Here is a 1,153,433-nt window from a genome sequence, read left to right as displayed (position 1 = left end):
ATAGAGTAATTTAAAATAAATTAATGTTTGTATAACACACAGAATGGTACCTAGTAAATTGTAAGCACCTATTATTGATTATGAAACAAAGCTGTGTGTTACATTAGGCATTTTACCTTCCACCTACAAAAATAATTCACAGTAACACTACTCTGTAAGTCAATTCTAAGGAATCCAAGAAACAAAAAAATAACAGGAGAAAATAGATAGTATCTTGAATTTAACACAAATGGAAACACCACAAACCAAGTCTGGGGATGCTGCTGAAGTAGTACTTAGAGAAAAATTAGTAGTATAAGAATAAATGATCTCAACTCATACCATAAGAAACTAAAAAATAATCGAACAAATTAAACAGAAGGAAAGTAGTAACAAGAAGAATTCAACAAAACAAAAACAGAAAAAGTTCAATATTTGAGAACATCAATAAAGTTATACTCTTTAGCCAGAGTGACATAAGGTATGAATTATAGGAATGAGAAAGTGACATCAGTGGAAGTTATACAGACATTAAAAGGTAATAGGGGATATTTTGAACAACTTTTATTCCAATAATTTCAGCAATTTAGATGATTGGACCAGCTCCTGGAAAGATGCTAACCACCAAAATTCATTCTGGAAAAGATAGATAAACTAAATGATCCTATAGCTATTAAAGGAAAACTACTTGTAGGGTGTCAGTGGCTTACTCCTGTAATCCTAGCTACTCAGGAGGCAGCGATCAGGTGGACTGTGGTTCAAATCCAGGCCACGCAAATGGTTTGCAAGACCCTATCTCAAAAAAACCCATCACAAAAAAGGGCTGGTAGAGTGGCTCAAGGTGTAGGCCCTGAGTTCAAGCTCCAGTACTGAAAAAAAAATCTCCTGAAGAAAATGGCATACTCAGGTGGCTTTTTTGGTAAATTCCACAAAATGTTTAAGAAGTGGGCACTGGTGGCTCACGTCTGTAATCCCAGCTACCTGGTAGGTTAAATCGGGAGGATTGTGGTTCAAGGCCAGCCTGGGCATATAGTTCCCACGAGCCCATCTCCAAAAATAACCTAAGCAAAATGGACTGGTGTGGAGAGTGGAGTATGAGAAGCTTGAGAACTTGACATAAGCACAGTTATGCTCAATAATCTGCAGACTGAGTTGGCACGGCCCCAGTCGCAGAAGAGGGCAAGGTCAAAATGCTATTGAGGGGGGGAGAGGGAGGGGGCGGAGTGGGTGGTAAGGGAGGGGGTGGGGGCAGGGGGGAGAAATGAACCAAGCCTTGTATGCACATATGAATAATAAAAGAAAAATGAAAAAAAAATGCAGCATGGCTGCTTTTCCTAAGATGTTTACGTTCAGACAGTAGTGATTGCAGGTCCCTCCTGTTCCCCATAACTACAGTGCCACACCCCCAGAACTGTTGCTCCACCTCCTTGTTCACCGCTGTATATAATAAACTCCCTGGAGGTGGACGAGGCTGCTGTTATGTGTCTCCATCTGAGCACCCAGCCCACCTGACCCCAGCTTTCTGTGTCTTTTGTCACTGGAAACAGATGGTGATAGAGGACTGGTGATAAAGAAAATTCGTGGGGATTGAGACATTGTTTGGAGGTGCAAAATTAACAGAGTAAGAAGTAGAAAGTTCAGACAAAGAAGATTTCATGTACAAAGGCCCTGAAGTATCAGAGGGTGCACAACTGAAGGAGGGTAGATGTTGGTGAGGCCACCAAAGGGTCTGTAAGTCACATGAAGAAGTTTGAACCACAGGCCCCAAAAGGACCTAGCTTGTTTTAGAAAGATTGCTCTGGCTGTTATATGTCTCCATCAGAGCACCCAGCCCACTTGACCCCAGCTTTCTGCATGTTTGTCTTCTATCTTTTGACTTTTCTGCCTCTCCCGTTACCCACAGTTAGGTTTGTAGGACAAGCTTGCACAGGTCATGAGAGACTGGAGTTGTGTGTTCAAGTGGCAGAGCACCTGCTTTATAAGCACAAAGCTCTAAGTTCAAACCCCAGTCCTGCCCCACCCCCAAAATGGTTAAGACAGAAATAATACCAATTCTTCATTCGGTCTTCCATAATTTGAAAATGAAGAAATATTTCTCAGTTCAATGTAGAAAGCTAGCACTACCCTGATATCAAAACAAGACAAAGATACTACAAGAAAACAAAAGTATAGGTCAATATCCTAATGAATTAGATATAAATAATTCTGAATAATATTTTAGTTGATCGAGCCCAAAAATTTGACCAAAGGGGATGAGAATCCAGGAATGTGAATTTTACCACAACACCTCATTGGTTGTTCTGTTTACATGTCAGAAAATGTCACAAGGTCTTGATTTTCCATTCCACCCCACCCTCATCTTTTGTAAGGATTTGTCACTTTCTTCTGGTTACCTGTTGCTATGTAATGAACTAACTCACCACTTAGTGACTCAAATACCAGTTTGGCTTGGTATTTGATTTTAATTGATTTTAAAACAACTGTTTGACTTTGCTCATGGTTTTGTGGGTCAGGAATTTAGGGGGAGTTCAATTGGGTAGTTGGTCTCTGAGCAAGAAGCGTGGCTGGGGCCTCGCACCTTTCCTTCTCAAATGGCTTCTTTAGTCTCTTCACATGGTGTCTTACTCTCCAGAGTGTCTTCACATAGCTTGGGCTTGTCACAGCATAGTAGTCTTAGGGTAGTCAAGCTCCTTTTGTGGCCACTTAGGGCTCCAAGAGAGTGAGTCTGTAATTGCTGACCTTAAAGGGCTAAACCTGGATTTGTAGGGAAGGGGGAAGGCACCACATCTATGGGAGAACCATCAGAGAACTTGTGCCATCTTTAAAATGCCATGTACAGTTATGCACTGCTTAACAATGGAGATGTGCCCTGAGAAAGGTATTGTTAGCTAATTTTGTCATGCGTGAACATCATAATATGTTTTTATACAAACCTTGATGGTGTAGGCTAATCAGGTGATATTCCTCTTGATGCAATCAAGACATGTTGCTGCCAGAGCAACACAGCATACTGTTTTCTTAGAAGTAGGAGTATATTCTAAAATAATCATAAGAATAATATAACAAATAGATAAAACAGTAAAATAGTCATTTGTTGTCATTATTAAGTATTGTGTATGTTACATAATTGTATGTGCCCTACTTTTATAAGATTGGCAGCATAGTGGGTTTATTTATGCCAACATCACTGTGCGATGACTTTGTGATGGTATATCAGTCAGCTTGGTGTTACTACAACAAATACCTTACAGGCCACTTGTGAAGTAAAGAGAGATTTACTTAACTCACAGTTTTGGAATTTCAAAGTCTAAGTTCAGGTGAGCCATACCGGTTTGGTCTCAACAAGGCAGTAAATGGCAGTAGTGGGAAGACATGTTGGAGCAATCAGTCACAAGCCAGGAACCAGAGAGAGAGAGAGAGAGAGAGAGAGAGAGAGAGAGACTGGAATGCCACAATCCAACAGTATGTTTCCAATGATCTCCTATTAAGTCCTACCTCCTTTTTTTGCCTTCCAAATCTCGAAAAAAATTTTATTAGTTTAAATTAATTGTACAAAGGGGTTTCATTGTGATATTTATAATATGCATATGATGTACTTTGATCAAATTCACCCCTTCTATATTACTCTTCCTTAACTACCCTCCTCCTCTTCTCTCCTTTTCAACAGTTTTAGTGGTTTTGATTGTGCTATTTTCATACACACATACATATCTATGTGTATGTGTATAAATATATATATGTATATATAATGTACTTCTATAATAGTCACTCTCCATCAGCTCTCCTTTCCTGTTCATCCTACCTGCGAGTTTCCCCCGAAACAGTCTCCCTTACTAGATTCTACCTCTTAAAGATTAACAGTACTTCCTAACAGTGTCAGTGTGGTTCTTGAGATCAGGCCTTCACCATGACCAGGTGGATCCTTAGAAGACATAATTAAACAGTTAACATCCAAACCATACCTGGCAATAGGAGAAACCCAGGGCCTCTTACATGCTATGCCAGGGCTCTACAGTGAACTATACTACCAGACTGTCAATACAAATGTTCAGCTGCTTAATAATTTTATGGGACCTCAGATATGTGACCTATCATTGACTGAAATATTGTGAAACATTGCTGGGTAGTGCATGGCTACATTTTTTCCACTACTGATTTCTGTGTTGTTGGCGGCTTACTTCTTTTGGAAGGAACAGAAATAAACTCAGATTTCCTTAAGCAAAGAGGAATTTGTATGAAAAGATAGCAAGGAATGGACAGAATCCTGGAGGACCACACAGAAATCCTTGCCATCCAGTGGCATTCTGTGTGGTCTGTAATAGGAGTTGCTGCGTGAGTTCTAGCATAGGGTCAGTCTGATGCATACAAGACTGTAGCCACAAATAACCTACAATCATTGCTTCTGCCATGTGTCACAATTTCTATGAGGAGAGAACATCCATTCGGATGACCTTGATGCATAGGCCTCTCTGTCAGCTTGTGCTGGCATCAGCCTGGACAGAATCATCTACTTTGGCTTTAAGGGTGGCATGAGGTGTGTTTGAATGACCCTTCTCCAGCACACACTGGGGGAGAAGTAATTTTCCTAATGGAAATCAGCAATCATCAGGGTTGAGAGTGTTTGTTGGACAAGCAAATTCTAAATGTCTGTTAAAAGTTGAAAGGATGAATAAAATTACAGAATGGTAAAAATTATTAGAGGAAAATGGAGGCAATTCATACATTATGGCAGAATGTTGTGGGTTGAATTTCATGTCCCTAAAACTGCAAATGTTGAAGTCCTAATTCCCAGCAACCTAGAATGTGAACTCGTTTAGAGATGGGATCTTTGTAAAGGCAATCAAGTTAAAATGAGATCATTAGTAATTCCGTATGACTATCCTTCTAAAACTTGGGACAGATGCACATACAAGGAGAACGCCACATGTCTGCTTGGGCTACTACAACAGAACACTGCAGAATGGATGACTTAGACCTGCATGTTCCCAGTCAAGTCTGAACAAGGTGATGCTCAGCAGTCTTGTTGTAGCTTGTGTACTGTGAACAGGTGTCCTTTATTCAGTCTCCTTAGTAGCAGTTTTTATGTATCTTTTGAGTATGAGCTTGTGATTTCACTATTGAAAAGGGCTCTCTGCTGAAGCATTGTTTCATGTTTCTGAGGGTAGGAAGGCTGTGAGGTATCATAGGAAGAAAAAAATGTGTGCCAGAAGGAGAAGCTTCATTCAGGCAGGAGTCACAGACTGTTGGGCATCAGTTCAATGTGAATGATTCAGCAGTGTATTAAGTAAGGCGTCTTTAAACAAAAAGCACAAAAGAAACAAGGTTATGTATTGACTGGTTGACAAAAATGCTGTGACCAAAGGCTCATAGGAACCTAACTCTTTACTTCCCCACAGGGTAAGTGGTTTCAGTATTTGCTAATTTCAGTTTTTAGCTTATAACTAGCATGTATAATGATAATTGACTGTATACACATAGAAGTCCACAAACATAAGTAGCATCTTATAATACCTTATTTTTCCGTTTTTATTTATTTCTTTTTTTATTGTTGAACTGGGAGAACATTGTGTCATTTGCAAAATTTCATACAATATGTCATAGTTGAATTCACCCCCTCCATCATTCTTGGAATAGTTTCCTGGAATAGCTTCAGCAGGTGTCATTTTCCTACCCTCATATATGTATGCATAAAAGCTCCACCATATTCACCCTCCTGCACCTTTCCCTTATGTCCTCTCCCTTTAAACTAATGCATCATGGATACATTTTCATATTGGTACCTGTATCCTTTAAACTTGGACTAGGTAATCTGTGGCCTGTGAGTCAAATCCAGCCTTCTGCCCCTTTTTGTAAAGCAAAGTTTTACCGAAATAGTACTACTTCCATTCATTTAGGTATTTTCTGGCTGGTTTTGCATCACAATGACAGAGTTGAGTAGTTAGAACTGAGACTATAGTGCTCCCAAACCTAAAATATTTGCTGTCTGACCCTTTTCAGGACAGAAACTTGCCAACCTCTACTTAACAATGTGACAGAAGACTCTGTATGTGAGTAGTTAACATTCCACCCGGGAATTCCTCTGTGTGACGAATATAGATCCTTTCTCTTTCAGTTTAGTTTTGTGTTGGTTGTTATATTTAACCAGCATTGCACCGCTTATCCTCAATGTGAATAAGTGCAAATATGTGACAGTGGTCCATCAGGTGGTTATAAAGGAACTGGAAAACTCTGATTGCTTAGTTAGTAGTAGCCATTGTTACATCACAGCACAACGCATTGCTCGCAGGTTTGACGTGATGCTGGGCTGCTAGTCGTTTGAAAGTATAAGAAAACAATTACAATGCAGTGCATAATACCCAAAAGAATTGTAAAGAACTATGCTATGTATTTTATACAGTACTCCCTTACTTAATAAAAAAAAAAGTCTACTGTGAACCCATGTGTCCAGCAGCAGTCTGTTGTCTGTACCCCAGAGGCCACACTGAGCTGTTCACGTGTGTGCAGGGCACACTGGGGTGTTCACACAGCCATGACATTGCCTAATGACACATTTCTTACAATGTACACCGTATACAGGACTGTATTTCCCTTTTTCCTGCCCCAAATTCAAAATTATAAAAATAAGTATTTGCTAAAATGATGGATGAATAAGCAGTTTCTCCCTTTTTTGGTTTATTTATTCATATGTGCATACATTGTTTGGGACATCTCTCCCCTCTGCCCTCCTCCCCTTCCTTCTTCTCCCCACCCCCCTCGCTTCCAGGCAGGACCTGTTCTGCCCTCTTCTCCAATTTTGTTGAAGAGAAGACATAAGCAATAATAAGAGAGACAAAGCGTTTTTGCTAATTGAGATAAAGATAGCTATACTGAGAGATTCTTAGCATTGCTTCCATGTACTTGTGTATTACAACCCAAATTGATTCACCTCTACCTGACCTCTTCACTACTTCCCAGTCACCTTCTCATAGTGACCTCTGTCAGTTTAAGGTTACTATATTAGCTCCTCTATAGTGGACGCATCAACCACTTTCAAGTTTTGGGTTTCCTTCCTTTCCCTATTCCTCCTGTATGTGTTCTCCCTAGTGTGTGACCCATGTCCAATAATATTACTGCATTTGTTTTAGGTCTAAAGTCCTCATATGAGAGAGAACATACCATTTTTGGTTTTCTGGGCCTGACTAACCTCGCTCAGGATGATGTTCTCCAGTTCCATCCATTCACCTGCAAATGATAAGATTTCATTCTTCTTCATGGCTGAGTAATATTCCATTGAGAATAAATACCACATTTTCTTTATCCATTCATCAATAGTGGGGCATCTTGGCTATTTCCTTAACTTGGCTATTGTGAATAGTGCCACAATAAACATGGGTGTGCAAGTCTTTTGTAGTAACCTGTGTCACAGTCTTTTGGGTATATCCCCAAGAGTGGTATTGCTGAATCAAATGGTAGATCAATGTCTAGCTTTTTAGGAAGCCTCCAAATTTTTTCCCAGAGTGGTTGTACTAGTCTACATTCCCACCAGCAGTGTAAGAGGGTTCCTTTTTCCCCGCATCCTCGCCAACACCTGTTGGTGGTGGTGTTGCTGATGATGGCTATTCTAACAGGGGTGAGGTGGAATCTTAGTGTGTTTTAATTTGCATTTCCTTTATTGCTAGAGATGGTGAGCATTTTTTCATGTGTTTTTTGGCCATTTGAATTTCTTCTTTTGAGAAAGTTCTGTTTAGTTCACTTGCCCATTTCTTTATTGGTTCATTAGTTTTGGGAGAATTTAGTTTTTTAAGTTCCCTGTATATTTTGGTTATCAGTCCTTTGTCTGATGTGTAGCTGGCAAATATTTTCTCCCACTCTGTGGGTGTTCTCTTCAGTTTAGAGACCATTTCTTTTGATGAACAGAAGCTTTTTAGTTTTATGAGGTCCCATTTATCTATGCTATCTCTTAGTTGCTGTGCTGCTGGGGTTTCGTTGAGAAAGTTCTTACCTATACCTACTAACTCCAGAGTATTTCCTACTCTTTCCTGTATCAACTTTAGAGTTTGGGGTCTGATATTAAGATCCTTGATCCATTTTGAGTTAATCTTGGTATAGGGTGATATACATGGATCTAGTTTCAGTTTTTTGCAGACTGCTAACCAGTTTTCCCAGCAGTTTTTGTTGAAGAGGCTGCTATTTCTCCATCGTATATTTTTAGCTCCTTTGTCAAAGACAAGTTGGTTATAGTTGTGTGGCTTCATATCTGGGTCCTCTATTCTGTTCCACTGGTCTTCATGTCTGTTTTTGTGCCAGTACCATGCTGTTTTATTGCTATTGCTTTGTAAAATAGTTTGAAGTCAGGTATTGTGATACCTCCAGCATTGTTCTTTTGACTGAGTATTGCCTTGGCTATTTGTGGCCTCTTGTGTTTCCATATAAATTTCACAGTAGATTTTTCAATCTCTTTAATGAATGTCATTGGAATTTTGATGGGAATTGCATTAAACATGTAGATTACTTTTGGGAGTATCAACATTTTTACTATGTTGATTCTACCAATCCATGAGCATGGGAGATCTCTCCACTTTCTATAGTCTTCCTCAATCTCTTTCTTCAGAAGTGTATAGTTTTCCTTGTAGAGGTCTTTCACATCTTTTGTTAGGTTTACACATAGGTATTTGATTTTTTTTGAGGCTATTATAAATGGAATTGTTTTCATATATTTTTTCTCAGTTTTTTCATTATCAGTGTATAGAAATGCTAAGGATTTTTCTATGTTGATTTTATATCCTGCTACTTTGCTATATCTATTGATGGTGTCTAGGAGCTTTTGAGTAGAGTTTTTTGGGTCTTTAAGTTATAGGATCACGTCGTCTGCAAATAGGGATATTTTGACAGTTTCTTTACCTACTTGAATTCCTTTTATTCCTTCTTCTTGCCTAATTGCTCTGTTAAATAGGAGTGGAGATAGTGGGCATCCTTGTCTAGTTCCTGATTTTTGAGGGAATGGTTTCAGTTTTTCAGTTTTTTTTTTATGGTTTGTCATATATAGCTTTTATAATGTTGAGGTCCTTTCCTTCTATTCCTAGTTTTCTTAGAGCTTTTATCATGAAATGGTGTTGGATCTTATCAAAGGCTTTTTCTGCATCTATTGAGATGATCAAGTGGTTTTTGTCTTTGCTTCTGTTAATGTGGTTTATTATGTTTATTGATTTTCGTATGTTGAACCACCCCTGCGTCCCTGGGATGAAGCCTACTTGGTTGTGGTGAATGACCTTTTTGATGTGTTGTTGAATTCGGTTTGCCATTATTTTATTGAGGATTTTTGCATTAATGTTAATTAGGAGATTGGTCTATAGTTCTCCTTTTTGGAGGTGTTTTTGCCTGGTTTTGGAATAAGTGTAATACTGGCTTCATAAAATGTGTTTGACAGTTTTCCTTCCCTTTCTATTTCATGGAACAGTTTAAGGAGGGTTGGTATCAGTTCTTCTTTAAAGGTCTGATAGAATTCAGCAGAGAATCCATCAGGTCCTGGACTTTTCTTTTTAGGGAGACTCTTGATTTCTGCTTCAATTTCATTTTGTGTTATAGGTCTATTCAGGTGATTAATGTCCTCTTGGTTCAGTTTTGGATGATCGTAAGTATGTAGACATCTGTCCATTTCTTCAAGATTTTCAAATTTATTTGAATACAGGTTCTCAAAGTAGTCTCTGATGATTTCCTGGCCTCCATGGTGTTTGTTGTTATCTCCCCTTTTGTATTCCTGATTTTACTGATTTGGATTTTTTCTCTCCTCATTTTAGTCAGTTTTATCAGGGAGACCATTTCTTTTGTTGTGCAGATGTTTTTTAATTTCATGTAGTCCCATTTGTCCATCCTTTCTCTTAGTTGCTGAGCTGCTGGTGTTCCATTGAAAGCAGTTTCTCCTTGTGGTTTACTTTTTGTTTCCAAGAACATGAATGAGGAAGAATTTGTTCTAAAGTTTTCTGTATGCATAATTTTATCACTGTCACTTATGCTAGCATGCACATTTTATAATTTTGTGTATCTTCTAAATAGCATGCTTTATAGTTATTCCCTGTCTCTGGAGACAAACTCACCAATGCTATTGACTGGTTTTTAATATCCTTCCTCTCTCTTCTACATTTCACTGAAGTAATTGGGGGTTACAGTTCTAGATAACCTTTTAAAAACAACTTTTGCTTCTGTTATATTAGGAATTTTTTTGGCAGTACTGGGGTTTGAACTCAGTGACTCACACTTTCTAGGCAGGCGCTCCACCACCTGAGTCACAGACCCAGCCCTAGGTATCCTTACTTAACAACTAAAGTCCACTTTAGTTGTTAGATATAATTTAAGTGCTTTCCACTTCTTGGCTCACCATTCTTCTTTGTTTTCCATTTCTTTTATTTTTATTTATTTCTTTTATTCTTTTCTTTGTTTCCATTTTATTGAACTCTATCCATGAGTTCAATATCCATGAGTAATTTTTTTAGAAAAGACACGGTAATGTGTAGTGAATGTGGTTATTTGTCAGTTCAACATCCTTTTTCCCTATCTTCTTTCCTTCATTTGTTCCAGTATGCACCCCGTTTAGATCATGTAACTCGGGGTGAGGAATCCCATCTCCCGTGTGGGCATTCATCTCAGACAGCCCGCATATGCTAGGTTTCGTGGGTACACAGAAGGCTGGTTCAGTGCCTTCAGATGGAAGAGAGGACAAATATTCTTATCCTGGAATTAAAGTGTCCCCCTTCTTCCCTGGTGCATACAAATTAGGAAACACACTGCCATACTTGCAGCAAGTGTTGTAATGAAGCTGATGCTAGTAATGGCAGAACTGAACGAGGGACAGGAAGCCTCTAAAGCACTATTGAACCCTGAAGCTCCATGTGGCATCAGTACTGCCTCTGGTCTTCCTGTCACTTGAAATCAAAAGCTAGTGCAGGTAGTACAATTTTCAACTTTAGACTTTCTTTATTTCCCCTCATACTTTATGGATGTTTTGGCTGTGTACAAGATTCTATGTTCAAAATAACTTCCCCTGATGAAAATATCGTTTCCTTATCTTCAAATATCCTTCCTCTTTGAAAGTTTTAAAATTTTCCCTTTATCCTTGATGTTAGCACCTTCTTCTACATGTATCTAAGCGTGTCTTTTAAGTGTTTCTTCTTGGCTCTTGGTGGATTCCTTAAAAACTTGACTTTTTGTTAATTGATAAAAATTTTTCTTTCATATTTTAAAGTTATTTCCTGGCTGCCTATTGACTTTATTCTCTTCTTCAAGGAATTTAATAGAGTTTTCTTGTTTTTTTTTTTTTTTTTTTGGTGGGAATGGGTTTGAACTCAGGGCTTCACACTTGCAAAGCAGGCACTCTACCCCTTGAGTGACACTTCCAATCTATTTTGCTCTGGTTATGTGGAGATGGTGTCTCTTGAACTGTTTGCCCGGACTGTTCTTGAACCACAATCCTCCTGATCTCAGCCTCCCAAGTAGCTAGAATTACAGGCCTGAGCCACCAGCATCCAGATTAGATTTGTCTTTTATATGTCTTTAAGTTTTCTCTTCTTTCTAATTTCTTAGATTTTGCATTATAGACTACAAGTAACACCATCAACTAACTAACTAACTACATTCAGTCAGTAGTTAGTAACTACAACTAACTGCATTCAGTCAGTAACTCAAGCTTTCAGATGAAATCTTCAACTTTAACAATCACACATATGCATCATTTTGCATATAACAAATACACCATTACAAAACTTTCTAGCAAATTTGCACTGATTTCTCCTCTTTTGGCAGCAGTATGCACTAGAATCTCTCTAAGGATCATTATTGTAATTCAGATTCAGGTTTCTTTTTCAGATTAAAAAAGTTCACTGTATGCTTTCCAGTTTCATTGTCTGTCTATATTAGGATTTTAATATAAAGAATTAGGGGAAATATACACCTATTTAAGGGTGTGTCCACTGTAAATTTTAGCCCGATGCCCTAACTTGAATGATTCTTAGAAGAGTCTCAGAAAATTTCTACAAATTCTCATGAACTGCTGGAAACTTTTGCTCAGCAGATGTGCGGTGTGTGGTCTGTACAACCTGGGAAGATATCCCGGAATTTGACATCTGGCCATGTGTTCCCATCACCTCTGAATAATATCTCTCCTTTTTTGTCTTCCTAATCTCTTACAAGTGCCTTTGGTGAGCAGACACTGTCCGGGAACCAGCCAGGGAGCTGCTCCTGGGAACTGTGGTTCCTGGCTCTCTGCAATGCGGGGACCATACATGGAAGTGTTGGTGATGCCTGGTTGACAAAAGACAGAACAACCCACACAGCCCCCTTTGTTACCTCTGCTGCCTTCTAAGCACGCTGTGTTTGTATACCTCAATTCTTTTCTTTCATGCATATTCAATGTGTTTCAATGACACAAGTTTGCCACTGGAGACTTCCTGTGTTTCTCTGGAGATTTCCCAACAATCTTCATTCCTGAAAGTATGGCTGTAGACCAGTAAGTCATAACAGGGATCCACGTACAGTCAATGGAGAGTTGTATTCAGTAGGCAGCAGGTGGCACAAGTTCATATACAGTTGTCCCTAGGTATTTGAGGGACATTGGTTCTCAAGTCCTTTATATGGAATGGCATAGTATTTGCATATCACCTACAAATTCTTATAATTTGAATAATCTCTAGATCACTGGTAATGTCTAGAACAATATAAATGCTGTATAAACATTGCTGTACTATATTGTTTAGGGAGTAAAGTTTGTTCAGCACAGACACAATCCTTTTTATAAATGCCTTTGCTTTTGATCTGTAGTTGGTTGAATCCACACATGCAGAGCCCACAGACACACAGGATCAACCCTTTTTTTTTTAACCCTGAGGATGAGGTAAATACCTTTTCTTTTTTTCCAATTTCTTGTTAGTTCAGAATTACCTCATTATCCTCATTCAGGAAAAAATATCCGTACTGTCTAAGTTGTTTAAACTTTAGAGAAATGAGCTCAGTTTTGGGACAAAAACCCCTTTGTTAGCTGCTACCTTCTTGTTTGCAAATAAGCAGAATGTTTGATTCTGTAATAAGCCCATTTTCTGTTTTTCAGCAAGACAAGGATTGGTTCAGTTAGAAATCCTACTGTATAACTTGTAAGGGTAGAAATACCATGCTCAGAACACTATCTTAAAGTGGGGACCTGTGACAGCTAATTTTATGTGCCCACTTGTTTGAGCTATGTGGTGATCAGATAGCTGGTTAAACATTATTTCTGAGGGTGTTTCTACAAGAGATTAAGCAATTGAGTCAGTGGACTTAATAAAGCAGAAGCCCCCCACCCACTACCAATGCTGGTGGTCATCATCTAATTTCTCAAAGATTTGAATAGAACAAAAAGGTAGAGGAAGGTAGACTTTGTTCTGTTTGAGCTGGGACATTTATTTCCTCCTGTTCTTTGTTTTTCTGGCTCCAGTCCTTTGAACTACCTATTGGATTTCTGTGTCCAGCTTGTAGAAGTGAAGTTGTAGAACTTCTCAGCCTCCATGTTCAAATGAGTCAATATATTATAATAAATCTGTTTCTGCATGTGTGCATTGGTTTGTTTCTCTGGAAAGCTCTAACACAGCACTCTAACATGCATTTACCAATGCGTGGATTTCCTCAAGTCCTTGTACTTAGCATACTAAGCTTAGAGGGGGAAAATATATGGCTTTGGAGAAAGGCCAATTTGTTAAAGGCTGAACTTATTATTAGAATTTTCCCAGGAAAAAATAAGAAAAGGCTTGTTTATATGTTTTATTGTCTTATCTAGGAACATCTGGAAAACATTATTGTTATTCACTTACTCCATTTGTATTGTTTTCCTAGGAAATAAAAAATAAAAAGGAAATACCAAATAATGTTTTCTTTTGTAGAACCAATTGTCTTTCCCTACCATAGACATATTTAATTATGGAAATTGATAGGGTTCTTAACATTGAGTGAGGATTATAAAGATGGTACACTATGACAGGTTGTTGAATAATAATTACAATTACTACTAATAACAAATGTATACATGAATACCTCCCATGTATACAGTATGAAGTTTCAGAATGCAGGAAATGCATCTGGCTTTTGCCCTGCAGAGAACATATGGTCTACTTGAAAAGAAAATATTATGGAGATAATAAATTGTATTATTCTAAGCTCAGCAAAGACTCAGAGCCTTAGTGTACTAAGTGTGCTAACCTATTCAGCCTGATCCTTGAAGATTGATCTGGATCAAAATTCAAAACTGAGGGCCTGGAAGTGTGGCTCAAGTGGTAAAATGCCTGCCTTGCAAGCACAAAGCCCTGAGTTCCAACCCCAGTACAACAAGAACAACAACAACAAAAAAACCCAGAGAAAATATGAAACTGAGATATGAGGGATGGGTTAGTTACTTATTGCTGTGTAACAAATGATCTTTAAAACGTATCAACTGAAAAAACAGCACACAATTATTTACCTTATAGTCTCTGTGCATTGAAAGTTCAGGTACAGCTTAGCTGAGTAATCTGGTTCAGGTTCTCTCAAGAGGCTGTAATCAAGGTACAGCAGGGCTGGGGTTTCATTTGAAGGCCCAAGTGAGGAAGAATCTACATCTAAGCTCATGCACATGGTTCTTGATGGGTTTCAGATTTTTAAAGTTTGGAGGACAAGAGTCTCATTCCTTGGTGGCTCATAGGTGGTGGCCACCCTCAGTACCTTGCCACCTAGAAAGTTTGCTTCATCAAAGTCAGCAAGGGGACTGGGATTAAGCTGAATGGTTGACAATGTCTTTAGTATGCATACGGCCCTGGGTTCGATCCTCAACATCATGAAAAAAAAAAGGAACACCTACTAACTGTTGTGTTGTGTTCTACTAGTTAGAAGGTAGTCATAGGTCTTGCCCACACTTCAGAGGAGGGATTATACAAGGAAGGGCTGTGCTGATTGTGCCTATGATTGTAGGTTGTACCTGGAGGGGACGGATTACTTCTGTGTAGGACCCAGAACAAACAGAAGCACAGATGGATGAGACCTCAGTGGCCATGTCAGATGATGTTCTGGGAAGTTGGAGCAATCCTGGATAGCCAGAAGATGCACAAGATCAATAGCCAAGAAGCTTGACTGATGTGACTATGTGCACACAACTCTACATGATAAGAAGAACCCATTAAAAATACACACATGGATCTCTTCAGTGCTCTTTCCAAAAACATTCTAACTCAAATCTCATCAAATCTTTAGACCTAACTTTCAGTTTACAGGAAGTAGAGTGACAAGGGAAGAGGTGAAATAACCCAGGAGAAAATCTGATTAAAATTCTTAAAGTCAGACACTTTTTATGACAACTGGCCCAATCTCTTCAGTAAGAAAATACTCTGAGGAAATAAGGCCAGGGTGAAGATGGGGCTAATGGAACTTAAAGCAGAATACCATTGTCAGATCTTCATTTTATTTTTTCATTACTTTATCTTTTTCTCACCAGATGGATAAAGTGCCAGTGTGTCACAAGGTTTGAAGGCAGCACATCTCACACAATGGTGTGAAATCCCAATCATTGCACTCATGAATTACAAAAGGATCCAGATTCTGGTTTATAAGAAACAAAGAACAAATGGGAAAGTTTATGTCAGATTGGGCATTAGAATATGTTTGGGAATTACTAAATTTGCTGAATAAGGTATTATAGCTAGAGAGGAGAAATACAATCAGCCTTGTACCAGCGGAACCTGGGTGACTGAAGCCGGAAGAGATGAGGGGACTACTGAGTCCTGCTCAATAGCCACTTTAATGAAGTATACATTGCTTTTTATAAACTCCTTTTTCACGGACAGCATGTGGTCAGAAAAAGCATGCCATGTATTACCTGTCAAGATTACATTAGCACAGGGAAGCACAGTTAAAATTAACTCTTTGTTATGTCTCCTTTAAAATGGGAACAGAGAAGCAGGAGAAGCACACGGTCAACATAATTTTCTTATTTACATCTGAAGGACACGAAGACATCTGGAAACCTTGAATATTGTTTTTCTGGATGTCTGGCTTTCTCACAAGGCCAGGTACCAACTCACACAGGCAAGGTCCCATTGCTGGCTCCGACAAGCCTTCTGTGTCCGAAGGTTCCTCACTCACAAACTCAACCAACCTTGGATGAAAAAAATTCCAGATGGTTCTGTATAGCAAAGCTTAAATTTGTTGTGCACCAAGTGCTATGCTAAATCCATGCAAATGAGGTAACGTATAGTGCACCCTGCTGCAGTTTCACGGATCCCTAGCTTCTGTCCAGCACACACTATGCGGACATTGTTCCCTTTGCATCTTGCTCTTTCAGGTGCTGAGCCATTAGGCCCACAATGGCTGCATCTGTACTGCACATGTACAGACTTTATCTTGTCACTCCCTGAACAACTGTCTGTATAGCAGCACATTTTATTAGGCAGTTTAAGAGCTGTATGCTGGGGAGGAAGTATGTAGGTTATATGCAAATCACACTACACCGTTTTATATGAGATGAGCATTGCATAGATTTTGGTCATCTACAGGAGGTTCTGGACTCAATGCCTTGTAAATACTGAAGAAAAGCTGTACCTTATTTGTTGGAGGTGTAGGACGAACTATTCAGGGATAAAGTGTCACATAGTTTGTATTCTATTTTATCTTTTGTTTTGGTAGTATTGAGGTTTGAATTCAGGTCCTCTTGCTTGCAAGTCTCTGAGCCACTCTGCCAACCCCTGTAATTTATTCTGTAATGATTCAGAAAAATATTTGCATAATCTTACATTGGGAGGTTATGTCAAAAAAGGCAAAAATACACCAAGACCTGGAAACACGCTGATACTCTCAAATGGACGTTCTTATAATTCTAAAAAATGTTTTTTCTTGTTTGCTGTTAGTTGTGCTCAAGCTGTGTATTTCCCTTCAAGCTAGCATAATGCTCACCCGAAGCACTGCTCCATAACTTGTTGAATTAGATATATTTATAGACATTCAGTTTCCTGGGCTAAAACGGCTTCCATCAGGAAAGTCTTTTTCCCTTACCTGACTAGCCTGGGGGCATTAGTTGTTAGGGTAGGCTCAACAGCTCCACAAGCCCTCAGGAATCAGGGTCTCTCTGTCTTCTGGCTCCTCCATCCTTGATTTGACAGATTTCAGATTCTGGTCACAGGTGGAAGCAGCAGCAGCCTTCAGTGGAAGCAGAAGTGGAACAGAGTGGCACTGGTCACACTGTTGTTTGTCAGAGCCCCCTAAAGGACTTTCACTGATGCATCTGTGGCCATACCTGAATCACCTGGCAAAGTGAGCTGCCATGGAGCCTGGGAAAGCAGTACTCAGCTCTTCTACTTGCCTCTTGGAATAAGAAAGTGCAGGAGGGCTTCTCCCCCAATCATTTCTTACAATATCTAAATGTACTTCTAAGCAGGTTTTTTTAGGCAGGTATCTCTTTAAATATTAAAACAAAAAATTTAACTGGGCATGACGGCACAAACCTATAATCCTATGAGATCAGGAGGATCACAGTTCCAGGCCAGCCTGGGTAAAAAGTTCAAGAGAGACGTCATTTCAACCAACGCTTGGCTGCAGTGGCACAAGCCTGTCATCCCAGCTGAGATGGGGAATTGTGGTTCTAGGCCAGACTATGCAAAAAAAGAAAAAAGTTTGTGAGACCCTATCTCAATAAAAAATGATAGGCATACTGGAGCGTGCTTGTCACCCCAGCTTCAGTGGGAAAATAAAGTAGGAGGATCAAGATTCAGGCTGGCCTGGGCAAAAAGTAAGACTACATATCCAAAATAACCATAGCAGAATGGACTAGAAATGTAGCTCAAACTGTAGAGTGCCTGTCTGGGAAACATGAAGCTCTGAGTTCAAATCCCAGTATTGCCAAAAGAAAAAAATTCAAATTGAAAATCAATAAATTAAGTGCAAATTATAACTTCAAATTCCTTCCAGAAACATTGGACAAGCCACCAAGTACACAACTCCACACCAAGTATTAGGATAAAAACCCAATTGACAAAGATGAAAAAGGGACACTCATGTCCTTGGAAAGTTTATAGTACAATAGTGGAAACAGGCTTGTAAAAAATAGTTATAATGTGGGAAAAATCCTACAAAAGAAACACTCAATGGGCAATGAAAACTTACCCTGGGGACTCAGAAATGTTGCAAAGAAGTCTGGTCGCACTAGTTGGAAGAGAAGAAAACAGCACAACCATGCACATGCCAATGAGGACAGCTGGCACCCTGGGAACCACAGTCCGTCTCAGGGGACCACTAGCATGAAGGTTTTGTTTGCAATCTGAGAAGAATTCCCTCTTTTTGTCTTTGCAGAAAATGTGCAAGACTTGGAGCAAAATATCTTGTAGTCCTGCTGCAGATTAATTAACTGTGTGAGATGCATTTGGAGATTTAGCGCAGGGAGCTCCTGTTTTTATCATTGCAATCTTACAACATCTCTAATCGGTAAGCATGGCACGTGCTCTGTACACTGTTTCTCAACTGCAGAGCTGACATCGTGGCTGGAATTGCATCCATCTGCTAGTACTTGACATATTTTTTTGTAGAACAAACCAGACATAATTTAACGATGGTAGTTCTGTACCTGGAAATTTTAGAGCTGTGATGGCACACCAGCTCTGCAGACATCTAGGAAGTCTGCTCAAACTGTGAAGGAAAACGGTGTTTCCCAGTGACTGGCAGCATTGAAACAAACCATTAACAGAAACCAAAGAGTCCCAATCAGGAAATACTGAAATTACCCTGTGTCTGCCAGATTGGGAGAGAGATGTCGCAATGTCATCAGCACTTATTAAAAAAATTGTTTTTAAAATAAAAATCCTTCACCTCTCCTTTTTTGGTCACTTTAGCTTTTTGCTGGTGGCTTTAAAAATGTCTTTTCTTCCATGACATGATAGGAAAGGCACTTTTGGAGCTGTAGTTTAGTTATAAATGACTTTGCCACAACTGTTTTTTATTTCCATTCTGTTTCACTGGCTGAGAATGTAAATTGAACTTTGGTGCTATTGTGCTTTGTTCTCTCTCTCTTTGTGGAAATGTGTTCTGAATTAAAGCCCACAAATAAACCAGAGCAGTCCCAAATATTGCCCTGCAGCCTTTGAACAGCCAAGAAAAGACAGAATGTGGTTTTATGAGCCCCAGATGGTGCAGTGGGTGTCACGGATGTCTTTATTTGGGGAGGTCATGGGTTCAGGTTCCATCTGGAGGGGGTCTCAGAACCCCTTCCTATCTAGGGAAGAAAGATGAGCTCTTGAACAGAAAACATAGCCACCTGCAGGGAAGAGGCATGCTGTCTTCTGAACCTGATCTGCACGATCGCTCCTTGCTTATTCACCAAAGTGTGGGGAGATGGTGGTATGATTCAGAATCAACAAAACTGTGGCTTATTTCAGCACTGTCTTCATCTCCCCTGATGGCTTTGTAAAGATCTTAGAATCAGCTCTCTCCTTGCTTGTTATTAGGAACCCAGTCTGTCCCCTCATTGACGCACTCCTGAAGCCAGTAAGAATGATTATATTTTTGGCCATCCATATTCAATAGGGGAAAAACCAAAACAAAATTTCTGAGACCATTTTCTATTGAGCAGAGTGGATGTGAGTCTAGACTTAATAATGCCATTTGATTTGGCCTTCAAATAGCATTGACACAGTGAAGCCATAATGGCATCATAACCATGCTCTCAATTCGTGTACTTTCCATCCTTTCATTTTTTTTATTATAAGAACTTAGTTGGACATGGAAGCACATTCCTGTAATACCAGTATCTGGGAGGCTGAGGCAGGAGAATCTTAAGTTCAAGGTCAACCTGGGCTACAACATGAGAACTTGTCTCAGAAAAAACCGAAAACAAAGCCCTCCAATTTTAATTGGGGCAAAGTGCATGTCTTATGAAATGTACCATTTTAGCAATTTTTAAGAACAAAGTTCAGAGGAATTAAGTGTATTCATGTTATTGTGTAGTCATCACCACCTTCCATCCACAGAACTTTTTTAACTTTGCAAAACTGAAACTCTGTCCCCATCAAATGCTGACTCCTCCTTCACTTCCACACCCAAAGCTCTGGCAATCTTAATTCACGTACTTTTGTTAGACATTTGGGGAGAACTAACAAGAAAGCATTTTCTCTTTTCTCCTAGCATTCTGAGTTTAGTTTATGTAGGGGATGCAACATTTTCTTCTTCTATCCATCCTTAGGATCTTTGGTAGGAGTCCTATAAGTTAGGACAAAAGACAATAACAAGAGAAAGACACAGACACAGGAGAGCAGTCAGAGGTGAGTACCTGAAGGGTGCTTAGAACTGGGTTTAGCAGCATCTTCACAAAGCACAGTATACATTTGCAGGGAAGGACAAGACAAAGGGCCTGAGCTCCTAGGGGCAGCAGACCATGGAAGGTAACAAGTAAGGCTGGTCAGAGGGGTCTGTTGTGTGGGTCCCTTGGGCCTTCCTGGCAAGAGAGGAGGAGCACCTTTAACAACTTGTCCCGGTTTTAGGCAAGTAGGGAGAGGGCAGAGAGCTTCCTGGGTCTGCTTCCTCCAGTTGTCTTCAGCTCAAATAATTCTTTCACCAAAGTGGCTTGTGTTGGGGTACCACGTTGCACCGCCCTTCACCTGTGAGTGAGGAATCTCTACTCTCCCCTCACTCCAGCCTGTGTAAAGGAAGAGGAAAATGCTTCTGATGGGTGTCTGGGGAGAAGCAGCTGGCAGTGTCCTGCTCCCCATGGTCTTGGGAAGTAACGGACTATCACAGATGTAATTATGGCCATCTGCTCTCGTCAGGGCAATGCTTGCTCAAATGGGCTTGAGTGGACTGGGTGGAGCTAGGGGATCACCTGGTGGATAAGTGTAGCGAAAACTCTTTTTCTCCAATCAGCTTCAAGTGACATTTGTGGCTGGGGTGTGTAACTTTGGTATAGAACTCGCTTGGCATTCAGAGGCCTTAGGTTTGTTCCCCCAGCACTGCAAAAATAAGCAACGATCATTTCTATCACTATCTGCCTGTCTCTTCCTTCCTTCCTTCCTTCCTTCCTTCCTTCCTTCCTTCCTTCCTTCCTTCCTTCCTCCCTCCCTCCCTCCCTCCCTCCCTTCCTTCCTTCCTCCCTCCCTCCCTTCCTTCTTTCCTTCCTCCCTCCCTCCCTTCCTTCTTTCCTCCCTCTTTTCTTTTTTTGGCAGTACTGGGGCTTGAGCACTTGCTAGGCAAGCCTTATTTGTCATTTGGTTTGGAATTCAGGAATAGAGGGGAGTTGTGTGCTATCCCAATCTGATCAGGAGCTTCAGAACACTGTGAAACCATGAATCTTAAATGATGAATGGTAGAGAAGACTTCTCCTCTACCCTGTGAGGGTGGGATAACTAGCCAGGGACAGACTAACAGGAGAAGGGTATACAAATTTATTGGGGCAACACATGAAATCAAAGTGGACTCCCCAAATCCCAGTGGAGCCAGAGGCTTGTACACCCTCTTAGAAGACAGATGGGGCAGTGTAGGGGAAAGCAAATGAGTTTGGGGGAAGATGAATGTGGTCTGTCTGGGAGTCCTGTCAGCCTCCATCTCCTGTCCTGTGGTCCAAGTTACTCCCCTCTGGTTGGTGAGACTTTCAGGAAAGGGGACTCATGATGGTAGAGTTCTTTGGGAGGTTCCATCTTTTGGCAGGTCGGGGGAGCTCAGAGAAGTTGCCTTCCTGCCTTTGCTCTGCCCCAAGTACTGCTTTAAGTCCAAAAAGGCAGAAATTTTTGAGGGGAGTTGGTGTTTCCTGAGCTCCTTCACATTTTAGCCAGCTTGCCCACACTCTGTTTTTATGTTTGTTTGCTTGGTTTTCTGAGACAGGGTCTTGCTATGTAGCTCAGGCTCATCCTGAACTTGCCATCCTCCTGCCTTAGTTTCCCAAAGGCTGGGACTACAGTATGCACCACCATAGCTGGCCAGTCAACTTATCTTTGAGATCCTTTCATTTGAGTTTCTGCTTAAGTCACATGCCAATTTTTGGTGAGTTAGAGCCAGTTTTCTTGTTGTGGATTAACAGCATCTTCCTCTTTTACAGAGAACAAAATAAATTTATTCCATCCTCAATTTTCTTGGTGGCTGCTATAGTTTCCCTATGAGAAAGAGCTACAAATGATTGGTAGCAATTTGGAGTAACTCATGTAGGGTTTTGACTCAAGGGGGAAAGACCCATCTTCCCGGTAGCCAGTGCTTGCTTATCTACCTGTCTGTCTGTCTGTCTGTCTGCCTGCCTATGTATGTATGTATGTATCATCTTTCTTTCTTACACACACACACACACACACACACGATGCTGGGGATTGAATCCAGGTCTTTGTCCATGCTAAGCACATGCTGTACCCATTGAGCTACACCCCAGCCCTTTTATATTTTGTATTTTACATTTTTTGTTCTCAAATAATGCTAGACTTATAAACAAGTTGTACAAATAGAAGTGAGAGCTCCTGCGTATGCTCCCCCACCTTCCTCAGTGTTCACATTTTCCATACCCAGAGCCAGGCAATCAGGTCCAGAAAATTAGCACTGCTGTGATACTGCTAAATAAATGACAGACCTAACCGGAATTTTGCATTTCCCCACAAATGTCCTTTTTCTTTTCCAGGATCACATCTGGGAGTCCACCTAGCATTGTGTTGTCACAGCTTCTTTAGCCTTCTTCAATGGGGCTAGTTCTTCCTTTCCTTTCCCTCCCTGGTCTTGGCACACTTTTGAAGAATGCTAGGAAGGTCTTGATATAGGGTGTCTCTTGATCTGCACTTGGCTGATGTTAGCTCATGATAAGATGAGGTTATGCATTCTTAAATCCACACTTTGGCACACTTTGGTATAGGGCATCACATTAGGATTAACCATTCACCAGACTCTTATTCTTGGCGATGTTGACCTTGACTACTTGGTGAAGGTAGAGTCTGTGAAGTTTCTCCACTGCACAGTGTAATTATAAGAAGGGAACTATTCTGAAACAGTCCAAATGCCCTTTTTTCTTCTCAAACATTCCCCCACCAATTTAGCATCCATGATGGATTTTTGCCTCCAACAATCATTAGTGTGGTATTTGCCTAATGGTGAGTTTTTCTCTCCTCCTCATTTCTTCTACGTTTACTAATTGAATTCATTTGTAAGAAAGTCATCCCCTCCCCTTTCAGTTATTAAAATTTTGATTTTATCCATTAGGACTGAGGTTTTGTGTCTTGTTTTTTGAGAGACAGTCCCTCTATGTAGCCCAGACTGACTTCACGATCCTCGTGCCTCAAACTTCCAAATGCGCGGATTATAGACACATGTCACCATGCCTGGTGTGGACCCAGAGATGTTTATTTGAAGGATTTAATGCATTACTGTCACTGTTTGGCACCCACTGCTTCTCTTTGCTAGTGCTCTGCTCACTCCTAGCACCTGGAAGCCAATGTGAGCCAGCTCCATTCTCAAACTCAGGTGCCTCCCCAAGCATTTGCCAGTCCATTGGCATCTCATGGAAGTCCCTGGATTTTTCTAGACTCTTGTTATAATATTTCCTAGTGATTATATTCACTAGTCATAAGTTTGGAACTTATGCGAGGTTTCACTTGATTTTTGATGTGAATAAGTGCTTGACAAATTGTAGTGACTCATTAACTATTGATCATTATTACTGTTATTCTTATCAGTTGCAAATAATGTAATTATAAATAGGATAATTTATAAGGACATCAGCAGAAATTCTATTAAAAATCTTCATTTAAGGAATTGGAATATACCTATCTCATAGAATTTAAATATATATCTTTGCTATTTTTAAGAGTTGAGTATAACTTCTTCAAACATTTCTTCTTTAAATCCTCCTCTCTTACCTGCTGAACTACCTCTATCACTAATTGTTACTTTTTTAAACCTTTTTTGGAGGAGAATGGTACTGAGGTTTGAACTCAAGGCCTTGTACTTGCTAGGCAGGAGCTCTACCTTTTGAGCCATGCTTCCAGCCCTTTTTGCTTTTAGGTTATTTTTAAGACAGGGTTTCACTTTTTTGCCTCCACTAATCAATGACTGTGATCTTCCTACCTATGCATTCCCAGTAGCAGGAATTACAGATGCAACCACCATGCCTGACTTGTTTGTTGAGAAGGGGCTTGCTAACTTTTTGCCCACCTGGCCTCGAGCCTCTATCCTCCCAATTCCTGCCTCCTGGGTACCGAGAATTACACTTTTTTTCAAGTTTTTATAGTAATGTGTTGGTTACCTTTGAGGTAAGAGCAAGGGTGATTATTGTATATGATACTGTTTTTAAAACATGCTTGTTAGCGTATATTAGTCGTACCAGGGATTTCATTGTGACATTTTCATATTACAATGTGCCTTGGTTAGGTTCATCCCCACTGTTATCCTCTCCCTCAATTAAAGTGATTTCAACAGATTTCAGTGTTCTATCTTCATACACATATATAAAATACATTGATCATATTTACCCTCCTTTACTCTCTCCATTCACCCTCCTCCTCCCAAAAGTACCCTCCGCCTAACTGGACCTGTTTTACATTCCTGCATTATTTAAGTGTATCGTTCAAAGGGGTTTCACCATGGTATTTCACGTGTGACTATACTGTACTTTAATCAGTCAACCGGTCTCTTACTCTTCCTTACCCGTTCCCGTGGCCCCTATTGCTCAGTAACTTTTAGTGTATTTTGTTATGATGCCATTTTATTCACTATTGTTCCTCCCTCTAGTTTCCTCAAACAGTCTCACTATTGGACATACGTTTTATATATATAATCATGTTTGTTCTTGTGTATATGTTTATTATCTCTTTTGGCCGTATCTTCCACACATGAGAGAAAACTTGCAAACTTTGTCTTTGTGAACCTGGCTTACTTTGTTTAACATGATGATTTCATGTTCCATCCATTACTCTGCAAACGCCATAATTTCATTCTTTTTTATGACTAAATGATATTCTATTATATATACATACATATATATGTACACATATTTATATGTACACATATTTATATGTACATATATATATAACATTTTCTTAATCCATTCATAAGTTGTAGGACATCTGGGCTGTTCCTATAACTTGGCTATAGTGCTGTGATAAACATGGGTGTGCAAGTGTCTTTATTGTATCCTGATTTACATTCTTTGGGATATATGCTCAGGCGTGGTATTGCTGGATCATATGGCAGTTCTGTTTTTTGTTTTTTTGAGGAGCCTCCATATTGTTTTCCATGGGAAGGGACTAAGGTGAGGAGGGCCCAAGTAGAGTAATTCTGGCAATTTAGCTGGTTCCTTGAAGTCCAAAGCACTTTCCCATTCTACTTAAAATCTCCAGGCTGGTTACTTGCTTCAATAACCTAGAAGGTAACACCCACGCACAGGAAATCAATGTGAGTCAATGCCCTGTATAGCTATCCTTATCTCAACCAGCAAAACCCCTTGTTCCTTCCTATTATTGCTTATACTCTCTCTACAACAAAATTAGAGATAAGGGCAAAATAGTTTCTGCTGGGTATTGAGGGGGGGGAGCGGGAGGGGGTGGAGTGGGTGGTAAGGGAGGGGGTGGGGGCAGGGGGGAGAAATGAACCAAGCCTTGTATGCACATATGAATAATAAAAGAAAAATGAAAAAAAAAAAAAGAGGGCTGTCAACTCTACTCTGGAAAAAGACTGGTTGGGATGGTGGGGAAAAGGATGGATGTGGAGATCCTGCCTATCTAGTGACTCTGGAAAATTTTACCCCAGGAGCTCCTGTATTTCAGAATTACTGTAAAAGTGAAAATTTAAAAGCTTGTATCTGTTAGTTTTTTAGTAGAATTTAAATTTTTCTTTCTTTCTTTCAGATTTCTTTCTTTTTCTTCTTTTGTGGTGCTGGGGATTGAACTCTGGACTTCATACGTGCTAGACAAGCACTGTCCCACTGAGCTCTGCCCCAGACCTAGTATAAGATTAAGGCTGGTGGTTTGTTTGATAATTTAGCCTTGCTTAAGAATGTGATGTCGGGTGGGTGGCCCCTACTTAACAATCTTCAAAAGAATTCTTGCTACCCTTTTGGAACTGTGATGGCTAATTTTAGATGTCACCATGACTGGGTTAAGAGATAAAGTAGCTGGTAAAGCACTGTTTCTGGCTATGTCCTTGGAGGTGTTTCCAGAAGAGATGACACTTGAATCAATGGACTGAGTAAGGGAGATCATCCTCACCCAGTGTGAGCAGGTGCCATCCAGTCAGTTGAAAGTCTGGATAAAACAGAAAGGCAGAGGAAAGATAAATGGCTGTCTCTCTTCTGGAGCTGGGATACTTTTTGCCTCCTGCCCTTGGACATCAGAACTCCAGGTGCTCCAGCCTTTGGACTCCTGGACTAACACCAGTAGCCCTCTGGTTCTCATCTTCTGACTTGGACTGAGGACACCCTGGGCTTCCCTTGTTCTCCAGCTCACAGTTGGCAGAGTGTGGTACTCCTCACTCCCATAATCTCATGTTAATTCCCACAGCAAATTCCATCCTATCTCTTTCTTTCTGCATACTGTGACAGGAATGATTGTATTTTGTGACCCAGTCTCCATCTTGTGCTATGGTAACTCCTCCATGAACTTGCTGATGTGCCAAAAGGAAAGTTACTTGCTAGAAAGAAGCATTCTGGGGATTGTATAAACCAACTCTTTCCTAGAATAGTGGTATCGTCTGGCATGGCCAGTGTCCCAGCCTCTTTGTTCCTCAGTTTCTCATCTATACAACTGAGGTAATAACCCTATCTATCATACAGTGGCATTAGATGGGCTAATCTGTTAAAATTTTTCAAAACTTTGATATATTTGCTGTCCAAATATCATTCACTTGGTCACCAACAGACTCAGTGATTTCTTAGGGTTCTTTGTGCTCTAAAAATCTATGAATTTTATTACCACAAAATCATCCACATTTTCATTAATCATCTACCATGTCCCACATGGTAGTGGCTGAATTGTACCCCTGGACTAACTGTGGAAGAGACCGAGGTTGAATAACTTGCTTAAGATCAGAGGAGGGGTCAGCCAGGTTTTAAACCCCCATCTGTCCCAATGTCTCTACAGGGAAAGAGACAGGAATTCAAAGTATAGCAAATGAATGGACAGCTTCTAGAAGAAGTTCACAGACTAGCAAATCTGTGATGGAACACTCAATCTCCCTTGGTATCTGCAAGTGCCAAGAAAATGGCAAGTTACCATTGGTTCAGAAATACAGGTGAGAACAGACGGAACTGGGAACTCATCCTTCTGTTGGTGGATGGCAGTCGTTCTAGCCTCCCATGCTAACGTTGGATATCTTATGCTCTCCTTGTTTATGATTTTTTGTGAAACAAAGTCTTGCTATGTAGCCCAGGCTGGCCTCAAACTCGTGATTTTCCTGCCTTAAACTTTGGAGTGCTGGGATTACAGGTTTGTGCCACCATGCCCAGTTAAAATGTTCCTCACAGTGCTGGGGATCAAAACAGGGGTTTTGAGCAGGCTAGGCAGTGCTCTACCACTGAGCTACAGCCCAAGCCATATTTCCGACTCTTTGTATGTGTGTTAAATATGATGCTTCGAGTGGCAAGCATGTAGGGGAGGAGAAAGTTTTCTTTTACTTTCTTAGGTTCTCCAGTTGGGATCTGTGGCTTAAACTGACAAAGAGCAGACACGTTGAGGAAAGGCATGCCGATTTTATTTGATGTTAACTCTTTTGTGTACACAGCAGTCTTCATAGTATAGAACCGAAGACCAAAGAGGAAGGTAGGTTCCTGGGATGCTGTTTTAACAGAGGATGATAAACTGTGGAGATTTGACTGGACTTCTAGGAACAGGGTATTGTGGGAAGGCAAATATGTGAAGACCAATGGATGGTAAAGATTATTTTGGTAAGGTTTTATTTTTTTTTTTGGCATTGAATTCTTGGCCTTGTGTTGGCTAGGCAGGTGCTCTGCCATTTGAGCCACTCTACCTGTCCTGTTTGTATTAGTTATATTTGAGATAGGGCCTCATTCACTGCCTTACTGGCCTGGACTGAAATCTTCTTATTTGTGCTTCCTGCATAGCTGAGATGACAGGTGCATGCCACCATGCTTATCCATTGCTACAGATAGTGTCTTATGGACTTTTTTTGCCTGCACTGCCTCAAAACATGATCCTCCTAATCTTAGCCTCCTGAGTAGCTAGGATTATGTGCTTGTGTCACATCACCTGACTGAGTTTTTTGTTTTGTTTTTATTTTTGCTTTTTTTTTTTTTTTAAGACAGGGTCTTGCTATGTAGCCCAGGCTGACTTTGGACTTCTCTGTCTCCCAAGTGCTGGGATTTGGTAAGGTTTTGCTCATGCAAACTCAGCCGAGTGTTTAGTGGTTAAGGCTGTTCTTTTCTCTCTAATATGACAGCAGGGGATGGCTTCATAAAAGGGAAATTATGCCTTGTTTTTAAGCAGCTAGGAGAAGGTAGATGGCTTTTCCTGAGTCTGTTGTTTCTCTGTTGCCTTCAGTTCAAAATAATCTTTGTATCAAAGTGGCAGATTTTGGGCTGGCATGTTCTAATCCCATTCAGAACATAGTATGTATTGAAAAATTGTGTGTGTCAATCGCTTCCTTAATGGGAATGCTCGAAGCATTCCTAAAGTTGGATCGCCATTCTCACCAAAGCCCAGCTCCCTCGTTCTTCCTCCTCCTCCATTCTCAGAGTATTGGTGATGTCACCCCTCATTGAGATAAGATGGATGTTCCAGCTCCAGACATCTCAGTGTAAGTCACAAGAGCAGAAGCAATAAAATGATGCCATTCCTAGCAGAATAGTTTAATTCTTTGACATTCTTTTATCAGGACTGTTTCATGTCACAACCAGTCCAGTAGGTGGCCAAGGAACTCCAGATGAGTATGAGTCCTCCCTATGGAGGGCTACGCTGTAGGCCTCCAAATCTCCGCTCTGTTAACAAACAAGAAAGTGGAGGTGGCTATTTAACAGACCATCTGCAAAGTCTGTTGCAAGAGAGACCTGAATTTTTTCCTCTTTAGAAGTTTAGGATTGCCCGTTCTTTCTAATGTTTTGAGAGGAAATAGATAACTCTAAGCCTCATATTCCATAATATGGGCTTGGGTAGAAAATTTAGCTGACGCAAGACATTTAATAAAAAAATTGAAAGAATGGAAATCTGTTAAAACAGGCACTTTTAAAAGAGCAATCTTAAGAGCTGAGGGCATAGCTCAGTGGTACAGCATCTGCACAAGGCCTTAGATTCCCCCCCAACACCATGGGGTGAGGAGTGGGGAGTGCAAAACCTTGAGCTAGACATTAGGTATTTTTTTAGATTGACAAAATTCAGTGACAATTTTGTTAAATCTACACTTATTCTGTATTTCTTTATTATAAAGGAAAGCTTCTGGTTAGGTCCTTCTGGTAAGAAGTGAAAGGGACTTTCCTGCAATGTGGACAATTCCACAGACTGTTGATGAAATGTTTTCTTGTGACTAGAGGATGCTTGTCACAAAAAAGTCCTATATTTTGGACTCCTTGGGATAGATAGGTCTGCACTCTGTGTGTTCATGTACACTCGTAAAGCACATTTCTCATTGAAAGTTGACTTTGCTCACAGGTGACTCACTCTGCGTCCCTTACTTCTCACTAACTCAGACCTTTTAAAATGACAACTCCAGTTCTCCTAGAATTCAAAACACAGGACAACGCATAGCCTTTAGTGAATAAGGATTTATAAATAAAACATCACCGTGATCATATTTGCTTTAAAGCATAATTTGGATACTCAATTTGTTATATTTAAAATTGCAGGATGATATGGGTAGGTATTTGGCTTTTAAACTCATATTTTAAGTATTCCACAGGCTTTTTCAATATGGAAACTCATGCCCTTGGTTCTGGGAAATTTCCATGTATTAATTTTTAAGGAATGTGAAACTTGGGTTTTTTTATCTGTTTAAGGCCCAACCTGTGAGTAATAAGTTACTTAGTTGAGCTTTCAGGTAGTTAAGCTAAACACGTTTTCATTCTTTCTGTACCTCCAACGCATTAGTTATTATACACTCCACCTAGAATAGAATGACTGCAACTTATGTTTCCTCACTTTTTTTTCTTCCTTTGAAGTACTGGGAATTGAACCCAGGGCCTTGTACTTGAATGGCAAGTGCTATAGCCCTTGAGCTATACATGCAGTCCTGTTTTCTCTCTCTCTCTCTCTCTTTTTTTTTTCAGTACTGGGTTTGAACTCAGGGCCTCACACTTGCTAGGCAGGTGCTCTACCACTCCAGCCCTTTTTTTGTGTGCTGGGTATTTTTGAGATAGGGTCTTACTTTTTGCCCATCCTCAAACCCCAATCCTCCTGATCTCTGCCTCCTGAGTAGTGAGGGTTACATGCATGAGCCATCGATGCCTGGCTTATTTTCCATTTCTTGATCCTTCTTAACTTTATCTTCTACCCCACTTAACTGAACTTTGTAAAATAAATTGGTTTATGCTATTTCCAAGAACCTCACCCCTTCTTGGTCTCTGATGATTACCCTCAGTACATAAACACAGAATTTTCTCTTCTATTTCTGATGATATCCAACCATAGGTGTGTATATGTGTATCTAAATGATTCTGTTTCCTGAATCATCTGTTTTGTTTATTCATTTGTGTTAGTACCCTCACCCCAGTTCCATGTTGGTATCCCCCTTTTTTGGCAATACTAGGGTATGAACTCAAAGCCTTGTACCCGTAGGGTGCCTGACCACTTCAGCCATGACCCTAGACCTTTTTTTTTTCTTTTGATTATTTTTTAGGTAGGGTCTCCCATTTTTACCCAGGGCTGGCTTCTAACTGCAGTTCTCCTACCTGTATTTTCCCTTGTAGCTGGGATTACAGGAGTGAACCTTCACACCTGGCTTGTTGTTTGAGATAAGGTGTCACTAGCTTTTTTGTGAGGTCTAGCCTCAAACTGAGACCCTTCTGATCTCTGCCTTCTGATTACAAGTATAAGCTCCTGGATCCTGCTGGGCATTCCTCTTTCATGTTTATATCTAAGTGGAAGGCCCTAAGAGTTTGGCTGACTCTGTGTGTGTATGAAGGGTCTTGTGGCCTGATGTCTCTCCACCAGTACATGTGTGCTTGGGAGGGTGCCACCTCCCTCATACATCAGCACCTGAGGCTGTTTCTCCAAAGTAAGGTCTTCTCAGGGGCTGTCTTGCTTACCAGAATCCTGCAAGAAAGTTGGAGCAAGTTTGGACAGAGCTGCACCATCCCTATACTCCCTCAGGCAACTCCTGTCCCCTGTGGGCAGGTGGCCTCAGCTGTCAGCTCCTCAGAGTCTGTCTTAGTTGTAGGAATGCTCTCACAATTTCCTCAGTAGCTCCTTCCAACACCTGATGGAGGTGAATACAGGTGTCCTTTGAACGTGGACACTCATTGTGCAGAGAACAGGGAGAGGCAACACAGCCCGGCAGAGAGCTTTGGGGTCCTCCACATCCCTAAGTTTAACCTTCTGCTTAATATGAGTAGCATCACTTTGCAAACCTTGTAAAACCTGCCATAGCAGACACCAGTGCCCGTCCTCCATGACAGCTGACTGCAGGCACCTGCGGCTGACATATTTCTTTAGGGCCAGCAGCAACCTCCAATGGTGCAGAAGGGTTGAACCAGTTGCCCACAGAGAGAGCCCAGTCACTGGTGAGGTCCCTGGGATGATGCCAGTTCTTTCTTCTTGCTCCTCTCTGGAGCTTTGCAGTGGCTCCCACATAAACTGCTTGTCCGTGGGACAGAGCTCAACCTATGCCTCAGATCAGTCATCAGGGATCCAACTAGGTGTCCTCGTGAGGCTCTGGGTCTGCCTGGCTCCTGGTGCCCACCTCCTTCCTGTCCAGCTATCTGCTTAAGGGATCTGCTCTTGTGCCAGACATTGGTGAGAAGTAAAGGGAGAGGCCAAGGCTCTTGTGGGGAGGGTTGGTGTATTTCCATGATTTATCTTCCAGGACTATTTTCTACCCGTTTTTGATGGCTGTGTGGTTGAGGGAGAGCACAGGAAGTGAGCAAGTAGAAGTTCAGGCCTAAGTCCGGGTCACGTCTGGCTGTGGGGCCTGGGGCAAGTTAGTGTCTGTTTTCTCACCTCTAAGTGGCTTAATGAGACGCAACTCATCAGAGCATTTTGCGACATAATACTACACATACAGATACTTCAAACCCTTGAGAAATTTTAAGATAGATCTTGGGGGAGAGCGGTGGTGGGGATTGATTAGCAGATCAGGTCACCTTGACATATGCATCTAAAAGAGAGTCTGTGATCCAGATCTACAGAGCTTGCACAAATCCCTGCTTAGTGATGTCTTCCCCAAGCATTTTTTCACAAAGCACTTTATAAATATGAAAGCTCATCCAAATACCCCAGCCATCTTTCAAACATAAATGCACTTGGGATTTTGTTTCTATCTGAAAAATGACTGGGTGGCATTACTTTTGAAATAAAACAAGGGGTACAGTCTGTTAACTCTTTAGATGTAAAAGTATTTTTTCTTTTTAAAACCAGACTGATCCTGAAAAATAAATATTCCTGAAACCAGGCACAGTGCATGCTAACATCTGAAAGCTGGGGTGGAATCCAATTTGACACCCTCTTGTTTGACTTCATTTAGGGAGGGAATGAAAGGGGAAGTTTTTTTTTTTTTTTTTAAACCCTTGACCACTAGAAGAGCCAAGTGAAGAGGAGGGACGCCCCTAGACACAAAATGCAGGTAGCACAAAGCTACCTTAGGCCACTCACAGCACACTTGTATGTTTTTAGTGGTAGGTTATTTTGGAGCAATTTTCCATTCATTTAATAAATATTCATTCAATGACCTATCTAGTGTTGCTTATGCTTCTGAGGGAAGAAATGAAACATTGATAAGATGCTAGAGGTTGAATTTATCTGTGGCAAGAAGGCAGCTTTACAGATGCAATATAAAAGGTGGCATCCTACAAATGTATAAAAATGGGACATGAAACGGCAAAGTCAAGAATTAATATAATGGGAAAACTGGTTAGCAGTCTGCAAAAAACTGAAACTAGATCCATGTATATCACCCTCTACCAATATTAACTCAAAATGGATCAGTGATCCATTTAGACCACAAACTCTAAAGTTGATACAGGAAAGAGTAGGAAATACTCTGGAGTTAGTAGGTATAGGCAAGAACTTTCTCAACGAAACCCCAGCAGCACAGCAACTAGGAGACAGCATAGATAAATGGGACCTCATAAAACTAAAAAGCTTCTGTTCATCAAAAGAAGTGGTCTCTAAACTGAAGAGAACACCCACAGAGTGGGAGAAAATATTTGCCAGCTACACATCAGATAAAGGACTGATAACCAGAATATATAGGGAACTTAAAAAACTAAATTCTCCCAAAATTAATGAACCAATAAAGAAATGGGCAAGTGAACTAAACAGAACTTTCTCAAAAGAAGAAATTCAAATGGCCAAAAAACACATGAAAAAATGCTCACCATCTCTAGCAATAAAGCAAATGCAAATTAAAACCACATTAAGATTCCACCTCACCCCTGTTAGAATAGGCATCAATAGCAACACCACGAACAACAGGTGTTGGCGAGGATGCAGGGAAAAAGGAACCCTTATACACTGTTGGTGGGAATGTAAACTAGTACAACCACTCTGGAAAAAAATTTGGAGGCTACTTAAAAAGCTAGACATTGATCTACCATTTGATCCGGCAATACCACTCTTGGGGATATACCCAAAAGACTGTGACACAGGTTACTCCAGAGGCACCTGCACACCCATGTTTATTGCGGCACTATTCACAATAGCCAAGTTATGGAAACAGCCAAGATGCCCCACCACTGACGAATGGATTAAGAAAATGTGGTATCTATACACAATGGAATTTTATGCAGCCATGAAGAAGAATGAAATGTTATCATTTGCTGGTAAATGGATGGAATTTTAGAACATCATTCTGAGTGAGGTTAGCCTGGCCCAAAAGACCAAAAATTGTATGTTCTCTCTCATATGTGGACATTAGATCAAGGGCAAACACAACAAGGGGATTGGACTTTGAGCACATGATAAAAGCGAGAGCACACAAGCGAGATATGAGGATAGGTAAGACACCTAAAAAATTAGCTAGCATTTGTTGCCCTTAACGCAGAGAAACTAAAGCAGATACCTTAAAAGCAACTGAGGCGGATAGGAAAAGGGGACCTGGAACTAGAGAAAAGGTTAGATCAAAAAGAATTAACCTAGAAGGCAACACACATGCACAGGAAATTAATGTGAGTCAACTCTCTGTATAGCTATCGTTATCTCAACCAGGAACACTTGTTCCTTCCTATTATTGCCTATACTCTCTTTTCAATAAAATTAGAGATAAGGGCAAAATAGTTTATGCTGGGTATTGAGGGGGTGGGGGGGAGAGGGAGGGGGTGGAGTGGTTGGTAAGTGAGGGGGTGGGGGCAGGGGGGAGAAATGACCCAAGCCTTGTATGCACATATGAATAATAAAACAATTTAAAAAAAGAATTAATATAAGCTGGAGGCATGGCTTAAGTGGGATAGTACCTAGTAAGCGCCTGAGTTCAAATCCCAGTACTGCCAAAAGAAAAAAGAAGAAAAAGAATTAGTATGCAATGCATTTCAAGATATTTAGAGCCCATATGAATCTCACAAATTGTCTCAGGACACAAGGTTTGCCTCAGTAGCAGTTTCATAGAGGGATGGAAGCCAGCACCCCACAACCTGACTTAGAATAATCAAGTCCAGATGCTGTTACCCAAAAAGAGGTCTGCACCATTCACCGCTGTGACCTGGATCATATTTCAAAAGTGTCAAATCAAAGCTGTCCCACCAAAGCCTGATTTCCTAATGAATTCCTTATGTGTTTCATGTCATGAACACAAAATGTGGGGTATCCGTTGAAGAGTAAAATTCAGACTTAAGAAAACAAAACCTATCTGGTGTGATCCTTTGTGAAATCCATTCCTGGGTACTTGGTCTCTCACTGTAGAGTTATTTACTGCTTCATTAAGATGTTTTCATTTAAAAAGCCATGTCTGAGAGTCATCATAATACTTACAGAGGAAAGGGAGTGTGAGCACAAGGAAATTAAGTGAAACTCTGGACATTTAAATCTTTAAAAAATGCTAAAATTCTGTCGTGTTAATTTAGTACCAGAAAGAGTGAAGCTTAAAAAGCTTTGTCATTTCTCTATGTTAAATACTAGCATCTTTTCTGAAAATTTCAGCTAAGGGGGTACTTTTCACTCCTAATCTATGATGCTATATATGTCTGGATACTGAATAACAAGTGTTCTTCATTTTAGAGAACAGAAAAGAATTGCCCTTTAGATGATTACATAGATACATTCAGATGGGCAGATCGATGGACAAATTAGTGAATAGATAGGTGGATGGGAAGATGGAGGGATGGATGGAAAATAGTGTCATCAACTTTTGGAAGACAGCAACCTCCTACCTTTAGATCATACCAGCACCAGCACAACATAATCTTTTCCCATAAAGATGCAGACTTACAGCTCTGAGAGCTAGTTGTCTAAGAATTTGGGGGTTATTGGGCTCTACTGACAAAAGAATTAAAAGTATTGAAATTAAAGTATGAAAACTGTTCATTTATTCATTTGACAATTAATTATAGTGTCTACTCTGTACCAAGGCCCAGCAGAAACTCCTGCCTTCATGAAATTTAAGTGGCTCATTCCCATTTCCATTTGTAAAATGTTAAGTAACCCTTCCTGTTACAGAACAAGCAAGTATAGACTCATATTCCCTTCTTCCTCACTTCTAAAAATAACTAAATGCCCTGGAAATAATTCAACAGACAGTAATAAAAAAAAATTCTGAGTGCTTGAAAGAAGGTAGGCAGACTAAAGATCTCAAGACTTCAGTACTGACAATGTGGTGAAATCCCTGGGTTTTCCTTTATCTCCCAGTGGACCCCAGACTGGATGCCAGAGAAGTCTGAAATTCAATAGGCACAGGCAAACAAACAGACAAGAAAAGCCAAACCTGGGAAAAGAGAAGTCCAACAAAGACCATCTGGAGAATTCTAACACCCATTTCACAACTGGGCACAAGCAGGTGGCCTGATTTGTCTGCAAATTCTTGTTGGGCTGACCCAACCCCTACTCCCCACCTAGGTAATTGGTAGGTGGGCCAACCCTTTTGTGCAGTCAGCATCAGTAAATCCTGGAACTGCTTTGCTTTACATTCATTTGCACAAGTAGATTAGGCCCAGCAGCTTTATCCACTTCCAACTTCTATGGTAGAAGGAAACATACCAACACCAGGTGGCTGAGAGAAACAAATTCAATTCCTCAGGCAGCACCAGGAGAGATGGAATGAGAACTCCAGGATGCCCCCACAAAATAAGGCAAACCCGAGTAGAATTGCAAGTGTTCTGAAAACTAAACTATCATTGGAACTGTAGCATATAAAAACTGACCATAACTTATCCTAAACTTAAAAAGAGTAACTGCCTACTATTATAGAAGATTTAAATAGTACTAAGAGTCTCCTTACTAAAGTGTCCATGATACAATAAAAATTTCCTAATCATACCAAGAACCAGAAAAACCACAAATTTAATGATAAAAAAATCAGCTGATGCAAATGCTGAAATGAATATGGTTTTGAAAGTATTTGATAAGAATTTAGGACAGTCATAATAAGAATTCTTCAAGAAGGGCTGGTAGAGTGGTTCAAGGGGTAGCGTGCCTGCCTAGCAAGCACAAGGCCCTAAATTCAAACCCTGCTGCAAAAAAAAAAAAAAAAAACTTGAAGAAGCAATTACAAATTAAAAAACTCTCAGCAAAGTAATAGAAGTAAAAAACAAAAAGATCCATATGGAAATTATAGAACTGGGAAAGAGAACTGGAATACAAAACTTACTGGATAGACTCAATACTAGAGTGGAGTTGACAAAGAAATAGAATTTGAGGATCTAAAGATGGATTAGTGGAACTTATTCAATCTGAAGAATAGAAAAATAGTCTGAAAAAAAAAAAAAAAGAACAGAGCCTCAGAGATCTGTGAGACAGATACTCATCTAAACATCTAAAATAGTTGACATTCATATTGAAAAAGGGAACCAGCCTAGTTAACTCCATTTTGTCCTACCACACTAACCTTTTTTCTGAGCCTCTCTCTCCTTCCCACAGTCACCTTGCATTCTGGGAAAAACAGGACCAATGGATAACATCTTTATGACAAGGAACTGAAACCACCCCTGGGAACATCTGAGCCACAGTCCCAGTGAGGACAATTACCCAGAATAATCATCTCAATAGGAAGCAAATTACTCCCCCCAGGTGATAACTTTCCAGAACTAGACCAGACCACCAGACCACCATCCTGATCAAGATTACCAGCTCTGCCAGTCACTCATACCTCAAACCCATCCATTTGATTCCCTTTCTATAAAATCTCAAAGTTCCTGTACCCCCACAAAGACAATCTCAGGGTCAGTGAACCCCTTTTGTCTCCTTTCTCTGCCATTCACCAGAACTCCTTTCTTTAATTGGCACATAGGGATGGTGGCCTGGGGCCAAGGCTTTTCACCTTAAACTCCAGTTTCCATATCATTAGAGTTCCAGGAGGAGAAAGTAAAAAGAGGGTGGGACTAGGGCTAGAAAGGAGTCAAATAAATAATGTTTGACTGCACCATAAATTTGACCAGAGATGAAAGACTTCGGAATCAAGAAGTAGAATGAAATGCAAATAGGATAAACCAAAGAAATCCACACCAAACACATCATAATTAAACTTCTGAAAAACTAAAGCTTCATGTTCAAATCCCAGTCCTGCAAAACAAAACAAAAAAAACAAAAACAAAAAAAACAAGTCTGAGACAAATGATGCATTACACATAGAGAAACACCAATTTGAAGGATAGATTTCTCATCTGAAATCATCAAGACCAGAAGTTAGTGAAATATTTTTTAAGTGATGAAAAACAAAACAAACAAAAACCCCCAAACACCTATCAACTGTGAATCTAATACTGAACAAAACTGTCACTTAAAAATGAAAGGGACATAAGACATTCTCAAATGAAGAAAAATTTTGAATTTTTTTCTTGTACGTCTACTTTAAAAACTGGCTAAAGGAAGGTCCTCAAGCAAAGAAAATGGTATGGATTGAATTGTGTCCCCTCAAATTCATATGTCGAAGCTCTACTCCCACTCTGATTCTATTTGGAGATAGGGCCTTTCAACACAGTCCATCTTCATATAAGAAGAAGACTGGGGATGTACCTCAGTAATAGAGTGCTTACTTAACATGTGAAAGGCTCTGTCTTCAGACCCCAGCATCATAAAAGAAAGGAAGGAAGGAAAGAAAGAAGGAAGGAAGGAAGGAAAAAGAAAAGAAAATAAGAGAAATGAAACAGGAAAAGAACATCAGGTCATACGAGGACACAGTGAGGAGACAGCCATCAGTGAACCAAAGAGAGAGGCCTCGGGAGAAAGCAACTCTGCAAACAACTGGATCTTGTCCTGCCAACCACCAGAGCTGTGAAAAAACAAATTTCTGATGTTTAAGGCCTCTGGCCTGTGGTATTTTGTTATGGTAGCCCTAGCAAATTAAGGCAGAAAATGGTAATAGACAAGTTGAAGCAGATAGAAATTGGGGGAAGATTGGGATTCTTAAATCTGCTTAACTTAATTTAGAACATCTCAGGTTAAATGTCTTCTCTCACTCACTCCCTCTGAACCCCTCATTCAGTCCAGAGGGCTCCTTTTCAATTCCAAGTCTTTTGTTAGCTGTAGAGCTAGAAAAAAAGGGAATTGTGGAAATTTTCTCCCAGCATGGATTTAGGATACCTGAAAATAGCATAAGTATATGTATGAGTCCCCTCAGATTTCACACCTTTCCCCACAGGCCATTGGAGACCTGGAATGGCTCATGTTTTTCCTCACATCATCTTAAGGATGTTATTAAAAAATTCTTAAAAACAAAAATTGCCCTCTTTTCCTGCTCATGGATTCCACGCTTCTCTCAAAGGGGCAAAACATCAGCACCAGTGAGCTGCATAAATTATTCATGGATGTGGGATACCTAGAGCAACCGCAAACAAAATTATTAAAGTAGGACACTAAAAAATGTTACACATAAATAAAAATGTAATTCCAAGTAAAAGTTCAAGTAACTTACAAGAAAGCAAGGGGAAAAAAAATCAGAGGAAAGACAAACAAAGGAGACAAACAGAAAACAAGCAACAAAGTGGCAGATCTAGGTCCTAACATAAATGATGACACGTGTCATGGGTTTGAGTGGTACTGAGGCTTGAACTCTCATGTGTGTATCCAGGTGAGCTGTGGACAATGGTCCTTCTACCTTCCCATGCAGTTGGGACCACAAGCCTGGCTTAATGGTTGGGAGGGAGGTCTCATTAACTTTCTCTCCAGGGCTGGCCTCAAACTACTGTCCGCCTAAGCTTCATGCAGCTGGGATTACAATGCACCACTGTGTCTGGTCTTATCAATGATCATTTTCTTAGACAGCTGTGTTTGTATGTGTATGTGTATGTGTATGGCTTCCTTCATGCTAGGCAAGCATTCTACCACTGAGCTACAGCCCAACCCCTCAAATTAAGTTTAATTGACATAAGTATGCCAATTAATAGAGATTGTCAACTATATGCCGTCTATGAGAAAATGACTAAAAAGTAACATAGGTAGAAAATAAAAGGATAAAAAAGTATATCCCATGCAAAGATAAATTAGAAAAATCACAGGACTGACTATATTGATGTTAGATCAAAGCAAACGTCTTAGGGAAAAAAGTATTAGTAACAAAAAGGAGCATTACATAAAGATAAAGGGATAATCCCCATGATATAGCAATCACAACTATATGCAGCACACTACAAAATTTTAAGATACATGAAGCAAAAACTGGTAGAAACACAAAGGAAAATAGATAAATTTAGAATTATAGTTGAGGACTTCAATGCCAGTGTACAGCAGTTGAAACTGTTAAAGTGAAATAAGGCATGGAAAGATAGGTGGAGAAGGCTCAACATCAGCATAGGTTTTATTCAGGAGAAGAAACCAGTGGAGAGGTCTCCATAAAGAGAGCTACAGCCCACTGCTGTTTACAGACTGGAGTATTTATGGGAGGGTAGTGGGAAAGGCTAGGAAATTTTTGTGATGGGCTTGTTGCTAGGGGCAGCTAAGGGAGATAAGTGGTGATTAGGTCAGTTGGTTACTCAACTGACTCTGCCCCTGGTGGCAATGGTATAAGGTAAATTGCTGTTATTCTTTGGGGCCAGGAGTGATTTTTCCAGTTAAGTGGTAGAGTGTTTCCAGGTAAGCTCCCCACAAGGGGAAGGCTGTATGTTCATAATAGGTGGTCCTTCTGTTCACCCTAACATTCCTGCCTTTAAAATTAAAAAAAATGTATATGTATATAAAAGGGACATCGATATTCTGTTTTACTACTGCCTTCTGAGGTGGGGCATTGAGGTTTCTTAAGGGGCAAGGTCTTCTTGTTTTAGATGGATGCAGCAGGACCATTGGAGAAACAGGATCAAGTTGATCTCCATTTCGGTAGTTCCTGGAAGAAAGCCTGGAGCCCCTGAGAAACAAAACAAGAAAGTGTTAGAAAGAGACAAGGTCTGATAGTTAGCAAAATGAGGAAAAAAATAAGGGGTCCCAGCAGAGGGAAGACCCATGGCATTCACTTAGCCCAGGAAGGCTACTGTCCCCACCTGTCTGTTGTCAGAGATTGGTAGCACATTCCTGAAGTCTCTTAACAGCATTGTGAACAATCCTGGACTGGTTGACATAAAAGCATCATTCTTCCTGTAAGAAAAGACACACTCTCCCCGTTTTAGTAGTCAGGAGATCAAAAACTCAACAGTTTTAGAGGACTTCTCCTGCCAAGGGCTTAAGTTTATTTTGGAGGTATTGGGTCACAGAGTGAACTCCTGACTATGGGGTAAAGGATAATTGGGTGAGGTCAATGAGTGTTTTTAGGTGAGAGCTATTGAAGAGAGTGAGGAAAATATAGGTTAGGGTATCTGAGCATTGTCTCCAGGGTTGGCCTTTGGCTACAAAGTAGCTCAGGCATTGTTGGCGAGGTATCAGTGGATATGGCTGAGGGGCTTGAAAAGCATAAGGGATCATGTAGATGAAAGAACTGGGATCTGGGGACAAAAGGGTGCATAGTTAAACACCCCCAACCACAGGTGTGTTCTGATTGATCATTGTCTCAGTCTGAGGGTTCTAAGAGGGGTTCCAGAGAAGTTCTTATTGCTGTCATTACTTCAGGGGAACAATCTGCTTCTATGAGATAATTAATCCTGCTCCAGGGTGCAGCCTCATCATCATTGGCAATTGTCCTTATTTGGAGGGGTAGTCTGTCCTGCAAGTCTCCACTTTTCCTTATGGAGAGCTTCAGTCCCTTGTTCTAAAGATGTTATTGATCATTCCTGTCCTTCCTTAATTCCAAGGTGATTGCAGGAGAGAATGGCTCAGAGCAAAAGAGGCACAAAATGGAGGCCAAGATGCTAGGCTTTTTCCTGCATTTAGTTAATTTATGGGCCCGAGTAAGGAGTCAGTGCTTTTCAGCAAAACCAGTTTAAGAACCTCTTATAATTTTTTACAATTGAAAAATTTTTTTTAATCTTGAGGCATTTAGAGATTTTTGACCAGTGATAAATTAGTACAGGAGAAAGACACAGATAACTGACAGCTAAGTCAAAAGTACTTGTTTAAGTCTAAAACATATAATATTATTATAAAGCAGAATACAGAAGTAGTGTAAGTCAGAAGACACCCAGTTAAATAAACTGTGTAGGGAAATCCATTTTAAAATAACTCTATGAGCATGGACTACTAAAAAGATATGGTTGGAGCCAGCAGAAATAGTTATTTCTTGGCCTTGGCCAAAAAATATGAATTTGCTTTCTGTCAGAGGTGCTTGCAAGGGCTTGGATGTATAGTAGCCATGTATAGATCACTTCTTTAAAACCTCTTGACTTTAGTAACTTCGTGAGATCTGGCTCAGGGACTCCATCTGGATTGTGACAGCTTTCTCCCCTTGTCTCCAAACTATTTGTCTCTGAAGAGGTTTTTCTGGGGAAAAGATTTTGCCAATTAACCAATCTGGTTAGTGAAAAAGTCCCTTGACACCAGGAGGAGCTTTTTCCTGGATGTTCTGATCTGATCCTATGTTGGAGGAAAAGCAATAGGCAGGTCAGGTGCCAGTAAAACCTGCCTGACCAAATTGTTAGTAACAAAAAAAGATTAAGAAGAATTAGACTTACCTGACATCATTTTTAATTATGTATGTCCTACAAATGATGTCCTGACGTCTTAAAAAATGCTGTAGAATGCCAACAGATAACAGTTAAAAGTTTCACAAGGAAAATACAAAAAGCTAACAAAAGCAAATATTTAAAAGACTGACAAATAAGTACCTGTTAGAGTAATTTCCATGCTTTTGATTGCAAATGCTCCAGAGATGGACCCCGACTGAGAATGATAAGACTTAGAAAAGCCATGGTTAAAATACTGAAAAGCAGTTTACCAATTATAAGAACATCTAGTTATTTTATAGCATACAATATTTTAGGAAAATAATTATGACCGACAGCATTACAACAGCAACACTAAATACTCCTGGCTACAATTAGTAACACATGGAAACAAATCTACAAAATCTAGCATCACTGACAGTTTTAATTTGGGAAACATCTATATGGAAAAGGTTTCTTCCTAAGCTTTATATTTTAAAAGGCTTATACATATTTGGGGAGTATAAATACATTACAAAGGAGCCAGGAACAACTAGCTACATGGATGTTAGAAATACATACCAATTTAGCATTTTTCTTGGAGTAAAATTTAGAATTTTGGCTAGGTAAGATAATAGGTATACAGCACTGACAAAAGTGAAAACTTTAGATCTCTTACAAATTAGGGGGACAGTGCTTGTGATTCCCAAATAATCTTATTTCTTAATGTACAAATGCATCTCATAGATACAGTAACCCTCATCTGGCTAAGACAAAAATAGGCTAGGTTTTAAATAGTAAGATTGACCAAATAGTGGGGTATTTTCTGAATGTTAGTGATTACAAACAGCAGAACTGCCAAATGTTTTGACCATTTTTATATGTTAAAGGTTTAGATGTCATGCATTTGAATAAGAGTCTTAGCTGGTCACTGTGTATGTACTAAACTGGCACATTTTTAACTCTGCAAATGTTTGTATGATATTTAGATAAAGTCTAGACACATAACTTGACATACTTTTAGTCACAAATATATAAGGGAATTGATTTAGAATTACTTAGAATAATAGTTGTTTTACTACACAGTTAGAAGGTGGTCATTTAAAAGACTTTTATATGAACAGATACTTAAATGAATTCTGATTTAGTTTCCTAAGTCATCAAAAATTTGAGAGCAACAGAAAGCATGAGCAATTATAAATTCTTTAAGCCAGTTTCTTGCAAATATTACTCAGAGCCAAACAATATTAAAATATCCTTGTTATTATAGACATAGAGAATAAAATTTTAGTTTCAATAGGTACGCTAAATTTTGACCTTAGACATTTTTTTCGTAATTTTTAAATTATATTCAACTTAATCACATACATAAGCTTTTGATAAACTTTTAGACTTTTAAATTTATACTTTGAAATGATTTTTACAAAATTTTGAGTTTAGACAACATTTTGTTTCTTTTGTTAAATAAAATACTCTATTAGTCTTATATTTTAATATAGGCCTAGGAAGAAAGGCAATCTAAAACTGTTTCCCTATATAATAAGCAATTTATAAAAACATTTGTTAAAAGATCCAATTATAAAAGAATTGAATGTAAGTTACATTTATAACAGGATGAAACAGGTCAAGGTTACTGTCCATAATATAATGCTTGTATTTTAGTGAGAGCTGGTTGACATAAAAATATTGAAAAACTGTTTTTTCTTAACTGTAGCAGAAGAAGAGTTGGGGAGAGAATAGAAGCCTTTAATTTCTTTACATTAGCTGTATAATAAGAATCATCCTAAAGATGTTCACATACACACATATTTGAAAGAGTTAGGCACGTCACACATGTCAATTCTAGTCTACATAGATTCAAGAGCTCAAGAACATGTAAAAATTAGCTAAGTGGCCATAAGTACATTGATCAACTATTTTTCAAAACTTTAGGAGCAGATTGAGATGTGTCCTATTCTGTTCTTTTAGGACTCCTTTTGGGCAGCTTGATAGCTAATGCAAGAGTCAGCTCTAGGAAAGTGTTTTGAGTCAGTTTCTGTCTCCAGTAAGACTGTTGCCAAAGCTATTAGATTTTAGTCTCTAATAAGTCAATCATCATAGATACACAATTGACAAACACAAAATTCACACAATGAAACACAAAAAACAATTACATTAATTCCGAGTGCACTCTTAGACACTGTCTTTCTCTTTTCTAGCAGACTAGTCAGCTAGAATTCTCCCTAGGTGGCAGATGTTCTTGTCAATGGTTATTATTGTCCAATTTATATTGGGACCAAATGGATTTTGGTCCATTTTTGTAGAGAAGGCTGTAAGTAATCCCCATAGTGTTTCTATCTGGTAGGACAGACATATCAGAGGGCAGGAGTGTCCTTTCTACCAACTGATAGTCTATGATATGCCTCTGAGGCAGTGCTCCTGAATTTTTCTAAGTGTTCCTAGAAAATAGCACACGAATCCACCCAGTTGGTAGATGGAAGGAGTGTCTTGCCCAGCACTGGGGCTCCTGAGACAAGAGTCCTGCACTCTGACAGTCAATGTAAGAGAAACCCGGAAAGGGGAAAATTCACCAAAATTGAAGGTTGTTGTTGGATGGGGGTCAGCAATGGGATGTGGTCCCTGATGGAGCTGTCAAAGAAAGGGCGGGAGTGATTAAGTGATGAAAAGGGAGAGAGAAGCAGCAGGGGACAGGAGAGGACAACTCTAGTCTCTGCTCAGGGTCTGGAAGTTAGCCCAGAAGAGCTGTTCCTGCCTACTGCTTCACAGGTTACAAGAGCAGAGAGCTGAGAGTTGAGTCTACAAGTACCACCCCAGCTTTCAGTACCAGATGTTAGACTGAAAAAAGGCATGGAAGGATAGTTGGGAGTTCAGTGTCAGAAAAGGCTTAATATTTGGGAGGAGAAATCCGTGGAGGGGTCTCCATCAAGAGATAGAGCCCCTTGTCACTTATAGACTGGTGGCGGGGGGGGGGGAGAGGTAGTGGGAAAGTGCTGGGAAGCCAGTTAGGCCAGGAAAATTTTTGTGATGGGCTTATCGCTAGGGGTAGCTAAAGGAGATAAGTGGTGATTAGGTCAGTTGGTTGCTCAATTGACTCTTGACCCTGGTGACAATAGCATAAGGTGGATTTCTCATTCTTTGGGGCCAGATGTGATTTTTCCAGTAAGTGGTGGGGTGTTTCCAGCAAGCTGCATACAAGGGGAAGGGGATATTGTCTAAAATGGCAGTCTTTATGTTCACCCTAATAGATAAAATTACTCAAACCCAGGTGTCAGGTATACAAAAGAACAAACAATACCATCAATCAACTAAATCTAACTGACATTTATAGATTTCTCAGAAATGCACATTCTATTCAATATCCTAGGTTATTCAATAAATGTTGACCAATTTAAAATGATTGAAATCATGCAAAATATTTTCTCTGACTATAATGGAATCAAATGAGAAACTGAAAAATGATAGAACAAGTCTCCAAACACTTAGAAATTAAATATGTTTCTATCTAAGTAATCCATGGGTCAAAGAGGAAGTTCCAAAATGTTATTAATAAAATTAAAACTACAACCTATCAAAATTTGTGGGCTGCAATAGGCAGATGTGGTGGCACAAACTTGTTACCCCTGTACTAGGGAGGCTGAGGCAGGAGGATTACACTTTTGAGACTGGCCTGGGTTTCACAGCAAGACTCTGTCTCAAAAAACAGAAAGAAACAAAAACAAATCTGTGGGTTTCAGCTAATGTGGTGTTGAGAGAGAAATTTATAGCACTAAATGCTTACATTAGAAATGAGAAAATATGTTAATCAGTGAGCTAAATTCCTACCTCAAAAGACTGAAAAGAAGGAAAGTAAACATAAAAGTGGAAAAAAGAGATCTGAAAACACAAAAGTGGAAAAATAAAGGGAAATGATGGAATACTGAGATCTGGTGTAACATAGGGAACTTATGGGATACAGGCAACTGGTGGAATATAGACAACTGGTGGAATACAAAGAATGGCTGGGAACTTGTAGGTTACAGAGTTCTGTAGAATTGATGGAATACAGAAATATGGTGGAAGACAGAGAATCAAGCTGAATCCAGAAAAAATTTAAAAATATGAGAAAATCCTGGATTGTAGATATCTGGTGGAATACAGAAAATTTATGAAATACAGGGAATTGTTGTAATACAGAAATATAGCTGAATACAGAGAACAAGCAAAAATAAAGTTACAAAAATTAGACACATATTTGGAAATGAATGAATACAGCGATCTGGTGGAATAGAGAACTGGTGAATACAGGGCCCTGAAGGAATACTGGTAACTTTTCATATATAGAGAAGTGGGGTGATGTTGGGATCTTGAAGAATACAGAGAACTGGTGGAATTCAGAAATCTTGAGGAAGGCAACAATCTGTTGGAATCCAAAGAACTTGTTGTGTCCAGAGACCAGCTGGAACACAGTGATCAGATGGCATACAGCAAACTGATACAATGCAGACATTTGGTGGAATACAAAGAAGAGCTAGAACATAAGGATCTGATGGAATGCAGGGAACTTGTATTATCCAGAGTTCTGTTGGAAGACCAGAAATTATTAGAATACAAAAATATATTTGAAGAGAAATAAGATGCTGAATCCAAGAGTTCAAAAAATATGGGAAAATGATGGATTACATATCTGTGGCATACACAGGCAGTTGAAAGCAGTCAACTGGTGAAATACAGATAATAGCAGAAGTACAGAGACATGGTGGGATACTGGAATATGGTGGAATCCAGAGTAGTGATGGAACAGAGATCGGGTTGACATAAGGGAACTAGTGGAACACAGGTAAATGTTGTAATAGAGAAATTTAGTTGGATACAGGGAATAGGTGAATACAAATATTGGGAAAATATAGGGAAATGATATCATACACTGATCTGGTAGAACATACAAGACTGGTGGGATACATGCAACTGGCATAATATACAAATTGGGGAAAATACAGAGATGTGGTATAATGCAGCATGAGGTAGAATACAGAGAACTGCAAGAAAAAAGGGATCTAGTTGAATTCAGGGAACTGATGGAATACATGGGTCTGGTGGAGTCTCTGGAATTTGTGTAATACAGAAATCTGTGTGAATACAGAGAACTGGTGGATACAAATACTTGCCAAATATGGGGACATGATGGAATAACAGAGGTCTGGTGGAATAGAGAGAATTGGTGAGTACAGGGAACTGGATGAATATGGATAGTTTTTCAAATACAGAGAAGTGGTGTGATATCAAGATCTGGAAGAATATAGAAAACTGGTGGTATATAGAGAACAGGCAGAAAGTAGTGATCTGTTGGAATCCCAAGTACTGGTTGTATCCAGTAACTGGCTGGAACACAGGGATCAGATGGCACACAGCAAATTGATGGAATTCAGACATTGGTAGAGTCCCAGGAATTATTTTAATAGAGAAATCTTGTATATCACAGAGAACTTGTTGAATACAAGTAGTAATATGGGAAATTGATGGTATAGTATAGACTTTGGTGAAATACAGAGTGCTGGTGGAAGACAGAGAACTTATATAACACAATAGGTGAAATATAAAGGACTGGTAAGATTTAGGGACCAAGTAGAATACATAAAATGAGTGGATCACAAGATCTAGTAGAACACAGGGACCTTGTGGAGTATGTAGAATTAATGGAATCCAGAGAACTGGTGGAACACAGGGATTTGGTGGACAACCAGGAAGTGGCAGAATATATGTGATTGTTGTAATACAGCAATCTGGATGAATATAAACAACTGGTGGAATACATGAGACTGGTGTTACACCCAAATTGTCAAATATAGAGATCTAGTAGAATACAGACACATAATAGTTGAAATAAAGGCAACTGGTGGAATAAAGATAATAGGAAAAAATATGAATAACTGCTGAAATACAGAGACATGGTGAAATAGAGGGATATGGTGGAATCCAATGACTTGCTAGAACACAGGGATAGGGTGGTACTCAGGGAACTGAATGAACATAGTAAATTATTGTAATATAGAAATCAGATTGGATACAGAGAATACAAACATGGAAACCTATGGAGAAATGATGTAATAAAGAGATCTGGTGGAATACAGGAATCTGGTGGGAAAAATGCAGCTAGTGGAATACATACATCTGCAGGAATACAGATATGTAGTATAATACAGCACATGGTGGTATACAGAGAACTGTTGGAACACAAAGATCTGGTTGAATTTAGGGGACAGGTGGAATAAGTATAGTGGAATCCCAGAAATTGTGTAATACAGAAGTCTGTTTGAATACAGAGAACTGGTGAATATAAATACCGGACAAATATGAGTTATGATGAAAAACAGATTTAGTGGAATACAGAAAAATGGTAAATACAGGGATCTGGATTATTAATATAGGTACTTTTCAAATACAAAGAAGTGAAGTGGCATCTGGGCTTAGAAGAATACAGAAAACTGGTGAAATACTTAAGACTTGCAGGTAACAATGATCTATTGAAATCCAAAGTGTTGGCTCTGTCTAGAGACCAGGGTGAACACAGTGATCAGAAGGCATAAAACAGGCTAGTGGAATGCAGACGTGTATTGGAGTACAAAGACCAGCTGGAATGCAAGGATTTGATGGATGCAGGAAACTTGTGTAATGCAGAGATCTGTTGGAAGACCAGGAATAGTTAAAAATCAAAGGTATGTTGGAAGGTAAATAAGAGCCTGTAAAAAATTTTTAAAAATATGGGAAAATGATTACAGAAATTTGGTGCAATACACAGATGGTAGAAATAAAGACACTGACAATAGGGGAAATACAGAGATCTACTGAAATAGAAACATATAGAACACAGGAATATGGTGGAATCCAAAGAACTGAAACAGAATTGTTGAACTCAGAGAACTGGTGGAATACAAGATATTTTTGTAACAATTTGAGACAGGGCAAGATGGCAGATTATTCACATCCCTGAATCCCTGCGGCACGTAACTACCCTGAAGAAGAAAGACATTGGGGACCCCAAAGGACACCCACAATGTTCCATAACCAGTGAGAAGCAAAGCTCTCTTCAAATTCAAAAACAGAGAAGCAACTAATTACATGAAAGAACAATTCGCTGGTCAGTGCTCCCAATCCCATGCCTCTGAAGGCTCCATGCAGTTCCAGTCCTCCATGATCCATAGTAAGTCCTGCTTCCCAGCACACACAGAGTCTTTGAGGTCCACACTCCCCCCTGCTCCATGACCCACCACACCATGCCCTGAAATGCTGGGGGAAACCTGTTCCTCTGTACAAGCAGACCCGAGAGCCCCTGCCTGCTCTGCAGGCACCAGAAGGCATGACCCTAATAGCTTTGTTCTCCCATACCCATAGTGACTGCTCTGCTTAGCACCTGAAAGTCTGCACCCTTATACCAGCATCCACTGCCTAACAGGTACCAGAAGGCACAAGCCCACAGGATTTGTTGCCCCACAAGCATCTGGCAACTTGCTACTCAGCACTGGGAAACCCACTGTCACACACAAGCAGATCCCAGGCTCCATTCTTTGCTACTTTGAGGGTGCCTGGAGGCTAGCCTCCTCATGGTGCACAGAGGCCTAGTGCTTCCCACTGCACCAACCCACAGGACCCCATTCCCGCCAAACAGCAGGACCACCAGTTCCTCCACCAAGCAGTAATCTGCTACTCTGTGAGTGGTGCCAGGAGGTCTGCCTCCCCATGGAGGCCCAACACTCCCCACCTTGTCTACCTGCTCATTGGAAAGTCCATGCTCCATATAGAGCAGGAACAAGCATGAGCTCCTCCACTGAGGGGAGGAAAGCTGTAATCTTCACCACAAGAATCTTCTATGGCACATGGTATAAGGTTTACAGTGTGCCTAACTCTGAGGAAAGCTCCTGGAACTCTAGGAGAAAAACCTGACATGCTCAACATGGGTACCTGTGAATGAGGACTTTCCCTGAGATGGGCAAACATAGGACCCTTTGCAGTGAAACCCTCCAAGGTACTGTAGTCACTGGAATCTTCTGTTAGTGAGGTCATGTAGCAAAAGCTGCCTCTGAGCATTACTATAGACTGTAACTACTGGGACTGGAAGAGGGGAAAGCTGCAACAGATGATGGCATGAGACTGGCAAATTGACAAGAGACCCAGTTTAGATCTCCAAACACCCCCTTCTCCCCAACATCAGTCACACTCCAGAGATAGATACCAGTCAGACTGCCATCTAGTGGACTGAAAGACTCAATCACGAAGTGGGGGGGGGTAAACATAAGTTGCTCTCAAGAGCACTAGAAAATATGCAATCTTTTAATGTACAATTTGTGTTTATTGCAGACAAGACTGCCTATGTACATTTTATATTCATCTACCTATAAAATTTTGCACTGTGTACTCAAACAGCAGTTATCCATTCTTGCACCCCAGTATTCTCTCAAGCTCTATCCTCCACCATTCTCACTTTGGGCCATCATCACAGGAGAGCATTTCAGTCTTTAACCGTAAACCACTTCTTCTTCTACTCATTTTTTTAATCACTCTTCCCATCCCACACTTTCCATCCAACAATAACCACACTCTCTCCCTGGCTCTTAACTTTCCCTTTTACTGTTCATGCACACACAATCCTTCTTCACTACCAATACTATTAGTGGTTAAAATGAACCCCAGATCAATGTGTCCATATCTAACTGTCCATCTGTTTAATTTCCTCTGTTGTTATATCTCCGTTCTCACCTATCCCAATATCTACTGACTCTCCTCATCACATCCCAGTCTTCTTAATCATCCCCTTCTAATACCCAAGCTACCATCCCTTTCTGCTACATAAACTTCTCATCTCATACAACCCAGTAGACCTGACCCTCTGTCTCAAACTTTAAATGCAAGAAGGTCATGGAAAGATGTATTTCAGGTCCTAAAGTGTCAACCTAGACTAGTCTATTCAGCAAAACTATCCTTCCTAATTGAAGGAAAAATTAAAACCTTTCACAGCAAGGAAAAACTAAAGGAATTCATGACTACCAAGTCAGAAAATACTTAAAGGACTCACACACAGAAGAAGAAACTAGAGTGAGACAAGAAAATGCAAGGAAGAATAAACCCTTTTGACTATGCAGACCAATGAACAAAGAATAGGTAAAAAGTGAACAACAGGGGAATAAAAATGGCTAGAAACACTACCCAACTCACAATACTGACACTGAATATAAATGACCTTAATGCTCCAATCAAAAGACATGGGATAGCAAACTGGCTAAAAAAACAAGACCCAACCATATGTTGCTTACAACAGACTCACTCTAATGAAAATAACTAAACACTAGCTTAAAGTCAAGTGGTGGAAAAGTTTTTCCAAGCAAATAGACCACATAAACAAGCAGGAGTAGCTATGCTCAATATCTGACAATGTGGACCTCAGACTGAAATCAGTCAGCGAGATAATGAAGGTCACTTCATATTAATTAAAGAACCCAATTAATCAAGAAAAATATCAATTCTTAACATTTATGCACCAAGCATAGAGGCACACATCTACATTAAGAAAACTCTAATGGACTAAGAGCACAGGTAGACACTAACAGTGATTGTGGGAGACCTGATTACTCCACTGTCACCAATAGATAGGTCATCCAGGCAAAAGATAGACAAAGAAATTTCAGAGCTACTACACGTTAGACCAAATGGACATAATAGAAATCTACAGAGTATTTCACCCAATAACCAGGCAATACACATTCTTTTCTGTAGCTCATGGAATGTTCTCCAAAATAGATCATATTTTAAGACTTAAAGCAAGTATCAACAAATTCAAGAAATTGAGATAACCATCTGTATCATATCAGATCACATCAGAAAAAGACTAGACCTCACAACAAAAGAAACCACAGAAAATATTTAAACACAGAAATTACTTGAACAACACACTGATGAATGACCAGTGGGTGACTGAAGGAATAAGGGAAAAAATAAAAAAGTTCCTAGAATCAAAAAAAAAAATGAAAATGCAACCTACCACAATCTGGGACACAACAAAAGCTGTGTTAAAGGGAAAATTTATAGCTATAAATGCCTACATTAAAAAAGAGACAGATACTTACTTCTCAAACAACCTAAAGATGTACCTTAAGATTCTAGAAAAACAAGAACAAACCAAACACAAAACAGCAGATGGAGAGAAATAACAAAGCTCAGAGCTGAGATCAGTGAGATCGAGACAAAAAACAAAACAAAACAAAACAACCACTAGACTAAGAATCAAAGAAAGAAAAAGCTATTTTTCTGAATAGATTAATGAGGTAGAACAATCCACTAGACAACATGACAAAACAGGAAGAAAAAGACACAGATTAAGAAAATCAGAGATGAAAAAGGGGACATGAACACAAATACTAATGAAATCCAGAGGATCACTGTGCAGAACTTTGAAAACTTATAATGAAGTAAATGAGAAAATCCACATAAAATGGATAAATTTCTACATGCATGTAACCAATGAAACTGAAGCAAAAAGATACTAGCCATGTAAATAGATCTACAACAAGCAATGACATTGAAGCAGTAATAAAGAGACTTTCTACAAATAAGAGTCCAGGACAGGATGGATCCACAGCCACATATTATTAAACTTTTAAAGAAGCAAGAGTACCAATAATCCTCAAAGTTTCAAGGAAATAGAAAAGAAAGGAACACTACCAAACTTATTCTATGAACTTACATTAATAATAATGTAATCATTAGTAATATAATCATTTATTATACTCATTCTCAAATCCAATAAAGATGTAAGCAAAACAAAGAATTATGGAATAATATCTTTAATGAAAAAAAGATACACAGATTCTCAACAAAATATAGGCAAATAGAATTCAACAACACACTAAAAAGAACATACAAAATGAACAAGTAGGTTTCATTCCAGGGATGAAAACAGGTTGAACATACATAAATGAAAGAATACAACACCAAATAAAAAGGAGCAAGGACTAACAACAAAAGAAGCTCTCAGAACATCAAGAAAATGCCTTGACAAAATTCAACACTACTTTATGAACAAATCAGAGGTTTGAAACATCACAAAGTTACAAGCATCATGTTAAGTAAAAGAAAAAAGGCAAATTAATGGGAGTTTGGAATGAAGGAGCCTGAAGAAAAGAGCAACTGGTGGAGATTGAGTAACTGGCATAATAAAAGTGGGAAGGAATAGAAAACTACTGGAGTCCAAGAGAAAGATCATGTACTCAAGTCTACTACAATAAAGTAATCCACTTGAACACACTCACATGGCGCAGTACTGAAATGAGGAAATGAAGGAAAAAGGTGGATACATGAAATGGGTAAGAAATACTTGAGGTGGAACTAGGGATCTCTTGGATTGTGGAAAAGCAGCACAAGCCTTCATGGTGGTGGATCTAGGGAGGAGAAGGAAGGCAGAGTAGTGGAAGACCACACCGAATAAGTGTAATACAGAATGTGGATGAAGACGGACACTGGAGGAACACACACACAAGATGAAGTATAGCAGAGTGGTGGAACACAGCTCTCTAGTGCATGTCAGGGAAAGGATTGAAGCCACCTTCAGTGGATTCACATGACATGGGCACACGGAGGACTAGAGAGAACTGCAGGACCACAGGGCACTGAAGAAGTTGAGAGAACCAGTGAAATACAGGGACACTGGTAAAATAATGACACTTGGTGCGACACAGAAATCTCCTTGTGTACAAAGAAACGGAGAGTACATGTCTTATGAAAATGTGGAGATACAATGGAATAACAGGCTGGTGTGTTACAGAGAGGTAGGAGGACAGAAAAGTAAAGGGGGAAATTCCCTCCTCACATGTGCAAAAGTGCTGGCTAGGTACTTAGAGAACAGGTGAAATACAGTGAACAGGTGACACGCATAAGTGGGAAACACACACACTTAGCCTGGAACAAGGGACCTCTTGGAATAGGGGGCGGTCAGGCCAAGTCTTCCTGGTGGCGGATCTCAGGCAGCGGGCGGAAGGCAGAGAAGCCCTGGACCGCACCGAGTAGGTGTAATACAGAAATCTGGTGGAAGACAGACTTTTGGTGGAACACACGCACGTGGTGATGTCCAGGAGAGTGCTGGAACGGAGGTCGCCCGTCCATGTCTGGGAAAGGGTTGAAGCCACCCTTTGGCCGCCGGTGCAGGGACCGCAGCGTGCGGACATCCAGGCAAACGCCGCCAATGGCCGAATGGGAGTAGAAGGGAGTAGAATGGGAGTAGAAGGGCAAACGACGGGACACGGTGGGACGCAGAGATCTGGTGAAGGACAGACAAGCATATGGAGTCCAGAGACAGGGAGGAACGCTCTTACCTTATCACAGACGGAGAGGCTGTGGCATGTGAGGATCTGGAAGAGGACGCGCAACCGGAGGAGTGTGGCCAACTCGCAGGCAACGGCAACGTGTGCTCATCCACGGTGGTAGCTGTGTCCTTGGACCTCGCTGACCTCAGGGAACAGGTGGCACGGCACAGACTTCTGGAGGGCAGGCATCCGTTGGGAGGCCCAGGAATTGGTGTGACACGGGAATCCCGGGGATTACAGAGAGCTCGTGGAGTACAAACATGGTGGCAATACAGGAGGTAGATCGGGTACATAGTTTGGGGGTTTACAGCGTGGTGGTGCAACACAGGGAACGGTGGCTAGACCACAACCCCGTGCGTACAGGGTACCGGTGAACAAACAGATGTCCCGGCGTACATGAAATGGGAGGTTCACAGAGATCAGGGAAGTTACAGGCATCACGGGGAGTACAAAGAGTAAGGGGAATTGACAGGGACGTTGGAACAAAGGACCCCTTAGACCAACAGCAGCTGGTGGAGCACGGGGGATTGGCATCACAAACGTCCGGACGACTACGGAGAACGGCTGGCGTCCGGGGGAACGCTCGCGTCGGCCAATCCTGTCCTTTACAGCGCATCCAGTTGAACACGGGCACGTGGTGGATCAGAGAGAGCTGCAGGAACACAGGGCCCTGAACAAGTTCGCAGAACCGGTGCGATGCAGGGGCTCCGGCGGGATAGCGAGACTCCGTGCGACGCAGAAATCTCGTTGTCTACAGAGAACCGGGGAGCACAAGTCTTCTCAAACTGTGGGGATACGGTGGAATACCGGGGCCCGGTGGATCACAGAGAACGCAGGAAGACAGAGAAGTGAAGGGGACACGTCCCTTCTCGTCTGCGCAAAAGTGCCTGCCGTCCCACGGGGATCGGGAAGGATTCGGAGAAGTGGCGGAGCTCAGCGGTCTTGTGGATGACTGTTGCCTGTGGGAAACCAAAGTGCTTCTTGTATCCCGGGGACAGCTGTGGCAGAGCGTCAGGTTGCACACAGGGAACGGGCAGATAGTGGACATCTGGTGGACCCGCAGGGTGCGACGTAGTCCAGGGCTGCCGTAGACGACGTAGAGCTTGGTGAATACAAGTACCGGTGGAGTACAGGGAGGTGGGGAGGTACAGAGTGGGTTGGAACACAGACGGCCGGTGGAGCACCGGGGGCTTTGGGTCTACAGCAAGGGGTTGTAAATACACAGCCAGTGAAATACAGGGATCTGGTGGAATACATGAAGCGGGTAGGATACAGAGATGTGGGCGTGGGGCTGGGGGAAGGATGGATCTCGCAGAACGCAGAGGATCAGCAGAATCCTTCGCGGTTGGGCATCCCAGGAAGAGTGCAGACAGCAGAGCGGCGGTGGACCGCACGGAAGAGTTGCAATACAGAATCCTGGTGGAAGACGGGGGTGTGGTGGAACACACGCACCTCGTGCCGTCCAGGGAAGTGCCGGAACACGGGTGTCTGGAGGAACTCGGCGACGGGGTTGAAGACGTCCTTCCGGTGGCGATCCAGGACTCCTGGGCAGCCAACATCCGGGTAAAGACCGCAAAGGCCGACTATGAATGGGGGGCCAACAAGCGGTAGGATGGATGACAGAGATCGGGTGGGGTCCAGACGAAGGTGTGGAGTCCAGCGATCGGGAGGAATACACTTACCTCATCAGAGACAGAGAAGTGGTGGGATGTGAGGACCTGGCAGAGCACAAACAACCGGAGGAACTTGGAGAATGTGCAGACAACAGCAACGTGTGGTCATCCATCGCGGCCGCGGTGTCCCGTGACCTCGCTGGAGGCAGGGATCGGGTGGCACACAGCAAACTGCTGGCGTGCAGAAATCCAGTGGAGTCCCACGAGATTGTGATGATAGAGGAACCTTGGAGAAGACACAGAGCTTGTGGAATACAAACTTTGCAGCGATACAGGAAACTGGTGCTGTACACGGTTTGGGGGCCCACAGGCAACGGTGGGTACACAACAGGCCGAGGAATACAGAGCATGGGAGGGAAAACAGAGGCACTGGAGCACTGAACGAGGGAGGCTCACAGAGACTAGGGAGGTACAGGCATCGTGGGGAATACAAAGAACGAGGGCAACCGAGGGGACCGTTGGAACGAGTGCTTCTTCCCAAGAAGCACAGGAACTGCTGGAGTGTGGGGAACTGGCCTCGGAAACACATCAGGATGAGTACAGGGACGGGGCCGAGTCCTGGAGCATGCCCTTGTCGACCGGTCTCGTGGAATGCAGCGATCCAGCTGCGCACGGGCACGTGGTGGAATGGAGAGAACTGCAGGAACGCTGTGCCCTGGTGAAATGCGGGGAGCTGGTGGAATCCACGGGTGTGGGGCTTTATCGGGAATTGGGGTGACACAGAAAAAAGGGTGGCATACAGAGAACGGGGGAATACAATTCTTGGCAAACGATGGGGATACAATGCAATCCGGGGGTCTGGCGGAGCACACAGAACTGGGGCGTACAGAGAACGGGAGGGGGCAGTCTACATGTGGCCTGCGGAGAGGTGCCCCTCCACGAGGATCTGGAAGAGTACAGAAGAAGGCTGGAACTCGGCCATCTAGCGGATGGCTGCCATCTGTTGGAATCCAACGTGCGGCCTGCATCCCGGGACAGCGCAAAGATCTTATCAAGGTGCCCCCCGGTCAACGGGCGGATACCGGACATGTGGCCGAGTTGCAGGATGCCGTGGAGCACAGAACTCCCGTAGATCACATGCAGCTTGTTGGGCAGGGACAGTGGTGATGTACCCGTGATGAGGGTACACGGAGGTTGTTGCCATGCAGGCTGCCGGTGGGATACAGGGAACTTTGCCAATCCAACGCCCGCTGCTCCGTAGGGAACCGGTGAAACACAGGGAACAGGTGGACGCATCCAGCGGGTAGCACACAGACTTGGGCTGGAACAAGGGATCTCTTGGAATAGGGGGCGGTCAGGCCAAGTCTTCCTGGTGGCGGATCTCAGGCAGCGGGCGGAAGGCAGAGAAGCCCTGGACCGCACCGAGTAGGTGTAATACAGAAATCTGGTGGAAGACAGACTTTTGGTGGAACACACGCACGTGGTGATGTCCAGGAGAGTGCTGGAACGGAGGTCGCCCGTCCACGTCCGGGAAAGGGTTGAAGCCACCCTTTGGCCGCCGGTGCAGGGACCGCAGCGTGCGGACATCCAGGCAAACGCCGCCAACGGCCGACTGGGAGTAGAAGGGCAAACGACGGGACACGGTGGGACGCAGAGATCTGGTGAAGGACAGACAAGCGTATGGAGTCCAGAGACAGGGAGGAACGCTCTTACCTTATCACAGACGGAGAGGCTGTGGCATGTGAGGATCTGGAAGAGGACGCGCAACCGGAGGAGTGTGGCCAACTCGCAGGCAACGGCAACGTGTGCTCATCCACGGTGGTAGCTGTGTCCTTGGACCTCGCTGACCTCAGGGAACAGGTGGCACGGCACAGACTTCTGGAGGGCAGGCATCCGTTGGGAGGCCCAGGAATTGGTGTGACACGGGAATCCCGGGGATTACAGAGAGCTCGTGGAGTACAAACATGGTGGCAATACAGGAGGTAGATCGGGTACATAGTTTGGGGGTTTACAGCGTGGTGGTGCAACACAGGGAACGGTGGCTAGACCACAACCCCGTGCGTACAGGGTACCGGTGAACAAACAGATGTCCCGGCGTACATGAAATGGGAGGTTCACAGAGATCAGGGAAGTTACAGGCATCACGGGGAGTACAAAGAGTAAGGGGAATTGACAGGGACGTTGGAACAAAGGACCCCTTAGACCAACAGCAGCTGGTGGAGCACGGGGGATTGGCATCACAAACGTCCGGACGACTACGGAGAACGGCTGGCGTCCGGGGGAACGCTCGCGTCGGCCAATCCTGTCCTTTACAGCGCATCCAGTTGAACACGGGCACGTGGTGGATCAGAGAGAGCTGCAGGAACACAGGGCCCTGAACAAGTTCGCAGAACCGGTGCGATGCAGGGGCTCCGGCGGGATAGCGAGACTCCGTGCGACGCAGAAATCTCGTTGTCTACAGAGAACCGGGGAGCACAAGTCTTCTCAAACTGTGGGGATACGGTGGAATACCGGGGCCCGGTGGATCACAGAGAACGCAGGAAGACAGAGAAGTGAAGGGGACACGTCCCTTCTCGTCTGCGCAAAAGTGCCTGCCGTCCCACGGGGATCGGGAAGGATTCGGAGAAGTGGCGGAGCTCAGCGGTCTTGTGGATGACTGTTGCCTGTGGGAAACCAAAGTGCTTCTTGTATCCCGGGGACAGCTGTGGCAGAGCGTCAGGTTGCACACAGGGAACGGGCAGATAGTGGACATCTGGTGGACCCGCAGGGTGCGACGTAGTCCAGGGCTGCCGTAGACGACGTAGAGCTTGGTGAATACAAGTACCGGTGGAGTACAGGGAGGTGGGGAGGTACAGAGTGGGTTGGAACACAGACGGCCGGTGGAGCACCGGGGGCTTTGGGTCTACAGCAAGGGGTTGTAAATACACAGCCAGTGAAATACAGGGATCTGGTGGAATACATGAAGCGGGTAGGATACAGAGATGTGGGCGTGGGGCTGGGGGAAGGATGGATCTCGCAGAACGCAGAGGATCAGCAGAATCCTTCGCGGTTGGGCATCCCAGGAAGAGTGCAGACAGCAGAGCGGCGGTGGACCGCACGGAAGAGTTGCAATACAGAATCCTGGTGGAAGACGGGGGTGTGGTGGAACACACGCACCTCGTGCCGTCCAGGGAAGTGCCGGAACACGGGTGTCTGGAGGAACTCGGCGACGGGGTTGAAGACGTCCTTCCGGTGGCGATCCAGGACTCCTGGGCAGCCAACATCCGGGTAAAGACCGCAAAGGCCGACTATGAATGGGGGGCCAACAAGCGGTAGGATGGATGACAGAGATCGGGTGGGGTCCAGACGAAGGTGTGGAGTCCAGCGATCGGGAGGAATACACTTACCTCATCAGAGACAGAGAAGTGGTGGGATGTGAGGACCTGGCAGAGCACAAACAACCGGAGGAACTTGGAGAATGTGCAGACAACAGCAACGTGTGGTCATCCATCGCGGCCGCGGTGTCCCGTGACCTCGCTGGAGGCAGGGATCGGGTGGCACACAGCAAACTGCTGGCGTGCAGAAATCCAGTGGAGTCCCACGAGATTGTGATGATAGAGGAACCTTGGAGAAGACACAGAGCTTGTGGAATACAAACTTTGCAGCGATACAGGAAACTGGTGCTGTACACGGTTTGGGGGCCCACAGGCAACGGTGGGTACACAACAGGCCGAGGAATACAGAGCATGGGAGGGAAAACAGAGGCACTGGAGCACTGAACGAGGGAGGCTCACAGAGACTAGGGAGGTACAGGCATCGTGGGGAATACAAAGAACGAGGGCAACCGAGGGGACCGTTGGAACGAGTGCTTCTTCCCAAGAAGCACAGGAACTGCTGGAGTGTGGGGAACTGGCCTCGGAAACACATCAGGATGAGTACAGGGACGGGGCCGAGTCCTGGAGCATGCCCTTGTCGACCGGTCTCGTGGAATGCAGCGATCCAGCTGCGCACGGGCACGTGGTGGAATGGAGAGAACTGCAGGAACGCTGTGCCCTGGTGAAATGCGGGGAGCTGGTGGAATCCACGGGTGTGGGGCTTTATCGGGAATTGGGGTGACACAGAAAAAAGGGTGGCATACAGAGAACGGGGGAATACAATTCTTGGCAAACGATGGGGATACAATGCAATCCGGGGGTCTGGCGGAGCACACAGAACTGGGGCGTACAGAGAACGGGAGGGGGCAGTCTACATGTGGCCTGCGGAGAGGTGCCCCTCCACAAGGATCTGGAAGAGTACAGAAGAAGGCTGGAACTCGGCCATCTAGCGGATGGCTGCCATCTGTTGGAATCCAACGTGCGGCCTGCATCCCGGGACAGCGCAAAGATCTTATCAAGGTGCCCCCCGGTCAACGGGCGGATACCGGACATGTGGCCGAGTTGCAGGATGCCGTGGAGCACAGAACTCCCGTAGATCACATGCAGCTTGTTGGGCAGGGACAGTGGTGATGTACCCGTGATGAGGGTACACGGAGGTTGTTGCCATGCAGGCTGCCGGTGGGATACAGGGAACTTTGCCAATCCAACGCCCGCTGCTCCGTAGGGAACCGGTGAAACACAGGGAACAGGTGGACGCATCCAGCGGGTAGCACACAGACTTGGGCTGGAACAAGGGATCTCTTGGAATAGGGGGCGGTCAGGCCAAGTCTTCCTGGTGGCGGATCTCAGGCAGCGGGCGGAAGGCAGAGAAGCCCTGGACCGCACCGAGTAGGTGTAATACAGAAATCTGGTGGAAGACAGACTTTTGGTGGAACACACGCACGTGGTGATGTCCAGGAGAGTGCTGGAACGGAGGTCGCCCGTCCACGTCCGGGAAAGGGTTGAAGCCACCCTTTGGCCGCCGGTGCAGGGACCGCAGCGTGCGGACATCCAGGCAAACGCCGCCAACGGCCGACTGGGAGTAGAAGGGCAAACGACGGGACACGGTGGGACGCAGAGATCTGGTGAAGGACAGACAAGCGTATGGAGTCCAGAGACAGGGAGGAACGCTCTTACCTTATCACAGACGGAGAGGCTGTGGCATGTGAGGATCTGGAAGAGGACGCGCAACCGGAGGAGTGTGGCCAACTCGCAGGCAACGGCAACGTGTGCTCATCCACGGTGGTAGCTGTGTCCTTGGACCTCGCTGACCTCAGGGAACAGGTGGCACGGCACAGACTTCTGGAGGGCAGGCATCCGTTGGGAGGCCCAGGAATTGGTGTGACACGGGAATCCCGGGGATTACAGAGAGCTCGTGGAGTACAAACATGGTGGCAATACAGGAGGTAGATCGGGTACATAGTTTGGGGGTTTACAGCGTGGTGGTGCAACACAGGGAACGGTGGCTAGACCACAACCCCGTGCGTACAGGGTACCGGTGAACAAACAGATGTCCCGGCGTACATGAAATGGGAGGTTCACAGAGATCAGGGAAGTTACAGGCATCACGGGGAGTACAAAGAGTAAGGGGAATTGACAGGGACGTTGGAACAAAGGACCCCTTAGACCAACAGCAGCTGGTGGAGCACGGGGGATTGGCATCACAAACGTCCGGACGACTACGGAGAACGGCTGGCGTCCGGGGGAACGCTCGCGTCGGCCAATCCTGTCCTTTACAGCGCATCCAGTTGAACACGGGCACGTGGTGGATCAGAGAGAGCTGCAGGAACACAGGGCCCTGAACAAGTTCGCAGAACCGGTGCGATGCAGGGGCTCCGGCGGGATAGCGAGACTCCGTGCGACGCAGAAATCTCGTTGTCTACAGAGAACCGGGGAGCACAAGTCTTCTCAAACTGTGGGGATACGGTGGAATACCGGGGCCCGGTGGATCACAGAGAACGCAGGAAGACAGAGAAGTGAAGGGGACACGTCCCTTCTCGTCTGCGCAAAAGTGCCTGCCGTCCCACGGGGATCGGGAAGGATTCGGAGAAGTGGCGGAGCTCAGCGGTCTTGTGGATGACTGTTGCCTGTGGGAAACCAAAGTGCTTCTTGTATCCCGGGGACAGCTGTGGCAGAGCGTCAGGTTGCACACAGGGAACGGGCAGATAGTGGACATCTGGTGGACCCGCAGGGTGCGACGTAGTCCAGGGCTGCCGTAGACGACGTAGAGCTTGGTGAATACAAGTACCGGTGGAGTACAGGGAGGTGGGGAGGTACAGAGTGGGTTGGAACACAGACGGCCGGTGGAGCACCGGGGGCTTTGGGTCTACAGCAAGGGGTTGTAAATACACAGCCAGTGAAATACAGGGATCTGGTGGAATACATGAAGCGGGTAGGATACAGAGATGTGGGCGTGGGGCTGGGGGAAGGATGGATCTCGCAGAACGCAGAGGATCAGCAGAATCCTTCGCGGTTGGGCATCCCAGGAAGAGTGCAGATTGGAGATCGGGTTCGACTGCACAAAATAGTTGTTACACAGAAACATTGTTGAAGAGAGATGTATTTCATTTCACACGGAATTTTTGTAGTCTTAATATGCTGGAATACACGTATCTGTTTAAATCAGGGAACCGGCTGACATCATCTTGTGTCATCTTGTTGGACTGTTGTCAGTGAATAGCTAAGCAGTTGAACACTCACGGTGGAATAGAGAGAACTGAATGATCACAGCGTCTGTTGTGAAGTTTGTGGATCGTTGGATGACCTGGCTGTGGTAGAATAACGAGAATCATTGTTATACTGAAATCTCATCTTTTGCATGTATGGGGAATGCAATTCTTTTAAAAAGAAGGGGATAGATTATAATAGAGGTTTCTAGTGGAATACACAGCATTGGCAAATACACAGAACAGAAATGGTGCATTTACTTTTGGCCTGAGGGAACTTTCTGTTATATGAGGATCTGGAAGAACACAGTAAATTGGTAGAATTCAGTGCCATTATGGCTACTGGTATATGCTGGAATCAAAAGTGCTTCTTGTATCCCAATGATAGCTACATACTGTAAATTTGAACACAATTTGTGGACATCTTGTGGAGTTTCAGGATGCATGTACTACAGAATTCTTGTAGTTTACATGTAACTTTTTGAATATTATCATGTGGAATACAAAGCATTATGAATCAATGGGGTGTGAAACCAATGATCTGAACAGTAACAGGAACTTGTGGAATAGAGAGAACTGTCATCATAAAGACATGTAGAATTCAGAGTACTTGTGGAGTCCAAGAGAATGGTGGTGCACTGTAATGTCTTTGACTATTGCAATTCTGTTCAGACAGGCCCATGGTGGAATTGAAAGAACTGCATTAACACAGGCCCTAGTAAAATTGGGGAACTGGTGAAATACATGTGTTTTGTGGACTATTGAGAATCAGTTTCTTGTAGATATGTGGTTGTATAGAAAAATTGGTGAGTACAATTCTGGTCCAACTATGGGTATACCATGAAATAAAGTGGCATGGAGAATACAGAGAATTATGGGGACATGTTAATTTTCATCTGCATTAATATGTTGCGATATGAAATCTAGAAGTGTATTGAAAATGGTGGAACTCTGTGATCTTGTGGATTTCTCCTATCTGTTGGAATAAAAGTGGTGCTTATATTAAAAGTACAGCTACACACAGGTGATAACTGGTTGACTGTGGATATCTGGTGGAATGAAGAATATGATGTAGTACAAAACTCCCATGGATGACGCAAAGCTTGTTGAATACTAACATTGATGAACACAGGGAGATAACTGTATATAGAGTATGTTGGAATACACACTGCTGGTGGAATACAGGGAAGTTTTGGAATTTTACAATTGGTGGTTAACACAGAACCAGTGAACTACAGTGATCTGTTAGAATAAAAAAATTGGTAGAATACAGATATGTGGTTGAACAAGGGAACTCCTGCAATATAATTAGTGGAATCTATTGTGCTGGAGGATCCCATGCATTATGTAGAACATAGTGAAGTGGTGGGCATCACAGAATAGCTGTAATATAGATACACTGTTGAAGACAGAGATTGGTAGAATACACATACATAGTGGAGTCTAGGAAAGTGCTGGAATACAGGTGTTGGTAGTCAGGGGTTGGGTTGAAAACATCTGTTGGGTGCAGTACTAGGACTGGTAACATGGCAACATTTGGTTGAATATAGTGAAGTGCTGATTATGAATAGAGGCCAACAAGTGATATGATCGAATTCAGAGGTGTGGTAAAATACAGAGAAGCCCACTGAACATTCCACCAGGAGGAATACACTTCCTTATCAAATGCAGAGAAGTGGTGGGATATGAAGATCTGGAAGAGTACAAACAATCAGACAAATATGGAGAATCTGCAGACAACAGCAATCTGTGGCATTCAATGTAGTGGCTGTGAACAGTGGTAAGGTTGAATTCAGGGATCAGGTAGCACACACAACAAACTCCTTGAGTACATACTTTGGATGGAGTCCCAGGAATTTTTATGACACAGAAATCTTGTAAGTTACAGACATCTAGTGGAAGACAAATATTGCAGCAATAAAGGAAATTGGTGGTATACATAATTTGGGGGTTGACAGAGTGGTGGTGGAAGAATACAGAAAACTGGTGAACTCAGAGGGCTTGTGGATAACTGTTATCTCTTGGAATCAAAAGATCTTTGGATGCAAGATTGCTGCTTGCATCCAAAGGATAGCTGAAACACAGGGTCTCATCGCACAAAGCCACGTGGCAGATTCTGGACATCTGGTGAAGTTCAGGATATGATATTGAAGTCTTGTAGGTGACACAGGGCTTGGTGAATACAAATGGTGGAATACAGAGAAATGATGGTATACAGAATACGTTGGGATATAGTGTACTGGTGTAATACAGGGAAATTTTGGAATACACCAGGTGGTAGTAAATACTGAACCAGTGACATACAGGGATCTCAGGTAATACATAAAAGGGGTAGAATACAGAGATGTGATGAAACACTGAATCTTGTGAAATATGGAAAATTAGTGGAGTCTGGCTTGCTGGTGGTTTCCAGGTATCCTGTAGAACAGAAGGAAGTGGCGGACCATAGATAATATTTGTAGTAAAGAAATCTGGTTGCAGACAGAGAACTGGGGCATAATTCTTGGCCATATATGAGAATAACTTTACTCTTTACACATAATCTGAAGGCAATTATATCCAACGTGTCAGACAATTTTACACATGAAACAAGGCATAGTGTGTAATTTTCCTCATGTTGTGATATGTCAATAGTCCCAAAGTGAAATTTTGAAGCAGTTCCTATTTTAGTGTCAGGGAGCTCAATCTCCATTCACAGTGTGTGCAACCCACATCACAATCCAGCTTTAGAACCTCTAAATATCATTCCAACACATCCCTGGTGCTGGTGTTCATTCAATTCTATCTTCACACCCAGCCACAGGCAAGCACTAATTTAACTTTTATCTCCCATACAATGTGCATTTTTTGCACATTCCATATATACAGAATCATACTCTATGGTCTATTCTGTTTTCTTTAATACAGAATATTTCTGAGATTCATCCATGAGATAACATTTTGTCAGTAGTTCACTACTCTTTATTGTCAACTTATATTAGACTGTGTGGAAACACTACACTTTTTTATTCATTCATAAGCTGGTAGACATTTGAATTGATTGCAGTTTTTAACCACTACAAAACAATAATGCTATGAACATTTGTGTTCAAACATACAAGTCTTTGCTTGAACATATGATTTTTAGTGTTCTTGGGAGCAGTTCTGGAAGGTGAAAGATCCAAAAGGGCCAGCAGATTTGGTGTCAGGTGATGGTTTCATACATTGTTCCCTTGGGCCTATTTTATAAAACAGGGCACTAATCCCATTACCCCTAATCACTTTTGGGGTATAGACTGCAACATATGAATGTGGAGGTCATAAACATTCATAGTATAGCACATATGGTAAATTTATGTTAACTCTATAAAGAAACTGCCAAACTGTTTTCCAAAGTGATCGTACCATTTTCCATTTTCATCAGCAATTTATGTTGTTGCAGTTGTGCCAATTTGGTATTATTCATCTTTTTGAGGACAGCAAATTCCCATGGGTATATAGTGACATCTCTTTGTAGTTTTAGCTTTCATTTTTCTTATGATTAATGGTGTTGAATATTTTTGATTGCTTATTACCATTTACATGACTCTCTTGTTGAAATGCCTAGTCTTTGATCCATTTGTAAATTGGATTTCTCAGTTCTTCTTTTTGAGTTGTATTCTTTATACATCTAGATACACAGCTTTTTTATCAGTAGATATATGATTTGCAAATATTTTCGCAGTGTTTGGCTTCATTTCCTTAATGGTGTCTTTTCATTTTTTTCTTTTATGTTTATGCCTTTGGCGTTATATATAAGAATTCTTTGCCTAACCAAAAATTTAAAAGTTTTGTCCTAGAAGTTTTATAGGTTTAGAACATTTAGGCACATAGTCAATTTTGAGCTAATTTTTTGTACACAGTGTGAAGAAGGGTCTAAGTGTGTGTGTTGAAAAAATACATTTTGCATTAGTTTCCTATGGCTTCTGTAATAAATCAACACAAATTAGTGGCTTACAACAACAGAACACTACTGTTCTAGAGACCAGAGTCTGAAATCAAGGGGTCAGAAAGGCTAACCAACATTCCTAAGGACTGCTTTATCTGTCTCACATGAATTTTGATATGTTGTATTTAATTTTATTCAGTACATAACATTTAAAAAGTTCTTTGTGCATTTATTTGATCCATGGTTTATTTAGAAGTATGCTGGTTAATTAACTGGTTCTTGGGGCTGTTTTCAATTTTCTTGCAATTGTGGATCTCTAATTTTATTGTTGTGGCCAGGTAACACTTTTTTGATTTCAATCTTTCAAAATTTATTGGGACTTGTTACATGGCCCAACTTGTGATCTAACTTGGAAAACATTTCACATGCACTTGAAAAGACTACTGTGAAATCTACAGGCAAAGTGCTCAATAAATGTAAGTTTGTCCAAGTTGGTTGTTAGCATTGTTCATGTGTCCTATAGTCTTACCAAATTTCTTTCTGGTTGTTCTATCAATTATTTAGAGTGGGTTATTCAAATCCCCAGTTCTTATTGTTACATTATCTACTCTTTTTCAGTTTTGCTTTGCATATTCTAGGAATCTGTTTTTAGGGGTGTCTATACATTTGTGTTTGTCTATAGTAAATGTCTCTGTTTTAAAGTACATTACTTGCCTAATATTAATACTTGTCATTCCAGCTGTCTCTTAAAATTTGTATCAGGATAAATTAATTGTACAAAGGGGTTTCATTATATTTACAACTTGCTTATAATGTACTGTGTTCAAATTCACTACAGATTTCTACATTACTCCTTAACCAACTTCTTCTTCCCCCTGCCTTTTAAACATTTTTTGGTGGGCTTCATTCTGCTGTTTTCATAATACATATAATGTACTTCTATAATATTCATCCACTCCTTATCATCTTTTTTCCTCCTGCTACCTGCTGGTTCCCCACCCCGCCCCAGAACAGTCTCCCTTCTACAATCATATTATTGCTGTTTAAGGTCTAGATTCTGCATATGAGAACACAGAATACTTGTCTCTCTTTGGCTTATGTCATTTAACATGACATTTAATCTCTGGTTTCATCCATATTCCTAAAAATGACAAATTCATTCTTCTTTATAGCTGAATAATACTCCATTGTATTTATGTACCGCATTATCTTTATCTAATCATCAGTTGTTGGGCACCTAGGCTAGTTCCTTATCTTGGGTATTACAAATAGTACTGCAAAAATATCTCATATATGTTGATTTATATTCTTTTAGATATATACCCAAGAGTGGTATGGTGGGATCATGTGGTAACTCTATTTTTAGTTTCTTTCTTTCTTTCTTTTTAGTGTCTTGAGGAACTGCCATACTGATTTCTATAGTGGTTGGATTAATCTACATTCATACCCACAGTATGTAAGGGTTCCTTTTTCCTCACATCCTTGCCAGCATTTGATTTTTGTTCCCTGTTATTGTTGTTTGTTGACTGTGGAGAGCAGATTATGAAAAGCTTAAGAGAATTGGACATAAGCAAGGCGAGATGCGGCTTAATTGCTTTTACCTGCAGGCCGAGATAGGCACAGCCCCAGCCACAAACAGGGAAAAGCAGAACAGCTGTGTCTCCTAAGTTTGTGTTCACAGAAGCAAGAATGCAGGTTTTTCCTGTTACAATGTCACGCCCCTGCCCGAGAGCCTCTGATCCACCCTGTTTGTGGCTGTTCATAAAAGGCCCGTGAAGGAGGGATTAAGGCTTTTTGCATTTTGCCTTTGGCTTTTGCTTTGGAGGGTTTTTTGGGTTTTGGCTTTTGCTTTGGGCTTTTTGGTGTGGGAAGCTTTTGGAAGGAAAAAGAATTACTGAAGGGAAAAGAATAGCTAAAGAGGGGTTGAAAGAAAGTCTGCACTAAGAACTTTAAAATAGGCCTTAGAAAAACTAATCTATATACAGTCCTTAGAAAGCCAAGCTAAAAGAAAAGCCAAAGAGAATGTGGGACAGTACAAGATAGAGGAACAAGACTTTAAAAGTTATGCATATGCAGTTTTCAGGTGTGGCTGTTCCAAGTCTGAGCACCCAGGCTTTAAGAAAGCTAAAGAGAGATGGGACAGTGACAAGCCTGGGGGCAAAAGACTTTAAGAGCGATTAAACTAAAGATAAGCTAAGAGAAAACATGGGACAGTGCGAGTCTAAGGAAAGAGGTTTTAAAGAAGACTTTAGAAGCAAGGTTTTAAAGAACTGCAAGGAGTAAAGCCTTAAAGAATAGAGAAAAGAAGCAATGAGGGTTGGGCGTCTCCACGCAAAAGACCAACACACCTGACCACCCCACTTTCTATCTGTCTATCCTGTGTCTTTTCTGAATCTCCAGTTGCCCCCAGTTAGGTTCAGTAATTAACAGGTGTGAGAGAGAAAGCTCACTCTAACAAGAGAGGGAGTGAGAAAACAGTGGCCCCTCCACTTGATGATAGCCATTCTGACTGGTAAGATGAAATTTCAGCATTGTTTTGATTTGTATTTCCTTTACGGCTAAGGATGTCAAACATTCCTTCATATATTTACTAGCCATTTGTATTTCTTTTGGGAACCGTTTGTAGAATTCATCTATTAATTGGATTATTTGTTCTTCTGGTGTTTGAGGTTTTTTTTTTTTAATTTATTCTGGATATTCTCTTGTCTGATAAGTAGCTTGGCAAAGATTCTCTCCCACTCAGTGGGTTGTTTCTCGATTCTGGAAATTATTTCCTTTGATATACAGAAACTTTTTAATTTGGTGTAATTCTATGTCAATTCTTGTGCTTATATTCTGAGCTGTTGTAGTCCTATTTAGAAAGTAATTACCTATGCCTATATCCATGTTTTCCTGAGGTAGTTTCAAAGTTCCAGGTCTTACATTTGATTGTTGATCCATTTTAAAATAATTTTTTTGCTCAGGGTGAGTGATAGAGGCCTAACTGTAGTCTCTACAGGTAGGTATCCAGTTTTCTCAACACCATTTGTTAAAGAGACTGTCTTTTCGCCAACATATGTTTTTGGCACCATTATCAAGAATCAGATGTCTGTAGTTTTGTGTGCCTTTTTTCTGGGTCTTCAATTCTATTCCATTGGTCTACATATCTGTTTTAATGCCAGTACCATGCTGTTTTTGTTACTATAGATCTTTAGTAAAATTTGAAGTTAGGTATTGTGATACCTCTTTTTTGGTCAGGATTGCTTTCACTTCCACATGAAGTTTTGGATTTTTTTTTCTATTTCTGTGATGACATCGGGATTTGATGGGAATTGCATTGAATCTATACTCAGCTTTAGATAGCAGAGCCATTTTCACAATATTAAATCTGCCAATCCATAAGCATGTGAGGTCTTTCCATCTTCTAATGTCTTCCGCAAATCCCATCTTCAATGTTTTATAGTTTTTATTGAAGAGGTCTTTCATATCCTTAGTTATGTTTATTCCTAAGTATTTTTTTTTTCCCTGAGGCTTTTGTGAATGGGATACTTTTCCTGATTTCTTTCTCTGGCTGTTTGCTGCTGTTATTTAGAAAAGCTACTAATTTTTGTATTGATTTTGTATCCTGCTAATTTGCCAAACTGTTTATCAGATTTAAGAGTTTGTGGAGTCTTTAGGGTCTTTTAAGTACAGGATCATATCATTTGCAAATCGGGACAATTTGACTTCTTCCCTTCTTATTTGTATCACTTCTATTTCTCTAGCTAGGAATTCCAGCACTATATTTAATAAAAGTGGAAAGAACAGGTACTGCTTTGTTCCTAATATTTTCCCATTTAGTACAATATTGGCTATAGTTTTGTTATATATGGTCTTTATTATATTAAAGTGCATTCCTTCTATTCCTATTTTTACAGATTTTATGAATTTTGTCAAAAGCTATTTGTAGGGTGGTAAGGGAGGGGGTGGGGGCAGGGGGGGAGAAATGACCCAAGCCTTGTATGTACATATGAATAAAAAAAAAGCTATTTGTACATCTACTGAGATGATCGTGATTTTTTTTGTCCTATATTTTGTATTACATTTATTGATCTGCATTTGTTGAACCTTCCTTGCATCCCTAGGATGAAACAAACTTGATCATAGTGTATGATTTTTAATGTGATATTGGATTCAGTTTGCAAGTATTTTGGTCCATAATTTGTGTGTGTGTGTGTGTGTGTGTGTCCTTATCTGACTTGGATATCAGTGTAATACTGGCTTCACAGAATGAGTTTCGAAGAATTCCTTCTTTTTCTATTCGATGGAATAGTTGGAGGAGTTTGCACCTATATGGCTCCTTCTCAAGATTTGGGAAATTTTTTTTATTGAATGTTAGCTTGGACTTCTTACTTCTTCTTCTAACCCTGTAATTCATAGGTTTTGTCTTTTAATAATATCCCAGAAGTCTTGTATGTCCCATTTGTACTTTTTTTCTTTTTCTTTATCTGACTGTTCAAATATCGAGCCCTGATATTGTCTTCAATTTGGTCCAACTCTTCTGGAAGTTTTTATTTGACTTAATGAGCTTTTCATTTTAGAATTTCAGTTTATTCATCCTTAAGATGAAATCATCCTTAAGATTTCTGTACTTTTATTGAATGTCTCTTTCATATCCTGCACTGTCTCCCTTATTTTGTTCAGCTGTTTATCTGTATTCTCTGAGTTTCTTCAGCTATTTATTTGTATCCTTTTTGAAATTCATGTTTTAATAAATGTTTGCTTTAATTTTATTGATTATTCCTACAATCATTCTCAAAGAACTCAAGAGTTCTTTGACAGGGCTTTCTTCATCTTCACTATCTTTAGTGCCTGCTACTGTGGGGTTGTTAACCTTTGAAGCTGTCATATTGCCTTTAAAAAATATTTCTTGTTTCTGCATTGAGATTTGTACATCTGAGGCCAATTTGTTGGCTGCAAGTTTTAATCACTTGTATTTTTTGCAATTGAAGTGCTTACAGTGTTCAGGCAGGATTGTGTAGTGGGAGGGTTGTAGTGAGAACAAATTCAACATGGCTTTACTTCAGTCCTTGAGTGAATTACTCTGTTCATAAAAACTGCCATGTTATGAATATAGTCATGTGCTGCATAATATTTCAGTAAATGACAGACTATATATAGAACAGTGGTCCCATAAGATTACATCATCTATATAATTGATGTCTTGGATTATTCACTTTATTGTGTTTTTGAAATGATGAAAACAGCCAACAGTTTCTCACAAGGTATCACCATTGTTCAGCAACATCTGACTGCTTTATTATGTATGCTTAAAGCTACTCATACACAGCAGTTTCCCCAAATCCATGGGTCCACTCTCTGCAGTTTCAGTTTGCCACAGTCAATTGTTTTCCAAAAACATTAAATGGAAAAATTCCAGGAATGAACAACCATAAGTTTTAAACTGCATGCTGTTCTGAGTAATGTGATGAAATTTCACACTATCCTGCTATTTCTCACCCAGGATATGATCACCCCTTTCTCCAGTGCATCAACACTGTATCCACCAGCACAGTCACAGTCTAAACTATTAGGCTTCATGGTGCTTATGTTCACACAGCTCTCATGTAGCTGCTTAACACTGAAAATGCATACATCATTAACCTCAATTCATCATGTCATGTAGGCCTTATATCATTTTACATGAGAGGGTGAGTATACTATAATATTTTGAGAGACACCAAACTTTTATTATAGACTATAATTACTCTATTTTCATAGCTATAACTGTTAATTTCTTACTGTGCCAAATTTAAAAACTGAACTTTATCATAGGCATGTATATGTGCATAGTAAAAAACAAAGCAAATATAGGGTTTGGTACTAGCCATGGTCTCAGGCATCTATGTGGGGGTATCTTGGAAGGTATAACCCACAATTACAGTACGGCTACTGTATTTCCTGTAAGTCATGTCTGATCACAATGAATTCTGTTTTCCTAAGAATGTCTTTTTTCACTTTCATTTTTGGAGGATTATTTTCCTGAATACAGAATTCTTAGTTTTTAGAGTTTTTCTTTCAGCACTTTAAATACATCTATTAATTGCATTTTGGTCTCTTATTTCTGATGAAACATACTCATTAATTATGTTGTTCACTGAGAGATGATGAATCATTTTTCTCTTGTTGCTTTCAAAATTTTCTGTGGTTACCTTTCTATATTTTGAAGATGATGTGTCTTGTTATAAATCTCCATGTTTACTCTACTTTGTCTGTTAAGCTTTTTGAGTGTGAAGGTTAACATAAAAATAAATTTGGGATGTTTTTGGACATGATTTCTTAAAAAGTAGTTTTCCCCTTCTCCATCCTCAGTTCTTTTTCATGTCCTCCCATCACAAACGTGTTGGCATGCTTAATTCCCCACAGGCTTGTGATGTGCTGTTCATGCAGCCTCAGTGTTTATGCTTCTTCTTTTTCAGTGGGGTATGTGCTTTCGATCAGTTCAGGTTCCCTGTTTCTCTCTCTGTTGGCCCCTTTTAGCCATTTTTCTTTTTAGGTTTTTACTTTTCAAATTCAGAATTTTCACTTGGCTCTTTGAAATAATTTCTTTTGTTGAGATTAGTATCATAGTTTCTTTGATTTCATAAACATGGTTTCCTACAGTTTTAAAAAAAACTTATTTGTAACAGCTGTTTTGAAACCTTTGTCTGCTAAATCTAACATTTGCTAACAATGAGATAGCGTTTATTGATTGTTTTTTTCCAGAGTATGTTTTGAAATTTTTCATTTCTGGTCTGGTGGAATGGCTCAAACAGTAAAGTGTCTACCTAGCAAGCATGGGGCCCTATGTTCAAACCCCAGCAACATAAAAAAAAATCATATATGCAAACAAAAAAATTTCATTTCTTTGAAAACCCTGTAATGTATGAAGCTAACCCATGCTTTATATGTATGATCATTATATGTGTTTTATCATATAAATTTATGTATGAAAACCACTGTGTTCGTGTTTTATATAGTAATGTATCCATCTTTATTATATAATATATAAATACACATGTGTACATACATACTTATGTTATATAACAGATACTGTAAGTTTGATACACTGTCATATGATCATACTACATTGCTTAGGTTATCTAAAGCCCTACTTATTTTTTGCCCGCTTGACTTTTTTCCTAGACTAAAACCTCACACCTCCAATTGTTTCCATTTTCCCTCAAGTCTCCTGTAGTATGCTTTGTGAATGTGGGTTGTGACATTTAGTGCAAAAATACAATTATTTTCTCATTATTTTGAATTGTGTTCTTTAGCATTCCATGCTTAATGTCCATTGGCCTGAATTCTACCATGTCTGATATAAAAATTGCTGCTTCCAATTGTTCCATTTTATTCCCATCTCCCTCTGCCCAGGCACTGAGTTTAGTTGTCTATTGTGGTATATAAAGCAGAGTGAAGTTTTGTTCTGTGAACCAGTTTGAAAAACTCTCTTGGAGTAGACATTAAGTGCATGAACATTTACTGACAACAATTAATATATTCAGTCTCTACTTGTGCTATTTTGTTATATTTTCTGTTTCGATTGTGTTGCATTTTTTTCCCTCTATGTGTTCCTATTTTGCTTTTAAAAAAAGAATTTAGGAAGGACTATTTTGTTCCACTAGTTATATTAATAATCAAAAACTCCTTACAGTATGTCTTTAATCTCCCTTTCTTAACCTTTCAGCATTTCAAAACTCTTTAGTTCTAATTTATGTCCCTTAAACTCTATTAGCTGCATTAACAGGTAAATTTAATTTGCATTGCTTTGCCACTTCCTTCTCCCAGTTATTAGCACACTTTCTGTTTTGTCAGAGTAGGTAACATTGACATACTATTATTCTAACTATTGTCTTTCACTTGAGTCTTATATCTAATTAAATACACTCACAGCTCAACAATCTTTCTAGAGAAATCTCTAGTTGTCTTTTGATGAGTTGCTGACTCAGTCAATTTCTCAGAAAGGCTCATTACTACAATATTGAACCCTAAGTTTGAATTTTTTTTTTTTGTAACTTTGTTAGTCTTTGTTACTTCAAAGACAGTTTTATGACTATAAAATCCTTAATTGCCATTTCTTTTTCTTTGAAACTCTGGAATATGTTTTTTTTTTTTTTGCATGCTGCTGAGATTGCTTAAGCCTTTACATAACATAAAGATGCCTTCATGCTTAAGCTTCCAAGATCATTCTCTTTGCCAATGAGTAAGGTATGGGAGCTGCAGTATGTTCTACAGTGTAATTACTCATAGTATAGATGTGGGTAGTGGATGCTTTTATCTGGTATCATAAGAATGGTGTGAGATACCCACATATGGCCAAATTAATACTTACACATCTGTCTTCTAGGATCAAGGTTTTGTGTCCATTAGGAAACTAGGAAAGATGGTGTCCGGCTCATAAATCAGATTTGTCTTAATTCATAGATTTTTAAGTAGCACCTTTTCTACCCAATTATAGCATCTCTAGTTTTGGAATACATTTTACAACTGGTGGCATATGACAGAAAGCAGAGCTATTTCCTTTTTATAGAATATAAAATGAGCACACAAGCTAAAATTAGTGGAGTTCAGAATTTTATGAAATATTGATATTTTTCTGTACCAACCTACATCAGTCTCACTTTTTCTGAGTTAGAATCTATCTGTAGATGATAAAAAGAAAGTTGTGCTGTTCCTTTCTCTCCTATGAGCAAATGTGTAAGTGGAAAAGGGTTCCAAATGGTTTTCATGCTAGTCATTCCAAGCAACTGCCTTTTAAAATTCAGAATCATTGACAGAGTACTTTGGAGTCCTCTCACTCTCTGTAAGAGAAATTTGTAACTTGCTTCAGATTTGGTCTTCTTTTTGGGAGTCAGGGGCAGAACTGGGGCTTAAACTCAGGGCTTCATGCTTGTTAGGCAGACACTCTACTGCTTAAGCCACATCTTCAGTCTCCTGCTTCAGATTTGAGATGACTTCCTTTTCCAGCGTCTTGCCTCAATTTGACCAAATTGTATTGTTTCTAGCAGATGTATTTTTTTGGGGGGGAAGGTAATATTACTTGATTGTTGGACATTCTATAGTTTTAATATGTACTGAGAGAGAGACAGTATTTTTAGTTCTTTTTGTTTAAAATGATGGTGGTGTTCCAAGGATTAAAGTTTCTAGCAGATACATTTTTTTGGGGGAAGGTAATATTACTCTATTGTGGACATTTTACAGTTTTAATATGTATAGAGAGAGACATTGTTTTTAGTTCTTTTTGTTTAAAATGATGGTGGTGTTTCAAGGATTAAAGATAACCAATGTGTATTGCTCCACCTATCCCAAAAACTTCCAATCATTTTTTAAAAAGTAGCAAGAAACATCAAGATGTAATTTTGACTTAAAAAGATTTATAAAAGTAGCCAAAATGTTATTCTTATCTGTTTTTAGTGATTCTGGTGGTTTTGTAGTCCAATGTAAACAATGCTTAAATCACTAGGAAACCAGGAAATTTCAGGTGTTATACATTCTTTGGTTGAATATGAAGGAAGAGACTAAGAAATTATTTTCTAAAGCAAAGCAAAGCAAAGCAAAACAAAACAAAACAAAACTATACATGTAAAAAGAATACTGCCCTGGGTTTGCAAAAAGGTTAAAATTAAGACTATTCTGTTGAGTACATTATACATGCAAATAGACGAAGCATCAGGAATGTAGATTTATTTCATTAAAGAGAAAAACAAAACAGACTCACCCCCTAGACAGTACTGTATCCTTTAAAGCAGCAGCAATCACAAGGCACATATGTACGAAATACCTCAAGCAAAATAGAAACTTAACATTAAAAAATTATTGTGTCATTTAAAAAGACATTGAAAACCATTTGTCAATATGAACATAGATTATAAAATGACATTTTTGTTTTACAATTTTATTCCTTTATCTTATTTAATAAAACAAAGAATGGTGTTGTTAATTTATGTGCTATCTTGTACAGCATATCACAAACCTTTATACTACTTAATTTGGCTTATTAAAGAACAAACAGCTGAAATACAGCTTAAAAATTACTTTTAGTGCTTTCAAGTCTTTCTTAGATATATGGAATTTGTAAAATGAAAAGAAAAAAGTTCTCATGTTTCTTAGCTTAGAAAAAGCGTGCATTTGAAATATTCAAAAATACCAAGGACATGATTTATATTTTGGGATCAATACAATAACCCTTTTTCTAAACATATTAGAAGTTAACCCATAATAAACCTAAGGCCAGTTACATTAAAATAAAAGGTGTTTGGTTGAAATTATTACTCACTTAGGAAGTATTTGCTGGTTAGGGATGCTCAGATTAGAAATGATAAAACATCAATATCCATGTACATACAATTCTAGGATTCAAATACATTATAATGAAATTTATAATAATCACACGAAAAGTGTCCCTTTGCAGATTAGCCACCATTTAGCTTTATATAATGAATTAGACCTTTGACAGTAAATTCTGTTTCACATATGAAGTGTTCCTCTTAGCCTTAATTAAGTTGCAGTCATTTTTCTATGAAACATTAAGGAGTGCTTACAGAATTGTTCTATAGAAGGGAGAGAAGAGAAACTGAAGTGCCAATTTTAAACAACAAAAAAGAATATAAAACACTAGCGTAATAAAATATTTAAGTAGCACATTTAAATACTAGATATATGCTATCAATAGTCTTTCTCTTTAAAAATATAAGTTCCTGGGCTTTTAGATGTGTTTTCTTTTTAAAAAATAACCAGCATCCATCCTTTTCATAGTCACACATTTGTTCACATCCATACCATTTGGTAGCAAACATCAAATATCCGAGTTCTCTTTAGGTCACTGCCTGGCCAGCAAGAAGCCTGAGTTCTGTCTGTGTGTGCCTTGGCAGGAGCCACTGAACACGGGGTCCAGTCTATAGCAGGACAGCTTGGGCCACCGCCTTGATGGTAGATGCTGCTTTCTGTAGTTCTTCCTCTGTTTGTTCCACTGTGACCACAACCCTGATGCTGAGAAATAATAAAGAACATCAAAAATCATCAAGTGAGAGTCTACAACAAGCGTCAGCTATCTATGGCCTATGAGCCAACTCTAGTTACCAAAAGTTTTTGCAAATAAAGTTATACAGGAATTTGATTTATCTTTACTTTTCTTCCTCTCTACAGCTATTTTCTCACTGCCATGGCAGAGATGAGCAGCTGGCCTGCAAACCTATTCACTATTACTATTCACTGCTGCCATGGCAGTAGCTTTGCTTCATAGCCTATACCATTTTTGTGTATCAGAGTGCCCTGCTGGGGGGCTCTGCTCCCCAGGCCAGGAAGTCATGTCTGCTCAACTCACTACTCCGAACGGTACCACCACAAAGCAGCAGTGTGACATTTTTCTAATCAATGAGAGTTTGGTTGCTCCTATTTACAATTCAATAAGTAATGTGAACATCCTATAATACTTTGAGACAAGGAAGAAAATTTCAAGTTCTTAGAAAATTAAAGAAATATAAGCTTGATGAGACAGCTCTATCTCCTTCACTTTCCTTTACAAACATCTGCTACATTCATTGGGCATTTATGAATAGAGCTGTACTGTGTTGGGCATGGAGCCTCGGGGGTACAAACCAAGCCTGGCTCATGTCCTCCTGAATCTGTGTTCTAATAACACATCAATGCAGGATCACACAGTGGAGGGGTGCTGTTAATAGTGAGGGAAGTGATCTTCCCAAACCCCAATCTGGCATTCTGCACCTGCAGAGCACTCACACTCTCCAGCGGGGTTTCCCATATCACCTGGCCCACCTGTAGCTTATGCTCTGGGCTTGAAGATGTAGCTGGTGGTCATGATGCCCACCAAATGCCTGATGAATAGGAAAACACTACACGAGAGGATCACATATATGCCGACAGTGTGATTAACAAGCCTGACTTAGTAAACCTTACAGCTAGGTCTCACCTACTTTAATTGTGCTCTAAATACTTAAGTTCAATTACAACTGGGAAAAATCATCTCATACAAAGCCTATTTTGTATCTCATGTACCTTATTAAATCCTGAACTGCAAGATGAAACACAGAATGGATGTATGAGTGTCTTTCACATCATGGTGAAGTTGCAAACCTTAAGTTGAACAAGTAGAAGCCTTAGCATTATCTAAGGGAGGGATGGAACAGGGGCAGAAGAAGGGCTATGCCTTTTTCTGTGAATTTGACCCAGGGCCATGGCATGGATGTCTACTTCCTTTGTAGGTGCTCTCAGGACAGAATCCAGTCTCCTTTATCATCTTTAACTGTCATTGTGTTTACTGACTCTAGATCTTTCTGCCTTTACTCTACTTTTCCATAGGTATCTTGATGGTTGATGAATGAAGTACCCACGCACTCTGGCCAGTAGAGATGGCAAGAAGATCACAACCCAGATTGCATCCCTTCCCTGCAGGACTGTCCTCATGGCAGAAACTGGGGGTATAGCACATGTGCTCTTGGGATGTGGCAGATTATTAGCTGATTGGAACCTGTGTGCCCAGTTTATTCTTGGGATGTTGAACATTTCTTTGAAATTTAACTGGGAGAACACTCAGTCTAAGAACAGAACACAGGTGATGTGTTATATGTTTGAATGACAGATATTCTTCCTTATACTGTAATAGTCTTTCAAAACATTTCAAAACATAATATATGTCACAGAGTTTAAGAAGGTAGGGAAGAAAGTGAGGCCATACTTTGATGTCCACCAACCTTGGAGGAGGGAGGCATTTCTCTTCCTTCTCCAAGTAGCGAGCCTGAGTCAGTGCAATACTTTTGTTCATGCACTGTGGGCCAAAAACAAGGAATATGTTAGCACCCCTGTCTTCATACCCTGGGAATTAAAACAGGAAGGAACACTGAAAATCCTCAACAGTAACTGTAATTCACTTTTCTGATTAAAATTTCTAGGAGACAAATCTAAAATCCAACATAATTGTGGACAGCACACTAACTCTCTAGACCATCCTGCTATGGTGGGTGTGTGTGGGCTCTGGTGTCTGGGACAGTTATCTTGAGCCTGTCAAGAACACTTAGAAAGGTGGCTTGTGCTTTTACAAGGCTGCATTTCTAATTTTACAAAATACTTTTAGTTTGAACTTATACAGCCACAGGTGGCTAGTGGCTACCATTTTAGATAAAGCAGAGTTAGAATACAGGGAAGTAGTAAGAGCAAAGCCCTGTGGACTGACCAAGAGCTGGACTTTAGAAAAACATTAGCAGGACTATATCCTATAAGAACCACTGTACTTCAAGTGTGGGCAGTAGCAATAATCTCAATGGTTTCCATGTGGGCAAGGTGCTCCCAGGCACTAAAGTGTCTTATGTTAACAAAACATCTGCATAGTTTACCCTGCATTACCCACCTGCCGACATTCTTTTTAAAAAACATTCTCTACTTAAAGCAAGCTTAAAAACTAGAGCAAGGTAACAGGTCATTGGGGTTTCCATTTGGGGTGATAAGTTTTGGAATTACACAGTAATCCTTGCTTGACCTTGTTGAAAACACTAAAAGCCACAGAATAGTATACTTACAAAAGGATGACTTTTACAATATGTGAATTACATGTATGTGTGTGGGTGTGTGGTGTGTACCTATGTGTATGTATATATACAATCAACAGAGCAAGGTGTCGGATACAGAACAATTACTACTAATTCTGGCAGTAAAAGTATCTGCTTAAAGAGGGACTGGGTTATGAGAAAACAGATAGGAAACCACACAGGTGACATGGACGCCTCTCACTGACTCCAGTTTCAGAAATGTACTTGAAAGCATGTTAAGACTCCAGAAAACATCTGATCTAGCTTTGTGTCTGGTCCAGGTAAGAGACATTACAAACTAGAGCTGTTTGTGAAATGTCCTGTCAAGCAACTCAACATAAACTTAGCAAAGCTCTCAGTTCTACAAAGCATAAGAATTGCTACATCATGATTCTTTTCTCTCTATAAGTACAGAAAAGAAAAACAGAGGTGTGGGACCAAAGACTGTGACAATTTTTTTAAGAGGGAGGCTGTGACTGTGCAAAGAAGCACTAAGATCTTTCTTTTTGTTTTCTTCCTTATGAATGAAGTTTCCAGATAGTACTTTGTTCTGTGTCCTGGACAGCTCTCTCCTAACTCAACTAAGACAGACAGTGTTAAAAGGGGTCCTGCAGGTCAGCATTTGGGGCCTGTGAGCTGTCCATGGGCTTTTGTCTTGTTTTTCATAATCTGTGTGACCATGGATTGTTCATGTAAAATCATTTAATACACACAATACTTATCTTTCTTTGGAACAAAGTAGTTTAATGTTACTACATAATAAAAGAGAACAGAGGGGGACTTAGTATGCAGTAAATACAATGGCTTCTAAAGAAAATTAACGTCCCTCCACATAAGCCTGTGGGGACCACTGTCCTAAGGCAGGTTGAGGGGAGTCTGAGGGCAAACAAAGGGTCCCCTACACTGACTCCAACATGCAGCTTACAAGGGCCCACTCTGTGGCCCTACCAACAAGGGCAAGTCTGCTAAAAATACATACTCACTTGCCACACAGCAGTGATACAATGAACTGGAGCTGTGCTGCTTTGTCCATTTAGTTTGTATTGAGTTTATAGATTTGTTTTGATTTTACCTTTGTCTAAGATCTCTAATCATAAATGTATTTTTGTGTCTGTACACATTTAAGCATTATCATGATAAAAATACTGAGGTAGTAAAGAGGGAGTGGGATATTGGTTCCCTTTAAGGAGGTCTGTCTTTTCTTAGGCCTGCAGAGCTATGCCCCAGGGCACCTGTGACATGTTCTCACCCTCATCCAGCAAGGCTGTCATTCTAGCTTGATTATTCATACTCTGACATGGATCTTTATTAAGGAAGCTCAAATTCTGGGTTCTTTAAATTTTTGTTTTCAATACAGCTGACCCCAGAAGACTACATACTGTGTGTACTCCCATACAGATCCATTACTGCAGATTATATGGTTCAAATATTGTAGGATGGAGGATGGCTAAGGCAGGTGGTACAGCCAGAGGTGGCCTTCACAACCCAGTCTGCATACTGAGCAGCCATGCGACCTACAAGTGCCATATGTGTGGAGGGGCCTGCCTTAGAAAAGTTGCACAACATGTAGCAGACATCATTACCCCAAGGCACCTGGCGGCACTGTCTCAGGGTAGCAGGTCAAAGCAGAATGAAGCCCATTTCATTCTCAAACACATATGCAGGTGTATGGCAGCTTTAACCAAAAGGCAGTGTGGTTCCAGGCGCACATATCCACAGAGATGCATTCCACTAGGTTTGGAAGAGCCAGAGGAAAGGAAGGGAGGCCTCAGAAAGGCAGCACTTTTGAGAGGACTGACAAACAGCTTCTCCAGTGATCTGTTGCCAATTCAACAATTACATAGTAATGACTTTCAAATGGCAAAGAAATTTATATACATCTCCCAAATTAGGCATATTATAGAAGTATTCCTTCCTGTAGCACTTCAGGAGTATTGTGGTTTCAGATAAGTTAATGGCTATCTATGTGCTATGTTGGGGGTTTCCCTCATGTTAGAGCTCTTCAGGAGTAGACGTGAGTTGCACTCAAATTGCCTCCCCTAACTGCAAGTCTGAGAGCTCAGCTCTGCAAATGATGAACAAGTGAGAGAAGTCAAGTACATTTAAATACAAAGCAGGATCTTCCGTGAAAGCTAAATTGACCCACTGAGCGAGAAGGCCTGTGGCCTAACACTAAAGACACACTTTGAACTCAGCAGGACTGGATGGAAAGGCTCAGGGGCATTAGGACAATCCCACTCATGAGTGGGGTGACCAGGAACTTTTATTGTACCCCATTTCTCAGGGCAAAAATATCTTTCTGAAAATGACAAAAATTGTTATTAGGGGTGAGGGAGGGAGGGGCATGGGAAGTTCACTTGGTAGTGATACCTACCTGGTTTACAATCTCCTGAAGTAGGTTCATATCCTTTTCCCGAGACCCACTGCTCTCTTCTAGCTGAAGGTGGAATGCTGGGGAAAGTGACTCCCCCACCACTTTTAATCCAGAGATGCTGAAGAAGCAAACACATGTATACTCATGGAACCCTTCCAGGCTCAAAGCATCACACACAGAAGTAATTTTAAAGGACTACATTGTTCAGACTGTTTGAACAGCATAGAATTAGACCATGACTTTGATTGAAGCACCATATATTGTAATTCCAATTCCTGCAAAGTGAGATAAATTATTTGCTCTGGTCAGTGCCTCCCAGTCCAGGAAAATGCCTGTAGAACTGCTTCTGTGAGCACATGATCATTAGGAAGGGCCCCTGCTCTCAGACATACTATGGCCTCTTTTCTCCAGCCTTCCACTGGAGGTCTGGATGCCCTTGCTCCATGCTCTGCGTAGTACCTCCTCACAGGTCCCCTCAGCCCTAGGGCTTGACCCCACCATATCCTCACCTCAACTGCTAGGCTTTCTTGTTCCCACTAGCACTATAAATGTCAGGGTCCAGCTTCAGTATTGCCTCCCTGTGAAGGAATATCCCTCATCATCCACTTTAGGGACAGGTCCATTCCATTACTGCTTATTATTTATCACATTTGATTCCTGCATGGTCTACTTACTATGATTTACAATGTTAGGATTCCTTGCTTATTATGCAAGTCTTTAGTATCTACTTTGTCTCTCATATATTATAGAAATAATTTGAAATTAATATTATATTTTAAGTACCTGCAATACATTTAGATTGAAAACTTTCCTTATTTACGTGAATTGTTTTACATTTTACTTGGATTAAGATTTCCTTCCCAGAATTAACAGCACAAAAACCTGTGGCTTCTAAGGGAAGAAGGCAGATTTCTTTAGGAGTAAAATCCTGTATTTAAAAATGATTATTACAAATGTCATTAGAACTCTATGCCATATTATTTCATCAGGCTCAATTAAAGTCCATTTTATCCTGTCATAAAAAAATACTACTTGGTTTTTGGTCTATCTTATAGGACACAAGTGATGATTCCTGTCTATTTGAAATTAGGCTAAACACTTTAGATTGCTTTCATTTAGTTCATTTTACTTAGAAAGGTTTGCTTTTCCCTGAGAATGAAATAAAGCATGAGGTAGCACATTTAGATTTTTCCAATTTAGGACTCAACAAGTTTTTACAGAATGATTACTGCTACGGTTTGAGTAAATGTCCCCAAAAGGTCCATGTGTTAAGGGCTTGATCCCCAGAGGTCACTACTGGGAGGTGCTGTGGACCTTCAAAAGGTAGAGCCTTGTCAGAGGTCTTGAGGTCATTGGGGGCAGGCCCCTAAAAGGGATTGTGGGACCCTGATTCCTTCTTCTTCCTCTGTTTCCCTGGCCCATGAGGTACGTGGTTTGCTCTGCCATGCACTACCACCTTGCCAAAGCCCCCAAAAATGTGGCCACTTGATCATGAACTGCAACCTTCAAAGCCGTGAGCCTAAATAAACCTTTTCTCTTTATCGGTTTTGCCTCAGGAATTTTACTATAGTGATGGAAGCTTATAATACATCAACCATATGCCATGAATATTGTGAGGTGCTGGAAGCTAATCTTATCGGGCTTTCTAACCTCCCTTAAACACCCCTGACCACCCTTAATTTGTGTCTCCTTTTTTTAAATGTAATACACCATGCTCAGGCCTTTCCATGATGTGATGGAATATTAGATTTTAGGGCATCTGGAATGTGCAAAATTAGTTCTTTTACTGATGCAGAAACTAAGCAATATACCTTAAAAATCTATTTCCTATGTGATTTTTGAATAGGTACACCAAACTATCAATTTTCTTCATGTTTTCTCAGAGGACAACTTAAAAAATCATTTTCAAATAGCATTTCATATAAACTGAATGGCATGTTTTCTTCTTTTCCTCAATTATATAAGGCACCAGAAGCCTAAATTCTAGCTTGTGCTTTGATCAAATGGGCTCAGCACATGTGGTGGGTGGGATAGGCTGGTGGGAGAAGGGATGAAACAAAATACCCTATCTCTTATGCTAGATACTAAATGTCACATGAGCTTAACTAAAATCAAATGGACACAGAATTGAAGCTCAAGTTTATAAACTTAGAAGCTGTGTTTCAGAGCCTATCATATACTTTTTAAAGGAAGCATCCAGCAAGCATATTACTTTATGCAGATGGGTAAATATCAAGCCTGGATTAGGTCTCATGTTCAGAGCAACCAACATGGCAGCCAAAGCTTCCACTGTATGCTTTCAGTCTAGGAAGAGAGCCAGACACCAATCACCATCTCCACTATTATGGGAGGGCATCTTCAAGCTTCTGACAGAAAAGCAAATAGCATAAGCTGTTTACTTCCTTCACAAACTCATTCTCAGAGATGAAAGAACTGAACCACTGATTAGAGAAAGGTAAGGGGAAATAAAAGCACCTCTTAGATTAAACGTTGAAGATAATGCCTCTGAAAATGTTTACCTTTAATGTATTTACTGGGGAAAAATAGTATCAGTAAACTAAATGTAAGAAGTGAAAAAGGAGTAAGCACACAATGCAATGAAATAAGACTGTATAAAAATAAAAGAAGAAATTAATGAAAGAAAACCAACTGCAAAAAAAGCCACACAAAACCAAAGAAAAAATGTCCTAGAGAAAGTTCTGGGAAGATTATCTTAAAAATGGAAGGACAGAAACACAAAATAAAAAGAACAAATAATATCATAGGAGAGAGATAATCACAAACTAAACTCAATCCTAGCAGTCCTAGGCCTAAAGATTATTAAAGGGGGTTAGGAGCAACATTAAAAACAAATAAATTAGGCCTTGTCTTACTCAGTGGTTCCAAGAAGCAAAAAGTAGAAAATGCCCAAATCATGTGCTAAAGCTACCATAACACTTATTTCTATGTTGCTTAAAGTAGATATAACAAAAGATTGTAGGCCTATTTAAATTACAAATAGATATAAAATTTCTAATTCAAATATTATCCAGGTGCTGGTGGCTCACCCCTATAATCCCAGCTACTTGGGAGGCTGCAATCGGGAGGATTGTCAGCCTGTATAAATAGTTCACGAGATCCCATCCAAAATAACCAGAGCAAAATGGACTACAGGTATGACTCAAGAGGTAGAGCATCTGCTTTGCAAGCAAAGCCGAGTTCAAACCCCAGTCACACAAAATGAGACAAAAACAAAAATAAAAACATAGTGTAACAGAGCAGGTGCTTTCTCAGGAATGCAAGGATAGTTTAACATTGGAAAATATATATCAATATAATTCAGTCATAAGACAAATGTATGATTTATCTTAATAAATAAGAAAATATGTGATAAAGTTTAACATTTATGACTTTAAAAAGTCTCTACATCTAGGAATAATGTGCTAAAGGCCACCATCACAAACCTGTAGTTTGATGTCTTATATCTAAGGAAGAAACACTTCTATAGTGGGAATAAGAGAAGGATGTTTGCTATTACTTCCATTGCTCAACACTGTATTAGAGACCCAGACCAATGCAACAAAAGAAAAAGAACTGGGAAAGAAAGACAGAAATCCATTATTGCAAATAATGGGATTTCTACACATATTATAACAGAATATAATTAAAAAAAGAGCTTAAATACTACCACACATAAGATTAGTTTAAAGAAAACAACATCTCACAAACAGCAATAATCAAGTAGAAAATATAAAACACAATCCTAATAATAGCAAGAGAAATCTATAGGCCATCTAGAAATTTCCTTTAAACTTTCGATAAGGTACAAGGGCCTTGGTGGGGGGAGGAAGCAATTTTTAAAATTCCATTAAAGAACACAAAGGAAGATTCATATGAATAGAGACATGTTCGCACATGACAATTCTCTCCAGATTAATCAGAAATTTAGTGCAATTCTAATTAAAATTCTAGCAATAATTATGGAGGAACTTGTAGTTCAAAATTTATTAGTAATAAAAGCAGAGTCTGAGAACTGAGCAAATAAATCAATGAAATGGAAGAGATGGTTCAAAAACAGACCTTTGCAAAAATGGGAGACTGCTGTATGATGGACACAGCCTTACTTACCAGTAGAAAAACTGATGTGCTACTTGGAAATTATTTAGAAACTGTCCTGAGTCATCTTCTCTTGACCCCAGTTTCTTCTTCTAGAACCATTCCATTTCTTTGGTCATTCCTCTTTACAGAAAGCACCTCAAAATACTTAAGTTGAATCCAATTCTTCTCTTCCCAATCTCTCTTGAACCTACTTTAGTCAGGCATTCTGCCCTGGAATTGCTCAACAAATCATAGTAAGCTTCACATTGCAAAATCAAAGAACTGACATTCAGTCATGTTGCCTGGCATACTGGCAACAACATGTTGACCTACATAACCACCTTCGCCACTTGGCTTCTGGGATCCTGAACTCTTCTGGTCTGCCTCTTTTCTTTTTGTCCACTCCTCCTTGATCCCCTTCCTGACCTCTTCACATTGAAATGCTTTAAATACTATCTATATGCTGAAGATTCAAAAATTTACCTCTAGCCCTGGACTTTCAAACTTAAGTTTTTGCATTCAAGTGCTGTTCTCCTCTAGATGTCTGATGGTTATGTGACGTCTAACAACATCTAACACTGAACTGTCCACCAAACATTTCTTCCATTGTTCTAGCAATCTACCTAATAGCTGTTCTATCCAGTTGCTCAGATCAAAACCTTAAGATCAACTTTAGAGTCTTCTCTTTCTCATTCACCCTGCATATGAACGGCTGGAAGATCAATCAAAATTCCAAACTTCCAAATTCAATCTTCAAAATACAGCCAGAATCCACATGCTTCTCATGGTTACGATGACTCACAGTTAAACCACCTTTCGTCTGTATCCATCTCCTAACTGGTCTCCTTACTTCTGCTCTTGTTGTTGGACAATATATTATTTTACACTACACAGGAGCAATTTACCAAGTCCAGTTGAACCAGGCTACTTTTTCACTCAAAAACATTCATGGCTTCTTACCTTAGCCAACCCTCTTCTTATGGCCTGCAAGGCCCATTACCTGGCCTTCATCTTCCACTAGAGTCCCCCCTCACTTCTCTCGGACAAAACTGGCTGCCTTCTTGTTGCATTTGCTATTTCATTTCACACTTCTTCTAGTTTTAGTATGTGGAGTCCTCCAAGCATAGCTACTGAAAATGTGAGACTTGGAGGCCTAAAAGTATGGCACAGTAACAAGGGTCTCTGAATCACCCACATGCAGGGGTCATGAAACAATTTGAAGCATCAGGTGTGAAAGGCAATTCCCTAAGAAGCTAATGAGAAGAAAAGAGGAGGGGCAAGGACTAAGTCCTAAAGAGCAGGTTGTTGAAGAAAGCCTTTAAAGGAAACAATGAAGCAATTCAAAGATGTAGAAAAAAACCCTACAAATTTGGTGTAGCAGAACTCACAGAAGGAGAATGGTCACCTGTGCTGAAAGCTACTGAAACATAAATAAAGTGAGCTCTGAAGATGTTCCATTGGATTTAATATGGCAGTCACTGGTGAATTCCACAGGACAGTCTAGGTGAAGTGTAAGAAAGGTAGCTAGATCTCACAGTAGTTTGTAGGGGAACTGAGAGATGAGGATGTGGAGAAAGCACATGCAACTATTGGAAGACTAGTTATAAAAAGAAGCAAAGAAATGGGGTAGTTGCTAAAAGAGAAGGTGGGGTCACATACAGAAGTGGATAAATACAAGTGATTAGAGAGGACATGAATGCTACCGAAATGACTCAGGATAACAAAGCAGAGGGGGCAACCAAAGGTTGTCAGTGCTTAAGAAAAAAGAAGGGCCTATTCTGGCTAGAGGAAGAGTTCTTTGGCTACAACAGAAGGAAGACGAGCTTGGCTTAGTTGCCCATAGCTATGCAGGTTTCTTAGGAAAACAGAAGGGATTCCCAAGTGATACCAGGAGGTGAAAATGGATGGAGTGATGACAGAAAGTTAAGGATTTCAGAAAGAAGAAAAGGTGGGAGACTGCACTCTGAAGGGCAGCTGAGGATAGTGCTGATGAATGTATGGTGCCTTCAATGTGTTTGGAAATTAATATTTTTACAAGCCAATGCAACTAAAACCAATACAAGTATATTCCTCTACCATAAATCATGCACAAACTTCCATTACTATTGTACAGTCACACCCAGAAATATCATTGTCTCTGCTTCTATTTATCTGGAAGAGCTGTAATCCACTCACTTATCAACTGCCCTTTTCTTTCAAAAAAGTATCTAGTTTCTGTATCTTGCAAAGGAGACAGGACTTTCATACTAAGGAGGCATGTTTCTCTTTAGGAGGCAGAAAGGAAACACCCTAGGCAATGTGAGATCATTTCTCATGAAACCAGAAAAAGGCCTGAAGATGTCACCAACCTCAGTTTTTTTCCTCAACCCCAGAAGAATTTTAATGAGCTACTCACATACATACATACATATATATTTTTTTTTAAAAAAAGAAAAGCATTCATAAGACATTTAAAGGGGCTGGGGACATGGCTCAATTTGTAATGCGCCTGCCTAGTAAACATGAAGCCCTGAGATGAAACCACATTACTGTTAATAATAATAACAATAAAAAAAAGAAAAAAAAGATTCACTTACATTTCACTTTTTTCCTATCACTTGAGCCATGCCCCCACCATCCTTTTTTGCTTTAGGTATTTTGCTTTAGGGTCTTGTATTTAGGCCTGGGCCAGCCTGGGCCATGGGTCTTCCTATCTATATTTCTCATGTAGATGGAATGTCATGTGCACACTATGCCCAGCTGTTATTGCTGGAGATAGGAATCTTGCAAACATTTTTCCTAGTTGGTCTCAAACAGCAATTCTCCTGATCTCTGCCTCCTAAATAGTTAGGATTACAGGCGTGAGTCACTGTGCCCAGCTTTCACTTATTTCTTTTTCATGTCTTAATCTGCTAAAATGTAACATGGACAGTAGGAACCTAGAAATATCCAATGACATAAAATATAACTGTATCCCTTTTTTTCTGTGGAGATGTGGAAAGTTGCTCCAATATTTACCTTATTTCTTATGATGAGATGCTGGGTTATTTTTTATATTCTGTATTCCTATAGAATTTTATTAGAATGCTGTTTAATTTGTAGAAAAGCAAAAGCATGATTATTCAAAACAATGACAAAATGGTTGCTCTAGTTTTATACAAAGAAACAAAGTTGAGTGAACTGAGTTTTTGGTTCCTTAGTTTCAATGTGGCTAAACTGACCATAGTCTATCAAATTTAAAACCTTACTAGCTACTTAAGTGTGGTGCAGACAAATTTTATGTTAGTTGAAAATACAGCACTTACCCATGTAAAGCTTTATGAATTTGTTGGCACTTTTTCTTCAATATTGCAAAAATACCTGAATGGAAAAAATGATGATGTATTTGGTAATTTGATAGGGCTAACCTAAGAATATTTTTAAAGGTCTAGTTCAACTTCATCAATTTACAATGCTGCAGATCCTTCCACATACAAATAGAGACACTGACTTGTACTTTTCTGAGGGCCCGAGCTTCCTTTTTCAGCACATCTTAACTGGCCTCTTCTCACTGTTACCATCCTACTTCAGCAAAATCTGGGATGATGATTTCAGAAACAATGGCTCTTGTGCTTATCAAGATTCTATAGATAATCCAGCTAAGATTAAAAGGATATAACTCTATTACTTATTTCTTGATTATAAGTAGTTTGGTGAAAAAATCCACTGTAGCAAAGTTTTTTTTTTTTTAAGTATTTTCCTTTTATTCAAGGAAAATCAAAAAACAAAAGTATCTGACCAGGAGGCCAGGGTGCCAAGCCACTTCGCAAGTGAGCATGTAGGTATACACACAGACATACTCACAAGTCTTCTGATTCTCTAAGTTAACATAAATACTAAAATTCAGAATGTCCTCTCCATTTTATGCTTTGGTAAGTGCTATTATAGCCAAAGGGCACACTTTAAATTCTCAGTTGACTTTTTATTTTGCCCACTAAGTTGTTTGTTGACAAAACAGGCTTGGCATCAGTATCAACTGATGATTGAAAAGCTGAAGGGGAAAACTAACAATAGTTATACAATTTTATAGACCAAAAACGAGCACACTGTTAATTTCTAATAAAAAACTATAAGCCAAATAATGACTATTTATGTGAATGAATCTAGGCCTGGCACTGACCTATGGTCCCTCCGCCTCCTTCCATCTGCATCTGCCAGCCAGCCAGCCATGCTTTGCCTCCAGTTCTGAGCATAGGATAAAAGTTCTGGCCCCCCACCTGCAGCAGTAGTAGCTTCTTCACTGCCATTCTTTCTATAAATCCCAGCTATGGGGTGAGTATCCTTAACTGAAATGCTTGGGACAAGTAGCATTTCAGATTTCCGAGTTGTTCTGATTTTGTAGCATTTGCTTACTGGTTAAGCTTCCCTAAGTCTGAAATTGCCTATGTTCAAAAATTTTTGGAGTTTTGAACTTTTGGATTAGGCATGCTCAGCCTGTAATGTAATTCAGGGCCAGACTTTTACCTGGTAAGTAATTTCCTCTGGCTAATTTCTTCAAAAAAGCAAACAAATGACACAGTTTAACTTAACCTAAATTTTAAAGATTATACCTGGATTCTCTTCCATGATGTTGAGGGCCTCAATGGCAGCAGCAGCTAACAAGGGAGGTAATGAAGCAGAAAAGCAGTATCCCTGGCCAGAAAGCCGCTGAGAAGACACAAGTCAAAAACACATACATCTATATCCTCTTTTTTTGGGGAGCGGGGAGGAAAGTAAAACATTTGAAAGGCACTAAATTTCTACTCCACCTACTGCACAGTGTGCAAATGTGGTGAGGGGTTAAGATCTAGGCAAGAAAAACCATTATACATGTAACAAAAATAAGACCTTTTGTTAACACATAATTTCTAAAGATAAATATTCTGAATCATTATTTAAAGAATCAGCTTTTAATAAAAATTGTGGGCTAAACTAAAAGTAAAACTTTCTATTTTAAAGATGCATTTTGAAGTGACCAACAGGACAATTAATTTCAGATTTTACTTTTTTTTTTTGGCAGTACTGAGGGCTGTACTTAAAGCCTTGCACTTGCTAAGCAAGTGCTCTTACCACTTGAACCATTTTGCCAGTCCTTTTGGTGTTGGTTATTTTTGGGACAGGGTCTCGCTTTATGCCTGCTGACCTGGACCTCCTATTTGGGTTTCCTTGAGGAGTGGGGATAACAGGCACATACCACTGTGCCTAGTCACTAGTCCAGAGTGGATCTCAAGACGTGAGATCCTCCTGATCCCTACCTCCCAGGTAGGTAGGATTACAGGCTTGAGCCACTGAACCTGGCTTGCTTTTATTTTTAAAAAGAGTTTACCTGATGGTCAATTACAAAAGACCTGCCACAGCAGAAACCTCCAACAGAAGCAAGCGCATTTTCCATGTTGGCACTGATAAGATCAATATCATCAATCTGCCAGGAAAGTGGGAGAAAGCAGTAGTTATTCCCCAACTTAAAGAAAAAACAAGTCAACGTCAAGCCTAGAAACAAAAAATTTCAACACTAACCATGCCTGTAAACATCTGGATTTAAACAAACTACCTAGATGAAAATAAAGGATAAACCAGACAAAATCTATCACTGAATAGAGTTCAGTCTCATGGCCCATCTCTGAAGTGTTTCACCTTATTATTTTCTTGCTATTTCATCGTATAGTACCACTTTATTCACAGAGGAACAGATAAGTAAATTAAAGGGAGATGAGATCCAAAGCAGTTTGATATTAACATAGTCAAGAATTGACTATGTTGGCTGGTCACTGCCATAGAAGGTTCTTGAGATAAATGTAGTAGACCCTTGGGCATATGGGCATATGGTTCCAAGAAGACTGCTGTTGAGGAAAACCACAAATGCTCAGAATGCATAGTCTAAACAAAACTCATGATAACACAGGACTGAGAGCATCTCAGCATTAACTAAGCTGCGTAATGCACATGTGGGAATTTGTTCTGATCATGCTTAGTCAAAACCATGTGTAATAAATCTGTGAATAAGGTAGGCTTACTGCAAAACTAAATTGATTAAAGGTTTTTTAAAGCACTTTATTCCTCCTTTCAATTTGCCTTTCATCATTTCAACACTCCTAACATGATGGAAATAGAATTTTTGATCAAACTGGACCAAACGAGCAGTGATGAATCTACTGTACCCTATGGCTTATGAGTTCCTACATCTTATAACCTCCTCAGAACTCCTTTGGTTCTTGTCTTCTACTGTGGTCCCCAACAGCTATTCTGGCTAGAAAGCAGGCATTCAGCAATTACTTCTTGAGGGCTGTGATAATGGTTCACTAAATCTCATCTGATATATCTCTAAGTGTTCCTTAGATCCAACAATATCTGCACTCTTGGTAAACCTCTCCATTCCTACTCTGTATTCCCAACTTTTTATTATGAAGTGTTTCAAGCAGACTATCCAGCATCCAGATTCAATCACTCAAGGGCAATCACTTCAGGACAACCCTGTATTGTCTGTGGCCCCTACTGCTCTCACATTTCTTTGCAGTAAACCCCAGACTTCAGAGTTTCATGCACATACATTTCAGTATGTATTTCTAAAAGATAAAGACTCTTCCAAAAAGTCACAAAACTATTACCACCTAAAATATCAACAATTTCTTAATATTATCAAATATTCGGTGTTCAAAGACTGTCTTACAAAACTTTCATTTTATCAGCATGCTTGAACCAGTATCTAATTTATGTCTGCACATGCTGCGCTCTTGCTCAGCTCTTGATAACATTTCCTCAGCTACAACTTTTGAAACCACTTAGAAAGCAACAACAGTGAAGTGTTTTTCTTCTTTAAAAATTTTCATGCCTTAAGAATGTACTGCTAAATTTGTATGAATTCCATTTCCATCCATCTTAAATTCCTTGTGCATTTAAATGCTAAATGTCAGTCTGCCTTTGGAGAGTGTGCTTCTCCTTACTTTCAGGTGGCACATTTTTTTACACTGCACTATGTTTTTCTCTAATACAGTATGGGTGCTAAAAGGCAAATAATCTAAGGGCCTTTTATATTTTAATAATTTAACATTATAACACAGGTTGCAAAGCTTGTAATGCATACATTTTGGAGGAAAAGCACCCTGTAACTCTATCCCATGGTGGACAGAAAAACCAGATGCCCAAGCCTGGCTGATTTCGTCCTGTCCCAAGGCTCCAGATGCATGGCCCAGTAGGTATTTGGGCACTATGGATCCATTTCCTTCTAGCAAAAGGACAGGGCAAACTCACTCCAACTATTTGGGTCTTTCAGCATGTGTGTGTGTGTGTGTATAAATAATATGTATGTGTTTATGTATGGATGTTTCTGTGTGTGTATACACACATATATACACACACACACACACAGACACACATGCATATATATACCTCCCATACATACATATGTATACAAACATGCATGGCATACTGTATCTACCCCTCCCCCATACAAATTTCGTAAAATACATAATTTTAAATAATAAAAATCCTTTCACTGTTACCATAAATCCTTTTTAAAGGACTACTAAGGGAATTCCTCATGATTTTAATAAATGCAAAGCAAAATTTAACTGTTTTAGAAGAGACATAAAAAGTGAAGATCAAACATCCCCATGTACACAGAACAAGAATTCCAAAGCAGAGAGGTCTTCTGGCCAGGTTGACCAGATCCACCTTGAGTTCAGTGAGGCAACAGAGACCAAGGGCTCATGAACCCCCAAACAGATAAGGAGCACCAAATTGTGCCTATGAAAATATGTCAAGCAGAATAAAACTGCATGTTTTTTATAGGAGGGAAGATTTCCCCAAATGGAGAACTTACACTGATTCCATAATGCTCAGTGACTCCTCGGCCATGCTCGCCAAGCACTCCAAATGAAAGACTCTCCTCCAGAAAGATTCTTGCTTTGTATTTGTATTTTAATTTAACCTAGGTGTTAAATAAAACACACAACTTTAAAAGTTATAATTAACAGCATCAAGAATATATTTCAAAGAAAAATATTAAACTTAAAAGTATGTACAACTGACCCTCAATATTTGTCAATTCTGTATTTGTGAATTCACCTACTTGTTAAAATTTATTTGTAACCCCCAAATGAACACTCATCTAGCGATCCAATCGATCAACCAACCTACCTACCTACCAACTGACCTGCTTATATCCATCATGTCAGAAGACATGCATGTGGAGAGTGGTGAAGAACTGAGTTACTGGATGCTCATGTTATGTTCTCAGCAACTGTTTTCTGAGTAAGTGTAGTTTCCAATGACACTATTTCAACATTTTCCATATTTTTATGCTTTTTACTGGTGATCCTGCGATTTAAAAGGCCCCACTGAAATGCTGAAGTGTGTGTGTGTGTGTGTGTGTGTGTGTGTGTATGTGTGTGTGTTTTGCAGTACTGGGGTTTGAACTCAGGGCTCACCCCTCGAGCCACTTCACCAGCCCTATTTTTATGATGGGATTTTTTGAGATAGGGTCTCACAAACTATTTGCCTGGGCTGGCTTTGAACCACGATCCTCCTGATCTCTGCCACCTGAGTAGCTAGGATTATAGGCATCAGCCACCAGGACCCAGCTGACGTGCTTTCTAATGTCTTTAAGTGTAAGAAGTCAGTGATGTGTCTTATGAGAAAATGAGTGTTAGAGAAACTTTATTCTGCTACAAGTTATCAGTGCGAATGAATCACATGTAGTGTGAGCAGTATACAATGTATTCATTAATTTTGAAAAAATGAAATAAATACATATCAGTTGTATTTCTATAAGCTAAGAATGAATACAAAAAGTACATTAAGAAAAATTCCATTCATAATAGAATTAATGTGATAAATTTAGGTGTCCAAGACTTACACACTAATGGTATAAACATTCCTGAAAGAAATTAAAGAATTTCTAAGTAAAAGGAAACATTGTATTGACAAATTGAAGACCTAATGTCCTGCAGAAGGCAGTGTGTTCCAAAGTGATCTACATGTTTGTGCAATCCCTATCAAAAATAGCATTTTTTTTCTTTACAGAAATGGGAAAGCTTTATCCAAAATTCAGATGGAATTTCAAGGACACCAAATAGTTAAAAAAATCTTGAAAAAGAAGAACAAAGTCCAAGAACTCATACATTGTGATTACAAAGTCCCCTATGAAACTATGATAATTGACATAGTGTAGTACTGGTCTAAGGAGAGACATACAGGGAACAGAATAAAACTGAGAGTTTTTAAATAAACCATGCATCTGCGTCAACTGGTATTTGACAAGCGTGCTCTAATACGACTCAATGGAAAAACAATTAAGTATCCTCAACAAAAGAAGGAGAAAATGGATAGCCACATGCAAATGTCTTACAGCACCAATATAAAAAAATAACACAAAATGAATCACAGACCTAACTGTAAGAGTGAAAACTCTTAGAAGGAAAAAGGGAATAAACCCTGGTAGCCTTTGTATAGACAGAGTTTTAGATATGACACAGAAGCACAAACAAGAATGAAATAAATTGGACTTCATCAAAATTGAAAACTTTTGTGCATCAAAGGGCAATATCAAAGTGAAACAAAACCTCAAAATAACTGAAATCACATATTTGATAATGGCCTTGAATACAGAACATATAAAGAATTCTTATAATTTAATAACAAAAAGACAATGCAATCAAAAGTCTGTATAGACATTTCTCCAAAGAAGATACACAAATAGAAAACAAGTACATAAAAAGAGGCTCAACATTATTAGTTATTTTGGAAATGCAAACCAAAACTCCAATGAGATTATTAGGATGGCTAAAACAGACAAACCAAATTGGAAAGTAAGTGTTGGCAAAATGTGAAGTAATTCTAAACCTTGTACATTACTGATGGGAATGTAAAATGGTACAGTCACTGTGAAACAGTATGGTAGATCCTCAAAAAGTTAAAAACAGAATTATTATTACTCTCTTTTAAACAGATTATATAATTACAGTTATACTATTAGAAATAGACACAAAATACCGTAACAGGGATTCACAAAAAAGATTCTTGTTGAATGTTCACAGAACAGATAAAATGTGAACCTGGAAAACATGTTAGTGAATAAAACCAGACAGGAAAGGTCTCATATTATATGACATTTATAGGAACTATTCAGAATAGGTAAATCCATAGAGACAGAAGTAGACTCAGCAGCAAGGGGGAGAGGGATGTGAGGAGTAAATGCTTGATAAGTGTGAGGTTCTCTTTGTTTTGAAACTATATGGAGTTGAGGGTAGCACAATATGGTGAACATACTGAGTACCACTGATCTGTACATTTTAAAATGGTTAATTTTGTGTTGTATGAATTTCCCCTTGATAAGGAAAATTTTAAACGTCATGGTTTCAAAAAACAGAATATTGCTTTCCACTGTCAAAAGGCTGAGTTTTACAAAATATACTTTATTTGCTTTTATTTTATATGAAATTCTATAAAGGTAAAATTAATCTATAGGAACAGAAAGTACATCAATGATTGTCTGAGGACAGGCATGGGTACTAACTATAAAGAGCATAGGGAACTTTCTGGAATGATAAAAATGTTCTGTATCTTGAGTATGATAGTAGTGCTGACAGTGGTATATACATGTGCCAAAACTTACAAAACTGTACTGTAGGTATGTTTTACAAGTCAATTTTGCCTTAATAAAGTTGGCATTGTTTTAATCATCATATATAAACATGGTTTAATTTTTTTTATTTCATTATCAGTACCAGCAAAAGTCAATATTTTGAACTAAATATCAGAAAAAAAAAATCACAATATGTAAAAAAGATAATAATGGAAACCATTCCTGTGACAAATCTCATTATTTCTGAAAACACTGACACAAAAGTAGTTTCATAATATGATAAAATACGTAACACTGGTTTTTAAAAGCTAAGTCTTGATTATTCCTTAAAGGCCAGCACTGGCATTTAATGTTAATCCATTTGCCAGATTAAAATATGCTTATGATACCTAACGTGCAAAGCAGTGTAAACATTACACATTAAATGTGATCATAAGCAAAAGGTGTATCTGCCAGAGTTTAAGCACCAAAATGACTAAATATGGTTGCTTACCAATTCCGGAAGAGGACAAATCGTCCCAGTATTCATATATAATCCTTCTACTATGATGAAACGTCGAGTTACACGAGCCTTTCGAGGATTCTTTAAAAGAAACAGACATGGTAAATTTCAGTACCCCCTAGAACTTTCATCTCACAATACTTCTTAAAAAAAACAAAAAGCCTGAATTAAAGCACATTGTTTGAAATCTTGTTATTTTGAGATGAACAACACTGAGAAGTAACCTGTTTCTTCTTTTGGGCATGTTTTTCAGTTTATAGTATCAACTACACATACACATAAGCTACCTATTCATTATGACAATATAAAAAAACAAACAAAACCCTCCAACCCCAGAATGACTGGGACGGAGCCTGATGGAATTTTCTGGGGGAGATGAGAATGTTTTATATCAGAATGAAGAACTGATTCCTCTGTTACATGGATAAAACCCATTGGTCAATACCACATTTCATTATCTAGATTTTACCTAGAAGAAAAACAACTATACAAGATCATCAATACCACCAAAAGACAAGCTGAAGAGCAGGTTCAGTGGAAGAATGTTGAAACAGCACTAGGAGAAGGGCCTAAGGTGCTGCATTACCATCATATTTCCTTTGTGTGTTGGCAATTTTTCGCAACTAAAGTTATAAAGTGAACAAACTCTTATCTCCCTCATCTACCAAAACAACAGTGAAACCTTTTCTTTCCCTGCTATTCACTGACCTATCACTGAGTGAAGTAAAATTCAATTATGAATCAAGTCCAAGGTATGGCGTGGAAGACTTCTTAAACTATATGTATCTCCAACACCTCACCCACAACAGATCACTAAGAAATCTCTCACAAATAAGAATCTATAGATGCTTCAGGAGTGTCGGCCTAAAAAAATACTGAGATCCACAGATGGAATTCCTCACTTTCTTCCTACTCAAAGATCTCTTGGTTCTGCTCCAAAGGACAGTTAGAAACTTCATTGAAAGACAATACAATATTAAATTCCACAAAAACCAAAATCTATAGCAGACTGGCTCCATGGTCATACTTTCCAAGGCAGTGTGGGTATTTTGGACCCACAGTTGTAATGCATAAAAAGTGTGCTTATTGAGTTCTACAAAAGAATATATCACTGAGGATGCTTAACCTCTATGAATCATGCCTTGTGAAATTGACAGAGTTTGACTGAATTCTGGACTAAAGTGTAATATTTTAATTTTGTTTCAAAGGAAAGGTATGTGTTCAAGTATAAAATATTAAGAATGAACAATGAGATTTATTATTTATGTGAAAATGAAATTGAAAAAAGTATTTCAAAAAACCAAAATGCAAAGTTATTTAGAAAGCCTATTCCTGGTAGGAAAATGTGGTATAAATTAATTAGTTAAAAAGTAAAATTGGGTCACCCATAATGATACATGCCTGTAATCCCAGCTACTCAGGAGGCAGAGATAGGAGGATCATGGCCCAGGCCAAATTAGCGAGACTCTATATGAAAAAGAAACTAAAAGCAAAAACATTGGAGGCGTGCTCAAGTGGTAGAGCACTTGTCTAGAAGTGAGAGGACCTGAATTCAATCACCAGTACAATAAAAAAAGGAAAAGTACTTAATTTTTGTTGTCATTCATAAAAAGGTCCACGGATTATAAATCATATGAATAGCACAAGCAAAACTTGAACATGACATCTTCAAAATCTGTACAATATTAATTCCATAAAAAATTCTACAGCAGACTGGCTCCAAAGAGTGTTCTTTAATCTGGTGGCTGGCATTTTAATACTGAATGAGAAAAAGGGCCATCTTTTTATGAAAAGAAATTAATCAGTAGTGTCTAGGGATGCAAGTGGTAAGTGTGAGGTTTGATTTAAAAGAACAGTTTCTTACCCCACTCTATCCCCCCATAAAAAAAGAAAAAGAAAAGAAATCGGTCAATGGAACAGCTTCAGTTTTAGAATTTTTCCTGCATATTTTTCTAAATTGTGTGAATAGGACACATTGACCTATGGCAGATTGAGCAAAAAATGGTGAGTTCATGCATATTCATCATGAGAATGTATATATTCAGAAAGTATACTTAGGCTGACTCCTAAACAAAGACATAGAATCCTAAATGAATAATGCAAATATTTGAGAAAATGAGAAATTAAGGTAAAACTAAGGAATGTAATGAGCATTTTTACTGTTTACTCCAGTTATAAATGAGCTGCATCAGCAATGCTCATGAAGGAGTGTTTGAGACAAAGGACATGGTGACCACCTTCACAGGATAGTCCACATATGACAGTGTACTGCTGCAGAGCCACAAGCCATCCATGTTGCCAGGAGAAAATGAATGATAATCCTAACAGTGATGGTTTGAAAGACTTCCTTTGTAGCATTCTCTCTGATCAAGAGCACCTAGGAGTCACTTTCAAAACACCACCATCAGAGGTTATACAGGTTCCAGGGAATGCAGAACGACAGAGCTGCAAGATGTAAGGAGACCCTGTTCAGGGTACTCGTTCCTCCATGGACAGCAGCTGCTTGGATCTCCAGGAGAAAAGTGGCACAGGGGAAAGGGTCTACTCTGCTCATAAATTAATAAATTAAGATTGTTGCCATTTCTTTCTTCCAAGTAACCGACACATGACTTATTCTGATATGAATAAGCATACTTTGAATTCACAAGCTACATCTTGCTAAAGCCCTAATGGCTATCAGTGCTACTATTCAGAGTTAGGAACATACATCTCCCCTACTCACCAATGCAGGCTGTTTTTCTCCTCTTCACCCTCTTACAAAGCTGCCTGGATCACCTCTCACTAAATTTGCTATACATAATTATGGCAATGACAAGGCAATTACAATCAGACTCCAATCCAAAATACATTTAATAGGCAGGAACACCCTTACTTAATATACAAATGTGATCCGCAGGCAAGTTTTCAATGACAAATTACTACTTCATATAAAATTTAGCTGGTTAGAAAGTACAGAAGAACTGTGCAATTTTCTTCAAAAGGATCATACCTTTTGATCTTCCATCTCTTGTTCTTTTAGTAGTCGCTCCAGGTCAGCTACATCATTATGCTTAAATAACTTAATGTCACTACGTGATGCCTGTAATCCTTTCTGGATGGCGAAGCAGGCAGCTCTATCCCTGTGGGAGAGAGGCAGCAAATTGGGGTTAAAGGGTTTTGTCAACATTCTCAGAAAAGAAATTCTTGCTTTTATAGGTTGACCAATCCCCAATTGTTAACTGGAAAAAGGCAAATAAAACATGTTTGAACATTTACATGTCACTGTTTGCTCTTTACTCTGCAAGTCTTTTCCCACAAAAACTAGCATATTTATTCCAAGAAACACACCTCTTGCCAAATTCTAACTTCTCTGAAATCAGGATGGATCTTCAGTTTACTCACATACTTGCTCTAAGAAATACATAAAATATTGTTGTATTTCACTGCCAGTGGCATCTCTGATTTGATTGACATGTTACTCTGCCATTACTTTGTTGGAGAAGCAATACTGGAAGCCCAGTTGGACAGAAAGCTTTTGAACAATTATCAGTCAACTATAGCTAAACACTATAGAAAATAACATCGCCTAACTTCATCCACACCAGCAGAGGCTGAATGGGAACTCAGATGCTGGGCTTTGATGGGGCTTTAACAAAAGCAACTCACACTCCTTATCCCTGCCAGCTGGTAACAAGTGGTGTTCGCAGAGACCGTGTGGGGAGCACAAACTCCCATCCCCAACGTCTCATGTCTACTTGGAGGATGCTGGGGAAAAAATCAGGATGGTCATCATCACCTAGTAGCAGTGAAGAAATTTACCTTGGGTGACAATGGACACCGAGTAGACACCTAGGACAGAACACCCTTTGCCAGGAATGAGGCAGCAATCTCCACCCCTTCCCTATTTGGAACAGTGTTAGATCCCAAAATGACCTCACAAAGGTCTAAGAATCCAGGATAAAAGTGTTTTGATGAGTAACTACCAACATGGCTGAAACAAATGAAATAAAATAGAAAGCCTCAGCAAACAAACAGAAACTACAAAGAAGAATTCTATGGAGATATTAGTACTGAAACCCAAAGTAAGAGGCTTAGTGGACCAACAGGAAAGGAAAGACTCAGTGAACTGAAAGACAACTCAGAAATGATTCACTGTGTACACAAGAGAGAAAACAATCTAGAAAGAAATGAGGAGAGCTTCAGGGACCTGTAGGAGGATAATAAACCATCCAATATTTGTGTCACTGGAGTCCTAGAAGGAGAAAATAAAGAGGATGGGACTATAAAAGTACTTAAAGAAACAACAACTAATAACTATCCAAATGTGGGAAAGTGGCTTATTAAACCTATAGATAATAAAAGCTGAGCAAAACTCAAATAAGTAAACTCAAATAAACAGATGCCAAGAGATATCACAAACTCCTGAAAACTAATGAGTAAGAAAAAAAATCGAAAGCAGTCAGAGAAAAAGACTTGGCAAAGAGTACACAGACTCACTGCATAATTTCTTATAAGCGCTTATGGATCTGCAATGATCTCAAGATAAAAAGCTTATTTAAAAACAGACTATGAAGTAACAATAAGTTAGCAGATCAAGGTGACTAAATGAATAACTTCTGTGCTGAAACCTACCACATGCAAAGCATTGTAACTGTTCACTCAAAGGAAGGAAAGGAAACATTGACACCGTGTCTATGCCTGCTAAATTTATCAAGACCAATTTACCAAACACCATTCTTACCTTTTGTATTTCTAAATCCAAATGAATTTCAGGCAGAATATTGTATTTAAAATTATGTAGAACAGAAGATGGAGCAAGATGACAAGATTCTCTGAGTAAGATCCTCTGGCAATCATATCCCACAGAATAGCCAGACAGCTATTCATGCAGCACACTACCTTCACAAGAGCTACAGAGACTATAATACCTGCCTTTAGTATAATAAAATGAAATGACTCATTAAAGAAAGGAAGGAAGTTGTTGGAATCACTCCTTCCCCAACTCCAAGCAAAGAGATGCCTCCTAAGAGACCTTCCACATGAGAGGGAGGGAGAGAGAACAAATTAAATCCAGGCCTTAGACTTGAAACCCAGTACCAGGTCCACCACAGTGAAACACAATTCTGGGCAAAGCTCTATATAACCCTTCCCATCAGGCCAGTACTAGCAGACAGAGCCACTGAAACTGTTTCAGCCAGACAGCACAGTCTGTCTCTACCACCCTTCCTCCAACCTGGGGTGGCAAAGCAGAGAGCAGAACTCCACCTCTAGGGAGAAGGGCATGAAAGCTAGTATAGGACTTTGTCTTCAAGTTCAGTACCAGGTCTGCCACTGAGACCCAGCACTGAGTAGAAACTAAAATCCACTTACATGGATTAGAGCTTGCAGATGGAACCTTTTAGACATGCCAGGCGAAAACCCTTGTGTTAGTGTTCTTGGGTCCACTTCTCACACCAAGTCTGTGCAGGCCCTTGTAGCTACGAGACTCAAGTACAATTTACATCAGCCTCAGCCATGGTGGCCAAAGGACTATTTCTGCCACCTAAGCCCCAACCTTGAGCACCACAGCTATTGGCAGCCAGTCCTCTCAGATGGAGCTCCAGATCTGCCCCGGAGCCCAGGGAGAGACAGGTGGTATAAAGTTGAGTTTGAGCCTGCATCGCCACCATCTGCAATGTGGGCCCTTTTGTGCCCATGAGACTGTTCGGGCCCTTGTGGTTGTGAAATTCAGGTGCAATCCAACTTAATATCAGCCTAAGTGGCCAAGGAACTGTCATCGCCAATACTACCCCATCCCAGGTAGCACAGAAAGACCCCATTACTAAGGGTAGTACAAAGTAATAACCACAGGAATATGACCTGGAACTTAGTGGCAAGCAGGAAAAATCTAACGCTTTGGAAATTCTAAAGGCCACCATCCTCAGGCCTCCCTAAGGACAAAGCTTCCCTACAGCCAGGGACAATCAAACATTCTAGTCTATCAGACTTCTAGTTCATCTAGGATTACCTGTGCTGGCTGTATCACTCTTGGGCAGTGAGTCCACTTCAGCAGAAGGCAGCCAACAGTAATATGTGTTGCAGCAGTGCTGTAGGTGGGTTGGGGGCTCATGGTGCAACAGAGTGTGGCATACTGCAGTGTCTAGCCAAAGGTCAGTAACTATGGAAAAGGTGCCTGGGATTACACTAGTAGAGGCTTATGGGGATGACCAACCTTTCTAGGTATAATCCTTGTTTATTCTAAATTACATACCAACTGTGGATCTAGGACAAACTTGGGCTTGGATCACCCTCTAGTGTTCAAATAATGACAATACATCAACAGCTGGCTTGGCAAGTGTGGACTTGGGTGCCATTTAGTGATGAAATAGTGCAAGTGACTACAGCTCTGAGAATACAAATAAACACCTGCTCCTTCAATGCTTAGATGATGCCACATACCAAGTATAAAGAACTGACCCAACAGTCAAATTAAGGTACCAAAAACTGACCAATATGGGAGAATTTAAAACAGCTGTTTTAAGGAAACTCAATGAGTTCAAAGAATATACAAATAAACTATTGAATAAGAGAGACATGTGAAAAAGAAATGGAAGGAATTAAAAGAGACCAAACAGATCTTCTTGAGCTGAAGAACACAAATGTGGTAGAAGGCATAAACATCAAGAAAGATCAAATGGAAGAGAGAATTAGTGAGCTCAAAGACAGGCTATGTGAAAATATTCAGAGCAGAAAAATGAATGAAGAGGAATGAAGCAACTTTGGGACAGCAATCAAAGAGCAAATATTTTGAGTTGCTGGAATTCAAGAGGGACCTGGGATTTCCAAAGGGGAAGAAGGTTTATTCTAAGAAATAATAGCAGAAAAGCTAAAACCAAGAAAACAAATATCCAGGTACAAAAAGGTCAAAGATCATCAATCAGACCCCTCCCAAGATACATCATAATCGAGATCTCAAAAGTAAAAGATAAAAAGAATCTCAAGGCAGGAAGAGAAAAGAAACACATAAGCATGTCCCAATTTGCCTCATTATACTTCTCTACAAAGACCTTACAGTCAGGAGACAGCAACATGAAAATTTCAGTTTTGAAGGAAAAAAAAACCCAAATCTGTTAACTAAGAATATTGTAGCTACTAAAGTTATCATTTAGAAATGGAGATAAAGATATTACCAGAAAAAGAAAAGCTGAGGGAACATGTGTCCACCAGAACTGTCCTATAGGAAATGCTAACAGTTCTTCAAACTAAAACAGATGTTAATAAGAAAACATGTGCAGACATCAAACTCAGTAGTAAGATGAGAATGTGTAACACTGAAAATGTAAACATTGTATATAAACCATTTATATCTTTAGTATGAAGACTAAAAAAAGAAATTAAAATAATAACTACATTAATAAGGTAAGAGACAGTACAGAAAGATGCAAAATGGAAATAAAATATTTTTTAGGGGTGGTACTAGGTTTGAACTCAGGTTTCATGCTTGATAGGCAGGCACTCCATCACTACAGCCATACTTCCAGAACTTTTTTTTCAGGCAGCATGTTGCTGTGATCCTCTTATATAAAGTTTCCCAATAGCTGGGATCACAGGCTTGCATCACCAATCCTGACTTATTGATTGAAATGGGATCTTGCTAATGTCTTGCTTGGAATGGCCTTGAACTGTGATCCTCTTGATCATCAACATCAAAAATATTATTTTATTTTTCTGTAGTACTGGAAGCTAAATGCAGGGCCACATGCCTGTTAGGCAGGAAGGTGCTAAACCACTTGAACTATTCCATCAGCCCTGATAACAAAATTTTAAATTCTAAGAGTAGAATTTCTTATTAGTATGTTTAATTCTTTTTGCTTTTTGTTTCTGTTCTTTACAATGTTTAAGGTGCTATTTAAATATAGCTTGTTATAATCAAAAGATGTTTTTTGTAAGCCTCATGGCAATTGCAAAGGAAAAATCTGTAATAGATAAGCCAAAAATAAAAAAGAATTAAAACACACTACAAGAGTAAATCACTCAACTACAAAGGATGGCTATAAGAGGGGGAGAAAAAAGAGCTACAATAAAAGTAAAAAACGAGTTACAAAATGGCTATAGCAAGACCTTCCTATTCATAATTATCATGAATATAAACAGACTAGCTTCTTCAATTAAAACAAATGGCAAGGCTGGAGGTATGATTCAAGAGATAGAGCATCTGCCTAACAATCACAAGGCCCTAAGTTCAAACCCTAGTATCACAGGGGTGGGGGGCGGGGAGGGAGGGAGATAAGAGTATGGACTGGAGGTGCGGCTCAAACAATAGGGAACCTAGGATATGTTCCCTATAAGAAACTAACTTCACTTCTAAGCACACACACAGACTGCTAGTATAGGGATATAAGAAGATATTCCATTCATGGAATCCAAAACAAACTAGGATTAGCCACATTTATATCAGATAAAATAGACTTTAAATCAAAGCAGTAAAAGGGAAAAAGATCAACATACAATGATAAGGGGGAGTGAGGTCAAGTCAGCAAGACTTAATACAATTCTAAATATACATGTACCCAATATCAGAGCATCCATATATATAAAGCAAATATTAGTAGACTAAAAAGGAGAGGTAAACTCTAATATAATAACAATTGGACTTAAACACCCTACTTTTGACAATGGATATATCATCCAGACAGAGTATTAACAATGAAACAGCAGAGATAAACTGCATTTGAGAACAAACAGACCTAACAGACATCTACAGGACATTCCACCCAATAGCTGCAAAATCCACATTATTCCCTTCAGTACATGGAACATTCTCCAAGATAGAAAACATGCTTGTCCAAAACACTATTCTCAACAAATTTTGAAAAACTGTTATCAGGGGTTGGTAGAGTGGCTTAAGTGGTATAGTGCCTGCCTAGCAAGCATGATGCCCTGAGTTCAAGCCCCAATACCTCAAAGAAAAAAAAAAAAGACCCCCATCTCAAACAATAAAAAAGAAGGGCCTAGTGGTGCATGCTTATCATCTAAGCTACACAGGAAGTGTAAATAGGAAGATGATCCAATCCAGCCTGGGCATAAAAGGAAGACTCTATTTGGAAAAAAAAAAAAAACAAACTAAAGCAAAAAGGGCTCACAGGGTGGCTCAAGTGGTACAGCACCTGCCTAGCAATCATGAGGCCCTGAATTCAAATTCCAATACTGGCCAAACAAATCCCTCAAATAATATTGAGTATCATTTCTGACCACAATGCAATAAAAGAAGCAATCAGTAACAAGAAAAATTAAGCCTAGCGCCACTGGCTCACAAGTGTAATTCTAGCTACAGATCTAGAGGCTGGTAGGCTGAGATGTGGAGGATCACGGTTCAAGCCCAGCCTGGGGAAAAAATGAGACATTCGACCCTATCTCTAAAATAACCAAAGCAATATGCACAGAAGTGTGGTTCAAATGGTTCAAAGAGTGCCTACTTTGCAAGCATGAAGCCTTGAGTTCAAACTCCAGTACCACACACATACACACACAAAAACCTAACTAGAGAATATACAAATATATAGAAATTAAGCAATTTACTTCTGAATAACCAATGAACCAAGGAAGAAATCAAGAAAATTTCTTGAAACAAAAAATGGACACACCACATATCAAAACCTATGGAGCAGAGCAAAAGTAGTACTAAGAGGAAAGTTTTTTTTTTTTTTACTGTAGTAATTTGAAAAATTCTATTATTTATAGCAAATTACTTCACTTTTCACAGCTCAAGCTGTGAAAGTTTTTAAGGAAAAGTTTTTAAAGATCAATACCAGCATCAAAAAAAATACAAAAATGTGAGATAAACAACCACTGCATTTTAAGGAACTAGAAAAATAAGAACTGAACCCAAAATCAGTAGAAGGAATGAAAGAATAAAGATCAAACAGAACTACATGAAATAGAGACTTTAAAATGTACAAAAGACAAATGAAACACATTTCATTTGATAAATAAACAAAACAGACAAGCTTGTGGACTAAGAAAAAGATAGGACTCAACAAAACAACTACATGACAATGAATTTGACAACTTAAAAGAAATGGACAAATTCCCAGTCATATACACTTCTCCAAGACGAATCATAAAGAAATAGAAAACTCAAACAGGCCAATAACAAGCAATGAGACTGAATCAGCAATAAAAAGTCTTCCATCAAAAAAAGTCCACTAGATGGCTTCACTGCTGAGTTCTATCAAAAATTTAAGGAGGAATTAACATTAATTCTTTTTATTGCAAAACACTGAAGAGGAATGAATTTTTCCAAATACATTCTCTGAGGCCAGCATTACCCTGATACCAGAAACCAGCTAAGGACACACACAAAAAAGAAAACTACTGGTCAATGTTCTTGGTCAAAATAGGTGCAAAAAACCTTCAAGAAAATACTATCAAGCCAAATACAACAGTATATTAAAAAGATTATCCACCAAGATCAGGTGGGATTCATTCCAGGGATATAAGGATAGTTCAATATATGCAAATCAATATGATACACTGCATCAACAAAATGAAAAACCAAAACCTTATGATCATAGCAGAAAATGCAGAAAAGGCAGTGATAAAATTCAATCTCCCTTCATGATGAAAACTGAATAAACTGGGCATAGAATGAACATGACTCAGCCAGGAATGGTGGCCTGTAATCCTTGTACTCAGGTGTGTTGCAAGTTCAAAGCCAGCCTGGGCAACATAGTGAGAGCATCTTGAAAAAATAAAAAAAAAAGGTAGAAGGACCGTACTTCAATATAACAAAGCCTGTTTAAAATAAGCCAACAGTTAACATTATATTGAATGGGATCTGGAGTAAGAATATCGATTTTCACCATTTTTTTTTTTTGGTGGTACTGGAGTTTGAACTCAGGGTTTCAATGTGGTAGGCAGGCAAGTGCTCTACCCCTTTAGCCATACCACTGGTTATTGTAGATGTGGAGATAAGGTCTTGCGTTTTGCCCAGGCCAGTCTGGTCTGCAATCCTATTTTACACTTCCCCCCATAGCTAGGATGACAGGTACATGCCACCACACTCAGCTTTTTTCCTCTGAGATAGGGGTCTTGCAAACTTTATGCCCAGGCTGGACTGAAACCATGATCACCCAATCTCAGCTTTCCACGTAGCTGGGATTACAGGTATGAGCCTCCAGTACCTAGCTCACTCTCACCATTTTTATTCAACATAGCATTGGAAGACCTCGCTAAGCATAAGACAAGAGAAAAAGTCTGAAAAAAGAGAAAACCAAGTAAAACTGCCACTCTTTAAGAGAGATACAGTTTGGAGACATATAGTTTCTTATATAGATAAATAGTTTCTTTGGAGAAAAACTCCAAAGACCAAAAATCCATTAGAACTAATGGATGTCTGGGACATAGAGATCGGGAGCATTGGGGCTCAAGGCCAGCCCAGGCAAAAAAGTTCACAAGACCCTATTCAATCAATGTCTGGGTGTAGTGGCATACATTTGTTATTCCAGCTACATGGGGAAACACAAATAGGAGGACTGCAGTCTATGCCAGCCTGTACATAAAGCAAGATCTCATCTCAAAAATAACCAAAAGGTTTGGCAGAGTAGATGAAGTGTTAGAGCACTTGCCTAACAAGTGCAAGGCCCTGAGTTCAACCCATAGTGTTGCCCCTCCAAATTTTTTTTAATTAAAGAATAAACAATTTCAACAAAGTTGCTTGACACAAAAAATCAGCATACAAAATTCTGTAGTGTTGCTATGTGACAATAGCAAATTATCTTAAGTATAAATCGAAGAAAGCAATTCCATATACACTAAAATACAAAGTGAATGAATGAATAAATAAAATAACTTAGAAATAAATTTAACCAAAGAGGTGAAACTCTCAAATGGAAATTTAGGCACTGATGAAAGAAATTTAAGGAGGACACAATAAAATATAAAAACATCTTGTGTTTATGGATCGGAAAAATCAATAGTTAAAATGCCTATACTATCCAAAGCCATCTACAGATTCAATGAAATCCCTATCAAAATACCAATGTTTCAAAGAATTAGGGAAAAAAAACCCTAAAATTTACATGGAATCACAAAAATCTCTGAGTAGACAAAGAGAAAAAAAAAACACCAAAAAAAAAAACCAAAAAACAAAAACAAACCCACCACCCCACAAAAAAAATCCAAAACAGCAGGAAGCATTTATGCTACCTGACTTCAAGATATACCACAAAGCTATAGTAATCAAAACAACATAGTATTGATATAAATAACAGACAAACCAGACCAATGGAACAGAACTGAAAGCCCAGAAGTAAACCTAGATGTCTATAGCCAACTGATTGTTGACAAAAGTTGCTAAGAGCACACATTAAAGAAACAATAGTCTTCAACAAATGGTACTAGGAAAACTGGATATCCACATGCAAAATAATAATACTAGACCCCTACCTCTCTCCAGTGATAAAAATCAACTCAAAATAGATTAAGACTTGAAACTATTAAAAGAAAACACAGGAAAAATGTTTCGAGACATTGAAATGGGCAGACTTTTGGCTAAGACCTCAAAAGCATAGGAAACAAAAGTAAAAATAGACAAATGGGATTACCTCAAACTGTCCAGCCCTCATCAGAGTAGAGACAACCGATAGAATGGGAGAAAATTTATGCAAACTGAGCATCTGGCAAAGGGTTGAGATCTAAAAAACATATGGAACTCTAAATATTCAACAGCAAAAATATTAAAAAATATTCATATGTGGAATCTGAAAGTGCTGGTATCATGTAAGTTGAGAGTAGGATAGATGAGAGGCTGGGAAGATAGGGACAGACTGAACAATGGGTGTAAAGTTACAGTTAATTTAAGAAGTTCTGTCATGCTATTGCACAGAAGGGTGACTACAGATAACAAATATGTACTTCCAAAAAGCTAAAAGAAAATATTTAAAAATTGTATCATATAGAAATGTTGGAGGAGATAAAATATATTTAACTTGATTTAAACATTACACAATGCATACATGTATTAAAACATCACATTTCCCCATTAATATGCACAATTTTTGTTTTTATGAATTGGTCAAAAATAAATTTAGCCAGGTGGGGTGTATCATTTGTAATCCCAGCATTTGGGTGGTGGAGGCAGAAGGATTATCAGTTTGAAGACAGCCTGGGCTATCTAGTGAGTTCAAGTCCAGCCTGACTTATATAGCAAGACCCTATCTCAAAAACACCAAGAGCTAGTGATGTAGCTCAGTTGCAGAGTACTTGCCTAGCATGTGAAAGGCCCTGGGCTCAATCCCCAGCACTGCAAAACCCAGCTAAATAAACTTAATTTAAATAAAATAAAATTATGTAGAAGAGAACAATTAAGTTGTCTAATGATTCACTATAAACTGAAGTTTTAAGATCCTGAGTATAATGCATGGAGGTGGATTTAGTGTAGGTTTCCTACTAGTTAAAACCAAAATGACAATGTAATATTTACTATCTGAAAAGCAAAGTTGAGTTCACTAGTAACAATAAACTTTTTCTAGACTTAAACTTAAAAATGAATTAAGGATGAGGGCTTATATAAGGCAACACTGAATGGCACTGCAGTTGTCTGCCACTGAGCTTTTACCAAAAACCTGGAAACATTGTGTAAATCAATGGCTGTAAGTTGGCAATACGTTTTTTGTATTATTTTGTTTTAATTATGAGTAAAAATTAACAAAAATATTTACTTCTGGGGTCACATGAAGACACACTACTGCAGGGACCAACCTAGCTGGAGTGCTGCTGGTGGCTAGGTCCTGGTGAGGAGTAGGTCACATGTGCCCTTAAGGCACCCAAGTGGAGCCTGCTCTACTACACTGGGTGCAATGGCAAGCTCTGCCTCTACACAAACAGGAGTTCCAGTGGCAACTTGTGGGCAACATGACAGTGCAGCAGCCCAGGTCGGACTGGTTCCCTCTGGACCACTCTTTCAAGCTCCATCTCCTGTTCGCTCATCTACTGAACTGAGTTTAGTGAACACAACTAAATGGCAAATGGTATCCTAAGCAATGGACTTCAGCAAGCAACAGAAGCAAATAATCACAGAAATATAAAATTATAAACTAAGTGCTATAAAAGAAGAGTAAATGGAGTCTAAAGCAAGTGAGCAGAGACAGAAGTGTGCATGCATATCTGAGGTCTGAGAAGCAGTGTGAGCATAGGTTTATGAGGATATCAAATTCTCTCTGGCTGTTAAGATTTTCTTCACCTGCAGCAGGGATCTTGACGTGCTCTCAGAGACAGGAGATTTCTCTGTAGATGTGGTGTATGTGTAGGAGGAACAGGAAATAAACAGGGATGAGAGAAGGAACAGTACTCTAGGCATGGGGACTGGCATTTGGAAAAGTCCTGATGTAAAAGGAAACTAGTGTGTAAAGCTAGTGAAGCTACAGCTCGATTGCCTAGGGGAAAATGGTACAAAGTGGGCCTGAAAAGATAGTTTAGAACTCACAAGTTCATAATAAGGACTTGGGTCTTTAGAAATAATGGAAGCTCTTCCATGTATTAAATGGAATAAGACATAATCAGGTTTGCATTTTAAAAACAGATTATTCTCACTAAATTATCAAAAAGGAAGAGCGAAAACAAAAGTAAATTTGAGGCCTAAAAGTAAATAGTCTACCCTAGAGGTGAAAAAGCCTTCAGCTTGAGTGGCAGATGCTTCTCACTAAAGATACAAGTTGTCTGGGCTAGCCAGCTCTTGTTTGGCTCCTTGTGAGTCTTCCCTTCACAGTGAACAGTAATACCAACGCATCTGGAGCAGGCACCCAAGTCTGTAAACCTGCTTGTGGACAGTCAATGATGTCCCTAACTCATAGCTTCTATGTCCTTAAAATGAGCTTCTGAAGTCAGATTAGTGGAGACCTGGAGTTTGATGGGAAGGTGATGAGAAGCACATGTGAGCAATATTATGAGGTTGTTGTCAAGACTCCTGAGGGCACCATGGGGCCAGAGAATGAGAATATAGATGGCACGCCTCACTGGACAACAATAGATACAATCACAGGTGACCATCAGCACAATTAAGCATCTTTCAAATGAAGTTCCCAAACCTCTTGGCTGGGGTGACCAAGCATTTCTTTTAAAACAAAAAGAAAAATCCGTATTACTTTAGGCAGATAAATTGTCATGCAGGAATCCTCTAAGACCCTCAGTATTATTCTGAAAGGAATCCTGACTAGAAGTACAGGTAAAGGCTACTTACACAAATATGATGTCCCCTCGCTTAGAGTAAGCGGGAATTGCACTGGCTATGGTAGAAAATCCATATGAGTAAATAATGGCCTCTTCAGTCTTCATAAATTTTGCCAAGCGCTCTTCCAGATCCAAATGAACATCTATTTCAACAGAAAATTTAGATAGCAAAACCATCTTGCAATTATTTTTTCTCTACTAAAAAACAAAGAAAGGAACATAATTTAATTTAGTACCGTTTCTACCTTGTGGCTAAAATGCAATTGTTTTTAAGTAACAAACTGTAAAATACCTACTAAAACTATTCTGGGCCAAGAGCATTTCTGAAGCGTATGATCTGAAACCAGCTACCCATGTGTCTGTAAATGTGCTAACTGGGGCATTTTTGCTTCTGTATCACTTTACTGTAAGAATCCAAGGCCCAGTGACTTTACCTCCTTCAACTTCCCTTGACCAAAAACACTGAGGCTTTACCATGGTCTCACATTAACTTATTGAAGGCCTTTTGCATTTTAAGAAAAAGAGCTCCATGTAATCTGTGTCAGGATAGTGACATATATTAGAAAACTCTAGAGCCCTCTCCTCTAACAACAACACTGGCACTGAGTTGTGGCACCTGCCATCCCTTTGTAGGCCTGGATTGTTGTCTCAAATTCTTAAGAATGTACTGGGGCCAGGCACAGTGACTCACATCTGCAATCCTAACTACTAGGGAGGTAGAGATTGGGAAGATAAACGTTCCAGGCCAGCTCGGGCAAAACATTTGACCCCATCTCAACCAATAAAAGCTGGGCATGGTAGTGTGTACCTGGCATTCCAGCTACAAAGTAGGAAGTGCAAATACGAGGTTTTATGCCCAGGTCAACCCAGGCATAAAAGGGAGATCCTATTTGAAAACTAACAAAAGTAAAAAGGGTATGGTTCAAGTAGTACAGTGCCTGTCTAGCAAAGGCAAGGTCAAGTTCAAAGTCCAGTACTGGAAGGGAAAAAAAAAATGAGTATAGAGTATCCTGGGAAATTCAAAGTAGAAAAAAGAAATAGGGTCCTTTTATAGAAGCATCTTAAGAAGAATGCTAATGTAGTAGTAATGAGGATAAATTATAATTATTAAACTGACATGTTTTTATTTCCCTCATAAATCATATTTCCTTATAACCTTCCACTTCTCTGGTTGAGCCAGGAGGCTTCCATGCCCTAGAATGGAACGACAAGCAATGCTTAGAGAGAACAGGCTACCATACTAGTTTGAACCTTAGAACTTCAAAGTCATTTTAAAATGAGACCATATCAAGATGAGAAAAGGATTTCTAAATATTCTTTTAGCTCTTTTCACTGCAGCAGAACCCCTCCCTGGAAGATTGGATGACAGGTTCACTTCTAACACAGGAAGGAGGAAGCCAAGTCCCCAGCCCTGGGGCTCTGAGAGAAGGAGAGAGCACAGAGGCACATTTTGAGAAGGTGGAAGAGATGTGGCGTGTCTACTGAGGGAACTCTAAACTATGGGTACAGGGAGAGGTCTGGCCATTTTCAAGCAAGGAGTGGGGAGAGTGCTCTTGGCTGGCCAGCAGAGCCCAGTTTAATTGTAGACTTCTTAAAAATGTGATAGAATTATAAAGAAGAATGATGTATTCCATTCTAATCAAGCAGTGACAAATCATAAAGCATGGTTCTTCCTACTTATTAATTACAATGTACAAAAAGGCCCACTGCCACCTAAAAAGAAATACATGAAATACCATTTAATCTATTACCAATTAGCTATAATCATTTTATGGACTGCATACTTTTCATTATGTCAACATTAAATAAATGTGACATTAAATTTTGAAGACTGTATCCTAGTTGATCTGCAAGTTAATTCAAGATATAACACTACAAAAAGCCCAAGGCACATGACCGCTCACCTTCTAGGATAGAAAGTGAAAGATTATAGGCAAAATCTGGCCAGAAAGAGTAACACAGCTGACTTAGACAGTTGGTCACTTCACAAGTAGCTGAGCACAAGTTAGTCTAAGGCATAAAGTCTTCTTAGTGTTTTCTGAGTGCTAGTCCCTCTACCTCTCACTTCCCCATCTGGCAGGTCCCAGGTAGGAGGCTTCGTCAAAATTACACTTCCTCCATCTGGGAGTATCTACCACAAACCCTCTCAGTTTAGCCAACAGATAAGACAATCCAGGTCACAGTGAATTGCTTTCATTTAAGATCATGATTTCAAAATGGAAACCATGCTATGGATATAAACACACTAAAAAGTGGATTTAAAATCATTCTACTGGATTCTCAGCTTTAAATTAATTACTGATGAGACTGAAACTGAATGTGGCTTTAATTTCAGGCCTCAGAGTGAGTTACTCAGTTGATAATAAAGCAGCATGTTAACATTTTCACCAGTATGCATGCTCACATCACCGTTTATACACAGATGCTATATAAATGGCAAGCAGAATCTCAACAATAAATCAATGACTTGCTGGTTCATGCCTAGACTCAGTTTCAAAACTCTAGCATTTCCTTCTAGCTAAAGACACTAGGTTTTGGCTGATGTCAGCCTTGCTGAACAGGTTCCATGATAGGTAAACATGGGTAAGTGCAAAACTTGTTTCGCTTGATGCTACTTTGTGCAATGAAGGAACTCCCAACCCACAGCAGAGGAGACAGCAAGGAGGAAAACCACCAGGGCCCATCTTTTGCATACAGACCTATTTCTGCAACTGGTGCCATAGCTTTGTAAAAAATAAAATTCCAACACTACATTTTACCAGTCACAGTAGCAAAGAAGAGGCTAGGGTGAGAGGTGATCCAGAAAGTGTCTGCTTGCCCCAAGGCACTTGTACTCTTTCACACCTGCTTATATGCCTGTCTGGCTTTCTCCTTAGAACCTGAGACAGGAGGCCATACTAGAGTTCGAACTGCAGCCAGGTATTGAGAGGCTCAGACCTGGGCTCCTCCAATCACCTGGTATGTATCTGGACAAGCTCTGTGCTTCTCAGTGCCTCCTCTGACAAAGGGCAACTAACTTCCTTATCAGGGTGGTAGGAGGACCACACGATTAATGTCCATGAAATACTCAGAACAGCACCTGGCACAGAACAAGCAGTAGCTATGTAAAACTTCATTCAATTAAATGAATATCTGTACAATAAAAGAAAAAGGCTTCTTTTAAAAAGAAAAATTCAGTTGCGCTTACCTTCTAATTAACTTTAATTTCCAATAAAGACTATTTTTTTATTAAGAATCACTTGTTCAGTCTCTCACAATAAAATCAGAGCTTTTTTGTTTTCCAGAGAAAAGACTGTAAAACAGTTCACTTTAGAATAAGAGACAATCAACTTACTACTTTTTCCCTTAAGAACTTCATACTTTTATGTATATATTTTTTCTTAAAAAAAAAACAAAACAAAAAAACACAAGAAACCCTAGATGGGCTGGAGATGTGGCTCAAGTTGTATAGTACCTGCCTAGCAAGTGCAAGGCTCTAAGTTCAAACCTCAGTACAGCAAAAAACAGTAACAACAAAAACAACCTAGAAACATGGTCCATTTTTCCCATAAGTAAAAATAATTGCACTTATTTATTCATAAGAACAAATGTGTGACTTTTCACCAAGATGTTCTAAGCTGTGCAAGTAGGGCCTGTTCCCACCCTACACACTGCTCCATTGTCTTCTTTTGTACCAAACATCTACCTTACATATGTTATTGTCAAACAGCAAAAAGAGAGATTGTTTCAATTAGCAAATTTACTTTTGTCACAAGGTATTACATTCATTACATGAATAACTGAGAAAAAACCTAGTGACATTTTCAGAAACAAAGAACATACACTTAATAAAAACAACCATAAAATGCTAGGGTCTTCTTTGAAAGTTGTGAGCTAGGGAGCTCATAGGATTTGCTATGATACATTCACCTGAATATTTAATTAGCCTTTCTCAGAGTCACCCAACACAAGGAAATTAAGATCCTTCATCTTCATCCCCAAAAGAAAACAAGCTGCATTGTTTACCTCCTCCCAGCAAATCTGTTCTCATTCCCACGCCCCACCCCCACGCCCCGCCATACAAGGCTGCACACACAGGGCTCTTTTCCAGCGCCCTGTGTGACGAGGCATGGTCCCCCTCACACTATGACTTGGTGTCCACTATGCAGACAAAGACCATGCCTTTGGACAGTAAAGCAATGATGCCAGTTCCTGCATCCTTGCTTGACTATAAAGAAGAGAGTCCCTAACAGCTGACCCTTCTTCCTGTTGTGCACAACAGAAACAACCTTCTTATGTTACTGTCTCTTTGAGACACATGCAGCCTAATACAGCACATCTGAGGCACCTTATAGCTCTCTTCTCCCCAAGTTACACCAAACTCCAGACCAAAGCATTTCCCATCAATGGTTTCAAACTGCAGAATCAAAGAAGATAAGAAATCACACACACCACAAGTGATTAAGGTTATGTTTTCCAAGGAGTTCTGCAATCAAACTGAATCTGAACTTGAAAGCTGTAGTCTGAAAAATATGACAACTTACCAAATGTGCCATAAAATCCTCTAGGTCCACAGGTCCCCACACCATACTTTTTTAGAGATGATAAAGCTGCTGCCTTTATTAAAGCCAAAAAATTATATTTTAGTAATTTACCTGTAAGAGTACAAAACTGGCATTTCCTGTTCTTTAGCCCACACAGTCCCTTCCTCCCTCTCCGCCTTTTCATCCTTTCTCATAACTAGGACAATTTTAACAGGACATAGTAAAATACAGATGTAAAGATTCAGACACATACTTAAAACATGGAAAAGTTATACTTTCTTGACTCACAAAACCAGGTTAAATCAACTCAATGCCTTGCCTTTTGCATTTGTGTGCCCATCTTTCCTGAAAAACATTTGTCAGTCCACAATCCCAATAAGTAATGAAGTAATTTCCTAGATGCTTCTTTGACTATTACCCCAGTCTAGCTTACTGGGTTCTCTCATGAAGTCCCATTGACATTTTTGCTTTCCTTTTTCTAAATCCAGGTTACAAGTCTGTCAGACAAGGAGTAATGGGAAACTTTTAGCCCCTTCTGATAGTTCACATTTATCTTTTATTACATATCCAGTTTCTTAAGTTAGTAATGTTATTTGTCCACTTCAGCATTATGTGTTACTTACCTTAACCCGAGGATTATCCAGTAACCCAAGAAAATTAAAGGAGGCAAAGTTTATGCATTCTTTTCCATTCACCACAATGTTGTGGCTTGGAGGGCTAGGGGAAAAGATACAAAGACTGATTCACTTCAGCACACATCCATATCTCATGCTATCATATTACCCTAGTGGCAGGCACAGCACAATAATGTTATTATTCTATGCAATTTGTTTTCTAATCTTCTCTTTTTTAAATTAATTATTTTATTAAGATATATTCGTTACACGGGGGGATACATAGTGACATTTCCAATTAGACTTTATGTTGCTCATTAGTTACATTGCCCCCACTGTTTCTTCCCCTCAACCTCTTCCCCAACCCACTTAAGGCATTTGTGAGAAATTTCTTTGTTCTATTTCATGTAAGTATATGAAGTCCATCAACCATATAACCTCATCTTAATCTCTCCCCCCTCCCAGTAGTAGTTCCCTACACACACTGAACCTATTTTACATTCCTGTCTTTCATCATTAATATTTAAGTTGATGTTCAAAGGGGTTTCTCAATGAATGCCCACTGTACTTTACTTTGGTCTGTTTAACCCCTTCCATTACTCTCCCTTCAAAAACAAGGGTTCAAACTATGGGTCACAGCCACTCATGGCCTGTGACAACAGCTTAGTCACAACCAGCATATTTTGACTAATGGAAACAAGATAGACCAGACTGGCAGGGCAGACATGCAAGCCATTGCATGAACAGATGAAGGAAAGGACTGCACCAGGGAACTTTGATTTCAGTTACATTTCAGTGTTGATTTGTGTTCTGGATTACTCTATAATATGCACTGCAGCCAGAAAGAACCCAGAGAAACTGCTCTCAGAGATACTTTTTTTTTTTAACAGAACTGGTAATGCACAAGATTAAGTAATGCAAGATTCTGGAAAGCCAGGGGAGGAAAAGAAATGCAACTTGAAATAGATTCACAAAAGCAGATTAACTCACATAAAAGTAAGACTCAGTGAAAAGAAAATGGATTGTAGAGTCATCAGACACCATCTGCACCTACTGACAACATTGGGTACTTGGGGATGGTAACCTGACCTCTGTGATTAATTTCTTCATCTATAAAGTATGTGTGCATGGGGGGGGGGCGGGGTAGGGGGTGGAGAACCTCTCTCTCAGGATTAAGTGTCATTACAAAAGCTTATGGCTCATAAAAAGTGCTCTCCAAATATTTTCTTCTTCTTCTCTCCTAGGTCTTCAATGGCTTCTTTCAAATCCAGGGTTACCTACCTCCTCAACCACTGTAATTCTCAATCTATGATGTTATTTACTTTCCCACTTCTCGGGACTTAAGTGTCCTAAACCACTCTGATTATACAAGGTGCTAGCAATAACAAAAAGATAAGAAAACAAAACACCTAGGTAGACTAACTTGTTCTAAAGTTTGCAAGCTTTAAGAGTCAAGGCTAATCTATAAAAACTGTGACACACATAGAAAATGAATTATCAAGAATAAGCCAAGTCAGGCATGGTGATATACACTTACAATCCTAGTACTTGGGAAGCTGAGGCAGAGCACTCTGATTTCCACACCAGCCTACACAGACATACCTTGTCTTAAAGCATAACACATTCAACTTCTCTCTCCCCCTCTTCCTTCTCACCACACTTCTTCCCAGAAATACTTATACTGAGCACAAGAAGAACTAAAGAAAACTTTATCAAGTAGACAGAAGAAGGCAGGGGAAAAAATGAAAAGAATGAAAGCTTGGTATTTAGAATGGTACTAGAAACAGTGTCTGTAAATCTCTGGTTTCTAGATGGCACCCAGACTCTCAGACTCTCCTGTCAGGGGCACGCTTGCAATTACACTCAGGTGTTTGTGCAAGGCATGCAGCAGAGACCAACAGTTATCAACCCAACAGTATTCTCTCGTTCCTCTCATTCCTCTGCCACCTGAAGCAGAGGACCACATTTTCCAGCTGTGGCTGCAACTAGGTGTGGTCAGTGCTGCTTTAATCAAGCTGAGAAAGCAGAAAGAGATTTTTCTACCCAGCTACCTGCCAGCCTATTTAAGGATGAATAGAACTTATGAATAGAAGTCATATACCTCAAGTGTGGAGCAGCAGGGATGGAAACCTGGGTCCCCGAACTTTTGTGGAGCTGCATCTCTCTTCACTTGTTGGTGAGGAGAAATAAACTTTTACCTTGCTTAAACCACAGATGTTTGGGTTTCTTATTATGTGCAGCTGAGTTCAATCCTTACTAGTTACAACTTCAGCCAAAAATAATCTCTACTCTTAGATATTCTGCAGAAATCAACCTTTTCCTCTTTTTCTTCCTTTCCCTCTCCCCTTTCCTTCCCTCCTTTCTTTTTAAGAGGTAAAATAATTTGACACAAATAAATATAGTACATATTCCCACTCATAGTACATATTCCTAGAAGTGGAGCTTCACAATGTAAGTACTATGCAACCTTTTTTCTTTTTTTGGTGGTACTGAGGTTTGAACTCAGGGCCTTATACTTGCTAGGCAGGCATTCTATCACTTGAGCCACACCCCAAGGTCTTTTGGCATTAGTCATTTTTCAGATAGTGTCTCACATTTATGCCTGGGCTGGCTTGGCAATTCTCCTATTTACACTTCCTGTGACGCTGGGATGACAAGCGTGTACCAGCTTTTATTGGTTAAGATAGGGTCTCAAGAACTTTTGCCCAGCCTGGCCTTGACCCACGATCCTCCTAAATAGGTTTTCTAATCATATGGCAATAATTTATAAATTATTAAACAGAAAGTTCAATGAAAACATTATGCTTGGTCAAAACATAAAAAACAAAGTGAAAATTAGAAAATACTTAGATCTGAGTAACAGCTGTTGAAGGTATAGGCTTTAGCTGGAATAATACTTCGGAGGAAATTTTTCAGCCTTAAACACATTATCCCTTATCTATAATTTTTAAAGTTTACAACAAATTCATTTGGTACCAAAGCCTGTCCTAAGCTGATATGAAACTATTACTGCATTTACTTATCTCACTGTACAGAAATATTCATATGGGATGCTGCCCCAGACTTTATGACATAACCTGTAATAAGGAATGCATGTTATCTCTCAAAACCTAAAAAATTCTGTATGCTTAAGGTTTCAGAAAAGAGACTGGGAGTCAGTACTAGGAAAGTTAAAAGTGTATAAATTAAGTATTCAACTAAATTAGAAAAAGAACAGAGAGAATAAAAGATATAAAAGGAAGTGAAATAACAAGCATGATTCATTTTAAAAAAATACAACATAGTGTATGAAATAAAGAAACTCATGCAAAGATCTTAATAGATGCAGAAATGACATTTAATAAGATCCAACATGTATTTACAAATTAAAACTCTTAGAAAACTAAGATCAGATGGGAATGTTCTCAAATTGGTAAGACTCTATGTACTTAAAATCTGTGCAAAGTGGGAAATAATGGAGGTATTTCCTCTAAGAACAGCAATAAAACAAGGATTCCTACTATCTTTTCACCATTCAGCATTATTACTAAAGGCTATCCCAGTACTATGAAGTCAGAAACATAAACAAGCTATTATGTGTACATAACCAAAATTCATGATATTATCTACAGGTGACAGAATTATCTTACATTAAAAAAAAAATCAACAGAATCAAGAAACTACTGGAATTAATGGTGAGAATAATATACAATATGTAGTAAAATACAAAATGAATAATAAGAAAAATAAAAAGACTGGAATAAATAATGAAATGTATTATATTCATCTGAAGTGATGACTTATCATTTTAGGAATATTTCATCTTGCCAAAATAAACTATAAACAATGCAAACACAATTAAAATTCCATTAAGATTTCTAAAGAAGTTCCACAAACTTTAATAATTACTTTGAAGAATAAAAGTTCATGAATGGCTAAATGAACTTAGAATAAAGAAGGTAGTTTACAAAAAGAAGCAAAGTTTAAAGACCTTTTTAATACCAGGTTTGGCACTAGAACAGGCAGGCAAAGAGACCAGTGAAAATCTCGAGTGCAAGACATCTGTGTGTATATGAATACTTGGCAAATGAAAGCAGATGCCCCACAAAATACTAGGTTACACATAGGTTTTTCTATGCATAAAGCTGAATAATCATGTACAAAGGTGAATTCCAGATGTTAAAGAACATAAAAGACATTTAAGAAAAAAATTAACAGAAGAAAATATAGAAGAGTATCTTTGTGACCTTGAGGAAGAAAATTATTTCTTAAATACATAAAACAAATGCCAAAATGGATACATGTGACCAAGTCAAAAATTAAAAATCTGACTCAATAAAAGGTACCAAAGAGAAAGGTAACAGATGGGTGATAGAAAAGAGATTTATTGCATTCCATAGAATTAAGAGATCATAATTGTATTTTATCTACCACTAAGGAAGAAAAATGCTACCAAATTAAAATGTAGCAATGTTTTGTTATCATGTTGAATTTGTTTATATTTAATGAAATGGTCTATTAGCCATTCTTAGACACAGATTTTTGTCACACTACCTATGAAAAGAAAAATATTAGAAAGATAAATCAGTCAAGACATTTCTAAAATCTTTCTCCATTTCAGTCCCCCTTAGCCAAGATGTTAGTGTCACAGGTATTCATAAGATATTCTCTGTGACACTAGGGATATCTCTGTATATCTAGGCATCTGTTAGATTGCCTTATACGTTATTGTCACCCATTCTCAAGTTTTAATAATGAAATTGTCCTACTGGACTAATAGCATGGTTTCATCTTTCCCCCAATCAAATCACGTATTTCTAGAAAGCAAGCTGTTACTATCCAAAGGCAACAGGCAGTCTGATCAAAACAGATTTAAGCACAAGTAGTCACAGAAGTTTCTGTACATCTACTTAATGCAGTATGGCCTTTTCTATGATCACAGGTTCCTTTGGTGACCAACAGTACACATAAGTCCCCTGTAGCACTGAAAGTAAGTACAGCCGTGACCAAGTTCACTGGCACACAGGCAACGACAACCATATCACAAATGACTCTCTGGCTAAGAGTGATACATCAACAACTCCAGGTAGCTGAAGATTTGCCCCCAAATGATGGAGGAGGTGAATTCAACTATGATTTATTTAATATACTGTAAGAACTTATAAATGCCACAATGTGCCCCCAGAACAACAATAAAAAATTATATATATATATAAAAGATCTGCCCCCCACCTCAAAGATAGGGAAACAAAACAAATTATGTGTCTTAGGATCAATGTAATAAGAGTACTACATCAAAAACTGACTAAGGATTCAAATCTATAAGGTATACACAACCCTTGTGAGTATATTTAAACAGACAAAAAAAGCCTGGGACTCCAGGTTTAAAAAAAGTGGGAGGGGGGAGGGGAAACTCCAGCAGCTGATGTGTAGATGAAGTGATGCTTCATAGCTCAAATAAGAAAAATGCAAAATAATACAATAGGGATGTGAGGGAAACCAGACCCATACATATTAGCTCAGGGGAAAATCATGATGCAGAAAAGTCCTATAGAAAAACTAGGCAGACATATATCTGTACTTATTCCTGGCTCTCTAGCCCCAGAAAAACATAAACGAAGGTCCTAGGGAATATCAATCACAAGATTCTTTGTGGCACTGGGAAGTGGGGCAGTTTAGGTATCCATCATCGGGAAAGGGAGTAAGTAAAGTCCAGTGGTGGTACATGACAAAAGAGTATGTAACTGAGGAAATGAATACAAAAATCACAAGCAACCTCACCTGTTTCTGTTTACCCTGACTTGATATTTCTGTCTACCACTTATTTCTTCTGAAAGTACACAAAAATGGCTACAAAATTTAAAAGTCTAACCTGATCCAGACCAGGACACAGAGAAGAGATGACACAATGTTGGGAATTGGAAAGCAAATGAACAAGCTATACTGAGTAAGTCAAAGATACAAAAGAAAGCCGAGCCTAGGCTGGCAATGAATAGCCTAGCAGCAACTCCATTCTAAAAACCACTTAATTGTCGTTAACAGAATGAATTTTATGGTATGTGTCAGCTCATTATTGAATGCAAATAGGTATTACATAAATTGAAAAAAAGTAACACTCAATTTATCATTATTAACAAACCTCCTTTGTCCTATAGTTTTTGTAAACAACTTACATAATAGTCTTGATTAAAATGAAAATATTAAGCATATTAAAAAGAATGGATGCTAGGGATCACCAGATACTGAGAAGCTGTTTAGAACAGCAATACACAGATTTTAAAAAATCAATAATAGTACAAAACGGTAAAATAAAAAACAATTTCAACATGTGTAAAAATCATCTTCCACAGATAATTCTTTGGAGTCTATCTACATTTTACTAACATAAAGGAGAAAACGAAGACAAAGAAAACAGCCAGTGTAGGAGAAAAAGGAAGGAATTCCCTAGCTAACAGTGATGGGAGACTCTAAGGCCACCAGTGCAGCAGGTGCAGATAGCAACCAGTCAGGACTGGTGGAGAAAGACAGAGGTTCTAAAAAGAAAAAAAATGAACCCAATAGAAACTAACACATTTGAACATTCTGAATGAAGGTTTACACTCCTAGAGAAAGATAAGGAAGAAACAGAGACGCTGACATAGAACCAAGCAAGTGAACAAAGGAAAATGTTTAACTCCAAAGAAAATAAGTACACGAGAAACAAAATGAAGTCAGATGGCACTGGCTCAGCTAATGAATGGTATTATTGGAGTCATAAAAATGTAAACTCTAAATAATCTAAGAATACATTAAAACTGGACTCTGCAAGGCCACTACGTGCAGCTCAGCAGCACCATGGCCAATGGCCACAGCAAGCTGCTTTACCTGCAGGAGACAGACACCTTTTTCTAACACACACAAAGACCTGATAGGGGTTGCTATAAGCGTGGGAGAGCAAGTGTAGGCATATTTCTCTCCTACAACCAAATATTTAATTAGTATATTCAAATAGAAAAATCAGGAGTGAAATTTTAAAAATCAGGAAATAACAGTATACATGTTTGGAGAAAAAAATTTTTGCTTTTTTGCTTATTTCTTTAGGAAAAAGGATAAGTGCTAATGCCCAAATCAAGACTTTAAAAGATGCCCAGACCAAGCCTAAAAGAAATTTTTATATTGGGAACAAAAGCAGTTAAGTTGCTCTGAGAAATTTCTAAATGTTTTACTTTAATTAAAAAAAGGAATACTACATAAACCATCCACACTTTAGCGAATATACCTAAAGAAAACCAAATACAAATGTGTTAAGTAGCAAAACTGACTTACCCTGAAACAATGTTATAGTTGAGAGCAGGATGGTCTTTTGAGACAGGAGGAACAAGAGGCTCTGGCTGCCACTCTTCAATCAATTCTTCCTTTTCCTATAGGACAAAAGGAGGTAAAGTATAGCACAATGCCAGTCACGTCACACTGACTCCAGCAATAGCTAAACTGGGTGTTATAGTGGAAATTCACAATGTTTAAAATAAGTGCTAGAAACATCCTATCTAATTGTTATGCCTAGAACAAAAACAGAATCATTCTTGAGTTGGGGGTACTGACCACCCTCCTCTCTTTCTTTGTTATAAGCTCTTGTTTTTCTTTGTTATAAGTTTTTTTTTTTTCTTTGCTATAAAGTTCTTTCTCATACAGTTTTGTGGGTGACTTGACAACTTAAGGAAATTTTATTTCTATGCTTGGGATTTTCCCCCATTACCAATATTTCAAAGTTCCATTTGAGATGGGGGTAGGTAGGATTCTTTCCAACTCTGAATCTCCTTTGTGAAAACCATAGGGAGAACTTTCCCCCAGGCTTTAGAAATAGTTGTGCTTTTCCTGAGTGACTTATCTGACCTTAATATGGTCACTGATGAAAATCCACTAGTTGCTCTTATGTACCTGAAACCATCTATTTATCAGACTGCTGTTTACTCACTGCAAAAATATAGCACCATAGTATGGTGTTCCTCTGGACACTGACTTTATTCCTCACTTTCCCCATATTCTGTCTACCCTAGTATTTCACTCTCTTTGATTTCCTTATATTGTAGAAAATATTTTACTGCATAGTTGAGTCACCACAATTTCTCTTTAGAAATATGTAGCAACTACAATCACACATTGAATAAAACAGAGTTAATTTCATACCTTGATTGTAAGATCGGATCGTTCTTGTAATTTGTAAGTTTTAGAGAAAAGAAGTCTGATTATCCAGAGTATTAGAATTCCTTCCAGAATGAGATGGTAAGCAGGAGCCTAAAGAGGAGTAAAAACCAAAACAAAATAAGTGAAATAAATACTCCCAAAGCCTGCACATAAAATTTAGCATACCCAAATGCACAGCATCTCATGACCTTTAATATATTATTTCTTACTACAAACTTTTAAAGCCTCCTTACAACAAAGTTTTAAAGTTTCCTTAATGTCTATTCCTTTTCCTATTTCTAACAGTAGGCAATTTCTCCTTCACATAAAAAATCTCTTCAGACTTCAGCTTTTAAAATCTTGTTAGGAATAAAATGAAATTAAAAAAATAGAATCTGACATACAATCTCAATATTTGAAACATTATTACCAGATTCTTCAGATAATTTAAATGTCTACTAGCAGGAAGTGTCTGTACACTGATTAACTTAACAAGCTTTCTATTACTATCACATCTACCTACCATGGATAAGTTAATACTTATTTGGAAATCAGTTACCATAAACCTTAAGGTTCTGCATATCTTAGTATATTTTCTATTCCCTCAAAGAAATCTTAAACCCTTCTCAGAATATGACAGAAGAGGGGAAAAGACTATAAATATTTGAAGGAATTGCAGTTCTCTTTTCTACCCTGGTTACCCAAAAAGTGTATTATATGCTCCATGTCAATAGTCACAAGGGTATCTTAATAAAATTATCTTAGGTCTGTTCAACTGTATGTTTTGAAGATAATGGCCAGGCTGACTTTTATGGAGAAGATTCCAGGTATCAACTAATCCCCCATTAGTTACGGGATACTCTATTCCACTGGGTTGTCATTGGAAAAATCATCTCAAGTTGGGTATAATGGCGCACACCTGTAATCCCAGCAGTTGGGAGGCTGAGGCAGAAGGATCTCAAATTGGAGGCCAGCCTGGACTACAAGGAGGGACCTTGATACAAAGGAAAAAAGGGGGGGGGTGCCAGAAGGGAGGTATTTAGAAACAAACACAAATCTCTTCAAATATTTAGACAGAAAGAGATAAAATGACAGAGCTTAGAAAAAAAAAAAACCACAAATACTAGAATTTGGAGAGTGGAGAACTGCTGGCAAACTTCATATGTAAAACTTCAAGTCAATGCACACATAACTTTAAAACTTTAAAATGCCCCCCCCCCGCCCACACACTTTTTTTTTTTTTAATTTTTTTATTATTCATATGTGCATACAAGGCTTGGGTCATTTCTCTCCCCTGCCCCCACTCCCTTACCACCCACTCAGCCCCCCCCCCCACCCCCTCAATACCCAGCAGAAACTATTTTGCCCTTATTTCTAATTTTGTAGAGAGGATAAGAAAGTACGAGTCTAGGGAAATAATTAAAAAATCTTAAGTGCCACTTCTTTTCTACCCAGGATATGTTATAGGCAAGGAGTTCTCCCAAGTCTTTGTTGGTCACTTTCAGATAACGAAAAGTTACACCATCAAGTAGACTTCAAAAACAACGGTGCTAACATGTAACAAAAACCATTTTTTAAAAATCACTCAATTTTACTGACTTTTCTATTATTAGCAGTTATAATTAACCTAAGTTGGATATCAATTAAACAATTTGAAGAAAGCCACAGGGGGAGGTGGGGCAAAGCGTGACCCTGTCTTAAGAAGAAAAAAAAATAAAAACAAAAAGGGCTGAGGGCTAACGCCAAGGGTAAAAAGCTTATGTAGCATGTGGCCAGGCGCTGGGTTCAATCCTCGGGCGCGCACGCGCGCACACACACACACACACACACACACACACACACACACACGCACTTTAAATGAATGTGAGCACCATAAGCACAGGGACTTTTTTGCCTGTCTGTTCACTGCACTATCCCTAGCGTCTACGATCTGAGCTGTCCAATGCCGTAGCCATTAGTCATATGTGGCTACTTCAGTTTAAAGTTCAATTAGAAATTAATTTCCTCAAGTGCTTATAGTCACATGTGATTAGTGGCTGCTGTGCCGAAGAGCCCTGAGATAGCAAACGCAGAAAGTTTTACAGGACAGATTAGGATAGCTTGGTTGTTATATTAATGCACGCTAAGACAGACATTGATTTCATACTATCTTACATACATGACACAGCTAACCTTCCCCCCCGCAAAAAAAACCCTTAATTATTCCTTTCAGAATCCGTTTAAACAGGTGCTTCTTTATAGGGTAGAAAATGGAATGTATGCAAAAAACTGAGTATTTCATATTCGAACATCCTAAATCATTCGGCTTCTTTTCCAACTCACTCTCCCCTGTCACCAACAAAACAGCTTTTCTCCGAAGAACTGTTTCATACTTCCAAGGACTTGATTTCCCTAGGACCTCCTCAGACAAGACTTACCACTCTTTTATCAACTCCGGTCCCTGAGAACCTGCGTTTCCCTTGCCCGCCTCCGCTCCCGCGTTAGTTTCCCGCGCCCCAACCCGACCCCCCTAGCGACCGAGTGCAAATCCAGACCCTCAGTCCCGCCCCGCTCGCCGCCCCCTCAGCCCGGCAGCTGGCACTGTAAACGCCGAGTCGGCGAGAACGAGTCAGCCCCGCCGAGGCCTCGCACCACCGGCCAAAACAGGCCGTCCAACTCGTCCCTGGACGTAGGGGCGTGGGCGTCTCGGGTCGTGGAGCCCACCTCGTAGAGCGCCTGTACCATCTCCACCAGAACCCACTGCTCCGCAACGGTCGCCATGGTCAACGGCTGGCTTCCTTCCGGTACGCGGGTCACAGATACGTCATTTAGCGCGGGGCGCAGCTCAATGACGTCCCCGTGCCCGAGGAGGCCTCGCGCTTGCGCACTGAGCGGTCAGAGGGCGGCCCAGAAGAAGGCGGGTTTGGCTCGGGCTGAGCTTCAAGCGTGCGCTTGGGTGCTGGACTCCTTGTGGACAGACATAGTAAATGGCCCTTGCTCTTCGCCATCAGCTGGGCGGAGAGTGTTAAGACAACTGACACATATACTTTACTTTTAAATTACGTAAGTGATCCAGTAGTGCATTATAATTTTAAAAAGATGTTTAACAAATAATAGCGCTTACTATTGTGTCAGGCATAGTTCAAGACTGTGGGATTTAATTTAGACAGCAATTTGGTGTGGAATCTTTAAGAACCTTGAATAACATGCAGACGGTATGCATATGGACGCACTTAAGTGAATCTAGTTTGTTAAAAAATATATTTCAGCTCATAGGGACAGTAGCTTTCTATTACTTACTACTTTCCTGTTTTTTATTTTTCTAGTAGTTCCTGCCTTGTGTATATATACGTATATTATATTTTAATGGCTGAATACTATTTCTTGGAATAATTTGTTACATGCATTTCTCACTCTATTTTACCCCCTGTGTTACATGTGTGCTTATCTTTCTGTGCATGGAGGCATATTTCTGACTCGTTTCCTCAAAGGGAAATTTTAGTGTTATTAATTTTGTTGAATAACTACCAAACTGCTCCTTAAATGGCTCAGTCAATTTTAAATGTCTGAAAGTGTATCCATGCTCTAGCCCATGATGGGCTAGGGTTAGTTATCACAGGATTGCTTTGTTGTGTAAACCATCCTGCTCCTGTGTGCACTTTCATCATGTGATGATACCTTCTGCAGTGTTATGCAGTAAGAAGACCCTCCCCAGATGCTCAGATCTTGACCTTAGACTTCCCAGCCTCCAGAACTGTGAATAAAATTTATTTCTTTACAAAGGACCTAGTTCCTGGTGTTCTGTTATATTGGCAGAGAACAAACTAAGATGGTATTAGGAGGTGGAGAGTTTGTGAGGTGATTTGATCATGAGGGTAGAGCCTTTATAAATAAGATTAGTGCTCTTAAAAACAGAGGCCCCAGGGAGCTCAGTCGCCTCTCCCACCACAGTGAAAAGGTGCTGTCCATGAACTGGAAGTGGGTTCTCACCAGACAACAAATCTGTTGATGCCTTCATCCTGGATTCCTATCCTCCAGACCTGTGAAAAATGAATTTTTATTGTTTGTCACCCAGTTTATGTTATTTTTATAGCAGTCTAAATAGAGGAAGACAAGTAGTTTGCACCTATTAGTTTATACTTTTAAGTGTACAATACATTAGTGTTAACTGTGTACACATTGTTGTGTGACAGATCTCCAAAATGTTTTCATCCTGCAAAACTGAAACCCTGTAACCTTTGGACAAACCCACTTTTCTTTCTCCTCACAGCCCCTGGCAGCCATCATTCTGCTTAATATTTTTAAGAATTTGGCTATTTGAGATACCAAACCATTTTTTCAAAGCTGCAGGACAGTTTTCATTCCCATGTGCAGTATATGAGGTGAACATATACTGTATATGTCATGTGTTCCACCTCATATATAATTAATGTATTAGATCTACCCAGGGAAATAATGCTCTTTGCAACTGAACATTTAGCCACATGGTCTGTAATATAATGAAAAACAGCGTGTTTAAATACTTGTTTACATAATTGACAATTTGTGAAACACTTAAATTCACCAAATTAACACAGTCAACAACCCATATCTTAAGTTCTTAAAATAATCTTTTCAATATGTGTCTATAACATATACTCACATATGTCCACAAACATCATCACCAATACTATTTATTGTCCATTTTACTGGTCATAGCCATCCTGGTAGGTGAAAAGTGGCATTCCATGACTATAAATTTCATTTCTGTTATAACTAATGAAGTTAAACATATTTTCAATGTTTATTTCAGTATTTATTTTTTCTGAAAAATGTCTTGTGCTCGCTAATCAGAAGTTCAGTCACTTGTGCTGTGCCATCAGTCCTTTTTGCTTTTTGTTATTTTACAGAGGTCTCCTCCATAGTTGGAATTACAGGTGTGTACTACCATGAATGGCTTTTTGTTGACTCTTCCTTCCTTCCTTCCTTCCTTCCTTCCTTCCTTCCTTCCTTCCTTCCTTCCTTTCTTCCTTTCCTCCCTTTCCTTCTTTTTGCTGTACTGGGGTTTGAACTCTGGGCATTGCACTTGCTAGGCAGTCATTCTACCACTTGAGCCACGCCCTCAGCTTGAATTATTCTTAATGATGATTTGAACATTTCTTCTTATCTACTCTTTTTTCTCTTCCTCTGCTTTGAAATTTCTATTCAACAGATTTCAGATCTTCCAAATTGATCTTATATATCTCTCATTTACTTTCCCCCCTTTACTTCCCTTCCCTTCATTCTTTCATTGCATATACTGCAAGGATGTCCAGACTGGTTTTAGAACTAGAGTTTACTTTTTAGTCATAAATATTCTGTTACTCATCCACCTACTGATTTTTAAAGATTGGAGTATATTTTTTGCTGTTGAAATGCCTCTGTGTCTCCTATTTATAACAGCCAATTCTTCTTTCAGGAGGCTCCATTTTCTCTTCATTTACTCATTCAATCAGTATTTCCTGAGTCCTCACTGTAAGACTGTTTAAGGAGAAAAGGATGAAGAAGTAAACAAAACCAATAAAAAAATCTTTCTTCCTGGATCTGATAACCTACTAGAGTAACTAGAAAGAAACAAAATAAATAAATATGCAACAAAGGTTGCATGCTTTCTCTCATATGTGGAAGGCAGAGTCAAATAAAAGCACAAGCATTATCATCTCTATATATGTACACACACATAAGAATAACATAAGTAATAAGAATAACAGTGAATTCATTAAACGAGTTGATAAATTTTCTCTGCCCTTGAATTTTCTGCAAGAGTTTATGTAGAATTACATCATTTATTTCTTTAGAGATTAGTGAAATCCAATATTATAGTCACGTGAGTTTGGATTTTATTGGTGAAAAGAATTTTAACTACAATTTCAATTTCTTCCATAGACAGGGCTATTCAGCCAATGTGTTTATGGGCTTATTAGCGGCAACATATCACTCATGGATGCCATCTTAACCCAAGTGACATCAGAACCCATCACTGTGGGCCAGTGATTGCTGGCTATGTAAGTCCCTAGGGGAATGCTCTTGGAAGTAGCTAGTGGGTTCATTCAAATTTCTAGGCTGTATGGGAATTTTCTCCTTTTCTGCACAGATTTCAATGGGAAGAACCCCAGTATCCTTTCAGACTCTCCACTTTAGTACATTCACAACCACTGGAAGGACTTGGAGCTGGCTACCATTTAAAAAAAAGTCATCTTTCTCTGTAATGGTATGTAGCCCCAATGTAAATTAAAAGACCAAGAGCAGTAACCGATAAATGGTATTACTATCTTACAGTTATATTTATATTAAAGAAATTTGGGTAAAAGGTTTGAGGTCCCCCATGTTTCCAGCCTTATATAAAAAACCCACACTATGTCAAAGAATAAAAGGGCTTCACTAAAGGAGGCCTCAAATGGGGATCCTGACATCATTGATGATCCTACACGTGGGGGACTCAGGAGAGCATCAACCTCCACCTTATCAAAATTTCCCTCTGACCCCTTAATCACAAAGTCTTCTGAGCCCAACTCATACCCATAGTGGTTCTTACTGTTCATCATCTCCACAAGATCTCTTACCTCTTAGGGAGGTAGCAGGAGTGGAGATAACTACAAGCGTGTGAGTCCCTTTCTCAGTGGCAGACATCCAAAAATATAGGGAAAAATTAGGCATATATTTAGAGAACTCTGATAAGTTTATGGCTGAATTTCAAATCCTAACTCCAGCCTTTAATTTGTCCTGGAGGGACATACAGTTAATACTATAGGGTTGCTGCACACATATTGAAAAGGAACAAATCCTTTTGGCAGCCCACTGGGAGGTAGATGAGATGTTTGCTAGGATTCCTCTAGAAAATTATCAAGGGAATGAGATAACCCCAAAGACTGAACCCAATAGGATAATAACACCTCAAATGGGATGGACCATAAGGCTAAGATGATAGAGGAACAACTCTGGGTAATAAAGACAGGAATTCCTAAACCAGTCAACTATGACTAAATTAGAGTAAACAAGGAAAATCCTGCCATGTTCTTTGATAAATTGGAAAATGGCTTAATAAAGTTTACGAAAATAGATCCCTCACCCAGGGAAGGAGGGGCTATCTTAGGTTAACATTTCATCCATCAGTCTGCCTCAGCTATCAGATTGAAACTGCAGTTGGACTCTTAAAGATTGAAGCTCAATATTTATACACAACTTTCATGGTTTAAAACAATTGCAAGCTGGAGGAGGAAAAAAGAATAGGCTAAAGAAAAAAGGCAAGCCAATTATGGCTGCCATGATAATGGACACCCTCAGGACCCATAAGATGTCCTCAAACAAAAATAGTAGTGATTCTGAGAAACTCCTTTGCTTTAAATGCAAGACAGCAGGAAGTTGGTGAAAAGACTGCTTAAAAGTTGATCCCGGACTCCTACCATGGGTGTTCTGAAAAGGCATCAATGAGGCACTGAAGGATTAACAGTCCTTTTTCTCAAAAGAGAGCCTGGGCAGTTAAGACTCTTACTGTCTGGCAGAAACTGAAAACGACTGAGAAGGCCTGGGGCACAAGACATCATACCCATTGAAAAACATCACCATAACCTGTCAAGGACATTAGGTAGCCTTGGATATCATGGGTAAGCAAATTCAATTTTTATTGGACATGAGAGTGACTCATTTTGTTCTGACTACTTATGCAGGACAATTTTCCTTGTGGCCCATGATTATTGTTAGAGTGAAGGGCTAAAGTAAATCTAGATATTTTACCCCTTTACTACCTTGTCAAGTAAATGGAGGACAGTTTTGGGGGTTTTTTTTTGCATGAATTCCTGATTCCTGATTGTCCCTGAATGCCCAGCTCCACTACTAGGGAGAGACATAACGGGAAAATTAGGAATGATACTTTGTATGAGACCATTCTCTAAAATGCTAGTATTGAGGACAAATGGTCCCCAGATGGGAGTAGTATTGTTTTAAGTGGAACACACAAAACTGCTATGCAATAGGGAGCCAAGAAAAGGTCATTAAATCCCAAATCTTGCCTTCAAGAAGCCTTCACAAAAGGCTAAAATAATAGTCTTAAGTAGGGCATTAATTTTAGGAAAAGGAAATAATATAAATATCTATACTGACTCCAAGTCTGCCTTTCTAATATTGAATGCTCATGCTACAATTTGGAAGGAGAGGGTTCTACTGACAAGTACACAATTACCTGTTAAACATGGATGAGAGAATCCTTCAATTTTGAGAATCTATTCATTTATCTAAGGCAGTGACAGTAATAAACTGTATGGAACCTCAAATGACACATCACTAGTATATAAAAGAAATAATAAGGCAGAAAGAGTGACAAAACAGGTGAAACTCAAGTCACTGGATAAAGGATACAACCATCTATTACCATTGCTTCCCTCCTGAAGAGAAGTAGAAAGTGAAAGCATCCCATGGAGGAGGTAAAAAAGAAGGAGCATGGTAGCAAGTTAATAAGTTATTCTTATTAACTGAGAAGGTCAATGGAAAATGACAGAATCTATACCCGACAGTTTTCATAAGACTGAGATGCCATTTTAGGCATGACAGATAGATTATTCCTGGAACCAGGGCTCACTTCTACAGTAAGACAGATCTTTCATGATTGCCTCCTATGCTCCTACAATAAACTTAGACCAGGGTTGCCTCCTCTAGTAGAACCAATACAGTGACAGAGCTCCTATCCAGGTGAACATTGATAAATATACTTTACACAAATGCACCCCTGTCAAAGCTATTAACAATTGTTGGTTCTTATGGATACCTTTACCAGTGGAATAGAGACCTTCCCCACCAGGTCCTTCTGAAAAAAAAAAAAAAACATTCCTAGGTTTGTATTACCACAGAGGATTCTGGGTGATAATGACCCAGCCTTCATTTTCCAAATCACTCAGGAAATGGTTGTTGATCTGGGAATTAATTACCATCTGTATTCAGCTTGGCGACTTCAGGCATCATATAAGATGGAAAGAGCCAACCAAATCCTGAAGCAGGCTCTGGCAAAGTTATGCCAAGAGATAGCGGTGGATGGGATCCATCTTTTGCCAGTTGCCTTAATGAGGATAAGAAATACTGTGGAGCTAAGATCTGTCTCAGCCCTTTGAAATGCTGTATGGAAGGCCCTTTCTTACCAGTGACTTAGTCACAGATGTAGAGACAGTACCTTAGTTTTGGTCTCATGGCACCTTGATGCAGGCTCTCATATCCTGGAACAAAGCCTTAAAAGACTTTAGGAAGCCTAACAGTGTGGGCTGGACTTGCCCCATTTGCGGCAAAAATAAACAGCCTGTTTCATGTACATTGACATAGATTTGTCATTCAATGGAGCACACGTTTACAGAACTCATATATAAATAACATTTTTCAGTTCAAGATAATTGTGTAGATTTTTTTCCTCTATTGCCATATAGCTTACATTCTAAATGGGATAAGCCTCCTCTTATAATGCAGATTACTTCCAGGATAACAGGCACCACCTGTTGGCTCCTGTCCCACCCAACCCATGGTTCCATGTACTTACTGCCAAGGTAAGCAAGAAGTCACCAAAAAATCCACTCTGGTTCAGAGAGCTTAGGCTATTTGCTACTAAGATTGGACTGGTTTTACATAATGAATTAGAAAACACCAAAGAACCAAATAAGTGGACAATATTCGAAGGTAACGCTGTGCTTGGATGAAAAGTTAATGCTGATCCTCTTTTGGCTCTAATATTGGAACACAACTTTAAAATCACCTATCCTTAATGATTGTTCCCCAAATCCTGAACTAAAAATGCATGACACTTTTATTTTAAGATCTAATTATCCATCTACTACATGCATGTAGCTTCAGTTAACACATACAAGCAGAACACCCAGTGTAGCCCCAAACTTAATTTGGAAGTGTCAGGCTTCTAGGGTATCGTCAGTGTACCACAAACTATGAAATTGAACCCTTGACCCCACAACTGTTCCTTCAGTGTAGGTTTTTTTACCTCACCATTTCTACAAGCTGCAAATAGTAGTCACCCCTGACATCATTGCTTCCCAAAATCCATCCATCCCGGCATTTTTCACAAGTCTGTGTCATGCAGTCATGCCAGACTTTTCCTAGGCATGTTCTTGACTTCAGTAGGAAACACCTGCATCCACCCATGTCTACCACCATCCATTCTCCATACAAGCTAAGATGTCTTCAAACATGCATATCAGGTTGTCAGTTCCCTTCCTAGTACACTGTAATTATTCATGGGCTAAAGAAACAGATTAAATAAACTACCACATTCTTTCAGGGTGAAGTGACAATATTACTTCCTATCTGATACCCTCAGTATGTAGATGGAAAGGTCATTATTTTTATATAATAATGCACATACATTCATATATAACATACATATATATATAAAATCTTCATGCACAATATGTATGCATGTATATGCTTATATATGTATATATGTATGTGTAATTGCCACATAACATATATGTGTGTGTATGTGTATCTCCGCATAGAAAGGACCATTAAATTTTATTATTTAAAATATAAACACATAATTTAAAGTCAAAAATATTCTTACAATCCACTACATGCTGCTCTGTAATAACCCAGATTTTTAAATTTAGGATATATTCTCATTCTTCTTTAATTGGTCAGTCTGAGAGATGTGCTTTCTCTGATTTCAGAATTGAGGCCAAATCATTTATGTAAGTATTTACATGAGGTTATTTCTCTTCATACATGATACAATATTTATTAAAATCATATTGTATTGTCACATTGATGTAAATAACATGTCATAAAATGTCATCATTATAAAGTGAATAATTCTTTACTTTTTAACATTTGCATGAGTGTGCACTCATCACCTCTATCTGGTTACAAAACATTTTTACCATCCCAAAAGGAAACTCCACAGTCATTAAGCAGTCACTCCTTTTCCCCTCACCTCATTCTTTGAAAACCACTAATGGGATCTGCACCTATGAATTTACCTGTTCTCAGTATTTCATTAAAATGAAATCACTTGCCTCTTGACCTTTTGTCTGTCTTCTTTCATTTCAAGTAATGTTCTTTAGGTCCTTCATGTTGCCAAATGTATCTGATCTCTTTTGAAATGCAGTATGGAAGATACTGTCTTACCAGTGACTTAATTACAGATCCAGAGACAGCATCCATAGTAAAATGTATAACTGATCTGGGTCACTTCCAGCAACCTATTCAGGAGCTAGGAATTAGAATTCTCCCTTTGCCTAAAAGAGAAGGCAAACTTCAAATATGGCCCAGAGAGCAGGTGTTCATCCCAACCTGGAAGGAAGGGACACCAGTTGATCAACACTTGGCCAGATGGATGGAACCCTACTCAGTAATCTTCATTATGCCTGCAGTGGAATGGATTGCTGGATCCACCTCTCCAGGGTAAAATGTGCTGCTGAAGAACAGTTCATTGAGAAGTAAGCCTCCAAGGTGACCTACTCCTGTGAAACGTGGCAGACTTAAAATTTCAAGAAACAGAGGCCTGCTTTGCCATATTAGTAAGTGTTCTCTTTCTGGCTCTGACCTCAGCTGAGGGCCTTATTCCTCGTATTTATTCATCTTCATTCCTCATCTTCCACACTGCACTCTGCTTTCTTGCCTTCCTGAACTAACTCTCTGATGCTATTACATGCTGCCTCACATCCCCAATCTTCAGGAAAAATATAGAAAGCTCCAGTTACAGCTGTAAGCATGCAAGAGATCCCTGTTTGCTCTCTTGACATATCCTCAGTGATACCCGTTTTGCTCCACAAGTTTGTATGGACCCCATCTCATGGTATCATCTCATTTATTCCATTATTCTCCAGGAACTTAATCACTGGCCCTCTGCTGATGGTTCTGAGTCTCAAATGCATGACCTTCTAGATATTTTCCTACATGGTGACTTCTCTGATGTTCCCAAACATGAAATCTTCCTGTTCCATCCAGAGAGCCTTTCCATTTTTCTATATCTGCATGCCTGTACCTTGAGAAGTTCACTTTCCCTGACTGTCTCAACACAAATGAGCTCCCATCATTGGACTTCTCCTCAAGGAATTCCTCATGGGGGATCATCTGGCTATTTGTATACCTTTTTCAGTAAACTCTACTATAAAATGTCACACTGACTATACTGTCTTTCCTTTTGATATACCAGTGAGGTCCACAAGTTTGGTCTGCTTGTGCTTTAGATATTGACTCCTAAAATTAATAATCCATTTTATTTATTCTTCTCACAGCTAGCATGAGCAGGTCCCTTGACCTGACTGGGAGCGACTGGGGATTGAGAAAAAAGACACAAAGACAGACAAACAGAAAAGCTGGCGCTGGATGGGTCCAGAACTCCTGATGAGAGACACCGGCAACCCCCTCCGCTTCCAAGTGCATTTATTTATACAGTAAGTATGGAAAAGTGGGGTAAAATGCAGGTTGAGTTCTCATGGGTCCAGTCACATAGGTGGCAGGAACAGCACAGCTGTGTATGTTGTTATTTAGTACAGACTATCCTAAGTCAGCATGTCCTGTTTTCCTTGCAACACAGCCTTGCTGAACCTTCCTCCCCTTGGCTGGGTCCATGCATATCAGCCAAGAGGCTCTTTGACAGAGCCGTGCTCATGCCAAGGTCTATCTCCACTGCCTCAGTTTCCCTACTTGCAAGGCAGTCTTGCTGAACCTTGCTCACCTCCTTCATGCCAGGGCCTTGCCTTCTCAGCACAAAGGATTATGACACAGCCTTGCACATGTCAAAGATTCTTCTCAGTCTGTTTAGTTACTGGTCTCCCACAATTCTAGGATTAATGCCATTGAAATCCAGTTCTTAACTCAGCATTAAACCTCCTTGACACTGGACCAACTGAGCCAACACTTCTGAGATCTTCAAAATAATGAAGTTTCTTAGAGACCAACAGCAAGATTCCATGGGTGCACACCTCTTAGCCAACTGAGATGGTAGGAAAGGAATCCCATGATCTCCAGATAGTCAGGACTATGCCCTACTCAGCAGGAAGTAGTTCCAGAAAAAGAGGTCTTCATCTCTAATCCCCCAAAAGATTTTTGGGACCATGTCTTTCAGGGGACAATGATGCAGAATAATAGAATAATACAAGATGGTCAAGAAGGGATGGTGTCTGACCTAATAAAATGTCCCAAAAGTTCCTTCTAAGGTATGCACCAACTCCTGAATGTGACATGCACCCTTCAGGAGGCATCTAATTGGAAATGGCCTTGGAACCCCCATTTTGTGGTCAGCTCAGTGGTCACTACATCATGACAAAAGTTAATGTTTGCACAGAAAAGAAAGTCCCAAAACTAACACATGCTGAGAGCTGGCGAGTCTGTCCTCAGATGATGTTTCGAAACAGCGCCCTACATAAAGCTTCATACATGTATACTGCACATGATGCTTGTAATTATAACAGGATGTGTTATGAATAGGGACACAGTAAAAATTAAGTTATGTAACATTTTCCAGTCAATCAAAGCTGTCTGCCATAAAAGGGACCCCCTATCCAAGCCCAGTTCCATCAGTCCTCAGTTAGTGGTGTATTTGGAAGATGTTGATGGGTTGATGGTGACTAAGGTGGTTGGTGAGTAACTTTGGAGAATGTTGAGAGCATTTTGTGTGTTTGGTACTTGGTGTTGGTACATCAAGGTATTCTGGTGAAATAGAGTCAGTGTATTTGTTGCGTGTGTTTGGGACTGTGGGTCTGTGCACTTCAGGAAATATGTATGTTATCCTGTGTTTTTAATTATTGTGTGTCTGATTGCACTAGGTTTTAGGAATATTCTACTGGTGCGTATCTACACTGGGGATGCAGCAATATGATTTATGTCTCTTGAATATGTGTATTCCAGTGAAGAGGATCAAGTGTGATTTTTCAATGGATTTAGGATTCTGTTTATGTGGATTCTGGTTGTGTGTATATGTATGTGTGTGCTTGTGTGGATTTTCAGTATTTTATGTGGTATCAAGTGCAGGAAATATAGAGCACAAGGGAGTGTATAAATGTTTTCCTGGGGAAGTATATAGATATATGAACACCTGGAGGATCACTGGTATGCGTATTTGGGAGTAAGTGGTGAGTGTATTAGAAGGCAATGTTTGAACGTAGGGATGGTGGTGATTTGAACCTGCTAGCAGATAAACAAATCCAAGATCAAATCTGGAGACAGATTTCTTTGTTGACTCCTCGGTTGGTCTCTCTTATGGTTGGCTCACACTGCAAGGTAAAGATCAAGTCCCTCACTGTGGCCCCAGGACAGCCTGGCCCTGATTGCAGTCCACAGGTCCTCATGCCTGAGCTCATAGTAAGCATGCTCTGGCAACAACCTACGAGGCTGACCCTGCAGTTAGCTCTCATCCACCTAACCTTGGTTTGCATCAATCCTGAAGGCATTTTCTCTTGCTCTTTGACACTTTGGGTCAGGAGTTATCTTATCCGTGTGGGAAGGATCTGTCTCCTCTGTGTTTCCAGTATCCTCTGCTGCCTGTCTTTCCCACAGCTGTATAGCTCTTGCAATGATGTCCAAACTATTTAGGTTCAATTTTCCTGGTGTCAGTCCAGCCCATGCTGTCTCTCTTCCTTCCTGCCACTTTGCTGCAGCACCCTCCCTGTTCCTCTGCATTCTCTCTTCCCTCCATCTGGAACACTCCCAGAGGTGCTTCACAAAGCTCATTTTCTTCAAATCTGTTATTTGTCTCTCTCTAGACTACAGTGGGAATCTGGGGGTCTTCCTCCCTGCTAATAACTAATAACTCTCAGTCTGTGAAAGACTTCTGGAAAGACCACCCCAGTGCACAGAACTGCACAGTGCCCAGCTAGGGATCAAATCCAGGGCCTATGTATGCTAGACAAATACTCTACCATTGAGCTATAGCCCCAGCTCCTAAGGTAGCAGGGTATTTTTTGGCAGTACTAGAGTTTGAACTCAGGGCTTCACACTTGCTAGGCAGGTGCTCTACCACTTGATCCACTGCTCCAGCCACATCATGTCTAATATTTAAGAAGCTACTATCTTAAATTTGGCATTTCTAGAGTAACTGGATGAGGAGTTTAACATTATTATGAACATATCTTTATATCCTCAATTCCCAAAACCTCTTTGCAAAACTGCTGAGAAGACTACTGCAATAAGATCAGGACAATCCTTCACAAGTCTCCAAAAGATTAAAAATCTCTCAGGTTGTTGGCATCTAGGACTCATTTCAGGCCAATTTCTCACACTTGATTCTCAAAGTCAGATAAGGCTTAATATTCAAATCAACCCTATTCAATAGTTTAAGACTGCTGTTATTGCTCAACTGGATAACATGTACAAGAAAATGAAGTAAGCAGAGCGCATGATACACTATATCTTATTTACAATTCTTTAAAAACTACTACATTGCTATAGTTCTGTTTGGAGTACCACACTGCAGACGTTTGATACATATTTGCTGAACACATGGATGCTATTTTACTTTACCTATCAATCTTTGAAGTAGAATCACACACAGTAGTTAGTTGTGTATTTATTCTTTTGGATATATCTATCCTGTTTTTGATAGGGAACATCCAGAAAGCTGTACATGTATCTTCAATACTGAGTAAGGAACAGCCTGCTGAAGAACAGGTGTTTTAGCTGGGCATAGTAGTCCACACCTGTAATCCCAGCACTCAGAAGAATCGTGAGTTTGAGCCCTGTTTCCTATACTAACTAAAAAAAAACAAACTAACTAACTAAAAAGCAGGCGTTTTTACCTATGGCCCCATTTTGGCCTTCAGCTATAATTCTCCTTAAACATTCATTTAAATTTTAACTTTTTCTGGTCTGCTGGAGTGGTCTTCCATTGTATTTTTTTATTTGACTAAAGGGAATTTTTCTCTCCAGGATTTCTGTTTGCTTATTTTTTCTGAGGACTTTGTTCAAGTCCTCTTTCATATCTTGTGTTGTCTTCTTCACTTCATATATCTTTTTTTTTATATATTCTTTGTCTCACTTTGGTATTTGTTGAAGTCCTGTCTGAGTTCATGTAGTTGTTTCTGTGTCTTCTCAAGTGTTTTGCTTGTGGCATCTTGATATTTCTTGAGTGCATCTTGTATTTTCTGCTTAACTGTGTCTTGCAGTTTCTCCATGAGTTTCTCAGTAATCTCATACATGGTTTCCTCTTTGAGAGAATTTTTTTGTGTGTTACTGAGCTTATTAGTAACATTTATCATTGATTTGTTGGGGTCAGGAGCTAGGTAATCATTTTGTTCATTTCCCACTAAATCCTCTATTGAATTGTCTTTTTGAAGAGTGCTGTTCCCTTGCCTTCTTCTCCCCGTCATTCTAACTGTTGCTATGTGACTATGTAATTGATTGGCTAGTTGACAGCTTTAATTGCCTGTTTTCTTTCCCTTGATTTAATTTTTGTGTTGTGACTGGCCTAGTTGTGAGCTAGGTTGATGTGTAATTTCTGTCCCTGGCCTGGAGGTGTAAATTAGCAATAACAGATTCACAGGTTCAATGCCAGACCAGTCGTTTACATATTATATAAACAAATTCTTGGTGATAATATCCGTAAACACTGGTAGTTGGTGGTGGGGGGGTAATGGTAGTTTAACTAGATACAGAAACTTGGGTAACTGGTAAAGTGTCGCTAAAAGGTGGGGGTGGAAAGGTGGGGTAGGGTGGTTGGGGAAGAGGGATAGGAGCTGCTGGGTTTCGGTGCCCTTGTGTTTGTTTGGGTGTAATTCCCCTGCTGTAGTGACAGGTGCTTGTGTCAGGGATTGCAGAGGGCTGGGGGGGGTGTGGTTGGTACAGCAGGCTTGTCAGTGGGTTGTGAATACATAGGTGGGAGTGGTAATGTGGTGACAGGTTGGGAGAGGTGTGGAAGGAGAGGCAAAGATGGGGAGAGAGTGAATGAGAAGTGGTAGAAAGAATAGTTGGTAGGGAGAACAATGGAGTGTATCATAACAAAAGGAGAGAAAGTGAATGGGATAATTATAGGGATAAGAAAATTATTATGGTATAGTTAATAATACCAAAAAAGAAGGAAACCCATCCCCCCCAAAAAAAAACAGGTACAACAACAGAAAGTTCAGTCTGCTTAGCAAAAGTTCTGTAGCTATTCCTTTGGCATTCAATCCTGCTATTGGCACTTGGTATTCTGGACTTTGTGGGGAAGGGTGCTGCCCCTCTTGTTGGACAGTTTGGGAGGGAGACAGCTGGAGGGTCTTAAGGGCCATCTGTTACAAGTGGGAGCTCTGAAGTGGTCTCACCAGATGGCTGACTTGTGAGCAGTATTTGGTTCCTTCTGTCCACAGGGTGGGTTGCAATTGGGACCTATGTTAGCTCACTACCAGTTTGTGCAAGGTGGTCAGATCTGTCGTTTTCACTAGACAGCAGTTACATTGCCCTGCTGCTGCAACTTTGTCTGGTCAGCTCCTCCCCTAGCAAAGTGGGCAATTCAATTTTGAGTGCCACCCTCAGTTTTAAGGGACTAGCTCCATGATCTGCCATACCCCTGCTTTGGGATGTTAGCTTGTTCCCACACCCCATTCTCAGCATTTGTTTCTCACCCACCTTGGCTTACTAAGAGTTCGGCTTCTCCTCTGAGAGGTTGGCTTGTGCCCCACCTCTGCTCTTAGTGCTTGTTCCTTGCCCCATCTTCCTTCACTGAGAGTTAAACTCCTTGCTCCACCCCCATTCTCTGACGTTGGTTCAGCACTCCAGCCCATCCCCACTGTTGGTGGTAGATTAGAATTCACTGTTTTTTTATGCTTCTCAGTTTTGTTCGGGGGGTGGGGGGAGGGTTCAATCTACCCAGGGGCGACGTTAGATTATGTTCACAGGGGGTGGCCTGTAGGGTCTGCAGATTTATGCAGGCAGATTTAAAACCAGTCAGTGGGAAGAAATGGTGTGCTGCTTTTTCTCAGAGCAGATACTTACTGTGATTGGGTTTAGCCCAGTAGGGCTCAGACAGGCTTTCCATGGGTTCTGTACATCACAGTGTGCAGTTCTGTTTCGTGCTCTATCTTCTGCGTTTTGAATAAAAAAGAAAGAAAGAAAAAAAAGGAAACAGAAAAACAGAATGGCCAGGGGCCTTTTTCTCAGGCCTGATATGCCCTATTCCCAGGATTTTCCCAGCTGTTAGGTACAATTAAAAGCTGTGTGAAGGGGTGGTCCTTGAATTTAATGTGCATCTAATATGTTAGCAGTTATTATTTTGGCTCAAAACAATGAGAATTACCCAAGTGTAGCTCCCACATCTCAGAGTGGTTTCTGCAATCACCCAGCTCAGTAAATGTTTCTTTTTTGTTTTTTGGCTCATTTTTTTAGTGGTGTGTGTGTGTGTGTGTTTTGTATTGTGTCTGTGGTACTGAGGATCCAACCAAGGGCCTGGCACATGCTAGGGAATCACTCTACCACTGAGGTACGGCTCCTAGTCATTTGGTCTCTGCTGGGCCACCTCTTCAGGCTTAAAGATTTTCAGAAGCTCTCCTTGACTGTTTTGGGATGAGTGGGACTCAGAAAGAGGACCTCAGGTCTCTGCACAGGAACTTCAGTAACTTTTGATTAGTGCAGACCTAAAGCTGTGCTCAATGCATTGCTTTCCTGTGAATTTGTAGTATTGCAGGTTGCCTTGCAAGCCAGGCTCTGGTCCGTTCCACACTGATTTGTAACAACAATCATTCCAGCCTTCATTGAGGACCATCCTTAAATTCAACTCAGAACTCACCAAATGGAAGTTCAAAAATTATTTAATTTAACAGGGATTGGCCTCCCTATATGCCCTTTATACTTCCATTCCTACAGTCTTCACAGTCTTACGACAAAAATTTTCATATCCCAGTTTATATTTACAGGGTGCGTGGGGATAAGTGGTGTCATACATCTTCCATCCAATTATCCCATATTTGCATTTTCAATATAGTCATCAACCCACATCCATGAAGGATTGGTTCCAAGATATCTTTGAGGGTATCAACATTCAAAAATGCTTAGGTCCCTACATAAATGAAGATGTATTTGCATATAATCTGTGTGCATCCTCCCATCACAGTTAAATAATTTCATTATTTAAATAGTTGTTATAATGTATAATTAAGAGAACAAAATCAAGAAAAAGGACTATCCATGCTTTGTACAAATTCAGTCTTTTTCTGAATATTTTCAATCTGTGATTGAATGCACACGTGTAGGGCCTATGGATACAGAGAGCAGACTGCAACACAATCTTCACTTGTCAATTAACATTTTGAAATTTTTTAAAAAAGTAAATTGGAATCCCACCAATTTGGAAAAGATATGCCAATGCATATTTCCTGACTCTGTGGCTCATTTGGGTTGTCAGTTTATCTGGATTGAGGCATGTCTAGAGATTCGGGAAAGCATACTTTGGGCATGATGGTGCTTTCAGAGAACACTGGAATAGTGGTTTAGGGAGTTGAGTGGGAAGTCCCACCTGGATGTAAGAAAAATGTAGAAGAAAGGAGGTGCTTATTTGTTCTCTTTTCTGTCATTCTCCTTTCTTGAGTGGGTCCATTTTATGACAGTGTTGCCTGTAGAGTCCAGATTCCAGATTCTGTAGACTTTAATATGAGCTTGCACTAGCAAAGAGCAGGTTATCAGGCATTTGCTTTGGACTCAGGTGGTGTATTTGTTGTCTATCTCTCATTCTGAGTTTTCAGCATCCTGGACTGAGCAGCTATTAGTTTCTCTGGCTCTCCAACTTGAAGACAGCTGTTGTAAAACCTTTCAGCCTCTGTGATTATAAGTCAACTTAATAAATCCACTTTATAATTACACACACAACTATCTATCTATTTTTCTATTATCTATCTGCCATGTATTTTTCGGTTTCTCTGGAAAACTCAAGCTGATATTCATACCAAATATTCATTTTCAAGATAAATAAAGAGCCAGTGAGAAAAAACTACATATATATAGTTAAAGCCATACTGTTAATGAGAAAAATCTCACGACATGAAATGCCAGTTCTCCAGAATCAAATTAGATGTCAGACAATCTGTCAGACCAGAATCACAGTATCTTCATAGTGAATCTCTCTCTTGGTGTTGTCAAGGAAAAACCTATATAAACACTCTACATTCAGTGGCACTTGCTTGACTTTATTTTTTTTTATTGTTTTATTATTCATATGTGCATACAAGGCTTGGGTCATTTCTCCCCCCTGCCCCCACCCCCTCACTTACCACCCACTCCGCCCCCTCCCTTCCCCCCCACCCCCTCAATACCCAGCAGAAACTATTTTGCCCTTATTTCTAATTTTGTTGTGGAGAGAGTATAAGCAATAATAGGAAGGAACAAGTATTCCTGGTTGAGATAAGGATAGCGATACAGGGAGTTGACTCACATTAATTTCCTGTACATGTGTGTTGCCTTCTAGGTTAATTCTTTTTGATCTAACCTTTTCTCTAGTTCCTGGTCCCCTTTTCCTATTGGCCTCAGTTGCTTTTAAGGTATCTGCTTTAGTTTTTCTGCATTAAGGGCAACAAATGCTAACTAATTTTTTAGGTGTCTTACCTATCCTCACCCCTCCCTTGTGTGCTCTCGCTTTTATCATGTGCTCAAAGTCCAATCCCCTTGTTGTGTTTGCCCTTGATCTAATGTCCGCATATGAGGGAGAACTTTAAAATTATTCATTTGAGCCCAATGCACTGACTCACACCTGTCAGCTACACAGGGATCATAAATAGGTAGATCATGGAGCACATAAAAGCAAGGGCCTATGAAAAAATAACTAAAGGGAAAAGGGCTGGTGACATGGGTCATGACATCTGCCTCGTAAGTGTGAGGCCCTGAATTCAAACCCAAGAACCACCAAAAAATTTTGCTGTTTTGAGAGGTTTGATAGCTGGGCTTGTCACTAGTTTTGCTGTAGATAATATCTCTGACATGTGGTTAGGATAACAAGAGCTGTCTATACTACTTTTGAGAAATTTGAAGCCCATTTCTGCCAAAAATATTGGCATGTCACTTGGACATGCAGATGTCTGGTGAGTGACCAGAATGGGATAAAATGTTTTGGCATTTTTATTGTTATATTTTGTGTGTCTCTTTTGTTGCTCTAATCCTACTCAACACTGTAACATTAAATGTCAAAGATTTGAACAATGTGTCTGTCTGGAACTATCATAGAGGGTTAACTTGACCTAAACTTGCCAGTTTTTCCCCACCACCTTCAAAGCTAATGTCACGGACCAGTCACCATGACCAGAAACACCAGATCATGTCAAGAGTGAAAAGAGGTGGCACCTGAATTCCTGGAAGAACTCTGCCTATTCTCTGAAGAGTTGTGAATATTCCTGCCCTTTATTGTCTAGGTCTCCTCATCCTTATTCCCATCTTATATCTGTAACCTTGCAACTACCTGGGTTTGAGAAACTGATTTGTACAAAGCTCTCTTCCATTCTTTGGCCACTGAGTAAAGCCTTTCTTATCATAACCCCCAAAACTTGTCTCTGAGGCACTGGGTTCTTAAAAAGAACTGTGTCACCAAACCTTTTATGCAGCACTTCCATTCCTAAGAACATATTCAAGAGAACTGGGTATACAAGTCTACAAGAGAAAATGCAAGAATGTCTGCAATACCTTAATTAGTAATAATCTCAAATATAAAATAAGTCATCAATTGAAAATGAATAAACTAATTTACATGTTCATATAATAGAAGGCTATTCTCCAGTAAAAAGGAAAAAATTATTTCAACCTTTCTCTGCTTCACAGAGGAAATGTCTCCACATGCTCACAGGTTGAGTTTTCCAGCTGGTGGAATTATTGGTGGAGTGGTGGAAGTTTAAGATGTGGAGCTTGGCTGGAAGACACAGTTCACTGAGGTTATGTCTCTGGGTGCTGTATCTTATCTCTGCCTCTTTCCTTCTGCTTCCTTGTTCATCAGTTGTAAAAAAAAACTCCTCTGCCACATCTATCTGTCAAAATGATGTTCATTCTGCCTCAACATGGGCCATCAACAATGGAGTCAAGGAAATGTGGACTGAAATAACGGCCCAAAATGAACCTCTCACCCTGTAGTTGATTATGTCAGGTATTTTGTCAAATTAATACAGAAATTAACACAGAAAATTGGCCCCAGAGAAGAGTGGGGACAGTGCTGTGACTGAGAATAATCACATAATTCAGAAGCCTTTGCACCTGGTTTGTGGAAGGAACTTGGAAGAGTATTGAGAAGCAGGCAGGAGAATCCCTGGAATGCTATAGGCTCAGCTTAATGAGAAATTCTGATGGGAACTCAGAAGACCAGAATGCCATAGGAATGAAGACAGCAAAAATGTTCTCATGAGGGTTCAGATGGGAATACAGACCCTGCTGAGAATTGGAAAAAGGTGTTATTCATGTTGCCTTGTGGCAAGTATCTTGTCTGCATTTTGTTTATGCCCTAAGCCTTTGTGAGAGTTGATTTTTAAAAGTGATGGACTAATAAATCAGTTGGAAAAAGTTTCAAGGCAGTCCAACACTCAGGCTGTGGCATGGTTATTGCTGTCTACTTTTATCCAAGTTTACAGCAAAAATCGGGAGAAAAGAGCAGAGCAGAAGGATTTGGGAAAACTTGCAGTTTGGTCAGAAACGCCTGAGTAAAACTTAGGGTAAGGATGGCATGGATTCTGAGAAGATTATTACCACTAAGGGAAGCCAATATTTTTCATCAGGGAAATAGGAGAGATGTTTGTGAGCAACTTGGGAATTTTCCAGACATCTACCGAAGTAAGGTTCAAAGATATGAAAGAAACTCATTGAAAAGACTTTCCCTTGACAGAAGATCTCCATCAAGGCACCTTGCCCATAATGATCCTACTGGAAAGTTGTTTCACCAGGATTCATTTCACTGTGCTTGGCAGCCAGCATTATTAGAAGCCAGTGGAGCCTTGATCCAATAGGGCCTGGCTGCAACTTGAACTTGTGCCAGACCTTATTGTCATCCATTTGATGCTGGTTTTGCAGATAGACAGAATGAAAGAGTCACTGGGTCAAATCAGCTTTCACAGAGTTTGTATTATTATTTTATTTATGATTTCATGAGCATATACATTCATATGAGGATACATTGTGATATCTACATATGTGTTTAAAATATATGTTAGCTGGACTTCCCCTCTCCATCATTCTCTCTCTCCTCTCACCCTTCTTAGAACAATTTCTAAAGGTTTCGTTCTTCTATTTTCATATTTGGACACAAAACACATCCACCATATACAACCTCATTCTCCCTTTCCTTGTGCCCACCCTCTCCCATTAGTACCCACTCCTGGAAAAGATTTATGTTTCAATCCTTCCCTTCATTTTTCTTAATTAAGTGTATATTGAAAGTCAAAGGGACTTCACATTTCTACTTCAGGTCTGTATGTATAATGCTTTAATCAAATTAATATCTTCCTCTCTGTTACTCACTCATTCTCTTTCACCATGCTCCCATAATTTTCAAAAATCTCACTGAATAGTGCATTATATTATATTCATATATAGATGGGTTATTTCAATATTTTTAATTCTCTAACATTTTATTTCTCTCTCCCACCATCCATGGCCCAATCACACAGACTCACTAATACAATTTTATACTCCCTGTCACCATGTATTATCCTACATGTACATATATATACTTTTAACTTATTGATCTACTTTACACATATGAGAGAAAACATGAGACCTTTAATCTTTTGGGCTTGGCTTACTTCACGTAACCTGAAGTTCTCCAGTCATTTATCTATAAACAACATAATTTCATAAAGATGTAAGAGAAATTTAAAAGCCTAAATAATATTTTGAATAAAAAGATTTATTTCTTTTGTTGATAATTTTAACAGATATTGAAGACTAAGTTCATCCATATTTAATTATACCTAGCAGGGTAATCATGAGACTCTTCAAACATGATTTACACATTATAAATCAGTAAGTCCCTCTTTCATAAAAAAAAGAGTATGCATATGTGAAAATATCACAATAAGACACCTTATTTTGTACAACTTGTATGCACAAAAGGTATATTTAGACATGTGTCTGCACATGTATGCAACATTCATATGTGTGCATATACAGTTTAATACATGGTTGTATGCATCATGCACATGTGGGCATATATATATTAACACATTGTTGTCTTCAGGTATGTATACACATGGCTGTGTATGCATAGGCATAATACTTTCTTATAAACTAAGTGGAAAAGTTGACTCTGTTTACTGACAATCAATATTAGCATCTTTGACCAGTTATAGTACCTGCTTATTCTAAGAGAATTCTCTTTGTCGTTCTTGTTTATAATTCACTTATTCCATGGGTATACTCACCTGAAAATATTTTCCTAAGTTTAGGGGTCCAAAGGCTATAAATGGAAATAATTTTCATTATATGAAAAGTTATAATATTTCAGGGCTGGGACTGTTGCTGCAATGGTAGAGTGTTTGCTTAGCAAGTGCTAGGCCCAAAGTTTAAATTACAGTACAGCAATGAAATTTTATTCAATGGAAATCCCATTAACTTAATGCCCTTAATGATGCATCTGACATTCTTTCATTTATATGTGAAGTGTACTTGGTATACTCAGAACTCATGTCTTATAACTTGAGTTTTATAAAGATAATAACATTAAACACATATGTTGATAAAATACAGAAAAGAAAGTGAATAGCTAGAAAATTAAGTAAGACCTTTTATAAAGGCATATGGGATACCACTTAGCCTGATAAAAAGATGCACATCAGAGTCCTATAGAGAAGTCAGAAGCTTTGATTTATTTAACATTATAGAAACTCATGTGTTTATGGGTATCTGTGTTTTTTTGGAGGCAAGTCTCTCTATGTAACCCAGGCTGATCTTGAACTCAATATCATCCTGCCTGAGACTTCTGAGTTCTGGGATGGCAGGTCTGCAGTGCAATACCTGACTTGATTTATTTTATTTGAAAATTATTCATCCTGCAATCATTATTCTAGTGTGTGATTCATTTGTTTTGCCAACAATTGACATTTATCTACAATTCTTTGAACTATTGGTATCTGCCAAATTGGAGAACCTAATTATATTTAAGAAATGCATACTCAATATGTTAGTATTTTAGGCCGTTTTTAGATAACCAATTCCAAAAACTTATAGATAATTACCTGGAAAAGTTGGAGGAAAATGTGGCTGTTTTACAGGTTGTTCTTTGGTCAACAGTGGACCAAAATAGAACAAGCTTGAGTCCTAAATCCACCTTCATCCTAGTGACATTAACAGAGAGCTGCACTGCAATATTGTTTGAGTGTAGATTATCTGGTCCAATTTCTTCCTTCTATAAATAGAAATGAGACCTACAAACACTCATTGCAAAGTATGAAAAATTCACTATTCAAGCAACCAGTATAGGAATAGCTACAATTTTAATCTGTGTGCTTTGTTTTAAATATCTGAATTACTTGTAGACTGGCCAAAATCCCTAGATAGTTGATAAATATTTGTACTGGAATGGACTGATATCAAGTCATGCAATAATTGAGGAAGCCCAGTGTAGGATAGTCTACATAATATAGCATCAGACTAAGGATTCATTTACAGAAAAAAGTGAAGCAAAGTGTTTCTGTTTTCAAAATCTTATAGAGACATCTGAACATATAGAAAATAGTAAATCCATTTTTAGCTAATCAAAGCGAGTCCATGTTTTCACATCTATTTTTACCTCCTTCCAGATATGGAGAAGTTCTGCCACACTAAATGTGTTCAAATGTGGGAAGATGTACATTTGTGATCTCCTTTTGATCAATATTGTTTTTAGATTTTCACCTATGCTTGTGGTATGCATATTAGTCATATTTTGTATCACTGTGACAAAATATGTGAAATAACTTAAAATATGAAAGATTTATTTTGGCTCATTTTTAAGTAGTTTTAGTACACCATCCGTGGTTTCATTTATTCTGGGCCAGTGGTGAGGCAGATCATCATGGTGGCAAGAGGATGTTCTTCACCTCATGGTAAACAGGAAGCAGAGGGTAAAGGGCCAGAGACAAGAGAGAGATCAAGGTCATAACCCCTATGTCCTACCTCTTCCAGCTGTGTCCCACCTACTAAATTTCCAACCACATCCTATAATATGTTACCAACTTGGGAAAAAGCATTCAACACATGAACCTCTAGGGCACATTTCTTTAAAATTTTTTTTGTTTTATTCTTGTACTTTGGGTACATTACAACATTGACAAAAGTTCTTACACTATATCATAGTTGACCTCACCCCTTCTATCATTCTCCTTTTCTCCCTCACCCCAATCCTGGTATAGTTTCCAAAGGTCTCATTTTTCTATATGTATACATGTACGTATGTACATAATATTTCTACCATATTCATCTTCTTATATGTTTCCTTATTTCCTCCCCATTCGCACTAGTACCAGCACCCTGACAAGACCTGTTTTCCTTTCTGTTCTCCATTTTTGTTAAAAAATTGACATTTTTGTTCATTTAAGGAAGCTGTAAAGGGTATGTTATTGTGACATTTCTACTTATTTCTATATTATAAATGGAATTGATTACTCCCCTCTATTTTTCTCCTTTCTAGCTCAGTCTCCTTATGGTGATTTCAATAGGTTTAAACATTCTATATTTACTCTTGTATAGGAAATTCATTAACCATATTCACCTTCTTAACTTCCTTCTTTCACCTTTGCTCCCTCATATGTAACATCCTCTCAGGGTGACCTAGTTTTCATAATACTGTTTATATTTTTATTGGGTATATATTCCACATAAAAAGAAAACATGAGGCCTTTGACTTTCTCTACCTGGCTAACTTCACTTAAGATGATGTTTTTCAGTTATATACATTATCCTGCTGAAACAAAATTTCTGTCTTGTTTGTGGCTGATTAAAACTCCATTATATATATCTCACATTTTCTTAATGCATTCATCATTAGTGAGACATCTTGGCTGTTTCCATAGCTTAGCTATTGGGAATAATGCTGTAAGAAACATGGGTGTGCAGGTGCCTTTATTGTAACCTGACTTATATTCCTTTGGGTATTTTCTTAGGAGAGGTATTCCTGGATCATATGGCATTTCTATTTTTAGGTTTTTGAGGAGCCTCTATACTGTTTTCCGTAGTGGTTGTACTACCTTGCATTCCCACCAATACTGTATAAGGGTTACTTTTTCTCCACATCCTCATCAACATTGTTGTTTGTGTTCTTGATGATAACCATTCTAACAAGAGTGAGGTGGAATCTTAACATGGTTTTGATTTGCATTTACTTTTTGTCCAGGGATAGTGAGCATTTCTTCATGTGTTTTTTGGTCATTTGGTCTTCTTCTTTTGAAAAAGCTATGATCAGTTCATTTGCACATTTCTTCATTGGGTCATTGACTTTTTGGGGGTTCAGTTTTTTGAACTCCCTGAACATTTTGGTTATTATTCCCTCAGCAAAAGCTTGGTGGCTTATGACAATAAGCATTCATTTTCATGACCAGGGATATTCATTTGACTGATCAAGGCAGGGCTCAGAAGGGTGGTTCTGCCTCTGGGTTGTGTGATCTGGGGCCAAGGATGATGGGCTCTGACTTCAGGATACAACATTCCCAAGGAAATGTGGGAAGTGAACAAAATTCCCAAACCACAGTGTACTGGCAGTTTAACTTCAATAGTCTCTAACACAGCAAAATATTGATTTATCCTTCCCCTTAGTAGCTCCTAAAGTCTCTAAAATTGTTACTCCACTTAACCAACAATGTATTTGCTCATACTGGGAAAACATGTTTTCCAATATTTATGACATTAAAATATGTTAAAATATAATTTGACATTAAGTATATAAAAAGCTAAGAATGTTTTTATCACATGGCCTTAAATAGAAAATTTCTTAAATTCTTTTTTATAGGGAAAAATCTCTTGGCAAATATCTGCTAAAACAAAGCTTAAAGTTGCTGTAGACCTCATGTTAGCTTGTTAAAATCTCCATCATCACTCAGTGGATCTAAGATGGAACACTAATTGTGTACTTGCAACCTACTTTCAGAGATTCTGAAGATGCTGCTGTTTTCAGGACAAATGGTTAGTACAAAAGTACTTCTATAATTGGAAGAAGAGTGCTTAAATGAAGTATATTGTTTCATCTTTTTGGGTTTTGTTTTGTTTTACTTTATAGAGAAAGGTTTTTCAGTAGTTCATTGCTGTGTAGCATCAGTGTAGTCTAAGACCTAATGTGGTTTTCTAGTTATCCCAGATTAGCAGATAAAACTTGGAATCATATTCAAGTGTATTCTAGGGGCCTCCCTATTTGGGGACATAGTGACTGGAGATGTAACCTGCCAACTCTCTACCACTTTGAAGCCAGCTTCTCAGAATCTAATTTTCCTCTAGGCCTTCCTGTAAGTTAGCTTGATTAGAGGCCTTCCTATGAGATTTGGAATACAGAAGATTCAACATTTATCGAAATCAACAGGCAGATCCCTGATAGAGGTGCGATCTGGAGAATTACTAGGAGTGGTGCCTGGGGCAAGTGAGAGCACCAGCACCCAATTCCTGGATTATTTCACAGGATAGAAGGTCACATGTTATGCAGACCATAACTCAGGGCAGCTGCACTCTGGTGAAGCATCAGACAATACTCAACTACTAGCAGCTTCTTTGACTAGGGCAGTATATTAAAATCTGCAGTTTAGATTAAAAATTTCTGGATTAAAACAGTACGATAACTGTGACACGTTGTAAGAACTTTTGTAAATGCCATGATGTAACCCCAACCAACACAACAATAAAAAGTAAATAAAACAATTTATGCTTGGAGTGCCTTGACTGGCATCTGTTTAGATAAGTGAATCTCAAATGATGCCACAACACAGATTGCTCAGGTAAAATATTCTTCCCTTCATATCAGAAGAGGTATTGTCATGCCTGTGCTGCTGTGGCAGAGGGGGACAAGAGAGAGAGAGGTTGCAGAGGACCCTCCCTGGCTCCTTCTACCAAAACTCCAGGAGGCCTTCAAAGCCTGGCTGCATCTGAGAAATGAGCTCAGCAGGGAGAAGCACCAGGAGGAGCACCGGGGGCAGCCCAGCCTCACACTTCTTCTTCCCTGGGTAGTTTATGTTATGACTTGTACTAACTCTAATGGGTTTGACAATAAATTGTTCCCAAATCTTCAGGTTCCAAGCTGCTGATGGTGAGAGTGAAATCTTTCCCAGATCCACTGCCACTGAGACTGGATGGGACCTCACATTCAAAAGGGGATGCTCTATGCATCAGGAGCTTAGGGACTTTCCCTGGTTTCTGCTGATACCAGGCTAAAGACCTGCTAATGTCCTGATGGGTCCAGCAATTGATGGTGACACTTCTCTTAGAGATGCAGACAGAAAGAATAGAGACTGGGTCATCTAGATGTCACATTTGACACCTGAGATTGGAAGCAAAACAAAAATATACATTGTTATCATGTTGTAATATGACTTTACTGCAAAACCAGGTAGCACTGACAACATGGGGCTGAGTAAATTTCTAGTGCAGTCCTTTCTTATCTGGGTGCCAGAACAACAGGCTCCTCAGGAGCTGAGTGGGAGCCTTCGTGTCCATACTGTGTCCTAATTGGACTGAACCCTGCGCAGGGTGTTACCAACCTATTAAGAAATCTTCAGGGCAGTGGGCTGTGCTCTGCCTACATGCAAATCAGCAAGGGTTTGCCAGGGCTGGTCACAGATACAGGGCCGGCTCAGCTCAGTAACTCAGCAGAGGCCCAGGATCCCCAGGTATCCCAGGTAGAGTTCTGTTGAAATGGGGTTCTGAGATCTTTTTGCCCAGGCTGGGCTGGAATCCTGAGATCTTCCTGAGCTCAGCATTCCAAGTAGCTGGAATTACAAGCATGAGTCACCAGCACCCAGCACCTTTTATAATTTTTAATGTGTGATTATGGACTCTAAGTCAGTATTAGACTATTTAATTTCTCCACATTAGGAAAGAAATACATTTTCCCTTCTACAAAAATGACAGAATGACGCTAAATTGTTTATCTGTGGTCAAGGTCTCCCTACCAGGACATCTTTAGGGCTATGTTTTATTTACCTAAAAAACATAACATACATGGAATATTTTTTTGTGTGTATGTTTATTTGTAGTGTGGGGGATCAAGCCCATGGCCTTGCATGTGCTAGGCAAGCACTATACCACTGAGCTACCTCTCCAGCCTTTTTAAAAATCTTCTTTTGAGACAGAGGAGACAGAGCCTCACTAATTTGCCCAGGCTGGCCTCAAACTTGCTATCCTCCTGCTTTAGCCTCCGGGGTCACTGAGATTGCAGGCATGCACCACCATGCTTAGCTCTATTCAATATATTTTTGAGAGCATTTTCTTTTTTTTCCTTTCCCTCTTGCCTGGAAAACAGAACCAATTCACAGGAGGCTCTCACCCTTGCCAATGTACACGTGAGCGGCAAAACATCAAAGTCTGGGCTTCCCAGTGGGGAAATGGAGTGGAATAACCCACTGGTTTAAGCAGAAAGAAGGATGAATATTGTGCTTTTAAGACATGGATGCATGTTGTTTGACAATGTGAAGCCATCCTTTATTTACACTTATTTTAAATACACTCACACATTGCATTTTAAGTCCTTAGATGTCAGAGTCTGGAAATGTCAATGATTTCAGGCTACTCTTAGAGTGTAAGTAATCGTGTGCTGTAGTGATTTCTAAAGGAACATTACTTTTAATGTTCCTTCAATTCTATTTTTTAAAATGACATTGAAAAAAGATTGTCCTAATATTTAAAATAATTTGCTAGAGACAAGTTTGACTTCCAAAAGATATCTGATCAATACCTCATTGAGATGAATGAGGATAGTTACACTTGTTTTCTCTGTAAGTTTTTTTTTTTTTTTTTTTTTGCAGTACTGGGGCTTGAACTCAGGGCCTATACCTTGAGCCACTCCACTTTTTTAGTGATGGTTTTTTTCAAGATAGGGTCTCTTGCAGTACTTTCCCCAGCTGGCTTTGAACCATGATCCTCCTGATCTCTGCCTCCTGAGTCTCCAAGATTACAGGCCTAGCTGTAAGCTGCCTTTAAATATTGACAAGCAAACCTTCTTTGAGCATTTAATTGACAGTACTTCTCCAAGACCTCCCTCACACTACTGTGACTTGACTGTGCCAGGTAAAGTGATGTTAATCATTTATTCACCTCGTGTGTGTGTGTGTGTGTGTGTGTGTGTGTGTGTTTGGTGAACTGGGGTTTGCAGGGCTTCACGCTTGCAAAGCAGGTATTCTACCACTTGAGTTACATCTCTAGTCCATTTCTCTCTGGTTATTTTGGAGATGGAGTTTCACAAACTATTTTCCCTGACTGGCCTTAAACCATGATCCTCCTGATCTCAGCCTCCCAAGTGGCTAGGATGACAGGAGTATTAGTGGTGCCTGGCTCTCTTGTATTTTTATTTTCTCCCAGTTCTCTCCAAATATATTCAGAATGATTATAAGAATAAATATTCTCCCTTTCTGTCCTTTAAATCTCCCATGGCACCTAACACACAAGAGACAGTTGAACTCTCTTTCCTTAATCTTCAGGCCACATCACTGTTAAGGTGGTACGCAGCCCAGAGCCCGAGCAAGAGAGATAGCACCTTATTGTTCTGGGTAGGAACTTAGAGTAGAGCTTAGTATAAAACTGCATGTTCTAAAGGAGCAGTAATCACCGGGTGCTGGTGGCTCATGCCTGTAATCCCAGCTACTCAGGATGCAGAGATCTGGAGGATCAGGATTTGAAGCCAGCTTGGGTAAATGGTTTGAGAGACCCTATCTCAAAAAAACCCACCACCAAAAAAAAAGGGGGGGGGCCGCTGGTGGAGCAACTCAAGGTGTAAGTCCTGAGTTCAAGCCTCAGTACCAAAAAAAAAGTAGTAATTACTTTTCTATTTACTGTATAAAAATATAAATTTATTGTGTGCTCTTTCTTTCAACCGTTAGGCTACAAAGCAATTATTGTGGTATAAAGTGAGGCAGAAACCAATGAATACCACTCCAAAACGTGCCAAGGTACATATGTGCATGTAGATGTATACATAGAGACACACACATATATGTGCACACACACATAGCAAATACATTTAACTTTCAAAAGTACCATATACCATTTAAGAACACAAAAAGTGCAAGGTATGGTGGCTCACACCTACCATCCTTGCTATTGGGGAGGCAGAGATCAGGAGGATTGGAGTTCGAAGAGAGCCTGGGCAAATAGTTCACAAGACTTCCATCTCCAAAATAACCAGAGCAAAATGGACTGGAAGTGTGCCTCAAGTGGAAGAGTGCTTACTTTGCAAGTATGAAGCCCTGAGTTCAAACCCAGTTCCACCAAAAAAACAAACAAACAAACAAACAAACAAAAAAACCCAAAACAAAACACAAAAGTTATAAAGACAACTCAGGAGTTAACCCTACTCCAATTAGATGCTGTCCCTGGGTCTAGCCCATCCTAACCACTTCTGCCTCCATCCTCAGGACACATTCACTATCCTTAATTTGCAATGTGTCATTGCTTGTCATTTCTTTAAAACTGTAGCACATATTTAGGTATCCCTGGGCAATATATACCTTCTAAAGCTTTCCACAAACAATATAGACTTTAGATAAATGCTACTTAGGAAACCAGGATTTTTTTTTCTCCAACTACTATGTTTTCTGGGATGTTTGTAGGGTTCAGCCTCTCTCAAGTGCATAGTTTTTCACTCATGTATATTATAGCTGCACAAATATACCACATTTGTTCATTTTGCTGGTGATGGACATTGAGGATGTGTCCAATACATAGTTATGATACTCATTGGTGCAGTTGACATTCTTGTTCATTTCACCTGGAAGACATGTGAGGCTGACTCTAGTGATTCACATGATCTCAGTTTTCTTAGGTATGCCAAACTACCATGCAAACTGTTTCTCCAGCTGAAACTGTCATGGGGGCAGTGTTGCAGTTCCCAGGGAGTCCTCCCTCCTTCACACTTGTCTTTGTCACATGATTTTTTGCCTAATTCATCAATATAAAACAGTTTCTCACTTGGCTTCAATTTGCATGGTTTTGTTTTGCTTTTGGCTGGACTGGGGTTTGAACTCAGGCCTTTACACTTGTAAAGCAGGTGCTCTGCTCTTGAGCCACACCCTCAGTCCATTTTGCTCTGGTTATTTTGGAGATGGGGTTCTCACAAACTATTTTCCTGGGCTGTCTTTGAACCACAATCCTCCTGATCTTTGCCTCCCGAGTAGTGAGGATTACATGTGTGGGCCACCTGCACCTGGAATGCAAGTTTTTAATGACTAGCAAGGATAAACATATTTTCATGTGGTTGTAAACCATTTGTGAGTGGTCTTTTCAAAACTGTGTATATTTATAAGGTAAAGTAACATTGAATACATGTGTACAATGTGTAATGAATGATCAGATCAGGGTAATTGACATATGATCACCTCAGACTTTTATCACTTCTTTGTGTTGGAAACATTCAAAGTCCTCTCTTCTAGTCATGTTGAATAGTCAATTAATTGTGGACAACCATAATTCTCCTCCTGTGCTATGGAGCACTAGAATTACTTCCCCTATACAATTACCTGAGGTTTTGTGGCTTGTTCCATTTGGCTGGTCTGAATTGGTAGTTATGTAGTAATGAACTTGACTTTAGCCCAAAAGAGGCTGGCCTTTGTCCTCAGCTTGTTAGAAGTGATGGCTAAGCCCTTAGAATATCAGGCCTGATCAGGGTGTCCCTTGCCTGGGGTTCAGGTCCCAGATAGGCTAGTATTGTGATTAGCAATTTGATTCATTGGGAAACTATTAGTCACTTGTAATAACATTTGCCCTTCTGAAGGATGAGGTTGACCCTGTAGTTGTAGACCATGAAGCCCCAATAAAGACCCTGGAAACCAAGGCTAGGTGCATTTACCTGCTTGGCGACAGCCAGTCAGAGCCCCTTATCCAAACTGCTTAGGATCCAGAGTGCTTAGGATTTCAGACCTTTTCAGATTTTGCAATATTTGTATGGATGCACACTGAGCAATCTTGGTGGTGGGACCCTAGTCTAGACATGAAATTCATCTGTTTCATGTGTGTCTTGCATGTACAGTCTGAAGGTAATTTTATCTGGTATTTTTAGTGCCTGTGTTTTGACTGTGACTCATCATATGAGGTCAAGTGTGGGATTTTCCAGTGCTGTCATGTTAGTGCTCGAGTCATGTCAGTTTTAAAGGCATTTCAGGTTTCAGACTTTTAGATGAGGGATGCTTGACTTATAATATCACACTTCAGTGCTGGGAAGGTAATGCTGTCCCCTGGGGAGAGGACAATGGAAGGTCTGTATTTGACACTTTGCTGGACTCTGTCCATCTTGATGCTTTTACCTTAGGTCATTTGATTCTTTTAAAGATTTTTAAAGGCCTGGATATTTTAATTTTCTGGACAATAAACTTTCACTGTGAGTTCTGAGGGCCTTACAGTGAGTTCTGAGGGTCCTTCTCGTGAGTGATCAAACCTGAGTGTGGTTTGAGAACCCTCAAACTTGCAATACTGTAGGGTGAGGGAGGTCTTATATTCTGTCCCATCTAACTTTGCAAAGGTTTACTTCCTTTGCCATTTAGCCTATTAAGAGGTTTTTTTAATTAAAAAAATGATTTTTTGATTAGGCTCATTCCTATAACCCTAGGAGGATCATATGGTGAACCTCAGGCCAGGAAAATAGCTCTGGAGACCCCATCTCAACTAATAAAAGCTAGGTGTGGTGGAGTATGTTTGTCACCTCAGCTACATGGGAGGTCAAAGGTAGGAGGTAGGAGTTACAGACTGGCTCCAGGTAAAAACACAAGACTCTGGGTTGAGAACTGTGGCTCCAGTGGGACAGTACCTGCCTAGCAAGCACAAGTTCCTGAGTTCAAACCCCAGAACCACCAAATAATATTATTATTAGGTAAGTAAATGAAAAAGACATACATACATACATACATACATACATACATAACTTGGTTTGTTAGCTGGGCCTGGTGGTGCATGCCTAGGACTCTGAATACTGAGGCAGGCAAATCCTGAGTTCTAGGTCATCTTGGGCTAAATAGTGAGACCCACTTAAAGAAAAGAAACAAAACAAAATTATTTGTTGAAGTTGTATTCTTGTCATTAATTTGTTTTTGGTTAATCATCTTTTTGAAACTAATTGACTCTCTTGTTGTGTCTGTTGATGAATAGAAGACTTTTACTTGACTGCATAGCTCAATCTTTTCCTTTCTCTTTTTTACCTTATTTTTTGCTGTACTGAGGCTTGAACTCAGGGCCTACACCTTAAGCCACTCCACCAGACCTTTTTTGTGATGCGCATTTTCAAGAGAGGGTCTCATGAACTATTTGCCTAAGCTGGCTTTGAACTGTGATCCTCCTCATCTCTGCCTCCTGAGTAGCTGCGATTACAGGCATTAGCCACCAGTGCCCAGCTTTTAATGTATTCCTTAACTGAATTTTTCTAAAAGGTGATTTTTAATATTCAGGTTGTAGGATTTCTAATTTTTAAGTAAAATTGCATTCTACGGGTAAGTGACTTGAAACTGTTGGCCTCTTCGTTTGATTTTCTCAGTAACTATGCTGCAAAATGATGGGTTCTGTCTCTATAAGTAACCATGTGTCTGTGACTCAGAATGAACTTCTGTAAATCAAGGGCATTTTCAAATCCATATTTTCATGCTAAACACATAACTATTTCCACCCTAACACAGTCATTTGCCTTTATTCTGAGTGCCTTTTTTAACCATCATTTTTACAAAATAACAATTGTCAAATAAATTTCACTTTTCTATAATTCTAAGTGTTTCATCCAATTTTGATGCTGCAAAATCACAGGGGCTGCATTCTTTTCTTTCCTTCTTCTTCCCATTTCATTCTTTTTGAATTAAAAAAATTCAATTAAAAATGGAGCTTCATCAAGACATTCTCCCCGTAAATTGAAATATTGCAGAGCAAAATTATAGAATTATAAGATTAAATGTTACTGGTCCAGCCTGGGCAAAAAAGTGAGACCCTACTGGGAAAATAACTAAAGATAAAAGGGCTGGGAGCATGGCTCTGGTGGCAGAGCACCTGCTTAGTAAGCATGAGGCCCTAAGTTCACACTTCAGTACCATGCAAAGACAAAAAAAAAAAAAGAGAGAGAAAATATAAGTGACACTCACTTAATAACTCTTTAAATGAAAAATGTCTTCACAGAATGATGTGTGCATGTACCACCTGTCATTGCATGTCTTAAGTTATCTTCTGGAACACTTTTTAACTTTTTTTTATTTGCACTACTAGGCCAGTGCTCTACCACTGAGCTACACTCCAACCCCAGAAAATGCGCTCCTTAAAAAGACTATAAATTTTCAAGTAGACACTGCTGTTTCTTCAGAGAGTTGTCATTTCTTGTGGTCACTGTTACCACTTTAGCTGCAAGGTAGATGGCAAAATGAACACGTTTGCAGGTTACTAGTTCACCATGAATCTTCTTGAGAAACAAAAATACTTGGTGCTTTTAGTTTTTGAAAATTTTTTGCAGTTAGGGATGGAACCTCAGGCCTTGCACATGCTAGGCAAGCTCTCTACCACTGTCCAGCACCACCAGCCCTAAATTAAGAATCTGAACTATTTTTCGTGCTGAGAATCAAACAATGAGGCTCATGCATGCCAAGTACATGCTGTACTGCTAGGCTACAATCCAACAAAACCTTTTGTTTTGTGTTTGAGATGAGGTCGGCTGTTGCCCAGGCTGGTCAGTAACTCATAGACTCAGGTGACCCTGCTGCCCAGCTCCTGAGTAGCTGAGGCTACAGGCATGAAACACCATACCCAGCTTTCAGCCATGACATTTAAAATTAAACTTGCACTTGATTCGCTGAGATTTTTTGTACCCACAGCAGTTCATTGCAAAGACTTACAACACATTACTTATCTGGCTCCTTGGCCTGTGGAAGGATATAACCACATTCTTGCAAGGTTGTGGCCCTTACAAGTCTCAGGTCTCAGGCACAGGTCTCAGGTGGTGCATTATGTAAGGGTCCTAGTGTAACTCCACTATCCCAGGCATTTGGACTGGCCAAGGAGCAGCCTTCTCACATTCCTGGGATGGCTTTCAGCTTCTCAGGTAAGTCCATGCTTGGTTTCTGTGTCTACTTTTGGCCCTCCTGGAGTCTCCTCACTTTTTTATAAACTGACCTTGAAAAGAGATGCTCCTTCTCTGAAAAATGAGGATGACATTGATGATAAAATTAGTAATTCCACAAAGTGACTGTGTGTACAGCACCTGGCTATTGCTTGGAAATAATAATTAGCACCAAAAAATGTTAGTTGTGGTCTTCTTTTTCTAGTGCTGGGCTGCATACAAGCTGAGCAAGCACTCCATCTCTAAGCCATCCTCCAGCCTGATGTTTCTCTTTCTATCTAGTATTTCTGTGTATATCACAGGAGGGCCTTCAGAATTCTGTCCAGTACATGACTGGACATGGGGTTATGTTCATACAGTAAGCAGCACACAGGACAGGTTCTCATCACGCTGCCCAGGATGGTCTCAAACTCTTGGGCTCAAGTGGTCCTGAGCTCAAGTGACCCTTCTGTCACTGCCACCTAAGTAGCTGGGACCCAGGGGCACATGCCACCACACCCAGCTGGTAATCTGATATTAAATGTACTCATTTGAGCTGGGAGTGGTGGTGAATGCCTGTAATCCCAGCACCTCGGGATGCAGAGGAAGGAAGATCATGAGTTCAAAGCCAGCTTGGGCCACACAGGGAGACCGTGTCTCAGAACAAAACCCAACAGAAGCATTCATTTAGGTAGACAATTTACCACTGCACTGTCCTCCTGTAATTGGACCTCCCTGAAGCCACATAAAAACTACTTATTTGTTTTAGAAAAATGTAGTATATGTTAATAAATGCATACATTTTGTTCAGCAGTTTTAAGTCTACAACTGGCAGACGGATCTTGGCCACCACACTATTTTGTATCAAAAATAGCACAGAATAGCTTAATTTTTAATTTTATGAGAAATTTCATTTTTATTGATTAAAAACGCAAGTGTTCATTTATACAGATGTGAAAATATATTCAAATATTTGGATACATTAAATATGTATTTTTGTGACTTCATATGCTTTATATAAAAGTATTATAAGTTAAAGCAGCATATAGTTGTTAATAATTACCAATATTTTCATTTTGTACTGTTCATCAGAATTTCTGCATAGACTAGAAAAATAAAACATGACTAAAGTTCTCTAAGAGTAATTTGGGAATGTGAACAATCATCTAGGAATGTATAACCAAACCACAGTGTACATTTAAGTTACAAATTTCAAACCTTAAACAAGTCTTAAAATTCCCCTTTGGAAAACAAAAAGGAAAAAAAATTCCCCTTCAGAAAGCATAGTGACTGTATATATTTAAATGCATTTTGAGAGCCCCCCATCTCCAAAATAAAGGAAAGAAAAACAAAAGCTTTGCAAGCTGGAAGCCCTGAGTTCGAACTCCTGTCACACCAAGAAAAAAGAAATATTACATACACACATATATGGTTAGGACTGGTGCTCAGTACTTAACATGCACAAGATCCTGGATTTGATCCTCAGCACCACATCAAAAGAAAAAAAGATGTAAAAGAAATATTTTTGTCCTCTACTGCCTTCACCCCACAGAAGATCCTATTGAAATGGACAGTAGGTGGCTGGTGACCAGGTGCTCTGGGAGGCTCGGTTTCATTTCCTCTAAGTAAAGCAGTTAGGATGGAGCTCGTGGACTGCATCCAGTGTCACCTGCACCTCTGTTAGGTTCCACAGAGACAGGGATCTGTCTGTAATGTTTAGAGACCTTTTCTTGCCCATACACAGCAGTTGTGCTCATAGAGGATACTTGGGAAATGCAGACACGTCTGGGAAAGAAAGCAAAGCACCAGAATCTTACCACACATATGACCCACTGGCAATGTGGTGGTGTGTTTATTTCCTGTCATTCATCTAAGCATACAAAAATATAAATATATGCATACCAAAAAGTGGTTAGACTGTTGACAGAGTTTGACGTCCTGCTTTTTCACTGAATAAAATGGCCTTAGGTTGCATTCACTTCCCTTAACATATTCTTCCCTATATTTTAATTGCTAAGATATTTTAATTAAAATTTAATTATATTTTAATTTTAATTATATTTTAATTGCTAAGAGGATCTTCTGAATGGATATAATGTAAAATAATTTTAGCAAGTGTTCATAATTATGTAACAATATTTTCTTTTGTAATTTATTTTTATTCTATATAGAATTGTAAAATCTATAAAATTAAAAATGTTTGTCACCTTTTTGACAACTGTTCTCCTGGTGCTTTCATAACCCCTCCACATCTGGTAGGGCCCACAGAGTCAGACACCACATTAGGATGCAACACCCTGCATTTAAGATCATATTTTGATCACCCATTTGCAAGTGACAGATTCCCATATTAAGTCACAAATGGATAACTGCAGGTCTGTTGGTGAAGTTCACCTGCTGAATGCCTATGAGCTGCAAAACCAGGTTTATGGATTTGTTATCCAAACTATGCCTATCACAGTGTATGAAATGGATGTTGTTACCTGGAAGAGAGTAAAAATAAAAGGCTAAGGTTCACACAGTAAGGACTATTCAGTAGATTTACTGCTTACTAGACCAAGGTAGCTTTTCAACTTTTAATTAGTCCAAAGGGAAAAACTAATCCCCAGAGTACATAATTCTTGCTATTTATTGCCAGCATAACTTTTCATTATGACAAGGGCATAGTTAAATAAATGTAATATTTGATGTTTGTGAGATCCGGGGGAATCATTCTTAAATTATAAACTTTGGTTAGGTTTTATTAAATATAATCAAATACAATGTCATGTCAAACAGGCAAAATCCAAACTTCATGTAGACATCAAGCTCTAAAATCACCTCTGATTCTTAAATATATGTAATCATGGAACAAATCACTTGCTTCAGAAAAATTCACTCCTAAGGTTGAGGGGTGGAGCTCAGTGCTAGAATGCTTGCCTACTGTGTGTGGGGCCATGGATTTGATCCCCAGCACCATCCACCAGAAATCACTCCCAAACACTGATTTAATATAGCCCAAAAGAGGTTTCAAAATAAGGTATTAAGTTGGGTGCTGGTGACTCACATCTTTAATTGTAGCTACCTGAGAGTCTGAGTTTCAGAGGATTGTGGTTCATGGCCAGCCTGGGCAAATAGCTTGCAAGACCCCATGTCCAAGATTACCAGAGCAGGGGACTGGCAGAGTGGCTCAAGTGGAAGAGTGCCTACCTGGCAGGTGTGAGGCCCTGAGTTCAAACCCCAGTACACCAAAAATAAATAAATAAATAAACTGTGCAAAATAACCAGAGCAAAGTGGACTGGAGGTGTGGCTCAAGTTGTAGAGCACCTGCTTTGCAAGCATGAAGCCCTGAGTTCAAACCTCAGTCCCATAAATAATAATAATAATAACAATAATAATAAGGCATAAGACAATCAGTTACAATACATACAGATCTCCATAATCCTTACATCAACTCAAAGAAGTCACAGCTATAGTCTGGGTGCTGCTTACTTAGGTTCTTGAACTAAAGACCAGAATTTTCACTTAAACCACTAGATTCAGTGGCATGTTTTCTGCACTGCACCCATCTGCCATCCATAGTAATCCTTAGGGTTAATATCCTAAATTGGCTCATTATCTAGTAAGGTGAGATGAAATATTGGGTTATCCATGATGTAGAGCTGTGTTTGAAACCACACCTAGTACATAGATAGCATCAGGTATTCTTTTTGTGTATGAATAGCACACTCCATGAGCTTTTCACTCTTACTCCATTAAAGAACTCAAATGTAAAGAACGATTTGGGCAATATATTCTTATGTATGTGAGAACTTTGTGATTTTTAATATTAATAAAATATTTCTGGAAAATATTCAAAAAAAATAAAATAAAGATGTGGTCAAGTGATTTAGAGACACAGAGAGGAGGGACTCAAAAAAGAAAAAAAAATAACCCTTTTCCCGGCTCCGGATGGAAATTCCTCATTCAAAAAGTATGGCTCTGGGGCTGGGGGCATGGCTCAAGCACAAAGCCCTGAGTTCAACCCCAGCACAGCCAAAAAGAAGTACATGGCTCTGGGAGCTAAGCCTGTAGCTCAGTGGTAGAGAACTTGACTCGCATGTGCACAAGGCCCTGGGTTCAACCCCTAGCACCACAAAAAACAAAAACAAAAACAAAACTAAACAAAAAAATCACACCTCTGGGCTGGGGTGTAGCTCAGAGCTAAAACACTTCCTCAGCATATATGAGGTTCTGGGTTTATACCCAAAACACCAACAAACAAAAACCAAAATGGCTCAATGGCTCTTGGGGCAAATTTACAGGACTTAGTCGCATGAAACAGAGCTCATTTATTTACTTAGCTTTTGGTACTGGGGACTGAATCCAGGAAGCATGTGCACTGCCACTGAGCTGTAACCCCAGTCCTAAAGGGCTTCTTTTTACAGAAATCTAACTGGTATAAATTCATGAGCAATAGATGTCAGATGTTAAAAAAAAAAAAAGCCCAAAAGTCCTAACAGTCAAAAAGTCAAAATCCTCCTAAAGCCTTCCTTTTAAAAATCTGGATTTTAGGCTGGAAGTGTGGCTCAAGCGGTAGGTGCTGACTTCAATCCCCAGTACCACAAAAGAAGAAAGAAGAAGAAGAGGAGGAGGGAGGAGGAGGAGGAGGAGGGGGAGGAGGAGGGGGAGGGGTTTGCATGGGCTTTTTTGCCCAGGCTGGCCTGGAACCCCGATCTTCCCAATCTCATGTGCTCCAGCTCCAGGATCACTGTAATCACGGCTGCTGCTAAAGCCGTGAATCCTGCTTTTACTTGCGCTGGCTTTGGAAGACTGGTGAACTCTAGATGACCCTGGAGCTATTTCCGACTCTGGGTGGAGAAGTGGCTCCTCGGTAACTCGGCAAAAAGCCTGTGCTTGGTGCAATGTAAGCTTGTGATTGGTTCATAAGCAAGGCCTGTGATTGGCAAAATATAAGGCTTATGATTGGTAGAACTGAAGCTAAGGCTGCGATTGGTGGAATTACGATCCTTCCAAAGCTATATAAGCAGGCTATGCCTTCCAGTCTCTTCGGTTTGCTGCGTTGAAGGCGTTGATGTGAGGTCTTGTAAAAGCGTCTTCCAAGATGGTTTTTGCCTCCTTGTAGTCTTCACCATCATTGAAACAGGTTTAAGCAGTAATGCTAAGAGAAGATAAAACCCTACTTTGAGGCTTCAAGCCTCAGACAGGAGCTAGAAGGTGGATGGAGAGTGACTTCCAAGGCTGTGCAACCCGAGGACTCCGGGATATAAGCGGGTGGATCCACACAGCAACTATGAAGCAGCTGAAGAATTTAAGACGTGGGAACAAAGACTGTGAAGGACTGTGGAAGCACACAAAGGAGAAAGGCATTGGAGGTAAGACCAGAGAAGACTGGAGTGTAGAAAGGGGTGAGGAAGCAAGGCTGGGTGGAAAGCTTTCCAGAGAGCTAACAAGGGTTAAGGGCCTAGGGTCCCGACACCCTAAGCTCCTGGGCTGTGATGCTAGTTATTGTGTGCAGGGCTGCGGACTCTGCAGGCCCAAAGCTCACTTTGACCTGAAGTGAGTCTCTAGTTTCAAAGGCTTGGAACCTTAAGCTTCTAGTTCTCAGGGTCTAGAGTTTTAAGCCCCTAAGAGATAAGACTTGGCCCCAGGGTCTCCAAGGCCGCTGAAGTCCCAAATGTCTTTAGTAGCTTTTCTTTTTGATTGATCAAGCATTCAGTCTATGATGACACATTGATTTATTGCTTTTAATTATGTTTTGTCCATTTTATCACTTTTGTTCTGGAAATGGTTTACTTTTTTCGTTTTAACTTCATTTTTTATGACATTGAGAGGTCATGAAGAGTCCAAGCCTGTTGTTTTGCAGAATGGTCCAATTGTTTCCTTATGATTAGATTCCGGTTAAATGGCAGAAACCCTGCATAACTGATTTGTCAGCAGATGAGAACATGGTGCATGTCCACACGTGTAAATTTGTTTCATTGTTAGTGTAATTGTTCTTATTTGGTTTAGGTGGTATTACCAGATTTTCCCATTGTACAGGTTCTTTCATAGTTTTTTAAGTATGAAATTTGTGGAGTGACACTTTGAGACAGTGTGACAATTGAGTAGCTCACTAACTTTTCACTCAGTGGTAGAATATACTTGAATCTTGTTGTAAAGTGGCAATTTCCATTTGTCTTTTTGCTTTCTCTCTCTCTCTCTCTCTCTCTCTCTCTCTCTCTCTCTCTTTCTCTCTCTCTGTCTCCTCTGACCCTGTGTCACATCACCCTGTGTGTGTGTGTATCTCCTTCCTGTTTGCCATGAGGTGAGCAGCTTTCATCTGCCATACCCTTCTGTTGTGACGTCCTGCATCACCATTGGCCTAAAACATAAAGCCAGTTAACCATGGACTGAAACCTCTGAAATCTTGAGCTGAAATTGACCTTTCTTCCTTTATGTTGACTTTCTCATCTATTTTTGTCACAGAGATGAAAAGCTAATATAATTGTTAATAACTATGATAGTTTACTCTTTTAACTTTACTTTGTTCTTTCTCCCTTCTTTCACTCCTTTCATCTTCCCATTTCCCTCCCTTTCTTTCATGTTGTTAGCACAATCATTTCCATAAAATTGTGGAGCCAAGGTCTTATTCTCTTGCTGGCTGCCAGATAGAAGGTACTGACACTTCTAAGAGGCTTCCTGGAGTATTTTTCTGCCAAGATACATTTTCCATGAGCCCTCTCACTACAGGCTGGCTTAATTCACCACCCCAAGAAGGAAGAAAAGCCTGTTTCTATTAGACAAGACAAGTGCTACTTGAGGATTAGGATAACTATGCAATTTCTCATGTATATTAAAATGCATCTGTGCACTTAACTGGCAGGGGAGATACCATGATCACGAATGTGATCCAGGTCGAGGCTTATCCATTGCACTCTGGATGTGCTGACCCTTGAGATTTCCTCAAATGTGGGAAACTCGACTGCATAATTCGTGGTAGTGGGGGACCGTGTTTGTGCTCTCCCCTTAAAAAAATAAAATAAAATAAAATGCATTTGTGAGTAAAAGGAATTAATAAATTCTTTGTAGCTTTTTTTCTTGTTGTGAATTGTGAAATTTACAAAAGTTCATATGTCAGAGTTGAATTGATCACCCCCCATCATTCTTCTTTATCCCCCCTCAACTCTGGAATAGTTTCAACAGAACTCATTTTCCTATTTTTATACATGAGTACATAACATTTCCACCATATTCACCTCCTATATCCTTTATATCCTCCCTCCTTTCCAGTGCTTCCAACCCGCAGACAGAACCTGTTTTACCTTTATGTCCTCGTTTTTTGAAAAAAAAAACGGCAATTTTGTTTGTTTCATAGTAACATTTCCATGTATATATGTATTAAAACCTAAATTGGTTCATCCCCTCTTTTTTTTCTCCTTTCTACCTTAACACTCACCTTGAGTTAATACTTGTACATGGTGAAAGACATGGATCTAGTTTCAGTTTTCTGCATGCAGATAGGTCCAATTCCCAGCAACATTTATTGAAGGGCCGTCTTTTCTCCATCAAATGGTTTGGGTGATGTCAAAAAATCAGGTGAGTATTGCTGGTGGATATGAATCTGAGTCTTCATTTCTGTTCAGATGGTCTTCCTGTATGTTTTTCTGCCAGTACCATGCAGTTTTTATTGCTGTGACTATGAAGTAGAGTTCTAAGTTGGGTATTGTGACCTCTAGCATTGGCTATCTGTGGTCTTTCATGATTCCAAATGAACTTCAGGTTGATTTTTCAATCTCTGTGATGAATGTCATTGGAATTTTGAGGGCAATTGCTTTTTGAACATGTAGGTTGCTTTTGGTAATATAGTTATTTTCACAATCTTGATTCTGCCAGTCCATGAGCATGGGAGATCATTCCATCTTCTGGAATCTTTGATTTCTTTTTCTTCAGTGATTTATAGTTTTCATTGTAGAGGTCGAGATCTTTCACTCCCTTTGGTAAGTGTATTCCTATGTACTATATTATTTTGGAGGCTATTGTAAATGGAACTGTTTTCCTATATTCTTTCTCAGTCTGCTTATTGTTGGTATATACAAAGGTTACTGAGTTTTGTGAATTTATTTTGTATCCTTCTACTTTGCTGAAGGTGTTTATTTTCTTTTAGTGGAGTTTTCTGTGTCTCTTAGGTATAAGATCATGTCATCTGCAAACAGGAATAGTTTGACTTCTTTGCTTTGTATTTGAATTATTCTTATTACTTCTTCCTGTCTTATTGCCCTAGCTAGTAATTCTAAGACTGTTGAATAAGAGTGTAGAGAGTAGAACCTTTGCCTTGTTCCTGACTTTAGAAGAAAGTGTTTTAATTTTTCCCTATTTAGTATGATGTGGCTATAGGTTTGTCATATATAGCCTACATAAATTACACCGGGATACATATATATATATATATACACATATATATATATATGTGTATATATATATATAGGCTTAACTTCCTTCTATTCTTAGTTTTATCATGAAAGAATGTTGAATTCGTGAAGGGTTTTTCTGCATCTATTGAGATGATCATGTGGTTTTTGCCTTTGCTTCTATTAATATTCTGTATTACATTTAATGATTTGCATATGTTGAACCATCCCCACATCCCTGGGATAAAACTGACTTGGTCACGGTACATGAACTTTTTGATATGTTGTTGATTTCAGTTCACAGTATTTTATAGAGGATTTTTGCATCTAATCTCATTAAGAGATTTGCCCATAATTCTTTTTTTGTTGTGGCTTTGTCCGGTCTGGGGATAAGTGTAACACTGGCTTCATAGAATGGTGTTCTCAATGTATTCCTTCCCTTGCTATTTCATGGAAAAGATTGAGGAGTGCTGAGTTTATTTCTTTAAAGGTCTGGTTAATTCAGATATTTCTTTTTTGGGAGAGTCTTATTGCTACTTCAATTTCATTCCTCGTTATAGATATATTTAGATGATTTATATCCTCTTGGTTCAGTTTTGTCTGGTTATATATGTCTAGAAATTCAACAGAATGGAAAAAGGAGGTAACACATTTTTAATTAAATATGTTTACATATACATCTGTATCTACATAGATATAGATGATATAATTGTGCAGTTTTTTCCTTTGTATGGAGAGGAGTAGGTTTTCTCTGAGTTTAATGAGTATACTGTGTATTTCACTCTGATTTCTTATCTGGATGCTATCTCTTTTTAGAGTTGATATCTTGAGCTGTGTGGCAATCAGTGGTTCATGCTCTACTGGACAGGTTTTAGGGGATTACACTCAGGGTTCTTAATTCTAGGCTCTTCTTGAGGTTTGGGCAGTTGTGGTCAGCTTGTTTGTTTAGCCAGGTGATGTGAAGTGGTCCTGTAAGGAACTGATGTGTTACTTGTGGCAGTCCCTTCAGCATGCATGCTAAGCCTGGGAGCTAGAATTAAGCCATTTGGCTTAATACTTACTCTAGGAAGGCTTTTAGTTTCAGCTCACTATCAGGATTTCCAAGGTTGTAGAATGTGGTTTGTCACACAGGATATGACTGGGTCTCCCCTACCACAAACAGGGAATGGCAATGGAGAACTTGGTAATACAAACCTTACAAATCATTTTACCTGAGTTTTGGATACTGAATAACTGACTGACAAGTTATGTTTACGCTGTACATTGGCAGGAAAAAGCCAGGGAATCCTAGACTTGATTGACAAGTGTCTGCATGCTTTCCTCTTCTTTGGCTTCCTCTTTAATCTGTGCATTTTTATAAAGAGTTTTAAAAATAAGTGCAGAAAGTCAGTTGAATTCATTCTTTGTACAATAGTGTATAAAATTGAACAATGCATATGTGTTGGAATGTGTGGGGATACTGAGGTTTGAAATATGAGCCTGGCACTTACTAGGCAGGTACTCTGTCATTTGAGCTGTGGCTCTAGCCTTCTGCATTTTTGCTATTCATTTATCCATTCACTCATTTATTTTTTATTTCATTATTTTTGTGATAGGGTCTCTTACTCTTTGCCTGCGCAGGCATGGACTGCAATCCTCCTTATATACACTTGTACTTCCTGTGTAGCTGTAAAGACAGGTTTCTGCCAGCATGTCCAACTTTTATTGGTTGAGATGAGGTCTAGCAACTTTTTCCCCGGCTAGCCCTGAATTGTGATCCATGTGATGTCTTCCTTCTGGCTAGCTAAGATAAGATGAGTGACCCCGAGCCCTGACTTGTTTGTGTTTTGAGGTAGAGTTTTGCTCTGTTGCTCAGGCTGGCCTGGAACTTGACGCTCATGTCTCAGCCTTCCAAGCACTGGGGTTACAGTTGTGCTCCATCACACCTGGTGTCAAGTGTACTTTTTATTATGAGTTCTTTGGAGATTAATATCAGACATAGTTAAACCTGATTAATGTGCAGTTTAATTATAACAAATATTTCTGAAGTGCTATGCAGCAGGCATTATTAAAGTTTCTGATAATAACGAAGTGGTCATTGGGGCCCTAGAGAGTATTATGGTAGTGATTCTTTTGTGTACAAGGCAGCAATTTTCTGAATTCATGTTTTTCTGATGTTCTATGCAAAAATATTTTTATTTTATGTAAAAGACTAGGAAAGAAGCACTGCTGACTCAGTAGTTTTATTTACACTGAATTCAATTATAATAAATATTTATTGTTTTCATTAATAAAGCAGGGAGCTGCTTTAAGGTACATTGGGAAACTAGGCCTCCTAGAGATGTTAGCATACAGCTTTTCATTGGAAAGATAGAGGCAGAATTTTAAAATTTCATGGTAAGTTAGGAAAATTAATTCTTTAATTGGGGAAAATTATGGGAGACATTATTATGGGGGGCAGGAGGGTGGGATTCAGCAGGTTCCCACCCAGGACTTGAATGACACAATTCAGTCTCCCTCCTCCTGATCAGTGAAGTGCTGGGTTGCTGAAGTTCAGAGCCTTGGCCTCAGTATGGACAGCCACTTTCCTCCAGTGCCCTGGCTGTCACAGCTCCCTTCTAGGAGCTGAACTATGTGCATAAGGGAGGATGGCTAGTGGAGGGAGTGGGGGCAGCAAAGCCTGGTGGGGGAAAGGGGCTGCATCAGGCTCAGGTGGTTGCCATCCAGGACTCTGTGTCCCAGAAGATAAGCAAATGGTGAGGTTGTGGCTGCCTGGCACTCATCGAGGTGAGGAGATGGGTCCCACCTGGCCCGTTCCAGGAGAGTGGTACTTTTTACCAGTGCATCTGCTTGTGCCTCAGCAGCCTTGGCTTGGTGTCTGTGAGGTTTGGCTTCCTAGGCTGTCTGGTATAGTGGTACCCCTCCCATTGTCCTTTGCCTCCCACATTTGAACCTGCATTGGAGGTAAGTAAGGGTTCAGGAAGGGCTAGGGCAGCCAGTGACTGGGGACATGATATTTGAGTAGGCCCTGTGGTGACTTAAGGCATCTAGTTGGGCCTGTGCTGGAAGTAAAGACCAGGCACCAGCTAGATCAGCCATAAACTGCTCTAGCAGCCTGGGAGTGAGGCCAACCCACAGGTGCTTCACCAAGGGGTGCTTCACCACGGGCAGTGAAGCCTTGGATCCTCCCTTTCTCCTGGCTCAGTGTACTCACGTTCTGATGGGTGCTTTGTGCGACACTGTGAAAGACATCTCTGCAGAAAACAGTGTCTTTGGTTAAGAGGAGATTAATAGAGTGATTGCCTTCAGGAGAGCATCACTTGTCCCTGACTCCCCCACTGGACTTAGTAAAGTTGACATTGCAAGGGTAAAGGAAAAAATTCTTGTAAAGCAATGGCCAGTATTGCAATGTGTTCAGAGTACAAGTTTCAGCTGATTTACTTTAGCTAGACAAAAGTTATCAACATAGACAAATTAACCAGAATATTTTTCTTGTGTAACTGTTGAGTGATATGTGGATTGTGTGCACGCACACATTATCTCATTTAATCATCAAAACCCCTAGTACACAAGTTCTATTATTATTCCCACTTTACAGATGATATAATGAAAGTCCCCACCTATAAAGTAAGGATAACTAGTCCAAAGTCAGAGCTGTGACTCAGCCAGGCCATCTGACTCCTTTAAAGTCCCTTAATCTTTTGTATGTGCTACTGTCCCTCTAGCATCTCAAGAGTGTGTAAGACTATTTTCATTGGGTAAAGTGTGCAGGGTGCCCGCAATGGAACAGTAAGTAAGGCATCCTCCTTGACGGCAGGAACCTGGCAATTGGATGGAAAAAGTTTCTTCCGGCCACACTTTTGAGTAAGTTTTAAAGGTAGAAAGTTTCCTGGAGAATCCTCTGATGCCTTCCTCAGTGATTTTGAAACATTTGCAAGATTTTACTTTGAAAATTATGGTCTTTTCCTAGATTTCTTATTTCTTGCTTTGAAACTTTGAAGAAGGAAATGTAATATTGAACTAATGGTACAATGGTTTCTCTGTGTGCATTCATGTTTAATCTACTTAGTTTGAAATTGTCACACTGCTAGTAAAGCCAGAACACCCCGTGCAACTAGTTAAAATGTCCTTGGTTTTCAGTTTCTGAAGATCGTACATGAAGAAGGACCTTCTGAAGAGAAACGGAAGAAAAACCAGAACACTACAGAATGTGCAGAACATTTCGGTAGGTGTTTTTGGCTGCAGTTTTTAAAAATCTAATTTCTAGTTTAAGTTCCAATAGGAAGAAAAGCTTCATTTGTGAAACAATCTGTGTGGCCAGGGAATGCCAGCAGAGTAGTGGATTGAGTAATGTGACCTGCACATCATTTTACCTGAGTTTTAGACTCTTGCTATCTGACTGCCATGTCATGCTTAGGCTGTACATGAGCAGGAGAAAACCTGGAAATCCTAGACTTGATTAACAAATGTCTGCATGCTTTCCTCTTCTTTGGCTTGCTCTTTAATCTGCCCATGTTTGTAAAGGGTTTTAAAAATAAGTGAAAAAATCTGTTGACATTTGTTCTTTGCACAATATTGTGTAAAGTTGGAAGAGGCGGGTACTGGCGTTTGAAATCAGGGCCTGGCACTTGCTAGGCAGGCACTCTGTCATTTGAGCTGTGGCTCTAGCCTGCTTTGTTTTTGCTTTTTATTTATTTATTTACCCATGCATTCATTCATTCATATTTGCTTTCATTATATTCGTGATAGGCATCTCAACTTTCTGCCTGGGCAGTCATGGACTGAGATCCTCCTTATACAATTGTGCTTCCTGTTTAGATGTGAATACAGGCTCCTGCCAGCATGTCAACTTTTCCTTAGTTGAGATGAAGTCTAGCAAAAATTTTCCCCCAGCTAGCCCTAAATTGTGATCCATGAGATGTCTGCCTTCTGGGTTGCTGAGAGGTGTGACCCTTAGCCTTGACTTGTTAGTTTTTTGAAGTAGAGTTTTTGCCCTGTTGCTCAAGCTGGCCTAGAATTTTGATCTAATGTCGTGACCTCTCAAGTGCTCCATCACACCTGGATTTAATTATATTTTTGATTATGAATTCTGTGAAAATTAGTATCAGGCATGGCTAAACCTGTTTAAGAAGCAGTTAATTTATTTAATAAATGTTTCTTGAGTGCCATACAAGAGGCATTATTTCAAGATTCTGTTAATACAGAAGTGGTCATTGTGGCCCTGGAGAGGACTACATTAGTAACCATTTCTCCAGAAGGCAGTACTTTTGTGAACTCATGTGTTTTCCTGACTTTCCTTGCAAGGATGTTTTTGTTTTATTTAAGCCTTGGGTAAGAATCACTAATGGCACAGGTATTTTAGGTACAATGAATTATAATATGTCTTTCTTATTTCCAGTAATAAGTTAGGAATTGGCTTTAATGTACAGTGAGAAACTAGGGTTCTTCCAGACTTCAGCATACTGTTTTCCATAGTGGAGACAGGGACAAGATTTTAACATTTCATTGGAGGTCAGCATTAATTCTTTAATTTTCAAAAATTTGGGAGACATATATGTGAGTGAAGGAGTACAGGGCTGGGCAGGTTCCCTGTCAGGGCTTGAGTGAGGTAAGTTAGGTGCCAGGTCCTCAGCAAGGACTCCCCTTCTGCTCGACTCCCCTGTCTGTCAAGGGCCCTTCCAGGAGTGTATGAACCAGGTGTGGCTAAGGGGATGGCAGATGGAGTGGTCCCCTGCAGGGCTGGGGACCATGTTGGGCTCAGGGTTGTGGCCTCGGGAGATATGTGATCCCTGAGAAAAGCAGAGAGGTCTCAGCTGCCTGGCACTGACTGAATGAGTGGATGGATCCATCCTGGCCCAGTCCAGGTCGGCAATACCTTTTCTTTATGCTTCGGGGCATGAGCAACTTTTTGTTGATTTGAGAGTCTGATAAGATTCTCTTTCTCCTCCACCTGCTGTAGTGATGACTTCTCCTTGTGTCATCACTTGTATCACAAGAACTGCGGACCAGTGTCAGACATCAGTAAGGGATATTGGAAGGGTGGTGGGAGCCACTGGTTGGGGACCATGCTGCATTGGGCCCTCCTGGGACGTTAAGACAGCATGGTGGGCCAAAGCCAGCCTGCCAGTGCTTGTGTGAAGGATCAGGAATCCAGAGGTAGGTCGTGAGGCTCTTTAGCACACTGGAAGTATACCTCCCGAGAGGGTGCTTCACTCGGGGACACTTCACCTCAAGTGGGGAAGCCTTAGAGCCTCCCAGGCTCCTAGTTCATTAGCTACATGTGCTTTGGTCCTCATGGGTATTGCACAACACTCAGTGGAAACACAGTGTCTTTTGCTCAGAGGAGGTGAAGTTTAAAAAGGCAAGAATAAATACATCTATATTAACCAAAATAGTTGCCTTGTTTAAGTATTGAAAGGTATGTGTATTGTGGGCATAGGGTAACTGAAAGGTACAGTGGAAAACTAGATTTGGTGGACTTTAGCGTGTACTTGTTGGTAGAAAAGTTGTGGTCGGGGAGGCTTGGAAAAAATTAATTCTTTAATTTTTAATACTTCAGGGAGACCTGTCATTGGGGTCGAGGGCGGGGCTGAGCAGGTTCCTTGGCTACTGGGTTTGAGTGAGGTCAACGAGGTGCCCTAGCCCTGATCGGTGGGCTTGTGCAGTGCAGAGGCAAGTATGGGAATTGGAGTCCCATGCCCCTGTACTGGGCATCCCCTGGCTGTCCGTGGACTTGCTGGCAGTCGAAGCAGCAGATGGGGCTGGGGCAGAGGAATGGATGACAGGAGGAGGGAGGGGGGCTCCTGCAGAGTTGGGGGTGGGGGGGCAGAGTTGGGCTCCAGGTCGCTGCAGACCACCCAAGCCTGGAGGTCTCCTGGAGAACTGGGGAGAGGTGTGGGGCGCCTGTCAATCTCCCAGATCTGGTCTGGGTCTCCCCAGGCCAGCCAAGTTCGGGTGGGAGAGACCTTTCCCCAGTGCATCTGGGCTTGTGCAGCCAGGACTGTGGGGTCTGACAGGAAATTCTCTTTGTAGGCTGCTGGCTGTCATAGGGAATATGAACATACATTGACGTCATGGTGCCCCAACCCCCCTGCCCTTTCCCCACCAGACTAGCAGACACCATGAGCTCTTGGTATTTCCGACTTCCTACAGCCACACGGGGGGTCCTTTTGGCCCTCCAGGGTTGTATAGTTGGGAACCCTTAAGGTAGATGGCCACGCTTTGGGGAGCTCATCTATTTGTCTGGTTTTGCATGCAGGGATGGTGTTGCACGGTTGGTTGGCAAGACGTGGTGAGAAGCAGCACTCAAGACGCCCATTTCACTTGGAAGGACCTTTATTTTCCTACCCTGGGATGACTTCTTTCAACATGCAGGGGTCTGCTGTGAGCTGAGGTGGGGAAAGTAGGGATCTCCTGGAGTGTAGCGTGCAGGTGTTGGGAGCAAAGAGGAGGAGAGGATTTGAAAATGTGGGAGTGTGGGGGACGCGTGGAAAGAATGAATGGTGGAAGTTTGAGAACTTCGGGGAGACCTACTCATTGGGGGAGGAGGGCAGGGCTGAGCAGGTTCCTTGGCTGGTGGGTTTGAGTGAGGGGAGACAGGTGCCCTGGCCCTGCTCTGTGAAGTGCTGTGTTTGTGCACAGCAGACAGAGAGGGTTTTGGGCAATGGATCCCACCAAGCCTGGCTCCCCACCTCCTGGGCTGGCCCTGGCTGTCAAGGGCCCTGCAGGGAGTGGAGGGAGGGCCGGGTGGGGGTGGGGCAGGGGAGTGGATGGCAGGTGGAGGGGAGGGAGGTGGGCCCCTGCAGAGCTGGGGGGCGGAGTCGGGCTCCAGGTCCCTGCAGGCCACCCAAGCCTGGGGGATTCCTGGAGAAGTGCAGACAGGTCCAGGGCGCCTGGTGCTCTTGCTCTGGGAGATAGGCGTTGGGTCCTTCCAGGCAGGCCAAGTCGCGGTGGGAGGGTCGTTACCCCCTGCCCCTGGGTGCAGCTGGGCTCTTGGCCACATGAAGCTGTCTTCTGACAGGCTTGTCTTCGTAGGCTGCCCGCCGGGCCCTCTCCTGGAGAAAGGCAGAGCCTTGTAGGGCGCCCATGGCTCTTGCTCTGAGAGATCAGAGATGAGAGTTGGGTCCTTCCAGGCAGGCCAAGTCGCGGTGGGAGGACCGTTTACCCCCCACCCCCACCCCCACCCCACCCCGTGCAGCTGGGCTGTCCGCAGCATGAAGCTGTCTTCTGACAGGCTTGTCTTTGTAGGCTGCCCGCCGGCCGCCTGCTGAAGTCCTCCCTGGGGCCTTTGCTGCCCGGAGCTGCCAGGCATCGCGGGCGCGCCCGCGCGCGCACACAGAGGACCTGAGAACCGACCAGCTTCTCGGAGGGTGAGTGAGCGAGGGGACCGGGCCGGATGGGCTGCAGTAGCCGGGGCTTGGGCCCTCAGCGCCGTGGAGCGGGCCGCGTGGGGGGAGGACATTCGCGCAGCTCCGTGTGCCAGAGCCGCCACCGCCGCTGGGAGAGCCGTGCTGGCGGGAAGGCGCCTGCCCCCGCTGGGGCGGTGGCGAACCTCACTAGCGGCCGGCCCTGGAGGGAGGCGGCGAGGCAGGCGCTTCAAGGCGGCTTGCCTGCGGCCAGGGGTTTGTGTCAGGTTGCCAAGTATTCTGAAGCCTGTCAGCCTCCAGGTCAGTTCCCTCTCCTAGCTTGCTTGTTTGCTTGCTTGCTTGCTTGCTTGCTTGCTTGCTTTCCTGGCTTTGCTTCTGGGTCCAATTCTGCCTATGGATGAGAGTTGTTGGTTTGTGTGAGGGGCAGATAAATGGGTTTGCAGTCAGGGCCAGGCATTTTGTAGCTTAGCAGTCTGTTCTTGCAGGGGAACCCCTTGGACCTTTTAGCGTCGCGTTACTTTCTCCCGGACACCTCTGTTTCTTTTTTGATGCATTTGGGTCTTTGTGTGTTTCTGTAACGAGGTATGTAGTTGTAAAGGTGTTTGTGGTCCTAGGTACACGGAGGTACCTTAGGAACCTATTCCTAAGTCGGTTCTCTGATGGAGGTCGGTTTGGTATTTTCAGGCGAGGGACTGTATGTACCTTTGGGCCTGGGCAGTCATGGACAGGGACCGTCCTCCTGACCACTCTGTGCTGCCTGGGTAGCACAGAGAGATTTTTCAATCTCTTTAATGAATGTCATTGGAATTTTGATGGTTATTGCATTAAACATGTAGATTACTTTTGGGAGTATGGGCATTTTTACTATGTTGATTCTACCAATCCATGAGCATGGGAGATCTCTCCACTTTCTGTAGTCTTCCTCAATCTCTTTCTTCAGAAGTGTATAGTTTTCCTTGTAGAGGTCTTTCACATCTTTTGTTAGGTTTACACCTAGGTATTTGATTTTTTTTTTTTGAGGCTATCGTAAATGGAATTGTTTTCATACATTCTTTTTCCGTGTGCTCATTGTTAGTGTATAGAAATGGTAATGATTTTTCTATGTTGATTTTATATCCTGCTACCTTGCTATAGCTATTGATGATGTCTAGAAGCTTCTGAGTAGAGTTTTTTGGGTCTTTAAGGTATAGGGTCATGTCGTCTGCAAGTAGGGATATTTTGCCAGTTTCTTTACCTATTTGTATTCCTTTTATTCCTTCTTCTTGCCCAATTGCTCTGGCTAGGAATTCCAGTACTATGTTGAATAGGAGTGGAGATAGTGGGCATCCTTGTCTGGTTCCTGATTTTAGAGGGCAGGGTTTCAGTTTTTCTCCATTAAGTGTAATGCTGGCTGTAGGTTTGTCATATATAGCTTTTCTAATGTTGAGGAACTTAACATTACTTGTTCAGCACCCCATCTTACCCTATTCCCCTGCTCTCAGCCCAGTTCACTTTCCTCTACCAATTCCTGTCTAGGACTGACTGATGTTCCCATGGGGTCTTCTGGTCCACTGTGAGTTAGTCTGGTCCCCTCAAAAACCCCTCTTCATTCCAACACAGCCCATCCACATCATTCCCCTTCCAGGTTTTCCCTCAGCCGACCTATTCAGAGAAACTCCAGACCATTTTTTAATCCCTCCCCTCCCCTTTCTTTCCACCTGCCCTTCATTTTTCAAAGAATTGTTGTCATGTCCTAGAGCACCTGCCTCTTTGCGTGTCTTTCTTCCTTTCCTTCTCAAGTCCCCTCCTGCTCACCAGATTCCCCTCTGTCATCTGTAATTTTATTAATTTGGGTCTTCTCCCTTTCTTTTTGTTCATTTTGCTGAGCGCTTGTCAATTATATTTATCGTTTTAAAGCAACATCTTTTGATTCATTGATTCTTTATGTTTTGTTTCTTGTTGTTTAGTCTCCATTCCATTAATTTCTGCCCTGATCTTTATTTCATTCTGCCTACTACCTTCTGTTCCTCATGTTCCACTAATTTTTTTGAGCTGCCAAACTATATCCTGCTTCATGGATGTTGTGTTCTCCCTGTGGAGTATTCATTCTTTCAACTTTCTGCTTGCCTAACTCATACACACATCACATTTCCACTTAAAATATTTTTGTTTGCATGGTGATTATTTCAAGTTTAAGTCTCACTTTGTGGGCAACACTTTCCTATTAACTAAATTCACTGCTGTATAAGTAGTCCTTTTCACTGACTTGACCACATAGGCATGCACTAAAGATCCTTTGAAAGAATGGTTATTGTCACAACATATAGTTTCTATACTTTTATGCTCTTCAACATTCCTTTTTGAATGTTTGATGATGATAAAATAGGGGTGCTAATTAATTTTTCTCATTTCTGGGAGGAATTATAAAATGTGTACATTAAGAAAATGTGTCGCTCATATGCTTTCTAAACACAGGTGATACCTAGATTGGATCCAAAGGCCCCAAGCCAAGAAATGACCATGTGAATGAAAATTTGAAAAAAGTCACAAATCTAACAAAATATGAAGAAAGACCTGTATAAGGAAAAGTAAAATCTCACTCACCTCATATTTATAATGCTACCTCATAGGATTGTTGTGAGGATTTACTCTATTGTTAAATGTAAAGTATTATTAATGGTTCCCGGAGAAAAGTAGGTCTTTTATATGTGAATCAGGTGGTAATATCACCAGCATTAAAAGAAAAAAGAGAACATGAGGCTCATCATTGGTAAGATAAAAAATAAGTCAATTGCACTTATTGTGAAATATTTACTCACTTGTGTGAATGTTTGTATTTGGGATATATATGTGTACAAAAGGAATAGGAGTTCACCTTGTGTTTACTCAGCAATGGAATCTTGTAGATTTTGCTGATGTTGGTTTCATGTGTGGTCCTACCATTTCCATTTATTTTTGTGTATTTAATAAATACAGGTTATTTGTGGCTATGTGAGTATTTGAGTTCATGGAGCATATGAGTGTGTATTCTGGAAGATGTGGGAGGTTAATTGTATGCACTTGAAAATATACATACAGATTACATGAAAATTCAACAATTGTAGAGTACACATATTGGCACTGTGGAATTACATGTGTATCTGTTCTAGGTGGTTCATGAGGCAACTGTCTTTATAGCTGGTGTTGCTTTAGAATCGATGTTGGGTTTTCATTGTGTACATGTGCTCAGTACATTTGCTGTGCTTATTTCTTTTGTATAGTATAAGGCTATGCATAATTGCATCAATGACGTGAAAATTGAGAATGAGTAGGGTTTTTTCTGTAAAAGTGTAGGTGGTAACAGGTGGCATATCTGTGTTCATGGTATCAGTAGAAGTTCTATGCATATGTTCATGAATTGTGACGGATATGTGATTTAGACATACGTGTTGTTTGTTTTGTGTATTTGGGGCTGGAGTTCAGGCTCCTCCTCAGAGTTACCCATAGATGCTGTGCATGTTTCTGTGAAAGACATGGGTATGCCAGAGCTAGCTTGTGTTAGCCAATGGTTCTCATCCCTTCCCAGTTTTGTGATCAGTGGCACCATGTTACTACTGTTACAATTACTCATGATGCTATAGATTTTCCTTGACTTAACTAAAATCATGGCTTTCTTGCCTCTCCCTGGTGGTATCTTATTTAGTAGTTGTGAGAACACTGTCACTGTATGTGTGTATCTGTGTGTGCGTATCTATTTATTTATATGACCACATGCTTTAGTGAAGTATGAATATTCAGGTAGGAATGAAGAATGAGTCCAAGTATTGGAGATTTACGTAAATTGCTAGTGGGGCATCAAGTGCTCTGGAGCCTGTCTATTTACATTGACGCTGGTCATTCTAAATTTGCGGTTTACATGTAACTTTGTCTGTAATTCTCTAGGGCCAAAGAGACCTCTTTTTGTTTTTTAAAAATTTTTATTTTATTAATATGTGCATATAATGTTTGGGTCATTTCTCCCCCCTTACCGCTGCACCCTCCCTAATCCCCCCTTCTCCCTCCCTTACCCCCACTTAGCCCTTGCTACCCGGCAGAAACTATTAAACTATTTTGCCCTTATCTCTAATTTTGTTGAAGAGAGAGTATAAGCAATAATAGGAAGGACCAAGGGGTTTTGCTAGTTGAGATAAGAATAGCTACACAGGAAGTAGACTCGCATTGCTTTCCTGTACATGTGTGTTAGCTTCTAAATTAATTCTTCTTGAACTAACCTTTTCTCTCCTTTCTCCTATTGGCCTCAGTTGCTTTAAAGTATCTACTTTAGTTTCTCTGCATTGAGGGCAACAAATGCTATCTAGTTTTTTAGGTGAAGAGACCTCTTCTTTATGCAGATGGATTCAGAGCTGGCTGTACCTGGAGAAAATAGAAATCTTCCAACATTTGTGTGGTTCTGGCATCTGAGTATCAGAATGGCTGGGTCTGGTGGACAGACAGCTGTGCAGAATATTACTTTCATGGGTGTCTTCATGATAGACTGAAGTCATATTGTGATGATGCCATGACAAGAGTTCAGATGAGACAGGTTCTATCTTCTGCAAAACCCACTAAGAACCCTTTGTGTACCCTCCTCTGGACATGACAATGGGAAGGGATACACCTCCCCACAGACTGTGGCTGTTGAAAGCCTGTAGGATCTGCGTGCCCACTCCCATCTGCCACTGTGGTGATAGGACTACTGGGTGTGAAGCAGGTCAGGTGTATCACTAGTTCTGAACCAACCTGACTTCATTTAATGTGATGCTTCACAATCATGTAAGACTGCCAAGGCTTGCCAGTGGTGAGAGGTTTTGGTTTCTCTTTTGGGAACCATATTACAGTGTATCTTTTCTGAAAGAAAAGTTTTCTTTTCTGATGCCTGTGCCTATAGATCTGGGAAGTTCACATCAGCTTTGTGTATCTCTGATAAAGAAGTTCAAATGATTTCATTTCGTCTTTTCCACTGAGTGGATGATCAAAGAGAGGGATCGGAAGGTTCATGGTTGCTATCACATAAACTCTTCATGTACCCTGCCTTCCTGGGATGCAACTTAACTTTTCTGGGCCTGTCTCTTTATGGTGACTCTCCTCTGGTCATAAGTCCGTGATACAGTACGACACAGGCTTGGCATTTGCAGGAAGAGGTAGATGGAGCAAGTCATAGAATATATGTTGTATGTTATAGCACTTGTCACCCCTGGTGAGACAGGGCTATTTCTGTGTATGGACTGTCTTGACTAATGCCATCAACCTCAGGGATCTTTCTTGTGCATACTATGTTGTTACCTTATAGGAGTTCCAACCGAATGTCTAAGCCACCTGTGGAGGACACTGACATGAGAAAACAGTAATGCACTTCCACATCAAAAATTTCTGGAAGGCTCCAATGGACTAGCATCTTGAATTATGATATGGTCTGCTGGCAATTCATGGTAGGTTCAATGGGGGAAGATCCAGGAACCAATTCCCTTCACACTCCTTGCCCCAGCTCCTGGCCAGGGAAATCATGACTCTCTTCACTGCAAGTGCTGCTGAGAGTAGGGGAGCAAGGCACTGCAAACCCCCACACAACACCTCTGGGATGCTCCAGATGAGGGTGACCTGTGTGGGTGCTCTGCTGGCCTATTTCTTCATCCAATTTTTTCAATGATTTTCAAAGGCACAGACCCAATTATGCCATGACAAAAAAAAATATCTCCCACCGATGATGGCCTAGGGAAAGCAGGCAGAAGCAGAGGGCTCCCCTAGGGGAGCATCACAGTAAGGAGGATTGGCTTTGGTTGCTCCCAGAGTGACCACATGGGCTGATGGAGTAAACATGAGGTCACTGAATAGAGACATAAAAGCATCAGGGTTTAGGATCATATATGGTACCATCAGTGGATATGCCACAGAGAAAAAGAAAAGGGTGCATGGAAGAGGGAAAATGCATAGGAGGAAGGCTCATTGGTCCTGAAAGTCACTGGGAGTCAGGGGAATATTCTCAGTGACAGATATTGGTTGTGGGGGGAGGGAAATTCTGTAGTTTCCAAACATCGTGGAGTGAACTTCAGGTTCTTGCAATCTGCTTGATAATTATACCAGCAGGGAACTTACTCCCTGTTCTCCAAGATTCATTCACTTCTCTCTGCTGAGAGGAATATCTCACATTTCCCTTTCTCTGATAGTCATCCTTGGGCATCTTTGGAAAACAACCCCTTTCTCTGCTAGTCATCTCCCTGGAACACAGTCAATTTGACCAGTTCAACAGCATCTTCCCACTCATCACACTCACTGCAAGGCATGAGACTGGGGGAAGTTTCTGGATCCTCAGTGGTCTCCATGAAGGTACCAGATACATTATTTCCTCTTGTCTTCCACTTCCTCTGCTCTTTGTAAATGCTTCCTTTGATTCCTGGCCTAGCACAAGAAAACCAAAGTGCCCAATGAAATCTCTCTTCATGCCAGCATTGTAGGAGCCCTGAAGGTAATGTCATAATTCATCTATCATCCTATATGTCCTTCTCCTGGCACCTTCCATAGCAAACACTAATCAGGGACAGATTCTGTCCACCCCTGTCCCCATTGATCATGGGTTCTGCCCTGATATAGGATATTGTTCCAAGACAGCAGGTCTGCAAAGCAGAGATGTTGGGTTACCTGAGATCCTGTCCTTGCACAACCAGTAGTTGCTTCAGAGGACTAGAAATGGCCAGGTCATAGTGAGTGTTACAGCTCTCAGTAAAGATTTCCAGAGATTTTCACATCTTCTGCTCATGTCAGTATTGATTGTGGGAAATGAAGCCTATCCCGGGCCTTTTCCTTAGATCTTCTAGTAATAGATAGAAGTAAGCCACAGAGATCCAGGCATGAATCAGGTGCCATTTGAGAGACAATAGTCTGGAGAACATCATGTTCTCAAGTGGCCCCTTAACTGTTGAGCAAGGGCCCCAACACTTGCACCTAACAACAAGGACACTTGCTCTGACTTTGAATTATAACTTTAAAATCAGAAACACTTCCTCAATTCATACTACTCTCCAGCCTCTCTTGATAATGAAACCAGCTGTCTTAGAACCTGCTATGAGAAAACTCAAAGCACTCTATATCTTCTTCCTCTTTATGAAATACCATACTGGAGAGATGAGACAAGACTTGGTGTCAACAGTAAAATGAAGGGCTGAGGGAACAGCACAGACTGGAAAAGACTAAAAACCACTGAATGCCTGTTTTCATAAAAGGGAAACAATTCAGAACAATTCAGGGATGCCAAAGCTCATTGCTGGTTGACGTTTCCAGGTTGCCCTACCCCTAGAATCAAAGACACCTCCTACCTAGTCAAATGCAGAAGCCCGCATGGGCAAGAAGGAACTGGAGGCTCTGGGCTGTAGACTGCGGAGTACCCTGACGTCTCACTCTAAGTGACACTATTTCAGTACATTCTTGTGGAGGTGTTTCTTGACTAAGGTCATTTCTCTGTACCACCCCCCTAAGATCTACAACAGTTCAGTCAAACCCCTCAGCCCCATATTATGAACGAGTTCAAGGTGCATTTTAGAAGGACAAATGGCTTAGGCTTTGCCCTTGAACCCTTTCTAGGATACAACCACTAAAACATACCATCACTGCCAGCAAACCATCTTGAAGGGTACAATGCTGTTAGTAAGGAGAATTGCTCCAGGTGATCACATCCTTTCTCCTGACCCACTATATTTATTGGAGATGTATTCATGTTCCCCTCAGGCACTCTACATAGCCTGCCATAGACTTTCCAAGCCTCCCTAGGTGACAGTACTTTGGGGAAGTCAAGAACTGGTTCTTTCCTCTACTGTAGCTCAATCACTTGTCTAATTGGATGTCTAATTGATTTAAAGGAAGTCAGGGAGAGACAATGCCAATGATCTCCAGGCTTACTTTTTTCTGAAGTCAACCGTTAGGATTAGAAGCCTGCCATGTCTATCAGCCTCATTAGTGAGAAAAGCGAAGCATTGCACCCAGAGAGTTATCTGGCTCCAGAAAATTCACAGGATCCAACTAAAGCTGGAAAAATGTTTAAAGGTAAACAACAATAAATTGTATTTCAGGACATTTTATAGTGGGAAGAGAGGCAGGCCATCAGAGTCAGGGATTTTCATATTCTATAAAGGGTTAGCAGACAAGAATCTTCAGTTCCCTTCAAGTACTAGAGTGGAAGAGGATTGGTGTATACCTGTAGGCATTGTTAAAATTGTTGCTGAGATTCACAGCACAGTGGTTTTGCTAATGTCCTCTTCCTGCAGTTCACAAGTATATCTGCTTTTCCTTTCCTCATCCCAACCTGCATACCTCATCTGGAGCAATTTCAACGTGGTTGAATTTCTGAACAAAAATCAGTACATATGTTCAGGTAAACCCAGGACTTCTTAAGATGGGTAGAGGGGAAAATGTTTGAAATTGACATCATTTGGGGGAGTGTATTTGCTTTTCATGTGCACATCACTCGTCATGAAGCAGTTCTTTTGTCTGAAAGAGCTGTTCATTGGTAAAACCTATGCATTCTCCACCATCATCATCTTATGATTCGCTTTGTCTGAAAGACCATAAACATCCAGAAATCACAAATGAGCTTTTGGGACCCAAACTGAAATCACTTTATGTTGGTCATGAGAGTATTCTGTTTTCCAATTTTGCTTGCAGTAGAGAGACTCAAGTATGTGTCTAATTATCACCAAACACAGAAGTTGCTAATAAAAAATATTCAGACAGATTTGATGACATGGACTATGGAATAGCCTTTATGCCCTACCCGTCCTCTGGAGTTCATGGGCATACAGACTGAGGAGAGGGACAGGAGGGTAGAGAACCTTCTTACCTTTCCCTAATATGACAGAGCATAATATAGTCTTAGAGTGATTCTACCAGGATCTTGAAATTCACTACCCATAGAATGGGTGTACATTTGGGGACAAGTCAGGATTCTACCATCCAATGGCTAAATCCCATTCACATGTACATCTTAACCTTAACCTTAGATGCCTACTTGGATTCTGGAAGCACTAATTATTGGCTTCACAATTGCTTGTCTCCATCACATACCTTCTTTTTGGAATGCAGTTTCTCATTGCAGAGTTTAACTGTCTTGACATAACGAGATTCAACTTGAATTTTTAACCTTAAGCTGAGGCTAAAGCACACATATTCTGTAGAAATATTTTAAATATTATATTTTGTTCTTTCCTGGTCTAATGATGCTTTCATGGTATTCTCATGATGCTGGGCACAGCCCATGATCAACAGCTCTCATCAGTCACATGACATATATGTAAAAAGCCAACACTTTACACTGCAGTGTGCTGATTATATTATTTTTGCAAGTTGTGTTTTGTGTTTATGTTCCATCATGTCTAGAAAACACTCATTTATTCATGTAAATGGAATATTCATACTCTATCAAAGTAATCTTTGTGTTAGGTGATTGTGTCAAAGTCTGGTTATGTACATGTTCTAAGAATGTGTCAGATGGGCTAGGCTATAATGTTTTATAGGGTGGGAATATTGAACACATATCTGACTTTTGAAATTTTCAATATAAGATGGTTTTAGTGCAATATGGCACACCAAAACTGAAGGCGCAACTGCAGTAATATCTCTATAGGAACTGTTGTGATATCCCTTAAAAATTTTGTTTGGTTCTCTTTTGCAAATTGTCAGGTCATCAATGTCAAAATAATAGAAGAAAAGCACTCATGTTTTGTGTTATCAAGAGAAAGCCTTGCAAGGAATGTGGAGTGAGTGTCTAGAGAAAGAAATGTGGAGTGGATATCTAGAGAATGGCAACAAAATCTGCTGGGTGACAAAATTCTCAAGGAGGAAGGGGGTAAAAATACTTCCCTTACTACCCATAGAGTAAGTGAAAATTAGCCAGATTGTCAAGTTTATTCAAGGTATAACAAAAACAAGCAAAGCAAACATTTGTGAATCAATGTTTACTGGGAGATCGCTATGCATGAAACAAATGTACTTAGTGTGAATAACTTTAAGATAGAGAAGGACAAAAATACACCTTACAATGGCTTCAGGCTCCAAAATTCTGTATCAGAAGAGCTTAGTAGAACTTCACAGACATACTAGTTTTTGGAAGGTGAGAATAAATAATGATTCCTATTACTCATGGCAGGAGACAATGAACAAACACACTGGGTACACCAGTGGTCAAGCAGGAGCCTGTGCTAGGAAGAACAATTTCAGCCCTCCTGTGGCCCATGGAAGTTATTTCGGATGGACACCAGGGAGAAGCCTATTGAGGGGGCCGAAGGGGCCCAGGCATGGGGCAGGGGTATTCCAAGCACAGGGAGGGACAGCATCAGAGGGCTGGAGGGAAAACAGCATAACTAAAGAGTGCTAGGGGAGGGGATGGCAAGAGTGGGGCTATGGGGATATCCATGGCCAGAGCATGTTGGAATGTGTGGCAAAGGAAGACTTTTAGGCTCATTCTAAGCTGCAGGAGCCATAGGAGGATAATTGGAAAGCTGTGGCTTCTGTAGACTTACCTTGGAGGGATTAATAATGGATCTCCTTAGGAATGGAGGAATGGCTGGGCTGCTGATGAGGAGGGTACTGCTTCAGGCTCCAGGTGGACTCTCCTTTCCACCCTTGATCTTGACTTTCCAAATTGCTTGTTTGGGGATGTGAGAGTCTTAAGCCATTTCCTCCTCCCTCTTCCCAGCTAACTCCATGTACTCCAAGCTTTTACCTCATTCTTCTGAAGGATTAGATGGCAAAGGGCAAAGCATCAGGGAAAAGTGGGTCTGACGATAGGTTTGCTGAAGCTATTGGTTATGGGCCTGACTTATAGTTGCAATTTTATAGCTGTGAGCCTCCTTGTAGTTTTGTTTATTTCCTGAAAATAGAGAATTATTTGGCCTTTAAGTCACTACTGTATTCCCACTTGTACTACACTACCTGGTGTACAGCTCTTCCTCAGATCCTGATATCTTCATGGGCCTATGAGGGAGATACAGAGGCAGAGAGAGAGAGAGATAGATGACAGATGGAGGATGGATAGATAGAGAGATAGAGAGATAGAGAGATAGAGAGATAGAGAGATAGAATCAAGCAACAGAATATCAAAGTCACTTTTTCAGTTAGTGGAAACTCTTTCCTCTGTTTTTCCTACTCTCTCACTTTAGACTTGCAGCTCCATACATTCTTCCCTTTATCTTTTATGCTCATGATGTGTGTCTGTGAATGACTAGACACTGGCTAGTGTATTTTCCTGAAGAGGAGATGGCAATCCTGACTGTGCTAAGTAATCTACACCTTATGTTTCTTTCAGTAGACCTCCAGGTCATTATGACGTGTGCAGCAATACTTGAATAGCTCTCTAGACCAGACCACTTTATAGCCTCTGGTGGATCTTCATTGTTACCAAACTTCAAAGAAGGACGATGACTAATGGAACTCAGAGGCCAGGCCACCACACTGCCTGCAGTTCCTGGACCTTGAAGGGTTGAGTTTCCTCATGGAGTCTTGTTTGTTGGTTGTACTTTGTTTTGGTGACAATAGAATTCTAACTGAGAACTTTGCCTACTAATGCTCTGCCAGTTGAGCCATGACCCCCTTGCCCATCTTGCTTTAACATTTGAGATAGGGTCTTGCAATTTTGCCTGAGTGGACAATTCCTCAATTTTCCCCTACTGTGCAGCTGGGCATGAAAGAGTGCCTCACCATACCTGGCCATAGCTCCTGGTGTCTTCAGCTTGTACTTGAAGTTTAAATACCATACTCTTCTCTCCTTGCCCATTAGATAGTCTCATTATGGTAGGAATAAGAGAAGCATAAAATGAGCATTATCTACTATTTTCACTTTGCAAAATGTGAAGGCTGAATTATAATCAAGCATGTTCATTGTTTTGGTTGTAGAAGATGGTGTCATAGCCCTACCATTTATTTTGTTTAACATCTCAAAATTGAAAAGGATAACAAAAATAGGGCTGTTAAACACAAATAATTTGGCCTCAACCTATCTCAATACTTTCCTAATATTCTGTGTCTCAAAACTGTCACCTTCCTTAGTGACATGTAAGCTACCCTGATGAACAAACAACCTGTAATCTAGATAAATGGTGTAGTATATCCTTGTACTTGAGCAACTTAATTTCAGGCAATCACAGCAGTGAAGCTTCAGCCAATCCCACACAGCCAACTGATCAGATCATGCCCATCAAGAGAAATGCTGACTACATGCATCAGGTTCTTTCTGAATGGAACTTCCTTTTCTTTGGCTAGGAAGTACAGGAACAAGGCCCTGGCAATGGCTCCTATGAAGGAGCCCTCTTTGAACCCCAGTCAAATACAAACAGCCATTTTTGTGGGCTCAGGGAACTACATGTCAATCACATGACCCTTTCTTGCTCTTTTACTCCCATTGTACCCTGCTGCTTGGGAAGGGTCAGAAGCCAAGGTCAGGGGTCAGTGTAGAGGAAGAGGTAGGAGCACCAGCACGAAGCAGATGGAGAATTCAATGCTGCTGCTTGCCAGTCTTGGCCCTTCCAGCTTCCCATGAAGGCCACCTGTACCCAGGAGAGACTATTTCCTTTCAGTGCAAGGTGACTGGAGAGGACAGTGTTCCTAGACAATACCAGTTGATTTTTCCATATCTGGATGTAAGCAGCTAAGCCATGGAGACCTCAGATTTCACCCAAGGCCCTGGGAACCCAGCACCAGGGGCAGGTGTGAACAGAGTTGTTTTGAGGAAGGAACTCCACCAGGCCAACTTGTTCAATGTCAGTGCTTGGACTGCAAAAGAATCCTTTAACATCATTGTAAATTAGTAGAAACCTACTAAATATTGTGTGCCCAAAAGTGATTTCAAAGTTAATCAAAAGAATTTTCAAGTTATTTCTCTTAGAAGACTTTAAATGTCAAATACATGCAAAACACTAGCTTTTGTGTTAGAAAATCACATTGCTTTATTTTTTATTTCTTTTATTCATATGTGCATACAAAGTTTGGGTCATTTCTCCCCCTTTTCCTCCGCCCGCTCCCTCTCCCCCACTACCCCCTCACTACCAGGCAGGAACTATTCTTCCCTTATCTCTAATTTTGTTGAAGAGAGAGAATAAGCAATAATAGGAAGGACCAAGGATTTTTGCTAGTTGAGATAGGGATAGCTATACAGGGAGTTTACTCGAATTGCTTTCCTGTACATATGTGTTACATTCTAAATTAATTCTTCCCAAACTAACCTTTTCTCTATTTCCTAGTCCCCTTCTGCTATTGGCCTCTGTCACTTTAAAGTTTCTCCAGTAGTTTCTCTGCATTGAGGGCGACAAATGCTACCTAGTTCTTTGGATGTCTTACCTATCCTCATACCTCCCTTGTGTGCTCTCACTTTATCAGAAAATCACATTGCTTCATTCTAGGAAAAAACCAATTGTGCACACCTTTTTGGAAGGTAAATATTAAATTTGGTATAATGGGGTAAGAATAATAAAATAATGATAATAGCAATATCATCCAATGAAAACTATGCAACAGATTTCCCCTTCAGTGCAATATTGTTAACTGAAATACTATTCATCCCTATTTTCTAGGTCAAGAAGCTGAATTTTGAGACACTGAGTGAATTGCCCAAGTCATAGACCTGGTAGGTGGAACGTTTACCTCAATTCAGGGACCAAAAGGAACAAAATTAGTTTAGACACTTTACAATGTGGTAATGGGCACTGAAAATAAGTATGTAAATATTCCTAGCATGAAATTATGGCAGCAATACAAAGAACATGTGAGAGTGGCCTTCGGAATTTTCAGGATGACCTATGAGCTGAGAGATGTCCCTGTGGTTAAGTTGTCATGGGTAAGGAATGGTAGAGATCCTGAAAGCATCAGAGAGCAGGTACTCATGATTCTAGGTTCTGAACAAAGGTGAAGCAAGAGTGACAGGCCTTGTCATAGTGAATGGATAATGAACAGGCATTCTCAGAACCAAAGAGCTATGCCAGCCTTCTTTCCTAGAGGAGTTATTAGCCTTTTCCACTCCTCATCTACTGTGGCTGCCATAGCAGTATTTTATAGCCTTTAGGAGTTAGTTTCCACTTCATCAATTTTTTTATCTCCATAATTCCCACTTCCCTCTTTTACCTGCTTCTTTTGTGAATGTTGTGGTGTTCTGGGTATGAGGAGCAGAGAGCACATGATTGTGTGGTGGAAACTGGCAGTTCTTACGACAGTGAGGTTCAGGGAGTGTTGGTTCCTTAGCAAATCTCAGAGTGACCATGGAGATTTAGCCTGTTTGGGACATGCAGTAATCAACATTGGTCATGGGCAGAAATACAACAAAGGATTGTGTTTCAAGGGTGATTATGATGGAGTGGGTGTATTCAACAATGATGTATTGTAAGAACTTTTGTAAACATTACAGTACACCTCTGTTCAATGATAATATGGTAATAAAAAAGAGTGATTATGAATCTTACCCACCTTCAGAACATATTGGGGAAGCCATTAGGGATCCCTTGACTATCTGGATCTGGATGCATCATACTTTACTAATGTTGTGAGCAGGACAGAAAGTATAACTTAGATGTCTGGAAAAGAATGATGAAATTTCTTCTTGTGTGAGAGTTCCTTTCGAAATAAAATGGGTCAAACTGTCCAAAAAAAGTCTGTAAGGGAAGTGGCTCTTGGTTGCCTTGTTTCATTATTATTTGGAGATCTTTATCCCTTGGTGCACTAGAGAATCATCAAATGTTGCTACCTTTCACACCATGTTCTGGAGTGCCTGATCTATTGAAGTGAGTGTGAGACCTGAGAGTTGTGTTAAACAAAAACTAGCTCAACGCAAAATTTGTAATACATCCTGAATGTCATCTAGAAAGACTTTTATTGGGAGGATTAAAAGTCATTTCAGAACTAGGGATGTAGTTCATGGGTAGATATTTGCCAAGCGTATGAAAGGCCCTGGGTTTGATAACCACTATTGCAAGAAAACAAAAACAGATCTTTTGCAACAAAACATTTTCATTAGGTCAGTGTCATTAAAATAAAATAAAGGTGACCAGAAATTCTGAAAATATACATTGCTTTATAACAGATTGAATCCCCTTGACTGTTTCTTCTGGGGTGAGGGCACAAGTGTTTGCAATGAAAAGTGGACACAGAAATCATTGAGGCAGATACGTGTGCAATGACTGATGGGAATGTGGCTTTAAAGCACATTGTTCATTGTAGGTTTGTACAGTTTATCACTCAATGATTTGACACAGAGGGATGACACATTTAGCAAATCATATTGATAAACTGTTTATTATAGATGTTTTTCTCTTTCAGACTTTATAACCACTCCAAACAACATTAATTCAAGAGTTTGAAAATAGTCAATGTAATCATGATAAAAAATGAAGTTGAGTCTGTGTGAGCTAGTACAGGTCTATCTTCCCAGCACTAGGGATGCGTAGGCAGAATGATGGTGAGTGTGATGCCAGCCTGGGTTCCCTAGGGGAAACATGTCACACACAAAAAATAGATTTGAAATGCATTTTCTATATGAAATCTCCCTTGATTGCTTTCCCTGTGTTCTTAATCTCTTAAATTTACTTTCAAAAGTTCCACTAACAAAAATGTATAAATCAATGGAGTACTAGAGGACATCTATGACCACCTGCATGCATTTTTTGATTCAGTGGCAATATCAGGGAGTGAAGAAGAAAAATTAGTAAGTATAAATTTGTATTAGTGGAGAATAGGAGGGAACCTTTTGAACCATTTGCTACAAAAGTGTGCTGATATTAGCTTTTTTGGTGTTCTTTTAGAGAACCGACCTTCTCATCCTGATCAATAATCTGAGAGACTGACCTTGTGACCCATAGTTGACAGATATCATTAAAATAGGTTTTATGAAGGTAAGCCGTGGATTTGTTCTTGAGTAATGAGAATAAGTAGTGTCTGAAGACTATTTTCCACTTTGGAAATGTCATTAGTGAAGTCTTTCATTGCCTATTAATGTAAATGTTGATTAAATGTACTCTTCTTCAATTCATATGTTTCAATGACCCTTCCCAGTAGTTTCATGTATCTCAAACATGGATTAATTGATTTAAAAAAATTCTAAACCGTTTAAAGCAATGTGTCCCTCTCAAGCCATGTAATGAATCTGACTGTCTGAGTGTTAGGAAATGTGCATTTCCTACTATTCTTTTAAAAAATGAAATGTTGTAATTATTCTATCAGTTTAAGTTGTGTTCACTGAACATTGAGACTTTTACATAATATAGAATAGATGATATGATTTATTTATTAACTTGGAGATCTGCTGGGGGAGATCTCTGTCAGAGACCTCTAGGCAGTCAGAACCCTGTGAGGCATGGGCAAGTTTCTGTATGTTGTTTGTGGGTAAATTATGTAATAACTGGAAAATCTCTAAACTACCTGTGGGAAGTTTCTGTGGGGCAATTCAGGATCCTTGAGAAGTTTGGTATGTAAGGCTTCCCTTGCAAGTTCATTGTGTTATCCTCTAGTGACTGTGTATGGTGTCTGTGGGAAGGTCACATTTCATCCTCTAGTGCTTGTGTGTGGTCTCTGTGGAAGGTCATTGTGACATCCCCTAATTATTGTGTGTGCTTTCTATTGGAGGTTACTGTGACATCTCCTAGTGACTATTTTTGTGGTCTCTGTGGGCAGTCATTGTGAGATCCCCTGGTTCTTTGTGGCAGGCCATTGTAACAAAGCCTAGTGACTTTGTGTATGTTTTCTGTGGGAGGACATTAGGATATCCCACTAGTGAGTGTGTGTGGTCTCTGTGAAAGGTCATTGTGACATCCCCTAGTGTGTGGTTTCTGTGGGAGAGCAGTCCACACTCTCCTTGTATAAGTTTCTTTATAAGGTCTGTGCATATTTTATGTGGAGATCTCTTTAGGGGACATCTCTGTGGGATGAAGTATGTGAGGTCTTTGGGAAATCTCGTCAAAGTCTGTGTGTTTCAGTGAGCTGTATCTGTTTTCTCTCCATATTCTGTGTGGGGTTGTCATACTGAGGTTGCTGTGTAAGGTCTCTGGGAGTCTGAGATTTCTATAAGATCTGGGAGGCTGAGTAATGTCTCTGTGGGGGACTGTGAACTGTGTGTGTGGCAGTAAGAGGCCACGGTGGACATTTCTGCATTAGGAAGTCTCTGAGTCCCACGTGGAGCAAGTCTCCCTCAGAGTCTCTGTGGGAGGCCCATTGTGGGGGGAGCGGTTCTGTGACATCTGTGTAAGGACTCTGAAATCTCTGTATTCTGAGGAACTTCCTTGAATGCTGCTTGTTTCCTCTGTCAGAAGTCTCTGTAGTCGTGTCTGTAGGAGTACATCCTTGAGTTCTCTGTGTGATGATCTTTCAGTGAGTGTCGCTGTAGAAGTCTCTGTGTGGGTTTCTATGGCAAGTTTCAATGTGAGTCTTTGTGGAGCTCTCTCGGTGTGGGTGATGTGTGGGTGTCTGTGACAGAGTGACTGTGGAGGTGTTAGGGTGCATGTGTGTGGGGACATAAGGGTGGCACTTTTGTGTGGGCCTCTGTGGAGGGGTAGCTCATTGTGATCTCTGCACAGGTCTCTCTATGCGTTGCTGCTAAGGTCTCTGTGTGGATGGCTGTGTCCTAGAGTCTGTGAAATTGTCTGGGGAATCTCTGGGAGAGACTTAGTGGTCTCAAAGCATAGGTTTCTGGTGAAGACTGTGTAAAGATCTGTGGGAGTCTAATAGTGTGGGCCTCGATGGAGGTTTTTTTGTGGTCTTCTGGGCCCACTAGCTTCACCATCTGAGGAAGTTACACTGTCAGGATCTCTAGGGTCCACATCTAGCTCCTACACAAAAATAAACTGTCTCTCGTGACCCATTTTACAGTAACAACCTTGGCTATGTGCTTGTTACTAGGTTCACTCTTCTGGTCACTGTCATTATTATGCAGAGACAGGGCCTGTGTCAAGAGCAGGCATGCAGAAGCTTCACCTATACACCATGGGGTTGCCTAGTCCCACATGCAGAATCCTAACAGGCATGGGTATAGAACCATGCCCATGTCATGTGCCTCAGTGGTACCTCCTGGCACAGACCTCTCCAGAAAGGAATGATTGAGGCTCCTGGAGCAGCCTCCACATGGAGGACCTGGAGAATTGGCTGCTCCTCTCACTGCCTTGACCCAGCCTCTTTCCTACATGGGTGGGTCTTGTGATGAGCATTCTGGGATGGAAGCCAATAGAGGACTGGATGGCCATTCTTGTCCTTTCTCCAAGGCTGGAAACTCAGGCATTTTGGACAAGTCACTTCCCTCTCTGTGGACCAATCCCATCTGATTATTATTCCCCTTCTAGTCTCTGGGGCAAACAAGGTCTACGTGCCAAGACAGACTTGGTGTGAGAACTTAGGCCAGCCCATTGTTGCTCTTTGGTGCCCATATCTCCATTTGGAATAGTGCTGGTCCCATGTGCATGTGCAAAAGTCACCAGGCTATCACTGTCAGAGTTCTCTACACCAGGCTTTTCCATGAATTGTGAACTCCCTTCTGGAATTCAAGAGGCTATTTAATGCAGGTTTACTAAATACACTGTGAATAAATTAATCTTCCCTGCCTCAATGCCCTCCTTCCTCTCTAGTCTGTGTTGGAGTTAAGGGGGTTTCTTGAGTTCTGTGGTCTGGGAGTCAGAGCAGGGGCCCATGGGGTAGGGACAGTGTGAGTAGCTGAGTCCTTGTGGTCTCATCAATTCAGGCTGGGAGGACAGGGGATTTCTGTCCATGGCAACCCTTATGGCACCTCCATGTCACTGTGCCTCCTCCTCTGAATAAAACCTTTACAATTTTTCTCCCACATTTCTCTCTGGGCCTGTCTCGTCCCCACCATGTGCTGGATATAATATACACAGGTCCACTCAGAGTGGAAGGCAGGTGACAGTTGGGGAGGGTAACATGCACCTGTGCATCTGTCCTGTGACTGCCAGTGCCACACTGCAAGTTCCATCTTGGCCATTGGTCTACAGAGAGAGGAAAGCAGGGTGTCACTGCCATGACTTCTAGGCTGAGCTAAGAAGGGCGGGCAGGGTGCATCACCATCCCAGCCTCCATCAGAAAGTACAGGGGCTCCTGAGACATGCGTTGTCTTTTCCTCAGCAGGAAATACAAGGGCAAGATCCCTTCAACTCTGATCCTGCCTGCACCCTCTTCGTGACACATGGAGGTACGTGGCCCACGGGTTCCTTTGTTCACTTGCTCCACAGCTACACAAGTTCAAGGTAGAGGTAGAGGGAAAGTTTTGGGAGGTGGGTTGAGACAGACTCTGGATTCGGATCTGTTTTGGTTGACAGATCCTGACAAATCCAAAGACTTTCTACAGTTTGTTCCTTTAGTGACTGCATGATAGACACTTAAGGTGCAATGAGGGTATTTAGAGTAAGGATGAATCCTCAGTGCCACTGTCTTCTCCCTGTGTGCCCCATTCCTTTTAGAAGCTGCTCTGAGGAAGGCCAGAGGCTGACTCTTCCCTACACCCAGCATGATGCAGAGAAGCTCATCCCTCTTACGGGAGAAAACATATTTATTAGGAAACAGTATATGTCTTGGTAAAGAGTCATTAGCATACAGCGGGTTTGTTTATGTGAGGAGATGAGAAAGCTTTTCACAGCAGGAGAGTTGTGAGAAACAGGATCTGGTTAACCACACACGACATCTTTCTAAAGCCACCATGTTGGGTAATTGAGAAGGTGGCCCTAGGTACCTTTCTCACCTGGCCTATACTGGGAGGTACTGGGTGAAGACACAGGGTCTCTGGGCAGCATGTTCTATTCTGCCCTGGTCTGTGGTCCATCTGTTCCTCATAAGGTGACTGTGGCCCTTGTGAGTGTCCTGGTGACAACAGCACGTATTCGTCATCACTCGACTTGGCCCTGGGTCACGAGGATTGCTGTAGTAGTAATGTCTGCCCAGGAGGGCCTGGGGTTTCTCTTTATGCCAGCGCAACTCTGATGGGCCACTTCGAAGCTGCAGTCCCAGCTTGTCCATTATGATCTGCTCAACGACCTTCGTGAGCACCCGAGCTTCAGCCTCCCCACCATCCATGAGGACTCTGCTTGTGACAGACCCTCGGCTCTGGGTACTGGATGATGGGTGCTCATGTTTTGGCTGGGAGTCTTCCTGACCTTTGCCTTTTGTATTAATGTTAAAGTATTGCAAAATATTCTTCATCTTCCTTTTGATAGGGCTTTCTGGAGGAGCTTGTCCCTTCTGTGGTAGGCATGGGGATGACTTGCTCCCAGTGGCAACTATTTCCCTGACCTTAGCATGGGGGCTCAACCCCCCAGCTTGGGAGGACCTCACTGCTGCAAAACTTTCTTCCAGTTGTCCTTGTGTCAGCCTCCCACAGTCTTCTCTCCTATCAGGGTCATCTAACATCTTTGTGTTCTTCTTTCCTGTAACCTTAACTCTGGTGAGATGTGGTTCCTGCTGGACCAGCCTGTGCACTTCCTTCTTGAAGTGGTCACATGGATTCTGAAAAGTGACCACATTGCTGCTAGAGGTGCACTGGGAACTGGATAAAGAGGACTGAGAATGTGGGCTATCTGTGGTGGGGAGCACGTTTACTTGGCAATCCGAACGGATGCCAGGGGCCATGCCCTGTGACTCCTTCGCTAACTCCATCTCCTGTTGAGATTCAAACACCTTAACTACGTGTGCTTTCAGGTTTGTATCTACAGGGTTCTGCCAAATAGAAAATCTAGTAGGGGAGGAGATGTTACTGGTCCCTGGCACCTCTGAACCCTTCAGTTCCAAATTTATGATTTGGGAGTTTGCCATCTTACTGGTTTCCATGTTCACGTCCGATGCAGGGGACAGCTTGTCCTCCACCTGCACTATCTCTTTGGTCACTGAAGGTTGAGACCCTGACTGGATCTCCAGCAATGTCAGGTTCAAGCCTGTGTCTCCTGATGCCTCATTAGCTCTCTCTTCTAGTAGATCATGCCTGTACATTGCTGTGCTCAGACCTGGCTCAATACTGCCTATCCCAGTTCCCAGGACAGTCCTACTCAGCTGGATTCTGTTCTTGAAATTGTAGGAGCTGAATTGCAAGGACAAGCTGTCCTCCTGTTCATGAGGATGGGCTTCTGCCAGCACACATTGTCCACCAGATGGGGTCACAGTCTCTGCCTTCTGCAGCTCTGCAGGTGTGTGGGCAGGGAACTGATTCTGCAGGGTAGCTAGTGACATTTTTCTTATCACCTTCTCTTTTCGAACTTTCTGAGGAAGTTCTTCCAGGAAATTGGCCACCTTTGCAACATAGTCACCTGAGGAAGGAATGGCAGGCTGTGGAAAGGGTGAGGCTGGAGCCTCACTTAAATTGACATTCATTGACTCAAGGACCTGAAGGTGTGGATCCCATCTGTGCCTCACTCGGTACCTTATCATACCGGTTTCTAGCACCTGGTGACTTTTAGGATCAAGGAAGGAAAGCTCCTGGGAGGTGTTCACCCTGGATGGCTGACCCTCACTGGGTGCCTTATGTATGGGTTTCATGTGGGTGTTGGACTTGGGAAAATCATGGTTGGTAGCAAGCCAGGATTTACGCACACACAGAGGGATCATGCCTTCCTTCATTAGCTCCAACTTCCTGCTCAGGTGGACTTGCAGGATTTTTTCCAGATATTCCTTGTTTGGGTTTGTAGATAAGTGAGTACCTGAGTGACACTTCCCAGGCCTCAGCAAGCAGTGTTCTGATTCTTCCATCAGGTTCTTCAGTGATGGGCTCCCTGTACTCCAGTGTAGATCTTCTGGGTTCTTCCTTAAATCTTGCCTGTGAACCTTGCTTGGGTCGACTAGTTTGAATGTCACTAGACTTTTCTTAGATGATCTTCCAGAGTATGTGGACCCCACCTTCTGTATACCCTTGCTACTCTCACCAGTGAGATCAGAAGGCTTGATGGGCTGGAAGGGCCCATGCTTGTCCTTTGCTTGGCACTCATACTTCTCTGGGAATTTGTCCTCAGGCTGCTTCAGCTCCTGGGATGCCAGGAATCTGATGGGAGGGCAGTGCTGCTGCTCATCTCTGATGACCCTGTCTTGACTCTGCTTCTCCTCCTTGTGTTCCTGGAGCTCAGTTTTATCAGAATAGTCAGGAAGTATGGGGGTTGACTTGGTGGTGTGGGTGTCCTGACTGCCTGTGGGATGGTTGAGAGTGGGTTGCCTAATGGCTTCCTGAGAGTTTTGGAATTTAGAGGCTAAAACCTTCTTCCATTTCAGTTGTTTCTGCCAGGGACATTCCAGGTTCTGGTCTTCATTTGGGGTGAGTGATTGTGCCTTATGCTGGGACCTAGAGGAAGTTATTATACAGGACCTAATCTGGGATGAAGAAGGTGGTTGGCTTGGGGAAGAACATGTCTGTATCTGAACCACTGATGGTGACATGCTTTGCCTCCAAAGTTGGGGTTGGGCTACTTCCTGGGGTAATTGCTCAGCACAGAAAAGCTGTGGAGGTCCTTCAGCCTGATGTTGAACTGGGAGGGAGTTCGAGACTTTGTTGAACGCAACAGCTTTAGGTTGGGCAGAGGAAGACCTGTTATGGACCCAGGCGGTAGCCACCAGGGACTCACTGTGCAGAGAGGGCGGACCCCAGAAAAGCTGGATGCATTTCTCTTGCACTATATTCCCCAGGTCTATGGAATAAGAGTGCTGTTGAGAACTGGGAAGTGCCTGTGGTCTCCCTTTCCTGGTCCAGAAGGAATTTGACCCAGTGTTTTGTGGGTTACCTTTTAACTTCACTAGGTTACCTGGAGAATCCAGGGGATAGTCTGGGTTTGTTGGCTGGAAAAATGACCCTTTTTTATCTGTTTTCTCCCACAGTTTTAGATCCGCTCTTTTGGTGATCAGTGACTCCAGATGTTTCTGGACATTTGGTTCTAAGAAGGAGAGCCCCCCAGCCTCTGTCTGCCAGTGTGTGGGGTCTCCCAAGGTGGCTTCAGGTGGTAGGGGAGACAGACATTCTTGGTTTTTTGCATGTGCCCAGCTAGGGAAAAGTAAGGCCTTGGCAGTTGCCCACCACCAGAAGAGTATAGAAATGGGATGGTTGCAGGGGTCAAGGCCTGAGTTGTTTCTAATTATGGATGTCAGATATGAGGTACCAGGACCAGAGCTCTGGGGCACAGTACCCAGTGGGATTCTTTTCAAGTCAGACTGGTCTTCTTGATGTTCTACTGAGAGGGGAGAGACCAGAGGCAGTTGGCCCTGAGTCAGAGGAGCCTGGGAAGGCAATGGTGAGAAGGTGTTTGGAAAAGGATTTCCCACACTCTGCCTAGGTGTCCATTGCTCTGTTGTAGGCCCAGTTCTCAACACTTCACTTGTGGTATCAGCGTGTAACAGTTCATGCAAGCCTTCTTCATCATGGAGTTTCTCTAGACGGCTACAGGAGACAGGAGGTACAAGATGCAGCCAGGTTGGGCAGGGGTGGGCACATGAAGCCCTAGGCCCCTGCACTGCTTAACATGTTCACTTCAAAAGCCCTTTCCCTCCCACAACCCAGAACAGTAGTCACATCTCACTGCACCCTTGAATCTGTTGCCAGATAAGCTCCCGGCCTAGGATCACATTATAGGTTTCAGTAGGAAGATGGGAGAAAGAAGTGGCAAATTCCTTACCTTTCCAAAATGAGAACCACATTCTGAATTTCTTCTGTTTTTCTAATACAATCTCTAGTCACTGGAAAAGAAGATTAGGTTATGGTGAAAAAGGAGTAAGTTGGAGTATTCCAGAAAGAGGAGTGGAATGTCCCTCAGAGAACATGACTGTAGTTTCTGGATCCCAAATATCAGTGTCCAAGGCCTTTGTCAGTGTTAAAAAGGCACTCAGGGTGAGGGAGGGCATAATTGATCATTTACAAAGTGCTCCACCTCCACAATTCACCATTGCCTTCATAACCTCCTTGTATGGGAGAAGGGACATGCTGTCTCAAAGAGGAATGGGCCTATGGCAATGAAAGTGTTTGTCCACTGGTGAACCTGGAGGTCCCACCCGCAAATCAAGTTGCCCATCTCACTCACTATTGGGACACAACTGTCACAGAGCCCATCTCAGGTTTGCCATTCACAGAACCTCAAAATATTTGTGTTCCAATTTCCTTCTCAGGAGCCTCTCTCTGAGGGCTTCACAGCTGCCATCCTAAGAGACCTGGCACTGGTTGCTTAGGAACAGGGGACATCAAATGTCAACTCTGGGGAGGAAGCATAGAGCCTACCTTTCAGGTTTCCAGTTTTCTTCCTCTTTTTGTTCGGGCCCCACTTCACCTGATGCTAAAAGACAAGAAAGTGAAAAGCTGGGGCTCCATTCTCCCTCTTTTCTCTCTAGAACGCTGTATACTCCCTGTTCTGGATAATGTGACATTGTGCATTTATTGAAGAGAGCTCTGTGTCTTTCCTTTCCTTTGGCTCATTTTTAATGTGGGTAAAAATGTTTTCTGTCTGTGTTCCTTGCAACACACAAGTGGGATTTCTTTGTGAGATCTACCATGGGTGTTCTCTGTCATTGTCCCTCTGCTCAGGAGCACAGACTTAGCCTTGCAGTTGCCTCTCAGCTCCCAATTGGGGTCTGATCCCTGAGGCCATAGACTATTCCATCTTCTGATGGGAGCCTCAGCACAGCCCTCAGAATGAGCCCAACAGAGAGAAAATGCATGGTCCAAGACCCCTCCCATTAGAAGGGGACTGATGATCAGGCCATGTTCTTCCCCCAAAGTACCCAACTGTGAGGAATCCAGCCCTTGGACACTGAGCTGCAGTGAGTGACTTCAGCCTGACACCCACAGCATACTGCACAGATGGTCTTAGAGCTCATGTACATGACCCAGTGCCCACACTAGCCCTGCCCAGACCTACCATTCACTACGAGAAGGATGCTCTGTTCCTCACATTTCCCCTCTGATAGCATCCCTGCTTCTTGATTAAGAAAAGTGTAAACAGTACCAAAACAGAGATCCCCATCTTCTTGGTGGTTGTTCTATGCAGGTTCCTTACCTTCTTCAGGTTCTTCTTTTCCACAGCTGGTGGTGAAGATGGATTACTCTCGAGGCAAGGCAATACTAGTAAGAAAAGTCCCAGTCCACACACAAAGGCAAGGATCATATCCATTGCCCAGGTGGTAGAGCTGGGGTTCATCCATGTCTCACAAATGCTATTCAGAGAAAAGAAAAAATTCTCCATCATCTGAATCGCACTGTTGCTCTCAGGCAACTGAGCTCAGGGAGTTCACTTTGGGAGTAGGCTCTAGGTTACAGGCCTGCATCACAGAGCTGTGGCTTCCTCATCACAAAGTGCTCCTGAGGAGGGGTGTGGAGTGATGTCAAAAAGAGGCTGCACCAACGCCCCCCCACCTCCAGCCTAGCATATCCTCCCTACCTCTATGTCAACCTGATCAGCCTGTCAAAGATGGACCTTAGTTTGTTCTTGTTCCTTCCCCCTTGAGCCCAGACATTAGCTGCTTCCTTGGCAATCTCTTCTTGAAGTCTATCTCTTTCATAGTTTTTGTATCTCTGGCTTGTCTCTGGAATTTTTTTTGTTCATGTGGTTTTGTATTCTCAAGATCTCTGTGTGAACTGCAAATCTCCCAAGTAATGTAGTCATTCCTTGCATCCACTCATACATGAAAAATAAATTTCTTTTACATTAATATAGCTTTGTGAATTGTTTAAAATTTAAAAAATTTTTATCTCATTTCATTATCTTCAGATACAATGTCTGAAATAAACGTAATACTTTCTTCCTGATTCATTGTGGCTAAATAAATATAAAAATTAAAATAAACCTTCAAAGTATGTTTTTGAATGCTTTTAATATTTTCCTTCTAATAAAATTGCAGAAAAACCTTTTGAAACCACACTGGTACACACACACTTCCACAAATGAATCCTATTTTTGAAAATCTGAGAATGAACTATTTCTTGCAATTCAAACATGTTCTCATAGTATTTTTAGCAGCATGCTCTATGCAAGCAGCAAAACTTTCCATCTTTGTTGCTCTGGGAATGTAATTTTCCTTACATTTTAAAGGATTTACTACATATGGAATTTCTGATTGACATTTTAATTTCTTTTTTGTTTTTTCTTTGTTTATACAACCTCACTCTCCTGCTTCCATTGGTCTGATTGGAGTACAGCTGTTGATCTTCCTGTTGTCCCCTTGTACATGAAGAGATGTGTTCCTCTGTTGCCTTTTGGATTGTTCATCTTTCCACACTTTGAGTGTGATATATCTAAGAATGCACACATTTACTCTAGTTTTACTAGAGCAGCCATTAAATCTACAGATCAGTGTTTTCCACGAAATTTGGTAAAATTTCAACTATTGTTTCTCCAAACATTTGTTCTCCCCACCACCACCACTCTTCTGCCTTTTCTCCTGAATTTCTTAGACTCATTCCACTCCTGATGGGATTCTTGATGATCTAGACATTCTGAGAGTCTGGCCTTATTTGCTGAATGGATGTTGGCTCCAGTGTGTTGTCTGGCTGTAGTCTGTGGCTATACTTGCAGGCTCTCAATTCTGTTTCATTGATAGGTCATCCATTTTTTCTCCATGATTACATTGTCTTGATTCCTGTTCCTTCCTAGTAGTCTTGAAGTCAGATGTTGTCAGTCCTACACTCCCTCCCTCACATTGGTCTTCTGCAATACTGGTTGGGCACTTCTAGGACATTTCCATGTCCCTATAAACTTTAAAATCAGTTTTTCAGTATCCCCAAATATCTTGGTGGAATATTGTGGGATTGTATTAAATCAATAGAGCAATCATGGGAGCACTGACATCTTAAGGATATCCCGTCTTCCTATGCATGTGAACATGAACCATCTCCAAATTTATTTTTTACTTCTATGATGTCTTCTACCACAGTTTTATGGCTTTTTCATACCATGGGTATTGGACAAATTTGAGGTTCCTTCTTAACCTGAGTATTTAATGTTGGGGATAATATTAGTGATATTATGTTCTAGATTTCATATTTCACTTGTTCATTCCTATTATGTAAAAAGTTACAGGTTTTTGTATATTAATATTTTACCCTTCAATTTTGCTATAATTCTTTCACTCTGAAGTTATGGTTGATTTTATTGGGTTTTCTGTGTAGCCAATCTGTCACCTGAAAATAAAGACAACTTTATCTTTCTTAAGTCTGGGTATTGCAATTTCTTTTTTGTGTCTTAGTCTGTTAGCTTTCATTTCCTGTGTGATACTGAAAAACTAGTGAGAAGTGAATTCCCTGCTTTGTTTATGAGCTTAGCTAGAAAGCTTGGAATTCTTCATCATGCATGTCACTGTCTTATAGATGTTCCTAATTAAGTTGTGGATCTTTGCCCTTAATTCTAGTATATAGATGTAAAATATGAGTGAATGTGGAATTTTTCACATGCTTTTGTTCTGCATATACCACTATGAACATTTGATTTCTTTTCTTTCTTGGCACTAGTGGCATATGAACTCAGAGTCTTGTGCTGGGCAAGTGTTCCACCTCTTGAGCAACACTTCCAATGTGAGTGTTTTTTCTAATGACTGTTGATTGATTACACTGACTATTTATGTGGGCTTAACTAGTCTTTCATACCAGAGGTCAATGCCACTTTGTTGTTCTGAATACTTTTAAATTTTATTATTGGCTATTTTTTGCTAATGTTCTGTTGTTTGTTAGTCATCTCTGTTCTTGACAGAACCTGGTCTATAGTTTCCTGTTCCTACCATATTTTTATCTTATTTTGATATTAGAGCAAAGGTGGCTTGATAGAAATTTAGTGTGTAGTATTTCTGGGCTCTCTGCCAAGAAAAAGAAAGGCAAAAAGTACCTCTTAAGATTTGGTCACAGCTCTGAAAAGAAGCTGAAAGTAGCACACTCTCTGAGAACAGTATTTTCTGGTAATGTGCAATGGCTATTGAAAGTGGAGCCACTGTTCAAGACCTACCGGACATGGTGTGCACTGACCTCTAGCTATAAAGGGCTGTGTGCATAGCCTATTTCCTAGCCTCAATTTATTATAGCAGACCCCTACTCTAAATGAGTGGTATGTGAATTTACAACAAGGCACACTGGCTTTGCCAACAGTTTATGGAATCCCATGCTGTAGATGAGGTTGGGCCCGTTTACTGTGAAACTGGCTCTCCATCCCAGGTTGCCATATGTTATCATAAAAGTGGAAGAGAGAGAGGTCTCCCATACCTCAAAATGTGTATGGATCCTGAAGGGGAACCAAATGCTTAGTTTGCTGCTGCAGTATAACCAGCCACTGTATCTGGCTTGAGAGAAGGGAAAATCAGAAGCAAATGGGCAGAATTATAAATGACTTGTGGCACCTCTTGAGCCATGGCCACTGGATATTTCTATTGTCAACTGGACAGTGAAACAAGGACTTCCATTATAGGTAGCACAGTGGCAAGTAGAAAAATGTTCTCTACTGGGAAGGTGTGTCTGGAGACTCACAACGAATTTGGGAATGGGGGCATGAGCCAGGGGCAAAAATGACTTTATATCATGTATCCAATGATATTAAGATTTCCACAAGCAGAAATATGGAAAGTGATACATTGACTATCCTGCAGGCCCTTGCCCAGACCCAGGCAGCAGACCTGGCCTGTGGGTACATAGGAGGTTCTGTAGAAACTGGTAAATGGAATAAAACATAGCTGAGGGGGTAGGATTGTCCTTAAAATACAAAGATTCGTTAGTGCCCCAACCCGGTGGCAGTTCTGTTCCCATCTCTAGCCTATACTTTAACCCACATCCAGGAATAGATACACCTAGCTTTCCCATAAATATGGGGCCACCAGGTTTATCATATTGATACTGTGCCATACAGTAAAGCGCATCAATGTGCTGTAATCTGTGTAGACACAGCTACCGATCTTAATTTAGTTTCCCTAGCAGGAAACCTAATCATAACAGCACTATCTAAGGACTTGGAATCTAGTGAAATGCATGGGGACCTGAAAAGGATTTACAGTGAATAAGGCACCCAGTTTGCAGGTCATGTATTCCTCAGACAGGAAGGTTGGCCAACAGGACTGAAGTCCTTGGAGATGCATTAATAAATGTAAATACTAGTAAATCCAATGCTCCTGGTACCTGTCTAAACGTGGGAGCTCTGTCCCTTTTCCCACAGACCATCCAGGTGCAAAACTGCCAGAGTTGATTCTGGCATTAAATGCAGGGTAAAGGACAGTTCAGTGGGGCTCACGTGGGTTGTCACTGTGGTGATGGGTCAGCACTTTTGTGACACAAGTGGAGGAACCTCTAGTCCTCCTGTTTTGTCCTCATTGATTGTATTGGAATGTGGACTTGTGTTCATAGCTGATGCCACACGTGGGCTAAAAAACGACATCAGGGTGACTCCTTCTTGTCTGGTACGCCATTCTGCCTTCAAGTTTAGGAATTGCTCATGGACACCATCCTTCTGGCCAACAGGTATGGGATGCTTCATGACATTTGTCGGTAGCTGCTGCTGCCATGGTCTCTAACAGAAAGGGTGTCACCTTGCTGTATGGTACAGATCAACCTTTGCAAGACCCTGCTAATCATTTCTTTTCCATCCATTCCTGCAGTCATTTACTGATTTTTTTCCCTTTTTTCCATGGAAACTTTGCTATTGTCAAGAAAAAAATTGACTGTACATCTTAGATATCACAAGTCTCATGTAACGCATGAAAACCCTACAATAAATGCCTCATCTGATAATGTCATCCTATAGGAATAATGGTAAGTCATTGGTTTGGTTCTGGTAGAACAAAACTCTTTGTTAATGTATCTGTGTTATTGTTCCCTATCTCTTTGTGCATGTGCCTCTATCTCAGGGTGCATTGTGGGAGTGGGGGGACACGTGAGAGAGTAAGAGCCTGTTACAACGGGTGGAATTTGTAGCTTTAGCTTGACATGACAGAAGTCACCTTGAGTTGTATGGACCATGATTTCTCCAGAGTAACCCTTCTTGGTTTTTCCTGCATAGATTACAGGGAGCTATTATTAAACAAAACCATTAGAGTGTTATGTGGAGCTTCCAAGATGCTTGTTCAAGGAATGTGTCTGATACTTTGATGTTAAGATATACCAGCTACATTCCACTTGGATTCCTAACCCATGTATACTTCCTGTTTTTGACCCAAATTGTGGGGATCTAGTTGGTCTTGTTACCATAGGAGCACACTTCTGTCTATATGTCCTGCAATAAAAAATCCTGTGCAATTTTAGATACATCTGCCTCTTGGTCTTTGGTCTCCTGGCTCTTTGGTGCTGGTTCTCACATGCCGGAACAAACCCTCAAATGACAGTAGAAGCCTAATACTTAGGGCTGGAACTGGTCTATGTTTGTTGAAAGTAAATAGGCTGTTTTCATGTAAATTCACACTGGTTTGTCATACAATGGAGCACATTTTTTTACAAACACATAAAAATATTTTTCAGTTCAAAATATTCATGTACTTTTTCCTTTGTCATGGTATAGTTTACAATTTAAATGGGATACGCCTCCTGTTCTCTGATCATTACATGATAAACAGGCACCACCTATTGACCGCCAGCCCAGCCATGACCCACATCAGTATGTTCCATGGCCCACCAAAGTGTCCAAGCTCTTCTGCATGTTTTGGGGGTTCACCAACTTTGCATGTGGGGAATGCAGCTGTGGTGGCAGCAGGTTCTCTCTGCCTTTGTCATAAAGGTGATACACAGGATGACAGGACTCAAGCTCTTGGATGTACCTCACATTGGCCTGAGCAAGTTTCAGGTTGCTTGGTATTCACTGAGTGCTCCACAGGAGTTGGTCCTGAGTTCAAATGTTTTCTTCTTTACCCTTCTATGTGAGGGTAAGCATGCAAATAAACCACAGCTCCCCTGGTGAGTGAGCTGGCTCGCATTGTGGCTGTCAGAGAAGGAAAGGAACACCTAATGCAGTGTGGTCAGGCTAAGATACTTACGGTGCAGTGATGAGAATGTGCTTTGGGAACTCACGTATACAATCTACATAGAAATATCAATATCCACAGAAAGGATTAACCATTAGTCTGGCTATCACAACCCAGCCCAAGACAAGAACAGGAAGCCAAAGCAGACATGATCAAAGGCTCAGGGAGTTTCAGTCCGGTGGGCTACACCTCTGGAATAAATGTTGGCTTCAGGCAGCGTTACTCCTCAAGAGAGGAAACAAGGGAAGTCATCTACAAATTCACTCTGGTTCAAGGAGACTAGGCCATTTCCTAAGGAGATTTGACTTGGTTTACACAACTGATTGGAAAATGCTGGAGGATCAAAATGGTTGGGGAATATTCAAATACACATTTGTGTTTGGAGAAAAGTTGATATTGATCCCCTTTGGCTCTAATATTGTCATACTGCTTTAAGTTCACCTAGGCTTTAAAGATCTTCCCCCAAATCATGAACTAGAAATGGATTCTGGTTTTCTTTAAAATCCAATAATTCATTTCCTCCATGCCTGTAGCTTCAGCTAAAACCTGCAAGTAGAACATCCATTACACCCTCAGTCCTAACTTGAAAGTGTCACCTTTATCAGGAATCATCAAATACACCACAAACCCACCATGTGTGAAATTGAACCCATGATCCCACACTTGTTCCTTTGCTGTAGGCTATTAGTGTCTCACCATTTGTGCCAGAAGTACCCAGTCACCCCTGACATCCTTGCCCCCCAGTATCCCATCATTCTGGTCTTCTGCTAAGGCTGTGTAAAGTGCAGCCATGCCAGGCTTTTCCCTGACATCATCCAAGTCCAAGTGGCCTGTGATTCTTGACTTCTGCAGGAGAAACCAAGATCCACCCTTATCTCCCACAATCCATTCTCCACATGAAAAAGGGTTGCCTTTACAGATGCTTATCAGGCTGTTAATCCCCTTCTTAGTACACTGTACTTGTTCATGAGCTAAAGGGAAAGACTCTATAATAAACCACCACAGCATTTCAGTATGAAGTATAAACCTCACTTCCAGTATGATTCTTCAGTTATACAGATAGACAGTTATTTTTATAGATTCTCTATATATGAATGTATAGGTACATATATATATATATCGGGATATATGCACAAGCACTACTAAATTTTTTAATTAAAATATCATATACATAGTTTAGAGTCTGAAGCATTGTTTAAGTCCACTATATGTTCTTTGGTCACAGTGGCGCTTATAAAACTCAGGATATATTCTGGTTCTTGTCTAATTGTCTAATTGGTCAGTCTGAGATATGTTCTTGAGTTCTGAAGTGAGACTAATTATCAGTAATGTCAGTAAATAGGATTTACATGAGGCTATGCCTCTTCAGAGAGAAGTTACCTACTGTTTTCAATACTATTGGTGAAAATTATATTTTATTGAGTTAAATTTCACAGAAATAAAAATAAGATATACCACTACTTAGAGAGTAATTGTTTGGCATTAAGTGCATTTACATGTTGTGCACCAATTGCCTGTGTGTATTGAAAAAACATTTTTATCATCCCAAAAAGAGACACCATACTCATACGTAGTCTCCCCCGCTGGCAACAAATGACCTTTTGTATCTTTGTCCATCTAGCATGATGTTCTTCAGGTCCTCTATGTTGTCGTATGTATCAGCACAATACTCTTTTGATGGCTGAATAATGTTCCCTTGTATGAATAACACCACACTTCTTAATCTACATCTGGAATTTGCTCCCTGTGGGATTTCTTGGATGCTCATTACCACTGACTCCCAGGCCTTGCTCTCTCCTGAGAAGTAGAGCATTGCCTAGAACTCTTCCTAACTAAGAAAAAGTTACTTCCATTACTTAAAGTTGAGGGAATCAGCTTCTTCAATACAGATATTCATATAATCAGTGTCATGCAAAAGACTGTCTCCTATTACTTCTTTACAGTCATCTTTTTCCCGGCTTTATTCCACTCCCCCTTAACAGCCTCACTGACAGGTTACTCCAGAGGCACCTGCACACCCATGTTTATTGCGGCACTATTCACAATAGCCAAGTTTTGTAAACAGCCAAGAGGCCCCATTACTGACGAATGGATTAAGAAAATGTGGTATCTATACACAATGGAAATTTATGCAGCCATGAAGAAGAACAAAATGTTATCATTCGCTGTTAAATGGATGGAATTTTAGAACATCATTCTGAGTGAGGTTAGCCTAGCCCAAAAGACCAAAAATCATATGTTCTCCCTCATATGTGGACATTAGATCAAGGGCAAGCACAACAAGGGGAATGGACTTTAAGAACATGATAAAAGCGAGAGCACACAAGGGAGGGGTGAGGATAGGTAAGACACCTAAAAAATTAGCTAGCATTTGTTGCCCTTAACGCAGAGAAACTAAAGCAGATACCTTAAAAGCAACTGAGGCCAATAGGAGAAGGGACCAGGAACTACAGAAAAAGTTAGATTAAAAAGAATTAACCCAGAAGGTAACACACACGCACAGGAAATTAATGTGAGTCAACTCCCTGTATAGCTATCCTTAATAGCAAAAACACTTGTTCCTTCCTATTATTGCTTATATTCTCTCTTCAACAAAATTAGAGATAAGGGCAAAATAGTTTCTGCTGGGTATTGAGGAGGTGGGGAGAAGAGGGAGGGGGTGGAGTGGGTGGTAAGGGAGGGGGTGGGGGCATGGGGGAGAAATGACCCAAGCCTTGTATGCACATATGAATAATAAAACAATAAAATAAATAAATAAATAAATAAAATAAAGTTAAAACTTAAAAAATAAAAGCCTCACTGTAGAGTGCTTCGTGTTCATCACTAGCCATGCCTACAGCTTGGTGAAGCATAAGATTGTTCTGAATATCTCTGCATCTCTGTTAATAATTTGTGCTATATACCTTGTTCTCTATCTTAACCTATTCCTTCAACAAAACTTTGGAATAAATGTCACTGTTTTGCCTCGTCATTCCCAAGCAATGACAGAGCTGATGACTACATAGACAAGTTTTCATGTTTGGCCCTTGAATGTGTAGCCCCATAGTAGGAAGGTTTGCTAATCTCTTGACCTTCCAGCATAAAGGGAAAGTGGCAGGTGAGATCCATGTGACAGTTCCCCCCCAGGGTGAATGAGGTGTGTACTCTGTTTTTTGCTGCATTTCAATATTACCAGTTCTTACAAAATATAAATGTCACTGTACAGTAGGCAAGGTTTGCTATTATTAATCCCCATTTCTAGAATTTATATTTACTTTCAAGCAAGAAGTAAGTTATTAATACCTATGGTACACAAAGTAGATTGAATATTTTTTGGTCCACATCACTTTTGTTAACACATGAATAGAGGCAGTGGGAGTTGTGAGTGTTTCACATTTTGCTCATAATATCATGCTTTCTCCCCCTTGGATAAGGTGATTTCTAATTCTCCAGCTACTTACCATATGTCTGTTATCTTCAGAATCCACTTACAAATTGCTTTCTCCATCAGCTGGGACTCTGAATATCCACTGGCCAATGATTATTGCTAAGTAAAGGACTTGATCAATATTTGTTGTATGAATTAATTAATGAATAAAAAACTGAGGGTACTACTTCAATCTGAATGACCTCCAACTTATCAAAGATATATTACATTACTTTCCAGACACTTATGTGTGTGAGTTTCTTGCAATGTACTCTTCACTTAATCCATTTAGGTGAATGTAACTCAATAACTAAACACTAAGCATTTCAAGCAATTTTATATCATGCAATAAATTAGAGCATTTGGATTCACATGAGAGAATTCCTCTCTTCAAGCAAAGAAAAGAAATAAAGTTTTCATATTACCTGACAAGGAGTGTGTAAATAATTTATTGAAAAGCCCAGTAAAATGTCAAACAAGAATGCTGTGAGGGGTACAATGACACTTTTAGAGATACACCCCAACAATCTCTAATCTCTCTCTCTCTCTCCATATATAATATATACATATACATGGGTATGTGTGTATATATATAACTGCCTCTCTCTATGGTTTCTTTTACTTAGTGTTGTGCATTTAAAATTCTTCCATGTCTTCTGTGTTTTGATAGTTCTTTTTAATCTCTAAATAATATTCCACTGTATGGATTTACCAGTGTGTTTATGTGCTCACCTATTGAAGGATGTCTTAAGCTTTTAAGTTTTAGGACCACTGACATGTTCTTAGAAGTAATGCTTTTCTAAACATTGTAACTATTTTGATAAATCTCTTGAGTACAATTATAATTTGATAGCTTATAACAAGGAGAAGAAGACTTTCCATACTGCTTGCTTCATTAGTCAACTCCTCAATCCAGCCACTGGTAGTGTCACTGATATTAAAAATGCCATTTATTTGTATGTTTCTGAACTAGGTTAAGTTGAAACATAGACAAGACTTTTTTATAACACAAATGTGACCTTACAGATATCCTGCTCAAAGTCTTCTCGTGGCTCTCACTTTGCCAGAATGATGGAATGCTAACACTTTAGGATGATAGATCTTTCAATATCCAGTGCTTGCTTTCCTAACTTCATCTCTATGTCTACCCTTCTTGTTCCATTCTTCTTAGAGACAAGCTGTTTCTTGTCTCTAAGCTTTGACTTCTGCCCTTTTCTCTCCTGGGAAGTTCTTATCATTCCTCCGTTAATCTACCTGTAAATATTTCCCCAAAGTTCATTCATAATTTAACATCATGTTTTGTTTTTTTATTAAAAACTTAGCACAAAGTTGGGTGCAGGGTGCTGGGTGCTAGTTGCTCACACCTGTAATCCTAGCTACTTGTGAGGCTGAGATTGGGAGAATGTTGGTTCCAGGCCAATCCAGGCCAAAAAAGAGAAAATTCTCAAGGTGTCATTTCAACAGAAAAAAGTTCGGTGTGGTGGCACATGCCTGTTATCCCAGCTACAGAAGGAAGCCTGAAATAGGAGGATCATAGTCCAGGCCAGTCTGGGCAAAAAAACCAAGACCCTATCTCCAAAAAAATAATAATAACAAAGCTGAAGGGACTGGAGTCATGGGTCAAGTGGTAGAGCACCTGCCTAGCAAGTGCAAAGCCCCACGTTAAATCTGCAGTACTGCCAAAAAGAAAGAAAAAGAAAAAAAAATCTAACTATCAGTGATCCACGGAGCTTCCATTCTAGTTACAGTAATTTTTTAAGTTCAGACAAGAGATTTAATAGATAACATATTTCCAGGGTGAGACTTGGAAGAGAAAGATCCAACCCTTCCATCTAGGAAAGTAGTACTCCAGGTCAATGGGCACCAAATGCCAAAATCCCCAGGCAGGAATTCCCTATGAGAACTTGGAGTGAACCTGGAGACTTGGCTGGTCACGGTCACGCACAGCATTTCCTCTCTGTGTTCTCCCCTCCTCTCTCAAGCAGAGCTAAACGTTCATAACCTGACAGCTTCCAGCTAGCAGGAAGCTTCATGAGCGAAATTTCTCACAAAAAGAAGTTACAACACTCCATGAAGCATTTCCTGAGTAGGTCCAACCCTGTGATGTCTCCCTCCTTTCATCACAGAAATCAACTGCATATCACACCTGGATCACACGTTGATAGATAGACATGTTTTCTTGTCAATTGGATAGTGAGCATCTGAAGTCATGTCTGTATTTTCTTTCTGTATCCCTGGATACATTCATTCCTCACAGCCAGAATTATCGAGCACATATTATACACTAGATAAATAACGACGATAGATAAGAACTGTTTTAATAGTTCATATTTTAGCATTGGAGACAGTAGATCAGCTCAATACACAAAAAGGTAAGTTAAGGATAATTGCTATGCAAAGTAAGGAAGACATAATCATGATTGCAGCAACTGAGCAGGTGAGGTTCAGCAGTGGGAATTTCAAACTAAGTAGGTATGTAATTGACAAGAATAGAAAGCAGAGGGGAGAGAATCTTAGATCACCCATAGTTTAAAGGGATCAGAGGAGTAATGGAACCCAATGAGGAAACCACCAGGAGAAGACAGACAGAAGTGACTACATACTTGCATTTCACTGTCTTTTTTTTAAAAAAAAGAAATGTTAACAACAACAGCAACAACAAAAAGTCACATTAGTAATCGTTCATAATGTATTTTCTATTACACGGCATTGAAACACCTTGTTATGAGGAATCTTGGTAGATAAACCTTTGGACACTCTAGTAATTGGCCTCCCTTTGGTGGACTCCAAGTTTGCTAATAGTTGATTCTACTCTACAGAATTGTCCACAACCAATCCAATTATTCAATGAATAATGCTGTCACAAGGACTGGATAGTGCTTCACCATAAAAGAATAAAATCACCACTACCCAATGAGATGCTGAGAAAAGGAAAAGTGAGATTGCTACAGAAAGCACCTTCACATAACCCTGAAAAGAAGACTCCATTAGGACAACAGTTCTGACTTTGTCTCTGAATTCTCAACAACTGGTGTAATTCCTGCCTTATGGAAGCTCATAAATATTTATTGAATTAGTAAAATTAATGTGTGATATAACCATAGAAATAATAATTTAGTGAATCATACGTATCTTCTTTTATTTATCTCATGAAAAAAACATTAGGTGTGAAATTCCAAGATGTCAGTGGTTTTTGTGACAAAATGGTAGCAATCAATGTTTCAACTTACTTTTCTCATCAAATGGTAGAAAACTTCATTTCAAAACTCATCATCATAAAACTGTACCTTCAAAAGAAAGCAGAGAGGCAACCAAGACTTGCAGTATATTAGGAAATAGATGTTCTCAAGTCTGCAAGTCTGCCTTTCTTTGGGAGAGCACACTTCTCTTGAAGTGAGATGAGAGGGGGGAGGAAGGAAGGGGCAAGGAGCAAAGCACTACAGAGGAACTCCAGGGCTGACAGGACCAAAAGAACACTCAATAGCAGTAGAGAGCCTACCATCCCTTGGGTTGATGAGTCTATAGTCATGACCCTCAGAAATGAACTCAGGGCCACCCAGACTCAACACCCAGATTGTGAGAAGATTACAAGCAACATCCCAGGACATGGTGCCTGCCATTGTGACTCGGGGGCTTTCCATCTCTTTATTATGAGAAAGCAGCAAAGGAATAGGGCAGCATAACATTGCACCCCTGCCTCTTTCTTCTCCAACATTTGCCACATAGGTAGGGAGGAAAACTTTGATTTTTCTTTGACTGTATTTTTAGAGCAGTTTTCAAAAAGAACAGCAAGCACAAAGTGTATTAACATTTTGAATTAATATGGTACACTTAAGATAGTTAATTAGCCAATATTGATACATTATTAACTAAAGCCCTTAATCTTCATTGGGGTTTACTCTGGGTGATGTATAGTTCTGTGGGTTTTGACTCACAGAACGCATAATGCCATCTATCTATCACTATAGTATCATACAAAATAGCTTCAGTACTAAAAACCTCCTATTCTCATTCATTTCTTTTGTTCTCTCCCTCCCCCTTCCTTCTTTTTAGTGTCTCTATAATAGTAGCATTGTCTCTTTCAGAAATGTTACAGACTCCGAGAACAAAACCTATCACTTGCTGTGGCCTCCTGTAATCCTAGCACTATGGAGGCAGAGGCAGGAGAATCTCAAGTTTGAGGCCAGCCTGGGTCATATCGTGCCTCAAAAACAAGAGCTTAAGATGTAATTCAGTGGGAGACCACTTGCCTATCATGCTGAAGGCCCTGGGTTTGATCCCAAATACTACAAAAAAAAACAAAACCAAAAACAAAAACACCTATCTTTCTATAACTTCTCCATTTCAATGAATATTAATGGCAGGGAAGAAAGTAGGAAGGGCACAGATGCAACATTAAAATGTTTATAGTGACTGCATTTGCAAAAAAAAAAAGAAGTTTGTAAGGAGTATTCATGGACAGGATTCACCTGGCTAGTTTCACCAGGCCAGAAAATGAAGTAAATGATTGTAGTTTATGTAAGATGTCTCTGTTCTTTGGTTACAGAGCTTGGAAAAAACTTTTTTTGAGATAGAGTAGCTGCACAGCCCAGGCTTGCTATTTGGCCCTGGCTGGTATTGAACTTGTGATCTTCATGCCTGAGCTTCCAAAATGCTTGGATTACAGGCGTGCACCACCAACAAGGACTGGCAGTGCAACCGTGTTACGTATTTGTAGTGCATCTGTTCTGTCCAGTGCTGTGTCCTGGGTGGGACATAGTTTCTTTACCAACCCAGCCTAGGCACAAGGGATCCCTATCAGTATTCCTGTGTTTTGTCCAATGTCTGGTTAAAAAAAAAAAACCAGAAAAGGAGGGGGAAGGGAAAGACAAGGGGAGAAAGCAAACAAGAGAGGTAATTCATGAAATAGGAGAAAAAAGACCACAATAAAATAAAATAACGTGGAGTAAGCTTTTAATTCACTGAACCTCCCAAGGATAACAGCATTTAAATGCTGTTAATTTAATGCATTTAAATGCTACAGCATTTTGGTACATTTTTGCACACTTGCATTTCTATGCATTGTGCAGAATCAAAGCTTAGAGGGAGGAAAAAAGCAAAAAAAAAAAAAAAAACCCATGAAAAGTACTCTAAAAGAAACACAGGCTGCAGGTGGAAATACTTTTGGTAGGGGAGCTGTCAACTTCTGCATTCTGATTGCTTGGTTCCCACGAAGAAAACGAACCAATCAAAGTTGGTGTAGGGGTTCCTTCTCATCCAATCAGAACAAGGCTCCTGGCAGCCCTCATTTGAATACAGAGTCTATAAAAGGGCTGCTGGGACCACGTCCGCCATTTTTTCTCTTCGTTTGCTGGGGAGGGCACGCGCGTCTGTTCGGCGTCCCGGCCTCCGGCAGGAGAAGTGAGCAGCTCCGTGGACGTCGCTTGGACTCCGCTTCGTTCCGGATAGCCGTGTTTGCCTCCTGCGGAAAGTCTCCAGTGCTTCTTCGTCCTGCAGCTTCTCATCCACGGTGAGTCTTCTCGTTATTAAAGTTCCATAGGGTGTCACAGGGAGGTTGTGACCACGGCCCCGGAGGGCCGTGCGGGGAAGGCGGAGCGGGGAAGGAAGCGCCACCTGCTTTCCTGGGTTTTTTCGCCTCCGGTGGTTTCCGGGCTTAGTTTTCGTTTGTGGAGAGGAGGTTTCTTCGGTTCCGTCGTCTTTGCTGGCGCTGGAGTCCTAGCTGTCGTGGAGGGTCCCCTGGCACAGTAGTGCTAACATTACTGTGCGGTTGGTAGCATTGGCCTCTCCGAGTGCAGGCTGTGGTCCCGAATTGCGTGAGTTAAGTTTCGGAGGAGTGTGCTGTGTCGTAGTTGTTGGTGACTTGCTCAGGTTCGTGAGTGTGCTTTTTAAAAGTACAAGTAGCATGTAAAACTCACTGGCCTTGTACTTGTTCTTCCTAATTAACGGGTAGTACCACGTCTTGCTGCTGGGTCCCAGGTCCCCTATGGTGTTCTGCATTTGAGAATCATTGTTACTGGCTATGAACTTGGTTGCGTCCGTTTATAGTATGTTAAGGCTTTGGGTGCTGTACATGTTGTTTTTTCTGAAATATGTTTTTGAAACCTCAAAATTGTCTTAAGTCTTGTATTTTTAGGTCCATGTAACTGACAGGGCAGGGGCTGTTTTCAGAATTGTACCCAAATGTGTGGCGTTTACTTGGTCCCTAAAATAGTTTGCATGTAGCCCTGTACCCACTCATACTAACTTTTCAGCTTCCTCTGCAACCTCGAAGAAGCCACGTATCTGCTTTCTGTCTCTGTTTTCTTACTCCACACATTTCATACAAATGTCATCATATAAAGTGTTTTGTAACTGCCGTTGTTTCAATTAGCATTGTTTTTAAGAATTACCCATTTTAAAATTTTCTGTCAATACCATGTACTTTTTATCGGTAATATATTATTGTATGCATATACTAGTTTAAAAAATCAATTCATAAGTTGATGGACATTAGGTTGTTTTGAATTTCAGCTTTTAATTCACATTGCTATTGTGAACATTTGTATACAGATGTTTTATAATTTTGGATACATGGAAGTGGAATTGCTAGATCTAATATCAACATATGATCTGTGTTTAATATTTTGAGGAACTGCAACTGTTTTCCAAAGTGGCAGCATGGTCATATGTTCCCACCAGCAGTCCGTGAGGGGCGCATGTTCTCTTCATTCTTGCCAAAGGTTGTTATTGACTGTCTTTTTTATTATTGCCTTAATGGTGGGTGTGATGAGGTATCTCTTCATCGTTTCCACTTGTGTTTTCTTTATGACTAATGCAGCCTAGCATCCTCTCATGTGCTGTTGACCGTTTGTGTATCTTTAGAGAAATGTATTTGTCTTTTTCCCATTTTGAAATTGTTTTGTGTTTCTATTATTGAGTTATAAATATTCTTTATTCTAAATACATGGCTCTTACCAGATACATGATTTAGAAATAGGTTTTCCATTCTGTAGGTTGACTTTTTTCACTTCCCTTTTTTTAAACGCAGGACACTCTACCATTGGCCAATGCCTCTGGTCCCCTCCCTGTTTAAATTTAGAATTCATTTGTAGTACAAGGCAATTTCATGTGAAATTCCATGTGTGCATATATAGTTTTTAATCAAATTTACCCTCTCTATTATATTTTCTTAAAATACTCTCCGTCTTCCCTCTCCTTTAAAACCAATATTTGGTTTTTGGTTTGTTTTGTATGCTGTCTTTATATATATGTAAGTACCATACTTTCATCCTCTTTCCTAGCACCCTCTTCATTTCCCTGCCCACTCCAGTTGATCCACCCCCCACTGTGTCCCTTTTGCACTCAAGTCCCAAGGTTTTTGCAATTTCTATAATTTGAGATCTAAATTCTGCTTAAGAATGAAAGCCTATGATATTTGCCTTTTTGATCTTGCCTTATTTCACTCAATATGATAAGTTCCAGTTACACAATTTTCCTGCAAATGGATTAATTTCATTCTTTATGTTGAGTAATACTCCATTGTACATACATTCCACATTTTCTTTATCCATTCATTGATATTTGGGCATTTGGCAACTGCTTGACTACTGTGAATAATTGCCCCATCCCTTTTTGCTTTAGCTGTTTTTTGAGTAAGCTCTCACATTTTTTGCCCAGGCTACCCTGAACCATAACCCTTCTATTTGTTTCCTGGGAAGCTGGGATTACAAATGCAAATCACCATGCCCAGTTTATTGGTTGACTAACCTTTTGCTTGGGCTGGCCTTGAACTGTGATGCTCTCCATCTCTGCTGCATGAGTAAGTGGGATTAAAGGTGTGAGCAATTATGCCCGGAGTCTCTTTTCACCGTCTTGATAGTATTTAAAGCACAAAAGTTTTAATTTTGATGAAGTACAATTTATATTTTTATCTTATTTTGTTGCTTGTGTGTTTGGTGTTTCTATGTAAGAAGCTGTAGCTTCACCTAAGTTTATGAAGATGTACCTATGTTTTCTTCTGGGAACTTCATAGTTTTAGGTTTTACATGTAGTTCTGTGATCCACTTTGAATTTTTATCTGTAAATGAGGTAAGGTAGGAGGTCTAAACTCATTCTTTTGCCTGTGGCTATCCAGTTATCCCAGCGTCCTTTGCTAGAAGCACTATTCTAATTGAGTGGTTTTGTGGTCCTTGTCAAAATCATTGAGCAAAGATCTATGAGTGTATTTCTGGTTCTCCATACCATTTCACTGACTTAACATGTCTATCTTTACACGGCACCATTCAGATTATGTAGCCACGCAGTAAGTCTGAAGTTGAGAAATAGAGTCCTCCAAGTTTGTCCTTGGATAAATAACTCCTCAAAGTTACTTGGACTATTCGGGATCTTTAATCCCCATACGTGGTTTAGCACCAGCTTAATTTCTGCAAAAGAAATAAACAGCTGGGGTTGTGATAGAGTTTGAACCAAATCTGTAGATGAATTTGGGGAATATTGTCAGTATGACCATAAGCCATTAGCATGGAATGCCATTCATTTCTTTGTCTTCTTTAATTTCTTACAATAATGTTTTACCGTGTTTAATGTATAACTCTTGCACCTCTTTTCATATTTATTAGTAGTTATTTTATTATTTTTGGTGCTGTTAGAAATATTTTAATTTCAGTTTTGAATTGTTTATTTTATAAAAATAGAATGGGTTTTTGTATACGCATTTTCATCCTGCAGTTCTGAACCCACTTGTTTCTGATAGTTTTGAATGTACACCATCTGTCAAGTAGGCATTTTTAAGAATATGCATCAATCTAGTTGGTCACAATCCTTGTTCATTTTCCTCAATATCTCAAACCTTAATCACCATTTGTAAGTCTCTTTCCTAGCAGCCATGCCCTTTGCTCTCAGCAGAAATTATTTTCCTAGACAGAGATAAATAACACTGTGTGTATGTAAATCTTAAAGTGATTTTCCACATCAAGGAGAAATTGAAAAAATAAAGATGCTGTCTCTTGTACCTGGTTTGTAAAATATCCAAGGTCAGAATAGTAGTGAGAGATTTTTTAAAAAACAAATTATTGTTATTGATGTTGAAGGTCTTTTTTCTCCTCCTCACTTCCTTCCGTTTTCTTATAAGCAAAGTGCTTGCTTAAGTTATTTACCTGGAACTGTGGGGCCAGTCAGATCAGGATTGTTACTTTGATCCTAGTGTTAGTCAGCCTTTTAAATACGTACCAACATCTGTAATGAAATGCTGGTAAGAATGCAAATTTAGCTTACAAGGCCATGGGCACCACTGGAAATAGAATCAGTGCCTATACTCTAACTAGAAGAGGGTTAGTCATGTTCTCTTGGTTTATGGAAGGTAGACAGAGTTGGGTTGGACATAGGGCATGTGACCTGGCACAACCCTAGAGGGTCTGATTCACCTAGACTAAAATGTGTGGTCCTGTGATAGGATTACATATATTGTCACAATTGGAAGCCTTTTAGATTTATTACTAGAGAATTCATGGTTTTGAATTTATGTGTATCTTGGATTTCTAGATGTTTAGTCAGTTTGGCTTAGCTCTACTCATATCACTTCTTGGCTATTATTGTTTTTATATGTTTGTAAGGACATAAACAAAATATCAAAAGTGCAAGAAGATAAACTGGAACCTAATTGTTTTTCTCCTGGATACAGTCAATATACTTGAAAAGGAATACTAAAAATAACATGAATTATTTTCTAGAATGATAGGTATTAGAATGGGTGGGATTTTACTCAACCTCCAGTCCACACATATCACCCATATGGACACCATGAGGCTACTGGTCATTTTCCACTTAAGAAACTTCAGTTAATGGGATATTTGTTTATCTTAAAGTTTTCTTTGCTCCATTTGGACAGGGTTTGTGTGGAAAAGCTCTTTTTGTTGAACTGAACTCTGCCCTTGCTGTGTCTTACCCCTCTTCATTATTTCCTCCATTTAGTCCCATTCTTGTCTCAAAGGGTCAATTTATTCTTGCTCCATAGAGTGAATCTGTTTTTCTGTGTAAAAACACAGATTTTCTGTGTAAAAGTCTTAATGTTATATAAAGATACTTATATTTCTACTCAAATCTTCCTGTTAAACAACCTGGAGAATATTCCTTTTATATTTTTTAGATATTTCTTTCCCAATTCATGCATTTTAACTGCAGTGCACATCATTACATTGGTATTGTTCTCTTTGGTATTCTGAGTTTCATCTCTTCTTTGTGTTTTGTTGAACTTTTGCCTCACTGTCTTCTGTCTCCCAAATGTGTCGTAGCTGCCATTGCCTCCACTCCTCACACTCTCCACGTTGGCTTTGTATGGTTGATCAATTCAGTGGCCATAGCAGTCACACTTTTCAAATCCCTAAGATTGCTGGTACAGTTTGGACATCTGACTTTCCAGTGGAAGTAGAAAGTTGCTAGGAAGGACTGGGTCTGCAACTGTGGAGTTTTATAGTGAAGGACTGATAACTTTTTCTTATGTGAATATAGTCATCCCTCAGTATCCACTAGGGATTTGTTCCTGACCCTGCACCCTCATACATGAGCATCCATGGATGCTCAGTCCCTTAAATAAAGTAGTATACTATTTGCATATAACATACACATTTTCCCTATACTTTATCTCCAGATACTTACAATACATTGTACAATGTAAATGCTATATAAATAATTATTGTATTATACTGTTTAGGAAATAACGACCAAAAAGTCTGTATCAAGGGTATGCACAAAACAGATGCAGTTTTTTTGAAAAAATATTTTCTATTAGCTGTTAGTTGCATTCATAGATCCAAGTCTATGGATACAGAGAACTGACTGAACTCAACTTGAAGGCTGCATCGTGACTAATTTCAACAGGCAAGTTTGAGCACCTTTTACTCCAGAAAAAGACAAAAGCTAAGGAAAACTATTCAGTTTATACAGAAGAACAAGAGGTATGCAGTACAACATTTGGACTGAGTCTACATGTAGCAGGAAGGCAGGGAGGGAGAAGGGAGTGCTACAGTAAAACAAAGAAAAACCAGAGTTGGGGAAAGTTACTTGGAGACCAGGGAAGGGTTACTTTGTCCTAGAGGTTAAAGTGGCCCATGAAATAATATTTGATTATGTATAGGGCAGGCTGCACTATCCCCATTTCTGTAACGTGGTCTACATAGTATATAAGGAAGGTTCCCCTTGTTCTTGGGGTTCTGCCTTTGGAATCAAGTCTGCTGAGTTGCTGTGGGCCTACTTACTAAACTTGCTTCCCAAAAGCTTTGTTGCTCTCTTTGACTCTGTCTGAACCCTCCTGCAACATTTCTGGGGTACTTGCCAGGAATTTTGAGTGTGGTGTTTTCACTTCTGTGTTGTCAGCTCAGTATGCCTGAACTGTTGGGAGGGCCACTCATGCCAGATGCCTCCAGACCATGTTGATCTGGGGCAGAGGACTCTCTTCCATAATGCCAAGGAAGCAAGATCCACTTGCACAAAGGAACCCAGAGAGGTTCAGGAACCAACTTGGGAGCCCTGCTCATCAGACTGGTATGAACCGGGTTTGAATTGAGGTCTGCCTCAGGAGGCAGGGGGAGTCAGATCAACTCCCAAAGATACCCATGTAACCCCCTTTTGGGAATGAAACCATGTTTTTAGGGTACAGGGAGCAAGATGGAAGTATTGTGCTGTGAGAAAGTGTGAGCCTGAGCAGTAGTTTGGTTACAAAGTAAGTGCAGATTCCCGATACATGGGTCTCTGGTGAGCCCTAACATATGGTCTAGGGTGAGCCCTAACAGGGCCTCTGATCTGGAGCTTATACAGCCTCACTACAATCAAGAGGCACTTAAATTCCTGCAACCAGAGCAGCTGGAGATGGATGAATCAAGTGTTATTATTTGTTTTCCCATGTGCCATTCAGGAGGAATCCTTACCTCCTCTTCACAGCCCCTCATCCCTTCCATCTTAGTTTCTATCTTGACATCTGGCAAAGGAGAAGAATGGAAGGAGGTCAGAGTAGGAAATCTTCACTAGAGTGCATGTTTCAGAATGTCAAAAGAGGATTTAATGGAGATTATGGGGTAAAACTGACTTCTGGCAAACTTAGGACCTTGTATAAATAGACTGGCCTGCTTTTGATGTTGCATGGCCCTTGGAGTGGTCCTTAGATAAGGTCATAGTCAGTAGAGTTTTTGAAGTTTGGATTGGGCTTCTAATGAATCTTTAGATGGATTGAGAAAAAACTGACATCTAAAAACATTGAATATTGCTGTTTGTGATTCTTTAAAAATTTCTTTATTAGTGTAAATTAATTCTCCAAAGAGGTTTCTTTATATTTCCACACATGAATGTAATGCACTTTGATCAAATTCACCAATTCTGTTTTTCTTAATCTTCCTTCCTCTTCTACCACTGATTGGATTCTTATAGTCTGCATTTATATTTTATAAACATAGATAAATATTAATGCTGTGTTTAATATCACTCAATGTAATTTTATAGTAATTTATAAATGCCTTGCACAACTTTGTAAGATACTATGTTACGTACTTTTTATGTTTTGATGCCGTTTGGTATTCTCTCATTTCTCTCATTTACTGTTTAGATTTTCTGCCTACATAGTCTTACCATCTAGAAATCTTGGCAATTATTTTTTCTAAATTTTTAGAGCTTTTAAAAAAATTTTGTTCTTATAGGAATTTAAATGCAATGTTTATGAGAAGCAATAATTTCTATTGAAAGCTTCTTCCTGATTTTAAAAGAAATACTTCTAGTATTTCCCCACTGAATAGTTAGTTGCTGGTAACAGGTTTCAGGAGTCAATCATGAAGTGAATTTTCCAAACCACTGTTAAAACACAGACATTACTTAACATAAAATAATATAAACTTATAATTAGACAAATTTTTTCTTCTTTTTTTATTATTCATATGTGCATACAATGCTTGGGTCATTTCTCCCCCCTGCCCCCACCCCCTCCCTTATCACCCACTCCACCCCCTCCCTCTCCCCCCACCCCCTCGATACCCAGCAGAAACTATTTTGCCCTTATCTCTAATTTTGTTGAAGAGATAGTATAAGCAATAATAGGAAGGAGCAAGGGTTTTTGCTAGTTGAAATAAGGATAGCTATACAGGGAGTTGACTCACATTAATTTCCTGTGCGTGTGTGTTACCTTCTAGGTTAATTCTTTTTGATCTAACCTTTTCTCTAGTTCCTGGTCCCCTTCTCCTATTGGCCTCAGTTGCTTTTAAGGTATCTGCTTTAGTTTCTCTGTGTTGAGGGCAACAAATGCTAGCTAATTTTTTAGGTGTCTTACCTATCCTCACCACTCCCTAATGTGCTCTCACATGTGCTCAAAGTCCATTCCCCTTGTTGTTTTTGCCCTTGATCTAATGTCCACATATGAGGGGAGAACATAAGATTTTTGGTCTTTTGGGCCAGGTTAACCTCACTCAGAATGATGTTCTCCAATTCCATCCATTTACCAGCGAATGATAACATTTCGTTCTTCTTCATGGCTGCATAAAATTCCATTGTGTATAGATACCACATTTTCTTAATCCATTCGTCAGTGGTAGGGCATCTTGGCTGTTTCCATAACTTGGCTATTGTGAATAGTGCCACAACAAACATGGGTGTGCAGATGCCTCTGGAGTAACCAGTGTGACAGTCTTTTGGGTATATCCCCAAGAGTGGTATTGCTGGATCAAATGGTAGATCAATGTTTAGCTTTTTAGGTAGGCTACAAATTTTTTTCCAGAGTGGTTGTAGTAGTTTACATTCCCACCAACAGTGTAAGAGGGTTCCTTTTTCCCCACATCCTCGCCAGCACCTGTTGGTGGTGGTGTTGCTAATGATGGCTATTCTAACAAGGGTGAGGTGGAATCTTAGTGTGGTTTTAATTTGCATTTCCTTTATTGCTAGAGATGGTGAGCATTTTTTATGTGTTTTTTTGGCTATTTGAATTTCTTCTTTTGAGAAAGTTCTGTTTAGTTCACTTGCCCATTTCATTATTGGTTCATTAATTTTGGGAGAATTTAGTTTTTTAAGTTCCCTACATATTCTGGTCATCAGTCTTTTGTCTGATGTGTAGCTGGCAAATATTTTCTCTTACTCTGTGAGTGTTCTCTTCAGTTTAGAGAACAAGTCCCATTTATTTATGCTATCTCTTAGTTGCTGTGCTGCTGGAGTTCCATTGAGAAAGTTCTTACCTATACGTACTAATTCCAGAGTATTTCCTACTCTTTCCTGTATCAACTTTAGAGTTTGTGGTCTGATATTAAGATCCTTGATCCATTTTTGAGTTAATATTGGTATAGGGTGATACACATGGGTCTAGTTTCAGTTTTTTGCAGACTGCTAACCAGTTTTCCCAGCAGTTTTTGTTCAAGAGGCTGCTTTTTCTCCATCGTATATTTTTAGCTCCTTTGTCAAAGACAAGTTGGTTATAGTTGTGTGGCTTCATATCTGGGTCCTCTATTCTGTTCCACTGGTCTTCATGTCTGTTTTTGTGCCACTACCATGCTGTTTTTATTGTTACTGCTTTGTAATATAGTTTGAAGTCAGGTATCGTGATACCTCCTGCGTTGTTCTTTTGACTGAGTATTGCCTTGGCTATTTGTGGCCTCTTGTGTTTCCATATAAATTTAATGGTAGATTTTTCAATCTCTTTAATGAATGTCATTGGAATTTTGATGGGAATTGCATTAAACATGTAGATTACTGTTGGGAGTATCGACATTTTTACTATGTTGATTCTACCAATCCATGAGCATGGGAGATCTCTCCACTTTCTATAGTCTTCCTCAGTCTCTTTCTTCAGAAGTTTATAGTTTTCTTTGTAGAGATCATTCACATCTTTTGTTAGGTTTACACCTAGGTATTTGATTATTTTTGAGGCTATTGTAAATGGAATTGTTTTCTTATATTCTTTTTCAGTTTGTTCATTATTAGTGTATAGAAATGCTAATGATTTTTCTATGTTGATTTTATATCCTGCTACCTTACTGTAGCTATTGATGGTGTCTAGGAGCTTCTTGAGTAGAGTTTTTTGGGTCTTTAAAGTATAGGATCATGTCACCTGCAAATAGGGATATTTTGACAGTTTCTTTTCCTATTTGTATTCCTTTTATTCCTTCTTTTTGCCTAATTGCTCTGGCTAGGAATTCAGTACTGTGTTGAATAGGAGTAGAGATAGTGGGCATCCTTGTCTTATTCCTGATTTTAGAGGGAATGGTTTCAGTTGTTCTCCGTTAAGTATAATGCTGGCTGTAGGTTTGTCATAGATAAAATGTTGAGGTACTTTCTTTCTATTCCTAGTTTTCTTAGAGCTTTTATCATGAAATGGTGTTGGATCTTATCAAAGGCTGTTTCTGCATCTATTGAGATGATCAAGTGGTTTTTGTCTTTGCTTCAGTTAATGTGGTTTATTATGTTTATTGATTTTTGTATGTTGAACCATCCCTGCATTCCTGGGATGAAGCCTACTTGGTCGTGGTGAATAATCTTTTGGATGTGTTGTTGAATTCGGTTTGCCATTATTTTGTTGAGGATTTTTGCGTCAATGTTCATTAAGGAGATTGGCCTATAGTTCTCCTTTTTGGAGTTGTCTTTGCCTGGTTTTGGGATAAGTGTAATACTGGCTTCATAAAATGTATTAGGCAGTTTTCCTTCCCTTTCTGTTTCGTGAAACAGTTTAAGGAGGGTTGGAATCAGTTCTTTAAAAGTCTGATAGAATTCAGCAGAGAATCCATCAGGTCCTGGACTTTTCCTTTTTGGGAGACTCTTGATTGCTGCTTCAATTTCATTTTGTGTTATAGGTCTATTCAGGTGATTAATTTCCTCTTGGTTCAGTTTTGGATGATCATATGTATCTAGAAATCTGTCCATTTCTTTAAGATTTTCAAATTTATTTGAATATAGGTTCTCAAAGTAGTCTCTGATGATTTCCTGGACTTCCATGGTGTTTGTTGTTATCTCCCCTTTTGCATTCCTGATTCTACTAATTTGTGTTTTTTCTCTCCTCATTTTAGTCAGGTTTGCCAGGGGTCTATCAATCATTTATTTTTTCAAAGAACCAACTTTTTGTTTCATTAATTCTTTGTATGGTTTTTTTGGTTTCTATTTCATTGATTTCAGCTCTTATTTTTATTATTTCTCTCCTTCTATTTGTTTTGGGATTTGCTTGTTCTTGTTTTTCTAGGAGTTTTAGATGTATCATTAGGTCATTGATTTGGGATCTTTTCGTCTTTTTAATATATGCACTCATGGCTATAAACTTTCCTCTCAGGACTGCCTTTGCTGTGTCCCACAGGTTCCGGTAGGTTGTGTTTTCATTTCATTGACTTTATTTCATCGATGATCCATTAAGTAATGAGTTATTTAGTTTCCAGCTGTTTGCATGTTTTTTGTCTTTACTTTTGTTGTTAAGTTTTACTTTTACTGCATTGTGATCAGATAGTATGCACAGTATAATTTCTATTTTCTTATATTTGCTGAGACTTGCTTTGTGCCCTAGGATATGATCTATTTTGGAGAAGGTTCCATGGGCTGCTGAGAAGACTGTATATTGTGTAGAGGTTGGATGAAATGTTCTGTAGACATCTACTAGGTCCATTTGATCTATTGCATATTTTACATCTTGGATGAAAATCCTACATGGCCTTTCCTTTTAGTATTAGGTTGTTTCGTCTACATTGAAAAGCTGTGGTTAGTCACTTTCACCAGTTATCTTCACTAAACTACTGGATAACTTGCTACAACTTCTTCTTCAGCACTTGCTGCTTGACCTGGCACTTTTATGTTACAGAGAAGGATTCTTACCTCAAACCTTGTGCACCAACCATCAAACCTTTCTTATGTAGCTTCCTCACCTTTCCCAGCCTTCATAGAATTAAAGAATAATGACCTTGCTCTAGATTAGGCTTTAGCTAAAGGGAATATTGTGTCTGATATGATCTATCCAGATCACTAATACTTTTCCATATCAGCAATTATACTGTTTACTTTATCAATTTTATGTCCACTGAAGAAGCCCTTATTTTCTTCAGGAACTTCTCCTTTGTATTCACAACCTGGCTAACTATTCAACACAGATTTAGGCTTACCAACCTATAAAGATGCAAGTCATACCACAGTGGGAGCTGAAGGGGAAGGGGATTGAGCCCCCTTTCTCGCAGCCTGGTTCTGACCAATGGAAATACCTGGACTAAGCATAGGAGAAAGCCTTCCCCTTATTTCTTTCTCCCTTGGGAGTTGACTATAATTCTCATATACCATGCTGTGTTTATCTCCACTTAGACTTGCTGCTTCTGGGGTGGGATTGAAGGACCGACTGGCAGCTTTAAGGAATGGTGAATCATCTCCCTCCCTTCATACCTTGGAGGTGACAACAACCACAACCAGGATGAAGCAAAGGCTGAAAACACCTGTTGCCTTTCTTTTTGCCAGACCCTTATGACCACTTCACCTACAATGCCTATCTCCCCAAATGTCAGGCCCTAATTCCACCTTAGTTTGTTTTGGTCATTTGGCACATTTCTCTGACCTTAGTTCACCAAGCACCTTAAATCAAGAAAAAGCATATATAGTTGGGCTGGTACAGAGAACTTAGCACTTTGCCCCAGGATCCTTGCACATCATTGTAGACACAGCCCTTGGAGGAAGCCAAAAGGGAAAATGGTGCCAGCACCCAAGCCAGAGTCAGAGATGTCTGGCCATAGTTGCAGTCAAACTTCAGGAAAATCTTCACACCCCAGGATTCCTTATTCCCAAATGGGAAGTCCTGAGGGCCTCTGGAATTTCCACCTCCTGCAAGGGAACTCCCTCTTCTTTATCTCCCTTTTTCACTTCCAGTATGGAGGAAGCTAACCTAAATAAAGAGAAATGGCTGCTAGAGTGGCTCAAGTGGTAGGGACGCAGGGACGCAAGCATGAGTCCCTGCGTTCAAGCCCCAGTAAGCAAAAAAACAAAACAGAAAAAGAAGCATCTCATTTTTTATTTTAATGTAGTCTAGACCCATATATAATGACTGTAGAATGAAAACTTAAGAGATTTTTTATGTATGTAAGAGATAAGGACAATATTGAGAGGTGTCTTGTATCCAACATTATATGGCCTTACATCAAGACTTTTCCATTTGCAGGGGACCACCCAAACCCAAATAGGAAAATAATCATCTATACAGGGACTGATATCTGTATCTCATGGGGAACATGCTTTCTATTCCTGCAGATCCATCCATTGTAATGTGGCATCTGGCACTCTGATTTGATCTTTTTTAATTGAAATTCCTCTAAATGTTCTGAGGTTCCATCCTCTCTAGGAATTTCTGGATACTCCTTGCAATCCTGTTCCACTCTGCCTCCCTATACAGTCCCCTGGTTTTTTTTCCCTCCTTCTCCCACTCTCAACATGGTGTGCTTTCTCTTATCCACTAGTCAAAAAGTGACTCATAATCTGTTTCTATGGAGACGTCCAGATTTAAAACTCCACATACGTCTAGTGGATCACATCCTGACTCTGTTTCCTGGGGTATTATATCACCTTCCATGTTTTTTCCCTCTGAAAACCTTCCAAACTGACTTTGCTGTTTCACACTCTACTCTGGGGGAAGCCTTTTACTCTTGTCAGACTTTCATTGCTTTTTGGTGTTGGTTAAACAAAGTCCAGGCAGATGCATAAACCTTCCATTTGTCTTTATCTCACTGCACGGGTTATTAGAAATTGGAACAAGCTTACCAAGTATGGAAGAGCCCCTTAATTTTTTATTCCACTGCCCTTAGCCTCTAGGCACTCAAACAAAACAAAAAATTTGATTTATTTGTACTTGTATGTTGTACATAACATGACCTTATGTTCCAACTTAAAGCCCTTCAGAAAAAAAACTTCTTGATTTCAGGAAATGTTGGCAACGTGATGGGGTCACAGGGTCTCCCCAATGGCACACCGTCACAGTGCCCAACTTTACCATGATATTGAGATAGCAGACATGTGGTCTATACCACGTTGTTATCCCTGAGGGAGAATTGTAATTAAACTAAAGGTTTGATAGTACACTATATATGTGTTACTTGTAACACATTAGCCTGTCAAGGTTTGGGTAAAAATTTCCTTTGCCACAGGGATTCCAGAAAACAGTTGGATGAGCATAGGGAGAGCTGCTCAGATAGGAGAGATGGAGCAAATTTATTTATGTCAGCCCAAGTTGCAAAGCAAAAGTGCACCCTTCTGGTGAGAGGGCAGGTATACACAAAAAGGAATACAGCACTGGGAGGCCTGAGGCCTGAAGGTTTTTGTGAGGTCTGTAGATAAGAAAAAGATTAGTCCTAAAAGGCTGGATTTTGTGTCATTAGGTCTCAGTGACTGAGTCTGTAACTCTTTGGGCTCCATGGGCTGCATGCAGGTCAGCAAGTCTCAGCTATGTGTCCCAAGCCTTTGTGTTAATGTCAAGAGTCTAGGATGAGATTCCTCATCAACATCCAAGCCATGTCCTCACCCAGCTGTTTTCCTAACTCCATGCTTTGTCCTGGTCAATAATTGCTCGTATTCTGTGTTGAATTTTTTTCAGGGTTTTCTACAGAACCTGAATACTGCTTCTTTAGGTCTGTGGTCAAGGTGCCAAGACAGAGTGGAGAGACTCTGGTCTGGTGGGTTTCCACCTTGACCAATGCCTCTGGGTCAGAAGAGGACAACACACCAGGGCTGCCCACCAGAGAGAAAGGAGCATCTCGTTGGAGAACAAGTTCTCCTTCGGGAGTAGGATGTAGTAGGGGAGGGGAAAGACTATGGTCTGGGATGGGAATGGGTCCACTGAGAATTGGGAATGAAAGGTAGAATTAGGGTTTGGTGACAGAATGTCACCCAATGGTGAGAGTGAAAGTTCTCGTGAGGGGTGACCTGGTTAGGTGAGAGAATGGAGGAGGAAGGTGGAGAAGACTCAGGTGAGGAGTCTACAATTGGATGTCCTGGAATTACTGCTTCAAGAACAGAGATTAGAGAATATGATGAAACTTTCATAGAAGCTCTGGAGATGAATAGAGAGAAGGTGCAGCATATTCCAGGGACACCTAAGAAATCAGGTGATGAGCACAGCAGTTTTTCTATTACATACCTCACAGAGGGTGTCTGAAGTGAAGAGAAGTGGCCAAAAGCAGGTCATTTCATGATGCTGGCCCAGTGGGCTTCAAGAGACAGAAAGTATAAAAATGTAGCCAGGCCCAGCAGAAAGAAGAGAATGCGTGTTGTGCTAGCATGGCTGAGGCTGCCTGCTACCCCCTTTTCATTCTCCCACATCCATGACCTCACAACACAGTCTACAATCTTTCTCCAGGACCTCCATTCACATGCCATTCCTGTGCCTACACCCCCCCACATTTTGGAGAGGTTGCACTGAATCCCTTGGGATGCAGAAAATGTGTGAAGGAAGCGAACAGGTAAGAAGAGAAAACACAAATCAGCTTTTCAGATTAAAAAAAGCCTTCCTCTCTTCCTCTGCTTCTCTGTGTAAAGCACTGCTCTTAGATACTGCCTGATTCCTCCTATGGAAACATTTCTGTCTGCAAGCAATGTCTGCTTTCAGGATGTGCTAATGCCAAACCAGGCTGGAGGGGAAAATAAATGTATTCTACACCAAGGGCTACTGCTCTATGGAAGGAGTAGCAAAGGAGGTATAGTCTGCCCCTGGTGGGTGGGAACTCTCCAACAGCAACCAGGCTTCCTCTCAGCTTCACCTGATTTCAAGGAACCTAATGGGCACAGGATTTCCAGCTTCAAGGATAACATACACCCTCCCTCCATACACACCTAACAAAGTCACTGGGGAGGAAACTGGGGTGCAGGCTGAGGCCTTACCAGTGTCGTGGTTTTGGAGAAAAAAAATTAATAGGCAAAAAGATGGCCCAGCCATCTCCAGGCATTACAAATGTCCCTGGTTAAATCCAGATTCTGGATCCTCCCTGGAGAGATTTTGATTTGGGAGGCCTGGAGTGGGAAATGGGCAGCTCTGGGTTTCACACCAGTGTGATTGTGACCACCAAGAAAATTGGATATCTGGGCCAGAAAATGATTTCTGGTTCCTTCTCCTGAGTCTGGAGCAAGGGTCCAGCTCTTACAGGTACAGGGAACTAGAATAAAGTCACTCTGTTTGCTCTACTTCCATGCAACCCTGACATTATCCGTGCATCCACCCTGATCACAGCCAGATAGAGCCCACTAACCTTGGATCCCCACTTCAGACACTTTGGTTCCCATGGTGACCAAGCTGCACAACCTGCAGCCTCCTTGGAGTGATGTAAAGCATCATCTCTCTGCTCTGGGGCCCATCTTCAAACTTTAAAGGAAGATTCTCCATCAGGACACTCAGGATAAAAGGAAACAATATTGCTTTTCCTGACAATATTATTATAATGCCTGTGCTTATTAGTTGAAATACTTTTGTCTTCCTTATTTAAAATGAGCTTTAAAGAATTTTTTATTTTGTTTTGGAGCACAGTGTAATATAAGTTATATGTCTTTCTAGTGCTTTTTAATTTTAAAAAGTTTACCGACAGGTTCAAATGATTTGGACAGACAGACTGACACCTGGCTGGGAGGAGTCATGGGGTCTATCTGCATAGGAATTCATTTTTGCATGGCCTCCTGTGGTGTAGCTGGTTCATGTCACTGGCCACACTGAGGTGGTTCCCATACCACCCACTTCTGTCCCTCTCTTGACTGTGCAGTCTTGCTTTTCTTCCTGGGGGCCACTGCCACAACTGAGCATAAGTTGTCCTCTTTAAATGATTGTATATTTAGTAAGAATGGTTACTTTTTTGGAAACCTAGAAGCCTGTCATGCAACTAATGTAAGGTAACCCACATACAGTAGTCCCCGTTATCCAAGGTTTCACTTTCTGTAGTGCCAGTTACCTTCGGTTGAGCAGCTTCTGAAAATACAGTACAATATATTAAGACATTTGGAGACCAAATTCAAGTAACTTTCATTACAATTCACTGCTATAACGATTATATTGCATTAATAGTTGGTCCCTTTTAACAAATTAAACTTTATTATAGGTGTGGGTGTATGAGGAAAACGTAGTATGCAGAGTATAAGATCCTATCTGAAGTTTCAGCCCCCACTGCGGTCTGGTACCACATCCCCAGGGTAAGGAAGAACCTCTGTATCCTCTGCTCACATACTCTGTTGATCTTCTCGCTAGGGTTTGCCTTTAGCGTGGGGAGTACTGTGTTAGTTAGGGAGTGAGGAGTCATGGCCATCTGTTTGCATCGTTCGATTGTTGAGGAATAGGCAATTGTGATTCATGCAGATTCCCGGACCTGGAAGTGAGCAGGGAGAGCTCTTTTTTCCCTGGTCTCCCTAGCCCTGTGTGTCACAGCAAGAGCACTTTGAACACATCCCGGAAAGATCAGAAAGCTCCAGGGTAGGGGTGTTCCATTACCTCTATGTAGAATTGTGCTAAGGGAAGAAAAATAAATGGAATCATTAACGTATTCAGGTCCTTAAGTTTGTTCCTAACAAGATGACAGGAAGCTCCAGTTCAGGCAAGTAGAAGCCTAGCCCTGCTGCGAAGCTCCTCCCCATCTCTCCCGTCACTCATTCGTCCTGCCCAATGGCGGCAGAGGGTGGCTGACATAGGGCGGGGCCTAGTGTTTCAAGTGCCTCCTGTGTCCTGGGAGATTCGCTGAGGTACCCGGCTTGCCCAGACGCACCAGCCACCAGTTGGTGAAGATGTCACCTCCGTTGGTCGGGACCAGTGTATGGACTGAGGCCCAGAAGCTGCAGCCATCCGGCCTCCCACGCTCTGGTGAGTGCCCGCGGCGGCGGTGGCGGTGGAGGTGGGAGCGGCGTTGGCCAGGGACATTGGCCGTGTCCTTCCCCATTGGCTCGTGGGAGCCCCGCGCCGCTGGCCGCCATCCAGTCCGCCCCTTGGAGCGCTCCACCAGCCCGGGGCGGAGCAGCTCTGGGGGTCGACACCCCGGAGCTCCGTTTCCCCGCAGGCCATGGGTAGCGGGTGGGGTGCGGGGTGGGGAGGTGGGGGTCAGCAGCAGGGCAGCGACCCCGTGCCGCGGTTCCCCCGGGCGTCGTGCGTGGCCAGGCCTTTGGCGCGCCCGGCTCTGCAGAGGGCCCAGGACGGGACCTCCCCGGGTTCAGAGCCTCCTGATGTCCGCCGTCCTAGCTGGATTACAGACGTGATCACCCGGTGTCCGGCTTGTTCCATCGTCTTTAGAAACAAGTTATGTTTCCTCAGATAAACTCACTCGTATAAATTTCTAATAACAGCTCCTAACCTACAGAAATAGTCTATGACTTAAGTGTACGCATGTCGAACCGTATGGTGGCTTTAACAGTAGGGACACAGCTTATTTAAATCAAAACCAAGATAATTATATCGGGCTAGTGGTAGGAGCATAGCTTACTCATAATTATGTTTAATCTGTGCTTGGAAAATACCTTGTAACAGTTCTATCAAATTAACGAGCGTCGTTTAAGAGCATTAGCTGAAGTGCGAAGATGTCAGGGAAAACTGCCATTTGTTTGTTTATCTATTCAGTACTGGGATTGACTTTGGGGTCCCACGGGCTGAGCACGCTGTGCTTCTTGAGACAGGCCCTTTCCGTCTTTTTTGGCGGGAAAGGCTGACGGTTGGCAAACCTTCAGTCCAACAGTTTCCCAGCGCAGCTGTCACTCACACGACCGACCAATGGTGGCAGCGGGTTGGGCGGCGCGGGGCGGGGCCTGGGGCTCCAAGCATGCGCCTTTGTGGGAGGGAGGCTGAGGAGCCAGGCTTGCCCCAGGGTCACTCAAGCGCCTGAGGGCCAAGATGTCTGCTACTTTGCTCCAGGTCTCCTTCTGCCAGGCCTTCCTCGCTCGCTCTGGTGAGTGCCTGCGGTGGCGGAGGTGGTGGCGGCAGCAGCAGCGGCCTGGGACATTGATCATGTCCGCCGCTGGCACGTGGGAGCCCCGCCGCTGGTGGCCATCCTGTCAGCTCCAAATAAAGAAAACTGGGATATTACTTAAAGGAATGGAGACTAATTTTGTCCTACAAAGAATAGAAACCTTTTGGAACCGGATGAAATTAAAGTATATTGCTATGAAGTAGTTCTGAGATACATTCATCTATGGTGTTTTCCCTATACTTTTAACAGCAAAAGCAGCTTAAAATAAACTTAAAAAGTTGCCCAACATATATTAAAGATGGTGTGTCATTTTACACTTATGTTTTATATGTGAGTAGATTAAAAGCCATAATTTGGAAGATTTCAAGAATCTCTCAAATTTTAATTCAGATGCTGAATCACAGATAAATTACTGATACAAAATTTATGCCACAATTCCTTGGGAAAGGACAGGTTTTCTAGTTACTCTGGAGAGTGTTTTGATACTGGAAGGCTGCCAGGCCCTGCAGCATGGTTAGTGAAGGATGTTATGCTCTTACCTAGGTTCATTTGACCTAAAGGAAAGTTGCCAGAATGTCAAATAGATCTAGACACAATCAATCCTTAATTCTACCTTCTAGCGAGATACAGAAAAGAACTTTATACTGAATAGAAAAAATAATTCCCAATGTCCACTGTTGAGTCATTTTGAAATGTCTAGATAATTATGTCATTCACCTCAACTGGCCGTGATGGCCCCACTAATAATCCCAACCCTTGGGAAGAAAGGGAGAGGATCTTGGTTTGAGAACAGCTAGGGCAAAAAGTTATCAATACCCCATTCTCCACATACTAGCTGGTCCTGGTGGGAAGTATGTGCAGTTCCAGCTACATGGGAGGTAGATGCAGGAGGATCTTGATGCCAGGCCCACCCAAGCAAAAAGTGAGACCCTAGTTTAGCCTCAGTGCTTCCTTCTGACCGCTTATGTCATCATAAACAGGCCATCTCCAGGGTCCACCCAAGGGCCTGCTTGACAGAAAGCTGTCTCTGGGGCCCAGCCAAAGGCCCACCTATCAGAAAGCTTTTTCCAGGGATTTGCAAAGTCAGGCCCAAAAGCGTGCCAAAAACTAAATAAAAATTCCTAGATGTTGCAGTTGCCACTGCTTAGTCTGAGTCCCACCCATGCAGGTACTCCGTCTTTATTTCAACAAGCTCACATTTTTGTGGGCTTGTCATTGTTCAACTGACCCTGGACAAGAACCAGAGGAACTCAAAACCTGTATTATGTTTTGGTGCCTCAGCTAGGAAACAAGAAGATATCTGAGGATGAGTGGATCCCCAGACAAGTATCTGCCCTATTCTATCCCTTTGAGGGGACAGGCCTCTGTCCATCCTGCGCTCTCCTCTGCAAAAAGGGATCTAAGACTGGCAAATGGGAAGGGAAATTGTCCTTAACAACTAATTGTCCCTGTCAAGAGTGGCTCTCTGGTGGGACCCAAAGGTTAAGGAAGTGACAATCTTCCAAAGGTGACTTCCCAAAGGTGACCAAGACTTGTGGAACCCCATGCTGTTCCCAGGCACAGCAAACAGCCTGATCTCTAATCTCTCTCTCTCTCTCCTTTCTATCCTGTGTGTCCCAAGAGGTGGGGAACCCTCATCTGCAGGGTTTAGCTGTGCCACCAGCCCTTAGAACATAAGTGCTTCTTAACCTCATAGGCATGTACCTAGAAGTGTTCTCTATTTTGTGCTCACTGTGCAGCTTCCTGCAGGCTTTTTCCCAAGAATTTCCACTCAGGTCATAGGGCCAGACCCCAGGGGATTTAGAGCTACCTTCTTAGCCCATGACCCACTGTCCTGCCTCTGGTGCCAGACAATAGTACAGTCAGCCAGTAGTGGTCGACCTCATCTCAAAAAACCCCAAAATATTTGCAAGGAGTATACCTGGGTGGAGAAGCACATAAGGGGACACATAGTAGTTCCTGGTCCCACTTCCTACATTTGGAAGCCTTGTAAGGACAACCTCATTCATTGTTGGCAGACCCATTACAACCCATTTGGGACAACTGTCAATCTGAGGGGGCACACATTCATGACTCCCTTACCTACACAATTTTTCCAGAAAGCCGTTAGACATCGCAATTATTATCTCACTCGCAGAGCCTGCCTTGTGGCCCTTCTGTGACAAAACACACACTGTACAACTTATGATGTTTATTTTCTGATTCACAAAAAGATGGCACCCTGGTCAATTCCCTGCTTTGATTTCACCAGGGACCTAGGTCATAGGAAAATATTGAAAGACATTATGAATCCAGGAAGAACTTTGAACACCAACGATACCTTCGCCAATCTGCAAAAAAAATCACAAACACTGTCTACCAGAAATCAAGTGGGAAGCCAAGTATGTCATGCAGAACACGATATACCTGGAACAGGCTAGAGGATACCAGGTAAGTCAAAGCACACAAATAAGCTGTTGATTCCAGAAATATTCTCAAGAGGAAGAAAATGTTATTTCCTCAGCAGCTGAGAAGAGAGATAACAGCTAGGCAGCCAGAACAAAAAGTACACTCATTACAAAAGACAGGGAAGTGGTGTGACACCAACGTACATTTCTCATTAACTTTAACTAATTATCTATCTCATTTTCAGGAAAACATCCAGTCAGGAAAGCTCCTGCAAGACCACTCTGCCAACTGCTACAAGTACATCCCAGGAAGAACCTATAGCACAGCCGAACAAAACTCAGGATGTGTGAGGAGACACATGGGTAGTGCTTAGGAGTTAGCATTGAGTAAATTATCCCAAACTAAATGCTTACTACAGAGTTGATCTTACCACTTCGGTCACAACATCAGCCCTTTGTTACGAGCACAAGACACAGGTCAACCCTGTGTGCCTCTAACCCTTCCTCTGCTCCGCCACAACCTGTCAGACATCTTCGCAGATGAAAGAACCTAGTGCCGGCCTGTGGGGTATAGTACTAAGACGTGCTACTGGACATGCCTGGTCGGCCTGCCCTATGCCTGGAAGTTCACCACCTGGCCAGACTGATGCAGGAACCCGGCCAGTTCCAGACCAGCCCTGGCTGCTTAGTGAGACCCCGCCACCCTGTGGGTAGAACGTGAAGAGCAGTGACAAACAGCCAACGGCTTGTCCTTGCACTTTCTTTGCTTGCGGAGCCCATGTCTTCGGGCCCCCATCGGTATCAGTGCATAACCGGCGCTACCTCACAACTAACTTCCTGTCTTCCTTTACGTTGCAGGGTGGTGTGGAGTTGGGTGTCAGTGCCAGGGGCAGAAGTGCTCTGAGTCGGAGGGTTTCATATCATGCGGACTTGTTCTGGGCACAGGTTTGTCCTTAATATGGCTTGTTTGTTTGCTCGTTTGTTTGCTTCCTTTTGTGTCTTTGGCTTGGGGCAGCACGGGGCTGTGAACTCGGGGCTTCACGCTTGCTAGGCAGGTGCTCGGCCCACAGGAGTCACGCCAGCAACCCTGTGTCGCCAGTGCTTTTCCTCCAGATAGGGCCTGGAGGACTGACGGCCCTGGGCAGGCCTCTAACCGCCATCCTCCTGATCTCTGCCTGCTGAGTAGCCAGGAGCACGGGTGCAGGCCATGGGGACCATGGTCCCCTTCAAATTATTTCACCTCAAAAGCAGGACGGAGAAGTGAGTAATGATAGGGGCAGTAGTTATGAAAATGCTGCCTGGTCTTCACCAGGGCTTCTGTACCGGGGCGGAGGGGCAGGTTGATGGGGGGGGGTGGAGGGTGGGGGGTAAGGGGTGCAGTCTCCCTTTGCCTAGCTGTTTTGAACTGAAAGCGTGGATGCAGGCGGAGTAGCTCTTGTGGAAGAGCACCTGCATAGCGAGAGTGAGGCCCTGAGTTGAAAGCCCAGTATCACCAAAGAACTCAACGAGTGAGACACAAATGGGAGAAGGGATGTCTTTCAGTATCGTGGCACAGTGAGTGGGTTGGGGGAGCGAGGAACTGGGGAGAGACGTATCCCGCTCTGCTCCTCACGAAGAAAACGGCTGACAGTGACAGGAGAGCTGCACCGTAGGGAAAAGCGAGACAGAAGGTCTCCTGGCTTTGTGGGTGTCGTGGACTCACGCCTGTAACCCTGGCTACTCTGATGTCAAACATCAGGAGGATCTCAGTTGGAAGCCAGCCTGGGCAAAGGGTCCTGGAGACCCTATCGGGAGAAAAGCCCTCCGCACACAGCAAAGAGGGGTGGCTGGGGTGGGAGGGCTGCTGGAGTGGCTCACGGTACGGGACTTAGTTCAAAACCCAGTATGCCCTCCCGCCCCTGGCACGACCCCACCCCCACGCCCCTCCAAAGTACTAAAAGTTCTCCCGGCTGCCGAAAGGTAGGAGAAGGGCCATGGGGAGGGAGCGCTTAGGGGTTGAGGATTGAGTGAATTGTCCCCAGGTGGACGGCGGGGCCCACGTGGACGGACAACCAACGTGCAGAACGCCTCCCTGTCACGGAAGCGAACATTCAGAGAGAGGAGAACCTGAAGTGGTGTCAAGAGTGAATTTATAGGGTCACATAGAGGTAAGCCAAGAAGGAGAGGAGGAAGGAGAGCAACACCAGGGTGGCGGAGTGGTGGAGCAGGCGAAGGGCAGGGACCGGCCCAGGGCGGTGGGGCTGAGGTGCTGTGCTGGAGCAGGCTGAGGAGCCACGTGGAGGTCCGCCCGTGGGTCGAGCGGCCAAGGCGTTGGTGGGAGTTGGGGCTGGGCGTGGAGCTGGAGCTGGAGCTGGCCCAAGCTCTGGAGGCCTTCGGTGAGCATGGACTGGAATGGACCCGGCAGCTGCAAGGGGAGAAAAGATGAGCAAGAGTCCCCTGCTCCTTCAGGGTCACAAATCCTGCCCACTGCGTCTCCGGGGCAGACGCTGTCCACGGAGCCACCCCCACGGGATCCGCTCAGAGACGGCTCTGATGATGGGCCCGTTCCCCCGCATGAGGAAGCTCTGCCATGTGTGCCTAGCCCGCCCGTTCTCTTTTTCCCTCCAGGTCTCGGTCCTACTCCCGTCACGTGCGACACGGGCCTGTACGTCCCAGCGTGCTCCGGATGCTCCAGCCCCGCTGTGGAGGAAGTAAGCCGGGTGCCCCAGGTGGGAGCCTCACCTTGGGCCGGTGCCCTGTTGGGTTCCAGATGAAGCCCCGGGCGGAGGGCTGGAGCCAGGCATCTGGGAGGGCGGCACACAACCTGGGGGCGGGCGCAGGGGACCGCAAGGTGTGAGGCCTGGCCTTTTCCCCGCCTTCCCTGGGGACCAGGCCCGGACCACGCCCTCGCCGACGCCCACGCCCACCCCCGCTGTGGCAGTCCCGGGGGAAGGCCCTGCTCAACCAGGCGGAGGACGGGCCTCACGGAAGCCTCAGACGGACCACCTCCCTCGGTGTGTGTCTGTCTGTCTGTCTGTCTGTCTCTCTCTCTCTCTTTCTGAAATTCACTCTGTCTCTGTCTCTCTCTGAATTTCTCTCTCTGTCTCCTCCCCTCCCCCCACACTCCACCCCGCCCCCCTGGCCTGTGGACTGCGCGGGGTGTGCGAGGGGTCAAGCGATGTGTGCGAGGGCTCCCGCCGGCCCAGGGCCATTCTGCATGGATATCTCCCGAGTGAGCGAACGGGGTGGGGGGTGAGGGGGTGCTGAGGAGGCTCAGGAGCCCAAACCTGACCCCCTCCCGTGCTCCCGGACCTGCCGACCCTCTGCCCCACCCGACTATGCCGTGTGTACGTGTCCTCGCCCCGCCACAGATGCGCCCCCACATGTGGCGAGGCCGTGGGGCCATCGCATGCCCCTACCCTAACCCTGGCTGCTGGCTGCTCAGATACTCCCTAGGAGCCACAGGGCTGCCTTCCCTCAGGAAGGGAAGCCAAGAGGGGCGGGGCCCGCCCTGGGCTCTGCTCTTTGGTTCTCACTTGGTGCCCAGCAGAGGGCTAGGCACGTGGGGTGGCTTCCTTCTGTCTGTTCCTGGAGGGAGGAAGACCCGGCCGGCCGGCGGGCTTGGTTCCCTGACGACCCAGTGTGCCTCGGGGTCCCTCCGCTGCCACCGTCCCCATGACCCAGTACACTCCGCAGCGGCTCCTGGAGCTCATCACCTTCCTCCCTGCCAAGGAGGAAAGGAGCCCAAGCCAGGGGAGGGAGGGAGGGCTCAGGCCGGCAGTTGCCTCCCCTGGGCTGGAGGGGAATCCTGCATGACAGTGGGCAAGGCGGCACCCTGGGCGAAGCAAAAGGAAGCCCGTCGTTCCCTGGAGCTGTCTGTCCTTTGCTGTTGCAAGGGAGCCCTGAGGTTGGCCCTGGTGGTGGCGCCCTGGGGAGAGGAGGGAAGCGAGGCCCCCCGGAGGTGCGGGCACATTCCCGGGACCTCAGATCCCCTCCCCGCGTGGGCAGGTCACAGCGAGCCTGGTGGGTCGGGTTGGGGTGGGGTTGGGGGAGGGCTGCACCGGGCTGGGCTCACCTTCCCAGCATGAGGGCCTGTTGGGGTGAGGCCCAGGCCAGGTAGAGGCTCTGGAAGCTGGGTCCCTGGTGGCGGTGGCTGTCCAGAAACGGGGGCGCCGGGGGGCTCCGCCGCATGGTGCAGCAGGTGCGCCCGGACCATCGGTGCCCGGCGCATGTCCCCCGGGATCGGGATCAGGGCCCACCAGGGCGCCACCTGCAGTGAGGCCAGGGCAAGAAAGAGTCAGTGGCCCGCCAGCAGGGTTGGGGCCTGAAGCACACCCTAAAAGGCAAAGCCCTCAGTTTCTTGGACCCAGGAGGGCCAGACGGGAGAGCACCAGCCCCAGCAGAGAGGTGGCTATGGGGGTCCGAGGGTAACCTGCCTCTGGGAAAGGGGGAGAGCCAACCGCACCCGCACCCAATCCCGCCCCCGCCCTGAAAGTGTGATGGGCGGGCCGTGGAGTCCGCTGCCTCCCTCGCTGAAGGCGGGGCCACATCCCCCGGGGGTCGCCAGAGGACCACGTAGGGGAGGCGAGGGGTACGGTCACCAGCGCTCGTCTGAGTCCGTGGAAGTGTGGGAGACGGCCACTTGGGCCCTGGTGCTGAGGCGAGGCGGAAGGGCAGAGCGTGGGATCGTCCCGAGGGAAGGGCAATTGTGTGTGTGCGGCACTGTTGTGACGCTGGCACCAAGCCCGTGGGGCGTGCCACCGTGACTGGACGCCGCGGGATCCGGGCCTAGGGGTGAGGGGGGCGCCACCCCTATCCCTCTGGGAGCGGGAGCCCGACCGCTGCGCGCGCCAAGGCCGGGAGGGAGGCGATCGTGGTGGAGTGGGGTCCGCGGGGACCGGTCCTGTCCCGTCTGGCCTCGTCCAGGCCCCTCGTGCCCACACTCACTCTGAGCTGGACTTGACATGCTCCGGGGCTGTGGGTAGACACCCAGGAGGAGCCAACGAGCACGGCCCGTGGCCGGTCTCCACCGTGCGACTCTGGAAAGGAACACGGTGCCGGAGAGAGGCGGTGGGGAGCCCGAGTCGCCGCCCGCCTGCCCTTCAGTCCTGCACAGACCCCCGCCACCACTCCCACCCCGAGCCCCCGTCACGACCACCGCCACCGAGTCTCGAGTCACCAGCTCGGAGCCCCGGAGGAGGACGGGAGATGACACTGGGGGCCCACGGGGGACCGTCTGGGAAGGGTCCCTCCACAGCTCCCCAACCGCAAGCCTCCCCACTCTCCTGGCAACCCCTTCTTGGGCAGGAATCCGAGTGGACGCGGGGGCGGGGGTTGGGGGCAGGGTGCTCCTGGAGTGGAAGCGTGCCCTCCCTATCCTGCCCCGAGTGGCCAAGCACCATGAGGTCATGGAGCTGAGCCGGCCGTGCAGGGGACTCACGGTGGTGGTGGTTGTGCTGCTGCTGCTGCTGCTGCTGCTGCTGCTGCTGCTGCTGCGCTCGGCAGGGCGCTCCTCCACAGGGCTCTGGGGGGGTTTCGGTGGGCTGCCCGCGGCCCGGGTCGCGGGCGCCTGGCCCACGCTCTCGGGCTCCTGGCCCACGCTCTCGGGCTCCGGGTGCCTCCTGCCGGAGGGCAGGCGTGGGGTGGCGTGGGACCGGAACCAGCGTCCCAGGCGCTGGAAGGCGGTCCTTTTGGTGCGGGGTGGCCCGAGGCCACGGCCTCAGGAAGTCGGGACGCAGCAAAACATCCCCCTCACACTGAGCCGGACTCGGGGCCTCCCGTGAGCATGAGTAGAAGGGCGGGAACAGCCCACGCTGACCCGCTCCGGGACAGTCTCCCGGGTGCAACTCTGCAAGGACAGTGCCCGAGGGCCAGCAAGGGACCTCAGGCCGTGCTCGGCCGACCTTCGGGCTCTCTCTGCCCCCAGACCCTGCAGGCCCGGGTACACAGCCTCGGAGCCCCAGAGGACGGGAGATGACACCGGGGAGGTGCCCAAGACCAACCCCGGCCAGGCTCCAGCCCCCCGCCTCCCCCACTCCCCGACGCCCGCCTCCTCCTGGGTAGGCACCACCTCACAGGTCCTGGTCTCCCGGCCTGCCTAACGTTTAGAACTCCTGCCCAGGTGGACCCTCCCGCACGGCCAGCTCTCCCCTCAGCACGCGCTTCATGGGCGAGGGAGGGAGTCACGGGCCCGGGGGGTGGGGGGTGTGGGGGGGGTGGAACTCGCCGTACTGAGCTGCACGGTGTCAGCCAGACCAGTGCCCTGCCGTGTGAGCATTGGTTGACTCTGGGCCTGGCCCGAATGGGCGTGCCCTCCACGCTCGGCCTGGCGGGTGCACGACGCTTGTCGTCATGGGCCTCCAGTGGGCTCCGTGGCGTCTGGGCGCCTCCCGCCGAGGGGCCAGCGTGGGGTGGGGTGAGACCTGAAGCAGCCTCTCAGTCCCTGCCAGGCCGTGTCCTCTGTGCGGGGTGGCCTGAGGCCAGGGCCCCGGGAAGCGGGGATACCACAGCACCACATGCCCCCTTGCTCTGTCTGTCTCTCTGCAGCCGGGCCGAGTGAGCTGAGCAGGGGGCTGCATGGACGCTCTGGGTGCCGGGCAGCCAGAGTTCCGAGTTCTGTTAGGGTCCGTCGTCCAGGAAGTGAGGTCACTTCCTGGGTCCCCTCTGGGCACCAGAGTCTTGGAAGTGAAGGCCTGGGTCTGTAGGAAAGAGAAGCCATTTGTAGACAGGAACCTCAGAAGTTACCAGTCCTAACATGGAGGTGGACAGAGCATCTCAGAACACCTGTACAGAGGTGAGCAGATGAAGAAGGAGCTTCTCTGAGGATATTATTTCCTCAAGAGGTTTTACATTCTGAACAGATACTCTGTGTTCATTCCATTCTTTCACACAAGACCTTCAGAAAACAAAACATAAAAATTCCACTGTTATGGTCCTGAACGTATAGATTAAAATACATCACATTCGAGTCCTAGCCCGCTCTGTTAGGTCACTTCTCCAAGTAGTCCATAAAATTAATCACAAGGAGGGCAATGTGGTACCATTTTGTGCAGTGTTTAGAAGTTCTCCATCCTACATTAAGCTAATTTGACTCACACCAAAAAGTAATAACACCAGCAATGAATTTTCTAACTGAACCTATCAAAAGCCACTTCAGTAAATATATGCTTTGGTCTGTTTGCCATTAGTGACTGCTTGGGTAAACACTGTATTTGTTAACATAGCCTCTGAGGACTAATGTCAAATTAGATGTCAGTTAAGAGCAGAAGAAAATTATGCTGCTCATTTTTTCAGCCTATGTCATTTTGAAAAAGAATATGTACATGTATATATACATATATATGAAAATGTATGTATATATACTTATATTTGCAGGTTATATATACATCATACACATATAATCCACTTATAAATGTGAATATTCATTTTGTTATATACAACTTGCATAATATAATTGCTGAAATAATATGCTATTTTTTCTTAGAATATATAATGTTTATGTGCTGGCTGAATCTCTTCAAGAGTAATCTTGCTCAATATTAAATGATTCCTTAACAATATATGTATCTGTTTAATGAAGATTATTCCTATTGTTGAATTGTTTTCCTTCTAGCAGAGTCTAGAGATGAATTCAAACTTTCCTTGCATCTTCATGTGTACTCACTAAAACTGATAAGCCAAAGGGTGAAAAATAAACAGCTGTTATTGTCACCATCTACCCTAATGCTGCAGTAATATCCTATTCATCTAACAGAGTGAGGAGCCTGCATCTTTATCGTATTCTCATGATTTAATTTGCAAACAGGTAGCTTGACTCCCTAACCCTCCAGGCCCAGTGTCATCCTTATTGAATGAAAATTCAGTTCTCACCAACAGCTCTCGGGGTAATTTCTGGTTTGTGGTGAACAGTTTTACAGACAGGACTCTCTCGTTGAAATCCCAGCACCAACTCTTTGTATTGATAAGCATCCTGTCCCTGTATTTACATTTCACATCCTCTAGCAACTAATTTAATGATTTGTTTATTTTCTGTAATTTTTCACAGAGAGGGCATCAGTATTGCTTTCAAATTATTCTAAATCTTTTTCTCTGGACAGTTATGACACATATTTCAATTTTAGAATTTTTGCTGTGTTTAGAAATTTACAAACATATTGATCTTGATCTTTGTTTGGACTTTTAGTGAACAAAATCACTTTTCTGAAGTTCCTAAGTGGACTCTCAGTGAATTTATCTGGGAGAATGTTTATAAAAAAGCAGCTGATTAATAATTGCATGAAAACTGGACTTGAGATGTGTAATTAAAACCTATTTGATTCAGAATATGCTTTGAAAAATGAGGAAGCCACAGTCTTCTGAATAGAGGAGAAAGATATTTTTGTTGTTGTTTCTGATCATGCACATTAATTCTGAACCTGTAAGTTCATTCCAAAATAGATATTTTAAAATAAATCTTCTACTTACCTGAATCAAATAATAAAAATGATTCCATTCAGTAACTCTGTGTAACAAATATTTACTCTTTTTCCCAGCTGGTTATGCAGTTTTGTCTACCTAAAGGACTAAGCAGTCAAGACTCTCAAAGTCACTTTCGGCACATGAAAATAAAAATAGTTTAATATTTTAAAATGCAATCTACTGGTATATTTTCTTTACCATCACATACAGTATTTTCTCTGTATTCATACTAAAATGATGAGAAATGGAGTATAGTATTTTCTGAACTAACACAGTCCTATGTATTATTCACACAACCATCAGATAATAAAAAACTCTTCATATTATTCTAACAAAATAGACTGAAAGCACATACCTTGCAAATATTTGAAGGGAAAGAATTAAAGAAGTGAAAAGGTTGTCACATAGTATTTATTTTCTAAATTAGGATTGGTAATGAACAATCTTTGACAATTCTTTGACAGTTAGCAGTAAATCTTCAATAGGGGTAGGAAAATGGTTCAAAGGGAGTTTAATGGTGAGTGTATTAATTCAAAAAGGTTAAAATGACAGCAACCATTTTTTATGAAGTGCGCAACACTAGAAAGATAAAATCCTCATTAAGCCTTTCAATTCTTCATTCACCCAACATTCATTGAGCAAGGATTTCTTGCCAGGCACTCTGGTAGTTATTGGTAAGAGAGGTTTGAGAAAACATATGGCTGTATATTAAGGGAAGAGGACTATCCACTGGACTGGATCATACTCATGAATGAATGCCTAGATTAGAGACAAAGACCTTTGTACTTCTCTGAAAAGCAGACAGCCTGGGCTACATGTTCACATCTCTCCTCTGGTCCCCCAAGTGTAATGTGGGCAATGAGAATGGGCCTTGGTGGAAGTGGCACAGTGGGGTTTTATTAAGATCAAGCAGCTCCAATTTTAGGAAACTATCAATCTTACAACATATCTGATAATAAGTCTCTCCAATATTTTCCCACAAAGGACACATTACTCACATTACACTGGTCATAATAGAATCTTCCCTCTCTGGGAAGAGCTTCCACCCCTCTTCTAAGACACTGCTGCACCTGCATTCTTCACAAGAGAGTCCAGAGCAGATTCTGTGAGTGACTCTTCAGAAGATACATGGGGCACCACATCCCAGTGGGGTCACCTCACAGTCAGACAGCACTGCAAACCAGAGACACTCCCTCAATCCATGGCATGGCCAAGTTGTAAATGCCTAGTTTGATGTTATTTAATGTCAGATTTTTTCTCAGTGAAAATAAAAAGCTATTTTTTTAAGAAGGGGGAAGAGAAGATATTTAATGAAATACAAAAATTGTTAATTTCTATATTTATATTCAAATTAATTTAAAATCTCCAGGTGTAACTTACATTCTACAATTGTGTAGTTGTATAAACACATTACTACCCTGTGAATTAGCAGTCATTCATTGACTGTAACACAGGTACCACATTATAAATAGAAAATAGAACATTTCACGTTTTAATTTTTTTCTTTAGAACTGTCTTCACGTACAGATATCATAAAATGCACACATGCTGGAGATTTTACATAGACTAGGATCTGGAAATAAAACTTAAGTGCAGTTAGGAGAACTGGAATTGTCCCTGAGAGGTTCTGAGGATCATTCTTCCTTAAATGTCCTTGATTGATTCCCTTCGAGCTCTTCCTTTGTGAACATGTGGAAATTCTCACCAGGCTGCACTATGACTAGCTCTATGTTAGTTGCATTCAGGTTCTTCTCCATTACTTGTTTGAGGATGAAGATGAAAACTTGATGACTTCATCCTGTAAGAAAAATGATCTTTTCTATCAAACTATTTGTTACCCTCTTAGATTACTTAAAAATTCCTCAGGTCACCATCTTAGGTGACTTGCATGATTAAAGGGTACTTGTTTCTTCTTCCAGATTCCTGTATGACTCCATTACCCACTAAACTGTATGCCCTAACCCATCCCCCAAGCCTTTTACTTAAATGAGGGAGATCGTGAACTTTTGAGCTGGACAAATCCCAGGTGAGGGGCAGGTACAACTGCATCAGGGATGTAAGGAGGAGCCACTGTCAGCCATTTTGTGCTTGCGTGCTTGCTTAGCTGGAGTGAGCACATGCTTGCACCCTTTGATCAAGAGAAATTGCCTTGTCAAGATTTTCTGTCTCGTGTGTCTGTTTTTGGCACTGGAGGGTTTATACTTCCAACAATTTGGGTGCTCAGTCTGGGATTTTACATTCTGTCCAGGAAAGGGGCCCTGACTCTTCCCCAGTGAGACACATCTGCTTCCTGGTTGTGGCAGCCACAGCCCTGAGGTTCAGTCAATGACAACAACTTTCTGGATCTGCAAATGAACTGAACTTGGACTCCAGAATTTCTTGTCAATGCATGTAAAAGAGCTCTGAAGACAGGAACTGTGGCGACCATGTGAGTTTTGTGCACAAACCAAGATAAGAAATGTCACGGGTGACTAAGTAATGTCTTGGTGGTCAGGATATTGGGGCTGTGTGATGTGTGAGTGAAACATGTCAGGTGACACATGGTGAAAGTGGAGTCCTGATCCATAGTTCTGAGGCAACCTCACACTATTTAAGGCATATTATATTTTTAAATCTAATCCAGGTCAAGAGCTCATACTGACCTGCAGGCTACTAAAAGGTGCCTTAAGCTCCCACGAAGGATGTGGGCAGAGATAGACAAAGCAAAAAAGAATCAGTGTGCAAGAAACCTCCAAGGCAAAGCGGGGGGGGGGTTGAGCTCCTGATAGAGCATAGTCAACCAGAAGGGAGAGATGGGAAATAAAGGCAGCAAAGAGGCCAAAAAAAACAAAGGCCAAGGATAAAATACCTTCTGGGAGCCCCCCTAGGGAAGATGTTAAAATATTGGAATGATAGCAACCATACTATAGGGAAAAAGAAACAAAGAATAGTTAAACACTGGTTTTTTATCTGGACCCAAGAACCGATCTTAAAGCCTTCGGTTTTTTGGCCAAAATTTGGGTCTGACGAAGACTGAGTCTGTCAACTATTAATTGAGCATGTTAACAAGAGCTCAGTCACTCAAGAGAAGATGGAATATGCCCTTTGTTGGAGACAGAGTCCTATAGTCCTGTTTCCACTTAAAGAAAAAAAAACCCAAAACCCTTTCTAACTGGGATTTGCTCTCTTCCCTCCCCTCTCTCCCCCCCTGCCCATAATCCTGCTGTTCCTCCAGGTGAAGTACCAGAGCCAGCCCTTGCACCACCTCAGGCTTCCACCTCTCCACCTCTCCCTCTTAACCCTTCCACCTCTCCTCCCCTTCAAGTCCCTACCCTCCAGGCTTCCACCTCTCCATCTGCCCCTTCTAACCCTTCCACCTCCACCTCCTTCAACTCCCTACCCCCCAAACTCTTTACCTGAAATCTGTCCCTCCCACAACTCCAGAAGGAGTTAGAGCAGTGTCATCAGGACATTGAGAATCTACCTTTTCCTCAGTCCCAAGGGAAAGACCATACTCCCTCTTTCCTCCCCAGGAGGTCTCCCTCAGAGGGCATGAAATTGGGTTTGTAAATGCCCCTCTTATCAGCTCTGAGGTCTGAAACTTTAAAAAGGAGTTTCAACCTCTTCTCGATGATCCCTTCAGAGCTTCAGAACAGGTTGATCAATTTTTGGGACCACAGATATATACTGGAGCTGAGTTAATGTCTATTTTGGGAATTCTCTTCTCAGGAGAGGAAAGAGCCATGATCCATAGAGCAGCAATGGCCATCTGTAAACGTGACCATCCCCCAGGACAGAACATCCTGGTAGCTGATGCTAAGTTTCCTAACCAAGATCACCAATGGAATAACAACACCCCAGGACACGAGAAAATATGAGAGACTTAAGGGATTTAATGATAAGGGGAATCCAGGAATCAGTGCCAAGGTCACAAAACCTCTCTAAAGCCTTCCATGTCCAACAAGGGAAGGATGAGGGATCGACCGAGTTCATGAGCCGTCTCAAGGATCAGATGAGAAAGTATGCTGGGCTAGACTTAGAAGACCCTTTGGGACAGGGAATGTTAAAATTTCACTTTGTTACAAACAGCTGGACAGATACAGCAAGAAAATTACAAAAACTAGAAAATTGGAAAAATAGATCCATAGAGGAATTATGAGAGGCACAAAAGGTGTATGTAAGGAAAGAGGAAGAAAAACAAAAAGAAAAAGCAAAGAGAAAAAAGCAAGATGGCAGCTAGAGGGAGAAAGCAGAAAGTGAGCCTCCTATAGTGAAATCTTGGGAGAGACACTGGAGACACACTTTGCAGGCATAATCACTGAGAAAAGGCATAACTTTGACCCCTCCACACCTCCTGCCGGCACAGAGAATCTCCACTTCACATTAAACGGAGAAACAAGGAGGGCCCCTGGGCCGCCAGTCGCCGGCACCCAGAAGGCTTGGGAAGACGCGGACCAGGTGAGCTTTGCGGTACCGCGGTTCTCCCACAGACAAGCCTGAGCCAGAGCAGCATAGCCCCCTGGACAGACTGACCTCCACCCCAGGATAAAAAAGAAACTGGGTAATAAGCAATAAGAACAAATAAGACACGCAGGAAAAAGGGTGGGGCGCCCTGAGCTCCAAAGATTTGGGGAAGGGAATCCTTCCTGGGGCTGTAAATAAACAAGCCCGCCTGGCCAGAGAGGCTCTGGCAGGAGCAGGGCGCGCGCCCAGCAACCAGGAGCAGGAAAGCTGGTGAGAGTGGCAGAGGGAGGAAAACTTCACAGGAGAGGAGGGAAGACCCACTTCCCACGTGAACTGTAAGCAAACATGGCGGCTGGCAGGAGCAGCAGCACCGCCCAGTAACCAGGAGCAGGAAAGCTTGTGAAAGTGGAGGTGGGAGCAGAACTGCACAGGAGAGGGGGGAAGACCCACCTCCCACATGAACTGTAAATAAACACGCAGGTGCAGTGTCACCTTTCCCAGTGCTTGGAAAGGGGAAAGCTTGTAGCAGAGGCTCACGCACAGGAGAAATCTGAGCAACAAAGCTTGTGGGTTCAGGTGAGTGCTAAGCTCACCCCAGAGATCTCCATAAATACCGCCGCCAGCAACAACAGGCTGACAACAGCTGGCAGGCAAGCCACAGCTGCAGAAACCATTCTCAGAACTGTCTCCAGACTTTTTTTTTTCTTTGTCTCCCTACCTTTGATGAGAGAACAACCGAATTACACCTGCAAGCTGAAAAACTTACTGAAACTGTATTGCATTTGAACTTGGGACACTTGGTGGGGTTATTTTTGTGCGTGTGTGTGTGTAGTTTTGTTCTTTATGCGTCCACTTTGATGAGACAACTACAGAACAACATCTGGGGAACCTTCTCCAGGATTGGAGACTGTGACTTCACTGCATTTGAACTTGGAGGTTTTTTGGTTTTTTTTTTTAATTTTCTATTTTTTCATTTTATTTTAATACATTTCTTTAAATAGATTTTTCTTTCATTTACTTATTTTTTATTTTTATTCTTACCTTTTTTTTTATTTTTGATTTTCAATCCTCTGTCTCTCTAATGTCTGTTCAGCTTACTGTTGATTAGTACACTAAAGCTCCCTGTTTATACCTTTGAAATCTTCTTGTCTGACACCTTGTTCTGTTTTCTCCCTCCACTCTGTGTATTTGTTTTTCCCATTTCTTTAACTTCTTGCTTTCCATCTCAGCTCACCCTTCCATTCTAAATATTACCACTGTTATTATTACAAGCTAGAAAATATTTAATTGCACACAGTACAGGGACAGTAACAACACCAAAGACAATGACGGGAAGACAAAAAAAACCAGGGAAACCAGTTTCCCCACAGCAAAAAATTAGTACAGGAACCAGAGGGGAATGAAGAAAACAGGTACTCAGATCCAGACTCCAACAAAATGAAGATAAACTATGCCAAAGGACCCAATGAAGCCCACAAGAATAATTTAAAAGAAGACATACTACAGGTACTCAATGAGAATTTATAGAGATGATACTGGATAGGGTCAACCAAAATGTACAGGAGACACTCAAGAAATTCCAAGAAAACAAAAATAAAGAATTTGAAAAAGCAAAAGAAGAAATAAAGGAAACCATAGAAACACTGTATAAACACCAAAGTGAAAGAGAGAACACAATGAATAAATGGATAAATGAACTCAGGACAAAAATAGACAACATAAAAGAGGAAAACAGCCAGGATATGGAAAACCTCAGAAAAAAGAACGAAACCGAACTGCAAAACAAAACGGAAGGCCAATCCAGCAGAATAGAACAAACAGAAGACAGAATCTCACAACTTGAAGATGAAGTGGTAATTAAAGGGAAAACTGAAGAACTACTAATTAAACAACTCAAGACCTGTGAAAAGAGAATGCAAGAACTCACTGACTCCATCAAAAGACCAAACTTGAGAATCATGGGCATCGAAGAAGGCGAAGAGGTGCAAGCGAAGGGAATGCGTAATATATTTAACAAAATAATAACGGAAAATTTCCCAAATCTAGAGAAAGATATTCCCATACAGATGCAAGAGGCCTCCAAGACACCAAACAGACCAGATCAAAATAGAACTACCCCACGACATATCATCATTAAAACAACAAGTTCAGAAACTAAGGAAAGAATATTGAAGGCTGTAAGAGAGAAAAAACAAGTAACATACAAAGGTAAACCCATCAAAATTACAGCAGACTTCTCAACAGAAACATTAAAAGCAAGAAGAGCATGGGGTGAGATCTTCCGGGCACTGAATGAAAATAACTTCAACCCCAGGATACTCTACCCAGCAAAACTATCATTCAAAATAGATGGAGCAATAAAAGTCTTCCATGATAAGCAGAAACTAAAACAATATGTGACCACAAAGCCACAACTACAAAGGATTCTTCAAGGGATTCTGCACACAGAAAGTGACACCCAACTTAACCATGAAAAGACAGGCAGCACCAAACCACAGGAAAAGAAAAAGCAAGAAAGTAGAGAGTAACCTCAACTTAGATACACACAATCAAACCTTCAAACAACTAAGACAACTAAATGACAGGAATCACCACATACCTATCAGTACTAATGCTTAATGTTAACGGACTTAATTCACCCATCAAAAGGCACTGCTTAATGAAATGGATTAAAAAGGAAGATCCAACAATTTGTTGCTTACAGGAGACCCTTCTCACTGACAGTAATAAGCATAGGCTAAGGATGAAAGGCTGGAAGAAGATTTACCAAGCCAATGGCCCCCGAAAACAGGCAGGAGTAGCAATACTTATCTCTGACAAAGTAGACTTCAAACCTACACTGATCAATCGAGATAAAGAAGGACATTCCATACCAATAAAAGGGGAAATCGACCAAAAGGAAATAATAATTATCAACCTGTACGCACCCAATGTCAACGCACCCAATTTCATCAAACATACCCTGAAAGACCTAAAAGCATATATAAATGCCAACACAGTGGTTGTGGGAGGCTTAACACCCCATTATCATCAATAGATAGGTCATCCAAACAAAAAAATCAATAAAGAAATCTAAGATCTAAAATATGGAATAGATCAAATGGACCTAGTAGATGTCTACAGAACATTTCATCCAACCTCTACACAATATACATTCTTCTTAGCAACCCATGGAACCTTCTCCAAAATAGATCATATCCTAGGGCACAAAGCAAGCCTCAGCAAATACAAGAAAATAGAAATTATACCGTGCATACTATCTGATCACAATGCAGTAAAGTAGAACTCAACAACAAAAGTAAAGACAAAAAACATGCAAACAGCTGGAAACTAAATAACTCATTACTTAATGAAGAATGGATCATTGATGAAATAAAAGAGGAAATTAAAAAGTTCCTGGAAGTCAATGAAAATGAAAACACAACCTACCAGAACCTATGGGACACAGCAGAGGCAGTCCTGAGAGGAAAGTTTATAGCCATGAGTGCATATATTAAAAAGACTGAAAGATCCCAAATCAATGACCTAATGATACACCTCAAACTCCTAGAAAAACAAGAACAAGCAAATCCCAAAACAAATAGAAGGAGAGAAATAATAAAAATAAGAGCTGAAATCAACAAAATAGAAACCAAAAAACCATACAAAGAACTAATGAAACAAAAAGTTGGTTCTTTGAAAAAATAAACAAGATCGATAGACCCCTGGCAAACCTGACTAAAATGAGGAGAGAAAAAACCCAAATTAGTAGAATCAGGAATGCAAAAGGGGAGATAACAACAAACACCATGGAAGTCCAGGAAATCATCAGAGACTACTTTGAGAACCTTTATTCAAATAAATTTGAAAATTATAATGAAATGGACAGATTTCTAGATAAATATGATCATCCAAAACTGAACCAAGAGGAAATTAATCACCTGTATAGATGTATAACACAAAATGAAATTGAAGCAGCAATCAACTGTCTATCTATCTATCTATCTATCATCTATATGTCTACCTTTTTCCCTTTCAGAGTCCTACTAATCTTTTACACCAGTAGATGGCAGTCTAGTTGGAGACTTGCCTCTGGAATAAAGTCTGGGCTTGTTTCCAAGGTAGGGGCAAGGGATTTGGAGATCTGAATACAAAACCCAGTGAAGACTTCTGAGGTCTGGCCCTCAGTCCCCCAGTTTCACACAGTTCCCACTAAACTTGGAGCCTCTCCTCTCCAAAGTCCCCACAAACTCATGGTCTGCTGTATGCTCCAATGGTGGTCCATTCTGGTGGTGGAAGATGGAGAACTGTGCTTCCTTCTGTCCCACTTGTAAAGTGTTTCATGCAATTTCTTAGCTGTTATTGTGTCTAGAAATTGTGCCCTGTCCAAAGGCTCTATCTTTTGTCTTGGTGGGAGTTTCTGTGTAGGAGTGTTGGCATCCTGCTGTTTTTCTTGCTGGTTTCTCTGAAAGTTAAGACTCCAAGCATGGGGCACTCTGAGGCTTTCATGCCTGTAGTCTGATTGACCTGCTTTGTCCAGTTCCTGGTGCACTCATGAGGTATTGATGGAATCAAAACTACTGTGACACCAGTTCTTACTATCTTAGCAGTTCTGCATGGAGTTAGGCAAGAGAATTGCTGTTTAATAGGGTACATCCTCAAGGAAGGATGGGAGGCAATGCCACTCCATCACCATCTTGCTTTTGTATCCCCATACCAGTTTAATGAAATATTAAGCCTGCTTCTCTACCTGGACTTTGAGTCTGACTCCTAGTTGTTGACTACCTATCTTTTAGATACTAGGTATTTTCCGTAAGTCTGTGACCTAACTAGAATTTTGGGATCAATGGGCCTGCTTCCATACATTGCTCCCTAGTTAACTGAGGGCAAGGACAGGAAAACTTCATATTTTGCTTCTTTTCTTGGTCCCCACAGAATTCTCATATGAAGTTGGTCTGAAATATCCTGCATTTCTGTTCACTCTTCATCAAAACCCAAGTATAAAACTCAAAGTTGAATTGTAATTCATATTTTTAAACAAAAAGGATAAAGTGAAGGTAAGGAGTATTTGGTACAATCAGAACTAAGTATTTCAAATAGCCAATAATTCACACAAAGCCTTACTTAGCAAATACAAGTCCCCTGAACCATTTATTTTCAAAAGGCTTCACATAAACCTTGCATCAGAAGATGCCCATTAGTTACTGAGGATGGATGGCAAGTACACCAGGGAGTATCTGTGCTTCATTTTTAAAAGCTCAGTTTAGTTTTTAGTTTTTTTGAACTATGACCTTGCTGTGTTGCCCCGGCACCAGCCTGGCTCAAATGATCCTCCTGCTTCAGCACCCTGGTTATAAGTGTGCGCTAATACACCCAGCTTAGCTTTAATTTTTTGAAGTAATTACCTAGGAAGAAATACAGGAATTCCACAAAAAAATGGCAACCAGAATGATTCTCCATTAGCCAGATTTTGAATATTGTCTACTCAGAAATTTCTTTTTCATCAGTTAAAATTACTTTCTGGTCAATTTCCTTTGGTTAGCTTAATTCATTCATTATCAAAACCAAGGCCAAAGTTGGGTATGGAGGCTTAAGCCTGTAATCTTAACCACTTTGGAAGCAGAGACTGGAATAACAGTGGTTTGAGGCCAGCATGAGCAAAAAGTTGGTAAGACCCCATCTTAACCAGTTTCTTAGCTGGGTATGGTTGGGCATTGGTGGCCCATGCCTGTAATCCTAGCTATTCAGGAGGCAGAGATCAGGGGATCACATTTTGAACCCAGCCCTGAGCAAATAGTTCATGAGACCCTATCTTGAATATACCCAACACACACACATACCACATGGCTGGCAGAGTGGTTCAAGTAGTAGAGCACCTGTCTAGTGCCTGGAGTTCAAACCCCAGTACCACTAAAAAGACAACACAAAACAAAAAAGCACTGGGTGTGGTGGTATGACTAAAATAGAAGGATTGAGGTCCAGGCCACCTGGGCATAAACACGAGATCCTATTTGAAAAACAACTAAAATGAAAAGGGATGGGGATGTGGATCAAGTGGTAGAGAGCCTGCATAGCCTAGCAGATACAAGACCCCAAGTTCAAATCTCAGTACTGCCAAAAAAACCAAACAAATCAAAATCCAAGGCCAACTTTTATTATTTTGGTTTTACTTTCCTTTTGGCTTCTTTATGCTTCTTTCGACAATCCTAGGAAATCAGAAAATCAAAACCTTTGTTAACAACAAATACAAATTGTTCTCAGGGTGTTTAATAATTATGAAGTAAAATTTAGTTATTGTCATTGTCAGGGACATAAAAAAACATTTTTGAAGTGCTCACTGGAATGAAGAGGGACTACTCCATCTTTCGGCTTTATGTATTTAAGGAACTTTAATTCAGTCTTTGAAAACCTCCTGATTTCCTATTAGTTAATGAGAATGGCTGGATTCTGGGACCAGCCACTCAAAGTAGCCAATCTTCCATCTCCTTCCTTGTACTAGTCATGAGTTGAATTGAACCTCAGTTTCTTCAGGCACTATAATTCTGAGCATTTAAGTAATGTTCTCAGTTGTCATCTTTTCTAAATTTTCATATCTTATTCCTGTTATTCTTATACTAGGGAAATGCTAACAGGAAGATCCAATCGTATTTATTTTTAGAGACAATCAATATGGAGAAACAATTGCTCACCATAAGCAGGCTGTTTGTTCGGGCCTCCCAAGAAGACTTGTTAATGTTACTTTCCACACCTCTCCAGAATAAGTCAGAACCTACTAGGGAAAAAACAAGAAACATAAGGCAGCAAATTATTACTAAAAAAGACAACATTCTGGCATTACCATCTCCATTCTAGATGATGTCATTTTAAAAAAATTTCTACAGAATTTCCAAAAATAAGTATTACATGTTATTTTCAAAATCAAAAATTTAGTATTGCTGGAATTTTACTGTTAACGGATTATTTCTTGTTATATCACTTTGTTTTTGTTTGTGGCTTTAAGAATCGAGAAGTTTCACTCTCAGCCTCACAGTTTTCACGTGAATTTTTACAGTACTAAAATTATAAAAATTTACAGTACTAAAACATAAGGATTTTGTACGTTTGTATGTAAGCAAGTCCCTATGACAAAAAAAGTTCTCACTGACCATAATGAATGAGCAAGGAACATGGTGACTGAGGAGCTCTCAGTTGCCAAAGCTTTACAAGTCAGCATACATCAGTTTGAATGGAGGGGACAAAACCACATATTACAAAGGGGCAGAATTTCTGGATGTGAGTTTTTGTACCAGTATGCAATAAGGGCTGTGCTGTTGTCATTTAATGGGAAAATGGACTTACCATGAAGTCTTTCATCATTCTTGGAAAAAAAGAAAAATCTAGTGTGCTCTTTCACAGGAAATGTTTCTTCTCTGAAAAGGGGAAGCAGAAAAAAGACAGAAACATTTGTTGACCATATCTACATATGCATTTTTTTCCCCTTTGAATGATCTTTTTGCATTCCAAATGCTGGGGTTACAAGCATGCGCCACCATGCCTGGCTTATTTTCAATATTTAAGAAGTATACTGAAGATATAAACTTTTCCTTAAAAACAGCTGCTTTGTGTTCTGCTCTTGTTGCCCTGAATTACAGTGACCCTGCGCCCTCTCCACTCAACATTCTTCTCTGTGAGGAGGAATGAGGACTTAAGAACAAACTCCGCGTTTCCCACGCTGGTTGCTGATACTCTCACTCCCCCATCGTTACCCTGTTTGCAGTGTTCCCCATGGGAAGGTGTCCTGCCAAGTGCAGCATGCAATTTCCTGACCAGAACTTGACCATCAGGCTCACTTCACTGAGCACATCACATGTCCCACACAATGCTATACAAACCTCAAAAAAAGTAATCACACTCCCATTATAAAAGAGCTGGAGACCCCTCTTTCAGGAGCTGAGAAAATTTGACCTGTGAAAAGAAGTCTAGACACTTCCAAAATACTCCTAAAGCATGTATGACTCGGATTTTACAAATGATGAAATATACCTGCACACAAATTGCTTACCCATGGCTGTGCTTTCTGTGATCCTCTTCTTCAGTTGCATCTTCCTCTTCTGCACTGCTGTCTTGGAATCGAGGGTCTCCCTGCCAGGCAATCTTCCCAGGTTTCACTGCTCCAACTCTGTAGGTCTCTGTATCATCATAACAATACAAGATGATGGAATTGTAACTGAGCAACCAAGTATTTCTGAACATGCTCAACTGATTCCTTTCACTATACACTTTCGTAAATTTCTAATATATGGATCATTAATTTAAAATAGCTAGAGTGATCATCTCCCCCTCCACCTCACCACCAATGCTGGAGATCAAACTCAGGGCCTGTGTATGCTAGACAAATGCTCTACCATTGAGCTGCAGCCCCAGCTTCTGAAATAGCTTTTTTTTTTTTTTTTTGCAGTACTGGGGTTTGAACTTAGGGCCTCATGCTTGTTAGGCAGGTGCTTTACCATTTGAGCCACACCTCTAAAATTCAAAGAAGATACTATGTTAATTTTGGCATTGGTAGAGTGACTGGATAAGGCATTTAACATTATTATTATTATTATTATTGGTGGTACTGGGCTTTGAGCTCTGGGCCTCACGCTTGCTAGGCAGGTGCTCTTACTGCTTCAGCCACTTCACCAGTTCTCTAACATTATTAAAAGGGACCCAAAAAAACCAAGATAGCATTTAATATCCTCAATACAAAGGAATTAATGCAGAAACTTTAAAGTGACAGAGGCCAACAGGAGAAGGGGACCAGGAGCTAGAGAAAAGGTTAGTTCAAGAAGAATTAATTTAGAATGTAACACATATGTACAGAAAAGCAATGCGAGTCAACTCCCTGTATAGCTATCCTTATCTCAACTAGCAAAAACCCTTGGTCCTTCCTATTATTGCTTATATTCTCTCTTCAACAAAATTAGAGATAAGGGCAAAACAGTTTCTGCCTAGTAGCGAGGGGGTGGGGGGGAGAGAGAAGGGGTGGGGGGGAAGGGGGGAGAAATGACCCAAACATTGTATGCACATATGAATAAAAGAAAAAAAGAAAGAACAATGTAATTTAAAAAAAGAATAGACAAAATAACCTTTGCATCTGTGCTACAAAGAGAACCCTAAAATATAACACTGATGCAGTGAAACTAGATTTCTCTCCTGCTTGTTAATAAGTGAGAAAAGGAACATATCTTTACATTTTCAAGTCTCAAAACCTCTTTGCAAAACTGCTGAGAAGGCTACTGCAATAAGATCTGGACAATCCCTCACAAGTCTCCAAAAGATTAAAAATCTCTCAGGACTCCTTTCCAGGCCAATATCTCACACTTGGCTGTCAAAGTCAGGTTTATACTTAATATTCAAATCAACTCTATTCAATAGTTTAGGAATGACCTTAGTGTCCAACTAGACAACACATACAAGAAAATGAATTAAGCAGAGGACATGGTGCACTGTGTTTTATTTCCAATTTTTAAAAAACTACTACATTGCTGTAGCTCCTTTTAGAGTACCACATTGCAGACATTTGATATATATCTGCTAAAGACATGGATGCTATTTTATTTTATGTGCCAATCTTTGAAGTAGGATCACACATGGTAGGTCTATCCTGTTCTTTATAGCAAACTTCTAGAAAATTGCACATGTATCTTGAACACTGGGTAAGGAATAGCCTGACAAAGAACAGTCTTTTTGTTGGGCATGGTAGTGCATTGCTGTAATTGCAGCATTCAGAACACTGTGCATCATCAGTTTTCGGCCAGCCTAGGCTACACAGGGAGACCCTGTTTCATATGTTAATAATAATAATACTAATAATACTACTAATAATAATGATGATGATAAAAAACAAGTGTTTTTACCTATGGCCCATTTTGGTCTTCAGATACAATTCTCCTGATATAGGATGCAAAATTACAAGTACTGGTGTTTATATTTTTCTCTGTTTTGTCAACTCTCCCAAGATAAACTGTAACTGGCGATGGGTGACAGCGTATTTGTATAAAACCAAGAACGTTACCTGTTTCTTCCTTTCTCCTATCATCTGGAGCATTAGTTTCCCCTGAGTCATGGCATCTCCAACTACATATGAAATAGAGCTGCTGGGCACTGGTGGCTCACACCTGTAATCTTAGCTACTTAGAAGGCTGAGGTCAGAAGAACTGAGATTAAAGACCAGCCTGGGCAAGTCAGTCTCAAGAACCCATCTCTAAAACAACCAGAGCAAAATGGACTGGAAGCATGGCTCAAGCAGCTGAGTGCCTGCTTTGCAAGTGGGAAGCTCTCAATTCAAACCCTAATGGTGGGAGTGTATGACTCGGGGGAGGGGACCAGAGCTAAAATGATTTATTTTACTTCTTCATAACTGTTGTGTAAAAGAAGAAGAGATACAGCCTGATTCTCCGGCTTCCCTGCCGATGTCAGGTAGCTACAGGTTTACTCCCTTAAATGCAAAAGTAGTTTATTTCACACCCTCAAGACCGTCTCATTTATGGTCATGCAACGCTGATTCTCACTGTTTATCTAGATCAAAGAAATAACCCTTTATTCAGACAACAGTAAATCCATTACACTTAATGTACAATCAAGCTCAATCTGCCTGAAATAAAGATGTGAGGAAAAAAGGAAAGTACCTTCCTTTACATCTTTAGTGTCTGACTCGAAGAAGGAGAATGTGAACCCACTGGGCTGCACGGGCCCACTCATCAGAGCTGCACCTTCACGGATGGCTTCCTTTTTCTCTCCACCACAGTCCTCATTCCAGAGTGTGTCTTCTTCCTTTTCACTGATGTCTTTCGTAGTTTGGAATATTTCTTTCAAGTCCATAGCAATGTCATAATATATTTCTTTAGACACCTCAGGCAGCTTCTCAGCTTCCTCCCTTTTCTTCTTTCGTTTTGCTTTACTGCAATGACACACCAACATGCACGTCACAAAGACAAGTTTTGGAAAATTTCTAAAACTCAAGAAAGGTGAACTCCGGGGATAATTTTAATTCCATCCTTTTAACAGCTAAGAAGAGCCACAGAGAACCTTGACCAAACAACCTTTTCTACACAAAACTGTCTCAAGCAGATGCAAATATTAACATGGTCATACTCTCCCTCTAAACTACTTTTCAGAAATTAATCAATCTATCAGGGGCTGGAGCTTGGCTCAAGTAGTAGAGTGCCTGCCTTGCAAGTATGAAGTCCTGAGTTCAATCCTAGTACCACCAAGCAAAAAACAAAAAAACAAGAAAACAAACCATCAGCTATAAGGACATCACTTAGCATCAATGGGCCTGTTTCCTCATCTGCAAAATGAACATGTTAAACCAGATGACTTCTAAGATCATTTTAACTTTTAAAATTCTGTGATGGATATGAATGAATAAAAAAAATTCTGTGATGGAAACGAAATCAATTATAACTCAACTTTAGAAATGAACTGTAAATGTGCTAAGTCTACTAGTCTCTTTTGGAATGAAATTTTATGTCTTCATACATCTGCTCTATAATTTAGAAAGGAATACACTTTCCTCTTTAATCTGGGACAAAAAGTTATATGGCAGCTCCCAATATAGAATTCTTAGCAAATAAAAGATTAAAATACCCTTTCCTATTAAGAGTCTAATGCACATAACATACGTAAGACCAGAACAAAAGTCCTTAATGAACTACCTAAACTGGAAGTAAGCAAGAAGTACTAAAAAGCTATTTTACATGATGGCTTTCTTTTCTTATGGTGGTACTGTAGCTTGAACTCAGGGCATAGCACTTGCTAGGCAGGCATTCTACCACTTGAGCCGTGCTCCCATCACGGTAGCTTTTTTTCAGGCAGTGCTGGGTTTTGAACTCAGGGCTTTATGCTTGCTAGGCAGGCACTCCACTGCTTGAGACATACCTCCAACCCCTAAAAAACTATCTTAATGATAGAGACCATCTTAGAGAGAGAAACTGTTCATGCAATTACTATGAAACTGAGTTCCATGAAAAAAATAGTGCCATATAGACACTTCCAAGTCATTATTACTGAACTTCAAAACTGGGGACCAGACAGGCAGAAATCAATTTCCCATCCCTTGAGCATGGGCTGGAGAAGTAACTCAAGTGCTACAGCATCTGTCTAGCAAGTGTGAGGCCCTGAGTTTAAACCCCCATACTACAAAAAAAAAAAAAAAAAAAAAAAAAGAGAGAGAGAATGTAGCAAATGTGGTAGTAAGTGACATCTGAGACTAGAGTCACAGCAAAAAATATGAAGGGTCTTGAAGAAACTATTGGTAAATGGCTTTTGAGGAGACTGCAGGTAAGAGCCTGCAGAAAAGTCAGGGAGGAAAATAGAGGAAGGGGGATCCTTGATATGTGGTGGCAGGAAGTTCAGCAACACTGTCACCTGTATTAATTTAGAAAGTGGAAAACACACCTAAATAACTGGGAGACCTAGCTGGGGAGATGTCCAGGAAAGTGTTGATGGTATTTTCCAGTTTTTTCTGGTTGCTTATCATAAAATATGAGAACAGAGTAAAATTAAAGGGAGGTTTTTTTGTTTTTTAAAGACTCTCTAGAAGGCAAATGATATGAAATTTAAGAAAACATGATCTAAAGCAGGAGTTAGCAAACTCTCATGTCACAGCCCATGGGTCAAACCCAGGTGACTGCCTGTTTTATGTCTTAGCTGAACATTAAGTGTATGTTTTATAGTTAGAAATAAATGAAGAAAAATCAAGATGATTCCATAACATGTAAAAGTTATATAAAAGGCAAATTTCAGTGTCTATTAATAGTTTTATTCGAACACAGTCTCCCTCATAAGCTGCTTTTCTTCTACACAGGTACAAGAGAGTTGTCCTAACAGACTGTCTGGCTTGCAAAGCCTAACAATTTACTATCTGTCCCTTTATAGAAAAATCTATAGATCTCAGTTCAAAAATAAAACAACACTCTTTGTTAAAACTCTACACACAGCTAAGAAACTTCAACTGTTCAAGCAAAACTGTATGTCAGCATTGTATCTCAGCAGTTTCAGAAGCCCAAGGTAAAAACGAGCTCAATTTACCTTTCTTTCGGTTTATCATCTTTTTTTCTTTCATAAGTGGCATGGTCCTGCCTTGTTGGATCATAACGTATGATGTCCCTATGTAAAAAAAAAAAGGAAGATTGGAAGAGATAAATTAGAACACTCATGAAAAAAATGGCAACTGTCAACACTAGGATGGATCTCTCGCTCTTTCTTTTTTGTGGTGCTGGGATTGAACCTAGAGACTAGAGCTTGCTAGGTGGGCACTCTCCCACTTAAGCCATGTGCCCAGCACTTTCTGTGTTGATTATTTTTGATAAAGGGTCTTACTTTATGCCTTTATGCCTGGGTCAGTTTGGACAGCCATCTTCCTGCTTCCCCATGTAGCTGGGATGGCAGGCACATACCACTGTGCCCAATCATTGATTGAGATAAGGTCTTGAGAACTTTTTGCCCAGGCTAGCCTAGAACTATGATCCTTCTGGATCTCACCTCCTCAGTAGCTAGGACTACAGGCTTGAACCACCATGCCCACCCATAGGGTATTTTTAAAAGTTCACACATGTTGCAAACTGCTCTCCCCAGGAAGCTAAAATTGACCTTGCTGGGCTGGGGCTGTAGCTCAATGGCAGAATGCTCAACTAGGATGTACAAGGCCCTGTTTGATCTCTAGCACTGCAAAAACAAAACAAAAAATGACCTGGTTTTAAACTGAGTTCTAGGAGGCATTTATGAACACTAGTATGCTAATTAAAAAAAAAAGTTATGGCAAAAGAAAACACACTAGAATAGAACAAAAACCATACTTAAATTTCTTAGCAACTACTGATCCTTTGTTCATAGGGTTGTTGAAGCTGATATTCAAAATACTTTGCATAACATTCAGGGTTTTCTTCTTTTCTGCAGCAAGCTCTTCTTCCTCAGCAGTTTTCTTTTCATTTACCTCTTAAAAGAAAAAGGATAATTAGCAATATATTGACAAAAATAGCTAAAGAAATCACAATCAGGAAATACATTAAGCACCAAAACATATCTAAAACACATCAAGATAGGAGAAGAAAAGTTTGACCCAATTTTGCTAATCTCCCTATCTCCAAACCCCTAATGCCACAAAAAAGAACCCAGAAATGACATGACCAACAAACAAAACGTCCTACATTTGTGATTATGAAAATAAAAATCTGGATTTAATAGCTTCAGTGGTAAGTCTAAACATTTTAAGGTAAAGACTGAAAAATGTAACACAACAAGATACTAATTATAAAACTAAAGTGATTATAGGACTGATCTTTTTCTTAACATTCTGAAAATGTAATCTAGATTACATATAAGCCCAAAAATGATAAGGACAGTGAAAGATGGTAATTTTCTTTTTTTTTTCATTTGTCTGAAGGTGACAGCAATGGCTAAATTAGTCATGTTGCTAATTCACCGCCAAAGGTTTAGCACATCAGAAATATCTTTTCTCTTGATATAAAGACAATGAAATGTGCATAAAGGTGATGATTTTAATCACTATTAATGTGACATACCAGAAGACAGTTGCTTCAGTTTTTGATTTATAAATAAATATTGCAGAATAAAGCCACGTGTCCTTCACACGCAAGGCATCATGAACTCTATAGGCTGCTACTCTCAACTACTAGAAACACACAATATCAGAGAACAAAGATAAACAGCTAGTTTGGATAACAAAAATAGGAAATAAGTCTAAGCCTTTCACATCTTTCACATTACTATAGGACATTAACTAACAGAAACTAGAATAAAACATTGATTGAAGTTCTCTATAGAGAAGACCCCCAAGTCGCAAAGGATTTAAAGGAGGTAGAGAGTGTGCTCATGTGGATCAAGAATTGCTGGAAATGTTGGAATATGAAGTGGGAAAGACAAGTGTATCTCCAGAAGCAGAAGAGAATATAGGAAACAAAACCAACACATACAATGAAGTCAGAAAGTGCCCAGAGTTTAATTATAATATGCTGAAACATATTCACATTCAACCATTTTTCATTTTCTAAAATAGCAACTTCAATTTTAACTTAAAAGCTAAATGGTTCCTCAGTAGGGAGCAGGAGACAATGCTGGGAAATGCTTAAGATGCTATAGGCCAGCTGGGCTCTCTGTCTGCAGGAGAGAGATAAAATTGTGGCCCATATCCCTAGCTACTTAGGAGGCAGAGATCAGGAAGACCACGATTTAAAGCCAGCCTGGGGAAAGAGTTCACGAAACTCTAGCTCAAAAAAACCCTTCACAAAAAAGAGCTTGGGGAATGGCTCAAGGTGTAGGCTCTGAGTTCAAACCCTAGTACCTCAAAAAAAAAAACAACAGAATTGTGCCTCAAGCCAGGAGCTGGTAGCTCATGCCTATAATCCTAGCTACTCAGGAGGAACAGATCAGGAGGATCAGGGTTCAAAGTCAGCCCTGAACAAATAGTTCACAAGACACTATCTTAAAAATATCCAATACAAAAAAGGGCTGGTGGAGTGTTTGAAGTGGTAGAGCACCTGCCTGGCAAGCATAAGGCCAAATTCAAACTCCAGTCCTGCTCCCCCATCCTAACCCCCCCCAAAAAAAATTGTGCCTCAAAAGTTAGGAAGAAAAAGATTAAGACAGAGAGGTTCTATGTCCAGCCCCAAGAATCGAAGTGCCATCGACCCAAAGGGAAGGGCTCCAAGAAGCTAGTTTTAAGGAGGGCAAGAAGTAGAAGCCAATGTTTTTTTAGGATGCTGCACTTCGCTCCTGTAAGAATTTCTTTCTTTATTGCCACATTCACAATGCTGATACTTACGTATATAAGTTGTCCATAAACACATTCTCTCTTTAAGATGCTGAAATTGTAGAGAATGTAGCCAAAAACCATAATTAACAATGACAGTTTAAAAAAAAGAAAAAAAAAAAAGGAAAGCAAGAGAGAAAATCAATTTTGGACTTGCTGAAGGTTTTTTTTTTTTTTTTAAGATAGAGTCTCACTATTGAACTCCTGCCTCTGTATTCCAAGTGCTGATAACAGGTGTGCACCACATCAGCTCGCTGTATATTAATGCAAATTCAGGCTAGCCTGTGGGAAACATTCAGCAGACCCTGGGAGCAAAGAAAACCCAAATCTGGGGGATACCCATGTATAAGAAGTGAAGGCTAAAGTCATGGTATCTTATAAGATATTGGAAGAGCCTAAATCTGAAGGCAAAGGGGAAAAAAGAAGAAACCTAGGACAGTATACTTCAATGGCAGCAAAATGAGAGTGCATTTCAAGAACGGATAGTCAACAATGACTGTGGGCTACAGGGCCACAGTGGAGGTGGATGGGTGGAATTTGCCACTTGACAAATGCCACAAGTACAGAAGTTATTTACAAAAATGGCAGCACAAAAGAAAGTTATCTCCATGTGCAACTTCTAAACATAGTCTCGCTCACAGTTCTGTTAATTTCTGAGCTTTCAACATGAGATTTTGAGTGGAAGATTTGAAGTGCTGGTTTAGAAACATAAGTTGGTGTGGACCCTAGAGCCTCTCTGAACTCTGGTCTTCCAAAGTCTACAATACTGATAATAATCACCTTAAATAATTATGAGGATCAACTTAGAGACTGTATTCCAGAAAGTAGGTGAGAAAGTATATGAATAGTGATACAGATTAGATTAACTCAGGAAGGAGAAAAAAAAACAAAATTAAACAAGGATAGAGGTTCTGAGATTGGGAGAGGGTAAGTAGGGAAACTCATGGAAGGCATCTACATAGGAGATAAGGTCTTACAGATGTATGTGCTACAGGAAGTAGAATTAAGATGCTTCTGATAGCATCATTACTCTTAGATGTATCTAAGTAAGGATGAATTCAATGATACATTGATTTAAAAAAAAACACCTTTCAAGAATGTACACCAGAGGAAGACAGAGTCTTCCTAGTAGAAAGGCAAATGTAATAAGGTTTAGAGTCCTTGCCCAGCAAGTGTAAGGCCCTGAGTTCAAAGCCCAGTACCACTAAAAAGGGACCAAAAAAAAAATCTTAGAAGGCAAATGAGATTTAACCATCTTCCATCGCATCAACCAGAACCTGCCACACTACTGATATAGATTGCTAGGTAGGGTACTCAACCTTCCTCTTTCATGCCAGGGAAGGGATGCAGGAAAATGTACCTTTGGTGGATACTATTTCTTCCTGCCCTATTTGGCAGTTTCAAGAAATTAAATTTTACTAAATACGTAAAAAGAAATATTAAGTCAACTCAACACTTGATTATAAACCCTCAATTCAATGTCTTAAGGAGCAGAGTTTCACGTGCTAAATGGAGGGGGTGCACTGGATGATTTCTTATGTCCCCAACTCTGATGTCAGGACTGTCTGGACAATAAAAGCATTTACCTTCCTGTTCCTCTTCACTGTCACTCTCTAGAAATCGAGAGTCCATGCGGAATCTGTCATCGCTGCCAAAGTGTGACTGTAAATCCATGAGCTACACAGATAAAAAGCATACAGAATTGTCAACCATATTTCCAAGAAACTGCCTGTAAAGACTACTCTCCAAGTGTACCTCCTTCATCCTGAAATTCACATCATCAATCGAATAGTGTCACCTACCTGTAAACCAATCAGAGATCAGAGAGGAGTCACTCCCAAAATAAATACCCAACACTGGAATGGGGATCAAGGCCTCCCTGCATTTAATTACATTTCAGGACTACCTTGGAAAATAAGACATGCTGCAATTTTTTCTACTTTCAGTCTTCACTAACCTTCTGTCCAGCTCTGCCCTCAAAGTGAGGTTTAATTTTGAACCTGTCACTGTCATTCTCAGAATCAGATTCTCCATCATCGCTGCTGTCAAACAGCTTCCCAGGTGATTTACCCAAGGACTCCTGTCAGAGATTAAAACAAATGTTTATTAAACCTGTTGCAATCAGCATTTCCTTTATAATGTAATCTCCCCCTACATTTAAAAACCAACAACCCAGATGCATCTACCAGTAACAAGTAGGTGTTGGGTCAGATGGAAACTCCTGACTCAGGGATCTCTACGTGGCCTCTGGGATCATTAACCTAGATGCTTCCCAATGCTGCCTGGATTTGAGAGAAAATCATTACACACAAGAACACTTCTGCAGGCTTTCACCAATACTGCTTTGACTCAGCAATGATGTAGAGCCCTGCCATCTCAGTGTGTGGTGGCTAGGGCAGCCCTGTGTCTCACTGCAGCTCCCAGAAGAATTTTATGCTGAACAGACAGTTGTGTAGAGGTCTTCTTATGCAATAGACACAAACGGTTCTGCAACTGGGTGTGCTTGTGCATGCCTGCAATAATAACACTCAGGAGGATGAAGCAGGAGGACCAGCCGTGAGTTCAAGGCCTATACCTATAATCCTAGTTACTTAGAGACAAGGTCAGTCTGGGCAAAGAGTCAGTGAGAACTCACTTCAGTGGAAAAAGCTAGTCAAAGGATGAAGTAAGACTGCAGTCCAGGCTGGCTGAGGCAAGAAAAGCGAGACGCTACCTGAAAAATAACTAAAACAAAAAGGGCTGGGAGTGTGGCTTAAGTGGTAGAACTCCTGCCTTGCAAACACAAGGCCCTGAGTTCAAACCCCAATACTGCCCTCCCCACCCCCCAAAAAAACCCAAACTCCAAACCCAACAATGGAAAAAGAAAGGACTATAAAGTAGACAAATGTCCACAAGGATGTCTGGAATGACTTACTTTCACCAGCTCCTTTCTTGGATGGCTTTGCATCTGAGGGGATGGTTCATCCATTTCACTTGCACCATCAGAATCAAAGATGATGTGTGTGGGCTTGTTCTCTGGGTGACCGTCCTGGGAGGCCATTAAAAGCATCATTTTGGGGGGGGGGGGGGTTTACGTTAGTACTCTCTTTTATTTTATCGTTTTTACTTTTACTTACATGTGTATACATTGTTTGGGCTACCTACCCTCCCCCACCTTTCCCTTCCTCTCCCCCGACTTCCAGGCAGAACCTGTTCTCTCTTGTTCTCTGATTTTAGGCGATAGTAAGAAAGACATAGTGTTTTGGTAGTTTGAGATAAACATATAAAAGCATCACACTTTAAGACAATTCGTCCTCACACAGAACATGTCTAAACCCATTCTCCTTCCCCTGTCATGTCTCCTTCCATCCTTTCCTTATCTACTGAGTGCATCATTACCTGCTGTTTGCTTAAGACAGAAATTCAGGACACCTTTCTCTGCACATCCATTGGCCACAAATCCTATCAACCCAACCTTCTTGGTATCTTTAAGTGTATTCACACTATCACTGCCTTGGTTCTGGCCCTCAACTTCCTGAAGGCTCTCCCTAGTTCCAGATCTAACTTTCAATTGTTTTTGTTATGGCCTGAAAGATTGCTCCCAAGCAGAGGTTGACAGACCTCACCTGTAAAGGGCCAGAGAGTGACTCTACAGACCACATATGATCTCTGTTCTATATTAAAAACCATTTGTAGCTCCAAGACTGTACATAAACGGCCATGGGGACAGATGGCCTGCAAGCTGTAGGTGGCTTTACGTATCTAATTTTTGATGCCTTGATTAAAACTCTTCAGTTTTTTCAGCCTTTTTTTTCTCTTTCACAGCCTTAAGAATGAAGTCCAACCTTCACAGGCTCTATATAACTTATCCCTACTTATTACTTCTAACCTCTTTTTTTTTTTTGCCACCTCACACAACATAAATCTCAGTCTCACTTAAGATATTTTTTATAAACTGCTCCCTTTTCCTGAAACATCCTTCCTCTCCTTGCTGCTCTTGTACCTCTAATTCTTATGTAACCCTTCACATTACTCAGCTGTAGCTGAGGAAACCTTCTGACTGGCTTGGTGCCCCAGGGGCTGTCGGCCATACCATGAGCCAACAGCTAGCTGCATGAGAGTCAGGACCATCCTCGTTCTGTAAGGCTACCATGTACATGTGAACTTAATGACTGTTGGAGGAATCAGAAGAGGCTCATCACAGTAAATCTTAGCAAGATATAAATCACTTTGTAGTCACTATTATACCAGTTATAATTTCCAAATGAAATGATGAAGAAAATTTTAGATAAATTTAAAATGCTTCCAATAAACAGAATTTAATTTCACTTCCTTTGGTATACAGTAAATATTAGGGTGATAAAAGCTTCTAACTGAGTCAAGTGTTGTTGGCTCACGTCTGTAACCCTAGCTACTTGGGAGGCTGAGATTGGAAGAATCATGGTTTGAGGACAGCAAGGGCAAAAAAAAAGCTGTAACTTTTATAAATATCCCATCTCAACAGAAAAAAAAAAAAAGCTGGTTATGCTGGCATGCACCTGTCATTCCAGCTATGGTGGGAAGCTAACAGGAAGATTGAAACTGGTAAATACTAAGACCCTGAGCTCTAAGGGGGCACACCTACTTTCTTTTTCTCCTTTATTATTGTGATGGGTGGGGGTACATTGTGGCATTTACACAGGTTCTTACAATGTGTCAACTACATCATACATGAATTCACCTCCTCAACCATTCTCCTTCATTTCCTTCCCCCCACTGTCTCCTCGCCATGATTCCTGGAGTATGTTCAACAGGTATCATTTTTAAATTTACTAACGTGTACATATTTTTTACACCTATTCACCCTCCTACCCCCTTTTCCCCAACACCTCCCTCCTCCCACTGGTGCCAGCCCTCCCCCACGGACCCCCTGCCAGGCAGAACTTGTTCTGCCCTCCTATTCTCCAATATCATAGGAGGAAAAAGAGAAAAGATAAAATGAAAACCATGACATTTTAGCTTCAGATAAAGGTAGTTGCACAGGAAGTTTCCTTGTGAAATTTTCCAAGCATGTATTATAACCCCAGTGGATTTATCTCCTCTAATTTTCTTCATTCTACCTTAGTCCCTTTTCTTATGGTAGTTTCAGTCAGTTTAAGATTTCTATATCACTCTTGTATAGTGAGTATATCAACCCTATTTGAGTTCTTAGTTTCCCTACCCTTCTCATGCATGACTTCCTTAGTGTGACCAGTATTCTGTAACACACCTACTTTCACGGGAAGGAAAAGCTGGACAGTGTTCTTACCACATCCATACAATGCAAATATACTCACCAAATTTGCCAGTGCGTTGTGCACCAGCTTCTTCTGCACTTCTTTGACTTTCTGCCTTGCCTCCAAGGCTGCCAAACGCTTCTGATTGTCTTCAGCTTGTTTATCCTTAGCAGTCACATCTGACGAATTACTAAGAGAAAGTGAGAAATCAGCTGTGCTTTTCTGAGTGTCTTTCTTGGGAGAAACCTTTGGTGGTATCTCAAGAGATGTGAGGCTGTTGACATCAGACCCCTTTTCCTCAGAAGCTCCTTCAATTTTTTTGGCACTATGGCAAGTGTCTTTGTCAGACCCTATCTTGTGAGTCTTTGCAATCAGACTTAAGGATTTCTTACCTTTTAATGACAACTGACAAGAAATAGGATTTTTACTTCCCTTTTCTGAATTGCTAGAGGACAATACCTTGTGATCCTGGTTCTCAAAAGTAAATTGTCCTTTTTGAGGCTGAATGTGGTTTAGAGTGTTCAACTTCTTAGAAGGATGGTATGAAGACAGTTTGCTTGATAAGCCATTAGCATATGGGGATCCACTTTTCATGGGAATGCTATTGGGATCCTCATATTTTAAGGAACCCTGACCTTCATTAGTATTATCAGAGGTAATACTCTCTTTCAAGGTGTTTTTCACTGACTCCTTTCCATAGAGACAGCCCACTCCTCTGAATGCTTGGAACTTTGGTTTTAAGTTGTTTTCCTTTGGTTTCTGATTACTGTAAGTATTCTCTTCCTCTAAAAGAGAAGCCAAGATCTCCTCAGGACAAATGCACCATTGGCCTCTGGAGAAGCCACGGGGAGTCTTGGGACTCTTGGAGGCTCTGCTGAACTTGTAGTGACTGGTGGTCTCTGGGCCACCACACTCAGAGTCTTTTTCTGGAACCTCCTGATCACTACCAGCCAACCGTTCCAATTCAGCTAAAGTGAAATTCACACGGGGGCAATTTTTCATCATGGCTTTATATTCTTCATCTCTCTCAGATTCTTCATTGTGACTGCTGCAAGAGTTGGATGGAGATTTATGATTAAGAGGCTTCAATCCATGACTGAACGCTGACTCTTTGTTGTTTTTTCTCTTTTGCACTTTAATACAACAATCAGAAAGCTCTTTCTTTTTGAAAGATGTTTTCTTTCGTGTAGATTTTTCTGTCTGTGAAAATTCTGCACCGTTTCTGACCTTACCAATGTTTTTTTTCATAGCAATGATTTCATCTGTATCACTTGAGTCATATTCATAATCATCTCCCATAGTATTTGCACTAACATGGTGGGAGACATTACTGATCATTAAATTTGTTAATGAATGAAGTTTGTGAACATCTGATTTAAAATCACCCCTTACAACTTCAAAAGGATCATTTTCAGATTCATTTATTGACGAACACATACCTCTCTGTAAATTTTCCACTTTTGCAATCATCATTCTTAACTTATCTTCAGAGTCAATACCATCATCAGACATGCTGTTTCTGTTCCAAGCAGTTTCCAAGTCAGAAGTCCAAAAAAGTACATCAGGTTTTTGAATACCAGAATTGGGCACAGGCAGTGACTCAGAAGTGGTAATGGAATCACAAGCTGCCTTCTGAGCAACCTGTTGCTGTCTGGATATGTTATTCTCCATTACTTGACTAACCCTTGAATTCACAGAAGAACCCTTGGACCTAGTGGAACTCTCGCCCTTCTGCACTTTTATGATCTTTTTGGGAGGGCCATGAAAGTCAGAGAACTCTCCTCGACGTTTCTTACTCATAGGGTCATTGCCTCCTTCCAATTCCCAAGTAAGGTTACTTATGGGAATGGTATTTGTGAAATCCTCCCCTATCTTCTTTAGGTTGTGGCAGTATTTTGATGGATCATATTTCATGATGTTACCCAGAGTCAAGGAACAAAAGCACTAGGCATTAGGAAAACCTATCAATCTGGTGAGACAAATAGAATACTGTTTAATTCTGAGTAAGTCATTACTTCATCTTACCCTCAGTTTCCCACAAATGAGACATCCACTAATAACCTTCCAGGATCTAGAAAACTGAGCTTTCCATAACATTACCAGAGTTAAAAACAAAACGTCATCATTATCAGTTAGCAGAAATCACTGGATGGTATGTAAATATCATAGCAAACCCTCCGATAATACACACATACCCTTGGCACAGAGGACCATGAGATTAGCTTTTCAAGATCTCAGATAACCTGACCTTACTGAACAGGAATCAGAACTTGCTCACGCTGGGCTCCAGGACTTCCCCATTCCCCATTCTCCTGTCTGTCTGCTTTTAAAAAAAAAGTTTGTTTGGCAGTACTGGGGTTTGAACCCAGGGCCTCATGATTGCTAAACAGGTGACTCTACCACTTGAGCCACTCCACCACCTCTTTTTCCTGTTGGGTATTTTCGAGATAGGGTCTCAAGGACTGTTTGTCTGGGCTGGCTATGAACTGCAATCCTCCTGATATCTACCTCCTAAGCAGCTAGGACCACAGGTGTGAGTCACTGGCACTGGCCATGAGCTGCGACCCTCCTTGTAACCACCTCCTAAGCAGCTAGGCACAGGCATGAGTCACTGGCGACCAGTTGAGTATCTTTAGAACCACTTTGTCCTATCACCTATTAATTCAAAACACATCATTTCCTCTAAAATCTTCTTTAATAATAAGCCCTTGTCCCTGGATAGCTCCTTTACAAATGGCTATGAATTCCTATGAAATATGAGATAAACTAACAAAATTTCTTTGGCGTTCATCATTCATATTACTTAATCTTACAAAACTCTGACACTGTCTCATTATTCTCTAATTATTTTATATGTGTAGGGAAGTATATCTTATCTTGCCTAGAAAATGGGAACACATAAACTGTTAAAATACCTAAAATTTTACTGATAAAAGCAGTGTGACTGTAAAGGTACTTTGCAAGTATCGATCACTGTGGTAAATAATATTTACTCTGAGAGGCTAATCACAAAGGATATTTTATGTTTATGTTGATTCTTAAGATGAAGAATAGGTAAGACTCGTCCAAATTTACTCACGACCCAATTCTAAAGAAAGAAAGAAAGAAAAAAAAGAGATAAAAACTTATTTACCATATATGTCACAAATGGCAATTAATAAGTTTTAATAACTTTTTTAAAAAGTTGAACTCACAGTGGGCTATTATAACTATAAAGTTTAATTTTCTGACAATGAAACAAGAACTCTCAGAGAAAAAGTGTGAGAGGTAAGAAAAAAGAAGGAAATTTGGAGACGCTATTAATTCCACATATGTCATAGAGAATATTACCAGCTATTAAGAAGGCAATCTTATAATTTTTTTTTTTTCTTGGCAATACTGGGGTTTGAACTCAGGGCTTTGTGCTTGTTAGGCAGGTGCTCAACCACAGGAGTGGCTGTGCCAGTCCCAAAAAGGTAATCTTATGACCTGCCTGTACTTCTCACCACATAAGTCCATTGGGAGATGGTCTCCTCCTGAGTTTAGTTTATTCTCTGTATAAAATGGTGGGAAACTAGCTTATTTAAGAGTTGTGAATTCATAATGAAAATTATAAAATGCAATCTATATTAACCACTTCAAAGTAAGGCAAAAAAGCAACTGGATTTAGACATTACACCCACAATCACATGGTCTCAGATATCAGTTCCAGGTTGGCTCAGGCTACCAGAAGATACTCACTTTATGTCCTGGTACTTCTGTCCCTGGCACAGCTTTCATATGGAAATCTATTCCTCCCATCTTTTCCAAGTTGGTGCTGCCTGTTGTTGAATTTTCTTCCTTTACTTTTGCTTCTTTTCTTTCTTCGGCCAACCTAATAGAATGTAAAGTATAAACAAATGGATTAAAATAACCATAGCAACAGCAATACAGACAGACCCTGTGTCTAGGCCTGGTGCCATGAACTGGCTGTGCCTCAAGCCTACAGGTCCTTTCCCTTGTCTCCTCAGTTTTCCATTTTTTGGATTTTTATTTTTTATTGTGATTAAACTGATCAGACTTCAGGGTCAATTTAGGTGACCCTAAGTTAGCACCATGATATTAAAAATTAAAATAAAACAAAAACACTTTGTTAACAGCATAATGACCTATTTTCTGAACACACAAGATATTTTCATTGGAGAGTAACTAGAAAACAAAGAAATGCAAACAACAACAAAAATCCAACACATTCCTTAGTCCACATTCTATTTTTAAAGCTTTGTCTACTTACTTCAGCTTTATTTTCTACATAAATATATAAATTTTAAAATGTAATCTGAGTGGAATGGCCCTGGTGGGAGAGTGCCTGCCTAGCAACTGCAAAGCCCTGAGTTCAAACCCCAGTACTTTAAGAAAGCAAAACAAAACCGCAATCTAAATTACCCTGTAGGTGTAACTGGTACTCTTTTTCCCTCTCATAATTACATACTTGGAGAACATCACTGTGACTGCTGCACCACACACATTTCTAAGATTTATAATTTAATTACAGTCCCCCATTGTAGGTGAACGAGTTGCAGAGAATTAAGTGAGAAGGTCTCTCTCTTAACTCCTGCACCGCCCCCACCCCCTGCACCCCCTCATCTGTGCTGTGTTACAGCAGTGGTCTTAGTGTTCTTTCATGGCAGACGGACCATAAGCCCCACTGGTATATTCATTTTTGTGTGGTCCGGGATCACACCCAGGTCCTTATGCATGTTAGGCAGGCACTCTACCACTAAGCTACATCCCTAACCCTTTCATCTATACACCCCTAAATGTTTCCCATTTTGAAAGCTCCCAAAGTAATCTTTTCTCTGTGAATAATTAACTTTAGGATTTTAAAAGCTCTAATGCAGCAGTTCATGCTTGTAATCTCAGCTATTCAGCAGGCAGAGTTAGGAGGATCACGTTTTAAGGCCAGCCCAAGCAAAAGTCAACAATACCCTACCTAAAAACAAGCTGAGTGTGGCAGTACAAACCTGTAACCCCAGCTACTTGGAATCATCTCCATCTGAGGCCAATCCAGGCCAAAAAAGCATGAGACCCTAACTTATAAACAAACTAAAAGCAAAGACCAGGGTGTGGCACAAGTGGTGGAGTACTTGCCTAGTAAACACAGGGCCCTGATTTCAGTCCCCAGTACCATCAAAAAAGTAAAAATAAAAATAAAATAAAAGCTTTAACAGTTCTTACGAACTGTTGTTCCGAACTTGTGCATAATTATTCTTATGCCTCTCATATAGATATCTTCTCTTATCTTTGTATCTTTCAATGACATTAGCATTAACAGTCAAAAATCAATATAACAACTCAGAAGGATCTATCAAATTTAACTCTAATATTCACCAACTCTACTGTTTGCCACAAACCCCAGAGAAACACTTATGCATATACAAGAGACATCCTCAGGGATTATCTATGATCATGAAAAGGTGGAAACAGACATTAGAGGGATGGGATCAACTATACTGTGGCACAGCCATTTTCAAATAGTACCAACAGTCATGACAAAGGAGAGGGAAGGCTACATTGCCACAGAAGGTTGTAGCAAAGAGAAACAAATTTATTAGCTTAATATACACATGCAAATGCACTGAATTCTTTTTCTGTGAGGTCTCAGGTTAAAGAGAGTCAGAACTGACAGGGATGTCAGCTCTACTTGTCATGTGTGAATTTGATAGTAACACATTATATCATTTCAAATTAAGTGAATAAATAAAATTGCTTACAATATAAAAAAATAGCACTTAAATCCATGTGGGGCAAACCTTACCTGTGCAAAAAGCTTTCTTTTGCTAGCTGAATTTGTAGTGTTCCACCCTTCCATTTTGTTTTATTTAAAACAGACATACCTATAAGGTAAAGAATTATTACTGAAGTACATGGCTATGCAAAAGTATTTTTCAGCACACACTTTTTCTAATCATTTAGTAATAAGAGAAGTAGACTTGTTTATCATAAAGGGACACCTAAAAAGTAGAAGAAAGAGCCAGTCATCAGTGGCTCATGCCTTACTCAGGAGGCAGAGATCAGGAGGATAGCAGTTCAAAGTCAATCTTGGCACTGAGACCCTATCTGAAAAATACGCAGCACAAAAAAGAGCTAGTGGTAGAGTGCCTGCCTAGAAAGCATGAGGCCCTGAGTTCAAACTCCAGTCCCACCAAAAAATAAAAATAAAAAAATTAAAAGTAGAAGAAAGAAAATGTGACCTGGAGACACTTCCGTTTTACCCTGACCACTTACTGGAGGTTTCTTAGTTCTCTGACAGTTATTAGAAAGATTAGAATGAGGAAGAATGTGTACACTGCCAAGTAAAACTTATTTGCAATTTCTTTATAAGCTAATGTCAGAAACTTCTGGTGAATAACTGACATTTACTTAATATCTTGTTGCTATTTCCCACACTGCAACTATGAAACAATGAGATGTTTTCAGGGCGAATCAGAGAATCCTATAGCACCTTACTTTTATTTATGACCTCAAAACAATTATCATTATAAACTGCAAGCAAATTAACTGCGAGCGACTGAACTGTGTTGGGACTGCTATGCCCTAGTGGTTATTTCTAAATATCTGCTCCCAGCTTCCTCAATAGTAACTACTAACAGAATTTTCCATGTGATAGATACTATATGAAGTACAAATATATTATTTAATCCTTACAGTAATATTATGAGGCAAACATTATCTTTTTTCATTCACCAGGTAAGCAAACCAGGGCTTAGAAATCTAAATAAACTGCCACAGGTCACACAGCAGAACTGGCGTGTTCTTAACTATAGTTTCATATTTGTCATGTTTCCTCATTGGACAAAAATCTTTTTGCAGAACACACTGTTAAAGACTGATGGCCTTCTTCTTTTAACAGCATGTTCCTTTACTTAATTTTTAATGTCTTTTGATTTTTTTAAGTGGTTTATTTATTTTTGGCAGTACTGGGGTTTGAACTCAGGGTTGCACTCTTGCTAGGCAGGCAACCTACCACTTGAGCCACTCTGCCAGCCCTTTCTTGTGTTGGGTATTTTGAGACAGGGTTTCTTGGACTACTTGCCCAGGGCTGGCTTCGAACCGTGATCCTCCTGATCTCTGCCTCCTGAGTAGTTAGGATTACAAGTGTGATCCACTGGTGCCTGGCTCTTTTTAACTAGAATACCTTACTGTGTAAGCAGCATAACAGATTAGCTCTCCTTCCTTCTTCGTTGAAAAACATCACTTTCAGCTTTACTAAACTCATAACAAGAGATACCACAGTTTTAGCAAAACAGTCTTACAGGGGCATATTCTAATATTCTGTCCTAACATTATTTAATGACAAGGATTAGCTTCCCAAGAACAGACTGAGCAGTATGGCTTAATAGTTGATGGGATAAGTGTACAATGCAATTTTTATCAAAGTTTGGTTCCCTGTTCACTTTTTGAGCAAACCCACTAGCATGTAGTACTACAGGTCTGCTGACACAAATGGAATAAACTTAAACCTTGGATACCAGAATTCTCTTGCTCATGGTTGTCCCTCTATTTATCTTAAAAGTGGCTGCTGAGGCTTAGCTTTAGAACCAAAGTTATTCAAGTTACACAGCAATACCAACTAGCAAGTATTAAAGAAAATATATGACAATCTTACATTTTTTCAGGTCTGCTTCTGTGACTCTTATGTTAACATATGCAAAGACTTTCTGTGGGTTTCCTAAAAAAAGAAAAATAAGTTTATTTAAACTCTTATCAAGGGAACAATGTTAATCCGACTTTCTAAATTTAAAAGATGAATTCTTGGAAATTTCTTTCAAAGAAAAACTTTATTTTTCACTGGCTACAAAGATGGCATTTTTCTAAGTATGATCATCAAGAGTTCCAAAAGAAAAAGTTAAGCAATTAGTTAAAGAACATTTTCATTATATGTTACTGATACTCTACTTAAGAGAACACAGTTGGTTCTAGAATGTTAACTTTGAAAAACTGGAGGTTAAGAAATCAAATGTTTTAGGATTTTCCTGATTTCAAAGTTAATGTTGGTCAAGTTCCACATCAGACATAATACTTGCAAGGCATTGCATATCACTGTCAGTGTTGAGAGCTAACATTCATCTCTGGAGTTGCTTTATTCTGTAATACTTGCTCTGAGTTAGGTCTTCCTTTAACTGCCCAGTGAAAGGTTATAAATTTACCTTGGTCATCTTTCCGTGTGATGATCTCCACGTCAGAAACTTCTCCAAATCTGCTGAATTGATTCTGCAGGTCTCTCTCAGAAATGGCCTGACTAAGGCCACCCACAAAAAGGCGCTTTGTTTCTCTGTTGGCTTTCATGAAGGCTGGTATAAATCTGGTATGTTCCAGTGGGAAATATAATTTTCTGTATGAGGGATTCTTTCCCATAATTCTTCACAATGTCACACAACTCCTTCCCCTGAACTCTGTGCCAAATTTTATCCCTGGAGATTCTTCCAAATTTTATTTATTGTATTGCTTCCAAATTTTATCCCTGGAGATTCTGCTTAAGACACACAACCACACTCTCTGTGAATGCACACTGGAACCGTACCCATATAGACACAGGCACAGGCAGGTGTTTTCCCTGTACACTACCACAATTAGTATATGCTACTTCTTTTAATTTACTTCACATTACTAGGTATTTTCCCTTGATTCATTCATACAGCCTTTTTTTTTTTTTCCGCTTTAACGGATGCTGACAAAAAAAACAGAATGTGCCAGGCAATACGCTAAAGGATAAAAACACATCTCCATCCTGGAGCTCCAGTCATAAAGGAAGTAAACAAACGCTGCAATTACGATATTATGGAACAATAAAGATGACTGCAAAGTGCTGTTCAGGCAAGTGACATGGTGGCTAAGAAACTTTTTTTTCCCCGCTATGTGCCTGCAGTCTACAAAGCAGTTTGCGTGTGTCCCATTTTTTAGATAAGCAGGAATACCATAAAGGTGGTGAAGTCAAGATCAAAATACAAGTCTAATTTCTGGACTCGGAACTGTTAATACGGAAGCTGTTGGAAGTTTCCCAGAGACACAGTGGTTGCGCGCCCGTCATCTCTCTCGTCTGCTTTAGGACTTGTAGGCGCCCAGCCCTCACCTTCCCAAAAAATGACAGATTCCTTAAGCGAGATCACAAGACAGAGCCAGAAGCCCAACGCATGGCCTGCAACCTTGGCGAGAACTACAGCGTACCTCCTTCGGGTAGCCACCGCCCCTAACCTACGAATTCCACCTTTCTTCCTCAAGAACACCCAAAGATGAGAAAGGAGAGGCTAGGCGCAACAGTCCATTCACGTCCCACACTGTAACTCACAACTCACCACGTTAGCCACCAGAACCCGAGCTGCGGCTGCCCCTAACTTCCGGTCACGTGACCCAGTCAGAGCACTTTTCTTCTTCTTCCGACACAATTTCCAAGCCAGTCTCCTCAGGTTCCGCTTCCACACTCAGTTCTGAATTCCGCGGTCCAGACTACCAGGTAGCTTCCGCTACCTTCTACCCAATGTCCACAAAAGAGCTTAAACCAAAAACTTCCTAATTTCTATTGGAAAGATTTGCCGGCGTGTGTTCATTGACTCCAGGACTGTGTAGGCCAACGTGATCAAGCGGAAGAAAAATAAAGGAGCTCTCCTCTTCACGTTTCCGGGAACAGCCTCTTCATTGACGTAACGTCTGGGTGGTTCCAACATTGCTAGCGGGGGTGGACAAGGGGAGAGCGTGGGCTTTGTGATGGAACAAGTCAATCTTCAAAAGATTTGGGATTATTTAGAGACAACCGTGGTAGCGTGCAGATGTACATCAAGGAGTCAAGCACTTCGACTGTAGTTTGAACTTGGGCGTGGACGCGCTTCACTCTTGCCACCTCACCCCCTAACCTCTGGAATGGTGAGCGCCGGGAGCGGGCGCGAGGCTTGAAGCGCCTGGCCGCGCGACCTGGGAGGCACTGACAGCCGGGCGCCGGGAGAGGTACTGAGGGCGGGGAGCGAGAGTGAGCAGGCCCATGGATGCCGAGCGGGACGAGGTGCGCGCCTTGAAGGCGGAGATCGCTGCGCTGCAGCGGGCTTGTGATGTGCTGCCGGCGCCCTGGGAAAACACGTCCCGAATTGGGTACGTGGTCCTGTCCGCCCCCTCGGGACTGTCCGCTGTGCTCCCCAGAAAGGCAGAGGGATCTCCAGACAGCTGCGCGTTCCGACTCTCTCAGGCCCCGTATTGAAAACTGTAGTGAGGGACGCCCCAAAATGTGGACTTGAACTTACTAATGTTGATTTTTTTTTTTTAACTAACTGTGGCTATAAGCGGTGAGCACTGCCTTTCAGTGTCTGAAATCATTTAGATCATGACTATCAAGAGAAAGTTTTGCCTTCGACAGGCAGCCTTATCTAGATGTAACCTAATAGCTCTGGTTTCGTGGCATTTGCTTTTGTGAGTCACCTAACCAGATTAAGTGCTACTGATTTTTTTCCTTTATGTTAATGGCATAAGGGGCTTGGAATACATAGCTCAGTGGCAGAGAGCTTGCTTAGCGTGCGCGAGGTCTTGGGCTCCATCCTGGCACCGCAAAAATAAATTTTCCTTTGAAAAATAACTTAGATTAAAAAAAAAAAGTTAAGAGGTGGAGTTGTGGCTTAAATTGCAGAAGGCCTGCTTGGCAAGCACAAAGCCCTGAGTTCAAACCACGAACCGCCGAAATCAATAAAAAAGTTGATGCAACGAAAAGTTGCTAATTTAGCCCAGGAGAATTTGACAGTCCTCTGAGGAATGTGTTATTGTGAATGCCATTTTGAAGTTAAGGAATCTGAGAATCAAAGAACTTGACCAAGGCCCAAGAGGAATCTATAGTTCAGGCTTTCTCTTTGATGGGGGAGAGAGAGAAACAGTTAATTATGTACCATCTCAAACACAAAAACAAAAACCGTTTCTTTACAAGGGAGGGCAAAGGTATTAAAGAGCTTCACTACTCCAGCTGACCAGCAGATTGCATGCATAAGGATCACCTGGAGTTTGTGAGACCTGCAAACTTGGTCCCAGCCCCACCAATGAATCAGAATCTGTGATTTATCAAGACCCCACCACAGATTTGTACTTACATTTTATTTTAAAAATTAGCATATAATTGTTTATTAGAGTTTTGGGTTTTTTTTTTTTTTGCGGTAGTGGGGATTGCAGTACAAGGCCTTCACTTTTGCTACTCAAGTGCTCGACCACTTAAGCCACACTCCCAGACCTTTTATGCACACTTTTAAAGTTTGAAAACCACTTGTCAGACTACGGGAAAAAATAGTTTCTTTACTGAACACAAGATGTCATTATTAACCCAGGTTAGTATAGTAGATTATTTATGTAATCTGGGACTCCTTGATGATGGAGTTGGGAAAGTTAGAAGAGTCCAGATTGTGGGAGATGTTAAGTGTCAGTCCACAGCTGGGTGTGGATGGGCACATCTGTAATCCCAGCACTCGGAAGGCTAAGCCAGGAGGATCATGAGTTCCAGGCCAGCCTGGGCTATATATGGAGAACTTGTCTCAAAAACAAACAAACAAACAAAAAAAAAATGCCAGTCCAAGGTGTTTTGGTCCAGGATTTATGTGAAGTTTTTCCTCCTATGTGGAGAAGGAAGATTGGAACTGTGTATCAAACTACTTTTTATGTGATTTTTAAATGGATTGGAGATAGTGAAATTGAAGCTATATTATTATTCAGCTATCTCCATGTGTGTACACTCTAAGTCAAATTCTCTGCCTTCAATTCTGCCTGTGTTCGTGGCTGAGTGATCTTGACTGGGTGATCTCTTCCTCCAGTGCTCCAGTTTCCTTCTTGGAAAAATTGGCTGACCTCCTGCCGAAGCTGTCCAAATGCTGGCATTACAGGTGTGCACTATTACAACTGGCTTTAATTTATAAATCTTACAATTGTCGCTCACATGAAAGCTTCGTCACTATAATGTGCTACTCTTAATTAACAATTTTTCAGGTGGTTGTGAGAATTGAGTTAATATATACAAAATTCATTTAAAACGGTACTTGGCTTACAATTGACTTAAATTTAAGTCATGCATAGATTTTTTTTTTTAATGTGCTTTTAATTTTTTTGGAAGTACTGGGGTTTGAGCTCCGTCTCACGCTTGCTGGGCAGGTACTCTACTGCTTGAGCCACTCAGTCAGCCCTAGGGTTTTTTGTTATTTTTGTTTTTTTGAGGCAAGGTTTCTCACTGTGTAGCCCATGTATACAAATACAGTTGTATATTTGATTGTTTTTTGTTGAAACTAGGAATTGTAGGGTTGGTAGTCACCTTGGTTTTGAGAAAATTCTTAGGTTGAATGTGTAGAGATTATGAGGAACAAAATGAGAATGTTTTGAGGAAAATTGGGTATTAGGTGAAATAATTATTAGTAGTTGGAATAACTGTTTCTGATATTTGCTTTTTTTCAAGAAAATCATTTCAGGAAATACACAAATCAGATGCTGAGGGATGGGACTCTTCAAAAGACCTGAGAAGTCAGCTTGGACATTTAAAATCAGAACTGTCTTTTCTAAGTGTGCTTACTGGCTTCAATATAAGAAATTACTCCATGAAGACGGAGGACCTAACGAGCTCTGAGATGGTAGGAAAGGGTAAGCATTATTTTAAATGTAGAAGTGGTTTTGAAGATCATCTTATTATGCACGGAAATTGGTTGTCACAGTGTTGAATTAAAATTCTACAAGTTAGGGCTTCAGACCCCTCCAATACTGGGGACTGTATTCTTCACTATTTTTTTTATCTCAATAAACTCTCCCACTTTACTTACACACAAAAATAATAAGTTTAAAAAAATTCTGCAAGTTCAATGTTGTGGTACACTTATTCAGTGAGGAATCTTTTGAACATCACATTGTGCTCAATAATTTTTTTTTTTTTGTGGTATTAGGGTGTGACTTCAGGGCCTTGTGCATGCTAGGCAGGCACTCTAACACTTGAGCCACACTATTCTTAAAAGTTGCCTAAAGTAAATATTAAAGAACAGAACACAGTGTCCTTAAGTAACTTCTTAGTCAAGTAATAGTGATATGGGATTTGTAATTTAACAGACATTTATTTACTTATTTCAGGTATTGGGGATTGGATCCAGGGCCTTATACCATTTGAGCCACACCACCAGCTTATTTTGGGTTTTTTGAGACAAGGTCTGCTATGTGGCCCAGGCTGGGTTTCTGCCTCAGCTGCCCAAGTGCTGGCATTACAAATGTGCACCATTACCCTTGGTTTTAATTTATAGATCTTACAATTCATCACTCACATGAAAGCTGCCTCACTATATGCACTACTCCTAACTGTCATTACCTATGGTCAATAAATGATCAGCAGCTAACGCTTTTGCCAGAAGGAAGGGATCTGGTCCTCATGACTAAGTTTTATTACCAAACATCTATAGTGCCTTGACAGGCAAAAGGAATCTAATTTAGCCTTGCAACTTGATGTTAGGAAATTTGTTTGGACAAAAACAATGTTATTTCAGCAGAAATCATTTTTGGAAGTGCTTTCTGATTTTTCTATTGAAATAACTCTTAGAAGAGGGTGAGAGAGCCCAGACGGTCTTAGGCAGCTAACTATAGGGGTATTTTGAGTTACTTACAGAAATGGAGTGATAGAATTTAGAGACTTTAATTGCCTGAAAGAAAGAGATGGGATACTGAAAGTACAGAAAATAAAGGGCTGGTGGGGTGGCTCAAGAGCTAGAATGGAGATTTCAGACAAGGATATTGTAAGTGGAAATACTTTCCTTCTCAAAGTACTCATGTTAGAAAATTTGGAAAAATATAAATACATACATTTTTTTTTCGATGCTGAGGATTAAACCCAATGCCTTTGCACATGCTGGGCAAGTGCTCTACTACTGAAGAAATATTTTAAAGCCATAAATCAAAATAGTAGTGGGAATTTCCTAAAGTGATTTGTAAAGTAATTTAGCCAGAGAAATAGTACTGGAAGAGAAGCATTTTGAACAGAAAAAGAATGCAGACTGACGCAAGCAGGCAAGTGGAATCTAAATGTGAATAAGCAATGTGACAATACAGTGCTTTGTGTCAGTGGTTTTCAGATTTTTTTTTCCTTTTTCACAACAAAAGTACCTCCCATATATATACTTGGATGATTTCACAAAAAGAGAAACAGGTGATGGGCTTCGCAGCATAAAAATGCCTGAAAGCCCTGTCATTGAAGATTATATTTACATGTGTTATAGTTTGTTATAAAATAGAAAAAAGATAGCCAGGTAAAGTGACTGTTTCTGAGGCCAAGTGATACAGCATTGTTCAAACTCCTGTTTATTTATTTTTATTTATTTATTTATTTATTTATTTATTTTGTGTGTGTGTCTGTGTGTGTGACAATTAAGGAACTGATATTATTACAGTTTTATTTTTTTGAGACTGCTGGCCTTGAAATTCAGCCTCCTCAGTGTGTGATTACAGGCATGTACTACCATGCCTGGCTTATTACAGTATTAACAGAAAAATCAATTATCTCATATCATGCTTTTGTATCCCACTTGTCAAACTCTTATTTATAACTCTCTTTTTTGACAGCTTTTTCATCTACTGAGCAAACTGACAGCCAAACACCTTGATTTAGGTTTAAGGCCATCAAATTGTTATTTAATCCACAAATATGTACTGTGTTTAGCTGAGTCACTTGGTTAGGTGTTGCTGAAAAGAATAATTTGAAGTCAATTGTTTCAATCACCATAATTTTGCAGTTACAGTTCCTCTGGATTGTTAATGAATATATTAGAAGCTAGCCAATCAGATATATATATGTATGAAGAATGTACCCTTTGTTGCAGTTATGCTTTTATTGCTGCAAACATTTTTAGAACTCTTGGAATTTCCCTGAGTGCCTGTGATGATTGTTTTGAGTATTTTCAATTTTGATTCTTCAGGAGTTGGTTTACCAAGTAATGAATTTGGAGTCCAAAATTAAGTGTGCCTGCAAAGTAGTAAAGACGTAAGGATAGGTTTTTTAATTTTAATTTTAACGTATATACATAATTGCAGTGCTGGGGATTAAACCCAGTTCTTTAACTGTGCTAGGCAAGTGATCTACCACTGAACTGCATCCCCAGCTTCTATTCTTATCTTTTTTTTTTTTTTTTTTTTGACAATACTGGGGTTTGAATTTAGGTCCTTTTGCTTGCTTGGTAGGTGCTCTACCACTTGAGCCATACCCCTAGCCCTTTTTTGTTTTACTTTTTAGACATGGTCTTGAGTTTTTACCCAGGGTGGCCTCAGACCTTGCTCCTCCTCCCTATACCACCTCACACAGACAGGATTACAAGTGCACACCACCATGCCTAGCTTATTGCATGAGAAGGAGTCTTGCTAACTTTTAGGGTTTTATTTTGTGGTACTGGGGTTTGAACTCAGGGTCTTGTACTTGCTAGGCAGGCAGTCTACCACTTGAGCCACACCTCCAGCCCAGGTCTCACTAGCTTTTTGCCTAGGCTGGATTAGAACTATGGTCCTCCCAACCTCTGCTACCAAATAGTTGGAATAGCTACAAGCATGGACCACACTGCTCAGCCTTTGTTCATGCTTTTCTCAACACTGTACTAATAAGGACTCGTCCTACTTTTTGATGAGCTCTAAAAGCATATTGTGAAGGATAAGTGCATAGTCTTGACAATTGATTATTTTAAAGGACTAATCTGTATTCATTAATTTTGTTAAAAATATACTCAATGCTTAATTTTTTTCCCTAAATTTTATTGAGACTATACCAATCACTACATTGTTTAGGAATAGATACATATGTGATAAAAGCAAGTAGTAATGTCATGAAATTCAGGCTGTTTGCCTGTGGTTCACACCTGTAATCCTAGCTACTCAGAGGTAGACAATCAGGAGGATCACAGTTCGAAGCCAGCCCTGGCAAATACTTTCTAAATCACCCTATATTGAAAATATCCAACACAAAAAGAGGACTGGTGGAGTGGTCCTTGTTTTTCTTTTTTTTTTAGTATGGATTGTATTTACTTATTTATTTTTCTTTTATTTTGTCATTTTTACATTTACTTACATGTGTATACATTGTTTGGGTCACCTCCTACCCTCCCCCCCCTTTAAAAATTTTTTTATTATAGTCGTTGTACTGGGTGTACGTTGTGACATTCACAAAAGTTCTTATAATATATCATAGTTAAGCTCATCCCCTCCATCATTTTATCTCTCCTACCCCTATTCCTGGAATGTTCCAACAAGTCTCATTTTCCATTTTCATACATAAGTATATATTATTTCCACCATATTGACCCTCATACACCCTTTCCTTAGAATCTTCCCAGCTCCCACTGTTACCACCCCAATACAGGACCTGTTTTACCTTCCCTTTCTCCATTTTTTTGTTTATTCATTTATTTGGAGGGACTGGAGCTGTTATCCATTTCTGAAAAAAAATTTGTTGTTTAATACAACTATACAGGGATTTTCACTGTGACATTTCAGTGTACATATGTATTATAATCTGAATTGGTTTATCCCTTCCATTTTTCTCTTTTCTACCTTAGTCCCCTTCTTATGGAGATTTCAATAGGTTTAAAAATTCTATATGCAGTCTTTATTTTTTAGCATTTACTTAATCTGTATTCATTCTTGTATATAAAGTATATCAACCATATTCAACTTCTTAATTTCCTTCTTTGAAACCCTCCTTCTCCCATTACTGACCTCCTTTTAGAGTGACTTGTTTTTCATGATTTTGCTAGTGTTTGTATTGGTCCTATATTCTACACATGAGAAAAAGCATGTGGCCTTTGGCTTTCTGAACCTGGCTAACTTCACTTAAGATGATGTTCTCCAGTTCCATTTCCCGCAAACAATGAAATTTCATTCTTCTTTTGGTTGAATAAAATTCCACTGAAAGTACTTGTTTTTCTTATTTACAGATATAAAGAAAGTTCTACAGAGACACAGATTATCAGGAAATTGCCACATGATTACATTTCAACTTGAATTTCAGATTCTGGAAATTCAGGTAAATTAAGGAGCATGTTGAGATAATGGAGATCTTTCTTCTATGAGAGAAACAATCGGCACACCCCAGCTTCTTGCAATGACTGAGCTGAGGAGGAGTTCATGAGACAGATCTCCCTTAGCACATTTGTATCATTTAAGATTTTTGAAGTATCAACACCACATCAGATGCACGTGGTAGGGCTGTTGCTGAGCCATGGATGTTTTATTGCAGGGCAGGTATCAAGATGTTCCTGGGTTCCTGGTGCAAGCCCCTGAGGTTGTGGAGCAGTCCTGGATTCCACCAGTAGTTAGCAGATGGGCCTGTCATCTATTATCTATTAGTTACCTATAGCTGTATAAGAGATTTCTCCAACATGTAGCATAGTAAAATACTCATCTTCTGTGGGTCAGGAATTTGGGAGCAGCCCATTCGGGTGTCCTTGCTCAGGGCTTCTCATGAGCTTGTAGTCATCTAGAAACATAGCCATCTGAAGGCTGCTTTAGGCTGGATGACTCTGCAAGTCATACTGGAGTGCTGAGACACAGCACAGGGAGGGAGACACCTTTGGTTAAGATTTTAATACAAGATAATGAGGCAGACAGAATGATAACACATAGCTTTACTGACCAGGGATGGGCAGTGCAGGCTGAAGCATCTTCAAAGGCTGCCTTCAAGAAGGGCAGGATTCAGGCATAATTTTGAGAACTGACAATGCTGGGCATATGGTTTGATGGCAGAAAACAGTTTCAGCCAGTAGGTTTTACCACTTGGACTTTTAAGGAATGTGGACAAAGAAGAGGAATAAAACAAAGAAGTTCAGGAAAGCTGTCTTGGCCTCAGTTCATCAGATGAATGAAGGTGCAGAGCAGTTGTTAGTAAAGCCGTATAGGCAGTCTGCCTTTTTGCACTCAAGGAGCCAGAATTACTCATCCTTGTTGTCAGTGTCCTCAGCCACCAAAAGATCCCCAAGCTATCCCAGGTTGTATGGGACAGTAGTTGGAGTCAGGATCTTGTGTCTCTAGGTGTCAGGTAGCCACCCCATCAAGAAATCTAAGGGCGAGGCCCAGGTACCTGGGCTTGGATGTTTTACTTCTCTTTGCCTTGGAAGTATCCAGTTGTATCACTGCCCTGGGTAGGCTGAGGATGAGCTAAGATGCCTGCCCCTCATCTGATGACAGAGCTCCAACTTGCACTCAACTCAGTATTACCCTTCAACACTGCCAGGGTGACCAAGAAAATGCAGTGTGGACTTCCAAAGACCTATTGAGCAGTATACAACACATAGTTCAGCATTTCCTGTGTCAAGGGCATGGATAGTGAGTGGCCTTACAAGAGTTATACTGTTTCTAGGTGGGCACCAGACCTTAGGGCTCTTCAGGATCACCAAGGTGATATTACTGCTCTGCATGACCATGATGATCATCTGTTGGAGGTTTGAAATAGAGTATGAACCCAAATGGACTGGTATCATTTTAAGTGGTCAAGCTGTACCATGACCCCAGTCTTTCTTTGAGTGGCCCACGGACTTCTATTTTTTTCCCATTATAGATGGTTTTATAGGTGACCAAGTGTGTTTTCTTTGTGGCTGATATGATCCTGACCTCAGGGTGGTGTACACCAGTTGTTGTCCTGCATACTGGCATCCATTAATGAGTTATCCCTGTAACCCAGGGCAGATTAAAGTCATAAGTCTGGGGTCTAGTTCCTTTGCTGAGAACTTCTGTACTCTACTATCTACATTGTCCAGAAAGCCACTCAGAGGCATCCTAGCTGTTTTCAGGGTCTTGCAGGTCTTTTCTGCTATACGTGTTTATCCTTTTTCACAGTTGCTTCATGAATTATCTGGAGAGAAGTAAGACTAGGAAAATTACTCTGAGCCTTGGGAAGCTTGTCATTGAATCCAGCTGAAAAGAGAAACTATCCTCAGATTGAGTTGGACAAGCTGCTCAGTGTAGTTACATTTCCCAGCGTAAGTTGTGCCCAAAGATTGGTTGCTATGCTTGTTAGTGGGACCATGGCCTAAAAGGTGACATGGACTGCAATATTTTAACTTCAGTCTGTTTGTGTTGCATGCTTCTGTCACCTTAAGCCTGTGAAAAGTTGGGGTAAGAAAAAGAATAAGTTTTGGGGACAACTCGTAGTTTCTGTCCAAAATGCTTTAGGGGATACAGGGGGGAAAAATCTGAGAACTGTTGATACTCTTTGAAAGATAGGGTACTGTAATTGCTGAATCTCTAAGAGACTTGAGTTGCCATTGTTCCCATTATTCCCCCTCCACACACACCCGGAACTGGGGTTTGAAGTCAGGACTTTGAGCTTGCTAGGCAGGAGCTCTACCACTTGAGCACATACCCCCAGTTCCATTTTCACCTTTAAAAGTTTGTAGGTGTTGTGGGGTTGCTTGGTTCTACTAACACTGGGCTGCGGAAAAAGTATGCTCTCCCTGGCCATGGGAAGAGGCTCATTTTCTCTCTTGCTTTTTTTTACTTGGAATTTTAACATCATAGGTAATGACAGTTTTTTTGAAAAAATTATATTATTTAATGGTAAATCCTTCTGTATTCTATTCATGTAAGTTAGATTTTGTTTTGTTGTGTTGTTGACATAGGGTCTCATTGTGTAGCCCAGGCTGGCCTTGAACTTGTAATCCTCTCGCCTTAGCCTCTGGAGTACTGGGATTACAGGTGTGTAGGTGTGTAGCACTACGTTTAAGAGATCACTAGAAGAATTGCCAAATCAAAGGAAATGTACGTGTAAATTGTGATTAACAGTGCCAACTTATCTTCTAAGATGGTTTTATCATTTTACATATTGAGCACATTTTTACCGCAGGAATTGGAACAAAGGGGAAAAAGGTGAAGACACAGCACCCATATGTGTTCTCATTTTCTAAAATTAAACTTTCCACTAGAGGGAGACGTTTAGTTCTCAAAAAGTGAAAAAGTAATAAATAACTTTTCAGAAGATTGTGAACGTTTGTACACAGTACAATATTAATATAATGTTTGAAGCAAAAGTGACCTAAAATAATATTAATAGAATGTTAGAATGCAGGCTGACCCTTATACATCATTTAGGCAACCGTCTTATTTTATAGGGAAATCTATGCAGAGAGTTGGACTGATTACCTGTGCTGGAGTAACTATTGTCACAGGTGTTTGGAGCATAGAACTCATTTCTCACATCTGCTGTTGGGTTATGTTAGTGCTATAATGTTTGTGAGGAGGTACAAGGTCGGCAGAATTGACATGCACAGTATCCACCTTCCATTCAGCGTAAGTGGAACTGGTGTGAGTTTGTAGTAAAACTGGCAGATTGTGTTCACGTAACTTCTCTCTCTCTGAAACTCAGTGAAATGATCAAATGATTTTAAAAAGTTTTTTGTGGTACTTTTTTTTTAAATTACTGTACTGGTGGTACATTGTGACATTTGCAAAAGTGCTTACAATATACTATAGTTAAATTCGCCCCCGCTAGCCTTCTCCTTTACCTCTGCCCCCCATTTCTGGAATAGTTTCAACAGGTCTCATTTTTCCATTTTCACACATGAGTATATAGTATCTCTACCATATTCACTCTCCTACATCCTTCCCTTATATCCTCGCCCCTCCCACTAGTGCCAACCCACCAGACAGGACTTGTTTCACTTTCCTGTTCTCCACTTTTTTTTGGGAAAAAAAAAACAAAAAAAACCAAACATTTTTGCTTATTTAAGATATCTATACAGGATGTTTTGTTGGTTTTTTTTTCATATATTTAAGTAGTTTTACATAACTTCCTTTAAAAATAATTTTTTTCTTTTTTTATTAGGATGTATTCATTGAATGGGGTAGGGGTAGGTCTATTATGACAATTCCAAATAGGCTTATATTGTACATTGATTAGATCACCATTGGTTAGATCGCCTCACTACAGGGTGTTTCACTGTGACATTTCCATGTATATATGTAGTATAACCCACACTGGTTCATCCCCTCTGTTTTTCTCCTTTCTACCTTAGTCCCTTTCTTATGGTGATTGAACAGGTTTAAAAATTCTACATTTTGTACAGAAAGTACAATGATCGTATTCACTCCCTTAACTTCCTTCTTTTACCCTCCCTCTCGTTAGTGACCTCCCCTTAGCATGACCTATTTTTCATAATATTGCTTGTATGTATATCATGCCTATAGTCCACGTATGGTAGTCAGGTTTCTGAACCTGACTAACTTCACTTAAGATGACGTCCTCCAGTATGATCCATTTTCCTTCAAACAATAAAATTTCATTCTTCATGGCTGAATAAAATGCCATTGTATATAAATACTACATTTTTTTGATCTATTCATCAGCAGTGGGGCATTTTGACTGTTTCCAAAGCTTAGATTTGTGAATAATGCTGCAATAAACATGGGTGTGCAGATGTCTTTATTGTAACCTGACTTACATTACTTCAGGTGTATCCCTAGGAATGGTATTGCTGTATCATATGGCAATTCTAATTTTAGGTTTTTTTGAGGCGCCTCCATAGTGTTTTCCATAGTGGTTATACTAATTTACATTCCTACTAATGGTGTATGAGGGTTCCTTTTTTCTCCGCATCCTAGCTAACTTTTGTTGTTGTTTGTGTTCTTGTTAGCTATTGTAACAGGAGTGAGGTGGAATCTTAACATTGTTTTGATTTGCATTTCCTTTATGGCCAGGGATGTTGAGCATTTCTTCATGTATTTTTTTTTCTTTTTTTTTTTTTTGGCCATTTTGAAATTCTTTCTTTGAAAAAGCTTTATTCATTTTGTTTGCCCATTTCTTCGTTAGGTCATTGATCTTTTGGAATTTTAGTTTTTTGAGCTCCCTGTATATTCTGGTTATTAATCCCTTGTCAGATGTGTAGCTGGCAAGGTTTTTACCCCATCTGTGGGCTTCCCCTTCAATCTGGTGACATTTCTTTTGTCGCTTAGAAGCATTTTATTTTCATGTACTCCCATTTGTCAATCCTTTCTCTTAGTTGCTGAGCCATTTGAACTCTGTTTAGAAAGCCATTGTCTATGCCTCTGCTCTTTTCTGCATTAGCTTCAAAGTTTTAGTTCTTATATTAAGGTCTTTAATCCACTTTGAGTTGATACTTAGAGTAAAAGACATGGAACTAGTTTTAGTTTTTTGCATGCAGATACCCAGTTTTCCCAGCAACATTTGCTGAAGAGGCTTTTTTCTATTGTATGTTTTAGGTGTTTTTGTCAAAAATCAGGGGTGTAGCCACGTGGATTTGTATTTGGGTCTTCTGTTCCACTAGTCTTCGTGTCTGTTTTTGTGCCACATACTGGGGTTTTGAACTCAGCACTTCGTGCTTGCTAAACAAGCACTTTACCACTAGAGCCAGGCCTCCAGTCCATGTTGCTTTAGTTATTTTTCAGATAGAGTTCTTGTACTTTGCCTGTGCAGACTCTGACCACAGTCCTCCAACCTTGACTCTTGCATAGTGCGATTACAGGTGTTGACTATCACACCCAAATTGTTCTTTGAGATAAGGTCTTCCTAACTTTTTGCCCAGGCTGGCCTAAAACTGTGATTTTCCTATCTCTACCTCTCAAGTAGCTGTGATTATAGGCTTGAGCCACTGTGCCTGGCCCCAAAATAGGACCTTTTTTTAAGAAAGAGAGTAAAATCTAATTATCACAGGCTGCAAAGATAATCTTCTTGTTATGAAATTTGAATCAAAACACTGAAATTCCAATTCAGGGTGCTTCATGAAAACTATATAAATTTTTCCAAGGCAATAGGACTCTCTTTCTTAAAGATATTTATCCTCAATTCTTAAGTTGTGGAGAAGAATAACTTTAGGCTTAAATTAAGTGGACTGTGATAGAAAAGGAGGAGCTGAGACTTATGCAGGAACTCTGAGGTCAGGGTGCTATAAGGGGAGTAGTGACTTCTTAGTACCACAGGCTGGAAAGAGTTGGAGAAGCAGTATTTTGAAGTCAGCTTTCCAGGGACTAAACAGAATGCACAACTTACAGTGCAGAGGGGAAGACACCACCCTAAATCCCAGACTTTGAGTTGACAGGGTGAGAAGCCAAGATCTAACATGGGCCCACACACACTCAAACTAGAGATAAGATACACTTCCAGGAATTTGGTCCTCTTTCCTTCCCCTCTCACCCTCCCACTTGGAAACAGTACTGTTGAGATAAATAATCCATTCAAAGTATACAGTTCAGTGGCTTTTAGCCTATTTTAAGAGCTTTGCAGCTGCCACCCACCACAGTAAATTTTAGGACATTCTCCTCAGCTCAAAACTATCACCTGTAGTTCCTCCTCTTTTCACACAGCCCTATGCAACCACTAATCTATTTTCTGTTTATTTCATTTTGAACATGTTACGTAAATGGAACAATATCCATTAGTCTCTGTGTCTAACATTTTTCATTTAGCATGTTTTCAGGGTTCATCCATATTGTAGCATGTTTTAGTACCTTTTTTGGGCTGAATTGTATTCCATTGTGTGCATATACCACATTTTTTGTTTTGGTGGGACTGGGGTTTGAACTCAGGGCTCTGTGCTAACAAAAGCAGGTGCTCTACTGCTTGAGCCAAACCTCAGCCCATTTTGCTGTGGTTATTTTGGGGATGGGGTCTTGTGAACTATTTGGACTGTCCTCAAACCTCTTGATTTCAGCTTCCCAAGTAGTTGGACTGCAGGTGTGAGCCACCAGCACCTAGCCATATACCACATTTTGTTTACCCATTCTATTGGTTAATGGAAATGTTTGCTTTCACTTTTGGGCTGTTAGAAATAACATTGCTGTAAACTTTTTTTTTTTTTTTTTTTGGCAGTATTGGACTTGGTAAGCAAGTCCTCTGCTACTTGAGGCATGTACCCCTCCCCCCAGCCCTTTTTGCTTTTAGTTATTTTTCAGATAGGGTAGGATCTTGTGTTTTTTTGTTTGATTGTCCTTGGATCTTGATCCTCCTACCTATGCCTCCCACATAGCTGGGATTACAGGTGTGAGTCACTGCACTTGGCTCATGTATAAGTTTTAAGCAGATATAGGTTTTTATTTGTCTTGGGTGTAGCTATGAGTGGAATTACTAGAGCTAATGGAATTACTAGATTAGATGATGACTAGTGATGCTGATCATCTTTTCCTGTGCTTATTGGCTATTTGTATATTATCTTTGGAGGAATGTCTGTTCAGATCTTTTCCCTAAGTTTTAATTGTTTTTTTTTTAATTAAATCAGGAATTGTTTTAATTAGCTATGATGATAGATGCCCACAGGCAGCTTACTTAAACTGCAACTAACAATTCCTAGTAGTCCCTCTAGTGGATGAAAAACTAAACAAAGATCATCAATATTCATTTCTCCAACAGCTTAGAATATAAGTAGACATGTCGGCTACTGTCCAGACAAATGGGGAAGAGAGTCAAGAACATCTACTTTATCTAGTCTTAGGAAAGAGATTTTTTAGATTTATTCCTGTTTATAACACATAGGGGCCACAGAGTTCAAACCACAAAGACAATAGAGTTTTTTCATTGTCCTTTTGGGCAAAGTGACCAAAATCCAAAACCGTGGCAAAAATAATACCATGAAAAGAAAGGAAATTAATAAGAAAATTCAGGATGGGCACAGTAGCTAACACCTTAATCCCAGCCACTTGCGAAGCAGAGATGGCAGGGTCATGATCTGAGGCGGCCCTGGGCAAAAATGCAAGACCCTATCTGAAAAATAGCCAAAGCAAAAAGGACTGTAGATATGGTGGCTTATGCTACTCATTTGGGAGGTGGAGATTGGGAAAATCAAGGTTTAAGGGCAGGCAAAAAGTTAGTGAGACCCTCATCTCAACAAATAAACTAGGTGTGGTGTTGCATATCTATAATCCTAGATAACAGAAAGTATAGGTCATAGGATTTCAGTTTGAAGCTGTAGGCAAAAAAACATCAGACCCTATCTGAAAAAGAAAGAGGGCTAGGGGCCTGGCTTAAGTGGTAGAGCACTTGCCTAGCAAGTCCAAAGCCATGAGCTCAATCTTTAGAACTGCCAACTACAAAACAAAGGAAAAGAAAAAGAAAATGCAGATAACTTCACTTGAGATTGTAGATCAGAATAATGTTCCCAGTTATTACTGGCCTTTTGAAATAAGTAGTGCTGTTAGGAATATCTTTATTCATAAGGCTTTGCTTTCATTTCTTATTACTTTAGTATAGATTATTATAAGAATCCAAGTTGCCGAGAAGGAGAAAATGAATATTTTCGATATTCATTATCAAAATGATTTCCAGAAGGGCTATCCCAATTTACACTCCCACTCTGATGGATTTTTTTTTTTTGTGTTACCAGGGCTTGAACTCAGGGCCTACACCTGGAACCACTCCACCAGCCCTTTTTGTATTAGGTACTTCCGAGATAGGGGCTCTTGAATTATTTGCCTGGGCTAGTTTTAAACTATGTTCCTCCTGATCTCTGCTCCTGAATAGCTAGGATTACTTACAGGTGTAAGCCACCAGCGCCCTGGGATTTAGTATATGTTTACCAGCAATAACTTTTTTTTTTTTTTTTTTAATGATCCTGGGAATTGAACCTAGGGCCTGGCTACACTAGCCAAGCACTCTACTATTGACCTATCTCCCCTGCTATCAACAAGTGACATTTTTCAATCTTTGTTCCTAAGCAAAAACATTGCCTAATTGTTTTAATTTGCATTTGTCTTACTCACAGTTCTCCTGCCTCAGCCTTCCAAGTTCTGGAATTTCAAGTCTGTGTCATGACACCTGGTTTTTCCCTAGGATTTGGTGTGTGGCAATTAAGTTATAGTATATCATCTTAGTAGATTTACGTTTCATTCTCACCCAAAATACTGTAACACATGAATTATAAAGTTCATGCCTATTTATTTTGAGATGTTATAGGACCAAATACGGATTTGGGTTCAATAAGATTTATTGACTGGCTCAGTTAATTACTCATTTGTATTTCTTTTCTGTTTTTTTTTAATTGTTGTTGTTGTGCTGAGTAGGGGCATTTACAAAAGTTCTTACAATGTATCAAATATATCACACTGAATTCACCCCCTCCACTGCTCTCTTTCATCACCCCTACCCTAATTCCTGGAACAGTTTTATCAGGTATCATTTTTTAGTGAGAGTTAACATATTTTTTAAATTAGGTAAATCATTTTTACACCTCTGAATTTTTAGTTCAAATCCTTTGCCTTTTTCTTTTCAATTTTATTGTCTCTTTGTCATTTTTTGTGTTAAAGATTTTCCTCGGTTTATTTTTGCTTCTCTGTTATTTAGAATCATTTTTACTTGTTTTGAGTTTTTATGTAATCATGTTTGCTAATTTTTTCCTTTGCTTGCTTAGAAAGTTTTTTTCTGACTCAGTAATCACTTAAGTGTTTCTATTTCTTCCTAGTATTTATGATTTCAGTATTTAAGTAATTCATTTGGAGTTGATTTTAGTATTTAGCATGGAGTAAAGGTCCGATTTCATTCTCCTAACAACCAATACTTTATCAATTCTTGATTACTTTTTCCTATTATTATTTGGTAACATTTCATTTTATATATTTTACTAGAATTTGTGTGTTTTTATTTTATTTTAAAAGTTACTATGCTCTGATACATAATTTTTTATCTTTCTTTTAGACTAAGGAGAATTTATCTTCTGTTATTACTGACCTCAACATAATAATGGAGCCCACAGAACATTCAGAATTAAGTGAATTCGTGTCTAGGTAGGTTATTTTTCAAATTTTTTATTTTAGAAACTATTGAGTCTATAGTTTTAAGTTTACCTCTCCTTTTTCTTAGTGAGTCTTCTCTGAAAGTATAGCACCATTCTTATGGCTTGTATTCATACACGTTTTCTATCTCTATGATGTGCAGTATTACTGATTGCATGTTCACTGTGCTGAGCAAAACCAGATACAATCCTCTATCCTCATGGAATTTACAGTTTAGTGGAGAAGTCAGATACTAACTAACTACAGAAATAAATCTAAAATTATGGCTATGGTCACTGCTATAATGGAGAGCGACATAGTACCATGAAGCATTTACCACGAAATTCACTGTAAGGGAGAACTTGGAACGACTTCCAGAAGCCTAGTTGACATGTGAAAAATGAGTAGGTACGCATTAACAAAGAGACTTTGTCAGAGAGGGGTAGGAAAAAAACCAGGACTGTGTTGTGTCATGCAGGGCTTACATATTCCTTTTGTGCTGACCGCACTTTGGAAGTAACTGCTATTTTGTTTGTTTTGGGTTTTTTTGGAAATACTGGGGGCTTGAACCCAGGGCCTTGTGATTGCTAGGCTGATGCCCTACCACTTGAGCCACACTTTCAGCCCGCGCTTTGGAAATAGCATCTGCTATTTGCAGATTACAAAAGAAAGAATAGGATCTCTGTCCCCTTGTAGTAATGGGCATGTTATAGTTAATTAATAGTTGATCTCAGGCTTTGGGTCAACTAAAGCTGGGTTCTCACTTGTGTAGAGTGATTGGTGTTTTAGAAAGGGTGCTGAACAGAGGTCAGAAGATCGATCTGGCTTTTAGTCTGGAGTCTGTGACCTTGCATAAGTTGCTTCTCCTTTGGAAATTTTTTCTTTATCTCTGTAATTTAAATACTGTATTCCTAGCTGGAATTTCCTTTTACTTTTCTATTATAATCCTGTAGTTTGTCAGACTGGGAATGGATAACTTCAGTTTTTGGAAAATTCTTAATTATTATTTCATTGAGTCTTCTCTCCACCCTGATTATCCTTACCACAATCTGACTTCATATTACATGCAATAACCACAGAGCCAGGTGCGTTGGTACACAACTATAATCTTAGCACTCAGAACCGGAGACAGCAGAATTGCAAGTTCATAGTCAACCAAGCCAGCTTGGGCTACATAGTAAAATGCTGTCTGAAAATAACAGCAGTATGCTTACCATTTTGTGACTAATCTATTAAACCCCCACCCATTGAGCTCTCATCTTCATTGACAGAACTTGTAGAAGTTCTGTGCGTCTTTTTTTCAAATTTTTCTTTTTTTTTAAATACAAAACATTTTAATGGTTTTCTTTTCCAGGTAATTTTCTAGGTGATCTCCTTAGATGGATATACCAGTAAAGGATGACAGTTTCTTTCATTTTTGTCTAATATGCTAATAAATAGGTCACTGAGCTTTCATCTCAATATAATTTCATCTCATAAAATTATAGGTGTGAGCCACCGGTGTAATACTGGGTTTTGAACTCCAGGCCTTGCACTTGGTAGGCAAGCCCTCTATCATTTGAAGTATGCTTCTAGACCTTTTTTGCTTTAGGTTATTTTTCAGATAGCGTTCTCTTACCTCCTACATAGCTAGGATTATAGGCATTTATCACAACACCCAGCTTATTTGTTGAGAGATGGTCTCACTAATTTTTAATCCTCTGAATCACTGTCTGCCAAATAGCTGGAATTACTGCTGTTAGTCACTGCAAACAGCTTATGGGACAGGGTTTCACTCTGCAGCCCAGGCTGATCCTGAACTGTGATCCTTTTCCTTCCGCCTCCCAATTGATGAGAGTATAGGTATGTGCCACCACACTTGACTCTATGTTTAGTGTGTGTGTATCTTAGTATTTCTAGTAGGTGTATAGTACATCTCATTTTCCTCATTGTTAGTCATGTGAGAATCTTTGCATGTGCATAGATTTTGGAAATTTTTATAGTTTTACCTTTTACATTTTGGTCTACACGGGCTGGGGGACTAGCTCAGGGGTGGAGCACTTGTATGACATGCATGCAGCTGTGGATTTTATCGTCAGCATCACAATAAGTAAATAAAGAAATTTATATCTATAATTTGTTTACATTTGGTGTAATTGTTAGTGTGTTTAGATTGGGGTCTACCTTCTCTATTTTCTCGGATTCTTCAGGTTTCCTTTTCTTGCTTTCTTCTGGATTGTATGAATATTTTTAAATATTCTACTTTAACTTGATTTTTTTCTATATCCTTTATATGTTTAAATGTAAATTATATGCATATAAATGTAGAGTACAAATATATATTAAATACATATAAATTATATGCATACAAATGTAGAGACTAAAAATATATTAAGTACATGAATTTAAGTGTGTTTTATATTTATACATTATTATATGTTACATACCTATAAGTATAATTTATGTATAAATATTTCTTTTAGATTTATATGTTAGACTATATATTTGTCATACATATTTATATAGAATATGTTTTTACAGTATGTATATTTACATATATTACTAATTGCTACAGGGATTATAGTCGATTTACAATTAATATTTTTTCCGCTTCAAGTGAAATGCAGATGCCTTATAATAAGTAGACCCCTTTACTTCATGTGTTCACATTGGAGTTTTCATATGTATTACTAATACAAACATCAAACCCATTAGATAATGTTATAAGTTTTGCCTTTTTTTGCCTCTTTACATATTTGGAGGAACTTAAGAGGGGGAGAATCTGTCCTTTTTGTGCAAATTTTCAGCATTTCGGTGGTTATTCTTTTATTCCTGATATTCCAGATTTTCTGTTGTTTTCATCTGAAGAACTTCTGTTAGCACTAATGACAAATGTTTTTGTTTTGTCCATCTGAGAATGTCATTATCACTATTGTATCTTCATTACCAAAGGACATTTGTGGTGGAATATTGAATTATGTTTGACAGTTCCTTTCTTGAGTTAATTTACAAATGTTGTTCCATTTCCTTCTACCCTCCATTGTTTCTGCTGAGAAATCCACTGTCTTTGAATCCTTATTCTTTTATTTGAAATGTGTCTGGTTTTTCTCTAACTAATTTCAGGGTGTTTTTATTTTCTTTAATTTTTGGTAGTTTGATTATGATGTGTGTAGGCATGGATTTCTTCTAGTTTATCTTTTGCTGTTCTGTGAGCTTCTTGAACTGAGTAGTTTGTCTCTCACCAAATATTGGTAAGTTTTCGACCATTTCTTCAAATGTATTTTTTCTCGACACTTTCTTCTGCTGTTCCTGTGTCTCCAGTGACATGAATACGTAAGGCCTTTTATTATTGTCACACGTGTCCCTGAGGCTATGTTGGCTTTTTAAAATCTTTCTCTGTGTTGTTGAAAATTTTCTGTTTGTCTGTCTACAAGTTCATTGACTCTTCCCTTTATTCTATAACTGAACCTATATAGTCAGCACACATTGCAATTTGGTCATTTTTCAGCTCCAAGTTTCTATTTAGTTCTTTTTCATCTTTTTCTTTGAACACACATTCTTTCTTCACATTTATTTCAGAGTGTTTACCCCCATGCTACCCCTTTTTTTTCAGTGGGACTGTGGTTTGAACTCAGGACTTTTCGCTTGCAAAGCAGCCACTCTACTGCTTGAACCACACCTCCAGTCCATTTTGTTGTGGTTATTTTGGAGATGGGGTCTTACTGTTTGCCAGGGTTGGCCTTGAACTGTGATCCTCCCTATCTCAACCTCCCATGTAGGTAATCCTAGATTACAGGCATGAGCCATGGTTGCCTGGCTTACCATTACTTTTTGAAGCCTTGTTTTAATAGTTTTTTACTGTCTGTCTGAAAACTCCAACAACTTTATCATCTCTGGGTTGGTGTCTTACCATTTTTTTCCCTTGCAGGCTGATGTATTCTTGGTTATTCATATGCTCAGTAATTTTGAAGCATGTCTGGGACATGATAAATATTATGTTAGGCGACTGTAGCTTGTTTAGTCTGACATAAAATGTCAACATTTTTATTTTACCAGGCAGCCAACCTGTTTAGTGATGGATTGCAATATCTGGCACATCTTCTGTGTGCTGTGTCTTCAGTTCTAGCTTATGTGTCTGTGCACTTGCAGTGCTGTTTAGATTAGTCCTTTATATGTGCCAGCCAGTAGCCAGTCTGGGACCTGGGTAGTGGTCTGCTGTGTAGCTCCATTCTCAAAGATTGTGGTGTGCTTTTTTTAGGCTGTATACAAGTATGTGCAGCTCAGAGATGAGCCAGAGTTCATATTCACCTTTATGGGATTACTCCCTTCATAACCTTCTCTTTTGCCATCCCACCAACACCTTTTCTTACTTTTCTTATTCCTTATGGCTTTCCTTTTTTAATCCTCCATGCAGTGAGCTTTGGCTTAAGTCTCCCTACTCTGCCAAGCCTTTCTTTGTTAGGGTCCATGTCCAAGGCCGTGCGGTAAGGAGAGAAAGAAAAATAAAGTACATGAGGGATCCATTCCACATTTTTAGGTCCACACATCCTCTGATCAGAGACTTCTCCATCAGAGTTTTAGTTGCCTGTGTAGGTGCCACTGCTGAAGCTGTCGTGGCAACGACACTGCATTGTCTGGTTGGGACAGGTAGGCTGACCTTTGAATTCTACTCTTCTTCCCAACCCACTGCAGAGACCAGTGTTGCATATGTTCTTCTTTTGAGGCTCAGGATTTACTCAGCATTGAGCCTCCTTTCATTAAATAAATTTTGTCTGTCATTTCTTTTCTTCATGGCTCTTTCATTTTAAATACTGAGTAGCTTTTCAGATTATTGTATTTTACATTCTTGGAGTGCTAATCTTCCTATTTTTGTGTTAATTATTTATAAGTTTCTTTATTTCCTTATAACTTTCAAAATTTTTTTGATCATGAGCTTATTTCTCTGGGAAAATTCTGTAAGTCCTGTGTGTTCGAAGCATCCCTCTAGAGTAACTTTGCCCCAGTAGAGTCATTGCTCATGGCCCAGTTTTTGTTTTCTCTTCTTAAAGTTCCTTAAGATATCACATCTATAGGGAGTCCCAGCCTCAGTTTTTACTTTCTAACAGAATTTTTAAAAAATTACTAGAAAACCCCACAGCTATATTAGAGCCATCGGGGTCATTCCTTGGGCTGAAGATTGGAGTTTTGTAGCATGTCCTCCACTGCAGTTGTAGCCTTCAGTGCATACAGCTCTATGGCATGTCTCTAGTTCTTCACCCCACACAGGTATATGGCCTTACCTCGTGTCCTGTGTGGGCATTAAAACATAATTCCTTGGCTTCTTCAGGGCCTAACCAGAGCTAAAATAGTTTCTTCCATTCTTATGTGTTTATTCAGTTTTCTTCTTAGTACTAGAAGTTATTTGTATCATATATAAAATTTGTCTTCTTTCCTACAGGACAGGGATTCTGTTTTTATTTTAATCACTGTTCACTGCTTTGTCCCCAGTGACCAGCCTGGCACATAGTAAGTTTTCAGTGAAAGATTGTATACTGCATTTGTAGACAAGTGGACTTATTTTTGTCATTTAAAGTATATTATATCGAGACCCTGTATACATACAGAAAAGCACACAGATCCTAAGCATATGACTCAGTGAATTGCAGAAAGTAGCAGAGCACATCTGTGAAACAAGCAGTCACAGACCCCATCCCTTCTAGTCGCTTCTCTCCCCGACCATGATCAACCACTGTCGTGAGGCTTCAAACTGTAGATTCTTTTCACCTGTTTTTGAGCTTCATGTACATGTAGTATTATGATTTGTTTCTCTTCCTATTTCTTTTACTTATCATCATGCTTAGTAATTCATCTATACTGTCATGAAGTTTATTTTTTCATTAGTATGTTATTTCTAGTATGTGTATACTATTAGGTAAGATATGGTCAATTTTTATGTATCTGAAATTGTTTTGACTAAAGTATTTTTCTTTATTTTATTGTTTTTGCATTTACTTACATGTGTATACATTATTTGGGCCACCCCCACTCCTAGCTTCCAGGCAGAACCTGTTCCGCCCTCTTGTTCTCTGGTTTTGTAGAAGAAAAACCATAAATGATAATAAGAAAAACATGGCATTTTTGCTAGTTCGAGATAAAGATAGCTATACAGGGGGGTTCCTTGTGTTGTTTACATGCATATATGTGTTACAACTCAAATTGGTTCATCTCTACCAGACCTCTTCACTACCTCTTAGTCCCCTTCTGATAGTAGCCTTGGCCAGTTTAAGATTACTTTATTCGCTCCTCTATAGTGAGCACATCAACCACATTCAAGTTTTATGTTTCCTTTCCTTTCCCTAGTCCTCTTGTTCACGTTCTTCCCTTAGTCTGTGACCCACGTCCAATAATATTACTGCATTTGTTTTAGGTCACTAATGTACATGAGGGAGAACATGTGATTTTTGGCCTTTTGAGCCTGACTAACTCCACTTAAGATGATGTTCTCCAGTTCATCCATTTACCTGCAAATGTCAAAATTTCATTCTTCTTTGTGGCTGAATAAAATTCCATTGTGTATATATATACCACATTTTCTTAATCCATTTGTTGGTAGTGGGGAAGCTTGGCTGTTTCCAAAGCTTGGCTATTGTGAATAGTGCTGCAATAAACACAGGTGTGCAGGTGCCTTTGTAGTAACCTGAGTCACATTTCTTCGGGTATATCCTTAGGAGTGATATTGCTGGGTTGTATTTGCCTAAAATATTTTTTGCTACTTTTGGTGGACACATGCATAGTAACCAGGTTTTGTCTACTTAGTCATTTTTTTAAAATATGGTAAAATTGACATTCTTGGTGTACAGTCTTAGTTCACCACATGTATAGATTTGTGTACCAGCCAAGATACTGAATTGCTGAGTGTTTTGGTGTATGCCTGTAATCTCAGCACTTGAGATGTTGAGACACAAGGATCCCATGTTTAGGTCAACCTGGACTATACAGAAATTTCAAGGCCAACCTATACTGTATAGAGAGATCCCGTCTTAAAAAAGAGAAAATTACTGAGCTTTCCATCAACACACATAAAGCCTTTATTCAACCTTGTCATTTCTGAGTAGTATTTCACTGTATTAGAATTTGCTTATCCATTCATCCATCAAAGGACATTTATGTTGTTAGCAGTTTCTCATGAATATAGCATGTTATTATACATATAGATAGCATGCTATTATAGTGTAACATAGGAATACAGCCCTGTGTATATATATATATTTATATATATATGTACGTGTGTGTGTGTGTGTGTGTGTGTGTGTGTGTGTGTGTGTGTGTGTGTGTATGCCCAGTAGTCTCTAAGGTTTTGCTTTCTGCAGCTTTAGTGACTACTAGAGTTTGAACTCAGGGTCTCTTGCTTGCTAGGCAAATGATCTACCACTTGAGCCATACCTCCCAGCCCTGTTTTGCTTTAGTTATGTTTGGGATAGGGTCCTGGTTTTTTGTTTTTCTTTTTTGTCCAGGCCAGCATGGTCTGGGATCTTCCTATTTATGTCTCCCATATAGCTAGGATTACAAGTGTGTACCACCAGGCCCAGCTTTTTGTTGAGGTGGAGTCTTGTTAACTTTTTACCCCAGCTGCTTTCAAGCCATTATCCTCCCAATATCTGCCTCCCAAGTAGCTGGGATTACAGGTATGAGTCACTATACCTGACCTACATTCATGTAACATTTATTAGAATATATTATTATAATTGCTCTAATTTGTTATTAGTTATTGTTAATCTCTTATTGTGCCTATCAAAGTTATGCATGTATAAGAAAACACATAGTTTACGTAGGGTTTGGTATTATTTGCAGTTTCAGGCATCTATTGGGGGTCTCGGAATTGTCCAACTGTGGATAAAGGGGAACAATTATATATACTTACGTATACATATAGAAATGTACACATATATACTATGAATATTCACTGAAGGTTTTTGTGTGAATGTAAGGTTTTCTTTTTTTGTATGTGTGGTACTGAGGTTTGAACTCAGGGCCTCACACTTGATAGGCAGGTGCTCTTTCACTTGAGCCACTCAACCAGCCCTTCCCATGTTGGATATTTTCAAGATAGGGTCTTGCAAATTGTTTGCCTGGACTGGCTCTGAACCATGATCCTTCTGATCTCTCCTTCCCAAGTAGGTAGGATTACAGGCGTGAGCCACCAGCACCCAACCATTTTAGTGTTTTTAATCCTATTTTTCTCTCTTCTCTTTTTTCCTTTATTCTTAAGAAGGAGACATTTGGAGTGATTTTTGTGTTCTGACTCTTTAGTTGAAATTGAAATGTTTTATTGCCAGCATTTTGTGAACAAAATCCATAACATCTGTTTTACATTTAGTAAAGTTTGGACATTGCTTAGGAAAAATAAATTATAATTAATCTTACAGGCATATGAGCCAACACACATAAGCGTTTTCTTCCTATAATGGAAAACTATACATGCTATAATAACAGTATTCTATGAAAATATGTACTGGGGTTGCAAAAGAATTGTGAATTACTCCACTTTTAAAGTTATTATTTTTAAATAATAACTTTATTATTGGGATGTTTGTGTGTGTGTGTGTGTGAACTTTGGCCATTATAGCTTTTATGGTTATTTTCATGGCCCTCTCCCTCATTGTATGATGATGAATTTTGTCTTTGCTCAATTTTTGGATGGCAAATGGAGTATCATGTCACTTTGCTCTGTAAGCTCTATTAAAGAAACTGCTGTTCTTTGGAGACTCATTTGTTTACTCAAACATTAAAATACATTTTTAATAGATATTAGGTAAGGTTTAAACAGTTATTTTCCAGTGTTTTCTGTAAAATGCATGCTTAGGTAGCTGTGTGTTAATTCAGCTATTGTGTAACTTTCTTTACTTTCTATGTATTCCATTGTTGTGTTGTTCTCCTATTCCACTTTCTTGCCTTCATTTGGATGATTTAAATTCTCCCATTTTTTCTTTTGTGGCTTTGGAGAATCTAACCCAGGACCTTGTGTTCTAAGCACACTCCCTACCACTAAGCTGTAGGCCTAGCCTTCTTTTTTATTAGGTTAAATACTCATTACAAATTTACCACTTTCAAATATCCTTAAGTGTTCAGTAACATCACTACTATCCATTGCCATAAATCTTTATCCTGAAGCACTAAAATACAGTACCCCATTAAACAATTGCTTTGCCTCTTCTCTTCCCCCAGCCACTAGTAGCCACCATTCTATTTTCTGTTCGACTTTTGATAAGTACCTCAGAGAATGGAAATCATAAAGTATTGGTCTTTTTTCAATGGCTTACTTCACTTAGCACAATTTTTTTGTGGTACTGAGGTTTGAACTTAGGGCTGCATACTTGCCAGGCATGTTCTCTGCCACTTGAGCCACTCTGCCAGCCTTGTTTTGTGTTGGGTACTTTTGAGATGGGGTCTCATGAACTGTTTGTCCAGGCTGGCTTCAAACCATGATCCTCCTAATCTCTGCCTCCCAAGTAGCTAGGATTATAATTGTGAGCCACTGGTGCCCAGCTGATAATTTTTTAATTTAAATTTATTTTCAAGGTAATACATAAAATGTAAAAAATATACATATTAATGTGGTAACATGTTTTGATAAATGTATTTGTTTAAATCATGTTAAACATTATCTTCACAAACATTTCTCATTTCTTTAGTGAAAACTTTCAAAATCCTTTCTTTTAGCGGTTTGAAGTCCATAGTACATTATTATCTATGGTCACCCTTATTTAGTATAATGTTAAAGTGTACCCACTGTAGTGCATGTCAGAATTACCTGCCATTTCAAGGTGAAAAGGTAATCCCATTGTATGTATGTGTCACATTTTGCTGATCTGTTACCATCAATGAACACTTGGGTTCCTTCCACATTCTAACTATTGTGAACAATGCTGCAGTGATCACTTTGAGACTCTGCCTCCAGATCTTTGGGGTACATACCCAGAAATGGAATTGCTGGGTTGTAGGTTAATTCTATTTGCAATTTTTTTAGGAAAACCCATACTGTTTCCTACAGTGGCTGCTTGTTAGGTAGAGTGTTCTGTTTGTGCCTGTTAAATCTGGTTGGTTCAGTATATTGAGGTACTCTATTTTCTTCTATCTGGTTATTCCATCCATGATTGGGAGTAGGATATTGAAGTCTCAAACAGTTACTGTAGAACTACCTGTTTTTGCCTACACATCTGCCAATTTTTGCTTCATATATTTTGGTGGTATAGTTTTAGGTACCTAAGTATTTACAAGTGTCATATGGAACCCATTAATGAATAATGCACTTCTTTGTTTCTTGTAATCTTTTTGGATTTAAAGTCCTATTTTATCATGTTAGTATATATTCATCCCTACTGTCTTTTCGTTACTGTTAACATGGAATATCTTTTTCTATCTTTTCATCTTATTTGTCCTTTGGATCTAAAGTGAGAATCATATAGGTAGTCTATAGTTGGATCATTTTTTTTTTTCTTAAATCTGGTTTGCCAGTCTCTGCTTTTTCATTGAAGAGTTTAATCCATTTCCTCCTTTTTTTAAGTCCTGGGGATCACAACCAGGGCTAGACAGTTGCTCTACACCTAAGCCACACCCCCCACCTCTCTGTTTACTTTTTAAATTAACATATTAATTGTATGATGCAAAGGGTTTCATTGTGACATTTCCATACATGAGTATAATATACTCTGATCATATCTATTACCCTTTGTTTACCTTCTCCTTTTCTCCTTCCACTTACTTTTAAAGTAATTACTAATAAAGAGGGACTGCATCTTGCTATTTGTTTTCTATGCCATATAGTGTTTTTGTTCCTCATCTTCTTTGTTACCATTGTCTTTTGAATTGATATTTATACTTTATGTATCTCAAAACATACACTAATAATTTTTTTGAATGTATTAATTTCTGAAATTATGCAGAAAACAAATATAGAGTTACAGAAAAAGTAACATCCAACTAAGGTTAGCCCTCCATATCATGTGTTTAGCATCTGCACATTTTACCAACTGTGCAGTTCAAAAATACTCAGGAAAAAAAACTGTATTCATATGGAATATAGAGACTTTTTTCTTTATTATTACTTATACCATACAATACAATCGCTATTGATATTATAAGTAATTGAGAGATGATTTAAAGTATCTGGGAGGATATGTGTCGGTTCTGTGCAAGTACTGTACCATTTTATCAAGAACTTGAGCATCTGCATATTTTGATATTATGGGGCTCCTATAACAAACCCCTGTGGATACTGAGGGATGACTATTCTAAGTTTTAGAATTTTTTTTCTTTTATTTATATGTGCATACAATGTTTGGTCATTTCTCCCCCCTTCCCCTGACCCCCTCCTTTCCCCCATCACCTCCTCCCTAAGTTTTAGATTAATAGTTGAGATATATATATATATATTTTTTTTTTTTTTCTGGTGATACTGGGGTTTGAATTCATGGCCTTGTACTTGCTAGAGAGGCACTGTATCACTTGAGCCACACCTCAACCCTTTTTCCTTTAGCTGTTTTTCAAATAGGGTCTCACATTTACTCTTGGGCTCCCCTGGGCCATCTGGGATCTACCCTCAACCCCGCTATAACTGGAATGGCAAGTGTGCACTACCACATTGAGCTTTTTATTGGCTGAGATGGGTCTTATGAACTATTTACCTGGGCTGGTTTTGAACATCCATATTTCTCATCTCCACCTCCCAAGGAGCTAGGATTACAGACATAAGCCACTAATGCCCCACTAATAGTTATTTTTAAAGAAGTGTTAGTCTCCTACGTCATGTAGAAAACAACAAGTGGAATCACAAACCATTTTTAAATAATACTAGCTTTTGTAATTGCCCATGGATTTACCTTTATTGAGGCCTTATTTCTTAATAGGTTTCAGATTCTGTCTAGTATCATTTCATTTCATTTTGTATATCTCCCCTGAGCCTTTCTTATAGGACATGTCTAAAAGTAATAAACTTCCTCAACTTTTGTTTACCTGAGAATGTCTTTAAACTGTGGTATGAGTTGTTTTTAATTTGTTGTGCTGTTACTAAATTAAAGCTCCAATGGGTGCATTTAAAACATTTCAGGTTCTCTCACCTCTATCCCTATTGATTCTCAAGATTTTGCACAGAAAACACTTTGGGGACTAGAACAACTATACCTGCATCACACTCTTTCCAGGACTTCAGGTCTCAATAGCAAATACTTTAAATGTACATATAAAAAATACTGTTCCAGATTTGAGTTTGATACAGCAGTGAAAAATAGTGCATATCTGAGGTCACATGGTTTACAAATGGTGGCCATGTTTTCCTTACTTTTGAAGAACACTATTGCAGGTTCTATAGGATACTTGGTTTATCAAACTTGTTTATTCATTTGTGTTAGTATTTTGAATATATTGGTCTACGGTCTTCTGTCCACCAAAGTTTCTGATGAGAAATCTGTTAGTACTGTTGCGAGTGTCTTGTATGTAATGATTTGCTTCTTTCCCTTTGGCTGCTTAGATTTTTTTTTTTTCAGTTTTTGACTTTTGACAGTTCAATTACAAGGTGTTCCAGTGTGGGTCTCTCTGGATTCACCTTACTTGAAGCTCTTTGTGCTTCTTAGATGTTTATATCTGTCATCAAATTTGAGAGATTTTCAGCCATTTCTTCAAATATTCTTCCTGCCCCTTTCTCTCTCTCTTTCTGGTACTCATGCAGTATATAAATTCCACAGGTCCTTTTGGCTCTGTTTATTGTTCCTTCACATCTTATTCTTTTCTTTCTTTCTGTGACTCAGTCTTGATAATTTCTGTTGTCCTATCTTTAAGTTCACTGATTTCTTCTGTCTACCTAATGCTGTCTTTAAGTCCTTTAGTGACATTTTCATTTTAGTTATTGTTCTTTTGAGCTCTAGATTTTTTTCTTTTTGTAATATGGGGTGGAGTTTTGAACTCATGGCCTTGCACATGCTAGGTAGGCATTCTACTCCTTGAACCACATCCCCAGCTCATTTTTGCTTTAGTTATTTTTCAGGTAAATTTTGTGGTTTTGTTCTGGACTGGCTTCAGACCTCAGTCCTCTACCTATGACCTGCCTGCTTGTACCAGCACCCCCACCTTATTGAGATGGGGTGGTCTGGCTAACTTTTTGCCTGGACTAGCCTTAAACCACTATCCTCCTGATCTCTGCCATGTGTGTGTGTGTGTGTGTGTGTGTGTGTGTGTGCGCGCGCGCGCGCGTATAAAATGTACTTTGTACTTTGATTATACTCACTTCCTCTATTACTCTTTTTTATCACTCCCTCTTCCCTCTCCTTTTTTTCCTTTCTCTTATACCTCCTTACTAGTCCCTCTTTTACTTTCATGACCTTGGGGTTTCTTTATTTTGTTTTGTTCCCCCCTACTGTCCACAAATTAGAGTAAACATGTGATATTTGTTTTGGTGAGACTGGCTTATTTCATTTAACATGATGATCTCCAGTTCCATCTATTTTCCAATAAATGAAGGCTGAGTAAAATTCCATTTTATATGTATATACCACATTTTCTTTGATCTGTTGATGGGCTCCTAAACTGATGCCATAATTTAGATATCGTGAATAGTGCCATGATAAACAAGAGTATACAGGTATCTCTATAGTAAGCTAACCTTGATTCTTTTGGGTGTATACTGAGAGGTGGTATGCCTGGATCATATGGGAGTTCTATTATTAATTTTTTGAGGAACCTCTATCTGATTTCCACAGTGGCTAAACTGATTTACGTTCTCACCAACAGTAAGAGTTCATCCCCCACTCTCCATCATTGTTTTCTTGATGATAGCCATTCTGACTGGAGTGAGGTAGAATCTCAATATAATATAGTTTTGATTTGCATTTCCCTGTTAGCTAAGGATGTTGGACATTTTTTCATGTATTTATTGACCATTTGTACTACTTTTGAAAACTGTTAGATTTATTTTCCCATTTATTGATTGGATTATTTGTTATTTTGGTGTTTAATTTTTTTTGAATTCTTCATGTATTCTGGATGTTAATCCGTTGGATGAACATTTTGTAAAAATTTTCTCCCATTCTGTAGGTTGTGTCTTCACTCTTTATTTTTTCTTTTGCTGTATAGAAACCTTAATTTGATGCAATCTGTTTGTCAATTCATGCTTTTATTTCCTGAGCTATTAGAGTCCTATTCAGAAAGTCCTTGCCTATGCCTATATCTTAAAGTGTTTCCCGTGTTTTCCTGTAGTAGTTTCAGATCTTACACTAAGGTCTTTGATCCATTTTGAGTTTATTTTGTATGGAGTGAGAAATAGGAATCTAGTTTTAGTCTTCTACAAGTTGATATCGAGTTTTCACAGCACCACTTGTTAAAGAGGCTGTCTTTTTTCCAATGTATGTTTTTGTGCCTTTGTCAAGAATCAAATGGGAGCACCTTCTTGGATTCATTTTTAGTCTTCCTTTCCGTAAGTCTATTTGTCCATTTTGTGCTAGTACCATGCTGTTTTGTTGGTGTGGTTCTGTAGTATACTTTGAAGTCAGATATTGTAATACACCCAGCTTACTTTTTGCTCAGGATTATGTCAGCTATTTTGAGGTCTTGTTTTCTATTTCTGTGAAGAATGTCATTGGAATTTTGATGAGAATTGCATTGAGTTTGTGTATCACTTTTGGTAATGTAACCATTTAAATATCTTATTGTGTAGAACCATGAATATGGGTGGTCTTTCCATCTCTGGTGTTTTCTACAACTTCTTTTTTTAGTGCTTTGTTTTCTTTGTTTAGATCTTTAACATCCTTTATTTTTTTTCTGATCTATGGGATTTTTTTAATTTATTCTTGTGTGCATACATTGTTTAGGCCATTTCTCTCCCCTGTCCCCTCTCTCTCCCCCTTTAACATCCTTTAAGTGTATTCCTATGTTTTTCTTTTTCTTCTTTTCTTTTGAAGCTACTGTGAATGGGATTGCTTTCCTGATGTCTTCTTCAGTGAGTTCATTGTTGGTGTGTAGAAAAGTTACTGTGCTTTATATGTTGATTTTGTTCCCTGCTACTTTGCTGAAAATGTTTCAGAGGTATTAGTGTACTAGTGGAGTTTTTAGAGTCTTTTGAGTATTGGGTTGTATTATCTGCAAATAAGGATAATTTGACTTCTTCCTTTCCTAATCATGTCCCTTTTATTTCTTTCTCTTGCCTTATTGCTCTGATAAGATTTCAAGCACTATTTTGAATAATAGTGGTGATAGTGGCTACTCTCATTTCATACTAATTTTAGAGGAAACACTTTGAGTTTTCTCCCATTTGGTATAATGTTGGCTTTGTTCTGTCATATATAGCATTTATTGTGTTGAGGTATGAATCTTTTATTCCTAATCGCTACAGGGCTTTTATCATGAAGGGATGTTTGATTTTGTCATACTTTTTCCTGCATCTATTGAGAGGATCATGTGATTATTTGCTTGCTTCTGTTTATATGCCATATTATGTTCATTATTTGTAAATATTGAACCATTCTTGCATTTCATGATGTTATTGAATTCAGTTTATAAATGTTTTATTGGGGATTTTTTGTTTTGGTAGTACTGGGATTTGAAATTAAGGCCTCATGCTTGTTAGGCAGGCACTCTACCATGTGAACCACTCTGCCAGCCCTTTTTTGTGTTGGGTATTTTCGAGATAGGGTCTTGCCAACTATTTGCCCAAGCTGGCTTTGCACTGCATTCCTCTGATCTCTGCCTCTGGAATAGCTAGGATTATAGGCATGACAGCCTGGATAATTTTTTTAATGTAGGCATTTATAGCTATAAACTTCTGTCTTAGAATCACTTTCATTGTATCCTATAGGTTCTAATGGGTTGTTTTCATTTTCATTTGCTTCAAGGAATTTTAAAATTTTACCCCTTATTTCTTTGATGACTCACTGATCATTCAAAAGTATACTATTCAGTTTCCATGTGCTTCTTTTGCTACTGATTGCTAGTTTTATTCCATTGTGGTCTGGTAAAATACCAGAAGTTATTTCAGTTTTCTTGTATTTGTAAAGACTTGCTTTATGTCCTAAGATATGATATATGATCTATTTTGGAGGAAGTTCCATGGGCTTCTGAGAAGAATGTGTATTCTGCGGCTATTGGGTAGAATATTCTGTAGGTAGCTATTAAGTCCATTTGATCATTTAATTCTGAAACTTCTTTGTTGATTTTTGAGGGAGGAGGGTCTGGATGACTGATCATTTGATGAGAGTGGCATATTGAAGTCACCCATTATTATTGTGTTGTGATGTATATCTGTTTTTATGTCCAGTAATGTTTGTTTTATGAAATTTTGTGTGCTGTCATCCCACACATATGTTTACAATTGTTAGATCTTCTTGATGGATTTTTCCCTTTTTCCATATGAAGTGATCTTTGTTTCTTCTGAGTGATTTTAATCTAAAGTCTGCTTTGTCACATAAGTATAGTTACTGCTACTTGTTTTCACATTTCATTTTGGAATGTCATTTTTCATCCTTTCACTTTAAGCCTTGTTTTTCTTTAAAGTACATTTTTTGTAGTCAAGAAACAGTTGGGCATTGTTTTTTAAATAGAATCCACTAGTCTATGTTTTTTAATTGGAGAATTCAGACCATTATCATATCTAGTTGTTATTGAAAGATATGTAGCAATTCTCATCATTTCACTGTTTTTGTAATGTTTGATTCTTTTCTTATCCTCATGTACTTACCTACTCTTAGAGTGAGATGTTTTTTCCTTTCCCAAATTCTCTTTGTTGTGTTTCTCTTCCTCTTCTCTGTATAGGATTACTTTAAGTAAATATCTTCTGCATGTTGACTAGAGGTCATGAATTCCTCTAGTTTTTGTTTATCATGGATGGTTTCTAGTTCTCCTTTAATTATGAAGGGCAACTTTGTTGGATACAGTAATCTAGGTTTCTTTCATGCCCTTTTGGTTTTTAGAGTTTGTGTTGAGAAATCTGATTGTAATAGGTTTGCCTTTATATGTGACTTGGCATTTCTTTCTTGCAACTTTCAGTATTGTTTCCTTGTTCTGTGTACCCAATATTTTAACTATAGTATGACATGGAGTGGTTCTTTTCTGGTCTTGTCCTTTTTCCTAAGATTTGGGAAGCTCTCTGCTATTATTTTATTTAATATGTTTTCAATGCCTGTAGCTTTTAGTACATCGTTTTTGTCTAGCACATGTCTATGATTTGTAGGGTTGGTCATGGTTTGTTTGTTTTTTTGGTGTGTGTGTGTGTGTGTGTGTGTGTGAGAGAGAGAGAGAGAGAGAGAGAGACTGGGGTTTGAACTTGGGCTTTGCATTACAAAGCAGGTATCTAATGCTTCAGCCTCACCTCCAGTCCATTTTGCTCTTGTCTAGCAAACTCTTTGCCCAGGCTGGCTTCTAACTACGATCCTCCTAAGCTCAGCCTCCCAAGTAGCTAGGATTATAGGCATGAGCCACTGGTACCCAGCTATGTTTGGCTTTTAATGGTGCACAAGAGGGTTGGTATTTTCTGTTTGTACTTTCTTATATTTTTCTTATTGTCTGAATGTTCTAATTCATCTACCTTGTCTTTAAGTCTTGATATCTGTCTTCTACGTGAAGCCTCTACTTGATGATGCTTTCAACTAAGTTATTTTATTTTATTTATTGAACTTTTCATTTCCAGAATTTAAATTTTATTTTTTCCCAGGATTTCTATGTCTTTTTTGAATTGCTGTTATATCTTGCATTATTATTTTCCTTATTTTATTGAACCATTTGTATTCTCTTTGAATTGGTATCCTCTTTAATTTCAATGATCATTATTATTATTATTATTATTATTATTTTGAATTCTTTGACTGGGATTTCACCCACTTCACTATTATTGTGAATTACTTTCGTGGTCATATTGTCTTGCTTTTTTATGTTGCTTGTTTTTCTGCATTTGCATTTGTACATCATTGCTTGGAGGTTTTAATCACCTGTATTCTTTCAGTTGAAGTATTTTCAGTGTTCAGGCAAGACTGGGAAAAGTTTCTCACTGTTGGACTCAGGGTGTATCTCAGTAGTCAAACATTTGCTCACATGCTCAGGACACTGTACCTAATCCCCAGCACCACTTAGGGAGAAAACTAGCTGAATTCTCTTGTAGCTCCTACTCTTGAGGCAGGTGCTCAAGAGTATTTATTTCAACTCCAGCACTTCCTCCACATTTTGCAATAGGCATTTGGCATTATACTCAAGAAATAAATCTCCATTCTGCACATGGCATGTATATGTGTACATACGTATGTATTGTTAGTATGGTTTCATTCATTCATTCCCATTTTTTGATGATTAGTGGTTCCTTACTCTTCTTGTTTATTTTGCTGCTCAAAGAATCCGGAATTAACCAGTGGGAATCTCTTTAAACTGACTCCCAAATGTGTGTGATAGTGCCATCTCATATTTTTGAGCACTTTTTTATAATCTGGCATTACAAGTTTTTGTAGAATCACCATATACCTTGCCTGTCCATAGCCCTGCATTCAACCATTTCTCTGTGTAGCCAGAAGTCCTTTTGCCAGGAATGGTATTGGAGACTAAGATCTGGCACAAGGTGTACTCATTGGTATTGAAAGTATATCTGCTTCTTGGCCTTTTCAGCATACATAACTAGGGATTAACAAGTTTATGCACAAACAAACTTGTATAAATTAGAAATCAGCTTTGATAGTAAGTCTGATATATTTCTTCTCTTTGTTCCCCTGTATGGTTTATATTTGGTTGTGGTATGGTCATACAAACCAATCCATTTGGCAATATTCATAAACTACATGTATTAAAGAGTTGATTTTACTATATTTAAATTTAAAAATAAATACATGTGTGTTAAGAGTGATTATGTACTTTGCACTGTATTAATCTATGAGAATACAATAACAGGTAAGATAGTTTCAGATTTCACAAAGTGTAGGGTCCACAACCTAGCTGTGCTAGTGCAGTGGTGTATATTTCCAGGAGACTGAAGGAACCATTCAGAGGCAATATGTGAGATATAAGAGAGAATAACAGGGAAAAGGAACTAACAGACTCCACAAGGCATGCATATTGGACCAATGGCACTGTTCCTAAGGTTGAAGATCAAGTAGTAGTTGGCTAAGATTTATTTTCTTCACAGTTCTTCTCCACTGAAAGTTAGAGCAGTGCTTATCCCTCTCCACAGTGTTGCTAGAGTTCAGTGGCAATGGGCTGGACAGGAAATTCACCTTGTCCAATAAGAAACTGGACAAGTAGCAGTTCTGTCCCTATGGGTGCCTCAGTCAGTAATGCTTATTCTCTTCATGGCATTACCCTGGATATTCAGTGGTGGTCGGCTGAACCAAAAGCACTTGTCCTCTCAACCAGTGCCTCTTTACTGCACCCATTTACCACAGGGAAAGTGGTTTTGTTGGGTTAGATGATATAAGCATTGGCATCATTAGCTGGCTTTTTTTTCCTTGTAAGACCACCATTCCAAGGAACAGCTGACTTAGTATACATGCAGGAAAGCAGTGTCTCTTCATAGATAATGCTAGCATACATAAGTTTCCAGTGTACTTGGGAGAAACTAACCTTTTCTGGACATTCTGGGGCTGGCCCTCCTGGCCCACTTCCATTTCTCCTATAATGTCTTGGGAGCAGAGAAAGGGTGTGTCAGGGACATGGCAGTTGATGCCAGTGCTCTATTATTCTCAGAGATCTACACAAAGCTTACAAACAAGTGGTGAGTAAAACCAATAACACATGAAAATTGATGGGACTATCAATAGTTATGGGGATAGAAGTGCATCCAGAGGATTCTAGGAGAAAGTGAGCTATAGTACTAGCCCTGAGTCAGGTAGTAGAATGCCTTGCTTGTGGTTGGTATTCAGTTATGAATGAATCATCCAGAAACAGTTGAAAAAATAAGATTGAGATTGAGCAGAGAGTACACAAAGAAGGCAGTGGAAGTCCTTCATTCATTCACAGTTATTTCTTTCCTGTATGCTTACTAGATAGCACTGAACAAAAGAAAAAAATAAGTGTTTTCATAGACTTAAGAGGCTTATTTTCTAGTAAAGGAGACAGGGAATAAGCAAACCAGATTTGTAAAACAAATAATACATTTGATATTGCTAAGTGCACAGAGAAAAATAAAGTGGGAGATGGGAGATATGGATGGAAGGGTAGGTGTCCATTTTAAAATCCAGAGTTCTTTTTGGCTTTCATTGGGATTGGGATTTAAACTTTGCACTTGCAAATTAGTTGCTATGCTGCTTGAGTCACACCTCCAGTTCATGGTGTCCATTTTTAAATAACATAGATGGGGAAGTCTCATGGAGGTAGCCTTGCCTAAACACACCCTATTGCTTATCAACTTTAGGCAGTCTCTGAAAACATGAAATTCTGCCTTGCACTATAATCACTTAGTATTGTATCTTCCTGTGTAAATTATAAATTTGTCATGACAAGGTCAATATTTGTGTAACATTTCATAGCTCATATATATGTTCATATAATATACTTCATTGGTTTTTCAATGAAACTATTTACTATACCAGCACTGAATTAGGAAAGATATTCAATCTCTGTGAAACTCTTTATTGTAAAATGAAGGAACTAAATAATATTGTTTCCAGGGTTCTGCCCCATTCTCCAAACTTATGTGTTTATGAATTAAAGAATAAAATATATTTGAGAAATGGTGGAACTTACTGGAATTGGAATGATAGGACGTTAGAAGAACATCCTTGACTTACATTTCTCCTTTACAATATAGAATGATTGCCAACACTTGGGAAATACTTGTCAGCAAAACCAGATCTACAAAGCACTATTTCTCTGGGCCACCCACGAGATGGAATTGCTTCATCTTACAGATTGCTTATTGTTCGGCATTTCTGTGGCACATTCTTAAACTTCTTTAGGAAGTATATATGCCTACCACTATTTACAAAATACTCAACTGATCTGTTCACAGTGATTCTTCAAGAATGAATTTTATGTGCCAGATGCATTCTTCAGTCTTTATTTAAAGATAAAAGCTTTCCTCAAAAAAAAAACACAAAAAATATGAATAGTTATATTGGATTTGGGACTAAACTAATCCTCAGATTAATCATTGAACAGGTAAACTGAATGATTTGTACACACTTATGCTCATTTTTTCACATATCTGAGGACAGTTGTGAGGACAGTGTGCTGGTTAATTTTAATTGTCAACTTGATTGGATTAGGAGATTAGTGAAGTAGACCTTTTGTAGTGTCTGCAATGACATTTCCAGAGACAATTAGCATGAGTGTTCTCACCTAATGAATGTACTAATCCCTTGATGGATTCATAACATGATGGTGTTCTTGGGAAGTAGTGAGAGGTAGGAGGTGGGACCTATTTGGGAAAAAGTAGGTCACTGGTGGTCTTTCCTTGAAGGCTATCTCCTGCCCTGGTTATTCCCTTTTCTCTGCTTCCTGTTGCCATGAGGTTACATGCTCCTTTGCCACCATGTTATTCTCCTTTACCACAGGCCCAGAAACACAGAACCAAGCAACCATAGACTGAACCCTCTGAAACAGTGAGCCAAAATAATCCTTCCTCCCTGAGGTTGTTTCTGTAGGGCATTTTGTCATAGTTGTGGGTATGCTAACTAACACAGTGTCCAAAATAATCACAGTTCATCTGGTCTTTATACTCACGTACCTAAAAGCATTCATGAAGTTATTATTCCGGGTTCTAATAAGTTTGCCAAGATTAGCCTCACAGCAGTTTTAAGAGCTATTTACTCAATGAGCAGGAGCTGCACCAAATGAGTTACCTTCATAGTTAGCTGCTATAAATACCAATTTTATGGGGTCTCTCAAAAGAATAGAGACCAGTTGATGAACCAATATGGGAAACATAAACCTCACTAGTGCTGTTTATATATTCTGGGAAGTCCCTTTGCTATTTGTAGGAACTAACAGCTTTACATATGACATATTTATGTTCATGTGTTCTGCATGTCTGCTACTTAAAATTTAAGAATAGAGTAGGAACATATTTTAATAGGTCTGATTATTTAGGTATGGTGAAGCCAACAGATAAAGAGAAGATTACCATTGAAAAGATAATTTGTTATAATTTCTTTTGTGGGGTTTACATTGGAGAGCCTTGAGGTTAATCAGTGGGCAAATGGGAGAAGGAAAACTGAGAAGGAGCTTTTGTTCTGTTGTCCTTGGGAGAGAATTGTTGAGGAAGCAGAAGCCGGCTCTGGGTCATAGGGTCTGTCTCTGTCTTATACGTGATTTGAAGTGATTAGGGTAGGAAGAAATTGGCAAATTTGAGAGATTTACAAAGTTGGTGGTTGAGGCTGTGGGCCCTAGACTGGTTGGTTTCCATTTGAGAAGTGGCTCTAGGGCAGGTTGCTTATATCTTTGGTTTTCCTTGGAAGATGTACTCACTCCAGGATCAGAAGGCCCCAAGTGTCAAAACATCAGAAAACAGAAAAGGAAAAACTGGAGAATGGGATGACCATAGGAACTATGAAAAGCTCCACTTATTCTCAGGAATGTAGAAGGTCCTGCTCACGTATAGAGTTATACTCATGCTCAGAGGTGTATGGATGCTCAGGAAAGACCTTAGATGGCCCTAGGTTCTCACTACTGGCTCACCATGAGACTGAAGAAGCAGGAAGTAAAGGCTAAAGCAGAATTATCCGTGTCTGGGTAGTTATTGAAGGAGTGTCCTAACACACACAGAGCCATTTGGCAAAGACCAGGGGACACAATGGTTGTAGATTTTCAAGTAAAACTCTGGCTATATATGGTAGAACCCTCTTATCTACACTCATATTCCTAGATCTCCAGTGGATACCTGAAATGCTATATATAAGGTCATCCCTTGGTATCCATGGAAATTGATTCTTCAGAAAGTAAAATCATTTATACTCAAGTCCCTTATATAAAAATGGCATAGTATTTGCATATAATCCACACACATTCTCTCATATACCTTAAATCATCTATCTCTAGATTACTTATAATACCTAAATCTGTACATGTTCAATAAAAAAAGCATTTTTCCCAAATATTTTTGATACATAGTTGGTTGAATCTATGGATGCGGAACCCATTGATAAGGAGGGTCTACTATGGGTTTTCTTCTCTATATATGTACATATGATAAAATTTAATTTAAAAATTAGTCACTGTTAAGAGATTAATAGCAATGTAAATAGGACAATTATAGCAACACACTGTAATAAAAGTTTGGTAAATGTGGTCTCTTAAAATATTGATAAATTTTCCTTTACCAGCTATGGAATATATGTATAGATGCATATACTTATATATATCTATATATAGATGCATATAGTTTTTATTCTGGATAGTAGACCCTCATCAAATATGTTCTGCAGCCAGATGTTGGTGACTCATGCCTGTAATCCTAGCTACTCAGGAAGCAGAGATCAGGAGGATCATGGTTGGAAGCCAGCTCTGGGCAGATAGTTGGCGAGACCCTATCTTGAACAAACCCATCACAGAAAGGGCTGCTAGAGTGGCTCAAGCAGTAAGAGCTCCTTCCTAGCAGGCTTGAGGATCTGCGTTCAAACCCCAGTGATGCCAGAAAGTTCTGGAAATACCACAATTTTCTTGGTAATGTCCTTTGACACCTATACACATGTAATTTTTTCTTTGCAGTTTTATGTTCAGTGGTAAAATTATAGCAAGAATTTCTCTTTCCTTCATGCTAGAAAATTCATTCTTATCCTACATCTTTTCAACCTCAGCATACAGTTTTTTTTCTTTCCTCCTTAATTTGAGAACTTTCACCTTTTCACTTGAAGAAAAATGACTTCTTTTTGGCATATCTGCACTGCCAGCGTTATTACTCTTATATTTCCAAGTACAAGGTTGCTTGAACATAAGCACTGTGAAACCTAATAGGCAGTCTGATTAACTGAGTTTGCTACATCAGCAGAAGCTATCCTAAGGAAGTCCATACTTCTAGAATTTAAATCAACTATCTAAAATGTGCTCAAAGAACTAAAGAAAACTATGTAAATGATGTTTCTGGCAAAAAATCCAAAATCTTAGTTTTCTTCATGTGACAATGCTTTTATTTTACTTTACCTTTTGATGATTTTCTCTAGCTTCACAAGTCAAGTTTGATAGTTTGTTTTGTTTTGTTTTGTTTTTTTCTTTCAGCACATGAACATGTGCTGCTTGATTCAGGTCCCCATGGCTTTAGATGAGAAATCCACACTCATTTAAATTGTCTTCCCATTACTGGGAATGTTTGATTTCTCTCTGCTTCCTTTCAAAACTTTTCTTTGTCCTCAGATTTGAGAAATTCAACCACGATTTCTCTGGGCATGGACATCTTTAGTTTCTTTCCATTTGGAGGTCATCAAACTTTGTGAATCTAGTCAAGTTTAGGAGTATTCAGTCCTTATTTCTGAAAGTATATTTTCAGCTCCTATCTTTTCCTTTTCTTCTGAGATTGTTATGACATGAAGTTTAGCCCTTTTGTTATTTATCCCACAGCTCACTGAAAATCTCTTCATTTTTTTTCTTCCAATCTGTTTTCTGTCTGTTGGTATTGGATAATTTCTACTGATCTGTCTTCCCCCCGACCCCCCGATATGGATCTTGAACTCTGATATGGCCTACACCTTGAGCTACTCCACCAGCCCTTTTTGTGGTAGGTATTTTCAAGATAGGGTCTTGCAAACTGTTTGCCTGGACTAGCTTCGAACCGTCATCCTCCTGATATCTGCCTCTTGAGTAGCTAGGATTACAGGAGTGAGCCTCCAGCGCCTGGCTTCTATTGATCTATCTTGAAGTTTATAGAATCCTGTGCCTATGGATTGCATCTTGTGAGGTTTATTTAAATTGTATCTTTCTAAAATACTCATTTTGTTCTTTTATTTTTACATTTGCTTTGATGGTTGTTATAGCATTTCTGTGATTCATATGTTAAGTTTTTTAACATTTTTATTAGTATATAATAGTTGTATAGGAGGTTTTGTACAACATATGCATACAATGTACCCCATTTTGGTTCATCCCCTCCATTATTCTCCCTCTTACCCTACTTAAATGGCTTCAACAGGTTTCAATGTTCCATACTCATTATGTGTAGAAAATACATCAGCCATATTCACCCTCCTTTACTCTCTTCATTTACCCTCACCTCCCTATAGTGCCTCCCCTTAATATGACCTATTTTATATTCCTGTCTTTCATTGTTTAAGTGCCTATTCATTGTTCAGTGGGGTTTTGCCTTGGTAATTTGCCTGTAAATATATTGTACTTTTTTTTTGTACATCTTTATTTTTTTTAATTTTTATTTTATTCATATGTGCATACATTATTTGGGTCATTTTTCCCCCTTTCTCCCCACCTCCTCCCTTATCCCCCCATTCCCTTCCTTACCCCCTCTTACCCCTTGCTATCAGGCAGAAACTATTCTGCCCTTATCTCTAATTTTGTTGAAGAGAGAGTATAAGCAATAATAGGAAGGAACAAGGGTTTTTGCTGGTTGAGATAATAGCTATACAGGGAGTTGACATGCATTGATTTCCTGTTACCTTCTAAGTTAATTCTTCTCAAACTAACCTTTTCTCTGGTTCACAGTCCCCTTCTCCTATTGGTCTAAGTTGCTTTAAAGTATCTGCTTTAGTTTCTCTGCGTTGAGGGCAACAAATGCTATCTAGTTTTTTGGGTGTCTTGCCTATCCTCATACCTTCCTTGTGTGTTCTCACTTTATCATGTGATCAAAGTCCAATTCCCTTGTTGTGTTTGCCCTTGATCTAATGTCTGAATATGAGGGAGAACACATGATTTTTGAAGTCTTTTGGGCCAGGCTAACCTCACTCAGAATGATGTTCTCCAATGCCATCCATTTACCTGCAAATGATAACATTTCGTTCTTCTTCATGGCTGCATAAAATTCCATTGTGTATAAATACCACATTTTCTTAATCCATTCGTCAGGAGTGGGGCATCTTGGCTGTTTCCATAACTTGGCTATTGTGAATAGTGCCGCAATAAGCATGGGTGTGCAGGTGCCTCTGGAGTAACCTGTGTCACAGTCTTTTGGGTATATCCCCAAGAGTGGTATTGCTGGATCATATGGTAGATCAATGTTTAGCTTTTTAAGTAGCCTCCAAATTTTTTTCCAGAGTGGTTGTACTAGTTTGCATTCCCACCAACAGTGTAAGAGGGTTCCTTTTTCCCCACATCCTAGCCAACACCTGTTGTTAGTGGTGTTGCTAATGATGACTATTCTAATGGGTCAGGTGGAATCTTAGTGTGGTTTTAATTTGCATTTTCTTTATTGCTGGAGATGGTGAGCATTTTTTCATGTGTTTTTGACCATTTGAATTTCTTCTTTTGAGAAAGTTCTGTTTAGTTCACTTGCCCATTTCTTTATTGGTTCATTAATTTTGGAAGAATTTAGTTTTTTGAGTTTCCTATATATTCTGGTTATCAGTCCTTTGTCTGATGTGTAGCTGGCAAATCTTTTCTCCCACTCTGTGGATGGTCTCTTCAGCTTCGAGATCATTTCTTTAGTTGAGCAGAAGCTTTGCAGTTTTATGAAGTCCCCTTTATCTATGCTATCTCTTAGTTGCTGTGCTGCTGGGGTTCCATTGAGAAAGTTCTTGCCTATACCTATTAATTCCAGAGTATTACCTACTCTTTCCTGTATCAACTTTAGAGTTTGGGATCTGATATTAAGGTCCTTGATCCATTTTGAGTTAATACTGGTATAGGGTGATAAACATGGATCTAGTTTCAGTTTTTTGCAGACTGCTAACCAGTTTTTCCAGCAGTTTTTGTTGAAGAGGCTGCTTTTTCTCCATCGTATATTTTTAGTGCCTTTGTCAAAGACAAGTTGATTATAGTTGTGTGGCTATTCTGTTCCACTGGTCTTCATGTCTGTTTTTGTGGCAATACCAAGCTGTTTTTATTGTTATTGCTTTGTAATATAGTTTGAAGTTGGGTATCGTGATACCTACCGCCTTGTTCTTTTAACTGAGTATTGCCATGGCTATTTGTAGCCTCTTGTGTTTCCATATAAATTTAATGATAGATTTTTCAATCTCTTTGATGAATGTCATTGGGATTTTTATGGGAATTGCATTAAACATGTAGATTACTTTTGGGAGTATAGACTTTTTACTATGTTGATTCTACCAATCCATGAGCATGGGAGATCTCTCCACTTTCTATAGTCTTCCTCAGTCTCTTTCTTCAAACGTTTATAGTTTTCCTTGTAGAGGTCATTCACATCTTTTGTTAGGTTTACACCTAGGTATTTGATTTTTTTTGAGGCTATTGTAAATGGAATTGTTTTCATATATTCTTTTTCAGCTTGTTCATTATTAGTGTATAGAAATGCTAATGATTTTTCTATCTTGATTTTATATCCTGCTACCTTGCTATAGCTATTGTTGGTGTCTAGGAGCTTCCGAGTAGAGTTTTTTTGGGTCTTTAAGGTGTAGGATCACGTTGTCTGCAAATAGGGATATTTTGACAGTTTCTTTACCTATTTGTATTCTTTTTGTTCCTTCTTCTTGCCTAATTGCTCTGGCTAACAATTCCAGTACTATGTTGAATAGGAGTGGAGATAGTGGGCATCCTTGTCTAGTTCCTGATTTTAAAGGGAATTGTTTCAGTTTTTCACCGTTAAGTATAATGCTGGCTATAGGTTTGTCATATGTAGCTTTTATGATGTTGAAGTACTTTCCTTCTATTCCTAGTTTTCTTAGAGCTTTTATCATGAAATGATGTTGGATCTTATCAAAGGCTTTTTCTGCATCTATTGAGATGATCAAGTGGTTTTTGTCTTTGCTTATGTGAATGTGGTTTATTACATTTATTGATTTTGGTATGTTAAACCACCCCTGCATTCCTGGGATGAAGCCTACTTGGTCGTGGTGAATGATCTTTTTGATGTGTTGTTGAATTCGGTTTTCCATTATTTTTTTGAGGATTTTTGCATCAATGTTCATTAAGGAGATTGGCCTGTAGTTCTCCTTTTTGGAGGTGTCTTTGCCTGGTTTTGGGGTAAGTGTAATACTGGCTTCATAAAATGTGTTCCCTTTCTATTTCATGGAACAGTTTAAGGAGGGTTGGTATCAGTTCTTATTTAAAGGTCTGATAGAATTCAGCAGAGAATCCATCAGATTCTGGACTTTTCTTTTGGGGGAGACTCTTAAGGATTGCTGCTTCAATTTCATTTTGTGTTATAGATCTATTCAGGTGATTAATATCCTCTTGGTTCAGTTTTGGATGATCATATGTACCTAGAAATCTGTCCATTTCTTTAAGATTTTCGAATGTATTTAAATATAGTTTCTTGAAGTAGTCTCTGATGATTTCCTGGACTTCCATGGTGTTTGTTGGTATCTCCCCTTTTGCATTCCTGAGTCTACTAATTTGGGTTTTTTTTTCTCCTCATTTTAGTCAGGTTTGCCAGGGTTCTGTTGATCTTGTTTATTTTTCAAAGAACCAACTATTTTTCATTAGTTCTTTGTATATTTTTTTTGTTTTCTATTTCATTGATTTTAGCTCTTATTTTTTTATTTCACTCCTCCTATTTGTTTTTGGATTTGCTTGTTCTTGTTTTTCTATGAGATGTATCATTAGGTCATTGATTTGAGATTTTTCAGTCTTTTTAATATGTGCACTCATGGCTATAAACTTTCCTCTCAAGACTGCCTTTGCTGTGTCCTGTAGGTTCCAGTAGGTTGTGTTTTCATTTTCATTGACTTCCAGGAACTTTTTGATTTCCTGTTTTATTTCATCAATGACCCATTGTTCATTAAGCAGTGAGTTACTCAGTTTTCAGCTGTTTGCATGTTTTTTGTCTTTATTTTTGTTGTTGAGTTCTAGTTTTATTGCATCATGATCAGATAGAATACATGGTATAATTTCCATTTTCTTGTGTTTGCTGAAGCTTGCTTTGTGCCCTAGGATATGATCTATTTTGGAGAAGGTTCTGTGGGCTGGTGAGAAGAATGTATATTGTGTAGCAGTTGGATGGAATGTTCTGTAGACATCAACTAGGTCCATTTGATCTATGGTATATTTTAGATCTAGGATTTCTTTATTGATTTTTTTTGTTTGGATGAACTATCTATTGATGATAATGGGGTGTTAAAGTCTCTCACGACCACTGTGTTGGAGTTAATATATGCTTTGAGGTCCTTCAGGGTACGTTGATGAAATTGGGTGCATTGACATTTGGGTGCATATAGGTTGATAATTGTTATTTCCTTTTGTTCTATTTCCCTTTTTATTAGTATGGAATGTCCTTCTGTATCTCGTTTGATCAGTGTAGGTTTGAAGTCTACTTTGTCAGAGATAAGTATTGGTACTCCTGCCTGTTTTCGGGGGCCAATGGCTTGGTAAATCTTCTTCCAGCCTTTCATCCTAAGCCTATGCTTATTTCTGTTGGTGACGTGGGTCTCCTGTTAGCAACAAATTGTTAGATCTTCCTTTTCAATCCAGTTCGTGAAATGGTGCCTTTTGATGGGGGAATTAAGTCCATTAACATTAAGTGTTAGTACTGATAGGTATGTGGTGATTCCTTTCCTTTAGTTGTCTTAGTTGTTTGAAGGTTTGATTGTATGTACCTAAATTGAGGTTACTCTCTGCTTTCTTGCTTTTTCTTTTCCTGTACTTTGGTGCTGCCTTCCCTTTCATGGTTATGTTGGGTTTCACTTTCTGTGTGCAGAATCCCTTGAAGAATATTTTGTAGTGGTGGCTTTGTGGTCACATATTGTTTCTTTTTTGCTATCATGGAAGACTTTTATTGCTCCATCTATTTTGAGTGATAGTTTTGCTGGGTAGAGTATCCTGGGGTTGAAGTTATTTTCATTCAGTGTCCAGAAGATCTCTCCCCAAGCTCTTCTTGCTTTTAAAGATTTTGTTGAGAAGTCTGCTGTGATTTTGATGGGTTTACCTTTGTATGTTATTTGTTTTTTCTCTCTTACAGCCTTCATTATTCTTTCTTGAGTCTCTGTATTTGTTGTTTTAATGATAATATGCTGTGGGGTAGTTCTGTTTTGGTTTGGTCTGTTTGGTGCTCTGGAGGCCTCTTGCATCTGTATGGGCATAGATTTTTCTAGATTTGGGAAATTTTCTGTAATTATTTTGTTGAATATGTTACGCATTCCCTTTGCTTGCACCTCTTCTACTTCAGTGCCCATGATTCTCAGGTTTGGTCTTTTGATGGAGTCAGTGAGTTCTTGCATTTTCTTTTCACAGGTCTTGAGTTGTTTAACTAATAGTTCTTAGGTTTTTCCTTTAACTACCATTTCATCTTCGAGTTCTGAAATTCTGTCTTCTGTTTGTTCTGTTCTGCTGGATTGGCCTTCCATTTTGCTTTGCATTTCTGTTTTGTTCTTTTTTCTGAGGTTTTCCATGTCCTGAGTTGTTTCCTCTGTAATGTTGTCTATTTTCGTCCTGAGTTCATTTATCTCTTTATTAATTGTGTTCTTTGTTTCACTTTGCTGTTTATACAGTGCTTCTATGGCTTCTTTTATTTCTTCTTGTGCTTTATTTTTGTTGTCTTGGAATTTCTTGAGCGTCTCCAGTACATTTTGGTTGACCATATCCAGTATCATCTCTATAGAATTCTCATTGATTACCTGTAGTATTTCTTCTTTTAGATTATTCTTGTGGGCTTCATTGGGTTCTTTGGCATAGTTTATCTTCATTTTGTTTGGAGTGTGGATCTGAGTATCTGTTTTCTTCATTTCCCTCTGGTTCCTGTACTAATTTTTTGCTGTGGGGAAACTAGTTTCCCTGTTTTTGCTTTCTTCCCATCATTGCCCTTGGTATTGTTACTGTCTCCGTACTCTGTGCAATGAAGTATTTTCTAGCTTGTAATAATAACAATGGTGATTTTTAGAATGGAAGGGTGAGAGGAGAGGGAAAGCAAAGAAGGTAACGAAAAAGGGAAAAACGAATAAACAATCAAGTAAAAGAAACAAAACAAACAAAACTGTCAAAGATATAAACAGGGAGAGTTAAGTGTACTAATCAACAGTAAGTTAAACAGGCATTAGAGAGACAGAGAGGATTAAAAATAAATAAATAAATAAAATAAAAAATTTTTTAGAAATCTCCAAGTTCAAATGCAATAAAATTTAAGTCTTGATAATTTTGATGTTAGTCCCTCAGCCTCCAATCCTGGAGATGGTGTCTCAGAAGTAGTTCTGTCATTGTCTTATCAAAAGGAAAAAAACCAAAAAAGCAAAAAATAAAAAAATTTAAAAAAAGAACACAACAAAGTGTCCCAAGTTCAGATGCAATGCAGTTTCAGTAAGTTTTTCAACATGCAGGTGTAGTTTGGTTGTTGTCTCATCAAAAGATTAGGAAAAAAAAAAAGTCTGGAGACAGCTTTGTGAACGTCTATCTGAGGCTGCGGCTCACCTGCCTGCTACTGTCAGTCTGCTGTTGCTGTAGGCTTTATTTATGCAGATCTCAGGAGTGAGCTTAACACTTACCTATCCCCTCAGGCTTTGTTTACTTAGAATTCTCCTAGGCTGACTGCCACTGCTACAAGCTTTGGCCTTTTCAAGCACACTGGGGGAGGTGGCACTGCACCTGCATTCTCTGACCAGTGTGTTTATTTACAGTTCACATGGGAAGTGACACTTCCCCCCCCTCCTGTAGAGTTTTCCTCCCACTGCCACTTTTACAAGCTTTCCAGCTCCTGGTTGCTGGGCAGGTGCCACTGCTCCTGCCTTCTCCACATGGCTTGTTTATTTACAGTTCTGTAAGGGATTGCTCCTCCCCCGCTTCGGTGCTCTGGGCACCCCGCCCTCTTTGCTATGTGTCTTTTTTTATTGTTTTATTATTCAGTTTGTTTTTTTCTTTTTTCCCTGGGTGGGTGTTGGTCTGTCCAGGAGGCTATGCTGAGCTGGCCCAGGGTTGTCTGTGGGAGTACCACGTGCAACTTAACTCACCTGGTGGTCTGCTTCTCTCAAGCCGGTTAGATGCTGGCGTCTGGTGGCACCAAGCCCTCCTGGTTTCTCTGTTTAACGTGATGTGGAGATGCTACGCGTGGGCTGGGGGTGTGGTGGTGTTGGAGTTTTACCTCTTCTTGGTGGTTTTTTCTGCACAGTGTTCTCCCGCATCTCTCCAAGATTTTACTTTAGGAAGCACACTTTCTGCTTCCTCCCTCTAGTTGCCATCTTCAAATAAGCTCTGTACATCTTTAGGATGATTCTTATTATTGGGCTAATGCCAAGAAATGAAAGACTTCTCCTCTCCACCACTTCTTCTGCTGCGTTTCCCACTTCTGATGTGACCAGGTGACCTCACTATGGTCCAGCACCAGAAGATTTCACACAGGTGTTGGAGCTGTTAGCCTGAGAAATGACAGCAGGCTTGTGTCAAACATGGTGATAATGAGGAAAGCAACGTGAATCTATATTGTACTTTCATCAGTCTAACCTTCTATTATTCTTCCTTACCATTTCCCCCCACCCTGAATTGTTCACCAGTTTTCCATGTGTTTTGTTCCTACACAGATATGATGTATTTTAATATTATACAGTCTGTATCAATAGGACAGCAACCGTGATGCCATAGCATTACAGGAAAAGAGTAGCCTACAAATACGAATTTCATTCCCTCTGCTAAAATTCATAAATAGAAGAAAAGCCTCATACTATTTTATTAGAATAGCTGATTCAGCGGCAGAATTTCCCTAAGATTGATCTTAGGGAAGGATCCAAGACAACCTTATTTTTGTCTGAATAAAAGTGGAACTCTTACTTTAAGAAAAGTCATCTGGCATTCATTATCATCACAGAAAATGATTATACTGATAGACATGTTAAGTTTTAACAGTTCTTTATTCTGGATACTAGACCCTTAAGAAATGTGTTCTGCAAGTACTACCTATATAGGTTTCTTTTTAAATTTCTTGGTAGTGTCTTTTGATGCACAAAGATTTTAAGTTTGTGGGTCCAAAATATTTTGATAATGCTTTTACTGTCACATTAACAAAACAGCCAAATCCAAGATCCATGATTTTCCTTTATTTTTTTTCCTTTTCTGAGCATTTTATAGTTGTACCTCTAATATTTAGGATTTGGGCCCATTTGGAGTTAAGTTTTGAATGTGGTCTGTTTATAAGGGTGCCTCTTCATTCTTTTGCATGTCAGTATCCAATATCCCAGCATCGTGTTTTAAAAAGATCATTTTTGTCAGAATTGGATAGTCTTGGCACCCTTGCTGGAAATCAGTTGACCAGGTAGTTATGGTTTTATTTCTGACTGTAAATTCTTTCCCACTGATCTATATGTCTGTGCTTATACCTTTATCACACTGTCTTGATTGCTGATACATTGTATTATGTTGTGAAATAGGGAAATATGAGTCCTACAGTTTTCTCCTTTTTCAGTATTGTTTTGGATATTTGATGTCCCTTTCAATTTCATAGGAATTTTTGGATTGACTTTTCCATTCCTGCTAAAAAGGTCATTGTGATTTTCATAGGGATTTCATTGAATATGCAGATCACATTTTGGTGTATTGCCATCTTAACAATATTAAGTCTTCCAGCTATGAATGCACATATATTTCCATTTTTTAGGCCCACTTTAATTTATTTCAGCAACATTCTATAATTTTCAGTATACAAGTTTGTAACTCCTTGGATAAACTTATTCCTATGTATTTTATTTCTTTGGATAGTATTGTAAATGGAGTTTTATTTTCACATTGTGCATTGCTAATTTATAGAAATTTATTATGCGCTTTCCTCTTTTATTCCCAGAACTTTTAAATATTTTAAGAAATTTAAATTTTCACATAGAAATTGTACATGTTTATGGGGTCTGATATACCTTTCAAAACACATATACCATGTGTAATGATCAGATTAGGATAATTGGCCTTTCTGTCTTTTCAAGCTTTTATCATTGCTTGGTTTTGGGTATATTCAAAATTTTCTAGTTATTTTGAAATGTTCAATTAATTGTTAATAGAGCATTAGAAGTTATTCTTGCTGTGGGTAACATGCTACCCATTAACCATCCTTTATCCATATTTCCCTCTTCACACTATAACCAGGCTTTGTAACTACCATTCTATTTCTTAAACATTTGCCTTGGGTTTTTTTTTTTTTTGGCAGTACTGGGGTTTGAACTCAAGGCTGCATACTTACTAGACAGGCTCTCTACCCCTTGAGTCACTCTGCCAGCTCTCAGTTTCTATTTTTAAAAGCACCATTCTAATGGAAAAATCCCTGTCCTGAATTAAGCTGAACTATGTGTTTTTTCTCTAGCTAGAGCTACTGTGTGTAGGTTAATTTGATTGATATCAATTTCTTTAACTATGACTTTGAAACTCACTTTAGCTTCTTTGAGTCAAGTAAATTTCTACCTGGGCTGCAGACAAGGATAAAATACTCTGGAGAACTCTTTGCATGACCACATTTTTAAATATGATTGCATTGCCCTTTGGTATCCCTGGTTTCTGATCATAAATCAGCTGTTAATCTTACTGATGATTCCTTATGTGACAAGCGACTTCTTTCCTGCCCTTCTCAGGATTCTTTTATTTGACATGCAACAGATGGAGTACAATGGTGTGTGGATCTCTGAGTTGTCCTCCTTGCAGTTGGTGAGCTTCTTGGATGGGTATATTAACTTTTTCATCCAATTTGGAGGGATTTGACACCTTATTCTTTGACATGTGTACACACACACACACACACACACACAATTTCCTGCCCCTTTCTCAGCTCTCCTTCAGTACATCTATGTTGTTATTCTCCTTCGTGTCCTACTTGTTTCTTAAACTTTATTTTTTCCTTATTTTTTTCTTCTTAAACTGGATCGCTTATTTCACTTAATCTGTATTTATTTTGTTGAATCTTTTACCTATTCACATCTGTTATTGAAAACCTTTAATAAAGCTTTCATTTTTTGTTACTATACTATTCAGTTGTAAGATTTCTTTCTTTCCTTTTTTTTTTTTTTGACAAGGTCTCACTTTGTAGCCCGAGCTGGCCTCCAACTCATAGTCCTCCTTCCTTAGCTTCCTGAGTGCTGGGATTATGCATGTACCATAAGACCTAGGTATGAGTTCTGAAATTTCTTTCTTTTTAAATAATTTCTCTCTATTTTACTCCCTGTTGAACACATTATTCTCTTGGTTTCTATGAGTTCTTTGAAAACATTTGAGACAGTTGATACTGTTATCAGTAAGCTGGTCCTCAATGCCAATTCACAAATAATGAGTGCTGTGTTTTACGGGAAAGGAATAAGGTTTATTATTCTTCAGATGAGGAAGATGACATGGAGAGTAAACCTCTCAATGTCCTGAGAGAAAATGTTTTCATTTTAAGGTGAGTTCAGGCACTCAGTTTGAGTATTACAACAAATCTCATGTCCCAAGATAGGTGCTAACCTTGGTTCTCCAGGTGCCCTAGTAACACATCTCCAAAGCTGTATGTCTTGGCTGACAGGTTTACTCCTGGTGATCAGAGATAGGAGGGAAGAAAATTGCCTGGTTAAATTGAAGAGAAAAGACTGTTAACTCTAGGCTCTCCAGCACACAGACAAAGGAAAAAAATGTCAATTTGATTGACAAGTAGAGTAAAATGGCCAACATGCAAGCAGGCCATACCAAAAATTTTTCCCTTTTGTAGTCCCAGTTACATTTTCCCCACTGTCAGTTTGTTCCTTTCATTTCTATGGGAAATGGGTGTGGCAATAATCTAACTGCTTACTGCCTCTAGTTAATTCCTGAGCCCAAATAAGGAGTTGGTGCTCCTCAGCAAAGGCAGCTTTTAAACCTCAGTTAATGTATCTTCCTTGCCAAGTAATTCTTATTAAAATTCCTGTTAATTTCTTTTTTCCTGTGAATGGGCCATTCCTTACATACTTAGTTTCTTCTTGTTGTTGAACAATAGAAAGTTTGAAAAGTATTGTGTGCAAAAAGGAAAAAATAATGTAAAAACATCTAATCTCTAGGTCTTTGAATTTGTGTGTACATTGGAGCACTAGCTCATGTTAAGCCAAGTCTTCACAGTTCTACCACAGCCTTCCCCTTAGCCTAAAGATGACCCAGAGGTGAAAGCTTATGATCATCTCAGGTTTGTTCCGAGTATGTATCTTGCTCTGGGCATTCATATAGCTTCCTTGTTCCCTGGTATACTCAGGCTCTTTTCAAAATCCTTATTTCTCAAACAGGCTCACACGCAGCTCTTTGTTTCACTAATTCTTTGTGTGGTTTCTTTTTCATTGATTTCAGCTCTTATTTTTATTATTTCTCTCCTTCTGTTTGTTTTAGGATTTGCTTGTTCTTCTTTTTCTAGGAGTTTGAGATGTATCTTTAGGTCATTGATTTGGGATCTTTCAGTCTTTTTAATATAGGCACTCATGGCTATAAAGTTTCCTCTCAGGACTGCCTTTGCTGTGTCCCAGCAACTGGTAGGTTGTGTTTTCATTGTCATTGACTTCCAGGAACTTTTTAATTTCCTCTTTTATTTCATCAATGGACCATTGTTCACTAAGTAATGTTATTCAGTTTTAGCTATTTGCATGTTGTCTTTATTTTTGTTGTTGAGTTCTAGTTTTATTGCATTGTAATCAGATAATATGCATGGTACAATTTCTATTTTCTTATATTTGCTGAGGCTTGCTTTGTGCCCTAGGGTATGATCTATTTTGGAGAAGGTTCCATGGGCTGCTAAGAAGAATGTATATTGTGTAGAAGTTGGATGAAATGTTCTGTAGACATCTACTAGGTCCATTTGATCTATTGCATATTTTACATCTTGGATGAAAATCCTACATGGCCTTTCCTTTTAGTATTAGGTTGTTTCGTCTACATTGAAAAGCTGTGGTTAGTCACTTTCACCAGTTATCTTCACTAAACTACTGGATAACTTGCTACAACTTCTTCATCAGCACTTGCTGCTTGACCTGGCACTTTTATGTTACAGAGAAGGATTCTTACCTCAAACCTTGTGCACCAACCATCAAACCTTTCTTATGTAGCTTCCTCACCTTTCCCAGCCTTCATAGAATTAAAGAATAATGACCTTGCTCTGGATTAGGCTTTAGCTAAAGGGAATATTGTGTCTGATATGATCTATCCAGATCACTAATACTTTTCCATATCAGCAATTATACTGTTTACTTTATCAATTTTATGTCCACTGAAGAAGCCCTTATTTTCTTCAGGAACTTCTCCTTTGTATTCACAACCTGGCTAACTATTCTTCCCTTAGGTTTTTTGTTGCTGTGGTGGTGGTGGTGGTGGTGGTACTGGGGCTTGAACTCAAGGGCTACACCTTGAGCCACTCCACCAGCCCTTTTTTGTGATTTTTTTTTTTTTTAAGAAAGGGTCTCGCGAACTATTTGTCTGGGCTGGCTTCAAACCATGATCCTCCTGATCTGTCTCCTGAGTAGCTAGGAATATAGGAGTGAGCCAGAAGTGCCAATTTTCCCTTTGGTTTTGACGTGTCTATTGTTGTCTCCATTGTTACTTTGCTCTCAGTAGTAGCAATTCTTCATTTACCATTTGGTGTTTTGCAAAACATCCCCTGCACAGCTTTATCTTCACTGCAAGGAAAGTTCTGAATTAGGTGAAACACAGGCCCCTTAACCCTAAAGCCATAGACAAATAGAGACAAACACAATTCCTTGGGGAAAAGGTCTTCTGTACTTCACAACTACTACTGTGGAGGTTGGGGTTGGGGTAGTATTAAACTACAAAGCACTCCTACCCTGTATTAGTTGCCATTCCTTAAGTGCTTGTTGCTGTAAGCCCTTTGTTCTCTTCTCAAGTTCCAATAAAGGTGTTTCTGACAGCTATACAGTGTTTTCTGGTGTTTCTGAGGTGGATAGCCCCCAGCACTCCCAAGTTTGGTATTTTTGCTGTTGTCTGTATTAATGCATTGTTTTTCTTTTTTTTTCCAACCATCTATATGAGTTTTCTTTTTTATTCTTTATTCATATGTTCATATGTGCATACATTGTTTGGGTCATTTCTCCCCCTTGCCCCCACCCCCTCCCTCTCCCTCCCACCCCTCTCACTTCCAGACAGAACGTATTCTACCCTTTTCTCCAATTTTGTTGAAGAGAAGACATAAGCAATAATAAGAAAGACAAAGCATTTTTGCTAGTTGAGATAAGGATAGCTATACAGAGAGATTCCTAGCATTGCTTCCATGCACAAGTATATTACAACCCGAATTTGTTCATCTCTACCTGACCTCTTTATTACTTCCTGGTCACCTTCCCGTATTGACCTTTGTCACTTTAAGGTTACTGTATTAGCTCCTTTGCAGTGGGGACATCAAACACTTTCAAGTTTTGGGTTTCCTACCTATCCCCATACCTCCTGTATGTGCTCTCCCATTAGCATGTGACCCAAGTCCAACAACATTACTGCCTTTGCCCTAGATCTAAAGTCTGCATATGAGGGAAAACATAAGATTTTTGGTCTTCTGAGCCTGGCTAACCTTGCTCAGACTGATGTTCTCGAGTTCCATCCATTTACTTGCAAATGATAAGATTTCATTTTTCTTCATGACTGAGTAAAATTCCATTGTGTATAAATACCACATTTTCTTAATCCATTCATCAGTAGTGGGGCAACTTGGCTGTTTCCATAACTTGGCTATTGTGAATAGTGCTGCAATAAACATGGGTGTGCAAGTGCCTCTGGAGTAACCTGAGTTGAATTACTTTGGGTATATTCCTAGGAGTGGGATTGCTGGATTATATGGCAGATCTATGTTTAGATTTTTAAGAAGCCTCCATATTGTTTTTCAGAGTGGTTGCACTAGCTTGCATTCCCACCAGCAGTGTAGGAGGGTTCCTTTTTCCTCACATCCTCACCAACACCTGTTGTTGGTGGTGTTTTTTATTTCATCAGTGACTCACTGATTGTTGAGCAATCTGTCGTTCAGCTTGCAATTGTTTGCATGTTTTCTACTATTGTTTTTGTTGTTGAGTTCTAGTTTTAATGCATTGTGATCAGATAGAATACTTGGTATTATTTCTGTTTTCTTATATTTGCTGAGGCTTGCTTTGTGCCCTAAGAGGTGATGAATTTTGGGGAAAGTTCCATGGGCTGCTGAGAAGAATATATATTGTGCAGAAGTTGGATGCAATATTCTGTAGACATCAGCTAGAACCATTTGATCTATAGTGTGATTTAGTTCTAGAATTTCTGTATTGATTTTTTGTTTGGATGACCTATCTATTGTTAATAGAGGGGTATTAAAATTTCCCACTGCCACTGTGTTGGAGTGTATATATGCTTTTAGGTCCTTCAGAGTATGTTTGATGAAATTAGGTGCACTGACTGGGTGCATATAGGTTGATAATTGTTATTTCCTTTTGGTGTATTTCCCCTTTTATTAGTGTGGAGTGTCCTTTTTTATCTTGTTTGATCAATTTAAATTTGAAGTCTACTTTGTCCAAGATAAGTATTGCTACTTCTGCCTGGTTTTGGGAACCATTGGCTTGATAAATCTTCTACCCTTTTGCCCTAAGCCAGTGCTTGTTTCTGTCAATGAGATGGGTCACCTGTAAACAACAGATTATTGGGTCTTCCTTTTTAATCTAGTTTGCCAGGTGGTGTCTTTTCAAAGGGGAGTTAAGTCCATTAACATTCAGTGTTAATATTGACAGGTATGTGGCAATTCTTGTCATTTAGTTGTTTTTGTTATTTAAGGATTTGATTGTGTGCAGGTGAATCAGTGTTACTTTCTGATTGCTTGTCTTTTCTTCTCCTGTGGTTTGGTGTTGCCTGTCTGCTCATGGTTTTGTTTGCTTTCATTTTCTGTGTGCAGAATTCGTTGAAGAATCTTTTGTAGTGGTGCTTGGTGGTCATATATTGTTTTAGTTTCTGTTTTTCATGGAAGACTTTTATTGCTCCATCTATTTTGAATGATAGTTTTGCTGGGTAGAGTATCCTAGGGTTGAAGTTGTTTCATTCAGTGCCTGGAATACCTCACTCCATGCCCTTCTTGCTTTTAAGGTTTCCATTGAGAAATCTGCTGTGACTTTGATGGGTTTACCTTTGTATGTTATTTGTCTTTTCTCTCTTATAGCCCTCAATATTCTTTCTCTATTCTCTGTGCTTGTTGTTTTAATGATAATATGTCATTAGGAAGTTCTATTTTAGTCAAATCTGTTTGGTGTCCTGGAGGCTTCCTGTACCTGAATGGGCATAGTTTTCTCTAGGTTTTGGAAATTTTCTGTTATTATTTTGTTGAATATATTACAAATCCCTTTTGCTTGCACCTCTTCTTCTTCAATGCCCATGCTTCTCAGGTTTGGTCTTTTGATGGAGTCAGTGAGTTCATGCATATTTCTTTTGCAGGTTTTGAGTTGTTTGACTAACAGCTTTTCAGTTTTTCCTTTAATTTCCATTTGTCTCCAATTTCTGAGAGTCTGTCTTCCACTTGTCCTAGTCTTCTAGAGTGGCCTTCCATTGTGTTTTGTATTTCAGTTTCATTCTTTTCTCTGAAGTTTTCCATATCATGGGTCACTTCCTCTTTAATATTGTCAATTTTCATCTTTAATTCATTTATCTCTCTATTTATAGTGTTCTGTGTTTCACTTTCATGTTTGTTTACAACCCCTATGAGTTCATTTATTTGTTTCTTTGTCTTCTTTTATTGTTTATTTTTGGTGTCTTGAAATTTCTTGAGTGCCTTTTGTACATTTTGGTTAGCCATGTCTAGTATCATCTCCATTAAATTCTCAGTGATTACTTATAGGATTTCTACTTTCAGGTTGTTCTTGTGGGCATGCTTGGGTTCCTTGGCATCGTTTATCTTTGTTTTGTTGGATTCCAAACTTGGTATCCATTTTCTTGATTTCCTTCTGAATCCTGTATTAAATTATTTTTGGAGAGAGTATGGTTTCCATCCCTTTCTCATCTTCCCATCGCTCCACTTTGTACTGTGTAACTATGTTCTTGATAGGCTAGTTGGTGGTTTCAGTCACCTGTCCTTTGGTTTAATTTTGTTTTGTGGCTTTATTGGGTTTGTAGCTAAGTGTGTGTATGTGTGTGTGTGTGTGTGTGTGTGTGTGTGTGTGTGTGTGTTATTTCTGTCCGTGGTCTGGGTATAATTTAGTATTTGCTAATTCACAATAGTAAAGCTAACAACAACAACAACAAAAAAAACCCCAAAGAAATCAATGTGGAGAGATGAACAAACACAAACAAACAAGAAACAGAACAAACAAACAAAAATTCCAGGTTCAGGAACAATAGAATTTAAGTCTTATTTTAAGTTCTGGTGTTACTCCTCCAGCATCCTATCCTGGTGTTGGTATTTAAGCAGAAGCTCTGTCGTGGTCTATCCAGGTGGTTGGGTAGTGTTTGTTTGTCTTTTCTTCTGTCTTTCAGAAGCAGTGTTGCTCAGCTCCTCCCTTAGTGGGGTGTGGCAGTTTAAGTTTGTATGTTGTCCTCAGGTTCCATAGTCAGCTTTGTAGCACACTAGCTGACCTGCTTTGGAGTTGGGTTTTCACTGTTCTTGATTACTGGGGGCTTGTTTCTTTGCCTTGCCACCTTTCTCTTGGGCAAGGTCAGTGATCTGTTGCCATTCCCCTGCTGTCAGCATGCTGTGATGTTTTGCTGATTATTTTTCAATTTTGCAGTGTCATTTGACTTTGGATGTTGCTCACTGGTTCAGGAGATGAGCTTTGTGGACTGCTACCTGCCCTATTTCAGGCACCAGCTTATCACCCACCCTCTGTCAGCCCTTCTGCCTTTCCAGCTGTTTGTTTACTGAAAGTTCGTGTGGAGAGCAGCTCCTTGCTTTCCCCCCCTTCTCTGGTACACTTTCAGCAACTCCACCCCTCTGCTGTGTGTTAGTTTTCAGTTCCTTGTTTATTCAGTTTTTTTGGTTTTTTGGGTTTTTTGCTGGGGGCGGGTGGTCAGTCTGCCCAGGGGGCTATGCTTGTTTATCCCAGGGGTGACTGGGGGATACTGTGTGACACTTGGTGCTCACCTGTTTGGTCTGCCAAATGTCTCCCAAGCAGGTTTGGAGCCAGGATCTGGCAGCATGGCAGCCCTCCTGTTCTCTCATTGTAATGTGGTGTGGAGAAGCTTTCCATGGGCTAGGTGTTCAGGGTGTCCAAGTTTTGATTCTCCTTGCTGCTTTATTTCCGCCAAGTGTGGCTCCAGCTCTCAGCAAGGTTTTGGAGTCATGGAACTCACGCCATCTGCTTCTGTACCCTAGTCGCCATCTTGGATCTCCTCAATGCATTTTTTTTTCAAAAGCACATCCTGGCCCTCTGGTATGATCTGAAGTTCAGATGTGTTGATTTAAACTGCTACTTTGAGGCTGATCTGAACTATGGACTTCTACACCATAGGTCAGTTCTCAGTATTTTTGGTTTGTATGTTCTGGTTGGTTTTGTGTACAAGACATTTGGTAGTTATCTCATGAGTTCATCAATAGATGTAAAGGATTGTCTTCTTCAAGTTCTTTATAATTCTCTGCCTTTGCTATTTTAGGGTGAGAAAAAGTGACAGAGTATCCCCTGGTGTGCAGCAGCCTTGCTGGAGGGCAATAAGAATGGCCTGCATTTATTGCTTGTACAAACATGGTGTCAGACCCTGACACACTTCCTCCACAATCTCCCCCCCTCAGCGGCTGATTGGAAGAGAAAGTCCCTGCTGTGCTTGCTTTTAATTTTTGCTGGCAGTGCCAATTGACAACAGGCTTCTCACCAGTCTCTGTAGCCAGAGTACCTGATTATAAGTGAAAGGTGCCCACTACTCTTTGATCTTAGGGTTTCATTCTGCAGGGACCCCAGGTTTTCATCTTTCATAGACTACACCAGCTACAGATAGTGCTCTTTCTTTGGCTTCTTATTGTTTTTTTTTGACTTTACCCTTTGGCCATTGTGGATAGAAGGCTGTTTTGGTATGCAGATTCAGATATTCAGGAGGCAAAAAACAAAAACTCTGCTGAATTTATCTCCAGGTTCTCCCTTGATTCCTGAAGACTACCTTTTCTACTTTTGTTTGTCCATATTTCTGATCTTTGGATGTTTGCTTTATGTATTACGTCCAGTGTTTTAAATTGTAGTTAATGGGAGCATTCAAGTGAAATGCACTTAATACTCCATTGTAGCTAGAGCAGGAACTCAAGTCCTGTGGCCATTTGTTGAATGATTAAGTGAATTCATAGATCTTGGCCTCAAGTTGCATGTAGTTTATGTGGCTGACACTTTTACAATAGATATAATATTAAGAGAATTAAATTCATTTGGGAGCCCATAGGCAAAGGAATGAAATTATTTTATAGCTATGAGGGAATTGGATGTATGGTATGGTGAGGTCATTATTCTGGTTCTACTCAGGTGTCCTGCATTTCTCTTCAATTCTGACACTAGCAGATCCCAAGGTTATGGTCAAAGTCCCCAACAAGACTGCCTCCACTTCAGACACCAGCTGGGAGTATGAGTGTCCAACCATACTTATATCTGATGGGCTATAAATTCAGAAATTCCCATGACCCCCTCAGGTTCAATAATTTGGTAGAACCACTCACAGAACTTACTGAATACATGAAGGATAAAATCCAGAAATAGCCAAATGGAAGCAACACATAGGCCCAGGTTTGGGAGTAGTACAGTATATATATATATTTTAAATCTAGCACATCACCCTCCTAGCAATATGTTCAACAACCAGGAATTGCCACAGAGTGCCTGTGTTCAGAGTTTTTATTGGGCATGTTTGGTCATGTTGTTGAACTCAATCTCCAGTGCCCTCTCATTGATGGTCTTGCTAGCCCACAGTTCTACCCCTCCACTGATATGGTTAGTCGTTCTGGTAACCAGCTGCCAACCTGCTGGAATCTGAGATCTACCTGAGTCCCATCACCACCATTAGCATAATGAAGACATTCCTAATCACTCAGGAACTTCAGGATTGAAATGGTCTGCCACATAATATATTCTTTCTTATATCGCATTCAGCAAATAAACATTTATGGAGACTGTGGCATTTGAGTGATTTAAAAATGGATAGATTAGATGTTCGAGTAGGGTTTTCCAGGCTTCTCAGCCTGGTAGCATTAGTAATCAGCATTAGCAGTCAAGGAGGAACACTTGCCAAAGTTCATGGTTCTGTGTCTAGAAGTATAGGAAGTACTTAGTGTTAGTGGAAGAAAAGGAATAATAAAGAAAGCTAGACAGAGTCTGTCATTTAATGATGTTTATTAATCATAGAATTTTTTTTTCTACAGAGCAGAAGAAAGAAGAGATTTGCTTATGTTTTTCCAAAGCCTACATTTTTTTGTGGAGTGGTATGAATATCGGAAGCACACATTTAAATATTTCAAGGTAAAGTCTAAAGGTTTTGAATCTAAATATATGTCGAAAATGAAGCTGGTGTTAATTTGAGGATTCAGCCATAACGTACTTTTCTTAAAGCTTTCAAAGAGTAGAAAATATTTTCACTGGCTTCAAGAACCTGCAGTTATTTGTAATAAATGGGGAAGGAACATCTGTATAAATCAGTGAATAATTTATATTATGGAGTATTTGGAATATTTTGTGATACTGGATCACTGATCCCAAGTTCATGTCTAGATAAAGTTAATGATTGTAGATGCCAGACCAGGAATTAAGAGGAAAAAAAGCACAAGGTTTGTAGAAAAGATAGCAAATCTTCCAGTGCAGGAGGAGCTTAGGGAAAACTAAACTGTAGTATAGCTGTTGTCGAGGAGTGATATAGGGCTCTACCTGACGTAGGTCCACCCATTCTATCTTGAAACTCACTACATTTGTGATTGTCTGGTGCATGGTCAACTTCCAGCAAAACCTGGCCACCTGTCCCTCCCCATCCTTATTGAATAGAACGTTCTGAGAAGGGCTGGGCAACTCCTCCTGGCCTTGGGACCCACCACCTACATCTTGCAGCTGCATTTTGTTATTTTGGTAAGAGGCTTATTATTTCTCTAAGAAGCTTATTGTTTCTCATGCCCCTTTAGGTGACTGCTTCTAAAATGTCTCCCTCATCCAAAGTGGAGTCACCACTGTTATTTCCCTCACATTTTTGTTATTTATTCTAATTTATGTTAAGATACACATTTTGAAAAAATAGGTTTTCAAAGATACTTAAAATAATAAATGATAATAAAGAATATAATACTAGCAACCTTACAATGGAGCTTAACTTCCTAAGCCAGACTCTGTATTTTGAGCTGCTTTGTTATTGCACATTCTGAGTTTAAATATTGAAGCTTGATTCTTATGAAATAAGGCTTTTAATGTCTGATAGAAACATGTTAAAGCATTCTTTAATTACTTTGTTTTGGAGCATAACCAGAGTTATGTTTGGCTGCATTGAAAGACTGCTTGTTGGGTAGCACCAAATTATTGACAGTAAGTAGTGAGCACACAAAAACAGGTTCTGAAAGAATCAGTATAACCATGTCATGACTATTATTTTTAGGACTGGTACTAATTCTTCTTTATTTTGGTTTATTACTATTATTATTAAATTTATTGTTTGGTTTAGTCAAGTTGTCAGGTATAGGATTTTCTCCAGAATGAAATATGCAGTTCCCATACTGTAGGCCTTTGTGGAGTTCTCATAATTTTGTTATATTTTCTCATATGTAGTCTTGTTACCACAGAAAAAGAGCCAATAAATACCTCAGTTCTTGCATCTGGCAGGAGAAGACTTCAGACAAGATGCAAAGATATAATAAAAATAACAGTAAAGTTTATTAGAGATAAACTTTAAGAGTAAAGTAACTATGAAGTGTTTTTTGGACTCCATTGTGCGTAAAGGAGCTTCTATCAGGGTTATCTAGAGGTCTGTCTTCTAAATATTCACTACTTGCATAGATAGAGGTCATAATTTCTAGATGTTTATGGCCCAGAGCATACACAGGGGTTGCAAGTGTGAATGGATGGATATCTCAGGATTTTCTAAAAGTACAGTCTGATAATGAAGTCAGTTGTTTGAGTCAGTAATGAAACTGGAGTTTTTGGACCCAAGACTGAAACTCCTGAGATTCAATATGCCAGTTCCATTGACTCACTCCTAAACACCAAATAAAGAGATGTGGTGAAGGGAGAGGAAGGAGGTTTATTACATGGCTCAGGACATGTTGTAGGAAGAAGCAGAGTAAGCACTCGGTTCATCTTCAGCGATCTTCAGAGTACAGACATGAGCAATAGGTTCAAGTAGAGAAAAGAACTGGAGGCAGGGGACAAATGTATGCATAGTTAAACAGTCACAGTCATAGGTATATTCTGGTTGACCATTATTTTGGGAGAGGTTCAGAAGTTGTTATCTGGAGCTAGGCAGGTGGTCCATCCAAAGGAGAGTATACTGTTGAGGGGTAGTTTCAGTTCCTTGTCATAAAGTTGTTATCATCTATCTTCCCTGGAATCCAAGATGACTGCAAAGAGAATGGCTTAAAGCAGAGACCAATACAAAATGGAGAACAGATGCCATGTTTTTCTCCTGCTGTCAGTTAATCCACGGGTCCAAGAAGGAGTCAGTGCTTTTCAGCAAAAGCAATTTGAGTGCCTCTTACAGTAAGAGCCTTTAAGTTACAACAAAGGGACAGTTTGATTATGTGAGTAAATTGGTGTAGGGTTGCCCAAAGTGAGCTTAAATGAATCCTGTAAAAGAATGGCAGTGGCCTCAATTCCTTTCAAGCAGTGAGACTATGCTCTAGCTATAGGATCCAGGCATTTTGACAAATATCCCACAGGTCACTGCGTAGGGCCCAGAGGAATTGAGTGAGTACCCCCAGGGTGATGCCACCTTTCTCTGAGATATATAGTCTACAAAGTTTTTTTCTAAGTTGGGAAGCATCAGGGCTGGTGCCTCTAGGAAGTAGACTGTAAGTTGTCCAAAGGTCTGTATCTGGGATGGTTCTAGAGAAAGGGGTTCAAGTCCAGAGTTGTCTGTAAGGCTTCATATAAGTGTTAATGGCGGAAAGTATCTCTTAGAAGATCTCAGTCCTTGTGCTCAGTGTGGAAGAATACAAGCAGGACATGTGGGTGTTGTGAGAATGAAAAGTTTTATTGTAGGAAAGGGGAAAGGAATTACCTTCTCTACTGAGAGAGAGGGGCTCTGCACCAGGGGTAAGAGATTAAAAAGGGGGCCATGGTTTATTTTAGGTCATTTTTATACTACCTTAAACTTGGAGGCAGGGAGAGATTATGTGTCATTACCTGGTTTCAATGACCTTAGAGCCAGGGGGAGGAGCCGGGCATATCATTACCTGGCTCCTTTGACCTTTAAGCCAGGGGGAGGAGCTGGGCACGTGACCCCTGTATACACCTATGTTGATTCTCAGGTGCCCCACCCATGAGGGAGGAAGTTCTCATTCTTTCTAACTTATTGTAATTACAATGGAGCTCTTAAAGCATGTCAGGGAGGGGTCTCACTTCCAAACTTTCCCTAATCCTAACCTCCCTTATAAGGGTTTGGCAATATTTCAATATCCAGGGATCCAGAACGAGTCAATCCTAAAAAGGCTCTGTTGCCTTCTAATAGGAGGTGGGCAATTGTTGCATAGCTAAACCTAGCCTAGGGATAGTGCCCTCTTCAGGAGTGAGTACAGATCCCAGGGAGGCACCTTTCACATGGAAACCTTGTGGCCCCCTTGAGCTAGGAAGTTCAAAGTGCCTTCCCATGTTGTTTAGCCGGTTCTTCTGTGGGTAAACAAATTAGCAAATCACCTACATATTGTTTAATAAGTCCTTCCTTGAGGTATAAATCTTCTAAGTCCCAGGCTAAAGCTTGGGCAAAAAAGTAGAGGCTATCCCTGAACCACTGAGGTAGCGCAGTCCAAGTTAGTTGCTGAGTTTTGCTTTTCTGTTCTTTCAAGGTGAAAGCAAAAGGAAATTGAGAACCCTTATCAAGTGGAATTCAAAAGAAAGCCTCCTGAGGTTCAAAACTGTAAAACACTGAGTGTTAGGTGGAATAGAGTTTAGCAGTACATAAGGACTAGGTATCACTGGATGAGTGGGGATTACTGCCTCATTAATGAGATCTTGGACAAATCTATAATCCCCATCAGGTTTTTATACTGCAAGGACAGGAGTATTCCAAGGAGAATTATAGGGGGCCAATAGTCCATATTGAAGGAATTTAGTTATTAAGAGCTATAGCCCTTTTATTGCCTCTTTTTTTTTTTTGCCTCTTTTTTTAAGGGGTATTGTTTTTTGAGGGAAAAATAGATGGGTCCTTTAATGTAATCTAAATAGGCTCTGCCAGAGACTAATGGCTCTGCCAGAGACTCCTGTTTCCCATATCACTGAATCTATGGCTAATTCCTTTGAGGAGTGATTGGTAAATCCTTTATAGCCATTAGAGAAAAAACTAACTCAGCTGAAAAGGAAAGGTCAAGTATGCATCCAGCTTACTCATTAAGTCTCTTCCCATAAGGGGAGTCAAACATTCTGGCATTACCTGAAAGGAATGATAGAATATAGAAATGGGGGAATATATTCTTCCCAATCGCAACAAAGAACAGGAATAAAATGCCTAATTCTAGGGACTGCATCCACTTCTACCACTTGGCTAGAATCAGAGGAAAGCTGACCAGATAGGACAGCAACACACTGTAGGTGGCCCTAGTGTCAATGAGCATTTTAATGTTCTTACCTTCCACTTCAGTTGTAACCCTCAGTTCAGTGCCATGGATGTCAATAGCAAGAGTGGGTACCGCTGCATCTGAGGGTCTCCCCATTCCTGGACCACCATCTGAGGAGAGTTGGGACAAATGTCCCTTTACCCTCAGGGCAGGCTCTCTTCCAGTGTCCCTTCTGTTCACACTGTGGGCAGAAAAGTTTTAGGAAGTTTCCCCACATTGGGACATTCACTCTTCCAGTGCCTTGGTTTCTTGCAAATATGACATTTGCCTAGAGAGCCTTATTTTCACTGGAGGTAGAAATGCCTGTAAAGACCTTACAAGCTTTCCTTTCTTTCACCTGGTCTTGACTGCAAAAATCCAAGGAGGCCCTGCAGAGGATTTCCTGAAGAGAGGCATCAGGTTCCAAGGCCCATTTTTATAATTTTCTTACAATGTTGGAGCCAATTAAGTGAGAAACTTGTCTTGTTGTCTGTATGTCCTGGCAGCAGTCATTATCATCCTGCCTTTCACTATCTGTCAGGGTTTAGGACAGGATAGTACCTATGTCTTCCAGGATGGATTGAAAATTTGAGCTAAGGGCTGCAATCTCTCTTTATATTTATCTGGGTCCTCTGAAAATTCTCCTAAGTCTTGCTTTATTTGTTTCATATCTTGCATAGAGAGAGAAATTTGTACTTTTGTTGGGCCATACTCATTCCCTGTTTCCTAGAGAGGACAAATTCTTGGAGTGGGTTTTGAATAGGTTGGGGGTGGGTCAAATGGTAAGTGGACATCAAGTCTATTAGCAGACAGGGGAGGAGTGCTCTTAGGAGGAGTAGGATCAATAAGCTCAGGACCTCCCTTTTTCATTGTTTACATTTGGGAGGTGAGCACGTCTTGGGCATGGGATATTATCTAGTTTGGCCAGCATTGCTTCATCAAAGACAGCACTGTTAACAGAGTTCCTTATTAGCCCATAAGAAGGAAAAAAACTGTAAATATGTCATTTCTGACCATTTTCCCTCCCACTTACAGAAAAAGAATCCAATTGAAGAAGGTTATATAGTTAAGGCTACCATTTAAAGGCCATTTTTCTTCTGGCTCAAGATCATGTTGTTGCTAAGTAGAGTTGCAGAAAAATCTAAGTCTTTTTCATTTTAACATCTTACAGTCAAATCATCCCAGTTTTAAGAATCTATCCCAAGGGAGTATCTGCAGGAATGGATGACATGTTTCCCATCTGGAAGAAATTAAAAGAGCCAATTGTTGTCATATAGGCAGGATGTCTCCTCCCAAAGAGACAGCCCTGTGCCTAGGTCAAAACCTTGAGCCTAGGTCATGGGAGGAGTATTCCCCTGACCCATGAACTAGGTGAACCTGTGTGGTCATTGTTGAAGTGTCCTGTTACTGGGCTTAGTGATCTAAGAAGACAATAATTCAGAAGATCCTAAGTTCTTGTGTTATCTGAACAAAGAACTGGGCAGAGACACAAGTTGCAAAACAATAGCAACACTTTATTGAAAAAGTAAGAGGAAGCACATCAAGATAAAAGAGCAGTGGGCTCCTCCCAGGTGGCACAGAAGCATCGGTCTGTTTGTTAAGACCAATTTATAAGTTGTAAGGCAGGAAAAATCTTGGCAGTCCTTAGGGAGGTGCTTGTATGGCTGGCAGCTTTAATTAACACAGCCTTTTTGCATAACATGGGGGTATTCTGCACATGATCTTATGCTAATTTCTAGGCCCTTAATTGTATGAGATGCAACCAATATTCATAAATTCATAAGGCCCTTTTTATTGGCGGGAAGGGCAGTACTGAGGTTTGAACTCAGGGCCTCACACTTGTTAGGCAGGCACTTGAGCCACTCCACTAGCCCTTTTTTTGTGTGTGTTGGGTATTTTTGAGATAGGGTCTTGTAAACTGTTTGCCTGGGCTGGCTTCAAACCACAATCCTCCTGATCCCTGCCTTCTAAGTAGCTAGAATTACAGGCGTGAACCACTGGTGCCTGGCTCCATAAAGTCTTAAGTAGACGACTTTGCCTGAGCAGTCAAATTGGGGGCAGACTTCCCTTTTGCCAGGCAAGCCCAGTTCAGAAGCACCTATCTTACAAAGATTCTTTGAACTGCCAGGGTATTTACAACTTAGAGGGGATTTATTGCTCTAAAGATGGCTAATGGTGGTGCTGGGGGAGTTGTAAAGTAAAAAAAAAAATTTTTTTTTTTAATTCTAGCATGGGGATATCTGTTTGCTTAAGGGAAGGGAGTCCTGTGGTGAGTTATTTTCCTGTTGCTAGCCTGCTTCGCTTCTAGTAACCAGGAAATTAGCATAGCAACACCTTTTTTAATGTCTTCCCATTGGCACTTCTTTTCTTTCCAGACTTTAGGGTCTGAGGGTCAAAGAACTCCCAGTTTTTTAGGTTTGTAGTATAGACAGGGAAAAGACAAGGTGTCACTTTCCTGCCACCTGGCCTCTGAATTGAACCATGGATGTGTGGCCAGTCTACACCCATGTTGAGTGGAACGTTGGGATGAGCAGGAGTGTCTACATTTACCTATGCTTGGTCCACCCTGCATTAGCCTTCCTGGATTCTGGGAATGATGCTCAAACCCAGCTCGGAATTGTAGGTGGAGGTGCCTTCACCTGGGTGTGGCCTGAAGCCCTTTCCTAATTTCTTGCATCCTTGATAGGTATTGGTGAGACCATTTGTTAGCTTCATTGAGCTCTGGTTTAATCCTGAGGAATGATCCTGCTTTATCTATTCTTATGGCCTGGGCCATTCTTGACTACACAAAGGGAATCCCTTGAGAAAATTGGGCAGTAGTCTGACAACAAGAAAAGTAAATGCCTTAATAACAATAGAAGATCGTACTTGGAATAAATTTTTCTCCCAGTTAGTGTTCTAAAAGGGAAAAGAGAGGAAGAGAAAAATGAAACCCGAAGGTCAGAAGAAGCAGGCTAGAGATCCAAGTAAGAACAGTTGGGACTTAGTAACCTGGTAGGAAAAGCAAAAGCAGCATGGAGAGAAGACACAACCTGGAGAGAAAGAGACAGGACAGGGAGGATGGTTCTTACCTCTCACAGGAAGAGACAGATTGGATATGAATCCTATTTATTTATTTATTTATTTATTTTTCAGGTCAGGTTTTAGAGTTGGTTTATTGAAGGACTCTTAGCTTTGAATTCATTTGGCCCCTGGAATGATTTCCTGGCTTGGGTCTTTGTCTTGTTAAATGGTAGAGATTACCTGTGTAGACTACCAGTCCCTGCTCTACTTGATAGAAAATTTCTATTTGAAATTTCTAGCCTTTGCTTTATCAGATGTCAAGGATATAGGTCTTAGGTCTGGGTCTTTGTCTTGTTAAGTTACAGAGACTGCCTGTGTAAACTCCCAGGCCTAGCAGATGTTTAGGGTGTTGATTACTATTTTTGGGGGAGAGGGGTGGTTCCTAGGGTTTGAACTCAGGGCCTTGAGCTTGCTAGGCAGGTGAACAATCACTTGAGCCACCCTGCCAGCCCTGTTTTGTGTTGAGTTTTTTGGGGGATAGGGTCTCTTGAACTATTTGCCCAGGCTGGCTTCAAACCACAATCCTCCTGATTTCTGCCTCCCAAGTACCTAGGATTATAGGTGTGATCCTCTGTGAATGAGTATTATTTTTTTTGGCAGCAATGGAATTTGAACTCAGGGACTCACACCTGCTAGGCAGGTACTCTATGGCCTGAACCACTCCACTAACCCTATGTTGTGTTGGGTATTTTCGGGCTAGAGTCTCAAGAACTATTTGCCTAGGCTGGCTTCAAAGTATGATCCTCCTGATGATGTCTGCCTCCTGAGTAGCTAGGAATATAGGCACTAGGCTTGTGGATTACTCTTGAGTAAAGAAAGAATTAAGTTTTAGGTGAGTAGCTGATTTAAAAGTATCCTATGATAACCCCTGGGCTCTGGCTAGTTGATCTTAATGTAGACTAGTGAAGTTGGGAAATTTAATTACAGTGATTTTTTTTTCTCTTTCTTTCTCTTGCATATCAGGACAATTAAGTATCTTTGCTTCACAATTAGTAAAATTCATGGGGTGAGCGGGGATTAAAAAAAAAGATGGAGGGAGTAAATCTAAGATATTCTAAGCACTTTAGTAAATGTCACAGTTGCCCCCATTACAACTATAGTATGCTAATAAATTTTTAAAAATTAGTAAAATTCGAAAGTAATCAGGTACTATGCTGGCATTTACAATAATGAATGAATCACCTAGTAGTGATGTTTCTTTGTGAATCTGAGTGGGTCATGGGATATGTGAACTCTAGTCCCATTTCCAGTGTTGGTTTTGTTAATGGCTCCGGTATAGTCTGTGATCATACTTCCAAAGTTCTTGTGTCCTACAGAGAAGAATCCATAACAGGACAATTTGTGTAATTGGGGTTTATTAAAAGTTAGGGAAGGGAAATACAAAAAGGGAGCGTGGTGAGGCCCAGATGAAATCTGGAAGCAGAGAGAGCGTGCTTCTCTTCTCTAGGTGCTTTTAAAACCTATGCTAACCTATGGGACATGAAAAACCAGGTAATTCCTATCCAATAATCCTTGAGCGGCGAGGAGCATGAGTGTTTCTAGGGCTATGGGAGGGTGATCTCAGCCATATCTGGGCAACCTACGTATACATAAAATATTAAGTCATATATTTTTTTGTGAGTCCCAAACTTTCCCTAATTCTAGCCTGCCTCAGTTTGATTTCAGGTACTCTCCACAGGCAGTTGAAATACAATTTTGTAAGTATAACTGATGTATTGTTTTCATGGAGGACAGTGCTCTAGGAGCTGTTCTTTGCCAGTTGATGACATTGCTAGGATGGGAAAAGAGAGTCACATTGTTCTGCAGCCGTTACCACCAAACTTCTCTCTTTTTCCTAAACTGACACTCTATACCCAGTGCTTCCATTCCCTGCTTGATCCAACCCCTGGTAACCACTGTTCCATCTTCTTTTTATATTAATTTGACCATTCTAGGCACCTTACACAAGTGGAGTGTCCTTTTGTCTGGATTACTTTACTTAGTGTGACATCTTCAAGTTTTACCTGTGTTGTAGCAGTGTCATACTACCTTTTTAAGGCTAAATAATATTCCCTTGTGGGGATATACCATATTTTAATCTTTATCAAGATTATGACAGTATAAAGAGTCTGCTTTTCCAAATAAAACTCTTTCTTGGGTAGGTTTTACAATGTTTATTGTACATTTAATTCAAATGTGGTTATTATTGTGCTGGATACCATACAGGTATAACGATAAAGCTGTGTTCAGCGCTCTCAGTGATGTTTCAGTCACATAGAAAATGAGGCATGCACATAGTGATGAAAGCAGTTTAATAGTTAATGATCATTACCCATCAAAAAAATTGAATGAGCTAATAAGCACTATTTAGTAATAATTATGGCCTTAAGAGATGATAGATGCTTTAGTAGAGAAGTTTCATGTTGGTATCAACCTTGACAAGTGAGGGAGGGACATGCCTAAAAATAGGAATAAGTATGTGTTGTGGAAATAATATACAGAAAACAACTTAACTCCAGAAAATAATTTATGATGGAAATGATATTGATTCTTTTATACAGGTCAGATGCATGTTTCTAAAGCACTTATAATTTTGTATATAGCTCCAAAAGCAATGTGTCACTAAAACTCTTGAGTGAAATATAGTTAAGAGAAAGATTAGTTTGGGAAATTTAATCTGGCATCCTTGAGTTTTCACTTTGATAGATGAGGCTTTCACTGTTAAATGTATTCGTCCAGCATGGCTATTGAGAAAATGTTGCTCAAAAACTTTATTATGGATATTCCGTCTGTTTGTGTCAAAGTGTATGTGCATGGGCAAGCAAGAAGGTGGTGGCACTTTGTTTTCATTTCTTATATTTTAACAAATGTATTGAGGAAACACTATTTCTATAGTTGAAAATATTTTGTAATTATTTCATATTTGAAGATCTTTACTGTTCTCTGAGAAATAACACAGAATTTTTGCTTGTTGTAAGCTTACTGAGTTTGACTTGCTTGATAACTTTAAGGTGTTTTATGGTAAAGTTAGAATGTTAATGTTTAGGTAAAAGAATTTTTTTTAGTACTTTACTAAAGACCAGCAGTGTGACCACAAGGCAGAAAACTTTGAATATTTCTATCAGCTCTTTATCAGTGAATAAAATTCTACTTAATTTGGAAAATTTTGCCTAGATATGAGACTATATCCTATTTCTTAAGCTAAGTAAAATAGCTGCCTTGATAGGAATAGTGAATACTTCATAGTAAATAATGATGCATCAATCATAAAACAAAAATGGGAAAACACTGGAAATATTTAGCTTTTCAAAGTTTTTGGAACATCTGTCTTAAATGCTTCAGAGATACAGTAAAGGCCAGCAAAGACAAACAATTGGAAGTTAATTGGACTTGTCTTACTTCACTAGTGATTGAAATAATGCACCTCAAATGTGAACATTTACATTAAACATGCCATTTAAATAGTAGTCTAGTGTAACGAGGAGTTTTTAAGGCTGTTTAAATATTTTCACATTACTTAGTTTTGAACTTAGAAATTCATTCTTACTTTTTGCTTGTTATATATAAGAATTTTGAACTTCTTTGTTTAAAACACAAAATTCCTTCATAGTGAGATAAAAAGTTAATATTAATCCAATACTTAAGTTCCTTTAGACATTGTTGAGACAGATTATAAGTGTGTGTGCTTCAGCTTTCATATTGCATTAGTAATATGAAAAAAATTAAAAGTATGATCCTACAGGTAATCTTTTTAAGCAAATAAAACTGTTTGGGTGCTTTCCCAACATGATTGGATTGCCCTCCAGGCGAATCTCTTCAATCCGCTCCCGAATGTACCGGGTATCATTAGCCTTACAGAATGTATCATCCGTAATTGAAGTTATGTTGTTAAACTGAAAAATAGAAGGAAAATTATTTAAAAGTCTGAAATCAACCTTTTGCAGGCTATGTAATGGGAACCAATGGAATAATTCATCTGAAAGTGTTTTTTAAAATATTGTACATACTGTGAATCCTCAAATTAATAAAAACCCTCTCTGTGCAATCTGAGCACTCATTGTAAGTGTACAGTGTTTTAGAAGAACAGGCTACTTACGATTGCTCAGAGTAATATCCATTTAACACAAGGTTCTGAGTATAAATAGCCTTATATCGGCTGGAGAAAGTATCCTATTCTAGAGTGTTAACTCAAAGTGGTACCATGTCTTTAAATATTCTCTAAAGAAGTAATAAGAAGAGCAAGTTGAAATTCTGATGATGAGAGACCAGTTTTAGCTCATTTTTATTCCCTCTTGATTTCCTATAAAGCCATTTAGAAAGTCTCCAAAAGTAAATGTATCCTTTGTTTTGTAAAACAAAACTACAAGATACCAAGTGTACACCTGGAGATAAATCCCACTCAAGAGCAGACTTTATACCTCCTAAGCTGGTCTACTCAGTGTGCTCTGGATAGAACCTAGTCTTCTGGGCAAAGGGTTCATGTGCCTAAATATTAATACTTTCAATAGTCATTGAGCTATCACACTACCTTAGTGATCTAGCCATAATTTACATAGAATGAGTGAGTTTCCCACTGAGTCATAAGAACAACCCCATTGGTAATTGAAATGAGAGATCATGAAAGGAACAATCTTACCTGAAGATGAATTACACGTAGACTTTCTGGTAAATTAGGAGGCACAGATTCTAGGGCATTGTGGTCCAAGTAGAGGAAAGAGAGATTATTCAATTTCTGTAAGGAAATTTTGGTTTGATTGTTATTGAGGTCTGGGCATTCCGTCACAGGATTCAAGCAATATATACATTTTAAAAGGATACAGATAAAAGTACTTATCAATAGTATCTGTCATTGGTATGGTAGTTTCTTGTTTTCGTGGTTGTTTTTGGTTTCACAAGTAGTATATTTTGGTCGTTAGGAAATTTATGAGAGCCTACAGAGCTCAGCTGAGTACTTCACATTTCTGTTCATTCACCTCAACTCCAAATGCTTAGGCCGATGCCATCGTGTGGGCCCTTTGAATTTGTCTGGGGAGCAGCTAATGAGGTCATTCTTTATGTGGAACTGACTTTTGGAACCTGTGGCTACATTGACTTCTCTTGAGCCTTCAGAGCTTCCCATCTCATTTCCTCTAATTTCTAGCCAAGTGGTTATTCCTAAGAGATATGTGCTTAGCAAGATGTTATAGTTTATTAAACGCTGAAATTGACATGGCTTTTCCCATAAGGGCTTTATGTTGGATTACTCTTCATGATCAATAACTCATTATTGTGTATGTTTGTACACTGATTTCAGGTGATTATTTTCCCCTGGCGTTACTCTTTTATCTTAGCTTTGATATGCCTCCTGTACTAGACTTTGCTAATTATTTCTATGTCGTTATTTTAATCCTTTCTTAAGCATCCTACCTTTCTTCCATATGGGCACCAAGCACCTGTCTTTCCAGTGGGGCTCATTTATATTAATTACAGCAATCTGATTTTACCAGTGGATGGATATTGCAATATTGCAGCTCTTAGGGAATAAAGTAAAACTGTAAAATCCACAAGTTTATCATTACATGCCAACTTACCACAAGTCCCTTCATATATATATATATATATGTATTCAAAAATATTTTCCCATTTTTATTAGGATATATTCATTGTGCAGAGTGGGGGGATTCATTGTGGCAATTCCAAATAGTCTTACATTGTATGTTGGTGTATATTGGTTAGATCACTCCCACCTCAAGATGTTTCATGACATTTCCATGTATATATGTAGTATAAAGCCCTCTCTGCCCCTCTTAAGGGGTTTTCATCATTCTATTCCATTTATGTATATGAAGCCATCAACCGTATTCCCTCACCTTCGTCTCCTCTGTTCACCTTCCCTCCTCTTACAAGTAAAGCCCCCTAATATAACATGCCAGTTGCTCAAAGGCCAATTTAAAATCCTGTCTTTAAATTACAAGTTGAATTACTAGTGAATCTACCTTTTTTTTTTTTTTTTGGTGTTTTGAAACACTTACTTTGAATGTATTAGCTTTGATTCCTCTACTCTTGATTTTGTTGTATTTTGCATTAAATACAGTGAGCTTTGGGGGAAGAACTGGAAGTTTCAGTAGTTGATTTTCAGCAAGTATAAGTTCTTCTAAAAGAGAAAGTTTTGAAAAAGTACCATCTTCTATGTCTTCTATCAAATTTCCCGTAAAGTCAAGTCGTCGTAAGGTAGCTTGAAGGGAAAAATACAGAAAAAATATAAAGTTACCTCATTGTGCAGACTGAAGAAAAGTGTTTTACTCAAACTTCTTTTTTGGGGGGAGTGGGCAGTAATGGGGTTTGAGCTCAGATTCTCATGCTTGCTAGGCAGTCACTTAACCACTTGAGCCACTCTGCCAGCCCTGTTTTGTGTTGGGTTTTTTCCAGACAGGGTCTCATGAACTATTTGTGTGGGCTGGCTTCAAGCCACAATCCTCCTGATTGTAGCCATGCCACCAGTACCTGGCCTCAAATGTCTTTAATCTTTTGTGCCTAATAGTGTGTCTGCAATTAATAGCCCACTAACTTAGTTATTCTGTGGTGCTTGGCATTGAAAATAGGGCCTCATGCATGCTAGGTAAGCTTTTTTTTTTTTTTTTTTTTTTTTTGGTGGGATTAGGATCTCGGGGCTTTGCATTTGCAAAGCAGGCATTCTACCACTTGAGCCACACCTCCAGTACATTTTGCTGTGGTTATTTTGGAGATGGAGGTCTTGGGACTACTTGTCCTCAAACCTCAATCCTCCCAATTCAGCCTCCCAAGTAGCTAGGATGACAGGCGCAAGCCACAGCATTAGGCAAGCACCCTTTTTTTTAAGGTACTGGGGCTTGAACTCAGGACCTACACTTTGAGCCATTCTACCAGCCCTTTTTGAGTTAGATATTTTCGAGATAGGGTCTCACAAACTCTGCCGGGGCTGGCTTCCAACCACAATCCTCTGATCTTAGCCTCTTGAATAGCTAGAATTTACAGGCATGAGCCACCAGTGCCTGCCTAGGCAAGCACTCTTAATGCTGAGTTCTACCCTAAACCCCTTCAGTAAAGTTCTGTTGAACACTGATCACCTCTCTTTGCCTCACAATGATGTCACTTCTTTTTAACTACAATCCTAGAATCTCAGGTTTGGAAAGAATTTTAAGTACTCTTTCCATCCTTTTATGAGTTCATCAGGATGCACAGGCAGTTTGAAAGAAACTTTTATTGAAGATCCTGGGAAGTAATTATATTTTATTGAATGGCATCATATAAGTTTTTTTTTTTTTGCCAGCATCTTGCATTGTAATTATATGTTGTTTTAATCTCTCTATTCCTTGATAACAACAAAGATGAAAATGTTTCTCAATTTGTCAAAGTGATACAGACTGAGAGACTGAGAAATTCCATATGTGTATGTATGTTGTATTGCTTTTGCCTGGGAATTAGAGCGGTAGGTTTCCATGAGCCTCTAGTCACACATTGTTAATTAGTTAATACAAACCTTGTTTTTGTGTATTTTTGTTTAAAGACTACTCAGTTAATATGTGTTTTGATTCCTAACCATTACAGTCTAACTCATGGCTGAATGAAGCCTATTTTCTCTGTGAGGCACATCACAGCTTTCTTGCACTTAGAAGCACTTGATGGAACTTCAGCATCATAGTTGGTGCCGTCTCCAACAGTAAGATTTTCAGCAGAAAGCAGAAAAATGTGAACTACAGGGTGTAAAATACACTGAACAGTGTACTAATTTACATTGCAACAGCAAAAAATAGAAAAGAATGTTGCCGTATTCAACCTTAGCTGAAAAGGTGTTTTGAGTAACTTTTTTTTTTTTTGGTGGGACCGGGATTTGAACTCAAGACTTCCCACTTGCAAAGCAGGTACTCTACCACTTGAGCCACACCTCTAGTCCATTTTGCTGTGGTTATTTTGGTGATAGGGGTCTTGTGAACTATTTGCCTTGCGTGGCCTTGAACTGCAATCCTCCCAATTTTAGCCTTCCAAGTATTTAAGATTACAGGCATGAACTACGGCGCCCAGATAACTTAAACTTTTTTGCTGCTCTATGAATTTCTGCTAATGATTATACAAGTACCACATGTGTTTTTTTTTTTTTAATTAAAAAAACTTTGACCAGTGCTAAGGATCAAACCTAGGACCTTGAATGTGCTGGGCAAGTGCTTTACTACTGAGCTACTCCTCCTGCCTTACATAGATTGATTTTGGGGTTAAAAGTAGATTTTAGCAAGTAGGTGAATTTATAAATATGGAATCCACAAATAATGGGCACCAACTGTTCTTCAGTCTGCACTTAAGACCTGATAGTGTCAGCATGAATCCAGTTACTGTTAATCTCATAAACGTGTTAATCTCATAAATGTAGTGCATTTCTCGGTGTGCTGTTCTTCAGGAAAACTTGACAACCTAGGAGTCTTGAAAACTGATAAGATAGGAGTAACTCAAGAGTGGAACTTGGTACTGCAGAAACAAGGGATACTGGTGTGCTAACAGCAACCCCTTAGTTGGTTAAGTTTCAATAGGAAACCAGAAGTCCATGATTGTGAATGACCTACAAAGAGTTAAACGCCACTCGTCTCCATACTATTTCCATATTGGAATCATCTGAGGACTGTGGTTGGTGTTAATGATAGTTCCTGAGCCTCACCCCAACCCTGATAATAACCTCTGGGAAGGACAGCCTGGTATCAGTATTTTAAAAGAAGTCCTTCAGACACTTTTAATATGTAGTCAAGCTTAAGAGATAAGCTAAAATAAAGAAAAGCAGTTCCTGTGCTTTTATAGTGAAGGTGGAAGATAAAATGCATGGTTGGAGAGGTGTCCTAGTTCTATACTGGTGCTGCTCGCTATCTGAGGCAGTATGGATCTTGAGATACTGTTCTGAAGGAAAAACAACTGTGCATGTTAGATGGACTATCAAAACAGGCAACAAAGTCATCAGTAAAGAAAGATGATAGAGGAAGTCTGAATGGAAAGATGATTTAGCCACAACAAAAATGATTTTTTGTGAATCTATTTTGTGTGAATACTTACATACTCCAACAGTGATAACCTTAGATGTAGTAGGTCAAACACAAACTTGTGTTTGTACATCTTATTTAAACTTAACTTACGCATGTCTGCAAAATCTTTGGCAGTCAACTTTTTTATTTTGTTGAATCTTGCATAAAGATACGCCGATTCCTTTGGCAAGGGTGGTATAGCATCAATGTCAACTTCTTCACAGTATACAGAGCCACTTAAACACACACACAACAGGCACGTGGGCATTTCTAAATTGGGAAGCAAAATTACAAGTATAAACACTGTTTGAAATATTTGTACTCTAGTGGTAAAAGTATTATCATGGATGCTACTAATTTAAAAAATATTTTATAGAATCATAGATAATAGCAGGAAAGATATCATCATGGTATCAACCTACATTGTGCTTGATAACTCATCAAAATTTGTTTTAAAGTCTATGATCCAACTCTCTTTTTATTCTGTTTTCAGTAGTGACTACTTAAAAAGCTTATTTGACCAATAGTTGTATCTCCTCATTTGAGTACCAGAAAAACAATTCACAAAGCAGAAGTTAAGGTAAAAACAAACATGATTTATCAAGTTTTATGTGTCAGAAACATTTCAGATTATTAACATTAGCTGATGACTTTGGAAATCACCAGTTAAATAAGCAAACCATTCACGTGAAATTTAGAGTTACCACTGGCACTGTTCAGATCTCAAGTGCAAATCCCAAATCCGCTTGGGATGACTTGTCAAACCTCTTTCCTTTAACTGAAGCAGTTCCTTGTCTTCGTTTTTTTGTTGTTGTTGTTTGTTTTTGTTTTTTCCTTTTAGTTTAGAAAGTACAGGGCTATGTTTCTTTCTCCACAGCTCCCTGCATTTATTTTGCAGAACTTCTTTCTATTGCAATTTGTCTGAGGTTTTTCATTTTTGGCAAAAATTACTATAGAAATAATGTTGTGTTCTCAGTGTCATGTATAAAGGAGGTACATATCTGTTTGTCACATTCCTGTTAGTATCTGTGATCACTTGGTTCAAGTAGTATCTGCCATGTTTTTCACTTTGTAAAGTTACTGTTTTTCACCTTGTATTGAATAAATATCATCTTTTAAAATTTTTATGCCAATACCACAGTGTCTTGATTCCTGTACTTGTATACTAAGCCATGATAATAGGTAGTATAAATCCCCCACTTAATTCTTTTTCAGTATTGTTTTGACTATTCTAGGTCTTTTCCATCTTTTATACATTTATACCTATTCATGCACCTTTTTTTCGGTACTGTGTTTTGAACTCAGGGCTTTGTACTTGCTACGTAGGTGCTCTACCATTTGAGCCACATCTCTAGTCCTCTTCATGCACTATTACCCACAATTTTTAAGTGTAATATGTTTTAGTTTGTGGTAGGTCTAGTTCCTGGGTATACCTGGCATTGCTCAGTTCACACACGAACTTTGGAACCAATTTTTTTACCTTTATAAAAAAATTTATTGGTAATTTTAGTTGGATTGTCTAAAATTTATATATGTAGAGAGAACTGACATCTTTATAATTTTGAGTCATCCTAAGAACATGTGATGTCTTTCCATTTGTCCAACTCTGTTTTTACTAAAATACTTGTCAATTTTTAAAAGATGTATTTTCTGGCTTATAATTCCAGCTAGTGAGGTGGAGGCAGGAGAGTTGTGAGTTCAAAACCAGCCTAGGCAAAGTTAGCAAGATTCTTGTCTCAAAAACAAAATACAAAAATGAAAAATGACTGGGGGAGTGGCTCACATGGTGGAGTGCTTGCTTAGCATGCACAAGGCTCTGGGAGTCATTTCCTAATACCACCAAAAATGTGTTTTCTGTTTTGGTTCATTTTAATTTTATTGTGCGTGCGTGTGTGTGTGTGTGTGTGTGTGTGTGTTCATGAGAAATGATGCTCTGTGATATCACAAGCATAAACCAAATACATAGGAACTATTAAGTAGAACTTGTAGTTTGTTATTTTGCAGTTAGTTTTCTACTGTCTTAATTGAAATGGACATTTCAGTTACAGAGAGAGCCATTTCTCTTTGAGTTTCCTGAAGTCAAGTATTGCATTATGATATCCTAAGTCTATGCATTGTATTTGGCAAATACTCAATGTTTATGTATTTCCTGAATTCAACTTACATAGATGGAAGCACATTTTGTAGAGGTTAAGCGTGGACTAAGATTTGGTCATTCTTGAATGTTCCTGTTCCACATTTTTTACTCAAATATGGTTGGAATGTTAAATGGCATGCACTCCCCATCTGCCTAATCGAATTTACCATTGGGGATAAAATTCCAGTTTGTATTTATTTATCTTAAGGCAACTTTTGATTATTACGAGGAATAAAGTTCTATCATAGCTATTTTTACTAGATCTTTTTGAAAAACTGGTATTAGAGTGTTGATACTTACCATCACTTTCTTTCTTGGTTGGCAATTGTGTTACAGTCTCATCTTTTTGTAACTGAAAACTTTTCTCATCAGGAATTATCATAGCTTTTTTTTCCTATTGGAAAAGTAAAAGTTTGTTGTCAGGTGATAAAGTCTGACTAAAACCTAGGGATCACAGGCAATGCTTACCTTCTCACAGTCATAATTGGTGTATTTCTTCTGTGCTAAGATTTTATACATAATTTCATTTTCATCATTCATTATATTACAATGTAAATATGTTTTTATTCTAAATGTGAGCTCCTTGAGTGAAAGAACCAGGTTTTTAAAAAAAAATTTTGTATTTCCAAAGGCTGAATTCACTACTTGGGCACATAAATGATGTTCCAAATGGGAGCTAATAGAGAATTCTCTGAATAGTAATGAATATTTTTCTGAGATAAAACTATGCCATGTGATTCTTGTTTGAACTAAACTCCTGTTACCAGATGTATTATTTTGAGCAGCTGTAGGCCTCCAGCATGCCACACTGTAAAGTACTGATCAAGCTCTATTGGTCTCTTCCAGAACTGACATTTTAATTTTCTACATGCCTCCATGCCCTAGTATTGGGATCTGGGTTTATTTATAGTACTGGGGATTGAACTTGGGGCTTCCTGCTTGCTAAGCAGGTCTTCTACTGCTTGAACCACATCCCCAGCCCTTTTTGCTTTATTTTTCAGATAGGGTCTCTTGCTTTTGCTTGAGGTGGTCCTCGACTGCAATCATTTTTCCTTTGCCTCCCACATATCTGGAATCACAGGTGTCTGTCACCAAACTTGTTACCAAGATGGGTCTCACTCACTTTTTTCTGGGCTGGCCTTCAGTCAGGATCCTCCCATCTTCACTTCCTGCCTGGCTGGGATTTCAGGTATGAGCCACCATACCTAGCCTGGAGCACTTTTAAACTAGCTTCCTCCTCCCCTACTCTGACCACTGTTGTAGGCTGTTAACTCTGGGGAATTGAGGTCCTTACTGTTTATCTTCTCTCTTATTTTCTGTCATTAGATTATAGATTATTATGTGGAGTTGTATTCTTTCTACTCTTTGTAAGCTTGCTCCACCTTTGTCTCAGTCCAGACTTTTGACCTTGCCCTTACCCTTGACATCCCCATTTTTGTCCCATTGAATTCTCAATTTCACAAATATTAGTGTGCACATACACACACATATATTAACATGCAGAAACTCTCTTTTTTTTGCAGTACTGGGGTTTGAATTCAGGGCCTCATGCTTGCTAGGCTGGCACTCTACAGTTTCAGCCACTCCACCAGCCCTAATTTTGTATTGGGTATTTTTGAGATAGGGCCTCTCAAACTGTTTGCTTGGGGTGGCTTCAAACCACAATCCTCCTGATCTCTGTCTCCTGAATACCTAGTATTGTAGAAATGGGCCACCAGCACCTGGCAAGAAACCATATATCTTAAAGAGAAGAAGCAGAGAAAAAGTCATCTATAAAGTTGTAAGCATCAGGGAATTTTGAAAATGTCTTAAAATTAATTGATGGATTTAAATCATCCAAGTGAGACAGTAGCATGTTTTATGATATAATTCTTCTTTTTAAATTTGAAGCTATGACTAAGATACCTATCTTCTATCATACTCATGGGCAGAAATAGCACCAGCATATTAACTAACTACATTGGAAGAAAGAAACTGGGATGTTAAATTTCTCTTTGTTTGCTGAAAGAAAAAAAGGAATTTTAACTAGTAAGTCTTAAAATCTGGAGAAGAACTTTTAAAGCAATGAATATTGTTAAATATTTGGCTATGTTTCTTTTCCCATTATATGTGTATATGTGTGTGTGACACAGTGGACTACACATAGTTTCATTCTGTGTTAACCTTTGCTTCACTCAGCCTTCATTTCTGTGGGCCAAAAAAGCCACAAGCAATTACTTTGCCCATAGCAATGGGATGTGAATGATGTTGGGTATAAGGCATTTTCACAGGGTGTTAACTCAGTGACAGTTGCAGATTATTAGTGCAAGTTGATAGAGGGTCCAGACTATTAAAACTGATCAGAAAGAATGCCCCGTACTAAGTAGCTTTTCATTTTTGGTGCTGTGAGTAGTTGGCATAGCTAGTACCCTTCTGTGTATTTCCTGGAACTATTTTTCTCTAAAATAATAAACCTTAACTTGATGATGCATCTTCTTGTCTCTTAATTTATTTTTGAGGCAATATAGCATACAAACATAAGGCATTATGTAACATAACATATATTTTGCAGCTGGTCAGGCATCATGTTAAAGTCTAGTTTTCCTTTAATTTTGTTTTTTGGTTACCATAGGTACTGCTTTGCTAATTTAGTAGTATACATATCTGAAAAATATAACCTTAAGGACAATTAAAATGTTTTTCATTTCCCTTTACCTTATCGAATACATTTAAGAAAAACAAAAATATTCATTTAAATGTGAACTATTTTAGAATAGTTGGAATAGAAATAAAGTACCTTAATATTTTCCCCATCTAGGTATTTATCTTCATAATCTTGGCCAAATTTGGTTTCTTGAAAATTCTCTGTTCCATACTCATAGATAATGGGTGCATCCTGCTGAGTTGGTGGTGCTGGCTCTGTCAGAGGCATGAACAGCAACAGGAGAAGTATAGACTGCGCAGTCTTCATTTCAGCAGAAATCAAGGTGACTGGAAGTTAATAGACTAGTGGCCTGCTAACCATGGGATAAAACTCTTTTTTCCCTGGAAATAAAAATGCAGACTATTGAAGCAGTATTTAAAAGCTTTGAGGACCTTTTGGCAGGGTGTCCGCACTGGGAGCCAGGGAACAAGTATTTAACCCTTAGTGGTCTTTAATTAGATACTAACAATTTTATGTATCAGTGTGCATTTAGAAAAATGGTTTCAGATAATACTTATCTATCAAAAAATGTAAGCCATGTCGATAATTTAAGTTTCTTAATAATTAAGTGTCTTGAGTAGAAGTGCTCATATGCAATTGAAATCTTAGGATACCTGTAGTATAAATAGTTAAAATGAAGATCCAAGATCCTGTCTCATGTGAGTTAAAAATATCATATTTCAACTTTGCTGCTTCATAAAAGCTCTTGGTTTATATTGGTATGAAAGAAACAAGTTCCTAGAAAACTTTTAAAACTTGAACCTTAAGTTTAATACCGTGAAAAGTAGTCATTAACACTTTCTTTTAGGTAGTGCAGAATATAGGAAAAGCCATGTCTTTAATTCCTTTAGTTTTGTAAGTTAAATAGGTTATCACTATTTTTAGTTAATAGTCTTTCTCTTTTTTTATTTATTTTTTCTTTTATTCATATGTGTATACAATGTTTGGGTCATTTCTCCCCCCTTCCCCCTGCCCCCTGCCCCGAATAGTCTTTCTTTTTTAGTTTAAACAATGAAGACTGCCACAATAGTATTTCAGACTAAAGGAAATTTAGAGCTTTAATCAAGGGATTTGGGGGAATGTACTGGAAAGTATTCTTTCAGGCTCACCCATGGGTTTTATCTGGTGAGTATGCATTTCAGACTTTTTTCTTAACTTCAAACAGAATCACTCAGAGTTGCTGATGCTGCATTTTAGATGCCAATTTATCAAACATCCAGTGGTTGAAAATTAAGATTAAAAGAGGCTTGTGACTTTTGCAGCTCCCAGTTCTTACCTGCACCAATATTAAACCTATGCAATGATACATGAACGTACTTGTTAAAAATTGTTGAAAGGCAGAAAAAAAATTGTTCATGGTAACTGAAACTAAACATACTAGGAATGGCTTTACATTTGTTAAAACTTTTATAATGGTCACTTTAACAAACAATATTTGAAATAATATGCAGAAAACAAGCCTACCGTTGTAGCTATTTTGAAGTTTTTTGTGGTTTTCCTCATAGGTGTTCCTGCCTGTGCATTAGCCCCAAGTTGGAGGGTGGATGAGGAAAGCTGAGGGTTGATTTCAAACTGCTGAGTAAAATTTCAGGCCCAACAGCTTTAAGAGCTCTTTCCATGTGGTGGTGATCTCTGCCAACATTCCTTCTCCAGGGTGAAACGCAGGGTGTTGTACTAGAGGACTGTGCTAAGGATGTTGGAAACTGCCACACTCTGGCTGCTGTCACTGACCACAAACCCGTGTCCTTTTGCCTTCTGTGATAAGCTCTAATCTTTTAGTGAATGTTAGTTTACAAAAATGACACACTTATAACAATCATGCTTTTCATTTGAGTGCTTTTCCAGGATACAAAACATCTGACTTCTGAATGAAATAGAACTTCAGACCAAAGTATAATCTGTGCTCTTAATCTTATGATAACTAAAGATTTTATTCTAATACTAAAATTAACATATAGACAGACATTTCCACTGTAAAAGTTTTAGCATAAATTATTTTATCATTTCATCCATTTGTGTTTTTAACGCCTTTATTTCGGTTACATGTTACAAAACCAAAGTTACATATGAGAAGAAGCTTTTTCAAAATAAATTTGATTTATAGTTTTGGAGTTGATAGTAAAAGTATAATTTTGCTTAATGAAGAGAACTATGTAAAATTTTATATTAAATTTGAAATAAAAAGTTAAAGTAGTGTTGATACCACACAAACATCTTTAATGACTCACTTTTTTTTTTTTTAAAGTCTTTTTGTTGGGTGTATGCCTATAATTGCAGCACTTGGTAGTCTGAGGCAGGAAGGTGGTGAATTCAAGGCCAGCCTGGGCTATATAGCAAGACCCTGCTTCAAAAAAAAAAGTCACTTATTTTTATTACTTTTTGGTGTTTTAGCAATCAAACCAACAATTCTTTCTTCTCTAAAGTAAAACTTAAATATGGGCAAATATTTAATTAAAATAGAACATGAAAGAGTATCGATTTATATTTCTAAGTCAAAGTTGGTTTTAAAGCCTTTCCAAACAAAGTTTAGATAAAGTAAGACATGAATATTCAATTTATTTCTTTACTTTTCCTTTTTTCCCCTTTCTTGAGACAGGGTTTCATTATGTAGCCAAGACTGGGTTTGATCTCACAATCCTCCCACCTCAGCCTCTGAGTCCTGAGATTGTAGGCATATGCCACCATACTGACTTGAATATTCAAGTTCTTATTTGAATGTGAATTACTTTCAATTTAGTTTTGATTTTTGATTTTGGGTTATATAAATTTTGTGGCTTTTAGGATACAATAAATTTTTAAAATTCTTTTTAAATGAAATTTTTTAACAAACTAAAACTTAAGTCTTAAAAATATATAATAATAAAACACCAGATATTTCTTTTGTATTGTGTAGGAGATTAACAAGTATTAAAAGTAAGTTGGATATGTCCAGATATAGAGAATTTTAAAGATGAATGTTTTATTATTGGTACAATTTGATACTTTATAACACAGAAAATTATTTTTTAGATTATAATATCTTTCTTTGAAAAGTTGTGACCTGTGAACACAATTTTGTTAGTATTCATTTATTTAATAAAAACTTATTGAGTGCCCAATATGTGCTAGAACTTAGATAAGTAAACTCAGTCAAACTCAGGTTTCTCTCTTTAAGGAACTTTTCTAGTCTCCAAGTCAGCAGGAAAGGCAGCAAACAAAGCAGGTAGAATGCAGGTGGGTTTGCTGCACAGGAATGTGACAGGGTTCTGTGACATAACCTAGAAGAGGCCACACTCTGGTTGAAGTTAAAAAGGTACACCCATGCTAACTTCTGTGGTGAGGAGGGGAAGATGGTCAGGAGTGAGATGTTTCAGGTAAGAGGAGCAGCTCATGGTGGAGCAGCAGCATTGCTGAAGATTGAACAAAGAGCCTCATGAATGCTAGGCAAGTGCTGTACCATTGAGGTACACCCTCAGCCCTAGAAAATTTATTAGCTATATGTAACTGGACTTGGCAGGACAAAGAGAAGCAGTGAGGGGATGGGCCTTAAGAGATGTGATTAGTCAGGGGAACAGAGTTATATTTAGGAGGATTTTTTATACCTTGCTAAAGTGTTTGAGCTTTCATCTATAGTTAGTGAGAGACCACTAAAAGATTAGGAAGCCAATATGAGATATAATCCTTTTTACATTTAAAATATATCCCTCTAATGTTGCATTTCTGAAGAATACCGTAGTTTTTTTTTTATTGGTTATCTTGTACTGTGTAAAATATTGCCACAAATTAGTGGCAATAATAATAATGCATAATAATAGATTACATTTATCATCTCACATTTTTTGGTGGATCAGGAATCCAACATGGCTTTGCTTGATTGCCCCCTTCAGAAAGTCAGCTGAAAGCTTCATTTGAAGAGCAGCCAGGCTGAACCTCACTTCAGGAGTTCAGTAGGGGAATAGTCTACTTCTAAGTCCATGTGGTTATTGCCAGCATTTGGAATCTTGTAGAATATGGAACTAAAGTGCTCAATTTTTTTTTTACTGGCTGTTAGCTGAGTGTTTCCCTCAATTCATTGCAATGTGACTTCCTCCATAGGGCAGCTTGCAACATGGGAGCTTGCTTCAAAGACAGAGAGAGTCACCTTTCAGCAAGATGGTCATGACAGTCTTTTGTGCAGTCACATGCACATAACCATTATACACTGTCAGCTTACTATATTCTGTTGGTTAAAAGCAAGTCCCAGGTTACACTCTCATTGAAAGGAGGAAATGATTACACACGCAGGTGTCTGGAGTTATTTAAAATTATAATGGAAAACAAACCTATGTTCTTGTCTAAGGTCAGCCAAACTGTAAAGTTTGAGAGCACACCTTCTCAAAGTGAAGACCACTCTCACTTCTGATACCAACTGTTAGTTCACAAGATTCCCCAAACCACCCTCACGTTTGATAATTCTCTAGAAAGACTCCAAGAACTAATGGAAGGCTCATAGCTACAGCTTACACAGAGAAACAAAACACACAAAAATCAGCCAAAGGACAGAGCCTAGACTGTCTGCATGGTTGAACTCAGCCTCCAGGTCAACTTGTACTGCATAACCCAAAGCTAACATCCTAAGTCACCTGGTTGGTCTTTCTGGTTGGCCACCCCCAATCCTAAAACTGTGTAAGATATGGCCCATTCTACCCTAAACAAAGACAGTCCTATCAGGAATAACAGAGTTCACCTCCAGGAATTAAGGCAAAGCCCAGACCTCCCTTTAAGCACAACCAAAGTCTTTATATACAGTTCCCAGATCCCTATGAAAAATGTTTGACACTGAGGTTATTTTCTATTCCAGAATGAAATACTATATTCTAATAGAAAGTTGCTTAAGTTTCTTCCTACAAGAATAAAAGAAAGCTGCCTAATGTTCTAGAGCAGGCATTGTATCCTATTTAAAAGTTTTCTCTGTGCAGTTCTTTTAGGGAACCCTGTTATATTGTCCTTGGTGTCTTATAGGGGCTTTATTTCTTCACAGATGCCCCTTTACTCTGTGGTTCTTCCTCTAATTGTTTCTCAGGTAGGCAACCAAAAAATGTGTTCAATGGAATTGAGTTTTGGAAACAAGCATTTTCTGGGTATTAGTTTTTTGTTTGTTTTTTGAGATGTCTCATTTCTACTGATAGAGACCATATAACTACCAAGTGGATTGACAGCAAAAGCTATGAGCCTGAAGAATATTTTCCCCATCTTTAACTTCATCCTTTAACTTTATAGGAAAGAGTGTAGTTTTGGAGTCATAATAATTAAGTTCTAGTTTTGTTTCTGCCATTCACTTGATCTTGGGGAAATTCTTTAACTTTTTAGGCCTCAATTTCTTTATCTGTTGACTATAGTCTAGTTATTATAGAGTTTCTCAGTGTCCTCACTACTGACATTTTAGACCTGATAATTCTTTATTGTAGGACTGTTGTGTACTGCCACATGTTAGCAGGTCCTCTTGTTCTACCCACTAGATGCGAGTAGTAGCACCCCCAGTTGTATAAACCAGTTCTCCAGACCCTGCCAAATATCAGGGGTGGGGGTTCAGAATTGCCCCTGTTGAGAGCTACTGAGTTAATATTTGTACCCTTTAAAATCTAATATTATATGCTTTTAGAGCAAGTCTGTGATTTGAATCTCCATCTTAAATATCATGCTTGTGCTTGAACACTGGTCATTTGTTCACATGAGAGAGATGAGAACTTAAGTACTTTACAGACTAAAAGGTGAAATTTAAAGGGAGGGGAATCATGACTCAATGTAAAAAAGGGTTCATGGTTAAAATGTACCTCATTTATGAATTTAGTTTTCTTTTGAATGCATAAATCTCTGTGTAATGATTTCACAACCTAAACACAATAAAGTGATAAAAGGTGTCCATGATGTGATGGACCTAGTTATAACTAAGCATAGTTAGTTTATAAACAGGCATATTTATATTTATTGAGGAAACTAGAGCATATAAAGAATCTTGGATTTTTTAATGTTTTGGTTTAATTTTGTTTCCAGCTGCTCTTATACTTTGTTTCCAAGATTTAGAAAAAAACAGATTTGGAATCAGGAAACCGGGGTTTTAGTTCCAGCCGTCCTTGGGGATACATGAATTCTTTACAACAGAAAAAGTATATAGAAGAGACAAGGTTTATTTTTTCTACTTTCTTTTTTTTCCCGATGGAGCTAGTAAGTGTTATGTGATACGCATGCATCTGTGTTTCAGTTTAGTGATTGAGGAATAAAGTGCAAATGGATATGTAGTGTTTTAGGTAATATTTAAACACAGGCTAAACATTCTCAACCACTATTATTGTAAGCAAATTTATGAAGGATCCTTTATTTTTATTTCTTTTCTGAAAACTAAATCATGTCTGATCTGTTTGTTGATTAAACTTGGATTTATAATGTGACTTGTATTATTTTGTTAATAGTTATAAAAGTTTAGTCTATTAGCTAATATAATTGAATACTTTGCAGTGCAATGAGAATAATGAAAAAATTTATAGGTGGATTTTCATGTTTTTCTTCCCTGCTATAAATATCAAGTCAACTGGTATAGTCTGTAGCTCTGTTACGGGTAGCTGTGCCATCCTGATGTACTGTTTGAAGAAAATACCTTATTCTTTAATTCCTCACGGGAAAAGCATCCTGTGGCTTTTGTTTTATATTTAGTGAGAACTACTTGGGTGAGTTTGAGTTGATCAGGTCTTTTTTCTCTTTTGGTGAGTCTGAGGTTTGAACTTAGGGTTTCACGCTCACAAAACCTACTGAAAGCACTCTACTGCTTGAGCTACACTTCCAGTCCATTTTGCTCTGGTTATTTTGGAGATGGGGACTCACTTACTTTTTGCCTTGACTGTCCTCCAACTGCAACCTTTCTGATCTCAGCCTCAAAGTAGCTAGCATTTCAGGCCTGAGCCACCAGAACCAAACCATCTAGGGCATTTTTGAATAACAAAAAATGGTAGTTTAGCCTGCCTCCTCATTGGGTCCTGAATTGAAGGGAGTTTTGTGATGCAGCTTACTTATACACCTATGGAGAGAGGAAACAGTTTATAGATAGGAAGAGTTTGACTCCACTGTGGCACAGAGGAACAGCCTCGTGATGGGCCTAGAGGAAAGCGTGCCCTCTCACCCTGGTGGGCCCTCTGGAATGGTGCTTTGAAAGCTGAACTATCCAGTAATAATTTTGCCTTTGTTTGTCACGAGGTACAGGATTTAAGCATCTTAATGAAACTTTTCGTAATGTTTGCCTTGTCTACTAATCTGTTTTTGAGTAGAACGTTGGAAGGAACTGAAAGATGTATTCTTTTGTGCCCTCTGCCTCATCTTCTTTGCCTTGTTGATAACTGGCCTGCAACACCACGACCAGACTGTTGTGCCCTCTGGTACAGGAAAGCTGCTGTGAGCATTCTGGGTATATAGCACCCAGACCCATGGGCTGCTGGGCTGGACATGCTGAGCAATTATTGTTTCCTGGATACCTGCAACTGACATGTACTTTCTGTCCTTATAATAACCGTATGAAAACAATCTTCTTTTAAAAACTAAGGGAGGCTTAGAGAAGCTAAATAACTTAAAATTACCTACTTAGAAATGAAAAAATCAGACTTCATACTTATGTATATCTGATACCCAATTCCTTGTTTTGAATTGCTAAAGTGTGTAGTTTTATCCTTTGCTAAGGATGCTCTCTGAAAATTAAAATGTATTTTTTCAGTTTGGAAGGAGATAAAAATACAAGCTCCAGAATTCTGAAAATTAAAGGATTTTTACTTTTTAAACTGTGCAAAAGTTCCAACAAATATTTTCTACTTCTTTATATTAAGCTAAGGCAGGAGCTTTTCTCTCTATTTCTGTTGGTTAGGTGCTGTCACACATAAAGGAATCACTTCTTCCTGAAGCCTCAGCAGGTCCTGGCTGGAAGCTACAATTATGGTATCCATGCTCACACAGATTGTAGTTGCTCCCACTTCAGTATTTTATTTAATTCTTGTGTTAGGATAAATTTTTTGGTCTAATTTTCTTTATTAAATATTTAAATAGCTGCTTTTCAAGAAAGCAGAATTAGCTAAAGGCTAATTCACATTCAGTACAACTCACCCTTTTCAAGCGCACAGGTCAATAGTTTTTTAGTGTTTTCAGGTTTTTGTACAACAATCACCATAATCATTGTAGAAATTTTCATCACCCTTAAAGAAAACCTTACCCTCATTAATAGTCACTGCCCATTTTTACCCATTCCCTTACTTCCCTGCCCTAGACAGCCAGTACTCTTTTTCTCTCTATAAGTCAGCCAGTACTCTTTTTCTTTCTATAAATGTCCTTGTTGTTGAAAGTTCACATAACTGGAATCATAGGATAGATAGGTTTTCTATGACTGAATTCTTTCACTGAAGGTGTTTTCAGGGTTCATCAAATTGAAGCATGTGTCAATGCTTCATTACTTTTTATGACTGAATAAAATTTCATTGTATGGATAGACCACATTTCATTGATGGACATTTGGGTGACTTCCTCTTTTTGGCTCTTATGAATAATGCTGCTGTGGAATTCATGTGCAAGTTTTTCTACAAACATGTATTCAGTTCTCTTGGGTATGTACCTGGAAGTAGAATTGCTAATTTCGTACTTAATTCTAGCTTCTGAAGAACTGCCAGATTGCTTTCCTAAGCAGCTACACCATTTTACACTCCTACCAACAGCATATGAGGACACTGATGTTTTAATCTCCTAACACTTGTGATTTGTCTGTTTTTTTATTCCAGCCATCCTAGTAAGCAAGAAGTAATATCTCATGGTGTTTTTGATTTGCCTTTCCCTAATGGTTCTTTACTAAATTTTAAATTGCTCTAGGTTAGAAATTGTGTGATCTTTCTTATCTCTTATACCTCCATTTCTTTTTCATATATTAACTCATAAATGTTTGAATTTATAATCCTGCTTTTAAATTTTTCAAGAGACAGATGTGCATCAACACTTTTGCTCTCTGCTGAAGGTGTGCCTTACCCATCATATCACTAGCATCTTTCTACACTTATTTACTCTTACACTTGACTCTTACATTGACAATTTCTTGATCTCTCATTCATTGAGGTTGGTTAAATGGATGAAGGGAGTTTGGTTCATGTTCTTTCTGTACTGTTAAGGTTGTCCCTGTACATGGGTGTGTTCTCCCCTTAATGCGAATAATCTATTCAAAAATAAAAAGAACATTAGAGGCTTCATTCTATACTGACATCTCCAAAAAAGTAAAGATTCACAAGGCTGAGCAATACTTTCAAAGTATAGTGTTACCCATCTGGTTACTGTATATTGTCCAAATTGTTATTTGGGATTCACTGCTGGACAACCCCAGATTTCTATTTATCCCTTCTCTAAGGAATTCTTTGCAGCATTAGCCTGATAGAGTTCACCACAGCATAACTGCTGTGATGAATCTTCAATGTAAGGCATACTTAAAATACTTCAAAATAACATATTAAACAATGTAAATTACTTTTAAACTTTAGAGAACGTGTTAAATCCTTTCAATTACTCAAGTTCTAAGGAACTATATTCAACTTTAGCACTGTGTAAATAAACACTAGTCAATAAGCATGTTTCTAATGTATTATGCTGGAAAAACAGAAAGGTTTAATGATATTTGAAGATTTTTATTTTGCTAAGATTAATGTAACCAGTGAATAAAGTAGTAATCTATTAGCTAATCTTTATGCAACTAAAATAAAAACCATTCTGTAGCTCAATTAACTATAAAAACATTTATTGCACTAAAAATGAAGCACAATGAAGATTATTTTGGACAGTTGCTGAAATTTGCTAAAACACAGATAGTACTGAGGTAACCTGGTGTTTTTTTAGTTATGCAGATACAGAGTTTATAATTTGGTTGTTTTGGTACTGTGAAAGAAAAACTAAGAACACTTGATTTCATGAGCCTGTATGCCTTAGATTCTAACTATGGTGGCCTCTTAAAAATCAAAAATACCATTCTATCCACCTGAGTGGATGTTATAGTGAGATCATAAATGCAAGTGTGAAAGCTTTTATAGAGACAAAGATGATGATCTATTTCTTAAATTAATGACTCCTTGTAACATTAATGTGCCCTTCTATAACTCAGACATCCTCATACTGATCAGAAGGACATGGTTCCCTAGTCTTGCTACTAATGTTCTGTCCTTCTTGTTGGAAATGACAAACTCTATTTTTTTCAGCATGATGATATTTCTAGGTTTAAAAAGAGCATAAGAAGCCACTTAAGCTTAGTTTTTAAATTCCCATTTGTCATTCTAGTTTATCTTTCTAAAGACATATCATTTTGAGTAAGTTCTAATCCTATGTAGTCATGCAGTTGCCATCAAAAACTTAAATGCAATTCTTATCTTTTACTAATACATAATTCTAGATGTATTACTTTGAGCATATGTGTTTATTTAGGTTTATATTGAGTGGTAGTTTTTATGAAATCGTAAGTATATACCTATCTAGTGTCTTGCCATTCTTGAATTTCATAGTAATGAGGGTCAAGGTGTTGTTCTGTCCCCTCTTGTTCTTGGCCCTCAGGAGTGTTGTCATCATTATCATGATCATCCCCATTGTCATCATCATCATCATCTTGAAATCTCCTGAAAACTTGGGTTTTCAGTTGTATTATTTGACCATTAGTGCTTCTTTGTTCACCATAATAAATACTGTGTATGTGAGGGAAGCAGAACCAGATGTATGAACTTATTGGCTCTTTCAGCTTGTTTTGGTCCACACGAAGGTATGTTAAATGGCGGTGATGTAGTGGGTCAATAGAAGGACACATCATTGTCACATTGATATCTGAAAAATACAAATTAAAAAATTAATCCCACATCGTGCCCATAATTCTATATTGGGTTTGATGCTCTATGAAATACAGTGTTATTAAAATACTTATTTTTACAATAATCAAATAATAGAATGAAGGAAATGAAAGTATAAGTGAGTTTTATATTAACAAAATAAATATGGATTCATTGGCTTTTCTGATTGTTTAAGTAATGATTCTTAGCAGAAACAATTTTTAAAAAATAAAAATCATTCATGGTTCCACTACTCAGGATACTCATATTTCTTCATATACGCTAGCATACTGTTGCCAAATATTCAAGGTAGTTAAACTTATAGAAGACTATAAAATAAATGGCACACCTTTTTCTGGGGCCAATTTCTGCCATTTTCTTAGCCAACTTCAAAACAGCCCTGTTAGCAATATTTAAGGCAGAGATTATTAATGTTTTGGTCTTTAAAAAGTCAAAATACCATTCTTTTGCTCTTTAAAAATAGTAAAATTTTACATACTTTCTATCTCATTATTTTCTAAGTACAGGTGCTCTAAATTTCTTGGAACATAGAATGCTTTCTTCAGTTTGTTGTGTCCAACATTGAGCTCTATAAGGCTGGAAAGATTAAAAATATCATATGAAATATCTTGCAGTTTGTTGTGTGAAATTCGTAGAGCATGAAGTTTTGGAAGTTTGTCAAAGTAATTATCTGGTATAGAGGAAATTGAATTATTTTCTAAAGACAGATACATAAGTGAAGAAGGCAGTCCAGCAGGCATTGATTCTAATCTGTTATGACATAGATTGAGCTGCATTAGTTTTTCCATTTTGGCGAGGTTTTTCTCTTTGAACACAGAATCATGAAGATGGTTATGACAGAGATCAAGCATAGTCAAGTGAACTAGCCCATCCATGGCGTGTGTTTGCAGTGTGGAGATTTTGTTATAACCAAGAAGGAGTCTTTCCAGAGAGTTAGGAAGAGGAAATGGAAATTCTTCTAAATCATTATGCTCTAGATGAAGTTGTAGTAGATTTGAAAACTTAGCAAACACACCATAGTCAATCTTTTGAGATTTAATTTTGTTGTGACTGAGGTTAATTTCTTTAAGATGAGTTGCATTGATGAATGAATTTGCAGTCACAGAATCAATTTCATTGAACTGAAGGTAGAGTTGCTGTACATGCATCGGAATATTTGGGATAGTCTTGAGTTTGCGATTATCACAGTACATCGATGATGGAAAGTTAGTTGGACAGAAGCATTCACTGGCACAGCCTAAAGTATTCTGATAAAAAGGAATTCCGTATTCAGCATTTTGATGAAATTGGAATTCTGGGTCATAATCTTCATTTGACTCTTGGCCATAATCTTCATCCCATTGATAAGTTTCATATTGGCAATATACTTGGGCTCCAAAAAAGAAGAAAAGGATACATACTGGACTTAAAAAGCCCATGTTCTGTTTTTGTCCTATTGCAAGGAGAAAATGAAATATATTGTGGGAAAGGTGAACAAAACTCAGAAAAATTCTTACATAAATTGACATTTATATAAATGTATTATACTTAGGTCTGTATATTAGAAACTATCCAGGAAAAATAGGCAATGCTTAAACCAAAACTAATTTTTTTTCATGGAGTTTGAACTCAGGATCTTGTATTTGGGTATTCTACCACTTGAGCTACACTGCCAGCCCTTTTTGCTTTAGTTATTTTTTGCATACAGTTTTGTGTTTATGCCTGGGCTGGCCTGGACTACAAATCTCCTACTTACTCTTCCCAGGTAGTTGGGATGACAGGCATGTGCAGTCACACCTAGGTTTTATTGGTTGATTCAGGCTCTTGTACACTGCCTGGGCTGGTCTTGAACTACAATCTTCCCAATCAACTAGGATTATAGGCATGATCTACCACATGGGAAAATTATTGTTTAAGTACCAATAAAGTACAACTTTCTTTAAAAAAATCACATGTTGCTTTGAATCAGAGTCAAAGTCTGATATTCTGCACTTTTTACTGAGTAATCATTACCTGTGATGACTAGATTTGTGCTAGCTAGATTTATGATGATAGCAAGACATCATTCAGCTACACTCTGGTGACCCCTTCACTGAAATGCTGGGTATACTTAATGGTTTCATCCTGTGTGAGGAGAGTGACCTCACACAGAGAGTTTATGCCTATTTGATTCTTTTTTTATAATAATTTTTATTAGGATATATATTCATTATACGGGAGGGGGAATTCGTAGTGACATTTCCAATTAGACTTACATTGTACATTATTTACACTGCCCCCATTGTCTCAAAATTTTATCAGAAGGGTTTGATTTTTTTTTTTTTTGGCAGTACTGAGCTTTGAACTCAAGTGCCTGCAAGGCAGGCTCTGCCACTTGAGCCACTCTGCCAGTCCTTGATTTTTATTATTAAACCAAAATCTTCCTCCCTACAACTTCTATTTCTGATATCCTTTTATGCCTTTTGAAAGAACATGACATCCTCTCTTTGTGATTACTTAAGATATGTGGAAATAGCTATCATGTTTCCTATTAGTGTCTTTTGTCTAAGCCTATTTGCACCATCACCTCATGAAACACTTTCCATAATCTATTTATCTCTGACTCAGCTTGAATAACTCCCTTCAAATCTCAAATAGACACAATATTTACATTGTACAAAGTTTTAGTTTCTAATATATTAATCCTTATATTATTCTTCCCGGCTTCCATTTTTCCACTTTTTTTTTTTTTTAAGAGTACTGGTTTTTAAACTCAGGGCATTGCCCTTGCTAGGGAGGCACTGTACCTTTTGAGCCATGCCTCCAGCCCTTTTTGCTATTTTTCAGATAGGGTCTCACACTTTTTTCCCAGACTGGCCTGGGACTGTGAACCTTCTACTGACAGCCTCCAGTGTTTGTAGGTGTACACTACCATGACCAGCTTATTTGTTGATACGTGGTCTCACTTACTTTTTGCCTGGACTGCTCTTGAACTTCAGTCCTCCTATCTCTACCTCTCAAGTAGCTGGGATTACAGGAATGAGCCTCTGTGCCCAGCCCCCACTAATAATTTCAAGTTAAGGTCTATATGCACATATCAAAACCACACTCTCCATGTCTCCCAGGAGTTTAAAGTCTAGAAGAAGATCAGAGACAAATACAGTGTAGTATAGTAGAAGGACATGGTGTGGAGTAGGGTTATAAGGGGTGGGGTACAGGAAGACTTCACAGGCAGTTAACACTTGTCCTAAAGCTTGAGGTTGTTTATAGAAAAAGGTACATTTTGTCCTAGATGAGGATCCTGAAAACCTGAATTTCAGTCCTGTCAGTTAACATACTTGCTTCTTGCCTCATCAATAGGATTTTTTTTTTGCAGTTGCTGGACATGGTGGCACATGCTTATAGTCCCAGCCCCTAATAGCTGAGGCAGGAGGATCACTTGAGCCCAGGAGTAGGAGACCAGTTTGACAACATAGTGAAACACTGTCTCAAAAAAATGAATAAAATCATAATTACAATTGTAGTTGAATTATACCTTTACTGCTTAATCTCACCTGCTTGTCTTATATCTTAAGTCTTATATCTTGCCTGCTTATCTCACTTAGTGGTTGATAGGCTCAGATGTGATATTTATGTAAAAGTACTTTGCAAATTGAAAACTGCTACTTAGGTGGAATGAGTATATTATTCAGGGTAAAGTCCGAGAAAAAATAAACAAACCTTATTTTGTGAGATCTTTTTTCTCTACCCTGCTCATCCAGTGTTTCATGAGAAAATGAATGGCCTAACATATTGAATGTAATGAACTGACTTACTTCCTATTCATCTAGAATGGTTTCTCATATTTTTCACTATTGATATAATTGAGAGAAACAGTTGCTCAAGTCATTTTCTCTGATGGAACCCCATTTGAGAAACGTCAGAGTTTCTCATTTGTTTTCTTGTCAGAAAAAGCACATAGAATGTAAATACTGTGTGTGTTCAGGATTTGAAGCAGATATTAGACCATTGATCCCTTTCTCTTCCATGATCTTTCCTTAGTTTTTCCCATGCACCCATGTCCTAGACATGGTCATTACTGTTACTGCAATCCCTTCATACTCTCAAGTTTGAGCATCTCACATGAAGACCACTGCCTTCATGTAGTAACTCCAGTTGCAGTCATTCTTCATGAAACCTAAAATATATTGATTCTACTGTTTTGTCACCACCTACATGTCATACCTTCCTTCTGACGGACTTAGATGTCACAGTTCGTTGCTACCATCATTCCTTTGCATATGCCCTAAACCACCTAGACCCTTACATCTGGCAAATATCAATTACCTGCCTACTCACACAGTTGAATATGACTAGGGGAAAACAAGACCAGGCAAACTGAGCTGTCTTCTTTTTTTTTTTTTTTTTTTTGGCGGTACTTGCTACAGAGGTGCTCTACCATTTGCACCCTGGAAATGAATGTCTCACTTAATAAATTAATGTTTTTGAGCTGTGATCTCCATACTGCAGTGTTCTTAGGTGAAGTAGGAGAGTCTTGAGAGGAAGTGTTGTAAATGACAGTGTTCAGAGCAAACCAGCTCTGCCAGCTGGAAGCTCCCCCTGGGAGCTTTGCATGCTCATTACTTGCTGCAGTTACTCTGTTAGGTATTGTATGTGATATACTTAGTAAAGCACTTTACAAGCATTAGTAGTTAGTTTGACTGGGTTACTTAAGTTTGCAATTGTCTTGAATTATTTATAACTGTGAAGCTTTGTGCCAAGTTGGTGGGGAGCACAGAAATAAAGGAGGACATAAAGATGTAATCTCCTCTATAAAGAGCAAACAGTTTAGAGGAAGAGGTAATAGACCACAAAATGAACCTAATCTGAGGCAGGGGGTCATGTGATTTATAGAAGAGACAGTCAGTGCTGCGAGGCCCAGTGTTTTGACCCTCCTTGGGAGAGACAGGGAGGTCTTTTAAATAACATCATTTGGCCTAGACTTTAGGACATTAGCAGAAGTGGGTATAGAAATTTTATATATTTTGCTCATTTTTTGATAACATCTTCTAATTTAATAGGGTTTTATTGTACTCATTATAGTGTAGCATATGAATTTTTGAAAGCATTTGTTCTGGGCTGGTGGAATGGCTCAAGTGGTAGAGCACCTGCCTAGTGAGCATGAGGGCTTGAGTTCAAGCCCCAGTGTTGCAAAAAAAAAAAGAAAAAAGTTTCAAAAGCATTTGTCCTACTTCATTTCATTCCTAATGTAGCCACTGGAGTGAGGCTGCTATCTTCCCAAAATTTGCAGGGGGAAGCTGAGTGACAGAGACAGTGCCATGGCCCTGGGCCGGAACACACAGGACTCTGAAGCTGTCATACAGATGAACTTTGAAGAGTGTTACTTAAGCACACTTGGTCTGAATTTACTCCTTCTGTTAAAACCATTGACAGTCATCAATTAGCAATCTTACATTTATGAATTAGTCTGTTGTTAACAATTATGAGAAATTGTTGGGAAAAAAGAATACCTAGTTAATGTATTTGATCCTATACTTAATTGCATATCTTTGGCTTATAATCAAAATCTTTTTACTAGGGCCTCTCTGAAAATAAAGGAATTCTTCATGTTGTCTCCTTTTGGTATTTGTATGCACCTAAGAAGAAAGGCTTTCCCTGAAAACAGTTTCTCTTATAAACTTGAACTCATCTTGAGTGTTCACTCCACATTTGGTCCTCTGTAATGCCACCTTGTTCTGCTCCTTTTGACCATTTGCAGGTTTCTGGTTTGAAATCCATCCTGTCTTCATCCATATGCCCATTATCTATTATTCTTTTTAGTCCCATGTGATAACTTTCTCTGCTACAATGATATTTCATTTTATCCCACAAAGCTCATCTCTGCCATTTGCTAAGCATGTTTTTACTTCTGCTTTTCATATTCTGTACCTATGCCTTGTGCCACAACAAAACCATGTAACTGTTTGCCAATCATCTCATTTCCTGACCTCTCATTCTTAACAGAATCTAGCATAATGCATGGTTTATAAATGCCCAGATATCTGTTGAATGAATGATTGAATCTATATGTTACACATTATGTCTTGCTAGCAATGCTGCTATTAATGTTGGTTTTGCTACACATTTCACTCTGGTGGTTGATATCTTTTAGTGGACATAGTCGTAGAGAACTTGTGTATTTTGTTTCTCATGGAATATTCCTCCATGACAACACACTGTATTCTCCACTCATCTATTTTTCTATTCATAGAAAAATAACACAAAAAATTAATACAAAGTAAAATATATATTACCAGCTTTGAAATTATCCATTAATGTGCGTTTTTTCATACTATATAATAAAAGCTTTGTCTCATTTCTTTTACTTGAAGAAAAGCACTCATGTTTTTGTCAAAATAGATTATGATTGAAATTATTAATAAAACTGAGGCATAATTTACTTAAAAGCAATACAGTATTTTATTTTACTTATTTTATTGGAATGCCATAGAAACCAGTGTATTAAGAAATAAACTATTAGTATGTTTCAGGTTTTGGCCAAAACAATTTTTAAACTATTTTTAGTGAAAGTGATAGTAAAGTTTATTAGGAAAGAAATATAGTTTCAATAGACTAAAAGTGGGTCATCTCTAGAGAGAGAACAAGAATAACCTCAAAAACAATTTTAAATTTCTTTGTTATTGAAACATTAACCTCCAAAACAATTTTAAATTTAACTTTGTAAAATTCCTTTCCTATTAAAATATTAATGTCTCAATTATTTCTAGTCACAATACATTTAAATCTTAATTAACTTAAACCCAACTGGCTCTTCCATAGACTAGCAAAAATGTTCACATGTTCTCCTTGCGAAAAAGGTAAATAAAAACAAACATTCTATGTCAGACATTTGATCAATAGAGAAATTTTTGGGCAGTCTTGAGTCTTGATGTACAAATGCCCATCTTCCCCACAGCTAGCCTCACTAGCACTACAGATTTTTTGCCTTTTAAAATTGAGAACAAAAAACAGACCCAAGAAAGTGAGAGAGATTGACACCTTTAGCCTGAAAATCTATCCCTTTGTCCAACATTACAAAAAAAATCTAAACAAAGATTGTTTCATAATCTTAAATTAGGAATTTAAACTCACTATGCTTATCTTTATTCCTAAATATTTGTATAATCAAAGTTTTAATGTTGGTTTCACCAGATATTTCTTCCCCACATTGTGCTTTTATGATCGTTGCAGTCTACTTTAATACTAAACAAATCCAATATACTTTTTAACAGCAGGAATACATTCTTTAAAAATTCAAAATTATTTTATCATCATACCTGTTGAATTTGCTTTTGTTTTCAGAGGTTGATGAGTTTGCAAATCCTTTAAATGAATCAGAAATTCCTAAATTCTTTAACTGAGTTTCTTAAAAATCCACAGTAACTCTGTGTCCAGACAGGGCTGTCCCTTGAATTACTGTAGCAATTTAAGCAAATACAATCTGCTTGGAAAACACTTGGGTTGAATTAAAATTATGTATTTCTTTTCATTATACAAAACTTTTTGGATTCAAATTAAGATGTTTGTGCTCTTGGTCAGATTTATGTGGCTTGCTTCTTTCTTTTCCCTTTAATTTTGGTTTGAGGTGTGGCAAGAATTTCCTCTAATATGAAAGGCAAACAGAACTACAAGAAACATCATGTACTGATTACTGTTTTTATTTTCATTTTCATGCCAAAGAATTTTTCAAATTGAGGTTCACTGGGACCTGGAGCCTAGTGTCTCAGCAAATTTAAGGTGGAACTCAGAATTGTCTTCAGTTCCTGGTGTGACAAATCAGTGCTTCCCTTCGGTAGAGCAGGAAGTCAGAAACATACAGCATTCCACATCTACTTTATTTTAAAATGCAACAAATTGTCACTGGTTTCACACACTAATGATGTAACTTTTCCCAACATAGACTTACACCTTTTCCGTCAGCTATCCCTTTCCCCCTTTTCTCCCATGTATCCCCATTAGAAAGCCTACCAATGACCTTTAAAAGAAAATGAATTCTCTGGCTCTGAAAGTCAATGCTTTGTACTCTGAAGTTAAATCTCCAATTTGCCTGGCTTTAGTAGTACACAAAATAATTTTATAGTATTAAATAAGATGGAATGAAAAGCTTCTGCTGCCCAGTAAATATTGCCTTCATTTTTTCAGAATAATAATTTTCTTCATTTCACTAAACTTTTTCTCTTTAAGAGTAACTGCTAACTTGCTTGCTTATATGCTAACTTTCTGCACTAATGTTGTATTTAAGCAGAATTAACTTGTGTCTCTTGGCAGTGGACATTGAGTGCATTTAGAGGGAGAGTTCTTTCAAACTTCACCACATGAAGTAAATCCGAGTTCATTTTTGGTTCCTCAAAATAGTTTTTTCCATTGAGACTTTACAAAGAACTGACAAGATTTATTTTATTATATTTCACTATTTAAGAAAAGTATATGGTATTTCAAGTGCTGCTTTGGCAATGTTTTAAAAATCTAGTCTATTATTTAAGACATTGGTATGTAAAACGTGGCAGGCCACATTTGGGCCAAGATTCTATTTTGTTACTGATCCTTTCCATATGTTTCTTATTAGTATCTTTGTTCTTAAGCCTTAGGCTTCCACACTAAGTAAAAGAGAGCAGTTCTGTGTATTTTTTCCAAAAATTATTTTACTTCCTTTCATAGTTCTTTTGAAAGATTAATTTAAAACCGACTACTTAATTTTTATATAATTCTTCATTAACCATTTGATTTGAACTTATAATAGTGATTTTACTGTTCATGTTCCCAACAAATGTGAAAAATATTTATCAATAGATAGCTTGAGCACAAATGATCACAAGTGTCTAGAAAATTTAAACTCGGTTGGCAGTTCCTAGGAGGTTTAAGTTGGCAGTGGTTGGGAATGCAGGGGATATGGTGGTTACTAAGCGCTTCCAGGAGTTAGGTCCTATTAGTAATAGTTTGTGATCACTGATTTAGTTAGGTGGTTTTATTTGTAGGTAGCATTTGGGGACAGAAATCAGTTGAAATGGTGAAAAGTCTAAATCATATGCTAGGATCATACTTTGAAGTATATAGTTTCTGAGTTCTGAATGACATAGTGCTGGCTAGGAAAGACCCTCCTGTGACCTGCTTAATTAATGTAATAGGCATAACAAGTTTTCATTTGTTCAACTCTTTTTTTCATTGAGTACTTACTTTGTGTGGGTGCTGGGACTCAGTAGTAAAAATCCTCCAGTCATAGAGGAGCAAAACAGAAAACAAACATTTGTCAAGTGGTATAGAGTGCAATGGAGGAGAATAAACGGAGGCAGGAGGATAAAAATGAATGAGGTAGAAGTGTACAGGTTAATAGTTCTGTTACTGCTGTACCTGTACTCTAGAATGGAACAATTAAGTTATTGTATATTGGATGGTGGGAGCCAGGTGTCTTAGCACTGAAGCGGGAGGTTAAAGATCAGCAACTATGATGTAGCAATTAAAAATAAAACAGACTTAAAGTAAATAAATGAAATAATTTACATCATTGACCTTCAAAGCTGGGGAGGATCTGTCCTTGTATGTGTATACCTTTTCTTTCTGTACTCTGCCCACATCCTCTTCTCCTCGAGCCTCACACAGCCGTACTCTTGCCTTATTAATGCCTGTCACCAGCTTCTTCCTCTGCTGAGAATGCTGGACCTCCCCACATCTCAGTCTCTGTGCTAACTAACTCCTGCTTATCTTCTGGATGTCATCCCAGCTGTACTTTGGCTAGACTCTCTCATCAGGTGCCATGGCCCCACATTGTTCATAGTGGGTGCTCAGTAAATATATGAATGAACGAGTGCATGCATGCACAGTATCCTACAATGCTTATCCTTTTCTCTGTTTTCCAAATTTCCCGCATGTTGGAGGAAAGATGCCCCTAGAGATCTGCCCCTGTACCAATCTAGGGGTTAATATTCCTGCAGTCAGCTCCCTGACCTTACCTGGTTACCTCACCAGTGGGCCTCACATACCCTGTATGTAGAAAAGCTTATTTATATAAAAATATAAATATAGTATCATTGAAAAAAGACAATCAGTAACTAGTTGGCTAAAGTTTATACAAGAGAAAGAAGGGAAGGGATAAGTAGTTCTTATCATTACCTAAGCATCTGAATCACATGAATGCAGTGCCATTTTCTGGAGTCCTTCCGGTACATATAAGTAAATACGTACATTTAAAAGTCATTTTTCAAAAAAAAAAATTCTTCCAGCCAGGTGAGGTGGTGTATGCCCATCATCCCAGCTAGTTGAGAGGTGGAGACAGGAAGATTTCAAGTTCAAGCCCAACCCATGCAAAGATAGTAGTGAGACCGTATCTCAAAAACAAAATAAAAGTAAAAGGACTAGGGACATAGCTCAAGTGATAAGAGCACTTGTCTAGCACATGCAAAGCTGTGGGTTTAATCCCCAGTATTGACCAAAAAAAAATTATTGTATGAAATTCAAGATGTTTCTAACCTTTCCTTCCCAATATAAACAGTTGTAATTAATAACCTCATATGTGTAATAGCACATGTGTGCTTATTTGATGGCTAAATTTGTGATTTTTTTGTCTTTCATAGTTCATGCTTTTAATGTCAGGTTATCTTCCACCTTGTGTTTTTCTTCAAATTGTTTTCACTGATGTGAGAACTCTGTGTGTGGGAGGGTGAGGGGCGGAGAAAGCATGCTAGTGATCAAACCCAGGACCTTGTACATATAAAAAGCATGTGCTCTACTACTTAGTTATATTCCAATCCCTGTTGTGAATACTTTGTGTTTCCATATAATTTAGATATAATATGGTGCCCATTTTTGCAATCATAAGGTTCCATAATAGTTAAATGCTAGGTGTTTCAGCATTGTACTTGAAGTATTTAATTTGTTAAATTTACCTGGCTTTGTTTTTCATTTTATCTCTCTTTTTTTTTTTTTGGTGGGACTGGGGTTTGAACTCAGGGCTTCCCACTTGCCAAGCAGGCACTCTACCGCTTGAGCCGCACGTGGCCTCAAATTGTAATCCTCCCAATCTCAGTCTTCCAAGTAGTAGAATTATAGGTATGCTGTCCAGCTAAAATGTGTACCTTTCTAAAAAATATTTGGAAAATAAGAGATAACTTATTCTGTGGCTTGAAAATGGACACACATGGTCAAACCCTGTAGCTGTAGGGTCACAGTGCCAACAAGCAAGAAGGTCCTAGACCATACACTTGCCATGTATCAGTGATCTGAGGTCACCTGTGTGTCTGAACAGTCAGTTTTTATCTTAAGATACAAAGGTGCAAATGAGGCTGCTCACATCTAAAGCTGTGACCTTCCTTTGGCTTTCCTTTTTCTTCCCACAATTTTAGGGAATACCTCTACCTATCTACTTCTCTTCTCTTGGAGTTACTCTTGAGACACACTAGTTTGCTATCCTCCATATTTTCTGAGGAATATTGAAATGATGGGAAGTATGGATAAAAGCAGAGCCAAGGATGTAAGGACCTAAGAAGTAAAAATTTTTAACTTACATTTGTTCAGGTATTCAGATTAACAGCTTTTAAGGGAAACTTGTTAAAAAGAAAATTTTGAGAAGGAGTTATATTTCCTTTTGTTTGTTTGTTTTTTCTTTCTGTTTTTTTTGTTTTTTGGGTTTTTTTTTTGGTGGGACTAGGGTTTGAACTCAGGGCTTTGCCCTTGCCAAGCAGGCACCCTGTTGCTTGAGCCACTCCTCCATTCCTCAAGGGAGTTATATTTCTCATATTTGTTGCCAAGAATTGCTGGTGTGGGGCTTGGAAAGGGAAAATGGAAGAGGGCATTAGAAGCTGTGAGATAGGAAGATTTGTTCTCAGATATTGTTTCTGTAGATTGATGGAGCTCAGAATTTGAATTATGGATTAATAATCCTCTTTAGGCCGTAAGGAGGAAAAATTTATGTGTTCACTTTTGAGTAATGTTGAATTTAGTTTGAAATTCAGGTTGAGTAAGCCAACCCAGCTCCTAATTACTTTCAGGAATGTTTTAATAAGTAAACTAAGAGTTGCTACATTTTACTGTGGTTTATCAATATCTGAAGTAACTAACAGAATGTGTAGTTAATGCCCGATATTCCCCATGAGGTGCCAGGGAGCCTGCTCTCATGAGAACTGTGTAGAGCTTCCTGAGCTTGGAAGCTCCCCTGCTGGTAGAGTAAATGGCCTGCACAATAGCAGCTCATCATGCAATGTGATACTCAAGGAACTTTTTAATTTTGTGCTGTCTTAAGAAATTCCATATCCTCTTGCCCTGGTTATGAGTCAGAAACCCAGATGGAGGATGAGCAGAGCTCTGTGTGCAGACTTCAGTGTCCTCTCTTTGCACAAGTCAGTGATCAGGAACAAACGTTTGGTGTTAAGTATGATTACATTTATATACAATAAAGAACAAAAACCCATGTTAATAATCAAGACAGTGGTTGCCTTTTAAGTCAGGTTCTAGAGACCAGAAAGGAACCTCAGTTGCTAGGAGTGTTCTTAACCTGGATGTGCTCAGTTGTAAAAATTTAACAAGTTGTATAATATCATTTGTGCATTTAAAAAGTTTTTAACAATCAATAATATTGACTCAACTACTGGTTTACAGAAAACATAGAAGATAGAAGAGTATGTTGAGAGATACCACTGGTATGCAATTAGCAAAGTCTAGACTGTGAGAAATGCTGTTGGACAAACAGCCTGGTTTCTTTATCACATAAATTGTAAAGAATAAATAAGACGAAGGGACACAGGTGGGTTAAAAAAGACTTAAGAGATATTTTGACTTATGGCATTTTGTTTGGGCCTCATGGATACCAGTTCAAGCAAACCAGTTTAAAAAAATTATGAGGCAGTTAGAAAGTTGAATAATTATTGAATCTGATATTAAGGAATTACTGTTAATTTTTAATGTGATAATTATATTTTTAAAAGTGGAAGGTGGTATTCTTTTTATGAGTCCAAACTAACCCCATACCAAAATCTGACAAGATCATCACAAGAAAATAATATTACAAAAGAGAACTTTTTTAATTTGATAAAGGGTATCTGAAAAAAAAAATTTGACATAACATGAAGAAACAGGTAGGGTGGTTATTGGGTCAGTGAAGAAATAAATACTAAACTCTCTTCTCCCAGAAATTCAAAATAAGGTAAAGATGTCCTCTCTCACCACTAGTACTCACATTTGGAGCTCCTAGCAGTGAAATAGGGTAAGAAGAAGAAATGAAGTTATAAAAATAGGAGAAAAAGAATAAAAGCTGTCTTATACTTGACATGATTGTATTGATAAAAGTCCTAGAGAATCTAAAAGCAAATTACTAGAATTTGATAAATGAATTGACCAACATGATTGGTTATATCAATATGAAAAAATCAATTTATATCATCTATTATACCATATATATTTGTACCGTATCTTAACACAAATCAGAATATAAAGCTAAAAATATCATGTATATAGCATCTGACTTATCAATAACCAAGGGTGAGTTTAAAAGAATATGTAAGACTTTAATTTGAACACATAAAACAATGCTAGGAAGGGATTTAAAGACTACTTAGCTGGGTCCTGTGACTCAAACCTATAGTCTTAGCTACTTGGAAGACCAGCATAGGGAGGATTACAATTCAAGGCCAGTCCAGAGGGATGGAGAATAGTTCCTAAGATTCTATCTCAACCAATGGCTGAACATGGTGACAGATGCCTGTCATCCCTGCTATACTGGGAAGACAAATGGTATTTGCAGTCCAGGTTGGCCCAGTTATAGACTAAGACCCTATCTCAGAAATAATCAACACATACCCAAGGAGGCCATGGGGGAAAAAATACTCAATACAAAAAGGGCTGATGGAGTGGCTCAAGTGCCTTGCAAGCCCAATGCCCTCAGTTCAACCCCCAGTACCACAAATACCTAACTCATTGTTTGAAAGATTCAGTATTGCTAAGTTACCAGTTCTCTTTAAAGTGATCTACAGATTCACTGCAATTCAAATAAAAATCTCAGCAGGGTCTTTTTGTATTCTTTTATATGTTAATTCTAAAATGAATATGGAAATGCAAAAGACTTGCAATAACCAAGATAATACTGGAAAAAGAACAACAAAGATGGAGAACTTGTGTTGCTAAATTTCAAGCCATAGACCCACGGAACAAAAACTCAGACTTTAGAAATAGACATAAATCTCAGAAATAACCTTGACATGTATGATCACTTATGATAAAGAAACTACTATACTTCAGTGGGAATAAGGTGATCTTTCTAATACATGATATGGAGCAGTTGGATGTTTGTACAGGAGAAAAGTGAGCTTTTATATATATCTTATACCAGACCCCCAAATTAATTCAAAATGGGTCATAGACACCTTAAATATGAAAGATCATACAACTTGCTTCCAGGAGAAAGCAGGGGCAGATAGCTTTGTGCACTTGGGACATGTGTCCTTAAGCAGGACATAAAAAATAGTAATCCCGCAGTGAAAATCTGATAAAGTGGACATCATTAAAATTAAGAAGTTTAATCAAAACACAATGCTACCAGGCTAGGGGCATGTCTCAATTGGTAGAGCACTTGCAAATATCTAGATGTCCCAGCACCTTTGTTCAAAGCAGATCGATATGGAGATATAAACACTTCTATTATCCCAGATGATTCTTACAGGCTCCTTCTAGTCCATACCCACTGTCCCAGTCCAAATGACACTAATTTTATAGCATCCATTGCCATCAAGAACATTACCTATTCTTGAACTTCAAATAAATGAACTCATATGTATGAATCTTCAGTTACTAACTACTTTGGCTTGTTAAAGGAGATTACAACAAATCTAATTATGTAAATCTTTATTTTTGTTATAGGACTGGGATTTGAACTCAGTGTTTCAGTCTTACAGAGCAAGCACTCTATTACTTGAGCCACACCGCCACATAATTTTACTCTGGTTGTTTTGGAGATAACATCTTGTGAACTATTTGCCCAGGCTGACCTCTAACTGCAATCCTCCTGATCTCAGCCTCCCAAGTAGCTAGGATTACTTACAGGTGTGAACCACCAGTGCTCAGCATAGTTTTGCAGATCTTAATTGACTTTATTTGTGATTCTACAATGGAGCAGCAGTCTGGATCCAAAATCATTCAGAATAATCTGCCCCACCACAGGGAAGATTATATGAACAGCCAGAGAAAAGCGAAGTGTAGCAAATGGAAGTGAAGTAGAATAGCCAGATTAGTTAACAGTTTATGCATATCTTATCTGGACCTGGCTTGAACAGTTGGCTGCTTATGATTGGTTGAGACTCAATAACTTGTTAGGAGAGTAGGACACAGTCTGCTTACCTTCAAGTTAGGTTACACTATGTAAGGAGAAACCTTTAAGCCAAACTTGAGCATGTACAGAGGTAGCTTTAGGCCAGTGCTCAACATACTACCTATGAGATACATCCATATTATCACGTGTACGAGTAGTTCAATTCCTTTTTATTGCTAAATATAATCTCCTGCATGTATCTCAGTGTATTTATCCATTCTAATGTTGAGGGTCACTTGAGTTGTTTGCAATTTTTGAATATTATGAATAGCTATACAAATATGTTTCTAGAAGTCTTTTTTCTAGGGCAAATGCATTTATTTCCATAGGGTAGAATAGTTGGCACATAGGATGGTCTAGCTGTAATAGACATTGTTGAAACTTTTCCACAACTGGAACACTTTACATTCTCGCCAGCAATGCTTAAGAGATTCTTTTGTTCCACAGCCTTACCCACAATTGGTACTGTTAGTCCTTTTAATTGCAGCCCTTTCTGGTGGGTTAAGCAGTACAGTTTCCTTACGGTTTTAATTTGCATTTCTCTAGTGACTAATGGTATTAAGCATCTTTTCACATACATGCTACCCAACTGGATGCTTTAGTTTGCAAAATTCTTCAAGGCTTTTGCCTACTTTAAATATTGCTGTTTATCTTTTTTTTAAAAAACTGATTTATAGAAGAACATCATTCTGAGCGAGGTTAGCCAGGCTCAGAAGACCAAAAATCATATGTTCTCCCTTATATGCAAACTTTAGATCTAGGGTAAATGCAGCAATGTGGTTGGATTTGGATCACATGACAAGGGGAGAGCACATACAGGAGATATGGGAATAGGTGGAAAACCCAAAACATGAAAGCATTTGATGTCCCCTCTCCAGAGGAACTAATATAGAAACCTTAAAGAGACAGAGGTTAACATGAGCAGGGGATCAGGAACCAGTGTAAAGCTCAGTTAGAGATGAATCAACTTGGGTTGTAACACATTTGTACATAAAAGCAATGCTAGGAATCTTTCTGTATAGCTATCCTTAACTAACAAAAATGCTTTGTCTTCCTTACTATGCTTATGTCTTCTCTTCAACAAAATTAGAGATAAGGACAGAACAAGTTCTGCCTAGAAGTGAGAGGAAAAGTGGGGGAGAGGGTGGAAGAAGGGGGCAAGGGGGAGAAATGACCCAAATAATGTACGTGCATGTGAATAAATGAATAATAAAAAATTTTTAATTGATTTATAGGAGTTAAAATTTTCTGATACATGTCTGTGCTGGATTTATGCATTATGAGTTTATTTCCCCAGGTGGTGGCTTATCTTTTTATGCTATAAGTATCTGGATAGTGTTTTTTGAGTACATTTTATTGGGTTGCTTTATTTATTATTTATCCCTTTATTTTGCAGTAATGGAATTTGAATCCAGGTCCTTGAGCTTGCTAGGTGTTATGCCATGTGCAAAACTTATCTCCAAATGGGGGAAGACCTAATAATCATAGCTAAAACTATTACATTTTTCATAGAAATCATAGGCATAATTTTTGTGAGCTTAATTCAAAGCAACAGTTTGTTAGATGTGATGCTAAAAGTACATGCATCAAAATAAAGTGGACATTACCATTAAAACCTTTTGTGTGTCAAAGAGTAAAAATGAAAAAAGAAACTATAGAATTGGTTCTCCATTGAGAAAGTAGATTTGCCAGGGAGTAAAAGAGGAGGAGGGTCTTTTCATAGGTACACAGTTTGGTTTTGTGGTGATCGTTGCACAACTCTGAATATACTAAAGACAATTGAATTGTGCATTTTAAATGGTTGAATTATACAGTATGTGAGTTTTATCTCAATATAACTATTATTTAAAATAACAGGGATGGAGCTGGACCCCAATAGCTCATGCTTGTAACCTCAACTACTCTGGAGACAGAAATCAAGAGAATCATGGTTCAAAGCCACCCCTGGGCATAGTTTACAAGGCCCTATCTCAGAAATATCCAGCTGAAAAAAGGGTTGGTGAAGTGGCTCAAGTGGTAGAGCTCCTGCCAAGCAAGTGTGAGGTCCTGAGTTTGAACCCCAGAACCACAAAAAAAAATAGGGATAGGAGTATTCTTATACTCCCATGATTAGTCATGAATTTATAATTTTTGAAGCTTTGAGAAGTACATGGAAGTTCATTATATTGTTTTGTCTATTTTTCCCTCTGTTATAAATTCTCCTGAGTAAAAAAGTAAAGGGAAAAAAATCCCTAGCACTCAAACTACAAGTCATCATATGTGGATTTCCTCTGCCTGTCAAGGCAACGAGCAGCATGTACTTTTGCTCCGTGTCCTCAATTGTCCCTGTGTAATCTGTTTCTTCAGACCTTCTGCAAACTCTTCTTCAATGTATAGCTTCATTTCAAAGCAGCTCTTTTAATTTCTGTTTTATTATTTTTCCAAAAGTGAGCTATAACTGCTGGAAATGTTTTCCTTCCATAGCCCTGGTCAGAGATGACTGGGCAGGAGAATCTGTTTCAGAACTCTCCAGAGGCTGCCATAGAAACTGTAATAAATGCCTTCAGTAAACACTAAGTAAAAATGCATTGGGAGCATTGGAAGAAAACGCCAGTTGGCCTGTCTCTGTGTAATGTGTATTGCAGCAGTGTGTCTTCTACAGTAAAAGTATAGTGTGTGGCAGGACTAGGAGGTGAGCTCCTAGTGTGGAAGAAGATATGTAGGCTGAAAACATTGTGTTCTTGGGATGAGAACAAAAGTTTCTTCTCTCCTTTCAGTGACTTAATTCAGAAACATACAGAGCCATGGCAGCAACTATCCTTTGGGGAAGAGGAGAAAGTGTGACCAAAATATAGTCCTTACAAATAAGATTTCTAAAATCTTCTGGAAAAATGTGAAACAAAGGACCAATCTTCAAATATTTAAAGAGGAGCACAGTTAAAATATGGAGAAGTTTTAGGAGACTGGGAATAGAGTCCACATCTGTTTATGGGAGAATTAGGAAGATGAGCTAAAATATATTCGACATGGTAAATTTGAGATTGGATACGATTTTATAGATGTAAAGGATGGCATGAACAAATACACAGGAGTTGAAAAGTGCAGTGTTTTAAGAAATAGCAAGTAATCTTGAGCTGTACATGAAATTGAAAACTCATATCATTATTTGAATGTAGATAATAGTCCTTAAAAGGTAAGTTAAATTTTGTAATGCAGTCATCATTCAAACTAATGCATGCTTTTGATGGAGAAAGTGATATCAATCCAGATGGCACACAGATCAATTTCGTTTGTTGCATTAGAGTTGGATAACAAAGAAGAGGCTAAGAACCTATTTTGATATTCCAACTAGAAAATAACATTATTGTGATATAGTGACTGAGATAAAAAAGAAGGAACATATATGGGAAGGCAGGCAAGACTTAGTGCCAGACTGGCTGTAATCAGTGTCACCTGCAAGTTTAGCATCCAAACAACTAGGAGGAAAGATAGTCAAGAGGGACTGTGAAACTCTGAAGGAAATTGTTTGTGATGCTGATTTTGATTGAGTTTTGTGGCACCAAATATTTGGGTTTGCTTTTCAAAGTGTGTTACTCATGAGAGAAGTCAGCATTTGAGATGTGGAGTTTGGGCTTTGGTAGTGTCTAAATGCATAGACATTGTGGCAAAAAACTTTAATACAGTTTTCACTATTTATGACTTTTATTAGCAATTTGTTTTTTGTGAACTTAAGAATGGCTAACAGCTGTGAGATGGAAAACACAAACATTAACCATGGGAAGTTAATTACAGAATCATTTCCAGTATTTAAATTTTTTCTTCTGTTTTTTTCTTGTTAGAAAAAAATTAACTGAGCTACTTTAAGCTCCACTATTCAGATCATAGCCTAATCTGTTTAGATGATTTTATTCTTAGCATTACATTAATCTTTTAAAATTTTATTAGCCTATAATAGTTGTGCAGGGGATACATTGTGATATTTACATATGTGCTTACAACGTATCTTAGTTAGACTTACCCCATCCATGTTTACCCTCTTCTGCCTTCTCCCCCTTCTTAGAACAATTTCAGCAGATTTCATTCTTCTGTTTTCATATATGGACACAAAATACATCCACCATATTCACCACCATTCTCCTTTTCCTTATGCTACCCACCTCCCACTGTTACCTACCTACTGGAAAAGACCTATTTTTCCCTCCTACCCTTCATTTCTTTTAATGTTTATTGATAGTCCATAGAGGTACTTCAGGCCTCTACATAGCATGCTTTAATGAAATTAACTACCCCCTGCTACTTATTCATTCTCTAGCACCATGCTCCCCTAATGATCAATAGCTTGCAACCCATCTATATATGAATATATGTACTGTACATTGACCTTATTTTAAGAACTGGGTTTTTCCAGTGTCATTGAATATTTGACTTTTTACGTATGTTCTTATCAGGGCCATGATACCACAATTTATTTATTTTTGTTACATTGTAGAATAAATTACTTTATTAAAACAACTGGAACTTAGAATGTCTCATTTTTAGAGTAATAATTGTCATTGTAGTATTTTCCTTTTTTTGTTTGGCAGTACTGAAGTTTGAACTTAGGGCCTCACATTTGCTAGACAGGCACTCTAATACTTGAGCCACTCCACCAGTTCTTTTTTGTGTTGGGTATTTTCGAGATAGGGTCTCATGATCTATTTCTCATGGCTTTGAACCATGATCCTCCTGTTCTCCGCCTCCCAAGTAGCTAGGATTACAGGCATGAGCCACCAGCACCTGGCTCATAATCTTTAATACGTAATTGTTCAGTAAAAAACTCATGTTATAAACATTTTATGGGTTACAGAGCATTTCACATGTTTTTATTATTCAATCCCCATAGCAACTTCTTCGATACCTATTATCACCTATCCTCTACAGATGAGGAAGGAGGCTACAAGAGATGGTGATTTGCCTCAAGCTGTAAATGGAATTGGATTTCCAACTCAAAGCCCAGCATCCCCCTTCTGTAGTATCACTACTAGCGATTAGCCTTTTTTTTTCACACTATGATCTTCCCTATGCAGTTTTCACAAAAGTAGCTGTTCTGTTCTAGGTTTCCTAATTTATGTCAACTTAGAAGTTAAGTAAATTTCCTATAAAGCAATTGCTCTCAAACAGCTGAAATTTTGCCACATTTCTACCCCTCCCCCAGGAATATTTGGCACACCTGGAGAAATTGTTGTTTGTCACAATAGTGGCAAGTGGGAGACACAATATTACTGGCATCTAGTGTACTGAGACCAGGGAACCACTAAACATTCCACAATGTACAGGATAGTCCCCACCCCAAAGAATGATCTGGCCAAAATAACAATAGCGCCAAAGTTGCATAATGCTGGTGTGAAGAATGAGATCTTATTTAGGCACTTAGTCAAACCCTCCACTCCCTTTTAAACCTCTGCAATATTGTCCCCCTACCACCACTAAAAAATTTTTAAATGTAGTTTTTGAGGTAGTTTAAAACGAAGATGAATCTCTTTCATAGCACAGGAACTATATGGTATATTTTAGTTTTGTTATTAAAAATAAACGTTAATGATACTCTAAAAATGTTATATATCATTAGTTTTCTGAAAAATAGTATATGTTCCTGGATGGAAGAAGAAAAATTAAACCAAAGCACAAATATTTTAAAGCAATGTTTTAATGATGTTTTCCTTATTTTCTAATTTTTCTTAATTTATGTTGAATACCAATTAGAATACATAAAGTCCTCTTTTGTACAATTTCAGTTTTTGTCTGTTTTACGTGATGCTCTGCCTATTTAGTTAGGCCAGGTTTGTTTCTTAGAGCTATTCACTCTATGTGTATTTGAGGACAAAGAAATTTTACAGTTGATAGGTGTCCAGATTCTTCCAAGCAAGGTTTTCCAAAGAGATATCTTAAAAATATTCCTGAATGAGGTGGCGGCGTTATATAACATAACACCTGACAGGCTACTAAAGGCGCACAATAACTAATCATAAAATGGGAGTTACAGGTTTTATATAAACACTCACTAGGCCTTTTCACAGAAGTTTTATAATCAGGTAATAATTTAAAAAAATCATGTGTGATAGCCCAAAACCACCTCTTGTGAGTAGTATCTATTCAGTTGGTAATGAATACTTACTGAAAGTTTTAAGAGTTACCTTTAAACATAAAAGACAGGCTCTTACACATGAGGGGTTTAATATGATTCTATCAAACCATACTTCAACATGATTAAAAATATTACAGTACTGTCCAAGTTATTGAAGAAAGAATAAGAATAGTGTAATGTATTTTTCATATTGCTGTCCTTTTTGGCTTTGTTCTAACAGCAAATGAAAGAGCACACATGTTGCTAAGTCAAGCATCCCATTTACAGTACACTTCTGCTTAAAATGCACTTGATAACAAAGGGCTAAATACTGAATGTCTTATGTTTTGCTACTGAGAAAGGAATGTTCAAGCAAGATATTTATGCAAAAACATTTGTATGCAAAAAGAAATTGCTGTAGATGCCTGTTTCTGTTAATCCTTATATATCAATAGTTGGCAAAATTCTGTTGAAATTTTTTGTCATTTACCATGAGGGACAGATTTTTGGTTATGTGTATGCTACCATTATTAGTAGAGTTCAAGTATTCCAAATGTAAGAATTTTTGAATTTTATATGCAGTGGACATTATTAATCATTACTTTCTGAAGTTCCCAAGCTGAACACTCATTCTACTCAGAACACACCGAAATGTTGCAGGTTGTATTTCCCAGTACTTCATTGGGTTGTGGAATAAACTTATTGCACTGTATAACGATTTCTTCATCTTTGGCATTGTTGGACAGAAGTCATTCACTCCCACTTTCGTAATTGAGTTAGAATGAAGGAAGATTATCTGTTATGGTAAGGGGGAAAAGAGTGGATTAAAAATACCAACTAAATGTAAAATGAAGATAATTTGTTAAATAGCTTTTTTTTTTCCTTCAGTACTGAGGATTGAATCCAGGTCTTCATGCATGCTAAGCAAGTGTTCTACCACTGACCTAAATCCCTACCACTTTTGATATTTTTAAATTTTGAGACAGGGTCTCACTAAGTTGCCTAGGCTAACCTCGGACCTGGAATCCTCCTGCTTCAGCCTCCTGAGTAACTAGGATTGCACGCATAGACATCGTGCCCAGCTATAATCAGCATTTGTTTATGACTTTATTCATCTGCTTATTTTACATTGGTTTAAATGTATTTTCACGTAAAATAGATGCACTTATTTATGCATGTTGAATAACTATTGTAATAGCTCATGCTCACATATTATACAAGAAAGTATTTGGGTGGGATTGTAGCACAGAACTGATGCCAAGGCCCAGAGCATACTGCCTGGTCAGCTTGGCCACTTTGTTTCTCCCCTCTTCCCCCTTGCTATGTAGTTACTTCTATGCCATAGTTACATTAATTTATTTTGTAGTTGAATCTTTCTTTTGCACCAATGGACAAATCGCAGTTTGTAGGCTGTATATACATCAATAAAAGTTAAACTGTTACCCAAAAAGAATAGTTAATATAGGAACTTTCCTTCATTCCCATTAACAGCTATCCTATTTCTTCTTTGGGCTTTCCTTGCAACTGCGAGATTTCTAGGAAGGAAAAGCAGTCTACTGATCTGACTACATTTTGGCATATGCGCAAGCAGGAGCCTTTTTTCTGGTGAAGCTAGAATATTGGGTTTGACTCTCATTGCTTCTAGATTCTGCTTTTACTTTTACTCAGATTGATCTGTGTCTGATCATGAAAGCTGTAGGCATTGCTAAAATTTGTATGTTTGGCCTGCAACTCACCCTTTTCCTATACCAGTCCTGGAGTTTTGTGACAGATACTTTATATGGTTCCTCTATGTTTTCCTGCTGCTCAGTATTATATCAGTGTATCATTTGCCACAGCATTGAGCCAACTGAGAGTGAAAACGTGCTGGGCATGGGTATGTTTCCTTGTAGATGTTCACTGAATTGTACACTTGTTACTTGTATTGCTTTAATTCTGCTCATCAAAACATGCTAACAAGAATGCAGGTGGATATGACAGCGATGAGAAGCTGGGGTCCAAATTGTGGAGCAGAGTAGCAGGCATGCATCCAGGGAGGACTGGCTTGAGATAGGGCAGACCTAACCAAGCTTACAACTGACAGACGTGCACATGCAGTATCCAAAAATGTCAGAGCACAAGGTGTTACTGCAAGATCCACACCTGCACACAGCACATCTTGTTGTGGCTTTGGGTCCCCAAGAGGTACAGTGAACAAAACTTGTTTAAAGATAGATCAGAAAGAAGCCAGAAGTGATGGCACATGCCTGTAATCCCAGCACTCAGGAGGCTGAGGCAGGAGGATTATGAGCCTGGGCTACATAGGCAATTTCAGGGCAGTCTGGGCTACATAGTGAGATGAGACCCTGTCTCAAAAAAACAAAATCAAAAGAAGATCAAAAAGAAATCTACAAGAAGGAGAGTGTGTAATGCCCAGTTTTGTTCTAAGTGTATTTTTGGTTCTTAGAAGGTAAGGATTTTGCATAGCAAGGAAAACCCATGAGAAAAATAAGTTAATGTGAAATAGCATTATGTAGGGCCATAGAGGAGAATCAGGGAAATTGTGAATGTCCTAGAATTATGTGTATAATAATGTCTTCATTTTCTGTGACCCCTGCACACAGGTAGAGTTGTAAGATGAGAAAGGTTTGTAATAATGAAAAACAACAAATGACCAAAAGTGAGCTTTTGTGTGTGAGTGTGGGGTTCTGAAAACCTAACTCTGGGGTTAAGCATCCTAGACAAACACTCTACCACTGAGCTCCATCTCCAACTCAGTATGAACTTTCATGCTACAAACACTGACTCAGCTAATTATATATTCTAGTTTGAATGTTTAAGAAAGCATACCTAGATATAACCTAGCAGCACACTGATAGTAAAAATACTTGGATCTTAATCCTCTTGCTGTGGTTATGAAATGTTAACAGCACAAAAAGACATGTGGATCTATTTGGTATCCTGGCCAGCCTTGCCTTGGAAACCTGAGCTTAAACTTTGCAAGCAACTTTGCCACAAGGCCTCGGCAGTTTAAGTAGGTGAACATGTGAACAGAAATGGGTCCTGCCCTGAGCTTCTTGTATTCCATCTTTGTGGAAACCATTCTTCTGATACATTTCTGCTAAAACACTTCACACAACCTGGAGACTCAGTATGTTTTAATTACACTTCCTGCATTTTTGGTCTTTTTTTTTTTTTTTTTTGAGACACTAATGTGATTTATAAAAACTAAAGAAAAGTGCTATTCTCTACCAAACACAAGTAGAACATTTTACCTGGAGGTATTTCAACTCCTGTAATCCCGAAGGGATTCTCTTTAGTTTATTGTTTTCCAAATGTATTTCCCTCACACGTGGTATGTTAGCAAAACTTCCATTTTCAATCTCCGTGATTCTGTTGTTTCCAAGGCCCAGCCTAAAAGAGATATAAAATGTATCACCTCTTGGACAGATGGTTAGATTTGATAGTTAGCTGAGAATACCACAATACTTCTTAGAATATAAGACTGTGCTATTCTTTAAGTATGTTCACATAAATGTGTTTCATGGCTTTAACAACCTATTTCAAGTCTGTAACAACCATCTCTTCCTGATTGAGAAATTACCTGTCCTAAACCTGACAAAAGGAAAAATTGCAAAATGGTTGTTTTCCTCTTTCCACTGGCTTTGCCCCTTGACATTCTCCAGTAGTCCTATAGTCATAAACTTAACCAGGGTCCTGATACATGTTCTCTGATTAATGTCTTCATATAGGCTACTGCTTCTAAATTTAGATCTTGGGAACTTTTACCTTTGTAGTTCCTTGTATCGTTTAAAATCCTCAAGTTCCACAGTTGAAATCTTATTATAATCTAAATGGAGTTCCAATAAAGTTGATGGTAGGCCTAATAAGAAAACAAAGGTATGTGTTAGGTTAAGGCCAAGTCCTACTATTTAATTGTCACGTTTTGGATTGTGATTTAGGCAATTTATAAGGTACCTACTTAAATCATTTTATTATGCATTATTATTTCAAACATACATGAAAGTAGAAACTGTTCTTACGAGCCACCATACTGTTGTCCAGCTTTAACCACTATCTCTACTCCATTTATTTATTGACTTATTTACCTATTTGTTTAGCCACATTTTTGTTGGAATATTTAAACTCAAATCCAATACACAATATAATTTCACCCATGAATAGTTTAACTGATGAGATCATTTATTCTTATGTAACTACCTTATCAATATCATATATGACAAAATTGGTATCTAACATCATCTAGCCTCTAGTATTCATCTCCCCCAGTTGTCTCAAAGATATCATTTTATAGTTGGTCTGTTCAAATCAGGATCCAAGTAAAGATTACAGAATACATTTGACCTATATCTTTTAAAATGTCTCTCCTTTGCCAAGGGTGGTGGTAACATGCCTGTAATCCCAGCATTCGGGAGCCTGAGGCAGGAGGGTTGCAAGTTTGAGGCCAGTCTGTGCTACAAAGTAAGACTTTGTCTCAAAAAGAAAGAAACCAAGAAAGAGAGGGAGAAAAAGAATGACAAGGAAAAAGAAACAACACAAAAACCTCAAGGGTAGTTCAGAGGTAGAGCACTTGCCTAGCATGTGCAAGACCCTGGGTTTGATCCCCAACACTGCAAAGAAAAAAAAAAGACAAAAGAAAAAACTTGTCTTTTTCTATAACATAGAAGGCTAATGTCCCGTGTTTGAGACATGAGTTTTGTGGATTTGGCTTACGCCTTCTAGGTGATATTTATCAGGATCCTAGTCTCTGATTTCTTATGACCTGGCCTTTCATCTGATGGGTTTGGCATACATTCATGGTTGCCACCATTCTTTCAATAGGAATTAGAAAATGGTATCTTTTTATTGTTTGTTTGATCCAGGGTCTCGCTATGATACCCAGGCTGGCTATGAACTCCTGGGTTCAATCCATCTTCCTGCCTTAGCTTCTTAAGTAACTGGGACTACAAGTGTACACTGCCACAGCCAGCTATGGTGATTTTCTAATTTTGTCATTCTTTCTAAATTTATTAGCTACAATTCTCTAATTTTCCCTCATCAAGCATTTAACTACTTTGTAATATAGTTTTTAGAGAAAAGGCAGCAGAAAAGCTTGAGTCTTTCAAATAATGAATTGATATACTGCCCAGAGGTGACCAGTGTTGCTTTTTTAACATCATCATAAACAATGCAAATGTTTACCCTATTTGAGATAGTTAATCCTTTGCATCATTTGTTCTTTCAGTTAATAGTAGCTTTTTTGCTTTTTGATTTTGTTTTTGTTTTTTCAGTAAATTTGGAAGTGCATCTGCAATGCGCTAACACAGGGGAGGCACCAGTGAACGTTCATTCTCTGTCTTCTCAAACTGGTATATCCTGACTTTAGCCCACCTGAGATGAATTGAAGCTGGAATGAAAAAAACTGACCAAAAGATTTAGGCAAGCCCCATTTTGTCCTATATACAATGTTTTTCAACCACAGGTTCTAGGTAGCTAGCTGGGAAAAGCTTTCGTATCATATTGTTGTTGTACTGGGGGTACATTGTGACATTTATAAAAGTTTTAACATTACATCCTAGTTGAATTCACCCCCCTCCATCTTTCTCCTGTATCCCCTCCCCCAGTCCTGAAATGGAGTTCTCATTTTTGTGGGGAAAGCTTTCTTGTTTTAAACTTTTGCTGAAGCATTTCCTTCCTATATTAGTGGTAAAGGCTAATGCATGTCATTGAAATATCTTTTTTAAAGGAACCCTCTTACACTGTTGGTGGGAATGTAAACTAGTACAACCACTCTGGAAAAAAATTTGGAGGCTACTTAAAAAGCTAGACATTGATCTACCATTTGATCCAGCAATACCACTCTTGGGGATATACCCAAAAGACTGTGACACAGGTTACTCCAGAGGCACCTGCACACCCATGTTTATTGCGGCACTATTCACAGTAGCCAAGTGATGGAAACAGCCAAGATGCCCCACCACTGACGAATGGATTAAGAAAATGTGGTATCTATACACAATGGAATTTTATGCAGCCATGAAGAAGAACGAAATGTTATCATTTGCAGGTAAATGGATGGCATTGGAGAACATCATTCTGAGTGAGGTTAGCCTGGCCCAAAAGACCAAAAATCGTATGTTCTCCCTCATATGTGGACATTAGATCAAGGGCAAACACAACAATGGGAATGGACTTTGAGCACATGATAAAAGCAAGAGCACACAAGTAAGGGGTGAGGATAGGTAAGACACCTAAAAAACTAGCTAGCATTTGTTGCCCTCAATGCAGAGAAACTACAGCAGATACCTTAAAAGCAACTGAGGCCAATAGGAAAAGGGGACCAGGAACTAGAGAAAAGGTTAGATCAAAAAGAATTAACCTAGAAGGTAACACCCACGCACAGGAAATCAATGTGAGTCAATGCCCTGTATAGCTATCCTTATCTCAACCAGCAAAAACCCTTGTTCCTTCCTATTATGGCTTATACTCTTTCTACAACAAAATTAGAAATAAGGGCAAAGTAGTTTCTGCTGGGTATTGGCGGGGGGAGAGGGAGGGGGCAGAGTGGGTGGTAAGGGAGGGGGTGGGGGCAGGAGGGAGAAATGACCCATGCCTTGTATGCACATATGAATAATAAAATTTAAAAAAAAAAGAAATATCTTTTTTAATATCAATAGTCTTGATATAGCTGAATTTATTTTGATTCCAAAAATTCACTTTGAATCCTAAAAGTAAATAAATTAGAGAGCAGGAAAATAACTCTTGTAAATTGAGAAGTTGCAAATTTCTTGCTTTTGTTAATTGAGCTTCATTATATTTATGGAAAGATATCCCTCCAATATGTAAAACAGAGGTTCAGTCCCCAAACACTATATATACTCATTAAGTAGATTATGCATACATATAAAATTATTAGAAAAGTAAATGATATACTGGCCAGTCAATTCTAGAGTAGACTTTAGGAAATTGAAGAATAGGGAAATCTCGAAAAAGGATTTGAAGAGCTTAAGGGGACCGTGTGTCACCTAGGACATGAAGAAGGTAGGTAACCAGAAAAAGCACAGTACAGCTGTAAAACAGGTGTGAGCAGAATTGTGAATCTGGCAGAAGCAAAGTAAATGCCAACAAATATTAGCATGCTTTTGTACAGAAATATTTGTTTTCACTGCAAACAGGTACCCCCCTCAGTAAAATTTCCCAACAAGAATAGAAAAGAAGACATTTTTCACCACTCTCCTCATATTACCTCTTCCTGGTATGAATCCCCAAGAGGTCTGCCATTTCCTTCTACCACAATGTGCAGTACTAAGGAATGGGGACGTGGAGGCAGTCAGTGAATTATTACATTTCAGTGAATTATTTATTAAACAAACAAATTTGCTTCTGAATGTCAGAGAGATCTTAGAAGAGCAGTTACATAACTTGAACAATTCAATTCCAATTTAAATTTCTAAAGATATAATGTTCTTAGGCTCTGAAAAAAATCTTAAGAAGTTAAACTAAGATATGCTTTGAAATTTGAAAGGGAATTGTAATTAAGGTATTTTATAGTATAGGAAAGTCTGCTATGATTAGGTAAATGAAATCTAAGTGAAAGATCACTGTTTGATTAATAATAACAGCCTTGCTGTGGCTTAAATTCTGTTTGCTTTGTTAATCTCTGGATCAAGGAGTAGTAGAGCAAGGGTTCTGGTGAAATCATTGTCTTTGAGCACAAGTTCCAAGAAAGGCAATCAGTCCTATCTAGCAAGTCATCAGATAATGAGCTTGGGAGTAACAGTTAGAAAACTGTTGCCATCTAAGAAAGTTAAGTATTTTGAGATGCTTCCTCAGGTCTCATGCATCTGGAATAAACAGTGCACTACTCCCTCTGGTAGGGGTGTTGTCACTTATGTGCCAGACACTGTCCTCAAACCTTTTCATGTATGGGCACATTAATCTTTCTAATACTCTTGAGAAGACACTGGTATAAGAGCCCTTGTGGCAAGGTCATTCCTGACAAAGTCAGGGCTGCTCCTGTCTGGCCTCACAGGCTCTCCCTCAACTTCAGCACCACAGTTGGGGATGAGGGTATGGCCCCATGCAGCTTCCTCTTCTTTATTATGCTCTACAGAATTCTCTACCTATAATGCACTTCATAGAATGACAGGTGTAGATGAGTAAATGCCAGAAAAGAGAAGGAAAATTAGAAGTTCTTTGCTTCGTAGTGTTTATTCTTACTACTAGGGAAAAAACAATTATGGTTTAATACTGTCGAAAAATTCACTGCATATGGTTCTCTATTTGTTTGTGAAAAAAATACTAATTTATACTGGCACAAGGACTCCTAATTGTGTTGTTTTGACAATGTATATTGTAAACTTTGTAACGTTACATTTAATGGTCATTGAAACATGATAATTTTAAAATACTATATCCTACATAAGCACAAACCTTTAGGAATTGAGGTTAGTTTTGCTTCAGCAATTCTGATATGGAATGCCGTCACCCCTTCAAATGCCCCTGGCTCGATCCCATTATTCTCAAGAGGGTTTGCACTCATTTCTGTGGGGGAAAATGACATGATTTAGCACACATAGGTTGTATGTGAAGGAAACTCAACCATGCACTGAGACACATCCCAAGAATATTCTGAGAAGTGTGAGCTTCATTGTTCACACTAATTTTCCACTTAATATACCAGTTTTTATCTACTATCCTTTCTGTCAGCCTTAGATAAAATGCTGTTTTGTATTTTGTAAACTGGAATACATAAAAGATTCACTTCTTTGCTTTGAATTTTTAAATAAATAATACCACTCTTCTCCAACCATGAGCATGATAAAGGTTTTGTTGTTGAATATTGCACCAGGAAAAAAAATGATTTCCATTTTATTTGCTTCCTAAACTTTTTTTTCTTAAATCCTAAGTGAATTTGAAATTATGTGATTACAGAAATATAACTTTGATGAAATGCCAATAAGAAGCTATGTGGTAAATGCCAGGTACCTGGTTAAGAGGGTAAATGAATGTGAATCTTACTTAGGAATTTTGAGTGGATACTGTGGGCAGATGGCATGGGTGTATGATGGGCATTAGAAATAAAAGAATGCAGTTTAAATTATACAACAAAAGGTTCCTTAGATCAATAATCTTAAAGCAGATAACCAAGCTTCATGTTTACTTTCCAAATAATATCAGAATTAATTTTTACATTATATTTGAGTAGTTTATGCAGTACATTCAAAATACTGCCATTATGTTAAATAAAAATAACATAGATTTTATTAAGGAGGTTCCAGTTTAGAAAACAGACCACAACTAGGTATTTCTAAGGAGATTCTTAGGAAAGAGAGAGACAATATCCCAAAATCTTTCGTTAAGTGCTGTAAATTTTGTTTCACATTTTAATTGATTTATAAATGGTTTATGTATGTAAGAATTATTAGATTCAAAAATTAAGTGTGGAAATTTCCTTAAAAGTTAATGAAAATAAAGTCTTCTGTATGTTCATGTTAATTACAATTTCAAGATGTCCCATTCATTTGGAAAACTTACCCAAAACATGTAAGGAATTCATTCCTTTGAATGTGTCCTTTTGTATTTTTTTAACTTTATTATCATGAATTCTGAGTTCTGCTAATGATTTGGGAAGATTAAGTGGTATTTCACTTAATTGATTGTGGGATAAATATAGCCTTCGCAACTTCTTTGTGGTTAGAAAGGTTTTTGGATGAATCTTTGTTAGCTTGTTGTTGTTCAGAATCAGAGCCTGGATAAAGCATAGAAAGTTGCATAACATTAGGAAGTGGGTTTGATTTACTGATATTCTACAATAATTAGTCATGGAAGTCGATATGATTTCTGCCATTTGTGAATTGGCCAACCATATAAAATGTTCCCATCCCAATTAAGCTTAAAAAATACTTAGTACTGAGTTGGAATAGTGCAGAGCTTTAGTGATTGATGTTATGCCTTTGGTTTAGGTACAAGCTTATCTTTTAAATCTTTGAGTAGGCCATATATTCACATGGTTAAGGCTTCAGCCTCTACCCAACTCTTCATGAAAGTGATCAACAATATCATATTTATTTTATCTTAAAATGTATTTGCTCTACAAAATTATTTAGTATACAACAAATATGTTTTTACATGATTTTATCTACTTAGAAAGGCTCATTTTTTTGATGTGTACTAATGTTTACCATTTCTTCCAGAGTAGAGGCTTATAAGGAAAACCCTACAAAGTGTCCCCAGCATTCTGGCATATTTTCAGGCCCTCAGTACCGAAAGATCCTGAGAAATGGCCCCACCCCTTCTCAGTCCTGCAGCTATTTCTCAGGGCCCCAGAGCAGCACTCTTCAAAGGGGCCTTAACCCTGGAGAGGGAAGGGCTTGTACCAGGAGGCAGCCAGATCCTTCATGATTGTTTAAGGCCTCATGTCTATCATGGGACAATGAAATTCTGGGATGTAAGGAATTTCAGAACCAACATTGTGGGAAAGTCATGTTGGTCACCCTGATAACTGTTTTCATCACAAAATGACAGCGTTTGATTCTTTCCTTATTGCCAGATTGTACAGAAAGAATATTTGATGACAAAAAAGGATGCTGGCAAGTTGCTTAGTATCATTAAGACCTTTTTATCCCTCTCTAATAATGGAGACTGTCCGATTCTCTCAAGGAACAGCTTGAGATACATTCCTTTTATAAACTTTGTCCACAACTCTGTTCTACAGTATCTTCCCTTTGTTTCTTGACTGATTTAACATGACTCACATTGTCATTGTTTTTCCATAGCAGAAATACACTTTGGCTGCCCAATAAACTCCCTTTACTTCAGTTCCTTTACACAGTTCACCCTCAGCCTTTTGTGTCTCTGTTTTGTCACCCTCCTTTGGAACATACCACTACTGTTAAAGGTTTCACTTGAGAATGGTTAACTCTAAGAGAAAAGGGGAAACTGCATCTTGTTGCCACTTAGCAAAATAGGCTCCTTTCTGATTGTATGATGCCAGCCATCATACAATTATACTATTAATTATATCTATTAATTATACTGAAAAATGAGGTGGGGCAAATCTAACAATTTGGTGGATAACAAAGATGGTTTTATGACCCTTCACTTGACCCCATGAGGTAAATTTAGCAGAAATTGCTTCTGGCCCTTGAGTAATATAGAAATGGACACAGTGAAGAATAGTGACTTGCCTGTGGTCAGCCTGCAAGTGAGGGTCAGATCTGCCTCACCTACAGTCAGTGTGTGCCTCAGTGAGATGCAGGTACAGTGCATAGGGCTTTTGCCAGGTTTTTTTGCATTCTTATTAATACATGCAGTTTCTGGGGCTGCATAAAAGGAATGGTGAGTAATAAAACTAGGGTAAAAGTTTTATTCAGCACTGACAAATGATTCACACAATGCCTGGCATGAAGGGCTTGGCAGACTGATTTCAGGTCAGCTGTACTCCCAGTGTTAGCTTTTACATGAGCAACTGGCTGTCACAGAACCCTAACTTCATCATTAACAGGCAGTGTGATTATGTATAAGGACAGAAGTGTAGTATGTAGAAGTCATGATGAATGTGTCTGTGATAGTGGCAAGAAGAGAGGGGGAGATCTGAGAATGGGTCTCACTTGCTCTCTAAAAAATATTTTCCTTTGTGTGTTAGTCCCAGCCTCAAACAAGCAGCTGAAACATAGCTAAGATTTGTAGAATGTCTATAACATTTGATTTCTCCTGTGAGATAGATACCATATAAGGAGACATAATTAAATAAATGTTTTATAATTATGCAATATCCCCACACTTCAAGTATAAAGCATGTACTTTTAAAAGTGCTTACAGCCTGGAACAGTGGTGGTGCCTGTAATCCAAGCTACTTGGGAGCTGAGGCAGGAGGATTTTGTGAGCCCAGGAGTTTGAGAACAGCCTGAGCAACATAACAAGACCCCATATCCAAAAAATAAAAAAGATTTACACTAGTATATTGGGTCAATCTCCTCATATTAGCCTGGCAGTAATACTACTTAGCATTTGGAAGAATCCTTACTATTGCTGAGCACCTTACCTGGATTTACCCATTTAATCTTATAACCACTCTCTGAGATCCATGCTATTATTATTCACTCTGAGAGCTGACAAAGATAAGGCTACCTTACCAGTGGTAGAGCAAGATCTGACCCATGTCCATCTGACACCAGCACATTCATCTTTAAACACAGTGCTATATACAAGGTGACTAAATGGACATTAAGGAGGCCTAAGAATGCTCCCAACACCTTTATTCTCACTTCCCAGTGAATAACAACAAGAATACATGTGGATTGAGTCTTTGGAATACTCCTAACATAATAAAATAACATAAATTAGAAAATTTTTATGGCTCTGGTATTAAATATGCCACTAGTTCTTATAGTTGTCTAAGCTGAATGTGGTTTGAAGATGTGGTGGAAGCATTCATAGGCTGTATTTCCAATTCCTCTCTTTTTGAATTCCACATACACATACACATACATATATATGTACCCTGAGATGTGTATTATTTTCAGTCTCTGATGGTAGAATCATGGCCTTGGTATTCTCCAAACATTTCTATGGTATGACGTTTATGGGTAGACGAAGTGTACAATGCATTGTGTTATTGCTGATTGTCTTAACATTTAAGTGAAGCCCATTATAAATGTATGTTCTTCCAGTTGCTTTTGAAATACATGTATACACACAAAAAACTGAATTTTATATGGAGCCTTACCAAATCTGATCTGTCTACATAATTTGAAAGGGAAAGGATCAGCCAAGGCCCATCTATCTGGGTTGGAGGGAAGCCAACCCAGACTCTAGCCACTAGTACAACACCTTGCCAGTCTGCCTTCATAGGAGAATTGACCATCCTGTAGTGCTTGTCCTTCATCCAGGGTGACAGGGAGGCAAGGTGACCTCGTATCTCCCAGGTATGGATCTGTACCAAGGGGTTGGTGCAGTTAATAGTATTCTCTACCTTCTCCTCCTAGTGCCATACCTTACCTAGCGATGACAGCCCGGAGTGTGGGGAAATGGGCTGGAAGAGGCAGTCCTGACTCACTGCCCCAGATAGTGCAGAACCAGAACTGGTCCTCTAACCTATGCCAGCCTCCACAAGGCAAGAGTGGTGTTGAGGGAAGGAAGTCATGCCCCCTAGCTGTGGGCAGTGCAAAATCAGGCTCTCTCTCCAAACTCAATTTCAGATTAAGTCAGTAGTTCTACTGGAAAGTTCAAAATGTTAAGCAATCTTAGGAAATTAGAATACAAATAAACATAATAAGGGAATAATTCTTTTTCATCTCTCAAAGTCCAGGAAAGATGCCATACATGTATATATTAGTCAGTTAGACATTTTCTATTTTCTAATGCTGCTGTTAGAAATTTGTCATGTCTTAGGTTAAAGGATTGGGTACAGTTTTCTTATACATATGCTGAAGATTAATGTAAATGTTTTCTTATTCATATATTCTTATTATATATTCATATAATTTCATTATAAGAAATTATAATTTACCTGACTAAATTATAAACTCATTTAAGGACCATTAAACTCTTAGCCAACAGTCTTCCACCTGGCTGTTATTCAATAAATGTCAGTTGAATTAAATTATTAGTTGAATTGAATCTGTAATTTTTAATTGGCTAGAATCTTGCTTAATACTGGGTTTTTATCATACTTCACCCACAGAAAATTAAGACTTTTTTTACACTAATATAATATAATGAATCATTTCAGCAGTGACAGAGATACTCATTTAAATATTTTTAAAATATGAGCATATTCTTACATAAAGTGAAGTGAGTCCTTTAAAATCATTTTCTTTGATTTCCTTAATTTTGTTGTTTTGAAGGTCAACCATGCGAGTGTCAAATGGAATATTGCTTGGTACAGAGGTCAAACCTGAGAAATAAACAAACATGTTATAGACACTAGACAAGATCACTCATGTGATATGTGTGTACATGCATATTCTAGAAAGTGGTGCTGAAGATGACATCACTAATATAGTAGAAGTAATATATTGAAAAATCCATGGTTATCATTATGTAATAGATGACTTAATATTTGTAACAGATGACAAAAGCATTGGGGTTTGAAAAAGCCTCAGGAGTTTTTTTAGGTAACTTCATTTTTTGGTGGTACTGGGGTTTGAACTCAGAGCCTCACACATGTTAGACAGGCACTCTATCACTTGACCCACTCCACCAGCCCCAACTCATTTATTTTTACAAGGTATCTGTCTTGGGCCTGGCCAGCTCCAAGGTAAAATAAATGGGAATAAGATGGGGCCCTTTGAAATGAGGAGCTGACAGGCAGCTGAAGCTTACATGATGCACTTTTGATTGAAGACTACTAGCTTTCTTTTCTCTTTTTCTTTTTCTTGGGTGGGACTGTGGTTTGAACTTAGGGGCTCCACACTCACAAAGCAGGTGGTCTACCACTTGAGCCACACTTCCAGTCCATTTTGAACTGGTTATTTTGGAGATGGGGTCTTGCAAACTTTTTGCCTTGGCTAGCTTCGAATTATGATCCTGCCAATCTCACCCTCCCAAGTAGCTAGGATTACAGGAGCGAACCACCAGTGCCCAGCTAGAACACTAGCTTTCTGTATAAATTTTCAGGCTTTATTATGAGAAATTTGAGTGTTTTGATCATTTTTGAAAAGACCAAAATGTAGAAAGTTGTGCTTAGAAAATTGATAGATCATTTTCATGTACATTATCAAAAATGTTATTACCCATTTGCTGTAAATAATTAACTCCTAATTAGTTGTAAATTCTTCAATTAACAAACTTCTTATTTATTCCTACATAACTTTATTATCATGTAAGTGGGAGGTATACCTTTATTTACATGATCCTGCCATGGACAAGGTGAAGTGTGTGTACTGGAATCTCAGATGGACTCAGGAAATATTCCTCATGGGCCATGAGCTCCTGAGTGAAAGGTGTGGGTATTTGTGAAGTTATTAGGGTACAGTAGAAAATATTGTAGATACCCCAGGTTTTAGAGATGCCAGGAATGTAGAATGTTTGCCAAGATAGGCCTCACCCAATAAGCACAACCATCCCATGAGAGATGTCATGTGGACTACAAATGACAAGCCATAGGTGTGGGGCTGCCCATGCCCTCCACAACCCACATCACACCACCATGTACCCTGGATGCCAAACATGGATTACAGGATTTAATATTTGCCTTCTGGGTTTTGGTCTTGCTTTGAACTGATCCTTCCTTGCTATTCCATTCCTCCCCTTTGGAATGAGAGTATGTACTCTGTGCCATTGTATCTTGGAAGTTTTTGATTTTATAGGGGTTCATAGCTAAAAGTTTGTTTTGACTCTCAGAGGAGACTTTGAATTTGAATTTTTGAACAACACTGGAACTGTTAAACTATGGGGACTCTTAGAGATGCACTAAATGCATTTTGCAGTATTAGATGGCCCTGAGCCTTTTGGGGGCCAAGGGTAGAATGTATGGTTAAAGGAGATGTGTATGTATGTCATGTTGACAAGGGATGGACTCATGATGGTTAATGTTGATTTGTCAACTTGATTGGATTGAGCAATGCCTAGATTAGTAAAGCACATCTGTGGGGGTGTCTGTAAGGCTGTTTGCAGAGAGGCTTAAGACCTGTCCTGAATGTAGGTGACACCATCCTGAAGACTGGGCTTGGATGAATAAAAGGCGAAAGCTACTAACACTGGCATTCACTGTTTCTGCTTCTCAGCTGCCATGAGGTGAGCTGTTGTGCTCCGCCACACCCTCCCACCATGATGAACTAAAACCTCTGAAACTTTCAGCCAAAGTAAATCTTTCCTCCTTTAAGCTGTTTTGCTCACTTTTGTCACAGTAACAAAAAACTTATCAGTAAGACAAGATACTCAGGTTGAAGGAGTAGCTCAAGTAGTAGAATACCTGCCTAGCAAGCATGAGGCCCTGAGTTCAAGCTCCAGTACCACAAAAAAAAGAGAGAGAGATACTCAGATGAGAATTACACATTTTAAAGCAATTCAGACATTTCTTTTCTAGGCAATTCTAAACCCAATTCAATCAAAACCATTAGAGCATTATCTTTAACATATCTAGCTGAAGATTTCACAAAGTCTGTGTGACCCATTTCATTGTTCTTCTTTTGTTGCCCTAGAATTTTACCAGCAAGTACAGTCTCAACCTGCTAACACCCAGGAATAAACTACAATGAAGAAAATAAAAGTGAAGTGCTTTGATTTAAACAGAAAGAAATGTTCTATATGTGAAACCACCCCCCTTGGTTTCTTCTGTTATTCTGAACTGTTTACTGGCTGTTTTTTGTTTGTTTTGGTTTTTTGTTGTTGTTTTTTTTGGTGCCAGAAATCAAACCCAGGGCTTCAAGAATGCACTGTACCACTGAGCTATATCCTCAGCCCCCTTCTTTTTCTTATAAGAATAGTGAGCTTACTGTCTTAGCTCTCAAGTAGTTGGGATTATAGGCACACATTACCATGCCCAGTTTTCATCTAAGCATATAAATGAAAAAATATAGTCAACAGGATGATTTTTGAAATTTCAATGACTTTTTCTGTTATGTTTGTCAACATAGCTTTATTCTTCAAAAAAAAAAGTTGATTTATGCTCTTACCTAGATCAGAACAGTGTACAACTCGTGAGTAGCACTGGCATCCAAACGGACATGTTGGAAACAGATCAAACGGGAAAAAGGGGTTTACTGGCTCTTTTGTGGGGAAAAGAGAGTTGTCGTCGTCGTTGTCGTCTGCATTTTCCATGTCCTTCAGCATCATATTCTTCAATGTCATGTGTGAGGGGCTAACGAAGGGTTTGGCAGAGCACACTACCAAGAGCAGTAGGAGCACATATTCCTTCATGCTGTCTCGTGTAGAAGTCTGATCTCAGACTAAACAGATGTTGGGTATTAAGTAAGAGTTTAAACAGAACCTCTGCATGCATACATCTCTCAGTGCTAGCAAGAGTATGATGAAAGGACATTTTTATCCATTGCCAGGTACTGGGAAAGTAAATTTATAAACCTTTTGACATGCAGCTCAGCAGCATGTTTTGGGAGCTTCAATAATTCTATTTTTTAGAGTCCAGTCTCAGAAAATAATTCTGAATTATACATACATGCTCATCACAGAATTATTTATAATAGGAAAAAAAATTAAAGACAATTCCAACAGTTAAAGGATAATAATAAGATAAAATAGGGTATATTTAGTCTGTGAAATATTTTGGACCTCACAAAATGTTTGCAACAATGTTTAAAAATATAGAATATAATTTTTCTAAAATGAAAAAGTATAGAAAACCAATGCCCAGTATACTTATAAACACAAAGAAGAAAAAACCCATCACAAATATAACCTGATTGATGATGATAAGCTCTGATGGTAGAACTATGGATGAATTAGTCTTATTTTTTCCTTTAATTTTTATAATGAGCAATAAATATTACTCTTATAGTTAGAAAATGAATAATTTTTTAAAACATTATCATACCTAACTCTCTGCTTCCAAAATTCTTCCATTGCCTAATATCTATGTCATTGTCAAAGGAACATTCTCAGTGTCCCTTAGACAATATTTAGGAGTTTCCTTACTTCTTTTCACCATCCCCAACTTCTCACTCTTTTCAATGGTCACTTTTTCCACAATATCATTGGGGTCTTTTTCCTTCTAATCTGTTCCATTGTCTAATACCTCATGTAAACTATCTGGTATCTGGACTGCTCTGTTTTACTCATTTCTCCCCTAAGTTCTAGCTGGTCCATTGTTTTTTGTGTGGACTGTGTTATTTCTAGTCTTTTCTTTTTAAAGGTTGCACAAAACTGGAAAGTACAAATAAGAACGTTCAAAGCATAAATTCATTGTCATCTTATGATTGATATTCCCACAGATGTGTTTGTATATCATAGTTTCTTGGCTTTCACTTGTAAAACTTGTACATTCTTAGAAATTTTCAAAAATTAGTAAATCATCCAAAATAGGGATGTCCTAGAGATGTCCATTGACAAGACTGAGTTCTGACAGAAGGGAATCTGCTCACTGTCACAGCAAAAGGCTCTACAGAATGTCCCTCAGCCTCAGGACCTAACAGCTTATATAAGAGAGAGTTCTAGTCAGTCAGTACTGGCCCAGCCTCAGGAAGACCACCTTCCCGATCCTTGGGTCATCCCAGCTGGTTACTATTCCCCAAAACTGAGAAACCAATTTTAATATCTCTCCACAGGAGAGAGATTCATTAACTTAACTAACACACATATATATGGTTTGCCTTTTTCTAATCATCAGGAGAGGGTTAGAAAATCCTGTCATTAGTTATTAACTAGATAATGATGAGATAATTTTATATGCTCCAAAAGTCAATATGGTGACATCAACATCTGCCCCTGAGTAACTGAACAGTACTGGCCAAATTAGTATGGTATCTTTGTGATGATCTATACTTGATTGTGCTAGGAAAGAGCTTACAGGACAAATCTGAGAATGGTAAAAGCTTTTTATATGTTAATAATCTCTGAATCCATTTTAAAAGTAGCCCTAGCTTCACATCTGTACATACTTTGTGGAAGTGTCAACTCAGAACTTATTCTAAATTTTCTTCATGTTAAATAAGATGAAATGGGATTCCAAGAACTTGGCTGGTGACTTCCTCAAGGTCACCAATCAAATAGAAATGGAGCCACAGTTAGCTCTCCTGTGTCACAACTCCCTGTTCTGTGCCACCTGCTATTACTACAACCACATGCCAGAGGGGCTGTTTTCTTATTCAGAAGATAAGAAAACGTATGTTAGCTTCACAAGCACATACTGTCATCTCTTCTTATCCACAGATTGCCTTACACAAAGGGACACATACATAGCTTGGACATGGAATGAACGATTGTGTGGTCAGGTTTGTGTGGTGCAGAGTGAGGCTGTGATGCCAACAAGGCCCCAGTGCTTCTGTTGGACAGCTAGGGTGAGAATAACCTACTGTCCTGTTGCTGCTGTGGGCTTCCCTGTCAGTCATTCTGGAAATCCTGACTTGGGGTCCTGGTGAAGGTCACCTGGGCTTCATTTCCAATATCTCTTTTTTTCTATCTCCGCTTCTCGGCTGCCTAAACTAACTTTGACTCATTGTGTTTGACTTTCCATGTGATTGCTGGCTCCTTAGAGTTTAGTTGCCAACTTTGCCTCAATCTCCAAAAGTCAGCTCTTGGTCCTAAGCTTAACTGATACTTGTCCCTGAGTCTGTTTATTTTTTAGCATTCTTACATTGCAGCTCTGTCTTCCAAGGTACACAGCTCCTCTTGACCTTACCTGACTTTGGCAATGAAAAGCTTTCAATTGCAACAATATTACTTGAAGTTGTTGGAGTTGTTCAGGACATTTTTTTAAGTACCCGCTGTGCCCAAGGCATGATGTCAAGATCTGAATGGGTGAGGTAGAACACATCTCTTCCCCCTTCTTCTCTCCCCATGCTTCCTAGTCAAAAAACAACTACCACCCCAAATCATCCACTCTCAGATAAGTATGGGATTATTGTTAAAGTTAACGCATAAATGTTAGGTGCATTGGTAGAAAAAATAAAAGGCCTGAATTAGTAAAATCAGTGTCAACTGCATACACTGACTTGGGGGGGCCTTTAACACTAGATGTGAGTGTGCAGAGCTTTGAAAGTACTATTCTTCAGCAAGTGTGTCTGCTTCTCCTAACCTTCAGTTAATGCTTGAGACCAATAGCACTAAAGTCATCTGTAATAATACAAATGCATATGAAAAAGACTGAAATAGAATATACAATGCCTAGTAAAAGGGATAGACTGAGGCATTTTTTTCTTGTGCATAGATTTTTAATTATGTTGCATTAAAAAAATTTTTTTTGGTGGTATTGTGGTTTGAACACAGGGCCTCATGCTTGCTAGGCTAAAAGCCTCTTGTTTGGTATACAGGTGCTCTACCACTTGAGCCATTCCACTCATCCCCTAGAATATTTTTTAAATTATATTTTTGACTGAGTATGGTGGCTCACACATGTTATCCCAGTTACTCAGGAGGCAGAGTAGGATTGCAGTTTGAGGCCAGCCCAGGCAAAAGTTAATGAGACCCCCATGTCAGCCAACAAGCTGGGTCTCGTGGCACATGCCAGTGGTACCAGCTACATGGTAGGCATAAATAGAAGGATCATAGTCCAAGTTGGTCCAGGAAAAAACATGAGACTATTCAAAAAATAACTAACACAAAAAGGGCTAGGGGCTTGTCTCAAGTGTAGAGCACTTACCTGTGTAGCATGCTTAACAAGCATGAAGCCCTGAGTTCAAACCTCAGTACAGGGTGTGGTGGTGCACACCTATGATCCTAGCTGCTCTGAGGTATAGGTAGGAGGATTGTGGCCTCAGGCTGACCTCAGGCAAAAATGAGAGACTCTTCCTGAAAAAGAACTAAAGTAAAAAGGGCTGGAGGCATGGCTCAAGTAGTAGAGGACCAGCTTACCAAGCTTGAAGCCCTGAGTTCAGACCTCAGTTTTGCCAAAAAAAAAAAAAAAGATACTTTGGTTTTTTGAGACAGGATCTTACAAACATAGCCCAGGCTGACCTTTAACTTGCAATCCTCCTGCCTCAGCTTTCTGAGTGCTGGAATTACAGATGTGCCTCACCACACCTAGCATTAAAATATTTTAAATAGCAGTTTACTAACAAAATCTTTTTTGCTTTGGTCCTACATTTTTCTACCTCGTCTTTAGCATTAGACTCATCACAGATGCTACAATCAAAGGTTTCCTATATACACTGTTCTGACCTATCTCCCCCAAAGGCCAAACAAAAACACCTTCCTGCGAAATTATTTTGGAGATCACAATTTTTGAGGCTTAACTCCATTTTCTGGTCGATAGGAAATGAAGATTTTAATTAAGGGTTCTTTTTGCTTGCTTGTTTTGGTTTTGGTTGGTTGGTTTTAGTTTAAGTGTTTGCTTATAGAAATGTTGAGCTATATGGCCTTGAGTTTTTCAGTCTAAACCAAAAATATGTTTTGCACATAATATACTGAAACTATAGAATTAAGAAAACTATGGTACTTTTTAAAAACACGTATACCAAGAGGAATGTATTAGTGTTTCAAAGTGGGTACCAAGAATGCATCGTGGTTTTCCATGTGGCCTGGCGGCAGGGGCGAGGGCTGGCCTTGTTCCCTGTGCATGCCATATGCTGGTGTCTCAGATTCCTTTAGCCTACTTGTCTCAGTGAGCTCAGAAGAGGCTCCCCTAGTGCTGGGTGGAGGGTCAGGCTGAGGACCAAGTGTGAGAAGGAGAATTCAAAGCTGAGAAGATAAAGAAAAGGTACACAGGGCAGAGAAAAGGAAGCAGACCAAGGATGGACTTGCTTCTCTACCACATCCTGTGCTGACCAGCACACCATGGGTCAGTTAGACATCAGCCAGTGTTCCTTCCTTTCTTAGACTGAGAAGTCTCATGAGAGCCTCTCTGCCTGTATTCAAAACTGAGGTAAAATGAAAATGTGAAATTGAGACTTGCTAGCTTTAAGCTGTCATAGTGCAAGAGCATTGTAATCACTGATTGATGGAGACAGCCACCTCTGTGTGGCAGTTGGGCTCTTCCCTGGTGAAAGATGAAGGCTTGTGGTACAAGACCTGTCATCTTGTTTAGACTCCCTCCTGATTGTGAAGGTTCTGGAACATTCTACCACTCTTTCTGAATAGCTTCAGTGAAAGGACTCCTAGGGAACATAGCTACCTTCTGACAGCATTGACTACTATTACCCACCTGTGACCGGTACAAAAATCTTTATGTTGAGACCAAAATGCCTTCGGCAAATCTTTTTCTGTTTGCTAGTTCTATCTTCTAATAGTCATATAAAATATATCTAATCTTTCTGAGTTCTCTTGTCCTAGTTACTTGCAAAGAAAAGTTCAGTCAACCTTGACTCACTGAGTTTAACATTTGTAGTCTTCATCTGATGTTGGTGGGCCTCTGCCACAGGCTTGAGGAGCCCAAGTGTAAGCCCTAAGCCTCTCCCTGTTCCAGCTGTGCAAATGTTTGCCAATAGGTAAATATTGGACATGGGGGAACACCATATAGTAGTGCTTTCTTCTATTAATCACAAAGAATACAGGGAATAATATTTCTTATTTAAGATAGGATGTTTAAGTTTAAAATTTGAGTTTATTCAAATGGTTCAAACCCAATTTTATTAGTTTTGGCATCATGCAGACTGTGATATTTTTAAAACTTGAAAATATTTATATCTTGTGCTCAGGAAGACTCAATATTTCCCTGTTTTAGACCAGTTTTGCTGTGTTTTCTACTCATGGGAAGCTTTAGGTTCTGGTCTCAAGTTTCCACTCATCAGGAGGCTCTTGGGAATATTATTCCAGTGCTCTTGCTGTTACTAATAAATCATAACTGTTTAGAGCTAAGAGTTGCCTGTGAGATTCCCTCCTAGGGCTATCTTCACACAGGAAGAGGCTGAGGCTTTAGGCATCCAGACTCCCTGGAGACAACAGAGCTGAGACAACTTCCTCATTCCCCACTGGTGGTGCTTTTAACCATGTTCACAGGCTCTGGACTTTCATCTCATAGTTACTTCTAGACCCTAACACATATCCTGTGGAAAAGACTAGTCAAGGTTTGACCAGGTTGTCATCATCTTTTATAACAGGACTACAAATGTAGCTAAGAAGTCTATAAGCTTCCTTTTTACCCCTTAGCTGGTCCACTAACTTGGAATGGAAAATTTGTCTAAGTGAAATGGTATTTCCTCTCAGATACTATATTTGGTAAATAAATAACTATGCTTTTAAATCCCATGTTTAAAGGTCTGCTTGACAACTCTTCCTTAGGCTTAAGTATTCCTATCAGTTCATGAGTATCAGTCATAAGTTTCAGTTATTAATGTGACATAACATTCCCAGTATGCCTCACAGTGAGAGTCCAGACTACATGCAGATATAATCAAGGCACAGTCTTATAAACTAATAAGATAAAAGTCCAAGCGTCCATTTGCAAACTTACAGTACAATTTGTTCATGGACAGTGCTTCTTTTTAAAACATCACTTTCTTAAGTAGAAGTTTCTTTTACCTTAGGTATAAATATTCTGATTAAAGAACTAGCTGTTCATCCTTTTATGTCAGTTTTTCCTTCATCGGTTTTTTAAGCATGTCTAGCAATCTAGCTGCTAATTTGTTCATTTTTTTTTAAATCCCTTTCCCTTTATGTGTCTGACATTTCTTATAGTGCTTTGTGAAGTTAATCTATTTTGTTTTAAACCTCAGATCAGGTATCGGACATAATATTCCTTTTTCAGTGTAGTGGTTAGTTGTAACAGAAGACTACATATCCTCCATTCTTTCCACTGCTACACTATCTTGCTTAGTGCCAAAAACAAACTAAAAACATCAAGATACTTTTATGTGCATGTGGGCTTGTCTCTGTCTCACTCTGTCTGTCTCTCTCCACCCTCAACAAATCAGTGATTCTTGGTGGGGTTATAAAAACAAAAACACATTACTCTTAGAGAAATAGGTAATTATAAACCCCTCAGGTTCTTTATGACTCAGTCTTACAACATGTGGCTACTGTTTCTTGACTGCCAGACCTCTGAATAGAGTAACGTGAAAGAAAGCTGTGTCCCATTTAGATTACTAGCAAGTAGATTGTCAAATAACCTAAGATTGTAGATCTAAGATTTAGTAAAATATTTACATTAGAAAAGAACAAAGGAAATCTTTGAATGTGTTAAATGCTGACTATGGATTTAGTGAAAAAAAAGTCCTTAATCTTTCATATGGAATACAGAACTGCAAATGCTGATAAGCATTCTGTCTTGGCATTATATGGATTTCCATTTTAATTGTCCAGTACCATTTCATTATATAAGAATAAGAAAGATAATCTGTCAAGGAAAAATGTAGGCATTCAAATGTCTAAGTAGGAATGACATTTGAATAGTTCAGTTTTAAAAACACATTAAAAAATATCAGTTTTATCCTTTGCTAGAAATATTTACTGTTTTATTTAATGTATCTGTGTTATCCCCAAACTTTATTATCACTAATTATTAGAGCAATGTTATTTTCCTAAGAGAACATGTAAGTTATCTACTTACATAATTTTAAAGTCAGTCATATTAGCATTTATGGTAAAGCCTAATGTTAGGTTTTTACTTAGTTATAAAAATGGCACATAATTACATTTAAAATAAATTTATTATATATAAGACATTAAACTAGAGTGATTTTAGATACAAATTTAAGTTTGCATTTAAATGCTAATTTTGAGAAACAACTGAGATAAGCTTTAAACTATCATTATTTATAAACATTTAAACTAACATCAATATCTCCTTAGTATTAAATGTAAAGTAATTGTACACCAGTACATGTAAGCCAACATGAAAACATACCTTGTCAGAAGAGAGTAGTTTTCTTGAAAGTAGAATTTATCCACCTTGTACTACTTATCTACAATGTAAGTGTTCTCAGTCACTGTTTCAGAAGAAAAGATGAGGTGTTACACTTAAGAGACAAAACACCCTCCAACACAGCCTCTGGTGTGGCTGCACCCTGGGTGATACCAGAATAAACTGCTCCTACAGATTAGTCCATGTTAGTACTGAGGAGCGAGATTAAAACTTGTTACTGGTCATATGTTTTCCATCACTGTTTGTATCGTAGCCAAAACTTCTAGCTAAACTCTAGACGTCTACTGGAAGATTCGAAAGAAAAAAAAAGTTTAATAATGCATGGCAACTGGCCACTGAAGTTGCAGTCAGAGTCACTGAAGAAATACCTGATTTGAAAAAATACTTTATGAAATTCTTAACTGAATTAACACATAAAAATTATTATTTCAAAACTTACCCCATATAGACTAATACAACATTTATCAATCTTAGTAAGGAATACCAGTATTATTGAAGTGCAAACCCAAACTCCAGATGTACCTGAGAAAGGAGGTATGCATTTGTTTTCTCCTAATGACTGAAGCAGGTTACTCAAGATCTTTTTTTCTTTTTTAAGCTCTTAACCCTGCAATAAAGCATGTCAAAGGGAACTGCAGACCAGATCCTGCAAGTTGCTCCCTGCCTCCAGCATGTGTTATAATGTAGACAGCTGTGTGTAGCAGGTAACCTTCTCTTGGGATCCTTGCAGCCTTCCCTTTGCAAGACCCTCAGCTGTGCCTTCACTGATGTTTTGGAGACCTGAGAGCAGAGAAGATGCCATCCTCTGAGAAGAAAAATCATTGTTTATGTCTTCTTTTCCATTCACCCCACGATATTGCCCAATTACCACATCCACTCTGACATAATTCTTTAAAAGAGGATGTTTTTCTGACTCCAGTGACAAAGACTCACTGATATAGGTGACTCCGATGGGTCATGTGATTGTTGTGTGGATTTGGGAACAGCCTATTTGCAAAGAGCTTTTTCAGTGGATTAGCACAATTTATCCTGACAGAATCTGTCATAAAGAATCCAACCAACTGTTGGTCCTACTCTCCAGAGAAATAGAACAAATGTTTAAGTAAGACAGCTACAGCTATGAACTACTTGTGCCTTACATGTGCACATACCCACATGTTCATCCTTCCATCATTTAAAAATGCTAATTCTTTAACCTCAAGTGTGACAGGCAGCTCCACAGCCCTGTACTGCAACCCTAAGTGTAATTTAGGTGCTGCTCCAACCCCGGAGCAGCTGAGGAAAAGACAGCCTCCTGTTGGGTTAGAATGCTCATATTCTTAGTTATTCAATTATATTGTAGTTGCAAATGTGTTGTTAACTTGATGACTTGGAAACTTCATGAAAGCATGAGCTGTATTCTATTAATCCTTGTGGCCAGAGCATCCAGCATCTGCCTGAATTCCATCACAGCTCACTCATAAACAGGAAGCCCTTGAGTAAAATCGTTTGTCCTGTATAATGCTTTGTTTTGTTTTTTCAGCATTTTATTGAAGCATATATTACAAAGAGATAAACACCATAATGGTACAACTCAATTAATTCTTACAAACTGATTCCTGATCAAGAAATCCCAGTATTTCCCCAGACCCTCCTTACTCTCCTCAAGGAAGCCACTCCCTGACTTCAACACCATAGATTATTTCCTGAATATTGTAGTAATGTGCATTCTCTTGTGTCTGGCTGTTTTCATTCAACATTAGTTTTTGGAGAGCCACTCATGTCATTGCAGTTAACAGTAGTTCAATCTCATTACCATGTAGTATTATAGGAATACACTACAAATTATTTATATATTCAGCTGAGATAATTACCTTTTGAAGAACTGCTGTGAACATTTTTAATCATTTGGGTATTAGGTGGGAATTATTATATTTAAAAGGTATAAGATTTCATCTTCTCTTGAGAAAGAAAAGATGGTTCCACTTTTGCATGTCAGCATTTGTCTGGAGCTCAGGCTCCTTCTCTCGGGGAATGTATGTTTTTACTTCTCTGCTCAAACTGTGTCCATATCACCCTCCAGGAAATTTTATACCAAATTTATATATATCCTGACTAATGCTTTGTGACAAAACTGGCCCTGAAGTCCAGCAGAGCTGAGGATGTAGGCCAGGATCCTCTTGCCTCTCGTGGATTTGCTGCTGCAGGGTCACAGGGCTGAGCTCTCTCTTGTCATCTCACTTGAGGTTTCCAGTTTTAAGAAATAAATTATTGTCATAAATGGTTATTTAGCATGAATTTTGTGTGAATTTAGAATGAAGGGCTTATATAATTTAGGTTTTTATATTGTATGGATATCACAGGGTGGATCAAAAGTCAGTTTGCTTTGTGGAATCAGTACTTTGTGGTTTTTGTTTTAAGTACACTTCCCAGGTTTTTTTCGTTGAGAGTACATGAGAACAGTAAACAAATGCATCCAGCTTCCATATCTGTGTTTCTAAATACTGTTTCCCATTGGAAGGAATGGGTGCTCTTTGGAAATGACCAATAACAGGATCTGTGAGCCCTTATTAGGTTTTGAACCTCACACATGTTGGGACATCTGAGTTCTGAATATGGATGGTACATTAGATGATGAAAATCATTTTACATTTCTTGGATTTGATAATGTGAGAGAAAATAGTAATTATTTCAGAGTTGTAAGAAAATGTCTTTGTTCTTAGGTGATTCATACTAAAGTGTTGGAGCAAAGCATTAGGATGTCTACAACATACATTCAGGTTGTCCAGAACCATCTCCAAGGGATGGATGGATAAAGTTATAGATAGAAGGATACAGATGGGTAGAAAGAGGTTAATTTAAATACAAGTAGGTAGATGGGTGGATACGTGGATGAATGGATGAACAGCCATGGATATGGAAGGAGAGATATGAAAAAATTGACAAAGTGTTAACTAGTGGTATATAGATGCAAATTATATCTTTTAAACTTTTCTTTGGCCTTGAAAATATTACTCAATAAGTGGGGAAATAATTGGTTAAAATGTGACAAATAAGGCAATTTGCTTTAATTTTAGCTCTTTGTTTTCTCTTGGTGTAAGTTAGATATTTTCATTAAAATTTATTTAAATTAATTTAGGTGTTGCCCTTGGTGGGGATTCTTAACTTGGGTATATGAATCGCTAGAGGATCTGTGAAAATATTTTATAAATTTTCTGGTATATGCAAAGTGTTGGGTTTTTGTTTTTTGGCAGTACTGAGGTTTGAACTCAGGGCTTCACACTTGCTAAGGCAGATGCTCTACCACTTGAGCCAGCCTGCAAAGTGTTTTTATATGTGTATTTTTCTATAGAGAAGGGTCCATTATAGCTTTTATCAAATTCTCAAAGGGGATCCATTCTTTAAATAGTTAAGAACCACTGCCCAAGAATAGATTTACAGTTTGTAATGCATTCTTTCTTCTGGGTGTTGCAATATTAGTTGTATTAGCCTTCAAACAATTCACATATAAATTTGGTACTTGTGAATGTAATTCCCATTTTATGCAAAAAAAAAAAAACCTTTAACAGATCCCAACTTAGAAAAAGATTTGCTTATATCAGCTGATAGTTTAAGTTTATTTGACCACAGAGATTCTGTTACTTAGAAACAAACCAGAACATTTTAATAACATGATGTATTCCTTTTCTTTTCCAAACTAATACTCATTTAGTGTAATCACATGCTATTTTTAATACAATCATGCTTTCCCTGGTGTGGGATTCACATTCTTCACATTTTATGCAAAGGAAAAAATAAGCTAGTGTGTAAGTTTTGACTTGATCAATTTACATGTAGAAAAGGAAATAACTTTGCAGGAAAAAATAGAATCACAAAAATCCACTTACTGAGTTAGTGGATTATCTGCACTCCTTTGCAGATAAAAGCCTGTGACAGACCAAATTCCAGCAGGGCTTATAGTTTCAAATGTTCTGTTCACCATGTCAAAACAAAGACATGTGAGTAATATGCCAGAGCCTTATTTGAGACGTATAGCGTCAAACATGCATTATCCAGAACACACTTTGCAGTAGCTTTCTTCTCTGAAACCCTTTTATAAGTGCCTCTGGTTCTGTTAGATTAGGTTCAGTTGGAGCTGATAATAGTAGAGCCAGAAATGAAATAGAAAAGGAATAAACTTGCTAGGGGAACCCCTCTGCTCAAAATTTGCCTTTCGAAGGTTAGATCAAAAAGAATTAACCTGGAAGGTAACACACACGCACAGGAAATCAATGTGAGTCAATGCCCTGTATAGCTATTCTTATCTCAACCAGCAAAAACCCTTGTTCTTTCCTATTATTGCTTATACTCTCTCTACAACAAAATTAGAAATAAGGGCAAAATAGTTTCTGCTGGGTATTGGGGGGGGAGAGAGAAGGGGCGGAGTGGGTGGTAAGGGAGGGGGTGGGGGCAGGGGGGAGAAATGAACCAAGCCTTGTATGCACATATGAATAATAAAAGAAAAATGAAAAAAAATAAATAAAGGAATAGGGCCTAGACCTGAATGTTTTCCTGGGTGAGGAATATTGCCTTTCTGCAAAGTAACCCATTAAACTGAAAAAAAAAAAAATTTGCCTTTCGAGCTAAGGATAGAAGGGCTTGGGCTTGTCACTGCAGACTGTCCTGCTGGAGACTAGCAAGAAGCTGTTGAAGACACACTCAGAGATTATTTTTCAGGAGGAATCCACTACTGGACAGGCTTATTGATTAAATAATTTTCTAATTTGACTGGCTGTTTTAAATAATATGCAGTTTTTTCCCTTTTATGTGTTATAAGTAAATCACATTCATAGGTCAAACAATTTTCTTTCCTATGGTCAGTATTTTTTTAACCTATTGGTGAGAAGTATTTTAGACTAAGTTCCAGTATCTCTTCCTCAGCCTGGAGATCCTGCTCAGGAATGTTGTCTACACTGCAGTTCATTTCATTCTGTGCAGTGGACATATACACCGTGACACAGAACAAAGATGGTTACACTTGAGTTTGGTTGTTAATCCCTCACCTTCTCTTCAGGACAGCCATGGTTTGCTGAGCTGGCAACATGGCTGCAGGGTCCCTGTTGAGGTCTCCCCATTTGAGAACCCCATGCTCTTTACTCTCTGGCCCTGTACAGAGCTGAGTGCTGAGTGATTGCCTCATTTAATCTTGATCAGCCATGGAACACAGATATTTCCCCAATTTTGTGGACAAGGACACTGGAACTCAGAGTCTAGGTTACTCGGCCAAGTTACTGGCCAATACTAATTCCAGTTCAGAGTCTTGATACTCTTTTTTTTTTTCCAAGTGTGAGACATGAATCGTTACATTTTACAGACATTTAGGGCCTAAGGGCCCCTCATGGTCATCTGATATTGGGTTAGAGCTGGCCAGAAACTTCTTATAATGGGTACTTTTTAATATTTTTTAATTTTAGGCTAATAAATGATCTGAGTTGATATTCTACTGTGAACAGAGAAATAATTCATTCATTTCTTAGTTTGTAAATATTTCCATTAGGAAACTTTCCACTCTTTCTCTAAGAGGAGTGGAATGGATTTCATATAGGGTTTTACCGCACCCTTTGAGGTTTCACTTTAACAGCAGAATTTGAGTATTTCATTAAGTCAGCATCTCAGGAACATAGTAATTCATGGTACACTTAAATGATGGCTTTGGAAGTACGTAGCCAATGTTGCTATTATACAGAACAACCAGATTGATTGCTAAGTAATGCCAGTTGTCAAAGCATGACTTACTTGTTTTAAAAACATACTCTTTGCTTTCTGATGTCTATGTCAGGAAATATTAACAAGAGAAATTATTCCTAATTAATTTTATGACCTCATATAAATATTTTTCCATTTAGTTTCTCATTTTCCCTTTGCAAATCAGCTGGTCCAGTTTGCACTGCAGACCAGAGAAATAAACTCTTTCTTTATTCAGCAGCTATTTAGCACCTACTTTTCCCAGAATTCAAGGGTTCAAGAAATGAATTCTCTTTCTCCTGAGTTTTATGATTTTTTGGAAAAGATACTCTCCACCCAGCTACTGTACAACACCCACATACATAAAGAAGTAATACTTAAGAAGTAATACTAGATATTCAGTAAGACCTAACTAATAAATGCAAGTCTGTTCCAGGGTGGTGGTATAGACATTGAGGCTTCTTGAGGAGGTGGACTTAATACCTGACTGCTGGCTCTGTGAGGTCAGAGACTCAAGTTGTGGAGACTATGGTGAACTTGGCTTCTTCTCCCCTCCTTTGAAATGAGGTTCAGCGCTCTTCTGTTCACAAGTCCCTCCATGCATGTATTGTTACCTCTGCCTTCCTGTCTTTACCATCATCTGGCTTGTCCCCCATCATGACACCCCAGGTTCAGCATATCTTCTTGCAGATGACTTTCTCCCAGCTTCTCAGCAGCATCATGAGTCTTGGTACAGCGACCCTGTCAGGTCACTTCTCTGTGTGCCCCTTATCTTGTTGCAGGGGTACTCACTAAACTCCTTTTGGAGTCTCCCTTGCATCCATACTGTGTGGGCTCCCACTCACTCTGTTTCTGGATTTTTGCTGTGAGCAGTTCTTTTCCCTTCCTTGAACCATTGCTTGCATGATCTGCTCCCCTCTTGAGAATGTTTCAGTGGCATGCTGTATTTTGTATCCCATTGAAGCTGGTCTCTTCTCCCTGGCCATAGCAGCCCTCCCCTTGCCTCTCATTCCTGATGCAGTCAGGAAAGACTCCCATAGACCAGTGAGTCCATACCTAAAACATGTCTGCCTCATGCCCACTTTGTGCCTTCCCCTCACCTGATTCACATCCAGTCTCCAGGCCCAGCTCACATCGTTGATATTTTCTGCTGTCAACTATGTGTGTGCTATAAGAGTTAGGGTTGATTATAGCCTGTGTTATATCACAGGTGTCCTATATTACTCCCCATCTAAATTTGCCAATTCATGGAAATGATTTTTGCCTACAGCACTATGCTTAATATGGGGTATACTGCTGGTAAAAATTTGGGGTTTTATCCTATATAGCTAGGATATCTGTTTTGTGCTTAATTTTTCATATACTTGCTAAATCTAGTGTAATTTTACAAACAGCATTATCATAATTAACACTTTTAAGTGTTACCTTCAAAAGTTTGCATATTATTTAAAAGTCATCAGAACAATTATGTCTGGATGGGAATAATTTTCCTTTCCTGACAACCCCTATAGGTGTCCGTACTGACCAGATAAAACAGTGCATATATGATTTTTCAACTCTACAAAATTATGGGTAGGCTGTTGTTGTTTTGGGTTTTTTTCACTTTAATGAAAGTATTTTTTTCCCCAGTACTGGGGATTGAAAACAGGGCTTTGTGCATACTTAGGCAAGCACTCTACCACTGAGATACAACTGCATCCCTTATGCTTTTTTTTGTTTACTTTGTTTTTGAGACAGAATGTTACTACCTTTTGCCCAGCTAGCCTCAAATTTGCAATTCTCTTTCTCCATCTCCCAAAGTAGCTGGGACTAAAGGCATGTCTACCATGCCCAGGAAAAGCAATCATCTTAAATTTAATTAGGATGACTTCTAAGATGTATGTGATGCCATTTAACAATAGCAGCTCAAAGAGAGGAGGTTTTGAGTATCTTCCACCTCTGTGTTGGCAGCACCTACCACATCACGTTCCCTGTTCTCTATGATTGACCATCAGCTGGCAAGATTTGGGCAGTACTCTCAGGTTCCCCAGATGAAAACCAAAGGGTTATCGAAACCCTCAGGGAGGCAGATTGGTCCAGCAGGAGAAGCACAGACTTGAGAGTTGGAGTACATAGTTAAGTTCAGAATTAGCAACATACTCCCCATCACTCTAATGTACCACTTGTACTCACTGAGCCCAGTGTCATCACCTGCCTGTTCCACAGGGAAGTCCTTGAGCTCTGCAGCACTGTGCCTTTCCCTCCAGAAGAAGAGCACGGGAGGACCAAGGGGCAGCAATCTGCTCAGGGCTATTTGTGCCCACTGTGCTGCAGCTCCATGGGAATAGCTGGCAGTCTCTGCCTGAGGCCAAGGCTCTGGGAGTGTAGATAGGGCTGGGAAAAGGAGAAGGAAAGCTACATGTTCTTCATGGATTATAAAACATGCTATGTCATTTAGATTATTCCTAGTTAATTAGCTTTAAGAAGAAAAAAAGGGGGTCCTTGGGAAGTCAAGCCTTTCTGATGACAGCACAGCTGCTTGGTTCCTCTCAATGAAATGGAACCCCTTAATGAGCCTTGTGTGGAAACCTCTTCAAAAAAAAGAAAAGAAAACCTCTTCCTCTCAATGAAATGGAACCCCCTAATGAGTCTTGTGTGAAAACCACTATCTATTCCAGATATGTTACTTTATACTCGAATCACATGAATCCCAGTGAAGTAAAATGACTGCATAATTAATCAGGATCGGAGAACAAGATAAGTTCCCAGGTCTCTTAGTTCCTAGTGTAATCATTTCTTGGTAACACCAAGGTCTATATGTCTTTCACTGTATCATATCTTAGTGCTTTTTAAAATGTTCATGAACATAATGAGCCAAGTCTCAAAATTAGAAATAAAGCTAGTATTCCATGTATATACATGCAAAGATGAGACTATACTATTAAAATTTTCTGACCATGGGTAGGCCCACACTTCCTCAGTGCACATATGTGTTAGTAATCACAGCATATTTATTAAGCCAAATTGAACATCTGTTTGTTGTATCATAAAGAATGTTTGATATGAGGACATTTATCACTATTTTCATGAAATTAAACATCCCATTCAGAACATGATGAAATTTCAAGGCTGAACAAGTTCCATGCTGGAAATGTTTTTTAAAACTATAAAAACCATTGAAATAAATGAACCTTCCAACTTTAGAACAAAGTTCTAAGTCATTCTGATTATTGGCTCTCTGAGGGATTTTGCTACTACCTTTGTAGAATTGGAAAGAGACATGCACAGCTGGTCACAGTGCCCCTGCTACCCATATACTAGCCTTGTCCACTGTCCCTGCAAGGAGAGGACATCCTCCCTCAGCCCCCAGGTCCAGGGAAAGAAGGCCTCAACCCAGCATGCTCATGACATTGTCACCAGTTTCATTGACTCACAGTATTTGCCTGCTTTCTTGATTTTCTGATCATTACCCTACCAGAGAAGACAGACTTTGTCCAATCCATTTGTCACTGTGTTTCTCTAAAACAGAATTTTAAATGCAACTGAATGAAGTCAGAGTGAGAAATGAATGAGGGAATGGTTCAGTAACCCATCTCTGTCATCCTGTTATGCTAAGCCTAATTGACTCAACTGTTCAACTTGAGTCCCTTTTGACACTAATTTTATTTATGTCTTAAATGGCTTTAACCCATTTATGCCAATTCATTTCTATCCATACAGCAAGAATATTGCACAAAGATTCTTGTTAAATAGATGGGTAACCTTGCCTCTTAAATTCAATTTGAGCTTGATCAATTTAAACTAGTATAGCTCTTACCTTTCTAAACTGATCATGAATCTCAACTTTTATTTCCTTCAGATTCTATTTCTGTTCTTAACCACCTGGATTAAGTCTTTGAACATTGAGTCTAATAATCATCCTCATACAGTCTTGTTCATGTTGAAATCTTGGAATTCTAGATATTAAGGAAGGGTACTTATAAACATCAGCCTGGTAGAATAAGTCAGACTTTCACATTGAGTATTACCTATGAAGTTGTCAACCATGGTTTTGCATGAAATACTGGTAATAATAACTGCACTTGTTGTACACACTGTATTTTCCAAAATGCGTTACACTCCTCTCTGGTTCTCATAACAGTCCTGTAAAGTAGGGCTGGAAAGTTCCCAGAGTGATTAAAAGATTAAGTATCTTAAGCCTGAAAAATTAGAGGAAGCCACCTATGGGAGCCATGTTAGACCTTAAGTTCTGAGTCTCATCTTTCTTCAAGACAAACAAAAGAAGTCAGCATACTTTCTATATGTATCTTACAAACATTTTTAGCAATACAAAGATGAAAGGTTGTTAAATACTGAAAACTAATATATGCCTTTGGTAGTGCCCAGTACACAGTAAACACTAAATAACACTGTGTGCAGTTGAACTAAACAAAAGGATACGTTTGAACAAATTAGGGCAAAGGAGATGGACGCTAACTATGGCCAACGGAACAAAAGTGGACATATTGGATTTAACATTTAAGTAAGGTTATAGTCAAGAATAATTTGTAGTTTAGCACACTGTACTGCTTTCCATAATCTTTTCATCTTGCATGAACATTGGTGATTTTTTTTTATTTTTTATTTATTTATTTATTTATTTTTACTGTTTTATTATTCATATGTGCATACAAGGCTTGGGTCATTTCTCCCCCCTGCCCCCACCCCCTCTGCCCCCTCCCTCTCCCCTCCACCCCCTCAATACCCAGCAGAAACTATTTTGCCCTTATTTCTAATTTTGTTGTAGAGAGAGTATAAGCCATAATAGGAAGGAACAAGGGTTTTTGCTGGTTGAGATAAGGATAGCTATACAGGGAGTTGACTCACATTGATTTCCTGTGCATGTGTGTTACCTTCTAGGTTAATTCTTTTTGATCTACCCTTTTCTCTAGTTGCTGGTCCCCTTAACATTGGTGATTTTAAGATACTGTTTTTAATTTTAAAAATAACTTTAGACTAATAGAAGTTTCAAAAATAGCACAGAACTCATATATACCCTTTCACTAACTAGCTGTTAACAGTGTACATAACCACAGTATAATGATCTAAACCAAGAAGTTAGCATTACAGTCCTGTTTTAACTTCACAAATGTAATTTACAGAAAGAACTTAAGTCTACCCAATACTGAGGTATATTTATTCCAGTACTTATAGCACAGGGTTTTACAGACAATGAATAAATTATTTTATCAGAATAACTAATTCACAAATTTTAAGCAGTCTTTCCTGTCAGTGTGCTCTTTGGTCTTGAACCATAGAATACATAATTTTTAAAGGGACTTGGGGTGTTCTCGGCTAGTAGCAGGAGTCAGACCAATTATAAAGGACATGCTTATTTTGCTCCAGAGTCTCCTGGTCTAACTGAGCTACCTGGTGGAAAACTTGAGTGGTTTTCACCCTCACTAAAACTCCTATAAGACAGCACCTCTTCTGTGTATTTTTGGTTATTCTTCTGTGGATTGGAAAATCAGGTTTACTAGCATAATAATGAGTATAATGTGAGGATTATGTCTCTTACTAATGACAAATGCTACTAAAATACACAAGTAAGATTTATAAGTGGCAAAAGAAAACTTGGAATTACTTAATGTTTTGTGGTCTAAGAACAATACTTGAATATGATCGTATGCATGAAAATGCATATGATGATATTTCTCTAGTTTTAATGTAATTGTTTTCAAGGTGAAGATGTTCCAAAGTTGAGTCATCATCCACTTCAGCATTGCAAATCTGTTCTGGAAGAACATTCCTAAAGAAAAATAGACATGGAAGTTATAAATGCTCCAAGTAAAAATGTTGCTTCATGATTCAGGAGTTAAGTTTTACATTTTTTTAACGCTCTTACTCTTTTTCTTTCTTTTTTTGGGTAGTACAGGGATTTGAACTTGGGACCTCACACTTGCTAGTCAGGCACCCTACCACTTGAGCCATTCCACCAGGCCCAAAATGCTTTTACTCTTAAAAGATGGGTCCTTTTTTCATATTGTCCATCAAAATAAATTCCAGCTACATCAAATGTAAATGTAAAACTGCACCCAAATGGAACATGGCCACTCCTTGCCAATGGGGAAAATCTTCCTGATTTGTGATTTGAAAACCAGAAGCACTGTCCTATACTTTGGATGTGGTTTTTGTCTCCCAAGAATTCACGTGCTGGAGGGTTGGTGGGACATTTAAGAGGTGGAGCCTAATAAGAGGCTATTAGGTCATTGGAGCCATCACCAGTGGAAGGGAATGATGCTGGTCTTTTGGAATGAATGGTTCCTGCATGAGTGGTTGTTATGGAAAAGGAGAAAACTGGACCTTCCCTAGTCTCTTAAGATGTCTTGCCACATGATCTCTTACACATGCTACCACCATTGTAAGGTGGTCTGCCACAAGGCCATTGTCAGAGCTGGCACGTAGGTGCTAGCTGGATGAACTGCCATTGGCCAAAGAAGAGACAATTTTATAATGATAACTGAAATGGATCAAAACATACTGAGTTGCTAAGAGAATAAGTACATAATAATTCTCAAGAGAAAAAAAGAACTTCAAAACAAAATAATAACATGTAGGTGCCATTTTCTGATTCTGACTCACAGTATATTTTTACTTATTTTTCTTGTCTTGTGACATTGTCTTTGCTATGTACCCCAGGCTAGCCTCAGACCTGAATCTTCCTGCCGTACCCTTCCCAATACTGGGATTATAGGTGTGTACTACCATGCCCTGCTTTGACTGCCAATATACAGGATCTTGATATTTGTCCTGCCTTTTAGAGTAACAAAGTAACCCTAGTTGATGTGCAGAATTTCTTTACAGAGGGACTTCATCTAAGAAGCATGGAAAGAATGGCAAAAATAGAAATTCATTATTATGTTACCCTTAATGAAATCATGGATTTAAGCAAAAATCATCCGAGTAAAATCATTGGTTCAATGGTGGAAGCAAAAGTTTGTGATGAAGACCCCAGGCTGTGAGTACCTAAATCCAATGATAAATTTTAGAATCACTAAAAGTAGGACAAACATTTTATGCCTCCTGATGCACTGAAATATGAAGCAGAAGGCAAGACATATGAAGGAATTATGCCAAAAATTTTTGAAAATGAATCTTTCCTACCCTACATTTTCCCCTAGTGCTTTTTTAAAACTCTTCTACCTTTCCCTTTTTTAGGCATTTAGTTTGGAATTTTAGAGAAAGGGTAAGAGGTGTAATCCTTTGGCCCAGAACAGAGCTGTTTCCCTCATTGCCAGTGTTAAAGACAGCACTCAAAACTGTCCCATCTTAATCCTCGAGTCACTTGTGCTGTCTAGCCAGGGATGATGACTAAAAGATATACAAAACAATGTGTCCCCCAAAATGAAAGTTGTGTCTCAAGAAATATCTTCAGAATTTTGCCTTCAGAAAAATATAAATGGAATCAATTTTAATTTGAACATGTGTTTTGGTTTGTGCTCTGCAAATCCGTTTCTTTAAAATTATATATGTAGGTGGGAAAAGTAGCATAGTCTATTTGTTGCTTTGCAGCATTAAACTTGTCTCCAAAGTTCTGAGTATTATGTAATAATTCTATTTGATAATACTATGGAAATTTGCAAATATATACAAAAGTAGAACAAAAAGCTATAATGAATCTTCATATGTCTGCCACCCCACTTCAACAATTAGTAACATTGTCAATCTTGTTTAATCCTACTCCTTAGCACCTTTTTATTCCTAAAGGAAATCCAGAGTTCATGACTGTTTAATCATATATTTTATCAATCACAATTTAAAATGATACTTCATACCACAAAGAGCCAAAACTTACCGAATCTTATTGTTGTTCAGCCTCAGAAAATGTAGTGCTTTCATTGCTTCTATCCCAGGTGGTATAGATTTTAAATCATTGTGATCCAGAAATAACTCTCTCAGAGAATGATAGGCCCCATAGAATGAAACTGGGTCCACACCACCATCAGACAGTCTGTTAAATGACAGGTACAAGTATTCCAGGCCTGGCACCATATGGCCAAACACATAGCCAGGGATCCGTTCAATCTGGTTCCCTATGAGTACGAGGTGCACCAGGGACTTGGGTAGGTAGGAGGGGACATGGTAGAGCTTGTTGTAGGAGAGGTCGATGGATTCTAGGTTTCTGTAGCAAAGAAAAAGTGAATAGGATACCTCAGGAAAGTGACCAGCAGCTCTGAATTTTGACAAGGCCAGCTGGTCTGTTGTCCTACAAGTACCAGTTTACAGTGATGGCTTAAACAGAAGCTTGATTATGTGCCAGCCTGGGTCTGTCTGGCTCCAAGGCCCATGTTCTTACCAGCACCCACACTGCCTCCACACAAGTGTGCATCAGAGGGTTACACCAGAGTTTGGGAGAGAGAACTTGGGTCTTGAGGTAATAGAAGGCTCAAAAACTTCCCTGGAATATTTCTAACCTCAGACTGTTGAACTAAATGAAATCCAGAGTCCTGATTCCAGCAAGGGAGTTTCTTAATTTTAATTTTTTCCTTGTTTTTCCCGCTGCATTTTCATTCCACATTGGATCTGATGATCTGGTATACCCGAGACTTGGGGGTAGATGAAGGGATCTCCATCTGGAAGGTCCAGGGAATATGGCGAACTCCTGTCCTTATTTCATCATCTTGGGCTTCTGTTCATCTCTTCTCACTGGTAAAGACTCATAAGGGACTCATTTTTCTTCTGTTGGCCCTAATAGCCTCTTTCATCTCCCCCCATTATATTTCTGAACAACCCACATCCTAAGCTATGCTACTTGGAAATGTGGTACCCAGGACACTTAGTCTATGTCTGGCTCATCTGTTGGACCTGCTGCCTGGGCTAACCTCTAAGTCCTTTCTGCTTCACTGAGGACTGGAGTGAGGCTGCTGACTCCCACCAAAGAGCCTCTTTCATCCATTTTGTGAGACTTGAATGGGAGAAATAGTTTTGGACAAAAGAACGCAGTGAAGGAGAACAGACCTGGCCTTTGGAGCCTTCCACCTAACGATGGTGAGGAAGAAGAATGGCACATTTCTTCTTCACTGTGTATCCCATTTAAACCTCCTGACAACCTGTGAGGTAAACAGAGCTAGGGTGGCATCTGAAAGTTGTAGTCAGACCTCAGTTCTGCCTAGCTTAGCACTTGGCACATGGCAGGGTATCCACTAGGCAGTAGTGATCCTAAAGCCAGTTTGGAAACTCCATAAAGTAGCCACATTTGGGATAGGGCAAGAGGTCACTAAGAAAGAATGCTAAGAAAGTTAAATGATAGCATATACTTACTCTTGATTTATCCAGGCTAAAGGGGCAATCCTATTTTCTTCTATTTTATTATAACGTAGCACAATCACATTGATCTTTCTGGTATGATTGAAACAAATTTCTGTTATTTCTTCAATTTGGTTATGTTCTAGGTATAATTCCTATAATTAAGAGAAAAAACTATTATTTTGTTCCGTTTTTGCTCAGTGATAAATATATTCAGTTTCATAGAGACTAAATTGAATGTAGACTTCTACTCAGTATTATTATCTGAAGACTTTACTGCTTTTTCAAGTGAGTTCATACTTTCAAGTTGTCAAATTTTATAACTAGTTAAATGAAAAGTACTACCTCTCCTGACTATGGAATTAAATAAATTCAACTTTTTTAGCCATGATACAAGATAGGGTATACCATACAATTACATAAAGCTTTCTGATTTGTGGCATCTTTTTTTATAAATTATCTCCTTTGAGCTATAAAGCTCTGGGAAGACCACTCACCAGCAAGAAGCTCTTGAACCAGGTTCCAGGGCTGATGCACAAGGGCTCTGCCTATCTGACCCTTACCCCAGGCCAGCTGCCCAGTATTCCAACAAGCCTCTAACTTTTTTAGGCTCATGTTTTTAGACTTAATTATAATTAATCAAAATTTAAGTTCAGTAAGAGGCTTAATTTAGGATCAGAGCAAAGTTTGCTACAACTACTCATGAGTTTTTCTGGTTTTTTTTTTTTTTTTTCTCGTGATACTAGGGTTTGAACTCAGCTTTGTGCTTGCTGGGCATTCATTCTACCAGTTGAGCCACACTTCCAGCCCCTAGTAAGTTTTTAATAGTTAGCTACCTTCCAGTTAAATTTAGTTGGCATTAGGAATTTTTTACTAAAGGATCTAAATTATTAAAATTCTCCTTGTTTTCATTGGAATGAAGAAGTAGAATTCTTCTGCATAACTTTCTATTATTCCTATTATAATTTTCCCCTTTGTCATTTAATTTGGTATTTGGTAGAAGTGGGTAAAGCAATTTTCAGCTTTTTGCTTTTACCTTCATACATAGGTAAGGAGTGAGTTAGATCACTGGTTCCCAAACTCATACAACTCATAATCTTTTTTTGGCAGACAGGCAACTAGAAATTGAACTCAGGGCTTCATTCTTGCAAAGCAGGAACTTTACTGCGTGAGCTACACTTCCTGTTCATTTTGGGCTAGTTATTTCAGAGATGGAATCTCATGAACTATTTGCTGGGCTGGGCTGGAACTATGATCCTCTCAATCCTAGCCTCCCAAGTAGCTAGGATTACAGGCATGAGTCACCAGTGCCCAGCAACTCATAATCTTTTAAGGTATAATTTCCAGACCAGGTATGGTAGTGCACACCTGTAATTCCATCTATTCAGGAAACAGACTATGAGGATTATGGTTTGAGGTTAACTTGGCAAAAAGTTAGCAAGGCCCCGTCTCCACAAACAAGTTGGGCATGGTGTTTCACATCTGTAATCCAGGCTACCTGGGAAATGTAGGTAGAAGGATTGCGGTAGAAGGAGAGCTCCAGGCAAAAATGTAAGACACTATCTGAAAAAATAACCAAAGCATAAAGAACTTGGGGGTATTGCTCAAGTGGTACAGTGCTTGCCTAGCAAGCATGAGGCCCTGAGTTTAAACCCCGGTAGCATCAAAAAAAGTATAATTTCCAACCTAAATGAAGCACAGTAAGAGACTCACTACAGGTACGAATGATGTGAACAGTCTTTGAGTGTATAGTTAGGCGAGGCTGGCATGCAGTAAAGGATTTGGAAGGTTCTGTCTCACGCCATGTGTTTGTACATTATGTGTCCAGCACTTCCCATTTGGCAGGGGGAGGACTCTTCAGAGAAGCCAGGTTGAGAAGTTCAGGTGTTGGGAGGGGCACATTGCTCTGTATTTTCCAAGTTAAATGTGTCTGCGTTTTACCAGTTGCAAGTGTAAAATTTTGATCTTTAAAATTTTAAATGTCTGGTCCAGGATTGGTCTAGGAGTCCATACGTCCTAAGAACCTAGGTGATTCTGATATAAAGCCATGTATTAATAAATTCCCATGTTGTATAACTGTGTCTCTTCATCTGGAAATAGGAAGAAGAGGGTGGGTGGTAGTATGACAACCACGTAAGATCACAGTGGAAGACTTTGTGTTTTGCTCACTGTGGCTAGAGGAAGCTCCATCCCTACTTCCAGCAGGACGATTGCATAGTGAGATAGAAACGAAGCCCAGATAAGAAAATCCATGGGTTCCAGCTGGTTCTGTCAGTGTTTATATACTCTGGACCTCAGGGTCCCTCACACAGGAAGTGAAGAGTGTTGACCCTCTCTGGCCAAAGACCATTTGAGCACCCTACAGAAAGTAGACAGCACTTCTAGAAACCCTTGAAGAGACTCATGACAGGGTTGAAACAAACCAGGGCTTTGGTACTGGAGTCAGTCACAGGGCAGTCTTGGTAGGAAATGGTCAAAATTTGTAAGCTACAGAATTGCTAGAATAGGCAAGGCCTTCTTGTGCAACATTTCATGCATACTGTTGGCATTCAGTCAGAGCATCTGTGGTTTTATCTGGAACTTGTGAGTGGGGAGAGATGGGATGAAAGAGCTTGAACTTCATGATTCTGCTGGGATAGTTTATAATGTCTTAAGAGATAGGGCACCTTTTGAAAGTTGTGGTTTCTGTTCCTCTTCTCCATTCTTCCAAAGACCTATCAGCAGTACTGTTTATCATTTTATCTGGAGCATCTGATGCTCAGATCATAGTAAATTCTGAATATAGCACTGAAACACTACTAAGTTTAATATACATTACAATGGTCTTTTAAGATATGCTTCTCTTATTGTGTATTGTATTTACAATATAATACATTTAAACATTAGAAGAAAGATAATTGGTACCTCAACCGAAGCAGGAAGACCCTGTGGTATAATTCTAAATTTATTTTTTCCCAGACGCAGGTAGGCTAGACTCTTCAAAGGTTTGAAAGCTAAAGGATTCACATTGGCTTCACTGAGATTGTTTCCTTCCAACTCTAAGGTGACCAACTGATTTAAGTCTATAAAAAATAAAATCAGAATTTTAGAATAATTGAAAAGCCATGTAGTGTGGGCTGAGGGTGTGGCTCAGTGGTATAGCACTTGCCTAGCATAAGCAAGACCCTGAGTTCAGCACCCCCATCACTGCAAAAAAAAAAAAAGAAGAAGAAAAGAAAAAACCATGAAGTTTTATATCCTTCATGGGAAAAGTTCAGTGTATTTGGAGATGCATAGTTTCTTTATCTTTGTTCACCCCATAGCTACTTTTCCTAAGTAATTTGTACATTCCAATTGCACAGTTCAACCAGGACAAAAATATGTGGTCCAGAGACAAAATCATTCAAGTGTTGAATGGTACAAATATTTATAAGGAATAGAGGCAATAGAGGGAGGAGGAAGGTAAGGAACAGAGTCAGGGACATTCCTACAGGCCAAGAAGTAAGTAGGAGTGAGAAGGTTGTGTGAAACTGAGCTCCTGGAATCCTAGCTTCTTGGGAGGCTGAGATCAGGAGGATTGAGGGTATTTCACAAGACCCTATCTCCAAAATAACCAAGCAAAATAGACTGCAGGTGTGGCTCAAGCAGTAGAGTGCCTGCTTTGCAAGTGTGAAGTCCTGAGTTCAAATTCCAGTCCCACCAAAGAAGAAGGAAGAAAGAAGAAGGAGAAGGAGGTGGTTGTGGGAGGTTGTTGGGAGCATTTTCAGAAACATGAACACAGAAAGGAGCACTCTTTCTCTAGCAAACCCTCACTCTCTGAACAAGGGGGTTAGAAATAAAGCAGAGCAGTTAATTCCCACTTAGTTACTCACTTTTTGGCACAGAGTGCAACCAAATGGAAGTGTTTTGAAAGAAAGATGATCAGAAATTCTCCACACATTCAGATTGAGCTACCAAGAAAGGCCTTTATACAAACAATTTTTTCTACAATGTTTCTACTGGCCTCCAGAGTGGTATCATTCAGGTCACTTGGAAGCTTCATGCCGGAGCACACACCACTCAACAACGTCATACCCAGGGGTCTCTGAGTCAGCGTTCAGGGCGTGGCCAGTATTCTCAGAACAGGGGATGTTTTCCTCTTCAACCCCTGTGCTGGGCATTGTACCGTATGCCCTGTGAGACTCCATCCTACTCTAGACAACAGCAAATATCGTCACATCAGGAGTAGGGATAATAAATGCCGAAAGATTAAAGATGGTGTATATTTGAGTCATATGGAAGTGGTAGGCTCTTAAGACTTAGATAAAAGTGGGAAGAACTTTCAGGCTGAAACAGCCAGAGGAGCCCACACAGGTGAAGGTCCCATGTAGCTGTGCTTGGAGTGGGGACCTCACCCTGGTGTGAACCATGTATACTGGGGTGAGGTTAGTACTCAGGGAGAAGTGCCTTTGGGTGCTAGTTTGATCCTCATTCTCTGGACACTGAGGAGCAGGCCAGAAGATGGTATGCAGAAGCAACATTATAAAATATTAGTCTGGTGCTTACCATCAGTTGAATGTTTAGATGGCAGGAAGTAGAAAGGCTAACCAGGAAACTGGGTAAGTGGTTTATGCTGGACTCTAGCTTTAATTTTGGAAATAAGAGAATATAAAACCACTTTTCTCATATTCTCTTATTCCCAAAATTAAAGCTAGAGTCTAGCATTTCTATAATACATATTTAAGATTTTGCAGTGTACAGGTTTTCTATTGAAAGGTAGTGGACTAGTGGTCATTACATAATCACAGAGAAACACAGAGCAAACTGATGATGCTGTATGTTCCTTTACTGTTATGAGGTGTATGTGTGTGTAGTAGATGGAGCTAGAGAAAGTTTCTGGTGGGCAGATCTGAGGTTGATGTTGAAAGAAGGATTAATGAGCAGGAAATAGGTAAAAGTAAAAGAAAACCTTTTTGGTTGAGGCACTATGACCACTTGTGGACATGATGAGGGAACAGTGGATCAATGTTATTAGTGGGCTAAAGTGGCAACAGTGGTTGTGGTCATTAATAATGACTGAAATATTTCTGAAGTATGTCTGGTTTCCCTCTCTCTACCCTCCACTTCTTCATCAGTGGTAAACTCTCAGTTTCTCCTAAGCACATGCTCACATCTCACATGGTCTCCTGCACCTCATTTGGCATGCATGCCCCCATCACACTCATCACACTGCCTTTCACTCTCATCACACCTGGCTCCTGGCATAGCCTGCCTAAAGTTCCCACCACATCCAGAGTTATCTTGTCTCTTCACATCTTTCAAATGCTGTTTTCTGTCTCTGGAGGGCCCTCCTCCCCACTTTTTTGCAACTGTAATCTGGAAGGTCATAAGTAAGGAGGTGCAGAGAGGGATGACAGGACAGAAGCAGTCACTGATGGTCAAGCCAGAGGCTCTACACAAGAGGTCTGCATCACGAAACCGGGTGGGGCCTCTCAGGCTCACCTGCTCACTGCCATCCAGCCCAACCATCCACAACAGCGGGATTCATGGGAGCCAAGATGGTACAGCAGCTGTCTCAGCAAAGGGAACACCCAACACCCAAGAGGCCAGCACCACAGCAAAACTTAGAACCCAGCCCATATAGGAAGCAGATGGAAGGCTTTCTGGGTGAGAGGATAGCAGATAGCTTCCTTTTTATCCACGTGCATGGGAATGAGGCCTCTCAAGGGTAGAGGTAGGAAAGCATGTGGCCACTTCCTCCTGGACCATATGTCAATACTCTGGGAATGCAGAGGCATTTGTAAGTAAGGAAGAAGAGTGAGCTAAGAAGCAGTTGCAGGAATCTGTGAGAACACCTTCAAAATCAGTAGCTTACAGCAGATGTGGTACACAACTATAATCCCAGCACTCAGGAGGCTGAGGCAGGAGGGTCACAAGTTGAAGACCAGCTCAGGCTATATAGATAGACCTGTCTTTAAAGAGGAAGGGAGGAAGGAAAGAAATCTCATATTTTATAAGGTATTCTGATAGCAGAGCTAGAAATGTGAACTCACATATAGTTTGTAATGCCTATTAGCACACTTGTTTAAGTTTTGTTCCTTTCAGAATATTTAACAGCAGTTAGAAATTAAACTTTCCAGTGTTTTTACCATATGACAAAGCCCATCAAAATTTGTGTTCATTAATGTTTTTCATGTGTTTCATGTGTACCCTGAAATCCATCTGGAATTTGAGTATTTCCATAACTATGTAATCTTCAGATTTGGCAATTCTCATAATTACTGTTCTTTTTTCATCACCAAAAGTGTTTTGTTCCTTTGAAGATTTTTGAGAACTAATGGAAATAACTGGATTTTTTTCCTTAAGTGTCTGGTTTTTCAACATAATAAATGCTTCAAATCAAGTTAACAGAAAGTGGTGAGCATTATGCCTCAAAACTAGTGCTAGATGGCTAATAAAAGAAAAAGAAAAATTAGGCAGTCTTATTTTAAGGAAGCTCACAATCTAATGAGAGGTGTCAGAATTTGTGAAAAGTGAAACGCAGTAACATTCTTCTGTACAGAACCACAGTATGACAACTTCAGCTACCTAGCACTGTTCCAAAAACAAGCACAAGAGGAGCCAGTTCCAACAAGTTCACATGCACCTCACTAAAGTCTGTGCATCAGAAAGCCAGGCTGACGTGGTGACAGCCTCACTCCACACACAGGGTAGACATGACATACGAAAAACATGTGGTATGGGTGCAGAAGTAGCAGAAGCCCAGTGACAGCTCCTTCCCTTTCAGCAACAGAACTCTCATAGCTAAGGCTACTCCTGTAAGATTCATGGCCTCCACTACCACATCTCTTCATACCCAGAGCCCACTTATTCCTATTTGATACGTAATTCTCAGGTGCTCTGTTTTAGGTTTCAGCATATGGCAAATTACAATACCAAGGTGCATGGGCACAGCACAGCCATTGGTGGTATAAGGAAAGGGATCCAATAACCAGGCCACCAAAAACCAACAAAAGCACCAATACAGAGCACCAAAATGCATGGCACTGTGGGGGTATTTAATAACTCCCAATAGTATGGATTTATAGGACAGTTATTGTACTGTGAATAATGAGAACCCAGAATTAGTGAATGCATGTTTTATTTATGATTAGGATACCTTTTTTTCTTTTTTTTTTACAAATGGCAGTTAGGCAGCTTAAATCTCTTTAAAATTAAGTTTTTACCAGTGCATAGTTAAAATAAATATATCACCTTAAATGGAGAAGTGGCCTAAAATTTTCTACTTATCCATTTGGAAACACAGGAACAAGAGAAGATTATAAGGAAACATGTCATAAAAAGCCAAATGTTAAATACCTGATAAACTTTCTTTATCAATAGCCTGAAGATTGTTCTCATTGAGTTTAAGTTCTTCTAATGTAGATGGCAATTCTGAAGGAATTTGGACCAAATTATTTCCATCCATATTCAGACGAATTAACTTCTTCAGAAGCTGAAAAAACAAATCTCAAAATTACCATTTTATCCAATTGCAGTTATATAGTCATGTATTGCACATAATGGCCAGTTGGGAGTAGGGGCTGAAAGTCACACAAACCTATACTTCCTTAGGCTTAGGCAGTAATGTTCAGATTGGATGGCAGTTTGCCTGTTTATTCCCCTTACCAGCCAAATATTATCTTGGTAATAGTATTGATTCTCAAGCATTTGCAGCAAAGTACATCTGATGTCTTTGTATCCCACTAACATGTATTTACATTAGATTTAGCAAATGAGAGAAAACTGCTATAGCCACTGGATCCGTCATATTTTGCAACATCTGAGGGTTTCACCTTCCCAGCAATAGTCAGAAATTTCATTAATTCATGTAGTAATGTGAATTTGTCATGGATGCTAATAAGACAAAGATTTTACCTTTTGACATATTTATAAAATTAGTTTCCTATCTATAGTAATATTTATATTAGAAAAAGGGTCATAAAATTACTAATTACTGCAGAAATTTTTTAAAACAAAGTGCTACAAATGTCACAAGCTATTCTTATATGGTACCAAATAGTTAACTGTCGGGAAATGCATTCCACACTTGTAGTTGCATGCTCATTGGCCAAACCTAGCCAACACTGCCAAAAGAGCTGAAGTCAAGCAGGTTTTACTGAAGCCAAATAGAATGGTTCACTTCTTCAGTGATTATATTCAAATTTCAACAATTTTAGAATAGGACAGAATTCCAAAGCAAGACGAGGCATCTACAACATTTTTCTCTTTGTCAAATATAGAGAATATCTGACCCCCAATGCCAGCAATTGCTCAGTTAGAAGGTTGAATGCATGAAGCAAGTCCTGGGAGCCTGCTTATCCACCTACTCAGACTCTGAATGAACCAGTGGCTGATACAAAGGGCCCAGAAGACTGCCCAAAGGAACAAAAGTTGAACCTAATGGGATGGTACTGTGTTTTACTTTTGGCTTTAAGGCACACACATTTATAAGTTTACATTTACACACATAAACCTTCCCTCTCTTGCTTCTACTTGTGTTACCCTGAAATTCCTGATCCTCTCTCCTTTTTAAAAAAGAAAGTTTTAGTCAGATCTGTTTCTTTCAAAGGCTTACTTACTCTATACTATTTTATATCCTTTTTGTATCCTTCATCTTCCCAATCTAATCCATGACCATTTTTTTTTCAGGAACACCACCACTACCACCAAAATATCCTCCACCAGATTTTACCCATTGTGCAAAAATAAGAAAGCTGTGTCTTACTGGCCTGAAATTTTTAGTAGCGGTTTCAGATAAGCTACTTATCCTAGACAGTACTTCATATGCTTTAAAAGGCCAGATTTCAATGTGTATTCAGATACTTGGGGAGAAACTACCCCATAATTTCAAAACAGTTATGCCACTGATGTTGGTTCCCCTTAGGGTTAAGACTAAAACATGTAAAATAACAAACAAATATGTAAAAATTAATAAAGAAAAAACTTGAATGCAATTTAGAGACATCAGAGAGGAAACTTTCTTAATGTAGAAGAAAAATACCAGGAAAAAAAATCCTGCATTTTCCCCCCTTGCCCACCTCCAACCATGGCCAGTGCAAGTCATAGTGAAGCTGTCCATGGGAGTTGTTACAGAGTGTTTACCTTGAATGCTTTTGGACCTATGCCTGAAGAGGTGATATTATTTTGGCTCAGATCAAGCCTTTCCAAATTCGGTACTCCATTAAATGCTTCATCCGGAATGGAGGTAATGGAATTCCCTAGGACAGGCAGCAGTTGTATTAGGCATGTGCACATATACATACATGTCTGTGAGTGCATGAATATCAACAGAGAGAAAGAGATCTGGAGGAGAAAGCAATTCTTAGGACAAGGACAAATGCATGCTTGGAAAAATAACAAGATTGAGACTAGATGATTCAACACAGTCAAAATCTCTGTAAGGATTCATCATGGTCAGTACCTCATGTTTCAGATGAAGCTGCTTAAAGGAGCCAGAATGCAGTCTGCCGGACAGTGCTTTAGTAACATTATGTGTTTATAACAAATGCCCTGGTTCTGAAAGGTTATACAGACACTGATTTTTATTCTTTATATTTACCCATTGTCCTTTCCCTGGACTGGATATATGATACTGTTTTTATCCAAGGATACACAGACAAATCACTCACCGCCTCTGAGCATGTTTCCTTCTCTGTATTAGTAGCTTGGGAACACTAAGCTCTCAGACCCTCCTCACCCATATCTAATATTACATCTTTCTGTAGTCACAATCTACAAAAATCCTACATGCTTCAATTTTATGGGCTTTTGTTCTGATATGTAGTTAAGTATAGTAGTCAATTATTTTAAACCCAAAAAAGCAAGTTTATCAGAAATAATACACGTTATCAAAAACATGTGGTGACCTTTTTATAAAACTAAGACAGCATAGCCCACCATGGATTATTCATTCTTCCCAAGACTTAATCTTTACCACCTGGGTTTTCTTAGAGCACAGCACACCCAGAACATAGGCCACAGGAGAGGAGGGCCTTGCTGGGAATGAGAGGAATTCCTTAGGTGAACATATCGGGGTGAAATGAAAGCTGTGTCAGGAATGTCATGGAAGCTTCTAGTACATTTGACACTGGCAGTGTCCTATTGCAGATGGCCATCCCTGCACAAATGTTTTGGACCCATTTAGATCCCCTCAATCCTGCATCCTCAGGCTGCCTCCAGCATGTCCCCCCACCAGACAGCCCCTCATATCTGGTCCTACTGTTCCTCCACTCAAAACTCTCCCTGTTGACCCCATGAATACTGGGGCAAAAAGTCTAAACATCACATTCCTGTTGCACTGGAAGGGCTTAAGGAAGGGGGAAAATAACTGATAACACAATGTGCTAGCTGGTTGTGGAACACTGGATTCTCTTGAACATTTCTGGGAGCAATGATGAAGTCAACTTGAAAAGCTGTCAGGCAGTTTCTTAGAAACTTAAATGCCCCTATCACTCAGCAGTTCCCACTCTTGGGTATAACTGTAGAGAAATGAGGGCTTGGGTCCACACAAATATCTGTGTGTGGATAGCAATTTTGTATATAATCTCCCCCCAAAAAATCAACCCACAGTCTACAACTGATAGCTGGTCCATCCATACAATAGAATTCTATTCTGCCATAAAGAATACTGAGCTGAGATCCAAAACAAAATGGGTGCTCACAAAAGCATTGGAAGTCCAACTGAAAATGTTAGGTCCTGTGTAATTCTATTTACGTGACCTTCTCAAAGGCAAAGCTGTAGGAACAGAACACAGATCAGTTTTCTGTGGGAGTCCGGAACTGGTGGAGGTAGAGACATGAGGAATTTGGAGGAATGATGGAAATGTTCTGTATCTTGATAGTGATAGTATTTATTCAGCTGTGTGTATTTGTCAAAACTCAGAACTATACACTAAACATTAGTTTTGCCATATATAAATTATATGTTAAAAAGCTGACTTTTGATAAAAGTTCATGGAAAATCATCATTTGGTTTTGAGTTGCTTTCCACCTAAATGAGCCATTCTATGGTGAGTGTCTGTCTCTTCTGCACAGTATATGTGTATGAAGATGAAATTAGTCTCTATTATAAAATTTAAATGTAACATTTATAGAGCAATAAGAGTTCCCATTTCTGTAAAAAACACAAAATGAAAGCTGACAGGTCTTACCAATGAGCTCCAGACTTGTTATCTCTGGTCCTATCAGTGGTGGGATCTGGGTGAGGGTTGCATAGCTGCAGCTGATGGTCCTGTAGGACAGGGAACAGTCACTGGGCAGGCGTGGCCTGCCTCTCCGGGGGGCAGGGATAGGGGACCAGGAGGGTATTCCAAACACATCTCCTCTTACAGGGCCTTTCTCTTTCTCTTCCTCTTCCTCTTCCTCCTGTTCCTCCTCTCCATCGTCCTCCTCTTCTTCCTCTTTCCTTCTGTGATGTAGCTGCTGTTGTACCAACTTCTGCTTCTCCCCAGGCCTCCACTTTCTCTCTCTTTCACCTTCCCCCTCACTGTAAAGTTTGCCTCGAACTCCAGGTCCAGAGATCTCTTTGTTGTGCTCTGTAGCTTCTTTAATTTCTTCATCATCCTCCTCAGATTGAAGTGCTTCTTTTCTGAATACTTGGTCCATTTCCACCTGCTGAGGTGGCAGTTGCTTATCAAGTAGATTGGTAGGTTCTCTTTGTTCTGAAGAATCACCAGAAAATTCAGCTCTGTCATTTAATGCTCTGCCATTGAATAGGGAATAGAAGACTAATGGCCACACAAGGAGGAGGGTGGTAGCAGAGGCAAGTTGATGATGTTAATAAAGGAGAAATTATAATGAAAATGAGATTAGTAAATATTATTCCCTCCAGAGATTTGAGTGCCATCTAAAGATGAAATGCATCCTGAAATTTTTCCTTGAAAAGTTCTAATCATAACTTTATTCTGTTTTGTAAGATCTGCTATAAATTGATGTTTTTTGTGCCTGTGGGCTTTATTACTAGTTTTTACATTAAATAACTTAATACTTATTTTTGCTAGAACATTACGTTACCTGGTAACTAAAGAGGGAATAATATTGCCACATGCTGGAAAGTAGAAAGCAATCCCATTATGATATTGTGATACATCAGATGTGATGCCTTTATAATAGATACTGTTCTGTTAACTGGGACTATTGATAAGGCAAGAATTTATAGACTGTCATTAAATATAAAAAGATGACCAAATGTATATTTCACTTGCTTACATCAGTGAAACTGTCTTTGTTTGCACATTTACTATTTTTATCCAATTTTTTTTCAGCTCATAGGCTTGATGGCATCCTCTGAAATTGAGAATTATAGATGGAAAATTCTCTTTTTCCTTCCTGGACTCTCAACTTAATTTTTGCTGCCAGAGACTAATAGATAATCTTCTGGACCTAAGTGATGTTGATTTAACTTAGACATCTTCACAGGAGTACAGTTTATCATACTGTGATGATGGGAGGAAAGTAAGCAACAGTAGAAAGTTGATTTACATTTATATTTAGTTTATGTCCTTGGCAAAATATGGGGAAAACATGACATAAGTCTACATTCAGTCTCACCCTCTGAGGAAAGATAACCGGGGCAGAGAGTGGGGGGAGTGAGTTCATAGTGCATAGGGTTTCTTCCATCAGAATTTATAAATTCATTTACTCATCTCTACCTTCACTTAATACTACATACAAACCACCCTCCAGAAATATAAGTATTTGAAGAAATTACTTGTGATACCAAGTCAGTATATATTATAAAGTCTGAGGGTTTTTTTCACATCTCTAGCAAAACATGCAGAAGGAGAATAGGAAAAAAAATTAGCAAAAAGAAACTGAAGCTATCAAGTTGAAACATTTAAAACCCTCCCTATAGATCCAAGTTTACTATTCCAAAATAACTACAGCATTTCAAGAATATTCCCAATTCCTTTGAAAAAGGTCTGAGAATATCTCAGTCTTGCCAGTAAACCTTGTGTATCACTCCAAGGAATTGGTTTCATTAAACACTTACATTTTCTAACATTTTTTCAATATGCATTGTGCTTTAGTGCAATAGCTGATAGTATGATGCAAAATGCAATTCCTAAATATTCTGAAGTTCTTCCTGGCAGGAGACTTGTGTAGATCGAACCCCATGACCCTCTGTGTGCATGGGACCAATCAATGTATCTTACCAGCAAGAGAAAATGTTGGTATTCCTGCCTGTCTATTTTTTTTTTTACAATAGTGGGTTTGAACTCAGGCCTCTCACATGCTAGGAACATGCTCTACCACTTGAGCTATGAACCCCAGCCCTTTTTTGCTTTCAGTATTTTTCAGATAAGGTCTTGTGGGGTTTTTTAGTTTAGTTTTGTTTTTGTTGTTTGTTTGTTTGCTGGGGCCAGCCTTGGAGTCTGATACTCCTACCTTTGCCTCCTGCCTAGCTGTGATAACAGGTGTGCATCACCACACCCAGCTTGTTGGTTGAGATGGGGTCTTACTAACACTCTGCCTGTCAGGTCTCAAACTGCAATCCTCTCAATCTCCACTTCCCAAGTAGCTGAGATTACAGGCATGAACCATCACACCTGGCCTATATCATGTTATTTAACAAGTGTTTGTTATTTTCATGTCATTGGCCAAGGTTTTTTTTTTTTGTAGGCATCTTGGACTTACCTCCTAAGGGCCCCCATTTGGTCAGATACAAGTCTCATTGGAGAAGAGATCAGTGAGAATCCCAACAAAAGCCATGCTATGACCTGTGTACAGAAGTGCCACACAAGAAAACATACTCCAGGCCACACTCCTGTGTTTCCCCGGGATTATTCAGGCCATAATGTGGGTTCCTGTGCTCCCTTTGAGTGATCATAAATCTAATTAGAAACCACTCTTCCTTGGTTGCCAAGTGTCTGTATTTAAGATGTACCCATGTTAAGTGGATTAAGTATGATAATGCATGTGCGGACCAAAGAGAGCCCTTAACTCATAGCAATTCGGGGTCTGCTGGAGAAATCTATCACTGTATCTCTAAGCCTGAGTCAGATATGGAATGTAGTCTGGTCCAGGTTTACTCAGGCTGACAGAACTGTAAGTATAAAGCCACAATCTATCATTTCTATACCCTCCCATACACTTAGCCAGATACCTGTGTTCATCAGTATGGGGTCATATTTTAAGTACACTAATGATGTAGGTGTATCATAATTTATGCCATAACATACTGATATAAGAACAAGTGGAAGTTAGAGACTAAATCATATGTGGTGCTTTAGCTAAATCTCTATACCAGTATCAGAGCAGACTGGGCAGCATTCTCCTTCAGGGATAACTGTGTAGGGGCACATCTGGGGTTGGCACATGGTTTCATCACAAAGGACTCGTCCGTCTGAGCAGAGGCAGGTGGTGCAGGGATCAGGAGACCATACAGCTCTGTTGTACATAGTTATGCCCTTTACCAAGCAGTGTCCCTTCTTTCCTATAAGAGAACAGTAACGCACTTAAATTTCTTTCATAAATTTAACACATTTAAATTTCATAGATGTGGTTACCAGCATCTATGAATAGAAGTGAACACAGTGTGAAACCAAACTGATATAACAGCACAAGAATAAAATTCTGTGTGAACCCATGCACAGAATAAAAATGTCTTACAGACATAGCCCTCTGAAATGCTTTTCCTTGTCTTTCCTTTCAGCTCCTCTCGCAAAGGCATTGAGTGATATTCTCATGGTAACTTGACTGTGAATCGCATATCTATCTTGTATCTTTCAGGATAGGCTGAGTTATGCAACAGATGAAACAGTCCCCAAGTCCAAGTTGTTTCTTTTACTTACATACAATATGGAAAACAAGTGGAAATTAAAGACTGAATCACATGTGATATTTAGTGATCACTGTGGGCCCAGGGGCTTGCCTGATTATAGTCACTCTGTAATAGACAACAGGCTTCCTCAAGCAGAATGCCCTGATTGCCACAGTAATGAGAATGTGTTTGTAAATCACACGAGTTGGATGACCACACTTAACTTCAGAAGGGGCAAGCAGTGTAGTTACATCATGCCCTGGAAGTGGAACGGCACCAATGATGAGCCCACAGCCCACTCTTGCTGACATGCACCTCAGGAGAGAGAAAACAGTACCTATCTGTGAGCCTCTAAGCATGACGTTACAGCTCTCTCTTTTTTTACTTACTACATTATTGAAACAAAATACACATGCCATAATAATCACCCTTTTCAAGTACACAATGTAGTGGGTTTTAGTATATTCATTTCTCTATATACCAATCCATTTATCCACAACCTTGGATCAGCTGAATAGGCATTAGACTGCTGAGGGGAGTGTCAGAGAAAAGTGATGTTTTCCTTCCACCCTGGTACCATTTCTGGTAACTCTTCTCCATCTGAGCTATTGTCTCCAAGTTCCACCCAAGATAATCTCTCCTACACACACACACACACACACACACACACACCCATCTCAGCCCAATTCAGGCCCTACCCATCTCTCATTTGGATACTTACAATAGATTAATCCTATCCACCCAATTACTCCTCTGAGGAAAAAGAAATAAAATACATGTGATTGTGTAAGTGCTACACATATACACTATCAAAATTCCAACAGTTTTGGGGGTTTTTATGGGTTTTTTTGCTGGGGCCTGAACTCAGGGCCTACACCTTGAGCCACTCCGCTAGGATTACAGGTATGAGCCACCAGCGCCTGGCGGTCCTCAAATTCGTAAGGAATTATAAGGGATGCCACATGACCAAAACAATCTTGAGGAAAAAAAGAACAAAGTTAGATTCCAAAAAGTTTAGTGCAAAGCTACAATAATCAGTTTATGCCAATGTGAATGCTAAACAGTCCAGACTTCCATCTGTGGCCAAGTAATTTTCAAGAAGAGTGGCAAGAACATTGAGTGAGGAAAGTCTCTTCAACAAATGGTGTTGTGACAGCTGGATATCCACTGCAAAAGAATGAAGCTAGACTCCTACTTTGTACCAAATATAAAAACGAACTCAAAACGTATCAAAAACTTAAATATAAAAGCAAGGATATAAAACTCTTAGAAAAAAACATAGGGGCAAATATTAATGAACTTGTATTTGGCGATGGCACCAAATCCACAAATAGAAGAAATAGATAGTTATAACTCATCAAAATTTAAAAAGTATGCACCAAAGGATGACAAGAAAGTGAAAAGACAACTTATACAATGAGAGAAAATACTTGAAAATCATGTATGTGAAAAGGGTCTCATATCCAAAATACGCATACAGAACTCTTACAGTTCAAAAACAGAAAAATAATCCAATTTAAAAATGGGCAAAGGGGACTTGGGGATGTAGCTCAGTGGTACAGTTCTTGCCTAGTGTACACAAAGCCCTGAGTTCAATCCCCTGCACCACAAAAATATATATATATATATATATTTTTAAATGAGCAAAGACTTAAATCAACATTTCTCCAACAGACAAGAAGTCATGAAAAGATACTTGACATCATTAGTTGTTAGGGACATACAAATCAATACTAATTCATACCCACAAGAATGAAAAATGTGGGTTATTAAATACTAGCTTTTAAAATTTTTAAAAATTATAAAAATATCTTTGGTAGAATTTTCAGTCTTTTCAAAGTCAGTGATCTAGTCTGTCTCAAAAAAGTTGAGTGGCTTTCACTCCATTTGTGTTTGGCCGAAACTTGGGTTGAAAATATTTAATAGCTCTTTGTTTGAAAAGTCTTCTGAATAATTTATTTCCTTTCTAGATGATTTGTCATAGATGGAAAAGCACTTTACAAATTTCTATGTAAATTATCTATATTATGATTGACTATTTCTAATACATGCATAGTAAATATACTCACATGAAATAAGCTAAAATGATAACTATGATTTTATAACTATAGTGATAGGGTAAGTAATTTTTTTCCTTTTTCCAATAATTTTGCATAAGTATATTCCATAAATGTTTTTAAAAATGTATGTTTGCTGTATAAGAACTTGAACTTTTCTTTGGACATTTAACTTCATGGTGGTTCTTGCTCTTTCTGTCTCCCTCTTCTCCCCAGTGCACTCTTTCTCACACTGTTCTCTTACCTGGTAATATATTATAGCTTGATTCTACTCCAGATAAAGTCAGAAGGGATTCAAACTTTTCCTCCACACTATAATCAGAGCTGACAATGGGCATTCTGGCTACTGGTGTAACAGTCGATGCTTGCTGAATTTCGGACTGACTGTTTGACCTGTGGTAGGGTGAGAAGCTATCCCTCGATCTTCTGTGGAACATTTTCCTCCTTTGCCTCTTAGGAGTTTCTTCATTTCGTCCAAAGTCAGTTTGATAAATGAGAAGCAGAACAAAACAAAACAAAGCTGCAAATTTCATGTTTGGTTTTTCACCAACCAATTTCTAGAATGAAACAAAGTTTCAAGGTTAGTAGGGACTACATTTTAACTTCTCAAAATTTGTATTATAACTGCTTATAATGCCTCCAAACGGAGGAACTAACACTAGTGTGATATATGGGCTGTATACTGTAATATTACTGACAAATCAGAATTTTGAATTTCTCTATCAGAATCAAAGAAGTTTCGTATCTTTATCTCTAGATCAGCCTGAGCAAGTTTTTCCATGATAACTACTCAACTCTGCTGTTGTAGTATGAAACAAGCCATAGATGATACATGTGTAAATGAGTGAATGTGGCTGTGTTATAGTAAAATGCTCATTATAGTAAAAGGCTGTAGGTGGGACTTGGCCCCTGGGCTGCAGTCAGCTGACCCCTCTCTGGACCTCACTGTGCTTGGGAGATTTCTGTCCATCTGAACTCAGTGACTAGCATCACCCACAATCCATTTTCCCACTCCTCTTTCATTATTTTAATTGCTAGCCTTTGCAATTTTCTGTATGGTGGGGAGGGGATATGATTGTACCATATAAAAGTAACCATGAAGTAGCATCAGTACTAAAGAAGCAGGAGACAGAAAAGTAACAATTAACTGGTCTTGAGGACAGTGCAGGAAGAAACTGAGAAACAAGTTTGAAAAATAAGTTTTAAGGCTCTATTGGTACAGCAGCATTCTGGTGCAGTCCTAGAAAAGCTGGGTAGTGTGGACAGGTAAAGAGAAGGCTCCACAGGTGATAACAGAGGCTATAGTCAGAGATTTCACCCAAACAAGCTCTCCTGCCCTGAAGTTAGTCCTGGCAGCAAAGCCTGCAGGATGTCCACTGCCTATCAAAAGTCAACAGCTGAGACAACTTTCTTCAGTGCTCAGGCCCACACCCTACACCCTACACCCTACACCCTACACCCTACACCCTCCTTCCCACCTGGCAACCCTTCTCCTGTGGCCTACTCAGATCCCTTGCTGTCAGTATCCTGGAGATGGAGAGACCCTGCACAAAGTCCAACATCCATTCCTCATTAAAAATCTCACTGAATTAGAAATAAAAAGGAACTTATTCCATGTGAAACTGCCATTTATGGAACACTTAAACAGCTAACATCACACTTACTAGTGAAATATAATGTTTTCTCCTTAAGATCAGGGACAATGTAAGGACGTCTGTTTGTACCACTTCTGTTCAACACGTTACTGGGTTTTGTAGCCAGTATAGTAACATATGGAAGTAAAATGCACCCAGATTGTAGATGAACATTTTATTATCTCTAGAAATACATTTTTTTGTGAAATAAGATGTATTACAAACAACCAAATATCCTCTGCATAAAATTTAAGAAGACTAGAACTTTAATTCTTAGCAATTGTAAACCACCACTTTCTAGAAAATGCATCCAGATTGGAAAGGAAAAAGTAAAACTGACTTTGTACACAGATGTCTTAGTCATTTATGTAGAAAATCTTATATGGAACTTAACAAAAAAAGCTCTTATAACTAAGACTGGAGTTCAAACCTCAGTGTCACCCTAAAAAAATAAAAATAAAAAAGATCTGATATCTAACAAAAAAGCTTAGCAAGGTTTTAGGATATAAGATCCATCTATGAAAAACAAGATTACTTTTATGTGCTAACAACAATCAGAAATAAAAGTTAACATACCATATCATTTATGATAGCATAAAAATGGGAATTACTGAAGAATATTTCTGACAAAAGATGGGCAAGATGTCTGCCCTGAAAACTCTAAAGTGGTACAGCAAGAAATGAAATAAGATCTGTATAAGCAGAAGTATATGCTATGTCTATGGATCAGATAACTCAGTTGTTAAAATCTCAATTCTCCCCCAAAACAACCTTTCAGTTTGTCACAAAGTTATTCCAAATCCTAGGTACCCAAATTATTGTGATAAAAATTCTCACACTGAGCTTGGGGCAAAATGGTGCATTGCCTGTTATCCCAGCTGCTCAGGAGGCTGAAGCATGAGAATTGTAAGTTCAAGGGCAGCCTGGACAACTTAACAAAATAAAATTTTAAAGGGGTTGGGGGTTTAACTCAGTAGTACAGCATTTACCTAGCATGTTTGTGGCCCTACGTTCAGAATTCAGTATCTCACACACACACAAATTCACAAGCTAAAATTTGTATGGAAACTATAATGGGAATTTTGTTGAGAGACAGATGGAGATCACTGAGGTTGTAAGGACACTGTGGGTATGAGGAATATGTTCATTTTCTTATTTGTGGTCATAGTTTTGCAGGTAACTTTAGATATGTGTACTTTAACTTTCAATTGTCTTCACCCCTATATTTGGACAGGGATGTCACTTTATGTTCTGAGTAAGAATAAAGTTGTTTGGAGTCACATGTCTAAATTATGCAGTGAACAAACTTCACGGTCTGAACTCGTCTAAGGTACTTAACAGCATTGTACAATCTACACTGTTATCAGGCAGAGGAAGTCAGATTGTGGAGGACCTTGAGAATCAGACTGGGATTGATAGCAGTTTGGACCTGGGGTTGGTCCAGAAGCCACATTGGATTCTGCTGCTTATTTTTGTGTTACCTGCAAGCTAAAAATGTTTTTATTCTTTGTAAATGGTTTTTAAAAAATTAGGGCTGAGGATGTAGCTCAGCGGTTGAGCATTTATCAAGTGTGTGCAAGGTCCTGGGTTCCATCCCCAGCATCATTAAAAATAAGACAACATTCCATAATAGATAAAATGAAATTAAATTAAAATTTCAATGTACATAAAGTTTATTTAGAACACAGACATGCTCATTTTTTATTGTTTATGGTTTTGTACTAAAGCAAGCTGAGTTAAGTAGATGCAACAGAGACTCACCATGTAGGCTGCAAGATCTAAAACAGTTTACAGCAAAAGTTTGCCAACTCATAGTTGGGAGCAGTGTCTGGAGATATTTTTAGCAGTCAAAATTGGAAAGGCACTATAGGTTTCTTGTTGAAGAGACCAAAGATGCTGCTAAGCCGCCTTAACAGAGTGTACTGGACAGCCTGCCACAACAGAAAATTAGCTGGTCCTAAATATCAGTAGGTTGAAGAACCCTGATTTATAAAAATATACTGGGGTTTAAATTCAGGGCTTCACACTTGCTATGCAAGTGCTCTACCACTTGAGCCATTCCTACAAACCTTATCTTTGAGATAGGGTCTCACTTTTTGCCTGGGCAAACCTATACCATGATCCTCATATTTTAAGCTTCCCACCATAAATGGGATGACAGGTAGACACCACCACACCCAGCTATTAGTTGAGATGGGGGTCTAACTGCCCAGGCTGGCCTTGAACTGTGATGTTTCTGCTCTCTGCCTCCCAAGTAGCTAGGTTTACAGGCATGAGCCACTGGTGCCTGGCTTTGCCTTAGGTTTTTAATCATGACAGTCACATGTTGCTATAGGCAAAATGTAATGAGTTGTAATTGAATGGGGCCTTTCAGTGGTTAATTATAAAAAGGAATGGTAGAAAATAAATCATTATTTCCATATGGTAACCTCCTTCCCAAAGTTCTGTCCTAATTCCAAGAGTCTCTTTTCATTTGATCTTTTTCCACATCTCATGCATAAGTGTATTAAGGAGAAAAATTCCAGGCATGTTATCCTCTATTTTTAATATCTGTACTTTTAGTGGCATATGGCACTACTGCTGAGGTCATTGTCCACATTATGCATGAGCTCATATGATCAAAATCTTTGATTTATGGTTCTCCTTTCAATTTGTTACTCTCCCGCCCCCAGCCCCCCAGTTCTGAGAATTGAACCCAGGGTCTCATGTGTGCTAGGCAAGAATTCTACCACTGAGCTGATATCCCTAGCCCTTTTTTGCTTTACTTTGAGATGGGATATCTCTGAGTTGCTCAGGCTGACTTCAAACTTGTGATCTTCCTGCCTCAGCCTCCCAAGTAGGTGGGACTACAGGTGGGAACCACCATGCTTGGCTTATTTGTTGTATTTCTGTTGTGCGCTGGTGACACTTGTTTCCTAAGGGTCTACATCTGCCAAAATGGTTTTTCATTATATGGAACGCTGACTGGACCACTGAGGTTAGCTATATTTCCTTATCTCCTCAGGCCTCACTATCCCTGTTCACACAGCACTGTGGGAAAATTCCTCCTGAGGTGGTTGTCCACATGATATCCCATTAGAGATTTAAGGATAAAAACCTTATTCACACTTTTCTGCTGAATTCCTAATATTTTTATCAGTGTTTTTGAAAATGTGGTTAAAATTATAAAAACAAAACATTTTTGAAAACCAAAATGATACAGTAGTATATACAGCAAAAAAGACAAGTTGCCTTAACCATAATTCATAGTTTCATACAGGGGTATTCAAGCTTGTGGGTGTATGTGTGTGTGGTACTGGGGATTGAACTCGGGACCTTCTGCATGGTAGACGAGTGCTCTACCACTTAAGCCATACCCCCAGCCCTCAGACATTTTCATCAAGGACCAGAGAATAAATATTCTGGGCTTTGCAGAGCTGGGGTCTCCGTCACAGCTGCTCAGCTTTGTTATTGTAGCCACAAAGTAACCCTCAGCACTATGTAAGTGGTGGGCATAACTATGTTCCTGTGACACTTTGTATAGAAAACAATCTGGTCTGTGGTTTACAATTTTCTAACTCTGAAATTAGTGTATCTTCCATGACCCTACCCCCGCCTCAAAAAATACATACGAACATACATATTTGGTTTTTGGCAGTACTGGGGTTTGAACTCAGGGCCTCCCTCCTGCTAGGCAGGCTCTACCACTTGAGCTGCAGTCCCACCCCAACATTTATCCTTTTTATCGCTTCTCATTCTTTCCTGTATCTCTAATCTTCTGTTGGGAATATTTTTTCTCATTAAAAAATATCTTTTAGTAATTTATTTTTTGTAGAAGTGTTGAAAATCAGGTCTCTTTTTGTTCATCTGAAAATGCTTATTATAGATTAGGTTCATTGAAAGTACATACCTGGTGGATATAAAGTTTTAGGTTGACAAGTATTTTCCTTAGCATTTCAAGGATACTATTCTTATGTCTTTTTGTTTCTGTTGATCGGTGAGAAGTCATGGCTTAATCTAATTATTTCTCTTTTAAAAATAGCTATTTTTCTGACTGTTTTTAAGATGTTCTTTTTGTCTTTGCTTTTTTACTGATATATGTAGGTATAATTCTCTTTTTTTCTATAGTGTTTGGGATCCATAGCACTTTTTTAATTTGTGGCCCAGTTTTCATCAAATTTGGGGATTTCCCAGCCCTTATCTCTTCCTCCTCTTTTCAGATCTGCTGTTAATTGTGCAGCAGCCTCCTCATTATGTGTTTTATCCTTCCTTTGCTCCATGATTCATCCTCATTGTTTTAGTTGATCTGATTTATTCATATTCTTTTCAGCTGGAGTTAATGTTATTAATTTCATCTGCTTCCTTGTTTCTTTTATTGTATTTTTTAGCTTTCAGTAGGTTCCTTTTATTGTTTATGATTCTTTACTGAGACTTTTTTTTTTGGCAATACTGGAGCTTGATCTCAGGGCCTTGCACTTGTTAGGTAGGCACTCTACCCACTTAAGCCACTCTGCCAGCCCTCTGCTGGGATTTTTTTATCTCATCTTTTACTCTTGAACATAAAAATCACATTGGTTTTAAAGTCCACATGTGAAGATGAGGTTTTGTGGGTCCTGTTTTTGTCTGTTTCTATCATCTGTTACTTCTCTAGGTTTTTAGCCATATTCTGTCTCTTCATTTGCCTGATGATGTTAGAATTGTTGCCAGATATTTTGCAAAAATTTATGAAAATATTTGAGACTTAGAATCGTGTATTTTCTCTCCAAAGAAGATTTATATCTGCTTCGGGCATGAGGTTACAAACCTACCAATCACTCACTGAGTCCTTTAAAGCTGGGTATCGCTGTATCCCATAATACTCTCACTTTGGGTCCAACCCACAGCTTGCTGATTTCTTCAGCACTTCTCACCACCCCCACTGACTTGGCTCTTATTTCTTTTTTTTGTTTGTTTGTTTGTTTCCCTCTGGCCCCACTAGGGTATTTCAAACCTCTGCTAAGCTTCTCAGCCACGTCTGCTGGAATCCACAGATGGTTCTAAGTCTGGGTTTCAGTCCTATTCCAAATACTGTCCCTGTTGTTTTTCTCATTTTGCTACTTATTCTCAGCAGATCATTGGAGCTGATTTGCCTGGTCAGAGGAAGCTCTTTCATTTGTTTGTTGCAGAAATATATATCCTCTTTCTCTTAGAGAATGTTACAGGTTGTAAAAGTTTGTGATTCTTTTGTGTCTAAAAATATCCTGTTTGATTGAGCATATAATTTACAGCTTCAAAGTCATTTTAATAATTTTCTATGAAAACTATACAGCAGATATTGGTCCATTATTATCTTATACTTGCTGTTGGTGAGAAATTTGACTTGAAAAAAATTAAAGGAAATCTTTTTTTTCCTCCTATGGAAGCTTTTTCAATTTTTCAACTTACCTTTGACATTCAGTTTTAAGGAATGGCAAAAAAAAAAAAAAGATCACATCTCTAAGAACAAGCTGAGTGTTGTCACAACATCTGTAATCCCAGCTATGTGGGAGGCTTAGGTAGGAGGATTGCAGAATGAGGCTGGCTTGAGCAAAATGGGATAGGGTTATATCTCAAGTAGACTGCCTGCCTAGCAAGCATGACAACCAGAGTTCAAACCCCAGTACTTAAAAAAAAAATGTTTTGTTATTGCTGTTTAATTTTTCCTCCTTGGGATTTTTTTTTTTTTTTTTTACTAAAAACACCTTTCTCATACGAGCTCCCTTTACTCTTCTCTCCCATGCTTATTCAAGGCTGTGTTTTCCCTCTTTAAACTTGCTCCCTCCATCTGTGAAGATCTTCACAGATGGATCTTCCCTCCATCTGTGAAGGACTCCAGTTTCGCACCAGAAGCTCACATTATTTCCCAGTGCAGCTATATATTCATGAATTTATTTGTTTGTTGTATACCTTCTATTATTTCCAGGGATTTGGTGAAAAGACAAGGGAACCCAATGTGTGTTCAGTCTGCCCCCTTGAATCTCAGTAGATCTTTTTATGATTTCATCTGCCAAAATTGCCCTCCTGCGTCAGGTTTCACCTATGTGGACTTGTCACCACATCACTTTCACTAGCAGCCAATAGGCTTTGTGATATCATCATTGTCAACTTCAGTGCCAAACTTATTCAGGGTATTTGTATATTAATTACTCTAGCCATTTCAAAACCATTTCTATAGGTCATTGAAATTAAACTCTGTTTGAACAACTTAATGTTCTACTTTAGTTTCAGAAAAACTAACATGCAAAATGTAAAGGAGCAAATCCATTAGCTTATTGGCACCTGGAATTATAAAAGTTAATTTATAAAGTAAGGAGGCACGTTGGAAAGGAGGAACAATGGCAGCAGAGGAAGGAGAGGAAAAATCTGAGCTGTGGGCAGCGTCGAGCTAGAATTTGCTGCAAAGGAAGACAAGTTGGTTCAGATGGACACTGCGTGAACACTGAATTGCAGAAAATGTATGCATTGACGTTTTCTTGCTCTGACAATGGAATGTGCAGCCCCTCCATCCTGTGATGGAGAGAGCTCCCATGAGGGTCTCAGGATCCTGCTATCCCTGGGCCTCCTGCAGGCCCCTCTGCCAGGGCGTTGCACCCCCTACCCCAAGTGCTTAGGAGAGCAGGAGAGCACATGCCTGCTGGGGCCACACTGCGCACGTGCTCCCACGGACTTCATCCGAAAACCTTCTCCTTAGCCGTTCTTTCTCCCTCCACATGGACTCACTTTACTTATCCAGAAACCCAGAGAGAAGCAAATTGACAGAGCTATCTAAATATTGACAAAACCAGTATCTAGCCCCATTAAAATATCTAAATAAATTTTATGAAATGGCCTCTCAATTTTATAATAGATATTTTCAGTGACTTACAGAATTTCACTTTACATTTAATCTTTACTTTAGTAAGCCACTTTATAATTGAGTGGGTATATTTCTAGAGTTTTATAATTTCATGATACTGTAATCACAATATAATTTTAACAAGTTGTTTTTTTCTTTTTAGCACTTTTATATTTATCCCAACATTAAATATCACTCGTAAACTTTAACTTATTTTTCTCCATTTAAAGTTTTTCACCAAGTGTCTTAAGTAAATTTTAAAGATATTTACGACTTTAAACTTATCTATGAAGTTATAAACTGCCTTATCCTTCTTCATGTCACTCAACAAGCTTAAAATGAAAAATATTTTTAACTTTTTGTGTTGTTTTAGGACTTAATAATTGAGAAAGAATGAAAATTTTAGACCAAATTATACTTCTACTCATCACATAATTCTATGTAAACATATGAAAATAATTTAATCCTAATTCTGTAAAGTTTGAAATACTTGGGAATTAATCATCCTAAAGAAAACAAGTAAACAGAATAATGAATGCATACTTTGAACTTTAAAATCTATTAGTAAAGAGCTTATTTTCTCAAGGATTAGACATACTTGCACATTAAATACCCAAATATTAAAATCATTCCACATGCTTTAGTAGAAACTTAAAATTTAAAACTTTTTTACCTGGAAATCTAAACTAAGTAGTCTTTGCTTGGTGCCATTTAAGTCTCCCGCTGAAAATGAAACAAAATCAGAGCTTTCTTTTAAAAACAAAGAACAGACGGGAATGATGAAAAATGTTAGCTGACTTCTTAGTAAAATCTGAAAGAGAAACTGCTTCCCTTGGGGATAATGCCTTTCAGTTCTTTGTGAGGAAAATCAGCCAAAAAAGCAGGGAAAATGGTTACCAAGGGAAATTTCTTTTTTTTAAATCATAAGAAAAGTGGAAAACATCAGTGGGGGTTGGCGGGGAGTGTTTCCTTTGCAGGCTGAAAATGCAGAACAGGAATCACAAAAATGAGCTTAAGAAATCTGTGGTTTTCATAGGCTGTTTACATTAAAAAACAGTCATACCAGCCATCCTGTCACTTAAGCTTTATCAGACTATAGGGATGATATTCGAACCCAAGACTGTGTCTGCAAGCCCTTGTAAATGGGTTACTATACTTAAAGTTTTCATCTTTTCTGTATACCCCATTGTCACACACAGTGTTGTTAACAAAAACTGGTTACATATTAATGCTTTGGGAAATTATGTAAGTTCTAACCACTAAGTAGGTAGTAAAAAGAAATTGTACAAGGGAGCTTTATGACTCCCAATTTCCTGTTACTAGGACAAGTTAGCTGTGGACCTGGGCCACAAATTTCTTCATGTGCCCATAAGTGATTTAGAGACAGGTCAGGATTTGGAGCCCAGCACGGCTGCCTGTGGGGCCTTGATTAAGTTACTTAATGCTTCTGTCTAAAGATTATTCTTCTGTACAATTAGGATAGTATCTATCTTTCAAATTTTTGTGAAAATAAAATAATAAGATAAAGAAACTGAGTAACTCTATACCTGTCATAGACTCACTGATTATTTAAGAACTATTTTAAATTTCTATATTCTACTTCAGAGTTCCAAATTATTTGACAAACAGGAGCTAAATTTTTCTTTTCACCAAATCTTAAAATAACTTGGGTAGACTGATTTAAGATGATGGACTATGAAATTGTATTTGTTTTTAAAAATGTAAGACTGCATGGCAAAATAATAAGTAGTAACTCTTACAAACAAGTAATTTTGAGAAGTTCCTTAAAGACTGAAGACAGACAGGCTGTATCTTAAGGATGACACAATAACCCAGAACATGTGTTTGAGGACAACTCTGTGGGTCTTCCAGATCCATGAGCCTGGGAGCCATGAGGTTTGCTGGGAACCAAATCAGAAGGCCTGGGCAGAGGACCCCAGTCTGCGTGTCTCCATGATATGTTCCAAGTAGTCAACAACTGCCAGCACAGTAGGACCCATGTCTCATCCACTCCGCTCGAGTGACTGGCAGAACAGGGAGCCACCACACTCAGAGCCCAAACTAACTATGAATACAACCTGGCTCCAAGCACAGACTGACAAGCTCCACCTGCATGTTCATAGCTTTTTCTCAAGAGTTTTAAATTCTTAGTCATGAGCCAATAGTTTAGGATTACCAAACATCAGAAATGGGGACACCCCCCACCCCGAATATGCATATGCAAGTTTGAAGATAACTTCAGAGGTTAAAAACTTGATAACATACATGGGAAACTGAATAGTTCTATTAGAAGATAAAGTAAGAAAGACTCCTAAAAATTAGGGCCAAATGTAAAAAGATGAAAAACAGAAGACACCACAACTAGAGAGAGAAAATGAAAAATGTCACAGAACCAAAGGTCAAGGACTTCTACTATGGAAGTGCCCTAGGTGAAACTTGACTGGCATCAAGGTATATAATTTTGTAATTTAGGAGTGCTGGGGACAAAGGAAAGATTCTACATACTTGCAAAGGCAAAAATAAGTCATAGAATCCTGGATTACACAGACTTCACACCACCAATAACAATTCCAGAAACAAGAGGATGGTAGATCAACACTTCTAAAATTCTGAAAGAAATTAGAGATTAAAAGAAAAAGATGATGCATGGAAGCAACGCTAGGAATCTCCCTGTGTAGCTTATCTTTATCTCAAACTAGGAAAAATGCAATGTCTTTCTTATTATCTTTTATGTGTTTTCTTCTACAAAATTGGAGAACAGGCGGGCAGAACAGGTTCTACCCAGAGGTGTGAAGGGTGAGGAGATGGTACAAATAATGTGCACATGTGTATGTAAATGCAAAATGATACCTATTGAAACTATTCTGGGAATCTGAAAGGGGGAATGAAAAAGAGCAGGGGAAGAGATGAATTCAAGTATGATATATTTGATACATTGTAAGAACTTTTGCAAATACTCCAGCGTACCCCCACCCAGCACAACAATAATAAAAAAAAAAACAAAGAAAAAAGAAAAAGATGAGCAGCTCGGCTCACAGATGGGCCAAAGCCATTGAACCAGCAGTTTGTAGAAAAGGAAGTCTCAGTGGTCAATAGCAGAAAATAGTTTTTCAACTTCACTAATAACCTAGAAACACAAATTAAAATAGGCAGTATTTTCAGTATCAGATTGGAAATGTTGATGATAGATTTGGGGAATAGAATCTAATTATCAATATTTTTAAAAAATTATCCAAATGATTGCAACCTACTCAGGCTTGAGGACTACTGCCAATCAAAATTCATAGCCTTATTTGAAATATGCACGTTTTTGAGAAGGGGGATGTCTGTGACATGCTGTATTGGCCAGTATGGAGGGCAAACAGAAACTATTGTATTCTTTGTGTGCAGCTTAACTGTCTCTTCCTACATTTTACTTCTGGAAATCCATTATGAAAACACATCATTCTGTGCAAAAGTGTGCCTCCAGAGAAGTACTTAGAAGCACTGTGGCCATGGAATTTAATAAGGTGGTTTGGGGTTTTTTTTTTTTTAAGGAATTAACCCAGTTGTGTATTGATAAAGTACAACAGACTACCATAAAGCTGTTTTAGAGCAACTAAAGCAACCCTGTAGACTGGGCATGCAGCATTGTCCCTACTAAACCAAAAGGAAAAGAGATTTTCAGCTCTGTGCATGCATTATGATCTTGCCTTCTTTTGATATGTATAATTTAACATCTTACTGGAGAGCAAATTGGAAGGAATAAACAAAAGCTTAATAGTAATTATCTCTGGGTGATGGAATTACAGAGGGAATGAGTTCTATATTTTTACAGTGTTTTCAGCTTTTTGTAAAAAGATCAGAAAAAGAATAACTTTTAAACAGAATATAAACAGTCAAAAACAGAAGTAACTCTTAACAGAAAGGAGTAACAATAACTACCATGCTGAGATTGACCAGGTTGGAGAAAGCCAAATTTTGCAATTTCTGAGGTCACTGCTCTAAAACCTTGTGGTTTAATGGATGGTTACATGAGCCCTTTTGCAGAAACTACTTTACCCACACCAGTTCATGGAAAATGCTGGTATTACATTTTTCTCCTATGCCCGTTATTATTGCAGGCATAATTATGTCCTAAAGCTTGGCCCAGACAGTACTCTGCAGTAGTGTGGTATGGGCTCCCAAAAGGACAGGAGCAGAGCAAGCAGCACCAGTGGGTGTCATAGGGCAGTCTCCAGGACATTTTTTTTAATGCCACTTAAGTAAAATCACCATTTCAGTATTCTTTACCTGCTGTCCTAGAGTACCAGTGAGTTGGTTTTTCTTTGAAGGGTACAATTGCTTAGTGTTTGACAACTTGGCAGACACAAATCCCCAGAAAAAGCAAGGTTTTAAGTAGGGCCAGTCTCCAAGAGGGGGTCTTATCTTGCTTCAGGGCTATTTTAGAACTAACCCTCCCTTCCTCACGCTTTACTTCAAATGCCTTTTAAACTAAGTCACACTTGTTTGTTGAACTTACCTTCCCAATGGAATATTTCCATTTAAGTGGAGTGATAATGTAGAAATTGTGCCATGATTCTTCAGCTGTTCTCCTACTGGTGGATATTCAGTTTCTTTCCCTTTCTCTTCCACAAACAGAGTGTCCTTTTTAAGATTTATCCCTGTTTCTGGGTCGCTTTCCAAAGAGTCTAATACATGTACTCCCACAGACATATGTAAATTCCCATTTTCCTGCCACCTGTTTTTTTTCACATTTTTGAATGGGTAACGTACAAGCTGTATAAAATTTATGGTACATGGTTAAATGTTTAGTTTTAAATATATAGAACTAGGATATTGGGTGATCCCAACAACCTTCACATTGAAGTAGCTAGATCACATCCAAAAACCATGTTAAAATGATCAACAAGGTGGGGTGATCATCTTGAATTACTGGGCCCAGACCAAGGACGTAAGCAGTCTTTGTCCTGGGGTACCATAATGTCAACATTACACGAGATCAACAAAAAGTTGTTTTTTAAAAAATCCATCACCTCAAATACTTATCATTTATTCCCCATGGAAGCCACCATTGGACTTGCTGCTTCTGAGTTCAGTTGGTGTTTTTTTATTTTAGATTCCACATATGAGTGAGATCATGTGGTTTCTCTCCCTCCCCACTCCCCTTTTCTTTCTCTCTCTCTCATTCACTCACTCAAACCCAGGATCTCCTGCATGCAAGGCAAATGCCCTACCACTGAGCTATATCCCTAGTCAGGCATTTGTCTTTCTGTGCCTGGTTTACTTCATTTAACATAATGACTTCCAGTTGCATCTATATTGTTGCAAATGACAGGATTGTATCCTTTCTTATGGCTAAATATTATTCCATTATGCATACTTACCACATTTCTTTTTATCTGTTCATCAATTGATAGATCTTAGTTTATTTCCATTTCTTGTTTTTGTGAACATTACTACAATAAACATTGCAATGCAGATATCTCTTTGACATACTTATTTTATTTCCTTGATATATACTCAGTAGTGGGATTGCTAGATCAAATGGTAGTTTTATTTTTAATTCTTTGGGGATCTTCCATATTAGTTTCCATAATGACTGTATTAGCTTACATTCCTATCAACAGTGTGCAAGGGTCCCTCTTTGTCCACATCCTTGCTAGTACATGTTATCTTTGTCTTTGTAAAGTAGCTATTCTAATAGATGTGATGCAATATTTCACTGTGGTTTTAGCTTGCATTTCCCTGATAATCAAGATGTTAAGCATTTTTTCAAATACCTGTTTTCCATTTGTTTGCTTCTGCACAACAAAAGAAGTGGTCTCTAAGTTGGAGAGACCACCCACAGAGTGGGAGAAAATATTTCCTAGCTATACCTCAGAAAAAGGACTGGTAACCAGAATATACAGGGAGCTAAAAAAAACAAAACTAAACTCCTCAAAAATCAATGAACCAATAATGACATGGGAAACTGAACTAAACAGAACTTTTACAAAGGAAGAAATCCAAATGGCCAAAAAACACATGAAAAAATGCTCACCATCCCTGACCATAAAGGAAAGGAAATCAAAACCACACTAAGATTCCACCTCACTCCTGTTAGAATAGCTACCATCAAAACATCAACAACAACAAATGCTGGTGAGGATGTGGGAAAAGGAACCCTTATACACTACTGGTGGGAATGTAAGCTAGTACAGTACAACCACTTTGGAAAACAATATGGAGGCTTCTTTAAAAACTAAACATAGATCTACCATATGATCCAGCAATACCACTTCTGGGGATATATCCAAAAAAAATGTCTCAGGCTATTACAAAGGCACCTGCACTCCCATGTTTACTGCAGCAGTATTCATAATAGCCAAGTTATGGAAACAGCCAAGATGCCCCACTACCAACATGGATTAAGAAAATGTGGTATTTATACACAATGGAATCTTACTTAGCCACAAAGAAGAATGAAATCTTGTCATTTGCAAGTAAATGGGTGGAACTGGAGAACATCATCTTAAGCAAAGTTAGCTAGGCTCAGAAGGCCAAAACTCGTATGTTCTCCCTCATGTGGATTATAAACCTAAAACAAATACAGTAATATTACTGGACATGGCTCACAAACTAAGGGGAGAACACGTACAGGAGGAATAGGAAAAGGGAAGGAAACCTAAAACTTGAAAGTGTTTGATGTGCTTACTGTAGAAAAGCAAATAAAGTAATCTTAAACTAGCAGAGGCCACTATGTAAAGGTGACTGTGAAGTAGTGAAGAGGTCTGGTAGAGATGAACCAATGTGGGTTGTAATACACATGTGGATGGAAGCAATGCAAGAATCTCTCTGTATAGCTATTTTATCTCAAACTAGGAAAAATGCTATGTTTTTCTTATTATCTCATGTTTTCTCTTCAACAAAATTAGAGAAGAAGGCAGAGTGGGTTCTACCTGGAAGTGAGGGGGATAAGGGTAGGAGGGCAGGGAGAAGAGGTGGCCCAAACAATGTATACACATATGAATAAATATACAAACAATTAAAAAAATTAAAAAAGAAAGATATCCCTTTCTAGGAACAAGATAGTAAGGATCATGAAAGGTCTTTGTCAGTGTAGTGAAACAAAAATGAGAGTGAGGGGGAGGGGAAAGGGAAAAGAGAGGGAGGAAAAAGGAAGAGGGGAAACATGTTATTCCCAGATTATATGATTGTATATGGAGACAATCCAAAAGAGATTTCTGTTAAATTATTAAAATCATCTTCACAGTTCTCTGAATACACAATTAATATGTAAAAAAGTAAATTTATACCCTGAAGGAACGAAATCAAGGAAGAGATGTGGCTGGTAGAGTGGCTGGAGTGGTTAGAGCACCTACCTAGCAAGCGTGAGGCCCTGAGTTCAGAGCTAAGTGCCTCAAAAAAAAAAAAAGAAAGAAAGAAAGAAAAGATGTGATTTAAACGTCAAGTAAATTTAACTATATGAAGTATGTAGGAACGAATGTAACAAAACTGTACCAGAGAGGATCCAAGATGGTGACTAGAAGGCAGAAGCGTGAGCTCTGTAAACCAGAAATTTTGTTGAGACGCTGGAGCCACACTTGGCAGAAAAAAACCACCAAGAAGAATCAAACCTCCAACACCCTGAACCCCCAGCCCAGACAAAGTTTCTCCACGCCATGTTACACTGAGAAAACAGGAGGGCTCCTGCGCTGCCAGACACGGGCTCCAAACCTGCATGGGAGACGAAGACCAACAGGTGAGCAAATAAGCAACATGCAGTATTCCCACAGCTACCCCTGGGATAAACCAGCATAGCCCCCTGGACAGACCAACCCCTGCCCCACAGAAAAAAACTTAAATAATAAACAAGGAAGTGAAAAGGAGCATGCAGCAGAGGGAGCTGGGTGTTCTGAGCACACCAGAGAAGAGGGGAGGAGCAAGGAGCTGATCTCCACATAAACTTTCAGTAAACAAATGGCTGGAAAGGCAGAAGGGCCGACAGTGGGCGGATGATAAGTCAATGCCTGAAATAGGGCACATAGCAGTCCACAAAGCTCATCTCTTTAGCCAGTGAGCAACACCCAAAGTCAAACAGTGTTGCAAAATTGAAAAACAGCAAACCAGCATAACACGCTGACAGCAGAGAGCCGGCTGATGGATCTCTGACCTTGCCCCAGAGAAAGGGCACAAGGCAAAGAAACAAGCCCCCAATAAACCAACACAGTGAAAACCCAACTCCAAAGCAGGACGACTAGTGGGCCACAGAGCTGATCTCCAGAACCTAAGGACAAGCCACACCTTCCTGAGGGAGTTGCTGACTAAGTAGCTGCCAATAATGAAAGACAGGAAAAAAAACTGGCAAGTCCCCAACTATCTGGTGAGGCTAAGACAGAGCTTCTGCTTAAATACCAACACCAGGACTGGATGCTGAAAGAGTAACACCAGAACTGCTAAGACTGAAATTCTATCATTCCTGAACCTGGAATTTTTTTTATGTGTTTGTTTGTTTTGTTCCCTGTTTGTTTACTTCTCCCTGTTCATTTCTTTGGTTCTCTTTTTTGTTGTTGTTGTTTCTTTATCTTTTTTTTTCTTTATTTCTTGATTTTGTTAGTTTTACTATTGTAAGTTAGCTAATACTAAATTACACACAGACCAGGAAGAGAAACAGCACCAAGTGGAGCAATGGGAAGATGAAAAAGGGATGGAAACAATTCTCCCCCCAAAAGTAAATTAATACAGGATTCAGAGGGAAATGAAGAAAATAGATACCCAGTTCCAGACTCAAAAAAAAACAAAGATAAACTATGCCAAGAAACCAAATGAAGCCCACAAGAACAACCTGAAAGAAGAAACCCTGCAAGTAATCACTGAGAATTTCATGGAGATGTTACTAGACATGGTCAACCAAAACATACAGGAGGCACTCAAATTCTAAGACAACAAAAATAAAGACTATGAGAAGACACAAAAACAAATAAATGAAGGGCATGGAGTGAGGTATTCCGGGCACTGAATGAAAATAACTTCAACCCTAGTATATTGTACCCATCAAAACTATCATTCAAAATAGATAGAGCAATAAGAATTTTCCATGATAAGCAGAAACAAAAACAATATATGACCACCAAGCCACCACTACAAAAGATTCTCCAAGGAATTCTGCACACAGAAAATTAAAGCAAACAAAACCATGACAGGACAGGCAGTACCAAACCACAGGAGAAGAAAAGACAAGGAATTAGAAAGTAACATCGATTCACCTACACACAAACCCTTAAAAACAAGAACAACTAAATGATAGGAATCATCACATACCTATCAATGCTAACACTGAATATTAACGGACTTAATTCCTCCATCAAAAAACACTGGTTGGCCAACTGGATTAAAAAGGAAGATCCAACAATCTGTTCTTTACTGGACACCCATCTCATCAACAGAAACAAGTACTGGTTTAGGGTGAAAGGCTGAAAGAAGATTTACCAAGCCAGTGGCCCCAGCAAACAGACAGGAATAGCAATACTTACCTTGGAAAAAGTAGGCTTCAAACTTACATTGATCAAACAAGATAAAGAAGGAGGACAGTCCATACTAATAAAAGGGGAAATATGCCAAAAGGAAGTAACAATTATCAGCCTGTATGCACCCAACATCAATGCACTGACTTCCATCAAACATACTCTGAAGGACCTAAAAACATATATAGACTCCAACACAGTGGTAGTGGGAGACTTAAACCACCTCCATCAACCAATAGATAGGTCATCCAAACAAAAAATCAATAAAGAAATTCTAGAACTAAGTCACACCATAGATCAAATGGACCTACCTGATGTCTACAGAATATTTCATCCAAATTCTGCACAATATACATTTTTCTCAGCAGCCCATGAAACTTTCTCCAAAATTGATCATATCTTAGGGAACAAAGCAAGCCTCAGCAAATATAAGAAAATAGAAATTATACCGTGCATTCTGTCTGATCACAATGCATTAAAACTAGAACTCAACAACAAAAACTACAGTAAAAAACATGCAAACAATTGAAAGCTGAACAACACATTGCTCAGTGATCAATGGGTCATTGATGAAATTAAAGGGGAAATTAAAAGGTTCCTGGAAGTTAATGAAAATTAAACACGACCTACCAAAACCTATGGGACACATCAAAGGCCATCCTAAGAGGAAAGTTTATAGCCATGAGTGCATATATTAAAAGGACAGAAAGATCTCAAATCAGTGACCTAATGCTACATCGCAAACTCCTAGAAAAACAAGAACAAGCAAATCCCAAAACAAACAGAAGGAGAGAAATAATAAAAGTACAGGTCAAAATCAATGAACTAGAAACAAAAAAAAAACCATACATAGAATCAATGAAACAAAAAGTTGGTTCGTTGAAAAAATAAATAAGATTGACAGACCCCTGGCAAACCTGACTAAAATGAGGAGAGAAAAAAAAACCTTAATCAGTAAAATCAGAAATGCAAAAGGGAAGGTAACAACAAACACCACAGAAATCCAGGAAATCATCAGAGACTACTTTGAGAACCTATATTCTAATAAATTTGAAAATCTTGAAGAAATGGACAGATTTCTAGGTACTTACCAAGAGGATATTAATCACCTGAATAGATCTGTAACACAAAATGAAATTGAAGCAGCAATAAAGAGTCTCCCCAAAAAGAAAAGTCCAGGACCTGATGGATTCTCTGCTGAATTCTATCAGAACTTTAAAGAAGAACTGATACCAACCCTCCTTAAACTGTTCCATGAAATAAAAAGGAAAGGAACACTGCCTAACTCATTGTATGAAGCCAGTATTATACTCATCCCAAAACCAGACAAAGACACCTCCAAAAAGGAGAACTATAGGCCAATCTCCTTAATGAACATCGATACAAAAATCCTCAATAAAATAATGGCAAACCAAATCCAGCAACACATCAGAAAGATCATTCACCACAACCAAGTCAGCTTCATCCCAGGTATGCAGGGGTGGTTCAACATCCGTAAATCTATAAATGTAATACAGCACATTAATAAAAGCAAAGACAAAAACCACTTAAGCATCTCAATAGATGCAGAAAAAGCCTTCGACAAAATCCAACACCAGTTCATGATAAAAGCTCTAAGAAAACTAGGAATAGAAGGAAAGTACCTCAACATTGTAAAGGCTGTATATGACAGACCTACAGCCAACATCAGACTTAATGGTGAAAAACTGAAACCATTCCCTCTAAAATCAGGAACCAGACAAGGATGCCCACTATCTCCACTCCTATTCAACATAGTACTGGAATTCCTAGCCAGAGCAATTGGGCAAGAAGAAGGAATAAAAGGAATACAAATAGGTAAAAAACTGTCAAAATATCCCTATTTGCAGACAAATATTTGGACACCCAAAAAACTACCCAAAAACTTCTAGACACCATAAACACCTACAGCAAGGTGGCAAGGTACAAAATCAACTTCAAAAATCATTAGCTTAGCTTTTCTATACACCAATAACAAACAGACTGAGAAAGAAGAATATATGGAAACAATTCCATTCACAATAGCCTCCAAAAAAAATCAAGTACCAAGGTGTAAACTTAACCAAGGATGTGAATGACCTCTACAAGGAGAACTACAAACCCCTGAAGAAAGAGATCCAAGGAAGACTATAGAAGATGGAAAGATCTCCCATGCTCATGGTTTGGTAGAATCAACATAGTAAAAATGGCTATACTACCAAAGGCAATCTACATGTTTAATGCAATTCCTGTCAAAATCCCAATGATGTTCATCACAGAGACTGAAAAATCTACACTAAAGTTCACTTGGAAAAACAGGAGACTGTGAATAGCCAAGGCAATATTCAGTAAAAAGAGCAATACTGGAGGAATCACAATACGCGTTTTCAAACTATATTACAAAGCAATAGCAATAAAAACAGCATGGTACTGGCACAAACACACACATGAAGAACAGTGTAACAGTATAGAGGACCCGGATATGAATCCATACAGCTATGCCCACCTTATTTTTGACAAAGGCACCAAAAATATACAATGGAGAAAAGACAGCCTCTTCAACAAATGTTGCTGGGGAAAGTGGTTATCTGTCTGCAAAAAACTGAAACTAGATCCATGTTTATCACCCTGTACTAGCATCAACTCAAAATGGATCAAGGACCTTAATATTAGACCTGAAACTCTGACGTTTAGTACAAGAAAGAGCAGGGACTACTCTGGAAGTAATAGGTATAGGCAAGGACTTCCTCAATAGAACCCCAGCAGCTCAGCAACTAAGAGAAAGGATGGACAAATGGTACTTCATAAAATTAAAAAGCTTCTGCACAACAAAAGAAATGGTCTCTAAGCTGAAGAGACCACCCACAGAGTGGTAGAAAATATTTGCCAGCTATACATTAGACAAAGGACTGCTAACCAGAATATACAGGGAACTTAAAAACTAAACTCTCCCAAAATTAATGAACCAATAAAGAAATGGGCAACTGAACCAAACAGAACTTTGTCAAAAGAAGAAATTCAAATGGCCAAAAAACACATGAAAAAATTCTCACCATCTCTAGCCATAAAAGAAATGCAAATCAAAACCACAATAAGGTTCCATTTCACCCCTGTTAGAAAAGCCATCATCAAAAACACCACCGACAACAGGTGTTGGCAAGGATGTGGGGGAAAAGGAACCCTCGTATACTGCTGGTGGGACTGCAAGCTAGTGTAAACACTCTGGAAAAAAATATGGAAACTTCTTAAAAATCTAAATAGCAATCCCACTCCTGGGTATATACCCAAAGGAATACAACACAGGTTACTCCAGAGGCACCTGCACACCCATGTTTATTGCAGCGCTATTCACAATAGTCAAGTTATGGAAACAGCCAAGATGCCCCACCACTGACGAATGGATTAAGAAAATGTATCTATACACAATGGAATTCTATGCAGCCATGAAGAAGAACGAAATGTTATCATTCGCTGGTAAATGGATAGAATTGGAGAACATCATTCTGAGTGAGGTTAGCCTGGCCCGGAAGACCAAAAATCATATGTTCTCCTTCATATGTGGACATTAGATCAAGGGCAAACACAACAAGGGGATTGGACTATGAGCACATGATAAAAGTGAGAGCATACAAGTAAGGGGTGAGGATAGGTAAGACACCTAAAAAACTAGCTAGCATTTGTTGCCCTTAACGCAGAGATACTAAAGCAGATACCTTAAAGCAACTGAGGCCAATAGGAAAAGGGGAACAGGTACTAGAGAAAAGGTTAGATCAAAAAGAATTAACCTAGAAGGTAACACACACGCACAGGAAATCAATGTGAGTCAATGCCCTATATAGCTATCCTTATCTCAACCAGCAAAAACCCTTGTTCCTTCCTATTATTGCTTATACTCTCTCTACAACAAAATTAGAAATAAGGGCAAAATAGTTTCTGCTGGGTATTGAGGGGGTGAGGGGGAGAGGGAGGGGGCGGAGTGGGTGGTAAGGGAGGGGGTGGGGGCAGGGGGGAGAAATGACCCAAGCCTTGTATGCACATATGAATAATAAAAGAAAAATGAAAAAAAAAGACAGTTTTATAATGACAGAGGATAAACAGTAGACAGTGAAACAGATCACCAGAGACACATACGGCCTCTCGATTTGTGAGAGAAGAGACTACCACATGTTGGGGGACCCCTTGTGTCATACATATTGTGTAAAGGGACTGAGGAGAGAGAAAAAGCAGACTACAGACAGGAAAACAGGCTATGGAGTGGTTCTGTTACACCCCAGAGACTATAATCAGTGGACAGAGGTTTGGGCTTAATTTTAAAAAATTTAAAAAGTCAATTAAAGATGTGTTGGTACACATCTGTAATCCCACCACTAAGGAGGCTGAGGCAGGAGGATCATGAGTTTAAGGCCAGCCTTAAACAAAGAGACCCTGCTAAAAATAAAAACAAAAAACAGATGATATTCTATTGAGAATTTTACCCAAGAGATTGCTCATACATTGGACTAGATGTTATCACTTTATTGATAAGATTGTGTTTTTTCAATTCTGTCATCCTAAAATGGAGACTTGTATGTCCATTCTTTCTCATGGTTCCTCCCTCACTTCCTAAGCAGTATTAGATCAGGGGCAGACTTAGTAGAGCTGCCATCCTAGACTGAGGATGGGACCACTGGTGAATGAACTCTGAGTCTGACACTTTCAATTGGTCCTCCAGCTCAAAGTGGTCTGGAACCCTCCTTTGAAGTCCCAGGTGACTGGAACTGACCCCAAATCTCTATTCCATATAATATTAGAGATGGAGAATACATTGGTGGATTCCCCTGTATTGAGTCTACATGTGGAAGCAAATTCAGTTGAACAAATTGTGAAACCTAAGGGTTGTGGGCTTGAAGTCTTAGTAAGAGGGAATAATCTAATGAAGTAGTCCAGTTTCTCATTTCTGTTTTTGAGAATTGTAAAATAGGATATTTGCTTTCCTTGAATTTTCTACCCTGCCATAGTCATATTCAGTCTGACAGGTTGGAAGTATTTATTCATGCAAAAGGAAGTACTAATTGAGGTGATAATACAAATGAAGGTTCACATATGATATTCTAAATGTGTAAAATTTGCATACTGAGTTAGCAGCTAAATAAATTATGTTCCGTTCTCTTACCTTGACAAGTATCCTTTATAACAACCTGGAAACTCATGTTCAAATTTAGGATCCTAAGTTTCTCAGAATTCCCCTGTACCAGAACATGGTTGCTCGAGAAGTGGCCAATACATGACCCACCACCCTTCCTTCCCAGCTATGCCATGCTTGTGACCTACTGTGCTTGCACACTCCTTCCTCAGCTACACAGGAGCAGCTGCCATCTCTCCCAGGGCATGCTACCTGTGTTGTCTGTTTTCTGGATGGCAGAGCCAGGGAAGAGACCTACATAACCCTGATAACTAAGTCATTTGGGCAAGGAGTTCTGGAGTGCTGGATACCCAGCACATGATCTAGAAAGACCCCTCTTGTCCAGATCTAAGTGTGATGCAAAGATGATGTGGGTGAAGCTATAGTTTAAAAGACAAGAAAATATTCTGGCTGAGAAATACATAGTACCATTATATAGTAAGGAGTTGGGTATAGTAGTCTTATTATGATACACTCTAGTCCCCCAAAATGAAATCCTGTGTTTTTAAATGTACTGTGCTCTTGAGATAAGTGAAATTCTACCATTAAGTGTAACACAAATCAAGGAAATCATTCTGAAATTATCTGGTTTAGAGGAGACAAAAAATAAAGCAGATAAACATACCAGAAGCCAGTGTGTTCTAATAAAGAAGGTGCCATCATGAACTTGTCCTTAACAATAAAAAGTCACACATGAATGTTAAAGGCAAGTAATTCTGTCATTGGGTTTTAATGTTTGTTAGACTGGTCTTGGGTGTGAATCCACATCTCCTTCATCTCATCCTTTTGGACTCATGTCCCAAACTTGAAGTCATGAGTCAACTGGCCAAGTGGAGTCACAGTGCAACATGCCAGTTTGCATGATCTTAATTTGTTCTTAGCATATGTCAACCAAAATGAATTTTCCTACATTTTTTTCTGCCTGTCCTCAATGTGCCACCTATTCGTTCTCTCCATTCTACTTCTAATTCAATTTCTTGAAAAGGCAATCTACAGAAAGTGCCTTTTCTGTAGATTCTTTCTCTTGCCGTTCAGCTACTGTATTTATGGTTCTAGGAAAGCTGTTCTCTCAGAAGTCTCAGTGGCTGCAAACCCATCAAATCAGCCACCTTTTGTCTTGTCTTTTCCAATTAGTTACCCTATTTTGGGAAGTCTGCTCTTTCTTCTCTTTCTGACTTCCCCCTTATCTTGTACTGAGCCCCATGCCCCCAACCACCATCCACATCTTCAATGCTGATGTTCCACAGGTCCCCTCTTGGCCTCTTCCCCTCTTACTGCTTCATTCATTAAACATAAATGAGCACCTCCCTTAATCATATTTAACATGTGTTAATGAATTACATCATCACATTACTGCATACTAATGAGTTCTGTATAGGTTTTAAATTCTAAGCTATTTTCTGAGCTTCATGCTAAAATTGTCAACTTCCATTTGATCAACTTGCCTTGACTTCTTGCTGCATCAGCACATCCAGGGGAATACTCTCCCACTACCCCCCAAAACATGTTATTCCTCCTATATTCTGTATTGTAGATAATTCATGAAACTATAGACATAAAAGATTTGCCTAATTACTGGTTTTATTGGTTGGAAGGGCTTAACATTTTAGCTTCATCTCTCTTATTAAACTGCTGGCTATTTAAATTTTGACTTGGATGGATATAGTGAGTTTATATTATATCCCTGCAGCTAGGAAATTGTTTGCTTATCCAGATCAACCTACTTTAACACTTGTAATATTGTGACTAGAGTTCAGAAAGAGTTTAAGTTACAGAAGAAACTTTGTTGAAAGAAAAGTATGTTGGCATTTATTATTTATTTTCCTTTCTTATTAACCACATTAGTCATTTTTTGCCATAAGAGTGAATTTGAAACAAAAATGTAATTTATGTTATTTAGCATTTAAATGGTTTTGTAGAGTTTGTTGTTGTTGTTTGTTTTGGCAGTATTGGAATTTGAACTCAGTTGCTAGGCAGGCACTCTACCACTTGAGCCACTCCACCAGCCCTTTGTAAGGTTTTAAAGCAACCTGGGAGTAGACATTTTCTGTATACTTACTGACAAAATCAGGTGCTTACCTGGTCCCACACACACTATCCATGGCAAGTGATAGGGGAGGCAGGTAGAGAGAAACAGAGGGCACTGGCATATATACATGAGTCCCTTCTTGATGCCAGATCCCTGGCTCTTTGCTAGGCACTATACATGTGTAATCTCAGCCTCTTCAACCCAATTGCATTCATTTTTATCGTCCAACATACAATGGAGGAAAACTGAAGTGTCACAAAAGTTAAATGAGGAAACTAAAGCTTCCTGGAGTTAAACTACCTAACTTGCTGATAAATGGGAAAGTTGATAATGAACCCAAGACAGTCTGATTTTCTTTCCCTACAACTCTCAAGGTGGAGTTACCGGTCAGCACTTCTGTCCCTAGCCAGCACTGAAAGGCATATAAACAGACATTTTCATCATCTCATTATCAAGGATCCAGACTCTCAAAAATCCATAGGCTTCAGATGAAAACCAGATTTCTCACTGCCTAGAGAATGAGTTGGTGACAGATCAGGACCTGGGTCAGACCTTGGCTGGGTCACTTGCACAGCATGGTGAGTCACATGCTCCTTCTGAGACTCTGACCTTTAGGATTTCTTAATTTATTTCTCTCATGCTTTCTATGGTGTGTGTTCTCACTTTGGAACCATAACCACAGCCTTCAGAATTGTTCTTTCCCTGTAATTTTCCTCCTGCAACCCCTGAAGCCCATGCTTAGTGTGAAGTTGCTGAAAGGACGGCACATATGGTAGTTTTAACATTTACTAGGGATGGGGATTCTTTCCCACTGATACACTGTCTGAAAGAGATGGCTATAAACCAGAGTGACCACAAGACTTACAAAGGTATTTAATGAAAAGGAAGAGTTTGGCAACTCATGGAAGCCATCACTCATGGGGGATAAAAAGACATTCACTTGAGGTTTAATAAGTCAAAACACAGTGTTTGTCACAGCCTCATTTTTTCCCTATTACTGGTGGGTGATATCATCATTCTCATTTCCCTTAGAATCTTTTTGTATCCAGGAAATGGAAAGACTGATGTTAACTGCGTTTATTATGCTGTATTTTTATTTTTAAGGAGAATTTGAGTTTTTCCAGATATGTACATGACTTTTTTCTCTTTACTTTTTTGGGGGGACAGAGGTTTTTAGGGATCAAGTCCAAGGCCTTGTGCACAAATTCTACCACTGAGCTATATCCCCAGCCCCAGAAGATTTTCTATTTTTTTCTTATTTTCCACAAATTAAACTTTGCCTTCTTTTTTCTTTTTCCAGTGCTGGGAATTGAACCCAGAGCATCATGCATGGTAGACAAATGCTTTCTCTGTCCCTGAGGTACATCCTCAGCCCTAAAACTCTGATCTTAAAAAAATAGTGATGATGATGATAATTAAATTAAAACTTTCCCCAAAAATTTTAACAGAAGAGAAATTTGGTAATTGCTGGGAGATACAAAGATGAAAACTAAAGTTTAAACTTTTTCATTTTAAGGGCTGATGGAATGGCTCAATTGGTAGAGTGCCTTCCTAGCAAGCATGAAGCCCTGAGTTCAAACCCCCAGTACTGCAAAAAAAAAGAAGAATTTTTTCTTTAAAAAAGAAAACTAAAATAATTACAACACTGTTGAGATAGTGCGTAAATAATAGTATTTTATAATACAGTGCTCATCTATACCCTGCATTTATTTCTGTGTTAGAGTGAAGACTTTTAACATTGCTACATACAGGCACAAATGTGAGTAACATCTGTCTTGCAACATGGGAAAAAAAATAACAACATTAAAAGTAAATGTGCATTATTCCTTGAAAACCTCAAGCCTCTACTTTCTTTTTTTCCTCTCTCTTTGTTTTTTTGTTCTTTTCTTCACTTCCTTCATTAAATATCTTCTCTTCCAAGAAGTGATATCCAACTCCACAGTGCTCCTTCAGCACACCAGGCACTCTACTTCATCAGCACTTATTTCATCTTGTTTTCAGTTATAAATGGCTTTTTCTGTTTAGTTTTTGCCCAAACAGTACTTAAATTCTTGAGGACTTGCACGTATGTGTATCAGTGGTTAAGTCATTCAAATAAGTTTGTAGAGTGCATCTTGAGTTTATCACTGAAATGCATAACAATAACAGCAGACCTGACACTTGCCCAGCAAGTAATCTCTTTTAGATATCAGACAAATTATTGCCTCTGTATTAAATAAAGCAATCAGTCTGGGAGTGTAGCTCAATGGGAAAGCACATTCTTAGCATGTCCAGGGCTCGGGTTCAATGCCCAGCCACAAGCCGAAAAAAAAAAAAATCAAGTGTGATCATTTCTGTGATTGAAGAGATGCAGACTATTTTGGAAGCAAGCAAGTGGGTGCATATCTGCAGTTCGAGAGTCAGAAAGTGTACAGCATCATGAACATAAATGGTCCTCCTCCATCAGTATATGTTAACAGTCCCACTCTTCGTGTCTCACTTCTTAATCTCCTCCTCCTCCTGCAGGCAGTGAACATGATTGTGAGACTAGAGGTTCAAGTGCAGGAGGGAACTGGCATTGAAAGTAGGAGCTTTATCCAAAGGCTGTAGGGGAAGAAGGTAACTCAGTCTACACTTTGGAAGGATCACATTGATTGTACAGTGGTTTATGAAGCAAACAGAAGAATCAAGTCTAGAAGCAGGAACTGTTGTGGCTATCCAAAAAAGGGAGGCTTCTTTACCAAGGTAAGGGGAACTCAGCATATAACTAGGAGGTTAAATCAGTAGGGCTTAATCTTTAATTGGATATAGGGAAAAGGGAAGAAGTCCAGATTCTTGGCATAAGTAACTACACTGTAGGACAGACATTTCCTGAGGTGAGCATAGGTTTGGGATGAAAAATAAGTTAGCCAGTTCCACAGGTCAAAAGAGAAGCTTGGGCTAGATATACACATACAATCCCTCAGAGTGTGTACATGGTCCTGAAGCCACAAAATTGAGTGAGATCATAGACTGTTACATATACTGAACCCATTTAGTAAGATTTATAAAAATTAAAGGAACTAATGGGAATTTTAAAACTCCCTCCAAAATAAGCACATTCATACATTGTTATTAAAAATATGAAATTATAGACTGTGTCATTTTATCAACCTCTACCAAATGATAAGCTATTCTGCTTCTAGGAGTCTATCCTAAAAAATTTTTTGTACAAGGATACAAAATTCTCTTACATGGGTATTTATTGTAGTATATAAGTAGTGACAATATCCCAAATGCTTATGAGTAGAAATCTGATTAAATTACAATATGTTAGAGGATTCTGAGAAGAGTAAGAGCATCAGGAGTCTGTCTCCCCACCTAGACAACAATGGCATTGACAAAATCAGTCTGATGTAACTATTTTAGAATTCTGGACTCTGTTGAGGGCTTGCAACATCCCAGAGGAAGGCTGGGATAGTAAATTGTGGTTAGTTAGGTCAACGCCATCTCTTAGCACAGTAGCAACTACTCATCCCCTAGCCTAGCCCCATGGCAGATAACCATACACGTCCCTGGAGTAACCCAAATGCAGTTTGTGGGGGCCAACATTCCCCATCTATCTGAGTTGTTCTCTGATCACTATTTTTGACACAGAAGTGCAGAGTCAGATAGCCATTGTGGTTGCCCCTCATACTATCGCAAGCAGCTTACCCACTTGTTGAAGCAATTTCCAGAGGACTTAAAAGACCAGCACCTTGCCTCCCGTCTCCTCCTTGTATTTTTTTTTCTCATTCCTCGTATGGGAGCCAGACACTAAAGACTAGGACATTAAAAAGTAACTGCATATATAAGGAAAATCAGAAATTGACCATGTATGCTCAGGAAAAGCACCAGTTCAGAATAAACCCAAGCAAACATTAACTGTTTACCTCAGATCTTTGGCAAAGAGATAGGCTATAACAATCAGAAAAACAAAATGATTTAAAAAAAAAAAAGAAGAAAAAGAAGCAAACTGGGGAAGGGCAAGAAACTGATTCTGCTACCACATGACTACTAGATTCATGCATCCAGTTTTTAACAATAAAATCATAAGGCATTTATAAAAAGATCAAAGAGTGGCCTAGTCCAAGGGGGAAAAAATAAATCAACAGAAACTGTTCATGAAAAATATTTCATGGCAGATTACTAGAAAGACTTTTAAAAACTGTATTAAAGATGCTCAAATAACAAGAGAAAGATATGAGAAAAGTCAAGGAAATGATAAGTGATCAAAATGGAAAATGAATAAAGAGAAAACTTGAGAAATAAGCCAAAAAGAAATCCTGGAGCTGAATATACATTAAGTGAAGTGAAAAAATTCACTAAAGAAATGCATTCAAAAGCAGACTTGAGAAGCCAAAAGAAATAGCAAACTTGAAGATAAGACAATGGAAACTATCAAAACTGAAGAAAACTGAACCTAGTAAGGGCCCTGTGGGACACCATCAAGCCAACTAACTTACTCAGCCTGGGAGCCAAGTCACAGAGGAGAACAAAGAGAATGGGGCAGAAAGAATATCTGAAGAAACAATCATTGAAAGTCTCCCAAACTTGATGAACATGAATCTAAACTCCAAGAAGCTCAATAAGTGCCATCTGAGAATTCAGAGACCCTCACCAAAGCACACAATCCAACTTCCAAAAGCCAAAAACAAAGACTTGAAAGCAAAGAGGGAGAAGTACCTTGTCATATACAAGGATTGCTTCATAAGATTATCAGTACATTTCTCATCACACTTTGCAGGGCAGAAGACAGTGGGGCATTTTAAAAGTGCTAAAAAAAAAAAGACCCCCATAGCCAGCAAAACTATCCTCCATAAATGAGGAAGACTAACTAATCCAAGTATTCAGGAGACTGAGGCAGGAAGATCATGAGTTCAAAGCCAAAAATTAAGATATTCCTAGATTTTAAAAAAATGCTAAGAGAGTTCATTACCAATAAACACCTGCCTTGTAAGATATGACTGAGGCATCCAGCAGGGTAAAATGATACAACCCTACACAGTAACTCAGAGTTCAACAAGATAAATACATGGTCAATTTTTGTAACAACCTATTATAACTCTTTTTGTTTCAACATGATTTAAGAGACTAATATATTTTTTAAAGCAATTATTGCTGGACCCTGACTCACGCCTGTAATCCTAGCCACTTGGGAGGCTGAAATCAGAAGTATCATAGTTTAAAGCCAGTCTGGGCAAATAATTCATAAGACCCATCTCTAAAAGTTAACCAGCTCAAAATAGACTAGAGGTGTGGTCAAGTGGTGGAATGCCTGCTTTGCAAGTGTGAAGCCCTGAATTTTAGCTTATAATGCCACATATTATTTTCAACATGAGCGATTAAGTCATTTCAAAGAATTATTTATGTTTGGGGGTTTGCAATGTATAAAAATGTAATTTGTGACATCAACAAATAAAGGATGAGGATAAAGGAGAACTGTTAAAGAAGTAGAGATTATGTTATTGAAACTAAACTAGTCTACTACAACTTTGGGGTATTAAGTGTAATCCCCATGGTAACCACAAAGAAAATAGTTGTGAATATATACAGATAGAAATGAGAAAGGAGTTTAAATGTCTTACTACAAAAAGTCAACTAAATACTAAAGAAAGATAATACAAGAACGAGGACCATGAAACCTGTAAGGAACATAAAAAATACCAAAATGTCACAAATCCCTCCTTATCAGTAATTGCTTTAAATATAAATAGATTAAACTCTACAATCAAAAGATACTATTGGCAGAATGGATTTTTTAAATGGTTCAACTATGTACTGTCTGCAGGAGATTTACTTCAGAACACAGAATACAAATAAGAAGGTAAAAGAATAGAAAAAGATATTCTTTACAAATGGAAACCAGAAGATGGTGGGGGATGGCTATATTAATATCAGACAAAATAGGTTTTTAACCAGAAAGAGTACAAGAGACAAATAAGAACATTATATATCAATATCCGATACAGCAAGAAGATACAAAAAATTTTAAACATTATTAATCTGGTATAATGACAAGCCATTACACTATTTGAGGCAAAAATTGACAGACTTAAAAGGAGAAATAGACCACTCTACAGTAATAGTTTGAGACTTCATTGGTCAGTAATGAATAGAACTACTAGAGAGAAGACAAGTCAGGAAACAGGGACTCAAACAATGTTGCCAGGCACAGTGGCTCATATCTATAATCCTAGCTACTCAGGAGGAGATTGTGAGGATCCCAGTTCCAGGCCAGCATGGGCAAAAGTTCTCAAAACCCCATCTCAACCAATAAAAAGAAAGAAAGAAAATAAGCTGTGTGTGGTAGCATGCACCTGTCATCCAAGCTGCATGGGAAGCATAAATAGGAGGACTGATACCCAAACTGGTCCTGGCATAAACCCAAGACCCTATCAGGCCTGAGGATGTGACTCAAGTGGCAGAGGCCCTGAGTTCAAGCCCCCAATACTGCAAATTAACTAATTAATTAATGCAATAAACCAACTAGCTCTGTAACATAATGCATTTAAAACACTATCCCCAAACAACTGTATATACATCTTTCTCATCTGCACCTGGGACATTTTCCAGGAAAAGCCAAATGTTATGCCATAAGTAAAGGGCCAGTACATTTAAAGAGATAGGCATCATAAAAAGTATCTTCTCTGACCATAGGAGGATGAAATTAGACATCAGTAACAGAAGTAACACTGGGGAATAAACAAATTAGTGGAAATTAAGTAGAACAGTCTTACACTGCCAATGGATCAAAGAAAAAGTCACAAGAGAAATTAGAAAATAATTACAAAAAAATGAAAACACAACATACAAACCTTAAGAGTATAGTAAAAGTAGTACTTATGGGGAAACTTATAGCTATAAATGCTTACATTCTAAAAACTCTTAAGATTTCAAAATAACAGTCTAACCTTATAACTTAAATAAGATAAACCAAAGTTGGAAGGAAACAATAAAGATTAGAAATAAATGAAATAGAATAGAAAAAACTATAAAAGTCATCACAAAACTTTTGGTTCTTTGAAAAGATCAACAAATTGACAATCCTTCCTTAGAAGCTGGTGATGTAGCCCAGTGGTAAAGCATTTACCCAGCATGATTTGTTCGATTTCAAGGATCCCCAGCACTGCAAAACCAAAACACAACAGGGCTGGGGATGTGGTTCAAATGGTAGAGTGCTTGCCTAGCAAGTGCAAGCCCCTGAGTTCAAACCCCAGTACCACAAAAAATAAATAAATAAAATAACCAAAAAAGAAAAAAAACAGGAAACAAGATAATCCTCTTTATGAACTATGAAAAACAGAACAAAGACTCAAATTACTAAGATCAGTAATGAAAGTGGAGATAATATGACAGAAAGTTTGAGGCAGGTGCTCTTACTGCTTGAGCACTCCACCAGCCCTAGTTATTAGCCAATCACTCATTCCATTCATTTCATTGTTGTTTTGGCGGTACTGGGGTTTGAACTGCAGGCCTCATGCTTGCTAAGCAGGCACTCTACCACTTGAGCCACACTTCCAGCCCCCCATACTATAGTTCTAAAAAGTATTGTAGGACAATTCTATGATCAGTTGTACACCAATAAATTAAGTGGCCTAGATGAAATGGACAGATTCTTAGTAACACAAAACCTACAAGACTAGATCATGAAGAAATAAAGACCTATAGCCAGTCAGGAGACTGAATCCTTAATTAAAACTCTCCCAGTTAAGAAAAACCTCAGACCTGACAGCTTCACTGGTAAATTCTACCAAACTAAAGAACTAACATCAATCCTTCTCAAATTTCTCCAAAAAATTGAAGAGGATGGAGCATTTCCTAATGCATTCTATAAACTCAACATTACTCCAATACCAAAGTTAGACAAAGGCATTATAAGAAAACTACAGACAATATCCCTTATGAACAGTGATGTAAAAATCCTCATCAAAATACTAGCAAGCTGAATTCAGCAGCATATTAAAAAGATTACACATCATGACCAGGTGGAACACTAATCCTAGAATGAAAGAATGATTTAACATAAAAATCCATCACCTTCATATGCCACATGAACAGAAGAAAGGGATGCAACAACAATATAATTTGAATTGATATGGAAAAGACATTTGACAAAATTGACACCCTTTGTAATTAAAAACACTACTACTCAGCAAACTAAGAATAAAAGGAAACTATTGGTACAATAAAAGCCATAAAGGAAAACTCCACAAAAGACATCAAACTCAGTACTGAAAGACAAGGATGCTAGCTTTGTCTACTCTGTGCTGAAAGAGTCAGAGAAATTAGGCAAGGAAAAAAAAAGGCATCCAAATTAGAAATTAAGTAGTAAAGCTATCCTTGATAGTAGATATGATCCTATGTGTAGAAAGCTCCTACAGATTCCATAAAATGTTAGAACTAATGAATGAATTCAGCAAAGTAGAAGGATACAAAGGCAACACAAAAATTAGTTGCTTTTCTATATACTATGATGAACAATCTGAAAAATTATAAAAATGGTTTTACTTATAATGGCATAAAAAAGAATGAGATACTTAGAAATTACTTAACCAAACAGGTGAAAGATTTGTAAAATAAAAACTATAAAACACTGCTCAAAGAAATTAAAGAAACATGAATAAGTGGATACAAGCCCAAGTTGGCAGACTGAAAGACTTAAAGTTAGCAGTACTACCCAAAGTGATCTGCAGATTCAATGTAATTCCTGTTAAAATCCCGATCACTTTTTTGCAGAAATAGAAAACTTTATTCTAAAATTCATATGGAATCTCAAAGGACCTGATACCCAAAACAATCTTGAAAAAGGACAAAGCTAGAGGACTCACACTTTCTGATTTCACAACTTACTACTAAGCTACAGTTATCAAGCCAGCATGGTATTGGCCTAAGTGTAGACAAAGTCAAAAATAAAGATTAAAAAAAAAAAAAGCCAGACATAGCACCAATGGACTAGAATAGGGAGGCTAGAAATAAATGCTGTCAGATAAATACAAACCAAGTTTACCTCCAATAGATAATTCGTTTTAGAATATCTTCATCTGAGACTAAGACATGGATTAATGTAGACTGTATGAGTAAGCATGATAAAATATATAAAGTATCCACTTAATAGAAATAGGGTATTCAACTTCCAACTTCCTAATAAGAAAAACAATTTTAAAAGCTAACCAAAAAAGCAAATTGGAAAAAGAATTAGAGACAATTACAAAGGTCATTTATGATGGGATTTCCAACTATGGCAGAATGAAGGGTTCAAGTGACTCTCTTCCCAAGAAAACAACTGTAGTACTGGAAAAAAATCTTTTAAAAAATAACTGCTTGAGGACTCCAGAGGTTAACCAAAGGCAAAGAACAAATAATTGGGAGCCCGATTCTGCCCTCTCTTTTATTATCTATATTCAATCACAATGTCCTAGATAATCTTTCTGGAAAAAATAATTCTCTCATTACCATCCCAAAGTAATAGGATTGTCACTAGTGGAATTGAAATGTCCATTGTGACTGTCATGACACTTTGGTGGCAAATAACAGAAACCCCCCTCAAATACATAAGAAGGTATATTGGAGGAACACTGAAGAATATCCTCATCTTAAAGGGCAGGACAAGTTAGAGAAACTCCCAGGGGCCTGGGACCAAAATGGGGAAATCCCTTCATGCCCACATAGTCTGCAGGTTCTTAGGCTTGCTTTTTCTGAGGTCTTGTATGACTTTATTGTTACCACTTTCTGTAACTCTGCTCATTCTTTCAAAAAGTGTTGTCTTCTGCAGCACAACTGTCTCTGTGTCTTCTGGCATGTGGCCAAAGGACCCATCTGTATATCCTCACATCTGTATAACCTCAGTTCAAACAACTTCCCACATGGGTGGGCTGGCTCTTAGTTTCAGGTTTCTCCAAGAGAATCTGCTTGGGCCAGCTTGGGTCATGTGTCTCTCCTAGTCCTGTGCACTCTGATCTGTGGGGTCAAGGTCAAGTGCAGGTTGTACAAGCATTGTAGGGTGTTGGTAATATAGAGTACTGTGGAGTTACACATGTAGATTGTCACGTATTAAAGGCTTTGTAACAAAGCGAAAAGTAATTACTGTTTAGTATAATTTTCTTCAGTCAGCATGTATTTATCATTACTTCCTAAAAAGAGCATCTTTATATTGTTGGAGTACTTTGTTGGGTAACTTAGTGCAAGCTTTGCACCTATTATCTGCCAGTAAGGATTGATTTGATTATTTTCTTTTCACTTGATTTATTTACAGTAATATTTATAATTGACTTCAGGAATCTAATACAATTTTAGCTCTATCTCATGAGATAATCCTTTATAGTAGTGCTTTATTTGATTTTTAGCATTTTTTTCTGCATTAAATTACAGGCAGGCATTTTCTTTATTTCCTTTTTTTGAAGGATGGTTTTAAATAATTAGTTATAACATACTTACACTGTCCTCAGTGGATAAGAGTTGTTTTGCTTTTAAATTGACTAATTTCATGCAGGCCTTCGTGAAATAAACAATAGTTTCACTATGAAATCACCAGCATAGGAGCTGGAGGAACTGTGCCATCATCTGTTTGTGATGGAATGCCATTTGGTGTCTATAATTCAGGACAGAAATAAAATTTAAATGTTTACATACTGAAAATAATTTCTATATGTCAGGGGAAAGCATAAGGAATGGTTGAGCACTAAGCATTAACCAAGTTCTCTGTCTGGTTTTATGGCTCTTGTGATGGGTCTTGACCCATCACAAGCCCTTGCAGGTGTTATACTTGGTGTCAAATATGAATCAGAGACTGATCACACCACTGATTTGTTCCACTTCCTCATACTGTGTCAGGGGCCCAACTGTGCTTCCCCAATGCCACCCCAGTCTGGCCCATTTCATGAGGTACCATTCATATGACTGCCATCTGTAGTGACAGAAGCTCTTTCCAAACAAATCCCTGGCAGTGATTCCCAGCATATGTCAACTCTGCTCCGCTTAATTTGAGAAAGGACCTTGGTGAAATATGGTTCATATACAAAGAGCACAAAGTAGGTGCTTAGTGTTTTCTTTATTTCATTGTTTCTATATTTGTCTTGACCAGCTAGTCATAGCATTCAGCAAGCACTTAGGTGCTAGAAATTTTAGTTATTGCTTCTGTCATGGGCCAAGGGTCTTTCCCTTGAGTAATCTTTAAGAACTTTTAAACTCATACATAAAACATAACATTACATATACATGTTGTATATGTAAGCGCTAGAGCTTTTATAGTTAAATATCTATAGAAAAATTTCCTTATTTTACTCTTGTTTAAACTTGTTTCATTCATTCTCTTATATTTCCTAATTCTCTAAATCCCTTTTGATTTCCTTTAGGTTTTTATTTGTGGATTGAGTACACTCATGAATTCAATAAATATTTACCAGGCCCAGGTTGATACTCTTTCCCTGTACTAGCAGTGAATGAGCAAGATACTCTGATCAGATTGCATGTTGCATTGTCTGCTTAGTGCTTCCGAATTTAGTTGTACGTTAATTGAAATCACAAGCAATTGCTTTAATCCATGAATTATATTGGGACATTACAGAGAAAGCAAGGAGATTTCCTAAAGGTTGGCATTTGAGTAGAATTTGAGTGTTCGCAGGGGTTGCCGAGCAGAAGCCTGTGCACTGGTACTGGGTGAGGTATTAGAAGCAAAGGCTACAGAAATTCCATAGGGGATCTCAAGCACCACATTTTAAAAAATTATTGTAGGCTCTAAAATATCAACTGAAATTTTTGAAAGGAGTGGTGACCTAAAAGCACTTAGGTTTTAGGAGGGTACGTAGACAGATGAGTGATCTAGAAACTGACTCTATGATATTTGAATGCTGAGCCTTTCAAATACAACCTCTTTTCTCTTTCTACCTTACATCCAAGCAAGTTGAGAAGAAAACTCAGACATTCCCAACTTGGTGCTCATACAAACTAGCACAAAAGCTCTCATCCCCGCCCCCCTCCCCACTACAGAGAAAGCCAAAGCTGGCACCCAGTTGCTCTCGAGTGATTTTCAATCCTGCTTTGGAGTTGCCCTTGGCTTCTTGAAAAGCCCCATTATGTGAGCACCTCATTGGTGCACATGTGATGCCATCAATGACACCCAAACCAACTCTTGAATGCAGCCATGCATACATGCCTAAAGAGCAGTCACACCAAATGTATAACAGTGGGGACAGCCTGATGGAGTATGTCCCACAAAGGGAGCCTGTCTTCTGGCATCTGCCCCACATACCATCCTTCCTTTCTTCCCACCGCAGTAGTCTTCCTTTGATGACTATATTGATCTCACTTCCACATATGGTTCTAGGGTGAGTCTGACCCAACCCTTGATTAAAGCACAGACAGTGAAGCATTAACATAAGCCATTTAATCTATATAGTGAAAACACATTTGTTAATTACTTGTAAAATTACATAAAATGGAATGAAAATGTGATATTTCTTACCAAAAAGGGAACCATAAGTAAGGAGAGAAATCAACCAGGGAAGATGGGGCCCGGGAGCCTAGGACTAGAGGACTCCTCCTGGACCTGCATTGGGTGAAGCGTGGGTGGATCCCTTCCCAGAGTTTGGAGCATTAGACACCTCTCCTGTCAGTGCAGAAGGGGTGAGAAAAACTGCCACCCAGCCTAGGGAGGGACCTTTGTAGGTGAAAGGGAAATGGGGGGAGGGGAGGGGCGGAGAATCGCAAGATCCCTGGCATAGCTGGGTGCCTGTGGCTCATGCCTAGCTACTTGGAAGGAAGATCTTAGTTCCAGGCCAGCCCAGGCAAATGGCTCCTGAGACCCCCATTTCCAAAAAATAACCAGAGCCAAATGGACTGGAGGTGTGGCTCAAGTGGTTGAGCGCCTATTTTGTAAGCACAAAATGCTGAATTCAAACTCTAGTCCAACCTGGCACAGATCTTAGATCTGTACATATGGTCTTCCCATGTGATCTAGATGGGAACACAGTCTAAAAAGGAATTAAGTAGTAGACACACTAAATCCCAATACTTGAGAAAGGAGCTACTATTATTGCCCTGGAGAGACATTTTCATACCAGTGCTCACAGCTGCCACAGAAAAAACAACCCAGCAGAAAGGAAGTGCACACTAAAGAACTGTCCATTACTTGAAAAAACTAGCCACTCTTACATGAGACTCATAGGACAGTCTGGATAAAAGTACAAAGTAAAAAGTTAAACTTATTGAAGTGATAGCAAATAGAAACCCTAAAAAAAAAAGCAGTATTTTATAAAAAGCTAATTAGAAAAGAAATTGATTTATGTACATTTTTAAAAGGTCTTTTGAATTTTAAAAAATTTAAAACCAGGGGATTAGTCAAAAAACAGGATAAGTATAGCTAAAGATCAAAATATATAGAAGATATATTTTAGGACTTTATCCAAAAGGACAGGAAGTGGAAATGCAAAGTACAGTTAAGAAACATGGAATGAAAATGTTCAACATACTTCTAGCTTGAATTCTAGAAAAAGAGGAGAGGCATTATATTTAAGGAGGAAAATAACTAATAATATCCCAGCATTAGCAGTAAATAGGAATATTCCGTTTAGAAAAGCACACACGTCCTAAGCACCATAAATAAAAGACAAAAAGCCTTAATCTCCCTTCTGTATCTATAGATTGCCTCTATTGGACATTTTATTTACATGGAATCATGTAATATTATATGATCTTTATGTCTGGCTTCTTTCACTTAGTATACTATCTTTGAGGATAGTCCATGTTCTAGCAGTAATGAGCTTTTTTTTTTTTTTTTTTCTTTTGGCACTGAGGTTTGAACTCTGCCTTATGCTTGGTAGGCAGGTGCTCTACTTCTTGAGTCAAGCCTCCAGCCCTTATTGCCTGATAGTTTTCCAAGTACGGATATGCCACATTTGTTTATCCTTTCACGGGTTAAGGGAGCTTGGATTATTTGAATTTGCCTATAATGAATAAAGCTTCTGTGAACATTCACAGAAGTTTTTGTACAGATATATTTTAATTTCTTGTGTGGATTCCTAGGAATGGAATTGCTGGGTTGTATGACAAGCTTATGTTTGGTTAGTCTCAACACCACCCTTTAGGCTACAGTAGCTTTTTGGGAAGTACAGCATCTATAGAAAGATGTACAGTCATATGCTACCCATGTCTGCACCGGCAAGGGATGGCTGACAGGACAAGCAGCAGACAGACCCAAAAACCCTGGGGAGAGGAGGCTGAGGGGGAGTTTCTTTTTTTTAATTATTATTTTATTATTCATATGTGCATACAAGGCTTGGGTCATTTCTCCCCCCGCCCCCACCCCCTCCCTTACCACCCACTCCGCCCCCTCCCTCTTCCCCCCACCCCCTCAATACCCAGCAGAAACTATTTTGCCCTTATTTCTAATTTTGTTGTAGAGAGAGTATAAGCAATAATAGGAAGGAACAAGGGTTTTTGCTAGTTGAGATAAGGATAGCTATACAGGGAGTTGACTCATTAATTTCCTGTGCATGGGTGTTACCTTCTAGGTTAATTCTTTTTGATCTAACCTTTTCTCTAGTTCCTGGTTGAGGGGGAGTTTCTTGAGTAAATAAGGATTTGAAAGGTCCACCACATTTACAAGGGAAAACGGTGTAGCATGCATGCCCAGGACTGAATGCTTGCTCAGAAGAGACCAGAGAGGAGGCTAGGCCTGCAGTCTGGCAGAGCAAGCAGGGAAGAGTGACAGGCAGACTCCCTTAGCACTGAAGAAGGGCCCACCTCAAAGCCAAGTTGCAAAGACCAGGAGAACTACTTACTTTTTTTTTTTTCTTTTTCTTTTGGGCTCCAGGCATTTAAGGAACTCTTTCTATCCAGTCACTGGCTGACTGAAAAAACTGAACAAAAACTTCAGTGACCACACACAAGCAGGAATACAGCCTTTGCAAAAATTGTTTGGGAAAGTTGCTAAACACAAAACCAGCCCTCAGTAAACAACAGCAAATCCTTAGGACTGGAGAGAATCTGGTTCCCAGAGTCACCACATTGCAATATTTAAAATACTCAGTTTTCAGCAACACCAAACATACAGGACATAGAAAAAAACAATTGACAGAAACCAACAGTGAGAAAGCCCAGATGTTGGACTTACTAGACCAAGACTTTAAATGAACTATCTTAAATCAGAGAAAACGATAGATGAAGAACTAAAGAAAACAGTGTAGGAATGAAATTAGAAAGTCAGTAAGGAAATAGAAATTACAAAAAGGAACTAAATTGTGTTTTACATACAGTGGACTATTATTCAGGCATAAAAAGAAGTGTTGATGAATCTTAAAAACTATGCTGAGAGAGGGGAGATTTGATATTATCTGAATGAAGGGTGCAGCTTTTATTTGAACATGATGAAAATGTTTTGGAAGTAGCTAGAGGTGGTGGTTGCACAGCACTGAGAATATGCTAAGTATTGCCTTATTGACCACTTAAATGGTTAATTTTAAGTTATGTGAATTTTATCAAAGTTAACATTTAAAGAGAGCAAACAGCTGTGGATTTAAAAAATAAAAAAAGTCCCTCCCTAATGTACTTTCTCTCCCTCCATCCCCCAACTCCCAGGACATGGGCTCACAATAAAAAAAGGTTCTTGATGAGATAAAAATGATACCTTGTCACATACTCTCAGTGGTTGTCCAAGTCTGGAAAGATTCAAATGACAGGATTCTCTGTGAGAAGCCGGGCGGGGGTAGGGATGGGGGCGGTGTTGCGCTAAGGCAAGTTGAGAAAAAGATCAGGTAATCCTAAAGGTAGCCATCTCAAAGAGGAGGCTGTGTCCCCAGCAGAGTTCCAGGGGTGGGGCCCATAGTTAGTGATACAGGAGGATCCACCCTGCCAGAGAGCAGCTCCTGTGGGGAGTGAATATGTGGGGGTTATGAATAGAGAAAATGCATTGCTTGGAAATGGTAAGGAATGCTTTTCACTCTGCTTGCCATGTGAATGTACTATTTCAGAATTTATAAAGGACATTTAAAAGAAAAAAGAGGGACTTGGAGAAGTGGCTCAAGTGGTAGGGGGCCTGCTTAGCCAGCATGAGGCCCTGAGTTCAAATCTGCCAAAAAAGAAAAAGAAAAGGAAAAAAAGAACCTTCCAAATTGTTTTACAGAGTGGCCTTACATGTTCCACTTTCTCCTCATTGTCACCTCACTTGTTATTGTCTATCTTTTTGATCATAGCAATTCTAATGGGTGTCAAATGAGACTTTGTGCTTTTAAGGAAGATTTCAAACTAAGCATCCTACAAATGTATTTATTTTCAACTATTTATGATAGCTCAGATTGTTGCTGAATGCCTGTTTAAGCTACTTGAGCTAATAAGATTTAGTTGTAATGTAAGTTGAGAATAACCACATGTTCACATTTCCTAACTCTATCAGTTTTTATCCTGTCCTTAATTATAATGTTTTAATAGATAATAAACGATGTACTTATCAGATAAACACAAAAATTACACAGTATTATTACTGTTTTGCCCCACCACACCTCCCACAAAAGGGCCAATTTTTTTTTTTTTTCTAAAACAGAAATGTGCAGGTTGGTCCTCAGGAGTAGTGTGGTGAGATTAGCCCTTCAGTGCTCTAGGCTGCAGTTAGGAAAGTGACTTCACATGTCTCTGACATGATACTATAAGCCAGTCATCTAGGAACAGAAAAAGACCCCAAGATATCTGCAAATGCCCCTGGAAGGCACCTGCAAGCAGCTACTGAGTAGTTCTCTGCTGAGGTGTCAGGGTAAGGCACATGTCAGCAAAGGGCTCCCTCCTCTGATTCTGCTTAACATCACAAATAAATTTTTTAGTTTTGCATTATTATGTATTAATCATGTTATGGGATTTCATTATGATAATTCCATACGTGCATATAACAAATTGTTAACTATTTTTTCAGACTCTAAATTTGTTTTCTCCTCAGTGCATTGTCTTGTGTTGTAAGTGAAACACATCTACTTAGCATTCAGTAGTTAGGGCACTTCTAAATAAAGAACCCTCTTCCTGACACAAAAGTGCAAATAAGCACTGTGCTCAAAAATACTTGATTTTTTAAAAAATCATAGAATTTATATTTGTTTGAGGTCGGAGTAGGCCTTTTAAGAAAATTGGAATCTGTCTTTTTTTGGCTGTTCTATCTTGACAAAAAAAGCGGACAGCTTGACTGTCTTGGCCCGGGCTCTTTGTTTCCATTCCTACTGCTGGCCAGGGCTGCATAATCAAAGTTAGCATTGTTACGCAAGCCTCCAGACCTCAGGGGCCCTTGTCCCTCTCAGCCCTTAACACAGTATCTGTGTGCTTCCAAATAAAGCTAAGAACTGTGCAGTCCTTTTCCATTTCTTTGGTTAGCTGTGGCTTCTGGAAATTAGTATGTTTCTTCAAGTTTATTTAACCTTACAAGCCAGCCGAATTACTTTTTTAAATATATTTTTTATTTTCAATTGGCACAAGCTGAATTATTAGCAGAGGAAGATTTTGAAAGACAAGTAGAAGCTCGCAACATTAAAGTAGATGTCTGCAACTAAATCCTCTGGTAAGAGAGAATTCTAAGCTGCAGCTCTTGGCCCATAGATTTCAAATGTAATGCAACTAGCATAGTTCCAGGAGAAAGAAAGATAAAGTACTTGAAGTTTTGTAAACAGGAACCAAGAGGGAGTCAACATTAAAATCTCCCTATCTTCTGATAACTTTAGGCCTTACTACACACTTCTATACAAACTCTTCTATACAAATAGAAGAGAATGGAAGGCACTGAATCATTATTCAGACCACACAGAAAAATAATCAAAATTCATTGTGCACAAGGTATAAAAGCTTGGGAGGGGATCTAAAACATATTTACTGAAAAACCTGCCCTGTCTGTCAGTCCTGACAGCTGTACACTGCTGCCCAGAGCACTGCAGCATAGAGAAAGGCTTGCACATTGCTAGTCTTAATGCAGTAGATTCTGAAAAGTGAAGTAGATTATGCATTCTTTGTACCAAGTCCTGAAGGATCTCTACAAAAAATGTCATGTGTTTATGCTCACTGTTCATTAGGACAGATATTGGAGAGCTAGAAAAGATCCACAATGGAAGGTAAAGTCACCACAATGGTGACAGTGCTTCCAGATGAGAAAGAAGAAAGGCAACCGCAAAGAAGAAAGAGACATCTCGGCACACATCACAATTTTTTAATTAGTTCATTTCATGTATTTACTTATGGTCTGTTTTTTTTCTCAAGTTATATGCTTCATGGGGTCAAGGATACTGCCTTTTTTATTAACTCTGTTAAAATATAGGCATAGAGAAAACAGCATATATCACAAAGATACAGTTGGATGTTTTTGCATAAAAGGAATATGTATAACCACCACCCAGATCAGGAAACAGAACATGAGCATTTCCCAGAAGCCCCTTTGCTCCTTCCAGTCATTGGCCACCCACAGTGAGCCCTCTGCTGGCTTCTAATGGAAGGACCAGCTGCAGACAGTATTCCAGAAGTTTCTGCCCTATGGTGTGTAACTACAAACCAGTTGTTCTCATTGCTGTATGGCATTCCATCGCGTGAATGTACCACAAAGTATTTATCCATCATAGTGTTCCCAGGAAGCTCCCAGTCCTGGTCATTGTAACCAGTGCTGCTATGAGTGTGGGAGTACATGTACAGATTTATACTGGGTATTGTGCTGCCAGATAGTTTTCCAAAGTAACTGTGCCAGTTTGCCCTGTCACCAGCAGTGGAGGAGGGCTCTAGTTTTTCACACTGTTTCAATACCAGTTTTGCTAGCTGTTTTCAGCCATTAAAGTGTATATGTTGTGGTATACCTTTGGGTTTCATTTGCATTTCCCTGATGCCCAGTGTTTATTTTGTTCACAGGCATTGCGCACCATGCCTGTGTTTTTTATTAGGGATCTTTGAGGGCAAGTACAGAGAATGTGACAGAAACCCTGTCCATGTTGGCTTAAGCAACACAGGAAGTTGAATGGCTCCTGAAGCTCATAGGAGAGCAAGAGTAGGTCAGATAATCAGAGAGAGTTGCTGGCCCTTGGGAATGAAGAGCCCCACCTCCCAGCAGCCCCATGTCACTCTTCCTGAACCTCCCTGTCAGTATCGGGCAGGCCATTCACTGTGTGTGAGGTGCTAAAGGTGCTGTCAGGAGGTGAGCCAGGTCCTGTGAACTGAGCAAGCTTTGTTGCCAGAAGATGGGAGATGAGAAAGCTCGCTGGGCAACAAAAAAACTCCATAGTTTTTTTTTTGTTCCATAGTGTCACACCAGAGACACTCCATAAAATCATCTTGAATGAATAAGTCAGTCCATTCATGTTGGGTAGCACAGGTGAGGTGATCTGAGGCATTTCTACTAAGGGTTGCTCTAGGCAAACAAAGCCATTTTAGGGTAGCAAAGGATTTTCCTCTTCCCTCATTTCCCCTAATTCAAGAGATATTCCATGTTGAAATACGAATGGCTATAAAATTTGTTTTGCTGTTCCTGGGTGATCTGTAGAGAAATGGATACATGAAAATGCAGCAATTACTACTCTTCCATTATCTCTTGAGTTTTTCAGTCAAGCCCATAATAAGCTGATTCCTTCCTCCTGCCCCAGCCAACAATGAAAGCCAACCGTGATTAGTGCTTGTGGAACTGTTTCTGTGGTCTGTGGCCAGACTGCAAGGCGGGCATTATTCTGGGACCCAAATAAAAACTACCTTTGTTCCTAAAATTCTCGAAGCAAAAAATAACCATGTGTCACTTAAACTGGAGGTAGTACACAAAGGAGGAAATAGAGAGAAACAAGCATCCTGGTACTGGACTCACCTTTCTCACCAGTTCCAATGCAGTGTGGTCTCTTGGATGGAGTCCTAGAATAGAAAAAGGACATTTGAAAAAACTAAAGCGATCTGAATGAAGGACTGTACTTACAATAATGATGCAGCAATACTGGTTTGTTAATTGTAACAACCATACCACACTAACATAAGGCAAGTTCAGAAAACAGGGTTTTGTAGGAACTCTACTGTAAGCCTATGTAAGAAGAATACAGGCAAGGGCTTCGGAAGGGGCCCGACAAGGAGGGTCTGGAAGCTCCCACTTTGTTAGTTTCACGATAAGTCCTCTCTGGTCCCCCAACTCTAATCAGCACTCAGCTGATGACAGGGAACCTAATGTTTTCTTCAAGAAAGGCAGCAGGCAGGGGTGCTAGCACACAGCACAGTGTGTCTGTAAGCCTTGTTTTTCTTACTTTTTAAAATGGTATTTTACATCTGCACCTCATAAAGGTGTTCTGAACTAGAACACAGGATCACTACCCATGGCTTTCCTCCCTCAGGCTTTCATTCTTTCACGCAGGATTCATTTCACTCTATTTTTCCTTAACCATCAACCCTTGAAGTTACAGAAAATTTTAGCCATTCAAAATTTTGTTTATCTAAGTTATTTATGCCTGTTTTTCCTCTGTCCCTGGAGCTGGGGTGTTGTTCTGTTTCTAAGGACATGTGTCATTTATTTTCTCCCATTTTTAAATACTAACTCGTAAAGTGCAAGTTTGGACATACATGATTGGTTTTATTTGTAAAATATAATTTAAGCTTTATTGAAACCTTAAATTCTGTGTCCAAACTAGTTGTTATGTTTGAGGGAAAAGTAAAGCATTGTTAAACGTTAAAGTCCTCAAAAAGGACAGATTGACACACACAGCATGCATTGAACACTCTGACATATCCCTCTAAAGTGTTGGTGAAAAGATGTTTTAAGCTGGGCACCGGTGGCTCATGCCTGTGATCCTAGCTACTCAGGAGACAGAGATCAGGAGGATCACAGTTTAAAGCCAGCCCCAAGCAAACTGTTCATAAGACCCTATCTTGAAAAAAACGTATTACAAAAGAAGGGCTGGTGGAGTTGCTAAGCAGTAAATGCTCGTGCGGCCCTGAGTTCAAACCTCAGTACCACCGAAAAGAAAAAGGTGTTTAAGACATGAGTGCACAAGTAAGGAACAGTTGGGGAAAAGTCAGCAATAAACTTTTGGAAGCTAGGAGGCAGATGAAAGTGGTGTTTGATTAAGACCAGAGAAAACCTTCTCAAAGGCAAATTTGTTCTGTAGAATCCCAGCAGGCTCAGGACTGAGAGGCAGCAAGTACCTCTGACCACAGGACAAGATAAAATAGGAACTAGTTGAAAGTCTCTGTAAGAGGAAGAAAGGGTCTGTCCTTCCTCACCATGATGACCAGCCTGTCTGAGAAAGATGGAAAGAGACAAAGAAGTTCTAGACTCTTGGCCAAGTGTAGTAGGGCACATCTGTAATCCCAACTACTACAGAGGCAGAGATCAGGAGAATAGCAGTTTGAGGCCAACCTGGGCAAAAGGTTAGTGAGACCCCCATCTTAAACACTAAGCTGGGTCAGGGCTGGCGGAATGGCTCAAGTGGTAGAGCACCTGCCTAGTAAGCATGAGACCCTGAGTTCAAGCCCCAGTGCTGCCAAAAAAATAAATATAAAGAAAGGGGTTGGAGGTATATCTTAAGTGGTAGTGTTCCTGTCTAACAAACACAAGGCCCTGAGTCCAAACCCCAGTACCACCAAAAAAAAAAAAAAGCAGAAGAAGCTGCTCTAGACTCTTGATCCACAGTGGTTTATTTTATACCTTCTTATAGAGATGCTTAAGAATTTTTAATGAAAAATAAAGAGTAGGAAGTATCCTTTAGTAGACCCGGCCTCTTTCAAGTCGATAATTCGTCTTATTCGTGACCGGCACTAGGTGGGAAATATGTGAACAGTTTTTTAAGGGCGATTATGTTTCCCAACAAAAATGTTTTTATTATTGCCAGGCACCAGCGGCTCAGGCCTGTAATCCTAGCTAGTCAGGAGGCAGAGATCAGGAGGATTGAGGTTTGAAGCCAGCCCCTGCCAAATAGTTGGTGAGACTCTAGACTCTATCTTGAAGACACTCATCATAAAACAGGGCTGGTTCAGTGGCTCAAGTGGTATAGCACCTGCCCAGCAAGCATGAGGCCCTGAGTTCAAACCTCATTACTACCAAAAAAAAAATTTTTTTTACTGCTATCATCAAAGTCAATCACCAACACAGCATGGAATGGAATTACGTTACAAAATGATTGTAATGAAACTTAACCTTTGATTACAACTATTTTTGAATTTAGAAATGTTATAGAGTACAACAGTGTTTATGAGCTTGGGTTTGGGACTCGGATTGCCTTACGTTTGGGTCAGTTTACTAGTTCTATAATTTTGAGCAAGTGTCTTAACTTTTCTGAGCCTGGGTTTCATTAGAATGGGCATCACAGCAAAGACTTCAGTGACTGCCACGGGCAAATGGGCTTGTGTTTGTGGAGCGTGTGGGGCTTGCAGAGGCTGAGGGCTCAGCGAATTGAAGGGATAGGGCGGGAATGATTCATCTTCTGAAAAGAACCTGAAGCCTCATGTTTCTAGTGACTCCCAAAGACTGATCTCATTGAAGAGTTTAAATGAGACCATATTAACTTCAAAATACAACAAATTTTGACTTTGAGATTTGTAACCTTAGTAATGATAAAATTTCTAGTGACTATCTAAAATACATTACCTTCATTGTCTATTATAATTGTTTACTAATAATTACATGAAAAGCATGAAATGTTCTCTGGAGTCTGGCGTTTTACAGGTTTATACTCGGCTTCCTAATTATGGTTTCTGACAGACTCACCTTTGCCCATTGTGGTCTGGGCAGAAACAGAATCACTTTTTAAAGCATCCAGTTGCTACACGGTTCACTTAGGATAAATCTTAAAAACAGGCCTACTGCTCAGACTTTCACTTGCATCCGAAGTGAGATGTGTTGTTCCTGGTCATCCTATGGGAGTTTGGTGGTTTAAGGTGCATTTGCAGGGTGCATTTTTCTTGGCCACATGGATTCCTGGTTTTGTTTGCATAATTTCTGCTTCCCACTCTAGAACAGGAAGGGATAGAAGAACCATGGTAGCTTTTATTCACTTTTAGGGTCCCACATCCCTTTGTTGCTTCTTTTAGTTTCCCTTTCTTCAGGGTCTTTATGGCCATAATCTCATGTGATCGCCCACCAGCGCCTCCTGGGATTTCCTACAATAGTGCTAGAGGTTGTCTTCCAACTAATTTCAGATGGGGCTTTTTGCATGTATGTGTTGGAGAGTCACAGGGCTCCTGCTTTCCTGGGCTAGCCAAGGACAGCACCACTTTTCATTCTTTGTAGGTCCCACTGGCTAGGCTCCTTGTGAGCACACAAGGGTGGTTGGCCTCGTCCCCTCATCCCAGCAAAAGCAGAGCAGTTTCCAGTGAGCAAACTCTTTTTAGAGAGTCTCAGAATGGGGTGGAAATGCAGAAGGCAAGGAGTGGGCGATTAAGCAGGAAAATAATTTTTGTTTTCATCAGGGTGTAGTTTGTGCCATCCTGACTGTGAACAGGGTTCAGTTGGAGGGAGGTCAGAAGACAGGATACCCACCAGACTGTCCACAGTGCTAGAACACTCTGTGTTCTGTCTCATAGAGACAGAAATCACGATGAGTACCAAAGATTATAAACAAAACATAAATGAAATTTAAACACACGATTGTGAAATAAATTAGGGACTTTTTTAAGAATTTCTGTAGCTTTGATTGAATTAAAATGAAACGTGAAAACTATAAGGAAGTAGAAAGCAAGGGAATGAAGGAATTTTACCACTGAAATCTCCTTCCTTAGGTGTTTGAGACCATTTTGTAACTATCAAAAGGCGCACAAATGGTGCCTTAACCAGCCCCTTAAGGAAGTCCTAGAGACGAGGAAGGTGAAAAAGAAAAGAAAGTTCATTTTAGGCTTAGGCTTAGAGGCCGAGGTCAACAATGCTGGCTTCCCTCTCCAAAGCTGGCCCTGCTTGGTTATAACTGCGCTATCCAGACTGATTGTGTAGTCAACAGTTGGTTTTTAATCTCTTCTGCTTCCCAGGGTCACTTCCCCAAAGAAAATTAGGATGTAGTTCCCACCAGACTTTGCTCTATGCACAGGACTTGTCTGATTCCCTCCAGCCTGTGGCACTTCTAACCTCCCAATTGGCTGTTTGGAGTCACTGCTCTGTATCTCGGGAACATCCAAACTGCATGGAGCCTCCCACCAGGGGCCGTACCTTCTACTGAGGGCCAGACAGTGACTTTTAGGCTTTGTGGCCACGGGGTCTCTGCGTACCCACTGAGCTCTGCCACTAGAATGCAAAAGCAGTCACAGACTGTATGGACCTCACTGAATGACTGTGACTGTGCCAGCCAAGTGTCATTATGGACACTGAGGTTTGACTTTGATGTAGTTTTCACAGGTCACAAAATCCTTTTTTTTTTTCCAACAATTATCACCTTGCCAACCATGCAAACTGAAATTCCCCAAGTCATTGCTTTCAAAATGCTGTTGGAATATATTCCCAACAAGGTGGGTTTCTTCCAACCCTGAGGTTCCCCAGTTCCTCTCAAGACCACAAACTAGAGAAGGTGGGTGAAGGGAGGAGGCACCTATCCTAGAGATCCAGAGATGAGGCCACACATGCAGGTAGAGTATGGCCTCACTCTGGGGCTCGCGCATGGGCAGTGTTTGGCACCAACCCAAGAGGGTTCTCAGACATCAATATGAGTTGACCACAAGGCATGTCCAGATGGGCTGGGCCCTCCTGTCACAGGAGCTTAGTGCTTTTGCTCTTATAGCCAGTGGTGCTACAATGACATTCTGATTCCCAGGATTATAACCTACAATAAGCTTGAACTAGAACTTGTTCTGGTTGTTTTTTTTTCTGAGCAACATTTAGCACACATTTTAAAACTCCCTCTGGAAAGCCATACTTGCAATGGAGCTCCTCAGCTTCCCAGTTATTTTCATGGATGGTGCTGATGGTGCTGGTCCCCTGAGGAGGATGCCTGAGTTCATCAGAGCCTGACTTCTGATCCCCAAGGCCTTCTGGGTCAGATGAGTGAGGTGTTGATGAGCCATGGGCCTCCTTGTTCTTACAAAGCAGATGGCTGTAGATGCAGACACATGTGTCTGGGCCTGTGTTTTTGTGTCTCAAATCCACAGGACCATGTCCAGGAAAGTTAGGATAATTCGGGTTAGAGGATGTAATTTGGCAACATATCTCCTTCATTCAGCTCTGTTTGTGTTACTTTATGGAATGTTTACTTGAAAAATATAGTTCTAGAGAAATGGTTGAAAACCCACACTGTTGGAGATTCAGTTTTTCCATCCACTGTGTAATCAAGACTTAAAGTGAGCACCGTCCATCTAGCCTGTGGCTTTGTTAGCATTTTGGTCAATGGTATGTGGATGAGTGTACTTTCCCTTCCAGGGAAAGGATCTGGAAATTTCCAAAAGGAGCTCCTGGTGCTGTGGTGGTTAATTTTGTTACTTCAGATACTTTATAGTGATGGAAGGATTTCTTCTCCAGAACTGCTCTGGAATAGCCAGACTTTCCCTGGCTTGGGACAGTCTGAAAACCCCGTGCCAGCCTCCCTGTGGTACTGCAGACCTGATTGACATGTGGTACTGAGCAAAAGGACGAAGGCCCTGTTTGTATGAGGGTGCCAGTGTCAGATGGCTCCCAGTGTCGGATGGATAGCTGCGTTGTATCTACTCTATGTTAATGTCATCCTTCCTTCTGCAGAGGGACTGGAGGCACAGGAGGCACTGTTGGGTGGTTGTAAACTGGCTTATCAATCAAAGAAACACACTGAGGATGAAGGAGGCAGCCATTCACAGACATGGAGACTTAACATCCACATGCACAGTCTAGAGGATCACAACCCAGGCCAACACCAGACAAAAACGGGAGACCCTATCCAAAACATAACTAAAGCAAGAAAGGCTGGGGTTGTGACTAAAGTGGTAGACCTCCTGCCTAGCAAATGCAAGGCCCTGAGTTCAAACCCCAGTACTGGAAAAAAGAATGTGAACAAAGCCAAGACAATTAAATGGGGAAAAGCACAATATCTTCAATATTGGTGCTGGGACAAGCTCAATATTCACAGGCAAAGAATAAAGTTGGGCTCCTCCCCACATAATGTACAAAAATTTACTAAGAATTGGTCAAAGACCTAATTTTAAGTCTCCTACTTCCAAAAATCCTCCAGATTAAACACAGGTGTAAATATTCATGCCTTAAATTAGGCAATGGTTTCTTAGCTATGACACCAAAAGCACAAGGAAAAAAATTAAATGAAATAAGATAAACTAGACTTCCTCAAAATCAAAAACTTTGTACTTCAAATGATACCATTAAGAAAGGCCAGGCACAGTGGTACATGACTCTAATCCCAGCACTTAGGAGGATGAGACAGGGGTGTGGTGAGTTCAAGGCTAGCCTGGGCTACATAGTGAGACCCTGTCTTTAAAAAAAGAAAAGAGAGAGAAAGAGGGAAAGTAAGAAAGAAAAAGCCCACAGAAGGGAGATGATTTTTGAACACCACATATCCAATAAGTGACTTGTATCTGGGATAACTTATAACCAAATGATTAAAAACAGCAACCCAATTTAAAAGGCAAAAGATCTCAACAGTCACTTCTCCCTTCAAAGGTATATAAATGGGCACTAAGCAGATGAGGGAAATGAAAATCAAAGCCACAATGAGGTATCACCTCACCCCAACTAGGATGCCTATAATTTTTTTAAGAGTGTGGGGAGTAATGGTTAGTAAATATGTGGAGAAATCAAAACTTCATGAGCTGCTAGTGGAATTATAAAAATAATGCTACCACTGTGGGAAACAGTTTGGCAGTTCTTCAAATGGTTATCATATGACTTGGCAATTCCACTCCTACATATACAACCAAGAGAAATGGAATCATATGTTCACACAAAAACTTGTACACAGACAGGGCATGGTGGATCGTACCTATAATCCCAGGTACTGGGAAGGTGATCAGAAGAACTGTGGTTCTCTTCAAGCCTCAGGCAAAATTTAGTGAGATCCCATCTCAGTGAACAAACTGGCAAACCTATCATCCCAACTATGTAGAAGGCATAGTAGGAGGATCATGGTCTGAGGCCTATACAGTCTGAGGCTGGCCCTGGGCAAAAATGCAGGACATGAAAGATAACCAAAGCAGCAAAAACAAAGGTGGGGAGGGGCTGGAGGGGGTGTTGCTAAAATGGTAGAGTGCCTGCCTAGCAAGCATGAAGCCCTGAGTTCAAATCCCAGTATTGCCAAAAACAAAAACCCTACCTTGTACACAAATGTTCATGGCATTATTATTCCCAAAAGGTAAAAACAACCCACATGTCCATAAGTTGATGAACAGATAAACAATTGTAGAAATGAGCACCTACACAGTGCAGTGTTACATGAAAAGAATAGTGTTCTGTTCCTTGCTGCAATATAGATAAGCCTTGAAAAGAAGCCAGTCATAAAAACCCACATACTGTATGATTTCTCTTGCATCAAATGTCTAGAATAGGGAACTCTCTAGATAGAAAGCCTAGTAATGGCTGCTTATGGCCTGGCTGGGGCAACAGCTAAAGGATACAGGTTTCTTTATGGGGTAATGAAAACCCCCTGGAAATAGAAAGTGGTGAGGTTGCACCACCTTGTGAACATACTGAAACCCACTGAATTACATACTTTAAAGGAATGAGTTGTTACATGAATTCTGTGGGGTTTTTTTTTTTTAATCATTGCATCAGTCAGACATAGTGTCTGGGAAAACAGTAAAGTCAAAATGAATGAATGTATCTACAGACATCCATGGTGTTCACAGGATTTGGGGGTTCCCCTTTGGACATGCATCCCGTAGCTACTGCACCAGCACAGCGAAATCAGGTATAAAACAGCTGAATATCCAATTGCCAGCATTCCCATAACCACCATTTCTCTATCAAAAACACCAGGATAGTCCTTGAAGGCAAACTCCCACAGATGGCCAGCAGCTGAATAAACACTATCTGAACCCCAGCCTCCGCATTCCTCACTGGGGCTCCAGAGGACCTTTCCTGAGGAGCCTGGGGCCCAGAGAGGAAGCTCAGTGCCTGCTGGCCCCAACAAGGCCCCTCTACAACACAGCCTTCCTGATGACAGCTGTGGACACACAGGCTCCCGTTTCCTCCACACCAGAGCCCTCAGTGGAGTGCAGTCACACCAGGCACTAGAAAGACCCCCCAAGCCAAGACTGGCCTTTGAGAGCCTAGCTGGATGCTTCCCTTCTCTGGGCCATTGCTTTATTGGCAGCAAAATGCAATATAGCTACGGTGTGCTCCAGACCAGGTTTATAGTTTTCTGATTAAAACTTTTAGAGTATAACTATTTTTCATGGAAGATAGTCTAAGATATACTTTGCCTATCAGAAGTCTTAACTCCTTCTTGCCTATTTGATCATCTTTTATCAATGTCAAATATAGATTCCTAAAACTTGCACTTGCCACTGAGATAACTGAACTTGAACCAGTGACCTCAAGCCCACTTAGTATTTAGTTTGATCGTTTCTCACAGCTCTTCCATCTTCTCCCTCAGAGCCACCTGTGAACTTCCTTCAGCTAGACTGGCCCTCACAATGCTTTGAACCACCAGTGATGGTAACAAGGCTGCCATTGTGTCCACCTAGGCTCTGCTATGAGCGATTAGTTGCTTCCTTCCTATTCCCAACTGTGTGTGGAGTCAAGGTACCAGATGAGGGAGTGATGCTGGTTAAGTGGGACATTATTACCTTTACACAATCCCAGTTCTCCAGAAACATATACTGATCTCTTCCTAATGTCAGCATTTCTTCTGTCTTTACTGTAAAACTAAAAGGAGTATATTTTATTGAAAACATCTAATTTGAGCCCTCCTCTTGCTCACGAGGAAGAGGCATGGGAGGCTGAGCCTCAGGCCCCATCTTGGAAGTGACCCAAGCCCCAGCCTGGAGCCCCACATGCTCTGCCAAGTACAGCCTGGAAGCCAAACTGCCACGCTCACACAGTCCCCTCTCCATTCCTCAGACAGTTGTTATTAATTTGGAAGAGCCCGAAGTTTAAAAATCAACCAACATTTTCAGCTTAAATCACTTAGGTATACATTTCAGCAAAAACTTGTTTTGCTGAAATTAGTAATTATCTGTAAGTGCACACCAGGCCCACCCCAGATTTGGTGTCTGGATGTGCTCTCGGTTGGACGGTGGCTTCATGCAGACCTTGGTAGCCCCGGTCTCCCACACTGGCAGCAGCACACTGAGGGGGGCTGGTTCCGTTAAAGATTGTGGCACGTCTTTGTCCCCACACAACCTCGTGTGACAGAGCTAAGCTGGCTCAACCTAGCCTGTCTCTGCAGCCCGAAAAGGCTGTACCCCCAGACCCAGTTCTGCCTGAGTGGCTGACCTTGCTTAAGGCTGAAGGAGGCCACCTTGGGGTTTTGGCTGTGGCAGGGCATCACCTCCAGGTCTGAGAGTCACCCAGAAGGAAGAGTCTTTCAAAGGCTGATCCTAGGGCCTTGAAATCTTCCTGGGAAGCCACCCCCAAGACTGTCATATGACCTCTCACCCTGCAGTCTATTCTCACAAGAGCAGACAAAAAAAAAAAAAAAAGTTCATTTGGAGGCCACTGCTACTCACATCAAGTGTGAGTGTATCTCCTGTTCAGATGCCTGTAAAGACACTATTGTCATAGTGAACCAGACACCTGGTCATGCTGTGGATAACAGAAACAGACACAGCCGAATGGTCACGTTATGTGAGGGAACCTTGCCACCTTAGAGTGGCAAACATGGAAATTTGTGACATTCCACCCTATCCCTGTTAGAGCAAGCACTGTGACCAGGGAATGGCACACATCTCACCACAAGGCTCTTACCAAAGCATGCACTCTCCCTGAACACAGAGAGCAGGGCGCCTCCACTGCACGGTTTGGGTGCCAGCATCAGGGGTGTTCAGTTGAGCTAGGAGGATGGATAGGACTCGAGTGTCCACTGTGGCAGGCTGATAGACACTGTCCTTGCAGAGCCTCAATTCAAAAGGCATTGATGGCAAATGCCAGAGCTCTCAAATAGTGTCACTATGGTACAGAGCCACAGACACAGCTGGGGTGGTGTGACTAGTGCCCCTGTGACCTTCCAGGCTGTCCAGAGGGGAAGGTGAGTCAAAAAAACTGGTGAAACCTGGACAAAGTTGTATGGTGGTTATCTGAGATGCTAATACTGGGATAGGCAACGCCATGGAAATCTGAAGGCCAAACAGCAGTGGCAAGACCTCAAATGGGGTAGGTATGGTAGGTCTGGTAAGGGAGGGTGCACCAGCAAACAGCATGTAGACCACCTAGAATCTAGCCCCAAAAGTCACCTGGAACAGTGGCCCCTGCACCCAGCCCCATGCTCATCCCAGACAGATCGGCCTATAACCATTTCTCTTTCCATGCAGGAGAAGTACCCAGACACTGTGCACCTCTCAGAGGGGCCTTGTTCCCAGAGCATGGAAGTCCGCAGCACCAGCCGGCCAGGGTGAGTGTGCACAGCACAGGCCCCAAAGGCCTGTGGAACAAGGATCATACGTAGTGGAAGCTAAACGGGGAGCCACCGAGTGAAGACTAAACCTCCTTCACATGAGCAGCCTCTGGCCACAGCAGACACCGCCAACTTTGCTCATCTTTTAACCACAGTTCAAAACACTGAATGCTTAAACTCTTTCAGGTTTGGACTGGTGATTGTTTGGAGGATACGCATAGATGAAGAAGGGAAGGTTTCACCAAAGCTGGATCTTCTCACCAAAGTCCCTCAGCGAGGTAGGCCTCTGGGATGTGAGTGTGCTTTCTAGGAGATCTCTCAATGTACCCAGCAGAACCACTGTGCGTTTCATTTGGTTTTACATGGCAAGAATCAAAACTTGAAAATCTCAATGTACATCGTAGATCTGTTTTTTAAAATGCTTTGTCAATAACCACTGAAAGAGCATAATGAAAGGGGGTTACCCCCTCTCTCCCTCCAGCTGCATGCAGGCAGGACCATTCTCTGCCCAGGGCTGCAGGTGCAGGCTCCACTCCTGCTCTCCTTCTTGGCTCTAGCGCCTCCCATTCTGTGTGACCAATTGGGTGAAGGAAGGGTCTTGCTGCTGCAGAGGCCTTGAGGTTTGTTACCTGGTTTGTGTTTTCTTCTTAGCCCTGGAGCTGGACAAGAACAGAGTTATTGAAACTGCTCCTCTGAGCTTCCGAACCCTGCTGGGAGTGCTGGGAATTGAAGCTGCTCTAGAATGCCTAATAAAAATGCTTTGCACAGAGAACAACTAGTTCCCAGACGGCCACCATGCAGGAATAAGACGCTGTGCTAAGACACGTGTGAATATGTTGAGTACAAACATCTGCTGTTTTCCACTCAGAAATCACACCCTTAAAACATGCTATGTATGCAGCTATGGCACATTAGATAGGAACTCTCCTGACATTAAAAAATAAATACAGTTATTTTAGTATAAAATGTCACCTAGAAGTGACATGTATAATGTTTTTGTTTTAAGTAAGTATAACATTTGAAAAAATGTACCAAGTGTAGTTTTTCTGTCCTTGGACGGGTGGGGAGGAGCCTGGCCCCCAACCTCCACTACACACCAAGACTGCCCCTCAGTCTAGCCCAAAGCTGCCCCCTCCTGGCTTCTGCCACCCAGGGACTCTTGGAGGCAGTTACAATGGAGTTTCATTTCTTAAACATTCCTTGGAGCTCAGGGGAGCCACACCCACCTCCTCCTAGTCTACAAAGCAGCTTCTCTCAGCAAGTCCTGATTTCTTTTTGAAAAAAATTTTTTTTGTGGAAAACCAAAGTAAGGCTGTCAGCTTAAGACAATGCCAGAAGACAGCACTGTCCCCTTCACTTGGGGCCTTCACTAAAGACTCACCCACAGGCCAGGTGTGGTGGCATACACCTATAATTCTAGCACCCAGAGGCTGAGGGAGAAGGACTATGTAGCCTGGGCTACGTAGTGAGTCCGTCTCAAAAAAAAAAAAAACACAGGGTAGAGCACTTGCCTAGTATATGTAAGATCTGATTACCAACACCTCAAAAAAGAGCCACTCACAGGGTCTAACTGCTGTATCATCTTCTCAGAGGCAGAGCTGAGACTTCTGTGAACTGTTCAGTCACTCATTATAACACTGTCAGGATCAATGAATGTTTTCACACAACTGGGCATCCTGGAGCCCATTCCACAGCAGACAGGCCAGGGCCAAGACCATCTAGGATGAGACCCGTTGCTAAGCAGTGACTCTCCAAGAGGGGCTGCAACTACAGAGCACCTCCCTCAGAGGGATGCTCCCTTAGGAGTGCACATACGTCAGACAGAACCATCCCAAGTGAGGCCGCCCCAGCCCAACAACAACAAACCACCTTGGGTCAAAATACTGACAGCCTCTTCCTCCGTCTTCAGAGCCATGACAGCATGAGCTCCATGCATGTGACTTGGGTGGTATATCCAAACCTTCCCCTCCCCCCTGCCCAGCATATACAACACACAATCAGAAAGTGTCAAAATGCATTAGGTTTTTTTTTTCTTTTTCACTTCAGTATAGAATAGTTAGAAATAAATATTAGGACAGAATTTATCAATAAATTTTAAACAGTTGGCTTGATTCAAACAAATGTAATTCTCAAGTTATCACAAAATTTCCCACAAAAGTTTACAATCAGCAAAATATTTTCCTTATTTTTCATGTAGCATTTTCATACAATTCCATGGTTTCACTAACAATATATGTTACAATAAGCCTTCATTAGTCCCTCAAAACAGCAATATAAATAATCAGTCTTTATAACCTACCATAGAATAAAAAAATGAAGCCAAGATTTCCAATGATTTCATAGCAGCCAGGCACACTTTTGGTGACCCCACAAGAACCCTCAGCGCCAGCTAGGAGCCTTCGGCAGCCGTGATGGGAACAAGAGGCCCTGGGCCCACACCCAACATGCCTCAAGGCAAACCCAAGGGAAGAATGCGGCCTGGGAGGAAGGGAAACCTTGCCCCTCAACCACCCAGGACACCAGAGTGCCAGGAAAACTCTGGGCTGTCTGCATACCCGCCCCAGCTGGCCACAGCAGCTCTGCGCAGTACAGCTCTGCTTCCAGCTTCTACAGCAGCAATTTCAGGTAGGAAAGAACGCCTTATCTCCCCCTAGAGTTAAAATCATAAAGCAAAAACAGAAAGTCAATGCTCGTGTGAGTGGTGTCCATCCTGACCTGAGTCTCACACTCCCTGTTGACCCTTCACAGAGCCGTGGCTTCAGCACCTACACAGGGACCCTGAGTCTAGACCACTCGGAACCAATGTCCACACTACCTCCTGGTCAATATCTGCAGCAGGGAACTGCCTAAAGCCTGTGTTGATGTGTGGCTTGCATTGAAAAAGTGACCAGTAACATCTGGGACAGTTCCAGTAGTATCCATGTTTTCTCAAAAGTCCAAACCATCAGATGGTGTGACAATTCAAGTTTTCTACGTCAGTCTGGTGGTAGGAGATCCAAACCTTGGGTCTTACAAAAGATATTTAGACGTGAGCCCTGGTTGGAAGGAAGAACTACCCAGGATGTCTTCCCAGGGCTTAACGGATGCTTCTGTTTTAAGAACACGGGCGGCTTCCTGGGACTTGCATGCACATCCTACACTCCTTATCCTGGAATATGTTTCTAGTGCTCTTCAAATCCTTATCTCCAAGACGCAATCTCACCTCAATGGGTTAAAAATGAAAACATTCACAGCCAAAAGTCACCCAACAAAATAGAAAATAGCTCTATCGTTCAACCTTCACATTCAAGTTTCGGAGACGCTGCAGGAGCAGACATTAGACCTTATGGAGAACTAACGTGCAGTCTTCGCTCTCCTTGAACCTAGTTGACATCATAGCATCGTCTTTGGCATGCACAGTCTTTGAGTAATAGCTGACTATCTTGCCGTCCAGTTTGTACTGGTGAGGAATACTCTCATAGGGCTTGAGGTCAAGGTCCAGCACAGACACGGAGAAGGCCAGCCGGGACCGTGATGAGGGGACAATAGCCCTCTGGTCAGAGCTGAAAGTAACAAGAGCAATTTCAGAATACACAGACCCTCCAAATGACCTCATCCCAGCACCCATTCTGTGTGTCTATGTGCATTTTTGGGGGACGGGTGGGGAGCATAGTACTAGAGTTTGAACTCAAGGCCTCAGGCTTGCTAGGCAGGCGCTCTATCACTTGAGCCATCCCCCAGCCCTTTTTGTGTTGGGTGTTTTTGAGATAGGGTCTTTTTCTTGCCCAGGCTGGCTTCGAACCATGATCGTCCTGATCTGTCCCCTCCATGGTAGCTAGGATTACAGGCGTGAGCCACCAGCGTCCGGCTTGTGCATTCTATTATGTCAGCTGTACACACTAGCACTTCTCCCAGGTAAATAACTGCCGTGACATGGGCTAGCACAATATGCTGAGAGGGTTAAAGAACTGGAAGATGGAAAAGCCATTATGTGGAATGTGTGAGTGATACTCCCAATACCCCAGAGGTACAAACTAATACTGAAAAAGTCACTGTGCCATAGCCAAGCATTACAAAACCTAAGAAAAAGTAAGATCAGGTTGTTGAGCAGCCAAGAGGATGAATGTTGAGAACAGATTTCTCTTTGTGCCTTTCCAATGTCTGGTAAGAAACGTGGGTTCCTTTATGCTTTTCCCATTTGGAGAGAGATCTGGTTTTGTGTTTTGTACTCCCAAATTCTATCTTCAGTGCTCTGTATTTTGTTTCTCAGAGCTTACTTTTGTGGCTTTTATAAACATCAGAATAGTCGTGCTTTTAACAAAGTCTGAACAATTACTTTGAGAATAACTCAATCTGGTACCAAGATCACTGTGTATCCCACTTTGCTCAGAGGACTTCAGCACATAGTCAGCATTCAACTACAAAGTCCATTTAGCTCCAAAGAGGTGTTCAGGGAGTTGGACACGGTGGTATGTGCTTATAATCCCAGCACTAAGGAGGCCAAGGCAAGACCATGAGCTCAAGGCCAGTCTGGACTATGTGAGGAACAAATTAAGAACTCGAGTCTCATTCCAGAAGCCAGAAGGGGCCCATGTTACTGAGAACTGTGGGAGCCCAGGCTCAGCGCAGCTAGGCCTAGGCCACGGCCGTGTAGTTTAAAAGACATCAATTTTTCATGTCACAAGCAGCACCCAAGACAACACACAGAAAGGCAGGAAGGATCGTCTAAACAATTCCTAGGGAGGAATCTGACCCTTGTTAGCTACAAACTCCACAAGAGCCAAGGGCTACAGCCAGCATGCACTAGCCAGTCACACTAACATGCATGTCTGCCCCTCAGGCCAAGATTGGGCAGGAGCTCCCAGGGACATAGGTGTCCCTCCTGCCATGTATCCCCCTGGCAGCTCTGGATACTCGGTGGGGATGATCTGACCACAGGAGAGCTGCTGCCCTTGCCTGGACAGCTGTTCCCCAGGACACTGACCAGAAGGGAAGGCGGCCAGGGGGATGGGTAGACAAGCAAGACTGTAGACAAGCAAGACTGCAGCCAAGCTGGGTTTGGAGCAGGAAATCACAAGGGGCAGCAAGGTTAGGGACAGAGGCCATGGGCAGCTCTCATGGTAGTTCAGCAATGTGAAGGTGCACTTGGGACCTCCTCCATATGACAGGGAGGAAACAGCAGCACTGGAGAGGCCTTGTCTTAAGTGATACTGTTTAAATACAGTCAACCTATCTGTGAGATGTAAATTAAAGTTTATGGAGCTAAACAGTGTCGGGTTTACTGTGCATCTCATGGGTGCACAGATGACTTGGGACGAAAAACCTTCATCTCTCTGGGTTTTCCAAGTGCCACACCCTGAACCAGGTACAGGCACCATGTGCCTTCCCCAGGAAGCTGCTCTGGCACCTGTGCATGCACCCAAGCGGAAGCCCTGGGAAACACACAGGGCCCTTCACTTGGCCGCCCTACCCTCTGAAGCCTCTTCTCCAGGTACACAGTGTGGCATGTGAGGCACCTCCACTGTTCTGCTACACCCTCTTCCTGCTGCCCCTTCCACTCTGCAAGTCTAGGCCCCCCGGCACTCAGCCCCTTGACGTGTGGTCCCTGCTCTGGCCTCGAGACCTGACCTCAGCAGGTGAATCGGCTTCCCAGAGCAGGTCCCACTCCTCTTCAGATTTTTCCAGGTTTCCTGTCCTTCTTCAACTTCTCATAGAATTATTTTCCTTCTCCTGGCAGTACTGGGGTTTGAATCCAGGCCTCATACTCGCCAGGCAGGCATTCATGTACTTGAGCCAAACCCCTGGCACTTTCTTCCCCTTCACCACCATCCCCCACCCCCAGGCGTTCTTTGTCAGACAGGGTCTCATGGTCTCACTCAGAGCCAGCCTCACACCACGATCCTACCTCTTCCTCATGGGTAGCTGGGATTATAGGCAAGAGCCACTACACCTGGCCCCTTGATCTTTAGAATTCTGTAATACTAGACTTTTAAGAGTTTAACTTCTCTCAAATGGATTTGGGGGAAGGTTCACAAAGCTTATATATGCACATTTTAAAAACATTTCATGATTAAAATAAGCTTTAGTGGGTATGGATGAAACACTTGGATAAACAAAAGCATCTCCATTCCCATCTCCCCTTTGTCCTTCACTGTTTTCTACCTCCTACTGTAAATATAATTCATGTTTATCAGTGCATTTCTTACTGCATCCTGAAATTAATTCCTGAGCCTGATGAAGAACTGAGACTGAAATGTTATGACTCAAAAAGGGAATACAAAACTAAATTTAATAATCAAATGGCTGCATCATAATTCAACCATTTCCTTATTTTGTACATTGACTGTCGTTAAAATCAAAATCATGCTTCAAGGTGCATTTCCACATAGCACCAGGGCCTCTGAGAATGCATAGCTATAAGTTCCTGGCAGTCCTACTCAGTCACATGGGGCGGGTGGGGGGCGGGGAGATGTTGACCACACTGGGTACCTTTTTTTCCCTCCTCTCCTTACCAAATTAACAAAGGAAAAAAGGGAGATGTGGCCAGGTTGGGCCCATCCACTGTGTCTGACTACACTGCTCTGTGTCTCTGTTACTTCTGAGCCACTGATGGACTTTCCCTACTTCTTTAGAATAAACCTGAGCCCATCTCCCTTTGCCTCTGTGGAGGAAGGACTAGATGTTGGGTAGCAATTCCTTTGCCTCCAGCACCAGTCTGAGATATCCACACATTGTGTGGGCCTTCTGGACACACCCTCCCCTACCCTCCCAGCAAGTGCTAATTTCTGCTGGGTGGTCGGTCTCGGGTGTGGAAAGGAACCCCAGCCCTCACATTCTGGGAGGAGGCTACACACATGCTGCTTCTTCCAGGGAGGCAGAACAATCAGTGTGTTGTTTGGGAGGTTTTACCTGCTGGCGACAATTATGAAAGTCGGCCCATCCTGCCGACCTGCTCAAAAACTAGAATAGCATCCATTGGAACCTGTGCCACCTCAGAGCTTGGAGCCTGAACAGGACTGGACTTCCCCTGAATTTGCCACATCACCCACGCTCCTTCTACACCTTATGGTATTTTCTAATAAAATTTTCAGGCTGGCAGAGTGGCTCAAGTGTTAGAGCGCCGACCTAGCAAACATTAACACCTAGATTTCAGACCCCAGTACCACAAAAACAAAAAAATTACAATAAAATTTTCCATTAAGTAGAACAATATTTTTTGGGTTATTCTCCAAAAATGTCTTTGGCTGAACTATAAGCTTTTCTTTTTTCTTTTTTTTTTGGGACTGGGGTTTGAACACAAGGCTTTCAGGCAGTCTCTGGCTTGAGCATCACCTCTAGTCCTGAATCATAAGCTTTTAGAGAACAAGAGTTAATAAGCCCCACGAGTGTAGCTGGTGCTGGTTCAGTCCCCAGCACCACACATACTATCATGTAGGCCAAGGAAGCAGTGGTCCTGTTGGGCAGGGCTTCAAAAGGTGGTAAATGTGCTTGCCCTGGTCCACAAAGCTGGGAAAGGGCAGGTGTCCCGCGGCGAGCCTCACCTTGCATCCTGCAGACATGGGGAAAGCGCAATCATGATGGAGCAGTCCTTGGCGGTCATGGCAACTCGGTACTGCTGCACCTGCGGAGGAGGGACAGGGCAGCTTAGGGTTACACCCTCCAAACACAACCCCCCCGAAACCAGGTCTGGGAACAAGTTCCTATGATGGAAACTGAAGGTGGAGCTTTTTTTTTAGTAAGTTTTTATTAGAGTATATTCATTATACAGGGGGAATTCATAGTGACAATTCTGATTAGACTTATATTGTACATTATTTACATTGCCTCATCATCTCTCCTCCTCAGTCCCCTCCCCGCCCCACTTAAAGCAATTGCAAGAAGTTTCTTAATTCTGTTTCATATAAGTATAGGAAGTCCATTTGCCATATATACCATCACCTTAATCTTCTCTCCTCCTCCCACCAGTTCCCCCCACACACTGTACCTATTTACAGTCCTGGTTTTCATTATTAATATTTAAGTTGATGTTCAGAGGGGCTTCTCCATGTATCCCCTCTGTGGGTATACTTTATTTTGGTCCATTCAATCCCTTCCGTTGCTCTCCCTTACTCCTTTACCTCCCACCCCCCTTTTACAACAGCTTTCAGTACACACCCTTATATCCTCTACCTTCACAGATGTTATGTTTTATGATATTACTGGCATTCTGTCATTCTCTTTTCCTTTCCTCCTTCCCTGAGCTCCATAGAGTAGTTCTACTATGACAAACATGTTCTACACCTGAGTCTGTAGATGATCACAATCGGTTTTGTGTGTATGTTTATCTTTTGCATCTATCCTCCACGTATGAGAGAAAACATGCATCTTTTGTGTTCCTGAGCCTGGCTAACTTCACTTAACACGATGTCCTCCAATTGTATCCATTTACTTTCCAACCATGTTCATTCTGGCTGAGTAAAACTCCTGTGTTTATGTACCACATTTTCTTGATGCATTCATAATTTGTAGGGCACCTGGGTTGTTTCCACAGCTTGGCTATTGTGAATAGATAGTGCTGTGATGAATGTCGGTGTACAGGTGTCTGTATTGTATCCTGTCTTATGTTCTTCTGGGGAGATGCCCAGGTGCAGTGTCAGTGGATCATATGGCAATTCTATCTTTTGCTTTTTGAGGAATCTCCATACTGCTTTTTGAAGTGGTTGTACTAATTTGCATTCCCACCAGCACGTACAAGGGTTCCTGTCTCACTGCATCCTCACCTGCATTTTTGTTATTATTGCCCTTGACTGTGGCCACTTTAACGGGAGTGAGATGAAATCTTAAGTGTTGTTGTGATTTGCATATCTTTTATAACCAGGGGGGTTGAACACTTCATGTATTTACTGGCCATTTGTACCTCTTCCAGAGGGTGAGGCTTGGAGACTTGTCCACACAGAACAGGGGATGGAAAGTCTCCCAGGGACAATGCACTTCAAGCAGGACACAGACCCCGATTCCAGCCCTGACACTTAAGACTTGTCATCAGCAAAGTAACCACAGTCTACCTTTGGAAGAAAAAGCAGGAAGTTGCTCAGCTCCCTGGTGTGTTGGCCAAACTAAGAGTACTGAGCAAGTATTACTCCACACCTTTAGAAAACAGGCACACAGGATGTTCAGGCACAGTGTTTTTAACAGCAGCACACTGGAAGGTCACACAGCTACCATAAGTGCACAGCAGAAACTGCCAGTTGAAGGGCTGCATAAGTGTTAACCCACTACGTCCTCAACAACCCAACAGGGCGGTGCTGCTGGAGTCGCACTGTACAGATGAGAAAACTGAGGCAGGTGACGGGGCTGGACCCGAGCCCAGTTGCCTTGGCTCTGAAGCCACATGGCTGAGCTCTTCTACACCACAACATGCCAAGTGCAATCCGCACCACCTATCTGCAGAGACACCTGCCAGAGTCCCCAAATACCACATATGCAACAAAGAGAGAGATCAAAAGGACAGTCACCAAAACACCCAGATTTGTCACTTCTGCAGTGCACAATTTGGGGCATTTTTTCCTTTTTTCTTTAGACTTTGATATGTCACTTGAACTTTAGATTGGACAGCTCTCACTTTTACAGAAATAATTACAAAAATTGAGGCTTGCACATAGGACTGACCTCAACATCAGTACTAGTGACATGTCACACCCTCTTGTTTCCCTGTAACCATTTCCTTCAGTCCCACAGCAGGAGGATCAGCCCTTGCAGCTCTCAGCCGCACCTTCCCAAAGGCAGGGCTGTGTGGGAAAGAGCAGAAGCAGCAGGAGTACAAGGGGCCTGTTGCTGCCAGCAGGGGAAACAGAGCTCCTGTCCTTACACCCTATCTAGTTGGCCAGGAAATTCAGCATGTCATGTGATGAATACACGCACTCAGAGATCCTATAAAAAGAATTAAAGATCTAAATATAACAAGCATAAAATATTTATCATGACCACAGTGCACTTTCTAACCAAGATATTAAATCAAGCAGCCATCATATGATAATGTACTAATAAAGGTTAAACCCAAGACATTAAAAAAAAAAAAAAGTGCAGCAAAACACAGCCTTTCAACACTAAGAATACATAAAGTGATAGCAATCAATATGTGTAGCCCAGGCTGGCCTTGAACTCATGATCCTCCTGCCTCAGGCCCCCAAGTGCTGGTTTTGCAGGCAAGCATGCCCAGCTAAAGTGCTAGAGTTCAATATGGAAAACAAGAACACTACCTACAAAAGAAGTGGACCAACTTAGTTGACAAATTTACATGTATATGTATGTGTGTATATATATAAATATATACATATATACACACATTACATTGCATATATTTTTGTATTACACATTATATTGCATATATTTCTGTATTATACATAAGTCCTACATATGAAAATATAATTAGTCTTACTATAAATCAAACAAATGCAAATTATAACAGTGAGATACTTTACTCTTCAGATAGGCAAGGCTCTGTGTGGATCTCAGACATAAAATGAAGGGGTGAGATTTTCACTTTGAGTAATCCTGGCATCGGTAGTTGGGCCAACTAAAAAAGTTGGAGAAAATATCAGAAATATCTGCTTAAAGGAAGAGCTAAAAAGGTAGGGAGAACAAAGTCGTGAGCTGCTTTTTCTAAGGCAGGGGTATGATGATGCTGAAGGGTGGGCTACCAGGACAGTAACCATGATGGACCTCTCTACAGGTGAGTACCCAAAAGGCTGCCCCTTTTAAGATTAAACAAAGTCACGAGGCCCCACTGGAACCTGCAGCTTTACTCTGAAGAGAGCAATCACCAAAGTGGGTTAGCATGACTCCAGCTTGCTAGTGTTTCCCAGCTCTCTTGGCAGAGGCAAACCTAAAATTCAGGAAAAGGATATTATCCAAGTTCTCAAATTATTTCTCAAATAATTGTGCAAATACAATTTCTGGCACACAAGCAAAAATATGCAGGCACAAGAAGACAGGACATGAAAAAGAGCCAGTGAAAACAAAGGGGAACACAATGGGGAGGAGTAAGAATCTGTCATTTCCACTCCCTTTTGCTGAAAACTGAAAATTACTCTAAAAAGTGTTTTGTGTGTGCATGTGCATTTTTTTAAGCTGCAACTGGAAAAAAAAACAAAAACCCCACAATAGTAGAAAAAGATGCATACACACACACACACAGGGGCTCCAGCTGTTGGAGTGCCACACACAAGCTGCTCTACTCCAGAATTACAGACAAACACAACTTCAAGGACAACTTGGAACTAAAAATGAACCATTTAGACATTTTAGAACTAAAAAATAAAAAATCAATATTAAGAATTCAAAAGGTAGTTTTAATTACAGATTAGAAAAAAACTGAAGAGATGATGACATCTGGATGGATGGGGATAATTTCAACACAGGACAAGATCGACAGACCAACTAGCACTTCTTCTTGGACTGTTACTCTTGAAGTTGCCCTAGGCAGGTGGGGAACTGGCCAAGCCAGCGTTTGGCACAAGCTGAGGAGGCAGCTGACCACTGTGGGTTGAACTATTTTCCACTGCTCTTCAAAAGGCAATTTTAAAACCCACATTAGAGTTAAAATAGGAAGTGTAACACTGCTACAAAACCTACTGGTTTGGGGCCTTTTTTTTTTTTTTTGTGAGACTGGATTTTGAACTCACAGCTTCGTGCCTGCAAAGCAGGTGCTCTACTGTTTGAGTCACACATCCAGTCCAGTTATTTTGGAGATGGGGTCTCAAGAACTATTTGCCCAGGCTGGCCTCAAACCTTGATCCTCCTGATCTCAGCCTCTCAAGTAGCTAGGATTACAGGTGTGAGTCACTGGCACCCAGCAAACCTAGTGTTCTAAACTTATTTACCCACAAAGTTATGAATGGATAAAGAAAGGCAATAATTTAAGAGCAAGGATTAAAGCAAAAATAAGGAAATGAAAAAAAAAAAAAAAAAAGAAAACAAGCTGAAAAGAACTGCTAAGCTAGAAGACACACATACATACACACACACAAATATCCAGAATGAAACATGGAAAACAGATGCAACATAAGAAAAGGGTACAAGGCATAGAAGATAAAGAAAATGTGTCTAACATGTGTTAAGTGGAGTCCAAAAGACAGGAAATGGGTACAAACAAAATAACAAAAGCCAAAAATTTCTCTAACACAAAGAAAGTCATCAAGCTACAGACTGAAGAAAGTTTCCAAAAATTAAAATCATTTCTATCATTTAAAAAATCCTAAGATTTACTGGGATACTAAAGGCTACGTTAAAGGTGTTACTGGTGACGGGCATGGTGCTAAATCCTGTGAGTTACCCTGGCTGCCTGGGAGGCAGAGATCCAAAGGGTTGAGGATCTAGGCTAGCCCAGGCAAAAAGTTAGCAGGACCCCACCTCAATCCATGATGTGTGTGGCGCATGCCTGTCATCCCAGTTACTTAGGGAAACGAATGGGAGGACTGAGGTCCATGCCAGCCTAAGCACAAAGCAAGACCCCCTCTTAAAAATAACGAAAGCAAAAGGACTGGGAACGTGGCTCAAGTGGTAGAGTACCTGCCTAAAAAGCGTGAGGCCCTGGTTTCAAACCTCAAACCACTACCAAAAGGGAAAAAAAAAAAAAAAAGTCTTCCAGGCTGCAAAGTGAGACTATCTCAAAAAAAAATTAAAAAAAAAAAAAAAAAAAAGGGAGTCACAGACCTTTATTATTTTAAAAAGGTATTCTTCAAACAGGAAAAAAAATCGATCTCGTGTAAGTTCAGCGCTATAGACAATGAAGGGCGACATGAGCAGTGAGTACAGGATAGTGAATGATGATGACTGTAAGACAAGTGATATCTTCTCAAGTCTAAAACAGGACCACACAGCAACAATAGCAGTGTACAATCTGTGTCAGGAGTAGTAGAGGAAAATGTGTTCTGAGAACCTTGTATTATTCAAATGTTGGGCAAAACTACTGAAAAGTCTTAGCCTCTAATACATCATGGGAAAACCACGCAAAACAAGAATAAAAGGCGCAGTGACGTCCATGCTCACAACAGGGACAGAGTGGTAAAATGCAAAGATGGAAAAAGATATATGCTGCAAATATTAAGCAAAAGAATCTAGCAAAGTTATACTAATATCAGATAAAAGAAATTTGAAGGTAAAGGATTACCAAAGATAAAAGACTTGAAAATCCTAACAGTTGAAAGTGAAAGCTTCAATTCAGTGGGAAGACAGAACAATTCTAACTGTGAGGAGCCTAAAATGAACAAAAGACAAGTCCATCACTGTGTGGCAAGTTTCACAATACCCGTTTCACGGAACAAGCAGATCCTAGATCTGAACAACACAGTTCATTTGACCAAAAGGGCAGATACAGAGCAGTACACACAACAGGGAGAAGACATGCCTATTCTGAATTTCAAGTACACACAGAAGCATTTTATAACTTAAAAATTTTTTTAAATATTTGTTCGTTTGAGACAGGGTCTCATTATGTAGCCTAGGCTGGCCTGGAACATGCCATCCTGCCTCTGCCTCCCAAGTGCTAGAATTACAGGCCTGTACCACCATATCTGACTTTGAAGCATTTTTTAAATTAATCTATAAAACCAATCTCAAATATCAAAAGATCACATGGACTACGTTCTCTTACCATAATTCAATTTTGCAAGCAATCAATATAAAAAAGGTAATGAGAATTCCCAATTCAGTAATTAATTTCCATCTAGATATTTCCACGGAAGAAATCTTAATAAGAGTAAATTTTAATTGAATGTTAATAAAGATACAGCTTGGGGAATGTACCTGAAGTCATATTTAGAGGAAAATATATAGCTTTAAATACATATTTTAGAAAAACAGAAGTGCTGAAATTAAGATAAGTGTTCATATCAGGAAGAAGTAACAGAAAGAAGAAATTATCCAAAGTAAATAGGAAAAAGGAAATAATCAAAAGAAGTTAATAACACAGAAAACAATCACATTCCATATGAAAAGCTCAGAAGTTAATTTTTATGAAACTAACAAAACCAATAAACTTTTGGTGGAACTGATGAAGACAGTGTCACAGTCCATTCGGCCTGCTATCACAAAATATCATAAAGTGGTTATAAATTATCAACAGAAATTCGTCTCACAGTTCTGGAGGGTGAATGGCCCAAGGTCAAGGCTTGGACAGATATGCTTGTGGCTATGAGGAGAGAGCTCCCTTCTTCTCACTCTGGCCTCGCCTGGTGGGAGGGGCTGCCTAGCTCTCTGGAGTCTTCTATAAAGGACACTGATCCAAATCCTGAAGGGTCCACCCTCATGACCTAATCGCCTCCCAAAGGTCCTGTTTCCTGACACCATCACCCATGGAGTTAGAATTTCAACATGTGGATTTTACAGGGACACAAACGTTCAGACGACAGCAGTGAGAACAAAACCACAATCAGGAATCAAAAGGCATTCTTCAGATAACACCCAAAAATGGTATACTAAATTACTGAAAACACAGATAAAAGGGACAAATTTCCAGAAAAATACAAACTACGAAAACGAAAAAAAAGGAGACCAAAAACCCTAAAACTGAATTAGTAATTTTCCTACAACTATGGGCCAGGCGATTTTGCCAGTGATTCTATAAAACATTTGAGGAGGAAATGACAGCAGTGTTACTCAACCTCTTCCAGAGAAGAAAAAACAGCAAGCAACCTGCACATGCCCCATAAGGCTCCGCGAGAATGCTGGTACTCAGACCTGATGACAGCACTGGCAGAAGACCATATAGTCACGTCACTCACAGACACATAAGAAACCCTAAACAAAATGCTGCATAATATATAAAAGGAACGAAAGCCGAGCATAGTACATACACCTGCGATCCCAGCACTCAGGAGACAGAGGCAGAAGAATCACAAGTTCAAGGTCACCCTAGGCTACACAGCAAGACCCAGTCTCCCAGTCTCAACAAATTTTTTTTTTCATTTTTCTTTTATTATTCATATGTGCATACAAGGCTTGGTTCACTTCTCCCCGCTGCCCCAACACCCTCCCTTACCACCCACTCCGCCCCCTCCCTCTCCCCCCCCCCAATACCCAGCAGAAACTATTTTGCCCTTATCTCTAATTTTGTTGTAGAGAGAGTATAAGCAATAATAGGAAGGAACAAGGGTTTTTGCTGGTTGAGGTAAGGATAGCTATACAGGGCATTGACTCACATTGATTTCCTGTGCGTGGGTGTTACCTTCTAGGTTAATTCTTTTTGATCTAACCTTTTCTCTAGTACCTGTTCCCCTTTTCCTATTGGCCTCAGTTGCTTTAAGGTATCTGCTTTAGTTTCTCTGCGTTAAGGGCAACAAATGCTAGCTAGTTTTTTAGGTGTCTTACCTATCCTCACCCCTCCCTTGTGTGCTCTCGCTTTTATCATGTGCTCATAGTCCAATCCCCTTGTTGTGTTTGCCCTTGATCTAATGTCCACATATGAGGGAGAACATACGATTTTTGGTCTTTTGGGCCAGGCTAACCTCACTCAGAATGATGTTCTCCAATTCCATCCATTTACCAGCGAATGATAACATTTCGTTCTTCTTCATGGCTGCATAAAATTCCATTGTGTATAGATACCACATTTTCTTAATCCATTCGTCAGTGGTGCGGCATCTTGGCTGTTTCCATAACTTAGCTATTGTGAATAGTGCTGCAATAAACATGGATGTGCAGGTGCCTCTGGAGTAACAGTCTTTTGGGTATATCCCCAAGAGTGGTATTGCTGGATCAAATGGTAGATCGATGTCCAGCTTTTTAAGTAGCCTCCAAATTTTTTCCCAGAGTGGTTGTACTAGTTTACATTCCCACCAACAGTGTAAGAGGGTTCCTTTTTCCCCGCATCCTCGCCAACACCTGTTGTTGGTGGTGTTGCTGATGATGACTATTCTAACAGGGGTGAGGTGGAATCTTAGTGTGGTTTTAATTTGCATTTCCTTTATTGCTAGAGATGGTGAGCATTTTTTCATGTGTTTTCTGGCCATTTGAATTTCTTCTTTTGAGAAAGTTCAACAAATTGTTTTAATAAGCACATTGTCTCAACAGACAAAACAGTTGATAAAATTCAATATCCAACTCCTGATTTAAAATAAAAGAAGTGTAACAATTCTGATCACAGCCATTTGGGGGGGGGGTGTGGGGGGTCTGGTGGTACTGGGGTTTGAAACCAGGGCCTTGCACTTGCCAAGCACTCTACCACTTGATCCATGCCCCCAAACCCAGCCATCTATTTAAAAACAAAAACCCTTTATTAAACAACAACAAAATGCTTTCTCTTTGAGATTTTTAACATGACCAAAATTCCCACTATTCACAAATAACTTTATACAGTGAAGCTAAACAAAGGAAAGGCATAAGGACTGGCAAATTCACGGGGTATGATTACATAAAGATAAAATCCAAAAGAAGCTTAAACTGTTGTAATAGGAGAGCTAAGCTGACAGATACAAGGTCAAAATAGAAAATTCAAACCAAAAATATACCAACATATAACCCAAAATAAACACCTTAAAAATGATGTATTTAAAAAAATACCATTTACATCTAAAACTATCAAATAGCTTCAAGTAAATCTAAAACAATAAGTTCCTCTAAAGAAAGTCATAAAAATTATTTGACCAAAAACTCAGTAACACCTAAACAGAAAATTTCCCTGTGGGACATTGTGTAGCATCTGTCCCCATTTTAATCTAAACCACTCACAGCCCAGCAGTTCTGTTCATTTCCCTGTAGAATGAACAAGGTGAACTAAGCTTGGGTAAATGTACAAAAGATCAAGAGTAGCCAAGGCATTTGTTAAAGCCAAACGTTCTTGGAGAAGAAATGTGACACTGTGAACTATATACTTGGTCTTCTTCCCATCAACTAAGTCCTTGGACTCTCTCAGTGACAAGTGCTTGATGGATGCTATTGAGCTCACTGGTGGCTGGCAGCCATAGGAAGCTTTAAGATGGGGGCTGGTCATTAAAAAGACCACAGCTGGATTTGAGAATTGGGACTTTTGGCCCCAGCCCCCAGCACCTAGGGAGGGAGGCAGGGCTAAAGGATGAGTTGACTGCCTATGTAATCAATCATGCCTATAAGTGCAGTCTCTCTAAGAACCCAAATGCACAGGGTGCCAAGAGCTTCCTGAGGGGTGGCACACCCAGAGAGGGCACGGGAGCTGTGCGCCTCTTACCCTGTACCTTGCCCTTGGCATCTCACCATCTGTACCATTGTAAATAAATTTTCTTGGGTTGTGTGAGCCACTCAAGCAAAGTAGCTGAACCCAAAGGAGTGGGCTGTGGGAACTCCATCTGTAAGAAAGGAGAAGTATTTGCTCTACTAGCTCTAAAGACCCGTAGGACTACAGGATACAGTGCTCACAACAATTACGTATGAGAAGAAAACGAAACCCTGCCTCGTGCCATCCAAAAATCAACTGCACCATTTGTGAAGGCGTAAGAAAGTGTCCTCAAATTGCTGCAAGAAGAAACCTTATTAGTAAAGTCTTTTGAGAAAGAAAATGTGCCAGAATCTACCAAAAACTCAGCAACTTTACATACAAGAATCTATCTTATAGAAATGCTTATGTGCACAAGGGTGAAAATACACTGTAAATTTCAACATTTTTTGATAGTAATAAATGAAAACTCATTACCCTATAAACAACAACAGCATGACCACACTAAAGAGGAGGCAATACAGGGACATTCCTACAAAACAACCAGATCCCTGCCAACATTCCTTGTAAGGCACTACCAGCACAGAGTATGGGAAATCCCCAGCCTGACCCACTCCTCTCATCACTCACCCTGAAAGAGCAAAAACTAGAGCAGGAAGCAACTGGAAAGGCTGAGCTGTCTAAGAGGCCCATTCCCTCTCTGGAGGAAAGCATTCCTACAGAGTAAGGTCAAACAAACGTGAGCTCACAATCATACTGCACCAAAAACCCAATCAAACGGCAGCATACAAGTCAGCCAAAATGAAATTTTACCTCCCAGTTCTTATTTTATCTGTTATCAGACAGAATACTAAGTCACAAAAGGTGGAATTTAAAGAGAGACGAAAGTAGTAAACTAGCAAAAAGATGTGAAAAATCAACCAAACAAAACTTTCAGAAATTAAAAATGTAACTATTGGGATGGAAAACAATGAGCAAGTGAAACAGCAGATTAGAGACAGCTGAGGGAAGAATTAGTGAATTGAAGGACAACTGAAAAGAAAAATACTCAGAATTAACACACACAAAAAGATGAAAGATCAGGCAGGCAAGACACATGTAACAGAAAATAAGGTCTGACATACACCTAATCAGAGTCACAGAAGAGGAGAATATGACAATGTAGAAGAGAAAATATTTGACAATTTTCCAGAACAAAAGACATAAATCCATGAGTAGAAAAAGTACAACACACACCAAGCAAGATAAGTAAAAAGACAGCACACCCAATCACATTGCACTGCAATGTCAAGTAACGAAAGAGTTTAAAAGCAGTATAGCACCTTCCGAGTACAGGAGCCTAGACTAACAGGAGCTAGCTACAGCAAGAGCAACCACGATCGGGAAGTGTTGCATAAAATGCCTAAATGCCAAACAGTCAGTGAAAAATCAACCTCTTCTTTGTATCTGAATAAATTACTTTTGGGGACTGTGGGTGAAATACAAATACAGGCAGATTCAGAAAATTTACATATGAAAAAACCCTCACTAATGTAATGTCTAAATGATATTCTTTAAGAACTATAAGTAACTGTACACCAGCAAGTTAGACAACCTGGGTGAAATGAGTCATTTCCTAAGAACATACAAACTACTGAATTAAGAATCAAAAAAGAGAGAGAAGGAAGGAAGGAAGGATGGAAGAAAAAGAGAAGGATGGAAAGACAGAAAGAGAGGGAGGGAGAGGAGGAGAAAACAGAGGAAGGAAAAAGAAAAGTCCCAGCCTCCTCATCCCCATCAAGTTCAGAGTTGCAAGATGAGAAGGGAGAAGTTTCTAATAACAAAGACAATAAGTGACAAAATGTGGACTTTTCAGCTGGGTGTAGTAGTGTGTACCTATAGTCCCAGCTACTCAGGAGGCTGAAGAAAGAGACTGCAAGTTTGAGGGCAGCTTGGGCAACATGGGAGACCTTGTAGAAGGAAGGGAGGAAGGAGGGAAGGGAGAAGAGAAGGGAGGAAGGGAGAAGAGAAGGGAGGGAGGGAGGGAGGGATGGAAGGAGAGAACACTGATCCTACAGTCAAAATGTAGAAATAACATGTCTATCAGCTGATGATTGACAGGCTTATACGACAGACGATGTGTGGTACATGCACACAGTGGAACATGGAGCCATAAAGAAGAATGAAGGCCTGACACGTTTCAGATACCATCAATGGAGTTTGAAAGCTTTATGTGAGATGAAAGAGACCAAATACTAAGGACCACATACTGACTATTCCATTTATACTCAATATCCAGAATACGCAAGCCTTTAGAGATACAAAGTAGCCTGGCAGTTGCTTAGGGCTGAAGGAAATGGGGAGACAATGGAGTGAAAGCTAAAGTAATGCACCACAGGCAAGCTACTGAGCAGCTCCACACCACAGGGACCCTGAGCCTTGACCTTTTATATACAATCCTCCCCAACTCTTAGCAGCCACTAATCAGGGTCATCTCAAGAATTTTATGTACACGGCACGTAACCTTTAGAAACTGGCTTTTGTCACTCAGCAGAATTCCCCAGCGATCTATCCAGGCTGCTATGCAAATAGACAGCCCACCCTTTTCATGGATGAGTGAGTTCCAATTGTGGCTTGTACTCATCTATCTAGCATTAGTGTCCAGGAAGGCATGTGCTGCATGGTATGAGCACTGCACGTTTGATGTAAGAACCTGCCAACTATTTAGCAGAGCCCCTCAGCAATGCACCCAAGACCCAGTTTCCCTATGCTGGCCTCTATCCCAGTGGGCTCATTCCAGACAGTTTTAGACAGCTGTGTGATGATACAAAGTTTTTTTGTTTGTTTTGTGGTACTGAGGTTTGAACTCAGGTCCTACACCTTGGGCCACTCCACCAGCCCTTTTTCTTGTGATGGTTTTTTTCAAGATAAAGTCTCGAGAATTATTTGCTTGGGCTGGCTTTGAACCTTGATCCTCCTGATCTCTGCCTGAGTAACTAGGATTACAAGTGTGAGCCATCAGCTCCTGGCTATTCATCTATGTTCATCTAGTAGGAGACTGAAAAGTACAAAAAAAAATAAAGTCCTGTTTCTTCTACCAAAGGAGAAAAGCAAGGCACTGCTGCTGTGTCTTCCTAAGTTAACGAACCCAAGCTGCATGCCACAAGGCAGCTTGGCTATTATATTCTATTCTGAACAGAGGTTCCCCTGTGGGGGTCCCCACCCCACGAACCACTGCTCTGCGCCTCCACCCACACCCCACAGCCTGTGCTTCTGAGGTGCATCTCAGACTCTGCAAGTCCTCTACACCCTCCTCCTCAGACCTCCAGCAACTGCAGCTGTGGGACAGCATTAGGGCTCTTTTGCCAGGCGGAGGGACTGACCGTCACCAGATATGACAGATGAGCCCCAGGGCCACATGTGTGTAGGGCAGAAGGAGCAGCACCCTATTCCATGAAAACAGGCCTACTTCACTGATTCAGTGTCTCATAAAACCTAGTAAAGCCTGTGACTCCTCTCAGAGTAACATGTTTAAATGCACACAGCACAACATAGAGAGTAACAATGCAAAGTACCAAAATGTTTTCAAGAAATGGATTCCATGCAACACACACAAGCACCTCAAGGCAGCGAGGCCATACATCCTGAAATGTCTGTAACTGGAGGGCATGGGTCCTGCCCACCCCACGGAATAGTGCCATACTCATAATGGAAGGAAATGCTGAATTTCAGGTGGATGTCAATGAATATAAATGTATGTTTCTCCTACCCAAGTTCACGGAGTCTTGAATTTCCTGAATTTCACAGAAGCAGAAAGTACAAGGCCCAGTCTGCTCCCATAGTCTCTCTTGAGCAGCCCTGTGACCTCAGGTCCGTGGTGCTCAGCCTCAGGTGAAGCTGGGCCCCTAGCCAGCTGGCTTGAGGAGAGGGACAACTGGTGTTGTGCCAATTTAACACCTCTAAGCGGGATGCAGATTGCCTGTGCTGGGCCATGGCCCCAAAGCATGGTGGACACTGAAGCCACCACCCACCTGCATGAGCCAGGAGAAACCCTCGTTGGATGCTTACATGTGCCATCACCAGCCCCAGCCCATCTGGGGCAACTGCGGCCACTCATCTTTTAGATCCCTGGGTTTTCTGTGTCACAGTCAGGGGTGGGAGAAGGAAAACCCTGAGTGAGAGCTAAGAGCCACTGGAGCACACAATGATTGGAAGCTCTGCTTACCTTCGTTAATGCGAAGGCCACTGTCCCATCGTCCTCAGTGGACACATCAAGCAGCTTCTGATAAAACGCTTCATCATAAGGCCCGTCTATTTGTAATGTTTTTCTGAAGAAGACAGCACCAAAAAAACAGAGAAAATAAAAGAAGCAGAATAACAAAGCTACCTGGAATTGTTTCTTAAATTGCTAACATGATACACATCACATACCTCAACCTAACAATCCCTTTTTTTTTGGAGACAGGGTCTTACTATGTAGCCTAGGCTGGCCTTGAACTCAAGATCCAGACGGCTCCTAACAGACATCTGCTTCCTCATAGTACCTGGATCTGCAACATCAAAGGTTTACAGAACCCAGTAAGACTGGGGATCAGGGATCCAATGTCCTCTGCTGTTCACCAGAGACTCAAGAAAAATCTCCTAAGGCAGAAGAGGATCCAGCCCCATCAGAAAGCCCAAGTGTGGATCACAGGAGCCTCCCACCAGGCCTAGGGCTCAAGGTTCTGCTGGCAGCGAAGATCAAGCAACCAGGTCAGTGTATATCAGCCCATGAAACAACACTGCCCTCTATAGGCTGGGCCCTGACTCGGGATTTTGGAATTGTTGGGTTCACAGATTTGCTTTCTTTTCTAGAAATGTATAGTGACCACTAATCTCACACAGACTCCCTCAAGGCACAACATTCAGTCATGTTCTGGTGCCTTGTCACAGGGAGAAGTGGTCCTCCAGGAGCCAGGCGCTATCCTAGGGTTAGGCCAACTTCAGCCCCAGCCCACCCCCCATGGCCTCACCCTGTGCTGACTCACCTCGCCTCAGGAAAGTCCTCCAGGTACTGCTCAACCCGGTTGTACAGAGGGTAGAGGCCTTCAATGTCCAGCAGGTCCAACATCTGCACCTGGAGGGTTTTGTACAGAAGACAGCCCTTCGGTAACCCCGAGTGCTCTGGGGTGTTTTTTCCTACCAAGAACATCAGGGGAAAATGAGAGCAGGTTTATTATCAAAGACTAAAGACTGTGGAGGGAGACACAGGCTGGCACAAACCACAGGGCTTACCCTGGGCCTGGCCGCTGGGCAGTGCAGAAGAGGACTGGGTCCCCACCTGGCACTGAGGGCAGACTCCACACCCATCTCAGAGCTGTGGGGCTGGAACAAGCTCAGACAACCTGGGTATACCAGGTGGTGAACACGGAAGGCGAGGAGCCCAAGTGTAGCTTTGTGCCTGTACTCTCCAAAAACCAATCCCTAGAACATCCTTTCAACTCCACCACAAGCCCCAGAACACCTTGGAAGAGGTCTCTAAAAACTTCTACGAAAAACACCCCAGGTCCTTCCAGACACATTCTACATCTAGTGCCCAAACTATGGGTTTAGTTTCAACAAAATTTTCTGAAACAACAATAAATCACTTTTGTAACAAGGAAAAAGAAACCCACAAAATTCATCTGTGACAAAAAAAACTCAGCTGGAGTGTGGGGGAGGAGAATCAGTCAGGAAACCAAAGCCTGGGGGATTCCTGATAGTCACAGCCATCTTCGAACTCCTCAAGGGTCTGTTCAGTCCCCCGAGTCACACCTGGCCACAGCTCATGAGACAGTATAAAACACTGCAGGTGGTGGTAGGGCTAATCTGGCTCCCTGCAGTCTATAAGGCAGACAATTGGGACCCACAGGCTCCCAACTTGACTTTACCCCACAGCACTCAATCCAGCCCTGAAGGACTCCTGGCCTCATTTCTCCCCTACGAACAGGCCGAGGAGAACCCGCCCCCAGGGTTATGATGAGAATTAAACAGAACACATGGGCAATGTTCCAGGAAAAACCTGACAGCCCAAACATGTCAATTTACAAGCCCAGCTAAAAGGTAACAAGAGAGTATCTACCCAGTGCAAGGCAAGCCCCACCCCAGAGAGCCCTGAGGGAACCAGGCAGCACCCCCAGAGGCACCACAAAGCCACATGAGGCCACACAGTCATTTCATGGCTCCAGCCTTTCTGCCAGTGGGAAATGGACAGTCCCCAACACCCATTTGGGGAAGGCTGAGCCCTACCTTGGTGGCGAAAGCTCCTGCTGAAAGGGCTGGCTTCACAGACACGTGGGCCCTGAAGCCCAGGCCTCAGGGCACTGGTTCGGCCCTTGTCGGAGCTGCTCAGCAGCACCCACGTGATAACATGCACCAGCTCCCGGATCACAGCCCTCGTGCAGTGGGGGCCACTGGCCAGGCCATTGGAGGGGAAGAAGAAGGGCTTCAGGTGGTGCGCAAGTTCCCTCCAGTCAGCTACAGGACTCCGGGCATCACCACAACCGTAGATCAGCTCACCATTCTTCAGGCAGGAAAGAGAAAGCAGAAGACAGGGACCTCACAAATTGGTAGGAAAACACCTCAGAAGTGCCTGCTGGGGCAAGGGGCAAAAGTGTTCCAAGCGAGCCCCATCAGGGTCAATGCAGACCATAGCACTTGTGTGTGCCATGACACCCACTCTCCTGTGCCATGTCACCAAGAGGCAAATCCCACTGAGCCTAAAAAGAAAGTTCAAAAGCCTAAGAGCAGCATGCTGGCCTGACAGACAGACCTCGGACACAGACACAATCACATAAACAGCACAAAGCAACAAACTCCCCAAGACACCAGGGCCCAAACAGGGGCTGCAGGCCAAGGCCAGGCCCCAGGGTGATTCCACAGCTGGGCAGAAGCCTCAGAGCCAAGACTTGCAGTGGAAGAAGCGCCCAGGTCACCAGGGTAGAAACCTTCATGTCCTGCCTTCTTACAGAAAGCTTCTTATGGCACCACTGTTAGATTTGGGCATTCTAGGGGCATGGCAGGGCCATCCACTGCCCAGTGCCCCACACTAGAGCTTTTATAGGGGCCTACTGGTGTTTGGGGATGGCCTTAAGCTACAGCTGACCCCAGGATTGTGATCAGGTCTGTAAGACTGGTGGGCATATAGGCCAGCCACCAGGCTGGTCAATGTAATCAACAGAATATGGCACAGGCAATGACATTGCACCTTCTAGGCTGCTACTAAAGGTACACGGTCTTCTGTCTCAGTCACTCTCTTAAGTCACAACCACAAAGCAGCCCAGAAACAGTCCCACAAGGCAGGGACTGAGGCCATCAGCGCACCCAAGCCTTCAGATGAGATCTCCAGGCAGAACCAGCTAAGCTGCTCCTGCACTGCTGGTCTGTGCAACACTGGTGGTAAAAGCAGTGTGTGAAGCTAAGGTCTGGGGTTAGCAGTAGATGAAAGAGAGGACAACCCCTGCCCTCAAGAGGCATAGGTGGGCTCTCCTCCCTCACTGGATACTGGTGTGCCTATCTGGGAGTCTCTGTCTGGAGGCTGTCCAAGCCCACAGGATGACTGAGTCACCATGCTGGCCATGCTAGGCAGGGGACAACAAGGAAGGGTGGCCAGAAGTGGAGCTAGGTGTAGCCAGCCGAGGTCTAGAGCAGGACCACCTGTGCACACAGAGAAGCTGGCCCCTCCTCCACACCCAAGTACTCGTCCAGACATGAAGCACAATTAAGTGTGGAGTCCAGGGACAGCGTTTTATAGATACAAATACAGTCACTCAAGGACCTCATGGGGCATTCAGCAGAGCCATTAACTCAGGTGGCACAGCAGTGGCTCTATGATAGCATCCATATCCCTCATGCTCTCATCAATGCCTCTCCTCACAAGTGTCTAGCATGGGATCATCAACCACAACCCAGGCAGCTTCTCCACACCTAGACCACAACCTCTGGGGGAGGTTTTCTGCCTTGCTGGGTTTGTGGAACAAGAGGAAGGGATGGTGCGTGAGAGCTAGCGATGCCTGTGATAGAAAATACACGGTGTGGCTGTCTGATTATTTTAAAAAGCCATTCCATATTGCTTCTCTTGACCCACTTCTTTAGAAACTATTCAGTTCAAACCCCAGTTCCACCAAAAAAAGTCTTTGGAAACTATTGGCCAGTCCACCAGCTTTTAACATACTGGCTATTACAGAAGCAGCAGGCAGCAGAGTGCTGACCCAGAGACCTTGAATGTGGGTTTGATGGGGTCAGAAATGCAAGCTTCATTAGGAACATCAAAGAAACAACCTTGTGAAGGTGATTTATCCTCAAGACTATCCCAAAGACATCAGACTTGCAGGACTGGGCCTGCACCTGAGGCAGCCCGGGCTGGACACCATTTGTATGGTCAGCCCAGGGGATCAAGCTGGTGGCCAGGATCAGAGTGCGACAAGTTTTCTAAATCCTAAAAGAAAGAGTTAAAAACTGCCTTTGGCTGGGCACCTGTGGCTCATGCCTACAATCCTAACTACTTGAAAGGCTGAGATCAGAAGGATCATGGTTCATGGCCATCTGGGAGAAATAGTTTAGGAGAGATGCCCTATCTCCAAAATAACCAGAGCAAAATGGACTGGAGGAGTGGCTCAAGCAATGCCCTAAATTTAAACTCCAATCCTACCAAAAAAAAAAAAAAAAAAAAGAAAAGAAAAAAAAAGCTATCTTTGAACTATGTCTTCCTTTTCTGGATTTGGGAAGGTGGAGGCAAATGGAGAATAAACTTGATTATGCTGACCAGCCACTTAGGACAGTGGAATTTCTGAGTTAGAGCAAGAGAACAGGTCAAGACTAGGCTATGTCCTACCCACTTTGGAAGAGCACCAGTCACACAACAGAAAAACAATGCACAGGCCTTCCAGCTCACCAGTCACCATTCCCAGCCCAAGGCACAAGGCTTCTTTAAGCAGGTCCACTGGCTACCCAATACCTAGCTCCTGCCTCCTAGGCCAGCCCTACATCCCACCTCACCACCCCTCCTCCCTCCCCCAGTCCCATTCCCCTCCTAGTCACTCCTACATCATTCTGGCAGCATCTTGGGGACCAGCCACATGACAAGGAACTAAAGGCAGTCACACTCAGGATGGGAAGATTCCCTCATCCCTATGCTGTCAGAGGGAGGACACTGAACTCCAAGACCCAGGGAATTTGCTCATTGACAAGGAACTCCTGGAGTCATAAGGTCTTGAAGTTAACTGAGAATAAAGGTACACGGAAGGCAAATGCCACAGGGTTTGGCACTTGCTTCCAGCAGGGACTATGACCTGGGCAGTTGCCTGGCCCCACTCTAGCTCCCCTCAGTACCACATGGGCCTCAGACATAGGAGGTACCCAGAACAGACCAGAGCTGTCCTTGTCCTGGACATACCTATTAGCACCGAAGGAGATTCGGTCCTGCCCAGCATAGGTTGAGACTTCGCTGTCACACATGACAGGACCACAGAGAACCTGGGGCCACTGTGCTGCTGTGCTTGTGGGCTGGGCTGTAGATGCAAAGATGGAGGGTCTGGGACTGCAAGGTCTGTGTGGACAGCACCGAAGGTGACATCAGACACAGAGCTGGGCCTGAGGCAGCCCAGCCCAGACACCCTATCTATGTGGTCACCAAGTCTGTGGCCAGGATCAAAGTGCAGGGGATGCACCTGGAAAGTGCCATAGACTGGAAACAGCTCTTACCTTAAATATCCTCAGATTGTTCTGTGCCTCCTGCAGCAGACTCTTCAAGGCAAAGTGCATGCGCTGTTTGTTTCTAAAAGAACAAAGCATCAACAGGCTTTAAAGGCAATGGGAACTGTCCTGGTGTCTATACCTGCACCGGCTCTAGTCTGAGCTGGGGAACCCACAGCCCAGATAGGTCCAGTGACATCCTCCCCTTACTATACTGAGAGCAGACATGAAGGATCTCATTGAGACAGAGAAAGCTGGTAGGGGCCCACCAGCCTCTCTCCTAGCCCAGCCAGTTTCCCCACTTGCTCCTCCACTACAGCTTCCAAAGGCTGGAGCAGGTGCTCAGAGCCACACAAGATACATGATGGGTCACTGGGGAGTGCAGGGAACCAGGGGCCCTAGAACCATTTGCCCTCCACCTTGAAGAGTTATGGTCTTCCCTTCCCTCCCCCCCACCAATGCCCTTTTTGCCCTTCACTCACCCATAGCTCTCAGCCTGTTATCCCCTCCTCACTGCCAGTACTCACCGCCAAGCCCTTCCTCATGGCAAAGGTACTCAATCACTGTCCCTAAACAAGCCCCAGCCTCTCACTCTCACATGGAACCTCAGGACCCCATAGAGGCAAACCACTGCAGGCAAGGATGCCAAGCCCTCCCCAGCAATTGCCACCGGGGATAGCAAGCATCAAAGCACTGGTACCCACAGCGAGCCATATTCTGAATATTCTAGGAAGGCTCCTGACTCAGGTCTAACGAGTCATAAGTTCTCAGCAATGATCTTTATTACTGACAGCTTCACAGCTCACAGGCTTTGGGTACACTGGTAAAGGAGTACATGATTCACTGATAAACACACCACTGCCTGACTCAATTGCCACGTGAAAACAGTTATATTTTGTTTTCTGGCACAAGTATCCTCAACACTTGACTTTGAACTTCATAACTTCAAAAAGCATCTTTACTCTGGTCACTTTGCAACAGCATCTAACCAAAAGCACTGTGCGATAAGCACTGTGCAATGAGCATGCGCTCACTGCACCAGGAGTCAGTGCTGAACACTCAGAAAGGCAGCAGAGGGAGGGAGGGAAGGAGGGAAGGAGGGAAGATGAAGAACCAACAAAGTGCAAAACAGGCCACACCTCCAGGCGCAGGTGGCTCACAGCCTATAATCCTAGCTACTCAGGAGACAGATCAGGAGGATCAAGGGTCAAAGCCAGCCCAGCAAATAGTTCATGAGACCCTATTTTGACAAACCAATCACAAAAATAGGGCTGGTGGAGTGGCTCAAGGTATAGACCCCAAGTTCAAATCCAACATCGCAAAAAAAAAAAAAAAAAAACAGTCCGCACTAAACAGCCCTGCGCTAATTAGGGGCTAGAAGCAGGAAAAGGTTAGGAAGGAGCCCTGGCTTACCAGAAAGGACAGCAAAGGCTCACACCACCCTGCAACCAACTCACCCCCAAGGGTATGTGGGGCTGGGCTAAGTGGGACAGGCAGTGAGACTACCAGGGCTATCCGGGAAACACAGGTATTGCCCGGGCCCCTCCTTACTCCACCTTCTCCCAGTCCTCAGCCTTGCCACCCCCTTCACCCTAGGGACCCCTAATACTGACAGACCCTCCCTAGCTCCTGGCCACCATCACCTTCCTGACCACAAATGCTGTGGGCCAGGACTGGGCCCCAGGTTGCATGCAAGCCACATGCATGTTGGGTACACAGCAAAGCTGCAGGATCAGGAAGGCCAAGGGCAGAGCCAGGTGGGAGAAGAGGCCCACAAGCCTGACACCAGCTGAAGGCAGCCTCACCAGGGCAGAAGCTGCTGCCAGAGCAGCAGCCTTTTTACTATATGGGGACAAACCTAAAACCAAAAACACAAACAACCAAATCACAAGGGCCAGACAGATGGAGGTCAAGGCTTAGCATCAGCTGTTTCCTTATATGAGTAAAAGACAAAACTTAAGAGGCAATCTGAATGTAGGAAAATCAGTAAGTCAGCAACCACCTCAAGCTATGAGCAGAAAGACAAAGCCTAAAACCTAAATCTCAGGGTTTCTCAGACAGATCAACTAGAGCCCTACAAACAGAATAGAGACCCCATTCCCACCTCACAGAACACCCCACACCATCTCTACCTCACAGAAACCCATCTCTGCTCACCTAACAGAATACACCCAACTGTCAACACTTCAGAAAATATACCCCCACCATCCCACCCCCCCCACCCCACATAATACCTCCTTCCTCATCTCAGGGACTATCACCCCCCCCACCATCATTACTTTACAGAATAACACCCCAGTCCCCACCTCATAGGATAGCCCCAAGCAGGGCACTACCCCACCTCCAGAGGGCAAATGAGAAGTGACTCTTACCCTGAGTAGAGATCAAGGGGACAGTATTTACTTATCTTCTTCCACTTTCCAGTTGCTACCTTTGAAACACCAAAATGACAGTATCAAATGATGGGCTACCAGTGACTACACAGTGACATTAACATACAGAATAGCATCAATGACTCAATAATTAAAACGAGCTCCAATCTTGTCCCAGAAAAAGCCTCAGGTACACATCACTAAGTAGCAAGAGGGCCCTTGACCCTCATCCAAGGAAACTCAGCCATCTCTGAAACTCCGATCCCTACCAATCTAGACGTTCTCATGAGCAGGGAAGAAAGCAGTAAGAACCTGAAAATTACATGGCTAAATGTGGTAACGAGACTAACAAATCACTAAACTTCTAACATCCAATAATGGAGGTATTGTAAAAGTAATTTCATGCTGCCACTGCAATGATAAATTGGCACAACCTTTTATGATAGCCATTAAAATACAAAATGTGCCAGGCGCTGGTGGTTCACACCTGTAATCCTAGCTACATCGGAGGCTGAGGTCAGGAGGATCAAGGCTCAAGGCAAGCCTGAGCAAATAGTTCGTGAGACCACATCTCCAAAATAACCACACCAAAATGGACGGCAGGTGTGGCTAAAGCAATAGAATACCTGCTTTGCAAAGCCTTGAGTTAAAATTCCAGTCCCAATCCATGAGCATGGGAGATCTCTCCACTTTCTATAGTCTTCCTCAATCTCTTTCTTCAGAAGTGTATACCACTCTTGGGGATATACCCAAAAGACTGTGACACAGGTTACTCCAGAGACACCTGCACACCCATGTTTATTGCGGCACTATTCACAATAGCCAAGTTATGGCAACAGCCAAGATGCCCCACCACTGATGAATGGATCAAGAAAATGTGGTATCTATACACAATGGAATTTTATGCAGCCATGAAGAAGAACGAAATGTTATCATTCGCTGGTATATGGATGGAATTGGAGAACATCATTCTGAGTGAGGTTAGCCTGGCCCAAAAGACCAAAAATCGTATGTTCTCCCTCATATGTGGACATTAGATCAAGGGCAAACACAACAAGGGGATTGGACTTTGAGCTCATGATAAAAGCAAGAGCACACAAGGGAGGGGTGAGGATAGGTAAGACACCTAAAAAGTTAGCTAGCATTTGTTGCCCTTAACGCAGAGAAACTAAAGCAGATACCTTAAAAGCAACTGAGGCCAATAGGAGAAGGGGACCAGGAACTAGAGAAAAGGTTAGATAAAAAAGAATTAACCTAGAAGGTAACACACACGCACAGGAAATCAATGTGAGTCAATGCCCTGTATAGCTATCCTTATCTCAACCAGCAAAAACCCTTGTTCCTTCCTATTATTGCTTATACTCTCTCTTCAACAAAATTAGAAATAAGGGCAAAATAGTTTCTGCTGGGTATTGAGGGGGTGGGGGGGAGAGGGAGGGGGCGGAGTGGGTGGTAAGGGAGGGGGTGGGGGCAGGGGGGAGAAATGACCCAAGCCTTGTATGCTCATATGAATAATAAAATTAAAAAAAAAATTCCAGTCCCACCAAAAATATAAAATAAAAAATAAAATGTGTGTGTCCTGACTCAGCAAGTCTATGAAGAATCTACAAAAACAAGGACAAAAAGGTATAGGGATAAGATGTTCACTGCAGACAATACTCAGCAGGGAAAGGACTAGATAACCCAGTGGGGCCAGTATACAATGGAGGAACGAATAAATTATATGCAGCCATTCCCAGAAAGAGGTAGGGCCATCAAGACTGGTTCAACTGGCAGAACAATGCCATTCAGCATGATGGCATTTTTGCTTTAAAAAGTTTTACATACACATGCACACATCCAAATATACATTGAGAAGAGTACACAAACAATCCTCAAGGATTATTTTAGCGAAAAAAAAAAAAGTAGAACAAGTACAGAAAGAATGGTCCTACTTTGTCTTAGGGGTGTGTGTGCCTGTGCACACAGGCGCACACAAACATGGACACTCACGCACACATCAGAACACAGGAAAGGTATCATCTGACTTCCACCTGGATACACGTATACATGTTACAACAGGAGAGATGGAAAGACAATATGAATTAGGAAGGAATGTGACCAAATTCATAATACATCACATTTATCAATTATATGAGCATGTATTGCTTCACATTAAAAAATATTCCTTAAAAATTATAAGTTGGGTTTGCTTTTTGCAGGAGAAATCTGGCAAAAAATTGTCAGAATCAAAAGTTTTGGAACTCTAGAAATTGAACAAAGGTGTTCAATAATCCAGAGAGCATGTATTCAAGGAAAATGGCCAAATTTAAGTAGGAACAGTGCACTTTTTGACACTTTGAGGCCCTATTCCTATCTGCCAATCTCAAGCTCCAAGTGAAGCATGAAAACCAACTATCACAATCACGGTGAGAATCAGAAGCCAAGCAGCTGCCACAGAAAGAGGAGAACAGGGCAGGAGTATCTCCAAAGCCACAGTCCCAAAGGTCTTTCATTATCTGGCCTGTGCCTTGGTCCCAGGAAGATTCTACTTGCACAGCTGTCTTTACTGACCTGACTCAGAACTCACCCTGAGGAAAAGAAGGCCTCCTCCCCAGTGGAATTTGTCAAAAACATTTACAGATAACTGTGTGACCTCATGGTTTCCTGAGACAGAGGGAGAAACAACAGGCTAGCTTAAAGCTAAAGGAGAAAAACATTGAGTAAAGAGATGTACAGAGAAGCCTTAAAAAGTTCCAACACATTCCTAGTCATCTAGAACTGCATGCACAGGCTCAAGAAAGACCTGAGAAGGCCCTAACCTCTCGACTCAGCTGATCTCAGGCCCATGAAGTGAAGAGTTGTCAACTGCCCTGCTCAGTGTTAGGGAGCTCCAACATGCACCAGAGTCCCTCAGCAAAGACTGGGAGACTTTCAGGTCCCTAGCACTTCGGAAAATACCTACCAAACCATTAGCTAGTAAACTAACCATTAGCCAGGAAGCTGACTAAGTAGAGATTTCAGGGATCATACCTGACAAAGAACAGAGACTTCGCAAAACTAAAACAGAAGAGTAGCTAAACATTATCAACTATAAGACACAGCAATTAAAAAATAATCCTAGAGGAGGGTAAAATCTAATTTCCACAGCAGCCACATTATTTAAGGTACCCATTTTCAATAAATCATAAAACACACAATGAAAAAAGAAAGAATGGCCCATATGGTAAGAAAAAAAGCGATCAGTAAACAGTTCCTGAGGAAACTGAAGCCTTGGACTTACTAGACATAGATTTAAATCAACTATTTTAAATAACTACAGGAAACCAGGGACAAAGAACTAAAGGAAACAGGAAGACTAATGTCCTAACAAATAGAGAATAGTAAGAAAGAGGCAGAAATTATAAAGCAAACAAATTCTATAGTTGAAAAGTTTTAGTACCTAAAATTAAAAAGTAACTAGAGGGCTCAGCAGCATATTTGACTAAGCAGAAGAGGTAATCAGTGACTTGTGAGATAAAGTCCAAGAGATCCACACCTAGACATATCAGAAACTATCAAAAGACAAAAACAGGAACTGGGTATGGTAGTTTACACCTGTATTCCTAACACTTGAGATGATGAAGCAAGACAACCATGAGTTCAAGGCAGCCTGGGCAACACAGCAAGCCCCCATCTCAAAAACAGAAAAAAGACAAAGACAACAAATCTTAGATAGCAGCAAGAGAGAAGTAGTTCACATACAAAGTTCCTCCCTAAGACTGGCAGCTGATTTCTCACTGTGAACCACTGAAGTGAGAAGGAATAGGTATGACACAACTACAGTGCTAGAAGAAAAAAAACTCAAACAAAAAGGCTGGGGGTGTGGCCCAAGTGGTAGAGTGTTTTGCCTAGCACCCACAAGGCCCTAGGTTCAATCCCCAGTACCACAAAAAAAAAGAGACAGAGAGAGGGAGCAAAGGAGGGGTGAAGGAAGGAAAAGAAACAGAAAGAGGTGAATATGGTAGTACATGCTTATAATCCCAGCACTCAGGAGGGTGAGGCTGTAGGATTCCAAGTTCAAGGCCAGGCTGGAATATAGGGTGAGACCAAGTTGAAAAAAAACAAAAATAGGTGCTGGCAGTGTTGCAGGTAAACTGGAACCTTTCTATACTGTTGATGGAAATATAAAATGGTGCAGCCACAATGAAAAAGACTCTGGAGAGCCTTCAAAAGTAAAAATGGAATTATCATATGACCCAGCAATTCTCCTTCTGGTTGTGTACACAAGAGAACTGAGGCAGAGCCAGCAGCATCATTCACAACAACCAAAATGTGGAAGCAACCCAAGTGCCAATCAATTAAGTGAATGGATAAACAAAACACGGCACATACATATAATGCAACATTGTTACTCAGCCTTTAGGAAGAAGGAGATTCTGATACATGCTATGTATGACATGGATGTACTTTGAGAATACTGTGCTAAGGGACATATGCCAGTCACAGAGATTCAAATACTATGTAATTCCACTTACATAGGGCACTGGAGCAGTCAGTCACAGATGGACAACAGAATGGTGCTTGCCAAGGGTTGGTAAAGAGAGGGAATGGGGAGTTACTGTTCAATGGGCACAGGGTCTCAGTTTTAATTTCTGATATGTATAATATTCCAAAAGAATAAAATACTCAAAAATAAACTCATTCAAAGTACTGAAAGACTTGTGCCAAAAGTAAGCCCTCACCTATATGCCCCAAAGGCCTTCAATCAGGGTGCCAAGACCAATATTGGGAGGAAAGGACAGTCTTCCCAAAGGTGCTAGGAAAACTAGATATCCACATTCAAAAGAATGAAGTTGGATACTTACCTAATACCATATATAAAAATTAACTCAAAAGAGATCAAAGGTCTAAACATAAGACCTAAAACGTACAGAAGAAAACATAAGAAAGCTTTGTAGCATTGGATTTGGCAACAATTTCTTGACTATGATATCAAAAGCACAGACAACAAAAGGAAAAACTGGACTTAATCAAAATATAAAACTTTTGTGCATTAAAAGACACTATCCCAGAGAAAAAAGGCAACTGACAGAATGAATCTGCAAATCGCATCTCACATAAGGTATTAACATCCAAAATATATAGAGAACACCTACAACTCAACCTTAACAAAAAAACATTTTTAGAGGATTTCAACAGGCATCTCTCCATAAAAGATATAAAATGGCCATAAGCATCACTAATGCAAGGGAAATGCAAATCAATACCACCTCACACTTATTAGAATGACTATAAGCACAGGAACTGACGACAGCACCAAGTGTTGTCCAAGAGAAATCAGAACCCTCACATATCACTGATACGAATGTAAAATGGTCTAGCTACTGTGGGAAATCGTTTGGTGGTTCCTCAAAATTAAACACAGGATTACCTTACAACTCAGTAATTCCACTCCTAGGAATGTACTCACAAGAATTGAGAATAGGGACTCAAAACAAGTACATGTACACAAATGTTCATGGTAGCCCTTCTCACAATAGCCAAGGGGTGGAAGTGATCTACATGTTGGAATTCCATTCAGATGGATTGACAAGCCGCTTGGTGTATTCATACAAGAGGATAGTGTATGGATAAGGAAAGCCTCAACGTGGATGAGTCCCAAGAACATTATAAAAAGTAATAAACTCCAGGCACAAAAGGCCACATATTATGAGATCCCACTTACATGAGATGTCCAGAATAGGGAAATCCATACAAAGTAGATTGAAGGAGAGGGGAATGGACAGTAACCACTAATAGGGTCAGGGTTTCTTCTAGAGGTGATGAAAATGTTCTGGAATTAGAAGTGATTGTGAAGAGACTAAAACCCACTGAGTTATATGGTCTGAAAGAGTAATCTTTCTTATATTACTCTGAAAGAGTAGTCTTTTCTGGTGGTACTGGGGTTTGAACTCAGGGCTTTACACTTACTAGGCAGGCTCTCTACCATAAAAGAGGAATCTTAATGGTCTGTGAATTATATCTTAATTACTTAAAAACTGAACATGATCTACTTGTAAAATGAAAACCCAGTAGGAAACATTCACGTTTTCTTTTATTCTTCTGAAAACTCTGAGTGGCTTCCCCTTGGGCTTAGACACACAGTGCTCAGCCCTCCCACAACCCAGCTGTCAGCTCCTCTCACCTTGAGGTGCTGGTGCATACAGTAGCGACACACCTTATGCTTCATCTCATGGGTAACATTACTTGAGAAAGGAATGAACCCACATTTTGGCTGTAAAATAAATAAGAAAAAAATGTTGAGGGAGAAATCACATACCTTTAAACATACACCATCACTAAAGAGGGGCAAGGGTGAGGCAGAAATATCCCCAGAAGTTGTTCTCACTTTCGGCTCCCAGGGGAGCCAACACTTCCCTTAGCACATCATACAAACATCTCTGCTCCAGAGGACGCAAGGCCAGCTCTTTCACTGGGAAGGCCAATGGAGGCTCTGACTAGGTGGCATGACGACAACACAGAGCAGCTTTGTGCTTTCATTACAGAACACAACTGGCAAACTGGAAGGACTAGAGATAGGCTCCAGGCTCTCAGAAGCAGAACCATTGTTTCTGCTGACTCTAAGGCACCTATCTGATAGGTGCTAGGCCCCTAGGACATCAGGGAACCCAGCTACCTTCTGAAAGCTGCATTCTTTGAGCATTGTAACACACAAAGCCTGGGCTCAGCACACTGGAGAACATGGCTCGAGAGACATCAAACCCTCAAGGGTCACGAAGCACATGTCTTCAGGCCCAGGGCGTGCCCCAGGTCACTGCTCCAGAGGTGGGGAAGAAGATAACCAATGGCCAGATGTATAGGGAGACTTCTTGAGATGCTTGGACAGCCACCCTCAAGACAGGCAGCTGAAGCATTAGGGTTCTGGCCCTTCTCCAGCCCCTACTGCCTGCACCAGATAGGAAATCTATCCAGGACTGCTGGCCAGGATACACAAGGGCCTAGAGGGCACACAGGCCTCTGTGCCTCTGGAAAAGGTCCTCTTGCACAGGACACAGAGTCACCAGTCTAAAGGGTGCCCCAGCACTGGGTCCTCAGCACCAAGAACAGTAGTCACATGGCTAATGAGGTCAAAGGAAGTGGGGAAGAAGGTTGTGAGAAGTACCGTGAGGAAAACAGCATTGGAAGGGTGAGAGGGGGACCAACATGCCTCCCTCTGGTGACCCTCCAGGCTATGGGATGGGTTTCCTCATTGTCAGCACAAAGGAAGGAGCCTACACCTAGGGTCCAGTAGCTGTGAAAGGGACCGAAGCATGCCTGATGCAGAGGACAACTCTGGAAGGACAGAGAAGCAAACTGAGTTCCAGAGAAGGGGCTGAACATGTCCTGGAGGAATATGCTGTGCAGACTCACAGCCAGAGACCAACCTTCCCCGTCACCCACGGCCTTGTCCCTCCATGAAAGTTCACCTTAATTTCCACACACAGAATTGGCCGGTGCTCTGCAAAGCGGTAGGTCTGAAGTCTGGTTAGGTTGGGAAGGCACATAGCATAACCACTGAGTGTGTCTAGATCCTTGTCACAACGAGATTCTGGAAGACAGAGTAAGGGTCACCGTGAGGGTCAGAAGGAAAGACAGTGAGCCCTGCAGCCACTGGGAAGAATCCTGTAGGGGAGGATTCCAAGATACCCTGGCCATAGGAAGTCATTGAGCCCAAGGAAAGACTCATCTTTATAGGGGAACCTTAGGATACATGAAGTAGACAAGTGGCTGCAGGACATGTGTCATCTCTGGAGGGCTGAAGACTGAGTCAGCCTGTCATGCCTCTGAGCCCAGGAATCTTTCCAGTGGCAACACTCGGTGTGTGGTAGCATGGTCATTGGGAGAATAAATACTGCCCACTGTAATAAACCAGAACTGTGAGTATAATGGTGAGATATAGGGTCTTTCTAGGCAGTTATCAACCTTGAGTGGCCTTGGGGAACCGTCAAATGTACAATAGTTGTCAGAAGCGAGGGTGGCCTTAGAAATGGCCTGCTCATTTCACAAATCCCTTAGCCCAGGAACCTGGGGAAGAAGGAGACTTCAGTCCCTTCCTTCCTCTCAAACTTTGCCTTCCCAACATATGGTGCTCCCATAGAGCCTCAGCACAGCTCCGCTGGAAGCTGGTGTGAACAGAGCCAGACAATGCTAGGCTTCCAGGCACCCAGGGATTGGCTTCCCTTTTACACAGCAAGCTTTATTCCTACCAGTTATTATGAGGGGCAGTAAAGCTCTTATCATTGTGAAGTAATAAACCTTCAACTATGATTACAAAATGAAATGGGAATGCTAAGCAGCACAAGCAGCCAGGGACAGAATCTGGAGCCAACCTCTATCCGCCTTCGTGGAGATGAGGACTGGAGCCCTGCACCCTCCCCCTTCTGAGCCACTGCTCCTCCCGCCCCAGCCAGACCCCAGCCCCAGAGCACTGCTTTGCTTTCGTTTTCTGAATCAAATCAGGAAGAATTTTAAGCTGGCCAATTCCACACCCTCATTGCCTAGCTGTGCTCTAGAAAGAGGCATTTTCACAATCAACGTATGGGCTTCATGACTGTGACCAATGACTGAGGAAAAAAAGCTTTAATATGGTGCTTGACAACAAAGCCACCAGGAAGCACAGGAAAGGCAGGCATGGGGATAATGAAGTTTCTGGCAACAGAATTGCTAAAAACCACCTGGACCTTTCGTGAGTGATCATTTCAAACACTTTTCAAATGGCATTTTTAAAATCACAAACAATATTTGCAAGTAAAGACATCCTTACCTGGTCTTTCACACTGTATCTTTAAACACAGCTGTTTCACAAATTCTAAAGGCAGCTGAACAACTTCCTATAAAAAAAGACATGAAATGCATGGGTTGCATAATAACAAGAAATTAAGGCCACAGCACTGCACAACTAAACACAGTTAAAATAGTGAATTTCACACTATCTGTATTTTAACACAGTAAAAAAATGTATAGTTTTAAAAAATTCAAAATGTGGGCTTTGGCAATAGAAGATGGTCTGTTATTTTCAGAACATGTACAGGTTAAACAGATACACTGACATTTCAATGTACAAAGCGTAGCCAGCTCTCTTCAGAATGGCCAGGGTCCATGGTGGTGACGACCACCACATCACCTGTGTCTCCTGCCAGAACTGCTTCTGCAGCCATTCCTGGTCCTTCTCAGCATCTGCGGGCAGAGCAGGAGCCTGAGGCAGGTCTTGGGCCACACATAAGGCTCTCGCTGAGCCCCCAGACAACTTGAGCATCTCCTGCTCCCCCATGAACAGCAGCTCAGGGTCTGAGGGAATCGATCTCAGGTAAGCTAAGGGGTATATCAGCCCATGAGCCAGAGAGCTTGTGTGGCTAGTGACCAGTGCTTCTGCTTCTCTCCACTTACTCTTTCTTTGCAGTTTCCCAAAGGAAAGGGATTCAATAAGCCACATTGCTCACCATCTTCCCTGTCCTTTTGTGTTTCCAGGGTGGCAAGAACTGTGACTTCTAGAAAAGTCCCAAAGGGACACAGGAGACCTGCCTAAAGCAAGAATATTGGGATCCTGGCACAGAGAGTAGACCAGCCTTCTCCATCCAGCCCTGGCATGCCCTGGTCTAGTCATCTGCTTCCCAGCCTGCTGGGCCAGTTTCACTTTGTGCTTTCGTTATCTACCTAACCAAGTTAGCTGAAGAAAGGGAAGGCACCAACACTTAGCACTGAATCATGTAAGGTGAAGCAAAGGGAAAGGGTGGGAAACAAAGTTCAGAAATTCAAAACTTGGACTATCTCACAGAAGTTCTTGCTTCACTTGAAACCAAAAGTACACAGGGACAGGAGCCTGTCCCAGTGCTGTGCAAGTGGGAGTGAAGGTAAAAACTGCATGGAGATCCCCACCCCAGAAAAACCATACCCCCACACACAGCTAGACACAACACTATACAAATCTCAGGCCACACACACAATGATCCTCCACCTGCCCAGTGCCTGCCTGAGTCCGTAGTGAAAAGCAGACCACAGTTTCTTCTAAACAATAAGTAACTGATTTTACAATGAGGATGTGTGTGTTTCAAGTCAAGATAAAATGTCTATAGATGGTATCCCTTTTAAGGTTGCACTGCATTGCCATTGCCTAACCAAGTAATAAGCACAGTGACAGCCAACCCCACACAAGGCATTTGTGGGGAAGAGCCAGAGTCGAAACTCACAAAATGCTCCTTCCGCAGCTGTGGTGCAGACACTGACATATGGCATCCCTCAAAGGGACAATGGTCTGTGGCCCAGAAGGACATAGGCTACAGAGCTGTCAGCCAGGTGAGCCCAGCCTAGCCAACATGCACTGAACATAAGGTTCAAACAAGGGAGTCACAGCCACCCCATACCGCACCCAACCTCAAGCAGATCTGGTCACAGAGAGAAGATGAGATGGAAAATTCCAGACCACTCCGATATTTGAGAAGTAACAACTAGAGGAGACCCCAGACTCGGACCACATCTCCTCTGGAGAGCAGAGACAAGATGGCCTCATCACAGGGGCTGGCTGTGTCTTGTCCCCCAGGACAGACCTTCTGCAGGGCTCCACCTTGCCTACACCCTGACACAGCAGTGCTTGCTCCCAGGTCTCACCACTGCGGGGAGATGTGACCCCGCCCATGCTGGAGCAGCCTGCCAGGACACACTCACTTGCCTGAGAAAATGCCAATTCTAACTCACTCTGCAGTGCTGTAACACAGAGGAGATTCACAAGCTGGTGACCTTGTGGGCCGAGTCCCCATCACTGCAGGTTTCTCTACTGTGACCTTCCACACCAGAGACAAACCAAGAGGCATTCCCAGAGATACTCCTGATCCTACCATGCCTTCACAGGAGTCCCCGCTGCACACCTCACAGGCCACCACTACTGGGATCCCCACATCTAGCCAACACCCCAGCCAACAAGCCCCACCAGTGCCTAAGTCCTCCCTCCCAGAGAAATATGCAAAACCCACATAACCAGGACCAGAAACACTCCCACCCAGCCCAGCAAGCCAGGTGGGCTGGCAGTGATTCCAGCAGATTGCAACTCTGAAAACATTCTCTCCTCAAAGAGGACACCATCCAAGGGACAGACCCTGAGGAAGAACTGCAGGAATAATCCTAATGGGACACCATTACCTCTAAACGACCCCCAACATTAGAAAGAGTAGACAGCAGCTGAGGAAAGGCAGGCCTGAGAGGACTTTCAAAGTCCTGAGCCATGGCTATGGCTCTGCTCAGAGGCCAGGTCAGGCAAGTGGGCCAGAAGGTGCCCCTTGTCCTGTCCTCACAGACTACAGGCAAGCTGGAAGCAGAGCCCAACACAGATAGCAATGCCAAGGGTTTTCACAGCCTTTCTTCTAAACCCTGGCTTTTAAATTGGGCAACAAAGGCCCTCATTGGGTGTGGTCCAGCAATTTGCCCAGCACTAACACTGTGTGCCTCAATATGAGGCCAGCAACCTCTGGGGCAGGGCCCACTTTGTTCCCTAATCTACATGAAAGTGCCCTGAAAGCAGAAAGCAAAGCTGTCCCTTCAGGTTCAAGGATGGCTGGATGCTAACTGGAGTGCCACACCAAGCAGGAGCTTCTGGCTGGACAAGTGTGTGGGTTCTCTCCAAACCTCATGGACCTCAGAAAATGGGATTCATGGCTGTCACAGGTAAGAAAAGCATTGGAGACTGACTATCCAAGGGTTACCATTAAGCACAAATTTCCAGTGACAAATGAGACACCGGTGTTGTCATTCAGACCTGCCCATGAATTGAGACATGAATAAAAATCACTTACCCCACAGTGAACATAGTTCTCCCCCAAAAACTCTTTCATGACATTTTTGCCAAAGTCCACTATGTTTTGCAGGTGTTGAAGTATCTCTTCCGAGGTCTGCAAGAAACAAGCACAGACACCATTTGAGCTACAACCAGGAAGCAACCTTCAGCCTGGGGGAAAGCCCCAGAGCCTCCGCAGAGTGCATTCCCGTCAGCTCCCTTGTATCCCTCCTCCCAACCTCCAAGAGCACCACTTATCCCATGCACCCACTGAGCAGCTGATTTTGGAAACCTCTCAGATCCAAAGAGTATTAGATGTTTAGATTTTAAATGCAGAATGAAGTACTTTCTTCACAATCAGAGGTTGTAAAGAGGTCAAAAAACAGATGAGACAAGAAATCAGCCCCATGACCCTCAAACCATCTCAAAGGTCAGAAGCCCAAAGGGTCCAAGGTAATTCACTCTTGGAGCATGACAAAGGCTGGCTTGGCAGTGTTTTGCTGTACCTGTAGGTCCGTCTGAGCTCACGGATCTTTTTCCAGGGCAGGTCTACAGGCACACCTGCACTTGGGAAGGTCCTTGAACTGACTGACCACCATGAGCCCCCCAGGCCCTTGATGAACCCACCATCTGAACCTAGTGGTGTCCTGCACACCAAAGCATGCACAAATGTCCTATGGCTTCTGCAACAGGATCTCATCACAACTCAGCATGACAGAAAAACCCAGAACACATCCAGTGGCCCCATGATAAAGCTGCTGCACTGCACTGTGCTACTTCAGACGACTACTAGGAGCACATGCTACCTGGAAGACACTGCCTCAGTCAGTGTACACAGGAAGGCCTGTGTCCACCCCAGTTAAGTGTGGGTGGGCAATGGAACAACTACACAGGGGAGTTATTGATAGGATACAGCAGGCTGGAGTCACCCCTGAGGCACACCCAACACAAACAGAATACTTCAGGTTGTTTCTCTGTCACCCATTGAGATTTGCACAGGGAGGGGACAGCAGCTGCAACTCAGGTGGAGAACATGGTGCCGGCAGTTCTCTGCAGGGAGTGGGAGGTGGGGGGACCACAACATTGTGCTTGGGTTACTCTGCCAACAGAAACCTAATGATCCATATGACTTTGCCCACTGTGACTTTCAACATAACAGATTGTCTACCTGGTGTCTCATTCATAGACAAATGATAACACAGATGGGAAAACTGAGGCAGTACAGGCTAAGAACTCAGCAAGGCAAAGCTGAGCTCTGGTCCTGAGGTCCTCACCTTAAGCAGAACCCTCTGGGCAGGACCCACAGATCAGGTCAGGTTAACTCCTGCTTAGTACCATGCAGACCCACCATGGTGACACACAGTGAATCACAGGGCCTGGCAGCTCTCACATCAGAAATGAGGGCCCACCACTTTCCACAATGAATATTTGTGTCATATTTTAAATTTCTGCAACTGGCATTAAAACATCTGCACTGGGAAGAAAAACCCAAGTCTTCTTAAGTGATGGCTGTAATGACTGGGTGGCCAAACCACCAATCTTACCTTCTTCCTATTTGGAGGAAACTTCAGAAAACGTAGCACTACACAGCGCTGTTGGAAAACAAAGCAAAGTCTGATTAGTCCTAGCCAACACCCAGGCATCAGGGTCAGCAGTTCTGAAGAAGAGGCCAGGGCAGCTACAGGGAACCCAGGCCGTTGTTTTCCTGTAGTGCTAGGGAATCGAACCAGGGCTTTGAGCATACTAGCCAAGTGCTCTACCACTGAGCAACATCCCCACCCCTGTAATTTCATCAAAATTCAAGAAAAATCAGAAGTGGATCTGCAGAAATCCTAAGTCTAGATAAATTCCACAAATTTACTCTTCTAAAAGTAATTCACTCCTCACCTGGACACAGTGGCACTGTTCTGTGCAAAAGCATGCCTGATCCATCCCTCCAATTAAGACCCCAAACCCCATACAGAACGCTCCCCCAGCAGCGGCATTCAGTGCAATCAACAATGCACATCAGTGACAGAAATTAATATTTCCCATTTTCAAGCCTGGTCATGCTTAAAAAATCACACAAGAAGAAAACACTAATGCCCTGACAGCACAGACTGACCCACATTGCCCTGTTCTGCCTGCAGTGTAAGCTCTCTCACTCCATCCCTCATACAGAGCCATCCCTGCCACCCACAGAAGCCAGGCTCACTCACCCAGGAGTTCTGCAGCATCTATATGAAAGCAAGATCTCTCAGTTTCACAGGGGACTAAATGGCTGCACAACAGACTTTGATAGCCAAACAGACCAGAGAAGGCCAACGTAGTACAAGTCAGGTGAGCCTTTCCATCACAGGAATTCCCTCTGTTGCCTCAGACAAAAGCGTTGTTCAGAGGCCCATACTCAGCAATGCCAGCTCCAGGAACACAGTGACCCCCACCCCCACCATCTAGCAACATTTGCCTATCAATATGGACTCTGATTTCCGAAGCTCCCTGCCACTATGCTCCTAGCAAAGACTGATCTTTTCTATTTACTTACAAATGGAAATTTCAGAATTCCTTTACATTATTAACACACACACACACACACACACACACACACACACACACAGAGGCAACCATTAACATCAAAAATACGTTAATTCAGGTGGTGTGGGGGACAGCGGGGAGAGATGACCCAAACAGTGTATACACATATGAATAAATATATAAACAATTTAAAAAAAAGAATAAGTTAATTCAAAAAGCAATTCTCAGGCCTACCAAGAAGAAAAAAAAATTGTACAGGACAATCTACAAAGAAAAGCCATATATAGATCCCAGAATTAAAAGAACATAAGAGCTGAAGTGGCTTCAGGGGTAGGGGTGTTCCTCACTCCTCCACACCAATATAAATAGCTAATAATTATTATTACTCCAACAACCAACACAGATGGAGCAACAGAGTGCACTTCCTACTGTCTCTCCCTCCACAGTTCCAGTACAGAATGTAGAAAGTGAGGTCTGGAAGGGAAGCCTAGAGACAAAGGCCTTGGCCCCAAAAGTCAAGGTCATGTGGGGTGGAACGGAGCCAGAAAGTGGGACCAAATCCTGGGAGAAGCATCTCCACATCCTTCTAGTTGCCAGGCTCCTTGTGGCTGCTGAGTTGCCAATTAGGAGGCTAGGGGTGCTGGCTGTAGAGCTGGTCCTCAGCAGAGGGTGTGGACATTGGCTTTGCCAGGCCTAGGCCGCAAAGCCCAAAGTGGCACCTTGGCTCCCCCTTCCTGGACCACCCCTCTGCAGCATGTCCTCAGTCACCATATCCACGCACAGTGGTTCTCGGCCTCCCTGTTATTACCTACAGGCAGTCCCCTTTCCCTTCCCTTTAGGGAACTGGAACCATGACCAGCAAGTTTGAATGCAGTGATATGTCCACTTCAAGGGAAACTATGCTTCCTCCAGCTTCCTATTCATCATCCAAAAATTGTCACCACAAACTCAACCACCATCTCCAGGGAAACTGCAGTATCAGCTTTAAAGGCCAATCATAATCAATATCAGCACTCAGACACACTCAATTCACCTGTTCCATACAGCAGCGCCAACCGCCTTTTACAAAGGCTGACCAGGCTGAGCCAGCAGGAAGGGTGTGGTTACTGGGAAGTGCCAGGCAGAGGCCATGAGAGAAATGACCAGTCACAGGGCCTAGCAATACTCATGCAGGCTGCAGGCATACAACAGGTGAAAAGCCAGCCTCATACCTGCTCTCAGTAGCAAAAAGACACATCGAAGAGGCACCTTGGTTGGAGAAGTCCAAATCAGCAATAGACAAAGAAGACTTACAACTACCCAACAAACACACACAATTGGGAAAAGATGGGGAGGAATTGCACCAAAGTGTCCACAGAAGTTTCTTTTTAAGTGGAGAAATGTGGGTGGTGATTTTTACTTTCTTCCTTCTAATAGTCTATACTTTCTGGGTAGATGGAGGAAGCTACCAAAAAAAAAAAAAAAAACAAAAAAAAACCCTAATACATTAAAAGGGACACCTGTCTGATGGAGTGTTAACCTTTCGCTGCATGACAAAAATGCCTGAAAAAAAAAATCAACTTTCAAGGAGAAAATGTTTCTTTTGGCTCACAGTTTCATAGGTTTCAGTCCTTGGTTGCTGGTCCTATTGTTTGGGGGACTATGGTGAGGCAGCACCAAGTCAGAAGTGCATGGCAGCTAGGAAGCAGAGAGCAAAAGGAAGAGCACACTTCCTTCCACTAAGGCCCTATCTCCTATAAAGAGTACTGCCTCCTGATTACACAATCAGATAGGAACCAACCCTTTAACACATCACCTTTGCAGGACAGTTAAGATCTGGATGCAATTAATGTCTTTCAGTAAAGATGAGCTGGAAGAGGCTGTCCTGCCACCTACAGGGCACTCTCAGAGGATGGAGGGGTCACCCGCTAAGTCAGTTGTCCCAGAGGTCACTGTCCTTTGACAAGCTGGTTCTTCCATCACAGTGAGGAGATATCCTGTGAAAGACCCAAGGAAGCCGAGATCAGGCTGCTCGCTTTCAAGGGAAGGGAAGGCAGAAAAGCACAACAGCATGGTGTCACCCCTCAGGATACAGACCCAGCTTCCCGAAACAGTGCTCTGTCCAATTGCCCCCAACTATGAGGATTACTTCCAGACAACAGCAGTAGAGGATCCCAAATGTGTCTCATGAGAATAACCTCTCATGCATCCTGATAAGTCCAATCAGACAACTGGGGACACCTACAGTGTCCAATCACCAGGGACAAGAGGTGCCAAGCCCCTGGCCTCTGTGACCTCCATCAGGAGATGCTCCCAACAGCACAGCGCAGCCTTGGTAAAAATTCACAGCTTCAAAGAGAATCACAAACCACACCAATGGAGGACAGAGCTATGACATCAGGAAGTACCCAGAGAGGAGTACCCAGTGCTATACAGGCTATGCAGGAAGGCCAGGCAGCAGACATCGACACCTGTCCAACCTGAACAAGACCCCTTCTTCCTAAGCTTTGGGGACTTCAAGGACACTTGGTCATACTCCCAGGACTGAAGGGAACGTAGGTGTGAGCTGTGGAGAGAGATCACAAAGTAAAAGAAGACACCACATTGACGGGACCCTGACAGCACAGGGGGGACTGTGGAGACAGGGCAGGGCAGCACAGGGACCCCTCAGGGTAAAACACTCAGCGTGTGAAAAGTGTTCATGAAAGCCCACAGCTGGAGTCAGAGAAGCAAGTCTGGGGCCCTCAACCCCCACCCGGACTATATGATGACCATGTGGCAGGCCCAGCTGAGCACAGCCTTGCTCTCTTAGACACAGGAAGGCTTTCCTCACCTTTGAGTCACAGCTCTCAGAAGACAAAGTCACCGAGGAGCTGAGCTCTGACCAAATTCTTACCAAGGAGGAACAACGTTTCAGGCATGGAGAAAATGGCTGTGTCATCTCTGCAGATATGCAGAAAGAAAGACAAACACACCTAGTACACTAGCGAGGCACAATCACAGGGCTGAAAACCTCCAAAAGGAATATGGAAATAAATCCTAACCATGCAACTGCAGACATAAGGAACAAAGAGGGGGCCACATGCAGAGCTCTGCAATGTGATAGGATGTGACCAGAACAAACTCCACCAAGAATGAAGTCCTAACAGCGTAACACCAGCACCAATCTCAAATGGAAAATAACTCATTTCTTAAAAAAAACTGGCAAAAATGTTAAGACTATTTGAATGAGATTCATGTGAAAATTAAAGAACAGGGACCCAGAGTTTAAGAACATTCCATATGGTGGGGAAAAAACAGAACATCAATCATGTGCTTCTAGCATCTTGAGGACGAAGTATAATCTAAACATTCCTATAGCACTGAACAGTTACTATCCACCTAAGCAATTATAAATAATTCTGTAATGGACATCTTTGTGGACAAGATCTTTATTTTAATTCCTAATTACCTCATTTTCAAAAAGAATAAAACAGGGCTAGAGGTGTGGCTCAAGCAGAAGTAACCACCCAACAAGCACAAAGACTTGAGTTCAACCACCAGTACTGCTAAAAAAAAATGAAATACTAAAACAAGATAGGCATGGTGCAATGGTAGAACATGTCTGAACACCAGCACTTGGGAGGCTGAGGAGGGAGGATCGAAGACAGTCTATTCCAGGCCACCCTGAGCTACGTAGTGAGACTGTATCAAAAAAAAAAAAAAAAAAACCCTAGATAAGGAGGTGTGGCTCAAGTGGTAGTGTCTGCTTTGCAAGCATGAAGCCCTGAGTTCAAACCCCAGTCCCACAAAAAAAAAAAAAAGAAAAAAGAAAAAAAACCTTAAAAGAAAACCTAGATAAAAGAATATGAACTTCTAAAACTTAGGGATTTTCCTGATTGGTGCTGGGGATTGAACCCAGGGCTCACTACCACTGAATTATACCCACAGTACCTTTTCCCTATAATACATATTCATTGCAAATTTAGAAAATATTTTGAAAAACAAAAAAGGAATAGGTACGGTATCACACATCTATAGTCCCAGCTACTCAGAAGACTAAGGCAAGAAAACATTTTGAGCCCAGGAGTTTGAGGCCAGCCTGGGCAACATAGCAAGACCCCATCTCCCAAAAAAACAAAAAGAAAAAAAGTAAAAATAAATCATATCCCTATTACACTGTGATAATTGTTTGCAGTATTTTTGGTGTATTTTCTTCCAATCACATGTGTAATTAGAATCACAGTCCATCTTGTAACCTGCTTTTTTTTCCATTTAACATTGTAACCACCTCCCTGTATTAAATGAGATATAGCATAATGTACCTAACTCTATGCACTATAAAACAACCATCAAAATTGTTTCAATTTTGATACATAAAACAATGCTATATCACAAAATAAATCCTACTACACAAAATGGGAAAATAAACAGTGAGATGGTCCTTGACTGCTTGACCTTCACAACTGCAGTGCCCAAACACTCAAGGCACCCACACAATTTGCAGTAGTGATCTGAGCTCTCTCCTCAGAATCTCCGAAAGGTTACAAAATAGGAACAACTAGAAATGAACAATTCTCTTCATGCTTTTAATAAATGTTCTTTGTTGGCAGGTTAGTTAAATGGCAAATTCTTTCATGTTATCTTCGGCATTAAGAGGGAAAACATAAGCACGTATGAAAAAAAATCACAATGAAACCTTTCACTGTACAATTAAGATACACACTAAAGATAACTTTTAAAACAAAGAAAATATGACATCTTAGTGTTATAATGGGTGTGGAAATCATATACCCTGCACCTACAAGATTAAATGACAAACCAGGCTTAGGTAACCTTCACAGGACAAGACCATGAGCCAAAACCAACAAGCAGAAGGTAAAGAAAACAAGTGCAGACACCTTGGGAGAGAAGTCCAGCTGCAGTGGCTGAACAGGCTTCACTGACCTATGATGTGACTGCTAGCACAAGTGCTATGCCCTCAGGCTGCACCAAGAAAAGCATGTAACCAGATGTAACATGTCCCTGACCCTCAGGATCCATGCTCCAGACAACCATGGGAGACAGGGCCCAGGCTGCTGATAGCCCAACAAGCATATCAGAGGCTCCGTACCAGCTGCGCAGAGGACATTTAAGGTTCTGCACCTGGGAAAGGGACACACTGCACAGCTGCCCCAAACCAAGAGACATAGGTAACACTGGAACCATCTGGAGTTGCCTCTAAGGGTAAGGGTTGTGGGGAAGTCACCACCACCAGCAGGAACACTACTGAACCTCCTCTGTAGGCTGATTGGCTGTTCACCACCTCGCCCACCCTGAGCACACCCCACTCCCTCCTGCATCCCACACTGAGCTCCTGAGTCCTCAGGCCCCAAGTCCTGCACAATACAAAACAATCTCTTCTTTCTCATTCCATGTTTGCACGTGGCAGGAGCATCACCATGTTCCTTTTAGTGCTGTTGGCCACTGACAGTGCAGACAGGTGCCCCCACCTGGACTCTCAGTTCCTGCGGGATGGGCCTCAAGATGGCTGTGTGCACAAGCATCATGTTACCACACTGAAGAGAAGAGAGGGCAGAGAGGAGCCTTCATAAGGGCCTTTCAACTCTGAGTGGCTGGTGCCCTCTCAGAGAAAATGACCCTCTCCCTATCTGGAAAGACTTGGCAAAGACCTCCCTCTCTCTTGAACTGGGTGAGGCAGGTCTGAGATGAGCAGAGAAAGGTACACCTGCTTCTAGACCTGATTCCTAGCACCCACAAGAACAGGGAACCTCCAGTTCTCCCTAATCTACCCTCTCTCTACCCCACTCGAATACACACTCTCACCTTGTACCTTCCAGGGCTTGCTCTCTCCTCCTCAGTCCACAGCCTCACCAGACATGCCAGCAGCTCATAGCTGGCATACCAGCTCAAAGCCCAGGCCAAACACAAAGTCTTCTTTGGGCTATCTGACACTCGGCACAGTTCAGTTTACCTACATCAGCAGCAAGCACCATCCAACCTTAACTTAGTGGGAAATGTTTTTCTTATGAGACTATTTGTGGCGATAATCTTCAATTTCAAATGATGTGCTAAAACAACTATCAAGCAAGAATGAGCACAGAAAAGCAAATTTGGATTTACAATTTAAAAATGAGGGCTGAGGGTATATCTCAGTGCTAGATCACTTGCCTAGCATGCTGGAGGCATGTTTGAGCCCCAGCACCACAAAATAACAACCACAACAATGATGATGATAGCATGGGCCCAGGACAGTCTAATGGCTAAAGGAAAGTTTTAAAAGGTAAAAGAAAAATGAAACAATCATAATGATCTCAGAGCTGTACAACAAGGGAAGAGCTGGGCAGCCCTAGAGATGCTGGCTTAGGAAAGAGGATGGACATGTGTCTTTTGGGGATGGTGGAGAAGGTGTTCAAGTGACAGACATGACTGCACCAAAGCTTTTTCCAATCCTGGGTGTCCTTTTGTTCTAATCTAGAACTTGCTAGATATATGTAGGACATATATCACTACTTTCATCAGTCCCCAGTAGAAAAAGACAGCCTCAGGTTATCCTTATTCAGTATTATTTACCTAAAGCTCATGAGTAGAACCTGTGATCTCAGTCCTTTAATTTTCCACCTGTGCTCGGGACTGGGGGCATGGCTCAAGTGGCAGAGCACCTGCCTAATTTTCTTCCTGTGCTAATGGATAATAAAGCACAAAGGCACCTAGAGGCCACTTGATTTTTGCAACTTACATTGTAGCTGACCAGTGCATACCTGGTCAGTCCTGTACCTGCACAAATCCCTGAGCAAGTTCCTTCACCTCTTTTGAGTTCTGCTTGCTTCACCTGTGCAAGGGGATGACAGTTATCACTTGCCAGGCATAGCTTGTCCAGCTCATACTCAACTGATCTTTCTGGCAATTCCACAAAGTGCACTCTATTCCTAGCTCCACTTTCCAAATGCAGGCACTGAGCCCCCAGCAGGCAGTGGTAGAACTGGGAATCGTCCCAGCTCCCTGTGCCTCTAACTCCAAAGCTCTAACTGCTCCCTACATGACACTTCTCTCCTACTCCCCCAGCCCACCGCATTCCTGAGAGGTTATATCAGACAGCAAGATATCAGAGCAATCTGGAGCCGCAAGCAACTCCATATGCTTCTCTTCCTGCATTCACCTCCTTGGGAGTCACTGCAGTTTGTGAAACTCTCATTCTGATTGAACTATGAAGGGTAAACCGTACTGGCCTAATCCAAAAGATTTGAATCTAAAACATTCTGGAGGCGAACGCGTGGGCAGTGCCCCCACTTATTATGAACAGCAACAGCAGGGAGAACAGCATTTGCGTGGATTTGCGTGGTCTAACAAGGCTGAACTGGCTCCACGCTGGGAGGGACAGCATCCCGGACACTTGCCCCAGTGCTGTCCAGGTCACAACCCCGCCTCTGGTCCACCGCGGCCTGGCAGTCAAACTAGCACTTGTACCGCGTGAGGTCGCGTGGCACCAACAGGTCGTGGGAGGGAGGGCTCAGAACCGACCCCGGGTGTAGGGGAGTACTGGGGGAAGGGGGAATCAAGGAAGAGAAGGAGAACTAGCAGGGACCGGGGACCAAAGGGGAGAAGACGCACTGGGAGAGGGACGGGAGACCGGGCTGGGATGCCAGGAGGATGAGGGTCATACTGGGGGATACAAGGGAAATAACTGGGATCGGGGGTTACTAGGGGACGCCGACCCAGATAGGGAGAAACTGGGAGTTCCTAAAGACCTGGGTTGTCGGATGAGGCCCTGAACCATGCCGCCCATCAACAGCTCACCTGCGCGTGGGCTACCACCAGGCTCTTGTTGCCTTCGCCGTGGTACCTCCATTCATTCTCATCCATCTTCCCCTCTTCCATGCCCCGGCACGGACCTGGAGCCTCACGGTCCGGGTCGCAGACACGCGAGCTGGAGGCCGCCCGCCTTGCCGGTGTCCAGGGAGGAGCGCCTGTCAGCCTCCGCCTGCGCTCTACTCCGCCGCGGCGACTTTACAGGCGCGGACCGCCGGAAGCCACGCCCCCCGGCTGCTGCCATGGCCGAACCGGGCAACTTCCGTGTTCCCACCCACTTCAGCGCCATTGACCGCAGCGGTAGATTGGCTGGAGGTCATCTTAGGTGCTGGCAGAGTGACTCACTTCCGGAGCGCGGTCTTGGGAACCGGAAGGGAGGTTTCCGGACTTGGCGCCGGATGTAAGGCTGGCGCTAGGGGCCGGCGGCTGCTAGGCGCCCTACTCTGACCGGTGATGTTCTGTCACGGCGGCCGACGTCCTTGGGCCCGGGTCCGCACAACCGGAGACCCTAGCAAGGCGCTTGGCGTCTCTGAGCCGCGGCTTTCGCTTCTGTAGGATGGGATGTGACTCATCGCCCTCTCGCGGGGCTACCCCGGGCAGAGCCGCCTGGCGGTCCCATGAATTAAAAACATTGTCCACACTCTCCACGCTGGGAAACGTGGCGAGGCGAGGGAACCCCACCGTGGCGCTTTTGACCAGTGACACAGGTGAGGCGGTGCAGGCAAACGAATGCATGGTGTCCGCGTTCCCGAATTCTCAATCGCAGGACCACTTTATGCTCTTAAAAATGATTGAGGACCATGCGGGTTATGACTTTCCATATTGCTGTTTTTTAAGTTAATGTGTTCTGAACACATTACATATTTTAATAACTATAATCCCTCTCCAAGAGAAAAGACGAGCGGTGTTGAAACCAGGCCTAATAGAAGATAGCTGTGTCCTCACTTTTGCTCCTGCGCTTAGGTCTGATGAAATACTGAATATTGCTTTAGTTGATGTATGTGAAAAAAAATCTAGTCTAATGCAGCTATGTGGTTCATAAAGGAATCCAGGGTCCAACCTTGAGAATGGCTCACGTGGAGCACCGCTAGGGACCTGGCTAGGCTTTGGAGTAGCAGTGAAATGAGGCCAGTGAATCAGGAAAATGAGCAGACAGCTATCATCTTTTTTCCCCCATCCTTCTGGAGCCAGGCAGGAGATTGCTCAGGGTTCTCCCTTGGTACGGTTGAGAAATAGGAGTAGAAACAGCCATCCCTGGAAATAGTCTCCCAAGAGAGGGTAGGCACAGGAAGGTGAGAAGACTTTAGGGTTCACAAAATCCAGGCCTTCCCACACCCCTCCAAGACCAGAGTACCATAAACATAACTCAGATTTCCTCAGCTTCCTGTGAAAGAGTTGTGTGTGGCCAGAATCAGTACTAAGTATTATTTCCTTGAAGAAACCATCTATGCTGAGAACATTTACTATTTTGATTTTTTTTTTCCAAAGGGAGTGTTAATCACTGACACTATTTAAACTGCCAGTGTTTGGTGATTATTAAAAGATTATGTTTTGGTTTCATGATTGTTTTCAAATTCTCCACAGTCAGTGCAGCTGGGGCAGATCACACAAACCCTTCTTGAATACACCACTGAATACAGGGAAGAGACTCAGGTGCTTTGAAAGAAATACAGGGGAGTAAGAGTGGGGGATATAGAGAAGAGTCCCATCTGAAGGGGTTGAAAGAAGGGAAGGAAAGGCTGGTGAGCAAAGGTATCAACTGGAATTGTTTTTCATACCCTGGCTCTATACCCACTTTTTTTTTTTTTTTTTTGCGTGCTGGGACTTGAACTTGGCCTACACCTTGAGCCACTCCACCAGTCCTTTTTTGTGATGGGTTTTTTTGAGATAGGGTCTCATAAATCATTTGTCTGGGCTGGCTTCAAACCTTAATCCTGATCTCTGTCTCCTGAGTAGCTAGGATTATAGGTGTGAGCCACCACCGCCAGACCTATACCATTTCCTGTAATAATACCAGTTTTTATTAGGGGAAGCACCGTTCCTCTATTCAGCCTATGTAGTCTGACTTAAATGGAGGCCATTTCTACTCTTAAGGCTGGTCTTGTGGCCTCAACCTGGGCAATCAGATATTACCCTGGGAATTATGCCAACCCTGTGGTTGGCTAGGAGGTATAGTGAGTTGATCCAGGTTCATCCAATGAAACAACTTGTGGCTTGCATTGAAATGAGGGATGGGAGAAGCATGTTCAGGTGGGCAAAGGAAGAGCCATGTCAGCCCATACTGCCAGCAGTGACATGGACACCACAGATGGCAAGAACACAGGAGAATAGCCAGGAAATAGTAAGGACAGTACACCACATCTAAGTTTCTGAATCAGTGAATTCTGTCCTTTGTTTAAGACGGTGTAAGTTTGGTTCTTTTCACTCACAGCTTCCATATGAATATAGTAGGGTGTACTAGAATGAACTGGATCATCTTTTTGCGTAGTGAGTGAAAATGCTAAAGTAAAAATCAAATGGCTATCGTTAGTGGGGATTCTTACACCAGGAGTGTTAGGAATGCAAATGTTTTTTGTTACCCAGAAATTGGTGCATTGAAGCCCTAACTCCTAATGTGATAGTATTTAGAGGTGGATCCTTTGAAAGTCATGAAACTAATGCCTTTAAGAAGAAGAGATACCAGTTTATTTTCTCCACCATGTAAGGACACAGTAGAAGGCAGCCCTTATCAGAGCCTGACCGTACTTGCACCCTGATCTCAATTACAACCACCAACTATGTGCAGTAAATGTCTCTTGTTTAAGCCACCTAGTCTACAGGTTCAGAAATGAAAATATCTTCCAACCACACTGAAAAGTCATGCAGAGCTGGGGATGTAGCTCAGAGCACTGGCCTACATGTATGAGGACTTGGGTTTAATCCCCAGTTGGAGGAAGCTGATGAGGGACATCTGGGAACTCTATACTAATCTCTACAACATTTCTGTAAATTTAAAACAATCTTGGGTGTGATGGTTCACACCTGTAGTCCCAGCTACTTGAAAGACAGAAGTAAGGAGGATCAAAGCCCAGGCTGGTTCAGACAAAAAGTATGAGACCCTACCTGAAAAATAACTAAAGCAAAAAGGACTGAGGATGTTGCTCAAGTAAGCCTAGTAAGGTGCTAAGTTCAAACCAAAGACTTCATTTACAAAACAATTAACTTCCTTCATAATTAATAATTAAAGTAAGGAAGCATTTATTATATGTCTAAGTGACAAAATTAAAATGATCTTATGCAGTGTTTGCCATGGGTGGTAAGAAGGGACAAGTTACACATTGGTTGAGGGTGAGGAGTTTGCATTGTCAGGAGGTTCAATTTGGCCTTATCATTAAAACTAATACAGCTAATCTCCCTTGACTCATCATTTCTATACTTGGAAATTTATCCTACAAAACTCCCTCAGGTGCTCAGATATAGATAGATAGATAGATAGACAGACAGATGTAGATAGGGTGTTCATACAGAAACATGGGTAGGACTTGATTCCCATCTTGGGACACCTCTGTGTGACCTCAGATCACCCCAGCATGACAGCTGGAGTCTGGAAAGCCCTGTATCAAGGTGCTGGACAGAGCCTTCTTGCTGAGTCATCACATGGTGAAAGGCATCACCTGCCTGAAGGACAAAAGGGAACAAGAGGGGGTCTTCTATAGTGGTATCAAGCCCATTCATGAGGGCAGAGCTCTCGGGGCCTGATCACCTCTTAAAGGCTTACTTTTTAATCCTATTGCAATGGCAACTAAATTTCAACAAGAGTTTTGCAAACATTCTAGTCATAGAACATCCACCTTTAGGGTTTTGTTTTGTTTTGTTTTTCAGTGCTGGGGATGGAACCCAGGGCTTCACACATGCTAGACAAGCATTCTACCACTAAGCTATACCCACAGCCCCTCTCTAGCTTTTACACTCTTGGAAAAGCAAGGTTAAAGGGTGACAGTGAGTGGGGAAGTCCCAACTCTCCTCAAATGAGGACATTGCAGCACACAATCATCTTTGACTTCAACAAAGCAAAAAAAAAAAAAAAGTACAGTCTGTCTCTGTGAATTTATTCTGGCCACTTGAGATTTTAGTTTTTAGATATAGACAAAGATATTGATCTTTTCTCTACTAGATTGTAGTTTTTGTTTTTTGGTTGCTAGAGTCTGGGGGAAAGGGGATTTAGTATTTCATGGATTCAAAGTTTCAGTTTTGTAAAATCAGAACGTTCTAGAGATGAATGGTGGTAATGGTTGCAGAATGTTGTAAATTAAAGTCATTGAATTGGGCTAGCAGAATGGCTCACGTGGTAGAGAACCTTCCTCAAAGTGTGAAGCCCTGAGTTCAAACCCCAGTACCACCAAAAATAAAAATAAATAAAGTCAATGAATTACATACTTAAAAATTGTTAAAACTATAAGCTTTATTGTGTGATATGGTTTACTATAATAAAAAGAAATTAAAATTGTACAACAAAAGCCACGTAACTACAATACACATAAATGAAAAAGATAGCAAGTTGATACCATCATTATCTATCAGGGATATAGTAAGCAGACATTACAAAGAACAAAATGATGCATTGGGTTTAAAAGGTGAAGGACAGGATACTGTGTGTACTACACTACCATCTGTACAAAAAATGCAACATCACACAAATATATAATAAGTCAAATGTTTCTCTGTGCTAGGATGTCTCTAGAAGCATTCACAAGAAGTTGGTAACAGTTTTACACACTAGTAGAATGAGGTGGTCAGAAAAACAACTTGCTGTATTCTGTACACCCAAATTTTTTATATATGTATGTTCATATTTTATCTCTTAAAAATAAAAACAAAAGAGAAATGAAGTCACCGGGTAAACTGCTGCCCACCAAATTGAAGAAACAAGCCAATACAGAGGACCATAACTTCCCAGAGCAGAAACCCACTACGAGAGCCATGCCAAACACTGGGTAGGATAACCTGAGCTATAATTGACAGTTGCTGGAGGTTCAATGAGGACAAGTCTGAGTTAATGCCCTGGGGTGTAAAGTTTATAAGGGAACTCCATATTATACCTCCAGGAGCTCAGCCAGATTCTCCTATTGAATATCAGAGAAAAATCACATGGTGCTGGGGGGTGGGGGAGTTAAGTAGCCATTTTGAAATATACCAAATCAGTCTGTTCTTCACAAGGCCTGCTCTCAGGAGAAACTTTTCCACACCAGCCTAACCCACCCAGAGGGAAAAGAAATACCCACCTCTAGCTAGTCATCCTGTCCCATCTAATGTGGGGAAGAAACTGAAAAGCACTTGTGACGTTCAAGAGCAGGAACACAGTTTTCCTAAAAGACCTGACCATAGGACTACACAACACCTCCTTCACCTTATACAGTACCACATTACTAAGGACTTATGCACTGGAGCTCCTTTTACATTGTACATCATGTCTGGTTTCAACAACAAATTACAAATACTAAAAGCCAAAAAAAAAAAAAAACAGAAGAAACAAAGCAAACATCAGAATCAGATTCAAATATACCAGGGATGTTGGACTTACCAGACCAGGAATTTAAGATATGTTTACTATGGCAAGGGCTCTAGTGAAAAAGGTAGACTACATGCAAGAACAGATGGGTAGTGTAAGCACAGAGATGGAAAACTCTAAGAAAATAAATGTAAATGCTAGAAATCAAAAACACTTTAGCAGACTTGAAAGTAGAAGGAGAACTCTCTGGGAAGAGGAGGAACACCATGCAGAGGAAGGACAAAAGAAGGGTAAAGGCTGTGTTAAAAAAAATGGCCAACATACATGATGTGCATGCAAGCAAATGTCACAGGGAAAACCACTATTTCACATGCCTCTAACACACACACACACAAATCAGAATTATTTCTTGTTCCTAGAATAAAATGGGGGAAGAAAGAAAAACTCCTCAGCAGGACTGGGTGTGTAGCTCAGCGGTAGAGTGCTTGCCTACCATGCTCAAGGCCCCAGGTTTAGTCCCCATCGTTGGGGGACAGAGCAGGAGTAAGGGATGGAGAGACATTAAAAATGCCTCTAATGGATGAATGATTCATTAGCAGACTGGAGAGGACTAAAGAAAACAATCTCTGACTTGAGATATGTCAATAGAAACTTCCAGACATTGAAGAACAAAGGAAAAAAAGGACTGAAAAAGAAAAAAAAAAAAAAAACAGGGACTATGGGACAATTGTTAAAGGTGTGAAACATGCATAATGGGAATACTAGGAGAGAAAGAAAAGACAATATTCAAAGCAATAATGACTAAGAATTTCCAAAAATTAATGCAAGAACACCAAGTAGATTATGTTAAAGAGAAAAAAGGCAAAAAACATGAAAACTATACCTAGACATACCATATTCAAACTGCAGAAAACCAAATATAAAGAATCTTGAAGGGAGGCACAGTGGCCCATGCCTGTAATCCTAACTACCACGGAAGCAGAGATCAGGAGGATCAAGGTTCACAGCTAACCTGAAGAAGTAGTTTGTGAGAGCCTATCTCGAAGAAACCTTTCACAAAAAAGGGCTGGTGGAGTGGCTCAAGGTGTAGGCCCTTGAGTTCAAGCCCCAGTACCACAAAAAAAAAAAAAAAAAATCTTGAAAGAAGCTGGGAGACTGGCAGAGTGACTCAAGTGGTGGAGCTCCTGCCTAGCAAGGCTGAGGCCTAATTTCAAACCCCAGTGCCACCAAAAAAAAGAAAGAAAGAAAGCCAGAAGAACAACGAAAACACCTATAGAGGAGCAAGGATAAAAATTGCATTCAACTGTTCCTCACAAACCGTACAAACAAATACAGAATGGAATGAAATACTTAAAGTATTGAGATAAATAAACCACCAATCTGGTACTCTAGATGCAGCAAAATTATCCTTCAAAAGTGAAGGAAAGTGCTGGCAGAGTGGCTCAAGGGGTAGAGCACCTACGTAGCAAGTGTGAGGACCTGAGTTCAAACCCCAATACCACCAAAAAAACAAAATGTAAAAATTTTGAAAAGCCTAGATGTCCTTCAGTAGAGAGTGGCTAAGCAAATGGTACATAAGTGCTAAAAAGAGCTGCACTCCCAAACCACAGAACGTTATGGAAGAATCTTAAATACATATGACTAAGTGAAAAAAATCCAACGTGAAAAGACGACGCACTATATGATTCCAACTCTATATGACATTATGAAAAAGACAAAATTATGGGAACAGTAAAAAGATCTGTGGTTGCCAGGGACTGAGGGGAGGGAGGATTTCTGGCACAGTGAAGCTACTCTGGATACCACTGCAATGATGGACACAACACCATTATACATTTGTCCAACCCACAGAGTGTACAACGCCAAGAATGAATCATTATGTGAACCATGGACTTTAAGTGGTAATGATGTGTCAGTACTCCCCACCTATACTATACTGTTCTGGTGAGGAATGTTTTCAGTGGGGAATTTGTTACTGGGATATATGCCAAGGTGTATATGCCAACTTTCTGTAGTTACCACTTGTATTTTCTGCACACTCAAAGCTCCTCTAAAAATAAAGCCCATGAATAAATAAATGAACAATATAATTTTTGTAAGTGAAAAAATTATATAAAGAATTCCTACAAATCGAACAATTTAATTGAGTTATCAACAATCAATGAATGGATAAAGAAAATGTGGTACCTATACACAATGAAGTATTATTCAGCCATAAAGAAGAATGAGATTTTGTTGTTTGCAGGAAAATGGATGGAACTGGAGATCATCATGTTGAGAGAGCTAAGCCAAGTTTAGAAAAACATACATACTTTTGCCCATCTGTGTTATCTAGACCTAAAAAAATAACACAACATGATTGTAAAAGAGGGACTGCTGGGGGAAACCAGTTGGAGGGGTCGGGGGAAGGGAGAGGGTGATGGAGTGAATATGATTGAAGTACATTATAATGTGTATGAAAATAGCATAATGAAACCCACTAAAAACTTTAAAAATTGGGGGGGAGCGGAGAGCTAAGATAGAGTAACAGAGGGGTGAATTTCATCAAAGTGTTATGACATACATATATGGAAACATCACATGGAAATACCTTTGTACAAATAATTTATACTAATAAAATTTTAATGCAGCTTTAAAAAAAGAGACATTGAGTTCAAGAGAAAAGTGGTTATAAAGTTGGAGCAAGCAATTCACAGAGGCCAACAAAAACATGAAATGATGCTTGTCCACTCTGGCAACCAGACAAATAGAAATACAAATTAAAACCCAACAATACTGAAAGAGATACTCAGGAATCAAGAAATAGCATTCCATGCCTGTCACATTGGTGAAAATTACAGACAAACTACAGCCCAGTCTGGAGAGGAAGCAGGTAAAAAGGACCTCTGCTGGTAGGGCACAAACTGGTGCAAGGTCATGGTGAGTGGCATTGATGTCACATGTTAGTTAGAATGTCCCCCTCCCAGTATAAGCCCTAATGAGCCTCTTCTACATGTGTGAAAGGAAACAAGACCAGCAGCCTTCTTTCAGTAAGAAAGGTTGAGGGACAATCTAAATGTCCATCAGTAGGAGAAATGGACGAATGCATGACAATGAAGTCACCCAAAGCAGTTAAAGTAAATGCATCTGGTACTTATTTATCAATGTGATAAACCATGGGAACACACGGCTGAGCAAAAGAAGAGAAAATGTCTGAAACTTTCCAGAAGGAAGGAAAGAAGGAAGGAAGGAAGTTAGTTCACCTTGGGACATGCCAAGCATGGAGGACCATATACACACAGTCCTCCAGCCCTGGCTGGAAAGTTGCCAGTGGAACCCTGAAAGAAATGCTTGTCCCTTACAAAACAGCAAGTGACAAAGTAATGAGGAAGGAGAATTCAAGAGATGGAAGCACTGTCAGGCAAGATCAGGTAGAGACTATTATAGTGTAGGCTTTGAAAGTCACACAGAGATCATTCTTGTGGGGACATGGTAGCCTGTGGGCTGGGGTGGAGGGGAACCCTGGAGAGGGCTCACGTATTTCCCTAGCTTGCATCCCTTACGTATGCCTGGAATGTTCACTGTGGTGCCTGAGAGAAAGATCAAGAAACATCTCAATGAGCGTGGCTTTCAAACAGGCTTAAAGTGGCCATAGGGACCTGCTGAAGAGGCCAGGCTGAGGCCCACAGTTAAGGCAGGGAATATTCACAGGCCAAACTGGGCAATTAACTCCAAAGGTCCCAGCCCTTGGGCTCAGTGTCAAGATACAGGAAGGGTTTAGCAAAGTTCCAGGGATCTGGAGGAAAGGAGATCAGGAAGCCTGACCAGGAACTAATGAGAGGCAGGCAGGTACAGGCCTGCCGGGGTGGGTGATGGAGGAGCCTTCGGGAGACCCTTTGGGAGGATAATGGGAACAGTGACTGCAAGTCCCAGATGGACCAGGAAATTTCTGAGTCATTGGGTTATGTAATTGCTGTGGGCAGCAGTGACAAACGGCTGGACTATGGTATGTGACAGACTTGACCAGTGGGATCCACACTCTTCCCTGTGCCTGAGAGAAACTGTACGAATGTGTCACCATGCCCACTTGCCAGCACCCCACGGCTTCCGGGTGACCCTGGTGTGGGTTCCTGGCACTGGGGAGAGCCCACCAAGAATTGGCTGGGAGGTACCTAAAGGTGGAAGAACAGGCAGGTGCCACCCTACAGCTGATGACATAGACCTATGGGATGCTTCCAGGAAAGGAACTGTGGGGCCAAATAGCAGGCAAGGCTGCCCCAGAACTAGAACTGACCACATCCTCCCCAGCCCCACCTGCCTTTTCAGGAAAATGTTCCTGTTTGCCGGACCAAGAGGGAGAAGCAGAGTCCCCAGGGACGGAAGTTAGAGTTGTGGCAGTGCAGAGGGAAGGAAGGTAATGGTGCCTAGTTTAAGGCTGCTCTTAGAGGACCTCCCTGTCCAGAGTAACCCTATGAGGGTGCCTGGAACCTGGTTCTCCCTTCCTCTTATGAGTTCCTGCTCCAGAGAAGGGATGTCCTCGCCCAGCCCCAGTGGACAACCCAGGGTGGATTCTGTCTTCAGCCTCTCCCAAGGGAACTCACCTCATGTTAGTAATTTGCAGACCTGGCCAAGCCACTTATGATGAGTCTCAACATGCATAAATGACTCACAGCTCCCAGGAACATTAACCAGCTTCACCACATCAGCAGCCAATGAATCATATCAAAAACGTAATTAGAAAACAGCTAACCCCAGCAGGATACAGAGTCCCTAGATTTACTGATAAAAGACTTAGTTTCACAGTTCTCTGATAAAAAAATGGCCAGGCACTAGTAGCTCATGCCTGTCATCCTAGCTACTCAGGAGGCAGAGATCAGGAGGAGTGTGGTTTGAAGCCAGACCCAAGCAAATAGTTCGTGAGACCCATTACAAAAAAGGGCTGGTAGAGTGGCTCCATGTGAAGGCCCTGAGTTCAAACCCCATTACCACACACACACACACAAAAAAAATAAAAACACCTCACAATTCTAGTACTGGGGAGGCCGTGAGAAAGCATACACTCTCTTCTATGCCGTAATGTGTCAGCTCCTAGGTGTAATCTTTCAGGGTGACAATTTGGCAACATCTATTAAAATGCATTGCACATAGAGGCTGGGGATATAGCTCAGTGGTAGTGTGCTTGCCTAGCATGCACAAAACCTGGGGTTCGATTCTCAGCACCACAAGAAAATAAAAGTATGCAAAAGCCCCTTCATAGGAATTTATTCTTGATATAACTTTGGATCAAGATAAATTGCACTCCTCTGTGTCAGGGTTTCTCAGTCTCAGCACTCCTGATATTTGGACTGGATAATTCTTATTGTTAAAGGCTGTTCTGGGTTTTGTAGGATGGGGTGATGATTAATTTTATGTGTCAACTTCACTGGCTGTGAGGTGCCCAGGCACCTATACTGGGTGAGCCTGTGATTTTGTTTCTGGATAAGATTAGCATTTGAACTTGAAGACTGGCCATCTTATCCATTTGGGCTCTATAACAAAATACCACAGACTATTTTATTTCTTATAATCCAGGAGACTGAAGTCCAAAATCAAGGAGCTGGCAGACCGGGTTTCTGGTGACAGGGGCTGTTCCTTGCAGGTGGCACTTTCTATTCTATGTGTCCTCACATGGCAAAATGCAACAAGCTCCCTCAAACCTTATAAGGGCACTAATTCCATTCATGAGCCTCCTGCCCCATGGTTCCCACCTCTAACACCATCACCCTGGGGGAGAAGATTTCAACATATGAGTTTAGGGGACACAGACATTCAGGCAATAGCACTGGGCTGGTGGAGTAGCTCAAGGGCTAGAGCACCTGCCTAGCAAGCATAAGGCCCTGAGTTCAAACCCTAGTACTCCCAAAAAAAACCCCACAGACAATAGCACTGTCCTACCCTAAATGAAGAGGGGCCTCATCTGTCAGTCTAAAGTGCCAAGTGAAACAGAAAGGCTGGCATTACCTTGAGCAAGAAGAACCGACTTCCATTTCAGGCCTTTAAGCTAGAACATGGACTTTTTCTTGGCTTTAGATTTGAACCGAAACAGTACTGCTCCTACAGTGACTGGAAACGCTATCAGCTTCCCTAGCCTCTAGGCTGCTGACTTCCCCTACAGATCCTAGGATTTGTCAGCCTCTATAATCATGTGAGCCAAGTTTCAACAATAAAGTTCATTCCCTCTACGTGTGGACTACTGGTTCTCTCTCTCTGGAGAATTCTGACTGATACAGATGGTGAGCAGTGTCCCTGGCATTCACTCATTAAAATCAATAGCACCACTTTGCACACCTGTAACCAACCCAACAAATCTGAGCAGAGCAGCCCAACCCCTGGAAATTGCTGCCATTCCACGAGAACTGCCCTGCCTCACTCCATCACCTGCCCAGGATGCAGAGCCTTCCTCCCAGGCTTCACCTGGTCCCTCGTGGGTCCTGAGAGGACACATGAGTAAACACAACAGGAGAACTTGCAGACAGAAAACTGAGGATCAAAGATTTGAGGAAAGCATCCATTGTCCTGATAGAGCCCAGCAGACATACTCTCTTCTCCTCAACAAGGCAGAAGTACAAGGCTGGCGGAGGGGCTCAACTGGTAGAGCACCTGCCTAACAAGGAAGAAATACTGACTTAAAAAAAATTAAGTTGGCACCAGTGACTCACACCTGTAATCCTAGCTACTCAGGAGGCAGAGATCAGGAAGATTGCAGTTCAAAGCCAGTTCCAGGCAAATAGTTCAAGAAACACTATCTCAAAAAACCCATCACAAAAAAGGGCTGGTGAAGTGGTAAGGGTACTTGTCTAGCAAGTGTGAGTCCCTGAGTTCAAACCCCAGTGCTGCCAAGAAAACAAAACAAAAAAATTTTAAATAAGCTACTTGGGAGGCTTGAGATCAAGAGGATCAAGGTTCAAGGCGTTGGATCTGGGTAGCTAAAGGGCAGATGAGTGAGAATCCCATCCCCCATGGAGAACACTCTGAGCCCTGCACCCTGAGAAGGAGTTACATGGTCTCATAAATCTGCCATGGGGCTGATAAACAGAATGCTCTCAAGGTTGTTTTTCCCCATAAGGGGCAAACAGACCAGATCATCGAAGAGATCCCACTCCTGCAAATCCACGGCCAATGGAAAGAACCCACCTAACCCTTACCCTAACCCAGAGTGAAAGCATTCATAAAAAGCCCCATCCTTCACCTGAGCAGGGAGTCACCAGTTTCCGGGCTCTGCTGCACTGCTCTAGCTGTAGTCTTTTCTTTATCTAATAAATCCTACTTTGTGTCCTGAAAAAAAATAAATAAATAAAAAATAAAATCGATAGCACCTTACCCCAGTTGTGAAAGGAAAATGCAGCTGTCTTGTCTGAGCCCTATGCTGTCTGTACTAAAACCCAACAAATAAAACTTATTTTATCAGCAGAATACTGTAGTAATTGGCAAGCTGACTTTAAGTAGGAATGCAAAAGATACAGAGTAGATGGAACTAGAGGTGTGGCTCAAGCAATAGAGCACCTGCCTAGCAATTATGAAGCCCTGAGTTCAAGTCCAAGTACCACAAAAACAAAATACAGAGTAGATGACATGGTCTTGAAGAACAAACTGGAAATCAATATTACCTGATTTCCAGATTCACTACAAAACCTCAGTAATCAAAATAGTATGGTTTTGACATGTATGGCCAAATGACTTTTGACAATGGCACCCATGCAATTGAATAGCAGAAAGGAAAGTAATTTCCATAAGTTCTGCCGGAACAATTGGGCATCCATATGGGAGAGATGACTGTTTTCCCCCTACCTCACACCATACATAAATTTGAGATGGGTCACTGTCATAATTCATTTTCTGTTACTATAACTGAGTATCATAAACCAGGTAATTTATGAGAAATAGATGTTTGTTTGGCTCATGGTTCTGGAACCTGCATCTGATAAGGGCCTGCATCATAACATGGTGGAAGGCACTATGTGGCAAGACAGAGTAGCATGCTAACTCAGGTCTCTTCTGCTTCTCCTCCTCCTCCTCCTCCTCCTCCTCCTCCTCCTCCATTTATTCCTCCTCCTCCTCCTTCTTTGGCAGTAATGGGATTTGAACTCAAGTCCTCGCACTTGCCAGGCAGGCCTCTGCACTTGAACATATCCCCAACCTCTTCCTTTTCTTATAAAGAAACTTGTTCCCTCAGGGCTGGAGGTTAAACTCAGTGGTAGAGCTCTTGTCTAGCAAGTGGGAAGCTCTGAACTCCATCCCAAGCATTGAAAGGAAAAAAAAAGGTGAAAGGAAGGAGGGAAGGAAGGAAGGCACTGAGTCATGAGGGCCTATCCTCACAACCTCATCTATCCCTAATTATGTCCCTTCCAAATATCATCCGCAGAAGAATTTGGGGATTAAGTTTCTAACACATGAAATTTAGGGACATATTCAAACTATTGCACTCACAGACTGAAATGTGAAAGCTAAAACTCAAAGCTTCTACAAGAATCAGTAGGAGAATGTTTACATGACCTTAGGAGAACTGATGATTTCTCAGAGGACAAAAAGATACTAATCATAAAAGAAAGACTTTGATACATCCATAAAATCATGAGCATTTTCTAGCTTTTCTTTTGGAACTTTAATAGTTTTCATTCCAACATTTAATTCCATGGTGGTGTGAGAACATATTATGTGTGGTTCCCATTGTTTTAAATTGTGAAGGTGCCTCCAAAATGTATGTCCTGATGATCATTCTGTATGAACTTGTATTCTGCTGTTGTTAGATAAAGTGTTTTATAAGATGTTAATTAGATTCAGTTGGTTGACAGTGGTAGTCGATCAAACTAGGTTAGTGGTGATTAATTTTATATGTTAACTTGTTTGTCACAGTGCCCAAAAATGTGGTCAAATATTATTCTGGGTGTTCTTTGCAAGGGTGCTTTGATAAAATTAACATTTAAATCTGTGGACTTGGACAAATGGGTGGGCTTCACCCACTCAGTTGAAGGCCTGAGTCTCCCCAGTCCCTTAAAATCAATCTCTCTCTCTCTCTCTCTCTCTCTCTCTCTCTCTCTCTCTCTCTCTCTCTCTCCATATTATAATATAAACACACACACACACACACACACACACACACCCTATTGATTCTGTCTCTCTGGAGAACCATGACTAATACAATATCCTAACTGTTTGGGGCCTACTGGACTTGTCCATTACTTTGCATTACAGTTAGAAGGGTGTCAAAGTCTCCAACCATGATAGCTGATTCATTTTTTTCCCTGCACTTCTATCAGTTTTTGCCTCACATAGTTTAGTACTCTATTGCTAGATGCTTACATATCAAGGGTTGTTATATCATATTAGAGAATTCACTCCCTTATCATTATATAATGGTCTTCTTTACTCCTGAAGTTTCTCCTTGTTCTAAAGTTTCTTTGTCTGCGATTAATATAGCTAGCCTTGCTCTCTTTTGATTCTTGTTAGCATGGTACTTTTATATTGCTTTTCTTTTTCTCTCCCACTTTTCTATGTGTAGTAAAATATACATAACAAAATTTGCCATCTTAACCATTTTTAAGTGTATAATTCAGTTGCCTTGGGGGTGAATTCAACTATGATATAGTTAGAACTTTTGTAAATGTCACATTGTACCTCCAGAATGATAATAATATGATAATTAAAAAATTCAGTTGCCTTAACTACCTTCACAATTTCCAGACCTTGGCATCCATCTTGAAAAGAAACTCTATACCCATGAACAGTGACTCTGTTCCCTCCTCCCTCCAGCCCCTGATCACCTCTATTCTACTTTCTAATTTCCCTAGTCTACGTCCACCTATAAATAGAATCCTATAATATTTGTGGTTTTGTGTCTATATTATTTCATTTAGCAAAATATATTCACTCATACTGTAGCATGTGTCAGTTTCACTACTTTTAATGGCTGAATAGTATTCAATTGTATGCAGTGCCACATTTATTTATTCATCTGTGGATGGACATTGGTGTACAAGGATCTGTTTGAATCTTGCTTTTAATTCTTTTGGGTATATAACCTAGAAATGGAATTGCTGTGTCATATGGTAACTCTATTATTTAATTTTTTGAGGAATTGCCAAATTATTTTCCAGGGTGGCCGCTCAGTTTAATATTCCCACCAGCAATGTCAAAGGATTTCAACTTCTCCACCACCTCCCCCCTCACTGACACATATTATATTTGTTTGTTTGTTTTGTGGGACTCAAGTTTAAACTCAGGTCCTTGTGCTTTCTTTAAGCAAGCACTCTATCATTTGAGCCACACCTCTACCCATGTTTGTTTGGTTTTAAAACAATAGTTTCCTGATGGATGTGAGGTACATCACTTTACTTTGAATCTATTTGTATCTTTATATTTAAGGTGGGTTACTTGTAGATAAGATATAGTTGGGTTTCTTTCTTTTAACTGGTATATGTAAGCCATTCACATTTAAAGTCATTATTGATAAAGATAGATGAACACCTATCACATTTTTAACTGTTTTCTACTCATTGCCCTGGTTTTTCATTTTTTGTCTTTCACTCTCTTTCTGCTTTCTCTGCTTTTAACTGAGCATTTTATATGATTCCAATGTCTCTACTCTTAGTATATCAACTGTGCTTTTAAAAAAATGTGTTAAGCTGGGCACTGATGGATCATGCCTATAATCCTAGCTATGTGGGAGGCAGAGATCAGGAGGATCATGGTTCAAAGCCAGCCCGGGAAAATAGTTCATGAGACCCTATTTCAAAACAAACCCATCACAAAAAAGGGCTCAAGTGGTAGAGCCCCTAGCAAGCACAAGACTGAGTTCAAAACCCAGTAACACACACACACACACACACACACAAACACACACACAAAGGTTAGCCCTAAGGTTTTCAATATTCATGTGCAACTAACTCAAGTCTATTTTTAAATAGCAATCTACCACTTCAGAGGTAGGGCAAGTACTGTATATAAAGTAATCCCTGCTTCTCACTCCTGATTCTTATAACATTGTTCTCATTCATTTCACTTATCTAGGAGCTATAATCACCAAATACTATTGTTATTATTATTTTAAGCAATTTAAACACAGTAGGAAGAAAAGAATTTTACCTTTATTTATTCCTCTTATAATGCTTCCCTTTTCTTCAAGTAAATCCAACTTTCAGAACTGTGTCACTTTCCCCTGTCCGACTGTGTGCGTGTGTGTGCATGTGTGCATGTGTGTGTGGTCCTGAGAATTGAGTCTAGGGCCTTCACATGCTAGGCAAGCACTTTATCACTGAGCTACATCCCCAGCCCCACTCTCAATAACTTCTAATGTTTCTTGCAAGGCCTACTGGAGATAAATTTCCTAATTTTTTGTTTATCTGATAACATTTTTACTTATCTTTCACTTTTGAAGGATAATTTCACTGAGAACAAACTTCTAGATTGGTGTTTTGTTTCTGCTCTTTTGAATTCTTTAAATATTTCACCCTTCCATCTTGTTTGCATGGTTTCTAAAGAAAAGTCTGATGTAATTTTCATCCCTGTTCCTCTACATAGCAGGTATTTTCCCTCTATGGCTTGTTTCAAGATTTTCTCTTTGTCTTTGGTTTCCTGCAGTTTGAATATGATATCCTAGGGGTACATCTTTTTTGGCATTTATCCTTAGTGTTCTCTCTGATTTCACAAGCACTTCTTGACTTTTTTTCCCCTCCTTAGCTGAAACAGGTAGACTAGATTCATGTTGAAAGTTAATCCCTCATGCATTAAGAGGTGGAGCCTGTAGGAGGTGATCTGGCCATAAGAGCTCTACCCTCATGGATGGGATTAATGACCTTATAAAAGAGCTGGAAAGAACCAGGTAGAATGCTTTTTAGCCCTTCTATCCCTTCTTCAATGTTAGGACGCAGTATACATCTTCTCTGGAGGACACCAAAATAAGGCACCATATTGGAAGCAGAGACCTCACTAGACACTGGGCCTCTTGATATCTTCATCTTGGAGTTCTCTGGGTTATACATTACCCAGTCTCAAGCATGTTGAAACACAACAAACAGACCAAGAAATCTGACTTCCCACATTTTGCATCTGGGTCTTCATGGTCAGATTATGTTGAGAGCCAATCAGGCTTCCACTTTCTGCTGATGGATCTATGTATGAGTAGGGTATAACCTTGGATGATCTTCAAGTCTACCTTAACCCTTCCATCCTGTTGGGTCTTCTTATACCACCATTGCAAATGCATGCACCTGCTGTTGGCTGGGGTGTGGGTGGTTGGAACCTCTCTGGTCTTTGTCATATATGTACAGAAGCACTGCAAGCTCACTGGGATGAGCTTATCAAGTCTCCTGTTGGTGATCACTCACTGAAATACCACACTAATTCCTTAGCTATTCCTCTAATCTGCTTATTGCTCCAAATATGCCTGAACTTCAGGTCAACAGAGCCACTAGCACTCTTTTCACTTGCACTGAAATCTTTTCACTGGCACTTCACACTTCAACTCAAATGTGATCCCTTTGGCAGTGGAATCAAACATTTGAATTTGTATGGTCTCCCTCTAGGTTAGTCAGTTTGTTATCAATTTGACTGAATACCTGAGAAAATAAACTTAAAAGGAGGAAAGGTTTATTTTGGCCATGGTTTGAGGCTTCAGTCTATGGTTGGTTGGCTCTGTTGTTTTGGGGACTTGTTGAGAGTACATCATAGTAGGGAATGTGTGCAGAACAAAGCTGCTCATCTCTTGGCAGCCAGGAAACAAAAAATAGAGGCAGAGGAGGGGCCTGGTGCCAAATACCTCCTGCAAGGGTATGTCCCCAATAACCTAACTTCCTCCCACATCCTAAATGTCCCATCACCTCCCAGTAGCACCTCAGGCTGACAACCAAGCCTTTAGCATGTAGGCCTTTGGGGAACATTTAATCCAAACTATACCCCTAACTATAGTGCCAGGAGGTTATGGCAGCTACTTGAGGAAAGACCATCACAGATTCTTGCTCTTTAAAACTTAAACTTCAGTACTTTTCATAAATATTTTTTAATGTATGAGGTATGAGTTTGACCAATTTCCAGAGAACTGAAGCAGGTTTATTCAAAACTGTTTCTCCTAGTACAAAGGTACCATCATGCCAGAGGTAAATATCTCCAAATAGGAGTGTATGTGTGTGTGTGTGTGTGTGTGTTGTGTGTATTGGGGTTGCTGGGGATCAAACCCAGGACCTCATGCATGCTAAGCAAGCACCCTACCATTAAGCTACACTTCCTGTCCTCTAAATAACATTTTATTACAAAAATGTTCTTCTATTTTTACAATGCTAGACATTGTCTAGTTTCACTTATAAGCCACTTCTACAACATTTATTCCCCTACTCCCTGGGTTGCAAGGGCTGGGAGGCTCAAAGAAGCTGTGACCTTGGCAGTGGTTTTCTTTAGCTTTTTGACACACAGTTGGATCACTGCTATAGCCTGACTTTGAGGTCTAGCCACAAGACCCTGGCTTCTTCTCTTTCAGTCCTTTCCATGGTTTTGCAGATAACCATGTTTGGTTACCTACTGTTTCCTGCATTACAACCCAAACTACACAATTATACTTTGGGGGAATTTTAGGGCGCTAAGCTTTTCTTTTAGCCAAAGTCACTGTCCCTTGTGAAGCTACATCCATACTGAGTGAAAGGACTACAAATCACTTATGGTTTCTGGATGAGACTTGGATTGCCTTACTGAGTGGGTATATATATATATATATATATACACACACATATATATGTATATATATATATTAGATATTGGCATTATTTAACATGTATGTGTGGGAAAGGGACTATGAGAAGATGCTGTTTATTGCTAAAAACAGACATTTGAGCTCAGGCATCCAGGCTCCTGCTTCAAGAGGCCTGGAAAGTATCTGGCTCTTTCTCTAGGCTTCAATAATGAAAGGTCATTTACCTTCCACTAAACTCTCATAACAGAGAATTCTCTCAATATAAGCAAGTTTTGAGATTCTAGGAACCCAGAAAGACTACAGGTTGGAACAGTGGCAGTTTGAGCAAGTGCTTGCTAAAAATGGAGTATCCACATGATCTCACGTTGCTTCATACAGCCTTGAGACATTTAAGCAGAAGTGCCATGTTCACTGGGGACCCAGGAGGACCCCACGGGTAGTGTATCCATTTTCTAGAGCTGCCATAACAAAATACTTCAGACAAAGTGGCTTAAACACAGATATTTATTTTCTCACAGTTCTGGAAGCTAGAAGTTCAAGATCAAGGTATTGGCAGGTTTGGTTTCTCGGTGGCCGCCCCCTCCTTAGCTTGTAGACGGCCATCTTCTTTTTTGTGTTTTCACATGGTCATGGTCATATCTGTTTCTTTTTTCTTTTTCTTGTTTATTAGCATTAATGAATTGTTCAAAGGGTTTTCATTGTGATATTTACATACATACACATAATGTACTTTGATCAAAATCACCCTCTCTATATTACTCTTTCTTAACCCTCCTCCCCACTCCTTCTAAACAGTTTTTAGTAGGTTTCATTGTGCTATTTTCCAACATATATATAATGTATTTTTATCATACTCACTCCCCTGTCCCCCTTTACATCCCCCGTCCCAACTCCCGCTGGTGTCCCTCCCCCAAATCATCCCCCTTTTACCATCATGTGCATGGCTGTTTCTTAATTTCTTCTTGTAGGACATCCATCAGGTTGAATTAGGGACCACTCTAACAGCCTTCTTCCAAATTAATTACCTCTTTAAAGGCCTATCTCAAACTGTAGCCACATTTTGAGGTACTGGGGGTTAGGGATTCAGCATATGAATTCTGGGGCAAAACAATTAGTCATATGTAAAATACAGTCACCCCATCTCAACAGCCCCCCCAATTTTTTGCGGGGGGAGGAACTGGGGTTTGAACTCAAGGCTTTGTAATTACAAAGCAGGCGCTCTACCACTTGAGTCACAACTCCAGTCTATTTTGCTCCGGTTATTTTAGAGATAGGATTTCACAAACTGTTTGCCTGGTCTGGCCTTGAACTGCAATCCTCCCAATCTCAGCCTCCCAAGTAGCTAGGGTTACAGGCATGAGCCACAGGTACCCAGCTAACAGCCCCCAAGTCTTAACTCATTCCAGCATCAACTCTCAATTCTCATCTAAATCAATGGTGAGTAGTTAAGCTCTTCTGTTATCCAAAGTCACTATCCCTGGAGGAGTTATATCCAGGGAGAGGACCAAAAGTCACTCATAATTCCTAGACTTGGATGCAACAGATAGACAAGACTTAGATTTTCTCATTGATGAGTACTTCAAGGTATGATTATTCATCCTCAGGCAAAATTCCTCTCCAGCCATAAACTTGTGAATCTAGACAAGTTTTGTGCTTCCAAAATACATCATGGGCCAGGTATAGGACAAACATTCTCATTTCAGAAGGGAGAAAATGGAAAGAAGTAAGAGATGAAGGGCCCAAAGCAAGTTCAAAACCTAATAGGGCAAATCCATTCTTCTTTGATGGCCACTCCAGGGCAGGACCACTAGAGTGGCAGTCCCATCCCTGTGGCCCTGGATGGCAGCTCTGCTCCTGAGGCCTTGGGGGATGGCCACCTGGCCCACTGAAATAGGGGAGGTGGCCCCGCCTTCTCACCTTAAGCAGGCAGCCTCATCCCTGGTCCCCCAAGCTTTGGAGGAAGTTGTACCCCTGCTGAACTCTGAAGCACCTTCAGGTACACTTTTTCCTTTTCCTTGAAGGATAATGCATGTTTACAGTCAGAAAGCCCTACTGCCTTGTAGAACCCCGTAAGCCTGACAGCCTTCCTTCATTCTGTCCTGTCCCTCAGTCCCAGCTTGCTTAACTCCATCTCTATCCTTGGCTTCTGCTGAGGTGGCTTACTAACTCTGTGGGCAGTTGACTTATGGAATGACTCCATCCATACCCTTGGTATTCTCTCCAGCACATATTTTCTCATTTTTGCAATAAGGATAGGCTAAGAATTTCCCAAATCTTCAAGCTCTGGGTCCCTTAAAAAAAAACCAAAAAAACTCCCTCTTCAATATATCTCTTTCCTCACAGCAAGGAGAAATCAGGCCACAACACTTGATTTAGAAATCTCATCAGTTAAATATCCCAGCTCATCACCAAAAGGTTCTACTTTTCATATGACCACATTCTTTGCCATTTTGTGACAAGCAATGTCCCACCACAGGTCCATATACTGGAGGCTTGGTTGCTAAGTGATGAACTTTGGGAAGTGACTGGATCTTGAGGGTTCTGACCACATCAATGGATTAATCCCTCAATGGATTTGTGATATGATGACATTATTGGGATGTGGTTAAAAAGTAGGAGGTGGAGACTCACTGGAGGAAGGAGGTCACTGGGAGTGTGCCCTGGAAAGACAGATCTTGTCCCCTGCCCCTTCCTCTTTCTCTTAGATTCATGTCCACCATGAGGTAGACAACTTTGCTCTTCTACATGCCCCCTGCCTCACCTTAGGCTCAGAAACAATGGAGCAAGCTGACCATGGGTGGAGACCTCTGAAACCACGAGTCAAACAAATCTTTCCTCTTTAAGGTCTAACACACCTTCCTGCAGTTTCCAAAACATTATCCCTCATTTCCATCTGAGGCCTCACCAGAATTTTAACATCCTGATCTCTACCAATAATCTCTAGGACACTAGTTTGTTTTTTTTTTTATAAAGCACCTAAAATTTCTCCCATCATCTGTCATTGCTCAGTTCAAAAGCTATGTCCATATATTCAAAGATTTGTTTCAGCAGCATATCAATTCTTAGTACCAAAATCCATATGAGTCTTCTAGGTTTGACATAACAAGGTATAACAGTCAGGGTAAAGGGTAACTTGAACAGCAGACATTTACTCTCTCATAGTTCTGGAGGCTGGAAGTCCAAGATCAAGTGCTGACAGAGTTGGTTTCCCCTGAGGAAAACCAACTCCTCACTCCTTGGCTTAGATGGCTGGCTGTCTTCTTTGTGTCTTCACATGGCTGTGTTTGTGTGTGTACATACTCGTGCTCTAACCTCTTCTTGTAGGACATCAGTTAGATTGGATTAGGTTCCACCTACATGACCCCATTTCAACTCAACCATCTCTTTATTTTTTGTGGTACTGGAGTTTGAACTTGGGGGCTCTCAACTTAATTTCTTCTTTTAAAGGTCCTGTTCTGACATTCTGGAGGCTAGGGTTTCAATACTTGATGAAGCTCATATGTGATATAGGGGTTGTGGTACACCCAGGCTGCTCAATGTCTTCAGCAGCATTTTAGGGTACTCTGAGCTCACTTAGGAATTCCTGATGTTCTCCCAACAACATGGACCCCCACATACAGCATATAGGAAGGGCTGGTACTGCATTGCTATAGTTTGGATCTGGAATGCCCCCAAGACCCATGCTTGATCCCCAGGCTGGTTATTATTACATAGTGGTGGAAACTTCAGGAGGTGGAGCCCAGTGGATGATTAGGTGTGTGTGTAACTACGGTCTTTTTTGCTTCCCAGTCATAAGGCAGCTTTGCTCTGCCTCTTGTTCTCCCCCATGAAGTGCTGCCTCCAGGTCCAACAACAATGTGGCCAATTAATCAGGGGTTGGAGCCTCCAAAACTGTGAGTCAAAACAAACCTTTCCTTTTCAAAAGTTGATTATCTCAGGTATTGCTGTAGGAATACATATTGGCTTCCTAGAATGAGCTATGAACGATATGAACTTCTATTTTTTGGAGGAGTTTGAGAAGGAGTGGTATTAAATCTTTTAATGTCCAGTAGAATTAATCAGTGAAGTCATATACATGGCTTTCAGCTTTTCTTTGTAACCAATTTTTTCTTTCTGTTTTTTTGGTGGAACTGGGCCTTGTGCTTGCTCTACCACTCGAGTCATACCTTTTATGCTTTTTGCTTTGGTTATTTTTGCCCAAGCTAGCAAGGACTGCAGTCCTCCCATTTATTTTTTATTAATTTAATTTAATTTATGTCATCTAAAACATATATTATTATAAACCAAATACCAAGTACTATTTTAAAACAAAGGTCATATATTCAGATATTGAATAATTTTTTTGAATTTCAGCCATAAATGCACACTGCATGAAAATTGCATTACTCAGAAATAGGGTCTACTTGCTCATTCACTTGTGTGTGCATTGAACGTTTCCTGTGGGTCAGATGGTGGACTGGGTGCTCAGCATGCAAAAGAGCCATGTTTTGGGATGATACATAATCTATGTGTTTATTCCTTTCTCTGCAATCTTTGTTTCTTCCATCACCCATCTTATTTTAGTTTATTTATTATCATATCATTGTTGTACTGATGGCACATTGTGACATTTACAAAAGTTCTTACATAGTTGAATCCACCCCCCTCATCATTCTCCTTTATTCTCCTCCCCGCATTCCTGGAATAGTTTCAGCAGGTCTCATTTTTCCATTTTCATACACGAGTACGTAATATTCCCACCACATTCGCCCTCCTACACCCTTTCCTTATTTCCTTATATCCCCCCTCCAGCTGGTACCAACCTCCCAGACGGGACCTGTTTTACCTTCCTGTTCTTCGTTTTTGAAAAAAGAGATTTTTGTTTAAGATAGCTATACAGGGAGTTTCCTTGTGACATTTATATAATATATATGACATTTATATTATATATATAATATATATATATGTATTATATTGGTTCATTCACTCTATTTTTCTATTTTAGTCCCCTTCTTATAGTGATTTCAACAGGTTTAGAATTAAAATTTCTATGTTCATTCTGGTATAGAAAGTCCATCAACCATATTCACCTTCTTAACTTCCTTCTTTTATTCTTTCCCTGTAAGTGACCTCCCCTTAGCGTGATCTATTTTTCATAATATTGCTGCATTTGCATAAGGTCTATATTCCACATATGAGAGAAAACATATGGCCTTTGGCCTTCTGAACCTGGCTAACTTCACTGAAGATGACATTCTCCAGTTCTATCCATTTACCTGCGAATGACAAAATTTCATTCTTTGTGGGTGAATAAAATTCCATTGTGTATAAATACCACATTTTCTTAATTCATTCATCAGTAGTGGGGCATCTTGGCTGTTTCCATAGCTTGGCTATTGTGACTAATGCTGCAATAAACATGGGTGTGCATGTGGCTTTGTTGTAACCTGAGTCACATTCCTTTGTGTATATCCCTAGGAGTGGGATTGCTGGATCTTATGGCAGATCTACTTTTCATTTTTTTGAGGAACCTCCATATTGTTTTCCGTAGTGGTTGTACTAGCTTACATTCCCACCAGCAGTGTATCAGGGTTCCTTTTTCTCCACATCCTTGCCAACATTTGTTGTTGTTGTGTTCTTTTTGTTTTTTTTTTTTTAAACGGGAAGCCTTTTATTTTTCTTTTTGGTGGGACTGGGGTTTGAACTCAGGGCTTCACACTCACAAAGCAGGCACTCTATGGCTTGAGCCACCCTTGTGTTCTTGATGCTAGCTATTCTAACAGGAGTGAGGTGGAATCTTAACATGGTTTTGATTTGCATTTCCTTTATGGCCAGGAATGCACAGCATTTCTTCATGTGTTTTTTAGCCATTTGGACTTCTTCCTTTGAAGAAGCTCTGTTCAGTTCATTTGCCCACTTCTTCAGTGGGTCATTTGGGCAATCCTCTTTTTATGCTTCTCTTGTAGCTGGGATGACAGGCACACACCACCATGCCCAGATTTTATCAGTTGAGACTGGGTCTCATGCTGGCTGGGCTGGTCTTAAACCACAGTCCTCTTGAACTCTGTCTCCTCAGTAGCTGGGATCTCAGGCGTAAGCTACTGTGCCTGGCCTGTTACAAGATTTTTTTCAAACAGACTTTATTTTTTAGAGCAACTTAAGTCTACAGCAGACTTGAGTGGCAAACTCATAGAGTTCCTGCACACATGTACAACTTCCCTGCTGTCAACATTCTGCACCACAGTACATTGCCATAATTAATGACCGTATATTGACAAATCATTACTTCCCAAACTCCACAGTTTACAGCACGGTTCACTCTTGGTGTTGTACATTATTGTGCTTGGACAAATATCATGTTTTCATAATAATGAATCATATGTAATGGTTTTACTGTCCTAAAAGTTTTCCGTGCTCCACAGTCATCCCTTCTTTCCCCACCAAGCCCTGACAAACGAGTCCTCTTTTTCTTCTTCCTTTTTAGCACTTAATAATATTCCATTGTCTAGATGTACCACAGTTTATGTGTTCACTCACCCACTGTCTTATTCTATTTTCTGTTGCTATAACTTAATAGCATAGACTGAGTAATTTATAAAGAACAGAGGTTTATCTATCCATTTTTTCATTGCCATCAACCACGATTTACAGTTCCTCTTGCTTCACATCCTTGACAGCACTTGGTGGGGGTAGTTAGTGCTCCAGAATTTTGCCTTTCTCCTGCTGCTCATTGTTTTAATTTGCGTTTTTCCTGATGACACGGCATTCATCATCTCTCATATGGTTATTTGCTATCTGTAGATTTTCTTTGGTGAAGTACCTTTTCAGGTCTGCTCAACTGAGTCATTCAGTTTTCATCTTGCTGTATTCTAAGCATATTTTAGATAACAGCCCTGTATTATATATGGTTTCGGTGACTATATTTCCCAATCTGTGATTGTTTTCTCATTTTCTTTTTCTTCTTTTTTAATTTTTTTAGCAGTACTGGGGTTTGAACTCCTAGCCTTATGCTTGCGAGGCAGTTGCTCTACCACTCGAGCTGCACCACCAGCCCTGTTTTTGTGTTGGGTATTTTCGAGATAGGGTCTTGTGAACTATTTTCTAGAGTTGGCTTTGAACCGTGATCCTCCTGATCTCTGCCTACTGAGTAACTAGGGTTATGGGTGGGAGCCACTGTCACTGGGCTCAGTTTTGCCTTTTGCATTGAGATTTATGTTCCGTTTTGAGTAAATTTTTGTGAAGAATGTAAGATCTTTTTTTTTTCTTTTTGGCATGTGGATTTTCCATTATACGGCCTTTGATTTTGTTCCTCTGTCAAAGCTCAGTTGAGTAGTGTGGTTCTGTTCCTGGATTCTCTGTGCTGTTTGTCTATTCTTTTGCCAGCACCACAGTCTCGATTAGTATGGCTTTACAGCATCGCATGAAGTTAGGAAGGACCAGTCCACTGACTTTGTTCTCTTCCAGTCAGGAGTTGGATATTCTCTTCATAGGAACTTTGCAGTCTGTTTGTAAATATCTGCAAAATAACTTGCTGTGGTTTTGACTGGGTTTGCACTGAATGTGTAAATCAAGTTAGAAGAAGTGACATTTTGACAATACTAAATATTTTCATTTGTGAACATGAGCTATCTCTGCATTTATTTAGTTCTCCTTTGATTATTGATCTCGTACATATTTTGTTAGGTTTATACCTATGAATACTATTTCTTTCTATCCCCTCTCCCTCCCTTCCTTCTTTCCTTCCTTCCTTCCTCTTTTCTGGTGGTACTGGGGTTTGAACTCAGGGCTTTGAGCTTGCTAGGCAGGCGCTCTACCACTTGAATGATCCAGGACTTAATTTTTGAGGGTGCTAACGTAAATGGTGTGATGTTTTTAATGTCAAATTGGTTCACTGCTAGTATGTAGACAAGCAACTTACTTTCGTATATTAACCTTATATCCTATAATCCTGCTATAACCACTTATTAGCTCTAGGTTTTATTTATTTTATTTTTTCTGTACTGAGGATTGAACTCAGGGCCTACACCTTGAGTCACTCCACCAGCCGTTTTTTGTGAAGGGTTTTTTTTGAGATTAAGTTTTCTCAAACTATTTGCCCAGGCTGGCTTTGAACCACGATCCTCCTCATCTCTGCCTCTTGAGTAGCTAGGATTACAGGTGTGAGCCACTGGCACCTGGCTTAGTTCTAGGTTTTGCTGCTGTTGATTTTTCAGATTTTCTACAGAGACAATGCACAGACAGTCTTATTTCTTCCTTCACAATCTGTATGCTTTTTTTTGGTCTTATTTCATTAAACTAGAACTTCAAGAACAACATTGAAGTGTTTACAAGGGGTTATCCATGCTGTGTTCCTGATCTTAGCAAGAGAACTCCAAGTTTCTTGCCATTAATTGTGATACCATTTGGGGGGGGTAGGAGGGGTAGGTGTTCAGAAAACTGAGGAAATTTCCCTCATTTCCACGTTTTCCTAATTTACTGAGATGGCATGACTTTTAACTTTACATCAAGAATGGGTATTGGATTTTGTCAAGTGCTTTTTCTCATCTATTGAATCTCTTAACAGATGATTTTTCTCCTTTATCTTGTTTATGTGACTGATTGTATTGACTGTCCAGTTTTGAGCCAGCCTTGTATACCTGGGATAAATACTCCTTGGTTGTGTCTATTTCTCTTTTTAAATGTTTTTGGATTTTATTTTCTAATATTTTGAAAGGCAGCTATGCTCACCACTATAGCACCAATACTATTTGCTAATATTTTTGAGGGTTTTGGCACCTTTTTTCATGAGAGATATTGGTCTATTTTCTACTCTTGCAATGTCTTTGGTTTTGGTATCAAGACAGTGCTCACTTCATAGAATGAGCTACACACAGAGTTTTCCTTCGCTTCTATCTTCTGGATGACACTGAGGAAAATCGATGATTTTTTTCTTTGTATGTTTAATATAATTGACCAGTAAACCCATTTGAGCCTGTTTTTTCATGTTTTGAAGGTTATTAACAATTGATTTAATTTTTTTGATATAGGCTTATTCAACATACTTATTTTATTTATAAGTATGTTGTTTAATCTCTAAGCCTATTTGATATAGGCTTATTGCCTATTTCTTATGTGAGTTTTGGCAGAATGTCTTTCAAGGAATGGGTCCATTTCATCTAGGTTATTGAATTTGTGGACACGGACTTGTATTTGTTCTTAGTATTCTTTTAATGTTTTGATGTCCCTATGATTTGCAGTGATGTTGCCTCTTGTTTCTAGTATTAGTACTATGACTTTTCTTTTTCTTTAATTAGCTGGGCTAGATGTTTATCCTCCACTCCTTTTAAATCTTTTCAAAGCTAGCTTTTGGTTTTACTTATTTCCTGTTTCTAATCTCACTGATTTCCATTCTAATTTTTATTTCTTTTTTTCTGCTCAGCTTAGATTTAATGTAGCTTTTTCTTAAACTTCCCTAAAGTGGAAGCTTAGATGATTCATTTTAGATCTTTATTATTTTCTAATACATGCATCCAATGCAATAAATTTCTAAGCACTGCCTTTGCTACCATCTACAAAATTTAAATTGCATTTTCACCTTCATTTACTTCAAAGTATTTCAAATTTTTTCTTGGGACTTCTTTTTTGATCGTGTGCTACTTAGAAGTATGTTGTTTAATCTCTAAGTATTTTGGGATTTTCCATCTATCTTTCCGTTACTGATTTCTGGTTTAATTCTATTATGGTCTAAGAGCATATATCATATGATTTCTTAAAATTTGTTAAGGTGTGTTTTATGGAGCAGAATTTGCTCTATCTTGGGGAACACTCCATGTGAGCTTGAAAAGAATGTGTACTCTGAAGTTGTATTGATGGTGCTGTTGAGCTCAACCATGTTCCTTCTGTCCACTTCTCATAAAGCAGTGAAGTCTCCAGTTATTACAGTGGGTTTGCTACTTTTCTTCACATTTCTAAGAGGTTTGGCCTCATGCATTTTCACAAAATGGATTGTTGTGTCTTCAGGAAAACTGAACCCTTCATTGGTATATATTTGCTCCTCTTTATCGCTGAATATGTTCCTTGCTCTTAAGTCTGCTGTCTAAAATTGATATAGCTAGAGCCACTGTTTTTGGTTAGTATAAGCATCGTGTATCTTTCTCCATCCCTTTACTTTTTGTGATTGTTGTTTGAGACAGGGTCTTGCTATGTAACTCAAATTGGTCTCAAAGTCATGATCCTCCTGCCTCAGCCTCCTGAGTTCTAGGGTTACAGGCATGTGCTCATCTGGCTCTATCCCTTTACTTTTAACTTTTATGTATCTTTAACTTTAAAGTAGGTTTCTGACAGAGGCCAATAGGAGAAGGGGACCAGGAACCAGAGGAAAGGTTAGTTCGAGAAGAATTCATTTAGAAGGTAACACCCACGCACAGGAAATTATTGTGAGTCAACTCCCTGTATAGCTATCCTTATCTCAACCAGCAAAAACCCTTGTTCCTTCCTATTATTGCTTATACTCTCTCTACAACAAAATTAGAAATAAGGGCAAAATAGTTTCTGCTGGGTATTGGGGGGGGAGAGGGAGGGAGCGGGGGAAAGGGGGAGAAATGACCCAAACATTGTATGCACATATGAATAAAATAAATAAAGAAATGCACAAAAAATTAAAGTAGGTTTCTTGTAGACAACATATAATTGGGTCTTGCTTTTTTTTTTACTCACTCTGACAATCTCTTAGTGTATTTATATACAGTTGATACATAGTTATATGTAGCTTGCTTAATGTCTACCGCTTGTTACTATTTTCTAGTTGTCCTTATTTGTTCCTACTTTGTTTTCTACTCCTTTTGTGTGTGGTTTTAATTGAACATTTTATTTGACTTAGTCCATTTGGACTGCTGTAATGAAATACCACAGACCAGATGGCTTTTAAACAACAGAATTTACTTCTCAGTCCTGGAAGCTGGGAAACAAAAATCAAGGTGCTGGCAGGCTTGGTGTTTTGTGAGAGCTCTCTTGGCTTATTCAGCTGTGTTTTTACTATAACTTCACATAGTAGAAGGTAAGAGTGAGGTTTCTAGGATCTTTTTTATAAGGATGCTTTACCAAGCATGAGGGTTCCACCCTTACAATCTAAACACCTCCCAAAGGCCCCACCTCCTGGTATCATTGTCTTGGAGGTTTGAATTTCAATATATGAATTTTGAGAGGATGCAACCATTCAGACAATAGCATTCTACCTCCAGGCCCTTAAAATTGATATCCACCTCACATGCAAAACATATTTATTCCACTTTGGTAGCCCCAAAACTCTTGGTACTGGGAGTTGAACTCAGGGCCTCATGTTTGCTAGGCAGGTGCTCTACCACTTGAGTCACTCCACTAGCCCATTTTATGTTGGGTATTTTTGATAGAGTCTCACTTTATGCTCAGTCCAGCCTGGACTACAATCCTCCCATTTTTCTTCCCCACAGCACCTTAGATGACAGGTACATGTCACTGTGCCCAGCCATTGGTTGAGATGGTGTCTGTGAACATTTTGCCTCAGGTTGGCCTCATATGGTGACCCTCCCAATCTCTGCCTCCCAAGTACCTAGAATTACAGGCATGAGTCACTGTGCCCAGTGCCCTCAAAACTCTTAAAGGCATTCTAGCATCAACGGAAAATTTTAAGTCCGGAGTAAACCAGATACAGATGAGACTAAAGGTATGATTTATTCTGAGGGAAACTGCTCTCTACTGTGATCAAACAGGTTCTTGCTTCCAAATTACCATGGTGGGATGGGCATAGGAGACACATTCTATGGAGAAATAGAAAAGAAAGGAGCGACAGGTCCCAAGTAGGTCTAAAACCTAACAGGACAAACATCAAATCTTAAGGCTCAAGAATCATCTTCGGCTCAACGCTGCCCTCCTAGCCCACTAGGGTGACAAATACTACCTTCAGGATGGCAGCCCCATCCCAAGGCAGTTTTGTACCTGGCCTTACCTCTGCAGTGGTTCTGCCTCTACAGCGACTCTGTGCCTGAGTCATAAACCTAAGGTTTCCCTGTAATCAATCACTGGTGTCCCTTATGGGCTGGACACCCAGTAGGGAAAGCCCTATCTCCGTGTGTCCACTGGACATGGGTCTAGTGGGGGCTCTCTGTGGTGGCCCTGCCCCTGCAGCGATCCTCTGCCAAGGCCTCATGGCTCTCCAGCACACCCCTTGAATTCAAGGTGAAGGCAGCTACACTTCCATAGCTTTGCTCTCTGGGCCTTTAATGGGAGGGGCAGCCACACTGATCTCCAAAATACTTTTGGGGTCATTCTACCATTGCTTTGGAAACTAGGTCCTGGCTTCTGTTTACAAATGACTCATTTCTTTCACCTGATGAATAATACCAGACTTGAGTTGGTTGATTCGTACTTAATCACCTCATCAAAAGGCAATTTGGCCACACCCTTGTTTTCTCCCAAACATATGCGCTCATTTCTTCCTGTATGGATAGGCTGAGGTTTTTTCTTTCTTTTTTTTTTTTGTTTGCTTTTATGCAACAGGGTCTTGCTATGTAGTCCAAGCTAGCCCTGTACTCATGATCCTCCCACCTCAGTCTCCTAAGTGCTGGAACTGTAAGTGTGTACCACCATGCTTTGCTCCAAAATTTAAAGATGTACTTCCCTTTTGATCAGTTATGTCTAAATCATCTCTTTTCTGTAGAACACTTTACTATAAATAAGCCAAAGGAACCAGCCTGCCTTTCCAACATTTTGCTTAGAAATAGCTTCAGATGCTGGGTGTAGTGGCTCAAGCCTTTTATCACAGCTACTTGTTAGGAAGAGAGTTGGAGGACCATGGCTTATCCCCAGGCAAAAAGTTAGCCGACACCATCAAGCCAGGTATAGTGGTGCACACCTGTGATCCCGACTGTGTGCAAGCCCTACATAGGAGGGGTACAGTCTGATTCCACATGAAAAATAACTAAAGCCAAAAGGAGGGATGGTGGAGGACTGGGGGTGTGGTTAAAGTGGTAGAGCACCTGCCTAGCAAGAGTGAGACCCTGTATTCAAACCTCAGATTAAAACAAAAAAAAAGCTTCAGCTAAATATTCAATTTCACCTTCCCTAAAACACTAGGACATAAACCCAACTCAGTCAAGTTCTTTGCCAGTTCATAAGATGGCCTTTCCTCAAGCTTCTAATAGAATATTCCTCATTTCCAACTGTGAATTCACTACTCTGATGGATCTTAGCATTATGGCTTTTTTTTTTTTTGGACATTCACTTCTTTCCTAATTAGAATGGAATGATGACTTCTCAGCTCCTTCTGTATCAGACCAGAATTCCTAGTGGAATATTTCTGATTACTGATTCAATTCTTTTGAATTGAATTCTTTTTACTGATTCATAGGTCTACTACTTATTTCTCGGACAGACTAGCTAAAGGTTTGTCTATTTACTTATTTACTTACTTATTTGGTAGTATTAGGGCTTGAACTCAGGGCCTTGTGCTTGCTAGGCAAGTGTGCTACCACTTGACACATCCTCCAGACCTTACCGCTTTGGTCTGTGCCACCATGCCCAGTTTTTTTTATTGGTTGAGATGGGGGGAGGGTCTCAAAAACTTTCTGCTGGGGTTGGCCTTGAACCAAGATCCTCCCAATCTCTGCCTCTAGAGTAGCTAGGGTTACGGGCATGAGCCACTCATTGGTGCCCCACCCCAATTTATCTTTTCAAGGAAGGAAACAATTCTTGGGTTGTGGACTTTTCTCTTCTGATTTTCATTTTACCCCTACTCTAATCCTTACTCATTCCTTCTCACTATTTATTTTGGATTTAAGTGATCCATTAGTTTTGGTGTGCAACTGCCCACTGTACTCTTAATATCCTCTGTGTTTCCCAATATCCTTGAAATTTTGAAAAATCCATAATGTCTCCATTTTCACCTTTAATACTTTGAGTTCACTCTTTCTCTGTTACCATATTAGTTATTTTTGCATCACTGTGACCACATTACCTGACAGATACAACTTAAAGGAAGAAAGATTTATCTTGGCTCATGGTTTCAGAGGTCAGCCCATCATGGCAGGAAGGGTGTGGTAGAGCAAAACAGTTCTTGGTGGGCAAGAAGCAAAGATCAGCAACAAGAAGGGGCCAGGGCAACATAGAGCTCAGAAGGACACGACCCCAACAACCTACTTATTTCCAGCAGGCCCTGTCTTCCACAGTTCTACCACCTCCCTAGTCTACTCATATTTTGAACCATCAAAGTGTTCAACTGGCCCTTATGATCTAATGTCTCTGAAATGCCCTCACAGACACACCCAGTGCTCTTTTCTTAATCCAGTCAACTTGACAATCAAAATTAACTATCAGTTACCTAAAGGTTTGCCATTTTTGCTCATCTTAAAACAAAACAAAAATCTTTGGATTTTGTTGACTTTTGCCACATACACCCCCACACTCCCTATTTCACTTATTTCCATTGCAATCTTTACTTTCCTACTCCTTACTTTGTTGGTTTGTTCCTTTTTCTAGTCTCTGAAGGTGGGATGTTATTGATTTCTGGAAGTGTATTGCTTCATTGCTACATATTCATGAGTTTTCCGGACTTCATTGATATTTCTAATTTTATTCCATTGTCATTGGAGAACATAATTTCTGCTATTCCAATCTTGCTAAATTTATTGAGACTTACTTTGTGGCCTTAACAATTTCTATCCTTAATGTTACACATACATTTAATAAGAATGTGTATTCTGCTGTTATTGCTGGGGTGCTCTACAGATATGTTAGATTTAGTTGGTTTATAGTCCTGTTCAGGTATTCTATTTCTTTTCTGATCTGTCTTGTTCTATCCCGTATGAAAGTGGGGTATTCAAATGTGTTGAATTACTTATTGTTGAATTACTTTGCCCTTAAATTCTGGCAGTTTTTCTTCATGTATTTTGGGGTTCTTTTGCTTGGTGTATATTATGTTTACAGTTGTTATATCTTCTTGGCAAATGGATTTTAATCATTATATAATTGTCCTCTGATTTCTCATAAAATTATCTTCAAGTCTATTTGGTCTGGTAGTAATAAAACTAACCCTGCTGTCTTTTGTTACTGATTTCATGAATGTTTTTTCCCATACTTTTAACTTGTTTGTGTCTTTGAATATAAAGGGAATTACCTCCAAACACACAGTTGAGTCATGATACGCTAAATGCAGTTTGGCAGGTAAATCTATGAACTTCCAGGTCTCTAAGGAATGCTTCATTTATTTGTACAGAAATAGGCGAAAGGGACCTGCACATACAGAGTCAGGGAATTATCCCTGGGAGAAGGAACGTGTGCAAGAGCACCAGGACTTCATCACTTGCTTCTTGTCTGGGTGTTGTCAGCATACACTTTTGTTTGCAGTCTCGATACTTCCCCAAAACCTTAAGGAAAACAATTCCCCCCTTTTTGAGAGTGAAATGAATAAAAGAGATCTTGGAGGTAGGGAGTGGAATACTTAATTCCTCTTGTTTCTCTTCACAGTAGGCCCAAGGAGGGAGGAGGACTTCATGGTGTGGCACTGCTTCTCCCTGCTTTCTAGGAAGGGAGCCCTCTTCACCCAGGGACTGGGTTCAAGGATGAACAAAGTGAACTCACATACAAGAAACTTCAACAAGTCATAACACACAGCCCTTTCCAGTTCCCCTGTTTGGATGTGGCTAGAAGGTCAGTGCACAGAGGCAGACCTGACATGGGACATCTATTGTAGGAGGCTCTGTGGGCAGAAAGCAATTCAGTCCCTCACCAGAGTTGGGAGACAGATCCCTGTAAATGTATGTGATGAAGTCAACACACCCCAAGAACTTCCAGGGGGCGGGGGTGGGTCAGGGAGCTTTACAGCTGCCAGTTACTCAGATGTGTTCACTGTGTGCAAATCTGGCCTGTACGTTAGGATGTGTGTACTTCTCTGGATGCCTTCATAAAAGTTGACTTAAAATTACACACCAATTCTCTCCTCCCCTCCCCAACCCCAAAGACAGAGGTCCAGCTCTGTGGCCTGGAGTCAAAGGTCTCAGTGATGGTAATGTCAGTCAGAACCAAATTACCAAAATCATCCAGTGAGCACCTGCTGCATGCTGGAAACCAAGGACATGATGAAGCTTCAAATAATTCTGAGAGAACTACTGCCTCCAACTTACAGATGGGGAAATTGAGGCTCATAGACACTAAGTCAATCAAGAAAAACCAGATTCCAAGCAATGGCTACTCAACACATAGTGTAGCTACCAGCCTGTGCTGTTGTTTTCAGTCCTAGTAACCTGAGGGCATGGAGATGACACCCTCTCAGAAGAGAAGGTCAAGTAGGTTTTTTAGCATGGGCTGCAGCCTCCTGCAGGGCTCCAGGACCCCACTCACTAAGGCTGTCACTCCACCCCTAGACTTAGAGCATGTGGTGTTTAAGGACACAGAATACAAGGGCACAGGCTCAGCATTTGGATGCCTGTGTGACTCAAACACACCCAGAACAGAAGTGAGCCAGGCCACAGCGAGCAGAACACACAGGCAGAGCAGAGGGTACAGGCAGAATCTCCTAGAAAGGGGACTGCTTCATGGGGCTCCGCTGCCTCATGTCTCCCTCCTCTCCAGGGGCCTCTCTCCAGATCAGCAGATGACTCTGTCCAACCTTTTCCAAGGGCCTGCTGAGACAGAAGGAATGGCTTAAACTCAAATAGGTCATGGCAGCTGCTGCTCTTAGAGGGATGGGACTGTCAGAGGGAGGAGGCTCCAAAGGGGCAGCGAGACCACCAGCAGAGGGGTCCTGGAGCGAGACTGGGGCCCAAGCTGGTCCTCCAAAAAGAGGCCCCGGATAGGTGAGGCTGCCATAGGAGGAGGGGTCCTTGAGTGTATTCTGGTACCTACTATCCCTGTGGCAAGGACACCGTCCTCTTCTTCACACCCATGCAGTCATGCCAATGTACCCAATGAAATATGGCTTAGCTGACAAATAGGTAGCCTGCTGCCTGAATCTATTTGCTCCCGGGTTGAGAGGACAAGACCTCAGGACAGTACAGGTTCCACATTAAACACACTGCCACTTCAGGACAATGTGTCAGGACAGTGCAGGCTGCTTGTGGATTTACTCTCTGAACAGTGTGTTCTGACCACCTTGCTGCAGCACATTCATACCCAATGCCCTGTGAGACCGTGGGGGTACACCGCACACCCTGAGGATGGACTCCAGGTTGCTCGCAGCTCCCAGGCCCAGGGTCACCTAGGTTGGCTTTAAGATGCTGGACTTACCACATTTTTGGAACCACAGTCGTCTGGAGCAGGGGTCAAATCAATCACAAAGAGCAAGCTGTGTGCTTCATCTTTTTATTATTCTTTATTTATTGGCCCTACCAACATGACTCTTTACCCAGGCCCACTGTTCCTATGCGCATTGGCGTTGCAGACATTCATACCACATCTGTGTCCCGAGAGTCTCCGTTAATTTCTCCCTCCACCTCTGCCTCGTTTTCTCAGAAACTGTAGGCTTTCACTTATTATTATTTGTTTTGTTTGGGTCTGTGTAAAGGTTCTGTGGTAGGAGAACATGCATATGACTTTAAAATAAAGACCAACGTTCTGACACTAAGATAATGCACAGAAAAAAAATACAGTACTTAGACATCTATGCAAATAAATACCCCATATGGATGACGTTAGCTCAAATGAAACAATATTTCTTATGAGTCAACACTGTAACAGAAGGTAAAAATAGGAGTCCCAACAACTAGGAATAAGAAATGCTCCTTCCAGGAAATAGAACTCTTGGATTCTTACAATAACTATTACTTATTATAATTTGTCCTTTTTTTTGGAGGACAGAGGACAGTTTTTTTTCCCTCGACTAGTACCAATTTAACCACACCTGTAACTCTCACTCAGCAAGTAGTTTGCTAAGGAGCTTGAATGAGTTCTGTTTCCTGAAACTAACAGTGATTAGTTACACCAAGCAAGAGAAGATATAATGTCTGGTTTTCACATTTGCAAAGAATACTATGGCTAACCCACGTCCCTCCTCATAGGCCGACTGCGCAGGCTCTCCTGGCACCCTTGGCTCTTCGCAAATGTGCTGTTCATACAACTTGCTTAGCTCGTCCCATCAAGTCCATTTGGTTCCCAAAGCACACTCAAGGTTTTGTGTTTGTTTTTGTTTTCTAAGCCCCTGAATTTGCATGTAAAGAATCACTGACTAACAGAATTTTGCACAATCACTGTTTTATTTCCCTCAATGAAGATGCCCAGGTATGAAGTGTGAGGCGGGCGCCCGCTCCCGCCTGCTGGTCCACACTGGCCCTTAGCACTCCAACCAGTTCTCCACTGCCGTTTTAGAGGGTTAACTTCACTGGGACATCTCCCTTAACTGATGAAGGCACTACTGGCAATGATTACAACAAAAAGGCGTTGAAACAGAACACCCTAAAAATCGACAACTGTAGAATTTTCTAAGTGTACCACAATTTGGCACAACAACCAGAATAACAAAACAATTCCAATTTGGAATTTCACTGGTACAGTTGTATAAAATTCTGTTAATCAGTCATGCTTCACAATGTCCTAAAATCCAGAAAACTCTGGAATTTATAGGTGCTACTACTCATTTAATAATTTATCTTTTTTCAAGTGCCTGTTACTGTTTTAACCAGAGCAAAGGTCAAGTTTTCTTCTTGTTACATTGAACTATTCCTAAGAATAATAATAATACAATATGAAAAACCCAGAATTGGAATACCCTGGATTTCTTAATGAGCATGGCATTTAAAATCTATAATTTCGAACATGAACCATGATGCCGTGAGTGTAAAGGGCTGCGGAGCTGCAGCGTGGATACACTCTGCCAAGCTCCTCGCCGGCCGAAGCCTCACCTCCAGTCTAGAGCTACATGCTATGGAGCACAGCTCTGCCTCGTGCTGACGCCAGATCAACACACTGGGCGCTAAGACGGACAGCTACAGGACCACGAGCACAGACCACGGCATCTGAGACCGTCTGCGCGACGAATTAAGGAAGCAAATATAATATCAAAATATGAAAAGTGCACAGGTTGATCGGATAAAAAAGGAGCATGTGTACTAAGGAGAGCCCCACAGCGGGCATCCCGCCGGCCCCGGTGAGCCTGGGAGCAGCTGGGAAACAGGCTCTTCGGCCAAATAGAGGCCTTTCCAAGCAGCAGCTTGAGCCATTCGCAACATTAAAGCTTTTATTTTTTTTTCCTCCCATTAAAAACTTGGGAAATGCTATTTTGAAACGAATTGCAGTAGCATATCCAAAATGGTTCTAAGTGGACTTTTAGGTTGCCCTTCCTTCCTCTGCATGGGTCACAGGAGGGGAGAGGGGGAGGGGCTGCGGTGTGACAGGGCCGGGTGACCATGTCCTCCCAGCGCTACTCTACAGCTGAAAACGGGAGAAAAGAAGACATCGTTAGAAACTGGTCACCTGTCACTTTCAGTTCACTTGACAACTAAAGCTCTCGTGCTGGGAGAACGTGGGCACGTTAGTTGGCGGAGCAGACCTGCCTGTGTTACTGAGCCAGTGGCTCCAAGTGCCCGCAAAGCCTCTTCCAGGTATAAGGGAAGCTGTGTGCTGGCCTGGCGTGGAGGGAAAAAGGCAGAAGGGGAGGAGGGGTGCACACAGGGGCATGCAGGCAACCATCCCCAGGACGGACGTGCAGGGGACACACATGGTCTGTTCTGCACCCCACTATGCATGAGTGTGGTGCCTAAAGTCTGGAGGAGACTGAGATACCCTCAGGATCAAAGAGAAGATGGGGAGGGGGCAGCTGTGGGAAGAACAGGCAAGCAGCCATCAGGGAGCAGAGGTAGCTGCAGTTCTGGATGTTCCACAGCAATTAGGGAAGCAATACTGAGAAGAGTTCTGCTTCAGATGTGAGAACTCAGATGCCTGATGCCACAGCTGTGTTGACAGAGCCTCTGAAAACAGAGGAGAGCCCTTAACTACCTTTCCTTTTTCTTTCTCCACCCCAAAACTGCACTAAAAACTGAACACATTTCCTATCAGCTAGTCCTGGGAACTGGCCCTAGGCCCATGCAAAGTTTTTCCAGCACAGGGTTGGGCTCTGCTATACTTATGGGGCCAGCAACTCAGCCAAGCCTCTCAAGCTGCAGCCTGAGACGCTCTGCGAGGAAGACCTGAACATGGTCAGCCAAGGTCACCAAGCACAAAAGGATGGGCTCTGCGTGAGGGCCAGGTCAGGCCGGGCACTTGGAACACTCTGCATGAAAAAAGGAAATCTTAGGCCGTGTAGCCTGCTGAGTTGTCATCTCATAGGTCAGCAGACCAGCAAGCAGATACTGGAAATGAGAAACCGTAGCTGCCAAGCTCTGCTCCTCGGCCCTGGTAAGCTGGTGTCTTGAGCTGTGTGGTCTCGTCTGCACTCTTTTCTGGATTTGGGGAAGAAGTTCTGCGCTTTTGTCCTGAATGTGATTTGCTGCATAAACTACAATGTAACTCTGTCTGTAAACTTTACCAATTAACCACAGAGCTGTCCTCTGAGGTTGGACCTGCAATGCAGGCCAGAACCTCATGAAACTGCTTTCAGGGGCTGACAGGAGACACATGCAAGGAACATGCAAGTTTCAACTCAGGTTCTGCCACTGAGTGGGTGCCCAGGGAGCAGGACCAGTACTCTTTCCCTAGGGTTTTCCCAGTCTGGCGCCCCTGGAAGACACTTTTAAACATCTGTCTGCCACAAGGGTGTCCAGCCCTATCCCCACTGCCAAACCCCCTCCCTCCAGCTGACAAAGGTGCTCCTGAGGGGGATGCAGAATAGGAAGTGACACAAAGCTCACAGGAGTGTTCTGGTGACAGATGTGCCCCACACCACCATTTGGCTAGAATCCTGCCCAATGTGCATTAGTCACGTTAAGACCGGCCTAGCACCACTGTCCCGCTGCTGTTGGGTTAGTTGAGGTGAAGCAGATGTTAGCTGCAGCGTGCGGCACCCCACAGCCCTAGTCACAGTAAATGCTGTGCTTCTCACTGCAGAACACCTGGTTGGCGAGCCCGGTGCCCTCGGCCCTGTCGCTGGCGCAGGCGCAGGTGTGACTTACGCTCGGGGTGGCCGGCTTGGCCTTGGGGGCGGCCTTGGTGCGGCCCCGTCGGGTCTGTTCATGGTCTAGCTCCAGGCGCTGGGTCAGCGCCAGCTTCTGCTGGATGGCCATACGCAGCAGGGAGTTAAGCGTCTTCTTCTCGTCCTCAGCAGCTGCCAGCTGCTGCTGCATCTCGTCCAGCTGTGTGATATACTCGTCACACCTGTAGGAACCAACAGCACAGCTGAAGCGCCAGGCAAGGGAGGGCAGCCCCAACACAGCCCCACCAGGTTGGTGTCCCTTGTGTGGCCCGAGTTGGGGCCATGGCTGAGGGAGGCTTGTTCTGGTTTCTTTTAGCAAAGACTTCAGGAAAGGCTTTCAGAGCCATAGGCAGCATAGCCTGTAAAGTTGGCTTGGGTTCTGTGTTGCTGTATTCCCACTGCTTAGTAAGTCTGTGCTGAGTGGCTGCCAGAGCCAGGGAGAGGTATGTGTGCATTCTGTACACAGCTCATCCTGGCACTTAAGCCTCAACCTAGTATGACACACCTGCTCCACCCAGTGCAGGTTGCCCCGGCCCATCCATCCAGCTGGAGCCTGGATGCTTAGACACTGGACAGGTCAAAGCCTGGGGTTCTGGGGATGATGGGGACCTTCCTGGCCAAGTACTGCTTCTCTGTCATCCATGGACCTGCCTTGCCCCTTTGTACCCAGCTAGCCCCTTGACAGTGCTCTCTCAGGTGCACACTAAGTCATCTTCCTCATAGATTCTTGCTCCATCTGAAAAGTCAGGTCTTTAAATAAGACAAGTTTAAAAAGCTGGGGGGACAGGGGTGTGGCTCAAGTGGTAAGAGCCCTTGCCTAGCAAGCATGAGGCCCTGAATTCAAACCCCAGTACCAAAAAAATATTGGGGTTTTCAAACCAGATGCTGAAGAGGTGCAGAATTTTTTCCCTAGAACCATCCTAATGCCACAGGAAGAGAGGAAGCTTCTAGAGAAACCATGGAGCTCTCCTTGTCTCTCCAACTATGATAGGGTCTCCCTGCAGGGGTGCTGAGAAACTCGAAGTGACTGGCTTGGTATGAGGGAAGAAGATCCCTGCATGGCCCTTATCCTGTCCACCTGGGAGCCTCAGTTTCCTCACCCACAGCAGGCTAAGGCTAGGTTGACCAGGTTCAGTGCCACTCCAATGTCCACCAGCAGGTGGCACTGCCTACCCTTGGGAGGGTGAAAGTTAAGACCTTTGCTGTCCAGCAGGGAGTCTGATCTTCCCCAGCCTCAGAGCAGTGTAAATACACAGGTGACTCTTAGCCCATCCCAGAACCTCTCACTATAAGACCACCTGGGAGAGAGAAGAAAGCTGCTTCCCTCCCAGGCTGGAAATCCCTCCTCAGCCTTCCCTGACAAGGCAGGTTTGTAGATGGGTGGTAAGGCACAGAATTGGGACCTGCTAGCCAGGAGGGGAACTTCCTTCTGAGTTTACAAACTTAAACCCATGCATGTGCCTCATGGTCATGGGGGTTTTCACCATCGGATGGAAGTTAGTCCTCACAACTATTGGGTCTTGCACATCCCCAAAGCCCACGTTACCCAGCCCTTTTGCCTATCAGCCTTATGCACAAAGCAAGCAAACTGGGACTGCCAGATTTTCATTAATAGCAAAATTAGAAATAGCCCACAGAATCAGGCTCCTGGGGCCCGAACAGGCAGCAACAGCAACAGGAATAGAAAAATGACTGCACAGGGATGGGGGCTTGAGTGGTAAAGCACCTGCATAGCAACCACAACGCCCTGAGTTGAAAGCCTAGTACCAAACACAAAAAAAAGAAAAGGACTGCACACCTGCCAAACATCAACCCCGGGCATATGCTCTCCTCTGGGCACCTCCCCACTAGATGCACAGGCTAAGCGGCAGCCAGAGGATGGACACCCTGATGCTGCACGATCCTTGTAAGTCCTCATCCTCTCTGGTCCCATACTTAAGCCCATGTATGCTGGGAATGGGTTAGGAGCTGTGATTCCGGACCTAGAGCTGCATCAGCCCCTGAACTGAACCAGCAGTTCTTCTGGCCTCAGGCAAGAGGTTAAAGGGCTATGGGTGAGGGCCAAAGGTGGCCACAGGAGGAAGAGGCTACAGATGAGGAAGGGTCACAGGCGATGCAGTTACCTGGTGGCAAACATGGCATGCAGTGAGGAGAAGGTGGCTGCATCTTCCTTGAGGGCCTTGAGCTCGTTGCGCAGCTTCATCATGGTCTCTGTCACCATGGCCTTCTCATTCTCGTACTTGCTCTTCAGGTTAGCGAGCGCCACCTCAGCTGTCTGGGGGACAGACAAGCATAGGATGGGTGAGTAAGGGGAATAAAGTTGTCTTAGAGATGTTTTGGGTTACAGTGGGGATCTCCGGTCTGAGGTGGTGCTAGGACCCACAAAGAACGCTGACAAGCCTGTGGACAAACTCTGGTGGCCATGTTATAGGGGTCAGCCTGTTTCAGTGAATCCCTCCTAATGACCCTGACCAGTAACACACTGCACACCACCAAACCTGCACTGGGGACCGCCACAATGCCCCCATGTCAGACTCCCCAGGGCATTTAGGCAGCGGTTAAAGGGGATCTTGATCCCATGCACCCACTCTTACCTTCTGGCTGGGAGCCCTAGACGGGGCAGGAAAGGCAGGAGCCTACACCACCATGGCGGCCAGCTCTTTTCTCGTGATGATATAGGACCTTGGCAGGGCCTCCCAGGATGGAGACCAAGGGTGAGAAATGCCTACCTGGCCCACTCTGGCCAGCTCACCTGCTTGTTGGCCTTGAGCACAGTGCGCAGCGTGGTGATCTGCTCCCGCTTAGTGCTGAGCAGTGACTTCAGCTTGAGGATCTCCTCCATGAGTGCCTCCTTGTCCTTGTCCACAGCAGGGCCCAGCTCCTGTGAGGTGATGAGCTGCCGGGACAGTTCTGTTGTGCGGTCCACGGCTGCCTGCAGGTGCTTGATCTGGTCGCGAATTATGGCAATCAGATTGTAGATGTTCATGGGCTCTCGGCGTGGGTCACTCAGGGGTGATGGCAGTGAAGAGTTGGGTGAGGGGCTGCTGTCCCCAGCTCCACCATCTGCTCGGCCCACCTCTGTGGTCAGCAGCCCCTTAGGCAGGAGGATAGGTGTGCGGCGCCCACGGCCCTCAGGGCTGGTGCGGCCGGCCCCACCCTGGCCCTCACGATAGTAGTCCAGCATCACGCGGTTGGGTGTCTCGTTATTGCACATGCACACATGGTGGTAGAGGTTGGCCAGCTCCTCGCTGAAGGTCACCAGCTCATCCTGGGCCACACTCAGGCTGCCCTGTGTCTCGCCAGCCACGTCACTCACCTTCTTCAGCTCCTTCTCCAGCCGGGCCAGGAGCTCACGGTCCTGGTGGCTGGCATTCTCTAGCAGGGAGACCTTCTCCGTAAGGGCCTGGCCCTCTGCTTGGTAGCGGCCCGTCTCCTCAGCATGCTGGGCCTCTGGAGCTTCGTGTGTGCTACGCAGGGCCTTGAGTTGCTCCCGGAGTTCACCAGCCTCAGCCACGGCCACATGGTACTTGCAGGCCAGGATCTCAGGCCCATTGATGTCCACCTCATAGTAGTCACCATCCTCATGGCTGTCCCGGTCCTTCTCGTTGTCCAGGGCTGTCTGCCTCTCTTTACCAGCCTGCAGGCGCCGCAGGGCACCCAGGTTCTCCGTGAGGTGGCTCACCTTCTCATGCTGCTCAGATAGAGCCCCCCGTGCCTGCTCCAGCTGTTTCTGTGTGTCCTGCAGTGTCGCCAGCAGGCCTACCTTCTCCCGCTCCATCTGCAAAGGTATAAGCAACATGAAAGCTCATTAGCAGTCTTAGAGGACCTCCAGCAAAATCCAGTCTGCCAGGGTGAGCTGTGGGCTTGGCAGGTTCCCTGAAGGTCACCAGACAAAACAGAGTGGACAGAATTCACACTGAACCCTCAGAATGCTGCCCATCATGAGCAATGCCACCCCTGCTGGAGGGTCACTGGGCTTACAACACAGAGCTCAGGGTCAGTAGGGCAGGGGGGCAGGGGCCTTCAGTGCCCCGGCTCTCTGCTCTGGAGCATGGGGGCTTTTGCCTCCCATGCTGTGGTGGGCACTGGAATATCTGCTAGACCCAGAGTGATGTATCTTCCAGGAGATGAGCCCATGCACGACCCTACTGTTACTCTACCTTGTGGTATGGGAGGGGAGGGTCACATGAGGGGCCAGCATTGTGTCACTTCACCTTGACATAACAGGACACGGATAAGACAGCAACATGGGTGCCATGGTACTAAATTTCACATTATCAGGAACCTACTTCTCTAGGACTCTACTCTCTACTAGAATTTCATTTATGTAATGACACAGGACTTAAAAACAATGTGAGTAAATCAACATGAGTCAAACGTCAGGAAAGCTCTGCTTACACAGTTGAGGCAGATCTTTCAGTGATGTGGAGGACCCAAGCTTGGGCCAGCACACAAGGCCCTGCCTGCTCACCTGCACCAGCTGCTGCTTCAGCTTCTGGATCTCAGAGATGTGCAGCTCACTGAGCAGGTCAGAGACAAGGCTGGGGGAGGGTGGCGCCAGGCCATCCTTCCTGGGTGTGGACGTCTTATTGTCCAATGGTGGCTTGACCAGGACACCATGCTCAAAGCCGTTGACCAGGGCCTCAGCATCATTGTTGGGCTCAGCGGCAGTGTCATTACTGAACTTTAGGCCATCCAGGGAGACCTGCAGGTGGCTGGTATAGAAGGAGTCATTGATGCTCATGTAGTGTGACAGCTCCTTGCGCAGGCTATTCTTCTGCTCCCGCTCTGTCTTCAGCGTCTCCAGTGCCTCCTCCAGCTGCCGCTCAGAGATCTCCTTGAGCCAGATGGCATCCTCCAGCTGGCTGTTGAGGTACTCAGTCTCTTCCTCCAGACGCTTGATCTCATGCTTGAGGCCCTCAAACTCCACCTGGGAAGGAGAGGTCAAATACTCCATGTCAAGGCAATGTGGAGGCTCCGGTTAGGTCTGATAAATTAGGAGACTGCACCAGGGTGCCACTTCCCCAGCCACCAAGAGCAAGGAGACGCACAAGGTGAAGCACTATCCTTCGGAAGAGGCAGTGGCCAAGGCTATTTCCCCCACTGAGGGAAGCAGATGCTATGAGGGTTTCAGGGCATGAGATGCAAGCGCGCAGAAATGCCCAGTCCAGTGCCAGGACCAGTGAGCCTGTGAGGGGCATGCAACACAAAACACCTGAGACACAGAGCCTACAATACTGCAGCCCTGTGAATATACATCTATACCACCAAATTTCTCTTAGGTTTCTTTAAAATATTACCACATGTGTGCTGATTTGAAATTCTATAAAATTATTCAATTAATAATAGTTAACCAAATACCGTAAGGCACATAAATATAAATGTCAATGTATGCTATGAGGATTAACTCAAATCACTTTTTGAAAAAAAAGGAACTGGGGCTGGTGGAGTGGTTCAAGTGGTACAGCACCTGCCTAGCAAGGATGAGGTCCTGAATTCAAACCCCAGGACCATCAAATAAATTTTAAAAAGGAACTGAAATTTCTCCCAAGGTATAATACCTTGGCACTAAAACCTCAGAATGCACTCTGAGGAGCTGGAAGGTAACAGAGAAAACACAATTAGTCTTGCCAACTTCACATTATATTTGCAGGTAGACAAAGAGCAGATGGTTTAATGTGAAGGGTTAGGGATTGTGGGCAATTTTTAAAAACACATCTTACCATCTGTAACATTTGGATAAAAAAATTAATAAAATGAAGAACTGAAGGAATCTCTATGGATTTGGGGTAGGAAGGGACACTTGGTACCGTGTCCTAGGTATGTTCATGGGAGGTGGGCATTGAGCCAACACCAGTGCCACAAACCAGGAGACAAGGAATCCCAGGCGGGAGTTGTGACTCCACCAAGGGCAGGGTTCCCCAAGCCTTCGCTTTTCTCCTCAGGACTCTGTGGCCAGGCTCTATGGGCAGTAATGCCAATGACCAATGGTACCTCAGGCTTATTAGCTGTTATGTAAATAAACGTGAGCTATCTGTCACTGTAGGACTGGGGCTGTGAGTGCTCTTCCTATGGGTTCCTGGGAAGCAGAATCTGCTCCCTGCTTGCTTTTGCAAACACAGAGATTTCTACATAAACACAAGAGCTTCCTCATGCAGGATATAAATACTGGGCTCACTGATGTGACTTTTTTGCCCTAAGAAGATCTGGATGGTAGAGGGTTTCTGAGGAAACCAAGAACAGCATGCATGGCATTCTGGGGAAAGGTTTGGGATTTCCTGGGAGAAAAGGTTTCCGGCAGCACTGTGGCTCCTGGAGAGCTGGGAAGGACATTCAGGCCTTGTATGGTCCCTAGAGTCCACGTTTGCCTTGTCCCATCAAGGGGACCCTCCACATCCCTGCTATGAGGCAGAGGCATGACAACATTTCAGGATTCATGGTCAGCACCTGAGAGGAGTCAGACACTGGAGATATAGCCTCTGGTGGTTTTTGGTGTAACCTCTTCATCACCTCTTGGATTATTTTTTCCCCCATACCTTTGCTTGGCCAACAGTCAGCAAATACTGCAACTACAGGCCTTGTTTTGTGGCCTTGGAGTGTCTAGGTCCCTTGCCTCCACTGTGGTGGTGCTGGCCCTAGTTCTCAGGTGTGTGAAATCAGACAGGAAACTGAAGATGGGGTAGAGGAGAGGACTGAGAGGCCCAGAGCTGACCTGTGCTCCCACCCACACCCTGCAGCTGAAGACTTGCCTGGTTCTGTCTGAGCACGGACACCTGCTTCTGCAGGCTGATGTTCTCCTCCTCCAGCTCCGAGTAGTCCTGCAGCAGGCGGGCCTCTCGGAACTTGTACTCCTTGATGTCATCCCACAGGCGGCCACGCTGGATCTCCACATTCTGGTTGATCTATCAGGGCAAAGAGAAAAGCAGTGTGAGCAGCCCCACTACCTCTACCTCCAAGTGATACCAGGGGAGCTCAGATTGGCCAGTCATGCTGTGATATGCCACACAGCCAGGATTTTGGACCCACACTTGGGCACCAGTGTGACTGCCCAGAGAGGAGGTGGAGCTTACAGCAGTGTGATCTGAAGAAAGCAGCATTCAGCCCAGAGTTGGATCCCTTTAGCCCCTCTCAGCTATGGACCCACTGGCAGGTAACTGAGCCTGTTCTGACCCTCAGTTTCTCCATCTGTAAGACCAGGTTATGATACTGATGGACTGGTAAATGGGGCAATACTGTGGCACAAAGTTTGCAGGTGCTCAAACAGTTAAACAGAGTATCTAGCCCAGAGAAATAAAACAAATCCACACAGAATCCTGCACACCAATGTTCACGATGGCCAAAAGGCGGGAGGAATGCAAGTGTCCATACATAGGTGAATGAATAAACAAAATGTGGTCTACATACACAATGCGTTATTCAGCTATAATAAGGAATGACATCTACTACTTGCTACGACATGAGTGAAACTTGAAGACATTCTGCTGAGTGAAAGAAGCCAGTCACGGGAGGTTATGCCTTGTATAATTCCATTTACACAAAAGTCTAGAACAGGCAAATTCATATAGACAGAAAATGGGTTTGTGAGGCTAGAGTAGGGGGATGGAAGTGACTGAACAGGGTTTCTTTCTGGAGTGATGAAATGTTCTAAAATTGACTGTGAAAAGCCAGGCACCAATCACTTATTCCTGTAATCCTAGCTACTTGGGAGGCTGAGATCAAAAGGATTGCAGTTCAAGGCCAGCACAGGGAAATACTTCACGAGACCCCCATCTCCAAGATAACCAGAGCAAAATGGACTGGAGGTGTGGTTCAAGCAGTAGAGTGTGCGCTTTTCAAGTGTGAAAGCCTGAGTTCAAACCACAGTCCCGCCAAATATAAAAATAAAAATTGACTCTGAAGGCTCGAGACGTAGCTTAATGGTAGAGAGCTTGCCTAGCATATGTGAGGCCCTGGGTTCCATCCCCAGTACCACAAAAAGAAAAATAGGAAAAAATGACTAGGATGGTGCACTTATTTGTGAATATGCTATATAAAACCCATAAATCACACACTTTTCAATGGGTGAGTTGTATGGAATATGAATTACCTCAACAAAGCTGTTAAAAGCTGGTTCCTGCCTCCAACTCATCTGTGAGGAGTCAGAAATGATCACACAGAGAGGCTAGTGCAGGTCTGGTGCAATCCAGACTGGAATTCTAACCATGCCGTTGCCTAACAGTATGACCTTGGAGCTTAAGTCTCAGCTCTCAAGACATTCAGAGCCAGATCACATTCTCTGTGGCAGGGGCTGTCCTGTACCTCACAGGCTGCTTAGCAGCTACCTGACCTCTGTTCACCAGGTGCTGCCCCTTGCATTGAGGCAAGTGAAGATGTCTCCAGACACTGCCAATGTACCATGGAGGCAAAATTATCCCTTAGCCAACTTCCCCTAACCCATCCCTTCCCTACTTCCTGTCCTGTTTCCAATGCCAAGATGGCTTCCCCAGACCAACACCCCTGCTTCCTGCTTCGAAGCTCTCAGTCAAAGTCCCATCCATCCCCTGGGCCCACAGCTCTGTGCTCACTTGCACTGCCCCATCAGCTTATGCAGGGATTGTTCCCAATCACATTCGTGTGTTTATCTGATAGTCGCATCCTTATAGGCAAGACTCCAAAGTGACATGCAGGGACACACAAAACAGTAATATTTGATAAGTAAAATGAAATATGACCGAGTGGGAAAAAGGAAGCAATGGAAAGGGGAGTCACATAACGCACAACTACAACGTACTACTGACAAATGCTTGGCACCTGAAACTAATATAGTATTTAAAATCTATGGCAAACAGACACAGCCCTTGTGTTAAGTAACTCAAAGAGATGACAGAGTTGACACCAGAAGACACAGACACCACAGAGGCAGAAGACCACTAGGTAGCAAGCCTCACCTGGTAGGAAAGGGAATGAGGTAGGTACTGGGATGGAAGGAGAGGAAACAGCCCCCACACAGCCACCACAGCAGGACTGAAGGCCCTGGCTTGACAGCCTGAGGTGTCATGCAAGCCAGAGTACACCCAGGCTCTCAACACACCACCTGAGGGAGCGCTCAGACAACCTCTCTGCCAATTCCTGCCTTCTCTTTGAAAACTCAAAAGTGCCTGCACACAGTAGGTGTGCACACATATGCAGCATGACTTCATGTAGCACTGGCTGGCTCTTCAGGTGATCTAGAAGCTGAGAGCAAGATCTGAGTCCCACCAGCTCCCCAGGTATGCGGGACAAGAATAATAGCCCTAGTAGGCCCTCCAGGCAAAATGCTGAAAAGCTGGGTGTTGGTGGCTCATGCCTGTATCCTAGCTACTTAGGAGGGATATCAGAAGGATCACAGTTTGAAGCCAGTCCTAGGCGAATAGTTCTTGAGACCTTACCTCAAAAAAACCCATCACAAAAAAGGGCCAGTGGAATGGCTCAAATTTTAAGAGTGCTTGCCTAGCAAGCGTGAGGCCCTGAGTTCAAACCCCAATACCACCGAGAGAGAGAGAGAGAGAGAGAGAGAGAGAGAGAGAGAGAGAGAGAGAGAGAGAGAAGTGCTCAAAGCTTCCATGTGGCTGGAGCAGAGACAGCAATTTGTCCAACTAAAGATGAGGTAGATGGCAGCGTTAAACACCTGCTAGCACAAGGACCCACAGAGGCACACAGGGAGTGTTGTTCTCCCAAAGCAGTGCCCATGCATCTGAGTGAGTTCTTAGTTCTGTCGTAGTACCATGTCCAGGTCCAGAATCCAGTGGGTCAGCCACAACAGAGCCTCTGTGAGTAAAAGTATTTGAGCCCATGCAGGCCTTTGGGTGGGTGTCCTTGTAGTAACAAAAGAACAGAGAAGGACACATAAGTCACAGACTGGTCCAGTAACACCACGCAGCAGGTGAGGGTGCTGCCTCTGCTGACACTGCAAGACCTAAACATGTGCACTTCTGTTCCATCCCCAACTATCAGGTGTTGGCAGGCCTGCTGCCTGCTACCTCCACCTAGCACACACCCAACTGTTGAGAGCTCACGCAGGCTCTGATTGGTCACTGGGGGTTTAGTTTTCCCTCGGGGAAGCACCTTCTCACACATGAGCCTGTCTGAGGTCAGCCCAACAGTGCAGGGACAAGCCCTGCTCTGTGTAGACTAGCAGCCCAGAAGGGAAGAGGTAGGTCAATAGGCCTATCTTAGCTCCCCCTTCCCCAGGAACTCCTGACCTCAGGTTGTAATCAGCAGGAAGAGTGTGACAACTGCCAGCCTCAAAGGCTGGGGGGTCAGCAGCCCCCTTTGCTGCACCCCCACCCGAGAGCCCCCAACTCCATCCATCCAAGACACTTGTCTCTGCTGAGGGCCTAGCAGAGCCCACCCTCCCTTGCTGGGACCAGTGGGACCTCAGCATGTATACAGAGTCTTGCTCTTGCCACCTGCTTCAGACTCTCTGGGCCTCTGGTTCTTCCTCTGGGAAATGGGACCACATCCCCTACCTAGCCATTCCTCAAATGCTCAGTTACCTATTAGGGTCCAACCTCCTCCCCAAGAAAGAATGCTAGCAGGACAAAAGCTGGCTGAGCTGTCTACTGTGGGTCCTCCACACAACAGAGGGCAGAGGGCAGAGCCCCGGGGCTGCTACCCCTCCCCAGCCTGTTTCCTCATGTATGACAGAACACAAGGAGCATCACCAGGATAACTTGTCTGAGGCAGTCAGAACTATCTACACAGGCTAAGTATGTTTGGTACCTACCATAAAGCTTCATGGGTCCTAACAGTGAGGAAAAATGGGAAGGGATGTCAGGGACAGGGTTAGTAGGTCAAAGGACACAATACATCACTAAATGCTCACAGCCAGCAAGACCAGTCCAACCCATGGGCATACAAGCCTAGGGCAGGGAGGAGGACAGCCATGCCAGTGGGAGTTCAACACAACAGCTCAGACCAGGAAGCAGCAGCAATGGAGACAGGAGCTGGGTGTGGCTGGGACAAGTGATGAGGGAGACCAGAGCCACCACCTCAGACCTGGGAGGGTTCCTAAAGCTCTGCAGCAAGGGAGGATGGGCAGGCAAGGGGAGGAAGCCCCACAGGTCTAGAGACCAAGGCAGGGACTCTCTGGAGAGAAAAGAGGACTGAGGAGCATGTAGGGAGACTCAGGATTTCCTTTTGAAGCACAAACAGGAATAGTAGGAATCTCCCCCCAACCCTAGACCTGCTTGTCCTTAACTCACTGAGCTCATTTCCGGCCCAATGGGGTATCTAGTTCTCTCACTGCCCAGGAAAAGGGCTGAATGTGGGAGACAGCCCTGCAATGGCCTTTCAGGAAGAAAGGCCAGGTAGATGGATGGCAGAAGGGGCAGGTAGGGATCCGTCTCCCCCAGGTGACATCCCTTCCTCTCACCCTCACCAGAGCCATCCTCGTGGGAGGAAATGGGATCATCCACTATGGCTTCAGCATCTGAGTGCTGCCCTCCAGGTCTGGGCCAAATTCCTCCACAGGTCTCTGGAGCCCTTAGGCCAGTGGAAGTAGCAGTTCCCTGCTACTGCTAACCCCCGGAGCAGTGTCCCCAAATCCTGGCATACTGGGCCAATAGCTGCTGTACACCCTGCCTGTAGGGCCCTGACTGCTGTACACTCTCAGGAGCTATGCCCTGCTGAACTCTCAGTAGAACATCTACCACAGAGAGTGGGGCTTCTGCAGCTGGAACAGGAGTCCAGAGGTGCTTGGGGTGAAGGCACAAAGGGTGTCCCCTAACAATGGGCCTCCAAGACTATGGGTTTACAGACAGAGAAAGTGAGGATGGAACTGAAGCCCAGGCCTCTAGTACAGTAAGGGGTACAGCATCCCTCCATGAGGGTGACCCCGAAAGGCCATGACCACGAGGTCCACAGCCAAGACTCACATGGGTACATCCGGGTCTGCCTGCTGTCTCTGGTATCTGACCCACCCTTGCGTTGGTGATGAGGCTCCACCCTTCCTCAGAGGGCACTGCTCTCTCTTGCACCACCTGCACTTGGCCAGACTTTTCTCTGGATCTTGGCCCTATCTTTGTCTCTATGGCCACCAAACCACAAGTTGTACCATGCCTTGTTCAGGGTCCCAACCAAGGCCCACAGAACTCTCCCTTTACATGCCTCCTTGCTCGTGGTAAGTCCCTACCAGCCAGGCATAGCTAAGCCCTAAGTGAAACAAAACATCCCCCAGGCAAGGAGTCACCCAGTGATAGCAACATCCTGTAGGCTGACTTTGGGCCTGCTCAAGGGCCCTGCATCACTAACGGGCACGCCAGACACTGCAGCACTAGTGCATTTGCCTATTAGCTGCAGAGACTAGAGGAGCAAGACAAAGGCAGAATGAAGCCACAGAAGCCAGCACAGCCCAACTGCTCCCTTAGGTACATATGCCATGCAGTACATTGTCACAGAAACAGACATCACCCCCACCCTGCTCACCTCCTTCAGCTCCTAGGCCACGGATGTGAGGCGCTCATTCTCAGACTGTGTATTGGTAAGGACATTGCGCAGCTGCTTCAGCTCTGTCTGTAGCTCCAGCACCTTCCGCACGTAGTACTGCTCCTTGGATGCTGACTCCTGGATTAGGCTCTCCTCCCGGCTCTCACCATCCGCGGCCACCTTCTTGTGGTTTGTGTGAGCCTGTCCAAACGCCTGCACCAGAACATAATATATTCATGAGATGGGTATTCCGGGACCACGGAGCAATGGAGACCCAAGACAACAAGCAACTTGAGGTGGGGAAGGGGCCCTCAATCTAGAGGGTGGGTCTGTGGCATGCATGTGTATAAATATGCATTGAGCTACATGTGAGGTGAGCATGCTTCCCTGGGAACTCTTAGGAGCTCAGGATGGAGCATGGAGGACAAAGCACCATTCCTCAAGCTAGGGCCTGGCAGGGAAGCTCCTGAGGACCAGCAAGGGTCAAAGCCATTGGGAGCCTGGCTGAGCCAATAAGGAACAACCCTAGAGCTGCCCACATAGCCCCAAATTCCTCCCCACTCTGGATGGGAAAATCAAGCTCAAGGAAGTGTGCCATGCAGGGTGAGGGCGTCTCCCCATCCAGCTGCTTGATGCCAATCCAGCCTTCCTTTGTTCTGGGAGAAACCTGGGCCAGTCAGTCAGGCCGCAGGGCCGGTGGCATGGTCAGGACCAGCCAGAGAGGCCAGCCCGGTGTGCACAGGCCAAGAGGCACACACACCAGCATTTGGAGGGGGAGGTGTTGGGGGCAAGCAACAAGGTGGGCACAGGACCCTGGGGCTTAGGGAGAAGACCCTATGAGTAAAATTGGCCAGCAAGGGGAGTTGAATGACTACCTACACCTCAGGGTCAGCAGTTGTACTGCATCCACAGCCTAGGACCTTGGCTGGCCTGGCCTCCCATTCTGCTACTGAAGGGCAAGAAAATGAATGGATGGCTTTAAGTGAGAAAAAAGAGCATTTTCATTCATTTACTACTTAGAGTCTAGGAGTTCAGTCCAAAAAAACAACTGGGAAAATGTACAAAGTCACATTGTATAAGGATGTTAATTAGCTGGACAGTTAGTTTCAAATATCAACAAATTAAAACATAGAGAACAACTCATTTCTCTTATGACAGGGAAGCAGTAAAATGAAGCAGGTCTGGTCTGAGACAAGGGAAGCCAGGCCTACCTCATGGCACTGTGAGGAGGCCCTGGAAGTGGCTAACAGAACAATACAGTTTAGCAGGACAACCAGGGCTGGCATTGGGACTGTGTGTGAGGATCTGAACACTCCTGGACATAGATTGTGAATGTCCAAGTCACCCATGCTCCCTCCCAAGGGGCTGCATTTTACTCATCTGTCCCTGGCCCTCTGAAACAGCATCCACTCTGTGTTTCAAATCAAAGCAGCTCAGCTTTGTGATTCCTGTTTTGTTCTCCTTCATCCTGGCCCCAGGGAAGGACCAGAATGCATCTCTATAGCACCTAACCCAGACTGTCTGCCCACCATGGAACACACAAAGGGAAGACAGGCATGGAGCTAGCCCCAACCCAGAGTTCCTGGCCTGAGTGGCAGCCTGAGCCCCAAGTCCCCATCACTCATTAGGTGAAGGAGAGGAGGTTGTGGGCTGTAGGCCAACATGGGGCAGGTCCCCTGGTGTACAGGGAGGACTGACTGAAGAGTCTAGCACCTGCAGCTGCTTAGGGCATGTCCATGAACTTGAAGCTGGGGACACAGACACCTCCACAGAAGCCTTCTCAAGGTACAGAGGCTAAGCACAGCAACACACTGCTTGAGCCCAGGCTCTCTGACCTAGGCCCTGAATATCCTCCACCCAAGCTCCCAACCTTTTCAAACATACTGTGACAAAGACGTCCACCTCCAGCTGGAAAGTGATAGTCATGGAAGTGAATCTATCTCCTATGTGAAAATTAAAAAACTGGAAAATGACAGGAACAAAATGTATGAATAATAGCAGTTTTTAAGTCACTGCACCAGGTAATGAAGAGACTGGCCAAGAGGAGCCCCACAACAGTTCTCACCCCTCCAGAAGGAACTTCCCCAGGCTGGGTACAGCACAGAAAAGGGGACTGAGGCAGGTGGAAAGCTTGAGGAGGAGGAACTGGAAGATAGTGGGCAGGGCAGTGAGGAAGGCAGAGCTGTGGATGGGGACAAGTCTTCACTAAGGATGGATGGTTAATGCAGGGTGGAGGAAGGAAGCCACAGAAGAGAGCACACAGAGGGGCACAGGAAATAATCTTCACTAGCCAGAGGGGGCCCTCCTGATTCATGAGCAGGGGGCAGGGGGAGCACTCTTAGAATGAAAAATCACCCTGGATTACACACTGCTCTAGTACAGCAGAGCAAAATGTAAAGAGAAACCATGAAAGGATTAATCCATTTCCAAGTCACCACACCCCAGGCAAAGCTCCAGAACACAAACGGGAAAACAAAAACACTCACCTGCCAATAGGTGAAATCCCAATGAACTGCCCCAAAATATTAATGGACAGTACTCAGACCTGATGTGGCTACAAAAGGGGAAGCTGGACTGAGAAGTACCAGGACTGAATCCCACAAGTCAGGAGCAGCGGAGAGACTGAACGTACTAAAATGTCAAAGATCCAACCGGAACATCTAGAGATGAAAAGTAGGGATTAACAGGTGAGTCAACTCTGAAACACAGCAAACTGTCCCAAGTGCAAATGCGCACGCACACACACACACACACACACACACACACACACACACACATACACACACACACACACACATAAACCCAGCTAAAACAAAACGCAATAAACCAGAAAGCACAGCAGTGAAGTATATGGGACAATTTCAAAGACTGTAATCTTTGGGTAACTGGAGTCCCTACAAGAGAGGAAGAGGGAAGGACAGAAAAAAAAAATTTGAAGACAAAAATGACTGAAAAATTTCCAAATTCGATGAAAATTATAAAGCCACAAAGAGTAGCAGCTTGTTAATTATAAGTACAAGAAATACTAAGACAACTATATCTATACCAAGGCATAATGAAATTATTTAAAGTGAGTAATGCAACAAAACTACGAAAATCATTTTGTAAATTTCACAATGTACCCCCCCAGTACAACAATAATAAAAATTTAAATAATAATAATAATAATAAACCTACGAAAATCAGCCAGAGAGAAAGGACACATGACTGACAGTGGAGCAAAGATAAGGATGACAGCAAATTTCTCTAACAAGCCAGAAGAGAGTGGAGCAAAATCTTTAAGACAAAACAACTGCCAATTAGAACATCATACCCAGAGAAAATGGTTTACACATAAGTTAAGGAAAGACTGCAGACATATAAAAGCTGTATACTTGTATCACAAGGTATATTAAATAAAATCCCTCACAAAGAAGAAAAACAGAATTATATGGAAATCTAAGCCTTAAAGGAAGAACTAAGAGTTCCAGAAAAGGTTAACTATGTGGGTGAACATTGAAGACTTATTCTTCTTAAGTCTGTTTAAAAAGGCAAATAACTTGATATTTAATGTAATCCGTTATCAAAATTTCAAAGGCCTTTTTTGTAGAAATAGAAACGCCAACTTCCAAATTCACATGGAACTGCAAAAGTCCTAGAATACTTAAAAGAACACTAAAAATGAATAATAAAGTAGGAGGCTCATAATTTCCAATTTCAAAACATAACACAATACTGTAAGTGATCAAAACAGTGTGGTACTGGCGTAAGGATAGACATAGTGACCAACAGAACAGAATAGAGTCCCCCCAGCAAACCTGAATATATGATCAATTGATTTTTGATAAGGACACAAAATAATTCAGTGGTAGAAGTATCATTTTTAACAAGTAATGCTAGGACAAATGAATATCCACATTAACAGAAAGATCTTTAAAAGATCACCAAATATTTGGCAATTAAATAATACACTTCTAAGTAACCCATCTGTCAAGTGAAAGTATTTTAACTGAATGAAAATGAAATGCACATGAGAATTTGTGGCACCTCAAAAAAGCAAATACTTAGGATACTTATAGCACTAAATGCCTACTTTGAAAAAAAATGAACAGTCCAATCAATAACCTCAGTTTCCATCTTCAAAAACTAGTCCAGATACCACCAGACAGGTCAGTGTCAATGAGTGTGGTGAGAACAGCCCCAGCAGCGCTGTCTTCTGCCACTGCAGCATGTGTGCTTTACCTGTTCTTTCCGTTACTCAACAAACAACTTCAACAGTGCACAAGGACACAGCCCATCACTCCTTGCCTAAAACCCAGGACCCCTCCTCCTCTGGTGTATAAGAATAACTGGTACACATCCTAAGCAGGTCTGCTAAACAAGGCCCTGTTCTCCAGCCCAACTCTACCACTCCTTTGCATGTACTGGGGAGAATACATGCATAAAAAGGGTACAGGAAAAGGAATTATTTATAGTATTATTACTGACAAAGCCCAAACCAGAAAATTCCCAAGAATCTGCCAAAAGAAGAAGCATCACTATCAATAAATTGTGATATATTGTCAGGCACCAGTGGCTCACACCTGTAATCCGAGCTATTCATGAGGCAGAGATCAGGAGGATCAAGGTTTGAAGCCAGCCTAGGCATATAGTTTGTAAGACCCTATCTTAAAAAAAAAAAAAAAACATGAAAAAGGGATGGTGAGTGGCTCAAGCATAGAGTGCCTGTGTAGTAAGCGCAAAGCCCTGAGTTCGAACTCAAGTAATGCCAAAAAAATAAAAAGGTTGTTCAAAAACAAAACAAACAAGAAACCAAGAAAAGAACTTTGATCCATGCCTCCCTCTGTACATGAAAATCAACTCAAAATGGATCACTGTCTAAAATATTGTAAGTAAAAAACTAGAGGAAAACACAAGAGAAAAAGTTTGTGACCTTGGATATAATCTATAAATTGGTAAACTGGCCCTTAAAACTAAGAACTGAAGCTATTTAAAGACATGTTCAGCTAGGTGCTGGTGTCTCATGCCTGTAATCCTAGCTATTTGGGAGGCTGAGATTGGGAGGATTGCAGGTCAAGGCCAGCCCAGGCAAATAGTTTGAGAGACCCAGCAAAATGAACTAGAGGTACGGCTCAAGCAGTAGAGTGCCTGCTTTCAAAGTGTGAAAAATGTAAAGCCCTGAGTTCAAACCCTAGTCCTACCAAAAAAAAAAAAAAAGACATGTTAAGACATGAAAAGGCAAGTAGTCATAGACTGCGAAACTCTGCAAACATGATGAAGGACTTGTATACAGAATATAAAGAACTCTCAACATTCAGTAATAAGAAAAACAACTCCATAAAAACTGAGCAAAAGAACTGAACAGAAACTTCACCCAAGAATACATATGCATGGGAAAGAATCACTGGGGAAATGCAAATTCTAACAAAATGAAATACCAGAATGTTAGGAATTAAAACACGTCTCTGTAACTTATACCACCTAATACAATGTAAATACTATGTAAATAGTTGTTATACTGCATTGTTTAGAGAGCAACAAGAAAAACTTTCTGCAATTTTTTTCCAACTATTTTTGAATCACAGTCATCCACTCCTAGGTACTTACCCAAGAGAAACGAAAGCACATGTCCATACAAGACTTGTATGTGTATCTGTTATTTAGGGAAGTAAAAGCAGGAAGATTGGGAGTTCAAGACCAACCGTGCCTATATAGCAAGATGAAGAAAAAGAAAGAAGAAGGAAGAAGGAAGAAGGAAGAAAGAAGAAAGAAGAAAGAAGGAGGAGGTATTTGTAGCTGCCAGAACAACCAAATAACCATCAGTAGGGAAAGGGATTTAAGAGAAAATTTAAGACCTGTATGATGAAACACTATATATAATAAAAAAGGAATCAACTATTGATACATTAACATAGAAATATCTCAAAATTACCTTAGTGGAACACCAGAAGAAAAAGGTACAGACAGTGCAATTCCATTTATAGAAAATTCTAGAAAATGCAATCTAGTTTATACTGTGACCCCTGGAGGTAGGGAAGGGAGGAGGAAATGTGGGAGGTGAGGAACACATTCACTACCAGGGTTATGCTGATGGTACCATAAGCTGTACCTGTATGAAAACTTGTACTAAACATTTTACATGTAGGCAGCTCTCTACATTTCATTTATGCCTCACTAAAGCTGCTTACAAAAACAACTTAGATATTTCTGAAGAATCATACCCCTAACCTGTGCAGTATGGACCTACAAAATAGGGAGCCTATTCCTGTGCCTACTGACACCAGCTTATAAGGCCAGGAGGCTGGGGTTCTGAGAGGTGGAGACCACGCCCGGGCCACAGCTCCCCTAATGAAAACACTCTCAACCCCACCTCACACAAACCTACACAGCCTTTGAAGTTCATCTCAAAACCTGCCTCCCCCCAGGATACCTGTCATCACTCCCTCTGCCCTCCTTCTAGTCAACAGGTTGCTTGTCCCTTTCTGTCCCTTTCCAAGGACATGCTCAAGGGAAAGGGGAGTTCTTGTCTGACTTGTGGGGTCACCAGCTGTGCCTCATTTGGACCTCCCAGGTGGTTTGCTGCAGAGTGGGAGCCTCTGTGAGGATCCAGCCTAGGAGGGGGCGACTCCAGATGTAGCCAACCTACCATTGCCCACAAACTTCCGCAACTGCTCTAGGGAAGAAAGAAGACAGGTTAGCTGGAACACCCAAGCGCCTGCCTTTCTCATCTAAGTTGTGAGGAGGCAGCAGCAGTGCCCTGGTGATGTCTCCAAGAGGCTGTGCAGGCAGATGCTGTTCTCAGCACAGGCTCAGAGCCACACCCTGCCTGCTGCTCTGAAACTGCAGAGGCTGAGCAAGATCTAACAGCGACTGGAGAGCCCAGGCATGAGGCCATAGCCAGCCAGGCGCCTTCAGGAGGGAGACAGGCCCATGTTTGTTTCTGCCAAAACAGAGTCCCCTGGGATGCTCAAGGTCAGCCACACCCATCTATGCCTACAGGAGGCCAGGGCCAGATATGATTAGGAAGACTGGATCCTTCCTTAGGGCTGTGGCCTCAGGACAGGCTGCAGGACCCAGAATGGCCTGTCGTGTGTGTGTGTGTGTGTGTGTGTGTGTGTGTGTGTGTGTGACAGAGAGACAGAGAGAGAAAGAGACAGAGAGAGACAGACAGAGAGAGACAGACAGAGAGAGAAAGACAGAGAGAATCGATCTAGGCCAGGAAGAAAAATCATAGGGGCACTAAAAGATTTCAAAACCAAGGGTGGTGGGAAGGATAGCCTCAGCTTAGGGAACAGCATGAGCAGAGATGTGGGGTTAGGAGGTCCTGGGACTCTGAAACATCAGGAGCCACTCTGAAGGCAGTGGGGAGTGGTGAAGGTGTGAATATGATGGAGGCGGCTTGGGCAGGAAGGGGGTCAGAAGGGAGGGGAGTCTGAAGGGGGAGCCTGGGCAGGTAGGGGCAGCACAGGGCAGGCTGGAATTTATGATGGGAGCAGTACCTGACTTCTGTGACTTCCCTGTCTTATCCCCTAGAGCAGAGTAAAAGCACACTAGATCTTCAGTCACCCCATCTGTACTCACTCAGGTCCTGAGTATCGCTGCAGGAACCTCATCGGGGAGAGGAGGTGATGGGTCCCTCTCAAGGCAGACCAGGCTCTGGCTGGCCCCTCGTTGCTCACCCTAAGGGCTTGTCTGAACTGCCCCCACAGGCAGGGTGACCTCATTCCTTAATGACAGCAGCACCTATTGTACACCAGACACAACCTGTGTGCTAGCCAGTTCTATGGCTCCATGGGGGGACCCTGCACATGCAATGACTGCATGTGGAGAAATGGAGGCTCCATAGAGCCCAGTGACTTGCGAAGTGCACACAGTCTGGCTGCAGTGTGGGATGATGCAGTGCAGGGGGGTGGGGAGACAGGACAGGGCTGATGTGACCTAGAGATGGGCCCAGTGTTCCCATGCCCCACTCCTGAGAGACAAATGGCAGGAGCAGGGCAGGTCCTGGGTACATGTTGGAGCATATGAACCCACCTGCAGCCACTACCTCAACAGCAGAGATGGGTCGTAATGGTGGGCACTAATCATTGTGCCTTCAATTTCCTCATCTGTAACCTGTCTACTTGCGAGGCCTCTTACCCAAAAGCCCCACCAGCCCTCAACGTTAGAAGCCTTAGAATACAAGCTTAGGGAGTGACTCCCTGCTCTCCTCTGTCTTTCCTGGTGGCGCCATCCAGAACAGAGACTGAGAGCATTGCCCTGAGAAGCAGGACAATGGAGTAAGAGATAAGGACTGACAAGTGCTTCCTGTGGTTTAAAAGCAGGATCTTTGAAACTAACACCAGGATGTCTCCTGTGGTTTGACTTTGGGACCTTGCTTGCTCTAATCAAATTTTATTGTAAACCCAGGCTGGTCCACAGGATGGTAGTTTGCTGAGTCCTGGTCTAGGCAGCAATTCTCATCCTCTCATGACTTGAGCACCCACAAAGCTCCCTATTGTCACCTGGAGGTCCTTAAAACCCTGGAACAATTTTCAAGCATTACTTCCTATTGTAGAAAATCTGTAAGTTGCTGGGGACAGTGACTCATACCTGTTACCCTACCTACTCAGGAGGAGGTGATCAGGAAGGTTGCATTTAGGGACTGCCTGGCTAAAAAGTTAGTGAGACTCCATCTCAACAAATAAGCTGGGCATGGTAGCTCACAGTTGTAATTCTAGCTATGCAGGAAGCATAGGTAGGATGTTAGTGGTCCAAGGCTGGCCCCAGGCAAAAAAGGAAGACCTTATTTGAAAAATAAACTAAAAGCAAAAGGGCTGAAGGCATGGCTCAACAAGGCCCCAAACCTCAGGGAATGGGAGTCCACCATGATACCCAAGGAGGTATGAACCAGCCAGGTCAGAAAATCTGTTAAGTATGTACAGGAAGGGCTGCATCCATGATCCTTAGCTGGGTGCAGAGGAGGAAACAGAGGCCACTGTCAGCCTGGGAGGATGGGGAGGTGCTTTAGGTGGAGGAAACAGTGTGGGCAAAACACAAAGACAAAACACAGAGGCTAGGAGACCTGGGCCCTCACATAAGGGCCCCTAAAGCTTCAGACAAGAATCCCTTCCCTTTTTTGTCCACACAGACTGGCCCACTGGCAAGAGCTTCCCTGAGCACTTTCTAGCTGCAGAACAGGAGAGAGAGAGCAGGTATGTGCACACCTGGAGCTAGGCAGCCTGGGCCCACCTCCTGGTTCTGCCATGGGCCAACCATAACTCCAGCTGGGCACACTAGCTGCGCTCATCTATAAACTGGGCTACAAGGCTTGAGCTCCTGAGGCTGGGTGTGTGGGGAAACAAGGCTACCAGGTCAGGGTTACCAACAATCAGTCCACTTAGGGTTCGAAGAGCAGCCCAAAGTCAGTGCCTGCCCCTTTCCACTTCCCACAGTTATCCAATCCTGCTGCTCTCCACAAGACTGTGTGGGGACACATCTCTGCTCTGGAGTCAGCAGAAGGGTAGCTTGACTTCCTGATAAAGTCTACTGAAAGTTTCCTCACCTACAAAGAAAAGTCACCCAAATACCCTGTTAGCACTATCCAGAGAGCATATGGTCACCTCACAGTGAGCTGACCATTTGCCCCAGCAGTATAAGCTGTTGACCCTTCAGTCTGGGCAAACGTATGAAGGGCCTGGGAACAGGTGTACCTCAAGACACTGAGCACACACACAGGGGCCTGGTTCCAGGAGAAGCCTATGCCAGTATGGCAGGGAACAGGCCTCCAGGCAGGGCTGTCCTAGGAATTCTTTCTTCCTAAACCAGTTTGGTCATCTAGCGAAGCAGGCACAATACTTGCCAAGCTAGGAAAGCCAGGCTCAGCATTCCGATGAGGCAAGGCTTGTTCCAGGAAGCAGTTTCCACAACAAAGATGGATCCTCCACCTTTTGTCTAGGCTGATCCAGCACCATCCACCACAGGCACTGGGTCCCACACTCCTTCCTGAAGGGCCACCATGCCTGCATCGGTGTGGGCCCAGTTCCCAAAATGGCTGGACCTAGGAATCCTAGGAATCCCTGGTTGTATAGCTGCCCACCTTAGCATGTCTGCCCAGGCCCTGCCTGCTGAAGTGGAGAGGCTGCTGGGCCTGTCAGGACTGGGGAAGCAGGGGAAGGTGTGACCCTCATTTGCTCCTGAAACCAGGGAGATGGGGGATATTCCTATATTTCTACCCAGGCTTGCTGGATAATCCCATGGGCTGGTGCATGTATCCCATCGATGTACCATGCTTTGACTCCTGGTGGGCACCAGTGGTGCAGGGACAGCAGACACTGACAGCCCCCTCAGGATCCAACTGTTTAATTAATGCCAGATCAACTGTAAGATTCGTATCTCTCCCCCATAATTGGAATATATAAGCCACAGGGCTTCAAAACCTGATGGTGTCAAAGGGGAATCCATGTCTCTGAGGCTGGAAGGAGCAGAAGTGGCTGACAGGATGGGGGGGATGGGCCTGGAGGTGCCACTCACACGTGCCTGTGAACCTTGCTCCATTCCAGGTTGTCTGTGTGGCTGTTCAGAATCCTGCATAACTAGGATTCCACAGGACACCAAACAGCATCAAATCTTATTAAATTCAAGATGGGGCTCAGGCCTATTAAGCTGATATGAATATGATGTCAACACTATTATGATGAGATAAAGAATTCATAGCATAAAAAGATTAAATTCATAATCAAGGGCTGGCAGTGGAGTGGCTCAAATTGTAGAACACCTGTCTAGGAAGAGTGAAACCCTGCATTCAAACACCCCAGTACTGCCAAAAAAAAATTCATAATCAAAGTTAGATAAAGCTATTGTGACCAAACCAGCCTAGTAGACCATTCAGGAAAGTGTCAAGTAGGCAAAGAGCTAGAGATCTGGATCACCACAACGGCAACAAACAGCAGAGTCAAGAGCAGGTCTGAGGACCCAACCTTCTTTCCAAGAAAGATCTTTTTGTAAGGAAATGATATCACAAGGGGATATGGAATGACCTCAGAGAAAGGAAGAAATTCCACTTTCATGTTTGTGCAGGCTGGGAAAACAAAATACAATGTTTCAGGAATTTTCTGTAAATTGAAAGGTCTAAAAAGTAAACACTACAGAAAACTATGTTAGCATGTACCCAAACACAGGACAAATGAAAAGAAAAATGATCTCTTAAATTATGTCTGTATCAGGGAGGGCAAACAGAACAAAACAGCAGGAAATTAAGTAAACAAAATAGAAACATCATATCAAAATTTAGGGATCACTGCCAAGCAGTACTGTGCTGGGGGAGGGGCACTGTACTAAGAATAAACATTAATGATAAAAAGAAACAGCATGTCTACTCTCTGGAATTTCAGAAACTGAACAAAGTAGCCACATAAGTCTCACTCAGGGGAAGTAAAACACCAAACCCCAGAAACAAAAGAGAAAAGCAAAGCAACTACAGTTAGCGTATCTTTTAACCTAATATTCACATGCAAAGGGAAGGGAAGCCTTACTGACTGTACAGTTTCTGTTGCAATCTGAGGACTGAGCTGCTACGTACTGATTCTACCTCGCACCCCAGGCAAGAAGAGCAATGGCAGGCTCATCCCATGGGAAACATTAGCCAAGGCAGGGAGCACAGTGTCCAAGAGGCAGCCCACATGCCATGTGGCCTAATGCCTAGCTCAAAGTTCTAAGAGTTCATGTTCCTATATTATGGAGGGAAAAAACCAGGGTCCCACAGACCAAGGCTGTGACAGGGCAGAGGCAGAGCTAAAACAGAGCTTACTCCCCGCTTCATGCCTGTCAGAACTGCTACCTGGTAGCAAGGGGATCCTAGACTATCAAGGGCTCCTGAATCAGTAAAAAGGGAGATGCCCAGTGGGAACCCTGCTCTGTCCAGATGCCACCTGCCTACCCGAAGTCCTCCTCTCCCCTAAGCCTGGGCTGCCATTATGGGAGCTATTCGGGTCATAAGCACTACTTGCTCCAGCTCTGATGGAGGCCTAGGGGAGGAAGAGGAGGACAACAATAGCTGTAAGCAAAAAAGCAAGAGGATGCCTAGTCCCAAGGAGGGACAATAATCTCCAGGGTCACTGCACTTCACAGTTTGTCCCATTAGAAGATCAGTAGCTTCTCACAGAAGGCATTAGTTCCTATCACAGCTGAGAAACTGAGTTCTGAGAACACGTACCTCCATAAACATCTCCCCAAAGGAGTCTGACAGAAAAAGCAAGAAAGAAGAGACTAAGAAGCCAGAGGTGGCAAGGTCTGGCCCCTGCCTGTTCTCAGAATCTCAGGGGGATACAACCTGAAATTTCCATTCCCAGGGTGGGAAACCTGTGGCTTGAAATTAGGGAGAAGGTCTATTAATTCAGATCAGGCTGAACCAGGTCGTGGTGGTCCCAAGCCACACCCCCTTTCTCATGGATATCACCTCCCTCCCAGCACACAGCTCCTGCCTCCCCAAACATGGGATAGCAGAAGCAACAAAGCATCAGGTGAGAGGACCAAATCCCCAACAGGGACCTGTCCATGTGTGGATAGGAGAGAGGGGCTCACTGTGGCATCCCCAAGGAAGGTGGAAGCACATGCCACAAGTTGACATCAAGTCTGCTGCACGATTCATAGGGGCTGCTGGGTGGTAGACAGGCAGTTTGGACTTCTGGTAACCTGCACCCATGGGCAGCCACCTGAATGCACCATGGTGTGTCTTGTTATAGGCAAATTAGACCTCAGTCTTAACAATGAGGACTGTAACCAATAGAATCATCTAGGCAGCAGCCAGTCACTCCAGAAATGTCCACCCTTCGGTGTCAGAGGCTACCTTAAAAATATAGCCTGGTCTTAAAACAGATCTGGGCTCTCACAGTGAACCACTCCAGTTCCGACAATGGGGGGTTCTCCAGGCAGCCTCTAGAGAAGGAAGGATCCACCAAGCTCCCACACAAAGAACTTCTGAAAGGCTGAACAGAACCCTGCAACTTTTCTCCTGGCCACATCTCAGAGCCAGGGTGTCATAAGGCGTCCAAATGGACTTTGTACCACTATCCACCCTGCTAACCGCAGTGGCCACAGTATCTTGGCCCAGTGTGGGAAGTCAGGTGGCACCACAGAGAAACATTTTGCCCTGGACCCTGGCACAGTGGGTCTGCATGCTGATGCCCCCTTCCAAAGCCCCTGCAGGCTCCTGAGCACAGTTCAGGGCATCAGGTCAGCAGGGAGGAAAAGTCCAGCAGCAGCTCCCCCAGAACAAAAGAATATCCTCCAACTAATGCCACCCTTGGCCAGTGCCCAGTCACTCCAGTTCACAGATGCCTGGGGAGGCTCACACGGAGGCAGAGGCAGGGCCAGCCAGTCAGACACACATGACATGGGGCAGGGCAGCACTCCTTGCATGAGAAGGGCCAGGCCTATCCTGGGGGTACTGTACCGACAGAGTCTATGTCGGTACAGAGGTGGAGAGGGTGAGCATAAGCCCAACAAGCGGTATCTGCTCAGGAAGAATCTGTGGAATGAATGGGTGACAAATCTGGGGACACAGCTGGGAGGTGATGGGCCCCACCACACCCAAAGTGTGTGGGAATGGTAGGTCCATAGATGGACAGATGCTGGAGTACTGGGGGTGCAGCAAGCTCCAGGGGTACTAGGTGGATAGCATTTTAAATTCCTGTGGGGTATCTCCTATTTCCTGCCTCCCTGTCCAGTGGAAGGGGTCAGACATTCAGTGACAGAGTGGCAAGAGCAGCTCCCAGAGCCACCTCTCCCCTATGCCTTCCCTGTTCCTACCCAGCACCCCTTAGGCTCATGCACACTGCAGGCTTCCCAGGACACAGGACCCTGCCATGGTCCAAATCATAAATGGTGGAATGGGGAGCTTTCAGAACCCCACTGTAAGCTCACCCCCGGTATAGCTGGGGGCTTCCCACTTGTCTTCACACAGGATTATTCCAGAAGCATAAACACTCCTGAGATTGATTTAATCACCATAGGTGCAGGCAGACCCAGACATATGGACCTGCCAACTCACCCAAAAGGACCCAAGCAATACATCATATGAGATCCTACCACATCACCCCTCAGTCAGCTGTTCCCATCACCCTCACTGGGTGAAGGGGCTCCAGGAAGGACCTCCCTGACCAACCTCTCCTCCTTTTGTTCAAAGGGCACTTCCTGAACAGACCCTGACAGCAAAGGACATGGACTCCAGGGCCTATGGGAGAGGACAGAGATCTCACCTGATCCTCACAGAAGCCCTGCAAAGTAGAACCTGTTAACACCCCCATTTCACAAGCAAGCAAACAGACTCAGCAAGGTCAGATGATTCACCTGAGTGGCGCCACCATGGTTTCTCACTTCCAAAACCATCTAGCTCCCAGAGCAGGGGTATCCAGGGAGGAGATAGAGGTTGCTAGGGAGGGGGCATGAGGCAGATCCAGGCCCTGAGGAACCAAAACAGTCTCATCTGACAGGTAGAGAAAGGGAGCAGTCCTATACCCAGTCAAGCAGGAGCCCGTAAAGGCTACAAAGTCCCTAGGAGAGGGCAAGGGCTTAGTGGGAATCAGGGCCAGATGGGCAGAGTGCCCACCTACCTCTGCCACACCTCACAAGGCAGGCATCATTTGTCAATCAGACCCATGCCTCAGGCCCACCCTAACCCAGCCCCTCCAAAGACCCACCCATCCTACCCATGGCCAGAGGCTGAGGGAGCCGGCCTGCCCTTCCCACCACATGGCTCCCTTTCCCCCTAGGAGCCCAAAACTTGTGACTGTGGGAATCCTTAGGATCAGGGGCCCTTGAGGCACCCAGGGAATACTATGGGCTGAGGGGGCTGTCTCTGGTCCCATGGCCCCTCCTCTGTGAGGCCCATGTCAATCTGCAGTGGCCGTCCCATTGCCAACTGAGAACCCCAGCTGCCCTGGGCAGTGTCCAAATGCTAAGCTGCTTTTAGAAAACTGGGGATTCGCCCCCATACAGGAGGGATTTAGCTGGAAACGGGCACCATTAAGAGAAGATTACACCCTAATTGCCCTGGTGTCAGCAGACAGGCTTCTGGCCAGCTGAGCCCTGGGGCTGCCAGAGGTCCCCATGGACCCTGGATCCCCTTCCCAAGGACACAGTGTACACTCTTGGGGTCTGGAAACCAGACTTCATCTTCCACAGCAGATGGCTGCCCCACACAAATCTTCATTCAACAGCCTGGTCAGGGAAGGAGGGGTGGTCTGGGACCCCTGCAGGGAGCTATCCAATTCACATCTGTTCTGTGCCAGCAAAGGATGACTTGGCGGGCAGAACAGCCTGGGCCAGACTGGACTGGAAACTACAGGAGAGTGGGATAGCGGCCAGGTTTTCTTCTCACTTCATTGCTAGCCCTCATCAGATTTTGTCACTTCATTAGCCTGTTTTAGGAAGGGACATCAGCAAAGCTCTTGGTCAGCAAGTAGCAGGAGAACCCAAGCTTAGGCTATCTCCTCTCAGGCACCAGCATTCTTCCCACCACAGGACCCATGACAAAATAGCAGCCCAAGGAAAGATGGTCACAGGCTGTGATGACACAAATACAATTGTCCAAAGGTTCTGAAAGGTGAGTGAGCCTATGGGAAGCACTGCAGCCAGGCACTGGTGCCACAGGTGCCCTATGCCCCAGGGCTGAAGAGGTTAGTGAAGGCACCCTGGGTACACAGGGTCCATTTACAGCTCTGTGCCACAAGGGGCTTTCAGGCTCAGACTAAGGGATGCCGGGACTCCATTTGTCCTAAAAACAGAACAAGCCCAGCTGTCTGTTTTCCCAGCCCCTCATGTCTTCATGGGTCGCTCAGGGGACACTCCAGGCTATTCTCATGCTGTCACATGACCCTCACACATGGTCATCCTGGACAACCTCTGGCAGTGAATATTCTGGGCCACGTTACAGTCTGCTCTGGCTTAACTAGTCTCCCCACCAAACTCATGTTGAGGCTCAACTGCTCAATGAAACAGTGTTGGGAGGTGGGGCCTCCAATTATTAGGAGAGGTCTGGGTCACAGGAGTGGAGCCCTCATGAATGGATTAATATCTTTCTCGGGGGAGTTCAGCCCCCTCTCTTCCACATGCACCTGCTTGCCATTCTATACCATGTGGACCTCACCAGAAGCTGCAAACTGGTACCATGCTCTTGAACTTCCCAGCCTCCAAAACCATGAGCCTTCTCATGGTTCTTCTGTGCACCCTCACCCCCCCAAAAAACCAAAAAAACCCAAAAACCTTCCTTTATAAATTACCTTGATGTCAGGTATTCTGTTATAGCAACAGAAAGTAGACTAAGACATAGTCCTTAAAGGAAGGGAGCCTATGGAGATGGGAATAGGCAACTCAGGTCACTGAACAGAGACAACTTATGGAGGGCAGTAGCCTGAACTACGTAGTGTCCTAACAGTAAGATGGTGTTTCAGACTCCAGCCAATGCAAGCAAGGAGGAAGGCATTCCATGGTAGAGTGAAGCACAGCCAGAGAACGGGGAGGAGAGGAAATGTGGCCAACAGCAGCTGGGATGTTCAGACATGGGACAGGACACCACAGCACAGGAGACCTAATATGGCCTGCCCTAGATTGCAGAGTGCCACCTAACTGACCACAGATCCACAGGTGGGTTCATACAAAACTGCCTGAACACCAGTGATGGGGCAGATATAGGAGAGAGGTGAGGGAAGTCATGTCAAAGTGGAGCTGGCCCTAGGACTTCTGGGGAGGACCTGGGATGTGGGGAGCCAGACCAAGGGGCAGAAAAGGATCCTCAGAGGGAAAGTGGTGGCAAGTACTAGCAGGGACTCAGAAACAGCGGGAAATGACAGTGGAAGCATCTGACTCAGAGGCAGGACAATCTATCACCCTTTAGGAGGGACCCAGCACTAGCCCCTGTCTGTGTGAATGCCCATGCAAAACTCAAATCTGGACTGACCAGCAGCTGACTCTAGACCTCCTCCTTAATGGCTGCTCTGATCAAAATGCACATGGCTCAGTTACCAGGACGGTTTACAGAAGTGAGATCAACCCTGAGCTGAGCCCAGGGAGAAGGAAAATGACATGGATAAGACTTGTCCTGTGGGCAGATTTAGAATCAAGAGCAATGGGATACACTAGAAGAGAAATACTACACATCTTATGAAAAATTTAACCAATGCTACTAGGTGAATTTTTTTAACTCATGTAAGTTCTATTACTTTTTCTCAAGATTAAAACAAATAAGCACAATTATCAACTGACAATGACCAACAGCAACCCCACCAGTCTGGTGTTGAAGACCTTAATCTCTGGCAAATCCTGATCAGGAAGGTTGGGGGGATGGGGAGAGAAGAACCCAGGCCCTGGTTCCCACAACATATGTGCTTGTAAAAATCACTGCATTGTACAAAATAACACAACAAAAACCACAGGGTATCAGGGAAAGATAAGTTAGGGGTACAACTTCATCAGTAACACATTAAGAAAGAGAAAACTGCCAGGTGCCAGTGGCTCACGCCTGTAATCCTAGCTACTCAGGAAGCAGAGATCAGGAGGATTGTAGTTCGAAGCCACAGTAGCCTCTCAAAATAGTTTGAGAGACCTTATCTTCAAAATATCTAACACAAAAAGGACTGGTGGAGTGACTCAAGGTGTAAGCCCTGAGTTCACGCCCCAGTACCACAAAAAAAAAAAAAGAAAAGAAACAAAGAGAAAACCTAATAAAAACAGTAAGACATTGTCAAAACAGTAGGATATTGGCAAAAAGAATAATCACATAGCTTAATGGAACAGAACAGGGAGCCCAGAAATAGAACCATACAAATACCATCAACTGACCTTTGATGAAGGAGCAAAGGCAATTCAGTGAAGGATAGTCTTCTCAACTAATGTTTCTGGACCTACTGGATACCTATACCCAAAATAATTAGTCTAGACACAGCCCTTGTACTCTTCACAAAAGCTAATTCAAAGTGGACCACAGACCCACATGAAAAATGCAAAACTAGAAAACAAGAAAAAAAAATAGAAGGAAACCTATGTGACCTTGAGTTTAGTTATAGAATTTACAACACCAAAAAACATGATTCACAAAAGCAAAAATCTCCTTAAAATCAAAACCATCTGTTCTGCCAAAGACACTGCTAAGCAAATAAAAACAAGCCATACTCCGGGAGAAATTATTTGCAAAATATGACATATAAAAAACATATAAAGAACACTCAAAACTGAAAATTAAGAAAACAAGCAACACAATTTAAAAATGAACACAAGACCAGAACAGATATCAAATGGCAAATGAGCATACGAAAAGATGCTCTGGGCTGCAGATGTAGCTCAGTGGTAGAATACTTGCTTAGCATGCATGAGTTCTTGGGGTTTGATCCTTAGCATGACCAAGAAACAAAAAAAGTGAAAAGATGCTCAGCATCATGTTTCATTAGGGAACTGCAAATAAAACAACAAATTCCACTCTATACCTACTAAGTCAGCCAATGTCCAGGACACTGACAATATCAAATGCTACCAGGACTGTGGAACAACAAGAAATCTGTTGCTGCTGGTAGAAACAGAAAATGAGCCAGCTAATAAGACTGGCAATCTTACTCTTAAAAATTTACCCAAAGAATTTAAAAACCTGTCTACACAAAAACCTACATATGAAAGTTTATACCAGCTTTATTCATAATTGTTGAAAACTGGAAGCAACCAAGATGGCCTTCAATAGGTGAATGGATAAACTATGGTCTACTCATACAATGAAACATCACTGTAAATTTCTTTTTAGGTATCAAGCCATGAAAAGTCATGGGTGAATCTTAAATGTATAACTGTTAAGGAAAGAAAGCAGTGTGGAAAGACCACATACTATCTGATTCCAATTACGTGACATTCTGGAAAAAACAAAACTATAGAGATGGTAAAAACATCAGTGGTTGGCACAGGCTCATGAGGGGTAGGGTTTGAATAGGTGAAACACAGGGAATTTTGCAGGGGGGCACATTATGGAGTTTGAACTTGAGGCTTCATGCTTGCTAGGCAAGAGCTCTACAGCTTAAGTCAAGCCTCCGGCCCAGGTGACTTTTTGGGGAAACAATTCTGTATACTAGCATGGCAGATAAATGACACTAAGCATTTCTTAAAACCAGGTAACTCCAAAAACAGACTGAATCGATGTGTGCAAATTTAAAAAATCATGTAGTGGAACAGGGGATCCCAAGATGGAATGTTGAATGTGACAAAACAATCTAACTGTACTTAAAATGCCTAAAACAACCTCAGGAAAAGAGGTGAGGATTTAAGCAACTTTGGGATAAAGTGGACTCCATAAGACTAAGGCAAAAAGAACTATACAGAAACCTACTGGTGTACAGGTTGACAATTCAGACACTGCTGTGAAGTGAACTGGAATGAAACAATTAAGTTATTGCATGGCAGTAGTGGGAGCCAGGTTGGAGTGGGAGGTTAGAGATAAACAAGGGCAGGTGGTGAGAATGCTCCATGTGGTGATGGATTAGAGTTGGATACGGCAGTGTGGATTCATGTTTAACTAAATATATATACAGAAGCTACATACAGGGATATTCAATATGTGTATAAACATGGGTTGGTAGACACATGTATATCTCCTTGCTCTGCAGTGCCTAAAATCAAAGACACCCTAGTACAATGAGCACACCGAGACTAGATCTTTGTTCCTAATGCCTTTTCCATTTAAAGGAACCAGGGCTTCTTGAGGGGAATGACTGATTGGAAGACCAAGGCAGGAAATACAAAGATGACACTGGACCATCTTCCAGTGTCAGAAAGTAAACAGTGTTATTAAAAAAAAAATACAAAGTCACAATGATAGAATATGTCACAGGGGAATAAGAGCCACCTGAAAGAGCTCTTGATAGCCAAAGCTGGGCAACATATGCAGCCGCAAGATAAAGTAGCACTGCATAAAATAATCCAATGTATAAAATAAACTGCCCTGAGTTTATACTGACTAAATAAATGGGGGTAGGAGAGAGGAATTAGGTCTCCCATTTTTTAAAAGTTCAAATAATTTGCAAACAAATTTCCTTCTAAAAAGTATAGAACAGAAAGGAGGGAAAAGAGTAACTTTAAAGTAGAGAAACCTGACAACCACTATCCATCTGGTAACCAAGGTCAACAACAACTGTGATGCATCTTGTTAATAGTATGTACCTGATGTGTGATGAGACAGGCCCTCTACTTCTATGATCTTCCTCCCTCAAACACATCATCCCAATCTAATCATGAGAAAAACATGAGACAAATAGCAATTGAGGGGCATCTTACAAAACACCCAACCAATCTTCCTTAAAGCTGTCAAGGTCATCAAAAAGGAGGAAATCTGAGAAACAGTCACAGCCAAGAGGCGCCTAAGGAGAAATGATGACTAAATGTAATATGAATATCCTGATGGGACCTTGTCTAAGAAGGACATTAGATAAAAACTAAGGCAATCTAGATAAAGTACAGACTTTAGTGACAATCCTTGATATTGGTTCATCAATCGTAACAAATATACCACACTAATGTCTGATGTTAATAACAGGCAACTGGGTGTGGGAGATATGGGAATTTTGTACTATCTCTGCAATTTTTCTATAAATCTAAAGAGGTCTTATATTCACTTATTTTTTAAATAAAAAGACAGCACAGTTTGACACATTAAATGGACTAAAAACATGTAAATGCTAACAATATACATGCCACTTTAACAATGTGCTGAGGGGTTTGCTAGTGGATGTATCCCAGGCTGGCTGCTCTGGAGCTGGTGGGAAGAGTGTTTTCGCAAACAGGATGGGAAGCGTACAACCACATGTGAGTGGGTATGTCCTGTGTATTCCCATAGCACAGGTCAATGGGGGTGCAGGGGTGTGTTTACTAGTGTCTTTCTAAGGATGGAAATGCAGGCAGGCACATGCAAAATTCTCATTACGATCAAATTGTTCCCTCACATATCAATCATTCTGGAACAAATGTTTATATCCTCATCACCTTTCTCCATGCTGGAGAACAAACCCAGAACCTTTGGCATGTTAGGCAAATGTTTTATCACAACCCCAGCCTGTATTTTCATTTCAAAACAAGCATTAGAGAATTGAATGTAATACACAAAAGAAAACTGGTTTGGTTCAGTCAGTAAGCTGGAAATGCAAAAGTGAAATACCATTGTCTCAGGTCACTTAATTAATTAATTAATTTAGTAGGACTGGGATTTGAACATAGGGCTTTGTGCTTACAAAGCAGCACTAGCAAAGCAGGTACTCTAGCTCTTGAGCCACACTTCTGGTTCATTTTGCTCTGGTTATTTTCGAGATAGAGGTCTTGTGAACTAAAAACCTGGTTGGCCGATCTCAGTCTCCCAAGTACCTAGGATTACAGGCATGAGCCACTGATGCCCAGCTTCAGACCACATTATTAGGACACCCAGGGAATCAATTCCTCATGAATTGATTCATGAACATACTGGTCATCAACCAGTCCTGGACCTCCACAACTGCCCCGTAAGGGCAGGGCAGAGCAGCACAAGATATAAGAAGGAAGGACAGATGAAGTGACCAGGGATATCAGGCAGGGAGCAGCATATGCCTGCAGGGAAGCTCAGCTATAACACCATAACCATTACCAAAGTGAAAAGCTAGTCCAACTGCAAGGCCTTCAGGAATAGCTGACTTAAAACAAGGAAACTAAGGCAGGGTCAAAAGTCAAGCCAACAGTGATCTGGTCAGTGCTATGCTAGAGACAGAGTAGGCAATTGGTCCTCACTCTGACCTTGGTGTCCTCATCTACAGGATGTGAACTATTCGGAGAGCACTGGACATCTCAGTGTGACAGTCAGGACACACCCACTAAATGACAACATCATCCCAGGTGGATACTGTTGCTCAATAAAGGTTGGTATAAGGAATGAGCTGGAATAGGTGACTATGAGACAGCAATGCAAGATACAAGTCATCTATCAGCTAAAGGAGGCACCCTAATTTAAAAGAAAAAAGCCAGGCGTCAGTGCCTCATGCCTGTAATCCTAGCAATTCAGGAGGCAGAGACCAAAGGATTACAGTTTAAAGCCAGCCTGGGCAAATAGTTTGAAAGACCCTATCTCAAAAACGCTCAACACAAAAAAGGGTTGGCAGAGTGTCTCGAGTGGTAAAGCACCTGTCTAGCAAGCGTGAGGCCCTGAGTTCAAATCCTATTATCAGCCCCCCCCCAAAAAAGAAAACTGGAAAGAAAAGACAAGAGTTGAGTGCCTGTGAGGAACAGATAAGGTGGAAACCTCTCCCCGCTGGGGCTTTCCATAGCACAAGGACAGGGATGGGAACATGGAGAGCTTCCAGGGCTACTCAGAGCACTGTGGAAAAGGTGACAGGACCAATGCAACAAGCAGGCCTTGCTTGGCTCTTTACGCGAAAAAAACAACGCTAAAACAAAATTTATGAGTCAAATTTGGGAAATCCAAATGCTCCTTGACAGCAGACATTAAGGAATTGTTAGGTTTTTATGTGTTTTGTAAGACAATGACTACCATCTCAGCAACTCAACTGATATCGAAGCAGCCACAGAAGATGAACTGAGATACAGAAGACTGGCCACAACTACAAGCTGCAGGGGCAGGCAGATGCAAAGGCTCACCAAATCCCTCTCTCTACATTTAGGCTATGTTTAAAACTAAAACGTATCTCTTTTTTTAAATAACTGCTACAGGTGCATCCAGTATCCCCTGCTTTATGGTGTCTGTGTAGCTCACAGACTTCTGGGAAGAAAAGCAGACAAGGAGAAATGTACAGCATGTATCATTTATTCACTGTCTGCACAGGCTTCACGGAGACACTGCACTGCTCTGCTCTGTGTTCTAGGGTTCCTAAAATGTACAATCCTAAAATACAGTAACTTCTAAAATAGAAGCCAGCCCCCGTCCTCCTCAATGTCAGGCATCTGTCCTCCAGTCCCTCAGCCTAGGAAGACAAGCCTGTCAGAAGACAGCTTCATGTGGCCGAGAGCCCAGCTGCACCCAGGGGCGGGGGGTAACGACCCTCCCACCGCGACTTGGCCTGCCTGGAAGGACCCAACCCCGATCTCCCAGAGCAAGAGCACAAGGCGCCCTGGACCTCTCTGGATCCAAGGCTTCACTGCCCGTGGTGAAGCACCCCTTGGTGAAGCACCTGTGGGTTGGCCTCACTCCCAGGCTGCTAGAGCAGTTTATGGCTGATCTAGCTGGTGCCTGGTCTTTACTTCCAGCACAGGCCCAACTAGATGCCTTAAGTCACCACAGGGCCTACTCAAATATCATGTCCCCAGCCACTGGTCCACAGTCAAACCAGTGGACCCCATGGGCCGATTTTAGAGAAATGGACAGATTTCTAGATGCATATGATCATCCAAAACTGAACCAAGAGGAAATTAATCACCTGAACAGACCTGTAACACAACATGAAATTGAAGCAGCAATCAAGAGCCTCCCCAAAAAGAAAAGTCCAGGACCTGATGGATTCTCTGCTGAATTCTATCAGACCTTTAACGAAGAACTGATACCAACCCTCCTTAAACTGTTCCGTGAAATAGAAAGCGAAGGAAAACTGCCAAACACATTTTATGAAGCCAGTATTACACTTATCCCAAAACCAGGCAAAGACACCTCCAAAAAGGAGAACTACAGGCCAATCTCCTTAATGAACACTGACGCAAAAATCCTCAACAAAATAATGGCAAACCGAATTCTGCAACACATCCAAAAGATTATTCACCACGAGCAAGTAGGCTTCATCCCAGGGATGCAGGGGTCGTTCAACATACGAAAATCAATAAACGTAATAAACCACATTAACAGAAGCAAAGACAAAAACCGCTTGATCATCTCAATAGATGCAGAAAAAGCCTTTGATAAGATCCAACATCATTTCACGATAAAAGCTCTAAGAAAACTAGGAATAGAAGGAAAGTTCCTCAACATTAGAAAAGCTATATATGACAAACCTACAGCCAGCATTACACTTACCGAAGAAAAACTGAAACCATTCCCTCTAAAACCAGGAACCAGACAAGGATGCCCACTATCTCCACTCCTATTCAACATAGTACTGGAATTCCTAGCCAGAGCAATTGGGCAAGAAGAAGGAATAAAAGGAATACAAATAGGCAAAGAAACTGTCAAAATATCCCTATCTGCAGACAACATGATCCTATACCTTAAAGACCCAAAACACTCTACTCAGAAGCTTCTAGACATCATCAATAGCTATAGCAAGGTAGCAGGATATAAAATCAACATAGAAAAATCATCAGCATTTCTATACACTAACAATGAGCACACGGAAAAAGAATGTATGAAAACAATTCCATTTACAATAGCCTCAAAAAAACAAAAATCAAATACCTAGGTGTAAACCTAACAAAAGATGTGAAAGACCTCTACAAGGAAACCTTGACCCAAACCCCCGGCCGGAGGCAAGCCGCCTTGAAGCGCCTGGCTCGCCGCCTCGCTCCCGGGCGGGCCGGCCGCTAGCGAGGTTCGCTACCGCCCTGGCGGGTGCAGGCGCCTGCCCGCCGCCAGCACGGGTCTCCCAGCGGCGGCGGCGCTGGCACACCGAGACGCCCCAGCGTCCTCCCCCACGTGGCCCGCTCCACAGCTCTGAGGGCCCAAGCCCTGGCTGCTGCAGCCCATCCGCCCGGGTCCCCTCGCTCACTCACCCTCCAAGAAGCTGGTCGGTTCCCAGGTCCTCTGTGTGCGCGCGCGGGCGCGCCCGCGATGCCTGGACGCTGAGGGCGGCAAAGGCCCCAGGGTGGACCCCCGCAGGCGGCCGACGGGCAGCCTACGAAGACAAGCCTGTCAGAAGACAGCTTCATGCGGCCGAGAGCCCAGCTGCACCCAGGGGCGGGGGGTAACGACCCTCCCACCGCGACTTGGCCTGCCTGGAAGGACCCAACCCCGATCTCCCAGAGCAAGAGCACCAGGCGCCCTGGACCTGTCTGCACTTCTCCAGGAATCCCCCAGGCTTGGGTGGCCTGCAGGGACCTGGAGCCCGACTCCGCCCCCCAGCTCTGCAGGGGCCCACCTCCCTCCCCTCCACCTGCCATCCACTCCCCTGCCCCACCCCCACCCGGCCCTCCCTCCACTCCCTGCAGGGCCCTTGACAGCCAGGGCCAGCCCAGGAGGTGGGGAGCCAGGCTTGGTGGGATCCATTGCCCAAAACCCTCTCTGTGTGCTGTGCACAAACACAGCACTTCACAGAGCAGGGCCAGGGCACCTGCCTCCCCTCACTCAAACCCACCAGCCAAGGAACCTGCTCAGCCCTGCCCTCCTCCCCCAATGAGTAGGTCTCCCCGAAGTTCTCAAACTTCCACCATTCATTCTTTCCACGCGTCCCCCACACTCCCACGACATTTTCAAATCCTCTCCTCCTCTTTGCTCCCAACACCTGCACGCTACACTCCAGGAGATACCTACTTTCCCCACCTCACCTCACAGCAGACCCCTGCATGTTGAAAGAAGTCATCCCAGGGTAGGAAAATAAAGGTCCTTCCAAGTGAAATGGGCGTCTTGAGTGCTGCTTCTCACCACGTCTTGCCAACCAACCGTGCAACACCATCCCTGCATGCAAAACCAGACAAATAGATGAGTTCCCCAAAGCGTGGCCATCTACTTTAAGGGTTCCCAACTATATAACCCTGAAGGGCCAAAAGGACCCCCCGTGTGGCTGTAGGAAGTCGGAAATACCAAGAGCTCATGGTGTCTGCTAGTCTGGTGGGGAAAGGGCAGGGGGGTTGGGGCACCATGACGTCAATGTATGTTCATATTCCCTATGACAGCCAGCAGCCTACAAAGAGAATTTCCTGTCAGACCCCACAGTCCTGGCTGCACAAGCCCAGATGCACTGGGGAAAGGTCTCTCCCACCCGAACTTGGCTGGCCTGGGGAGACCCAGACCAGATCTGGGAGATTGACAGGCGCCCCACACCTCTCCCCAGTTCTCCAGGAGACCTCCAGGCTTGGGTGGTCTGCAGCGACCTGGAGCCCAACTCTGCCCCCCCACCCCCAACTCTGCAGGAGCCCCCCTCCCTCCTCCTGTCATCCATTCCTCTGCCCCAGCCCCATCTGCTGCTTCGACTGCCAGCAAGTCCACGGACAGCCAGGGGATGCCCAGTACAGGGGCATGGGACTCCAATTCCCATACTTGCCTCTGCACTGCACAAGCCCACCGATCAGGGCTAGGGCACCTCGTTGACCTCACTCAAACCCAGTAGCCAAGGAACCTGCTCAGCCCCGCCCTCGACCCCAATGACAGGTCTCCCTGAAGTATTAAAAATTAAAGAATTAATTTTTTCCAAGCCTCCCCGACCACAACTTTTCTACCAACAAGTACACGCTAAAGTCCACCAAATCTAGTTTTCCACTGTACCTTTCAGTTACCCTATGCCCACAATACACATACCTTTCAATACTTAAACAAGGCAACTATTTTGGTTAATATAGATGTATTTATTCTTGCCTTTTTAAACTTCACCTCCTCTGAGCAAAAGACACTGTGTTTCCACTGAGTGTTGTGCAATACCCATGAGGACCAAAGCACATGTAGCTAATGAACTAGGAGCCTGGGAGGCTCTAAGGCTTCCCCACTTGAGGTGAAGTGTCCCCGAGTGAAGCACCCTCTCGGGAGGTATACTTCCAGTGTGCTAAAGAGCCTCACGACCTACCTCTGGATTCCTGATCCTTCACACAAGCACTGGCAGGCTGGCTTTGGCCCACCATGCTGTCTTAACGTCCCAGGAGGGCCCAATGCAGCATGGTCCCCAACCAGTGGCTCCCACCACCCTTCCAATATCCCTTACTGATGTCTGACACTGGTCCGCAGTTCTTGTGATACAAGTGATGACACAAGGAGAAGTCATCACTACAGCAGGTGGAGGAGAAAGAGAATCTTATCAGACTCTCAAATCAACAAAAAGTTGCTCATGCCCCGAAGAATAAAGAAAAGGTATTGCCGACCTGGACTGGGCCAGGATGGATCCATCCACTCATTCAGTCAGTGCCAGGCAGCTGAGACCTCTCTGCTTTTCTCAGGGATCACATATCTCCCGAGGCCACAACCCTGAGCCCAACATGGTCCCCAGCCCTGCAGGGGACCACTCCATCTGCCATCCCCTTAGCCACACCTGGTTCATACACTCCTGGAAGGGCCCTTGACAGACAGGGGAGTCGAGCAGAAGGGGAGTCCTTGCTGAGGACCTGGCACCTAACTTACCTCACTCAAGCCCTGACAGGGAACCTGCCCAGCCCTGTACTCCTTCACTCACATATATGTCTCCCAAATTTTTGAAAATTAAAGAATTAATGCTGACCTCCAATGAAATGTTAAAATCTTGTCCCTGTCTCCGCTATGGAAAACAGTATGCTGAAGTCTGGAAGAACCCTAGTTTCTCACTGTACATTAAAGCCAATTCCTAACTTATTACTGGAAATAAGAAAGACATATTATAATTCATTGTACCTAAAATACCTGTGCCATTAGTGATTCTTACCCAAGGCTTAAATAAAACAAAAACATCCTTGCAAGGAAAGTCAGGAAAACACATGAGTTCACAAAAGTACTGCCTTCTGGAGAAATAGTTACTAATGTAGTCCTCTCCAGGGCCACAATGACCACTTCTGTATTAACAGAATCTTGAAATAATGCCTCTTGTATGGCACTCAAGAAACATTTATTAAATAAATTAACTGCTTCTTAAACAGGTTTAGCCATGCCTGATACTAATTTTCACAGAATTCATAATCAAAAATATAATTAAATCCAGGTGTGATGGAGCACTTGAGAGGTCACGACATTAGATCAAAATTCTAGGCCAGCTTGAGCAACAGGGCAAAAACTCTACTTCAAAAAACTAACAAGTCAAGGCTAAGGGTCACACCTCTCAGCAACCCAGAAGGCAGACATCTCATGGATCACAATTTAGGGCTAGCTGGGGGAAAATTTTTGCTAGACTTCATCTCAACTAAGGAAAAGTTGACATGCTGGCAGGAGCCTGTATTCACATCTAAACAGGAAGCACAATTGTATAAGGAGGATCTCAGTCCATGACTGCCCAGGCAGAAAGTTGAGATGCCTATCACGAATATAATGAAAGCAAATATGAATGAATGAATGCATGGGTAAATAAATAAATAAAAAGCAAAAACAAAGCAGGCTAGAGCCACAGCTCAAATGACAGAGTGCCTGCCTAGCAAGTGCCAGGCCCTGATTTCAAACGCCAGTACCTGCCTCTTCCAACTTTACACAATATTGTGCAAAGAACAAATGTCAACAGATTTTTTCACTTATTTTTAAAACCCTTTACAAACATGGGCAGATTAAAGAGCAAGCCAAAGAAGAGGAAAGCATGCAGACATTTGTTAATCAAGTCTAGGATTTCCAGGTTTTCTCCTGCTCATGTACAGCCTAAGCATGACATGGCAGTCAGATAGCAAGAGTCTAAAACTCAGGTAAAATGATGTGCAGGTCACATTACTCAATCCACTACTCTGCTGGCATTCCCTGGCCACACAGATTGTTTCACAAATGAAGCTTTTCTTCCTATTGGAACTTAAACTAGAAATTAGATTTTTAAAAACTGCAGCCAAAAACACCTACCGAAATGTTCTGCACATTCTGTAGTGTTCTGGTTTTTGTTCCGTTTCTCTTCAGAAGGTCCTTCTTCATGTACGATCTTCAGAAACTGAAAACCAAGGACATTTTAACTAGTTGCACAGGGTGTTCTGGCTTTACTAGCAGTGCGACAATTTCAAACTAAGTAGATTAAACATGAATGCACACAGAGAAACCATTGTACCATTAGTTCAATATTACATTTCCTTCTTCAAAGTTTCAAAGCAAGAAATAAGAAATCTAGGAAAAGACCATAATTTTCAAAGTAAAATCTTGCAAATGTTTCAAAATCACTGAGGAAGGCATCAGAGGATTCTCCAGGAAACTTTCTACCTTTAAAACTTACTCAAAAGTGTGGCCTGAAGAAACTTTTTCCATCCAATTGCCAGGTTCCTGCTGTCAAGGAGGATGCCTTACTTACTGTTCCATTGCGGGCACCCTGCACACTTTACCCAAGGAAAATAGTCTTACACACTCTTGAGATGCTAGAGGGACAGTAGCACATACAAAAGATTAAGGGACTTTAAAGGAGTCAGATGGCCTGGCTGAGTCACAGCTCTGACTTTGGACTAGTTATCCTTACTTTATAGGTGGGGACTTTCATTATATCATCTGCAAAGTGGGAATAATAATAGAACTTGTGTACTAGGGGTTTTGATGATTAAATGAGATAATGTGTGCGTGCACACAATCCACATATCACTCAACAGTTACACAAGAAAAATATTCTGGTTAATTTGTCTATGTTGATAACTTTTGTCTAGCTAAAGTAAATCAGCTGAAACTTGTACTCTGAACACATTGCAATACTGGCCATTGCTTTACAAGAATTTTTTCCTTTACCCTTGCAATGTCAACTTTACTAAGTCCAGTGGGGGAGTCAGGGACAAGTGATGCTCTCCTGAAGGCAATCACTCCATTAATCTCCTCTTAACCAAAGACACTGTTTTCTGCGGAGATGTCTTTCACAGTGTCGCACAAAGCACCCATCAGAACGTGAGTACACTGAGCCAGGAGAAAGGGAGGATCCAAGGCTTCACTGCCCATGGTGAAGCACCCCTTGGTGAAGCACCTGTGGGTTGGCCTCACTCCCAGGCTGCTAGAGCAGTTTATGGCTGATCTAGCTGATGCCTGGTCTTTACTTCCAGCACAGGCCCAACTAGATGCCTTAAGTCACCACAGGGCCTACTCAAATATCATGTCCCCAGTCACTGGCTGCCCTAGCCCTTCCTGAACCCTTACTTACCTCCAATGCAGGTTCAAATGTGGGAGGCAAAGGACAATGGGAGGGGTACCACTATACCAGACAGCCTAGGAAGCCAAACCTCACAGACACCAAGCCAAGGCTGCTGAGGCACAAGCAGATGCACTGGTAAAAAGTACCACTCTCCTGGAACGGGCCAGGTGGGACCCATCTCCTCACCTCGATGAGTGCCAGGCAGCCACAACCTCACCATTTGCTTATCTTCTGGGACACAGAGTCCTGGATGGCAACCACCTGAGCCTGATGCAGCCCCTTTCCCCCACCAGGCTTTGCTGCCCCCACTCCCTCCACTAGCCATCCTCCCTTATGCACATAGTTCAGCTCCTAGAAGGGAGCTGTGACAGCCAGGGCACTGGAGGAAAGTGGCTGTCCATACTGAGGCCAAGGCTCTGAACTTCAGCAACCCAGCACTTCACTGATCAGGAGGAGGGAGACTGAATTGTGTCATTCAAGTCCTGGGTGGGAACCTGCTGAATCCCACCCTCCTGCCCCCCATAATAATGTCTCCCATAATTTTCCCCAATTAAAGAATTAATTTTCCTAACTTACCATGAAATTTTAAAATTCTGCCTCTATCTTTCCAATGAAAAGCTGTATGCTAACATCTCTAGGAGGCCTAGTTTCCCAATGTACCTTAAAGCAGCTCCCTGCTTTATTAATGAAAACAATAAATATTTATTATAATTGAATTCAGTGTAAATAAAACTACTGAGTCAGCAGTGCTTCTTTCCTAGTCTTTTACATAAAATAAAAATATTTTTGCATAGAACATCAGAAAAACATGAATTCAGAAAATTGCTGCCTTGTACACAAAAGAATCACTACCATAATACTCTCTAGGGCCCCAATGACCACTTCGTTATTATCAGAAACTTTAATAATGCCTGCTGCATAGCACTTCAGAAATATTTGTTATAATTAAACTGCACATTAATCAGGTTTAACTATGTCTGATATTAATCTCCAAAGAACTCATAATAAAAAGTACACTTGACACCAGGTGTGATGGAGCACAACTGTAACCCCAGTGCTTGGAAGGCTGAGACATGAGCGTCAAGTTCCAGGCCAGCCTGAGCAACAGAGCAAAACTCTACCTCAAAACACAAACAAGTCAGGGCTCGGGGTCACTCATCTTATCTTAGCTAGCCAGAAGGAAGACATCACATGGATCACAATTCAGGGCTAGCCGGGGAAAAAGTTGCTAGACCTCATCTCAACCAATAAAAGTTGGACATGCTGGCAGAAACCTGTCTTTACAGCTACACAGGAAGTACAAGTGTATATAAGGAGGATTGCAGTCCATGCCTGCGCAGGCAAAGAGTAAGAGACCCTATCACAAAAATAATGAAATAAAAAATAAATGAGTGAATGGATAAATGAATAGCAAAAATGCAGAAGGCTAGAGCCACAGCTCAAATGACAGAGTACCTGCCTAGTAAGTGCCAGGCTCATATTTCAAACCTCAGTATCCCCACACATTCCAACACATATGCATTGTTCAATTTTATACACTATTGTACAAAGAATGAATTCAACTGACTTTCTGCACTTATTTTTAAAACTCTTTATAAAAATGCACAGATTAAAGAGGAAGCCAAAGAAGAGGAAAGCATGCAGACACTTGTCAATCAAGTCTAGGATTCCCTGGCTTTTTCCTGCCAATGTACAGCGTAAACATAACTTGTCAGTCAGTTATTCAGTATCCAAAACTCAGGTAAAATGATTTGTAAGGTTTGTATTACCAAGTTCTCCATTGCCATTCCCTGTTTGTGGTAGGGGAGACCCAGTCATATCCTGTGTGACAAACCACATTCTACAACCTTGGAAATCCTGATAGTGAGCTGAAACTAAAAGCCTTCCTAGAGTAAGTATTAAGCCAAATGGCTTAATTCTAGCTCCCAGGCTTAGCATGCATGCTGAAGGGACTGCCACAAGTAACACATCAGTTCCTTACAGGACCACTTCACATCACCTGGCTAAACAAACAAGCTGACCACAACTGCCCAAACCTCAAGAAGAGCCTAGAATTAAGAACCCTGAGTGTAATCCCCTAAAACCTGTCCAGTAGAGCATGAACCACTGATTGCCACACAGCTCAAGATATCAACTCTAAAAAGAGATAGCATCCAGATAAGAAATCAGAGTGAAATACACAGTATACTCATTAAACTCAGAGAAAACCTACTCCTCTCCATACAAAGGAAAAAACTGCACAATTATATCATCTATATCTATGTAGATACAGATGTATATGTAAACATATTTAATTAAAAATGTGTTACTTCCTTTTTCCATTCTGTTGAATTTCTAGACATATATAACCAGACAAAACTGAACCAAGAGGATATAAATCATCTAAATATATCTATAACGAGGAATGAAATTGAAGTAGCAATAAGACTCTCCCAAAAAAGAAATATCTGAATTAACCAGACCTTTAAAGAAATAAACTCAGCACTCCTCAATCTTTTCCATGAAATAGCAAGGGAAGGAATACATTGAGAACACCATTCTATGAAGCCAGTGTTACACTTATCCCCAGACCGGACAAAGCCACAACAAAAAAAGAATTATGGGCAAATCTCTTAATGAGATTAGATGCAAAAATCCTCTATAAAATACTGTGAACTGAAATCAACAACATATCAAAAAGTTCATGTACCGTGACCAAGTCAGTTTTATCCCAGGGATGTGGGGATGGTTCAACATATGCAAATCATTAAATGTAATACAGAATATTAATAGAAGCAAAGGCAAAAACCACATGATCATCTCAATAGATGCAGAAAAACCCTTCACGAATTCAACATTCTTTCATGATAAAACTAAGAATAGAAGGAAGTTAAGCCTATATATATATATATATATATATATCCCAGTGTAATTTATATAGGCTATATATGACAAACCTATAGCCACATCATACTAAATAGGGAAAAATTAAAACACTTTCTTCTAAAGTCAGGAACAAGGCAAAGGTTCTACTCTCTACACTCTTATTCAACAGTCTTAGAATTACTAGCTAGGGCAATAAGACAGGAAGAAGTAATAAGAATAATTCAAATACAAAGCAAAGAAGTCAAACTATTCCTGTTTGCAGATGACATGATCTTATACCTAAGAGACACAGAAAACTCCACTAAAAGAAAATAAACACCTTCAGCAAAGTAGAAGGATACAAAATAAATTCACAAAACTCAGTAACCTTTGTATATACCAACAATAAGCAGACTGAGAAAGAATATAGGAAAACAGTTCCATTTACAATAGCCTCCAAAATAATATAGTACATAGGAATACACTTACCAAAGGGAGTGAAAGATCTCGACCTCTACAATGAAAACTATAAATCACTGAAGAAAAAGAAATCAAAGATTCCAGAAGATGGAATGATCTCCCATGCTCATGGTCTGGCAGAATCAAGATTGTGAAAATAACTATATTACCAAAAGCAACCTACATGTTCAAAAAGCAATTGCCCTCAAAATTCCAATGACATTCATCACAGAGATTGAAAAATCAACCTGAAGTTCATTTGGAATCATGAAAGACCACAGATAGCCAATGCTAGAGGTCACAATACCCAACTTAGAACTCTACTTCATAGTCACAGCAATAAAAACTGCATGGTACTGGCAGAAAAACATACAGGAAGACCATCTGAACAGAAATGAAGACTCAGATTCATATCCACCAGCAATACTCACCTGATTTTTTGACATCACCCAAACCATTTGATGGAGAAAAGATGGCCCTTCAATAAATGTTGCTGGGAATTGGACCTATCTGCATGCAGAAAACTGAAACTAGATCCATGTCTTTCACCATGTACAAGTATTAACTCAAGGTGAGTGTTAAGGTAGAAAGGAGAAAAAAAAGAGGGGATGAACCAATTTAGGTTTTAATACATATATACATGGAAATGTTACTATGAAACAAACAAAATTGCCGTTTTTTTTTTCAAAAAACGAGGACATAAAGGTAAAACAGGTTCTGTCTGCGGGTTGGAAGCACTGGAAAGGAGGGAGGATATAAAGGATATAGGAGGTGAATATAGTGGAAATGTTACGTACTCATGTATAAAAATAGGAAAATGAGTTCTGTTGAAACTATTCCAGAGTTGAGGGGGGATAAAGAAGAATGATGGGGGGTGATCAATTCAACTCTGACATATGAACTTTTGTAAATTTCACAATTCACAACAAGAAAAAAAGCTACAAAGAATTTATTAATTCCTTTTACTCACAAATGCATTTTATTTTATTTTATTTTTTTAAGGGGAGAGCACAAACACGGTCCCCCACTACCACGAATTATGCAGTCGAGTTTCCCACATTTGAGGAAATCGCAAGGGTCAGCACATCCAGAGTGCAATGGATAAGCCTCGACCTGGATCACATTCGTGATCATGGTATCTCCCCTGCCAGTTAAGTGCACAGATGCATTTTAATATACATGAGAAATTGCATAGTTATCCTAATCCTCAAGTAGCACTTGTCTTGTCTAATAGAAACAGGCTTTTCTTCCTTCTTGGGGTGGTGAATTAAGCCAGCCTGTAGTGAGAGGGCTCATGGAAAATGTATCTTGGCAGAAAAATACTCCAGGAAGCCTCTTAGAAGTGTCAGTACCTTCTATCTGGCAGCCAGCAAGAGAATAAGACCTTGGCTTCACAATTTTATGGAAATGATTGTGCTAACAACATGAAAGAAAGGGAGGGAAATGGGAAGATGAAAGGAGTGAAAGAAGGGAGAAAGAACAAAGTAAAGTTAAAAGAGTAAACTATCATAGTTATTAACAATTATATTAGCTTTTCATCTCTGTGACAAAAATAGATGAGAAAGTCAACATAAAGGAAGAAAGGTCAATTTCAGCTCAAGATTTCAGAGGTTTCAGTCCATGGTTAACTGGCTTTATGTTTTAGGCCAATGGTGATGCAGGACGTCACAACAGAAGGGTATGGCAGATGAAAGCTGCTCACCTCATGGCAAACAGGAAGGAGATACACACACACACAGGGTGATGTGACACAGGGTCAGAGGAGACAGAGAGAGAGAAAGAGAGAGAGAGAGAGAGAGAGAGAGAGAGAGAGAGAGAGAGAGAGAGAAAGCAAAAAGACAAATGGAAATTGCCACTTTACAACAAGATTCAAGTATATTCTACCACTGAGTGAAAAGTTAGTGAGCTACTCAATTGTCACACTGTCTCAAAGTGTCACTCCACAAATTTCATACTTAAAAAACTATGAAAGAACCTGTACAATGGGAAAATCTGGTAATACCACCTAAACCAAATAAGAACAATTACACTAACAATGAAACAAATTTACACGTGTGGACATGCACCATGTTCTCATCTGCTGACAAATCAGTTATGCAGGGTTTCTGCCATTTAACCGGAATCTAATCATAAGGAAACAATTGGACCATTCTGCAAAACAACAGGCTTGGACTCTTCATGACCTCTGAATGTCATAAAAAATGAAGTTAAAACGAAAAAAGTAAACCATTTCCAGAACAAAAGTGATAAAATGGACAAAACATAATTAAAAGCAATAAATCAATGTGTCATCATAGACTGAATGCTTGATCAATCAAAAAGAAAAGCTACTAAAGACATTTGGGACTTCAGCGGCCTTGGAGACCCTGGGGCCAAGTCTTATCTCTTAGGGGCTTAAAACTCTAGACCCTGAGAACTAGAAGCTTAAGGTTCCAAGCCTTTGAAACTAGAGACTCACTTCAGGTCAAAGTGAGCTTTGGGCCTGCAGAGTCCGCAGCCCTGCACACAATAACTAGCATCACAGCCCAGGAGCTTAGGGTGTCGGGACCCTAGGCCCTTAACCCTTGTTAGCTCTCTGGAAAGCTTTCCACCCAGCCTTGCTTCCTCACCCCTTTCTACACTCCAGTCTTCTCTGGTCTTACCTCCAATGCCTTTCTCCTTTGTGTGCTTCCACAGTCCTTCACAGTCTTTGTTCCCACGTCTTAAATTCTTCAGCTGCTTCATAGTTGCTGTGTGGATCCACCCGCTTATATCCCGGAGTCCTCGGGTTGCACAGCCTTGGAAGTCACTCTCCATCCACCTTCTAGTTCCTGTCTGAGGCTTGAAGCCTCAAAGTAGGGTTTTATCTTCTCTTAGCATTACTGCTTAAACCTGTTTCAATGATGGTGAAGACTACAAGGAGGCAAAAACCATCTTGGAAGACGCTTTTACAAGACCTCACATCAACGCCTTCAACGCAGCAAACCGAAGAGACTGGAAGGCATAGCCTGCTTATATAGCTTTGGAAGGATCGTAATTCCACCAATCGCAGCCTTAGCTTCAGTTCTACCAATCATAAGCCTTATATTTTGCCAATCACAGGCCTTGCTTATGAACCAATCACAAGCTTACATTGCACCAAGCACAGGCTTTTTGCCGAGTTACCGAGGAGCCACTTCTCCACCCAGAGTCGGAAATAGCTCCAGGGTCATCTAGAGTTCACCAGTCTTCCAAAGCCAGCGCAAGTAAAAGCAGGATTCACGGCTTTAGCAGCAGCCGTGATTACAGTGATCCTGGAGCTGGAGCACATGAGAGCGTTTTGACCCAGTGGACTTTAAATATCCATAACTCCAGTCTGGATATCATTTAACTGTATGTATTAACATCATGTCATACACCTTAATTTTATATATATTATACGTATTTACAAATATTTACATATATTATATATAATATTTATGAAGAGCAATTAAAAAGCAATCCCTTAAAAGATTATAAGGATTAAATAACATAGGGACAATTTGCAATGCAGAATAAACTAAAAGAAGGTAGACATTGCTTTTGTAACAATTATCTCTAAATTTAAATCCACAGAGATGGAAGGAAGGGACCCTTGAACTCATTTAAAATTTTTTTTCCATGGTTGTCCTAGTTGGAGTTCTCAAAATGTGCAGTTTTTGTCTGTATTTGTGGATCTGAATATTGCAAAAAAATGTAGTTATCAACCATGTCTGTTTGATTTCCAATTTCTCACGGACTTACTACTCTTTCATTTGTTCTCTTCACTCCTATTACACTGAAAGGACTTTCTGAGCATCGGCTAAGTTACTCATCACTGTACTAACAAAAACCCATCTCAGGTAGTCAATACATTCCTAATGATGAGTAAATCTAGTTATTCGTATGATTTCCCTAACTCCTTTCTGTCCTAGAATATGCTCACTTTTTAAAACTTTGTAATTAGGAAAATGTGTATGTACTTAAATGCAACAGCAAATATTAATTCTATTACAATTTTGGTTAACTTCCAAATTGTATGTAGAGCTAAGATGCACAATCTTCAATTTTCTGTCATTCAAGGGGTTTGACATTCTGATTCCTTTCATTTCATACTATGGTTTGAAAGTTAAGGGAGGGGTTGCATGGAGTTATATTATGGAATTTTGTTTCTTCACAAAGAACAGAAAGCCATTGGAATTTAAGAAATTAAGTTCATTAAGAAGATACAAATGCTGGCATGATGGTACATGACTGTTATCCCAGCATTTGGAAGGCTAAGACAGAAAGATGGTGAGTTCGAAGCCATCCTGGGGCACAGAATAAGTTCAAGTCTAACCTAGTCTATACAGAAAGGCTGTCTAAAATAAAATTTAAGATCTAATTTTAATTAATTTTCATTAAATTAAGTTAATTCAATTTTCCATGCTCTTATGAGGCATGGACAATCATTAGAGATTAATATCTCTATCTCTTTAAGAGCTAAAGGATTTCTCATCTCTACTCCTTTCTATATTTTTCTCTACTCTTATTCTTGCTATTTCTATTTGTTGTTCTTTAAAAGAAAGTTCTTAGTAGTTGATCTCCCATTGTTTTGCTTTCCAAATTGATTAGCTTAATAAATCACCAATTTATTTTTGTCTTTGGTTCTTACTGCAAATATTTTTCTTTTCATTTTTTTTAATTTTATAATTTTTATTAGGATATATTTGTTATACAGGGGGGATTCATAGTGACAATTCTGATTAGGCTACAATATACCACCCTCATCATCTCTTCCCCTCAGCTCCTCCCTGTCCCATTGAAAGCAATTGCAAGAGGTTTCTTTATTCTATTTCATATAGGTATATGAAACCCATCAACCATATATCCTCACCTTAACCTTCTTCATTCACTCTCCTCCTCCCACTAGTACCCTCCCCCATGCACTGCATCTATTTTACAGTCCTATCTTTCATTATTAATATTTAAGTTGATGTACAAAAAGGTTTCTTAATGTATCCCCACTGTGCATATACTTGACTCTCCCTTACTCCTTATCCTCCCCCCTTTTCCACAGCTTTCAATCCATGTCCTTTCATCCTCTACCTTCACAGATGTTATATTTTTTTATATTACTGATGCTCTATCATTCTCTTTTTCTTTCCTTCTTTGACTTTATCGCTTTATATCCTCATCCCTTTCTTTCACCTTCTCACATTCCTGTGAAAACAATTGGTACTGGTTTTCTTAAATCCTTCCTGAAGGTTTCTTTGAAGGAGAATTACTGCAAGATTCAGCCAGACTAAAAACCCTTGGATTCTTCAGACTTGGACTTAAATGAAAAGAAAAGTGAAGAATAAAAACATCCATTTTTTTCCTTAAAAAATGGCTGCAATTTTATTTTGCTTGACGAGATCAGGTCAATTGTGTATTTTACTTGAAACATCCTCTCTCTTCCACTACTATTTCTATAGGTTGTTCTACTGTTACTTTCTTTTTAACAGTTATCAGTAGAATTTAGACATCAAAGCACTTTCAGCTCCATTTCCCTAGACACACTTCATAGTCTACAAAAATAACCCTGTAAAGCTGTAAGGCAGACAGTGATATTTCACCATCCACACTTTCATCCAATCCTATGTGAACCACGGTAACAGATCTTCATTATGTAGAAGATATAGTATTAAAAATAAACTGGGTTAGTGATCTCATTCTAGTTCAGTGACTACTTTATTCCTCAATGTTATTTAAGATTTTCAAATTCTTGTCTTCTTGAAATAAAACTAAACTATAATAACTGCAGCAGTTTTTCCAGAGTAAAAATTTCAAATGCTTGTTATTTTAATTGAGCAATCAGAGGTCAAAGTAACATCAGGAATTAAGCATATCTCTCCATTTACTCTCCAGAAATTAAAGAAGAGAGAATAGATGACTCTCCAGTTTGAAAGTCAAGTTTAGCAGTGTTTTTACATCGTGACTCAGTGGAAGGGTCCTAAGCTTCTAAAGAGAGGTGATACTTTCAGTTCTGGGGAAAAGCAGTCTTCAGTTTTGCGAATGTAGTAAACTTGTGGTCAGTTGAGTGCCCTCAGGAGGACTGACCTAGTTAGTAGGTGGGAAACACAGCATAGCTGCTCTGCTAGGGGGAGAGACACATTCTTATCAGATATGGCCTCACCATGAGGGCAATTTGTATCACGAGTAAAAGAAGTGCTGTTCCTTTCAGTTTAAAACTCTAGAATGTCTCAACCTCATGTTCTTTTTTAAATGCTCTATCTTCTCTTTTTTATTAGCTTGAGAGAAAATTTTAACTTGAAATTCAATTCTGCAAACCAGAAATGTGTAATAATCATCTGACTATTTAACATTGATATTTGCCATTTATCTCTTTAAAAATTTATGGGAATGTGTTCAAATTAAAATTTAATGTTTACCACACACAAGATAAATAGAACTAAACTCCTTTTTGACTTTGTTTTTTAAAGACAAGGTTTTGCTATGCAGCCAGGTTGGCCTGGAAGTCACAACCCTCCTCTCTCAGCTGGATTTCAGGTGTGCACACCAGGCCTTCGAACACTTCATTACACTTGCTGTACTTCAACATGGTCAGTTAGTTTGGGTCTATTATTCATAAGGTGAAAAGAGATTTCATTTCTCCAAAACTTTTGTGCTTTATTTGTTGAATTTATGTAACTGATTTACCCTCCCCAAATATTAGATATTTTATTTCAATATTTATGGAAAGTCAGTGCCTCCATAATATTATTATATAATGGATTTGAGGTATAAAAAAATCCAACAATTTCCTGAAACACATCCTGTGGGACTATTTCATTATAAAAACTAAACTGTGTATGGTTAGATTAATATTTCCATTTTAAAAGACTCATTTGAAAGGAGTTATGAGATGCAATTTGTTAGGGCTAAGCATATATTTTTATATTACCCAGAACATGTAGTGGGGTAAATGGACAGAGCCTTTAATAAAAGTAGAAAAAGGAATGAATGCTTATTAAATAAAAATGAAACTTTTACTCATATTTTTCAGTGGAGAGACCATGTGGTTTGACACAGTAAATCGCCATGAGTAGCACCAAAGTAGTTTGGGGGAATCAATTTTAATGCCTTGCCTCTTCTTCCGGCTGCCTCTCAGTAGTACAAGATCTAATAATAAATGTTTCCATTTAGACAATTACCATGTTCTCAATTATATAAACCTTTTGAATTTTTTCTCTTTTTATTGATTTATACATTTTATTAATCTAAGTAGAACAAGTCCTTGAGTTTTCTACCCCACCATTCTTCTGCCCCTAAATTCCTCCATGTGAATATGCTGATCCCAGAAGTTACTTGAGTGAACAGAGAAACATAAATTTACTTGAGTGTTCATTTTTAGAAGTAAATGAACACAATATCACCAGTATCCCATAAAGACCCAAATTTCATGTAAACACTCCATACGAAGGATAAAGAGACAAAGGTCAATTTGTGGACAACTCAAAGTCTCAAATTAAATGGCCATATAAAACAGTTTCATGGATCATTGGGATGAAGTCATATTACTAAAACTAAATTTTTTTCTGTTTGTTTTTATTTTTAATTATCATATGTTAATTGTATAAAGCTGTTTCATTGTGATATTTCCACACATGAATATAATGTACTTTGATTAAATTCACCCCTTCTATTACTCTGTGGGTTTTACTATTCTATTTTCATACATGTATGTATGAAAGTATAAAGTACTTTGATCATACCCATATGCCCATCCTCACCTATTTTGCCCTGTTTGTTTGAAGAAGCTTCCTTCTTAAAGCAAAGGGAAGAGCTCTGGGACGTTTTTTTCCTCTTCTACATTGGGTAAAATGAAAGTTGTGAATTCTTTGTTCAACCAAAGAGTTCATGTGTTTGTTCCATTTAAATTAGTAAATATAGTTCAAGTTTTAAAAATTCATTCTGATCATCATTACTATTATGTGATAAATTTAGACTTATTTCTACCTCACTTTATGTTCCTTTTGTCTTCCCTTCCTGCCTCCTATTGAATTTATAAGATGGTCTACATTCTTCCCTACCCTCCATGTGATCTCTTTGCTGTTTGAGAACTACATGTTGTTTTTCTTTTGGTGGTTACCCTTTTAACATACATACAAAGTCCAATGTTTCTGAGTATTTTTTTCTTCCTTTTGAAGATTACAAGATCTGTAGTGTGCTAAAATTACTCACTAAACACCTATTTTCCCATCCAATATTGTTACTGTCATCCAGTTAAATTACACAATAATTTAAAAATCACTTGTTCTGACTTTGTTTTTATAGTCAACAATAAAATTATTGTGTTACTTTTCAATTTTTGCACTCACCATTCCTTTATGTATTCTACTCTTTTCTTGTTGTTCCTGAACAACATCTTTTAGTAGTTTTTCTTTCAGAATGAGGGTCATTGAGTGGTAGGTTTTCATAGTCTTTGAATTGAAATGTTTTACTTATTATTATTCACAGTCTTGAATGCATTTAGCTGGGCATGAAATTCTACAATCACAGCTATTTTTCTCAGTACTTTGATATCTCCCCACTGTCTTTTGGTATTGATAACCTATAAAAGTTGTAAACATTTTACAATCAAATAGCTTTTCCTTTCCCATGTTTCTGTCTTTTTTAACCTGTAGTGGCTTTTACCAGTTTCTCTATATCCCGACAGTTACACAATATTGTACTAAAACGTGGTTACATCTTTCTTACTCTACATGATTTGAGAACTTGAGACTTCCTTCAGTTCTTTTCAATATTGTTTCTATGCCATTCCCTCCATTTTGTTCTTTGTTGAAATCTTATTGCTGTTGGAATTTCTCAAACTGTGTTCCATTGCTGTCAACTGCTATTTCAGTAAAGACAAATCTCTGTGCTGCATTCTGGATGAAGTTGTCATCATTATCTTTGATTTTCTACTTTTCTTTTGAACATGATTCAATCTGTAGTTTAGTCCTGTGTGTTAAGCTCTGGTTTTCACCATCATTATTTTTCATTTTCAAGACTTGCAATTAGTTTTCATATTTGATTGTCTTACTGCATTCATGCCTGTTTTTGTTTTCCAATTTTTCAATGAATGTCATCTCACAAATTATTTCTGAGGCTCCAAAACATTTATAAAATCTTGGTCAGACTGTATATTTCATCTGGAATAAATATGTGTATATATCCCAACAGTGATTTTTGTGGGTGATGTTTCACTGGATTTATTTAAAGATTTTGGAGTTTCAATTTATCAGAAGTTTGAATGGGAAGCTTTGGTTTGGGGTAATTTCTTTATTACCTTCTCTGTGTATACCCTTCCCTGTCTAGCAGCAATTTTGTATTAACTTCCATCAGAACCTCAAGGCCCAAGTACTTTTGGAGCAGCTATTTCATAAGATGATAGGGGATATCATGTATCCAGTCAGTGGGCAACAGATGCACACAAAGCTGCATCTTTGTTATCCCTAGACCTGCAACTTTCCATAAATTCATAGCCATTGGAAGAAGACTAAAATTATTTTTTCTGGTTTCTTTTCAGAAGTTGGTAAAATTCCACCCACTTCCCAGCTTCTATCAGTGAATTTGGCTCAGGCCCTTAGTGCCACCTGAAACACATCTGGTCTCTTTTTTCAGCCAAACTTCTGGTGCCACCACTTGCTTTGGACTGAGTCCAACAGGCCAAGGCTTCAGTTTCCTCCATTACTTGACATTGCTGGTCCATGAAGACATTTTTTTATTCCTGGAAGTCCAGCTTTGTATTTTGGGTTTTGGTTTTCTCTTCTTATATTTTACCTGTCATTGCTCTTTCACTTGTGAAAAATTTTGCAAAAGGTACATGTTCTCCTTCTGTTTCCAACTCTTCCATCTTTTTCCTGGAAACCAGAGTTTCATTTAATTTATACCTCTTAAAAACAGCTAGAATGTCCTCAGAATACTTAAGACAAGTCTTTCATGAAATCTTCTCATAGCATTGCACTGGATACCTGAAGTAATCCTGAAGTGACCAGAATTTTCTATATAGGTTGTAATTGATCAGATTGGAGTAAGTTGTTGGAGCTTCATAATCTCCTTTTTTATCTTCTACATCCATATCTTCTTCTCTATCCTCAGTGTGCTTCTGAGCAAGGGTGCTTTCCTTCTCATTCAGACTGAAGACAGTGGCATTTCCAGGTTGAATTTATTTTGCAAATTAAGACCTTAATTCAAAAATAGAGGAAAAAGACTGGTTAAAAAGAGTTGAGTTCTCCCACAGAAGACTGTCTTCTGGGATTTAGATAATCTTATTAGGATATCACTGCACATACATAGTAAATAATTTTTCTCAGCAGAATAGAATGTATTTGATTTTCAAGTAGCAACACTTTTTTCCACAAAAGTGAATATTGTGTCACACTGTTCCAAAGGAAGAGAATCCAAAACATCTAACAATACAAAGTGCAAATACCCAGCAGTCTAGCTCTACAGTCTGTTCTCTTCACCACGAAGCTTCAGTTTCTCCCCCAACAGCAAGAGAAATAACTGCTAAAACATTTTCACATGATGAATGATTTATACTTTCTTCTTCTAGAGCACCTCTTAAAGCTTGGTCCAGAGTGTATTTGTTTTCATTTCCATTGCCAGGTAACTGGCTGAAGGTGTGCAATGATGGCTTGATGTTTTTGATGGTCAAGATCTCTCCTTGTGTTTTCTTTTCCTCACCAGGTAACTAGACAGGATCTTGTAGATCCTTACTGCCATCAGCCTTATCCTATAACTTTTTATATGTATGTTTTATAGGAAACTGTCATGGAAAATAAAGAAACAAGAGAGATTATCTTTAGATTTTTAAACTATTCTTCTTGAACTGATTTAAACTTTAAGCCAAGAATATTTTTGGTTTTTTTTTCTTTATTTTTTTTCATACAAGTGTGCATACAAGGCTTGGGTCATTTCACCCCCCTGCCCCCAACCCCTCCCTTACCACCCACTCCACCCCCTCCCTCTCCCCCCTACCCCCTCAATACCCAGCAGAAACTATTTTCCCCTTATTTCTAATTTTGTTGTAGAGAGAGTATAAGCCATAATAGGAAGGAAGAAGGGTTTTTGCTGGTTGAGATAAGGATAGCTATACAAGGAGTTGACTCACATTAATTTCCTGTGCGTGTGTGTTACCTTCTAGGTTAATTCTTTCTGGTCTCACCTTTTCTCTAGTTGCTGGTCCCCTTTTCCTTTTGGCCTCAGTTGCTTTTAAGGTATCTGCTTTAAAATGGGCAAGGGAACTAAACAGAACTTTCTCAAAAGAAGAAATTCAAATGGCCAAAAAACACATGAAAAAATGCTCACCATCTCTAGCAATAAAGGAAATGCAAATTAAAACCACGCTAAGATTCCACCTCATCCCTGTTGCTGATGAATAGCCATCATCAGCAACACCACCACCAACAGGTGTTGGCGAGGATGCGGGGAAAAAGGAACCCTCTTACACTGTTGGTGGGAATGTAAACTAGTACAACCACTCTGGGAAAAAATTTGGAGGCTACTTAAAAAGCTAGACATGGATCTACAATTTGATCCAGCAATACCACTCTTGGGGATATACCCAAAAGACTGTGACACAGGTTACTCCAGAGGCACCTGCACAGCCATGTTTATTGTGGCACTATTCACAGTAGCCAAGTTATGGAAACAGCCAAGATGCTCCACCACTGATGAATGGATTAAGAAAATGTTGTATCTATACACAATGGAATTTTATGCAGCCATGAAGAAGAACGAAATGTTATCATTCGCTGGTAAGTGGATGGAACTGGAGAACATCATTCTGAGTGAGGTTAGCCTGGCCCAAAAGACCAAAAATCGTATGTTCTCCCTCATATGTGGATATTAGATCAAGGGCAAACACAACAATGGGATTGGACTTTGAGCACATGATAAAAGCGAGAGCACACAAGGGAGGTGTGAGGATAGGTAAGACACCTAAAAAACTAGCTAGCATTTGTTGCCCTTAATGCAGAGAAACTAAAGCAGATACCTTAAAAGCAACTGAGGCCAATAGGAAAATGGGACCAGGAACTAGAGAAAAGGTTAGATCAAAAAGAATTAACCTAGAAGGTAACACCCACGCACAGGAAATCAAAGTGAGTCAATGCCCTGTATGGCTATCCTTATCTCAACCAGCAAAAACCCTTTTTCCTTCCTATTATTGCTTATACTCTCTCTACAACAAAATTAGAAATAAGGGCAAAATAGTTTCTGCTGGGTATTGAGGGAGTGGGGGGGATTGTTAGGGGGTGGAGTGGGTGATAAGGGAGGGGGTGGCGGCAGGGGGGAGAAATGATCCAAGCCTTGTATGCACATATGAATAATAAAATTAAAAAAAAGAGAAATGGAAAAAAAAAGGTATCTGCTTTAGTTTCTCTGCGTTAAGGGCAACAAATGCTAACTAATTTTTTAGGTGTCTTACCTATCCTCATCCCTCTCTTGTGTTCTAAAGCTTTTATTATGTGCGCAAAGTCCAATCCCCTTGTTGTGTTTGCCCTTGATCTAATGTCCACATATGAGGGAGAACATACGATTTTTGGTCTTTTGGGCCAGGCTAACCTCACTCAGAATGATGTTCTCCAGTTCCATCCATTTACCAGCGAATGATAACATTTCGTTCTTCTTCATGGCTGCACAAAATTCCATTGTGTATAGATACCACATTTTCTTAATCCATTCATCAGTGGTGGGGCATCTTGGCTGTTTCCATAACTTGGCTATTGTGAATAGTGCCACAATAAACATGGCTGTGCAGGTGCCTCTGGAGTAACCTGTGTCACAGTCTTTTGGGTATATCCCCAAGAGTGGTATTGCTGGATCAAATGGTAGATCCATGTCTAGCTTTTTAAGTAGCCTCCAAATTTTTTCCCAGAGTGGTTGTACTAGTTTACATTCCCACCAACAGTGTAAGAGGGTTCCTTTTTCCCCGCATCCTCGCCAACACCTGTTGGTGGTGGTGTTGCTGATGATGGCTATTCATCAGCAACAGGGATGAGGTGGAATCTTAGCGTGGTTTTAATTTGCATTTCCTTTATTGCTAGAGATAGTGAGCATTTTTTCATGTGTTTTTTGGCCATTTGAATTTCTTCTTTTGAGAAAGTTCTGTTTAGTTCACATGCCCATTTCTTTATTGGTTCATTAGTTTTGGGAGAATTTAGTTTTTTAAGTTCCCTATATATTCTGGTTATCAGTCCTTTGTCTGATGTATAGCTGGCAAATATTTTCTCCCACTCTGTGGGTGTTCTCTTCAGTTTAGAGACCATTTCTTTTGATGAACAGAAGCTTTTTCGTTTTATGAGTTCCCATTTATCTATGCTATCTCTTAGTTGCTGTGTTGCTGGGGTTTCGTTGAGAAAATTCTTACCTATACCTACTAACTCCAGAGTATTTCCTACTCTTTCTTGTATCAACTTTAGAGTTTGTGGTCTGATATTAAGATCCTTGATCCATTTTGAGTTAATCTTGGTATAGGGTGATATACATGGATCTAGTTTCAGTTTTTTGCAGACTGCTAGGCAGTTTTCCCAGCAGTTTTTGTTGAAGAGGCTGCTATTTCTCCATCATATATTTTTAGCTCCTTTGTCAAAGACAAGTTGGTTATAGTTTTGTGGCTTCATATCTAGGTCCTCTATTCTGTTCCACTGGTCTTCATGTCTGTTTTTGTGCCAGTACCATGCTGTTTTTATTGTTATTGCTTTGTAATATAGTTTGAAATCAGGTATTGTGATACCTCCTGCATTGTTCTTTTGACTGAGTATTGCCTTGGCTATTCGTGACTTCCTTTGTTTCCATATAAATTTTACGGTAGATTTTTCAAACTCTTTAATGAATGTCATTGGAATTTTGATGGGAATTGCATTAAACATGTAGATTACTTTTGGGAGTATCGACATTTTTACTATGTTGATTCTACCAATCCATGAGCATGGGAGATCTCTCCACTTTCTACAGTCTCCCTCAATCTCTTTCTTCAGAAGTGTATAGTTTTCCTTGTAGAGGTCTTTCACATCTTTTGTTAGGTTTACACCTAGGTATTTGATTTTTTTTGAGGCTATTGTAAATGGAATTGTTTTCATACATTCTTTTTCCGTTTGCTCATTGTTAGTATATAGAAATGCAAATGATTTTTCTATGTTGATTTTATATCCTGCTACCTTGCTATAGCTATTGATGATGTCTAGAAGCTTCTGAGTAGAGTTTTTTGGGTCTTATGGTATAGGATCATGTCGTCTGCAAATAGGGATATTTTGACAGTTTCTTTACCTATTTGTATTCCTTTTATTCCTTCTTCTTGCCTAATTGCTCTAAGCCAAGAGTTTTTAACAACCATTGACTTTTCATATCTAAATCTCTCACACAGGCACTGGAGGAAAAGCAGAATATACTTTCTAATTTCAGAGACTGGAAGAGCAGATATGTGCTTGGAGAAATATTTATTATAATGTTTCCAATGTTCGTTTATAGCTGTTTTATAGGAAATCCAATATTCCTCAATTTCTGGCCACTAAATTGATGGCAAAGGCTGAGGGTGATTTTTAGTCTGGCTTATAAGTAAAAGAAGGGCACAATTGAGGTTGAAATCCCAGTGTGGGATAGCCCTTGAGGTACAGCTGCTCCTGTCTCATTTGAAGCATATTAAGAAATTATGATGTGTAGAACATTGTAGTTTAGAGATGGATACAAAGAGGAATTAGACATAGCTTTTGTTTTAAAAATAGATTGTAATTTAGTGAAGGTGACACAAGTTGTAGAAGATACAAGTCGTATTTGGGGAGTAGACAAAACAGAGATTGTGGGCAACATGCTAGAGGTGAGCCCAGTAGGAAGTGATACAGCCTCATCATTCTGTAACTGAGGTGTTACTGTCAGAAATCTTTTAATCCCTGACCTTGCAGTGTGTTTTGGGGGATGGCACTTGAACATAAATCCCACCCTTATGGGAAATCTAATTGCACCTATTATTTTACCCAAATACCTAGTATTTCTATGATATCTATCTATACGCTCAGTGATCCTTAAACCTTGGAACAGTGTACATCCATTAGAAAATGTGAATAAATCATATGATTCCTGTGCTCTTTTCTTTTACTGTGATGAATCCCATCACAGAAGCAAGAATAGGGGGTAAAAAAGGGACAGTTCTCCAAGGAAGGTGACAAAGAGAAGGGAAAAAGAAGGCAAAGGGATAAATAAGTTTCATGCCCAGGCATAAAATATGATAGAATAAGGAAGTCTCAGGACTTTAAAGAAGTGATCCATGGGGATATCTAGGGGAACCTGACAGTAGATGATTTATTGATTTAATATAATAATAATGCTAATTGTGTCAGTAGCACTTTGACTCTTATGATGCCAGTAGTATCATCCGAATCTGGGAAGTTTTGTTTTAGTTATCATACCTCCTGCCTCACTACATTAATATCATTGATATTCTCACATTTTAGCTGAAAATATGGACACGTACAGATAAAGTAATTTATCCAACATAAAGTGTCTGTCATCTTGGACAAGTTACCTAAAATTTTTGAACCTGAAATTTCCTTTCCACAAAATGGGATGGTGGTTATACCATTGTTTTAGGGAATAAGTGAGTTTAAAACTCTGAGTAGTTCCTAACATACCTTAGATGGTCTATATACTTTAGATCCTACTATTTATTACAACTGGGCAGGATGGATGATAGAAGGAAGGAAAAGGATATGATGAAAGTCAATTCTCATGCAAAGAGAGTACATAGGAGAGTACATCATTTAGGAATTGAATCAGTATTTTCTATATTTTTATTCCACAGTCCCTAAGTATCTAGTGGTTGCTCCATTTATTGAACCAATAACACTTATTGCTTCAGGGTAAGGGTGCATGTAGGACAAAGAGGTGTTTCATTTTTTGAATCCTCAGGCTGACATTTTTTGATTCAATTGCAAGTTTAATCACAAAGCCACATTTCATGTAAACAAGAAGTATTTTTTCTAAATTCTGAAATCTTCCCTTTACCTTCAAAATGATGGGCTTGCTTTACTCAAGTCTTAGAGTATAGTATTCACAAACACTCATAGCTTTAAAAAGCAGTAAGAATAGCAAGATTCAGATTGTAGAGAAGAAGAGAGGGCTATTGATAGGAATGCCGTGACTCACCTACCTGGGCACTTCTTCCCTTGGAAAGAGGACAGGAGAATGTTGTAAGCTCCTTAGCAAAGTCAGGTATGTGGACCAGTCTGGTGCTCTGAAGTCTCTGTCTCTAGGCAGAAGGTTCATGTCTGAAGACTGCCTCCAAGAATTATACACATGGTAGCATGGAGAAGAAACCCAGGTACTAGTCCTTGCATCTCCCACTAGGGTCTCATTCTTGCTGTCTGGAGGTAATTTCAATTTCCATTACAGGACAGGAAGATGAATCCAAAACAAATCTTGACTCCATCAGCAAGTTGAAGAGACAGAAACCAGCTTTTAGAGAAACTAAGATAAGTAGAATTGTAGAGCAGTATACTGAAAAGGAAGTGTTCCAGTTACCCAAAGGGTTACATTGTATTTTTGGTTGACTGTCCACATCCAAGGACATTGTTGGACATAAAGATTTTCAGAGGAAAGGACAATTATGAAAGAACTCTGAGCTGAAAATTTCCTGGAGCTTACAAAGTTCTGAGAATCATCTGAATTCCAAAAAGCCAAGTGAAAAGATCACTACAAATATATGGTGCATTTAGTAGAGACTCACAAGAGGCTCCCCTTAAAGTTGGTCTAAATGACCACTAACTAAAATTTGGATCACCCTAAAAGGTCTGACAAAATGCAGCAACACAGAGTGTAAAACCATGAAATGCAGGATCCAATCAAAGATTAATGCCAATTGAGAAAGGAGGAAAATGTGACCTACAACTTGGAGAAAAGTCAGTCAGTGAAACAGACTCAAAATAAAAAAGATAACAAAATGAATTAAGAGATATGAGCTTTAAAACAGCAGAAATTTTCAAATATATGCACAAATGTGTGTATGTACACACATGAACATATTTATATACATACATGTAAAAAAACAAAGAAGAAAAATATGGAAACATAAACAGACTCAAATATAACTTTTAAGAATAAAATATATATGAAATGAAAACTGTGGCTGACATAATCAAAGACATAGATACCACAGAAGAGAGTATCATTGAGTATGAAGACATAGGATAGGAAGCATCCAAAATGAAAAACAGAGATAAAAATATTGAAAAAATTTCTTTCATGACCTATGAGCCAAATAAAATGATTTAACGTATGTGCAATTGGAATTTCAAAAGGCAGAGGGTATTCCAAGAAATACTTGGAAAATTGTCCAAATTTGATTGTTTTAAAAAATATAAACATAAAAACACAGAAGGCAAAATGAAATATAAGTAAAATAAATGTAAATAAAACCTTGCTAGGCTTCATTAGAGTCAAACAGCTAAAACAATGTTAAAAGGGACTCAAAAACATTAAGAAATAAAAGACATCACATCAGAGGAAGAAGGATAAAAAGCATAGCAGATTTCTCATCAGAAATATGAGAATTTAGCTAGGGATGTAACTCAGTGATAGAGCTCTTCCCTGACATGTGCAAAGCTGGGTCAAACACCAGCACAGAAAAAAATGTTAAGGAAATGTGCAAATCCAAGGACAATTATTTAGTTCTTTATAATGTTGGTTGAAAAAAGGCATTAATGTTCCATGTCTAAAAATAAAGTCAATAAAAATCAAAAAGAGTATTGTACAATTCATGTTGAAATTCCAAAGATCTCAAATATCCATATAATATTTAAAAATAAAAAGTTGGAGTATTTGCATGATCTGATTTCCAGGTTTATAAACTTAAGGTATTCAAGAATGCATAATATTGACATAATATACATATTGACTGATGAAATGAAAATAACAGTCCAGAAATAAATGAACACTTCCATATTTGTTAGATTTTCAACATAGATGTAAGAAAATCCAGTAGGGGAGAAAGGAGAGCTTTCTATTCATTTGTGCTGGAATGACTATATATTCATATGGTAAAAATGAATTCCAACCCTTTCATTATACCACACATTAAAAAATAAGAAATAAAAATATATAATAAACCTAAACATAGGAACTGAATTCACAAAACTCTTAGAAGAAAACATATGGCTTTGATCTAGGCAAAGATTTATTAGCTAAGACATAACCATATGACATAGACAAAAAATGTAATGAGCTGGGCACTGGTGGCTCACGCCTATAACCCTAGGTACACAAGAGGCAGAGATGAGAGGATTGCAGTTTGAAGCCAGATGGGGCAAATAGTTCTCAAGACCCTGTTTCAAAAATACCCATCACACAAAAGGGCTAGTGGAGTGGCTTGAGGTGTAAGCTCTGGATTCAAACCCCAGTACCACAAAAAAAAGGAATGAAATAGACATTCAATTTTCAAAAGTTGCTGTTAAGGAAATGAAAATGTTTGCCTCACCATGGGAGAAAATATTTGTGAGAAATGTCTGTCACAAGGGGTGTGTGTGTGTGTGTGTGTGTGTGTGTGTATACATGTATGAACATAAGAAGTTTTGCAACTCAATAAGGAAAGTAAAACAAAAGATTGGGATATTTCATAAAAGAAGATATATAAATGGCTGAAAGTCTTATAAAAATTCTCAATATCATTTATATCAAAAACCATCATTAAAACAACCATTAAAATGGCTTACATTGAAAAGTATGACAATTCCAAGTGTTAGAAAAGCTGAAACACTCATGTATTTCTAGTAGAAATATATAATGTCACATATATTTGAATAACAGTTTGGCAGTATCTTAGAAATTTAAGTTACATGCTTAACATAGTATTCACTATATTTGAAAAACATAGTAGCCAAGTATTATAGTTATTTCTTGTTTGTTTGTATTGCACTGTTAAGGATCCAACCCACATCATTGAGCATGCAATTGACCACTGACCTACACCCCCAACCTTGTAATATGAGTAGTGTGTGTGTGTGTGTGTGTGTGTGTGTGTGTGTATGTGTATGACAGTATCTTGCTATGAACCTTAGGCTGTCCTTGCACTTGCAATTCTCCTGCCTCTGTCTTTGAGTACTGGGATTATAGTTATGTGTCACTGTGCTGGGCTTCATCATGTGAGTTTTTGTAAAATAGATGCAATGTAGACTGTGAAATTATAACACAGAGAACAGGAGGAGGAAATGGAAGTATAGTCCTAAAAGTCATATATTAAATATAAATTAATATGATACTACTTGAAAAGTAGACTGTGATCATTTTAATCTATGTATTCTCAATTGTAAAGCCATTATTTAAAGAAAAAACCATAGTTTATCTAATGAACAATATTGCAGATGATACAGATTTGTGAAAAAAAATCAGCCCAAAAGAAAAGACAGGTAAGAAGGAAAAAGGAATAACAACAAGACAAAAAAACAGGTAGGTAAAAAGAAACAGCATTAATGATTACATCAGCTGCAGATGTCCTAAAAACTCTACTTACTAGGAGTAGATTAATATTTTCAGGTTGAAGATAGACACAAAACCCAATTATATGCTATCTAGTAATTTATGTAACTTAAAAAGGAAAATATAAGTATGTGAAACATGAAAAACTGGAAAACATTCCCCTGCAAACAAGGGTCATATGACAGGTGCAGTGGTCATATAAGTGTCAAGAAAACTGATTTCAAAATAAAGGAGTCTGACCAGAGACCAAAAGAAAACTTCATAAAGGTAAAAGGAGCAATACATGAAGAAGATAACTATACCAAATGTGTGCTTGTCCACTTAGTAACAGCCCTTCAAAGTACATGAAACAAAATGGAGAAAAGAAAAATGGTACAAGTCTGTGAGTGCAGCTGGAGAGTTCCACATTCTTCTTCTAGCAAACGATAGAACATGTAGTCAAAAAATCGGTAGGGATACAGAAGACTAAATACTACTACCATCTAATCCAACTTAATTGGATATTATCAGCCATTCCAGCCAAAGCAGCAGAACACTTATCTACTGCGTGTACATATTTAATATTCACCAAGATAGACCATATGCTTGGCCAAAAAATATCAAATTTAAAAGTATTGAAAAACTCATACAGCAGATGTTCTCTAACCATAACTTAATTAAATAAGAAATGATATTAGAAAGTCTCCAAGATTTGGAAACTATATAATACACTTCTACGTAATAAGGAGGTCAAAGAAAAAAATCAAAAGGGAGATTACAAAATAATCTTAATCCTTATTTCACATTATACTCACAAGTGGACTTAAAATGGATAACAGACCTAAACTTAGGCTAACTGTATAAAACATCAAAGAAACCTGTGTGATTTGGACCAGAAAGATTTCTCATGATGCCAACAGCAAGAACCACAAAACAAAAGAAAGATAAATTGTTACAATTCACCAAAATTAAAAACTTCTTCTCTCCAGAAGGTACCACAGAAAATGATAATTCTACTACAGAATGGGAGAAAATATTCATAAAACTTTTTTCTGACAGAGGACTTGAGTCCAGAACTTAGGAGGGACTTTATCTCAGTAACAATAAGGTAAACAGCCCAATAAAAACATTCATATGTTTTGAATATGAATCTCAGACTTTATCTAGAGAGACTTTAAAGAGTGAATAAATAATACTCGGTATCATCAGTCTTCAGGGAAATGCAAATTAGCACAAGGGAAAGGACATCATACTTACATTATAGTAGTATAAATAAAAAAGATTGACAATTCTAAAACTACTGTGGATGAGAAACATGGCTTGTGGGAATGGAAAATTGTAGAAACCTTTTGGAAAGTGGCTTGGCACTTTCTTATCAACAATCCAACAGCTTCCTTAAGTAGCTACTCAAGAGAGATTAAAATATATGTCCACACAAACACTCATACAAGAATATTTGCAGTGATTATTTGTAATTTCCTCATGTTAGAAACAGCACAGATATTTATCAAGTGGTAAGTGAATTAACAAATTGCAATGTATCATTGCAATATATCCAGTCTGTAAAGAGCACTAATTACTGATATACCCATCAATGTGGATAAATCTCAAAAATGTTATGCTGGTAGAAAGTAACCAGATGAAAAGTAGTATGAATTCTATGATTCTTTCTCCATTAAGCTAAAAATGTAATCCATAATGACAGAAAGCAGAACAATTGCCCCTGGAATGATGAGTGGGTGGGGGCTGACTAGGGAGCATGATGGAAGTCAGGCACTGATGGAAATCTCTTAAGTGGATTGTGAAGAAATTTGTGCAGGTATATGGATTTATAAAAAGTTACCAAAAATATAATTTAAATTGGTTATTTTATTGTATATAAATTACAGTTTACTAAATATGGTAAAAAGTTATTCCTGACTTAGTGAGTGTTCCCATTATTCATCTAGCTCCACATACCAGAACCTGGAAATAAACATTAAGAGCTCCATATTCTTCCCCACCCATATTCAGTTCAGGTGCAATCCCACTTTCTCTTCTCCCTGTTTCTACTACCCTCATAGAGCCTGGAGTCGTGGACTGGCCTCCCAACTGCATGCTGTCTTGCCACAACCCCATCCAGTTGCTATCAGACAGTTTTTATTGTGGGACTGGGGTTTGAATTCAGGGTATCATGATTGCAAAGCAGGTGCTCTACGGCTTGAGCCACTCCTTCAGCCCATTTTGGTCTCATTTTCTTTGCGATGGGGGACTCTAAAATAGTTTTCCTGGTCTGACCTTGAAACATTATCCTTAGGATCTCAGACTCTTAAATAGCTAGGATTATACGCATGAGTTACTGATGCCCAGCTCAATGACTTTTTTCAAAATGCAAAATTTTTACTTTGTAACCAAGTTATTGTTGTAACACTGAGCATTAATTTGATAGCAAGGCATTAATCAAAGCTTCCCAATGGTCTCTGAGTGAGATAGAGTCAGGAGTCCTTATGATTGCTGGCTTCATAGGAACCAATTGGGCAGTTTAACTGAGAAACTGCCTAGAAAATCATGATTATTCTGCAGAATAATTTTGAGATTTCATAAGAAAATATCAATCAGCAGAAGGAATATTAATATAAGCTAACTTCCCTTAAGTGAATATCTTTTATTTTGAGAAATTACATTCATGTGGCTATCTGGTACCTCTAGACACTATGCATTGTAACTTGCTTGTTTATCGTTAGTGACATTCACCTTTCTGTGTGTACTTGGAGGCTTTCCCAAACTGTTGGCCAGGGTCATGTTAGGCAACTGCATTAGTCAGGTATAAGCAAATATAAACTACATTTGTAAATCTTTTCCTACTTTTAACCTGTAACTTAAAATCACAATATTATAAATTTAGGAAAAATGAGACAAAAGCTGACATATTTACATGTGTTCTGTATTTCACTAAGTGAGAACATACTAGATAATGGAGAAAAATGGCAAAAATTATGTTTAAATGTTTATATACTCTATAATAGAAGCTGAAATTCCCTGAAGTGACAAGAGTATCCACCCTGAGTATCCACCCTGGTCCTCTACTTGTCCTGTGGCTGAAACTGGCTCTGTAGAGCAAAGAACACACATAGCTTGATCTTATCACCGAATTTGCCATGCCTGCATACCAGCATGGGCCGTGACATGGGTAATCCAGACCAGATGTTCTGGTCTGGGGCTCTGGAGACCAATATTGGCCTGGGGTGGGGCTGGGTATCCCAGTTTTAACAGGAGTGAGATGGAATCTTAGTGTGGTTTTGATTTACATTTCCTTTATGGACAGGTATGGTGAGTATTTATTCACGTGTTTTTTAGCCATTTAGATTTCTCCCTTTGAACAAGTTCTCTTCAGTTCTGTAGTCTTTGATCCATTTTGAGTTGATTTTAGTACAGGGTGAAAACAGGGATCTAGTTTCAATCTTCTACATGTGGATATCTAGTTTTCCCAGAAGCATTTGTTGAAGAGGCTGTATTTTTTCCATTGTGTGTTTTGGGCTGCTTTTTGTGAAGGGTCTTTGTGAGACAGGGTCTCTTGAGCTATTTGCCCAGGGTTGGCTTTGAACCGTGATCCTCCTGATTTCTGCCTCCTGAGTAGCTTGTATTACAGACATGAGCCACTGGAGCCAGGCAGGGTTTACTTTTATGTCTGGGCCAGGCTGGACTAGAATGCTCCTTTTGTGTTTCCCAAAGTAGCTGGAATATCAGGTGTGAACCACTGTGCTCATTCATTTATTGAGATGGAGATTTCACAAACTTTTTGCCTGGGTTTGCCTAGAACTTTGTTTCACCAGGTTTCCACCATCAAAGTAGTAACAACTATAGGCATGAGCCATTGTGCCTAGCTCAATTAGTTCTTTTCACATACAGTTCTAGGAGTTTTGGCAAATTCATACTCATGTAACCACCAACATGCCCAAAAAGTTCCAGCTTTCACAGTGTCCCTTTGCAGCAAATCACCCATCACCCCAGGTCTCTGTCTCTGGTGATCACAGATTCCAACTTCCCTGGAAAGTCATTTAAATGGAATCCTGCGGAGTGCAGCCCTCCCAAGCTGGAATACTTCACTCAGCATAATCTGTGTGAGGTTTTCCCTTGTTGTGGCTCTAATCGGAGGTTCATTCTTCTCATTGCTGAGTTCAGCCCACTGCATGTTTGGACCACAGTTGTTTATCCAAGTGCCAGTTAAAGTCCATGTGATACAAATAACACAGGCCCAACCAAGTCTCATTCACAAATATGCATCTGCCTCTGTCTGGAGCCCCCTCCCTCTTCCCTTGATTGTGCCTGTCAAAATTCCTATCCCTTTCTTTATGACAGATTTCAAAGGCCCTCTGTACAGCAGAGGGAAGAGTTTACTTTCTTTATCACAGATTTGTAAAATGAGGCTGAGAACATGTAGCACCCCCCACAAAGACCCACAAACTGTAACAGAGCCAGAATTTGAACCCAGGGCCAAGGGGGAGGAGATGGTAGTTCAGAGGCCAAAACTCAGCCCTTGCACTAGGTGCTGGGAGACTGGGCCCCCATCCCTGTCTCAGGCCTGAGAATTTGCCAGCACGAGGGTAATGGAAAGAGGCAGGTCCCATCTTGGGGTATAGATCCTTCACTGGAATCCTTCCCCTGATCTGAGCACTGTGCTAGGCCTAGCACCCCCTCCCCTGGCCAATATTGGTCTCCAGAGCCCCAGACCAGCACATCTGCTCTGTATTATCCATCTCATGGCCCGTGCTGGTGGGCGGGCATGGCAAATTGGGTGATGAGATCAAGCTATGTGTGTTCTTTGACCTGCAGAGCCACTTTCAGCCACAGGACAAGTGGGGGACCAGGGTGGATACTCAGGGAGCTCCTTTCACTTCAGGTTACCCCAGCTCTGCAGACCTGAGGAAGGCCTGAGCATCAAGCCTGGTGAATGGTGACACTAGGCCAGTTTTCTGGGTCTCAGAGGCTTTGGAGCCATGGCTGGGAAGGTCTCAGCTCTGGAGTGAACTTGCTTCTTGATCACCAGGTGTCAGAGTTTGTATTTTAACCTAGGTTCCAGGACCTTCCTAGCACACTGGCAAAGTCTGAGACAGCCTCAGTGCAGCTCTGCTTGCCCTGCATGCTGGTCAGCCCCAGCCAGCCACACGGGATCCCTGGGGAGCAGAGTAGGGGTGAAATTCAGAAGAGGCAGCCCAGGTTGATGAGGGAGTGAGTGGGCAGATTCCAAATTTACAGTGGGACCACAGTGGGCAGAACTCACTAGTAGGTAGAGACAGTTGGTTGAGAAAGAGAAGTCAAGGTTAAGGTCTGGGTTTGGGGCTTCAGAACTGAGTGGGACTGCTGACTGAGATGAGAAAGACTGGAAGACTGGGTGGACATGGAGAAGTCAGATTGGTAATGAAGATTTGTGCTTTGGATGCCAGTTGGAAACCTGCATTTCCAACTGGTAGAGAGGGAGCAGTGACAGTGGCAAGGGTACCCTAGGCACAGGAGGGGATATTGGAAGTCCAAGGAGGGATTTGGGTACCTGTGGGAGACCTGCATATATTTGTAGCCTTGAGCTGTAGGCATCTGAAACCTATGACTCCATCTCAGAAACATAAACTAAGGGCATAAGAACGCTCAGTAATACTGAAATTATAATCAAAATATTGAAAATTAAATCTGTAATTGAGTTGTAGCAGTGTCCAGTAGACACTTGATAATGTCCATAATTCCAAAGTCTTGATGAAAAGAAAGACGATATGGCAAGATCCTGCTCACTATAGGTTGAATATGAAAACACTTATGACTTTTATTGGCCTTGAAGTCACAGAGCCTCCTAGGACTGCTCTGGCTTGTGGCCTAAGCTCGTAATGGAAGGAAATACCATATTTTTTATTCATTTTTTCACATGTGCATACATTGGGTCATTTCTCCCCCATGCCCCTCTTCCCCCTTCCCCCCCAATTCCAGGCAGGTCATGTTCTGCCCTTATCACTAATTTTGTTGAAGAAACGACACAAGCATAATAAGGAAGACAAAGCATTTTTGATACTTGAGTTAAGGATAGCTATACAGAGAGATTCCTGTCATTGGTTTTGTGTACCTTGTGTTATGACCCATGTTGATTCATCTCTAAATGATCTTTACACTGGTTCCTGATCTCCTTCTCATGTTAACCTCTGTTGCTTTAAGTTTTCTCTATTAGTTCCTCTGGAGTGAGGACATCAAATGCTTTCATGTTTTGGGTTTTCTACCTATTTCTATATCTCCCGTATATGCTCTCCCTTTTCATGTAATCCAAGAACAACCACATTGCTGCATATGAGGGAGAACATATGATTTTTGGTCTTCTGAGCCTGGCTGAACTCGCTCAGAGTAATGCTTGCAAATGATAAGATTTCATTCTTCTCCATGGCTGAGTAAAATTCCACTGTGTACAAGTACCACATTTTCTTAATCCATTCATCAATAGTTGGGCATCTTGGTTGTTTCCATAACTTGGCTATTGTGAATAGTGTGCAATAAACATGGGTGTGCAGGTGCCTCTGGAGTAACCTGTGTTGCATTCCTTTGGGTATATTCCCAGGAGTGGGATTGCTGGATCATATGGCAGGCCTCTGTTTAGATTTTTGAGAAGTCTCCAAATTTTTTTCCAGAGTGGTTGCACCAGCTTGCATTCTCACCAGCAGTGGACTAGGGTTCCTTTGTCCCCACATCCTTGCCAACACGTGTTGTTGGTAGTGTTTTTGATGATGGCTATTCTAACAGGGGTGAAGTGGAATCTTAGTGATGTTTTGATTTGCATTTCCTTTATAGCTAGAGATGGTGAGCATTTTTTCATGTGTTTTTTGGCCATTTGAATTTCTTCTTTTGAGAAAGTTCTGTTTGGCTCAGTTGTCCATTTCTTAATTGGTTCATTGATTTTAGGAGAGTTAAGTTTCTTAAGTTCCCTGTATATTCTGGTTACCAGTCCTTTGTCTGATGTATAGATGGCAAATATTTTCTCACATTCTGTGGGTAGTCTCTTCAGTTTAGAGACCATTTCTTTTGTTGTACAGAAGCTTTGTAATTTTATGAAGTCCCATTTATTCATCCTTTCTCTTAGTTGCTGGGCTGCTGTTCTATTGAGGGAGTCTTTGCCTATACCTATTAGTTCCAGAGTGTTTCCTGCTCCTTCCTTTAGTAACTTCAGAGTTTCAGGTCTGATATTTAGGTCCTTGATCCATTTTGAGTTGGTACTAGTACAGGGAGATAGACATGGATCTAGTTTCAGTTTCTTGCAGATGGGGGGAATGGTTTCAGTTTTTCACCATTAAGTATGATGTTGACTGTAAGTTTGTCATATATAGCCTTTACAATGATGAAGTACATTTCTTCTATTCCTAGTTTTCTTAGAACATTTATCATGAAGTGTTGGATCTTGTGGAAGGCTTTTTCTGCATCTATTGAGATGATCAATTGGTTTTTGTCTTTGCATCTATTGATGTGCTGTGTTACATTTATAGATTCGTGTATGTTAACCACCCCTGCATTCCTGGGATGAAGCTGACTTGGTCATGGTGTGTAATCTTTCTGATGTGTTGTTGGATTCGGTTTGCCATTATTTTATTAATGATTTTTGCATCAATATTCACTAAGGAAATTGGACAGGGACCACCATGTACTTATCAGTACTAATACTGAATGTTAATGGACTAAATTCCCCCATCAAAAGACACCAATTGCCAAACTGGATTAAAAGGGAAGATCCAACAATCTGCTGCCTACAGAAGACCCACCTCAGTGACAGAAATAAGTACTGGCTGAGAGTGAAAGGCTGGAAGAAGATTTACCAAGCCATTGGTCCCAGAAAACAGGCAGGGTAGCAATACATGTCTCTGACAAAGTAGACATCAAACCTACATTGATCAAACGAAATAAAGAAGGACACTCCATACTAATAAAAGAGGAAATACACCAAAAGGAAATAATTATCAACCTATATGCACCCAACATCAATGCACCCAAGTTCATCAATCATACTCTGAAGGACCTGAAAACATATGTAAACTCCAACACAGTGGTAGTGGGAGACTTTAATACCCCCTATCACCAATAGATAGGTCATCCAAACAAAAAAATCAATAAAGAAATCCTAGATCTAAAACATAACATAGATCAAATGGACCTAGCCAATGTCTACAGAATATTTCATCCAACTTCTGCACAATATACATTCTTCTCAACAGCCCATGGAACTTTCTCCAAAATTGATCATATCTTAGGGCATAAAGCAAGCCTCAGCAAATATAAGAAAATAGGAATAATCCCATGCATTCTATCTGATCACAATGCATTAAAACTAGAAATCAATGACAAAAACAGCAGTGAAATACATGCAAACAATTGGAAGCTGAACAATACATTTCTCAATGATGAATGGGTCATTGATGAAATAAAAGAGGAAATTAAAAGGTTCCTGGAAGTTTATAAAAGTGAAAACACAACCTACCAGAACCAGTGAGACACAGCAAAGGCAGTCCTATGAGGAAAGTTTATACCCATGAGTGCATATATTAAAAGGATAAAAAGATCTCAAATCAATGACATAATACTACAGCTCAAGCTCCTAGAAAAACAAGAACAAGCAAATCCCAGAACAAGCAGAAGGAAAGAAATAATTAAAATAAGGGATGAAATCATGAAATAGAAACAAAAAAATCCATACAAAGGATCAATGAAACAAAAATCTGGTTCTTTGGAAAAATAAATAATATTGACAGACCCCTGTCATACCTGACTAAAATGAGGAGAGAAAAAACCTGAATCAGTAAAATCACAAATGCAAAATGGGAGATAAGAACAAACACCATGTAAATCCAGGAAATCATCAGAGACTACTTTGAGAGCCTACACTCTCAAATCTTGATCTTGAAAATCTTGACAGAATGGACAGATTTCTACAAACTTACAACCACCCAAAACTAAACCAAGAGGATATTAATCACCTGACTAGATCTATAACACAGAGAAATTGAAGCAGCTATCAAGAGTTTCCTAAAAAAGAAAAGTCCAAAAAAGATGGATTCTCTGCTGAATTCTATCAGACGTTTAAGGAACAACTAATACCAACCCTCCTTAAACTGTTCCATGAAATAGAAAGGGAAGCAACACTGCCTAACTTATTTTATGAAGCCATATTTTAATTATAGATCACAGATAGGAAAGGTAATTATTTTACCCACTCAAATTCATGGGCCCCATGAAGTATTTTCTCAGGCCCTGTGGTTTCCCTCTTGAGGGCCCATACCAAGGGAGAGGAGGTCCAGAAAGACCAGGGCCCAGGATTGGCCCACAGGTGTCCCCCACATATAGGAATCTGAGAAGGAAGGAGTCAGGGCAGGGTGAGTACATTCAGGGCCACACTGGTGATGGATCAAGGAAGATAGGATGCTTCTTCAGTGTGGTGGCAACTTAACTCACCATCCCAGAGTGAACTAAAGAGCCTATGGGCTCCCTAGAGTTTGGGAGTCATGCTCCAGGTAAAAGTTGATTACAGAAGGACTCAGGAACATGGGCCATCGGTTTTCATTATCTTCTTTGTATGTGATAAGTGCACCATAATTATATATTAATTTTTTTAAAGGAGAGTGTAGTCCTGAAGGTAAGAAAATGGAGAGAACTTGTTCAAGAAGCTTTGTGTCAAGAATATCAGAGAAACTGGGGTGGCAGCCAAATGGGGACTGTGAGGCTGCATATAGGAAGCATAGGAAGCAGGAAGGGATGGGGGCAAAGGCCCGAGAGCTCTGGAGCACTGTCCTCTCTGTCCTCTGTCCACTGCCATCTCCAGCCAATGGCTCTCACACTTGAGCAACTTGGACTGTGAGATTCAGCTGGAAGCTTGTCACAATGTAGACAGCAAGCGTGCCACAGCCCTGACCTTTGAGTTCCTGGTTCAGGAAGTCCAGGTGGGCCTGCAAGTGTGCTCCCCAGGAATGCCCATTCATAGGTCCTACTGAGGAAGACTGCTCCAGTGTATGCCAGCCCTGTCCATGCATAACCCTGTGGATTTGAGAATGAGGTGTGTTCCTTCTAAGGGGCTGGGTGTAGAAGGGAAGAGGCAACTGAAGTGGAAGAGAGAAGGAAAGATGAAGGAGGAATGGCCAGAGCCTACCCTGCCCCAGCCAAGATCACTACTCCTCCTTGGGGAGCTCGCCTTCCCAGGTACCTTGTGAACTGCCTGGTTGGATCTACTGAAAGCCAGAATGAGAGGGTGAGGGACAGAGCCAGGATGGGGGTGGTGTCATGGTCAGAGGCCAGCTTGCGTGCAAAATGGCATGCAGAAGGCTCTGGTTTGCTGCCCACAGTTGCAATGCCTGATAACCCACTGTTCACCGTTGCAACTTGATCCTGGATGCATATGAGTCCAGCCTCTCCAGCAACTGGGAAAGTGCAGCTCTAGGAACATTCGTACATGAGGTACCAGAGCACTGGGAGACTGGGGGGTCCAGCCTTGTTTGGCAGATAGTGGCCAAAAAACAGAGAGTTCAGTTTGGCTGATGGACCTGCAAACGTATCCTGAAGGCTTACTCACCCCCAGGATTTTGTGGAAAGAAAATAAGATTGTGTGTGGGGGGTCCCATTCTGACCCTTGCTGCTGCAGCTTTTCTATTAATTCATTGAAAATATATTTATTGAGCACTCACTGTATATTGAGCATGGTGCTAGACATGGAGATAAAGTGGTGAACAAGATCAAGTCCCTAGATACATGCTACGAATATTCTAGAAGATATGAGAGACAGTAGACAGGTAGATATGTAGTATAAAGTCAGGGAGTGATAAGCGTATGATTAGACCTGAAATGATGTGAGGGAGTGAGCCATGTGGGCAGGGATGGGGCTTTGGGGCTCGAGGGGAACACAGAAGAAACATGCACAAAGGCCCCGAGGTGGGTGTGTGCTTGCGGTGTTGGTGGGATGTCATAGAGGCAGGGAGGGAGGGAGGAAGATGGGAGGGATAGGAGGCTGAAAATGAGTAGCAATGGGAGGCCTAGCCATGGAGGACCTTGAAGTTGTTGGAGAACTTTGACTTCCCCTCTGAGCAAGATGGGAACTCTGGGTGGTGTTGAGCAGATGAGGACTGTGGCTTGGTTGCTATCCTTCTGATTGTGCCAAGTGGAATATGGACTGTATATGGGACAAGGTAACAGGCAGAGAGACCTGGTGAGAGATAAGGTGGCTTGGCCTGTAATTCTCTGAGCCTTTCCTGGAAGCTCTGTTCTTTTCCATGAAGACACAGGGAGGGGCAGGAGACTTTTCCTAGCCTCTACTCAGTGACCTATGACCACCATCTCCACACAGGAAGAGCAGTACATCCAGATGAACTTGAGGTCAGAGAGACCACCATCTCCCCACAGGTAGAGTGGTACATGCAGATGAACTTGAGGTCAGAGTTGGCATAAGCTCAGAAGCATGTGGTCCAGAACCAGACTGCCACCATGTTGGAGTTGGGCACCAGCCTGCGGAATCAGATTACAATGCAGACTCACAAGCTGACGAATGTGTGAAGCCCTAGGTAAGAGGGGGTGAGTGAGTGGGAGGCCAGGCTGTTTCACAGCCAAGGACATCTTGCCTTGATCTCTGTCCCTGGGGGATGTCAAGGCCTCTAGCCCCTGGTCTTCCCTCCCCAAGTACCCCAACACATAACTATCTCTCTCCATGCTACAAGACTGGTGGGTTGGGTAGCATTGCGGTTGGCCCTTCTGTTTATATAAATGCTATGCTGGACACAGGGTAGGGGAGTGGTAACTCCCCCCAGGGTGAGTTCTGACAATGTACTAGGGCAAGATCTGGTGGAAGGAGGAGCAGAATATCAGATAAAGTTGGAGCTTGGCAGGGCTGAGTAAGGCTTGAAACCAGACTTGGAGTCCACACAAGTTGGGGGGTGGGGCACTGCTGGCACAGGGCCTGGATCTCTGGGTGGGGGCAGAGAACAGGCATTTTCCTGGGATTCAGGACACTTTGATTCTTGTTCCTTCTTCTTGCTTCCCTTCTTCTTTCTGTTTTTCTTTGCAGTGCTGGGGATCAAACCCAGGCTCTTCCACATACTAGGCAAGTCTTCTACCACCCAGCTACATTCCCAGTCCCTGTTTTTTTGAGAAAAAAACATACAACTCAGGTTGGCTGGCCTGAAACTCCCAATCTTCCTGCAAGTGCTGTGATTGCAGGTTTGCACCACCAAGAAGGGAAAGCTCTGCCCACCAGGCTGTGTGCCCTTGGGCCAGTCCCCTCACCCTGGGGCCTCAGTTTCCTTCTGTGGGAAATGGGAAATACCTCACTGAAGGTGTTATGAGTCTCCTCCCTCCAGCCCCACTTCACTCTGGCCAGAGTGCTCCAGGAGTTATCTGACCTTGCCAAAACTCAGCCTGTTCTCTTCCCTCTTCCTTCCTTGCCCTCTCTGTGCCAGCCATGCCCTGTTCTCCAACAGCCAGAGCTCTCATGATGTAGTGTGGTCATTTCCCCTCCCCAATCCCCTTCTGTCCCCTGCAAATAACAAGACTGTCCACCTAGGGGCCATTGCATATTATGTTCCCTCTGCCTGGAAGGCCCTCCCCTTCTCCACATGGGCAACCCCTGCACATTGTTCAAGCCCCAGGTCTGCTTTGTCTCCATGTCCCCACACCTCCCCATGCAAGGCCTACATGGAGTAGGCACGGATGCCCACTCATCCCTGGCTCACCTCAAGGTGGTATCTGCTTTGTCCCAGTGTAGCTTCCGTGAAGGCAGCCAAGCAGGTGTTCCAGGACTGTTCAGAGATCTTCCACTCTAGGACCAATGTCAGCAGCATCTACACATCGGTGTGGTTAATATGACAGAGCCCAAGAAGGTTAGCAGCTCCTAGGACTGAGGCTGTCAGTGGCACTCATCCAAGGGCTTTTCAGACAGAACCCTGTCAGTGCCAGGCTGTGTCAGTGAAGGGGGGTGCCCCACCTCCCAGGCCCCAAGCTAGGCAGGGAAGTTCCCAAAGATGGAGGTGCATCCACTCTCTCCTAATTGGAATAGCATGAAACAGTTCTGTTTTGGTAAGGGCCATGCTAGTATCACAGATATCCCCGGACTCCAAAGGTTATCTTTGCACAAAGCAGTTCATTTCTAGGTTACATACAATCCAATTGAGGGCAGAAGTTGGGCCTCTACTCCATGTGGGAATTACCAACTGGGGCTGATGGAGCTGACATTATTCTCATTCAGTGGCTGTGGTTGACAGTCAGGTGGGTGGCAGGAGGGAGGTTTGGGGCTGGCCCTGAGGGAACAATGTGGGGACTTTCTGCCGGGGATCCCACTTCAGATTCACTCTGTAATTTCCTTTCTCTCTTTCTCAGTGTGTTAAGAAGGCTGGTCCACCTTGTCCCTAACACTTCTTACACACCTGACAACTTCCCTTCTAAGAGAAAGAGATCAAATGTGGGGCCCTGTGTCGGCAATGTTTTCTAGCTAGAATTTCATAATATTAGTTTTTCATTCTATTTAGTGTTCCAACCATCTGAACAATTGCAAGAGTTGCTAGTTTTCCTTTTATGGTATGGATAAGGTTTACTTTTCAAATGCATTTAATCTTTGTATTTAAGTATTTTTTAAAGGACACCATTTTTAAATAAACATGCTATATGAAATTAAATAAATTCAGCTCTGGTGGGATGTGGGCAGATATAAACAGCTGGGATTTGGGAACAGTGATGGAGAAGCAATAGATCTGGGCTCAGACCTCAGCTTTAATTTTGCCTCACTTGTATCTCCCCAATCCTAAGTTTTTCTTCATGCATCCTCTTACAGGGTACCCTGTATTCTCTCTCAGTGTGCTCTTTCCATCTCAGAACCCCTGTTCATATTATGCACTCTCTTGGAAATGCCATTCCACTTGTCTCAACCTGACAGACACATCTTCATTCAATGACCTGTTTTGAAACCATCTCCTCCAGGAAGCCTTTCAGGGTTGCCCAGTGATTCCTTCTTTGAGCTCCCCAAATGTTCCCAATCAACAGTCTGCCTGCCCTAGCATAGCCTCCTTCAGACTGAACCAGCCCTAAAGGCTGACTTATCTCTGATTTATCAGTGATTCATCCAGGGCCAGCAGCCAAGTCTGTATTCATTGAACATTGAACATGTACTAAACAGGCTAGAAAAACAATGTGTGAACAAAAGTTATGCTGAAAAATTTAGTTGGGGTAGACAATAAGCTCTTGGAGAGAAAGGATTCTATTTATCCTATCAGTATCAGCATCTCCAGTGCCTTGAACAGAGCTTAGCACATAGTAGGTGCTCAGAAAACATCTGTCCACAGAATGACAATACCACCAGCACTTTCTGAGTCTACATCATGGCTAAGAACTTTATGCCTGTCATGTTTTGAAAATAAAATTTTCCCCACAGGCTTGTGTGTTGATCCCACCAGTTGGTCCCCATCTGGTGGCACTATTTTGGGAGGCGGTAGAAACTTTAGGAGGCAGGGTCTCACTGGAAGAAGGAGGTCACTGGGGCCATGCCTTTGAAGGTTATACCTGGTGCCCAGCCCATTCCTCCTTTTCTGCTTCCTGTCCACCATGGAGACCCTCCCCACCTATATGCTCCTGCTGCCATGATATTCTGCTCAAGAGCATGGACAAGGAACCATGGGCTGAACCTTCTGAAACCACAATCTGAAATAAAACCTTCCTCCCTTAAGTTGATGTCAGGTATTTTGTCACAGCAACAAAAACTGTCTTACTAATACAATGCCTATCTGCAATTAATCCTTAAAGCAACGTAGCAATGACCAAAGCACCTAGTATGTGCCAGGCTGTGTTCTAAACATTTTACATTCTCATATCATTTCATTCTCACAGTGCCATTTTGCAGAGCAGAACCTGGGACACAAAGAGGTTAAGGTATGAACACCCCCACTTTACAAATGATGAAAAGGCCCTGACATGCCACCACTTCCTTGTCACTTTAGAAAATGATGGCAATGGATGTGGGATTGAACTTGAATCCTCCTTCTGACCTTGACTTCCAGGTTCACCTGTACTGGGGTGGGGGTCAGGGGACAGCCAAGTCATGTTTGGGATGGCCTAGACCTAACTTCTAGCTGGCTCCAAGGAATTCCAGCTCACCTGTCCTCTCTCTCCCAGGTGTTCTGTGACATGGGGCACAATGGAGGTGAGTGGACCCTCACCCAGTGCTGTGAGCATGGCAGCATGAATTTCCAGTAGGATTGGAAGGGTTGCAGAGTGGTAAAGCTGCGGCTCTGTGGAGCCTAGAGCAGGCTGGATTGTTAGTGAAGGAAGGTTCACTCCACACCCTTCCCACCTCAAACTGATGGCCCTCAAACAGATCTGCCTGGTGCACACTCTCTTTCCAGGACACTGCTCCCTCTAATTGAGCCCTCTTTTAGACATTTCTCACATATATCCTAGGAAGGAAAATTGACTGTATTTTTGTTTTAATTTTTAGAAAAAATAATGTATGTATATTACTAAAAAGTTTTTTAGACTGCAAAGGCAGAAACAGAAAACTCTCCATCTACATCAAATGACATTGCTGAAATGAACTTGTCTTTTTATATATCATCCTGTGGCAATATCTATAGGACATATTGTTTCATGTAGAATTCTGGCTCAAAGATCACGTGTATTTTGCAAGATGAGAAATAGTGCCCGAATTGTCTTTCAAATTTTTTTGGTCATTTTGTTAATTGTTTTAGTATTCATATGTGCATACAAGGCTTGGGACATTTCTCCCCCCTGCCCCCACCCCTTCCCTTACCACCCACTCCACCCCCTCCCTCTCCCCCCCACCCCCTCAATACCTGGCAAAAACTATTTTGCCCTTATCTCTAACTTTATCTCTAACTTGAAGAGAGAGTATAAGCAATAATAGGAAGGAACAAGGGTTTTTGCTGCTTGAGGTAAGGATAGCTACAGGGAGTTGACTCACATTAATTTCCTGTGTGTGTGTGTTACCTTCTAGGTTAATTCTTTTTGATCTAACCTTTTCTCTAGTTCCTGGTCCCCTTCTCCTATTGGCCTCAGTTGCTTTTAAGGTATCTGCTTTAGCTAATTTTTTAGGTGTCTTACCTATCCTCACCCCTCCCTTGTGTGCTCTCGCTTTTATCATGTACTCAAAGTCCAATCCCCTTGTTGTGTTTGCCCTTGATCTAATGTCCACATATGAGGGAGAACATATGATTTTTGATCTTTGGGGCCAGGCTAACCTCACTCAGAATGATGTTCTCCAATTCCATCCATTTACCAGCGAATGATAACATTTCGTTCTTCTTCATGGCTGCATAAAATTCCATTGTGTATAGATACCACATTTTCTTAATCCATTCATCAGTGGTGGGGCATCTTGGCTGTTTCCATAACTTGGCTATTGTGAATAGTGCCGCAATAAACATGGGTGTGCAGGTGTCTCTGGAGTAACCTGTGTCACAGTCTTTTGGGTATATCCCCAAGAGTGGTATTGCTAGATCAAATGGTAGATCAATGTTTAGTGTTTTAAGTAGCCTCCAAATTTTTTTCCAGAGTGGTTGTACTGGTTTATATTCCCACCAACAGTGTAAGAGGGTTCATTTTTTCCTGCATCCTCGCCAACACCTGTTGTTCATGGTGTTGCTAATGATGGCTATTCTAACAGGGATGAGGTGGAATCTTAGTGTGGTTTTAATTTGCATTTCCTTTACTGCTAGAGATGGTGAGCATTTTTTCATGTGTTTTTTGGCCATTTGAATTTCTTCTTTTGAGAAAGTTTGTTTAGTTCACTTGCCCATTTCTTTATTGGTTCATTATTTTTGGGAGAATTTAGTTTTTTAAGTTCCCTATATATTCTGGTTATCAGTCCTTTGTCTGATGTATAGATGGCAAATATTTTCTCCCACTCTGTGGGTGTTCTCTTTAGTTTAGAGACCATTTCTTTTGATGCACAAAAGCTTTTTAGTTTTATAATGTCCCATTTATCTATGTTATCTCTTAGTTGCTGTGCTGCTGGGGTTTCATTGAGAAAGTTCTTACTTATACCTACTAACTGCAGAGTATTTCCTACTCTTTCCTGTAACAACTTTAGAGTTTGTGGTCTGATATTAAGATCCTTGATCCATGTTGAGTTAATATTGGTATAGGGTGATATACATGGATTTAGTTTCAGTTTTTTGCAGACTGCTAGGCAGTTTTCCCAGCAGTTTTTGTTGAAGAGGCTGCTATTTCTCCATCGTATATATTTAGTTCCTTTGTCAAAGACAAGTTGGTTATAGTTGTGTGGCTTCATATATGGGTCCTCTATTCTGTTCCACTGGTCTTCATGTCTGTTTTTGTGCCATTACCATGCTGTTTTTATCATTATTACTTTGTAATATGGCTTGAAGTCAGCTCCAGCATTGTTTTTTTGACTGAGTATTGCCTTGGCTATTCATGGCCTCTTGTGTTTCCATATAAATTTCATGGTAGATTTTTCAATCTCTTTAATGAATGTCATTGAAATTATGATGGGAATTGCATTAAACATGTAGATTACTTTTGGGAGTATAGACATTTTTACTATGTTAATTCTACAAATCCATGAGCATGGGAGATCTCTCCACTTTCTATAGTCTTCCTCAATCTGTTTCTTCAGAAGTTTATACTTTTCCTTGTAGAGGTCATTCACATCTTTTGTTATGTTTACACCTAGGTATTTGATATTTTTTGAGGCTATTGTAAATGGAATTGTTTTCATACATTCTTTTTCAGTTTGCTCATTGTTAGTGTATAGAAATGCTAATGATTTTTTCTATGTTGATTTTATATCCTGCTACCTTGCTATAGCTATTGATGATGTCTAGAAGCTTCTGAGTAGAGTTTTTTGGGTCTTATGGTATAGGATTATGTTGTCTGCAAATAGGGATATTTTGACAGTTTCTTTACCTATTTGTATTTGTTTTATTCCTTCTTCTTGCCTAAATGCTCTGGCTAGGAATTCCAGTACTATGTTGAATAGGAGTGGAGATAGTGGGCATCCTTGTCTGGTTCCTGATTTTAGAGGGAATGGTTTCAGTTTTTCTCCGTTAAGTATAATGCTGGCTGTAGGTTTGTCATATGTAGCTTTTATAATGTTGAGTTACTTTCTTTCTATTCCTCGTTTTCTTAGAGCTTTTATCATGAAATGGTGTTGGATCTTATCAAAGGCATTTTTCTGCATCTATTGAGATGATCAAGTGGTTTTTGTCTTTGCTTCTGTTCATGATTTTGATCATGATTGATTTTAGTATGTTGAACCACCCCTGCATTCCTGGGATGAAGTCTACTTGGTTGTGGTGAATAATCTTTTGGATGTGTTGCAGAATTCGGTTTGCCATTATTTTGTTGAGGATTTTTGTATCAATGTTCATGAAGGAGATTGGCCTATAGTTCTCCTTTTTGGAGGTGTCTTTGCCTGGTTTTGGGATAAGTGTAATACTGGCTTCATAAAATGTGTTAGGCAGTTTTCCTTCCCTTTCTATTTCATGGAACAGTTTAAGGAGGGCTGGTATCAGTTCTTCTTTAAAGGTCTGATAGAATTCAGCAAAGAATCCATCAGGTCCTGGACTTTTCTTTTGGGGGAAACTCTTGATTGTTGCTTCAATTTCATTTTGTGTTATAGATCTATTCAGGTGATTAATTTCCTCTTGGTTCTTTTGGATGATCTAGAAATCAGTTTTGGATGTATCTAGAAATCTGTCCATTTCTTTAAGATTTTCAAATTTATTTGAATATAGGTTCTCTAAGTAGTCTCTGTTGATTTCCTGGACTTCCATGTGTTTGTTGTTATCTTCCCTTTTGCATTCCTGATTCTACTAATTTGGGTTTTTTCTCTCCTCATTTTAGTCAGGTTTGCCAGGGGTCTATCGATCTTGTCTATTTTTCCAAAGAACCAACTTTTTGTTTCATTGATTCTTTGTATAGTTTTTTGGTTTCTACTTTGTTGATTTCAGCTCTTATTTTTATTATTTCTCTCCTTCTATTTGTTTTGGGATTTGCTACTTCTTGTTTTTCTAGGAGTTTTAGATGTATCATTAGGTCATTGTTTTGGGATCTTTCAGTCTTTTTAATATATGCACTCATGGCTATAAACTTTCCTCTCAGGACTGCCTCTGCTGTGTCCCATAGGTTCCAGTAGGTTGTGTTTTCATTTTCATTGACTTCCAGGAACTTTTTAATTTCCTCTTTTATTTCATCAATGATCCATTGTTCATTAAGTAATGACTTATTTAGTTTCCAGCTGTTTGCATGTTTTTTGTCTTTACTTTTGTTGTTGAGTTCTACTTTTACTGCATTGTGATCAGATAATATGCACGGTATAATTTCTATTTTCAAATATTTGCTGAGGCTTGCTTTGTGCCCTGGGATATGATCTATTTTGGAGAAGGTTCCATGGGCTGCTGAGGAGAATGTATATTGTGTAGAAGTTGGATGAAATGTTCTGTAGACATCAAATAGGTCCATTTGATCTATAGTATATTTTAGATCTTGGATTTCTTTATTGATTTTCTTGTTTGGATGACCTATCTATTGATGATAATGGGGTGTTAATGTCTCCCACAATCACTATGTTGGCGTTAATATATGCTTTTAGGTCTTTCAGGGTATGTTTGATGAAATTGGGTGCATTGACCTTGGGTGCATACAGGTTGATGATTATTATTTCCTTTTGGTCTATTTCCCATTTTATTAGTATGGAATGTCCTTCTTTATCTTGTTTGATCAAGGTAGGTTTGAAGTCTACTTTGTCAGAGATAAATATTGCTGCTCCTGCCTGTTTTTGGGGGCCATTGGCTTGGTAAATCTTCTTCCAGCCTTTCTTCCTATGCCTATGCTTATTTCTGTTGATGATATGCATCTCCTGTAAGCAACAAATTGTTGGATCTTGCTTTTTAATCCATTTTGTCAGGCAGTGCCTTTTGATGGGGGAATTAAGCCCATTAACATTAAGTGTTAGTACTGATAGGTATGTGGTGATTACTGTCATTTAGTTGTCTTAGTTGTTTGAAGGTTTGATTGTGTGTACCTAAGTTTAGGTTACTCTCTACTTTCTTGCTTTTTATTTTCCTGCGGTTTGGTGCTGCCTGTCTTTTCATGGTTAAGTTGGGTTTCACTTTCTGTGTGCAGAATCCCTTGAAGAATCTTTTGTAGTGGTGGCTTTGTGGTCACATATTGTTTTAGTTTCTGCATATCATGGAAGACTTTTATTGCTCCATCTATTTCAATGATAGTTTTGCTGGGGTTGAAGTTATTTTCATTCAGTGCCCAGAAGATCTCACCCCACGCTCTTCTTGCTTTTAATGTTTCTGTTGAGAAGTCTGCTGTGATTTTGATGGGTTTCCCTTTGTATGTTATTTGTTTTTTCTCTCTTACAACCTTCAATATTCTTTCCCTAGTTTCTGAACTTATTGTTTTAATGATGATATGTCGTGGAGTAGTTCTATTTTGATCTGGTCTGTTTGGTGTCCTGGAGGCCTCTTGCATCTGTATGGGACTATCTTTCTCTAGATTTGGGAAATTTTCTGTTATTATTTTGTTGAATATGTTACACATTCCCTTCACTTGCACCTCTTCTCCTTCTTCGATGCCCATGATTCTCAAGTTTGGTCTTTTGATGGAGTCAGTGAGTTCTTGCATTTTCTTTTCACACGTCTTGAGTTGTTTAATTAATAGTTCTTTGGGTTTTCCTTTAATTACCATTTCATCTTCAAGTTCTGAGATTCTGTCTTCTGTTTGTTCTATTCTGCTGGATTGGCCTTCCGTTTTGTTTTGCAGTTCTGTTTCGTTCTTTTTTCTGAAGTTATCCATATCCTGGGTGGTTTCTTCTTTAATGTTGTCTATTTTTATAGACAACTTTAATCGTGTTCTCTGTTTCACTTTGGTGTTTATACAGTGCTTCTATGGTTTCCTTTATTTCTTCTTTTGCTTTTTCAAATTCTCTATTTTTGTTGTCTTGGAATTTCTTGAGTGTCTCCTTTACATTTTGGTTGACCATATCCAGTATCATCTCTATGAAATTCTCATTGAATACCTGTAGTATGTCTTCTTTTAAATTATTCTTGTGGGCTTCATTGGGTTCTTTGGCATAGTTTATCTTCATTTTGTTGGAGTCTGGATCTGAGTATCTGTTTTCTTCATTCCCCTCTGGTTCCTGTACTAATTTTTTGGTGTGGGGAAACTGGTTTCCCTATTTTTTCTGTCTGCCCATCATTGTCCTTGGTGTTGTTACTGTCCCTGTACTGTGTGCAATTAAGTATTTTCTAGCTTGTAATAATAACAATGGTAATTGTTAATGGAAGGGTGAGAGGAGATGGAAAGCTAGAAGTTAAAGAAAAGGGAAAAACAAATAAACAGACAAGTAGGAGAAAACAAAACAAGGAATCAAACAAAAAAGTTTCAAAAGTATAAACAGGGAGCGTTAGTGTACTAATCGACAGTAAGCTGAACAGGCATTAGAGAGACAGAGAGAGGATTGAAAATAAAAAATAAAAAGAATAAAGATAAGAACAGAAATAAAAAAATAAATGAAAGAAACATATATATATAAATAAAATAAAACAAAATGAAAAAAAACCCTCCAAGTTCAAATGCAATGAAAGTTTCAGTCTTAATAATTTTGGTGTCTGTCTCAGTCTCCAATCCTGGAGATGGTGCCTCAGATGTTGTTCTGTAGTTGTCTCATCAAAGGGGACGCATAAAGTAGAGCAAAACTGCACAAAAAAAAAAAACCCACAAAATGTCCCAAGTTCAAATGCAATACAGTTTCAGTCAGTTTTTCAGCATTCAGGTGTAGTTCGGTTGTTTTCTCATAAAAGGTAGGGAGAGAGAGAAAAAAAAAAGAGTCTGGAGACAGTTCTGTGAATGGTATCTACAGCTGTGGCTTGCCTGCCTGCTGCTGTCAGCCTGCTGTTGCTGGAGGCGTTATTTATGCAGATCTCAGGGGTGATCTTAACACTCACCTGGCCCTGCAGGCTTTGTTTACTCAGAGTTCTCCTGTGTGCAAGACGCTGCTACAAGCTTTCTCTTTTCCAAGCACACTGGGGGAGGTGACACTGCACTTGCTTTCTCAGGCCTGCTTATTTGTTTATAGCTCACAAAGTGGGGCTTCCCCGCTTCCTGTGGAGTTTTCCTCCCTCCGCCACTCTCACAAGCTTTCCTGCTCCTGGTTGCTGGGCTCCCGCCCCCACTCCTGCCGGAGCCTCTCTGGCCAGCCCGGCTTGTTTATTTACAGTTCTGGGAAGGATTCCCTTCCCCCAATCTTTGGCGCTCAGGGTGCCCCACCCTCTTTTCCATTTGTCTTTATTGTTCTTATTGCTTATTTCTCAGTTTCTCTTTTTTTCCCTGGGTGGAGGTCAGTCTGTGCAGGGGGCTATGCTGCTCTGGCCCAGGGTTGTCTGTGGGAGTACCACAGTACCGCTAAACTCACCTTGTCTGTGTCTTCCCAAGCTGTCTGGGCGCGGGTTACTGGTGGCCCGGGGGCCCTCCTGGTTTCTCTGTTTAACATGAAGTGGAGATGCTCTGCACCAGCTGGAGGTGTGGAGGGGTCAACATTTTGCCTCTTCTCAGTGGTTTTGCCTGCAAGGTGTGTCTCCAGCGTCTCTCCAAGATTTCACTATAGGAGGCACTTTCTGCTTTTCCCTCTAGCCACCATCTTGGAATCTCTCCATCTTTCAAATTTTTAATCAAATTTCTGAGTAAAGGATTTTTTGCAAGCCGACTTAAAAGCTCGTAAAGTTTTCAAAAGTAAAAGAAATAGAAAAGGATACCCACAAGAAAATACAGCCGTGTTATTATGTGTGTCTTCTAGTTATTCATTTGATACTTAAGAATAAGTACTAAATTAAGTTCTCAAACCAATTGAGTTTTAAGCAGTCATTAAAATGGCAAAGAGAAATAGGGTACTCAGGTGCAGACATGCAGGAAAGAGGGCATAGTAACCCTTAGCTGATCAATGGCACAGCAAAATTCAAATGAGCAGTGGGGCTCAGGTCTGTCCTTGTTGTTGGCACTGAACAGCTCTCCCAATGGTGTTGGGTTCTTTTCCTGGGGACAGTGGTGACAAGACACTCCCAGGGCTCTCAGATTTACATTCCTATATTGCAGAACTCTTTCAATGGCTGCCCTGGTGCTATACAAAGTTTTCTGTACCATGTACCAATCAGCCACAGCTTATTAAATCTTTAATTTTTTATTGAGGTTTGAAAATGACAGATAAGATGTGTGAGGCCAGTGAATTTTCACATATATGTTCACCCATGTGATGACCATGAAGGGTTATATCCACAACTCCCACCACCTCTTTTGTCACCTCCTGACTAATAATCTCCAAAAGTAGTTGCTATTGTAATTTCTGTAGCTACAGGTTAGTTTTGCCTGTTTGTGCACTTCAGAGAAATGTGTTTTCAATTACTTTTAGTGAACATTCACATTTACAAAAGTTGTGGTCTTTCTTCTTTTAGAGGTTAGGGCTCCATCTCCATGCCCACTCACAGTGTGCTTATGAACTTGACCATTCAGTGCAGTGGATTTGGAAAAGTGTCCATGGATCCTGGCCCAGCCAAGCTCTTCAGTTAGGGACATAGCCTCTCTTATGGGCATGAGATCACCTTTTCTCCCTCTGTGTAGGGCTTCAGTGACCTGGCTGAAGAGCACCGGATGGGCAATCAAGTAGTGTAACAGTTGACCAGGGGTGTGGCCTACCCTCTGTGTATGGAGCTGCAAGACTGGGGAGGCCACATGGCCTATGCGCAGTACAAGCATTTCCATCTGGGCAGTGAGAGGCAGCCATACAGATGGGCATGGAGTCCAGGCCCATGGGTGGGCTGGGGTCCCTGGCTAATAGCTGCAGACTCTGCACCAAAGGTCAGTCCCTGAGCATCTCCCATTCCTACCATCTGTCCCCCATTTGGGTGCACATTACAGGATGTGGAGGTGGTTTGTTAGCACTCAGCACCTCCAGGTCACTGGGTGGGGTGGAGAAAATGTCACTGATGCTGCCATCCCTGGGGCAGGAAGGAACCATCCAAGGTCCATCATCCCATGTCAGGCCTTTACAGAGACCCATAAAGGAGGGGTAGTGACTTTCCCAATCTGGCCTACAACCTGAGGCAGAGTGGGAAGGTGTCTTGGCTAGGACATGGGAAGCCTGTGCCCTTCCTGGCACTGCCACAGCATTCTTGGTGTACTTCAGCATGTCCAGGTCACATTTCTCTGAGCCACTGTTTCATGGGTCTGAGGCTTTTATGAGAACTTCAAGGTCCCACCATTTTCTGAGTCTGGTTTTTGGCATGCTTAGAAAGATGAATCAGCCTTTATTTAGTACCTACTGTGTTCCAGGCATCCCATTTAATCCTCCCCTCAACTCTCTGACATAGAAGTTATTGCTCCTGCTTTATAATGTGGAAATGGCATACTGAGTTTAAGTTCCCTGCCCAAAGTGACAAGTTAGGTAGAGCCTCAATTTGAACTCAGTTCTCTTCCTGTTAAAACTCACCATATCTTCATACCAATGTCATCTCTCTGAGAAACTCACTGATCTTGAAGACAGGCCCGGGTCATGACTGTCTTTGAAACAGGACAGAATGGACTCACAGGCACAGAGCTGCAAAGAATCACGTGGCATGTGGTTCATCATGTGATGACAGAGTACTCCACTGGTAACCACCTTCCAGCTGTGCTGGGAATCCCTTAAACAATGGGTAGGTCATTCCTTTCTGAGAAATCTTGGAATGGCTCTGTCTTCCTGAACTTTAGGCCTGTGCCATGTTTGAAGACTTCTCAGTGCTCCCATGCTCCCTCCTTATGAGATGCTCCTCTTCCTGTAGCAGTGTGGGAACTGCCCCAACTCTGACTGTGCCCCTCCTGGTGGTGTGAGGTACAGAACTAAGCAAATCATTGCATGCATGTGGACTAGGCAGGACTGTGTAGTCTCCCTCACCCAATCCTCACAGCTGAACAGTGAGTAGCCAAAGGCCTAACTCCATCCTTCCCTCCTCCCTCCCTCCTCTCTTTTTCTCTCTCTCTGAGCAACCCTGAGAAAATTATTCCACTTTACCATCTGAAAAATTGGTGCCCAAGAAAGACCTACCTCATTCTGAGGGGCAGGCGTGAATAAGATGTTACACCTAAGGCATTAACTCAGTGCCTGGAGTACATGAACACTCAGCAGATAGTATTACTACTGCTGTTCCTGAGGCAGCTCCCTTCACTCCCCTGGTCTGCCTGTTCTGTGTGAGCCAGAACAGGCTGCCTGGTCCCTGTGGCTCGCATCCCCTGTGCCTGGTTCAGAGTGAGTGCATAAGGGGAAGTGGAGGGAGCCTCTCATTACTTTCCTGCACATACAGCAATTAAGTCTCTGCTCCTGGATCAAATTCTTGGGCAGCAATTCTTTGACCCTAAGTCTAAGCCCTGCCATTTGACTTGGGGGAGAAATAGCTGAAGAAGAAGCTTCTCATTGCACAGAAGAGTGAGAACCTAGGAGCCCTCTGCCTGGGTCTGAATCCTGACTTTGCTTACTGGTTTCATGAACTTCTCTGTGCCTCAGTTTCCCATGGTAGCAACATAATTGGTAAGGCACCTAGCACATGATATGTGTTAAATAAAGATAAAGAATATATTCAAAGTAGAACTGAAACATTTTGGCCTCTCTCTTTCTGTCTCCCTCTCCATATATACATTACATAAGTATATATGTATGTATGTATGTATGTATGTATGTATGTATGTATGTATGTATGTATTGTGTTAAAATTATACATGTGTGGTAAATTTGGATCTTCCTCAATCCCCACACTTTGTAGGTAGGGCAGAGAACTGTGATTTCAAGGTTGGCTTGGTCAACCTGAGCTACATAGTGGGACCCTGTCTCAAAAAAAAAATCAAACCCTCTGGCCATGCTGTGTGTGTGACTTGGATGCTCTCCCTCTGGCTTTGTATCTGGCCAAGGAGAGCTTCCTGCACATAGCTCCACTGCTACACTGGGGCCTCAAGGACCACATTTACTTGACCCTCTGCAGGGCCCTGAATAACAGTCTACTGAATACTTGCCCTGTGCCAGGCATATGCTTGTCATGTGGGAAAGACTCAAAACCTTCTCCCCCCATCTGCAGTTGCTCACATAGAAGTGTGTGTGTGGAGAACCTGGAGATGCTGTGCAATCAGGAAGGCCTCAACAGGAGATGAGGCCTGTAGTAGATGGATGTGCTTCAAGCAAAGAATAGAGAAGAATGGCACCCCAGGCAACAGGAAGGTTCAGGAAAAAGACATCTAACTGGCCACATGTGCCCCAAACCTGAGTGAGACTCTTGCAGAGGCTGCTGGGGAATATCACGTCTGTCCACACAGAAAAAGCCTACGACAGTGGGGTTGGAGATCTTGGAAACTGCCAGAAAAGGGTCAGGAGAAGACAAACAACAGATGCTTGCCTTGAGCCCCATCATTGGGTCAACTGCTGCTGGAGTGGGAGAGAGGGATCCTCATTAGAAAGCCCAGAGGCCATGACACATGGGTAGTCATCTACTGGTGAGTGGCTGCTGGGGTGTGAGGACTCTGTATTTTTCAGATGCAGTAATAGGGATCTTCTGGAGCCCACTCTAAGTGCATGAAAAAAGCCCACAGAGGAAATGGACCACAGAGAGAGATGAGGAAAGACAGATACCAGATGTAGACAGATATCCCACATAAACCTCCCAGAGGTGCCCACACACTTGTATACAAGTCCCAGAAACACAAAGATACACAAGTACATGCACAAACACACATGCACTATAGAGGAGTCCCACACCACTGGGTACATACTTGGGCATACAGAGCACATGTATGATGGGCCTAGCAATGCAAATGAGCACACTCCACCTGCTCATATACACATGAATATACATGCATATGTGCTTTGCAAAACCCCTCACAGTTGAACACACACACCCAGGTACCAAGACAGATTGCAAAGTACACACTCAGGCCCATAGAAGGTATTACAGTGTGAACTTGACACAAACACACACGTGTGAACAACTGCCACACCTACAGACACGGGCTCACACACAGGGCCTCCGACATGTGGGAAACATGCCTGATGTGTCTCACCTGGGATCTAAAGGAGATAGAGTGTTTGGGTTTCCTTGGACATGAGCCAGAAGCATGACTAACATGTATCTAAACCGTGGATTGAGTGAGGAGTCCCTAGTCCCTGAGGTGGAGGTCCCCAAAGGTCACAGATTCTCATTCTGGCTCCTAAGAGAGAAAGAGTGACATCGCTAAACCCTTAATGGCCACAAGAGAAGCCAGAATCCAATCAGTGGGTGGGCAGCCTGTTCGTCTCTGCCCTGCAGAGCTTCCAGCCAGCCAGACCTCTGCAGGGAAGTAGGTAATGCCAGTTTTCCAAGCCTGGGGTGGGACACCAGGTTTTAGAGCACTGTTAGGGCTCCCTAACTGATCACAGCCATCTGGTCACTGAGGACTGTGCCCATGCCTCACTGATACCCTTGTGAGAGAGGTGTGAAGACTGAGTCAGCCAAATACCCAGGTCCCACACATCTATGGGCCCTCGAGGGCTTATCCCAAACTCTACCCTGGAGGCCAGCACTTACATAGACTGACTGGTTCCCATTTTTACATCCTCCCAAATCAGTTCCAGATGTAGCTGCCTTCAAAACTGTCCCTGCACACGGTCTCCACATGTCTTTCCAGCCAGGCTGACTTTGCCAAGGGCCAAACAACAACCCTCCCTGAATGTGCCAAGCACTCACCATGCCTCTGCACCACTCTGCATTCTTCATGGGCTGACATCACTCAATCACACAGTGAACAAGGCCATTGCTGTTTTCATTGGAATAAATGAAGAAACAGGCTCAAAGAATTCATGCACCTCCCAAGGAGGTGTGCTGGGGTTTGAACTGAAGTTCTGCACCACCCCCACACTCATGGCCATCTTCATTGTGCAGGTTTGGATGTACTTTCCAGGGCTACAGGATCCTGTAAAGAAATATAACCCCCTTCCCCTGGCTGCTGCAGAGGTCACACTCACAGGGCTGGGCATGCCCTGGCCATATGTCCATTTCCAGGCATGGTCAGGGGAGGCTTCCTGGAGAAGGAGGGTGGCCTGGAGGATCTGTGATGGAGCTGAGGTTTCAGGATGATTGGCCATGGAGCAAAGCAGATGTAGGACCCCCAGTCAGGCTACACCTGGGTGGATTTGGCTCTGACACTTTCTGGTTCTGAGACCATAAATGGGATCCTTTGGCTCTGGGTCCCCCATTTCCTAATGTGTAAAATGGTGTTGTTAGGTTTAAATGAGGTAAGTTAATCCACATAAAGCAGCAATAGTAGATGCTTGAAAAAATGTCAGCCTCTTTAAGATCATTCTTCCTCCTGTCAAACACCCAGTTTCAGTGAGATGAGGCCCAGCACACAGTAGGTGATTTGTCTTGGAAGAATGGCATTCAAAGAGGGAAAGTGACCCAAGCATGCCTCTAGATTTGGACCCCTAATCCTGGAACAACTGAAGAGGGCACCAAGTCTGGGAGGTGCTTCCTCAACACAGCTCCAGGTTACTCTGGGGCTTTTCTGATGCCCCCATCATGGAAGCTTCCAGGCTTTCTCTGAGCAGGTACAGCACCTCAGTTGGGTGCCAGACCAGAGCTGCCTTGCAGGACACCAACTTCAGAACTCATGACACAGACAACAGCTTCTGCCACGTGCCCAGATGATATCTGGAGGTGTGTGTGCTAGCTGGGTTCTGCCATACCTCCTTCCAAGAGATCCCCTCCTGGTTGCCCCTCCTCTTAAGTGATCCCACCAACTTTCCTCTGATTCAGGCTAGAGGGAATTGGGCTCTATCAGTGCCCCGTCACTCTCAACCCCAGGTCTGAGGACTGCTCACCCCCCAGGCCAGGGGGAGGAAGAGGACAGCTCCCCACCTCCTCTGCATCAGTCACACTTCATGTCAGGAATAGAAGTCAATCAAGACAGGATGAAGGAGAGACAATGGGAGGGACAGAGATAGGAGCAGTCACAAAAACAAGAACAGAGGAAGGCAGAGAGAGACACTGAGGCTGATAAGAGTTATAGGATGGTGGAGATACAGATCTACAGGACAGAGAAGTCACAGGGAAAGTTGAAGCTGGAATATGGATACAGTATGGGAGGGACAGAACAGAGAGACAGAGACAGAGACAGACCTCCAAAGAACAAAGACCACAGGTGGAGATGAGCACATAGAGACATATTCAAGCACAGAATGCAACTTCCTCAGAGAGGGAGAGTGAGAGAGAGAACTGGAAACCCAAGAGAAGAGAGTGATAAGGAAGTGTCAGGGAAGGGTAAAGATGGAAGTGCAATGAGGGATGGAGAGAGCAGGATCAGAGTGAAAGAAAGGAGGGGCAGAGGGGCCTTTAGACGTGGCCAGAGACCCCTGCTGACCTTCAGAGGTGGGGACTCCACCTCTACCCATGCCTAGCCTACTCCTCTACAGTGAGCTGGCTTTCCAAGGAAGCAATAGCCTCTGGGAGTCCTGTCTGGGCCCTATCTCCCCAAAGCGTCTGACTTTTCTCTTTCACCAGGGTGTGGTTCAACGTTTGTGGCATCTCCTAATGGAATGGCATCTACTCTCCCACGGGCCACCACAGGTGCAAGCTGAACTACATTTGCTGGCACTACCTCGGCAGCCCCAGCTACTTGCTGCGTGCCATGCATGGTGGTTGGACAGGTGGCATAATGTGCAGGTACACCAGAGGCTGGACTACAGAGGGGCCTGTGACTAGGGTCCCAGGACCACCAAGACCCATCACAGCTTGTCATTGACAGCCTGGGTCACCACAGCCCCTGAAGTCCAGAAGTCACCTGCCTCCCTCCACTCCTGGATTTGTAAAACGTTGGGTGTTTGGGGGCCCTGCCTCAGTGGTACCCCTTGGTCTTCTTCCTCCTGCCTCCTGTAGGGGCTATTTGATATGTGAGCTAAGAACAGACTAAACCTGGCCCCTCAAAAGAACAGGTGGACTACAGCAGACAGGAGAAATCTGCAGTCAGGAAGCTGCCCAGAGGGAGGCCCAGATTCTGTCCCATGAAGGCTGAATCCTTCCATACTCCTATTCCAAGTTTGGCCTTAACTGTTCTTGCACTTTCCTTTCAAGGCGGAAGGGGCTGCCCCACTCCCTACTGGTAATCACATCTCCCCACTGCTCCTGGGCTCCAACGTCCAGTGCACAGAACTTGTCCCTTAAGGGTTCAGGGGATGTAGGAGGGATTCCTGTACTTCCTGCATGTTTTATAGTGTGCTCATAGGAAATAACCAGGGCTCCTCTAAAGCACCTGTGGTCAAGTGAGAGGTTAAATCAAAGGGAACAAGCATTCTCAACTACAGGACTTGTCAGAGCCTGTAATGTGATTACGTGTATTGTCTGTCTATGAAGGGGCTACAGTGGGCTGCTTTCTCCACATTTCTCATTTGAAAATGGGCCCTGCTGAAAATGGATTGCAGAAACCTTTGGAAAAAGTTGGTCCTCAACTGTCATGAGGAGGAGCTCCAGGGCCCCATCCCCCACCCTAGCTGTACTCTTTATTATTATCATTATCATCATCATTATTATTATTATTACTACTACTATTATTTGGCTACAAGGGCCACAATGACAGCCTCATACAGCTTCTAAAAACCACTGGAAGTAACTTTGGGTTAAGAAAGGCCCCAAATATAGTCGGTTCCCTATTCCTAAAGAAGGGTCTGGAGTAAGTCCTTGTCTGTACTGTGGACCAATGGTTCCCCTGGACTCCTTCTAGCCCCCAGGAAGCCAAAATTCTGCCCCTGTGGCTGCCTCAGGATACTTTGTGACACTTGCCCACTCATGCTCAAGTTAGGGACCGTTTAGTAGTATACCCATGCCTGGGACAGGATCTAGACTGCCTCCAAGAAGAACCCCAGCCCCTCCTCCCTACCTCACCCAGTGCTGCGGTGGGGGTCCATGGGGAGGAGCCAAGGCCAGTGCCTGAGTTTGGGAGCCCAAGGACCCCTCACAAGCTTCTCTCAGAGGCTGGAAATGTGCCTCTCCACAACCATCACTGTATTCCCTCCTCAGAGGTCTTCACAGCACTGCCATCATTCCCACACCCAAGCTAGTCAGGACCCCACCTACCCTGTCATCAGGAGGTACCTCCTATAGGTCTCCTGAATAAGCTGGGCAAGCAGGACTGGGGCACTTCTGTCCAGTGTAGCTCTGCCCAGTCACTAAGCTCTACTCCCAGCCAACCCCAAGCAAACAGCACATCCCCCCTGCCCAGACAGCCCTTCCAGAGACATAGCACAAGACTCGGTCAACTGACATGAGTGCTGATGGTAGCACTTCAACCAGAACTAGAAGGGACTTGGGGACAGGTTACTCCCTAGAAATCTCCAATCACCATACACAGTGACCTCTATTTAACACCTACTGTGTGCTGTGTCAGGCTGCAGGCAGGGCTATGCACTTGGACAAACTTGACCACAGACCAGCAGCCCAGTCCCTGAAGGCCTCAGTCATGTATTCTGTATAATGAAGATGATAAAGCTCTCTCCTACCTGGGCTATGGACAGTAGGAATGAGACCATGTGCGTAAACTGCTCAAGAGAGCCCAGCATAAAACAGGTGACTAATAAATGTTAGCTCCTGAAAAGGAGAATGTGGTGAGGAAGGACCTCTCCTGTCCTGTCCCCAGGGGACTGCCCTCTCCTGGACCAGGTGAGGAGGAGGCATTTTGCTTTTGCATTTGGGCAGTCATTGCAGGAAGAACCTGTAGGCTGGCTGTGTGCTGAAGGGGAGACCAGGGAAAAACTGTGAGCCTCAGAGGCAGACTTCTCCATGTGTGTGTTGGGGGAAGGCCCAAATCCCCATCTGCATGCCATTGTTCTGAATGGGCCTGGAAGAGGATTTGGGTCACTGACAGACACATGTTTCTAAATATTCATGCTGCCTTTGCACCTTTCTCAAAGACACAAGGGATAGAAACTCCATCCAAGGAATGAGTTGACCCATGTAACTGAGAAGTCTGAGGGAAATCAGGTGTGGTTAGCTCTGGGTGTTCAAATGATGTCCTCCATGTCTGCTTTGTCTCTCAGATAAGATGGCTCCAGCATCCTAGGGCTCCTGTCCTCCCCAAGCTGGGAGCACCCCTGGCCCAGTAGCTCCAGAAAATGATGATTCTCTCCAACAGAATGGGATCTGTGTCCATTCTTGCATGGATCACTGTGCTTCTGATTGGCCAGATCAGGGTCATGTTGCCATGCCTGAGCTAGGGGGAGTCCTGTTCATGGAGGCAGGGCAAGCAGATGGGGTTGTCCACTTCTCACTTCTCTCCACCTCTGTTCCCTCCATTGCTGTCCCTCCTCCCATCTCCCTGGCCCCAAGTCCTGATGCAAGCCACCAGCTCATCTCTAGGCTGCCTCAGATGATGAAGGAAACAGCAGTGTCCTGCCAGGAGATGCCAGACCCTGACTCCCAGCCTTGGCCCTGCCCCAGGAGTTGAGCCTCCAGGATCTCTCCAAGCTTTAGTTTCCAACATGTGCAGTAAGGACACCTGCCAATTTCTAATAGTCCTCCTAACAGTGGAACTGACTCACGATGGCAATGGACAAAATGATCTTGAGGTTCCTGGAAGCATAAGGTCACATGGGAGTTGTGGCTTTTGTGGCCTTGGGCTAAGGCTGGGCTCCTGGGGACCATAGCTCATAGGAGCTGACTCTGGGATCATAGCATCTGCAAGTTTCTATGCATATCTTTGTTATCTCTCCCTGAATCTAATTAGTCTTCTCTCCATTTTTAGTGATGAAAAAGTCAGAGAGGGAAAGGATTTCATCCATGGCAACACTGCCAGTCACTACCTCTAGCATACTTGCATCTGTGAGCTGTCCCTTCTTCTAGAACTGTATGGAGGTTTCTTGCCACCTACCACAGAAATGCAGAAGGATGTCTCCTCTTCTTATCCCAGGGGCTGAAGGAACTTTCTGGAAATGACTTCCACACAAGTCTGTCTTTCCTACTGGTGCCTGGTAGACCTTGGTGGAGTCAGACATGTAGAAAACATCACTCCTGAGATCTCTAGAGGCATGTCCATAGCAAAGACAATTTCTACATGGGGGCAAGTTCACTGTCACACTTGAGAAACAAACATGGGTGAAATGAAAGGTGAAGAGGGGGCAGGAAACAGACAGCCATCATCAAGATGACTCATCTCAGTGACTGAGAGATTTAATCCCTTTCTCTGGGTTTTCCTTCACATCTTCCATTTAAAGATGTTTGAGAGGAGATCCAAGATGGTGACTAGAGGGAGGAACCAGACAGAGTGAGCTCTGTAAATCAGAAATCTTGCTGAGATGCTGGAGTCACACTTGGCAGAAAAAAACACCAAGTAGGAGCAAAAATCTGACACCCTGAACCCCCAGCCCACACAAAGCTTTTCCATGCTATGTTACACTGAGAAACCAGGAGGGATCCTGTGCCACCAGACTAAGGCTTCAAATCTGCTTGGGAGATGCAGACCAACAGGTGAGCAAATAAGTGGCATGCAGTACTCCCACAGCCACCCCTGGGATAAACCAGCATAGCCCCCTGGACAGACTGACCACCACCCCACAAAAAAACAATAACAACAACAACAAAAAAAAATTTGAATAATAATCAAGGAACTGAAAAGGACACATAGCAGAGGGGGCAGGGTGCTCTACGTGCACGGGAAAAGGGGGTAGGCAAGGAGCTGCTAGTAGTCAGCAGGCACGCCCCTCCACCACAGAAAGGAGGAGGGGCAATGAACTTCTCTCCACATGAACCTTTTGGTAAACAAAACCTGCAATAGCAGATGGCCGACAGTAGGTGGCAGATGAGCTGTTGCCTGAAACAGGATAGATAGCAGTTAACAAAGCTGTCTCCTGACCCAACCACCTGGTTAGACTACAACAGAGCTACTGCTTAAATACCAACAACAGTACTGGGTGCTGAGGAGTAACACCAGAAATACTAAGACTGAAACTTCATTGCTCCTGAACTTGGGATTTGTTTTATTTTATTTATTTTTATTTATTATTATTATTTTCTTTTTTCTTCTTTCTCTTTCTCTCTAAATGCTTATTTAGGTCCACTGTTGGTTACTACGCCATCTCCCCCTGTTGATTTCTTTGGTCCTCTAGGTTTTTTTTTCCTCTTTTTTTCTTTTCTTTCTTTTCTCTCTTTTTCTTCTTCCTTCTAGATCTCATTACTTTTACTATTGTAAGCTAGCTAATACTAATTACACACAGAACAGGGATGATAATAACACCAAGTGGAATGATGAGAACAAGGAAAAGGGATGGAAACCATTTCCCCCCCAAAATAAATTAGTATAAGAGTCAAAGGGAAATGAAGAAAATAGATACCCAGTTCCAGACACCAAAAAACCAAAGATAGACTATCCCAAGGAACTCAACAAAGCCCACAAGAACAAACTCAAAGAAGAAATCCTGCAAGTAATCATTGAGAATTTCATGGAGATGATACTAAACAAGGTCAACCAAAACTTACAGGAGGCACTTAAGAAATTCCATGACAATAAAAACAAAGAATATGAGAAGATAAAAAAAACAAATAAGTGAACTCATAGGAACCCTAAATGAATACCAAAGTGAAAACAGAGAACACCATAAGTGAATTAAGGATGAAAATCAACAATATTAAAGAGGAAGTGACCTATGATATGGAAAAACCCAGAAAAAAATGAAACAGAAATACAAAACACAATGGAAGGCCATTCCAGTAGACTAAACAAGCAGAAGACGGAATCTCAGAATTTGAAGATGAAATGGAAATTAAAGGAAAAACCAAAGAACCATTACTCAAACAACTCAAAACCTGTGAAAGGAATATGCAAGAACTTACGAACTCCATCAAAAGACCAAACCTGAGAATCATGGGTATTGAAGAAGGAGAAGAGGTCCATGAAAAATCGATTCATAATATATTCAATAAAATAATGACAGAAAAATTCCCAAATCTAGAGAAAACTATGCTCATTCAGGTACAGGAAGCCTCTAGGACACCAAACAGACTTAACCAAAATAGAACTACCCCATGACATTTTATCATTAAAACAACAAGCACAGAGAATAGAGAAAGAATATTGAAGGCTGTAAGAGAGAAAAAACAAATAACATACAAAGGTAAGTCCATCAAAATCACAGCAGATTTCTCAACTGAAGCATTAAAAGCAAGAAGAGCATGGAGTGAGGTTTTCTGGGCACTGAATGAAAATAACTTCAACCTTAGGATACTCTACCAAGCAAAACTATCATTCAAAATAGATGGAGCAATAAAAGACTTCCATGATAAGCAGAAGCTAAAACAATATATAACCACCAAGCCACCACTACAAAAGATTCTTTAGAGACTTCTGCACAGAAAATGAAAGCATACAAAACCATGAAAGGGCAGGCAGTACTAAACCACAGGAGAAGAAAAGGCAAGAAGGTAGAGAGTAACAGTGATTTAGCTATACACAATCAAACCCTTAAACAACAAACACAACTAAATGACAGAAATCACCACATACCTATCAATACTAACAATGAATGTTAACAGACTTAATTCCCCCATCAAAAGACACCATTTGGCAAACTTGATTAAAAAACAAGATCCAACAATCTGTTGCTTACAGAAGACCCATCTCATGACAGAAATAAGCACTGGCTGAGGGTGAAAGGCTTGAAGAACATTTACCAAGCCAATATTCCCCCAAAACAGGCCAGAGTAGCAATACTTATCTCGGACAAAGTAGACTTCAAACTTATATTGATTAAACAAGATAGAGAAGGACATTCCATTATAATAAAAGGGGAAGTACACCAAAAGGAAATAACAATTATCTACCTATATGCACCCAACTTCAATGCACCCAATTTCATCAAACATACTCTGAAGAACCTAAGAACATATATAAAATCCAACACAGTGGTAGTGGGAGACTTTAATACCCCTTATCACCAATAGATAGGTCATTCAACAAAAAAATCAATAAAGAAATTTTAGAACTAAACCACACCATAGATAAAGTGGACTTAGCCAATGTCTACAGAAATTTTCATTCAAATTATGCACAATATACATTCTTCTCAGCAGTCCATGGATCCTTCTCCAAAATTGATCATATCTTAGGGCACAAAGCAAGCCTTAGCAAATATAAGAGAATAGAAATAATACTATGCATTCGATCTGATCACAATGCATTAAAACTAGAACTCAACAACAAAAACAATAGCAAAAAACATGGAAAGAGTTGGAAGCTGAACAGCACATTGCTCAATGATCAATGGGTCATGGATAAAATAAAAGAGGAAATTAAAAGTTTCCTGGAAGTTAATGAAAATGAAAACAAGACCTACTGGAACCAATGGAACACAGCAATGACAGTCCTGAGAGGAAAGTTTATAGCCATGAGTGCATATATTAAAAAGAAAGAAAATTCTCAAATCAATGACCTAATGCTACATCTCAAACTACTAGAAAAACAGAAACAAGCAAATCCCAAAACAAACAGAAGGAGAGAAATAATAAAAATAAGGGCCAAAACTAATGAAATAGAACAAACAAACAAACAAAAAAAACATGCAAAGAATCAATGAAACAAAAAGTTTGTTCTTTGCAAAAATAAGTAAGATTGACAGATCCCTGGCAAACCTGACAAAAATGAAGAGAGAAAAAACACAAATCTGTAAAATCAGAAATGCAAAAGGGAAGATAACAAAACACATGACAGAAATCCAGGAAATCATCAGAGACTACTTGGAGAACCTGCATTCTAATAAATTTGAAAATCGTGAAGAAATGGACAGATTTCTAGATACATATGACCATCCAATATTGAACCAAGAGGATATTAATCACCTGAATAGATCTATAACACAAAATGAAATTGAAGCAGCAATAAAGAGTCTCCCAAAAAAGTAAAGCTCAGGACCTGATGGATTCTCTGCTGAATTCTATCAGACGTTTAAAGAAGAACTAATACCAACTCTCCATGAACAGTTCCATGAAATAGAAAAGGAGGAAAAACTGCCTAACTCATTATATGAAGCCAGTATTGCACTCATCCCAAAACCAGATAAAGACACCTCCAAAAAGTAGAACTATATGCTAATCTTCTTAATGAACATCGATGGAAGAATCTTCAAAAAATAATGGCAAACTGAATTCAACAACACATCATTACCACGACCAAGTCTGCTTCATCCCAGGGATACAGGGGTGGTTCAACATATGCAAACTTATAAATATAATACAGCATATTAATAGAAGCAAAGACAAAAATCACTTGATCTTCTCAATAGATGCAGAAAAAGCCTTCAACAAGATCCAACATCACTTCGTGATAAAAGGTCTAAGAAAACTAGGAATAGAAGGAAATTACCTCAACATTATAAAGTCTATATATGACAAATGTACAGCCAACATCATACTTAATGGTGAAAGGCTGAAACCATTTCCCCTAAAATCAGGAACAAGACAAGGATGCCGACTATCCCCACTCTTATTCAACATAGTACTGGAAATCCTTGCCAGAGCAATTAGGCAAGAAGAAGAAATAAAACACATACAAATACGTAAAGAAACTGTCAAAATATCCCTATTTGCAGATGATATGATCCTATACCTTAAAGACCCAAAAAAATCTACCCCAAAACTCCTAGACACCATTAATAGCTACAGCAGGGTGGCAGGATACACAATCAACTTACAAAAATCATTAGCTTTTCTATACACCAATAATGAACAAACTGAGAAGGAACACATGGAAACAATTCCATTCACAATATCCTCAAAAAAAGTCAAATACCTCAGACTAAAATTAACAAAGGAAGTGAATGATCTCTACAAGGAGAACTACAAACCCCTGTAGAAAGAGATCAAGGAAGACTACAGAAGGTAGTCATGCATTTTATATAGTAAAAATGGCTATACTACCAAAAGCAATCTACATGTTTAATGCAATTCCCATCAAAATCCCAATGACATTCATCACAGAAATTGAAAAATGTACTCTGAAATTCATTTGGAAACACAAGACAGCACCAATAGCTAAGGCAATACTGAGCAAAAAGAGCAATGCTGGAGGTATCACAGTACCTGACTTCAAACTACATTACAAAACAATAGCAATAAAAATAGCATGGTACCGGCACAAAAACAGACATGAAGACCAGTGGAATGGAATAGAGGACCCGGATATGAATCCACACAACTATGCCCACCTTATTTTTGACAAAGGCACTAAAAATATATGATTGAGAAAAGATAGCCTCTTCAACAAATGTTTTTGGTAAAAGTGGTTACAATCTGTAAAAAACGGAAACTAGATCCATGTTTATCACCTCAGAATGCATCAAGGACCTTAATATCAGACCCCAAACTCTAAAGTTGGTACAGGAAAGTGCAGGAAACACTCTGGAAGTAATAGGTGTAGGCAAGGACTCTCTCAATAGAACCCCAGCAGCCCAGCAACTAAGAGAAAGTATAGACAAATGGGACTCAATAAAACTGAAAATCTTCTGCTCAACAAAAGAAATGGTCTCTAAACTGAAGAGACCACCAACATTTGGGAGAAAATATTTGCCAGCTATACATCAGACAAAGGACTGATAACTAGAATATACAGGGAACTCAAAAAACTATACTCTCCCAAAATTAATGAACCAATAAAGAAATGGGCCACTGAACTAAACAGAACTTTCTCAAAAGAAGAAATTTAAATGGCCAAAAAACACATGAAAAAATGATCACCATCTCTAGTCATAAAAGAAATACAAATCAAACCACACTAAGATTCCACCTCACCCCTGTTAGAATAGCCATCATTAAAAACACCATTAATAACAGGTGTTGGCGAGGATGTGGGGAAAAAGGAACCCTCGTACACTGCTGGTGGGAATGCAAACTAGTGCAACCTCTCTGGAAAAAAATTTGGAGGCTTCTTAAAAATCTAAACATAGATCTGCCATATGATCCAGCAATCCCACTCCTAGGTATTTACCAAAAGGAATGCAACACAGGTTACTCTGGAGTCACTTGCACACCCATTTTTATTGCAGTGCTATTCACAATAGCCAAGTTATGGAAACAGTCACTACTGACGAATGGATTAAGAAAATGTGGTATTTATACACAATGGAATTCCATTCAGCCCTGAAGAAGAATGAAATCTTATCATTCGCAGGTAAATGGATGGAACTGGAGAACATCATTATGAGCAAAGGTTAGCCAGGCTCACAAGACCAAAAATCATATGTTCTCCCTCATATGTGGACTTTAGGTCTAGGGCAAATACAGCAATGTGGTTGGACTTGGGTCACATGATAAGGGGAGAGCACACATGGAAGGTATGGGCATAGTTAAGAAACACAAAACATGATAGTATTTGATGTCCCCACTGCAGAGGAACTAATACACAAACTTTATAGCGACAGAAGTCAATATGAAAAGGGGATCAGGAACTAGATAAAAAGACGGTTAGAGATGAATTATCTTAGAATGTAACACAGTTGTACATTGAAGCAATGCTAGGGATCTCTGTATAGCTATCCTTATCTCAACTAGGAAAAATGCTTTGTCTTTCTTATTATTGTTTATACTCTCTTCAACAAACTTAGAGATAAGGGAAGGCACGGGGAGAAATGGCCCAAACAATTTATGCACATATGAATAAATGAATAAAAAAAGGAGAAACTACAGAAAAGTATCTCAGTAAAAAAAAAAAGATGCTTTGAAAAGCTAGCAGTGTTGCCTTGGCAACAGCAACATTGGTATTTTTTGATGGAGTGCCTTTCAGAGAATGGGTTCTGGTGCAGGCCACATGCAGGATCCAGGTCACATGGAAGTCATGAGAGTTTAGTGTGATGCCAGGCCTGGTGTGTTTCTTCACATTCATTCCCACAGCTGTGATGCATGGAGGATCTACCTGCACCAAGGCATGGCTGGGTGTGATGGGGATGGACCAGTGAGCAAGACAGACATCCAAACCCTGTATTCACTGAGCTGCAAAGGCTTATGGAGACACTGGCAAAAAGCAGATTAATAGATTAATTAGCATATTCCAATGAAGACAATAGGCAGGATTTAGAAATAAGAGAATTAGAGAGGGTCCAACTTTGAGTGATCAGGGAAGATCCCCTTTAGATGGTGATATTTAAACTGAGGACTAAACAGACATGAAAAAGACAGCCAGATGAACTGTTATGGGAACCCTATGGGAAGAGTCAATCCATTAGCAAGAACAGCAGGTGCAAAAGTGGTTGCTACCTTGGCTAATCTGAGGAAACACAAGGCCAGAGTGTCTGGAACCTGGTGATCATGGGGGACAGTGGGGGAAGATGTAAGGAGAGAGGCTTGAGAAGAAAGAAACCCTGCTGACACATTTTCACAAGTTGATTTTACCAATCCACAAGTATGGGAAATCTTTCCATCTTCTGATCTCATCTTTGATTTCTCATTTCATTGCTTTACATTTTAAATTTAAAAAGTCTTTGGTTTCCCTTGTTAAATTTATTCCATGGTAATTTATTGTTTTGTAGGCTATTGTAAATAGGATTGTTTCCCTGATTTCTTTCTTAGTCTTTTTGTTGTTAGTATTATAGGAAGGTTACTGATTTCCATGTGCTAATTTTCTGTACTGCTACTTTTCCAAAAGAGTTTATAATTTCTTATAGTTTTGTGGTAGTGTTTTTAGGGTCTTTTAGGTATAGGATCAGGTCATCTACAAATAGGGATAGTTTGACTTCTTCCTTCTGTATTTGAATCCATTTTATATCTTCCTCTTATCTTATTGCTTAGGCTCAAAATTCCCAAACTAAAATGAATAGGAGTGGGGAAAGTGGGCATCCCTGTCTTGCTCCTGATTTTAGTATGAAAGGTTTCAGTTTTCTTCACTTAGTTTAATGCTGGCCATAAATTTGTCATATCTAGCCTTTATTGTGTTGAGGAACATTCCTTCTATTCCTAGTTTCTTCAGTTTTTATCATGAAAAGGTATTGAATTTTGTCAAATTCTTTCTCTGCATCTATTGAGAGGATTGTGTTGTTTTTGTCCTTGCTTTAGTTTATATGCTGTATTACATTTATAGATTTATATATACTGAACCATTCTTGCATCACTGGAATGAAACCAACTTGGTCATCATGTATGATATTTTAGATGTGTTGTTGAATTCTGTTTGACAGAATTTTGTTGAGAATATTTGCATTTATATTCATTAAAGATATTGGTCTATAATTCTCCTTTTTGGTTGCATCTTTATTGAGTTTAGAATGAGTGTAATGCTGGCTTCATAGAATGAGTTTGATGGTGTTCTTTTCCTTTTTATTTCCTGGAAGAGTTTGAGAGTATTGGTATTAGTTCTTCTTTAAATGTTTGGTAAAATTTGGCTGTGAATCCACCAGGTCCTGGGCTCTTCTTTGTGGGGAGCCTCTTTTTTATTGCTTCAATTCCATTGCTTGTAATAGGTCTATTTAAGTAGTTAATATATTCTTGGTTCAATTTTGGTTGGTTATATGCATCGTGAAATTTATTCACTTCATCTAGATTTTCCAGTTTACTGGAATGTAAGTTTTCAATGTCCTCTCTAATGATCTTCTGGATTTCATTAGTATTTATGGTTATGTCTCCTTTATAATCTCTCATTTTATTAATTTGTTTTTTTCCCCATCTTTGTTTTGTCATGTTGGCTAAGGGTTTGTAGATCTTGTTAATCTTTTCAAAGAACTTTTTGTTTCATTGATTCTTTAGTTTTTTGTCTTGATCTGATTGATCTCAATCCTCATCTTTATTATTTCTCTCTGTCTGCTGGTCTTGGGTTTGTTTTGTTCTTGTTTTTCTAGGAGCTTAAGGTGCATAATTGGGTTGTTTATTTAAGATGTCTCTAGTTTTAAATGTAGGCACTTATAGTTATAAACTTTCCCATTAGAATGGCCTTCACTGTGTCCCAAAGATTCTAGTAGATTGTATTTTCATTTTCCTCAGATTCTAGAAACTTTTTGATTTTTCCCCTTATTTCTTCATTCAGCAATGTGATCTTCCATCTCCATGTGTTTGAATATTTTCTGTGGTGTCTTTTGTGGTAGAGCACTAGTTTTACTCCATTGTGATCTGATATGGTACAGGGGGTTGTTTCAGACTTCTTGAGTTTGGTGAGACTTGCTTAGTCTTATTATTTCTCCAAACTATGATGTATTTTGGAGAAAGTCCCATGAGCTGCAGAAAAAAATGTATTGCCTGGATGTTGGGTAAAATACACTGTAGATGTCCAATATGTCCATTTAGTCTAAAGTGTGAAGTAGCTCTGAAGTTTCTTTGTTGATGTTTTGCTTGGATGACCTGTCTACTGGTGATAGTGAGGTAGTCAGGTCTCCTGCTATCATTTTTTAGGGTATATCTGTGCTGTTAGTTCCATTGGAGTTTTGAATGTAGATGTGTGCCCCCACATTACAAACAGTTCTTTGAAGATCTACATTATTTACTGCTTGCTAACTCAAAAGCATATCAACAAGATGGAAGATTCTGAACTATAGTTCCATTATAAAGAAGCTTCGTCCAATGGAAAAACAAGTCAAATTATAAGAATTGTTCATTGTTTTATATGTTTTTAAAAAGTTATTAGCATTTTATCATGGTTCAGGGGATACATTGTGACATTTAAAAACATGCTTAAAATATCTTAATTGGATTCACCCTTTCCCTTCTTCCCTCATCCTTTCCATTTCTTCACAGAGCAGTTTCAGCAGGTTTCATTGTTCTATTTTCATACATGAATCAAAATGCACCCACCATATTCACCCTTCTTCAATCTTTCCTTATGCCCTTCCATTGGGACCCATGCTTGGATAGTAACTGTTTTACTTTCCTTTCCTTCATTGTAAAAAGAGTTTACTGTTATATGATAGTTATACAGGGATATTCGGTGTTACATTTCCATATATACATATTTTATACCTTGAATTGGTTCATCCACCCAATCCTTTCTCCTGCCTAATCCATTCCCCTTCTTAAGGTGACTTCAGCAGAAGATGCATGGCTATTGCCCACCCCTGTCCACTGGGTCTGAGCCATGAGTACCTGGCCCCATGGGGACACCTTCGGAGGGGCAGGAGTGACCCCAGACCCTGCCTCTAAGTTAAGGGACTGGAGACCTGAACAGCTCAGGCCTGGAATCCAATTCTGGGTGACTTGGAGAGAACAGACCTGGCCTGAGGCTTACCCCTCTCTCCTGCTCCATGGAGGGACTTGTGGGGCTGGGAATGCTGAGGTTATGACTGGGATTCTGTTCCAGCTCATGCACAAGGATCAGTCAGGCAGATGAACCCACGAAGACAGATGTACATTCCAGCAACCAATCACTTACAGCTCAGGACTCAACAGAGCAAGGGCTGGGGATCCCTGGGAAAGCCTACACCAGGGTCCACGACTTTACCCCAGGAGGCCAAAGAAGAGGAAGATGCACACTGACCCAGATGCTCCCTTGAACTTTTCTCCAGGGGCCCAGCAGCAAGCCATCCTGGGAACTTGAGTTCCCTAGGATGCTCCTGGCCCTTGGGGATGGAGGCAGGGATGGGAGGAGGGGGGTGGTCAGGGGACAAACACAATGCAGGATATTGGTGGACAATTTTATAGGACCACTCATCTCCTTATGGTTCATTCAGAGTTGAAATACTGGAACCAGTCTCAGAGTGGACTGGGACCACAATGGATGCAGGGCAGCTGTGCAGCCACCTTAATGCTAACTTGCCTGAGGTTTCCAGGAAGCCCAGAGTGAATGACTGTTTTTCTTTCTTTTTGTTTTTTTCTCTTCTCTACTTTCCTTTGCTTTTCTCATTTTCTTTCCTCTCCTTTTCTGTTCTTTTAGCTTTTCTTTTCCTTTCCTCTTTTTTTTAAACAAAGGAGAGGTGAGCACTCAAATGTGAAAAAGAACTTATTTTCCAGTGTAGAAAGCTCTTATCAGCTATAACAGGAAGAGTGGATAGAAAGGAAGACTGGTTTCACAGAATTAGATGCTCTGAATTTCCCTGGTTACTACTGTGTGTATGCTAAAGGGTTTATTGCCTTTTTTAGAAGAGGCAATGACTAAGGTTCAGAACTTAGGCAGCACTAATGGGGCAAGTCATGAGGTCATTCTCCTGCATATGGACCAAGGCTCTGGAGTGCTGCCTGCTTCCCAAAAGAAGTCCACTTCCTGGGTCCCAGGCTTCTGGGGCCACCAGGGGACCCTGCTTTTTGGCTGAGAGCAGGTGCCTGGTCAGCCTAGACTTGCCTATAAAAAAGATAAACAGAAAGCAAAACCTGGGAGGAGATCCCATGGGGAAGGCTCTGACTAAAAATGAGCTCTGCCTCCTGATGAGGTTCAGCTGCTTCTGAAGATTAACCAGGGGTGGAAATGACACTTTGGAATTAAATTACTGCCAGTTTGTTTCCACCCCTCACTCAAATTCAAAACGTCCATTTTTATTTTTGCCAAATTACTTTTTATAAACTTGTTCAGTTTCTTGATTCTTTAAAAATTATTTTCTTTCACCTTAAATTCAGACTAATTGGGACAGCTAGACAGTCTTGTCTGAGAAAGTAGGGCAGATCAGAGATTCTTGGGATTGATTTTGAAGTTTAAAGTGAATTACACAAAGCCTTGGTGCAAATTCTATTGTGAACTTGCTGTCTAACCCCTGCTGATGGAACACCTTTCCTATTGATGTACTGACTACATAATTTAACAAGTAAGCGTTGGGCTGTACTTATTTAGTAGTACAGAAGAAGCCCTATCATTTTATGGTTAATAGATCTGTCTTCTAGAAGTAGAGCAGCAGTCGCTTCGTGTTAATTTGATGCATGTCACTGGATAACATCAGAGACTAGCTTGATATCTGCACCAGAGACCAACTCTTTATTCCTTATGTTCTATTGAATAGAATAAGGCCCCAGTTTAGTAAACAGATTTCTGTATTGCTGCTGAAAAATGAGCAGTCAGCCCTAGGATGGACACTCAGTCTAGCAAAGCCCCACAGTGATGTTTAGTAAGCTGAACAGTACAGTTGAACTTAAAATCTAGCAGGATCCTAAGGATATAATCTCACTTTTAGTAAACAAATTCCTCAGGGCAATCCTGTTGCTCGTTTCTCTATTTCATATTCCAGTTTTCCATTTGGAATTTACACAGACTGACTTAGGAGGAAGAGTGTCATGTGCTATATCACTAACAAGATTTTTTCAAACCTTGCTACTTGGGACATAGAGTTTGAGAAGATTGAGGTTTGAAGCCAGCCCAGGCAAATAAATAGTAGATCCCATCTCAACCAACAAGCTCCACATGGCTGAGCATGCCTGTACTCCCAGCTATAAGAGAGGTATAAATGGGAAGGATCAGATGCGCAACAATCTGATACTCTACACAAAAACTAACTAAAGTAAAAAATGCTCTTGGGGCATTGCCAAAGTGGTAGAGCACCTGACTTGTGAGCACTCAAGCATAGGTCCTGAGTTCAAACTCCAGTATCACCAAAAATAATTTTTTTATCCTTTGGTAGGATTCTTGATTCAACCACTACTTCAATCCAATTTTTTATCCAAATTGTTTGCAAATCCAGGACTAAATAATATCATCATAGATCACCACATTCTTGAAGTTTTTCAGTTACTGAATACATCTAATGAACTTCAAAAAGGCATTTCAAGGCTGTTTTCCTGAGTTTCAACTCAAAGACATTTCTCAAGTATGTACACATTCAAAGTGCAAGCCAGGGACAGCAACCCAAACTGATGAGTATGACAACTTTCCTAAACTCAAGGAGTTGAAGATCTCATGAAGAAGAGGTAGGAAAATGGGCATGAGCATTTATGGTATGAATTAAAGTAAAATAACTATCATTTTAAAAACATACAAAGATAAAGCTATGAAACGTCAAGTGCAAATGAAAGAGGGATATTATGTTGTAAAGTATGAAGGAAAAGATTTTGAGCCTTGAAGGACTGATTGGATTAAAGGCAGAGACAGAGTGGGTAATTAATTTAAGCCCTCTCTCTATATATATTACTCTCCACAAAATGCCAGGGATGTCCCAGGAATATTAGTTGAGTTTGGAAGTATTTGTATATGAGCAGTAAGATTTGGAGATGTTTTGATTTGGGGGATTAGTTTGTAGGGTCTTCTATGTCAGGATATAACAATAGTGAGCCTTTGATTGTTGCAAAGCAACATCAGTTTGATCAAAGTCACTGTGACAGAAGGATGGATGGAAGGAACAGTTGACAGAATATTAAGGAACAAATTAGGAGACTGATGTAGCTGTCCAGGCTGAGATTAGGATTTGTTATAGTGTAGCAGCTGAGAAGAAAAGGAGGGAGATTGAAGAGAACATACAAATGCAGTCTGTGGAATTTTTCAGTAAACTCTCCATGAAGGACTAAAGATGAGCAGGATGGGGATGATTTGAAGATTTTGACCTTGATACCTATGATTGTTGATGTAACCACTGAAAAGTAGGAGCAAGGTGAAGGATCTGAGTTTTCAGATAATTCTAATAGAGGAGTTGAACAAGTTTGGTGCTTAGGAGAATTTGAGAATTCAATATATGCCGAGAATTGTTAGTTGTGTCCTTGTAAGAACTTATCCAAAGAATGAGCGGGATGAGAGGAAGAAAGAGAGCACTAACTAGTTTTTGTGGGAAAACTACTCTTTAGAGTCAGAGGTAATGATAGCAAGCGGAGGTCACTGAAAAAGGGAGAAGCAGGGTGATCTTGATGCCGAGTTGTGGAGAGCAGAGTCAACAAAAGGGAAGAAGCAACATACAGGTGGCCAAACCTCATGAAAGCAAGAGAAATTTATGCATCTACTTTTATCAAGAAGTTTAATCCTTGTATGTGTTATCGTATGTGCATAGTCACTGGATTTCTCAGCAAAAATTTTCTTTAACAGAGGAAGACTTCTAGAAAAGAGTTCTTCTTTTCTTCAGAGGACGTGCAGCCAAAAAATCAGTCAGGATGATAGCAATGATTTGTGTTTCTATAATGCTTCCTGCTGCCATTTATACATGTTAACCTGAAGCACACTTGCTTAGAGCAGGTTTTGTTATTGTTATCTTTTAATAGAGGAGGAAATCGGTACACAAGAAGTAAAGTAATTTTCTAAAAGTTATTCAGCAAATCAGTAATAGAGTTTTCCTTGCCTTATTTTACAAATTAAGAAACTAAAATCCCAGGTCATCTGAAAGCTCAAGGATCCCAGAGCTGTGCTGTTCACACTGTGGTCTCCTTTAGGTTAAGCATTAATTTTCCCCAAAGGAATCTTAAAAATGTATTTACTCCTGAGAAGAACAGCTTGGGAAACTATTAATTAGTATTAATTAACTTATGTGACCCATTTAAGTCATCATTGCAACTTGGCTGCTAAATGAAGATCAACTTGAAAAAGTTTGTAAGGTAAGTAACAGGACTCTGCTTAACTTCAAAGAGGCAAAGTGATCTGAGCCTAAGACAGGACAATTCTCTGAAGACTGAGTTAGAAGCTTAGGGATTTTTCATTAATGTGGTGGTATAGCAAATGTGTCTCTGTCTTCATGTTTCTATCTCTATTGCTCTCTCTATTAAAATTGTTCCTAACCAGTAATCTTTTCCTTTGTCTAAAACGTCCAATAAACTCTCACCCCCAAATTATAACAGGCAAAAACAGCATTGGAAATGCAATGGCAAGAAAAGAACTGTCCATCAACTCCTGGCCCTTCATGGAAAGAGGACTGGGACCTCCTGGCTCAGGCTTGTTATGGCCTCATGAGAGAGCTTGTTCCAGTATCAATGAAGGATTGCTGAGCAGTGTTCTCAGGAGTGCAGGTTCTTTTCTTAGCCTGCAGTTTTGCTTCTCAACCCTCTCCCCACACTGCTGTCAACATGTAACAGTACTGCTCTGCATGGGGAACCAAATTAGTGACTGTGCAGAGTGAACACACATGAACCTGGCAGTAGACAGAGGCTCTGAGTGATTCACTGTGAGGTGGCTGAACTTATACTTGTGCATAAGAGGTTCAGCAATGACCTTATGAGAATAACTAGTCTAGTATTCCACAGGTAATACTTTTTCTACTGCCACCTGGGTCCTCTTCCACAGAATGTCTATCAGTGAACTGATGAGAGAAGTATGCAGCCTGTGACCTTTAGGAATCTCTGTTGTCAAACCAGTGAAGCATATAGGTGGCTACATTTTTATTTTCCTCCGAACTGAATCTGAATTTGATCAGTCTTGAAACCTCAAAGTACTATGCTTTTGCTAAAACTCTGCATCTTCCCCCCTTTCTCACCCAAGAGCACCATGGAGAACTCAAGAAACAGGTCAATGAAAACAAGATGAAACCCTAAGGAGTAGTGAAAATCAGATATTAATGAGGGATCAGACATCACAATATATTGGACTCAGAAACTTAAGTGCAGTGTTTTGATTTTACTATTGAAAAAGAAGATGCCATTTATTCAAAACAATCTTGGGATTCAGAGATATAAAAGGTGCATAGATGGTACCTCACCTCTTGTTTCTCAAGGTCGTATCAAAGACAATGATCATATTTGAATTAAGAATTTTGAAATATAAACTAGGATTTCAAAATACAAATTTCAAAATATAAATTTTGATATCTTAAGTTACCATATTGCCATGATTTGCTGATTCTATTCTTTTGGCATTTAAAAAAATGTCTGTTGCTTTATGCTTACCTGAATGGTCCTGGTATAATTCAGTTGCATCTGAATCAGTGACTCAAGTTAAGATAGAAGTGGGTAGAAGGCTACCAAGAAAGAATTACAGCAGGGATCAGTAGGATGCGAGCCTGGGAATGTCTGTTTCTCTGTCTTTGACTTATTTAGCAAGATTGGATGTCATCTTGGTTGTTCTAGCATTGATGCTCTTCCAGTTCCAGTATTATTTCTTACAAAGGCTATGGCTTGATTTTTGGTTTTCTGGGGAAATTTAAATGGATATAGTTAGAGCACCTGGCAGAGTGGTCTGCATCAGGATGTCTTCTCTGACTGTACATTTCCCTCGCTTTCTCCTGTGCTCTTCTGTGATGCCTATTCTCCCTAGAACTCCCTTCACTTCCCTATATGTTCTGGTCCTACTACAATCTGCCTACATCACAGAATTGCTTCTCCCATGTTCTCATCCTCCTACAATCTGCCTACAGTACAGAATTGTTTCCTTAGAGAAGTCCTCTCATTAATTTTACCATCTGTGGAAAACTCTACTCTTTTATCTATTTGTAAGCTTGCTATGTTCTGGTTTGTACATTCAAAAATATTTAGAATTGTTTAAAGGAGGCTTGGCCCCTTTAAAAAGCAGCTTCAGCAGGCAGGATAACTCAGGCCATAATGAAAACCAAAGCTGTTGAGAGCTACAGCTGACTGGTCCTTTCCTATGCAGATTTATGGAGCAAGGAGGGGACTGAAGAAAGAGCTAAGGGAAGATTCACCAGAGAGTTGGTGAACCAGACAAGAAGGCCCTCAGCTCAGGCTCTCAGGAAGACAGGCTGACTCAAGGAATCAGTAGCACTTAAAGCTGGACTGGACTTTTATAATCTCAATAATGTCAACTTCTTCACACTCCTTATTTTAAAAAAGGTCAAATGATTTGCTGAAGGTCATGTAACTAGCAAATAGAGCTTCAGAATGCTTCTGAGGCCAACTGCAGTTTCTTTTCATTATGTTGTGTGGTTGCTGAACACACAGTAGGTTGCCAATATATGTGTGTCCAATGAATGACTGGACAAACACATCAATGAAAACCAGTGGGTGTGATATACATATCTAGCATCTCCCTGAACAGCTTTAAAAGTTAGGAGTCAAGTGAGAGAAAGATAGTAGGTCCTGTTACATCAATGTTCTTCTCTGGATGAAGTCACATTTATTTGATGTCTTAGTTAATCTCAAACCTGAAGTGCCTTCAAGGCCTTTGGTGGGCACTGACTGTATCATGAGCCAAGCAAATGAATGTGAGTAAAGCTGAGCAACTAATCTCACTTGAACATAAAATGCTTTATATAAGGAACAATTATGTTTTTCAAAACTTCAGTTCTTTTGCTTTTAGATAGCTTGAAAACAGTACCTCATTTTCTACAGTCTTCCTAGTGAATAAATCTCTTAGTTCTTGTAGTCATTTCATACTTATTTCTTATCTTGATCACTGCAATGCAGATTTGACACTAATGAGGTCAAGGGCCCAGTGCCATATAAGACTTCCCTCACCAGGCACCAGCTGCAAGTTCAGGGCTACCTAGGTCTTCAAGAAATCAAACACTTTTTGTTATAGTCTTTCAGCATGGTATGTTACACTTCACCTCTAGTCACCAAAATAGGTTTTGTGTGTGCGTGTGTATGTGTGTGTGTGTGTGTGTGTAGGCATGCACATATGGTTTTTCCTCTACCAATAGTCATTTCTCTAGCATACACAAAGTGTCTTACAAGTTAACTAGATTTTGACATTTTCTACTCGGAGATCCTGTCACATCCCACAGGGTTAGGGCTCAGTCCCATAAAACTGCCCCCAACTTCAGCTGTTGGTTGTAAGACCTAAGTTGTGACCTTTATTTTAATCAACCCACTACCAATTAGAGGTTCCCATTGTCCCCTTCTCAGGTTTTATTAGTTTGATAGAATAGCTCACTGAACTCAGGGAAACACATGTACAAATAATACAGATGAACAGCCTGATGAAAGAGATGCATAGAATAAGGTATGTGGGAAGGTGGATGAAGTCACTGTGTCCTCTCTGGGCATTTATTCAATAGTCTAGAAGCTCTCTGAACCCTGTCCCTTTGATTTTTATGGAGACTTCATTATGTAGGCATGATTGATTACACCATTGGCCATTAGTAATCAAGTCAACCTTTAGCTTCTCTCCCATCCTTGGAGATTGTTGAAGAGGTCCTGAAAGTTTTAACACTTTACTTACATGGTTGGTTCCCCTGGAAATGAGCCCTCATCCTGAGGCTATCAGGAAGCGCATCAAGAGTCATCTCATTAGAGCAAAAGGTGCTCCTATACTCAGGACATTCCAAGGATTCAGGATCTCTCTGTCAGTCACTCAAATTGCTCAGGAAATTATAAAGATGTTAGGATTGCTTCACCATGAACCAGGGTCAAAGAACAAGTATTATAACAAGTGACCATTAGAACAAAAGATTGCATTAGTACCCTATTTTACATAGGGTTCAGTAACCCTATCTCAGGAACTAGGAGCAGAGACCAAATACATATCTCACAATACCACACCAGGCTACTCACAGTTCAGCCATTTGGTTGTGAATTTGGGCTTTTGAATAAAACACCCTCTCAGGTTTGACAATTCAGTAGAATAACTCATAAAACTAGAGAATTCTGGATTACATTTTTATTAGAGAGGATTCAAATCAGGACCAGACAATTGAAGATACCTGTAAAGCAAAGTCTGGGATTGTCCCAAGAACCTTCTATGTCCTCAGAATGTTCACCTTGTGCTCTAACAAAATACAACAAACTGGGTGATATAAACATCAAACATTCCTTAAGGTTCTAAAGACTGCAACTCTCAGGTCAGGGTGCCATCAGGGTCAGGTTCTTAGGAAGACCCTCCTTTTATAGACAGCTGGTAGAAAGAGGGTTTCGTGTATGTTAAGCGAGTGCTCTAGTATTTGAGTTACACTCCCAGAACTTTTGTTTTCAATTTTGCTTTTGAGACAGAGTCTCAATGCTACCTTTGCCCACACTGGTCTTGAATCCGCTTGCCTCTGACTCCAGAGTAGTACAGATGTGGGTTACTATATCTGGCCTATGGCCTCTTTTTATAAGAGCGCTAACACCATTTCTGAGGGTTCATTTTTGTAATCTAACTCCAAAGCCTCCACCTCCAAATATCACCACATTTGGGATTTGATTTCAATGTGAGAATTTGGAGGGAACACAAACAGTCTATAACACCTTCCCAGTGTATCACTGTGTATCAACCAGAAATTTACCTGAGCTTCAGTGTCCACAGTTTTCATTGGGGTTTTATTGTGTAGGCCTGATTAATTGAATCATAGCTGTGTGGTTGAACTAAAATCCATCTCCCTTCCTCTCTCTAAGTGTTAAGCTGATGTCCCAGGTTCAAAGAGCCAACCCTCTAATCACACTTGGCCTTTCTGGTGTGCACAAGACTACCTCCTAAGTCACTCAACTATCAGGGCCCATTATGAATAACAAAGACAATCATATCACTTTATGAAATTCTTAGGATATCAAGGGAAACTTCTAGGAAAAAATATTAATTATCCAATGTAATTATCTTACTCTATCAATATTTTATTAAATAATATATTTTGTTTAGAAAGACAAATAAGTGAATCTATATAAAGAATTATTCCAACTAGTAGCTCTTCAAGAGAGAAGATTCCTCACTGAGCTGTGGTTTTGCTTTCAGGTCCACACTGGGATTTATAGACCCTGGGTCCCCATGACTATTAATATGTACTTAATATGAGCCTTGCTGACTCTCGACCACAAAGGACAGTGTCATGGTACCACTGGGATGATCTGGTTCTATTGCTACATCCCAGGAGAAATAGACATTTCAAATAAATAATATGCTACAATATTAAATTCTATTACTAATATTCCATAAATAATAGCTAACATTTACTGATGAGGTAAAAAACAAAACAAAACAAAACACTGTGTTCAGCTTAGTGCATACATTATCACATTCAATTCCCAACAGCTATAAGAGATAAGGATTACTGTCATCTTACTTGACAGATGAAGAAGTAGGTGTCACCAGAAGTCAAGAGATGAGACCCAGGCCCTTGAGTTAACATGTGGAGCAAGTGGGGACTCTAATTGCTGTCTAGCAGTCAGACTCTAACTGTGAACCATATACTGAACTGTTTATGTGACTGGTCTGCCAGGCCATATCAGGGTATAAACCACATATGAGTAAGAAACTTTTATATAGCCATATGACTTACATTGGTTATTATCCATTTCTAATGTTTACAGTTATTTGTGTTCTATTTTACTTTTACTTCTAAGGATTTATAGTATACTAATTGAGAGGACAGACTGTAATGGCTTTACTTAAAGTGACTGACCACTTGACCTCTCTGCTACTTAATTTCTCCATCTGTAATTGTATCATAGTAATATTTGGGGTTTGTTGTGAGAAAATCCAAGGAGTTCTTACACATTGCACAATTTTTAGCTATTGTTATTTTCTTCTCAACATTTGGAGGTAGGAATACCTTTAACATTTTATACTTTTATTTCTCTAAGCATTTGCTTTTTAAGGAGAAAGATCATTTTTCCTGTCTTACAGCTGAAATGCTGGCTTAAAACCTTTTTTTCAAAGCCACCCACATTATTCCATCTTTTTCTGCTGATAAATTCCTTTTTAGTCTTTCAAAACCCAGCTCAATTGTCACCTTCTGTGATGCCTCCCAGCCCCTTCCACTCCCTTAAGGCCCCTCACAGAAAGCTTTCCACTCTCTGCCAATCATACAACACTTTGAGCCCCTGCTGTCTTGGGATGTACCATCACTTTTGATAATATAATTTTTGCCTCTGCTGTGGAAATATGGACTCCAAGAGCCAGACCCTGTGCAGTGCTTCATAATCTTCAAGACTGAATGCAATTTAGAGCACAATTGAGTTTACAGAATTTTTTTCTGTAGATTTAGCCTAAATTTACTCTTCTTTGTCTAGTTAGAGGGTCCTCAGTATCTGCTCACTGAGGCTTTTGCCATCCCAGCCACTTTCTCCTGCCCCCAAATCATGTCTTGTATCCTGTCACTACAACACATGCCTGGGACAATTGATTTCTAAAGAGAAAAGGTTTATTTTAGCTCACAAATTTAGAGGTTTTGGTCCATGATCAGGCAGACTCATTGCTTCTAGGCTTCTTAAAGAGGTGCTGGATGGCAATCGTGGGAGATTATATGATGGACCAAACAGCTTACCTGGAAAGCAGGGAGAAAAAGACAAAGAAAGATGCTGAGGTCCCATAATTCCCTTTGAGGGCTCTTCCCTCCAATACCTAAAGACCTCCTCCCAGGCCCCATCTCTTAAAGGTTTAACCAGCTCCTAATAGTGCCTCTCTGTGGGGCAAGCCTTTAACACATGGACCTTTGTGGGGATACTTAAGATTCAAAACCATACCATATCTCTTTGATTAATCTCAGCCTCTACATTGTATTAAACTGTAACAAATATTTATTGAGTTCCTACTCTCATATATCCTAACAGGGAAGCCTAACTACTCCCACTCCTATAAAATAGGGTAGTCTTCTATGTAACCTCTGGACATAATAAGCTCTCTGACAAAGTATGTAGCATCATAGAGAAAGGCATAGGCATAATCAAAGAAGAAGGGAGATGGTCTCCCCATTTCCCAGTTGTGTCTAATCAACCTTGGAAGTAAAACAAGTGGCTAATACTTTGCTTCTAATGGTGATGTGCCTCACTATAGGGATGTAAAATGTGTACTGGATGAATACACTGCATTAAGCAGCTTGCTTTTCAATGAGAAAGACTGGCAAATATATTAAGCCCTCAATTTCATTCATTATTAACATAATTTCATATCCTGAGTACTTCTTTATTTCCCAAATCATCATATTCCTAGTTTGGAATAGTGAAGCTATGATAATGATTTAGAATCAGACATTTCTTCTTAGTTTGAGTAGCTCTGAAGTAGAGATTCAGGTAAAGAAGATATTTGATTATCTTACTTGTCCAAAGTCATGAATAACAGAGTTATGATTTCAACTGAAGGTATAAAGTAGATGCTATTGTTGCATAAGGCAATTCCAGGAAACCCTAGTGGGGAAGAAGGGATGTGCATTGGAATAAAAAAGTCAATGAAGGATTTGTTGTCAAGAACGTTATCATTATGAGAAACCAGAGCTTGATCCTATAGAGAAAACTGGGAGCCCTGTGAAGTTGTCAAAACCAAAATGGAGGCACTATGTCAAAACTTAACAAAATGAAGAGGCCATGGGGCCACATATTTACTTGATAACAAGAATTATCAGAAAACACTTTGCCAAAACTACAACCTTGGATAAAGGTCACTGCAACCTTGTACAAAAATGCTTCTATGAGGATTCCTACACAACAGTCAACCCTGTCATTGATTCTTAAAGCCAAGGATAATTGTTTCAAAACAACTTATATAATCATCTTCATTTTACATTTCAAAACTCTTGTATTCTTTTGCTTCCTTAGATATGGCTATAATCTGCTATGGCACACATATCCTGGATTGCAATCCACTGTCATTCATTCCCAAGTAAATTGTTTTCTTTCAGAGCCTTTCTTTCCGTTGTCATTCAGGTTGATATTCCCTTCAAGGGCTGAGTGAGCTGGGATATTTGTACACCAATTCCTGTCAGCCATTGGTTGAGAGCTGTTCCAGAGGAGATGCTTGGCAAGCCTTAAGTGGGCAACAGAGGTACAAAAGGCATCAGGCAAAGAAATGCAGGTGGTGATAGTTGGGAGATTAGAAGCTGGAAGCCAACAACCAGGCAAGGCATGAGCATCTACTCTTCCTCAGTTTGAATCCTGGCTCTGCCACTCATGACTTTGGAAAAGTTAGATAATATTTCTGTGTCTCAGTTCCTCATTTGTAAAAGAGTCATAAGAACACCTGCTTTGCAATGCTGTGAAGATCAAATGAGATCCTGTGTGTAAATTACCAGGCATATAGTGAAGTCTGGGAAATCATATGGTCCTACTAAATCAGTGTTTAATGTGTCTGGCTATTTCATTCATTGCCTGAGTAGTTCATTCATTTTTCAATTAACCACTTTTCCAGGATGATTACCATAAACAGGTAACGTAAATGTCTCAAAGTTTTAGGCTTTGGGTCTCTGGTTCTAGGATGTCCAGTTAAGAGTGACCAGTGATGGCATCATCCTTCTATGTTTGTGGAACATGTAGCCAGCATCACCTTGGAAGGTTTTAGAATCTGATTTAGTTGTAGGCTTGTATAGAAATATATTTTCTAAACTTCTCAGGTGAACATTGCTTATTGATCTTTTTTATTTCCCCCACTGACCTCTATGCCCACATTATTATTTTTTTTTGTCTGGTTTGTTTATTGTTTTTTTGTTTTGTGTTTTTTTTTCATTTTTCTTTTATTATTCATATGTGCATACAAGGCTTGGTTCATTTCTCCCCCCTGCCCCCACCCCCTCCCTTACCACCCACTCCACCCCCTCCTGCTCCCCCCCTCAATACCCAGCAGAAACTATTTTGCCCTTATCTCTAATTTTGTTGTAGAGAGAGTATAAGCAATAATAGGAAGGAACAAGGGGTTTTGCTGGTTGAGATACTATGCCCACATTATTAAGAATTTTGACTCCACAATGGGCATCCCAATCTAAAAGAAGAATTACTTCAGCTTCCCTCATTTCATGGGCAAAAAAAATGCCAAGAAAGAGCAATTTACCAGGAATATCTGTAGAGCAAAACTTCTATAATCAGCTTGTAATTACTTACAGAATTTAGTAACATAATCTCAAATGGCTTTTTGAAGATTGGAGGGTCAATGATGACCTTGGAATGCTGAAATGTGAAAACATTGTGTTGACGTTATTATGCACATAAATCTGATTTTCTGTAACTTTATAGACAGTGAATGTTACATCTTGAAAATTTAAGAAAAATGAACCTAATCATCCCAATTAGCAAGGTCCTGAAAGTAATTAGTGTAGGCTGAACAGAAATCAGGCAACAGGGGAGTGAAAAATTTAATCAGACTTGAAATTCTGACCTATGAAATGTGAAAAGGTTTCAAACCTCTGATGTTTTTGTACTTAGCACTTTGAAGACCATTTGTCTGATAAATTTTACAGTGAGTAGATAGAAGCAGGGATTTTCCATTCCATGCAATTGGTTTCAGTGTTAATACACATCCCTGTGTCAGAGTCTGATACAGATGTAACTTGTGAAATCTTGATAAATTCTTGCAGCTTTAAAGGAAACAGGTCCACTCTCAACAATTCCTATCGGGAACCGCCCCACCGGGCGCCGTCGGGTGCCCGGCGCGCGGTCGCCCGGCCTTTTTTGGTACTGCGGGAGCAGCGCAGTGCAGGGCCGCCCCTCCACGGTGGGGGAGCTGCACAGCTCGGCCGGGCCGCCATCCTTCGGCGCGCCCCACCCACCCGGAGCGCGCCCCCAGCTATGTCGGCCGAGGAGATGGTGCAGATCCGCCTGGAGGACCGCTACTACCCGGTGAGCAAGAGGAAGCTTATCGAGCAGAGCGACTACTTCCGCGCCCTCTACCGCTCCGGCATGCGCGAGGCCCTGAGCCCCAAGGCCGGCGGCCCGGAGGTGCAGCAGCTGCGCGGCTTCAGCGCGCCGGGCCTTCGCCTGGTGCTCGACTTCATCAACACCCGCGGCGCCCGCGAAGGCTGGCTCCTGGGCCCGCGCGCCGAGCAGGGCGGAGAGGGGACGCGGATAAGGACGCGGACGAGGGGAGCCTGCTGTCCGAGCTGGTGGAAGCCGCCTCCTTCCTGCAGGTCACGTCCCTGCTGCAGCTGCTGCTGTCCCAGGTGCGGCTGGGCAACTGCCTGGAGATGTACCGCCTGGCGCAGGTGTATGGGCTCCCCGACCTCCAGGACGCCTGCCTGCGCTTCATGGTCCTGCACTTCCATGAGGTGCTGTGCAAGCCCCAGTTCCAACTCCTGAGCTCTCCTCCCCAAGCCCCGGGGGACATCAGCCTCAAGCAGAGGCTGAGGGAGGCCCGAATGGCTGGAACTCCTGTTCTCGTGGCCCTGGGGAACTTCCTCGGGGGACCCCCTGACCCCGCATCCCTACCAAGGGGAACCCCCGTCCATGCTCAGGTATGAGGAGATGACGGAGCGCTGGTTCCCGCTGTCCAACAACCTTCCTCCCGACCTGGTGAATGTCAGGGGTTATGGGTCCGCCATCCTGGACAACTCCCTGTTCATCGTGGGCGGGTACAGGATCACCAGCCAGGAGATCTCCGCGGCGCACTCCTACAACCCCAGCACCAATGAGTGGCTCCAGGTGGCCTCCATGAACCAGAAGAGGTCTAACTTCAAACTTGTGGCGGTTATTTCAAAACTTTGCCATTGGTGGGCAGGCCGTTTCTAATGTTGAATGTTACAATCCTGAGCAAGACATGTGGAATTTTGTGGCACCCTTACCAAATCCTCTCGCTGAGTTCTCTGCATGTGAGTGTAAGGGGAAAGTTTATGTCATTGGAGGATATACTACCAGAGACTGAAACATGAACATCTTGCAGTACCGCCCCTCTTCCGACATCTGGACGCTCTTTGAAACCTGTGATGTGCATATTCACAAGCAGCAGATGGTGTCTGTGGAGGAGACCATCTACATCGTGGGGGGGTGTCTCCACGAACTGGGGCCTAACGGGAAGAGCAGCCAGAGTGAGGACATGCTCACTGTGCAGTCCTACAATACCATCGCCCGGCAGTGGCTCTACCTCAAGGAGAACACATCCAAATCAGGCCTGAACTTGACTTGCGCACTCCATAATGGTGGTATCTTCATCATGAGTAGAGACGTTACCCTGTCAACCAGCTTGGAACATCGAGTTTTCCTCAAGTACAACATCTTTTCAGATAGCTCGGAAGCATTTCGGCGTTTCCCAGCCTTTGGACACAACTTGCTGGTTTGCTCCCTTTATCTGCCCAATAAAGCAGAAACGTGATGAATTGACTTAATAGTTAAAAGAAACCTGGTTCAAGACAAAAGAAAATGTGGTATTCTACTTCGAGGGAGACTGATTTCTAAAGAGAAAAAGTAGGTTAAAGTAGGCCACATGTGTACTAGTAGGAGCTGTAAATAAGCTTGCCTGATCTAATTACTTGAAAACTTGTGGAAAAAAGAGACCAACTTTATTATTTTTTTAAATTATTTTTAAATTATGGGAGCAAATCCATGATTTTATCTAAACAAAATACTCTTGGGCCAGTGACTAAAACTGATTCATTGAGTCTGCTTGGGAAGGGGCCAATGTCAATAAGTGACATGATTGGGAAAGGTGATTTTAAAATGTTTTATTTAGGTCACTTGAAATATTTCTTTATTGTTTTCAATGTATTTGACAAATGTCAATATTAGCATTGTCCTCACTGCACCTCCATCACACCACACCAATAAATTCCTATGTTCAGATAAAAAAAAAACAATTCCTATAGACTGTTGATTTGTCACACATAGGATATTTTCATTCCTCTTTGTAAAGTTTGAAAAATTTATTTTCTATACATTCCCAAAGGAATTTCAAGGTTATGTAACTTATTAACAATTTATTTATAAAAACATAGACATTTCTGAAAGACAAAACTTAAAAAGGAATTGTAAACATGGTTAATGGATGAGAAATCCTTGAAAGATTAGTGTTTACTTATTTAGATGAGTTTTGTTTTATTTTTGTAATTTTCAAACCTATACAAATTAGAGAGCATAGGATAATGAACTCTTTTCATTTATCACCAAGTTACAACAAGACATTTTAGAAGTGACAGAAGCCTCTGTAAATTTCATCTCAATCTCCAATAAACAAAACTATACTATTCAACTGTAAATAAATTTCTTATTTCTGAGATTTTGGTTTATTAGCTTATTTTCTTTCCTGGTCAAACACTCACTTTGTCTCTGCTTCTCTGTTTCTTCCTCTCTTTCTTTCATTGGCTAGCTCAGTCTTGTACACCTGGGCTTTCCAAGGATTAGAAATGACCCAGAACACATTACCTTCTTCTGACCCATGGAGTGCTCCAAATCCCCTTGATATGAAGACAGCAGCTGGTCTAGAAAAGATGACCAGCCAGAATGGCCAACAGTTTGGGACAGATTTCCTAGGTCAATAAGGAGGGAATTATATCGGTTCAAACTTTGCTTAACTTGAGGGAAAAAGATTTCCGGATCAGTGAGATTTTCCACTAGAGGATGGAGATGAATCTTCATTTCTTTGGGGGTAATTTTAGCCATTTGCTCCTAAGAATGTGTCTTTATTATGAATCATGAATGAGAGAAAATGAGTCGGGGATGCTAGAATATTATTTTTGTATTTCACTGGAACTATTTATGCTGAGCCGCTTTCACTTACTACCTCCTGTGCCACCACCTGCCAGAAGCAGCCCGCCTCATCGGAGCGCCGTCTGGCATTGCTGGAGCACGAGGGCCCTGGCCTCCCTGTGAAGGTGCTGTATGCTGCCACTGCAGGCCAGCAGCCCCTCCTGCTTGAACGTAGTTGGCACCTACAGGATGAGCAGGAGTCGTTTATTTTCTGGTCCAAGGATTCTAGCTAAACCATATCCACTTGCTATGAAATCACAAACTGATAGAAAAAAAATGTCTTCTCTGAAAAGAATGTTTTCCTCTATTGTGAAAGCAAGTCAAATAACAATTTGTTGGTAACATAGGACTGCAATGTGTGTATGTGTATTATATATGTATTAATATATACAGATTAATGTCAATTCACCTTTACTTCTTATTGAAATATATTTATTTATATTTTGGATATGTAGTGACAAAGGCTTTTAAATGTATTTTCTCAGTCTTTTGAGACAGATTAATAGAGGATGAAGAGAAGAACTATAGGTAAGATGGAGAAATAAAAGGTTTCTTGATAAATTTTAACAATTATCCTGGGTATATGTAGACAAATGTCAACATCGACAGTGAACCTATGATTGTTTAACTTTTTCCTGACTTTGAATTCCTGACAAAAAGAGAATACATCATATAAATGATAATTTACTTTTCTATCACTTACTTGGCTATAAAACATCTATGTGAGAATGAACTCTGTGATTTCTTGATATTTGGTGATTTCTATCAAAAGCAGTTTTCCTTTGACTGCAGATAGTGGTTGTTTATGAAGAAAGAGAACACATTTCTTCTTTCTAAAATTTAATTCTATCCATTAGCATCCTTACATTTTCTATGTACAAAATACAAAGGAATTTATTAATTTGGATACATTAATAGCATCACATAAAGAAGTTTGTTTTCATTTCTATAAATTGTCCAATGCAGTTCTAGGTGAGTAAGGGAGCTTTTGTTCCACATAGTGATTTGTGGTTAAATCTGACAGAGACTGCTGGCTTCTGATGACCCTGTGATGGTTATATCCAATAGCATGGAAGAGCTCTAATGAGATGATTTTATGATCAGGTTTTTTATGACCAGGATTTTTATGGTTTCACTAGAAATATGAGGTCACTTCCACTCATGTACTATTGGATATAACTTAGTCATGTGATCACAGCTACAAGGGAAGCTGGGAAATATAGCCTAATTCTGTATCCCAGCAAAAGAGTAGATCTTATCTAACATAGTGTCACTTCTCAGTCATTAATTTAGGAGGAATACTAAGACACAATCAACTAAAATATGACACAGAAGCTGAAAATTGAGATTCTACTTAGTAAGTACTTAGCAAGGCCTGTGTTAAGAACTAATGTGTAGAAGAAGAAAAAGATACAGCAAAGAAACTGTTGTACTATTAGTACATTGTTGTACTATTAGAATGAAAATACTACACAAGGTCAGGGTACTTGTTTGAACTGTTCCCAGCTGAGTCCTTGACATTGAGCACACAGTACACATATTAAGATTTAGGAAAATTCTAAGTCAAGGTGGATTATTCTTCAAAGTCAAATAAAAGGGAAGAATAGCTCTCGATTATATTACATTTCCTTTTGAAGCTGATATCACAGTTACCCAAAATAAGATTCCTAATATCATTTAATAATTTCAAATTTTAAAAAATGATCAGGAATATGCTTTTTATTTTTTATAATATAAGCAGATTTTCCTGGACCTTAACTCTACCTGTCATGCAAACCAAAAATCTTCCAGTGGATGTACTTTAGTGAAGGTAAGTTATTCAGTGTTTTCAGGCAATAATGATCCTCTTTTATCACTCACCATATCAATAATATTTAAAGAATCCTCCAAAGATGCAGTTATTAGTAGACAAATGAGGTAATAAGAATTTCTTTTATTTAAGCAAGGCTGCATACTGGATTTATCTCCCCAGTATGGGTCATTACCAACATCATAAGTGTCTCCAGAAAAGATTTCTGCTATCAATATTAAGTTTTTATTAGCAATTGAAGTGTGGAAAGTGGCAACAGACTTTCTGCCCAAGTCTGCGTATCTCTTGTCATCTCATATTCTCTTGACCCCAGCAATAAGACACTGAGTTTTTTGAATTCTGAGAGGTGCTGTACTTTCTAAGCACAGAGAATTGTGAGGTCTGGGGAACCATAATCAAAGCATTTAAGGAATATGTCATTGAAATTGTGGGTGTTATTCTAATAAAAGATTAGAAACCAGCATTCATTAACTCTAAATATTTCTTCATTTCTTCCTGTATAACATCCCAGACTGAATTTGTACAGTTTCATTTCAGGATGGAGTTGAGAACTGCATTCAATTTGGAGCTCAGGATAGAGTTTATTTCAAAAAAGGATAAATTAAATCTTCTTCAAAATGGCTACTTTGGGACTTTGATATGTAATAATCTCCATGATGAAATTTGATCAATAAAAAGAATAATCACTTTAACTTTTCAAGCTGATTCAGATTTTCTTGTCTCTGCTCAGAGATCTCTCGTAAAACCTTCCTTTCCATTTCTTTGCCCAAATTCTATCACTTAGGCCAGGTCCATGACAAATGACTGCCTGTCCCAGAGGCTTTTCCAGGTCTCCAGATGTGAGCTCTTTCTATTTTAACTATTATTCAACTTGCCTGATAGTTATTTGCCTAAGTCTTTCTCCTATTATAAAGTTTTTGTGGGTAGGTATTGTTTTTTCAACTTTATTTCTACTAGAATCTAATCACTGAGCCTGTCATAAAGTAGTGATGCAAATATGTGTTCTCTTCAACTGAATGAAGCAAAGAGAATGAATTTGAAATGATGGACAGTTTAAAAAATTCAAGAGCAAAGATTTATGAGGTTATTCATTAATTAATTGAATTAAAGTTCCAGGTTTAGGGCATATACCTTGGAGTAAAAGTCTTACTTTCCCTATTTGTATTGCTCAAAAAAAATACACGAACCCAAGAGAAAATAGAAAGGTAGGAAAAACACCAAAGGAATTCAAACCACAGAATAAAAAAAGGAGGCAGCGGTCCTAGACTTTCATTTCTAAAGATTTTTGCTTTCTTTTCAATGAAGTGTACCTGAGGAATATGAGGCACTCCTATCAGCAATAGTTGCCAAGTGGTGATTGTCAAATGGAGAGACATCTGCCCCACCCAGACATACATATCAAAATCAATTTTATGTCTTCTCTTTCAGTTGTCCCCCATGAAAATGTCATCCACACAGTCACAACTGTGTCATAGATGTACTTGAATAACGTGTTTCCACATTTTATATTACACAAGCACAATTACATAATTGTGCATGCCTCCTTTTAAACATACCATGTTTGTTGGAGTATACATGAAATGTATACTTCAGAAGTATTCTATACTTCAATCTCTTAAATTCTCTTAAAAATTGCAAATACAGAAGCAAAGTAAATAGTACAATCACTTCTGACTTTAGTGCCAATAGGTAAAGGGCTTGGAGGTTGTCATTTCCAACTTTACATGAAAAATCTAGACAAATAGAAAATCAATGAATTTCCTTGAAGTCATCAGAGAATTAGGTAGCAGAGCAAACTGCCATGATAAAATCCAGAAAGAGGGGGACTTCCAGAGTTACACAGCTAAAATCTATCCATCTGAGCAGAAGCCGCTAGAGCTATAAACTAGTGGAACACCCATACCATACCAGTGATTTCAACTAGTTATTAAGGTGAAGTGTGTACTGGGGTGGGGATCAGAATAAAAATAGCAGAATAAACCAAAAGTGCACTCTATATAGAAAGTTCTTCTCTGGAGGAATGACTTTGCCAGTGCCTTTGCTTCTGAGCCTGCCTTTTTCAGTGGACAGAAAGAAGAAAAACCAAAATATGAATTTTTTATAAAGATAAAATAATTGAGTATTTCCAGTTCAAATATAGTATTATGTAAGTTTTAGCATCTTTTTTTCTCATATTTAGATCTTTTCTCACTTGGTAAAAACTACTGATTCTTAACATTAGTATAATGGACTGTTTTCATTATCTGACAGTATTAATAGAAAATTTCAGTATAAAGGTGTCACTATTACTACTCATGAAAAGGCTACTAAATGGTGTTTAAGACTTTTCTGCAGCTTTGTATGTCTTTAGAGTGTAATCTACTAAGCAAACCCATTGCCAGACATCCAAATCTCACCAACAACAGACAATAGTGTAGCTTTCTCAAAATATTAATGACCAACAAGTAATACACTTATCTGCCTGAGTTCTCAAGCTACTGAGGAAACATCTAACAGTAAAGTATATAAAGTAAAAGTACTAAAATAGATAAAGATAAAATATCACATTAATATCTGATTGTGCTGACATAGGAAATGAGGCTAATATTTTGAGGGCAAATGATGTTCCTAATACTGTTCACAAGAATTAAACAGAGTTACCCATCCAGTCATCAGTCATGGTGAACCACCAAAGGTCACAGGATAGAGCTGGCCCCTGTGATGTGTAACACAGGAAAGAACAAATAGTGAAAGGACTTTGTGTGTAGCTTTCCTCCAAAGACAAAGGAGAGAAAAGAAGAGTTGTGCTAGTGCCTCATTCTTTATCAGAAACACATCGAATGGGGTGGAGAGAAGAGTGTTACACTATTGAGGTCCTTTCTCATGTAAGAAAATGTCAGGAGGAAAAATACATTGTTTCCTACCTACAACTATGAAGTTTACTTCCTACTTGCTTTAAAAGTTACTTCCATAATTCTAAAAAGTATACTTCTATCACATTTCATTAATTGCTTTTAGAAAACATTTACTTTGTGATGGATTTCTTTATAAAACATTTTGCTCTCATCTTTACAAATCTGAATAATGATGTTATCTTTTGTTCATCTGTTTATCCTTAAAATTGACATACATAGATTTCTATGATTAAAAATAATATTTCATCTACAAATTTCTAATCTGCTGGAGGTCTTGCCTCCTTTTATGTCTTTTTTTCTTTCATTTATTTATTAGCATATTATAGCTATACCAGGGCATACCAAAGTACTTACAATTTATCTTAGTTAGATTCAAGCCACCATCTTTCTTCTTTATTCTCCTTCTCCCCCTTCCTTAGAACACTTTCAACAGGTCTCACTGTTACATTTTCACACATGAGTACCTAATACTTCCACCATATTTACCCTTATTCACCCTTTCCTTATGCCCTCCTCCCTCTCACTGGTCCCAATTCCTGGAATTGTTTTACCTTCCTGCCTTTCATTTTTTAAAAAAGGACATTGTTGTTTGTTTATGGTAGTTACAAAGGGAGTTTCATTGTGACATTTCCATATATATATATATACATACACACACACATATATGTGTGTGTGTTTTGTCCTAAATTTGTTCACGCCCTCCATTATTCTCCTTTCTACCTCAGTCCTCTTCTTATTGTGATTTCACAGGTTTGAACATTGCATATTCAAATAATTCTTCTACAGCAGGTAAACTCTCTGAGTTACTCCACTTTAATCTTTGAGGGATAGTTACTCAAGATATATGGAATCCAAAGAAAAACAGAACAGCACACTGTTCGTGTGCTATTAATTTTTATTCTAACTATACCAATAATTGTGTTCTATGGATAGAAGCCTTATAATAATTTTAATTTAAGAATATTTCTTGATTTTTTTTGTTTCTGATGTAATCATATGAAAGCTATACATGAATTTGGGAAAGAATGGCATTTTAATTGTGATGAATTTTCTAGAACTGTTATGTCACTATTACATTTATTTCTCTCAATAAAATTTGAGATTTTCCTCATGTAGAACACCTACATTTTTATGACATTACTTGCATGTATTTTATTTTTGTGTTTTTACCCTGAATCCAATAAGTCTAATGAAATATATTATTAATTTCAACAGGTATTTTTGGATCTTTTTGGTTCTTCAAGTGATTATCTATCTATCTATCTATCTATCTATCTATCTATCTATCTATCTATCATCTATCTACTTACCTATTTATCTACCTTCTATCCATCCATCTATCTATCTTCCTCTTATTTTTGTGTTTTCTTGCTAAATTGATCAGAACATCCAAATTATGGGTAAAATAGTGATGATAACAAGTATCCTCATTTTAATTCTATTTATCAGTAGTTATAGGATAGGCTGTTGGTTTGAGAAGATGAAGGCCATTATATATGTACTTTCTGCACACAATACAGATACTTCCTTTCTTATAATTATGACAATAAAGAACCCCTGCTTCTTTCAAAGTTATATCTTTCATGTCCCTTCCTCCCATCCATTGGACCTTGAATTACCTACCTTAATACCCTTCAGAAATTGTTCACTATTCAACCTCACCATCTGTCATTTCATTTTATATTTTTCCCTTTCTCTCTCTCTTCTTGATGATTTTTCCAACACAGTACAAGATATAAGATACCCTATTGTTCTGGATATCATCTTCTATATCTATGACTCCATTTTTCAACAGGTATTTTAATTTCACACTGAGATATTTGACTAATAAGTTTATAGGCATGTTCTCATCCCTGCTTCCCACTCTGTGCTGCCTCTACCCCATCACTCCAGGGAAATTGATGACGTCAGTCACTATTGACTTTGATCTAAATCCAGTGCTTATTTCACCATCCCCATTTAACCAACTCACAAATATTAGTTATCAAAGTTGATGATGTGTTGGTGGTTAAACTCTTTCTTGGTTTCATCTTCTATCAGTCAGTTCTTCATAAATATATGTTCACGGGTTCAACCAAGAACTGAAAATTATTTGGAAAACTTAATTGTGCTGAACATGACTTTTCTCCTTGCCATTCCTTAAACAATGTATTATTTAGAGATGATTTTAGGTTCTATGCAAACACTACACCATTTTATATAAATGACTTTAGCATCAGGCGATTTTTGGTGTTCATGGGTTCCTGAAACCGATCCTCCAAGACACTCAAGAATGACTGTACTCTGTTTTCATCTTACTTCACAGACCACTTTTTCACATTCTTTCACTCACTTGTGAAAATGGAAAAGGAAGAAATAAAAAACTGAATAATCTGCCAGACACTATCCTATGTGCTGAGAGAACAGTGATGGACACATCACGGCCTCTCATGGCTTATATTTTATCTAAATATTTTTATTTTTAGAATTTTCATATTTTCAGCTTTGACTTCTCTTCAGACAATATTATCACATTCATTTGCTCACATTATTCTATTTGTGTCTTCATTTTTAAGTAAGCTTTTCAATTTCTAATTTTTTCTTGAATTCTATCATCCCAGTTTTGCACTTATTCTAATTCTAACTTACGCGTTTCTCTTACTCTTTCATTGTTTTGTGCATGTTTTGGCTCATTTACAATTAGTAGGTTACATTTCTATTTATTTCATGAATATTTTCCTGCCATGCTTTTGTTCTGATTTTTAGTTTTCCTATAATAAATTTTAATGGAACTTGATCTCAATAATGCTCTCATTTTTGTGTAAAATAAACTTACCTGAAGTTTAATAATCAAATGGAGTTTGTATAAATTTTCTAATTTCTCAGAAGACCACCTTCTGTTGTTATTATATGACATCCAAAATTATGGTGACTTTTCTTCTTGACTCTGTTCCCTCACCATTACCTGTGATTTTTTTCTTCTTCCCTTCATCTATATAGTCTCTACCTTGTTCAGTATAATTGTTTTTTTCAAGGAATTTCTCCTTTTGGTTGAACTATTTTCTGGAAGGAGCCGTGGGTGGTCAGTTTTTGAGAGTTTGAAAAGCTAGACTGCTGCATCCCTGTCAGAGTATAACACAGGCCTCTGAAACCATTCACTATTGAATCAAATCCTTTCCAATTTCAACTGCTGTTCTGTAATTGGTCCATTGTGGATTCTTATTTATACTTTTGGTTTTCTTGTTTTGAGATCCTTGAAGTGCACCATTGCTTTCTTTTGCTTCTTTCCAAACAGATGCTGATATATGCAAGAGCTTATGGTTAGTAGAATTTATCATTTTCTCCTTATATATTTGGATTTTTTGAAGATAACTTGGTGCTCAACTTTTATATAAAAGGTGACTGTGACATTTTGGTCTTGCTACATAGTTCTTTTATGTGTATATTTCAGGGAACTCCTAAATCCATGCTACTGTCTCTACTGCCATTTTCCTAAAATCTTCAAGATCTGCTTTTTGATTATTTAATTTTCACAGTGTGATACAGCATGAATTAAAATCTTTTTATAGCACAATTCTACATTTAGAATGTCATTAGGAGAAATAGTCTTTGAGCTTTAAACAGTGAGTATTAAATTTTCTTTTGGAACTTAAGTATACAACTTTATCCCTTTAGGATTAGGATTTTTAAAAAAATGTCCAAAATAATGAGTTTCATGATGACATTTGCATAGATGTATATTACACATTTTGATCATACTCACCGGTCTCCATTGCTCTCTGTTGTCCTTTCTTCCCCCTCACACTTGTCCCTTTCCTCTTGCCACACTCCCTCTTCTAATTTCATGTCTTTTAAACTTTCTAATTTAGATTTTGCACCTGAGAGAAAACATGCAATATTCAGCACTTTGAGTCTGGTGTATATTGCTTAACATGGAGTTCCATCCACTTTCCTACAAATGATATAATTTTGTTCTTCTTCATGGCTGAATAAAACTCCATTGTGCATTTATGCCACATTTTCTTTATTCATTCTTCTGTTGCTTGACATCTAGACTGATTCCATAACTTGGCTATTGTGAGTAGTGCTGTAGTAAACATGGGTGTGCAGGTATCTCTTTTGTAAGCTGACTTACATTCATTCGGTTATCTACCCAGGAGTGATATAGCTGGAGCATATGATAGTTCTGTTTTTAGTTTCTTGAAGAACCTTCATACTGATTTCCAAAGTGGCTTGACTAATTTCCATTCCCATCAACAGTGTATCAGGGTTCCTTTCACCCCTCCAACCCTCCCCATCATTTGTTTTGTTTGTTTGTATTCTGACTGGTGACCTGGAATCTCAGTGAATTTTCTTTTGCATTTCCTTGATGGTGAAAGACGTTGAACATTCTATTCATGTATTCATTGGCCATTCATACTCTTTTTTGAGAATTGTCTGATCAATTTATTTGTACACTTATTAATTGGATTATTTTTTCTTTTAATGTTTAATTTTGGCTTTTTAGTTGACTTGCAAGGAGTAGTGGTTCTGGCTGAGTTTACACTACTGCTTATATTCTTACTTTTTAATCACTAAATGAAAATCACAAGTTACTTATGACAAAATTTCTCTGAATTGGTATAGCAGTAGCTGAAGCTAATTGGAAAGAATATTTGTAGAATGAGAACTCCAATTATGAAAAACAAAACGTATGTGCATCTTACTTCTTAGGATTGGGAGCTTAACTGCTCAAAAATGGATTTATAGATTTTTTTATTGTTAAGCTGCAACATAAATGGGTTAATAAAATAAAAACAATCAAGTGAAAAGCATTTAATAAGCTGAACAGCAATAAACATGCAAAACAAAATACCATTGAAGGGAAACACATTAAGATGAATATGGGGTTTGGTAACATCTTACTGCAATTTTCTTATGACTTAATAGTCTACATACCCCTTGTTTTCTGTAATCATGAACATGTGAATCGAAGTTTGAATGATGAGTTAAATGAAAAGTCCATTTATTGCAGAGAAAATGCAATGTCCTGAACAGTAGTCCATGTCTCCATGCCTTTCTGTTGCTGGATTCTTATCCAAATGTAACCCTTAATCCCTGCCTGGAGTAAGTCAGCAAAGGGAGAGTGGAGGTTCTGTCTAGTGGATATGTAGTACTAGTGTGTGGCTGCTGAGGGGGTAAAATTCCTGCTGGACTCAATTGGATCACATGTCAGGAGACTGAAGTGGGGAGAGAATGGAAAGAAATAAGGAGAGATTAGGCCAAGGGCTGAGATGTGACTGGAGCAGAGGTGGTGGTGGCAGTCAGGAGTGGTGTTTAAATTTCAGGTCTTTACATTGTCTGAATATTAATTCCCACTCAGATGAATAGCTGGCAAAAATTTTCTACCTTTCTGTATGCTTCACTCTGGCAATTGTTTCTTTTGCTGTGCAGAAGCTTTTAATTTCATGCAATCCCATTTGTCAATTCTTGCTCTTATTTTCTAGTCAGAAAGCCATTGCCTATACCTGCATCTTGAAGTGATCTCATTTTTTTCCATCTAGTAGTATTTGATCCATTTTGAATTGAAAAATTTTTTGGTGGTACTGGGATTTGAATTCAGTTCTTTGCACCTACTAGGCAGTCACTCTACTGTTTGAGTCATGCTTCCAGCCCTTTTTGCTCTGGTTATTTTGGAGATAGGCTCTTGCTTTTTTGCCCAGGCTAGCCTGGACAGCAATGCTCCTATTTTAAGCTTCCCGTTGTTACTGGGATAACAGGTGTGCACCTGTTCTTTTCCCCATCAGGATGGGAATCTGGCAAACTTTTTGCCAAGACTGACTTAGAACCATGATCCTCATGATCTCATGCTTCAGTGTAGCTTTGGTAGATAGGCATGTGCAACTGCATTGCAAGGAGTCTCACAATCACCCTGCCTGGGCTGGCCTCAAAATGCAATCCTCCCAATCTCAGCCTCCCAAGTATCTAGGATATCAGGGGTGAGCCATCAATGCCTGGCTTGAATTGATGTTTTATACAGGGTGAGTGATAGGGATCTAGTTTCAGTCTTTCACATGAAGATACAGTTTTCCCATACCATTTATTGAAACTGTGTTTTCTCCAACAAATGTTTTTGGCATCTTTGTGGGGAATCAGGTGCATGAAGCTATGTGGGTTTATCTTTGACTCCTCATTTTCTTTTCCATTGGTTTATGTGTCTACCTTTTTGCCAATAGTGCTGGGTTTTTTTTACTGTGGCTGTGAAGTATCATTTGAAGTCAGGTATTGTGATACTTCCAGCATTCCTGTTTTTGCTCAGGATCACTTTGGGTATTTGGAGTCTTTTGTGCTTCCATGTGATTCCCCCTACTTCTGTAAAGAATGTTATTGGAATTTTGATGGGGATTGTATTGAATCTGTAAATGCGTTTTGGAAATGTAGTCAAAATATTAATCCTGCCAATCAATGAACACAGGAGTTCTTTCTATCTTCTAGAATTTCTTTTTTCAGTGTTTTGTAGCTTTCATTGTAGTGGTCTTTCAGCTTAGTTAGCTTTTTTCATAGTTTTTTAAGGCTATTAGTTATGGAATAATTTTCTACATTTCTTTCTCAGTGTGTTCATTATTGGCATATAGAAAAACTGCTGATTTTTATATGTTAATTTTATATCCTGCTATTTTGTTAAAAGTGATTATCAGACCTAAGAATTTTCTGCTGCACTCTTTAGAGTCTTTAAAGTATAGCACTATATTGTCTGAACACTTGACTTATTCCTTTTCTATTTGTATCCCTCTTATTTCTTTCTTGCCTTTCTGCTCTAAGAATTAAAGCACTAGAGAGTGGGTACTTTTGTCTCATTCCTGATTGTAGAGGAAATGCTTTCAGTTTTTCCCCATTTAGTATAATGTTGGCTAGGTTGTCACATAGCCTTTACAATGTTGAAATATGATCCTTCTATTCCTAGACCCATCTATCCTTTGGGGCTTTTATCATTAAGGCATGTTGAATTTTGTAAAGACCTTTTTTTTGTATCTATATAAGGTATTTATATTATTTTTTGTCCTTGATTCTATTTACATGCTATATCACATTTATTGATTTGCACATGTTGAACCATCCTTGCTACTCTGGAACGGAACCATCTTGATCATGGTTTATGATATTTTAATTTTTTTATTAGCATATAATATGTGTACAGAGAGATACATTGTGATATTTATATATGTGCTTACAATATATCTTACAGATTCACCTCTTCTATCCTTCTCTCTCATCCCCACCCCACCCTTCTTAGAAAAATTTCAACAGATTTCTGTATTCTATTTTCATAAATGAATACAGAATAGATCCACCGTATTCTCCCTGTCCTTATGCCCTCTTTACTGTCACTGGAAAGGACCAATTTTACCTTCTTGTCCTTAATTTTTTAAGTATATATTGATAGTCCAAGGGGGATTCACCTTGGCATTTCAGACATGTATATATCATGCTTTAGTCAGATTACCTTCCCTATTACTTACTCCTCCTCTAGGGTCCAGCTCTCTATTATCCAACAGCTTGTGTTATAGTGTCTTCATATATAGGTGCAATATTTCAATATTTTCCTCTCTTTAACAACATTCTCTTTCCCTCTCCTTGCCTCCTGTAGTCCCGCAGACAGACCTATGAGTAGAATCACATTCTCAATATATATATATATATATATATATATATATATATATATATATACACACATATATGTATAAGTATCTAAGCTCTTATATGTATTTATGTGTACATTTGTCTTATAGGTTTTCCTTTTGCATATGAGGGAAAATATGCAAACTTTGACCTTTTAAACCTGACTTACTTTGCTTAACATGATGTTCTCCAGTTTCATCCATTTACCTACAAACAATATAATTTCATTCTTCTTCATGGCTGAATAATACTCCATTGTTTATATACACCACATTTTCTTGATTAATTCAGGTTTTGATATTGTTAATGTGTTTTTGAATTTGGTCTGCAAATTTTTTGAGCATTTTCACATTTGTGTTTATCAAGGAAATTGGTCCACAGCTTTCTTTTTTTAGTTGTGTCCTTATCTGGTTTGGAACCATTCTGTCCTTTTATATTTTATGGAATAGTTTCAGGAGCACTTGTATCTCTTTAAAAGTTTAGTAGAATTTAGTGAGCATGTCCAATCCTACATTTTCTTTCTTAGGAGAATCATTATTTTGTCTAAATCCATTTGGTAGGATCAATTTTGATAGGTTATGTATGTCTAGAAATTTATCACTTTCTTCTAGATCTTACAATTTACTGGGATATGTTTTCAAAATATTCCATAATAGTCATCTGGATTACAGTGATATCTGTTGTAGTGTCTTATATTTCACTTTCAATTTGATTAACCTGGACCTTTCTCTTTCTTTTGATTATGGCTGAGTTAGTCAATTTTTAAAATATTTTCAAAGAACCAACTCTGTTTCATTGATCATTTGTATTGTTCTTTTAGTCTCCATTTCATTAGTTTTCTTCTTGATCTTTATTATTTCTTCTGTCTACTGATTTTGGGATTGTATTGTATTTATTTTTCTAAGAACTTGAGGTGAACCATTAGGTTATTTATTGAGATCTCTCTGATTTTTTTTATTGTAGGCAGACAGCTATGAACTTTCCTCATAAAACAACCTTTGCTCTATCACAAAGATTTCAAAGTTGTAGTTTCATTTTGACTTATTAAAAAAACATCATTCTGAGTGAGGTTAGCTAGGCTCAGAAGATCAATAATCATATGTTTTCCCTCATGTGTGGACTTTAGATCAAGGGTATATACAGCAAAGGGATTGGACTTTGTTCACATGATAATGTGAGAGCACACAAGGGAGGTATGAGGATACATAAGAAACCCAAAAAACATGATAGTATTTGATGTCCTCATTGCAAAGGAACTAATGAAGAAAATTTAAAGCAACAGAGGACAATAGGAGAAGGGGATCAGGAACTCAAGAAGAATCAACTTAGAATGTAACACATATGTACATGAAAGAAATGCTAGGAATCTACCTGTATAGCTATCCTTATCTCAACTAGCAAAAACACTTTGTCCTTATTATTATTGCTTTTACTCTCTTTAACAAATTTAGAGATAAGGGTCAAACAGTCTCTGCCTGGACGTGAGGGGGTAGGAGGGAAGATGGAGGGGTGAGGGGTAGGGGAGAGAAATGACCCATTGTATATGCATATGAATAAACTAAAAATTACAAAAATAAATAAATAAGTGATGAAATATTTGTAAAACTCAAAAAAATTTTTTATTATTCATTTATTCACATGTGCATACATTGTTTGGGTCATTTCTCCCTGCTGTCCCCCCACTCCCTCACTTCCAGGCAGAACCTGTTCTGCCCTTATCTCTAATTTTGTTGAAGAGAAGACGTAAGCATAACAAGGAAGACAAAGTGTTTTTGCTGGTTGAGTTAAGGATAGCTATCCACAGAGATTCGTAGCATTGCTTTCATGTACAAATGTGTTACAACCCAAGTTGACTCATCCGTAACTGATCTTTACACTGGTTCCTGATCCCCTTCTCATGTTAACTTCTGTCACTTTAAGGTTTCTGTATTAGTTCCTATGGAGTGGGGGCATCAAACACTTTCATGTTTTGGCTTTTCTACCTATTCCCATATCTCCTATATGTGCTCTCCCCTTGTCATGTGATCCAAGTCCAACCACATTGCTGCATTTTCCCTCGATCTATAGTCTGCATATGAGGGAGAACATACGATTTTTGGTGTTCTGAGCCTGGCTAACCTCGCTCAGAATGATGTTCTCTAGTTCTATCCATTTACCTGCAAATGATAAGATTTTATTCTTCACGGCTGACTAGAATTCCATTGTGTATAAATACCACATTTTCTTGACCCATTCGTCAGTGCTGGGGCATCTTGGGTGTTTCCATAACTTGGCTATTGTGAATAGCGCTGCAATAAACATGTGTGTGCAGGAGTCTCTGGAGTAACCTGTGTGCATTCCTTTGGGTATATCCCCAGGAGTGGGATTGCTGGATCATATGGCAGGTCTATGTTTAGATTTTTAAGAAGCCTCCAAATTTTTTTCCAGAGTGGTTGCACCAGCTTGCATTCCCACCAGCAGTTGATTAGGGTTCCTTTTTCCCCATATCCTCTCCAACACATGTTGTTGGTGGTGTTTTTGATGATGGCTATTCTAACAGGGCTGAGGTGGAATCTTAGTGTGGTTTTGATTTGCATTTCCTATATGGCTAGCATTTTTTCATGTGTTTTTTGGCCATTTGAATTTCTTGTTTTCAAAAAGTTCTGTTTAGTTCAGTTGCCCATTTTTTAATTGGTTCATTGATTTTAGGAGAGTTTAGATTCTTAAGTTCCCTATATATTCTGTTTATCAGTCCCTTGTCTGATGTATAGCTGGTGAATATTTTCTCGCCCTCTGTGGGTGGTCGCTTCAGTTTAGGGACCATTTCTTTTGCTGGGCAGAAGCTTTTTAGTTTTATGAAGTCCCATTACTCCATCCTTTCTCTTAGTTGCTGGGCTGCTGGGGTCTATTGAGGAAGTCCTTGCCTATACCTATTAGTTCCAGAGTGTTTCCTGCTCCTTCCTTTAGTAACTTCAGAATTTCAGGTCTGATATTTAGGTCCTTGATCCATTTTGAGTGATACTAGTGCAGGGTGATAGATATGTATCTAATTTCAGTTTCTTGCAGATGGTTTCCCAGCAACATTTGTTGAAGAGGCATCTTTTCTCTGTTGTATATTTTTGGCACATTTGTCAAAAATGAGTTTGGTATAGTTATGTGGATTCATATCTGGGTCCTCGACTCTGTTCCACTGGTCTTCATGTCTGTTTTTGTGCCAGTACCATGCTGTTTTTATTGCTATTGCTTTGTAATATAGTTTGAAGTCATGTATTGTGATACCTCCAGCATGGCTCTTTTTGTTGAGTATTGCCTTGGCTATTCGTGGTCTCTTGTGTTTCCAAATGAACTTTAGGGTAGATTTTTCAATGTCAGTGATGAAAGTCATTGGGATTTTCATGGGAATTGCATTAAACATGTAGATTGTTTTTGGTAGTATAACCATTTTTACTATGTTGATTCTACCAATCCATAAGCACAGGAGATCTCTCCATCTTCTGTAGTCTTCCTCAATCTCTTTCTTCAGAAGTTTGTAATTCTCCTTGTAGAGGTCATTCACATCCTTTGTTAAATTTACTCCTAGGTATTTGATTTTTTTTAGGCTATTGTGAATGGAATTGTTTCCATATATTCCCTCTCAGTTTGTTTGTTGTTGGTGTATAGAAAAGCTAATGATTTTTGTAAGTTGACTTTGTATCCTGCCACCTTGCTATAGCTGTTTATGGTGTCTGAGAGTTTTTGAGTAGAGTTTTTTGGGTCTTTAAGTTATAGGATCATATCATCTGCAAATGAGGATATTTTGACAGTTTCTTTACCTACTTGTATTTCTTTTATTTCTTCTTCTTGCCTAATTGCTCTGGCTAGAAATTCCAGTACTATGTTGAATAGAAGTGAGGGTAGTGGGCATCCTTGTTTTGTTCCTGATTTTAGGGGAAATGGTTTTAGTTTTTCACCATTAAGCATGTTGGCTATACGTTTGTCATATACAGCCTTTACAATGTTGAGGTACATTCCTTCTATTCCTAGTTTTCTTAGAGCTTTTATCTTGAAGTGGAGTTGGATCTTGTCGAAGGCTTTTCTGCATCTATTGAGATGATCAAGTGGTTTTTGTCTTTGCTTCTATTAATGTGCTGTATTACATCTATAGATTTGCATAGTTGAAGCACCCCTGCATCCTTGGGATGAAGACAACTTGGTCATGGTGAATGATTTTTCTGATGTGTTGTTGGATTCAGTGCCATTATTTTATTGAGGGTTTTTGCATTGATATTCATTAAGGAGATTGGCCTATAGTTTTCCTTTTTGGAGGTGTCTTTGTCTGGTTTTGGGATGAGTGTAATATTGGCTTCATAATATGAGTTAGGCAGTGTGAATTGCCTTTCTATTTTGTGGAACAGTTTAGGGAGGGTTGGTATTAGTTCTTCTTTAAATATCTGATAGAATTCAGCAATGAATCCATCAGGTCCTGGACTTTTCTTTTTTGGGATACTCTTGATTGCTGCTTCAATTTCTTTTTTGTGTTATAGATCTATTCAGGTGATTAATATCCTCTTGGTTCAGTTTTGTGTGGTTGTAAGTTTCTAGAAATCTGTCCATTTCTTCAAAATTTTTAAATTTATTAGAGTGTAGGCTCTCAAACTAGTCTCTGATGATTTCCTGGATTTCTGTGGTGTTTGTTGTTATCTCATCTCCCCTTTTGTATTTCTGATTTTACTGATTTGGGTTTTTTCTCTCCTCATTTTAGTCAGGTTTGCCAGGGGTCTGTCAATCTTATTTATTTTTTCAAAGAACCAGCTTTTTGTTCCATTGATTCTTTGTATGGCTTTTTAAAATTTCTATTTCATTGATTTCAGCCCTTATTTTAATTATTTCTTTCCTTCTGCTTGTTTTGGGATTTGCTTGTTCTTGTTTTTCTAGTAGTTTGAGCTGTAGTATTAGGTCATTGATTTGAGATCTTTCTGTCCTTTTCATATATGCACTCATGACTATAAACTTTTCTCTTAGGACTGCCTTTGTTGTGTTCCATAGGTTCTGGTTGGTCTTGTTTTCATTTTCATTAACTTCCAGGAAACTATTAATTTCCTCTTTTATGTCATCGATGACACATTGATCATTGAGCAATGTGTTGTTCAGCTTCCAATTATTTGCATGTTTTTTACTGCTGTTTTTGTTGTTGATTTCTAGTTTTAATGAATTGTGGTCAGATAGAATGCATGGGATTTTTTTCTATTTTTTTTCTATTTGCTGAGGCTTTCTTTGTGCCCTAAGATATGATCAGTTTTGGAGAAGGTTCCATGGGCTTCTGAGAAGAATGTACATTGTGCAGAAGTTGGATGAAATATTCTGTAGACATCAGCTAGGTCCATTTGATCTATGGTGTGATTTAGTTCTAAGATTTCTTTATTGATTTTTTGTTTGGATGACCTATCTATTGGTGATAGGGAGGTATTAAGGTCTCCCACTACCACTGTGTTGGGGTTTATTTATGTTTTTATGTGCTTCAGAGTATGTTTGATGAAATTGGGTGCATTGACATTGGGTGCACATAGGTTGATAATTCTTATTTCCTTTTGGTGTTTGTCCCCTTTTATTAGTATGGAGTGTCCTTCTTATGTCATTTGAACAATGTAAGTTTGAAGCCTACTTTCTCCGAGATGAGTATTGCTACCCCTCCTTGTTTTGGGGGGCCATTGGCTTGGTAAATCTTCTTCCAGTCTTTCACCCTCAGCCAGTGCTTGTTTCTGTCAATGAGGTGGGTCCCCTGTAGGCAGCAGATTGTTGGATCTTCCTTTTTAATCCAGTTTGCCATTCGGTGTCTTTTGTGGGGGGAATTTAGTCCATTTACATTCAGTGTTAGTATTGATAAATACGTGGTGATCCCTGTCATGTAGTTGTCTTTGTTGATTAAGGGTTTGATTGTGTGTAGCTGAATCAATGTTACTCTCTACTTTCTTGCCTTTTCTTCTCCTGTGGTTTGGTATTGCTTGCTTTTTCGTTGTTTTGTTTGCTTTCACTTTCTGTGTGCAGAATTCCTTGGAGAATCTTTTGTAGTAGTGGTTTGGTCATCACATATTGTTTTAGTTTCTGCTTATCATGGAAGACTTTTATTGCTCCATATATTTTGAAAGATAGTTTTACTGGGTAGAGAATCCTAGGATTGAAGTTATTTTCATTCAGTGCCCAGAAGACCTCACTCCATGCTTTTCTTGCTTTTAAGGTTTCTGTTGAGAAATCTGCTGTGATTTTGATGGGTTTACCTTTGTATGTTATTTGTTTTTTCTGCTTTACAGCGTTCCATATTCTTTCTTTATTCTCTGTGCTTGTAGTTTTAATAATAATACATCATGGGGTAGTTCTATTTTGGTCAAGTCTGTTCTGTGATCTGGAGGCTTCCTGTACCTGAATGGGTACAGTTTTCTCTAGATTTGAGAAATTTTCTGTTATTATTTTATTGAAAATATTACACATTCCTTTTGGTTGCACCTCTTCTCCTTTAATGCCTATGATTCTCAGGTTTCATCTTTTGATGGAGTCAGTAAGTTCTTACATTTTCTTTCCACAGTTATTGAGTTGTTTAACTAATAGTTCTTCAGTTTTTCCTTTAATTTCCATTTCATGTTCAGGTTCTTATATTCTGTCTTGTGTTTGTTCTATTCTTCTTGAATGGCCTTCCATTTTGTTTTGTATTTCTGTTTCATTCTTTTTTCTATGGTTTTCCATACTGTGGGTTACTTCCTCTTTAATATTGTCAGTTTTCATCCTTAATTCATTTTATCTCTTTGTTTATGGTGTACTCTGTTTCAGTTTGGTGTTTATTTAGGGCTCCTATGATTTCATTTATTTGTTTCTGTGTTTCCTCATATTCTTTATTTTTGTTGTGTTGGAATTTCTTGAGTGCCTCCTGCATGTTTTTGTTGACCATGTCTAGTAACATCTGTCTGTAATTCTCATTAATTACTTGCAGGATTTCTTCTTTCAGGTTGTTCTTGTGGGCTTCTTTGGGTTCCTTGATATAGTTTATCTTTGTTGTGTTGGAGTCTGGGTCTGGTTATCCATTTTCTTCATTTCGCTCTAAATCCTGTACTACTTTATTTTTGGGGGGAGGTGAATGGTTTCCATTCCTTTTTTCTAGCCATATTTCCACTAGGTACTGTTTCTATCCCTGGACTATGTGTAATTTAGTATTAGCTGGGTCACAATGTGAGCCATTTTGAAGAAATATCCATGGAGTCCTGAGAAGAATATGTATTCCACAGAGATTTCATGGTCTATCCTATAGATAATCTGTCTATGATGTGGTTTAATTCTGAAATTTTTTTGTTGACATTTTGTCTGAATGTGCTATCTATTGATGAGAGTGGGGTATGATGTCACCCACCATTGTTGTATCTGGACCTACCTGTCTCTTTGTGTCTATAGTTCTGTTTTATGAAATTAGATACACCACTATTTGGTATATATATTTACAATTGCCATATTTTCTTGATTGTTCCCTCTAATAATAGGTAGTAACTTTCTTTATCCTGTCTGACTAATTTTGGCTTGAGGCATGCTTTGTCAGATGTCAGTATAGCTACTCCTGCTTGCTTTCCTATTCTATTTCATTAGAGTATTATTTGCTACCCTTTCAGTTTCAGTCTGTGAATGTCTTTTCAATGGGGTGAAGTTTTTGTAGACAGGAAGCAATTGGATCTTGTTTTTTAATCCAGTCAGTCTGAATCTTTTAATGGAAAAGTTAAGTCCATTTGCATTTAGGGTTTTTATTGATAATTACGTATTCAATTTTCCTTCATTTTAGAGGTTTGCTGGATTACTAAGTTAATAGAATTTGATACTTTCTTACTTCTCATTTGCTTATCTATTCTCCTAATGAGTTTTATTCTTTCCTGAGCTCCTGTATATCTTTCTTCCTCTTTTGCATGTAATATTCCTTTCAGTATTCTAACTTAGTGGTTCTGGATTGTTTTAATGTATGCTTACCACAAGAGGTCTTTATTTCTCCTTCAATTTTCATTGATTACTGCGGGATGTATAATCTCAGTTAACATCTTATTTCAGGTTTGAAAAACATGAGTCCATGCTCTTCTGATCTTTAGGGTTTCTTCTGAGAGGTTTGCTGTTATTCTGATAACTTTGCCTTTGAAAGTAATTTGGTGATTCTCTTTCAGCCTTTCAGCATTCTTTCTTTTATTTTGTGTTCTTGGAATTTTAACTATAATATTACATGGAAAGTTTCTTTTTTCTTCATATCTATTTGGCGTCTAAATACATCATCTACTTGAGTGTCCATTTCTTTCCCTAGATCTTGGAAATTTTCTTCTACAATTTCATTGAATAAGTTTTCCATGTCCTTAGTCTGTATCTTAGTCCCCTTTTCTAAACCACAGATTTATAGTCTTTGTTTTTTAATTGTGTCCCAGAGTTCTTGGAAGTTATGTTCACAGTTGATTTTGTTTATTTATTGCTATCTGAACATAGTAGTCATTTAACCTTGTCTTCAATCCCTGATACTTTTGCTTCTGCCAAAATATCACCAAGGGGTGATGGTTTCTTTGAAATATTAAATTTTATTTACTGAGGTGTTTATTTCCATGTTTTATTTTCCCCCTGACTGTATCTCTGCTGAATTTTCTTCCAAGTTGTTGAACTTCTCATCCAGGTTTTCAACTTTCTTATCCAGGTTTTGAATTGACTTCTTCATTTCATTCCTTTGATTATTTTAGTTCTCTTTGAGATCATTGATCATTTTTAAACTAGACTTTTAAATTCTTAATCTCACATTTCAGTAGTTTTGTGTTTAGTTATTAAATGTCAACTTTTGGAGGAATCAGGTTGCTTTGCTTTTTCTTATTTCTTGTGTTTCTAAGTTGTGATTTGTACAACTTTTGGAATGGATATCTCCTTCCATTTTATGTGGGATCTTCTTAGTGAGCAGCTTTCTCTTGGTGGCTCAAGAAGGAGAAACAACGTACCACAACAGTGGTAACACTGTTCAAGTTGTTGCTGTATGCAGGGTGAGGGTTATGCTAGTCAAAGGTCTATTCCCAGAATCAGGGTTGCATTCACTTTAAAAGCTTCCCTTCTTTGAGCACTTTGAGTTGCTGGAGAGAAGAGGCTAAGGAAATTGAGTGATTTACCAGACCAGGCTCAGAATTCTCAGTCTCATCAAACAACAAACCACATGCACCCAGGAGGCCTCTCTGGAGGCTAAGTGGTCTTCTTGCCATGAGCTAGAGCTCAAAGCTCTTGGTCTCAGCCAGGCAGAGACCAGGAGGATCACTGCTCAAGGCCAGTCTGGGCAAATAGTTTGTGAGAATCAATCTTGAAAATACTTAACACAAAAGAGGGCTGGCTGATTTATTTGCTTAAGTGGTAGAGCACCTGCCTGGCAATCATGAGGCCTGAAGTTTAAACCCCAATACCACAAACAAAACAAAACCTTTAAGTCTCTGTGGTGATCCATAGGCAATAGGGCTTGCTCTTCACCACAGATATTCGCACTTACATTTCTCAGTCAGTCCATGTTTGACCCTCCTCAGCTCCACAATTGCCTCTTGTTTTATCTCCTCCCAGACACTGTGATGGGGTGTTCCTATGCTCCCTGACTTGTGATGGTTTCATCTTCAGGGCCTCAAAGTAAATCTGTCTCAAACAATAAGGACCTTCTCAAGGTAGAGTCTGGCTATAGCACTCTGAGTTATGGGGAGTGACAAAATGAATTTCTCTCCACACAGGAGGAGCCACTGTAAACTGTGGACTTATTCTGTGGCTGGGACTCCCAGTCCATGGTTACCAGGGCTGACTGACTTAACTTGTGTTTGTAGCTTAGGCTTTTCTCCCACCTCGGGGAGCCAGGATTAGAGCTGCAGGGTACCTCCTACTTTTCTCTGTAGAGTCTCTCTGTTTCTCCATGCTTTTCAGCTGCCCTGTCACTTTTTTCATGACTCCCAAATGCTCTTCTTCTCTTTCTCTCTTCAGAATTTAATCTGTCCTTTGTTACCCTGACTATTCTCATTCATGGAGTCATAGACAGGAAGTTACTAATCCACCATCTTGCCCCAGAAATCCTCCAAATTCTAATTTTAATCTTAAAGTAAAAAAGTTATTTTAGATATGTTAGATTTGATGTCTTTATTGTACTATATTGTTTTAGTAAACAAATAATTTTTCTCAAAATATTTGTGAAAATAGTCTTAGGCTAGCTCAATCTAGGCTTTTTCCCCTGATATAATTTTTTCCTATTTGGTTTTGTATTCTTCAATTTCATATTCTTTTCTCATGGTATTTTTAGGAACCATAACTACACCAACTTTATTAAGGTATAATTAATAAAAAAAAGTTGTGTGTGTTCACAAGGCATAATATAATTTTTGGCTTATGTATGCATGGGGAAATGATTAAACCAAATTAATTAACATATTCATCCCCTTATATACAGTTTTGTGATAAGAATATTTAAGATGAACTCTATTCACAATTTTCCTCTCTCCCTCCCTCCCTCCCTCCTTCCTTTCCTCCCTCCCTCCCTCCCTCCCTTCCTTCTCTCTCTCTCTCTCTCTCTCTCTCTCTCTCTCTCATCCTTTGTTTTTTGTGACAGGATCCTGCTATGTTATCCCAGGATGGACTCACACTCACTATGTATTTTCCAGGCTGGACTTGAACTCATGATACTCCTGCCCCAGCCTCCAAAATTTGTTGTTGTTTGTTTTGAGACAGGATCTCCTGTGTGGCCTAAGCACATTTCAGAACAAAATTCATTATTTTTTAAAACAAGAATGATCTTTTCCTTTATAGTTAAAATGTTCAATAGGACATGCAGTAGCAGCAGGAGCTTTTATATGGAGGTCACCTTTTGTGACTTTATCAGTTCTTTATATTACCTCTCTGCATGATATATTTCAAGTTAAATTATTTTCTTTAGCAAGTTATATATTTTCTAGAAGTTATGTACTCTCGTAAGAAAAATTTACATATATATGACATATTTATAACATTTGAAATTTATGCATTTAAAACTTGTGCTTTTTTTTCCTTGTTTAGATTAATAGTGGATTATGAAATTTATTCATTCTGAATTTTAAACAAGTACATTATTAAATAATTTCATTATTTAATTCTTCTGATTACTTTTGTCTTTGCCTTAGAGATTTCATTTTTACTAAAACCATTAGTCAAATTTGAATTCATTTCCTCATTTGTGGACAATACAATTATTTAAGGGTATAAATTTACCTGTGTGGATAGCTTTGTCTATGTCTCATCAGCTTTAATTTTTAGTTCTCTTAGTCTATAATTTAGCATGCTGTTCATTCCTTTTCAATGTGATTTTATTTACCAGGAGTTATACATTGAATAATGAAAATTTTTACTTTTTTTGTAGTAAAAGTAACAGTACAGTTCATTAGGAAAGGAATTTCATATAACAGGATAAAAGTAGGGAGAAATGGAGAAAAAAGGGAGAAACATTCCCTGCTTCTCATGAGAGGGATGGGAGTAAACACTCAATTTTTACTTTTATATTGTATTGTTTCCAAAAGTTTGATGTGCTGGTATGTTCTTCAGAATGTTTATTTTTGTGATTTAAAACATAAATCAATGTTTATGTATATTTCATATATAATTAAATACTGGAAAATTATTTTCCTCTAAGTTCCAAAAATATAGTGTTCATATGTTAATTTTGCTTTGCTATATATAATAGTCTTTGCATTCTATATTCTTTTTGGATTTTTTTGTAGTTCTGGGGTTTGAACTCAGGGCTTCATACTTGTAAGGTAGGTGCTTTAATGCTTGTGCCACACTTTCAGCCTCTTTTTTCTCTGGTTATTTTGGAGATAGGGTCTTGTTATTTGCCCAGGCCAGTCTGGAACCGTGATCCTCCTAACCTCAGTCTCCTAACCAAGTCTGATAGCTTGGGATGTGCCACTGTGCCCACTTATTCATTGAGATGGGGACTCACTAACTATTGGCCTGAGCTGGCTTTGACCTGCGATGTTCTTAATGCCAGCCTCCTTTGCACTTAGGATTATAAGTGTGAGCCACTGGCACCTGGCAGTATTCTCTATGTTCTTATTTCCCCTCAATGGTTTGGAGATTTATTTTTTCTTTTCTAAAATAATTTTTTAATTTATTTATTAATTTAAAATATATAAATATACTACACTGTAATATACAAATATATAAATATACTACACTGTAAAACAGGTAATTAAATGTTTTATCTCACATACTAATCATATTTATAGTGAGAACACTTAAAACTACTTGCTTAGCAATTTTCAAGAATATAATTCATTGTTATTCACTATAGTCACCACATTGTACAAAAAGCAATAATAAAATCTCTAAGAAAAATGGCAAAAGTAATGAGAAAACAAATGAAACAATGAAATTAATTATTATTAAGTAATTTATTTGTTGTAAATTTCATACTATGCTGGGCATGGTGGCATATGACTGTAAGCCCAGGAACTCTGGAGGTAGAAATCAGGATAATTGTGATTTGATGCCAGCCTGGGCAAAATGCTAGTGTGTATGACCCCAGCTATGTGGCAGGCTGTACGTAGGAGGGCCATGGTCTGAGGCCAGCCCCAGGCAAATATGCTAGACCCTACCTAAAAAATAACTAAAGCAGAAAAGGGCTGTAGATATGACTCAAGCGGTAGAGCACCTGCATAGTAAGCATAAGGCCTTGAGTTCAAATCCCAGTACTGAAAAAAAGTCAGAACTAATAAATTCCATAAACAAAGAAAAATCACAGCTTAATCCTCCTAACTGAAATTTTTTTATCTTTTTTTATTTTGCAGTACTGCGGCCTGAGCTCAGGGCCTAGACCTTGAGCCACTCCACCAGCCCTTTTTTGGTAATGAGTATTTTTGAGATAGAGTCTCACGAACTATTTGCCCAAGCTGGCTTCAGACCATGATCCTTGATCTCTGCCTCCTGAATCATTAGGATTACAGGTGTGAGCCACTGGCACTCAGCCAATTTTTTTATCTTTTGGTCAATATTTCCCTAACTCCTCTTGCTTCCTTACCTTACCTGCCCCTGGTAAACTTTCTACTCTGTTTCTAAGATTCTATATATAAGTAAATTTATACAGAATTTATCATTCTGGGCTTGGTTTATTTTTCTTAATGTAATATTCTCTAGGTTCATCCATATTGTCACAAGTGATAGAATTTCACTCTTTTAAAGGCTGAGAACAATTTCATGGTGTGTATATGCCACATTTTCTTTATCCATTCATTTGTTGATAGACCCTTGGGCTGGTTCCACATCTTGGCTTCTGTGAATATGGCTAAAATGAATGTGGTACTAACAATATATTTTCCACATACTGATTTAATTCCCTCTGAATATCTGATAGTGGGAATGCTGGATTGCGTGGTTGTAGTATTTTGAGTTTTTTGAGGTGCTGCCATGTTGTTTTCCACACTGACTGCACAATTACAGTCTCACACAGGTTGAAGTATTCTCTTTTTCCATATCCTGTCCTTCACCTACCTTTCATATTTTTGATAATAGTTTTTCTAAGAGCTGTGATATCTTATTGTGATTTTAATTTGCATTTCTCTGATGATTACTGATTGTTTAAAATACCTGTTTGCCATTTGTATGTTTTCTTTTGAGATGTATCTACTTAAATTCTTTGCCTATTATTAAACAAGGTTTTTATTAACTATTGAATTGTGTGAGTCCTTTATGTATTTTGGACATTAGCCTCTTGTCAGATATAATATTTATATGGTAAAATTTGTCAATAGAATTTGATTTCTATAAATGTATCTCTGTAATTTTAACTTTTTACAAGATTTATTTAGTTACAATGAAATTTGGCTGAATTTAGTCTTTATTAACTACTAAAATTTTTTTAATTAATTGCTTATTTCATGTAGTACTTTTGCTTAATTCTACATGGCTTATACAATAATTACTTCACACAAATGAGAGAAACCATGTTAGAACCAAAACTATCAAATTCTTGAAAGAATTACATAGGTATAAGTCTTCATGATCTTTGACTTATCAAAGTATTCTTAGGTAGGATACCAAAACAACAAAAGAAAAATGTATAGATAAATTATACATCACCAAAAATTTAAAAATATTTTCCTTCAAAGGTCATAACAAAGAATGTGAAAAGGCAACCCACAGAATAGGAGATAAAATTCAAAAATCATGTATCTGATAAGGAACTTGTATCTTGAATATATAAAGAACTCTTACAACTAAAGAGAATCCAATTTAAAAATGCACAGAAGATCTGAATAGTGATGTCTCCAGAGAAGGTATGCAACTGATCAATAAGCACATGAAAAGGTACTCAGAATCATTAGTTATGAGGAAAAATCAAAACAAAAGCTAAGGAGATGCCAGTTCACAGTCAGTGGAATGGCTATAAGCAAAACAACAGGTGGTAACATATGTTGACAAGAATCAGACCTCTCATACACTGCCAGTGAGTATATGAAATGGTGTAGACACTTTGGAAAGCAATCTGCCAGTTCTTTAATTATCCATAGAGGTACTATATTACCTACATTCCCAATTCCTAGGCATACATCTTAATCTGCTTTGTGTTGCTGTGGCAAAATTCCCAAGGCCTAATACTTTACAAAGAAAAGATGGGTAGTTAGGCTCACAGTTTGGCTCTGGTAAGAGATTCATGGTGGATGGCATCACAGTAGTGATGGTGTGTGTGAAAGAGAGTTCACATGGAGATAGCAAGGAAGAAACAAGGAAGAGGCTAGACTCACTTTTTTTATGACAACACACTCTTGAAAGAACTAACTCACTTCTGTGAGACCAAACACACTCTACGAGACCAGCATTAATCTACTTATGAAGGCAGATCTTCCATCACCTAATTACCTTCCACTAAGTCTCACCTCTTAAAGCTTCCATCAGCTCAACACCACTACCCTGAGACTAAGTTTCCAGCACATATCCTCTGGGAAACGTACTCAAGATACAAACATACACACACACACACCACAGCACACACACCATGCCACACACATGCACATGAAAATGAAAATATATTGACATAAATATATCAGCACTAATGTTTCTTGCAGCCTGAGCTAGATGGTGAAAACAACCCAAATATTCATCAACTGGATGAATAAAATGTAGCATTTATAAGGGAGCATTATCGAGCCATAAAAAGGATGCTTCATACTAAGTGAAAGAAACTAGTGACAAAAGATCATAAATATATTATTTCATTCATATCAAATTTCACAAACATGGAAAGATATAGAGACAGAAAGTAAATAAATGGTTGCTTAGGGCTGGTAGTGAGGGTTTAGAGGCTTAGAGTGATAGCTAAAAAGGATGAAGTTTCTTTTGAGAAGATAAAAGCCATCTAAGATTGACTGTGGTGATGGTAGCACATATTCTGTGAATGCACACACACACACACACACACTCAAAAAACCAAAAAAGATTGGCTTATAAATGGTTGGATCATAAAGAAGATAGGTTTATCACAATAAAGGTGCTAAAAATAAATTCTGCTTGCCTAATATTAGCATTACCACTCTGGATTTGTTGTTATTGTTCCTCTTTCACTGGATATCTTTCTTCAACTATTCATTTTTAGATATGTATTAATTTTTATTGATTTTCATAATTTTCCAGTTGATCTAAGTAAGTCATTGTATATTATCTATTTCGCATGCATTTTAAATTTTTCATTTTTTGCCATGCAACCATGTCTGTGTTGTTATTGTTCTATAATAATTTAAGCAAACAACAGTTCTTTCCTTAATTCTATTAGTGCTATTTAAAAACTTTTAAAAAATATTCTTGGTTCTGGTTCCACTGCGGTGGCCTAAACCACCCTCAACCCACTCCCCCAGCTGATTACAATTGAAATCCAGAACAAAATACAAAAACCAACCAACCTCAAACTTTGAAAAGAAAACAACAGCAGGAAGATTGTGAGTAGGAATCAAAGTTAGAGAAACAAGCATTTAAGGAGTGAGGTTCTTCCTTAGCAGCACTGTCCCAAGGACATGTCCTAGACATGCCTTATAGCAGCAGCACAGGCAGCTAGAACTCCAAATGAAGGGCAGCAGAGGAGGAGGAGCAGAGGAGAACAGAGGAGGAAAGAAAGCTGAAGAATGGGTTTCCCAAATTCCATACATTAGACCACAAATCACAGCCTAAACCCTAAGTGATACTGAGCCATGGTGATACACAAAGGATCACCAAAGAGTACTAAGATTGGAGCCAACCTCACAAGTCTCAGATTAGTTTCTGACCAATGCTATCATGGGTTGGACCCATGCCAGTGTAGCAAATGTTAAGAGAACTGACCTGAATGTGAATCAGTTCTTACAAAAAGTAAAGCAGAAATTATGACCAAAACCTAACTTGGTTGATTGCTTGTTAAAACTGGGTGGGATAAGGGGACCTACATAGTCTCAGAGTTTCTACATTTGAGGCTAAGTGTTAGCTCTATGTAGGTATGGAAGGTAAAATATATAAAGCATAATCCTCATGGCAACCACCGAAAGAAAAACTACAAAGAGATATAGTAAAATAAATGTGAATAAATGAAAATGGGATAGTCAATAGTATTAAAACTATTCAAAAGAAGATAGGAAAGAGAATAAAGGAATAAAAAACAGGACAAAATGAGTATTAATAGTTACAAATGACAGAATTAAGTCCAACCATGTCATTAACTGTTAATGATCCCTATTGAAAATTCAGTTTGACAGAGTGGATTCAAAATGAGACCATATTAAATGTGGTCTCACATTTAAGAGATTGAGAGTGAATGATAACATAAATGAAAAATATATGTCATGCACACAGGAAGCATAAAAAGACTAGCATGGTTACTTTTGTTATCAGATAAAATAGATTTTAAGACAAAAAGTACTACCAGGGATAGTTCATAATGATAAGAGGGAATGTTCTTCAGGAAGCCACACAATTATAAATATGTATGTGCTAATAGTGTATCCTCAAGATGTGTGACATGAAAATTGACAATTTAAAAGAGAAATAGTAGGATATATTTTAATACCTCTCCTAGCAATTGATAGAACAACAGCAAAGAAAGAGGAAGTGTAAGCAGCACTACCATCCATCTTGATCAAGTACAAGCTATAGAACACAGCTTGTTGTAAATGTAGACTACACATTCTTTCTTTTAGGGGCAGGGCACAGTAGTGGGGTTTGAACTCAGTACTTCCTGCTTACCAAGGAGTCACTCTACCACTTGAGCCATGTCCCCCAACCCTTTTTATTTAGTTTGTTTTAGGAAGGGTCATGCCCATTTTCCTGGGCCAGCTTCAGACTGTAATCTTCCTACTTCAGCTTATAGGCATGTGCCACAGTGCCTGACTCCAGAATACATATTCTTTTCAAGAATGCACATGGTATGTTTGCCAAAACAAACATATAAAAAAGCAAATGCCAGTATGTTTTACTGAACTGAAATTATGCATAGTGTATTTTCTGGCCAAAATGAGATTAAAGGATAAATCAATAATGAGATACTTCAAATGAATTAGTTTTCTATGGCTGCTATAACAAATTATTCCAAATTTAGTGGCTGAAGACAACACACATTTATCATCTTACAGTTCATCATTTAGAAGTCCAAAAAGATTCTAATAGGGCAAAAAATCAAGATATCTGCAGTAATGTTGTATTAGGGATCTTTAGAGAAACAGAAATACTAGGATATTTAATGAGTGCATGTATGTATATACATATATATGTATATTGATATGGGTGTGTATATATACATATGTATATACACACACACACATATAATGGTAAACTCTACGTATGAGATTTTTTATATCTGAACTGGGAATTGGCTCATGAGAATTATGGAGGCTAAGAAGTCCTCTAATAAACCATCTGCAAACTAAAGAGGCAAGAAAACCACCAAGTATGATTCAGTCTAAATCTGAAAGCCTGAGAGCTAAGGAGTGTCTGAGTGTGTGTGTGCATGTCTGAGTGTGTGTGTGCATGTCTGAGTGTGTGTGTGTGTGTGTGTGTGTGTGCTAGTGTAAGTCCTGGAGTCCAAAAACCTGAAAACCAGGAGCTTCAACATCCCAAGGCAGGAAAAGATAAATAAAACAACTCAAGAAAGAAAAAGAATTTTCTATTCCTTTGTCTTTTTGTTTTGTTTAGGCCCTGACAGATTGTATGATTTCCAGCCACACCGCAAAGGTGAATCTTCTTTATTCAGTCTACTGATTCAGATTCTAATCTCTTACAAAAACAATGTCACAGACATACCCAGAAAAAATTAACATTAAGACATCTCTTTATCATTTTACATATACCATTTTCCAACTATCTTTGCATATTAATCAGGAAGATGAGGTAACACTAATGTAGCTGCATAAATTATTTTATTTACAAGAAACATTCTGGGTGGATCAATTTCCCAGCATCAAATTTCTCCATTATAACATAAAATTAAATATTTGACAATCTAAGTATAATATAAATATGCCACCCTTTTAGGCTTCTCTTCCATACTACTGCATTCATGAGTTTGTTGTGATTGATTGATCTTTGCATCTAGTTTTCTAGAATATGAACTCCTAAAGGAAGATCAAGACTATGTTTAGATCACCGCTTTCTCCCCAAAGACTCAATAAATGAATCACTTTAAAAGGAATCTTCTTACAAGCAAGTAATTATAAATATTTAAACAATACTTTATTGCTAGCTTTTTATGTAATTTCTCAACAGCTTTAGCAAATGAGAAAACTTTTAAATAAATTGTAGTATTAAACTTTAATTTTTCCATCTCTATTTCTCTGTCTTCTTTCTGGTATTTTGTGTGTTGATTTGCTATATTTTCTACAAACTACTACAATTGGTTAATTAGTTTCAGTAAAAAAAAATTCAGTATATGATTAAAATTTGAATCATGGCATACATGTACATAAAGAATGCCAGCCCAGGTATAGTGATTTTCCGACAATACGTGAATATCAGTGTTTTTTGTGTGAAAGTTTTACAAAATTCTTCATTTGTTCTTTATATAAATTTCTTATTTTCAGGAACTGTAACAAATTGCCACAAACAGTAGCTTAAAATAGCACAAATTTATTCTCTTACCATTCTAGAGGTAAGATGTCTGAAATCAGTTTCACCGTGCTAGAGTCATGGTATCAGCAGGAGCGGTTCCTTTAGATGTCTCCAGGGTGGAATGTGTTCCTTGTTTCTTCTGCCTTCTCAAGCTCCCAACAGTCCTTGGTTCATGGCCTCCTTTGCTTCCCGTTCAAGACAGCATCTTGCTTAGGCCATTATACTGTATTTTTCTGTAGTAAAATCTCTCTGCCTCCTCTTGTAAAGAAAAAATAAATGTGATTATATTTATAGCCCTTTCAGACAATCCAGGATCATCTTCCCATCTCAAGGTCTTTAATTCCATCACATCTGTATTGTTCCTTTTCTCATATAGGGTAATGGTCTCAGGCTCCAGAAATTTGGGTCGAGATACTTTTGTGAAGTTATTATGTAGCCTTCAAAACACTCTTCTGTTCATTTAATATCTGCAATGAATATTTGATGTTCTTCTAATAAAAAAGTTTAAAGATATATATTAAAATATTTATTTCTACTTATGATTTTCACTACTTTGTATTTTAAAGAATTAAACAATTTTGATTAATATGTGCTAAGTTATGTTTTCATAGAAAATAGAAACTTTTATCAAATTGTCCACTCCAAAATGACCTGAGTCTGTTCTTGAAGGTAGTTTATGGAAGACTGTGGTAGGCCAGAAACAAAAATAGATAACTTTTCATTCATTTCTGTTTTGTTATTACTGTCTCAGTGTGATGATTCAACATCAAGTGAAACACCACTGAAAACCGACAGTGGTGGAAGAGCTATGGTTGGAAGATGCCACAGACTTTTATTTTAATATCAAAGTCCTGAGGCCTGCTGCCTTAAATAAGAGTAGAAATCAATATTTTCACTTTGTGAATATACTTTCAGCTTTCAAGTTAGTATAAAAACTGGAATTTTATTTCTTTTGCTAAGGTGACATTAAAATATTGTCTAGTAGAAATGATGGGTCTAAGGCAGTGCATCAAAACATGTCAGGTGTTTATACCATATAAATGAACATCTGTTTTATTTTCATTTCAGGTTGATAGGCCAATATGAAAAAATTCTCATCTCATTAACTCCCAGAATTTTAAGATTGTGTTATTTTTGTTGTAAGTCACCTTTTTTTATTTCTCAAAAGTAGTTTATTATGTAACATATTATTTAACTTAGAATTAAAAAGCTATCATATTTATAAACTACTGTTTTGAGATTGGATTACACTGATTAAGATTGCCATGATTTCCTAGCATCTTAAAAATACAACTTCATATCTCCATTATAAAGTATTTGTTATGTGGTTGAGTTCACTTTTTTGGAGTGAGAGCCCAATTGTCATTAAGCCAACTGTTTTTTTTCACATAATTAGTTGCTTGTTTTTCATAAGTGCATCCTGAGTTTTGCCTATATGAAACTGAAATATCTTCAGGAATATTAAAAAACTCAATAAATAAATGCATATTTTGGTTTTATAGCCTAGGCTTTTGTACATGCTGAGTCTGCTGAATTGTTTGGTTGGTTGAAGAGGAGTATTTTTTGCTTTTCTTGTTTGGCATCATCAAGATATGACCATAGAAAATCCATTTCCAGGCAAACTTACTCGTCTTATGAGTTCTGGGTATTTGGAGGTGCGGGTTCTAGGTAGTGTGCTGTTCGTCTACAGTGGGAGAGGGTAAGTTCCATGAGCAAAAAGATATAATTATGAAATGGTGAGACAGAAACCTGATAACTTCATTTGAACTCTTAGGTCCAGCCATGCTGTATACAATTTTAGATTTTCCAAATTTAAAAATTCCAATAAATTTCTTTTTAAGTAATTTAAATTACTTTGTGTTTGTTTTCTGTCATTTACAACCAAGAATTCCAACTAATATATTTCAGATGTTGGAAAAAGTACCAATGACATGTAGTCCTTTTATGGTTATAAAAGAATGGAAATGTAACAATGTTAACATACAGTCATGGTCCTTAGCAGCGTTATCGTAAAGTTTAGTAAGTTGCTATTTCCTCATAAATTTAAAGTTAGAAGTCAAATAAGAGCTGATGAAAGTTTTATTAAAGGAAAAATAACAAACTAGAGGAGCATTTAATGCTTTTATCTAATAATCACATTTGTAATTACATGGTATAGGATTTGCACCAGCACACTAAGCAAAGATAAAGAAATGAACAATTCACTCTAAGATTGACTATGGATGTTTACCAGTGTTTAATACAGAGTCAGCTTGATGTCTACAGCCATTGTCTATTTCATACAGTTGACCTTAAGTTCCATAATTTCCATTACTAACACATGGAACTGTAATATACATCTGGGGAATGTTACTATCCATACAGTTATTGAATAATCTCAGCTAACTGAAACCTTGTGGAAAAATAAGTTTTAATGATTCACCAGCAAGAAAAACACAGTCTGGTATATAGGGATGATAGAATCATTAGTGTGTTTTTATTTAGTATTTATTGCATACAAGGGGCAAATGCATTCAGCATTCACTCCCGTGTTTCTCTCTTGATACCTGTATCACTGAAAGAAAGTTTGCTTGTAGTTTATTTAGATAGTCACTATAAAAGTGACAAACTTTCTGCTTTGTATCTTCCTGGATAAATGGACTTTGTTTCCATATCCAATTTTAATCTGTCAACACTCTAGGGAAACCACTCTGTTTATCCTCAGCACCAAAGCTAAGGTAAAAAGTGCCCAGATGTTAGAGATACCATATAGAGTCACTTGTAAACCCCAGGCCCCATTCTTTGGATAAAATTTTTCTCACCTGATTGATGAGCATACACACATAGAGGACTGCATGTGCTCTTTGCACTTGACCTATTCTCCTCTGCTTTTATTGTTCTAATATTTTCTCTGCTTCTCACATCTCCATGTTCACAGTTACAGGTAATTTCTTTCTGTTGACCTTGCTCCTGGTCATAGCAATAACAAATTTCATCAATTTTTATTAATGTGATTCTTTGCATCTTATTTCTTCTGATACTTAATACTTTGTGCCTATTTAACTTTCACTATTTGCTGGTTGTGAGACTTAAAATTATTTAGAAAATTAATATAAGGGATAGGGCCCTGATGCCTCCCAAGAGAATGTTATGAGTTGAACTGTGTCCTCCAAAATTATAAATGCTGAAGTTCTAATACCCAGTACCTCAGAATGTGAACTCATCTGGAAACTAGATCATCACTGGTATAGTTAGTTAAGATGAGGTCATACTGGGGTATGGTGGGCCCTTAATTCAAAGGACTGCTGGGTTTTTGTGGCCATACTGAGATTTAAACTCAGGACCTCCTAAAAGGAGAAATAACAGTAACTTAAATCTGTAAAATGCTTTATAATATACAATGTACTTTATATTGCAAAAGCTTCCCTAAGTCACCTTCATACTTACATGATGTACAAGGTGAAGATGACTTTTTATTTGTTCCATAGCAGGCTCAGGACAAGGGCTACAAGGTCACTCTCCAGCAACCTGCTCATCTTTGTGTCCATCCATAGAATAATTTCTACAAAGTTCCACTTACTCTTAAAATTGTGCAAGTGAGGGATACTTGCTGTCATTGTGAAAATAAATAGATATTATACAAACTAGTGACATTAGTGTGCAAAAGGAAGGACAATTGTACCTATAAAGCTTAACATCATATGTCAGAAGAGCCAAAAAAGGGAAATCACATCTAAAATTAATTTTAAATTGGTTGCAGAACAGATATAATTAAAAATTGGGGAAACACATGAAATAATTCTATACAGGTTGCTTTCCAAATGTCTTTAAGATCATAAACAATTATAATTTGTGTATGATTTATGAAGGAAAGAAAATTAATCTTCAATTAGTAGAGTCATGCATTGATAGTCAGATCCCTCTCCCCACTCTTTAACATGTCCATATCTTAAATTCTCAGAATTGCTCTTGACATGGGAGAATATCTTAAATTATCTTGTTGGACCTATTATAATCCCAAAAGTCCTTGCAAGTAAGAGACAGGAGAGTCAGTCAGAAAAGGAAATATGATTAGAGAAGTAGATTCATAGAAGTGCTATCATTACTGCTTTGAATATGGGAGGGGCCCATGAGCCAAGGAATGTGGAGTGGCATTTAGAGGCAGGAAAAGAAAGAAATTCTTTTCAAGGGTCCAAAAAGAATGCAACTCTGTCCATATCTTGATGTTAGCCCTGTGAGATCCAGCTTGGAATTCTGATCTCTGGAAGAGTAAAATAATGATTATGTGTTGCTAAACACCACTGCATTTGTTACAACAGCAATAGAAAACTAATATACATATTTAAGGAAAAAGCTTTGTCTACTTACATGTTGATAGTGGAAAATAACAATACATTGACATGTTCAAAATTAAAATGAAAGATGGCTGTATCAAAACTATTTCACATAATAAGGTTACTATATTGTGTAGCCTCTACTTTCATTCTCAGAAGTTTGGTGATGTCCATTTCATAGCTGCATTCCAAATTCTGCTTAGATAATCCTGTCTCTGTCATGTGTCTGCTATACATTCTGCAAGCATAGTGAGCTCTCACTGTTACAGACACTGAGCAGCTAGGAAGAGCTCCAACCCCTCACACGTTAGGAGGAATTAGACACAAAGGCAGAATAAACTTGATGCAATATTGTGACAGTTTAGAACTAAATGCAGGTTACTCACAGGGAAGAAGTGATTTATCTCACTATAGTTGTGACCAAAGGTTTTGAGCACTGCTGACATGTGAGATGGATCCTGAAGATTCTGAGGAGTAAGTTCAGGGTCAAAGTTACATTTCAGATAGAGAGAGCGGTCTATTCCAAACACAAAGATGTTAAAGACATGGCACATTTCAGAAAAGGAAATTTCATCATGTTTAAATAGAGACTTAGTGGGATGGGTTGTGCATCCATGGACCCAACTAACCATGAATTCAACCAACCATGGATCCCAGTGTTCAGGAAAAAAATTGTGTCTGTACTGAACAGGTATAGAACTTTTTCCTTATAATTATTCCCTAAATAATACAATATAACAACTATTTACATAGCATTACATTGTAGTAGACATTGGAAGTAATCTAGAGATCATTTAAAATACACAGGAAGTCTTAAGCATCCATGAATATTTGTGCCTGTGAGGGCTCTGGGACTCACCCTCAGATATACTGAGGGACAGCTGTACTTGAAAAAAAGTGAAGACCATTGTATGCCAACCTGGAAGCAAAAAGGAATCCACAGAAGTTTCTACCCAGAGAAACTTAACTCTGAGAAGTATGGGAGGATGCATACTCGGTGGGTAAGTCTTGGTAGAAAGAAAAGAGAGAAAAAACTTCAGGAGCTAGTGAATACTGAACTAAAGTAGTAATGTTTGGAAGCCATTTCAGAAAAAAGAATACATTGGCTTTTTTAAGAGAGTATCATTTCCAAAGCACTACCCTCTACCTCTGGAGGGGCTGCCAGGGTAGAGATTGAGTCTTGGCTCATTCTTTAAAGCAATGAGGAATATTTTATAATACAGAACTCCTAATCATCACCACTAGTAGCATAAAAAAAATCACATTTGAAAAACACATTTAAACAGAATTTACAAAGATTCAATGGATTATAAAGTGGTTTCTTATCCCCTCTTATTGCTATGAATACATTGCAAAATCTATGGCAGTTAAATACTGCATTTAAATTCAGATGTGATATACACATATGTTACTTATTCTTTTTATAAAGATCTGCCCTAGTGAAATTTAATTAGTCTTGGAAAGTTTATACACTGTGTGTGTTGGAAGGGTGGTTTAAACTAAGTTGGTTGTTTTAACCTGATGAAATTCTCCAACCTTACCAGTAGAGAGGTAAATCAGAATTAGGCATCACGAAAAGTCTTAGAAAATCTAAGTAAGAATGTCAGTAAATGATAGAAGTTTATCTCCTGGATCTGCAAATAAAATACGTAGCACAGGGTTGGGAGAACAGCTTCACAAAGTCTTTGTCATCAAGAAGTAAGGCTCCTCTATCTTATCTTATTGCTCTGTTGTACACACCTCATGATCCAAGACTGTAGCTAGAGCTCCAAATTTCATTTCCTTATATGGTAATGTGAATGAGGAAGAATGCAGAGCTCTTTTAAGTATTTCTCAGAATTCACACATGACAATTCTGCTTGCATACATTTAGACAACATATTTACATGGCAGCAAGGGGTGCTAGATGATATAATTATTCTGGAAGGTATTATTCAGGCTAATAATTTGAAGGTTTATAACTATGGAAGAAGCATCAAATATGTATTAAAAGATAACTAAATTAACAGTTTGTGCTAGAAGAAGGAATTAGTCATGACAATGGTAATAGTTTCAATGACCATTCTGTAATCAATTCCACCATTTAAAAAGTTCTAAAAAAACTTCTGCACAGCAAAAGAAATAGTCACTAGATTAAAGAGATAGCCTACAAAATGGGAGAAAAATCTTCACCAGCTATACATTTGACAAGGGATTAATAGAATACAGGGAGCTCAAAAAACCAACCTCATAAAAAATCAACAACCCACTGAATAAATGGGCAAGTGAAATGAACAGACAACTCTCAAAAGAAGAAGTGCAAATGGACAATAGATACATGAAGAAATGCTCAACATCCTTGGCTACAAAGGAAATGCAAACCAAGATGTCACTGAGATTCTCCCTCATTCCAGTCAATAACACAAAAACAAATGCTGGTGAGGATGTGTGTGTGGCAGAGGGAAGGACCTCTTATGCGCTGTTGGTAGGAAATGTAAATTAGTGTAACTGCCATGGAAAGCAGAATAGAGACTCCTCAAAAAACTAGAACTACCATACCATGAAGCCAGTTGCTCACTTATGTTTATTGTAGCACTATTCACAACAGCTAAACTTTGGAAATAGCCAAGATGACCCACAACTGATGAATGGATTAAGAAAATGTGGTATATATACACAATAGAGTATCATTCAGCCATAAAGAAGAATGAAATTATGTTATTTATAGGTAAATAGATGAAACTGGAGATCATAATGCTATGCAAAGTAAACCAAGCTCAGAAGGACAAAGGTTGCATTTTTCTCCAATGTGGAAGCTACAGCTATAAGATAAATGTACTCATAAATATATATATGAGTTTTATATATACTCTCTATACATGTATATAATTATACATATGCATATATAAATGAGAGAGAATGATTATATTAGTGGATCTGTCTGAGAGGACTACTGGGGAGGTGGGAAAGGAGAAGAGAATGTTAGAGAGTGAAAAATATTGAAACAATGCATCTGTGAGTGAAGATAGGATAAGGTAAGGCACTGTAAACTGTTGAATAAGAAGGGAGCACAGTGACACAGAAAGAGAAAATAATAGGGGGGTTAATATGATTAAAGCATAATACACATCTGAAATATCAAGGTGAAAAACTCTCAAACAATCAATATACACTTAAAATATGAATGTGCCAGTGTGTGAGAGGGGGGCAGTGAAGAGAGAGGGTGAAGGAGGGCCAATGTGGTGGATGTGTTTTGTAATCATGTATGAAAATAGAACAGTTAAACTTGTTGAAATTGTTCTAAGAATGGAGGTAGGGGCAATAAGGGAGAATGTAGAGGGGGTGAAACTAATTCAGGTATGTTGTAAGCACACAGGTAAATGTCACAATGAATCTCCATGAACGAATATTTTATGCAAATAAAAAATGTTCTTTGTAGTTCGAGTATACGCTGTGTAAGAGTGAGCATGGAACCACTGAACAACTCCATGCTGTATTCACCATCAGGGAGTGAAAAAAAACCAAAGCAAAACAAACAAACAAAAACCAACCCAAAAGTTGCCTTAATACATTGATCTGCAATTCTGAGTTAAGAAGTATCCATGTTGTATTGGTCATGCCTTTCTCCCAGGTCACATGAGCACTCCTGCCTCAGCTTGTACTCAGCAGGAAGATGTTAGTGACTCACCTCAGGAAAGTTAAGAGAGATGCCTTTATAGTGTCAGAGCTTCATAATACCCTTTCAGTAGTTTCACAGGGCAGTGAGATGTGGGCTTTTACGTGCTTGAACATAGGCCTGGGACAAGCTTGTGTGTGCTATGAACAATCTGCATATTAAGTAGGCTACTTAATATGTAGGTAATACACTTGGAGCTGTGACTCATTTCTTACAGAGTGAGAACCATCCTCCCTGTCTCTCTCCAGGTTGAGGACCATGGCCATTCTCTCCGTGCTGTCTTTGCCTTTCCTACCAGGTTACTAAGTGCCAGATGCTTCCGTTTCCTACTGGGTGCTCATCCCAAGCTTCAGACTTTATTTGCCCTTCCTCTCTCAGGGACTGGGCTTTTCCCCCTTTTAGACCACTGCCTGGGAGAAAAGCTTATTACATATATATATATATATATATAATTAATAATATATATATAATATATATATTACCATTATTAAGGCAGTTCCTTTGTTGTTAGGCTACTGCCCAATCTTTTCAATGCTTCCCTTTGTGCTATCCAGAGTGGCCCAGGCCATAAGAAGTCAGTAAAGCAGGACTATTTTTCTGGGATGGATCAAGAGCCCATTGGAGCTGACAGAGGGCTACAGGCATGCAGTTGAAGATTTGAGAATGGTGCTCAGATGAAGATTTGAGCATCATTCTCAGAATCCAGAAACTTGGAGGCCAGGTGGCAGGAAAGTGACACTTGGTCTTTTCCTCTTCTTTGCCCCAAACAAAAATCTGGAATTTCTTTGACCTTCAGCCCTTAAAGGCTGGTTACTCCAAGAGGCTCAATTTAAAAAATAAACACAAGACACTGGAAGGAAAAGAGGTGCCAATGGGAGGAAATTAGAAAGACAGACTATACTAATTTTCTGACCTATAGAAGGAGTCTTTGAAAGTGAGCACACAGGTTCACCTAGCTTGTGGGCTGGAGGAGGTTCCTCTCATGCCTAGACTGAGGGTTTCAACCTAGAGTCAATGCTTTGACCTAGGCACAAGGCTATCTCTCCAAAAGGGAGCCCCCTGCCTTGATGGTGACAATCTCCTAATTTCTTCAGATGGGAAACACATTATCTATTCCTGTAGACATGTGTGGCTATGCCATCTTGTTAAACCCTAAGGATGATTGTAATCTGGCTAAACAGTTTAAGAGTACATTAAAATTAATGTAATTGTATAAATGTGTGCATTAGTCTATCAAGCATTGGGCAAAATTTCCAGAAAACAACTGACTAATTACTATAACTGATTTTCAGGTTTTTATTTTTTTGCTCACTTTAATGTTAGCATGCCTAATTTAAAACTTTGTGTGTGTGTGTGTATGATCAAAAATTTATATGTATAATTAATTTGATGTAATCTAAGAGTTATCTAAAGGATTTCCTAAAGTCAAACTATAATAAATTGTTATAAAGCTAATACCTAAATTTCTGTCTTAAAAAATATTCTGCTCTTAGTAATTACTAAAAACTGGCTTATACAAAAGGGTTTTTTTTTTGGAGATAAGTAATTACTTGTGTTTCACTGACTTTATTGGTCTTTTGACTATTTAGGAAACTGAGTCTTAGCTAAGTCAGTTCATTTAAGTATTTGTCTTTTCAGTGATCTTAATACATTTAACATCCTAAAAATGTGTAGGCTATATGTCTAAACTTCACCTAAAGGCTATACAAAAGTTTATAAAGTTAGAGTTATATAAGTTTAATACTTGGAAGTGATGACTTCCAATAGAAAATAAGTCTATTTGAGGGCATGGACATTGTCTCCCTTGCTTGTAAGAGGTCTAAAAGGTTTGATTTTTGTTAGTGCCACACACCTATAATCTTGCTTAGCCAAAGATTCTAAATTCTATTCAAAGGATAAAATCTAAGTTAAAATATATGACATATTTGTAGCTGTGATGCTAATTGTTGCTGGACACAAGAATCAAGGTAATTATCAATACTATTTTTCAGGTAACACATCTTTATGTGTTCCTGAAAGGTCTTACATAATTGAACTCTGTTTTTAAAACCTAAAGCTATTAGTCATCCATGTTATAGCAAATCTTGTTTTTTTTGTAGGACTGGGGCTTGAACTCAGGGCTTTCCACTTGCAAAGCAGGCACTCTACCACTTGAGCCACACCTCCAGTCCATTTTGCTCTAGTTATTTTGGAGGTGGGGCTTGTGAATTATTTGTCTGAGCTGACCTCAAACCTCAATCCTCCCCATCTCAGCCTCCCAAGTAGCTAGGATTACAAGCACGAGCCACTGGTATCTGGCATGTTGTAGCAAATCTTGTTGTGTATTGCTAGGAAAGCAAAAGCTCCCCAGATATATCTACCTTCATTTACAAAACAAACAAAAACCACCAAAAAATGATCTGAGTTTTCACAATTTAATTAAATTTGCTGAAATTGGGGTCTCCCATACTACATTGTGATGGTGAAGAATAGATTTTACAACTTCAAGATTTTCCTCATCAACAAAGAGAAAAGGAAATGCAATCACCGATGTTCCTATTTCTTTTTTTCCCCTTAGAATTCTACAGGAAAACTACATTGTGACATTTACCTATGTGCTTACAATATATCTTAGTAAGATACATCCCCTCCATTGTTCTTCCTTGTCCTTCCGCCCCCTTTCTTAGAACAATTCTAACCAGTTTCATTGCTCTGTTTTCACACATAAATACAAAATGCATCCCACCCTGTTCATCTACCTTTACCCTCTCCTATGTTATGCCCATCCACCTCCCACTGGCATCCCCCTCCACAGGACTTGTTTTGCTTTCCTGTCCTTCATTTCTTAAAGAAGTGTATCAGGGAGTTTTGCCCTTGTATTTCAGACATGTATATATGTTGCTTTAATCAGATTAACTCCTTCTATTACACTTTCTCTATTGCCCTTAAGTGGGTTTCTCATAGTAGCCATGTTTTTTCTTTCTTCTGGACCAGTCTGATATGTTTAAAAACTTTTTTCACTCTTATATTCTTGCCTTTACTCCACCCATTGCCAATGTCCCTTTACCTGTGGCATTTTATACTTGTGAGGATCTGCTAATGGTTGACAACAAAAGGACTGCTAATTGCACCAATTAAGAGGTATGAATGTCACCTGTTACTTACCAGCTTTGTTACTGATCATGTTAATTAGTAATTGTACAGGTTCAGGCTTTTAAGTTCGGGAGGTTAATACTGAAGCACAGCTTTGTTTGATTGTTTGTGTAAACATTGAAAAATCATGGGTGAAGGGCTAGTCTATGTTGAAGAATGAACAGATGTCACTGCTGTACTTTCTCAGTTGAAAATCTTCACACTGACTTAAACCAATAAAAATTGACCTACCAGGAAGTTATTCTCTGTGGTCAAGCTACCAAAGAGCAGGTGGTTGTGGATTGTCTTGCAGGAAACTCCCTTTACATCTCAGAATGATGGAACTCTACTGGATGATCAGCTGAGGACATTATGCTAGAAATGTGTGTAATTAATTAAAAGAAAGTCCTTTATAGGAGTTTATTGTAAGCCCAAAGTTTCTATTTTAATTTCTTCTAAAGGCTTTATTCATTCATTGATTTAGTGTTATAGATCTGTCCTTCACAACTTCCTTTTGAGGCAGGCTAGAGGTAGGGAAAGTTCCAGACTTACATGTAGGTTGCCCAGGGATGGGTAAAACCCATGTGCCTCAACACTCATTGATTATTGGATGGAGCTCACCAATATTGGAAGGTTCCTACCTTCTGTATGTTTTAAAACCACCTGAAAAAAAACAAAACATGCTGTCTCTGCTGGCAGACTACCTGTGGCCCACTATGCTGAAGGACGTACTGCAGGAGGTCCCAAAAGGTGATAAGTGATCAGAGACACCTCTCCTTCCCAGGAAACCTCTATCTACACCAGAGAGACATCTCGGCCCTCAGGCAACGCAAAAAGGCTATAAAAACCCAATCCCCACCCTGACCCAGGACACCACCAGTTTCTGGTCCCATTGTGTTCCCCACTATGCAATCTTTCTCTTCTCTTCTCTACAAATAAAATGTTTCCAACCTATGTTGCTGGAGTCTGCCTGTGCTTTCATTCTCATAGCGGGCTCAAGAACCCTGAACACCTGAAATTCCTGCATGTGTCATCTGTGCATCATCGCTCCCCTTTGTATTTCCCTTTTCCTAACATTTAAACTCCATAAACTCCATTTACACCCATGCGTCCTGCCATGGCTTCTTCCCCACTGGACACAAGAATTTGGAAGTCTTCTGATCAAACTCCACCAGTGCATTGATATTTTTATAAAGTTTTGACTAATAAAACATCTGAATGAGCAAACACATCTCATAACTAGATCCCCAACTTGGTGGGAAACTCAAAAGCTCACACTACCAGGCCTGTAATTGGGGAAGTTAATAGAATAAACCATTTTTACAGAGGGAAAAACAGAGGTCTAAGACCTTCCATGACTTGGCCCAAGGCCATCAAATCAAGATTGGCCTTGACTTTCAATGAGAGTTAGATTTTGGAAACAGCTAACCTTCAATTGTTGTCTACCAGAATGGGTAATTTCACTGAGGAGCTGATAATTTTTAGCATGTCCTCAGACCTACTGAAATATCTTTGCTCTTTACATGCATCTGGAAGAGCAACTGTTGTTTTCAGTCATTCAAGGGGAAAGTGTGCGGTAAGGCCCTCTTCTATTTTTGTGGTAGGCTCCACAACAAATAAAGTGTCTCTGGGAAGACTATGGGTGACTCCTTTCTTTTTTCTTTTTTCATTGATTCGTATGTGTATACATTGTTTGGGCCATTTCTCCCCCCCATCCCCACCCCCTCTCTCTTTACTCTCCACCCTCCTGGCTTCCAGGCAGAACCTGTTCTGCCCTTTTTTCCAATTTTGTTGAAGAGTAGACATAAGCAGTAATAAGAAAGACATAGCATTTTTGCTAGTTGAGATAAGGATAGCTATACAGAGAGATTCCTAGCATTGCTTCCATGCACAAGTGTATTACAACCTGAATTGATTCATCTCTACCTGACCTCTTCACTACTTCCTGGTCACCTTCCCATATTGACCTTTGTTGTTTTGAGGTTGCTGTATTAGCTCCTCTGCAGTGGGGACATCAAACACTTTCAGGTTTTGGGTTTCCTAGAATGTAAACTGCAAGGTTTTGAGAACTTCTGTGCAAGAGTAAAACTGGTTGATGGATTTGAGACCAGTGACCTGTGGTCATCCTGCTTCTTGTTTGGAATGTGCCTCATTAGCAAGGGGTAAAGTGGAGGTACAATAGTAGAGTGCCTAGGAGTATGGCTGGTTTCTATGCATAGGGGACATAGCTAACCTTTACTCACAGACCGAAGGAAGAAGTCCAAATGCTTGGTAAGCACTTGGCATGTTACAAAGGATCAGGACATGGTAACCATTACTGTTAGCAGCTTACTAGTCCCGAGGACATGTGAATCTTATTTTAGTAACGATAAAAAGAAGGCCAACATTTACATTTGACTTTTGCCTTTTCTTTTACAGGTTGCAGAGGATTCTATTTTACCTTGGATTTGGCATTTCAAATGCCAAATGTTGTTGTTATTTTGCAAAAGCATGAAATTTCCAGTATGGAAAACTAAAAATGTGTGTAAATATATATGAAGACAATATATAAACATGTCTTTCAATAAAAAAAATCTAAAATCTCACTTTTCAGGGATAACTATTATTAACATTTTTGTATATAACTTCAAGGACTATATATGCATAAACATTTTAAAAATTTAAATGAGAATTGATTATGCAAGTCGGTTTGAAAACTTCATTTTGCACTTATATTTAAAACTTTTTTCTTTAAAATATTATTTACTTCCATTTAAATTTTTGTTAGCTTAACAATATTTCTTTGTGTATTTTCCATAATTTAACAAATTTCCTATTTTTATGCATAATTATTTAAATAATTATTCATAATTATTTTAAAATACTCAATTTTTTCTCCCTTCCCCAGTATTGGTATTTAAACTCAGGTTCTTGTCCATAGTAGGCAAGCACTCTACCACTGAGCTATACTCCCAGCTGGATAGCTAAGTTTCTAAAAGCAGAATTTTGGGATGAACTATTAATGTTTATGGTTGCATAACTAATTGTCTCATATTTAACAGCTTAAAACAAAGCATTTTTGTTACCTCAGTTTCTGTCAGTCAGGATTCTGCACAATCTAGCTGAATCCTTTGCAAGGCAGCAATCAGTGTCGTGGACAACTGGGGCTGTGATCTCATCTGAAGCTGTGGTAGGAAGCATCCATTTCAAAGCTCATTTCATGTTGATGGTAGAATCCATTTCTTTGGTGTTGTAGGACTGCAAGCCTCATTTTCTTCTGTGCTATAGGTTCAGGGGTGCCTCCAGTTCTAAGAGACATCAGAAGGCCACAAGGACCTTCTCAAACATGGAAGCTTGCTGTAGTCAGCAAGGGAAGGAGGTATTACACTCTATGTAACATAATCATATAATCACATGCATGCTGTCCTTTTGTCATAGTCATTCTATTGACTAGAAACAGTTGTAGTTCAGTAATAATCCAGGAGGGGACATGCCCGAAGGCATGAAAACTGGGATATTGGGTTCTGGAGTCACTCTAAGAGTCTGTCCACTACAATGCATCAAAAATCTTTTTGTTTTGTACAGTGGCATACACCTGTAATCGTAGCACTCAGGGGACAGAGGCAGGAGGAGAGTTCAAGGACAGCCTGGGCTACCTAGAAAGACAAATAAACAACAACCCCCCTCAAAATAAAAAAGCTTCTGATAAATATAACCAACCTGCAAATATATCTCTATTAACATAGAATTTTTGTGACCAATTCCTTACAATCTTGACTAACTTGTATTTCATTATTTAAAAATATAATTTGCCAATTTGCAAATAAGAAAGAAAATGACATATCTTAATTCAAAAATGCTAGTATATTAATGAAGCTAAGTATATCTTTCTTATGTTCTTTGGTTGTTTGTGCATATTTTTACTGTGGGAATTGCCTTTCATGTCCTTTGGGTGGGCTGTTAATGCTTTTACTTGTTATACTTGCTGCAAGTTTTTCTCCCGTTTGTCTGATTATTTCATTTTCTTGGGGAATATTCAGCGTATAGCATTTTTTATTTTATTTTAGTCAACTCAGACATTCTTTACCTTATTGGCCTTCTTTTTTTAATACTATGAAGAATGACTATTTTGCTGTTCCAGGATTCTAAATATTCTAAAGCATTTAAAGAAAACACTTATAATGTAAGTTTATGGTTTATTTTTACATTTACATTTAGTTTATATAATGCTTATTTGGTATATGCTATAAAACAGATTTCTTTTTATTATATTTTTTCCACTAATGGTTGGTAAATTTCTAGGAACTCATTAAGACTAAAGAGCCTGAAGGACTAGAAGCAATGATTTAAAACTTGTAGAATTTTTAGCATCTTGAGTAGCTAGAACAGATATTTATTTAGGAGATGGGAGCTTAAGCTATTCCTTGTGAAGGTGATTGGCTATGTCTATTAAGGCCCCTTCAGTATGCCCTGAGTTTATTTTTCATCTGTCATATAGCAGAGAGGTACTACAATAATTTCAGTGTAGTCACTATGAGGTCAATCAAACCATATGTGGAAGGTGTTCCACTGGCTTCTTCTTTGCTCATGTGTCAAAATCTGTTAACTGTTCAACAAACTGCTTTTCCTCTCTTCCTTTTAATGAAAAGACCCTTGAGTTGTAGCAGGGCTCATGAACATATGTTTATACCCTATACTTCCCAGCCTCCTTTGTAGGCAATCACAGCCATGTGACTAAAATAAGCCAATGGGATGTTTGCAATTTCCTGTTCATATAAATTGAAGAAGTTTTCTTGGAACTCTTTTTTGTGTTCTTTTTGCTTTTCTTCTTTTGTGCTGGCACAGGCCTGTATAGGAGACACAACTTTGACCATGATGGCAAAAATAACACAGTAGGACTGTGGTCCTCAAAGCATGATCGCCAAATCATCAGTACCAAACATCAACCAGAACCTGTTAGAAATGCAAATTTTTGGGTCCCACCCTAAACTTACTGACTAAGAAACTCAGGGCAGACTCAGAAATACGTCTAGGTGATGCTGAAGTCCAAAAGCAAGGACTGGGAAATTGTAGCCTATGGGACAAAACCATTGGATGACCCAATTTTTATTTTTGATATGTTTTTCACATTTTTAAAGAGCTGCTACAAAAAAAAAAGACACAACCAAGAAAGAAATAAAATTGAAACCATATGTGGCCTGAAAAGATTAAAATATTTACCTTATGGCAAATATGTTACCATAGGTGCTAAAATAGGTTTCTAGAGGAACTTAGATCCCTGAATAACATTGTGACACAGACCTGTTCTGTCCACTTGGCCTCATTTCCCAGGACTACTTAAGCAAGAGAAGAATAAAGTTCTCTTCCACATCAGCCGCTATCTCTGGGGTCTCTGTTTACAACAGTTGAAATCATATCTTAATCAATGTAACATGAAAAGAAGCTTCTAGTGAGATACACTTACCTCAACAGTGGTCTGTGGTTTGCTTCTAATCTCCAACCTCTTCTGGGAGCTCCCTCTAAAGATACAGATGTCGCATCCATCTTTAGTTTTCCTGCATATTTCGTATCCCAGAAACTTCAGAAAAAAATTATTGGAACTTCAACATCAAGTTCAGTCTCCCTGGCTGATTATAAAGAAATATTTTCCACTAAAAATACTTTCTTAAATGCATATTTTTTCAGCAATCTTGTACTTACATATCCTTATTCTGAAATATTGACTCAGAATGTTTAGTGTAGCAGCACTGAATAAACCATCATGACCTCCCCTTACTCTGGCTGATGCAAACAGATTCATCCTTGTTTGGGAAGGTACATTGATTGATATCAGCTCTTAACTGATGGGAGTTGATGGCAATATCTGCAGCTATTAGATATGGAATTCCTTCTTAAGAGGGTAGTTATGATTTAAGCCAGAGGCACTATATTATTTCAGGGAAGGGAGAATGTCATTTTAGTAGAAAAAGTATGTAAAATGATTGGTTAAATATATGACCTTTGCCACCAAAGGGACTTGGACTGAGTCAGACTCATCATTTACCGGCTACTGACATGGGAAAAATTATTTAGGCTCTCTGAGTTTGAGATTCCTTATCTGAAAAACAGGTTTGTTATACTTATAGCAGTGCCCTGGGGATTAAATAATATGATGTGTGTAACTCATTGAGTCTAGCAGTGAGGACTCAATAAATGGTAGTTATTATTTGAAGACTTTGTATGCTTAGGACAATGGGTCAGATGATGACTTTTTCCTTTTCAGTACTGGGGTTTGAAATCAGGACCTGTCACTTGCTAGGCAAGTGCTCTACCACTTGAACCATGTCCCTAGCCCAAATGATGACATTTCTAATAAAGGAAGAGCCTACTCTTGATGTTTCATATTCTCAATGTGTACTGCTTGGTACATGTCCTGTTAGAAAGAAGGCAATTACCAAGCTACTTTATACTTTGATCAGCATTTTTCAAAGCAGTGTTACTTCTTCATGAAGTCTCTCTAAAATAGTTTGGATAACTTTCTCATCTTCATAATAGGGGAGAAAATAAGAGTCCCAGGAGATAAAAAAAACTTCCTGGACACAATTTTAGTAGCTAGACTGGATCCCTTTTTCTGATTTCTGCTCAAGACTCCTTTCGTTGAGAACATTCTGTGTCTCTTCCATTTGTCTAGCACTTATGGTGTACTAGGTACAGCTCCAAGCACTTTATAAATGTCAATTCATTTGATCTTTACTGCATCTCCTTGAAGTAGGTACTGTCTTTACCCCCCAAAAGATAGAAATGGGGCACAGGGAAGATAATTAAGTTGTCCACATTTTCTCAGCAGGATGGAGCAGGCTCTGGAGTCCATTTGCTGAACCATTGACCGCACTGTTGCCGTGGAACCACGCTCATCTCCTGTGTGTACTCTGTGTCCTGTAGTTGTCTCTCTATGATTCCTTATGTCTTGCTCCAAACTGAATGAGAACCAGCTTGAGGTGGATAGGGAGGTAGTCAATAGGTTTTCACAGCCTGGGTATTTGGGTTGGTCAGTCACAGTGAATCTCCAGGTTCTCTTTTTGAGGAATGATGTTGGTTGAGAGGTCACAGGGGTAAAGGTTCTGTGGCCGTTAGGGTGGGGGAGAACATGCAATTTGGAATAAGCAGACCTGGGGTGGACACCATGTAGGAGTGTACTTGCTTCTCTGGAATCTCTAGCAAAGCATTGAAACATTTTGGATCTTAGCTTTGACATCCTAAAAACAAACAAATGAACAAACAGAAAACCAATTGAGGTAATATAAACACTTTTCCCAACTGCTTCTCACCTTGTTCCAAGAATAAGCAATGAGTGGATTTCCAATTTTTTAAAAAGGATATAAAGATATGAGTCATCAAAGGACTCAAACTATTTTCAATGTGCAATAAAATCTAGGTTTGCTTTGTTGGCTAGAGTGACTAGTGGGAATAATGTGTTTCTACAACTAAACACAGGCCAGATCTCCAGAGATCAACTTTCCAACACACCTTGGCCTTTTAGACTATTAAGTTATCAGTATTTGCACTCAAGCAGCAATTTTTAGCCCTTGTATCACAATCTTACTTTTAGTAGAAGACTTGAACCTATGGATCTCATCGTCTTTCCTCCTTTATTCAAAGAACAGAGAGGGAACATTTTCCATTTAATTTTATAGTCAATATGTACTCCCTTTCCTGTTTGGAGTACAGAATGAGGCCACACTTTTTGATGCTCAAATTATAATAACTACTTTTTTTTTAATTTCCTCCTTTCCCATGTGGTGGTCCATGAAATGACTAAGGTGCACAGAAATTTGTCCAGTCCAAAGAATTTAGCTTGTAAGTGTAAATATATCACTTCACAGAGGAAGAGAATGGTACATCTGGTCAGAATGCAGAAGAACCCCTTTCTCTATGACTGCTCCCATCAATAGCAAATATTAAGAAGTGAAGAACTGAACCCTATTTACTGACAGACTTCTCTGTGAAGACTGCCACGGGTCAGCCACAGTTTCTCAGCATGTGAGAAGAGGAAGAAGGCAAGTTGTTTGGAGTTCTCTAGGCCTAAGGAAGACTGAACTTACAGAATTAGAGGCCTAAGTCAGCATTTCTCTCAGTTCTCACACTGCAGTCCTGCCCTGGGCCCACAATACCAGAGTGACTGTCAAAAGCGAAGTGAGCCTTAGTTGTCTGGCCTGAATTCCATCCTCCTTTCCAACAACCAGACCCTGGTATTGTGCCTACTTTCAGATTTTCCTTTCTTTCTAATGACTTTCCTTTTAGGAGGACCTGGAGGCAACCTTTCTTGGATTCACTTAGTTTGATCCAGTCCAGGGTCAGACTAAAGCCTACCAAATATAGCCTACCACCATTTTTGAGAATAAAGTTTTATTGGCACAAAGCCATGCTCATTGGTTTATACATTGTCTGTGGCTGCTCTCCTGCAGCAGAGTTGGGCACCTGCAGCTAAGGCAAAGCCTGTGGTATTTATTGTCTGGCCCTTTATAAAAGAGGTTTGTCTACATACCTGTTGCCCCTAAAATTATGATGGTAACACCAATTTTCAAAGTAGAATATTTTTGTTTCTTTCTCTTCCTCCTGTAAGGTTTCAAGGTCAAATAAATGGATGGATGTAAATTAAATACATGTACTAGGGGTAACCCCACTAATTAAAAGAAGCTACACTCCAGGTTCTTGTCAAACCACCAACAAAATTCTTTTACACTCTTTCTCCTGCAATGATTCTTTTTCCTCAGAACAAGATGAGCTCTAAGTTGGCTCAATGTCTTCACTCCCAGAAATAGAAATAGGTAGCTAGTTTTAAATAGGAAATGATTCTGACTCACCAACTCTCTTAGGATAGGATGCACTATCCTAGGGCATACCCAATCATACGACTTCTCAAAATAAATAATAGCACTAGAAGTGACATTTAAACCTCCACAATGTTAAAGATACATGAAATCAATCTTTTTTGAACGATTCTATGAACAGTGATCTTTACATTGAAAACCATTCATGAGATAAGTCCAGGTTTTAAATAGTGCCAGAGTCGTGTTGACCTAGCTGATTAAAAATGAGAATATTCACAGTATGGCTTGGCTTTTCCTCTCTCCCTTCCAGAGCCTTGATGTACAACAGCCTGAGCTAAACATGCTGTGTCAATCTCATCTTTTACATTTCCTGGGTGTTTTCTTCCGAGATCATGCAACAACCCTGTCATTATTTTAAATATTTTTGCCTGTAAATTGCAGAATACTTGATCTGATTTTAATAGGACCCATCTGTGAAATCCTTTACTTTTTTTCTTTTTAATCTATCGTTCTGATTCTTTCTGCTCTTTAGTACAGCACAGCTTGGTAGCACTAGGTACGTCTTGTTGAAAGTATGTCCATAAATATGTCCCTTGCAGCACAGAACAGCTTGCTAAATTGGCAGTCCTCAGCAGTTTGTCTAGAAAAGTTTTGCCTCACTTGTGATAGTCCAAATGTAGGGCAGAACACAGCGTAACTTTTTTATCTAATTTTACCAATTGATATATTCTTCAAATTTTTAACTACCTCGTGCCTTTTTCTTCTGTGCCACCACTTGACTTTAAAAATGGCTAAATGTTCTCACAATGGCCATGTGTGGATAGGGAAATTATCTGATTTATTACTGGATATTAACTTGGGAAAAATACTGTGGATTAAACAAGGATGCCAAAGCCATTGCAGGAAAAGTGTTCTGTTAGGACTGAGGCCACAGATTTCTGTCCTTAAAGTGAGATTGGTGTTGTTCCCCATCATGGCAAGGTGAGTCTCACCAATTTTAGTCACTTAGATTTTATTAATTTATTAACCGTATTGAGACACTCAATGATACCATTTTACTGGTATTGATACTTTGATATTTTAGTTATATATGAATATACTCTGATTTCTGTCTCTCTCCTCTTAGGATCCAGTTAGAATCAGGAATGACATGTATATGTCTCTCGACCCAAAGTTCATTGTCATAAAGATGAGATTTCAATGACATAAGGCCTTTGCCTTCCCCTCTGAAAAGAGGCTGTTTTCTCGACTTCAGGAGATCCAGGGCACACAGGCAGGCATCATTGCCTCTGTCTGCAGACCTTCACCAGAGACCTCCCTTGATAGCTTTCATCATCCTGTCAAAATTTCCACACTTCATCATAGGAGAAAACCACACAGCAAAACAAAAGGAAACAAAACAGTCGAATATGGTCTTTGCAAGGGACCCAGGCATGGGACAGAGCACAACACAGACTATGTGTTCAGAGTCCTGTCTTGTGTTCACATCCTCCAGATGGCCCTAAATGCCTTGAGGTAAGTTGCCTGAGGAAAATGAATTCATTTTCCATGCTTAGTTCCTGTCTGCAAATTTTACCACCCAGTAGGGAATTTGTCAGTCTCTGAAGAAACTGTTAGAAAATACTATTTAGGAGCAATTTTGTAAAGAAAGCCTTCTTAGAAATATTGAAATGTAAAGTGGACTTTCTCAAAATGATACCCAAATTTTCTGTCCCTTTGCTGAGCATTTTTCCTAGCTGCAGGTGAGTAAGGACAACTGCATTTGGATTATTTCAGTTTCACTTGAATTGAGTATGTGAAAGATTATAATCTTTAATTTTTGAAGGGAGGTATATTTCACACCTGTCTTTTAATTAAGAAACAGAATTTGAAGTTTCTGTTGCATTATTTCTCAAAAGTAGGGGTTTGAGTCCCACTTAACCTCAGGATTATCTTGGGTAAGTTACTAGTGCACATTTCTGGAATATACTTTTAACTTACTGAATCAGAGTTGGAAAGATGCAATCTAAGTGATTTTGATACACATGAAAATTGTAGGCTGCCATATCACATTCACTGTGTTTAATAAATTTTTGTGCAATGAATAAAAATTATTGAGGGAATAATGTGAAATCATCAAATCACTTATAGTATACTCTTTGTCTTTTATTAAATGTCCTTCAGGCTTTATGTTAATTTAACCATATTAAGACTGTGACCAAAGACATTCTAAATTGTGGAGCTGTAGTTGACAATTGAAAGAGAAAAGCTTGGCTGGCATCTTGAAGAATCTTTTCTTATAATGTTAGAGGGGTCTGAAAACTACATTTGAAACGGCCATCTTGGATCATTTTACCTTATTTTTTTAATTAAACATTTTAATTATTGCCAAAATCTATTTTCTAGAATTGTATAAAAATGTTTACAGATGTCATAGGAAGAAAACAGCAGAATGTGGAACCAATTGTGTTGATTCAAGATAATTATGAAACACAAATGACCATTACTTACAACAAGTCCCTTCACAGTTAGGGTTTGACTCTGGGGATCATGCTCAAATGAAGTTAAGAAAAACAATAGAGCAGCAATATATTTGTGTTACAATAGCTAAACTAAAAAATGTGCCCTATCCCCACACTAGCAAAGCTCATTGATGAGATTTTAGTGCTTCTTTATGTAAGCTGTTTTTAAACTAAGTAAAAATTTGCTTCCAACTTCAAAGAAGTGTGTGTGTGTGTGTGTGTGTGTGTGTGTGTGTGTGTGTGTTTAAATCTCAAATTCATATCACTTTGACTACTGGGAATAAGAGGTAAATGAGGATTCCATTTCTTGCACATCTGACTTCCTTTTCAGTGGAAAGTGACATATTTGGGTATAAATTACTTTCATTTCTTTCCCATCCTAGATTGTCAGTGAGATTTCATGCCATGATTGGAAGTAGATTCGCAAAGACTTCTGGGTACTTGGCACATCAGACTCAAGTAACCCTAATGCAATCCAGATCATCATTGGGGTGTTTACAAGCTGTCCCAAACATACATACATCTTCCAATCCATTATGATTTTTTAATTCTCTATTTAGCTTAAAAGGCAGAATTGAAAACATAGAAAAGACCAGCAAGGAAAGCTAGAGGACTGGATATAATTTTGAGTCTTCTGTTAAGCAACAACATCTAAAAGCGATTATCTGCCACCTCTGTGGGAAAATAGTCAAGCCTCAATTTCACATTATGAACTGAAAGTGAATCTGTAAATCAACATAAACCTCTAGAACAGTGTTGTCTAATAGAAATACAATGTGAGTCACACATGAAATCTTAAGTATTCTTCTAGCTACTTCAAAAAAGGTAAAAGGAACAGGTCAAAATAACTTTCTAGGGAAACCTCAAAACCAAAAAAATGTCTAAAACCTATGCATTTTTACAGTCTTTAAGAATTTTCTCCAATGGATTTTAACAATCTAACTCAGGAAAGATTGCTCATGAGAATATTGATAGTATGAGTCAATGGCAAAAGAGAAGGTTTCTGAAATATGATGGGCTAGGGGAAATGACCTGAATGATAGGCCATCTTTCATGTACCACAGAGTGGTCAACACTAAGCATCAGGGTGCAACAGAACACTGTGAATTAGAACAAGATCAAGGTCAGTATAGATATGCAAGAGTATCTAACCTTGAATTATACAAGTGATGGGCACAATGATGACCTTAAACTTCTTGCTACCACAAACAACACTGTGATGAATATCCTGGAGCATGACTTTGAGCTGAAATATAAACCTATCCTCCCATTCAATAGTTTACAATGCAGATAACTCAAAATGTCCTGTGAGTTTATTTGCCCAAAATATCCTTTGTGTTGGTTGTTTAGGAAAATCATCCCTGCAGCTGAAGTATGATAGGAATCCCCTGGTGGTGACTATTCTAGAAATTATGTGGATGGTGATCTCTTGGGAAATAATTCTGCTGTGAAGGAGAACCTAATCACTGACTAAAGTTTGCAGTATAGAATTAGAACTGTCAAAGGAAAAGATGAGCGAGAACTAGGTAGGGTGTAGGGGCTGAGCCAATTGGATAAGTGTTCTCAGAGTATGTGGACACTGGAATTGAGGTCAGGTTAAGTTATCTAATGTTAGCAAATGTGAATGGCCTTAGAGAAGATCTTATAGTCAAAGTCCTTTTTATGTCTCTGAACCCATTTCATATCCCAGATTTACTAACTTCAGAATTTGGTTAAATTAAATATCACTGTCTAATGGAGAAGAGCCTGGTAATATAGGCTTTTGACTATCTTGATTGAGTGTCTCAGAGCTTGAATATGGCTGAAACTGGTGCTCAGTTGAGAGTTGAGAGGATGAAAAGATAGGAAATTATTGAGACACCTAACTTCTGGACCCCATATAAAAATGGGTTCTAACACTGAATAGTCTGGATTCCCAAATTGGCTCTGACAATCATTGGAAATAGATTTCAGAGCCTTAAGATTTCCTAAAGGTCAATTATCCAGTCCCTTCCATTCTAATACTTTAGAACTCCCCCTTCACTCACCAAGACCTCTTTTAGGTTATATCTGCATAATGCCAGCACATTTGGACTTTTCTTGTAGTCAAAGTCTCTCAAAATGAAGAGGTGAACCTAAAACCATGTGCATTCCAAGTGCACTTTGGTAATGGACTTTTGGATTTTAAGGACTGAGTTGGACAGAGATTGAGTAATTTCACACTGCTCAATGGCACATCTTCAGCATTTATAGTCAGCTCTCCATATCCACAGGTTCCACACCCATTGATTCAACCAATCATGAAATAAAAATATTTGGGAAAAATTGTGCTCATACTGAATATGTATAGACTATTTTTCCTAAACAATATAGTGTAACTACTATTTATATAGCAATTATATAATATCAAATATCAGAAATAATCTAGAGATGGCTTAAAGTGTATGGGAGGATGTGTATAGATTATGTGCAAATACGGAAGGACATTGAGCAACTAGAGACTTTGATTGACATTTGACAGGGGCTGTGGAATCAATTCCCAGTAATAGCAAGAAAGACTGTATGATACTATGATAGGATGTTTTATGGACCCTACATAGACTGTACCAAGAGGATTCCAGTATCATTGTAAATAATAGCATCAATATGCCCATGCCCTTAACAAACTTACTGAAAGCATTTGTTGCATGAATGAATGAGTAAATGAAAGCAAATGATTTATGTGCCATATAAAGGCAAAAGTGTTTGGCTGCTATGCTCCAATATGAGTAATAGTGATTAGGAGGAGGTAAGAGAACTGATTCTAAAACAATGAATTGGAGGATATATGATCAGAAAAAATTACAAATGGCAAAATTTGTATACATATCATTTTAAATATTTATTTATATTTAGATTCATTATAAAATAACTTCAGAAATGATCTTATGCAATTGATAAACACTGCTCTTTGGGTTTTGCTTTTTCTTTTTAAAAAAAAGGTGAACTTTAATACTTAGATCATTTACAATAAAAAATAATAGGTACACAATGACAAGTCTTAAATGTCTACAACTGTACCAAAGACTACAAAACTGTGGCAGACACGGTGAGTGAGGCTCATTGTCTCCCCTTCTGGCATTGCAGGGGGAATTCCTCCCCCATACTGGCCTCACCAGGTGCCACCTTTGGTCCCCTCAACTTCATGGAAGAAGGGCATGCAATCGCAGGGAAAGCCTTCACTCCCAGTCAATGGAATTTCAAAAAAAATCATAAAGGTAAAAGTCTAACATGCACTAAAATGAAGAAATTATGACTTTTTGGTTTAAAATTGAAATATGTAACATTGAATCCAAAAAAGTATCTTAAGTCACACAAAAAGTAAGCCCCAAAACACCCTAGAGAAATGATCTAAAACTTAAATAGGCTGGGGTCCAGCTGGGCAGGGAAGTGCCCTAAGGTGACTGTCTTTAGCTGACAGTGCTCTTGTCCTCAGAGCCTGGTGAGACAGGGTCAGCAGCAGAGGCAGCCTTAGAACATGTTGGTCATGGACTTGTATTTCTTGAAGGGCGTCCACTGATCCATGGCAGAGTTCATCTTTGTCACAGTGCTCAATAGCATGGTGATGCTGACTATTCCTTCAGCAGGTCTTCTGCGTGCTCACTGAGCTTGATCTGGATCACATCCTCCTGCTCCTGACAAAGAAGCCCAGGATGTTGACCTTTTTGAATATCTCCTAGGCAGCAAACGTCCACTGTCTTGGGAGGAACATGTTCTTCTTAGGCTGCAGCTAGGCAGGGGCTGGTTCTGCAAGGCCTCCATGGTCACCAGGGGTATGTGTAGTAGGGGGGTGGCAGTGAGGGTCATGTGGGAAGGGGTGATCACTGGGGGGCTTGGTGGATGTTGGTGTGGCTGGGTTCAGACCACTGTTGCACATGGGTACCCTTGCTTGAACTTCACTGGTAGCATAGGGTTGGCTGGGCTCCCAAGGTGGCCTGTGGCCTGCATGCTGGCTTCCCAGGAAGATTATGGCTGGGGCTGCTAGGAGCTCGGGAGGTAGGATGAGGCAGACACTATGCCAGGTGTGGAGGGCAGTGCAGGTGCACTGTTCAGAGACACAAGTGCCTTGGGACAGTAGACCCATCCTGTAGTCTAGGGTATTTTAACTATGGTCTCTTCTTGGATACTTTTCTACCACTTTGTCTAAGATCTTCCTCCTTCTTTTTGCCTCTGGGCCAGCAATGACTATGTCCAGCTCAAATATTTGTTTCACACCCCTTTCTTGTTGTGATGGTACCCTTGAGTGCGAGGTAGGGATTGGATTCACAGTAGGACTCTGGAACCTGATTGTGGTGTCTACTTTGTGGAGCAGCACCCAGCCCTTGTCGTAGAGTTGCAGCCCTGCATTGCTCTTCCAGCTGCTACCTGCAAGGTGAACTTGGTCAGCAGCTCTTAAGTTTTCCTAAAATATCTGGAACATTGGGGTCTGCTCTTCAAGGTCAAGGTTCAGTGAACCCTTGTTAAGGACTTAAGGATGTTGGAGACCATGTGGATCCAGGGTCCGAGTCTAGGGTGATGAGTTGGATGGCGTCCATCAGAGCACCTTCTTCTTGTTCACCCTCCTGTGTGGGAGGTACAGCATCCGGAGCAGAAGCTTAAACTTCAGGGCTAACAAAAAAGTGGTGGAGCAGTTATAGACAATGGCAGCCCAAAGTAGGGAGGCAATCATCTGATCTGTGGCCCCAGCTTGTCATGCAGCCACAGGCCAGTGTCCATCTCCAGCACAAATGTCATCTGCAGGCAGTCATACTCACATGGCTAGCATTTTATGAATACTGTCCTTTGGGTTTTAAGAGACAAAATGAGGCCACCTCACAGTTTATCAATATTGGGATTCATCTCCATACATTCCCGCCTGACTATGGCTGAAAGCTTATCCACAAAGGGGTAGTTGCAAATCACCTCTGTTTTCCTGGTCAGGCTTGGAAAGCTTCAGAAATGTCTGTGGGAATTCCTGACCCTCCCCTTCAGACTTTGAGTGTCTCTCACTCCCAAAACTGAAACAAGGTCTGTGGTCTTCAGGGTTTGAACGTTGGTGCTGCCTTTAAATCAGGCACCAGTTCATCCCCAAAGGATGTCAGAGGAAAGTTCATTATCAAGGGTGGATGGGGTTAAAGATAATATGAATCTAAACATCTACAGGGGTAACAGATCATGTAGCAAGTAATAATTAGATAAGCCATTACCACTGTGTGGATGGAAAGAAAGAGCTGAATTCATGGGCCAGAGATGTGAGACATTTGCCAACCTGATTAAAAATGAAGGACCTGAAATAATAGATTGTGCCAAGTGCATGAACATTAGAGGAAAACACTCAAGTTAGTGCTAATGAATGCCCTACGTACATAGAGGCTAGTGTCCAGAAGCCAGTGGACTAACCACGTGGCTAATTGTACACTTACTCCCATATGTTTGGGGCAAACCTAGAAGTGTAGCACCTGTACCCAGGCAAAAATAGAGTTGGGAGAGGGGTTTCCTTATGGGCCTTCCTCCATTTTCTGGTTTTTGAGGCTACACCAGTCTGTACAGCAAAGAGCAAATGATCTGATCTCTTCTCTACCTCAATTCCCACACTGAGGCACTGGCCTATAGCTGTGCTCAGGGTTGGGAGGGGCGTTCTTCCTTTGCCTTGTTTTCTCAGATCCTGGGGAATTAAGAACAATGTAAATTTTCTGCTTTTTAATGTTTGGCCAGTACTTTAATTAGTCCAGGTTCTTCTGATTCATGGTACATAAGGAAAGGAAAAGTGGTTGAGTGGCAAATTAATTGCTTCTGGAAGTCCTTTTAGTAAGTATTGATCAAAAATTTCAGGGAAAAGGGATAATTTCCCTAAAAACCAACACACAATAGACATTTTAGGTGAATAAATTCTTGGACATTTTAGGCTATAGACAAAGTACTGAATGGGATGGTAGATTTATTTTTAGCTCAAGGCAGTTGGTCAAGAGCTCCAGTAAGAAGCCATTCAGCTTAAAAGAACTATTTTTAAAACTTTTTTATTTTCCTAGGGCAGCAAACTTACCACCATTCTCCTCACTCCCCACCTTATCACTTGCTTTGTCTCATTGCTATTTAAATTTGGTGCAATGATAAAGCAGAATCAGGAACCTCAATTCATTTAACCTGGCTAGACTTCCCTACTGTTTTAATATAGTCATGTTTTTTAAATGGTAGTCTCTGACTGAGATTTTAAAGCAAAGGTGTTCATTTTCTTGATTTTGTAATTCTGCAAAAAAAAAAGATATTTAGCATTTTTTAGCTTTTGACATACTTTTCCAACTATAAAATAAATAATGTCTGGTTTTAAGCATTTCTGGCCATAAAATGAAATGAGCAAAAGGTAGAATCCATTAATTTAAAATTAAACTGATTGGGAAAAGGGAAGCACATGCTAGCAGATTGGTCCTCGGTGACAGATACTCTCGCTGCCACAGAGCCACCACCAAAGGATGATTTATGATTTTTCCTGATGCTTCTCATTCCCATTAGAACAGAGTAGGACATCCACAACAGACAGATTGGAAAAGAGACAACACAGTTTGACTTTGGGTAGCTGCCTTTTTTCTCTTTCTCTTTACTTAAGTTTCAGTATTTATAGCTTACCAGTCTTAAATTTGACACTCAGCAGACATAAACTGTATCCTTGAGAGGATTAAAGGATTGTTCATTCACTAGCTTAATCAGATTAATCAAGAGATTTTGAACAAGACATCTACTGCCATTCACAAGATGAGGTATATGATCGCTGCTAGTTGAACTTGGCTTGAGCACACACATGCATGCACGAGCTCTCATGCACACACACATAGGAACATGCAGGTGCACAAGCACAGGTATGTCTTTATACATTATATTATAATTCTATGTCTTTATGCATTATATTACTATTTTAAACAATGATTATAATTATGTTATCATGCCCAATTACCTTCTAATAGCTACCCTGCCTAAAGACAGAGAGAAAGGAAAGTTTGTGTGCCTATATACCACCCAATGCTACTTAGAGTTGAATTATTTTGTTCATTTTAGGTTATTGAAATTTATTTTTAGAACTGTCTTTTTGTTAGTATACATCCTTTCAAAAAAATCACTGGAACTTTTTAAGGAGACATAGTTATTTCTGTTTTTTACATACCTATGATGTAAACCTTGAAATTTGAACATTACTAATTGCAATTATAGTATAATAAGAAATATTTTGAAAAATAGATTGCTTATTATTATTTTAATTATTACTCTTACATTCATACTAAGAGCTTAAATTCTAGTCTACATTTTAAGCTCTTTTTTTCCCTACAGAAACAGGGGGCAGCAGAGACCCTTTCTTTGTGCTGTGGGTATATTAACCCAGGATTGGGACCAACTGTCCTATTGTATGAACTCTTACTGTAAAGCAGCACAAGTTAGGCAGATTTTGTTGAACTTACTTTTATTTGGATCTTATGCTATTTGGGAGATAAACATTGTAATATTGGAAATATTCTCAAAGATAGGGAGAAGCAAAATTAAAGTGTGAGCCCTATTTGTCCACTCCATTAAGCAGAACCATCCAAGGACACCTGAGGCCCCCAGGAGCAGAATTTAGACACATCTCTATATTGGCCTCATGGTTTGACATTCGATAGATTTTGATGCTCTTGCTTTCCAACTAAAACATAATTTATTTATTGCAGTTACACATTGAGTACAAAATCTTCATTAATCTATTTATAATACTCATTAATATTTGTTGAAGGATGATGCTATCTTTAATATATAATATCAACACTACTTGATACTTAAGCTTTATATTTTTCAAAATCCTTTTGCATATTTGATCCTTATAGCAACCCCATGAAATTAAAAGGTATTCCAATATGTATTTGAGGGAGACAGAGGCAGAAAGAAAAAGTGCCCTCTGAACCTGCCAAAGTTAAGTGATAGGGTTAAGACCAGCAAGCAAGACTTTTAACTTTGAATCTGAAATAATGCTATTCCTTTTTCTGTTGTACTTTGAAGTATTTTCCCAGTGGCTTTGCAGAGAGCCAGCCAATCCCATCCTGCATGAGAAATGAGGTGTGTGTGTGTGTGTGTGTGTGTGTGTGTGTGTGTGTGTATGAGAGATGTGATACAGCTTAGAAGTTTTATAGGTATAATTTGCAGCAGTGAAATAAACAATAGTTCCAACAGTAGAAAAGACTGAAAGCAAAAACAAGTAAAAGTATTTATAGGTGAGGAAAATAGAAATTTCTTTCTTTTTTGGTGGTATGGGGTTTGAACTCAGGACTTTGCACTTGTTAGGTAAGCACTAGCTAGCTCGGCTTGAGCCATGCCCTTAGCCCTAGAAATTTCTATTTTTAAATTAGCATAAGTTAATAGTATAAAGGAGTGAAATATAATATTAATGATTGCATTGTATGTGCATCTTCAGTGTTATTTTTAACAGAAATGACAATATTTTTTCTGTTGAATTGCACTGTTAGCACGCTTCAAGGGATTAGTACATGTCAGATGTGTGTGTATGAAATGGGTCTCCATTTATTGAAGTTAATCCTCACTTGGGAGAGTGTTTTGCTCATTGGCAGACAGAATAAATATAGGTCTGGAGAAATTAAGTTGTCTGCCAAGTACAAGGCCAAGTAAAAACCCTGTAGTTCAACTCCAGCCTGATTCCATGTTCTCTGGCCTTTTTCTGTACTGTTACACCATGGTCCTAACCAGAGAGTACTGCACTCTTTGGCCTCTTTGGAAGTGACAAAATCCAAACCAGAAATGAAGATGCTCAACATTTTGCATTTGCAGAATTATCTTCTTCCAGGAAGACATCATGTATCTTAGCATATCCATAAATACTAAGTAAACAAATCCAGTTCCCTGTCCTCTTCCTAGGCCTTACTCACCCTTTTCACTTTGTAAACTCACATTTTCATTAATGAAATGTATATATTATATTTGATTATCTTTCATCTTTTTTGGGAGGATGAGCTGTATTTGGTTTTCAGTGTGCATCCTTTTGCTCTAACAGAAGAGCAATGTGACGTTAGAAAGGTCACGATCATCTGTTAAACTAATCCCAAACTGATTCCTATCTGTTCTGGGGAGAAAACTGATATACAGCGGGGAGAATGCTGATATTTTAAAAATCTGTGTGATTAGGTAAAATCTATCATAAGCTAATATTCAGGGATCAGAAGTTATTTTAGACAGGCATGACTTTTCCCCTTATTTGTGTCCTTAATTATGATTTGGAAAATATGTTAAAAACAGTGAGCATACAGGATTATCAAATTTAGCATTCCACCCTTACCCATGGACTATAACTTAAATCATGGATATTACGAACACTTATACATATTATGCTTTTTCCATATTTGTGCTGTGGATCAAACTCAGGGCCTTGCACATGCTAGGCAAGTACGCTACCACTCAGCTATACCCCCAGACCTTGATTATAGGTAAGGCCCAGGAGGAGTTAACAACAATAATTAATGATAAAATAGAATAATTATAATGATATGCTACAATAAGTATTTGTACTTTGGGCTATTATTAAGTAAAATACGGGTTACATGGACACAACCACAGTGATACCATGGTAGTTAATTTGATAACCAAGATGGTGACTAAATAACTAACAGACAGGTAGCTTATACAGTGTAGACACACTAGACAGAGATGTCCTTGGTGGAACAAACTGGTATAATAAGTACTTAAATGCTGCTTTTGCTGTAAAAGCACTGACTTCTTATTTAGGTCCACAAGTTAACTAATTGCAGAAGAAAAGCTTAGCATCCCTGGCTCCATTTTGTATCTTTGCTCCTTAGGTTCCAGGAAGGACAGGACTTTAAGTAACATCTTTATGACAAGAGACCAAAACTACCCCCAAGGAAAGGAACAGCAGAACCTCACAGGACAGACCACCTCCCAAATAAGGACAATTACCTTTAAGGACGTGACTGCACCATGGAGCAGGAGAAATCATCTCATGAGAACCAGATTGCTTCCTCAAGTGATGACAGCGATAACAAGTTCTCCAGAACCCTTGAAGAACCAGAACTGAGATAATGATCGGCCAGCCCACACTGTGCCCAGGATTGCTTAGTTATGCATACTTCTCACCCTATGCCCCAATTTTGTCTCTACTTAAACTTCATGCTCATGTCAATACCCCAAGATGGGTTAAAATGCTATCTACCCTCAATCAGCGTATTAATAAGTCTCCTTTTGCTGCCCTTCGCCAGTACTTATCTCTTTAAATTAGCATATTAGGGTGAGTGACTGGACTCTCAGAGTTGAGCATCTGGCCTAGGACTCCAGTTACAATGCGATAGTGTGAGATTCCATCACTCTGCTCAGAAGGATGAACAATTTAAAACTTACAAGTTGTTTATTTAAATTTCCATTTAATTTTTCAAACCTTGACTGACTATGGGTAACTGAAACTGCAGAAAGGGGAACCTTGATTAAGGAGGACTATTGGATATTCATTTTCTACTCACACCTTCATCTTCACACTGCATCACCAACACACACCCCAAGGCCTGGGGGCAGGGGGGAGGGTGGGGAGGGGCAGGGAAGAAAACTAAAAAAGTGATAGTTTAAAGGTAGATACTTACCATAAACCTCTTTGAAAGCACATTTTTGATGGAATGGAACCACAATGAATTTCTTCCTCTAAAAATATTTACTAGTGACTTTCTGTTAAGGGCAGTTGTTTCATTTCATAGAAACTGAAACAAAGCTGTAGCATTTTGGATGTTCATGAGTTATATGAAGTTTATTTTTAAAGTTGAGTCTGCTGAAAGCATTACTAGTTTCTACTCAAATACCCATTGTAGGACTAGGGGTGCAGTTCAGTGGTTGGAGTGCTTGTTTAGCATGCATATGGCCCTAGATTCAACCCTCAGCACCACAAAACAATAATTACAACAAAACATTGGAAAGGCCCTAACATGTAAGCAAAACATGTGAAATAACTTTTGGATCTGTGTTTAGGACATGACTTGGGTTGATTATTTTTTGAGGAAAGGTGGGTAAGGAAAAGGAAGAGCTCGTTTGTATATTTGTGTATGTATGGGTATATGTGTATGTTTGTATGTGTATACATTTTCTTAGTGGGAATTCTTACAGCTGTTTTTCTCAAAATTATTTTTGTTGTGGCTTATCCTATACTCCACAGAAGCTGATATTCTGGAAGAATTATCCCCTGAGAAGTGGTATGCCAGACATTTTGACCTGATCATCTTATGAATGAAAAGATCCCATGCCATTTAGCCTAAACCAGAAAGGATTGTGTAACTGTGTGAGCAGGCTCCAGGAGGACTTAGATTTAGTGTCTGAGCCAAAATACTGGAGTCAGGTAATTGCAACCATTGGGTTATGTGGCAGTTATTCTAAATGAATAACCCAAATAGGTGAGACTTCAAGGTTATGGGTCACTGGAAACCTTTCCCTGGTTTCTGCAGACAGCTGCTCACTGGTAGAGGCTTTCTCACTCTGTGTGTGTGTGTGTGTGTGTGTGTGTGTGTGTGTGTATGAGAGAGACAGACAGACAGATTGACTGATTTCTAAGGCTGGATGTAGTGATTATTTTGGTAGAGCAGTGGAGGCAGAGGTCGAGCAGGGTCTTGGTGACCCTGCTTATGAGTCAGCTGGAGTGCTGGAAGCCTGCTTTACATTGATCTTGATGGCCTGTTTATATGTAAGAAAAAAAGACTAAAAATGTATGGGCTATATTATATCAAAATTATATCAAAAAAGTCAAAAAGTTGAGAATAACTTTCCTTATGACTAATGTGTATTTATTTTGGCAGTGTTTAACTTTGCACATGTGACAGTTCACTTGATATTCTTTCAGATCCTGCAGGAATCTCTACCAGTGAGCACCAATGGGGGTTTGGGAGAGAACTGTGTTTTTAACCGGAAGTCCCTGACTACAGGCTCAGTGAGGGCTCTGAGCTGTGCTGCTCAGCTTTTCTTAGTTTACAAATGGCTTATTCAGAGTTCCCCTGTAACCTTGGAGTTTTCTACTCCTGCTCAGTCACCAGCATCTAAATCCTTCCCTGGGCCCTTATGCTTTGGCACACAGGTGGTGGCTCTCTTGGAATTATTTCAGAAAAACAACACAGAATTGTAAAATAGGTGAAATGAAGCATAAAACAACAACAACAACAACAACAAAAAACTTAAATGAGAGAGAATGAGGCCAATGCACAATCCAAATAACAAAACTAGGACCAAGTCACTCTATTTCCAAACAGCGGGCCTCTCCTGATCTCTCAAAAAAAAAAATCAACGCATTAATGATGCATTTGCAAACAAACTTGTTTGTACCAAAGGAGGGTGGGCAGGGGCTGGGGGAGAGAAAAGAGCAAGGGCAGGGGGATGCTTGTGACCCAAAGAGTCACTAAACTTGGGCTGAGGATGTGGCCAAGTTGGTAGAAGGTTTCCCTTGCATGCACAATGCCCTGGGCTGGGGTTGGGGACGTGGCTCAAATGGTAGAGTGCTTGCTTTGCAGGTGTGAGGCTCTGGAATAGAACTTAATATCTGTTTTAAGCCCACTTTGAAGGGTGGTAATTAATGAATTTGGGAATTTAGATTTAGGGAATTCAAAGACACATACACCCGTGCATTATGTAATTTACTATTTTTAACAGAGGTGACACAATGTCTTCTTGTTGGCAGCTGAAATACTTGGTTTATGATATGCTGAATATATTAAAAGATTTCTTAGAATGTGGTTGTTTGGGATGAATTGCCCAATCAAAGGACACAGATGTGTTATAGAGCGTCTCCTATGAAGACACACATCTGCTTTCTTAATCAGGAATCCAAGTTGTAGGGGGCACAGAAGGACACCAAGTTAATTACCAAGTAACACAGACAAATGATTGCCAATCTGGGGGGAATTTTAGGTTTCATTCTTGAAGTGGCAACTAGCACAAGTAAGGCTGCCCTTGTGTTTATTGTGTATCAGGTTACGAAGGAGGAGCAGCAGTCCTTCTGAGTTTGGGTATTTGGGGATTCTGGATGGTTAAATGCACGGAGCGCATGCCGGAATCCTCATGTCCTTTGTATTATGACAGCTCACAGGCTCTGGAGAAACAACACATCTGCTTAAAGACAAATGCTGCTGGGAATGACTTCTTTTAAATAAGTAGCATTTGTCAAGTGCTAGCAGCAGCTCAGTCTAGAGGAGTGGAAAACTGGAGTGGTTGTGACTGTTGCCTGGAAGCTCACACCCTGATTTATGAACCAAAAATAGGTTTTAGCATTTCTCCATTTAATGTTTTCTCCATGTGTGTGCTTGGGGCGGTCTCAGCTCCTGTTTTCACATGCTGAGACTTTCTCCTTCCCTTTCCTTCCCCAGTTACAAGATGGCACAATCTGGTCTGGCAGAGGACAATAGCCTAGAAGGGCTCAGGCCAGTGCTGTTCTTAGTCATTGCTCATTTGCTTTAGAACTTTATCATCTCCTTCTTGATTTTTTAAAACAATTGGTAGAAAGATGCATGAAAAATATTTTTTTAAAATTGGAAGTGAATCCTGTCCTTCAGTATGATCAATGTTTGTTTTTCTGCCTTTATTTTCTGAATTGCTAAGCACCTGCTTCCTCTTTTGTAAAATCATTACAGTTCTAGTGTTCAGGGTTTTTTTTTGTCTTGGTTTGTTCCACCTCCACCTTTCCACACCTGTTTTTCCTCTATTGAAGAAAAGATGGTGAAAATAATGTTTGGAAAGGGCAGCCAGGTCTGGAGCAAATTGCTATTGGAAAATGAACGCAGTGGTGTGTGTTAATTATGTGATGGCTGAGTGACATTTTATATAGATGTTTTGGGGCCTTGTTATCATTTGATCTTAGGGGTGTCTGGGGTATCCGATGCCGCATGTAAACTTTCTTTTCTAGTTTACTTGGCATCCCCTCTTACTTGAGGGTGAGGACAGGAAGAAGTTTGAAGCACCTATGATGAATTATAACAATTGTCCCAAAAGTGCCTGGTGCACAGTGGAGGGCATAGTGGCAATCGGTGTCAGATCTTGTTTGATTCCATGTTTCACTGAGTGCTTTTTTCACCAACCCTGTTTATTTAGGCAAATAGGAGAAAACCTGATTGTGCCAGGAGGGGTGAAGACCATCTAAGCCCATTCCAGAATGGTGATCCCTGGAGGGATTGATGTGCACACTCATTTCCAGATGCCTGACCAGGGGATGATGTCTGCTGATGATTTCTTTGAGGGATCCAAGGCGGCTCTGGCTGGAGGAACCACCATGATCAGTAAGAGGCTTAAACACCATTCCTGCAGTGCCAGGGAACCATGACAGTGTGCAAAGGAGCCGGGTAATTTAATAGGTTTAACCTGGCAAACAAAGGGCCTGGGCAGGTTAACTATTTGTCTTATTTCCTTGTCCTTATTTGCTGTTGAACTTGGAATTCTCCAATTGAACTTGAAAGTACAATTTTAAGGAATTTTGGTGGAATGAGAGGCATGGCTTCTTTCATTCTCTAGTTGAAGAATTTCATCTACCTTGACCTCAAAATGTTATTTGTTGGTGAAAACACAGCACTTGGGGTCTTCTTCAAAGCTATCATTTTAGAGCCTTTGCTCGTAAATATTTGATTTTGACTTTAAAAAAATTCCTAAGGGTGCTTCTTGAAATGAGGATGGGGTACCGTATATGAAGTATTGAGCCAGGAACCTCTATTCCACTGATAGGAAAGTCAGATGATGGGGGATACTCTCCCTGGGTTGGACATAAAATTAATTATTAGTCTTGCTGGAGGATCCACAGATATTAGCTGTCTGTTAGATAGGAAAATTGCTGGTACTCACAGCTAGTGTCCTTCATCCATCATGTTTTACTCCAAAGGCTTTGTAAACCACCCCCTCCCCTTTTCCTGGTGATGCTGTACTTGCTAGGCAGGTGCTCTACCACTTCAGCCCCAGCCTGCTTTGTGTTCTTTGTTCAGCCACATCTAAAGGGTATTCACTGGATACAGCACGCACATTCAGGGTTTATTGGTGAGTGGTCAGATTCCAGCGTGTCTTTGACAGTTGTCATTTTGTCTTGGAGAAGAAGGGCAAGCTGCATAGTGTTCCATCAGATACATATTTTAGTCTATACCTTCTGTCATGTATGAAGACCTAGCAGTTTGGCTCAGGAGAGGGGTCAAAGTGGGGAGAACATTCCTGTTTCTGCTTTAAGAGGCCTGCTTCCCGGGGTGGCTTCACTGGGTGGCTTTCCAGGGTGGTCGTTCTACCGGTGGCCGGTCTGACCAAGCCACGGGAATGTTGCTCTGCTTTCCCCTGCATTTTAAACCACACACCCATCCCTGGTGTTCCCTTCGTCCTGGTCCTCAGTATGGAAGCCTTGGTGATAGCAGTCTTTTGTTTCAGCTTCCTTGTCACTGCCAGGACAGTGCCCACAGGTGTGAGAGTCACTAATTCTGTCTTGTTCCAGGCATTGCCCTTCAGCCTAATGGGAGCCATTCTTGGGGGAACCTGCCTTTTGGTTCCTCAAGACTCACAATTCTGTCTCTACTCTGAGTTCCAGTGGACACCCTAGGGGTCCTTGCATTAGACACAGAGGGTCAGTATGCCCTAAATAATATCTCCCCCGTGAGTGGCCTGTGACCTCTGTCATTGGAGCAATTGCCTAGCAGAAACCTTTCAATGGGGAGTCTGGAGTCTGGAGTTGGTCCCCTTCCAGCACCAACTTGCTATATGACCTTGGGTAGGTCACCTTACTTCCCTGGGACTTAATGGCTATTTGTACAATGAAAGACTTGCATTAGTAGATAGGAAGGCCTGTCCAGCTTCCCCCTTGGCAAGGCACTCTGCTCAGAGGGAGCTTTTGCCTCTAATCACATGACCATTGCTCTGCAGATGCAGAAAGGTCTGTTTCCTCTCAGATTTACTCGGGAGGCCCCTCACTCATTTTCACCCTTCCTCAGTCCTGCCTCCTCCCTCCTTGCACTTGACCCTGGCTTCCACTTAGCCCCTCTTTCCACTTCTTCCTCCTTCCTGTCCCTCCCCTGCCGTGGAGCCACACCCCTTCTTGCTGCCCCAGCTTCCCCTTGGCTTTCTCCCTCAGAGGCTGTGGACTTCCTTCTAGTCACCGCGGCAGGTTCCCAGTGCAGGGATGAAGGGTGACTCAGCTAGTCCTACCCTGGGCCAGGAAGCCGTCAGCGGAGGGCCCTGTGGGCAGATGGTCAGGAAAGCAGAGTGAGATTAGACGGCGTGTTCTTTCTCCTTGTGTGGAATGCAGTCGGTGATGTTAATGTGGCTCGGTGATGCGATCAGTTTGGCTAAAGAGTAGGGGGTTTAAGGAGCAAACCTCAAAGAATGGAGGTAAGCAATGGTGGCAGGGTGTGCTGGGGAGTGGTCACACCCCAAACAATTTTGCTTTGATAGCTCAAGCAGTAAAGCCCCTGCCTGGCAAGCATGAAGCCCTGAGTTCAAATCCCAGTACTGCCTCCTCCCCCCCCCTTTTTTTCCTACCAGCCTACCTTTCCCTTGGAGATGCTAAACTTGGAAATTTTTTTCCTTTTCCTCTTTCTGGTCATCCATTCTGCCTTGCTGCAAGTGAGTGTGACTGGGACTTGCTTTGCAGAGGAAACCTTGAGATGAGAAGTAGCTTATTGCAGCTTCCTTGGTACCAGCGACCTGCTTCTTCAGTGAGACTGTAGCTCTTTTATTGCATATTGAGACCAGAAACTCTTTCAGCATTTTGAACAAATTCAAGTGCAAACTTGTGCCCATGCCTGTCGCTGAAACAAGCAATCAGTTAAAATTAGTACCAAGACTGCCTGCACCTTTCTTGTCCTTTTCACCCTCTGTGAGCCATGTCACCTGCACTGGCAAGGGGACACTCTACCTGTCCCCTTGCTGGCTGTGGGTTTCCCAAGCCACAGGCCCTGGAGGCTCCATTTCTGCCTGACATGGCTCTGCTTGCTGAAGAAAATGCAGCTGAGTGTTCTCAGTTTAAAGAAGGTGGCATGTCAGCACAGAAAATAATATTATTGCCACCACACAGAGCCTGCTATTGAGGATGGCACAATGGGATCTTTGTGAAGGGGCCCAGCACATGGCAGGGGGTTGCCCTTTGCTCTTTCCATCCAGGGATGAGTGGACAGAGCCTCCAGGCATAGCCTGCACACAGCACCTAGACTGACCAAGGGGTCACAGAGGTGGCCAGGATGGTGCTTGGGGGAAAACACTGTGGATTCCCTGGGGCTTTAGAGTCATTGAATTGCTAGGTGCCCAAAGCTTCCAGGAAGTAGGTGGGAAGGGTTCTTTCTGTTCTACAGAGGGGAGCACTGAGGCAGAAGTAATGGCACGACCTGGTATTCTTGCTCTGTGTGTTAGTGCAGGTGCCAGACTTGGAACACACCTGCAGCCCTCGCCCCAGATGTGCCACCTTGACCTCATCTGTCACAACGATGGGCTGTGTCTGCATCAGCCCATCTGACCAGAGCTTACTGGTCCTAGTAAGCACTGAGACACAGTAGTCATTGTTGTGCCACCTCACATTGGAGCCCAGGAGCTCCCACTTCTATTAAAAGTCTGCTCTCCCAGGACCAGAAGGTTCAGCTGCCAGAGGTCCTCAGCTGAACATACACTGAAGACAGAGGTTCCCCAGTTGTGGTTAGGGCACTACATATCTGGATGTCACCTGGGGAGCAGGGTTGCATGTTAAAACATTCTGCCTCCTGGGCCCCACCCAACCCATTGAAGGTGTGGACCTCCTGATAGGACCTGGAATCTGTATTTTGAGCCATTGATTGTCCAAAGCGTGGGGGAGCTATTTGCAAGGGTAGGTTGTCCCTTGCAAAGTGCAGGACTTTTGAAAATGCTCTGTTCTTTTCTTCTTTTCTCCTTCCTAGAGTCAAAGCCCAGGTCTTACAATTCTTTTAAGATGTAGTGATCTTTAAACGAGATGATGCTTAGCTCACTTAAATCCAGAACAATTTTGAGTGATCAGGTGCAGAGGGTGAAAAAGAATGAGTCTCTGGGTGTCTGCAGGGGATTGGTTCCAGGGCCCCCAAGAATGGCAAGTCTGCAGACGGTCAGGCTCTTGGGTGAGAAGCTGATGTTTGTTTAGAACCTCTACATACATTCCCAGGTAATATCTCTAGGTTGTTCACAATACCTAATATAATGGAAATGATAGGTAAATAGTTGTATGCTATTGTTTAGGGAATTGTGACAAGGAAAAATGTCTATACATATTCAGTACAGATGCAATTAAAAAATATATATATATCTTTTGGTGGTACTAGGGATTGAACTCAGGGCCTCCCGCTTGCTAGGCAGGCACTCTATTACTTGAGCCATACCCCTTTTAGTTATTTTTCTGAATAAGGTCTTGCCCTTTTTCCTGGGGTCAGCCTCTGACTGTGATCCTCCTACCTATGCCTCCAACGTAGCTTGGATTACAGGCAGACACTACCACTTTGGGCTTGTTGCTTGAGATTAGGGTCTTGCTAACTTTTCTTCCCAGATTGGCTTCAAATGATGACCTTCCCATTCTCTGCCTCTTGAATAGCTGGAATTATAGGAGCACCTCACCGTGGCTGGTTCCCCCTACTCAAATATTTTTGACCCATGGTTAGTTGAATCCTTGGATGAGGAACCCATGGATATGGAGGGCTGACTGTGTAGCTATTAAGTCTGAGCTGAACTGGGAATGTCTGAGGATCAGGAGTCACTGCTATGGATGTCATTTCTGCCCACCTGAAGTAGGCTTTCTGTAGAGGCATGAGCCTGGGCACAGCACACCCAAGGGTTTTCCTGCTGTGTTTCCAATGCCCAATCCCAGAGGGCACTGCCACATGGTCATGATGACTCTGGGTCTGCACTTGTTCGTATTGCATCCTTAGAACCTGCCTCTGTGTAACCTGGCTCTCATTCTTTGCTCCAGCCCTTCCAAGACTCTCATAGCCTCTGCAACTGGCTCTTTCTCCCATGACTTCTCTCCTTCATCTCCTTCCTCTCTCAGGCTGGAGAAGAACACAGCCCAAGGGTCAGAAACTGCCAGAATGTGGCCCAAATCTGTGCCCTCAGCCAGGGATGCCCGTCCCTTCTTCCTCACCACATGCGGGGTTCAGCAGAGGTGACCTCTTTTGGGAGCTCTTCTCAGTCACCCTTCCTGCCATCTATTGCTTCTTCTTGACTTTTATCTCATGGCGGTGGCACTCAGCCTCACCTGTGGTTCGTTTTCATATTTCCCACTCACCAAACAGTTGTCCACTGCTAGGGGCACTGCATTAATTCCCTGGTTGAATGAGTGAATGAATGAATGAATGAAAACCCCAATGAGACCTGGTTTTTGAGTGACACTAGAGGACTGAGCCTGGGGGTCAGAGAGGAGGGCCAATGTGTCCCTTAACTGTGTTTCCTGGTCCCTAAGCAGTGGTCCAGTTCCCCTAGTCTTTCACTGCCAGCATCCAGGGGAAGAGAGAAGGGAGGGAGCCCAGAACACAGGCATCCTGTGGTTGTAGCTAGGGTGGCACCTCTGTCTGGGCTGCCCTTACAGAAGTGCTGGAGCTGGCAGCCCTCATGCTGGTCCTTTTAGTGACAGGACTTACTCTCTGAGGGCAGTGACTACTGTAGAAGTCACGTGGCCTTGGACACTCTGGCAGATTCACTAGGCTTTCCCAGAAACCCTTGGGCTTGCCCCAGCTCTTCTGAGAGCCTTGCCTTTGGTGGCAGGAGGCCTGGGAGAAAGGAGGAGGCTCCTGAGGGGACGTGGCTCCAGAGGGCACTGTGGTACAGCCACTGCTTATCATCTTTTTATCCATGTGGCGTTTGTGTTTGCTCTCTGCTTATGACAGACACACACGTGTGAAGGCGCACACACACTATAATATGAACGTGTCTGTAATTGATACTTTGATTACTCCCTGTACAGCACTCATTTGACTAGGGTTAGAAAGTGTTTACCAAAACACCTGACCACATCAGACTGAAGTTTCAAAGTCCAGGACCAAAGTTGTCACCACAATATCTGTCTGTGGTCTGGCGATTAGAAAGCCATGTTATCTGATGGGCCGTTATCTGATGGGCCGTCAGTGTGGGCTTTCTCTCCACTCTCCCTAAGCCCTCTACAGATGAGATCACACGTTTTGCCTAAGAACATGAGTGCCTTCTACAGACAGATGCTATGGGCCTGCTCAAGTGTCACTGTACAGATCTCAGGGCTGAATGACTGGGCTGGAAGATATTGTGTACTTTCTGGCATGGTTTGGGTTGATCACCTAATCCCTGGTGCTGAGCAAAGTGGGAGCAAGATTAAAATGGTGCAGCCCTTGCAGTAGGCTCAGCACACACTGCACACAGTGCTGTAAAGGAAGTTGTAGTGTTGGGCTTGACTAGCTAGCAGGATAGGCTGGTGGAGGTCAGTCTGCGAGACCTTTCTGAAGGAAGAGCATTCCTGTGTGGGTCTCTAGATCTGTTTCATGGCTATTGTGGCAGACATCTTAACCCATCAGGGTGTCTAGCCTGGACCTTGCCTGACAGCAGGCAGTAACAAGGCATGGAGATCAGGTCAGCTCACAAAGGGGTGGCCTTCATCTCCTGAGATGTGTGTGTCCTCCTGGAACCCAATTCTGACTCTGCTTGTGGGTGTTGCACACAGAGCTTGGAGTCACTTAGTTCTCTTCTTTTTCCTAAAAGGTTCGTTCAGAAGGGATTATGGGGAATTACCATTAATCCTGTTGGCCAGAGAAACTAGAGCCAGGAGTGGTGGAACTGGTGGGCTGCAGCATAGCCTTCCTAGCCTTTTATGTGAGTGGCTGGCTTAGTGGGCAGCATCCCACTGTCTAGCATTGCTAGATAGGAGCTTCCATGGCACACATGTCCAAGGCTCCCCCTGCCCTACATCCGTGCCAAGTAACTGGGGACAGACATCTGACAGACAGAGTGCTGTCTGCCTTACCATGGTCCAGGAAGCCTCGTTCATGTGGAAACTGTCATGGGTGCTTTCTATCTGACACATGAGACCAAAGAAAGCCGAGCTGCTCTGGTTGGAATGGTGGGGAGCAGGAGGGCTGTGGGAGACACAGATCCTCACCCCTTTTCTCTCTATGTTCTCCTTTTCAGAAGCCCCCTTGACTCTGAAGAGTCCTGGGGTTTAGGGAAGTGTAGTATGGAAACCATCCTGTTCTCTCATTGCCTGGCAAAGGTGGTCCTGGCCAGCTTGTGTGTTGAGTCAGGGGAGACAGTCATCCAAGATGGGGCAGACCACTTAGTCACTTCCAAAAACTCCCCATCACTCTGGGTTGCCTGTGGTTTTGTTCACTATCCCCCAGCTGTTTGGGACAGAGCACCTGTTTCCTTTTGCCTGCCTAGGTGAGGGCTGCTTGGCTCTTTCATGGGAGGGCACATCATAGGTGACCATTCTGGCCTTCTTTGAAAAATTAATGGTAGCCAGTTTTTGTTTCGTACAAGGTGAAAGTTTTAGCAGGGATTTATTTTTAAAATAACAGGATAAAAGTAGGGAGAAGTAGGGGAAAGGAGAGAAACATTTCCTGCTCCCCATGCAGGAAATAGGAGTAGACTCAAAATGGTGGTTTTTACCTCTATTCTTTATAGCTTTTGAGCTGGGTCATGTCATCTAGCAACCTCTAATCGTTACCTATTGGATCTGGCTGGCCAAGATGGGTGCTGTTTATTATTTTAAATCATAGAGATGTGACCCAGCCCTACCCACAACACAGGGACAACAGGTTAATTTTAGGACTTTTCTATGCCAGACACAGCTTTCAATCTTTCTGTTTCTGGCCCTATAAGGAGCCCTGAAGCTTCTTAGCATGTCCAAGGGAAAGGCAGGTGCCTAGCCCCTCTCAGTCTCCCAGTTCATGTGACTTAACATCTAAAAGGAGGTAGGATGAGAGCTTGATGCTCTGGTTTCCAGTCCATGTCCTGGATCTAACTTCTGAGTCTGGCGCTTTTAATATTATTAAAAAATAATGTAATTTCTATCCCCCTCTAAGTGACTTTGGTTGATGGTTTGTTTTTCTCATAGTTGCTTCTCAGCTGAAATTGGATGCTGGCCCTACCTAGCAAGGGAGTCAAAAGTCTTTTTTTCTATCTTATTTAGGAGGTGACATGGGAAATTCACTTGGCAGAATATTTAGTTGGGTGGCTGCCACAATCAGGACCAGAAGACGTCAAGTCAAAAGAGGAGAGAATATTTTGATATCTGGAGTTTCAGCAACACCAGTTAACCATGCAGCTCCATTTAGAAAGAGATCCAGGGAAGTCAAATTAAGACAGAAAATTGGGCCCTGTTATCTATTGTGAGATTCCACTCCTGGTTCAGGCTTGTCAATCTTCTGTCACTAGGGGAGGAGGATCCCTCAGATCCCCAGTTTCCATGCAAAATCAAAGGCACTCAAGATCCACAACCATGAAAAGAATTTCAAGGTGTCACATGGTGTGGAAGTTTTCATAAGGATTTATTTTAGTTAACAGGATAAAAGTAGGGAGAAATGGAACTGGGAGTAAAGACTCCAGTACCCAGTGTTTAAAGGGGAAACTGACTACTTTGGAATTGGTTGGCCAAAAGATTTCCTCTTTACTTCCATGGCTCTGGCTCTAAGTCTCTCCGTTATGGAATCTCTTTCTCCTCCCTCCTATTACTTTTTGTGAACACCTCTCCATTTCTTCTCAAGAAATGATCTTATTTCTTTGGGTTTGGAGGGCCTTGCCTTTGACTTTCTGCCTCCACTGCCATGGTTAGTGATGAAGGGGAATTACAGCAAGTAGAAATTAGAGTTCTTTCTGGTTAACCCATTTGGGAGGCAGCTTTCTTTGAGTGTGACTAAATGTTCCCCTAATGATAGTGGATGTAGCTGGGAGTTGGGTCGTGGTGACTGAGGCTACTCTCCAGAGCAGGGAGTTTTGCAATGAGCATGGGCAGTCATTAAAAACCATGACTGCACATTAGATTCCCCTGGGGAGTATTAACAAAATACAGACACCAAAGCTTCTGACCTCATTCTTGGTGGGCCTGGTATTGATAGTTCTGAAAGCTTCCAGGTGATAGCCAGGGCTAAAGGCTTCTTCCAACATTGGACTTCTGAGGAAACTTAGTGAGGTTTCTCAAAGCTAGAGGTGGCTCTGTACTCTGTTTCCTGTTTTCCTGTCCTCTTTGGGAAGGAAGGGGACTCACCTGGCGTGGCCTGGGAGGAGCAGATTCCATAATCAGGTGCCCTTCAGATGCTTGTGAAGCAGAGTGGGGAAGATATTCCTCTTTTAGTTGCTGTCCTTGGTGTCACAGGAGGTTTTATTGGACTAATTCCTTGATGGGGTACTGGGTAGAACTTGGAGTAAGAGGGACAAGAGGCACTGAGTAGGAATAGGGTCAGGTGGTGGAATGGGAAGGGTGCCAAAGCAGAGTGAAGCTGGACTGTGAACTGAGGTGCCCACCCTGTGGACCACCTGTGCTGCTTCCCTGAGAAACTCCTCTGTCTTTAGATTAAATCAGTAGTGTTTATGACCTAATCTCCCTCTAATGATAGGTCCGGGCTGGAACCCTTCCTTGTGGGGAGCCTGTGAGGAAGAAATCAAAAGACCCTGGTAATAACATACAATCATGAACTCTTAGGGTCATTCAGCTATGTACCAGCCCCTCTCTCACAGCTGGATGAAATTCAATGGATCACACTTAAAAGGATGAAATTCCAACAACAGGACAGGACAGAGCTCCAAGAACCAGATCTAAATTTAATTTCTCTTCCTAATACTTTCTGTTTGAGAGTGATCATCCTAATGTATTTCTAGATGACAATGTCCACACCTATAAAACTGAGACAATAGACTGCTGTTTCTTAGGGTACAAAGTAAGTGAGGTTTTTTGGTACCATCTATTTAAAAATGAGTATTATAACACTTTTAGTACATGTGTATCCATCTATCTATCTATCTATCTATCTATCTATCTATCTATCTATACATTCAGCTATCTGTCCAGGATCAAGACACTAGTGGATTTGGTGTCTGGTGAGGGGCAGCCCTCTGGTTCATCAACACCCATCTTCTCACTGTGTCTTTACAGGGTGGAAGTTATGAGGAGTCTTTATTGGGCTTCTTTTATAAGAACACTAATCCCGTTTTGGGGGGTATTACCTTCATGACCTAGCAAGCCCCTCTGTTTTTCCCAGTGGACCCAGCATGTGGTCTGCAGTATGGTGTCCATTCTTCCCTGAGCCAGCACATGTGTCCCCTTCCCCACTGCCCTGAAGCTCTTGGAGTATCCTGTGCAGGGCCCTGGGCCTTTCCTGTGTCAGCCTGGGTGATAAGTTCTTTCCTAGTGGGTGTTTGGGTTAGGGAAGCATTTAGTCATAGAGGACCTGAGGCACAAGGAAGTGGTCTGGGAGAGGCCAGCTGGAATGTAATGCCTGCCCCGCTCTGCACAGGCACCACACACCACGCCTTCCTGTTTCATGACATCAAGCCAAGAGACCACATGGAACTCTCAGAGATCAAAGTGCTGGTCCTTGCCCCATTGGTTCAGGAAGAGGCAAACAGCTCCTTTGCTGTGGTAGACCCATCTCCTGCTTTCCTTTAAGGGGGAGTCTTTATTGTTATTTATTTATTCTGTGTCTCAGCTCATTGGTGACACAAATCATAGGGGAAAGAGAAGCAGGCAGAACAGACCCCTTGTTTAAGCAAGTAGAGCGTCCCTGAGGGCTGGCAAGATATTTCAGAGCCATTGGGAGCCCAGTGAAGGGAACTTAATATTTTGGAAGAAATGCAACTTTTGCTTCAGAATTTTAAATGGAAACCTGACAGAAAGTCACAGCTCAGCACAGTATTGGTGGTGTGGAGCCATTTTACACGAGATGGGGTTTCATCCCAGTTTGTGGGATGAGCACTTTAAATTCTTGTCCAAATGGGTACTGGGACATATTGCAAATCAGACTGTTCCAGGAAAACCCAGATGTGTTACTCACTAAACTCTGAGGTGCTTGGGTTGAGTTTTCTTGTCCTCTAATGGGCTCTGAAAAAAAGTCACCTTGTAGTTGCTATCTGGGGCCCTCCGCAGACCTGCCAAGAGTCATAGGCAGGTCCTGTCCTTTTCACAAGAGGGGGTGAGAAGAAAGTGAGGTAATTTGCAGGGAGCAGATAATCAGAACTGTTCTGGTGTCTGGGCTGTGCGAGCCCCGTGCCCACCATTTCAATCCTTCCATTGACCCTGAAGATTGAGGCTGATGCTCAAGTTAGAAATGAAGGATGCAGAGGCCCAGGGAAGCCATGGGACTTAGTCACTCCTAGGAGCTTGCACATGTCCCTAAGGGGACTGAGAAAAAGAAGGATATGCGAAGGCTCCTTCGCAAACACCACACTATTTTATATAAGGTATTTGGGCATCGGAGGATTTGAGGATCATGGGTAATGTCCTGGAACCAATGCTCAGAAACCAGGGGACAGCAGTACCTGTGGCTCCTCACCTGACCTTGCACAGTGGAGTGTGAGAGCCAAGAGAGGACAGTGACTCACTGAAGAGCATTCTCGAGCTCTTCCTGTATCTGGACACTCAGCCCCTGCTCTGAGGGGTTTGCATTCCCCTAGAGGGAAGGGTGAGACAGTAAATTAGTGACACTCACATGGAAACTGTTGCCAGTAGTGACACAAGCCTGGGATGAGGGGAGCTGCCTGGTACAGAGCAAGGGGAAGGGACTTCCAGAAGAGTTACCTTGGGTGCAGACCTGGGAGTGGGCAGGAGCTGGACAGTCACAAGGGTAAGAAATCATCAGGATGGCTGTGAGTGGTGAGCAGGCAGGGACAATGTGCTAGAGAGGTCATCAAGGGCCACAACCAGCTGCAGACAGTGGGCCTGCCGCCCCAGTGGTGGATTTGCTGGGGACTGCAGCCTCTGATCGAGGTTTCAGGAGATCCCTGGCTGCCCAGGTGGTGGGTTGGAGCAGGGCAAGGATAGGGCAGAGGGTGACTGCAGAGACATCCAAACTAACTGCTGCAAAGTGGTGTTTGTGTGGTTTGGAGGGAAGGAAGAGGGAGCACAATTTAAGAAGAAAAATCCAAACACTTTTGTCAGTTTCTATGTTTGGATTTTACCAATGGGACAGGCTTGCGTTTGATGTGGGGACCACTTTCGCTGTCACTAGGTAACATCCTCATTGTCATGCCGCAGATACCAGATACCCGCATCCCTGTTTAATTAGTTAGGCTGAAGCTGGGTGTGGGTGGCTCACTCCTGTAATCCTAGCTACTCAGGAGGCAGAGAGCAGGAGGATCAAGGTTCGAAGCCAGTTGGGGCAAACAGTTCATGAGACCCTATTTTGGAAAAAACCATCACAAGAAAGGACTGGTGGAGTGGCTCGAAGTGTAGGCCCTGAATTCAAACCCCAGTACCACACATATACACAAAATTATGTAGACTGATACTTGTATTTTAAACTGATATACTTATAAATACACATAATAAAGAAAAAAGTTGATCTGTCAGAAGATTATGTGGCTTAGGAGGCCATACATTTAAAATTTTTAATTGGCACATAGTAATTATATACTTACAGGGTACAGTGTAACATTCAATAAATGTACACATTGCAATGATCACATCAGGGTATTTAGTCTTATTAGACACCTTTTTTTTTTAAGATGAAGACTCTCTATATAGCCCAGGCTGGCATTGAACTTGCTGTGTAGCCTAGGCTGGCCTGGAATTTATAATCCTCCAACCCCAGCTTCTCGGGTGCTGGGACTGCAGGCAGACACCACCATGCCTGCCTAAATGGACGGGCATATTTTGATTTACATAAAGCTAAGCTCAGTTGGTCACAGCTTAGCAGCATCTGCAAAATTTGATCCATTTCAAAAATCAGCTCATTAGCATTGCCTAGACTGGTGTTTTCTTAGCTCAGAACTGCTTACCTGAGTGTGGGAATCTTAATATTCTGTTTGGGAAGAATGGCTCATTGCTTTAGGCATCTAGCATCCTGGATTTTCTATTTATTGTTGCATACGTTTGACTTTACCCTTGACAAATCATTTCAGTTTGAGAGTGCTTTCTGTGCAGAAGATGGGTAATAGTACAGCTCCTGTCATCATGATAGCTGGGCAAGTGCTCGAGTAACCTAGGAGAGAGAGAAGCATGTGCAAAGGTCCTGTAGTGGGAGGAGCAGGCTTATAGTGCAGCAACTGAAAGATGTCCTGTGTAGTTGGAGAACAGAGGGCAAGGCAGAGATGCCCACCATCACACAGTGGAGGTAGGCCAGGACCAAGCTGGGCAGGATCTTGCAGAGTTTGTTGGGGACTGTACTCTTTACGTGGCCTGCAAAAGGAGGATTAAGTTGGGGAGCAATATAAAATTGGTACATATGCTGCCTCAATCAATCCTCGAAACAAAAGTATGTCTGAGGTGATATTATCCCCATTTTAAGCCAGCACAGAAGGGGCACCTTGCAGGTAAGGGGTGGGGTCGCCTGAGTCCATGGTCCTATGTCCTGCCTGGCAGCCTTCCTTGGTCACAGTGTAATATCAGCATGATTTAAAAACCCTTTGAACTCTTAAGATGAAAGATCCCCTTAAATTACAGAGCATGGTCTTGCTGTGCAAGCCTGAGCAGTCAGGAGACAAGTGGGTTGCCTGGGTGCTTTGGAAGGGCCAGCATGCATGGCTGCAATCCAGCCACTCCGGGACCTGCCTGTCTGGTGGAGCTGTCGCCTGTCCTAGCAGCTATCAGCTGAGGAAGGCTTGGGCTCCTCTGGCTGGCCATTTGACACTGCCTTTGTCCATAAGGACCCATTGTTTGTGAAATATGCCTCAGGTTTTAGGGACTTTGAATGGGGAAATCAGATCTGGGAGTTGATGCCTGGTTTCACCAGGGCATCGTACAAGGCCAAGTTTCTGCTTTCTGCCTCTTGGGTACTTAGCTGGCTTAAGTGCATTCTTAGACTCTGGGTATAGAGATCACAGTCACAATTGGGAACCCAAGAAGCCCAGTGAAGGGTTCAGTGGGAAAACACCAGCCGGCCCTGGCCCATGGGTTTCTTGCAGACAATGACAATTGTCTTTTCTTCCCTAGTTGACCATGTTGTTCCTAAGCCGGGGACAAGCCTGTAGGCTGCCTTTGACCAGTGGCGAGAGTGGGCTGACAGCAAGTCCTGCTGTGACTACTCTCTGCATGTGGACGTCACTGAGTGGCACAAGGGCATCCAGGAGGAGATGGAGACTCTGGTGAAGGACCACGGTAAGTCTTGAAGGCCTGGTGCCCCCTATAGGTGCTCCATTTCAGTGCACAGACAGGCACAGTCCAGGGAGGACACACTCTGAATGGTGTCCTTGCTTCATGGCCAGGGCTGCTCCTAGCAGAGGCTGACAGAGGGCTTTGGGCTGCAGCTTATCTGGTTGGAAGGGGCCTCTGCTGGTGGGAGCATCGTACATCACTGGTAAGAGAATGTGGTCTTACCCTGGGGCTTCTTCTTGTGTGACAGCTGTCCACAGTTCACAGGCACAGGGGACCTGCTCTCCAGCCAGGCTGGGCATTGTGGCTGCAGACACAGCAGTCCACCCACTAAGGATGGCAAGTCTCTGGACTGAGACTATGGGGCATTCTTGAGAGATGCCAGCCTTGAGTGCTGAGCAGCCTTTTTCCACAAACCTGGAAGATTCCAGGAGAGATGGCAGGGCGATGGGACACTTTGAACCTGAGACAACCTGAGGGTTTTTTTCTGTTTCACAGATTTCTAAGGGTTGGGAAAGATTCACAGAGAGATTGGTGGAATCTTTACTGCCCAAGGTGCCTCTAGGACCCTGTCCACAGGAACCTTAGGGGTTCAAGTGACAAGAGACACATGGTCTTCCTGAGTCTCCTTGAGCTTGTCTATGGATTAGGTTCCCTAGTCACTTGTTGACCTTGCTGGACCCTGACCTTCAGGGAGGCACCTATTGGTTTGCAGGTCTGGGACTTCAGGCTCAGAAACCCCATCTGTGTAAGCAAAAAGAGCAGGAGGGAAATTATCGGGACGGATGTGGGAGATGGCCATAGATACAGGGTGGAAGGCCCTGAGAGGAAGCTGGAGTCAGGCTTATGTCTTTGCCCTTCCACAGACCAGCTGGGTGACCTTGGGCAATTCACTTAAATGGCATGAGTCTCAATTTTTTTAAAATCTCTCACATGAAGATATTGGACCAAGATGTCCCCTCAGACAGTTTCCAGCCTGAATGTTCCACAAACAGGAAAAAACTAACCTTTGACCTTTCTCAGTTTTGAGATTCCAATGGATTTAACTTTGCATAGGTTGAGTGAATCTACTCCCAATCCATCCTGGGAGGGTTTCCATGGCAACTGTTGCCTGGCAAAGAGAGAAGAGTCAGGATGTCCAGAGGCATTGAGCTGAGCATTGTCCAGCACCCCCAGGAGGTTTGAATTAAGCTCCAAGGCTATGAGGTTGTCAGGACGATTGTTTAAAATTGGGATTGATGTTGGGCAGGGATGTTTGGTCCAGTGCCCAGGAAGAAAGAGGTCCAAGATGCCAGATGAAAACTGTGGGTATTGAGGGGGTGGGGGGGAGAGGGAGGGGGTGGAGTGGGTGGTAAGGGAGGGGGTGGGGGCAGGGGGGAGAAATGAACCAAGTCTTGTATGCACATATGAATAATAAAGAGAAAAAAAGAAAACTGTGACATCCGCTTGTCCAACAAAAGGACTTTTTCTTATTTAAAGAAAAATAATTCTTGAAACTCAGTGTGGAGGGCAGTCTGCCTGCCAAATAAAAGATGTTTATTATTCATTGCATAGGGAGACTGCTAAGACATTTTCTTCTTAAAGTCTTTTTAAAAAATGGGGGGCAGCCTTTTGAAAAAGTGTAAGTGGCACTGGTCAAAGTCACCTTGTGCTACTGCCACCATTGTTCACCTACAGAACTCTTGTCTTGCTAAACTTCAAGTCTGCATGCATTAAACAGTTATTCCCCAGCCTCCTTCTTGGCCCCCATCTCTATGAATTTGACTGCTCCAAGTCCCTAGTGGAATGACATAGTATTTGTCTTTTGTGACTGGTTTATTTCACTTAGCAGAATGTGTTCAGGGCTCATCCATGTTGTAGCATGTGTCAGAATTTCCTTCTTTTTTAAGAATGAGTGATGTTTTTGTATGGAACATCCATTGATGTTCATTTTATTCATCCATTGATGAGACACTTGGATTGTTTCCTCCTTTTGCTTATCCTGAACAATGCTGCTATGGATATGGATGTATTAATCCTATAACTTTAATTTTGATTCATTTTAAACTTACAGGAAAATTGTAGTAATACTGGACTTGGGGGATGGCTCAAGTGGTAGAACACCTGCCTTGCAAATGCAAGGCCCTAAGTTCAAATCTCACTACCATAAATAAATAAATAAATAAAAATTGTAAGAATGCTAAGTAAAGTTCTCAGGGATTCTATTCCTAGATTCATTGGTTTATATTTTTACTATATACACACTTTGTCATTCTCAGTAGGTGTCTGTCTCTGTCTGTGTCTCTTTCTCTACATACACACACACGGTATTATCACATTCTTATTCCTTTCCAGATGATCTGGTTTCAGAGTATTAAATGTCATGTCTCCACCTCTGTTTTGCCTGTCCCTAGGGGTGAACTCCTTCCTTGTGTACATGGCTTTCAAAGATCGCTTCCAACTGATGGATTCACAGGTAAGAGAGCTGGCTCCAGAGTAGGCTCAGTGACGTTGGGTACATTTAGTTCCTCTGTCCATGGGAAAGCCATCTTTGGTGCTGCACCTCCCTTCGCTCACAGACATGGCTGGTAATTCTGTTATTGATGGAATTTAGCCTTAAGGGAGAGTGTGAGTCCAGAACCTAACCCTCAGGGCTGAAGCTCCCCCAGAATCTGGATCTGAGCCTTGAAATGGCCAACTTGGCACAGCATGGCCAAGAAGGGCACTCGGAGTCCTTCCTTTAGCACACTTGGTGCAGAAGCAGCCAAGGGTAGCATTTCTCATCCCAGAAATGTTGCTAACAGGGAAAGGGTTTCCTGGGGACCCAGAGGGTACAGGTGATTCTCTGATCCCACCCTTTTCTCTCTGGGATATATGAAGTACTGAGTGTGATCTGGGATATTGGTGCCATAGCCCAAGACCACGCGGAAAATGGTGACATCATTGCAGAGATATGGGGCTTTCCAGTTACCATTTCTTTATTCCCTGGAGGGCTAAGGAAAGTGTGGTGGCTCCAGGAGCTGAATGGTGTAATGAGAAACAAGGAGCCTGGCATTCCCATGCTGGGCTCTGCCAGCTTCTCTGCTGCTGTCAACCCATGTGCCTCAGGGTTTTGTAGGACATAAGCCTGTCCCAGGTCCTGAGAGGCCATTCCTTGGCACTGCAGTGCATCTGCCTCGGTTGGCTTTGGGCATTTGCTGGTCACAAGAGCGTCTTACACTGACCCCAGGGCTGGGGGGTGCCTCAGCTTTCTGTGGTTTGCTCTGGCTGACATTGATCCATCCTGCTCAGGCTGGACTGGGAGCAGGACACAGACCTCTTTGTGAGGTCTTAGAATCAGGGCTAATGGCCAGCAGTGCTCTCTACTTACTGTTCAGGAAACCTTGTGTCCAGGTCTCCAATTATCAGAGCCATCTGGAGCCCAGCTCCTCCTGACCACCTGGCTTTCTCTCCCATTTCAGGAACAGCAGAGGATCCTGGATCTGGGTATCACAGGCCCGGAAGGACACGTGTTAAGCTGGCCTGAGGAGGTGAGCATCAGGAGATGCGATGTGTGACTTGGTGTCCTGTGGGTGCTGTGTAGAGCATGCAGACACTGCTTGTGCCTGTTGAGAATGGGATTTCAGGGCTGCAGACTGTGGTCTCTCTGAGAAGCCTGGTCTTTCTCTCTCTCTCTTTCTCTGTGTAGTGTTAGACTGAGCCCTCGGGTAGAGCAGTGTGGCTCATTGAGCCTGAGGGCTCCTCTGTATCTCTGATTCTTGGAGCCCTTTCCTAGGTAGGCACAAGAAGTTTTTGCTTAGTATCCTGCACTCTCAGTGTTAGTGGCCCATAATTTATGTCCTTGTCACTAAAACATGGGAATGGAATCAGAAAGCTCTATTACAACTCTACACTTCTGGTGAGGGAGTGGCAAGTTTTTCCATGGTAAGCCTGCACAGGGTGTGGCATAGCTAGCAGAGTTTGGTGGACAGAATCTTTTAAAATCACAGAAGGAGGATCCGGTGCAGGGGTCTGGTTGGCATGGAGGCTGAGTGTCCCAATCACCCACCCAGCCTCTTCATGGTGAGGTGCCTGAGTCAGAGACATGAGTCTCACGGCTTAGAGGATAAGAATCTTTTTCTGCCACTACAGTTTGTAGCCTTTCAGTACTTTTCAGAACGTGGCTCCTTAGTGAAAGGCTCAAGGTCAGGCTGTGGGAGACCTGACCAAGGAGGAGTCTGGTGGCTCTGAGCACAGAGAACACTGGGAGACTGTCATTTGTCCTCTCCTTTACTGGAAGGAAGTGGCAGAGAAGGGGAGGGTGCAGAGGAAGGCAGAGCAAATTACCAAGGCCCTGGAGGAGTGGAGGCTCACCAGTGGGATTTTCCTTCCAGTAACAGGTGGAGGGGGATGCTGGAGAAGAGGGGTGTGAAAGGGCCAGGGCCACCAAGTCACAATTCTACAGCTGGCTGAAGAGCAAACCATGAAAGCAGGAAGCAAGCCTGCTTGGTTATGGGAATAGAGTACAAGGAGTCATTGCTCTGGTTGTTCCTATGACCAGAAACCTTAAAGCCCTTTGTAGAAGGTTCTGCATAGGATGCTTCTCTTTAGCAGTTGTCACACTGAGAATTGCAGGGTCCCAAGCAGCTAATTACAAAGGCTGTGGGTGCTAGCATGTCTGGGAACACCTGCCTGGGAGTGTGTTCTTCAGCAAATTCAGAGGCACCAGCTCTATTCCAGGCACTTAATGTGGTGCTTTCCATGGGTTTTTGCCCTGTGACAGCCCCATGAGTTGAGATGGTCTGCCAGGAACCTTTAGCATGCAGAGTGGAGTTAGAACTCCAGCTTCCAGGCTTCAGCTGCACCTTCTCCCATGGCTGCTGGTGACTGTTTTCCCAGTTTGCCAAGAGGAATCTGTTGTGTGTTAAACCCTGAGAGGGCAATAAAGAGAATAAAACATGGAACCACTCCAAGTGGACTTGATTACAGTCCAGCCAGGGAGGAACCACCAATACACAGGAAACAGCAGCTAATGACAAACACAATTTAACTTCCGTATGCCTTTGAGATCTTTCCGTCAGGAACATTATGATGGTTACCTTGTATTTGAACTTGCCAAGACTTCTTCCTGCCACTATATACTTTTCTTCCCGGCTGACCATGTGAGACCACCTGGTAGGATTTTCCCTGGTTTCAGCTGAGAAGATGGAAAAGGAGGTGATGAAGAATTCTAGAAATGACCTGTTTGTGATGGATGAGTGGCAATTGAATGTGTGTTCTCAGGTGGCAGAGCCAGGTCCTGTGGGGACAGTGAGATGAAAGGGAAATGGTGTTTTGTGAGGGACTCAGGACAAGCCAGGGACAAAGAGGCAGAGAAGAAGTAGTGATGAGTAAGATGGGAAGTGGTGGGTTCCAGACAGGAAGCAGCTGAAGGAGCGTGGGATCCAGGAGGAGAGGGGAACTTCCCAGCAGGCCTTACAGAATGGTGTGGCTGGGGTGTGCAGAGGACAGGTGGAGTACTCACCTGTGTGCCCCTGGATAGGTCATCTTCCTCCCTGGGTCCTGTGTTGCCTCAACTTTAAAATCAGAAAATGGTACTAGAGACCCAAATAGAGGCAAAGAAGCTTTATTTTAAACTATCAGACTATTTCCCCAGTATTTTAAAGAGGGATTCTGTAAAACTGTGTGCTATGTATCAAAGATATACACATAATAGCAGGAGGGGAAAGAGTTCTGGATGGAACATGCAGACTTGAGGTTTAAACATCTTCCTTTTTAAAGAATCTCACATTTTAGTTTGGCCTCTGCCCAGCTCTCAGCCTCTTGGTGATGGGGCAGGGGCGGGGTCTCAGCTCTCACAGTGGATACACAAACCCAGACAGACCCCTGGGGTCCAGATTCTTCTCACCATATCCTAGTAGGAGCCAGCCCCGCACCCTGCCCAGCCCCCACCTCCTATAATCAGAACCATTGCACACCCCTCTGCTCAGGTCAGTCCCAGGCTGTGCCTGTTGCTTTTATACGGTTATTAATGACGCCTCTTTCACTTTTCAAAGTGTCTGTGTTGGTACATTCAGCCGGGTCATTCTTGGCATCCCCGTGAAGTGCTAAGGATTCTAGTGAGCCCTTTTCACACTTCACACTGGGCACTTATGAGCAGGCTGCCCAGCAGGAGGCAATGGACAGGGAAGGCCCTCTAGCTATCCCAGGAATTAAAAACATTTGGGTGTTTTCTTTGTCTGTGGCTCTCCAAACATCTTTCTTCACATGGTTGATGCTCAAAGGCCAAGTGTGAATGAAGCTGTCTTAATTTCGGTCACTTAGCTGACCAGTTAGGGCAGCACAGACTTAAACCCAGTCTAGTTCTTAGTTAGCTAAGTGTCCAGCCAGGAGTTCAGTTATTTAGTGTGAAAAGTAACAGCCTGGATTTAAGTACCATTCATGAGGGTTTCCACTTTTATGTGTGCCAAGCTTGAACCATGACCCTCCTACCTAGCTGAGACCATAGGTGCTCACCACCACACGTGGGGGTCTCACTAATTGTCTGGGCTGCCTTTGAACTGAAATCCTTCTATCTCTGCCTGAGAAGCTGAGATCTTCAAAAGCCGGCTGCCAGTGGCTTTTGAAGATCTGCTCTGCCACAGTTTCACCCGCCATTATAAACACACATCACTAATTCCTCTGTAAGATATTAACTCCATCTGGGGAGTCATCCCTGGTCGGGTAGTCAGCAGTCAGCATAGGGATCTTTGAAAGCCATTCACTGAGGCACCAGATGCCAAAGGTTATACCAGGCCGTAGCTGACCAGCCACATTCAGTGAGCCTCACACATAGGGCTCTTGGTGTATACAGATGGCTGCTTGCCTGATTCTCTGGCTCTGAGAGGCTGTTTTGTTTTGTGGATGTTGCTGACTTGGGTTGTGAGCATCTGACAGAACTCTAGAGCTCAAAGTCACATCCTGTGTGTCTTCACTCAAGACCATGGAAGCAGAATGAAAGCACTGAGTGGATATTCCCCCAGTGTCTGGGTGGGGTGGTTCTCAAATGTTAGCAAGTTTAACAGTCACATTCTTACTAGTCCTGAGTCTGGGGTGGGACCCGGGAACATGCATTTCTTACAGCCCCAGGCTGATGCTGATGTCGCTGGCTGGGTGACCACACTTTGAGAAGGGTCAGGAAGAGATTACTCCATCATTGCCCTACCCATTCCTCATGGTGAATCCCATTTGGTTTTGTCTTTGGGGGGAGGATAAAGATGGAGTGTGTGTGGGGAAGGCATGTTCTCATGCTCAGGTGCTCTCTGTAGGTCGAGGCTGAAGCTGTGAATCGTTCCATCACCATCGCCAACCAGACCAACTGCCCCCTGTACACCACCAAGGTGATGAGCAAGAGTGCAGAAGTCATCGCCCAGGCGCGAAAGAAGGGTGAGTGTTGCACTGTGGGACCTTGGGCAGGTGGGAGGGAGGAGAGTGCAAGGGCTGCACACCAGGGAGGACTCCTTTTCCAGCCTTTGGGCCAAGTGGGCCACTTTCACCCCATTCTGGCATTAACCTAATTAAGCCCAGCAGGGCAGGGAGCTCCAGTTTCCTCCCTTTGTTCCATGGCTGTGGCCTTGTTGTTTTCTATTTAAAACCAAGGCTGGGTGGGCAGGCCTTCCCCATACCCTGCCCCCACAGAAAAGTTGGATTTAATTTGATGCAGTCTAAATAAATTAGGCACATACACAGGTGATGTCACTTTCTACTGGCTATACAGAGCCCTTCTGGGGAATGTTATTTTGCAAAATTGTCTCCTGTCTGTGGCTGGTGGTGATTTCCTGGGGGTGAGTCTGAGAGTCCAGTGTAGGGCCAGATGTGTTTTGCCCAGATGTGATCATGTCAGGTTTTGGTGCTCCGGTTCCTACCCGTCAATGAACTGTGGCCGTGTTCCCAGTAGGGCTTCCCTGTTGTTACAGCTTTTCCCCTTGGGGTTGTTCTGTGCCACACCTTATACATTATTCATGCAGAAGAGCCCTATTGTCACCTGCCGCCCACTGTATGCATTTGGATAATCACACTGCACAGTTGATGCTTGGGTGTTGGCATCTTGTACAGAAAGCCTGAGATGGCTTTCTGGCTCTCATGGTGGGCCTTCCCCTGGGACTCCTTCTTCCTGACTTTTTCCTCATTGTCTCCCCACCCCTTCATCTCTGTGTCTCCATTGTCCTTCTTTTCTCTCCTGAGTTCTAGTTTTCTCTTCACAAAGTCTTATTTTTCTCAGTCTCTTTCTTTGTCTCTCAGTGTATTTGTCAGTAAGGGAGCAATTTGGCTCCATTTCTTCTTCCCGGGATGTGAAACACATGGATCAAAGCCACTGGTGGGTGACCCAGCACAAGCTCCAGAACAAATTGCCTAATGACCATGGAGTCAGATTGTCCTGAGAGGTGATAGCTTCCAGACAGACCCCAGCAATTCCTGGCCCTGGTTCTTTGGATGTGCTCTCTGGGTCTAATGCTTTGCACCTGACCATTGCTGCACTATATATTCTTGGAAAGCTTCCCTCTACTGTTAGCTTGAAAGCACTGCCTTTTTTTTTTTTTGGTGGTACTGGGGCTTGAACTCAGGGCCTACACCTTAAGCCACTCCACCAGCCCTTTTTTGTGGTGGGTCCTTTTCAAGATATGGGTCTCATGAACTATTTGCCCAGGCTGGCTGTGAACCACTCAGGAGCTACTGTCTCCTGAGTAGCTGTGGTTATAGGTGTGAGCCCCAGCACCTGGCTGGCATTGCCTTTTTGAAGTAAGAAAGGAGTCACCTAAAATAATGTAATCTCAGAATCTACTTTGTCTTGTTTTTCGAAGAGACTTTGTGGATGGTGACCACATCTGTGTCCCTTTACTACAATTTGTAAGATGGCTGGGCACACAAGATGCCCCACCACTGACGAATGGATTAAGAAAATGTGGTATCTATACACAATGGAATTTTATGCAGCCATGAAGAAGAACGAAATGTTATCATTCGCTGGTAAATGGATGGAATTGGAGAACATCATTCTGAGTGAGGTTAGCCTGGCCCAAAAGACCAAAAATCATATGTTCTCCCTCATATGTGGACATTAGATCAAGGGCAAACACAACAAGGGGATTGGACTTTGAGCACATGATAAAAGCGAGAGCACACAAGGGAGGGGTGAGGATAGGTAAGACACCTAAAAAACTAGCTAGCATTTGTTGCCCTTAACGCAGAGAAGAAACTAAAGCAGATACCTTAAAAGCAACTGAGGCCAATAGGAAAAGGGGACCAGGAACTAGAGAAAAGTTTAGATCAAAAAGAATTAACCTAGAAGGTAACACACATGTACAGGAAATCAATGTGAATCAATGCCCTGTATAGCTATCCTTATCTCAACCAGCAAAAACCTTTGTTCCTTCCTATTATTGCTTATACTCTCTCTACAACAAAATTAGAAATAAGGGCAAAATAGTTTCTGCTGGGTATTGAGGGGGTGGGGGGCAGAGGGAGGGAGCAGAGTGGGTGGTAAGGGAGGGGGTGGGGGCAGGGGGGTGAAATGACCCAAGCCTTGTATGCACATATGAATAATAAAAGAAAAAAAAACGATGGCTTGGCACATGGTGGGAGGGGAAGTAGGGGACAGCTTATTTTGTGTATTTTACCAGTCAGTCTGTATCTGAATGATAATAATGAATGAGTCAGGCAAACTCTTTAACATGGTTTTGGATTGAGGCTTTGCTGCCCATGTGTGCCCAAATCTACACATGCATCTGTCCCCATTGGAGGATGAAAGGCTCCTGCCTGTCACCAGACCACAGTTGGGGAGGTGGAGTTACGAGCCAATTCCCCAAGTAGTGCTGAAGTCTCTTCTTCTGGTGTCTTGGCTTTCTCATTGAAATGTGGGGTTGGAGGGGGTTAGCTAGAGTCCAGTTTCACTCCATCTTGGGGCCAGAGCTTCTCTGTTGCCCTTAGAATTTTGGTACTTTGTGTGTCTTGAGGGTGAGCACCAGAGGGAAATATTTCAGTATGTTCTGTTCCAGAACTTTCCAGGTGTGAGTCCAGCTGTGCCCACACAGTGGTTTGCATGTTGGCTTTTGCATTCAAACTGTTAACTTTTAGTTCTTGAAAGCCTTAGTGTTAGACCTGAGCTGCTGGAAAGGAATTCCAGTGCATTTGGCTGCCAATAAGCAAGAGCAAGAAACCCTTGCCAGTGGCTGGGAAGGCTCTTCCATCTTGGAACATCCTTACAACTTGGAGAGGCAGCCCAGACAAAGGCTGACATATTTTGTTTTTCTCTAAAACTGAGTTAGGGAAGAATGGAACTGGGACTTGGTTATTGAGCCCCAACTTCAGGCCCTAGGCCTCCATGTTAACATTTGACAGTCTCACCTTCACACTTTGAGGTTATTTTGGTGCGGGAAATGCTTGTGATCTGTATGTGTTGAGGCTTAGTTTCTCACCTAGCCTGGTAGAAACTGGATCCTGAACCTCCAGCTGAGACCTGGGTGATCTGAAGCAAGGATTCCCAAATGGTCCAGGAAGGAAATGGTCGAGGTTGTATTAGGGTTTGTTCCCTGTGATCAGTTAACTGTCCTAGATCAAATCTGGCTCCACAGTGCTTTAGCCACATGATGTTGGGTTGCTTGCTAACTGCTGCTAGTCTCAGTTTCTTGTCTGCGAGGGGAAGATAGTAACCGTGACTCCTGGGGTGATGATGTTTAAGTGAGATAATGCACGTAAAGACATGCAGTAACATTACGAGTTATCCTCGTGCCATCTTCCTTCCACTCCCATTTCTCCATCTGTGAAATGAAGAGTTTTCACTCCTCCATGGACTTTTCCTATGCGACAGTTCAGGCCTAGGTACCAGGAACAAGAAATGGTCTTGTCCCTCAGTTAGTGACTACACTAGCAGGGAGGGGATGTGTGAGCAGAAAGGTACAAGGGGAAAGGGTCAGAGTCAAGCAGGACTAGAGCACAGGAGAGAGGGGTCAGGCTTCAGGAGGGGACCCAAAGTTCTCTACCCCTGTGACAGATTCTTCTCTCAGCCCATGTTCTCCCCACCCACAGACCTGCTGGTCCTGTGTCTAGGCTAGGAGATGTAGGTAAGTGGGGATGTGAGATGAAACTGAGAAAGTGACATGACACACTTGTGCATGTCAACTGGTGGAGTGAGCTTTTTTCTCTTGCTCCGTTGTTGTAGCAAGCTTTCTTTCGCTCTTGATTATTAGTGAACCTAACTGGGGCTAACTGTGAGTGACTGGAGATAGAGAAAGGACACAGGATAGACAGAGAGAAAGTGGGATCAGGTGTGTTGGGTGCTCAGGTGGCAACGCACAACCCTCATTGCTTCTTTTCTCTTCATTTACTCTCCTTCCTCTATCTTTATTCTTTAAGGCCTTAGTCCTTTTCAGTTGTTTAAAACTAAAGTCTTTCCTTAAAACTGTGCTTTTAAAGTCTTCTTTTCTGTTCTTTAAACTCTCTTTCCTTAGACTTGCTCTGTCCCATGTTTTCTGTTAGTTTTCTTTAGCTTAGCTTTTCTAAAGCCTATGTATAAAATTCTCAGTGCAGACTTTTATCAACCCCTCTTTAGCAATTCCCCTTTAGCAATTCTTTTTCCCTTCAGCAATCTTTTCCCTTCAGCAATTCTTTTCCCTTCCAAAAGCCTCCCACACCAAAAAGCCTCCATTCTTCCAAAAGCCAAAAGCCTCCCTTCACCCAGAAAGCAAAAAGCCTAGCATCTTCCTTCAGTAAGCCTTTTATACCCAGTGGTAAACAGGGTGGAGCAGGAGTTCTCTGGGAGGGGCATGATGTTGTAACAGGAGAAACCTACATTCCTGTTTCACTGAATGTAAACAACTTAGGAGAAGCAGCTGTTCTGAATATTCCTCTTCTGTGACTGGGGCTGTGCCAATCTTGGCCTACAGATTAGGAAAAGCCGTTGAGCTTCATCTCCCCTTCTTATGTCCAGTTCTTGTAGGCTTCTCATAGTCTGCTCTCCATAAGCTGGACCTAGCACGATGGTAGCCTGTCTTTCCTGGAGATCTGCTGCCTCTATTGTACTGTGCTGTGTAGTGGAATGGCACCTTACTAGCCTCATTTTGCAGATAGGGAAATGAAAATAATTAGGACTGGGATGTGTTGGACAGAATTTACTCTTGAGAAGAGCTTAGAGATTGGTCGATTTTGTAGGTTCATTTCATGGAAGAGAAACTGAAGTGCAGAAATAGAAGCTCTTCTTCCATATTACTCAGCTTGTGGGGGGTAGAAATCATGATTCCAGACTCCTGGCCATCTCTGCCCACTGAGGGCCCAGGGTGAAGATTTCTCCCTGACAATGGCTTCACTCAGACTGCATTTTGGCCATGTGGAAAGTCTAGCTGATGCCTTCCATGTAGAGATGGTAGCCCATGGATAATGCCTGGTGACCTCATCTCATGGACATTCCTCACCACCCTCTTCCTCACCCCAGCCCCAGAACCCAGAGGAAGAACTTCCAAACACTGTCACTTCTAACCTGCACTGAACCCCAGGAATACAGATCCAAGACAAGACTTCTTCCTCACAGGGCATTCAGAGTGCTTGGGCATCATTTGAAGCAGATAGTCACATGGTCATGGGGCCTACAAGGGTCACTGAACTTGGGGATGAATCCTGATGTTAAGCTAATGCACTTCATGGCAGTCTTGACCTAGAACGGGGATTGAGAATGCCAGGTGGATTGGGTTGTGAATGTCATCAAAACACATCAGAATCTGTGTTAGAGATTGGAGGCAGTGGGAGCAAGGGGAGGCGGGAGGGAAACAGATGGACAGAGATTTATTTTAAGGAACTGGCTCATGTAGTTGTGAGCTGACAAGTATGAAATCTGCAGGGAAGTCCAGCAGGCTCACAACCAAGGGGAGAGGACATGGTGTCATTTGCGTCCAAAGGCTGTCTGGAGGTAGAAGCCCTCCTGTCAGTGCCCTCACTTGAACAGCACATAATACCCTGTGAGGTTGGGAATCCAGTTTGCATTATAACTTGACCTCCTGTGGGATGAGATCCTGGATTTGATTTTCAGCCAGCTCAGTTCTGCATCTCTAAGACATAAGGGTCTTTTTCAGGGCAGCCATGGAAAACTTTGAGTCACTTATGGGGTTGGTGCTTGACCTGGGAATTTGAATCCCTGAATTCATTCTTTTCTTTCCCCACACCATCAGGAGCAGCTAACCAATCTCATTGTGCTCACTAATTTGACAAAAAAGTGTCTGCAGCATCAAAAACACATCCCCCAGAACCTTGCCTCTTTGAAGCATTTGACTGGGAGCATCCAGTTGTGATGCTTTTGTGTGTTCCTATTGCCTCCTATGTTGTGCACTCTAGGGTGCTGCAAACAGAATCACTAATGCCTTTAAATGATATCACAGTGATCCAATTCCAGAAACCTCAGAGCCAATTCACAAAATTCATCCTGAAGATTTTGTTTCTTGTTGGGTGTGATGCTGCACTGCTGTAATTCTAACACTAGGAAAGCAGAAGCAGAAGGATCACAAGTTCAAGGCCATCCTGGACTACACAGTAAGAAACCAACTCAAAAAAAGAGGATTTTGTTTTTCTAGAATTATTCCTGGCACTAAAATCTGATAGCATGATGTTGAGGCTCTGGCATGGCTTCTCTGAAAGAGAGGGAGAGTGGCATGTGTATGTGTGTCCATCTGTCCACCCCAGTTGGTTTTCTCTGTGTTTGTGGCTATACTTTGAACTACATATACATGATTTTCCATTGTTCTTCCTTTGGATTTGTCCTCCTGCTTCTTGTTTATGGGAAATGACTAAACTGTCAGAGCCAAGATCTGTCAAACCTTTCTAAAGCTCAACCTTGCATTTATTCTTCATGAGTGCACTCGGGTCCCAGACTGCTTGAGAATAGACATCAACCTCAAGTCCCTTGCATTCCATACTTCACTAGCGAGCCAGGGTCACATCCTTCAGTTCAGACTTTCCCTGTAAGAAGTAAACCATGACGTTCCACCAGCTGCCGGGAAAGCGTCAGCACTCTGTTTGGAGAGGTGCAGAAAGACCAATTAAGCCATTCTGTAGTTTATTATTATTAGTGGTAATTATTTCTGGCATGCTGTTCACTGGTGTCTGTGGCCTCACTGAGCCCCGGCAGCCCATCATGGCTTATAGGATGTGGGGAGGAGCCCCCGGCAAGTGCCAGGCCACTGGTGATGGGGTTCAGAGCCCCAATGTGCAGACCTACTCTACCTGGACATGATGGTTAACTCTTGCCTGCCTTTGGGGGTTGGAGAACAGAGATACAATCAAAAGACAGCAAATTCCCTCAGAGAATTTGAACAGAGCAAAGCAGAAAAGAACCACAACCATCTTTCTTCTTCTTCTGGTGTGCATCTTGCCTATCTTCACTTCCCTCTTTCCCCACCTTGGCTTGGCCTGGATTCAGGAGTCCTTACCCAGCCTTGGTTTAAGGAGGCAGGTTTTGATCACCAATGACCTTGGAAACTCTGACCCAGCTCTGGATTTTCCCAAGGCTGAAAGCCAAGTTTGTTTTCTTGTGAGGTGCTTGTTTCTGTGCACAGTGGGAGGGGGTCCAGCCCCTTATCCAGCAACCCCCTCACCCTAGTCTGAGCTGTGTTTTGCAAGGAAAGATGAAGCCCACCCATCCACTCCCGGCAGCATCCCTTCCTCCTGTTCAGGTTTGCAAAGGCAGGACTGAGGTGAGAGGACAAATGATGACAAGTTCCAGGGAACTCTGAGAAATGTGGATGCTTGCCCAAGGTTTTTCAGACTGTCAAGCTGTTTTTTTCCTCCAACCATCTTTGCTCTTGTGAGGTTTTTCATGATGACAAAACCAGGAAACCTTAGGGCTGTGGAATCTTTGTTTTTCTCAGACTTGTACAGACTTCACCTTTGTGCTCAGACAGGCAGTGGCCAGCAGGACCTCCAGACCTGGCTTGTTCAGGAGTTAGACTTCACCAGTTCTGGGAGAACCATGGTGGCTGCTGGGCCCTGCTTAGCCATTTGCATCTCATAAAAGCCTTGCCAGCAACAAGGCTGTGCTCATTATGTGCTTTTCTGCTCTGGGTGTGTATGTTGGCGGGAGCTGAGGTGCTGGTGCAGCTACCCAGCAGGCTTCTCACACCAGCTTCTCTCGGAGAGGATTTGAACACCAGGGTCCCTTCCAGGCAATTCTGAGTGTTGGCACTTTCTTCCTTCTGGGCAAGCATCCTCTTACTTCTGGAGCCCTCCCTCCTGCTTAGGGATTGTTCCCAATTGCCTGGAGTGAGCCATTGCTGTGTCCTCCATCCCTCTCTGTTTGAACAGCCACTCCTTTGTGAAATTCCTGAGGCAGCTTAGTGGTGCCAGCTGTCAGAGTGGCCAGGCAAAGAGGGTATTGTGGAATATTATCAAGTGATAAGCCTCCAAAAAGACTGTGGAGAGGAAGGGAGACACATTCCTGACTGAGCTGGCTTTGGCCTTGAGGACCTTGTGTTTGGAGAAAAGAGGAGCTGGGTGATGGGGAGGGGTTTTCCTGTGGCTGGGGGAGGAGATGAGGTGAATTTAATGACCTGAGGTCAAATTCAAGCTCTGATGCCTTTAATTAATAAAGTATTAGACCAGTTAATCAACTCATCATGCATTTATTGAGTGTCTACTATGTAGGCAAATAAATTAATCATCTTCAAGGTGCCACCATCAAGTAGGGAGTCAGAAAATTTGAAGCGGGGAGATTCCTGGAGTGGAGAACAGGTTCTCAGACATGTGGCTGATGATGGAGCTACTTCTGCACAGTCCACTTTCTCCAGTGGGTGTTTTAGTGAGGTGGGGTTAATCCTTGAAGGCAGAGGGCTCCTTAGTATGATTTTGTGTAAGAGAATGGCATGGGGAAGGTAGTTTCCATGAATGTCAATCTGGAAATGTCTCACAGAATGAATGCAGAGTTGGGGAAGAGCACATAGCTGTAAGGTCCCCTTGAGATGCCCTGTTAAAGTGAGTTGGGGAAGCAATGAGGCCTGGCTTAAGGGATGAAGATATTCAAAGTAGAAAAGCCTTGGCACTTGGAGTGTATAAATGGTTCCAACATTCTGGCTTACTCTGAATGCTCAGAGAAGAGGATGTGATTAAGTAACAGGGAGCAAACATTATTCTTGGACATTGTATTTAGTTAGGGTAGGCTTCCAGAAACTCTGAAATCCGGCTAGCATAACTGTACCCTTCATGTGCAACTCAGATCCATATTCTTTCTTGGGCAGATTTGGATGGCTTTGTGTTTTTTCTTGTATGTTTCAGTCCAGTGGGGTCACCTGTGATTTCCTTTCATAGCCTTTTGGCCAGAACTAAACCTGGTGAAGGGGCCAGTAAGTGTGAGCAGAGAGCATTTGCTGACCAATAAAGTTAAGTCCATAGATCATCCAAAAAGAAGAGTCTAGATGGTACTCGGGACTGGGTTCTTGGAAGCCATTTGAGCCAGAGTTTGCTACCAAGGCTGGCCATCAGCAGCCTAGAAGGTGGACACCTCTGGGGTGTTTCTTGTCACCTTGGGACAGAGGGTTGAGCCTGAAGAGCAGGGCCACGAGGGATCTTTGGGAGCACATGCCTGGAGGTGGCTTTGGCTTGCTGAAGTAGTTGCCCCCTGCACCCCCAAGGGTCAGTGTCCTCACCTGTGGGACAAGGCCATGTCCTTAAAAGGGATGGAGTGCCAGGGAAGTAGTGACACCCAAGAAGGGTGTCCTCCGTCCTTGGGTCAGACTGAGTCTTGTGTGTTCTGGTCATCAGGAACTGTGGTATATGGCAAGCCCATCACTGCCAGCTTGGGGACCAACGGGCCAAGGCCACTGCCTTTGTCACCTCCCCACCCCTGAGTCCTGATCCAACCACTGCAGACTTTCTCAACTCCTTGCTGTCCTGGTGAGTCCTGGTAACTTGTCACACTGCATTCTCAGTCTCCTTAGACCAAGCTGGTAAGGGACAACATGGTAGCCAAGAGCAGGTGTGAAAATAGTCCCTCATTCACCAAACTTGTATCACTAAATGAGAAGAAGGAAGTAATGTCACCATCCTGGGAGGGAGTTCCTGATAGAAACCTGAGAGATCATGACAGTCAGCCGCAGGAACTGAATGAGATAGAAGGATCTGAGCATGGTTGGTTCGAGGTTACCCACAGAATACCTCACAAAACAGATTGAGGTACACATAACGTTGTAACCAAGCTTCATGCTGTGTACTTCTTTCCAGTGGAGACCTCCAGGTCACTGGCAGTGCCCATTGTACCTTCAACACTGCCCAGAAGACTGTGGGAAAGGACAACTTCACCCTGATCCTCGAGGGCACCAATGGCACAGAGGAGCGGATATCCGTCATCTGGGGTAAGGCTGTGGTAAGGAGCAATGTCCTTGCTCGTGGGTGGCCTCGGTGTTCCCCTGCCTTCTCAATTGTGGGTGTAGGGCTCGTGTTTGGCCTTGAAATAGTTGAGGACATTCTAGAAGCCAGAGCTTATGAGACAATGTTGCTTTGGTTTGGAAATCTAAGAATACTCCTAATAGGTGATTTCCTCCTAAATATTACATTTCTTAAGATTATCATCTATGGAGCAGTAGAGACTGAAAACATACTTTAGATAGGACTCATGTGTCAGCTGGGAACAAGTTTCGTGACTTCCCAGTTAACTCTACTCTACTCCTGGATGTTCTCTTTGGGTGTCTTTGAGGGGTCTCTGGATTTAGCATTTATACTCAACACGGGCTTCTGACAGCCTTTAGGGGAATCTTTTGGGCTTTTTCATTTTAATGTTTCAAAACATAACAACAGGCTTTCCTTTTCCTAGTGAATTTTTTAGATGATGTAAATAAGAATCACCTTGTTTCAGATATAACACCAGTGGACATTCTGGCGAATGTCTTTCCATTTTTTGCTAGTGCACAAGTGCACCTGTGTGCGTGGTGTGTGTGAGTGTGTCAACACCATTAACATCCTGGTACTATTTTGTAGCATGTTTTTAAAATACTTAACATATTGTGGAAAAGGCTCTATGCTAAACACACTTGAAAATCTTGTTTTTTTTTTTTAATAGTAGATGACTCCATCCTAATGTTACACAGAATTCATCTGTAATTCTTTGGATGAGCATTTATGTTGTTTCTGACTTTTTAAATTTTACCTGGAAGAGCATTTTAAAGATACATCCCTGGGCATATCCTTAATTATGTCTGTAGGAGAAATTTCTAGAAGTGGCATTGCCAGCCAAATGGTGTGTATATTTTTAAGGCTGCAAATACAATTCTTTTTTATTGGCAGCACTGGGGTTTGAACTCAGGACTTCATGCTTGCTAGGCAGGCACCCTGTCCCTTGAGCCATGCCACCAGCAATGTATGACATACAGTGTCTTCTTCCAGTTCCAAATGGGTGTTACCTGTAAAAACCCAAAGGGCCGCTGATGAGATAAGGATTTTGGCTCATTGTCACTGTGGACTGGAATAAATATTTTTTTCATATGCTTATTGATCATTCATATTTTTTTCTCTCTTGTAATGATTTCCTTTACCCCTTGTTCTACAAGTGTAGAGTGGCTTTGAGGAGGAAGGATTTGAGGAAATCCTATTGTATACTACGGAAAGCCAAATACAGGACTGAGACCTCTAGGGTGACTAGACAGGAAGCCTAGATCTGTGCCTGTACTCTGTTGAAGAGGACATCTAAGTTTTGCATGTCAAAGTATGTTCCTTTCTACCTTCAGCTCTCTGACCTGTCCTTGCTGTGTTGGTGTGTGTGCTGTGCCCCTCAGGTCACTGGGAAGATGGATGAGAACCAGTTTGTGGCTGTGACCAGCACTAACGTGGCCAAAGTCTTCAACCTCTACCCTCAGAAGGGCCACATCTCAGTGGGATCTGATGCTGATCTGGTCATCTGGGACCCCGACAGTGTGAAGACCATCTCTGCAAGACACATAACAGCGTAAGGCCTACTCACCATGCACACAGACCCATGGGGGTCACACAGAAAGAGACTGAGGCAGGGAGATGCCAGGATTTCCAAAACCAATTTGCTGGGATAAGAATAAAGTTTTCCCCAGGATATGTTCTAACTTGCAGTTCGCTGAGAAAAAAATGGCTTTCACTTTATTTAGTAAGGTCAATAAGACTGTTACTCTTACCCATGTTTTAGAGTTCCATGGCCTTTGTCTTTAGACATTCAGAGTCCCCAAAGTGACACCAGCATGTCAGAAGCTTCTAGAAGCCAGGAACCATTCCATTTTCATGGTTTGAGTAGCACATTTTGTGATGGGAGCTTGGCACAAGGGGCCTAAGATGTCCACTTTTGTGACGCCCAGGGGGCACTTTTATTTCCATGTATCACTGTTTTCTCATGTCGGTCTTGCTACCAGTGGTCTAGATGACAGCTGCTTTCACTGCCCCAAAGGAACTGATCAGCTTTGGTTTCTCCCAGATAGAAGAAATATCCCAGCCATTTGGTTCCAGTACAGGATCTGCAGGTTTGGGTAGCTCCTGACTCTTTGTCTAGGCCACAGAGCTTGGGGATGCTCTGTCTTGTTAATGTCTTAGGCTCCTCAGCTGAGATCGAGGGGTTCAGCAGGATTTCTGGTTGTCCTGTGGTCATGGGGCCAGTGGGTATGAAGCTCAGGTGTTAGATCTCACCAGCTCCTCACAGACAAAATTGTATATACACGGCATCTAAAGAGTGTGGACTAGGGAAAGATCTAGAAAGGGAGCGCCTTGGGCAGAAGTGTTCATTTTCTTTTATTTATTTTTTTGGTGGCATTGGAGTTTGAACCCAGGGTAGGCAGGCGCTCTACCACTGAGCCACTCTACCAACCCAAAAGTGTTCTACGTCAGAACCTCACTTGAATCCTGAAGTAGAGGCTTATTAAGTGAAAAGGTTGGTCTGGATGAAGTTCCAAGTGGGACTGCCCATCCCACAGGGACCTGGGTCAGCTAGGAGAAAAACCACTCAAGTGCCGTCAAGTGCAGGGCAGGTTCCTGGCCTCTTTAGCACAGGCCTGGGCCCTGTGCTGGGTCCAAGTCCTCTCTCCCTTGGACAGAGAGGCTTGAGTGTAGTACCTTGGGCTTACCTCCAGCTTCTTCAGCATCAATGGGTGCTGGCATGGTAAGCACTTCTTGGGAGGCCGTGCAGCTCTCTATTTATAGCTGTCATTCCCTCCTTCCCTACAGGATGGCTTAGCCAGGCAGCATGGTCTTATGGTTACACCTACTTAAACTTAGATCACAGCCTGTTGGGGTCCCAGTGGCTTCTTTAGTGTGAACCTCCCTATTCACATGCATCTAATGTCACATTTCCTCTCACTCTTCATTGGGCCATTATCAGTAAAAGGATGGGTATGATTATCCCAAGTGGGAAGATAAATAAACTGAGGTGAAGAGAGCTTTCAGGGAGCAATCTAATGTTACATAGCGATTTTGCGGTTGAGCCAGAATTAGAACCCAAAATTCTTCAGAATTCTTCCCATGCCAGACTGCGTATGGACGCAGCCTCTTGAGCTGGGTTAGATGGAGAAAATGTTCCTCCTCCTTTGTGCGGTTCCTTCTCAGAGGTAAATACAAAAGGTAGCCTGGGCTTCTTATTTAAGATGCAGGTAACAGCACTGCAAGTGCTCTGCGTCCCTTCTCTCTCCATCCCTTCTGGACAGAGGGAGAACGGGAAAGAGGGAAGGTTTCTGAGAACAGAGGCAGCTATTCAGACATCGCCACCAAACTTTCCAGAGCAGTGACACACTGCCCTGCCTTTCCTCCTGGTGACCCTGCATAGGAAATGCTGCCTTTCCAAATGCCTCTTCTGTGCCTCACTTGCTGTAAAGAGCTGACAGGAAGCATGTCTCTGTGGCATTTACTATCCAGGACAGACAGACAGGAAGTTCTGCCTGGATGACACTTCGATATATAGCACCTAGCTGACTGTCATTGACAGCTCTGCTGCAAAGCCTCTGCTTGGATTCTTCTGGCATCACCCACATGAGTCACCTTAGGAGCCTGTGTGGTTATAGATTGAAAATGTCCACACCTTGTGAGCAATGCAGCCTCCCTACCTCACAGCTTGACAGAAGGTGGGCTGAGTGCCCTGCGCTGGATTTGACCCTGGGATGTGTCAGCTTTAAGTCACTTAGACTCATGGGCTGGTTCCTTCTACTTTTAAAAATGGGAGATGGCCCCAGAGCCCTTCATCAGGGGTTAGACTCAGTAAATGTGTTTTCTGAACCTTTGGACAACAAAGGGTCTGTGAAAATACAGGCAAAGTGCAGGAAAAATACAGACAGCAAATGAGGGTGCCAAAAAGCATGCTTCTGTCTTGAGAAGGTGTCAGTCCTGCAAAGTGGGGTTTATCCCCTTATAGGTGAGGAAGCAAGAGGCTGAGAGTGTTAAGGACTTGTCAGAGACCACACAGCTGGTGGATGGGAGGCCTGTGGTGGGAATCCAGGGCAGATGGTCTCACGGCCAACACTGTACGCATTTTGCAAGAGGAGGTCACCAGGTGATGGACAATTAGTCATAGAGTAGCAGGCAAGAGATGAGGTTGAGCCAGGATATAAAGGACAGCTTAACCAAAGACAGAGTTGGCAGAATTTAGCCCAGAGTCTCACAACTTCTGGATTTGACATGTCTGAGTTGCCATCGATTGTAAGATGCTGTCAGTCTATATGCCATGATGAAGGAAAACATGCAGATGAGCTCTCTCATTGGAGGCTTCTGTAAGAAGTGTACAGTGCCTCTGAGGGCCAGCCTGGGCTTGGTGTGCTCCTGGATATGGTGACAAGAAATCCTATGAGTCGAGACCCTGGGAGGGAAGAAGGGCCGTCCTGCGGACCATAACTGGAAGCTGGAACTTGCTTGGGCTGGTGTGAAGTTTGAATTTAGGCTGTAGGGATGGCCTAAAACAACCTGGATCTGAGAATTTAATATACAGTGGCCAGTGTGGCCGTGTCTCCTAGGACAGGGAAGAAGCAGACCAGTTGACCCTTGGGGGAGCCTCAGTCAGGCTGACAGTGATTGCCCAGTTCATCTGTGTCCAAGGATGAGCGCTGGGATCGGAGAAAGACAGGTATAAGACTGTGGGCCTCCCCCTGAGCCTTGTGAGGCCACACATCGAGGCTGCTTGCTTCCCCTCAGTGCCTCTGTGCTTCGTTTCATTCCCACATTACTCCTAGGAGACCCAGAGTGGTGCTGACAGCCCCTGTTGCTGTTGTCACTCATGTTGTGCCCAGGGTTACTGCATTTCCACACTGACTGTGTCACTGCATATGACAGTTTCTCCATGCTTCCTAGCACTGCAGTGAGCAGAGATGGCCTCTGATTGCAGGGCACCAGTGTAGCTCTGTTCACAAGCTCAACCCCCAGTGCTGACACCCTGGCCTGATTTACCCCAAGGCCAGCCTGCTCTGTACAGATGGTGCTTGCCTATTGACCTCCAATCCTGGGTGCACCACAGGTATCTGTGCCTGTGAACAATGAAAGGGTAGGCGCTCAGCCCTGGGTGAGCTGGAGCTAGGGAGGCGACTCTGACCCTGGAGACTTTTCATGTTCTTGGCAGGGAACATGACCCACAGAGAGTGAGTGCTTCCAGAGTGGCCCATGAGGACTTAGGCCTAGTCTCTAGTGTCAGGCAGTGGATGATGCCACACTGATTCAGTTCTTCCAAGGGGACGGGGCCTGCACATGGAGGTGACTGTGTCCTTTCCTTCCAGGCTCTGGAGTACAGCATCTTCAAAGGCATGGAATGCCATGGCTCTCCTCTGGTGGTCATCAGCCAGGGCAAGATCATCCTGGAGGATGGCACCCTGCCTGTCACCACGGGCTCTGGACGCTACATCACCCAGAAGCCCTTCCCTGATTTTGCATACAAGTGTATCAAGGCAAGGAGCAGGGTAAGTGCTTTTGCTCTGATTTCTTTTTATCATGGATTAAGTTCAATTACATGAATATCTATTGAACACTCTAAGTCAGGACACTGACATGCGTATTCCCTTGTATTCCTGGACCTTAAAATGCTGGTAAAGAATCACATATGTCCAGAGCCAGCCAGGGCAAAGTGAGACTTCAGTATGTGCTAGGACTGCGGGGTGAGGGCCCAGAGGAGGGAACCACTGCCCTGCAGTCACAGAGGAAGGTGTCCTGGGAAGGGGGCATTTTGAGCTGAGTTTTGAAGGATAAGTAAGAGTTTGCCAAGTCAAAGAAAGGAGACACTAGGTGGAAGAAATGTCATGATCTGGAAAATGCACAGTGTATTCAGGGCACCATGAGCAGTCCTTGCTGTACTCGGGGACTGGGAGGCAGAGGAGGGGTGCAGCTGTAAGAGAATTAAAGGGAGAGTGAGACTGGAAAGAAAGTTTAGGGCAGACCTTGAATGTGACTCTGTGCCTCCTCAGAGCATGTTTATGGGATTCTCACTGGGGTTGAAGCTGAAGTGCCTTGGCAAGAAATTGTAAGAGATGTTTGTTCTTGTAGCTAACAATCACCCTCACTACCTTGTGGGAGCTTTAGCCTGGAGCTGCAGGGACTGCTCCTACATGTGTCCCTACTGTACTTGTCCACAAAGAGAGCCCCCATCTCGTCATCCCCAGCCTGCCCAGGCTGCCACTTCTTGCCATCAGGAGAGGGCTGGCGAGGCATCCTTTCTGAGTGTGGCCTGAGTCGTGGGACGCTTGTGTGTTGCAGCTGGAAGAGCTGAGAGGGGTCCCTCGTGGCCTGTATGATGGACCTGTGTGGGAGGTGTCTGGGACGCCCAAGACAGTCATTCCAGCCTCCTCGGCCAAGACATCTCCTGCCAAGCAGCAGTCCCCGCCCGTCCGGAACCTGCACCAGTCTGGATTCAGCTTGTCTGGTACGGCCAGGGTTGGGTTTGGGCCAACCATGTGGCTGCATTGGAAACAAAATGAGCATAAACGGAAGGGAACAATATTCCCATTCTTCCCAAAATGGGAAACACTGTATCACCAGAGACGTCTTTACAGTCAGTGACAGTGGACTTCTGGATCTTGAAGTGACATATGCAAGATTATGCAAGGCTTTGGTTTTCATCTCTGGTGTGATAGCCAATACAGTGTGAGGACACTGATTCAGATGTTTGTTCTCCATCATAAAAGGATGCTGTGGTATTCGGGACTGAAGTAGGACGTTTAGCACTGTGTTGTAGGGTTTGGAGTTTCACATCATAGCTCATTGTGCTGCATCTGTAGAAGGGAGTTGTAGGGATGCAGAACATCAAGTGAATCATGCTGTGTAAAACACTTTGAACAGAGCCCTTTGATAACTGCCAGCTGTCTGCTTGGGTAGAATATGTGAGGTTCACTTGGTGACAGGAAAGGGTTTGGATTTTAGTGTTTCCTTCCTGAAAACTTCCTTGTCCTCTTTCACTCTTTCATTTGGTTGGTGATCAGACCTATCTTCCAGATCCTAATCAGAGCAGGGACCAGCATCCCGTGGCATGTAAAAGACACAGCTGAGCAGAGCAGATGGGTTTTTCTTGTCCTTGTCAGATCTACTGGGTTTTAGAAAGTTATATATGCCATAGGTTGATGACCCATTTTCCGAAAGTTTAAAAAGTGAACCTGAGTTTCATGTACATTAAAATGTGTATCATAATATCTATGGCCTCTGACCTCACCAGACCATTCAAGTAGAAGACACAGGTTGAGGGTCCCTTATCTGAAATGGTTGGGACCGAGGGCTTTTGGATTTGGGATTTAAAAAAAAATTGGAATGTGTGCATATTTATGATGAAATATCTTAGGGATAAGACCCAAGTCTAAACACGAAATTCATTCCAATTTCATATACACCTGACATACACAGTCAAAGTGATTTCGTACAGTGTTTTTACTGCCCCTGTGTTTGGACTGACACCCCATGAGGTTGGGTATGGGATCATAATGTCTGTATGCCATCTGATCTCACCAGGCTGTTCACACCGAAGGCACAGGTGGAGGCCCCTGACCCGAATGCTTGGACCAGAAGTGTTTTGATCAGTGCTCAGAAAGTTTCAGATTTCAGAACGTTTTGGGTTTTAGATTTTTGGATTAGGGATGGACTGTTGTCACTCCTACTTTTCCTTGTGTATAGGGTTGAATAGTCACATGCCAGAAACAGGGCCTTGTCCTCAGAAAAGTCACACACAGTTTGACTGACGGGAATGGGGTCAGGGTGGAAACAACAGTGTTTTATGGATAGTCATACTTTCCCAGTAGTGGTTCCAACTAAGCCCTGTGTGTGATCTTTAGGTCTGTCTCCTTCCCTTACTTTGAACTTGGAATGAAATTTTAAGAAAAGAGCCAAAAATGTGCCTGATGCTTCTCCCAAGCCGGATTCTCACCATTTTCCTCTCCTCTCCCCTTTTCTCCAGGCACTCAGATTGATGACAACATTCCCAGGCACACCACCCAGCACATCGTGGCGCCCACTGGTGGCTGTGCCAACATCACCAGTCTGGGCTAGAGTCCTTGTGCCCACAGGCCACTGGGGGATGGGGGATGGGACAGCTGAGGACATTCTGAGACTGCTGTGGGCAGCCAGTTCCTGGGGCTCCCTCAGGGGCCCCCCACTCCGTCTGTCCCTTGGAGTTTCTGAATTTGCTCACCCACTTCCCTACACATCCATGAACACCACATCCAAGCCTAGCCACCCACACCACATGGAGCTGCAACTAACACGAAGACATGCCACAGGAGCTTAGTGCCCCATGGCGCCCCCTGCTGGCCTTGCCAGCGCCTTCCTTGTCATGGGGAAGCTGTGAATTGCCCAGAGCTGCCATTTTTTTTCTTTTCTTTTTAAAAAAGTTTTTTTGGGAGGGGATCTAGGGAGGGGTGGGGTAGGGGAGGTTTTTGTTTTAATCCTAAATTGGAAAGTTTGAGTCAATGTTAATCCATGGGGGTTGAACTGGACATCCTAATGATGCAATTATGTAACCATCACACTGATTGGGGATTGGCAAACTCATTTTGTCCCTCCTGAGAGGCTCCAAAGTGTCCCCATCACCGTGCTTTGGTCTTCTGGGTCCGCTACTGAGAAAGGGCAGATTTTCTTCTTTGGCCTAGATTTTGCAGTACATTAGCTCTTTTGAGCACTCTTCTCTGTTTTCCCTCCCCTCTTCCTCTCTGGCTTTTTGTTCATGAATATTTTCAGATGCCTGTCTCTTTGTGCTTCTCTGGCCCTGGTGTCAGGTCGGTGTTTTTCTCTCCTCTCCCTCCACCCTCCCCGCCCCTTGTCTGCCACAATCACAAGTTGTACCTTTGACTGTGGTCAGAACCTGACCAGGAGGACTCCATCTTTGTCCTCACACCCATAGTCATGTTGTTCTGGTCACTGTAAGACTGGTGCTACCTGCCCACCATTGTTAGGAAGTGTCTCTGAATTCAAAACTCCTGCCAGGTACAGGGATGGCCTGGATTTTGTCACCCATATTGTCATACATGGGCCCAGAATGGGACCACGCAGTGCAGAGATGTGGAGGAACCAGCTGTGGAATGTGAGAATGTCTCCTGTGCAGTGCTGACTGGCAAAGATGATCAAACCTATAAATCCAGCCCAGTAGTCCTTGGGAACCAAGCAACCTCCAGCTGCCCATCTGCAGAGGGCAAAGTCTCTTTTGGGATTCTAGAACATCCTGGGGTGTCTCATTGTGGGAGAAAAAACCCATGTATTTTTCTTGTTCCAGTATTTTAAAAGGTATAATGTGATAGTGGAAGGTATTATTCTTGGAAAATTGACTTATCGTTCATTTTATTTTGCAAGAGGAAACGATGTTTTATGAAAAATGTCACATCAGGACTGTGATGGAGAGAGAGCTTTACAAATCAAACTCGTGGCCCCCTTCGAGACCCCAGGTGATCTCACCTTTGCAGCCCTCTCTGCCCGTCACAGTGACACTTTTCCACTAACTGGCTCCCCTCTGTCACATTTCTTTCCTTGTAACAATGTTAAATCTGTAGGCACTTATGAAACCAAATCTACTTGCCAGACAGCAAAAGTTAGGTCATCACACGTGACACTCGTCTTTCCACACCTTTTGCCTTTGGGGTTATGGGTGGGGGTTTTGGTTTGTTGTTGTTGTTTGTTATTTTTATAGGTAAATTGCACTTTAAAAAAATAATTGGTTGATTTAATATATTTGCCTTTTTTGTTTTTTTTCTCACCTGCACTTAGAGGAAATTTGAACAAGTTGGAAAACAAATTTTTGTCTCAATTCTAAGAAACACACGCAGCTCCTCATTATTTGCTTGTCTTCCTGTTTTTTCCCGTAGCAGGTCATGGCAATTTGGGTTGTTTGCTTAAAAAGCAGCCGCAGCCCTGAAGATTCCCACAGGCACGTGTACCTGTTGGCTTGCTTTCTGTCTGTTAAATGACGGTCAAATGTAAATGCTAAAATAAATTGACATGTCTCAGAACTGAATAACTGCAGTGACTTGATGCTCCAAATCAGTATAGGATTTAATACTAGATGGTTTTTAAACCTTGAAATCGTGATTGTGATCCATGAGTGGAGGACATTTCAGTGCTAAAGCTGATCTTGTGTGTAGCCAGAAAGGTGCTTTTGGTTTTCTGGTTTTTGTTTTGTTGTTGTTGTTGTTTTTGTAGCTGCTGTCTTAATGGGAAAATAATTTTGGTAAAGAACAAGTCTTGTGTTTATTATTCCTTAAGAACTCTGTGTTATATTACCATGGAACATCTAATAAAGCAAAATGTGGTTGTTTCAGGGTGTGTCTGTGTTCAGATGTTCAGGAGGCCACCATGTGCCTGCAAAACGCCTCCCCCCCTGGAATTGTTTCCAGGATCCCTGGTTTGGCTTTGGTTGAGAAACTGTACCAGTTCCACAGTGCTCACTGCATGGCACAGGTAGCTGTGTCCCAGGCATAGCCCAGCGGGGTGCCTGGAAGCTGAGTGTCAGAAACTCCCAGAACCCATCCTGGAGAGGCCATCAGCCTCCAGAACTGGGAAGCGTGTGGGACCACATTAGGTTCTGTGGATTCCCTTCTGGAATCTGGGCTTCCTTCCAACTGTTTACCCTGGAAACCCATCATGCTGCCTGAATGCAAGACAGGTAAAGAAACGAAATGTCCGCACTTGTATCCACACCTCAGAAACCAGAATGTAAAGGCCGGGCTTCCACCCTCAGCCACAGGCTGACCATGCTAGTGAGGGCCAGAGCTGGGTTTCTAGGGCCTCTGACAATACTGGTTTTGAAAACACGTGAGTGACAAGGGTCCATGCTTTGGGCTCCCTGGGCCCATCATAGGGTGAAGTGGTTCTTTCTCTCTCTCTCTCTCTCTCTCTTTCTCTCTCTCTCCTCCCCTCCCCCACACACATGCTCTTTCTCCTCTTTTGGTCACTTTTTGTTTTCTGTCCAAACAGGATTACTGGTAACTTGCAGCAATACTATATGAGCCAGGTATGGTGGCACGCAGGGGAGGCTGAGGCAGGAAGCTCACAAGTTCAAAGTCAGCCTGGGCTATACATCAAGATCCTGCCTCCAAAAAAAAAAAAAAGAAAAAAAATGATACCAAGATTGTTAAAGCAAAGAGTGTTTAGGTGAAGGCAAAAATAAGAGTAAGGAAAATAAGACAAGGCCCAAGTGGATTAGTGGCAGATACCATGCAGCCTGAAAATGTGCAGCGACTGCTGACCGTTTTAATATGGCCAGTGACAGCATTGACCATGAAAGAGATAAATTAAGCCTTCAAAAGAAATCATGAGTCCTGATCCCCAGCCATGAGGGAAAGGCCTGTGTCCTTTCAGTATCTGTGTTGGGGATCGCGAAGGGCTGACTTTATGATCCAATGTAACAGGATCTGTCTAGGAAAGAGGGCAAGAAATGTCATACTTAAGAAACCTGTGACAAATAAGACAGAGACCCAGATCCATAGTCCCACCCTCCCATTGCCATCTGAGCCTCAGCCCACACCAAGACCAACTTTGTGCTCAGGCCTGCAGCCCACAGATCTAGTTCTGCCCAACCCCTAGTAAACAGCTGCCCCAAGGCAAGTCCCCAGCAGCTGTGAGGTCTGCTCTGTCCAGGACAGAGCCTGAAGAGAGGCCCATGTGGCACCAGAAGGTTCTGGACCCTGGTACAAGAGCTGGCTTGGAAGGGTCATTCCCAGGCCGTGGCTGGGAATGACTCACACTGACTCTTGGGAACTCACGAGTGGCAGGAGGTTAGACAGTACCATGGTGCTAAACAACCAGGCCAGCTGTCCAATTCTGGTGGTGTGATTAACTCTTAGGACACAGTTCAGTGACATGCATGGCCTTCGGAAAGTGCTTTGCCTCACCGCGTCATGGCTGACGCTACCTTCTCTGGCAAGTTAGAGTAGCTAATTCTGTTCCTTTTCCCACCAGCTGAGGTAGGGATAAGCCTGATGGTGTTCCTCTTAGCTGTGCCTTCCAGAAACTGGTTTAACTTCTACAGTCCTGAGTTAGTCTTTCTACCAGGCAGAGATACTGATGTCTACCCAATCAGACTCAGTTTAGGAGCTGGGAATTAGCCCTAGCCTGGTCCCCCATCTTTCCTTGCCTTTGGTGAGGACAGCCAGGAATGGGGCATGGGCAGAAGAGTGCAAGGGAAAACTAGGAAGCTGCTGGAAACAGTGTCTCAATGTCTTTCCTTCCAGGATGGAAACAGATTCAGAGACAGACTGGATAGGGGACTAGGTGACGTCAGAGATGGTGTGGATTGTCTAGCAGAGCAGTGTGTTGGTGAAGCTGCATGGGTAACGGCCTAACTCTCCCTATGCTGTGCCAGTCTGTTACACTCATTAGCTCAGCTGGTCTTCACAGCAGTGATGCCATGAAGCAGCACCATTGTACTAGCAAGCAGACAAGGAGCCAGGAGCACGGGGAGTTGAATAAGTTGCCCACAAACGATTTTGTTTCTGCAGCCAGTGGGCATGGGTTTTACAGACACCTATTCGTTTGTAAGGGAGGATTTGGTATCACAAGACGGCACTTGCCATAAACACCCACATTGCGAAATATCTTTTGTAAATTAGGAAAAAAAGATCTGAGAATACATATGAGAACATGTGAGATTGGCCAGAAAAAAAAATATATATATTTGTGAGTTTTTTGTTTTTTGAGACAAGTTCTCATTGTGTAGCCACTGCTTGAACTTATGATCCTCCTGCTTCTGCTTCTTGAGTGCTGAGATTACAGGTGACACCACCATGCCCAGCCCAGAAAACATTTTGAGAAAAGGAAAACAAAAAGGCAAACTCAATCCTCTAGACATTAAGAAATGGTATAAAGCCATTATAATTACATGCTTAAGATATTAATAGCAAAATAAATAAAATGGATAATGGAAAAGAATTAAGAATCCAGAATAGATCTGGAATTAGATACATGTATTTAGCTGTCTGCTTACCACTTAAGCAGGAAAAGGGTGATTTATTTAATAGAGCAAAGAGCAGACAGGTTTAAATGGCTGTTATCCACTAGTTCTTCTGAGAAGGCTCTTGCTTAGAGGGGTGTGGGTAAAAGCAGTATGGAAAATGTCAGAGAAGAAGACTTGTGCAGGCAGTCAGGCACAGGGAGGGAGATGTGGGTAGCAATCCTTGAAGAAGAGAGTATGTTTGTGTCACAACACAAACTTGGGAGTACACACACACACACACACACACATACACCCACAGATACGCACATACATACACAAAACATAAGAGGAAAATAGCCTAGGGGAGGATGAAAAGTGTCAAGGGAAACTAAAAATTTTAAAGGATTCAGTTTTTTTTTTTTTCCATTTTGGAGGTACTGGGGGTTTGAGCTCAAGGCCTCATGCTTGCTAGGCAAGCACTTTACTACTTGAGCCACACCTCTAGCCCAATTTGTTTTAGTTTGTTTTACAGATAGGGTCTCACTTTTGCATAAGGTGGCCTAGGACCATGATCGTCCTATGTACACCTGCATAGCTGGGATGACAGGCGTGGATCACCACACCCAGTTTGTATGCTAGAGATGGGAGTCTTGCTACTTTTTGCTGAGTCTGGCCTCGAACCACCATCCTCCCCATCTCTGCATTACAAGTAGCTGGGATTATAAGAGTGAGTCCTTGACATGCATTCAGTTTTATATATAAGATTTGGAGAAATTGTGTTGATTTGGTGAAAAATTACAAATGTGTATAGATACAAAAATGTTCATATGTAATTTTTATAAGGATCTCAAAAGAGTAAGTAAAATAATGTCAACGAAGATACTTTGAAAGGGACAGAGACCTAGACATGTAAACTCATCATTTGTGAGGGTTTGTTGGCATCAGGAGGGGCTGGTGCCCACATGGGGGTCAGGCAGGGCCTTGAAGAAGCTGGAGAAGTGTGTCCTCCTCCCAGGGCTCCTATAACTCAAGCGGCTCATGGAAGATGCCCTTGGGGAGTTGGAGAGGATCAAACACCAGGCCTTAAAAGTTTTATGGTTAAATAAGTCATCACACAGGTTATTCATGTGACTGCTGGCAGCTCAGCTCATGGGTGTGAGAGTTACACAAACAGTCCTCATACCACCAAGCATCATCTCCCCCACAGAACCATGCCACCCAGTACATGTAACAGGGTCAGATGGAAGTCAGAGAGGGGAGCCAGCAATCCCCCGGCTGTGACCTTGCCGGCGTCATGTAACTCTCCCCAAGACTTGTCTGTAAAACTGAATGCACAAGAATGATTTGTTTCCCTTTACACATTTTGTTCTATCAAGGGAGAGAAACTAAGTGGGAACTGCTTGGGAAGCAAGGCACAGGAGGGACAATGGCAGCCATGTAGCTCCCGGTTCCTTAGGGTCCGTTGCTTCCCTGGCCAGGCTGGACATTCAGTGGGCATTCCCTTCCTTATGGTCATTGTCCTTGGGTTTTTTTTTTTTTAAGCTCCATCTATCATTCATTTTTTTTTCATTTTTCTTTTATTATTCATATGTGCATACAAGGCTTGGTTCATTTCTCCCCCCTGCCCCCACCCCCTCCCTTACCACCCACTCCACCCCCTCCCGCTCCCCCCGCTCAATACCCAGCAGAAACTATTTTGCCCTTATCTCTAATTTTGTTGTAGAGAGAGTATAAGCCATAATAGGAAGGAACAAGGGGTTTTGCTGGTTGAGATAAGGATAGCTATACAGGGCATTGACTCACATTGATTTCCTGTGCGTGGGTGTTACCTTCTAGGTTAATTCTTTTTGATCTAACCTTTTCTCTAGTTCCTGGTCCCCTTTTCCTATTGGCCTCAGTTGCTTTAAGGTATCTGCTTTAGTTTCTCTGCATTAAGGGCAACAAATGCTAGCTAGTTTTTTAGGTGTCTTACCTATCCTCACCCCTCCCTTGTGTGCTCTCGCTTTTATCATGTGCTCATAGTCCAATCCCCTTGTTGTGTTTGCCCTTGATCTAGTGTCCACATATGAGGGAGAACATACAATTTTTGGTCTTTTGGGCCAGGCTAACCTCACTCAGAATGATGTTCTCCAATTCCATCCATTTACCAGCGAATGATAACATTTCGTTCTTCTTCATGGCTGCATAAAATTCCATTGTGTATAGATACCACATTTTCTTAATCCATTCGTCAGTGCTGGGGCATCTTGGCTGTTTCCATAACTTGGCTATTGTGAATAGTGCCGCAATAAACATGGATGTGCAGGTGCCTCTGGAGTAACAGTCTTTTGGGTATATCCCCAAGAGTGGTATTGCTGGATCAAATGGTAGATCGATGTCCAGCTTTTTAAGTAGCCTCCAAATTTTTTTCCAGAGTGGTTGTACTAGTCTACATTCCCACCAACAGTGTAAGAGGGTTCCTTTTTCCCCGCATCCTCGCCAACACCTGTTGGTGGTGGTGTTGCTGATGATGGCTATTCTAACAGGGGTGAGGTGGAATCTTAGTGTTGTTTTAATTTGCATTTCCTTTATTGCTAGAGATGGTGAGCATTTTTTCATGTGTTTTCTGGCCATTTGAATTTCTTCTTTTGAGAAAGTTCTGTTTAGTTCACATGCCCATTTCTTTATTGGTTCATTAGTTTTGGGAGAATTTAGTTTTTTAAGTTCCCTGTATATTCTGGTTATCAGTCCTTTGTCTGATGTATAATTGGCAAATATTTTCTCCCATTCTGTGGGTGTTCTCTTCAGTTTAGAGACCATTTCTTTTGATGAACAGAAGCTTTTTAGTTTTATGAGGTCCCATTTATCTATGCTATCTCTTAGTTGCTGTACTGCTGGGGTTTCATTGAGAAAGTTCTTACCTATACCTACTAACTCCAGAGTATTTCCTACTCTTTCTTGTATCAACTTAAGAGTTTGGGGTCTGATATTAAGATCCTTGATCCATTTTGAGTTAATCTTGGTATAGGGTGATATACATGGATCTAGTTTCAGTTTTTTGCAGACTGCTAACCAGTTTTCCCAGCAGTTTTTGTTGAAGAGGCTGCTATTTCTCCATCGTATATTTTTAGCTCCTTTGTCTCTTTCTTCAGAAGTGTATAGTTTTCCTTGTAGAGGTCTTTCACATCTTTTGTTAGGTTTACACCTAGGTATTTGATTTTGTTTGAGGCTATTGTAAATGGAATTGTTTTCATACATTCTTTTTCCGTTTGCTCATTGTTAGTGTATAGAAATGCTAATGATTTTTCTATGTTGATTTTATATCCTGCTACCTTGCTATAGCTATTGATGATGTCTAGAAGCTTCTGAGTAGAGTTTTTTGGGTCTTTAAGGTATAGGGTCATGTCGTCTGCAAATAGGGATATTTTGACAGTTTCTTTACCTATTTGTATTCCTTTTATTCCTTCTTCTTGCCTAATTGCTCTGGCTAGGAATTCCAGTACTATGTTGAATAGGAGTGGAGATAGTGGGCATCCTTGTCTGGTTCCTGATTTTAGAGGGAATGGTTTTAATTTTTCTCCGTTAAGTATAATGCTGGCTGTAGGTTTGTCATATATAGCTTTTATAATGTTGAGGAACTTTCCTTCTATTCCTAGTTTTCTTAGAGCTTTTATCATGAAATGATGTTGGATCTTATCAAAGGCTTTTTCTGCATCTATTGAGATGATCAAGTGGTTTTTGTCTTTGCTTCTGTTAATGTGGTTTATTACGTTTATTGATTTTCATATGTTGAACCACCCCTGCATCCCTGGGATGAAGCCTACCTGGTCGTGGTGAATAATCTTTTTGATGTGTTGCTGAATTCGATTTGCCATTATTTTGTTGAGGATTTTTGCATCAATGTTCATTAAGGAGATTGGCCTATAGTTCTCCTTTTTGGAGGTGTCTTTGCCTGGTTTTGGGATAAGTGTAATACTGGCTTCATAAAATGTGTTTGGCAGTTTTCCTTCCCTTTCTATTTCATGGAACAGTTTAAGGAGGGTTGGTTATCAGTTCTTCTTTAAAGGTCTGATAGAATTCAGCAGAGAATCCATCAGGTCCTGGACTTTTCTTTTTGGGGAGACTCTTGATTGCTGCTTCAATTTCATTTTGTGTTATAGGTCTATTCAGGTGATTAATTTCCTCTTGGTTCAGTATTGGATGATCATATGTATCTAGAAATCTGTCCATTTCTTTTAGATTTTCAAATTTATTTGAATATAGGTTCTCAAAGTAGTCTCTGATGATTTCCTGGACTTCCATGGTGTTTGTTGTTATCTCCCCTTTTGCATTCCTAATTCTACTAATTTGGGTTTTTTCTCTCCTCATTTTAGTCAGGTTTGCCAGGGGTCTATCGATCTTGTTTATTTTTTCAAAGAACCAACTTTTTGTTTCATTAATTCTTTGTATGGTTTTTTTGGTTTCTATTTCATTGATTTCAGCTCTTATTATTATTATTTCTCTCCTTCTATTTGTTTTGGGATTTGCTTGTTCTTGTTTTTCTAGGATTTTGAGATGTATCATTAGGTCATTGATTTGGGATCTTTCAATCTTTTTAATATATGCACTCATGGCTATAAACTTTCCTCTCAAGACTGCCTTAGCTGTGTCCCATAGGTTCCGGTAGGTTGTGTTTTCATTTTCATTGACTTCTAGGAACTTTTTAATTTCCTCTTTTATTGCATCGATGATCCATTCTTCATTAAGTAATGAGTTATTTAGTTTCCAGCTGTTTGCATGTTTTTTGTCTTTACTTTTGTTGTTGAGTTCTACTTTTACTGCATTGTGGTCAGATAGTATGCATGGTATTATTTCTATTTTCTTATATTTGCTGAGGCTTGCTTTGTGCCCTAGGATATGATCTATTTTGGAGAAGGTCCCATGGGCTGCTGAGAAGAATGTATATTGTGTAGAGGTTGGATGAAATGTTCTGTAGACATCTACTAGGTCCACTTGATCTATTGCATATTTTAGCTCTTGGATTTCTTTATTGAGTTTTTGTTTGGATGACCTATCTATTGATGATAATGGAGTGTTAAAGTCTCCCACAACCACTGTGTTGGCGTTTATATATGCTTTTAGGTCTTTCAGGGTATGTTTGATGAAATTGGGTGCGTTGACATTGGGTGCGTACAGATTGATGATTATTATTTCCTTTTGGTCTATTTCCCCTTTTATTAGTATGGAATGTCCTTCTTTATCTCGTTTGATCAATGTAGGTTTGAAGTCTACTTTGTCAGAGATAAGTATTGCTACTCCTGCTTGTTTTCGGGGGCCATTGGCTTGGTAAATCTTCTTCCAGCCTTTCATCCTAAGCATATGCTTATTTCTGTCGGTGAGATGAGTCTCCTGAAAGCAACAAATTGTTGGATCTTCTTTTTTAATCCATTTTCTTTTTTAATCCATTTTGTCAAACGGTGTCTTTTGATGGGTGAATTAAGTCCATTAACATTAAGTGTTAGTACTGATAGGTATGTGGTGATTCCTGCCATTTAGTTATCTTAGTTGTTTGAAGGTTTGATTGTGTGTACCTAACTTGATGTTACTCTCTACTGTCTTGCTTTTTCTTATCCTGTGGTTTGGTGCTGCCTGCCTTTTCATGGTTAAGTTGGGTGTCACTTTCTGTGTGCAGGATCCCTTGCAGAATCTTTTGTAATGGTGGCTTTGTGGTCACATATTGTTTTAGTTTCTGCTTATCATGGAAGACTTTTATTGCTCCATCTATTTTGAATGATAGCTTTGCTGGGTAGAGTATCCTGGGGTTGAAGTTATTTTCATTCAGTGCCCGGAAGATCTCGCCCCACGCTCTTCTTGCTTTTAATGTTTCTGTTGAGAAGTCTGCTGTTATTTTGATGGGTTTACCTTTGTATATTACTTGTTTTTTCTCTCTTACAGCCTTCAATATTCTTTCCTTAGTTTCTGAACTTGTTGTTTTAATGATGATATGTCGTGGAGTAGTTCTATTTTGATCTGGTCTGTTTGGTGTCCTGGAGGCCTCTTGCATTTGTATGGGAATATCTTTCTCTAGATTTGGGAAATTTTCCGTTATTATTTTGTTGAATATATTACGCATTCCCTTCGCTTGCACCTCTTCTCCTTCTTCGATGCCCATGATTCTCAAGTTTGGTCTTTTGATGGAGTCAGTGAGTTCTTGCATTTTCTTTTCACAGGTCTTAAGTTGTTTAATTAATAGTTCTTCAGTTTTTCCTTTAATTACCATTTCATCTTCAAGTTCTGAGATTCTGTCTTCTGTTTGTTCTATTCTGCTGGATTGGCCTTCCGTTTTGTTTTGCAGTTCTGTTTCGTTCTTTTTTCTGAGGTTTTCCATATCCTGGCTGTTTTCTTCTTTATTGTTGTCTATTTTTGTCCTGAGTTCATTTATCCATTTATTCATTGTGTTCTCTCTTTCACTTTGGTGTTTATACAGTGCTTCTATGGTTTCCTTTATTTCTTCTTTTGCTTTTTCAAATTCTCTATTTTTATTGTCTTGGAATTTCTTGAGTGTCTCCTGTACATTTTGGTTGACCCTATCCAGTATCATCTCTATAAAATTCTCATTGAGTACTTGTAGTATGTCTTCTTTTAAATTATTCTTGTGGGCTTCATTGGGTCCTTTGGCATAGTTTATCTTCATCTTGTTGGAGTCTGGATCTGAGTTTCTGTTCTCTTCATTCCCCTCTGGTTTCTGTACTAATTTTTTGCTGTGGGGAAACTGGTTTCCTTGTTTTTTCTGTCTTCCTGTCATTGTCCTTGGTGTTGTTACTGTCCCTGTACTGTGTGTAATTAAGTATTTTCTAGCTTGTAATAATAACAATGGTAATATTGAGAATGGAAGAGTGAGCTGAGATGGAAAGCAAGAAGTTAAAGAAAAGGGGAAAACAAATATACAGACAAGAGGGAGAAAGCAGAACAAGGTATCAGACAAGAGAGTTTCAGCGGTATAAACAGGGAGTGTTAGTGTACTAATTGACAGTAAGCTGAACAGACAATAGAGAGAGAGAGGATTGAAAATCAAAGATAAAAAAAATAAAAAATAAGTATATGAAAGTAATATCTATTTATAAAAATGAATTAAAATAAAATGGAAAATAGAAAATTAAAAAAAAAACCAAAAAACTTTCAAGTTTATATGCAATGCAATTTCAGTCTTAATAATTTGGATGTCCGTCTCAATCTCCAGTCCTGGAGTTGGTGCCTCAGATGTTGTTCTGTAGTTGTCTCATCAAAGGGGATGCATAAAGTAGAACAAAACTACACTCACACACACACAGAAGAAAAAAAAAAAAGCCCCACCAAGTGTCCCCAGTTCAAATGCAATACAGTTTCAGTAAGTTTTTCGGCTTGCAGGTGTAATTCGGTTGTTCTCTCATCAAAGGTAGGGAGAAAAAGAAAAAAAAGCGTCTGGAGACAGTTCTGAGAGTGGTATCTGCAACTGTGGCTTGCCTGCCTGCTGCTCTCAGCCTGTAGCTGGCGGCGTTATTTATGCAGATCTCTGGGGTGAGCTTAGCACTCACCTGGTCCCACAGGCTTTGTTTGCTCAGAGTTCTCCTGTGCGGGGGCCTCTGCTACAGGCTTTCCCCTTTCCAAGCATTGGGAAAGGTGACCCTGCCCCCGCATTGTCGGGCCTGTGTGTTTATTTACAGTTCACGTGGGAAGTGGGTCTTCCCTCCTCTCACAAGCTTCCCAGCTCCTGGTTGCTGGGCGCGCCCCGCTCCTGCCAGAGGCTCTCTGGCCCGCCCAGCTCGTTTATTTACAGTCCCGGGAAGGAGTCCCTTCCCCCAATCTTCAGCGCTCAGTGCGCCCCACCCTCTTTCCAGCGTGTCTTAACTGTTCTTATTGCTTAGTACTCAGTTTCTCTTTTTTTCCCGGGTGGAGGTCAGTCTGTCCAGGGGGCTATGCTGCTCTGGCCCAGGCTTGTCTGTGGGGGAACCGCGGTACCGTGAAGATCACCTGGTCCGCGTCTTCCCAAGCCGTATGGGCGCCGGCCACTGGCGGCCCCGGGGGCCCTCCTTGGTTCTCCGTTTAACGTGAAGTGGAGATTCTCTGCGCCGGCTGGAGATGTGGAGGAGTCAAAGTTATGCCTTTTCTCGGTGATTATGCCTGCAAAGTGTGTCTCCAGCGTCTCTCCAAGATTTCACTATAGGAGGGTCGCTTTCTGCTTCCTACCTCTAGCCGCCATCTTGGAATCCGTCCTTGGGTTTTCCTATCACCCCAAAGGCTCTCTGTGTTGTCCAGCTTTTCAGGAAGCCTGGTTTAGGGATTTTCAGAGAGCAAGGGGACAATGCATTGCTGTGTTTGGCCATTCGTGGTGTCAAGCGCCCTCTGCTGGGTGAGACGCAGCTCATCTTTTCCTAAGCAGAGATGCTAAAACACAGAATGTACTCAAGGCTCCCTTGGTCTTGCCCTCTGCAGGGATGAAGGGAGGGGAGGTGGGATTTTAGTTTTGTCTCACACACCCTGACCTCAGCTTTCTCACTCACTTCCTTCCACTGTGCCCACTTTTTAAAAAATGTAGTAATATGTCACGTATTAATGATAATACACAAAATAATCAATGACACCTAGCTATTCACTAGTCACCTAGTGACTCCTTATAGCAGTAGAAATAAGGTCAAGTTGTTATCCTGCTTCCAGATAAGGAAACTGAGGCACACAGAGGTCTGGGACATCATCAGAGGCCACAGAGTGGGGACCAGGACCTGAACCTGTCTATCGGTTCCAGAAGCAAGGCTCCAAGGGATGAAGGACAGGTGTTTCTAGAAGAGGTGGATGTTAGCATGGGAGGGTGTCAGCCGTGGGTTTGGGTCTTTGGAAGGATGGATTCAGAGCTTGAATTAAAGGGGTAGGGAGAACTTGGGTCTTTTGCATAGTGCTGAGGAGTTGCAGGCCAGTCCAGGATTTGGGGACATCCTAGGTCTCACAAGGTTCACTGGCAGAGTTGTTGTGAGGACAGGAGGTGTCTCCTGAGACCTCAGAAGCCTTTTTCTCCTGAAGTGGGGTCATGTGAGGTGGGGTGGCTCATCTGAGAAGGAGCTGGTTGGGCCATGTCCCTGCAAGAGCCCCACCCTCCTCAGCCCTTGGGGCTCAGTGGCTTTTATAGAGCTCAGTGGAGGCTCATATCTGACTACACAGGGGACAGATGGCATCTGAGGTCTGAAGGACATCAGGACTGAGAAGGTGTATGTCTGTCCTCTCTAGCATGGGCTGGTCCTGCCTGGAGCAGGATCCAGCAGGTAGACTCCTGCCCCACTTCTTTTTTGTGTTTTTGGCAGTATTGGGGTTTTGAACTCAGGACTCTCATTTGCTAGGCAGGTGCTTTACCACTTCAGCCATGCCCTCAGGCTCTTTTGCTTTAGTTGGATTTTCAGGTAGGGTCTTGAGCTTTTGCTTGGGCTGGTCACGTGATTCTCCTACCACTGCTGAGTAGCTGAGACTTCAGGCATGTACCACCACACTTGGTCCTTCCCCTTTCTTTTTGTTTTCCTGTGTCTAATCTGGTTTTCTTCCTATCTCTGGCAATTGTTCAAGATTCCTTGCCAGCCATTTCTCCTCTAGTTAACGTGATAGCTGTGATACCAAACTTTAACTTCACTTACTCTATATTGTCTTCCTAGGCAATCTCCTCTACTTTCACTTTACATCTCTGTGCTAATGACTCCCAAGAGGTCATTATCTGATAAGGACCCCTGTCTAAGTTCAACCCAAAATACCCAACTGTTCTTCAAATCTCACTTGCATACTTCATGGTCACCTCAAACACGTGTAAAATATGTAAGTCTTGCCTCTTTTCCTTACATATCTGTTTCAATGCTAGTGTTTTATAATCACAAGGCATTTATCAATTTATTCCATACCAGGAATCTAGGGGTTGTCTTCAATTCCTAGCTGTCCTTCATAGGTGTACAGGAGATCTCCACTGTTATTGTGCCTCTTCAGTAGCTGGCAATCCACAGTCCTTTCTCTATCCTATTATTCCCTTCTCCTTTGCTTTCAGTCCCAGCTACCAACCATTATTTCTTTCTGGATAACAAAAGCATCCCCTAGTTTTATTGCATCCATTCATGGTTGTTTTAACTTTTCTTTGTTTAAGTATAAAGACAAAGATTGTGTGGGTATAGGTATACAGTACAATGAGTTTTCTAGATATCTATGTTATGGTTTGGATAAGTGTCCCTGAAAAAGCTTTATGTGTTAAGGGCTTGGTTGGCTGCTGAGGGGCTTTTGATTGGATCATGAGAGCAGTAACTTCATCAACGGGTTGATCCATCAATGAATTCATAGCTGAATGGACTATTGGGTGGGGTCTGGTTAGAAGAAGTAGGTCACTGGGGGCATGTCTTTTTTTTTTAAGTCACATACTAGGTATCTATGTTTTATTTATTTATTTTTAAATTATTCATTTATTCGCATGTGCATACATTGTTTGGGTCATTTCTACCCCCCTAGGGGGCATGCCTCTGAAGAGTATATTCTTTTCACCAGACCCTTCGCCTCTCTCTGTTTCCTGGCTTCCATGGAGTGAGCAGATTTCTCTTCCACAGGCTCCTGCTGCTGTGATGTGCCTCACTCCAGGCCCATCGCAATGAAGCAAGATGACTATGGATTGAAACCTCTGGAGCTGTGAGCCAAAACAATTCATCCCTTTAAGTTTTTTTCTCAGGTGTTTTGTCACAGTGATAAAAAACTGAGTCTATACTTACATAGCCAACACCCCAACCAAGATATGGAAAATTTTGTGACTGGGAGTGCTGATTCATGCCTGTAATCTCAACTACTTGGGAAGTGGAGATGAGGGCAGCCCAGGCAAAAAGTCAGCAAGATCCCGAGTCAGTCAATAGCTGGGTGTGGTGTTCGAGCCTGTGATCTCAGTTATGTGGAGGCTACAGGTAGAAGGATCATAGGCCTGAGCAAAAAATGCAAGATCCTACCTGAAAAATAACTAAAGCTAAAAGGGCTGGGGATGTGGTTGAGTGGTAATGCACCAGCATAGCAGGCACAAGGCCCTGAGTTCAAATCACAAGTACCACTCATCAAAAAAGATATTCTCATCACCCAGAAAGCTCCTTGGATGATGCAGTAACACCACGCTTCTCATTTCTAGCACCGTATAGTTTTGCCTGTTCTAGTATTTCACATAAATTGAATGATGGAAAATGTACTCTTTTTTATTCAGCTTCTTAAAAAATTTTTTTTTGAAACAGGTTCACAAATGTAGTTCAGGCTATCCTTGAATTCCTGATCTTCCTTCCTCAACTTCCCAAGTGCTCAGATTATAGATGTGCACCACTGCACCTAACTGTGTATCTAGTTTCTTTTGCTCAGAATAATGTTCGTGTAATTCCTATATATCGGAGTGTGTATAAATAAATCTTCCTTTTGTTCTGCCAAGAAGCAGTCCACTGCAAAGATATAACACAAAAAAAGCTGTCCAGTCACTAACCAGTGGATGGACGTTTGGGTTGTTTCCAGTATTTGGCTAATGTGAATAAAGCCGCTATGTCTTTGTTCAGCCTTTGTGGACCTGTGTTTCCATATCCTTAGGAGCAGAATCATTGGGTTATGAGGTAGATGTATATTGAATTTCCTAAGAAAATTTCAAAGCATTTTTCCAAAGTGGCTGAGCCAACAACGTACTCCCTGGCAATGCAGGAGCATTCCGGTGACTCCAGAAACACTTGAAGTCATCAGACTTTCAAAATTTCTAATGGCAACACTGAGCACCTTTCCATGTACTCATTGTTCATTCATATGAAGTCACGCACCACATAAGGACATTTTGGTCAATGACAGACCTGATGGCAGTCCCATAAGACTATCATGGAGCTGAAAATTCCTATTAGCTAGTGACTCTGTAGCAGTCGTAATGTCATAGGGCAATGCATCACTCACATTTGTGGTGATGGTGTAAATAGACCCACCACACTGCTGATTTTAAAAACGTGCAGCACTTACAATTATGTACAGTATATAGTATACCTTTTCTATTCACATAGAAAAACGCAGTGTCCCGTGTTACCTTAGCAACTCCCTCTGTCATCTCAAGCTTATGGCGTCTCTTGATGGCGTCAAAGGTCGTGTGGAGTGACTGGCGTTCACCATCCAAGTTTGCATAAGAACATGCCATGATGTTCATGCAGTGATGACCGACACTGGTCCACGATGTGCCCCTCAGAATCCCTCCCCACCGCCGAGATTCAGCGAGACGCAAATGTACCTTCTTTTGTGAAATGGCTGCCTAAGTCTTTTGTCCATTTTTTACTGAGTTTCTGGAGACTGTATCTTATTATTTCTATTCTTCATCTTATCATAAGATGTTGCCCACAGTAGGGACTCAAAGTTGTTCTGGACTTAATTGAGCTAAGTGCCATCTCATTTAAGGACCAGACATATATGTTCCCTCAGCTACATTTTAAAAGACTTGGCAAGACCCAGGCATAGATGCTTGGGAAGAGAAAAAGAGAGAGATAGTGAAGGAGGTCTATTCTTACCAAATTTCCTTTGTGTCGTTTCTCATCGCCCTTTCCCCTGGCTTCCATTTTCTACTGGTTTTCCCCAGCTGGGAGTCGCTGGTTACTTTGGAAGGTAGAACACGTGGAAGAATGTTTGGATGGAATCATGCAATCACTTGCCACAGTAAGTCCCATGAAGCGTGGACCCCTTCTCAGGGTGGCTGGTAAATGGCAGCTATAACAGGAACTGTTTGGGTTTTAAAAAATGGAGACTTTAAAGTTCACATCTCTCAAGTTTTTCTTCATCACATTCTCTCCATTATCAAAATGAAATCTCTGCTTCAGTCAGACTGTTCTCCTTAGTGTTTTCTGAACATGTACATCCTTTTCACGTTTTTGTTACATCCCATCTTCATGTCTGGAGTTAAGGAGCTCTTTCAGCAAAGTAATGCTTTAGGTTATAACATGAGAGGTCACTCATACCAGCAAGAGAGGTTATGTAGTTTTTCACCCTTATCTTTAAGGTGCTTTTCTGAAATATATAAAAATCCATAGCAAATTCTACAAAAGTACGATGTAATGGTTTTTACTGGCTCCAAGTACACAAAACAGAACAGAATGAAACTGGCACCTGTAAGTTGGAAGGTAGACGAGGGTGATGGAGGAACCATGGAACAGGGACTATAGGAGAAAATTGTGAGAAACCCACACTGATGAAAAAGCACCTGAGAGGACGATCAAGAAGTATTTGCACCAGGTATATTTATATTAGCTGTCTCAATCAGGCTGAGCTATTCCTTGTAATAGACTGAGCTCCCAAGACATTTTGGAGCCTGGATACATTTTTGTGTTTTTCTACCTCCGTACATCTACCTAGAATGCTGCCTCTCCATTCTTCTGTCTTAGTAGCTCATGATTATATTCCTAGTAGCAATAATATCAATACTACTAACAGTAGATGTAATTTAGTGTGCAAAGTAGAAATTGCTAGCTCTATTTTGGGGTGAGGAAACAGGCTAGGAGAAGCTTCATAACAAGTTCAACCTATATTCTTTATAAATGGAAAATTTGAACTCTGTGTGTCTTTTTGCTGAGTTGTGGGAGGAAGCAGAGACTAGCAGGCAGGAGTGTGGGTTTTGCAGCTAGGCTGCATGGATTTGTAGCCTCGCTTAGCCATCTTTGGCTGAATGGGAGAGTTAGTCATTGAAACTCTCTGTGCCTCAGTTTCTTCCTCTGCAGGACAGGAATAATAATAGCATGTACCTCTTGTATGTAATTTTTATATTCATGTAGCATTAGGAGGTCTTCTTGATGTCTCATGTGTCAACAGTCAGTATTACTATATAGATTCTTCTCAATTTTATCTTACATTTAGTTATCAGCTCCTTAAGGATAGAGACATGTTTAATTCCTCCCCTATAGCATGTAGCAGAGTTTCTTGCACCAGAGCTGTGTTATAAACAAGATGGCATAGTATTTAAAAGCAGAGAGAGCAGAGACTGACTTATCCAAGGTCAGGTCCCTCAGCTCTCTCTTCTAGTGTGTGCACTTGAGCCAGTAACTTAAGCATTCCATGTCCTTGCTCTCTCATCAAAAAAGTCAGGTGTTATCACTACTTTCCAGCTTGTAAATTTACAGTGAGAATTACATAATGATTTGTTGTGAAGTGCCTGGCCCATGGTAAGCTCTATGCCAGTGTTTGCTATTGTTCTTTTCTTTTGAAGGCGTGTAGCAGACTGTAGGTTTTTGGAGTAAACAGCTTTCAGCTCTTGGTGCCGTCACCATGCAAAACCTAGCAAGGCTTCTCTAGCTCAGAAGGCTCACTTATGAGTCTAAGTAGTGCTCATGTCCCAGCTTCTTCCATCCGTGGCAATCACTATCCTTAAACATGGCCTCCAGTGTTGCCAAAGAGGAAGGAAGAGGCGAATTCCAGGTCCAGCCTGTAGCTCACATTTCACTGTCCAGAGTGGATTTCATGGCCTGCCTTCTGCGCACTCAGGAAGACAATGAAATGGTTTAGTTAACAGAGCATTGGTGATACTACACTAGAGAAAGGGTGGATCCCTAAAGGAAAATTGGGGTGACAGAACTGGAAGAGGGGTGGATGTTAGGTAGAAAAGCACTCTTGATACCAATGCCTTCTGTGAACTACAAAATTTTTTCCCCTCCAGAGTGACACATGTGATCCATTTCCTACACTTGGAGGCGCCCCAAGGCACCTTCAGCTGACTGGTCCTCACTAGGTGATACTCCTATCACTTTCATCTCAAGAAAAATGACTTCCTAATGTAGTGCAGATGTTCTCACCAGACCCTATAGATTCTAGCTACATCTCAGAGCTCCCTTGGTCCTAGGATCAGCTCTTGACACCATTGTCCTCTGCATTTCATTCATGGGTTCCCTTCACTGGCCACTTACTTGTCAGGGAGGACAGGGCAGGGGGACCGAGTGGGATGTCCATGTGTCTCTCTTCAGCTGACTGTGTGTGAAGGGCATCTTTGCAACAAGCCCAGGTGCTTTGGGGCACCTCCAACTGTAGGAAATGGATCACATGTGTCACTCTGGAGGGGAAGGTAGACTTGAAAGGGTTGTGATGGACTATAGACTGCAAGATACACTAGCAGGAAGATGTAGCTATTGGGGAAATGGGAAAGATTTCAAAAAGAATCCACAAATCTTAAAAAATGAATATAGGATTTTAAAAAAAAAGGTGAAAGTGGTAGCACAGAGCCATGTCCCACAGGCCTGATCTGTGTCCATCTCAGGCCTCCTTGGTCTCCAAGGGTGCTAATCTGGTATCTGACTGCAAGTTTTTCATGAAAACTGTTTGGGGACCACGGTGAACAGATGTCCCATTTCTCTGGTTCTGCTGTTTGTTTCTATTGGCTTTTAGTAACATATTTGCAAATGTGGTATCCGGCTGCTGACTGAAATGTTATAATGCTCACAAAGGGTTATTCCATGAGAATCTTACACCTCTTCCTCCCTCACCATCCTGCCATGTAGCTGCCAGAACGGGCATCCTGGTCTTCAGGTGCTTATGTTAAGAAATAGTCCTTTGTCTGGTTGCCTGCATTTAATTCTGAATTGCATTTTATAAAGGTCTCGTCCTCTCTCACCTTTCCCTTCTGGAGGATCAGAGTAAGACCTGAGCGTTGGGTTGGTTGATAAAGATTTGTCCAGAAACTTGGAATGAACCCCGTGAACCTGAGTGCTGGCAGGGAGTGTGGCTTTCTACTAGATGGCAGTAGTGTCTCAGTTGTGTAAGAGCAATGCTCCAAAATCCTGGAAACAGAGCCAGGAAAGAGAACAGAAGACAACACCCAAGGCAGTGAGGAAGCCAGCATGTGTGGATATGGTTTCACATCCAGTCTGTATGGAAACCAAAACAGCTCCCAGCTTGGAGTTATATATGAGCACCAAGTGGGTGTATAGATTTAGCAGGTTACCAACAAGTTGACTGCTTGGGACTAGAATCTCAGGTTTCCCCCAGCCCCCATTAAGTAAGATGGTCTTCCTCTTAGATGTGGCCTGTTTTCTAATAGGGTTGATAAGAGGGCAATTAATTTGCCCAGATACAGTAAGAGTTGGACTGTTCCTCACTCAGCCTGTTTATTTTGGTGTGTTCCTATTTATGTTTTGTAGTCAGAGTCTCCCTCTCCCCCTCCCTCTTCTCTTCCCTCCTCTCTCTCTTCCTCTCTCAACACAGGCCATGATGTTACTTGTGCCTGTGACTGGTTAAAATGGTCACTACACTTCACCTCATTCCCTCCAGCCCTGTGTCCTGTTCCCCATGCCCAGGCCTGGTTCTTTAGGATGTTCTGATGCAGAATCACGTGCAGGAGAGGTCCACATTTGCATCATAACTCAGTCACTGCATTTTGATATCTGGGATAGGCAATCCATTAGCCACTTACATACTATTAATCATTTAGCTGTACTAATTCAGGATTGATGCCTTAAGTGAATGACACAGGCCAAGTAATCTTTCTAAAGACAAAAGTCATATGTACTAAATGTTAAAAAAAAACTGAAGTAAATAACACAAAGAAGGAAATACATTTTTGTGTGTATATTTATATATTCATGTTTGTCTCCCAACTGATGGCTTTTTATGTATAGCATACAGGAACATTTTCATTAGCATCTAATAGTCGTACAGAGGGATACATTGTGGTACTGACGTATGTGCTTACAATGTATACTCTGGTTCCCCTTCAGATCTTGTAAATCTTTTGTCTTTTGCATACATATTTACAGTATAGCTTAGTCAGATCCAACCCTCCATCATTATCACTCCTCTCCCCCTCCCTGCTTCTTAGAACAATTTCAGCAGGTTTCATTCTTCATTTTCACATATGAATACAAAGCACATCACCATATATGTTTACTTTGATATCTGTGAGGATCCAGGCCAGAAAACACACACACAGAGACACTAAAGTAATTGTTCTAACAGAGAAAATTTCAAACAGGGAATGGACTACATAGGAATTGGAGAATGAAGGGAGAGGGGTGAGATGGTGAGAAACCAGGAGCTCAGTGGAGGGTCTCTGGGTAGTGGAGATTGAGCTCTTTGAAGAGGGGACATTGTCTTGCTGCTGCTGGTGTTTCTGAGGTGGCACACATGACACTGGTTCTGGAAATTTGGGAAGAAGCTGAAGTAATTGCTGACACCATGGTGAAGTGTCATTGGTGAGAGTGGTGCTGGATGGAGCACAAGTGAGCAGGAAGGAGCACAGTCCTAACCTTCTTCTATCACCCCCTACTGGCAGAATGTGACAGAAAACCTGCTGACAGAGGAGAAATGGGGTTCATAGAAATCCAGTCCTGACATCCCAGAGCAGAGTGCAGAAGCACGGATTAGAAGCTGAGAAATAACAACTAGCATTACAGTTCATATGCACAGCTTCCATATACAGAGCTTGCTAAGATAGGTGAACTTCCAAATGACAACGGCACTTTATATCTCTGATCAGGTGCAACCATCTTTCACATAAATGAAGGCGGGCTAACTCTCTCCCCTCAAAATGAAGAGAAGCTGAAAGAGATCCTTATGGCCAAAACAGAACAATCAGAGCCAGTAAATAAATAAATAACAAACTACGATTTGAACTAAAAAATCAAATACTTTGAATTATAACTGAAAGTGTAGACGAGTCCATATGAATATAAATACAAAATTGAATGAATAACAAATGGAGAGAAGAGACAACCCTTCTTACGGAAGAATTCCAAATGACATATTATCTTTGGAGGCAGAGATAATTCACCCCCTAAACCCCTTTGAGTTTGAGCTGAACTTAATGATTCATCTCTAATACACAGAGAAAAAGGAAAAAACAGCAACAGTCTAGTGGTGAAACTGGCAAAGGTAACTTTCATCAAGAGATGAAGAGTAACAGCCCCAGTGATGCCAGGTATTTTGCTGTGAGATGAGTTTCTTGGTGAGAAGCACTATCGTGTGGAATCATGGCAAAAAGGTATTCTGTTAAGTACACATATTTTTATTACCCAGAAAGGCCAATGCATGTCTATTCCAATGATGTTAAACTTATGACTTCTTTTTGAGGACAAGGTCAAAGGTAAACACCACCACCAGGCAGCTGCTGACCCTCCAAGGAAAAGGTTCCATAATGCAGGTCCAGTGCTGGCTCTAGTGGAGAGATTAAGCAGCAGTGTAGGTAGCCCAGCCTTGGTGGAGAGAATCCCATGTTAGTGAGTGCATGAAGAGCTCCAATCCCCAAAGCCAAGGCTCTCATGAAGATGGGGTCACTGGGAAGGAGGCTGCTTACATCTATAGGAATCATCTGGATCTGTGTCTGCTTTGGTGAACACCTGCGCAAGCCATAGGACGGACACATGAATCTCCACACTCTGAGATAATCTAGAGATCATCCACACACCCCCAGCCATAATCTCCCAGTTGTGTTCTTTCCATACCTCCAAGCAATGCCCTAGCATTGGGCACTCCATGGAAATCAGTGTAACTGTCTCTACTTCTCCCAGCAAGGCAGCAAGCATCACTGATTGAAGTTCCACCCCCTCCATCTTTGGGGTGCTTCTGATTGGACTTTAAGTCCTGAGCCTTGTGAAGCTGTTCCAGTGAGTCATTGCACCATTAATACCTGAAAATGTGCAGATCTCATTTTACAGATCCCTAAACTTGTGAATTACTGTGTCAGACAGCACCTCATTCACAATGGAAGGGAAGATCAGGTCACATAACCTCATAACGAGTCATGGCTAGGTGTTCACTCCTCTCAGGCCCAACCGTAAGCAAGGAGCCACTTCTGAAGGAGGGGGGCAGTGCTCTGCTCCTAAATCTTAGAGCCCTGCACTGTGGTTCCCGTATTGAAGCTTGTCGGAGGCCTCACAGTAGCCTGTGGTTTCCATAGAGATTTCACGCATCATAGATATTCTGAGTCATAAGGACCAAGTGACAGAGCACATTGCTCTGGGGCTCAGGACAGCTGTAATCACTCTCATTTCTTGGTCCCACTCCGAACTGGAAGTCTGATAGATAAATGGGTCAGAAAGCACATTTAATGTGATACATTCCCTCAAAATTAAAAAAGGACCCACCCAGTAGTATCATCTCTTATCATCAAGGATGAGATGAAAGGAGCAATGATTTGTCTTTCTCTTAGGAGAAGACATCTCAACACACTATACTGTGTCACCCTCTGATGCCATTCATCTTCTAACTGCAGGATTGGGTATTTGCTATTTCTTGTGGTATCAGGTCCAGTCTGCAAAACATTGTCAGTACATTGGACCAGAATGATTTTTGTAGGCTATCAAAACCCTCAAGACCTTTACTTGGAGGCAAAACTTGAATGTGTACTGTTGGCTTTACCAGTTTAAGCAAATTGCTTCTGGTGATCATAAGAAATGGATGGAGAAAAAAACAAGCACCTGCCATATCCAGTCCTGCATCCCAGGAACAATGAGTTGTTCTGATTTGCTCCAGAAAGTTTCACATCTGGAGCAGCAGCTGCCATGGAAGTCATCTTACAATGTGGGCATTTTGCCATTGGTGAGTGTGCACATTCTAATTACACATTCAAGAAGTGGAGAAAGGATTAATGTATGGCCGTGGTCCTTGGAAATATTGAGCTCATTGTGATTTAGACAAGCTAAAACTCTTTCAGTTGACTCTACCAATCCATGAGCATGGGAGATCTCTCCACTTTCTATAGTCTTCCTCAATCTCTTTCTTCAGAAGTGTATAGTTTTCCTTGTAGAGGTCTTTCACATCTTTTGTTAGGTTTACACCTAGGTATTTGATTTTGTTTGAGGCTATTGTAAATGGAATTGTTTTCATACATTCTTTTTCTGTTTGCTCATTGTTAGTGTATAGAAATGCTAATGATTTTTCTATGTTGATTTTATATCCTGCTACCTTGCTATAGCTATTGATGATGTCTAGAAACTTCTGAGTAGAGTTTTTTGGGTCTTTAAAGTATAGGATCATGTCATCTGCAAATAGGGATATTTTGACAGTTTCTTTACCTATTTGTATTCCTTTTATTCCTTCTTCTTGCCTAATTGCTCTGGCTAGGAATTCCAGTACTATGTTGAATAGGAGTGGAGATAGTGGGCATCCTTGTCTGGTTCCTGATGACTATTCCCATCAAAATTCCAATGACATTCATTAAAGAGATTGAAAAATCTACTGTTAAATTTATATGGAAACACAAGAGGCCATGAATAGCCAAGGCAATACTCAGTCAAAAGAACAATGCAGGAGGTATCACAATACCTGACTTCAAACTATATTACAAAGCAATAACAATAAAAACAGCATGGTACTGGCACAAAAACAGACATGAAGACCAGTGGAACAGAATAGAGGATCCAGATATGAAGCCACACAACTATGAGCAACTTATCTTTGACAAAGGAGCTAAAAATATACGATGGAGAAATAGCAGCCTCTTCAACAAAAACTGCTGGGAAAACTGGTTAGCAGTCTGCAAAAAACTGAAACTAGATCCATGTATATCACCCTATACCAAGATTAACTCAAAATGGATCAAGGATCTTAATATCAGACCCCAAACTCTTAAGTTGATACAAGAAAGAGTAGGAAATACTCTGGAGTTAGTAGGTATAGGTAAGAACTTTCTCAATGAAACCCCAGCAGCACAGCAACTAAGAGATAGCATAGATAAATGGGACCTCATAAAACTAAAAAGCTTCTATACATTAAAAGAAATGGTCTCTAAACTGAAGAGAACACCCACAGAGTGGGAGAAAATATTTGCCAATTATACATCAGACAAAGGACTGATAACCAGAATATACAGGGAACTTAAAAAACTAAATTCTCCCAAAACTAATGAACCAATAAAGAAGTGGGCATGTGAACTAAACAGAACTTTCTCAAAAGAAGAAATTCAAATGGCCAGAAAACACATGAAAAAATGCTCACCATCTCTAGCAATAAAGGAAATGCAAATTAAAACCACACTAAGATTCCACCTCACCCCTGTTAGAATAGCCATCATCAGCAACACCACTAACAACAGGTGTTGGCGAGGATGCGGGGAAAAAGGCACCCTCTTACACTGTTGGTGGGAATGTAGACTAGTACAATCACTCTGGAAAAAAATTTGGAGACTACTTAAAAAGCTGGACATCGATCTACCATTTGATCTAGCAATACCACTCTTGGGGATATACCCAAAAGACTGTTACTCCAGAGGCACCTGCACATCCATGTTTATTGCAGCACTATTCACAATAGTCAAGTTATGGAAACAGCCAAGATGCCCCAGCACTGACGAATGGATTAAGAAAATGTGGTATCTATACACAATGGAATTTTATGCAGCCATGAAGAAGAACGAAATGTTATCATTCGCTGGTAAATGGATGGAATTGGAGAACATCATTCTGAGTGAGGTTATCCTGGCCCAAAAGACCAAAAATTGTATGTTCTCCCTCATATGTGGACACTAGATCAAGGGCAAACACAACAAGGGGATTGGACTATGAGCACATGATAAAAGCGAGAGCACACAAGGGAGGGGTGAGGATAGGTAAGACACCTAAAAAACTAGCTAGCATTTGTTGCCCTTAATGCAGAGAAACTAAAGCAGATACCTTAAAGCAACTGAGGCCAATAGGAAAAGGGGACCAGGAACTAGAGAAAAGGTTAGATCAAAAAGAATTAACCTAGAAGGTAACACCCACACACAGGAAATCAATGTGAGTCAATGCCCTGTATAGCTATCCTTATCTCAACCAGCAAAACCCCTTGTTCCTTCCTATTATGGCTTATACTCTCTCTACAACAAAATTAGAGATAAGGGCAAAATAGTTTCTGCTGGGTATTGAGCGGGGGGAGTGGGAGGGGGTGGAGTGGGTGGTAAGGGAGGGGGTGGGGGCAGGGGGGAGAAATGAACCAAGCCTTGTATGCACATATGAATAATAAAAGAAAAATGAAAGAAAAAAAAATTCTGCCCTCTATGTGATACCAGGATTCCAAGTTTTGGAATTCCAAACTTGGTGAATGTAGGTCACCACTGAGTCTTATTTGGTCAGCCATGAAGACTGTCAAAACTGTTTGCAGTTGCAGTAGCTAAAACCACGAATTCCCCATCTCTTGCAGTGCCACCCATATCGTCCAAGAGATGCCCTGTGCCCTGTGGTCTAACATCCTTTCCACTCACTCCTACACATGCTATCTGTGAATTTCTGCTGGCTTGGACTAGAATACCCTGCATTTCATTTCGATCATAGCTGTTTTCTCCCTGGTCATATTTTGTATTTTATCCTCTGGACTCTTGAAGAGAGTTTAGCATTCTTTTCTTTCTTTTTTTCTTTTCTTTTCTTTTCCTTCCTTCCTTCCTTCTTCCCTTCCTCCCTTCCTCCTTCCTTCCACCAGCTGGGCTCCAACTCTACATCCTCTTGCCTTAGCCTCCTGAGTGCTGGGATTACAGGCCACACCACCATGCCTGGCTCAAGCATTTTCCTTTACCAGTTTATCATCAACTTTCTCATTATTGTATGCTTAGTGATTGATTTTAATGGCTGTGTGCTTTTTCTTTATATAGAAATTCCTAATCTACTCCCCTATTATGGAAAAGTTCCATCATTTGCAAGAAAATATTTTTAAGGCATTCTAAAATTGAACCCAGAATTGTTCCATTAAGTACCCTGAATCTTGTTTTGCTGAGGAAAAAATTAAAATTGAAAGTAACTAAGAATAACATTCTAGTAAATGTCCCCAAGAAAACATCTGAGAAGTGAGAGCCACACTCACTTCCTGAGATGAGAAATGAGAAGAATCTAAAACCAGTCGAATATTTTAGACCAATGACATTGAAAGTTGGGTGGAGATAACCAAGAGACTGTCCTATTTTTTGCTTTGTATTATTATTATTTTTATAGCATATAGGCTTATCTTCCAGGTAACTCTTAGAAATAGTTCACAAAGTAGGAGCAGGTTTATTTTCCAACACAAAGTAAATGATAACTTGCTAACTTCATGATCTGTACTTAGCAAGTCAACATCAAGCCAAATTGCTCAGTTTTAGCCTCAGGCACAGGAACCTAAGCTGTCCCCACTGCCTTTTTTAGACTGGCATGTGCCATCCCTCTCTTCTTCTTTCTTTTTGGAGCTACTGGGGTTTAAACTCAGAGTCTTGTGCTTGTTGCTAGGCATGTTCTCTGCTACTTGAGCCATACCTCCAGTCCTTTTTGCATTGGTTATTTTTGAGATAGGGTCTTGCATTGTGCCCAAGCTGGACTGGAGTGTGATCCTCCTGTGTATGCTTCCCTGTGTCACCCCTGCTCTTCTTAATGGTCAGGCACTTTCAGTTGAATCTCTTGTTTTGGAGTCAGAGCAAGGAGGCTCTCAGAAATGAAACCTTTGGCTCCCACTGACCTCATGGCTATATAAAGCTTCTGAATTACTGCATAAACTTTGAATCATACTGTTTACAACTTTTCTAATTCTTTATTATGGAGCTTCTCTATTTCCCTTCCAAGACTGGAGTCCTATCCCAAATTCCATTTTTCTTAGGCCTTGATATCCTGGTGGGGTCTTGATGGGTTCCCTGAGCATCTGTGATGGCTGGCTAGATTTTGCTCTATTTTCAATGTAGCCAAAGTGCTGCAGGTGACTGTCATGACTTTGACTCTTCAGTTGGTGTTGTCTATTTCTGACACTTGCACAAGCAATTCCTTTCATTTGCTTCTTGATTACTCAGTTGCCTTTGAATGTAGAGGAGAAATATGTTTGTGAGTGTAGAGCTTTGCTTATTGTGGTAACTATTTGTAAAAGTACTGAATTTGTTTAAAGGTTTCACTACCATGGGCGAAGATCTTAAGTAAAAGCAAGTAACATGATAAAAGATGGTGACCCATCACCTTCCTAGGAGAGAGGATTCTGGGAATGAGAGGACCCCAGGGATAGTTTGGGGAATGAGCACCAAAGGGCCCTTAATGAGGATTTTCAGGTGTGTGCTGGTTTCTGTGTGGTTAACATGCACCTCATCACTGTTTTCTTGAGGCGTCTTCAGTAAAGTCCATTAGTTACTAATGCTTTCTGTGGATTCCTTGGTGGGGACTCCAGCTGAAAGTCTAATCCTTTGTATGTTGACTAAGTGGAAGCTTTCACCTCTCCCCTCTGTGGCCAGGACTGAGCTCACTAAGAGTCTAGTACTGCCTGCTTTGCACCCTCCTCAAGGCTTGTTCCTGGGCAGCAGACCAGGAAGCAGAAGGCCCTTAGTGTCACCCTTCACATTGCAAGAGGGGAAGAGAGGGACTTGAGCTCTCACCCTTGCATTCAATCCCATGCGGTGACAGGAAGAAAGGAAGCTTCATCCATGTCTCTTGTGAGGGCAGCAGGGCCACTCAACATCACAGTAGTGTGACACCTTCTCTTGGGATTCTGGGAAGCTCCTCCTTGGCTCTCTAGAAATGAAAGGAGTAGCTGAGGACTTCATAGCTTGGAGAGAACCCCACAGAGTTTCCCAGGGTTTGAGTTCTGACTTCTGCAGCACATCCATTATTCTCTGTAACGTTTCTCATACTGCACCATTCATTCCCTTCCTAGGGCATATTGTAACTTACAATGCATTTGTCATGAATATGAGTAATTCTGTTTGTCCTTAGTGGAAGCCAGTGGGATTTATGGGTGTTTGGAGGTCCTGGGGTAATAAGAAACCTGAGTGTAAAATCTATTGCTTGGCAGGAGAGCAGTGCTGAGTGTTTTAATTGTTGTCCAGCAGGCAGATTACTAGTGACTAATTAGGCAGCAAATAATACTTAGCTTTCACTGTACCATATGCTTTGCCTTTACTGATTTGGTTTCCAGCAGTAGTGTCCAGAGATCATTCCACAGTGACCTGCGAGAATAAGTGAGCAGCCTTCTGCAGCTGTGCCCTCTACTGAGGCCGAGGAAAGTAACATCTGTAGGCTTCTTCAGGGACTCACCTCACTAGGGCTGGCAGGTAAAGAGGAGAGGCCTGTGTCTTCATTTGAGAACCCAGAAAGCTTGGAAAACTAGTATTATCTATCTATCTATCAATCATCTATCTATCATTTATGTATCTATCATCTATCTATTATCTATCTATCTATCTATCTATCTATCTATCATCTATCTATTTATCTATAGTAGTATTGGGGTTTGAGCTCAGTGCCTTGCATTTGCTAGGCAGGTGCTCTCCCACTTGACTCATTCCAACACCCCTTATGCTTTGGTTATTTTTTAGGTAGGGCCTCATGTTTATGCCTGAGCTGGCCTCTGTTACAATCCTCTGGGATGACAGGCATGTGTCACCATGCCCACCTTGTATTTGTTGAGATGGGGTTTCACAAACATTTTCCCCATGCTGGCCTGGAACCACATTCCTCTTGTTCTCTGCCTCTTGAGTACTTAGGATTACAGGAATAATCTACTATACTCATCTCAGAAAACAATCTTTAAAGGGACATTACAACAGAGTAGCGGGGGTGTTTTCAAAGCTTGGGAGAAGTGTGGCACTTCAAAGTTGGCTCTGAGCAGTGCAAACTAACATGTTGAAGAGGTCTGAGTGTTGGTCATCAAGGGCTCTGTGTGGTTTCCTCACACCTGCCATGAGGCTCAAAATAAAAACTAAAAATGTGCTTTTGCTTATGGGAAAAAATGGCAGTGATCAAGAGGAGCAAATCCCTTGAGGTTTAAAGTAGACAGAGAGCTAGTCCTTAGACAGTGACAGCACTATTTGCATGTTTCTGTCTGTGATTATTAAACACCAATGAAGCACATTTTTCTTGCTGAAAGCTCATACATGACATTGTCTCCAGTCTGTTACTGGAAATGGGATCTCTGTTGCTAAAGGCAAGAGTTCCTTGCAGCGTCAGGGAGAGTGGAGACCATCTCTTGCAATGTGCTGTGGTGTGAATGCTGGAATTTTGGAAGCTCAGAGCTCCAATGGTAAGCCTCAGCTTGTTTATGGGAATCTGAACTCTCTGATCTCAATTCTTTGAAGATCCAGAGAGAACCAAATCAAATATTAGCTCTAATACTCATTGCACAATGAGTATTAGACAATGAAAGAGAAGTTTGTAAGCATCTGTCAGAAAGTGATACAGCTAGGAAAATGAAGTTATGTTATAAACTATACAATTAGCACACAGCATACAGTATTGGTCTGGATTTAATGTAGCGTCAAGAAGACATCACCAATACTGCAGTAGACTTAATTTCTGTTTTCTCCACTAGGAAATGCATAGTCTTAACACTTAGTTTTAAGAATATAATATAGGGGTTCCTTGACATTGAGGGGGACTGCAAAAGATTTAGAGCTTTGTGGTTGGACCTGGTGGTACTTGCTTGTAATCCCAGCTACTCAGGAGGCAGAGAGGGAAGATTGAGGTCCTAGGAACCTCGAAAAAAGCACAAGACCCTATCTGAAAAAACAAGCTAAAAGCAAAAGGACTGGGGGTGTGACTTGAGTGGTAATGCACTTGCCTAGCTGTGGATGGCCCTGAGTTCAATCCCCAGTACTGCCTAGAAGAAGAAGGAGAAGAAGACAGAGAAAGAGAAGGAGAAGGGGAAGAAGAAAAGAGTGGCAGGAGAAGAGGAAGGAGGATAAGGAGAAGAGGAAAGTTCAGAGCTTTGATTCTGATCTTCAGTGATACAAGTCCTTGTTTGGAAGCTGCTCTGAATGCTCACCTTCCCCAGCTTTTGGATGCACTGAGTTCATTTGCTAACTACAACCATTGGGATATTAATGAGGCCAAATAGCTACCATTGTGCTGTTTGCTTTTGTGGATGCACAGACTTTTGAGAAGAGCATGGATTCTAGTTCTAGAAATCCAGAGTGACATTTGTAAGCTCCTGTGAGTTCTTGTGCAAGTCAGGGATGAGTTCAATTAAATTGTCACCATTGTGAACAAATGACCACCTCTCCTTTGTTGCTGCAAGCCTCTGCATCACTCATCCTGGGACATATTTCTTCCAACGTCAGAAAGGTCTATGACATCAAAGGCTACACATTACTTTGCTTGGTGACACAGTGTATAAATGAAACCCCATCTGCTTCCAAACACTTCCACCTCTGCTAGCACTTGCTTTGTGAGATTGGGCTTGGGGGCTCATTGATATTTATAGAAGTCAACTGTGTGAAAGGAGCTCAGAGTTTACCTCTGTGCTTCTCACCATGATAAGGGTTAATCACGGTCAGGTGCATAGATGGGGTCACACGCTCTTGGTCTATTTCCCTGAGCCTTCAAGGAGGGTCTGGGGTGAGTCCTGTGACTTTGCTGGGAGAACCAGATTGAGAACACAGCACACTGATGGCGATGCCTTTCTCTATCCGTGCCACATGGACAGGGGGACAGTTAGTCAAGTTTTATCTAATTATGCCCTTCACTACTCACTACAACCTCCTTTACTAAAAGTGGCATCACTGTCCTGTAATCTACTTAGCAGGACAAGGAAGAAGGAGTTGCTGGTGAATTTCATTTGCTCCTGGCTTAGGTAGCTCAAGGCATCCAAATGGTGCTTTGCTTTCAAAGATTAGCATAGGGACACTGGAGACTCATGGTTTCTTTTTTCTTTCTAAGAGCTCATTCAAATTGCTTCAAGTCCACTTCCTATAAACAAATTAGTCTACTTATGGCAAGATTTGCATTGGCCTCAATAAAGTATTCATTATTCAATTAAAAGCAATTTAGCAACAGCTGTCCTGGGTAGAACAGAGCCCTCTGAAGAGTCCAGTACTAAACTATAAGAGTTTGCAATGTCTGTTTTTTTATATATAAAATGTCAAGGGTTCACACTGGCTACTTGCTTCAAATTCTTTTTTTTTTCAAGTTCTATTTTTAAAAGCCAAATAGAGCAGCACCATTTCCCTGAGCTGAAGGAAGAAAAGAAATTAAAGAGTTGATAAAATGACATTTCTTGGCTTCTCTCTGAAATCATGGGCTTTGATAGAAATGCCCAGCTGTGATTTCAATGCTGAGCATATGAATCTAACCATGACAGGCGATGGCTTGGTTGTCTCTGAAACTGGAGGGAATTCTTGCCAGCAATGCACTCCACGTCTATTTCCTGGGACTGAGATGGTAGCAGTATACGATCCTAAAGTGACGGTTTGCCCCCTAGCAGTTTTGGTGCTGGTGTCATCAATGATCCACCCGTACAGCAAAACATTGCTCTAGTTTTCTGCTAATGGGTCTAGTCACCATTTAATTTCCCTGCAAAACTTCAAAGCATGAACAGCAGCTATCCAACAAGAATATGGCTCTTTGTGACTACACCTGGTTCTTTAGTGGGTGAAGTGAACTTGTAGCAAACTCAAGGTGCACACCCTCCAGTTGTACAAATCATGTGACTGGTAGAAACTCTTAATGGGCTGACTATAATTTCTACCAGGCACCATGTCTTAGCCATGACTGTATCTTTAGGGAACCAACATTGGTTGCCTATTGGAAATTTACAAACTTATAGTTGTGCTCAGTAGTTCATAGCAGATGAAATAAGAGACACTAACAATTGGAAATTTGGATATTATGTACTTTGGTTCTACAAGCTTTTTTAGGAATGCAATCTCCTGAAATCTTGCTCCTAGTATTTTTGGAATGGCATTAATGGTCTATTTTTTATGTTTAAACTTCCTCAGATATTTTGGTTGCTTGTTTGCATCTAAATATGAGGCAATAAAAAGACTGATCTGGAACTTTGTGAGTGGGCATGACTGCTACCTGGGTGGGAGGGATAGAGGTCCACTGTTACAGGATTTCTTTTTTGAAGTCTGTCCTCATCCTTGCTAGGCTGTAGGTAAGGCAGTGTTCATTTTAGAAAAAGGGCACCCCCTAGTTTGCTGTTTGTCATTACATGCAGCATTCACAGGAGGCGATTGTAGACAGCTAGTTACTCCATTTGCCTTGTGGCAGGTGTGGGTGTGCATGGGATGGTGGCATTTGGCATACACAGACCTTCCATTAACACTGTGTCCAGCTTTTCCTGCAGTCTGATCTTAGTGTCTGCAGGCAGGTCTATGGTTTCTATGGTTGAGTTCAAAATCACACACACTCTGCTCTGCCTCATTGACTACACATTTCCATATGGCTCCTACCTTTTAGAGGTGTCTTCTCTACGGTTGATCTCCTCCCATTTTCTTCAATAAAAGATTTGGCTGTAAGCCTGCTAGGTGCAGGATGGTGAGTTTCTAAGTAAGGAGCATGGAAGATTTATCATTCTGTTGCATTTTGGGTGATGGTTCCATGACTTCAAGAAATCCATGGTGGTGATTCACAGCAAATGGTATCTCAGTCAGTTTTCTGTTGCTATTACAAAGTACCCAAGAGCAGAAAATTTATAAAGAATAGAAGTTTATTTGGCTCCATGGTTCTGGAGGCTGGGAAGTCAAGACCATGGTACACTGGCTTCCACTCAGCTTCTGGTGAGGCCCTTATGATGCATCTTAACATGGTGGAGGGCAATGCATGGAGAGACATAGGAAAAGTGCTTGCTCAAGTCTCCCTCTTCTTACAAAGCCACAAATGCCATCATGGACCCACCCTCATGCCTCATCTCTTCCTTATAACCTCCCAAAGACACCACTCCCAAATGCTACTAACATAAGCTCTTGGGGATTAAATCTCCAAACTTTGAAATTTTGGGGGTGGGCACACTGAAAGCATAGCATGTGATTCATTCAAATCAATTTGCAAATGTCACATGGCACAGGTGAATGTAAGACTGAGCACGTGGAGGTGGCCCTCTGCCTCTTCTTGCTTTGGGGGATTGATTTTGCTCCTATCACCTTCCTGTACATTGACTCTTTTCTACTAGACATGGTGTATAATAAAACATTATTTAAAAAATTTCTAACTGGTATTGACATGCTTTAAAAAAAATCGGTAGCTGCCCATTAATAGAATTGGAAATTATAATTAAGTTCTTTGAAGAAAATCCATGACTGTTATTGTTTTTTTACATCATTTTTACCAGCCTTTGAATTAATTACTATTACTGAACATGAATGCCTATAGATTTTGAGATTTAGGATATTTTAAAAATAAAAGTGAGTCCTAGCCAACATTTTCTTTAATGTTAATTAACTTCAAATGCCTGTTAGTAAAATCATAAGAAGGAATTATAAATGGCTGGGAAACATGTTAAAATACATTTAAGCTCATTAGCAATAAAATGCGTATTAAAACTAATAATAACAATTAGGTGCCCATGAAGTTAGCACCCATTTTACACAATGATACCGCTCAGCATTAGCCAGGACCCAGACTGGGAGGAAGGAAAACCAGGAGAGACTTCTGGAGGGAAATTTGGCAATAAATATGAAAAACCTTAATTATGCACGTGACTGTGTCGAATGCTTTTGCTTTTAGGAGCTAATCCTAACCAGAGAATCACTCACATTTGAAAAAAATGAAAATAAAGTTATCGTAGGGTTATTCATTTACCAAAAATTGAGACTAGCTTAAATATCTAACAATAGGAAACTTATTATTATTATCACTCATTCTATATGTAGGATATTTAGTAACTGATAAAATCCTCACAATATGTAGTTACAATAAAGATAAAATGATATGATCATACTTTTATTCACTTAATTTTTCATTCATGCAAAAATATGGATGGTTGTGTGGACAAAGTTTAACCTCCAGAACGAAAATAATTTTTTGTTAATAAACTTTTTAAGGAAAAAATTCAATTTATGGACATATGAGCAGAAAGCACAGCATTTCTTTATACTCACTCACCTCTCACCCTTAGCTTCCACCACAATTAACATCTTGCTGTTGTACAACTGCTGTGTCAATATGGATACATTCTTATTTAAGTCTTCCTTTACCTTAGGGTTTGTTTTTAGTGTGTACGTTCTATGAATTTGAGAAATGTAGGATGAAATGTATCCAACCATGACAGCATTGCACAGAATAGCTTCACGTGCTAACCATGATACTATATGATTTCAACTGGCTTTTTTTTCATTTATGTTTTTATGCTTTCTCCATCCTTTGTGGCTTGATAGCTCATTTATTTTAATTTCTGAATAATAGTTCATTTTAGGTCATACTATATCTCACTTTTAGACCTATTGAAAGCCATCCCCTTGTATCCAAGTTTCACAGTTGTGAGCATCTCTGTACAGATTTTTGTGTGGACAAAAGTTTTCAATTCATTTGGGAGAATATCTGGAAGTGTGATTGCTGGGTCATATGGTATGAGTATATTTGGCTTTATAAGAAACTGCCAAGCTGTTTTACAGAGTGGCCGTAGCATTTTTTATTCCCAGTAGTAATGAGTGATTTTGTGACTGCATGCTCTTTGCCAGCAATTGCTGTTGCAGTGCCTTCAATGTCACTGTTTTAATGGGTGTGTACTCATGTTTCGTTGTTGGTTTGCAATTCCAGATGACATAGATATTGAGCCCCCTCTTCATATGTCATCTGGGTGTACCCTTGGCAAGGTATCTTTGTTTATGGATTTTTCCTATTTCTTACTGTTGAGTTTTAAGAGTTGTCAATTTTGGACACCAGTCCATTATCAGATATGCATTTTACAGCTATTTTCTTCAAGTCTGTGGCTTGTCGTTTCATTATCCAAAACAATATCTTTTGCAGGACAGAAAAATTTAATTTAAATGAAGACTAATTTGCCATTTTCCCCTCATGAGTTATGCTTTTGGTACTATATTTTAAAAGTCATCATTACACTAATGAGAGAGGGAAGGTAAAAGAAGGAAGTTAAGAAGGTGAAAGTACATGGTTCATGTACTTTCTATACAAGAATGATTTAGAATTTTTAAACCTGTTGAAATCATCATAAGAAGGGGACTGAGGTGAAAAGGAGAAAAATAGAGGGGAGGAACCAATTCGGGTTATAAAACATATATACATGGAAATGTCACCAGGAAACTCCCTGTATAGCTATCTTAAACAAAAAAATGTTATTTTTTTTTAAAATGGAGAGCAGGAAAATAAAACAGGTCCTGTCTGGGGGTTGGTGCCAGTGGGAGGGGGATATATAAGAAAAGGGTGAAGGAAGGTGAATGTGGTGGACTATGCACTCATGCATGAAAATGGAAAAACGAGAGCAGTTGAAATTGTTCTAGGAATGGGGTAAGGGGGATAAAGGAGACAGATGGAGGGGGTGGATTCAATTATGATACGCTGAACTTCTATAAATGTCACAGTGTATGCCTCACAACAACAATAACATGGAGGTGATAAAAATAGAATATTTTAAAACAAAGGATATTTTAAAGCATTGAAAAGAATATTTTAGAGCAAAATAAATTAACAGTTAAAATATTAAATCCAGACCAAAAAAGTCATCAGTAAACCCAAGGTCATCAAGATTTTTTTTCTTTTTTTAGCATACCACTGTTTTATTTTTTCTTTTGTCATTTTATTGTTGTACTGGGGGTACACTATGACATGTACAACAGTTTGTACAATACATCTTAGTTAAATTCACCCCATCCATCATTCTTAGAGTAGTTTCAACAGGTCTCGTTTTTCCGTTTTCATGAGCACATAGTATTTCCACATAGTCACCTCCCACACCCTTTCCTATGTCCTCCCCTTCCCACTGGTACCAACCCCAGACAGGACCTGTTTTCCCTTCCTGTTCTGTTTTGGAAAAAAGATATTTTTGTTTGTTTAAGATAGCTACACAGGGAATTTCATTGTGACACTTCCATGTCTATTTGTTTTATAACCTGAATTGGTTCATCCCCTCTATTTTTCTCCTTTCTACCTTAGTCCCCTTCTTATGATGATTTCAACAGGTTTAAAAATTCTAAATCATTCTTGTGTAGAAGCTCAACTGTTTTCTTCTAGAAGTTCTAGAGTTTTGAATTTAACATAATTCACTTTGATTTTTTGTGAGAAATGTGAGGTCTTTTTCTAGATTAATTTTGCGGCGTGTAGATGTTCAGTGGTTATTAGGACATTTTGTTGAAAAAAATTAAATAAAAAAATTATCTTTTTCCTTTGTATTGCTCTTTCTTTAGTTAAAGCTCACTGTGCTGCGTCTGTGGGATCTGTTCTGGCTCACTAATCTGTGCCATTGCTCTGCTTCTCTTCGTTCACCAGCACCACACTGTTTCCATTGCTGTAGTTCTATATTAAATCTTGAAGTATAGTGATGCCCCACTTTGTTCCTTTTCTTGCTGTGTTCATTTATTCTGGTGTTTAAGAAATATCTATTCATATAAACCTTTAACTAGTTCACCAACACCTGAAAAATCCTGTGCCGGGATTTTGGTAGCGATTGCATTGCATCTATAGGAAGTTGAGAAGCACTGATGTCCTGACAATTTTGAGTCTTCCTATCAGCGAATATGGCCTAGGTCTGCATTTATGTAGAGCTCTGATCTCTCTCACCAGAATTTTGTAGTTTTTTTATAGAGAGATTTTATTGTATATTTAAAAATACACTTTTTGGCCCACCCGGCGGCGGCCGCCAAGAGCCTCTGGGCGCTGCGTGCCGCGCCCGCCGCTCCGCGCGTATCGGGCTCGGGCGGCTGGTCCGGCTGGGGCGCGGCGGGGGCGCGGACCGCGCGGGCTGTCCGGGACGCGCGCGCCGGAGTCGGGGCGCCGTCGCCGTCGCCGCCGCTGCTGCTGCTGCTGCTGCTGGGCCCGGGCGCGTGGATGCGGCGGGGCCGGGCGGCGCCGCACACCTAAGGCGGGGCGCGGGGCGGGCGGCGCTGTGAGGGCCGCGGCTCCGGGATGAGCCAGGCAGTGATTTGAGGCGCCGACTGGGTTCACCTTCAGCCATGGCTCAGGCAGCCTAGCGGGGCCCCGACGCCGCACCTCTTGCCCTCCGCCTCCTGCTGGCCCGCGCCAGGCAGCCGCCTTCGCTCGGGCCCGCGTCCCCCCGGCGGCGCCGCCGCGGGAAGCGACTCCCCCTCCTCTTCCTCCGCGTCCTCGTCCCCGTCGCCCCGTCCGGGCCGCTTGTTGCACCGCCCCGCGGCCTGCCGTTGCCGCCCGCCCCGGCTCGGCCTTGTGCTCGCGTCCGCGCCCTCCGGGGCCCGCGCCCCAGCCCGACCCGCGAGACCCCGGCCCGACCCCGCCGCCCGCACAAGACGTCGGCCGGGACGCCATTGCCGACGGTGAAGGAGCGGGACACTGAGAATCACGCATCCGTGGATGGATGCACTGAAGCACACATTCAGCCCACCAAATCAAGCAGCAGACAGAACACCCCCCTCCCCCCTACCCCCTCCTCCTCCCCCCCGCCCCCCGGTGTGGAGGCTCCATGACGTCAGCAACAGATGAACAGCCTCACCTTGGAAATTACCGCTTACAAAAAACTATAGGGAAGGGAAACTTTGCCAAAGTGAAATTGGCTAGACTTGTTCTAACTGGTAGAGAGGTTGCTGTGAAAATAACAGACAAAACTCAGCTAAATCTTACCAGTCTACAAAAGATCTATCTCTGTGCTGATATAAGATTCCCTTTATATTTGAGGACTAACAAAACTTTTCATAGCATTGATATTTCTGCTCAGTGAGAACATGAAATGTTTTCTGGATTCTTCTTTTCCTGTGAATATAAGATAATATGGATCTCTTTTGGGAGAAAGTCCCCCCAGTATCAATCTTTTAGCTAATCATGATGCATTTGTGTGACACTGTAACTAAAAGACATTCTCCCCCAGCTGATGAATTACCCAAAGATGCCCATTATTTTTTATGAGGCCGGAGCCACAATGGGACAGAATTTTACTCACCCATGTGCTAGAACACTTTAAAACCCACAACCTCGGTTGGTGGAATGACTCTGTCACTTGATAGAACACCTGCCTAGCAAGCATGAGGGCCCTGAGTTCAAACTTGAGTGCCGGCTCCCCAAAAAAGAGGAGTCTTAAACACACACCCTGCCTAACTGAATTGAGGGTTCCTGTCCATAGCCAACCTAGCTTTTCTACTTTTCCTAGATTAAGCATTTGATTACCCTGATAAATTGTAACCTGTGCTCTGTCCCAAAGGGCCCAGAGAAAACCCTGTAACCACAGTTTGTTTGTTGAAATATGTGAATATGAAACTGAATATTGCTTTGTCTATCTGGGTAGCTAAGAGATTTGCCTTTTCATGTTTGTTAAAGATGTTGCCAGTCTTTGCTGATAAGGGTTGCTTTTCCAAACAGATAAAGAAAGGTACAATTTTGTTTTAACCTGTGAAAATAAAAGCAAAGATAAGGTTCATTAAATGTAACTAGTACACCAAAAAAAAATATGTACTTTTGTATTTCATAGTTTTGTGCCAGTGTGTTAATATGTTCCTAACTTCAAATTCCAATTGTTCATTGCTAATTACAAACTGATTTTTAATAGATCACATACATATTAAAGAATGAGGCAAGATGCCTTCTTTCTTGTATATCATTTTATTTTGTTAAATAAAAATGCTTCCTGGAAGTTAAGGCTACAGGCAATATTTTATTTAAACCATGCTGCAAAGGATAAGGATTGAATATATTCTGAAGATTTACTTTTGGAAGACAAAATTTATAGGAAAAGAAAATGATCAGATAACCACAGTTAAACTAACATAAAAAAATTACACTATGCAAATAAAAAAGAGTACTTTTCAAATGAGTTTATTGTCCCAGCTGGCACACATTTGGGAGAGCAAGGTCACACCATTAATGATTGCGTGAATGTGAGCCTGAGGCTGTTCCCTGAACCCCAGGTGGGGTGATCACTCCCCAGATTCTTAACCGACAGCACAGGGTATGTTTTTTAATCCCATTAGTCAGAAAAGTAAGTAAGCATTTTTATCAGGAATACTGTGTTCCTTCCAGAATGTGAATTACATTGTACAAAAATGATCTTTCCCAGACTGGCTTGGGACAGTGTCTCCTTCGTATTGCTTTTTCTTTTCAGTTATTATGGAGCTGGCCTCAGGTAGCTTTCTTCTCTCTCTGGTTTCTTTTTTCCTCCTCTCTTCTCTGCCTTCCTCCCTAAGTTTCTGACTCTTGCTGGAAGTTCTCTATCAGAGGACCATGGAAGGGATAGGAATGATTGCAGCAAATTCTTAACATGTGACAGATGCTGTTCTAAATACTGTACCTATACTGTAGAGCCTTGGTAGCCATGGGCACATGGGTTCAAGAAGATAGCCACCAAGGAAAACCCACAAATGCTCAGGATGCAGAGTTCAGTACTGTACTGTAGATGCTTGGTTCATTTTTCCCTTAACCCCACCCAACTTCCACTAAAGACATGCTGCCTTTCAAGAAATCTAAAATTTTCACTTTATCACTTCAATTAAACATATATTTGATGCTCTTTTTGGCTTGGGAGGTTTACTGTAACTTTAACTTTGCTTTTTGGGCAGACTTTTTGGGAAGCATATTTTCACAAAACAAAGGGCAAGGAAATACTCAACAGATCTGATGATAACAATGTGAGCAAGAACTTAAAATTTCTGTTTTTGAAATTTAATTTGACTTATTTATTTTTTGACTATGGTTGGTCAAAACTTCAAGTAATGACCTGCAAATAAAATAGACCTACTGTATTTGCTAGTGCGATCCCTATAAGGGTCCTCTGAAGTAGATACATTATGCATTGCATTTTAGTTGAGGAAATTAAGGTACAGAGAGGTTAAGTAGCTTGTCTAATGTTGAACAGCTTATAAGTGGTGTATTTGAACACAAATAGCCCTGCTTTAAAGCACTCTGCTGTAGACAGGCTTTTGTCTTTAACATATGAACCACTTTTCACCTGAAAGGTAAGTAAGAAAGATGGGAGTGAGAGGGATAGAAAACCGCTAGTGCACATTTAAAAGGATACACTGGTTTTAGTCTGTTTGGGCTGCTATAACAAAATGTCACAGCCTGGATGGCTTAAACAGACATTTATTTCTCATAGTTTGGAGGCTGTGAAGTCCAAGATCAAGACAACAGCTGATTTGGTTCCTTCTCAATGTATGCTCACATGGCCTCTTCTTTATGCTCAAAGGAGAGAGGGGACTCTGGTATCTTTTCCTCTTCTTATAAGGACACTAACCCCATGTCAATGGTGCCATCCTTACTGACATCTAATCACCTCCCAAAGTCTCTACCTCTTATTCTTATCACCTTAAGATTAGTACTTTAACATAAGAAGATTAGGAAAACACAAATATTCAGTCCGTCATATACACTATCTTCCAAATACACTATATTGGAAGATTAACAGGTGCAATTAACAATGGATCTTTCTATGGATTAGGACAGGAGGTCTAGTTTTGTCTGCTTGCATTTTGTCTTCAAAGGCGACCTATTTTCATATGAGAAAAACACATGCACTAAAGCAGTTGACGGTTGAATAATTACTTCCAAATATTTTTCTCTTTTAGTTTTGCCCTGAAGTATGATACATTCTTTATGAATTCCAGGACAAAGAATTTACAGCACACAGCATCCTCTAAAATAGGTGAAGAGACATCGTGGTATTTAACTCCACCCTGAGCATTGGCCCTGGCCTTTACAGGAGTTGCACACCAGCTGAGCTAAGCTTTGGGCCACACACACAGAGAGTGTAATTATGGAATTCCAGGCCATCCATCATCTCAAGTTCATTTTAGGTCGAAGCATAGATCATCCCCTCTCCTATTAAAGGGCAAGCAGAAGAGGCCACTGGGAATTAGCAGTTAAGAGCAGTGTAAATCAAAGTGGAAAACTGTCCACAAATGCAACCCTTTGTTCTGACATTGTTCTGACATTCCCCTCATCTTCCCTTTTCTCTACTTTTTTCTTAATTCCATCTCTTTTTTTGGATTCAACTCAATTGTTGAGGGTTACTTTATTTTTCTTTTATGAATGTAATGAGTTAAAAGAAAAAAAATCTGCAGTTAGGAAAGCTGTGTCAGGAGTTCATAGATATATCTGAAGGAAAAGAAAAGCAACAAGGAAGTTTGTGTAGAGGAGAACAGCAGAGATGGCTAAAGTCAGGGAGGAGCCAATGTATTTCCCAAAGGCTGGCAGTCTCTGTGGTGTTACTGGCATTGTCACAGCCATTATTGATTTTCCCAATGGCTAAAGTGCATGAACTCAGAGCACAGAAAGTGAAAGCTTAATTCATTAGTGGTCAACCCTACTTGATGTCAAAATAGCCATTTTTTAAAATAAAAATGATATTTATTTAAATTTTTGAAATTAAATAACAAAATAATTGGCAAAACCCCAAACAAAACAAAACAAAAACCCCTGACATGTTATATGATTGATCATCTCCAAGCACAACAGCATTAATTAATGAATATAAAAATAAATTTTATCACTTATTTTCTTCTTCCCCAACTTTGACTACATGGATGTTTTCAGAAGCTTGAGCGCCTAAGAAAATTCCACAGCTATAGCAGCTCCTACTATGTGACTGACTGACATTAACATCCCAGTTCCGTTAGGAAATAATTTCCATCCCTGGAGATTTTGAACAACTAGACCCCAAGGAACTTCAAAAACAAGAGCTTTCATTTGGATGGTGGACGTGAGGAAAATACAGCCACTTCCTATTAAAACATGATCCAATCTAGGTACAGGTACTCTTCAGGTTTGCTAAGTTCTCCACAGGACTATAAGACTAGATGGTCATCTTTTCTGGCACCCAGCTTGCAGTCACTGCCTTCATCCTAACTAGCAGCTTCTCACACTGCACCAAAACTGAGATTAACAAAATTGAAGGCCAAATTTTTGAACTTTACTCGGAAGAGTCAGAGAGATCTCCAGGTAAGAAAGTTAAGGAGGTTTTGCATGAAGCTTGCCTTCATAGGCAACATTGGTGGTGAGGCTACTAAATCTACCTACATCCAACTGTATGGAGTAAGTGGGTGTATTGACTGTACTTACCCATCAACATACAAGGAAGCTACAGCAAATTAACAAGTCACCCTGGACCAAGCCCCTCAAAACAAAGGCAAACTTAGTGAACCTGTGGGAATGAATACCCTCAGTTCACCTAGGTCCTTTCCTGAAGAACCATATTAATCTCCTGATTCAAGAGGTACCTCTGGCCAGGACAGAGAACAGAAGAAAGCCTAACTTCAGGTTAGAGCAATGTCAAATGAGTTTAGAGGCTGTGTTTTAGTTTGCAGCATGAGAAGGCAGCATTATTTAGAGCTGGAAAGTGCACTCACTGGACCACACTCCTGGAGAATCTTTCCTAATGCAGCTTAATGGCAGTTGCCCAGATCAGATGTCCTTGCTGGGGAGCAGAGGAAGAACCCATCCTTGGGGAACGAACGGAGTTGCCCTTAGAATGATCAGATGGCACCAGGTACTGATCCCAATCATGCCTTACCTGGATGAGGGCTGGCAGGGAGTGCTGGGCCCGGAGATAATACTGTCGGAAAGGCTGCAACAGGTGAGCAAATGGAAACTCATCTGGATCCCCAAATAGTTTGGACTCAATTTCATGTTGCTGAAGTAACATTTTCTCTTTCTTTCGTCTGTTTTTTTTTCCAGTTCTCTTTTCCTTTCTTCCTCTTGTTCTTCCAACATAACTCTGAGGGCTCTCTCTTCTACTTCATACAATTGAGAGCGTTTTTTAATTAGTTTTCTCAGTCGCTGAAGATGGTGCTCAAAGGTCTCATCTGCTGAGGCTGGAGGACAGACCCCTTTTCTTGCTGCAGCCTCTTTCCTCAGTTTTCTCAATTTCTCCAAAGCTCGAAGAATGTCCAGCATTCTTTTAGTGTCTGCTTGTTTTTTCTTTACTTCAGATAAGAAGTAAAGCAGCAGCTTTGAGTTCCTGCTCCCGCTTCTTCTCCTCCACCTCCTGCACGCACCTGACCCTCCAGCGGTCAGTCTTGCTCGCGTTCCACTGCCCGCTCGGCCTGGCGTTCTCGGGCCCTCTGGCGAAGCCGCAGGCGGCGGCGCCGGACCCTCTCCAGCCTCCGCCGCGCCTCGCCCACATAGGCGGCCTGGGACAGCGGTTGGAGGCGCTGGGCCAGCTCGGCGCGGAGCGGCGCGTCCTGAGCGTGCAGCAGGGCCCCGGCCGCGCCGTCGACCTCGGCCTCACGCAGTGCCTGACCAAGGCCCCGTAGCCGCCGCACCAGGCGCAGAGCCCCGCGCAACCGCGTGCGCGCTTCGCCTAGGCTGGGCCCAGGAGGCGTGCGCTGGGGCACCGGGCAGCCCGCCCGCTTGGGTCCCGAACACCGCCTCCAGCCACTGCCGGTCGCGCAGGCGCTGCAGGGCAGTGTCCCCAAGTGCATCAGCCGGCGGTGCCGCCTCCGTCCAACGTGGACTCCAGGGCGGCCCCGAGGCTGGAGGCGGTGGCCGCGGACGCTCGCCGGCGTCGGTCCCTGGGAAGGGCCGGCACTGAGGCGGCGGGAGGCTTCCGCGGGGACCCGGGGCTGCAGAGCCAGCGGAGGCTGGAGGAAAGGGGCGGAGGCCCCGGGAAAGGACCGGGCCGCTGGGGAAGAGGCGGCGGGAAAGCCGGGGAGGGCAAAGGCGGTGGCGGGCAGCCAAAGGGAGCAGGAGGCGGCGGCTGTCGGGGCGGCGGACCCGGGATGAAGAAGGCCGGCAAGGCCATTTTCAGGTAGGAGATGCTCTCAAAAGTGACAGGAATTTGTGTTTCTCAGGAAGTCAAAATAGCCATTTAAATCATTGAAAAATATAGCTCAGCTTGGTGGACAGAACTCAACCTAATCAGTTAACCTTTTGTATCCCGTGTTAAAGAATTCTGTGTAAGAACTTGAACTCCACGTGACTGGATGGAAATCAAAGGCCAGTTTCTGAAGGGAGTCATTTGTATGTTTTACAGAACTCCATTAATGCATTTCTGTCTATTTGGAAACCAAAAGAAAGAGGAAATCTGAGTGTTTCACTCTGAATCAGCAGTGCTGGAACTGGGTTGACACAGGCTTTGATCTTCTAGGCTTGAGGAGTCAGACTACCAGAAGGACTGGAGTTTGCAGGCTCCCCTTTTCCCAAGGGAGCTCTTCGTACCAAGGAGACAGGGTTAGAAAATAATAAATTCCGTTGTGCCAGAGAATCAGGCCTAGTCTGTTCAACTGTTTTTTTTTTTTTTTTTGAAATTTTTTTAATTAAAAAATTTTAGAGCTGGCAGAATAGCTCAAGTGGTAGAGTAAGGCCTTGAGTTCAAACCCCAGTATCACAAAAAAACTTATTGGTGTTAATTAGTTGTACAAAAGGGTTTAATTGTGTTATTTCCTTACGTGCATATAATGAACTTTGATCAAATTCACTCTTTCTATTATTTTTTCGTGACCCCCTCTACCTCCCCTGCCATTTTAACAGTTTAATGGGTTTCATTATGCTAATTGCATGTGTATTTGTATGTGTGTGTGTGTGTGTGTGAGTGTGTGCATACTTTGGCCATATTTACCCCCATGATCCTCTCCTTTCTCTTTTCCCCTCCCTCTGGTCCCCTAACAGTTCCCTTCAAAACCATGCCACATTATAATTTGGACTTTTTAAATTCAACTTATCAGCTCATATATTTTCCATCCTTGGAGTTACCCCTGTTGTTTTGTACACCTTGTAAAGTCTCCAAGCTGTGAAGAGAGCACCTGTTCTTTAGGCTTTCCTGAAATCCTGCTCACCTTCAGAACCCAAAACTAGTCCTGACTTCTCCAGGACAGTATTTCAATTGTTCTAGTCTGTACCGTGTCTTTATCATTCAGACCTAGATCACATTTGGGGGCTCATTGTTTAGGAAAGTACTATTTACTTCTGAATTAATTAATTCACTTATTGCTATGAAATTGTTGAGCAACTACTATATGCCATTTGCTGAAAAGTAGATACAAAAGTGAAAGAGAGACACACCTTCCCCTCAAGGAGCTTAGGGTCTACCTGAGGAATCATGCAAAGGTAAAATGAACTATAGAGGATGTGAGTGTTCTTAAGAAGGAGATAAGTTTTTAGGAAATGGGAGGATCCAGAGATAAATCACTGGGAACAGGTAACATAGTGATATTTGGGTGTTTTGCCATGCCTCCCCAGCTATCCAGTCGCTATTCTTTAACTACTTTGCTTGAGTCTTAAAACCGTTCAGCTACAATGCATCGAAGGGAACATGTGCATAGAGAGTGGGTTTTTTTTTTGTTGGTGTCTATGTGTAATGGGGTTTCCAGTTTCTTCTTGTTTCCTGAGCATTTATAATGTGATTTAGTGTTGATCAAACCATTCTAATTTCCACTGTGTGGCAGCCGAAGACTGGCTATCAATCCTGTTTTGTTTCAGGTACTCTTGGGAAAGAAGAGAAGAAAATATGTAAATAAATGCAGTATTTCATGCAATGAGAATACCACCAGACATAAACACCACATTCAGTGGTTTCAATCATATTAATTTACATGTTTTTCAGATGAACAAGCTCTACTTTTCAAGTTCAAATGCCTTGTCAAAGTCACCAGATAGTAGTTGTGACAACTAAATATTCAGATTCTAAATTCACACCCCCCTTTAAACATTTGATATCTTAGCAAGAAGATGTGACAGACTAACACTACATGTTGTGATAGCTAAAACATAGATAAATATCAAGTATTAGTGAAGTTATTTCCTTGTTTATTATAAGTATCAGCTGATTTACTTGTTTTTTTAATTAAATCATTCAACTCCTCACAATAACCATGAAATAAGTCTTACTAGCCCCATTTTTTCTTCATAAGCAGATTTAATGGTGAACAGAATTTCCATGTTAAGGAAATTTCTAGAAGACACAAAGTAATCAGTGCTAGATCAAGTCTGGTTTAACCCCACTCTTTTTAATATTATTATTTTTTTGTTGGCTCTTAGACACACAGACTTGGGCTGACCATAACCTTAGAATGGTAATTCTCACTGCTGGATCATGCAGGGTCTGCTTTTATTTATGTAGTTGGGTGTTTCTAAAAGTGATGAGCTCTCCAACCCCCAAACAAAAGTTAGGCTCCTGACAGCACCTACATCCAATGAGTGGGTTCCATCCCATCTCCCTGATTCCTTCCCACCAGGGTATCACCATCCTGGTCATTATGTCCTGGTGCTCCTTTTGATCCCATTTTTATTGCACTCATGTTAACTTGGTAAAAATTAGACAAAGAAGTTTGCATCTTTTGAAACCTACTTTTTACCTTCTATTGATTGCCAAGATTCATCCATCTTGTAGATTAGTGCAGATCATTCCTTTATCTGCTGTGTTGTGTTCTATTGTGTGATTATATCAATTGATCCACTTTCCAATTGATGGCATTGGTGTGGCCTCTAATATTTTATAGTACTGCTGTGAACATTCTAGTATGTGTCACTTGTGCATGAATAAATCTTTCCCTCATATGTCTTCCCAGGGGTGGAGTCTCTGAGTTGTAGGGTTTTGTAAATGTGAGACCCTGACGATCACACCAATTTTCTTTCCCCCGTGGTTGCAAAACCTGTATCTATGAGCAATCTGCAGGAAATTCTATGGTTTCCCACCTCCAACACTTGCTGTCATATGAATTCTATATGAATTCTATAGTTTTCTCATTAAATTGGTACAAAATGGCAATTTATTATAATCTTGATTTAGGTTTTCCTGACTATGATGATATCAAAAATCTCCACACATTTGTTGGTTCTGTGTATTTCCTCTTCTGTAAAATGTGTTTTTATTCCCATCTCACAGTTGAGAAAACTTCAGCTCAAAGAAGTCAAGTGCCTTGTCTGAGGTTACATACGTACCCGAGGCAAGCCTGGACATCAAATTCAGCCCTGTCCAAACTTAGAACATTTGTGTACCTGCCACCTGGCACTCCCTCCTTAGTGCATGGGGCTTTTTTTTTTTAAATATACAGCCAGAAATCATTCACTCAAATAAGTGCTTCTTTCTAAGGACTTATTTTAGATGACTATCTCTTATTCCAAAATTGAGGTCACTGTTTGATCAACTTGTTGGGTTTTTTCCCTCACAGTTGCTAACATTTAAAACTATCAGCCATGTAAGAAAAATTTTTCTCACTTTTTAATTTTTGGAGTCTAAATAATAGTTCAGATTGCTTATTCACTTTGGGAACCAGGCCTGTTCTGAGAGACTTTTGCATGTGTCTAAAAAATGCAATCCACTCTCAAAAGATGAATATTTACTGAATGCCACTAAAATATTGAAAGGCATTATGCTTCAGGAGCTCATTTGAGTTGTTTCCTGCTGTGTCCCTTGAATTCCTAGGATGTGAGGACACATCTGAGCAGTCAGCTGCTCTGTTTAGCTAGATGTTTTCTATAATATTATATTTATTTTGGAAGGGAAAAGAGTCATTGTGTCCTCATGGAGAGGGTGAAGGAGCTCTGGGGCCCCCTTTTCTAAGGTGCCCAATCCCATTCATGAAGAGCCGGTGATCAGATGTTCCTTCCTTCCTTTTCCTATTTCTCCCTACAAATCCTTACTCAGCTTCAAAAGAAAGAGTCCTTCCCAAATCCCTAGACTCTCTGCACTCTCTACTCCCTTTCCCTGCTCCATGCTTCTTCACAAGCCTTGTCCATTTAAGCAAACAATGTCAACTGCTTATCAATTCTATACCCACTAGAAGAATATAAGCTCCCTGAGGGGAACCTGGCTTTGCCATTGTGACCTTGCCACCGAGGAGATAACAAGAGCAGAGTGGGTATTTAAAAACTATGCAATGAAAGGATGAATGAAATAAGTTGCACTGGGCAGCAAGTGCTTTTTGAAGCAAGGTGGCGGGGCTGTTCTGCACCCTGGTGTCTTCTGTCCTACCTCTGCTCACAGCCTGAGAAAGAAGAGGGAAGGAGTCAGTCAGGGTGCTTTTAATCAAGACATGTTTAACCCTGTTTCCCCCAGCTCCCCAAATTAGGCACTGTATGTGGGAGTCAGAGGCTAAATGAACTCAACAGCAGTATGCAGTTATTTCATTGAGTCAGAGTAGCAGAGAGCCAGGTACTGAAAATAAAATTTGATTGCATTTTAGCTCAACAGAATCACATCAGATGAAAGCTTTCTAGACATGAAAATTGATCCTGGAGTGGAATACATCAATGCCTCACCAGTTGCATATTTGGAACTGAAACTCATCCACTACCAAGTGCAGATTGTTCAGGGACAAGGACAGTGTGCACACCTTGAATTTCAGTAAACATGGAGTCTAGATCGGTATTTTCTCCTTATTGGATAAGTCAATCGAAAAAATTTCATCTTGGGACTTACGAAATCCTCCTGCAAAAGAGGAGGGGACACATCTTCCTGCAGATGCAGATGGAGAGGAATGTTCGACACAACCCACTGTGGGAGCAGAAGGACATTTTAGGGGGCCATCTGCATAACAGTTTGCCAGAAGACATGCTTTCAAGGACAAAAGGGTAGAAATTTGTAAGGAGAGGCCATACTACTAAGAAAACGTAAGAGGATGGGACAAAAGTTGAGCAAATTAAGGGACCACTGAAAAGCAACGAAAAAGGTAGCAGTTGAATTGCAAGCCACACCGAAGGTAGTAAGCTGCAGGGTGGCCCAGTACCATCCCTCCTGCAAGGCTGAGGAAAAGCAGAGGGACTTTTAACCCAGATAACATGGGTGCTGATAATAGCAACTGAGGAGAATGAGGATGGCGAAACCCAGACTTCCATAAACCCAATCAGGAACAGAACAATGAAATGGAAAGATTAACATCTCATTAGAATGACATTCTGGGTTTGTTCTGAAGAGGACATTATTTATCACTTCCTAGGAAAAAGCGGTGAAGCACCTTCCTCCCTCCCTCTCCTGACTGCACTTATTCTCAGATCAGCGTTATGAAGGGAGGCTGTAGTGAGGTCCATAGCCGAAGATTTGAGGTGGTATCTCAGAACAGAAATGCAGAACAGAGGAGGGGTATGAGGCCCTCCATGTTCTCTAAAGTCTGTCTAGAAAGGTCCAGTGGTTTCTTGTCACCTTTAAAATGCTATAACTGGCCAGTAGCTGTGAATTTTAAGAGACCTTATTATCAGCACTCAGTAGAGAAACAGAACCAATGTGTGTGTGTGGTGTGTGTGTTTAGTATAGGGGATTGACTGGAGCAATGATGGAGGCTTCCAGTCCTGTGAGCTGCACGGCGAGTCAGCCAATAGGAGAGCTGGGGGAGGGGACTCAGTTCTGCCCTGAAGCTGCAGGCTGGAAACCAAGGAAGAACCAATGCTAGGTTTGAGTCTGCAGACAGGGAAAGACTGATGTCCCAGTTTGAAGGCAACCAGGCCAGAGAAACTTCCTCTTACTCTGCCTTTTTGTTCTATTCAGGCCTTCCACTGATTGGATGAGGCCCAATCATACTGGGAGGGTCATCTGCTTTACTTAGTCTACTGGTCTCCATGTTCACCTCATTCAAAGACCCGTCACGTCTTCACAGACAATTTAGAATACTGTTTGGGCACCTAATGGTCCACTTAGGTTGACACATAAAGTTAACCATCACAGAGTCCTTGCTTGTCTCTGATCACTTGTACTGATCTTTTATCTTTACCTTCTGTGATTAGGAGTAGGAACCACAGTGAACTTGGAATATCCCAGAGACACAAGGCCCCAGTCTTCTCCATGTCTCACAGGACTACTTCTGGCTACCAGGCAGGGACCTCAGAGACAGAAGTCCACACTGTTCACAAGGCAACACATCTTTTAGAGAACCAAGCCACAAATCTGACCTCACACACAGGTGCATGCTGATTGACAGAATTTGCCTTTGGGAAATGGATACTGAGCTGCTTGCTGATACAACAACTTTCCATGTCAAACAAAAATTACTTGTGTGGACTCTGTAAACCATACTCTGGAAACCCTGGAGAGATTTAAATTTAAAAAAATACTGATACCTGACTACTACACAGAAATTCTGAATTAATTGGTCTAGCTACAGCATAGTCATTGGGATTTTAAATAAAATAGTATTTAAGCTTTTGCAGGTTAACACAGGCATAGGAGATGAACTAATTCCTGTTATAATGTATAGATACAAAATGCAGAAGAGTGCCAATACCCTAAGATGTCCATGGTGTTGGTCATTTGAGCCATTGTAGGTTCTTCCTTCAGTAAGTATGAGGGCTGCTGCCTTCTCAACTAGAAACAAGGAACATTGGGTAGAGACTCAAGGACATTCCAACAGGAGATTCCACATTGATTTCCACTCAATGTGGAAAGACAATAAATCATTTTTAAAGGAGAACAGGTGACGAAAATGATCAAAAATCTGGTCCAGATAGAAAATATCCTAAAATGGGATTGTTCTGTGAGCTTAAAAATAGGGAACAAGGCTTTCTTGGCAAAGAGCAGCATCCGATGACATGACAGAGCCTCTAATGGCCATACTTGAGGACTTGCACATAGGGGAGGAAATAAGACACCATTCATTCAGTCTAAATGAGTTCAAGGGTGATTTCTGCCAGATGTCCCTGTGCACAAACAGAATTTCAAGCAAACGAGGAAGTTTCTCTCTTTTTGTGGCTATTTTTTGCAAGATCATTGCCGAACTAAGACTCTTACAACAGTGGGATTCTAATTAAGGTACCCTCAACCACAGAGCCAATTTACCTTGGGTAACTTGAGAAAGTTCTGAGGATAAAACGTATAGCATTGCTGTGAGTTGGGTGGTTAGGGAAGACCTTGCTGGAGAAATGGCAGCTTCATCTCCTTTATGAGATGATTTTGAAGGTGGGACTGTCTTCCTGCTCATATGCCCCCTCTCTTCTACCTCCTTAGTAGACACGCGCCTCTTGCTGTCAAACCCCTTAGGCTGCACCAGGAAAGAGCTGAGACACAGACACAGGTAGAGGTAGCCCCTGAGCTCAGCCATCCACAGAGCATGAGCAGAGCACCTGGGAAAGGACTCAATAGCCTAGATTCTCTAATGGAAGTAAAAGCCTCTCTGGAAAAGGCCAGGAGGCTAGGAGTACAAAAATTAAGCTTCATAATTTAACTGCCTTATTCAATCTGCAGAATACATCAAGGGATTCAGTGATACTATAGTTTTGGATTCACCTAAAAATAGCCAGACTACAGACCTGAAGCTGCAGATGCTTCCTGTGGCAGGGATGCTAGTCTTTTGATGGGGATAAGTTGTGTACACTATTCCATTGAAAAATTGTACTTTTCCCCAAGAGGTTTCACTCTGGAAAGGTCTTGACTTCATGTCCTGAGATGTTCCATTTGGGCTGAAAGGGCTATTCTGGCATTATTGTTGCTCTTTGAGAAATAAAAATCTCTTTTTTTTCTGAGTGTGACAAATAATAGTTGATATATTTGTGGGCTGCAATGTGATGGTTCATGCGGGTATACACTGTTATAGGCAACATTCTTGAAAGGACAAAATTAGAGGGGAAGAACAGACTACTGGTGGTCAGAGATTAGCATTGGAGGAAAGAGGCTGTAAAAGAACAAATGAGGGATTCTGCTCATGGAACTGTTTTTAAGTATTTTTAAGATGAAAATTAGTCATGTGCAATGTATCATTCTTATGTAAATGGGATCATATCAAGTCTGCTTTCCTGCCATGTGTTTTCCCATTTAATATGCATTAGGTATCCTTTGATGATACAGGAGTATTTCATTGTTAAAATTTGTGCTGGGTGTGGTTGTGATGCCTTTAATCTCAGCTACTCACAAAAACAGTATGGAAGCTCCTCAAGAAACTAAACATAGATCTGCCATATGATCCAGCAATTCCACTCCTAGGGATATACCCAAAGGAATGCAACTCAGGTTACTCCAAAGGCACCCGCACACCCATGTTTACTGCAGCGCTATTCACAATAGCCAAGTTATGGAAACAGCCAAGATGCCCCACTACTGACAAATGGATTAAGAAAATGTGGTATTTATATAAAATGGAATTTTACTCAGCCACAAAGAAGAATGAAATTTTGTCATCCGCAAGTAAATGGATGGAATTGGAGAACATCATCTTAAAAGAAGTTAGCCAGGCTCAGAAGACCAAAGGCCACATGTTTTCTCTCATGTGTAAAATGTAGACCTACTGTGAATATAAGCAGTATTATGAAAAATAGGTCTCATCAAGGGGAGGTCACATACAAGAGGGGGAGGTAAAAGACAGAAGTTAAGAGGGTGAATATGGTTGAGGTACTTCCTATACAAGAATGAATGTAAAATTTTTAAACCTGTTGAGGTCATCATAAGAAGGAGCCTAAGGTAGAAAGGAGAAAAATAGAGGAGATGAATGAATTTGGGTTATAACATACATACATGGAAATGTCACTAGGAAACTCCTTGTGTAGTTATCTTCTTTCTTTCTATTTTTTTTTTACAGTACTGGGGTTTGAATTTAGGACCTACACCTTAAGTCACTCCACTAGCTCTTTTTGATGATGATTTTTTTCCAGATAGGGTCTTGCAAACTATTTCCCTGGGCTGGCTTCAAACCTTGATCCTCCTGATCTCTGCTTCCTGAGTAGCTAGGATCACAGGCGTGAGCCACCAGCACCCAGCCCTATATAGCTATCTTAAACAACCCAAAGTGTCATTTTCTTTCTTTCTTTCCTTCCTTCCTTCCTTCCTTTAAAACAAAATCAGAGAACCGGAGGGCAAATAAGGTCCTGTCTGGGGGTTGATACCAGTAGACAGGGGAAAGAGGAGGGGAAATGGTGTGGAGGAGTACAAATACTGTGTACACATGTATGTAAATGGAAAAATGACACCTGTTGAAACTATTCCAGGCATGGGGCAGAGGATAAAAGAGAATGATGGAGGGGGTAAATTCAACTATGACATATTTGGGATATTGTAAGTATAATATATATTATATTTGTAAATACCACAATGTACACCCAGCACAACAACAACAAAAAATTGTGTTGGGCATAATGGCTCATGCCTTTAATCCCAGATACTCAGGAGGCAGAGATCAGGAGGACTGCAATTTGAGACCAGCTGGGCAAAAAGTATTGAGACCCCATCTCAATTAATAAGCTGTAGGGCTTGGTGGCTTGTGCTTGTGATTCCAGCTACACATAGGGCCATAGTTAGTATTGTAGTCTGAGCTGGCTCTGGGCAAAAATGTGAGACCTTGCCTGAAAAACAGCTATAGTCCAAGAGGCCTGGGATTGTAGCTCAGATGGTAGAGGCTGTCTAGCAACATGAAGCTCTGAGTTCAAACCCCAGTTATTCCAGAATAATATTGTATAGTATTTCATAGGATGGATGTATCGTACTTTACTTCACCAATTCTCTATCAATAGATTAGAAGGTTGTTCATATTACATCACTCTTGATGGGTGCAGTTTTGTGCAGCAGTGTGAGCTTGGGTGTAGAATAAACCTGTAGAAGAGAAATTTTGGGGTCTGGGACAAGTACATCCTAAATTTTGACACCAGTTTGTCAAATTATTGTCCAAAGAACTTGTACTAATTGACATCCTGCCAATATTATATATATCTATTTCTCTGCACTTACATATTAATTTTAGAAGGATAATGGCTTGTCTATAGAAGTAGCAAACTGTTTTAGTAATAGGAGCATTAGAAGGGCCATGTTCTGCTACAACCAGCCCCATCTAGTCATAGGGTTTCTGTCCTATTGGATGATCAAAGTCATAGAGCCTACCTGCACCTTCAAGAATGACCCAGAGTGGAGCTCTACTTACTGCTCAGCAAACTCAAGAAGGCTCCATCCCCCTCTTCTTGGGTTGAGAGGCTCAGGACAACAATGGCCACCTAGGTAGTACCAGGCCACATCCACCTGTTCTTGTTTTGTTCTCTTTGCTCCCTTCCCTGGGGCTCTGAGCCCTGGCTCCATGGTCTCTATGCATTCCCTCTCAGTGGCAATAATTTGTCCTAGTCTTTCTGGATTACTGAACTCGTGTTCTAGGCTGTCTGTTCTGCACAGACACCTCACTTTGGTGTCTCTGAAGCCTTTGTGGGGAAATCCAATCCAGCCTGCAATTGAGCGGGGTGGTCAGGAGCACAAACTGTGGCATTCAACATGGCTGAGTTTGGGTCTCAGCTGTTCCCTTTAGCAGATGTTTGACCTGGTACAAGTTATTTAACCTTTGTAAGCTTGAGTCTCCTCAGTTGTATAGTAGAAATATCAGTACAATGTCATAGGACAGCATGTGACAAAGCACATTACATGCTCACACTTGTCTATTCTCACCATTCTGAGCCTATAAAATGGGATTAATTAGCATTTCACACGTTGACTTATTTCTGGGAACATTAAGCTCTTCACCAATGTCAGCTCTCCCTCTCTGAGCTATTTCTGGGCTCTCCCAGGGCACTGATTTAGAAACATCCAGAACCAGGGTCTCTACATCCTACCTCCAGTATCCTCATCCTGTCTTCACGGTGTTGCTTCATGGGGTCAGTTCTTTGCTGGGAGCCCAATTCTGTTGGAAACCGTCAAGGACCCTCCACACTGACTTTTGAAAGGAGAAATAGCCTTCCTGTTTTCCTACAGCACAACTGTGGCAAGTTTGAACCTTCGTGCACCTTTTTTTTTTCTAGTACTGGGGCTTGAATTCAGGGTCTTGCACTTGTTAGGTAAGTGTTCTACCACTTGAGCCATAACCCCAGTCTGTTTTGCTTTCAGTTTGTTTCTCAGATAGAGTCTTGTGATAACTTTGCCTGTGCCGGCCTTGACTGAGTTATTCTTGTCTTGGCCTCCCAAGTAGCTGGGACTATGGGTGTGTGCCACCATGCCCAGCTCGTTCTTAAGCTAGGGTCTTGATAACTTTTTGCCTAGACTGGTGTGGAACAGAAATCTTCCTCTCTCTACCTCTCAAGTAGCTGGGTTTACATGTAAACGTGATTTGCAGGAAGGTTGGGGACTGATGAAGTACTGAGGATATTTTATGGTGGTAACAGAAATGGTCACCCTTGGAGGGAAAGTGGTTCAAGTGTGCCTTGCCTGATCCATAGTAGGTCCATGTTACAGGGTCTCTGCAGCTCTGGGTCCAGGCTGCCACCTCCTTTGCCTCTGAGCCTCCTGAACTGCCCTGGGATTAATGGCTGTCTGGAATGACTGATCACTGGGAACCCAGTCCCTCAGAAGGACAACGTGACCTTCACACCACCCTTTCCCCATGGTCTCCCTTTATGGCTTGGATAAGACAGTGACAATGGATTCCTAACTGTAACTTATTTCTTTCCAAATCTTTAGTTGTCAGGATACCAACAGTCCTGTTTGGTGTGCTTTGCGCCAGTTTCCATCCATAACTTTCCATAAGTTTCCTCCTGAAAAGACCAAGTCCACATTTTTCTCCTGCTCAGGAAAATGAAGGTCAGACCCCCCAGGCTGGTGGGTGAGGGCTTGGACACAAGGACACACTCCCATGTCTCCCAGCAGCAAGTACACACATTCCAAAAGTCAAAAGAAAAAGTTAAGAAAAACCTTTCTGAGCTTGCAGATGGCTCTGAGTAGAATACATAAAGCATCAAAGCTAGAAGCACCTCCAGGAGTTATTCTCCAACATTCAGTTCAACCACAGAAACATCTGCACGAGCTCACAGTGTGTCAGCTTCCAGGTCAAAGAGTAATTATAACAATAGCCCCAGAGAACTAGGCTTAGTGGACTCAAGCAATGAATTCACTGAAGTTTTAGTTGGTTTGAGGTAGTTTTCTTCTAAAGTTGACAGCAGGCCAGGGCGTGGGTAAGCATGTGGTATGTGCACTTATGTATGAGCCAGATTCCTCCCTGTAACAGGACTGGGTAGTTGGGGTTGGGAGAGCACTGACTGTTTAGCTCTCCCTCATTATGGAAGAAGGACGAGATTAATGAGAGCTGGGCTAGTCAGGGAGATCTCTTGAGAGAGCACAGTCTGCATTCAAGACTCTAAAGACAAGAAGATTCTTTTAGGTAAGGCAGGAGGGGTATGGAGGGCATGTCATTGGGTTATTGTAGGGCGGGTGAGTAGATATGCAGAAGTGACAAGGAACCTAGACTCTGTGGGATGGTGGAACACCTCACCTGACTGGAGAAGATGATTTACCATGAAATTCAGTGGTGACTAGTCAGAGCAGCAGGGAGAGGGTGAGCAGAGATCTGGGCATAAGGTGAGAGGCAATGGGAAGACAGGTACATTTGGTATCCAGAGAAATTCTACACTGCAAACGATGCTTCAGAAAGATTGACCGGACATTAATCAGCAGAATGGGTTGGACAATAAAGAAACAGACATTAAGGTCGTGTTGATGGGCGGTGGAGGAGTTCATGTGGGATATCCCTTAGGGTAATACTGATGCTCTCTTCCACCTCTCACCACCATGGGCTGCAGGAGTGCTAGTAAAGTTGAGGCTCAGTCCCTTTCTCTATTCCTCCCTGTGGGTTCTGCTTGGGTCCTCTTCCTCTGTGCCGTATGTTCTGCACATGGGGAGGTTCACAGTTGTCAATGTTTTTGTGACTATGTGAGCAAAGCTGTCTAACTCAGGACTACCTATGAGCCAACCTATTTCACTGACTCCTGGGTCCACCTTTAATTTGATCCAGCACTCAGATGGGCAAAAGGAAGTAATACCTTCTGAATCCCCAAATGTCACCTGGAGACCAATGCATTTAGCCAGAAATGGTATGAGGATGATTTGGATCCAAGTATTTGGTGTAGATTTTGGAATCAGGATTCAGAAGATCTGGAATCTAGTCAGGTTTCACCAGTAAATGGCTTTGCAGCTTTCAATTATCTGAATTTCAAGTTCCTTGTTTTTAAAATGCAACTAATTCTGGTGGCCCTCATCTTTCCGAATTGTTGGGAGGGCCAGGTAGTTCAAGGAGCTCTGAATACTCACATGACACAATGCTGAGTCTCTCTCACTCCTAGGACACAAGAATTGGTCAAGGTAGGGTCCCTACAATGGCACTCTAAATTACTGAAGCCCCAAAAGCTATCACCTGGGAGGCTGCAAAGAGTCTTAGCACCTTACAGTGAGGAACAGAATGGTCTAGAGCTAAATTGCTTTACAGTAAGACCAATATCACACTCTTGCTATCTGTCTACCATGACCCTTTGTCATTTTTGCCTATCCAATAACTGAATGTCTCCATTCTGCAAGTCTTGGTGGCAGATAGGACCCCATCAGTGGACGGTGAAGATATAGAAACTGATTCCTTTTCTCTCCATGCCTGGTCTTTACAAGTGGATGCAAAAATCTAAGTTTACTCATCCTGGAATTGTGAATTTGCAGTGAGCTGACACAGGGTGATGGCAGTGACCTTGCCAGTCTGGCACAGGGATGGATTTCCATTGGCAACCACTGTGGGTGGCAGCAGAGGAATCAGAGCCAGGAATGGTGTACTTATCTAATGGATGTGGGTGTGCCCTCAGCTGTGTTCCTGTCTGAATCTACTTGGAGACCCTACTTATTTCCTTAGCCTGGTTCTCAAACCTTCCTGCCAGTTCTCTGAGTTGTTCACAGACTTTTAACTTTTTCAAGTTAGAGGTGGTTTCTGTTGCTTGAAGTAAAAAATCTCATCTGCCACACTTCACTTTGTCTAGCCCATGCTGAGCTCAATTAAGATGTGTTGACTGTACTTGGACATGCATCAAATGTCCCAGCCTTCTCTTGGGATCTTGAGGGAATTATAACAAGTTGTGTGAATCATGGCACAGCAATCACAGGAAAAGCAAGAGCTTCAAGCAAGGAATTCACTAAAGTTTTAATTTGCTTGAGGTAGTTTTCTTCCAAAGGTGGTGGCGTAACTAGGCAGGCATAAGCATATGCTATGTGTGAGCCTTTGCACCAGAGTCCTCCCTGTAAGAGGACTGGATAGTTGGGGTTGAGAGGGTGCTGATGGTTTAGCTACAGAAAGTTTCCTTACATGTTTGGCTATGCAGATTTGAGTTGGAGGGCTGGGGGCTCTAGTGCTTATGACTGCCCCATGTCAGGTCTAGGATTTGATTTTTACTCTTCCACAAACTGAGAAGTTGGTTTCCGATGACTTCACAGAATCTGTAAAAAGACACAAGACTCCTGGGTCAGAGACAAAGGACTTTATTTCTCATGGCACATTCTTATGCTAAAAATGATTTATTGCTTATCTCAAATTAAAATTAAGCTGAGAGTCCTGTACTTAATTTGTTAAATCTGGCAAACCCAGGCAGAGCACTCTGCCGGAACACCAATGTATTTGTGCTAGTTAGTGGTCAGGGCCTTGCATCCTTGACATATCCAGAAAGGCTACAGAATCATGAGAGACCTGTGGGGACAGGGACACTAGTGATGGCAGGTGGCTGAGAGACTGTGGGTATCAGTTGGTTGTAGCCACAGAGGGCTTTACAGCAGCCTGGGTGGCTTGTGGGCTCCTGGTTACTGCTCACAGCCAGCGGCAGTTGTCCCAGCAGCAGTGACAGTGCCTTGAGCAACTCAGCATCCAATGTGTACCAAGGGGTTTCAGGCCAGGGATGAAAGCAGGTTCTTGATATTTAGGTGACAATTCTCCTCTTTCTTTTGTTTTCCCATGTCCTTCTTCTTTTTTCCCTTCCACCCATTATAATACAGCTAAACTAATTTCCTGCACTCTATTCTCCTTTGGTTTTTTAGAGTGATGTCTGCTTTCCAGGTGAGACACTGACAGATATAGGTACAATGACATAGTCCTGATTTATAAGCCTATGAATTGTGGTCTGTGGCACAGCAGGAAATGGATGAGTAAGAAATGCTTACTTAGGATGAATTAAATTGTTGCTGGAGATTCACAGGTACAGTCACAGATGAAATTATCCTAAAATAAATGGGGATCAAAAACATTGAGGGATGTCACAGAAAACCTTTTTTGATCTAAGTATAAAAAGTGTAGTGCTAGATAAGACATTTTGTAGAGATCAGACGAGAATACAGTGGAAGATGGATTATTGTGCTGATGTTTATTTTATTTTCAGTGTACTTCCATTCACCACATTAATCACAGTATCTAAGTATTAGTCTTTTCTATAAATCTCAAATGAGAAATGAAATACAATATCTTACTCATAGAAGATGACTATTTTAGCAGTCTGAGCATAGAGGTGAAAAATGGATATGCTACAGTCATTCATTCAACATTTATTATGAGTTATGTGAAAAGCATAGGGCTTTAGGTCTGTGTCACTAGAGCTGAAGCGACCTTTCAGATCTAGCATAAACATGTGATTCTCAAGGGCACTCAGAACATTCCTTTCAGGACTGAAGAGATTGGTCTTCAGTCTCTGTCAAGCATATATTGTCAGAGCCTCTTGCATCTGGGATAGAGGATGAGTAGACTTGAGGTTGACTGCTGTTTACATTGTTACTTGGTTTGCAAATAGACATTGCTCCATGTTGCTCTTATCCTAGGAGAAAGACCACCCACGCCCATCACAAATACAGAATTCTGGGAAAACATCTCATTTCAATGACAGTTGGAGTAAACCTGCTGCAAGACTTAGTGGTTCCAAATTGCTCAGTAGTAGATTTGGGATCAACTGCTACTCCTGTGAACTTCTCTGGGATAGTTAATTTTATGTATCTGCTTGATTGGGCTATAGGGTACCTAGATATGTGGTCAAATATTACTCTGAGTGTGCCTGTTGAGGATGCTTCTGGGTGAGATTAACATTTGGATCAGTGGACTGTGTAAAGCAGAGTGCCCTCCCCTAATGTGGGTCACCTTGTCCAATCAATTCAAGATGTGACCAGAACAAAAAGAGTGAGTAAAAGGAAACTCCTCCTGCCAGATTGATGAGCTGGGACATGTGTCTTTTCCAGCCCTCAGGCTCTTTTCAGGGATTGTGCCTGCCGATGGAGCTCACATCACCAGCTTTCCTGGTTTTCAGGATTTCAGACTTGAACTGTAACTACACATTATCTCTCTCCCGGGTCTCCAGCTTACTGACTGCTGACCTTGGGACTTCTTAGCTCATTTCTTACAACCATCCTCCTTCAATAGTCCCATATTTTTTTTTCTGTGAAGACTCCTGACAAATACACTCTCTCAGTCAAAGTACCAAAGATTTCTTGGAAAGGTAGGATACAAGGAATGTAAGAAAAGACCATCCTACCTCAAAGAACTTAAAATATGAGGAAACAAAGTAGAAATATACAAAAGTTAAATAACTATATAGTTTAAATTAATGCTCAAATATCAGCAAAAGTGTGTCAAAAGGCAAAGCAAGTGTTCCTTAAATGGAAGGTACAGACAAGTACTTACATTTTATGCAAATATCATCAGAGAAGACTTTTTGGAGAAGTTAAAATTTAAAAGATGTCACAAAAAAGACAAGAAAGTCAGAAGATATTCTTAGGGTTGGTGTGGGAGAGGAAATTGGAGCATCACAGTGGGAGGAGCAGAAAATTCTGGCATAATATTGACTCAATACAGAGGAAAAGAAGAAATAAGATTGGAAAAAAAAGGCAGTGGAGGGCATCAAAAACCAGGCTAAAAGATCTGTAGCTGATTTTATAGATTGTATATTATATTAAAGGTTTTCTTTTCAAATGATACTTCAGTTTAATTTGGTAGATATAGTGGGTCAAAATGTCTTCCTCCCAAAAGATATGTCTACTCCGAACCTTAGAGTATGACCTTGTATGAAATATGGGTCTTTGAAGATGTTATTAGATTAAGGATTTTGAGAGGTGATCACTCTGGATGAGGTTGGGTCCTAAATTCAATGAAAAGTGTCCTTAGGTGCAGGAAAGAAGGCACAGAGAGACACAGAGGGAAGGCCATGTGAAGACAGAATCAGAGATTGGACTGATGCAGTTAAAAGCCAAGGAATGCAGAGGATTGCATGCTGGAGAGTGGCATGGAATGGATCTCCCTCAGAGCCTCTAGAAGGAACCAACCCTGCTCACACCTTAATTTTTCACTTCTGGTCTTCAGAACTGTGAAGCCACCATGTTTATGGCAATTGTCATAGAATCCTTAGAAAATTAATATATTAGGGGGGATGTAGGTTGATTATTTAAGGCAATGAGCCTAGAGATGGGGTCACTGGCCAGTGGTAAACTCAAGTTATTTCTATGTGCTCTACTTTGTCAAGGGCCATACAGCTTCCCTGTGTTGACTTAGAAACTCCATCTTCATGGTATTAACACTGCTATGGTTTGAATATCACATCAGAACTCACTTTGACATTTAATCCCCACTGTGAGATATGAGAGGTAAGGTCAGGTGGGACCTTTCAAAGGTGATTAGGTGAAGAAGACAGAGTGCTCACAAGTGGATTAATCCCTTCATGGCTCAATGGATTCATGGGTTATCTAGACAGTAGGTCTGATATAAAAGCCAGTTTGACTCTGTCTCTTGTGTGCTCCCCCCCATTATATGCCCTGGGCCAACACCAAGAAAGCCATCACCAGTTGTGGCCCCTGAACCTTGGCATCCCCCATCCTCTAGAACCATGAGCTGAGTAAACTTTTATTCTTTATACATTACCCGGTCTGTGGTATTTAGTTATAACAATAGAAAACAGACTAGATAAATACTTGATTGAAAAAAAATGCAACAGTCACATTTTTAGGCATCATGAGGTCTAAATCCCTCTAGAAAACTTAAAAATAAAAAATATAATTCAATACTTGCAATTGTGTTTAATTAATTTCAGCAAGACTATGTCTTAAGGATCTGATCAACACATCCACAGTTTTGCTCCTTCCTTCTTTTTAATACAGCTCATTCCATAGTCATTCTGGAAGAATCTGCTGAGGGTTCCTGATGAGTTAGTGAGGATTGTCTATGGAGTGAGACAGAGAATCTGATCCTATAAATGAGCTAGGCCAATGATGATATGGATGACATCTACCTGCTCCTGTTGGAGGACTAGGAACTGTTGTAAACTTTCACAGACACCATTTTACTTCATTGCCCAATGACCTTGTGTGGGGCATTGCTGTCCTGTAATGCAGAGAGACACCTAGGCTTTGAGAGATTAAGTCAGCTGGTGAAAAGAGCTCCAGAATTTGAATCTAAGTTTGTCTGACTCCAAATCCTTAGCTAAATCTTAATTAATACCTGATTCTCTCTTGTCTTGTGGGTAATCACATAGCCACAGAATTGCAAAGCTCAATGTTGCAAGAGCTGCTAGGAAGCAGGTAGTCTGGATGAGGTTGGATTACATATAAAAGCCTCCCAGTGTGGTTTTATCTGGGCCTAGGCTCCAGGGTTTACCAATGAAGACTTTTTTTCTATAGCGCTTCAGCTTTGCAAAGGTGAAGATGGTACTGGCACAGGGAAGATTTAATTGCTTTCATTTTTCTTTTAAGAGCAAAGAGCTTTCTAAGAAAAATAGCAGCATTTCAAAAGTCAAGGCTGATGGCTGGTGGGAAGAGAGGGAGATTGATTTATGGTGACTAGAGTAGAAAATATGGTACTGGAATGACAACAAGAGATATGAGATTCTATTCAGTGCTTGATTGTCTGAACTCTGGCTGGGGAGGGCTCAAGAGAATGGTTGAATCTTTTATGAGGGCCAAGATTAGCATTTGTTAAGAAAAATAGAAAAATGTAGAGCCAGCGTGTACAGGAAATTAGGAGGTCTTTGGTTAGTATTAAGACTGAGATCCACTTCAAGTATTCACCAAACTGGCAGATGTTTTTGAACTTGTGCTGTGAGCCCAGTACTGCATCAGATGAGAAAATACAGCAAGATTTCCAATAGACATGGTCTGCTTTGGACCACACAGACCTCACATTGTGGACAGGGAGGCAGGTCCTCCAAATACAGCTGACCTTTGATATCCTTGGGTTCTGCACTGTACATTCAATCAACTGTGAATCAAAAATATTTGGGTAAAAATTTGTGTCTCTACTCAACATATGCGTACATTTTTTTCTATGTCTTGAACAATATAACTATATAATGTTACATTGTATCAAGGATTATAAGTAAATTAAAGATGATTTAAAGTATGACAGCATGTGTGTAGGTTATATAGATTCCATTTTATGTAAGGAATTTGAGCATCCATTGGAGTTTGGTATCTGTAGGGTGGAAGTCCTGGAATTAATACCCTGCAAATATGGAGGTAGACTATAATTATAAATTAGTCATTTAATTATATGGAGGTGTAACTGTAATTATAAATTAGTTACTTAATTATATAGGGGTGGGACTGTAATTATAAGTTAGTTAGTTAATTATGTGGAGGTGTGACTGTAACTATAAATTAGTTATTTAATAATAATCTAATAAGTACTACAAAGAAATAGAGAATGCTGTAAGATCTGACCGAACCTTGGGGTCTGGGAAGGGGCTAGCTATGCTAGCTGAGATTTGAGGATGAGTAAAAAGGGCTGGGCAGGTGTGTAGAGGGGAGGAGCTTCCCTACAGAGGCAGGAGGAGCAGTTAGGAGCAGAAGGGCAGAGGTCATGGAGAGCAGAGGAACAGGGATGGGAGGCTGTTCAGCCAGGGGCTTGTTAAGGGTCTGGATTTTACCCTGAGATCATTGAGATGTCACGGGAGGATTTTAAGCAGAGAGGGGCATGACTGATTTGGCAGGAGCCCAGGATGGAATTAGAGTCAAATCTTTGTTAGTAATGATTATCTGTCACTTGCTTGGACTTGTTCCTTTTGCATAAATGGCTGAGAGATCCAAAGAGAATGTGAAGTTTTTGAGTACTGACCCCCGCTCCTTCAATAGAATCATAGTCAACACCTGCAATGCTGGGTACACCTGCTTGGGGACCTCAATGTGTGCCACAGAGTTTCTCTAGTGTCTGCCAGTAAGTGACCAGATGCTCTTGTTCTTGACACGTTCCCACTGGAGAGCCGGGACTTGTGACAGGAGATGTTTTCAGAGGAAGATCGGCCATTATTGGAGATGAATGATCAATTATGGGGCCAGAGCAGAGTCCAGTGCAGCTCATGGCAAAGTAGACACTTTCCCCAGTGAAGCAAGAGGTGGTTCCCAATTGAACAGATAATCCAATTCAAGCCAGAGTGGACTCAGCTCAAATAACCAGTCCTCTAGCTTTGTTTTTCAAGTTGGAGATGGCTCAGTCTTTATCACTCTTGTCTCTTTATTCCTTTTTTACCCTGTTCCTTAACTCAGCTGGAAGATGGCACACCAAAAGAAATGTATTTAGGTAGAATTACTGAGTAACGAAATTTAAAAAAAAGTAAATGCTTGTGTTTCCAACAAGCAAGTGATGTCCATCTAAGAGTTAGGTCCAGGAGAGCAGCATGGCTTTCCAGGGAGGTGAGATAGACAAAAGATGTTGGGATAGCAGCAGCAGGTAGCTGAGAGGAGCTCAAGACTTGTCATCTACTTAGAGACGTAACTGGAATGACAGTTGACACTCATTGAGTGCTCCATATGTGTCAGGCCACTTGTGTGTCAAAGTCTTTCAACAGTCCTACAAAGTGGATGCTGTTTTACCATCTTCATTTTTGACATGGAGAAACTGAGGCAATGAATGGATCATTTACTGCTAGGAAGTATCAGAGCTGGGACTTGAACTGAGTCAGTCTGATACCAAAAGCCATGTGGTCAGACTATGTCTCTCTATAATGAAGAAAAGACTGGGCTTGTAGCAATCTATTTTGGGGAGTGCAGAGATTGTGTCATTGGACTGAGTGCATGTTGAAGGTAACTTTGGGGTCCCAGGGACACAGGAATCAAGAGGTAGATGTTGAATGAAAATGGAATTTTACCAGGGTGCCTGTGGCTGATGCCTAGCTGCTTGGGGGGGCTGAGATCAGCAGGATCAAGGTTTGAAGTCAGCTGGGGCAAAAATTTCGTGAGACCCCATCTCAACTAATAGCTGGGCATGGTGATATATGTCTGTCATTTCAAGCAGCCTGAGAAGCTGAGACTGGGAGGAATGCAGTTCTGGACCAGTCCAGGCAAAAAAAGTCTGTGAGATCCCATCTTAGTGGAAGATAAGTTTGGCGTGGTGGCATGCCCCTGTCATCCCAGCAGGGAGTGAACCGTTCAGGCCTGCCTTTGCCAAAAGTGAGCTTTTATCTTCAAAATAACCAGAAATAAATACCCAGAGCAAAGAGGGCTGGAAGCATGGCTCAAGTGATAGAGTGCCTGTCTAGCAAGTATGAAGCCCTCAGTTCAAAATCCAGTACCTTCCCATCTGCCCCGCACCAAAAATAGAATTTTAAAGTTTTTCCATATTTGGAAGAGACAGAATAAGGCATCCTCAGAAATGGCCTGTGAACTAGAATAGCCCCAATTTGTATTCCTAAAAAATTTAAGCAACTATTTCAAATACCCCTTTATGAGGAGGAGATAGATTTTTCTAGTTGATAGAGCTCCCCTCCACCACCTCTCTCCCAAACCAACTCTTCATTGCACGACTTCTCCGGATGACTTCTAGTTCTCAGAAGCAGCATGTTTAGATCTGCTTATGGCCTGGACAAAGAATAGCTGTGAATTCTTTTTACCCATCTTGCCTCCATCTTCCATCTATTTCTGAAAGAAACACTGAGGGCCAGCTATGACCTAGGTCTGCTGCTATAATGTGTTAGCCTGGAATTGCCATAGTGTGGGGTCTTCTGCCAAATAAGGAAGAGTATGCTTGTTTTGAAAGTTCTTCGTGGGTCACTTTTGGTTCTGAAATTGTTTGTCTTCCAAATTCTGAGACCAGAAGGGAATGCAGAAGTTTGGAAAAGTGTGACTCATGGTGACTAGTGCTGGTCAAGTTCACTTTTGGAGGTACAATCTTGGCTGCAGTGGGGAGCAACCTCCAGTCAGGCCCCTGGGTGGTCTCTACAGGATTGAGCAGCAGCAGGTCAAAGACTGAAGGACTGGAAGCTCTTGAACCCATCTGTATGACCTGTTAGAGGGATGCTGGGAGTTTCATTTCTAGGGCCTTGGTTCCTTTGTGAGAAAAGGGGTTTGAATTGATGGAGGACTGAGTTTAAAATGTGAAATTTTAGATGGCAATGAGCTATTTTATATCTGGAGCACACTGAATTTGTTTATCTGTTGAGTTTAGATGGATGAGACAACTGAGCATAATTGGAAATGGAAAATAAATGAAGTGGCTTCTGGACTTGTTATTTATTGTGACATTGGGATAAATTTAATTCAAAGATCTCTGGGGATCATGGAAAAAACATGTATAAAAGTTCTCAGACTGAATGCCTCCCTGTTTATTCCATGTAGATTTATTGTAGCAGTGGCAAGGACTGAAGGTCAGTCACCTGAGTTTGTTGGAATAATGAGATACAAATGAAACTTAGGAGTTTAACCTCACATCACATACTAAACTAAATCCAGATTGAAGGAAAAAGTTAAACATAACTCATAAAAACTTCAAAGAATAAGAAAAAATACAGGTTGAAGATGGAGGTGAGAGGGAGCATGCAAGATCACTGGGATGAACACGCTCCTAGCTGCATTGAGCAAGGTAACACTTTGCTTCTGTAAATGTGGCCTAGTTAGTGCCACATTTTGTGCATTTTTCAGAGATTTTGCTGTTTACAATGGACCCCACAGGTAGTGCTGAAGTGCTGTCTATAGTTTCCAAGTGCGGGAAGGCTGTGGTGGTGCTTATGAGGATGTACTCATGGTAGATAAGCTTCAAGTGGATGATATTGAATGGTAATGCAGCTGCTGTCAAGTTCAATGAGAATGAACCAGCAGTACATATTAAATAATCTGCCTTGAAAGAGAAATGCAGAAAACAAAGTTACAGCTGTGGTTTGACTTTGTCCCTAAAATTGCAACCCCTAGGGCAGCAGTGTTGAGAGGCGAGACCTTTAAGAGGTAGTCAGGTCAGAAAGTCTCTGCCCTCCCAAATGGATAAAGACCATTATTACAGGAGTAGATTCACTATGTTGAGAGCAACATCTTCACAAAGGATGAGTTCTTCTCACTTCTTTCTCTTTCTCTCACCCTCTCACCTTCTGCATGATTCAGGAAGAAGGTCCTTCTTGCTAAATGCTGGCACCTTGACAATGGACTTCACAGTATCCAGAACCATGAAACAATTTGTTTTCTTTATAAATGAACCAGTCTGTGTTATTCTGTTACAGAAAAACACAAGAGACTAAGACAGTGATGTATTTGTCAGTTGACATAGATATTGTGACCAGAGGTTGGCAGGAATCTAACCCTTTATTTTCTCAGGAGCATTGGCTGTATTTGCTAATTCAGTGTTTGTAGTGACTTTATAGAATGAGACTCAGTAATGAGAGTCAACTGTATGTTCTTCCTCCTACCTGAGCAAATATACCTTTCAGAGTGACCTGCAAGGCAGGTTTCAGTTACTAAGCCTGTGCTGGAGATTTGGCTCCCGGCCTGCTGCTCACTCACCTCTTTCTACCTCCAGGTCATTGTGCCCCTGTGTCCACACTGCCTAGGCTGCAGGTCCTCATGGCCACTGGCTGGGCTTAAGTTGGAGGGATTGGGGTAGGGTCCAGAGTAGGCTCTGAAGCACCCTCAGGGCCATCTGGGCAGGGAGTTTGGGGTCTAGGGTACTTGGAACACGGTCTAGAAGATCAAAGGGGATTCTCTCTTGTCTCATGAATTTCTTACCAGATTTAAGGTCAAGGCCCTGGAAGAGGGTCCCCTCTTGCCCTAGCTGAGAATTCTACTATCTGTCTAGACAGATTTTAACTCCAAGCAAGCAAGAAAGCAATGCTTGTCCATCTGGGTAATTTCCTTTCATTTTTCTACTGAATATTTCTTAGATAATTGCAGTCCAAGGAAGACCTTGCCCTTGAGATGTGAGGTCTTGTCTGTCTTGCTTTGCTCTAGTACCCTGTCCTCTAGTTCATAGCTACAGGCAAGCTGAGGATGTGAGGATGTCTCTTCTAAGTATGGATGTGACTCTGTCAGATCTCAAGATTTCTGACTGTCTATGGAGTATTGAACCCGGAGAGGACAGTCCCTTTTGCTTTTATTAAACATTTATCTCAATGTGACAGTGTTCCTCCCACACTTCACATGGGTAACAAGTAGTGGTTAAATCAACACCTTTCCAATCACCAGCTAATGGGGAGCAAGGGTATAAACTCTGGTGCTCATTTTTCAGTAATTAAAATGAGTGTTACTAAGATGAATTCTGGAAACAATGTGTACCATCTAGAGAATTTCAAGTCTAGTCCTAAAAGAGCCTTCCAGCAGCAAGCCTGGGTCTCTCAGTGGCTTTCTCATCAAAAAACCAGGAAGCTGGATGCATTAGCTCACTCCTGGGGCCATGGAATTAGTTTAGGGGCCCCCTAATATAGCTGAGCATAGGAGAGTGTTAGACTGAAGTTGCTTGCTTAGGGGCCTGGGGACGAGTATATGGATGACTATCACATGTCCAGAAATGCCCAGGTCTAAATATCTTGTTATGGTTTTAAAAGCCATGTGACCCAATTTCAAGATGTGAGAGTATTGTCAACTGTGGGTAGTGAGTGTGCTTTTGGAAAGAAACCATGTTAAACATTTTATTAAGAGCTTTTCTATATGCAGTGGAGAAATTAAAAACTTAGGGCAACATTTAGATATTTTGCATCACAGCAAGTTTCTTTTTCTTCTTTGCCAAGAAGTGAGACTATGAGAGGGAGAAAAGAGGCACGAAGCTATCCAGGAAACTGTGAGTGCATGCTTTGTGGCACTGTGCCTTAGTTTACTCACCTGTAAAAGGTTCACACTATAGACTATAAATACTGCTATGACGAGTACATTACCTTAGGCAGTGGTACAATTTGGACCTGAAATGTCCTCCAAGGCCCATATGCTAAGGGCTTGGTACCTAGCCCTTGGCACTACTGGAAGGTGATAGAACCTTTAATTGGAGGAAGTTGGAGGAAATGAGGTCATTGGGGTCGGGCCTTAAATTGGATATTGGGATGCTGTCCCTTCCTGTTTCTCTCTTTCGTTCCTGGACACCATGAGTTGAAAAGACCTCCTCTCCATATGAGTCAAAATAAAGTTTTCTTCCTTTTCAGTTGATTTTGTGTGTGTGTGTGTGTGTGTGTGTGTGTGTGTGTGTGTGGTCATAATATTGGAAAGCAGGCTAGTACAGAGGATGTGTGTTGAGTACCTGTCTCAGAAAGGTGTTTGTAGCCACTTCACCATTGTCCTGGTTGTTGACTATGCTCAGCTCTTGGTGCCACCTTTGGCAGCTTCTTTTATCTCAGGATATCTCCTGGGTTGAGACCATCTGTGGGGATTCAGCCTCTCCACTCTATCACTGGCTTTTTGTACCATGTTGAATTTTACTTTTATCTAACTTTGGGTCCCTCTACTGCCCTGACCTGTCCTCGCTTCTTGCATTGCCTGTGTTGAGAGGAGTTAGGTCTCTCCACTCATTTTTTCCATTCATCTCATGAAGGAATAGTTTAATGTGCCTGGTGAATCTGGAAAGAAATAAACCGGCAGGCTCAGCTTTGGTTTGAGAGTGAGCTGCTTCCAGGGTGCAACATTTCCCTTTGCTGCTCCAGCTCTGTCATTCTTGGTCAGACCTTCTTCTTCTTCTTCCCTTGAACCTCAAGACTGCACTGCTTTTAGAGAAGCCACTCACAAAAGATATAAAATATGTCCTTCAACTTGGTCTTTTATTAAGACAGTCTAATAATATGGACACTCTAATTTCCAGAAGCATTGTGGTTAACAAATTGGTCCCTGTAATCAAAATGACTGGGTTCAAATCCCAGCTTTGTCACTTACTGTTGTGTGAATTTTGCAAACTCCTAAACCCTGCTGAGCATCAGGTTTTCTTCTGTAAAAGGGTAGAAATAATAGAGCCTGCTTCACAGTTCTGTCAGGAGCATTAGATGAGCTAGCACACCTAAAACATTTAGACTAATGCCTGCTCCCAGTGAGCTATAAATAAGTGCTGTCTAACTGTATTTACTAACTTATTAAGAATATACTGGGCCCCTCACAGGCTCACTTCTGGGTCCTGCTCCAACTCTGGCCCCTTCTTCCATGGGTTTTGACTGCCTCTCTGTCTTTCATAAAGTCTTTCATAAAGACTTGCTTAATACATGTGTGTTACCTCCCTAGTTTTAAAATGAATTATTTGGTCTGCTGGAGATGAATGGAGCAAGATGGAGAGTGAGTATTTGGCCTTCCTGTGACATCAGTAGTGTGGCCTTCTAACTCCTAAACAGTCTTCCTAAACTCCATCTTGCTCTGAATTTCAGCCTTCAGAAAATCATTGCTGCAGATGCATACCACTGTTTGGAAATGATCATCAGTCCTTGGCACTCCTTTGATCTGCAGTAGGCTTCTTTGAAAGCTAAGTTTTTATAAAGACTGTGCTCCAACCCCAACTCCCAGATCTGCCTGATTCTCTCTCTCACTTGGGAAATGTTTTCTGATCGATAGTATGGGCCAGGTGCCTAAGGTCAGATGACCTCCCCCCCACCCCTAGAAAGCCTAGCAGCGCTTACAGCCTTTTCTAGTGGCTCCTATGCAGTCAGCCAGGGAGAGAGGGAGAGGAGTGAGATGCCTGAGTGGTTAGGGTTTACTCCCCTCCCCACGCCATTCAAAAATGTCTCTGTTTATCTTTGTTTTACATATTGGGCTTCTGAGTAAGACTTTTATCCAATGAAAGAATTATACCACTTAAAAAAATTTGAAAATCATTGACCTAATTTTTTCCACTGAATTTGTTCAGAATGAGTTTTTATAGTGGATTGACCTCCCCAACTTGCATTTGGCCAACAGAATGACAAAGTTATCTGGCCAATGCATTGGCAACAGTCACCCATGGAATCCAAAGGCAGGGACCTCTGAAGCTGCCCCTCAGCCAATGAGGCTCACCTTTCACGTCTGAGAAAGACCTTTCATGGCCAAGGCTAGTACTATTTGTGGTAGTAAGTAAATAAGGGACTTTGGGCGGGGGAAAGTGCCACACATAAATTGACTCTAAAGGCAAACTCAGAAGAGTTCGAAAAATATTTTAGGCAGTGACAACACTGTTGAAATAAGTTTATGACCCTTAAAAATGCTAGACATTCTAAAATAAGCTCTCCAAGTCATTTTGTAGGACTTACAATATCAGACTATAACTTTCCAAAGGACAGGAAACTGGACTTTGCCTTAACTTTTTGGTGTATTTGTTAACGCAGAAACTCAGCAATCCAAGATAATCAGACACCGACCAATTTCTCAATCACTGATCTATAAGAATTCACCTAGGACAATCAGTCAGAACATCTGGCTCATTCTATTTTTATAAAGGAATTTTTAAAAAGCTGCATATTCACATGTATATAGAATACTTCTGGAAGATTCTAGAATGCAAAATTCATGGGGCAAGTCTTTTCCTCCATGTTATTTGTTAATGTGTGCTGAGATGTTGCCTGGCCTGTAATCGATGCTCAATAGACATGTATTGAATGAATAAACTCATAAGAAATGGTGGTTATCTCTAGGGAGCTGGACTCAAGGTTGGACTGGAGGTTGATGAGGCAATTGCTCTTCAACTTACACCCACACATGGCTTTTATATGAGACGGGAAGATGTCCTCTTCTCTTCTTGTGCTGTACCCTTGCCCACAGAGAGGAAGAAACTCCCTGCCTTTACTGCTGCCCTCATCCCCCCTGCCTTCTCACCCCCACCAAACCAAGGAGGAAGATGTAATCTGATTGCCTGTTCTTGGACCTCACAGTTTTACTGGGCAGGATTGCATGTGTCCTCATTCATGTCTCATCCTCATTGCCCTATGACCAGGGTCTCGCTTCCAGAGCAGCCATGGCCATGCTTGCAACTGTGGCTTTCCTGTCTTGTTCATGGGGTTGAATGGAGGTGGGCACTGAGTTTGTCTTTATCTTAGTCTGTCCAGCTGCTGTACCAAAATACCATGAACTGGTGGCATATACCCAACAGGAATGCATTTCTTGTGGTTCTGGAAGTGGGGAAGTCCAAAAGCAAAGCACTAGTAGATTTGGTATCTGGTTAGGACCTGCTCCCAGATCATTCATATGGTGGAAGGGATGAGGGGGCTCTCTACTGTCTCTTCTTTTGTGTGTTGAGGTAGTCTTGTCATTTTATTTTTATTATGATTACTAACACATACTAATTGTACAGATTCATAGATTTCACTGTGACTTTTCCATACATTTGTGAATCATGGTTTGATCATGTCTACCTTCCTTTCCACACTTTCTTGACCTCTGCCTTCCTCTTTAATAGTTGGGGGTCTCATCTATAAATGACAAATCCCATTCACAAGAGCTCTGCTCTCATGACCTAATTACATCCCATCACCTGCCATCTCCAAATACCTTTAAAGTGGAGGTTAGGCTTCACTATAAGTATTTTAGAGGGACATAAGCATTCAGATTCAAGCAAATCATGTATAGGAATCCTGACTGAGCCACCACAGCTGAGCAGAGAAGAGACTTGGGAACAGGTCTCCAGGGATTAATCAAAATGGTTCTGTGTTTCTCATTTGGCTCTTGTCCTTCTATGTGTGGTTCTTGCAGAATGGAGCCACAGGGTGGAGTGTGCCAGCATTCAGGAGCCCAGCACTCACCCCAGTCTTGTGATACCATGGAGCTTTTATTTCATTAGTTTATCATGCATGTGCATTATGTTTGAAATATATGTATGGATTAGATCCATAACAAGTGTGGAGTGAGTACAGGGGTAGCGACTTTCCCTCCATCTATCCAACAGAATATTTCCCATAAATTCTGTTGGAGATAATTTGCATTTATAAACAGGACTGATCAGTGTGCTTTCACTAGTGTGCCCTAGGTACCATCCCAGCTACCTTGAGTAATGTACAGTAATTGTTCCCTTCTTTGAGAAGAGGAAATGAAAATTTAGAGATGTCAAACACTGACTGGAGATCACACAGGTGGCAAGTGGTTGAGGGAATTTGGCATCTGTAACAGCTCCCCAACAATCTGACTCCAGAGTTCATGTCCCAGTGAGGCCACCATACTGCTGAGGAGTCCTGTTGAGGGAATGAGGCTTCAGGGGTAGCCCTGAAGCTTCCAGGGTCTGAGACTATGATCAGACAAGCTCTTCTATGAAAGAATTCTTCTTGGCCTGTGTCGCCCATGACCTTTTCTGACCACTAGTCTCTCTTACCTATTGCCTGGGCTTTGGGTCACTTAATATAACCTTTCTTGAACACATTCAATGTTTACATGTTTGGCTTCCATTACTTCCCTCCCTTCCTCTAAACATGATGATCTAGTTGTATGTTGGTTCTTGCCTGTGGCCAGCCTCCATACCCTCTGTCCAATCTTCCCTATTTCATTGGCTAAAGACATCAACTGTCCTTGTCTCAACTTAATATGTCTCAGCAGACATATTAACAGCACATCGTGATTGGGGAATAAGAGGATTCAATGTTTAAAGAAAGATGTTTGAAATATTTTATTGAAGAACATACATCAATATGGAACAACACTTAAATATATGGCATCCATATGTATAAGGACCATATAAATTCTTATAATTTGGACATTCACTTTATTAAACAAATAGATTCATTTTAACAGTGGGCATGATCCATAAAGAATATCTTTTAAATAATTCATTGATTTGCTTAATAATATGTACATTCATTTTCTTAAAAAAAGATAAAGCCAACATGATTATTCACCACATCACATCATAAACAAATGGACCTGTGAAAATAGTGTGTAGAAAATTCAGAGACACTTAAATAGCACATTCTAAGGGTACTGAATCCACTTAAAAGGAATTAAATGTTCAGAAGCCATTGTAGACAGCCTGGGTGTTGAATATAAGCCTCAATACACAATGGTGCAGATAATTCAAGTATAACAATTCACACACATAAGCATATTAATCTGACACAGGAGAGAATTCTCCATCGTATAGTACAGAACACATACTCTCAGCATGATTCAGCTAACTCATTTTTTTGTGTCATAGAAGGAAAGGTAATGAGATGGTCAGCTCAGTTGACCAGTTGCCAATCTGGAGCAAGTGGACATGGTTCACAAACATTGCCCAGGTAGCAAGTGTACTCACAGGAATCTTATGGATGACATCAGTTGCAAAGGTTACAGGAAAATCATGGCAGCTAAAATCAGCCAACCCACCCACATTTGCTTCTTCACCAACGTGGAAGTGTCATGTCTGTATTTTGAACAGATTGAAGGAGGATACAAGCAGAAAAGCTGCAGAAGGCCAGGAAACATCACAGGGCTCATGAGTCAAGGGTATCAGTATTATTTACTAAAACACTTTTAATTTCACAGGAAATGGAACCTTCAGATTCATTCTCCTTCTACCCAGCAAGTTACGTCCTTCCTACTTGCTAGTTGATTGTAAAAGCATGGCTCCAAGCCCTTCACGTTTTCTGCTGTTTTCCTACCTCCTCTGCTGGGCTCCATTTGTAATAAACTCCCAGGGTCCCTTTGCAGATCCTGTGCCTGATATGGCCTCAGCTACCACCCTTTGATGATGATGTGGAGGGTGGCCACCCAGGCATCATAGGGATGCAATTATTTACTGCATTTTTGTAGGCAAAACTCCTTCTTTTAAACTATATTGTACAATGTTATCTTGCTATAAACAATTCCTCAACTTCTAATAACACCAAAGCGCCTTGATACCATTTTCTTGTTCAGGCATTCAAAGCATTGGTTATTCTTGTGGATTAGCTGTTTCATGTTGGAGCAAATGTTTATTTGCATGATGAGAAAGAAAGAATGCTGAGCTAAGCTTTGAGAACAAAGAAAATCAGGCCACTGGAAAACCAAGGCCTTTCACTTTTCAGCTACACCAAACCTGGTGGCCCTGTTAGGAAAGTCCTGTGCTCACCATGTCCTGGCTCTTTCATTGGGCTATTCTTTGGCTTACAAATAAGTGAGAAGCAAAGCAGATGTGATTCACCAGTGAACCTTTGCGGGGCAGGGCTTGCAGAGCCAAGTGGCCACCATGATCGGGAAGGCTAATTGCCCTTTGCCTGGCCAACTGAAGGAGGGGCTAAGCCCAGCACACATCTGACATGGACCAGCCTCTGGGCTTTTGCACAGATGTGCTCTTTTCTTTCTAGGAACAACTCCTTTTGCTCCCTTCTCCATTCTGTTCTCGGGGATCCCATAGGAGGTTACCATTTTTGAGAAAGCCTAACTTCCAGGGCAGGGAGGGTTCCTCCTCCAAGATCCTATGCACAAGCCTGCATAAACCTTCAAGTTACACATTTACTGCACTCGACTGCACTCGCTGAGCTGTGTGAACCCTCCATGAACCACAGGTGCTTTGGGGGTGAGGACTGTGCCCCCTCCATTGTTATTCTCCAGCCCCTGGCAGGCAAGCAGCCCTTGCTGTGGACTGGATAAATGACCTGGAGAGTGGCAGCATACAGAAGCAGCTCCCAACAGATTTTGTTTTGCAGTGTGGCTTCTATTTTTGTGGATGTGCTAGAATTTGAGGGACAGTAATGGGACTTTGGTGTTTTATTATTATTATTATTAATATTATTATTATTTGTGGTGCTTGGGATAGATCCCATGAATTGGGATCGAATTCATGAATGCTAGGCAAGTGCCCTACCATGGTGCTACATCCCCAGTCCAAGTGTTTAAGTGTTAAGAGCACAACAGGGAAGCTATACTAAACTGACAGTAAAATAACCAAGCTACTGTCCTAGTGCTGATACCAGTACTCTGTTAGATTTGTGCCATGTGTGTCAGATGAATGCCCAATAAAGAAGTAAATCCATGTGTCAGGCAAGACCAGGCAGCTCTACTGAAAGCGAGGGGGTAGTGGGAGGAGAGGGAGGGGGAGGGATGGTTAAGGGGGGAAAGGGGGGAAGGGGGAAGAAATGACCCAAACATTGTATGTACATATGAATAAAATAAAATTCAAAAAAAAAGACCAAACAGCTCTACAGGTGGATTCAAAGTGACACAAATAGCATGAGGCTGTAGAACACTAGTTCTGGACAGGGAGCAGGCTTCATGTCACAGGTGTATGTTCCCTTAAAAAACAGTGTAGGTTGACCTTTAATGAACCATCATATTTTTATTAGGCATCACACAACACATCAATGTGATCACAACTTTGACCTTTTGTTGAATAAGAATTCTTACTCTAGATCCAATGTATTCATTTTTCCAAGTGCAGACTTTACTAGAGATGTCCTTCTAGCCAGCACTTGTTTCCCCGCTAGTCAGGCCACCCATATTCTGCTCCCTGTGGGCCACACGCTAGCTCTGTCTCTGCCAGCATGGAGACAACTGGAAATGGTTCACTTTAATTTGGGCCAACACCAATTCCTTCGCTCTCACACAACTTAGCAACTGCTTCTTAAAACCCAGAAGACTGAAAGAGCCAGATTGTGTTTATCCAAAGCAGAGTTGGGCCAAGAACCTCATCCCCTCATTTCCTTCCCTGTAAAGCAAGTTTGAGATTCCGAGTCATGAGAGACCATGGAGCAGGAGATGGTGGTAAGTCACTGCCAAAGATGCCTCTGTATGCAGCTGGCTGTCCAGTCAGTCCCAGTCCTGCAGAGCTGAGCTTGTGGTGTGGACTCTCTGTCCAGCCACCTGCTGGAGGCTCCTAGCAGTCCCTTCAAGGGTCCACAGAAATGCTTGACCTGTGGAGCAGGACTGAATTCCCAGTGAAAACAAATCATGATTGGGATTTGTTGTTTAGTCATGTAAACATTCACTTCTGACAGTTGCCAAGCAGTGCTGGGCCCTGTTCCTCAGATGATTTTAAACCTAATCCTTGTGTCAAATCATATTTCTTCTTCCAGTGGTTAACACTACTTCTCTTTCTTATAACCTTTTGTAAAGTGGTTATACTTTACGTAGCACCTTTCACAGGACAACCATGATAACATAAAAATACTTCCTCCTGCCAAGAAAGTAGCCAATGTGAGCGAAATTACAAACAGCAGCTCTAGACACTCTTGGTTTGAGTGGCCTTGATCCCAAACTTGGTAGAATTTCAGGAACTCTTACTTAAAAATTAAAACAAAATTTCCAGGTAGGGATATTTCCAACTCAAGGAAAACAGTACCATGTGGGTCAGGTATCTGAGCATTTGACTGGTGCTTAGCACCCTAACTTTAGGAATGACAGATCCCCACCATGGCACAGAGCTGGTTTTATGACTTCCTTTCTAATTAAACAGAAACAAGGGCTGACCAACTCTTGGAAACAGACAACACTGAAGTAGGATGAAGGACAGAGGAAGGAAAGACTTATTCTCTCTTTCCTCACATTTGGAGCCCCCATTGCTTGAAGATACGAAATGTTGTCTGCTTTATAATAACATCTTCTGTACACAGAAATTGGGAGAAGTCAAGACAGGCAGAGCACTGGTGTGTAGTGGTGTTCACCATGGTCCACAGGTTTTGATCTGTTCCTTCCTGCCCATCATTTTAGTTGCTCCCCCATTTCACAGACATAAACATGGGGCCAAAGAGGTCCAATGACTTGTCAGGGATCATTGAGAGAAGGGATGGCCTGTGAATTCCCATCCACAACACAACTCCCAAGATCCTTCTAGGTCCATTCCTATGATGGGTGGTGCTGGGAAGGTCAGGTTCAGGTTCACACAGGAGAACTCCAAGAGAAGGAATGGGCAAACTCAACTTTCCCCAATCTTTTTCTTTCCCCTAAACTTCCTCTCCTCTTCTTATGCCCACACCACTGTTCTGGTTCTCTGTGAAAATATTTCTTCTACAATGTGACTGTAAAACCTCATCATTTCCCACCCAGAGGGCTTAAAATGTGGCAGGTGTTGTGAAAACAGTTTTTATTACTTAAACCTATTTCCTCCTGATTCATCACAGAAGCATGGAAGGGGGCAAAAGAATCTAATTGTCTGATATTGGGTTAAGTTTGTGTAGAAATACTCCAAATGCACTCTTGTAGCTTGTTATATCCAGAGACAAAAATAAAGAGCTGTTTTCCTTCACATCTAATGAGGAAAGCACGTGCTTTGATTCAGCCTTTTGAGGTGGAAGCGGAATTTCTGCCACTCACTTAGCTCCCACTCAGAGTTCAGGTTTGGGGATGTGTGGAAGTTTAGAGGAGGAAGGTGGGACCGGCTGGCTGCCATAAATGGAAGTGATAGTAAGCAAGGACCCTCGCTTTCTTATTCGCTTCCTCCTTAATAAGTGTTTCAATCTTTAAAAAAAGGTTTGAGGAATACTGTCAATTTGTTGGGTTTTTTCTTAATATTTGTTACACTTGCATGTTTTGTTCTTAAAAATACTTCATGGCATATTAAAAAATAGCTTTCCTACTCATCAGATTGAATTTGGGCACCTTATTTATAGATTAAAGCTGCTTGTTCACCTACCATTCATCAATGTCCTACCTTCTCTACTCTTTACAGCGACTGTCACTTCTGGTATGATGCAGGGACTGGGGAGGGGTGACACGGAGTGGGGGTTGGGGGGGAGAGGGTCTCATTATGACTCTCAGCTTTTGATTAATGGACCATGCTCTTCCTAGTCCTCAAGACTTCAATTAGCTAAAGCCTTTTCATAATGAAAGATAAGGCAAGGTTCAGCAAAAGAATTGCAGACCAGAGTGGGGAAGCAAGACATTTTTTTAGTGGATGTATCAATAAACCACAGCTGCAAATCCAACCTGTCTTTAGCTGGCTTTTGGCTTGCATACACTGAATTCTTGTGGAGGCTTTGCTTTTCCTGTGATTTCCTCTCCTAATTGCTAGACTGGACTGATGCTGATGAATCATGTTGATCTAGACAACGGTGCGTCACTCTGGGACTGAAAACACCTCCAACCTGAGAGGTGCTGAGAGAGGGTAAAAGCAGCAGCATCCTCTGTACAGAAAGCAGGACATTAGATGCCCAGGCAATCAGAGCATCTCTGAGTCTTGCTAATGAGGACTGATATTGTTGGCTTTTCAGCAGGAACCAGGGCAGAAGAGAAAACACCACTCTGTGTGGCTGTCACAGGGCACCATGAGGGCAATAAATTTGTCTCCAATAAGGACTTGGGTGGGTTGATGAAGCAGAAATAGAATTTCACAAGAGAAGCAAGGAGGATAGGACAAGGTGCTTGAAGGCCACACAGAAGGCCTCAGAAGTGAAGGTGGGAGCATATTTTTACAAAGTCTGAATTAAATTGTCTTTTTATCCACAGGAGTAGCTGTTCATGGCCTTGTATCAGATCAAGCCTCCTTTCCTCTTTTTTCAACTACCAGATTGAATGGAGGAGAGCTACCAGGAAGCTCCTTGGCTTCCATTGTCTAAATCCTGATGAAGGGCAGAGAGTGTTGAGGATCCAAGAGGTCCTCAGCTATGCAGTGCCCAGGACTGGGCCTCTACAGGTTCCTCATCCTATGGTGTTCTGCCTCACACTACCCTCAGTGTCAAGGACTCCTCATTCAATGGTGGGGCTCTGCTTTCCAGGGTATAGATGCATCTGGGGTGACCATAAGCCCATTTGATTCAGGACTGCTAGACTGAGATTTGTCATGCTGTGCTCTGCCCCCACCTAGAGTTTTATTGGAACTTTTCAGAAACCCCAGGGTTACCAACTATTACTCAAGCCTTCCTGGATATTTCTGAGTTCCTATAGGCAGGGTCTCCTAGCTCTTGGTCAACTTCCCTGTCCCTTTGCCTGCTCAGGTGGTGGTGGGTCCCAGTACTCAGAGTTGGAGTATTGCTATGGGTGTGCTAAATGACATGACTGTTCCTGAACTTCCAGAGTTTCCTTGTAGTCAAAAAGACAGAATCTATATGAGTACAGTGTCTACAAGATGCCTTTTAACTTTAAACAGATACAGATTTTGAAAAGAACCAGAAAGATCAAAATAAAGCACATAAACAGTTGCCAAATATATTTTGTATACAGTTGGTATAAAAACTTAGAGAGGGCCTGGGAATAATAAATGCTGAATTTGAACTCCTGATCTACAAAGAAATTATGGATACCTCTTTTTTGTATGGGAAGAAAGGAGAGAGAGTGTATGGATCATATGGCCAAACTGAGTTCCCCCTCAACTGCTATTTGATGTCCTGAGAGAGTTTTTAGAGAGATGATTAAGATTAAATGAGGTTATGAGGTTGAATCCTAATCCAATATGTCTGGAGTCCCTATAAAAGAGGAAATTGGGACACAGATGTGTGCATGCACATGGAAAAGACCAAGTGAGTTGCAAGGAGAAGACAAGAGAGGCCTCAGAAGAAGCAGCCAATCACTTGCTTGATCTTGAACTTCTAGCCTCCAGAAGAGAGAAAGTAAATATGTATTGTTGAAGCTATGCAGTCTGTAGAACTTTGTAATGACTGAATAGCTGTAGCTTTCAGCAAAAGCTGGAACCCTGGTGGGAGAAGGGCCTGTGTTTGAAGCAAAAAGATTCCTAATGTAAGGAAAGGATGAGTGAGCAGGGGGCTTTGTGAGTAAGTCTCAGTAGCAGATGGCTGGTGGGGACAGGGACAAAGAGCAAAGCCCCAGAAAAGAAAGGACATCCTCTGCCTAGTTGGCAGTTTTGCCTAGGGAATACCTCCTGATGGATTAACCATTGCACAATGCTAACTGAGAATAAGTTTCCTTTATGGGATCAATCAAAGTCTAGGAGGCCCAAGGTGCTCACAAGAGGGAAAGTCAACAGGAGAGAAAGAACAAAGGCCAGGGACAAAAGGTGAAGAAGGAGAAAAAAGGCAACTGCAGGACTCAATAAAGACTTTGAATTATCAGAACAAGAGGTGGCAAATGGCAAAGAAGAGGTGCACGTTTTGGGATGGCAGTTAGTAATACCCCAGAAACCACTCTGACCACCAGCTCCTTTCTGCAGTGTCTCTGTACTCTTCCTGTGGAACAGTATAGGAATAGAAATGCAGAGAGAAGGTAAAGGGTGACAGTCCTTCAGGATCAGGACGTTTAGAAGGTTGTTGCCTCCTTGTCCCCATCTGTTGCCCTTGGCTCACTGGAGGGTGTGGCCAGAGCTCACAGAATCAGGTTATTACTCAGAGAGCCCCATCTGCCAACCAGAGCTATGAGTGGGCACAATATTTCATGGAAATGGTTCACTTTACAGCAAAGGCCCCTGTCTGGACCTCTTCCATTGGAGAATTGCAGAGTAGAATGACAGAGATGGTGGGTGAGATCAGGAAAGGAGACTTTTGGAAAGGTGAAGGGCAAAGGGTCACGACACAACAGGAGGTTGGGTTGGGGAAGGGAAGGAACCACAGAACATCCAGCCAACCCTTCCTTTTTGTGTTCCAGACAGGTAATGGTGGTGTTACCAAGTCGCCCCAATATTTCCATGTCCTTTCAGATCAGTCCTCCACCCACTCCTTACCTCAGAGTTGAGAGAGAGCTCCTCTCTCAACACTGTGGAATCCTGCCCTAGGCCATGGGATTTCAACCTTACTTCCAGCTGAGAACATCTTCCTCCTCCTCACTGCCCATCAGGACTGGAGAGAGGAAGGGGAAGAGGTCGCACTCAGGGAAACATGACTTCAAGATCCATCCAGGGGAGGGCTAAGGATGTTTTCCCATAGTAACCCACTTCTACTCAGATGATTCCAGACTTACAGAAAAGGAAAAGAAGGAAGAAACAGAGAAGCAGGTGTTTGAATGCCCTTCTACAAGGCACTGTGGTCAGGAGGCTAATTCAAGGAGCCAACTGTGGTCCCAAAACACTTTGGGGACCCCCACTTCAGCAGATCACAAGGGCCTGGGAGGAGTTTCAGGCCAGCTTTGGTTATGTGGCATCTGACTGTTGTTGCTGTTCTGAGTTGGGCAGATTGTCATGGCAGGATTTGCCCATGGGCTCGCTTGGGCTTCTGCTCCCTGTCCCTCAGAATACAAGTGGAGACTGCAGGTCTCACTTCCATTCCTGATGTCTGCTTAGAAAACCACTGGGATAAGGACTTTTCATTTTATGTAGCCACTCATGCAGGTGGGGAGCATTAATTTAGTCCAGTGGAGATGTGTCAATGAAATATTATAAAAAACAATGTTTGTATGCTGGGCAGCAAAAAAAACATTGTTTAGCATCCTTTGTGTACTGATGATGGCTGAAAGCATTCATGGCAAATTGTGGCCCAGAGGCTAAATCTACCCCTCTCTTTTTTGCACTAAGAATGGCTCTACATTTTTAAAGGATCGATCCCCTAAAAAGTCAAAACAGAGAAGAATGTGTGATAGAGATGATATAGTTCATAATGGCTAAAAATTTTACTATCTAGCCATTTACAGAAAAAGTTTGCCAAGTCTTGGAGTATATTAAATAGATTTTTATTTTTTGGTTCACCTGGGAACATCCTCCCCTCCCCCATTTGTAACAATGCCTCTTGGAAAAACACATTCTTGACTTTGGAACAGATAAACTTGGAGCCCATAAACTCATAAGTTGGGGACTGTCTGTGCCTAACTGGGGTTTCATGCCAAATGCAGTGCTGGTGCAGAAGAGGTAGGTTGCCACTGCTGATCAGTGTGCACAAAGACTCCAGGCTCACTTGGAAAAGGAACATTACCAAACTCCCTTTGGGATCTTTGTGTTCATGATCTTGAGGTAACAGTCACAACTGTCTCTGACTTACATGTCACCCTGTTGAGCAAACAAAAAACCTCCTGCCCTGCCTATTTGCATGGCTCTGTGGTGACCTACCCAGGCAGAAAGAACAGAATGACATGTGCCTGTCTGTTAGCTAAGGAGAGAAGCATGGATGAATATACTTGGCCCCCAAAATGGTCCTGTGCTGCGCAATTTCTGGCCAAGAGAGAAGGAGAGAAGCTACACACAGAGCTGGAATTACAGGTTAGGGATGAAGGAATAAAATATGAAAGAGAGTCAAGAAATACAGTGGACCTTGGGGACATTGAAGTGTCATGGAAAAAGGAATCAGAGGCTAGATATGGGGGTCTTCAAAGAAACCCTGAAACTCACCCCCGCCCATTTCTTCATATGCCAAGTAAACAATAATAACCCCTTCCTTCTCTTCCTATCATTCAGGCATGACCTGAGGTGGGTGAAATTACTCTGACACATATGAAGCACTCTATGTAGATGGAAGTAGTAAACTCATGTTGGGATTTCTGTCTTGGCTTCTTCTGTCACATCTAACGCACTTGCTGAACTCAGGCTACTTAATAGGCCAGGACTATCATCAGATTTTTCTCTACAGTATAAATTTGCTTGAAGATTTTTTTAACCTAATTCTGTATTTTCATAGTTTATTAATAATCATTTCCAGCTTGTAATGTGGCTACATTGGATATGAGATGAAGAGAGAGGAATGTAAGAACTCCCAGCAGGCCACATGAAAACAAAAGGTAATTATTATGTCTTTTGAAATGAATGAGCCACCCGTGTCAGGGCACCTTCTGGCTTATCAGTTGCAGCAAAGTTTTGTGATACCATCCTGTTTAGGGTCACATTTACAGCAAGTTTTCCTGATTAAGACTCCTCACCACCCCTATAACCTTTCTTGTAGATGCGAGAACCCCCTAAGCCATGTCACAGTGGCAAAGAAGGCATGACCTTTTCCTGCACCTGGCAGGTGAGGCCCATTCTCAGCCTACCCAGATAATATTTGGGGCTGGGGACATGTTGATAGTGACATTGGCAAGGGGCCACTGTCCTCTGCTGAAATCCTAACTTGCTTTTCCAGCCCAGCCCCATAACCGTCATCTCCACTCACTCATCTTGCAGGGATTTTGGAGGGCCAGAGGCCTCTGCTGCCATTGCTTTTGGAGGATGGTAGGCTCAGCCCTACTCCACAGCATAGTTGTAGACATGGAGCAGGTGCAAACAGTGGTCCAACTGGGCTTGCCTGGAGCTTTGTACGTTTCAAGGTTAAAAGTCTTAGTACTGTAAAAGAGATCAGAGTGACCAATGAGTATACCTCTGATGTCTCTGTATTTGCTACTTCTGCCTTCTTTTTTTCCCTGGCTTTTGTTTGGAGAGTTTGCCTTCTACCTGCTTGTGTTTTCCTTTTGCTGATGAGCCAAGTTATTCTCTTAATCAGGACAACAATTATTCATAGGCAGAAGTAGCAATTTTTTTTTGGCAAGAGTACCTGCACAGAACTAGCCCCAGATGCAATTGAGGCTGTTTGTCAGCTGTGATTAAGTAGCCGTGATTAAAGAGTGAACAATTACCTGTGTAAGCAAATTGTTCCTAAAATGATCTCACTCCCAGGCCATAACCCTGAAACCTGCTCAGCCAGAAGGTCTGCATGATGGTTCACATTGAAGAGGGGGATTTCAAGATGCTTGGGACATGCAGCTTTCACTGGTGAAAGGAAATCCAGAAGCAAGTGAATGCCATCGAATAAATAGCACAGCAGCCAAACAATGCTTCATTTGTAAAGATGGCCTGGGTCTCTGGCTACCTGGAGATTAGCATTCAGAACCCTTTTCTCACAGAGGCATCCAAGAAAATCATTCGCTTGACATATTCTCTGCAAGTCCTGTGAAATACCTACAATTCCCCCCCTTCTCTTCAACTCAAAAACAAAAAAAGTTGGAATAGAGATGAGAGTGAGTGATGTGTTTATTTGCATTAATTGAAAAAAAATATGCTTCCTAAGTGTTCATATTATCCATGATTGGTAATCAATAGCTTCAACACATCACCCAATGTGCCCTATCCACTGCTGGGTTTGTTGTTTTGGCCAATGCAGCTCCTTCTGCATTCTCTTTCATGCCCATCACCTCCCAATTTGGTATAATTTGCCCTTCTTGTAATGCTTTAGCAAAAGTCTGAGACATTATCTCCCAAAACTGTGGTATAGTTTGGTAGAATCGTAGGCACCAACCCTTCCAATGATTATCTGCTCTTGGGTTTGGTTGGGTTGGAGTTTGGTAGCATATATACCAAGGTTAATTTGAAAGCAAATCCAACAAAACAAATCATTTTCAAGTTTGGGCATAAGTTGGTATTCTTAGCATACCCCATCTAACCTGGAAGACTTTCCCTTCACTGTGCATGAATCAGGAGTGATATGGAAAACAAGCAGGCTTAGAGTTAGGGAGACTCAGGTTTGAGTCACAGCTCCTCCTTGACTTTGGGCAAGTCCTTAACTTCTCTTAAGCATCAGATTATCTTCTCTAAAATAGAAATAGAGGAGAGTTTCTAGAGGCTTAGAGCCAATCATCCCTGACATACAGTAGGACCTAACAGAAAGGTTAAGAGAATATTTATTTACCCAAATACCACTGTTTACCATGGATGGACCAATGGAAGTGGGAGGTGAGAGTTAGAAGGCCCAATATTTAAGAGTGTGGGGTGCACTGAGTGGTTACAAGCAGAAGCAGTCTTGGATGAGACAGCAGAGAGGTAGAAGGAAGAGATGTGATTAGTAAAATGTTTTTTTCTGAAACTCTTGAAATAGTCTGGGGGAATTTTTGAATAAAGAGATTCAAGTTCCCTCTTAATGTATACAATCAAAATCACAGAATAATCCCAAATTTTGCCTACTTCATAATGTCACATTGATTTTCGTGATGTGTAGGCAATCCCAAAGCAATTACTTTTTATAAGACACCAGAGAAGACTTTTTAAGCACTGCTACTGTGGGTGGACTCCTCTTGCTCCATGTAGAAGCAGCAAATTTGTGAGCAAAAATATGCCCATCATTTCTTTAGCTGTAACAATTTTAGATAGTTTTTGGCATTCTTAAAGGTACAGATATTTTTGTAGATGAGTAAGAAGCAACTCAACTTGTATACTGTTTGGCCCACTTTGTCACTCAGTTTTGGGTGACATTCTCAGTTTCTCATAAAATTGGCATGTTTGTACCCAATAGCATTGCTATGGGAAAGGAAAAATATGTTAAGAGTTTTCCTAGCTGGAGGAGGGAAGCTGGAGAGGAGAGTAACAGACGATTATGTACGGACAACTTTACATGATACAATTGTCATGGTTTTTATCTGATGACCCAAGGATTTTTTTGAGTTGTTTATTTTGATTAGAAGTGGCATAAATGTGTTTCAAAATCATTGCTAGCATGGGTAATGTTTTGCTGAAAAAAATCCATGTTCATTCCATGAGCACTTTCTTCCTGTAAGGGAAGCCAGAGCCAAGAGCGATTGTTAAAATTTTGGATTCTGAAAAAAAGCTCTACTCAGCAACAACACTCGTTGTTTCTATCAAGGCAGAAGATAAACCAGGTTTGAATACTCAAGTTTTCTTCTTTTTCCTCTTCTTTTTGACACTGAGGATTGAACTCAGGGCCTCATGGTTGCTAGGCAAGTGCTCTACTTCTTGATCCATACCCACCCCTTGCCCCCAGTCCTTTTGGCTCTTCTGATTTGTTTATCTGATAGGATCCCTGGACAGGCCTCATATTGCAATCCTGTTATCTCTGCCTCCCCACTAGCTGGAATTATATGTGCATGCTACAACCCCTGGCCATATTCAAGTTTTCCCTAGGCGCCTGCCTCTAGGATAGGACACCTATGTTGGATAGAGCTGTTTTGGGATATACAGAGAGACCAATAGAGTCTAACTCCAGCTAACTTCTCGGTGTCAGAATCCAAGTATGTAGCAGGCCAATAAGAAGACACTGTCCAAAAAAATCTGAGAAAGTAGTCACATTCAAAATCCAAACACAGCCAATAACAGAATCCAAACGCACATGAAAACCCATCTTCTACTGCAATATGCACTGTGCACCATGTCTTTTAGAAAGATTGAAGGGAATTACCACGTTGCTAAAAGGAAGAAAGGAAAGAGGATGGGATCAGGATCCTTGCTGCAAAGGTCATGTAATAGCTTCAACCTGCTTTGAAATCCTTAGAGGAAATCACAGATGTAGGGAAAGAGACCAGTAACTTTGGACCAGTGATTCTTGTCTGGAATTAGGACAAAAACATAAACCCTATTTTAAATTTCTACTGTGAGTTGACAAGCACATTTTAACTTCTGCCTATCTTTTACTGTTTTCATCATTGGTAACAATCTGAGTTACTAAGGTTTATCAGAATTTGGCAAACATAAAGCAAAAAAAGAGAACATTCCCTAAGATCCTGCAGAACGTGGATTAAATGAAGTCAAGTGGGTTACAGAACCTTTTGCCAGAATAAATGAGGTTCTGTCCAAAAGTGTTTGTAAACCCCTGGTTTGGGCCGTCCTTTGGAGATCAGTCAGCATGTGTCTGTGGCTAAAATCAGTAGTTTCAAAGGTCAGGAATGATCCTAGTACTCGTTCCATGGTGCCACTGATGAATCTAATTCACTATGAAGCAATAGTGAAGCAGGTGAAAAGAAATGTAAGTCAATATTATGCCTCTCAAAATATTATAAGCTCTGGGTTTCCACAATGAAGTTCTGGAAAAGGTAAGCAGTTTGTCAAGGAAGGTCTTTCTAGGCCACATCATGAGGCTGCAGAGTAATTTGGCAGCCTGTCTCAGCCCCGCCCCCACCCCAACCTCTGATCTTTTAACATGACATAGAACAAGTTTCCTGAACCTGATTTAGGAACTCCTGAAAGTAGTTAATTTGCAAAACCAAGTCTCACTCTACTGCCTTCTCTTAGGAAAAGCATGCTTTTCTTTGATTGCCTCTCTGCACTCTCCAGGCCCACACTGTGCAGGATATACCTCCATCTCATTCTGAGACACCAGTGTTTCTCACTCTCACCCTTAGGGGATAAGGAGCAGTAACCAATCAAAACAACCAATGATAGTCTCACTGTCCAGTGTCACTCAAGCTAAACATGTGGACCTATCAGAAATGGTGGAACTTTCAACTCTAAAAGGAATGTGCCAGAATATTGGCCATCTTCTTACAGTTCTTTCTCCCTGGGTCCTCTCTCCATAAATATGGCAGTCAGAAGCCACAAAAAAAAATCCCCTCACTTCCATCAAGAAATAGCTCCAAACTTAGAGTGTGTTATTCCTTATTATTATTTTTGTACTGTAGTCAGACTCACCACAGTTTTTTCCAAATCGTTGGTCACGTTTTGTCCTTTTACGTTGGGTCACCATGGGGTAAAAATTCCATGTGTCATCCTGTCTGTATACACAAACCTTATCCATTGACTTATGCAGCAGAAGCAAGGTCTCAGATCTTTTTGCATCTTGAACAGTGATTACCACAGAGCTCTCAGAAGTGGAAACCATGGGGTCCTAAAGTAGAACTATGTTGGGGATTAGCCTACATGATCACTCAATTTCCAAATAAAAAGATGATTAGAAAAGAGGTCTTCACACACTTTATAGCCACAGTACTAATGGTGTGATGTGTAGAGTGATCTGGAATTTGCAGGTCAGTGTTCTTTACTTTCCATTCCCCAGACTTCTACTGTTTCCTAACAAAGGCACTTTATAAATATGAACCTCCCCAGGTGTCTCTTTTCATTCCTTCCAGACAGCAGGGAAGGTTTGAAAGAACAGGTTTGAAAGGACATCTTGATACTCCCTTCATCTCTTTTCTTTGTTCACTCCCAAGCTCCCATTCCTTCTCTCTGGGCTTTTTCTGTCCACTTGGGTGAGTAATGTGGGGGGCAGTCTGATTGTACTTGGGACCTCAGTTTCCTCTCTGAAAAAGGAGAAGTTGTTGTGGACAATTTCTAATGGCTCCGCCACAACCCTTTTATTTTAGCTTGAGGTCTTGATTTTATGTCTTTCTTTTCCCTTCTGTGCTGGGGACCCATCAGAGTCATGACACATGATATAACTGCTGGATGTGCTTACCAACTACTCTGAATTTAGTAGAAGAGTAAACTTACATGCTGTGAAACCCGGAAAAGAATGGTGCAGTGGTGGACAGGAATACTTATCACTGAGGCACACTTCTTGCCAACTTCAATGTGTTGTAAAGAAATTAACACATATACATATCTACACACACACACACACACACACACACAGATGATGGGCCTGTACTTAGGAAAAACATAAGGGTAAGAAAGTTTTATTTTTGAGCCAGGCAGTATGATGAACACTTCACACACAATTCAATCTTTACTAGCAATAGTAAGAGTTATACAACTTTTATTTTACAAATGAAGAAACTACTGCTTAATGAAGTTGAATTGCTCAACTAAGGTCATTCAGGTAGTTACTAGCAGGACTGGGATTTGAAATTAGGCAGTCTGATTTCAGGGAATCTGTTCCTTCATGGAGCTGCAAAATATACTAAAATAATGCCTTTTTTGGAAATAGGATGGACTGAAGACATGTACAGGTGGCAGAAGCTCAATTGGGAAGAAGCTTTTTCAAACTTCTGAAGGTGGAGAAAATAGTCAATATTAACATGATTACTGACTGTGTATGTTTAGTTCCAGAAAAATTCATCTTACATTACAATGTAATATATAGACTGTCCAATATTTCTTTTTACTAGTGACAGCAGTGTGATTAAGGGAACCTGTTCACAAATGCCTGCCTTTTCCTGTTCTTGATTGCAAGCATGATGAGCTGGCATAACAAAACCCACCTTGTCTGGAAATTTCTTTTCCAAATCAGCTAGACAGGGAAGGGCATTTTCTTTATTCAAAGAATTTCAGTTAATAACAAAAAAGGAAAAACAATGAGGTATGAATGTGAATGCTATTACAGGGATTTGAGAGCCTTGAATCCCCCACAGTTTCTTCAAGGACATGCTTTCTGCTCATAAAGTCCAGTTTTGTATTCACAATTCTTACCCTTTCCTTTCAGTCGTCTCCTTCTCAGCCCCTTTCCTCTCTTGCTCCCAGCTCTTAACTCCATGTCCAGTTAACCCAGAGCCAAGTTCCTGGGGTCCCTCTTTCTTGAGGCTGCAATGCTGTGTCCACATTGCCAGAGCAAAATACAAGTCCTCTCCATCTATGTACCCCACCTCAAAACACTTATTCATTTTCACTGCAGCTGAGTTATAGGAGTTGGCTTAAAAACTGACATATGAAGGTTTGGAAGTAAGATAGTGTCCAGCCTCAATCCTTCAGGGATTTGCTTGTTAATCCAAGACCATTTTTGGATTCTGGCTTTCCTGATAGGGAGTGGGAGATGCATCTAGGCCAGAGACCTTCCCACAAACGGCACCATTTGGTTTATCCCACGAAATGTGTGACAGCACCCGGATGTGTCTAAGCCTAGCACACAGATTTGCCCACTTCCAACTTGACAATTCCACCAGGAGCAGATGGCAAGATCTACTTTTCCAGCTTAGAACATTCTTTTCCCCAGGGAGAGAGTCATGTGATTCTCTCTAGGCAGTTGTCAATTGGCTGTGGTTGGGAAAGGGACTCAGAATGGTACTTCCTTTAGCCACTTCCCAGAGGGTGAGAAAAGTTAGTGAAGTGCTTTTCCCTCCTATGGACATTACTCCCCATTTTATAGCTTGCTGTTTCCACTTCATTTTTCCTCTCTTAAGAAGGGGAGTTGGAACTGGAAACAGGCTTGGGGAAGAGCTGCAGCTGCCTGTTCCCCATCACAGTCCCTCATCTTGCTGTCGTCTTTCCTGCCCAAACCTTCCCAGTCAGGCTTGGTCCTCTCTGAGCATCCCACGATTTTACCCCCAGATGTGGTGGCTTCTTAGATCCCTTTCTTCCTGATAACGAATGGTACTTTTTAGAGTGGGAAAACAGCTGAAGCATGCTGTTTCTGGCCCTCTGCCCATCATGGTATGGGAGACCAGGGCAGAACCAGCTGAGTTAAGGATGGATACCTCTGACCAGTCACTAGGACATGAACTCCACTTGAGTAAGACCAGTCCATTTTGCTCACTCGTGGAAATCCAGAACCCAGCACAAAGCAGAGATCCTGAAGATAACCCCCCCCCACACACCTTTTCTACTGAGTGGCTGACTGCCTGACTGCTGGCTGAATGAATGACTGGGTGTCCTTGTCCTCTCTATGCTTCTGCCTCACCATGTGGTCCATGGCTTTCTTCTCTGCCCAGTAGCCATAGCTTCTTAATTCTTTCCCTGGCCTAGTTCTGCTGCTTGCTTTCCTTTTTTGTGCATTGTTCCCATTCAGTCCTCTAGCTTTCTCTGTGTTGGTATTTTATTCTTTTTTTCTTCCTTGCTGCATCATTTGGTTTCTAACATTCTAGTTTTTCTCATCATGGTTCATAGGAAGAGACTTCTGAAATACTCACATGAGAACAAAGGCTCCTGTTTTCTTTGTCAATATAGCTATGATTTGTTCCTCAACAACCTCTGGCCATACTCTGCCTCAAAAGGAGCCAAGTGCCCCCAGCTTAATTCTCTGAACACCTCGTCCTGCAGGTCAGGTCATCTTTTGCATGTGAATGTGCCTAATCTAATTCTTGAACTTTGGGGAAAAAATCCCCAATTCCTTAGGAACACTCCCCTTCACTGAGCTTCCTTCCACTCTTTAACACCTTCATAATTTCTGACTCTTTCCTAACCCTTCCAACACCCTGACCAACTCAAATTGGCCAGGTGGAGATGGGGTCTATGACTGCACACCATCATTACAATATTCTCACCTTTGGAGATTCAGAACCCTAACTTCCACTGTAGAAGCTTCTAGATCCCAAGGAGGAATTGAAATGGGTGATTTTGAATGCTGCCTCCATGTCTTGTCACTTGAAGTTCTATCCACTGGGAACATTTGACTTCTGTTTTTTGATTTGGAGTTTATCTGACGGGCTTGTGGAGAGGATACTGGGATTTATTCCAGTGAAGGTTTGGCCACTACAGACATATTTTAGCTAAGACGTGGCAGCACAGTTTTCCCTTGATGCTCCCAAGATATTTTTTCCTGACACTTTTTGTCGTGTATGTGAGTTTGCTCAACAACTGAGTGAGAAGAAATGGAGACCTCTAATTCCAACCCCATGCTGGTCATCTGAGGGTTCCTTTTTAGTTCAACTGTTTCTTTCAGAGTCAAGGAACTCAGATGGAAGCAGAAAATCCAGTCATCTTCTTAGTTGTAACCTTATACAGAATCTATGCCTCATTTTACCTACCTAAAACCTTAACTTCTCAATGACCCTGGGTTGTGGTAAATCCCAGTTATCTGGAGTTACAGCACTTTAGGCCATAAAGACTGGCAGGAACCTAGAGATCATCAGCTCTTCTTTTCAGACAGCAAACCTGAACAGGGAAATGATTTCCCCAACCCACAATACTCTTTCATGGCTGAGTCAGGACTGGACCCAGAGTCTGCTTTACTCACCCCAGTCTCTGTGTGCCATTTAGCAACTGTACTATCACATAGAAAGTGTTAGTGGCAATGTGTTCAGCTTTCACTGGATGATAACAGGTTTTGCACACATATTAAGTAGGAGAAGGAAAGTAGTGTCATCAAATGACTACATTATTTAAAAACTCAAAATGTACTGTTCAAAAGGCCTGCCAGCAACATATCACATTCTGGAAATATGAGTTTAAATGACTCCAATTAAACATGTGCATTAGAGAAGCCAATGTTGTGTAACCTTGTGGAGAAAATTACGCTTAGCTGTTTCTCATTGTCTACCAGTGGTCTCTCCAATGCTACTGGTACACACTCAATGGACATAGGAGAGAAACAACTGTTGCACAACTAGGTGGCCCGTTACTCACACTGAGCTCCAATGCGAAGCAACCTTCAAGCCAGTCCAGTTGGTGTCTTTATACCAAGAAGACAATCTCTGCCTCACCCAATTAAGTCCCATAGAAAAGCTGGAGGTATCAGAGTACAAGAGCAGACCTAGGTTTCCTATCCTCCTGGGTCTACCAGATGACTTGTGTTGAGCTGCTAACTTGGCTGCATTGCAGTAACCTGACTAAGCCTGCCTAGAGTTCAAGTGGGGCCACCTGTGGACAATTCTCAGCCAGCCAGGCATCTCTCAGATATCAACCCGCAATCATCTCTAAGAATGCTGGCCAGATTAGCCATGAACTAGAGGCTCACACTCAAGATCTATAGACAGACTTCCTGCGAAATTGAACACAAGTCTTTGTAGGTTCAAGAAGACATTTTCCTGGACAGAAACCTTCAGCTTCTATTGGCTTTTCAGAGTGGTCCATGGTGATGCTAAAGATGGTTAAGCCTGGATCCCACTAGTGAAGACAAGCTGTATCTCAGCTGGTTCACTTCACTCAGCCTGTGTGTTCTCATGAGTGACCAGCTTAAAAAAGGGCCAGCAAACCTGACCTCTCCTGCTCTTTCCTTCCTCTCTTCAATTTGGGCTTGAAACTGCCAGTGTTTGTTTCCAGCTTTGAGCATAGCCATGTGACTTCTCCTTTGAGAGTCAGTATATTGGGTGTTTCCTGAACTTTCTGGTCAGAGGTGTGAGTAGTAGGCAAGGTGAGGTAGGGCAGAGGAGGCTGGGAGGGCTCAGTGAGTAAGGGAAACAGTATGTGCTATGTATATGCACAGCATTGAAGGAGACAAACCTCTGTCCCCACAGGGGCCTTCCCAGCGTGGTGTGGGGGACTGCCCACTTTTTCAGGGATTTAGAAACACTGGCATATGGTTACTGCTATGAAGAGCCACTGCTCCTCCCAAGCCAAGCAAGGAAAAAGACCACTTGGGGAGATGTTCTGTCACCCCTCAGACTTCTACAAGTGGCAGACTTTTTACTGGATCCTTTGGCTGGTCCAGGATCATTCTGCAGAGTCAGCAATCTCACCCTAGACACCTCCAAGCTACTCAGACTCAAGCTCTTCAAAAGGTTTGTTTCATTGGCCAACAAAGCCCCACCCAGCATTTCTTCTCTTGGAAAAGGGAGCAATTTGTCACAATACAAGGGTTGGGCCTGAATCCCATAGTAACTTGGAGAGAATAATGCAGAATCCCACAATATAGACCCACTGAGTATTTCTCCCTAGAAGACTGCCTTGTGTTGAACAAATAATTCAAAACCCTCTCAAAAGAGCAAGCTTCTCCTCCCCTTTCCTTACCAGAAGATTATGTGATTCAGGGAAAAGCAGACAATGAAGAAGTATCCCGCTCTTTTTTGCACCGTTTCCTTGAAAGTGGGTCTCCTCCCATCACCCAGCTTATTTTCCATACTTCATCTCCTAAGATCACCATTCTTTCATGAACTGTCTTTTTAAAACCCCTTATCATCCCCCCACAAAAGGTTTCCTCAACCACATAGCCTTCAGAACCACAGTCCTCAATCCCATTCCTGCTAGGATAGGCTATTTCTTCCATGGCACTTACCCCTTGTAAGTTTTCCTGTTTTCTTTGATTGTCTCATCCTCTAGGGTGGAGATACAGGACCTGATCTGTGGCAGAGCTCCAACACACAGTTCCAGAGAAGAATGTGTATTTGACTCCTCCCTCTCCTTTGTCTCTTACACACTAACCCACTGCAAGTTCCCACTCATGTTTTCCTTTGAAACACCTTCCAAATTTGCTTTTCCTTTTCACTTTCATACTCAGCACTCCTGCATAGTGGGCTAGTTGTTTAAAGCTTAGCGAGCTACTTTCCCCTCCTGGGACCCAGTTTCTTCTTTGCAAAGCTAAAGATTTAGGGAAGGTAATTGTTACTATCTGTTCCTTTCTGTAAAAGCATATGCTTCTAGGTAAATTGCAAAGGCCAAAAGGGGAAAACACTCCACACCAAGCAGGATGCTATGATTTGGATATGATTTGTTCCCAAGGGTTCATGTGTTGGAAGGTTTGTCCTCAGTGTAGTGATGCTAGAGGTGATGGGACCTTTGAGGTGGAGCTTAATGTAAGATAGGTTGGTCATTCAGGGCATTGTCCTCAGTAGGGATTAATGTAGCTCTCCTGGGACTCCAGTTAGTCCCTACAAAAATGGGTTGTTAGGACTACTTCCTCCCCATGCTTGTGTTTTTCTGTCTTGCTAAGGGAGCTCTCCTTTTTTCATGTACTTCCACCATGATGTAATATAGCCAAAGGGGTCCTCACCAGAGCTGGTACCCCACTGCTTGGACTTTTAGCCTTCAAAACTGTCAGAGAAATACAACTTTTTTCTTTCTAACATATCCAGCCTTAGGTTTTTGTTTTGTTTTGTGATGCTAAGGAGAGAATTCCAGGATTTGCTATGACAGACTCATGGAAAGAGGGACTGGGAGGAGAAAACCAAGGGCTGGTGTCATGAGCTGCACTGACATGGAGCACAGACAGCCCCCTGAAGCCCACTGTCGAGAGGAGTTTGCTCTTTTTTGACATGGGCACAGCCTGGCCAGGACTACTAGTGGCTCCAGAGCTTATGCACTGCTTGGTAATATGACTGCATATGCACACATCTGGGGTGTCCCAAGAAGATGGGACAGAAAGGAAAGGGAGTGGTAGAAACCATGAGAGAACATTCTCAGAAATAGCTAAAGGGAGAAGAGGTTTTTCAAGGGATTCAGTAATGTAGTTAAGGAAACCTTACAATGGTGCAATGGCAAGATATTTCTTTCTTTTTTGTTTTTTTAGGTACATGAGACAGTACAGTCCGCTGTGAGGTGGATTCTCTCTTTAGTAATTGAAAGTTACTATAATGATAGAGTAAAGGAAATGTAGATTTCAACTTTAGCAAGGTATTTAAAAAAATTTTTTTTTATTATTCATATGTGAATACAATGCTTGGGTCATTTCTCCCCCCTGCCCCCACCCCTTCCCTTACCAACCACTCCGCCCTGTCCCTCTCTCCCCCACCTCCTGGATACCTGGCAGAAACTATTTTGCCCTTAGCAAGATATTTCTTGTGTTGTTAAGATCAGGTACAAGCTCATCAAATAATATCCCATTGTTTAAGATCCTTCATCATTTGGTTTCACCAACTCTGTGCAACATTCTCTCCTGTACTTCATGTAACAAATAATTTCCTTAGCACCTTCTCTGGATCAGGCATGTTGTAGTTGTGGAGAAAGAAAAGTCAGAAGCCTGCACAGGGGTCCTGCCACTGGAGCTGGTGTTCTATGAATTCATCCAATAAAGGCCTGTTACATTGATTCATGAATTTCCAGTACCACAGCTTTCTTCATGACATGGTGGACATTTCACTGTAACTGGTCTTAGCTGGTGTGTCTGTGGTTCTTTGCTTCATTTTCCTGCTCTTCTGTCAGTGACCTGTCCCTCTCCCCATGGCTATTCAAACATGAATCCCATCACATTGTTTCTGTCTTTAGGATTTGGTCAAAACTCCAGTGCATCTTGGAGCCCTCCCTTCATTATAGCCGAACTTGTTTTCTGACCCTTCCCTTAGGTGGGCAGCACCAGTTACTTTTCTCTGTAGTCACCATTTTCTATGATTTGATTATTTGCTTTTTGTCCTTATACTTGAGGGAAGAGCTTTTTATCTTATTTCACTGCTGTATCCTTAAACCCTGAATCACTTTAAACATATAGTTGGCTCCTGACAATATTGTTGACTAGATTTTATTCAGTCTTTATGATTTGAGCCTCTTTAAAGACACATATACACATTTGTGATCCTTTATATCACTTTTGGTGGTGAGCACAATTCTCAATGAATGTTTATTGAGTGAATGAATGACATTTGTTGATGGAAGGAAATGGCATTTGGAATAAAATTCTTGCTTCAACAACTCACAGCTGTACATACTCTCTTAAATGGGGGAAGAGAGCTCATCCTAGCCACATTCCAATACTATCTTCCCGATCTTCAAGATACTCTTATTAACATGAAAATAAGACCATTCTCCAAGTAATTTCATATGGCTAGGTTGCAGGCACTTCATAAAATTATTACTTCCAGTACTTATAAAGACATTTTATTGGGTCCCACAAGAAGGGCTGAAGCCTGTGATTAAGATACGATAGCCATCATCTCCTCTCCTATTTGTGGGATGTAAGCCCAAGGCCATCATTAATCCAAAACAGTGACATAAACAACCAAAATCACCCTTCCAAGGAGGACGTGCAAGACTTCATTGGGACAGGATCCCTTCCTAGTCAGCTGAAAGGCTGAGGCAAGTCCCAGTCCTGATTCTTGCCAGCCAGGTCATGAGAGAGTCAGCTGATTCTTGTGGAGCAAAGGGTGAAATAGGAGTAGGCAAGTGGACTTTTAGTTCTGGACTGATGTGTAATGCCGAACTTGAGCTCTCTGGATAATTTCCCTACTTGGAAATGACATACCAGGGACTCTTAATGGCCACTGGGTCACCCAGACGAATGTCTCCGATATGTCATTCTTCAGCAGCAGCATGTAGCTCTGCTAAGAGTAGGAATTTGATGACAACCCTCTCTCTACTTCCAGCTTCTGTACTGCTCCCCCTCCCCCACCCAGAGTAGTCTAGGGACAAGGACAGTCTGTGGGTTTCTGCTACTTCTCTCCAGACATGAAGGTAACCAGCTCTAGTCTCAAACTGGACGAAACCATCACAGACCCCGACTGCCATGAAACATGGTTGGTTTTCTAACAGCATAGCAGACATATTCAGGAGTTTTAATAGCTCATTTAAAAAATATGGCTTCTAGCATAGCTGCGCTAACCAATTTTAAAATACTGAAAGGGATTGGGGTAATTTACTCTTTAATGTTAAAAAGCAATAAATATGGTGCTGTTTTGATTACAGGCATCTTTGAAAATAAGAATTGTTCATGTCCCTATCTTTCATAATAAATGCAGCATTTAGGTAGCTCAGTTTTGCTTGAAGGAGACATTGTCACTCTTTAATCTGAATGAAACCTTCTGCAGTCTCATCCAAGAACTTTCTGGCACTGTCAGGAGGAAGATGAATGTTGGAGCAGCTCATCCATTTCTGTACCTCATTCTTCTTCCCTAGACCATGTCTGGCTCTAGTCTTGCATGTACAACTTTTATCAGATGTCTCTCCTGATGTCTACAAGCCATCTCATCCTTAATAAAACCAAAAGGAACTCATGGTATCCCACATACCTACCCTATCTTCTCTGCTCCATCCTCAGTCAATGACAATTTTTTCCCTCAATTGTCCAAGCCAGAAACCCATTGTCATCTTCAGCCTCTCACTCCTAACTCCCTCATGTCAGCCAAACACCCAGTGGAACCTTCAATCCAAGCTCAGGCCACCATCACTTCTAGCTAGGACTCTGTGTCAACTCTCTTAACTGGTTTTACTTCTTTCCATCTATTTCCTGCCTTATATCCAGAGAAATGAAATGAAACCTAATTATATCCCTCCCTTGATTAAGTCACTTCCATGATTCTTCCCTTAATTCATGATAAAGTACAAATTCTATATTATGACTTATTAGGCCCACAGTCTGGGAGACTAAAAATCTACTTGGTTGATAATTAATTAGTTATGGTGATCTCAGTGTCTACCCAAAGTTTCTAGTTAGTATCATGGAAGAGTAGAGAATTTCAACCAGCAGAATTTAGACAAGTGTGTAATTGTTAACTCAATGGAACAACAATGTATCTTTCATCCACACCGATTGATTTAGGTTATAGTGGTTGATGTAGCAGAGTTTAGGGAATAAGTTATATGACTTACAGGTGCAGCATATGCACTAAAACAGACTTCCTAAAGCCAAACAACTCATGAATTCCCAATAGCACCCGTGGTACTGATGACAACAAACCACAAAGTTTGTTTAAACTCACAAGACCCAAGACAAGAATAAAGATGTCTGAAGAATAAACAAGGAAAGTGGTGAAGACAAATCAAAGACAGAGACGATGGCATTCAAGGCTGTCTCAAAAGATGGAATCCTGGTGGAGGGTGTGATTTTCTGTCATCAAAAATAGTCATATTTCTTTCCAAGGAAAGGTTGTTTCCCCTATCACAATTTCCCTCTGAAAGGTAGGTTTCAATTAAGTTATTAATTTAGAACACATGAGATAGCCATAAAGAATATTTTTTGGATTTGGCCTTGGGAACAGTAGTATTCTTTACTGACTGAAGCACCACTGATCCCCAGGCAGGTGTGGAGGCAGACAACTTCTTACCTGCCTGTAGTTGTAGACTTGTCTCTATCTCACTCACAGAAATGTGCACAAGAGAAGAATGCTGGAAGTTGGTCAAAATAAAAATAATGATCCTTGATGTTTTCATTTCTTCAGAATTGATTTTGGTGAGTTAGAAATTAACTCTGTTTTATGTCTCAAGATAGCTATTAGTGTTAGCAAGTGGCTAGCTTTCCTGGTTTTTTTTAAAATAAAGCTTGAATTTATCTAATAATAACTAAAGAGGAGACTGTTAGGGACTGGGAGACCAACCTGGAGACTAATACATTGGCTCACTGTCTGAATTCTGACTAATGGCTAAAAGCTGTAGGAAGACAGGTGTGGGCTGCCCTAGAATTTGTCCTTCACTAGGATAGAGTGGATAACCACTCACTGAAGCCCCCATGGCAGGATCGCAAGCACTGCAAGGCATACTACTTACTGCAAAGCAGTTTGTTAAAATGCTCTGAGTTAGGACTCCAAGAGAAGTAAACACGATTGAAGGACAAGAAGTTGTTCATTTTGCATGTCTTGCTTCCTTTTTAAATATTGCAATAACAAAATTGTGTGCTAGAAACATTTTAAGATGCATACATATGTAAGAATATGGATCTGCTGTTGATATGATAAATTAATTAGCATGGTTTATCTGTTCCTAGGACTAATCTACATGTAGTTCAATAATTCCTAAATTGTCTTCCTAGTCTATTTGAGAAATATGATATACATTTTGATCTAAATTGATGTTGAACTTATTTATCATCATCTCTAAATTCTCCAAAAGTAGAGTTGACTGGGCAATAAACAGATAAGGGCATGAACACTCAGAAAGAGAAGGCACCTACTCTGGGGCAGCAGAAGGACTAGGTGAAAAACTGCTCTTCAGATTTCCAGCTTTGAAAGTTTCTTGTCAATTAATGCACTGAAGTTTACAATTGCAGGGGTGGAAATAGCCTCTCTGAGAGTTTTGGGGAGCTCTCAGAAGGTCTGTCTGAAAGAAGCTGGACACCTTCAAGATAAGTATCTGTAGTGAGCATTTAACCATCAGGCGTGTGGCCCAGTCATTATTTGAGCTCACGACTTATGCACGCATTTCCACTTGAATGTCTCACAAGAATCTCAAAATTAGTAAGTCCCAAGTGACACTTGCTAATCTTCTTGTTTCCTAGGACTTTTCATCCTTATCCATGTTTGTTGCAAAAACATGGCGCTGTGATTGCTAATCTTTTTATTAGTATATATTAATTGTACAAAATAATGGACTCCATTAAGACATTTCATACATGTATAAAATGCCCTCTGGTTATCTCAGCCCCATTACTGTCTCTTGTCCCTCATCCCCTCCTCCTGGTCCCCTTCTTCCCAAATAGTCTTTTTTTAGCTTTCATGTCTTGATTTTTAAGAAAAAACTAAAGTCTGCATATGAGAGAAAATATTTTATATAACATGATGCCACTTACATCCATTTTCTGCAAATGACAGAATTTTGTTCTTTCTTGTGACTGAACAGTATTCCATTATATATATATATATATACCCACACATGCACATATACGTGTATATATATATGTACATATGTATATATATATATATGATATTTTCTTTTTCCATTCATGCACTGATAGGCACCTAGACTAATTCCATAACTTGGTTATTGTGAATAGTGCCACAGTGAACATGGGTGTGCAGGTGTCTCTATTGTATTCTGACTTTGATTCCTTTGGGTATGTAAGCAGGAGTAGTACAGCAAAATCATATGGTCATTCCATTTATAGTTTTTTGAGGATCCTTTATACTGATTTTCATAGTGACCAGACTAATTTACATTCCCACCAACAGTGTATGAGGGTCCCTTTTCTTCTCGCATCTTCACCAACATTTATTATTGTTTGTTTCCTGATGATAACCATTCTGAACAGGTGATATGAAATTTCAATGTAGTTTTTATTTGTGTTTTGCTGATGGATGTTGAACATTTTTCTATATATTTATTTGTACTTTTTCTTTTGAGAACTCTGTTCAAATTCATTTGCCTATTTATCGATAAGATTATTCTTCTGGTGCTTAATTTTTTGAATTCTTTATATAGTATGGATATAAATCCCTTGTCAGATGAATAGCTGACAAAAATTTTTCTCCCACTCTGTAGGCTGTCTCTTCACCCTGGTAATTCTTTCCTTTGGTATGCAGAAGCTTTTTAATTTGATTCAATCCTATTGTCAGTTTTTGCTATATTTCCTGAGCTGTTGGAGTCCTAATCAGAAAGATGTAGTCTATGCCTGTATCCTTAAGTATTTTCCTCTAGTAATTTCAGAGTTTCAGGTCTTACATTAAGGTCTTGGATCCACTTTGAATTGATTTTCATAGATTGAGAGGGATCTAGTTTCAGTTTTCTACATATAGATATCCAGTTTTCCTACTACCATTTGTTGAAAAGATATCTTTTCTCTAACAAATGTTTTTTGGTACCTTTGTTGAGAGTCAGATGGCCATGGCTTGTGTGGGTTTATTTCTGGGTTCTCTGTTCTCCATTGGTCTCTGCGTCTGTGTTTGTGCCAATAGTATTTTGTTATTATGGCTCTGTAGCATAATTTGAAATGAGGTATAATTTTGGTTATTGATTATTAACTTGGCTGAATTGAGAAGTGTGCAGGACACTAGTAAACCCCACTACTGAGTGTGCCTTTGAGGGCATTTCCAGAGAGGACTAACTAAGCACGTAACACCCACCCTGACTGCAGGTAATGCCATGCCATAGGCTGTGGCTCAGATGGAATAAAAAGGGAAAAAGAAGAAAGGACATTAGCATGGGCATTCATTCTCTGTCTTTGCCTCCTGGCTGCCATAAGTGAGCAGCTCTGCTCCATATCCTTTCTACTATGATGAACTGAAACTTCTGAAACTTTGAGACAAAATAAAGCCTTCCTCCCTTAAAATTGTTTCTCTCAGGTATTTGTCAGAGCAATGAAAGAGATGACTAGTACAAAAAATTATTACTAGAAGTGGGGCATTGTTGTGACTTTGCCTGAAGTCTTTGGAACTGCCTTGTGGGAGGAGTTTGGAAATGTTTGGAGACATGGGCTAAAGAAGCCATAGAATGTTGTATGCAGAACTTACTGGGCAGTTCTAATGGGAGTTCAGTAGACCAGAATGTTGATAGAAATGGGGACAAGAAAAGACTGTGCCCATGAGGTTCAGATGGGAACCATGGGAACCAGTACTCTACTGAGAATGGGACTACAGGTCATTCATGTGACATTGTGGTGAAGAACTTGTCTACATTTTGCCCATGCCCTAAGACTTTGTGGGAGGCTGACTTTAAAGGTGATTGACTAATTGATCAATGGACGAAAATTTCAAGGCAGCTCAGCAGTCAGCCTGTGGCATGGGCATTGTTGTCTGCTTTAGACTATGTTTACAGTGAGAACTGTCAGTAAAAATCACAGTGGAAAGATTAAAGAAAAGCCCAAGAACATTGCACTTTGCCCAGAAAGGAGCATGTGTAAAGTTGGGCCAAGGAAAGTATGGCTGCTGAAGAAATTAGGGCCCTTAAAAAGAAGCCAGGTAATTTGCATTGGGACAATAGAAAATATGCCTTTGAGGCCATCTCATGAGTTGACCTGACTTCACCCATCACAAGCTTGTGTGTAAAGGTAACACTCATTTGAAAGACTTTGCTTTGAGGAGAGAGTTTCAGGGCTCCCTGCTTACAGAGGGCTGTCTAGGAAGTGATTCCCTATATTCAACCATATAGGCAGGCAGAGGCTGCTGCAGCCATAGTCCAAGAAAGCCTGGTTACTGCTTGAGCTGGCAGCAGACCTTGGGAAAATCCAGGTGATGCTGGATTTGAAGGCACACTGAATGCAAGAGTTATGGTGTCATGGAGGCTTCCACACAGATATCAAATGAAGGACTTTAAGCCTTCGCAATGTGTGGCAGGGTTTGCAGGAAGCTGTGAGGGTGAGGTGAAAGATGCAGTGGAGACCCCAGGAAGTTAGAGACAGCCAGGAACATGGAACATCTGCTAAGGAAACTGCAGGCAAGAAGCAGAGCCAGCCCAAGAGAGAGGCCATGTGGCTACCACCAGCAAGACCATGGTGCAGGGCTATCAAAATCCTTTGGAGTTCATATAATGCCACGTGTCTAGCCGTGGAGTTATAGGATTTAGTGCTTGCCCTTCTGGATTTTGGTCTTGCTTTGCTAACATGTATCTGCTTTCTATAGCTTCATTTCTCTTTTTTAGGAATGGGAAAGTCTATTCTATGTCATTGTATATGAGAAGTATTTAACTTGTGTTCAGGTTATTATTGGTGATCACATCTAAGAGTTTTCCTCGAATCTCAGAAGAGACTTGGAGACTTGCTCTGGTTTTTCTTTTCTTTTTTCTTGTGGTATTGGCAATTGATCTTAGGGCCTTGTACTTGGCAGACAACTGCTCTACACTTAAGCTACACTGCAGTCCTTTTGCTTTTTTTTTTTTTTTTTTTTGCTTTTCAAATAGGCTGTCTTGCTAACTTTGCTGGGAAGCTTAGAACCTAAATTCTCCTCCTGCTTCCTGAGTAGTTGGGACTATAGGCATCTGCCACCATGTCTGATGGCTTGTTTCTGAGATGGGATCTCACTAACTTTTTCCTGGCTGGTCATAGACCCCCTGTTCTCACCTCCTAGGAACACCACATACCTAGCTTTGGATTATAGGACTGAGCTACCATAGTCAGCTTTGGACTTGTTCTTTTGACCAGTGCTGGAACTGTTAGAACTATGAGGACTTTTGGAGATAAACTTAACACATTCTGCATTATGAGATGGATATAAGCCTTTTGGGGGCCAAGCACAGAATATTATGGCTTAAGGAAGTGTAGATGCTTGTCAAGTTGACAAGGGAGGGACTTGTGATGCTAAATCTCGATTGTCAACTTGAATGGCTTGAGATGGGCCTATGAGATGAATAAAGCCCAACCCTGGGTGTATCTGGGGGACATTTCCAGAGAGGATTCACTAACAGGGAGAGACCCATCCTGAATGTAAGTGCACCATCCCACAGGCTGGAGGTCCAGATGGAATATAGGTAGAAAAAGAAGAAAGGGCATTAGCACAGACTTTCTCTTTCTGCTTCCTGGCTGCCATGAGGTGATCGTCTCCACTCCATGCCCTCTCTTCCAAGATGTACTGAATCCTCTGAAACTGATCCAAAATAAATCCTTCCTCCCTTAAAATTATTTCTGTCACATATTTGTCACAGTGATGAAAAGGGTGGCTAATGCAGAGATGAATCTTGAAATCTTCTTGAAGAATAGATTATGGATCTATCTACAATCTCTAATAGATTATAGCCCCTCATTTTGTCCAAGTCTCTCCATCTACATTGCCATGGCCTGCTCAGAGCCACCACACCTGTCACCTGCAGAAGCCTCATATGTCTCTGGCATATCTGCATCACCTTCCCTCCCCCCAGGATGATCTTTGTGTATTGCAATTCCTTTTGGGTGTCATCTCTGCTAATGTGCCCCAAGCACCTTCCATTCCTCTTAGATGCAGTCTAGAATCCCAAAGATGGCCCAGCAGGCCAATGATCCAGTCTTGCCCCTCTCTTGACCTGCCTTGTACTACCTTCTCTGCCTCCTGCTTGCTCTGGCTACCCTAGTCTTCTCCTCATCTGTGAAATGTTTCTCTGTATTGGAACATCCACTTCTGCTGTTCTCCTTACATGGAATGTTCTTTTCAGCCCCATTCTCTTTGAGTTGTTAGCTTCCTTTTGCTGCTTAGGTTTTAGCTTAAATTCTACTTCCCCAAGGAAAGGGTTTCTGATTCTCTTGTACCCATCTACATGCTCCACACACTAGTCTAGAAGGAGTTGTCCTATTAAATACTAAGATTTTTGTTTCTAGTACCTATCACAATTGTTCTTATGTGATTATATGTGTGATGGTTTCTTCAATCTCTTTCCACATAAATTTCAGTAAGGTAGAAATTGTGGCTGGATGCGGTGGCTCATGCCTGTAATCCTAGGTTCTTGGGACACTGAGATGGAGAGGACAGCAGTTCAACGCCAGCCCAGGAAAATAGTTGGTGAGACCTTATCTTCAAAATAACCAGTGTAAGAAAGGGCTGGAGTTGTGGCTCAAGTGGTAGAGTGCCTGTTTTGCTAAATGAGAAACCCTGAGTTCAAATCCCAGTCCCACCAAAAAAAGAAAAAAAGAAAGAAATTGTGCCTGGCACACTGTTGGTGCTTAGTAAGTATTTACTCATGAATAAGACACTTATTGAGCATTTATTATGTGGCAGACATCTTGCAAAATATTTTGCAAGCTGTTGAAACTTCCAGGAATGGGGGAGGAGGGAAGAAAGGAGAGGCGTGTAGGAGGTTGAATTCAAGTATGATACATTTGATACATTGCAAGAACTTTTGTAAATGCTACCATGTACCCCCACCCAGCACAATAAAGGAAAAAAAGGAAAGAAAAAAATATTTTTCAAACATTATCCCTCTTAACTCTCCTGACAGCCTTGTGTGAATATACTAGCAACCCCATTTTACAGATGATGAAACAGAGACTTGAGTTTAATTCACAATGAAAGAAAATGGCTGAGCTCAGATTCAAATCCAGCTCAAAGTCCAAACTATGTTTGTAATCTTTGTAATCTGTCCCTGTTTTGGGTTTTATGATAAAAAATGATACACAGTGTTGTGATACTCAGTGTTCAAAACAAAGAGAGTCATCCGAGTGGCCAAGAAAATGAATTACACATATGATTGTACCATTTTTTTAGAAAGCAGAGAGATGCATCATTCAAACCATTAAGACAAAAATGAAATTCCTGAATGTTAATTGTATGTGTTCAGGATAGACATTTTGGACATTGGATCAACTGTGTACACCATATTCTGTTAAAAAACCCTTGACAAACTCTATTAGTGAAGAATTCTTAAGAACAGGTGAATTAGGTCAGAAAGTCTGATCTGTCATTTATAATAAAACATTAGACAAAGCCCAGGCCTACACAGAGGATTGTAGTCTATAGTTCTTGAATGTGCAGAGTAAGAGAAAAGTGAAGGAGTGGTGGTAAAAATGATCACCATTGGGTGTGAAGCACAGAAGTGTGAATTCTAGGGAAATGACACTGTGGGAAGGAAACTAGGGATAAGGGTTGACTTCTGACATGGAGAAAACCTTCTCATTCAGAGCATTGGGGAAACAGAATATTCACAGTAAAACAGGCTCTCATTTCTCGAATAGCCTGTTGTGCAATAATACCTAACTTTGTCTATAACAAGGTAGGGCATAGCTTTTTTTCATTTGAGAATTTTTCAAGATGAAATCAAGTGTAAATATAATTAAGTAAAATTTTCTTTTTCCAAATCATGTTATATTCAGTCTAGAGCTGGGGTCATGTGTTCATTACACTGGGTTTCTCATGAAGGGATACCTGGGCTTTCTACCACACCTGGAATGTTGTTTCTTACTTTTTGTCTTTTTTTAGATGAAAAGCCTCCTAGTAGTTAAAAATAATTTAAGTTTTTTAATACCTATAAGAGTTCTTCAGAGCACTGAGGACAATGGTGACAGACCTGGTGATGATGATGGTAGCTGGAGCTTCTCTCCTATTGTTAAGCATTTTTAAGGGTCTAGCACTGTGCCAAGTGTGCTGTGTATTACTGCATCTCAACACTAGAAGGTACATAGTGTTTATTTCCATTTTATGTATGAGGAAAATGAGTCTTACGGAATTTTATGATTGTCAAAAAAGAATCAGCCAGTAGGACCCAGTAGTGGTTCAAACCCACATTGCCCAACTCCAGATCTTGCTCTATGCTCCTAATACTGAGCTTTCTGGGAATCTGTGGCCTGCTTTCTGTTTCTGTGCAATGCTGAGTGCTAGCTGCTCAATCTTCACCAGTAGAAATCAGCTCCTGATGTAGACAACAATTTTACAATTTACATCTGTAAATTGCTGTGAGATAGAACGTTCAGAAAAGTACAATGTCTTTCTAAAAAGAACTAGCCTAAGAGGGTAGAGATCCATTGGAAAAGAATCAAAAAGGACACACAGCCTGGATGTCACCTTGGATGATGAGCCCCCTCCTCAGCAGTTGCCAGCTCCCCTCCCTTTCCCCCTATAAGAGCCCTCTGTGCCCCTGAGCACCCTGAGATGGCTTTGAGGAGATAGTCTCTCTGTCTCCTCAAAATGCTGGTCTTTGCAAAGCATCATTCCTTCCTACCAACTCTTGTCTCCAAAATATTGGGCTTTGTTTGAGTGGTGGACAGCCCTGACCTTAATTATGGCAACAGATATATCTTTATTAAATAACTGATATGATATTTATGACGTGCTTTTGTGACTAGCCTTTTTTTCATTTACAAATCACCACCTTCCATTTTATTTTTATTTCAGAACACAATTTTTCATGACATCTTAGCATTTCATCATATGAGTATAACAAAATTTATTTATCTTCCCTTGCTAATTTGGACATTTTGGTTCTTTCCAAGTTTTCTCTGTTATTAATAACTATGAAGTAAACATTGGTGTGGCTAGATTTGGAGGTACATTTTGGAGTATTTTCTCAAGATAAATTTTTGGAAAAAAGAATTTTGGGTCATATGATAGAAAGTTTTGAAGGTTCGGAAGCCATATCTCTATATTTTTCTTTGGTGGGGACATAATTATTTACTAGCAATGAAAAATAATGGCAATTTATGACAACAATGACAGTGAATGATGGGGTGTGCACAAAGGTACTAAGCTCCCAGCAACTGATCATTTTATATTGATAAATGGCACACTTGCCAATAAGAGCTATCATTGTCAAATTTTATGTACCAAATAATAGCGAATACATATAGATGTGTTTATGTATTTATATTTAAAAATCCTTGGAAAAACTGACAAACCTATACTCAAAGTCAGTGACCTTAGTCATATTTATAAAACAAGATATATATCCACAGTTTTTCAATTAAAAATAAACCAAAATAGCAATGAAAGGCAATTTGGAAATATTGAAAATGACAGCCAAGAAGACAAAGTTACAAGGTTGGACTTTGCATAAATTCTTAGATACGTTATGTCTAGACAGGGAAGACATGAATAGCTGACAGGTCATTAGACTAAATATGATGAAAAAACCCCACAAAATTAAAACAAAGGAAGCAAAAATCATTGAATTAGAAAGCAGAAAGTCATTAGGATTAATAAGGACATTTAAGTTGATTCATTGAAAAGACCCCAAGTCAGATATGCCTCTGACAAGCCTGACCGCTAATGTAAGAGGAAAAGCATAATTGCCACCACTCATGAGAAAGGAGGCATTTCCAAATGCTGAGAAGAGTAAAGGCAATTCAAGGGAAGGTCCTGCAGATAATCTGAGGAACTTGGGTCATTTTAAAATATTCAATGATTTTCAAAGAGAGGTAGACTATCTGAATACCATAATGATTACAGAAGACATAAAAATTGCAAAATTTATCTGTAGACATTGTTGAGTCAACCACAGTTTATCTTCATGCTATGTAAGTATCTCAGAGCTCTTAAGTATGTCAAAAGCTTCCCTGTTCACATCTAAGGCTAGCATGATCCTGATATCCAAACTGAGAAATAGCCTCAAATCCGATCAAAATAAAAATATCAACTACCTATTCCACCACAAAACAAGTAAGTAGAGTTAAAATGCAATGAAACTTAACTCAGTTGGATCTACCAGTCTATTAGCTGAAAATACTCCATGATTAGTGGGGCAGGAACTGAAAACATCTTGTGTAAAGGGCCAGAGAGTAAATATTTTAGACTATTGAAGCCCCATGAACTGTGTTTTGATTACTTAACTCCTCCACTGTACGGAGAAAACATCCAGTGACATCATGCAAACAAATGTGTATGATATGTTCCAATAAAACCTTATTTGTGGACATTAAAATTTGAGTTCCATATAATTTCATGTGTCATGAAATATATTTTTTTATTTTTATAAACATTTACAAATGTAAAAATCATTCTTAACTTATGGAGCATAAAAAGAATGGACTGGATTGGATTCATGGGTCATAGCTTTTCAACACCCAAAGTGGAATTTATCCCTCACTTTAAGGGGATTAGTAAGCAGAAGTGTCTTTTCTGCCCCTTGATGTTGAGAATGTTATTATGGAAAGGAAACAGATATTTAATTATGATTAATGAATAATGTTCTAGAAGATTAAGTTAATGAAATGGAGAAGAAAAGAAAGGAAATACAAATAATAGAAAAAACTTTCTGTAAGCTGTATACTAATGATTTATTATCTGTAAAACAAATGTATTTTATCTTTAAAAATTCTTTTCTAAAGCTAAATTTGACTTCAAAAAAGACTTAGAAACAGTTTTTAATGCAGTAGCAATGACTGTGTCCTCTAGTTTCCACTCACCCTAAAAAGATCCAAGGCTCCTTGAAGAAATGGCTGATCCCAGGTTTGGGCAGGAAACATTAAAGAACAAACTTGTCATTGCCATGAGAGACTCAGAGCCATGTCCAAAGGACTCAAACTGATCCGAACAAGTTACCACTGGCCAGAGATGAGACAATGCCAGATTCAGTGAGGATTCACAAGGGATCAATAATGGCAGTAAGGAATCTTGAGCCTCAATGCACGAGTTTGGGTTTTCAGTGTTGCTGGGGAAAAGGATCTCTCATCGATTATCTTTGAAGGAAGTTAAATAACCACCTTAGGATTCTGAAACTCAGTAATTAAGTAAAGATGCAAGCATTAATCCTGACCTTGAACAGGTGGTGAGTGCAAGTTGCTTCTTATAGATTTTTTCAGTGAACAAATGAAGATAGAATGATAGAGTTTGGATTTCACCATTTTAATACTTTAAAATAAAGGAAATTAATTAATCTAGGCAATGATTATTATTACACAATAAATCTTTATGTACTTCTAGATGGTAGATACGTTATCTCAGCATTAGTTTTAGAACAAACAAGTGAAGAAGCTTCTAAAGGCCAGGCACCAACTCTTCTAAACTTAGTGACCAATTTCCAGGAAATAGAAGACAAGGAAAATATTAAATAACACCACAGGAATAAAGTCAGCAAAATCCAGACTATTGAAAACTTTATTCAAATAAAAATAAAAATTTCAAAGAAAAGAAAAAGGAGAGGTGATAGGGAACTTGAATAAAAAATTCTTAAGAGACATAAGAGGCAATCATAATATATTAACTTTATTTGAATATCAAACAAAAAATTCTGAAATAGTCTAAAGAAATTGGAGAAACGTGAATGCGGTTGGGAAATTTGGTGAATTATTGTTGATACGGACTCTCAGTGTAGTTTTGACTTACATTTTCTGGGCAGTGAAAGATGTTGGATGTTGTTTCATGTATTTGTTGGTCATTTGTACTTCTTCACTTGAAAAGTGTCTGTCTATTCAGTTCACCTGAACACCATTTATTGACTCGGTGATTGTTCTTTCAGTATGTAATTTTTAAAATTCTATATATTAATTCCTGCAGGATGAATAACTGGTAAAGATAGCTGTGTATAGATATGCAGTGGAGCTTAATTCAGCCATAAAGAAGAACAAGATCAAGTTCTTGAAAATGGGTGGAATTGGAACTCACCATGTTAAATGAAATAAGCTTGAGTCATACAGGTAAGTAATGCATGTTTTCTCTCATATGTGGGATTTATGGGGCAGAGGAGGAGAGCGAGGACATGAAAGTAAAAGGGGTACTATTAGGGTGTGAAAAGAGAAAAGGGCAACATGGAGGAGGTGAAAGAAAGGGAAACAGAGGGAGTGAATATAAAGTACATTATATGCATGCATGGAGATGTCATAATGAAATACATTACTTCGTTCAATTAATATATATTAATAAAAAATTTAAAAAATTGTTGACCTGTTTAGATGTGATAATCATATTATAGTTATATTTTTCAAACAAGAGCATTATTTAGGGGTACATAGGGACATATGTACAGATGAACTGATATGTTGTCTAGATTTTGCTTCAAAAGAATATGGGTAGAATGAGGAACTTGAATCAAACAACTGCCACTGTATTTATCATTTTGAAAATTTGGTGATAATTACATTAGCTCCATTTTTTTACTCTCTCTACTTTTGTATATATTTGATAATTTTCATAGTAAAAATTTAAAATGTAATAAAAGAATGAAAGCACATGACTACGAATATAATATGATTACCTATGATGTTTTGTTGCCTTTGACTGCATTTCCAAGTTTCTTAAAACTTTCTTAAATGACTTTGTTTTTTAGTTTATCTTGCTTGAAAACAGTGTGTTCAGGACTGTGAGGGACACAAGGGCTGAAACTTGGTTCTTGACCTCCTGGATTCAATCATTATGGACCAAGACTGGAAGAAATGCAACAGTAATCCACAGCACCTAATGCCGTGAACAGGGCCCCAGGAAGCAGGCAGAGGCATTCGGATTTGATACAGTAGAGATCAGGAGCCTCTGCAATGTGTGAGTGCACGAAACCCTTGGATCTGACCTTGCTTGAAAGGCAGATCCATTCAGGACCGATTGGAGAGGTTTACTCACTTAATGAGTGAATATTTGTAGGATGAGACCAGAATCAAGTGTAAAGTGAAGAGTCATATTAGAGCATCAATTCCCAGTGTCCTCCTCCAAAGTGTCTGCAAGGTGGAAAATAAATTCATAATAAATCTAAGACACTATTTGCCTTTCTTGCTCTTGTCTCTCATGAGAGTACAGTGGAATATTGCAGTATATTAAGTGTAGAGGCAGATAGGAGGATAGCTGTTGCTTATCGTCAGACATTAAAGGAATTTGCAAACATGAAAGAAACAATTTGTTTCAATTTTTATCATTATTTTTTAATTTGGAAAATATATTTTCTTTCCAACAAAGTATTTTTTATCTTAACACACAGAGGGCTTATAATTACTGTTGATGAGTTTATTGATGTTATTTTAAGGGAATTAATAAATACTTTAAAAAGTTCTCTGTTTTGATGTCTAATACAGCAAATATTGATGGATATAGTCTATGGAGACAAAAACGCTTTGGATTCTAGTATAGTTTTAAGAGTGGAGTGGAGGCCTGAGAGCAACAGGTCTGAGAACTGCTGTCAGAGTGTTTTCTGAGGCTGCAGAGAAGAAGGATTCAAGAAGAATGTCAAAGGAAAAGTGGTCCACACATGGTGACCATTATAGTATTGAGCACTCACAGTGTCCAGGGTGCTGAAGATGAAGTGGGAGGAATAAAGATATTTAGAAGTTATCAGGCTAGCTGTTTGTTTGATTCAAAATCAGGCACAAATTGTTGTCTGCATTGACCAATTAGTGAGTTTTCAGTAGTTTCTAATGTTCCAAGCAATCTGTTCTTCAGCTAGCTGGATAGGTGATGTTTGAACTCAGAAAAGCACAGCTTTCCTAACCCCGTGTAGAAAGAAGGCTTTTTTTTTCTTTCCCAGTACTAGGGATTGAGTCCAGGATCTCACACATGCTAGGCAAGTGCTCTGCCACTTGAGCTATGCCTCCAGCTCCTTGGTTTATATTTTTATGCTTTTGATATAGGTTCTTGCTAACCTTTGTTGAGGCTAGTCTTGAACTCTCCATCCTTCTGCCTCTGCCTCCTGAGTAGCTGGGATTACAAGTGTGTACCACCACAAGCTCAGCAAGAACATGCCTGAAAAAGGACCTCTAATACATTAAGTAGGTCTAAATATACTTATCCCTTTGCCTATACTAGTTGTATTCATTGCTAGCTTTCATCTACCTGCTGCTTATTCTCATTTGCTTTTGGTTTTAAGGACATTTTTCATTCCCAAATTATGTTACCAGGCATAATAATTTAGTTATGTTGACATGTCATTTAATATGCTTGCAGGGAAAGCCAACTCATTTGAGTTTCTGGAGTCTAATGAAAAATAGAACTGAAATAGTGTCTGCCTGTAAAAAACGACACAGTTTATAAAATACACAAGTTTACAAAAAGAGGTTATTTTGGGGATAAGTTATCATTCTTTAATACCCAGATGAAAAATTATTTCTTTAAGAAACTTTCCAAAACTTACTCACCTACCACCGTGTCACCTACCATGCATGTCAAAAGTCAGCACTGTTGCTGTGCTCCTGGAAGCACTTTGATTTTTTTCTTATGGCACGAATTAGCAACACTTCTGTTTTACCTTCCTGTCCAGGGAGATCTTTCACAGAGATATTTTGCTTTATTCATATTTGCTTCCCAACTATCTCTTACCTGGGGCTTTCTATATAGCAACTTTCAATAATGAATATTGAAATTTAATTAGCTAAAACTTTTAAGAGTTGTCCACATGGTACTTGTGACTTAACATATGTAGGACCTCAGAAGTTCAGTTCTGGGTTCCAGCCATGACACAGTAGTGGGTATGCATATCTTACTGTCATAAAATGATAGAATTGGGTACTGTACAGAATTGCTGTTTTTAAGCATTTAAGGTTTGATCTCCAGAGGAAAAAGCACATGAGATGAACTCAATGTCACTAGCTTTCTCCCTAAGGGCATTTTTCATCTGGGGCACAGGGAAGTGGCCCTGACAGATAACTTAGTCTGAGTGGAGGAAACAGAGATTGTTGCTCAGGTATAATGAGATGGATGAAGTTCTGAAGGCAAGGTGCCAGAGAGAAGGCTATGCAGGGAAGTGCCAGCAACCTGCAGATGGATCCTTTTGAATCTGGTCACATGGTTAGCTGTGCAATCCACCAGAAATGCCTGCAAGAAGACTTGGAGGGTATGTCCATCTGATTCCTTTGAGGCTGGGCTTTGGGCTTTCCATTGCTTCTGGGCAGCCTGGTTCCTAAGAGGTAATGTTTCGGGGTCTCACATAAGCCCATGTTATGGGGTAAGGTCTCCACTCTGGCTTGTTTTACCTTTAATGTATCCTTACTCGTGTGCCCTGTTGAATCAGTCTTGAGACAGGGACAATAAGGAAATATCTGGATCATTTTCTAGTAAATAGGATAATGTACATGTTCAAAGAAAAGTTCTTTGAAATATGCAAATTTTCAAAACTGATTTAAGAAGAGGACACTTCAATAAATCAATTTATACAGAAATGCAAATGATTTAGAATTGCCGATGCAATTGGAAAAGAACATAGTTGGAGGAGTTATACTATCTGACTTCATGCCTTGATAAAAAGACAGTGATCAAAACAATATTGTGTAGCTGTGAGAACAGACTGATAGATAAATAGGTCTTTCTGCACACCTCTATGGAAGTCTCTGTGGATGTCTCTCTCCTGGAGTCTTTGAAGCTGTCTGGTTGATATCTGGGAAGTACTTGGGGGAGTCTCAAAGTAGAGAGGTCTACACAAAACTCCATAGAGGTCTAGTAGTGTGGGTCTCACTGGAGGTCTTTGTGGTCTCTTCTGGTCTATAGCCTTACTCTCATAGAGGTCAGGGATGGCAGCAGAAAGCATAGAAAGTTTCTCCCTCCTGCTTCTGGCTAGTCCACCAGTTTTGCTATCTGTGGAACTTGTACCCTCAGGACCTCTGGGGTCCACGTCCGGCTCCTACCCACAAAGAACCTGCTTCTCAAACCCACTCAGCAGTGTGACAGCCTCAGGGCTCTGGTTCTGCTCTTGCTGCTAGGCATACTCTTTAGGTCACTGTCATTTTTAGGCAAAGACAGGTCCTCTGCCAGGAGACCCTGCAGGGCCCACATCCACACGCTGAGCACCCGTCCAGCCCCACATGCAGACTCCTGACAGGCATGCGTGCAAGAGGAATGCCTATGTCATCTGCATCAGTGGCCCCTGCTGCCACAGACATATCTACAAAGGAATGAAGGAGGTTTTTGGAATGGTACCCCATATTGGACACAGCACAGGAGGCTCTGGAGGATTGGCTACTCCTCTCCCTGCCTTGGTCCCTTCTGGTTCCCATGTCTTGTGATGAGCATACTGAAATAGAAGTGGAGTCAGGCCCAGCAGGACCACTCCTGCCTTGCTTCCAATGCCGGAAGCTTAGGCTTTTTGGACAAGTCACTTCCCCTATGTAGACCAATCTGATGAATCTTCTCCTGCTCATATCTGGGATAAACAAGGACTAGGTGCCAGGATAGACTTGTTGCAAGGACCCAGGCCAGCCCATTAGTCCTCTTTGGTGCTCACATCTCCCTTTGGAATAGTGTGGGACCCATGTGTAAGTGTAAAGGTCACCAGGCTGCAAGTCACAGCCAGAGTTCACTGCACCTGGCTTTTCCACCAGTTCTCAATTCCTCCTTTCTGGAATTCAAGAGGCTGTGATGTGAAGGTTTATTAAATATACTGTGAAGAAATTGATCTTCCCTGCTTCAAGGCTCGTCTATCTCTCTAGTCTGTGTAGGAGCGAAGGGGGATTCTTGAGACCTGTGGCCTGAAAGTCAGAGCAGGGGGCCCAGGGAAATAGCCAGAGTGAGTGGCTCAGTCCCTGTAGTCTCATCACTCTAGGCCTGGAGGACAGTGGCTTTCTCTCCATGGCAATCCTTATGGAACCTCCATGCCACTCTCCCTCCATTGACTAAAACCTTTATAATTCTTCTCCTACATTTCTCTCTAGACCTATTTTGTCCCCACTACGTGATGGACACTATTACACACAGGTCTGCTCAGAGGGGAAGGCAGGTGACAGTGGTACAAGGTAATATTCTCCTCTGCATGCTGTCCCATGGCTTCCACTCCAGTGGCAGTGTGCATGTTCCATCTTGTCCACTGCTCTACAGAGAGAGGAAGACAGAATTGGTGGCAGTGCTGAGCTACATCAAGCAGTCAGGGTCCATTCCCAACCCGGCTTCCAACAAGGACAGCAGGGGCTCCTGGTACAGGCTTTCTCTGTTCTTCACCAGGAAACCCAGGGGCAAGATTCCTCCACCTCTGAACTCAGGGCCACCACTCTATACCCTCAACATTTCCGCAGCCTCTTTGTGACATGTGAAGCTATGTGGCCCACGGATGCACAATTTCAAGGCAGAGGTAACCTAAACTGTTGGGACAAATAGATTGAGCCAGATTCTGGAGTGGAGTTTCCCTAAATTGGCTCATCCTGAAATATCCTGAAGACTTTCTATAGAGCCTACAGTGTTTCCATAGTGCCTGGATGAAGCACACTTAAGGTATAATGAGGAAATTTGGGGTTAGGGTGAGTCCTCAATGCCACTGTCCTCTGTATTCCTGATTCCTCCTAGAAGCTGGTCTGAGGAGGATCAGATGCTGACATTTCCCTACACCCTGCATGGCACAGACAGAAGCTCATCCCTCTGTTGTGATTAATCATAATTTATTGTGAAGCAATACATTTCTTGATAAGATGCCATGAGCACATAGAAGACCTATTCATATAAAAAAAACAAAAAAAAACAAAAATAAAATCTTTACTCATCAGGAAAGTTGTGAGATACATGATCTGTTCACCAGGCAGGACACCTTTTTAGAAGATGTTAGACAATGGTGAAGATGGCCTGAAGTACCTGCTCAACCTGGCCTATGCTGGCCTGGACTGGCTGGGGACACAGGATCCCTGGGCAGCATGGCCTGATTTGTGTCCATCTCTGGTCCACCTGCTCTTGGTTGGGTGACTGTGGCCTTTGTGACTGTCATGTTGACAACCACAGCAAGTATTTCTCATCACTTGATTTGGCTTTTGGTCAGAGGATCCCCTGGGGCAGTAATGTCTGCCCAGCAGGGCTTGGGCTTCCTCTTTATGCCAGCGCATCTCTGATGGGCCACTTCTATGCTGCAGCCCCAGCTTGTCTTCTATGATCTGTGCAACAACCTTCGTGAGCCCATGGGCTTTAGCTGCTTTGGTGACCTTCATGTGTCTGTTTGTGGCTGACCCTTGGCTCTGGGTAGTGGCTGATGGCATCTCGACTTTTGGGAGGGAGTCTTCCTGCCCTTTGCTTTTTGCAATGGGATTAAGATACTGCAGAAAGTTCTTCATTCTTCTCTTGATAGGGCTTTCTGGAGAAACCTGTCCCTTCACTGGTGGGCAGGAGGAAGACTTGCTCTCAATTGTTCCTAATTTCCTGACCTTAGCAGATGGGCTCATCCTGCAGGCTTGAGTGAGCTTCATCCCTGCAAGCCTTTCTTCCTGTTGTCCTTGTCTGGGCCTCCCACAGTTCTCTCTCTCATCAGGGTGACCAAACATCTTGGCATGATTTCTATCTGAGATCTTAACTCTGGTGACCCTGGGTTCCTGCTCGACCTTCACGTAACCCCCCTCCATGAAAAGGTTACGAGGGCCCTGGGAAGTAGTCACATGGCTGCTGGCCATGCTCTGGCTGCTGTTCAGAAAGGCCTGAGAAGGTGGGTTATGTGTTGTAGAGAGCATATTTGTGTGGCAGTCTTCATGGATGCCAGAAGTTGGACCATGGATCTGCTCCTCTGACTCAGTCCCCACTATGAACTCAACCTCACTAAATACTTGTGCTTTCAGGCCAGCATCTTCTGAGTCCTGTGAAATAGAAATTCTAGAAGGGGAGGGGCTTTTACTGGTTCCTGGAGACTCTGAACTGTTCAGATCGACACTGATGATTTGGAAGCTTACCAGCATGCTGGCTGCCATGGACACGTCACATGCAAGGGCTGTCTCCTTCCCTACCTCCACTGTCTCCCTGGTCTCTTTGGCCATTGATGGTTGGGATCTTACATTGATCTCCAGCAATGTCTTGCTCAGATTAGGGTCTCCTAAGGCCATACCTGCATTTTCATCCTGTTTTCATGCTTGAACACTTCTGGGCTTAGACTTGGCTCAAGATTGCCTCTCCTAGCCCCCAGAACAGTGTTCTGAGTTCTGATCAGGAGGTTGCAGGTCATAGACTGAAAGGGTATGCTGTCCTTCTGCCCAGAAGGATGGGCTTCTGTGGGCACATGTCTATCACTAAATGTTGTCTCTTTCTGTGCCCATTGCAAATCTGCTGCTGAGTGGGCAATAAAAGTACTCTGCAGAGTAGCTACTGACATTTCTCTTACCACCTTTTCTCCTGGACATATCTGAGGAACTTCTTCTGTGAAATTGGTAACCTTTGTAATAGAGTCAGCTGAAGAGGAAATGGCAAGCTGTGGAAGGGGTGAGGCTGGAGCCTAACTCAAGTTCACATTCATTTGTTCAAGGGCCTTCATGTGTGGATCCCATCTGTGCCTCACCCGATATCTTACGATATGTGTTTCTAACATCAGGTGACTTTTGGGATCAAGAAAGGAAAGCTCCTGGGAGGTGTTCACCCTGAATGGACGACCCTTAAGCGGTACTTTTTTTATGGGTTTTGCTTGGATGTTGGACTTGGGGGAGGCATGGGTGACAGCAAGCCAGGATCGATGCACACACAGAGGGATCGTGCCTTCTTTCATTAGCTCCACCTTTCTGCTCAGGTGGACTTGCAGTGTTTTTGCCAGATGTTCCCTGTCTGGGTTTGAAGATAAATGAGTTCCTGAGAAACACTTACTGGACCTCACCAAGTAGTTTTCTGAATTTTCCTTCAGACATACAGGTGATGGGCTTTCTGAACTCAAGTATAGACCTTCTGGATCCATCCTCAGGTCTTCCTTTAGACCCTCACATAGATCATCTCGTTGGATCATTGCTAGACCTTTCTTAGAGGTTCTTCCAGGGCATGTGGATGTAACCTTCTGTACACCCTTGCTCCCTTCACAAGTGAGGATAGATGGGTGTGTGGGCTGGGAAGATCCATACGTTTCTTTTATCTGGTACTGACATTTCCCTGAGAATTTGTCCTTAGGCTGCATCAGCTCCTGGGATGCTGGGAATCTGATAGGAGGGCAGTGTTGCTGCTCATTTCTAATGAGTCTGTCTTGAATATGTTGTTCCTCCTTGTTCTTCTGGAGCTTGGGGCTCTGAGAATCCCCAGGAAGGACAGAGGGTGGCTTAGTGATCTGGTTGACCTGACTTCTGTGGGGAAGTTTGAGATTGGATTGACTAATGGGTTTCTGAGATTTTTGTAGCTTAGAGGCTAAAACCCTTTTCCATTTTAGTTTCTTCTGACCAGGCCATTCCAGATTCTGGTGTTTATTTGGGATGAATGACTGTGCTTTGTGCTGGGATGTAGAGCAAATTACAGGACAGGAGCTAATCTGGGATGGAGTAGAAGGTGGTTGATTTGGGAAAGAACATGGGAGGGTGGCCTGGGTATGGACCTGAGCTATTCCTAGTGACATGGTTTGTGTCCAAAGTTTGGATTGGACCACTTCCTGGGGTAGTTGCTCAGCCTGGAAAAGCTGTGGAGGTCTATCAGCCTGAATTAGCACTGGGAAGCAGTTAAAATTTTTGTTGAATGAAATAGCTTCAGGAAGGGCAGAAGACCTCCTGTGGACGCAGGCAGTAGCCACCAGGGACTCACTGTGCAGAGAAGGCAAGCCCCAAAAACACTCACTGCATTTCTCTTGCATGAGGCCCCCCAAGTCCTTGGTATAAGGAACCTCCTGATAACTGGGAAACTTCTGTGGTTTCCATTTTGTGATCCAGAAAGGGTCTGGCCTGGTGTCTCCCTTGTTGACCAGTAATATCGGTATCTTGCCCAGAGAATCCAAGGAGTAGTTGGGACTCATTGATTTAAAAAATGACCCCTTTTTTCCTTTTTCCTCCCATAGTCTTAATTCTACTCTTTTGGTGATCATTGTCTCCAAAACCTTTCGGATATTGGGTTTCAAGAAGGAGAGCCCCCAGTCTTCTGTGTGCCAGGGTGTGGTGTCTGCCAAGGAAGAGGTTTCAGCTGGTTGGGGGGACAGACATTCTTGGTGGCATTTTGCATGTGCCCTGGCATGGAAAAATAAGGCTTTGGCAGTTGCCCACCAGCAGGAAAGGAATGAAATTCGATAGTTGCAGCAGTAAAGGTCTGAGATTGCCTTGACTATAGATGTCAGACAGGAAGTACCTAGAACAGAACTCCAGGGGACAGTCCTCTTTGAAATTCTTTTCAAGTCAGACTGGTATTCTTGATTTTCTATTGATAGGGGTGGGGCCAGAGGCAGGGGGCCCTGAGTCAGAGGATCCAGGGAAGACAATGGTGATAAGGTGTTTGGAGATACACTCTGCCGAGGTGGCCTGTGGATGATAACAGGCTCCGATTTTAACACCTCAGTTGTGGCATGTCCAGGAAATCGATGATGAAAGTCTTCTTTGTTATGTAGTTTCCCTAGGGTGCTACAAGGGACAGGAGGCACAAACTATAGCCAGCTGGGCAGAGTGAGCACCAGCAGCCTAAGTCCCTCCACAGCCCAGCACATTCACACCAGAGGGTCCTTCTCTCCCACACCCCAGAGCTAAAGTCTCATCTCACTGAAACCTTGAATCTGCCCTAAAGTCAGCCCTGGGCCCTGCATTCACTATAGTTTCCAGTAGGGATTAGGGCACAAAGGAGTGGGAAATTGCTTACCTTTGCAAAATTGAAATCAACTTCTGAACCTCCTCTAGATTCTTCACATCATCTCTAGTTACTGAAAATGGACATTGGGTTATGGCAAAAAAAAAAAGGAAGTAAGATAGGATATTCCAGGAGGATGAGTGGAATGTCCCTTTGAGATCATGAGACTAGACTCTGAATCTCAAACATTAGTGTCCAAGACCACAGAATAATGACAGTGCTAGCAACTAATGACAGTGACCACATTATAGAGGCACATGAACTGACCACATTTTATCATTTACAGGGTGTTCACACCTCCACCTCCACCTTCATAAGCTCCTTGTGAGGAAGAAAGGATGGGTCATCTGAAAGAAGAACGGGTCTTAAGGATATAAGAGACAGTGTTTCCAGGAGGATCTGGAGGTCTCACCTGAAAATCAAGGCAGTATTGCTCCACAACCTCCAATCCCACCCAGCACTAGGACACAACCTGGCCCATCACAATGTTGCCACTAACAGAACCTGGAAAGTATCATGATTGTGATTTCCTTCTCAGATTTCTCCTCATGGCTCTGCCACAGGAGACCTGGCTCTGGTTGCTAAGGATCAGGTCAAGATCCTTAAAATCAAGTCACCTCTGGGGAGAAAGAACAGAACCTACCTTTCAGGTTGCCAGTTTTCTTCCTCTTTTTGTTTGGGCCCCACTTTACATGTCGCTGAAAGACAAGAGAGAAAGAGACTGGGGTCCTACTCTCCTTCTCTCCCTAGACAACTACAGACATTCTTTGACCTGGATAATATGACATTCTACATTTACCTAAGGGAGCACTGTGTCTTTCCTTTCATTTTACCCTTTTTTATGTAGGTAAAATATTTTCTCTCTTCCTTGGAAAACACAAGTGGGATTTCTCTATGAGATCCAGAAGAGATTTCCTCAGTCACTGTCCCTTTTCTCAGCACTACAGACTCAGCCTTGCAGGTGACCCTCAGCTTCCTATTGGGGTCTGATCCCTGAGGCCAGAGGCCACTCCATTCTTTGGTGGATGATTCTCAGGGCCACAGCACAGTTCTTCAGATCAGCCCAACACAGATGAAAGGTGTAGCCTACAGGTCCCTGCTATGAGAAGGGGATTAATGAATCAGTGCTAAGGGTCTGTTCTTCCCCAGAGGTTGCCAACTGTCAGGAGTCCCATTTGTGGCCATTGAGTAACAGAACAGTGATTGACTACACTGCCTCACATCACACAGATAGTCTCAGAGCTAAGGTGGACAACCCATTGTCCATTCTCACCTCTGCCTTGATCTGCCGGTGCTTAGGAGAAGGATGCTGTGTTCCTCAGATTTCTCCTCTGACATGTCTCTACTTGATTTGGGAATGTGAACACAGTATGAAAAAGAGAGGACCATTGTTCACGGGGTATGATTTGAGGGTTTCTTATCTTCCTCGGGTTTTTCTTTTTCCCAGCTGGTGGTGAGGGTGGTTTTCTCTGGAGGTAATGGATTAATAGTAAGTAAAGTCCCAGTCCACACACAAAGGCAAGGATCATATCCATTGCTCAGGTGGTGGTCCTGGGGTTCAGCCATGTGGCACTAATGCTATTTAGGGGAAAGAGGGAATTCTCCATCTGAATTGCACCATTGCTCTCAGGCAACTGAGCTCAGTGAGCTCCCCTTGGGAGTAGGCAGTAGGTTCCAGGCCTGTATCACAAAGCTGTGGCTTCTTCATCACAAAGGGGTGTGTGTGGACTAGGAAGAAAGTTGGCTTCCCCATCATAAAGGGTTCCTGGGAGGGGGGTGCGGTGATATGAGAAAGCTGCACCACAGTCCTTTTCCCAGCCTCCAGCCCAGCACATTTGACCTACCTCCTACTGCACCTGCTAACTTTTCAGAGATGGAACTTAGTCCATTTTCTGTTCTTTCCCCCTCAGGTCCGGACATTATACACATCCTTGCAGATTTCTGCCTGAAGTCCATCTCCTTCATAGTTTTCATGTTTTTGACCCCAGCCCTGACAAGTCTCTTTAATTGACATAGGTGATAGATGTTTGAGAATCTTCCAGGTACTTTCTTTTAGATGCTATTTATTTAGGGAAGAGAAGCCCATTGTTAGGAGATATTTATTTTCTTTTAACAAGGTCTCTTTTTTATCCAAGGATTAGTTTTGTCAGATGTTTTTCTTAAGATAGTCATCCCAGGCCTGCTTATCCAGTGCTCTGGACAAATCAACAATTCAAGGTAAGATCCTAATGAGGAGTGAGAGACTCCAAGTTACCTTTTAGTACAGTGCTTACTATTAGCTTTTCACTCATGGTTCCTGTGCCTCAGTGGCCCTAATTTTATGCTTCACTTCTGTGTCCTGGTTTATTTCAGTTAACATGATGTTCTGCAGTTCCATCCATTTTGCTGCAGATGATAGGATTTCATTCCTCTTTAGGGCTGAATGGCATCTCATTGTGTGCATGCACCACATATTCTTTATCCACTCATTTGTTGATAGACACTTAGGTTGACTCTGTATCTTAGCTATTGTGAATAGTGGCACACAAACAACAAACAGATGTACAGAAGGTATCTGTTTGTTATGCTGATTTCATTTCCTTTGGATATATACCCAGGAGTGGGATAGCTGGATTGTTGGGACACTTTCAAGAGAGAAAGAGTGAATTACTAGTAATGACATGAATTCCAGTATATTGAGTACAAATTAGGATTGTTACAGGCAAACTAAGCTCTGTCATCATCTCATGGAGTAAAGTTGAGAGTGGTCTGGTAAGGAAATGGAAGATATGGTATTCCCTCTCATATACACATATGCACACACACCCATCCTTTAATTTTATACTAGAACACACATTTTTTATTCTTTTTCAAATTTAGAGTTGTGTTATACATTTTATAATACATGTTTTTATAAAACATTGTCTTTAATTATATAAAATTATCTTATATTATAGTTGGGCTATAATTGATTATCTCATTTTTGGATGTTCAGCCAATTTCTTATTTTTCCCTTATAATGCTGTGATATATACCACAGAACAAAAATCATTGTATCTCTTAATTATTTAATAAGCATCACTTGAACAGCTTCTATGTACTACCTACTATAGATAAATCATGGTCATACTGTAGTTCTTACAGTTTATAGTTGAGCAGAGGAGACTTCTAACAGTAGCCTTTCTAGGGAAAATATGAAACTTCATACACTAAATAAAACTGCCACTCCATGGGAGATAGAGAGAAGGAACAGTGTCTTGATACCAGGCCACAGCTATGGTCTTTGCCTCTAGCATTTATTGTCCTCCCTGGGTAGCTCTATGGCTCTGAATTATGTCTTATGGGAATCAGTCTACCTGCCAATAGCTCCTCCACCCAACTGGGAGTCACTAGGCAAATGTGGGGAGTGGGAGGTGTCTTCCTTCGGTTTAGTTCCTTTCCCTTAGAAGGCAGCTAAGTGGATCAGTTTAGCTACCCTGGTCCTTTTTGATGCAGGCCAAGAGTAGAGGTATTTTGTTCAGCAGATGGTATCTAGAAACAAACACCTAGGACAAAATTATGCTGGAGAAGATATTGTTGGTTGAAGCTGGAAAGGTAAAGAGTCTAAAGGTAAATATCAGAGTGGCGGAACCATGGGCTTATGGAGCCAGCTGGACAAGTTAGAGAAGCATGTACAAAAGGCAACTATGAGAGATGCTGGATCAGGGCCTACTGTTAGAACTGAATTCAGCTTAAACAGCCCTAGAGAGACAGGGAGGCTCAATCACAGACACTACTCAAATGAACCATCACCACACCCTCCCCACTCCCTAGAAATGTGTCACACACACAGAGAGATGCCCCCACACATTCCTAACCATGTCCCCCATACCCCACAAATGTTTCTCACACACTCACACACACTCATTCCCCTGCACAAATGCCCTTCCCACACTCTCACACAGGTACACACTTACACATACTCCTTGAAGGACATCCTCTCTTCACCACTTCTCACATGCTTACATAGCCTGCACTCTTCCAGCAACTCTGCACTCCTCCACTAGGAGTTTGCTGTCCCTCTAAGCACTCAACACACCTTCCCTTCCTTGGAAGGCACCTTCCTTCTGGGGGGCCTCCAGCCCTCCTCTCTGGATCTGAACTTTTTGGCAGTTCTCTCAGCATGTCTTCCTCTTATAGCTCAGCCCCTTATGGCAAGCCTAGTTTTAGCACCAACCATGCCTTAATTAGCCTTCTCTCCTTGCACCTGTGATCACACCTGGCACACTGTGTGCTCTCGCAGAATTTCTGAGCACCTGCATGTGGTAAGGCACACAGGGATGGGAGGAAATTCAGATGGTGCTTTGCTTTCTACTGACTCTGGAGGATAGTCCATTTGTGAATTGACTTCCAATTCCATTAATTAACTCTCTGCTAAAGCATTAATAAATACATGAATCTCAAATTATAAATATAATTTATTTTTTTAGTGTGGACAAAGAGTACTAGCAGTAAATATTTTGGACATGTATTTTATAAGTGTTTTCTGCCAGTGAGGCAGTTGGCATTTCATTCATTTAACAGTGTATTTGAAATGGCAAATGTTACATTTTGATGGAGTCACCTTGTTTTTCCAAATCTGCCTAAATAGACTTATCTTTTGGACTTATTATATGGCAGGACAAATGTATAGTGGAAGGGAGAGATTTGTTTTGGCTGTAATGGGAAGCTATAAAGAAAGATGGTGGGGAGAAGGGAGTGGGCTGCTTCTTTCAACAGGTAATGGAGTTAATCTGCACTTTCCTTCAACCAGTGGTGTGACTTTGAAGAAGTTGGTTCTTGTCCTGGATCAATGTATGCACAATGGAACAATGCTAGCTATTGTTGCATGTAGTTGCACTTTAGAAATTCCTATGGTTACAGCCCAGGCAACATGGTGACTGTGATTGTAGATAACCTCCTCCTTCCAGAATTTTCTGAAATGTCCAATCACACACAACAGCTTGGGGTTTCTTTATCCTTACTTCTGCAAGAACACATTAGCAGTTTGCTGAAGCTTATGAGCACCTTCTCCTAGTAGTGCTCATGAATGCATAAAGTAAGTACATACCACTACAAACAAAAGCAATGATAGTGAAGTGTAGCTCATAATCTATTAGAAATTATTATATGACACTGTCCTTAGTTATTAATTGGTAAATTATATAACAAAATCTGATGGTGAGTTTATTAGGTACTCATATGAAATGATGAGAAACGCAACATAATATCAGACACAGTGGTGATTAATGTGACAAAAAATACAGATCATTACTATGAAAGACATTGATTTTTTTCTTTTTTGTCATTTTTACATTTACTTACATGTCTGTGCATTGTTTGGGCCACATAAACCCTCCTTCACCCCATGCCCCCACCCCCACTTCTAGGCAGGACCAGTTCCACTCTCTTCTCTGATTTTGTTGAAGAGAAAACATAGGAAATAACAAGAAAGACTTCACATTTTTGCTAGTTAGAGATAAAGATAGCTATACAGAGAGATTCCTAGCATTGCTTCCATGCACTTGTGTATTGAAACCCACATTTGTTCATCTCTGCCAAACCTCTTCACTACTTCCTTGTCCCCTTCACATTGTGGCCTTTGCCAATTTAAGATTACTTTATTTGCTCCTCTACAGTGAGCACATCAACCACATTCAAGTTTTAGGTTTCCTTCCTTTCCCTATCCTCCCATGTGCATTGTCCCCTTAGTGTGTTACCCATGTCCAATAACATTACTGCATTTGTTTTAGGTTTAATCCACAAATGAGGAAGAACATGCAATTTTTAGCCTTCTGAGGCTGACTAACTGCTTAAAATGATGTCTTTCAGTTCCATCTATTTACTTGTGAATGAAAATATTTCATTCTTCATTGGGACTGAATAAAATTCCATTGCATATATACCACATTTTCTTAATGCATTCATTGGTAGTGGGGCATCTTGGATGTTTCCACAACTTGGCTACTGTGGATAGTGCTGCAATAAACATGGGTGTTCAAATGCTTTTGTAATCACTTGAGTTGCATTCCTTCGGGTATATCCCTAGGAGTGGTATTTGTGGGTTATATGGCAGATCTATTTTTAGTTTTTAAAGAAGCCTCCATATTGTCTTCCAAAGTGGTTTCTCTTAATTACTGGGGTGTTGGAATTCTCTTGAGGAAGCCCTTACTTATACCTATTATTTCCATGTATTCTCTGATCTTGCATGTACTAACTGCAAGATTATGCTTTTGATATTAAGATCCTTGATCCACTTTGAGTTGATACGAGTACAAGGTGACAGGAATGGATCTAGTTTCCATTTTCTGCAGAAAGATAGCCACTTTTCCAGCAATATTTGTTGAAGAGGATGTCTTTTACCATCGTATGTTCTTGTCGACTTTGTCAAAAATAAGGTGGGCATAGCTGTGTGAATTGATATCTGGGTCCTCTATTCTGTTCCACCCAGATTGATATCTAGGTCCTCTATTCATCTCCATCACTATTCTCCCTCATCCCCCTTCCCCTGATTAAAACAATTTCGAAAGGACTCAGTGTTCTTTTTTTCATATAAGCATATAAAGTACATAGACTTCTCCATTCCTCTCTCCACTCTCACTAGTACCTATACCTGAACAGGATGTGTTTTACATTCCTGTCATTTATTATTTAAGTGTATATTCATTGTTCACAGGGGTTTTACCCTGTGAACTTTAATCAGTCTAAGTGCTTCCTTGCCAATTTTCCCCATCCTCTATTATTCAATAGAATTCAGTGTGATTTGTCATCCCTTCTTTCTACATACATGCAATATATTTCACTATTATTCACACTCTGTTATTGTCCTTTTATCTCCCTCTTCACTCTACTGCCAGGAAACACTCCCACTATTGTAAACATGAACTCTCTATCTGTAAGTGGATAGATAGATAGATAGATAGATAGACTGATTTAAACCTGTACAACTATCTTTTTGATGGTAATGTAAGTGGAATTACACTTTTAACTTTGAATTCCAGCTGTTCATTGCTGGTATATAAGTAAGCAACTCATTTTCACTTATTAATTTTGAATCTTGAAATTTTACTAAAATCTTACTTACTCTACAGATTTTTTTGGTTGAGTTGATAGGATATTCTACATAGACTATCATGTCACCTATGATCAGAGTCTTATCTCTTCCTCCCAGTTCTGGCTATGTCTTGTCCTTGTCACGGTTTATTTATTAGCGAGGACCTCCAGAATGATTGTGATAGGAGGCAGGAGAGCAGATGTCCTCCTTGTTCTTCATCTTACTGGGAAAGCATCTAATTTCTCACTTACACAATATTAGCTGTGGATCTTCTGTAGACACTCTTCTTCATTTTGAGGAAGTTTGTATTTTTTCTGCAAATTTTTTATCATTAATGGATGTTGGATTTTGTCAAATGATTTTCTATCAATAGGATCCTGTGATTTTTTTTTCTGTGATGGATTGAATCAATAGCTTTTCAATGCTGGCACAGTTGTGCCTGAATTCTTTTTTTCTTATTTTATCATTTTTACACTTACTCACCTGTGTATACATTGTTTGGGCTGCCTCCATTCCCTGCCCTCCCAGTCTGAATTCTTTTTAAACATTGTTGAATCCCATTTGCTAACATTTTGTCCATGATTTTTGCATCTATCTTAATGAAAAATATTATTCTGTGGTTTTCCTTTTTTGTAATGTCTGTGGGTTGGGTACTAACATAATGCTGGCCTCACAAAATGGGTTAGGAACCCCCTTTGTCATTTTTCAGTTTGTGACTTAAAACGTCTAAAATAGACTTCTGCTATATTTTGGTTTCTATTTGCATGACATTTCTTTATCTATTCTTTACTTTGAGCCTAGCAGTATCCTTTAAAATTAAGTGGTTTGCTTGTAGGCAGCAAATAGTTGGGGTTTGTATTTTAATCCATGCAGACCTCTGTATCTTGGTTCACTCATTTTAATACATTTACATCCAATGTAATTATTATAAGTAAGAACTTACTTGAGTCAGTGAGATATATTTTTTTAGCCTGATGATACTTTCTTCCTTTGTAATTTGATTATTTTCTTTAGTAGCATGTTCAGGTATTTTCTTTTTATCCTCTGTGCATGAATATTGCACCAGGGCTCACCTAAAACATCACAGATGTACAACCAGCAGTTTTAAGATGATACCTTTGATAGCATAGCCACACTTGACACTTTTACACCACATCCTCCCCATCACATGTTTTAATGTCACAATTTGCTTCTTTTTCTTATTTGCATCCCTTAACAAGTTTATTGTAGTTTTAGTTGTTGCTAGAATTTGCATGTCCTCCAAAGTTCTGGTTGATTGTGTTTGGAGGTGTGGGGATGGCGGGGGGCTTTAGCAGGGAATTGGGCATAGTCATGAGTGTGGAGCACCAATGGTGGCATTGGTTACTGTATATAAAGGACGAGATCCAACCTAGCATACTTGCTGTATCTCAGTGTACAATGCAGCAGGAAGGCTCTTGCTAGAGATACAAGATCAATGCTCTCAGACTTCCCATCCTCCAGAACCAAGAGCTAAGTTAACTTCTTTGTAAAAAATGCAGTCTCAGGCATTTTGTTACAGCAACAGAAAATGGACTGTGGTGGTTTTTTTTTTATTCGTATGTGCATACAATACTTGGGTCATTTCTCCCCCCTCACCCTACCCCCTCCCTTACCACCCATTCCACCCCTTCCCTCTCCCCGCCACCTCCTCGATACCCAGCAGACCTCTGTATCTTGGCCCTTATCTCTAATTTTGTTGAAGAGAGAGTATAAGCAATAATAGGAAGGTAAAAGGGTTTTTGCTAGTTGAGATAAGGATAGCTATACAGGGAGTTGACTCACATTAATTTCCTGTGCATGTGTGTTACCTTCTAGGTTAATTCTTTTTTTTTATAGTTTTGCCTTTGCTTTTTCCAGTGCAGGGAATTGAACCCAGGGCTTTGTGCCCTCATTTGGTGTCTTGTTCCTGATTTGCCAGAAATTTAGGAAGCTTTCATTTGTAGAATGGGTCACAATCCCAAGAGTTCAGCAGAACCCAATGCAACTATATTTTTGGGGTTTGGATTAAATCTCTCTCTGGCAAATGTCTTCCTTTCTTGATTAATCTAATCTAAACGTGAATCTTTTAAAAATTTCCTTCTTCAATTAAAATCACTTTTCATCAATATTGTGCCTAAAAATGAGTGTGTTAGATGTCTTCCTGTTGAAGAGTGAATGAAAGGTCACTTTCATTCTAATATTGTTCCTGAAAACAATGGGAAGAATTAAGAGGGCTTTCTTTATTCTTTTATTCTGACCCAACGTCACATAATCAAATAGCTGGCCGATATTACAGATTGGCCTAAAATCGGAAAATTGCAAAGATATAGCCTTCAATATAAGTTTTATTTTGTTTTGTTTGTTTGTTTAAGACAGATTTTTCCTTTGTAGTCCAGGATGGTCATTAACTCAGGACCCTCCTGGCCTCAGCTTCCTGAGTGATATGATTATAGACATGTGCCACCAACACAGGCTGCCACGCTTCCACTGAAAATTTGAGTGGATTAATTTATTCCTTTCTTAGCTAAAATCACTTTTAATTGTTTCTTTTTCCCCTAAATAGTTATCCTTTCCAAATTTCACCAGCTAAAAGGACAAACCTTCCCAGGAAATTGTTTCTGATGTATTATGGCAATACATGCCAGGAAGAGTGTGTTTCACATCCTACGTGTAATTATTTTAGCAGGTGCTTCCATTTGGACCTTATAGCAATGCCATTTTGAAAACGAGTTCACTGATGAGTAACAGGCTCTTAATTTAGTGGAAAACAGCATTCCATGAAAAAATGGAGTGCATATTACTTTTATTCATTTCCTCCAGACCCCATACAAACAAACTTTACAGTATGTAAGGAGCCCATGGAATCAATTGCAAAAGTTTGACTTGATCCTGCAAAAAAGATGAACTTTAGGCATATCCACTTCACTTCCCCTTTTCTTTTGAATGGGGGCTGAGCAGGCAGCCGTCTGTGCTTGGTAGTGGGTGGCCTAGAGGCATGGCACAGGGTTCAGAAAGTATACAGAGTGGCAAGGTAGGGGCCATGAGAAACAGTGCTGTCAGCGACCTACAGTTAATTGTCAGAGGTTAAGGGGGCAAGAAGGGGATGTTCAGAATGGAGGAACATAAGAATACAGGCAACTCAGTGCTTTACCTGGTTCTGGATGGATGCTTGTTCCACAAAGGCCATGATTGGAACTGGTGAAACTCGAACATGATTTAAGAATCAACCCTACCCATGGAAGCGGTGATGTCACATTGTGGCTCCATGGGAGAATAGCTTTGCTGTAGAAAAGGCCCACTGAAGTATTCAGGAGTGACGAGGTATAGTCACACAGCCCTTCCACCTTCTTTGTAAAGCTGAGTATCCTTCAAAATTACATGCTTATTTGTTTCAAATTGTTCAGAATTGCAATAAAGGAAGGATGGACCAATGGAATAATTCAAATAAGAAAATCAATTTAAATTGGTGCTTTTTACCTAAGGGTATGTAGATTGAATATCAACAGGTAAAAAAATCAAACAAATTAACCTAAATTTCTGAATGACAAAGGTACAGTTGGCATTGGAATTGTTCCCCATTTTTGGGGGGAACGTTTGGTAGCTGTAAATTCTATATTAGAATTCTTCAAAGCTCTTTCCAAAGTCTGGATATCTGAATGAATCCTGCAGGCAGACAGATGGAATGAACTTCCCCACTTCCCCTAGACTCTTCACTAATTTAATTGCTCCTTGGCCTTACTGCTCTTTTTTGCATCGTTTTTTGGAAAAAGCACCTAATTTTGTACTTATGCCAAATTGTTCTACCACTGCATAAAAATGTTACTTTTGCACTTGAGATATAAAGCCTATATTGTTTCCTTTAAATGTCTTTTGGCAAGGATTTCATAGATCTGCTCACTATGATGTGACAGCATGCAGAAGGCATCTATCTGTATGATTTATCACCTATATGACAGCCTCAGTTGGTCTACAGTAAGTCTAGTTTTCTAAAGAATGAAGAGCATGCTTAATTTGATTAGAAGTTCATAATGAAAGCAGTATGCTTTTATAAAGAGAGAAGCACTTCATTAAATGGTAAAAATTTCATATTCAAGGTAACAAGCATTCTTCTTATAATAATATGTACAGGGACTGAAGTCTAACAATTTAAGATAGCTTTAACATCGAAACTACAAAACTTTAATTAAATAGTGTATTTCCTTCATAAGGCAGCAGTGAAAATTATTTCTACTAACTCAGTTCATAAGAAAAAATGGTCAGAAAAAATGGTGTAACCACTGGGCTGTGGTTTTAATTATTTATGTGACATTACATGATCTCATTTCTTGAGAGTGAAAAAACAAGATGTGATCTGCTTTGAATTCAAAGATGTATATGTGTTCCCATAGCTTTGAAAACATTTACAGTTGAGGCCTTGAAAAGATTTTAAACTAAAACAACACAATGAATTATTTATTATGCATTGTGACTCACTGTGAGCCTTACAACTTCTATGCCTTCCTGAGGTGTTTTTGTCTGCTTATTTTGGTGGACTGGGGTTTGAACTCAGGGCCTTGTGCTTGCTAGACAGGTGCTCACCATTTGAGTCACATCCCCAGCTCCTTTTGCTTTTAGTCATTTTTCATATAATGGCTTATGTTTTTGTGCCTGAGTGTTCCTGGATTATGATGCATCTATATATGACTTCTGAGTAGCTGGGATACAAGCATGTGCTACCATTACTGGCGTGTTTATTGAGATGGGGGTCTTGCTAACTTTTTGCCTGGGCTGGCCTGGAACTGCTATTCTCTGGATTTTCTCCTCATTATCTAGGATTACAGGGGTGAGCCACCTCACCCAGTCCTTATATTTTAAATATAGGCACTGTAATATTCTGTGTGTGTACATATGTACTTTTTTCAGGAAATATATTATTATAGCTCCTGACCTTATTGTGTAGTTTACTCTCATGGGAAATACTTCTCTCCCTTGACAATGTCATTTATAACTTTGCTCCAAATGTCTAATATTTTGATGAATCTATCTAGTTAGTCTTTCTCCAAGTTGGTTAATTTTATGATGTTATAACTTTAGTTAATTCATTTAGTTTCTCACTTTATTTTTATTTTTGAGTTTTGCCCTATTGGACTGTTGAACTACATTTGATTGACATGTGGTTTTGTTCTAATACTTGGTGTCTTTCTCTGGTTAGTTTTCCCCACATTACTTTATACCACACTGGTTCATCTACTGGCTCATTTTCCACTTTGAGGACCAAATTTTTAGAGCATTGAATATTATTCCTGACAGCGATCCTTAGTGACTTCCCAGAGATATCTCTGTCCATTGTGTTGCTTTTGATTTGGTTGATTCCCTGTCCTCCTCAGTCCATCAGGATACCTGCTGTCTATGTGACCATCTAAAGTCCTGTTTTGTTTTTTTTTCAGTTACCAATCTGGGCAATTTCTAGTTATTTTTGCTTTGTGGGTGGAGTCTCTTCTTGTCCCCTCTTTTCGTGTGTTTTGGAGGCTGCTTGGTGTGTAGCTAATGTCTGTCCTATGTGGGGCTTGTTTCCATTGCTGAAATGCAAATACATGAGAACAGTTCTGCTTGTATTCTCAACTAAGAGCTTTTTCAGTATGCTTACTCAAACCTGAGTTATCTTGAGTTCAGAGTTTTAAGGCTCTGAAAAGTAGAGATTTACCCTGGTTTATATTGACTGGGGTATGAATGATTCCCACCTGTGGTTTTAAATTACTTCCTCCACATAACACATATCTCCCAGGGTTTTGGGTGCTTTGAGTGGTTTATTTAATGGCAGTCTTGTTGATCCAACTATGAAGCGCCTTCTTGGAATGATACTGCCTTTATATGAGTTTAAGTAAGAATGTCATCCACACATGAGACAGATACTGTGTGACTCTCTGTGTGAGAGTTAGCAGGCCTCCTGCTCTCATTCTTTACTTTATAGGTTATTATTTTGCTTCTCTGTAGTCTTCTCATGGTTGAGCTACTGATGTTTCTCCATTTTATAAAACATCCATCTAAATGCCAACTACAGCCTAGCAGAGAACTTCATTAAATCTGAATAGCCTTTCTCATATGCTCATTCTTTTTCATATTTTCTAAGGTGTTGATCTTAAATATGACATCTGTAAAGAATTTGGTCCTGTCACCCACGTTCTTGTCTCTCTAGGTCTATGAGGATGCAATTAAAACAACAAAGCAGTGCTGATGCTGAAAAGACAGGCAGCCACCACACAGAGAATTATAACTTGTGAACTTGGATGTTCCACTTTCTAGTTCTTTGTAAACTTCTGAATTTCCTTTGGTTCCAATATTTAATTAAAGGAAATTCTTCATTCAATGAGTAATTATTTAAAATATATCTATCACATGTTTTCTATGTGCTGAGAGTGGGGTTTGGTGTTGAGCAAAGGTCCCAAATAATTGATCTCTTGGGTGCTTCTTTTTTTAACTTTATTTTAAAAAGTTTTTTATTATCATCTTATTATTGTACTGGGGGTACATTGTGACATTTAGAAAAGTTCTTATATCATACATACTTGAATTCAACACCTCCATCATTCTCTTTTATTCCCCTATCCTCCCATTCCTGAAATAGTTTCAATAGGTTTTATTTTTACATTTCCATACAGGAGTATATAATATTTCCACTATATTCACCCCTGGGAGCTTCTGTGATCACATCTTTGTCTCCTACCCTAGCTTCCTGTCCATACTGGGTGCATTATCAATAAGTACCATCTCATCCTTTATCCTCACTGTAATGTGCCTGACATTCCTTCTCAGACCTCTGAAGGACTTACTTCCTTCTTCCTCCAGGCTTCTGATATGTCGATATGTGTTCTTCAAGAAGGAAGATACTCCATGTTGTGACTATGCATTGTATCACCTTAGAAAAGCTGGAGCCATGTTTCCCAGAATTCCAGGTTGGAGTTGGGCCCATTAGAACTGTGGCTAAGTGTGGAAGCTGAGTGAAGGTGTGACCCTTCCACACTCTGGAGCCTGGGATGAGACCTTGGGCTGAGCCGCAGGTCTTGCATTGTTCTGATCTCACAGGTGCAGGACTGCAGACCACTCTCACTTCCTGGAGGCCTTAGCCCTGTGATTTGCATTTCATACTGGAAGCTGTAGCTCCTTCTGCAGGTCAGCAGCCTCATCACAACTGGAAGCAGAAACTGAAGTGGGTCCACTTTGTCCTTCTGGATCTCAGTTTGTCTTGGAGTGCTCCAGCATGTCCTTGCCCTCTCCCTCTCCACACCTGGGGTTCAACTGTGGTGGTTCCAGTGCTGACACCAGTGCTGTAGGCCTGGCATAGCTTGCACAATTGCATCAGAACAAGCCTAGAAAGACTTTACTCCTTATCCTTCCACTGAGGTCGCTGACTGCATCAATACTTAGAGACCAGCTTTATCAGCAATTGTATCCTACCATTGAGTGTTGCCTCATCCTGCCCTGATTTATTTCCCCCTATCTTCCTCACATCTTCCTCATATTCCAGGACATAACAATTCGTTTGGCTGTTTGATCACTTCTCCCACTGGCATAACACTCAGGCACTGTGTTTCTTGTTCAAGGCGTGGGCCTTGGCACATGGCCGCGCACATGAGCATTGCTCAGTGACTGCAGAATGAGAGAAGACTGAACACATCCTCATCGCTTGTGCATTGATAATTTACTGGTTGCAAATATTTCCTTAATGTCTGAGTCGTGTGGCTGTTCTTTTAAACTCATGCATCTTATCCTTCCAGAAAGGAGTTTTGACTTTAAATCTGAACCATTCACCCCCAAACTTCGGTTTTGTGTGTGCATGTGCACATCTGTGTGTGCATGCATGCATATGTGTATGTCTTATGTCAAGATGATAAAAAAAAGGTTTCCTGCATTCTCTACGAATGCTAGTTTTTACATTTTACTCTTTGTTTGGATTTCAATTTTGTTATAGGGCTACAACTCTTCCCTTAAATGAGCAGGGAGTTGACGACAAGTCATCAATTACTTAGTTGATAAAAATGTAAAGTGTTGTTTCTAACCACAATTTTTTATAATGTCATGTAATGTTTTATCTTTCAGCTTATAACCTAGCGTATCATTAGATTTTTGTGTCTGAAAGAGTATGTGTTCTAGCTGACTTCTGAAGAAAAAAAATTTATATTTTTATGGCTTATAAGAATGCTCACACATTTTAATTGTTATTCAAATCCCTTCTGCACTAATTCCTTTATGTATCTCATCTATTTATTTCACACCAACAGAATTATAGCACCTATTAGAATTGCAGAATTTTCACTTTCACTCTGAATTTGTCAACTTTTTCTTGATATATTATGAAGTTATGTGTGAGGTACAGACTTATTCACAGCTCACACATCTACTGGTATGCTTCTTTCTTTTTTGTTTTGGGCAGTACTGGAGTTTGAACTCAGGGATTTGTACTTGCTAGACCAGCCCCATACCACTTGAACACTCCTTCAACCCAGACAGTAACTTTTTATCAATATGATATATCTCTTTATCATTTGAATATTTCCCCTAACCACTTCCTTTTAATTTCTTTTGTTGTTTTAATGTAGGTCCATTTCTTAGAAGGAAAGTAGTTATTTTTAAAAATATTTAATCATGAAATATCTTTCTTTGGGGAGATACTTTCACCTACACTTATTTTTCTATCTATAAATTCTAGCATCTTATTTATTTGTATTTGCTGTTTACTGTGCTTTCTTGTTTTCTTTATTTTTCTCTTTACAGAGTTGTTTAAGTTTCCTGAGTTTTTAACAACTGAACATTTCATATCCTATTTTTATCATGTTCATCAAATTTTATACATGGTTCATTGGTTTTATCTAAAAATCCGTAAGTAGTCAGTGTTTATAATCTCTGGCTTCCATCAGGAGCCCAGTTCTGTAAGGTTTTCTTATGGATCTTCAAGGTAGTTTATCCAGTTTTTGGCTATTAATTTGTGACTTAATTCACCTGGATCTAAGTTTATCTAAGTTTCACTTCTTTTTTCCTTTACCACTGTTATATATATTTCATACCTGTGAGATCCATGTTCAATGTGCTAGCATGTTACCAATTGATTTACAAGTAACTGTTTCTGTATATTCAAAAAAAATTTTCTATTGTGAAAGATGATTTAGTTGCTGAAAAATTTAACTTACAAAATATTTTCCCTCAGAACATTGAGGAGTTTTCCTAATGTGTTCTTTCACGAAAACATTTTCTGGCCAGGCACTGATGGCTCACACCTGTAATCCCAGCTACTTGGGAGGCTGAGATCTGGAGGATCAGAGTTTGAGACCAATGAGACCCCAACTCAAGGGAAAAATGTTGGGTGTATTCATGCACAGCTGTCATCCTAGCAATAGCAGGAAGTGCAAATTAAGAGGATCAGGGTCCAGGTTAACCTGGATAAAAAGGAAGACCCCATTTCTAAGTAACCAGAGCAAAAAGGGCTGGAGACATGGCTCAACTGGTAGAGTAATTCACACTTAGCAAGTGTGAAGCCCTGAGTTCATACCCAAGTACTGACAAAAATATAATCTGTCACGTAAGAGCTACATGAAAATGTAACCACGATATAAGATTAGACTTAGAGATACAACACATGTCCCTGTGGCCACTCTACAACTTCTACTTTACCCAGTGTTTTCATGGTGGCACTGGGATTTGAACTCAGGGCCTTGAGCTTGCTAAGCAGGCACTCTACCACTTGAGCCACTCCAACAGTCTTTAACCAGTGTTGATATGTTTAATTCCCCTTGTCATTTGTAACGACTATTTTGTCACAGCTATTCTTGTAGGTCACTTTTCTTAGCACTTACAAATACAATCATTTATTCATCCATTCATTCAGTATGCATTCACGAGTGCTTATTACATATTAGCTATTATTTTTGGCATAAGGAATCCAATGGCAAATATAGATCTATCCTCATGGAAAATACATTTGTCAGGTAGGGGAAAAATAGAAGACCTGTATATACTTGCATGACCACACAAACACATATATAAAATACCTGACAATGATAGAGTTCTTAATGAAATTTAATGTGGGTCACATGAAACACTTAAAACTGAAAATGAAAATGAAAAGAGAATAGAAAGTGACAGGTCTTATTTATTTACTTATTGGTTTATTTGAGAAAGATTCTTGCTATGTAGCCTAGGCTGGATTCAAACTTGCCAGCCTCATGCCCCAGACTCCAGAGTGCTGTGACTATAGGGGTGTGCTGCAAAACCTGGTCATTATTTTTAACTTTTTTTTACTTCTGGGGATCAAACCCAGGGTCTCACACATGCTAAGCAACACCTTTAACCCTCTAGATCTTATTTTGAAGCATGCAGAGGCCTCTCAGAGGGAAAAATCAGAGCTAGGGACAAAGGAGACTTCGGAAGTTCTGCTGGCTTAGGATGATGCCAAAAGAAAAGAGAGTTTCAAGAACACAGTATTGTGCCAGATGCAGTGGTACATACCTGTAATCTCACTTGTAATTCTAGTACTCAGGACAAGCTAGAGCAGGAAGGTCACAAGTTTGAGGGAAACTTAGGTGACTAGCAAATCACTGTCTCAAAATTCAAAGCCAAAAAAACACAGTATTACAATGAAATGTGGAACAATTTATAATGTTTCTAAGATATTTATTAAACTTTGGCAGTGTAGCAATGGAAACAACAGTTTTTTGCAGAGCACTGAAATAGAAGCCCACTTGTCCTGGGTTCTTGAGAAAAGATGAGAAGAGGAAGTGAAAACAGTGCTTCCAAGAAATGGGTCAGTATTGATGGGAGATGCTAAGACATTGGGTTAATTTTTAATATCTGATATATGGCAGTCCATTTGTATGTACATATATACACGATGCAAAAAAGAGGGTGGGTATGATTTGTTGGAGCAGATGTTATCAGAAGCTGAGCAGGATGAGCCCCAGGAAACAGATGGGCTCAGGACAAAGCAGGAGAGTTTACCCAATGTTCCAGGAGGGAAAGGCAGGAACCACACAGGTGAAATAAGGCTGGGAGATCTGGTGGAGGCAGGATTTGAAGTAGGGCATGACTCTGACACACTTTGATGCTTATGTTCATAAATATGAGGATAAGTTAATGTATATGCATAATTTTCCTCCCATTGCTTGAGTGTGAGTAAGGTTTTGGTGTGCAAAGAAAGCACAAGTTGAGAATATTGACAAGGAAAGCAAAGGACTGACTGTAATGAAGGATCTCAGATGTATTCCAGAGACTGTGTGGAGGGCTGGCAGAGTGACTCAAGGGGTAGAGCGCCTGCCTAACAAGTGTGAGGCCCTGAGTTCAAATCTCAGTACTGCCAAAAGTAAAAAAATTCTATTAATCTAGAAAGCTTCTTCGTCGTAGAGACAGAGTGGAGAACACATCAGTGAGAGGCTCCTGGCAGTGGGGACTACAGATTGCTACACTCTGCTTTTTAGAGAGTTGGGAAGGATGGACAAGGGAGCAGAAAATCCCAGGTCTGAAGTGGAGACTTTTGAAGGTTATTAACTGATCTAGTCGTCCATAGTTGTAGGGAGAGGGAAAAATGGTTGGAATTAGAGTCTGAGCTGCTGAGAGGCAGGCTTGCTGACTTACTGAGTAGATTCTCCATGTGCGCATTGCAACACTTGAATGTAATGAAAAAAGAGCATGGAGGTAAAAGTAAGGCTAACTTACAAGCACGATGGAATTCAGTATTAAAATCCACACACACCCCATAAAATATATGCCATCATTATAGAATGGCCCACCATAATTATGGAAACTTTATTCTTCTTCTGACTTACCTTGTTTATCATGTACTTCATAATAACAATATATTATTTATAAGGAATACTCTGTAAAATAAAGTAAATGGCAAAATCACCACTATGTTCACCTTTCCACAGGGAGGTGATTGACCACAACTTCTGAAGTGCCTTCAGGGACCTGCTCATAGCCTATCATCTCCACATGTCAAGGCCACCAACATCTCACATTTTAACTCCATTATAGCTTTACTGTTGTATGACATGTACCCACAAGGTAACTGTTCAGATTTTCTTCTTCTTTAACTTTAATCAAATGGATTTATGCTGCATGTATTCTTCTGAAATTGCTTTGATGGGCTCATGTTTGAGAGATCTAGTCACGTTGATATGTGTACCTAAAACAGTTCATTCATTTTTACTGATGAATTATTCCATCCATCATGCACACTACTATTCATTCGTTGTCAACTGATATTTGAGTTATTTCCCGTTTCCTACAATGTGAATTGTGCAGATAGATTGGACATCAGTCATTTGTGGTTACCATGCATCTACTGATACAGCTTTAAAAATGCTAGCACCAGCACAGTTTAAAAGTGCACACCTGTGTACCATCACAATATTATTTTAAACATTTCAATCACTCAGAAAGTTCCTTGTCTTCTTTCCATCAATCTTTTCACCTGTTCATAGGCAACCACTACATCGGTTTCTGCCCCCATAGCTTAGTTTGAAGCTGGCATCTTTCATTTGGGATTCATTCATGTTGTTGTATATCAGTAGTTTGTTTGATCTTATCACTGACTAGTACTCCATTGTGTGGATGTGCTGCCTTTTCTTAGACGTTAACCTGTTGGTGGACATTGGAGTGGTTTCCTGGTATGGACTCTACTACCTGGTGTAGGCATTGCTGTACACACCGTCCTGGGGACATGCTTTATCCAGAAGTGGAATATCTAACTCATAAGATTAATATCTGTTTATCTTTGTGAGTAACTTCCTAGTGGTTGTGGGATCCACCAGTATTGGATGAGCACCATTGGATCACCTACAACTTCCATCTTGTCATCTTAATACTTAAAATTGTCAAATGTCCAATTTTAGCCATGTTAGTGAGTCTGAAGTGGCAACTCACTGTGATTTTAAGTGTCATTGCACTGATTATCAGGTCTCAACTTCACATAATTTAGGTCATGTTAAGTCTGCTTGACCTTAGAGTTGTTTGGCTCCCATAGAGATGGGCCCTCCAAGGAAAACATCTTGTTTCCCAGCACCTGTGCCAGAGCACAAGATGTAGCTCCTGACTACCCCCAGCAGCTCCTATTCTTGCCATTGGTCCATGACTGAAATGCCCTGGTTCCCAGCACCTGTACAAGGACACAAAGCCCAGTACCTTGACCAACCCCAGCAACAGACAATGGACAAGTCACAGTGGAAAAACTCCCCCCACCTTTTATCATGTCCTTTCTTTCTTATAAAACAACCCAGTCTGTAAGCAGCAGTGGGCTCTAGCTCTCTTGCTGGAGACCCCCTCCATGGGTTTCTTCTCTTGAATAAACTTGTTGTGACAGTGAGCCATCTCTTTGTCTATTTCTCTGTGCTTTTCAGTCTAACACTGATGACTAGTAATATCAATAATCTTATGAAATATCTTCATAAATTTTTTGTATATTCCTCCCCTTCCTTTTAAAAATCAGTTATTTTACACTTGATTAATTACTTTATAATACTATTTTCTGGATACAATTCCCGGTGTATTTATGTGCTGAAAATATTTCCTCCAAGTCTTTGATTTGCATTTGCATTTTCTAAGTGGTGATTTTTAATTTTAATTAAGTCTATGATTTTTAAATTTCATGCTTTGTGTTTTTTCATGTTTTGTCTGAATAGTCTTTGCTTCATTCTAATTTGTAAAGATATATTTTCTATTTTTGCTAACTCAATATTTTCTATTCAATATTTAATCTGTGATTGATTTTCATTGAAACTTTATTTTGAGTTCAAGGTTCATTTGTTAGTTTTGCACATCTAATTTTTTAACACTAGTTTTTGAAAATCTTTTCCCTATTAAATTACCTTAGAGTATTTGTTAAAGATCTAAAAATTGCATATATATATATATATATATATATATATATATTTCATAGGGAGAACATAAAATATAGTTATATTTAATTGTTTTATCACTAGATATACATTATAATTATAACAAATACAGTTATAATAAATCATTTATTATATTTTGTCTTTGTTTTTGAGACCTGTTGGTCACCATGTGTATCTCAGTTTTCTATTCTATTCTATTGACTTATCTATTTGTTTAGTAAAGCCACTGTCATGATTACTTAGTCATTATAATAGGTTTGAAATCAGGTAGCATATATTCTTCAACTTTGTTCTTACTTTTCAAGATTGTCTTGGTCATTATAGATTATTTGTAATAAAATTTGTGTTTTAGTTTGTGAATTCTACAAAATAAAACATACTGCAATGAGTCTATAGATTAATTTGGGGTTTCTGAAATCTTAACAGTGTTGTATCTCCCAAAGAAGAAGCATGATTTTATCTTTCCAATTTCTTTCAACAACCATTAGTAGTTTTCATTTTGAAGGTCTTGTACATATTTTGTTAGATTTATTCTGAGGACTGTGTTCTTTTGTTGTTCCAGTTGTGAAGAGTATTTCTCAAGATTTCAATTCCAGTCACTTGCAGCCAGTAGGTAGAATTATAATCACTATTTGGATAGAGATTTTATATCTTGCAACCTTGATAAATTTGCTTATATGCTCTAGCAGTTTCCCTGAAGAGTCCCTAGAATCTTCTATGTACTTAATTATGAAATTTTCAAATATGAACATTTTTACTTTTTTCCTTTTCAATCTTTTGTTTTGCTTTGTTTTTGTTGCAGTGGCTAGAATTGCCAGCAAAGGTAGCCATTAGATATCTTTGCCTCATTCCCAAAGGGCAGGTGCCCATGCTACTAAGGATGATCGTAGCTTTGTTCTTCATGCAGATGTCCTTTTTTAAGGTAGTTCCCCTCTCTTCCTAGGTTGCTGAGAATTTTTAGGACAAGTGAGTGTTTCAGATAATTGGATTTTTTTTGTCATTCTGTTAATGTTGTCAATAACATTTTCTTTTTTATGTTTTGGAAATTTCTCACAATGTTTGTTTTGTTTCACACAAACAACCATGGTAGCTACAGGGAAGGAACAGTGTGCCTGGAATTCCAGCAAGGAGACATCATGCAGTCTCCCATGACAAAGTGAGCCTGTAAGTGCTCCCAGAGAGGCCTGGGTGCTGGCTGCCATTTGCCCTGCCATTTGCCATTTGGAGACTGGGGATGAAGCATTCAGCATTTGGAGCTGGTGGCAGCTGTCAGCTTCCTCCTCAGCTGGTTCCACAGGGCTATCTGTGGCCTCCTGAGTTCTTCAGTACCAAAGAGTCTTTCTCTCTCTGACATTTCTGTGCATGTGCACTTCACTTACTCTCACTATGCAGGCCCTGCACCAGTTCATTTAGCTGCATTATATTCTGCATCCCTTTCCACCCAAACTACCCAGAGCAGACTCCATTTTCCTTCAGGTTCTGCAGATATTTGAGCATATTTTATCTTGATGTGAATGTGCAAGGGCTTGCCAAGTGAAGTATTCAGGAGTGGGATTATTATGCAATGCAAATTGTTTTTCAGAAGGATAAGACCTTTTTAACTTCTACCAGCTGGGCTTCAGTGTTTCCACTGCTTCTTGTTTCCTAGACTTACCCCCTGGCTTTAATCTGGCGTCTGTGATGGCTCATGACCTCATTACTAAGGCTGAAAGTAAAAGCAAGATGAAGTACTCTCAAATGTTCCTCGTGTCCATGTTTGCTTTGAAGTGAAATCCCTGCTTATTTTTACTGGATTGGTTCTCTTTCCTTATGAAGTCAAAAGGAGAATGATGGAGGGGGTGAATTCAACTGTGATATGCGGCAAAAGCTTTTGTAAATGTCACAATGTACCCCCAGTAAAACAATAAAAAACTATTTGATTTATTAAAAATATAAGTTATGAAAAAGAAACCCTACTTCCTTTTCAAGTTACAGATGTTGCAAACACCTCATCATTTGTTACTTTTCTTCATGTTCTTGAATATGTTTTAAAAAGATAAACTGTAAGTTGAATTTAATCAATTTTAGAAATATTTTAAATTATTGGTATGTTGTTTAATAATTAGTTCTTCTTTACCTCATATTATCATGATAATCACATTTTTAACTGTGTGTTTACAAATTAAAAAAAAATTAGCCATTAAGTCTTTAATATGATCAGAAAGGTGGTTTTCCTTCTATTTTCTCATTTGGAAGTGAAAACACTTTTGCTTATCCTTTTTGGTGCTTACTTTTGAAATTATATCAGGTAAGCTACCTAAAAGGTATTTCTTTTCTAAAATTATTCAGTGTCTTCAATCCTACTCTAGAGTAAGGTAGTGTTTGGTAGAATTGACTCCAACTCCATCCTTACTTCCAGTGTTTTAGCTCTGTACTTTCATATTTCTGTAGACCAGACATCATTTAATTCATGCAATAATGCTTATACTTGCTTATAGACAGTGGGGCAGGAAGCACAGTCTCCATATGGGGTGTTATCATCTCCAGCATCAAAGATATTTCGGTGTTGTTGGGCAAAGTCCTGTAGGGTAGCTCAGGTAGGGACACTGGAAGCAGCTTTCCAAGGAACCCTGTCTGGAGAATGGCCATGTAGTAGCAGGAACTTGATATGCTGGAGGAGCTGGGCACTCAGTGGGGAACTGAAGAATGACCCTGAGCCAGTGAACGACAAGGGGTGCAGAAAACCCTGAAGAAGAACAAGGCTGCTTTCCTACAACCTGATGAAACATGGCATTGAAATATAAATTCAATTGAGTTCTTCATTAATAACAAATAGAGTTTTATTTGCTGCAGAGCTGGGTTGTGAGCTGAGATTTACACTCCCCTCAAAAGCAAACTGACACTTATTTTATTTATTTCTATGGAAAGAATTGGCATGGAAGAACCCAGATATTGGCAATGGGAAATAAAGGATGAGCATTTGGCCAATTTTCATTCGTGCTTTTAAAAGTGAAGTCTTGGCAGAGTAAGATTAGATGAGAGGAAGTGCACCTGTGGGTTAGAACTACATGTCAGTACCATGTGGAGAAAGGATGGGGCTGGGATGGGCATCAGAGGAGCTGCAGACATGGTCTTCCCAGGCTGTCAATGCCAGGAAAGCAGAAAACACATTTATGCATTTATACTTTAAATTGACTTTTAGTAGGCAAAAGCCAGATGCATGGGTGACATTTAACAATTCCAGCAAGTATAAAAGGACTTGTCATAATAGGTAGATGAGTAACACCTACCTTCACTGGAGACAACTGTTAGCAGTTTCTGTTACATGCAGGTGTCCTATGCAAATACACATACAAGTGCATGCACATGTACACCATAGAAGCAAACATTTTGCTTCATCTTTCATTTTTTACAAAACTATTATTTCACATATGGTCTTAAACTTTTAAGCAGTTCAATAATATAAGGCTATCACCCCTTTTCAGAAGTCCAATATTTTGTTTTTACAGACACTGCTGTAGTTGCAATGCTTTATAACTGAGTATAATTGAAGAACTAATTTTAAGCTGGGTGCCAGTGTGGTGACTCACACCAGTGATCCTAGCTACTTTGGAGGCTGAGATTGGGAGGATGAAGTTTCAAGGCCAGCCAAGGGAAATAGTTTGTGAGACCCCCCCCCAAATTAACCAGAGCAATGGACTGGAGGTATGACTCAAGCATAAAGCCATAAACTGAAACCCAAGTCCCACTGAAACAAATAAATCAACAACAAAAACAAAAACCTCCAAAAAACCCTGCAAGGTAAAAGGATACACATGCTTCTATAGAGTTTATAACATTTTTCACTTTACCAGCAATGAGGATCTGTTGCAAAAATAGCAAGTTCTTTAATCAAAGAGCAAACAGTGCCACAGTTCTATTCTAGGCTCTTGTATGCATGGTTGTATCAGGGAATGAAACAGACACAGATCCTTGCCTTAGTGGGGCTTTTATTGAATAGGACATACAGGATAAGTCCTAAGCTTAATATATAAATTTCATAAAAGGTGAATATACTTCCATATGAGAAAAAATCAGGTAGAAAAGGACAAGACAATCAGCAGTGCTTAGGGAGTGTGTCTTGGGAATGGGCCAGGATTTGAACAGTGTGGTCTGGTAGGGTTCAATAAGAAAATGAGATTTGCATAGGGCCTTATGGACTTGAGGGCATGAACTCCTTGTGTCTAGGAAAGGTCATAAAGATCAACAGGAAGCTCAGATTGAATGTGCATTCAAGGTGAAGCCAACAGAGCTTTCTAATGTGTGATGAATGAGAGAAAGAGAAGGATCAATAGTGACCTTAGGGATCTGCAAATGAAAAAGTTGTAACATGCAGACTTATTCAATAATAATTAGTGAAGTCCACAATTGACAGACAGTAGATACAAAAGCAAAAGCAATAGCCTGCAGCTATGGCAAACATTAATGCAGCACATCTGAGATCTAGTCACCTTCCTCCTGTTGCTCATACAACATATTCAGCTTTCAAGAAAACATTAAGAGGCTGGTCAAAAGGCAAAGGAAGAAAACAAAAAGTAGCATGAAAAAATCAAGTCATCAATGAAACCAGACTCAGCTATGGCCCAAATATGCTGGAGTTATCAGACAGTGTCTTTAAAATTACTATGTTTATCACAATAACTCCAGTGAAAAAAAAGTAGACACCATACACCAGATGGATAAATTAAGCAGAAAGAAGGAAACACTAACAAAGACTCCAAAGGAAGCAGTGGGTTGACTCGTTTCACCACTGATGAATTTGGGTTTTTAGGCTCTTTCAGGGACACATAATTTTTTCTGGGCTACTTGAAGCAACTGTGAGACTTCAGCACACTGTCAATGGACCCTTTGCAAATACTTAAACCAACCTTGACCCCAGAGTCTTTTCAGATGTCCTATGAAGAAAATTCCCCTAAGATTCAGTGTGTTCTCACCCAGTCTGCTCAGAAATGTTAATAAAGGACCTCCATATCTTGACTCTCAAAGCTGGTGCCAAGTTATCTTCCCCTTTTCTGGAAGGTCCACCCAGATGCCAGGTAGGATCTTTATTTAAAAAAAATTAAATTATTCTATTATTGTGGTACTGGGGGTACACTGTGACATTTATGAGTGTTCTTACAATATATCACAGTTGACTTCACCCCCTCCATCATTCTCTTTTATCCTCACTCCCCCCAATCCTGGAATACTTTCAGCAGGTCTCATTTTTCCATTTTCATACATGAGTGCATAGTCCACCACATTCGCCTTCCTACATCCTTTCCTTATATATCCCCCCTCCCACTGGCACCAACCTCCAGACAGGAACAGTTTTATCTCCCTGGTTTTTTTATTTTTTTGGGGGGAAGGCATTTTTGTTTGTTTATAATAGCTATACAAGGAGTTTCATTATCACTTTTCCATGTGCATATGTATTATAACCTGAATTGGTACATCCCCTCTATTTTTCTCCTTTCTACCTTGGATCCCTTCTTATGGTAATTTCAACAGGTTTAAAAATTCTATATTCATTCTTATATGGAAAGTACATTAACTATGTTCACCTTCTTAATTTTCTTCTTTTATCCTCTCTCTCCTATTAGTGACTTCCCCTTAGTGTAATCTGTTTTTCATAATATTGCTTGTATTTGTATTGTGACTATCACCCACATAAGAGAGAAAACATGTGGCCTTTGTCTTTCTGAGCTTGGCTTAGAAACACAAGCAACAACAAATGTTAGCAATGATATGGGAGAAACAGAACCCTTATACACTATTGGGGGACTGTAAATTAGTACAACCACTTTGGAAAACAGTTTGGAGGCTCCTCAGAAAACTAAAAAAGGACTGCTGTATGATCAGCAATACCACTCCTAGTGATATACCGAAAGGAATGTAAGTCAGGATGGGATAAAGACACTTGCACCCTGATGTTTATTGCAGCCCTGTTCACAATAATCAATCTATGGAAACAATCCAGATGTACTACAACTGAAGAATGGATTAAGATGGATTAAGAATGTACATATATTGGAGTTTTATTCAGCTATAAGGAAGATTGAAACCATTTGGTTTGATGGTAAATGGATGCAGTTGGAGGACATCAAGTAAAGTATAATAAGCTGGACAGAATCTTACAGGAAACAGTATGTGACTTTCTCTGTAACCAAGAGGACTCAGAACAATATAATTGTTCTGAGGAGCAATTCTTTCCATTCTGTGGAAAGAATGGCTGGCAAAATTGAGATATGCCATGAGACAGAAATATTCATGGCTTGAAGGAGAACAGTGATGAGATGTATGTCTTAAGAAAGTTCAGAGTTCAGAGTAAATCAAGAAGTGTGCAATTGTAATGTATCTGCAGTTATTGCATATATCATGGATGGGATCCCTTTATCTGGTGAGATAATAAAACCTACCTATATTCATTGAAGAAAACATTAAAAGATGTTGAAGTGGGAGAAAGAAAACTCAGACCAAAAAAAGAACAGTATCAGAGAATGAATAAATATAAGTGAAATAATATCTTTTTTATCTTTTCTCATTGGTACATTCATCTAAAACACAGTAGCTGGTTAAAGTACTACTAATGGCCATGTGTTAAGTGACTATAGCTCATGGATAAAGGGTTAGATAAGTTAAAAGCCAAGGTATGGAGAAAGCTATTCTGTGCTGAAGTGAATCGGTGAAAGCTATAGTAGCTATATTGCATCAGATACAGCAAACTTCAGAACAAGGAAAAGTGTCAGAGACACAATGACCAGAACTGGCCATTCCAAGAAAACGTTTACAATCCTAACCTTGGATGCCCCTAGCAAAAGCACATCATAGTGTATGAGGCAGAACTACATGGAATTCAAAAGGGAAGTTTACAAGTTCAGAATCAGATGTGAAGACATAGCATCTCTCTGGCAACAATTGATAGATGGTGCTGGCAAAAGACAAGCAGGCATATGGATTATTTTCAGAACTTTCAAACAATCTGTTCCCATCAACCAAATGCACCAGCCAACAACAGCAGAGCACATATTCTTCTCAAGTTCACATGAAAAATTCAGCAGAATAGATAGTGTTCTGGACATAAAACTCACCTTTACAAAGTTAAATGAACATTAATTAATTAAGTATGCTCCTAGGCTACAACAGAATCAAATTAGAAGTTTTTCAGGTAAGGTCATTTGCTAACTTTGCCCTGGCTGACTTTGAACCGTCATTCTCCTATCTCCATCTCCCAAGTAGCTGTGCCACCATACCCACCCCAGAAGGCCAATTCTTGGCTTAAAAACCTTCTCTGCAAACTAGGGATAGAAGAAAGCATCCTCAACTTTATCAAGTACATCTACAAAATGTACTATAGGTGACATCACACTTGATGGAGAAAAAGGAATAAATTCTCTCCCCTAAGAGTGAGAACAAGCCAAGATGGTGGTGCATGGCTGTAGTACTGGCATTTGGGAGGCTGAGGCACAGGGATGGCAAGTTTAAGACCAGCCTGAGTACATAGCAAGACCCTGTCTCAAAAAAAAATTAGGGGCTAATGTCTCAAGTGGTAGAGTGTCTGCTTAACAAGTGTGAGGCCCTGAGTTCAATCCCTAGTACTGCCAAAAAAAAATGGAAGAAAAGAACAAGGAAACACATCTTCTCATCCTCTTACTGTTCTTACTCAACATAAGAAAAAAAATAAATGATATATTGGAGGCTGGCCATGGTGTCTCAGACCTGCAATCTCAAATACTCATGAGGCAGAGATCAGGAGGATCTCGGTGCAAGGCCAGCCCTGGCAAAAAGGGAAACCCCCATCTTGATCAATAACCTGGGTGTGGAAGAGCATGCCTAAAATCTCAGTTGTGCAGGAGGCACAGGTAGGAGGTTGCCGTACAAGGCCAGCTCTGGGCAAAAACATAAGACCCTATCTGAAAAATAACTAAAGCAAAAAAGAGGCTAGGAGTGTGGCTTAAGTGGTAGAACACCGGCATGGCAAGCACAAGGTCCTGAGTTCAAACACCAATAGTGAAAAAAAGAAAAGGATATATTGAAAAGGACAAAATAAAACTTTCTTTATTCACAGATGACATAGTAGTCCATGTGGAAAATCTCAAAACATCTTTAAAAACCCTCCTGGACATAATAAATGACTAAAGTAAGATCATAGAATACTATGAAAATAGGCAATGACAATTACTTCTGTAAGGGTTAAACAACTAGAAGTTGAAAGAAAAAAGTATTTTATTTAATATAGTTACATGATGAACCATTTAGGCTCATTTAGTTTAGTATGTATCACAGAAGTGGTGTTCATGAGAGCTATATTTGTTACTTATTATAGGAAATATACTATGTCCTGTTTTGAGGGTCAGTGACGTGTAAGACTTAAACTTTATCCTCAAAGAGCTTCCAGGCTAGAGGGTAAGAAGATACTCTTACCTGTGATAATGCTATGCAACACAACACTTGAAGAGTATAAACTTAGACTAAAGTCTCTGATAGGTTATTTTGTTAGTCATTTCCTACCTAGGAAGCAAGGTCTTACATGTAACACATCTTAGAATGTGGAGTCATCCAGAAATAGAAGTTTTCCAGTGTCTTGTCTTTTTTCAAATGCTGTCTTCATTGTGTCAAAATAAAGCATGACTTATTCCCACACCCTTTTCAGAACAAAAAGCCTACATTCCTTAAGAAGATCAAGATTCCCTTATTTTTATTAGGATATATTCATTGTATAGGGGAGATTCATTGTGACAATTCCAAATAGGCTTATATTGTACATTGGTTAGATCGCCTCTACCATCTGTCCCCGTTTCCCCACTTAAGGCAATTGCAAGAGGTTTTATTGTTCTATTTCACATAAGTATGGAGATTGAGATTCTTTACGTTCCTATCTTCCTACCTCTTTTGGATCTCATTCTACTTGGAAAACTTTAATTGGACCATCCCAAAGGAGAATGTGATAGAAGTAGACACTTGGAGACAAAGGACAGAAACAGCCACTGTGTGGTGAGAGGGTGTGCTTGCCAAGACCAGAAAGCTTTGGACCCACCATTACTCAAAGTGACCCGGACGGAAGGTCAACTACGTGAAGTGAGCCCCTTACATGTGCTTGATATGGAGCCAAACCCAGGTCCCTGAGCTGCAGTGCGGAATGGAAGAAGAGCCACTCGGCACGCTGTTTCACACAGGCTCAGGTGCTGTCAAGATGCCTGTGCACACAGAGCTTACTGTATGCACAGTGTATGGCAGTCTCCTCTTACTTGTCCCTATTACTGCTGAGCACTTTGACTTTTGGTGAAAGGATTCAGAGCTAGATCATTAAAAGAGCAAAAGCAACAAGATCGTTCTTGCACTTGACATGGGAGGCGGAGTGTTCAGAACTGTTAGCTTTGGACTGCCTAACTGTGATCTATGTAAATAACAGTGTAGAGTGATTTAGACAGAACCTCCTGGAGTACTGGGGGCAGGCAACACGGCATAGCCACGGTGACTAATGTGAAGTGCAGGATTAGGACTATACACTGTAACCAGTTGGGATCTGTTTCAAATCTTCTGTCACATATAGGGTTTGGATTTGGGGCAGTTTATTTAATTTCTGTGAGCTTTAATTTTCTTACCACCACAGATAGAATAATAATATGTAAATGGCTTGCTCTAAGAATCATGTGAGAAAAACAACACTGAAGACTACAGGATATCCACACATACAATAATAGGCAGTACTTTTTGAAAGCGCCTATCTGGAAGTTAAAAAGAACAAAATGTGTCGAGGAAGAGGAAAGTTTTGATTTTTGTACTCGAGGTTGCTTGTTTCTTTGAAGGGTGTAATTTGAAATCTTAAGTGTCCACCACTAGTGATGGCAGACACTCATCTACACCATGAACTTCTGCTGCCACTGTCACAAGTCTAAAAGAAAGTGGCATGTAACTTTCCTGATATTTTAGGATTTCTCTGGCAGTGGATTTATGCTACTGAGATTTCCTGTGCACTGTATGAATAAAGCAGAGAAGCCAGGGGTGGGATCGGGGAGGAAAAGGGGTCTGTACAGGGAAAACTAGGTTCACTTGCCAGATAAGTTTGGTGAAAGGAACAATCTCTTTTATAATCCTATGACTTATTCACCCAGTTAGGACTTATTAACCCAATTTTGTGCCAGACACTGTTCCAAATGAGATGTTAACATGACCAAAATCAATGTGAGCCTCGGCCTCATGGGTGAGCATTCTAGTTGGATCATAAACAAGCCAACAACTGTATAAGTGCTAATAAGAAAAAACACGATGAGTGCTGGGGTAAACACAGTGAACACAGGGCTATCTCAATCACACTGGAGTTCAAAGAAGATTCCTCAAAATGACATGGAATTAGAATGAAAAATTAGATCAGAAGGTGAGTAAAAGAAAAGAGCACTAGAAATAATGTTTTAGGAAGGCGAAAGGAAATTGGAAAAGGCCCTGCAGTGGCAAATATTTTGACCTATTCTAGGAAATTGAAGAAGGCTGACCTTGGGTTTGGCAAGAGAGGGAGAAGGTCGTTTAGATTCACATGATTTAGATTTAGATTTCAGTCATTTAGATTTAGATTTGCTCCTCATGGAGAAAGAGGAGTCTGGCTTCCAGTCAGGGAGTAGAGGAGAGACCCAGGGAGGAGCAGCTAAAAGACTTTGCCAGGATTTCTTCCTGCTCTCTGGAGCTCAGGTCTGCTGGTGTGCTGGCCTTCTCCTCTTCTCTCTGCTGGGTGTTTGCAGGCATGGGGCATCATTCCAGGAGAGAAGGAATATAAGCTATTGTCCAGGAATGTTGTGCAGAGGGCAGAGAAATGCAGAGATTCTGTTAAATTTTATTATACTTGCAAAGACATCTGGATGGCAACTGTGTGTCGTCTCCAGCTGGACAGCTCCTAATCATTCAAGACTGTCAGTAGAGCAGTGAAATATGAGTAAGAAAAATCTGCTCATAAATCCACAGAGGGAAATATGAAAGTACTGAGAACAAGTAGATTCATAGGTGCTTATGCCAATATTCCAGTAGGTTGGGGAGACTTTTCAACTTTGTTTTTCCTTTTCTTTCCTCTCTTCCTGCTTCCCTCTGACCCTGAGAAAGAGTCTTCAATGCTCCATTCCCCTGGAACCTTTCCATTTTGCCCAGCCACAGATGGCATTTTCCTAACACCTATAGTCCAAAAAGTCAGATTTTTGGATCTGGCACACATCTCTTTAGAAGAAAAGTTGGTTTTCCTGTGAATATATATAGTCCCACCTATATGTTAAACTCCCAAAAACCAGCTTCTGTCATTGATTATTTTTTCCTCTTTTAAAGTCTTACTGGTAGGGGGCACTCCAAAATCAGTTTTCAATTAACTGAGTTGAAGTAAATAAAATGTCCAGTCAGTGAAAAAGTACTAGAGAAATATCAGCATTCAATACCTACATTGGTCCTAACTCATCGTATGAATTCAATTAAAGTCTCATTCCAACAGAGGATGGGGTCTGGAAATTAGATTGCTGCCTTAAACCTGATCAGAGAAGTGCAGTCTTCCTCTTAATTCTGAAGAGAAAAGTTGAGTTTTCCTTATTCTTGATCTAGTTTAGTTCCCAGCAGGGCTGAAGGCAGGTTCCAGCCTTCTCCCAAAGGGGCCCAGCTGTATTCCTGCCCATTGTGCTGGCACATTGTACCTGTGACATGAACCTGATTTCTCTTTTTCACCTTATTCCCGTTAACAGTAAACTAAGTTGCTATTTTAAACCCGATGGATTCTCCTCCTTACTAGGATGGAGCCTCATAATGGCTGATGTGCCCCCATTTGTCCTTGGATTCCTCAGGTCACACAGCCTGCTGTAAGAGCCTGACCCTATTTCTGCTAGGTCTAAAGCTGCTCTTGTTTTCATCTTAGTGATATTTCCGCATTTTTCTTTCACGGGGAAACTGTTCTTAATGGGCCCATGCTAATTATGATGGTCAAATAATTGAAAATTAGATCAATATGGGGGTCTTGTCACAATGCTGTTGAGGAAATGATGTGTGTATATCCTTCCTCTAAAGTCAGTATGAGGAACTCTTTTGTGGGGTATAGGAAAAGTCTGAGGGGAATAAAAATAAAACATAACCTATAGTTTCAATATTCATTCAGAACAATTAGACATTTTAATTCAAAGTATAGAAATATTTTATTAAGTAGGCATCCTAAGGAAACTCCAACCCTATGTCATTAATGCTTTGTAAATTATTTGAAGAAAATTTAGTTTTTCATGAGTCATCTATAATAGTATCATGACAGAGCCTCTTGTTAAAAATCATTCTTAGTACTGCCTTCAGAATCCAATGAACAATTCATCAAACACTTTTGATTTCCTTATTTCTAACAATTTTTCATTTTATGCCTCCTAACCATCCACTCCCCATAGAAACACTACAAAAATTCATAGTTTAGGTCTGGGGTGTGGCTCAAATAGTAGAGCACTCATCTGCAACAAGTGGTAGGCCCCCAGTTTAAATGCCAGTACGGCCAACACTTCACAGTTCCTATTACCTAATCATTTATAAATCTGCTTCAGTGTGTGGACTCTCCCCCCACATCTCTAGTTCACTCCTTCTAACACCCCTGCTCCAACTGTTTTCAAAATCACTCAGACTTTCAAGTCATTGAATCCTTTTGGTTTTTGACTTTTCATCTCTGCCTCTTTGTCTTGGCTTCTTCAATATAGATGATTCCATTGTCTATTCCACTAATCATTTCCCTTAATACATCCCAAGTCCCATGAGTCTCTCCAACCTCTGCTAACCTTCCCTAGCATAACTTCAACCCTGATTAGGCCCAATATGTTATCCTTCTTAATACTAGAGGAAAACATGGAACATGCTGGAGCAAATTCACATTCTACTTATGTCCAAGCTTTAAGGAAGCTTGGTGCCATCCAGCAATGACATCACATTCCCCTCAACACCGTGCACCCACCACTGGAATAACTAAGTCATGCCTTCTTCCCTTTGTTCGCATCTCCAAAAACTGCTCCCCTCTTTGCTTGGTTTTTCTCTGTTTCACCAAGAACTTTGGAGCAATCAGAGAATAATCTCTAATTCCCTGTAAATCTACCATTTCCTCTCCCCTTGCACACTATACGCCAATTTCCTCTAGTGAAGTGATAAACTGTCTCCCTCCCAAGGCAAGTCCATCACCCCAGTGCATGACCCCCCTGCTCTTGCCTGCTCCAAGACCTCGTTCTTGCATTGCCTCCTTGTTCTCCTGTGCTAAGTTTTCAGTCTCTCCTGGAGACCTCCACATAAAATATGCAGTACTGATCCCATCTTTGAAAAATACTGGGATTTGTACCAGTGGGAGGGGGAGGATATAAGGAAAGTGTGTAGGAGGGTGAATGTACTGGAAAAAGGTACTCATGTATGTAAATGGAAAAAATGAGCCCTGTTGAAACTATTCTAGGAATGGGGAGAGGGGGGATAAAGGAGAATGATCGAGGGGGTGAATTCAATTATGATATGTTGTAAGAACTTTTGTAAATTTCACAATGTTCCCCCAGTACAACAATAATTTTAAAAAAGCAAATAAATTACAGGAGAATGCTGAAAAACAAAAGAAAGAAAAATGTTCTCTTGAAATCCCTCTTGTAACAGTGACCACTTGTCTCCCTTACAGTCAATCCTCCCTAAGATGTGCAGTGAGAGCAGGAATGAATTGATTCACGTTTCTCCTGGACTCATTTCAGAAGTTTCATGTTCTCTGACTTTCCCCTTTTCTCACAGGCCACACCTTGGCAGCCTCCCTGCCATGCATGTCGGAGGGCCACAGTGCTCAGCCCTTTGTTTTCTTCTCTTTCCTGTTGGCATGTATTTTTAAAGACAGTTTTCTGTCTTTAAAAACTAGCAATGCCATGCTGGTGACTTCCAGATTTTATCACAAGCCTGGTCATTCTGAGCCTTAGATTCCTTTTGTCAAGTGAGACTACTTAACAGTTACAGTTAGAAGGCTTCTGGTTTTATCCTCATATCTCTCATTTCTTTCCATATCTTGGTTCATGACAGAATTTTCATGAACCTTGGCTGTCCAAGGCCATATCTACCCAATTCAACAGCAAGTCTTGATGTAACCAGCATTCTAGGCCAGAGGCCCAACTCTGGGGGTTCCACAGGTCAGGTCCAGTCACCCAACCTAATACCCCAAGTAAAGAGATGAGTAATGGTGGAGGGCAGAGAAAGGAGACTTATTACATGGCATGTCAGCAATGGGAAGAGGCAAAATCAACCCATCCTCAGCCATCTTTGGGGCATAGACATAAGTTTTAGGTTTAAGCAGAGAAAGAATTGGAGCAGGGGGTGAAAGGTATGTATAATTATCAAACAGTTCCAGACAAAGGTGTGGTCTGGTGGTCAGAGGTGTGGCATGGTCACTGTGATCATTAGCTCAGACCTGGTCAGGTGGGGTCTGTTCATGATAAGAAAGTCATTGGTGCTTGAAGGGTAGATCCTGTCATATGATGTTTACTGGCCAATTCTGTCCTTTCTGGAATTCCAAGTGGCTGCAGGGTGACTGAGGAGAGAATGGCTCAGAGCAAAAACAGTTGTAACATGGAGACAGGAAAGCCAAGCTTTCCATGCTGTTTCCAGGTAACATGGGGGGAAAGTAAGACGTCAGTGCTGTTTAGCAAAAGCAGTTGCTGAGTGCTGGTATTGATGTTCCGGTCTCAGACACACTTCAAACCCAGCATCTGTGCTCCCACGTCACTATCTCAGTCATCCTACCTGTGTTTTCTCTTACTGGGGATATAGCCCCCAAAGTGAACCCCTACTTTTGTCCCACTCAGCATTCTTGAAAGAGTGACTTCTTAAAAATGCAAAGTTCATCATTTTCATGCTCCTCTCAAAACCTTACAATCCTTTTTTTATTACAGTGAGGAAAAGTATCCCAGATTCTTACCACAATCCACCCAACCCAATGTGATCTACCCTGCTTGTCTTTCTAGCCACCTTTCCCATCCCTCTCTGTCATTTATTCTGCCCTAATGACTCTGGTCTTTTGGCTGTTCAAGTGTCATTCCTGTCTCAGCAGCTGTGCAGTTATGGTACCTTCTGTGGATCTTCACTTTGAGTATTCGTTCTTTAATGTCAGGCCTTTTAATCAAATGTGACCTCTTAAAAATTCTCCCCCACCACTTGATGTAATGACTTTAGTCATTGTGAATCATTTTTATCATATCACCCTTGCTACACTAAAATGTTACACATCTATTAGTTACTTGGTTATGAGCTCTCCCACTAGAACACGCTTTCATGAGAACAGCACTATATGCTTCCTTGTTTGTGGTTTGCCCAGACTGGAGATAAAATGAAGCACAGCCCTTGTCCTGAGGGGCTTGGATTCTTTCTTGATTTATCTGAAGTTTCTACCAGTTCCCTTATTATCTCACCCCTTCCCCTTGCTTCCTAAGAGATCAAGAAGGTGATTGAATCTGTGATCCTTTCTCAGGAACCCAGATCCCATACTACACTGACAGCCCTACAAATGTCCCTCCTGTCACTTTAACCCTTCTCTCTGTGTGATGGTCCCTGGTGCCATATCGTGCAGTGGCTTATAATAAAACTTTACTTCTGAAGACATAAATTGCAGCTTTGAAAATGAATAACACCTTTGAATTCTGGACAAGCCCTCTTCCAAGTCCATGTTCATATCTGAGAATGTCCTTCACAAGCCAGACATAAAGCAGTAGAGTCAAGTTGCATTCCCACTGAAAGGAAATTGTGATCGGTTTTCCAACAATGTAACTTATATCCAATTAGGAAAGAGCCATGGAAATTAAGGAGGGAGGTTGCTCACAAGGCATTGTGGCAGAGCTATTATCTGAACTGAGTCTCACAGAAGAGACTTCATTATAGAACCATAGGGAAGGGCAGCTAGAATGTGACTCCATAACAATGAATGAATGAATAACATTTAGGTAAAATAATTTATTTACTCATTCCTTCAATGAACAAAAATATTAGGATTACCAGCTAAAATACAAAATGTCTGGTAAATTCTAATTTATAAAAACAGTGAGTAATTTTAGTACAAGAATTCTCTATATATTGCATAAGACATAACTCTAATTGTAAAAAGCAATTCTTACCTTTGCTTTTCCTCTCCACTCTGAGCTTCCCTATGGGAGGCCCCAGACATCCAATGGTTGGCACTGGTTAGTCACCTGCAGACCTAGGACAATGGGAACAGCATCTGCAAGGATACAATGCTTTCTTGTCTTGCTCGTCCTTGGCTGCAGCTGAGAAAGACCTCAGGAGGAGCCCTCAGGTAGGCTTATAGACCAAGATCCCATCTGCAGCTCCAGCTGCATCCTCCTGATGGTCTTCATGAGGGACCTTCCTTCTGTGAAATTGTGAGCACCGAGCTTAGCTGCTACATTCCCAGCATGGTCTTCAGGCTATTAGCAGTGCCTTCTGGGTCAGTATGGACTGTACTGTAGTGTTCCCAAATTCCTATGTTGAGCCCTAACCTCCACTCCAATGGTATTTGGGGATGGAGACTTTGAGACGTATTTAAAGTTAGGTGAGGTCATAAGGGTAGGACCCTCCTGATGGCATTAGTGCCCTTATAAGAAGAGACACAGCCAGTCTCCAGTGGCTCACACCAGTAATCCTAGCTTCCTGAGAAGCTGACATTAAAAAGATTGACTTTCCAGGTAGCCCAGGCAAAAAGTTTGTGATACCCCACCTCAATAGAAAATGTTGGGCATTGTGGCAAGAACCGTTATCCCAACTACTGTGGGGAGCATAAATAAGAGGATGGAGGTCCAGGCTGGCCTGAGCAAAAAGCGACATCCTATCTCCAAAATAACCAGGCCAAAAGGGCTGGAGGCATAGCTCAAGCAGTACAGCTTATGCCTAGCAAGTATAAGTCCTTAGTTCAAACCCCAGTACCACCAGAAGAGAAAGAGAAAGAGGATGAAGGAGAGGAAGAGGAAGAAGAACAGGAAGAAGAAGAGGAAGAAGAAGAAGAGGAAGAAGAAGGAGGATTGTTTCTGTTGGTAAAAGGCTATCAACAGAAGACAGTGCAAAGAAAAGTGAAGTCCTAAAAGCAGGCATCTCTACAAAGTGACTCCAAATATCTCCCCACAAGTTTGTCTCCCTGTCCCCATGGTCATTGTATGTGCATGAAATAGCATAAACAAGAGAAACCACTTATGTCTACCTGAATCCTCTGATTGTGGCTCACTGATGTTGGAAACACCTGTGATGTCCTTTCTCAGGGTATTTGGCAGGTGGCAGTCCTCACCAAAGGGAATATCAGCTTTCTGGTTTTGATATGTCAGCCTCTGAGAGTCTGTGAGCCCCTGAGAGATGGAACGCTGAGTGCTGACCATCCCTGTGTTGAATGTTCCAGACTGAGGACTGTGGCTCCTCCCCAAGAACAATGACAGCCTCCCGCACCCTGACATCTGATGGCTCCCTGACTAGTCCACGCTCTGTCTTCACGTGTCAACGGGCCATTTTCTTAATAAACAGACTCTCCAGCTCAAAAATAAAATAAAATTTAATACTGCATTTCCTCACCTGATTTTGATTAATTGCTTTTGCCAGAATATTTTATAAATTTGATCCTTTTCCTTAACCTTCCTCCCCAAAGTCCTTTTAAGTTTGAGATAGTAAATCTTACATTCTCTTCAACATCCATTCTTGTCTCCACTAACACTTTGTGGGAAGGAAATGGAGCAAAGAGCCTTTCTCTCTCCCCACCATAGTTCTTTGTCTCTCTGATTGTTAAGCAGGTTAAGAAAAATGTTGATAACTGCATCGATTTTTTTTATCAGTGGTGGCACCATAAAAAATCTAGAAAAGAAGTTCAAGAAAAGTTAAAATATGTTAGAAAGTGGATATAAGGGTTTTCTTGCTGAATAATATCTTACAAGTTATCATCAGATTGGAATCATAAAATGCCAGAAGTGGAATTGGGTTGAGAAACCATCTAACCCATCTCCTTAATGTCACGGTGGGGAAATGGTTACACTGACAACTGGAGAGGGAGAAAGAAGAGGAGCTGGAGGGAGAACGAGAGAGAAAGAGAGTGAGAGAGCAAGAGAGCAATCTCATTGGAGCGAGCACTGTCAAAGCTCGTTGAACATTGTTGAGTGCACACAGCACTCTTGTGGGCCTGCCCGAACTACCAGAAGGCATGGACGTGTCAAACATATCCTCAAGTGGACAGCCAAGCCCTGTCACCCTGTCCAAGCAGCCACTTTGCTCCCTCTTGAGGACTGCTTGCTCTTCCCCAGAGAGAACTGATCATCTTTGGGGCATGCAGGCATTCCTAATAATTGCACTGTAGTTTTGCCTTCTGCACATTGCAGGGGTAACCTGAGGTAGTTATCCATTGGTTCTGTCTGCTCACTCGGGTTTTGTTGGCGTTCATCTGCATTGTGGTGTTAGCTGTGGCTTGGTGGTTTTCTTACCAGAATAAAATCTCACAGTATTAAAAATCTACACCCTGTTGCCCTCCACCCCTCTTTTGTTGGACATTTGTGTTGCTCAAAGTCTTGGCTGTTATGGAAACATAGCTAGGATTTTGCTTTGTCATAACGCGTGATGAGCATGCACACACTGGGGCCACCTTCTGCCACCATGTTCCCCGATGGGCTGGAGATCTGAGAAACAGAAACAAAGACACATCTAAAAGATGCAAGATATAAATAGCTGGGGAGCTAGGGAAAGATTTAAATTTGTGTGGGCTAGCAGGAAACAAGATGAAGGGAGTGGAGTTGAACTTCTTAACTAAAAGATATATTGCAAGAATGGTATTTCAAAATAACTAAAAGAGTAGTTTTTAAGTGTTTCACCACAAAATCCCAAGTATGGGATAGAACAGAGCTCTGACTGCTCTTCAAGGGCCTGTTTAAAAATGATTTGGTTATATCCATAAGTCACGTGGATTTGGCAGGTCTGGAAATTTGAAATGTGAGTTTGAATCCAGAGGATTAAACTGGAGATAAACTGAAATCATGGAAGAAAATGAATACTTCTGAGTGGTTCTTTGGTCCCTGGCAAGAAAACAATAACACAAAGCATCATTCTGGATTCAGCACACAGGCTGCTCCCACAGCTTCTGCATAACTTGAGAACAAATATTAGCCAGCAAAATGAAAACAAAATGAGAGACTGCTTCCTCGGGGTGATGTGGGGTAGGATTGCTCACAATCCCTCTGGGAAATGTGCCATTATAAAGAGAGGCCACTGCACAAATGCTGCCTGTCATGCGACATTGATGGTGTGTCAGTGGGAATAGGAGGGAAGGTTTGGGAAGGACGGTGTGACCCTGGGCAAGTCTCTTAATCTCTATTAACTTCTTGTTTTCCTATTTTGTTCATTGGATAAAAATGTCTTTCTTGCATGGTAGTTGTGGGCAATGAGGAGTTTCTGAGGAGTATCTACCACATTCTCAGGCACATTGTAGGAATTCAATTCATTCAGCAGGTAATTATTAAGCACCTAGTCCTAGTATTTTCTAAGAACAGTCTTGGTACAGAGGGTAGCAAACTGAAAAACAAAACAAAAATTCCTCCTCCTTATGGAACTGACATTCTAGTGTTTGTGAGTGATAAGGACAAAACAACAATTTTCAATGCATAATATCTAAAAATAATGAACGCTTAAGGGCAAATAAAGCAAGAAGGAGTAGAGTGCTGGTGTCTGCTCCACAGGAGGCCCATACAGAGTTTATAGCAGCCATGGACCTGTACCATTTGGACCACAGCAAGAAGCAATCTGCCATTCTTCTGTGAGGAGTGTAGTTGGCTGCAACATTGGAGTTGAGGACATACTGTCTCTGGGCAACTGGTGACCTAGCATGGCAAATGCTACATCCTTGGGTCTGGTTATTTCTGTGCATTGTTTGGGACTGATTCCCCCTGAGTTGACTTTGCATTTAGCTGATCCTTGAATTTGCCAAGACTTTCACATCTGGCCTTCCATCTTTCTTCTTTTCACATCTGTCCAGCTTGCATAACAGTCAGAAGACTCTCCCTGCTTCTCTTACTCCCTGTCTGACCTATCACAAATCTCTCTCTTGCTCTCCCATACTTCTCATACTGGGCGTGCTTCCACAGGTGGGAAGGTCACCTCTACAGATAGGTGCGCGTGTGAGAGGAAAGGGAAGAGAAACGTCCCATTGGAACTATCCAAGGATATGTTCTTGTGTGGCTGATGAGGCATTTCCTGTCATCTGTGGGGAACTCTAGCTTCACCCACACTTCTGCCCCATTCCCTGCATCATTGAGCTGATGAGGCTCATCAATGCTGGCACTAAAAGGAGAGAGGGAAGGAACAACTATCCAAATTTAAAGATGCTTTTTCCAGCTCTGTTGCCTTATTCAAGCAAGTTACGCAACCAGGAGCTGAGACGAACTTGGAAATCCCATCCTTCCTTCCACTACAGCATAGTGTTAGAGGGACAAGGGGAGAATTACACAGCTCTCTTGGCATCTGCTGCGTGGTGAGAAATGCAGACTCATAACTGCTGCAGGCTGAGCTGTCACTAAATCACTCCTTCTCACTTAGAAAGGCCCACTGCTTACGAATTCAGGGTGGCAGACCATGAAAGCAATTTGGCTCTCCTGGCAGCTGTGATGGAACTCTGCAAGCATGTCATGTCATCAATTAATTCCTTGAAGGCCATCGAGTTCCTGGCTGGAGGCCCACTGGGAAGGGAAGCAGGCATAGGGCAGACAGGAGAGGGTGTGCCTCCTGCATGTGCCCATCAGCCATAAGAGTCACTACAGTCCACCACAGCAATGTCTAGGAGACCAGGCATGTCCACTCTGGAATGATTCTCAAGGCATTTAAAGCTGATTGAAGTGAAGCCCATTTTGTTCTGTCTCCCCCCACCCCCTCACCTTGCTCCATCATAGCATCCAAATGCCAGCAACTTCCCTTATATTTATGATAGACAACCTTCCCTTCCCCTCTCACCACTCATTATTGACTTACGCTGTTTGTCCTGTGTTCACTTTGTACCGTGAGCACAGACACCCATCACTCCAAAGAACACAAATTTAAGATTTTGACAAAATTCTATGGATTCTTTTATTCAACACAAGTCTGTATTGGACAGGGTGTTAGAAATGCAAAAATGGCATTGACTGGCTCCAGATAAAATAAAAGTCTCTCCCTAGAAGGGAAGATATTTGTATAGCACCCCACCCTCCTTAGCCCTGGTTTCTTTTCCCATGGTTCCAGTTATTTGCAGCCAACTGCAGTCTGAAAATATTCACAGAAGTTTATAAATTTTAAATTACTATTCTAAGAAGCTTGATGGACTCTTGGGCCATCCTTCTCTGTCTCATTCAGGACATGATGATCAATCCTTCTGTTCTGTGTATCTGGGCTATATATGATACCTACTTGTTAGTGACCTTTTAAAATCATAGCAATCACTGTTGAAGTAAGTAACCCATATTCTATTTAGTACAGTTATTGTTCTGTTTTAGTATTATCACTGTTAATCTCTTACTAGGCCTAATATCTAAATTAAAATTTACCATGGATAAGTATGTATAGAACAAAAAGTATATGTAAGATTTGGTATATTTATGGTTTCAGGTGCCAACTGCAGGTCTTGGAATATATCCCTTGTGAATAATAAGGAGCCTACTGTATAAAACTGATGACATCTGTGACCTTTTAAAACCATAATGGTACATAAATAAATAATTCTGTCAGCACCAAGTACAAGATACCTTTGTTCCGGGGGAACCAGAGAAAGCAGTTCCTAAAATCTGTGGGAAACAAGCTGTCTGTCATCTCCTCCAGTCCCTTTCCAAGACTCCACTCCCCAACCTCACACCATATAGCTGCCCTTAAGAAGGATAGATGTCGTGTGAGAGCCACCCCACACTGGTGAAATTTGAGTTGGAGAGGAACACTCAGATCATCATGAACTAACAACTTAGTGGATAAATTAAGGATCCCTGAAGGAAAGCAAGTAAGCCTCCCTGCACAGGAAGTTCCTGTGAAGAACAAAATAATAACATTGGAGCCACTAGTTAAATTGACCAAGAGGCAGGCTTGATTGGCTTGTTTATGTGAGGAATCGTACCTTTGCATTGAGAATGCATTCTGTTTCTGGTATTTAATGTCACATCATGACATTGCCCCTAAGTCACACCATAGAGAAACTTCAGTAGACACCACAATATAAAACTGCAATGCAAGTCTCATCCTTGACAGAGGGATGAGATTTTCTCAATATTAATGACATTTTTGTAACTTCTCATGTTTTGGTTGTTTGTTTTACAAAACTGAAAGTCTGTGTATTACTCTGGGGTTAGCTGCAGAAAACAGAATCTGTTCTAACTAGTTTAAATAAGAAACATTTATTCAGTATGGAAATTCATTGCAAGAAAACAAACGGCTCAAAGATGTGTTGGGTGGGCTGGACGTTCCCAACCCTTTCTCTCTGTGGGAATCAGCTGAGGAGTTTCCCAAATGTCCATGGCCGGTATCCGCTCCCAGAGATGACAACGTGACAACATGATAACACCCCTCTGGCCCAGCCAGTGGTATTTGTGCACTGTTGATTCCAAGAACCACATTCTAGATTTGGGCCAGGCAGAGGGCTGTAGCTTTTCCACCAGGAGGCTGCTCTGTAACCTCCCAACCATGGAGATGGTCACGGAGATTCACAGCCCTGACGTCACTGCCACATCAGACATGGTCTGTACCAGCAGAGGGCAGCTCCTATGGATGGGCACTAGCAAGGGACTAAGGGAATATAGGAGCTCAGTCACTATCAACCCAGAGCAAAAGAGGACACGCCACAAAAACCAGATGCCTACATGACCAAATATATTTGCAGAGGAAACAGCAAAATCAGCAGAAATATGGCTTCATTCCCTATCTGTGACCTGATGCTGGGTCATAGATCCTGAGTTCAAACCCCACTGAGAGAGAGAGAGAGAGAAAGAGGTTTCAATCATCAGATTATAGGCATGTTTGTTCCTCCCCAGCATCATATCAACAGAACACCATCAAAATAGGAAAGGGTTATTACTGAGAGGACTGCACTCACATCCACAGCTACAGCAACCATTAAATATAGCCCAGATTTCACCCAGACGAATATAAAACCTCACACTAAAAGCCTACTTGCCTCTACTCCCATTTCTGTATACGAATGGCTTCGCCCATAGGGAGGATGAGGAGTGACTGGTAATGGGCCTCGGTTTCTTCCTAAGGTGACAAAAATGTTCTAAAATTAGTTGGATGAATTTTATATTATGTTAATTGTAGCTCAAAAAGCCATTTGTAAAAACATAACATTTAGCTGTTGGGCAAAATGAGACCTTTTTATTAACTCAGGGATTCAGAGAGAATTAAGTCTATGAATCTTATCTGGGGAGGATGCTTGAACCTTTTTACCAAATGTGAACTGGACCAGAATGCCTTTGTCCAAATAGCAGTGGATGATGGATTAAGTGGACAGTGATGGGAGAGGCTGTTGCCCAGGTCTGCCAGGAGATGGCGATGGTGAGACTGAGTCTGATGGGTAAAGGTTCACTAAAGAGTTTTGAAATGGAACACAGTACAAATAAGTTCGTGACTCATCGTAGGTCTACATGAATTTTCAACTTTACAATGATGAAAAAGAGATACACATTTAATGGAAACTGTGCTTTCAATTTTTGTCTTTTTTCCAGAAAGCAATATGCGGTATGATACTCTCTCAACACTGGGCAGTGGCCACAGCCATAGCTCCCAGCCAGCCACACTATCACCAGGGTGAGCCACCAAGGCTTTCCTGTGTGGTGTGTGGTCAGTATTATTCAGATATGTGTTTATGTTTTCATATCCCATTATATCTTTAAAACATTTGTGAGATGTTTGACACATGAGTGGAAAACAGGCTCTGTGTTACGTGGTTTTGCCAGCTATGGGCTAATGCAAGTGTTTTGAGCACGTTTACATAAACTAAGTTGAGTTCTGATGGTTGGTAGGGAGGTTAGGTTAGCTTAAAAGGTATTTTCCACTTACAGCAAGTTGATCAGGATCTAAGTCTACCAGAAGTTGAGGAACCATCTGTATATCTTAAGAGAACTTCAACAGTTGCTTGACAAAAAAAAAACAACTTTTCTAACCAATCTTGAGATTTCCAAGAATGCATGGGGGTTGGGGGGAGTGGAGTGAGGTCTCACACACATTCCTTGCATGGGAAGGCACTGGGATTTGAAATACTTCTTGTTGGTGGGGATGGAAATGAGTAACAAGTCATCTTAGTCAGTGCCCTAATAATGATGTAAGTTTCTTAATATAGTAAAGAAACTGACTGCTAGGAATGAAAACATAAACCAAATAGAGCTGGGAAACAGACTTAGACTCAAAATGTAAGGAAGGAGGGAATAGAAACATGAAGAAACTGGGACGTAAAAGAAAAAAGAGCACAGTATGACATTAGTATTGGTTTCACATGGAAGAAACAGTAGCTAGAGTTTGCATCAGTTGTCACATTGTCTTTAAAGACTTCCTCTGAAGTCAGGTGTGGTGGTGCATGTCTGTAACCCCAGCACTCAGGAGGCTAAGGCTGGAGGTTAGAGGAGAGAGTTTGAGGCCAACCTGGGCTACATAAGGGGACCCGGTCTCAAAAAAAAAAAAGAAAAGAAAAAGAAAATATTTGTTCCAATTGGAGCTTCAAGGCTGAAGGCTTTGTGCATTAAACACATTTCTGTTGAATATCTGATGTATCAGCTCTGCAATGCCCTCTCCCCCCGACATTACAAGCCACATGCATCTTTCAGTTCTGACACATGGCACATCCAAACTGCTAAGTGCTGTGAGCATAAATTACACAGTGGGTGTCAGAGACGTTTTCATACTGATTTCATGTTAAAATGATAATATTTAAAACATATTAAGTTAAATGAAATGTATTAAAATTAACTTCACATTTTAAAATATATCTTAGAAACTTTAAAATTACATGTCTGGTTTGCATTATATTCTGGTTGATGTGTTCAGATTCAAATACACTTTTCTCTGTCTATAAGTTCCCTACACTTAGGCACATTAATTTCTAAACAAAAGAAGCAGACAAAAACAAAGAGAATTAACAAGTGACACAGAATTACAGCTGTTAGGTTGTCTAATGAGAGAAAAAGTGTGTGATAAGACAGAAATGTATGGGGGCTGTGCTCTTTGGGATAAAAAGGGTAAGACAAAGCATCTGTCAATGGTGTTGTCCCTCCAGAGCAATTGACAAAGGAGACTTGAAATTGCCGTTTCTCCGTCAGGTGGCCGTAGGGCATCCCCTGTGAGGCCTAAGGGGCACCTACCCTAGCAGTCAGCTAGTCCCTAACGACACCTCCATGTGACTGTGGAGTGCTGCTGGCCTGCTGACATCATGGTATCCCAAATAGACAGAAGGAATTCATGAGGGGCCTTTGTGTCAACTGTCACCTCGTGTCTCATAGGTAAGCATTCAGTCAGCACTACATTAATAAGTTAGATGTTGTCACTCACAAAGAAAGTGCCCATCATGACTAAATGGACCTTGTTATGAGGTTCTGGGAGCCCCCGCTGTGATCCATCCGTCAGGATGGTCCTGTACCCACAAAGCCTCTTTGTCTGTTGACACCATTTCTGTCAGTTCTGCTGGGGCCAATGACCACAAAGCTTTATGAAAAACAAAACACAACGGCATCAACAGACTTTCTTCAGTTTCTGAAATTAAAGTTCGTCATCTAATAAAGTAGCTATACAGCAGTCAACCTGTCAGTTTTCTACTCACTGTGGCCTGTCCACTGCCCACCACTATGTGAAGAGGCGTGAGAAAATTCCTCTCAGAGGTTCTCCCAATTTGAGCTGCCCAAGCTCCCAGCACATCATGACATATATAATACACATTTACATACACATACTCAGTTTCTGCAGTTCCACTTCTGTGGGTCCCTCTGCTGTGGCAGATTCCACGTCCATGGCAAAAATATTTGTAAATTGCAAAGCCAGGCATGGTGGCACACACCTGTAATCTCAGCTACTCAGGAGACAAAGGCAAGAGGATTGAGAGTTTGAGCCTAGTCAGGAAAAGCTAGTGAGACCCTGTCTCAAAAACAAAATATAAACAAAAGGGCTGAGGGCAAGGCTAATGGGGTAGAGGATTTGTCTAGCAAGTGCAAAGCCCTGTGTTGAATCTGTAATATGCCCCACCAACAAAAAGAAAGCATATGTACAGACATTTTCTTATATAATTATTCTCTCAATTACAGCATAACAAGTAGTTACATAGCTCATATAGCATTTACACTGTATTAGGAATTATAACTTGTCTCGTGAAAATTTAAAGTCTAACAGGGGATGTGCACAGGTCATGTGCATATACTGTGTCATTTTACTTAAGGGTCTTCAGCATCCACAGGTTTTGGTATCTAAGAGGGTCCTGGAGCCAATCCCCTCACGATATGGAGCACACAGACTGTACTTTCAGGGCACTTATGTACTCAGAAAATAGAATATCTTTACTGATAAAAAATGATTACTTTATACTGCAGGATTCCAAACATGTCAAACTATGGGAACCAAAAGATGCACTCTTTAAAAAGATAAATGTTAGATTCAATCTGGATCAATTAGCCTATAATAAATCTGGTTTTCAGGTATTTATGTAAGCATTTGGTAAAAACTGTCTTTGAGGAGTTTGAAATAAATTAAAATGTTCCTGGCAACAAAAAAGCAAGTGGTGTGCAACTCACAGGACTTGAGCTTCAAGCAAGCATTATCTTGACCAGAAGCTCTTGCTGTAAAGAAGATGTACATTAGCTGGGTGCTGGTGGCTCATGCCTGTAATCCTAGCTACTCAGGAGGCAGAGATCAGGAAGATCGCTGTTTGGTTCAAAGCCAACCTGGGCAAATAGTTCACAAGACCCTATGTTGAAAAAAACCTATCACGAAAAAAGGGCTGGTGGAGTGGTTCAAGGTGTAGACCTGAATTCAAACCCCAGTACCTCCAACACCAAAAAAAAATTTTTTTTCATTTTCCTCAAATTCACTTACACATTAGATAATTATGTGCAGAACTCATGTGTGGCTAATGTTGATAAGTTAGCACAATTAAAGCAGCTATTGAAATCCAAAATATCTACTTTTTCCCACTAGAATTGTACCTATGCCATACATGGGCCTGGAGAAGACATCATAAACAGTTCTCAGAGAGTGTATTTATAGGGTGGGGTGGGAAGGTGTGGCTAAGGGACAACCCCTGCTCATCTCCCAGAACAAACGTGGTGGGCCTGGGAAAACAGTGCAATTAACTGCAAGATCTTTCTAAAGAATCATGATCATTTGGCAAATCTTAACACATGTTCCCCTCTTCCTTCTACTCCTATTTTGTTCTGTGAAAAAAAAATGAGAAAAAGGAATAAGAAATAACTTGGTCTTTGCCACAGGTATATTTTCAAGCATTACTTTTGAAAGAGCAATTAAAACTGAATTGTGGGAAGTCTTTAAGATGAGTGCTTCATTTCTAAAGCTATTGAGATAGAGGTTATATTAAACCCACAAGGGTTCTCTGAAAAGCAATTTTGGAAAAGAAAGTGCCATGCAAATTGTAGTCGTGAGGGAACTTGCATAAACTCGACCCAACTCTATTATTCAGCAACTATGATGAACACATTTTAAGGCTATTCTTGACAATTCAATATTAACAACTGAGAAAAATAACTAGGACAAAAATACAATCAGAATAGGTGAGAAATCAGAAGAATTATATTAAATGTCAAGTTCACGAGGCAAGTTGACACACTGTCAACTTGCAAATAAGGGTACAAAATGTTCTAGCCAGCTCTGCGTTTTCCAAATTCAGACTCTTCTTATCCTGCTCCCTGCTCCAGGAAGTTAAAATTGCTCAGTCTCGCATGTTCAGTGGGCTTGTCATGGGTTTTTCAGGGGGCAGCTCCGGCAGGGGATCACACACAGGTCAGAGAATGGATAGGTTTCCCCCACTGGCAATCAGGAAGGGAAGCGACCTTGATAGGGCTGAGTTCTTCCACAAGATACTGTTTCTTCTCAAACTCTCATTTTGGTTTCTATTGGCCAGGTCTCCTTTCAGTCCTGTTTAGGACTTGTCCTGTTAGGTCTAAGGGTAGGAATAGTTAGGCTACTGTGATGGTTATTTTTATGGGTAAAACTTGATTAGGCCACAAGATGCCCAGATAGTTGACTAAACATTGGCTCTTGGTGTGGCTATGAGGGTGTTTCTGGAAGAGCTTAACATTTTAATTGGTGAATGGGATAACACAGATGGGCCTCTCCAGTACAAATACATACCGCCAACCTGAGGAGGGCCTGAATAGGGCCAAAAAAAATCAAAGGAAGGCTGATTGCTCTAGCTGGACATTGATCTCCTGCCCTCTGGATCTCCTCCTCATTCCCAGAATTTCAGCTCTGGACTGAAATCTAACAGTCTGTCTGGCTCTCAGCCTTTCAAACTCTGCCATCAGCTGCCCCAGGTCTCCTGACCACAGAGAGCAGACTGTGGGACTTCTTAGCTTCCATAATCACCTGAATCAGTATTTTATAATAACTCTCTCTCTGGTTCTATTTCTCCAGAGAAACCTCACTAACAGAACTGCACCATCATTATGACAACCCCCCAATCTTTTTTCTTGCATAGCATCAGTTTCTCAACAAATCCTAATTTGTCCCCTGACTGATACACCCTGGTATGTTACCTTTTATCAATATAAATCAAACAGAAAATGAATTACCATTAAAATATAAATTAAAAGTATGAAAAGGAAGAGGAACATAATCTAATAGGATGTAAAAATAAGGAATAAAAAGCTTGGCACATCCCTCTTCTCTTTTCTTAATGTGAAAGAGCTTCTCTCCCTCGAAGTCATGGTCTAGACTAACCTGCCAGTCCAGGTCCAGGCTCCCAGGCAAGCCATTTGTGCACCGAAGCTCAAGACTAAGAGGACAATGAAAAATGACACATCTCTTTGTAACTCATCCTCAGTAATTCAGTGTTTCTATTTAACTGTTTATGTTTAGTTTTTAATTCACATAATGCACAAATGCATTTCCATTCTAAAATATTTCAACAATTTCAGAGCTGAATTTAGGATTCAGTTAGTTTCCAGTTCTTACAGCTTTTTTTCCCCCTATTTTCCAAAACCAACTTTGGAAACTGGGTATCTTTCATTTTATTTTATTAGTACTCTTGCACAAATGGAAAACATCTAGATACATTAAATTAAAAATTAGAGTGTGGTATGTAAACATTTATATGAAATGGGCTCTTCATTTAACCATTGTGTTTTGTTGCTGGCTCCTTCTCACTAAATTCATAAAAATCTCTGCCATATTGTCTTGGAAGATCACATAACATATAATTTATCCATTTGAAGTGTTAATTAACTGACTTTTACTATATTCAGGCTTTTGCAATTATCATCACCATCGATTTTTTAGAACATTTTCATCCCCTCACAGAGCAGATGTGTGTAGTCATTCTCCATTTTCCCCAAGCTCCTCAGTGCTAAGTAGCCATTAGTTTATTTTTTCTCTACAGATTGACTATTACAGCATTCCATGTATATGGGATTATACAGTATATGGCTTTTAAAAATCAGGATTCTTTCACTAAGCATCATGCTTTTAAAATGAAGACCAGAAAATATACAAATGTAAGGAAATTGAGCATCCTTAAACAATGGGTCAAAGGAGAGGTCACAAGGGAAATTAGCAAATACCTTCAAATAGATGAAACACAATATAATACAAATTTAAGGATGTACTGAAAACAGCACTATACAACAAGAAAGATCTCAAATTAACAACTTACTTTATATATGGAGGAGCTAGAAAAAGAACAGCCATTGAACTCTAAATTATTAGGATGAAGAAAATAATAAAAAATAAGGACAGAAATAAACGAAATAGAAAATGGAAAAACAACAGAAAAATTAACTTGCCAGGTGTGGTGGAAAGGGCCTGTATTCCCAACTACTTGGGAGCCTAAGGAAGGAGGATCACTTGAGCCTAGGAGTTCAAAGTCAGCCCAGGCCTGACTTTTTCAACCCTGTGTCAAAAAAAATATATATATATATATATATAAAATAAAATACATATATAAAATAAAATGCTATAGTATGTAAAAATCTCCAAAATTTATTAAATTAATCTAAAACATATTTTTTGAGATTAACAAATCTTTAAACCTTAGCTGGAGTAACTAAAGATAAAAAGAGAGAAAATTTACATAACTAAAATGTGAAGTGAAAGAGAGGCTATTATAACTGATGTCACAAAATAAAAAGAACTATGAGAAACTACTATGAACAATTGTATATGAACAAATAGGATCATGTACAAGAACTAGACAAATTCCTAGAAGTTGTCCTAGAATTATACAACCTACCAAGATTTAATTATGAATAAGTAGGAAATCTGTAAAGATCTATAGCTACTAAGGAGATTTATTCAATAATAAAAAGAAAAAAAGTCCCAACTAAGAAAATCTCAGTGACAGATGGCTTCACTGGAGAATTCTTTATAAATCATTTAAAGAAGAATTAGGACCAATCCTCATCAAATTTGTCCAAAGCATGAAGAAAATGAACAGTCCCAATCCCATTCATTGAGGTTGGTATTACCCAATATTACCCTGATACCAAAACCAAATAAAGACTCTACAAAAAGAAAACATTGGGGCAATATTCCTGATGAGTAATGATGCAAAATTCCTCAAATCAGTAGTAAACTGAATTCAGCAGCACACTGAAAGGATTATTCACCAAGACCAAGTGGTTTCTTCCTGAAGCAGAAGGGTGCCTCAACTTAAAAACATCAATTCAGTGCAACACATCACATTAGCAGAACGAAGAACCAAGAACACTGGAAAACCATTTGACAAAACTCAACACCATCTGTTGATAAAAACATTCAAGAAATTAGGGGTATCAGGAGACTTCTTCAACACAATCAAGGCCATATATGAAAAGGCCACAAATAAGTACGCAATAGTGAAAGTCTGAAAGCTTTCTTTCCAAGGAAAGGAAAGAGACAAAGACACCCACTTCCACTGCTTTTTTTTTTTGGCAGAACCAGAGTTTGAACTCAGGGCCTTATGCTTGCTAGGAAGGTGCGCTTACCATTTGAGTTACTCTGCCAGCCCTTCTTTTGTGATTTTTTTTTCCTGAAGTAGGGTCTTGTGGATGAGTTGCTGGGGCCTGGCTTTGAACTGAGATCTTCCTGATCTCTGCTTCCTGAGTAGCTAGGATTACAGGCATGAGGCACTGGTGCTCAGATTCCACTACATCTATTCAACATAGTATATGTCCTAGACAGAGTAGTTAGGCAACAAAAAGAAACAAAGGCACCTACTCTGGAAAGAAAGAAATAAAATTATCTCTGTTCACAGAGGACATGATCTTCCATGCAGACAACCCAAAGATTCCATAGCAAAACTGTTAGAAGTAATAAGTGTATTTAGTAAAGCTACAGGGCACAAAATCAACAGCAAGAATCAGTTGTGTTTCTATATACTAACAACTAACAATCTGAAGAGGAAATTAATAAGTTTACTTAAACAACATGAAAAAGAATAAAAATACTTAGAAATGAGCCTAACCTTGAAGGTGAAATGGTTGCACACTGGACGTTATAGGATGTTGCTGAAAGACACTAAGAAAGATACACACAAGTGGAAAGACATTCCCTGTTTATATTTTGGAAGACCTAATATTGTTAAATTGCTTATTACCCAAAGCTATCTATATATTCACTGTAATCTCCATCAAAATTCTACTAGTTATTTTTATAGAAATGAAAAAAATATCTTAAAATACATAAGGAGTATCAAGGAACCATAATTTCTAATCCAAAAGGACAACCCATGAAATAAGAGAAAACTTTTCCAAATCCTATTTTTAAAAAAGACTCAACAACTCAACAGAAATTAATGAATGTCCTCACTGAACCATGTGCAAGGACTGAGACATTTCACCAATGAAGATAGGCAAATGTCCAAAAGTTTATGAAAGATGCCCTATGATGCTGACATGTGGGCAGCTCCAGCCGCCCAGAAGGCAGGCAGGTGGTCAGCACAAGCATCACACTTATACAAACAGCTGTGGCCTGGGGAGCTACTCTACCATTAGGGTGATTACAACTGAAATCAGAGTCCCAGACCCCTGCTAAGGACCACCCTTCAGGAGACTTTTCACAGGGTGAGTTAAGCTCTTTTCTGCATGGATATAATTTACCTTTCTCTAAGACCCAGAGAATGGGGGAATAAAAAGTGTTTACTTTTTTTTAAAAGAAAGATGCTCAATATTACTAGTCATTTGGGAAATGCAAATCACAACCACAATGGGACATTGCTTCACATCCATTATGGTGGGCACTGTCACATAGACACACACACACACACACACACACACACACTTACACACACACACACACACACACATGCACACACATGCATCCAAGCACCTACACACAGAGGAACAAAACAAAACAGAAAGTGATAAATGTCAGTGAGGACTGGGGAAATTGTGTTACACTTAGTGGAAACATAAATGGTACAACTACTTATGGAAAAGAGTATATGTGGTTCTTCAAAAAATTTTCAATAGACTTCCCATATGATCTGGCATCCACACTTCTAGATCTATACCCATAATTAAAAGCAGGATTTTGTAAAGTTATTTGGACACCTATGCTCATTGCAGCATTATTCATAATAATCAAGTGATGTAACCCGATGTCCAAAGGATGGATGGATGGATGTATAAAGAAAATATCATGTGCACACAATGGGATATCATGCAACCTTAAACTGAAGGAAATCCTGTCACATACTATAACATTGATGAACTTTGATGACAAAAGCAAAGACGATCACAAAAAACAAATAAGTATGATTCCATTTATATCGTTTGAAGTAATCACACTCCTAGAGACAGAAAAAAATGGTGATTTGGCATTCTGGGCTGACAGAAGGACAGATGGAAAATTTTTAATGGTCAGAGTTTTTGTTTTGCAAGATGAGAAAGTTCCAGAGATCTGTCACACAATAACATGAATACATTGAACTGTGCACCAAGATATGGTTAAGATGATACATTTTACGTAGGCCTTTTATTTATCAAATTAATAAATAAATCACAAGTAATGCTGTAATCCCAGCTTTCAGGAGGCAGAAGAGAGAGAATTGTGAGTTCAAGATCTGTCTGGGATACATAGTGAGACCCTATTTCAAAACATCAAACAAAATAATCGCTAGTTTAAAAAAAAGGGGGGGGGTGAGAATACCACTAATTCTGTTCCATTGTCAAACTTGGAGGGAAAGACAACCTTTCAGGTTTAGTTTAGTTTAGGTGGACATTCAAAATTCAAAGGTAAAACCTAAGTATAATTTGTGAGTTCCCATAAAATATGTTTGCTTAAATTTTAACATGTAGAAATGAAGAGGGTTAAATACCGTCTCCTGTTTTGCAATGTTCTAATGTCAGAAGAATATAAGAAATAGAATCTGAGCTCTGGAAGGAACTCCAGGGTCACCTCATTAAATGTCTAAGTCAGTGAGGGATACTCCTCCATGAATTCTGCTGATGACCCATCTTCTGTTACATTGCTTCATGGGAAACTCATTGCTTTTTGGAACAAGTTTCAAAGATTATTTAAAATTTTCAACATTCATTATTTGCCTGTCTGATCCTGGCCATTCTGCCTCTGTAATTTCATGGAGAAGATTTAGTCCTGTGTAGTTAGGACAATACGTCTTATGTTCGAAGCGGGCTCTGTAACTGTCTCCAACCATTGCTTTCCTTCCAAACCCCTTAGTCACATATTTTCACATATTTTGTCTTACTGGATTAACTCATTTTGTAACTGTCTAGTCTGCCAATATTTCCTAACTTTTCCCTCTTTATCTTTAAAGGATATAGTAGAGATTTTAATTTGTTATTGATGTTTGATATTCTGTGTCTCCAAGGGTGCAGTGGGTTAGAATTGCATTATTTTTTGAACAACAGAAGTTCAGCCGTGAAAGTAAAAACATGTTCAAGTGACAATATGAGCATTAACTTGCTTGGAAATAGTCTTTTATCATTAGGAGGTTTACAAAACTTGAGATGCCAGAGGAAGGTTATGGTTCATCAAATCCAGTTTCTCCTTTGTCTACAGGTAAGCTTTGGCCCTCGGTGGCATGTGCCAACCAGCCTGGACATACTTGGTCATCTCCAGTTGGCATTTCTGCAACTCTTTGAGACAAAGCCAGTGCAAACAAATCAAACATCTTTAAAAACATAAATGTGACAATCTACTGTTATTTTTGACAATTTGTAGATTCACTAACCATGGCTAGAATCTTGACTTGGTTGCAAGATTGATTCATTAGAGAAACTCAATGATTTCCTAATAAGTTTCAGCCCAGGAATTTGATATGCAGCATCATATTACATTAATCCCCTAGAGTATCTGTGGCTGTAAATCATCAGAAGCTGTGGGCTCAATTTATATGCAAAAACCCATTATCAAGAGATAGAAAAACTGTGTGATAAATTGCTCACATAATTAAATTGTTACAAATACCTATTGATACGTGATGAGCACAGAAGCACATTTGAAAATTAATCACTTTGTTTTTATGGTGAGATAATTGTTAGTTTTTTCTTTATGAAATTTCCTTTTATGTTTTTATGCTGTTTTGTATGTCATATAAGCAAATTAGGTGGGAAAAAAATTGAAAATCACTGCCTAAAGTCAGATGAATGCTTCTGTCACAGGAGATTAGATTCAATATTCTATTTACTAAAAATGTCCTAGAGGCTACCTAAATTATACATCTTACATTCACTTTGTCTTTGCACGGCCTCCTTTCCTGTCCCAGATTCCTGCTTCCCCTCTCACCCCACTGGTAACTATGCTCTTCTCATTTCTGTTTATTATTGTGATGCTTTTATACCACGTAACTTAATATAAAACTCAAGTCTTTTGAAGACTTTTTGTGGTAATTGTTTTAGCTCACATTCTGAAAATTGTATAATTTTTAAATAAATTTTTATTAGGATATATTTATTATACAGGGGGGATTCATAGCGACAATTCCAATTAGACTTAAATTGTACATTTTTTACCTTGCTCCCATCGTCTCTCCCCCTCAGCCCCCTCCCAATCCCACTTAAAGCAATTGCAAGATGTTATTTAACTCTTTTTCATATAGGTATTTGAAATCCATCAACCATATACCGTCACCTTACTCTCCTTCCTTCGCCCTCCCCCTTCCCACTAGTACCACCCTCCCCACCGGACATACTATGCCTGTGTTTCAGTCCTGATTTTTGTTATTAATATTTAAGATGATGTTCAGAGGGGTGTCTCAATGTATGCCCTCTGTGGGTGTGCTTTACTTTGGGCTGTTCCATTCCTTCAAATATTCTCCCTTACCCCTTTACCTCCCTCCCCCTGTTTTTCAACACACATCCTTATATCCTCTACATTTACATCTTATGGTATGCAATATTACAGATGCTCTGTCATTCTGTTTTCCTTTCCCTCTTTCCCTGAGTTCCATAGAGTAGTTACACTGTTACAAACATGTTCTACAACTGAGCATGTATATGATCATGCTTGCTTCTGTGTATATGTTTCTCTTTGGATCTGTCTTTCCCATATGAGGCAAAACATGGGTCTTTTGAGTTTCTGACCCTTGCTAACTTCACTTAGCATGATGTCCTCCAATTACATCCATTTACTTTCAAACCCCATGTTATTATTCCTTGTGGATGAGTAATACTCCGTTGTGTATATATACCACAATTTCATGATCCATTCATTAGTTAAACAGCATCTGGGTTGTTTCCAGAGCTTAGCTATTGTGAATAGTGCTACGATGAACATCAGTGTATGGGTGTCTCTACTATATCCCGTCTTACATTCCTTTGGGTAGATGCTCAGGAGTGATATCACTGGATTTTATGGCAGTTCTATGTCTAGTTTTTTGAGGAATCTCCATACTGTTTTTCATGATGGTTGTACTAATTTGCATTCCCACAAGCAGTGTATAAGGGTTCCTGCTTCACCACATCCTCACCAGCATTTGTTATTATTACCCTTGATTATGGCCATTCTAACTGGGGAGAGCTGAAATCTAAGTGTTGCTTTGATTTGCATCTCTTTTATAACCAGGGAAGTTGAACACTTCTTCATGTATTTACTGGCAATTTGTACCTCTTCCTTTGAGAATTCCGTGTTTAATTCAAGTATCCATTTTTTCACTGGGGTGTTGATTCTTTGGGGGCTAAGTTTTTTGAGTTTCCTGTAGATTCTGGATATTAGTCCCTTATTGGATGGGTATCAGGCAAAGATTTTCTCCCATCCTGTGGGTTGTTTATTGAGTCTGGCGACTGTTTCCTTTGCTGTGCAGAAACTCTTCAGTTTGATGTAGTTCTATTTGTTCACTGTCTCTCTTAGATTCTGAGCCTTTTGAGTTCTGTTTAGGAAGTCGTTCCCTACACCTATCTGTTCCAGTGTATTTCCTACTGCTTTTTGGAATTGTTTCAGCATTTCAGGGCATTATATCAAGATCTTTTGATCTACTTTGAGTTGATTTTGGTACAGGGTGAAAGACAGGGATCTAGTTTTAATCTTCTATAGGTGGATATCCAGTTTTCTCAGCAATATTTGTTGAAGAGGCTGTCTTTTCTCCATTGTGTATTTTGGGCTCCTTTGTCGAAGATCAGTTGGCTACAGATGTGTGGGTTTATGTCTGGATCTTCTTTCTATTCTGATCCATTGGTCTTCCTGTCTGTTTTTGTGCCAATACTATGCTGTTTTTATTGCTATGGCTCTGTAGTATATTTTGAAGTCGGGTATTGGTGATGCCTGCAGCATTGGAGTTTTTGCTCAAAATTGCTTTGGCTATTGGAGGTCTTTTGTGTTTCCATATGTATTTCACGACTGATTTTTCTATTTCTGTGCAGAATGTCATTGGAATTTTGATAAGGATTGCATTGAACATGTAGATTGCTTTTGGTAGTGTGACCATTTTCATAGAATCATAATGTTGATTCTAGCAATCCACAAGCATAGAAGTTCTTTCCATCTTTTGATGTCTTCTTCAATTTCTCTCTTCAGGTACTGTATTGTAAATGGGATTGTTTCCCTCATTTGTTTCTCAGTGTGTGTGTTGTTGGTATATAGAAAAGGTACTGATTTCAGTATTTTAATTTTATATACTGCTACTTTGCTGAATGAGTTTATGATTTCTAGCAGTATTTTGGTAGAGTTTTGGGGGTCTCTTAGGTATAGCGTAAAGTCATCTGCAAATAGGGATAGTTTGACTTCTTCCTTTCCTATATGAGTCCATTTTATTTCTTGGTCTTGTCTTATTGTTCTGGCTAGGAATTCCAAAACTATATTGAATAGGAGTGGGGAAAGTGGACAGCACTGTCTTGTTCCTGACTTTAAGGGGAATGGTTTCAGTAGTTCTCCATCTAATATGATGTTAGCTCTAGGTTTGTCATAAATAGTCTTTCTTATATGGAGAAACATTCCTTCTATTCTTAGTTCTTTCAGAGCTTTTATCATGAAAAGTTGTTGGATTTTGTCAAAGGCTTTTCCTGCATCTATTGAGAGGATCATGTGGTTTTCGTCCTTGCATCTGCTTATGTACTGTATTATGTTTATGGATTTACATATGTTGAACCATCCATGCAACCCTGGAATGAAACCAACTTGATCATGATGTATGATCTTTTTGATGTGTTGTTGGATTCTGTTTGCCAGTATTTTGTTGAGAATCTTTGCATTTATATTTATTAAAGATATTGGTCTATAGTTCTCTTTTCTGGTTATGTCTTTGTTTGGTTTTGGAATGGGTGTAATACTGGCTTCATAGAATGAGTATTTCCTGGAAAAGATTAAGGAATATTTGTTAGTTCTTCTTTAAAGGGTTGATAAAATTCGGCTGTGAATCCATCAGGTCCCGGGCTCTTCTTTATAGGGAGACTCTTTATCACTGCTTCAATTTCACTGTAAGTAACAGGATTATTTAGATGGTTAATATCTTCTTGGTTTAATTTTGGTTGGTTGTATGCATCTAGGAATTTACCTATTTCATCTGGATTTTCCAGTTTACTTGGATATAAGTTTTCAAGGTACTCACTAATGATCTTCTGGATTTCATTGGTATTTGTGGTTATGTCCCCTTTTTCATCTCTGATTTTATTAATTTGGGTCTTCTCCTTCCTCTGTTTTGTCATGCTGGCTGAAGGTTTGTCGATTTTGTTAATCTTTTGAAAGAACCAACTTTGTTTCATTGATGCCTTATATATAGTTTGCTTGGTTTCGATCTCATTTATCTTGGCCTTGATCTTTATTATTTCTCTCTATCTGCTGGTTTTGGGTTTGGTTTGTTCTTGTTTTTCTAGGAGCTTAACGTGCATCATTAGATTGTTTGTTTGAGAGGTATTTATAGCTATAAACTTTAGCAGTGTGTTGTTCAGTTTCCATATGTTTGAATATTTTCTGGGGTTTCTTTTGTTGCTAACATCTAGTTTTATTCTGTTGTGTTCTGATATGGTGCAAGGGGTTATTTAGATTTTCTTGAATTTGTTGATACTTTCTTTGTGCCCTAAAATCTGATCTGTTTTGGAGAAAGTTCCATGAGCTGCAGAAAAGAATGTGTATTGCCTAGTTTTTGAGTGAAATACTCTGTAGATGTCAACCATGTCTAGTTGATCTAATATGTGGAGTAGCTCTGAAGTTTCCTGGCTGATCTTTTGTCTGGATGATCTATCTATTGGTGACAGTGGGGTATTCAGGTCTCCCACTATCACTGTGGTAGTATCTAACAGGGCCACTAGAGCTTTTTTAATGTAGATGGGTGTTCCAGTGTTTGGTGCTTATATGTTAAGGATTGATATTTCTTCTTGCTGAATTGTTCCTTTCATTAATATGAAGTGACCTTCATTGTCTTTTCTGATGGATTTTAGTCTGAAGTCCACTTTCTCAGATATGAATATAGCTACTTCTGCTTTTTCATGGAGTCCATTTTCTTGGAAAACTTTTTTCCACCCTTTGACTCTAAGCCAGTGTTTATTTTTTTCAGTGAAATGAGTCTCTTGTAAGCAACGTATGGTTGGGTCTTGTTTTTTAACCCAGTTTTCTATTCTATGTCTTTTGATTGGGACACTGAGGCCATTTACATTCAGTGTTAATATTGAGAGGTGCTTATTGTTTCCAGTCATTCTTGTTTCCCTGTTGTTTAGTTTTACCTATTCCTTGTTTATTTGTCTGCTTGAAGTGTTTATTCTTTCTTGAGTCTTCCTGTTCTATATGTAGAAGTACTTTAAATATCTTCTGTAGTGCTGGCTTGGTGGTCACAAATTCCTTTAGTTTTTCTTCGTTGTGGAAGGTTTTAAGTTTTGTTGGGTAGACTAGTCTAGGTTGACAGCTCAGGGCCTAAATTATTTCTTTCCATGTCCTTCTTGCATTTAGACTTTGAGTTGAGAAATCTTCTTTTATTCTAATGGATTTGCCTTTTTATGCGACTTGTCTTTTCTCTTTTGCAGCTTTCAGAATTCTTTATTTGTTCTGTGTGCTGAGTGTTTTAATTATGATGTGTCTGGGAGTGCTCCTTTTTTTTACTGAAGGTTTGGTGTTCTTTAAGCTTCCTGCAACTGGGTGACTTGGGTGTGTGGTGGCAGGCTCCTGGCACTGAGTAGCAAGTTGAGTGTTACTGGGAGGCAGCAGAGCCAGTGGGCTTGAACTGTCTGGTGCCCACCAGGCAGCAGAGGCCCTAGGGTCTACTTGCATTGGGGTGTGGGCTTCCAGGAACCATGGCTACTGCTGGAGGCATGGGGAAGCCAGACCTTTGGATAGCATGAGTTCTGGAGCTTGCTTTCCACACATGGGTTCCAGGAGGGTAGCACAGTAGCTCTGCAGGCAGGGGGACCAAGCCCTTGGGTAGCAGGAGCCCTGGGACCTGATTTCCTACATGGGCTTCTGTGATCTCAGTTTAGTGACTCTGCTGCTGTCTTGGCTTGGAAGAACCAAACCTGCAAGCAGTGGGAGTTCCTGAGCCCATCTCCTGCAGGGGTTTCAGGGAGCTCAGTTCTGTGGTGTTGCTTTTGGGGAAACTGAGCTCACTGGCTTGTGCCTTCTGTTACCCATGGAGCAGTGGGAGCTGAGGGTCCTGCTTGCACAGGGGTGCCAGTTTCCCTGGAGTTTTGGAGTGAAGGTAGCAGGTTGTATGGTAGTGGGAAGAGTGGAGCTCTGAGTTACTATGTGTGCCCAGAAGCAGGACTCAAGGAGCCTGGAGCTGTGAGGCGACTTCAGGGGTTGGGGATTGATAGCATTGTGCTGCAAGTCATTTTTTCTATTCCTCCTGTGGTTAGTTGTTTCTCTATTTGCGGACTTGGAGAGGGCTTTGGTTCTTGCTGGTTATGGGACTCCATGGGATTCTTTTTGGGTCCTCTGATCTTCCCTTTTCAGGGTAGTTAGTCACAGCTGGGCTATACAGATATCAACAATCCACTATCTTGACCCTCCCCTAACTTTTTTTTTCTGAAATTTGTATTATTTTATATTTAACCTTCTGAAACTAGTTTTTATTTTATTATGTTGCTAAGACTGATCCATGTGATTTTTTGCCTGTCATTTTGTCTAGTTCATACTAACCCTTTGTGTGACTGTACCACAGTTAATTTAGTCATTCTTCTGGCAAAGGGTGTTTTGGTTGTTTCCCAGATGTTTCTAATGAAACCAGTGCTGTTATGAGTGTGTATATATTTCCTAATGCACACCCACAGGAGTCTTTATTGGGGATGTTTCCAAAAATGAAATTTCCTAGTTACAATGGGATATGCAAATATTGAACTTCATAGTATGGCTGTAGTAAAGATTTGAAATGTCCCCTGAAGTTCTATGTGTTACAGGCTTGGTCTCCAGTGTGTGATGCTATTGGTGGTTAATGGAGGTGGGGCCTAATGGAAGAAAGTTAGGTCATTGGAAGCATGCCTTTGAAGGGGATATTGGAAACCCCAGCCCCTTCCTTTATCTTTTTTGCTTCCTGGCACCATGTCTTGAGCAGCATGATGTTCTGCCTCACTTAGGGCCAAAGGCAAATGGAACCAACCAACCATGCATTGAAACCATGAGCCAACATAAACATTCCTTTTAAATTGACTTTCTCAGATTATTTGGACACACAGATAGAAAGGTGGTCAATGTAATTCCATACCATTTTCCAAAGTGACTATATCAATTTACATTTCTATACAAAGTACTTGAGAGATTCTTGGTTCTCATTATCTTCAGTTCTTAGTATTGACAGGTTTCTCAAGTAATGACAATTCCATAGGTGCAAAATATTATTCTTTTATTGCTTCACTTGCACTTATTAAGTAGCTTACCTTTAAATACATATTTATTAATCATGCACATCTTTCTCCTTTATGAAATGCCATTCTTGTCTTTTGAGGATTTTGTTCTTTAAATATTTATTTCTAGGGTTTTGTAAATCATTTTAATCCATTATTTCCATATTTGTTACACAACAAATTATTACAAACTCAGTGACTTAAAATATCACACACTGATCACCTTTCAGTTTCTGTAGGTTAGTAGCCCAGCAGGGATGGCTGTAGTGTCTGCTCAGGGTCTCATAGACTGAGACTTGGGTCTCCTTCCAGCCTCACTGGTTGTTGGCAAAATTAATGTCCTTTTAGTTCATGAGGAGTTCTCCATTGTCTTGTTGGCTCTTGTCCAGAGAACAGACTAGCTGCTAGAGGCCATATGCAAGGACATGCCACGTGACTCTCTGGGCAGTAGAGAGCCTAGGTGTAGGCTTTCTTTCAAGCCAGGTGGAGCACATGTCTGACTTCCTCTTCAAGAACCAGTTGGGAACATTGCTTTGAAAGTTTATTTGAATAACTAGGGAAGAGGTTTGTCCACTGGGGCTTAGGAACTTAAGAGCCATTTTAGATCTCTATATATCAGTTTTTGATACAAATTCCATGTCAAACATTACACAAATTTTTTATCAGCTTCTTAGTTTTTATTTTTATTGGCCATAAAGTCTCTAATTTTTGTTTTGATGAATAGATGTATTTTATTGGTAGTTAAACTTTATGCTTCATTCATATTTTTTCCTTAATGCCCTTTTTCTGTCCCAGGACTCCACATGAGTTTAATAGTAATTATTCTTTTGGCACATTTTGTTTGAAATAGTGCTTAAACTTTTCTGGCTTGGATGATCTTGACTTTGAGGAGTGCTGGCTAAGTATTTTACAGGATGTCCTTAAGTTGGGTTTTCTGGGAGTTGTTGCCATGGTTAGACTGGGATTATGGATTTGGGGGAGAAAGACCAGAGAGGTGAAGTGACATTCTTAACATAGCGTATCAAGAGTGTACGCTTTCAACGTGACTTGTCACTGATGATGTTTGACTTCAATAATGGGTTAAAGTAGTGCTTGACTGCTTTCTCCAATTACTTGGTCACAAGTTACTTATACTGACATTTCTTTATACTCTATAGGATTTGGATTTTTAAAAATCTTGTCTAGAGTAATTGCATCTCTATTTATGAGTGACCTATATCTATAATTTTCTTTGCTTGTCAGGTTTTGCCCTCATATTTATACTGGTCTTATGAAGGAAGTGGATGAGTCAGCCTTCTTCATCCTCTGGAAAAGAATGTATCAAGTGTAATGACCTAGTTGATGAGAGTTAGATAGAACTCAGAAACAGAACTACACAACCACGGTAGTTTTCTTTGTCAAAAAGTCTTGACTATTGTTTGAGTTTCTTTTATTGTCTTAATTATCTTCATGAAATCCAGTTTCATCTATGTTAGATTAAGTAAGTTATATACTAAAAAATTTCCATTTCATTTAAATTTTCAAATATATTGGGCTAAAGTTATTATCAGTATTATTCTGTTAGAATAGTATAAGGAATAGTTTCTCTCTAGTCATGTCTTGTTTTTCATCCATAATATTATTTAATTGTGTCTTCTCTTTTTTTCTTGACTAATTTTTCAGGAACTTCTGGAAATTTCTCAGGTAACTTATTCTCTTGGAGCATACCCCTGCCTCTGTCATGGGAACTGGCTTGACTTCTTGTCTCCATCCAATATCCTACCTTCAAGAGCCCACATTCTTCCAAATGAGCCCCAGTGTCTATCTCTAGTCTGCCACAGTTTCCTGCAGAAGAAAGGACTGAAGTCTTTGCACAATTGTGGAAGTGAGTCTTCAGTTCCAAGTTGGATCACCAAAACAGATTATTAAATCTGTTTCATTAAGTCTGTGGAAAAAAAATGGCCACTCTGTGGAAGAGTCAAAAGACTGATCATTTGATGCTTTTCTCCCATGCTCAAGCATTTTTTATTAGGTACAGACTTAGTATCTAGGGGATATCTTTGTGTTAGTGAGACTACACAGAATTCTTTAAATAATGGCCTCTGAGTGATGAAACCACATCTTAGCGTAAGGGCACTTGAAAAAAATTATATCACTTTTGAGCCAGATTTGAGGCACCCAGCTTTCCCTGGGGTCCTGGGGTAGTTGTTAAGCATTGTTAAATGCTGTTAAGTCATGGTTAACCTTAATGATAAGCCTATCTGCCAGCTGCTGACTTCTGCTGCCACTCAAAGTGACTGGAAGACAGGGATTATAGTAGTTGCTAAGTGTCAGGATCACTGGTGGTTAAAGACAAGCGCAATAAGCATTCAGACTATAAAACTTTTACCCTGGAACTGTACGTCTCTGACTTTTAAAGCCTAGTGTAATGGGCCCCAAGCTGTCAGGGCTTGGAGTTATAAGACTCTGGGTTTGCCAGTTCATGTCCCAAGTTTTGAGCACACAAGGGTTCAGGATTGCCAGCACTGAAAGAGCTTCTCCTTGCCTATCCACAGTTCCTAACTGGATAGAGTAAAAGGACCCCAGCCATCTAATTGGTAATATTTTTTGGATGATTATTTATGGGAGGAATATAATATTATTTTCATATAAAACACACTTCACAAGAAATGATGTTTCAACATTATTGTTTCAGGTAAGGACACTCTTACTTACTTACTGGACCTAGCATTTTATAGGCAGAGAATTTCATATGGCTGAATTTATGCTGTTTGGGTGAACACACAGTGTTTTGTTCTGCTTATGTAAGCCTGGAGAATGATGGAGAAAGAGAATCTTCAACAATTTTCAGATCATGTGCAAAGTATATCATTGGGTATGTGTGTAGGCACTGGAGACATTTGTTTTGCTCTAACTTTAAGAGTAGTCTGAGTGTAAGGCAACTTTAAATGCATAAAGATGGAAAATTATTGAAGAAATAATGTGAAAAGAAGAATTTACCCTCTAAAGGATAAAATTTTGTACTGCTTCTCTCACTTTTTACCATCTACAACCATGTCAATTCCTGTGAAGAATATGACAAATCTTTATATTATAGCACTGAATAGACTTTATGTCTGATGCCCCATCTACATGGCCCTCATGCCTTCAGCGTATGACTCCCCATCTACGTGGTCCTTGGTTCTTCAGCCCATGATTCTTCTATTCCCAGGGGAATATAATGTTTTGGTCTTGGCCATTTCCACCCCTCACCCAGATTATAGCAATTGTCTCTTACATTGTCTCTTTGTGTCTTCTCCTCTCCACACTTAATTGGTTTGATATTTCAGTTTATTGCAGCCATTAAGATTTCCACAAAATATCTATGGAAGCTGACCATAAAATATCTATGTAGGGTGATTATAATCCTACAATAACCTTCCATTGAACTTAGGGTAATATTCTGTCTCCTCACAGTGACCTGTACACCACACAGATATTCTCTTTGCTCACTTTTAACCTCATTTTCTGGTTCCCCTTCCACGAGTCACTCAGCCATCCTGTTCTAGAAATAAACAGAGTTTTAAAAGTAGGCTTTTTCTTACTGGGGAGTTTGTGTGTGTTATTCTCCAAGTAAGCCATTTTCCTTGGCTTTGGCTAAATCAGCTCCTTTGCAGCCCTGGGGCAATCTCATGCCTTCAGAACAACCAGATCTGACTCACCTACTAAATATCACAACTGCCGGGTGCTGGTGGCTCATACCTGTAATCCTAGGCACTCAGGAGGCAGAGATCAGGAGGACCTCAGTTAAGAAGCTAGCACCAGGCAAATAGTTTTCGAGACTCTATTTTGAAAAAACCCACACAAAAAAAGGGCTGGTGGAGTGACTCAAGGTGTAGGCCCTGAGTACCACAAAAAAAAAAGAAGGAAAAAAAAAAACCACCACCAACAAAACAAAACATCATGACCCCACCTACCCTGCTTTTTTCTTTTACATAGTTACTTCTCCAATTGGTAATTAATTTTTTTCCTTTTTACTTAAAATTCTGCTTCCCACACACAGAGTTAAGGGAACCTAGGTGGTGCTCATTGATGTATCTTCCTAGGAATCTTAGCCACATCTGACTCTTAAGTGGGTACTCACTACTTTTCATACATAAACTAGCAAGTGAAGAGTCATTCAAATCTAATTCATATGGTTAATGTTCTATTTGTCTCCAGCTGTGGCTCTGACTGGGGACCCTCAGCTTTAATGTCATACTTGGCTATCATGGTTTCTCTGAGCCAAGGAGAGTCAGAGAATTGAGATAACTCCTTCCTTGTCCACAGTCTGCCCTCTGGGTCGCTTTGGGGTTTGGTTGCCTCTCACATCCCTCTCTGCCATGACTTCCTCATTACTTCACCAGCTGCCAGCAACATGGCTGCCTTGGTTCTGTGCCATGTCATAGACTTGGAGAGAGAAGCCATTAGGAAACACTCATACAAATGTTTAAGTGACAACTTACGGGCAGGGGAGGGTATAGACAATTTCTATTTACTATTTTTTTCTGCATTTCACAGCATGGCTCTGAGTCACACCCAGCAGGGTTGGCACAAACGCCAGTGCAACACATGGTTGAACATGGCTGTTGGAAGGTAGGAAGAGTCTCTGCTTTCCAGAATCAGTACTGCATCAACACCTGAGATCCAACACAGTCTGGAGGCTGCACAGTCACCAGGAAAAGCAGCTGGAAGATGTTGAAAAGGCCACTGGCATTCCTTCCTCAGGGACATTTGTTCAACCCAAGGCTCTAGTGAGGCTTCTGTCAAGGATGCTGTGCCCAGATCCTCATCAAGAAAATAAAAATCCCATTTGTATCCCCAAATGGTTGCTTCAGGCTCTCACCATCTACAGAATTTTGAAAAATAGGCATCAGAAGTTTAAAAATTCAACCTGGTAGCTAATAAAAATGAAAACATAGTAGTTTTCTGATGAGTGCCTGACAGTCTGTACTGTGTGTGGGCTGTATGACTCATCACTCATTATAAGTTACTCCTCAGGACAAAATTATTACTATCAATAGAGAGCTGTAACATGCAGTGCAGGCAGAATTGTGCCTTGGAATTAAGTCTCTAAAGTATGTCTCTCTTTGCAAAATCCTTACTCCTACACAGGATGTTTACTGGAAACAAAAGCATGTTCAGGTAGATGAAATGTTTTCTTGAGACAAACAAAAAATGGCTAGCTATTGGTGGAAGTGGATGAAAAACATTTTTCTTTGAACTTGTTCCCTTCCAGAGTTAGATAAAAGCAATTTAAACTACCATATGTATAGCCAGATATTTTCCCTCCTATAAATTCCGGAAGTCATTATTTTTTCTACATGAAGGCTAAAGGTCTTTTTTTCTTCATGAGTACTACTCTGAAAATATAGGCCAGATAATTATTGTGTCTAAGCCTTTTAAAAGGATCCTGAGAATGAAGAGAGTGGTGACCAATGGCTAACCCCAGTAAGGTCTCGTCAAATCAATTCCTGCCCAGTAGAGAGCTCACAGCTCGGCTCTTTCTTGGCTTGCTTAAGAGCACACAATTTGGAAAACTTGTGTAATCTGTCCAGCCCTCAGCTTCCCTCTTTGGAAAGGGACTAGAACAGAGGTCCTACTTCCTGGGCTGTTCTGAGGATAACATTTGATCTCTCATGAACTCTAAGTACAGGGTGAGATAGCTTTTGGTGTGCTCCTACTGTGGCTTGGCTGAAGTATTTAGAACTTCTTCTCCAGTATGTTTTTGTTTAGGGCAAGCTATAAGGGATGTTGCCTGGTGAGAAGTGGAAGGTGGAGGGAAGTAGTGCCTGCCTGCATCTTCTCCAAGTCATTCATTCAAACACAAATCTAGATGCTGCTGAGGAGGGACTTGCAAATGTGGTTAAGATCCCTAATCACATCAATGAAAATTAACCCAGTGTGACATCATCCTGGTGGACCTCACTTAATCAGTTGGAAAGTCTTTGAGGATAGCTTAGATTTCTCTGAGTTGGAAACTCTGAACAACATTTAAACTTGTAATTGCTCTTTCTTTTTTCTGGATTTTCCTTGCTAACTGCTGCCTATGGACAACACCTTTAGCTCTTGCCTGTGGGGATCCAGACAGTTGAAGACATCTTCTCTCTGCCCTGGGACTTCAGACTTGCTTAGCCTAACTCCATAACTGCATAGGCCAATTCTTTGCAATAAGGGCCATCATGTGCCATTTTCCTTTATGTTTTATCATATGCAAGTTCATAAACACACATATATATGAAATAAATATAATATATAGCTTACATACATATATATGTTCTACTTGTACCACTTCTCTGGGTGAATTCTACTGACACACAGAGCCAGAAGCACCCTGCATGGGTAAGGCATATTTTCTCCTATGGATATAGTTGTATTTTCTCTACTTACTCAGACTCCAATGGCAATATGACAGCTGGCTAGTTCTGGGATACAAATGCATGACCTCAGGTTTCCAGAGCTTAGATCATCATGTGTAAGTCATACATCCTTAAGTAAAAATCTAGGTTCCATCCTTTCTTAACTGTGGGGTTTGGCAATCCTTAATTTTAGTCTGATGAAGATGATAAAGTGTTGACATGAGCAATAAATGAAAGAATTTTCTAAACACCAGCATCATTTGCAGTCAGAGAAAGGTCTTTGGTGCTATGTTAATAACAGCTCAGTTCCAAGGGGAGAGTGGACTCTCCCTTTCGGCTACTAAACATCTGATGCTTGCTTTGATTTCCTTGGATTAGAGAAAATGATGAAAATGTCCCCTTCATTACATCCTCAAAGGGCTGGGTCACCTTCATCACTGAGAAAGGAAGAGAGCCATGATCTTTAACAGGACTCCACAGCCAAAATACCCAAAGACTGGAGCCATATCTAGGTCACAGCAGAGAGGCCACAGTGGTGCATGGCAGCAGAATGGAAAGCAGTAAACTATTTGCTGCAACAGAGGAGTGTTCGATCTGACCTGGCTCTGCTAGCTGGTGTCAGTGGTATGCACATTGCTTGATGATGGTGGCTTCACCAGCTATGGTGCTCAGACCCTGAGTGACATGTTATCCATGAAGGCTGAAACAGTGCTTCGATGGAAGAGAGAGAATGAGTAAGAACTTGGGACATAAATTCCACCAAAATAGAATAACAGACTTGATATTCAAATTTTACCCTATAAAATAACTACTTTCCACTTGCCCTCCAATGGAGAACACAGCCCATTTGGGGCAGACTCCTTCTATTTTTTGCCACACAGTTCTGGATTTCTGCTGCTAGGAGTCATGATACCTTCTTTGTTCCCTCTTCAATTCTGTCCCACACTGGAGAGAATGAGTTAAGGTAGCTTATTTCAGACTTATGAACAATACTCAAAACCATTCTTGTGTTTCTGAATACATTTTCCTATCTTATTCTAAGACTGAAGGGAAGACTAGTCATTTAGAAAATTTAAAAATTTCTTCTTAAATGTTAAAACCATTTGCAAACTGGGCACCAGTGGCTTGTGCCTGTAATCCCAGCTACTCAGGAAGCAGAGATCAGGAAACCAGCCTCCATCAAATAGTTTGTGGGACCCTAGACCATATGTGGAAAAAAGAGAGCTGACTGAGTGATGGAAAGAGAACCTGCCTAGCAAGTGTGAGGCCCTGAGTTCAAGCCCCAGTACTATCCACTCCCCAAAATACTCATTTGCAGTGAAAAGCCACTTGACTTGCTAAAGATGGGAGAAAGCATTGGGTTATGCAAGGTGTTTCTGGACCTTTTGTCTTTTAAAAGACAAAACAATATATTTAATAACAAATAGTTTAGCTAACATCAGTGGTGTTTAGTTAACAGGTTTAAGCGTTTTTCTTGTAGCCCATTACATTAGTGAATTTTTATTTGCATCTAATTTTATTTGCAAATTCTAAAGTCATGTTTTTGAGGTGGGAATTGAACCCAAGTCTTCTTGTGTGCTAAGTATTCACTCTATCACTGCGCAGCACTCCAGCCTCTGAGTATTTTGACATACTCCATCCAAACTTGGGCCTTTACCTGATGGAGGTGAGCAGAGTTTGAAGCTTAGTATCTTAAAACTGGCTCAGAGAAGAATACCATTTCGAGGAGAAATTGTTTCTGCACCTCTCCGCTAAGGATTTTGTCTGTGCTGAGTGTAGTGTTCCTCAAATGCAATGCCAGGATATTTGGTGAAGTGAATAAAAGGAGTCTCCAAGGAGAAAGCATTCTGTCCCTCCATCTCCCCTTACTAACACTTGTGTTAGTTCCCAACTAACACAAGTTAGCTTTTGCCTTTCTTAGTTCAGCATTTCTTGCCTTTCAATTGTGAATATTACTTGTGGCGTTCCTCATAGAAAATGAAGATCTTGTTGTGTGGTGAGTTCACCCCTTTGCTCCCCTAAACACACACTTTTCCTTTGCTGAGTAAGATCTGTCTGGTGGGAGCAGGGGGAATAATGTGTACAGCCGTCTGTGCCTTTCAACTCCATGATGATCGATATCAGCCTAGTTCGTGTAGTCTAGGCTTTACCATTAGACATATCATGGCATTTTTAGATAATAGATGCCTTGTCACCAAATAAAATTCTAGCTCTGTAATGATAGAAGCTGAAAGACACTAAAAGCTGTCATCCCTTCTCCCAAGACTGCCAGCCTGCATCAGGAAAGGAATACAGGGTCTGAGCCTTCGTTTTTCTCCCCTTTTCCATTTTCTTTTCTCTCCTTTCCCCCTCCCAACAGCTAGAATGAACTACGGCTCCTATGAAATTGAGATTATTAACAAGTTGGGAAGGGTAAACTGATGTTTAAGTCTTTTGCAGGACTGCCACTGCCTACAACTGGTTGGCTCATTTCTAGGCTTGGCAAATCTCTCTCCCCACCACCACCCAAGATGAGTTCTTTTTTTTTTTCTCTGCTAGGGTTTGAACTCAGGGCCCACATCATGAGCCACTTCTTTGTGATGGCTTTTTTTGAGATAGGGTCTTATGAACTATTTGTCAGGGCTGGTTTCGAGCCACAATCTTGCTAATCTCTGCCTCGTGAGTGGCTAGGATTACAGGCATGAGCCCCCAACCCCCAGCCTAAGATGAGTTCTCAATGAACTTTTCAAATGGGGGATTGGTGTAGGACCAAGATCCTCCACTCAGCCTTGCTGGCTTAGGTGTTTAGCCGGAGGGAGGGTAGGAGTTCCAGGCTCTCGTCTCAGGAAGCTGAAGAATGAACTTCATGGACAATGAGAGTGGGTAAAGCCGGAGAGTTTATTGAGATAGAAAAGTGTCAACAAGGAAAATTGAGCCCTCAGAGTTAGGGCTGGGGTCCCAAGAGAAGGTGTCTGAGAAGTGACACGGTCCAAGTCTTATATCTATTTTTCCCAGGGCGTTGCTCGGTCTCTATGCTAATCAGGTGTGTAGAAAGCAGCGTTCTTGTTGGCTGGGCCTCCAACATTCTGATTAGTTTACTCCTCACACCATCCTTATTCTGGTCCATCCTGCTTTTCCTTCTTTCCACCCTTTAAAGCCAGAAGAAGGATATAATGAATGTTTCCAAGGCCCTTCTGTCTCACTTTCCTATTAAAAATGATGGACTCAGCCCCTTGACCTTGATAATGCTCTTCCTCTTGCCAAAGGCTCATAGCTCCTTCCACTCAAGTTCAATGCTTTTAGCCTCTGTTTTTTACATCACCTTTACTGTTTTACTAGTTCCCTCATGGATTAGTGAGTTGAATCACACATTTACATGGTAGTCATGCTTTGAACTCTTTGAAAATTATAGAATATCCATGGATATATGCATTCCATATACAGTCACTTCTTTCTTCTTGGTCCCAAACCAATAAATGTTTGCAGTTCACATTAGCCTGAAAGCTTTTCAAGTCTAAGCTCACCACTGACTAATTGCATCCAGTCACCTCCAAGGAAGCTGCTCATATCTTTCACATTAGCCTCTTCAGGTCTCTTTTCTGGACTAAGGCACGTTTAAGCCCATCCTTCCTTCCTTCTCTCTTTCCCTCCCTCCCTCCCTCCCTCCCTCCCTCCCTCTCTCCTTTGTCTCCCCTCCCTTTTCTCCCTCCCTTCCCTTCTCTCCCTCCCTTCACTTTTCTCCCCCCCTTCCCTTCTTTTCCCTCCTCTCTCTTTCTTCCTCCCTTCCTCCCTCCCTCTCTCCTTCCTTCCTTCGGTGGAAAATATTTCATTGCTCTAAAATGCCTCCAAAAATTACTTATCTAGAAGCTTCTGTTGCTTATTTAAGGAAGATTGTAAGTAATAATCCACTATCTACAATTTCTGTTATACAGGGGTGAGGGTACAAAGACTTTGCCTATACTGTTCACAGCTGAGCTGAGTACTTCCTGATGCATATCCAGGAATGTTGACTATCACCTTTCTGTGTTGCTGTTGGGAAGTCCTACACCATTCAGATTTTTAAAAATTATCTATGTGATTACTTTTTCCCCATTGTTTGGAAGATTTTATGATTTAATCATTTTTGCTGATATTCTGAAATTTCTCACAGGGTGCTTTGTATGAGTAATTTTTAACAATTTGTTCTGCATTTTTTGGTGGCACTTTTAACTCTAGAAACTCATGTATCTATTGTGGAAAATTTTCTTTAACTTTTTTCCATTTTTGCTGTTTTTACATTGTGAAACATTGATTGTTTACTTGGACTCCTTAGGATTATCTGACATTGTTACCTTTCTCATTTTTTTTTCAAATCTATTTCTTTAGCCCTGACTTCTGGCAGACTTCCTTAACTTTAACTTGCAGTCATTCAATAGAATTTTTTATCTTCTCGGTGTTTAATTTTTTATTCTTTGTTTCTTTTTATAATCACATGTTCTTGTTTCATGAATTCAATCTGTTCTTATTATTTTGAGGATGTTCATTAGAGTTTAAAAAATCATTTTGTTCTAGTTCATGCATAGCTGTTTCCTCCAATATTTCCCTCTCTGGTCCGTTTTACTGGTGTGTCTTCCTCCGGTGTCTAGTAACCTCAGCTTACCTTCTGGTCCTGTCTGAGGCATGGGAAGTATGACTTCCATTGCTCTCCCAAAGCTTGGATCAACTTTCTCCAGAGGTCTGAGAGCTTTCTCTGACCTAAGATTGTCACCCTTATCTGTCTGATCTCTGATTTCCAGATGTTTTCCACAGTGTGATGTTCTATTCTTTGTTTTTGTGAGTGTTTTGCATCTCCTCCCCTTACTTTTAAAACAGATTTAGAAGATAAGAAATTAGATTCAGAAGTCCAATAATCAGAGTTCTCATCTTGTTCTTTTGGCTCCACAGTGGCCATCGTCTTGTTACTTCTGTGAATTTTTTTCTTTGTATTCTAATCCAAAAGGACGAATCTGAAAGATATTCATGTCATAATTACAATGGTGAAATTAAAAATGTCTTAAGTAATAAAGATCCGTGACCCCTCCCCTCTTAAGTCCATTTTACATGTAAAAGTGTGAAGAGTTTTTAGTTCTGGACATTGGCATTGGCTCTCAGCTAGCCTGGTTGACTTGTTCTTATCAGCAGACTGCTCAACACATTGCTTAATCTGGATGACTTTCTCAGAATGAGTTTTTAAGAGGGATCATCTTTTTACTGTGCCAAACTCAGGCAGCATCTCCCTGGAATCTCAGCTGCCCAAGTCCACATCAATTGTACTCTCTGCTACTTGTGGGGCCATGAGGTTTCTGTTTCTTACACAGTCTCACTCTTTTCCATGTCTTTTTCTTATTCCTGATTCATCAAAGGACTAATGTCCTGGGTTCCTTTTCTGTATCTGAAAAGGCAGGAGTCAATGATTTCTGTAAGCTCTGCTCCATCTTCCATCTGCTTAATCTCGTTGGCTAACCACGGACTTGGGTTTCCCACTCTGCTCCTGAGAGACACGCATATTCCTCTCCATTCCTCCTACACCGACTTAAACCACAAGCAAGGCCAGGGTTGTGACTGAAGGTTCTCAACTTCCATACATTCACAACCATTTGGGAGTGCCTCTTTGTGTCACCATAGGCCCCTGCACTTGTGGATTCTGAGATCTCAAATGCTGTAAGAAAAGCTTCTCCAAGCTAGTCATTTAAGACATATTGACCCAATGATTTCAGGTATAGATTTCTTATTTTCATGATTAGAACAAGACACCCAACCTGTTTGTTGTCTGGTGACCATTCACCTGCTGCAGTATCAAAGTCATCAGAGCAGGCGCCACAGAAGACATCTTCCACCTAGCTCTGGGTGATTGATTCCTGGAAGGAAACGGATGGGATATTTGTTCTCTTGGATGTAGATAGGCATCGTATGTCTACGTGTACATCTCATATACTGAAGCAGGGTGAGTTAATATATTGACAAAGAACTTAGCATAAGGTAGTAGGAGAAACAGTGGTATTAAAATACAGTGGTATTTTTTTCAGGAGATATCTAAATTCTAAAATCAACAGAGTTAAAACCATAGGAAAACTTAATAGTAGAGGAAAAACATTTCTCTGGCTAGGTATAGTACTGCTACATCCATGGAACCCATCTGTCAAACAAACAAACACTCATAACCCACTCACCTGCTGTGAGGACAAAGTAGACAACATTAACAAATTGATGGCTTATACGCTGAATTTTCTGATTCCAAGATAAAGAGTGATCTTATTCCTTCGAATACTAAGTTCACTTAACTCTTAATGAAATTATCTGTCATAGCTTATTAAGAGTTCTTATTAGATGTGGAATTAATTATTAAGAAGATAGATCCAAAGATAAACATATACACAAAAATAAACATGATCACATACAAACTCAGTTGTAGAACATGACTATAACAGTGGAACTACTATGTGGAGCTTGGAGAAAGAGGAAAGGAAAAGAGAATGACAGAGCATCGGTAACACTGCATACCACAGATGTGAAGGTAGAGGATATAAGGATGTGTATTAAAAGCTGTTGAAAATGGGAAGGAGGGTGGGAGGTAAAGGGGTAAGGGAGCGCAATGGAAGGGATTGAACAGACCAAAGTAAAGCACAGCCACAGTGGACATACATTGAGACACTCCTCTGAATATCAACTCAAATTTTAATTATGAAAACCAAAACTATAAAATAGGCACAGTGTGTGTGGGAGAGGGTAATGGTGGGGGGCAGTGAAGGAAGGAGAGTAAAGTGACAGTGTATGGTAAATAGATTTCATAAACCTATATGAAACAGAATTAGAAAACCTCTTGCAATTGTTTCAAGTGGGGTGGGGAGGGGGTTGAGAATGGGGCAATGTAACTAAAGTACGATATAAATCTAATAGGAATAGTCACTATGAATCCCCCGTATCATGAATATATCCTAATAAAAATTTATTTTTATCAGACAAAGGACTGATAACCAGAATATACAGGAACTTAGAAGACTAAACTCTCCCAAAATCAATGAACCAATAAAGAAATGGGCAACTGAACCAAACAGAACTTTCTCGAAAGACGAAATTCAAATGGCCAAAACACATATGAAAAAATGTTCACCATCTCTAGCAATAAAGTAAATGCAAATCAAAACCACACTAAGATTCTACCTCACTCCTGTTAGAATAGCCATTATCAAAAACACCACCAACAGGTGTTGGTGAGGATGTGGGGAAAAGGAACCCTTATACACTGCTGGTTGGAATGCAAGGTGGTGCAACCACTCTGGAAAAAAATATGGAAGCTTCTTAAAAATCTAAACATAGATCTGCCATATGATCCAGCAATCCCACCCCTAGGGATATACCCAAAGGAATGCAACACAGGTTACTCCAGAGGCACCTGCACACCCATGTTTATTGCAGCACTATTCACAATAGCCAAGTTATGGAAACAGCCAAGATGCCCCACTACTGACAAATGGATTAAGAAAATGTGGTATTTATACATAATGGAATACTACTCAGCCATGAAGAAGAATGAAATCTTACCATTTGCAAGTAAATGGATGGAACTGGAGAACATCATTTTGAACCAGGTTAGCCATCCTCAGAAGACCAAAAATTGTATGTGCTCCCTCATATGTGGACTTTAGATCTAGAATAAGTGCAGCAATGTAGTTGGATAAGAGGAGAGCACACATGGGAGGTAGGGAATAAATAAGAAACCCAAAACATGAATGTATTTGATGTCCCTACTACAGAGGAACTAATACAGAAACCTTAAAGTGACAGAGGTCAATATGGGAAGAGGATCAGGAACTAGTGAAAAGATCAATTAGCGATGAATCAACTTGGGATGTAACACATTTGTACATGAAAGCAAAGCTAGGAATCTCTGTGTATAGCAATCCTTATCTCAACTAGCAAAAACGTGTTGTCTCTCTTATTATTGCTTTTTTTTCTCTCCAACAAAATTAGAGATAAGTGCAGAGCAGGTTCTGCCTGGAAGTGAGGGGGGTAGGGAAGAGGGAGGGGGTAGGGGGAAGATGAAGGGGGTAGGGGGTATGGGGGAGCAATGACCCAAACAACGTATGCACATGTGAATAAATGAATATAAAAAATGATTTCTTGGGAACTGAGATAAGAGCAAACTTGAGTGTCTTATCAGTGAATCCGGTCATTTAGTTCTATAGTACACTCAAATTCGTGAAATGTGGGTGCCCTATTGAGCCATACTAATGCAAAGGTGAGTTTTGCAGATGATTCCAGAATACTCATTGTAAAAATCCAGTAGTCAGAGGCAACAACTGGATGTTACTTTCTCTAATCCATTGGCACATTTAAAGCTGGGCAAGGATCACATTAAAATTAGAATCACTGTAAACAAGAAAAGACTAGAATGACCCTGAAAAATCCCTGCTTAACCTTTTCTTTTGGCTTCCGTCAGCAAATGACAGTCTTCATTATCCTGGACAATATCCTGGAATTTGTCATTGGCCTGCTATTCACTCCCACTGCAAGTGCAAACTAGTATGTAAAGATTCAAGGAAATGGAAACTTGTAAAAATAAATTTAGGAATAAATAAATGATAGCATTTCCAGCCTGATTAAAATGCAAAGCTGTAAGGTTTTTACCCAACAGCAGCTGTTGGTGTAATGCAAAATTGCTGTGTATTTCCTTTAGAATATATAAATTTACTTTATAACTTCAAGAAACCTTCCTTTAATAATCTTAGAGAAATTTATAGATGAAAAATCTGAGGCCAGAAAGTAAAAATGCTTGGCCAAGTTCAAACAATCGAAACTGGACCAGTAGCTTCCAACCTGGCCTAAAACCTAGAATGAGACAATTGATGTTGGCAAAGAAAGAATTACTTCTATGATCAACAGTTTTATCGTATCTAATAGTTGCACAGGGAGATACATTGTGATATTAACATATGGGCTTATAATTTATCTTAGTTGGATTTACCCTCTCCATCATTCCCCCTCTTTCCCCGCTCCTACCCTTCTTAGAACAACAGGTTTCATTCTTCTATTTTCATATATGGATACAAAATACATCTACCATATTCACCCTCATTCACCCTTTCCTTTTGCCCACTACCCTCATGCTGGTACCTTCCCCTATTTTCCCCTCCTGCCCTCATTTTTTAAAATGCATATTGATAGTCCAAAGGGATTTTGCCTTGACACTTCAGGCATATATATATATACACTTCAGGTATATATAGATACCAAGAACAGGGTATCTTTGTGATACAGAAAGCTTTTAGACCATAACTGTCTAAAACATCCCAGCTAGAATGGTGACCACGGCCCCATTCCCACTGCCAAAGCCTGTGAGGGGCTTAGACGCCTACCTTTGCTGTCCTCACCAGGCAGTAAGAAGACACCTGCCCCTCCTAGCCATGGTGGTTTTCAGCAGGAGCCTGAGGGGAGCCTGAACTGCCACTGCCCCCATAAGTAAGGGCATCCCTTCTTTTCCCTAGGTGACAAAATAACTAAGTAGAGAAACTTGTTTTCCACCCTAACCTGGCAGTAGTGAGGTGAGGACCTCCCTTCACTCATCAGTTGTATAGAAAAGGCTTATTAAGACACCAGGTTGAAACAAGGTCCAGCTCTTAGGACACAATACTCACTGATTTCAACCTTACAAATAAAAATCGCTTTTCATACAAAAATCAGTACAACCCCAGACTAAATAAGAAATCAACAGACATCTCTACTGAAATGATCTGGATGTTAGAATTAAAAATCCAAGTGCTTCCAGGCACAATTACAAACAAAATGGAGTAAGCTAAGAAAACAGAAAGCCAAGTGAAGAAGTAGACAACATTAAGAAGAACCAACTCAAAACGTTAGAACCAAGAACATATAATGACTGAGAATAAAAACAAAACACCGAGATAGTGAACTGGAAGATGAAATAATAGAAATTAAGTGATGTGAACAACAGAGAAAATAGACTAAAAAATCCCACAGGGCCTCAGGAATATGTGCACATATAACCAACAATACTGTCTCATAAGTGTCCCAGGAGAAGGGAGACAGGGAGAAAAAAATTCAAGTGAATAATGCTTGAGAATTCTCTGAAAAGACATAAATCTCCTCTTTCTCCCCCTCCCCTCCTCCTCTTCCTCCCCATCCCCCTCCTTTTCCTTCCTGTCTTCTCCTTTCCTCCTCCCACTGCCCTTCCCTTTCCCCTTTCTTCTCTTCTTGCCTTCTTCTCGGCTTAAATAAAACTCCACTCTCCTGCTCGCCCTGCGATCTGTGACTTTTTGATCTCACAAGGAGACAAAGTTTCCAGCAAGTACTACCACACATCCAAGATCAGCCCGCTGTGTCAGTATCATAATCAAACTTCTCAAAACTAAACACAAGGACAATTTCTTACAAAGAGAACAGAGCAAAAGAACAACTTACAGATTGGGGGAGAATCCAAAACTTTACCGCGTATTCCTCATCAACAGCATGGAGTGAGAAGCAAGTCATGCAGCAGAACTCTGAGAAAAACTTAACCCAGAATTCTATTTTCAGTGAAAATATCCCTTTGAGAGTCAGGGGAATAAGATATTCTCAGATAGAGGAAACTGCAGGGAATTTTTGCTAACAAAAAGTTACATATCATGAAACCATACTATTGAAGAAATTGAATTCATATTTAAAATTCCTGTGAACATTTAAGTTGGTTTCATACCTGTGCTACTGTGGTGGATAGTAGGGACACTAATTTCTCTGAGACCCTGATTTCCATTTTTTTGGAGAAACTCAACCCTTTTGGATTGGACAGCAGTTTTCCTGACCGGAGTGTGTACAGGGGGCCAGTCTCTCCACAGCCTTTCCAATACTTGTCTATTTTTCAAATGATAGCATCTCATTGTAGTTTTGATTTGCATTTCTCTGATGATTAAGGTACTTTAGCATTTTTTCCATACGCCTGTTGCCATTTGTATATCTTTTTAGCGAATTCTTTTTTCCCCTTTGGTAGGACTAGGATTTGAACTCTGGGCTTTGTGCTTGCAAAGCAGGCACTCTACTGCTTGAGCCACACGTCTGGTTAATTTTGCTCTGGTTATTTTGGAGATGGAGTCTCATGAACTATTTGCCCAGGCTGGCCTCAAACTGAGATCCTCCCCATCTCAGCTTCCTAAATAGCTAGGTGCAAACCACTGGCAACTGACCTTCCTTAGCCAGTTTTTTAATCAAATGATTAGTTTTTGGGTTTTTTTGTTGCCATTGAATTGCAGGAGTTGTGATGTGTACTGTGGAGATTAGCTCCTTATCAGATGCGTGACTTGCAAATGCTTTACCCCATTCCATATGTCACTGTTGCACATGATTCGGTTTTCCTTTGCTGCTCAGGAGCTTTTTAATTTGACACAATTGCTATGTATTTTTGTTTTCATTGTACTCTTGGTGTTATATACATGAAATCATTTCAAGACCGACAGCATGCAGATTTTTCCCTAGGAGTTATACAGTTTCTGGGCTTATAGTTAAGTCTTAACTCATTTTGAGTTGATTTTTATGTATTGTGTAAGGTAAGGGTCCAATTTCACTCTTTCGTGTTTGGATATCCGATTTTTCTAACACCATCTGTTGGAGATAGTTCATTCCCCATGTCCATAGATGGAGGCGTGGCCTTGAGAAAGGTGGAGCGTTTGTATAATCATCCTCAAAAAGGAAATCTGCTACATGTGACAGTGTGGATGGACCTGGAGGACACTATGACAAGTGAAATAAGCCAGGCTCAGAAGGACAAATGCCACATGGTTATATTTACACGAGATGCCTAGAATAGTCAAACTCATAGACACAAGTAATAGACTTGTGGTTTTTCAAGGTCCTGGGAAGGAGAAAAATACAGAATTGCTAATCGATGAGTTTGACATTTCAGTTATGCAAAATACATAAATTCTATAGACTGATTGTATAGCCTTGTGCCTAGAGATGACAGTGCTGCATTGTGCTATTTTGTACTTAAAAACTTTTAAGAGGTGAGAGCTTGTGTTAAATGTTCTTATCAAAATAAAACTGGAAAAGAATGTGAACCAAAATTCCAGGTCCAGATGGAGAGTTCTGTTAAACATTTAAAAATAATTAGTGCAAATTTTATACAAGCTCTTCAAAAACTAGAAGAGGAGAAACCCTTCCTAATTCATTTCTCTGTAGTAAAATCAAAGACACTATAAAAAATCTATATACCAATCCCACTTATGAATATTGATGCAAAACAATTTGTAAAACATTAGCAAACTGAATCCATCAATCTATAAGAATCATTACATATATGGGGCATTGTATATTATATGTATGGTTTATTCTGGCAGTACGGGCTATTTCAATACATGAGTACACCTCAACATAGTTTATCATATAGGGAAAAGAAGAAGGATAATATGGTTTTATCAACTGATCTGCAAAAAGCATTTGAGAGAAATTCAGATTCATTCATGACAGAACCTCTTAGCAACCCAGGAACAGAAGGAGCTTGATAAAGAATATAGATTTTAAAACCTTGATCTGGGTACTAGTAGATCACGCCTGTAATCCTGGCTACTTGGGAGGCTGAGATCTAGAAGATTGTAGTTTGAAGCCAGTCCTGGCAAATAATTCACAAAGTAACCAGAGCAAAGTGAACTGGAGCCATAGCTCAAGTGGTAGAATGCCTACTTTGCAAGCACAAAGCCCTGAGTTCAAACCCCAGCACCACAAAAAAACCTTTGGTTTAGGCAGTGGTGACTTGCACCTGTAATCCCAGTTACTCTGGGGTTGGAAGGATCAACGTTCAAAGCCAAAACAGACAAAAGAGTTAGTGAGCACCCATCTCAAGCAATAATCCCACCATTGTGGTGTGTCTCTGTAATACCAGCTATGCAGGAGATACAAGTAAGAGGATCCTTTTTGAAGTTAGCCCCAGGCAAAAATGTGAGACACTATCCAAAAAACCCCAAAAAACCTAAAGCGAAAAGGGCTGGGGTGAAGCACCTGCCTAGCAAGTGCAAGGCCCTGAACAAGCCCCAGTACCACAAAACCAACAAAAAACCCTCACATTTAACATAATACTTTATGGTACAAACTGAAAAAATGTTTTCCCCCTATAATCAGAAGCAAGATAAGAATGTCCATTCTTCAACATTGCTATGCCACATAGTACTAGAAGTTTTAGCAAGTGAAATAAATCAAGACAAGACACTAACAAGCATGTTGATCCGAGAGGAAGTAATAAAGCTTTCAGTATTTGCAGATAGTATAACGATGTGCATAGAAAAACACAAGGACTCTACTCAGAAAATCTACAGCAATGAAGCTTGGCCATCTCGGACACAGAATATGCAAGCAAGAACAGCAAACCGGCAATAAACGCTTGGACACTGAGATTAAAACATAATGGCAAAAAAAAAAAACAGATTTAACAAATGCTAAAGCACTCTGTCCTCATGAACATGTTTGTTGATTCTCTACAAATTAATAGATTAAGCATAAGTACCATCAAAACCCCAGAAATAAACACAGACAAAATGATTCTAAATGCTTTAAGGAAAGGCAAAGGAGCTAGACTATCTGAGAAAGGAAACTAAGGTGTGAGGTGGGGGAGCTCCACCCGATTTCAAGGCTTGCTGTACAGCCACAGGGATCAGCAGAGTGTGGTGCAGGAGGAGGGAGACTCATGGGTCACCAGGATGCTGAGAGAACCCTGAAATAGAGTAACCCCTGTGTGACCAACTGATTTTTACAAGGTTGCAAAGATAACTCAATGGAGGAAAGGTGGTGCTTTTTACAAATGGTGTTAGAGCATTGGAAATATGTAAGCCAAAAAAAAAATGATGAACAGGAACTTTGACCTATACAAAAACAAACTAAAATTGATCATATATTTAAATAATTACCTGTAGAACTTTTAGAAGATAACTTGCTCATGACACCAAAAAAAAAAAAATCAGGGAAATAATCCAACTTACAATAGCCTCAAAAAATACCTATGAACAAATTTAACAAAGGAAGTGAAAACTATAAATCATTGAAGAAAGAGATCAAGGAAGACTACAGAAGATGGAAAGATCCCCCATGTTCATGGATTGGTAGAATCAACATAGTAAAAATGGCCATCTTACCAAAATCAATCTACATGTTCAATGCAATCCCCATGAAAATCCCAATGACATTCACTATAGAGATTGAAAAATCTACCCTAAAGTTCATTTGGAAACAAAAAAGACCTCAGATAGCCAAAGCAATACTAAACAAAAAAGAGCAATGCTGGAGGAATCACAATATCCAAGTTCAAACTCTATTACAAAGCCATAGCAATAAAAACAGCACAGTACTGGCACAAAAACAGACATGAAGTCCAGTGGAACAGAATAGAGGACCCGGAGATGAATCTACACAGCTACTTCTACCTAATTTTTGACAAAGGAGCCTAAAAGTACATAGGAGAAAAGGCAGCCTCTTCAACAAATGTTGCTGGGAAAACTGGATATCCACCTATAGAAGATTAAAACTAGATCCCAGTCTCTCATCCTGTACTACTATCAATTCACAGTGGATCAAAGACCTTACTGTCAGACCTGAAATTCTGAAACTACTACAGGAAAAAAAATTTTATGCCACATGTCTAACAAAGGCTCATATCTAGAATATACGAACTCTCCCAAGCCAACATTTAAAAAATAAGCATTTCAATTAAGAAAACAGACAAAAGATATGCACAGAGATTTAACCCAGAGTACATTTGCACAGCAACTAAGCACATGACAGGGTACTTAGCACCTTATCATTAGGAAAATACCAAGAAACTGCTTCTCCCATTCCTGGAAGGCAGGATAGTACAATGGTACCAAGACTAGAAAAACAATTTGGTGGCTTCCTGAAGAACTAAACATATCCCTCATCACAAAGCAATAGTCACATGGCTGGTATTCATACCAGAGAGCGAAACCATGATCACTTGACAACTTTTTGCACGATTGTCTTAAGTAGCTTCATTTGCAAAAACCCAAAATATTCAGTGATTAAATAAATGAATATAAGTTTGTACAACTTGGAATACTGCAGAGCACTAAAAAGAGCTATTGATACACACAAGGTGGACTGCTAACACCAGTCTCAAACATCACACACTATATGATTTCATTTTTCATATTGGCTATAAACTTAAGAAATTGCAGATATAGAGAACAGATGACTGCTTGCCAGGTGTTAGTGATGCTGAGAGAGAAAGATGTAATATAATATAAATCAGGAGTGTGGGCAAGATCTTTGTGTGATGGAAGTGTGCACACTGGTGGTTATAGGAATATAACATAATACATGTAATAAAACAACACAGAACTACACATCAGCATTGCACCAAAGTCAAATGCCCTTGATATTGCAAGACTCTAAAGGGGACCTGGGTTAAGGAAACATGTGGCCTGTCTGTATTAACTTTGAAATTTTTTGTGAATGCATACTAATAATTTCAAAAGATCAATTTTAGTCATTCAGAATGTTACTACAACTAAGTTTGATGGATCACAAGCTCAGAGACTGCTGTTATTTTCAGTGGAGCTGCCAGTGAGGGCCTCTGTCACTAATTCTTCTAATAGTAATTCAATATTTAGCTATTTATTTTCTTGACTACATTCAGCAACAGAATTTTATGAATCTTATTGACTCATGTTTAGTATCCAAGAACTTTTTCCTTGTTCTCTCATGACTCTGTATCATTCCCTTCTTTTTCTGAACACATCTTGAGTCTTCATAACTTCCCAATTTCCCTATTATTATTGTTATTGTTGCCGTTTTTAGTGTTTATCGTCCATATTTTCTTTATCTCTGCTTCTTTGGGCAACTCGATTTCTATCATGTGATTGGCTTTAAAATGTTTGTTGATCCTTGGGTATCAATATTGATCCATTTGTACAAATATTATCCCCTTAGAGTGAGAGGGATGGGGTGTGGTAAGGGTTAGGGTGAGCAGTAAGTGCAGCCATATTAGGACCAGACCCCCTCCCCCAGCAGGTGGCATACTGGAAACTCCCACCCAACCCGACCCCAACGACTGACAAAGGGACAGTTGTTAACATTTATCTCTGGGTGGGTGCCAAGGTCAGTTGAGCAGAGGAGTGACCTAATCACAACTTACCTTTCTTGGTTGTCCAGCAACAGCACTCCTTAGTGACCTACAAGAAAGTATTCCCACCTAGAGACCTTCCAGGTGCTTCTCCACCAGCTCCCCCTACATTTACCCCAAGCCTACAAGAAGCAGTGGCTCTAGCTCTGTTGTTGGGGACCCCCTCCGCCGGCTTTCTTTCTAGTATAAAGCCTGTGCTGATGTCAAGCCATCTCCCATCCATCCTTCACACCTTTCTTCAGTAACACTGAGAAGCAAGTGAGGTATTCCCATCCTTTTCTCTTGAATGAAGGCACTGTCAAGCATCATTCATGCCTTCCTCAAGGTACCTATTTCTTTCTTGCCCATTGATTCTGGAGGTCTGAACCTATCTTCCCACACCCAATAGACACACCTGAATGCTCTAAAAGATCAGCTACTTTGTGTAGAGACCTGTTTCACCTTTACCTGGCAGTGGCACCTGCAGTGGAAAGAAGGAAGGTTCAGAGCAGGGTTATTGATGTCATCATCTGTGGAAAATCCTTCACTTACTGGCCTTCGTGATTATTCCACAGATCATCTTTCTCCATGGGGTTGCTGAGTTTTTAAAAGAAATTTTATTGTACTATGATTTAGTTACCATAAAACTTTACTCACTCTGAGTATACAATTCAATAATGTTCAGTAAATTTAAAAAGATGTACAACCATAACCATGATCCAATTTTAGGGTATTTCCATCATTCCACAAATAATCCTGGTGACCACTAACAGAGATTCTCCACCCCCGCCCCCAGGATCAGACAATCCCTAACCTATTTCATATGTTTATAGATTCGCCTTTTCTCTTCATATAAATGGGATCATATAATATGTTACCTTTGATGTCTGGCTTCTTTAGATTACCATAAGGGTGTTAAGGTACATCCATGTTTTATCATATACCAAGTGTTTTTAAATTGCTGAGTAGTATACTATCATATACATACACCACAGTGTATGCACATTTAATACTTGGTAGGTGTTCAAGTGTTTCATCTATTATATATAAAGCGCTGTGGACGTTCATGTGACGTCTCTCCATGGGAATATGCTTTTATTTCTTCCCTGTAGATTTTGAGGAATGGACCTGCTTATTTGTTTGGTTGGTTTATGTTCAACTGTTTAAAAAACTGCCAAATTTTTCAGGTTTATATTCCTATTAGCATGTGGGAAGGTCCCAGTTTCTCCATGTTCTCTCTCACGCTGGTCCTCATCTGTCTTTTTAATTATAGTCATTTTAGAAGTTTAGCCTGCCTCCTCTGATGACTGATGTTGAATATCTTGTCATGCACTTTTTGGCAATCTGTCTACATTCTTGGCTGAAATGACTATTATTTAAATCTTTTGCCCCTTTTAATTCTTGCTTTTGAATTGTACAAGTTCCTTATATAGTCTGAATGTCAGTTTTTTCAGACATATTATTTCCAGATATTTCCTCCCAGTCTGTGACTTGTTTTTTTCTTTTCTTAATGGCATCTTTTGTAGCAACTTTTAAAAATACTGGTGAAATCATTTTTTTCCTTTTATGCACTATACTTTTGGTATAATGAGCAAGAAATCTTTCTTAACCCAAGTTCACAAAGATGTACACATATGTTTCCTTCTACTAGTTTTATGGTTTTCATGCTTACATGTAGATCTTAATCCATTTTGAGTTATTTTCCAAATAACTCAAAATGTGTGTGATTGGGGTCCAATTTCATGCTTTTGCGTGCAGATGTCCAATTGTTCATGTGCTACTTGTTGAAAAGACTCTTCTCTCCCTATTAAATAATCTTGGCCCTTGTTAAAAATCAATCAATCATAGATGCATAGATTAATTTCTGGATTCTTCATTCAGTTCCCTTTCTTTACAAGTCTATCTTTTGTTAGCACCACACTCTCTTGATTACTGTAGTTTTGAAATCGTTATTCTTTCAAGATCATTTTGGCTAGTCTGGATTGTTTGCATTTTGCTATGGTTTGGAAATGATCGGAGTATGTGCTGGAAGGTTGGCCCTTCGTGTGACTGTTCTGGGAGTTGTGCCGTCATTAAGAGGTGAGACCCTGTGGAGGTGGTTACTCATTGGGGGTGTTCTCCTTAGAAGCGACTAATGCTGGTTTTACACAGGGAGTTAGTTCTTGTGAGAACAGATTATTACAAAGTAAGGCATTCCATGTACTTGGCTATTTCTACTCAAAGCCCTTTCTCTTTCTGTTCCTCTACCATGTATCTGGGGGTGGGGGCACCATGAATGTTGGCACCATGCTTTTTGGACTTTCCAGCTGTCAGAATCATGAGTCCAATAAGCCTCTTCTTTATAAAATATCCACTCTCAAGTTTTTTTTACAGTCACACAAGCTGACTAAGACATATTTTCACAAAATAGTACTTTCCAATTCACTGTACTGTCTGTTCATTTTTCTTTATGTCTTTGTGGTGGTACTGGGATTTGAACTCAGGGACTCATGCTTGCTAGACAGGCACTCAACTGCTTGAGTCACTCTACCAGCCCGCTTTATGTCTTTAGAGATACAATTTCCAGGCAAAGTTCATTTGTTCACTCTTCCTTGAGTTGTGTTGTATAGTTTTAATATACATAAATTCATTAGTCACAGCCTAATTTCCATCCTGGTGTCCCATAATATAGTTGTTGAAAATTAAAAATCTACGTACATTAATGTCCATTTCTGTAGGGAATGGCATTTTATCCTACCCAAGTGCTATGTAGAACAGATCTGTCACCCTAAAAGCTCCCCCTTGTGAGTTGTCCTCTCCTTCCTCAGTGAAAATAAGTAATGTTTTCCATCCTATATTTTTTTGAATGTCATGTGAATGGAATCACTCAATGCATAAACTTTTTTTGGCTAAGTTCTTTCACTTCGCAACATGCATCTACATTTTACCCGTGTTAGTCATGGAATCAATCATTATTCTCTTTTTTGTTGTTGTATAATATTCCTTTCTTCTTTTGTTTGTGGTACTGAGGATTGAACCCAGAGCCTTGTTCATGAGAGGCAAGTGCTACCATTGAAGCCATGCCCCCATCCCTTCTGTTTGTATTGTTTTCTCCTTAACTTTACTCATGCTGGCCTTGGGCTTGCCTTAAACTTGTCTGTCTCTGCCTCCTAAGTAACTGAGATTATAGCTATGAAGCACCATACCTGGCAATCACATTCCATATTTTTCATGTACTGCCCTGTTTTACCAATTCTTCCATTGAAGGATATCTTTTCTACCCCAAGTTTTTGGCAATTACAAATAAAGTTGTGAAAAACTTTCTAGTACAGAGTTTCATGATAATTTAAAATTTTCAATTTGCTCTAGGAGTTCAAATGCTGTATTATACTTCACTTATGTATTTAACTTTATAAGAAACTCTCAAACTGTCTTCCCAAGTGCCTGTATCATGGGCTAGCTTCAGGAGCAATGGATGGGAGGGCTGTTGTTCTGCATTCTTTCTGGCACTTGGTATCATCAGTTCTTCTTTTACAATTTAGCCGTTCTAGCAGATGTACAGTCATATGGTATTGGAGTATTAATTTGCATTTTCCTAATTATGAATAACATTAGGCATTTTTCATTTGCTTATCTACAAGGTGCACGTTCAAATCTTTCACCCAACTTTTAAAAATTTGATTCTTTGATTTCTCTCTCTCTTTTTCTAATTTAAAGATTTATTTATATATTGTGGAATGAGTCTTTCAGACACTATATTATTTGCAAATATTTGCTTCCAGTTTGTGACTTTTCTTTTAATTCTTTTATTTTTTTGGTTGTCCTGGGGTTTGAATTCAGGGCTTCACACTTGCAAAGCAGGTGTTCTATTGATTGAGCCACACCTCCAGTCCATTTTTATCTGGTTATTTTGGAGATGGAGCTCACAAACTGTTTGCCCATGCTGGCCTTGAACTGTGATCCTCCTGATCTCAGCCTCCCGAGTAGCTAGGATGACAGGCATGAGCCACTGCCCCCCAGCTTTTTTAATTCTTTTAACAGTATTTTTCAAGAATAAGCATTTTCAACTTTGATATGTATATTCCATTTTTTCTTTTATGGATTACTTTTTGGCGTCACACTTAGATGTTTGCCTCACATAAAGACACACGTTTTCTGTTATGTTTTCTTCTAAAAGTGTTACTTGTTGCATTTGGGTCTTTGATCTATTTCAACTTACTTTTTTTGTGTATGGTGTGAAATAGAGACATATATTCATTTTAGCATCTTTGTATCCAATTATTCAAGCATCTGTCGAAAAATATTATTATTTCTCCCATGATATTGGTGACTTTGTATCTTGGACATTTTCCCTGGCTTTGCTGATACAACTGAGAGGCTCTTGCATGTTTTCAGTCATGTTTTTCAATTTTCAATTTTCTATCACATTCTGTATCTTTAAAAGTCCTGAAAGAGAGGATAACTTTATGTATTTAACCTGCTGTCTTGTTGCTTTTCAGTTATAATTGCGTTTTTGTTCATAGGATAACCCCAATGTCAACTGTGTTTTATCTTCTAACTTTAGTTTCTTAGCACTCCAAGCCTTCTGAACAAAATGAACTAGCATGCAAGGGGGTGGGGGGAGAGAGAGAGAGAGAGGGGAGAGAGAGAGAGAGAGAGAGAGAGAGAGAGAGAGAGAGAGAGAGAGAGAGAGAGAAAGTTGTCCCATTGCCCCCCATCTTCCCCACTTCCTCAGGGTTAGTGATTACAAGACCCTCATTGGATACCACAATCTACAGATACTCAAATTCTGGTATGCTTTAAGCCATCTGTAAACTCTCAGGGTACACTGTATGTGTTACACTGCCTTGTTTAGGTAATAGTGACATGAAAAAGTCTGTACACGTTCAGTGCAAATGAAATTTAAAAAAATATTTTGAGTACTGCTTTATTGAATCTGCAAATGCATAACCTGCAGGTACAGAGCACCAACTGGGCACATACACTGTCATGGATTTATTCCTTCAATAAAAGTTGAAAGTCAGGGACTATGATGTCTTTCCAAGTGTGTCTATGTTTCCACGATGCCAGCCACAGAGAATGTTTGTCCCCTTAAGGGGAACAAGCATGGTTTCACAGTAGTATTCCTCAGTCCATTTCATTTTTTGCTGAAGTATGTGAAAATGGTTCCCAGATGGAGCATATATGGTTCTTAGATTTCCTTAGCTGAGTGAAGGTTTTTAGGATTGTTTCTGTAGATTTATAACTTAGGATGGAGTTGACAAAGCAATATCTTAGTCCATAGGTCCTCACATTGAGAGAGAAAAATAAAACAAGCTCTGACTAAGCACACTTACCCTGGGATAATTAGCTTTTTAATCTTTTTAAGCATTGTCTTTCTGATGAAGCTAGCAGTGTAGGAAGATCTCCACAAAGTACCTGGGGGAGTCATGACTTAGCAAGGCATCACACCAAATGTCAAATGTGACATATATTCTGTCTGAGAATGACTAAGCCTGGCAAGAATGGAAAAGTCCAAATTCATCCAAAACATGTCAGCTGATGCTTTTATCATTGAGCTTTTAGTCACAACAGGGAAAAACCAAATGAAATGGTTTGGTTTTCATAGTTTGCTGCTCATCCTGCATATTCCTCTACACACAAATTAGACATGGAGAGCAGAGAAATAAAGGCTTAATCACCAAAGTGGATAATTGATGAAATATTTAGGAAATTATCATTTCCTTTAGAAATGTGCAGTTGTGTCTTAAAAAACAAAGCAAAAGATACTTAAATTTGCAATTGTCTCATTTTTCTCCCTTTTGGTTCCTCAGGAAAATGCTGCTGCCCATGTGTGACTCTATTTACTAATGTGCCTTCATTTCTATTAATTTTTTTTGGTAGCACTGGGGTTTGAACTCAAGAATTCATGCTTGCTAGGCACTCTGCCAGCCTTTAATTTAGCACTTCCTTGGGGAAAGCAGAGTACAAAAGAAACATACTAATTTTTTATTGAGATATAATTCTTGTAATATACCTTTCACCACCTCAAAATATGCATATCTGTGGTTATAATGCATTCACTACACAACCATCACAACTGATTCCAGAATATGCTCATTACCCCCAGAGGACAGCCCGACAGCATCCTCTGTGGACCACGTGTGTATTCTCCATCTCCGTGGAGTTGCCTCTTCTGGACATTTCACGTAGAAGAATCATACACCATGTGGCTTTTTGTTTTTGCTCTTTCGCTGAGCATAATGTTTTCATGGTTTACCTATGCTGTCTCCAAAGTCAGCAAATAAGTGTATTTCATTCTTTATTACAAATACTATAAAATAGTTTTGTAAAAAACAGTTTTATAAATAACAGTTCTTCACATAGATACGTCACATTTTTGTTTAAGCATTAATCAGTTGATAGACATTTGAATTGTTTCTTTGGCAATTACGAGTAATGTCGTTCTCAACATTCATGTACAAACTTGAAGGAGAACGTGTTTCAATACTATTGAGTATATAACTTGAGGTGGAGTTGTTGGATCATATGGTAATTCTTTGTTCAGTTTTCAGGGGAACCGTCAAACTGTTTTACAAAGTGACTTCCCAACTTTACCCTCCCATCACCAATGATGACAATTCCTGTTTCTTGACATCATTTCCAACACTTGTTATTTCTTTTTTTTAACGTATCATTATACCAATTCTAGTGAATGTGAAATGGGATTAGGCTGTAATCTTGCAAGACATAAGCCCAAATGCCATAGTCCCTAATGTTGAAATACTGAAAGATTAAAATCTTTGAAGCTTAAAATCCCAAAAGATCAAAATGAATTTTTAAAAAATTCCTTAAAAGTTATTTATTGGCATTTGGATTGATTCCATACCATAGTTATTTTGAATATTGCAGCAATAAATATGAGTACTTAGGTAATTCCTTGGTATGCTGATGCCATTTCCTTTGGAAATAACACCTGATAATGGTATATCTAGGATCATAGAGTGGATCTGTTTTTATTTCTTTCTTAAAATTTTTATTACTGCTGTGCTGAGGGTACATTGTGACATTTACCAAAGTTCTTACAGTATTATTCACCCCCTCTATTATTCTACCTTATCTCCCACTCCCTGCATTTCTGGAATAGTTTCAGCAGGTCTCATTTTTCTATTTTCATACATGAGTACATATTTCCACCATATTCACCATCCTACTCACTTTCCTCATGTCTTCCCCCTCCCACTGGTGCCAGCTCCCCAGACTGGAACTGTTCTGCCTTCTTCTCTGTTTTTGAAAAAAATGACATTTTTATTTGTTTAAGATAACCATCACAAGGTGTTTCATTGTGACATTTCCATGTATATATGCATTATAACCAGAATTGGTTCATCCCTTCTATTTTTCTCCTTTCTATCTTAGTCCCCTTTTATGGTGATTTCAACAGGTATAAAAATTCTATATTCATTCGTGTATAGGAAGTACATCAACCATATTCACCTTCTTAACTTCCTTCTTTCACCCTTTCTCTCCCATAGGTGACCTCCCCTTAGTGTGACCCCTTTTTCATAATATTGCTTGAAAACATGTGGCCTTTGGCCTTCTGAACTTGACTAACACCACTTAAGATGATGCTCTCTAGTTCCACCCATTTGCCTGCAAACAACAACTTCCTACTGTTTTTATGGTTGAATAAAATATCAGTGTGTACCTCCATACTGTTGTTCATTATGGCTGCACTAGATCATATTCCCTCTGACAGAATGAGAATTCCCTTCTACTCCACATCTTTTCCGGTATTTTTGTTTTACATTTTTTAAAATAAAAATTGTTCTAACGGGGTGCCATGAAATATCATGGCATAGATAAAGGCTAAAATGATGCTGAAGTTTTATGAATTTGTTGGCCATTTGAATTTTATTTTTTAGAGAAGTGTCTGTCCATATTATTTTTCCATCAAAAAATGAACATGCAAAGAAAGCCTGGTGACGATATGCTGTTGGATGTTAGTTAGCCATAAAAAAATGATGGTCTATCAGTTTCAGCATATGGATAGAACTGAAGGAAATTTTGCTAAATGAAATAATCAGGGACAGACAATCAAGTACTGCATGTTCTCTCTGATATGTGGATACTAAAAATGTTGATCTGTATATAAAACAGTGATTATTAAAGGCTGGTAAGAGTGGTGGGGGAAGAGGACTAGAGGAAGATTGGATACGAGGTACAAAACACATAGAAAAAATACGCTCTGGTGTTTGACAGCACAGGGGGTGACTATAATTCACAATGAGCTATTATATAGTTTATGAATAACTATAAGAGAGGAACTTGAAGTCTCCCAAACACAAAGTAGTGCTATGGGTATGGAAACATTAATTACTTTGTTTTGATCATTACACTTTATATATGTCTATTGAAACACCCTCCTGTACTTCATAAATGTGTGCAATCATTACATGTCAATCAAAATTTTTAACCAGGCATATTGGCTGCATGCTTGTAATCCCAGCACTCAGGAGGCTAAGGCAAGAAGATCCTTAGTCTTTGGCCAGTCTGGGCTGAGCACTTTCCTAACAAGTGTGAGGCCATGAGTTCAAAACTCAATACTTCAAAAAAAAAAAAAAGAAAGACCCTTATGTCTGAGATGGAAGTAGTAAGTATATTATACACATATATTGGATTATTATAGTATACTCCATAAATATCTACAATTAAAATAGTAAAGACATTTATGCACATTTTAAAAAGATTTACTTAAAAAACATATAAAATGTGACAAAACACTTCATAAACCACTCAATGCAGTAATATACATATTTTTGTGGACAAGAACACTCAGGTATACAATGGTAGTCATGTGGATATAGCAGCTATGAACAGAATAACCATATTCAAGAAAATGCGCACATCACTGTGGTTGGTGGTCCTGTGCACCCATCTTTATAACTGAGGTGCCTGTTGTACCGTGATGGACAAGTGAAGTCTTTTGATGAATTGCTTGAAACCACAGTGGGTGACCACCAGATATGCAGTTGCCCAAACAGCTGAGATATAGAGAAATCTTATCTTTCCCAAATGCAGGTATACAAAAAGGATGTATCTCTGTTTATGAAACGTTAACATTTTTACAGACATTTTTGCTTACACAGAAAGCCAACATTGTGATAACACCCTTTTGAAGAGTCATATTTGCAAGAAGTGCATATTATAAACTAGCCCTGTTGCCTAAACATATCACGATGAAACAGAATTCATTGTCATTTGCTACAAAAATTTTATTTTCACCATGAAGGCTATCGAAAAAGGGATCTTTGCCCTGATTTGTTTCTCAGTCTGTGTGTTGTTGTTATATAGAAAAGCTGCTGATTTCTATATGTTAATTTTGTATCCTGCTACTTTGCCAAAAGAGTTTATGATTTCTAGTAGTTTTTTGGTAGAGTTTTGGGTTCTCTTAGGTATAGAATCATGTCATCTGCAAATAGGGATAGTTTGACTTATTCCTTCCCTATTTGAATCCCTTTTATTTCTTGCTCTGGCTAGGAATTCCAAAACTATATTGAATAGGAGTGGGGAAAGCAGACAGCACTATTTCCTGACTTTAAGAGGAATGGTATCAGTTATTCTCCATTTAGTATGATGTTGGTGCTAGGTTTGTCATATATAGTCTTTATTGTGTGGAGGCACATTCCTTCTATTCCTAGTTTCTTCAGAGCTTTTATCATGAAAGGATGTTGGATTTTGTCAAAGGCTTTTTCTGTGTCTATTGAGAGGATCATGTGGTTTTTGTCCTTGTATCTGCTTATGCATTGTATCATGTTTATGGATTTACATATGTTAAACCATCCTTGCTTCCCTGGAATGAAGCTGACTTGGTCATGGTGTGTGATCTTTTTGATGTGTTGTTGGATTCTGTTTGCCAGTATTTTGTTGAGAATCTTTGCATCTATATCCATTAAAGATATTGGTCTATAATTCTCTTTTCTGGTTGTGTCTTTATTAAGTTTCAGAATGAGTATAAAGTTGGCTTTATAGAATGAGTTTGGTAATGTTCCTTCCCTTTCTATTTCCTGGAAAAGTTTGAGGAATATTGGTATTAGTTCTTCTTTAAAGGTTTGGTAAAATTCAGCCATAAATCCATCACATCCTGGGCTTTTATGTAGGGAGACTATTACTGTTTCAATTTTCATTGCATGAAATAGGACTATTTAGGTGGTTAACATCTTTTTGGTTCAATTTTGATTGGTTGCATGCATCTAGGAATTTATCCATTTTGTCTAGATTTTTCGGTTTACTTGAATATAAGTTTTCAAAGTATTTTCTAATTATTTTCTGGATTTCCCTGGTATTTGTGGTTACGTCCTCTTTTTCATCTCTGATTTTATTAATTGGGGTCTGCTTCTTTTTATCATGTTGGCTTAAGGTTTGTTGATCTTGTTAATCTTTTGAATGAACCAACTTTGTTTCATTGATTCCTTGTATAGTTTGTTTGGCTTTGATTTTGTTGATCTTGGCCCTGACCTTTGTTAGTTTTAGGGAAAGTTCCATGAGCTGCAGAAAAGAATGTGTATTGCCTAGTTGTTGGGTGAAATACTCTGTAGCTATCAACCATGTCTGTTTGGTCTAATATGTGGAGTAGCTCTGAAGTTTCCTGGCTGATCTTTTGTCTGGATGATCTATCTATTGGTGACAGTGGGGTATTCAGGTCTCCCACTATCACTATGTTAGTGTCTATCTGTGCTTTTAGGGCCATTAGTGTTTTTTTTTTTTTAATGTAGATGGGTGTCCCAGTGTTTGGTGCAAATACCTTAAGAATTGATATTTCCTCTTGGTGAATTGTTCCTTTCCTTAATTTGAACTGACCTTCATTGTTTCTTCTGATTGATTTTAATTTGAAGTCTACTCTGTCAGATAGGAGTATAGCTACTCCTGCTTGTTTATGGGATCCATTAGAAAACATTTTCATATGTTCTCCCTCATATGTGGACATTAGATCAAGAGCAAACACAACAAGGGGATTGGACTATGAGCACATGATAAAAGCGAGAGCACACAAGGGAGGGATGAGGATAGGTAAGACACCTAAAAAATTAGCTAGCATTTGTTGCCCTTAATGCAGAGAAAATAAAGCAGATACCTTAAAAGCAACTGAGGCCAATAGGAAAAGGGGAACAGGAACTAGAGAAAAGGTGAGATCAAAAAGAATTAACCTAGAAGGTAACACACACGCACAGGAAATTAATGTGAGTTAACTCCCTGTATAGCTATGCTTACCTCAACCAGCAAAAACCCTTGTTCCTTCCTATTATGGCTTATACTCTCTCTACAACAAAATTAGAAATAAGGGCGAAATAGTTTCTGCTGGGTATTGAGGGGGTGGGGGGGAGAGGGAGGGGGCTGAGGGTGTGGTAAGGGAGGGGGTGGGGGCAGGGGGGAGAAATGACCCAAGCCTTGTATGCACATATGAATAATAAAAGAAAAATAAATAAATAAATAAATAAATAAAAAGAAAACATTTTCTTTGACTCTAACCAGTGTTTATTTTTTCAGTTAGATGAGTATCGTGTAAACAATGTATGATTGCATCTTGTTTTTTTAATCCAATTTGCTATTCTATGTCTCTTGATTGGGGCATTAAGGTCATTTACATTCACTGTCAATATTGAGAAGTGCTTGTTGTTTCCAGTCGTTCTTGTTTCCCTGTTGTTTAGTTTTACTTATTCCTTGTTTATTTGTCTGCTTGCTCAAAAGGGTTTATTCTTTCTTGAGTCTTCCTGTCTCACTCTAGCATCTTCTTTTATATGTATAAGTCCTTTAAGTATCTTGTGTTGTTCTGACATGGTGGTTGCAAATTCCTTTAGTCTTTTCTTGTTGTGGAAGGTTTTAGTTTCTCCTTCAATTATGATGGATAGTTTTGCTGGATCAGCTAGTCTGTATTGACAGTTGTTTTCTTTGAAGGCCTGGATTATGTTTTTCCATGACCTTCTTGCATATAGAGTTTGAGTTGAGAAATCTGCTGTTATTCTAATGGGTTTGGCTTTGTATGTGATTTGTCTTTTCTCTTGTGCAGCTTTCAGAATTCTTTCCTTGTTCTGTGGACTGAGATTATGATTTTGGTTATGATGTGTCTGGGGGTGTTTCTTTTTTGTTCCTGATGGTTAGGTGTTCTGTAAGCTTCCTGCATCTGTGTGACTCTCTCTTTCTTGAGGTTACAGAATTTTCTTGCTATTAATTTATTGAATAGGTTATCAATGCCTTTAGTTTGTATCTCCTTTTCTTCTACTTCCATGAGTCATAGGTTTGGTCTTTTCATGGTGTCCCAGAAATCTTTCATGTTCCATTGATATTTCCTTAGCATTTTTTCATGATCTATTACTATTTGATCTAATTCCTCTACTTTGTCTTCAGTTCCCACTACTCTATTTTCAGCTTGCTCCACTCTGGTCACCAAGCTTTTGACTGCGATATTTATTTAGGATATTAAGTTGTTTATTTCAGATTGATTATTTTCAGGGTTTCTATATCTTTACTGATTCCCTCTTTCATATCCTTGATAGTCTGCTTAATTTCATTCATCTGTTTGTATTTTCTTTGAGTTTGTTTAATTGTTCATTCATGTTCTCTTTCAGGTCAAATACTAACTTTTGTGTTTCTTCTCTGAAGTAGTTAATCATTTTTACTATTGTTTTTTGAGATTCATTATTTGATAGCTCTTCTTCTACACAGGGGTTTGGACCCTTACTGGTGGAATTGACTTTTGATAAAGAGTAATCAGTTGTCATTCTGTTTCATTCTGTGCTGACATTTATGCATCTAGAGTTGTTTTTTGTTATGGTTTTATTCTCTTATGCCCTGTTCATCATCCTAAGGACAATGTTGAATTGGCAGAGTTTGTAATTCTATAAATTCTAGGTAAGATAGTTTCCATTTTCTTGGTATTTATGGAATTTATGTTAATTTAGTAGATATAGATCAATAGATTAAACAGGGATTGGCAGCTTTCCTTTATAATCATGCTGATATTTGCCGAAATATCTGTATAGTGTCTGCGGGTATTCTTCCTTGTTTTGTGAAATCAAACGTTATTTCTTGAACAGGAGTTTGTCTTAACTATGTGTCACCCTAAACATGATCCTTTCTTCATTCTTTTCATATTTGCAAGCATGGATATGACGGCAGAAATTATATTGTCTCCAATCATGTTTGGCTACAAAATGTTGACTGAATTTTAATTACGTCATTTTCTTCCAGGTAAATGGGTATATGACACCTAATTATAACATATTTGTTAATAATCATTCAGATATGTGACACTGAGGTTTTTCTTTATGCATTCTAACGTGTGTCACTTCCTTTCTAAATCTAGACAATATCGTCAATTTTACCCAGTTCCTGATGATTACTTTCTTACTGTTATGTCTTCTTTGAAGTGCGTCCTTCTTACTAAAGGCACGTCATATCACATTCTCTGGATATGTCTTGAGTCTTCATTACCTGTATTTTTCTATTAATTTCTATTTTACTAATTTATGTCACATCAACATGTTCTTTATTAATAGCGTGAAAGTCCATATTTAAAAGCAAAATGCAGTTTTATTTCTTAAGGTGTTCTTATAAGAGTAAAATATCCTTTGAAATGGTAATCGTTGAGAAAGTAAAACTATTTAATAACAATTTCTTTTTGCCTACAAATTGCACTAATTCTTCATTTTACTTTCTGCTTGTAAGTTTATATAATACTGTAACTTTTGGTTTTATGAGAGTGCGTATAAGTGTATGTGTAGGTGAGTGTGATGGCGAGTGAGTCTTGCAGCCTGTGTATGTGTGTCGTTGCTGTTTGTGTATATCTAGGTGTGTTTGTATGTGTTTTTATGGGTATGAGAAAGTGTGTTTTGGGTGCAGGTGATAAATGGCTGTTAACCCAAGCAATGGTGGCTCATGCGCATTTGGGTGCAGGTGTGGGAATGAGTGTGAAGAGATTGTGTTTGTGTGTTCATGTGTGTGATTTATGTAGTGGGGTTATGTGGACCAGTAGGAGACTGAGTGTGTCTTTGCCTGTTAGTGTGCTTGCTTGTGTTTATTCACGTGTGTGTGAACATGCATGTGTGTGTTTGTATGTGTGAGGGTGTTTTTAGTTCAGAGCGAATGTGACTCTAGGTGTATGTGTTTGTTATGGCGTGTTCATATGTTCACTTGTGTGGATGTTAGTGTTTGTATATATCTATTTGTGTTTTTGTGTTTGTATTTGTGTATGAGGGTGTATGTATGTGTGTGCAGATGGGTTGTGTACGTGTCTGTGTACATGTGTACGTGTGTGAATTTGTGAAGGTGTGCATGAGTGAGTGTGTGCATGTAGGTGTGTGTTTCTGTAGGTTTCAGTATGCGTTTGGGTATGTATGTGAGTGTCTCAGGGTGTGAGTTTTTGTGAGTCAGGGAGTGTATATGTGTTTACATGTTGTGAGTGTTTGTGTGGAAGTGTGTATGATAGTGTGTGGCAGTGTTGTGTGTGTGTGTATGTGTGGGTAAGTGTGAATGCGAGTGAGTCTGGGATTGTGGGTATGTGTGTGGGGGCTGTTTGTGTATACGTAAGTGTGTTTGTGTGTGTTTGTATGTGTATGAGTGTGAGTGAGTTTTTGGGTGCAGGTGACAAATGGGCTAAGTTAACCCAAGCATTGGTGGCTCATGTCTGTCATCTTAGGTATTAGGAAGGCTGAGTTTAGCAGCATTGTATGTGGCGACTAGCCTAGAAATCAGATTCATGAGAAACTATCTCCACAAAAAATAAGGTGGATCTGTTGTACAACTTTCATTCCAGCAATGGGATGCTGAGATTAGCAGGCTAGCTTTTGTAGGCCGCCACGTCCAAAAAAATTGGCAATGGAAGAAAAAAGCAGCTGGGCAAGGCTGTGGATGACTGATTTCCAAGCTAAGAGAGAAAGCTGAAAATGGGGGGTTGGGGTGTCAGATTTTGTATGTGTGTGTGTGTGTGTGAGTGAGTGTGTGAGTCTGTAAATGTAAGTGTGAGAGTGTCCGTGTGGGTGAGTGTGAGTCTGAGAGTGTGTATTTGTGTTTATGTGTGTGAGTCTATTTATGAGAGTGATTGTGAATGTGTGAGTGCGTTTCTGTGTACATGTGTATTTGAATGTGAGTTTGAGTGAGTGTGTGTACTTCTATGATAATGTGATGGCTTCTGGGTATTCACGTGGTTGTGAGAATGTATGTGTGTTTACATGTGAGGGTCTTTTGGGGTGGGTGTGTGAATGTGAAAGTTGGGGCATGTGTGTGTGTTTGCTTGCACGTGTGTTCCCATGTGTGTTACTGTTTTTGTATATGTTTGTGTGTTTGTGTGTTTGTATGTGTCTATGAGAGTGTGTGTGTATGTGTGTTTGTGTATGTGTCTGTGTACTTGTGTAAGTGTGAATTTGTGAATGTGTGTGTGAGTGAATGTGAGCATGCAGGTGTGTGTTTCTGGAGGACTGAAGGTATGAGTGTGTATATATGTGAGTGTTTATTTCTGTGAGTGTGATTGTGAGTCCGTCAGTGTGAGTGTGTGTGTACGCGTTGTGAGTTTTTGTGTGTGGGGGTGTGTTTGTGAGTCAGTATGTGTGTGTATATGTGGGTACGTGTTGTGAGTGTGTGTGGGAGTGTGTATGACAGTGTGTGGGAGAGAATGTGTGAGTGTATATGAGGCTGAAGGTGTGAGGGAGTGTGTGAATATGTGTACTGGTGTATGTCGGTTGGTGTTTGTGTGTCTGAGTGATTGTGTATGTGTGTTTCTGTGAGGGAGAGTGTGAAAGTGTGTAGGTGTGTGCAATGTCTGAGTGTGAGTGTGTAAATGAGTGTGTGAGTTGTGTGTACGTGTGTGACTGTACCTGTGGGTGAGTGTGTGTTTGTGAATGAATGACTCTGTGAGTGTGTATGTGTATTAATGTGTTGGCTTGTATGAGGGTGTGTGCCTGTGTATGTGAATTTGTGTGTGATTGTGTATTTTATGTCTCTGTGAGACCGTTTGCATGTGTATGGGAATATGTGTGCAAGTAGGTGCAGTTGTGTGTTGTGTCTGGGTGTGTGAGAGTGTGTGAGAATGTGCAGGAGTGTCTGAGTGAGTGTGAGTGTGCTTGGGTCTGAGTGTGAGTGGGCCTTTGTTGCATGTGTGCGAATGTGTGTCTATGTGTGTGAGTGTGTTGAGGTAATGTTGGTGAGTAATACAGTGAGTGTGTGACTTGGTATGTTTGTGTTAGTTGAGTGCATTCAGGTGTGTTTGTGTATGCCTGTGTGTATGTACATGTGTGTGTGTGAGGGTGAGTGTGTGAGTGGTTTTTTTGTGAATGTGATTATATGTGTGTGAGTGTTGGCATCTATGTATGTGTTTTTGTTTCTAGGTGTGTATGTTTGTGGATGTGTTCTTGTGTGTGTGTACCTGTGAGAGTATTTTTGAGTGTGTGCAGGTGCTTGTGATTGTGTGTATTTGTGTTTGAGTGTGTTGGGCATCTGTGTGCAGTTGTGAGACCGAGTGTGTGAGAGTGTGTTAGTGGGTTCAGGGATGTGAGTTATGTACTGGGGTTATGTGTATGAGCAAAGAGATGAGTGAGTGTGTGTATTTGTATGTTAACCTGTGTGTGATGGCTCCTTCGTAGGTTCACTTGTGTGGATGTTAGTGTTTGTATATATCTATTTGTGTTTTTGTGTTTGTATGTGTTTATGAGTGTGTACGAATGTGTGTTCAGATGTGTGGTGTACACGTCTGTGGACACGTGTATGTTTGTGAATTTGTGAAGGTGTGCATGAGTGAGATTGTGCATGTAGCTGTGTGTTTCTGTATGTTTGAGTATGTGAGTGGGTATATATGTGTTTATTTGTGTGAGTTTTTGTGAGTCGTGAGTGTATGTGTTTACATGTGAGTGTTTGTGTGGAAGTGTGTAATATGGTGCTTGGGAGTGTGTATTTGTGAGTGTATGTGAGTGGGACGGTGGGAGTGAGTGTGTGACTGTGTGTTCACGTGTATGATTGTTGTTTGTGAGAGTGTGTGACTGCATGTGTGTTTGAGTGAATGTGTCTATGTAGGTGAATGTGTGAGTCTGTGTGTGTGAGTGTATGTGTGGGTAAGTGTGATGGCGAGTGAGTCTTGGAGCCTGTGTATGTGTGTGGGGCCTGTTTGTATAGATCTAGGTGTGTTTGTGTGTGTTTTTATGGGTATGAGAATGTGTGTGTTTTTGGGTGCAGGTGATAAATGGCTGTTAACCCAAGCAATGGTGGCCCATGCGCATTTGGGTGCAGGTGTGGGAATGAGTGTCAAGAGATTGTGTTTTGTGTTCATGTGTGTGATTTATGTAGTGGGGTTATGTGGAGCAGTTGGAGACTGAGTATGTCTTTGTCTGTTAATGTGCTTGCTTGTGTGTATTCACGTGAGTGTGAGTATGCATGTGTGTGTTTGTGTGAGGGTGTTTTTAGTTCAGTGTGAATGTGACTCTAGGTGTATGTGTTTGTGATGGCGTGTTCGTATGTGCACTTGTGTGGATGTTAGTGTTTGTATATATCTATTTGTGTTTTTGTGTTTGTATTTGTGTATGAGGGTGTATGTATGTGTGTGCAGATGGGTTGTGTACGTGTCTCTGTACATGTGTACGTGTGTGAATTTGTGAAGGTGTGCATGAGTGAGTGTGTGCATGTAGGTGTGTGTTTCTGTAGGTTTCAGTATGTGTTTGGGTATGTATGTGAGTGTCAATGGGTGTGAGTTTTTGTGAGTCAGTGAGTGTATATGTGTTTACATGTGAGTGTTTATGTGGAAGTGTGTAATATGGTGCTTGGGAGTGTGTATTTGTGAGTGTATGAGAGTGGGACGGTGGGAGTGAGTGTGTGACTGCGTGTACCCGTGTATGATTGTTGATGTTTGTGAGTGTTTCTGACTGCACGGGTGTTTGAGGGAATGTGTCTATGTAGGTGAATGTGTGAGTCTGTGTGTGAGTGTATGTGTGTGTGAGTGTGATGGCGAGTGAATCTTGGAGCGTGTGTATGTGTGTCGTTGCTGTTTGTGTATATCTAGGTGTGTTTGTGTGTGTTTATATGGGTATGAGAAAGAGTGTGTTTTTGGTGCAGGTGATAAATGGCTGTTAATCCAAGCAATGGTGGCTCATGCGCATTTGGGTGCAGGTGTGGGAATGAGTGTCAAGAGATTGTGTTTGTGTGTTCATGTGTGTGATTTGTGTAGTGGGGTTATGTGGACCAGTAGGAGACTGAGTGTGTCTTTGTCTGTTAGTGTGCTTGCTTGTGTGTATTCACGTGTGTGTGAGTATGCATGTGTGTGTTTGTATGTGTGAGGGTGTTTTTAGTTCAGTGCGAATGTGACTCTAGGTGTATGTGTGTGTGATGGCGTGTTCGTATGTTCACTTGTGTGGATGTTAGTGTTTGTGTATATCTATTTGTGTTTTTGTGATTGTATTTGTGTATGAGGATGTATGTATGCGTGTGCAGATGTGTTGTGTACGTGTCTGTGTACATGTGTACGTGTGTGAATTTGTGAAGGTGTGCATGAGTGAGTGTGTGCATGTAGGTGTGTGTTTCTGTAGGTTTCAGTATGCGTTTGGGTATGTATGTGAGTGTCTCAGGGTGTGAGTTTTTGTGAGTCAGGGAGTGTATATGTGTTTACATGTTGTGAGTGTTTGTGTGGAAGTGTGTATGATAGTGTGTGGCAGTGTTGTGTGTGTGTGTATGTGTGGGTAAATGTGAATGCGAGTGAGTCTGGGATTGTGGGTATGTGTGTGGGGGCTGTTTGTGTATACGTAAGTGTGTTTGTGTGTGTTTGTATGTGTATGAGTGTGAGTGAGTATTTGGGTGCAGGTGATAAATGGGCTAAGTTAACCCAAGCATTGGTGGCTCATGTCTGTCATCTTAGGTATTAGGAAGGCTGAGTTTAGCAGCATTGTATGTGGCGACTAGCCTAGAAATCAGATTCATGAGAAACTATCTCACCACAAAAAATAAGCTGGATCTGTTGTACAACTTTCATTCCAGCAATGGGATGCTGAGATCAGCAGGCTAGCTTTTGAAGGCCGCCACGTCCAAAAAAATTGGCAATGGAAGAAAAAAGCAGCTGGGCAAGGCTGTGGATGACTGATTTCCAAGCTAAGAGAGAAAGCTGAAAATGGGGGGTTATGGTGTCAGATTTTGTATGTGTGTGAGTGTGTGTGTGTGAGTGAGTGTGTGAGTCTGTAAATGTAAGTGTGAGAGTGTCCATGAGAGTGAGTGTGTGTACTTCTATGATAATGTGATGGCTTCTGGGTATTCACGTGGTTGTGAGAATGTATGTGTGTTTACATGTGAGGGTCTTTTGGGGTGGGTGTGTGAATGTGAAAGTTGGGGCATGTGTGTGTGTTAGCTTGCACGTGTGTTCCCATGTGTGTTACTGTTTTTGTATATGTTTGTGTGTTTGTGTGTTTGTATGTGTCTATGAGAGTGTGTGTGTATGTGTGTTTGTGTATGTGTCTGTGTACTTGTGTAAGTGTGAATTTGTGAATGTGTGTGTGAGTGAATGTGAGCATGCAGGTGTGTGTTTCTGGAGGACTGAAGGTATGAGTGTGTATATATGTGAGTGTTTATTTCTGTGAGTGTGATTGTGAGTCCGTCAGTGTGAGTGTGTGTGTGTACGTGTTGTGAGTTTTTGTGTGTGGGGGTGTGTTTGTGAGTCAGTATGTGTGTGTATATGTGGGTACGTGTTGTGAGTGTGTGTGGGAGTGTGTATGACAGTGTGTGGGAGAGAATGTGTGAGTGTATATGAGGCTGAAGGTGTGAGGGAGTGTGTGAATATGTGTACTGGTGTATGTCGGTTGGTGTTTGTGTGTCTGAGTGATTGTGTATGTGTGTTTCTGTGAGGGAGAGTGTGAAAGTGTGTAGGTGTGTGCAATGTCTGAGTGTGAGTGTGTAAATGCGCGTGTGAGTGTGTGAGTTGTGTGTACGTTTGTGACTGTACCTGTGGGTGAGTGTGTGTTTGTGAATGAATGACTCTGTGAGTGTGTATGTGTATTAATGTGTATGTGAGTGTCTCAGGGTGTGAGTTTTTGTGAGTCAGGGAGTGTATATGTGTTTACATGTTGTGAGTGTTTGTGTGGAAGTGTGTATGATAGTGTGTGGCAGTGTTGTGTGTGAGTGTATGTGTGGGTAAGTGTGAATGCGAGTGAGTCTGGGATTGTGGGTATGTGTGTGGGGGCTGTTTGTGTATACGTAAGTGTGTTTGTGTGTGTTTGTATGTGTATGAGTGTGAGTGAGTTTTTGGGTGCAGGTGACAAATGGGCTAAGTTAACCCAAGCATTGGTGGCTCATGTCTGTCATCTTAGGTATTAGGAAGGCTGAGTTTAGCAGCATTGTATGTGGCGACTAGCCTTGAAATCAGATTCATGAGAAACTATCTCCACAAAAAATAAGCTGGATCTGTTGTACAACTTTCATTCCAGCAATGGGATGCTGAGATTAGCAGGCTAGCTTTTGAAGGCCGCCACGTCCAAAAAAATTGCTAATGGAAGAAAAAAGCAGCTGGGCAAGGCTGTGGATGACTGATTTCCAAGCTAAGAGAGAAAGCTGAAAATGGGGGGTTGTGGTGTCAGATTTTGTATGTGTGTGTGTGTGTGAGTGAGTGTGTGAGTCTGTAAATGTAAGTGTGAGAGTGTCCATGTGGGTGAGTGTGAGTCTGAGAGTGTGTATTTGTGTTTATGTGTGTGAGTCTATTTATGAGAGTGATTGTGAATGTGTGAGTGCGTTTCTGTGTACATGTGTATTTGAATGTGAGTTTGAGTGAGTGTGTGTACTTCTATGATAATGTGATGGCTTCTGGGTATTCACGTGGTTGTGAGAATGTATGTGTGTTTACATGTGAGGGTCTTTTGGGGTGGGTGTGTGAATGTGAAAGTTGGGGCATGTGTGTGTGTTTGCTTGCACGTGTGTTCCCATGTGTGTTACTGTTTTTGTATATGTTTGTGTGTTTGTGTGTTTGTATGTGTCTATGAGAGTGTGTGTGTATGTGTGTTTGTGTATGTGTCTGTGTACTTGTGTAAGTGTGAATTTGTGAATGTGTGTGTGAGTGAATGTGAGCATGCAGGTGTGTGTTTCTGGAGGACTGAAGGTATGAGTGTGTATATATGTGAGTGTTTATTTCTGTGAGTGTGATTGTGAGTCCGTCAATGTGAGTGTGTGTGTGTACGTGTTGTGAGTTTTTGTGTGTGGGGGTGTGTTTGTGAGTCAGTATGTGTGTGTATATGTGGGTACGTGTTGTGAGTGTGTGTGGGAGTGTGTATGACAGTGTGTGGGAGAGAATGTGTGAGTGTATATGAGGCTGAAGGTGTGAGGGAGTGTGTGAATATGTGTACTGGTGTATGTCGGTTGGTGTTTGTGTGTCTGAGTGATTGTGTATGTGTGTTTCTGTGAGGGAGAGTGTGAAAGTGTGTAGGTGTGTGCAATGTCTGAGTGTGAGTGTGTAAATGCGTGTGTGAGTTGTGTGTAAGTGTGTGACTGTACCTGTGGGTGAGTGTGTGTTTGTGAATGAATGACTCTGTGAGTGTGTATGTGTATTAATGTGTTGGCTTGTATGAGGGTTTGTGCCTATGTATGTGAATTTGTGTGTGATTGTGTATTTTATGTCTCTGTGAGACCGTTTGCATGTGTATGGGAATATGTGTGCAAGTAGGTGCAGTTGTGTGCTGTGTCTGGGTGTGTGAGTGTGTGAGAATGTGCAGGAGTATCTGAGTGAGTGTGAGTGTGCTTGGGTCTGAGTGTGAGTGGGCCTTTGTTGCATGTGTGTGAATGTGTGTCTATGTGTGTGAGTGTGTTGAGGTAATGTTGGTGAGTAATACAGTGAGTGTGTGACTTGGTATGTTTGTGTTAGTTGAGTGCATTCAGGTGTGTTTGTGTATGCCTGTGTGTATGTACATGTGTGTGTGTGAGGGTGAGTGTGTGAGTGGTTTTTTTGTGAATGTGATTATATGTGTGTGAGTGTTGGCATCTATGTATGTGTTTTTGTTTCTAGGTGTGTATGTTTGTGGATGTGTTCTTGTGTGTGTGTACCTGTGAGAGTATTTTTGAGTGTGTGCAGGTGCTTGTGATTGTGTGTATTTGTGTTTGAGTGTGTTGGGCATCTGTGTGCAGTTGTGAGACCGAGTGTGTGAGAGTGTGTTAGTGGGTTCAGGGATGTGAGTTATGTACTGGGGTTATGTGTATGAGCAAAGAGATGAGTGAGTGTGTGTATTTGTATGTTAACCTGTGTGTGATGGCTCCTTCGTAGGTTCACTTGTGTGGATGTTAGTGTTTGTATATATCTATTTGTGTTTTTGTGTTTGTACATGTTTATGAGTGTCTATGTATGTGTGTTCAGATGTGTGGTGTACACACCACATGTGTATTATTCCTTGTGATGGAATAATAGCCCTTAAATTTTTAAGATTTTACTCAGTATCATTCGGCTAAGTTTCACTGATGGATTAGTCTTATTTTCACCTGTACCTTACTTTTTTCCATGTTTCATGATTTTTTAGAATTTACCTTATTTTCAACTTGGAAATTCCAATACAGTATTTCCAAATAGTATGATTGCTATCTGCACGAATAGTTTTGTCATTTATGTTCGGTTCAATATTTCTCTTTGTCAATTTACCCTCCTTGCTCTCAAATTTAAAAAGTTGTCATTGTGTTACCAGAAAATTTTTGAGTTCTCTCTAGTCCTGTTTAACTATCAGATACACAGTTCTGAAGAGCCAGCCCAAACAACTTCAACGTTTTTTCCCCAAATACTTTCTTATTTCCTTTTCAAAATTTCGGTGGAATTTTGTGATTCTCCTGTATTTGGAAATAATATATAGCATATATCTGTATCTAAATAGATGTAGAGGGTGATTTGTAAATTTGTGTTTTCTCATAGTTTTTCCAAATTTTTGTGATTTTGTTGTAGTATGTATAAACTTATGTGATTAGATTATTTTCTTTCTTCGTAAAAATACAAGGATGAAGTTCTCCCTTTTATCTAACGTGTACATCGATGTGTATTTATGTGTCACCTATGTGACCATTTATTTTATAGTATGTATTTATTTTTTAATTTCATTTTTGTTATCTATATATTTTTCCTAAATATTGGAGTGTAGCGTGATAAGTTTCAAATTTATATGTCCTTTTTTGAAAATCCTTACTTAGCTAAATTTCTCATTTCTGTTGCAGGCAATCTGTGAGCACTTTAAAATTCTTTCTCATTGTGACATCATAAAATTTTTCATACTTCAATGTTCTGTTAGGAATTCCCATAAAAGCGATTCTTTAACACCCAAGAAAAAGCACTCCAACAATTGACCTTTCCAATGTCATACATGATTCATCACTCATTTTATACTTGTATGGCATTCACACTTAATTCCTAACAATTAAGATATATGGGGCACACCTAAATTTAGATACACTTTTCAGTCATGTTCATGCTCATTTCTGGATGGTAATTTCAATATGCAGCTTCTTCACAATTATCTGTATTGGCAATCTACCTTTAAAGGTTTTTACCTCACCACTCTCATGCATATTTCTCCATGCACATTACTAAATATTTTACAAATTGTATAACTTAATATCGGAAGGCATTTTCTACATTTTGCCTGCACTTTTCTATCACAGTTTCGGTGAACATTGAGGTTATATCAAAGCCTGCAAAATGTCCTCAACTTTAGAGATTTCCTTATGTGTTCCGCAATTTGCTGAAATATTATTTTTCTAGGTTCTTTTCATATTAGCAAGCATGGATATGACGGCTGAAATTTAATTGTCTCGACTTATGTTTTGCTACAAAATGTTGAATGAATTTTAATTACTTCATTTTCTTGCAGATAAATTGGTATATGACACCTGACTATGGCATATTTGTTAATAATCATTCATATATGTGGCATTGAGGGTTATCTTTATGCATTCTAACAAGTGTCACTTCCTTTCAAAATCTAGTCAATATCGTGAATTTTACCGAGTTCCTGATAATTATTTTCTTACTGTTATGTCTTCTTTGAAGTGACTCCTTCTTACTAAAGTCACGTCATATCACATTCTCTGGATATGTCTTGAGTCTTCATTACCTATATTTTTCTATTAGTTTCTATTTTGTTAACTTATTTCCTATCCACATGTTCTTTATTAAGAGTGTGAAAGTCCACATTTAAAAGCAAAAGGCAGTTTTATTTCTTAAGGTGTTCTTCTAAGAGTAAAATATCCTTTGAAATGGTCTTCATTAAGAAAGTAAAACTAGTTAATAACAGTTTCTTTTTGTCTACCAATTGCACTAATTCTTCCTTTTACTTTCTGCTTGAAAATTAATATGATACTGTAACTTTTGATATTATGAGAGTATCTATGAGTCCTGTTAACAACAATTGACCTGTTTATTGCAGGCGGATTAATGGCAATCTTTTACATTTTTCTGGTAGTGGTAAGATATGGAGATGTCTTATTATCTCATGGTTATTTATTAGGAACTCTATTTGGAAGAGAGGCTTTTTTGAAATCGAAAAAACCCACCTAAATACACTACAAGCCAATACCTGTTCATTTCAGTTCACTTGAACAGACTACTATATTCAGAATTCTCCGTTTCTAAAAACGATGGGTAACAGCTTGTCTTTACCTTGTCAATTCTTAGGAAGGCAAGTCAGGACTTTTATGAAACGGGCAACTTAACTCATTTTGAAAAGTTATAACATAAGTTGTGCTTTGGGAAGTTACCCACTAGATTATATGTAAAGTTAAGAAACTGGCAGTTTTTATTTTCTGGAGACCAACATCAATTAAAAATGCTGTGGGAACATTAAATTGAAAAAATACCTAGTGTACCTATCAAATATCGTGTTACTACTATATGTTAACTGTACTAAATATGGATTTGCTAGATTACTGGATTATTTTCAAGGGGCTGCTGAATGCAGTGGTTACACACATCACGTGGAAAACAGAATTTCGAGGACACTTCAGTCATTACAAAGGCAGAGACAATCAAGTGGTCACAGTTTTCTATGCCAATGTGGCCAGTCCTTCTAAAGTTTATACAAAGGGAATTATAAAACTACAAGGAAACCCCATGTCAAAAAACATTTCACAACACGAATGACGTTAATATGAAAAGAAGAAGCAAACTATTTTCATCATACTTGCAGTTAAACTCAGGACCTTATACTGCCTATGCAGGTGCCCTTGAGTCGCCCTCCCAGCCCCTTTTTGCTGGTTGTTTGATATCACATCTTCCTTGTATGTCACATTTTCTGTGATGTTGTGAGGTATTTATAAAATTTATATGTTTCTGAATTATTTCCTTAATTTTTCATTTCCATGGTAATTCTATTTTTAGAAGTTATTCATGTATACAAGACATTATATTATTCTTTCCAAATTAGTCATTGTTGACTCCTGCATTCACAATATACGTTTCACTACAAAAAATATTTCTCTCTATGTATTTCATTATATTTTCTATATCTATAAGCATATATATTTTATTATTGTATATATCTACATACATATTTGTATATAAATATCTCCTATGTCATATCTCTAATATGTGGAAATTTTTCTTGTCTTTTCTAGGCTACTCTGGTCTGGGAAATATGTATCCATCCTTGCAGTTTTCATTGTGGTGGTCAACCTCCACAAAATTCTGCATTTTCCTGTTCATCATCCTAAGGACAATGTTGAATAGGCAGAGTTTGTAATTCTATAAATTCTAGGTAAGAGAGTTTCCATTTTCTTGGTATTGATGGAATTTATGTTAATTTAGTAGATAGAGATCAATAGATTAAACAGGGATTGGCATCTTTCATTTATAATCATTCTGGTATTTGCCGGAATATCTGTATAGTGTCTGCGGGTATTCTTCCTTGTTTTGTGAAATCAGACGTTATTTATTGAACAGGAGTTTGTCTTAACTATGTGTCACCCTACACATGATCCTTCCAAATTAGTGTTAGTCTTTTCTATCGCAGTATATTTTACATCCAGAGATGAGTATGCATAACTTAATGATTTGTATTAATGATCAATATCCTAGTCTGGGCTCCTTGTGGTATGGGGCTCTCTTGGGTGTCCTTCTCCTTGTGATGGAATAATAGCCCTTAAATTTTTAAGATTTTACTCAGTATCATTCGGCTACGTTTCACTGATAGATTAGTCTTATTTTCACCTGTACCTTACTTTTTTCCATGTTTCATGATTTTTTAGAATTTACCTTATTTTCAACTTGGAAATTCCAATACAGTATTTCCAAATAGTATGATTGCTATCTGCAAGAACAGTTTTGTCATTTATATTCGGTTCAATATTTCTCTTTGTCAATTTACCCTCCTTGCTCTCAAATTTAAAAAGTTGTCATTGTGTTACCAGAAAATTTTTGAGTTCTCTCTAGTCCTGTTTAACTATCAGATACACAGTTCTGAAGAGCCAGCCCAAACAACTTCAACGTTTTTTCCCCAAATACTTTCTTATTTCCTTTTCAAAATTTCGGTGGAATTTTGTGATTCTCCTGTATTTGGAAATAATATGTAGCATATATCTGTATCTAAATTGATGTAGAGGGTGATTTGTAAATTTGTGCTTTCTCATAGTTTTTCCAAATTTTTGTGATTTTGTTGTAGTATGTATAAACTTATGTGATTAGATTATTTTCTTTCTTCGTAAAAATACAAGGATGAAGTTCTCCCTTTTATCTAACGTGTACATCGATGTGTATTTATGTGTCACCTATGTGACCATTTATTTTATAGTATGTATTTATTTTTTAATTTCATTTTTGTTATCTATATATTTTTCCTAAATATTGGAGTGTAGCGTGATAAGTTTCAAATTTATATGTCCTTTTTTGAAAATCCTTACTTAGCTAAATTTCTCATTTCTATTGCAGGCAATCTGTGAGCACTTTAAAATTCTTTCTCATTGTGACATCATAAAATTTTTCATACTTCAATGTTCTGTTAGGAATTCCCATAAAAGCGATTCTTTAACACCCAAGAAAAAGCACTCCAACAATTGACCTTTCCAATGTCATACATGATTCATCACTCATTTTATACTTGTATGGCATTCACACTTAATTCCTAACAATTAAGATATATGGGGCACACCTAAATTTAGATACACTTTTCAGTCATGTTCATGCTCATTTCTGGATGGTAATTTCAATATGCAGCTTCTTCACAATTATCTGTATTGGCAATCTACCTTTAAAGGTTTTTACCTCACCACTCTCATGCATATTTCTCCATGCACATTACTAAATATTTTACAAATTGTATAACTTAATATCGGAAGGCATTTTCTACATTTTGCCTGCACTTTTCTATCACAGTTTCGGTGAACATTGAGGTTATATCAAAGCCTGCAAAATGTCCTCAACTTTAGAGATTTCCTTATGTGTTCCGCAATTTGCTGAAATATTATTTTTCTAGGTTCTTTTCATATTAGCAAGCATGGATATGACGGCTGAAATTTAATTGTCTCGACTTATGTTTTGCTACAAAATGTTGAATGAATTTTAATTACTTCATTTTCTTGCAGATAAATTGGTATATGACACCTGACTATGGCATATTTGTTAATAATCATTCATATATGTGGCATTGAGGGTTATCTTTATGCATTCTAACAAGTGTCACTTCCTTTCAAAATCTAGTCAATATCGTGAATTTTACCGAGTTCCTGATAATTATTTTCTTACTGTTATGTCTTCTTTGAAGTGACTCCTTCTTACTAAAGTCACGTCATATCACATTCTCTGGATATGTCTTGAGTCTTCATTACCTATATTTTTCTATTAGTTTCTATTTTGTTAACTTATTTCCTATCCACATGTTCTTTATTAAGAGTGTGAAAGTCCACATTTAAAAGCAAAAGGCAGTTTTATTTCTTAAGGTGTTCTTCTAAGAGTAAAATATCCTTTGAAATGGTCTTCATTAAGAAAGTAAAACTAGTTAATAACAGTTTCTTTTTGTCTACCAATTGCACTAATTCTTCCTTTTACTTTCTGCTTGAAAATTAATATGATACTGTAACTTTTGATATTATGAGAGTATCTATGAGTCCTGTTAACAACAATTGACCTGTTTATTGCAGGCGGATTAATGGCAATCTTTTACATTTTTCTGGTAGTGGTAAGATATGGAGATGTCTTATTATCTCATGGTTATTTATTAGGAACTCTATTTGGAAGAGAGGCTTTTTTGAAATCGAAAAAACCCACCTAAATACACTACAAGCCAATACCTGTTCATTTCAGTTCACTTGAACAGACTACTATATTCAGAATTCTCCGTTTCTAAAAACGATGGGTAACAGCTTGTCTTTACCTTGTCAATTCTTAGGAAGGCAAGTCAGGACTTTTATGAAACGGGCAACTTAACTCATTTTGAAAAGTTATAACATAAGTTGTGCTTTGGGAAGTTACCCACTAGATTATATGTAAAGTTAAGAAACTGGCAGTTTTTATTTTCTGGAGACCAACATCAATTAAAAATGCTGTGGGAACATTAAATTGAAAAAATACCTAGTGTACCTATCAAATATCGTGTTACTACTATATGTTAACTGTACTAAATATGGATTTGCTAGATTACTGGATTATTTTCAAGGGGCTGCTGAATGCAGTGGTTACACACATCACGTGGAAAACAGAATTTCGAGGACACTTCAGTCATTACAAAGGCAGAGACAATCAAGTGGTCACAGTTTTCTATGCCAATGTGGCCAGTCCTTCTAAAGTTTATACAAAGGGAATTATAAAACTACAAGGAAACCCCATGTCAAAAAACATTTCACAACACGAATGACGTTAATATGAAAAGAAGAAGCAAACTATTTTCATCATACTTGCAGTTAAACTCAGGACCTTATACTGCCTATGCAGGTGCCCTTGAGTCGCCCTCCCAGCCCCTTTTTGCTGGTTGTTTGATATCACATCTTCCTTGTATGTCACATTTTCTGTGATGTTGTGAGGTATTTATAAAATTTATATGTTTCTGAATTATTTCCTTAATTTTTCATTTCCATGGTAATTCTATTTTTAGAAGTTATTCATGTATACAAGACATTATATTATTCTTTCCAAATTAGTCATTGTTGACTCCTGCATTCACAATATACGTTTCACTACAAAAAATATTTCTCTCTATGTATTTCATTATATTTTCTATATCTATAAGCATATATATTTTATTATTGTATATATCTACATACATATTTGTATATAAATATCTCCTATGTCATATCTCTAATATGTGGAAATTTTTCTTGTCTTTTCTAGGCTACTCTGGTCTGGGAAATATGTATCCATCCTTGCAGTTTTCATTGTGGTGGTCAACCTCCACAAAATTCTGCATTTTCCTGTTCATCATCCTAAGGACAATGTTGAATAGGCAGAGTTTGTAATTCTATAAATTCTAGGTAAGAGAGTTTCCATTTTCTTGGTATTGATGGAATTTATGTTAATTTAGTAGATAGAGATCAATAGATTAAACAGGGATTGGCATCTTTCATTTATAATCATTCTGGTATTTGCCGGAATATCTGTATAGTGTCTGCGGGTATTCTTCCTTGTTTTGTGAAATCAGACGTTATTTATTGAACAGGAGTTTGTCTTAACTATGTGTCACCCTACACATGATCCTTCCAAATTAGTGTTAGTCTTTTCTATCGCAGTATATTTTACATCCAGAGATGAGTATGCATAACTTAATGATTTGTATTAATGATCAATATCCTAGTCTGGGCTCCTTGTGGTATGGGGCTCTCTTGGGTGTCCTTCTCCTTGTGATGGAATAATAGCCCTTAAATTTTTAAGATTTTACTCAGTATCATTCGGCTACGTTTCACTGATAGATTAGTCTTATTTTCACCTGTACCTTACTTTTTTCCATGTTTCATGATTTTTTAGAATTTACCTTATTTTCAACTTGGAAATTCCAATACAGTATTTCCAAATAGTATGATTGCTATCTGCAAGAACAGTTTTGTCATTTATATTCGGTTCAATATTTCTCTTTGTCAATTTACCCTCCTTGCTCTCAAATTTAAAAAGTTGTCATTGTGTTACCAGAAAATTTTTGAGTTCTCTCTAGTCCTGTTTAACTATCAGATACACAGTTCTGAAGAGCCAGCCCAAACAACTTCAACGTTTTTTCCCCAAATACTTTCTTATTTCCTTTTCAAAATTTCGGTGGAATTTTGTGATTCTCCTGTATTTGGAAATAATATGTAGCATATATCTGTATCTACATAGATGTAGAGGGTGATTTGTAAATTTGTGCTTTCTCATAGTTTTTCCAAATTTTTGTGATTTTGTTGAAGTATGTATAAACTTATGTGATTAGATTATTTTCTTTCTTCGTAAAAATACAAGGATGAAGTTCTCCCTTTTATCTAACGTGTACATCGATGTGTATTTATGTGTCACCTATGTGACCATTTATTTTATAGTATGTATTTATTTTTTAATTTCATTTTTGTTATCTATATATTTTTCCTAAATATTGGAGTGTAGCGTGATAAGTTTCAAATTTATATGTCCTTTTTTGAAAATCCTTACTTAGCTAAATTTCTCATTTCTGTTGCAGGCAATCTGTGAGCACTTTAAAATTCTTTCTCATTGTGACATCATAAAATTTTTCATACTTCAATGATCTGTTAGGAATTCCCATAAAAGCGATTCTTTAACACTCAAGAAAAAGCACTCCAACAATTGACCTTTCCAATGTCATACATGATTCATCACTCATTTTCTACTTGTATGGCATTCACACTTAATTCCTAACAATTAAGATATATGGGGCACACCTAAATTTAGATACACTTTTCAGTCATGTTCATGCTCATTTCTGGATGGTAATTTCAATATGCAGTTTCTTCACAATTATCTGTATTGGCAATCTACCTTTAAAGGTTTTTACCTCACCACTCTCATGCATATTTCTCCATGCACATTACTAAATATTTTACAAATTGTATAACTTAATATCGGAAGGCATTTTCTACATTTTGCCTGCACTTTTCTATCACAGTTTCGATGAACATTGAGGTTATATCAAAGCCTGCAAAATGTCCTCAACTTTAGAGATTTCCTTATGTGTTCTGCAATTTGCTGAAATATTATTTTTCTAGGTTCTTTTCATATTAGCAAGCATGGATATGACGGCTGAAATTTAATTGTCTCGACTTATGTTTTGCTACAAAATGTTGAATGAATTTTAATTACTTCATTTTCTTGCAGATAAATTGGTATATGACACCTGACTATGGCATATTTGTTAATAATCATTCATATATGTGGCATTGAGGGTTATCTTTATGCATTCTAACAAGTGTCACTTCCTTTCAAAATCTAGTCAATATCGTGAATTTTACCGAGTTCCTGATAATTATTTTCTTACTGTTATGTCTTCTTTGAAGTGACTCCTTCTTACTAAAGTCACGTCATATCACATTCTCTGGATATGTCTTGAGTCTTCATTACCTATATTTTTCTATTAGTTTCTATTTTGTTAACTTATTTCCTATCCACATGTTCTTTATTAAGAGTGTGAAAGTCCACATTTAAAAGCAAAAGGCAGTTTTATTTCTTAAGGTGTTCTTCTAAGAGTAAAATATCCTTTGAAATGGTCTTCATTAAGAAAGTAAAACTATTTAATAACAGTTTCTTTTTGCCTACCAATTGCACTAATTCTTCCTTTTACTTTCTGCTTGAAAATTAATATGATACTGTAACTTTTGATGTTATGAGAGTATCTATGAGTCCTGTTAACAACAATTGACCTGTTTATTGCAGGCGGATTAATGGCAATCTTTTACATTTTTCTGGTAGTGGTAAGATATGGAGATGTCTTATTATCTCATGGTTATTTATTAGGAACTCTATTTGGAAGAGAGGCTTTTTTGAAATCGAAAAAACCCACCTAAATACACTACAAGCCAATACCTGTTCATTTCAGTTCACTTGAACAGACTACTATATTCAGAATTCTCCGTTTCTAAAAACGATGGGTAACAGCTTGTCTTTACCTTGTCAATTCTTAGGAAGGCAAGTCAGGACTTTTATGAAACGGGCAACTTAACTCATTTTGAAAAGTTATAACATAAGTTGTGCTTTGGGAAGTTACCCACTAGATTATATGTAAAGTTAAGAAACTGGCAGTTTTTATTTTCTGGAGACCAACATCAATTAAAAATGCTGTGGGAACATTAAATTGAAAAAATACCTAGTGTACCTATCAAATATCGTGTTACTACTATATGTTAACTGTACTAAATATGGATTTGCTAGATTACTGGATTATTTTCAAGGGGCTGCTGAATGCAGTGGTTACACACATCATGTGGAAAACAGAATTTCGAGGACACTTCAGTCATTACAAAGGCAGAGACAATCAAGTGGTCACAGTTTTCTATGCCAATGTGGCCAGTCCTTCTAAAGTTTATACAAAGGGAATTATAAAACGACAAGGAAACCCCATGTCAAAAAACATTTCACAACACGAATGACGTTAATATGAAAAGAAGAAGCAAACTATTTTCATCATACTTGCAGTTAAACTCAGGACCTTATACTGCCTATGCAGGTGCCCTTGAGTCGCCCTCCCAGCCCCTTTTTGCTGGTTGTTTGATATCACATCTTCCTTGTATGTCACATTTTCTGTGATGTTGTGAGGTATTTATAAAATTTATATGTTTCTGAATTATTTCCTTAATTTTTCATTTCCATGGTAATTCTATTTTTAGAAGTTATTCATGTATACAAGACATTATATTATTCTTTCCAAATTAGTCATTGTTGACTCCTGCATTCACAATATACGTTTCACTACAAAAAATATTTCTCTCTATGTATTTCATTATATTTTCTATATCTATAAGCATATATATTTTATTATTGTATATATCTACATACATATTTGTATATAAATATCTCCTATGTCATATCTCTAATATGTGGAAATTTTTCTTGTCTTTTCTAGGCTACTCTGGTCTGGGAAATATGTATCCATCCTTGCAGTTTTCATTGTGGTGGTCAACCTCCACAAAATTCTGCATTTTCCTGTTCATCATCCTAAGGACAATGTTGAATAGGCAGAGTTTGTAATTCTATAAATTCTAGGTAAGAGAGTTTCCATTTTCTTGGTATTGATGGAATTTATGTTAATTTAGTAGATAGAGATCAATAGATTAAACAGGGATTGGCATCTTTCATTTATAATCATTCTGGTATTTGCCGGAATATCTGTATAGTGTCTGCGGGTATTCTTCCTTGTTTTGTGAAATCAGACGTTATTTATTGAACAGGAGTTTGTCTTAACTATGTGTCACCCTACACATGATCCTTCCAAATTAGTGTTAGTCTTTTCTATCGCAGTATATTTTACATCCAGAGATGAGTATGCATAACTTAATGATTTGTATTAATGATCAATATCCTAGTCTGGGCTCCTTGTGGTATGGGGCTCTCTTGGGTGTCCTTCTCCTTGTGATGGAATAATAGCCCTTAAATTTTTAAGATTTTACTCAGTATCATTCGGCTACGTTTCACTGATAGATTAGTCTTATTTTCACCTGTACCTTACTTTTTTCCATGTTTCATGATTTTTTAGAATTTACCTTATTTTCAACTTGGAAATTCCAATACAGTATTTCCAAATAGTATGATTGCTATCTGCAAGAACAGTTTTGTCATTTATATTCGGTTCAATATTTCTCTTTGTCAATTTACCCTCCTTGCTCTCAAATTTAAAAAGTTGTCATTGTGTTAACAGAAAATTTTTGAGTTCTCTCTAGTCCTGTTTAACTATCAGATACACAGTTCTGAAGAGCCAGCCCAAACAACTTCAACGTTTTTTCCCCAAATACTTTCTTATTTCCTTTTCAAAATTTCGGTGTAATTTTGTGATTCTCCTGTATTTGGAAATAATATGTAGCATATATCTGTATCTACATAGATGTAGAGGGTGATTTGTAAATTTGTGCTTTCTCATAGTTTTTCCAAATTTTTGTGATTTTGTTGAAGTATGTATAAACTTATGTGATTAGATTATTTTCTTTCTTCGTAAAAATACAAGGATGAAGTTCTCCCTTTTATCTAACGTGTACATCGATGTGTATTTATGTGTCACCTATGTGACCATTTATTTTATAGTATGTATTTATTTTTTAATTTCATTTTTGTTATCTATATATTTTTCCTAAATATTGGAGTGTAGCGTGATAAGTTTCAAATTTATATGTCCTTTTTTGAAAATCCTTACTTAGCTAAATTTCTCATTTCTGTTGCAGGCAATCTGTGAGCACTTTAAAATTCTTTCTCATTGTGACATCATAAAATTTTTCATACTTCAATGATCTGTTAGGAATTCCCATAAAAGCGATTCTTTAACACTCAAGAAAAAGCACTCCAACAATTGACCTTTCCAATGTCATACATGATTCATCACTCATTTTCTACTTGTATGGCATTCACACTTAATTCCTAACAATTAAGATATATGGGGCACACCTAAATTTAGATACACTTTTCAGTCATGTTCATGCTCATTTCTGGATGGTAATTTCAATATGCAGTTTCTTCACAATTATCTGTATTGGCAATCTACCTTTAAAGGTTTTTACCTCACCACTCTCATGCATATTTCTCCATGCACATTACTAAATATTTTACAAATTGTATAACTTAATATCGGAAGGCATTTTCTACATTTTGCCTGCACTTTTCTATCACAGTTTCGATGAACATTGAGGTTATATCAAAGCCTGCAAAATGTCCTCAACTTTAGAGATTTCCTTATGTGTTCCGCAATTTGCTGAAATATTATTTTTCTAGGTTCTTTTCATATTAGCAAGCATGGATATGACGGCTGAAATTTAATTGTCTCGACTTATGTTTTGCTACAAAATGTTGAATGAATTTTAATTACTTCATTTTCTTGCAGATAAATTGGTATATGACACCTGACTATGGCATATTTGTTAATAATCATTCATATATGTGGCATTGAGGGTTATCTTTATGCATTCTAACAAGTGTCACTTCCTTTCAAAATCTAGTCAATATCGTGAATTTTACCGAGTTCCTGATAATTATTTTCTTACTGTTATGTCTTCTTTGAAGTGACTCCTTCTTACTAAAGTCACGTCATATCACATTCTCTGGATATGTCTTGAGTCTTCATTACCTATATTTTTCTATTAGTTTCTATTTTGTTAACTTATTTCCTATCCACATGTTCTTTATTAAGAGTGTGAAAGTCCACATTTAAAAGCAAAAGGCAGTTTTATTTCTTAAGGTGTTCTTCTAAGAGTAAAATATCCTTTGAAATGGTCTTCATTAAGAAAGTAAAACTATTTAATAACAGTTTCTTTTTGCCTACCAATTGCACTAATTCTTCCTTTTACTTTCTGCTTGAAAATTAATATGATACTGTAACTTTTGATGTTATGAGAGTATCTATGAGTCCTGTTAACAACAATTGACCTGTTTATTGCAGGCGGATTAATGGCAATCTTTTACATTTTTCTGGTAGTGGTAAGATATGGAGATGTCTTATTATCTCATGGTTATTTATTAGGAACTCTATTTGGAAGAGAGGCTTTTTTGAAATCGAAAAAACCCACCTAAATACACTACAAGCCAATACCTGTTCATTTCAGTTCACTTGAACAGACTACTATATTCAGAATTCTCCGTTTCTAAAAACGATGGGTAACAGCTTGTCTTTACCTTGTCAATTCTTAGGAAGGCAAGTCAGGACTTTTATGAAACGGGCAACTTAACTCATTTTGAAAAGTTATAACATAAGTTGTGCTTTGGGAAGTTACCCACTAGATTATATGTAAAGTTAAGAAACTGGCAGTTTTTATTTTCTGGAGACCAACATCAATTAAAAATGCTGTGGGAACATTAAATTGAAAAAATACCTAGTGTACCTATCAAATATCGTGTTACTACTATATGTTAACTGTACTAAATATGGATTTGCTAGATTACTGGATTATTTTCAAGGGGCTGCTGAATGCAGTGGTTACACACATCACGTGGAAAACAGAATTTCGAGGACACTTCAGTCATTACAAAGGCAGAGACAATCAAGTGGTCACAGTTTTCTATGCCAATGTGGCCAGTCCTTCTAAAGTTTATACAAAGGGAATTATAAAACGACAAGGAAACCCCATGTCAAAAAACATTTCACAACACGAATGACGTTAATATGAAAAGAAGAAGCAAACTATTTTCATCATACTTGCAGTTAAACTCAGGACCTTATACTGCCTATGCAGGTGCCCTTGAGTCGCCCTCCCAGCCCCTTTTTGCTGGTTGTTTGATATCACATCTTCCTTGTATGTCACATTTTCTGTGATGTTGTGAGGTATTTATAAAATTTATATGTTTCTGAATTATTTCCTTAATTTTTCATTTCCATGGTAATTCTATTTTTAGAAGTTATTCATGTATACAAGACATTATATTATTCTTTCCAAATTAGTCATTGTTGACTCCTGCATTCACAATATACGTTTCACTACAAAAAATATTTCTCTCTATGTATTTCATTATATTTTCTATATCTATAAGCATATATATTTTATTATTGTATATATCTACATACATATTTGTATATAAATATCTCCTATGTCATATCTCTAATATGTGGAAATTTTTCTTGTCTTTTCTAGGCTACTCTGGTCTGGGAAATATGTATCCATCCTTGCAGTTTTCATTGTGGTGGTCAACCTCCACAAAATTCTGCATTTTCCTGTTCATCATCCTAAGGACAATGTTGAATAGGCAGAGTTTGTAATTCTATAAATTCTAGGTAAGAGAGTTTCCATTTTCTTGGTATTGATGGAATTTATGTTAATTTAGTAGATAGAGATCAATAGATTAAACAGGGATTGGCATCTTTCATTTATAATCATTCTGGTATTTGCCGGAATATCTGTATAGTGTCTGCGGGTATTCTTCCTTGTTTTGTGAAATCAGACGTTATTTATTGAACAGAAGTTTGTCTTAACTATGTGTCACCCTACACATGATCCTTCCAAATTAGTGTTAGTCTTTTCTATCGCAGTATATTTTACATCCAGAGATGAGTATGCATAACTTAATGATTTGTATTAATGATCAATATCCTAGTCTGGGCTCCTTGTGGTATGGGGCTCTCTTGGGTGTCCTTCTCCTTGTGATGGAATAATAGCCCTTAAATTTTTAAGATTTTACTCAGTATCATTCGGCTACGTTTCACTGATAGATTAGTCTTATTTTCACCTGTACCTTACTTTTTTCCATGTTTCATGATTTTTTAGAATTTACCTTATTTTCAACTTGGAAATTCCAATACAGTATTTCCAAATAGTATGATTGCTATCTGCAAGAACAGTTTTGTCATTTATATTCGGTTCAATATTTCTCTTTGTCAATTTACCCTCCTTGCTCTCAAATTTAAAAAGTTGTCATTGTGTTACCAGAAAATTTTTGAGTTCTCTCTAGTCCTGTTTAACTATCAGATACACAGTTCTGAAGAGCCAGCCCAAACAACTTCAACGTTTTTTCCCCAAATACTTTCTTATTTCCTTTTCAAAATTTCGGTGTAATTTTGTGATTCTCCTGTATTTGGAAATAATATGTAGCATATATCTGTATCTACATAGATGTAGAGGGTGATTTGTAAATTTGTGCTTTCTCATAGTTTTTCCAAATTTTTGTGATTTTGTTGAAGTATGTATAAACTTATGTGATTAGATTAGTTTCTTTCTTCGTAAAAATACAAGGATGAAGTTCTCCCTTTTATCTAACGTGTACATCGATGTGTATTTATGTGTCACCTATGTGACCATTTATTTTATAGTATGTATTTATTTTTTAATTTCATTTTTGTTATCTATATATTTTTCCTAAATATTGGAGTGTAGCGTGATAAGTTTCAAATTTATATGTCCTTTTTTGAAAATCCTTACTTAGCTAAATTTCTCATTTCTGTTGCAGGCAATCTGTGAGCACTTTAAAATTCTTTCTCATTGTGACATCATAAAATTTTTCATACTTCAATGATCTGTTAGGAATTCCCATAAAAGCGATTCTTTAACACTCAAGAAAAAGCACTCCAACAATTGACCTTTCCAATGTCATACATGATTCATCACTCATTTTCTACTTGTATGGCATTCACACTTAATTCCTAACAATTAAGATATATGGGGCACACCTAAATTTAGATACACTTTTCAGTCATGTTCATGCTCATTTCTGGATGGTAATTTCAATATGCAGTTTCTTCACAATTATCTGTATTGGCAATCTACCTTTAAAGGTTTTTACCTCACCACTCTCATGCATATTTCTCCATGCACATTACTAAATATTTTACAAATTGTATAACTTAATATCGGAAGGCATTTTCTACATTTTGCCTGCACTTTTCTATCACAGTTTCGATGAACATTGAGGTTATATCAAAGCCTGCAAAATGTCCTCAACTTTAGAGATTTCCTTATGTGTTCCGCAATTTGCTGAAATATTATTTTTCTAGGTTCTTTTCATATTAGCAAGCATGGATATGACGGCTGAAATTTAATTGTCTCGACTTATGTTTTGCTACAAAATGTTGAATGAATTTTAATTACTTCATTTTCTTGCAGATAAATTGGTATATGACACCTGACTATGGCATATTTGTTAATAATCATTCATATATGTGGCATTGAGGGTTATCTTTATGCATTCTAACAAGTGTCACTTCCTTTCAAAATCTAGTCAATATCGTGAATTTTACCGAGTTCCTGATAATTATTTTCTTACTGTTATGTCTTCTTTGAAGTGACTCCTTCTTACTAAAGTCACGTCATATCACATTCTCTGGATATGTCTTGAGTCTTCATTACCTATATTTTTCTATTAGTTTCTATTTTGTTAACTTATTTCCTATCCACATGTTCTTTATTAAGAGTGTGAAAGTCCACATTTAAAAGCAAAAGGCAGTTTTATTTCTTAAGGTGTTCTTCTAAGAGTAAAATATCCTTTGAAATGGTCTTCATTAAGAAAGTAAAACTATTTAATAACAGTTTCTTTTTGCCTACCAATTGCACTAATTCTTCCTTTTACTTTCTGCTTGAAAATTAATATGATACTGTAACTTTTGATGTTATGAGAGTATCTATGAGTCCTGTTAACAACAATTGACCTGTTTATTGCAGGCGGATTAATGGCAATCTTTTACATTTTTCTGGTAGTGGTAAGATATGGAGATGTCTTATTATCTCATGGTTATTTATTAGGAACTCTATTTGGAAGAGAGGCTTTTTTGAAATCGAAAAAACCCACCTAAATACACTACAAGCCAATACCTGTTCATTTCAGTTCACTTGAACAGACTACTATATTCAGAATTCTCCGTTTCTAAAAACGATGGGTAACAGCTTGTCTTTACCTTGTCAATTCTTAGGAAGGCAAGTCAGGACTTTTATGAAACGGGCAACTTAACTCATTTTGAAAAGTTATAACATAAGTTGTGCTTTGGGAAGTTACCCACTAGATTATATGTAAAGTTAAGAAACTGGCAGTTTTTATTTTCTGGAGACCAACATCAATTAAAAATGCTGTGGGAACATTAAATTGAAAAAATACCTAGTGTACCTATCAAATATCGTGTTACTACTATATGTTAACTGTACTAAATATGGATTTGCTAGATTACTGGATTATTTTCAAGGGGCTGCTGAATGCAGTGGTTACACACATCACGTGGAAAACAGAATTTCGAGGACACTTCAGTCATTACAAAGGCAGAGACAATCAAGTGGTCACAGTTTTCTATGCCAATGTGGCCAGTCCTTCTAAAGTTTATACAAAGGGAATTATAAAACGACAAGGAAACCCCATGTCAAAAAACATTTCACAACACGAATGACGTTAATATGAAAAGAAGAAGCAAACTATTTTCATCATACTTGCAGTTAAACTCAGGACCTTATACTGCCTATGCAGGTGCCCTTGAGTCGCCCTCCCAGCCCCTTTTTGCTGGTTGTTTGATATCACATCTTCCTTGTATGTCACATTTTCTGTGATGTTGTGAGGTATTTATAAAATTTATATGTTTCTGAATTATTTCCTTAATTTTTCATTTCCATGGTAATTCTATTTTTAGAAGTTATTCATGTATACAAGACATTATATTATTCTTTCCAAATTAGTCATTGTTGACTCCTGCATTCACAATATACGTTTCACTACAAAAAATATTTCTCTCTATGTATTTCATTATATTTTCTATATCTATAAGCATATATATTTTATTATTGTATATATCTACATACATATTTGTATATAAATATCTCCTATGTCATATCTCTAATATGTGGAAATTTTTCTTGTCTTTTCTAGGCTACTCTGGTCTGGGAAATATGTATCCATCCTTGCAGTTTTCATTGTGGTGGTCAACCTCCACAAAATTCTGCATTTTCCTGTTCATCATCCTAAGGACAATGTTGAATAGGCAGAGTTTGTAATTCTATAAATTCTAGGTAAGAGAGTTTCCATTTTCTTGGTATTGATGGAATTTATGTTAATTTAGTAGATAGAGATCAATAGATTAAACAGGGATTGGCATCTTTCATTTATAATCATTCTGGTATTTGCCGGAATATCTGTATAGTGTCTGCGGGTATTCTTCCTTGTTTTGTGAAATCAGACGTTATTTATTGAACAGGAGTTTGTCTTAACTATGTGTCACCCTACACATGATCCTTCCAAATTAGTGTTAGTCTTTTCTATCGCAGTATATTTTACATCCAGAGATGAGTATGCATAACTTAATGATTTGTATTAATGATCAATATCCTAGTCTGGGCTCCTTGTGGTATGGGGCTCTCTTGGGTGTCCTTCTCCTTGTGATGGAATAATAGCCCTTAAATTTTTAAGATTTTACTCAGTATCATTCGGCTACGTTTCACTGATAGATTAGTCTTATTTTCACCTGTACCTTACTTTTTTCCATGTTTCATGATTTTTTAGAATTTACCTTATTTTCAACTTGGAAATTCCAATACAGTATTTCCAAATAGTATGATTGCTATCTGCAAGAACAGTTTTGTCATTTATATTCGGTTCAATATTTCTCTTTGTCAATTTACCCTCCTTGCTCTCAAATTTAAAAAGTTGTCATTGTGTTACCAGAAAATTTTTGAGTTCTCTCTAGTCCTGTTTAACTATCAGATACACAGTTCTGAAGAGCCAGCCCAAACAACTTCAACGTTTTTTCCCCAAATACTTTCTTATTTCCTTTTCAAAATTTCGGTGTAATTTTGTGATTCTCCTGTATTTGGAAATAATATGTAGCATATATCTGTATCTACATAGATGTAGAGGGTGATTTGTAAATTTGTGCTTTCTCATAGTTTTTCCAAATTTTTGTGATTTTGTTGAAGTATGTATAAACTTATGTGATTAGATTAGTTTCTTTCTTCGTAAAAATACAAGGATGAAGTTCTCCCTTTTATCTAACGTGTACATCGATGTGTATTTATGTGTCACCTATGTGACCATTTATTTTATAGTATGTATTTATTTTTTAATTTCATTTTTGTTATCTATATATTTTTCCTAAATATTGGAGTGTAGCGTGATAAGTTTCAAATTTATATGTCCTTTTTTGAAAATCCTTACTTAGCTAAATTTCTCATTTCTGTTGCAGGCAATCTGTGAGCACTTTAAAATTCTTTCTCATTGTGACATCATAAAATTTTTCATACTTCAATGATCTGTTAGGAATTCCCATAAAAGCGATTCTTTAACACTCAAGAAAAAGCACTCCAACAATTGACCTTTCCAATGTCATACATGATTCATCACTCATTTTCTACTTGTATGGCATTCACACTTAATTCCTAACAATTAAGATATATGGGGCACACCTAAATTTAGATACACTTTTCAGTCATGTTCATGCTCATTTCTGGATGGTAATTTCAATATGCAGTTTCTTCACAATTATCTGTATTGGCAATCTACCTTTAAAGGTTTTTACCTCACCACTCTCATGCATATTTCTCCATGCACATTACTAAATATTTTACAAATTGTATAACTTAATATCGGAAGGCATTTTCTACATTTTGCCTGCACTTTTCTATCACAGTTTCGATGAACATTGAGGTTATATCAAAGCCTGCAAAATGTCCTCAACTTTAGAGATTTCCTTATGTGTTCCGCAATTTGCTGAAATATTATTTTTCTAGGTTCTTTTCATATTAGCAAGCATGGATATGACGGCTGAAATTTAATTGTCTCGACTTATGTTTTGCTACAAAATGTTGAATGAATTTTAATTACTTCATTTTCTTGCAGATAAATTGGTATATGACACCTGACTATGGCATATTTGTTAATAATCATTCATATATGTGGCATTGAGGGTTATCTTTATGCATTCTAACAAGTGTCACTTCCTTTCAAAATCTAGTCAATATCGTGAATTTTACCGAGTTCCTGATAATTATTTTCTTACTGTTATGTCTTCTTTGAAGTGACTCCTTCTTACTAAAGTCACGTCATATCACATTCTCTGGATATGTCTTGAGTCTTCATTACCTATATTTTTGTATTAGTTTCTATTTTGTTAACTTATTTCCTATCCACATGTTCTTTATTAAGAGTGTGAAAGTCCACATTTAAAAGCAAAAGGCAGTTTTATTTCTTAAGGTGTTCTTCTAAGAGTAAAATATCCTTTGAAATGGTCTTCATTAAGAAAGTAAAACTATTTAATAACAGTTTCTTTTTGCCTACCAATTGCACTAATTCTTCCTTTTACTTTCTGCTTGAAAATTAATATGATACTGTAACTTTTGATGTTATGAGAGTATCTATGAGTCCTGTTAACAACAATTGACCTGTTTATTGCAGGCGGATTAATGGCAATCTTTTACATTTTTCTGGTAGTGGTAAGATATGGAGATGTCTTATTATCTCATGGTTATTTATTAGGAACTCTATTTGGAAGAGAGGCTTTTTTGAAATCGAAAAAACCCACCTAAATACACTACAAGCCAATACCTGTTCATTTCAGTTCACTTGAACAGACTACTATATTCAGAATTCTCCGTTTCTAAAAACGATGGGTAACAGCTTGTCTTTACCTTGTCAATTCTTAGGAAGGCAAGTCAGGACTTTTATGAAACGGGCAACTTAACTCATTTTGAAAAGTTATAACATAAGTTGTGCTTTGGGAAGTTACCCACTAGATTATATGTAAAGTTAAGAAACTGGCAGTTTTTATTTTCTGGAGACCAACATCAATTAAAAATGCTGTGGGAACATTAAATTGAAAAAATACCTAGTGTACCTATCAAATATCGTGTTACTACTATATGTTAACTGTACTAAATATGGATTTGCTAGATTACTGGATTATTTTCAAGGGGCTGCTGAATGCAGTGGTTACACACATCACGTGGAAAACAGAATTTCGAGGACACTTCAGTCATTACAAAGGCAGAGACAATCAAGTGGTCACAGTTTTCTATGCCAATGTGGCCAGTCCTTCTAAAGTTTATACAAAGGGAATTATAAAACGACAAGGAAACCCCATGTCAAAAAACATTTCACAACACGAATGACGTTAATATGAAAAGAAGAAGCAAACTATTTTCATCATACTTGCAGTTAAACTCAGGACCTTATACTGCCTATGCAGGTGCCCTTGAGTCGCCCTCCCAGCCCCTTTTTGCTGGTTGTTTGATATCACATCTTCCTTGTATGTCACATTTTCTGTGATGTTGTGAGGTATTTATAAAATTTATATGTTTCTGAATTATTTCCTTAATTTTTCATTTCCATGGTAATTCTATTTTTAGAAGTTATTCATGTATACAAGACATTATATTATTCTTTCCAAATTAGTCATTGTTGACTCCTGCATTCACAATATACGTTTCACTACAAAAAATATTTCTCTCTATGTATTTCATTATATTTTCTATATCTATAAGCATATATATTTTATTATTGTATATATCTACATACATATTTGTATATAAATATCTCCTATGTCATATCTCTAATATGTGGAAATTTTTCTTGTCTTTTCTAGGCTACTCTGGTCTGGGAAATATGTATCCATCCTTGCAGTTTTCATTGTGGTGGTCAACCTCCACAAAATTCTGCATTTTCCTGTTCATCATCCTAAGGACAATGTTGAATAGGCAGAGTTTGTAATTCTATAAATTCTAGGTAAGAGAGTTTCCATTTTCTTGGTATTGATGGAATTTATGTTAATTTAGTAGATAGAGATCAATAGATTAAACAGGGATTGGCATCTTTCATTTATAATCATTCTGGTATTTGCCGGAATATCTGTATAGTGTCTGCGGGTATTCTTCCTTGTTTTGTGAAATCAGACGTTATTTATTGAACAGGAGTTTGTCTTAACTATGTGTCACCCTACACATGATCCTTCCAAATTAGTGTTAGTCTTTTCTATCGCAGTATATTTTACATCCAGAGATGAGTATGCATAACTTAATGATTTGTATTAATGATCAATATCCTAGTCTGGGCTCCTTGTGGTATGGGGCTCTCTTGGGTGTCCTTCTCCTTGTGATGGAATAATAGCCCTTAAATTTTTAAGATTTTACTCAGTATCATTCGGCTACGTTTCACTGATAGATTAGTCTTATTTTCACCTGTACCTTACTTTTTTCCATGTTTCATGATTTTTTAGAATTTACCTTATTTTCAACTTGGAAATTCCAATACAGTATTTCCAAATAGTATGATTGCTATCTGCAAGAACAGTTTTGTCATTTATATTCGGTTCAATATTTCTCTTTGTCAATTTACCCTCCTTGCTCTCAAATTTAAAAAGTTGTCATTGTGTTACCAGAAAATTTTTGAGTTCTCTCTAGTCCTGTTTAACTATCAGATACACAGTTCTGAAGAGCCAGCCCAAACAACTTCAACGTTTTTTCCCCAAATACTTTCTTATTTCCTTTTCAAAATTTCGGTGTAATTTTGTGATTCTCCTGTATTTGGAAATAATATGTAGCATATATCTGTATCTACATAGATGTAGAGGGTGATTTGTAAATTTGTGCTTTCTCATAGTTTTTCCAAATTTTTGTGATTTTGTTGAAGTATGTATAAACTTATGTGATTAGATTAGTTTCTTTCTTCGTAAAAATACAAGGATGAAGTTCTCCCTTTTATCTAACGTGTACATCGATGTGTATTTATGTGTCACCTATGTGACCATTTATTTTATAGTATGTATTTATTTTTTAATTTCATTTTTGTTATCTATATATTTTTCCTAAATATTGGAGTGTAGCGTGATAAGTTTCAAATTTATATGTCCTTTTTTGAAAATCCTTACTTAGCTAAATTTCTCATTTCTGTTGCAGGCAATCTGTGAGCACTTTAAAATTCTTTCTCATTGTGACATCATAAAATTTTTCATACTTCAATGATCTGTTAGGAATTCCCATAAAAGCGATTCTTTAACACTCAAGAAAAAGCACTCCAACAATTGACCTTTCCAATGTCATACATGATTCATCACTCATTTTCTACTTGTATGGCATTCACACTTAATTCCTAACAATTAAGATATATGGGGCACACCTAAATTTAGATACACTTTTCAGTCATGTTCATGCTCATTTCTGGATGGTAATTTCAATATGCAGTTTCTTCACAATTATCTGTATTGGCAATCTACCTTTAAAGGTTTTTACCTCACCACTCTCATGCATATTTCTCCATGCACATTACTAAATATTTTACAAATTGTATAACTTAATATCGGAAGGCATTTTCTACATTTTGCCTGCACTTTTCTATCACAGTTTCGATGAACATTGAGGTTATATCAAAGCCTGCAAAATGTCCTCAACTTTAGAGATTTCCTTATGTGTTCCGCAATTTGCTGAAATATTATTTTTCTAGGTTCTTTTCATATTAGCAAGCATGGATATGACGGCTGAAATTTAATTGTCTCGACTTATGTTTTGCTACAAAATGTTGAATGAATTTTAATTACTTCATTTTCTTGCAGATAAATTGGTATATGACACCTGACTATGGCATATTTGTTAATAATCATTCATATATGTGGCATTGAGGGTTATCTTTATGCATTCTAACAAGTGTCACTTCCTTTCAAAATCTAGTCAATATCGTGAATTTTACCGAGTTCCTGATAATTATTTTCTTACTGTTATGTCTTCTTTGAAGTGACTCCTTCTTACTAAAGTCACGTCATATCACATTCTCTGGATATGTCTTGAGTCTTCATTACCTATATTTTTCTATTAGTTTGTAGTTTGTTAACTTATTTCCTATCCACATGTTCTTTATTAAGAGTGTGAAAGTCCACATTTAAAAGCAAAAGGCAGTTTTATTTCTTAAGGTGTTCTTCTAAGAGTAAAATATCCTTTGAAATGGTCTTCATTAAGAAAGTAAAACTATTTAATAACAGTTTCTTTTTGCCTACCAATTGCACTAATTCTTCCTTTTACTTTCTGCTTGAAAATTAATATGATACTGTAACTTTTGATATTATGAGAGTATCTATGAGTCCTGTTAACAACAATTGACCTGTTTATTGCAGGCGGATTAATGGCAATCTTTTACATTTTTCTGGTAGTGGTAAGATATGGAGATGTCTTATTATCTCATGGTTATTTATTAGGAACTCTATTTGGAAGAGAGACTTTTTTGAAATCGAAAAAACCCACCTAAATACACTACAAGCCAATACCTGTTCATTTCAGTTCACTTGAACAGACTACTATATTCAGAATTCTCCGTTTCTAAAAACGATGGGTAACAGCTTGTCTTTACCTTGTCAATTCTTAGGAAGGCAAGTCAGGACTTTTATGAAACGGGCAACTTAACTCATTTTGAAAAGTTATAACATAAGTTGTGCTTTGGGAAGTTACCCACTAGATTATATGTAAAGTTAAGAAACTGGCAGTTTTTATTTTCTGGAGACCAACATCAATTAAAAATGCTGTGGGAACATTAAATTGAAAAAATACCTAGTGTACCTATCAAATATCGTGTTACTACTATATGTTAACTGTACTAAATATGGATTTGCTAGATTACTGGATTATTTTCAAGGGGCTGCTGAATGCAGTGGTTACACACATCACGTGGAAAACAGAATTTCGAGGACACTTCAGTCATTACAAAGGCAGAGACAATCAAGTGGTCACAGTTTTCTATGCCAATGTGGCCAGTCCTTCTAAAGTTTATACAAAGGGAATTATAAAACGACAAGGAAACCCCATGTCAAAAAACATTTCACAACACGAATGACGTTAATATGAAAAGAAGAAGCAAACTATTTTCATCATACTTGCAGTTAAACTCAGGACCTTATACTGCCTATGCAGGTGCCCTTGAGTCGCCCTCCCAGCCCCTTTTTGCTGGTTGTTTGATATCACATCTTCCTTGTATGTCACATTTTCTGTGATGTTGTGAGGTATTTATAAAATTTATATGTTTCTGAATTATTTCCTTAATTTTTCATTTCCATGGTAATTCTATTTTTAGAAGTTATTCATGTATACAAGACATTATATTATTCTTTCCAAATTAGTCATTGTTGACTCCTGCATTCACAATATACGTTTCACTACAAAAAATATTTCTCTCTATGTATTTCATTATATTTTCTATATCTATAAGCATATATATTTTATTATTGTATATATCTACATACATATTTGTATATAAATATCTCCTATGTCATATCTCTAATATATGGAAATTTTTCTTGTCTTTTCTAGGCTACTCTGGTCTGGGAAATATGTATCCATCCTTGCAGTTTTCATTGTGGTGGTCAACCTCCACAAAATTCTGCATTTTCCTGTTCATCATCCTAAGGACAATGTTGAATAGGCAGAGTTTGTAATTCTATAAATTCTAGGTAAGAGAGTTTCCATTTTCTTGGTATTGATGGAATTTATGTTAATTTAGTAGATAGAGATCAATAGATTAAACAGGGATTGGCATCTTTCATTTATAATCATTCTGGTATTTGCCGGAATATCTGTATAGTGTCTGCGGGTATTCTTCCTTGTTTTGTGAAATCAGACGTTATTTATTGAACAGGAGTTTGTCTTAACTATGTGTCACCCTACACATGATCCTTCCAAATTAGTGTTAGTCTTTTCTATCGCAGTATATTTTACATCCAGAGATGAGTATGCATAACTTAATGATTTGTATTAATGATCAATATCCTAGTCTGGGCTCCTTGTGGTATGGGGCTCTCTTGGGTGTCCTTCTCCTTGTGATGGAATAATAGCCCTTAAATTTTTAAGATTTTACTCAGTATCATTTGGCTAAGTTTCACTGATAGATTAGTCTTATTTTCACCTGTACCTTACTTTTTTCCATGTTTCATGATTTTTTAGAATTTACCTTATTTTCAACTTGGAAATTCCAATACAGTATTTCCAAATAGTATGATTGCTATCTGCAAGAATAGTTTTGTCATTTATATTCAGTTCAATATTTCTCTTTGTCAATTTACCCTCCTTGCTCTCAAATTTAAAAAGTTGTCATTGTGTTACCAGAAAATTTTTGAGTTCTCTCTAGTCCTGTTTAACTATCAGATACACAGTTCTGAAGAGCCAGCCCAAACAACTTCAACGTTTTTTCCCCAAATACTTTCTTATTTCCTTTTCAAAATTTCGGTGTAATTTTGTGATTCTCCTGTATTTGGAAATAATATGTAGCATATATCTGTATCTACATAGATGTAGAGGGTGATTTGTAAATTTGTGTTTTCTCATAGTTTTTCCAAATTTTTGTGATTTTGTTGTAGTATGTATAAACTTATGTGATTAGATTATTTTCTTTCTTCGTAAAAATACAAGGATGAAGTTCTCCCTTTTATCTAACGTGTACATCGATGTGTATTTATGTGTCACCTATGTGACCATTTATTTTATAGTATGTATTTATTTTTTAATTTCATTTTTGTTATCTATATATTTTTCCTAAATATTGGAGTGTAGCGTGATAAGTTTCAAATTTATATGTCCTTTTTTGAAAATCCTTACTTAGCTAAATTTCTCATTTCTGTTGCAGGCAATCTGTGAGCACTTTAAAATTCTTTCTCATTGTGACATCATAAAATTTTTCATACTTCAATGTTCTGTTAGGAATTCCCATAAAAGCGATTCTTTAACACCCAAGAAAAAGCACTCCAACAATTGACCTTTCCAATGTCATACATGATTCATCACTCATTTTCTACTTGTATGGCATTCACACTTAATTCCTAACAATTAAGATATATGGGGCACACCTAAATTTAGATACACTTTTCAGTCATGTTCATGCTCATTTCTGGATGGTAATTTCAATATGCAGCTTCTTCACAATTATCTGTATTGGCAATCTACCTTTAAAGGTTTTTACCTCACCACTCTCATGCATATTTCTCCATGCACATTACTAAATATTTTACAAATTGTATAACTTAATATCGGAAGGCATTTTCTACATTTTGCCTGCACTTTTCTATCACAGTTTCGGTGAACATTGAGGTTATATCAAAGCCTGCAAAATGTCCTCAACTTTAGAGATTTCCTTATGTGTTCCGCAATTTGCTGAAATATTATTTTTCTAGGTTCTTTTCATATTAGCAAGCATGGATATGACGGCTGAAATTTAATTGTCTCGACTTATGTTTTGCTACAAAATGTTGAATGAATTTTAATTACTTCATTTTCTTGCAGATAAATTGGTATATGACACCTGACTATGGCATATTTGTTAATAATCATTCATATATGTGGCATTGAGGGTTATCTTTATGCATTCTAACAAGTGTCACTTCCTTTCAAAATCTAGTCAATATCGTGAATTTTACCGAGTTCCTGATAATTATTTTCTTACTGTTATGTCTTCTTTGAAGTGACTCCTTCTTACTAAAGTCACGTCATATCACATTCTCTGGATATGTCTTGAGTCTTCATTACCTATATTTTTCTATTAGTTTCTAGTTTGTTAACTTATTTCCTATCCACATGTTCTTTATTAAGAGTGTGAAAGTCCACATTTAAAAGCAAAAGGCAGTTTTATTTCTTAAGGTGTTCTTCTAAGAGTAAAATATCCTTTGAAATGGTCTTCATTAAGAAAGTAAAACTATTTAATAACAGTTTCTTTTTGCCTACCAATTGCACTAATTCTTCCTTTTACTTTCTGCTTGAAAATTAATATGATACTGTAACTTTTGATATTATGAGAGTATCTATGAGTCCTGTTAACAACAATTGACCTGTTTATTGCAGGCGGATTAATGGCAATCTTTTACATTTTTCTGGTAGTGGTAAGATATGGAGATGTCTTATTATCTCATGGTTATTTATTAGGAACTCTATTTGGAAGAGAGGCTTTTTTGAAATCGAAAAAACCCACCTAAATACACTACAAGCCAATACCTGTTCATTTCAGTTCACTTGAACAGACTACTATATTCAGAATTCTCCGTTTCTAAAAACGATGGGTAACAGCTTGTCTTTACCTTGTCAATTCTTAGGAAGGCAAGTCAGGACTTTTATGAAACGGGCAACTTAACTCATTTTGAAAAGTTGTAACATAAGTTGTGCTTTGGGAAGTTACCCACTAGATTATATGTAAAGTTAAGAAACTGGCAGTTTTTATTTTCTGGAGACCAACATCAATTAAAAATGCTGTGGGAACATTAAATTGAAAAAATACCTAGTGTACCTATCAAATATCGTGTTACTACTATATGTTAACAGTACTAAATATGGATTTGCTAGATTACTGGATTATTTTCAAGGGGCTGCTGAATGCAGTGGTTACACACATCACGTGGAAAACAGAATTTCGAGGACACTTCAGTCATTACAAAGGCAGAGACAATCAAGTGGTCACAGTTTTCTATGCCAATGTGGCCAGTACTTCTAAAGTTTATACAAAGGGAATTATAAAACTACAAGGAAACCCCATGTCAAAAAACATTTCACAACACGAATGACGTTAATATGAAAAGAAGAAGCAAACTATTTTCATCATACTTGCAGTTAAACTCAGGACCTTATACTGCCTATGCAGGTGCCCTGAGTCACCCTCCCAGCCCCTTTTTGCTGGTTGTTTGATATCACGTCTTCCTTGTATGTCACATTTTCTGTGATGTTGTGAGGTATTTATAGAATTTATATGTTTCTGAATTATTTCCTTAATTTTTCATTTCCATGGTAATTCTATTTTTAGAAGTTATTCATGTATACAAGACATTATATTATTCTTTCCAAATTAGTCATTGTTGACTCCTGCATTCACAATATACGTTTCACTACAAAAAATATTTCTCTCTATGTATTTCATTGTATTTTCTATATCTATAAGCATATATATTTTATTATTGTATATATCTACATACATATTTGTATATAAATATCTCCTATGTCATATCTCTAATATGTGGAAATTTTTCTTGTCTTTTCTAGGCTACTCTGGTCTGGGAAATTTGTATCCATCCTTGCAGTGTTCATTGTGGTGGTCAACCTCCACAAAATTCTGCATTTTCCTGTTCATCATCCTAAGGACAATGTTGAATAGGCAGAGTTTGTAATTCTATAAATTCTAGGTAAGAGAGTTTCCATTTTCTTGGTATTGATGGAATTTATGTTAATTTAGTAGATAGAGATCAATAGATTAAACAGGGATTGGCATCTTTCATTTATAATCATTCTGGTATTTGCCGGAATATCTGTATAGTGTCTGCGGGTATTCTTCCTTGTTTTGTGAAATCAGACGTTATTTATTGAACAGGAGTTTGTCTTAACTATGTGTCACCCTACACATGATCCTTCCAAATTAGTGTTAGTCTTTTCTATCGCAGTATATTTTACATCCAGAGATGAGTATGCATAACTTAATGATTTGTATTAATGATCAATATCCTAGTCTGGGCTCCTTGTGGTATGGGGCTCTCTTGGGTGTCCTTCTCCTTGTGATGGAATAATAGCCCTTAAATTTTTAAGATTTTACTCAGTATCATTCGGCTAAGTTTCACTGATAGATTAGTCTTATTTTCACCTGTACCTTACTTTTTTCCCTGTTTCATGATTTTTTAGAATTTACCTTATTTTCAACTTGGAAATTCCAATACAGTATTTCCAAATAGTATGATTGCTATCTGCACGAATAGTTTTGTCATTTATGTTCGGTTCAATATTTCTCTTTGTCAATTTACCCTCCTTGCTCTCAAATTTGAAAAGTTGTCATTGTGTTACCAGAAAATTTTTGAGTTCTCTCTAGTCCTGTTTAACTATCAGATACACAGTTCTGAAGAGCCAGCCCAAACAACTTCAACGTTTTTTCCCCAAATACTTTCTTATTTCCTTTTCAAAATTTCGGTGGAATTTTGTGATTCTCCTGTATTTGGAAATAATATGTAGCATATATCTGTATCTAAATAGATGTAGAGGGTGATTTGTAAATTTGTGTTTTCTCATAGTTTTTCCAAATTTTTGTGATTTTGTTGTAGTATGTATAAACTTATGTGATTAGATTAGTTTCTTTCTTCGTAAAAATACAAGGATGAAGTTCTCCCTTTTATCTAACGTGTACATCGATGTGTATTTATGTGTCACCTATGTGACCATTTATTTTATAGTATGTATTTATTTTTTAATTTCATTTTTGTTATCTATATATTTTTCCTAAATATTGGAGTGTAGCGTGATAAGTTTCAAATTTATATGTCCTTTTTTGAAAATCCTTACTTAGCTAAATTTCTCATTTCTGTTGCAGGCAATCTGTGAGCACTTTAAAATTCTTTCTCATTGTGACATCATAAAATTTTTCATACTTCAATGTTCTGTTAGGAATTCCCATAAAAGCGATTCTTTAACACCCAAGAAAAAGCACTCCAACAATTGACCTTTCCAAGGTCATACATGATTCATCACTCATTTTATACTTGCATGGCATTCACACTTAATTCCTAACAATTAAGATATATGGGGCACACCTAAATTTTGATATACTTTTCAGTCATGTTCATGCTCATTTCTGGATGGTAATTTCAATATGCAGCTTCTTCACAATTATCTGTATTGGCAATCTACCTTTAAAGGTTTTTACCTCACCACTCTCATGCATATTTCTCCATGCACATTACTAAATATTTTACAAATTGTATAACTTAACATCGGAAGGCATTTTCTACATTTTGCCTGCACTTTTCTATCACAGTTTCGGTGAACATTGAGGTTATATCAAAGCCTGCAAAATGTCCTCAACTTTAGAGATTTCCTTATGTGTTCCGCAATTTGCTGAAATATTATTTTTCTAGGTTCTTTTCATATTAGCAAGCATGGATATGACGGCTGAAATTTAATTGTCTCGACTTATGTTTTGCTACAAAATGTTGAATGAATTTTAATTACTTCATTTTCTTGCAGATAAATTGGCATATGACACCTGACTATGGCATATTTGTTAATAATCATTCATATATGTGGCATTGAGGGTTATCTTTATGCATTCTAACAAGTGTCACTTCCTTTCAAAATCTAGTCAATATCGTGAATTTTACCGAGTTCCTGATAATTATTTTCTTACTGTTATGTCTTCTTTGAAGTGACTCCTTCTTACTAAAGTCACGTCATATCACATTCTCTGGATATGTCTTGAGTCTTCATTACCTATATTTTTCTATTAGTTTCTATTTTGTTAACTTATTTCCTATCCACATGTTCTTTATTAAGAGTGTGAAAGTCCACATTTAAAAGCAAAAGGCAGTTTTATTTCTTAAGGTGTTCTTCTAAGAGTAAAATATCCTTTGAAATGGTCTTCATTAAGAAAGTAAAACTATTTAATAACAGTTTCTTTTTGCCTACCAATTGCACTAATTCTTCCTTTTACTTTCTGCTTGAAAATTAATATGATACTGTAACTTTTGATATTATGAGAGTATCTATGAGTCCTGTTAACAACAATTGACCTGTTTATTGCAGGCGGATTAATGGCAATCTTTTACATTTTTCTGGTAGTGGTAAGATATGGAGATGTCTTATTATCTCATGGTTATTTATTAGGAACTCTATTTGGAAGAGAGGCTTTTTTGAAATCGAAAAAACCCACCTAAATACACTACAAGCCAATACCTGTTCATTTCAGTTCACTTGAACAGACTACTATATTCAGAATTCTCCGTTTCTAAAAACGATGGGTAACAGCTTGTCTTTACCTTGTCAATTCTTAGGAAGGCAAGTCAGGACTTTTATGAAACGGGCAACTTAACTCATTTTGAAAAGTTATAACATAAGTTGTGCTTTGGGAAGTTACCCACTAGATTATATGTAAAGTTAAGGAACTGGCAGTTTTTATTTTCTGGAGACCAACATCAATTAAAAATGCTGTGGGAACATTAAATTGAAAAAATACCTAGTGTACCTATCAAATATCGTGTTACTACTATATGTTAACTGTACTAAATATGGATTTGCTAGATTACTGGATTATTTTCAAGGGGCTGCTGAATGCAGTGGTTACACACATCACGTGGAAAACAGAATTTCGAGGACACTTCAGTCATTACAAAGGCAGAGACAATCAAGTGGTCACAGTTTTCTATGCCAATGTGGCCAGTACTTCTAAAGTTTATACAAAGGGAATTATAAAACTACAAGGAAACCCCATGTCAAAAAACATTTCACAACACGAATGACGTTAATATGAAAAGAAGAAGCAAACTATTTTCATCATACTTGCAGTTAAACTCAGGACCTTATACTGCCTATGCAGGTGCCCTTGAGTCACCCTCCCAGCCCCTTTTTGCTGGTTGTTTGATATCACGTCTTCCTTGTATGTCACATTTTCTGTGATGTTGTGAGGTATTTATAAAATTTATATGTTTCTGAATTATTTCCTTTATTTTTCATTTCCATGGTAATTCTATTTTTAGAAGTTATTCATGTATACAAGACATTATATTATTCTTTCCAAATTAGTCATTGTTGACTCCTGCATTCACAATATACGTTTCACTACAAAAAATATTTCTCTCTATGTATTTCATTATATTTTCTATATCTATAAGCATATATATTTTATTATTGTATATATCTACATACATATTTGTATATAAATATCTCCTATGTCATATCTCTAATATGTGGAAATTTTTCTTGTCTTTTCTAGGCTACTCTGGTCTGGGAAATATGTATCCATCCTTGCAGTGTTCATTGTGGTGGTCAACCTCCACAAAATTCTGCATTTTCCTGTTCATCATCCTAAGGACAATGTTGAATAGGCAGAGTTTGTAATTCTATAAATTCTAGGTAAGAGAGTTTCCATTTTCATGGTATTGATGGAATTTATGTTAATTTAGTAGATAGAGATCAATAGATTAAACAGGGATTGGCATCTTTCATTTATAATCATTCTGGTATTTGCCGGAATATCTGTATAGTGTCTGCGGGTATTCTTCCTTGTTTTGTGAAATCAGACGTTATTTATTGAACAGGAGTTTGTCTTAACTATGTGTCACCCTACACATGATCCTTCCAAATTAGTGTTAGTCTTTTCTATCGCAGTATATTTTACATCCAGAGATGAGTATGCATAACTTAATGATTTGTATTAATGATCAATATCCTAGTCTGGGCTCCTTGTGGTATGGGGCTCTCTTGGGTGTCCTTCTCCTTGTGATGGAATAATAGCCCTTAAATTTTTCAGATTTTACTCAGTATCATTCGGCTAAGTTTCACTGATAGATTAGTCTTATTTTCACCTGTACCTTACTTTTTTCCCTGTTTCATGATTTTTTAGAATTTACCTTATTTTCAACTTGGAAATTCCAATACAGTATTTCCAAATAGTATGATTGCTATCTGCACGAATAGTTTTGTCATTTATGTTCGGTTCAATATTTCTCTTTGTCAATTTACCCTCCTTGCTCTCAAATTTGAAAAGTTGTCATTGTGTTACCAGAAAATTTTTGAGTTCTCTCTAGTCCTGTTTAACTATCAGATACACAGTTCTGAAGAGCCAGCCCAAACAACTTCAACGTTTTTTCCCCAAATACTTTCTTATTTCCTTTTCAAAATTTCGGTGGAATTTTGTGATTCTCCTGTATTTGGAAATAATATGTAGCATATATCTGTATCTAAATAGATGTAGAGGGTGATTTGTAAATTTGTGTTTTCTCATAGTTTTTCCAAATTTTTGTGATTTTGTTGTAGTATGTATAAACTTATGTGATTAGATTAGTTTCTTTCTTCGTAAAAATACAAGGATGAAGTTCTCCCTTTTATCTAACGTGTACATCGATGTGTATTTATGTGTCACCTATGTGACCATTTATTTTATAGTATGTATTTATTTTTTAATTTCATTTTTGTTATCTATATATTTTTCCTAAATATTGGAGTGTAGCGTGATAAGTTTCAAATTTATATGTCCTTTTTTGAAAATCCTTACTTAGCTAAATTTCTCATTTCTGTTGCAGGCAATCTGTGAGCACTTTAAAATTCTTTCTCATTGTGACATCATAAAATTTTTCATACTTCAATGTTCTGTTAGGAATTCCCATAAAAGCGATTCTTTAACACCCAAGAAAAAGCACTCCAACAATTGACCTTTCCAAGGTCATACATGATTCATCACTCATTTTATACTTGCATGGCATTCACACTTAATTCCTAACAATTAAGATATATGGGGCACACCTAAATTTTGATATACTTTTCAGTCATGTTCATGCTCATTTCTGGATGGTAATTTCAATATGCAGCTTCTTCACAATTATCTGTATTGGCAATCTACCTTTAAAGGTTTTTACCTCACCACTCTCATGCATATTTCTCCATGCACATTACTAAATATTTTACAAATTGTATAACTTAACATCGGAAGGCATTTTCTACATTTTGCCTGCACTTTTCTATCACAGTTTCGGTGAACATTGAGGTTATATCAAAGCCTGCAAAATGTCCTCAACTTTAGAGATTTCCTTATGTGTTCCGCAATTTGCTGAAATATTATTTTTCTAGGTTCTTTTCATATTAGCAAGCATGGATATGACGGCTGAAATTTAATTGTCTCGACTTATGTTTTGCTACAAAATGTTGAATGAATTTTAATTACTTCATTTTCTTGCAGATAAATTGGCATATGACACCTGACTATGGCATATTTGTTAATAATCATTCATATATGTGGCATTGAGGGTTATCTTTATGCATTCTAACAAGTGTCACTTCCTTTCAAAATCTAGTCAATATCGTGAATTTTACCGAGTTCCTGATAATTATTTTCTTACTGTTATGTCTTCTTTGAAGTGACTCCTTCTTACTAAAGTCACGTCATATCACATTCTCTGGATATGTCTTGAGTCTTCATTACCTATATTTTTCTATTAGTTTCTATTTTGTTAACTTATTTCCTGTCCACATGTTCTTTATTAAGAGTGTGAAAGTCCACATTTAAAAGCAAAAGGCAGTTTTATTTCTTAAGGTGTTCTTCTAAGAGTAAAATATCCTTTGAAATGGTCTTCATTAAGAAAGTAAAACTAGTTAATAACAGTTTCTTTTTGCCTACCAATTGCACTAATTCTTCCTTTTACTTTCTGCTTGAAAATTAATATAATACTGTAACTTTTGATATTATGAGAGTATCTATGAGTCCTGTTAACAACAATTGACCTGTTTATTGCAGGCGGATTAATGGCAATCTTTTACATTTTTCTGGTAGTGGTAAGATATGGAGATGTCTTATTATCTCATGGTTATTTATTAGGAACTCTATTTGGAAGAGAGGCTTTTTTGAAATCGAAAAAACCCACCTAAATACACTACAAGCCAATACCTGTTCATTTCAGTTCACTTGAACAGACTACTATATTCAGAATTCTCCGTTTCTAAAAACGATGGGTAACAGCTTGTCTTTACCTTGTCAATTCTTAGGAAGGCAAGTCAGGACTTTTATGAAACGGGCAACTTAACTCATTTTGAAAAGTTATAACATAAGTTGTGCTTTGGGAAGTTACCCACTAGATTATATGTAAAGTTAAGAAACTGGCAGTTTTTATTTTCTGGAGACCAACATCAATTAAAAATGCTGTGGGAACATTAAATTGAAAAAATACCTAGTGTACCTATCAAATATCGTGTTACTACTATATGTTAACTGTACTAAATATGGATTTGCTAGATTACTGGATTATTTTCAAGGGGCTGCTGAATGCAGTGGTTACACACATCACGTGGAAAACAGAATTTCGAGGACACTTCAGTCATTACAAAGGCAGAGACAATCAAGTGGTCACAGTTTTCTATGCCAATGTGGCCAGTACTTCTAAAGTTTATACAAAGGGAATTATAAAACTACAAGGAAACCCCATGTCAAAAAACATTTCACAACACGAATGACGTTAATATGAAAAGAAGAAGCAAACTATTTTCATCATACTTGCAGTTAAACTCAGGACCTTATACTGCCTATGCAGGTGCCCTGAGTCACCCTCCCAGCCCCTTTTTGCTGGTTGTTTGATATCACGTCTTCCTTGTATGTCACATTTTCTGTGATGTTGTGAGGTATTTATAAAATTTATATGTTTCTGAATTATTTCCTTAATTTTTCATTTCCATGGTAATTCTATTTTTAGAAGTTATTCATGTATACAAGACATTATATTATTCTTTCCAAATTAGTCATTGTTGACTCCTGCATTCACAATATACGTTTCACTACAAAAAATATTTCTCTCTATGTATTTCATTATATTTTCTATATCTATAAGCATATATATTTTATTATTGTATATATCTACATACATATTTGTATATAAATATCTCCTATGTCATATCTCTAATATGTGGAAATTTTTCTTGTCTTTTCTAGGCTACTCTGGTCTGGGAAATATGTATCCATCCTTGCAGTGTTCATTGTGGTGGTCAACCTCCACAAAATTCTGCATTTTCCTGTTCATCATCCTAAGGGCAATGTTGAATAGGCAGAGTTTGTAATTCTATAAATTCTAGGTAAGAGAGTTTCCATTTTCTTGGTATTGATGGAATTTATGTTAATTTAGTAGATCGAGATCAATAGATTAAACAGGGATTGGCATCTTTCATTTATAATCATTCTGGTATTTGCCGGAATATCTGTATAGTGTCTGCGGGTATTCTTCCTTGTTTTGTGAAATCAGACGTTATTTATTGAACAGGAGTTTGTCTTAACTATGTGTCACCCTACACATGATCCTTCCAAATTAGTGTTAGTCTTTTCTATCGCAGTATATTTTACATCCAGAGATGAATATGCATAACTTAATGATTTGTATTAATGATCAATATCCTAGTCTGGGCTCCTTGTGGTATGGGGCTCTCTTGGGTGTCCTTCTCCTTGTGATGGAATAATAGCCCTTAAATTTTTCAGATTTTACTCAGTATCATTCGGCTAAGTTTCACTGATAGATTAGTCTTATTTTCACCTGTACCTTACTTTTTTCCATGTTTCATGATTTTTTAGAATTTACCTTATTTTCAACTTGGAAATTCCAATACAGTATTTCCAAATAGTATGATTGCTATCTGCACGAATAGTTTTGTCATTTATGTTCGGTTCAATATTTCTCTTTGTCAATTTACCCTCCTTGCTCTCAAATTTAAAAAGTTGTCATTGTGTTACCAGAAAATTTTTGAGTTCTCTCTAGTCCTGTTTAACTATCAGATACACAGTTCTGAAGAGCCAGCCCAAACAACTTCAACGTTTTTTCCCCAAATACTTTCTTATTTCCTTTTCAAAATTTCGGTGGAATTTTGTGATTCTCCTGTATTTGGAAATAATATGTAGCATATATCTGTATCTAAATAGATGTAGAGGGTGATTTGTAAATTTGTGTTTTCTCATAGTTTTTCCAAATTTTTGTGATTTTGTTGTAGTATGTATAAACTTATGTGATTAGATTAGTTTCTTTCTTCGTAAAAATACAAGGATGAAGTTCTCCCTTTTATCTAACGTGTACATCGATGTGTATTTATGTGTCACCTATGTGACCATTTATTTTATAGTATGTATTTATTTTTTAATTTCATTTTTGTTATCTATATATTTTTCCTAAATATTGGAGTGTAGCGTGATAAGTTTCAAATTTATATGTCCTTTTTTGAAAATCCTTACTTAGCTAAATTTCTCATTTCTGTTGCAGGCAATCTGTGAGCACTTTAAAATTCTTTCTCATTGTGACATCATAAAATTTTTCATACTTCAATGTTCTGTTAGGAATTCCCATAAAAGCGATTCTTTAACACCCAAGAAAAAGCACTCCAACAATTGACCTTTCCAAGGTCATACATGATTCATCACTCATTTTATACTTGCATGGCATTCACACTTAATTCCTAACAATTAAGATATATGGGGCACACCTAAATTTTGATATACTTTTCAGTCATGTTCATGCTCATTTCTGGATGGTAATTTCAATATGCAGCTTCTTCACAATTATCTGTATTGGCAATCTACCTTTAAAGGTTTTTACCTCACCACTCTCATGCATATTTCTCCATGCACATTACTAAATATTTTACAAATTGTATAACTTAACATCGGAAGGCATTTTCTACATTTTGCCTGCACTTTTCTATCACAGTTTCGGTGAACATTGAGGTTATATCAAAGCCTGCAAAATGTCCTCAACTTTAGAGATTTCCTTATGTGTTCCGCAATTTGCTGAAATATTATTTTTCTAGGTTCTTTTCATATTAGCAAGCATGGATATGACGGCTGAAATTTAATTGTCTCGACTTATGTTTTGCTACAAAATGTTGAATGAATTTTAATTACTTCATTTTCTTGCAGATAAATTGGTATATGACACCTGACTATGGCATATTTGTTAATAATCATTCATATATGTGGCATTGAGGGTTATCTTTATGCATTCTAACAAGTGTCACTTCCTTTCAAAATCTAGTCAATATCGTGAATTTTACCGAGTTCCTGATAATTATTTTCTTACTGTTATGTCTTCTTTGAAGTGACTCCTTCTTACTAAAGTCACGTCATATCACATTCTCTGGATATGTCTTGAGTCTTCATTACCTATATTTTTCTATTAGTTTCTATTTTGTTAACTTATTTCCTATCCACATGTTCTTTATTAAGAGTGTGAAAGTCCACATTTAAAAGCAAAAGGCAGTTTTATTTCTTAAGGTGTTCTTCTAAGAGTAAAATATCCTTTGAAATGGTCTTCATTAAGAAAGTAAAACTATTTAATAACAGTTTCTTTTTGCCTACCAATTGCACTAATTCTTCCTTTTACTTTCTGCTTGAAAATTAATATGATACTGTAACTTTTGATATTATGAGAGTATCTATGAGTCCTGTTAACAACAATTGACCTGTTTATTGCAGGCGGATTAATGGCAATCTTTTACATTTTTCTGGTAGTGGTAAGATATGGAGATGTCTTATTATCTCATGGTTATTTATTAGGAACTCTATTTGGAAGAGAGGCTTTTTTGAAATCGAAAAAACCCACCTAAATACACTACAAGCCAATACCTGTTCATTTCAGTTCACTTGAACAGACTACTATATTCAGAATTCTCCGTTTCTAAAAACGATGGGTAACAGCTTGTCTTTACCTTGTCAATTCTTAGGAAGGCAAGTCAGGACTGTTATGAAACGGGCAAATTAACTCATTTTGAAAAGTTATAACATAAGTTGTGCTTTGGGAAGTTAACCACTAGATTATATGTAAAGTTAAGAAACTGGCAGTTTTTATTTTCTGGAGACCAACATCAATTAAAAATGCTGTGGGAACATTAAATTGAAAAAATACCTAGTGTACCTATCAAATATCGTGTTACTACTATATGTTAACTGTACTAAATATGGATTTGCTAGATTACTGGATTATTTTCAAGGGGCTGCTGAATGCAGTGGTTACACACATCACGTGGAAAACAGAATTTCGAGGACACTTCAGTCATTACAAAGGCAGAGACAATCAAGTGGTCACAGTTTTCTATGCCAATGTGGCCAGTACTTCTAAAGTTTATACAAAGGGAATTATAAAACTACAAGGAAACCCCATGTCAAAAAACATTTCACAACACGAATGACGTTAATATGAAAAGAAGAAGCAAACTATTTTCATCATACTTGCAGTTAAACTCAGGACCTTATACTGCCTATGCAGGTGCCCTGAGTCACCCTCCCAGCCCCTTTTTGCTGGTTGTTTGATATCACGTCTTCCTTGTATGTCACATTTTCTGTGATGTTGTGAGGTATTTATAAAATTTATATGTTTCTGAATTATTTCCTTAATTTTTCATTTCCATGGTAATTCTATTTTTAGAAGTTATTCATGTATACAAGACATTATATTATTCTTTCCAAATTAGTCATTGTTGACTCCTGCATTCACAATATACGTTTCACTACAAAAAATATTTCTCTCTATGTATTTCATTATATTTTCTATATCTATAAGCATATATATTTTATTATTGTATATATCTACATACATATTTGTATATAAATATCTCCTATGTCATATCTCTAATATGTGGAAATTTTTCTTGTCTTTTCTAGGCTACTCTGGTCTGGGAAATATGTATCCATCCTTGCAGTGTTCATTGTGGTGGTCAACCTCCACAAAATTCTGCATTTTCCTGTTCATCATCCTAAGGGCAATGTTGAATAGGCAGAGTTTGTAATTCTATAAATTCTAGGTAAGAGAGTTTCCATTTTCTTGGTATTGATGGAATTTATGTTAATTTAGTAGATCGAGATCAATAGATTAAACAGGGATTGGCATCTTTCATTTATAATCATTCTGGTATTTGCCGGAATATCTGTATAGTGTCTGCGGGTATTCTTCCTTGTTTTGTGAAATCAGACGTTATTTATTGAACAGGAGTTTGTCTTAACTATGTGTCACCCTACACATGATCCTTCCAAATTAGTGTTAGTCTTTTCTATCGCAGTATATTTTACATCCAGAGATGAGTATGCATAACTTAATGATTTGTATTAATGATCAATATCCTAGTCTGGGCTCCTTGTGGTATGGGGCTCTCTTGGGTGTCCTTCTCCTTGTGATGGAATAATAGCCCTTAAATTTTTCAGATTTTACTCAGTATCATTCGGCTAAGTTTCACTGATAGATTAGTCTTATTTTCACCTGTACCTTACTTTTTTCCATGTTTCATGATTTTTTAGAATTTACCTTATTTTCAACTTGGAAATTCCAATACAGTATTTCCAAATAGTATGATTGCTATCTGCACGAATAGTTTTGTCATTTATGTTCGGTTCAATATTTCTCTTTGTCAATTTACCCTCCTTGCTCTCAAATTTAAAAAGTTGTCATTGTGTTACCAGAAAATTTTTGAGTTCTCTCTAGTCCTGTTTAACTATCAGATACACAGTTCTGAAGAGCCAGCCCAAACAACTTCAACGTTTTTTCCCCAAATACTTTCTTATTTCCTTTTCAAAATTTCGGTGGAATTTTGTGATTCTCCTGTATTTGGAAATAATATGTAGCATATATCTGTATCTAAATAGATGTAGAGGGTGATTTGTAAATTTGTGTTTTCTCATAGTTTTTCCAAATTTTTGTGATTTTGTTGTAGTATGTATAAACTTATGTGATTAGATTAGTTTCTTTCTTCGTAAAAATACAAGGATGAAGTTCTCCCTTTTATCTAACGTGTACATCGATGTGTATTTATGTGTCACCTATGTGACCATTTATTTTATAGTATGTATTTATTTTTTAATTTCATTTTTGTTATCTATATATTTTTCCTAAATATTGGAGTGTAGCGTGATAAGTTTCAAATTTATATGTCCTTTTTTGAAAATCCTTACTTAGCTAAATTTCTCATTTCTGTTGCAGGCAATCTGTGAGCACTTTAAAATTCTTTCTCATTGTGACATCATAAAATTTTTCATACTTCAATGTTCTGTTAGGAATTCCCATAAAAGCGATTCTTTAACACCCAAGAAAAAGCACTCCAACAATTGACCTTTCCAAGGTCATACATGATTCATCACTCATTTTATACTTGCATGGCATTCACACTTAATTCCTAACAATTAAGATATATGGGGCACACCTAAATTTTGATATACTTTTCAGTCATGTTCATGCTCATTTCTGGATGGTAATTTCAATATGCAGCTTCTTCACAATTATCTGTATTGGCAATCTACCTTTAAAGGTTTTTACCTCACCACTCTCATGCATATTTCTCCATGCACATTACTAAATATTTTACAAATTGTATAACTTAACATCGGAAGGCATTTTCTACATTTTGCCTGCACTTTTCTATCACAGTTTCGGTGAACATTGAGGTTATATCAAAGCCTGCAAAATGTCCTCAACTTTAGAGATTTCCTTATGTGTTCCGCAATTTGCTGAAATATTATTTTTCTAGGTTCTTTTCATATTAGCAAGCATGGATATGACGGCTGAAATTTAATTGTCTCGACTTATGTTTTGCTACAAAATGTTGAATGAATTTTAATTACTTCATTTTCTTGCAGATAAATTGGTATATGACACCTGACTATGGCATATTTGTTAATAATCATTCATATATGTGGCATTGAGGGTTATCTTTATGCATTCTAACAAGTGTCACTTCCTTTCAAAATCTAGTCAATATCGTGAATTTTACCGAGTTCCTGATAATTATTTTCTTACTGTTATGTCTTCTTTGAAGTGACTCCTTCTTACTAAAGTCACGTCATATCACATTCTCTGGATATGTCTTGAGTCTTCATTACCTATATTTTTCTATTAGTTTCTATTTTGTTAACTTATTTCCTATCCACATGTTCTTTATTAAGAGTGTGAAAGTCCACATTTAAAAGCAAAAGGCAGTTTTATTTCTTAAGGTGTTCTTCTAAGAGTAAAATATCCTTTGAAATGGTCTTCATTAAGAAAGCAAAACTATTTAATAACAGTTTCTTTTTGCCTACCAATTGCACTAATTCTTCCTTTTACTTTCTGCTTGAAAATTAATATGATACTGTAACTTTTGATATTATGAGAGTATCTATGAGTCCTGTTAACAACAATTGACCTGTTTATTGCAGGCGGATTAATGGCAATCTTTTACATTTTTCTGGTAGTGGTAAGATATGGAGATGTCTTATTATCTCATGGTTATTTATTAGGAACTCTATTTGGAAGAGAGGCTTTTTTGAAATCGAAAAAACCCACCTAAATACACTACAAGCCAATACCTGTTCATTTCAGTTCACTTGAACAGACTACTATATTCAGAATTCTCCGTTTCTAAAAACGATGGGTAACAGCTTGTCTTTACCTTGTCAATTCTTAGGAAGGCAAGTCAGGACTGTTATGAAACGGGCAAATTAACTCATTTTGAAAAGTTATAACATAAGTTGTGCTTTGGGAAGTTAACCACTAGATTATATGTAAAGTTAAGAAACTGGCAGTTTTTATTTTCTGGAGACCAACATCAATTAAAAATGCTGTGGGAACATTAAATTGAAAAAATACCTAGTGTACCTATCAAATATCGTGTTACTACTATATGTTAACTGTACTAAATATGGATTTGCTAGATTACTGGATTATTTTCAAGGGGCTGCTGAATGCAGTGGTTACACACATCACGTGGAAAACAGAATTTCGAGGACACTTCAGTCATTACAAAGGCAGAGACAATCAAGTGGTCACAGTTTTCTATGCCAATGTGGCCAGTACTTCTAAAGTTTATACAAAGGGAATTATAAAACTACAAGGAAACCCCATGTCAAAAAACATTTCACAACACGAATGACGTTAATATGAAAAGAAGAAGCAAACTATTTTCATCATACTTGCAGTTAAACTCAGGACCTTATACTGCCTATGCAGGTGCCCTGAGTCACCCTCCCAGCCCCTTTTTGCTGGTTGTTTGATATCACGTCTTCCTTGTATGTCACATTTTCTGTGATGTTGTGAGGTATTTATAAAATTTATATGTTTCTGAATTATTTCCTTAATTTTTCATTTCCATGGTAATTCTATTTTTAGAAGTTATTCATGTATACAAGACATTATATTATTCTTTCCAAATTAGTCATTGTTGACTCCTGCATTCACAATATACGTTTCACTACAAAAAATATTTCTCTCTATGTATTTCATTATATTTTCTATATCTATAAGCATATATATTTTATTATTGTGTATATCTACATACATATTTGTATATAAATATCTCCTATGTCATATCTCTAATATGTGGAAATTTTTCTTGTCTTTTCTAGGCTACTCTGGTCTGGGAAATATGTATCCATCCTTGCAGTGTTCATTGTGGTGGTCAACCTCCACAAAATTCTGCATTTTCCTGTTCATCATCCTAAGGGCAATGTTGAATAGGCAGAGTTTGTAATTCTATAAATTCTAGGTAAGAGAGTTTCCATTTTCTTGGTATTGATGGAATTTATGTTAATTTAGTAGATCGAGATCAATAGATTAAACAGGGATTGGCATCTTTCATTTATAATCATTCTGGTATTTGCCGGAATATCTGTATAGTGTCTGCGGGTATTCTTCCTTGTTTTGTGAAATCAGACGTTATTTATTGAACAGGAGTTTGTCTTAACTATGTGTCACCCTACACATGATCCTTCCAAATTAGTGTTAGTCTTTTCTATCGCAGTATATTTTACATCCAGAGATGAGTATGCATAACTTAATGATTTGTATTAATGATCAATATCCTAGTCTGGGCTCCTTGTGGTATGGGGCTCTCTTGGGTGTCCTTCTCCTTGTGATGGAATAATAGCCCTTAAATTTTTCAGATTTTACTCAGTATCATTCGGCTAAGTTTCACTGATAGATTAGTCTTATTTTCACCTGTACCTTACTTTTTTCCATGTTTCATGATTTTTTAGAATTTACCTTATTTTCAACTTGGAAATTCCAATACAGTATTTCCAAATAGTATGATTGCTATCTGCACGAATAGTTTTGTCATTTATGTTCGGTTCAATATTTCTCTTTGTCAATTTACCCTCCTTGCTCTCAAATTTAAAAAGTTGTCATTGTGTTACCAGAAAATTTTTGAGTTCTCTCTAGTCCTGTTTAACTATCAGATACACAGTTCTGAAGAGCCAGCCCAAACAACTTCAACGTTTTTTCCCCAAATACTTTCTTATTTCCTTTTCAAAATTTCGGTGGAATTTTGTGATTCTCCTGTATTTGGAAATAATATGTAGCATATATCTGTATCTAAATAGATGTAGAGGGTGATTTGTAAATTTGTGTTTTCTCATAGTTTTTCCAAATTTTTGTGATTTTGTTGTAGTATGTATAAACTTATGTGATTAGATTAGTTTCTTTCTTCGTAAAAATACAAGGATGAAGTTCTCCCTTTTATCTAACGTGTACATCGATGTGTATTTATGTGTCACCTATGTGACCATTTATTTTATAGTATGTATTTATTTTTTAATTTCATTTTTGTTATCTATATATTTTTCCTAAATATTGGAGTGTAGCGTGATAAGTTTCAAATTTATATGTCCTTTTTTGAAAATCCTTACTTAGCTAAATTTCTCATTTCTGTTGCAGGCAATCTGTGAGCACTTTAAAATTCTTTCTCATTGTGACATCATAAAATTTTTCATACTTCAATGTTCTGTTAGGAATTCCCATAAAAGCGATTCTTTAACACCCAAGAAAAAGCACTCCAACAATTGACCTTTCCAAGGTCATACATGATTCATCACTCATTTTATACTTGCATGGCATTCACACTTAATTCCTAACAATTAAGATATATGGGGCACACCTAAATTTTGATATACTTTTCAGTCATGTTCATGCTCATTTCTGGATGGTAATTTCAATATGCAGCTTCTTCACAATTATCTGTATTGGCAATCTACCTTTAAAGGTTTTTACCTCACCACTCTCATGCATATTTCTCCATGCACATTACTAAATATTTTACAAATTGTATAACTTAACATCGGAAGGCATTTTCTACATTTTGCCTGCACTTTTCTATCACAGTTTCGGTGAACATTGAGGTTATATCAAAGCCTGCAAAATGTCCTCAACTTTAGAGATTTCCTTATGTGTTCCGCAATTTGCTGAAATATTATTTTTCTAGGTTCTTTTCATATTAGCAAGCATGGATATGACGGCTGAAATTTAATTGTCTCGACTTATGTTTTGCTACAAAATGTTGAATGAATTTTAATTACTTCATTTTCTTGCAGATAAATTGGTATATGACACCTGACTATGGCATATTTGTTAATAATCATTCATATATGTGGCATTGAGGGTTATCTTTATGCATTCTAACAAGTGTCACTTCCTTTCAAAATCTAGTCAATATCGTGAATTTTACCGAGTTCCTGATAATTATTTTCTTACTGTTATGTCTTCTTTGAAGTGACTCCTTCTTACTAAAGTCACGTCATATCACATTCTCTGGATATGTCTTGAGTCTTCATTACCTATATTTTTCTATTAGTTTCTATTTTGTTAACTTATTTCCTATCCACATGTTCTTTATTAAGAGTGTGAAAGTCCACATTTAAAAGCAAAAGGCAGTTTTATTTCTTAAGGTGTTCTTCTAAGAGTAAAATATCCTTTGAAATGGTCTTCATTAAGAAAGTAAAACTATTTAATAACAGTTTCTTTTTGCCTACCAATTGCACTAATTCTTCCTTTTACTTTCTGCTTGAAAATTAATATGATACTGTAACTTTTGATATTATGAGAGTATCTATGAGTCCTGTTAACAACAATTGACCTGTTTATTGCAGGCGGATTAATGGCAATCTTTTACATTTTTCTGGTAGTGGTAAGATATGGAGATGTCTTATTATCTCATGGTTATTTATTAGGAACTCTATTTGGAAGAGAGGCTTTTTTGAAATCGAAAAAACCCACCTAAATACACTACAAGCCAATACCTGTTCATTTCAGTTCACTTGAACAGACTACTATATTCAGAATTCTCCGTTTCTAAAAACGATGGGTAACAGCTTGTCTTTACCTTGTCAATTCTTAGGAAGGCAAGTCAGGACTGTTATGAAACGGGCAAATTAACTCATTTTGAAAAGTTATAACATAAGTTGTGCTTTGGGAAGTTAACCACTAGATTATATGTAAAGTTAAGAAACTGGCAGTTTTTATTTTCTGGAGACCAACATCAATTAAAAATGCTGTGGGAACATTAAATTGAAAAAATACCTAGTGTACCTATCAAATATCGTGTTACTACTATATGTTAACTGTACTAAATATGGATTTGCTAGATTACTGGATTATTTTCAAGGGGCTGCTGAATGCAGTGGTTACACACATCACGTGGAAAACAGAATTTCGAGGACACTTCAGTCATTACAAAGGCAGAGACAATCAAGTGGTCACAGTTTTCTATGCCAATGTGGCCAGTACTTCTAAAGTTTATACAAAGGGAATTATAAAACTACAAGGAAACCCCATGTCAAAAAACATTTCACAACACGAATGACGTTAATATGAAAAGAAGAAGCAAACTATTTTCATCATACTTGCAGTTAAACTCAGGACCTTATACTGCCTATGCAGGTGCCCTGAGTCACCCTCCCAGCCCCTTTTTGCTGGTTGTTTGATATCACGTCTTCCTTGTATGTCACATTTTCTGTGATGTTGTGAGGTATTTATAAAATTTATATGTTTCTGAATTATTTCCTTAATTTTTCATTTCCATGGTAATTCTATTTTTAGAAGTTATTCATGTATACAAGACATTATATTATTCTTTCCAAATTAGTCATTGTTGACTCCTGCATTCATAATATACGTTTCACTACAAAAAATATTTCTCTCTATGTATTTCATTATATTTTCTATATCTATAAGCATATATATTTTATTATTGTATATATCTACATACATATTTGTATATAAATATCTCCTATGTCATATCTCTAATATGTGGAAATTTTTCTTGTCTTTTCTAGGCTACTCTGGTCTGGGAAATATGTATCCATCCTTGCAGTGTTCATTGTGGTGGTCAACCTCCACAAAATTCTGCATTTTCCTGTTCATCATCCTAAGGGCAATGTTGAATAGGCAGAGTTTGTAATTCTATAAATTCTAGGTAAGAGAGTTTCCATTTTCTTGGTATTGATGGAATTTATGTTAATTTAGTAGATCGAGATCAATAGATTAAACAGGGATTGGCATCTTTCATTTATAATCATTCTGGTATTTGCCGGAATATCTGTATAGTGTCTGCAGGTATTCTTCCTTGTTTTGTGAAATCAGACGTTATTTATTGAACAGGAGTTTGTCTTAACTATGTGTCACCCTACACATGATCCTTCCAAATTAGTGTTAGTCTTTTCTATCGCAGTATATTTTACATCCAGAGATGAGTATGCATAACTTAATGATTTGTATTAATGATCAATATCCTAGTCTGGGCTCCTTGTGGTATGGGGCTCTCTTGGGTGTCCTTCTCCTTGTGATGGAATAATAGCCCTTAAATTTTTCAGATTTTACTCAGTATCATTCGGCTAAGTTTCACTGATAGATTAGTCTTATTTTCACCTGTACCTTACTTTTTTCCATGTTTCATGATTTTTTAGAATTTACCTTATTTTCAACTTGGAAATTCCAATACAGTATTTCCAAATAGTATGATTGCTATCTGCACGAATAGTTTTGTCATTTATGTTCGGTTCAATATTTCTCTTTGTCAATTTACCCTCCTTGCTCTCAAATTTAAAAAGTTGTCATTGTGTTACCAGAAAATTTTTGAGTTCTCTCTAGTCCTGTTTAACTATCAGATACACAGTTCTGAAGAGCCAGCCCAAACAACTTCAACGTTTTTTCCCCAAATACTTTCTTATTTCCTTTTCAAAATTTCGGTGGAATTTTGTGATTCTCCTGTATTTGGAAATAATATGTAGCATATATCTGTATCTAAATAGATGTAGAGGGTGATTTGTAAATTTGTGTTTTCTCATAGTTTTTCCAAATTTTTGTGATTTTGTTGTAGTATGTATAAACTTATGTGATTAGATTAGTTTCTTTCTTCGTAAAAATACAAGGATGAAGTTCTCCCTTTTATCTAACGTGTACATCGATGTGTATTTATGTGTCACCTATGTGACCATTTATTTTATAGTATGTATTTATTTTTTAATTTCATTTTTGTTATCTATATATTTTTCCTAAATATTGGAGTGTAGCGTGATAAGTTTCAAATTTATATGTCCTTTTTTGAAAATCCTTACTTAGCTAAATTTCTCATTTCTGTTGCAGGCAATCTGTGAGCACTTTAAAATTCTTTCTCATTGTGACATCATAAAATTTTTCATACTTCAATGTTCTGTTAGGAATTCCCATAAAAGCGATTCTTTAACACCCAAGAAAAAGCACTCCAACAATTGACCTTTCCAAGGTCATACATGATTCATCACTCATTTTATACTTGCATGGCATTCACACTTAATTCCTAACAATTAAGATATATGGGGCACACCTAAATTTTGATATACTTTTCAGTCATGTTCATGCTCATTTCTGGATGGTAATTTCAATATGCAGCTTCTTCACAATTATCTGTATTGGCAATCTACCTTTAAAGGTTTTTACCTCACCACTCTCATGCATATTTCTCCATGCACATTACTAAATATTTTACAAATTGTATAACTTAACATCGGAAGGCATTTTCTACATTTTGCCTGCACTTTTCTATCACAGTTTCGGTGAACATTGAGGTTATATCAAAGCCTGCAAAATGTCCTCAACTTTAGAGATTTCCTTATGTGTTCCGCAATTTGCTGAAATATTATTTTTCTAGGTTCTTTTCATATTAGCAAGCATGGATATGACGGCTGAAATTTAATTGTCTCGACTTATGTTTTGCTACAAAATGTTGAATGAATTTTAATTACTTCATTTTCTTGCAGATAAATTGGTATATGACACCTGACTATGGCATATTTGTTAATAATCATTCATATATGTGGCATTGAGGGTTATCTTTATGCATTCTAACAAGTGTCACTTCCTTTCAAAATCTAGTCAATATCGTGAATTTTACCGAGTTCCTGATAATTATTTTCTTACTGTTATGTCTTCTTTGAAGTGACTCCTTCTTACTAAAGTCACGTCATATCACATTCTCTGGATATGTCTTGAGTCTTCATTACCTATATTTTTCTATTAGTTTCTATTTTGTTAACTTATTTCCTATCCACATGTTCTTTATTAAGAGTGTGAAAGTCCACATTTAAAAGCAAAAGGCAGTTTTATTTCTTAAGGTGTTCTTCTAAGAGTAAAATATCCTTTGAAATGGTCTTCATTAAGAAAGTAAAACTATTTAATAACAGTTTCTTTTTGCCTACCAATTGCACTAATTCTTCCTTTTACTTTCTGCTTGAAAATTAATATGATACTGTAACTTTTGATATTATGAGAGTATCTATGAGTCCTGTTAACAACAATTGACCTGTTTATTGCAGGCGGATTAATGGCAATCTTTTACATTTTTCTGGTAGTGGTAAGATATGGAGATGTCTTATTATCTCATGGTTATTTATTAGGAACTCTATTTGGAAGAGAGGCTTTTTTGAAATCGAAAAAACCCACCTAAATACACTACAAGCCAATACCTGTTCATTTCAGTTCACTTGAACAGACTACTATATTCAGAATTCTCCGTTTCTAAAAACGATGGGTAACAGCTTGTCTTTACCTTGTCAATTCTTAGGAAGGCAAGTCAGGACTGTTATGAAACGGGCAAATTAACTCATTTTGAAAAGTTATAACATAAGTTGTGCTTTGGGAAGTTAACCACTAGATTATATGTAAAGTTAAGAAACTGGCAGTTTTTATTTTCTGGAGACCAACATCAATTAAAAATGCTGTGGGAACATTAAATTGAAAAAATACCTAGTGTACCTATCAAATATCGTGTTACTACTATATGTTAACTGTACTAAATATGGATTTGCTAGATTACTGGATTATTTTCAAGGGGCTGCTGAATGCAGTGGTTACACACATCACGTGGAAAACAGAATTTCGAGGACACTTCAGTCATTACAAAGGCAGAGACAATCAAGTGGTCACAGTTTTCTATGCCAATGTGGCCAGTACTTCTAAAGTTTATACAAAGGGAATTATAAAACTACAAGGAAACCCCATGTCAAAAAACATTTCACAACACGAATGACGTTAATATGAAAAGAAGAAGCAAACTATTTTCATCATACTTGCAGTTAAACTCAGGACCTTATACTGCCTATGCAGGTGCCCTGAGTCACCCTCCCAGCCCCTTTTTGCTGGTTGTTTGATATCACGTCTTCCTTGTATGTCACATTTTCTGTGATGTTGTGAGGTATTTATAAAATTTATATGTTTCTGAATTATTTCCTTAATTTTTCATTTCCATGGTAATTCTATTTTTAGAAGTTATTCATGTATACAAGACATTATATTATTCTTTCCAAATTAGTCATTGTTGACTCCTGCATTCACAATATACGTTTCACTACAAAAAATATTTCTCTCTATGTATTTCATTATATTTTCTATATCTATAAGCATATATATTTTATTATTGTATATATCTACATACATATTTGTATATAAATATCTCCTATGTCATATCTCTAATATGTGGAAATTTTTCTTGTCTTTTCTAGGCTACTCTGGTCTGGGAAATATGTATCCATCCTTGCAGTGTTCATTGTGGTGGTCAACCTCCACAAAATTCTGCATTTTCCTGTTCATCATCCTAAGGGCAATGTTGAATAGGCAGAGTTTGTAATTCTATAAATTCTAGGTAAGAGAGTTTCCATTTTCTTGGTATTGATGGAATTTATGTTAATTTAGTAGATAGAGATCAATAGATTAAACAGGGATTGGCATCTTTCATTTATAATCATTCTGGTATTTGCCGGAATATCTGTATAGTGTCTGCGGGTATTCTTCCTTGTTTTGTGAAATCAGACGTTATTTATTGAACAGGAGTTTGTCTTAACTATGTGTCACCCTACACATGATCCTTCCAAATTAGTGTTAGTCTTTTCTATCGCAGTATATTTTACATCCAGAGATGAGTATGCATAACTTAATGATTTGTATTAATGATCAATATCCTAGTCTGGGCTCCTTGTGGTATGGGGCTCTCTTGGGTGTCCTTCTCCTTGTGATGGAATAATAGCCCTTAAATTTTTAAGATTTTACTCAGTATCATTCGGCTAAGTTTCACTGATAGATTAGTCTTATTTTCACCTGTACCTTACTTTTTTCCATGTTTCATGATTTTTTAGAATTTACCTTATTTTCAACTTGGAAATTCCAATACAGTATTTCCAAATAGTATGATTGCTATCTGCACGAATAGTTTTGTCATTTATGTTCGGTTCAATATTTCTCTTTGTCAATTTACCCTCCTTGCTCTCAAATTTAAAAAGTTGTCATTGTGTTACCAGAAAATTTTTGAGTTCTCTCTAGTCCTGTTTAACTATCAGATACACAGTTCTGAAGAGCCAGCCCAAACAACTTCAACGTTTTTTCCCCAAATACTTTCTTATTTCCTTTTCAAAATTTCGGTGGAATTTTGTGATTCTCCTGTATTTGGAAATAATATGTAGCATATATCTGTATCTAAATAGATGTAGAGGGTGATTTGTAAATTTGTGTTTTCTCATAGTTTTTCCAAATTTTTGTGATTTTGTTGTAGTATGTATAAACTTATGTGATTAGATTAGTTTCTTTCTTCGTAAAAATACAAGGATGAAGTTCTCCCTTTTATCTAACGTGTACATCGATGTGTATTTATGTGTCACCTATGTGACCATTTATTTTATAGTATGTATTTATTTTTTAATTTCATTTTTGTTATCTATATATTTTTCCTAAATATTGGAGTGTAGCGTGATAAGTTTCAAATTTATATGTCCTTTTTTGAAAATCCTTACTTAGCTAAATTTCTCATTTCTGTTGCAGGCAATCTGTGAGCACTTTAAAATTCTTTCTCATTGTGACATCATAAAATTTTTCATACTTCAATGTTCTGTTAGGAATTCCCATAAAAGCGATTCTTTAACACCCAAGAAAAAGCACTCCAACAATTGACCTTTCCAAGGTCATACATGATTCATCACTCATTTTATACTTGCATGGCATTCACACTTAATTCCTAACAATTAAGATATATGGGGCACACCTAAATTTTGATATACTTTTCAGTCATGTTCATGCTCATTTCTGGATGGTAATTTCAATATGCAGCTTCTTCACAATTATCTGTATTGGCAATCTACCTTTAAAGGTTTTTACCTCACCACTCTCATGCATATTTCTCCATGCACATTACTAAATATTTTACAAATTGTATAACTTAACATCGGAAGGCATTTTCTACATTTTGCCTGCACTTTTCTATCACAGTTTCGGTGAACATTGAGGTTATATCAAAGCCTGCAAAATGTCCTCAACTTTAGAGATTTCCTTATGTGTTCCGCAATTTGCTGAAATATTATTTTTCTAGGTTCTTTTCATATTAGCAAGCATGGATAGGACGGCTGAAATTTAATTGTCTCGACTTATGTTTTGCTACAAAATGTTGAATGAATTTTAATTACTTCATTTTCTTGCAGATAAATTGGTATATGACACCTGACTATGGCATATTTGTTAATAATCATTCATATATGTGGCATTGAGGGTTATCTTTATGCATTCTAACAAGTGTCACTTCCTTTCAAAATCTAGTCAATATCGTGAATTTTACCGAGTTCCTGATAATTATTTTCTTACTGTTATGTCTTCTTTGAAGTGACTCCTTCTTACTAAAGTCACGTCATATCACATTCTCTGGATATGTCTTGAGTCTTCATTACCTATATTTTTCTATTAGTTTCTATTTTGTTAACTTATTTCCTATCCACATGTTCTTTATTAAGAGTGTGAAAGTCCACATTTAAAAGCAAAAGGCAGTTTTATTTCTTAAGGTGTTCTTCTAAGAGTAAAATATCCTTTGAAATGGTCTTCATTAAGAAAGTAAAACTATTTAATAACAGTTTCTTTTTGCCTACCAATTGCACTAATTCTTCCTTTTACTTTCTGCTTGAAAATTAATATGATACTGTAACTTTTGATATTATGAGAGTATCTATGAGTCCTGTTAACAACAATTGACCTGTTTATTGCAGGCGGATTAATGGCAATCTTTTACATTTTTCTGGTAGTGGTAAGATATGGAGATGTCTTATTATCTCATGGTTATTTATTAGGAACTCTATTTGGAAGAGGGGCTTTTTTGAAATCGAAAAAACCCACCTAAATACACTACAAGCCAATACCTGTTCATTTCAGTTCACTTGAACAGACTACTATATTCAGAATTCTCCGTTTCTAAAAACGATGGGTAACAGCTTGTCTTTACCTTGTCAATTCTTAGGAAGGCAAGTCAGGACTTTTATGAAACGGGCAACTTAACTCATTTTGAAAAGTTATAACATAAGTTGTGCTTTGGGAAGTTACCCACTAGATTATATGTAAAGTTAAGAAACTGGCAGTTTTTATTTTCTGGAGACCAACATCAATTAAAAATGCTGTGGGAACATTAAATTGAAAAAATACCTAGTGTACCTATCAAATATCGTGTTACTACTATATGTTAACTGTACTAAATATGGATTTGCTAGATTACTGGATTATTTTCAAGGGGCTGCTGAATGCAGTGGTTACACACATCACGTGGAAAACAGAATTTCGAGGACACTTCAGTCATTACAAAGGCAGAGACAATCAAGTGGTCACAGTTTTCTATGCCAATGTGGCCAGTACTTCTAAAGTTTATACAAAGGGAATTATAAAACTACAAGGAAACCCCATGTCAAAAAACATTTCACAACACGAATGACGTTAATATGAAAAGAAGAAGCAAACTATTTTCATCATACTTGCAGTTAAACTCAGGACCTTATACTGCCTATGCAGGTGCCCTGAGTCACCCTCCCAGCCCCTTTTTGCTGGTTGTTTGATATCACGTCTTCCTTGTATGTCACATTTTCTGTGATGTAGTGAGGTATTTATAAAATTTATATGTTTCTGAATTATTTCCTTAATTTTTCATTTCCATGGTAATTCTATTTTTAGAAGTTATTCATGTATACAAGACATTATATTATTCTTTCCAAATTAGTCATTGTTGACTCCTGCATTCACAATATACGTTTCACTACAAAAAATATTTCTCTCTATGTATTTCATTATATTTTCTATATCTATAAGCATATATATTTTATTATTGTATATATCTACATACATATTTGTATATAAATATCTCCTATGTCATATCTCTAATATGTGGAAATTTTTCTTGTCTTTTCTAGGCTACTCTGGTCTGGGAAATATGTATCCATCCTTGCAGTGTTCATTGTGGTGGTCAACCTCCACAAAATTCTGCATTTTCCTGTTCATCATCCTAAGGACAATGTTGAATAGGCAGAGTTTGTAATTCTATAAATTCTAGGTAAGAGAGTTTCCATTTTCTTGGTATTGATGGAATTTATGTTAATTTAGTAGATAGAGATCAAGAGATTAAACAGGGATTGGCATCTTTCATTTATAATCATTCTGGTATTTGCCGGAATATCTGTATAGTGTCTGCGGGTATTCTTCCTTGTTTTGTGAAATCAGACGTTATTTATTGAACAGGAGTTTGTCTTAACTATGTGTCACCCTACACATGATCCTTCCAAATTAGTGTTAGTCTTTTCTATCGCAGTATATTTTACATCCAGAGATGAGTATGCATAACTTAATGATTTGTATTAATGATCAATATCCTAGTCTGGGCTCCTTGTGGTATGGGGCTCTCTTGGGTGTCCTTCTCCTTGTGATGGAATAATAGCCCTTAAATTTTTAAGATTTTACTCAGTATCATTCGGCTAAGTTTCACTGATAGATTAGTCTTATTTTCACCTGTACCTTACTTTTTTCCATGTTTCATGATTTTTTAGAATTTACCTTATTTTCAACTTGGAAATTCCAATACAGTATTTCCAAATAGTATGATTGCTATCTGCACGAATAGTTTTGTCATTTATGTTCGGTTCAATATTTCTCTTTGTCAATTTACCCTCCTTGCTCTCAAATTTAAAAAGTTGTCATTGTGTTACCAGAAAATTTTTGAGTTCTCTCTAGTCCTGTTTAACTATCAGATACACAGTTCTGAAGAGCCAGCCCAAACAACTTCAACGTTTTTTCCCCAAATACTTTCTTATTTCCTTTTCAAAATTTCGGTGGAATTTTGTGATTCTCCTGTATTTGGAAATAATATGTAGCATATATCTGTATCTAAATAGATGTAGAGGGTGATTTGTAAATTTGTGTTTTCTCATAGTTTTTCCAAATTTTTGTGATTTTGTTGTAGTATGTATAAACTTATGTGATTAGATTAGTTTCTTTCTTCGTAAAAATACAAGGATGAAGTTCTCCCTTTTATCTAACGTGTACATCGATGTGTATTTATGTGTCACCTATGTGACCATTTATTTTATAGTATGTATTTATTTTTTAATTTCATTTTTGTTATCTATATATTTTTCCTAAATATTGGAGTGTAGCGTGATAAGTTTCAAATTTATATGTCCTTTTTTGAAAATCCTTGCTTAGCTAAATTTCTCATTTCTGTTGCAGGCAATCTGTGAGCACTTTAAAATTCTTTCTCATTGTGACATCATAAAATTTTTCATACTTCAATATTCTGTTAGGAATTCCCATAAAAGCGATTCTTTAACACCCAAGAAAAAGCACTCCAACAATTGACCTTTCCAAGGTCATACATGATTCATCACTCATTTTATACTTGCATGGCATTCACACTTAATTCCTAACAATTAAGATATATGGGGCACACCTAAATTTTGATATACTTTTCAGTCATGTTCATGTTCATTTCTGGATGGTAATTTCAATATGCAGCTTCTTCACAATTATCTGTATTGGCAATCTACCTTTAAAGGTTTTTACCTCACCACTCTCATGCATATTTCTCCATGCACATTACTAAATATTTTACAAATTGTATAACTTAACATCGGAAGGCATTTTCTACATTTTGCCTGCACTTTTCTATCACAGTTTCGGTGAACATTGAGGTTATATCAAAGCCTGCAAAATGTCCTCAACTTTAGAGATTTCCTTATGTGTTCCGCAATTTGCTGAAATATTATTTTTCTAGGTTCTTTTCATATTAGCAAGCATGGATATGACGGCTGAAATTTAATTGTCTCAACTTATGTTTTGCTACAAAATGTTGAATGAATTTTAATTACTTCATTTTCTTGCAGATAAATTGGTATATGACACCTGACTATGGCATATTTGTTAATAATCATTCATATATGTGGCATTGAGGGTTATCTTTATGCATTCTAACAAGTGTCACTTCCTTTCAAAATCTAGTCAATATCGTGAATTTTACCGAGTTCCTGATAATTATTTTCTTACTGTTATGTCTTCTTTGAAGTGACTCCTTCTTACTAAAGTCACGTCATATCACATTCTCTGGATATGTCTTGAGTCTTCATTACCTATATTTTTCTATTAGTTTCTATTTTGTTAACTTATTTCCTATCCACATGTTCTTTATTAAGAGTGTGAAAGTCCACATTTAAAAGCAAAAGGCAGTTTTATTTCTTAAGGTGTTCTTCTAAGAGTAAAATTTCCTTTGAAATGGTCTTCATTAAGAAAGTAAAACTATTTAATAACAGTTTCTTTTTGCCTACCAATTGCACTAATTCTTCCTTTTACTTTCTGCTTGAAAATTAATATGATACTGTAACTTTTGATATTATGAGAGTATCTATGAGTCCTGTTAACAACAATTGACCTGTTTATTGCAGGCGGATTAATGACAATCTTTTACATTTTTCTGGTAGTGGTAAGATATGGAGATGTCTTATTATCTCATGGTTATTTATTAGGAACTCTATTTGGAAGAGAGGCTTTTTTGAAATCGAAAAAACCCACCTAAATACACTACAAGCCAATACCTGTTCATTTCAGTTCACTTGAACAGACTACTATATTCAGAATTCTCCGTTTCTAAAAACGATGGGTAACAGCTTGTCTTTACCTTGTCAATTCTTAGGAAGGCAAGTCAGGACTTTTATGAAACGGGCAACTTAACTCATTTTGAAAAGTTATAACATAAGTTGTGCTTTGGGAAGTTACCCACTAGATTATATGTAAAGTTAAGAAACTGGCAGTTTTTATTTTCTGGAGACCAACATCAATTAAAAATGCTGTGGGAACATTAAATTGAAAAAATACCTAGTGTACCTATCAAATATCGTGTTACTACTATATGTTAACTGTACTAAATATGGATTTGCTAGATTACTGGATTATTTTCAAGGGGCTGCTGAATGCAGTGGTTACACACATCACGTGGAAAACAGAATTTCGAGGACACTTCAGTCATTACAAAGGCAGAGACAATCAAGTGGTCACAGTTTTCTATGCCAATGTGGCCAGTACTTCTAAAGTTTATACAAAGGGAATTATAAAACTACAAGGAAACCCCATGTCAAAAAACATTTCACAACACGAATGACGTTAATATGAAAAGAAGAAGCAAACTATTTTCATCATACTTGCAGTTAAACTCAGGACCTTATACTGCCTATGCAGGTGCCCTGAGTCACCCTCCCAGCCCCTTTTTGCTGGTTGTTTGATATCACGTCTTCCTTGTATGTCACATTTTCTGTGATGTTGTGAGGTATTTATAAAATTTATATGTTTCTGAATTATTTCCTTAATTTTTCATTTCCATGGTAATTCTATTTTTAGAAGTTATTCATGTATACAAGACATTATATTATTCTTTCCAAATTAGTCATTGTTGACTCCTGCATTCACAATATACGTTTCACTACAAAAAATATTTCTCTCTATGTATTTCATTATATTTTCTATATCTATAAGCATATATATTTTATTATTGTATATATCTACATACATATTTGTATATAAATATCTCCTATGTCATATCTCTAATATGTGGAAATTTTTCTTGTCTTTTCTAGGCTACTCTGGTCTGGGAAATATGTATCCATCCTTGCAGTGTTCATTGTGGTGGTCAACCTCCACAAAATTCTGCATTTTCCTGTTCATCATCCTAAGGACAATGTTGAATAGGCAGAGTTTGTAATTCTATAAATTCTAGGTAAGAGAGTTTCCATTTTCTTGGTATTGATGGAATTTATGTTAATTTAGTAGATAGAGATCAAGAGATTAAACAGGGATTGGCATCTTTCATTTATAATCATTCTGGTATTTGCCGGAATATCTGTATAGTGTCTGCGGGTATTCTTCCTTGTTTTGTGAAATCAGACGTTATTTATTGAACAGGAGTTTGTCTTAACTATGTGTCACCCTACACATGATCCTTCCAAATTAGTGTTAGTCTTTTCTATCGCAGTATATTTTACATCCAGAGATGAGTATGCATAACTTAATGATTTGTATTAATGATCAATATCCTAGTCTGGGCTCCTTGTGGTATGGGGCTCTCTTGGGTGTCCTTCTCCTTGTGATGGAATAATAGCCCTTAAATTTTTAAGATTTTACTCAGTATCATTCGGCTAAGTTTCACTGATAGATTAGTCTTATTTTCACCTGTACCTTACTTTTTTCCATGTTTCATGATTTTTTAGAATTTACCTTATTTTCAACTTGGAAATTCCAATACAGTATTTCCAAATAGTATGATTGCTATCTGCACGAATAGTTTTGTCATTTATGTTCGGTTCAATATTTCTCTTTGTCAATTTACCCTCCTTGCTCTCAAATTTAAAAAGTTGTCATTGTGTTACCAGAAAATTTTTGAGTTCTCTCTAGTCCTGTTTAACTATCAGATACACAGTTCTGAAGAGCCAGCCCAAACAACTTCAACGTTTTTTCCCCAAATACTTTCTTATTTCCTTTTCAAAATTTCGGTGGAATTTTGTGATTCTCCTGTATTTGGAAATAATATGTAGCATATATCTGTATCTAAATAGATGTAGAGGGTGATTTGTAAATTTGTGTTTTCTCATAGTTTTTCCAAATTTTTGTGATTTTGTTGTAGTATGTATAAACTTATGTGATTAGATTAGTTTCTTTCTTCGTAAAAATACAAGGATGAAGTTCTCCCTTTTATCTAACGTGTACATCGATGTGTATTTATGTGTCACCTATGTGACCATTTATTTTATAGTATGTATTTATTTTTTAATTTCATTTTTGTTATCTATATATTTTTCCTAAATATTGGAGTGTAGCGTGATAAGTTTCAAATTTATATGTCCTTTTTTGAAAATCCTTGCTTAGCTAAATTTCTCATTTCTGTTGCAGGCAATCTGTGAGCACTTTAAAATTCTTTCTCATTGTGACATCATAAAATTTTTCATACTTCAATATTCTGTTAGGAATTCCCATAAAAGCGATTCTTTAACACCCAAGAAAAAGCACTCCAACAATTGACCTTTCCAAGGTCATACATGATTCATCACTCATTTTATACTTGCATGGCATTCACACTTAATTCCTAACAATTAAGATATATGGGGCACACCTAAATTTTGATATACTTTTCAGTCATGTTCATGTTCATTTCTGGATGGTAATTTCAATATGCAGCTTCTTCACAATTATCTGTATTGGCAATCTACCTTTAAAGGTTTTTACCTCACCACTCTCATGCATATTTCTCCATGCACATTACTAAATATTTTACAAATTGTATAACTTAACATCAGAAGGCATTTTCTACATTTTGCCTGCACTTTTCTATCACAGTTTCGGTGAACATTGAGGTTATATCAAAGCCTGCAAAATGTCCTCAACTTTAGAGATTTCCTTATGTGTTCCGCAATTTGCTGAAATATTATTTTTCTAGGTTCTTTTCATATTAGCAAGCATGGATATGACGGCTGAAATTTAATTGTCTCGACTTATGTTTTGCTACAAAATGTTGAATGAATTTTAATTACTTCATTTTCTTGCAGATAAATTGGTATATGACACCTGACTATGGCATATTTGTTAATAATCATTCATATATGTGGCATTGAGGGTTATCTTTATGCATTCTAACAAGTGTCACTTCCTTTCAAAATCTAGTCAATATCGTGAATTTTACCGAGTTCCTGATAATTATTTTCTTACTGTTATGTCTTCTTTGAAGTGACTCCTTCTTACTAAAGTCACGTCATATCACATTCTCTGGATATGTCTTGAGTCTTCATTACCTATATTTTTCTATTAGTTTCTATTTTGTTAACTTATTTCCTATCCACATGTTCTTTATTAAGAGTGTGAAAGTCCACATTTAAAAGCAAAAGGCAGTTTTATTTCTTAAGGTGTTCTTCTAAGAGTAAAATATCCTTTGAAATGGTCTTCATTAAGAAAGTAAAACTATTTAATAACAGTTTCTTTTTGCCTACCAATTGCACTAATTCTTCCTTTTACTTTCTGCTTGAAAATTAATATGATACTGTAACTTTTGATATTATGAGAGTATCTATGAGTCCTGTTAACAACAATTGACCTGTTTATTGCAGGCGGATTAATGGCAATCTTTTACATTTTTCTGGTAGTGGTAAGATATGGAGATGTCTTATTATCTCATGGTTATTTATTAGGAACTCTATTTGGAAGAGAGGCTTTTTTGAAATCGAAAAAACCCACCTAAATACACTACAAGCCAATACCTGTTCATTTCAGTTCACTTGAACAGACTACTATATTCAGAATTCTCCGTTTCTAAAAACGATGGGTAACAGCTTGTCTTTACCTTGTCAATTCTTAGGAAGGCAAGTCAGGACTTTTATGAAACGGGCAACTTAACTCATTTTGAAAAGTTATAACATAAGTTGTGCTTTGGGAAGTTAACCACTAGATTATATGTAAAGTTAAGAAACTGGCAGTTTTTATTTTCTGGAGACCAACATCAATTAAAAATGCTGTGGGAATATTAAATTGAAAAAATACCTAGTGTACCTATCAAATATCGTGTTACTACTATATGTTAACTGTACTAAATATGGATTTGCTAGATTACTGGATTATTTTCAAGGGGCTGCTGAATGCAGTGGTTACACACATCACGTGGAAAACAGAATTTCGAGGACACTTCAGTCATTACAAAGGCAGAGACAATCAAGTGGTCACAGTTTTCTATGCCAATGTGGCCAGTACTTCTAAAGTTTATACAAAGGGAATTATAAAACTACAAGGAAACCCCATGTCAAAAAACATTTCACAACACGAATGACGTTAATATGAAAAGAAGAAGCAAACTATTTTCATCATACTTGCAGTTAAACTCAGGACCTTATACTGCCTATGCAGGTGCCCTGAGTCACCCTCCCAGCCCCTTTTTGCTGGTTGTTTGATATCACGTCTTCCTTGTATGTCACATTTTCTGTGATGTTGTGAGGTATTTATAAAATTTATATGTTTCTGAATTATTTCCTTAATTTTTCATTTCCATGGTAATTCTATTTTTAGAAGTTATTCATGTATACAAGACATTATATTATTCTTTCCAAATTAGTCATTGTTGACTCCTGCATTCACAATATACGTTTCACTACAAAAAATATTTCTCTCTATGTATTTCATTATATTTTCTATATCTATAAGCATATATATTTTATTATTGTATATATCTACATACATATTTGTATATAAATATCTCCTATGTCATATCTCTAATATGTGGAAATTTTTCTTGTCTTTTCTAGGCTACTCTGGTCTGGGAAATATGTATCCATCCTTGCAGTGTTCATTGTGGTGGTCAACCTCCACAAAATTCTGCATTTTCCTGTTCATCATCCTAAGGGCAATGTTGAATAGGCAGAGTTTGTAATTCTATAAATTCTAGGTAAGAGAGTTTCCATTTTCTTGGTATTGATGGAATTTATGTTAATTTAGTAGATAGAGATCAATAGATTAAACAGGGATTGGCATCTTTCATTTATAATCATTCTGGTATTTGCCGGAATATCTGTATAGTGTCTGCGGGTATTCTTCCTTGTTTTGTGAAATCAGACGTTATTTATTGAACAGGAGTTTGTCTTAACTATGTGTCACCCTACACATGATCCTTCCAAATTAGTGTTAGTCTTTTCTATCGCAGTATATTTTACATCCAGAGATGAGTATGCATAACTTAATGATTTGTATTAATGATCAATATCCTAGTCTGGGCTCCTTGTGGTATGGGGCTCTCTTGGGTGTCCTTCTCCTTGTGATGGAATAATAGCCCTTAAATTTTTAAGATTTTACTCAGTATCATTCGGCTAAGTTTCACTGATAGATTAGTCTTATTTTCACCTGTACCTTACTTTTTTCCATGTTTCATGATTTTTTAGAATTTACCTTATTTTCAACTTGGAAATTCCAATACAGTATTTCCAAATAGTATGATTGCTATCTGCACGAATAGTTTTGTCATTTATGTTCGGTTCAATATTTCTCTTTGTCAATTTACCCTCCTTGCTCTCAAATTTAAAAAGTTGTCATTGTGTTACCAGAAAATTTTTGAGTTCTCTCTAGTCCTGTTTAACTATCAGATACACAGTTCTGAAGAGCCAGCCCAAACAACTTCAACGTTTTTTCCCCAAATACTTTCTTATTTCCTTTTCAAAATTTCGGTGGAATTTTGTGATTCTCCTGTATTTGGAAATAATATGTAGCATATATCTGTATCTAAATAGATGTAGAGGGTGATTTGTAAATTTGTGTTTTCTCATAGTTTTTCCAAATTTTTGTGATTTTGTTGTAGTATGTATAAACTTATGTGATTAGATTAGTTTCTTTCTTCGTAAAAATACAAGGATGAAGTTCTCCCTTTTATCTAACGTGTACATCGATGTGTATTTATGTGTCACCTATGTGACCATTTATTTTATAGTATGTATTTATTTTTTAATTTCATTTTTGTTATCTATATATTTTTCCTAAATATTGGAGTGTAGCGTGATAAGTTTCAAATTTATATGTCCTTTTTTGAAAATCCTTACTTAGCTAAATTTCTCATTTCTGTTGCAGGCAATCTGTGAGCACTTTAAAATTCTTTCTCATTGTGACATCATAAAATTTTTCATACTTCAATGTTCTGTTAGGAATTCCCATAAAAGCGATTCTTTAACACCCAAGAAAAAGCACTCCAACAATTGACCTTTCCAAGGTCATACATGATTCATCACTCATTTTATACTTGCATGGCATTCACACTTAATTCCTAACAATTAAGATATATGGGGCACACCTAAATTTTGATATACTTTTCAGTCATGTTCATGCTCATTTCTGGATGGTAATTTCAATATGCAGCTTCTTCACAATTATCTGTATTGGCAATCTACCTTTAAAGGTTTTTACCTCACCACTCTCATGCATATTTCTCCATGCACATTACTAAATATTTTACAAATTGTATAACTTAACATCGGAAGGCATTTTCTACATTTTGCCTGCACTTTTCTATCACAGTTTCGGTGAACATTGAGGTTATATCAAAGCCTGCAAAATGTCCTCAACTTTAGAGATTTCCTTATGTGTTCCGCAATTTGCTGAAATATTATTTTTCTAGGTTCTTTTCATATTAGCAAGCATGGATAGGACGGCTGAAATTTAATTGTCTCGACTTATGTTTTGCTACAAAATGTTGAATGAATTTTAATTACTTCATTTTCTTGCAGATAAATTGGTATATGACACCTGACTATGGCATATTTGTTAATAATCATTCATATATGTGGCATTGAGGGTTATCTTTATGCATTCTAACAAGTGTCACTTCCTTTCAAAATCTAGTCAATATCGTGAATTTTACCGAGTTCCTGATAATTATTTTCTTACTGTTATGTCTTCTTTGAAGTGACTCCTTCTTACTAAAGTCACGTCATATCACATTCTCTGGATATGTCTTGAGTCTTCATTACCTATATTTTTCTATTAGTTTCTATTTTGTTAACTTATTTCCTATCCACATGTTCTTTATTAAGAGTGTGAAAGTCCACATTTAAAAGCAAAAGGCAGTTTTATTTCTTAAGGTGTTCTTCTAAGAGTAAAATATCCTTTGAAATGGTCTTCATTAAGAAAGTAAAACTATTTAATAACAGTTTCTTTTTGCCTACCAATTGCACTAATTCTTCCTTTTACTTTCTGCTTGAAAATTAATATGATACTGTAACTTTTGATATTATGAGAGTATCTATGAGTCCTGTTAACAACAATTGACCTGTTTATTGCAGGCGGATTAATGGCAATCTTTTACATTTTTCTGGTAGTGGTAAGATATGGAGATGTCTTATTATCTCATGGTTATTTATTAGGAACTCTATTTGGAAGAGGGGCTTTTTTGAAATCGAAAAAACCCACCTAAATACACTACAAGCCAATACCTGTTCATTTCAGTTCACTTGAACAGACTACTATATTCAGAATTCTCCGTTTCTAAAAACGATGGGTAACAGCTTGTCTTTACCTTGTCAATTCTTAGGAAGGCAAGTCAGGACTTTTATGAAACGGGCAACTTAACTCATTTTGAAAAGTTATAACATAAGTTGTGCTTTGGGAAGTTACCCACTAGATTATATGTAAAGTTAAGAAACTGGCAGTTTTTATTTTCTGGAGACCAACATCAATTAAAAATGCTGTGGGAACATTAAATTGAAAAAATACCTAGTGTACCTATCAAATATCGTGTTACTACTATATGTTAACTGTACTAAATATGGATTTGCTAGATTACTGGATTATTTTCAAGGGGCTGCTGAATGCAGTGGTTACACACATCACGTGGAAAACAGAATTTCGAGGACACTTCAGTCATTACAAAGGCAGAGACAATCAAGTGGTCACAGTTTTCTATGCCAATGTGGCCAGTACTTCTAAAGTTTATACAAAGGGAATTATAAAACTACAAGGAAACCCCATGTCAAAAAACATTTCACAACACGAATGACGTTAATATGAAAAGAAGAAGCAAACTATTTTCATCATACTTGCAGTTAAACTCAGGACCTTATACTGCCTATGCAGGTGCCCTGAGTCACCCTCCCAGCCCCTTTTTGCTGGTTGTTTGATATCACGTCTTCCTTGTATGTCACATTTTCTGTGATGTAGTGAGGTATTTATAAAATTTATATGTTTCTGAATTATTTCCTTAATTTTTCATTTCCATGGTAATTCTATTTTTAGAAGTTATTCATGTATACAAGACATTATATTATTCTTTCCAAATTAGTCATTGTTGACTCCTGCATTCACAATATACGTTTCACTACAAAAAATATTTCTCTCTATGTATTTCATTATATTTTCTATATCTATAAGCATATATATTTTATTATTGTATATATCTACATACATATTTGTATATAAATATCTCCTATGTCATATCTCTAATATGTGGAAATTTTTCTTGTCTTTTCTAGGCTACTCTGGTCTGGGAAATATGTATCCATCCTTGCAGTGTTCATTGTGGTGGTCAACCTCCACAAAATTCTGCATTTTCCTGTTCATCATCCTAAGGACAATGTTGAATAGGCAGAGTTTGTAATTCTATAAATTCTAGGTAAGAGAGTTTCCATTTTCTTGGTATTGATGGAATTTATGTTAATTTAGTAGATAGAGATCAAGAGATTAAACAGGGATTGGCATCTTTCATTTATAATCATTCTGGTATTTGCCGGAATATCTGTATAGTGTCTGCGGGTATTCTTCCTTGTTTTGTGAAATCAGACGTTATTTATTGAACAGGAGTTTGTCTTAACTATGTGTCACCCTACACATGATCCTTCCAAATTAGTGTTAGTCTTTTCTATCGCAGTATATTTTACATCCAGAGATGAGTATGCATAACTTAATGATTTGTATTAATGATCAATATCCTAGTCTGGGCTCCTTGTGGTATGGGGCTCTCTTGGGTGTCCTTCTCCTTGTGATGGAATAATAGCCCTTAAATTTTTAAGATTTTACTCAGTATCATTCGGCTAAGTTTCACTGATAGATTAGTCTTATTTTCACCTGTACCTTACTTTTTTCCATGTTTCATGATTTTTTAGAATTTACCTTATTTTCAACTTGGAAATTCCAATACAGTATTTCCAAATAGTATGATTGCTATCTGCACGAATAGTTTTGTCATTTATGTTCGGTTCAATATTTCTCTTTGTCAATTTACCCTCCTTGCTCTCAAATTTAAAAAGTTGTCATTGTGTTACCAGAAAATTTTTGAGTTCTCTCTAGTCCTGTTTAACTATCAGATACACAGTTCTGAAGAGCCAGCCCAAACAACTTCAACGTTTTTTCCCCAAATACTTTCTTATTTCCTTTTCAAAATTTCGGTGGAATTTTGTGATTCTCCTGTATTTGGAAATAATATGTAGCATATATCTGTATCTAAATAGATGTAGAGGGTGATTTGTAAATTTGTGTTTTCTCATAGTTTTTCCAAATTTTTGTGATTTTGTTGTAGTATGTATAAACTTATGTGATTAGATTAGTTTCTTTCTTCGTAAAAATACAAGGATGAAGTTCTCCCTTTTATCTAACGTGTACATCGATGTGTATTTATGTGTCACCTATGTGACCATTTATTTTATAGTATGTATTTATTTTTTAATTTCATTTTTGTTATCTATATATTTTTCCTAAATATTGGAGTGTAGCGTGATAAGTTTCAAATTTATATGTCCTTTTTTGAAAATCCTTGCTTAGCTAAATTTCTCATTTCTGTTGCAGGCAATCTGTGAGCACTTTAAAATTCTTTCTCATTGTGACATCATAAAATTTTTCATACTTCAATATTCTGTTAGGAATTCCCATAAAAGCGATTCTTTAACACCCAAGAAAAAGCACTCCAACAATTGACCTTTCCAAGGTCATACATGATTCATCACTCATTTTATACTTGCATGGCATTCACACTTAATTCCTAACAATTAAGATATATGGGGCACACCTAAATTTTGATATACTTTTCAGTCATGTTCATGTTCATTTCTGGATGGTAATTTCAATATGCAGCTTCTTCACAATTATCTGTATTGGCAATCTACCTTTAAAGGTTTTTACCTCACCACTCTCATGCATATTTCTCCATGCACATTACTAAATATTTTACAAATTGTATAACTTAACATCGGAAGGCATTTTCTACATTTTGCCTGCACTTTTCTATCACAGTTTCGGTGAACATTGAGGTTATATCAAAGCCTGCAAAATGTCCTCAACTTTAGAGATTTCCTTATGTGTTCCGCAATTTGCTGAAATATTATTTTTCTAGGTTCTTTTCATATTAGCAAGCATGGATATGACGGCTGAAATTTAATTGTCTCAACTTATGTTTTGCTACAAAATGTTGAATGAATTTTAATTACTTCATTTTCTTGCAGATAAATTGGTATATGACACCTGACTATGGCATATTTGTTAATAATCATTCATATATGTGGCATTGAGGGTTATCTTTATGCATTCTAACAAGTGTCACTTCCTTTCAAAATCTAGTCAATATCGTGAATTTTACCGAGTTCCTGATAATTATTTTCTTACTGTTATGTCTTCTTTGAAGTGACTCCTTCTTACTAAAGTCACGTCATATCACATTCTCTGGATATGTCTTGAGTCTTCATTACCTATATTTTTCTATTAGTTTCTATTTTGTTAACTTATTTCCTATCCACATGTTCTTTATTAAGAGTGTGAAAGTCCACATTTAAAAGCAAAAGGCAGTTTTATTTCTTAAGGTGTTCTTCTAAGAGTAAAATTTCCTTTGAAATGGTCTTCATTAAGAAAGTAAAACTATTTAATAACAGTTTCTTTTTGCCTACCAATTGCACTAATTCTTCCTTTTACTTTCTGCTTGAAAATTAATATGATACTGTAACTTTTGATATTATGAGAGTATCTATGAGTCCTGTTAACAACAATTGACCTGTTTATTGCAGGCGGATTAATGACAATCTTTTACATTTTTCTGGTAGTGGTAAGATATGGAGATGTCTTATTATCTCATGGTTATTTATTAGGAACTCTATTTGGAAGAGAGGCTTTTTTGAAATCGAAAAAACCCACCTAAATACACTACAAGCCAATACCTGTTCATTTCAGTTCACTTGAACAGACTACTATATTCAGAATTCTCCGTTTCTAAAAACGATGGGTAACAGCTTGTCTTTACCTTGTCAATTCTTAGGAAGGCAAGTCAGGACTTTTATGAAACGGGCAACTTAACTCATTTTGAAAAGTTATAACATAAGTTGTGCTTTGGGAAGTTACCCACTAGATTATATGTAAAGTTAAGAAACTGGCAGTTTTTATTTTCTGGAGACCAACATCAATTAAAAATGCTGTGGGAACATTAAATTGAAAAAATACCTAGTGTACCTATCAAATATCGTGTTACTACTATATGTTAACTGTACTAAATATGGATTTGCTAGATTACTGGATTATTTTCAAGGGGCTGCTGAATGCAGTGGTTACACACATCACGTGGAAAACAGAATTTCGAGGACACTTCAGTCATTACAAAGGCAGAGACAATCAAGTGGTCACAGTTTTCTATGCCAATGTGGCCAGTACTTCTAAAGTTTATACAAAGGGAATTATAAAACTACAAGGAAACCCCATGTCAAAAAACATTTCACAACACGAATGACGTTAATATGAAAAGAAGAAGCAAACTATTTTCATCATACTTGCAGTTAAACTCAGGACCTTATACTGCCTATGCAGGTGCCCTGAGTCACCCTCCCAGCCCCTTTTTGCTGGTTGTTTGATATCACGTCTTCCTTGTATGTCACATTTTCTGTGATGTTGTGAGGTATTTATAAAATTTATATGTTTCTGAATTATTTCCTTAATTTTTCATTTCCATGGTAATTCTATTTTTAGAAGTTATTCATGTATACAAGACATTATATTATTCTTTCCAAATTAGTCATTGTTGACTCCTGCATTCACAATATACGTTTCACTACAAAAAATATTTCTCTCTATGTATTTCATTATATTTTCTATATCTATAAGCATATATATTTTATTATTGTATATATCTACATACATATTTGTATATAAATATCTCCTATGTCATATCTCTAATATGTGGAAATTTTTCTTGTCTTTTCTAGGCTACTCTGGTCTGGGAAATATGTATCCATCCTTGCAGTGTTCATTGTGGTGGTCAACCTCCACAAAATTCTGCATTTTCCTGTTCATCATCCTAAGGACAATGTTGAATAGGCAGAGTTTGTAATTCTATAAATTCTAGGTAAGAGAGTTTCCATTTTCTTGGTATTGATGGAATTTATGTTAATTTAGTAGATAGAGATCAAGAGATTAAACAGGGATTGGCATCTTTCATTTATAATCATTCTGGTATTTGCCGGAATATCTGTATAGTGTCTGCGGGTATTCTTCCTTGTTTTGTGAAATCAGACGTTATTTATTGAACAGGAGTTTGTCTTAACTATGTGTCACCCTACACATGATCCTTCCAAATTAGTGTTAGTCTTTTCTATCGCAGTATATTTTACATCCAGAGATGAGTATGCATAACTTAATGATTTGTATTAATGATCAATATCCTAGTCTGGGCTCCTTGTGGTATGGGGCTCTCTTGGGTGTCCTTCTCCTTGTGATGGAATAATAGCCCTTAAATTTTTAAGATTTTACTCAGTATCATTCGGCTAAGTTTCACTGATAGATTAGTCTTATTTTCACCTGTACCTTACTTTTTTCCATGTTTCATGATTTTTTAGAATTTACCTTATTTTCAACTTGGAAATTCCAATACAGTATTTCCAAATAGTATGATTGCTATCTGCACGAATAGTTTTGTCATTTATGTTCGGTTCAATATTTCTCTTTGTCAATTTACCCTCCTTGCTCTCAAATTTAAAAAGTTGTCATTGTGTTACCAGAAAATTTTTGAGTTCTCTCTAGTCCTGTTTAACTATCAGATACACAGTTCTGAAGAGCCAGCCCAAACAACTTCAACGTTTTTTCCCCAAATACTTTCTTATTTCCTTTTCAAAATTTCGGTGGAATTTTGTGATTCTCCTGTATTTGGAAATAATATGTAGCATATATCTGTATCTAAATAGATGTAGAGGGTGATTTGTAAATTTGTGTTTTCTCATAGTTTTTCCAAATTTTTGTGATTTTGTTGTAGTATGTATAAACTTATGTGATTAGATTAGTTTCTTTCTTCGTAAAAATACAAGGATGAAGTTCTCCCTTTTATCTAACGTGTACATCGATGTGTATTTATGTGTCACCTATGTGACCATTTATTTTATAGTATGTATTTATTTTTTAATTTCATTTTTGTTATCTATATATTTTTCCTAAATATTGGAGTGTAGCGTGATAAGTTTCAAATTTATATGTCCTTTTTTGAAAATCCTTGCTTAGCTAAATTTCTCATTTCTGTTGCAGGCAATCTGTGAGCACTTTAAAATTCTTTCTCATTGTGACATCATAAAATTTTTCATACTTCAATATTCTGTTAGGAATTCCCATAAAAGCGATTCTTTAACACCCAAGAAAAAGCACTCCAACAATTGACCTTTCCAAGGTCATACATGATTCATCACTCATTTTATACTTGCATGGCATTCACACTTAATTCCTAACAATTAAGATATATGGGGCACACCTAAATTTTGATATACTTTTCAGTCATGTTCATGTTCATTTCTGGATGGTAATTTCAATATGCAGCTTCTTCACAATTATCTGTATTGGCAATCTACCTTTAAAGGTTTTTACCTCACCACTCTCATGCATATTTCTCCATGCACATTACTAAATATTTTACAAATTGTATAACTTAACATCAGAAGGCATTTTCTACATTTTGCCTGCACTTTTCTATCACAGTTTCGGTGAACATTGAGGTTATATCAAAGCCTGCAAAATGTCCTCAACTTTAGAGATTTCCTTATGTGTTCCGCAATTTGCTGAAATATTATTTTTCTAGGTTCTTTTCATATTAGCAAGCATGGATATGACGGCTGAAATTTAATTGTCTCGACTTATGTTTTGCTACAAAATGTTGAATGAATTTTAATTACTTCATTTTCTTGCAGATAAATTGGTATATGACACCTGACTATGGCATATTTGTTAATAATCATTCATATATGTGGCATTGAGGGTTATCTTTATGCATTCTAACAAGTGTCACTTCCTTTCAAAATCTAGTCAATATCGTGAATTTTACCGAGTTCCTGATAATTATTTTCTTACTGTTATGTCTTCTTTGAAGTGACTCCTTCTTACTAAAGTCACGTCATATCACATTCTCTGGATATGTCTTGAGTCTTCATTACCTATATTTTTCTATTAGTTTCTATTTTGTTAACTTATTTCCTATCCACATGTTCTTTATTAAGAGTGTGAAAGTCCACATTTAAAAGCAAAAGGCAGTTTTATTTCTTAAGGTGTTCTTCTAAGAGTAAAATATCCTTTGAAATGGTCTTCATTAAGAAAGTAAAACTATTTAATAACAGTTTCTTTTTGCCTACCAATTGCACTAATTCTTCCTTTTACTTTCTGCTTGAAAATTAATATGATACTGTAACTTTTGATATTATGAGAGTATCTATGAGTCCTGTTAACAACAATTGACCTGTTTATTGCAGGCGGATTAATGGCAATCTTTTACATTTTTCTGGTAGTGGTAAGATATGGAGATGTCTTATTATCTCATGGTTATTTATTAGGAACTCTATTTGGAAGAGAGGCTTTTTTGAAATCGAAAAAACCCACCTAAATACACTACAAGCCAATACCTGTTCATTTCAGTTCACTTGAACAGACTACTATATTCAGAATTCTCCGTTTCTAAAAACGATGGGTAACAGCTTGTCTTTACCTTGTCAATTCTTAGGAAGGCAAGTCAGGACTTTTATGAAACGGGCAACTTAACTCATTTTGAAAAGTTATAACATAAGTTGTGCTTTGGGAAGTTACCCACTAGATTATATGTAAAGTTAAGAAACTGGCAGTTTTTATTTTCTGGAGACCAACATCAATTAAAAATGCTGTGGGAATATTAAATTGAAAAAATACCTAGTGTACCTATCAAATATCGTGTTACTACTATATGTTAACTGTACTAAATATGGATTTGCTAGATTACTGGATTATTTTCAAGGGGCTGCTGAATGCAGTGGTTACACACATCACGTGGAAAACAGAATTTCGAGGACACTTCAGTCATTACAAAGGCAGAGACAATCAAGTGGTCACAGTTTTCTATGCCAATGTGGCCAGTACTTCTAAAGTTTATACAAAGGGAATTATAAAACTACAAGGAAACCCCATGTCAAAAAACATTTCACAACACGAATGACGTTAATATGAAAAGAAGAAGCAAACTATTTTCATCATACTTGCAGTTAAACTCAGGACCTTATACTGCCTATGCAGGTGCCCTGAGTCACCCTCCCAGCCCCTTTTTGCTGGTTGTTTGATATCACGTCTTCCTTGTATGTCACATTTTCTGTGATGTTGTGAGGTATTTATAAAATTTATATGTTTCTGAATTATTTCCTTAATTTTTCATTTCCATGGTAATTCTATTTTTAGAAGTTATTCATGTATACAAGACATTATATTATTCTTTCCAAATTAGTCATTGTTGACTCCTGCATTCACAATATACGTTTCACTACAAAAAATATTTCTCTCTATGTATTTCATTATATTTTCTATATCTATAAGCATATATATTTTATTATTGTATATATCTACATACATATTTGTATATAAATATCTCCTATGTCATATCTCTAATATGTGGAAATTTTTCTTGTCTTTTCTAGGCTACTCTGGTCTGGGAAATATGTATCCATCCTTGCAGTGTTCATTGTGGTGGTCAACCTCCACAAAATTCTGCATTTTCCTGTTCATCATCCTAAGGACAATGTTGAATAGGCAGAGTTTGTAATTCTATAAATTCTAGGTAAGAGAGTTTCCATTTTCTTGGTATTGATGGAATTTATGTTAATTTAGTAGATAGAGATCAATAGATTAAACAGGGATTGGCATCTTTCATTTATAATCATTCTGGTATTTGCCGGAATATCTGTATAGTGTCTGCGGGTATTCTTCCTTGTTTTGTGAAATCAGATGTTATTTATTGAACAGGAGTTTGTCTTAACTATGTGTCACCCTACACATGATCCTTCCAAATTAGTGTTAGTCTTTTCTATCGCAGTATATTTTACATCCAGAGATGAGTATGCATAACTTAATGATTTGTATTAATGATCAATATCCTAGTCTGGGCTCCTTGTGGTATGGGGCTCTCTTGGGTGTCCTTCTCCTTGTGATGGAATAATAGCCCTTAAATTTTTAAGATTTTACTCAGTATCATTCGGCTAAGTTTCACTGATAGATTAGTCTTATTTTCACCTGTACCTTACTTTTTTCCATGTTTCATGATTTTTTAGAATTTACCTTATTTTCAACTTGGAAATTCCAATACAGTATTTCCAAATAGTATGATTGCTATCTGCACGAATAGTTTTGTCATTTATGTTCGGTTCAATATTTCTCTTTGTCAATTTACCCTCCTTGCTCTCAAATTTAAAAAGTTGTCATTGTGTTACCAGAAAATTTTTGAGTTCTCTCTAGTCCTGTTTAACTATCAGATACACAGTTCTGAAGAGCCAGCCCAAACAACTTCAACGTTTTTTCCCCAAATACTTTCTTATTTCCTTTTCAAAATTTCGGTGGAATTTTGTGATTCTCCTGTATTTGGAAATAATATGTAGCATATATCTGTATCTAAATAGATGTAGAGGGTGATTTGTAAATTTGTGTTTTCTCATAGTTTTTCCAAATTTTTGTGATTTTGTTGTAGTATGTATAAACTTATGTGATTAGATTAGTTTCTTTCTTCGTAAAAATACAAGGATGAAGTTCTCCCTTTTATCTAACGTGTACATCGATGTGTATTTATGTGTCACCTATGTGACCATTTATTTTATAGTATGTATTTATTTTTTAATTTCATTTTTGTTATCTATATATTTTTCCTAAATATTGGAGTGTAGCGTGATAAGTTTCAAATTTATATGTCCTTTTTTGAAAATCCTTGCTTAGCTAAATTTCTCATTTCTGTTGCAGGCAATCTGTGAGCACTTTAAAATTCTTTCTCATTGTGACATCATAAAATTTTTCATACTTCAATGTTCTGTTAGGAATTCCCATAAAAGCGATTCTTTAACACCCAAGAAAAAGCACTCCAACAATTGACCTTTCCAAGGTCATACATGATTCATCACTCATTTTATACTTGCATGGCATTCACACTTAATTCCTAACAATTAAGATATATGGGGCACACCTAAATTTTGATATACTTTTCAGTCATGTTCATGTTCATTTCTGGATGGTAATTTCAATATGCAGCTTCTTCACAATTATCTGTATTGGCAATCTACCTTTAAAGGTTTTTACCTCACCACTCTCATGCATATTTCTCCATGCACATTACTAAATATTTTACAAATTGTATAACTTAACATCAGAAGGCATTTTCTACATTTTGCCTGCACTTTTCTATCACAGTTTCGGTGAACATTGAGGTTATATCAAAGCCTGCAAAATGTCCTCAACTTTAGAGATTTCCTTATGTGTTCCGCAATTTGCTGAAATATTATTTTTCTAGGTTCTTTTCATATTAGCAAGCATGGATATGACGGCTGAAATTTAATTGTCTCGACTTATGTTTTGCTACAAAATGTTGAATGAATTTTAATTACTTCATTTTCTTGCAGATAAATTGGTATATGACACCTGACTATGGCATATTTGTTAATAATCATTCATATATGTGGCATTGAGGGTTATCTTTATGCATTCTAACAAGTGTCACTTCCTTTCAAAATCTAGTCAATATCGTGAATTTTACCGAGTTCCTGATAATTATTTTCTTACTGTTATGTCTTCTTTGAAGTGACTCCTTCTTACTAAAGTCACGTCATATCACATTCTCTGGATATGTCTTGAGTCTTCATTACCTATATTTTTCTATTAGTTTCTATTTTGTTAACTTATTTCCTATCCACATGTTCTTTATTAAGAGTGTGAAAGTCCACATTTAAAAGCAAAAGGCAGTTTTATTTCTTAAGGTGTTCTTCTAAGAGTAAAATATCCTTTGAAATGGTCTTCATTAAGAAAGTAAAACTATTTAATAACAGTTTCTTTTTGCCTACCAATTGCACTAATTCTTCCTTTTACTTTCTGCTTGAAAATTAATATGATACTGTAACTTTTGATATTATGAGAGTATCTATGAGTCCTGTTAACAACAATTGACCTGTTTATTGCAGGCGGATTAATGGCAATCTTTTACATTTTTCTGGTAGTGGTAAGATATGGAGATGTCTTATTATCTCATGGTTATTTATTAGGAACTCTATTTGGAAGAGAGGCTTTTTTGAAATCGAAAAAACCCACCTAAATACACTACAAGCCAATACCTGTTCATTTCAGTTCACTTGAACAGACTACTATATTCAGAATTCTCCGTTTCTAAAAACGATGGGTAACAGCTTGTCTTTACCTTGTCAATTCTTAGGAAGGCAAGTCAGGACTGTTATGAAACGGGCAAATTAACTCATTTTGAAAAGTTATAACATAAGTTGTGCTTTGGGAAGTTAACCACTAGATTATATGTAAAGTTAAGAAACTGGCAGTTTTTATTTTCTGGAGACCAACATCAATTAAAAATGCTGTGGGAACATTAAATTGAAAAAATACCTAGTGTACCTATCAAATATCGTGTTACTACTATATGTTAACTGTACTAAATATGGATTTGCTAGATTACTGGATTATTTTCAAGGGGCTGCTGAATGCAGTGGTTACACACATCACGTGGAAAACAGAATTTCGAGGACACTTCAGTCATTACAAAGGCAGAGACAATCAAGTGGTCACAGTTTTCTATGCCAATGTGGCCAGTACTTCTAAAGTTTATACAAAGGGAATTATAAAACTACAAGGAAACCCCATGTCAAAAAACATTTCACAACACGAATGACGTTAATATGAAAAGAAGAAGCAAACTATTTTCATCATACTTGCAGTTAAACTCAGGACCTTATACTGCCTATGCAGGTGCCCTGAGTCACCCTCCCAGCCCCTTTTTGCTGGTTGTTTGATATCACGTCTTCCTTGTATGTCACATTTTCTGTGATGTTGTGAGGTATTTATAAAATTTATATGTTTCTGAATTATTTCCTTAATTTTTCATTTCCATGGTAATTCTATTTTTAGAAGTTATTCATGTATACAAGACATTATATTATTCTTTCCAAATTAGTCATTGTTGACTCCTGCATTCACAATATACGTTTCACTACAAAAAATATTTCTCTCTATGTATTTCATTATATTTTCTATATCTATAAGCATATATATTTTATTATTGTATATATCTACATACATATTTGTATATAAATATCTCCTATGTCATATCTCTAATATGTGGAAATTTTTCTTGTCTTTTCTAGGCTACTCTGGTCTGGGAAATATGTATCCATCCTTGCAGTGTTCATTGTGGTGGTCAACCTCCACAAAATTCTGCATTTTCCTGTTCATCATCCTAAGGACAATGTTGAATAGGCAGAGTTTGTAATTCTATAAATTCTAGGTAAGAGAGTTTCCATTTTCTTGGTATTGATGGAATTTATGTTAATTTAGTAGATAGAGATCAATAGATTAAACAGGGATTGGCATCTTTCATTTATAATCATTCTGGTATTTGCCGGAATATCTGTATAGTGTCTGCGGGTATTCTTCCTTGTTTTGTGAAATCAGACGTTATTTATTGAACAGGAGTTTGTCTTAACTATGTGTCACCCTACACATGATCCTTCCAAATTAGTGTTAGTCTTTTCTATCGCAGTATATTTTACATCCAGAGATGAGTATGCATAACTTAATGATTTGTATTAATGATCAATATCCTAGTCTGGGCTCCTTGTGGTATGGGGCTCTCTTGGGTGTCCTTCTCCTTGTGATGGAATAATAGCCCTTAAATTTTTAAGATTTTACTCAGTATCATTCGGCTAAGTTTCACTGATAGATTAGTCTTATTTTCACCTGTACCTTACTTTTTTCCATGTTTCATGATTTTTTTAGAATTTACCTTATTTTCAACTTGGAAATTCCAATACAGTATTTCCAAATAGTATGATTGCTATCTGAACGAATAGTTTTGTCATTTATGTTCGGTTCAATATTTCTCTTTGTCAATTTACCCTCCTTGCTCTCAAATTTAAAAAGTTGTCATTGTGTTACCAGAAAATTTTTGAGTTCTCTCTAGTCCTGTTTAACTATCAGATACACAGTTCTGAAGAGCCAGCCCAAACAACTTCAACGTTTTTTCCCCAAATACTTTCTTATTTCCTTTTCAAAATTTCGGTGGAATTTTGTGATTCTCCTGTATTTGGAAATAATATGTAGCATATATCTGTATCTAAATAGATGTAGAGGGTGATTTGTAAATTTGTGTTTTCTCATAGTTTTTCCAAATTTTTGTGATTTTGTTGTAGTATGTATAAACTTATGTGATTAGATTAGTTTCTTTCTTCGTAAAAATACAAGGATGAAGTTCTCCCTTTTATCTAACGTGTACATCGATGTGTATTTATGTGTCACCTATGTGACCATTTATTTTATAGTATGTATTTATTTTTTAATTTCATTTTTGTTATCTATATATTTTTCCTAAATATTGGAGTGTAGCGTGATAAGTTTCAAATTTATATGTCCTTTTTTGAAAATCCTTACTTAGCTAAATTTCTCATTTCTGTTGCAGGCAATCTGTGAGCACTTTAAAATTCTTTCTCATTGTGACATCATAAAATTTTTCATACTTCAATGTTCTGTTAGGAATTCCCATAAAAGCGATTCTTTAACACCCAAGAAAAAGCACTCCAACAATTGACCTTTCCAAGGTCATACATGATTCATCACTCATTTTATACTTGCATGGCATTCACACTTAATTCCTAACAATTAAGATATATGGGGCACACCTAAATTTTGATATACTTTTCAGTCATGTTCATGCTCATTTCTGGATGGTAATTTCAATATGCAGCTTCTTCACAATTATCTGTATTGGCAATCTACCTTTAAAGGTTTTTACCTCACCACTCTCATGCATATTTCTCCATGCACATTACTAAATATTTTACAAATTGTATAACTTAACATCGGAAGGCATTTTCTACATTTTGCCTGCACTTTTCTATCACAGTTTCGGTGAACATTGAGGTTATATCAAAGCCTGCAAAATGTCCTCAACTTTAGAGATTTCCTTATGTGTTCCGCAATTTGCTGAAATATTATTTTTCTAGGTTCTTTTCATATTAGCAAGCATGGATATGACGGCTGAAATTTAATTGTCTCGACTTATGTTTTGCTACAAAATGTTGAATGAATTTTAATTACTTCATTTTCTTGCAGATAAATTGGTATATGACACCTGACTATGGCATATTTGTTGATAATCATTCATATATGTGGCATTGAGGGTTATCTTTATGCATTCTAACAAGTGTCACTTCCTTTCAAAATCTAGTCAATATCGTGAATTTTACCGAGTTCCTGATAATTATTTTCTTACTGTTATGTCTTCTTTGAAGTGACTCCTTCTTACTAAAGTCACGTCATATCACATTCTCTGGATATGTCTTGAGTCTTCATTACCTATATTTTTCTATTAGTTTCTATTTTGTTAACTTATTTCCTGTCCACATGTTCTTTATTAAGAGTGTGAAAGTCCACATTTAAAAGCAAAAGGCAGTTTTATTTCTTAAGGTGTTCTTCTAAGAGTAAAATATCCTTTGAAATGGTCTTCATTAAGAAAGTAAAACTATTTAATAACAGTTTCTTTTTGCCTACCAATTGCACTAATTCTTCCTTTTACTTTCTGCTTGAAAATTAATATGATACTGTAACTTTTGATATTATGAGAGTATCTATGAGTCCTGTTAACAACAATTGACCTGTTTATTGCAGGCGGATTAATGGCAATCTTTTACATTTTTCTGGTAGTGGTAAGATATGGAGATGTCTTATTATCTCATGGTTATTTATTAGGAACTCTATTTGGAAGAGGGGCTTTTTTGAAATCGAAAAAACCCACCTAAATACACTACAAGCCAATACCTGTTCATTTCAGTTCACTTGAACAGACTACTATATTCAGAATTCTCCGTTTCTAAAAACGATGGGTAACAGCTTGTCTTTACCTTGTCAATTCTTAGGAAGGCAAGTCAGGACTTTTATGAAACGGGCAACTTAACTCATTTTGAAAAGTTATAACATAAGTTGTGCTTTGGGAAGTTACCCACTAGATTATATGTAAAGTTAAGAAACTGGCAGTTTTTATTTTCTGGAGACCAACATCAATTAAAAATGCTGTGGGAACATTAAATTGAAAAAATACCTAGTGTACCTATCAAATATCGTGTTACTACTATATGTTAACTGTACTAAATATGGATTTGCTAGATTACTGGATTATTTTCAAGGGGCTGCTGAATGCAGTGGTTACACACATCACGTGGAAAACAGAATTTCGAGGACACTTCAGTCATTACAAAGGCAGAGACAATCAAGTGGTCACAGTTTTCTATGCCAATGTGGCCAGTACTTCTAAAGTTTATACAAAGGGAATTATAAAACTACAAGGAAACCCCATGTCAAAAAACATTTCACAACACGAATGACGTTAATATGAAAAGAAGAAGCAAACTATTTTCATCATACTTGCAGTTAAACTCAGGACCTTATACTGCCTATGCAGGTGCCCTGAGTCACCCTCCCAGCCCCTTTTTGCTGGTTGTTTGATATCACGTCTTCCTTGTATGTCACATTTTCTGTGATGTAGTGAGGTATTTATAAAATTTATATGTTTCTGAATTATTTCCTTAATTTTTCATTTCCATGGTAATTCTATTTTTAGAAGTTATTCATGTATACAAGACATTATATTATTCTTTCCAAATTAGTCATTGTTGACTCCTGCATTCACAATATACGTTTCACTACAAAAAATATTTCTCTCTATGTATTTCATTATATTTTCTATATCTATAAGCATATATATTTTATTATTGTATATATCTACATACATATTTGTATATAAATATCTCCTATGTCATATCTCTAATATGTGGAAATTTTTCTTGTCTTTTCTAGGCTACTCTGGTCTGGGAAATATGTATCCATCCTTGCAGTGTTCATTGTGGTGGTCAACCTCCACAAAATTCTGCATTTTCCTGTTCATCATCCTAAGGACAATGTTGAATAGGCAGAGTTTGTAATTCTATAAATTCTAGGTAAGAGAGTTTCCATTTTCTTGGTATTGATGGAATTTATGTTAATTTAGTAGATAGAGATCAAGAGATTAAACAGGGATTGGCATCTTTCATTTATAATCATTCTGGTATTTGCCGGAATATCTGTATAGTGTCTGCGGGTATTCTTCCTTGTTTTGTGAAATCAGACGTTATTTATTGAACAGGAGTTTGTCTTAACTATGTGTCACCCTACACATGATCCTTCCAAATTAGTGTTAGTCTTTTCTATCGCAGTATATTTTACATCCAGAGATGAGTATGCATAACTTAATGATTTGTATTAATGATCAATATCCTAGTCTGGGCTCCTTGTGGTATGGGGCTCTCTTGGGTGTCCTTCTCCTTGTGATGGAATAATAGCCCTTAAATTTTTAAGATTTTACTCAGTATCATTCGGCTAAGTTTCACTGATAGATTAGTCTTATTTTCACCTGTACCTTACTTTTTTCCATGTTTCATGATTTTTTAGAATTTACCTTATTTTCAACTTGGAAATTCCAATACAGTATTTCCAAATAGTATGATTGCTATCTGCACGAATAGTTTTGTCATTTATGTTCGGTTCAATATTTCTCTTTGTCAATTTACCCTCCTTGCTCTCAAATTTAAAAAGTTGTCATTGTGTTACCAGAAAATTTTTGAGTTCTCTCTAGTCCTGTTTAACTATCAGATACACAGTTCTGAAGAGCCAGCCCAAACAACTTCAACGTTTTTTCCCCAAATACTTTCTTATTTCCTTTTCAAAATTTCGGTGGAATTTTGTGATTCTCCTGTATTTGGAAATAATATGTAGCATATATCTGTATCTAAATAGATGTAGAGGGTGATTTGTAAATTTGTGTTTTCTCATAGTTTTTCCAAATTTTTGTGATTTTGTTGTAGTATGTATAAACTTATGTGATTAGATTAGTTTCTTTCTTCGTAAAAATACAAGGATGAAGTTCTCCCTTTTATCTAACGTGTACATCGATGTGTATTTATGTGTCACCTATGTGACCATTTATTTTATAGTATGTATTTATTTTTTAATTTCATTTTTGTTATCTATATATTTTTCCTAAATATTGGAGTGTAGCGTGATAAGTTTCAAATTTATATGTCCTTTTTTGAAAATCCTTGCTTAGCTAAATTTCTCATTTCTGTTGCAGGCAATCTGTGAGCACTTTAAAATTCTTTCTCATTGTGACATCATAAAATTTTTCATACTTCAATATTCTGTTAGGAATTCCCATAAAAGCGATTCTTTAACACCCAAGAAAAAGCACTCCAACAATTGACCTTTCCAAGGTCATACATGATTCATCACTCATTTTATACTTGCATGGCATTCACACTTAATTCCTAACAATTAAGATATATGGGGCACACCTAAATTTTGATATACTTTTCAGTCATGTTCATGTTCATTTCTGGATGGTAATTTCAATATGCAGCTTCTTCACAATTATCTGTATTGGCAATCTACCTTTAAAGGTTTTTACCTCACCACTCTCATGCATATTTCTCCATGCACATTACTAAATATTTTACAAATTGTATAACTTAACATCGGAAGGCATTTTCTACATTTTGCCTGCACTTTTCTATCACAGTTTCGGTGAACATTGAGGTTATATCAAAGCCTGCAAAATGTCCTCAACTTTAGAGATTTCCTTATGTGTTCCGCAATTTGCTGAAATATTATTTTTCTAGGTTCTTTTCATATTAGCAAGCATGGATATGACGGCTGAAATTTAATTGTCTCAACTTATGTTTTGGTACAAAATGTTGAATGAATTTTAATTACTTCATTTTCTTGCAGATAAATTGGTATATGACACCTGACTATGGCATATTTGTTAATAATCATTCATATATGTGGCATTGAGGGTTATCTTTATGCATTCTAACAAGTGTCACTTCCTTTCAAAATCTAGTCAATATCGTGAATTTTACCGAGTTCCTGATAATTATTTTCTTACTGTTATGTCTTCTTTGAAGTGACTCCTTCTTACTAAAGTCACGTCATATCACATTCTCTGGATATGTCTTGAGTCTTCATTACCTATATTTTTCTATTAGTTTCTATTTTGTTAACTTATTTCCTATCCACATGTTCTTTATTAAGAGTGTGAAAGTCCACATTTAAAAGCAAAAGGCAGTTTTATTTCTTAAGGTGTTCTTCTAAGAGTAAAATTTCCTTTGAAATGGTCTTCATTAAGAAAGTAAAACTATTTAATAACAGTTTCTTTTTGCCTACCAATTGCACTAATTCTTCCTTTTACTTTCTGCTTGAAAATTAATATGATACTGTAACTTTTGATATTATGAGAGTATCTATGAGTCCTGTTAACAACAATTGACCTGTTTATTGCAGGCGGATTAATGACAATCTTTTACATTTTTCTGGTAGTGGTAAGATATGGAGATGTCTTATTATCTCATGGTTATTTATTAGGAACTCTATTTGGAAGAGAGGCTTTTTTGAAATCGAAAAAACCCACCTAAATACACTACAAGCCAATACCTGTTCATTTCAGTTCACTTGAACAGACTACTATATTCAGAATTCTCCGTTTCTAAAAACGATGGGTAACAGCTTGTCTTTACCTTGTCAATTCTTAGGAAGGCAAGTCAGGACTTTTATGAAACGGGCAACTTAACTCATTTTGAAAAGTTATAACATAAGTTGTGCTTTGGGAAGTTACCCACTAGATTATATGTAAAGTTAAGAAACTGGCAGTTTTTATTTTCTGGAGACCAACATCAATTAAAAATGCTGTGGGAACATTAAATTGAAAAAATACCTAGTGTACCTATCAAATATCGTGTTACTACTATATGTTAACTGTACTAAATATGGATTTGCTAGATTACTGGATTATTTTCAAGGGGCTGCTGAATGCAGTGGTTACACACATCACGTGGAAAACAGAATTTCGAGGACACTTCAGTCATTACAAAGGCAGAGACAATCAAGTGGTCACAGTTTTCTATGCCAATGTGGCCAGTACTTCTAAAGTTTATACAAAGGGAATTATAAAACTACAAGGAAACCCCATGTCAAAAAACATTTCACAACACGAATGACGTTAATATGAAAAGAAGAAGCAAACTATTTTCATCATACTTGCAGTTAAACTCAGGACCTTATACTGCCTATGCAGGTGCCCTGAGTCACCCTCCCAGCCCCTTTTTGCTGGTTGTTTGATATCACGTCTTCCTTGTATGTCACATTTTCTGTGATGTTGTGAGGTATTTATAAAATTTATATGTTTCTGAATTATTTCCTTAATTTTTCATTTCCATGGTAATTCTATTTTTAGAAGTTATTCATGTATACAAGACATTATATTATTCTTTCCAAATTAGTCATTGTTGACTCCTGCATTCACAATATACGTTTCACTACAAAAAATATTTCTCTCTATGTATTTCATTATATTTTCTATATCTATAAGCATATATATTTTATTATTGTATATATCTACATACATATTTGTATATAAATATCTCCTATGTCATATCTCTAATATGTGGAAATTTTTCTTGTCTTTTCTAGGCTACTCTGGTCTGGGAAATATGTATCCATCCTTGCAGTGTTCATTGTGGTGGTCAACCTCCACAAAATTCTGCATTTTCCTGTTCATCATCCTAAGGACAATGTTGAATAGGCAGAGTTTGTAATTCTATAAATTCTAGGTAAGAGAGTTTCCATTTTCTTGGTATTGATGGAATTTATGTTAATTTAGTAGATAGAGATCAAGAGATTAAACAGGGATTGGCATCTTTCATTTATAATCATTCTGGTATTTGCCGGAATATCTGTATAGTGTCTGCGGGTATTCTTCCTTGTTTTGTGAAATCAGACGTTATTTATTGAACAGGAGTTTGTCTTAACTATGTGTCACCCTACACATGATCCTTCCAAATTAGTGTTAGTCTTTTCTATCGCAGTATATTTTACATCCAGAGATGAGTATGCATAACTTAATGATTTGTATTAATGATCAATATCCTAGTCTGGGCTCCTTGTGGTATGGGGCTCTCTTGGGTGTCCTTCTCCTTGTGATGGAATAATAGCCCTTAAATTTTTAAGATTTTACTCAGTATCATTCGGCTAAGTTTCACTGATAGATTAGTCTTATTTTCACCTGTACCTTACTTTTTTCCATGTTTCATGATTTTTTAGAATTTACCTTATTTTCAACTTGGAAATTCCAATACAGTATTTCCAAATAGTATGATTGCTATCTGCACGAATAGTTTTGTCATTTATGTTCGGTTCAATATTTCTCTTTGTCAATTTACCCTCCTTGCTCTCAAATTTAAAAAGTTGTCATTGTGTTACCAGAAAATTTTTGAGTTCTCTCTAGTCCTGTTTAACTATCAGATACACAGTTCTGAAGAGCCAGCCCAAACAACTTCAACGTTTTTTCCCCAAATACTTTCTTATTTCCTTTTCAAAATTTCGGTGGAATTTTGTGATTCTCCTGTATTTGGAAATAATATGTAGCATATATCTGTATCTAAATAGATGTAGAGGGTGATTTGTAAATTTGTGTTTTCTCATAGTTTTTCCAAATTTTTGTGATTTTGTTGTAGTATGTATAAACTTATGTGATTAGATTAGTTTCTTTCTTCGTAAAAATACAAGGATGAAGTTCTCCCTTTTATCTAACGTGTACATCGATGTGTATTTATGTGTCACCTATGTGACCATTTATTTTATAGTATGTATTTATTTTTTAATTTCATTTTTGTTATCTATATATTTTTCCTAAATATTGGAGTGTAGCGTGATAAGTTTCAAATTTATATGTCCTTTTTTGAAAATCCTTGCTTAGCTAAATTTCTCATTTCTGTTGCAGGCAATCTGTGAGCACTTTAAAATTCTTTCTCATTGTGACATCATAAAATTTTTCATACTTCAATATTCTGTTAGGAATTCCCATAAAAGCGATTCTTTAACACCCAAGAAAAAGCACTCCAACAATTGACCTTTCCAAGGTCATACATGATTCATCACTCATTTTATACTTGCATGGCATTCACACTTAATTCCTAACAATTAAGATATATGGGGCACACCTAAATTTTGATATACTTTTCAGTCATGTTCATGTTCATTTCTGGATGGTAATTTCAATATGCAGCTTCTTCACAATTATCTGTATTGGCAATCTACCTTTAAAGGTTTTTACCTCACCACTCTCATGCATATTTCTCCATGCACATTACTAAATATTTTACAAATTGTATAACTTAACATCAGAAGGCATTTTCTACATTTTGCCTGCACTTTTCTATCACAGTTTCGGTGAACATTGAGGTTATATCAAAGCCTGCAAAATGTCCTCAACTTTAGAGATTTCCTTATGTGTTCCGCAATTTGCTGAAATATTATTTTTCTAGGTTCTTTTCATATTAGCAAGCATGGATATGACGGCTGAAATTTAATTGTCTCGACTTATGTTTTGCTACAAAATGTTGAATGAATTTTAATTACTTCATTTTCTTGCAGATAAATTGGTATATGACACCTGACTATGGCATATTTGTTAATAATCATTCATATATGTGGCATTGAGGGTTATCTTTATGCATTCTAACAAGTGTCACTTCCTTTCAAAATCTAGTCAATATCGTGAATTTTACCGAGTTCCTGATAATTATTTTCTTACTGTTATGTCTTCTTTGAAGTGACTCCTTCTTACTAAAGTCACGTCATATCACATTCTCTGGATATGTCTTGAGTCTTCATTACCTATATTTTTCTATTAGTTTCTATTTTGTTAACTTATTTCCTATCCACATGTTCTTTATTAAGAGTGTGAAAGTCCACATTTAAAAGCAAAAGGCAGTTTTATTTCTTAAGGTGTTCTTCTAAGAGTAAAATATCCTTTGAAATGGTCTTCATTAAGAAAGTAAAACTATTTAATAACAGTTTCTTTTTGCCTACCAATTGCACTAATTCTTCCTTTTACTTTCTGCTTGAAAATTAATATGATACTGTAACTTTTGATATTATGAGAGTATCTATGAGTCCTGTTAACAACAATTGACCTGTTTATTGCAGGCGGATTAATGGCAATCTTTTACATTTTTCTGGTAGTGGTAAGATATGGAGATGTCTTATTATCTCATGGTTATTTATTAGGAACTCTATTTGGAAGAGAGGCTTTTTTGAAATCGAAAAAACCCACCTAAATACACTACAAGCCAATACCTGTTCATTTCAGTTCACTTGAACAGACTACTATATTCAGAATTCTCCGTTTCTAAAAACGATGGGTAACAGCTTGTCTTTACCTTGTCAATTCTTAGGAAGGCAAGTCAGGACTTTTATGAAACGGGCAACTTAACTCATTTTGAAAAGTTATAACATAAGTTGTGCTTTGGGAAGTTACCCACTAGATTATATGTAAAGTTAAGAAACTGGCAGTTTTTATTTTCTGGAGACCAACATCAATTAAAAATGCTGTGGGAATATTAAATTGAAAAAATACCTAGTGTACCTATCAAATATCGTGTTACTACTATATGTTAACTGTACTAAATATGGATTTGCTAGATTACTGGATTATTTTCAAGGGGCTGCTGAATGCAGTGGTTACACACATCACGTGGAAAACAGAATTTCGAGGACACTTCAGTCATTACAAAGGCAGAGACAATCAAGTGGTCACAGTTTTCTATGCCAATGTGGCCAGTACTTCTAAAGTTTATACAAAGGGAATTATAAAACTACAAGGAAACCCCATGTCAAAAAACATTTCACAACACGAATGACGTTAATATGAAAAGAAGAAGCAAACTATTTTCATCATACTTGCAGTTAAACTCAGGACCTTATACTGCCTATGCAGGTGCCCTGAGTCACCCTCCCAGCCCCTTTTTGCTGGTTGTTTGATATCACGTCTTCCTTGTATGTCACATTTTCTGTGATGTTGTGAGGTATTTATAAAATTTATATGTTTCTGAATTATTTCCTTAATTTTTCATTTCCATGGTAATTCTATTTTTAGAAGTTATTCATGTATACAAGACATTATATTATTCTTTCCAAATTAGTCATTGTTGACTCCTGCATTCACAATATACGTTTCACTACAAAAAATATTTCTCTCTATGTATTTCATTATATTTTCTATATCTATAAGCATATATATTTTATTATTGTATATATCTACATACATATTTGTATATAAATATCTCCTATGTCATATCTCTAATATGTGGAAATTTTTCTTGTCTTTTCTAGGCTACTCTGGTCTGGGAAATATGTATCCATCCTTGCAGTGTTCATTGTGGTGGTCAACCTCCACAAAATTCTGCATTTTCCTGTTCATCATCCTAAGGACAATGTTGAATAGGCAGAGTTTGTAATTCTATAAATTCTAGGTAAGAGAGTTTCCATTTTCTTGGTATTGATGGAATTTATGTTAATTTAGTAGATAGAGATCAATAGATTAAACAGGGATTGGCATCTTTCATTTATAATCATTCTGGTATTTGCCGGAATATCTGTATAGTGTCTGCGGGTATTCTTCCTTGTTTTGTGAAATCAGATGTTATTTATTGAACAGGAGTTTGTCTTAACTATGTGTCACCCTACACATGATCCTTCCAAATTAGTGTTAGTCTTTTCTATCGCAGTATATTTTACATCCAGAGATGAGTATGCATAACTTAATGATTTGTATTAATGATCAATATCCTAGTCTGGGCTCCTTGTGGTATGGGGCTCTCTTGGGTGTCCTTCTCCTTGTGATGGAATAATAGCCCTTAAATTTTTAAGATTTTACTCAGTATCATTCGGCTAAGTTTCACTGATAGATTAGTCTTATTTTCACCTGTACCTTACTTTTTTCCATGTTTCATGATTTTTTAGAATTTACCTTATTTTCAACTTGGAAATTCCAATACAGTATTTCCAAATAGTATGATTGCTATCTGCACGAATAGTTTTGTCATTTATGTTCGGTTCAATATTTCTCTTTGTCAATTTACCCTCCTTGCTCTCAAATTTAAAAAGTTGTCATTGTGTTACCAGAAAATTTTTGAGTTCTCTCTAGTCCTGTTTAACTATCAGATACACAGTTCTGAAGAGCCAGCCCAAACAACTTCAACGTTTTTTCCCCAAATACTTTCTTATTTCCTTTTCAAAATTTCGGTGGAATTTTGTGATTCTCCTGTATTTGGAAATAATATGTAGCATATATCTGTATCTAAATAGATGTAGAGGGTGATTTGTAAATTTGTGTTTTCTCATAGTTTTTCCAAATTTTTGTGATTTTGTTGTAGTATGTATAAACTTATGTGATTAGATTAGTTTCTTTCTTCGTAAAAATACAAGGATGAAGTTCTCCCTTTTATCTAACGTGTACATCGATGTGTATTTATGTGTCACCTATGTGACCATTTATTTTATAGTATGTATTTATTTTTTAATTTCATTTTTGTTATCTATATATTTTTCCTAAATATTGGAGTGTAGCGTGATAAGTTTCAAATTTATATGTCCTTTTTTGAAAATCCTTGCTTAGCTAAATTTCTCATTTCTGTTGCAGGCAATCTGTGAGCACTTTAAAATTCTTTCTCATTGTGACATCATAAAATTTTTCATACTTCAATGTTCTGTTAGGAATTCCCATAAAAGCGATTCTTTAACACCCAAGAAAAAGCACTCCAACAATTGACCTTTCCAAGGTCATACATGATTCATCACTCATTTTATACTTGCATGGCATTCACACTTAATTCCTAACAATTAAGATATATGGGGCACACCTAAATTTTGATATACTTTTCAGTCATGTTCATGTTCATTTCTGGATGGTAATTTCAATATGCAGCTTCTTCACAATTATCTGTATTGGCAATCTACCTTTAAAGGTTTTTACCTCACCACTCTCATGCATATTTCTCCATGCACATTACTAAATATTTTACAAATTGTATAACTTAACATCAGAAGGCATTTTCTACATTTTGCCTGCACTTTTCTATCACAGTTTCGGTGAACATTGAGGTTATATCAAAGCCTGCAAAATGTCCTCAACTTTAGAGATTTCCTTATGTGTTCCGCAATTTGCTGAAATATTATTTTTCTAGGTTCTTTTCATATTAGCAAGCATGGATATGACGGCTGAAATTTAATTGTCTCGACTTATGTTTTGCTACAAAATGTTGAATGAATTTTAATTACTTCATTTTCTTGC

General features: G+C 40.1%; 12 protein-coding genes, 2 long non-coding RNA genes, 4 other non-coding genes and 4 pseudogenes across 33 annotated transcripts; 6 read left to right on the top strand and 16 right to left on the bottom strand.

The window, feature by feature from the left end:
- Window positions 1-15,433: 15,433 nt before the first annotated feature.
- On the bottom strand, window positions 15,434-15,536 carry LOC141416043 (small nucleolar RNA U13). Its single transcript, XR_012440969.1, has one exon. It is a non-coding gene; the product is annotated as a small nucleolar RNA U13 (small nucleolar RNA).
- A 24,359-nt stretch (window positions 15,537-39,895) lies between these two features.
- On the bottom strand, window positions 39,896-52,923 carry LOC141415540 (uncharacterized). Its single transcript, XR_012440509.1, has 4 exons — window positions 42,371-52,923; window positions 42,218-42,276; window positions 40,658-40,751; window positions 39,896-40,524 (listed from the first exon to the last, which is right to left on the bottom strand). It is a non-coding gene; the product is annotated as an uncharacterized lncRNA (long non-coding RNA).
- Window positions 52,924-55,711: 2,788 nt separating this feature from the next.
- Window positions 55,712-56,536, bottom strand: LOC141415539 (uncharacterized). The gene is made up of 2 exons (XM_074052358.1): window positions 56,196-56,536; window positions 55,712-56,096 (listed from the first exon to the last, which is right to left on the bottom strand). The coding sequence occupies exons 1-2, from the start codon at window positions 56,534-56,536 to the stop codon at window positions 55,712-55,714; spliced, it is 726 nt and encodes a 241-aa protein (XP_073908459.1).
- A 19,725-nt stretch (window positions 56,537-76,261) lies between these two features.
- On the bottom strand, window positions 76,262-128,989 carry Sptlc1 (serine palmitoyltransferase long chain base subunit 1). Of its 2 annotated transcripts, none has more exons than XM_074052352.1 (15): window positions 128,834-128,989; window positions 126,134-126,241; window positions 125,273-125,367; window positions 117,998-118,091; window positions 117,375-117,447; window positions 112,862-112,994; window positions 100,655-100,784; window positions 97,657-97,746; window positions 94,401-94,508; window positions 91,908-92,003; window positions 91,153-91,249; window positions 89,869-89,923; window positions 82,508-82,625; window positions 79,303-79,376; window positions 76,262-77,581 (listed from the first exon to the last, which is right to left on the bottom strand). In XM_074052352.1, exons 1-15 carry the CDS (start codon window positions 128,888-128,890, stop codon window positions 77,488-77,490), a joined length of 1,422 nt encoding a protein of 473 aa, XP_073908453.1. In that variant the 5' UTR covers window positions 128,891-128,989; the 3' UTR covers window positions 76,262-77,487. The 2 variants fall into 2 exon arrangements, with proteins under 2 accessions (XP_073908453.1, XP_073908454.1); XM_074052353.1 differs by having other exon boundaries at window positions 76,262-77,549.
- A 41,049-nt stretch (window positions 128,990-170,038) lies between these two features.
- LOC141415852 (U1 spliceosomal RNA) lies at window positions 170,039-170,198 on the top strand. Its single transcript, XR_012440807.1, has one exon. It is a non-coding gene; the product is annotated as a U1 spliceosomal RNA (small nuclear RNA).
- Window positions 170,199-199,624: 29,426 nt separating this feature from the next.
- Window positions 199,625-205,002, bottom strand: LOC109685465 (spermatogenesis-associated protein 31E1-like). The gene is made up of 4 exons (XM_074052651.1): window positions 204,889-205,002; window positions 204,114-204,168; window positions 203,518-203,578; window positions 199,625-203,342 (listed from the first exon to the last, which is right to left on the bottom strand). Exons 1-4 carry the CDS (start codon window positions 205,000-205,002, stop codon window positions 199,625-199,627), a joined length of 3,948 nt encoding a protein of 1,315 aa, XP_073908752.1.
- Window positions 205,003-242,583: 37,581 nt separating this feature from the next.
- LOC141415481 (uncharacterized) lies at window positions 242,584-246,617 on the bottom strand. The gene is made up of 6 exons (XM_074052194.1): window positions 246,578-246,617; window positions 245,891-246,520; window positions 245,398-245,489; window positions 244,526-244,720; window positions 243,193-243,274; window positions 242,584-242,875 (listed from the first exon to the last, which is right to left on the bottom strand). Exons 1-6 carry the CDS (start codon window positions 246,615-246,617, stop codon window positions 242,601-242,603), a joined length of 1,314 nt encoding a protein of 437 aa, XP_073908295.1. The 3' UTR covers window positions 242,584-242,600.
- A 2,404-nt stretch (window positions 246,618-249,021) lies between these two features.
- On the bottom strand, window positions 249,022-283,787 carry Nol8 (nucleolar protein 8). 5 transcript variants are annotated; one of them, XM_074052345.1, is made up of 17 exons: window positions 283,671-283,787; window positions 282,525-282,679; window positions 281,984-282,046; window positions 280,133-280,211; window positions 278,077-278,209; window positions 277,376-277,444; window positions 274,417-276,273; window positions 272,037-272,150; window positions 271,080-271,202; window positions 270,709-270,799; window positions 267,150-267,288; window positions 266,383-266,460; window positions 263,979-264,250; window positions 261,371-261,497; window positions 260,668-260,738; window positions 260,019-260,101; window positions 259,462-259,535 (listed from the first exon to the last, which is right to left on the bottom strand). In XM_074052345.1, exons 2-17 carry the CDS (start codon window positions 282,661-282,663, stop codon window positions 259,485-259,487), a joined length of 3,489 nt encoding a protein of 1,162 aa, XP_073908446.1. In that variant the 5' UTR covers window positions 282,664-282,679; window positions 283,671-283,787; the 3' UTR covers window positions 259,462-259,484. The 5 variants fall into 5 exon arrangements, with proteins under 5 accessions (XP_073908444.1, XP_073908445.1, XP_073908446.1 ...); XM_074052343.1 differs by lacking the exons at window positions 259,462-259,535; window positions 283,671-283,787 and adding an exon at window positions 249,022-250,705 and having other exon boundaries at window positions 282,525-283,664; XM_074052344.1 differs by lacking the exons at window positions 259,462-259,535; window positions 283,671-283,787 and adding an exon at window positions 249,023-250,705 and having other exon boundaries at window positions 260,019-260,098; window positions 282,525-283,664.
- Window positions 283,788-283,827: 40 nt separating this feature from the next.
- On the top strand, window positions 283,828-511,458 carry Cenpp (centromere protein P). 3 transcript variants are annotated; one of them, XM_074052354.1, is made up of 9 exons: window positions 284,246-284,457; window positions 286,149-286,217; window positions 286,781-286,962; window positions 291,270-291,358; window positions 300,965-301,053; window positions 345,227-345,323; window positions 510,345-510,424; window positions 510,614-510,705; window positions 511,079-511,458. In XM_074052354.1, exons 1-9 carry the CDS (start codon window positions 284,351-284,353, stop codon window positions 511,204-511,206), a joined length of 933 nt encoding a protein of 310 aa, XP_073908455.1. In that variant the 5' UTR covers window positions 284,246-284,350; the 3' UTR covers window positions 511,207-511,458. The 3 variants fall into 3 exon arrangements, with proteins under 3 accessions (XP_073908457.1, XP_073908455.1, XP_073908456.1); XM_074052356.1 differs by lacking the exons at window positions 284,246-284,457; window positions 286,149-286,217 and adding an exon at window positions 283,828-284,235; XM_074052355.1 differs by lacking the exon at window positions 286,149-286,217 and having other exon boundaries at window positions 284,249-284,457.
- LOC109685462 (mimecan) lies at window positions 354,778-368,088 on the bottom strand. The gene is made up of 7 exons (XM_074052357.1): window positions 367,932-368,088; window positions 366,561-366,808; window positions 364,085-364,178; window positions 361,759-361,917; window positions 358,639-358,841; window positions 357,264-357,359; window positions 354,778-356,520 (listed from the first exon to the last, which is right to left on the bottom strand). The coding sequence occupies exons 2-7, from the start codon at window positions 366,732-366,734 to the stop codon at window positions 356,350-356,352; spliced, it is 897 nt and encodes a 298-aa protein (XP_073908458.1). The 5' UTR covers window positions 366,735-366,808; window positions 367,932-368,088; the 3' UTR covers window positions 354,778-356,349.
- On the bottom strand, window positions 376,210-384,886 carry Omd (osteomodulin). The gene is made up of 3 exons (XM_020158515.2): window positions 384,595-384,886; window positions 377,799-378,752; window positions 376,210-377,297 (listed from the first exon to the last, which is right to left on the bottom strand). Exons 2-3 carry the CDS (start codon window positions 378,736-378,738, stop codon window positions 376,951-376,953), a joined length of 1,287 nt encoding a protein of 428 aa, XP_020014104.1. The 5' UTR covers window positions 378,739-378,752; window positions 384,595-384,886; the 3' UTR covers window positions 376,210-376,950.
- Aspn (asporin) lies at window positions 398,254-423,302 on the bottom strand. Its single transcript, XM_020158530.2, has 8 exons — window positions 423,068-423,302; window positions 415,290-415,562; window positions 412,455-412,567; window positions 408,205-408,418; window positions 407,101-407,211; window positions 402,457-402,550; window positions 401,943-402,081; window positions 398,254-399,484 (listed from the first exon to the last, which is right to left on the bottom strand). Exons 2-8 carry the CDS (start codon window positions 415,531-415,533, stop codon window positions 399,287-399,289), a joined length of 1,113 nt encoding a protein of 370 aa, XP_020014119.1. The 5' UTR covers window positions 415,534-415,562; window positions 423,068-423,302; the 3' UTR covers window positions 398,254-399,286.
- Ecm2 (extracellular matrix protein 2) lies at window positions 433,930-464,233 on the bottom strand. 2 transcript variants are annotated; one of them, XM_074052341.1, is made up of 10 exons: window positions 464,010-464,233; window positions 455,115-455,427; window positions 452,298-452,486; window positions 449,203-449,778; window positions 447,155-447,270; window positions 445,370-445,505; window positions 440,957-441,114; window positions 438,068-438,207; window positions 436,602-436,928; window positions 433,930-434,555 (listed from the first exon to the last, which is right to left on the bottom strand). In XM_074052341.1, the coding sequence occupies exons 2-10, from the start codon at window positions 455,401-455,403 to the stop codon at window positions 434,387-434,389; spliced, it is 2,100 nt and encodes a 699-aa protein (XP_073908442.1). In that variant the 5' UTR covers window positions 455,404-455,427; window positions 464,010-464,233; the 3' UTR covers window positions 433,930-434,386. The 2 variants fall into 2 exon arrangements, with proteins under 2 accessions (XP_073908442.1, XP_020014117.2); XM_020158528.2 differs by having other exon boundaries at window positions 449,203-449,712.
- Ippk (inositol-pentakisphosphate 2-kinase) lies at window positions 498,163-561,902 on the bottom strand. Of its 5 annotated transcripts, none has more exons than XM_074052350.1 (14): window positions 561,669-561,902; window positions 552,944-552,991; window positions 551,419-551,514; window positions 548,400-548,466; window positions 547,063-547,184; window positions 545,781-545,870; window positions 539,636-539,694; window positions 537,273-537,345; window positions 533,820-534,093; window positions 532,580-532,730; window positions 531,778-531,880; window positions 517,948-518,027; window positions 499,804-499,847; window positions 498,163-499,485 (listed from the first exon to the last, which is right to left on the bottom strand). In XM_074052350.1, exons 1-14 carry the CDS (start codon window positions 561,747-561,749, stop codon window positions 499,454-499,456), a joined length of 1,320 nt encoding a protein of 439 aa, XP_073908451.1. In that variant the 5' UTR covers window positions 561,750-561,902; the 3' UTR covers window positions 498,163-499,453. The 5 variants fall into 5 exon arrangements, 3 of the variants coding, with proteins under 3 accessions (XP_073908451.1, XP_020014115.1, XP_073908452.1); XR_012440506.1 differs by lacking the exon at window positions 498,163-499,485 and adding an exon at window positions 512,727-513,969 and having other exon boundaries at window positions 499,812-499,847; window positions 561,669-561,901; XR_012440507.1 differs by lacking the exons at window positions 498,163-499,485; window positions 499,804-499,847 and adding exons at window positions 507,508-511,086; window positions 512,727-513,969 and having other exon boundaries at window positions 561,669-561,901.
- On the top strand, window positions 501,391-501,463 carry Trnat-agu (transfer RNA threonine (anticodon AGU)). The gene has a single exon. It is a non-coding gene; the product is annotated as a tRNA-Thr (tRNA).
- A 158-nt stretch (window positions 561,903-562,060) lies between the features above and the next one.
- On the top strand, window positions 562,061-601,053 carry LOC141415538 (uncharacterized). Its single transcript, XR_012440508.1, has 4 exons — window positions 562,061-562,387; window positions 584,654-584,757; window positions 596,321-596,503; window positions 598,849-601,053. It is a non-coding gene; the product is annotated as an uncharacterized lncRNA (long non-coding RNA).
- On the bottom strand, window positions 598,140-650,465 carry LOC109685463 (protein bicaudal D homolog 2-like). Of its 4 annotated transcripts, XM_074052349.1 has the most exons (12): window positions 650,149-650,465; window positions 642,952-643,036; window positions 639,789-639,918; window positions 639,018-639,139; window positions 616,844-617,017; window positions 614,358-614,570; window positions 608,663-608,815; window positions 606,385-606,843; window positions 604,666-605,691; window positions 604,037-604,188; window positions 601,894-602,095; window positions 598,140-600,217 (listed from the first exon to the last, which is right to left on the bottom strand). In XM_074052349.1, exons 8-12 carry the CDS (start codon window positions 606,655-606,657, stop codon window positions 600,212-600,214), a joined length of 1,659 nt encoding a protein of 552 aa, XP_073908450.1. In that variant the 5' UTR covers window positions 606,658-606,843; window positions 608,663-608,815; window positions 614,358-614,570; window positions 616,844-617,017; window positions 639,018-639,139; window positions 639,789-639,918; window positions 642,952-643,036; window positions 650,149-650,465; the 3' UTR covers window positions 598,140-600,211. The 4 variants fall into 4 exon arrangements, with proteins under 4 accessions (XP_073908450.1, XP_073908447.1, XP_073908448.1 ...); XM_074052346.1 differs by having other exon boundaries at window positions 598,140-602,095; XM_074052347.1 differs by lacking the exons at window positions 639,018-639,139; window positions 639,789-639,918; window positions 642,952-643,036; window positions 650,149-650,465 and adding an exon at window positions 620,983-621,096 and having other exon boundaries at window positions 598,140-602,095.
- On the bottom strand, window positions 648,506-648,665 carry LOC141415850 (U1 spliceosomal RNA). Its single transcript, XR_012440805.1, has one exon. It is a non-coding gene; the product is annotated as a U1 spliceosomal RNA (small nuclear RNA).
- Window positions 650,349-724,079, bottom strand: LOC141415480 (THO complex subunit 1-like; annotated as a pseudogene).
- A 33-nt stretch (window positions 724,080-724,112) lies between these two features.
- On the top strand, window positions 724,113-726,453 carry LOC109675974 (kelch-like protein 42 pseudogene; annotated as a pseudogene).
- Window positions 726,454-794,732: 68,279 nt separating this feature from the next.
- Window positions 794,733-834,735, top strand: LOC109675976 (dihydropyrimidinase-related protein 2-like; annotated as a pseudogene).
- A 42,410-nt stretch (window positions 834,736-877,145) lies between these two features.
- On the bottom strand, window positions 877,146-879,729 carry LOC109675973 (programmed cell death protein 7 pseudogene; annotated as a pseudogene).
- Window positions 879,730-1,153,433: the final 273,704 nt, after the last annotated feature.

This window comes from Castor canadensis, chromosome 13, assembly GCF_047511655.1.
Source record: "Castor canadensis chromosome 13, mCasCan1.hap1v2, whole genome shotgun sequence".
NCBI lineage: Eukaryota > Metazoa > Chordata > Mammalia > Rodentia > Castoridae > Castor > Castor canadensis.
Note: the sequence above shows the minus strand (reverse complement) of the source record. Positions and strands in the feature narration are given on the sequence as shown.

What these genes read in the sequence shown, in the direction of transcription:
- LOC141415539 (XM_074052358.1), bottom strand. Translation starts at nt 56,536, where the DNA reads ATGCTCTGTATTCCTCGGCCTGTTGTGTACCCACCGTTGCCTGTGGGC. An exon ending in ACTTCTCTGTCTCTGATGAG is followed by an intron (nt 56,097 to 56,195) that starts GTAAGTGTATTC and finishes CCCCATTCATAG; the next exon opens with TCGGCCTTTGCGGTCTTTAC.
- Sptlc1 (XM_074052353.1), bottom strand. Translation starts at nt 128,890, where the DNA reads ATGGCGACCGTTGCGGAGCAGTGGGTTCTGGTGGAGATGGTACAGGCG. An exon ending in GATCCGATCTTACAATCAAG is followed by an intron (nt 125,368 to 126,133) that starts GTATGAAATTAA and finishes TTTGTCCTATAG; the next exon opens with GAAAAGGAAGAATTGATTGA. An exon ending in CTTTTGTAATTGACCATCAG is followed by an intron (nt 91,250 to 91,907) that starts GTAAACTCTTTT and finishes GTGTCTTCTCAG; the next exon opens with CGGCTTTCTGGCCAGGGATA.
- LOC109685465 (XM_074052651.1), bottom strand. Translation starts at nt 205,002, where the DNA reads ATGGATATGATCCTTGCCTTTGTGTGTGGACTGGGACTTTTCTTACTA. An exon ending in GAAAACTGGAAACCTGAAAG is followed by an intron (nt 203,579 to 204,113) that starts GTAGGCTCTATG and finishes CTTCTTTTCCAG; the next exon opens with TGACTAGAGATTGTATTAGA. An exon ending in GTGGTTCTCATTTTGGAAAG is followed by an intron (nt 203,343 to 203,517) that starts GTAAGGAATTTG and finishes GCAGGGGCCTAG; the next exon opens with GGCTTCATGTGCCCACCCCT.
- LOC141415481 (XM_074052194.1), bottom strand. Translation starts at nt 246,617, where the DNA reads ATGAAGCGCGTGCTGAGGGGAGAGCTGGCCGTGCGGGAGG. An exon ending in GCAGCACAACCACCACCACC is followed by an intron (nt 245,490 to 245,890) that starts GTGAGTCCCCTG and finishes GTTCCTTTCCAG; the next exon opens with AGTCGCACGGTGGAGACCGG. An exon ending in CATGTCAAGTCCAGCTCAGA is followed by an intron (nt 244,721 to 245,397) that starts GTGAGTGTGGGC and finishes GCCTCACTGCAG; the next exon opens with GTGGCGCCCTGGTGGGCCCT.
- Nol8 (XM_074052342.1), bottom strand. Translation starts at nt 282,732, where the DNA reads ATGGGAAAGAATCCCTCATACAGAAAATTATATTTCCCACTGGAACAT. An exon ending in AGAAGCAGACCTGAAAAAAT is followed by an intron (nt 280,212 to 281,983) that starts GTAAGATTGTCA and finishes TTTACCTTATAG; the next exon opens with GTATGTCTGTTTTAAATAAA. An exon ending in CACAGAAAGCACAGCCATGG is followed by an intron (nt 260,739 to 261,370) that starts GTAAGCAATTTG and finishes TCCCCTTTTCAG; the next exon opens with AGAAGAAACATTTCCTGTGA.
- Cenpp (XM_074052354.1), top strand. Translation starts at nt 284,351, where the DNA reads ATGGATGCCGAGCGGGACGAGGTGCGCGCCTTGAAGGCGGAGATCGCT. An exon ending in GAAAACACGTCCCGAATTGG is followed by an intron (nt 284,458 to 286,148) that starts GTACGTGGTCCT and finishes CTCTTCCTCCAG; the next exon opens with TGCTCCAGTTTCCTTCTTGG. An exon ending in CTCTGAGATGGTAGGAAAGG is followed by an intron (nt 286,963 to 291,269) that starts GTAAGCATTATT and finishes TCTTATTTACAG; the next exon opens with ATATAAAGAAAGTTCTACAG.
- LOC109685462 (XM_074052357.1), bottom strand. Translation starts at nt 366,734, where the DNA reads ATGAAGACTGCGCAGTCTATACTTCTCCTGTTGCTGTTCATGCCTCTG. An exon ending in TCAAAGCTAATACATTCAAA is followed by an intron (nt 357,360 to 358,638) that starts GTAAGTGTTTCA and finishes ATTTCCTTACAG; the next exon opens with AAATTGAATAATCTCTCTTT. An exon ending in TACGTGTAATTCATCTTCAG is followed by an intron (nt 356,521 to 357,263) that starts GTAAGATTGTTC and finishes TCTATTTTTCAG; the next exon opens with TTTAACAACATAACTTCAAT.
- Omd (XM_020158515.2), bottom strand. Translation starts at nt 378,738, where the DNA reads ATGGGCTTTTTAAGTCCAGTATGTATCCTTTTCTTCTTTTTTGGAGCC. An exon ending in AGAAAATAATGAGATAGAAA is followed by an intron (nt 377,298 to 377,798) that starts GTATGTAAAATT and finishes TGTATTTTTCAG; the next exon opens with ATATCAATGTGACAATGATG.
- Aspn (XM_020158530.2), bottom strand. Translation starts at nt 415,533, where the DNA reads ATGAAGGAATATGTGCTCCTACTGCTCTTGGTAGTGTGCTCTGCCAAA. An exon ending in CGATACAAGGAACTACAAAG is followed by an intron (nt 402,082 to 402,456) that starts GTAAAAGTTCCC and finishes TATCTCTTTTAG; the next exon opens with GCTGGGCCTTGGAAACAACA. An exon ending in AGGAGTTGAAATACCTCCAG is followed by an intron (nt 399,485 to 401,942) that starts GTAAAATGTTCT and finishes TTACCATAACAG; the next exon opens with ATAATCTTCCTTCATTCTAA.
- Ecm2 (XM_074052341.1), bottom strand. Translation starts at nt 455,403, where the DNA reads ATGAAATTTGCAGCTTTGTTTTGTTTTGTTCTGCTTCTCATTTATCAA. An exon ending in AACAAGTCTGGAGCTCATTG is followed by an intron (nt 447,271 to 449,202) that starts GTAAGACCTGTC and finishes TGCCTGTCCTAG; the next exon opens with GGAATTCCATTACCTCCATT. An exon ending in CTGAACAACAATAAGATTCG is followed by an intron (nt 434,556 to 436,601) that starts GTAAGTTTTGGC and finishes ATTTTTCTTTAG; the next exon opens with GAATGTTCTTCCAGAACAGA.
- Ippk (XM_020158526.2), bottom strand. Translation starts at nt 561,749, where the DNA reads ATGGAAGAGGGGAAGATGGATGAGAATGAATGGAGGTACCACGGCGAA. An exon ending in TGGTGGTAGCCCACGCGCAG is followed by an intron (nt 552,992 to 561,668) that starts GTGAGCTGTTGA and finishes GTTTTCCAACAG; the next exon opens with CGCTGTGTAGTGCTACGTTT. An exon ending in TTCCTCCAAATAGGAAGAAG is followed by an intron (nt 551,515 to 552,943) that starts GTAAGATTGGTG and finishes TGTTTCTTGCAG; the next exon opens with ACCTCGGAAGAGATACTTCA.
- LOC109685463 (XM_074052346.1), bottom strand. Translation starts at nt 606,657, where the DNA reads ATGAGCATCAATGACTCCTTCTATACCAGCCACCTGCAGGTCTCCCTG. An exon ending in TGAAGCAGCAGCTGGTGCAG is followed by an intron (nt 605,692 to 606,384) that starts GTGAGCAGGCAG and finishes ATACCTTTGCAG; the next exon opens with ATGGAGCGGGAGAAGGTAGG. An exon ending in CATGCCATGTTTGCCACCAG is followed by an intron (nt 602,096 to 604,036) that starts GTAACTGCATCG and finishes TGGTTCCTACAG; the next exon opens with GTGTGACGAGTATATCACAC.